Below are 1150789 nucleotides of genomic sequence, written 5' to 3' on the forward strand. Positions count from 1 at the left end.
CACGTATCACCAAATAATGGCTTGAACTGTTATTTCAATGTATACAATGTAAGACTCAATTTATACAATGTAAGACTCAACATAATGTTGAGGCTTACATTGTATACATTGAAATAACAGTTCAAGCCATTATTTGGTGATACGTGGTAGATACTTTGTATCTGGTACAAAATTTGAAAGTAGCGTTTCACTTAGAAGAAAAATTATGTTAATAAATTGCAGAGATTAATCTCTTTTGTAATAATGAGAGAACTTTGTTAAGCACAATGTATTACAAGATTGGGGGGATATAAGTTGTGTTATTAACATTGCTGTTGTATTAGAGGTTTTTTTAATAGTATGGTGTGTGGTAAGTGTGAGTATGTGTGGTATGTATGTAAGTATGATGGGAATATTTTAATGTGGGTATTGTTCATTGCACTTGGCACTTTGTGTTAAAAATGTATTTTTTGAAAATATTGTGAAATAAAATTATTTATATAAATTTTTGCTTTGGCTTTAAATGTAGCCGAGTTCCTCTGGCTGGAATATAATTATTTATGGACCTAAGCAGGAATTTATTTTCTGGATGTATTTTTTTAGAATAAGGAAGTTGCACACTTTTTGGTAGAAATTTCAGTATCTTTGGGGGTCACAGTATTTTAAAGAAAAGGACCAGTTCCTAAAGTCTTAAACTGTGGCAGTGGCTATGTGTCCATTCTGCTATAATTTTGAGGTCCTTAGATTTATTGAGCATTATTCTGATGTTTAGTGTTGAGTTTCAGCTGCCCACATCACTTTCCACTACCATGTCTTTCACTCACTGTCTGCCAGTCGCAAACTTATTTAAAGAAAGATTAATGCATCTGAATTCATTTTCTAAAACTATGAAACAGACTCATATACCCAAGCTCTTTTCCATATGCATGTGCTCATTTTTCTATCTTTTCAAATTTTTAAAGATCCAACTAAAGTAAGCACATTAAAATACAGAGGCAGTGATCTTTGTGAATACAATTTATAGCATCCATGAATGAAATTCCACTCTAACATTAGATTGTCATTCTACCTCATTTGTGACTAAAAATGAAAAATCTACATTTATATACAGATATGAATTTGGAGGAATGTTCACTGGGCATTTTTTTTTGTAACTGGGAGACAAAAGGTAATTCTCTGTTATTCAGAACTTAGATTACATTGTATTTCCTACTCTGTTCAGAATAAGCAGATAGCACTGACCTTATTTCTAGTTGCAATGGTTTGATGAGAAATTGGATTTTTACACAGTGTAAAAATAAAACAGATAGTATCATTGTTATTCAACTGACATGGTCATATGGTGACATGCATAATTGTATTTTATCAGGAAAATAAAAAATAGTAGAGTTTGCTTTTGTAGTAGATCAATGTTTTAACCTAAAGGCCACAGAGCAGCAGAAATATTAATATTTATATAACCCTTTCAAAGAACTCAGTGCTGTGATGTCTCAGTCACATAGTTACAATGTTCCTTCCCCACAGAGCTTAAAAAAGTACATTTAAGCATAAAAAGGCAACTGTCTTAATATCACACAAAGTCTGTGAAGGCAGGGAATTATTCTGGTGCCTCCAGGTTTATAGGCCTGTGCTGTAATCATTCTGCTACAGTGCCATGTCAGCTCTCACTGAATTCAGTAAAAGCTAAAACATTCATAGTTCATATTATATGATTCAAAAGTATTGTCTATATCATAATACAGTGAGATTTGGTCTTAAAATTCTGCACTCAACTTTGTTCATTAAAAGATGCACTCTCAGTTTTAATTGCAAAAATTCTTGTATCTTCTTGTTTCACTTTCTGTGTCATGACTTTATTTTTCCTTTCATCTTTAGTTATCATTACATTCCCATCATATCAAGATCAAGTTGGAATGTTTTTGTTACAGATTCTGCTGAGTAATATCATGGCTAACAGTGTTGAATGCAGCATTTAAATCTGAAAGTACCAATAATAAAGCAATACCCTTATCTAATTCCCTAAGTATTGTCTAACAGGGAAACAAGCGAAGTTTCTGTGCTGTGATTTAGGCCTGGATTTTGTAAGGTCGCAGACCTTACAAAATCCAGCGGTAACAGGGGGCGGGCCTGCGAAAGCCGGAAGTGATCGCACCTCCCCGTTGCGATCGCAGCCGGCTTTCGCACCCAATAGTGCCACCGTGAAAGGTGTCGCTATTGGGCGCGCTGCTGGCAGCAATAGGGTGTCCTTTCTTTTCGCCATCAGCAAAGTCGTCACAGACTCTGCCCCGAGGCCGCCCCGACTCCTCCCCTTCCGGTGCGGAATCCACCCCGACTCTGCCCTGATTTAGATATCGCACGCGAAAAGGGACTTTTCGCGTGCGATACCTTTGGAAAATGACCCCCTTAGTCTAAAAGAGGACTGAGAGATATTTAAAATATAGGTTTCAATAATTAGTTCCAGTAACTATACTGCTACTGCATTTTATTTTGTTATTTTGAGTTATCCAGATAAACCCAGAAGTTTGAATATCTTACCCACTTATCTGGATAAATGTTATCTGGTTAAGTCATTTAACCAGATAAAATTTATCCAGATACACTTAACAACATTTCTGGGGCATTCCAGGGTGGAGTTTACATAGCTAAATAATTTATCTGGCTAACTTCGATATTCAGAGTTATCCATATTTAAGTTATTCAGCTAAATCTGAATGTGGCCAAGAGCTGGGTTATAAATATATCCGTGAGCGTGTTTCCAGATAACGTTACCGTAACTGGCTATATTCAAATAATATCTCTGATTAAGTAGTAAACCAAAATTTAGAAAACAAATCTAACAGACCTGCTGGCCCAATCCCCCACCTCAAAAAAAAAAATATTGCCCATTGTGACCCATTTCCCCTCAAGCGCCCCAAAATATTTAAAAAACAAAGCGTACCTGTAGGCCTGAAAAGCCTGCTTCCCCCTAAATTAACTAAATAGAATTTGCAGATTGGCCCCCCCATGAAGCTTACCCTACCCCCTCCCTCCCCATAAACCCAAACTCCCTACTGCCAGCAGGAGCTTGGTACATGCAACCAGCTTTGCTTTGACAGCTATTCAAACTTTGACTGTAAGGCTGGCTGCCCCATGAACTGGACACATGCATTGCACTAGGGAAGGATGGACTTCAGGAGGGGACCTAGCTTCAAATTCTATTTAGTAAATTTGCAGGGAAGGGGAGTTTTTTTCCGGACCTATAGGCCTGCTACATTGTTGGGGCGCTTTGAAGGGAAGGGGAATCAATCTCAATGGTCAACATTGGGGGGGGAGGGGGAGGAATAGGACCAGCAGGTCTTCTAAATTTTTTTTTTTAAATTTAGGATCGCTTGTTTACTGGCTATATTATTTGAATATAGATGATTAAAGTAAAGTTATCTGGGAAACCAATGGAGCAGGAGCAAACTGCAGAGCAAAAAAAAAAAATCATTTAGCTGCTGCAAAGATGTATTGTATTGCTCCTGACAAAACAGAAGTGGCATAAATAGATTCAAGATAACCACATCAATTCAATCCCCTGCTCCCTGCTTCTACATGAAGTCTATAAAAGGGGAAGAGATCTGTATCATCATTTTTTATGATATACAGAATTGTAATTTTAGGACTAACACATAAGATAATATAATGATGGTAAAGGCATAAACCATACGACATAAAACTAAAACAATTCATGCATATGTTTTATGTCGTATGGTTTATGCCTTTAGCGTCATTATATTTTCTTGTTGCCTTGACAATTGCCAACTCTCCTTTCTCCGTTATCTCTCCTGTGGTGGGGCACCTCTCCTAAATCCTCTGAACTGTAATTTTAACCATGGCAGCCTGCTCCTTTCATGTCTGCACCTTTGTGAGCGCTTGCATTTATTTTTTACAACATAAAGTTATACATACATAATGCTACACACTTTAACAATGTCTTTCAGAAAATTCTTCCTATGGCAATTCACTGTTTATTTTTTGGTTTCTAAACTATAAAATAATGTGATGTCACCTTGAGATAAAAGAAGTCAAACCCTGAATAATATTTCACAAATATATGGCAAGGGTTTTTAACAATCCTGTATTAATTCAAAATGTGACCATTAAGTCATTATTCTTCAAGTTCTATAAGTAAACATTATGCAATTCTTCTGAACCTATGCGAACCTGAGTCTTGATGGCATAACAGTCACAATTATACTATTTATTTAACCCGGTAGTTTCCAAACTGTAGGTCAAAATCCCAAACGCAGTCACTAACATCAGGCAGGGTTGCAAGTGAGTTCCCATGGATTACAAACAAAAACACTGCCTATCTCTTCTGCGGAGAGTTGCAGGGAGACATCATGAAGATAGGACCACACTGTTGAGCATATTGTGTTCCTCAACAGATGCACCTGCGCAATCAACTTCTGAATATGGCCCTCCATCAGGAACATCTGCCCTGTTTCATTTCAAACAGAACACTGAGATACTCTAGCAACTGTGATGGCTGAAGTTTGCTCTTGGCCAGGTTCATGACCCAACTTAGCTCCTGCAACATGGAGATCACCTTGCATGAGACCCAGAGGTTCGCTTCCAGACTCTTGGCCCAAATCAGCCAGTCATCCAAGTACGGATGTACTAGGATCTCATCTTTTCTCAACTCCACCGCAACCACCACCATCATAACCTTGGAAAAATATAGAAACATAGAAATGACAGCAGAAGAAGACCAAACAGCCCATCCAGTCTGCCCAGCAAGCTTCACACTTTTTTTTTTCCTCATACTTATCTGTTACTCTTGGCTCTTAGTAACCTGGACACAATGGCCAAACCAAAAGATAGCGCTCAAAACTGATAATTGTTATGCCCGTCGGTCACAGATGGCTGCAACTGCGCTAAATTACACCCTGCACCGTTCTCCAGCCCTCCCCAGGTCTGCTTGCGGCACAGGCCAATCTCTGCCGCCGTATTTCCCATGGCCCTCATGGCGGCCAGGATGCCGCCGCCAGCTACGTTGTCTCTGGGCCTTCCTAGGCACGAGTGCACGCGCGTCACTGGACCTTCCTTTGAAGCCTCTTCGGCAGGAACCTCAGAGGCATCCCTGCTTGATGATGTCATTGGTTCAAGGTACTTAAGCTCCACCTTCACCCTCAGGTAGCCGACTTGGCACCAAGGTCCATACGTCTCTACTAGCTCCTGTTCCGTGTTCCTGTGGCTGCACTGTTGAACTACAATGGACCTTGGACTCTGTCTGCTGTACGCTCCTCGGGGGCCAGTGGCGCTCTCACGGGGACCTTGTCTCCTGGCCTCCCCCACTCCTCAGGCTGGCCCTGTGCCTCCTGAAGTCCTTCTCTGCAAGGCTCCCCACTCCTCAGGGCTGCCCCCTGGAACACCCTTACCACTCGGGAGTTACTCTAGTGCTTCCCTGCTCCTCATGGTTGTGCCTACGTGCTGTCTGGACTGTCAGTACTTCCCCGCTCCTCAGGGCTGCGTCTTCCTACTTGTCAAGAGACTCTCGGCACCATCTCGCTCCTCGTGACAGTGTCCTTGTAGTTTACTGTGACTATCTATGCCTACCCGCTCCTCGGGGTCACACTTACATGCTACGAGACTACCAGCACTTCTCCGCTCCTCGGGGCTGTGCTTCTCTATCATACAGAGACTGCTTGTGCTCCCCGCTCCTCGGGTTCTACCTATGTCATCATTGGAGACCTGACTCGGGCTTCCCTGCTCCATGGGTTAGCCTGCATCATTACAGCTGCACCTCCCTCGCTCTGCAGTTCTACCCCTTGAGGGGTGTCTCCGCTATCCCTCCTGCACGCCAGTCTCAGCCTCCTATTCTATGGCCTGCCTGGCACCTTCCCCTCCAGGGTCTCAGTCAAGGTATTATTGGCAACCTGCTCATCTACTGGGGAATCGCTCCTGATTCCTCGGAACCTCTCCACAGTCTTGCCCAGAGCTCCCTGCCATGACTGACCTCACCTCCTGTCAGTGTGGGCCTGTGGGGCTCCTCCCCACAGGTTGTAACAACTCATACCACGGGCCAAGGGTCCACCAACCCACAAACCATAACAATAATGAAGTCCCAAAACCGTGAAATGCAGAAATCGCTGATGCTCTAGTCAGATGGGAATATGTAGGTATGCCTTGCTCAGATCCAGAAACATCAGGAACTCCCCCGACTGTACTGCCATTATCACTGAGTGCAAGGTTTCCATGCAAAAATTAGTCACATGCAAATGATGGTTGACGTTTGTGAGATACAGGATGGGATGAACAGAGCCCTCCTTCTTGGGCACAACAAAACAAAAGGAATATCAGCCCGTATGTTCTTGAGGCGTAGGCACTGGAACTTCAGCCCACAGGCTGAGGAGTCTTGACAATGTACACTCCACTGCCTATCTCTTTTGTGGAGACTTGCAGGGAGACACCATGAACACGTTTCGAGAAACACTGTGAAACTCCATCCCTTGTGAAACGCCATCCCACTGTGAAACGCCATCCCTTATCACCTCCAGAATCCACTGGTCTGCCGTGAGCTCAACTCACCTCCGATAAAAAAGAGAAAGGTGGGTCGCACAAGCACGATCTGACAGAAACTGAATAGGGCAGTCTGTGGCACTGAAAAAACAAGCAAAAATGTTGCCATGGCCTACCATGCGATGAACCAGACAAGCTTAAGAGCAGGGCCTAGTTGCAAGGGATGCACAACCAACCAGGCTGCCTCCCATCCCCTGAACTCCACTGGAGGTGGGAACTACCGTAGATTGTGCACCAAGCACAGAGACCGGGGGCGGGAGGAATCCCTACTCAACTCCACTTCTTTATCATTTTATTTTTAAATTACCCTTTATCTGAGCTCAGCCCATCCCGGCTGAGTACAAGGTCGGTTTCCAGTTGTCGGGGAAGAGGACATAAACCTTCACCACCAAGCTCGGCTTCCTGCACCCATTTGTCTTTCAGATTTATTTATTTTTTACAGCTAAGACAACGGCAGTTGGAAAAGCAGCTACTGGAGGGACCAGAGAAATCACCTCAGGAATTCTCAAATGAGGAAAGGACCATAAGGTATCATCACAGGAGAGTGGGGCAAATTAAATTTCCTTCTTCCTTTCTCCTTCTAAAGCTTAAAACAATCCCCAGGAGGGAGATGCAAGTTCATCATCTTCTGAAGACAGAATACAGGTGGGCTGATATCCCTGCAGGGATATATATATATACTGTGATGTCAGCTTTGCTCCATCTCCATCTGCTGATAGAGGTGCATAACCCACTGGTTTTGGATTCACCTGTTCATATGCTAAGAAATGCCAAATTGGCTAAGGAAGAGTTTGAGAGGGAGAGGGCGTGAGCTATAGGACATGAGAGAGGAGTTGGGAGATGTAAGAGGAGATCAGCTAGATATGATGTGAGAAAGGCAAGATGGAGTGGGCTAAACCTGAAACAGGAAAAGGGCTATGGAGCAAGAAAGGAACTGGAAGATGTAAGAGACTGAATGGGAAGGGGGTGAGAGGGGATTGACAGATGTTGGGTGGGAGGCAAGAAAGGGAATGACAGAAGAGACTGACCATGGATGAGATAGTTGCTGGAAAGTGAGAAAAGGGGATAACAGAGAGAATTGATTTTGAGAGGAGGTAAAAGGAAGGGGTGAGACAGAGAGAGAAAAGCAGAGGTGAGACAGAGAGAGAAAAGCATGTTTTTGTGTATATGAGAAAATAATATTGAGGGAATGCAGGATTGGGGAGCAAGGGTATGACACTGTTTTGGTGGGAGGGAGAGAGGTTGCTGCTCAATTAAGAGAGAGATCAAGGAAAGAGACATTGACGGGAGGGAGGGCTAGAGATTTCAAAAAGGCAAAGTCTATTAAAACAAAAGACAAAAAGGAAAACTGAACATTTAAAATCATGGCTGCTATGCAGAATGAAGGGTCAATAAACGAGTTGTAGATGATACCTTTTTATTGAATTAACTTAATACTTCTGTGACTAGCTTTTCAGAGTTATCCTTTCTTTATCAGGTCAGTGAAGAAACAGTACAGTTACACTGGATTTAAATAATTCAGTCATCCTGGTCTAATGGGTTGATGATACAGCTCCAATTGCAACGTTATATGAGAACGAGGAATATGACAAATCGTTGTGTGACCAGTCACAAAGGTCTAATGATGGCATACCTGTGCAACATAGAGAGTGTGGTCCTCACTACCAGATGCCAACTAACCTAAATACTACAAGAGTGGATATGTAGTAAGGATGAGAAGAGAAATGGACTGTCACCATATGCATATTCAGGCAGCCTAAGACGTAACTAGATGACCCTGCACTGCTTAACTCAGTGTAACTGTGCGGTTTCTTCACTGATCTGATAAAGAGAGGATAGCTCTTGAAAGATAGTCACAGAAGTAATGTTAATCCAGAAAAAGGTATCACCTACAACTTGTTTGCAGGGATGTGCACCCATAACATTTTCATTTCATTTGTTTTCAGCTCAAAAAAAATGTTGACCTATTTGTTGGGAAGCAATCGTTCATTGCATTTGTTTCAGAAGTTTATGCTTGCAAATTTGTTCTGATGCATTTATTCATCCCGTTTGTTTTTGGAAGTTTATGCGTACAAATGTAGATTTACATATACAAAATCAGACTTCATGCAATAAAATTTTACACACAAAGACCTTCAAACATAAATTGAACAAACACACTGTTACATTTAGTGGCGCATGGAATGTCACTGTGAGCCACTCTACTCACCCCCAATGTTGTGGAGGTCTTCAGCTGCTGGGACGCCATTCAGCACCACAATGGATGCTCTGTGCGGCTCTCCTGCTGCCCGACTGCCACACCTCCCGGCTCCTCTTAGGTGCACACGCACCCAAAGTTCCTGCACTTAAAGGGGCCGCAGTGGGAGTATCTCCACAGCACCCTTTGATGACATCAGAGGCCTCCTTCAATTTAAGACCAGCCCAGGCACTCCATCAGTGCCTCAGCAAAAGGCCTCCTGGAGTACCTTGGTATTCATTGTGTGTTGCCTTGCCCTTGCCTTCGTTTTTGTGATCCTGTTCCTGTTCTTGTTCTTGAATTCTGGTCATACTGTGTCCTTGCCTCGCTTCTGACTCCTTGGCTTGCTCTGCTGGTCCTGCTTCCCTGACCCTGCCCTGACCCTGCTTTGCCCTTGTCTTACCTGATTTTCTCCTCCTTTGCCCTGCCATATCCTTGCTTTTGATTTTGTTAACCTTTTTAGAAAGTAGTTTTTACTAGTTTTAACGTTTTGGATGTATTGATTATTTGATATATTATATTTGTTTAATTTATGTATTTTATTATGTATGTTTATATTTTTGTAAACCGCTTAGCCGGACAGATCCTGTTCAATTTGCGGTATATAAATTCTTTTAAATAAAATAAAATAAATAAATATCCCTGTCGGTGTCTCTGTCCTTGTCCTGTCTTCCCTTGGCCTGATTTCCTGGACTCTGACCTGTGCTTTGAACCTTCCCCATTCTGGATTGCTTTCTAGACATGACTCCTGCCTTGGACCTGATTTCACTCTGCCTGCCCGTACCACTGGCTTGTCTTCTGATATCCTCTGTCTGCTGCCCATCTTAGCCTTTCTCTGTTTAAGACTCGTTGTTTGGAATGCCCTAGGGACGCACCTAAGTCCTGCTGGCTGCCAGAACCCAAGGGCTCAACCTGAGGGGGAAGCGGCTGGTAGGGATGTGCATTCGTTCAGAATGAATTAGGAAATTTCAATGAAATTGCCTAATTCATCCTGTTCAGGAGACCCAAATCCTGAACCAAAGTTTTTCCCGAACTTCGGGAAAAAGTTTGTTTTCGGGTTAGCGCGGGGAGGAGGGGCACATTTATTATAAAAAAAAAAGAAACCCAAACCCAACCCTTCAAATGTATTTAATTACAACCCCCCCCCCCCCAAGACTTACTGAAAGCCCTGGTAGTCCAGCAGGGGTCCCGGGAGCGATCTTCCGCTCTCGGACCATCGGGCCTGCTAGGAATCAAAATGGCGCCGGTGGCCCTTTGCCCTTACCATGTGACAGGGGCTACCGGTGCCATTAATTGGCCCCTGTCACATGGTAGGAGCAATGGACGGCCGGCGCCAAAGTGATACCAGTCACTATCGAGACAAGAGTGGAGACTACATTTCTGAATTTCAGCACATCGATAGATAGTGCCTGGTGTTTCATACCTGTACTTTAAACGATACATGCATGTTCAAACCCTTGAACTAGTCAGCCCCTGAAGCAGCCACTTGGGTAGTGGCGAAACTCGGCCTGAATCGGGCATTTTTGCGTCTCCACTTCAATAAATGCGTATAAAAGACATCTGGCATCTATCTTGTTTGCTTATGTGCAAATACATGCCATGCATTGAGAGTGAATATTTCAGTGCATTGAATGGACTTAATTTTCCTACGAATTAAAAAAATATAAGCACATATATATTTTTGCATAAAAATAAAGTAAGACTTGCTCGTATAAAATACGATTCACATGCAGAAGTTGGTACATTATAAAACATGCACATAATTGAAAATACCAGTTTGCCCATTCCTTCTCCAGGTCATCGAGACCCTCCTGGTTCTTCAGCCTGAACTCCTCTGAGTTCACCCAGACCTCCCACCCAGCCAATAATACACAACAAACAAGTCTGATATCAATCACGCAAGCTAATTAGCAGGTATAAAATTACACAAGCAAATTGCCAAATGTATGTGCGTCTCTTATAAAATAGAAACTTCCATGCATAATTTATGGCCCTGTCCCTGAAAGTCCCTAGACCTCCCCCTTTTTTCACATGTATATGTGCATGTAAAACCAAAAGTATGCACTTTCTTTTTATCTTTATAAAATAGCAATTACACGAGTATAGACTGCTTATGCATATATATGCTAATTTGTATGCATGGACCTCATTGAAAATTCACCCATATTGTATAGGATCCTCTAACCTAGGGGTGAGCAAACTTTCTGAGCCATGCCCCCCCCCCTTCCATCCGTACCATTTGTTGGGTCCCCACCCCCACACACAAAATATTATTCTTGATTCCTGGCTTGGTGTCAAAATCTATCACCAACCAATAAAATGTTAAACCATTTGCCAAACAGCAGGCAATCACACTGCCGTCCAGAGGCACAAAATTCCAGTTTTGATTCTCTTCAGGTTGCAGAAATACGTAGAGAGGCAGATACCACACCATATCCAGATAAGCAACTCACAGTAAGAGCAGCACAAAAAGCCTTGCAAAAAGGACACTCCAAATCTATATAGCAAACTTATCATAATGTAACAGTAGTCACACCAAGAACTCAAACAACAAGAATCCTACCTGTGAAAAAGCAGAACTGTAAATATTACACTGGGTCCCAGCATACCATTACACCACTTACTCGGGAAATGAAAAAAATCCAATTGCTATAGATCACTACACAGACACTAAATGCTAGCAGAATCTCTCACTTTGGTCATACGCACAGAGCAGAGGCATATTCTCACCAAATATAGAATAAAGGATTCCAAATTAGAACCAGCAAGATGCAGACAAAAACTGAAATGGAAACCCCAAGAAGCCAGACTCTGAAAAAACAAAATCACCATTCCTCATAAAACAAACAATAAAATCAAGAAACATAAAGCATCAATTATAAAAGTAAAACCATACTAATAAAAGAATAAATATTTCAAAACATTGACAAATAGAATAACATCTATTATTTAAAGTCATATACATCTTTTTGAAATTTTTCAAGCACCAATAAAATATTTCAAAACAGCAGAATCATCAAATAACACCCAAATAATTAAAACTAATAAGGATAAAAATAAGCCCCTGCTGTCCATACCTGGGAACGCTTGATTTCCAGTCACCCTGAGATTGTCGAGGATTAGGAAGCTAGAGGGGCACACAAACTTTATCCTCTCTCTCTCACACACATCACATACATACATGCTCTTATACACATCCACTAACTTTCATATACAGCATCTAAGAACCTCTCTCTCCCCCTCACCTTGCCCCCTACCCCCCACTCACACACAAGCTCTCCCTCTCACTGGCTCACACACACACACATACATAGACCCCTAGATAGGTTCCCATTCATTCTCACTGTACCCCCCCCCCCCCCCATCACCCTGGCAGGCTTCCATTCATTCTCACACCCACACACAGACCCCCAGGCAGAGACCCATTAATTCTCACACACACATAGACAGATCCACAGGCAGGCACCCATTCATTCTCACACACATATTACACAGACAGACAGACCCCCAGGCAGGCATCCATTCATTCTCTCATACATACACACACAGATAGTCAGACCTCAGGAAGGTTTCCATTCATTCTTAGACATATACACACAGACCCCCCAGGCAGGCACCCATTCATTTCCACACTGCATTCTCACCCACAGGCAGGCTTCCATTCATTCTCACACCTTCACAAAGACCCCCAGGCAGGAATCCATTCATTCTCAGACCTACACAAAGACCCACAGGCAGGCACCCATTCACACACACACACATGCACTCTCATACACAGACAGACAAACTCCCAAGGCACCCATTCATTCTCAATCACACACACATGCAGATCCCCAGGCAGACACTCATTGATTCTCACACACACAGACCTCCAGGCAGGCACTTATTCACACACACACTCACGCAAGCTCCCATTCATACACATATACACACACTGGAGCAGACCCCCCTCTGTTTGTTTTGCCATCAGCCTCAGAGCCTCTCTCACATCTCTGCTGCCATTGTTACTGTCACCACGTAGCTGTTGGGGAGGAGCCAATTGCTCCTCACTGCTAGTGAACTGAAGCCCATTCTGCTGCCTCCTTCTGTGCAGTCCCCGCGGTATTAACATTTCACGAGTCTAGCACTTCTTCTATGCTAATCTCGTGCATCACAATATCGGCATAGAGAAAGTGCAAATTTTGCAAGTTTTAATCCCTCAAGGCCTGAACAGATGATGGAAAGGTGTTAGCCACTGATGGAATGAAGTCCACTGGCAGCCACATGGGCCTCCCTGTATCAGCTATCAGTGCCTCCCCCTGTGGAACACCACCACACTAGGCCCCAGACAGCGGAGGTATTTATTTATTTATTTTGCATTTTTATATACCGACATTCTTGTATCAGATACAAATCATACCGGTTTACATTAAAAACAGAGTATGCAGGAAAATAGGTTTCCTAAGTCAAATACATTGAACATACTTAATAAACAAAAGATTACTAAACACTATGAAAAAGGTTAATTAACAAAGGGAAACAAGGGAATTAAAATAAGCGTAGCACAAAGGATTGCACGAAGGGGTGTACAAAGGGGAGTGCACCTTTGGCGCGCGACGCACGGCGCGCGATGCCTGGTGGAATGTGGCCGTTTACCGGCTCGCCGCTGAGCGTGATGACGTCAGGTGGGGGCGGGTCTCTTCATCCCTGAGTTCACAGCATTCTCAGTTTCAGCGCAAAGTGTTTTCTTTTCCAATTTTTTTTTGGTCCTGGCCTGTCCTTTCTTGTGTCAGTCACGGGTGCTTTTTTACCCTGGCTCACTGCTGCTTGTGACCCCTGGAAACTTGTGATAAATTGCAGGAAGACCTTGTGAGACTGGAAAATTGGGCATCCAAAATGGCAGATTGAATTTAATGTGGATAAGTGCAAGATGATGCATATAGGGAAAAATAACCCATGCTACAGTTACACAATGTTAGGTTCCACATTAGGTGCTACAACCCAAGAAAGAGATCTAGGCGTCATAGTGGATAACACATTGAAATCATCGGTTCAGTGTGCTGCGGCAGTCAAAAAAGCAAACAGAATGTTGGGAATTATTAGAAAGGGAATGGTGAATAAAACGGAAAATGTCATAATGCCTCTGTATCGCTCCTTGGTGAGACCGCACCTTGAATACTGTGTACAATTCTGGTCGCCGCATCTCAATAAAGATATAATTGCGATGGAGAAGGTACAGAGAAGGGCTACCAAAATGATAAAGGGGATGGAACAGCTCCCCTATGAGGAAAGGCTGAAGATGTTAGGGCTGTTCATCTTGGGGAAGAGACGGTTGAGGGGGGATATGATAGAGGTTTTTAAAATCATGAGAGGTCTAGAACAAGTAAATGTGAATTGGCTATTTACTCTTTCGGATAATAGAAGGAATAGGGGGCACATTTAAAACTAATCGGAAAAAATTCTTTTTCACTCAACACACAATTAAACTCTGGCATTTGTTGCCAGGGGATGTGGTTAGTGCAGTTAGGGGTAGATTTTAAAAGGTGAGCGCAGGAGTAGATTTGTTCGCGCAACCCGGCGCGAACAATTCTACTCCCGAATTTATAACATGCGCGCGCTGCTGCCTGCATGTTATAAAATACAGGGTCGGCACGCACAAGGCTGCGCAAAATCGGCAGCCTGCGCGCACCGAGCCATGCAGACATCCTCCATTCCTTCTGGCCCCCCCCACCTTCTCCTCCCTTCCCCTACATAACCCACCTTCCAGCCCTAATTCCCCCTACCTTTATTTTACAAGTTACGCCTGCCTCGGGCAGGCGTAAATTGCACGCGCGGCCGGCTGCCGGCGCACCATGTTCCAGTCCAGAGGCTGGTCCGGAGGCCACAGCCATGCTCCCGGAACACCCCCGGGCCGGAACCACGCCCACGGCCCAACCCCCGGTACGCCCCCGATGACGCACTGGCCGCGACATGTCCCCCAACATGCCCCTGACACGCCCTCCCAGGAAAGCCCCGGGACTTAAGCGCGTCCCCGGGCCTGCACGAGCCGCCGAGCCCATGCAAGATAGGCTCGGCGCGTGCAGGAGGTGGAAGGGGCAGCTTTTCGGGGGTTACACGCATAACCCTTTGAAAATCTGCCCCTTAGTGTAGCTGGGTTTTAAAAAAGGATTGGATAAGTTCTTGGAGGAGAAGTCCATTACCTGCTATTAATTAAGTTGACTTAGAAAATAGCCATTGTTATTACTAGCATCAGTAGCATGGGATCTTCTTAGTTTTTGGGCACTTGCCAGGTTCTTATGGCCTGGATTGGTCACTGTTAGAAACAGGATGTTGGGCTTGATGGACCTTTGGTCTGACCCAGTATGACATGTTCTTATGTTCTTTAATGCATTTTTTCATATTTAATATTCTAATGAAAAAGTGGGAAATGAGAAAGTACTTTGAAATTTTCAGTGTCTGTTTAAAATTTCAAGCAATAATTTGTGCCCACTTTACATAAAATTACGTTTGCATTCTTTGACTATAAAGATATTTAAGGAGTTTCAAAATTCTTCATGTTTCTTGCTAATTCCCACACAGCCTTTGCTGTGACCATCTGGATATTATTTACATTCAGCATATGCAATACAACTTGTATAAAGAAAGTTTTAGCATGAAACTTGGTAAAATGTTTATGTAAGCAAGCGACTTTTTAGAAACATTTACAAATTCAAAATTGTTGCTTCCTTTGCTGAGCAAAGCTGACTTCAAAGGACAAATGAACATGTAACAGTTTTTTCCAATCCTTATTGAAGTCAGGAATGCCATATGGTAAAGACCATAAATGTTCCTTTTGAAAAACAATAAAAGGGCCATTAACACCTATGTATGTGGATTATAATCTTCTTTTGATGTCCCTGGGAACAGACCACCGCACTCACCTCCAGCCCAGTGAGGCAGGCGTGCCGTGTCACGCTATGGGGACTGGCGTTCTGTGCGCTGTGCCACTGCACACGTCAGGGCTGATGCGGTGCACTTGGGCCTTGTGTGTGGGTCCTCACGCTGGGGCGTCCCTTGTGCAGGTTATCCTCGGCTCTTTCTGTTCCTCCCCCCTTTTGGCGCACGCACGTGAGACAGTCTGGCCTCTTAAAGGGGCAGCAGCAAGGGAGATGGGTCCTGAAGCCCCGAGGCCTTTGCTGATGACTTCATCAACCAGGGCCTATTTAAGACCAGGCCCTGCCTTCAATCAGGGCCTCAGCAATGGGTCCTATTCTTCAGAGAGTGAGAGTTGTCTGCGTTCTTATTCCCAGTGTTCCTGTCTCTGCCTTGTCCTGTTCCTGATCCCCAGTTCCAGCATCCCTGTTCCTTGCCTCTGGTCTCTGCCTTGCTTCTCGTTCCTCAGATTGGTTTCTCGGTTCTGATACTTGACTCTGCTTGATCTCCGCCTGCCCTGACATCTGCCTGGTACTGACGCTGCTTGATCGCCACCTGCCTCTACCCCTGGACTCCTCTGACGCTGCCTCCTTTCTCGCCTGCTGGTTCCACGCCAGGGAAGACCCGCGCCTAAGTCCTGCCTGCCCCGGTGCCCAAGGGCTCAACCTGCGGGAATGAAGGATGGTATAGGTGAAGGTCCAGTTGGGTCTTTTCTCCCAGAACTGCCACCCGACGATGAGGACCTCCAGGGGCCGCCCCCTGGAGGTAGCAACAACCTCGTCTCAGCTCAAGGGTCTGCTTTTCCAACACTAACAGGTAGATTTTAAGAAAATGCAAAGTATACATATACATATACATACCCATACGCACATCAAGAATAAGGGGATGGAAAAGGAGCGGGGAATGAGCATTCCGGGATGGAGTCAAGACTTCCATGTATAAGTCCACATTTTAAAAAAGGTGACCATGGCACACTTGTTATCTGCATAACTTTACTTCTAGTCCTGATGAGGTGCAAGTCTGGAGATCTTGAGCTTTAGGGCGTTTAGCACAGTGTGAGCATTTGGGATCAAGTGTGGGTCTTGAAGATCTCGATATGAACTGTGCAAACTGGTGGACTACTTGGAAAAACTGGTTTATCCCTCATGCAAACATGTTTTAAAATCCTCCTCATATGCGCGTAAAAGCCGCTAAAGCCCTATCCGAAATACGCACGGGAGGAGTACTTTAAATGATACGCGCATACATATGAGCACAATTTTAAATTTCAGCATCTCTCTGTTCATTGGCCTGCACCCAGGGAAGTAGCTATTTTATAACTTGTGTGTGCATATGCTCACATGGTATAAAATAGCCTGGCTGTGCGCACATTTGTGGCAAATTTTAAGTGGGTGTGCACAAGTGCACGTAAATGCCACTTCTACAGCATAATTTGCAGGATTTTAAAAGGGGTGAGTGCCGACGCCATTTTCAGTTTTACCAGTTCGTCCCCAGTTCACCCAGTTAAGAGAGATGTCTTCCAAATTCACCTGGTTTAATAGCCTTCACTCCCTCCCAGTTATCCCGATCCTTTAAACCCCACCAATCTGCCTATGTATCTTTGTTTTACAACTTCAACAGCATCCATAGCAGAAGTAAACTTACATGGCGGGAGGCACTGGCGCACGCTGGAGCACGTAAGTATTTATGCTCACTTCTGAGCTTCATGCCCTGAAAAGCCCATGCCCCACCCAGACCAAGCCCAAGCCCCTCCCCTTTTAGAAAACTTCCGAGATGTCCGTGCTGCAGCATTTATGCCCATATCTGGGCGGCTTTTAAAATCGGCTCGGCGTGTACGAGCCCGACATATTCACACATCCCCTAATTACTTTGTACGTCGGACTTCTAAAATTCACCTTTTATTTTTTTGTTTCTCTGTGCTCTCTTTGTAGTTTCACAATTTACCTTATTGATTCAGGGCTTTTCTTCTTAAAAATTATATACAGTGCCTGTTTTTATTTTGCACATGCTTCAGGCTGCACTGCATAAAAACTGAAATCAAGCAGTCCATTTAAGCTATGGTAAGGAAAGGCTTCAATTACAGGGGCTCATTTACTAAGCATTTTTCCCATCGTCACAGAATGGAAGAAAAGCTTTAGTAAACCAGGTGCCCAGTTTGTCATGATAGGGTTTTATGTTTTTTTTTAATTGGAAAAAGTTCCTTTTTGTGTGCTGTTACTTAAAGAACAAAGAGGTCAAAGTGAAAGATCTGCCAAATGTCAACAATATAAAATACAAAAAAGAAGGGCCCATAAATATATTCTTCAGTATTCTAAATTATATGCTCATTATTTATTTATTTATTTATAACTTTTATATATCATGGTTCAATTAACAGGATTAATTATCACTTCGGTTTACATTACAACCAGCAAAAAACAACAGTGACAAAGTCTTTACTTTACATTACTGCTATTCATACAGATAAACTGAGTGAAAAAACTGGTATGTTCATACAACATTGAGAAGAGATAACATATCTTCACATGTCATGACAGTAGAACAATCGCTACTCACCTTCTTAAAAAATACTCAAAAGAGTTTCAAAAGAATTTCTTCACAGATTCCAACATGTTGTATTTGTGGACCCTTAGGCTAAGACAGGGTTGACACAACCTGCAGAGAGGGGCCCTACAGATCCCCATGTCAGCAGGTGGACACGGATGAAGCAGAGGCCTATCTGGAGTTTAAACTTTGGTAGTCCATGTTTCCCTTGGGTTGAGCCTTTGGGTTCCAGGCCTCTGCTGATGGCGGAGAGATTCATCGAGGTAGCTGGGTCGGAGGGCTCGAAGGTCAAGCATATCCAGGGGCAAACAGTGGTCAGAAGCAGGCAGAGGTCAAGTGTATCCAGGGGCAGGCAGTGGTCAGTGGCAGGCCGAGGTCAAGCATATCCATAGGTCAGGCTGAGGTCAATACCAGGTATCGGTCCAAAGGGAAAGGTGGGACAAATATGCAGGGCAGGAAGTTGAGGAGAAGACCAGGTGAAAAACAAGGGAGACACTGAAGAAATGAAAAAATGAAGAAAAGAACGCTGGAACTGAAGAACTGAAGACAGGAACACTGGAACAGAAGATAAGATGATGGAACAACACGCAGTATCAGAGTAGGGAGACCTGTTGCTGAGGTGTTGGAGGAGTGCAGGCATGAGCCTTTTATTGACCTTGAGTAGTGATGTCATCAAGAGGTGCCTCCAGTGTTTCCCACCACAGGCCCTTTAAATAAGGCTGTGTTAAGCATGTGCATACCCTAGGAGGAGCGGGGCCAGCAGAGGTTGGCTGCTTCCTGCCATGTTGGTATACGGCAGCTCACCACAAAGATACCAGGAGTGACTGTGCCACATTGGAGCCAGTGAGGGAGGTTCTGCTGGGGAGGTGAGCATGGCCGGAGCAGCCTGTGGACCACCAGGCGCAACAAAATACTTAAGTGCAAATGTTTTCAAAAAAATCATGAATCAAAATGCTTCATGTGCTCCTATGAAAACAATTGTCCATGTATTTATTACCCCATTCGTACTGAAACAAATCATATCCCATCATTTAAATAATATGCAGATTAAAAATGGAAGCCACTTTTCTTGCAATAAAGTCCATGTGTGATCACAGACTTTATCGCTAAACACCTTAACTACACCTCGCTGAGGTATAATTAAGTTTAGCAAAATTTCACTTTTCTGAAAATTTTTGTACATAATTTAGCTACTGCTGAATTGCTCGAGTTGATTTGCATTATTTTTCAGCTCATGAGCAATTTAGCACATTTTTTGCAAATGGCTTTGTAAATGCTCAATTAAGCAAGATAAACAAGCAAATAGCATGTGCAAAATTTCACAAACGTGATTATGCTTGCTGCTTGCCACTTTAACATGCAAAATCACATTTTCAAAGTCATTTGCAGCTTAGCATATCAGCCCCAAAGTCAGAGAGCTGTGAATTTGGGGAGGGGGTGTTGTGCCTTTTTTTTTTTGTATCCATCTGTTTGCTTTATGCTTTAAATTCTTCTTATGCTGTGTTTATGGTAATTACCAATGAACTCATTCAAACTAATTGTACAAGCAACATACAGTGATACATCTCAGCTTTAATCACTGGAAAAGGCTGAACCGGACAATCAAATTGTCTGAATCAGCTTTTTTCCAGTTAACAAAGCCGAGATAAGCACTCGCATACCAGTCGCACAAGTAGCTTGAATCAATACCCAGGTTTCTATGGAGTCAGGAATTTTTGCTGTGGATTGAAGAAATTAATTGTGATGACTGAATGTTATTGTAGAGACTGGCAGTTTCAATTGACATCAAAATTAACTTATAAAACAAATGATAAATATGAATTTATTGATTCATTCTACTGTTAAAGTGGTTCAGAAGATCAACTGAAATGGCCAGGATTCACGTTTCTACCATTTCGACATAGTGTAATGGTAATTAAGGCTACATTTTAATATCCTAATATATCCTGAGTCTATCCTTGAATATAAATTATGAGCATTTGATAGCCTTCATAATGGTTTGATGCAGGACCATTGTGGGAGGGCAATTGGGGCTGGGTTCAGGGCTGCTCCTTATAATATGGGTTTCTAGCCTCGCCTTACATTTGTCCCCTTCCCCCTGTGGTCTAGAACAGTGTTCCCCAACCTTTTTTGCACCAGGGACCGGCTTCAAGCAAGACCATTTTTCCATGGCCCGGCAGGGCGGGGTGGGGCAGGGGCGGGGCGTTGGTCATATGGGGGCAGGGTTATGGAGGGGTTGGATTTTAGTGCATACTTATCATTTAATTATGACATTTATAATGTGAATGTGACTCAACGCACCATAGGTTCAGAATGAGTGGGAGCACCGGGCTTGTTTCCCTTGTTTTCCAAACTTCACACCTCTCTCTCCTCCACCTGACGCCTTCCCTCTCATGACCTCCCGTGGCTGTGAGCAAACCCCAGGAAGACACCCATTCATTCTCATACACAGACACACTCTCAGGCAGGCACCCATGCATTCACACACATACACCCCCAGGCAGACTGCCAGCAACCTCAGAGCCTCTCTCATTCCTCTGCTGCCACTGTCACTGCTGCCGCGTAGCTATTGGGGAGGTGCTGGTTGCTGCTACTGGCACTGAAGCCCATTCTGCTGCCTCTTCTGTGCAGGCCCCGTGGGCTTCCAGTTCCTCCATGCTGATCTCATACATTGTGAGATCTGCATAGAGAAAGTGCTACTCTTGCACATTCCCAAAGAATACATGTGTCAATCAGTAAAAAGTAATTTATTTTTTTTTACATTTGCTGCCTGATCTTAGTTTTCTAATCAGTTGGTCACAGGCTTTTTTTTTCCCCACCATCCCTTTCTTATTTTTTTGCCAATTCCTTTTATATTATCGTTTTTTCTATTTCTTTTCTCTCCATCTGTCTTCTTCCCTCAAACACATAGTCAGGTTCTCATTCTCACATGCTTTTTCTCTCTCACACACACACGCAGGCTCTCACTCTCACATGCTCTCTCTCATACAATCATTCATACACACAGTCTCTCACTGGCACATGCTGTCTGACTCTCACACACACAGGCTCTCTCTCACTCCCACATGCGGTTTTGCTCAAGCACAGGCTCTCACTGTCACATGCTGTCTCTCTCACACACAGAGACTCTCACATGCTTTCTCTGCTTTATCTGCAAACATTCAGGTCTTCACTCCCACACACAGTCTCTCAACTCATCTCATACATACACACATACACACTCTACAGGCCCTCAGCCTCTCTCTCACCTCTGGGTCTCTTCTTTATGGGTCGCCACAGGATGGGCTCTGCAGCGGCCCTGGTCTTCTCGGGCCGCGCTGCTCCTCTTCTGCAAGCGGCTGATGCTCCTCCTCCTTCCTGCCCACGCGGCTCCGGCAACATTTTTCTTCCGGGGCTGTGCAGGCAGGAAGGAGGAGGAGCACCTGCACGTTTAGACGTGACCTTTTTCTTCAGGCTGTGGTGACGTGAGCTCCACCACGGCCCTGCTGATCTTCTTGCTGATCTTTTTGCCTAGTGCTTCCACCGGCCCTGGGCAGCGGGCAGCATCCACCCCACAAAGTGTGCTCTGAGCTGCCGCAGAGCAGAGCACACTGTCAGTGTTTAGTGCTGGTCTGCGGCGGTGCAGCGAACCGGCAAAAAACCCTCAACGTCCCGGTCCTGGTCCGCGGACCGGTGGTTGGGGACCCCTGGTCTAGAAGGTTCCCGTAGATTAGGTGAAGGAGAGGGGGATTGGACTCTTTCTGTGGCTTTGAACTACACTGCAGGAATTTTTCCCTTCTGGAAAGGAGTATGGTAAGAGATGGAGGAGACATGTGGATATAAAGAAGAGACAGCCTAGTCCCTCCTCCTTCTGCCACCCTATAGATTTCTCCCTCCCACTTGCCCTTTCTTTGAATTGTTCTTTGTATTTTCATTATTCATGTTACCCATGACCTTCATTGTCACAGCTTCTGGCACAAAGTACCTGAGCTTTTTGGGCTAGGGCAATTTTGTCAGAGCTGTTGGTTCTGGGATGCCCAGGGACTTTGCAGTGAGGGGGGAGCTCTACACAGAGGTGGTAGACTGACTTACAGTATGCTAAAAGGCCATGCTATTTAGAAGGAGGATATCTTGTTGGGACATGGCAGTTATTGTTAGATAATTTTAAAATCGTCCAAAATCGTTAGATACGCGATACAATACAAATGCCCCCGATTTATCGTCAGGGGCATTTGTATTGTATCGTTAAATAGGGCGCGGGAAAACCGGCACACCAAAAAAACCCTAAAACCCACCCGAACCTTTAAAACAAATCCCCCACCCTCCCGAACCCCCCTCAAAATGTTTTAAATTACCTGGGGTCCAGTGGGGGGTCCCGACGCGATCTCCTCCCGCTCTCTGGCCACCGCTGCGTTGAGAAATGGCGCCGGTGGCCCTTTGCCCTTATCATGTGACAGGGCAAAGGTAGCGCCGGCGCCATTTTGTTTCCTGGCTCCCGACGTCACGCGTGCGGGAGATCGCCCCCGGACCCCCGCTGGACCCCCAGGGACTTTTGGCCAGCTTGGGGGGGCCTCCTGACCCCCACAAGACTTGCCAAAAGTCTAGCGGGGGTCCGAGAGCGACCTCCTGCACGCAGGCCGTATTGCCAATCTTCAAAATGGCGCCGGCGCTACCTTTTCCCTCACTATGTCATACGGGCGACGGTCGCCCGTATGACATAGTGAGGGCAAAGGTAGCGCCGGCACCATTGGCAATACGGGACCATATTGCCAATCTTCAAAATGGCGCTGGCGCCATTTTGAAGATTGGTAATATGGCCCGCGTGCAGGAGGTCACTCCCGGACCCCCGCTGGACTTTTTGCTGCGGTGGAAGCCCCAGAATGGATGGCAGTGTGGCTAGGCAGGGCATCGGGGACATGGTCTCCAAACATTTTTTATGGCAGTAATCACCCCAGTGAGACAACTGGAGAGTACTCCAATCAAATTTTGGAGTATGTATTTTCAGCAATGGCAGTCCTAAGACCATAGGATGTATAGCCTTGTCCAAAATCAGAAAGGAAATAGTCTCTATATGTAAAGATCCTGTACAAAGTCGAATGGGGATTGTGGAGAATGTAACTTCACCAGGTAATGGCTCACCATGGATAGAAGAGAATAACAATGACATTGTCATATGGATGGTGGGAATCTGCAGATGTTCTACGAGTTACCGGAGAAGAAAGTTCCCGCCGGCTCCGGAGTCTACTAATGCCAGGGTGTGAAACTCCTGGATGTCCAAATTAATGGTGACAGGCAGGATTAACGGAAGAGAAGGTGCAGTCAGACCTAGGAGGACTCCTCAGGCTGTTCCTAGGCCTGGGAGTATCCCGGACGGAGTGGGCAGGAAGATACCGCATGACCCGATTGACCACAATACATGCAAATGCCGGCCTTCTGGTGAAGATGTTTCTCCTTAGAAGATAGATGGCTACAACCCATTTTCATTGGTTCCTCATCCTCAATGCTTGGTATAGTGATGACTTGAGTAGAAAACGTTGGGCAAATGAGTGGAGCACTAGAAGCCATTCTCTTGGTTCCTCTAACCTCTTGGGAAAGTTCACGCAGAGAACGGTCTATGCAACCAGCGAGGTCTATAAGGGAGTCCAAGGCCTCTGGGAGTTCTCGTGCTGCCAACTCATCCTTGATACGTGGACTAAGGCCCTCGAGGAATATGGCACGCAGGCAGCCCATGTCCCAGTGCAATTCAGATGAGAGAGATATCTGGAACCTTGTTGCAGATGTAAGAGCGTAGATTCAGAGATGGCCTTTTGACCTGGGTCGTCAAACACATTGCAAAAAAGGGCGAGGAAGCCTGGTAGGTCATTGAGGACTAGATCTGTACATTCCCAAATAGGCAACGCCCAGGCCAATGCTTTCCTGTCCAGAAGGGATAAAATATAGGTAGTTTTGGAAACTACATCAGGAAAATATGCAGGTTGTAGGGAAAAGTACATGTTGCACTGGTTCAAGAAGCCCCTACATAGCAAGGGGTCACCTGCAAAATGAGGAGGTGCCAGCAAGGGCACTGGAGGCCGGAAGGGTAGCTCATGCGTAACTGAGTTAGTCTTGGCAGGCATCGGGACAGAGTCCAGCCAATTATTCAGTTGATTGATGGTGCTAGCCAAAGTCTCTAGGATCTTCTGCTGTTCTGTGATTCACTGGGCCAAGCCAGGGATGGCCTAAATGGCTGAGACCTGTGCCGGGTCCATAGAATTGATAATATGTTAGGATTAGTTATTGTGAACCCTGGGCCAAGGTGAGAGATTGTACCTCTCACAGGGAGGACCCCCATGAGCCTCACCATCGGGAGGCGGAGTCTCAGCTGATGTCAGACACAGTATCAGTCAGATACTTTATTAAAGAGATAGAGTGAAACTTCCCACGGAGCAGGAGGTGCCAGAGAGGAGGTCTCACAGACCCAGAACACAGGGTCGGTGGAAAGGGGGATACCCAGAAGGGATACCTCCGTAGAGCTGGTAATAGTCCACGGAGTGAAGTACACCAGAGAAGGTCCTCAGTAGAGGTGATAGCAGTCTTTAGACCGGGTACACTCATGAGGTCATTAGTAGAGATGCTAATGGCCCGCAGAGTGGGGTACACCAGTGAGGGTCCTCTGTAGAGATGATAGTAGTCTGTAGAGCAGGGAACACCAATAGAGTCCTCAGTAGAGTTGGTAAAGGCCCGCAGGGTGGGATAGGCCCAAGGGAGTCCTCCAAAGAGATGGTAATGGTCCGCAGAACGGGGTACACCAGAGAGGTCCTCGGTAGAACTGGAAGTAGTCCGCAAAGCGGGGTACTCGCGAGAAGAGTAATGATGGTTCCAGGGAAGCCCCGAGGAACAGAGCAGGCAGAAGTCCCAAGCACTAAGCCCTCCGAGGAGCAGATAGCCACGACAAGGAGAGGGCCCCCGAGGAGCGGGTACCCAAGACGTCTTACGCCAGGAAGCAGGAACTAGAATGCATGGTCCTCTGAGATTGAGGCAAATTTAGCAAGGATGGGACTCTTTGCCAAGTCATCAGTAGGCAGGGCAAGCGAGGTTAAATATCCTGGAGGGATGATGTCATACGGAGGGGACGCCCCCGAGGTTCCCGCCATGACGTGTTTAAGACTGGAGCATGTACATGCATGGCTAAGGGATTCCGATGCCAAGATGGTGGTCGGTGGCGTCCGTGCCACCCCAGGAGGCCTGGGAGTGGTAGGCAGGCCGTCAGTAGCTGGCGGAGGCTGCCAGTCTACCCCTCGGAGTAAGGAAAGTGAAGAAAGAGGTGAGCAGCAGCGGTCGCAGCCGTCTGCGACCAACGGGCATAACATACGATTAGCACATATAGGGGAGATAAGAAATAAAGCTTTCTCCATAGCAGGCCCAGCACTCTGGAATCAAAAAGATATAAAACTGTTTTAAAAAGGACTCAAGACCTGGTTGTATAAAGAAGAGTTTGTAAAGGAAGGTGCTATGCTGTAAGAATAGTTTGCAATGGAAAATGTTTGTGCTAAACGAGTAGTAATGTGGTATTTGATTAGAAATGTTTTATCTTTTATTTTTTATTTTCTTTTACTTTTATTTCTTTTACTCTTTTATTTTTTAAACATACCATTTGTATTTTGTGTTTTTATTTGTAATGTATGTTCATTACAATGTATGGTTTTTTTGTAAACCACTATGATATTTATTGAATGGCAGTATACAAAATATTTTAAAAATAAAAATAAATGTTCTAGCCCACTAAATGGGAGCGCATTATAGAAAAATACTCTTAGGAATAGAAAACAATATCAATAAAGTGAGAAAAGGAGGTGTCCAGTTTCATTCTAATTTACAGAAAAACATCCCACTAGCCATCTAGACAATACTATATGTTAGTCTTGTCATTCAAAAAGGTTTCCAAGTGCATGGGATCAGAGCATTTACAAGGTTATTTCAGGAAGAAGGTAGAACCTTCTGTCTTAACAAAAGAAAATGTTTCCTCTGGGTTTAAGTGACATAAGAAACATCTTATGTCACTTTTGTTTCTTCCCACAGAAAAGGAAATCTTTATTAAGCAAGTGCTTACGAAAGATTTTGTCTTTATCTCTCTCTAAAGAAAAAGAAACCAATAACATGGCTCTAGAGGGAATGTCATCTACCAATGACTCAAGAAAAAAAGACAGGTTAGGTTCACTAAAAGAGAGAGTCCAGACTCCCCACCTCCTCATTCTCTAAATTAATCCTAGTTGGTACATAATATATGTTAGAGATTACATCAACAGGATTTTATCAACAGGATATCCCAGTATTTCAATTAAATATTTTTTAAACAACTCAAGCGGAGAGAGAAGTTGAGTCTTAGAAAAATTAATAAAACAAAGATTTTTCTCTCACTGAAAATTCTCAATATTCTCCAATCTAGTAGCAGAAGCAAATTATCTTTGATATATGATGTTCTAACAGATAAATCAGCAGCTTTCTGTTTCTTGACTTCACCTACATCTTTTTCAATACATCCTACTCAATTTTCACAATTAGAAAACTTTTCTGTTAATTTATTCAAATGTTCCGATGATCGAATCAACATGTTTTTCTGTCCTGGTCATTATCCTCCATAAATCTGTTAATGAAATATTACTAGGTTTCTGTGATCCCAACCGTAACTCAGTATCATGAGAGATTGATAAAAACACTACACCAGCTTTAGAGGAAATTCCTTGACTCAAAGCTCTTTTCCCATCTGATCCACTTTACATTCTCTTCAGAGAGTGAATCCATACCTCCTGCTAAATTAGAAAGAGCCTCATAAAAGTCCATTCTAGGAGTTGAGGAGATAGCCTTCACCCCTCTATCAACATCAGGGGGTGGCTGATCTCCACAAGAGGTAAAGAGCTGAATGGGAGGTAGATTTCAGCTGGGGTTGAAAGAGGCTCCCAACAAAACTGAGCCTTCTCCTTCACTGCCTCTATTGGCTAAATCAGATGTCTGCACAACATGGCTATCTATGGGGCCTACAGATGGAACTGTATATTAGAGATGTGAATCGTGTCCTCGATCGTCTTAACGATCGATTTCGGCTGGGTGGGGGAGGGAATCGTATTGTTGCCGTTTGGGTGTGTAAACTATCGTGAAAAAAAATCGTGAGCCAACCCCCTAAAACCCACCCCGACCCTTTAAATTAAATCCCCCACCCTCCTGAACCCCCCCCTGAACGACCTCCTGCAGTCGATCTCCTGCCGGCGCCATTTTCCGTACGGAAAACGATTCGTGGCAAGAAATCGCTTCCTGAACCCCGCTGGACTCCCAGAAACTTTTGGCCAGCTTGGGGGGGCCTCCTGACCCCCACAAGACTTGCCAAAAGTCCAGCGGGGGTCCGGAATGACCTCCTGCGTCGAATCATTTTTGTCTATGACCGCCGCCATTTTGCGGCGGCCATTTTGCAAAATGGCGCCGGCTGAAGACAACAGGATTCAATTGAGGGGGCCGTTCCGGACCGCCGCCGTTCTGGACCACCGCTGGATCCCCAGGTAATTTAAAGCATTTGGGGGGGGGGGTTCGGGAGGGTGGGGGATTTAATTTAAAGGGTCGGGGGTGGGTTTTAGGGGGTTTTAGTGTGCTGGTTTTCCTGCCCTCCCCCTTCCCCCGATTTACAATTTTTTAACGATAAATCGGGGGAATTGGTATTGTATCGTGGCCCTAATGATTTTTGATGATTTAAAATATATCGGACGATATTTTAAATCGTCAAAAAACGATTCACATCCCTACTGTATATGCCTGGAGCTTATCCTTCCACCTCTCCATCCAACTTGGTGCAAACTCCAGTACCCTCCGCAGAGAGGTCCAGTACCCTCTGCAGAGAGGTCCAACAATCAGAAATCTTTCCTAAGGGGCACACTGGTGGTGGCACACTGTAGACCTACCGCTTATGTTGACTCTCTTGGTGCTCGGGGATGACGTCAAGCATGCGGTAAGCGGGGGGAAGGGCAGGCACCGGCAACAAGAAATTCAAGAGTGCGCCTCACCTGCTATTCATGTCTGTATGCGTCCTAAACTCTGCCAGACACCCGCCACTTATGTTGACTCTCTTGGCGCTCAGGGATGACATTAATTGTGCCCGCAAGTGGGGGAAGGGCAGGCACTTGCGCCAAGTTCTTCAAGTGTGTGGCTCACCTCCTGCTCGCGTCTGCATGCACCTCCGGATGGGCTTTTACTACTAGTATAAATAATAACACTAATGTAATGAGTTGTCAATGTAATCCCTTTTCTGAGTATGAACAAACAGCATATGCTAACTCAGATTCATAAAGAAATTCCAGTGCAAAATTGGCACATAACATGATTTTCCTCAGCTCTACATCAAAACTGTATGCATTAAAAAACCATATTTGTTCTTTTGAAAACATGCAATATTTTGCACCCATGAATCTCTAAAAATGTTAGAAAAGCAAGCACCCGACTGTTGCAGGGATCAGAAGCACTGCAGGAATAAAAGCACCTGTTTCTGGTGCCTGAATTATATGCTAAAATGTTAATATAAGTACATTCAGTGGCATAATCACAAAAAGCAATCTGCATTTGAAATGCTGGTGGCAGGGGGTCCATTCTACACCTGAGACATACTGGAAAACTGTATAGCACTGAGACATAACTGTTTTTATTCTAAAAGAGTCAAATCCTTTCAAGTAATTTTCATACTCCTCCGTGCGGAACACAAAAGCTTGCAATATTCTCTTCTATTAGAAAATAAAAAGTGTTCGAGTTACCACCTAATGGACTTGTTATATCCATCAGCACAATCATTTGATGAGATTTCATGTTATTACTTCAAAAGCAATTTTTAGATTGTTAGTGATAAAGGAGCTTAATTGCTAACAAAATTGCATTTTCTGGACTGGCTAATAGTAGTGAGGTTGATAAGACATTCTTTGCTTTTATGTCTATAATAATCCATTTAAAAAGTCCTTAAGAGGTGTCATCACTTTGTTGCATGCAGGGACTTGTAGTTCTTACTGTCCTTTTGACTCTGCTTAGAAACTCAGAACTATAAATCTATGCATGCACTGGGGTAAAACCTGGACTGAACTCGCCTGTTATTATGTCATGGAGCCAGTTGGCAATACTAGAGATCTCTAGGGTGTAGTGAAAATGGAGAGGATGTACTGCACACAGATTCTTTTCTCCTCTTCAGAAGGACACTTCTGTGCTGAACTTTGCACCCAAGATATCGGATTGATAAAAACAAAGATATACAGGGTATAGTTGTGGAGAAACTAGTGCTCTGTAGAAGGTCATATTTTGCTTCTGACACTATTGTTAATCTTCCTGGGATTTTCAGGTAGCACTATATGTGTCTACCTTGAAATACAACTCCCAGCATTCCTCATGTTACGGGACCTGTTAGTGACATCAATCATTGACTAATATAACCCAGAAACCATATTGATAAAAAGAGAGATCTCCAAGTCCAGAGATGACTGGCTGAGAGGACGATGTGTGCAGTGTGAGTTCCCTGACCCTCTCTGCCAACAGTAAGAAACAGTGGACTCCAAGGATTCAGCTTACCCTGAATATTGATGCAGAGGGATGGAAGTGACTAACTCTCTATGGAAAATTTTGTAGTGAAGAAAACTTAGAAGTGACAACAAAAATGCAGGAAAATACAGTAAGAAAGTTAAAACAGAAGAATGCACTATGCCAGCTGAGACAGAACAACCTGTGCTAATAATGTCAGAGGAAGTTGTCAAGCACGTGACAAAATGTCTTAGAGGACAAGTTGATGAAATTTCAAGCATTCATGAATGAGTTCAGAGAAAAATTAATATCACACAATAACAGAATATCTGTGAATGAAGGAACATTGCTGAGCATGAAGAAACGGCTGAAAGACAGTTAAGAGCTTTGGAGAAGAAGAATGAAATACTAGAAAGTAAACTTGATGATTAAGAAAATAAAAGCCACAGAAATAATCTTTGCTTTATTGGCATACGGGAGAGTGTTAAAGATCAGGATTTACAGCTATTATGTGAGCAGATCATACCCGAAAACCTGGGGATTCAACCTGAATAACTGCCAGGGAAATTTGAATGCATTCATAAGCTGGGAGTTTACCATGAAAATGTGAGTAGATCCAGACCGGTGATGTTACGATGTGCAGCTTGCGGGAAGGCCCTGCAAGACATCTCACTTCAATCCGCATATGGCAGGAATGCTTCTCCAGCCTACCGGGGCTGTACCATGTGGCTCGCATGCCGACATGGTGTCCAGGCCCCTCCATACTTCTGCTTCTCCCAGACCTTGCTCTAGGCATGCGCACATAAGAACATAAGAACATAAGAAAATGCCATACTGGGTCAGACCAAGGGTCCATCAAGCCCAGCATCCTGTTTCCAACAGTGGCCAATCCAGGCCATAAGAACCTGGCAAGTACCCAAAAACTAAGTCTATTCCATGTTACCATTGCTAATGGCAGTGGCTATTCTCTAAGTGAACTTAATAGCAGGTAATGGACTTCTCCAAGAACTTATCCAATCCTTTTTTAAACACCGCTATACTAACTGCACTAACCACATCCTCTGGCAACAAATTCCAGAGCTCTACTGTGCATTGAGTAAAAAAGAACTTTCTCCGATTAGTTTTAAATGTGCCCCATGCTAACTTCATGGAGCGCCCCCTAGTCTTTCTACTATCCGAAAGAGTAAATAACCGATTCACATCTACCCATTCTAGACCTCTCATGATTTTAAACACCTCTATCATATCCCCCCTCAGTCGTCTCTTCTCCAAGCTGAAAAGTCCTAACCTCTTTAGTCTTTCCTCAGAGGGGAGCTGTTCCATTCCCCTTATCATTTTGGTAGCCCTTCTCTATACCTTCTCCATCGCAATTATATCTTCTTTGAGATGCGGCGACCAGAATTGTACACAGTATTCAAGGTGCGGTCTCACCATGGAGCGATACAGAGGCATTATGACATTTTCCGTTTTATTCACCATTCCCTTTCTAATAATTCCCAAAATTCTGTTTGCTTTTTTGACTGCCGCAGCACATTGAACCGACGATTTCAATGTGTTATCCACTATGACACCTAGATCTCTTTCTTGGGTTGTAGCACCTAATATGGAACCCAACATTGTGTAATTATAGCAGGGGTTATTTTTCCCTATATGCATCACCTTGCACTTATCCACATTAAATTTCATCTGCCATTTGGATGCCCAATTTTCCAGTCTCACAAGTTCTTCCTGCAATTGTGCCTTGCTGGATACTGCAATAAAAATGTTATGCCTTTCTGAAATAACTGTGAGCCATATGAAATTCTTTTTGCTTCTACTTGTGCTGTGAACACCTAAAAGGGCCCAGCATGGGAAACCCAAGGGGCAGATTTTCAAAGGGATATGCGCATAAGATACGCGTGTACCCCCCGAAAACCTGCCCCAAGTTCCCTCTGTGCGCGCCAAGCTTATGTTGAATAGGCTCGGTGGCGCACGCAAGCCCCGGGATGCGCATAAGTCCTGGGGCTTTCCTGGGGGAGGCGTATCGGGGGGCGTGTCGCGGCGGCGCATCATCCGGGTGCGGGGCCACGGGTATGGTTCTGGCCTGGGGGTGTTTCGGGGGTGTGGTCAAGGCCTCCAAAACATCTCCCAGGCTGGGGAATTGCGCAGCCGGCGCGCGTGAGTTACGCCTGCCTCGGGCAGGCATCTCTTCAAACAAAGGTAGGGGGGGTTTAGATAGGGCTGGGGGGGTGGGTTAGGTAGGGGAAGGTGTGGGGGGGGGGGGTGGAAGGAAAGTTCCCTCCGAGGCCGCTCCGATTTCGGAGCGGCCTCGGCGGGAACGGAGGCAGGCTGCACGGCTCGGCACGCGCAGGCTGCCGATTTTGCACAGCCTTGCACGCGCCGACCCCGGATTTTAAAGGATACGCATGGCTACGCGAGTATCTATTAAAATCCGGCGTACTCTTGTTCGCGCCTGTGCGCAAACAAAAGGACAAGCGGGCGTACTTTATTAAAATCTACCCCCAAATGTGGCACCTTCCTCTGATGATTGTCCTGCTCATACTATACTCAGTGGCATCTGAGCAACAGGTCTTCCGCCTTGTAGTGCATGTTGCCTAGCATTCCTGGTTCTTCTGTTCTGAATTCCTGTTTCTTCATCCAGTCTTGCCTCTTCCATCCTTATCTTGCCTCATCTTCCAGCCTTGCCTTTTCCAGCCTTGTCTTGTTTTGCTCATATCACCCAGTTTTCTGAGTGTCTTTGCCTATCATTGAACTGATCCTCCGGATCTTGACCTCTCGCTTGGACCTGACTCCTATTGCCTGCTTCCTGGTCCTGACCTCTTGCCTGGACCTGGCCATTCTTGTTAGCCACCTGCCCCGAGCTTGGCCTGTCTCTGACTCCATTATTCTGCTGCCTGCCCTTTAGACTCTAGTTCGCTTCACCACCCCAGGAACCTGCCTAAGACTTGCCAGCCACCAGAAACCAAGGGCTCAACCTGCGGAGGAGATGGTTGCTATAGCTGAAGCTCCAGTCTGTCCTGCTACAGGGCACGTCTGCCAGCTGTCACCTTAGGCCTCGTAGGTTTGCCTATGAAGCTGAGTCAACTAGGCCACAGCATAAAGGGCTCACATCCCACACCACTCTAACAAGTGATAGTTCACATCTTAAATTATGTAGATAAAATGCAACTTTGTCAAGTGTATAGATCGATCAAAAAGTTGTAATGCGAAGATAAGAGCATTTTGATCTTCCAGCACTTCACAGCACAAGTAGAAGCTAAAAGAAGAGAGAATTTCATATGGCTCACAGTTATTTCAGAAAGGCATAACATTTTTATTGCAGTATCCAGCAAGGCACAAAATCTTCTACCAAGGCAGAACTCATGTACTTAATTCAAAAGAAGAAGAGAAAGTGTTCATGGAGACACTATCTTAAACAGGAGCCTTTACCCTGAAAGAAAATGCATCTTTATATGTGAGATTTTGGAATAACTTTTTTTTTCTCTTCATTAAGCTTAGTGTGATATATTCCAACTTCTTCAGACATTCACAATGTTATTTCAAGATATGGGAACTTGTGATTTTAACACTGCATGCACAGTCGATTTTAAATTATGCAAGTGGAATAATTGCATGTTTACAAGTTTGCTTAGAGTTAAAAAGAGGATTGGAATTAGTGCAGCAACATTCAAGATGGTGGCTTGCTAATGCTACCTCGTGCGCATAAGTAAGGAAAGGTGTTTGCTGCCTGGATTTCTCAACCGAAGAATTATTTCCTTTGGGAGCCAAAGAAGATTAAAATCTGTGACTAAGACTGTAGAATGTAGTCTAAGATCTAATGTGTTACTACTCTGATGAAACAGGAATTATTAATCTGCCTCTGTACTACTGTTTTGTGCAGATCACGTATGCAATTAGATGCTGCATCACAGCAAATATCTGCAAACAGAGCAATAAGTGTTCTTCTTGCTACAGGACAAGAAGTTTTGGCAATTGACAGATACAGTGCATTATGTCTTGCTATAATTTGGCCCAGTGTCCTCAAGCAGGCCTGAAGGTGATCATTTTTGCAAGTATTTAGATGGCACTATTTTTAAAGGCCAATATCACTCTGCCTTATATATAATCATTGGTCAGTCCATAATTTTAACTTCATATTTTTTCTTTGTTATGCTTCTCACCCATGGTAATAAAACTTTGCTGGCAATCAATGAACTATTTTCTTCTTAAAATTGGCGTTATAGACACATCACAATGTAATATATAACACTTATCTTATTCCACGCGCTTTCTTCTTTTTGTGTTACTTCCACTGCTGTAAACCAACTATGATCATTCTGCCTAAATTCTCATCAGCATTATGAACATTCACACAATGCTCTGTAATGCCCGACACCGTACTGTGTTTCGGACTCCGTCGTGTCCTTCATCAAGGGCTACTCATCTACGTTCTTTAAGCGTTTCTCAGCGTGTTCCTCTATGGTATTTTTAAAGGACCAGGACCTGGGCAAGAATGAGTGGGAATTGTTCCTGCCCTTTCTGACTCAGGACCCTGGAAGAGATTCCTGGTCCCTGCACCTTTAAACAAAGTTAGGGAGGAGACTCCAGCTGGCTCTGGAAGACTCTGGCAAGTCCCAGCAAGCTCCAGCAGGTCTCAGCAGGCCAAATTATTATTTTTGGGCTAGGAATGGGATTGGAGGAGCCCAGGGAGGCCCCTGATGGACTTAGGGAAGCCCAGCCGGGCAGGTCCAGGCGCCTGGTTTATGTTTTCCTGAGTGGGAGGGAGGTACTAGGGCCATGTGTGGCCCTATTTTTTTTAAATGTCACAGATACAAAAATACCTGACAATTTTCTTTGGAGGCCATTTGGAATAAACTGAAAATTGCCTCATTCACTGAATACTGTGCATTAATTTTAAAAGAATGCAGATCCTTAATATTTTGTGCATTGCCATGTCTAGGATATTGCCAAGCTCCCAGCCATGACTACTCACAGAACATTTCATAAGAAAATGTTAATAAGCTTATTTGCATCTGTTGCTAACTTTGTCGATGATACCAGGGCACCCTGTTTAAAGTATCAAAGAAGGTTCAAACCTGGCCATGTCAGACCAGAGGTAGATGGAATCATGGTTTTACCTGTTTCACAGGCTTTACATGCCCTGGTTCAGCCTGTTGTGCAGCCTTCCCTCCACCAGGGGTCCTCAGTGAGAATCACCTCCAACCTTGCTAAGCTCCTCCTCACTGCTGATACCACACCCAAGCTCCAGTCCCATTTAATCCTGCCTTGCCAGAACCTCAGTGCCTCTTCATGGAGTCACCCTTAGCTCTCTGACCTGGTTTCTCTTACCTTGCTCCATGCCTTGTGGCCTCCAAACTTTCTCGTACATTACATCTTATCCTACAAACTATCTAGGCCTCTCCTTGGCCTTTAGATCTTCTATTACCTTGCACATTGCACTGTGGCCTACTCAGGCCTTTCTTTGCTTTGTGACCTCTGGGGCCCTTCTTACCTCTTGCCTTGAAGAACGGCCTATGCAGGCCTCTCTCACTTAGTGGTCTCAAGGCCTTATGCTTAGTGGCCTATGCCCTTCTGTGTTGTTGCCTTCAGGCCTCAGTGTTTTCTATTCTATGACATCCTTGTCTGGTCCTTGTCCAGTCTTGTCCTTGTCTTGTCATGCTCTGCTCAGTCCAGTCCCTAGCACCTATTCCCTGCCTTGCCTTTGCCTTGTCTTGCCCAATTCTGTATCTAGTCCCAGTCCCTGTTCTGTGTCTTGCCCAATCTGTTTCTGTACCCAGCCCCAGCAGTTGCTCAGTGTCCCACTACCCTTCTGTTCCAGTACCTATTCCTCAGGCTCAGTCTCATCCAGCCTCATCCAGCTTGTCCAGCCTCATCCCGTCTGTCCAGCCTTCCCAGTCTCATTCAGCCTGCCCTGCCTACCCAGTCTGTCCAACCTTGTCTATCTTATTGCACTCCTGCTAATAATCCCAGCACTAGACCAGCTTCTAGCCATGATATACTGTCACCATAGCCAAGCCCTACCAACCCCTAGAATCCAAGGGCTCAACCTGCAGAAGACCAGCCTTCATCCAGCCTTGCAGCCCTGCACCACACCTATGGGGGCTTACCCCATCTCCAGCCCGGCACCCCATGACTGATGGAGTCATTTGATAATTAGATCTAAATTTTTCAAATTTCTTTTTCTTAACTTCTGTTCTAAAGTTATCAAAACCAATTATTCCTGATAATTGAAATAGCTGAAGACTTTTCGAGGCATTCTAATTTAGAATTAAAGGAATCTTTAATATGATGTTTTTATAAGTAGGATCATAAGATCAAGGGAGCATTTATTAAGAACCAAGTTCCAACTAATTATAAATTCTGTGTTCTTGCTCTGTTCTCCATTGCCTCAGGTACAAATTATGGGGGTCATTTATCAAAGTGCTTTCTGGTATTTTCGCATGCAAAAAGCACCATAACGCATGGTGTGAGGCAAATTAGGAAAAGGGGAGGAATTTGGGATTTCTGGCCAAGTGGGCTGGCTTTTTCTATGCCATATCAAACAGTTTTAATGTGGAAATTAACTACACCTTTTTTATTTGTGCAATATAGCTTTATTGCACATAGCATTTTCACAGGAGAGAGAGAGAGAGAGAGAGTGAGAGTGTGAGAGAGAGAGAGAGTATAACTGTAAGACCCTCATAGTAGTTAGGTATTAATACCTCTATATGAGGCCCACCTAGTTACTCGAGGTAAGGTTTAGGTAGGGGTTAGGGGCCACTTTGACATTCAGAATGAGATGTACGAACAGGACATCAAATATTCACAAGAGTGTAATGTGGTCCAGAGGCTCACGCTCTCCCATGAGCTAGCGACCGTGCCTGTTCAGTTTCCATAGCCCGTGGTCCGCAACAGGTTCCGAAGGCTTCTAAGCCCTCGGTCACAACAGAGTGAGTGCAAGCTGAAGAATCAGGGGGTCTTGATCACCTAGCAATAGATTGGGCAAACTGGTGGATTAATAGGTTAAACTGGTAATTTTCTTTACATGCGCATATTATAAAATTTGATAATTTACACACATAAAAGACAAGCGCTAAGGAAAACATGCAAGTTCAATTTCCTCGTATAAATTATTTAAATTAGAAGACCAAATATGTGCGCATAGCAGATGTTTGCCACTTATCCAGATAATTCTTTACTTATCCAGCTAAGGAATGGCAAAGCTGCCCCTTAACCAGATCAGTCATTAAAAGCACTGCTTAGCCGGGTAAGTAAGAAAGCTGGATAAGTTATCAAACGCTATTTATCCATCTATCTTACTTATATACCTATCTTAGTGATACTTAGCAAGCTATTTCATTGCCACTTAGCTAGATAAGTCAATTTCAATTTCAGTTTATTAAAATTTGTAGTCTACTTCCATCACTAGGTTTCAAAGCAGCTAATATGATACAACATGCATAATCATAGCCAAGAACATCCATAATGAGAAAACAAACTGTACCCTTCTGAAGACAGACAAATAGGCCTCACTGCTCATTAAATAAAAAGAGCTCAATTGTTAAGGACTGAAAAACTTATGTGGCTATGATTAAAATACATGCTTCGTAATTTTTCATATATGAACATGTTGTTGGGAAGATTTATGCATATTTCGTATAGTGTGCACACATTTGCGCTCACGATATAAAATATATGTGCATGCATGCGTGTATCAATATAGCTGCATATATGGGCACGGTCGGGCATGTTTTAAAGTTATCCTCTAAGAGTATTGTCCCATGGATGAAAATCCATGGGATAGGAGCACCTCACAAAATACAAAAGTGGGGCAAGAAAAAGAGGCAATACATACCACAAAGAAATGGATCAAAACATAAAGAGATCCATATTCAGATACAGTCTGGTTAGCAAAGTTAGCTAGATAAACTTATCTGGCTAACTTTGAAAGTATATTCAATAGTGAAATTGCACTATTGAATAAAGCAGGCTATCTTAAAGTTAGCCATCTAACTATTGCCACCTAATTTTAGGACAACTCTTTGCTGTGACCAGATTTAGCTGGCTAATTCATCTAACTCTGAATAACAGTTATCTGGTTAAATTAGACAGATAACTCAACTCCTCCAAGTTACAACCCCAGAATGCTGTTAACTTAGCCAGCTAAATTCTAGCTTCCCAACTTATTAGGTGGCTAGAATTTAGCCAGATATGTCAAAACCTCTGTATCGCTCCATGGTGAGACCGCACCTTGAATACTTTGTACAGTTCTGGTTGCCGCATCTCAAAAAAGATATAATTGCGATGGAGAAGGTACAGAGAAGAGCTACCAAAATGATAAGGGGAATGGAACAGCTCCCCTATGAGGAAAGACTAAAGAGGTTAGGACTTTTCAGCTTGGAGAAGAGACGACTGAGGGGGGATATGATAGAGGTGTTTAAAATCATGAGAGGTCTAGAATGGGTAGATGTGAATCGGTTATTTACTCTTTCGGATAGTAAAAAGACTAGGGGGCGCTCCATGAAGTTAGCATGGGGCACATTTAAAACTAATCGGAGAAAGTTCTTTTTTACTCAACGCACAGTAGAGCTCTGGAATTTGTTGCCAGAGGATGTGGTTAGTGCAGTTAGTATAGCGGTGTTTAAAAAAGGATTGGATAAGTTCTTGGAGGAGAAGTCCATTATCTGCTATTAAGTTCACTTAGAGAATAGCCACTGCCATTAGCAATGGTAACATGGAATAGACTGTTTTTGGGTACTTGCCAGGTTCTTATGGCCTGGATTGGCCACTGTTGGAAACAGGATGCTGGGCTTGATGGACCCTTGGTCTGACCCAGTATGGCATTTTCTTATGTTCTTATGTTCTTACCCAAATATTCATTTAGCTGGCTAACTTCTGACTTAGCTGGCTAAATGCTTTTGAATATGGACCTCAAAGTGTTCTTCCAAACAGGTCTCCTTTTATTTGACCACAGAGGAATCCTCTAGTGAGAAAGAGTTTCATCAAGACATGGCCTTTCTGTTGCGCATCCCGGCTGTGCTGCTGCCCCAGCCAGGCCTGCTCAGCTCACTCAGGTACGTCCTGGTCCATCCTCCCTTGCAGCCGCAGCCAGCTCCTCTTAGCTGCGGTGCTCCATGGCATCCCCAGGCCCATCGTGGCCTTCAGATTTGCAGCGCTCTTCAAGCCAGGGCTTGGCGTCCTCCTTGATGTCCTTGTCCCTAGGCGCGCACGTGCGGATCGCTCAGCCTTTTAAAGGGCCCAGCGCAGGAAACTGATCCACCGCGCCCAATGATATCACTTATCCATGGTATATAAGGCTAGGCCCTGTCCCCAGAACCTCGCCTTGGCAATCGCGTCGACACCTTTGGTGTGGCTAATTTGCTTTTCCTCGTTCCTATGTTCCAGTCCTGCTCCAGAGTTTCTGCGTTCCTGTCTTTTTCCGGGGTTCCTGTATTCCTGTCTTGTTCCAGAATTCCTGCATTCCTATCTTGTTCCTGGGTTCCTGTGTTCCCGTGGTCCTCTCTGTGTTCCAGTGTCTCTCCTGCCTCCTGTTCCAAGTTCCTCTCCTTGTTGTACCTTCTCGGACTGATTCACAGTACTGACCTCTGCTTGCCTGACTACGTTTGACTGCTGCCTGGAACTGACCACTGCCTGCCTTCTGACCATGTTTGACCGCTGCCTGGAACTGACCACTGCCTGCCTTCTGACCATGTTTGACTGCTGCCTGGAACTGACCACTGCCTGCCTTCTGACTGTTTAACCACTGCCTGGAACTGACCACTGCCTGCCTTCTGACCACATTTGACTGCTGCCTGGAACTGACCACTGCCTGCCTTCTGACTATGTTTGACCGCTGCCTGGAACTGACCACTGCCTGCCTTCTGACCATGTTTGACTGCTGCCTGGAACTGACCACTGCCTGCCTTCTGACTATGTTTAACCACTGCCTGGAACTGACCACTGCCTGCCTTCTGACCACGTTTGAATGCAGCCTGGAACTGACCCTTGCTTGTTGACTTCATATGGACTGACCTTGGAACTGACCCTTGCTTTGGCTGACCAGCCTCGGACTGAAACTCTGGCTTTGATACTTGTGCTACACTCGGATACTCTGTTTGCTCCTCTAACAACCAGACCAGCCTGCTCGGATGCTGACCGCGACCTACCTTTAACTAGACCAATAGGCGCTGCCTATCTCGCCTGGAGTACCTTCACTTCCTGTTTCCTTCCGGAGGTCTCTGGTGATCCTGGAACTGGTCTAGCTCATCCTATCTTCACCAGCCACGCACCTTTGCTCGTGGTGGGCACACCTCTCCGCTACCTCTCTGGGAGACCCTTGGAGGTCCACCTAAATCAAGGGGGTCCAGGTAACCAAGGATTCAACCTGTGGAAGCCCCGGATTGCTATTGGTGAAGCTCCAGCTAGCCTCTGTCTCCTTGTGTGCTCTGCCTCCTGGTGGCAGGCACTCTTTGGGTCCGACCAGAGGGCCGTACCAATCCTGCACCAGGCCAAGGGTCCACCTTCAGCGCAACACCTTCCCCATGTTCCTCATCTTTGTCATTTTTATCCAGAACCACACATGATCAACATAAGTGTCTGCCTCATACCAGAGGCAACTCTTAACCCTAATAAGCCCCACAGAAGTTGTCTGGAGTTGGCTTACCATCAGATCCCAGACCAAAAGGGATCTGTTATCATAAATATATCAGATAAACCACTATGCTCCAGTAATCTGTTGTGAAGAAGGGACTTTCTTTTCTACCTACTTCCAAACACCCACTCTAAACTTGCATCAATATATAGACATCCATTTAATCTTTGAAACTTAAAATGTTCCGTTCAAAAAATTATGAGTAGTACCAATTCTTCTTTCATTTGGAAGACATCTCACTTGTGCCCCCTGGATCTGATGAACCTTTCATCTGTACAGTACGTTTCATATAAAGGTGTTTAGAGACCTTATGCATTTAGAACAACAAAAAATGTTCTTAAATGTATTTTCAGTTATCTTTTCTGTCTTCTCTTGCTTTCTCCATTCCCTCTTTCCTCTCTGTGGAGGAGTTTCCTAAACTTTTGTTCTTCCTCTCTCCCCTCTTTGCTCTATCCATCTCTTTTCTTTCCTTTCTGTCCTCTCTTCTTACAGTCCCCTTGGCTATACCATGTCCGGCGCCACCGGGTGTGCAAACTGTGCAAGTGCACAAGGCAGCACACCCTTTGAGTGGCATTGGGAGCAGAGAGATGCCTGTGCTGCCGCTGGTGGACCTGATCCCACCAATGGTGGAAGAAAATGAGGCATGTGGTGCCACCGGTGGATCCGATCCCACCAGTGGCAAAAAAGGATGTCCATGGTGCTGCCAGTGGAGCCGATCCCACCGAAGGCAGAAGAAGAGGAGGCCCATGGTGTCACTGGTGGACCCAATCCCACTGGCAGTGGTAGAGGGATGTCGTGGTGCCACCAGTGGAGCCGATCCCACCCCACGGCAGAAGAAGCTTGGGCCCATGGTGCTGCTGTTGGACCCAAGCCCACTGGCGACAGAAGAAGGAAGTCCATGGTGCCACCAGTGGACCTGATCCCACCGGTGGGAGAAGAAGAGGAGGCCTGTGGTGCCAAGGGTGGACCCGATCCCACCGGCGGCAGAAGAAGGAAGTCCTTGGTGCCACTGGTGGACCTGATCCAACTGGCGGCAGAAGAAGAGGAGGCCCATGGTACCAATAGGTTCTAGTGCACCCGATCCCACTGGCAGCAGAAGCAGAAGGCCACAGCAGAGGAAACCCATCCTTCAGCTTCTCCTCCGGTGCTCACCCCATGGTATTCAACACTCGTGGTGCTAGAACTTCCTGTATTCTCACGAGATGAGAGTACAGAAGTGCTAGCAGCATGAGTATTGAATTACTTCGGGGCCAGCACTTGAAGAAGAGCTGCAGAATGGCTTTTTACCACAAAGGAACAGGCTGACTGCAGAGGTAGAGGAGGAATGAGCCATGTACCCTGATTGCATGTGTGTGTGAGTGAATGGGAGGCTGCATGTGATGAGTATGTTTGTGTGTGTGTGTGTGTGTGTGTGTGTGAATGTGAGACTGTCTGCGATGGATGTGTGTGTGTGTGTGTGTGTGTGTGTGTGTGTATGAATGGCTGGCTGCTTGGAATGGGTGTGTGTGAATGAATGGCAGCCTGCCTGGGATGGGTGTGTAAATGGGAACTTGTCTGGGTTGCATATGTGTATGTGTGTATGTGAATGGGAGCCTGCCTGGGATGTGTGTGTGTGTGTGTGTGTGTGTGTGTGTGAGAGAATGGGAGCCTGCCTGGGATGGGTGTCTGTGTGAATGGGATCCTGCCTGGTGTGTGTGTGTGTGTGTGTGTGTGTGTGTGAACCTGCATACATGGGAGCCTTCCTGGAATGAGCAGGGTATGTGTGTGTGAGAATGGGAGCCTGTCTGGGATTTGGGGGGATCTGAATGGGAGCCTGCCTGGGAGGGGTGTGTGTGTAAATGGGAGCTGATCTGGGGGGGGGGGGGTGTAAGAGACAAAGAGAGAGAATGGGAGCTGCCTGGGTTGTATGTGTGTGTGTGTGTGTGTGTGTGTGTGTGTGTGTGTGTGTGTGTGTGAAAAAGAGAGCAAGAGAGAAAATAGAGGTTGCAGGTGGATTCCAACCTGCCAGCAGCTGAAATGAAGATGAGGGCCTAGGGCTGCTGGTAGATCCCAACCAAAGAAGAGCTGGAGACACCTGCAGGTTTGTTTGAGAGGGAGAGTGTGTGTGTGTGTATTTATAAGAAAGAGAGGAGAAAGTTTGTGCATCCCACGCCCACTACTCCACGACAATCCCAGAGTGACTAAAAATCAAAAGTTTCCAGGTATGGAGAGCATGAATTTTTATTTTCAGGTGTTATTTGCTGTGTCTGCTGTTTTGTGCTGTTTTGAAATATTTTATTGGTGTTTGAGACATTTAAAAAACTTGAATATGAGTTTTTAATTATTTGATCTTTTATTCATCAGCTTATTTAAATAATATTTTTAGTATGTTTTTAGTATTATGATTATCTATTTATTTTATTTCTTTATTTTATTGTTTGATGTTTGAGGAATGGTAATGATTCTGTTTTTTCATTGTTGCACTTCATAGACTGTCTGGCTTCTTGTGGTTTCATGTTTTTTTCAGTGTGTTTGTCTTTCAGCTTTATGGTTGCTCTATTCAGTATTTGGTGAGAGTCTGTTTATGTTCTGCCTGTGTGAATCAGGTGAGGCATTTTCCTAATAGGAAGTGTATTAGTGTATTTGGGCTTTTAGAAGGTCAAGCCCACACCCAACACACATCACAAAAGGCCTAATACCATATGAGTTCCAAATGTCTTTTTTACAGGGATTTCTGGTTTGCATCATGGTAGTGCATGTAAATATGTGACTTCTTTACCTCAGAATACTGTACTTTGATATTTTTCATGTAAAATATAAATACATAACTCTTATCTGTGTGTGTGGAATGAGGTGGTAGGGGGTGAATTGTATAAAGCTATAAGGTTCATCTGGGGCACCTAATATATATTATTCAATGTTCTTGACATCCATTAAATATTGATTATAAATCAGCTTGTCTAGTTTGTCCCTTTTTTTGGTTTCTTTTTTCTAGAAGTATTTTCACCAGCCCCAATTTATTTTAAAGAAAGAGAAATAGTGCTCTACAAGAGGGAAAGAAGAGGGTGAGGAGTAAAACAAAATGAAAAAGTATTAAAGTAGAAGTTTAAGGACTGAAAAGGAGAGATAGAAAGAAGAAGAGATGGGGGTGAGGGAGAGGGAGAGGGATTAAAGAGGGCATAGTTACTAGGTGACGGAAAGCTAGTGTGAGGAAATGGAATGTGAGATGGGAAATGAGAAGGAGAAATATGAATGAATAAGAAAAGGATGAGGGGAAATGGAGATGAGTCAAGAAAGTAGGACAGAAAGAAGAGAAAGGTCAAACACTGTGGATCCATAAAGTCTAGAGGATGTGAAAGAAGAGAAGAGGCACGGGGGTGGCTTGCTTGCGGGAATGACAGCTACTACCTTGAGATTAATATCCTTATTCAATAAACATACACACAGTTAATGTGACTCCAACATTGCCTATGCTTCAACGGCAAGAGGAAAAGTGGAAAAAAGGATTTGCATCCACAAAAAAGCAGGGGAGTAGCATGCTTATTACGGCGGTTACTACCCAAAACCAAATAAGCCTGATACTTCACTTTCAATGAATATCTAGCATAGCTCTCTGCTTCAATGGCAGGGAGAATGAAGAAAAGATGATTTATATTCAGACAACAACCAACAAGGAATGAATTACATAGTCTGGGTAAAACAAATAAGCATGGGTGTAGCTTGCTTGTTACGGAGGTTACTACCCCAAATCAATTAAGCCTGATACTTCTCTTGGAATACATATCCAACACAGTTCACTGCTTCAACGGCAGGGGGGAATGAAGTAAAGAGGATTTATATTAAGAAAACCAACGAGGACTGAATTGCACAGGCAGGGTAAACAAGCGTGGGAGTAGCTTGCTTATTACGGCGGTTACTACCCCAAAACAATTTGCAAGATACTTCACTTAGATGCAGCTCCAGCACTGCTGTCTGCATTGTTGGTGGGGATGGAAGGAAATTGGAACCAAAAAGTTACAAATAAGGGCCCTGACCTCAGCGGTCAGAGTAACAGATAAGTATGAAAACAAATAGGTGTGAAAGCTTGCTGGGCAGACTGGATGGGCCGTTTGGTCTTCTTCTGCCGTCACTTCTATGTTTCTATATATGTTAAGAAGAGAGACATGCACAGAAGTAACATACAAGAGATATAAATAGATACAAATAGAGGAGAAGGGAAAGACTGAGGGCCTCATTTTCCAGACGGATCGCACGCGATAAGGGACGTGCGATACCAAAATGGGGGCGGAGTTGGCCCCGGAAGAGGAGGAGTCGGGGCGTCACCGGGGCCAACTCTGCGAAGACGTCACGGACGACGAAAAGGTAAGGTCCTTTTCGCTAGCCGGCAGCGATCGCACCGCGGCGGTGCGATCGCTGCCGGCTAGCGCAGGACCGCCCCCCGTTTCGGCCCCCCGCCCCTCATTACCTAAAGTATCGCAGGCCTGCGATACTTTAGAAAATTAGGCTCTGCGAAAGGTGAGAGCTGTAAAATGAGAAGAAGAGCAAGCAAATGGAGTCTGGATAAGATAGACAAAACGAAAGCAGAAAAGAGACTGAGAAAAATCTGGAGAAAATAAAATCTCTGATCACAAAAATAGAAAAAATAGTTATTGTCAAGCTAGATATTGATTTGAATGACTTTTGAAAGTTTTATAATATACATAGAAAGAGCAATTTTCATGCAACCTGCATAGGAAATTTGGCAAAAATGCATCTGCTACAGCAATTTTCAAACAAGATTTATGTACATATGTTCACTTTGAAAATTATCCCACCACAGATTACATTTTTTAAAAAATAATGCTGCAGCACTTCAGGGCATCGCCCTAGTATTGCCTGCTTTGCATGTCTTCAGGCTACAGCCCTAACACTGCCTGCTTCATGGCGGACTGCCACATTAACTTTCATATGTCAGCTGCAGCTGCATCAGGGGGGGGGGAAGGAATTTTCTGCAATGGCCCACCCCTCTGCTTCACAGCTCTCTCTGCCGCTTTGGGAGGATTCCCCTCCATGGCCGGACTCCTTTATCACCGCCATTTTTATTTTTCATCGCAGCACCAGCGCCGCCAGCAGCAGGAGGCTATTTCTTGCTCCAAGTCTCTCTTTAACACCCTGGGGAGCTTCTATAACCCACAGAGCAGCAGCTCCTTACAACTGCAGCTGACATCCGCTTTCATTCTTATCATGGTCTTGAGTTGCTAGCAGCCAACACATGTTGCTCCTCCCGGGCCTCACAAAAAAACTCAGGGCACTCTTCCACGGGCCTCCCAGGTCATCTCTGCTGAGCTTCCTTAAGCCTATCACTGGGAAGATAAATCATAAATTTTATTTTATTCTTTATCTACATTTATAATGCCAATCAGCTGGAAAATGTTATTCAAACACGCAAACTAACCCACTGGTGTGTAAATTTAGGGGAGGTAAAATGTTTAACTGACTGGAACAGCTTGAGAGCTCTGAGCTATTGGTTTACTTTGTATTGTTTAGTAAGCTGCACTATGCTCCTATTATGAGATATCTTATAATAAAAGACTAAGGGGTAGATATTCAAATGCTACTTAGCTGGATAAATCAGATTTATCCAGCTAACTGGTTCCCACTGAATATCCAGCTATACTACTTAATCAGATAAAGGACTTATCTGGCTAAGTAGTTAGCTATATAGTCAATGTGTGAGCAGTGGGCATAACTAACCAGTGCTACCTATCTGGTTAATTTAGCCAGATAAGTATTGATATTGAGCCTTATCTGGCTAAATTAACCAGATGAGTTAGACATGGCCCATAGTAGCTCGGTCTAAAATTAGCTGAATAAGCTTATCTGGCTAACTTCAATACTTATCTGGGTATATTCAGTGGCATAACCGTGCCTCTGAATATATATATAGAGAGAGAGAGAGAGAGAGAGAGAGAGAGAAAGAGAGAGTACCATCAAGCTAGGGTGAGATAACATAGTACAAAATTTCATCTTTGTGAGACTTTCTTCATTCCAGATGATGTCAAATCTTCACCAAGGTATACTGTGCTGTTCATATGTCTCACTCTACATGAGAAACTGGCCCCTAAACCACCACCATCACCTCACCTTGCGCTATTATATGGCCCTCCTATTGATATATAAATAGTTGCACACTGTGAGGGCCTCCCTAGAGACTCTGTCTCCCCACTCCCTCTCCCCCACCACCTCAAGCACATCACACAGCCTAACAACAGGAAAAAAGGTGTAGTTATTTCCGGCATTAAAACCATGCAACAGCATGCATTATGCTGTCACAAGGTGCAATATTGCCCCTCATTTTCATAGATCATACCCCTTCCAAAAGTTGGCATTCATGCTGTGCACTAGCATTATTGCTTACATTAATGCCATAATGCATTTTGATGAAAGACCTTATAAGTCAGTCCTAAATGATTGTTGCTTTGTAAAATCAATCACACAAAAACTCCCCAAAATGGTTTACAAATTACGAACCACAACACTGAAATCATGAGTCACAAAGTGGTGTCAGAAAACCTCTTACTGCAGGTCAGTAATCAGAAGACTTGTGGATCATGCTCCTAGGATGACCGATTCTCCATCGTTCCACTTCTTGTACTGTATGTCATTACAGTATCAACCCATCAAAACTGCAAAGTTTCTACATTTTTTTTCTTGCTCATGTTATTTTGGAACCATAAGCATGTGGCAGATACACATCATAGTGAAAATGTAAGGAAGTGATTATTGACTGATGTGAGGCATAACATATGTCGTTATAGTAATACCTGTGCCATCAATGCATTTGGCAATATCATCCTTAGCTCATTTTACTTTCATCTGATGACGGGAGCTGTTGCTTTTGAAAGCTAGTCACAAATGTACTAAGGGGGTCATTTATCAAAATGTGCTAAGGCATTTTCACATGTGTAAAGGGCTTATCGCATGTGAAAAGCCCTGTTAACGCCTGCGATAGGCCCTTACTGCATGCGATAGCACCATATTGTATGGTGCGATGCAAATTTGGAAAATAGGAGTGGGGATTGCCTGTCTGTGAAGAGCTATTGCACAGACTTAATGCCAATTTTAACTACACCTTTTTGAATTGTGTTAGGCTGTGTGATAGCTGCTGTGACAAGGTGGAAAGGTTTTATGGCCTTTTGTGATGTCACCTACAAGGCCTATTTTAGGTGATTTGAAGGAGAGAGAGAGCAGGAGAGAGAGACTGGCCATACTGTCATCTCCCTAGATAGGTATTTGTATCCCTATAGTAGGTCCACCTAGTAACTCGAGGTGAGGTTTAGGTATTAGTGTACCTGATGTTACCCAGGTAGAGAGTCCATCAAGCTAGGTTGAGAGAACATTGCCCAAATCTCATCTTGGAGTGAGTTTCCTCACTCCGAAGGTCATCAAATCTTTACAAGAGACCACTGTTCTGTTCGTACGTCTCACTTTGAATGTCAAAGTGGCCCCTATCCCCCTACACTAATACCTAAACCTCACCTCGAGTTACTAGGTGGGTCTACCATAGGGATACAAATACCTATCTAGGGAAATGACATCATGGCCAGTCTCTCTCTCCCTCTCTTTCTCTCACCCAGAAATACAACAGGCCTGACACTTATGTTATTGCAATTTGCACTAACTTAGCTCTTCACATAGGTAATTAGTGCAAATTGCAATAAACCACACCCCTTTTGCTATCACATGCGATACTTTCCGCATTTTGATAAATCTAGGCCTAAGTTAGCTGAAGGTGGTACCTTTCTAGGATACTTATTTATTAATTTTACTATTTGCATATCAAGGATAGTAAAATATACCTTCAGCTTTGAATTACATCAGCTTTTGCACACAAGTTGTCCTATTTTTCCTATGCTACACAAATCTTTTTCTTCAAATGTTTTGTGCGCAACATCAGAAAAATCTCAAACATTTTGTATTTTCAAAAATCTAAATTTATAGTTAATTATATATTCTTGCGCATACTATGGCTGAAAAAAAGTACAAAATAAAATCTATATAAAGGACAATTAAATTTAAAATGATGTTAACCTTTAGCATACAATGTGCTTCCAGGATGGTAAACAAGGTGTGAGATAAATTGATTCTAGTCTAATGCAACATCCAATGCTGGCTGCGGTTAGAGAATGCTCCATTGTTCCTTTTTAAGTGCTAGAATTGTGCAACCTTTGTCCTTAGTAATTGGAGATCACTATAAAATAATGATCTATCTCTTTTTTTTTCCTTGTCATCGGGGGCAAGAAAATTCTGCAAGCTTTATTCCATATTATATTGTAAGTGGTAAATCAGTTTTCTTATCTTACACTGTGTCTTATACTGTATGACCTACAGGATGTGTGGCACTTTATTCAATACTTATGTTTCCCTGCACTATCAGACATCTTTGATAAAAGGCAAGACTAAAGCAGTTCTTTGCCCTTCAGTGTAGGTCATCTCCTCCTCAGTAATGTCCTTACTCCCTCATCACAAATGAAGGATTAAAAATAGACTTTCTTTCCTGAACTGGGCCTTAGCAGTCAACAAAATGTAAAATGGTGGCAGCAAACACTTTGTTTTTTTATTTGTTCATTATTATATTAGGTTAATAAATCACTACCCCAAACAAATGCCCATAGCAATTTTAGTAAAACTAAAGCCTCAGACAATTGCACACATCTGCATCCAAGTAATTTAAATAAAATAAATACATAAAATACAAAACAATCCATAAACAAATTACAATCAATTAAAACTTTCTGTTTTTGTTGGAAAAGAAAAGGATTTCCACTTGCAGCACAATTTAAAAATGCCTACATCCAGTTTTCACAGAATTACTCCACTGCGGTCTACAATGACAAATCCTGTTCATCCATTATGGTCACGCACAATGATGTTATGGTGCCTTCCTGCACCAGGCCTGTAGCAGCAATCAGAAACCTATCAAAGCCATTCTTTGTTCTGTTATCAGATTCTTTAAAGTCAGTAGGAGTATAACCACAGCCCCCTTTTTCTTGTGGCAGATTTTTCAAGATTCTATGGCATGAGTTAGCAGATTCTGAGGTAGATTTTTCCAAATTTATGTGGCAAGTTTGCATAATTTTGAACACAGTTCCACATCTCTTGCTATGCAAAAAGTCACAATTTTTATTGAAAATCCTTTACATTGATTTTGAACAACATTAAACTATAGATAAATATAAAATTTACCAAATACAAAAATTATCTATTTTTCTAGTAAAAACATATAGAGGTCGATAATCAAAGGCTTTGTCGGAGTAACATTTGGAGTTATCCAGAAAAAAAAACGTAATTTGAGCATTCCCCCCAACGTCCCACCTAAATGTTTTCGGGATAACTCATTATCCATATACAATTTAAACTTGACATAACTAGCGCTGATATTCAGATGAAGTTATCCGGCTAACTCTAGTTAGAAAAATTGCTGTGCTAAGCTGTATAGCTGACAAACAGCAGCCGCTCCACCCTCCTCCTGCCTCCCCCACCCCCCAAAGATTTAAAAGAATGCAGCAGACCAAAGGCAACCGATCCCCACCCCTCCCTCCCCAAGATATAATAAATTATAGAAGCTGAGTGATGCCAGTCACCTGCATCCCCTAGCTTAAAAAACATTTCCAAATCACCCCACCCCCATGCCCCCTTCATACAACTGTCAATGAAGGGACCAATGGTCTGTTAACCCACATGAAGTGAATAAATGAATATTAATATTTAGCCCAGCTGGAAGAGGTAAGAGCCTCGGCTCCTCCTGTTTGGCTTCCTGGATACTTTTGGGAATTTGGAGGTAGGGTGGGGATTTGCCAACAACTTTTTCAAAATTAGAGTATGGGGAGAATTGTCCACTATGTTTTATTTTATCTTGGGGGGGGTTAGGATCAGATGCCCTTGATCCGCTACATTTTTTTATCCTGGTGTACGGCCCCCACTGGCCATGGTCTTACCCCGCAGCCAGTGTTTCCTTCCCAATGCAAGTCCCGGGTCCCCAGGCTGCACATCTTGGTCGATGACACCAGCTGTGAGTTCCTTTAGGTGCACGCGCTTCTCTGCATCATTTAAGGGTCCAGCAGCAGGAAGGCACTCCATGGCACTCCTGGATGATGTCAGCCTTGGGGGCATTTAAATACCGGTTCTGCTTCTGATCTTCGTCTTAGCAACAGATCTCCCAGCATCCACTGTTGGTGCTAGTTGCTTCCTGCTTCCTGCTTCATCTGCCTTGCCTTGTTCCCATGTTCCAGTCCTGCCGTGCCTTGTTCCCATGTTCCAGTCCTGCTGTGCCTTGTTCCCGTATTCCAGTCCCGGCTTGTTCCCATGTTCCAGTCCTGCTTCCTATTCCAGTGTTCAGTCCTGCTGTGCCTTGTTCCCATGTTCCAGTCCTGCCTTTCCTTATTCCAGTGTTCCAGTCCTGCTGTGCCTTGTTCCCATGTTCCAGTCCTGCCTTGCCTTGTTCCAGTGTTCCAGTCCAGCTGTGCCTTGTTCCTGTGTTCCAGTCCTGCCTTGCCTTGTTCCCGTGTTCCAGTCCTGCTGTGCCTTGTTCCAGTGTTCTAGTTCTGCCTTGTCGTTTCAGTGTCCTATCTGCTTAACAGTGTTCAGTGGGATCTGTCTGATCAGTTGGTTCCTGTGACTCCAATCCTGTCTCCAGTATTTGTTTGTACTTCCCTGTTGTATCTCTCTTCCCTTGCCTTTCTGCCTGGATTGATTTCTCAGCCTTGACCATTGCCTGGATCTCGTTTCTGCTGTCCACCGCCTGTCTTAAACATTGCTTGAATCTCGTCTCTGCTGTCTCCCGCGTGCCTTGACTATTGTCAGGACCTTGTCCCTGCTGCTAGTCGGCCCTTAATTCCTGCTGGCCCACAGAACTCAAGAGCTCAACCTGCGGAGGATAGGGCTAGTTTAGTACTGTACCACCACCACCACCTGTCCTAACAGTGGCAGCTACATTACCTGGGCTCCTGCCACAATATGCGAAATTTAGGGATGTTTTCTCCAAGATGCAAGCTAAAACCCTGCCGCCACACTACACCTTCAACTGCATCATTGAGCTACTTCTGAACAAGGTGCCACCAAGAGGCCGTGTGTTCCCATTCTCCGCCCCAGAGAGGGAAACCATGAACACATACATTAAGGACAATTTGGACAGAGAATGTATTCACCTATCCTCCTCACCCATCAGGGCAAGTTTCTTTTCATGGCCAAGGATAGTTCGTTACACCACTGTATAGATTATCGGGGTCTCAGTGCCATTACAAAAAAAAATATTACCAGCTTCCCTTGATTTCAGAACTATTTGACCATCTGCAGGTTGCCCGTGTTCACCAAGTTGGATCTTTGAGGCATGTACAACTTAATCAGGATCAAAGAGAGCGACAAATGGAAAACTGCCTTTAACACTCGTGATGGTCACTATGAATACTTGGTGATGCTCTTTGCATTATCCAATGCTAGGGCTTTATTTCAGTTTATGCTGAACGAGAACTGCTCTCTTCCCATGTGGTTGTATATCTTGACAATATCCTGGTCTTCTCTAAATCCCTGTCAGAGCATCAAGTCCATGTGAAACAAGTTCTTCAATGACTCTGTGAAAACCATCTCTATGCCAAGCTAGAGAAAAGCAATTTTGAGCAAGAACAACTTCCCTTTTTAGGATACATTATTTCTCATCAAGGGCTCTGCATGGATCCGGCAAAAGTGAAAGCCATCATGGACTTGCCCCAGCCAGTGGGACTGAAGGCCTTACAATGCTTCCTGGGCTTCTCTAATTATTACAGACAATTCATTCCCAACTACTAATCCTGGGCTGCACCACTCATGGCTCTGACAAAGAAAGGGTCTGATACCAAAAACTGGACCATGGCTGCAATCCAAGCCTTTGAACAGCATAGGGAAGAATTCACCCAGGACTCATACCTGCATCACCCAGATCCTAACAGGCCAGGTAGATGCATCCACCCTCAGGATCGGCACTGTCCTCATATAACATAATACCCACAACACCATGGTGATGTGCTCCTACTTTTCATAGAAATTCTCTCCAGCAGAGAGAAATTATACACTAGGGGACTGTGAGCTCCATACCCAGGGCCGCCATCAGGGCAGTATTCTTGGGCCTGCAGTATGGGGCCCCAGGATCTACTGCCACATATGGGGGCCCGCAGCCGCCAGGCAGCAGGTGCGCTTGGGGGATGTATTAGTTCATGGCAAAGAGGCCCACTGAGGCTCTCTCCGACAGTCTGTCGCCCAGGGGCCTACTGAAACCTGGAGCCGGCCCTGGGTGCGGGCCCCAGAGAAGGGAGAGAATCAATGCTATGCGTGTCTTTTAGACACGCATAGCATTGATTTACAGAGCACCACAGACAGAGACTCGTCCGCGCGCTCTGTCCAGACATTTTGGCTGTATGGGGCCTCAAAATTCCTGATGGCGGCCCTGTCCATACCACCAAGCTGGCCTTGGAAAAATGATGGCATCTGCTAGAGAGCACTAAACACCCAGTGGTTATCTGTACTGACCACAAAAACTTAGAGCACCTGGCTCAAGCACAGAGACAAAATCCCAGACAAGCCCAATGGTCTCTATTTTTTCAATCAGTTTGACTTTGAATTGAGCTACTGGCTGGCTGACAAGAACCACCGAGCAGATGCCCTCTTGATCTTTCGATGTGGAAGGGACACAAGAACCACCACAACCTATCATTGATCCAGCCAAGATTGTAGCTACTGCTACATATATGCCCCCCTCCTGGCAAAACAATGGTTCCAACAATGCCTGTGGCAAAAGGTCTTGGAATGGGATCATGATTCTTGTCTCTCTGGCCATCCTGGTATCGCTCAGACTCTGGATTTCATAGTGCAACACTACTGGTGGCTCAAGCTAAAAACTGTCTGGTGCTACATGGGGTCCTGCCCCACATGTGCCATGCACAAAAGTGTCAAAGCATACTGTGGGGGCTGTTACAGCCGCTGCCAGCCCCACTGAACCCTGGACCCATGTGGCTTCAGACGTCATCTGTGACCTTCCTCTCTGATGGTAACACCACCATATGGGTGGTCGTGGACAGATTTTCTAATATTGCCCATTTCATTCTTCTTCCTGGTCTTCCATCCGCACCTGACCTGGCTGAACTGTTTACACAGCACATCTTCCATCTGCATGGACTACCTTGCCATATACTCCCAGATCGGGGGGTCCAATTCAGGGCACATTATTGGAGAGCCTTGTGCCAGAAATTTGGGATTACCTTAGATTTCACTTCTATTTATCACCCTCAAAACAATGATCAACCTGTGACAAGATAACTGGTCTTCCCTGTTCTCCTGGGCAAAATCTGCACATAATAATCACAACAACATATCCACAGGTGCCTCTCCCTTTTACCTTGCCTTTGGATACCACTCTTAGATATCCAAACCTCTTCCAATGACAGATACCTGTCCAACAGCTACTCTAAAAGGGCAACAACTTTACACTTTATGGCAAAAACCCCATCATCTCTTGTCCCAAGCTACTGCCTGCTTCAAAGCCCAAGCAGATATGAAATGATGCCCGGCACCATCTCTGCATCCCAGAGCCCTGGGATGCAGAAGTACCGAGAACCATCAGTTGAGGATACCCTCCTTAATGTTTGCTCCAGGGTTCATTGGACCTTTCCTTGTGGTCTTGCAACTGGGCCCTGTCATGTACAAGCTTCACTTACCTCCATCCCTCTGAATACATGATACATTTCATTTCTCCTTACTTAAACCAGTATCACTCTCATGGCCAAGGAAATGTTTCCTCCTGGCCTCTTGGATTGAGGCAGAAAAATACAAAATACAAAAGTAGAGGAAAAGTAGGCACAAGACAGGTCCAGAACAAACTCTAGTATCTTCTCTCATGGAAAGGATATGGCCCAGAGAAAAATTCTTGAGAGACAGCTTCCAATCTTTAAACCCCCCCAACTGATCCAGGAATTTTATCAAAAGTTCCCAAAGAAACCCCCGCCCAAGGATTGGAGGGGGTTTTAGAAAGGAGGTACTGTCACAACCGGCAGCTAATGGAATAGCTCTGCAAACTGCCGCGCTCATCTCTGATACTGTCGTGTCAGTCCCCAGGCCTCAAACACTGCTGCCATGCTTGGGCTGTCTCTCCCAGCAGAGAACACTGCCAGCCGTCCACCTCTCCAGCCTCCTAGGTGCATGTGCAGCTGATGCATCTACTCTTAAAGGACCCATGGCAGGAGCAGACCGTGGCACACATGGATGACATCACTACCTGGCCCTATAAGAGGACTCCCTGGACCTTCTATCTGCCTCAGCAGCAGGTGCCCTGGTGCTTCGTTTTTCCCAGTACATGTTGCTTTCTTGTGGGTTTTTTCATTATGTTTTGCCCATTTGCTTCAAACTAATGCACATCTGTATTGAATTAGCACAAGTCTGAAACTTGTGTCTAGTAGCACCACTCATCAAGACTTCCATCATAACTATTGCCCATTTGTGGATCTTTTGTATATGTAATACCCTAACAGGGCACATAAAATGTTGAGAGGCTCTTACACTGTTGCACTATTAAACAGGCTCTCAGTTTTGGATGTTTCAACAATTTGGGTTATATAGATGATGAAGTGAACCCAGGCTAGTGGAAATAGGGTAGGTTGCTCCTCTTGAGCTGGACAGGGGACCCCTCCACTGAACTACCCTCTGCTAACTGTAGCTCTCTCTTAATCTTGTTACTTGAAGTCAATGTTCCCCACATACATATGCTACATCAAGGTAGAATTCAAACTCTTAACTTTTTATTTTCTAGGATTACCAACCAGCACTTATATTCAATAATGTAGAGGGAAGAACAAGATTATTGAATAACTCAGAGCTCAACAGGATTCTCAGCCAAGATATTTTTACAACATACTTAAATAGTATCATAAAAAATTATATCATCTCCAACAGAACACTTCCATTTTTTCCATTTTTCCCTTTTTAATATTCTCCAAAACTTACCCCCACAGGAATGTGGAGTTCACACCCATAATGTACTCCTATTTACTCCTTTTAACCAACTTTTGGCAGGAATATATGGCCTATATTGTTACAAAACTGGGCCGTGCCCCGGTTCCCCCGCCTACCTCGAGGCTGGCCCAGCCCGGTAGAGGAGCCCCTCGACCCCCGGAGCCGGAATCTCAGCCTGCCGCAGCTCCTGCACAGCGTCGGAGATGCTGCCGATTCCCATCGCTGGCCCCACCCCCTAGACACACGCGCGTGGGGGGGCTAAGCTCTTAAAGGGACCAGCGCGGGAAATGACAGGAAGTGCCTGGGATGACGTCAGACACCCCAGGGTATTAGTACCCTGCACCTACACCTCTCCAGTGCCTTGCAACAAAGTTCCTGGTCTTGGCTTGTTGTTGCTGCATTCCTGGTTTGTTCTTTGTCCCGCTTCTGCCTTCCCTCCGCTGATTGATTCTTCTGGACTCCGACCCTTGGACTGGCTTTGGACCGCGCTCCGGCTTCGATCCTTGGACTGGCTTTGGATCGCTCTCTGACTTCAACTCGTGGACTGGCTTTGGACCGCTCTCCGGCTTCGATCCTTGGACTGGCTTTGGACCGCTCTCTGGATATCGACCCCTGGACTGGCTTTGAACCGCTCTCTGGATACCGACGCCTGGACTGGCTGTGGGCCGCTCTTGGACTCCGACTCCTGGACCGACTTCTGGATTACCTATGACCTTCTGGAGGCGCCAGCCATCTGGAACCATGACCTGCAGGAGGCGCCTGCATCCGGACCATCTTCCACCTTCAGGAAGTCGCCTAAGTCCCAGCGGCCATGTCCCTACGGGCCCCTCCTGGGGGGACTTCGGCTTCCAGGGTGAATCTCCAAAAGACCCAGCTGCTGGACTCCTAAGGGCTCCTCCCGGGGGAGTGCCGGTCTCCAGGGTGAAGAGTCTTCTATCACCTAGGTCCAACATCGTCCATCCTTCCAGTGGGTACTTAGTCCTTGGTTGCATAGGACTTCACCATAGTCCAGTGGGTCAGCTTGCTCCAAGCCTCCGAACCGCCTCCTGGTTTGGACAATCGCTGTGGATCTCTACAGCACTCCATCCACTGTTCCAACTGGCCCAAGGGTCCACGAACATAACATATATCCCTAAAGTACAACTCACTTTTTCACCTTACTCACAAGTGGAACATGGGGCTCACATCCATAAATTACTCCTGAGATCACTAACACACCTACACATCTTACACTCCTTTACCACTCACAATCCATGGAGCTCCTCTAATAGAGGTACATGCATTCCATGGACCACCAGACACCTCTCCCCACCTGTCCTGTGTCCATGTCACCACTAATACTTAAGATTTTCTGGGTCTTCTCACATTCTGTTCCTCCTTGGAGCATTCATCCTTTTGGAAAACCCTTCCTCTTCATTATGTTTTAATCTCTGGTCTCTATTTCAGGCCTCAGGCCTCTCACCTTGAGAGAAAGAGTCCTTGCAAGGCCCACTCCACATGGAGGTGTTCCTAAGCTCACCAGCCTGAAGGCTGGCTTCCTCTAGATATCCTACTCCAGGTTCCCTAGTCTCCAACCTACTCCTTTTTCCACCAGACTTTACCCAGGTTGTAAACCTTCCTAGACCACTCCTCTAGAAGATCATTTTCAAACTCTTCTAAAGAGAAACCCTACTAGAACCCATTAACAATTGTATCTAGAACATTCCCATTAGCCAGCATATAACATAGATCAACAGTTTCAAAAGCCCTCTAGTGGCAGTTTACTGGTATTGCAGCCCAATACCATTTTCTTTCTGTTTGTTCATTACAATAGAAAGGTCAAAGGGTTCCCTCACCCAAAGTTTCTCCAAGTACCAAACATTTTAGACATGGAGTCAATTTATAAGCATTCCGTCACATATACATTCATAATGCAATAGATTTATAATTCTACTATCTTATATAGTAATATGACAGCAGAAAAAGACTATCTGTCCCATCAAGTCTGCCCAGTTATTCTGTTTACAATGCTTAGGGTACATCTCATCTAAAACTGTCACCAGGCTAAATGGAACCTTGGGCAGTCAGTAAGAGGGAGCCACCTGAGGACCACATGCAAGATTTACTTTTTTTGCCTTCCTCCTTTGTAATCCACCATCTTGGGTAGAAGAGCATGCCTAACTGCAAAACTCTGTTTTGATAGCATGGAGTAGTCTTTGGCTTCAGTGAGGTGTGCCAGAGGACAAAAAACTAACTGAACTCTGGTTTTCAACAGAAAAGCACTTTTATGCTTCACATAAAGAGAAAGAAAACAAGAAGCCTGCTTCCCTCAACATTGTCCAACTTAAAGAACAACCTTGTATATGAAAAAAATCAATGTATATCCAAATAAGTCAAAATTTCTCACTCAACAATAAGAAGCATTCATAGCTCCACAGAGGTTACCCAATACATACAAGGGAACCAAGGTGCATATATGAAGGTTGCAGGATTTATCATTTAATATATCTGTCTCATTAAGTCTTATTATTGAGTAGAGATGTGAATCGGAACCAGAATCGGATCAGATATCAGTTCAGATTCACATCTCTATTATTGAGTGAGAAATTTTGACTTATTTGGATATCCCTCAACATTGTTACATAAAAAAAATCAAGATTCAAAGATACAGAGTTCTGGCAGAGTTCCTGGCGCTTTCTTCTCCCCTTCTGGACCTGTTTGCTCCTTCTTGAGTCTGGGCTATTATTCCCTCTCCTGGGAAACACCCTGTTGCCTGAAATCCCACTCTTGTTATTTAAGTTGGACTGGGCCAGATAGCTGGTCCATATCCTTTAAGGTGTTCTGGAGTACTAATCTGTATACCCCTTCACATCTATAATAATCTTAAAATCCAGCAATACTTGTTACGAGCGCGCGCGGGCGCCTCGAGCTGGTGGTGAGCCCTTGGGCCACGGCAGGACTCAAGAAGGAGCCCCAAGCCACACCGTGGTAGGTGAGCTGGGCAGGCATGGTGAGCCACGCGGGTACAGAAGCAGGGAGTCCGACCCTCAGCCGGACCTGCACGCCCATGGTAGCCAACACTGGGAAGTTGACTGATGAACGGTCCTCCGACTGTTCCCGGCCCTTTCGGACCTGCCGCAGGGAACGGCAATGGGCAGCAGGCCGGACAGAGGCGAGGGCAGACAGAGTCCTTCACACAGACATCCAAAACAGGCTGAAGCAAGACGTTGAAGACATCAGGACGAGGGCAAGGCTGAAGCAGACATTGTAGACAGGCTGAAGCAAGACATTGTAGAAGAGGGCAGGAAGGAAGACACGGGCACTGTCCAAAAGGGCGCCCTACTCAGCCAGCACAGCTGGACTGGTCACGGACCACCCCGTCCCATACGCGCCCTACTCAGCCCAGGAAGGCTGGTCGCGGACCACGTTGGGAACAGGAGAGAACTGGGAAGATCCAGGCGAACAGGAACTCCGATGCTGGGATACTGACATCCGAAGCCCCTTCGGCTGGCAGGAACAGAAGCTCAAGAGTCCGGGGGACGAATCCCTCCTGTTGGCCACTCCAGGGCCCAACAGGACAGAAGGCTCAAGACCAGACGAAGACACAGAACAACCGGAACTGGAACAGGAACGGAATCAGGCAGCTTCAGGAACAGACATCAAAGCAAGGTCAGGAACAGACATCAAGGCAGAGACACTGGACAGGGATCCATCAAAGCAAATGTGATCACGGAAGACCTGGATCAGCAAGGTTACAGTCGACTGTAGGACCTGATCCGAAGGCCCGTTGCAAATGAAAAGGAAGTCCTTATATACTGGAGGTAGACGGCAACTCCCTGGGAGGAGCTTGCCAGGACCGCCCACCGCTGGCCCTATAAATAAGGAGGAGAGCTGCGGGCCGGCCCCTAGGGAAGAGCGTCGCCAAACAGGAAGTCCAAACGCTGGCATGCAAGCCACAGGCACAGCTAGGCCTCTCGGGCCCTGGAGCAAGTCCCGGATGGAACACAGGCGAGGCCCTGGCTTTGGAGCGGCCTCCGGGAGGAAGGTAAGATACCTCCTGTAGCGCAGCAACAGGGGGGATCGCAACAGTACCCCCCGCTTAAAGAATCCCCCCCCCCTCACAGGGGAGCCAAAACAAAAAACAAGCAAAACGACCTCAGGCAAGCAAGCAAAACACGCGCCACAAACAAGCAAGCAAAACACGCGCCACAAACAAGCAAGACGAGAGACCAAGAGGACAAGACCGAGGGAACAAGGGACGACGTGAACACGAGACCGAGGGAACAAGAGACTGAGGGAGCACGGGACAGAGGGAGCAGCGACCGAGCGAACGGAGACCGCGGGAGCAGCGACCGAACGAACGGAGACCGCGCAACCGACACACACAAATACAAAAGAGGGAGCAAGGGAACGGAGAGCGAGGGAGCAGAGAGCGAGAGAGCAGTGAGCAAGGGAACAGAGAGCGAGAGAGCAGTGAGCAAGGGAACAGAGAGCGAAGGAGCCCAAGAGCGAAAGAGCAAAGAGGGAGAGAGTGGAAAGCGAGGGAGCGAAGGGTGAAAGAGCGAAGAGGACAAGACAGGAAGCGAGGGAACACAAACGCAGGAACGAGGAGGACGGGAACCCACAAGCGGGAACAAAACAGAACAAACGAAAGACAGAAAACAGCACAGACAAGCAACACAGGGAACACAGCACAAACAAGCAACACAGGGCCAACAGCACAAATGAGCACCCACGCAGCACACAGCACAAACAAGCATACCCAGGCACACCCAGAGCAGAAGCAAGAGCAGGAGCAGAAGCAAGAGCAAGAGGGGGGGGGGCGGGCAGAAACTACAGCAACATCTGGAGAAGCGCAGGCGCCTCCTGCAGGTCGTGGAACTCCATCCTGGGAACAAGAAAACGATGGTTTGGGCGCAGGCGCCTCCTGCAGGTCGGGGGAACCCAAACAGCTGGCGCCTCCAGCAGGTCGTAAGCAAAAGCAGAAGCTGGCGCCTCCAGCAGGTCGAGAAACAAAAACAGACGAAGAAAAATTCCTGGAACCAGACAAGTCCATCACGAGCACAGCTCACCGAGCTCATGGCCTTCAGATTCTGTTGCGGGCGCGGTCGTCTCGAGCTGATGGTGAGCCCTTGGGCCATGGCAGGACTCAAGGAGGAGCCCCAAGCCACACTGTGGTAGGTGAGCTGGGCAGGCATGGTGAGCCAGGCGGGTACAAAAGCAGGGAGTCCGACCCTCAGCCGGACCTGCACGCCCATGGTAGCCAACACTGGGAAGTTGACTGATGAACGGTCCTCCGACTGTTCCCGGCCCTTTCGGACCTGCCGCAGGGAACGGCAATGGGCAGCAGGCCGGACAGAGGCAAGGGCAGACAGAGTCCTTCACACTGAGACGTCAGACAGGGGCTAAAGCAGACATCCAAAACAGGCTGAAGCAAGACGTTGAAGACATCAGGACGAGGGCAAGGCTGAAGCAGACATCGTAGACAGGCTGAAGCAGACATTGTAGAAGAGGGCAGGAAGGAAGACATGGGCACTGTCCAATAGGGCGCCCTACTCAGCCAGCACAGCTGGACTGGTCACGGACCACCCCGTCCCATATGCGCCCTACTCAGCCCAGGAAGGCTGGTCGCGGACCACGCTGGGAACAGGAGAGTGCTGGGAAGATCCAGGCGAACAGGAACTCCGATGCTGGGATACTGACATCCGAAGCCCCTTCGGCTGGCAGGAACAGAAGCTCAAGAGTCCGGGGGACGAATCCCTCCTGTTGGCCACTCCAGGGCCCAACAGGACAGAAGGCTCAAGAACCAGACGAAGACACAGGGCAGAACAACCGGAACTGGAACAGGAACGGAATCAGGCAGCTTCAGGAACAGACATCAAAGCAAGGTCAGGAACAGACATCAAGGCAGAGACACTGGACAGGGATCCATCAAAGCAAATGTGATCACGGAAGACCTGGATCAGCAAGGTTACAGACGACTGTAGGACCTGATCCGAAGGCCCGTTGCAAATGAAAAGGAAGTCCTTATATACTGGAGGTAGAAGGCAACTCCCTGGGAGGAGCTTTCCAGGACCGCCCACCGCTGGCCCTATAAATAAGGAGGAGAGCTGCGGGCCGGCCCCTAGGGAAGGGCGTCGCCAAACAGGAAGTCCAAATGCTGGCATGCAAGCCACAGGCACAGCTAGGCCTCTCGGGCCCTGGAGCAAGTCCCGGATGGAACACAGGCGAGGCCCTGGCTTTGGAGCGGCCTCCGGGAGGAAGGTAAGATACCTCCTGTAGCGCAGCAACAGGGGGGATCGCAACAATACTAGCATGGCATTGCCCAAATATCTGGCCTTATGGACCCTATGTGTAGCCTGCTAGACAGAACCAGTTACAGAAGCATCTGTGTTACTAGGATTTATAGTTAGTACAGAACTTGCACCTGCCAGACAAACCCAGCTGCTGGATTTACTTAAAATAGAAGTAAATCTTGCATTCACTCACCTCACGCTTGGATCAAAAACAGCTTGGCATTCTCTGACTACAATTCTTAAGGAGCTTCCTTAGGAAATTTAAATATCAACTGAGGAGCAAGTTAAGCAAAAGGATGTGACTGTCTTGGGATAGCATAGTGAGGCTAGGAGAGAAGCACATTAAAAAAAGAAGGTGGTACCTTGGATGTTGAACTTGGGATTCAAGCTAAAATCTTCATCTTCTTCACCTTCACTATGGAACATTCAAACATTTTTGTCAAGGTCATTTGAGACTAAACAAACCAGTTAATTTGCTACGATGTCACATCTTTGACATAGTCTACATATTATTTAACAGAGTCCATTTTGCTGACTTTGAAAATATATCAGATCTTTATGGTAGATTTAAACCTTAGGATCATTTACCCCCAGCATTTATTGCATGGTACATATTTCCTCAGGTGGATAGACTTTTGTATTCTTAGTAGTAGTACATGTAGATATTTTACATAATATTCCATTGAACATATGAACAAAGATGTAGTAAAAATAAAAAATTACCCTCTTCCATTTTTGGAGAAAGGCTTTTCTATTGAAACCTGCAAGTAGATTATTATCAGCTAGTATGCGTACAAACAGATATGATTTTTTAAAAAAGATTATCCAAATCCTTTTTGTCTTAGGGGTTTTGGAAAGCAGCATTCTGAAAATGTTCTGGGAAGGTGTAGATTGCAATAAATTTGACCTGCATATCAGAATTTGGGGTCAGATCATTCTGTATCTGTTTCATATTGAAAGACAGGGGTAGTAACCTCTTCTGGTTATTCTTCTGATACAATTTCAATTTAAAATCATTTCTAGGCTGACTTCATTAGAAGTGACCTGACCACATCAAGAGTTTGGAGTCAAAAGTGGATTTTAATCCATCTATTCTACCTATCTTCCTCAGGGGATCCCTATGATTAAAAAAATTAATTAAAACACGCCAGAAACTGGGGTCTGGTGATGGTGGTCTCCAGATGGGATCATAAAAACACTGTATACACACCACTTAAACCAGGCACATGTAGCCATTGACATACATTAAATTTTCAACGCTGATCGACACCACCTCCAAAAACACCACATCGGCAGAGCCATTAGATTATTGAAAGTTTAAACAGTAATTGAAGTGGCTCACATCTCATAATGAATTAGGGTCAAAGAACTTCACATGTTGTGCTTCCAAATTTTTACGTGATCTGACGCCACGTTTTGCGTCAGACATCAGGTCAATACGACCTCCTGCAGTTGATCTCCTGCCGGCGCCATTTTCCGTATGGAAAACGATTCGCGGCAGGAAATCGCTCCCGGACCCCCAGGGACTTTTGGCCAGCTTGGGGGGGCCTCATGACCCCCACAAGACTTGCCAAAAGTCCAGCGGGGGTCCGGAACGACCTCCTGCAGTCGAATCGTGTTGGTCTATGGCCGCCGCCATTTTGCGCCGCCATTTTGCAAAATGGCGGCGCAGAATGGCGCCGGCTGAAGACAACACGATTCAATTGCAGGAGGCCGTTCCGGACCGCCGCTGGACCCCCAGGTAATTTAAGGCATTTGGGGGGGGTTCGGGAGGGTGGGGGATTTAATTTAAAGGGTCGGGGGTGGGTTTTAGGGGGTTTTAGTGTGCCGGTTTTCCTGCCCTCCCCCTTCCCCCGATTTAGCTACGGACCGCCGCTGGACCCCCAGGTAATTTAAGGCATTTGGGGGGGTTCAGGAGGGTGGGGGATTTAATTTAAAGGGTCAGGGTGGGTTTTAGGGTGTTTTAGTGTGCCGGTTCACGATTTTAATGATTTTCACGATACTCTAAACACCCAAACGGCGACGATACGATTCCCTCCCCCTCCCAGCCGAAATCGATCGTTAAGACGATCGAGGACACGATTCTCATCTCTAGTATTTTTCCCTGCAGCTTTGTTAATCCCGCTGTATTTTTGCCCACGGGAAAATACCACATCCTGCAGTATTTCCCCTCAGTGATATACCATGGCCCATAGTATATTCTGCAGGGAGAAATACCATAACAGCAAAAGCCGCCCAACCAACGTGTGATGGCGATCCTGGGAGTGTGGATCCGCTATTGCTTAAAAGGGCCAACAGCACCAAGGAAGTCCTCTTCCAAGAGTACCATAGACCCCCTGAATCACCACACCTTCCCTTCCCCCCCCCCCCCCCCACTGCCCTTGCAAGAGGCCCATTGTTGAAAATTAAAAAAAAATGTTTTACTGTTAGAAGGAAAGAAGGAAGCCCCATCTCCACCTTAACCCCTCCCCCTCACTTATATATATATCAATATATATTAAATATCAAGCCTCTGGAGGCTGGGACCCCTCCCTTACCTTAGCCCCCCCATGTCCCCTTCCTTAAAGATGAATGAACCCCTGATGGTCCAGCTGACCCCCCCCCCCCCTTGGTGGTCTATTGGACCCCCAAACCCCCACCCTAGCCCATCCTTTGGACCCCGTCCCATACTCACTTGCTGCTTCCACAGATTCCATGTCAGTGCCACCAGTATACACACCAGCAAAGTTATCCTGCTGGAGAGTTCCCAGGATCAGCGATTCCACAGGCATCAGCTGCACATCAAATGGTAGGCCACCTCCTGTCCAGCACTTGGAGCTCTCAATCAGTGCCATTTTTATCCTTAATATTTTGGTTTCCTGCCATCAATGCTTCAGTTAGTCCATTGTCCCAGTTGTCACTGATAGGCTGCTGACATCCTTGGTGCTGTACTCTCACATCTTCTTCTTGAGCTTTGAAGATGTCTTCTGCTCAAAAGGCGCACTGTGCCTCTCACAAACCCGCTGGACCAGAAGATCCTTCTCTTCTTCTGTGAAGCACACATCACATTGATTCTGCTTTTCCTCCAGCTGCTGGCTGCTGATTCCTGCTTGCTCATCACTCCCAGATGATTTTATTTATTTATTTATTTATTTATTTAAATTCTTTTAATATACCAATGCTCAAGACGAGGTCTTATCGTACCGGTTTACAATGGAACTAGGGGAAACCAATTAACAATATATAGAAGGTAAAGTTACATTGAATAGGGAGCATAAACATGGGCTTTGGAAGAAAGGAAAGATTTCAAACTAATACAACTGGAGAGTACCAAAATGGTAGTGAGACATATGGAGATTAACATAAGGTTGCTGAATTCGGCTAGAGATTTATCTTAGGCAGATGTTAGCATAACATTACCAGAGGAAGGAAGAGCAGGGGAGGTAACGGGGGGGGGGGGGGGGGGAATAGGGAAAGGGTGGGTATGTGAGAGAGTTAATATAGGTTGAAAGAGGCTTCTTCAACTGTATGCTTGGGCGAACAGCCAGGTTTTCAGTTTCTTTCTGAAGGATAGATGGCATTGTTCCTGGCGTATATCAGGGGGAAGAGAATTCCAAAGGAGCAGACCCGCTGTCGAAAGAGCTCGTTTATGAATGGAGTTATGGACCAAGGATTTGCTTGGGGGAGCCTGGAGAGAGCCTTTGTATGCTGATCTGATTGGCCTTGTGGAGGCATGAAGTTCCAGAGGGTTGGAGAGTTGGAGTGAGGATTGTTGGTAGACCGATTTGTGAATAATAGTAAGAGTCTTGAAGAGTATTCTATGGTGGATAGGAAGCCAGTGAAGGATTTTTAGTACAGGAGTGATGTGATCCTTACGACGTGAGTTTGTAAGGATCCTAGCCACTGCATTTTGTAGCATCTATAGAGGTTTAGTGGAAGAGGCAGGGAGACCGAGTAGTAGTGCATTACAGTAGTCAATTTTTGAAAATAGAATGGCTTGAAGAACTGAACGGAAATCATGGAAGTGTAGTAGTGGTCTTAGTTGTTTTAGGACCTGTAGCTTGAAGAAGCATTCTTTAGTTGTTGTATTAATGAACTTTTTGAAGTTCAATCTTCAGTCTAGGGTTGCTCCAAGGTCTCTCACCTGGGTTGCTAGTGGTATGGTTGCGTTGTTGGTGACGGGGTTATTATCACTAGGGGAGATGACAAGGAGTTCTGTTTTGGATGTATTGAGAACCAGGTTGAGACTCGATAGAAGGCGGTTGATGGAGTGCAGACAATTGTTCCAAAAGTTTAGTGTAGTGGAGATGGGGTCCGAGATGGGAATTAGTATCTGCACGTCATCCGCATATATATAGTGGGTGAGGTTGAGGCTGTTGAGTAATTGGCATAACGGAAGTAGATAAATATTAAACAGGGTAGTGGAGAGAGATGAACCCTGTGATACTCCTTGTTTAGAAGGGACTGGGTGGGATTCCTTGTCATTTATTTTGACTTTGTAGTACCTGTTGTAAAGAAAGGATTTGAACCAGAGGAGTGCAGCAGAGCCAGAAATGCCTATTTCCTTTAGACGGTTGATGAGGATTGAATGAATTACAGTGTCGAACGCGGCTGAAATGTCGAAGGTATGATTGGCCTTTGTCAAGGCCCATCAGGATGTTGTCTGTTAATGAAAGAAGGAGAGATTCTGTGTTCAGGCGTTTCCTGAATCCGAATTGGGACGTGTTGAGAATATTGTGAGAGTCCAGGTAGTCTGTGAGACGTGTGTTAACTAGCTTTTCCATTAGCTTGGCTATGAAAAGTAGGTTTGCAATGGGGCGGAAATTTCTAGGGTTGGCTGGGTCCAGATTGGGTTTTTTAAGTAAGGGTTTCAGAGAGGCAATTTTTAATGAGTCAGGGACAGAACCTTGAATGAGGGAGCAATTAATGATGTTGGCCAGAGGTTTAGCAATGGGTATGGTGAGAAGGAGTTTGGTAGGTATTTGGTCTAATGGGTGCGATGAAGGCTTCATATTCTTGATTATCGATTCGATTTCCAAGGATGATGTGAGTTTGAAGGATTCCAGTTTCTGTATGTGGATAGTTGGTGGGAAGTTTTGGCTAGGTGGAGGCAGAGTATTTGATGTGGAGTTGGAAGATGCCAGAGGAGCAAGTAAGTTCTTAATTTTGCTGTCGAAGAACATTGCCAACTCTGTGGATTTGTTTTGGGCTTCTTCTTCTGGGATGGTGGGGGGAACAGGGGTGGTAAGAACTGCAACGTATGAGAAAAGGGTTTTTGGGTTGTATAGGAAGCCGTGTAGTTTTTTGGCATAGAAATCCCGTTTGGTGCGAAGAATGGCGGTCCTATAATAGTTTATTGTTGTTTTGTATGAAGCATGAGAGGTAGGGGAGGGATCCTTCCGCCAGCGTTGTTCTTTGTGTTGCAAGTCTTGTTTGAGTTTTCTTAATTCTGATGAAAACCAGGGTTTTTTGTTGGCATGGGCTGGGTTGATAACTTTGGCAGACGTGGGGCAGATTTTATTTGCTATAGAGTGCGTGATATTTAGCCAAGAGTTGATAGCAGTGTCGGCGTCGGAGAGGTCCAGGTTAGTTAAGTCTTTGGAAAGGCTATTGCTGAGAGTTTCCATGGAGCAAGGTTTCCTGAACTGGATAGTGGATTTGGTGACAATGGGAGTCTGTATTTGTTTTATTGATAATTCCATAACTATCAGAGAGTGATCTGACCATGGGATGGGGGTGCACGTAGGCGGGGAGGTTGGCGAGATGGTCTGATGTCTGAGGTGGGTCTGATGTCTGAGGTGGGTCTGAGGTGATGTCTGAGGTGGGTCTGATGTCTGAGGTGATGTCTGAGGTGAGGTCTGAGATGGGTCTGATGTCTGAGGTGGGTCCCTACCTCCTGGATTGGTACTCCCACTACTTGCTTCCATCCACCCCTCCCTCTCCACTGACCCCTCCACCCACTTTCTTGTCTTCCTTCTCCCCTCTAACTGCCCCCTCTAGCTCATGCATGCCACTCTCCTCTCTCCCCATCTTCCCACCCCAGCTGCACTCCACTGACTCATATACCATGCTTCTCCTGGCCTCTCTGTCACCATTCACCCACTAGTCATGCTCAGCCGCTCGCACACTCACACTCCCCCCTCGGTCATGCACCATTCTCTCCACAGTCAGAAATACCCACGCTGCTCTTTTAGGAATTTAAACACAAAAGTGGACAGACAGTCAGCAGGAGACCAACAATCAGATGCACTCTAAAGATTCACTCAAGAACACAGACAAAAAACTAAAGGATAAGATACAGCAAGAGAAAAAGTAAGCAGCACAAAAGACACCACTCAGCAATAGCAAAATATCAAGAACAACCACCACTCCAACACCAAGAAAACCCACTGACAAAATGGCCCTCAAAGAGGCTGCCTTTTATTTCCATGCAAAGAGGAGTGTTTAAGAAAACTGATATACATCTGTGCACCACCAATCTCACCACAGACTAGATCACTTCTATCAACCAATAGGAAATACTGCAGTATTTCTCCAACTAGCACCAATTTTTACTGCCTTTTTTGTCACAGTTTTCAGCATGTCAGTTTTAGCACTGATTTTAGTACCCTTTTTGGGATTACACCAGATTTTTACCACCAGTTCGATTGCATACCATTAGTTTATAGCATCAAGCACATGTTATTAAAAATCAGTGCTAAAATTTGATGCTGTTTCTGGCACGTGTTTTATTATATTGGCCCCAATGTTAGCTAATAAGGTAAATGAAAAGACTTGTTATATTTAGAAAAACATTACATGAAAAAGCAGGGCTGGAAGCAAAAGGAAGACAACTGCCACTACTATAATGGTGTAACTTGTGCGTGCCGGCCGGCTGCGCGTATATTACATGCGTAACCCTTTGAAAATCTACCCCTTAATGTTTGGGGACTTGCCAGGTACTTGTGACTTGGTTGACCACTGCTGGACACAGGATACTGGGCTTGATGGACCCTTGGTCTAACCCAATAAGGCATATCTTGTTCTTAAGGTATGCTTGGAAATTGTTCTTAATTAGACCAGTACCCAATACAATCAGAACTTTTCCTATTTCTTTCTGCCATATTTTCATAGTCTCTGATTGCATACGTTGGTACTGAAGGACATTTTCTCTCTCCATACAATTCACAGAATAGTTGCCTGGTACTGACATTTCTATCAGCAATGCTGTTCTTATGTTCTTCTGTGTGTCTGGTTTTCCAGCATTGAGATTCTTTCTTATTACTTGGAACGGGAATGTCCCAGGGGATCACAGTGTTTTGTACTTACAATTCTGTTAGGTTCATGATCCAAGTTTTCTTCTGGTACAGCAATGTTGTAGTTTATACACAGTTTGCAGTGGATAATTTCCATGCCACCTTGTTGTTCCTTTCTGTATACAGGCCTTCTGACATCAGCCAGTCACACCCCGCAATGAGATGTGTAACTGTTTCCTCTTGTGATTTCCAGAATCTGTATTTGTCTGTTTTACCATTTTTTTCTATGCTGGCTATGAACCATCTTGCCATAGTCCACTATCCTGTGCTGAAATTATCAATCTCAGTTTTAAGTCAAGTTCTGATCTACATGGGTTTCTGAAGTAACCTTTTGTACTTCCCAATGTATTTGTGGTTGTGCCAATTGTTTTTTCTTACTTGCTGGTTTGATTCTTTAAAGAGTTTTTTCTCTTGTGTTAAAATTTCTGTTGCTTCTTTCCTCTCATGTGTTGGTTGTTTCTTACTCATTCCTTCTATTTGCCAGAAGAATTCTTCAGGTTTAAATATATGTATATTAATAGTGGCCGTCAACTTTAGCACTTTTTGGGAATTTGTGTCTGTTGGTGGAGGACTATGATGGTAGCCGTCTATGTGTAATTTATTTCTATAAGAGCCATACTATCTTCACCTCTAGAGATGTACAATCTCAGCAAACACACTGGTTCTTAAACCCGGTGGGCATGGAGAAGTTTTCTTGTTTTTCTAATCATTTTTTCAAGATCTGTAGAGGTCCAGTCTATGATATCAAAGCTGTATGAGAGTGATTGTAAGATGATTGAGGACCTGTATCTTATTCTGTGTTTTAAAGCACTTTTCAAGATCAGTTTCCTGCAGTACTCTGCTGATATTTTCTCTCAGTGATTTGTGCTGGACTCTTGCACTTTCTTCTACTTCTAAATATTTCTATATTTCTTCCTGCTCAAGTTTCTTTATAATACAGTCCTTGTCAGAGAAAGTTTTCCTCAAAGGAAGGCCACCTTTGCACATTTGTCCAGGCCAAATGTTATCTTGCTGTCATCTAGAAACTCTTCACTACTCAGAAGTTTTCTGCTAAATTACCATCACAGGAGCTATAGAGTTTCAAGTCATTTATAAATAGTAGGTGAGATGTTATCATTTGGGCACTAGTAGCTCAAGGATTAAGGCTAATTCCATAACCCAAGAAGTTAATGAGTACTCAGGGGATTTAGTGCCAGACAAAACAAAAGAGGTAGCAGGGAATCTCCCTGATATTCCTCATTGGCTCTTGATGTTAGGAATAACAAATTGTTCATCTTCATAATTCAGATGGATTGTAGTCTGCCACATTTTCATGGTGAACTTTATGTACTTAATCAATCCAGGGTATACTCTATACTTTTCAAGGCACTTTATTATCCAAGAGTGTGGGATGTTATCAAAAGCTTTCTTAAAGTCAATCCATGCTAAACTGAGGTTTTGAACTTTCTTATGACTAACCACAATGGCTTTATTCAGCATCAAATGTTTCTTGGTTCCATATGCTCCTCTTTTGCTAACCTTCTGTTCTTTTGCTAAGATGTTATTTGTGACTATGTGATTGTTTATCCTATCTGCGTTTATTGCATTGAACATCTTGTGTATTGCAGGTAGGCAAGTCATTGTTAAATAATTTTGGGGGATGGTATTTGGGTCTCCCTTTGGAAGTAGAAGTGATCTTCCTGTTATTAACCATTATGGTGTTAATTCTGACTGTCTGATCAATTGACTTTTGCAGTTTGCCAGGGCTTGATGGAGAGATGTTAAATGTTTTAGCCAAAAGTTGGACACTTCAGAAGGGCCGTCACTTCCAAGTTGGGTCTTTTTTTCACCCAGTTTTCAGCTCTTTTGTTGTTATGTCAGGCCATTCCATGTATGCATTGTTTTGTCTGAGAAGTTTGTCTCTCCTGTATCTGCTGCTTAAAGGAGTACAGAAACTACAACACCTCTGCTTCTATTCTCCCTTCACGGAAGCCCTCTAACGTTTTCTCCAAAATATTTACTTTAGGGATGACCTATCCAAGGAGGTGCTTCTGGAACTCTGGTCCTCCATATCATCCTAGAAAGGCTTCAGGATTTGTACCTGCTGTCTCATCATTACCCATTCATGATTCCCCAAGGGGCATTGCACACCTATCTCTATATCCAGAGATACATCAAGAATGAGTATCTGTGGCTCCACTAACATCTGCAACATCATATAGATGTAATTCCAGTGGATGCTAACATTTTTAATCAGATGCTTATAATGTACCCTAAATTCTTCCTGCATTTTATGAAGAAGCTGCCCTACCTTCACGCTTTGTTAGGAAATGCCCTACCATTTTCCTGCACTTCCCTGTAAACTCCTGCAGGAATACATTCCCATGATCTGTGGACCCCCATTCTCAGGGCTTTCTTCACTGCCAGTGCAGTGAATTGTGCAAAACAATGGATACCCTGAAAACACCCATCTTCTATTGCCTTTACCATATATGAACCATTGTCTATCACAAAGAAATCTTTGTTTAGACTTTTGGCTCTTTGATTTAGCTGCCAACCCTCCTGCATCTCTCTTATGACTGATAGAATATTGGCCAAAGTATGGGGGCTATACATCAACTAGGTGCACAGCAAAGCCCACCTGCACCCTGATACTTTGTCCCCACTAGAATTACTGCCTACCCCTGCCTCAGCCAAATCCCACCAGGGTGTCATCAGGAAAAGCTAAGCAAGCATAGTATTCATGCTGTCCAGGTATTGCTGGTATTACGGGAGTGGTGGGGAGTGATCCCGATTCCGGGGAGATGTGTGCCCTTGGACCACGACGCGACTGCAGAGTGGAAGCGCTGCAGCAGGAAAAATGTGTCCAAGCATGGGTGGAACAGGCTGAACACTGGAGCCCTAACCTCTGCCAAACCTGCACGCACCGGTAGAGACACAGCAATGCAATGCTAGTCTCTGGGGTAGCCCTCCAGCCACTTGATAGCCCTTTCGGACCTGCCACTAGGGAGCGGCAGATGTGGCAGGATGGACAGCGGTCGAGGACAGACCATGGTACTGGAACTAGGAACAAGACGGAACCTCGGACTTGAACTAGGCTTGAAGTCTTGAACAAGGCAAAGTTACTTGGAAATTGGAACTCAGACAAGACGAGGACGCTTGGAACTTGGAACTCAGATGAGACAAGGACGCTTGAAACTTGGAACTTGGAACTTAGATGTAAGATGCTCACACATGGATGGAAATCAGATGTAGGCTCAGGAGAGGATTCCAGTTACTCAGGCGAGGATTTGGAACTTGGAAGGACTCAGGCGAGGAATTGGAACTCGGATGAGACGAGACAAGGATTCTTAGAACTTGGACAAGACCACTTGGAACTTCGTAGGGATGAGGACAAAGACTCAGGATACTAGGAGACTTAGACAGGCACTGCCCCTCAGGGCGCCTTACATAGCCGATGTTGGCTGGTCACAGACCACCCTGTCCTTCTGCGTGCCCTACACAACCTGAAGAGCCTGGTCACAGACCATGCGGAGAGCAGAACAAGCACAGGACTGAGACTTAGGATGAAGGAGGAATCTGGGCAGTGCTCGAAGAGGGCTCCAGCCACCAGACATGGACACTGAATCAATACATATTTACTCCCAGAAAAGGTCAGCTGGAAACGAGGTCCAGGGCGAGGCAAAAGCTGGACCTGGAGCTAGGAACTGACGGTACTTCAGGATCGGAACTGGACTAAGGACATCAGGATCAAGACTTGGAACTTTAAACTCGGAACATCAAGATCAGGACTTGGAACATCAGGACAGGAATGTAAGGCATCATATACAAGAGGACACTGGTACCTCGGGACACCAGGACATCAAGGCGACTGGACATCAGGAACCTCTAGAGAGGAGGACCACAGGGACATCTGGAACATGACGGATGAAGACATCAGAGACAGAGATGTCTGGACATCAGGAGACAAGGGGGCGTCTGGACATCCAGAGACAAAGAGACATCTGGACATCTGGAAACATGGAGACAGGATCTGACGAGAGACCAGGACATGAACGAAGATGAAGACAAAGGTTCAGGAACCATGGATGAAGACAAGGAATACCAATGAAGAACATAATGCCTTGAAGAAGCGAGGAAGGATCACGGAGGACTCCTGGAATGAAGAGCTGGAACTGAAGATCCAGGAGCAATCCAACGATGGAATGAAGGAAGACACTCTTTATAGGGCTGAAGAGGAAACACCTTGGAACGTCAGCAGGAGGAGCCCAGAAGGACAGCCCACTGCTGACCCTTTAAATGGAGTGAGGAGGCATGGCCGCGCACCTAGGAAGAGGCAGGACCATGGAGAGTGGCTTCTTGCCACACAGGAAGAAGCAGGCCCGATGTCGGCAGCTCCCTGCCGTGAAGAAGGCTGAAGATGATGGCAGCCTCCTGTCGCATGAAGAGGAGCTTCAGGGAAGCCTCTGGGCCACGGAAGAAGATGTTGGTGGTGGCCTCCAGGCTACAAAGAGACAGAGAGGTTGGTGGTGGCCTTCAGGCTGCAGAAGAGGAACAGCAGCGGCCTAGCCACGTGGAAGGCAGCGGTGAAGGCGGCAGCTTCCAAGCCATGAAGAACGTCGGTGGCAGCCTCAGAGCCACGCAGGGGAGTATCAGTGGCGGCTGGCCCGCCGCATGAAGAATGACCATGTTGGCGGTCTCCAGGCCACATGAAGGCCTGGATAGCGGCGGCTCTGGCCCACAGAAGGTGGCAGGCACCGGCAGCGGTTTCTGGACCGCGAGACTGAATGGCGACAGCCTCCCGGCTACAACGGGTGGTTTTGAGATGGCAGCGGAGAGGTAAGAGACTGCTTGTCAAAATAGCTTACAAGCAGAATCATAACAGCTGTTGAAATGCACACTACTCTTCTCTGCCTTAGCCAGTGGTGCCTAGATCCACAATGGCACTGGTTGCACAGACTGGGGAGGGATGACCTTCCTAGTAAATGTGGTCCTAGAGGGAACTTTATAATTAGGGGCTAATACCTGCAGCAGATAATTAAAACCCATGTTTTCCACTACCTACAGGAGCTGATCATCAAAGACAATCATTTCCCCGATGGTCCTCATTACAACTTTTGATATTGTTTGCCCTGGAATAGTGGTATGGAACACCACCCCATTTCCTCCATGGCAGAGAGTTGTTGGCCTGCCACTTGACTGCAGGAAAAGGCTGTGGGATCAGCTTGGAAAAAAGTCCCTTTTTCAGCCCCCTTTCTTCTGGTTTTTACCTGGAGATGCAAAAGGGGTTCCCCAGGCAGTATTGCCACTCTCTCCTGATGCCAGTGCTAGGAGATGCTACTTCTCCAGGTGATGGCCCATTTGCTTCTCTCAACTGATATCCTTTGCAGTGAGCAAAACGTGGCTCCTCCCTCCCTTTGAAGTACCTGCAGATAAGGGATTTCTTCCATGATCCTTTCTCTACATTCTGGAGGATGATGGTGGCACTGGAATCGACTTAGAGCATGGACTTTGAGGAAAAAATGCCAGCGGCATCACTCTCACTCTCTTCTGCAGAATTAGATTAGAAAAATACCCTCATAGGGGCAGATTTTAAAAACTTGCGCGGAGCGCGTACTTTTGTTCGCACAGCAGGCGCGAACAAAAGTACGTTGGATTTTATAAGATACGCGCGTAGCCGCGCGTATCTTATAAAATCCGGGGTCGGCGCGCGCAAGGGGGTGCACATTTGTGCAACCTGCGCGCGCCGAGCCCAGCGTGCGCTGCCTGTTCCCTCCGAGGCCCCTCCGATTTCGACAGCGGGCCTCAGAGGGAACTTTCTTTCGCCCTCCCCCCACCTTCCCCTCCCTAATCCACCCCCCCCCGGCCCTATCTAAACCCCCCCTTACCTTTGTCGGCAAAGTTACGCCTGCTTTCAGCAGCTGTAACTTTGCGCACGTCGGCCGGCTGCCCCGCTCCGTGGTCCGGTCCCGGGGGCTGTTCCTGAGGCCGCGGCCAGGCTCCCGGAACGCCCCCAGGCCGAAACCACGCCCCTGAAATGCCGCGCCCCACCCCCCAAACGCCGCGTCATCCCGACACGCCCCCGACAGGAAGCCCCGGGACTTGCGCGTGTCCCGGAGCTTTACGCGCGCCGGCGGCCTATGCAAAATAGGCGTGCCGGCGTGCGAGGGCCCTGCGCGCGTAAATCCTTCCGGATTTACGCACGCGGCCTTTGAAAATCCGCCCCTTAGTGTCTTAGGTTCTTCATTATTAGGCCAATTTTCCAAAGAGTATTGCTGTGGAACAAATAGCTGAGTGAAGCAATTTGTTTTTGCATTTGTTTAAAGTCTTATGGTCTGATTAAGAAATGAAAGATTAAGTCATAAACTGTCTAAAAACAAGAATTATTTTATTATTATTATTTATTTATGAAATTTTACAAATTAGACAAATTATTACACTTTGTCAAGAAAGGTCATCTTATATATCTTTAAGCTTTTCATCTAAGCTACAAGATAAAAAATAACAGAAGAAAAGGAAAAGTTATACTTATTAACTAATAATAATATTAGTCAAATCTATTACATATTCCTTGTAAATTTATAGGATATTCATGACCAGGAAAAAGAATAAATGGTGATCCAATAACAAACGGAGCATTAATTGACAATAACATTTTGGTTTTTAAATTTAGGCATTTAGAAGATCAAACACAAATTTTTAATATTTACTCCTCATCTAACTAAGTGGTACACTCTACCTCTTTCTGTGTGTTAGAATCAAGAAAAGCTCTAAGCTGAGTCAGTTTGAAAAAGACATATCTATTATCCTTAAATCTAACTACACATTTACTTGGGTACTGTATAGTTATAACTGTTCCAATGTTCCTAGTTTCCTGGTACATTGTTTAAAAAGTTTTTCTACGGAGTTGAGTAACTCTTGTTATATCCGGGTATATCCATACCTTCTCTCCCATATAACTCTTTTATATATTTCGAAAAAATTGTCTCAATACTAGATCTCGGTCAGATGGAAAAATAAATGATATTAATAATGTAAACCGAATTGATATGTAACAGTGCTACATGAATTTTGGTATATAAAAATGTTAAATAAATAAATAAATAAATAAATAAATAGATAAATAAATAGATAAATAAATAATGTATCTCTAAATTCAACCTGTTTCTCTGAAGGCAATTCATTCAAATCTGTAATATTACTTATTTCTCCCAATTGATTTTTAGGGCTATTCTGGATTTTTTCTTTCCTTTTCTTATTTTCATTAAGGAAATATATTTTAGCTATTGGGGGCATTCCTTCTAAGGGTATCATTAGTATCTCATTCAAATATTTTTTAAATTGTTCTATTGGGAGGATTAATTTCACACTGGGAAAGTTTACAACTCTCAAGTTCTTATATCTTAACTCGTTTTCTATGTTCTCTATCTTTCTAGACTTTGTCAATTCTCCTTGAAGAACTTTAGTTTGAACATTCTAAAATTGAGTAACCTGTTTTTCTAACTCATTTATTTTACCAGTGTGAGATTGAACCACAGGATCTATCTGTGGTTGTACTTGTTGCTGCATTTGGGACATTATAGTAGATAGATTACTGATTGAAGTTTCTAATGAAACTAATGCTTTCCAAATACACTCAAAAGTAATCTCCTGTTTACCTATTGCACCCAATTTTGAGGTGAATGTCCCCACTTTAGTTCCTTGACAGTGTTCTTATCCTTTTGGAGGTAACACTGTCTATTCCACTTGCCCCAAAGATATTAAAGTCTTTGATGTTGGCAACAGTTCTCCACAACCAGCAGGTTCAAGCTCTCGCTGACACTGCGGGAATAGTTTACTGCTGCCTCCACTAGACATACTGTCAGTTCACTCACCGCCTTCCGATGGTCAATCACATCCAATTGCAAAGGTTGTCCGCTGCAGGGATGGGATGGGATGGGATATCTGGAGCTCCAGGGCTTAAAGATATTTGAGTGTCCAGCAAAGCCTGCATGTGCTCCTCAACTGGCTGTGCAACGGACAGCAATCCTGGAGATATTGTGTTCGCCAGGGAGAAAAAAACATCTATTGTAGACTGCACAGGGGTTGATGTGTGAACTGTTGAGGCATCGGCTCGCACTCTACCCTTGCATTTGGTATGCGGCATCTCAAGCGAGTATTAATTCCAAAGTTATAGATGTATTTCTCCCCAATTATATCTAATTGGATCAACCAAATGGAGGCAGTGGTGAGATCATATAAAAAGATAAATTTCCAAGTAATTCCATTTACTTAACTTTGAGAAAATGTTCCGCTGGATGGAACAAAGCCGCGCACCCCTTTGGTGTGTGTGGTTTTGGCAGTGCGCCGGCAATGCCAATGCGCCGCAGGAAGGGCGTTTTTAATAGCCCTCCTGCGTCTCAGCTGGATGGCATGAGGAAATCAAGTGGGCAGTAATCAGGTAATCAAATTGGGCCAGGCAAGCTCACCTTACCCCCAAGTAACAAGGCAGTCTTTTCTAGGGATGTGAATCGTTTTTTGACGATTTAAAATATCGTCCGATATATTTTAAATCGTCAAAAATCTTTAGAGGCGATATTTAATAGGAATTCCCCTGATTTATCATCAAAAATCGTAAATCAGGGGAAGGGGGAGGGCGGGAAAACCGGCACACTAAAACATCCCTAAAACCCACCCCGACCCTTTAAAATAAATCCCCCACCCTCCCCGAACCCCCCCAAAATGTCTTAAATTACCTGGGGTCCAGTGGGGGGGGTCCCGTTGTGATCTTCCACTCTCGGGCCACTAGTGCGTTGATAGAAAATGGCGCCGGCGCCATTTTGGTTCCTGTCCCCGACGTCATGAGCATAGAAGATCACTCCCGGACCCCCGCTGGACCCCCAGGGACTTTTGGCCAGCTTGGGGGGGCCTCCTGACTCCCACAAGACTTGCCAAAAGTCCAGCGGGGGTCCAGGAACGACCTCCTGCACTCAAATCATGTTGCCGTAATGAAAAATGGCGCCGGCCATATGGCCGGCGCCATTTTGCAGTACGGCAATATGGCCATATGGCCATATTGCCAGTTTTCCCGCCCTCCCCTGATTTACGATTTACACGATATTTTAAAAAACAAAACCGCGATGATCCGATTCCCTCCCCCCCCAAGCCGAAATCGATCGTTAAGACGATCGATCACACGATACACATCTCTAGTCTTTTCTCTCCGCTTGAGCTTCAGAGATGGTCCATGGGAAGGGCTTTTTAATAGCCCTCCTGCGTCTCAGCTGGATGATGTCAGGAAATCAAGCAGGCAGTAATCAGGTAATCAAATTGGGCCAGGCAAGCTCACCTTACCCCCAAGTAACAAAGCAGTCTTTCTCTCTCTCCGCATGAGGCCCTCCAACAAGAATTATTTTAAGTCCACACCTGGGGTATTAGATTATAATGAAACTGCAATAGTTCCCCCTTTTCATATAAATAAATATGTTTTTTCTTTGAAAGAGTGAAAAACATCACATGATACTTCACCTAAGAATGGAAGCCTGTCCTTGGATCTAAATGGAGGATAAGATCTAAGATGGAGGAAAGGGACATATTATAGCTTACATCATACTAATTACTTTTCAGTATATCTTTATATGAAGACTAACAAGTCTGCCTGATTGGCTCTATGAGGTGATGATGTCATGAGAATATGATGCAAGAAAATGGGTAATAATGAATTGATTGGCTATGTATGTGTATAATGAAAAATTAAAAGTATATAATGTGCTGCCTGTGTAAGATGCAGGGAGCAATTTGGGTTTTTTTAGATTTCTATTAGAGTTGTATTTGTTGCAATAAACCACCTAAAAGAGGAACTTTTGGTTTTATGTCAGATTTTCTTGGTTAATGTCATTCTGCTAATTTAAGAGTTTGCTCTAAAGCAAACTGGGACATGGAAATCAATTCATTCTGAAGCCAGAAACTTTTAAAGGAACTAAGGGATTGGTTTTCCCAGTTTCTGCACAGTCTGCTCTTCCTCACCATTCTCAGTTTCCTCCATCGCCCCATCACTGAAGTGGAGGCAAAGGTTCTACTAATTAATCCTCCAAAAGAACTGGAAGTTGAGCATTGGGGAAGCACGCATGTGGAAGGTACATGCAAAGCTGAGCATAAACTACAAACCACATGCAAATGTACATAAAGTTGAACATACAGTATTAATGTTAAAGTTGCATGTTTGTTAAATTGTGCACACGCATTTGTACACATGATATAAAATACATGTCCATAAGCGTGCAAGCCCATTTGTGCATGTATATGGGCTCACACACAATTGTTTTCATGTTATCCTCCCTGTGTACTTAGTCTCCAGCTGTTTGTAATGGTGTCTGCATATTTTACTTTTTGTTTATGGTATTGTTTGGTTCAATAAAGTTAGACTGAAAACAGAACTTTTTCTAAGTCCAAATTTTGGCTGAAACTGATTGAATTTAAATTGTCTGAAGAAAACTTACATGAAAATAATTATGCAAATTATATTTCTCATTTTACTGAACTTAGAGCAAATGGGCAAATAGCTGTATGATAAATAAACTGAATTTGTATTCATGGTATGCAAAACTTGTAAAGCTGGAGCCTTTTTTCTCATGCAAACCTTTGGAATAATGAACATGAACCTATTTCTGATTATATAAATGCCAAGTTGTATTTCTCTAGTACAGACTAATCATTTCACAGCAACAAAAAAATTGGCATTCTACCTAAAATGTAATAATTATTTTCCAAGCAGTCTCCTAAATGTTAATAACACTTAAACAGCAATTATGAAAAAAACGTTATTTAAGTAAACATCATTAAAGTTATTTAAAAATACTTGCCTAATATTTTGGCAGATTAAATGCAGTTTATGATTTACAGGAAAGGCCATGTTTATTTACTAGATGTCTGATCAGAATACTTTATTCAAATGGAGACGAAGTTCTATGAACAAGGCTTGGAGACGAAGTACTATGAACAAGCCTTGTTCATAGTATTTTGTCTCCATTTGAATAAAGTATTCTGATTGGACATCTGGCATCTATTCCACTTTGTTCACCTTCACGGCACTTATTGATTGCCTTCCTTGTTGTTTCTTGGGTCCATGTTTATTTAAGCAAACCTTTGAGGTACTTATATAAATGTGTTATGCATGTATATGACAAAGGAAAATTAACGTGCTATGGTGAACTGGGTTGATTTTTGCCCTTCTTTTTTGCAGACTTATCATTACTTGTCTTTCATGCTATCACATGAGTTATTCATGATATGTGTCGGAAGAAGTTTTATTGCAATTTTAGACATCATGAATGAGCTTGTTAAAATGCCTCTGTATCACTCTATGATGATACCACACCTTGAGTATTGTATGCAATTCTGGTCGCTGCATCTCAAAAAAGATATAGTTGCACTGGAAAAGGTACAAAGAAGGGTGACCAAAATGATAAAGGGGATGGAATGGCTCCCCGATGAGGAAAGGTTAAGAGTTTAGGCTGTTCAGCTTAGAGAAGAGATAGCTGAGGGGGGATATGGTAGAGGTCTATAAAACATGAAAGGACTTGAACAGGTAAATTCAAGGAATAGGGAAACTCCATAAGTTAGCAAGTAGCACATTTAAAACAAATTGGAGAAAATTATTTTTCACTCAATATACAATTAAGCTCTGGAATTCATTGTCAGAGGATGTGATTAAGGCAGTTAATTTGCTGGGTTTAAAAAGGGTTTGGATAAGTTCCTGCAGAAGTCCATAAACAGCTATTAATAAGTTGACTTAGGGAATAGCTGTTGCATTTGAAGTGGACCCTTGGCCTATTGCAGGATTGGTACGGCCCTCTGGTCAGACCGAGAGAGCGCCTGCCACCAGGAGGTGGAGCACAGGAGGAGACAGAAGCTAGCTGGAGCTTCGCCAATAGCAACCGGGGTTTCCGCAGGTTGAGCCCTTGGGTACCCGGGCTACCTGGTCTTAGGTGGGCCTCGCAGGGTCTCCTAGAGATGAAGTGCAGAGGAGTGCCCATCATGAACAACGGTGTCAATTTGTGTTTAATGTGCATTAAGGTTTGCATTAGAGTTAATACACTTTAGTAAAGAGGGCCTAAAGTTTCTATCTAATTAGCCTCTAAGTGAGCTGAAGGGACAGCAGCAGTTCTCTGCCTGTAAATCACTTAGAGGCTAATTAGATAGAAACTTTAGGCCCTCTTTACTAAAGTGTATTAACTCTAATGCAAACCTTAATGCACATTAAACACAAATTGACACATGTTAATGCTTGGATTATTTAATGCCCTTTACCCATCTCAAATCCCTTTCCAGGCAGAACCCTTCTGATAGATATGGGCCCTTCTTGGCAGAATTCCTCGCCATATCTTTGACAGCTGAGTCGGAAGAAAGCATTGTTTTCCTCTGTATAGGGGTTTTATGGGTGTTTAGCATGAACATACCTTCTGCCTCATCTTTATCATCTGAAACTCAGGAAGGACAAGGAAATAGTAGAAAAGCTAAGAGGTCTATATTCAGTCACTGTCCAGATAGCAAAGTTGACTTTATCTGGCTAACTTTAGGACAGTTCTTTGGCCCATGGAAACTTACGGTGTTACAAGTGTGAAAATGCACATTTTTTTAGAGAGAGAGAGACAGAAAGAGACTATCTATAAGTTTCTCATAGTAGTTAAGTATTTATATCTCTATAGGGGGCTACCTAATAGGTCAGGGTGAGGGGTTAGTGGTGGTTTAGGATTTAGGGGCCAGTATCACATGTAGCGTGGGACGTGCAAACAGCACAGTACACCTTGGTGAAGAAGTGTACTGTGCTGTTCGCACGTCTCATGCTGCATATGATACATACATACAGCACAATACACCTCTTCACCAAGGTGTACTGTGCTGTTCGCACATCTCACGCTATATGCGATACTGGCCCCTAAACCACCACTAACCCCTCACCCCGACCTATTAGGTGGCCCTCCTATAGAGATTATAAATACTTGACTACTATGAGAGCCTTATAGATAGTCAGTCTCTCTCTCTCTCTCTCTCTCTCTCTCTCTCTCCCCTTATCACAGGATATGAAAAATAGGGATTACCATTTGATGAATGATGGGGTTAGTTGGCTAATTCTGAATATTAAAATAAGCTGTATAACCTAGCAGGCTAATGCAATTACCCCTAAGTTATTCAGTTACATTTTAGCCAGATAAGATAACTAACTAAAATAAAAGGCCATCAACTCTCGCCCTACCACCATGGGCCCCCCTGCGCCGGCCACGTGGGAGAGTCCTACTTACTTTCTCTCCTTCTTCTTCTCTAACTCGCCGCAATCGGATCCGGCCTCCGTTCTGCCCTGCGCCGCCAGAGTCAACGAGGCAGGCCCTCCTCCCGCCGACCTTCAGACGGATGACACCCCAGTGACCTCATCACGATGCGACCCGACTAATTTAAAAAGCCGGCAAGACTTCGGGCGGCCTCTTTGCTGCCAGAAGCACCAGCAGCGCTGAACACAAACAGAAGCAGATCCCCGGAGCGGCGTGTAGGAGCTGGGAGAGAGGCCCGCGCAGCCGGCACTAGAGCCCATTGGGGTAAGGCCATCAACTCTTGCCCTACCACCGTGGGCCCCCCCGCGCCGGCCACGTGGGAGAGTTCTACTTACTTTCTCTCCTTCTTCTTCTCTAACTTGCCGTAATCGGATCCGGCCTCCGTTCTGCCCTGCGCCGCCAGAGTCAACGAGGCAGGCCCTCCTCCCGTCGACCTTCAGACGGACGACACCCCAATGACCTCATCACGACGCGACCCGACTAATTTAAAAAGCCGGCTAGACTTCGGGCGCCACGCACCAAAGGAGCATGACAAAGGGGCCCGCCCCTTTGTGCGCCCCTTCGTGCAGCACCTGAGGAAAGCCATCTCTTTGATTCTGATATTTATTTCTGAGAAAAAATCCCCATCGCGTCGAATTGCAACTCGGTGAGTGATCACTCCTTAACTCCCCCACCCTCAAGAGCCACCTCCCGGAACTTCAGCCTACTACTCCTAAACCGCTAGCCAGCTCCTGCCACTATCATCCTCTTCAGACCCTCAGCCCAAACGTTACTCCAGGGAACTCAGCAAATTCACAGACCTTTATACTCCAACACAGAACAAGACACACTCTTACAACTTCCATCCCCTGGTTTCTCGTCTGTCAATCCTCGCAAAGAGAAGAGTCTCCATCCACCCCACTAAATGCGCCCACTCTCAATACCTACAATTCCTTACACCCAAAAGCACAAGAACATTAAACCCAGGATCCTAGGTATACGCCAGCAAAGACTGATCCCTATCATGATTTCCCCAATCTCCTAAACTCTTGGCCTCACTCTATTCACTCTAACCTTATTCAACGCCCAATCCATCACGAAAAAAATCCGCCTCCTTAATGACCACCTGACTGACTCCAACCCGGATCTGTGCGCCATTACTGAAACGTGGCTTAAACCCACAGATACAGTTCTTCTAAACCACCTCCCTAACCATTTGTATGATATTCATTCAATCCCGAGAATCAAAAAAAGGGGAGGAGGCCTTCTCTTAGCCACAAAAAAGGGTCTTAGACTCTCCTTCCAACTATCCACTAAAATAAGTAACCTAGAACTAGCCGTTTTCAACTCAGACCACCTTCAAATTGCTCTGGTCTATGCACCCCCAGGAACCCTAGACTCCGATCCCTCACCACTAATCGAATTCACAACGAAACATCTCAAGAGGGATAAACCAGCCATCCTGATGGGAGACTTTAACCTCCATGTGAACAGTTCCCCTCGATCCCACAACTGTGACGTCTTAATTACAGCACTCAACCACTTGGGCTTCAGTCAGATAGTTAAAGGTCCAACGCACAAAGCAGGGCATTCTTTAGACCTGATTTTCCTCAACGAAGGTCTATCATCCTCCACCATCCCATCTTGTGTCCCAATCCCGTGGTCAGATCATCATATTATCTCTGCCGAACTACAAATCAAAGACCATCCCCGGCTTGTCTTCCCTACAACCACTTTACAATACAGGAAACCCTGCTCCACTGATCATCTTAGCAAACTTCTTTCAAAAGAACTTGTCCAACTGGATCTCACTGACTCCTCCTCGGCCATGAACTCATGGATTAAGATAACAAGCGAGGTCGCAGATCAATCATGCCCAACCATTATTAAACACATAAAACCACCTCAAGCCAACAGGAATCCATGGTACACCCCGGATCTTAAAAGTATCAAATAAAAACTTCGCAACAAAGAGCTCAAATAGCGCAAGACCCCCTCCACAGTCACTCTTTCCAACTACAAAGCCTATATTAACACATACAGGATGGCCATCCTCAAAGCCAAAAAAGACTTTTTTGCTAAAAAAAAATCCACAACTTCTCATTTGACCCCAAAGCCTTATTCTCATTTGTATCTTCTCTTAAAAAACCTCCGCCCCTGATCATCCCGGACGAACAGGCCTCCAACAAAGCTACAGAACTCGTACTAAACACAACCAAAGATTGCTTCTTTAAACTCCAGGTCCTCAAAAATCTGAAACCTCTCCTGCATTTCAACGACTTCCGGCTTGTAGTACAGTCTATCATCCTCACTAAGTTAGATTACTGCAATTCTCTTCTCCTAGGCCTCCCTGCGATAACTATAAAGCCCTTACAGATGGTCCAGAACACTGCGGCCAGGTTACTCACTAACTCAAACAAAAGAGCCCACATCACTCCTATACTACAAGGCCTCCACTGGCTCCCCATAAAATCCAGGATCACCTTCAAACTTCAAGGACAATCACGGCACCGCCCATCTCAATCTAAGCTCACAACTCCACATCCACACATCCGATAGACCAATCAGAAACGCTTATAAAGGAACTCTAGACGCATCACCGGTCAAAACCACTCTAAGAAAACGCGCCATGTCTACAGCTGGGCCTAACATTTGGAACTCGCTACCTCCGGAGCTCCATCTAGAACCCAGTCTTCAAACATTTAAGAAACACCTCAAAACATGGCTCTTCCGAAAAGCGTTCCCGGAGTCTCAAGAACACTCAGACACTGGTCAATAGTCATAACTGTACATCAGAGAGACACATTCTCGGACCGACTACCTCAACATGTCTCCTTAGCATGAACTAATGCCACTTATCCCTTACCTTTTCCTCCCCCCACCCCCCTCCTTCCCTAAACTCCCCTCACCTCCCCCCTTCCCTAGACGCCTCTTTCGCAATGCCTCACCACGGCCTTGATGCTCTATTTATATTTCCACATCCAACATAGGTTTGTTTCGATTTGTTTTTGGTTTTTTTGAAGACGTACTCAACTTATAACGTTATTTGTTATCTGACTTCTTGTTTTCAATGTAACGCCTCTACAGTGATTGTTTCTACTTATAAGACGTGTTCCACTTATAATGTTATTTGTTATCAGACGAACTTGTTTCAATATAACGCCACAGCTGCGATTGTTCAGTTTCAATGGAAACCGATATGATTTGATATCTTCTTTCAAGAATGTCGGTATACAAAAATTCTAAATAAATAAATAAATAAATACATATAGCCAGTTATCCTCTTAAATGTTTATGAATAAGGACCTGTGAATGAATTATTTGCCTCTATCTTTACCGAGGATGGGAAATCAGGATTCAAATCTCACTGGCTCTTCTTGTGACCTTAGACAAGTCACTTTGCCCTCCTCTTTCTCAGGTACAAACTTAGACCTAGATCCACTAAGCTGTGATTGTTTTTTTGTGAGAGGGATCCCACTATCATGGGGGAGGGTCTGTTATCATGATAGCGGGCCCCTCCTCTGAAAAAAACATTGTATCTGGATCACAGCATTGGTCTGCACTGTAAACAGTTCGTTGAAGTCTGGACTTATCAGGGAATGCCTTCTCTGCTTCAGCTGCCAACTGGACCTTCTCCAGTGCTTTCTTCACCAACAGCCTTGTGAGAGGCTTCACTCTCCAAATAATTGGGGATATACCTCCTATAGTTCCCTTGATGCCTAGGAACATTCTCACTTTTACTTTTGTTTGTGAGACTGGTACCCAGGTAATTGCCTCAGTCTTTCTGGTCTGTAGATGAACTTGCCCTTCTCAAGGGTGTAGCCAAGATATTGGACTTCTTTCACCCCCCCCCCCCCCACCCCCATGGAAGCACATCTGTCAGTTCTGCTTTCCTCAGACTTGTTAGCATGGCCTAGAATTGACTTAGGTGTCTCTTCCAACCTGGGCTGTACATCATGATGTCATCCAAATAAGCAACTGCGTACCCTTGATATGGGTGGAGCAGATGGTTGATCAAGTGCTGAAACATTGTGTGGGCCTCATAGAGTCCAAAAGGGAGGATGGTGCATTGAAAAAGTCCCCTGAGGATTGAGAATGCAGTCTTCCCCATCTCCGCTGGCGTGAGAGGCACCTGCCAATACCATTTTGTAAGGTCCAGGGTAGAAATGAACTGGACTGATCCCAGGCCCTCAATCAACTCATCCATTCAAGGCATCAGATATACATCACGTTTTGAGACCTTATTGACCTTTTTGGAAGGTAGCTTGACTGCTTCCTGTAAGGAGGTTCCCCAGATAGTTAGTCTATCTATCTTCTGGCCATCCTGTCAAGCGAACGGTCGGTTCAAAGTTTTTCAGGAAACACTCGGGGTCTTCCTCCAGGGCCATCTTAAGTACGACTGGCTACAAGGGAGAGGGTCTGGTCATAGCAGTCTGTATGGCTTGTGCTACCTGCATTAGCACGGTGTTTTGCTGCTGCATAACTTGTTCTCATAGCACCCGATGTTGTTCAATTTGTGTTTGTAGGGCCTTCTACAAATCACTGCTGCCCTATAGCCAGGACCTGGATCACTTGCTCTATCTTTCCTGTTTTCAAAGCTGCCTCCAAACTGGGTATCTCTTGGGGAAAAGGAGAGAGAAAAAAAAAACTGTTGGCCTGCCCAGTCCCCAACTCACTGCTTGAACCCTGATTGTACAAGTGAACTACTTCCTTGGACTGTTGTAGCTTCAGCTAGGTGAGTGGAACTGGGAGGCCCCAGAAAAAAAAACTCTGCAGAGGGTTTGTTTTTTTTCTTCTGCTCCTGCAGCTGTGTGATCGTTCCTGTGTTTTCCACTTAAGCAGATAGGATTGCCAATTGGCTCCAGATTTTCAGAACAAGTTCATCCAGGCCTGATTTTACCCTATTGCATGCTGGTATTTATTATGATTTCCCTATTGCATTTCCTAAGAAAAGCAAGACTAAAAGTACCTGCATACTGGTGAGCAAAACCAGAACTGGATCAACCTGTCCTGAAAATCTGGAGCCAATTGGCAACCCTATATGTAGAAGATCCCACTGCTATCACCATATGTGGTAACCTAGGAATAAGGAGGAATAAGGCGTCAGACTCTGGCTGTTTCCTTTATGTGCAATTTATTTACAATGCAAAGCAAATCAAAACAAAACTTCAGTTCACCTCAAGTTCAGGTAGTGCACACATCAAACATAGGAGGTTTTAGCATAGGCTGGCTTCCTTCCTGATTCCTGCTACAAATAAAGTTGTTTTTTGCAAAATGTCCACCCTCTGTTCCTGACATCTCAATAGTGCAAAAGAAATCCCAATGGATTCCTCCTGGGCCATTGGATGCACATATAAAAACATTTATTGATTTGGTGTTACATGAGATGAAAATTATTGAACTATATGCTCCTAAAATCAATCACAGTCTTAGTTGGGCTCAATCTGGTCATTAAACTGGCAAATAAGGGAGGAGTGATTGTGATTCAAAGTCATAGTATATTGAGGAAATACGCTCATAATTATAGGACTCAATTTATTATAAGAGAGTGACAGTGGATCCTACACCATCACTAGAAGAACCAATTCTGGCAGAATTGGATTTTGCCCAAGCTATGGGATTTCTCATCAGTCAGGATGTGCATTTCCTCATACCTAAAGACTCTGCTATTCCAGTACTATATATGGTACTTAAGGTACATAAAAGAGTCTTCTCAGTTCATCTAGATGGCCAATAATAGCAGCTATTGGTTCCATTTTAGAACCACTTTTTCAGTTTGTAGATTTTTTTTTTAAACGTAAATACCCAAGGCTCACTCATATGTTAAGGATACTAAACTTATGTTCAATTTGTTAGATGGTATTGTTTTACACTCTGATTCTGTCTGGTTAGTATCCCTGGACAAGAAATCTTTATGCACAAATATTCCACAAGCTGCAGCTCTAAATATAGTGGAAAATTCAGCGGAACACCATCCACGACCTCATTGGGTATTGTCTACATTTATAGTTCGCAGAGCTGAGTTAGCATTGTGCCACAATTATTGTTTTGCTTTAGCCAATTTCTCTTTGCAACAGCATAGCACCTCGATGGGCACCACTACGGCTCCAAGCATTGCCAATCTTTAAGTTGTACAATTTGAGAAAAGATTCCTTTATATCTATGAGTATTTCAGCATATTACAATGTGGTGCAGATATAGAGACGATGTCTTCTTTTTGTGGACATTGACAAGATAACATTTATTAGAATTTGTTGCATGGCCCAATTCACAAGATCAGGATTTACAATTTGTTATGGAATGTGATGAAAAGATTTCTTTTTTTTTTTACATTTTAATTTTCAAGGAAAATAGAATTGGGACATCATTATATCGCAAGCTGGCAAAGAAGAACACTCTGACATTTTTCAAGTTTTCATCCACGAGGTCTCAGAAATAATCTTCCTGTAGGTCAATTTTTGCGTATTCATCACATTTGTTCCAAATCTGATTTTTTCCATTCATACTCAGGATTTGAATACACACTTGACAAACTGTGGTTACCCATTTCTAAAAAAGTATATTCGAAAGCTGCGCATGCAGAGAGAACATTGTTGTTTCTGGATCAACAAAATACAGATACTTCATGTGTAGTATGTGTACTACAGTATTCTCATCTAGCACCGACATAGCATTGATTATTTTTAAACATTGGCATGTCCTAGCATTACATCCAATATTTCAAAATCCTCCATTAATTGCTTATAAAAAAGGAAAAAATATTAAGGACTTTGTTGTACATTCTGTTTTACCCCCTTTCACACCAACACAATTGGTTCTACCTTTGGGACATAATTAGTGTGGTAACTGTGGATTTTGTGCTGTCAGCATTACCAGCACACAATGGATCTATCCAGCTTCAGGGAAAGTTATAAATGTTTCAGGAGCCACCAATTGCTTTTCAACTCATGTCATGTACTTTTTGCAGTGCCCCTGTCACAAGGTTTACATTGGGCACACAAAATGCAATATCAAAACCCAACTTACAGAACATAAACATTGCATCAACACAAGTAAGATTCAGGTCCCAAGGGTCGCACATAGCTTGGAATACAGACATCACTTTGAAGATCCTCAAGCAAATTAGTGAAACGATGAGGAGGAGGGAATCGGTCTTCACAGTTAAATCTGAAAAAACATTTTTGGATCTTTTATTTAGATACTGTAACTCCTCGGGGATTGAATTTAGAAACTGAAAGGTACACAGTCATCTAAATGTTTAACTATTACAGTTTTTTGTGTGGGACATAATTTATAAGAACAATTCCAGATTGAGCCTACCTGGGCTTCCAGTACACACTTTGGCTCCAAAAATGTAAAACGGTGATAGTGGGTAATGCTTCGTGTACAAGGTTCATCCTTTTTTTCCCCCTAACAAACTAGCATCTATGCATTATTATATGTTGTTTGTGCTTCTACATTATATTATTTTTAACAGTAAGAGATATTTAGGCAAAGCGATTTTATTTGTTAGAGTGGTCTAGAGTGCGTTCCAGTATGACTTTCCACTTCCCTATTTTAGTAAACATCTAATCCTTCTGCAAAATATGAAGGAAGTGAATGCTAATATGGGATAGAATCCCCCTGATGCAGATGCTCAACACATGGTCCCATGTCGGGGAGGTTGTTCTTCAGAAAGAAAAAAAGAACAAAGATATGTACATTTTATTTGCATAATATTAAAAAATTACAAAGACTAACCATCTGACCAATGATTAAATAGAAGGTAAACAAAGGTAGTTCTCTGCTGGAAGTTCCTATTTTGATGGCTACATTGATGGCTATGAATCAGAGAGGAGGACTTTGTTATAGTTCATCTTACCAAATTACTAAGCATTGCATGTAAATAAACATGCAGATCAAGGTGAGCCAGTTGGTACAGAGGTGAATTTTCAAAAGATTTATTCACAGAGACAGTAACTTTAAAATGAGCATGTACGCACCCACATAAGCACATATCTGGGCACGAGCACATATACGCTGGAATTTTAAATCGTCTGCACAAGTGCGCATGAACTATTTAAAATAAGCCTAGTGTGCATGTGTGTGCTCCTAATTTTAAGTGGTTATGCAAGGAAACATTATTAGTGTATCTTTCCTTAGGACTTGTTGACTTTTACTTGAGCATGTGAGCACATTTTATAACGTGCATGTGTGAAGGAAATAACCAATTTGACCTATTAGTCCAACAGTGTACCTTGTTTATCTCTAGGTTTAGCTTTAGCTCGCATGCCCTCCAGTTTATCTAGACCACTCACCCAGCTTATTTTTGGCTATAACAATATTTGTTTTGCAGACTTAATACTTGATAAAGAGCAGAAGTAAATAAGCGCGGGGTAACAACCCTATGCACACGCTGTGTTCACCAGATCTAGAATCAGGATTTATGCATGTAAATGTTGGCCCTGCCCCAGATTGCCTCTGCCCCACCCCAAATCAGCTGCTTTTTTTTTGTATGTTCTATTGTATGTATGTTAGGATTTGTAGGTATGTGGGCGCTGGGCCGAGGTCAGAGATGGTACTGCCCACAGGGAGGAGCCCTGTGAGCCTCACCGTCGGGAGGTGAGGTCTCAGATGATGTCAGACATAACTATAGGTTAGAGTCTTTATTAAGAAATAGAGAGGCACTGCCCGTGGAGTGGGGAGTACAGGAGAAAGTCTCAGAGTCTGTGCAATGGAGTATACCCAAGGGAATACCTCTGTAGTGATGATACAGCAATGGTCTGCAGAGCGGGGTACACCGATGAGGTTCCTCAGTAGAGATGATATGGTGGGCGTCCGTGGAGCAGGGTAAGCCAGTGAGGGTTCCTCAGTAGAGGTGACACGGCAGTGGTCCGCAGTGCGGGTACACTGATGAGAGTTTCTCACTTAGCGATGGCTCGGTAGTGGTCCACAGCACAGGATACACCGATGAGGGTCCCACACTAGAGATGGTACGGTAGTGGTATGCAACACGGGATACACCGATGAGGATTCCTCACTTAGAGATGGTATGGTAGATGTCCGCAGAGCGGAGGTACTCACAGTAGCAAAGGTTCCAAGAGAAGCCCCAGAGAACAGGGCAAGTAGCAGTCCAAGGCGATAGACCCTCCGAGGAGCGGATAGCCAGAGACAAGGAAAGGGCCCGAGGAGCAAGTACCCAGAGCATCTCACACTGAAGAGTCAGCAACACGAACGGGAAGTCCATAGTGAGCAAAGCGGATTCAGCAATGAGGGAACTCGTTGCCAAGTTGTTGGTAGGCAGGGCTAGCTGGCTTAACTATCCTGGTGGGATGACATCATCCAAAGGGGACGCCCCCGAGGTTCCTGCCATGACGTGCTTAAGACTGGCCCATGCACGCGCGTGCCTAAGGGATTCCGAGGGCAAGGTGGTGGTCGTCAGCGTCCGTGCCGTCCAGGGAGGCCTGGGAGTGGTAGGTAGGCCGGTGATAGCTGGCGGAGGCCACGAGTCTTCAAAACAGAGTCAGTGTTAAGTCAGGTAGAAAGCACAGAATTGGGAATTGGGGGCAGAGGAGAAAGGGCATAGATAAGAGTAGGGATGTGAATCATTTTTCTGACGATTGAAAATATCGTATGATATTTTCAAATTCGTCAGAAATCGAGGGCTCCCCGAAACCGATAGGAAAACCCCACGAAATTGTTCATGGGGTTCTCTTATCTTTTGGGGGAGGGTGGGAAAAAATGGCACACAAAAACAACCCCTAAACCCACCCGGACCCTTTAAAACACATCCTTTAGCTTCCCCCACCCTCCCGATCCCCCCCAAAAAACTTTTTTAAAGTACCTGGTGGTCCAATGGAGGTCCCAGGAGCGATCTCCCACTCTCGGGCCGCCACTAATCAAAATGGAGCCAATGGCCCTTTGCCCTTACTATGTGACAGGGGCTATCGGTGCCATTGGCCGGCCCCTGTCACATGGTAGGAGCAATGGATGGCCCACGCCATTTTTAAAGATGGCGCCGGCTCGAGCAGTCCCCCAGGAGGGTGTGGACCCCAGAAGCATTCCAGGAGGCAGAGTCAAATCCCCCAGTAGGGTGTGGACCCCAGCAGCATTCCAGGAGGTGGTGTCAGGTCCCCCAAGAGGATGTGGACCCCAGCGATAGACTGGGAGGCAGATTCATGGCCCCAGAAGAGCATGGACCCCAGTGTTACCACATACCTTCAGCAGAATAGACGTGGCACTGAGGAAATGGCAATAGGTTAGATACAATGAACCCCCCCAGACCTACACTGCCCACCAGCCCAGTTGCATCTTTTCACATGGATTAGACTTGGGAAAAAGGAGGAGGATAATAATAACACTTGATTAAGTGGGAACTCAAGTGGTCCCTTCTATTCTGTATGGTGGTATACTGTGGGAGCCAACAACCTCAAATTGCAAATATTAAATGTTCTTGCTATCTTGTAGAAATGTATATAGCTGTGTGGCCTGAGACTATTAACCATGAGTAGATAAGTGTGCTGTTTGACATCCCATTAGTGATATACATAGTCATGTAGGAATGTATATACTTATATGGTCAAATAAACCTGTATATGTTTGTATATATGCCAGCCTTGTTCACAGTCCCATTTGTTTCCTGGGGTGAAGGGAGGGAAATCCCACCCACTAACACCTTCTTCCCCAGGTGGAGGCACCAGGTGCCAAGAACATGAAAACCGACGGAATCTGCCTAGGGGGGCTCCCGCCAGGTCGGTTCGAGACCCAGGAACACCCCACAAGGTAAGACGTCAATGGGTGTTACATGTATTTAAGAGTTAAAAGTATTGGAAAGGAAAGGAACCGTGAAGGGACCAGTTGGGACCAGAAAAGAAACCGCTGTGCCCAGTTGGATCCTGGAAAAAGGGTTGAAAGTCTGTCATTTCCTTCTGCAACAAGGGGAAGTAAATAGCTTGCAGCCATCTGAGATCTAAAATGACTACATTGAACTTTGCTGGGTTTGAGAAGAGAATTTAAATAGTGTGGCCTAGTACAGGCTGAAGAGTGGTGTATATAGACTGTAACATAAATTGTTTGAGGCTGTTTGGGAGGCTGAGAGAAAAGTCTTACTGGATTTGCTGTGAAGCTGAACGATATAGTCTTTTCTGCAGTAACTGAAGAAACTTTAATAAACTATCCTTTCTTTTTGGAGCACAATTTTGGATGCAGATAGTGGGTTTTTTCAGGTGCTTGTGTGTGTGTCCTGCACTCCGTTTGGCCTTGCAGTTTTGCTGCCCCCAACCAATGACCCAACTGAGATTTGTTGCCTCACTTTGAGTGAGTTACCTCAGGCTCCCCAAAGCAGAGAAGGTGATCCCCAATGGACAGGCGGTTACACCCACATACATGATCATCACCCCTCCCTCCAGCAACAACCCCTTCTCTCTCACACACACAACAAACACTGCTTCCCTCCTTAATTTCCTTCCCTTAAACACACAGACACGCACCCCAGCTGATCTTGTATCCCCCAGCTTCTCTCATCAGATCTCAATAATCTGCTATTCAGTATCTCCTAACTTTCCCCAAAAGACTGCCCTTTGTTCTCCAGGTTCCCCTTCCCCTATCCATGAATAACAGGAAGGGAAGGGCTGGAATAGAGAGCAGAGTAGCTCTTTATCGCTCTGCTATGTCTACTTCAGGCTTACCCCCACCCTTCTTGTCTCCTGCAGACTGCCTGGGAGGGAAGGGGCTGGATCAGGAAGCAGAGAGCTGTTTTCTGCTGAGTAAGATTCAGCCTAGCAAGAAGGCAGAAAATCTTCAGCCAGCCTGCTTTTCTAGGCACAGACCTAGAGTGTCTACTGACAAATCCAGACCTGTATGAATTGCATGGCATTTACCACATACTTTATTGCACTTCAGTATCTACCACAAGAATATTTAATTATGAGATAGCATAGCAAGAAGTTCCACCCAGAATCAACAGAGCCTGCTTTCTAGGATGTACACACACATCTGTGGTCCGCACATATGCATAGCTCTGAAAAGAAAACACCATGTCAGAATACTCATTTCCAAAATATTGGTGTGGATAGGACACCAAACAAAATGTATTAAGGGGGCACACACAAAGTGATCTTAAAAGCTTTGTTTTTCTTTGGAAATTGGACTTAAATGATAACATAATTTGTGCTACCACACAGTAAATACCTACATGCTGTTATGTTTTTGTAAGAATGTGAACCTTGGGCTGAGATGAGAGGTGACTCCACCCACAGGGAGGAGCCCTGTGAGCCTCATCATCAGCAGGCGTAGTCTCAGTGGCATGGGACACAGCTAGAAGTGTTTATTATGAAGGATGGAAAAAGTAATGTCCACAGAGCTGGAGATATAATAGTACAGTCCTGAGCAATGGGGAATTCCCAGAGCGAGGCCACAGATGAGAAGATCCAGTAGTGACCCGCGGAGCGGGGTAGGCCGGGGATCCCCTCTGACGAGTGTAGGTACCTCAGGAATACAGATCCGGTAGTGGCCTACGGTGCGGGATATGCCGAGAATGTCTGTACAGTAGATGTTGAAGAACTGGTAGAGATGCCGGAACCCAGAAATGGCTCCCGTAGTTTGTGTGTCAATACCCTGCAGTGCAGGAAATGCTGAATAGCTTCTACTCAAGGAAAGGTGGCAGTGGCCCGAGGCTCGTGGTCCACTGCAGGAGATCCTCAGTACAGTTCGTATAGTAGAAGTCAGTAGAGGTACTCACAAGAGATGGTTCCAGGAGAGAGAGAGAGACCTGAGGAGCAGGTCTGGTGACAGTCAGGCAGGTAGACTCTCCGAGGAGAGGATAGCTGGGAACACAGGGGAGCCCCTGAGGAGCGGGTACTCAGTGCGTCAGATGCCAAGACCAAAATCAGGAACAGGAAGTCCTCGAATGAGGCAGATTCAGCAAGACGGAACTCATTGCTAACTCGTAGAAGGCAAGGGCCTGTCAGGTAAATACAATAGCGGGTTGACGTCATCAGGAGGGGACGCCCCCGAGGTTCCCGCCATGACGTGTACAAAGGAGGACCTTGCGCGTGCGCGCGAGCGCCTAAGTAATTCCGGATCCAAGATGGCGGTCGGTAGCGTCCATGCTGTCCTGGGAATGCCGGAGATGTCGGCGGGGATTCGCAGAGACCGCCATTCTTCCCAGACTTGACGGTGCAGGGAAAAAAGAGGTGAGTATGAGAGGTCACAGCCATCTGCGACTGACAGGTGTAACACATGCCACTTTTCCACTTGCTAATTTGTGCAATAATTCTTAGTACCTAGCACAATATGTTTCTTGCACATTATCACCTTAACACACAATAAAGACATTATTGCAGTTTAGCACATATCTTCAGTGCTCCCTAATTATTCTTCGGTATTAGCCAGGTCACAGAGATTTGCAACTCTGTAAACAAAAGAGAAAGCATCTGTAAAACATTGAATACAAATTTAACACATTTGTCTAAAGTAAAAACCCAGATGTTTTTCAAATTTATTTCCTGTTTCCTCTGGACAACAAAGCAATCCTTGATTCTAAACTCAGATTTTCAATCCAGATGGTTTATCACCATGTGAATCACACCCAGGAGCCTATTTATAAAAGAAAAAAAACTATTAATTTGTTTCATTATTTTGATATAAGTCATGTACATGGGGATAGGACACATACTAATGTGTGTGAATCTCTGATTTTTTTTCCCCATATATAAGCATATAAAAAAAATGTATTGAGATAGAGTTTGTGTAGAACTAGGCAAGAGTGTCAGGAATGTAAATTCTGTCTCTGTGAAAAGACAGCAAATCTGGAAGCATTTTTAGTAACTTTGCTTTCTTATGGGGCATAATGGGGGTCTTCTGATTTTGAGACCAGCTTGGAAAAAATGTTTCTGTCCTGGGTAGGCCTTAGCTTCAATTTTGAGTGCACTTGGCTAACTGCCACTGACTATATCCCATTTACTATCTTTTTTTCAGGGGAATAGTTCTAGGACCAGCTTTAGGCTGTGGTTTTCCTCCACTTGCTTGCTAGAGATATTATATGGATTTCTTTTGTCACCAAAAAGCTTCCCTGACAGGAAATTGTGTGCTATTGTAAAAAAAAATAAAAAAATGTTGTTACATGTTTAACAGAATGATTAAAAAAAATAGTTCTGTGAATGTTAGGTGAACTCTTTTGGTTGGTTCCAGTTGTGAGGATAGGGCTCCTCAGAAGTTATAGAGAGTTAAAGAAAGACTGTCATAGTAAAATATTTTGAGAGTTGAGCAAGTGACTGCAAGGAGAAATGAGAGATATAAGGTACACTCCTATTCCTGAGCATCTATACATATAATAAACTTGGCATCTTGAATGTTGGTCCTCTGTTGATTGGTGCATTTTCAGTAGTAGCCATGAGGGGGCACTGTCTGTTTAATGTGCTCTGTTCACTGCGCAATAATATCTAGTTATAGCATGTTTTACTACCCATGTGTGCAAAGTGTGGAATAACAGATAAATAGGTGCAATCAACTCTGGGAGCAGTACATTAAAAATCACAGCCTCAAAATCATACAGCATTATAAGTATAAAAAGCCAACAAACTCTCTAACACTAGTGGTCAATGGTGATAGTCAGCCACAGCTGTTTTGGGGTGGGGGTGGGGGAGTTCTGCTATGTTGGTGCCTGGCACCAAAAATCCCTACCTATTGCCATCACAATCTTCACTTCCCTTACAGATGCGACCATAAGGAGAGGCTCATTAGCGAAACAGGCATGCAAGTCAGAGGAAGGCAGCAGGATAGGCAGGCCATAAAGAAAAGGATTCCTGCAGCCGCAGAAGTAGGAGGGGGGAGGGGGGGAAGTGGAAGAGCATCAGCTCAGGCTGGGGAGGTGGGGGGTCAAATATCTTCCTTACTTTATGAAGAATCCATGTCTTTCGTTCAGTGCTTTCAGAAGAAAAGGTGCCACAGCCTCATTTAAAAGCCGCTAGGCAAACTACTTTGAATCATCTTAGTCTAATAAGGGCTGCACTGTGCAATATCGTTCTGAACTGCCAAGCGTAAATTGGGTTTGATAGACTCTAATCACAGTTCTGTCCCTTTAGAATAGACTCAAGTACTATACTGAGCGAGAGGGGTCACAGTGCTCCTCATAAGAATCATGAAACATCTGTATTTTGTACTTTTACAATCTTAACTTTTCAGTGGACAGCTTCTTATGTTTTTCTGTTTTTAATTATTTCAGGTTTTTATATGGCATCCTTCCCAAGGGCACCTTGGAAGAGTACATCAGTACAATAATATTGATGGTAAAGTGTTAAGTGGGATAGGGTAAATGAGGTTGAATTTTTAAAAAGCAGAGAACTAAGTATCAGGATATTAAAGTTGAAATGGGTAGCTTTTTGGCCAAAACTGTTAGAGAGAGAGTTGTATTTCAGATGTAGGCTTCTTTCAGAGGCAAGGCGTGATAAGGGAGAAGATAAGGAAAAGGGAATTTGCATGCCTAGTCCAAAGGCACAGATGAATATATGGGACTGAGCAAACAGCAGAGAGTAGTATGGAGGACAATGAGATCAGTGAAATGAATAGGTGGGGGTAGACTATGAATGCATTTAAAGGTGAAGAAAAGTAGATTGAATAATGATTGCCAGTACCAATTAGGGTGCCAGTGGAGAGAAACCAAGAGGTCAATGACATGAGGCTGAAGAGGATGGTCAGAAGGATCCATTCAAATTCCTGTTTGAGAACTACTTATTTACAGTGATCCTATATATTATAGAGCTGCACGGTCAGAACTGTTCTTGTGTATGTGTATACCCTAAACTGAGATTTCCTTGCAAATCTGCATCCATTGCTTTTTATGTCTTTCAATCAGGATCTCAATAACTGGGGGCACTTGTTCCCCATCACAATCACACAATACACAAGCAATACACAGACACTATCTGGAAATATAAAACTGCAGCTTTATTAATGACCTGACAAGGGACTCTGCCTAGGTACCTGAGCCCTTCATCTATCATTCTATATCTATAGCTACTGTATATACCTAGCCTTCCCCTCTTAGTAAAGGGGAGGAAGGGAAAGGAGCCAAGCTAGGGGGTATAAACAGGATAATTGCCTCATGAAAGCAAAGCCACAGTCCACTCCGGGAGTCATCTCTTGATCAACTTTATTGAGTTGTGCATCCTATTCCAGCAAGGATGCCAGCCCTCTCTGCTATAACATGATCACATTAAGAGTCATCAGTCTGTCAACCACACAGGCCTATATTTACTAAAGGATTTTTACCATTCTATGGGAAAAATCTATGGGAAAAATGCTTAGTAAATGATCACCTTAGGCTAACCCATCCCAGACCACAGACAGACCATGGTCATACTCAAGAAGTCCTTTGAGAATGCCCCAACATCTCACAACCATACCAAGGATTGCCACCACACCAGGGCCAAGCTCTCCCATACAGCAGACAGATCCCATTTATATCAGAGAGACCTTCAGACAATGCCATGACAGCAGGTGGAGCCTTCTGTCCCCATTCAGAATGACTCAGACCCTCCCTAGGCTTCAGTACCTTTGCCATAAGGACCACAAATGGGCCGATACAGTACAGTATGCTCCAATGCTCCAACGCTCCAATTTCTCTGGGCACCAGGAAAGTGCACAGAAAAGCAGAAAAAACTGCTTTTCTGTGCACCCTCTGAATTAATATCATGGCAATATTAAGTCCGAGGTCCTGAAAGTTTAAAAAAGTAAAAATTTAAAAAAAAAAAAATTTAAAATGGGCCCGCAGCTGGCGGGTTGAAAATCGGATGCTCAATTTTGCCGGCGTCCGGTTTCCGAGCCCGTGGCTGTCAGCGGGCTCGAGAACCGACGCCGGCAAAATTGAGCGTCGGCTGTCAAACTTGCTGACAGCCGCCGCTTCCGTCAAAAAAGAGGCACTAGGCACTAGGCAAAAAAGAGGCACTAGGGACGCGGTGGTGTCCCTAGCGCCTCTTTTTACTGCCAGGCCTAATTTAAATTAATTAAAATACTGTATCGTGCGATTTTACTGTATCGGCCCGAAAGTGAGTGTAATTAGCTTTCTTGGAGCCTCACCCCCCCCCCCCCCCCCCACCAATTTGAATCTGTGGCTGACATACAGGCCGATACAGTAAAGCGTGGCCACGGTTACCCTGCTTCTAACCCGCTTCTAACTCACAATTTGGCCGCGTAAGTCCAACCCGCGATTCACTATCCCTTTTAACTCATCCTTACCGCTTCTTTAAATCAACCGGTAACCCTTTCCGCCCGCAGCATGTATATGAGATGTATCGGCCTGATAGTTGGGAACTCTATCTCCAACACCTACCCAAGGCTCTCTTAAGCTCTCTTAACAAGGCTCTTCCTTGTGTCGTGGCTGGAGTCACAAACTCCAGTGGATCGTGCAGGCTGTTGACTGTGGACGGGACACCTTGGTGAGTGTGTGGTTCACCTTGGGTCGAGATTTGGGACATGAAGGCGTCACTCTTTGGATCCCAATTTAACCCAAGGTTACGTTGGAGAGGAGGTGTGTCCACTCTCTTGAATTACATATTCTGGATAAACAGATAAGTATGGGTGTAGCTTGCTTATTGCGGTAGTTAATACCCCTAACTAATTAAGCTATTTACATTAATGGCGAGGGTGGAAGGGAAATAGAATAAAAAAGGTTACTAACAGCCAAGAGAAACATAAGTATGTGAGAGAAAAAAAAAAAGTGCGAAAGCTTGCTGGGCAGACTGGATGGGCCGTTTGGTCTTCTTCTGCCGTCATGTCTATGTTTCTATGTTTCTATGTTTCTTTGGAAGGAAATTACTAACAGGCCGATACAGTAAGGAGCGGTAGGAAGAGGTGCTTTAGTGCCGGGCGCACCAGCGTTTGCCGCACGCACAGTTCGGATCACCTACTGCTTGATTCTGTATTTAAATAGCATGCAAATGCAAGCTGCGTCCAAGAAGCGTCCGTGAAGCGTTAGGCCCGCGCAATCCATTTTACTGTTTTCAGCGCTATACAGCGCCTATAAAGTATCCTGGGTGTGCTGGTACCTGTCATTTCAAACGTCATTTCAAATGACGTTTGAAATGACAGGTACCAGGAAGTGGATGGTTCTCCTACTCTCAGGCATTGCGAGTCCTCTCTCCCCCCCCCCCCCCCCACCCGAAGCAAGGCGCAGGGCGAAAATTAAAACAGAAGTGAATAAGGTGTAATAAAAGTAAACTTACTGCATGTGAATTTTCTTTGAACAGTCCTCTCTCTCCTCCTCCCGAGGCATGCACCGCGGCTCCCCTGCCTCCCGGGGGCAGCCGGCGGTGAAAGCGGCTTCCAGCAGCCCCCGCCAGCGGTGAATGAATGCACGCCTGTGTACGCCTGTGCGTGCAATTTGGGCGCTCAAGGCGTGACGTCACGACATTTGACGTCACGGCGTGTGACGTTGGCATTCGCTAATGCACTGCCTTGAGCACCCAAATTGCACGCACAGGCGTACACAGGCGTACATTCATTCACCTTCGCCGGCGGGGGCAGGGGAGCCAAAGCGGCTTCCAGCAGCCCCCACCAGCGAAGGTGAATGAATGCAATTTGGGCGCTCAAGGCAGTGCATTAGCGAACGCCGATGTCACACGCCGTGACGCCAAACGTCGTGACGTCACGCCTTGAGCGCCCAAATTGCATGCACAGGCGCACATTCATTCACCTTCGCCGGCGGGGACTGCTGGAAGCCGCTTTCGCTGCCGGTTGTCCACTAGTGGGCATGATCACTGGTGTGATAGTGCGGTCTGAGCACTGGGGGGAGGAGGGATGTCATCACTGGTAGGAGGTGTCCAATTGCTAGCAGGGGCAATACATTGTGCGGGAATGGGGATTGATCACCACTGGGGAGATGCACAATTGCCAAACGGGGGTCGTAGCTCCCAGTTTGCTGGCATGTCCGATTTAAAACTGAGGTGCTTGTTTTTAAGGCCTCTCGAGGATTTGGACCTAAGGCCCTAGAGTCTGTTCTTTATGAGTATGCAGCTGGTTGCCTTTAACACTTTGGCATTCAGGCATTGCTTGCTGTCATTTCAGCTAAAGAAGAGCAGTTAATGGACTCTGCAAATTACTCCTTTACTTTGGAACACGTTGCCCCTAGATGTTTGTGTGGAGGAAGGTTATCCTTTCTCTTTCAGCCGGCCTTTGCCAGCGTGGTGGGGGATGGGAGATATGGGATACTGGGGGCTTGAGCGCCCAAATTGCATTCATTCACCTTCGCCGGCAGGGGCTGCTGGAAGCCGCTTTGGCTCCCCTGCCCCCGCCGGCGAAGGTGAATGAATGTACGCCTGTGTACGCCTGTGCGTGCAATTTGGGCGCTCAAGGCAGTGCATTAGCGAACGCTGATGTCACACGCCGACGTCAAACGTCGTGACGTCATGCCATGAGCGCCCAAATTGCACGCACAGGCGTACACAGGCGTACATTCATTCACCACCGGCGGGGGCTGCTGGAAGCCGCTTTCGCCGCCGGCTCCCTCCGCCTAGATGAATGCACGCCCGCCAATTAAAATATAAGTCTAAAATAACAAACACTTAAAAACTACAAAAAGTAACATATTTCAATTTTAAAAAATGCATCAAATTAATAACATAAAAACGGGTCAAATGATCAATGTGGAGATTTAATAACCTTAAGGGCCTTACAATTTCATATCTGCACACCGGAAGCCTGCCGGAATAACCAGGTCTTTAGGTTCTTCTTAAACATCTGAAAATTACTGTCAAGCCTTAATTTAGATGGTAAAGTATTCCATAGTTTGGGTCTGGCCAGTGATAAGGATCTTTCTCTGACACAATTTAAATGAGCCAGCCTGGGAGATGGTATTGTTAATAAACCTTTATTGCTGGATCACAAGTTCCGTTGTGGTGTGTGGAAATGGAGTGCCACGTTGAACCATTCAACATTGTCATTGATTAAAAATTTATGAATCAGGGATCAAACCTTAAATTGAATTCAGTATAAGATAGGCAGCCAATGTAAATCTTTTAGAACTGGGGTAATATGGTCATATTTATTGGACCCTGATAAAACTAGCCATGCCCCCACTTTCCCTGACGCTCTTACCATTAGACTGACACCTAGCTGGGACTCCTATACCTGCAAGTGTTCCTCCATTGCACTAGAGATACCTGGCTGCCTGATGAACAGATCAGCAGCAGCTGGCAGGCTGGAACCTGTTGCCATTCATTGCTGAGGAGCTGACTCATCACATAATAGAATCTGGATACAGCCTTTTCAAGCAGACAAAGAAACAGATCCATGCAACAGGTCCTCCGCTGACAGCCTCTCAACACTAGACGTATCCTGAAACTAGGGAACACATTGTACATTCTCCTGCTGCCAGCATTTGGAACACAGCCACTTGTAATGAGAAAAGAGAATTAGTAATAAGAACATAAGAATATGCCATACTGGGTCAGACCAAGGGTCCATCAAGCCCAGCATCCTGTTTCCAACAGTGGCTAATCCAGGCCAAAAGAACCTGGCAAGTGCCCCAAAACTAAGTCTATTCCATGTTACCATTGCTAATGGCAGTGGCTATTCTCTAGGTGAACTTAATAGCAGGTAATGGTCTTCTCCTCCAAGAACTTATCCAATCCTTTTTTAAACACAGCTATACTAACTGCACTAACCACATCCTCTGGCAACAAATTCCAGAGTTTAATTGTACGTTGAGTAAAAAGGAACTTTCTCTGATTAATCTTGCTCTAGAACATGCCCAGACAGTGCAATAGGAATGTGCATTCATTTTGTTTCATTTTTTTTACATTACGTGCATAAATTATTTATGCATATAAAATTGTATTTGCGTGCATACAATCAATTTTATGCATGCAAGCGATAAAAAATGCATTTTATGCATGTAAGTGTGGCTGACCCTTCGGTTAGCCACTAGATGGCCCTAGGTCCCATACCATCAGCACTTGTAACAGCATTGAGGTTTCCCATTCTCTTTCATTTTCTCCACTGAGCTCACTGGATTGGCTAACCCAGAGGCATAAGGCAGAGCTAGATGTAGAGATGTGTGGTCATTTTGAGTTAGGTTTTGAGTAGTAAGGAACTATTTTTACTTTCTCCCTGCTGAGTTGGGCCTACAAACCAGCCTTGTGTTTTTCATGCATTTAGAGAACATTCCTCATTAGTACACTCCCTGTCTTAGAGGATCTGCCTCCCCTTTATAAGAGAGAGGTTTATGTAGATTTTGGTCAGCTTTTGGATTAAGTTTTCTTATTCTGGGGAACACCCTGTGCTCTGGAGAGAAGCAACCCCCCCCCCCCCAAAAAAAAAAAAAAAAACTGAGAACAGGGGCTGGAGACCTGTGAGCAACTCCTCTATTCACTAGACTAGAGGAAGCAAGACCAGTGAAACACTACCCAGCATGAGATCTTTTGGATAGAGACATTTGGATTTTTCTCCTTTTTTTTTTTGTTAGTGTGGAGGTTTTTTTCTCACCCCTCTGAACACTTGTGGAAGGAGATAGAGGCCTGTAAACAGAACTCGAACATCAGGCTTCTTTCCCAGACAGGTCAACCAAGATTGTAATATCAAGTCATGGGAGATTCCCAATTGAATCTCCACCCAAAAGGGATCAGGACACAGGCTGTGGGCATCAGACTGAACTAAGCATTTCCTTTAACCCCACTGAAAGAGCTCACCCCCTGGAAAGTGCAGTAAGACTGGGATGGATGGCAAGTGCAGCTCCGACTAACAGATATTTTTATGACCCTAGGGGAACCAACAACCCCCGACAAAGGGTTACATAAAATGCCCAAAAAAACATGGGGCTCGAGGGTAGTGGAGTTCTGAGGCAATGTGTTTCTGATATGAAAAATAAAGAATATGAGACCATACTATGGAAAAATTATGTATAAAGAAAAACCGCAAAGTTCATCAAAATGGCAATCATTCCCATGCTCGGAGATCGGCAGGAAGAGTGCGCCAAGAGAGAACCTCTGTGCGTCATGTGCGTCTGATGTCACTTGCAATATATGTGGTGTACAGCCAACGGGACAGTACAAAACTGGCCGCACACTTACTACGCAACCCTTGGCATGAGGAAGGGCATGTGTAAGGAGTTCATGCTGAGATGACCTGCAAGTGGTAGGATGTGATCCTCCAAGTGAGCAGGATAACAACTGAAGTGAACAGTCGACTCAAACTATATCATCCAATCGACTACTGATTTGTGACAATACTATCAGAGTGGGATTGCGAGCCAAGAAATGTCTTGAGTGAGGTATACCAGCAAGAGCGCCCCTGTTACCTGATAGAAGATTGGCCAAAAAAACAGTGAAAAAAACCTCTAGCTCCATCGAGGGCAGTCCACCGAAATCATCCAATGAGGGACCATATGCCACGCATTTGATGGGCGGCAGATAAAATGCTGTTCCTTTCTGTGCTCTGGGCCATGTATTCAACCTAACTGAATTAGCAAGACCCGTGAAATATCGAGTGGGGCTTCAGATGTCCTTCATGGGGACGGGAGACCTTGTTAGTGGTTGAATACGCAGACTGTCTGTTGCGTTCGTGCCTTATTTCACCCTCGCTCCACTCTCTCTACCTGTGTGGCGACTCCCTCAGTGCCTGATGGACGACTTGATGCCACAGGCGTCTTCATGCCGCTTCTCCCCAGCGTCCCCGGGCCGGCTCAACGCTGCGGATCTGCCTTGTTCCTGATGACGTAGGGCGCGTGCGCGCGCGCGCGCTCCGAAGTATGTACCAGCAAGGGCGCGAACCTCAGGGGCATCCCCCTGTATTGACATCATCCGCTTCCAACATAAAAGGTCTTTACTTTTGCTAACAGATCGAGTTAGCAAGGACTCCGATTGGACTAGCTTCGGCTGTCCAAGACTACTTTGCACCCAAAGGATTGTTTGCGGGAATTCCTTTGGACCAGCTTCACTCTTGCAACATTGCCTCTCCGGACCTACCAGGGATACCCACTCCTTGGGGGCCTCATTCTCTTTCTCTATTTCAGATTACAGAAAGGAACCGGTACTCGCTCCTCGAGGGCCCATGTTCCTAAACTCTCTGAAGACTCGACATTGCCTGGAAACGATCGCAAGAGACGGACATTGTGAGTTATTATTTCAGACTACCAATAGGAACCGGTACTCGCTCCTCGAGGGCCTATGTTCCTGAATACTCTGAAGATTCCCCTTGTCCAGAAGCTATTGCATGTACAGACATTTGTGAGTTACTATTTCAGCAGGTATATAGGAACCGGCACTCGCTCCTCGAGGGCCTATGTTCCTGAACACTCTGAAGATTCTCTATTGACTAGAAGCTATTCCAGATACAGATTATTGTGAGTTACCACCGCTCTCTCAGAGCTTTCTCTGGAACCAGGTACTCGCTCCTCGAGGGCCTAACCCTTTCCAGCTACTGAGCCATCTCAAGACCTTATGGGCCAGATTTTAAAAGGGTTGCGCGCATAAGGTACGCGCGTAACCCTTTTAAAACCCCCCCTGCGCGCGCTGAGCCTATTTTGCGTAGGCTCGGCGGTGCGTGCAAGCCCCGGGACGTGCTAAGTCCCAGGGCTTGCAAAAAGGGGTGGTTGGGGGCGTGGCCAGGGGGCACGGTTTTGGATCGGGGGCATGTTCGGGGGCGTGTGGGAGGTCTGGGGGCGTGGCCGAGTGCCCTGACACAGCGGCCTGTGCGGGGCCTGCTGCGCCGGCGTGCGTAAGTTACTACTGCCCGGAGGCAGTAGTAACTTTTCTGATAAAGGTAGGGGGGTCTAGATAGGGCCGGGAGGGTGGGTTAGGTAGGGGAAGGGAGGGGAAGGTGCTGGGGGGGGGTGGAAGGAAAGTTCCCTCCAAGGCCGCTCCGATTCCGGAGCGGCCTCGGAGAGAACGGGCAGCATGTGCAGGGCTCGGCGTGCGCAAGTTGCACAAATGTGCACCCCCTTTCGCGTGCCGACCCCAGATTTTATGAGATACGTGCGTCTACGCACATATCTTATAAAATCCAGCGTACTTTTGTTCGCACCTGATGCGCGAACAAAAGTACGCGCACGCGCTCTCTTTTAAAATGTACCCCTATGTGAGTTATCATCTAATACTGGCTATGTATAACAGCATACCCTGTCTATTCACTATCTATAGTCTCTTTGCAGCTCAGCAACCTTGGAATCGCAGTTCCAGTATCTGAGGGACTTCAGCCCTGCCGGGCATACCAGCTCACTACTGCCACCTCTGGTGGTTATACTACCTATCTAATAAAAGAATTATCTGTGTCTGTCTCCATACTCCAGCCTAGTCAGTGGTCCCTTTTGGGACTTCTCCTGGGGGCAGTGTCATTTGCCATCGGCCCAAGGATTCACCTATTTACTCTCTGTCCAGCTGAGCACCTTCTCTAGTACACCGCTGGTACAGTTTGCTAACTCTGCAGTCTACATCATACATATTGCCATTCCTTAGCAGACCCATAGGAGGCAGTTCACTTCAGATTGCTACTCCTTCCCTTTGCTATTCTCATCTGCTAGCTCCTCCCATCCGCATATCAGATCTCTAACAGAGTGCTAACCCGCTAACAGATCCCACAACACTGTCGTGCATATCAACACCCTGAACCTGTTAACACTCATTGCTACTACTGTAATGGATCACTTTTCATTGATGTCGAAATGGGATAAGGAAGAGGCACCTCAGCCGCCAGTGCGTTCAGGCGAATAGCAATACAATGCATAGTGTACAACAGTGACTGGTAGGCTCCAATGAAAGCAATGGTAGTACTTTTGCTGGAAAACCCAAACCAGCAGAAAAACCTCCTTTGCCAACTGTGCCCATTAGTCCTGCTGCAGTAGCAAAACTAAACACTGTGTCTTGCCTGGCGTTTCCTTTTGAAGAGGGATTGGATGTCATCGTAGAGGCCAGCTATGAAGAGCCCGACCACCATGCTTGTGGTGATGCAGTAAAAATGTCCTGGGCTGACCAAGTTCAGGCCCAGAGTCAGGGAAAAGCCAATTCCATTTTCTCCCTAGCAGTGATTGAAATGGGTCACAGGAATGCTATACTGGTGGCGCTGGAAGCCTTGCGGCCTACAACACTAGAGATGTGCATTCGTTTTTGCCGAATTGGAAAATTGCAACAAAATTGTCCAATTCGGCATGTTTCAGGGAGCCCGAAAAAAATCTGGATTTTCCCATTTTTTCGCAAAAATTCGTTTTTCCGATTAGTGCGCACTAACGGGAGTCAGTGCGCGCTAACTCCCCGTTAGTGCGCGCTAACGGGAGTTAGCGCGCACTGACAAAAACTAACAAAAAGTAACAAAAAATAACAAAATCTAACAGTTTTTGTTAGTGCGCACTAACAGGAGTTAGCGCGCGCTAACGGGGAGTTAGCGCGCACTAACTAAAAATCGATTTTTCGCGAAAAAAAAGACCCGAACCGAAAAAAAACGAAATTTTCCATGGCGGCCGAAAAACGAAGAATGACACGAACACAAAAAACGATGCACATCTCTATACAACACCAGTAAAAAAGCTACCGGCAAAGCTAACCGCAGCTTTGGCTCCTCACCTGGGAATAGGTTACTAGGCTTGATGGACTCTTGCTCTGACCCAGTAAAGCATATCTTATGTTATGATCTTATACTACTTAGCAACTGGTTCAAGATCTAATTGGTTGGCAAGAAACTTTAATTTCAGACCAAGATATCCAAGATATAATTTCAAGATATCCAAGATATCCAAAATTTAATTTCAGACCAAGAATCCAAGATATAATTATGAGAGATGTAAGCAGCTTGGGGGAGGATGGCAACTGATTTCATGAATGGAAGACGGCACGCAGCTCTATTTGCTCACCCCTGGTCTAGGGCATGTTCAACTATTTAGTTATTTAGAAAAAATGTGAAATTTATGTTGGATAGTTTTTGGCTTGGTTCTGCTAGGCTCCTGGTCACATGATGTATCTAAGAACGGTCAGTTTGGTGTGCTTTTGGGAACTGTTGAACACATGCTGCAAGGAAAATGTACAAGGTAGACAGAGAGATACCCTGTGGGTCAGTTTAAAAAAAAAATCCCCCAGGCTCTATTTTCCCACAATCTGCCACTGTCACCAAAGACCACACCTCAGTTATGGGCTTAAGTGTGTAACTTTCCTCTCATGATGTTAAGCCTCTCTGAATGTCCAAGATTCTGAATCACTGTGGGGGGAGAGAAGGGGCAGGAGGTTATCTCCCAAGTCCCGAGCATTGTTCCTTAATTAATTCAGTATTTAAAGTCTCTTACATACCGCAGCATTAATCATGCTGGTTTCCAACTTAACTTTACTGTCAATTGATGATTGAATAGTGAAATGACTATTTACAGCTCCTCAGGCAATCCAATCCATTTACATGTTTAGCTCTTCAATAAATCTTTGACTTTGCAACTCAATATATCTTTCAATCCATTCTTGATCCTTGGCCAAATGTAAAGGTAATTTTGGAGCTCCATCCCGATTTTAGGATTCAGATTTCTCTAATCTAACTTAGACAATATCTTTTTAAGTCCCATAACTCATACCTTTGTCCAGATGAATATAATGTACTCCTTACTTCCCAGTCCAATCTCCTCACTGTCCTTGTGGATTCCTGAAGGGTATCTCTCCATTCCTCTCTTCACTAGCCAGGTGATAGTTAATACCAAATGTTTGCCACTGTTCTTCTCTGCAGTCCAACTTCTCCTCTTGCATGGAATGAATAAGGACTTATTCCTTCAGTAACCTCTGGAAACTTACTAAGTCTCTTCAAATGTGAAACTCCTACTCTCTCTTAGGATGACATTTTCTTAGTCCCTGGGTCCCAAAGGGAACTCAGATGAATGATAAAAATAAAATCAGTTCCCCAAAATAATCCAAAATGAGGAAAGAATGGTGGATACAACTTCTTCCTCCAAAAAAGTGTTAAAGGCTGGATTCTCTAAAAGAGCAAAAAGCACCTTGTCTTCTATTCCATACTCATTTCTTTCCAAGAAACCCAAAGGTCCTTTTCCCCCCCCAAAAAAAGTGAGGAGCAAGCATGAAAGCATACTACCTCTGGAAAGGCCAACTCAAAATCTACACCTTGGGTTTTTATAGGGAAGGACTCCACCATTGCATTCTCCAACATGAGAGAGCTACAACCCAACCTTCAATTCCCCATGGTTGAAATGGGACAACCCTCTTAGTAGAGATTATTTGGATTATCGCTCTCTCTCTCCCCATAAAAAATATGGGTTCTGGTGCTATTGGGTACAGCAAATTGTTAGATATGCATTACATGACTGCACATAACACTAACATGACTATGTTTGACTACAAGGAAGCACTGAAGTCTGCTACGGATACAGCACTGGCAAATAGACATGGGAAGGTTTCCAACACGCTGATAAGGTAATACAACTCTATGTAAAAAAAGGAGGGGCACACCTTTATAATTCCTTGTTTAAAGTGAAGTCATGCATCCAAACTTCCTATGGATATAGCTTATGTAAATAGATAAAGAATAGTCTATTTACTGTGCTGAGGAGGTAATACAACACACTTAATTGACAGCAACATTGTGGCTACCAGTAAAAAGTGAAAGGCATAGTTTATGGCCTTAAACTTTAAACATTTAATGGTTCTCATTAGTTAGAGTTCAGTCAAGCAGGGGTTTCAGAATTAACAATTAGATATACATTTTTGTTTTCAGACATTGGATGTTCACATATGATTATGCTGTATTTAGCAATCTGCTAATTAACAACAGTTGAAGTCTTGACAAATTCAAAATATGCATTTGCATTTGCATTACATGCTTTTTCTTTTGCTGACTAGAACTTGCTGCTATTACTATATCACTTGTTTGTTTTCACTTGTTACCAGGTATTGGCCATCCCCCAACAATCATCAAAAGAGACAGCCAATGGAAAAGCAGAACCATGTCTCTAGCTAATGAACTACTGCTCCAGTTGATACTTTTTAACTTATTGATAACATTTTTAATTAGCGTGCACTAAGTCTTGTTAGTGTGCACTAACATGAAATACCAAATTTCACCATTTTTGTATTTCATTTTGCAGCACTCCCAATTGTCTATTTTGTTTAAAATGATTGCATACCCCTAATACATACATACAGATAGATTGATAGATAGGAAATTAAACTAATTTTATATGGAAAATCTTGGATCTTCATCACCCTTTGATGGCTATCCTTGACAGTAAAAATTGTAATTTAGTGAAAGAGCTGTCATATCGAATTTTCATCCATTGACTTGAATGTGAAAAGATTAAAACCTGACTTTACTAAAACTCTTTTAAAGTTATGCATTTATTCACCACATATTGAGAAACTTATTTTTTAAAAAACTTCCAAGTTTATACTCCTTTCAAAATCATAAACTTACAAAAACTTACAGTATCTTTCTTTCCATGGAAAGTTATCACATAGTTCATAAAATTACTTTGTAATCAAAATTGTTCATCACACACAGAGACATAGACAGCACACCCAGACCAAAGGACACCAGAAAAACAGAGAGAGACACGCCACACCACATCTAGAGACACAGGTCACACACCAAATGGAAGGGCTGGAAAACTTTTCATATACTTATACATATTAACCCATCTTGGGGGACCCCAACCAAATGCATAAATGAAGGGGAGCCAAGATTCAAAATGTTTGCTCACCCCCTGCTATAACGGACCTTCATTTAAGAATGACTTGACTAATATATTGGTGCAGATATTTACAAAATGTTATCAGCATCAACTCAAACAGATCACATATTATCAAAATACTAAAATTTCTACAGGAGAAACTCATAATTTTAATATCACTAGGAAGGAAATGTTTTCACTTTGTTATAATAAATTGTAGCTAAGGAAGCTACCTAGTTGCTATGAGCAATATGGCTTTCACCTTACCGAACTTCCTATAATTCCTGAGGTAACTACATATCCCTGAAAGGGTCAAATTTCTTCATGTGTAGCTATTTTGCATAACTTTCTTCATTGTACTTATTACTAAGGCAATACAGGTGTTATACCATCTATCCTATCCTCCGTCACTCTTCACAAATCTGCAAATGATCACTGAAACCATCACCCAGTAGCTGACCACTTCTACTGTAACTTCCATCCTCCAAATTCTTGGTTGGATGCAATAATAAACTGTAAACTTCAATATAGTCACCATAACTTTCTGTTCAGCTTTATAAAGACTGCTAGAACAGACAAACTTGACTCAAACTGTAGGGATGTGAATCATTTTTCAACGATTAAAATTATCGTCCGATAATGTTTATATCGTCTTAAATCGTTATAGAACACGATACAATAGAAATTCTAACGATTTATCGTTAAAAATCGTTAAATCGTGTTAGTGCGCACTAACTCGATTTAGTGCGCACTAACTGAAAATGATACAAATAAACACTTTTCCAGGTCACTGAAGGTCAGTTAGGAATGAATATGTGTTCCTATTGGCTGGCTGCCCTCTTATCTATTGATATTACCAAGGTTACCACTGAGGTGATGGTTGGGGGGATGGGAAATGGAACTGGAAACTAACGAACACCAACAGAAAATGAAACAAAGTGTTCACACTTCCCAGGTCAGTAAAGGTCACTTAGGAATGAATATGTATGTATGTATTCCTATTGGCTGGCTGTGCTCTTATCTATTGATGTTACCAATATGGTTGGGGGGATGTGAAATGGAAACAGTTGGAAGCTTGACAAAAAAAGTAATGTAATGATCAGCACTCACATGACTAGAACTTGTTTGTTTATTATTTTTGTTAGCAGGCACCTGAAATGCTAGTGCATGTTGAATTTGCCAATCACTGTGCATTTTAGAAAGGTGGTCCTGGCTGGAACTGTACACAATTCAAATATATGTAATTGATTGTTGGTAAGTGTATTTTTTAAGTAGCCACACTGGCACCAGTATGTTTACTTTTCCTCCTACTTAACTCACTAGCTCAGCTTTGTAAGAAGGGCTTCTCTGCTTGTGTGTTGTTTTTGTTTGGTGTGAGGAGAGCAGAAACATCAGATCTTTATTCAATCTACTACAGTCATCTCTTACAGTGCCCTATCCCTATTAATACCAGGAGTGTTGTGATCTTCCTGCACACAGTGCCCTAACCCTGATACCAGTCTGAGACAGCTCCCTCCCTGCATTACTAGTGAGAGGCTGGCTTCACAGACAGGGGGGAGCTGCCTGACCCTCACTCCTGACTTCCCCCATGTCCCAGCTAGTGAATGGTGTGTGGGTGAGGGGGGTGGGGAGGATGGTGAAGTCTGAGACAGCTCCCTCCCTGCATTACTAGTGAGAGGCTGGCTTCACAGACAGGGGGGAGCTGCCTGACCCTCACTCCTGACTTCCCCCATGTCCCAGCTAGTGAATGGTGTGTGGGTGAGGGGGGGGGAGGATGGTGAAGTCTGAGACAGCTCCCTCCCTGCATTACTAGTGAGAGGCTGGCTTTGCAGACAGGGGGGAGCTGCCTGACCCTCACTCCTGACTTCCCCCATGTCCCAGCTAGTGAATGGTGTGTGGGTGAGGGGGGGGGGAGGATGGTGAAGTCTGAGACAGCTCCCTCCCTGCATTACTAGTGAGAGGCTGGCTTCACAGACAGGGGGGAGCTGCCTGACCCTCACTCCTGACTTCCCCCATGTCCCAGCTAGTGAATGGTGTGTGGGTGAGGGGGGGGGGGAGGATGGTGAAGTCTGAGACAGCTCCCTCCCTGCATTACTAGTGAGAGGCTGGCTTCACAGACAGGGGGGAGCTGCCTGACCCTCACTCCTGACTTCCCCCATGTCCCAGCTAGTGAATGGTGTGTGGGTGGGGGGGGGGGGGGGGGAGGATGGTGAAGTCTGAGACAGCTCCCTCCCTGCATTACTAGTGAGAGGCTGGCTTCACAGACAGGGGGGAGCTGCCTGACCCTCACTCCTGACTTCCCCCATGTCCCAGCTAGTGAATGGTGTGTGGGTGAGGGGGGGGAGGATGGTGAAGTCTGAGACAGCTCCCTCCCTGCATTACTAGTGAGAGGCTGGCTTCGCAGACAGGGGGGAGCTGCCTGACCCTCACTCCTGACTTCCCCCATGTCCCAGCTAGTGAATGGTGTGTGGGTGAGGGGGGGGGGGAGGATGGTGAAGTCTGAGACAGCTCCCTCCCTGCATTACTAGTGAGAGGCTGGCTTCACAGACAGGGGGGAGCTGCCTGACCCTCACTCCTGACTTCCCCCATGTCCCAGCTAGTGAATGGTGTGTGGGTGAGGGGGGGGGGAGGATGGTGAAGTCTGAGACAGCTCCCTCCCTGCATTACTAGTGAGAGGCTGGCTTCACAGACAGGGGGGAGCTGCCTGACCCTCACTCCTGACTTCCCCCATGTCCCAGCTAGTGAATGGTGTGTGGGTGAGGGGGGGGGGGGAGGATGGTGAAGTCTGAGACAGCTCCCTCCCTGCATTACTAGTGAGAGGCTGGCTTCACAGACAGGGGGGAGCTGCCTGACCCTCACTCCTGACTTCCCCCATGTCCCAGCTAGTGAATGGTGTGTGGGTGAGGGGGGGGGAGGATGGTGAAGTCTGAGACAGCTCCCTCCCTGCATTACTAGTGAGAGGCTGGCTTCGCAGACAGGGGGGAGCTGCCTGACCCTCACTCCTGACTTCCCCCATGTCCCAGCTAGTGAATGGTGTGTGGGTGAGGGGGGGGGGGAGGATGGTGAAGTCTGAGACAGCTCCCTCCCTGCATTACTAGTGAGAGGCTGGCTTCACAGACAGGGGGGAGCTGCCTGTCCCTCACTCCTGACTTCCCCCATGTCCCAGCTAGTGAATGGTGTGTGGGTGAGGGGGGGGGGGTGGATGGTGAAGTCTGAGACAGCTCCCTCCCTGCATTACTAGTGAGAGGCTGGCTTCACAGACAGGGGGGAGCTGCCTGACCCTCACTCCTGACTTCCCCCATGTCCCAGCTAGTGAATGGTGTGTGGGTAAGGGGGGGGGGGGAGGATGGTGAAGTCTGAGACAGCTCCCTCCCTGCATTACTAGTGAGAGGCTGGCTTCACAGACAGGGGGGAGCTGCCTGACCCTCACTCCTGACTTCCCCCATGTCCCAGCTAGTGAATGGTGTGTGGGTGAGGGGGGGGGGAGGATGGTGAAGTCTGAGACAGCTCCCTCCCTGCATTACTAGTGAGAGGCTGGCTTCGCAGACAGGGGGGAGCTGCCTGACCCTCACTCCTGACTTCCCCCATGTCCCAGCTAGTGAATGGTGTGTGGGTGAGGGGGGGGGGAGGATGGTGAAGTCTGAGACAGCTCCCTCCCTGCATTACTAGTGAGAGGCTGGCTTCACAGACAGGGGGGAGCTGCCTGACCCTCACTCCTGACTTCCATGTCCCAGCTAGTGAATGGTGTGTGGGTGAGGGGGGGGGGGGAGGATGGTGAAGTCTGAGACAGCTCCCTCCCTGCATTACTAGTGAGAGGCTGGCTTCACAGACAGGGGGGAGCTGCCTGTCCCTCACTCCTGACTTCCCCCATGTCCCAGCTAGTGAATGGTGTGTGGGTGAGGGGGGGGGGTGGATGGTGAAGTCTGAGACAGCTCCCTCCCTGCATTACTAGTGAGAGGCTGGCTTCACAGACAGGGGGGAGCTGCCTGACCCTCACTCCTGACTTCCCCCATGTCCCAGCTAGTGAATGGTGTGTGGGTAAGGGGGGGGGGGGAGGATGGTGAAGTCTGAGACAGCTCCCTCCCTGCATTACTAGTGAGAGGCTGGCTTCACAGACAGGGGGGAGCTGCCTGACCCTCACTCCTCCGGGGTATTGTGATCTTCCTGCACACAGTGCCCTATCCCTGATACCAGGGGTGTTGTGATCTTCCTGCATGCAGTGCCCTATCCCTATTAATACCAGGAGTGTTGTGATCTTCCTGCATGCAGTGCCCTATCCCTATTAATACCAGGAGTGTTGTGATCTTCCTGCATGCAGTGCCCTATCCCTGATATCGGGATGTGTGCAAGAAGATCACAACACCCCCGGTATCAGGAATACGGCACTGTGTGCAGGAAGATCACAACACCCCCAGTATCAGGAATAGGGCACTGTGTGCAGGAAGATCACAACACCCCTGGTATTAGGGATAGGGCACTGTGTGCAGGAAGATCACAACACTCCTGGTATTAATAGGGATAGGGCACTGTGTGCAGGAAGATCACAATACCCCTGGTATCAGGGTTAGGGCACAAGTTCTAGTCACATTGACTGATCACATTACTTGTTTTGTCAAGCTACCAACTGTTTCCATTTCCCATCCCCCATATACTGTCAGTAGGAAACTTGGTAACATGAATAAATAAGAGGGCAGCCAATAGGAATACATATTCATTCCTAAACTGACCTTAACTGACCTGAAAAGTGTCAAATTGTATCATTTTCAGTTAGTGCGCACTAACTCCCAGTTAGTGCGCACTAACTCCCGTTAGTGCGCACTAACTCGAGTTAGTGCGCACTAATCGGAAAAAACGATTTTTAACGATTTTTTAACTAAAAAATCGTGCCTAAGACGATTTTCTTGCCCTGCCACACGATTTCTATCGTTAAGACGATATGGAAAACGATTCACATCCCTATCAAACTGCCATATTGTTAAGCCTGCTGCAGTCTACAACAATGTTTGTCTGCTAGCTAGACTGTAATGACTGCAGCACTGATCCCATATCTTTGCTCTGTGGTAAGCCCCACCAGTCTTGTATTTATTTATTTATTTATTTAACAGCTTTTTTATACCGATATTCATGGTTACATCATATCGGTTTACATCAAAACTAAGAAAATACACTAATAGCCATATGGAACGAGCGGTGATTCTCACAGTCCTGGAACAAAACTAGTCTGATTCCAGCCTTGCTTAAAACAGTATATCTTTATTACAGCTTCACACATGCACAACAGTAGACTATCTTCTCTTCAGTATAGTGTACTCTCTTTACTTACAGTTCAGTACTTCCTCCCTCAGTACTCACAGTTCAGCTTGTCTCAGTTCAATGTTTGGACTGTGTTGCATTATAGGAGCTGCCTTCCTCCTGGAGACCTGGGCCTGGTCTGGTTATCCCCACCTGGATCTTAGCTCTTATTCCCCAGTCTCAGGTTATGCCTTCTGCCCCGCAGGATCCCGCCCATACAGCATATACTCTCCTTAAGGAAATTAAGGTGGACCAGGCATTTAGCCTGGTCCAGCACAAGTAAATAGGAGAATAAACTATCTCACAGACCACCAGTCACACACAATTAAAAGGTTAGAACATTTCAGTGAGATGGTCTGACCTATTATGAGTCATCATAATAGCTAAATCGTATAGTATATTTTTGAAAATTGGTGGCATTTTGTCATTTGGAATTTCACCACCACTATGGCTGCCACATTCACCATTGCCCCCAGCACAGCAGCCAGTTACCATCTGTGCCACCAGGGTGACTATGAATTTCAGTCCAACCCAGTAACACAACCAACTCAGCCAGTGTGGCCCCTGCTGACACCAATAACAGGGTTCCTTACATCCACTCTATTAAGGATTTTGCTTAATCACAGTAGTAGAATAATTTTCAGCTGAGAAAGGTGCATCTAGTTCAGTTCTCCCCATGTTGTAACAAAATTAGCTTCTATTTGTGAAGCATCTTCATCAGAGTAATAAAACCTCTTGATGCTGAGTGATCAATGTGCAATTTAAATTTTCTTTCAGACTTCCCAACTAAAGATTCAGTCAACTTGCTAGATGAAAATCTATAGTATAGAATTTCCAGCACCATAGTCTTCTATAAAGCAGTAGCCCTTTGACATAGTTGATGAGATCAAATGCTGAAATCAAAAATAAGAAATTGTTTGCAAATAATAAATGTTCTATTATCTTAAAACTGTAGGTTATTTTTATGAACCTATAGAATGGAATGGAACTAAGAGACCTGTTTTGACTAACATTGCGGTTGATGTCAACCCAGCTGCTTATTAAATTTTGCAATATATGGTGAAAATAAATTTTCTTTATACTTATTTTGACAGGTTTCTATAAATCCATTTAAGTCTCATAAACATTCAAATTTACATAACAATAGTGACATGCTGCATTTATTTCAAGGAGTACCTACACCAGGAATTAACATAACAACCACAGGAATGACCACAAGCTTCACTGGGAGCTTGCTGAAAACCTTCATTCCTGTTCATACCCCAGATCAGTCCAGACCAGTGGGTTTTGCAGAGAATAAAAACCTTTCAGACACTGCTACATAACTGAGAGTGCCACCTGCAGTCCCTCCGTATTTCTCTGACTCAAGCAGATGGTAGATGTGAAAAACCTGCAATCTGGAGTTTAAAAATAAAATGAATAATATACAATAAAATAAAAAGCAGTTTGCAGCAAAGAAGAAGGTTCCTTCATGGGCCATCCCTCAGACAGAGCAGGAAGAGTGGGGGGTATGATATCTCTGATCTGTCTCGGCCCAAAGCATTCAGAGGACTTGAAAGCCAGGAATCCTGGTTCCTTCGGTCCATCTGAAGTCCTCTCATCTGCAGGACAAAGGGAAGTATGTCTTTATTTCTTTAAGAAAGAGGAATCAAGAAGACATGCTGTCTCTTTAAAAAAAAAAAAAAAGGATGAAAGTGTCAGTGTCCAAGCAGCAGAACCAGGAGCAGGAGCAAGATGTTATGGTCATGGACCCTTGAGCTGGCTGAGATGGTAGATGTTATGCTGTGGGAACCCACAAGAAGCGTTGCAGCCGGGAGGTGGTGCTGAAGAGACTCTGGAGGAGACTCCACCACTGGAAGCCCGAGGTCCCCCCAGGAGGAGCCCGTAGGGACCCGGGCCTCTTGGATTTAGGCAGGACCCTATTCCACCAAGGATCCGGGCAGCGGCCAAAGAGGTGGATGGTGAGGACGGCTGGACCCAGGAGGCTGGAAGAGTGTTCACCCTCGGAAGCCCGCAGCTCCCCCGGGAGGAGCCCATGAGAGCCCGAACCACTAGGACTTAGGAGAATCCTCTGGGCCAACAAGTACCTCTGGCTTTTCCCATGCTGGCTGCTTTAAATTCTGAGCCCCTGCGCCTAGGGGGCGGGGCCAGATGTGACGGGACTCCGGCATCTCCCTCGAGGAGGAAGAGCTTTTTCCACAAATTTTGTTCTGCTCCTTTACAAGGTATATTTGGCTGAGAGAGTGGCAAGGGGAAAGTGGCCTGCTGGTCCACAAGTCCCATTGCCCACTTAAGATGTGCAAAGTGGTTCTGCCAGGAAAGTCTGGAGGGCTTCTCCATCTGCTGGGTCTTGGAGGTTATTTTGGAAATGACAAGGAGTCCTCTATGGATTCAGAAGTTTCAGGGGACCCGGAAGGGGCTCCTGGAGGTAATCCTGTAAATGATCCTGGGGAGTGGTCCTGTGGATGGTGTTCCAGATGCAGATAAGAGTCAGTTCAGACCCAGAAGAGGTTTTGGTAACAGAAGGAGATGACCCTAGGGTTCTCCAATCATTGCAGAAGGAGGAATTATGTCTTCTACTGCCACAATATACAAATTTTGCAGACATTCTCTAAACAACAGGCATAGACAATACCCCTGAAACACTCATACCATTGTGGCATTGACCTTCTTCCAGACAAGGTGCCCCTGCAGGGAAGGGTCTGCCAGTTGTCAGTTTCTGAAACCGAGACAATGAGCCTGTACATCACAAAGAATCTGACAAGAGGAGTCATTCACCATCCTCTTCCCATGCTGGAGCAGGATTTTTCTTCGTGGGGAAAAAAGGGCAGTAGTCTCTGTCCCTGTATTGATTATAGGGTCTTAACGCTATCACAAAGAAAAATTGATACCCATTACCTCTGATCTCAGAATTTTCTGACCACCTACAAAGAGCTAAGATCTTCACCAAGTTGGTTCTATGAGGAGCTTATAACCTCATTCGCATCAGAGAGGGTGATGAGTGAAAAACCATGTTCGATACACACAACAGACATGACAGATATCTTGTTATGTCATTTGAACTTTGTAGTGCCTCAGCTGTATTTCAGAATATGGTGAATGAGCTTTTCCAGGATCTCTTGTACCCCCATATGATCGTATACCTCAACAACATACTCATCTACTCCCATATTTGGATTCCCATCAGGAGCATGGTAAATTTGTCCTGGAATGCCAATGACAACATCATCTATAAGTGAAGCTCGAGAAATGTTTTTTCAAGCAGGAGAAACTTCTCTTCCTGGGATATCATTTCTCAAACTGGCTTCCATATGGATCTTGCTAAACAGAAGGCCATCTTAGACTGGCCCTAGCTGATCAATCTTTGGGCATTGCAGCATTTCTTAGGATTCGTCAACTACTACCGCCAATTCATTCCTGGTACTCTAATCTTGCGGCGCCACTCACTGCCTTGACCAGAAAGGGCGTAGATACCCGACATTAGACTACAGACACTATTGATGCCCTCCAGACTCTCAGGCAAGCCTTCACTCAAGGATCTTGTTTTCATCACCCAGACCCTGATCGCCCCTTCGTCCTGGAGGTAGATACCTCTACCCTTGAGGTAGGGGCCATCCTCAGTCAATACAGTGACCAAGGGAACCTCCTGCCATGATCCTTTCTTTCTAAAAAGTTTGTTTTGGTAGAGAGGAAATACTCAATTGGGGACCGCAAACTTCTTGCAATGAAACTGGCATTAGAAGAATGGCGACATTGTAGAGGGGGCCAAATGAAGGATCATGATCTAAACTGACCAAAAGAACTTAGAATTCTTGCAACAGCCACAACAACTCAAACCCAGACAGGCTCGCTGATCCCTCTTCTTTAACCAGTTTGATTCAAGCTCCACTACTGATCAGCAGCCAACTGTCAGAGACTGGATATCCTCTCCCGCTCCTTTCAAAAGAGGACATAGCAGAGACACCTCAACACATCATTTACCCTCGGAGGGTCATCATCACTACAACTAAATCAGTTCTGCCTGGAAAGACAGTAGTACCAAACGTCTGTGGGTCAAAATGTTAAAATGGGCTCACGATTCTCGCCTGGCAGGATATCCCAGAGTAGCCCGTACACTTGAAATTCTCCAATGCCACTATTAGTGGCCCCAAGTAAAGACGAATATAAGAAATTACATGGAGTCCTTTCCTATACATGCACAACATAAACCTACTTGTGCCTGATCCTGAAGGCTGTTACAGCCATTGCCAGCCCCCACAGAACCCTGGACCCATCTGTCCATAGATTTTATCGAGGACCTTCCTCTCTCACACAGCTCCATCATGATATTTGTCATGGTGGATAGATTCTCCAAGATGGCACATTTTATACATCTTCCTGGCTTGCTTTCAGTTCTGGAATTAGCATACCTCTTCATCCAGGATGTTTTTAGATTGCATGGATTGCCTTCTCATATCCTGCTTGACAGAGGCGTCCAATTCACAGCCTGATACTGGAAGGGCCTTTGTAAAAATGTCAGCATTACCCTGGAATTTACCACAGTGTACCATCCTCAAGACAATGTTCAGACAAAGAGAATCAACCAGAGCTTCATAACCTTTTTCCACCTATATGTCAACGAGAGATAAGATGATGGACCATACTGCTACCTTAGACATAATTCTCACACAACCACATTAGTAGTACCACAGGCTCTTCTCCATTTCAGATTGTTTACAGCAAGCTTCCTCAAGTTTCCCTGCCACTTCTTCTCCCATTGGCTTACCCAGCAGCCCAACTTACTGCCCAAGAACTTCAGGATCTGTTTTGTACCCATAAACATTTAATTTCCAAGGCCACAGCGCAGGCCAAGAAACAGGCTGACATCAAACGCAAACCGCCTCCATAATTCCAAGTGGGGGACTTGGTATGGTTAAGAACACAACATCTTCACCTCCCATCCCTTTTCTCTGGCTGGCACCTCAATATATAGGTCCTTTTGTGATCTTGTGTCAAATTGGACTAGTAATTTACTAATTTAAATTTATTGCCACTTTGAGGATTCACAATATATTCCACGTGACCCTATTGAAGCCATTAGTTCTCTTCTGACCATCTCGATGGCCTCCCAAACCCACAGAGGTTTCTTTGGAAGAAGATACACATTATGAGATACAGGAAATTTTAGATTCTCGCAGACGATGCAATAGACTGGAATACCTCATTGCATGGAAGCATTACAGACTAGAGGAGAACTCCAGAAAGCAGGCAGCTAATCTCAATTCACCCTTGCTGGTAAAAGAATTCCACCATCAACTCCCTTTGAAGCCCTAAGTCCCAGACCTTGAGAAGGGGGATTAAGAGGAGAGGTACTGTTAAATTTTGCGCTCGCAGACCTGCCAGCGAGCAACGGCACTCGTCCGACACTGCCAGCCTGCCAGCCTTGCCTTTGCAGCAGGACACTGATGAACTCTCTGCCTGAGGCTTGAGATGCTGCCATCACTACTGCCTCTTGGGGATGCTCTAGGCACAAGTGCACCAGACCAAGTGCTATTTAAGGGGTCCATACAGGAAGTGCCCGAGATACCGACCAATGACATCACCACCTCAGCCTTACATAGGACTTCCCAGAACTTCCTCCCTTCCCCTCAGCAATGGGTCACCTACGTTCTCATGTACTATGAGTAGCTGCTTCTTCCTGCATTCCTGAGCCCAATCTGCCTCATCTCTCTCTAGCCCAGCTTGCCTCGTCTTCCCAGGCTGATCTTTTTCAGCCACTGCCTTCCTTCCTCCCCTGATGTGTCAATTAGGGATGTGAATCATTTTTTGACGATTTAAAATATTGTCCGATATATTTTAAATCATCAAAAATCGTTAGGGCCACGATACAATACCAATTCCCCTGATTTATCGTCAAAAAATTGTAAATCGGGGGAAGGGGGAGGGCAGGAAAACCGGCACACTAAAACACCCTAAAACCCACCCCGACCCTTTAAATTAAATCCCCCACCCTCCCGAACCCCCCTCCCAAATGCCTTAAATTACCTGGGGGTCCAGCGGCACACTAAAACACGGCACACTAAAACCCCCTAAAACCCACCCCGACCCTTTAAATTAAATCCCCCACCCTCCCGAACCCCCCCCAAATGCCTTAAATTACCTGGGGGTCCGTAACGGCGGTCCGTAGCTTAAATTACCTCCGTAGCCTTAAATTACCTCCGTAGCGGCGGTCCGTAGCTAAATCGGGGGAAGGGGGAGAGCAGGAAACCGGCACACTAAATTGTGTAGTCTTCAGCCGGCGCCATTTTGCAAACTGGCCGCCGCAAAATGGCGGCGGCCATAGACCAAAACGATTCGATGCAGGAGGTCGTTCCGGACCCCCGCTGGACTTTTGGCAAGTTTTGTGGGGGTCAGGAGGCCCCCCCAAGCTGGCCAAAAGTTCCTGGGGGTCCAGCGGGGGTCCGGGAGCGATCTCCTGCCACGAATCGTTTTCCGTACGGAAAATGGCGCCGGCAGGAGATCGACTGCAGGAGGTCGTTCAGCGGGAACCCTCGCTGCAGTCGATCTCCTGCCGGCGCCATTTTCCGTACGGAAAACGATTTGCGGCAGGAGATCGCTCTCGGACCCCCGCTGGACCCCCAGGAACTTTTGGCCAGCTTGGGGGGGCCTCCTGACCCCCACAAGACTTGCCAAAAGTCCAGCGGGGTCCGGAACGACCTCCTGCGTCGAATCGTTTTGGTCTATGGCCGCCGCCATTTTGCGGCAGCCATTTTGCAAAATGGCGCCGGCTGAAGACTACACGATTTTGTGTGCCGGTTTCCTGCTCTCCCCCTTCCCCCGATTTAGCTACGGACCGCTGCTACGGAGGTAATTTAAGGCTACGGAGGTAATTTAAGCTACGGACCGCCGCTACGGACCCCCAGGTAATTTAAGGCATTTGGGGGGGTTCGGGAGGGTGGGGGATTTAATTTAAAGGGTCGGGGGTGGGTTTTAGGGGGTTTTAGTGTGCCGGCTCACGATTTTAACGATTTTCACGATACTTTACACACCCAAACGGCAACAATACGATTCCCTCCCCCTCCCAGCCGAAATCGATCGTTAAGACGATCGAGGACACGATTCACATCTCTAGTGTCAATCCTTTTCCTTTTTTCATACTCTAGCCCTCGAACTGACTTCTTGATTTGACCCTAACCTAGACACTGATCATTTTTACCTGCCACTGACCCTAAACTGCCACTGATCATTCTTGCCTGCCACCTGCCTGACTCTGGACCTACACTCTCATGACTTCTTAAGAGACTCTCACTTAAGACCTGCTGGCTCCCGGAGCCTGAGGGCTCAAAGCAAGGGGCAAGGAGTTGGTATAGATGAAGCTCCAGACTCGTCTCTCCCCTGTGTAGCTCCACAGGCTGATAGTAAGGACTTACGTAGGTTGAGCCAACCTTACCACAGAAACAAAGGTCCACAAATCTTATACTATCTGGTTGATGCTAGTTCATATTTGCCTTTTGCCCTTACACACACCAATAACCCTCCAAGTGCAATTGTTCTTGCAATAGAATCTGTTTTAGCAGATATAAATCTAACAGGGAAGAATCTAGGCCCCTGATATAAGGATTGTACTTTTTCTGAAGTTTTACAACTGTATGTTTTAATAACATAGGTGAAGTAGCATTATCCATCAGTCACTTTTGATGAGAGTTGTCTCATTGAGGAAGACCAACCATACTAGCAAAGAACAGTCTATATTTGCTGTATGTGTCACAGGTCACGTTCTAGAGGGCAGATACAGCAAATATGTTATACATGAATGATTTCCAAACCAAATAATTTAAAGTGCCTAATTTTCAACTAGCAAGGGGATAAATCTCCCATGGGATAACAATTAGACTATGGGACAAAATTACTATACCAATGAAAGTAAGAGCCTGAGTTAAATCAGTTTAGAGGTTTCATGTGTCCCAGTAAAACTGATCCATAAGAACTTGTAACTTTTTCAACCAATGTTAAGTGGTGCCAGACAGTCAAACATTCCATATGTCTGCTACTTGCATGGAAAACCATTAAGCATGACTTTTTGATGACTTCGGACATTAGCTTCATAGGTTCAGAATGAATTTTCCTTCCTAAATCAAGATAGCAAGCTTTCACTGTACTGTAATTCTTAAATAATTCAGCATTGCAGGCAGCAATTTTAGATCGGCAGGTCTCATCCAAAAACATCTGCAGGCAATTAAGCTTGCAGGAAAATTGACAAAATTATCCCCCCCAAAATGACAGCGATATCAATCATCCTTCATATGTTACAATCACTCCAGCAGAGCAACAGATTGAGAAAATTGGTCCTGGACAATTATCCTTCTCTTGAAGTACCCTGCAAGGTGTTTTTTTTTCTGTTGGAAACTATTCACACACAAGCGCTCATCACTTTTGATTGATGTTAACAGAGGGAACACGAAAAATGTCTGAGTGACCCCCTCTCCAAACTAGCTATGCAGCTGCATCTGAACAAAATGATAACTTTTATAAATGTAGAAGGTGCAATAGGAAGAAAATATAGTGCCAGAGTGAAGGGGAAAAGCTGAAAATTGCAGGAAGGTCTGTCAGCTCAGTGAATTATTATGTTTTCCTTTTCATTCCTTGATTGCTGTAGCTTAATCTGTAGTATATCACTTTGTCACCATCCGTTAAGAATTTACTTTTAGTCAGTCTTATTCAAGCACAATGAAAAATTAATTTATGTTTTAATTCAAATTGAGCACCTACAGAAGACCCCTGACTTTTCCCTAACCCTCTATAAAAAAGAATTAAACAAAAATATGCTTATAAGAAGCAATCTGCACTGTGTAATTCCATCCATGGTTTTTGAAACACAATCCATTTACTGCAAACAGCTCCCAATGGGCACAATTCATCCAAATTATTTTTGGCCTGATAGGGGGGAGGGGACAAGTAGCAGAAGATATTAAAATATTTTTATAACAGCTGTTATATAGCTAAACAATGCTGATATTTATTGAGTGCCTAGTAAAAATATTTAAACAAGTGATATGCTTGAGGGGGGTGCCCAGATGTTCTTAGAAGCTCCTTGTTCCATTATTTTATGAAAGCAGAGAGAATATCACATCAGATGAAGAAAAGCTAACAAGAGCTCCTTTGTGCACCCCTTCGTGTGTCCATGGTGTCCAACAGGTCTCATCGGAACATCTGACAAAACAAAATGGATACAACTACTCGACAAAAGGAAAACAAACATCTTAAAGAGCACAGAAGCCGGAAGAACAACAAAAAAAGTGAGTGCAACCAAACAAACATCATGTACAAGAATTTAAAAACCTACAGCACATGCATGATTCTATCTTTCATTCTGTTACTGTTAGGGTCACCGGTTGCAGTGGCCCGTGACCGGGGCCAGGTGTCATGGCCACCCGGGTCGGGCCGACAGCCGCGGCAATAATTTCTCACCAGGAGCGTCGGGTCCTGCCAGAGACTCCTGTGGTGGCAGGCAGCCTTCTTCGGCCTTCCCGCTGGACTGCTACTGCTGCCCAGCCCGGCCGCATGGTTCCTCTCGACTGGGCTGGCTCCTCCTCCTCTGTTGCAGCTAAGGGCTGCGCGCGCGCGCGGCTGAAGAAGATATTTAAAGGAGCCATGACAGGAAATGGTCATGGCTCCTCCTGGGACTCCGCCTCCTGGTTCCTGTACTTAAGGCAAGGTCTGACACTCAGACCTTGCCTTGGTATCATGGCTCTGCGCTTGGTTCTTGTGCTCTGTGTTCCTGGATCCACTCTTCATTCCGCTTCTCCTCCTCATTGGACTGTCTCTTTGGCTCCTGACCCTCAGACTGGTGGTATTGATCTTCTGTTGCTGACTTGGACTGGCTCTGGACCCTTCTGTTGTTTGCTCCTGATTGGCTTTGGACCATTCTCCCGTCTGCTCCTGGACCGGCTCTCGACCTCTCGTTGGACTTCGACCCTTGGACCGCCTTTGGACTATTCTTCAACATAGACTCCCGGACTTCGTACAACCTGCTGGAGGTGCCAGCCGTCTGGAACCAACGACCTGCAGGAGGTGCCTGCATCCAGACTATCTTCACTCTTCAGTGAGTCTCCTAAGTCCCAGCAGCCGTATCCCTACGGGTCCCTCCTGGGGGGATTACGATTTTCCAGGGTGAAGTCTTCGTCCAATACATCTTCATCAGCAGGTCTAGCCATCAGACGGTAGAGACCAAAGAGGGTTGCCCTTCTCTTTGGTAGCGCTAACTCTACCTCGGAACAAGGGTCCACGCTCCAATTCATAACAGAATACCAAGGCCATGGACCCGGCTGAGGCCTCAGCTCACCAGGCCATTCCTGGATTAGCCCAGAAGGTCATGGAGCAGCAATGTATACTAGAATCCATGGCAGCCTCCTTGGAATGACTGAATGCCCGTCTGGATTCTATAGCTACAGCTCAAACAGCTCCTCCACCAATACCCGGTCCATGATTCCATTGCCAACTCCTCCACATTATGCCGGTGAACCTCGCCTGTGTCAAGGATTCCTCGACCAGTGCAGTATTCACTTTCATCTTCAAGCCTCCCTCTTTCCAGATGATCTTACCAAGACTACATATATCATGTCACTGTTAGAGGGTAAGGCTCTGGCCTGGGCTTCTCCCTTCTGGCGACGATCGGATCCAGTCCTGCAAAATCTTCCTAAGTTCTTGGAATTATTTCAAGCAGTGTTTGATGATCCAGGGAAACAAGTGGTTGCTGGGTCCAAGCTGCTACAACTCCGGTAAGGAGGGCAACCACTGGCTGATTATACCATCGAATTCAGGACCCTTGCATCTGAACTCCATTGGGAGGAGAACTGTCTCTGGTCCATATTCTTGGAGGGTCTGTCACCCAGAATAAAGGATGAAATGGCCGCCCGGGAGTTACCTCAATCTTTGGACTCCATCATGGAATTGGTAGCCCGAATCAACCGATCAAGCGCAAAAAGGCACATGGCGGGTGCTACTCATTCTCGCCCTGCTCCTGTCTCTCAAACTGCATCTATCTCCAAAGGAACTACGGAAGAACCTATGCAACTGGGTCAGGGCCCACTTTCTCCTGAAGAACGGCAAAGAATTTGCAAGGCCAGTCTCTGCCTCTATTGTGGAGGAGTAGGTCATCTTATTGCCCATTGTCCTACACGTCCGGGAAACTCCAAAGCCTAGGCTCCATTGGGGGAGTAACCCTAGGCATCATCTCTCTGGCTCCCCCACTGACTCTGCACGTTTGCGGAGATCGTCAGTTCTCCACTCTGGCTTTAGTAGATTCTGGAGCTGGTGGAAATGTTATTCTACAAGATGTGGTGGAGCAACTACACATTCCTACTTGCTTGTGTCCAAAGCAGTTAATTGTTTCTTCCATTCATGGAGATCCCCTGCCGGGGAGAATAACTCATCATACAATTCTGATGGAGTGCCACATTGCCCCGAACCACACCGAAAGTATCTCCTTCTATATCATCCAGAAAGCCATCCATCCCATAGTTCTTGGTATTCCATGGTTGCAACAGCACAACCCCCAGTTTGACTGGACATCCTTAAAACTTCTCCATTGGGGTCCAGCATGCCAAGAGACCTGCACTCAGGGATCTAGCTCCTCCTGTAGTTTCATCTGCACTTCACGTCTTGAAGGCCTACCGTCACAGTATAATCAGTTTGCGGATGTTTTTTCCAAAAAAGCTGCGGACATTTTGCCTCCACATCGAGAATTCGATTGTAGCATCAATCTGATTCCTGGCGCTATCCCGCCTCGTGGTAGGGTCTATCCGTTATCTGCCTTGGAGACCCGTGCTATGTCAGAATATATCCAGGACAACTTGCAGAAAGGATTCATCAGGCGCTCTAAATCCCCAGCTGGGACTGGCTTCTTCTTTGTTGGGAAAAAAGATGGGACCCTACATCCATGTATTGACTTCCATGGGCTTAACGCCATTACTATCAAGGACCGGTACCCATTACCACTTATAGCTGAACTTTTTGATCATCTATAAGGGGCCAAGGTGTTCTCGAAATTGGATATTCGAGGAGCATATAATCTCATCAAGATTCGAGAGGGGGACGAGTGGAAGATGGCTTTCAACACCAGGGATGGACATTATGAATATCTTGTCATGCCATTTGGATTAACTAACGCTCCGGCAGTATTTCAGCATTTTATTAATGAGATTTTCCGAGGCTTGCTCTATGTCTGTTTTGTAGTGTATCTAGATGAGATTTTGATTTTTTCCCCTGATTTGCAGACTCGACAACATGTCTTTCTGGTATTACAACGTCTAAGAGAAAATCATCTTTATGCTAAGATTGAAAAATGCATTTTGAGCAATAATCCCTACCATTTTTGGGCTATATTATTTCTAAACAAGGTTTTCAGATGGACCCATCCAAATTAACATGTATCGAAGAATGGCCTCAACCTAATGGATTACATGCACTCAAGCGCTTCCTGGGTTTTGCTAACTACTATCGTAGTTTTATTCTGAATTTCTCCAAATTAGCGGCACCTCTCACGCTCTTACTCGCAAAGGGGCTAATGTTAAGGCTTGGCTGTTAGAGGCTGAAAAAGCATTCCAGACGCTCAAGAACTCATTCCTCAAGAATCCTGATCCCAGGCGGCCGTTTGTAGTAGAGGTGGATGCATCAGTTGAAGGGGTAGGGGCTGTCCTAAGCCAGAATGACACCACAGGGATGTCTCATCCTTGCTCCTATTACGCTAGGAAATTTTCATCAGCCGAACGAAATTACTCCATCGGTGACAAAGAGCTTCTTGCCATTAAACTGGCATTTGAAGAGTGGTGGCAATGGTTGGAGGGAGCCCAGCACCGTATTACAGTCTACACGGATCATAAGAACCTGGTGTACCTCCAACAAGTCCAACGTCTGAACCCGCGCCAAGCTTGGTGGGCGCTGTTTTTCACACGCTTTAATTTTGATCTGCGTTATCGACCTGCTAATAAAAATATTAAGGCAGATGCCTTATCTCGATCCTTCTCTGCAGAAGATATTGAAGAGCCTATCCAACACATTATAGATCCAGCTTGTATCACCCTAGCTGCAATCTTCAAGGTCCCACCTGGCAAAACAGTGGTTCCCAAGAGACTATGTAATAAAGTGTTGGCCTGGGGACATGACTCTCAGCAAGCAGAACACCCTGGACGAGCCTGGACTCAGACTCTTCTACAGCAATACTATTGGTGGCCTGGAATGTGCAAGGACATAAAATCCTATGTGGCCTCCTGTCCAACCTATGCTCAACATAAGATTCCTACTGGAAAAACACAAGGACTGTTACAACCATTACCAGCACCATACGCCATACGCCGTATGGCGCCGGCCATACGGCATATGGCCGGTGCCATTTTGTACGGCAAAACGACGTCAGGAGCATAGGAGATCGCTCCTGGACCCCCGCTGGACCCCCAGGGACTTTTGGCCAGCTTGGGGGGGCCTCCTGACCCCCACAAGACTTGCCAAAAATCCAGCGGGGGTCCGGGAGCGACCTCCTGGACTCGAATCGTTTTGCTGTACAAAATGGCGCCGGCCATACACCATATGGCCGGCGCCATTTTGTACGGCAAAACGACGTCAGGAGCGTAGGAGATCGCTCCCGGAACCCCGCTGGATCCCCGCTGGACTTTTGGCAAGTCTTGTGGGGGGTCAGGAGGCACCCCCAAGCTGGCCAAAAGTCCCTGGGGGTCCAGCGGGGGTCCGGGAGCGATCTCCTATGCTCCTGACGTCGGGGGACAAAAAACAAAATGGCGCCGGCGCTACCTTTGCCCTGTGGGCAAAGGTAGCGCCGGCGCCATTTCTACAACGCACCGGAGGCCCAAGAGTAAAAGATCACACCGGGACCCCCCCCCCCCCCCACTGGACCCCAGGTAATTTAAGGCATTTGGGGGGGGTTTGGGAGGGTGGGGGATTTATTTTAAAGGGTCGGTGTGGGTTTTAGAGTTGTTTTAGTGTGCCGGTTTTCCCGCCCTCCCCCTTCCCCCGATTTACGATTTTTGACGATAAATCGGGGGAATTCCTATTAAATATCGCCTCTAACGATTTTTGACGATTTAAAATATATCGGACGATATTTTAAATCGTTAAAACGATTCACATCCCTACAGCTCACTGCTGCACAATTAAAACGACTATGGGTCTGTACTCAGCAGATGCTGTGTAAGGCAGCCCTCTCTGCAAAGAACTTCGCCGGTAGACAGCGTCAACCAGGGCCCCGGTTCTGTCCTGGGGAAAAAGCGTGGCTGAGCACCCGGCACATTTGCCTGAGAGTTCCAGCCATGTGATTGGCTCCTCGTTATATTGGGCCCTTTCCGGTGCTTCGACAACTAGGGACTGTGACCTATCAACTTCATAATTCCTTCCTGAAGCCATTGGTTCTCATTTGGCCCTCCCGGAAACCTCCTGAAGTTCCACAACATAGGGTGGAGGAGGAGACTATCTACCAGGTACAGGAGGTTCTGGATGTCCAAAAATGAGGAAAAACCTGGGAATACCTTCTAGCGTGGGAGGGATTCGGACCTGAGGAGAATTTGTGGGAGCCTGCCAAGAATATACTGGACAAGTATCTTCTCACGAACTTTCATGCTGCACACCCCTTAGAAGGTGTGCAGCAAACCTTCTAAGGGGAGGCCTAAAAGAGGGGGTACTGGTAGGGTTGCCGGTCGCGGTGGCCCACGACCAGGGCTAGGTGTCATGGCCACCAGCCGCAGCGAGTCGCGAGTTGCGACCCGGGTCGGGCCGACAGCCGCGGCAATAATTTCTCACTCGGAGCGTCGGGTCCTGCCGGAGGCTCCTGCAGTGGCAGGCAGCCTTCTTTGGCCTTCCTGCTGGACTGCTGCTGCTGCCCAGCCCGGCTGCATGGTTCCTCTGCCGGGCTGGCTCCTCCCCCTCTGTTGCAGCTAAGGGCCACGCGCGCAGCTGAAGAAGATATTTAAAGGAGCCATGACAGGAAATGGTCAATGCTCCTCCTGGGACTCCACCTCCTGGTTCCTGTACTTAAGGCAAGGTCTGACACTCAGACCTTGCCTTGGTATCATGGCTCTGCGCTTGGTTCTTGTGCTCTGTGTTCCTGGATCCGTTCTTCATCCCGCTTCTCCTCCTCGTTGGACTGTCTCTTTGGCTCCTGACCCTCGGACTGGTGGTATTGATCTTCTGTTGCTGACTTGGACTGGCTCTGGACCCTTCTGTTGTTTGCTCCTGGATTGGCTTCGGACCACTCTCCCGTCTGCTCCTGGACCGACTCTCGACCACTCGTTGGACTTCGACCCTTGGACTGCCTTTGGACTATTCTTCAACGTAGACTCCCGGACTTTGTATGACCTGCTGGAGGCGCCAGCCATCTGGAACCAACGACCTGCAGGAGGTGCCTGCATCCAGACTATCTTCACTCTTCAGGGAGTCTCCTAAGTCCCAGCAGCCGTATCCCCACGGGCCCCTCCTGGGGGGATTATGAGCTTCCAGGGTGAAGTCTTCATCCAATACATCTTCATCAGCATGTCTAGCCATCCGAAGGTAGAGACCAAAGAGGGTTGCCCTTCTCTTTGGTAGTGCTAACTCTACCTCAGAACAAGGGTCCACGCTCCAATTCATAACAGTTAAACGCTCACTCAATAGTAAAAAAAATGCCCATCATTATAGATCTAATCTCAGACAATAAACCAGATGTTATAGCGATCACAGAAACCTGGATAAAAACACTGACAACATACTAATCAATCAAATAGATGACCCAACATATAAAACCATCTTGATCCCTAGAATGAAAAAAAAGGTGGAGATCTCATGTTAATAAGTAAATTAAGCTTGCATATGAAACTAATTACTTCTAAGATTGCAATACCATTCAAAATTGCACTCTTCGACTCTCCAAATTTACAAATATGCCTAGTTTACTGTCCACCTAATAGAAACTGCTCTCCAGTAATAGAATTCTTCATAGCCAACCTAATGCTCAACAAACCACTAATCATATTGGGAGATTTCAACCTGCATATTGACGTTCATCCCATCATAACCACATGCAATTCAATCATAGACGCGATAACGTCAATGGGTCTAGAATAAAATATTGAGGGACCAACGCACAAGGCATGACACACACTTGACTTAATCTTTATCAACAGGGACAACTGGAAGACGCACAAAACCAACACAACCGTAATCCCGTGGTCCGATCATTCCCTCATACAAACCACGCTTACTTACAACAGGAAATCCAACAAAAAAGAAAACAACATTGGAGCTTTCACATACCACCCCCCATTTGATATTGAAACACTACAACAAAATCTAAAAGAAGAACTCAAGAACATTGACTTCACAAACTCGGAAACAGCCACAAACTCATGGATCAACATCACCAAAGACTTTGCTGACAGATTAAACCCTACTATTATAAAATCAATAAAAAAGCCAAAACACCAAAACCTCTGGTACAATGAGAGAATTAGAGAAGCAAAACGAGAACTCAGAAAAAAAGAACGAAACTGGCGAAAGAAAAAAACAGAGACACTACTAAATGCCTATAGAACATTTCTAGCCAATTATTTATATATATATTTATTTATTTATTTATTTAAGGTTTTTATATACCAGCATTCATGAAATGATCACATCATGCTGGTTTACAAATAAACAGGGGTGCAATAAATACATCAAAAAACAGAAATAACGTGTCGAAGAAAGCAGTTACAATTAACAAGGACTATTGAACTGGGATCAGAAGAAATAAAGATAGTTTAGCAGAGACTAAATTTTATACAAGGAGAAGAGGTACAGCTGCTGTGTTGGATATGTTGATGGCAAGGTGCATTAATTTAAGTCTGGGAAAGCTTGCATAAACAGCCAAGTCTTGAGTCTTTTTCTAAAGGTTAGGAGGCAAGGCTCCTGTCTGAGATCGGGAGGGATGGAGTTCCATAACAGTGGGCCAGCTGTGGAGAGGGCTCGATCTCTTAAGGTAATGTGACTAGTGGTTTTAGTAGGGGATACATGGAGGGATCCTCTGTATGTGTCTCTGGTAGGTCTTGTGGAGTTGTGTAGGCGGAGAGGAAATTGTAGGTCAATTGTGGTGTGTTGATGGATGATTTTGTATATCAAGGATATGGATTTGTAGATGATTCTGAAGTGAATTGGTAACCAATGAAGGTCTTTTAGAATTGGGGAAATATGGTCTCTTTTCCTGGTGTTTGTTAGTAAATGGGCTGCTGTGTTTTGTACCATTTGGAGCGGTTTGGTGTAGGAGGAAGGGAGACCAAGTAGGACAGCGTTACAGTAATCTAACTTTGAGAAAATAATTGCTTGGAGGATCGTTCTGAAATCTTGGGCGTGGAAGAGAGGTCTTATCCTTTTTAAAACTTGGAGTTTGTGGAAGCAGTCTTTGGTCGTTCTGTTGATGGAGGCTTTGAAGTTCAGCCTGTTGTCAATTATCACTCCTAAACCTCTCACTTGTGTGGTTGGTGGGTTGGTTGGATGAGAAGCGGTGAGATTGCTGTTCTCTGGAGATATGAGTAGTATTTCGGTCTTGGAGGAGTTTAGTAGGGATGTGAATCGTTTTAGGACGATTAAAATTATCGTCCGATAATTTTAATATCGTCTTAAACCGTTATGGAACACAATACAATAGAGATTCTAACGATTTATCGTTATAAATCGTTAGAATCGTGAGCCGGCACACTAAAACCCCCTAAAACCCACCCCCGACCCTTTAAATTAAATCCCCCACCCTCCCGAACCCCCCCCAAATGACTTAAATAACCTGCGGGTTCAGCGGCGGTCCGGAACGGCAGCAGTCCGGAACGGGCTCCTGCTCCTGAATCTTGTTGTCTTCAGCCGGCGCCATTTTCCAAAATGGCGCCGAAAAATGGCGGCGGCCATAGACGAACACGATTGGACGGCAGGAGGTCCTTCCGGACCCCCGCTGGACTTTTGGCAAGTCTCGTGGGGGTCAGGAGGCCCCCCACAAGCTGGCCAAAAGTTCCTGGAGGTCCAGCGGGGGTCAGGGAGCGATTTCCCGCCGCGAATCGTTTTTGTACGGAAAATGGTGCCGGCCATATGCGTATGGCCGGTGCCATTTTCCGTACGGAAAATGGCGCCGGCAGGAGATCGACTGCAGGAGGTTGTTCAGCGAGGCGCCGGAACCCTCGCTGAACGACCTCCTGCAGTCGATCTCCTGCCGGCGCCATTTTCCGTACGGAAAATGGCGCCGGCCATACGCGTATGGCCGGCGCCATTTTCCGTACGAAAACGATTCGCGGCGGGAAATCGCTCCCTGACCCCTGCTGGACCTCCAGGAACTTTTGGCCAGCTTGTGGGGGGCCTCCTGACCCCCACGAGACTTGCCAAAAGTCCAGCGGGGGTCCGGAAGGACCTCCTGCTGTCCAATCGTGTTCGTCTATGGCCGCCGCCATTTTTCGGCGCCATTTTGGAAAATGGCGCCGGCTGAAGACAACAAGATTCAGGAGCAGGAGCCCGTTCCGGACCGCTGCCGTTCCGGACCGCCGCTGGACCCGCAGGTTATTTAAGTCATTTGGGGGGGTTCGGGAGGGTGGGGGATTTAATTTAAAGGGTCGGGGGTGGGTTTTAGGGGGTTTTAATGTGCCGGTTTTGCGATTTTTCGATTTTTCGATTTTTCACGATATTTTAACCCCCCAAACGGCAACAATACGATTCCCTCCCCCTCCCAGCCGAAATCGATCGTTAAGACGATCGAGGACACGATTCACATCCCTAGAGTTTAGTACTAGATTTAGGCTATTGAGGAGACGTTTGATTTCTTAGTGGCAGGATTCCCAGTAGTCGAGAGTTTTCGAGTATGAGCCTTTGATGGGGATCAGGATCTGGATATCTTCTGCGTAGAGAAAGTGTTTTAGGTTGAAGTTGGTGAGGAGTTGGCAAAGTGGTAGAAGGTAGATGTTAAAGAGTGTCGGGGATAGAGAGGAGCCTTGTGGGACTCCTAAGGATGAGTCATGGCGTGAAGATTCTTTGTTCTGGATTTTGACCTTGTAACCTCTGTTGCTGAGAAACGATTTGAACCAAGATAGAGCAGAGCCGGAAACTCCTATGGCAGTTAACTGGTTGATGAGGAAGGAGTGGTTGACGGTATCGAAGGCTGCCGAAAGGTCCAGAAGGACCAGCAGAAAAGATTGACCTTTGTCGAGACCCAGGATGAGGAAGTCTGTTAGGGAAGTAAGGAGAGATTCCGTGCCTAGATTCTTACGGAATCCATATTGCGAGGCGGATAGAAGTTTATTATCTTCAATGTAGTCCGATAGTTGGGAGTTCACAAGCCTTTCCATAATCTTAGCAATGAAGGGGAGATTGGCTATTGGGCGGAAGTTGTTAGGATCTTTTGGGTCCAAATTTGGTTTTTTTAGGAGTGGTTTGAGTGATGCCAGTTTGAGGTCATCTGGGAAGGAACCGTGGGAGAGAGAACAGTTAATAATGTCCGCCAGTGTTTTGGAGATAGAGTCTGGGATTGTGAGAAGAAGTTTGGTGGGGATATGGTCCGCCGGGTGAGAGGAGGGTTTCATTCTTCTTAGAACAACTTGAATCTCAGAGGAGGAAATGGGTTCGAAAGCTTCGAGGTGAATATTTTTGATGGGAGGCTGCAGAGCCGATGGTAGGGGGGTGATCTTGGAGGGTAGTTGGGTAAGAAGACTGATGATTTTGTTTTGGAAAAATGATGTGAGTTCTTCAGCTTTGGATTGTGCTTGGTTGCTGGGAAATTCTGGGGGGACGACCTGAGTGAGGCTAGATACATAGGCAAATAGGGCTTTAGCGTCAAAGACCAGGTTATGAATTTTAGACGCATAAAAATCCCTTTTTGATTTGGAAGTGGAGGTCTTGTACAGGTGAAGCATAAATTTGTAGGCGGAGAGCGTGCTAGCACATGGTGTTTTACGCCACTTGGCTTCTTTCTGTCTTAAACCTTGTTTAAGCCTTCTCAGGTCGTTAGTGAACCAGGGTTGTCTTTTAGAGGCATTTGAGTAGGATTTTTTTATTGCTAGCGGACAGAGCTTGTTAGCTATGGATTCTGTGATGACATTCCAAGAATGGAGAGCAGTGTTAGGGTCGGTGAGGTCTATGGAGGGAAGGTGTGGAACCAAGTGATTGTTGAGGTCTTCAGAGGAGCATGATCTCCTGTAAGGAAAGGAAGGTGAGGGTATGTGAGGGGTGATGGTTTGTTCCAGCGAGAAGGAAGTTGAGATCAAGGAGTGATCTGACCAGGGTACCTTCTTACTCTTCAGTAGGGATGTCGACTTTATGCCTTTGTTGACAAAGATCAGGTCCAGAGTATGACCAGCTTTATGTGTAGGTTTGTTGACTATTTGTGCGAATCCCATTGCTGAGAGAGCTAAGAGAAGGGTTTGACAATTGGTAGAGAGTGAAGGGTTGTCCATGTGCAGATTGAAGTATCCTAAGATTATTGCTGGGGCGTCCAGGTTGAGGAGCGATGTAGTTATTTCAACAATAGGGGAGGCATCAGTTTCTAGGAGGCCCGGGGAGCATAGACGAGTAGAATTTGTAGTTGGTGTGATGTGAAAAAGCCAATTTCAAGTTTGGTGTCCAAGTGGACAGGATGTTGAGAGAATCTAAGGTCTTTTTTGGTTGCTAGGAGAATTCCACCTCCCCTCTTTTTCTGTCTGGGAAGGGAGAAAATGTCATAGGTTAGCGTCGGTAGCTGGTTTATTATTGCGGTATCTGAAGGTTTCAGCCAAGTTTCGGTTATTGCGCAAATATCCGGCTTAGCATCCGTGAGATAGTCATTGAAGATTAGAGATTTCTTGGTTAGGGATTGTGCGTTGAATAGAGATAAGGTGAAGAGGGTGAGGCCTAGGAGCTGAGTAATCGGTGCAATCAGGATAGGTGTAAGGGGTTTTATGTTACGGTGTTGTGCTTGTCTGGTTGGAATTCTTCTCTGTGATAGGCAGTGCTGTAGAATTGGGATTGGGAAGGCTGGATGCATTTTAAATGTTTGAGCTGGAGAGGGGGGAAGGTGAAACTGTAGTCAAGCTGAGGTGAAGATGTTGTTGGTAAGATTGAGAGGGGTGAAGTGGTGGTGGTCTGGGGAAGACCCTAGAAGGTATATTGAGTTTAGTGGGTAAATGGGCCAATTGAGCCAGTTAGGGTTAGTGGCTGCGTTCGGTGGAGTTGAGGTGAGGAAGTAGCAAATGGAAGCACTGATCGGTGAGCCTATGGCAGAATCTGACGTGAAGAGCTGGGTGAGGTTGGAATAGGTGTGTGTTGAATCCAGGAGGAGACTTGATCGTAGGGAAGCAAAGGATAAGGAGGTGAAGTCGGTCGTGTTAGTGATGGGGCCTGTCCTCAGGGGCCACACGAAGGGGCGCACAAAGGGGCAGGCCCTTTGTGCGCCCCTTTGTGCCACTAACATGACCGACTTCACCTCCTTATCCTTTATAAAAAACTAATACATAATGCAAAAAAAGAATTCAATTCAAATAAAATTAGTAAATAGTACAATAACCCAAAAATGCTGTTCAACATTGTACAAACACTAACTAAACCTCTAAATGAATTAAGAACGACCTCAAGCCCCACTACTAGTAATGACTTTGCAGAATACTTCACTGACAAAATAAAAAATTTAATAAACAACAACATCACTAGCAACCACACAACCACCACCAACAACATCAACACCTCCAATTCACGGCAACAAACCACAGCAACATGGACAAGATTTGATCAGGCCTCCTCCCTCGAAATTCAGAATATTATCAAAAAAAAGAATCCAGCAAACCATCCTTCCGACTGTATCCCCATTCAGACTATTAAACAGATTTCTGACTCAATAAACAAAACAATAACGGACATAGTAAACCTATCTCTCACCGAAGGAAAATACCCAGAATCCTTAAAAGCAGCAATCGTAAAGCCATTAATAAAAAAGAACAACCTAGACCTAGAAAAATACAAAACTACAGACCTATATCAAACGTACCTTTCTTGGCAAAAATATTAGAAAAAAACTGTTCAATCACAACTATCTGACTACCTTGACACAAACAACATTCTTCACCCATCTCAATTCGGATTCAGAAAAAACCTGAGCAATGAAACTCTACTATTATCACTAAATGACACAGTGCTCAGAGGATTTGACAGAGGACAAAATTACCTATTAATCCTCCTGGACCTATCAGCTGCATTTGACACCGTCAACCATGACATCCTAATAGAAAGACTATTCAAAATAGGAATTAGAGGTAACACTTTAAATTGGTTCTCATCATACCTATCAAACAGAAGTTTCAGAGTCATCAATAATACCCTTTCTGATAAAGTGAACCTCCACAGAGGAGTACCACAAGGATCCTCTCTTCAGCCACACTTTTCAACATATACTTACTCCCAATACGCCATACATTAGAACGACTGGGACTGACACATTTCCTATACGCTGATGACATTCAAATCTTGGTTCCTATCCAGAATTCTCTCGAAGACACATACAACAGAACCTCTATGTACTTACTGAAATAAAAAAGCAATTAAATGGCATGAAATTATTAATAAACATTGACAAAACTGAATTAATAATCATAAACAAAAAGAACAAAAATGCCCTCATGAAGCCACTCATAACAAATAACCAAAAAACTGTTATCACACCTGTCCTCCATGCACGGAATCTTGGAATCACCATTGACAATGAATTTTCACTCAAAACCCACATAGCCAACAAGATTAAAGAAGGATATCACAAAAAATCCTGCGTTCAGACGTCTCAAACCATTCCTCACACAAGAAGATTTTAGAACAGTCCTACAACTTCTCATTTTCTCTAACCTAGACTACTACAATGCCCTTTTCCTTGGACTACCTCTCTCAACTATAAGACCACTCCAAATATTACAGAATTCTGCCACCAGAATACTGACTGGCACAAAAAAAACAGGAACATATAACACCAATTTTAATCTCCTTACACTGGCTCCCGATAAAATTCCGAATTGAATATAAAGTAGTGACAACACTGCACAAAATGATCATAGGACAACAAAGCAATTGGCTAAGCAAATACCTTGTAACCCACAGTCCAATACGGAACTTAAGATCAAAGAACAAAGGACTCCTCAAAACCCCATCCGCCAGAAGTACTCGTCTAAAATCAACACAAGAAAGAGCAATATCCATCGCCAGTCCCAAACTATGGAACTCATTACCAAGTGGAATTAAAAATCAATCAAGCATTAAAACGTTCAACAAAGAGTTAAAAACCTGGCTTTTCAGAAAAGCATACGCAGATTCAATTATGATCCAAGAGAATTAAATTAATATAATATAAATCCCAAGACTTTGTATTAGAATGTTACTATACCTTTTATATTTGTAAGCATTTTGAAATTGTATTGATGATGATGTTGTAACATACCACAAGATTATGTAAACCATTAGTTTGTAATATTTTACAAGAATATGTAAACCGTTACGATGGTGAAACCGAATGACGATATACAAAACCCTTTAAATAAATAAATAAATAAATAAATAAATAATAAATATAGGAAATTGGCTGCACAAAGCTAACACACAGTTAGGGAAGTAAGGCCTACATAAATTATCTATGTTGACCACTGCTCAAGCCTTCTTAAATTGCTTCTCATAACATACATGCAAAATGGCAAACTTGTCTTCTTACTCCCTTCCCCACCGTAGGTTCCACCCCAAGACTACTCAGTTTGTTTATGAGACTCCTATTTTGGACAGTATCAAACACTTTGATGAAATACAAACACACCACATCTAGTATTTGCTCTCAGTCTTATATTTATTTAATTAATTAATTTATTTATTTGTTTAAAATCTTTTCTATACCGTCGCTAAGTTATATACCGTCGCAACGGTTTACATGTAGGCACATATTTAATGTAGGTAAAAGTGTACTATAGTACATTCTAACAGGTGCCGTCAAAGGTTCGGTTACAATATATCATTAGACAAAATAATTTTTTAAGAGAAGTGGTTCATGACCGAGTATACCGAAGGTATTTTCACGGGTAAATTTATCATACATGGTTATCAATATGCTTATTGTGTTGTGTAGTTCATGGACTACTCTACTGTACCGTCCTAAGTACTGTGTGTCGGTGCTTATCTGCCTATTCCTGAATAATTTCTATTCTCCCGTCTCTTTGTAAAATGCTTGTTTAAAAAGCCATGTTTTTAAACTTTTCTTAAATGCCTTGAGATCACTTTGTAATCTGATCTCTGGAGGCATTTTGTTCCATATAGTGGGTCCTGCTAATGATATTCTTGTCTCCAAGTTGAAGAAATCAATTAGATTTGTCTGACACAATCGCCCTCTAGGAAAATCATGCTGCCTTTGATCCTGCAACCCTCAGGATTCAAGATGCATCACTATCCTTTCCTTTGGAATAATCTCCATTAATTTTCTCACCATCTATATCAAACTAACTGCTCTGTAATCACTAAACTCCTCTTTATTACCACTTTTATTAAAAAATAGCTGTTATGCTTCTTTATAAAAGTGGTACTAGAGAGGAGGTTAGAAATTACAGGCAGGAGAAATTAATGGAGACTCTTCTGAAGGAAAGGATAGTGAAACAACTTGAATCCAGCAGGTTGCAGGATTCAAAGCAACAGACAGAGATCAGATCATATCAAATAAATCTGATCAATTTCTTCCACTGGATGACCAGACAATTAGATCAAGGCAGGCAGTGGATGTGGTGAATTTCAGAAGATCTTATCATACTGTCCCACATAGAAGGCTCATAAATAATCTAGGGGAGGGACCAAAGAAGGTGGACTCCATTAGAAACTGATTGAGAGGGGCTGGCTCAGTGACTCAGATGGTAGGTACTGTGCATTGCTTATAGAAGGTCCCTGGTTCGATCTCCAAGTCGGGTCTTCTTCTCCCTGGGTTTGCTGGGACTGGGGATGCTATGAAGGCAGCATTCACATTCCCAATTTGGGGGGGCGGTTCATGGTTATTGCTTAATGATGACACTTAGAGACCAGATTCAGGGCCCACAATTGCAAGATTCCAGAAGGAGCCCTGGTGTATGATCCCCAGCCCAGGACCATTACTACCGTGACTAGATTAGGCATGATGTTTGGGGTGGGAAGGAGAAAAATTAATGGATATTTGTGAATGAAGGTCATGGTGCCAGATCCCAGCCCTAGTTTCTGATTGAGTTGGAAGTACAAAGGGGAAGGAGGAAACTGCCAGGTTAAAAAAAAAAAAAAGAAATTGGTTGAACAATAGATGATGATGATAAACAGAGATCAGAAAGCAAGTTGAATAGTGGAGTGCCTCATTGATCAAACCTGGGAATGGTTCTGTTCAATATGTTTGTGAGCAATATTGCAAAATGGGTTAGTTAGGAAGAAAAGTTTGTCTTTATTTGGATGACACTAAGTTCTGAAAAAGGTGAACATGCCTGAGGTAGTAGACGATAAGAGATGCTATATAAGAAGGCTCAAGAAGAAGTCAACTTCTTGACAGCTGGGTTTAAATGCAGAATTATGCATTTGGAGTTCAGAAATCTGAGGGAGTGGTACACAATAGGGGTTAAGATACTGATGTCTGTGAAACAGAAAAAGGGGCTTCAGAGTGATTACATTTGATGATCTTAAGGTAATCTAACAGTGTGATAAGGCAATGACCAGAACCAGAGTGATGGAATGGTTCATAGAAATAACTCATAGAAAAAAGGAAGTGATTATGCTGTTGGCATATTTTGTCCAGTTCAGGAGTACCTCCAAAAAGAAATAGCCAGAGTGGAGGCAGTCCATAGAAGGGCTACCAAAATGGTGTAAAGTCTTGCCTCTGAAGCCTTATGACAAGGGTGGCCAACTCAGGTCTTCAAAAGCCACAAACAAGCCAGGTTTCCAGAATATCCTCAATGAATATGCATGAGATAGAAACAGTATGCATACAATGGAGGCAGAACATGCAAATCTATCTCATCCATATTCATTGTGGATAACCTGAAATCCTGACCTGATTGTGGCTCTCGAGGACCAGAATTGGCCAACCCTGCCCTATGAGATGAGACCTAGGGAGCTCCATGAGTATTAAAAACTTTTAGTTGATCAAAACCTTGTGTTCCTTGTACTTCCAATCTTTGAAAGAAGAAAGAGGAATTGTGTTGGGTAGAGAGATTGTAGCGGAAACATAAGTCTGAGGAAAATAAAGCAGTATATTCAATTAAGCAATGTGAATATAAAGTATTGTTTGAATCTACAAGAAGAGCATATTTTCATTCTCGTTTATCAGAATCTTTTAACCAACCAAAGGAGTTATTTATGGTGGCCCATAAACTTATTCAAGATTCAGAAGTTAAACATAATGTTATTCAGTTTTCCCCTAATGAGTTTGCTATGGAATGTATGTCAAAGGTGTCTAAACTGTTTGATACATTTCCAGCAAAGTGTTATGATTAGTCTTTAGTATCAAATTCTAATTGCTTCTGTAACTTAGGCCTGGATTTTCTAAAATCGCAGGCCTTAGTGAATTGCGCAGTACTGGGGGGCAGGGGGGTGAAGCGGGGGGCAGGCCTGTGAAAGCCGTCAGCGATCGCACCACCGCGGTGCTATCGCTGCCGGCTTCGCAAACCAATAGCGCCACCGTGAAAGGTGGTGCTATTGGGCGCATTACTGGTGGTGATTGGGGGCCTTGCCTTTTCGCCGTCAGCGATGTCTTTGCCACGTCCGCCCCGGTGCAACCCCAACTCCTCCCCTTCTATTGCCAACTCCGCCTTGATCTAGCTATCGCATGCGAAAGCTATAGAAAATGACCCCCTTAGTCAGTGATGAAGTAGAGGTTAACCTTTGGAGTCATTTTAAGTCAGTTTGGGATAACAGACGTGGAAGATATTTTAGGGGTGTTAAACTCAGTGTGTCCCTTGGACCCTTGTCCTTTTTCTTTGATTTATTTATTGAAGGAGGATTTTTTTAGAAATTTTAACTGCCTTATGTAACCAGTCCTTCTCTGAGAGTCATGAACCAGCTGCTTTAAAAGCATCTTCAGTTTTCTCGGTATATAAAAAGGGGGGACGTTCATGACTTGATCCAAGGAGTTACAGGCCAATTTCTAATTTAATTTCCTTAAGGAAACTTTTATGAAAGATGATATATAAACAATTTGATGTCTTTTTGACTGCTAACTCAGTATCACACAGATTCCAATGTGATTTTCGAAAAAATCACAATATTGAAACATTGCTGGTCTCGGTACTGGACTTTTTTTTACGGCAATTGGACAAGAATGGGCAAGTTGTTGCCATTTTTTTAGATATCTCTGCAGCATATGATATGATCAGCTATGAGGTGCTACTTCGGCACCTAAAACAGATTGGTATTTCAGGGATGGTTTATAGTTGGATGAATCTTAGTTAACTGAAAGTAAATATCAAGTTAGGATTCAGGGTAATTGTTCAGATTGGTTCGTATCAAAACATGGAGTTCCTCAAGGCTCAATTTTGTCTGCTTCTCTCTTTAATATATATTTGACCCCTCTCTGTCTGTTGCTAGATAATCTCAGAATATACTTTAGACTCTATGCTGATGACTTACATTTATTTTAACCAATTGTTGATTCATTGGCAGCCACATTAAATTACGTCTCTAAATGCATTTCAGAGGTTAATTCTTGGATGAATGATAACAAATTATCTGTTTGTTTTACTTTTATTTTTACTGTTCTTTTAAATATGTTTATTTATGAAGTCTTTGATTGCTTTGTTATTTTATGTATGTTTTTTTATCTGATTTCATGGATTTGGTTATTTTATGATTATATTATGTATGTATGTAGATTTATGTTTATGTATTTATATTATGTTTATATATGTAGATTTATGTTTATATTAGAGTATGTTTATGTATGTAGATTATGTTTATGTACGTAGATTTATGTTTATGTATTTATATTATGTATGTATGTAGATTTATGTTTATACTTTGTATGTATGTAGATTTACGCACCCCGAAGAACTAACTGTTGTTTGATCTCCTACTTAGTTACTTGTCAAGTTAAGTTTATAATCTACTTATTGTTTTCACTATATTAACACTAGGTTTATCCTATTCTTCCTTGCTCTCTTGTCTCGAATTGCAACACCCTGTTTTTTGTAACTTCCTCCTACTCGTTTGGTTATCCCCTGTTATGCTGTAAACCGGTACGATAAGATATTTATCTTGAGCATCGGTATATTAAAAGTTTCTAAATAAATAAAATAAATAAATACGTGATCGAATGTAAACCATTTTGATCAATTTTTAATTGAAAAGGTGGTATATAAACAATTTCAAATAAATAAAAAAATAAATAAATCACGTTAGAGTACTCTCTACCTAGTTGCTATCAAGCTAGGGTGAGTACATAGTAAAAATCTCATCTTTGTATCCCTTTCCTCAATCCAAATCAAATCAAATATTCACTGATGTGAACTGTGCTGTTCATCTCTGACTGTGTATGTAAAACTGCCCCCAAACCCTAGACGACCACCAAAATCTCATGTTGAATTACTAGTTGGCACCTCTACTGTTGCGCCCGTCAGCCACAGATGGCTGCGGCCTCTCTGTCTCACCTCTTTTCTGCCTTTCTCCGTTGGGAAGATGGCTGCCTCCGCTTCCATACGCCGACCTCTCCAGCGTCCCTGGACCAGCAAGGGAGATTGCGTTCGCCATTTTCCTTCTGGGATCACCTAGGGTACATGCGCGCGCATTGGCCCTCCTTTTACATACGTCATGGTGGGAACCTCGGGGGGCGTCCCCTCCGCATGACATCACTACCTCCGGGTATTTAAACTCCAAATTCCATTCCAGCTATGAGTTAGCAAGGATTCGTTCCTGCTGATTTCGCTCAGGTTACAGACGCCTTCGCTCTGTACACTACTTTGGATGACCCAGGTACCCCTTACCTCGGGGGCCTTACTATGTTCCTGTTTGTTATGACTGTCGCTGCCTAACGTATCCACTCCGCCCTCCTTACCTCTCAGGCGACTCCTCCTGCGGTCGACAGACATTTGGCTGCCGCGGTGTCTGCCTGCCTTCCTCTCTGGCGTCCCCGGTCCGGCTTGGGCACTGCCTCCCGCCATGTTGTCCAGCTGCCTTAGGGTGCGCGTGCCGTACGGCCCTGCTTCAAATACTTTCTTTGGCGCGAACCTCAGGGGCATCCCCCTGTGTGTGACGTCACGTATCCTGGATACAAAAAACCTACACTACTGCTAGCTATCGAGTTAGCAAGGTCAGGTATTCGTACTGGTGAACTCCTTACGGATGGGATTCGCTCTCCGTACCTAGCTACTCTGCCTCTCCATTATTGGACACTCTATTTGGGGTACCCGTTCCTCGGGGGCCTCTCTCTTCTCTTTCAGGTCACTGTCTGGAACCGGTACTCACTCCTCGAGGGCCCATGTTCCAAGACTCGCTGCCTGAACTTCACTTCTCCCTGGAAAATACCTCTGCCTACACCATCAGTGTTACTATCTACTTCTCTCAGAGTGGTTCCCTGGAACCAAGTACTCGCTCTTCAAGGGCCTGCCTCTACTCCAGCTCCTGTGATTCCTACTGAGAGAAACCGCTGTGTGAGTACTCAACCAACGAGGCTCTATTCCAGAACCCTATATATTCTGCATTGTACTCACTATCTCAGTTTCTCTTCACTACAGCACAGCCATTGTGGGATGGCTGTTCCAGAGCCCTGAGGGACTACAGCCCAGTCAGGCTTCATCTCTGCTCACTACTTCCACCTCTGGTGGCTCCTCAATACTGTTAATAAAAGATCTATCTGTGTTGTGTGTCCTAAGCTGAGCCTGACCTGTGGCCCCTGATGGGATTTCCCCCTCATGGGTGTGGTCAGCAGCCACAGTGTCCAAGGGTCCACCCAAAACCTTACAAACAATAACAGTTTAACCTTCGGGGTCAGCTTGTTCCAGCTAAGGACGTCCTTGGTACCCGCTCCTTGGAGGCCTTGCCTCGTCCTGGGCCTCTTCTCCTCGGAGGTCCCTCTCTTCTTCAGCCTATCTCTACAAAGTGAGTACTCCAGCTTGGCTCTCTCTCTCTCACCTATCTACAGTGTGGATTCACATCATACCCCACTCTGTGGACCACTACCGGATCTACTTCACAGGCTTACCATCTACAGCGTGGATTCACAGCGTACCCCGCTCTGTGGACCACTACGGATCTACCTTACAGGCCTGCCATCTACAGTGTGGATTCATGGCATACCCTGCTCTGCAGACCACTACTGGATCTACAATCTATTGGTGGGAGTTCATCTCCGCAGGTCATGCTGCAGAGTAACAGCGAGACCACTCCTCTGGGACCACCCTCCTCTGTGCAGAAGCTCTCTGCCCGCTCCTCAGGTTATTTCCATCATCAGCTGTATAATAAAGACTCTCTTGACTTCTGTGTGTGTACCATTAGAGTCAGCCTATCGCAGAAAGTTCCCACAGGGCTCCTCCTTGTGGGAGGTTCCATCTCTTGCTATGACCAAGGGTGCACAACATCACCAAATCATAACAGATTGCTAACTCCATGGACCCAGCTCAGCTCTCAGCCTTGCAGGCCATTCCTGGCCTGGTGTTGCGTTCATGCCTCTTTTCGCCCCTCACTCCACACTCTCTACCTGGGATGCGACTCCCTTCAGCTCTGAAGGACAGTGCAGCCATGGCTTCTTTCCGCCTCTTGGTCCCGGTTCCCCCGGGTTGGCCTGATGCTATGGATCTGCCATGTTCCCGATGATGTAAGGGCGGGCGAGCACGCGCACTCCAGACTTTGTACCAGCAAGGGCGCGAACCTCGGGGGTGTCCCCTGTAGTGACGTCATCCATCTGCAGTTTAAAAGGTCTTTGTTTGCTAACCTCTAACGAGTTAGCAAGGAACTCCAACGGGACTTGCTTCGGCAGTCCACGATACTTGCAACAATGATCTGAGTCAGCCGGGGAACTCGTCCCCACTGCTCGGCCTTTTCAAACTTACCAGGAGTACCCGCTCCACGGGGGCTCATCTCTCTCTTCTTGATTTCAGATTGCCAGAACACTCAGAAGACTCCTCATTTCCTGGAAGCGATCACGGATGTGAACACAGTGAGTTCTATTACAAAAGAATTGGTACTAGCTCCACGAGGGCCTACATTTCTATTGCTCGAAGACTCCCTTCCGTCCAAGACGTTATCGCAGGTATAGAGATCAAGAGTTACATTGACAAGATTACAGATAGGAACTGGTACTCGCTCCACGAGAGCCCTTATTCCTAGAATCTTATTCAGACTCTCTTCTACTGTAGAAGCCATTTCATATACAGCAATTGTGAGTTCTTATTACAGATTGTTTGTGGGAACCAGTGCTCGCCTACGGCTCCTGTTGCTGAATGTACTGAAGACTCTCTGTGGCATAGAAACCATTGCAGACATCTACTATTGTGAGTGTACCATCTTGTATCCAGTATACCCTGTCTACTCACTATTTCTAGCCTCTCTCTACAGCTTAGCGACCCAGAGATTATATTCCAGTATCAGACAGACTTCAGCCTTGCCAGACACAGCGACTCACTACTGCCACCTCTGGTGGTCCAGATTCCAGTCTAATAAAGAACTATTGTGTTTATCTCATATTCTAGCCTAGCCGGTGGTTCCTCTCAGGATCTCCTCCTGAAGGTGCTGTCATCTGCCATTGGCCCAGGGATTCACCATTTCCTCCATGTGGTCATTCCTTTCACTATTGTCACCTTGTGGGAGCCAACCTCTACAGACCACTGACTCCACTCACGGAAGTATTATATAGACAGCTACTCCTCTTTCTCTGAGACTTTCCAGCAGCTTATATATATATATATATATATATATATATATATATATATATATATATATATATATATATATATATATATATACAGATTGTTACTCCGTAGCAGGGGGCATGATAGATTGCTATCTCATAGCGAAGTACTATATACCTATTGCCAACTCCTCTTCCTTGGAGAGTTGATCCATAACAGAGTGCTACTCCTTAGCAGTGTTATGACCGCCGGTCGCAGCAGACCGCAACTGGGGCCGGTCACTTACCATTTGCGGCAGGGCCAATCGCGGACGCTGAGGCTGGAGTCGGCAGGCCACCTCCGCGGCAGTGCTGCCTTCCAACGATAGAACTACGTTCATCGCCGGACCAAGGGTCCACCTTCCAAGTCAGAACAGTAAGCCAAGGCCATGGACCCGGCCGAGGCCTCTGCCCTAAGAGCAGTTCCTGGTTTGGCTCTGAAGATCATGGAGCAACAGGGTATGTTAGAATCCATGGCTGCCTCCATAGAACGACTCAGCGCTCGGCTTGACTCTGTAGTCGCAACTCATTCCAGCCCGAGTCTTGAACCTTGTCACGAAGTCGGTGATCAATCCTTGCTGCCAGCTTCACCAGTTCAGCCAAGGTCTCAGGCATCTCACGAGCTGCCAGCTCGTCTTTCAAATGAGAGTTCAGTCCTTCAAAGAAAAGGGTCCTCAGGCATTTAGGGTCCCAATGTAATTCAGACGCCATGTCTTGAATTCTATGGAGAAGTCTGATAAAGGTTTATTTCCTTGCTTCAGGTGAACCAACTAAGATCCTGCATTTGTGTGCCGGGCAGGGTCATCAAAAACTGATATGAACAGTTCAAGGAACCCGGCAAGATCATGTAGGATAGGATCATTGCGCTCCCACAGCAAAGAGGCCCAAGCCAACGTTCTTCCATCCAGATAAGACAAGATGTAGGTGGTCTTGGCATAGGTTGTAGGAAAATGATTAGGTTGTAGGGAAAAGTGCATGCAACATTGGTTGATAAATCCTCTACATTTCCAAAATTCCCCTGGGAAGCGTGTTGGAGCAGATAGAGGTACAAAGGTCTTGACCGTCACTTCTAGTGGTGTAACTTCTTTACCTGAGGTGGTTGGTGAATTCATCTGTGCATGCAGCTGGTTGAATGCAGCAGTCAAATTCTCCAGCGCGTTCTGCTTTTCGGAGATTCACTGGGCCAGACCTGGAATGGCCTTCAATGCAGTGAGCTGAGCCGAATCCATGGAGTTAGCAATCTGTTATGGTTTCGAGGTGTTTGAGCGGATTCTTGGGTACTGTGGAAGATGACCACATCCATGGGGAGGAGCCCCGTGGGGAACCACAGTACTGGGCTAGACTCAGGATGCACAAACACAGAGTTTTGTCTTTTATTGTACAGCTGATGTTTACCACCAAAGGTGGTAGTAGTAGGGACTCTTGGCAGAGGGAACCTGTCTCACCAAGTTGGTATAGGGAGATCCAGGTGTAGGTTTCCCAGCATGGCAGGACTGTAGATGACAGACTGAGAATTAGATTACTCACTAGATGGTAGCTGTAAGGTTGTCCATTCCATCAGGCAGAAGTAGATGGTAACAGGCACCGATGCAGGGAGAGCAGGCCCTCGAGGAGAGAGTACCTGATCCCAGTAAGGCACCTGAAAGAAAGCAAAGGGCCCCCAAAGAGTGGCTACCCAGGTTAGAGAATACCCCGAAGGGCAGAGAGAGGACTTCCAGCAGCAGCACGGAAGCGGAAGAGTAGCTTAGACCGGACAAGTCCAATCCATATGATTTGTATCACGATCCTTGCTAACTCAAAGAGCTAGCAAACAAGTGTAGGCTAAATACCCGGATGGCGTGATGTCACTCGAAGGGGTTGCCCCCGAGGTTCCCGCAAAGACGTGGATAAAGACGTGGGTGATATGCACGCGTGCACCCTAGGAGGCCCTTAGGAGAAACATGGCGTGAGGCTTTGCCATAACCGTTCCTGGGATGCTGGAGAATGCGGCTTGCAGATGCGGTGGTGGCCATCTTCCCAAGGCTAGTGGGGAGAGCAGAGAAAAAGGTGAGGCACAAGGGACGAAGCCATCTGAGACCGACAGACGCAACAATCACCCAGGGAAGTCAGGAGAGGAGAGTTAGCCATCCCACACTGGGACCCTAGAGAACTCCTTTCATCTCCCAGTCAAACAAACCTATACCTTGGGAAGTAAGGGAGACAGTACAGCTAGCCAGGGTCCCTGCCCCAAAAAGTTACAAATTAGTTTATGGCCTCACCCATGCTAAGGTTGCACACCAGGGTGGGGTTAATTATGCAATTGTAAATATCAAGTAAAAGTCTGTGACCAAACTTATAGCTGGCACCATAAATACTGTAGGATCTATGCCAATGATATTCAGTAATTTCTCCTAATAGGCCTGCCAATAGGCCCTTCAGAATGCCTCATCTTCATTGATCAGGAATATCCAGTGTTATGACCATCGGTCGCAGATGGCTGCAACCGCTCTTACTCACTTCATGTGCTGCCGCCCTCTCTTCCTTGGATGCATGCGCGGCTGTGGCAAGCCGCTTCTGACACACGTTACCCTATCCCAGATGGCAGCAGGGTTGCCGCCACCCCCCATGTCTCCTCTGGGCCTCCCTAGGCGCATGCGTGCTACATGGCCCTTCTTTAAGGAAGCTAGGGCAGGAACCTCATGGGCGTTTCCTCCTGATGACATCACGAGCCCTGGACTCTTAAGCACTACCAGGGCCTGGCTTTAGTCGACTTGGCAATGAGTTCCCTCATTGCTGATTCCTGCTGATTCCTCCTTGGACTGTGGTTCCTGTATCCTGTACTTCCTGGTATGAGACACTCTTTGAGTACCCGCCCCTCGGGGGCTCATTCCTGTCTCTATCTATCCGCTCCTCGGAGGGCCCTGCACCTCGGATGCTTACCTGCCAGCTTCCCCGCTTGCTGGGGTCACTTCTGGAACTACTCTGCTTCGTGGAGACTCAGTGTTGGTGTACCCCGCTCTGCGGGCCATTGCGTCTTACTTCAGTGACTGTGCCGCACTCCCCGCTCCTCGAGGCAGTGCCTTGAGTATTTCTGTGACTGTGCCGTGCTTCTCCGCTCCTCAGAGCAGTGCCCTGTGTACTTCAGTGACTGCTCCACGCTCCCTGCTCCTTGAGGCGGCATTCTGCCTCAACGTCAGAGACTGTGCTCGCACTTCCCCGCTCCTTGGGGTAAGTGCTCCGTGCATTGCCAGAGATCCCTGGGGCTTTCCCACTTCTCGAGTAAGCCTATGTCATTCCTTTCATGGCTCCGCCCCTTGGGGTTGTTCCTTCGGCACTCCTCCATACCTTGACTTGCATTCCCCACTCCTCGGGGCCTGCCAGCACTTCACCACTGGGAGTTCCTACTCTGGCATTCGTACCCACACCCCAGTCTCCTGCTCGCTCTATACTCCTTGGGCTGTGTCATCTGCTGCTACAGCCCTCACCTCCCAATGGTGAGGCCCATTGGGGCTCCTCCCCATGGGCAGTACCAACTCTCACCTCGGGCCAAGGGCCCACTAACTCACGAATCCTAACATCCAGGTGCTTAGTCACTGGATATTTCACAACAAATTGGCTATCAATCTCAAGAAAATGGAAGTCCTCTGGATAAGCCATGGCCCTTTTCTAGTAGAGTCATTGTCTTCTGTCAAAGATCAAGTATTTCTATTTTTGACCAAAGGAGACTTTTGTATTATTATTGATTCCAACCTTATCTTTAAGCCCAAGATAAAAGTGGCATTAAAGTCTATATTTTATAAATTGAATTTAGTTAGGCGCCTTAAGTACATACTTTGTAGCCAGATTTCCTTACTATTTGATCTTAAGCTTCTTAGACTATTACAATTCTATCTCCCTGGAGCTTCCTAAGGGTCAGTTGCAGACATTGCAGTTGATTCAAAATTTAGCTGCCAGAATGATTACTGGATGTGGCCAGAAGAACCACAACACTCCCTTACTGATTGAGCTTCACTGACTGCCTCTTGCCTTTAGGACAAAGTTTAAGTTATTAATGTTAACCTTCAAAGCTTTGAGGAAAGACAGTCAATCTACCTGTAATAGCTATTACAATCCTATACCTCCTTTTGGACATTTCATTCAGCTGAGAAATTACTGCTTGCTGCTGTTCCATCCTTTAAGCACTGTCATGCAATATACAAACAGTCATGCCTTTTATGTGAGCAGTCCCACATTTGGAATGTCCTTCCTCTAGCTCCTAGGAAAAAATATTTTACTTGAAAGAAAGTCTACATTAATAAGCCAGCTACCATTGCCCCAGGATACATCAACATTTAAACTTGCTGATAAAGCCTGTGACTTAGGCATAATAATTGACCCATAATTGAGCCTAAAAAAGCATATTTCTGCTAAAGTCAGAGAAGGATATGCAAAGCTGATGACTCTTAGACGATTAAAACCCCCTTCTATATTACAAAATTATTTCAGAACTGACCTTCAGTCACTAATTTTTTCTAGTACAGATTAGTGTAACATCTTATTTCTGGATCTACCTACAACTACTATCCGGTCACTCCAGCTCCTGCAAAATGCTGCGGAAAGAGTATTATTAGGAATTAAAAAAAGAGAACACATAACATCTACCCTGATTGCCCTTCATTTACTTCCAATAGAATCACGCATTCAATTTAAAGTTCTCTGCGTTTTACATAAAGTAATATATGGCGACCAAAACGATTGGTTAAAAGCTACTATACGTTTACACACCCCGCAGAGAAATCTGAGGTCAGCAAATAAAGGCCTGCTGACCATCCTGTCAGTAAGCTAGAATAACATCGCTGAATTTGTCAAAATAGAAATTTTTAAACAAATAAGTCCTAGGATAAATATAACCTGTCATGTAGTTAGATCTTCCTAGCAGGCTATGCATACTTCATCTTCACTGGATTGATGCAGCAGGTTAGCTTGGATTTGGAGTTAATTACTCATCTTTCAAAACCCGAGTTCAAGCTAGGTTACATTTCAGGTACAGTAGGTATTTCCCTAACCAGCATGCTTACAATCTAACAGATTTACTAAACTTTTTATTCCATGTGCATAGAATGGGAAAGAAGCCTTAGTATATCAGGCCCTAACAGGATCATTCATCAAAATGCGATAGTAATGGTTGCACGTGGCGGGAATGCATATTTTTCAAAGGGGTGGGATTAATAAAAATGCCATTTTTGGGCTGAAAGAGAGAGAGAACCTCTGGGAAAGCCTTCACAGTATTTAACTATTTATATTACTATAGGAGGGCCAGCTAATAACTCGAGGTGAGGTTTTGGTGATGGTTTAGGGTTTTAGGGCCAGTTTTACAAGCAGAGTGAGACATATGAACAACACAGTACAACTCAGTGAATATATGAAGTCATTTGGAGTGAGGAAAATCTCACAAAGATGAGATTTCTACAATGTTCTCTCACCCTAGCTTGATAGTACCCTGGTATCGAGTCCATCAAGCTAGGGCGAGAGAACATTGTAGAAATCTCATTTTTGTAAGACTTTCCTCATTCCAAATGATGTCAGATCTTCACTGAGGTGTACTGTGCTGTTCATACATGTCACTCTGCATGTAAAACTGGCCCCAAAACCCTTTCTTTCTCCCTCTCTCTCATAAATGGTGGGGTGCAAAAACCTTAACGCACCCCGTAATATACTACCTATGTGACGTGCAGTAATTAAAAAATTATCATAGACTCGTCCCTTTTTCTTATCATGTGTATTATCCATGCAAAATTATTGCATTTTTGATGAATCTAGGGGTAAGTTTGTACCTGAGGCAATGGACGGTGAAATGACTTGCCCAATGTCTCAAGTGCAATGGCAGAAAATCTGAACCCTTTTTCGCCTGCCTGTTGTGATAGGGAACCATCTGAAATGCCACGGGGATCTAGGAGGCTGGATATTTAGGCAACAGCCATGCCGGTGTTAAAATCATAAGAACATAAGATTTGCCATAGTGGGTCAGACCAAAGGTTCATCAAGCCTAGTATCCCGTTTCCAACAGAGGCCAATCCAGATCACAAGTACCTGGCAGGATTCCCCAGGGGTAAATAGATTCCAAGTTGCTTATCCCAAGAATAAGCAGTGCATTTCTACAACTCATCCTTAATAATGGTTAATGGCAGCTCTTTGGATTATTGTGGGGCTTTGTGGTTAGACATGGGAAGAGTGCAGGATGTAAACTAAATATAGAGACTTGCATGCTCATTTACAGAGAAATTGGAGTGCAAAGAAGGAAGATAACAAAGACTGTCTTGGATAGGGAATGATATCCTATAGGCAGACATATTCTGCGGCAAGCAGCTGGGATACATCCTTGGTAATGTGGACAAAAATAATTGGTCAGACTGGCTGGGTCAATTGGTCTTTCACTACTGTCATCAACTCTGGGTCCATTTTACTAAGCATTTTCGCCTTATAAACATGGAATGAGAGAAAAGACACACAGGTAGATTTTAAAAGGGCCACATGTGCACCCATAGGTACGTGCTATTTTATAAAGTATGCATAGGTTTTAAAATACTCTTCACACACATCTTGAGAGAGAGAGAGAGAGAGACTTTATAGGGCTCAGCCTGGCACTCAATATATGCACCATTGAAAGGGGGGCACTTTGATTTGGGGTGTTTTCGGGAGGTGGGTTGGGGGTGGTATTACAAAAGCATTCAGGGGTATTCATTGTAAAATTGACATTAGAGAATTTTAGTCCTTATAAGCAATGAAAAGGAGTTGATTTGTACAATGCAGCTAGTAGAGACTGCAGTGTACAAATCAACTCCTCTTGTTAGAATTTTCATTGCTTATAAGGTCTAAAATAGTTTAATGATGTCAGTTTTACAATGAATACCCCTGAACATACACATGCTAGCTGAGGAAAATTAAGAGTTACATGCATCAGTGTTGACCCTGCCCCTTTTCTGCTTACTTTTAATGTATGTGCATCCTTCCCGGCTATTAAATAGCCTCCTCTGGAAGATCTACTCGGCTTTGTTCACTCCTTAAACATCTCATAAAATTCTCAGCCAGGAATATATTTTATCTTACCTCAGGCAAGAGTAGCTCCTGCACGGACAGCTGCAGCCATTCTGCAGTTTCAGCCATTCGCATGGGAGCATTTCTAAGGAAATCAGTTTCTTTATGTTTTTCCCCTACTAGCTTTGTGTTTGGCTTAACCTTTATTGGTCTTTTATTCTCTCTTATTTTATTTTTATCACCCGGCCTAAATTATTAAAACATTCTTGTTTTTCAGGATCTTACAGCAGCTTCTATGCTCCTTTCGTGTCTGCTTGTTGGAATGATGTACTTTTATTAGTCAAAGCTTTAAAAAAATAAATAAATAAAATAAACTTGTCAGTATTGAAGTCCCACAGAGCAAGTGAGAAAAAAGGCTTATATTGACTGTGAATGCAGATATAAAGGGAGGATGGCCTCCTTAACCTCCCGCTCAATGAAGAACGTCACAAAGAATCCTAATGGTGGCTCTTGCTAGGAGCGAAATGTCAGTGTTTTATCCGGAAATGGAAACTAATAAATCTACTTCCCTTCTGTTTCCCTCTTCATCCCTCCATGCCTCTTATAGGTCTTTTAAACATACATTTTCACCTTTCCCATTCTCTTTACGTTTAGGATCAGGCTTTCATACATGTTTACCCTTCTCTCCCTTTCCACTGCCCTCTATTCTGAATCCTCTCTCTCCTCTCCTCTCTTTCTCTTTCATATCTGCACTATTTCTATTCTCTCTCTCTCTCTCATCTACCTATCAATTGCCCATGGCACATTATGAGCCTATGCAAAAAAACCTTGTTCTAAAAAGTGATTAGTGTGTGAGTAAGTACAAATTTAACTTGCATACTTGAACACTACTTAATGTGATATGCAATACTGATTGCACATTACATTTTTATCACACTAGAATGGGCAAAGTACTAGCATGAAGAATAACAAAAAAACCAGTTATGTGCACTAGTTACCTGCTAATATCCCCGTGCTAAGCAGTCCAAAGTGAAAGGGACAGTCTTTCCCAAACTCTGGGGAGAAAAAATTATCCCATCCCCCTTCCCTAACAACAATGCGACATCCGATGTGGTATTACATGTATCCCCGCTCCCAGGGGCAGCTCAAGGCAATCTGCTACCTGAGGTGAAGGATGAAATGGCGCCCGCCCCCATGGCCCGCTGCAGGTGAAATCACAGAGGGCCAGGGCAGGAGAAGGCAATGGAGGGTGAAATGACACGCCCAAGGTCACAAGGAATGGCAATAGGATTTGAACCCTGGCTTCCCTTGTTTCAGAAGTCTCCCCTCACTCACACACATAGCAAGACCTCTTCCAGAAACAGGTGTTTGCCAGTCTAAAGGAGCAGGATCTTCACAGGCAGGAGGGACATCAGAAACCTCCTGCCTGCATTGCACCTGCCAATGCCATTAGGCAATATATATGGTGAACAACCTCCTCACGATATCAGTGACTATTCAGTTTGATCTTGGATGGTAATTATAAGGGATTAGTTTCCCAGGTACATATAAGTAATGGGAATATTTTTCTAGATCTTCAAGATGGTATACAACTATTGGTAGACTGTAGTGATTTTTAATCCTATTTTATTAGTTTAGGATTTTTCACTTTGTAATGGTTTCATTGATGTTTATTATGAGTGTTATATTTTTCTTAATATGTATTTTATACTGATTTTGTATTGCCTTGTAATTTTATGTTTTATGCTCCATTTCTGCCTTGAGTGGTTAACTAATTGAAAATAAATAAATACAAGGGGGCCCTGGTGAGCACCAATGAAGATGGCCACTTAATCTTTTAGCTTCAAGGTTCTCCCTCATATTTTCTCAGTTATCTGTTGCCCCTTTCTTCTAATATTGTTTCTTGACTTTGCTGTGTTCTTCTGTAAAATGTCTGCCACTAAATCTGGGAAGATAGAAGCATGATCCACCCTCTTCAGAGAAATTGCTGGCTGGGCAGGCCGTGTCATCTCAAGACTCTATACTTCATGAGCTGCAGTAACTTAAAGATGTGCTGCGCCTCAATACTGAAACTACTTGTGCCATTCACCTGGAACTCTTGGATTTTATGGTTAATGTAGCCGCCCTTGCACTGTGCTTAGATACACTGGAATGCAGACTTGACTCTTGCGAGGTGGCCATTACTGACCTTCAACTTATGTCGCAGCAATTCACATCTCTGCAACATGACTTTGAAGACTTTTCTAATCGCAATCGGTGCAATAACCTTTGCATTCTCGGGGTACCGGAAGGCTGCAAAGCACTGACATACTACCCTTTCTTTGGCAGCTTATCCCAGCTAGCCTTGTTCTTCACTTCAAGCTTCCACTGGTAATCGAGTGGCTCATTGGATCCCTTCACGACTGCCCTCTCTTGCCTCCCACCAATGGCCCATCATTTTGATGATCTTGGAAGCTCCAAGTCTAAATCGCCTATTCCCTTTGTTGCTATGTGGCTTCTCTATGTTCCCTATGTAGCCAAGACCACCGTCGTCCACAGGAAGGCCTTTTTGGGTTTGTATCCACGTCTTTGGGAGATCGGAGCGCATTATGGCTTGCCTTACCACACCAGAATGCAGGTTACTCACAATAACTCTACCAAATCTTAAGATGACCCAACTGTGTTGATGGCTTAACTTGATAGACTGTGCCTGACTTCTCCCATGGTCACCTGAACGATGCTTGGAATAGCCATTTATCTCTTCCTCCTGATTGGTGCCGTTGCACCTCTGGGGCCATTTTGGAGGTGCCAAGAGGCAGCATGGCATTTACTTCCTTTCTGGTGGATGGGTGTTTTATGTTTCTCCAGATCCACTTTTTTCTTTCTTGCCTTGCAGTTCTTGGCTTTATCTTTTAGGACTTACTTCTCCCAAAACTACATGCCATTGGATAGATCAAGTTCCAGCTGCCTACCTGTTTTATTTGACTTTGGCACCGTTTCTCATTTTCTGTTCTGCTCATGGTGCTCTCGTCACGCTCCTCGCCATAGTAGTTCTTTCTACTGACTTTTTTAGGGGGAGGGTTTTTTTTATTCTTTTACCCGGTTGTGCCTTTGGCCCAGTTGTACCCTATTTTTCCCCTTGTTTCCCATGCCTTAATTTATCACTACTGCTTTCAGTGCCTTGCTGTCCCGAAGTTCGGACTTGATGGTTTTTATTTTGTTGTATTCTCATCTCCTCTCCATTTGAATATTTCTTTTACATTCACTGTGAGGGGCAACAGGTCTTATAGTTCATTTTTTCTTTGTGGAGATGGGAGCAGCCTGTTTCCTTGTCCCACCACCTCCTTCTCTCCTTTTTCCCCTACATGGGGGATCATTATTGCGTTCTCTTTTTTGCATCCTTTTTTTATTTTCATTTCCTATGCGTATGGGTTCCTCCCCTGCACCCTTTGGAGCTTCCTTCAGTTTTTTTGTACTTTAGATTCTCTAATTATAGAAACATAGAAACATAGAAATGACGGCAGAAGAAGACCAAATGGCCCATCCAGTCTGCCCAGCAAGCTTCACACACTTTTTTCTCTCATACTTATCTGTTTCTCTTAGCTCTTGGTTCTATTTCCCTTCCACCCCCACCATTAATGTAGAAAGCAGTGATGGAGCTGCATCCAAGTGAAATATCTAGCTTGATAAGTTAGGGGTAGTAGGGGTAGTAACCGCCGCAATAAGCAAGCTACACCCATGCTTATTTGTTTTACTCAGACTATGTTATGCAGCCCTTATTGGTTGTTTTTCTTCTCCCCTGCCGTTGAAGCAGGGAGCTATGCTGGATATGCTTGAAGTATCAGTTTATTCTTCTCCCATGCTGTTGAAGCAGAGAGCCATGCTGGATATGCATCGAAAGTGAAGTATCAGGCACATTTGGTTTGGGGTAGTAACCGCCGTAACAAGCCAGCTACTCCCCGCTTTGTGAGTGCGAACCCTTTTTTTTTCTCCCCTGCCGTTGAAGCAGAGAGCTCTGCTGGATGTGTGTAGTATCAGTTTTTTCTTCTCCCCTGCCGTTGAAGCAGAGAACTATGCTGTATATGCATAGAAATTGAAGTAACAGGCTTATTTGGTTTGGGGTAGTAACCGCCGTAACAAGCCAGCTACTCCCCCCTTTGAGAGTGCAGATCCTTTATTCCACATTTCCTCTTGCTGTTGAAGCTAGAATGATGTTGGAGTCACAGTAACCATGTGTACGTTTATTGAATGAGGGTATTGTCTCCAGGCAGTAGCCATCATTCTGGCGAGTCACCCACTCTTCATTGGCGGCCTCTTGACTTTATGGATCCACAGTGTTTATCCCACGCCCCTTTGAAGTCCTTCACAGTTCTGGTCTTCACCACATCCTCCGGAAGGGCATTCCAAGCATCCACCTCCCTCTCCGTGAAGAAATACTTCCTAACATTGGTTCTGAATCTTCCTCCCTGGAGCTTCAAATCGTGACCCCTGGTTCTGCTGATTTTTTTCCTACGGAAAAGGTTTGTCATTGTCTTTGGATCATTAAAACCTTTCAAGTATCTGAAAGTCTGTATCATATCGCCTCTGCTCCTCCTTTCCTCCAGGGTGTACATATTTAGATTCTTCAATCTCTCCTCGTACGTCATCCGATGAAGATCCTCCACCTTCCTGGTCGCCCTTCTCTGTACCGCTTCCATCTTGTCTTTGTCTTTTTGTAGATACGGTCTCCAGAACTGAACACAGTACTCCAGGTGAGGCCTCACCAAGGACCTGTACAAGGGAATAATCACTTCCCTTTTCTTACTCGATATTCCTCTCTCTATGCAGCCCAGCATTCTTCTGGCTTTTGCTATTGCCTTGTCGCATTGTTTCGCAGACTTCATATCATTAGACACTATCACCCCAAGGTCCCTCTCCTGCTCCGTGCACATCAGCCTTTCCCCCCCCATCGAATACAGTTCATTTGGGTTTCCACTTCCCATATGCATGACTTTGCACTTCTTGGCATTGAATCTCAGCTGCCATATCTTCGACCACTCTTCCAGTTTCCTTAGATCCCGTCTCATTCTCTCCACTCCTTCCGGCGTGTCCACTCTGTTGCAGATCTTAGTGTCATCCGCGAAAAGACAAACCTTGCCTTCTATCCCGTCCGCAATGTCGCTCACAAAGATATTGAACAGGACCGGTCCCAACACCGATCCTTGCGGTACACCACTTAAAACCGCTCTCTCTTTAGAGAAGGTTCCATTTACCATCACACATTGTCTTCTGTCCGTCAACCAATTTGCAATCCAGGTCACCACCTCGGCACTCACTTTTTTTTTCTGCAGTCCCACTCTTGTTGTTGGCTGAATGGCAGAATTCTTGTTTCTATGTGTTACCATGGCAGCTGACTTTAAACTTTTTACCCTGAATGTTAATGGCATAAATCACTGTATTAAGCGCAAGAAAGTCTTAAACACGCAGAAAATCCTTACACCTGGACATTTTTTTTTTTGCAGGAGACCAATTTGTCTTCCATGGAATCGTGTAAATTTTGTCAAGATTGGGTGGGCCAGGTTTTTTTTTACTCCAGCGGCTAGCTAAAAATGTGCGGTAGCAATTTTAATGCATAAAGCTTTACCTCTACAACTTATTCACCAAGAATCTACCTCAGATAGCCGCTGGGTTGCTGCAGTGGTCTCTATACATACATAACACTCAGCTGTTATTATTGAACATGTATGCATCTAATATAGATGTCTCTGCCTTCTACGCTGATATTTCTACCTTGCTATGTACATATGATGATATTCCAATCATTGTTGGGGGGGATTTTAATCAGCCTATTGATTTGGTTATGGATCGCCAATCTGCTAGTCCCGCTAGGTCTTCTTTGTCACATGCTGTTGTACACAGTTTCATTTCGGCCTTCCATTTAGTGGACCCCTGGAGACTTTTACACCCCACTACCAAGGATTTCACTTTTTTTTTCCTTCCCCCATCATTCTTACTCTTGCATCGAGTACTTTTAAATTTATTCTTCTTTACTACCTTCTGCTTATGCTTCAATGATCTCCCCTAGCCTCATCTCTGATCATGCCCTGGTCTCCCTCTCTATTCATTGGAATCTTCCTCCTCCTGGAACTTCCACCTGGCATCTTAATGCAGCATTGTTAGATGATTCTGCCTTTTGGACCAAAATATTCTTTCATTCCAGAATTTTTTTCTCTTAATACCACCAGCGATGTTTCTCTGCAAACTACTTGGAAAGCCTTTAAAGCAGCATTGCGGGGCAAAATTATTGCCTATTCTGCACATGCCCACAATACATCTTGGGCACAACTTAAAGATTTGGAATCTCATATTGCTAGATTGGAAAGGGATCATATTAATTCCATGAACAACTCTTGGCTACATCAGCTTTATCAGCTAAAATATCAATACAACACCTCATTCAGCAATCAAGCGAGCAAGGCTCTCTTTCTCCAGAAATCCAGATATTCTGAGCAGAATAAGGGGTAGATTTTCCACTTTGCGCACTCACATCCATTTGCACACGCTTCATGGTGCGCATGCATGGACGCTCCGATTTTCTACTATGCGCGCGCAGGCTTACGCATGGTGGAAAATCCGTGGGCCGTGCACACATGCGCGCTGGATTTTATAATCCACACGCGTATATGCGGGCGGCACACACAAGGGGCGGGGGGGGGGGGGACTGCTGCAATTTCTGCGCAGCAATGCATTCCGGCCTTCACCAGTTCCCTACCCCCATACCTAAACTTCCTTCTCCTTCTCACCCCCTAAACCCTACTTTTTTCTTTTTTTTTCGTTGTTTCACAACTTACTTCAGCTCCCGAGCTGAAGTAAGTTGCACGTGCCAGCAGCTGGGTCTTTGGGACAGTGAACAATGGTACTGTCTCAGCCCACCCCCCTGGCTCGTCCCTTTGAAGAAGCCTGGCACTTGTGCATATATTGGGCTTTACTCACATGGCTGGGCCCCTTTGAAAATTGGCTCGGCGTGTGCAAGACCCAGCCACGCGCATAAAGCCCAGAATTTACGCATGCAGAGTGTTTAAAATCTGGGCTTAAATCTAGTAGGTTGTTGGCCACTTATTTATGCTCCTGTAAGCAATGTCAAAGGATTGCTGCTATTAGATCCAATACTAGCACTATCATCTCCACATCAGAATGAATTCTCCATGAGTTTTGCAACTTCTCCTCTTCCTTGTATACCTCAATCTTGTAATGATCCTTCTCTCTTCTCTACTTTTCTTTCTCAATTGGAGCATCCTACTCTCACTCCCTTGGATAGAGATATGCTATTTCCTCCCTCCAATCTCGGAAAGCACCCACTTTGAATGGCATATCGGTGGAATTTTATAAATCCTTTGCTTCTCTGCTCCTCCCTCAACTGGAGTCGTTTTATACTTCCTTGCAGACCTCAGATTTAACTTTTCCCCATTTCAATGAAGCTAAGATTCTGGTTTTCCCTAAACCAAATAGGGATCTTTTACTGGTTTCTAATTATAGGCCGATTTCACTGTTAAATGTTGACTACAAAATCTTTGCTAAATTACTGACTATGCAATTTGGCCAGATTGTTGGAAAATTATTGCATATCTCCCAATCTGGTTTTAATTAAGGGGCGTCTTATTACAGATAATGCAAAATTGTTTTTAAATATTTTCCACCTATCTGTGGATGTCCTGGAACCTCTGGTAGCCCTATCCCTTGATGCTGAAAAGGCTTTTGATCACATGAAGTCAAATTATCTTTTTGATGTTCTGTACTGGTTTGGCTGTGGTGACATGTAATATAATGTAAGACATTGATAAGACAGGCTAAGAGAGAATTTGAAACAAAGTTGGCCATAGAGGCAAAAACTCAGCAAAAACTTTAAAAAATATATCTGAAGCAGAAAGCCTGTGAGGGAATCAGTTGGACCGTTAGATGATTGAGGGGTTAAAGGGGCATTTAGAGAAGATAAGGCAATCGCGGAAAGATTAAATGATTTTTTTGCTTCAGTGTTTACTGAAGAGGATGTTGGGGAGATACCCGTATCAGAGGAAGTTTTCATGGGTAATGATTCAGGTGGACTGAACCAAATCACTGTGACCCTAGAAGATATGGTAGGCCTAATTGACAAACTGAAGAGTAGTAAATCACCTGGACCAGATGGTATACACCCCAGGGTTCTGAAGGAACTGAGAAATGAAATTTCAGACCTATTAGTAAAAATTTGTAAGTTATCATTAAAATCATCCATTGTACCTGAAGACTGGAGGGTGGCTAATGTAACCCCAGTATTTAAAAAGAGCTCCAGGGGCGATCTAGGAAACTACAGACCGGTTAGCCTGACTTCAGTGCCAAGAAAAATAGTGGAAAGTGTTCAAAATCACAGAACATATAGAAGGACATGGTTTAATGGAACAAAGTCAGCATGGCTTTACCCATAGCAAGTCTTGCCTCACAAATCTGCCTCAGTTTTTTGAAGGAGTTAATAAACATGTGGATAAAGGTAAACCGGTAGATATTGTATACTTGGATTTTCAGAAGGTGTTTGACAAAGTTCCTTATTAGAGGCTTCTAGGAAAAGTAAAGAGTCAAAGGATAGGTGGCGATGTCCTTTCATGGAATACAAACTGGCTAAAAGAAAGGAAACAGAGAGTAGGATTAAATGGACAATTTTCTCAGTGGAAGGGAGTGGGCAATGAAGTGCCTCAGGGACCTCTATTGGGACCCGTACTTTTCAATATATTTATAAATGATCTGGAAAGAAATACGACGAGTGAGGTAATCAAATTTGCAGATGATACAAAATTGTTCAGAGTAGTTCAATCACAAGCAGATTGTGATGAATTGCAGGAAGACCTTCTGAGACTGGAAAATTGGGCATCCAAATGGCAGATGAAATTTAATGTGGATAAGTGCAAGGTGATGCATATAAGGCAAAATAACCCATGCTATAGTTACACAATGTTGGGTTCCATATTAGGAGCTACTACCCAAGAAAGAGATCTGGGTGTCATAGTGGATAACAAATTAAAATCATCAGTTCAGTGTGCTGCGGCAGTCAAGAAAACTAACAGAATGTTGGGAATTATTAGAAAGGGAATGGTGAAAAAAACATAAAATGTCATAATGCCTCTGTATCGCTCCATGGTGAGACCGCACCTCGAATACTGTGTACAATTCTGGTCACCGCATCTCAATAAATATATAGTTGCGATGGAAAAAGTACAGAGAAGGGTGACCAAAATGATAAAGGGAATGGATCAGATCCCCTATGAGGAACGACTAAAGAGGTTAGGACTTTTCAGCTTGGAGAAGAATCAGCTGAGGGGGGGATATGATAGAGGTGTTTAAAATCATGAGAGGTCTAGAACGGGTTGAGTTGAATCAGTTATTTACTCTTTCGGATAATAGACTAGGGGTACTCCATGAAATTAGCATGTAGCACATTTAAAACTAATTGGAGAACATTCTTTTTCACTCAATGCACAATTAAACTCTGGAATTTGTTGGACCAAGGGTCCATCAAGCCCAGCATCCTGTTTCCAACAGTGGCCAATCCAGGCCATAAGAACCTGGCAAGTACCCAAAAATTAAGTCTATCCCATGATACTGTTGTTAGTAATAGCAGTAGCTATTTTCTAAGTCAACTTAATTAATAGCAGGTAATGGACTTCTCTTTCAAGAACTTATCCAATCCTTTTTTAAACACAGCTATACTAACTGCACTAACCACTAGGGATGTGTATCGTTTTTTGACGATTTAAAATATCGTCCGATATATTTTAAATCGTCAAAAATCGTTAGAGTCGATATGTAATAGGAATTCCCCCGATTTATCGTCAAAAATCGTAAATTGGGGGAAGGGGGAGGGCGGAAAAACCGGCACACTAAAACATCCCTAAAACCCACCCCGACCCTTAAAAATAAATCCCCCCTCCCGAACCCCCCCCAAATGTCTTAAATTACCTGGGGTCCAGTGGGGGGGTCCCGTTGTGATCTTCCACTCTCGGGCCACGGGTGCGTTGATAGAAAAATGGCGCCGGCGCTACCTTTGCCCTGTCATATGACAGGGCAAAGGTAGCGCCGGCGCCATTTTGGTTCCTATCCCCCGATGTCATGAGCGTAGGAGATCGCTCCCAGAACCCCGCTGGACCCCCAGGGACTTTTGGCCAGCTTGGGGGGGCCTCCTGACCCCACAAGAGTGGAAGATCACAACAGGGCCCCCCCCACTGGACCCCAGGTAATTTAATACATTTGGGGGGGGGTTCGGGAGGGTGGGGGATTTATTTTAAAGGGTCGGGTGGGTTTTAGGGATGTTTTAGTGTGCCGGTTTTCCCGCCCTCCCCGATTTACGATTTACACGATATTTACAGAAACAAAACCGTGACGATTCGATTCCCTTCCCCCCCCCCCCCAGCCGAAATCAATCGTTAAGACGATCGATCACACAATACACATCTCTACTAACCACATCTTCTGGCAACAAATTCCAGAGTTTAATTGTGCGTTGAATGAAAAATAACTTTCTCTGATTAGTTTTAAATGTGCCTCATGCCAACTTCATGGAGTGCCCCCTAGTCTTTCTATTATTTGAGAGAGTAAAAAACCGATTCACATCTACCCGTTCTAGACCTCTCATGATTTATTTATTTATTTATTTAAAATTTTTATATACCGACGTTCATCAGGGATATCACATCGGTTTACAGTGTAACTGAAATTGGCGCCTGGGAAGGCGTTTTACATCGAACCGATAAAACGAAGTAACATATAAACAAATGAGGATGCGATTTACATCAAACAGATGTAAATCGCATGATTTTAAACACCTCTATCATATCCCACCTCAGCCATCTCTTCTCCAAGCTGAAAAGTCCTAACCTCTTTAGTCTTTCCTCATAGGGGAGCTGATCCATCCCCTTTATCATTTTGGTCACCCTTCTCTGTACTTCTCCATCGCAATTATATCTTTTTTGAGATGCGGCGACCAGAATTGTACACAGTATTCAAGGTGCGGTCTCACCATGGAGCGATACAGAGGCATTATGACATTTTCCGTTTTATTCACCATTCCCTTTCTAATATTTCCCAACATTCTGTTTGCTTTTTTGTCTGCCGCAGCACACTGAACCGATGATTTCAATGTGTTATCCACTATGACGCCTAGATCTGTTTCTTGGGTAGTAGCACCTAATATGGAACCTAACATTGTGTAACTATAGCATAGGTTATTTTTCCCTATATGCATCACTCTGCACTTGTCCACATTAAATTTCATCTGCCGTTTTGATGCCCAATTTTCCAGCCTCACAAGGTCTTGTGTAGGTGTCTGAGTATGTTTCTTCCCCCTCCCTCCCTCTGTGGCTTCCCATGAAAAAGGAAAGAGAGAAGAGAAGAGGGGGAGGGGGAACTTCCAACAAATCGAAAGAAGGAAAAAAGGATAATTAGGATGATACTGACTAGACAGTCCCATCAGCCGCGCATCAATGGTCCACAGCAGTAAAATAATGATCCACCAATCTCACCCGCTTACTCCCTCCTGCATACCAGGATTAGCCAAAATAACTTCCTTTTGCTCACATCCCATCCTTTTAGCTACCTATACTGCTTTCCATACCTTTGAGACTACTGTTCCTCAGTTGTCGGTGCCATGGCTTTCATCGGCCTTGACACTACTATGGCTAAATTCCAAATTTCTCAAAAACCTTTAAATTGGCCCATTTGGCAAAAAGCTGGTATTTAGGTCCCTCATCACCTCTAACATGGCCATAGCACCCTCCAATTTTTGGAGCTGCAAGCCCAACTTCATATACCCAATTCTCAGTTCCTATGGTGGGCTCAGCTCCTTTCCTGTCTTTACAAGGCTGACTTGGAAGTATAGATGGTTAGTCACCTCCCATAGGCTTTCACTGTGCTTTGTCAGCTGACAATTAATGGTCACAGTGCCTCTTGTATTTATAAATATTTTAAACTCCATACTTTTCCCCATTGCATGGGCTTGGAAGCAGTATGGGCTCATGACTTATCTCTTTCCCCTGGTTTCCCATGGCCACTGTTTTGGGATAAATCTCTTAGAGTTTCTCTTTCTTCCCATCTTACTCAATCTATGCACTTTATGGCACATCGCACAGTCTGGACCCCCTGGACCATGTTTAAGGCGGGTTTGTCTGCGTCTCCCCTTTGTTGGACAAAAAAGGCCCCTAAAGCTGCCTTGTCTCACCTTTTGTTTCACTGTCCCTCCACCAAGACTTACTGGCATGAGGTTTGGGCCTTGATTTCTAAGATGTTACATGTCCTGCCCGATATTCTATAAGCTTATTGTCTTCAAATCGCTTGCTCTCCAGCCGCTTCCTCCTTTGAAGAGGAAGTTACTGTTTTTTATTGTCTATTGCTGTTAAATTGGTTTTGTTAAATTGGAAAGATTCTGTTGGTCTCTGTGGCATACTTTGCGCCTTTACTATCACTACAAAAAGGAGGCAGCCAGACATTATCACTGAATTCGCAGTTGGATAGCCATGTGGAGGTCGGTGGATCATTATTTTACTGCTGTGGACCATTGATACGCGGCTGATGGGACTGTCTAGCCACTATCATCCTATTAATCCGTTTTTTCTTCTTTTGATTTGTTGGAAGTTCCCCCTCCCCCTCCCCCTCTTCTCTCTTTCCTTTTTCCTGACCTCTTTTACTCTTAAAATGTTGTATTTTTCTCAGTTATTTCTTTGGTGTACTTCAGGATTCACTGTACTCCAGAGTTGTGTTATGCCTGTACTTTAATACTTAATAAAAAGTTTTGAACAACAAAAATAAACAAATACAAACAGGAGGGATCTGATGAGCCTCCTGGCCATGAAGATTCTTCCCCATTGGTCTGCTAAGGGCCTGTTTCAGAAGGGATGGGTAGGGGATGGGAGTTCTGCTATATAGGTGGGGCTTCTGAGGTTGTTGCCTCTGAGGAGGTTTTAGCTATGTGCTAGAAGAAATAACTCTCTAGGGTGAGATGTCTCTTGAGAGGGGCAAGCAGGGGGATGCCTCTGTGAGCTGGGGAGAATACGCTTATCAAGGAGTTTCAAAACGTGTGCCTTAAGGCCTTATTGCATAGTATGCTATTTTTTTAGTTCCAAAATATTTTATTATTTAACACACAGTCATAACTGACTCCTTTACTCATTCCCTTTTATATCTCACTATACTATTCCATTCCTGGTCTACCTTTATAAAAGCTCTTCAGTGGAAGCCTCTAGGAGCAGTAGACCAGACTGCAATCCCAGCAGTGAAAAGGGGTTTGGTAAGGTGCCAGGTGGGTGGAAGGGTTAAAGTAGAGGTGGTGGAGGAGTTGGGGCCATTCCGTTCTTATTTTGACAATCCAGGGAAGGGGCAGAGGAGCTGACATAGGCCATTTCTTTTATTAAAGTTTGTTTGGAGGGTTTTGGAAGGGTGGGAGACTCGATCCAATAGGGCCCATTTCAGATATTGGTTTAAGGGTTGGGGAATTGGGCCACCAGGCTCATGAGGCATTTTTTAAGATATCACCATTTAACTGGCAATATTCTTTTGAGTATAGCCAATTAAGTCTAAAGATATCCGGATACACATACTCACATAAATTTAAATCTAACCGTGAATATTCAAAAGATAGCTTGTTAATGTTTAATGTTATCCAGCTAAAGATAGCCAGATACTGTAACTTTATTTGGGGATATTCAGCAGGACATTTATCCCACTAAATATTCCTGATATCTTAACTGAATAAATTTAGCCAGAAACGTTATCAGTTCTAGAAATTTTTTTTATTTTGGCCTTGGTATATCTGGCAGTCACAGGATTTTTCGTGCCCTTGACTTCTTCAACCTTATGCTAGATATAGATATTGTACCTTAATTATAAAGTACAAACCAATATCAAGGTATCTTTCAATTATGTCTAATGGCATCTCAGTGTTTCCAGCTCCATTGAGATTTCAGATAAGGTTGATGAAAGTAAGTGGAGAGAAGGATTATAATTTACAGAAATTAACAGAATTACATAAGTGATTTCTGAGCATAAACTGAAAATTTCCCTTCCTTCATGTGGCTAAAAGTATTGCATATTTTAGAGAAGGCATTCTCAGAGATGTGTTTAGTTTGAGGGAGGCAATAATAAAACAGCATTTTCCGCTCTATCTGCATCATTTTCCTTGGAAAACCTAATGGCAGTTTTCTCTATGAAAAAGAGTGCAGAGTCCATGAGTGAAAAGTAACCACAGGCTTTGTTCCAATATAGGTGGCCAGAAGACTGCTTTTATGTTCAATGCAAAATAATATGTGGCTTCTTTACAATGTCTATGTCTATATACAGTAGATATAAACAGAGATACAGATATATCTTGTCTATACTATATTTGCTTTAGATGCCTCATTTTTATATTTAAAAGTTCAATTGAGACACTTTGAGACACTGGAAATTCTGCACCTAAGGGCCAAGAAGACATGGGAATTCTGCTGTGACAGTATCAATAGTCATATAATTATTTTTTCCATTGGTTAGGTCTGTTTCAGGTATTAGAGAATAGGGATGTGAATCGCTTTTTAACTATTTAAATTATCGTCCGATAATTTTAAAATCGTCATTAATCAGTAAGGGACTCGATACAATAGGAATTCCCTCGATTTATCATGAAAAATCATTAAATCGAGTACGGGAATTATTTGGGGGGAGGGCGGGAAAACCAGCACACCAAACCAACCCCTAAACCCACCCGACCCTTTAAAACCAATCCTTTACCCTCCCCCACCCTCCCGAACACCCCCAAAATGTTAAATTACCTAGTGGTCCAGTGGGGGGGGGGTCCCTGCGCGATCTCCCGCTCTCGGGCCATCGGCGCCATTTTGGCTACCACTGATAAAAATGGCGCCAATGGCCTGATAAAAAAAAACCCACCCCGACCCTTTACAAATTACCCCTTTGCTTCTCCCACCCTCCCAACTCCCCCAAAAACCTTTTACATGTACCTAGTGGTCTAGCAGGGGGTCCGGGAGACATCCCTTCAATCATACCCTCGGTGCCGATGTCGGTGCTGGACTGGTTTCAAAATGGCGCCGATCGCCTTTGCCCTCACTATGTCACAGGGAGCGACGGTCACTCCCTGTGACATAGTGAGGGCAAAGGCGATCGGCGCCATTTTGAAACCAGTCCAGCACCGAGGGTATGATTGAAGGGATGGTTCCCGGACCCCCCGCTAGACCACCAGGTACATGTAAAAGGTTTTTTGGGGGGTCGGGAGGGTGGGAGAAGCAAAGGGGTAATTTGTAAAGGGTCGGGGTGGGTTTTTTTTTATCGGGCCATCGGCGCCATTTTTTATCAGTGGTAGCCAAAATGGCGCCGATGGCGCGAGAGCGGGAGATTGCACCGGGACACCCCCCCCACCCCCCCCCACTGGATCACCAGGTAATTTAACATTTTGGGGGGGGTTCAGGAGGGTGGGAGAGCAAAGGGGTCATTTGTAAAGGGTCGGGGTGGGGTTTTTTTAATCTGCTCAGGCCTCACTAAAAAATTAACGATGTGAATTGGAATCGGAACCGATTCCAATTCACATCTCTAACGATCCGATTTTTTTCTCCCTCCATCCGAACCTGATCTTTAAAACGATCGGGCGCACGATTCACATCTCTATTAGAGAACAAAGTGTAAATGTCATGATGGATGTTTTTGCTCTGCTCTGAGGGAATCCTCCATCCTTCCCTGGATGCTCTCATGGACATGCTGTGCCTCCAGGCCCTCCTCTTCTCCATAGAATCTCTCTGGCTAAGAGCTCTGGCATAGCCATTTTTTTTCTATATCTGCATCACATATCTCATACTGCATTTCTGCTTGCACACTGCTTCCTCTTGGCCTTCTATTCTGAAAAGGTGATCCACAGAAGCCAGAACCCAGAGGAGGGCTGGGATGAGGAGAGGGTTTTTTTCCAGCTAGCTCCTCCCACTGTAAAGATTTGTGCCCCAGTCACCTGTAGCAATGATGTCTGCCAAACTCTAGCACCATTGATCCCTCCCACTGAAAATCATGAGCCAGTCTGAAAAGGTGGCCCATAGCAGGGGTGAAATGCCTCTGTAGGATACCTTGTTAGGGAGAGAATGGGCTCCCTTTGCTGTTTCAGAGAGATTTTATATTTATGTTATTTAAAGAGACTTAAATTATTAACATATGTTGTCATTGACTCTGCTGGCTCATTCCCTACAGAGAGTGGGGACTGAGTTCAGCAGAGTATTATGAGTTTTGTTTTTACTATTGTATTATTTTGTAACTAGTTAGGAATTTGTATTTTATGAACTGTGTTATGTACTTTTGCATTTTGTTTGGAATTGTACTGTTCTTATATTTTAATGAATTGTATAAAATATATTTAAATTGCAGTAGGCTACTTTGGGCAATTCTTAAGGAATATAAAGGCAGGTTATAAAGTGCAAATAGATATATAGATTCAGTATCAATGTACTTTATTTAATGGTTTAGAATTTGTATCATCATTGAGAAATATATTTAACCATATTTTAGGACCAGATTTTCTAACCTATGCGCAGGTGTAGATTTGTGCGTGCAACCCGGCGTGCATAAATCTACGTCCGATTTTATAACATGCTTCTTAAATAAGTCTAGATGTAATTTATCATTGCTTCTTTTTTTTTTTTCTTATCAGAGAGTGATTTATACAGTTAACTGTGGATCTGAGGCTTAGTTCGGCTCAGCAAAACTATATTAGCCTTCATAATCTCTACTGTGAACTTTCCACCAATTATTAGCAGTGGATTAAGACGGCTACAATGCTGTGAAGCCCTGCTAAATTACATTTAAAAGCAGGCTGCACCTGAGGAGTCAACTCTGCTTTTCCTTCTCTACCGGTAATTAGTCCACAGAGAAAATTGTCCTCTTAAGCTAACTCTTTTCCTTCATCCCTATAAAGATAAAACCTCCAGGAGAAATCAATACTACCGTCCAGACAATGTGCGTAATTTAGTTTTGTTTACATGTAATGGGTGTAGCCATTCTATTTATTTTTTTGTTTGGCATTTTTGGAAGAACAGACTGCAATATATGACAAACACAAGGGCAGGATTAGTAATCATGGCATAATATGTCAGACCTAATTTTTTGGAAGGTAACTTTAACTTTATAACTACCTGCACAGGGCTGACGTCTAGAGAGACCTTTTATCCACAGACTTTGGCCCAGTTATTCAAAGTCAACTTATGGCCATAAATCCACTTTGAAAATTCGTGGGTTCACTGGGTGCAAACATGGACTTGATCCCGAGCAAATTTGAATTTGTGCATGTAGATTTCTTCATGTACTATCAAAAATCAAAAGTATGTGCTCAATTCATTTCTCCACCCCAACTCCTCCTCCTAGATGGCCTGCTTCAACTACAAGCAAAAGTATGTATGAAATCAGGTTTCACATGTACTTTAATACACAGAACCTCTGGATTGATATTCAAAGCATTATTTAATATTTACACACAGAAAACGGGGTTTTATGCATATAGGGGCGGATTTTCAAAGGGTTACGTGCATATATTACACGCGTAACCCCGAAAACCCACTTCTGCGTGCGCCGAGCCTATTTTGCATAGGCTCGGTGATGCGTGCAAGCCCCTGGACGCGCGTATGTGCTGGAGATTGAAAAAAGGGGCGGGGGTGGTCCAGGGAGGGCTGGGGACGTGGCCAGAGGCGTCCGAAGGCTCGCTAGGCCGGGGGATCGCGCACTGGCACTTGGCCGGCGTGCGCAACCTACACCTGCCCAGAGGCAGGCGCAACTTAAATAATAAAGGTAGGGGGGAGATTTAGTAGGGCTGGGGAGCGGGTTAGATAGGGGAAGGGAGGGGAAGGTGCAGGGTGGCGAAAGGAAAGTTCCCTCCGAGGCCGCTCCGATTTCGGAGCGGCCTCGGAGGGAACAGGAAAAGCCATTGGGGGTCCCCTAGGGCTCGGTGCACGCAAGGTGCACAAGTGCACGCGCGCCGACCCAGGATTTTATAACATGCGCGCGGATGCACGAGCATGTTATAAAATTGGGCGTAGATTTATGTGCGCCGGGTTGCACGCACAAATCTACGCATGCGCGTAAGTTAGAAAATCTGGTCCCTAAAGCGCTTCGAATTCAGCTCCTTAGACCTCAGTTTTGTAAAATATATTTCGAGCTAAAAGATTATTTATAGTGATTTTGTGGCAAATATAAATGATGCCATTAAATGTAGATAAGAGTACATGTTGATAGGTGTTCAATTGAACACTCTTTCCTGAGGATATGTGTAATGATACGTTATTGCAAAGTAGACTTTTAAAATCAGACAGACACTCTGCTAAGAACCTATAAAGGAGAAAAATCTATATTGTTTGGCCAGGCTGATGTGGAAGTTACTATAAAAGGGAAGTTCCTCTGTGTGTAGCAAAAGTTAAAGCACAGTTTTCATCACGGAGTAACATTTTTTAAATATATAATGTGAACAGCTTTTGTAAAAGTCTGAGCCATTCAGGGATCTGCAAACTCAGAAATGTATCCGAACACAGAACCTTTTTAGAAATGATACAATATTAGGTTAAATCCCTGCCAAACCTGTGCACCATATCCTATCTACTAAATGACCTTTTGTGCGACCAGATGAAAAGGAACTGGTTTATTGAAGGTGATACAGCTTTCATAATAGCACAAACCTATTTTCAAACCCAATTTAAAATCTTTGTGATGTCAAATTAGAAATTTAATTGGCTAATTATGCTTCCTCTTGTGGACAAGGGGCTGGGAGATCGATTTTCAAGAGGTTTAGGTACTTGCGGGTGAATTTTCAAAGGGCCGCGCAGTTAAAAATCAGGACTTACGTGCGTGGCTGGGCCCTGCGCGCATTTTCAAAAGGGTCCAGACACGCGCCTAAGTCCCGATACATACACAAGTGCCAGGCACTGAAAAGGGGCGGGCCAGAAGGCGTAGTCTGAGCAGGGAGGGGCAGGGAGGAACGGGGCAGAACGGGATGGAGGCTGGCCAGAACAGCGGCCATTAGTCGTAATGTCCCTGCATTGTTCCTGTGTTCCCGTGGTCCTTGTGTTCCAGCGCCTGTTCCTGTGTTCCTTTGTTGCTGAGTTTGTTCCATGTTCTGCAACGCAGGTTCTACCTTCTCGGACTTATACCCGGTACTGACCTGGGCCTGCCTCTGACCACGCTTGGAATCTTACCTGGTACTGACCTCTGCTTGCCTCTGACAATGCTTGGACTGATACCTGGTACTGACCTCTGCTTGCCTCTGACCAGGCTCAGACTGATACCTGGAATTGACCCTTGCTTTGGCTGACCATCCTCGGATGGATACCCTGACTTTGACCCTTCCGCTCCATTTGGACACTCTCTTTGCTTCTCCTGAGGCCACCAGGCCCACCTGCCTTGACGTTCTCTGATGCCTTCCTCGAGCTAGACCATTAGGCGCTGCCTACCCTGCCTGGAGTAGGACCTTCAGTTCCTGCCTTGTACCCGTGGTCTCCGGTACTCTCTGTTCCGGTATACTCGCCTGTTCACCGTCAGCCGCATACCTCTACTCCTTGTGGGCACACCTCTCCACCATCTCTCCGGGAGACCCCCAGAAGCCCACCTAAGCCCAGGCAGCCCAGGAATCCAAGGGTTCAACCCGCGGAGCCCCCAGGCCATTATTGGTGAAGCTCCAGCTTGCCTCTGTCTCCTCGTGTGCTCCGCCTCCTGGCGGCAGGAGCCCTCTGGGATCCCTCAAAGGGCAGTGCCAATCCTGCACCAGGCCAAGGGTCCACCTCCAGTGCAAAATCTAACCAGTTTGCCAATGAACTGTAGGTGCCTACTATTTATTTTCAATTTAGTCAGGATCAATTTTGCACTTATTTTTGCAAGGCAACTAATTGATTACTTTATGTACAATTATTTGCGCTGGAGCTTAGGAAAAACAATACCCCCCATAATAATCAACCTTCAATTTTATAAACTTCAAACACTCACTTCCCCTCAACAGACAAATTATCCTAGAGCTTAATCATCCTCCTCTCAGCAAACAGAAAATCCTTGAGCTTAGAGAAATCGCAGTACTTACGCAATGCAAAGTCTTGTTCTCACTAACAATTTCCTCAAGTAACTTCACATTACTAAGAAATGTTATTTACATCACCACCCACCCTAAGATCTAATATTACCACCAACAAGTTTTTAGAAATGGGCATTCATTTCTAACAAATGCAATGAATGAGACCATTTTCGGTCAGTTCCAAATGGAATGAACCAAAAAGAGCCTCCTACTAAATTTGAAACATTAAAAAAAAGGCCTCTGGAGGCTCTGGTGAAGCCTTCCCGGCCAAAATACAACCATTTTGATGTATGACTGTACATTTTTACACTTATTTTAGAAAAACTGTTGAGTTACGATGTAATCTTAATATCAATTTCTAAACAACATCATATAAGCCAACATTCTTTGCCATTGCCAAAGTAGTATTGTAATTAACGAGACCTCATAAGTGTGGCCAGAGCCAGCTTTACACCCCAGCTGCAAACTTCGCTACGATAAGTGCAAAAACCCTTACTGCATTGTAAACTGACACAAGTTGCAGTTACATATCTATACCTTCTATGAGACCAATGATTATAATACCAAGACGGTGCAAAAGCTATTAACATCACCGCATTCCTTTCTAATAGTGGCAGCACGGCTTGTGTATGAATAGCCCGCCACACTTATGAGGTCTCGTTAATTACAATACTACTTTGGCAATGGCAAAGAATGTTGGCTTATATGATGTTATTTTGTACATTTTTACAGCCATACATCAAAATGGCACTGGCCACACCGGAAGAAGGCGTTACATTTACGTCACTGTGGTGCCATTCTCCAGGTGGACAGTGCCATTTTTTAAGTTCTCAGATCCAGGAAGCAGGCTAAGCGGGGGCTGGGCTGGGAGCTCCCTGGCCTCAGCAGTGACACATGGGGTGGGCACTCTCCCCACCCTCAGCCCCAGTGCTTGGCCTAGATCTCGGCAGAGGGTCTAGGCCTCAGCAGTAGGGCAAGGTCTTAGTGCCAGGCCCAGCCATTGTTTTGGACTGGGATGACTCAGCTAGGGCCACCAGCGGCCCATTATATTTTTAATCAGGTTTTTTTTCTTTGTTGGAGAAGGTTTGTTTAATGCTTTTTCTCAGTTTGGCAAACAAATCAAAGTGGAAAAAAAAACCCATTAAATAAACCAAATTTAAAAAACTGAAATGAATAAATAAACTGAACCAAATATGTGGGTGCTGCACATCCCTACAAGTTTTATCATAATGGAGATCATTGAAAGAATATCTATTCCCAGAATATTTAATCAAACATTTACATGGATATTGTAAAAATAACTCTGTGCCAAGGGCCACAGAATCTTGATGCACAAAAAGAAATGTTTCATCTGCTGGATTTCATTGGGAATTTGAATCATAAATCAGTGACACCAAGTGTACGGCTATCCCATAGTATGTAGGCCATTTTGCATTCAGACCAGTTTGGAGCCAGGATAGGAGGAGGAATACACACAGGTAAGAAGTGATGCTCTTTTCCTGTTGGCAGGAGAAACTAGGATAGGATCATGCTGACAAGATGGAGTAGGGAAGAGGATCATACCTGTGGGGAAGTGGAGAGGAGAAGCGCTCCAAATCTCTTAGTGGACAGTTTTCAAAACTATGCGTGTAGCTGCATACTAATCAGCTCATTTTAATGCATGAGGTGCATGTAGTAGAATATTTCAAATATCTTGCATTACCCCTGCATTAGGCCATTTACCCCGTGGTAAACAACCTTACAGAGCTTTGTGAAAAGCCTCATAGTTATGAAAATGCAAACCTATTTGTGTTGTTGTCTCACTCTCAGCAACCTAACCTCGCCTCTGAGTCTGCCAACTGTTTCCATAAGTAAAAGTATAAACATTGTAGATCCCAGTGTGTACTTTTACCCACCTACAAGGTGGGTCATTTTCAAATAGCCTATTTACCCTGGTAAATTACTACTGAAAATCACTTTCTTAATAACCTAACGATGCCTCAGCCATAAATAATCCTTTCCAGATGAAACTGCTAATAAACCTCCTCATTCAAATTGTTTCTATATCACAGTTATGAAATATCAACTGAAAAATAAGGAATGGTTTATCTATTCCATATGTGCCAACAATGCATCCCACAGCAATTTCTCATGTTGCAAAAATGTTCTTTGACCAGTCTACTGGGACATTCATCTATGCCCTGCAGAGATTTAGCCCATGATTAATTTTTGTACACCTCCCAGTTTTGCCAAATTGAGTTCAAAGGGTTTCAAATCAAACCAAACCAGACTAGATGAAAATATTCTCAGGTAAAACTTTGGGAGAACAGGAATTATTTCTAAAGGATGGAATGTATTAGTGTATTGCAACATTATTTTAATTAGCAGAATGCTTTTAAAGATTTGCTGGGATGTTCAGCATCTACCAACATGAATCACTAAGAAGATATTTGCATATCTGGTCATGCTGTAGCCAAAGGGAGCAAATTAGCTTTCCACAATAGCTGATAGTATCACAAACCTGCAACTAAAATGCACCGTAGAAGCTGCTTTTAGTTAAGAGGTGTTTTTATATATACCAACTTTGAAAGCTCTGAAGAAGGAAATTTGTGGGAAGGAAAAGGAGGTGGCATAAGCTCTTGAGTATTTTTCATGAAACAATGTAAGATTTCTTGTAAATAAAAAATACTGACTCATCAATAATAAAATAAAGGCCCAAAGAATTTTTAAAAAGGTCAATTAATCAACCAAAGAAAAGATGATAACTCCTTAAAATTGAGAATGAAAAAGAAAATTTAATGCACTAGAACTTTACAGCTTCCAGAAACTTGACATATTACAGAACAATAAATTGAAGCTACCCTTCAATCAAAGTGAATTATTAGGTTTTTAAGAAAGAAGAGACATTCCTAATCCTCATAGTAATGCATGCTGAATTATTCATACTCACAATACTAATTCTTAGTCATTTCCCTGTACCATCTGCATACATAGTTCTTGTCAAGGTCATTTGCATGGCTATATTATTCCTATCCCAAAGAGCTTAGCTAGTGAGTTTAATTGACTTCTCAAAGACAAATAGTAAGTGATCGGGGAATGAAATCTATGGCTGCATACTCTAACCACCAGGCTGTATTGCTAGACCTGTGGAAATGTCAATTATAAACTTTTTTTAAACAAAATGTTATGCATATTATGACGTGTATCTAATTTTCCAGTTTCTGTAATATACAATATACTATTTCGGCATAATTAATATATACATGTTACTGCCTACCAGCAAGGGTGGTAGCAATTATCAGAATTAATTTGTGTATAGGACAGAGACTCAGAAGATGGTGATAAAGCAGGGCAGCAAGATGACCAGAAAACAACAGGGCTAGCTAAATGGGCAGACGGATGACACAAAAGGTCCTTATCTGCTAACAACTAGTGGATTCTGTTGTTACCATGTTATTGCAGAATTATTTCCTAAATAAGAAATAATTTCATGAAAAGAAATAATACAAATTTCACCACCATTTGACTTAAAATCATTCTTTGGCATAATTAAAAAAAATGTGAATTTTTAAATATATATTTCATAGAATATGTATCTACCCCCTGTACTGTTTACAGGGTCAGATGGAGCATAAATCCAGTTTAAAGGATTTTGCAGATGTTGATATAGACCTTTGTTGGCAGGGAACAAAGAGTTGATGCACAAAGGCACTCCATACATAGGTTGAGGTAGAAAAGTTACAGATATTTACAGAAGGAAGAAAATAAAATCAATATAGATCCAGCTAAATAGCAGCTGTATATCCAGCTAGGTTCCCCTGCACTCACTTACTGAGTCATTTATCAATTTGCATTAGGGCCTAGTAGGAACTAGTTATACTTTTCATCCATTATAATGACTACAAATCTTTAGTGGTGTCAATTTTACTATCAATACCTCAGAATGTTTCAGTAATACCACCCCCCTAAAACCCCACGCCAACTTCCAAAACCCACCCCAATTCAAAGTGCCCCTCTACAGTGGTACATATAAAGAATGTCTGTACATATACAGAGTCTCTCTCTCACACAAATTTGATGTAAATATTTTATAGAGGCTGACTGAGAAAGTGGTCAGCCGCTATAAAATAGCACCTCCTGGAGAATCAGTAAATGTAATGCGGGAGCTCCTGAGGCTCCCATGTTACAATTAAAGGGCCATGCAAACCCTAAAAAAATGCTGCAGTAAAAACTAAAAGTTTAAATTTATCTAGAGAGATAAACAGGCACAAATTCACCTTCAGCAGTTATGGATGCCCAAGAGGCAAGGGGGAATGGTGTTACCCAACCTTAAAATTTATAATTGGATGGCAAGACAAGTGTGTTTGAAATCATGGGCTCGTCATCTGAATACACCATAGGTATCTTTGGAACGCTGTCAGACAGAAATGGCTACACTGGATATGTTCAAATCACCAGGGAGATGCAGAAACATAAAGTCAGTCCCAAACTTCAAAATTTGTGCGAACAATTCTTTAATTCATTATATCGGCAACTCCATTGCTTAAAAGACGCAAAAGTTTATCAACACGGCGTCCCCCGACACGGACCCGTGTTTCGCCAAACGCGGCTGCGTCGGGGGGAACAGTAATTTTTTGCGGTATTCAAAGCTTTAAATCTTAGCGTCTTGGCAGCATTTCATGCAAGGAGAGCCTCCTTGCATGAAATGCTCTCCTTGCATGAAATGCTGCCAAGACGCTAAGAACTATGACTGGAACCAGAAAACATTGTTTGTTGTTTGTATTATACTTTTTGTATGCCAAAAAACTTCTAAATAAAGAGTTAGAAAAAAATTTTTTTAAGTTGAGTGGAGGTCAGGGCTGAACCCCAGCTGAACACAGAGCCAGCAATCAAGGTGGCCCCAACAACTCAAAGTAAAAAAAAAAAAGTGTTAACTACACATGCGGCTCCAAGCCACCCCAACTCTGATTTCAAAAAAATCCATTCCCCCCCCCCTCAACCCCACTAATGACAAAACATCATTGGGAGATAGTGCCCCCCTCCTCCCCAAAGTTATCAAATTAAATTGTTGGGGTTCAGTGGGATCCTACACCCCAAGTCACCCCCACCCTGACCCCCCTACCACATTCCCCAAACCTTTAAAATGAGAAGAAGCTTCCATGATGGGGCCCTGGGCACCAACCTGACCTTGCACCATCTCGTGATAGGGGCTGGGAGTTAGCGGGTGCCCTAGGACTCAGCATGGGAGCTTCTTCTCATTTTAAAGATTCAGGGGGGAGTGGGGAGGACTTGTGGGTATGGGGTCCCACCAAACCCCAATTATTTTATTTGATACTGTCGCATTTGGTGGTCTGCAGGTGGCTCCTGCAAACCACTGCACTCAGCTTGCCCAGCCGGGTCAGTCCCGCTGCTCATCAATGTGGCAAGCACCATCAGCCAAGTAACGTGGCAAGATGCCGCTCCCTGTCACGCTGAGATTCCACCAGCAGGATGCCATCGACAGCACGTGCTGTGCCTCCACCAAGGAGTGTGCACCATTGCCTGGAATTTAAAGGGATCATGGTGGGAAAGTCCTCATGGCCCCTAGAGATGACATCATCAGCATTGCCTTATATAATGTTAGCTTCCCAGAAGCAACTCACCTCAGCAACAGCGCCAGCTACTCCTAGTAGTACGTGTTGCTTCTCAGCATTTCACTCTTCATCCAGCTTGTCTTCAGTCTTCATTCCAGCCTGTTTCATCCTTTGTTGTCCACTTGTTCCAGCCCTTGCCTGCCTGCTCCAGCCTATCCATCCCTCTTCCTCTCCTTTGGATAGATATCTGGTTATGACGATATGCCTGACTTTCTCCTCCCTCTGACCAGTGCCTGGACCTCGGATACGTCTGACACCCCCCCCCCCCCCCCCCAACCACCACTTGCCTATGACTCTAGCTAACTACAGATCTTCTCTTCTGCCATTAGCAGAGACCCCACCTAATTCCTGCTGGCCCCGGCACTCAAAGGGGGAACGTGGGCTGGTATAGGTGAAAGTCCTGTCTGGTTCCTGCTTTGCCTGGGTCTGCCTGCTAACAGTGAGAACCTGCAGGGCTCCTCCTTGCAAGTAGTGTCAATCTTGCCACGGCCCAAGGGTCCACAGACACAACAGATACCTTTAGTGGGGAGGCAGAGGGGTCCCACTGAACTCCAATGATTTTATTAGATACCTTTGGTGGGGAGGGGGAGGGGCACTTACCGCCAATGATGTTTTATCACTCTTGGAGTTAGGGGGAATGGAGTTTTTTGAACACAGATTTGGGGAGGTGGGGGGTTGTCACCATGCATGTAGTTAACACTTTTTTTAAAATTTGAAGTGTCGGAACCACCTTGAGTGATGGCCCCAGGTTGAGCTGAGGGTCAGCTCTGACCCCACTCAACTTTTAGGTTTTGCTAGTTTCTGTGGCCATTCCTTTAAGGTGATGGTGGTTCCTTAAGATTGGGGCTGTTATCACACCTAAAGTGTCGCTAGCTGCGTTCTTTTGTCCTGCAGTGCTTGGCCACGAGACAAAAGAATGTGCCACAGAGCTGCAATGCTTTTTCAGGGGAGGGACACACTATCGCAGCAACCCCATCCTCCAAGTGATAGTGGGAACCCTCCTGCAAAACAAAAATTGCAGCTTAGTGGCTCTAGGTGTAAGTTAGACATGCTTAATAGCAGGTCTAAATTTAGACAGATAAGACTTATCCAGCTAAGCAGCGATTTATCTGGGGATATTAAGCTGGCTATCTTTTGAATATCTACCCCACAGTCTCTCTTTTTCTTTTTGCTCAATAAATGTCTCCTGTCTGCCAACTTCTAAGAACTACAGTTCTGGCTATTTACTAAGAGCCATAGAGGAAATTATTTTGTTTAGGGCAGAAAAACCTCCATCTGTGCCCTTACTGGACTGAAACACATATACATTACCAGCAAGAGTGGATGTCACTGCCTAGGATGGCCATCCATCCAAGGCAGTGACATCATCATTTATTTATTTTTTTTATTTTGAACTTTTCTATACCGACATTCATGTGGCAAGATACATATCATATCGGTTTACAGTGTAACACAAAATTGCAACAGGCATTACATGGAACAGGGTTACATAGAACTGGGAAGAACAGAAAACACAACTGGGGGAAGAATTGGTAGCTGTTAACACGTGACTCTCTCTCCCTCTGCCTCTCGTACTTCCCCCAAACAATCACACTAACCGCGCCTCCACATCTCACAGCCATGATCTCCGATCTCCACTTTCCACTGCTCACCTCCTACACTTTTAAACATGCCGCCCCGCCCACTTACAGTACCCTAGGCAGCCACCTAGTATGCCTAATACCTCATGCCAGCCCTGATTAGGGTAAATATTTAAATTAAGTTAAGGCAAAAGGGCCTGACATATGAAGGTAGACGTGGGCTGGCCCAAATGCATATCTAAGTTCAGAGAAGAAAATGTTTAACACAGATTTATTGCAGTAATAATAGTCAGGTTCAATTTGACATTAAAAAAAATGTCAAAGATTTACTTAAATTGGTTTCAATTTATGTAAATATCCAAAACTTCAAACTATTCCAAGTATTCAGCTTTGATACTTCAATATAAATCAAAATTTGATAATACCTGCATTTAAATTTGAAAAAAACAAAAACAAAAGTCAAACCAGAGCACGTCAAGTCACAAATAGATAAGGCTGACTCCCACTAATGGCCAAAGTTCATCTCATCCAGTTCATGGCATTTATTTATTTATTTTCAATATTTTGTATTATGCCTACTAGAGCCTGTTCTAGGTAGATTTCCCAGTACAACTCTGATTATCTAGACTATTGCCCTTCCCAGGGTTTGGACAGGGTTCCAATTTAATTAAAACATGGTTCATACATTTCTTCGTGAAACATATGTTTTTCAGATATTTGCATAGCTCTGAAGATACATATGATCTGCTTTGCCTGTCACTAAAGATCTCCCCTTTTATTTTTCCATCATGGGCAGTGGGAGAGTGTTTTTGTATTTCTGAAATCCTCCCTTGGCTGTAACCCCACCATTTTGTGGGAGGCTTCTGTGGGCTATAAATGTCCATGGATCATGCTCGGACTTCAGAGGGAGGGCAAGATGGGAAGGAGATATTGAGATGAGAGATGTTGATGTTGATGGTCACTACCTCTCTTGAAGAGAGCTGATCAAGAGAGAAAGAGTCTTTACTGTTGGTCTTTGTTATCCTCCAGGTGAACAGACCAAGAAGAAAAGATTGCTGTTGAGTCTTGTATGTTTCACCAGTCTGGAAGGAAGGGAGTCCCTCCAGTATCCAGAAGGGCTGGGTCATTGATATTTTTGCCCTAGCTACCAGTTAATACAAAGGTGAAGAGAAGCTGAGAGTTTGGACTTTCCAGTGTGTCTTTCTGGATCTATTTTGATTCTGAGGACCATTTTTGAACAGGGGAAGTTTTTTTCACCTTTTCCCAGCAGATTGGATGCTGGAATTAGAATGGGGATATCCTAACTTTCGAGGGGAAGGATTGCTGGATATGGATACTGATACAGAGATGAAAAGAACTGTAAAGATAAATTAGCTTCTCACTTTGATCTTTCCCATTCTGTTTTTGATCTTTTCAATTCGTGTCTAGATTTTGATTTTTAAACTAGAGTAAATTATCTTTTGAATACCACTTTGGACTCAATTTTTTTTTAAATTTTCTGATGAAGCAAAGGACAATGTGCTGACATTTTCCTTTATTTTTTATTCTTGGTGTCTCCTTGACCCCTCCTGAAGTCCCCCTGGCAAAGCAGTTGAATCCAATGTTTTTGGATAGACTTTGAAGTCCTCAGGTGTGGCTTTGCCAAAGGCTCAGGAAGTTGATCTCCCCCTCCCACCTGCCAGAGGAATCCCAGCATTGTAGTGCCCCTGATGCAGCACATGGATCAAAAAGGGATATTGTTACATATTTAAGAAAATAAGAATACAAGAAGTGTCTGCCGGGTCAGACCAATGGTCAATTGATAGCATCCTGTCTCCAATGGTGGCCAGTCTAGGTCACATGGAAGTACCTGGCAGATCCGAATAGGAGGGAACATTGCTTCCCTATTGCTCACTCCCAGAAATAAAAGGTAGTGCTCGAACCTGGCTAATAATTGTTAATTAACCTGGCCTCCAGAACCTTGTCTAAATCTTTTAGAACCTTGACCACATCGTCCAGCCACAAATTCCATAACTTAACTGTACAATGTTGAGCTTCAGAAATTACAATTTGCAATCCTACATAGAATGATTATTCTGGCAATTGGGAAAATTGCCACAACTTACTGAATCAGATTACTGTTTTAAAAGTAAGGCTAAAGGTATGTTATTTCATTGTGTTTGGGACTGTCCAGTTATCCAGCTGCTTTTTGAAAAGTATTATACATTTTATAGCAATAATCACTGGGAAAGCTGTACCATAAACCATGTTTTGTATCTTAAATTTCCTAGATGTTCATATTTTTATTGGGAAATTCCATAAGATCCTGATTTCTAAAGCTTATATCATTGCTAAAAAAGCATCTTGTTAAACTGATTGAAAGATATCCCTCCTTCTTTGCTGAATGGAAGATCCACATGGTTGACATGATTTTATGGACTTTCGTACTGCTATTTCTAAAACTGCTAAAGACTATGACGTTTTCAGCAAATATTTATTTACCAGCTGCCTATACAGCTGTAAAGTTCACTTAAACTTACAAGATTTTCTGTGTAATGATGGGCATGTCTTTCCTTCTGCTTGGCTTCAGAGAAGTTCTAACTTCTGAACTCTATGGGTTGCTGCTTATTCTTGCACAAACTATATTAAGAGTTGTAGAATTGTGATGATGGGTGGGATGCATGTAGAACAAAAAGGGGAAAAGATGGTATTGCTGACTTTTTGTTCTGCTATGCTGTTTTGAAACTTACAAATAAAATGCACTTAGGAGTAAGTGGTGTCTGTCTGAAGCAGAGGCCCAGAAGGATGATCTGCATATTTCTTCCAAAAGCCCCAGCAGAAGACTCCAGAGGACATTGCAAGTTCTCTAGGCTTCATTTCCACAGCCCCCACATTGTTTCCAGCTGCAGAAATCTGGAAGGCTCATTTGCATATTTCTCCCAACATCCCCAGTAGAAGACTACAGAGGACACTGTAAGCTGTCTAGGCTTCAACTTCCATAATCCCCACAGTTCTAGCTACATAGAACTAGAAGTCTTATTTGCATACTTTTCCCAGCAGAGGACACTGCAAGCCATCTAGGTTCTAGCTCTCACAGCCCCCACATTATTTAGGACCAGAGGATCTGAAGGCTCATTTGTACACCTCTCCTAATAGAAGACTTGAAAGGATACCATGAGCTGCCTAGACTTCAGTTCCCATAGCCCCCACACTGTTTCTAGCTGTAGAAAACTGAAAGGCTCATTTGCACACTTTTCCCAGCAGCCTTAGCTGAGGACTATGTGAGTCATATAGATTTCAGCTTTCACAGCCCTGGCACTTTTTCTAGCAGCAAAGGACATGAAGGCTTATTTTTATACTTGTCTCAGCAGCCCCAACAGAGAACTCTAAAGGACACTGTGAACTGTTTAGGCTTTAGCTTCCAAAGCCCCTACACTGTTCCCATATGCAGAGCTGGAATGTTCATTTACCTACTTCCCTAAGCAGCCCAGCGGAGGACGCCAGAGGATAATGTGAGCCATCTAGGTTTTAGCTTTCATAGTCCCCACACTCTTTCTAGCACCAGAGGACAGGAAGGTTCATTTGCATACTTCTCCAAGCACCTCCAGCAGAGGATGCTGTAAGCTATTTAGGCTTCAGCTTTTATACCCCTATGCATTTCCATCAGAAAAGACATGGAAGGCTCATTTGTTTACTTCTTCCAGCAGCCCTAGCAGAGGGCACTGTGAACTATCTGGGTTTGAGCTTTCCTCTTTCTAGCTGCAGAGGAACAAAAGGCTTATCTGCATACTTCTCCCAGCAACCCCAACAGAAGCCTTTAAAGAACATGGTTACTGCTCTAAGCTTCAGCTTCCATAGCCCAGCTTCCACATCCCCCTTCTTTCCAGTAACAAAGGATTGGAAGGCATATGCCAAAAAAACACTTCCTATACATTTTTCAAGAACAGATTTATTTATATATTTGATACAATAGCAAGGAATTAGTTCAAAACAAAGATCAATAAGATGTGTAACTGGATAGTCCCAAACGTAACCACCCCAGCACCATCATTCAAAAATTCTTCTGGGAGTCATGCATGACTGAGGTGGCCCCAGATTGAAAAAAAAAATTAAAATATATTTTTACTGCCTTGTTATGACACCTGTCCTTATGCAAACCCCTCCCCTTTAAATAACTAACCAACCTAGATTCCAACTCCTTCCCCCCCCCCCCCCCCCCCACAAGGCAATCTACCCCTGCCCTCTCCCAACATTAGAAGTAATTCTTGGTGTCTTGTGGTCCCCCATCCCTACACTTAACCCCCCTTGAAAAAAGTTTCTGGTGACTAGTGAGCCATCCCCCACCCAGACCCCATGCCTTTAGATGAAATCCCTGGTGCCTAGTGGGGCATTAAGCAGAGTGAAATAAAACTGTGTTGCATTTTTTTTTGTGTCTAGTTTTTAAGACAGATATACTCACACCATCCTCCTATCTAAAAGGAAGAACATTTTTTTTTTGTTTATGCATCCTAGCCCCTCATCTCTACTTATGGGAGATGTCCAGAGGGCTGGCACTTCAGAGTGTGAAGGAGTAGCCTTACTAACCCTCCTTAATCTGAGTAGGATCAGGTTAGATGCCTAGTCCACCTTAAAACCCCTAGAGGAGGAGAGCTTTGTGGGCAGGAGGTCCTATGTCTCCAGGAGAAGCAAGTTTCCGAACCCTCTCTGGTAAACTAGTGTTGGGTACACTGCTAGAAGGAAAGCAGTCTACATATGCCCTATGCTGATTTATGTTATAATAAAGTTAATGTTGCATGAAGAAAGAATGAAGTCAGCATGGTTCCTGCTTCCAACCTATGAAGATTGACTCAGCTATACTAAACAGAGAAAGGTAGTAGGGCCTTTCCTCCATTATTCCCAGATTATTTCAGGTTTACAAGAAAACAGAATCATCATTATTAATTTCTTACTCCTTGACATTGTGACAGAGGTGGAGCTAATATGTTACCCTGAGGTGACATGGTCATACCCAGCACCGATGTCAGGCTCACTGGTCTATAGTTTCCTAAAGCCCTTATTAAAGATTGGAGGGTGGCCAATGTAATGTCAATCTTCAGGTACAACAAATGATTTTAATGATATTAATAGATCTACAATTTCATATTTTAGTTATTTCAGAACTTTGGAGTAGAGATATGCATTCATTTTTGCCGAATTGGAAAATTTCAATGAAATTGTTCAATTCGGCATGTTTCAGGGAGTCCGAAAAACGATCAGGATTTTCCCGTTTTTTCGCAAAAAATCGTTTTTCGGGTTAGTGTGCACTAACGGGAGTTAGTGTGCATTAACAAAAAGTAACGGAATCTAACGGTTTTTGTTAGCATGCACTAACCTAAAAAACAATTTTTCGCAAAAAAAAAAAAACCCGATCCACAAAAAAATGACATTTCCTGCGGCGGCCGAAAAATGAAGAATGACACGAACACAAAAAAACGATTCACATCTCTATTTTGGAGGGTATACTATATGGTCCAGGTGACTTGCTACTCTTTAGTTTATAAATGTGCCCTATTATATCTTCCATGTTCACTATAATTTGTTTCTGTTTCTCCAAATTATTATCTTTAAATACCATTTCAGCATGTGTATCTCCTCAACATCCTCCTCAGTGAACACTGAAGCAAAGAATTAATTTACTCTTTCCAATTATAGCCTTTACCCTTAGATCATCTAATGGTTCAACTGACTCATTCACAGCCTTCCTTCTTCAGATGTATTTGTAAAATGTTTTATTATGAATGTTTGTCTCTATAGCAAGCTTTTTTTTCAAACTCACTTTTTACCAGCCTTATCAATGTTTTGCATCTATCTTGCCAGTACTTATGCTTTTTCCAGTTTTCTTCATTTAGATCCTCTTTCCCTTTTTAAAGACTTTTTGTTAGCTATAATGGCCTTTCACATCTCATCTTTTAACCAAGCCAGCAGTCTTTTTGGCTTTCTTCTGCCTTTGTAATAGGTGGAATACATCTGGTCTGGTTTCAAGATGGTATTTTTAAACAATGCCCATGATTGATGTAAATTCTTAACCTTTTCAGCTGAACCTTTCGGAGTTTTTAATATTTTCCTCATTTTATCATAGTTTCCCTTTTGAAAGTTAAATACTAGTGCATCAATTTTCCTTAATGTCTTCCCTCCAGTTATTAAGTCAAATTTGATCACATTATGATCACTGTTGCAAATAGGTCCCACTATCATTACTTCTTTTACAAAATCCTGCATTCTACTAATTAACTCTAAGATAGCTCCACCTCTTGTCAGTTTCTGGACCAGCTGCTCCATAAAGCAGTCATTTATTTCATCTAAATACTATTTCTCCCTAGCATGTCTTGATATGGCATAAATTAGATAAGTTATAATCCACATCACTGCTTTAGCCACTTTCCAATAAAGGCAAAAATAGTTTCTAAAAGATTTATAAGTATATTTTTAGTGAAATGCTGTACTTTTCTTCCATGCAAATATTATTTTTGCAATCTGAAAATCAAAGTAACATTTTGTAGTAGTTTAGCTTATGTGCACATTTTCCTTTTTAAAATATTAAGGAATGTATTTAGTTCTAGGTCATACCTTTTAATTGGTAGCTGAAGGTATGTTATGTTCAGGTACTGTAGGAATGTCCCTGTCAAGATGGCTTATAATCTAAGGGGGCTATTTATCAAAGTGCTATATAGGGTTTTCGCATGCGTTAAGGCGTTTTCGCATAAAAAAATGCCTTTAATGCATGCGAAAAAACCTTTAACACATGCAAAAATGCCATAATTGCATAGTGCGATGCAAATTAGAAAAAGGGGAGGAGTTTGGGGCAGGATTTGGCACGGCTTTAACGCGTATCTTAATTACACCTTTTTCATTTGCGTAAAGCCATGTGATAGGACTTTATCACGCTATGCGATGCTTTTGCAAATGCCGTTTTTAGTAGTTTTAAGCTCCTGGAGATCCAGCCTAGCTATCAGGGCCCTTCTACAACCACTCTCTCTCTCTCTCTCTCTCTCTTTCTCTCCTCCTCCCCCCCCCCCCCCCCCCCCCCCCCCCAGTGGTTGTATGTAGGAAATACAATTCTGGCACTTATCGCAAAGTGCGAAAAACTTATTGCAGTTTGAGCTAATATCTATGCGAAGCGCTAAGATAGCTCACTTTGCGATAAACTGCCTATTACCATAAAACACGCCCCTTTTCCTATCGCATGCGATATTTAGTGCATTTTGATAAATCCAGGCCTAATTTTGTACCTAAGGTAATGGAAGGTGAAGTAACTTGCTCAGGGTCACAAGAAGCATTAGTAGGATTTGAGACCTGGTTTCCTTGGCTTTTAACTTGCTGCACTAACTACCAGGCTACTCCTCCTCATCCAAAATGAAATATAATCAGTTAAAAATCTGCAGGATTGAGATTGTCAGTGGCTCATTAATAGGGCTATGCACCTTGTATGGTAAACCTAGGTTCAATTCCCAGGCCCAGCTTCTGCTTCCTGAGCTGGCCAAGACTGAGAATGCTGTGGAGGCAAACTTCACAGTGCCTTGAGAGGGAGGAATCTCAATCATCTTGCAATGGCAGCACCTAGTAGGAAGTCTAAGGCTACAAGTGAACCAAGTTCTAGGAGGCTAAGAATGATGACTGGATAGGATAGGGATTTATAAATTGGAGAAATGCTCCAGTGGGTTGTGAGTGAATAATTATTGCATTTTAGCAAAATAGAAGTTGACTGACTAAATTGGAACTCCAATGCAGCAGGGGGAAAACTGCAAGACCAAAAAAGGTACAGGGATTAAATAACATCATGTATTTGAAAGCATTCTCCCAGTATGTGGCTGCTGTGTCAGTCCATTAGAATGTGTAGAAATAAAGGTCAATTAACAAGTTGTGGATGATACTGTTTTATTGAACTAACTCAATACATCTGTGGCTAGCTTTTGAGAGTTATGTTCAGTAGGGATTTGCATTTGTTGCTTCATTCATTTAATTCAGTTTCACAATAGGCACGTATATCGCAAATGGATAGTAGGTGCACCAAAATGAATTGTGTGTACGTAAGTAGTCAACGTGTACATACACACACATCATTTGTTTTGGCACACCTACTATTCATTCGTGAATGGAGCAATGAATGCACATCTATAATATTCACGTCATTGGGCCAATGAAGAAACTGTACAATACAACCAGTTTAAATTGTACAGAGTTTAACAAGGCATGATGTTGTGTGGAGAAATTTAGGGCCCAATTTACTAAAGCTTTCTCCCATTCTTTGCCTATGTAAAGCAGGCCTATAAAGAGGTATGCAGTAATGCTCTATCCCCAGGGCCAGTGCAAGAGGATTAGGCACTCTAGGCACCTTCTGCCGTGCACCGCCCCCCCCCCCCTCGGTCACACACCCCCCCAGTCACGCCGACACCCCCTGCCCCTGGTCATGCCCCCCCCCCCCCCAGTTATGCTGACATACCCCCCCCCCCCCACACACACACACCCCTGGTCGCAATCCCGACTCCTTCCTCTTGGGCCATGAGTGGTGATTGCCCCACATGACTCATGCCCCATTATTGTTGGCACCCTAGGCCAAGGCTTAGCTTGCCTAGTGCTTCTGCCAGCCCTGTCCCTGTAGTACTGTCCAAGGCTAAACTATACTTGTTTATGAATACCATATTTGTTAGACATAAAGGAAAAGAAACCTTCCAGCAATTATTGTAGCCTACATTATCACCATTTTTATCAGTATCTTTTGAGATTTGCAAATCCCAGTCTGAGAAAGCTTTGCTGGTGTTTTAGCCCTTAGGAGATTCCAATCTGATCAAATGTAATCTAGCTATAGATTTTGTCTCTCCTCTTTATTTTGTTTGGCAAGGTACAATAGACGTTCATCTAGAAAACAAATCCTTTCCACCAAAGCTCCTTAGATAATATTTTCCTTTTATTTAAGCTGAGACTTTCTCTCTAATAAGTAAAAGCTTTTTACAAGAGAATTATTTATTTTGAGACTTGCCTATCTGTTGCGATTCAGCTCATGGCCCGGAGGCCGCAGCATTCCGGGACCTCCCCAGCCGGCCAGCCGACACCATCTTGCCCACAGCATGGTGCCGCTGCCACTCCCATGTGGGTGCGGCCTGGAGGCCATCGCAGTCAGAGCCTCTTCCGTGGTGTGGGCTGCCCTCACCGGGACTCTCTCATGGCAAGAGTGCTGCTGACTCCCTCTCCTCTTCAGCGACAGGGAGGCCGCTTCCAGCATTGGGCCTGCCTATGACTCAGCTCCTCCTCTCTGCCTTGTCAGCGGCAGGACACTGCTGTTCAGGGTCCTGGACTTCCTGTTCCTGCTCCTCCCAGGGGGCAGGCCCGTGGCTCTCTTCCCTTCTTAAAGGGATAGTGGAGGTGGGGCCCCGCTGGCGCTTCCTGGACTCCCCCCTGGGCGTAGTCTCTTCTAGCCCTATAAAAGGGCTCAGTGGACTCTTCAACCTCGCCTTGACAAGGAGCTTGCTTCTTGGGAGTAGTCCTTCCTGGGCTCTGTGTTCTGCCCCACTTGGACTTCCATCTTCTGTTCCTGCCTGGCATTTTCCATCTTGGATCCCTTGTTCTTGTTACCATGATGTCTTCATGGCTATGTAAGCATGATGTCTTCTTGTCCTTCGTCTCCGGATGTCTCCATGACTGGGCAAGTCTCCCGAGGTTCCTGGCTTTTAACTCTCCTTTGCTGAGTCCCATCTCAGTGTCCTGGCTCAGGGTTCCGTCTCTGAGTACCTGGCTCCGAATCCCATCTCTGAGCTTTCCCTTGAACCTTGTCCAGGTCCTCGGAGCTCCTTGCTCCTGTCCTCATCTTCAGTTCCAAGTGTCAAGTCCTCATCTTCAGCTCCAAGTGCCAAGTCGTCTCTTCTGAACTTCAATTCCAAGCCTCCGTCTCCTCTGGACTCCATTCCCAGATGAGGTTTGTCTCACCACAAGGGCACACACATCTCGCCCCACACTGGGGAGTGCCCCCTAGCGCTGCCCTCCACCAAAGTGCAACAGGATCCATATCTTCCCTATATAAAATATAATACCACAAAATGAATACCTTTTGATACAGTCCAAAGTTTTATTTAGTACAAAAATGTAAATGAATCAAAACCCTTGCATTCAACAAGAAATGTTCTCCTATTAAAAACTAACCTGCCCAAAACCATATAATGTCATATCCCCACAATTTATTTTACAATTTGTTCAAATATTCCCCAAACATAGTTCTTACACACATATCAAAATATTTCAAGTTATACAGCTATATGCAGAAAAATCCCTGATTATACAACTATATTAAAAAATTCCCAACAAAGAGCCCTTGCATTGCACCTGTTTTTCTGGCAAAACAAAAGCCTTTTGATGGGAATTTTGGTGGCATTATATTTTATTCAATACCCAATGTTAAACCTTCACTTTTGTTGTACTTACCTGGATAAAGCATGAAGGAATTCAGCCTGTAATCAATGTTCACTGTAAGCTATGAGCATGTGCATACACCCATAGGTCATGAAATAAGCAAACATAGGAAAACATAGCACGCATAAGAAAAGGAAAATATAATGGTGTTTAAAAGAACACCATGCACAAATCTGTACACTATATTGCAGATATAACCTAAGGATACTAGCTACAAAGGTACTCTAGTGGACCCTTATAGAGTTCTTGTATTTTTGCTATTATATATGATCATGCTCCAGTGTTAGTCGACGACATTCCATGGAGGCACTGAAATAGACAATATCTGTTCCTTTCAGCTCCCTGTAGACCATTTTGAGGTTCCAGGGAGGATAATGCCAGCTAATTTTCTGGAACACTTCTTGCTGAGGTATTGGTCAAGTCATTTGTGCATGAGTACCATGGGGCTACATCAGTTCTACTAAATGTGAATTCTCAGAATTGAGCAACAGAGTCTGATGTTGTGTTATTAAATTACATCAGGCATTGGTAACATCTACTGATGTGCTGATAGTTTTGGATCTGACATTCTTTAGTCATAAATGCCATATGCTGACAAGTTCTTGCTCTCAAAAGCAGTTTATATATCCTCCACTTTCCTGCAGGCTCGTCTGTATTACACTCACCCATGCAGACAAGTAAGTCTGCGGGAAAATGGAAGATATATAAAATGCTTTTGAGAGCAAGATCTTGTCAGCATATGTCATGCAGCATTTAGAACGAAAGACTCTGCTTTAAAATCATTTAGACACTCCTGATGCAGAAATGCTAATTTTGAGCCAGTGTTGGGGACTTATTATACTATTATATTGCTGCAATCTTGAAAACTGAACCAGCGTGGGATTGCCACATCTTTCATGTCTTGCCATCTTCAAAGGACATTGGTCTCCTCCAGATAAATTTGCTTTTACTTGAACATTTATATATTTTTTTAAAAATCACATAAAAAGAGCTTATTTTTGTGAATTATGATTATACTCACATACTGGTTAATCCAAAGGTTTCAAACACACATCTGATGTGCAATCTGCAGTCCAGAAATATGATGGTCACAATTTAGACTTCTTGGATATTTAGAAAATTACTAATTTGTTAGGAGCCTAAACACTTTTGAGTGATCTATGTTTTGTTGATCTATTGTTTTTCACACAATCTTTTGCCTCTTGGTTTTTGATAAAAATGTCAAATATGAATGAGAAATGCTCATATATGGGCTACGAGTTCTGTTATGATTTACCTGATAGCCCCATTATCATAATCGCCCCTTAACTCATGCAATGCAATAATCCATTATTAAAGGCTTTTAAATCTGCAATTTAAAACTTATCTTTGCTTTTTCCAAAAGCGGTGTGCATGGATACTTCTCAATGTCACTGAACAATCACCCAGTACAGGCCACATTTTGAAGAAAACCTTCCTCAAGGGTATCTGTGCTTCTCTCAGTCACCACCGCACAGTGTTGCCAGTCACATCAGCATGTACAAATCTCTGTATTTTATAGGGCTGAACAATCTGCATAAAGACCAATCATCAACATGGATGCTGTTCCAAAATGAACCAATCAGGGGAAAGAAATGGGTTAAATTGTCACTCTAAATGTGAAATCAAAATAAGGAATGCCATTCTATTTCCTCAATCAATCCCCTGGATACTACAGTGCCCAAGATAAAGATCCAATATTGCCCTTAAAAAAGGAACCCTGATATTACTGTTTGCAGCCCAGGAGAATGACACAACATGTTCAATCATAGTCTGTTTTAATTCATCAAATGAATGTTGAGAATCAATGCAATGCTGAACAATAGGAGCACTAATTTCTTTTTAGTGTGAAAGACCATAGTCTGACCCAGTGTGGCAGGTCTGATGTTCATCCTTAGGGAGCCCAAACAAAGCAATACTGAGCCGGAAAATCCTCTGTCTAGGCTGCTCGCATCCCCTCACCTATAAATTTATGTTTGTATGGCCGTACAAGAAAATGGTGCAAGCTTGGCTCTGTGTCTGTCATCATTTTGATGTCATTATGGCACTGCTCTCAGGGTTGATGAATGCCATTTTAAAGAGATGACTGAGGGGTGAGAGGCGAGTGGGCATCATTCCTAGTCCCGTTATTGCCCAGGACCCTCGCAAATAGGGCAAATGGAAGCCAGTGTGTTTCGCAAATCGGGCACCCTTTTCAGGATCGAGGTGAGGTCTCAGGCTTCCTCCCATTTTATTCTTTCTTTATTTTTTTTAATATTGATTTCGTATTGGTAAAGAAGTCAAAATGAAATAAACATTAAACAAAAGAGTACTTGGAGAAAAATAACTCCAAAAACAAAGAAAAGAAAGCAAAACTTTGGGGACTGCACCCCTTTAGTAAGCAATAATTGGTCAAGTGTATAAAACACTACATTGTTATTACCATCACATGCATCACTCACAAATCATAGAGATAAGTCATTAATGAAGACCCTGATATTGTTTGCATGCTTTAACTTCTAGACTCTAAAGTAATAAATAAATATTCAAATCGGCATGAGTGGGCATTTATTAAACAAAACTCCATCCAGTTTGTAAAAGCTATTAATCCTTCTCACACTGGTGCCAGACAGGTCTGAGGAAGCCGTTCTATCCATTATTTATTCAAGTCTGCTCTGCACATTCTCCCATGTTTCATCATAACCAAGTTTCCCCAAGTTGTGCAGCAGCTATGGAAACCTTTCAGAATAAGCGGACCCTATGTATTAAATGCTACCAGTTTTACATAGTATAATTTTAAAAAAGCAAAATTAAGAATATAAATAGGTTTTTGTCTAAACGTTTAATGCAAAGAAAAAAGTGTGCACTTTTGGTTTAGCTAGGGTGGTTTGTATTTAATCTTGCCAAGACTTGTCAGTGAAATGAGCTCTTGCACCTCATGTCTGCTGATGGAGCTACCTGACTTTTATTTGATAAATTTGAGAGTTATTCTTGGAACTGTGCCTCATATGCCACATTCTATACTTTACTATGCAGAGGAGACAGACTCTGAATAGTGTATTAAACAATACACAGTGATTCTATTCTACATTATTATACAGAGGGTAGAAAGAAAGAATACAGCTGCTATAGGACCTGACAGGCTTTCAATATGTCACTACCCTTTCTTAAAAACAGCGTGATGCTCTTTATATGAATAACAATGCAGGAAACTGGGATACAGGTCTGACTGAGTGCTATTAAAAGCTCTATGAAAAATAAAGGTAAACCAAAAAAAATTAACATATCAAAGTGCTGTAGAAGAATAGAGGCAACTTTCAAAGACTTTATCGGATTTAGGGCATCTAAAAACAGGGTTCTCATGAATACTTGCCTACATAATGTACATCTGAAATTTTCAGCCAGGCCAAATGTCCTGCATATTTACAAAATGAGTTTCCCTTTGAAAAAGAGCTTCTACTCCCACAGGCACTTTGTACACATAAGTCTGCAAGTCCCATGGGAAGGCTCTTTTTTGTCTTCCTAGTGTTGACCCCAGGCGTGAGGCATGCCTGCTGTGTTCAAGAATACATCCTGCACATACCTTGCTCATGGGGAAACCTGGTTTTGATGAAATACGGGAGAATGTGCAGAGCAGACTTGAATAATGAGCAAGGTATGCACATACGTAATTGTCAGTTAAGCATAGGAAACCAACGTGGTGAAATTGAAAATCTGGCATAGAAGTGTGCACTATCCGAGAACAGGCACAAGGCCTTGACCAAAAACACATGCTGATTATGTTGTACTTATTTCAACCTGCTTTAGGTTACCATACCCTCGATAGGGCTGGAGGGAGACTTTGTTTGTACTTATGCTCTGTGATCTGGGGATGAGGCATAGTTGCCATCACCCTAGTGATTTAACCAATACAGTGTTTCCACCTCAAATGAGGTCCTAATGATTAGGAAAAGGTGAAAGCCTTGGAGACCCCACAATAGCCATATATGTTTAACTTATTTGAAAACAAAAAGAGAATCAATGATTGAAATTAGATACTCTACTCAGTGCTCCTCTCAGTGTTCCCACATTCCATACTCTTCCATACTCTCAGTTCTCCCACATTCCATACTCTACTCAGATACTCCTCTCAGTGCTCCCACATTCCAGTGGGAGCACTGAGAGGAGAGGATCACCTTGCTGGTGGCTGAAAGGAATCAGTAAGTTTTTGCTTGGGACATTGTCTTTTTTAAAAGTATTGGGGCAAAGTTAACTATTTGGGAATATTATTTAGTGTGTTTCTGAGTTTGTGCTTTTAATAGTCAGTAAGGTAGCGAATAAACAAATTAGACTGTTTGTATTTTTAAATAGTCAGTCAGTAAGGCAGATAGTAAGCAGTAGTTAGTGTGTTTATTTTTAAAGACTGAAAGGCAGCTAGTAAGCAGAACTGAGTTTTTGTATTTAAGAAAAAAGAATGGACCCAGAAGTTAGAAATAAGCTAGGAGCAGTGTATACCTAAGTAAAAAGGTTGAAAAGTTCAGTTCAGTTACTCACCTTGGAAAGGTGTTGAGGTAGTGTGATTTGGTTTGAATAGGTACCAACATTTGTTAATCAAGAGAACACTGAGTCACTCTGGCTGACTAACTGAAGTTAGACTGTATTTCCCAACCCTCCCACCACTCGCCCACACATCCCTAGCTCAATCTTTAATTTATAGGCAGGTGCCACTTTCATTAAAAAAAAAACAACAACAACAACAACAAAAACTTTATTGAGAGTTTGATCAGTCCCCTGTAGGCCACTACCAGACATATAGGGGTAGATTTTTAAAAAGTGCGCCTTCGTGTACTTTTGTTGGCGCATCAGGCGCAAACAAAAGTACGCTGGATTTTAGTAGATACGCGCGTAGTCGCGCGTATCCGCTAAAATCCTGGATCGGCGCGCGCAAGGCTGCCAATTTCCCTCCGAGGCCACTCCGAAATCGGAGCGGCCTCGGAGGGAATTCTCTTTCGCCCTCCCCTCACCTTCCCCTCCCTTCCTCTACCTAACCCACCCCCCCGGCCCTGTCTAAACCCCCCCCTACCTTTGTCGGGGGATTTACACCTCCCGGAGGGAGAAGTAAATCCCCGCGCGCCAGCGGGCCGCTAGCGCGCCGAAACGCGACCCGGGGGTGGTTCCGGAGGGTGCGGCCACGCCCCCGGGCCGAAACCACGCCCCTAGGCCCGCCCCCGAAATGCAGCATCCCGCCCCCAAAACGCCACGCCGATCGGCCCCGCCCCCGACACACCCCCCTCGAAAAACCCCGGGACTTACGCGAGTCCCGGGGCTCTGCGCGCGCCGGCAGGCCTATGGAACATAGGCACACCGGCGCGCAAGGCCCTGCTCGCGTAAATCCGGGCGGATTTACGCGAGCAGGGCTTTTAAAATCCGCCCCATAGTGAATTCACTGATACATTCTTAGGGAAGATAACATTCTTAGGGAAGGTAAGACCATTGAAGAAAGACTAAATGAATTCTTTGCCTCCATGTTTACTAATGAGGATGTTGGTGAGATACCAGTTCTGGAGATATTTTTCAGGGGTGAGTCAGACGAACTGAATGAAATCACTGTGAACCTGGAAGATGTAGTAGGCCAGACTGACAAACTAAAGAGTAGCAAATCACCTGGACCGGATGGTATGCATCCTAGGGTTCTGAAGGAACTCAAAAATGAAATTTCTGATCTATTAGTTAAAATTTGTAACCTATCATTAAAGTCATCCATTGTACCTGAAGACTGGAGGGTGGCCAATGTAACCCCAATATTTTAAAAAGGCTCCAGGCGCGATCTGGGTAACTATAGACCAGTGAGCCTGACTTCAGTGCCGGGAAAAATAGTGGAAACTATTCTCAAGATCAAAATCGTAGCGCATATAGAAAGACATGATTTAATGGGACACAGTCAACATGGATTTACCCAAGGGAAGTCTTGCCTAACAAATCTGCTTCATTTTTATGAAGGGGTTAATAAAATGTGGATAAAGGTGAATCGGTAGATGTAGTGTATTTGGATTTTCAGAAGGCGTTTGACAAAGTCCCTCATGAGAGGCTTCTATGAAAACTAAAAAGTCATGGGATAGGAGGCGATGTCCTTTCGTGGATTACAAACTGGTTAAAAGACAGGAAACAGAGCGTAGGATTAAATGGTCAATTTTCTCAGTGGAAAAGGGTAAACAGTGGAGTGCCTCAGGGATCTGTACTTGGACTGGTGCTTTTCAATATATATATATATATGATCTGGAAAGGAATACGATGAGTGAGGTTATCAAATTTGCGGATGATACAAAATTATTCAGAGTAGTTAAATCACAAGCAGACTGTGATACATTACAGGAGGACCTTGCAAGACTGGAAGATTGAGCATCCAAATGGCAGATGAAATTTAAGGTGGACAAGTGCAAGGTGTTGCATATAGGGAAAAATAACCTTTGCTGTAATTACATGATGTTAGGTTCCATATTAGGAGCTACCACCCAGGAAAAAGATCTAGGCATCATAGTGGATAATACTTTAAAATTGTCGGCTCAGTGTTCTGCAGCAGCCAAAAAAGCAAATAGAATGTTAAGAATTATTAGGAAGGGAATGGTTAATAGAACAGAAAATGTCATAATGCCTCTGTATAGCTCCATGGTGAGACCGCACCTTGAATATTGTGTACAATTTTGGTCGCCGCATCTCAAAAAAGATATGCGATGGAGAACGTACAGAGAAGGGCAACCAAAATGATAAAGTGGATGGAACAGCTCCCCTATGAGGAAAGGCTGAAGAGGTTAGGGCTGTTCAGCTTGGTGAAGAGATGGCTGAGGGGGGATATGATAGAGGTTTTTAAGATCATGAGACGTCTTGAACGAGTAGATGTGACTCGGTTATTTACACTTTCGAATAATAGAAGGACTAGGGGGCATTCCATGAAGTTAGCAAGTAGCACATTTAAGACTAATCGGAGAAAATTCTTTTTCACTCAACGCACAATAAAGCTCTGGAATTTGTTGCCAGAGGATGTGGTTAGTGCAGTTAGTGTAGCTGGGTTCAAAAAAGGTTTGGATAAGTTCTTGGAAAAGTCCATTAATGGCTATTAATCAATTTTACTTAGGGAATAGCCACTGCTATTAATTGCATCAGTAGCATGGGATCTTCTCAGTGTTTGGGTAATTGCCAGGTTCTTGTGGCTTGGTTTTGGCCTCTGTTGGAAACAGGATGCTGGGCTTGATGGACCCTTGGTCTGACCCAGCATGGCAATTTCTTATGTTCTTATTTAAAGGACGTTAGACACATTCCTACTCCCATAGCAACCTAAAACTTAACTAGGAACTGAACAAAATTGAGATGAAGGCAGCAGTCCAGCAGCAAGAGGGGGGGCTTCCCAGTCTTTTGCATCGAGTGTCACATGTATGATTTTTTACCCGCCGGTGAGAAGTTGTACATGTGCATGCGATGCAAAGAACTCTGGCTCTCAGAGAACGAGGCCGATCTCTGGAGGCTAGAGTGGCAGACCTGGTAGAGCTGAGGGAAAAAGAGAGGTATATAGATGAGACCTTCACAGACATAGAGGCCAAGTCCCAACTTCAGACTGGCAGCCCTGGTGCTGTCTTGGAGGAAGAAGTTCTCATGATTGGAGAGCATCAACCTGGTGCAGTAAGAAAGGATCCTGTAGCAAGGACCTGCTCTCCAGGTTATGCATTATCCTTTGCACCGAGGATATCTCCCCAAGGCCAACAGCCCAGGAGGGAAGGGTTAGGTCGGCCGTCATAGTTGGTGATTCGAATATTAGGAATGTAGACAGCTGGGTGGCTGGTGGGTGTGAGGATCGCCTGGTAACATGCCTACCTGGTGCGAAAGTGGCGGACCTCACGCATCACCTAGATAGGATTTCAGAAAGTGCTGGGGAGGAGCCGGCTGTCATGGTACATGTGGGCACCAACGACATAGGAAAATGTGGGAGGGAGGTTCTGGAAGTCAAATTTAGGATCTTAGGTAGAAAGCTTAAATCCAGAACCTCCAGGGAAGCATTCTCTGAAATGCTCCCTGTTCCACACGCAGGTCACCAGAGGCAGGCAGAGCTCCGGAGTCTCAATGCGTGGATGAGACGATGGTGCAAGGAAGAGGGATTCAGTTTTGCTAGGAACTGGGGAACCTTTTGGGGAAGGGGGAGTCTCTTCCGAAGGGATGAGCTCCACCTTAACCAGGGTGGAACCAGACTGCTGGCGTTAACCTTCAAAAAGGAGATAGAGCAGCTTTTAAACTAGAACAAAGGGGAAAGCCGACAGTCGCTCAGCAGCGCATGGTTCGGAGAGAGGTATCGTCAAAGGATACTAATGATGCAGTAGAATTAGGGCATCCCGACAGTGAGGTTCCAATTATAACTAAAAACTCATCTGAGCTAAAAATTCTAACTTATCCTTATTAATTAAAAAGCAGAATGAAAATACAAACAAAAAACAAACTTTGAAATGTTTGTATGCTAATGCCAGAAGTCTAAGAAGTAAGATGGGAGAATTAGAATGTATAGCAGTGAATGATGACATAGACTTAATTGGCAACTCAGAAACATGGTGAAAGGAGGACAACCAATGGGACAGTGCTATACCGGGGTACAAATTATATCGCAATAACAGAGAGGAGCACCCGGGAGGTAGTGTGGTGCTTTATGTTCAGGATGGCATTGAGTCCAACAGGATAAACATCCTACATGAGACTAAATGCACAATTGAATTTTTATGGGTAGAAATCCCTTGTGTGTCAGAGAAGACTATAGTGATAGGAGTATACTACTGTCCACCTGGTCAAGATGGTAAGAGTGACAGTGAAATGCTAAGAGAAATTAGGGAAGCTAACCAAATTGGTAGTGCGGTAATAATGGGAGACTTCAATTACCCCAATATTGACTGGGTAAACGTATCATCGGGACATGCTAGAGAGATACAGTTCCTGGATGGAATAAATGATAGCTTTATGGAGCGATTGGTTCCGGAACCGACAAGAGAGGGCGCAATTTTAGATCTAATTCTCAGTGGAGCACAGGATTTGGTGAGAGAGGTAACGGTGGTGGGGCCGCTTGGCAATAGCAATCATAATATGATCAAATTTGAATTAATGACTGGAAGGGGGACAGTAAGAAAATCCATGGCTCTCGTGCTAAACTTTCAAAAGGGAAACTTTGATAAAATGAGAAAAATAGTTAGAAAAAAACTGAAAGGAGCAGCTACAAAAGTGAAAAGTGTTCAAGAGGCGTGGTCATTGTTAAAAAATACCATCCTAGAAGCACAGTACAGATGTATTCCACACATTAAGAAAGGTGGAAAGAAGGCAAAACGATTACCGGCATGGTTAAAAGGGGAGGTGAAAGAAGCTGTTTTAGCCAAAAGATCTTCATTCAAAAATTGGAAGAAGGATCCAACAGAAGAAAATAGGATAATGCATAAACATTGGCAAGTTAAATGTAAGACATTGATAAGACAGGCTAAGAGAGAATTTGAAAAGAAGTTGGCCGAGGAGGCAAAAACTCACAGTAAAAACTTTTTTAAATATATCCAAAGCAGAAAGCCTGTGAGGGAGTCAGTTGGACCGTTAGATGATTGAGGGGTTAAAGAGGCACTTAGAGTAGATAAGGCCATCGCGGAAAGATTAAATGATTTCTTTGCTTCAGTGTTTACTGAAGAGGATGTTGGGGAGGTACCCGTACTGGAGAAGGTTTTCATGGGTAATGATTCAGATGAACTGAACCAAATCACGGTGAACCTAAAAGATGTGGTAGACCTGACTGGTAAACTGAAGAGTAGTAAATCACCTGGACCGGATGTTATACACCCCAGAGTTCTGAAGGAACTAAAAAATGAAATTTCAGACCTATTATTAAAAATTTGTAAGCTATCATTAAAATCATCCATTGCACCTGAAGACTTGAGGATAGCTAATGTAACCCCAATATTTAAAAAGGGCTCCAGGGGTGATCCGGGAAACTACAGACTGGTTAGCCTGAGTTCAGTGCCAGGAAAAATAGTGGAAAGTGTTCTAAATATCAAAATCACAGAACATATAGAAAGACATGGTTTAATGGAACAAAGTCAGCATGGCTTTACCCAAGGCAAGTCTTGCCTCACAAATCTGCTTCACTTTTTTGAAGGAGTTAATAAACATGTGGATAAAAGTGAACCAGTAGATGTAGTGTACTTGGATTTTCAGAAGGTGTTTGACAAAGTTCCTGATGAGAAGCTTCTAGGAAAAGTAAAAAGTCATGGGATAGGTGGCAATGTCTTTTCGTGGATTACAAACTAGGTAAAAGACAGGAAACAGAGAGTAGGATTAAATGGACAATTTTCTCAGTGGAAGGGAGTGGGCAGTGGAGTGCCTCAGGGATCTGTATTGGGACCCTTACTTTTCAATATATTTATAAATGATCTGGAAAGAAATACGATGAGTGAGGTGATCAGATTTGCAGATGATACAAAATTGTTCAGAGTAGTTAAATCACAAGCAGATTGTGATAAATTGCAGGAAGACCTTGTGAGACTGGAAAATTGGGCATCAAAATAGCAGATGAAATTTAATGTGGATAAGTGTAAGGTGATGCATTATAGGGAAAAATAACCCATGCCATAGTTATACAATGTAAGGTTCCATATTAGGTGCTACTACTCAATAAAGAGATCCATGCGTCATAGTGGATAAAACATTGAAATCGTCGGTTCAGTGTGCTGCGGCAGTCAAAAAAGCAAACAGAATGTTGGGAATTATTAGAAAGGGAATGGTGAATAAAATGGAGAATGTCATAATGCCTCTGTATCGCTCCATGGTGAGACCACACCTTGAATACTGTGTACAATTCTTGTCACCGCAACTCAAAAAAGATATAATTACGATGGAGAAGGTACAGAGAAGGGTGACCAAAATGATAAGGGGAATGGAAAAGCTCCCCTATGAGGAAAGACTAAAGAGGTTAGGACTTTTCAGCTTGGAGAGGAGACGGCTGAGGTGGGATATGATAGAGGTGTTTAAAATCATGAGAGGTCTAGAACGTGTAGATGTGAATTGGTTATTTATGCTTTCAGATAATTGAAAGACTAGGGGGCACTCCATGGAGTTAGCATGTAGCACATTTAAAACTAATCGGAGAAAGTTATTTTTTACTCAACGCACAATTAAACTCTGGAATTTGTTGCCAGAGGATGTGGTTAATGCAGTTAGTGTAGCTGTGTTTAAAAAAGGATTGGATAAGTTCTTGGAGGAGAAGTCCATTACCTGCTATTAATTAAGTTGACTTAGAAATTAGCCACTGCTATTATTAGCAATGGTAACATGGAATAAGACTTAGTTTTTGGGTACTTGCCAGGTTCTTATGGCCTGGATTGGCCACTGTTGGAAAAAGGATGCTGGGCTTGATGGACCCTTGGTCTGACCCAGTATGGCATGTTCTTATGTTCTTACTCTTTTTGTAATATGATCATTGTTCACTGATTGTATCTGATAATTATTTTTAATGTGATCATTGATTATTTTTTATGATCTTGAGGTGGCCAATAAGATGGATGAAGAGTCAGCAAAAGCCAGAAAGATGCTTGGCTACATAGGGGGAGGAATGCTCATCAGAAAAAGGGAGATGATATTCAGTGTTCCCTTTAAGGATTGGGTTGCTGAGAGCAAAATGTTTGTTTGTGAGCAAATATGTTTGGTTACATTACCCCATGAGCTCTATGGGCCACAGAGGGATGGGGTCTGCATGGCCCTAACAGGACTCCTATCTCTTTAGGCCATGGCACCTGTGCGAAAATCTTTCATGGTACTCTCACATAGAGACCCCACGTGATTCCTGCTCCTCGAGGGCAAAGAGTAAGGAAGTCAGACTGTAAGGATGAAAGAGAAGGGTTAACACACCCTCTCTTCAGACTGACATGTATTAGTAGGGTTGGGCACACTTTATTTTTACCCCTGACCTCAACACTCTCCATTCTTCCACCACCATTCAGTGCTGGCCTTAAAACTATTGAAATTCACATTCTCTAGATATAGAAATGCTGCATTTACAGAATAAGAGGATCACACATCACCAGCAGAACTGAGCAAAAAATCTCCAACACAAATTTCAGACCTTGTCTAAATAACCAAGAAATAGAACACACCCTTAGACTACATCATTAACTGTACCTAACAACTTAGCTATAAGACATTTCAAAAAGTCCTAAAGGCCGCATATGAAATAAAGAAAGCCATGGCTAGTTTTAACCACCCAGTAAAACTATTTTTTAAATCATTTGACAGCACTGCATCAATTTAAGAAAATGGATACAAGATTTTCTTCAGATTATATTTAACACTTCATAGATTTAATATACCCACAGGTGTCAGATAACTATTAGTATTTTTTTTACTATTATGATTCATGATTTATATTTCTTAATATTATTGTGTGATGTTTTATGAGGAACGGTCATGCTGCACTGCATATAGCGTCCGGCTTGTTGCGATTTCTGGTTGCTTATTCAAATTTTTGGGTAGGGTTTGTTGCTGAGCATGCTGGACTTTTACCACACTTTGTAGTTGCTATTGTACTTCTGTGAAGATCTGTAGTATTTACTCCATTTTGTTTTAGTGTTCCCTAGTGCTAAGAGGCTTCCCATCCTAGATAGCTGCTGCCCTGTTCAGGAACTCTGAAATAAAACCTCTTCCCTTTGCTTCAGGAAAGAAAAAAAATTCTAGCCAGTCTGGCTCTGACTTATTGTACTTTCCTGGCTATCCAGGTAGGATTAGCCCCTAACTCCCAGGCTACTACTGCAGCAAGGCACCAGTAAAACACATTTTTTTCTTTTGCCATGGGTCTATATCTGTGCAGCCACTTAGAACAGAAAGCCTGCTGCTATTAGAAGCTTTAGAAGGTGGCTGCAGGACAGAATAGTCTGGACCCCAACCTCTCTCTACAGAAAATACTTGATTTACAGTGAAACAAACAATAACAGAAACAGCTTGCTTACCATAGCAGCTGAAATGAAGAGTTCAAACATTAACTTTCTTGGCAGGATATCTGTCCTTTTCCAACCCCAGAGTCTGCCTTTTCCCTCCTGGCCTGCTCCCTTAACCTGCTGCTCAGGAAAATGCCCTGGGACCAGGATTCCCTTCTGGGTTGTGTCCAGAGGCGGCTTAAGGTAATCTGCCACCTGAGGTGATGGATGAGATGGCGCTCACTCTGCCCCCCTCTTGTCCCGCCCCAGCCCATCCTCCCTTCAGCTGCTGCAGGCCTGGCCTCCGGCGGCAACCCTCCTCCTTGCCACTGGCCTGGCCTCCAGTGGTGGTGGCCTCGCCACCGGCCTGGCATCTGGCGGCAGCGATCCGCAGCTGCCACCCTCCTCTTTTCTGCCGCTGCCGGCCTGGGTTGGCAGCCATGGCAGGTGCAGGCATGGTGAGGCAGACACCACAGTGCCATTCTGAGAGGTGCATTTTTTTGCCACCTCAAAATTCTGCTGCCTGAAGCGGCCGCCTCACCCTACCTCATTATAGAACTACCCCTGGCTGTATCTTAAGGTTGACCAGGCTAAATGTCTAGTTCTGGTTTTTTAAGGGGGTCTTGATATATTCTCCTTTAGAGCCACTTATGCATGTACATACTGTTGCGCCGGAGGTAGACCATTGGTCCGAGGTGGAGTTGACGCAAACTGTAGGTAGGGACCTATGGGTCCCCACCATCAGCAGGCAGAGTGGGCTGATGGACAGAGGCCAGCTGGAGCTTCACCAGTACCTGCTCTCGTTCCCCACACATTGACCGTTTGGGTGCTGGGGCCAGCTGGAAGGGATGTGCATTCGTTTTGAATGTATGCGCAATCCGCAACGGATAGGTCACTTTTCGTTGCATTCGTGGGTCTGCGAAACACATGGCGAAACCCCACGAATGCAAAATATCATTACTGAATTTTTTTTGCGTCTTAAGGAGCGAATATAAAAAAAACTAACTAAAACCCCACCCTCCTGACCCCCCCCCCCAAATACTTGCCAAAAGTCCCTGGTGATCCAGTGGGGGTCCGGGAGTGATCGCCTGCACTTGGGCCATCAGCTGCCAGTATTCAAAATGGCGCTGATAGCCTTTGACCTTACTATAGCACAGGGGCTACCGGTGCCATTGGTCAGCCCCTGTCACATGGTAGGCGCAATGGATGGCCCATGATGGCGCTGGCCATCCATTGCCATCCGTGAGGAACTGCAGTACTAGGCTAGACTCTATACACGCAGACACAGAGAATTTGTATTTATTATCAGCTTGATGGTACTGTCTGGGGAGCAGACAGCAATGAGGTAACCCAGTAGAAGTAATCCAGGGGTCCTCAGCAGAGGAGACCAGTCCCACACTCGAGTAGATGGTAGGCAATGCAGGGTAGCCGAGGAAAGTCCCAGATGAAGACTCCCAGCGCTGAAGGTGAGACAGACTGACAGGGTTAGTACTCACTGAAGTAGATAACTGTGTCGATGAAGATCCTAGCAGGCAGAAGTAGTTCAGTAGTAGTCGCCAGAGTAGGGAGAGCATGCCCTTGAGGAGCGAGTACCCAATATCCCAGATAGGTACCTGAAAGAGAGCATAAGGGCCCCTGAGGAATGGGAACCCAGATTAGCGATGAATTACCCCGAAGGGCAGAGAGAGAGCTTCCTGCGGCAGCTAGGGAGCGACAGAGCAGCTTAGACCAGAGGCAGTCCAATCCTTGCTAACTCGGTTTGTTAGCAAATGAAGGGCAGGCTAAAAACCAGGATGTGATGATGTCACTTGGAGGGGACGCCCCCGAGGTTCCCGCCTTGATGTGGATAAAGATGTGGGTGGCGTGAGCACGCGCACCTTAGCAGGCCCTCAGGAAAATCATGGTGAACACAGTCGCCGTTGCCATTCCAGAGATGCCGGAGAGAGCGGCATGAAGACGCGGCAGCAGCCATCTTCCCAAGGCTTGAGGCACAGTGGTCGAAGCCATCTGAGACCAACGGATGCAACAGGTACAGTCTTACACTGGATAAGGTAGTATCCTGGAGACTCAGGCGCCAAAGGAATGGAGGCAGACCGGGGGCATGGAGCAAATCGAGCAGATGGAAGCTTAAGTCTTAGATATTTGGTAGACAGACAGACTTTATCACCAGGCTGGAATTCAGGAGCCTTAAAATGGTGAGCGTCATAGCCTTTCTTTGCTCTTTGTCCTGCTTTTTGGAGCATCTCTTTAGTCTTTCTCCAGAGCTGCTGTATATTTTTGGCAATAGATTGAGCTGCCGGGGACGACACAAAGTGGCAGTGGTAAAGGTGGTAAAGATAGTCGTCCTTAGACCACTTCAAAAGGTGTAGATCCAGTAGATGATGCTGGATGCGAATTGATGGCGAATTCAACCCAGGGCAACAGTTCAGCCCAGTCATTCTGTCATGAACTGACATAGGCGCGGAGGAACTGTTTGAGAGTTCTATTCATTCTCTCAGTTTGACCATTCGACTGAGGATGGTACGCAGAGGTGAAGTCAAGTTTGATGTTAAATTTCTTACACAAGGCTTTCCAGAATTTAGCTGTAAATTGAGCTCCTCTGTCTGAAACAATGTTTTTAGGCATGCCGTATAGGCGAAAGATGTGACTGATGAATAATTTAGCAAGTTCCATGACTGATGGCAAGCCCGGGAGAGCCACAAAGTGAGCCATCTTCGAAAATTGATCCACTGTAACCCAAATGGTATTGTTACCTCCAGAAAGTGGCAGGTCCACCACAAAATTTATTTATTTATTTAATTTGAACTTTTATATACCGACATTCATGTGGAAAATTACATATCATATCAGTTACAGAGAAACAGAATACTGCAAAGAGCATTACATAGAACAGGGGTTATAAAGAACTAGGAATCCGGGGATAGAACTAAGTTAAATATTAGAAAGTGTTAAAATGTGCGGAATGTCAAACAAATTCCAACACAATACAAAAAAAATGCGAGTAAATATACAATAAAAGCCTGTCTAAGATAGTAAGATATTAAGTCCAGTCCAGTCTAGACCAGATGGAAAGTACAATCCAGACAGGAGAGAAGAATGTTTGACCTATAGTGAGGGAGATTGTACTTCCTTAAGTGTGTAAACAGATTCGTTTAGAGAGCCGGGGTAGATCATTCCTGAGTTACAGAGAGGTTCATTCGGTTATGGAAATGCCAGGGCTCATCTGGTGCTGGCAAGAGTTGAAGCAGACCCCAAGGATGTCTGGGTGGAGGTTTATGTCTGGCACAATTGGAACAGGAGGCTACATATGCAATAGTGTCGTCTTTCATGGTGGGCCACCAATAGTACTTTTGTAGCTTAGCCAGTGTTCGCTGTTGACCAGGGTGTCCGGCCAGTTTCGAATCGTGAGCCCAGGTTAGCAATTTCTTTCTTAGATTGCAGGGTACAATGGTCTTGACGGGGGTACCGGATATGTAGCTGTGAGAATCACTCTCTTCGGGTCAATGATATGCTGAGTTTCATCAGGTAAGTCCTCTGAGAGAAAAGAGCAAGATAATGCGTCTGCTCTCACATTCTTGTCACCAGGGTGATATTTCAGCAGAAAGTAAAATATGTTGAAGAACAGGGACCACCTCGTCTGTCTATGGTTGAGGCGTTGAGCATGCGGAGGTACTCCAGATTTTTGTGATCAGTGTAAACAATGATCTGATGTTGTGCACCTTCAAGCCAGTGGTGCCATTCTTCAAATGCCATCTTTATTGCCAAAAGTTCATCCCCAATGCCATAGTTCTTCTCCACTGGCGAGAAGCGTCTGGAAAAGAATGAACAGGGGTGCAAGAACTTAGAATCACTGGTCTGGCTTAGCATGGCCCCTACACCTACGTCAGAGGCATTGACTTCCACAATGAAGGGTTGAGTAGGAACCGGATGGTGGAGACATGGTTTGCTTGAGAAGGCGTCTTTTAACTTCTTAAATGCTGTCACAGCTTCCGTAGACCAAGTGGCAATGTTGGCTCCCTTCTTAGTCATCGCTGTTAATGGAAAAGTCAATGAAGAGTAATTTTTGATAAAGGTCCAGTAGTTGGTAAATCCCAAAAATCGTCTTTGAGCATTTAGGCCAGTGGATTGTGTCCATTTTTGAATACTCTCAAGCTTCTGAGGGTCCATTTGGAAACCTTTGTTTGAGACATTGTACCCTAAGAAAGGCACGGATTCCTTGTGGAATTTGCATTTAGTCAACTTGGTGTACAAGCGGTTCTCGTGAAGCCTCTGCAGGACTCTTTTGACATCTTCCTGATGGGATTGCAGGTCCTGAGAAAATATCAAAATGTCATCTAAGTAGACAACACATTGATAGAGTAAATCACGTAGAATATCGTTCATCATGTTTTGGAAGACAGCCGGGGCATTGCAAAAGCCGAAGGGCATCACCAGGTATTCAAGGTATCTATCCCGGGTATTAAAAGCCATCTTCATTCATCGCCAGAGCGAATGCAAACTAAATTATACGCTCCTTTGAGATTAAGCTTTGAGAATATCTTCGCTCCCTGTAACCTGTCGAATAGCTCCGAGGTGAGTAGTAAGGGATAGCGGTCCTTTATGGTGATCTCATTCAGATCTCTGTAATCAATGCATGGACGTAATGTTCCATCCTTCTTCCCCATGAAGAAAACTCCTGCACCAGCAAGAGACTTGGAAGGTCTTATGAAGCCTTTCTGGAGATTCTTCTGGATGTACTCTGACATTGCTTTATTCTCCACTATGGAGAGGGGGTAGACCCTTCCTTTGGGTGGTTCCGTATTTGGGCTTCAAATTAATTGCACAGTCATATGATCTGTGTGGAGGCAAGACATCAGCAGCTTCTTTTGAGAATACATCTTGGTAAGATGCATATTGAGGCGGCAACCCAGGCAACAACGGGGTAGTTGGCATGCATAGTATTGGAGAGACTTCCATCAAGCATTTGCCATGACAATCTGGACCCCAATGTGAAAGCTCCAAAGTGGCCCAGTTGAATTGTAGCATATGTTTCTGCAGCCATGGTAGCCCAAGTACCAAAGGGTGCATGGCCTTCTCTAGCACAAAGAAGGAAATAGTCTCTGTATGAAAAGCACCAGTATGAAAGCTCACTGGTTCTGTAAGCAGGGTTACTTCACCTGGTAAGGGCTCTCCATGAATAGAGGACAAAAGTAGTGGAGACATCATGGTAGTGGTAGGGATCCACAAATGTTCCACTAGACATTTCAAAATTAAATTTCTCCCAGCCCCAGAGTCCACTAAGGTAAGGGTCTGGTAGTCCAAAGGTCCGCAGATTAAAGATACTGGAAGAGAGAGTGGAGGAGAGGGTGCAGTTAGACCTAAGAAGAGTCCTCCCACAGGACTTAGGTCTGCCAGTTTCCCGGACATATAGGGCATGATTGTACAGCATGACCAGCTTGTCCACAATACATGAAGAGTCTCAACCTCTTTCGAATTCGTCTCTCTTTAGAAGTCAAATGACTGCGGCCCAATTGCATTGGTTCTTCTTCGCCAGCAACAGATCCTGGATGGGTAGGCCAGGGTACAGACTTGACACGAGTCTCTCCCTGAAGTGGTCTTCTGGGAGTCTTGACCTCTTGAACCTTGTAGCAAAGTCGGCAATCAATTTTTGCTGCCAAATTCATCAGGTCTGCTAAGGTTTCAGGCTTCTCATGAGTCACCAGCTCATCTTTCAACCGGGAGTTCAGGCCTTCAAAGAAGAGGGTTTTCAGGCATCTAGGGTCCCAATGTAATTCAGAAGCCAACATCTTGAATTCAATGGCAAATTCTGGTAAAGATTTATTACTTTGTTTTAGATGAACCAAAGTTGATCCTGCTGTCGAGTACTGGGCAGGGTCATCAAATACTGATTTGAACAGTTCAAGAAACCCGGCAAGATCATTCAGGATAGGGTCATTGCGCTCCCACAGCGGTGAGGCCCAAGCCAGCGCTCTTCCGTCCCTACGCTATAGGGAAATGGTTAGGCTAGGTTGCAGAGAAAAGTGCATGCAACATTAATTAATAAATCCTCTACATTTCCAGACTTCACCTGTGAAGCGTTTTGGGGCAGACAGAGGCACTGTAGACTTGACCGTCAGTTCTGGCAGTGTAACTTCTTTACCTGCGGTAGTCGGTATATTCATCTGTGCGTGTAACTGGTTAAAGGCAACAGTCAAGTTGTGTAACAAATTCTGTTGTTCAGAGATTCACTGGGCCAGGCCCGGTATGGCCCGCAGAGAGATGAGCTGAGCCGAATCCATGGATTTAGCAATCTGTTATGGTTTTGAGGTGTTGGAGTGGATTCTTGGGTACTGCGGTGATGGCCACTCCCATGGGGAGGAGTCCTGTGAGGAACCGCAGTACTAGGCTAGACTCTATACACGCAGACACAGAGAATTTGTATTTATTATACAGCTTGATGGTACTGTTAGGGAGCGGACAGCAATGAGGTAACCCAGTAGAAGTAGTCCAGTGATTCTCAGCAGAGGAGACCAGTCCCACACTCGTGTAGATGGTAGGCAACGCAGGGTAGCTGAGGAAGGTCCAGGATGAAGACTCCCAGCGCTGAAGCTGAAGGTGAGTCAGACTGACAGGGTTAGTACTCACTGAAGTAGATAGCTGTGTTCATGTAGATCCTGGCAGGCAGACGTAGTTCAGTAGTAGACATCAGAGTAGGGAGAGCATGCCCTCGAGGAGCGAGTACCCAATATCCCAGATAGGTACCTGAAGGAGAGCATAAGGGCCCCTGAGGAGCGGGTACCCAGGTTAGCAATGAATTACCCTGAAGGGCAGAGAGCTTCCTGCGGCAACTAGGAAGCAGCAGAGCAGCTTAGACCAGAAGCAGTTCAATCCTTGCTAACTCGGTTTGCTAGCAAACAAAGGGCAGGCTAAATACCAGGATGTGATGATGTCACTCAGAGGGGATGCCCCCGAGGTTCCCGCCCTGACGTGTTTAAAGACGTGGGTGGCATGTGCGCACGCACCCTAGGAAGCCCTCAGGAAAATCATGGCGAACACCTTCGCCGTTGCCGTTCCGGGGACGCTGGAGAGAGCGGCAAGAAGACATGGCAGCAGCCATCTTCCCAAGGCTTGAGGAAAGAGAAGGAAGAAAGGTGAGGCACAGAGGTTGAAGCCATCTGAGACCAACGGACGAACCGGTACAGTCTTACACTGGACAAGGTAGTGTCCTGGAGACTCGGACACCAATGGAATGGAGGCAGACAGGGGGCGCCCGAGCAAGAGCAGGCTGAAGTTTGAATAGACCAAGACCAGGAAGTAAACTGGAGAGGCGTCAAGGAACAGGCTTGAGTCAGGGCTGGTGGCAATCCAGATGCAGTTGCAAGCAAGGCTGAGGTCTGATCACAGAGATAATCAAGCATAGTCAGATGAAGCGGAAGTCTGGGTCTGGAGGCAGGCAATAGCGTAGTCAGGTGAAGCAGAGGTCTGGGTCTGGAGATAGGCAAAAGCATAGTCAAGCGAATCAGAGGTCCAGGTGTGGAGATAGGCAACAACATAGTCAGGTGAAGCTGAGGTCTGGAGTAAGGCAACAGCGTAGTCAGGCGAAGCTGAGGTCTGGGTCTGGAGATAGGCAATAGCGTAGTCAGGTGAAACTGAGGTCTAGGTCTAGGTCTGGGTCTGGAGATAGGCAACAGCGTAGTCAGGCAAAGCTGAGGTCTGGGTCTGGAGATAGGCAATAGTGTAGTCAGACGAAGCAGAGGTCCGGGCTTGGAGAGAGTCAATGGTGTGGTCAGGCGAAGCAGAGGTCCGGGCTTGGAGAGAGCCAATGGCATGGTCAGGCAAAGCAGAGTCAAGTCCATGTAGGCAATCCGAGGTATGGAGCAAGACAGGAACCAGGAACAAACAAGGAACAGAAATGCAGGAGTGAGACGATTCTCTAGGAGGTAAAGATTACTCGACCAGCAAGGAGACCTGTTGCAAAGGCAAAGCTAGGGAGCGAAGCCTGTGCTTAAATACTGAAGCTCCGCTGACGTCATCATCCGAGGCTGCGGCTAGGTTCCCACCGTGGTCCATACTTAAACCTTGGTGATTTGCGGCGCCGAGTAGCAGAATCTCTCCGCAGGCCATGCAGAGAGGCCAGACGAGAAGCAATGGACGTGGTGACTGGACCGGGAACGCCAGGGACTGCTGCTGGGCTGGAGGCACCAGGGGAGGCCCGAGGACGTAGCTGATGGCCCACCGCCGCCAGCCAGGAGGAACCAGGAGCTGGAGTCACTGTAGAAAGGTGAGGGGGCCGTGCTGCGGGTGGCACGCGTAACACATTACCACTATTTTATGCACTCAAACCTTGCATAAGTATTTGTATTTTATATTTAATTAAAATGTATTAATCACTTACGCCTAAGCCCTAAGCGATATACATGAAAATAAATACATAAAACTCAGACTTAGAACAGATTGACTAGATAATACAAAAATACAAATATAATGCAAATTAAAAAATTTTAAGTACAAAGAAGAGAACAACCTCCAGTCAAAATAGGATGTGTTGGCCAAATGCCTGCAGACCAGTATATGTTATAAATCATGATAATTTATGCAAAAGCTAATCCTAGCAAGAATGATATAAGGAGTGCTTTAAAAGACTTTGTATCTTCCATAAATCTCAAGGCTTCGGGTATCATATTCCATATAGATTTAGGGTTGCCAACTGGCTCCAGATTTTCAGGACAGGTTGATCCAGTCCTGGTTTTACTCACCTACATGCAGGTACTTATAGTCTTGCTTTTGTTAGGGAATGCAATAGGGAAATCAGAATAAGTCTCAGCATGCAATGGGGTAAAACCAAGACTGAATCAACCTGTCCTGAAAATCTGGAGCCAGTCGGCAACCCTATATAGAGGGTGCAACAACAGAGAATGCACAGACTCTTGTCACTGACAAAACATACCACTCTTACTGAAGGTACATCAAGAAGGCCTCTTTACCGAGATTGAAGGGTCCATGTGGGCTGATAAATTGGAAACAAGCTGTTTTCTCATGGAAATGAGTTAGCACTGATTAATTTGTGAGTTATTAGAAGTACTGGACTTTAAACTGTATCCAAAACTGAACAGCAGCTGAAACAGCATCAGGATAATGTGGATAATGTGTCTTTTCCCACTAATTAAGTGGGCAGTAGAGTTCAAAACCAATTGTAATTGCCTCAGTGATGAAGATGGAAACACTATATAAATGGCATTATAATAGTTTATTAGAGGTAACATAAATGTCTGCACAACAAGCATGAAATCACAAGCCTCCAACAACTGTTTAGGCCACAAAGAACACAGAGTTTGAAAAAAACATGTTTAATTACCATTCTGATATGATAGTGAAAGGTTAATCTGGTGTCTAACCATACCCCGAGGATCTTAGCATGAGGAAGGCTAGGAAAAGTTTGGTTGCCGAAGGTGAGTGAGCAGGGAGTGTTACGTGCCCCCGCCCGCAGCCGTCCCGCGTGCGGACCTGCTCACCTTCATGGTCCCACAGCAGGCCCCGGGACGACCTCCCTTGCGCCTCACACCGAGGTTCGGCGTTCTCGGCCATCTTGGCCATGCCCATACATGCGCGCGGACTGCCAGGACTCATATAGGGCCAAGGGCGGGTCCTAGCTCTGCAGCACGCCCTGATTGATCCCCCAATATAAGGAAGTTCCTGTCTTCACTTCCTTGCCTTGGCAATCGGGTCGGTTTTCTCTGAGAATGCCTCTGTGCTAGTACTTGTGCTTGCTAGAGATGTCAATCGTGTCCTCGATCGTCTTAACGATCGATTTCGGCTGGGAGGGGGAGGGAATCGTATTGTTGCCGTTTGGGTGTGTAAAGTATCGTGAAAATCATTAAAATCGTGAGCCGACACACTAAAACCCCCTAAAACCCACCCCCGACCCTTTAAATTAAATCCCCCACCCTCCCGAACCCCCCACCAAATGCCTTAAATTACCTGGGGGTCCAGCGGCACACTAAAACCCCCTAAAACCCACCCCGACCCTTTAAATTAAATCCCCCACCCTCCCGAACCCCCCCCCAAATGCCTTAAATTACCTGGGGGTCCGTAGCGGCGGTCCGTAGCTTAAATTACCTCCGTAGCCTTAAATTACCTCCGTAGCGGCGGTCCGTAGCTAAATCGGGGGAAGGGGGAGAGCAGGAAAACTGGCATGCTAAATCGTGTAGTCTTCAGCTGGCGCCATTTTGCAAAATGGCCGCCGCAAAATGGCGGCGGCCATAGACCAAAACGATTCGACTCAGGAGGTCGTTCCGGACCCCCGCTGGACTTTTGGCAAGTCTTGTGGGGGTCAGGAGGCCCCCCCAAGCTGGCCAAAAGTTCCTGGGGGTCCAGCGGGGGTCCGGGAGCGATTTCCTGCCGCGAATCGTTTTCCGTACGGAAAATGGCGCCGGCAGGGGATCGACTGCAGGAGGTCGTTCAGCGGGAATGACCTCCTGCAGTCGATCTCCTGCCGGCGCCATTTTCCGTACGGAAAACGATTTGCGGCAGGAAATCGCTCCCGGACCCCCGCTGGACCCCCAGGAACTTTTGGCCAGCTTGGGGGGGCCTCCTGACCCCCACAAGACTTGCCAAAAGTCCAGCGGGGGTCCGGAACGACCTCCTGTGTCGAATCGTTTTGGTCTATGGCCGCCGCCATTTTGCGGCGGCCATTTTGCAAAATGGCGCCAGCTGAAGACTACACGATTTAGCGTGCCGGTTTTCCTGCTCTCCCCCTTCCCCCGATTTAGCTACGGACCGCCGCTACGGAGGTAATTTAAGGCTACGGAGGTAATTTAAGCTACAGACCGCCGCTACGGACCCGTAGGTAATTTAAGGCATTTGGGGGGGGGGGGGTTCGGGAGGGTGGGGGATTTAATTTAAAGGGTCGGGGTGGGTTTTAGGGGGGTTTAGTGTGCCGTGTTTTAGTGTGCCGCTGGACCCCCAGGTAATTTAAGGCATTTGGGGGGGGGGGGGTTGGGGGGGGGGGGGGATTTAATTTAAAGGGTCGGGGTGGGTTTTAGGGTGTTTTAGTGTGCCGGTTTTCCTGCCCTCCCCCTTCCCCCAATTTACGATTTTTTGACGATAAATCGGGGGAATTGGTATTGTATCGTGGCCCTAACGATTTTTGACGATTTAAAATATATCGGACGATATTTTAAATCGTCAAAAAACGATTCACATCCCTAGTGCTTGCTTGTCTTAGTCTCGTTCGAGGATCCTTCTGTTCCAGTTCTGTTCCTGACTCGTCACTGCATCCTAGTTCCTGTTCCTGCTTGTTCCTGTGTTCGTCTGTCTGTCTACCCAGGTAGTACCCTCGGACTGTCTTACTGGTACTGACAGCCTGTTCTTGACCTGCCCACCTGCCTGCCTCAAAGACCACAGCCTGTTCCTGACTTGCCTGCCTACCTGCCACCTGCCTAAAAGCCAACAGCCTGTTCCTGACCTGCCTTCCTACCTGCCACCTGCCTAAAAGCCAACAGCCTGTTCCTGACCTGCCTTCCTGCCTGCCGCCTGCCTCAAAGACTACAGCCTGTTCCTGACCTGCCTCAAAGGCCACAGCCTGTTCCTGACTTGCCTGCCTACCTGCCACCTGCCTAAAAGCCAACAGCCTGTCCCTGACCTGCCTTCCTGCCTGCCGCCTGCCTCAAAGACTACAGCCTGTTCCTGACCTGCCTCAAAGGCCACAGCCTGTTCCTGACCTGCCTGCCTGCCTCCTGCCTCAAAACCTCAGCCTGCCTTCGACTTCAACTGACCTCCGATGCCTGACCTCTGCTTTGCCTGACCACTCTCGGACTGACCTCTGGACATTGACTTTTCACCTGCCTGACCTCGTCTCCAGATTCTGGCTCTGTTCCTCGCCTTGTCATCACCAACTCTGTTCTGGTTCTCCCTGCTCCAACCAGTTGCCATCCATGAACCCGATCGCGCTCCCCCTGTCTCCGTAGTCACGCTGGACTTTCACTCTCCTAGAAGACCCTGCGAGGCCCACCTAAGTCCAAGCGGTCTGGGTCCCTAAGGTCTCCTACCAGGGGGACCTCAGACTTCCAGTGGTGAAGCTCTTCCTAGCCTCTGCCTCCTTCAGTGCTCCACCCCCTGGGGGTAGTTATCTCCTGCTCCCTTTCAGGAGGTGTTCCATCTCTGCCTCAGGACAAGGGTCCACCCCCGAGTGCAACAGGGAGTTGGACTATTGTTTGAACATTGAGTTATCATGAATTCAGTCTTGGAAATGTTTAGAGCTAATTTATTGTGATGTAACCTTTGTTTAATGGCTGAAAGACAAATTCCAATTAAATTAACTGTATCCAACCATGAATTGAACTTTAACAAAAGTCTTCAAAAATTATCTCCACAAAGGACAATGGTGGGAGCAGGACTGAGAATGTGTGTAAAATACATGAGAGAAGCTGGTGCTGGTTTAACCATATAAATGTTACTGGTTTAAACATGGGACTGGTGAGGTCCATATTCAGCCACCAGGTGGCTCTGCAAGTTAGCTAGTTATACTTAATTAATTGGCTAACTAGTACTGTATATTCAGCAGCACAGCCATGCCACCTAATATATCTGGTTATCTTTTTCCAGAGTTGGCTGGATAAATCAGCCCATCTGTCACATTATTACCTGACACAGACACATAATCACTCAGGCCAGTGTCACTGAAAGCACACTATGCCAGAGGGGTGCATACCTTTGGAGTGCTCCTTTGTGTGTACTGAAGACAGAGGTCCTTAACCAATTGTAGTTGTTCCATTGCTTTTGCTTTGTTCCCATAGCTCCTGCATTCGTGTTTTTCTATTTCCACAATTACTGGCCAAGGAAGGCCTTCTATTTCCACAATCACTGGCCTCAATATATGTGCACTAGACCCTCACTTTCTCATCACTATCTTGCCCAGGTAAAGAAATATCTATTTTCCATAGATGGGACTTTTAGTTCTTTTAATATGTTGCTGATAAATGCTCAATCTGTTATTCACAAATGTCTGGTAACTTTAGTTCACGATAGCTAACCTGACTGTGTTACAGAGTCTTGGCTTACTGACTCTGATTTAGTCCTGCTAAATGAGATCTGTCCTCCCACATATTTGGTTATCTCCAAACGTCATCCTCACTGGCATAGCAGTTATCCATAAATAGTCATAGTTTTAAAAATTTTCCATGTGACTTGATGTTGCCCTATGAAGTTTTGCTACTTCTTTTCTTCATCAGTGAATATCTATTTTATTGTCTTCCTGGTGTTATGATTCACAACCCCTCCCCAGTCATTGCTTCCTCTCCAGTATTAATGTTGACCTCCATCTAACCATTGTTTTGGGGACTTCAATTTACATATTTATTATTAAATTACTTATGGTCCACCATTTTACCAAAGACTGTTCATGGCGGATGGAAGCTTCTCCTTTGCAATTCTTTGCTGAAGTCTTCATTGATGCAATGATTGCACTTGGGAGGGAACACATTGTTAATGAACTCATTCATACCCATGGGCTTATACTAGATTTAATTTTTGCTCATCCGTCATTGATTTCACAAATTTCCCCTAGGATTGTCCTAGGGTTGTTTGTAAAACAAATCCCTTGATCTAAACACTTTTTTTTTATTTCTAGTCAATTACTAATCAATGATAATGTTACCCTTGGTCGATTTATTTACTCTTCCTTTTTGGCATGTAAAAATATTGACCCTATTATCTTTTGTGAGCATCTCATACCCAAATTGACTAATTTTAATCCATCCAACAATTGGGATGCTGTTGACACTTGCCATGACATCCTAGTGCGTACATCTGATGAGTTAACCCCTGAACACCTTGTATGCCTGAAACATTGTCACTGTACCCCAATTCACATCTACTCCTTAGAAAGCTTAAGGAAGCCTTACATTGAATTGAACACCATTGGCAACATTCCATCTTGGAGGCTGATCATGATTCCTATTCCACTTGCCTTGGAAACATCAAGTTGATGCTGCAAAAAAAGCTATTTTCTGCTAAAATCAATGCCTTTGGTAATAGTTCTTGAGAGTTATTCCACTCGATTAAGAAATTAACTTCATGAACTTCTGACATGCTTCATGAGAATTTTGCCACTTTTTTATATTTTACCAAAGTTGCCAAAATTTGTGATAGATTTCAAAACACTTCCTCATCTGGTTTTCCTAGTCTTCCTTTGGCTTCATCTCTTTGGGATACATTTGCCAAGGCTTCTAGTTCTGAGATTAAGTGTATTTTATATCTAAATTAATCCAATTTTCTATTCTCTGAATAAGTATTTCCCTGCATTGGTTAAGATCTTTTGTGAGGACCTTTCTAACTATATTTCAAAAATAGTTAATCTCTCTTTATCAGAAGGGGTCATTCCTAATATCCTCACTGAAAAAAAAACAGCCTTGGATCCTGGTGTTCTCAATGATTATAGACCCATTTCCAAACTGTCCTTTCTTGCTAAGATTATTGAGTGTTGTTCTGACATAGCTTGATGACTTTCTTGTGCTGCACGATGGGTTGGACAAATTTCAATTCGGTTTCGCAGGTTTTTTAGTACAGAAACTCTGCTTCTATCAAGCATGGATACCATTAGGTGCAGATTTTACTGAGGGCTATGCTATATTATGGTACTACTTGATGTGTCTGCTGCCTTTGACATCCTGATCCATTTGATTATACTCAAGTGCTTAGAGGATATTGGCATCTCTGGCACTATACTTAGATGGTTCACATCCTATCTTTTGGACCATATTCAACAAGTCTTCATTGCCATGTCATCTTCAACCTGGCACCAAATTTCTATAGGGGTCCTTCAAGCTTGCACACTTTATGCAACTTTTTAAACATTTATTTGTCCCCTTTCTGTAAATTGCTGGCCTGCTTGGGCATTAATTTTAAATTGTATGCTAACAACATACAATTTAATTGTGGTCTGCTAAAAATGAGCTTTTGAATATACATTTTTCATGTATTAGAGCATGGTTCACTCACAAGCACCTGGCTCTTAACTTTGATAAAACCAAGATTATGATCTTAAATAGATTGCCCTTGAATGATACCCCTTTTTTTCTTCCAATTTGAGAGTCTCAAGAATAATGTTTCTGCTTCTGTTCATAATCTTGGGGTTATCCTGGATTCAGGGTTTACCTAGATGCCTCAAATTAGATTTTTTGTTAAATCTTCCTATGTTAAGTTAAGGATGCTGCACAGATTAAAACCTCTTTTGTCTTCCTCTAATTTTAGGACTACCTTACAGGCTTTAATCCTGAATGAATTAGTTCATTATAACTCTCTACTGATAGGCATACCAACAACTACTTTGAAGGCTCTCCAGATGGTCCAGAACTCTGCTGCCAGATTCACTGGTCTCGGGCCACAGGAGCATATTTCTCCTACCTTATGCTGTTTACATTGGTTTCCTTTGTCATGGCACATCAAGTACAAAACTATTTTACTGGTTTTCAAATTGCTCCATAATACTATTTCCCCTTGGGCTAATGCTATTTTGTAATTTTATACACCTACTCGGCTTCTATGCTCCTCATATTGATGTCTGCTGGAAGTTCCATCTTTTTGCAGTGTTCATTTTATAGAGAGGCCTGTGATAGCGCATTCTCTATTGTTGGTACACAGTTGTAGAATGAGCTCCCTGACTTTATTAGAACCAGAACATATATTGCCACCTTTAAGAAAGCAGTAAAAACTCATTTTTTAAAGCATCATTTGGCAAATTGTATAAAGTTAATTCCTACTTTTTGTATTTTCCCTAAAGTAGCACATTTAAGCCTCTTTTATTAACATCTGAGATATTGTGTCATACTGTCTTACCATTATGTTCCACATGTATCTATATGAGAGGTCTTGTCCTTATTGTTCCTATTTACCACAGGCATGATTTTTTTGTTTGCCTGTTTATTTTTTATTTCTTGGTTTGATTTGTTATGAGTTTTATAGCTTTTTGTTGTGCTGCGTTTCAAGAGAGCGCTAGGGGGTGCTCCCCAGCGTGGGACAAGCGGTGTGTGCCCCTGTGGTGAGACAAGTCCAAGTCAGGGAAGGACACAGGAGACGAGATGAGGAATTGAAGATCTGACGAGACGAGGACTATAGCTGAAGAACCGATGAGGCGAGGACTTGGAAGGACTCTGAGCACTAGGAAGACTCAGACATTAAAGGATGAGCAAGTGCAAGGAGCTCCAAACCAGGAGAGAGTGCAGAGTTCTGATTCTGATTCACGTTCATGATTAAAACAAGGTCTCGGAGACTTGCACTGCTGAGGAGATCAGAGACATGGAGGTTTCTCGGTGACAACCACTGGAATCCTACCGAGCATCCTACACACCCCAGCAGGGGTGATCGCGGATCACTCAGACACTGCACATCCTATACAACCCCACCGGGCTGGTCGCAGACCACACAGGGATGGGATGGTGGAGCCACACGAGACATCAGGAACTTGGAACATCAAGGAACTTGGAACATCAAAGAGATGCCAGGCTGGAGCGGAAGACAGGAAGTCCTGGAGATAACTTGCTCCTGGAGGACTAGCTCCATGCGAAGGCAAACTTGAAGTGGTGAAGAGACCCTTTTGTAGGGCTTGAAGAGACTACGCCCAGGGAGGAGTCCAAGAGGGCCTCACCTGCACTGTAACTTTAAAAGAGGAAGAGAGCTGCAGGCCTGCCCCCTAGGAGGAGCAGGAAGAGGAAGTCCAGGACCTTGGACAGCGGCAATGGAGGGCAGCATGAGGAGGAGCCAGAGCAGGCCTCAGAACAGGCCCGACGAGGGAGCGGTGGCAACCTAGCTGCGAAGGCAGGTTGAGGAGCAACTTCCCTGCCATAGGAAGGACCGGGGACGAGGGCCCCTCCCCCCAGAGGGAGCAAGGAGTGTCAACGGCCTCCTGCCGCATTGAGGGATCCCAGTATGGCTCCTGCCACGCCAGCAAGATGGCATCTGGGCCACGGGAACACACGGCGTCGGGGAGTCAGCAGGCAAGGCCCAGCTTCTATGACCTCTGGGCCACGCAGCTAAGTGCCTCCCGTGGCTCCAGCCACGGAAGGAGCGCAACCCTTTTAGAGTGTCTATATGTTGTTTTTATTAATTATTTATATATTTTACTTTTCTTCCTCTCTGTTCTATGTAAACCGATGTGATGTGCATACGAACTTCGGAATAAAAAGCATTAAATAAATAAATAAATATTTTAATGCTTTATTATTTTTCTGGTAATGTTATGTAGGTTAATTTGTAATCTACCATGAACCACAGCTATGAGCATAATATAAATTTTTAAATAAATAAAAATAAAAAGAATGAGTAGCTTCAGGAAGACAACAGATGAGGAAATGTATTTTAATTTTGAATGTCTATCTTTATTGGATAGATCTGAAATTCTCTCTTAGTAGTCTCATTACAAGGTCACTGATGCAGTGGCCTTGAGAAGAAAAATGCTATCTTACAAGAGTGTCACTTTGCAATTTATGCTGTTTGTGAAAGTTTATTCTTCTCTTTAATTTCTGATCTGTTTCACCTATGTAACACCCCCTCTTTTATTTTCTGCATTGGATAATATAACTACATTAAACAGAGAGGCATATTTCTGATCCCCTTATATTGAATGTCTTTCTAATGTGGCTTGAGGAATAAAAGGAACAGAATAGCTTAATGTAGCACAGAAAACAAATGCTAAGCAAAGTAGATCATAAACCAGGAAAAAAGCTTGACGAAAACCTGTCATGGGAAGAAAGAGAAAGCATAACTGTGAATACAGAGGTAAGTTATTTCCTTCATTCTTATTTCTTTACATTCATTTGCTTTTCAGTATTAAATTTCTGCAAATCAGGATTATGTCATCCTTTTTTTTTTTTAATAAATGACAATTCAAAAAGTTTTCCTCACTCTGCTAAGGTCAAAGATATTAATATAAACATGTAACTACCACTTTTCCAATTTATTTTTTAAGTAGTAAAAATGATATGTATGACACCAAAGTTACCAGGAATAAATGACTGTGACCACAACCCTTATTTTTAATGGCAAATAAATGTCAAAGCAAATTATACTTGGTACTAAATTAAGAAATTTCTTCTTACCAATATGCTGCAACACTATTAAACCAAAAACATTAACAGAAGAGACATAAGACTATAAAACTGAATACGAAATATGTGTGGTCCTGATTTGGTATGTCTCATCTGCCAGTTTACTAGTTCATGCCATAAATGCTGACAAAATGTGTTTGACAGCAGAATGTTCCAGTTAATTCCATTATTTATTGCTAATACATATGTCTGAATTTATTTAGATAGAGGGAAATTATTTTAAAATTTGAATAAAGAATAGCAAAAGCAATAGTAGTTAACAATGCAATGATGCTTTAGAATCTCTCTTTCTCTCTCTCTCTCAGATAGATAAAGTACAAGTGTGAGTTTAAGTGAGACAAAGATTACTAAGTTGTAAAGGCAAGAAAATGATTTGAATATTGTATAAGGTCATGTGATAGGGTAGGTGAAAGTGATATTTAAAATGCTAGCACCTCTATCCCTGTATCAACATATAACAACAATAGAGAGACATTAATTAGCATCAGTATAATATTTTATTAATATAGAAAAAACCCCCCTTCTATAACCCTACATAGACAAATTAAAACTAAGCTAGCACATTCATCCACATACAACACAATAAAAACATTGCATGAAGTTTGAAAAATTAATACATAAATGTTTCTTTCATATTGGTATAATTATACATTCGATTCTGTAAGTACAAATATGCAAAAATCACACATCTGATAATTCAACACTTTTCATAAATTTAGAATCCATCTGTAATAGGTCCGACAAAAGATATCTTTGTTTCGCCTCTGTTATCTTGAGGCTTCCTCAGGGACTATTTTAATAGCGTTATACTTGCAGTCATGCACTGCAAAAAATAACAAAGTCATTATGAATCTTAATAGGTAATATATCGTAATGTATCGTGATGTGTTAACCCACACCTAAATGTTCCAATCTTGTATCAACATAATGTTTCCCACCAATGTTTAAAAAACCTTTTTTAATTAACATTTTTAGTGAAATTTTTAATAAATGTAATGAGTAAACTTATACACTGAACTGGTCCTTGAAGCTCCTACCATCCAACTAGACAAACCCTATCACCATGCACAACTCTCTAAACAACTTCACATCCTGCATTCAAGCCACAGGCTACAATTACAACAACCTCATAACCACAGCTTCAAAAAAACTTAAAAGCCGAAACACTCACATTGTTATATTGTATCCAATGAAACCCAACTCACATTGCCATGTTCTATTCACTGCAGCCAAATTCGGACGCCCGAATATTGCAACATATCTATAAGGAGATATTATCAAAGGCTGGATAATTCAAAATGCCGTTCCTGTGGCGTACATCCTTCAGTTTATTATACAATTGTACTTTCTCTTGACGACAAAGCAAAGTTTTTGCCACATCAGCCGGCCCACATGTTCAAACTATCATGACGCTGTAATGATATAAAACCAAAGCATTAAAACCAACCTCGACAAACTGTTACTTTCAAAACTTACTAGGGCACAATACCGTCACCATTATCCCGTACTCACGTTTCCTCGGAAGTGACGTAGACTAACGTCACCCACAGCAACACAACATTCAAAGCATTGAGCAACTTTATATAGAGGACACCATTCCATCCTCGCAAATCAACGACTCGACGTTGCTACAACTTCACGCATTAAAGGGACCTTGAGTAATTCGCAGAAAAAAGCCGTAAATAATACTGATCAAAAAATACTAATTAGAAAAAAGCATTCCACTCAATAGGTCCATTCAACCCATTCGGACTCACGGTGTGCCAACTAAAACTAAAACGCTGTTCTGTTTTTCTCAATAACGTTGACAAGTCACCTCCATACTTGAGCGTGATCTGTTTAATAACGAAAAACCGTATATCCTCCACAACATGATTTTTTTCTACCCAGTGATTTACTAAAGGAGCATGTTCACGAACTGATTTTATCCGACTTCGATGTTCGATGATGCGGTGACGTATAGGTCTTACTGTCTGTCCAATGTAAATTAAATTACATGGACAGACAATTGCGTAAATAACACCACTCGTATTACAATCAAACACTTGGGGAATGCGGTAAACTGCAAATTCAGTTTTTTGATTATCCGCATTTAAAATATCCTTACCGCATTCCCCAAGTGTTTGATTGTAATACGAGTGGTGTTATTTACGCAATTGTCTGCCCATGTAATTTAATTTACATTAGACAGACAGTAAGACCTATACGTCACCGCATCATCGAACATCGAAGTCGGATAAAATCAGTTCGTGAACATGCTCCTTTAGTAAATCACTGGGTAGAAAAAAATCATGTTGTGGAGGATATACGGTTTTTCGTTATTAAACAGATCACGCTCAAGTATGGAGGTGACTTGTCAATGTTATTGAGAAAAACAGAACAGCGTTTTATTTTTAGTTGGCACACCGTGAGTCCGAATGGGTTGAATGGACCTATTGAGTGGAATGCTTTTTTCTAATTAGTATTTTTTGATCAATATTATTTACGGCTTTTTTCTGCGAATTACTCAAGGTCCCTTTAATGCGTGAAGTTGTAGCAACGTCGAGTCGTTGATTTGCGAGGATGGAATGGTGTCCTCTACATAAAGTTGCTCAATGCTTTGAATGTTGTATTGCTGTGGGTGACATTAGTCTACGTCACTTCCGAGGAAACGTGAGTACGGGATAATGGTGACGGTATTGTGCCCTAGTAAGTTTTGAAAGTAACAGTTTGTCGAGGTTGGTTTTAATGCTTTGGTTTTATATCATTACAGCGTCATGATAGTTTGAACATGTGGGCCGGCTGATGTGGCAAAAACTTTGCTTTGTCGTCAAGAGAAAGTACAATTGTATAATAAACTGAAGGATGTACGCCACAGGAACGGCATTTTGAATTATCCAGCCTTTGATAATATCTCCTTATAGATATGTTGCAATATTCGGGCGTCCGAATTTGGCTGCAGTGAATAGAACATGGCAATGTGAGTTGGGTTTCATTGGATACAATATAACAATGTGAGTGTTTCGGCTTTTAAGTTTTTTTGAAGCTGTGGTTATGAGGTTGTTGTAATTGTAGCCTGTGGCTTGAATGCAGGATGTGAAGTTGTTTAGAGAGTTGTGCATGGTGATAGGGTTTGTCTAGTTGAACATGTGGGCCGGCTGATGTGGCAAAAACTTTGCTTTGTCGTCAAGAGAAAGTACAATTGTATAATAAACTGAAGGATGTACGCCACAGGAACGGCATTTTGAATTATCCAGCCTTTGATAATATCTCCTTATAGATATGTTGCAATATTCGGGCGTCCGAATTTGGCTGCAGTGAATAGAACATGGCAATGTGAGTTGGGTTTCATTGGATACAATATAACAATGTGAGTGTTTCGGCTTTTAAGTTTTTTTGAAGCTGTGGTTATGAGGTTGTTGTAATTGTAGCCTGTGGCTTGAATGCAGGATGTGAAGTTGTTTAGAGAGTTGTGCATGGTGATAGGGTTTGTCTAGTTGGATGGTAGGAGCTTCATAGGGCCAGTTCAGTGTATAAGTTTACTCATTACATTTATTAAAAATTTCACTAAAAATGTTAATTAAAAAAGGTTTTTTAAACATTGGTGGGAAACATTATGTTGATACAAGATTGGAACATTTAGGTGTGGGTTAACACATCACGATACATTACGATATATTACCTATTAAGATTCATAATGGCTTTGTTATTTTTTGCAGTGCATGACTGCAAGTATAACGCTATTAAAATAGTCCCTGAGGAAGCCTCAAGATAACAGAGGCGAAACAAAGATATCTTTTGTCGGACCTATTACAGATGGATTCTAAATTTATGAAAAGTGTTGAATTATCAGATGTGTGATTTTTGCATATTTGTACTTACAGAATCGAATGTATAATTATACCGATATGAAAGAAACATTTATGTATTAATTTTTCAAACTTCATGCAATGTTTTTATTGTGTTGTATGTGGATGAATGTGCTAGCTTAGTTTTAATTTGTCTATGTAGGGTTATAGAAGGGTTTTTTTTTCTATATTAATAAAATATTATACTGATGCTAATTAATGTCTCTCTATTTTTGTGATATGTTGATACAGCGATATAGGGAGTAGTACTTTAAATTGCCCTTTGTATTGTTATACCTAGTAGCACCTCTATCCCTGGCAGGAAATGCTACACTGACCCTTTAAAAGCAGCCTATATAACAACAACTTTATCCAGAGTCTACAAATAGGGGAGGTTAGAAATATCTTTTAGGATTATTATGGACTGAGTAAAAGAATAGGGGTTTTTTTTTATAACTTGCCTTCCTATTTTTCCCCCCGAAGAGCAAAAACATTAGAAATGCAAAATCACATCCATAGGAAATGATGGGAGTTGCACAGCTAAGGCAATGCTCTAGTCCAGACTTACAACTGGATATTCAGATTTGACAGTTGCTAGAAGCGAATAAAAAGACACATAATTATTTCCATGAATAAGAGTTTGTAGGCATATCTGTGAGCAGAGTGAACAGCATTAATACAATATTTCTGGGTGCATGTCCTCCTGTGTGCTCCAAACATCTCTAAAATATCTGATTTTACAACAGTTTATATTAGGTTTTGTTTCTATTCATTGTCTAAAGGCCAAAAGGAGCTTATATTAGAGGTGGAACTTGCAAAGAAGGCAGTACAGTGAATGTGGGAAAGGAACTGTGTGTGAGCATGAAAGATAATACAAACTGCAAAATTTAGAATGAACTAATGAGAAAAAAAATTAAGGACGTGAAAACCTTTAAAATTTCGATTTATGATAAAATCCTCATTGCATATTTTCTTGAACTTAGAGTTCAATATTGAAAAGAGTTTGAGTAATTTAAAAATGTCCTGCCCTGCTGATTGGTGACATTTTACCTGGATAAAAATAGGCAGGGCAGGGGATGTTCCAGGGACGTGGCCTAACTTTAGACAGATGGTCCATATGTTCAGCACTGTCCAGATACATTTAGGTGGATGGGGAAAATCACAACCCTAAACCACCCCAGTAACTATCCCTGGGTACCTTCAGGAGGGTATATGCAACATCAAACTTACTCAGGCAAGTCCCTCTGAATATCCTGCCCAAGTAACTTCCCACTAAGTTGCACCACTCAGAATGGACCTCCTAATGTTCCTTAAAAATGCTGCAGATGCTTCACATTCCATGGTAAATCTTCAGGATGGCACATTCTGCAGAGAGTTTCCACATAGTCACTGTAGACTTTGCTACAACTGTGGGGTTTTGCAGGAAAAAATGTGGCAGATTTTCACAGCAAACCAGGGAAGATCCAGAGGGTTCCCACAAATATTAACTGGACAAAATTTGCTTTCATTGTAAATAAATGTTCACACCCTAAAGCAGAAGATGTGAAAGTCAGCTATTGCATTAATTTAATCATGACAGAATAAGAGCCTCAGGTTCAAAACACATAAACAATATAAGTAGAAAAAAAAAGGAAAGAAACACCTAAAATGACACTGTGAGGTCCATAATCAATCACTGGCTGGATTGCAAAGTTAGCCAGATAACGTACCCTAACTTCAACTATCTTTGGAGGGATATTGAGTGGTGTAGCCTAGGGATGTGAATCGTTTTAGGACGATTAAAATTATCGTCCGATAATTTTAATATCGTCTTAAACCGTTATGGAACACAATACAATAGAGATTCTAACGATTTATCGTTATAAATCGTTAGAATCGTGAGCCGGCACACTAAAACCCCCTAAAAACCCACCCCCGACCCTTTAAATTAAATCCCCCACCCTCCCGAACCCCCCCAAATGAGTTAAATAACCTGCGGGTCCAGCGGCGGTCCGGAACGGCAGCGGTCCGGAACGGGCTCCTGCTCCTGAATCTTGTTGTCTTCAGCCGGCGCCATTTTGAAAAATGGCGGCGGCCATAGACGAACACGATTGGACGGCAGGAGGTCCTTCCGGACCCCCGCTGGACTTTTGGCAAGTCTCGTGGGGGTCAGGAGGCCCCCCACAAGCTGGCCAAAAGTTCCTGGAGGTCCAGCGGGGGTCAGGGAGCGATTTCCCGCCGCGAATCATTTTCGTACGGAAAATGGCGCCGGCAGGAGATCGACTGCAGGAGGTCGTTCAGCGAGGGTTCCGGCGCCTCGCTGAACTACCTCCTGCAGTCGATCTCCTGCCGGCGCCATTTTCCGTACGAAAACGATTCGCGGCGGGAAATCGCTCCCTGACCCCCGCTGGACCTCCAGGAACTTTTGGCCAGCTTGTGGGGGGCCTCCTGACCCCCACGAGACTTGCCAAAAGTCCAGCGGGGGTCCGGAAGGACCTCCTGCCGTCCAATCGTGTTCGTCTATGGCCGCCGCCATTTTTCGGCGCCATTTTGGAAAATGGCGCCGGCTGAAGACAACAAGATTCAGGAGCAGGAGCCCGTTCCGGACCGCTGCCGTTCCGGACCGCCGCTGGACCCGCAGGTTATTTAACTCATTTGGGGGGGGTTCGGGAGGGTGGGGGATTTAATTTAAAGGGTCGGGGGTGGGTTTTAGGGGGTTTTAATGTGCCGGTTTTGCGATTTTTAGATTTTTAGATTTTTCACGATTTTTCACGATTTTTCACGATATTTTACCCCCCCAAACGGCAACAATACGATTCCCTCCCCCTCCCAGCCGAAATCGATCGTTAAGACGATCGAGGACACGATTCACATCCCTAGTGTAGCCGCACTACAGAATATATACATGGCTGTCTTAAAGATAGTCTGATAAGTTTAACTGTCTAACTTTAGTATCGTTTAATGGCATTACCAGCATTAGCCATATATGTTATCCAGCTAATTCAGAATATTAGAGTTGGCTGGATAACTCATCCAGCCAAATTAACTTCTCCCAGAAATGCTCTCAGAACTAACCAGCTAAAGTTTATCCAGATAATGTCCAAAATATACAAAAGTCAGCATTTATCTAGATGACTTGTGAGTTATCCAGCTAAATGCCTCTGAATATGGATCTTTGTGGTTTAAGCAGAGAGGAAAATTGAATAGTTCAAGAATAGGATACTGATTAAAGAGAAAAGGACTGAAAAAGTTGGCAGAGTGAGAACAGTGAAAAGAGATGATCTTGGTCCGATGCAAAGTATGTTTCAAGTGATAGTATAACTTCCAGCTGGATACAGCAAAAAGACAGGATGAAATGGAGTCAAAAGTAGCAGGTATAACTTTAATGTCATAAAAGGACCTGTATATCACTGGCATACATATGGTAGGTAAAATCATATAATGAGACAGAACCCCAAAGAACATTCACATAGAAAAAGGAGGATGACAAGCACTGAGTCCTGAGGACACATAAAAGAACAATTTAGTGAACCTTAAAACTAAAAGTAGAAAACCAAAACAGAGGAAAGCTAGATAGTCTCAATGACTGAAATAAGAAAAACCAAATGTTGCGACCGTCGCTGCCCGACGTCTCCACTCCGCCCACCTTACCGTATTGGCTACTCCCTCCGGGGTTGATGGAAGGCTAGCTACCGCGGCGTCCTTCGACCGTCCTCGTACGGCATCCCCGGACCGGCCCAACGCTGCAATCCGCCATGTTGACCTGATGCCTAGGGGCGCGCGTGGCACGGCCCCGCCTCAAGTACCAGAACTGACGCAAACCTCAGGGGCGTCCCCCTGAGATGACGTCATCCACTTCAGATATTTAAAGGTCTCTGAATTGCTAACAACTCGAGTTAGCAAGGATAAGGATTCGTTCTATCTATGCTACTCTGCCTCCTCGGACTTACCAGGGGTACCCGCTCCTCGGGGACCTCGTTCTCTCTTACTTTGTAGGTTGCAGTCTGGAACCGGTACTCACTCCTCGAGGGCCCTCGTTCCCGGACTTCTTTGGAATTCACTTCTGCCTGGAAGCCATCGCTGCCTACTACATCTGTGAGTTACCATCGCTCTCTCAGAGCTTTCCCTGGAACCAGGTACTCGCTTCTCGAGGGCCTACTTCATTCCAGCTTCTGGGCTTCTATGAGACATTGTGTGAGGTTACCATCAGGTTCTGTCCCTGAACTCTGCATACCCTGCCTACTCACTATATTTCAGTTTCTCTACAGCTCAGCCTCCAGGGATCGCTGTTCCAGTATCTGAGGGACTACAGCCCAACCGGGCATTCCAGCTCACTACTGCCACCTCTGGTGGTTCAGTATACTGTCTAATAAAAGAACTAGTGTGTGTCTGTCTCCTAACTCTGAGCCTGACCGGTGGTCCCTCTCGGAATCTTCCCCTGGGGGCGTGGTCATCTGCCACCGGTCCAAGGATCCACCCACAACTCTCCTAAATAATAACACCAAAATGTAGTTGTTGGTGCAAAAACAAATGGAAATTCAAAAAAATGTAACAAAATCCAGCAGCCAGAACAATGGGCATGTACATATATGTTACTAATACAGTGAAGGACAGAGCGAGTGATGAGGACTGCTGTGAGCAGCTAAACTGCCTGTTCCTGCTGTCTGCATTTCCAGAGAAACCTTGGTAGATGCTGCTGCTGCCAGATTGCAACTCTGAGTTAAAAAATCAAGCCAGATGATGAAGGCAGGTGGCCCAGTGAATGTTCCAAGAGATGCTTATGGTCAGTCCGCTGTATACAAGGCAGCAGATGGTGGACAGGATTTTTTCTGCTTTGGCAGCTGCAGACAGGGCCTAGCATCAATCAAAAGGACTGCCTTGAGGAAGTTCCAATTTAATTGTTAAAATACCTTAAAACTGGGAGCTTAGAGTGCCTTAGTTTACTTGTTACTGGTGAAACTAGACTAGACATGTACAAAAAGAATAGACAAACAAGTGTGGACCTTGCTTTGTCTATAAATATTTGGATTATGCCACATTAATTGTAATAGTTAAACATGAACAGGATAGGAAGTAACAAGTCCAGGACCCTGATAATGTGTCAGCATGTAGCAGGATTCTTGGCCTGCTAAGCGAAACTGTGTGTACATAGAAAAGACAAGGTGCCCAGGAAGCAGGCCAGCAAGGGAAAATAAACAGAATGGATGGCTGGTATTCTGTGTGACAGGATTTCCCTGGGATCCCTGGGGATCCCACAGTCAGCAAGATTTTCAGGATACACACACACACACACACACACATATATATATATATATATATATATATATATGTGTGTAACCTCTGGGCTGAGAACTTCCCTATGGAGTCCCAGGTCACTTTCAATTTCAAGGGCTTAAGCTTCACAAACTTCTCACACAGTTCTTAAATCACTTTCTGAGTTCCTAGATTCCCTGTCTGGGGGTGTTGATTACTCCAAAGCCCTGAGTATTGTTAAGACAGTCTTCAAATACAGCAGCAGCTGGAAGCTGAAAGTGGTTTCCAACAACTTTATTGACAATTAATGATGGAATGCTGAAAATGGCTATTTACAACTCCACACACATGCTATCCACTCCATTTGCATGTTTGTTTCTTCAATAAAGTTATGACTTTGTAATGCTTAATGCATTTTTTAATTCATTCCTGATCCTTGCCAATGGTAAAGGTAGTTTTGAAGCTCCCTCCCCATTTCAGGACTCAGGTTTCTCTAATCCAGTTTAAACAATACACATTATAAGTAAAGTCATACAATGCATACTTTTGTACAGATGAATAGAATGTACTCCTTACTTCCCAGTTCAACTTACTAATGTTGTTGATACCTGAAAGGTATTTCTCCACTCCTCTCTTCACTATCCAGGTGATAGTATAATGGTTCACATCAATTGGGTGCCGTTGGTCTTAGAAACATAGAAACATAGAAACATACTTATCTGTTTCTCATGGCTCTTAGTAACCTTTTGGTTCTATTTCCCTTCCACCACCAACCATTAATGAGGAGAGCAGTGTTGGAACTGCAACTAAGTGAAATATCTAGCCTAATTAGTTAGGGGTAGTAACCGCCGCAATAAGCAAGCTACACCCATGCTTATTTGTTTACCCAGACTATGTAATTCAGTCCTCGTTGGTTGTCTGTATATAGATCCACTTTTCTTCATTCCCCCTGCCGAAGCAGAGAGCTATGCTGGATATGTGTGAATGCGTGATATGCGTGAATGCTGGATATGCTGGAATGCTGGATATGCTGGAATGCATGAATGCTGGATATGCGTGAATGCGTCTTCTCTGAAGTCCATCTTCTCCTCCTCTTAGGAATGAATGAGGATTCATTCCTTCAATGACCTTTGATGGATACTTGGAACTCTCTGGGTGAGGGGCTCCTACTCTCCTTATAAGGGATATTACTGAGTCTCAGGCCTCTTGAGTACTCAGGAAGAGGATAAAAATAAACAAGTTCCAAAAGGTAACTCAAATTGAGGAAAGAAGGATGAATAAAATTTCTTCTTTCAAATAAAAGGGTTAAAAATTTGATTCTTGTTGCATTCCAACTGCTGCCCTTACCTCCAGCCTCAACCCAACTTGACTTCTTTCATTGCCGGGGAAGGGCCCCGAAAAGACACACAGTAGGCTGTTGCATTGTGCCTGCCATTGATGCTGCTGCTCCTACTGACGACTGGGAAGGTCCTGGAGTGGATGTGAGACAGGCCGCTGCCACTTAGATGCCATTGCCTCCCTGGGCCCCCCTAAGGTGTGCGTGTGCCTGACTTTGGTCCTCTTAAAGTGCCCACGGTGGAAAAAGGCCAATGGCACCCGAAGATGACATCACTAGCACGAGCCTATAAAAGGCCACTTCAGCAGCTTTTCCTTGCCTGTTACGCCTGGGTGGCAGTTGTGGACCCTTGGCCTAGGTTGGTGTTGATGCTACCCGCAAGGGTTGAGCCCCCCCACGGGTCACCAGCGCTAGGAGGCGAGGTCTGAGGTGAGCAAGGACCAGCTGGAGCTTCAGCACTACCAGCCCTCATCCCCCGCAGGTTGAGCCCTTGGGTACCAGAGCCAACTGGTCTGAGGAGGGGCCCCTGCGGACACGCCGGTAGGCAGGAAAGGGTCAGATTCAGAGGTCCGAGGCAGATGGAAAGCGTACACAGAGAAGTCCAATCCGAATGTCTGAGGCAGGCGGCAAGCAAACGAGGAGAGGTCCAGTCCGAAAGTCGGGGCAGGCGGCAAGCAGGCGAGGTGATGTCAAGTCCGAATGTCGGGACAGGCGGCGAGCAGGCATGGTGAAATCCAATCTGAGAGTCAAGCCAGGGAGATCCGTCCAAAGGGTAACAGGAGCAGGAGTCCGGAACAGGCGGAGGAAGGCAGGAACAGGTACTGGAAGGCGGAAGCAGGTTCAGGTAGGCAGGAGCAGGAACTGGAGCAAGCTATTAACCCACAAGGAGCGCAGGGAAGAGACTCGTTGCCAAGTCACGGGAAAGATGTCTGCTGCCTGGTTATAAAGGGCAGAGCCCTGACGTCAGCAAAAGGAGCCAGCGGCATTTTCCAGTATTGACTAATAGGCAATCAAATAAACAACTTAATTATGTGATGGATTAGTGAAACATATTTAAACTGAATAAAATAATACTAATCTTAGAACAAATAGGATAAATCAAACCAGAAATATTATTTCTATAATGAGACAGCTTGTTTAAATATAATAAAAAATAATCAATAGATTGTGTATTATGTTAGTGTGTAATGATTTCATAATTTTTGTTTTTTTAACACAAAAAACTGTTCAATCAATCTTGTATACCTAATTTGAAATTCAAATGGCAGTAAACAACCAAAATATCCTATGTTATTTCATCAGTTATGTATGTCATAGGTAATAGACAGGATTCGAGTCTCACTGTCGCTCCTTGTGACCTTGGGCAAGTCTCCTTACCCTCCATTGCCTCAGGTACAAACATACGGGGTTATTTTCCAACCCGCGAAAGGCGGTTATCACATGCGTTAGGGCCTTATCATGGCAGTAGTAGCATTCAAATTAGGTGGAGGGGAGGAGTCGGGGAGGAAGCTAGGGAGGGGATTAGGGAACTAGGCTGACGGCACCACTGCCAGCGATAATGTTTAGAACATTATCACCGGCAGTAGTACAGGAAATGGTGGCGCTATGCTCGCAATAGTGTGCATCATGGTTGCACCGCAGCAAGCAAAACCGCACCACCCTGGTGCAGCTGGCTGCAGGCTATCGCCCCCTTCTTCGCCCCCCCCCCCACTCCCTTTTACCGCCATGTTTATCATTCCGCAAGGAGTGTAAGCCCTCAGGGGACAGGGAAATACCTACAGTACCTGAATGTAATCCACTTTGAAGTGCTGAAAAAAGTGCGAAAAGTAGAATATTAAAATCAAAATGAAAAATAAAATAAATAAGGACTGTTGTTAAGATTACATTTATTTGAAATAACAAAAGGAAGTTTACCTGTATGTGGCAGATAAAATTATATTATCCTAATGAGCACTTTTGTGCTCTTTCCTCTTAGAAAAACCGCAGTTCCTTAAATAAGAAAAACATATAGCAGCTTATAAACTCATCCCAGCAGTCTTTAAAAGCATTGTGTATGGACTGCTACAGTAATAGAAAACAGTTATATCCCCATTTTCTGCCGTGATGTTTAATCATTGAACTATTTTATACCTAATCTAAACCTAAAGTATAACACATAAAAGAAAATGTGTGATATAGATACTGACTTGATGTCTTATAATATCGCTATCAAAGTTAAAGTAACCGCGGTTTGTTTACTGTGCCTCAAAATCCATAGGAAAACTTTCAAATCGATTACATAAAAATAAATTATATTGAGTACTACTGAAGTAACTTTAAAATCTGTATTGATGACTAGCCCGCATAGAAATACTAAACAGTAACAAGCTGTATTGTGGCCACGTTAAACAAATGGGGAATATTAAAAATAGAGTAAAACACTGTCCGGCATTCGCCGGCATATATTTCAATGCAATCTTTTGTTGAACATACCATTCCTTTTTCATCAACATATGCGAGGGTGCTGCCATGAAAAAGTCTAAATTACAGTCTCTTAAATTACGTTCTCGTCTATTGGCATGATTAATCTACTATTTTTGAAACATTTGAGGTTTTTTAGGATATCCCAATGTTTTTTCAGGACTTTGATGATCTTATGTGACATATGATTATAATTTAAAGGACAAACAATAGAGTCTGACTGTATTTTCTTTTGTATTTATTTATTTAGTGTTTTTCCGTACCGGCATTCGAGATAAGGATCACATCATGCTGGTTTACATTTAACAGGGGGGTGAAAATGCAAATAAACTCAAACAGTAACAAGTGAAAGGAAACTCTGAAGTTACAATAAAATAGGGGTGTTCAAAACTGGGAGGAGAAGGAAAGTCAAGAGGAATTTAACGGAACGAACAATTGTTTGCAATGTTCAGAGAGTGTCTGACTGTAGTTGTTGGTAAATTAATGGTCAGGTGGGGTCTGGAAAGGCTTGCTTAAACAACCACGTCTTAAGCCTCTTCTGAACGTTAGAAGGCACGGTTATTGTTGAAGATCCGGTGGAATGGAGTTCCATAGTGATGGTCCAGCGGTAGAGAGGGCCCGGTCTCTAAATGTTATATGTTGAGAGGTTTTGGTGTGAGGAACATGTAGTTAATCTCTGTAGGCTTCTCTGATGGGTCTGATGGAGGTATGTTTTCTGAATGGGATTTGTAGGTGGAGTGGAGCATGTTGATGTATGGCTTTGTATATAATGGTGATTGACTTATGAATGATTCTGTAGTGAATTGGCAGCCAGTGTAGGTCTTTGAGAATGGGAGAAATGTGGTCTTTTCTTCTCGTGTTTGTCAATATTCTGGCTGCCGTGTTTTGGACCATCTGGAGAGGTTTGGTGTGAGACGAGTGGAGACCTAATAAGATAGAGTTGCAGTAATCTATCTTAGAGAAGATTATTGCTTGCAGAACCGTTCTGTAATCATGAAAGTGAAAGAGAGGTCTTATTCTTTTCAGGACATGTAGTTTATGAAAACAGTCTTTCGTTGTTTGGTTAATAAATGATTTTAGGTTTAGATGATTATCAATAATAACTCCTAAGTCTCTTGCTTTGGTGATGTGAAGGTTGGCTGGTGGATTCTTCGTGATGTTACTGTTCTCCGGTGATATGAGAAGGAGTTCACTTTTTGATGAATTTAGAATTAAGTTTAGGCTGGTGAGGAGGCCGTTGATTTCTTGAAGGTAGTTTTCCCAAAGTTCAAGTGGTTTTGTGATGGATTCTTTAATGGGGATCACGATCTGGACATTGTCTGCGTATAAGAAGTGTTTGAGGTTCCATTTGGTTATCAACTGGCATAGTGGTAGAAGGTAAATATTGAAGAGCGTGGGGGATAGGGAAGAACCCTGGGAACTCCTGTAGAGGAAGGATAACGAATGGATTCTTTATTGTGGATTTTAACCTTGAAGCCTCTGTTCCCAAGGAATGTTTTGAACCAGGCCAATGCAGTTCTTGTTATGCTGATGTTCGCCAGCTGGTTGAGGAGGATGGAATGAATAGGGATTCTGTACTTAATGCTTTTCGGAATCCATATTGAGTGGGGAACAAGATGTTGTGGTCTTCAATGTAGTCTGATAGTTGAGTATTAACTAATTTTTCCATGACCTTGGCTATAAATAGTAGGTTGGATATTGGACGGAAGCTGTTGGGATCTAAAGGATCGGAGTTTGGTTTCTTTAGGAGAGGTTTGATGGATGCCAGTTTGAGATCATCTGGGTAGATTCCCTGGGATAAAGAACAGTTAATGATGTCCACCAGTGTTTTGGCGATGGTGTCGGGGATTAGTAGTAGCAGTTTAGTTGGGATTTGGTCGAAAGGGTGTGAAGATGGTTTCATTTTCTTCAAAACTGCTTGGATTTCTGTGGATGAGATGGTTTCAAAGGATTGGAGAGATATGTCATTGTTAGGGTGGCAATATGAGCTGGAGGGCGATATGACTTTGGGAGTAAGCTGTGTTAGGAGGTTAGTGACTTTATTATGGAAGAAGAGGGCCAACTCCTCTGCTTTGCATTGAGCATGGTTAAGTGGGATGTCTGGAGCGTTGATGTGTGTTAAATTGGATATGTATGTAAAAAGGGCTTTAGAGTCGAAGATGAGGTCATGTATCTTATGAGCATAGAAGTCCCTTTTTGCTTATAAGGTGGAGCTCTTGTAGGATTGAAGGATGAGTTTGTAGGCAGTGATGGTATTGGGGGATGGTGCTTTATGCCATTTACTTTCTTTCTGACGTAAACTCTGAGTTTTCGGAGTTCATTAGTGAACCATGGTTGTCTTTTGGACGAGTTGTGGTTGAGTTTTTTTGTTGAAAGTGGACATAGTTTGTTTGCTAACGCCTCTGTTATTTTAGACCAGGAGTGGATGGCTGAGTTGGGTGTGGAGACGTCAATGTGTGGGAGTTCTAAGGCCAGATGTTCACTGAGGATGTCGGAGGAGCAAGATTTCCTGTAGAGAAATGGTTGTTGAGGTGGTTGGATGTTACTCTTATGAGCCATCGTGATGGAGGTAGAAATTAATGCGTAGTCTGACCAGGGGACCAGCTTGCATAACGGGAGTGAGGAGTGTGAGATGCCAGAGTTCACAAAGATGAGGTCAAGGGTGTGACCTGCTTTGTGGGTGGGTTTGTTGATTATCTGCTTGAAACCCATGGCTGACAGGGCGGATAGGAAAGCTTCGCAGCTAGTTGAGAGTGAGGGGTTGTCGACATGCAGGTTAAAATCTCCTAGGATGATGGCTGGAGAGTCCAGATTTAGGTGTGATGCTATTATTTCAACAATGGGTGAGGCATCAGATTCTAGGAGGCCTGGCGGTGCATAGACAAGGAGGATTTGTAGATGGTCTGATTTGAAGAGGCCTGTTTCTAGTTTAGGATCTGAATTAACTGGGTGTTGTGTGAATCTCAAATCTTTTTTGGCTGCTAAGAGGATACCCCCACCCCTTTTTTTCCTTTGGGGGATGGAGAATAAGTCATAGATCTGAGTTGGTAGTTGATTTATTAATGCTGTGTCGGTAGGTTTAAGCCATGTTTCTGTTATGGCTCAAATATCCGGGTTCATGTCGAGGAGAAGGTCATTGAGGATCAGGGATTTTTTTGGTTTCAGTAATTCTTTCCTGTCTTGTAACAAAGCTTGTTCATGTCCAGCATTTATATGGTTTACCGGATAACTTTTTTGTATAAATCTATGTTTCATTTCAATTGCTCTTTTATTAAATACTTCGTCTTTAGTACATAGACACTACAGCGTTAAAAATTGTGAATATGGTAGATTGTTCTTCACAGATCTATTGTGGCAGCTGGAATTTTATAAGAGCTTATTAGTGTGAGTTGGCTTCCTATAGATATACATGCTGAACTTTTGGGGGTAGATTTTAAAAAGGTGTGCATGAGCGTACATGTGCACGCGCTACCTGGCGCTCGCATATGTACACCTGATTTTATAAATTGTGCGAGCAAGTTTTAAAATCAGGGCTCAGCGCGTGCAAGGGGGTGCACAATTGTGCACCTTGCGCGCACCAAGCCGTGTTGCCTTCCCCTGTTCCCTTCCCCCTAACCTAACCTTCCCACCCCTTCCCCTAACATTTCCTCCCCCTAGCCCTACTCTAACTCCCCCCCCAAATTTTTATTTTACCTTTGTGCCTGCCTCCGGGCAGGCACAAGTTGCCCACGCCGACAGGCTGCCGGCACGCGATCCTTCGACACAGCGGCAATGGCCGCTGTGTTGCAGGCCTCTGGCCCCGCCCCCACCCAACCCCCACAGTAAGGCCCAGGGACTTACACGCGTCCCGGGGCTTTATATGCGTCGCTGGACCTTTTTAAAATAGGCCCGGCGCGCGTAACCTTTTTAAAATCCAGCCCTTTGTCTTCAAATGTTATTGAGCTGTCCAAAAATGAAATTGTTTTATCTGAAAAAGACATGCTGAATTTCAAATTGGTGTCAAGACTATGTAGCCATTCAAAAAATTTATTTATTTCATTCATATCTCCTTTCCATAGCATGAATACATCGTCGATGTACCTAAGCCATATTATTATGTTACCTGCGTATTGCGTATCTTGCTGCTGTTACGATCCTGTCTGCGGACCCCATCCCGCGGACAGACCCTCCACCTACCGCCGCTGTCGCCGCTCCTGAGACCTTCCTCCATGTGGTCCTGGAGTGCCGTCGATGCTGCTGTCTCTCTTCGCAGCCTTGGGCTGCCACTGGTGTTCCTCTGCCCGGCCTGCTGTCGCTCTCTTCCCTCGCGGCTGGAGCCGACTCCGCCTCTTTAGGGAAGTCCCCGCCGGGATTCCCTCTGGTGGCATGAGCCACTGCCGTCAAGCCTTCACCTTCACGGCTGTTGCCACTGCTGCCTGGCTCTTCGCGGCAGGAGCCGCCCCCGGCCTGCTCTCTCCTCCTCAATGCGGCTGGACACCACCACAGGCCTTGGCTCCGCCCTCCAGTCTCCGGGGTCCCTCTAGGCGCGGGTGCTTGCCTTTCCTCGTTATTTAAAGGGCCAGAAGCAGGAAGCACTCTTCAGCCCCACCAGATGACGTCTTCAGGGCTCCTCCTGGTTCTGCCCTAATTAAAGGCCCTGCTTCAATTCCTCAGGGCCTTCAAATGGAGTTATGGCTCCTTCCTTGGAGTTACATCTGCTCCATGGACTTCTCCAGCCCCATGGAGTTCTATCATGGTCCATCTTGCTGCTTCTGGCCAGATGACTTCTCGTTCCATGTTCTTCATGTTCCTCATGTCTCTGTCCAACGTCCTGGGTCTCGTCCCTCGTTGGATCTCCTGTGTGGCATGTTCCAGTCCTCGGCTTCCTTCCTGAAGCCCTGGAGTTCCTCATCTGTGTCTAGATGTCCAGTCATCCCCTCGTCCAAATGTCCTCTTGTCTAGATGTCTTCTCGTCCAGATGTCCAGATGTCCTCATCTGACATCCGCTTGTCCATCTTTCCATATGTCTGGATGTCCACTTGATCTGATGTCCTCCTGACCTCTCATTCAGATGTCCAGATGCCCAGGTGTCCAGATGTCCTTGTGTTCAGAGGTACCATTCCCTTGTGCACCATCCTTCTTCGTTCCTTATCTCTATCTTGAAGAATCCACAAGCAGCCTTGCCTTTCGCCAGACTCCGTCTTCAGCTGTCCTTCATGGGAGTAAATCCGTCTCATCTGGTGTCCGTCTTCGGGTGACTGGAGTCTCCTTCCAGCTGGACTTTTCCCAAGCGCTGTCCAGATCCTCTTCTCAATCCTGTGCATGTTCCACTCTCAGCATGGTCTGTGACCAGCCCTCCAGGTTGTGTAGGGCACGCAGCGGGACAGGATGGTCCATGACCAGCCCACATTGGGCTGTGTAGGGCGCCCTGAGGGACAGTGCCTTCCAAGTCTCCAAGAGTCTCTTCTTGTCCAAGTCTTCAAGAGTCCTCATCTTTTCTATGTACTCTGACTCTTCTCTTGTTTCTAGGATCCAGAGTCTCCTGTTCCAGTTCCTGGTCTCTTTGATCCCAGCCCTCTGCCTCCATTTGACTTTGCTGGAGCATGTAGCTCAGCAGGGGGCTGACCCAGTTTGTCCCAGCTCCAGTGTACTTGCTCCGCCGGTGCCTGCACTCGCTCACCCCTCTTGGGACGTGCCTTGGGGCTCCTCCCTGAGTCATCCCATGGGCCAAGGGCTCACTCTCTCCTAGGAGCAGGCGATCGCTCCTCCGTGTCTGTCCTCAGGGCCCGCAGGGTGCGTTTGTAACAGCTGCATTTTTTCTTCAAATTTGGTAACATATAAATTTGCAATGGATGGGGCCATAGCAACTCCCATTGCTACTCCCTTTGATTGAATAAAAAAGTCATTTTCAAATCTAAAAAAAAATTTTTGTGAGGGCTATTTTTGATAATTCTAAAATTTTTGCTAATTCTAAAATAAGCCAAGTGGGAATACATTTGTATTGATTGCGTGTATGTAAAATATCTTCAATAATAGCGAGCATTTCAGGTTGTGGTATGTGGTATATAGGGATTCGATGTCTAAACAGACAAGTATTATATTGCTTTCTGTAATAACCATTCTCTCAAATGTGGTAATTATATCACTAGAATCTCTTACATATGATGGGATCTTGGGCACATGTGGTCTTAAGAAACGATCTATAAAGATGGAAGGGGTTCAAGTAGAGAGCTGATGGCTGAGATAATTGGTCTACCAGGTGGTGATGTAATAGATTTATGAATTTTTGGTAGAACATAAATGGTGGGCAAGATTGGTTTACCAACTGTCAGAAATTCTATTTCTTTTTTTGTTAAACAATTAGTTGTTTTTGCTATAGTTAACAGATCATCAATTTCTTTTTTAATACTTTCAGTCAGATTATTTGTTAACTGTTTATAGAAAGTTGAGTCTGAAAGTTGTTTTCTGATCCCTGCTATATATTTCTAGTGATCCATTATAAATACATTTCCTCCTTTATCTGCCAGTTTTATAATTATGTTTTTATCATTACGTAAGCTTTCAATTGTTGAGCGTCCCGTCCGCGCTTGGCCTGCACACGGGCCTGCTCACCTTCCCAGCTCCTCGGCAGGTCCCGGGTCGGCCTCTCCCGTGACTGCAGCAAACTCCTCTAGGCCTCGGCGTCCCACGGCGGCAGTTGCCGGGCCTTCCTCAATGTACCAAGCCTCACAACAGAGCTCGATATCCTCCGTAGCGTCGGCACCACCCCTAGGCGTGCGCGCGTGGACCACCTGGCCTCTTAAAGGGCCAGGGGTGGGATCAGGCTCCGCGGCACGCCCTGATTGAGCACAGTATATCAGGAAGTTCCTGCCTGCACTTCCTTGCCTTAGCAATCGGGTCAACATCGTGTGTGTACTAGGGATGTGAATCGTTTTTCAACGATTAAAATTATCGTCCGATAATGTTTATATCGTCTTAAATCGTTATAGAACACGATACAATAGAAATTCTAACGATTTATCGTTAAAAATCGTTAAATCGTGTTAGTGCGCACTAACTCCCCGTTAGTGCGCACTAACTCGATTTAGTGCGCACTAACTGAAAATGATACAAATAAACACTTTCCAGGTCACTGAAGGTCAGTTAGGAATGAATATGTGTTCCTATTGGCTGGCTGCCCTCTTATCTATTGATATTACCAAGGTTACCACTGAGGTGATGGTTGGGGGGATGGGAAATGGAACTGGAAACTAACGAACACCAACAGAAAATGAAACAAAGTGTTCACACTTCCCAGGTCAGTAAAGGTCACTTAGGAATGAATATGTATGTATGTATTCCTATTGGCTGGCTGTGCTCTTATCTATTGATGTTACCAATATGGTTGGGGGGATGTGAAATGGAAACAGTTGGAAGCTTGACAAAAAAAGTAATGTAATGATCAGCACTCACGTGACTAGAACTTGTTTGTTTATTATTTTTGTTAGCAGGCACCTGAAATGCTAGTGCATGTTGAATTTGCCAATCACTGTGCATTTTAGAAAGGTGGTCCTGGCTGGAACTGTACACAGTTCAAATATATGTAATTGATTGTTGGTAAGTGTATTTTTTAAGTAGCCACACTGGCACCAGTATGTTTACTTTTCCTCCTACTTAACTCACTAGCTCAGCTTTGTAAGAAGGGCTTCTCTGCTTGTGTGTTGTTTTTGTTTGGTGTGAGGAGAGCAGAAACATCAGATCTTTATTCAATCTACTACAGTCATCTCTTACAGTGCCCTATCCCTATTAATACCAGGAGTGTTGTGATCTTCCTGCACACAGTGCCCTAACCCTGATACCAGTCTGAGACAGCTCCCTCCCTGCATTACTAGTGAGAGGCTGGCTTCACAGACAGGGGGGAGCTGCCTGACCCTCACTCCTGATATCCCCCATGTCCCAGCTAGTGAATGGTGTGTGGGTGAGGGGGGGGGGGGGGAGGATGGTGAAGTCTGAGACAGCTCCCTCCCTGCATTACTAGTGAGAGGCTGGCTTCACAGACAGGGGGGAGCTGCCTGACCCTAACTCCTGACTTCCCCCATGTCCCAGCTAGTGAATGGTGTGTGGGTGAGGGGGCGGGGGGGAGGATGGTGAAGTCTGAGACAGCTCCCTCCCTGCATTACTAGTGAGAGGCTGGCTTCACAGACAGGGGGGAGCTGCCTGACCCTCACTCCTGACTTCCCCCATGTCCCAGCTAGTGAATGGTGTGTGGGTGAGGGGGGGGGGGGGAGGATGGTGAAGTCTGAGACAGCTCCCTCCCTGCATTACTAGTGAGAGGCTGGCTTCACAGACAGGGGGGAGCTGCCTGACCCTCACTCCTGACTTCCCCCATGTCCCAGCTAGTGAATGGTGTGTGGGTGAGGGGGGGGGGGAGGATGGTGAAGTCTGAGACAGCTCCCTCCCTGCATTACTAGTGAGAGGCTGGCTTCACAGACAGGGGGGAGCTGCCTGACCCTCACTCCTGACTTCCCCCATGTCCCAGCTAGTGAATGGTGTGTGGGTGAGGGGGGGGGGAGGATGGTGAAGTCTGAGACAGCTCCCTCCCTGCATTACTAGTGAGAGGCTGGCTTCACAGACAGGGGGGAGCTGCCTGACCCTCACTCCTGACTTCCCCCATGTCCCAGCTAGTGAATGGTGTGTGGGTGAGGGGGGGGGGGAGGATGGTGAAGTCTGAGACAGCTCCCTCCCTGCATTACTAGTGAGAGGCTGGCTTCACAGACAGGGGGGAGCTGCCTGACCCTCACTCCTGACTTCCCCATGTCCCAGCTAGTGAATGGTGTGTGGGTGAGGGGGGGGGGGGGGAGGATGGTGAAGTCTGAGACAGCTCCCTCCCTGCATTACTAGTGAGAGGCTGGCTTCACAGACAGGGGGGAGCTGCCTGACCCTCACTCCTGACTTCCCCCATGTCCCAGCTAGTGAATGGTGTGTGGGTGAGGGGGGGGGGGGGGGGAGGATGGTGAAGTCTGAGACAGCTCCCTCCCTGCATTACTAGTGAGAGGCTGGCTTCGCAGACAGGGGGGAGCTGCCTGACCCTCACTCCTGACTTCCCCCATGTCCCAGCTAGTGAATGGTGTGTGGGTGAGGGGGGGGGGGGAGGATGGTGAAGTCTGAGACAGCTCCCTCCCTGCATTACTAGTGAGAGGCTGGCTTCACAGACAGGGGGGAGCTGCCTGACCCTAACTCCTGACTTCCCCCATGTCCCAGCTAGTGAATGGTGTGTGGGTGAGGGGGGGGGGGGGAGGATGGTGAAGTCTGAGACAGCTCCCTCCCTGCATTACTAGTGAGAGGCTGGCTTCACAGACAGGGGGGAGCTGCCTGACCCTCACTCCTGACTTCCCCCATGTCCCAGCTAGTGAATGGTGTGTGGGTGAGGGGGGGGGGGGAGGATGGTGAAGTCTGAGACAGCTCCCTCCCTGCATTACTAGTGAGAGGCTGGCTTCACAGACAGGGGGGAGCTGCCTGACCCTCACTCCTGACTTCCCCCATGTCCCAGCTAGTGAATGGTGTGTGGGTGAGGGGGGGGGGGAGGATGGTGAAGTCTGAGACAGCTCCCTCCCTGCATTACTAGTGAGAGGCTGGCTTCACAGACAGGGGGGAGCTGCCTGACCCTCACTCCTGACTTCCCCCATGTCCCAGCTAGTGAATGGTGTGTGGGTGAGGGGGGGGGGGGGAGGATGGTGAAGTCTGAGACAGCTCCCTCCCTGCATTACTAGTGAGAGGCTGGCTTCACAGACAGGGGGGAGCTGCCTGACCCTCACTCCTGACTTCCCCCATGTCCCAGCTAGTGAATGGTGTGTGGGTGAGGGGGGGGGGGGAGGATGGTGAAGTCTGAGACAGCTCCCTCCCTGCATTACTAGTGAGAGGCTGGCTTCGCAGACAGGGGGGAGCTGCCTGACCCTCACTCCTGACTTCCCCCATGTCCCAGGTAGTGAATGGTGTGTGGGTGAGGGGGGGGGGAGGATGGTGAAGTCTGAGACAGCTCCCTCCCTGCATTACTAGTGAGAGGCTGGCTTCACAGACAGGGGGGAGCTGCCTGACCCTATCTCCTGACTTCCCCCATGTCCCAGCTAGTGAATGGTGTGTGGGTGAGGGGGGGGGGGAGGATGGTGAAGTCTGAGACAGCTCCCTCCCTGCATTACTAGTGAGAGGCTGGCTTCACAGACAGGGGGGAGCTGCCTGACCCTCACTCCTGACTTCCCCCATGTCCCAGCTAGTGAATGGTGTGTGGGTGAGGGGGGGGGGGAGGATGGTGAAGTCTGAGACAGCTCCCTCCCTGCATTACTAGTGAGAGGCTGGCTTCACAGACAGGGGGGAGCTGCCTGACCCTCACTCCTGACTTCCCCCATGTCCCAGCTAGTGAATGGTGTGTGGGGGAGGGGGGGGGGGGAGGATGGTGAAGTCTGAGACAGCTCCCTCCCTGCATTACTAGTGAGAGGCTGGCTTCACAAACAGGGGGGAGCTGCCTGACCCTCACTCCTGACTTCCCCCATGTCCCAGCTAGTGAATGGTGTGTGGGTGAGGGGGGGGGGAGGATGGTGAAGTCTGAGACAGCTCCCTCCCTGCATTACTAGTGAGAGGCTGGCTTCACAGACAGGGGGGAGCTGCCTGACCCTCACTCCTGACTTCCCCCATGTCCCAGCTAGTGAATGGTGTGTGGGTGAGGGGGGGGGGGGAGGATGGTGAAGTCTGAGACAGCTCCCTCCCTGCATTACTAGTGAGAGGCTGGCTTCACAGACAGGGGGGAGCTGCCTGACCCTCACTCCTGACTTCCCCCATGTCCCAGCTAGTGAATGGTGTGTGGGTGAGGGGGGGGGGGGAGGATGGTGAAGTCTGAGACAGCTCCCTCCCTGCATTACTAGTGAGAGGCTGGCTTCACAGACAGGGGGGAGCTGCCTGACCCTCACTCCTGACTTCCCCCATGTCCCAGCTAGTGAATGGTGTGTGGGTGAGGGGGGGGGGGGTGGATGGTGAAGTCTGAGGCAGCTCCCTCCCTGCATTACTAGTGAGAGGCTGGCTTCACAGACAGGGGGGAGCTGCCTGACCCTCACTCCTGACTTCCCCCATGTCCCAGCTAGTGAATGGTGTGTGGGTAAGGGGGGGGGGGGGGGGGGAGGATGGTGAAGTCTGAGACAGCTCCCTCCCTGCATTACTATTGAGAGGCTGGCTTCACAGACAGGGGGGAGCTGCCTGTCCCTCACTCCTCCGGGGTATTGTGATCTTCCTGCACACAGTGCCCTATCCCTGATACCAGGGGTGTTGTGATCTTCCTGCATGCAGTGCCCTATCCCTATTAATACCAGGAGTGTTGTGATCTTCCTGCATGCAGTGCCCTATCCCTGATATCGGGATGTGTGCAAGAAGATCACAACACCCCCGGTATCAGGAATAGGGCACTGTGTGCAGGAAGATCACAACACCCCCAGTATCAGGAATAGGGCACTGTGTGCAGGAAGATCACAACACCCCTGGTATTAGGGATAGGGCACTGTGTGCAGGAAGATCACAACACTCCTGGTATTAATAGGGATAGGGCACTGTGTGCAGGAAGATCACAATACCCCTGGTATCAGGGTTAGGGCACAAGTTCTAGTCACATTGACTGATCACATTACTTGTTTTGTCAAGCTACCAACTGTTTCCATTTCCCATCCCCCATATACTGTCAGTAGGAAACTTGGTAACATGAATAAATAAGAGGGCAGCCAATAGGAATACATATTCATTCCTAAACTGACCTTAACTGACCTGAAAAGTGTCAAATTGTATCATTTTCAGTTAGTGCGCACTAACTCCCAGTTAGTGCGCACTAACTCCCAGTTAGTGTGCACTAACTCCCGTTAGTGCGCACTAACTCAAGTTAGTGCGCACTAATCGGAAAAAACGATTTTTAACGATTTTTTAACTAAAAAATCGTGCCTAAGACGATTTTCTTGCCCTGCCACACGATTTCTATCGTTAAGACGATATGGAAAACGATTCACATCCCTAGTGTGTACTAGTTTGCTTCAGTGTCTCATCGCTTGTTCCAGTCTTGTTCCAGTGTCCTTCTGTTCCAGTGTCTGTCTGTTCCTGCATCCCTTCAGGTAGTACCTCTTGGACTGACTCTCTGGTACTGACCTCTGCCTGTTCCTTGACTACGCTGACCGCTGCCCGGATACTGAGCTCTGCCTGTTCCTCGACCATGCCTGACCTCTGGAACCTGACCCCTGCTTTGGTTGACTACTCTTGGACTGACCTTTGGAACTTGATCTGTGCTTTGGCTCACTACTCTCGGACTGACCTTTGCAACTTGACCCTCGCTATCACTGACTATGCTTTCTTGAGTCTGGCCCTGCTTCTAGCCTTGTCATCGCAGACACTGTTCTGGCCTTCCTTGATTCCCCAAATCTCCAGTCTCAACATCGACCGCGCACCCCTGATCTTGGTGGGCATACTCTCCACTTCCTTTCTGGGGGACCCTGCGAGGCCCACCTAAGTCCAAGCAGCCCGGGTCCCCAAGGGCTCCACCGGGGGGACCCTCGGGCTTCCAGTGGTGAAGCTCCAGCAAGCCTCTGTCTCCTCCTGTGCTCTGCCCCCTGGTGGCAGGTGTTTCCTGGGCCCGTCCAGGAAGCTGCTCCTCACTGCCTCAGGATAAGGGTCCACCTCCAGGCGCAACATCAATAGCATCTTTCTCTTTTTTCTTAATATTGTAAAATATGTGATTGTTTTCATATTCAATTCTTTCTAAATCTTTCCTTACTAATACCTGGTAATTTATGGATGATAGGGTTTGTTGGCCCTGTAGGTACCCATCTACTTGGATTGTTTAACAATTGTTTGTGTGAAATTCCTAGTATTATCATTTGAAAAAATGTTCAGCTTGGAGAAGAGACGGCTGAGGGAGAATATGATAGAGGTCTTAAAGATCATGAGAAGTCTTGAACGAATAGATATGAATTGGTTAATAGGAGGACTAGGCGGCATTCCATGAAGTTAGCAAGTAGCACATTTAAGACGAATCGGAGAAAATTCTTTTTCACTCAACGCAAAATAAAGCTCTGAAATTTGTTGCCAGAGGATGTGGTTAGTGCAGTTAGTGTAGCTGGGTTCAAAACAGGTTTGGATAAGTCTTGGAGGAGAAGTCCATTAACTGCTATTAATCAAGTTTACTTAGGGAATAGCCACTGCTATCAATCGCATCAGTAGCATGGGATCTTCTTGGTGTTTGGGTAATTGCCAGCTTCTTGTGGCCTGGTTTGGCCTCTGTTGGAAACAGGATGCTGGGCTTGATGGACCCTTGGTCTGACCCAACATGGCAATTTCTTATGCTCTTATGTTCTAATTTTCATACAAACTTAAATAAATCAACACGAGTCTGAAAAGCATTGTATTAGGTGTGGGTACGAAAGATAGGACTTTGTTTAGAATTGCAAACTCATTATATTTTAAGGTTGTTCCGAAATGTTTACAGTTCTATTGTCATCATATTGATTGTTGTTTTAAAGCCCCTGATGCAGCCAATCAGGCAAACTCGGCCAGACTCTGGCAATGTTTCTTTTAATTTTCATCATTTGCTACTATTAAATATTGCACTTTCCAAGGCGATCGATCTTGTTCCTTTTTTTCCCTCACCTATGGCTATGCTTGACCGACTTCCATTTTGTTTTATTGAACAGAGAGGACTTGCAGGGCTTCTCCCTGCAGCTGCGCCAACTCCACCTAGGTCCAAGGTTCCATGCTAGCAACTGATTGCCGAAACCAAGGACTTGGCAGATGCCACTGCCCTCCAGGCCATTCTGGGTCCTGCTCACAGTTTCCAATAACATTAGTGATTCCTGGAACTTCTAGCAGCTTCCATGGAGCAACTCAGTACCCATTTGGATGCAGCCACAGCCCTGGCCACACCAGTTCAGGCATCAGCTGTGCCACCCAAGCCTGTCACACCGAGTCATCCCTTTCTGCATCTGCCTGCTTCACCCCGGTATGCCAGGGATCCTAAACTGTGCCAGGGATTCCTAAAACAGTGCTATATGCACTTCACCATCCAAGCGGTGCTCTTTCCTGATGACACGATAAATACGACCTTCATACTCCCTCCTCTATGACATGGCCTTGGCCTGGGCCTCTCCATTATGGGAGCACTCAAATCTGCTCCTCCAGAATCTGCAGCAATTTGTCTCAGCTTTCAAAAGAATCTTTGATGAGCCAGGCTGGTCCTCATCATGGGTTCTGACTTCCTGCACCTGCACTAGGGCACCCAGTTTCTAGCAGAGCATGCCTTAGAGTTCTGGGCCCTGGAGACCGAACTCAACTGGAGGGAGGATTGCCTCCATAGCATATCCCTGGAGGGTCTGTCCTCCAGGATTAAGGATGAACTGGGGGCCCACGAAATCCCAGAGTCTCTGGAGGGGCTCATTTACCTGACAGGGAGGATCAATCATCCTCTCCATAAATGGGATAGGGAGGTCTGCCCCCCTCACAGGGCCTTTATACTGGCTCCATGATTCCAGTGACCATTGTCACCCCTGGCTCCTGCTCCACACTCCTCAGTGTGTACTGGCGAAGTCATGCAGTTTGGCCATGGTCGTCTTGCACCTAAGGAGAGACTCCACTGCTGCCAGCTAGGCCTGTGTCTCATATTGTGCAGGCACAGGCCACCTGCTTGCTCAATGTCCTGAACAAGCCAGAAAACTTCCAAACCTAGGATTTGGTAGGGAGATGATCCTAAGCTTCATGATGCCTGCTCCTCAACTGACTCTTCTGGTGACCAACACTGTGAACAAAAAGGATTTCTCCACCTTAGCACTGGTGGACTCCAGTGCTGAGGGAAACTTCCTGCTGAAGAAATTAGTAGACCATCTACAGATTCCCACCATTCAAAAGAAATCCCCTTTGCTTATCTCCTCCATGTATGGGGATCCTTTGCCTGGCCAGATCACCCTTGCCACATCAGCCTTGCCACATCACCATTGACCGTACACACTGGCCTGCTACACAGGGAATGTATAGTCTTTCCATGTCATTGCACGAGCTGTTAATCAATTGTGCTTGTGCTTCCTTGGCTCCAGCAGCATTCCCCACAATTTGACTGGGCCACACTGCAACTCATCCACTGGGGTCAGCACTGTCACGATTCATGCCTGGAATATGTAAAACCCCCACTCTACTTAGTCATGGCTGCCACACTTCCGGATCTTCCTCCGCAATACAGTGACTTCAAGGATGTGTTCTCCAAAAAGAGTGCTGAGAGGCTGCCACCCCATAGGAAGTATGACTGTAGAATAGAGTTGCTACCCAACACCAAATCCCCATGGGCCTTATCACTCCCTGAGACCAAAGCAATGTCAGACTACATCCAGGAAAACCAAGAGTGGGGCTTCATATTTTATGTATTTTTCTATTTATTTATTTATTTGGGCATTTTATATACCGTCATTCCAAAAGAAGATCACTGCAGTTTACAAAGTCAGTTTTAAAATTCTTGGTTGACATTCACAAATTTTGTCAGCTATCATATTCTAGGTCAACACAATAGCAAATGCATATTCTCAATCATATCCATATATATTCTAGGTCAACACATCGGCAAGTCTATAATCTAGTACATATTCATACATTTTCTAGATTAACACAACAGCAAATACAGATTCTAATTTTACTAACAAAACACTATACATCAATTGGTCCTTATTGCTCACTCCACAAACATTGTCTCTGGTACTGACATTGAAGTTATCAGCATTTTGGGATTTTAAGTTAAATCATATCCATTTCTAAAGAGCCATGTTTTTAACTCATGCTTGAAACTCTCTCTTTCTGCTATTTGACATAATGACTCTGGAAGACAATTCCATAACTTGGGGCCTGCTATGGAAAACATTTGTTCTCTTATTTGCGTTTGGTGTGTGTTCCAAATAGATGCCATCTTTAGAATTCCTTTATTTTGTGATCTTTAGGTTCTCTGTGGTGCGTATTGTGGAAGTGACACTCCTAATAAGCATGGGTTATTATTGTTGATGATATTGAAAATTAGAGTTAATATTTTATAATTAATTCTGGATTGTACAGGAAGCAAATGCATTGCTGTCAGCAAGTGAGTGATGTGGTCAAATTTCCTTGTCCATACTAAGAGTCTAGCAGAGGCATTTTGAAGTAATTTTAGTGGTTTTAGTAGTCTTGAGGGTAGGCCTAGTAATAGGGAGTTGCAGTAGTCTAAGTTTGAAGATATAAGAGTTTCTAAGACAGTGCGGAAGTCTTGTATTGTTAGTAAAGGTTTCAGCCATTGTAATATTCCTTGTTCTATGTAAGACAACTTTTGTTACTGTCAATGTTTTGTTGTAATGTAAACCGGAATGATAATTAACTCCGTTAACTGAACTTCGGTATAAAAAAGTTATAAATAAATAAAATAAATAAATATTCTCAGCTTGGAGTATCCTGTTTTGATTAACTTGCTTATATACTTTTTCATAGTGAAGTTCTCATCGATCTACATTTCTAGGTCCCATACTTGATCTGAGGGAGTAATATTAATAACTCCTAGATCTAGGATTGGAGGTTTAATTATCGTGTTATCTCTCCTTAACCACACAATTTCAGTTTTTTGGGGGGTTTAGAGTTAGTTTTGTTACGCTTGCCGCCCGCGAGAGGCCCACGGCGCGGCCCTCTCACCTTCCCAGATGGACCTCAGCGCTCAGTTCTCCGTCGCTGGTGGCAGTCAGCCGCCAGCTCCAACCTAAGGCCCCTGCCAGTGTCCCTGGTCCTGCCGTGTTGCCCGGGACCTCCAGCCAGGATTCCTCCTCTAAGCAGGCCTCTCCACTTGCTCCACGGAGATACACCACCGATGGCACCGTGCTCCCTCCTAGGTGCGTGCGCGTGCAACTCTAATGCTTTTAAAGGGCCCGCGGCAGGAATCTGGCCATGGACCTGGATGCTGACGTCACCACTCTCAGCGTACTTAAGCTCGGGCAGCGTTCCTAAGCTTTGCCTTTGCAACAGGTCTCCTCGGTTCCCTGTTGATCGAGTGCTCATTGCTTCTAGAGATTCGTCTCATCCATGCGTTCCTGATTCCTCGTTGTTCCTGGTTCCTGTCTCTTCGTTCCCTTCCCTGCTCCTTGCTTTGGATTGACTTCAAGGACTTTGACTTTGCTTTGCCTGACTCTGCCTTGTAATTATCTCCAAGCCTGACCTCTGCTACATCTGACCCGCCTGCCTTCTCCAAGCCTGACCTCTGCTACGTCTGACCTCGTCTGCCTTCTCCGTGCCTTGACCACCACTGCCTAAACCTGACCATGCCTGCCTTCTCCATGCCTTGACCACTGCTACGCCTGACCATGCCCGCCTTCTCCGTGCCTTGACCATTGCTATGCCTGACCACGCCTGCCTTCTCCGCACCTGACCATTGCTACGGATGACCTTACTATAGATTCTTTTGTACAGAGTTTCTACGATTGCTTGCTGCAGCTTCCATTGGCTGCCAGCTTCCATCCGAGCTTGACAATGATGCCTCTGATTCTATCCTCTGGTCGTGGACTTTCTAGGCTTCGGCCTTTCCTTGCTCAAGCACCTCCAGTCGCTTCTTGTTCCTGATGCTTGGGTTCCAGTTCCGCAACCTGTCTTGAATAGATTTATGCCACCTGCTGGACGCTGTCTCTGGACTGAACCATCTACCTTCATTATCCTATATCGAGGAACACCTAAGTCCTGCCGGCCCCAGCACCCACAAGGCTCATCCCAAGGGGAATGTGGGCTGGTATAGGTGAAGCTCCAGTGGCCTCTAGCTTCAGCCCACTCTACCTGCTGACGGTGGGGACCCGTGGGCCCTTGCCCTCAGGTTGCATCAACCCCACCTCAGCCCAAGAATCCACCTCCAGCGCAACAAGTTTTTAGTTGAGAAAGTTTTTGTTGTATTGCCTTCATGTGTGTTGACAGAGATGATGCAATTTTTTCAAATGTTTTGTCGAAAGGGATGTAGAATTGTATGTCGTCTGCATATAGGCAGCCAATAGATGTTGAAAAGAGTGGCCGAGAGTGCTGAACCTTGGGGGATACCTGTATTGATTGGGAAGGTGTCATAAATTTGATTGCCCAGTTTGACTTGGAATGTAATATCTTTTAGAAAGGAAGAGAACCATTTGTTAACTTTTACGTCTATTCCGATTTCTCTTAGCTGGGGCATAGCAGGGTATGGTCACCTGTGTCGAATGCTGCCGTTAGATCAATTAGTACCAGGATATATGATTTGATGTTGTCAAACCTATGTGGTACAGGATTGGCTAAGGAAATGAGTAGAGTTTCTGTTGAGCAATGTTTTCTGAATCCAAATTGGTTTGGGTATAGTATATTATTGTCTTCTAGGTGGCTCTCTAATTGTGATAACACTGCTTTTCAAGGACTTTAGCAATGAAAAATAGGTGGGATATTGGTTAGTAATTGTCCCACGCATCAATTCTGCAAGTTTTATTTTTTAGGATTGGTTTAATTGCTGCTTTGTTTTGCCCTAGTGGGGACTAATCCTTCTGCTAGCAAGTGCTTATTATGGTTGTGAATATTGGAGTTATAATGCTTTTTACTGTTTTCAGGGCACTAGCAGGTATAGGGTCCAGTGGGTGGATAGCAGGTTGATTTTTGTGATGATTTGGTTTATTTCAAATTTGGATACTGGGGTCGAATGAGTTCCATTTTGCTTGACCAAACTTTCTTTTGGCTCTTTTGTTGGTAAGCAGGTGAAGAATTGTGTTTTTAGATTATTGATTTTGTTTTAACAAAGAGGTAGCATATTTGTTGCATGAGTTCTTTGTAAAGTCATAGTTATTTGATATGAAGGAGGATGGGTCCTTGATTAGGTTTTAACAGTTTTGAAGAGTAATTTAGCATTAAATATTACACTATGAATCTGTTTTGCGTAGTAGTCTTTTTTTTGCTTTGTTGATTTGTTCGCAATTTTTTTTAATAGGGATTTGTATTTTTTTTTAGGATTCCGTTTAGTTTGGCATTTCTGCCATTGTTTTTCAGATTTTCTCAGGGGACTGTTTATTTATTTTATTTGTTTATTTTTATATACCGACATTCAATCTGAGATATCACATCGGTTTAGTATGTCTTAGCTTTTCGCTGTACCATGGTTTCTTTTGTTTAGTTGTGTTGGCATCATTTTGGAATGATTTTTTCTGGATTGGTCATAAGCTATCTGCTACTTCATTGATGTTTTTTTCCCTAGGAGTCAAAGATGAGGAGGCATTATAGTGAGCAAATTCTCTTAATGTATTTTTAAATTGTTTCTTCAAGTATTTCCAGTTCTATCTTTTTTCTGTATGTGAAAGATTAATAATTATGAGGGTTTGTTTGCTGTGTGGTGAGAAGAGTTTACTTCAGCTTTTATTAGCTGGTGATCAGACTAAGGCAATATTTTATGAGAGGAATTTGATTACGCTGTTATTGTTGATTGGCGAAAATTAGGTCAAGGATTGTGTCCTTCTTTATGTGTGAGGTTGGTTACATGCTGAATATTTAGGTATACTGTCTACCTGTAGTGTTAAAGTCCCCTACTATTATAGTTGATTCAGGAGCTGGAAACACTTTGGTGAAGATTTTTGATTAGAGGTGAGCACTTTTTGGAGTGTTTCAGGTGAGCAATAGGTGAAACTAATATTTTGCAGTGTTGATTTTAGTATTGCAATCTTGTAGGAGGGCTAATGTCAATAATTTTGTAGGATTTAAGGACAACAGTCCTTGTCCCTAGCAAAGCCAATTTCTTCTTCATGGCCAAGAAAGATGGGTCACTAACGTGGAATAAATACCATCACCAGGAAAGATTGGTATCCCCTGCATTAATTTATGAACTCTTTGACTGGCTCCAAGGAGCTAGGATCTCTTACAAAATTAGACCTCTGAGGAGCCTATAATTTGATTTGGATAAAACCTGGGTTGATGAATGGAAGACAGCATTCAACACTCAGCATGGACATTAAGAGTACTTGATAATGCCCTTCAGGCTATGTAATGCCCCGGCCATCTTCCAAAAGATGATGAATGAGGATTTTCTGTGATCTACTCTATATCTGTGTCATTGTTATCCTTGATGACATTCTCATATTCTCCAAGGAGTGTCCATCCCGAGTGCATCTATCCTAAGACCATGAGGGTTCTACAGCGACTGTGAGAAAACAACATAAATTTGAGAAGTACCTGTTCGAAAGAGAGAGTCTACCCTTCTTGGGGTATATCGTATTCTAAGGAGGGATTCCATATGGACCCCAAGAGATTAAAAGCATCCAAGATTGTCCCCGTCCAGTAGGACTGCACCCTTACAAGGCTTCTGGCTTTGCCAACTATTACCACTACTTCATCGCAAATTACTCCATTACGGTGGCACCTCTCACCAGGTTCTGCCTGCCTTTATGCTGCTGCTCCCGCTGATGCCAGCGAAGTCCCGGTGTGGACGCACAGCAGGCTACCATGCTCAGATTGTCTCTGACGCTGCTGCCTCCTGTGCTCCCCTAAGGCACACGCTCTTGACTGCACTCCTCTTAAAGGGTCCATGGCGGGAAAAAGGCCATGGTACCTGATAATGACCATCACTAGCATGGGCTTATAAAGTCCATTTCAGCAGCTTCTCCTTGCCTTGGCAATAGGTCAACTACCCTTGTATAGAGCAAGTTGCCTCAGCATTTCCTGGTCTTTATTACTGTGCTCCTGGTCTTTATTCCCGTTGTCCTGGTCATTGTCTTGTCAGCCCTGGTCTTCTCTCCTGAGTTCTTTGTCTTTGTCCCCTGGTCAGTCTTCAGTTCCTTGTCTTTGTCCCTTGGTCAGTCTTCAGTTCTACAGCATCTTCTGTGTCTTCATCGGCCCGCTTGTGTTGTTTTCTCATCTCCCTGCTTGCCTTGCCATCCTGATTTCCCTCGGATGGATTTTCTGGTTCTGACCTCAGCTTGCTTGACACTCAATGCCGCTTGAATTCCACCCAGGGCTGGTGCAACTGTGTGTGCATATCATGCATTTGCATGGGGCAGTACAACCCAAGGGAGCGGAAGTGGCACTAGAAGTGAGAAGATTCATGGTAGCCTCATCCTTGCCTCATCCTCATCAACCCGAGTCCCACTTGGCCAGTGCACTAAATATCAGAACCTGAGACAGCTAGTAGAAGCACTGATTAACGATGGAAAAATGACTTGGAGAGCATGCCCCTCCCTCATCCTCATCCGCCATTAAAGCCAGATTTTTGGGTTTTTTTTTAAGATTGATTTCCCTAAGCATCCCTGAAGCCATGGCTTCTGCATCCAGCAAAGGCGTACAGAGCAGCATCGCAGAAACATTTCTGAGTAGCTTGTTTTGATCTAGCCAGTTCCTGCTCTATGCCACTGATGCGGCAGCCAGGAGTGGAAGGGAAGGCAGAATTGCCTTCATCCTGCAGAAGAACTGGTCAGAAGAGTAAACAAAATAAGCCAAAGCAGCTGGAGAAATTTTAAGTGACACAGGGATGTGTGTGGGTCTGTATGAATGGGAGTCTTCCTAGGTTCTCTGTGTGTGTGTATTTGTGTAAATGGGAACCTGCCTGGATTGTTTGTGTGTATGAGTATGTTTTTTCTGTGAATGGGAGCTTGCCTGGATTGTGTATGCATGATTGTGTATGCATGAGTGAATGGGAGTTTTACCTGGGTTCTGTATCTGTATTTGTATGAATGGGAGCTTGCCTAGATTGTGTGTGCGTGTGTGTATGTGTGTGAATAGGAGCTTGCCTGGGTTGTTTTTGTGTGAATGGGAGCTTGCCTGGGTTGTGTGTGTGTGTGTGTGTGTGTGTGAAGAAAGTTTTTGTCATCCTCAAATATAATTTATGACAGACTCAAGGTGACAGGCTATCAAATTTTTTCAGGTATGGAGAGTGTGGAATTTTTCCACTCTTTATTAGTTTTAATTAGGGATGTGAATCATTTTAGGACGATTAAAATTATCGTCCGATAATTTTAATATCGTCTTAAACCGTTATGGAACACAATACAATACAGATTCTAACGATTTATCGTTATAAATCGTTAGAATCGTGAGCCGGCACACTAAAACCCCCTAAACCCACCCCCGACCCTTTAAATTAAATCCCCCCACCCTCCCGAACCCCCCCCCAATAACTTAAATAACCTGCGGGTCCAGCGGTGGTCCGGAACGGCAGCGGTCCGGAACGGGCTCCTGCTCCTGAATCTTGTCGTCTTCAGCCGGCGCCATTTTCCAAAATGTGCGCCGAAAATGGCGGCGGCCATAGACGAAAAAGATTGGACGGCAGGAGGTCCTTCCGGACCCCCGCTGGACTTTTGGCAAGTCTCGTGGGGGTCAGGAGGGCCCCCCCACAAGCTGGCCAAAAGTTCCTGGAGGTCCAGCGGGGGTCAGGGAGCGATTTCCCCGCCGCGAATCGTTTTCGTACGGAAAATGGCGCCGGCAGGAGATCGACTGCAGGAGGTCGTTCAGCGAGGCGCCGGAACCCTCTCTGGCCATGGCTGCATTGAGAAATGGTGCCGGTGGCCCTTTGCCCTTATCATGTGACAGGGCAAAGGTAGCGCCGGCGCCATTTCGGTTCCTGGCTCCCGACATCACGCGTGCAGGAGATCGCTCCCGGACCCCCGCTGGACCCCCAGGGACTTTTGGCCAGCTTGGGGGGGGCCTCCTGACCCCCACAAGACTTGCCAAAAGTCCAGCGGGGGTCCGGGAGCGACCTCCTGAACGCGGGCCGTATTGCCAATCTTCAAAATGGCGCCGGCGCTACCTTTGCCCTCACTATGTCATACGGGCGACGGTCGCCCGTATGACATAGTGAGGGCAAAATCTTCAAATGGCGCCGGCGCTACCTTTGCCCTCACTATGTCATACGGGCGATGACATTCACACAAAAACAACCCAGGCAAGCTCCTATTCACACACATACACACACGCACACACAATCTAGGCAAGCTCCCATTCATCCAAATACAGATACAGAACCCAGGTAACTCCATTCACTCATGCATACACAATCATGCATACACAATCCAGGCAAGCTCCCATTCACAGAAAAACATACTCATACACACAAACAATCCAGGCCAGGTTCCCATTCACACAAATACACACACACAGAGAACCCAGGAAGACTCCCATTCATACTCCCCCGATTTATGATTTTTAACGATTTAAAAAAAAAAACAAAACACGACGATCAGATTTCCCTCCCCCCCCAGCCAAAATCGATCGTTAAGACGATCGATCACACAATTCACACCCCTAATTATCAACATGTGCTTCATAAAACTTTTCCAGGAAGTCAGTTAAATCCAGATTTCCTTGATTTTGTTGATCTTTCTCGTCTTGAGATTGTTGAAGATAATAGATCTTAGATAATATGGGAATAGAATTATCAGAGTACTTCAAGATGTTCTTCAAGTAACTCTTAAATAAATCAGCCGGAGAGGCTAAATATATTTTTGGAAAATTTAACAATCTTAAATTGAATCTCCTATTCTGATTTTCCAAGAACTCAATTTTTCCTTCATTCTCTACCACAGATTTTATCAAATTTGTTTGAACTTTCTGTATTTCTTCTATTTTTGATTCAGAAGAATTTGCTTTCTTTTCTATATTATCTAATTTTCTTCTATATAGATATTATTCTTTAGGGCTTCCTGGACAGTCTTAGTGAGGATATTTATTGACTTTTGAACATTCACCATCATTAATCCTTAATTCCAAGCTGCTGTAAATCCTCTTTTGACTGTTTTAATGTCCCTCTCTTCCCTTCAGTTGATAATAAAGAACAATCCTTTAATTCAGCATTCAATTGTTCTCCCATGTCCTGAGAGTTTATAGATTCTTCTAATACGGATTGATTTTCCATTACTCTTATGGTTGGAGGGACAGGTTTTTCTGGGGCACCGGGAGTGAGAGATGTTTCATTGGCCAGATAGTTCTTCTGACTCCTGGCTTATGACTCCGGCTTCCGTCCACAGACTCTGATCCAGCTTCGTCCTTTGGCTTCTGGACTTCGGCTTCTGACTCCTGGCTTTTGACTCTGGCTTCCTTCCACAGACCTCTGATCCAGCTTCGTCCTTTGGCTTCGACTTCGGCTTCGTCCAGGAGGCCTCGCCTAAGTCCAAGCGGCTTGGGTTCTCACGAGCTCCTCTTGGGGGGACCACGGGCTTCCAGTGGTGAAGTTCCAGTTGGCCTCCTGGCTCCAGCTCTTCATCTCCATTCCCTGGATACCGCCTCGCAGAAGACCACTCATAGGTCCAAGCGGCCCGGGTCCTCACGGGCTCCTCCTGGGGGGACCTCGGGTCTCCAGTGGTGAAGATCTCTTGGTCTCCTGTCTGTGCCACCTCCCAGCTTTGACACCCCACTGGGTACCTCCTCAGTGAAGCCACCAACTGTCCTAGCTGGCCCAAGGGTCCACAAATCCAACAATGTAGGGATTTATAAAGCATAGTTTGTTCTGCATTCCTAATAGGAAGTGTTTAGGACCTGGTGTAATATCTGCTGTGTTGCATTTTCATAGATAAGTTTGTTCCTGTTTGAGTGCTGTCAGTTAGTACCTCTTTGGTGCAGAAAGTTTACTATATCTTATTGTCATTCAGATTACTCTAGGGTTTCTGAGGGCCAAACCCATATCTATATGCATTACAATAGGCATAATGCCATATAGGGTCCAAAAGACTTTTTTTGCAGGGTTTTCTGGTGTTTAATTCAGGAGTTTAATTCAGGAGAGGTAGTTGCTTCACAGTATTTGGGTTTTCTGGTGTTACATTGGGTAACTTAGCCAGATATATTCAGAGTATACTCAAAGTTATCTGGATAAAGTTATTCAAGCAACTTTAGCTAAGTATATTCAGCAGGAAATGTGTCCTGCTAAATGTCCATGACAAGTTATTGTTGCAGGAGCACTAGGGAGCGGTCCCGATTCCAAGGAGAGTTGTTTGCCCTTGGACTATGGCATGACTGCAGAGAGCTCCGTAGAAGCTCCAAGGCAGGTAAGACGTGTCCAAGCACAGGTGGACAGGCTGAAGACCAGGGACTCTGACCTCCGCTGAACCTGACGCATCAGAAGAGACCCAACAATGCAATGCTGGTTTCTGGGGTAACCCTCCAGCCACTTGATAGGCCTTTTGGACCTGCCGTACGGGAACGGCAAATGCGTCAGGATGGACAGAGGTCGAGGACAGGCGATGGTACTGGAACAAGACGAAGACTCTAAGACATGGTCAGATGAGGACACTTGAAGACATGGTCAGATCAGGATACTTGGAAGACACGATCAGACAATACTTGAAGACATGGTCGGGTGGAGGTACTTGGAGACATGGTCAGGCGAAACATGAGGCAGAAGGCAAGGCTAAGGCAGGGCTCAGACAGGCTATGGCTCGACTAAGGCAAAGCTATGGCTAGGCTATGGCAAGGCTGAGGCTGAGGCAGGATTGAGGCAGGGATGAGACTGGGCTGAGGAAAGATGAGGACTCTTGATGAGTGAACAAACAACAGCAAGATAAAACTCAGGATAGAGTGGAATCCGGATAGCACGCTAACTCACACAGCCGGGAGAGGAGGCTTCAGTGGCCAGGCAGGCCCTCAGGGTTTCCACTGACAGCATAATCTGCCGGAGACTAGGCAAAGCTGGAGCCCAAGACATCGGAGGACAAGGCTTCGAAGAGAGGAGCCGGAAAAGGTGAGTGGCAAAGGCGGGACATCTGAAGACAAGTCGGCGAGGTCATCAGGAGACAGGACATCAGAAACATCGAAGACATCTAAAAGCAGATTCGTCTGTGGTATCCAAGACAAGGACATCAGGACTTCGAACCCCTAAGGCACTCAATCAAAAGAAACGAGGAGGCGCTGGAAGACAGAACATCTGAACGCCAGGCCTTCCGGACTTTGGACCTGTAGGGCACTCAATCAAGAGCATCACAAAGGCACCAAAGGACAGAACAACTGGATGTCTACTGACGAGGGAGACATCTGCAAACAGGGGCATCTGAAACAGAGATGTCAGGGAAGACAGGACATCAGGAAGCAAGGTCAATCTGTAGATGGAGACATCTGTGGACGAAGACATCTATAGACAGGAACACAGGATCCAACAAGAGACCAGGACATGGAACAAAGATTAAGAAGAAGGATCAAGAACTATAAAGAAAAACAAGGGAATTCCCATGAAGAACAGAATGCCTTGAAGAAGTGAAAAGGACTTTGGAGCCCCCTGGACTAAAGAACTGGAACAATGAGGAGTCCAGGAGCAGGCAGCTCCTTGCGAATGCTGGAGGGAGGAACACGTCGGCGGCTCCTGCCACGAAGGCAGGATGATGGCAGCGGCTCCCAGGCCGCAAAAAGGTCCCAGCCACGGCAATGGCAGGCCTTGGAGAGAAAGACAGCGGCGGCTCCCTGCCGCTGCACAGTGGGAGAGAGCATCAGCTGCCTCTAGGCCACATGGAAGCAGACGGCGGCTCCGGCCATGTGGAAACAGTGGCAACAGGGCAGGCAGGCAAGCTGGAGGTGAGAGGCTGCTCGCGGGCCAGACCACGAGCAGAACCGCAACAGTTATCTGGCTAAATTTAGCTAAATAACTTGTCCACTTCCCAGCTTACTACTACATATGGTAGTACAAGTTAGCACTGCTCAAACCTCTACTCAAAAAACCCAACCTTCCTACTACAGATCTGGCTAACTATAGACCCATAGCCAACCTCCCTATGCTAGCTAAAATTATGGAGAAAATTGTCAACAGACAACTTTCTGAATTCCTTGAAGACAACCATATCCTCACCAATAACCAATATGGATTCCGAAAGAAAAAGAGCACCGAATCCTTATTAGCCACACTAACTGACACCATAATCTTCAATCTCGAAAAAGGCCAACCTTGTCTCCTCGCGCTGCTGGATCTTTCCTCAGCGTTCGACACCGTGAAACCACCCTAGCCTACTGCAACGACTAACAGACATCGGCATCACTGGAGCAGCTCTCAACTGGTTTAAGTCCTTCCTAGAGAACAGAACATACAAAGTTAAGATAAATAACAAGGAATCTCACCCCATCCAAGTCAAATGGGGGGTACCACAAGGATCATCACTCTCCCCCCACCCTCTTCAACATTTACCTTCTCCCACTCTGTCATCTACTTACTAACCTCAAGCTCACCCATTTCTTATACGCGGATGACATTCAAATTCTCATCCCTATCACGGAGACCATACAAAAAACCATGGCCTACTGGAAAAAATGCCTCTCATCCATCAATGATCTTCTAACCACCCTCAATCTGGTGCTAAACACCAAAAAAAACAGAAATTCTCATAATAGCACCGGAGCATTCTACCCCGCCAACATCCAACAACTCTCCAGACACCTCAGGATATTCCACCGCACCTCAAGTCAGAGATCTGGGAGTACTACTAGACAACAGACTCAGCCTTAATAAATTCATAAATAACACTACAAAAGAATGCTTCTTTAAATTACATGTGCTAAAGAAACTAAAGCCCCTTCTACTCTACAGGGATTTCCGCACAGTACTCCAAGCCATCATCCTTACCAAATTAGACTACTGTAATTCACTCCTGCAAGGCCTTCCAGCTACCAAACCACTCCAGATGGTTCTGAATGCTACTGCAAGGATCCTTACCAATGCCAAAAAAAGGGACCATATCACCCCAATCCTCCAGCATCTCCACTGGCTTCCCATCAAATATAGGATTCAATTCAAGACTTGCACGATGATTCACAAGGCATTACATAACATCTCCCCACTCAACTTAACTTTCCAGCTTCAACTACACTCTTCTAACAAAACCAACCAGAAGGGCATACCAGAATAGAATGATCACCCAACCTGCAAAATCTACCCTTAGGAAACGCGCTCTTTCCACAGCAGGCCCGTCTCTCTGGAACTCACTACCACCGGACCTCCGCCTTTGAACCATGCCATACTACTTTCAAAGTGAAACTCAAGACTTGGCTTTTCCATCAAGCTTTCCCAGAGAGCTAAAAGCAAGAAAAACAAACTTCCAGCCTGTCTCACAGCATTATTGTAATGTTCATATTGCTTCAGTTATATGTTTCAAGTTGTTTTCAAGTTGTTTTCTAAGTTGATCTTAGTTGTTTCATAATAGATTTTTTGACTATTATCCATTCATTATATTCGATATGTTCCATGTAAACCGCCTCCCCGGCGATAGTTCTTTCTGTTAAATGTGAACCGGAGTGATATGTATTGTATACAGGAACTTCCGGTATATAAAAACCAAAAATAAATAAAATAAATATGGACTTCACTATACTTTAAAACTCAACCACACTCCAAACTGAAAATATTAAACTTTAAAACTCAATCAAACCCCCTCAGCAAACAAAATAGTTTAGCATGTTAGGTAGACCCAGTTTTTATCCAGTGCAAAGCCTTGTTTTCACCAGCTCTAGCTTCAGAAACTCCCTCAAGACTCAAGATACTAAAAGGTTGTATTTTCAGTAAGGCATGGTATCATTATATAAAGCTGAAGGGTAAGAGGAAAGCGAAAAGGATTGACTATCAGTAGAAAGAAAGGAAGACTGTAAATGTTTAATTGCTGAGAGGAGAAAAATTGCCCAAAACATTTCAAGTGAAAGTGAGAATCATTGTGATAATAAAGCAAGAAAACAAATTATGGATTAGTGATGTGCTTTTATTTGTTGCATTTTGTTTCGAGTAGTGCACACTAAAAGGTGAATTTTTAAACCGGTGTGCGGGCATTCTTGTGCACGTTGTTCCTGGTGCGCGCACATGGACGCGCCGATTTTATATGTATGCACCAACATGCACATGCTCTAAAATCTGCTACCTGCGCACATGTACCCAATTTTATATTGGCACGCACATGTGCACGCAGGTGCTGACTCACACGCACAAGGGGGCATTTTTTAAGAAGTGCACGGTGACGCGATAGGGCCTTTCCCCAATTCCCTCCCAGTCCACTCCAATAAAGGAATGGACTGGGAGGGAACTTCTTAAACCCCCTACTTACCCTGCCTGCCTTTTCCCCTATCCTCCCTGACCCCTAAAATCCTCCTAACTACCCTTTTTTTTTGTTTTTCAACTTACCTGCTCTCCGGAGCAGCAGTAAGTTGTGCAGGCCAGCTGGCTGGCCCGGTCCATCCATGCCCAACCCAGATCCCACCCCTTTATTCAAAGCTGGCTCTTCTGCGCATACTGAGAGATACTCGCGTGGCTGTGGTGCTTTGAAAATGCATGCGGTGCGCGTGGCCCGGCCACACGCATATCTCCCAGTATTGACGTGTGCTAGCCTTTTAAAATTAGGCTGTTATTTTTTTAGTGTGCACTAAGTTGAACTAGTGCACACTAATTTGATTTAATGTACACTAAAATAATGTAGTGCACACTAAAATAAAATGACATAAAATGAAACAAAAAAAAAACAAATTAAACTTTTTCGGCCGCACACCCATATTATGGATTGAAATGAGGAGCAAGTATGCAAATAACTGTCATGCAGAAAAAAAGCCAGCAGATGAAATAAAAAACAACAATAGAAACACAGCACAGATGATACAGATGGCAAATGAAAGAACATTGGCATAATTTTTTCTATCTTAATATTTATCATTCAGGATTTCCCCATTAAAAGACTGTTTTCCTAAGATTTGGCAGATATTTATTATTCAATGTCAGCAAAGGATCTCATGAGTAAAAAAAAATGAAAGCATGTTATGAGTTATATTCACAGAATGAAATACTTTTTTATTTTTTTCATATGTATGTTGAAAGATTTTTAAAATTTAAAATATTTTACAGTATCTATGCACAGTTGCCTTTTTTGTTCACATCATTCTCCAACTGCCATACCAGGTATCATGTTTTCCATCATTTTGGATATATGGCATGGTAATTCTGAATAGATATGGCATGTTGGTTCTAGACCTGCTGGCATAATAGTTGCTGAGTGTTAGCTGTGGCAAGCATACAAAACTGTTCCAGTGTGTACTCAAATGTATCTCAGTGAATATAAAAATAAATCTGAAGAATTTCTTTCACTTACTTTCTCCTTGATTGCCAAGAGATTTTAAACTAGAACTCCATTGTTTGCAAATATATAGCAAGTTTCTCAAAGGTTTTATTAGAATATGGGTTATTTTCTTCACACAGCTGTAGCAAACATCTGGGCTAATAGAGAAGCAGAACTAAAATGAAGAAAGAGTGCAAAAAATGAAGTATGCCCTGTCAAGCAGCTTTGCGATTTGACGGTCCTTGCTCTTCCTGTGTTTTCAGGCTTTCCCATATAGTATTCTCAAAATACATTCATACATGAATTATAAGCCAAAATTGAAGAATTTTATTGGATTTGTATGATCAAATTTATAAAAACAAGGCAACTGAGAAAAACATGTAATTTTCTTCTTTTTAACATGATGCACAGTATAAAGACCTAATATTAAAAAGCACATTTTGCTTTGTCTATTTATTTACCTCATTTGAATGACATGCAATCTTTATAATAATCTTGTTTTCCTTCCACTGTCTTGCTTAAAATTGAATTCTAGATCCAGCTTTTTCCAATGTTGTTTTGTTATTATGAAAGCAATAAACTTCTCTTAAAATTGATCAGAAGTGCAAAAAAAAATCCAGTACTGAGATAAACATCATTATATTGTTGTTGTTTTTTCTCTTTTTGAATAATTGTATCTTATGGAAAAGAAGAAATAAAATAATCCATCATTTCAGAAATATTTATTTATTCATTCTTATATTCCACAATTTCCCAAAAAATGATTCAATGCAAATTACAACATACATTCACAATAACATAAAACACACCCATTAATATAGTCCAGTCATAATAATCAATAAAACACAATAAAAAATTGCAGCAATAATCCAACTGTTTTGATTTGGGATGTTTTTATGTGAAACCGAAAGGGATAAAATTAAAATGAAAATGGAAATAGGGGGTAACATTTTTTTATTAGATTTTAATAAGGAGGGACTTGGAGCACAAGTTAAAATGTATTTTACCTGGCTGCATCCTTGGAAGGCTGCATAGAGGCTGTCCTAGCCCATGCTTCTGGGGAGGCAGTTCTGGGGTGTCCCAGACCAATGTGTTGTAGCTATTGAAAATGCAAGACAAGCTGTCATGACTGTTTAGAGTGTCCCACAGTAGAAAGGAGAGTTAGGGAGTCAGATAACAGCCGATTCAGGCAACCACGATTATCAGGGCTGCTAAGCATGTTGACAGTCAGCTGGTAGGGGCCTCGGGGAGAAGTGCTGGTTGGGAGGAGGAGATATACCTGCAATCGCAGGAGACACTGTGTTGCCTCAGAGCATTGGATTTTTGCAGCTCCAGCACAGAGGATGCTGCCACTGCCATCTGGAGAGAGAAAGTATCATCACAGAGACATATGGGAAAGTCCCCAGCACTAGCAGCACGTGGGCCGCATCAGAAGTGAACTGCGAGGTCACTTCCAGTTTACAGCTAGATGGGAGAATTTTAAAATTTAAATGTAAAAGGAACAAGTGGTAAAATTGAAAAATAACCCTGATCTGGGGTGCGGGAATCCTGGTTAATGCACCCACATCAATTTGGAAACTCTGGGTGAGGGTCACCTGTCCCGGTCCTAAAGGGTCTGAGAATTCCCTTAAAATTAAAAAATTTTGGAAATAAGTAATGGGAGCAGTTCAGGGGAACCTTCTCTGGTGGCCACATGTGTGTTTGAGCCCCAAATTGGCTTTACTTCCCCCCAATGTTAAATGGGTGCCAAACCATTACAGTTAGCCCTAATTTGACCCAAATAGTGAAGATGGACAGGTCAGGGAAGCCTCAATATTCCCTCTCTATTTTTCAAAGGTTTTGAGGGGTTTAAATGGCTCTAATAGTGAGATTTGCAGAAACTGTGGAAAGTAACCCATAACAGTATCAAAAAATGGGAAAGTATGTGACAAAATACCAGTGAACCCCAAAAGGAGGATTGGGGAAACCTCTACATTTATTTATTTAGGAGGAATCTGCGATGTAAACTGCTTGCATTTTATTATGGTGTTATTTGAGGTACTTTATACCTTATAGTTGGGGCCTGTGACACTGGGAAATACTGTCAACACACTTTAAAGGACCCTAAAACCAACTGAGAGATAACATTTGGGGAAAAGAGCACATCTATGGGGAAGAAATGGAACTTCAGGTCATTAAAACCAACTGGTCCAGTTCAGGTTTTCATAATAACAGACTCCATTTCGTAACAGCGCTGCTGTATATTTTATGTCAGTATATATGCAAATGAGCTAGCCTCCACCACTTTGTGTGAAAATGCTGAGGGAGTACTGAGAAGAGGCTGCTGGAATTACACAGTGGAGTTCAATACTGATCCCATAGTCACATCCCATTCAAATTTTAATTTGATTTCTCAAAAGTTTATGCCTATAAGAGGGAAGAGGGATGCTCATAGTAGAAAATCATATGAAAACTTTCCCCGAAGGATCTTTGATAACTCTTTATGCTGTCATCATCGGTATACTGATCTCAACTGAAGTGTGACAATCCAGGGAGTCTGTTTTTTGACCAAGTGAGAGAGCAGAGGTGTCAGACCTTATCTCCTCGAAGATTGCTCTAAAGTGCCATAAACAGAGAGGACAGGCACACTACTACTCTGAGTGAGAGAGAGTGTGAAAGTGAGTGATTTAGCAAAGTGTATTTAGTGATTCGAGCCAAAGATAAGGAACAAGTTCAGGACAGTTCAGTTATTATTTTAAAATTGTGATTGACACATGGGATTTGAAGTCAGCCTTTGAAAGACAGAGATTGATTGAAAGTGAATTTGATATGAACAGATTCACTAATAAGCTTTCATTCTCATTATAGTACCAAACTGAGATGTACCCCGTGTTAAATATTTTACACTGTAAGAGTTCAATTAAAATCTTCTCTGAAAGGAAAAAAATAAATAAACACCCCTAAATTTCGAAGCCCGACTGCATGTAAAATCCGGGAGATACGTGTGTGGCTGGGCCGTACGTGCACCGAGTGCATTTTAGAAATGGCCCAGCCACGCGCATATCTCCCGGTACACGCAGTAGTGCCAGGCAATCAAAAGGGGTGGGCTGAGAGGGTGGGGTCTGGGCAGGGAAGGGCAGAGGGGTGGGGGGCAGGGCAGGAGCCAGCCAGGACAGTGCCATTAGACGCTGTCCTGGGGAAGTGCATGCTGGCCAGCTGGTTCGACTCGCAGAAGTTAGCCCAGAAGTTATTCTTCTCCAACGGGGGCAGTAGGTAAGAAAACAAAAAATTTATGTTACCTAGGTTAGGGAGTGAATCGTTTTAGGACGATTAAAATTATCGTCCGATAATTTTAATATCGTCTTAAACCGTTATGGAACACAATACAATACAGATTCTAACGATTTATCGTTATAAATCGTTAGAATCGTGAGCCGGCACACTAAAACCCCCCAAAAACCACCCCCGACCCTTTAAATTCAAATCCCCCACCCTCCCGAACCCCCCCCAAATAACTTAAATAACCTGCGGGTCCATCGGCGGTCCGGAACGGCAGCGGTCCGGAACGGGCTCTCCTGCTCCTGCATCTTGTCGTCTTCGGCCGGCGCCATTTTCCAAAATGGCGCCGAAAAATGGCGGCGGCCATAGACGAAAAAGATTGGGACGGCAGGAGTCCTTCCGGACCCCCGCTGGACTTTTGGCAAGTCCTCGTGGGGGTCAGGAGGCCCCCCACAAGCTGGCCAAAAGTTCCTGGAGGTCCAGCGGGGGGTCAGGGAGCGATTTCCCGCCGCGAATCGTTTTCGTACGGAAAATGGCGCCGGCAGGAGATCGACTGCAGGAGGTCGTTCAGGCGAGGGTTCCGGCGCTCCCCACAAGCTGGCCAAAAGTTCCTGGAGGTCCAGCGGGGGTCAGGGAGCAATTTCCCGCCGCAAATCGTTTTCCGTACGGAAAATGGCGCCGGCAGGAGATCGACTGCAGGAGGTCCGTTCAGCGAGGCGCCGGAACCCTCGCTGAACGACCTCCTGCAGTCGATCTCCTGCCGGCGCCATTTTCCGTACGAAAACGATTCGCGGCGGGAAATCGCTCCCTGACCCCCGCTGGACCTCCAGGAACTTTTGGCCAGCTTGTGGGGGGCCTCCTGACCCCACGAGACTTGCCAAAAGTCCAGCGGGGGTCCGGAAGGACCTCCTGCATCCAATCTTTTTCGTCTATGGCCGCCGCCATTTTTCGGCGCCATTTTGGAAAATGGCGCCGGCTGAAGACGACAAGATTCAGGAGCAGGAGCCCGTTCCGGACCGCTGCCGTTCCGGACCGCCGCTGGACCCGCAGGTTATTTAAGTTATTTGGGGGGGGTTCGGGAGGGTGGGGGATTTAATTTAAAGGGTCGGGGGTGGGGTTTTAGGGGGTTTTAATGTGCCGGCTCACGATTCTAACGATTTATAACGATAAATCGTTAGAAATCTGTATTGTATTGTGTTCCATAACGGTTTAAGACGATATTAAAATTATCGGACGATAATTTTAATCGTCCTAAAACGATTCACATCCCTAATACAGACCTTCAGATAACTGAAAGGTTTTGAATGATGCACATTGGCAAACCTTTTCCATTGGAAAAAATCATAGAACTAGAGGTCATGAAATGAAAACTCTATGGAGCACGACTCAGAACCAATGTCAGAGAAATATTTCTTTCTTCACAGAGAGGGTAGTGGATGCCAGGAATGCCCTTCTGGATAGGCGGTGAAAACAAAAATGGTGAAAGATTTCAAAGCGTCTTGGGATAAAGCACTTGTGGATCTCTAAAGGCTGCAGGATTGAAATGAGGAAAAAAGTGAGCACATGGGGGTAACTTGCTGGTGTGGCAGATCTACCCTTAACCATAAGCCTTCATAATAGTTGATGCACTCATTATTGCTCTCTGCTTTAATAACGTCAGGGGGAAAAGAGTAAAGGGGAATTTGTTTCGGATAGCAACCACAAGGACATTGAATTTAACGGTCTGGGAAACAAATAAGCATGGGGACTTGCTGATGCGACAGTTACTACCCTTAACTAATAAGCCTTAAACTTGTAATGTAACTCCAACATTGCTCTCTGCTTCAATGGCAAGAGATAAGAGATAACGGGGAATTGGACTCAGACAGTAAGCAACAAGGGTCCTGAATTTAATGGTTTGGGAAACTAAGTATGGGGGGTAACTTGTATACCCATAGCAGATGCCACTCTCTGACTGCTACCATTATAGGGGAGACCTGTATGGCAATGCTGCTGATGCTACCATAAGCTTGCTGGGCAGACTGGATGGACTATTTCGTCCTTTTCGCCATCATTTCTATGTTTCTATGTTTCTATATTAATGTTGACAGGGTAAATGTAGCATCAGGAGATGCTAGTGAGATAAAGTTTCTGGATGGAATAAAATGACAGCTTCATGGAGCAATTGGTTTAGGAATCGATGAAGAGGGAGCTATTTAAATCTAATTTAGATTTTCAGAAGGCATTTGACAAAGTCCCTCATGAGAGGCTTCTAAAAAAAACTAAAAAAGCCATGGGATAGGAGGAGATGTCCTTTTGTGGATTACAAACTGGTTATAAAAGACAGGACCAGAGAGTAGGATTAAATGATCTGTTTTCACTGTGGAAAAAGTTAAACAGTGGAGTGCCTCAGGGATCTCTACTTGGACCGGTGCTTTTAATATGATTTAGAAAGAGGTATGGCGAGTGAGGTGATCAAATCTGCAAATGATACAAAATTATTCAGAATATAAATCACAAGTAGACTGTGATAAATTTCAGGAGGACCTTGTGAGGCTGGAAGACTGGATGTCGATATATGGCAGATGAAATATTATGTGGACAAGTTCAAGGTGATTGCATATAAGGAAAAAATAACCCTTACTGTAGTTACATGTTGTTAGGTTCCATTTTAGGAGTTACCATCCAGGAAAAAGATCTGGGTATCATGAAATCGTTGTCTCTGTGTGCTATGGGAGTCAAAAAAAGCAAACAGTATGTTAGGAATTATTAGGAAAGGAATGGTGAATAAAATGGAAAATGTCATAATGTCTCTGTATCGCTCCATGGTGAGACCACACCTTGAGTACTGTATGCAATTCTGGTCACCACATCTCAAAAAGATATACCGTATTTTTTCGCTCCATAAGACGCACTTTTTTTCCCCCCAAAGGTGGGGGAAAATGTATGTGCGTCTTATGGAGCGAATATAAAAAAAAACCCAAACAAAAATCTAACAACACCCCCCCCCCCCCGACTCCCCCAAGACCTGCCGACTTAATTTCCTACAACCCCCCACCCTCCTGACCCCCCCAAGACCTGCCAAACGTCCCTGGTGGTCCAGCGGGGGTCCGGAAATGATCTCCTGGGTGTGGGCCGTCGGCTGCCAGTAAACAAAATGGCGCCGACGCCCTATGCCCTCACTATGTCACTGAGACCGACCAATAGCAGCGGTCTGTCTCAGTGACATAGTGAGGGCATAGGGCCGTCGGCGCCATTTTGTTTACTGGCAGCCGACGGCCCTATGCCCTCACTATGTCACTGAGACCGACCGCTGCTATTGGTCGGTCTCAGTGACATAGTGAGGGCATAGGACGTCGGCCGCCATTTTGTTTACTGGCAGCCGACGGCCCTATGCCCACTCTATGTCACTGAGACCGACCGCTGCTATTGGTCGGTCTCAGTGACATAGTGAGGGCATAGGGCCGTCGGCGCCATTTTGTTTACTGGCAGCTGACGGCCCTATGCCCATACTATGTCACTGAGACCGACCACTGCTATTGGTCGGTCTCAGTGACATAGTGAGGGCATAGGGCCGTCGGCTGCCAGTAAACAAAATGGCGCCGACGGCCCTATGCCCTCACTATGTCACTGAGACCGACCAATAGCAGCGGTCGGTCTCAGTGACATATTGAGGGCATAGGGCCGTCGGCGCCATTTGTTTACTGGCAGCCGACGGCTCACGTCCAGGAGATCGTTCCCGGACCGCTCCCTGGACCCCCGCTGAACCACCAGGGACGTTTGGCAGGTCTTGGGGGGGTCAGGAGGGTGGGGGGTTGCAGGAATTAATTCGGCAGGTCTTGGGGGGTCAGGGGGGTGGAGGTTGTTAATTTAAAGGGTTGGGATGTGGGGGGGGGGGGGGGGTTGGGGGGTTCCCAGAGAAAGAAAAGTTTTCTGATCGGGGGAGTGGACCGAAATGGCCCTCCCCAGACCCGAAAACAAAATGGGGAGAAAAAAAAAAAGCTATGCACTCCCCTAATTTGCTCCATAAGACGCCCAGACGCAGAGCCGGGTTTAGCACAATTTATTTTTTTTTTAATTTTCCCCCTCTGAATCCTAGGTGCGTCTTATGGTCAGGTGCGTCTTATGGAGGCAAAAAATACGGTAGTTGCCTGGAGAAAGTACAGAGAAGGGTGACCAAATTGATAAAGGGCATGGAACGACTCCCCTATGAGAACAGTGCTAAAGAGGTTAGGACCGTTCAGCTTGGAGAAGAGATGGCTAAGGGAGGGATGACAGAGGTCTACAAAATCCATGAAAGGACTTGATGGGTAATGAAACCCTCATTGCAAGTCTTTAAAAAACATCTCAAAACATGGCTGTTTTTAAAAGCCTTCCCACCTGACCCCTTAACCTGCCCGAACGCATCACATCACACACCCCTATGCATGCATCTCTCCCTCCTTTCCTCCCTCCCCTGACACTCGCACCCTCCCTTCTCCCCCCTCCCTCCAATCAACCCTGATACCTAAATTATTTTATCAACAAGTCATAATGTATATATGTTATATGCTATAATTTTATTTTTCCATGTATTTCTGTTACAATTGTTACCATGTTATAATTGTTATCATGTTATAATGTAAAATAGGGCAGAACTCACCCTATTCTCTCAGTTACCTGGAAACCGATGTGATATCTCGATCGAATGTCAGTATATAAAATAAATAAATAAATAAATAAAATATGAAACGGTTATTTATTCTTTTGGATAATACAAAGACCAGGGGGACTCCATGAAGTTAGCAAGTAGCAAATTTAAAATAATTGGAGAAGATTATTTTTCACTCAATGCACAATTAATCTCTGGATCATTGCCAAAGGATGTGGTTAAGGCAGCTAGTTTAGCTGGGTTATAAAAGGTTTGGATAAATTCCTGGAGAAGTCCATAAACTGCTATTAACCAATAGGGAATAGACACTGCTTGTTGCCAGCATTAGTAGCATGGGATCTATTTAGTGTTTGGGTACTTGCCAGGTACTTATAATTTGGAATTGCCACTGTTGGAGACAGGATACTGGGCTTAATGGACCCTTGGTCTGACCCAGTATGGCATATCTTATGTTCTTAAGTTCTTATACAAAAACATCCAAACCATGCCTTTATATGCCCCAAAACACTCTCTTTGTAGGCTCTTGGCTTTCCCATGCTAATACATCAGTATATGCATACTCAGACTGTTTTAAAAATCACTTATGTGCAGGTATGTTGAATGTACCCGCATAGAAAGTGTTTTTACATAAGGAACTCCTTTTGAAATGTACTCCTAAGTGCACTACTCAATTTTGTAAAAAATATGCTCCTACTTTGGTGAAATCCCTAGTACTATGATGTGGACTTTACCATTAATTCAGATAAGAAGGGAATGGTAAATTGGTTTCAACATCCCTAACTACAACCAGACAAATTTGCTACAATGATTTCTATAAAAGTAAAATTAAGGGTCAACAAACAAGTTGTAGGTGATACCTTTTTATGTGACTAACAATAGATCTGTGACAAGCTTTCAAGAGTTATCCTCTCTTCATCAGGTCATTGAAGAAACAGAGGAGCTATACTGGGTGTAAATAGTTCAGAGTCATCTAGGCTATTTGCATGTGTCATTATGATTCAATAAAGCAAGGGGGGGGGGGGGGGGGGGGGGGGGGGGAGAATGCCAGAAGTGACAAGACAGTTACTTTGCAGTTGAAAGGATCTATATTTAATAGTGGATGAGAAAGCCAATGTCCCTATTAAGTCCTTTCATGTTTGTTTCAAAATGCTGGATCATCCTAATTTCAAATGTTTTCCATTTTTTTGCACTTCTAAAGTTCCTTTTAATTACTCTGATTGTGAGTTTGTTAAGGGAATGGTCTTCTATTGAGAAGTGTTCACCTATTGAGCTGACATTCTCTTTTCCTCTGTAATATTTTAACATGTGTCTATAAAGATTAATTCCTGTCCTTCATTTTAGATTGTTTCAGCAATGCAACATCTTTCTTCACATTTTTTGCATTGGATCATGTACACAATAGGAATATGCAGGGGTACTAAATGTGCTTCTTTTTTGTTTCATTTTCAGGGAGGTGGCAGGGGTTCCCATAATTTTGTTTCGTTTAATTGTATTTTGTTTCTTTAGTTTAAAAAAAATTAAAATAACATTTAAAAAAAACAAAACAGAAAAAAAAGAAACAGGGCCTCTGAAGACCTCCCATTCCCTCCGCCCATCCCTCCAATCCAGAAAATGCCAGGGCCAGGATCCTCCCCAGCTCCCACTTACCTGGTCCGGGGGATTCTGCTGACAAGGCCTAGGCCTAGGCTAAAGCCTCAACCTTGCACAGGCCTAGGCACGGTTAAGTTGCTGCAACCTCGGCTTAGCCACTATGCAAGGCCAAGGCTTGGAGAGGCCTGGCACTAATGCCTCGGCCTATGCAGAGGACCGAAGTCTCATCCTCACATAGGCCTAGGCTACGGGAAAGTCACTGTGAACTCAGCCTAGGCCATATGTTGAGGCCCAGTACAAAAAACCAAATCCCTAAGCCTAAGTCTTGCTTACTGCATTAGCCTGGACCCAGGCTCAACCTCTGAGGTCTGGTCTGGAGGCCGGTTTCCAACACCTGGGCCTCAGCCTAGACCAGATCCCGGACCTAGGCTCGGCACCGTCATACAGCAAAATGGTGCCCTCCACTGAGGAGGATGCCCCAGTGTTAATTTACTCCAGCAGGTCCCCAGTGGATGGTATCATTTCAAGAAGAAAGAAAGCAGAAGAAAGAAGACTCCATGGCCAGGTCTCCGATCTCAGGCTGGGCCTTACCCTGAGCTGAGGCTGGGTATCAGGACCCAGCAATATAGGCTGGGCCTCAGTGTTGTGCCTGGGCATGAGCCTAGGCCTAGGCTGAGACAAGATCTCGGGACCCAGCCTCCAGGTCAGGGTGCCGGACATTGGTCCTGGGTCCAAGCTCTGGCTAGGTTAAGCCCAGGATCAGGACCTGGTCACCAGACCAGGCCCTGGCATTGGGCTATGGGTCTGGGCTCGGCCTATGTTAGGTATTGGAAGCAGTTTCCTGGCCAGACTTAGCATCGGGACATGGGCCTGACCATGGCTCAGGGCATCGGGAACCCGGTCTCCAGACTGGGCCCTGATATAGGCTGAAGCCCTAGGCATTGGGATCCAGCCTTTGGCTGGGACCCTGGCATTGGGTCTGGATCCAGACTCTGGCCTAGGCCAGGCCTTGTCATTGGGCATCAGCCTGGGCTAGGGCCCAAGTGCTCGGGGAACACAGTCTTCGCATCGGATCCCTAATGAAACAGGTAAGTGACATTCAGGAAATCTCCTGGTCCCTGGAAAATGTTTCAGGCCTGGACATTTTCTTGGGTGTGTGGCCAATAGCCCTAGCATTAGGCCCAGGCCTAGGCCAAGACCTCAGCATCACGCTTGGGCCTAGGCTAAGATCTTGGCATCATACTTGGGCATTAGGCTGTGGCCCCTGCATTGGGCCATGTGCTGGTCTAGGTGAGGCTCTGGCCTCAGGCCTAGGCTGAGGCACTGGCATCAGGTTTGGGCATAAGCCACAGCCCCTGCTTTGGGCCTCGGCCTATTCCCTAGGCAAGACCTGAGCCTCAGACCTTAGGCATAGGCCCAATGGGAGATTTTTTTTTTTTTTTAATGAATCAAATGAATAGGGCTTTGTTTAATTTGAGGGCCCTGAATTCATTTGGGGCCCCATGAAAGAAATAAATTGACCCTATTCATTTCATTTTGCAGATTCTGTTAAATGAATGCACATCTCTAGTTGAAATATTCATAGAGCAGCAATGTATATGAACCTCTTATTTTGAATGTTTTCCCATGTAGGTAGCTATAGAGTCCTATGATATGTACTGCTATAACATACATCCTGGTGTCTTGCAGGGTTTTTTTGCCATTTTCTTCCATCTGGGTTCTGTTTGGTGCTTACTTCTTATATGTTTTTTATTCAGGTTAAGTGGGAACAGGGAATATTTTTTAATTCATCCTTCAATAGATCTTTTATATTTTTCTTAGGTTTTCTAGATTGTATGTTTGTACAAATGGTCCCTGCTCCATGGTTTTTCCCTTTTTTGCATTGTGGTAGGTTTTCCCTAAGTGTTTTGAATGAGGATGCAGTTTTTTGGAGATGATTTTGGGGTGATTACCCAATTTCTTTTGAAGGATTCAGTTAGAGCTTTGAGGTTTTTATTCCTGTCCTTCGAGTCAATACATACAAATACATTTGTATCGTGTAGCTTGGATATGTATAATGGATTTTTTTTTAATGTGAAGAATGGAAACTGGATTTCTGTATACAGTTATTTGCAAGTGCCCATTATTGATTGAGACTGTAGTGTCTACAAAGTTAACCTATTCAATGAGGTAGTCAGTCTTGAATCTCATTGTAAGATGGAACGCATTGGACTAGTTGTAAAACTGTATAAGGTTTTCTTCTCCTTCAGTTCAAATCATGAAGACGTCATCAATGTACTGGTAATTTCTGCAATATTTGTTGTGGTAACCACTATGAAAGTGAAGGCATTTCAAAATATGGTAATGTTCATGTTACTGTAGAAAACCTTTTATCTGATGACCCATTATCTGAAAGTTCCCAATATACAAAAAAAATTAGAGGTATCTGGATCGTTTTCTATTATCCAGAAACACTTATCTAGAATTTTGAACCATGTACACATAAGAATCCAGTACTTCAGCCTCGCCATGCCTTGCTCACATGCTGTTCATGGACAGATGCGGTTATTACAGATCAGCGGCATTGCTCTTCTGTTTCCAGCAATTCTGGGAGCAATGGCAATGGTAAGCCTAGCAGAAAAGAGGCTAAAGATCCTTATGTTTTGAATATAATAGTGATTGTAAGGATAGTCAAACGTTTTGGGAAACCTCTGTGCTATTCATCTGGCTGCTGAAACACTGGTCGCATGTAATAGTTTTGTTGCATAATTCCAAACCAATTGTGTATTATTTTTCAGTCAATGGATCAATAAGTTATCTAGAACATGTACCTGGGACTATGTTAATGGAAAGGACTAGGTTTCTAGTGTTACTATCATCTTGCCTATAAGTCATTACTTCTCACCAACGGTCCTCTTTGCCAATTCACAGATGACTGTGTTGGCATTCTATAATGTACTAATGTAGCAGTTATGTATGAACTAAAGAAACAATTTTGAATAGCCTTCATCATTTGCAATTTATGTGGACTCTTTTAGCCCACTCAGGGTGTTTCTCTCTGAAAATAAGCATCTGCAAAACATGCGCATTAAAATCACAAATGTTTTTTTTGCATCTGTTATTTGTACATGCAGCCAAGTAAGGGCAAAATGAAAATATCATGTGTACATTTGAGGATGCCATATACATGTGCTGCTTTCCTCTTTCAGTCTAAACATATCCAATCAAACACGTCAGTTTAACCCAGCTAACAGCGCGTGCGCTGTGGATTCACAAAATGAATCCTCCACCGAGGTAAATGACTGAAAATTGTCCTCCCCAGGCACAGAAAGATGACAAGATGGTCATGGTTGCTGCTACTGCTTATGAAGCAATGATCCTGAGAAGTCCCAGACTCTCCTAATCAACATCCAGCATGTTATTTTCTGCTAGGTCGCCAACCTGCAACATTTTGTCACAAATCTGGAACTTTTTTTGAACATGCCTCCTTTTCCATATTACAGTTAGGGTGGAGGCCTGGTGCCTTTTTTTTCTTTAAAAAAATTATCACCAAATGATCCCACTATGAATGTAGAATATTGTGGCACCTACCTTATTACTCCCTAACAATCCTGACACTCCAGATGATAGACTTGAAATCTGAACATCCAGCTATTGCAACCAAGTGCCCTGCAGCAGTGTGAAGTCCTCACACATGCATTAGTCTTTAGTTTCAAACAAACTACAAACTTGTAGGCACTCTGCACATGCACTTCCCACTTTTTAGGCACCATTCTCAAAACACGTTTTTGTTTGAATTGCCATTGTTCCTCTCATTCTAGTCTAGCAAATGGAGAGACTCCCATTATCCAGAAATGTATATTAACAATTCCAGATTAAGTATGCTCCACCCTAAAATGAAAGAGAGAAAAGTGTATTTTCAGATGGTTACCATTGTGATAGAGATCATTCCAGCTCCAAAGCTTATACTCTGTTTTGATTAAACGATTTCATTCTTCAGGGGATTCTCCTTGGTTCATTTTGCACATCCACTACTAATGCTGCATTTTGTGGAATTCTTTCTTCCCATTTCCCATCTTCTCACAGGCAGCAAGAAAAATATAAAACTAACTGTAGTGAAAGGCTTCTACACAGTGAGTCCCAAGATAGATGATTTCTAATAATCTGACACTTTGATAGACAGAGAAGCCAGTTTCACTCTGACGGATTGTGCTTCAAAAAGAAAAGTGAGGAAAGGTAATTCCTTTTTTGTGAGAACTCTTCCTTTACAACATTTTAGATGGATTTCTTTTTCCAGTGTGAATAAATTCTTTAAAATACAAAATACATACTATATATAAACACACTGTACTGTTTGTTTTTACTGTTTTTCTTATGAGTAGAAAGCATATTTTCTCTTGGAAAGCAATAAAAAAAATATTGCCTTTACTTGCTCATAGGAAAAAAAAAATGGAAAAGTCAGTTTCTGGAAAAGCAAATCATAAAACAGGCAACTGGCACTGCATACCCTGCAGATATTTTCTAAAGAGGCTTTTCTGCACAATCCTATCATGTGATCTGGTAATTTAAGAAAGTAACACATCACTAAATGAAATTAACATTCTATGCATCAATATGCTTTTGCATATATGTTTCTTATCATTAAATACAAAAAAGAAAACATAATATGACATACTCAACCCATTTTCTTTATCTCATATACCTAATGGACACAACTAAAGATGAAATAAATGTAGTGAATATTTTACTAGAACACAATGGATTAGCAGATTGGATATTTGCTATTCACAGTCTCAATCAGTAAGAATTATGTGACGTGACTGGTTAACTTACCCAACAGTTGTAACATTTTTTGCAAGCCCATCACCCTCAAGCAATACAACAAAATAATACAAATTGACAATATTATAAAAACTAACAGCCTTCATGTACTGGCTTCTAATGGCTATTGAAAAAGGAACAAAAGAGCATTGGTGCTATCACCCACTTTAAGATATATGAGCTAAGGAAGGTCAACTGGCATGGCATCACAGAATACACTGATAAATGCTATTTTCTAACATTATCATTACATTTTCTATGGTAATTTATATTGCAATACACATACTTCAGCATAGTAGATCAGTTGCATGTATTTTGTTCAGTACCTACATTATCTGAATGTAATCCATGTTGAAGTATCTGAAAGATGGAATATTTATTTAATTTATTTATTTACTTATTTCCAGGTTCTTATCTACCCCACACTCAGATAAAATCTGGCTGGTGCCGTTTCCAATAAAATAAAATAAACATAAAATCCATCAATATAAAACTAAAAATGAAACCCCCTTAAACCAATATAATACTCACTCTACAGACTTATCTCCTTAGTCAATCCAGGATCATGGCTAATTGCATGGATAAATCTGGGATCACAGCTAATCAGACAGATAAATATACAAAGTCACTGATTTGATTGAAAATAATAAGAAAAACAAAACATTTTCACAACTTCTCACTTTCTACCTATTCCTTGTATAAGGCACCAATATTTCATTCATAATGAAGACAGATGGAATTCCTAGATATCTCCAGCTCACAATTTACAAATAGAAGTCAATCCTGATTGTTTAACTTGTGTCTCATTTTATTTTTTAATTCTTTTTTCTTTTAGCTCAGCAGTTTCCTCTGGCTACTTTATGCAGCTGGAGCTTTGTACTACAAGCTTTCATTTGAAACTTCCCAGGCATTTCCACATTTCTTCTAAACCCCTCACCTCCTCTAGTCCAATCATCACAGTGACAGTTATTGAGACGTCTTCCTCTACCAACTTGTAGGCTCCCCTCATAAGCTGCCCTACTCACATTCAGCCCCGATCCTACCCCGATTTGCCCGCCAGAGGAGACCCCCAAAGGAAGACACAGCTGTCTGCCATGTTCCACCACCAACACAAGCTACTTCTCTGCCAGCCCTACAGATCGCCATGCTTAGCCTGCATTCGATGCAGACCCTCCCTAGGCATACATACGCATATTCCTCCCTCTCTAAAAGGAACAATGGTGGGTACAGGAGACATCACCATCGGGGGACATCACCATTGAGGGACCATAGAAGGTCTCAGCTGCAGTAGCCCCTTGGCAATAGGTCGTTTCCATAGAGAAGTGCATTGCCTCAGCGTTTCTGGTTCCTGACTTCCGGTCATGGTTCCTGGTTCCTGTGTTCCTGTGTCTTGTTCCTGGTTCCATTGGCAATCTGGTTCATCTTGAGTTCTTGTCTTCCTGGTTAGTCTTCCTCATCTGTCTTAAGTGTCCTTGTCCTCCTCGTTGTTCTTTGTCTCTTTGGATTGGACTTCTGGCTTTGACCTCAGATTGGACCTTGACTCTGCTTGACCGCTGACTGCCTCTGACCACTACCTGTTTATTGTTTTTTACTGTACTCTGCTGGCCTGACCTCTGCCTGAACCTCGACTCCAAGAAAACTCTGCCCTGTCTTGACCACAACTTGAACCTGACTCTGATTACCTGCAATTTGCTCTGACTGCTGCCACTTTCCTTTACTGTGCTAACCCACAACTACTTCCACGTGATGAATCTTCACCTCCACAGAGGCCCACATCTAAGTCCAGCTGGCCCCGGCACCCGAGGGCTCAACCTAAGAGGAACAAGGGCTGGTAATGGTGAAGCTCCAGTTGGGCCTCTGCTTCAGCCAGCTCTGCCTGACAATGGTGAGAACCTGCAGCCCTCCTCCCTACAGGATGCGCCAACTCCCCCTCAGTCCAAGGGTCCACTTCCATAATAGATTGCCAAAGCAATGGACCCAGAGGATGCCTTGGGCCTCCAGGTCATTCCAGGTCTAGCACAGAGGATCCAGCAGCAGCAGCAGCAGTTTCTTGCATTTCTGGCAAGCTCCATAGAGAAATTCACCACCCGTCTACATGCACATCGACATCCATCGCTTCTTCAGCTGCTGCAGTGGCCGTGGCACCTCCAGCCATACCTATTCCACCTATGATCTGCTTACTGGCTCCACCTCCGTATGCAGGGGACCCGAATCAGTGCTGGGAGTTCCTAAACCAATGCTATGCACTTTTATCTCCGGCCAGTACTGTTCCCCAATGAAGCGGTCAAGGCCACCTTTGTGCTCTCCTTATTGGATGGGAAGGCCTTGACCTGGGCCTCCCCATTATGGGAGTGAGTGGATCTTCTTCTTCAGTTTCTGCACCAGTTCTTTAAGGCCTTCAAACTTGTCTTCAATGAAGTCAGCCAGCTGGCCATGGTGGGTTTGGAACTCTTTCAACAACGCCAGGATTCCCAGACCCTGATGGACTATGCAACTGAGTTTAGGATCATGGCTAAGGAGTTAAACTGGGGAGAGGACAGCCTCTGTAGTATTTTCATGGAAGGACTTCTTCGCAGATCAAGGATGATATAGCTGCCCTTTGAGCTCCCAGAGTCTCTGGATGGCCTTATAGTTTTGGCTGTGAAAATCAACTGCCACCTTCAGCAATTGGCCAGGGAACTCTGCTCACCACGCAGACCATTCATGCTAGCCCCCATTTTCAGCATCCTCTCTCTCCTCCACCAACCTCAAGCCCGGCCCCAGCACATCCGAAGAAACCAATATAACTGTGGCAAAGGCGCCTCACCCCCAAAGAGAGGCTGTGCCGACATCAACTGGGGCTCTTTTTCTACTGCGCTGGGACCAGGCACCAGCTCACATGGTGCCCACAGAGGCTGGGAAACTACCAAGCTTAGGATGTAGTGAGGAGGTGATCCTAGGCTTCATGACTCCAGCTCCTCAACTAATACTCCCAATGACCATTACGATGGGCAACCAGGAGTTTCCCACATTGGTTGACTTGAGTGCCGGGGAGAATTTTGTAATGAAAATCCTCGTCGACCACTTGTAGCTTCCCATGATGCCCCAAAAGACACCCCTTGTAATTTCATCCATTCATGGGGATCCTCTGCCCAAGCAGATCACACTTGCTACAGCACCCCTGCACGTGTGCACAATCATACTGCACGTAGAAGACATGGTTCTCTATGTTATTGATAATTGTGATATTGTGCTGGGCCTTCAATGACAACAACGCCACTCTTCACAGTTTGATTGGGCTTCTCTACAGCTGTCCAGTGGGGCCCTCATTGTCATGACTCCTGCTTGCAACAAATTGAACCACCCCTCCATTTGCCTTTAGCAGCCACCCTAGTGGAGGTGCCCCTATTGTGCATTGACTATGTGGACATATTCTCCAAAAAGGAAGTAGAGACTCTGCCCGGTTATAGCATTGAGCTGCTTCCTAACTCCAAACCTCCTCGTTGCAGGGTGTACCCGCTATCCATCCTAGAGACCCACGCAATGATGGAATATATCAAGAACCTTGACCGGGGTTTCATTCGACCTTCTACTTCCTCAGCCAGGGACGGCTTCTTTTTTGTCCCCAAGAAAGATGGCACCCTATGCTCCTAATTCAATTACAAAGGGCTAAATGCAATTACAAAGAAAGATCGATACCTTTTACCCCTTATTGCCAAGTTTTTGGACAATCTTCAAGGTTCAAGACTCTTCACTAAGCTGGACCTCCATGGTGCCTATAACCTCATCTGGATTCGGCCTAGAGATGAGTGGAAGACAGCATTCAATATGAGTACCTTAGAAAATGATGAATGAAATCTTCAGAAATCGTTCTTTATGTCAGTATCATCGTTTATTTGGATGATATCCTCATTTTCTCTAAAGATCTTGACTCTCACTGCTGAAATGTACATCTAGTCCTCCAGAGACTGTGAGACTACACACTGTATGTGAAGCTAGAAAAGTGTCTTTTTGAAAAAGAGAGTCTCCCTTTCCTGGGATACATGATGCCCAGCAAGGGCTTCCACATGGACCAGATAAGATCAAAAGTATCCAAGACTGGCCACAATCCATTGGCCTATGGGCCCTGCAAAGATTCTTGGATTTGCCAACTATTACTGGCACTTCATTCCCAACTACTCTATGATGATGGCTTCTCTCACGGCTCTCACCCGCAAGGGACTGGACTCCAGAAGCCATCGCCACCTTTCAAGAGTTGAAGGACGCCTTCCTACAAAAGCCCTGCCTCCACCATCCTATTCCCATTTGACCCTTCATAGTCAAAGTAGAGCATCTACTCTGGGAGTGGGGGCAGTCTTGAGTCAACACTCAGATAAGGGTGTTCTCCATCCATGCTCCTTCTTTTTGAAAAAAGTCTCCCCTGAGGAGAGCAACTAATGGGATCAGCAACAGAGAACCTCTGGCCGTTAAACTCACACTTGTGGATCAGTGACACTGGCTCAAAGGAGCTCATCATTAGATGACTATTTACATTAATCATAAAAACTTTCAACATCTTCACCACACACAATTCTTGAATGCTTGCCAGGCCTGCTGGTTGCATGTTTTGACTTTGAGTTAAGATACCGACAAGCCACCAAGAATGTTCAAGCTGATGCCCAATCCTGTCCTTCCTGATAGAGGACACTCCAAAGCCTCACAGACATATTATTGACCCCGTCTGGATTCTTCTGGCCACCATCATGACCATTCCACTAGGGAAGATGGTTGTTCCACACAAACTCTGAGAAAAAGTGTTAAAGTAGTCCCTTGACTCCCGTGTTGCAGGTCACCCTGGATGGACCCAAACTCTCGAATTGCTCCAGCAATACTAGTGGTGGCCCCAGATGCAAAGGGATGTCTGGGCCTACTTGGGCTCCTGTCCAACCTACACGCAGCAGAAACGTTTATCAGAATGACCCTGAGGGTTGTTACAGCCATTGCCAGCCCACAGGGAAACATGTATCCACTTTTCTACTGATTTTAAGAGGAGGAATAGCCTAGTGGTTAGAGCAGTGGACTATGAACCAGGAGACCAGGGTTTGAGTCCTGCTGTTGCTCCTTGTGACCTTGGGCAAGTCACTTTACTCTCCATTGCCTCTGGTACAATCTTAGATTGTAAGCCCTCTGGGGATAGAAAAATGCCTACAGTACCTGAATATAAAACCAGTGTGATTTTTATATACCGATCGAATGTCGGTATATAAAAATTTCCCCCTGTCTAACATCCGCATAATCATTTGGGACATTGTTGGGTCATTGTTGACCATTTCTCTAAGATGGTCCATTTTATCCCACTTCCTGGACTATCCACGGCTCAGAGTTGGCTTGCCTATTCACACACCACATCTTTCACCTACATGGCCTACATGTCTCTGACTGCGGGGGCCCAATTCACAGCCAAATACTGGCGCTCTCTCTGTAAAAAATGTAACATCTCCCTGGATTATACAACAGCGTATCACCCCCAAGCAAATAGACAGTCCGAGTGAACCAACCACTCTGAAGAGTTTCCTTTGAGCTTATGCTAACAATCAACAGGACAACGGGCATCACTTCTACCATTGGCAGAGTTCTCACACAACTCCCACATCTGTACCACTACAGGATCATCACCATTCCAAATTGTTTATGGGAAACAACTTTCACTTCCATTACCCATTTTGTTGGCTGTTTCTTCACCCATAGCCCAACTAACTGCCCAGGAACTTCAAGAATGCTGAGTACACACCAATAACATGCAACAGAGAGCAGCTGAAAGGGCCAAGAAAACTTCAGATCAGCATCGAAGACCAGCACCGCAGTTTAAGCCAGGGGACAAGCTCTGGCTTAGCACCTGACATATCTGGCTCTGGATGCCCTCCATTCGACTTGCCCCTTGTTACATCGAACCATTCCCGGTCCTACTCCAGCTTGGCCCAGTAACGTACAAGCAGCATTTACCTGCCACTCTTGGAGTCCATTAATAATTCCATGTGTCACTTATAAAGCCTCTAATCCTTTCAAGGCCCTTCAGGAAACCACTGGAACCCCAAGAAGTTTCATCTGAGGACAATGTTACCTATCAGGTGAAGGAGATTCTGAACATCAGACAATGTGGCAAGAGATGGGTATACCTTATCTCCTGGGAGGGATATGGTCTGGAGCAAAAACACATGGGAACCCACCTCCAATATATTGGATAGGAGCCACCTCAATGAATTCTATGCCGCACACCACAAGAAATCTAAACCCTCCTCAGGGAAGGTTTAAAGAAGGGGATATAATTGTACTTGGTGACTTGTGGGCTTCCCCCGCCCTGCCCCGCAAACCTCCACACTCACCTTCAGCCCCAATGCCGCCCAATGCTGGGAAGACCCTGAAGGAAGTCCCGGCTGTCTGCCACATTCCACTGCCTCTGTCCCTGCAATGCCGACAGGGCTCCCTCTCTGCCGGCACAGCAGGCTGCTATGCTTGGCCTGCACCCAATAGCTGACTGGCCCTCCTAGGCATGTGCACGCCCATTCCTTCCTCTCTTAAAGGGCCAATGCCAGGAACAGGAGAGTGGTGCCCATAGATGACATCACCATTGGGGGACCATAAAAGATCTCAGCTGCAGTAGCCCCTTGCCCTGGCAATAGGTCGTTTCCTTAGAGAAGTGCATTGCCTCAGCATTCCTGGTTCCTGACTTCTGTTCTTGGTTCCAATTCCCTGCTGTATTCCTGAGTTTCAGTGTTCCTGTGTCGTGTTCATGGTTCTGTTGGCCATCTGATTTAGGGATGTGCATTCATTTAACATGAAACTGCAAAACACTTCAAATAAGGCTAATTCGTTTAGTTAAAAAAATGCATTGGGCCTAGTTCTAGACCCGAAGCCAGGGCCTTGCCTAAGGCATAGGCCGAGGCCCAAAGCAGGGGCCACGGCCTAGGCCAAAATACTGAGGAAAAGTATGCTCCTCAAAAACTACTCTACTCTCCTAGTCTGACTACCAAGCTACACTTTAATAGGGAACCCAATGAAGCTCTACATAAGATTTTTCATTTTTTAAACATTTTCCACAATCTCTAGGTGGGGGGGGGGGGGATTCTAAAGTGCTGCCAGTATGAGAGTAATTTTCAAAGGCATTTCTACAGATAAAACAGAGAAATGGCTTGTTACATGACATGCATATAAATGTATATGTGAGTGTGACAGACCCTATGATCACGTCACCAGTAAGAACTGAGTGAGCCTTTAGTTCAACTAGAGAGAGAGTGCAGGTTAGTGTGAGGGGGGAGGTTACCATTCAAATGCAGTCCCTCCTTTTAAGGGGTCTGGAATAGCTTTCTCCCTGAGAGTCTATATAGCAGCTCCCTACAGAAAGTTCGGGAGGCAGTTCCTTTAGGTTTGCTAAGAGTTCAGAAGTAGAGAGGAGTGTTTTGCTTAAGTTGTCTTATTAGGCTCAGTCAGTAGAAGCAGGCTATCCCAGCCTGGGGATACTGACCAGGGTTGAGAGGGTTTTCCTTCCAGTCTACTCACTGGCTGCTTGGGATATCCCTCTAGATTATTTTGAGCATTTGAGATTTTTCATGGTAGGAGCCTCATTGGGGAACACTGTGTCTGGGATGCCCAGGGATAGGGAAGGCTGGCCCCTGAAGTGGTGGTGACCCATTGTGAGGAGGAACTCCAGTGTTAATATCTTTTTTGGGGGAAAAGAAAGCATTTGTTAAAAGATCCAGGAGGACGTTTTGGCTGCCCTTCCTTCCTGTCTGAAGCAAAGAGAGTTGCTTGTTTCAAGGGCATCATTCTCATCAGGGATCCAGCGAGAAGAAATAAAAAGACTGTAAAAATCAAGAAGATCCAGAAGATCTGCTAACCTTGAGTAGGGGAAATCAAAGATCATTGTGGACACCCATCTGATGTTTGCATTGCCCTGGGGAGAGAAAGAGAAGATTTACTTTCTGTGCCATTGACTTTTACAATTTTAGCAGCTTGGAAGGAGTTTTTGACCAGTCTAGAAAGGCCCCATCCACCTAGAGGCTCCACTTATCTAATCTAAGCAAATGGAGGTTTTCCTGGCCCTGATATGTGAGTCCTGCACAGATAGAGGGAAGAGACTGAAAACACATCAAGAAGATTCTGTGGTGCTGCATTATAAGTTATTGTGCCATTCTTCATCAGTGTTAAACAGTAAAGAATTTAATTTTGGACACTAAAACAGTGACTCCAGAGTATTTCTTTTAAACTCATTGCAATCACCTTAAGGACAAGTACCCTCCCCAAGGGAACACAAAGGACCAAAAGGAATGTGTAGAAAGGACACCCCTGTCACACTGGGCTTCTGGAAATATATCTCCCCCCACCACCACACCTACAAAGGATCCGGCCCTGGGAGTAAGAGGGAATGTGAAGGAGCTAGCCGGTGAGAGGTTCCAGCCCCGAAGAGAAACAAATTCTTTTATGGCCCCACCCACGTAGGATAGGCACAATGAGGTAGGGTTACATGTATATGTCCTATCCATGCATAAGTTTACCTGCAGTGAGCAGAGACATTCCCAAGGGATGGATTGGGAAAGAACTTGCACTTATGTGCATACTTTTACATTTGCAAAATTGTGTGTTGAAATTAATTGTGTGGAGGTAGCCTTGGTGGGCTAAGTTTCAAATGGAAGATATTTGAAACTTTAATTGACTTAAAATTTATGAGAGCTGTAACAAAATTATCATCATAAATGTAATTTTTTAAAGCATTTCTATGGATAAACTGGTACTTCACCCATGGAAAAGAGATTTTGCAAAATTTCTTACTTAATATGCGGCTACAAGTACTTGCAGAGGGTCTGCATGTGCATACTTTTACCAACAGTTTGAAGAGGCATTCTTGTGGGCATGGTTGGGGTAGAGTTTTAAACCGCACACACATTTTTGCATTTTCTAAAGTATGTGTTCAATTTTCCCTGAAAAAACTACATGCATATATTATCAAGTGTAAATGTGTGTGAGTAGTTTTGGTGATCTATAAGATAGCAAAAGCTCATGAACCATAACATCTTTGGCTTATTTGTATGTTGGTCCAACAAACAGTACCAAAAACTGCAAATAATCTTGTGTTTGACATAGAAATGAACAGGCTTTCATATTGGGATTTGCTGGATACTTCCAGGCGACCCAGACTGGCCACTGTTGGAGACAGGATGCTGGGTTCAACTGACCATTGCTCTGACCCAGCACAGCACTTCTCTTGTTCTTGCAGTTATATGGGGACTGCATTGACATTTTGTATATATTTAAATACTAGGACCATTCTATGCTTGGAAGAAAGTTTTAAGCAGACTTTAAGACATTTACACAGCATTTTTATAGAATAGGAATAGCAGTGCCAATATTTTATTTGTTCAAGAAATTAAATTAAATTAGAAAGACACTATAATTACCTACCGCTGTGGTAGTGAGCTAACTAATGTTCATGTTTAAACTATTGGTTTAGACTGGCAGTATAAACATGGAACATTTTCATTCCTAACTAGATTTGAAAGATTTAATTTTCACAAATCAAATAAACCATGCCTGGACTATTTGCAGCACATTTTGTACATGCTGTCTATAATCTCCCGATCATAAATGAAGAAGATGTTGGTAAACTCTCCTAAGTACACTGTGGTTGTGTATATTACTTGAATAGGTCAAAACCACTTCTCATTAGGCAAGATATATTTTTCTTGAAATAGTTTATTAAACAACACTTAATTCTTTGCTCTGTTTTCTAAATTTGGAATAATGATTGAATTTGTATGAGTGCTGCTTCAGCTCAGGAATAATTAGAAAAATATGTGCATAGGATTATGCATGTATGCTTTTCCAGCTAAGAACATTAAGCACATTCAGTAATCTAGTCAAAAATGAATAATGCATTTTTAAATTGTTAATTAGCAGAAAAGGAGAAATTCTATAATTTCATTATTGTGCTCAGTATCAAACTTAATATGCCTACAGAGATGAGAATGAATACATTCATGCAATAGTAGTTAATTATATATTTTATAGTACAACAATTCTGCCTTTGCTAGGCAACATTAGCAACAGCAGGAGTATTATTAACTAACTACTGTGATCAACTTTTAAATCATATAAAATGAGAACATTTCTTCATTAGGATACATTGCTTAACAAACACATTTGGGGATTCATTATTCACAACTAAAAATAAAAACATGGAATCAGAAACATTCATTTGCAGGTCCTATCAGACTTCTATGAATCTGGCAGCTTCTGTCAGATTTCTATGAATCAGGTCCTTGGCACTGATGCTCAACAAAGACACAAAAAGAAGAAACTAAAACACAAAGGGCTGGATTTTAAAAGCTCTACGCGTGTAAAACCAGCGGATATATGCGCGTAGAGTGCCTTTCATGCGCCGGGCCTATTTTATAAAGGCCCGGCGACACGCGTAAAGCCCCGGGACGCGTCTAAGTCCCGGGGCTTGCAAAAAGGGGCAGTATGGGGGCGGGGCCAAAGGCCTCTGACACAGTGGCCATTTGCCGCTGTGTTGGAGGATTGTGAGCTGGCAGGCTGCCGGCAGGCGCAAAAGATTGGACAAGAATTTCGGGGGGGTTAGAGTAGGGCTGGGGGGGGAAAGGTTAGGTGAAAAGGAAGTTCCCTTCCAGGCTGCTACGATTTTGCTGCGGCCTGGCAGGGAACAGGGGAAGCCCCGTGGGCATCGGTGCGCACAAGGTGCACTAGTGTGCACCCCCTTGCGCGCGCCGACCCCGATTTTATAACTTGCACGCGCAAGTTATAAAATCAGGTGTGCATATGTGTACGCCGGATAGCACATGCACATGCACACCCGTGCGCTGGTTTGAAAATCTACCCCAAAGAGTATAACTTTAAAACAATTGTGCATTAGTCCATTTGCATGCTCAAATCAGCTCGCGCACTTGTGTATGAATTTTTGCACACACATTTGCGTGCATGATATAAATCTAAATATGTGCAACTTTAATGTTAATGTTGCATGTGTATCCTTGCATGCATTTGTGCATGGTTTGTAGTTTATGTACACAAGCACGTATCTGCAACATGCAACTTCCAGTTCTTCAGAGGTATGTATTTTCAGCAATGCCGGCATCCCTAGGAAAGCCAAACTTCACTGCCGGGAATATTATCCACCTAGTATCTATAGTGAAGAAGTATAAGCGGGACCTCTTTCCCATCCCTGGGGTATGCAGCAACCTGTGCTACAACAAGCAGGCATGGTACATAGTGCCTGGTGCAAACCATCATTAACTGCAGAGCTTTTTCCCACATGCGGTAAGTAGAATGTTGGTAGTGGAGGTGGGATCAGGTAAGGATGTGCATGGGAGGGTCACTCGGGGAATGTAGGGGAGTCGGTAGAGTCAGAAAAGGATATGTTTGGGGTGAGTAGGGGGTTCTACAGGTGTGGGGGTGAAGGTGGGTCTAAAGATGTGAATGGGGAATCACTAGGTGGGGCTCAATGTAGTTTACAAATAGGGCAATAGTTAATAGGTATGTCTGGATATAGTAACAGATATATATTTGATTATAAGCATGATGCATCTACATGTGTTAAATGTAAAAAAGGTGACAGTGAAATAATAGGCAAGGATGACAAGGGAAGACTTAAACCAGTAATCACAAGTATAGTAAAGGTGCAGTTATGAGCTAGATCTTCCTATGGGACATGACATTTATTTAAAGGTGGCCCCAATAACAGAGGAAACCTATGGTCTCCTTTCAGCAGGGAGAGATTGGGCCCTTTCGCACAGCTCCTGTTACTCCCCAAACCTATGTGCTCTATAGTAAGGAATATTCCTACTGGCTGGACTGCCCAGCCTGCTCCCTCATTAAATGGGGTACCATGATGGTTCATGGAGTGTCTCTATTCCATAGTACTTTTAGGCCTGGTGGCAGAATACCACTTCTAGGTGCATAGAGAGGGTAACATTAAAACAAGACTGTGCAAGCCCACATTCGAAGATATGTGGACATGTGCATGCAAGCGCACACACACACACACACACACACACACACACACACACACACACACATGTATTTTATATTGTGTGTGCGCTTGCATGCATACGATATAAAATACACACAAATCTACCCAACCATCTATTTGTGTATCTAAAAGATACTTGGCATGTAATGTTGAACATAGCTGGATAAGTATCATGTTAACACTTATCCGCCTATTTGTACGTTAGACCAGCCACGGGGTAGGACCACAACCAACCGCAGTCTCCGACCCACCCCAATGCCTTCTGCACCCTCCTGATGTGGCAGGAATGCCACCATAATCCAGTGAGCACCAGCATCCAAAGTGAATCCAGTGCTGCCTACATGCAACCATTATCCTGCTTCTCTCTGGGATCTCCATAAGTGTGCGCATGCGCCACACATTTGTACTTAAAGAGCCAGTAGTGGGAAAAGCCCTGCGGCACCCGGCGATGACATCAATAGACCCTCACTATTTAATTGGAGCCCAGCCTGCCTAACATCGCCTCAGCAACATATCTCTCGCCTTGTTTACAGCGTGTTGCTCCCGCGTTCCTGAGTTCCTGCAATCCTAAGAACATAAGAAATTGCCATGCTGGGTCAGACCAAAGGTCCATCAAGCCCAGCATCCTGTTTCCAACAGAGGATCCTGTGTTCTCTCTTCCAGCCTTGCCTTGCCCAACCTGCTTCATCTAGCCCTGCCTTGTCCAGCCTGTCTCATCCAACCTTGCCTTGCCCAGCAAGTCTTGTCCAGCCTTATCCTACTAGCCTTGTCCAGTATCTTTCTGTTGGTCATTGTCCTCCTTTGGCCTGTTCTCCTGGTACAGACCTTGGCCTTGAACCTGACCACATTTGCTTGCCACCTAGACCTGATCATAGCTTTGCACCTAATCATGTTTGCCTGCCATCTGAACCTGACTCCTGCCTTGTACCTGAGTACACTTGCTTGCTTCCCACCTCAACTCCTGGCCTGCCACTAGTATCTCCAGTCTATCACCTGTCTTGACTCTGGCATGTCCTTGGACTCTTGTTCTCCTTCCATCATAGAGACCCATTACAGCCCTGCCGGCCGCCAGAACCCAAAGCTCAATCTGTGGGGGAGATGGCTGGTATAGATGAAACTCCAGTCTGTCCTGCTTCAGGGTGCATTCACCCACTGTTGGCATAGGCCTCATAGGTTTGCCTATGTGGTTGCGTCAACTACACCACAGCACCAGGCAGGTGTGGATTGCAGGAACATTTCAGCCTGGGGAATATTTCCAAAACTGGCCCTTTGTGGGTATCTGACTCACTCATATGCAGCTCCTTTATGCAGTTCCTGTTTTTGGCCCTGCTGAGGGCCCACAGCTGTTTTTACGGCCCCGCCAACCTAGACTCTGGTAGCAGCCTGCAGCTTCAGTCTTTGGAACCACTGGCCTGAGCTCTACCGGCGGTGCTCACCCGAGCAGCTCCTTTTTTCAGCTCCATCGGCAGCCTGCAGCTGTTTTCTTCATCCTGCCAGCAAGAAACAGAGTGAGAGAGAGCGAGAGGTAGGATGCGAGGGGAAATGACTGGACTGTTTCCCACCATTGTGGTGCTGCATGGGGGTGGAAGGGAGGTGTCCTGTGCTGATTGAGGAGAGAACAGGCCCTACGGCGCATGTGGCCGCTGCACACAACACTAAGGCAGCCTTGAGAGAAGACAAAAGCTGCTGTGGGTTGGTGTTGTGCACAGTAGCTCTGGGGGCTTGGGGCCGCTTTGAACACCACCAACCATGTGGTTGGGCTGAGCGGCCCGCCGGGGCATGCCCGAAGCCCCGATAGGCCAATCCACCCCTGGCACCAGAGGATCATTTCAATCCATTCATCACACCTATCTTAGGCCTAGAATTATCAAAATGCTCTAAATAATGCAGAAATATGGTGCATTAGCAACCCCGATAAAAAAAATGGGCGTAGTTAGAGAAATTTCTGAAATACTGCATCATATAGGTACATTGCGCGGCTTGCGATAATTTATCGCATCATGCAATACAGTATCACGTTGTGCAATGCTTTAGCACGTCAAGTGTCATTTTATGCATTGTGCATCATTTTATCTTTGTCTCTTGTCTTCATCTGTGTTTGGACGTTTTTTTGTGTTTGTCAACTTTGTCAGTTTGTCTTTGTGTGCTGGTGGAGGAATGGTGAAGGAGTGAGGAACGGTGGAGGAGTGGTGGTGGAGCAGTGCGGAGGAGTGGTGGAGTTGGGGTGGAGGGCAGAGGAGTGTGAAGAAATGTGGAGTGCGGAGGAGTGGTGGATGAGTTTGGAGTGGTGGAGAGGATTGAGCATGGAAGATGTGGGGAGGGAAGAGAGAAAAGACATGAAGAGAGGAGGGTGGGGCAGGAGTGGTAGGAGGAGTAGCAGCAGGGAAAGGAACAGGAATAGAGATAGGGAGGAAGGAAGGGATAGGAGGAGGCGGGAGGGGGAAGAGATTAGGCAGGCGAGTGTGGTGGGAGGATGTCAGCATAGGAATAGACAGAGAGGGTGGAGAGGAGTTGATAGGGCAGGTGCAGGGTTGGGAGGAAGGGAGGAGAGCGGGAAGTTGGAGCAAGAGCGAGGAAAGTTACACATCTGTGGAAGTGGCAACCCAGTCATTCAGCATCCAGGCAGCAGGTCGGACTCATCTTTGTGCATACAAGTTCAGCATTGAGGACAACTAGTGCTCATCACTCGGATCCTCGATGATTACATCATGCTGTTTTGAAACCATGCAGCAGAGACGTCCAGGGCAGCCAAGGGCCAGATATGGCACACCATCGCCCAGGCTATATCCCAGCACAGTGGAATCAAGAGAACTGGAGAGCAGGAGGCCCACCACTACCGTGACCTAAAGGCCCAGCAGAAAAACAAGGTGGCGAGCCATAACATATACCAGTGCCCAGACAGGAGGATAAGCCCCTTGCCCTTGGAGGAGTGCCTCATTCAATGACTGGGACCGGACATCCACAGGAGTGGCCATGTCTATCCTATTTGGCTCATGTTACTGAAGCAACAGATGTAACAACTACTCACATTTTCCCTTTGTTAGCTACTTGCCATCTTCTCATTACAATTCTAAGAGAAAGGGGTAATTATTCATTTTTCTAAAGCTATAACTTTATCAGCATAACTTCCACCACAAAAAGTTGTCTTCATCATTGATGAAAGTAACATTAAATCAATTATTTTTTGAATGCTTGCTACTATGTTTTCTACAATTATCTTTCAGATTATGTAGCAGGAACGAACAACATAATTTCACAGCTTCCCAGTCCTTTTCCTCTGAGGTGACAAAAAGTAGTGGTAAATGGAGGTTTCTTTGAGGAGGGAAATGTTACTAGCAGTGTGCCTCAGGGATCGGTTCTTAGACTGTACTTTCCCACATTTTTGTGAGCAACAAAATAGAAGGATTGTCGGGGCATTAGCATCATCCTTGGTGGTATGCTTCAGCCTCTGCTTATGGCCTCAGCCTATCCCTAGGTGAGCCACCAGCCTTGGGCCTGAGCCTAGGCCCAACAGGTGACTTTTCTTTTTTCAAAACAAAACGTGAAAACCAACAAAATTTCTTCGGATTTTTTCATTCCTCTTTGAAAACGTAATAAAATGAAGTAGGAAATATCGCTGTCATTTCCTATTTTGTTTCAGACAAATGCACATCTCTACTTCTTACCCACAGAACTCTCTTTGAAAATTGCCCTCACAATGAATGACATAAATATAGCCTCATATTTAAATAAACAGAGCAGTGTAATTTAAACTCATACAAAGTGGACAATTTTCAGACAGTTTATTTACTCTGGTTAATGGCTTTTGGAAACTGTAATCTAATGGGGTAATAAGTAGCCTCCATAGTTACAAAGAACATGAGCAATTTTACCATGTGTACTCTGTAGCTAATTTTCAAAGGAGAACTGTTGCACCTGTATAGTTTCTCTTTGAAAATTAACTCGTATAAGGAATGCACACTAAAGCGCCCAGACAATGTGCAGCTACTATTTATATGGATGATGGAGGGAAGGTAATACAGTGTACGTAATTTTGAAAATGCCAGGCCATTTTAATCCCCAGCCTAAACATTTCAAAGTAATAGCCACTTTTAGTGCAGCTCACATTACATATGTTGTGAATCCCACATATACTTTTTAGTCACTCTGAGGAAGACAAACTTCAATCAAATCGATTTACCTCAAGTAAATGACTTTGAAAATTGGTCCCAAATTTTTAATGAGGTGCATGCTAAAAAAATGTTCTGCAAAGATTAGTGCACAAGTCCCCAAAACTGCAATGATAGTGTCTTTGTTATACTCCTGCACTTACCAACGCGGCACGGAGCCGCCGACTACCTTCGCAGCACGGAGTCGCAGTCAGCTGTCTTCCTTCACCGCGGCAGGAGCCGCAGACTTTGGTAATCCTCTACTGCACAGCGGGCCCTGCCGCCGTGCTCCAACGCGGCTGGAGTTGCCACTGACGTCTTCTCCATCTTTGCGGTCTGGAGGCCGCAGTCCCCAGGCTTTCCTGGTGGCTGGAGCTGACCTCAGTCCTTCCTGCAGCAGCATGAGCTGCTGCTGACGTTGGGGCCTGCTCCACGGCCCAGCTCTGCTCTCCAGCGACACAGCGGCAAGCACGGCCACTCTCCACGGTGCTGAACTTCCTGCTTCCTGTTTCCTAAGGCGCAGGCCGTGCCTCCTTCACAGATTTAAAGGGTCCGCGGCCGGATATGCCCCGGGCCCCACTTGGACTCCTCCCAGGGTGTTTCCTGATCTTCAGTAGGGATGTGAATTATGTGCCCGATCGTTTTAACGATCGGGTTCGGCTGGGGGGAGGGAAAAATCTGATCGTTAGAGATGTGAATTGGGATCGGTTACCTGGACCACCAGGTAATTTTAAAAGATTTGGGGGGGGTCGGGAGGGTGGGGGGAGGCTAAGGGGGTCAGTTTAAAGGGTCGGGTGGGTTTTTTTTTTATCGGGCCATCGGCGCCATTTATATTAATGGCAGCCAAAATGGCGCTGATGGCCCGAGAGCGGGAGATTGCGCCGGGGACCCCCCCCCCCCACTGGACCACCAGGTAATTTAACATTTTGGGGGGGTTCGGGAGGGTGGGGGAGGGTAAGGGATTGGTTTTAAAGGGTTGGGTGGGTTTTTTTTTATCGGGCCATCGGCGCCATTTATATTAGTGGCAGCCAAGGTAATTTAACATTTTGGGGGGGTTCGGGAGGGTAAGGGATTGGTTTTAAAGGGTCGGGGTGGGTTTAGGGGTTGTTTTGGTGTGCCGGTTTTCCCGCCCTCCCACCAAATAATTCCCGTGCCCGATTTAACGATGTTTGACGATAAATCGGGGGAATTTGTATTGTATCGCACACTCTAACGATTTTTGACGATTTAAAAATGATCTGACGATTTTTTTAAATCGTCAAAAAACGATTCACATCCCTAATCTTCAGCCCTATAAGGGCTCAGCTTCCAGTACTGAGTTGCCTTTGCAAGGAGTTAGTCTCTTCTTGGACTTCCCGTCTTCACCCCTGCTGGTATTTCCTGTTCTTTGTGGGATCCCTCATTGTTCTTCATGTTCCTGGTCTCTTCTGGATATCCCTTGTCTTCTCCTGATGTTTTGTGGTCTTCCTGATGTTTCGTGGTCTTCCTGATGTTCCTTCCTGATGCCTCATCTCCGCTTCTGCTTCCTGGACCCGTGGTTCCTCATTGCTACCTCTTCTGGCATGCCATGTCGTGTCTCATCACCTCGTGGCATGAGCCTCTCTTCTCATCTGCAGCGCAAGCCTCCAGAGGGTCATCCTCGTCTAAAGACAAGTCTCGACTTGGTCCCATGTTTCATCCCTGAAGCCAAATCTCATCTTGGTCCCTTACCCTGAATATCGTCTCAGCCCTCGGATGTTCTTGTGGCTGCTCTATCCATGCCTAAGGCTCTGACTGAACCTGTTCCGTTCCAGCGTGATCATGACCAGCCATGGGCGGCTGTGTAGGGCACGTCTCGGTGCAGGCTTCAAATTAATCTTCGCCATGTTCCGGCTTCATCTTCCATGTATTCGTCTGGAGTCTGCTTTGCACTCAAGCGTGGTCCTTGACCAGTCCCGTGGGTCTGCCCTGTGGTGGGCTGTGTAGGGTGTGCTGCGTCGCAGCATCAACCCAGTACTTGACTTTGTTCCTGAACTTTGATCCTGAGTTTTCGTGCTCAAGCCTCTCGTCTGAATCTTCATGTCCCAAGCTTCTCATCGGTGTCTTCAAGTCTCCAAGTTCCTCATCTTGAGTCTTCATGTTCCAGAGCCTTCGTCTGCCCTCATCTCCTGTCAGGCCTGCTGCCTTTGCCGTTCCCAGCGGCAGGTCCGAAAGGGCTTGGAGTAGTCGGAGGACCACTCAGAGACCAACCTTGCGTGGTTGGTCTCACTGAGGCTGTGCAGGTCGGCAGGGGCCTGGCTTCTTGGTCTCAGCCCAGGCTCACAAATGTCTCACCAGCTTTGGTTCTGCCTTGGAGTTCTCTGGGGTTGTGCCGAGGTCCATGGGCACAAAATCTCCCCGGAAATGGGACCGCTCTCCTAGTACTCCCTAACAGATTGCAAAGGCCTCTGAGCTTTCCCATGCTCAAGGTCTCCATCATCCCTAACAGTCTTTTTGCTTTACCTACATCATCACCACAACTAACAGATTTTAAATTCATTTATCACGCCATGATAGGGCTATAATGTGCATTAAACAGTACCATTTTCCAAGGTGGTACCATTTTGGAACATGGCGCCAACCAAGCCCAGGTCTAGGGGACAATCTGGGCCCTCCACTCATCACCAATGAGCATAGGATATCATTAATGGAAAAAAAGGACTGAATGGGTAGAGGAACAGGTCTTAGAGCCCTTTTCATTGTACAGAGGGGCTATTTGATTTAATGGGGAAGGTTTGGGAATGGGGGCAGGACTTCATTATGCAGTTACTATTCCATTTTTGTAAATTTTTTTGCAGGGCCACCTCAAAAAGCAGCTCCATGGTGGGCAGAGGCTCTTGGAAGACCCTCTTGTGACTGCTTCACTACGTTTGGGAGAGTTCATTTCAGGCTGCCCTTTAAAGAGCTGGTGGCCCCATTTGTAAGGGGCTACCATCACGCGTTTAGAAGCCCCCAACTGCGTTCTTTTGTATCGTGGACTTTTCCTGTTATACAAAATAATGCAGCGATAAAGCTATAATATTTTGTCAGTGAGGGTCAAAATGTTGTGATACCACCCCCATGATAAAAGTGTGACTGACCTTTTGGTTAGCCTTTAGATGGTCCTAGTTTCCTGCCCATTAGTAATAACAGCTTAGTGGAATTTTCCATTCTATTTCAATCTCTCCTATGAAGTTGACTGTGATTGGCTATCCCAAGCGCACTAAAGGGAATTAGTGGTAGAAAGAGCATGGTCATTTTTAGTTGGCTCTTGGAGATACAAGAGCTATTTTCTTTTTCCCCTACTGAGTTTGGGCCCACTAACCTAACTTGGTTTTTTTTTCTGCATTTAGAGGAGATTCCTCATCAGTACTCTCCCTGTGAGAGGGTCTGCCTCATTTTTAGAAGAGAGAGATCTTTGGCAATTTTGGTCCAGTTTTGGAAGTTTTTCTCATTTTGGGGAATACCCTGTATCCTTTGAGAGGGGCAACACCCCCAATCCAGAGAGCAGGGACTCCAGACCTGTGAGCTATCCCTCTTCTCCCTAGAGGAAATAAGACCAGTGAGCATTACCTAGCGTGGGATTTTTAGACTTAGAATAATTTGGATTTTTCCCTTTTTGGTTTGTGTAGAGGTTTTTTCTCACCCACCTCACAATTTGGAGTCAGGAAAGTGAAAACTTTTCTCAAGACTGGAAACATCAGACATTTTCCCCCAGAGAAGTCACACAGAATTGAAAGGCAGTGTGAGACAGAACATCAAAATTTGGAGACTCACAACCATATCTTCTCCCCAAAAGGACCAGGACACAGGCTGTGGGCAAGAGTTAGAACTTTGGACTCGGGTAGGATCTTTTCATGATTTGGGGTTTCCGCATAAGATTCCCTGTCTGACTGGGCTGTTTATACTCTGATGAGGAAATAGTGGCAAGCAAGCTTCCCCCAGTAATTAGAGAGATGGATACGAGCACCCTGGCAGCAAGGCTATGTAAATAATTGAAATGTACAGTTTCAGTTATGGAAAGTATACTGGATTACGATTGACATTTTGGAAATAATCAGTAAATTTTATTTGAACACCCAGTCTGTGTCCAGCCTTTCTGTTCCTGAGGAAAATAGAGCACCAGAGAGTTACACACACTTAGGGAAAAGTACTTGCCTGGGCCAAGAAGGTTTTCCTCCCCCCCCCCCCCCCCCCCAACCCCCACAGCAAGCTCTTCCCCCCTGGGATCTGCAGAGAGAGGAAATATGATGGAAAGAGTAGTCCCAAAGAATAAATACTTTTATGGCCCTAGGGGAAACAGCAAACCCCCCAGAAAAGGGTTACAAAAAATCATGGCTTAGTAAATCTGGCACCCTTCATCGAACAATATTACTATAGAATCTTCAGCCAAATGAAATTGGACACCCTAATATGATACAAACAGAATTTAATAAAATGCTCACAGAAGCTGCTAAATCAACTATGAATAGCTAAAAGTAAACTTTATTGACCTTCACTATTAATTGGGCCTAACTCGAATAACTTTATGAACATAGAAGATTTGGGGTGTCTGCATGCCATGAAACACTAATCTGTATACTAGATAAATTATCTACACTGTCTGTTTTCAAATAAAAGTAATACAAACTTAGTAATATGAAATTCTCACCAAAAAGACATGGATAGAAGAAATTATATTTCCCAGTGAAAAGAATTGGTTCTGAATGTTGCTTATGTCCATTCCTGTTAACTAACCTTACTTCTTTATCCCCTGAATGACAGAAATCACTTTTGAAACTTCACACATAGGAATATGTATGTGACTGCATGTTAATGAGAGCATAATCTCAAACATGAACTGGCAAAATAGAAGGTCCTTATTTCTGAACTGAACATAAACAAAACTGTCTTTGATAAATAAAATGAGATAAGGCCCTGAAGTTCAAGAAACTGTAATAATGCAAACAAAGCAATGTATCTTTTGTATTCCAAATAGTTTAAGAACACAAAGAGTTCTCAAATGGTTTCACTGATTTCTAGCAGAAGCGTTATTCCAAGACTGGATCCTTTAAAGAAAGAACACAACAAAGACATTTGTTAGAGATAGCAAATGTTGCTTACCTGATGTAACAGGTGTTCTCACAGGACAGCAGGATGTTAGTCCTCACAAATGGGTGACATCGAGGATGGAGCCCACCACGGAAAACTTCTGTCAAAGTTTAAACAGAACTTTGACTGGCCCCTACTGGGCATGCCCAGCAAGGCACTGACCCTGCAGCCAGCAGGGGTCTCCCTTCAGTCTGATTTTCAAAGCTACAGGCAGTGCCTAGAAAGTAAAAATAAAACGAACCCAACACCGCGGGGAGGCGGGCGGGTTTCATGAGGACTAACATCCTACTGTCCTGTGAGAACACCTGTTACATCAGGTAAGCAACATTTGCTTTCTCACAGGACAAGCAGGATGGTTGTCCTCACAAATGGGTGAGTACCGAGCTGAGGATGTCCCGACTTGCACCAAATGTTCCCAATGGTGTGCAGCAGGCACAACAACTGAGGAGAAATTTGGGAAAGGGCATTCGCACCCTACCGGGTAGGTGGAAGGGTGTTGGTACATCAGGTTGGAAAAAGGTTACGCAAGACAGACTGGCCGAAGATGGAGTCCTGTCTTCCAGCCTTGTCCAAACAATAGTGGGCTGCAAAGGTATGGAGAGAACTCCAGGTTGCAGCTTTGCAGATGTCAGGAAGCGGCACCGATCGATGGTGTGCCACTGACGTCGCCATGGCCCTCACAGAGTGTGCTTTAACACGGTCTTGAAAAGGAATGCCAGCTTGCTCATAGCAAAAAGAAATGCAGTCCGCCAACCAGGAAGAAAGAGCCTGCTTACCCACAGGTTGTCCTAACTTGTTAGGATGGAAAGAGACGAATAATTGAGTGCTCTTCCTGTGGGAAACTGTACGGTCTAGGTAAAAAGCTAGAGCCCGTTTACAGTCTAGGGTATGCAGGGTCTGCTCTCCAGAGTTGGAGTGGGGCCTGGGAAAAAAGATAGGTAGTACGATAGATTGATTGATATGAAACTCCGAAACTACCTTGGGCAAAAATTTAGGGTGAGTGCGGAGTACCGCCCGGTCCTGCAGGAGCTTAGTGTAAGGCGGATAGGTAACTAGGGCCTGTAATTCACTAACCCTGCGAGCTGAAGTAACAGCCAAAAGGAATAACACTTTCCAAGTGAGATATTGCAAGGCACAGGAGTGCAGAGGTTCGAAAGGTGGTTTCATTAGACGACCAAGAACCAGATTAAGGTCCCAGGATGGGGCCGGAGGACGCAAGGGAGGCTTTAGATGGAGCAATCCCTTAAGAAAGCGTGTTACGAGGGGTTGTACTGAAATAGGATTACCCCCAATACCCTTATGGAAGGCGGCTACCGCACTGACATGCATTCGTATAGAAGAGGTTTTAAGACCTGATTCAGAGAGATGCCATAAATAGTCCAAGAATTTGGAGATTGGACAGGAAAGGGGATCAAGGGACTGAGAAGTGCACCATGATGTGTACCTTTTCCATTTGTATGAGTAAGACCTTCTTGTGGAAGGCTTTCGTGAAGCTATCAGGACCCGAGAAACGGAATCCGAAAGGTTAAATGGTTGAAGGACTAACCTTTCAACATCCATGCCGTCAGGGACAAGGCTTGGAGGTTGGGATGGAGGAGGCATCCGTCGTTTTGAGTGAGCAGATGCGGGTCCATTCCCAGAGGAATGTGCCTGCGGATGGAGAGATCCTGGAGAATGGGAAACCATACTTGGCGTGGCCAGTAAGGTGCTATCAGGATCATGGTTCCTCCGTCCTGGCGTAGCTTCACGAGAGTCTTTGACACAAGAGGAAGTGGAGGGAATGCATAGAGCAGACCGGTTGTCCACTTGAGGGAGAACGCATCCCTCGGCCGAGAGTGCTGGCTCCGAATGAGAGAGCAGTAATTGTCCACTTTGTGGTTCTGAGGGGACGCAAAGAGGTCTATGCGGGGAAAACCCCACTGTCGAAACAGAGAGGTCGCAACTAGAGGATTGAGTGACCACTCGTGTGGTTGGAAGACACGGCTCAGCTGGTCTGCCAATACATTGTCTACTCCCGGCAGGTAAGTGGCCCTGAGGTACATGGAGTGGAAGAGGGCTTCCGCCCAAATCTGCGCAGCTTCCTGACACAGAAGGAAGGAGCCTGTGCCTCCCTGCTTGTTTATGTACCACATGGCCACTTGGTTGTCCGTCTGGATTAAGATTATCTGATGAAAGAGATGATCTTTGAAAGTTCAGAGCGCATAGCGGATTGCTCGAAGTTCCAGGAAATTGATCTGGTGTTCGGCTTCCTCTTTGGACCATAACCCTTGGGTTTGAAAGTCGTCCACATGGGCTCCCCAACCGATGTGAGAAGCGTCGGTGGTTAGGATTACCTGCGGATCCGGTGGAAGAAAAGGTAAGCCCTGAAGGAGGTTGACCTGAGTCGTCCACCAGGTTAAGGAGAGGCGCAGCGCTTGTGTGACTGTGACTATGGAGGACAGAGGCTGAAAAGCTTGAATCCATTGGTGTCGTAGAGTCCATTGTGTTACTCTCATGGCTAGTCGGGTCATGGGAGTGACTTGAACCGAGGATGCCATGTGTCCTAGGAGAATGAGGAACTGGCGAGCCGTGGCAGTGTTTTGAGACTGGAGCTGGCGAGCCAGGGATATTAGGGTGTGGACCCTCTGAAGAGGAAGGTAAGCCTTTGCCTGTAAGGTGTCCAAGTCTGCCCCAATGAAGGATAAGTTTTGAGATGGGACTAAGCAAGATTTCTCGTAATTGACAAGAAACCCCAAGGAAAGGAGTGTTTGAATTGTCAATTTTAGGGAGGATTGAGCTAGCTGTTGGGTGGAGGCCCTGATTAGCCAATCGTCCAGGTAGGGGTAGACGTGGACACCTTCCTTCCTTAGGAATGCTGCTACCACTACGAGACATTTGGTAACGACTCGTGGGGCAGAAGCCAGACCGAAAGGTAGGACACGGTATTGATAATGGTCGTGGCCTACTAGAAACCGGAGATATTTGCGATGGGATTGTGTGATCGCAATGTGGGTATAAGCGTCCTTGAGGTCGAGAGAGCACAGTCAATCCCCTCTTTGTAGCAGAGGGAGCAGCGCGCCTAGGGTTACCATTTTGAACTTCTCTTTTTGAAGGTATTTGTTGAGGGCTCGAAGGTCCAAAATGGGACGTAGTCCCCCTGATTTCTTTGGTATTAGGAAGTATCTGGAATAGAATCCCTTGCCTCGTTGAGAGGGAGGAACGGGTTCTATAGCATTTGATTGCAGAAGAAGAGATACTTCCTGTTATAATTGAGCCAAATGGGTGGATAGACTCCACGCTTGAAGAGGCGGGGAGTCTGCCGGAAGAGTTATGAAGTTGAGGTGGTAACGCTGTGCGATAATTGTTAGCACCCACTGATCTGAGGTGATCTGTAACCAAGGTTGTAGAAAATGGTACAGTCGACCTCCTACAGGAATGTCTGGAAGAGGGGTTTGGCATGTGTTCCCTACAGGGGAGTCAAAGGCCAGCCGCAGGCCCAGGAGGAGGGGCTACAGTAGGCCTTTGTTTCCTAGGCTGACGCGGCTGAGGCCTGGTAGAGGATCGCGCTGGACGAGGCCTGGCCGATGGAGGGTAGTAACGGCGTGGCCGAAAGAACGACTTCTTAGAGTCCTTCTTAAGTGGTTGTTTGGAGGAAACCTCAGACGGAACAGAAGAAAGTTGTTTCAACGTCTCGTGGTGATCTTTCAATTCAGCTACTATTTGCTGAATTTGTTCTCCAAACAAATTGTCCCCTAAGCAGGGTAAATCCGCTAAACGATCCTGGACCTCTGGGCGAAGGTTGGATGACTTTAACCAAGCCCAACGTCTGGCCGAGATGGCAGTAGCTGAAACCTTTGTGGAGGCATCGAAGATGTCATAAGCCGTTCTGATCTCGTGCTTCCCCGCTTCAAACCCTTTGTTAAGAAGGGCCTGAAGCTGTAGCTGGTATTGTTCAGGTAATGTGTCAGCAAAATCTTGCATCTGTTTAAGGATGGCTCTGTTATATTGCGTCATGTAGAGTTGATATGAGGCTATGCGAGAAATCAGCATAGCTCCATGGTACACTTTCCGTCCCACACTGTCCAGGAATTTATTGTCCTTGACAGGCGGAGTGGAGGAGTGTGGCTTTAGACGTTTGGCCTTTCTTTGTGCGGACTCAACCACAACAGAGCGATGATCCAGTTGAGGCTTTTGAAAGCCTGGTGCTGACTGGACGAGGTATGTGGAGTCAGCCTTCTTGTTAACTGGTGATACAGATGAAGGAGATTCCCAGTTTTTCTTTAAGAGATCGAGAAACACCTGGTGAATAGGGATGGAAGCGATGATTTTTGGGGCATCCAAAAATTGAAGCAGTTCCATCATCTGGTGTCTGTCATCGGTCTCAGATTGCAGCTGAAAAGGTACAATTTCGGACATCTCCTTTACAAAATTAATAAAGGAGAGATCCTCTGGAGGAGATCTTTTTCTACTCTCTGTAGGAGAAGGCGGCGATGGTAAATCTGTGTCAGAAGATGTATCATCACCCCAGGTATCATAGGGATCACTTGGGGGTTGAAGCCCCGATGGACCTGGTTGAGGATCCGAAGGCATCGAAGGAAACCTTGGAGGAACCGGTGGTACAATCGGTACTGGGAACGGCATCGAGGGTTTCGGTGCTGCCGATGGAGTCGGTGCCGGTCTTGGAACCGATGGAGCCAAAGGATAAATCGGTGGAGATATACGAGAAGGCACCGATGGGACCACCCCGGAAGGGGGAATCAGGAACGGTGTTTCTCCCGCCGATGAAAATCCAGTCGGAGACGATGGCGCTGTCGGTGCTACTGGAATCATCGATGGGAGGGCATGTACAAGTGCCTCCATACGTTGTAGCAGCGGTGCCAGCGCTTCCACCAAAGGTTCGGTGGTCGGTTCCTTCCTCGGTGGCGGAGTCGGTGCCGGGGTCGATGCCGGTGGCGGTGCCAGAATCGGTGCCGGAGACGGTGCCAATGGAGGTTGGAATCTTTGCATCGCTTTCTCGATGGCCTCCTGGACCAGCCGGTCCAGTTCTGCCCGGAGACCAGGGGTAACAATACCCGGCTCGACGGGAGAGGGAGGCTGAGGCAGAGCCGGAGGGACCACCGTAACCGGTGGGATCACGGCTCCCACACCCCGAGAGGGTGAGGGTTTCCTCGATGCCTGCAAACGAGACGTGGACGGTGCCAAGTCTGAACGAGGCCTCTTAGTCGGTGGCTCGGCTTGTTCAGAGGTCGATGACTGTGGATCCTCGACAGGCCGAGACTTGTGCCGTCGATGGCGATGCTTGTCCTTCCGGTCTCCTCGCCCATCCGGGGAGGGGACAGGAGTCGACGGCCGAGAGGTCATCGATGGTGGACGGTCACCGGAGGGTTGACGATGGTGGTGCAACTTCGACGGTGCCGGTTCCGATGACGTCGATGCAATCGATGGCGTTGGGGTGGGTGCATGGAAGAGGAGCCCCATCTTCCCCATCCTGGCTTTGCGACCCTTAGGTGTCATTAGGGCACATTTGGTGCAAGTCAGGACATCATGCTCACTACCCAAACACAAAACACAAACCCTATGGGGGTCTGTGATTGACATAGTCCGGGTACAATCCGGGCATCGACGGAACCCCGTCGCCATGGCTTAAGGCCAAATTTAGCCGCGGGCTCGGTAATTGCCAACAGGCCTCGAGGGCCAAATTCGACGGTAGTCGAAGAAAAAAGGCAAAAAACTTACCGGTTTCCGCGGAGGTGACAAAAATTTGTCGAAGGGAGACCCCTGAGGGGCAAATTTTCTTCGGAAAGAAAAATACCGAATTCCTGTCAGGAACGTGGTAAGAGAGCTCCTTTCACCGCGTGGCAACTGCTGCGCGGAAAAAAGAAGACTGAAGGGAGACCCCTGCTGGCTGCAGGGTCAGTGCCTTGCTGGGCATGCCCAGTAGGGGCCAGTCAAAGTTCTGTTTAAACTTTGACAGAAGTTTTCTGTGGTGGGCTCCATCCTCGATGTCACCCATTTGTGAGGACAACCATCCTGCTTGTCCTGTGAGAAACAATATGTGAAAAATGTACTGAAAACTTCTTTTCTTATAGAAACATAGAATATGATGACAAATGAGCATTATAAGGCCTCGCTAGGCTGCTCAATCTATTCCCTGCTGGATGCTATAAATCCCAGTTCATCTCTGGCTTTTCTTTCACTTTCTTGCAACTACAGATCCTCTCTGCTTATCTCTTACTTTCTTGAATTCAGTTACTGTTTTGCCTCCAGCACCTGGAAGGCCATTTCAAATATCTGCCACCCTTTCTGTGAAGAAATATTTTTTGATCTTACACGTGAGTCTATCCCTTTTGAGCTTCATGTCATAACCCTATCTGCAATCAGTTCTTCATGGATAGTGTTTACTTCTGAGGTCCAGAGCTCCCTGTGAGGGAAGTATAGCTTCAAGGCCCTTTTCCATTTACCAACATACACAGCCCTTTTCCCAATCTGTAAACAGCACTGATAATCTCCATAGTCTAATGCAGCAAAAATCACACTGAGAAGCAATGTGGTTTTCAACTCCTTTACTAATAGTTGATTAAATTGAATGAATATTATTTATAGCACTTAGATTTCAAATCAAATGATGAACAATAATGAAGAAAGATTAAAACATTTGTGACCTCATCCTTCTAGTAAAGTCTCTGAATTTATGAAAGCCAGTGTCTTATCAATTGATCTCTTTCTCTTTCTAATTACTCAGATTTGAAGAAAGCATAATCCTTCTTCCAACTCTCAAATATATAAAACTATTCTCCCCACTGTACAATGGTTAGAATTTAGTTCCAAGTTAAAACTAATCAGAGAAAGTTCTTTTTCACTCAGTGCACAATTAAGCTCTGGAATTTGTTGCCAGAGGATATGGATAGTGCAGTTAGTGTAGTTGGGTTTAAAAAAAGGTTTGGATAAGTTCTTGGAGGAGAAGCCCATTAACTTCTATTAATCAAGTTGCCTTAGGCAATGGCCTCTGCTATTACTGGCATCAGTAGCATGGCATCTACTTAGTGTTTGGGTACTTGCCAGGTTCTTGTAGCCTGGATTGGCCACTGATGGAAACAGGATAATGGGCTTGATGGACCATTGGTATGACCAAGTATGACAATTTCTTATATTCTTATGTTCTTAATAATCAGAACACAGTAAGTCCCAATTCTCATACCTTTCCTGTAGTCTTTTTAGGTATCTTATATCTCCTTCTGAAAGCATCAGTGGGCACTCTCCTCTCAAATGCAACACACTTGAATCAGTAGAAAGAAAACAACTCTTGAACAATATCTTCATCTCCTTCCCTCTTGCAATGGACAGGAATCCATTTCTCCTTGATAAAATCTCTATTCCTCAGGCTCTTCCTAGGAGAAAGACACATCCTTTCCCAATGGATTGGAAACTGGGTCCCTGGTACCAAGGGCACTCAGATCCAAAAGGAACAAAACTAGACTTTGACTCAAAAGGGAGAGAAAACCAAGAAGAGACAAGAAAGGTATAAAAATCTTCCTTGTCTCCCAAACTGAGAGGACAGTACAATAAGGAAAACGCATCTTAAAGTTGAAAATCCTCTGTGTCGGGTCACTGACTGATCTATCCACTGGAGGTGTTTCAGAAAGCAGTAGAAATTTCCCTACCCCTGATCTAACCTTACACAGGGACACCCCAATCTTCTGTGAAGGGGTACTAAGGCTCTCACAGGGAAAGTCTCTAAACAAATGCTCAAAAGAGTAAATAAGCCAAAACAGATCCGACAAAAGACTGATCCCACAAGGGTAACTCAGGATAAACCTCTTGATTAAGCTAGAGAAAAAAAATTAACAGGAGGAGGGACATCCTGCCTTCTGAAAAACTAACTAAAAATCCACACCCTAAGAAGGGTGCTGCTAGAGCACACCATCTGCAGCTCCCACATGGGGTGAAAAGCCCAAAGCTCTCCTCACTAAATCTCTTGAACCTCCCCAGCTAGTGTACTCCTTTTAGTAAGGAAACCATAGGTTCCTTACACTTGTGCAGCGCATTGCATTAATCCAGTCATGTGGTCACTGTGGCATGAACCACTATAAGTTTGTCTTCTCTATGAGCGGACATAGCCTTTGAAAATTTAATAACTGAGAGTAGCAGTCCCTTACTGTTGCCTGGATTTGCAGAAGCATGTTAAGTTCTGAATCCAGTGTAACCCCGCCAACTGGGCACCTAAAATATCAAGAGGATCTGTCTCATAAAGTGAGGATAACATTCTCTAATTTATTTTGTGTGTTCAACTATTTGGGTCATGCAGAAAGTTGAGTGGATGCTGTTAAAAACAGTGGGGCAGAATACCTATTCCTAGCTGGTACAGGGAAAGTGTTACCTATCCTCCCCTCCATGAACCTGATCCCCCCCCCCCCCTCCATTTCTCTATTAATGCTAGCACACAAGGTTTCACAAACAAAATCACACCACTCAGAAGCTTAAACAAACTCCTAATTTTATTTATGTGAATTTTCCAGCCAGCAACTACGTACATTTTAGCAGAGGGTAAACAGTTTGTACTAAATTCTCAGAATTCATGGGATATGTAATCAGAGTAAACCATCCTATATCTTAACTTATCTATCACCCCCAAGGTTTGAAATAGCATATTTCTAGTCCGCACCTGAACAGAATTTAGACTGTCAATCCACCCTTCTTTTTCACAGATACCCCTTTTTCATCCTTCAAGTTTCACTCTCTCTCTTTCTAGGGATCATGGAGCTCAAATCCCCAATTACTTCCTGAGGCCATTCTATGAACTACTCAGAACCTCTCAACCTCAGGCACCTCTTTCTCTCCATCCTGGGCCTCTCCATCTGGCAACGTGCAGGCTTCCCCAATTTCCCCCACACTCCAGTCCTCCTTCGGCTCTCCTCCTTGTGGGTCACCCATTCACCTCCTTTTCCAGACTATTTTGCTCAGGGAGAGGAATTGCTTGCTCTCCATTCCTCAGCCTTGGGCCTTTTCCCTTGAGGGAAAAGCTCCTGCAGGGCCCACCCCATACTGGAGGGGTTCCTGGACCTCATGAGCTCACAGGCTGACTACTACAGGACTCTCTATCCTGGAGGTCCCTCTCTTCCCAAGCTCCAATCTAGAAAGAGCAACTCCTGCCAATTTTGACCCAGAATTTATACCTTCCTGGGGGGCCTGTTCCCACTAATAATGTCTTCCCGTTACCCTTAAGTGGACAATCTCATCAAAAACCCCTTAACCTACATTGCCTTAAAATATCCCAGTAACCACATCCCACTGATCCCATTTCAAACCAAACACCATCCAGAGAACACTTAGCAGGACTGCAGGTTTAAACATTCAAACATTTTCCAGAACACTTCAAACAATGATAAATCCCAGGGTCTCCCCCACCCAAAATATCTTATACTTCTAAATGAAAACAGGGCACAGTCTGGGATTCCTCCACATTAGTAAGACTCCAAGGCGTTTTACCTGTGTTTTAAAATGGAGTTCATAAGTTCCAGATGCGATTTTCAGATCCAGGACTTGTCTATGTTTGATTTGTTCCCACAGAATCTCAGTTTTGCTGTGATTCAAACGGAGCTTGGTTTTTTGTTTTTTTTTTTGCCTGTATTTGGATGGCTGCAAGACATGTGCTAAGCTTCATACAAGGGATGTATGATCCAAATTGCTTGTTAATTAAAAAATCTAGGCATAAAAGATTTATCAATTCACTCCCAGGTGAAAACCACTGTTAAGAACTCTTTCTTTATAAACTACAACTAATATGGAAGGTGAAGCACTATTTGCATCTATGGATTTTTGTATTGTGCTTCAGTTTTTGATGCTGTCAGGGCTAGTTTATTGCAATGTGGTCTACATTGGGATCCTTGATACCATTATCAAGGCTTTGCAAATTTTACAAAATACGGCTATTCATCTTCTTACTGTGATTTGTCTTCAAGACCATATAACCCCAATGTCGGAATTTTTGCATTGGCTTGCAATTATATAGCACACAAAATTCAAAGTTCCAACTATTGTTCATAAAGCATTAAACAGTAAAGCCCCTTTGTGCAATAGTTCTGCCCTGAAAATATATCAACCAGCAATGCATACTTTGTTCAAGCAATTTGGGGCTATTGCAATGCTTCTTAATCCAGTCCTCGCGGCAAACCTAGACAATCAGGTTTTCAGGATATCCAGAATGAATATGCATGAGATAGATTTGCATGCACTGCATCCACTGTATACAGATCTATCTTATGCATTCTCATTGTGGATATTCTGAAAATCTGACTAGTTAGGAGTGCCCTGAAGACTGGGTTGAGAAGCACTGAGCTATTGGATGTTCCAGCTCCAAAACTGTTTCTTCTGACTGAAGCTTGGGAGACAGTCTTTTTGATGGTGGGCTCTATTATATGAAACACATTACCAGCACAATTATGTTCCATTACACGTCACAAAACTTTTAGGAAACAATTAAAGGCTTATTTTTTCAAACAAGAATTAGGGCGTTAGTATAAGAAAATTGCTCCTAGGGAGCTGAGCCATTGTTGGTCTGATCACCCTTTGTGGCTATTTGTTGTGATGTGATCTTCAGTATGTATGTTTTATGTAGCTGGTTTAGAACAGCAGAGAGCATATATAATACGATTTTTCAGTAATAATAATAGCTGTTTTCAGGTCCATTGGTAGCTCTCTAGTGATCCTGGGCTTTTCAAGCAACTCAGCACTTCTCAGACTGTGCAAGACTTAGCTCTATTTCTCCTCACTAGGGAAACCTTGGCCAGGAACCATGTACACTTCCCTATCACCTCTCAGCTTATCCTCACCAACAAGAAACTTGTGCCCCGGGCTGAAGCACTGTTTATATTGTCACATTAACCCAACCCCTCCAAGAGGAAAACACCTCCCCTCTTAAGCAATGCTTGAGAAAAGTCACTGAATCTTTCAGGAACAATCTGTACAGTGAAAAATGGTCTAATCTCTGGTAAATTCCTCTTGGTGACCCTAGGAGGGTTACACTAGGTTTTCTCCCATACCTTTAGTTGATCTGCTACAGATAATGGCCTCTCATCCATAGGGAGGAATTCTAGTGCATTTCCTAATAGTAGATGGAGTGGTTATGTTACCCATTTTTATTACATATTTTGTCACAAAGTGGGAGTAGCTAGCCCTTGGGCCACTATTAATTTTATACAGTCTATCTTGTGCAAGGTAGGCCTCCACAGGCGGCAGCTGATATACCACTAGACTAGATTTTCTGTCTGACCAGTCACCTCCCTCTTGGATTGAACTCGCAGGTTCTGGCAGCTAGCAGGGCTTTCCAGGCTGGGTACGAGGAAGGTAGCAGTATACAAGGTCAGTAGCCGGGCTGAGGCCAGGGCAAGCAAAGATCAAAGTAGTCAAGGTTCAGGTTGAAGTCAAGGCAGGTAGAAAGCAAAGAAAAGTTCAGGTCCAGGCTGAGGTCAAAGTAATAAGAAATTAGGCCAGGGGGAGAATACAACAGAACAGACAGGATATGGCAAGGCTGAAACATAGCAAGGCAGGGCAGGAACACAACCAGAAACAAGGTAGAAACAGACTGGAGCAATTAGCACTTGTTATGGATTTGAGGTGTTGGAGTGGATTCTTGGGTACTGGAGAGATGGCCACTCCCACGGGGAGGAGCTCCATGAGGAACCGCAGTCCTAGGCTAGACTCTATATACACAGACACAGGGAATTTGTATTTATTATACAGCTTGGTGGTACTGCCCAGGGGCGGCAGCAGTGAGGTAACCCAGTAGAAGTAGTCCAGGGGTCCTCAGCAGAGGAGACCAGTCCCACACCTAGGTAGATGGTAGGCTGTGCAGACTCGCAGCGCTGAAGCTGAAGATGAGACAGACTGACAAGGTTAATTACTCACTGAAGTAGATAGCTGTATTGATGAAGATCCTGGCAGGCAGAAGTACTTGAACTGTAGGCACCAAGGTAGGGAGAGCAGGCCCTCGAGGAACGAGTATCTGGTATCCCAGATAGGCACCTGAAAGAAAGCATAAGGGCCCACAAGGAGCGGGTACCCAGGTTAGAGATGAAAGACCCCGAAGGGCAGAGAGAGCTTCCAGCGGCAGCAAGGAAACAGCAGAGCAGCTTAGACCGGAAAGTCGAATCTATAAAGAATTCGATGAAGTATGTTAACTTGAGGGTTCTGAATTTCCCTGGTCAGAATTTAATTTCTGCAAGAGATATGTTTAGAGAGTATCTGCACTATGTTTTAAAGATGCCAAAAGAGTCTTTACCTGCCTTTTCAAAGATATACTACCTACCTATAAAATCTGGGATAGTTAATCAACAGGCTGATTTACAACCTGAGAGTAATGCAAATTTGACAGAAGTGTTAGAGACTTCAGTAGATACGGATATTTCAAATAGGGCAACTCTTATAGCCTCATTTCTTTTCCCAACAGAGAGAGACACTGTTTTAAGATTATTTCTAAGAAATAGGCTGCAAAAATTTCATGGTCAATAAATATGGATTTATCCAGATTTAGCCAGAAACCCTCAAATTAGGAGAAAGCAGTTTCTGAGGTTGAAAACGGAAGTTGTGGCCAAGGGTGCTAGATTCTTGTTAAAATTCCCATGTAGATGCGAAGTGAGTTATTTAGAACATAAGTATGTTTTTTACGAGGTTACCCAGCTCCAGGCATTCTTGGAATCCTATCCTCCATCAAACACAGAGGTAGGCTAAGAGCTAATGAAAGAATTCAGCTGTTGTCCCTGTTTGTTGGTTAAAGGGATTATCAAATTTAATTTTCCGTTTACCCTTCAATATGTTTATTTCTTTGTAATCGCTCAATTATATTGGCTCTTCTGGAATTTCTTTATTTCTTTGTAATCGCTCAATTATATTGGCTCTTCTGGAATTTCTTGGGACAAGATACAGATAAATGTCTACTTTAGTTAAACTTTTTACTAAATTGTTCAACTATGTATATCTGTATACAATTGAAAACTATTGGATATTTTGTTATGTTGAAAATGCAAAAATTAAAAAAAAAGACCGGAGGCATTCCAATCCTTGCTAACTCAGTTTGTTAGCAAACGAAGGGCAGGCTAAATACCCGGATGTCGTGACATCACTCAGAGGGGACGCCCCCCTAGGTTCCTGCCATGACGTGGATAAAGACGTGGGTGGCATGCACACGTGCACCCTAGGAGGCCCTCAGGAGAAACATGGCAAACACCGCCACCATTGCCGTCCCGGGGACGCCGGAGAGAGTGGCATGAAGACGCGGCAGCAGCCATCTTCCCAAGGCTTGAGGAAAGAGAAGGAAGAAAAGTGAGGCACAGAGGTTGAAGCCGTCTGAGACCAACGGACGCAACAGTACCCACCTTCAAAGGGCACCCTCCAGACCCCCTACCTGGCCTTGATTTTTGAGGATGCGATCAATGAAATTGACAAAGCATCTCTTTGTCCATGATATTAGCCAATGGTTCCCAAGAGTTTTCTTCTGGTCTGTATCCCTCCCATGACAGGAGGTATTCCCAAACTCTGCCTCTCTTTCTTACATCAAGGATGGCATCAACCTTGTACTTGATGTCTTCTTCTGCATCAATATGAGTAGGTTCAGGTGTCTTGGTGGAAAACTCGCTAAGAACAAGCGGTTTCAGCAGCGAAACATGGAATGCATTATGAATCTTCATAGCTGGAGGAAGTTTCAGACTATAGCTGAGTGAGCCTGATTGTTGGAGAATAGGAAAGGGTCCAACAAAGCATGGAGCAAATTGAGCAGATGGAAGCTTGATTCTTAGATGATTGGTAGACAGCCAGACTTTATCACTAGGCTGGAATTCAGGAGCCTTGCTACGGTGAACGTCATAGCCTTTGCTCTTTGTCCTGCTTTTTGGAACATCTCTGTAGTCTTTCTCCAGAGCTGCTGTATATCTTTGGCAGTAGATTGAGCTTCCGGGGACAACACAAAAAGTAGAAGTGGTAAAGGTGGTAAGGGTTGTCGTCCGTAGACCACTTCAAAAGGTGTAGATCCAGTAGATGATGCTGGATGCAAATTGATGGCGACTTTAGCCCAGGGCAACAGTTCAGCCCAGTCATTCTGTCGTGTACCAACATAGGCACGGAGGAACTGTTTGAGAGTTCTATTCATTCTCTCAGTTTGACCATTCGACTGAGGATGGTACGCAGAGGTGATGTCGAATTTCTTACACAAAGCTTTCCAGAACTTTGCTGTAAATTGAGCTCCTCTGTCAGAAACAATGTGTTTATGCGCACCGTGGAGGCGAAGGATGTGACTGATGAATAGTTTAGCAAGTTCCATGGCTGAAGGCAAGCCAGGGAGAGCCACGAAGTGAGCCATCTTCGAAAATCAATCCACTGTAACCCAGATGGTATTGTTTCCTCCAGAAAGTGGCAAGTCCACCACAAAATCTGTTGCAATGTGGGTCCAGGGCTCATCTGGTACTGGCAAGTATTAAAGCAGGTCCCAAGGGCAGGTCCCAAGGGCAGAGGTTTCTGTCTGGCACAATTGAAACAGGAAGCTACGTACTCAAAAGTGTCTTCTTTCATGGTGGGCCACCAATAGTACTTTTGTAGCTTAGCTTCGCCGTTGACCAGGGTGTCTGGCCAGTTTTGAATCAGGAGCCCATGCTAGCAATTTCTTTCTTAGATTGCAGGGTACAATGGTCTTGTTTGGGGGTACCGGATGTGTAGCTGTCAGAATAACTCTTTTCAGGTCGATGATATGCTGGGGTTCATCAGGTACATCTTCATAGAGAAAAGAGTGAAATAATGGGTCTGCTCTGACATTCTTATCACAGGGCGATATTTCAGCACAAAGTCAAATCTGTTGAAGAACAGGGACCACCTCGCCTGTCTATGGTTAAGGCGTTGAGTGTGACGGAGGAACTCCAGATTTTTGTGATCAGTGTAAATAGTGATCTGATGTTGTGCACCTTCAAGCCAGAAGCACCATTCTTCAAATGCCATTTTTATTGCCAGCAATTCTTTATCCCCAATGCTGTAGTCCTCTCCGCTGGAAAAAAGCATTTGGAAAAGAATGAGCAGGGGTGCAAGATCTCAGAGTCACTGGTCTGGCTTAGCACGGCTCCTATACCTACTTCAGAGGCATCGACTTCCACAATGAAGGGTCATGTAGGGTCCGGATGGCGGAGACATGGTTTGCTTGAGAAGGCATCTTTTAACTTCTGAAATGCTGTCACAGCTTCCATAGACCAAGTGGCAATGTTGGCTTCCTTCTTAGTTATCGCTGTTAATGGAACAGTCAATAAAGAGTAACCTTTGATGAAGGTCCTGTAGTAGTTGGTAAATCCCAAAATCATCTTAGAGCTTTTAGGGCAGTGGGTTATGTCCATTTTTGAATACTCTCAAGCTTCTGAGGGTCCATCTGGAAACCTTTGTTTGAGACAATGTACCCTAAGAAGGGCACGGATTCCTTGTGGAATTCACATTTAGTCAACTTGGCGTATAAGCAGTTCTCGCAAAGTCTCTGCAGAACTCTTTTGACATCTTCCTGATGGGATTGCAGGTCCTGGGAGAATATCAAGATGTCGTCTAAGTAGACAATGACAAATTGGTAGAGTAGATCGCACAGAATATCGTTCATCATGTTTTGGAAGACAGCCAGAGTATTGCACAAGCCGAAGGGCATCACCAGGTATTCAAAGTGCCCAACACCGGGTATTAAAAGCCGTCTTCCATTCATCGCCAGAACGGATGCGAACTAATTTATACGCTCATTTGAGGTCACACTTTGAGAATATCTTGGCTCCCTGTAACCTGTCGAATAGCTCCGAGATGAGTGGTAAGGGATAGCGATCCTTTACTGTGATCTCATTCAGACCTCTATAATCAATGCATGGACGTAATGTTCCGTCCTTCTTCCCCACGAAGAAGAAGTATGCGCTGGCAGGAGACCTGGAAGGTCTTATGACGCCTTTCTGGAGATTCTCCTGGATGTACTCTGACATCGCTTTATTCTCTACAACAGAGAGAGGGTAAACCCTTCCTTTGGGTGGTTCCATATTAGGCTTCAAATTGATGGTGCAGTCGTATGATCTGTGTGGAGATAATACATCAGAGGCTTCTTTGGAAAACACATCTTGGAAAGATGCATATTGAGGTGGCAACCCAGGCAAGAACAGGGTAGTTGGCATGCCTGGTATTGGAGAGACTTCCATCAAGCATTTACCATGGCAATCTGGACCCCAACGTGAAAGCTCCAAAGTGGCCCAGTTGAATTGTGGCATATGTTCCTGCAGCCAAGGTATCCCAAGTACCAAAGGGTGCATGGCCTTCTCTAGCACAAAGAAGGAAATAGTCTCTGTATGAAGAGCACCAGTATGTAAGCTCACTGGTTCTGTAACCAGGGTTACTTCACCCGGTAAGGGCTCTCCATGAATAGAGGACAAAAGTAGAGGAGACGTCATGGTAGTGGTGGGGATCTGCAAATGTTCCACTAGACGTTTCAAAATGAAATTTCCTCCTGCCCCAAAATCCACTAAGGCAAGGGTCTGGTATTCTAGAGGTCCACAGATTAAGGAGAGTGGAGGAAAGGGTACAGTTAGACCTAAGAAGAGTCCTCCCACAGGACTTAGGCCTGCCAGTTTCCCGGCATATAGGGCATGTTTGAACAGCATGACCAGTTTGTCCATAATACATGCATAGTCCCAACCTCTTTTGAGTTTGTCTCTCTTTAGAAGTCAAATGACTGCGGCCCAATTGCATTGGTTCTTCTTCGCCCACAACAGGACCTGGAGGTATAGGACTGGGTAAATACTTGACTCGAGTCTCTCCCTGAGGTGGTCTTCTGGGGCTCTTGACCTCTTGAACCTTGTCGCGAAGTCGGCAATCAATCCTTGTTTCCAACTTCATCAGTTCTGCTAAGGTTTCAGGCATCTCTCAAGCCGCCAGCTCATCTTTCAACTGGGAGTTCAGGCCTTCAAAGAAGAGGGTCTTCAGGCATCTAGGGTCTCAATGTAATTCAGAAGCCAACGTCTTGAATTCAATGGCAAAGTCTGGTAAAGGTTTATTACCTTGTTTTAGATGAACCAAGGTTGATCCTGCTGTCGAGTACCAGGCAGGGTCATTGAATACTATTTGAACAGTTCAAGGAACCCAGCAAGATCATTCAGGATAGGGCCATTGTGCTCCCACAGCGGTGAGGCCCAAGCCAGAGCTCTTCCATCCAGATATGAAAGGATATAGGTGGTCTTGGCATATGCTGTAGGAAAATGGTTAGGTTGCAGAGAAAAGTGCATGCAACCTTGATTGATAAATCCTCTACATTTCCAAACTTCACCTGAGAAGCGTGTTGGAGCAGATAGAGGCACTGTAGTCTTGACCGTCACTTTTGTCGGTGTAACTTCTTTACCTGCAGTAGTCGGTGTATTCATCTGTGCGTATAACTGGTTAAAGGCAACAGTCGAGTTATCCAACGAATTCTATTGTTCGGAGATTCCTGGGCCAGGCACGGAATGCCCTGAAAAGCGGTGAGCTGAGCCAAATCCATGGAGTTAGCAATCTGTTATGGTTTTGAGGTGTTGGAGTGGATTCTTGGGTACTGCGGAGATGGCCACTCCCACAGGCAGTACTAGGCTAGACTCTATACATGCAGACACAGGGAATTCGTATTTATTATACAGCTTGGAGGTACTGCCCAGGGGCGGCAGCAGTGAGGTAACCCAGTAGAAGTAGTCCAGGGGTCCTCAGCAGAGGAGATCAGTCCCACACTCAGGTAGATGGTAGCCTGTGCAAGGTAGTAGAGAAGTCCCGGATTCAGACTCGCAGCGCTGAAGCTGAAAATGAGACAGACTGATAAGGTTAATTACTCACTGAAGTAGATAGCTGTATTGATGAAGATCCTGGCAGGCAGAAGTAGTTGAACCGTAGGCACCAAGGTAGGGAGAGCAGGCCCTCGAGGAGCGAGTATCCGGTGTCCCAGATAGGTACCTGAAAGAAAGCATAAGGGCCCCCGAGGACCGGGTACCCAGGTTAGAGATGAAAGACCCCGAAGGGCAGAGAGATCTTCCAGCGGCAGCAAGGAAATGGCAGAGCAGCTTAGACTGGAGGCATTCCAATCCTTGCTAACTCAGTTTGTTAGCAAACAAAGGGCAGGCTAAATACCCGGATGTCATGACGTCACTTGGAGGGGATGCGCCCGAGGTTCCCGCCATGACGTGGATAAAGACGTGGGTGGTGAGGCCCTCAGGAGAAACATGGTGAACACCGTTGCCGTTGCGTGGACGCCAGAGAGAGTGGCATGAAGACACGGCTGCAGCCATCTTCCCAAGGCTTGAGGAGAGAGAAGGAAGAAAGGTGAGGCACAGAGATCGAAGCCGTCTGAGACCAATGGATGCAACAGCACTGCAGAACAAGCAGGAGACCTGTTACAAAGGAGGTAGAAGGTAGCGCCGAGCTTCACTTTATATTAGGAAGGATGTGATGTCACCTGTGCATGCCACAGGAAGTCCAGCCAGCAGGCCCTATAAAAGAGGCACAGGAACTACAGGAAGTTCAGCCATTTTCCTGGGATTCAGCACAATACTTGAGGTACTTCAGACTAGAGGTGAGAAGCGTTACATTTTTTATATAATGCTGTATACATAGAAATAGCATTCATAATCCAGTTACAGGGTTTTTTTCCTTTCTTTCTTTACTGCTTCTCTGAGACAAACCACAAAGGTTTCCTGTTTCTTATACAGGAAAGAAATGAGACCTTACAATAAGCAAGATGTAGAGAGAAAATAGGCCTTGCACCTGAGAGCAAGAGCAGGAGTGGGTGAGAGTAAAAGGCAGAATAGGTGACAATTAGTCCAGACAGATAAGATTAAACCATGGAAATGTCAAAGGTCAGAAAGTCACTGTTTAGCCAGATCCAAGTCATACCTATATACACCTCCAGCCAGTCAGTGAGTAGACCTTATAAGACAAGAAAACCACAACCTTACAATAGACTGAAATAACTCATTTGTGCAGTTGTAACATATCAGAAACAGGTAATAAACAGAGGAATTGATGATAAACTTGTGGTTTAGGCTATGTCAGGATATACCTCCTGAAAAACCAATGTCAGCTTTCATGATTTTAAAGCAACTACAACATCGCTCTCCGTTTCAACGGCAGGGGGGGGAAAAGTCAGGGCCCTGACTTTTATGGTCCAGGGTACTGATATCCAGACGTTAGGGGAAAAAGTGTAGGACTGCTTCTACAGCCAAAAGCATAGCACATTCAAGTAGCATTGTCTGAATTAACAAAAAGGCTGCTCGCCCTCCAGTGCATGCAGATCTATCTCATGCATATTTTATCCTGAAAACCTGAGTTGTTGGGGGTCCCCTAGGACAGGTTTGGAAACCACTGGCCTAATTAATAACTTTGCATAGGTTCCAGAGCAGTTCAAGGAGTTAGGGGGAGTCTTAGAAAAGTAAATAAATCTATGGCCTCCTCAGAAGTGCTACCTGCTTACAAAAGGAGAATAAGAGGCACTGTCCTCACAAAACTTCAATTCAAGGTTGAAAAAAAAGCTAGATGTAGACAAGTAGTTTTGGGATGTATTGGTGACTGGTCAGAGACAAATGAACAGATTGAATTTCCACATAAAGACTTATAACAGGTATTGAAAAGCTCTAAAAATGAATAAAGCTAGAGGCCATAACAATTCCAAAATAAGAATCCACATTAAAATAACTATGAAAGTTTATTGCCATAGGACAAAACTAGGGATGTGAATCGTGTCCTCGATCGTCTTAACGATCGATTTCGGCTGGGAGGGGGAGGGAATCGTATTGTTGCCGTTTGGGGGGGTAAAATATCGTGAAAAATCGTGAAAAATCGTTAAAAAATCGAAAAATCGAAAAATCGAAAAACCGGCACATTAAAACCCCCTAAAACCCACCCCCGACCCTTTAAATTAAATCCCCCACCCCCCAATAACTTAAATAACCTGCGGGTCCAGCGGCGGTCCGGAACGGGCTCCTGCTCCTGCATCTTGTCGTCTTCGGCCGGCGCCATTTTCCAAAATGGCGCCGAAAAATGGCGGCGGCCATAGACGAAAAAGATTGGACGGCAGGAGGTCCTTCCGGACCCCCGCTGGACTTTTGGCAAGTCTCGTGGGGGTCAGGAGGCCCCCCACAAGCTGGCCAAAAGTTCCTGGAGGTCCAGCGGGGGTCAGGGAGCGATTTCCCGCCGCGAATCGTTTTCGTACGGAAAATGGCGCCGGCAGGAGATCGACTGCAGGAGGTTGTTCAGCGAGGCGCCGGAACCCTCGCTGAACGACCTCCTGCAGTCGATCTCCTGCCGGCGCCATTTTCCGTACGAAAACGATTCGCGGCGGGAAATCGCTCCCTGACCCCCGCTGGACCTCCAGGAACTTTTGGCCAGCTTGTGGGGGGCCTCCTGACCCCCACGAGACTTGCCAAAAGTCCAGCGGGGGTCCGGAAGGACCTCCTGCCGTCCAATCTTTTTCGTCTATGGCCGCCGCCATTTTTCGGCGCCATTTTGGAAAATGGCGCCGGCCGAAGACGACAAGATGCAGGAGCAGGAGCCCGTTCCGGACCGCTGCCGTTCCGGACCGCCGCTGGACCCGCAGGTTATTTAAGTTATTTGGGGGGGGTTCGGGAGGGTGGGGGATTTAATTTAAAGGGTCGGGGGTGGGTTTTAGGGGGTTTTAGTGTGCCGGCTCACGATTCTAACGATTTATAACGATAAATCGTTAGAATCTGTATTGTATTGTGTTCCATAACGGTTTAAGACGATATTAAAATTATCGGACGATAATTTTAATCGTCCTAAAACGATTCACATCCCTAGACAAAACTGGGAACAAAACCCGTTTCATATCATTGATAATTTACATACCAATAAGACATTGTCCCTAACAATATTATAGACCCTGAGATTAGACAGACAGAAACAAATCCAAAATATTCAATTCCATATGATGGCATTTAAACAAGCAAAAAATAATCATTTTGCTTCAGTGATCCTTCCCCCCCATCATTTTATTAGCTCAGCCATTCAACTTGACTGAGCTATTTTTCTTTCACTGTGAATCAAAAATGTAAAAAAAATAGTGTGATATACAGCTCTCGTTTTTCCATTAATAGCCAAACAGAATTACTAATGCTACTGACAACTGTGTATATAAACTTGAGGGAAGTGTTAATTGCATGCATTCATGTTTACAGTTTTAATCTCAAGGTAATTTGTTTTTATTACCACTATCAGGAAAAATTACAGTTTTAGCATTTTGTTTATTCTATTTTTTTAAATTAGCTTTCAAAATAGCACCAGAAAAGCTATTCCTTTTCATCACTCCATAAAACTGTTACACATGTTAACAATGTCAGTCTTTCATTTGCACATTTTGAATAAGCTTACATGAGGAGGTGTTCAAATAGGATCTATTACCTTACACTAATATTACATTTCCTACTGTAGCTTGGAATAAAATGATTTCTGTTTGCAGTTTTTCATTTAAATTGCAAGATAAAAGAACGCACCAACAGATTCTTCATTTCCCCCTCTCCTTCAGAAGCCCACCTGCATACCTGCCTATATGCCCCGTCACCTTTAACAGCACTGTCTTTTAAACAAACATGATAGCATGAAGCATAACACAAAGCCATTTGTTAAGGCCATACAGCATGTGCACTGCTTGCATGAATGTGCAGCAAAGTGGACAAATAGAAGGAACAAAAATATTTTCTATGCATTTTTGGGTTGCATTGCAATCTCAAACTCCTATAGTCAATAAACGCTACAATTCGTAATGAGGTATTAGCTTCATGGTAGAATCTAGAAATGTTCAGTACTCCATGCTGTTCAAGACAAATGCTGTTCTGCAAAAAATTGACTACATTTTTACTAATAAATGGTTATTTTTGCATATAATAAATGGAACCATCCCCCAACTTAATCTGTCTGTTTATCAAGCAGCGCCATATCTTTGAAATGCCATCCTTGGCTCTGTAAGCTATTGCAGAGATACATGCTCGAATTGGCACTTGAAAAATCTAGAAAAAAGATGAGTTTATTGAGTATCCTTAGCAGCAGACAAAGAAAAGTCTGCCCTCCATGGTTTTTATGGAATTATTACTATTGATGTTATTGTGGAAAAAAGTATATAAAATTCATCTACAATTTAGTATCTCTAGTCTATGCAATGCACTGTGCATTTTAACTTAAATATGTTATATTGCCTTGCGAGAAATCAAAAAAACCTATATTTCAGATTTAAGGTCGGTTTTGGGGAAAAGTAGACCAAAAAGTGAAAAGTTTGCATGTAGCTTTGCTTGCCTGATTTTGGAAAATATGTAATTTCCTGTCAAATATAAAAGTGAAAATAATTCCGCAGAAATAAATCATACAAACAAAATCTGCAAAAACACTGCAAGGCTTGTCTAAAACTGCATAATTGAAAAATCAGATAAACATTCTCCACCACTTCTTTTTGTAGAATATTTTGCTTATATGATATTCTTCTATGACATTTTTTACCTTTCAGGAGTTGCAGGAAAAGCTAAAGATTTGAGGAAAAGGTGCTAAATGTCAAAACTGTGCAAGCAAACTGACCAGCGCGGTTTTTGTATGTTCTTGCCCGAAAGATACATCTGGAGCATTAATTTGTAAGCCATCATGAGCACAGCATAAAAATTGGTTATGTGGAGAAGTAATTAAGAGGATGTTTTACCTGCATGAATTGGCAGGCTGAAAATCATTCTTCCTCAATGTGGATATGCACTTTCTTATACAATGTGCTTTTACCTGCATTGAGAGGATGATTCTCGGAGGCGAGTGTAGGTCGAGGGAAGTTTGTATGTTCAACTTTCTTTGTTTTTACAGCAAAATTCATCCTGTATGAAAAGCAGGTATAAGTGACTGTATGTACACACAGCTAAGTTTCAAAGAGAAAGTACACTCATACTTTTGTTTTGGAAATTGGTACAAAGCCCACGAGTAAAATCTATAAGTGAAATTTATCACAATGTAGACAATTTGAAAAAAGCCTCCCAAGTGAGTAAGTATTCTACTAGTGATATTTCAGAGTAACAGTGTTGATATTTAACAAAGTAATTGTATTCTGCAGAGCATAGATCAGATAATCTGTATACCTGCACCATGACAGGAAAATCCATTGAGTGTCATACCCCAAGGGCACACAAACATATTTATTTTTCTTTAGGGGCTGCTCTGGCTAGCAATTCCATCCCATGCTTGACTCTCAATACCTGGGAGAGGGCATTCTTTTTATGGGGTAAGCTCTTGCTTGTGGCCCAGACGATATCATGCTGCTCCCAGTGTGTGTAGACTATAGGTGCTTCTCATGAGATAAGAGGCTGTAATAACTCAGACAGACCAGGTCTGGATGTTAAAATAAGAGTTTACTGATTGGTAATCATAAATTAAAGTCAATTGTCCAGAAGTGTGAATTTCTATCTGAATGAAAGTACAAGTGTGATTTTTCCTCTGTAGGTAGGTGTCCTATAATCAGACCTCTAGGTAGAGCCCATGGTGTTAAAAAATGAACTAACTCTCCCAGCAGCTATCCAGGAATCCTAATAGAGGGGTCCCCAACTTTACTGCAAAAATCCTACCTTAGCGCATCTTCTTCCTTGGACACCCAGACCATCCTGGTCCTTTGGTATTTGTGTGGCGATTCGGTTGGGGTCTCCCAATCCTTTTCTTCCATCCTCAGCTTATTGTTATTTCTCGGGACTTCTCTTGGGGAAAGTCAGGGATCAGGCTAGTTCTCAGCACTGCACTCCCAGTGGGGAAAGGGAATCCAAAAGCTTCCCCACTCTAGTCAAGTCCAAAAAATACTTTCTAAGGTTAAACTGGACACATCTTCAGTCTTCATACTATGGCTGGTATATCCTGAGATAACCTTTCAGTCAGAAATTAGAGGGGATCAATTATATTTTAATAGGCCTGGCGGAGAATAGATTAAGCATACGTGCAAGAGATGACTTCTAAAGAAACTGATTTCAAAGGGAAAGGAGCTTTCAAAATGCTGCCTAACAAATTTAAATTTCTTACTGGCAATCAACATAATACCAGCACCTTTTCTTTTAATTCTGTGGATAGAAAAAATATCATATTATTGTTGTGCCAATTGGTTAATTTTAACTAGATCCGAGTCTCTTAACCAGGTTTCTGTAATTCAACAGATATCTGATGTTTTTTCTGACAAAATGTCATTCAGTACTGGTATTTTTTTAGTTAAAGATTGAGCAATAATAAAAATTCATGACAGCAAGTCAGTAACAAGAAACTATTTACCCTGTATCATTTTACTTTTTGAATACCCAGTCTGTTCCCATACTTTGCTTTATTTGTAATGACACTAATGCATAAGGACTCCATTTTTTTTTAAACTCACTGTTATAGATCTCCTCCTGAAGAGGGAGGAGTTAGCAATCTGTAATAAATCTCCTACTGGAGAGGGAGGAGTTAGCAATCTGTTATGGAACTCCTCCAGGAGAGGGAGGAGTTAGTATTCTGTTATCAGTCCGCTGCTAGGAGTTAGCAATCTGTTAGTAGTCCGCTAGGGAGTTGGCAACCAGATATGGATCATTCCACCAAAGGAGAGGAACTAACAATTGTAATACTCCGCAGACGGGGTTAATGATCTGTAGTGGGTTGGCTTCCCACAGAGTGGCAGTCTGTATAGTACCGCTCTAGTAGTGTAAGGAATGAACACTTAATGTAAATTGGTGAATCCCTGGGCCGATGGCAGATGACAGCGCCCCCAGGAGGATATCCTGAGAGGGACCACTGGCTAGGCTGGAATATGGAGACAAACACAGATAGTTCTTTTATTAGACAGGAAGTAGAACCACCAGATGTGGCAGTAGTGAGCTGATGTGCCCGGCAGGGCTGAAGTCCCTCAGATACTGCAATTGTGGTCTCTGGGTTGCTGAGCTGTAGAGAGAGACTATAGGTAGTGAGTAGGTAGTGAGTAGGTAGTGAGTAGACAGGGTATGCTGGATACACTCACAATTGTAGATATCTGTAATGGCTTCTATGCACCAGAGAGTCTTCAGTATATTCAGGAACAGGAGCCGTAGGTGAGTACTCGTTCCTATATGCAGTCTGGAATGAGAACTCACAATATCTGTGTATGAGATGGCTTCTGAAATAGAAGAGAGTCTGTGAAGGGTTTTAGGAACATGGGCCCTTGTGGAGCGAGTACCGGTTCCTATCTGCAATCTGAAATAGTAGTGCACCAGATATAGGTATGCGATAGCTTCTGAGATAGAAGAGAGTTGAGAAAGGTTTTAGGAACATGGGCCCTAGTGGAGCGATTACCAGTTCCTATCTGCAATCTGCAATAATGACTCACATAAGGACTCTGACTTTATCCCGCACACCTTGAAACGTTGGCTACTGGAAGGGGAAAGCCCTCACGGGAGGCAGAGCAGCTTGGAGATGAGGCAGTCAGGCACAAGCAGGTAAGTTGGATAGCCTCTGATGGTCCTCGAGGCAAGTTCTCCAGGTGGAGGCAAGAATGACAGTGAAGCCTTCTGCGTTGGGACTCTGCCTTTATCCCTTTGTTACTTTCAACCCTACACTTTCATGTACCTTCCCGAAACTTAAGGTCATCAAGACAATGCTTACTTGAAATACCATTTCCAAGACTTACTAGATTGGCAATTACACAAGACCGAGCCTTCTCGATTGCAGGTCCCACTTTTTGGAATTCGATCCCTCCATTTATTAGACTAATACCCAGTGCCAAAGATTTTAAGAAAGCCTTGAAAAGCTATTATTTAGATAGGCATATCCAGATGCCAGCAATGCGTAACATTCTTCAAGGCCAGTAAGCTTATGTTTTTTGCACAGTCCAATGCGACTGATTTTATAACATGCAATTTGCAGTGTTTAGCTTGTTTTGATGTCTCTTGTTACTTGTTTTTCTTTCATGAATATGTTTTTTCTTTTACTGCAAATGTTTTGTTTTTTTACTGTAACCATCCCAAACATTGGAGGGCACAGGTAACAAGTTCTTTTAAATAAATAAATAAATAAACAAACAAACACAATACAATTTGAACTTAGACAATTGGCAAACATAAAAGAATCTTTCCCGAACCAACTACTACTAAACATTTATGTAGCACTACAAGATTTACACAGTGCTGTACAGATACATACAATCAGTCCCTGATCCATGGAACCTGCAATCTTGTGCAACAGGCAAACCAGAAAAATAAGTCTTTGGGGAGAGACTACCCTAAACCTTGCTTTACTTTTTCTGTGGAATAGTAGTACCAATTTGCCCCCAGGTAAAGCAAAAATACAAGTTTTGTAGATGCAAAGGGATAAAACCAAGATGCTCTGAGCCTGTCCAGATGTAGAACCAATGGAGATTAAATGAAGCTAGGGGATATTTTACCTAACTGGATAAAATCTGTAAGAAGTTGCATCAGTGTCCAAAAACCATCTGTATAAGAAAAGCAGGAAATAGGGAGGGCAACCCCAAAATCTGAGCTCCAGCGTTTCTCTATTAACAGGAAGGTATATAACTGTACACACAAGATAATGTGCCAGAGAGTAATAACTTCTGTAGAAGTTATTGCCCCTATTCTTGTTTTATTAAAGACTTCCACATTTAAGTTCTGGCCCCATGCATAAACCAAGATGCACAACAATTTGCACCTAGAAGGTGCTTCTAGACAACAGATAGCACTCCCACTCCCCTCCTCTCCGCAGTCTTACCCTTTTTGTTTTCGGCACACAGGAGTGGAGGAGTAGCCTAATGGTTAGAGCAGGAGAATGTGACCAGGTTCAAATCCGACGGATACTCCTGTGACCTTGGGCAAGTCATTTCACTCTCCATTGCCTCAAGCTCAAACTTAGGACCCTATTTATTAACTATTTTTCCCATAGACACAGAATGGGAGAAAACTTTATTGAATAGGCCTCTTAGGTTTGAGCTCTCTGGGGATAGGGAAATACCTTCAGTACCTCAATGTAATCTACTTTGAAGTTTCATGAAAGTTAGAATATAAGTTTAAAAAAATTTTAAACTATTGATAACCAGCAAACATAATAAATACTGTACTTCTCTTAACTTTAAACCCAAGATGAAGGGCCTGCAATTAGACAGTCTTCTGTAGAAGTTATTGTCCCCAATCTTGCCTTATTAAAGGCTTTCATCTCTAAGTTCTGGCCCTCTGTTAAGTATAAATCATGGTAAGAAGGAAGTGAAACACATTAAGCACTATATTCAAAATATTTGTCCAGCTAACTTTGGGTATTAGCCTGAAAAAAAATGTGAGGTTAAAAATATCCCCCCACAAAGTGAGTACATTTTGCCCAGATAAATCAGTGCCCATACAATATTTACCCACATAAGAAGAGGTGGAGTTGGAGGTTTTCCTAGGGTTTAGTTATACTGAATATCAGTGTAGTCCAGCTAAAGTTAGTTGTGCAAGTCACATTGCATTGGAAGTATGTCTAAAATTATCCAGATACCTGTATATAGGTAATATTATCCAGGAATATTCAGAGGCAGACTTATCTACTATATAAGTACTACTGAATATCTGGGTAACTTTACCACTTACAGACCCATTGAATACCTCTACTTCAGTAAAAGTAAACACTCCTTCAGAGTCTAAACACCAAAAATACAAAAGATTTTGCTATTTCCTCCAATCTGATGACCAACTGTGATATCAATAATGTAAATGTATTCTTTCTACACAATCGGTCAGAGGTTCTCATAAAGTTATGAAGCTATTGATTTGACTGATATCTTCATTGTGTTTCACACCATATTTCCTTTTGGGATTTTTTTTTTTCAAAGATTTCTTAGAAATAATCTTTGAAAAAAATATTCTTCCGACTTTATAGCAGGTGAAATCTGAATTTTCTGTCCTATATAGAAACATAGAAACATAGAAACATAGAAATGACGGCAGAAGAAGACCAAATGGCCCATCTAGTCTGCCCAGCAAGCTTCACACATATTTTCTCTCATACTTATCTGTTTCTCTTAGCTCTTGGTTCTATTTCCCTTCCATCCCCACCTTTAATGTAGAGAGCAGTGATGGAGCTGCATCCAAGTGAAATATCTAGCTTGATTAGTTTGGGGGTAGTAGCCGCCGCAATAAGCAAGCTGCACCCATGCTTATTTGTTTTACCCAGACTATGTTATTAGCCCTTATTGGTTGTTTTTCTTCTCCCCTGCCGTTGAAGCAGGGAGCTATGCTGGATATGCGTGACGTATAAGTCTTCTCCCATGCCGTTGAAGCAGAGAGCCATGCTGGATGTGCATCGAAAGTGAAGTATCAGGCCCATTTGGTTTGGGGTAGTAACCGCCGTAACAAGCCAGCTACTCCCCGCTTTGTGAGTGTGAACCCTCTTTTCTTCTCCCCTGCCGTTGAATCAGAGAACTATGCTGTATATGCATTGAAAATGAAGTATCAGGCTTATTTGATTTGGGGTAGTAACCGCCGTAACAAGCCAGCTACTCCCCTCTTTGTGAGTGTGAATCCTTTTTTCCACATTTCCTCTTGCTGTTGAAGCTTAGAGCGATGTTGGAGTCAAGCCTGTGTATGTTTATTTAATAAGGGTATTGACTCCAGGCAGTAGCCATCATTCTGGCGAGTCACCCACTCTTCATTGGCAGCCTCTTGACTTTATGGATCCACAGTGTTTATCCCACGCCCCTTTGAAGTCCTTCACAGTTCTGGTCTTCACCACATCCTCCGGAAGGGCATTCCAGGCATCCACCACCCTCTCCGTGAAGAAATACTTCCTGACATTGGTTCTGAATCTTCCTCCCTGGAGCTTCAAATCGTGACCCCTGGTTCTGCTGATTTTTTTCCTTAGGAAAAGGTTTGTCGTTGTCTTTTGATCATTAACACCTTTCAAGTATCTGAAAGTCTGTATCATATCACCTCTGCTCCTCCTTTCCTCCAGGGTGTACATATTTAGATTCTTCAATCTCTCCTCGTACGTCATCCGATGAAGATCCTCCACCTTCCTGGTCGCCCTTCTCTGTACCGCCTCCATCTTGTCTTTGTCTTTTTGAAGGTACGGTCTCCAGAACTGAACACAGTACTCCAGGTGAGGCCTCACCAAGGACCTGTACAAGGGAATAATCACTTCCCTTTTCTTACTCGATATTCCTCTCTCTATGCAGCCCAGCATTCTTCTGGCTTTAGCTATCGCCTTGTCGCATTGTTTTGCCGACTTCAGATCATTAGACACCATCACCCCAAGGTCCCTCTCCTGCTCCGTGCATATCAGCCTTTCCCCCCCCATTAAATACAGTTCATTTGGATTTCCACTCCCCATATGCATGACTTTGCACTTCTTGGCATTGAATCTCAGCTGCCATATCTTCGACCACTCTTCCAGTTTCCTTAGATCCCGTCTCATTCTCTCCACTCCTTCCGGCGTGTCCACTCTGTTGCAGATCTTAGTGTCATCCGCAAAAAGACAAACCTTACCTTCTATCCCGTCTGCAATGTCGCTCACAAAGATATTGAACAGGACCGGTCCCAACACCGATCCTTGCGGTACACCACTTAAAACCGCTCTCTCTTCAGAGAAGGTTCCATTTACCATCACACATTGTCTTCTGTCCGTCAACCAATTTGCAATCCAGGTCACCACCTCGGCACTCACTCCCAAGCTTCTCGTTTTATTCACCAGTCTCCTGTGCGGAACCGTATCAAAAGCTTTGCTGAAATCCAAGTATATGATATCGAGCGCTCTTCCTCTATCCAATTCCTTGGTTACCCAGTCAAAAAAGTCAATCAGATTTGTCTGACAGGATCTTCCTCTGGTGAATCCATGCTGCCTCTGGTCCATCAATTCTCCGGACTGTAGATAGTTCACTATTCTCTCTTTCAACAGTGACTCCATTACTTTTCCCACCACTGAAGTGAGGCTAACCGGTCTGTAGTTACCAGCCTCCTCTCTGTTCCCACTCTTGTGAAGCGGGACCACCACCGCTCTTCTCCAATCACTCGGCACCACTCCCGTTTCTAGGGATCTATTGAACAGGTCGCACAGCGGTCCCGCCAGCACATCTCTGAGCTCCCTCAATATCCTTGGATGAATCCCATCAGGCCCCATGGCTTTGTCCACTTTCAGATTCTTTAGCTCTTCCCATACATTATCTACTGTAAATGGATTTTCCTCTGTTCCGCTTCCCTCCAGTTTCTTGTTGTGTAGAGATGGTCCTTCTCCAGGGTCTTCTTTAGTGAACACAGAGCTGAAGTATTCGTTTAATATTTCTGCCATTTCTTCGTCTCCCTCCACACATTGATCATTTCCACCTTTCAATTTCACTATACCACTTTGGACCTTTCTCTTTTCGCTGATGTATCTGAAAAATGTTTTGTCACCATATTTTATCTCCTTGGCAATTCTCTCTTCTGCTTGACTTTTTGCCAACTTGATTACTTTCTTTGTCTCCCTCAGTTGATACAAATATTCTTCTTTGTGCTCCTTCCTTTGGGATCTTTTGTATTTCTTGTATGCAGTTCTTTTAGCTTTAATTTTGTCAGCCACCTCCTTTGAGAACCAGATAGGTTTCATTTTTCTTTTGCTTTTCTTTACATTTCTAACATATAGAGCAGTTGCCTTGGCAATTGCTCCTTTTAGATTGGTCCACTGTTGATCCACATCTCTCTCATTTTCCCATCCATTTAGTTCTTCCTCTAGGTACTTCCCCATTTCCTCAAAGTCTGTGTTTTTGAACTGTAAAACTCTGGTCTTTGTGCTCCTTTTCCATATTCTTTTAGTGATATTAAACCATACCGTTTGATGATCACTGGTGCTGAGGTGGGCGCCCACCTTGACATCAGAGACGATTTCTCCATTATTGAGCACTAAGTCGAGAATAGTTCCTTCTCTCGTGGGTTCCAATACCATTTGTTTGAACAAAGATACTTGCATGGCATCCAGTATTGCTCTACTGTTTTTAGATTCTGCAGATATCACCTTAATGTAGTTTGCTATTGTAAAACAAGTTGGCTTTCACTCCATACTAGAACTGAGGACTCAGCTTTCTGATAAATTATTAATATCTGTATAATTGGCACACTCTAACCTCAAAGAAGCTTCTTCATTTGCAAAACCAAGTATCAGTCTTCTAGTGTCTGCAGCAGTTCCTTGTGATTTCTTCCTATATTGCCAAAACCGCAATATACTGTCTTTCATACAGGCTTTGGCTTATCTGAATCACCATATTATTTTTACCTGCTAGAGTATTGTCTGTCACAGCACTGTGATCCTGAGTCACTTGCAAGCTGTTACTGTTAGAGCTACAGTTAATGCCTGGCAAACAACAAAAGCATCTGGGATTGTAATGAAAATACATAGCAGAGTCATTCATGACAAAGACTAATGCTCATTGTCTTGTTATTGCATTAGAACAGTTGTTCTTTAAAAATATTGGTAGATAATGACAAATGATTTATTTTCAACCTAGACTGTTAAGAATGAAATTTGAATAAAAGCCTTTTCATGCTTGCTATATTTTTCTGCTACTCTTTAACCAAGCAGTTTTCAATATAAATTGGTTAGTCTTTCTTGCAAATCATGAGGGAAACATGCACAATAAAGATTATTGCAATGGATTATCTTTTAAAAAATGAAAAAAAAAAAGGTGGCCCTGGTCTCAAATTCTGATCCATAAGCCACTAGTAGTTATATCCTTAAATGTTTCCCTAATTTTCACATATCCTCTGCTATTATTATTCATGGATTGTTACTCACGTGGACCCTTGGGCTGAGATGCTACCCCCGAAGAAGAACCTGAAGCTCCTCGCCGTCAGCAGGCGGCACAAGATGTGGGATGGATCCGAGGTCCAGGCAGACAGCAAGCAAGAGAGGTCTGAAGAGCACTTCATTGCCAACTCCCAGTCTCTTATGTATGTCTGTACAGCATTTATTATATCTAATAGCACTTTAAAAATGACAAATAGTAATTATTTAGATATTTATGTAACCCAGCCATCCTGTCAGGTTGCCAGCAAGCCCTGGGACATGACATGATAGTGAGGGAATAATTAGGGGAAGATCCATTCATGTGCAGCCCCATTTCATACCTATCTAAGGACCTGTGAAGATATAGTTCCAGCTTGGATCCCTCCCAAAATGTCATATTAAAAAGAAGAGATCTATTAACTGTAAGAGACTTTTGAAAATTATTGAGGGCACCCATCAGGAGTCTTCGAAGACCCCCAGGGAGAGAGAGGGTTTGCTCTCTGCGCAAGAACAGGATTTTGGCCATCTTTGGAAGGGGTTCTCCCAACCATTTTAGGATTACCCTGACCACTGGGACCACCACTTTGCCTAATCCAGGAGGGTGGCTGGATCCATTGCTTATTTAAAAGATTCCTGCACAGATAGCGGATAAAGACTGTAACCAAAGAAAGAAAGTCTGTGGTGCTGGATTCATAATTATTGTGCCATTATTCACCCAACTTCTGAACAGTAAAGTTTTATTTTGGACACTAACCCAGGACGTCCTATGTGGGTTTTGGCACATAGCACACAGTGAAGAGATTACCCCTTTCCTAGGGATATTTCAGTAAGGAGGAAGTCACCCCTGCTCTGGACCCTGAAAGTTAATCTTTCCCTCTATAAAAAGGATCCACACTCTGGGCAAAGGGGCAGAAATGGGGCTAGACAGGGTCACTTCCCCAAAGAGTTACAAATTCTTTTATGGCCCCACCCGTGCAGGACAGGGACACCAGTATAGGGGGCTACATTTATTTAAAATAATTTATATCCTGTGCCTTCCAAAGTTTAGAGTGGGATACAAGAATACATGAATAAAATCAGAAGTATATATATCAAATAAAAGACATAAAATCAGAAACATATCAGATAAAAGACAATGGCACTGCAATCAATATCTGCATGGAAAATCATTAGTTGTAAATAATCAGCTGGTTATTTGGAAACTGTTTGGAATGCCTGCCTGAATAAATATGTTTTTATAGATTTCTTAAATGCCATTTGCTCAATAATGTTGTGGATAGATATTGGAATAGAATTCCATAGAATTGGTCCTGCTATAGAAAATGATCTCTCATAGGTATGATTGAGTCAGGCAAATCTATGTGAAAGTACATCCAAAAGGTGTTGGGTGGATAAACAGAAAAACCTTGCAGAAGTATAGAAGTGAAGAGTAGAACTGACCCTTGGTGAAGCCGTATTATTTAATAAGCTATGAATTATTGTGACTAATATATTGATTTGCCATGCAATGAGGCGCCAATGAAAAGACTGTAAAGTTGGTGAAATATGTACACATATTTGTATCCCAGTGAGTAGACAGGCAGCAGCATTTTGTGCTAATAGTAGTAGAAATGTATCTGGATCAAGCTGTAAACTCTCTGAAGTCAAGAGTATCCAATATAGGGTACCTCTGTTTGTCTCAACTGTATTTTTTCAGCATTCAGCTTAAAACTCTGTGTTCAGCATCTGTCAAACAGTTGGTGCAGTTTGGCATCATGATCTCTTATGGTTCTTCCTTATTTTCTCCTTCTGTGATAAGTATGTCGTCTGACATCTGCTACAATGTTAGAGGTCGATTTAAAAAGCATTGTTCTTAGAATAATACGCACATATGCACGTATGTGGGTAGCGTGTGAGCAACACAGATTTTAAAAGCTGCAATTTACGAGCGTATGTACCTGTGTGTCACCAAAAATAAGGGGGTGGGAAAGGGGCGGGGCAGGGCATGGGCATTCCAGAGAGGGGTCAACAATTACGTACGTAACGCTGTATTTTAAAACCAGGGGCCATAGAGTGTGTCAGCTTGTTAGCAGCATAACTTTACCACTGCACTTGAATAGGAGCAAGTCTACAGATCTCATATTTTAGGGCTTACAGGACAGCATGAGGGGTCCAGGTCAACTGGGGGGGTCATGTAGGATGAAGAACCAGAGGGGTCTGGAAAACCTTGATATTGACTGAGCAAACTGGTGGACTAATTGGAAAAACTAGGAATGTCCCTTGTGCGAGTATGTTTTAAAATCCACTTACATATGCACATTAAAGCCACCAAAGTCCTATGGAAGATACACAAAGTAGGTTTGCTGCAGTAGCCTCTTAAAATTAGGAGCATACTTATGCATGGTAGGTGTATTTTAAATCATACATACCCAAGATTTAAAATTCCAGGTTGTCTCTTCTCATGCGCTCATACGTGGTTTTTGGGCGCATGTATACTTGTTTTTAAATTGGCCTGTTGATGCCTGGCAGCCCTTCAAACGCCTATCTCAGTTTACACTAGAAAACTTACAGAGACAGGCTGATTCCCATTGGCATCTTCAACCAGCAATTCTTGTTGAACAGCATGCTGAAAGTTGACAAATGAAAGGATTGGTCATCTAATTATACATGCCAAAAATATTTTTTAACAACAAAACTTATGAACACTTTTAAGAACATAAGATATGCCGTACTGGATCAGACCAAGGGTCCATCAAGCCCAGCATCCGTTTTCAACAGTGGCCAATCTACTGCCTTAGATAAGTCTGGTAGCACAGTCTCAATGGTTGACAAAGGGTAGTGACCTTTTTTGATATCTCTGTTGAAGGGTTTTGGATCTCTGCAGATTCTCATTTTGCCAGATGGTTTCTACTAGACTACAGATCCAACCAGTGCTTCTTTCAGTTGGTGTGATGATGTTATGCTGCTGCAATTTAATCATATCTTCTTTTAATGGAATCAGCAGGGCTAATAAAATTCTGCATTAAGGTAGTCATAGTGGTTGCACCTGTGTATCTGTTTCTGAGGGCAATCTACCCTTGAAGCATCTAGTGTCCTATAATCTGATAGAATGGGAGGCAAGGATTTTACTGGATGTTTCTGTTCATTCACAAACAGGTGAATATTATGGTGTTCTACTCTTGGAAATGAAGTGAACTGAAAAACTGCAATACTTAAACAAAAAATGCTATTAACAAAATTAGTGAAAAGATGGAATTGTGATGATCTGTGAGTAGTGCTCCCTTTCTACTAGCAGGGGCCTTCAGTGAGCCAAGTTCCCTGCTGCTTGGTCCTTGAAGCTGGCTTGGAAGTCCTGCTTGTGGCCATGTTCCCTGCACAGCCACACCTTAAAAGCCTGCCTCACTGTAAGTACACTGCCTCAGCTTGGAGATCTCTGTACTCTGTATTGTGGTTCTTGTTCTGTTCCTAGTTCTTTTCTTGACTTGATTCTTCTGTCTTATCCTTTTTCTGTCTGTTTGGCCCTATTATTGTGACCTCTGTTTGTTTGTGTCTTGTTTTTTCTTGCTTGCTTGGTCTTAATTATGGCCTTCTGGTATCCTGTCTATTTCTGTTCTTGTTTTGTATTTTGCCCTGTTTAGCCCTGTTTTTGGCCCCTATTTTTTCTGTTGGTTTTTGTTCTGTTTTGTCTGTTTGCCTATCTGTGCTGTGTCTTGCAGTGCACGCCCTATTCAGTATCTCTCCATTCCTGTAAGCCAGCTCTCTCTTAGAGGTTACATTTTCATATATTGGCCATGAGTGCAATTCTTGCTAAGTCTTGGCAGCTACCAAAACTCAAAGGCTCAACCCAAGGGGAAGGTGGTCAGTCCAGGCAGAAGATCCTAGTGCTTGGCCAGTCTGGTCCTACAAAAGCCTCCTTCATCTGGGATCATCATTGCTCCTACTCTGGGGGGTTAGTGTTGTGTCCATCAGTCTCTGATGGCTTCAACCTTTGTGCCTCACCTTTTTCTCTGCTCTCCCCGCTAGCCTTGGGAAGATGGCTACCGCCGTGTCTGCAAGCCGCACTCTCTGGCATCCCCGGAACAGCTATGGCAAAGCCTCACGCCATGTTTCTCCTAAGGACCTCCTAGGGTGCGCACGCGCACGCACCCACTTCTTTATCCACATCATGGCGGGAACCTTGGGGGTGTCCCCCTCGATTGTCGTCACGCCACCTGGGTATTTAGCCTATGCTTGTTTGCTAGCTCATTGAGTTAGCAAGCTATTCTGCTGCTTCCACGCAGCCGCTGGAAGCTCTCTCTCTCTCTGCCCTTTAGGGTATTCTCTAACCAGGGTACCCGCTCCTCCGGGGCCCTTTGCTTTCTTTCAGGTGCCTTACTGGGATCAGGTACTCGCTCCTCGAGGGCCTGCTCTCCCTGCCTTCTACTTCTGCCTGGTGGAATCGTCATCTTACAGCTACCATTTAGTGAGTAATCTAATTCTCAGTCTGTCTCATCTACAGCTCTGCCGTGCTGGGAAACCTACACCTGGATCTCCCTATACCATCTTGGTGAGATGGTTTCCCTCTGCCAAGGGTCCCTGGATTGCTACCTCTGGATCAACTCACTACTGCCACATCTGGTGGTATACATCAGCTGTACAATAAAAGACAAAACTCTTGTTTGTACGTCCTAGACCAGTACTGTGACTCCCCATGAGGCTCCTCCCCATGGGCGTGGTCATCTGGCACAGTACCCAAGAATCCACTCAAACACCTTGAAACCATAACAGTTAGCACACACTAGCACCACTGCCATCACAGGTATCATAAGAAAAGCGGCATTAGCCATTAAATTCAAGTCAGCTTCGCAGGCACAGAGGCTCTAATCATATACTATCAAACAGGCCGATTCAGTTCAGTGAGCTCCAGTGGCGCGCACTGTCCTGTATTGGTTAACAGTGCACTCCGGTGGAGTGCACTGTTAACCGGCATTTGGACGCGCGTTTTCAACGAGTTAGCTTTACCTCTTATTCAGTAAGGGGTAATAGTGCGTCGAAAATGCATGTCCAAACCCCCCGAGACTAATATCGCCCGCAACATGCAAATGCATGTTGATGGCCCTATTAGTCATTCCCGCACGATACAGTAAGTAAAATGTGCAGCCAAGCCGCACATTTTACTTTAAGAAATTAGCACCTACCCAAAGGTAGGCGTTAATTTCTGCCGGCACCGGGGAAGTGCACAGAAAAGCAGTAAAAACTGCTTTTCTGTGCACCCTCCGACTTAATATCATGGCAAAAGTTAAAAAAAAAGTTAAAAAAAAATGTAAAATGGGCCCACGGCTTGCGGGTTGAAAACCGGACGCTCAATTTTGCCAGCGTCCGGTTTCCAAACCCGTGGCTGTCAGCAGGTTTGAGAACTGGCGCCGGCAAAATTGAGCGTCGGACGTTAAACTCGCTGACAGCCGCCATTCCTGTCCAAAAAGAGGCGCTAGGGACGCGCTAGTGTCCCTAGCGCCTCTTTTTACCGCAGGCCCTAATTTAAATAAATTAAGTTACTGAATTGCGCGCACAGGAGAATGTATCAGCCCGAAAGTGTATTATTCAATTTTATGGATGTGTATAAATTCCAAAACAATGTGTGACATATGCGAAATGTCAAACAAACTATCACATAAACCAATATTCCAGATCTGAGTAAGACAATGGTTTAACTTATTTTGTTTTTTTATTTTAATATTTATTCAAATTTTTACATATCTTAAACACAAGAACAATCTTGTTTTAGGAAAAAGCATATATGAAAACATCCACAATGCTATTTTTATAGTCCTCAAATAATAAGGAGTCAATTAACAAACATTTAGAAAAATAATATTATATCAAATTTGTACAATGCAACGTACTCAATACACTTTATAGGGCTCACTGAACGCATGGTCTCTACGGGGTTTCCACTTCCAGGTTTTCCACTTGTTTTTTATCACTTAAAAAAATTGATAATTGAGGAGGGGTAAAAAACTTATTTTGTTTTTATATTTATCAGCAGTGCTCTCCCAAGCTCCTGAAACAGATGATTATGTCAAAACACTGTAGTGTTGGGCATAGCGCACCAAGCGGGATGCCATCACTAGAAATATCTGAGCGGCATTCCATCCCAAAAAGATACATCTCAGTTAAATAGTCTATCCTGCCTAGTGTGAGAATGATCTGGAGAGAGTATTAAATATACTACAAGGACTTGTTTTGCGATAGTCATTCACTAAGACTTTTATAATTGTATATAAAAAAATTAATAAAAATGAATTCTAATATATTAATATGGTACCTGGTTTAATGAAGGGTTGTAGTCACAAGGTGGCCAGAACCTAGATCTGGAGTACTGGACATCTGAATAAGCCAATAGGCTATAATTCCCTGTTTAAGTGCAGGGGGAGTTCTTGTTCGGGCAATTAGTATACTATAGTTGATACTATTTATATTTGCATACAAAATGTTTCAAAAAATTGCTTTAACTTACACTTTGGGCTAATGATTTACTGATCTGATAATTACAAACGTTACCACACATGAGATGGACATAAAACAAACAACTGATTATTGCAGTCCATTGCCAGTGAATGATGGCTCATTAAGACAATATCCTGATATGATCTTTTGATACAGATGAACTCTCGTGTGTCATTCCATTTAAAGAAGTGTTGTCTATTTTTGCTATTTTTCTTATGAAGTGAGATTTATTTTTTGGAATTTTCGATTCTCAGCTTCTGAGATTAGGATTTTTAGCTCTTTATTTCAGGCACACATACTAAAGAATATACCCCACTGTTTCACCTCTCTCCCAAACTTTTTAAGTCCAATAATTTCCCAAAACAATACTCACCGATCGTCTTCCGTCAACAGCAAAATCTTCTCTTCTCAATACTTCCACAGGACAAAACTTTGAAATCCTCAGCTCAGTGTGCAGTAGCGGTGATAACAGCATAAGGAAAGGAATAGAAAATAAAACAGAAGATATCAAAGGGGGCAATTTTCAAAAGGATTTACACACATAAAAGTAGCATATATCATAATCATTTTCAAAAGACATTTATGCCGTTAAAGTACACTTACTGTTGCGCTGGAGGTGGACCCTTGGCCTGGTGCAGGATTGGTATGGCCCACTGGTCGGTCCCAGAGAGCACCTGACACCAGGAGGCGGAGCACACAAGGAGACAGAGGCTAACTGGAGCTTCACCAATAACAGTCCGGGGTTTCTGCGGGTTGAGCCCTTGGTTACCCGGACCGCCTGGACTTAGGTGGGCCTCTGGTCGTCTCCCGGAGAGGTAACGGAGGGGTGTGCCCACCTCGAGCAAGGGTGCGCGGCTGATGCAGCGTGGATGGACTAGACCCAAACTGGATGCTCCGGAGACCTCAGGGAGTTCAGGAAAGTTCTCCTTCCTGAACTCCCTGAGGATCTAGTCAAGTGGAAGCCACGGATAGTTTCCAAGCAGGTTGATCTGGTAGTCACAGTAGGCCAGAAGAGAGTGTCCGAGTGAAGCAAAAGGGTCAGAGCCAGAGTATCAATCCAGGAGTAGTCAGCCAAACCAAGAGTCAATACCAGAGTCAATCCGAGCATAGTCAAGGCAAGCGAGGGTCAGTTCCAGGCGGCAGACAAGAGAATGGTCAGGCAGGCAGTGGTCAGTACCAGAGCTCAGTCTGAAGAGGTACTACCTGAGAAGGATAAGGAACACATGGAGACACTGGGAACGAGGAGATGCTGGGAACGAGGAGACGCTGGAACAGAGAACACTGGAACACAAGGAGGCAAACTAGTACACAACGGTGTCGACCCAATTGCCAAGGTAGGAATCAGGAGACTGAGCCCTATCTTTTATACAGGGCTCAGGTGATGTCATCATGATGCGCCGTGGAGGAATTTCCTACGCTTGGCCCTTTAAATGCTTTAAATGGCCGAGAGTTCCACGCGCGCACACGCTAAAGGGGCAGAGCCAATGCCAGCATGGACGCCGAAACTCGGTGTGAGGAGCTGAAAGAGGTAGAGGACTTTGAAGGCCCAGGAGAAGCCACAGGACACCGTGGACTCTGGGAGCTAGTGGCGGCAGCAATGCCATCGTTCATGGAGGGATGCGCGAGGTGAGCAGTTCCATCCACGGTGCCAACGTGGCCGGAGTGCGCAACAGTGCCCCCCTTCTAGGCATCGCCCTTTCCGGTTTGGGCTTCTCAGGATGGGCACAATGGAAGTCTTGTAGGAGAGTCTTATTGTAAATGTAGTGAGAGGGGCTCCCAGGAGTTTTCTTCTGGGCCGAAGCCCTCCCATGACAGGAGGTACTCCCAGTGGCCTCGATAGCGTCGCACATCTAGGATCTCCCGTTCTCGGGCCGTTGGCTGCCAATCATAAAGATGGCGCTGATAGCCCTTTGCCCTTACCATGTGGCCGGCCTCTGTCACATGGTAGGAGCACTGGCTGGCCGGTGCCATCTTTAAAGATGGCGCCGGCCAGCCAGTGCCATGTCCCAGCCAGGGCAAAGGGCCTTTATGAGTGGCAGCCGACGGCCTGAGAATGGGAGATCGCTCCCGGGACCACCACTAGAGCACCAGGTAATTTAAAAATGTTTTGGGGGGATTGGGAGGGTGGGAAGAAGTTAAGGGGTCATCTTTAAAGGGTCGGGTGGGTTTTTTTTTAATCGGGCCATCAGAGAGCGGGAGATCGGTCCCCGTGCCCCCACTGGACTACCAGGTACTCGTAAAAAGTTTTGGGGGGGTTCGGGGAGGTGGGGGAAGGTAAGGGATTAGTTTTATAGGGTCAGGGTGGGTTTAGGGGTTGTTTTGGTGTGCCGGTTTTCCCACCCTCCCCCCAAATAACTCCCGTTAGTGGACACTAACGGGAGTAACGATTTTTCACGATAAATCATGAAAATTTCTATTGTATCGCGCACTGTACCGATTTTTGACGATTTAAAAAATATCGGACGATTTTTTTAAATCGTCAAAAAACGATTCACATCCCTAATGCTGGCTTCTGAACAGACAGCTTTCCTTCACAGATGGGGGGAGTTGCCTGGCCCCTCACTCCTCCCCTCCCCCATGTCCCAGCCAGTGAATGGTGTGTGGGTGAGGGGAGGGAGGATGGTGAAGGCGAGACAGCTCTCTCCCTGCATTACTAGTGTGAGGCTGGCTTCTGAATAGACAGCTTTCCTTCACAGATAGGGGGGGTGGGGTGGGAGTTGCCTGGCCCCTCACTCCTCTCCTCCCCCATGTCCCAGCCAGTGAATGGTGTGTGGGTGAGGGGGGAGGATGGTGAAGGGTGAGACAGCTCCCTCCCTGCATTAATGTTTATTTATTTATTTATTTATTTATTTAACATTTTTATATACCGAAATTCATGTAGCAAAGTTACATATCAATTCGGTTTACATTATAACATTAAACAGGCATGACTGAATGCAATGCAATTACATCGAACAGGAGAATAAACTTGGGTTAAGTAAACTGGGTGACCCCTGAGGCAACCTCCAACTTGGATGGAGCTTCATAGGCCCGACGAAACAGGCCAGAGAAGTTGGACTGAGGATGGAAGGGAGCTTAGGAGCCAAGTCCAGAACCGAAACATCTGAGACAGGATAAAACTCAAGATGGCAAAGACTCTGGACAGAGCGCTAACACCCACAGCCAGGGAGGAGGCTGTGGTGGCCAGGACGGCCCTCAGGCTATCCACCAGAGCACTGCCCGCCGGGGGCTAGGCATAGCCGGATTCCAGATCATCAGAGGACTATATACAGGAAAGCCTCCAGGCAGAAATCCAGGACATCAGGACAAACTCTTCGGACACTCAACAAAGGGCAGCTGGGATGGACAAAATGGACATCCAGAAGACTCCAAGCCAGGAGGTGGAAGACAGGAACATAGAGGTCCTCGGCTCCGTCAATGGAATAGAGCCACCAGTGCCCTACACACCCCAACAGGGATGGTCGTGGACCACTGTACCGCAGTGCACCCTACCAACCCAACCTGCTGTCACGGTCTAAGCTGGGATGGATCATGGCAAAGACTTGGACATCTGGAACAAGGACGGACATCAGAAGTCAGGACAAAGAGATATCGAGAGACAGGCAAGACATCAGGACTGAAGACATCAAGGCTGGAGTGGAACGTCAGGACTGGAAGACACCAAGGCAGGAATGGAAGACGAGATGAGGGACGTCCAAGGACGAGACCAGGAACAAGATGACGTAGAAGTTTCAATGATGAAACAGGAATACCTAGCAGGAAACAAGAGCAGGAAGTTCTGGAGAGAACTTACTCCTTGCAAAGGCGAAGATGAAGTGGCAGCTGAGCCCTTTTGTAGGGCTGAAGAAGGAAGAAGCCCTTGAAGACATCACAGGCACCACTCCCTCACTGGTCCTTTATGTGAGGGAGAGAGACGCAGGCCCGCCCCTAGCAGGGCAGGAACAGGAGATCTGCAAGACCCTGGACAGCGGCCCTGCAGATGCCGATGTCGAGGAGGAGCCAGAGCAGAAGCTGAGCCTTGCAGACCCCGACACTGAAGCGGCGGTGTCCTGCCACTCAGAAGGGAGCAAGGTGGCGTCTGCCACCGAGGAACAGGCCGAAGGGCTGCCGTGGAATGGTGAGGGCGGTGGCTTTGTGCCATGCAGAAGGGCCCTGAAGTCTGCGGCTCCTGCCGCAGCAAAGGAGAAGTAGGCAGCGGCCTCCTGCCGTGTAGGAGGACTGCGACATGGCTCCAGCTGCGCCGGCATGCTAGCGGCTCGGGCTGTGAGGTAAGAGGCCTCCCGTGGATTCGCAACATTGACTAATTTTAATATTTTAATATTTGTTTAGGAATTTTATTGTAACTATTCTTTTAAAATGTTATACTTTTATGCTGTCATTTTAACAGCTAATTTATTTTTGTGCTTCATCTTTTAGTATTTTTAGCTGTTATCCTTTTAAGAATGTATTGTATTTCTCATGTTAAATATAATTGTACACCGTTGTGAAGGCTACGGCTGATGTGACAATCTAGAAAAACAATAAACTATAAACTATATACTAGGAGGCTTCTGAAGCTGCAGGAAGTTGAAATGCCAGTAACAAAATCTGATATGATGCCAATGTTAAGAATCATGAACTGAGTGATGGGAATCGGCTATTGATGAAAGCATTAGGTATCCCAGGAAAGCAGAAGTTGGCCAATCGGTGGCAGAAAGAACCATCTCTCATTTTCTCCAAGTTACCAAACCTACCTGTCTACCGAGTAACAGCCAGAAAGTGGTCAAGGCCTTGAAAGAACATTACACTAGAATCACCTACTCACCCTAGGGCAGACAGTACAATTGCCTTCACTTTACACTGCTTCCTGACCTGTACCCCAACCACAGAGATTCCTGTGATTTAGGGGGCCAACAGGGTAGTGCACCTGTGAGCACAAAGGTTCCCCCAGAACATTTAATAGAACCATCAGTGAGGACTCTCAGACAGAGATGGGATACTCTGCTGCCTTCTTACAAAGGAACTGATCTGATCCCATCAAATTAGTGAGGCTTTTTACCCAAAAACCATCAGTTAATCTTCTGGGGCACCATGCCCTCAGACAGGTAAGGGTCCTGCTAACCCCCCCCCCCCCCCTCTTGCACCAAGTCAAGCATCTCCTCCTGTAACCTCATTGCTGCCTATGCCTGAATGTGTTAGGGCCATCCCTCATGAGCCGGGTGACCCTCTGCATCAAGGACTCCCAAAACCGTTGACTGAACTAATGAGTGGGGAGGGTGGAATTTCTTGCAGTGTGAAAACACATGGACATGCAAAATATAATGGGGCACCTCAGGTAGCACTTGGCAACCCTTGCTAAAGGAATGGTATGGAGGATAATCCCAAGTTGAAAAATGGTGGGGGAGGGGAAGAACCATTAGGAAAAAAAGGGTGATTAAGCCAGAACAGAAGCTCATTTATGATATGTTAGGAGAACCCTCAGTAATTCTTCAGCCAACAGCCTCCTGGGAGGTAGTGACTACTATAAAAAGAACCCTAATTTTCAATTGATTTGATAAAATGAAAATTGTTAATGTTGCTGTTTCATTAGATAGTGATTGAATTGTATTAGATGGAGGTTGTTTTAACCTGTTCCCTTTTCAGAGGCATGACGGCAAGCTCCCCATCTAAGTGTGGGGGAGGGAGGGGTAGAGTAGCAAGCTACTATACACCAGGTTCCTTCCCCCATGAGCTTATCATGTATTGGAGCCTTACAATGTGGACCAAGCTGCCTCTGAGTCTGAGAGATATGTTTTGGACCTGTCAAAAAGGTGTTTTCAACCCTGCAGAGACTACAAGCCACCACAGCCAAGATGAATGAATATAAAAATACGTCAAAAACCCTGTGTGTTCTCTTATGAATGACAAATGCTCTACAAGAGTCAACATCTAGCACTCACAGTGTTAACAAGGTAAGAAAAGGGCTGTACTTTTTAGCCTGCCCAGAGAACAGCACTACATAGCCAGCAGAGGAGGAAGCCAAACGAACGCTGAAAACCATTTAAGGAAGAAAAGGCGTAATTTGTCTGGCTCTGTCTATGTGTGAGGAGCAAGGAAGAGAGGAGTGTATCTCGCAGCTCAGCAATCAGTTCTTCTCCTGAAGAACTAATTATCAAGAGGGAGAGTCAGAAGTCTGCGCTCTGAGGAAATAAAGAGACAGACAGCTGTTCTTGATTCATAGCCGAGGAACCAGGAGCTGAGAGACTGAGAGACTTCCTTTCCAGAGATATCCAGGCCCAGGAGCTCATGGCTGGATCAGCTTCCTAAGAAACTGAGTTATCTAAACTTTACACAGAGAGTACCTTAGCAGAGGAGGGAGAAGGTTTATTTTATTGCCTTTTATCACAAATTCAGTATCTCATGTTAACTGCTTCAGCCTTTCAGCCAATGTCAAGCATAAACCCTTGCCACAGCCACACAAGATAGGGCAGGGAAAGACAAGATGATGGACTGTGGTCTTTTTTTAAGAGATTGAACCAAACCCACTTTTGTTTAGTACTAAGTATACCATTTGGGGAAGCTCCCCAGGAGATAAACACCTTCCACACACTGTAGTGCTCTTGTATTTGGTTTGCCATCTAGCCAGCTCCACCATCAAGTGGGACTTATTCATTTTCTTGATTGTTTTTTTTTCCCCACATAATTTTGTTTTTGGGACCGTGTGTACCCTTTACAAACTGGTGACATTGAGTGGATCTTTACCCCCTCCTTCTTTTTGAGTACTCAAGGGTAAAGACAATTTTTGAAAGCTGTGTACTTCATTACTTCCCCCCCCAACTTTTCTCTATTAGCGTTCCTTTTTTTTGTTTTACTATCCATGCTAGAGGCTTCTGGGAGACAAATAACAGCCACATAAGTGTGAGGGTGAATCCCTCCTGGTGGGCCTGTTTGGGGAGGGGGGAGAATAAAAGGCATTAATAAAACATCTGTGATGGCTCTCCTGCGTACCTTGAATATCTGGTGTTTATCAACCATTTTCTAGAAGCTGCTACGCAGAAACCTAAATGGCTGTCACTTTTTCCAAAGGGAGGCCCACAATGGCAGGGGTGAATTGACCACATGAACTTGAATAAATGTTATGTAATTTCTGTCACTCCTGTCCAGCCAGCTAATAGGGCTCAGGGATCTGTTACACTTCAGGTGAGTATCTACTGATGCTTTTCTTTAGGCAACATTTCTGCAGAACCTTCTCCCTGCCAGGCAATCATCTTCCCTCTGACTCTCCACAAACAAATTCCTCTTTCTCCAAAACACACAAGAATTCTCTCTCAGACAGATGAGAAGTATAAAACTAACTCTACTCTTCTTTGCGACCTCTTCTCTGGTTCCTTTGAATATTTCAGAAGTCTACTATTGGACCTTAAGACAAACTTCCCTAATCCTAATGGCCTGGTAACCCCACTCTTGGGTTTGCCAGCCACCCTCTCAGGACATGAGACAAGGAGAAGGAACTGAATCCCAAGCCAAGTGGGCTTATGAGTTTTGTTAAATCAGTCACTTCAGATAGACACCTTTCAAACCTTTCAAACTACTACACGCCTATGCTCTCTTACCTCATCTATCAGTGTCTGTGGAGACTGAAGTCAATAGTAAGGAACACCTTTGTGACACTCTTACATGAAGATAATGGTTTGTGCTTTGTATGTCAGATGAGGACAGGAACCTTCAAGATTTGAGTGGTGTGACATATCTCCATTTGTTTATTTGATAAGTATGGTTAGCAGTCAGCATGAACATGGCAAATCACTCATTATAAGTCATGTGTAAAGCTAACTTTGGTTAAATATTCATGGATTTTTTAATGTAATCATCTGGATTTCCTTTGTCTGATTCACAGATCATTTGACTCACATAGAAAGCAAATGTCAAAAAGCATCTGGGGCTTCTTTGTATATATATAACTGATTAGATGATCCAATTTAAGGCATTTCTCCCAAGGGTTCATTGAGACTAATGTGGTGCAAAGAAACTAAGACCATAATTTCAGCTTGTGCACAGTTATTCAACCTTTAATGAGAGTGAGCTTTGATTTATGAGATGGAGGCATATGGTGGAGATTTCCAAGGGCTGGATAATCTCAATGATAATTGCCTAGGTGTGAAACTGTGAATGATCAATAACATTATCATGTAGGATGTGGGTATTCATGTTTGTATGATTTACAGCTTGGCAAAACTAACTAGTAGATTCATTTAAAAATTCTGTTTAATAAGAAGAAGCTTGTTAATTTTGAGAAATATGTCGTGTTTCATTTTTTTTCTTTATTTTGTTTTGGGTTTTTTTTTATCAGATTGGGCCATACTGTATTTTTGTTCAAGCTGATGAGTAAAATGAAGAATAATTGACAACATCAACATTGGTATTTGTCAGCATTCTAATTCTTTTAGCATATAATATCAGGGTAATTTTAATGAGTCATGCTACTACTAATACTAATTTCCTAATATTAAACATTTCACTGCTGATGAGAATTGTACTGTTTATAGAGTATTTAGACATATTACAATGTCATTGTGCCATCTTATGGAAGTTACTAGGGTTTTAGGTCCTCTCCAAAATGAAGACAACGAGGTAGATTTCACCTGGCTCTCATACAATAAGGCTCCATTTATCTCTGAACCTGCTTTCCTCAACTTATCAAAACTCAAGCCAAGCACAACGATGGTTACTTATGACATGGATTGTTAAATTACTACAAAACTAGTTAATGAGCTGACAACTAACGTTTGGCTTATTCCTGGAAAATATGCAAAACCCCCCACAATTATGGGGGTATGTTAGCCATGAATTAAAGAGAAACAGTCATGTCCTATAGTACTATTTAACCTCAGGTTTAATACCATTCTATTATGTTTTGTTGTAACATTAAGTAATTGAGTTATACTGAGAGCTCTACAGAATTACCATACATTGTGTTAAGTATCATACAGTCAAAATTCAGTTTCTAATTTAAAGCTTGTACAGTGATTATGCTACTTCTGCAATCTTTTTTGCTTTAATATTATACTGTGGCACAGCAAAACTTAAATGAAAATTGTAGAAAGAGGCTTGGCCAGTTTAGCTCGACTCCTTTACGATTCTGAGGCCTAAAAGTGATAAAATTTAAAATGTCTTTTATGAGATCACTTATTGAAGTAATTTATATATAGTTGTACTATGTAAATTTTGTTCTAGTCTTCTTTATAGACAGCTATTGTTCTGGTGACAATTTTCAAACTATATATTTTAATGTAAAGTTATGCATACATTCTAAGTAACTTAAACAGGCACACGGGCGCACATGTATGCACGTTCATTGGCCCGTGCACAGGGATGCGGCCATTTTATAACATTCGCACATATATGTGTGCATTTTATAAAATAGCCTGTCCATGTGCATGTGTGTCAATTTGAAGTGGACTTGCACCTGTGCGTGCAAATGCTGTTTCTATCGCTTAAGTGAGGGGATTTTAAGAGACACGTGTGCCGACTCTACTACCAGTTTGCCCAAGTAAGGAATAGCACTTCCAAACCCCCCTTAGTTTACTAGCCTCCCTTCTCCCCGGTTAGCCCCGATCTTTAAAACCCTGCTGATCTGCCTAGAATTTTTTATTTTACAACTTGCACAACATGCAAAGCTGAAGCAAATTTTTGCGGCAACGGACCCTGGTGCACACCTGTGCGCATAAGTATTTATGCGCAAATTTCACATTTAAATCCAGGAATGCCCCGCCTAGACCATGCCCCTTTTTTTGAACTTTTCATTTGTGCACGCAGTGGCAAGTGTGCGCATATCTGGGCAGCTTTTAAATTCTGCTCGGCGCATGCTGGCCTAACTTGTGTATGTATCTTCCAATTTTGGCACGTGCTGGACTTTTAAAATTCACCTTTAAGGCTTCAGAAGTTCAGAATAACCCATAGCTTCCAGTTCAACTAGCGAAACAGATAGAGTGCATCCTATAGCAAGACCCTGCCCATCACAGAGAGAAGATGGAGCAAATGTCTCACTCTCTCCAATTCCTCTCCCAGGACTTGTCAAATTTTACAAATCAATTTTCGGTGGCAAAGGCCCACCAGGGCTTAGGGAGACCAAAGTCTCTTGAAGAACAGAGCCTGAAGCTCCAAGCTGTAAAGGTCCTGGATTACCTTGTGACTAAAAAAAAGCTTTAAGATACAGCTGAGACGTAGCAGTGGACTCAGTGGACTCAGATGGGAAAGTTTTCACGCCACCCTTTCTCCTCTTTCCCATTGCAATCTTTAGTTTTATTTTAAAAGTTTAATTTTAAAAGGTTCCTTCTCGCTCTCCCCACCAGTGCCACAGGGCTCAGGTCTTAAGTAGAACTTGGCTCACTCAGATGACATTGACAATGTGACCTCCGCTGCAGGAACAAAGCTTTAGGGTGTCATATACAGCCAATGCTAAGGCTCCTCCTTACTTTCTCTGCTATGGGGGTAATTTTCAAAAGGAGTTACATGAGTAACTGTAACTATTTTTGTAGCAATTTTCAAAAGCCATTCATTCAGGTAAAGTGCACTAATGCGAGTAAATCCTATGGACAATTCAGTGGCATATATGGTAGCAATTTTCAAAAGCCCACTTACTCGAATAAATGCTTTTTAAAATCAGGCCCTATGCGTATATTCTACTTTGAAAATGCTGTGGGTACAATGTACCTACAGACACTTAAACCTGCTATTTGTGCAGGCAGATTTGTGCAGTAAAAGTAAGATCATAGATTTGAAAATGCAATCTGTGCACATACTTTTCCTCTCCTAATCAAAATATACCATAAGAAATGACTCCTCTTGACATATTGTAGAGCAACATATATACTTTTAGCTGCATTAAGGATGGGTAATATTCAGACAGTTAATTTATGCAGATAAAATGCTTTTTATCAATGTAAACAAATTTGAAAATTGCCCTTATGTTACGCTCGCCGCCCGTGGTACGGCCCTCTCACCTCTCCAAGCAATTGCCAGGCTCCAGCTCCCCATCACTTGCGGCAGTGGGCCGCCAACTCCAACCTTGGGCTCCTGCCAGCGCCTCCAGCCCTGCTCCACTTACCGGGACTTCCAGCCAGGGTGCCTCCATCCGTCGGGCCTCTCTGCGGCATTCGCGGAGAGATGCCGCCAGCAGCGTCGTGCCCCTCCTTGGTGCACACGCATCAGTAGAACCTTTAAAGGGCCCGCGGTGGGAACCTGGCCGTGGACCCGGATGCTGACGTCAGAACCTCCAGCGTATAAAAGCTCAACCCTTACACAGAAGCGTTGCCTTTGCAACAGGTCTCCTCGGTTCCCTGTTTGGTTCTGAGTACTCGTTGCCTCCGTGCTTCCTCGTTCCTGAGTGTCTTCCAGTTCCTGTGTCTTTGTTTGTCTCGTCTGTACATCGACTGACCTCCTGGTGCCTGACCTCTGCTACGTCCAACCACGTCTGCCTTCTCCAAGCCTGACTTCTGCTATGTCCAACCGTGCCTGCCTTCTCCACGCCTGACCTCCGCAACGTCCGACCTTGCCTGACTTCTCCGTGCCTTGACCATTACTACTTCTGACCACGCCTGCCTTCTCCATACCCTGACTATTGCTACGTACAACTACACTATAGACTCTCATGTCCAGAGTTCTACCTCGCTTGCTACAGCTCCCTATTGCCGCCAGTTCTCATCCGAGTTTGACAGTGATGCCTCTGTTCCTATCCTCTGGATTTGGTCTCCCAAGGCCTCGGCCTTTCTCTGCTCAAGCACCCCTAGTCAAGCCTTGTTCCTTGGTGCTTGGGTTCCTGTACTGGGACCAGTTCAGGATAATACTACTGCTCACCTTTGTTGCTCTATCTCGAGGCCCGCCTAAGTCCTTATGGCCCCGGCACCCAAAGGCTCAACCCGAAGGGAACGTGAGCTGGTATAGGTGAAGTTCCAGTGGTCTCTAGCTTCAGCTCACTCCACCTGCTGACGGTGGGAACCTGCAGGTTGCATCAACCCCACTTCAGCCCAAGGATCCACCTCCAGCACAACAACTTATTTGACTTTAATGTGTATAATCTGATTAGATTTCTGATTTTCAAAGCAAATTGGTTCTTTTACCTTGGTCTATTTTTCATCTGCCTCTTAAGAATGAAAAAAAGCTTTAATCTTTAAAAACGGGAGATCTAACAGTAATGGATGTGATATACTATTATTTCAGTGTAATGTATCACTATTTTAAGTGATTTGTTCTCTTGTATACTGTATACAAGATATATATTTTAATAAAAGCAAAGTTTAAAAAAGAAAGAATAATAAAGAGGCAAATTTTAATGCTTTGCTAGCTCCACAGTACACATGCAGTTTGATAAAGACATGTTTTCTATGTATGTTTCATGGCTTTAGAAAATCCTGTCATACAATGTTAGATATTACTCTGATATTGAAGATCTTACAATGTTTCATTAGTTTGCCCTGCCAATCTGGTGGAACACTAAATAGGAAAACAAGTACCGTATTTTCTGGCGTATAAGACGACTGGGCGTATAAGACGACCCCCCCCCCTTTTTTATACATATTTTTAAGAAAAAAAATAATTTTACACTCAAACAGGAGCAACCCTATCTATGAAAAGGCAACACTACAAATACCGTATATCAGGCCCTAAAAACCAATATACCTCTTATTAGGAAAACAGAACTAGCAAGCAGCTATAGATCCCCACACATAAATAATTGTAAAACTATACTAATAAGCAGAATAAATGTTTCAAAACAGCTATGAACAGAATAACATCCAACAATTAAAAACTCATAAAAACTATTAAACATTCTCCAAACACCAATAAAATATTTCAAAAAAGCAGACACATCACATAATATTAAATAATTAAAATGGCAGTCAATCAAGAAAAATAAACTTAAAAAGCCACCTTTCCTTACCCCCTCCAGCAGCTCTCCTATTCCTCTTCCTCTTCCTTAGGGCCCATGTCTCTCACACACACACACCATACCAGTCATGCCCCCATGACCAGTTTCTGTCTCTCACACACCAATCATTTCCCAAACAGTCTTTGACACACACACCAGACACCTTCCTGAACAGTTTCTCTCATGCCATACACACACACAGGCTTCCCACTCCCGTGTTCTGCTTACCGTACATATACGGGCTTCTCACTCTCATAATCACTTTCTCTGTCTCACACACACACACCAGTCTCTCTCTCATTTCCATGCTCACTCTCCACGTGCACAGGCTTCTCATTCCCTGAATCACATTCTTTCTCTCACATTCACACACACCAGTCTCTTTCTCTCACACACACCGTCACCTTATCAACCAGTCTCTCTCTCATGCACGCACACACACACACACACAGCCAGCCCTCCCGCTCCCATGCTCTCTCTCACATAATCAGGCTTCTTACTCCCATGCTTTCTCACATACCCAGATTTCTCACTTCCATGCTTTTTCTCTCTCTCAAACTCACATACACATCAGTCATCTCTCTGAGCAGTCACTTTCATTGTCTCTCACACACGAGCTCGCTGACCAGTTTCTCTCAATCACACACATGCTCTCAATCAAATGCATTCTCTCACTTACACACAGGCTGGCTGCTTCTCTCTCTCACTCACTCACTCACTCACTTCCACTCCCCCCCCCGAGCACAAATAGTAGCTGCAGCAGCTTCCTCCTCCAGCCCCCGCAGGCCAAGAAAGAAGAAACCCATCGGCCGCGGGAGGCTCATGCTGCTGTCTCTTTTTCCGATTACCAGCTCCTTCGACTGCTCGGGGCCGTTCCTGCTGTCGCCGCTGCAATTTTTTCATGCGGCACGGCTCTTTCTTCCCGCGCATCACTTCCTGTTCCAGTTCAAAGGGGGGGGGGGGGCGGGAAGAAGAAAAGGGCAGCCGCGGATGCCACAGCTTTTTTTTTTTTTTTGCACCGCTGCCGTTCCCGCTGGGCTTGAACGTGCTGATAGCCCAGCGGCAACGGCAGTGCGGTGCGCGGGAAGGAGAAAGCCGTGCCGAATGAAAAAATTGCAGCGGCGACAGCAGGAACGGCCCCGAGCAGTCGAAGGAGCTGGTAATCGGGAAAGGAGACAGCAGCATGAGCCTCCCGCGGCCGATGGGTTTCTTCTTTCTTGGCCTGCGGGGGCTGGAGGAGGCAGCTGCTGCAGCTACTATTTGTGCTCGGGGGGGGGGGGGAGTGGAAGTGAGTGAGTGAGAGAGAGAGAGAGAGAAGCAGCCAGCCTGTGTGTAAGTGAGAGAATGCATTTGATTGAGAGCATGTGTGTGATTGAGAGAAACTGGTAAGAGAGCAGGTGTGCCCTATAAGACGATACCCGGCGTATAAGACGACCCCCGACTTTTGAGAAGATTTTCTTGGGTTAAAAAGTCGTCTTATACGCCGGAAAATACGGTATTGTCATAGATAGATATGAAGGCACCTTGAAAGTGGAAATTAAAACCAGTCTGGAAACAATGCTCCTAGTTTTGTAGAAGTAAGCTTCCCTACTTCAGTAAAACTTCTTGTCACATTGTTTATATAGTGACACTGATGACATTGCTCCTGGAAGCTTCAATGAAAGCAAAAACCTTACAAATTATTAAAGAGAGCAAGTAGATTCTCAAAAGACAAACAGGATGGCAGTCCTAACAAGTGGGTGACATCTTCCGATAGAATATGGCCCAGAACTTTTATGCCAAATTTTCTAGAACTTGACTGTGCTCTACTGAGAATATAGAGGCTGGCATGATACCATGTGTCCATGCAGAGCCCCCTTAGTCTCTCTTTTTTTTTTTTTTTTCATAGAGCCCATTGTTTGCATTTCTTCACTCTCCTGCTATTTCCTGGGGCTTTTCTTTTCCAGATCAGGCAGGAAACATTAATCACAGGACTCTGCTGTCTTTTTTACCCTTCTAGTATTCTTATCTTAGCTGGTTTTTCAGTCATTTTTTGCAAGTTTCTGTTCTGCTTTCATGCCTTTGTTGGTACACCCACCAGGTGCACCGAGGAACATTAACATTCTGGTTCTATTAGATCTCTCTGCAGCATTTGACACTGTAAACCACAGAATACTAATCAATACACTGAAAGAAATAGAACTCACTAATAAAACAATAAAATGGTTCGAGTCATACTTAAACAATAGATGTTTCTAGGTACAAATCAGAAATGCACTTTCAGACAAAGTCACACTGGATTGCAAACTGGCTAAAAGACAGGAAACAGAGAGTAGGATTAAATGGGCAATTTTCTCAGTGGAAGGGAGTGGACAGTGGAGTGCCTCAGGGATCTGTATTGGGACCCTTACTGTTCAATATATTTATAAATGATCTGGAAAGAAATACGACGAGTGAGATAATCAAATTTGCAGATGACACAAAATTGTGCAGAGTAGTTAAATCACAAGCAGATTGTGATAAATTGCAGGAAGACCTTGTGAGACTGGAAAATTGGGCATCCAAATGGCAGATGAAATTTAATGTGGATAAGTGCAAGGTGATGCATATAGGGAAAAATAACCCATGCTATAATTACACGATGTTGGGTTCCATATTAGGTGCTACAACCCAAGAAAGAGATCTAGGTGTCATAGTGGATAACACATTGAAATCGTCGGTTCAGTGTGCTGCGGCAGTCAAAAAAGCAAACAGAATGTTGGGAATTATTAGAAAAGGAATGATGAATAAAACGGAAAATGTCATAATGCCTCTGTATCGCTCCATGGTGAGACCACACCTTGAATACTGTGTACAATTCTGGTCGCCGCATCTCAAAAAAGATATAATTGCGATGGAGAAGGTACAGAGAAGGGCTACCAAAATGATAAGGGGAATGGAACAACTCCCCTATGAGGAAAGACTAAAGAGGTTAGGACTTTTCAGCTTGGAGAAGAGACGACTGAGGGGGGATATGATAGAGGTGTTTAAAATCATGAGAGGTCTAGAACGGGTAGATGTGAATCGGTTATTTACTCTTTTGGATAGTAGAAAGACTAGGGGACACTCCATGAAGTTAGCATGGGGCACATTTAAAACTAATCGGAGAAAGTTCTTTTTTACTCAACGCACAATTAAACTCTGGAATTTGTTGCCAGAGAATGTGGTTCGTGCAGTTAGTATAGCTGTGTTTAAAAAAGGATTGGATAAGTTCTTGGAGGAGAAGTCCATTACCTGCTATTAAGTTCACTTAGAGAATAGCCACTGCCATTAGCAATGGTTACATGGAATAGACTTAGTTTTTGGGTACTTGCCAGGTTCTTATGGCCTGGATTGGCCACTGTTGGAAACAGGATGCTGGGCTTGATGGACCCTTGGTCTGACCCAGTATGGCATTTTCTTATGTTCTTATGCTAACTGGTGTCCCACAGGGATCAGCCCTATCTGCAACACTCTTTAACATTTACCTCCTCCCAGTATGTCATTTACTAGCAGGACTGGGAATCATACACTACATTTACGCAGATGATATACAATTACTGTTACCCATTCCAAACACCATCGAAGAAACAATGAAACTAGCCAATATGTATCTAGAAATAATCAAACAGCTCCTAAACCAGATGGAACTGGTAATAAACATTGACAAAACTGAATTCTTACACCTTGAACATAAAAACACACACCACACACAACCAACATTCACAATCAAAAATATTCAAACTGCAGAGTTAGCAAGAAAAGTTAGGAATCTAGGAGTAATAATTGACCCTGAACTAAACATGAAACAACACATCTCACAGAAAATAAAAGAAGGTTACGCAAAACTAATAATCCTGAGAAGACTAAAACCTCTACTAACGATTAACAATTTTTGCAAGTTCTATAAGCAATGATATTCACAAGCACAGATTATTGTAATTTCCTGCTTTTAGGACTACCTCAATCTACAATTCGGCCTCTGCAAATATTGCAAAATTCCGCTGCCAGAGTTTTGACAGGCAAAAAAAAGAGTGACCACATTACAGGAACACTTGCTGAACTCCACTGGCTTCCAATTGAACAAAGAATACAATATAAGGCACTTTGTATAATCAATAAACTAATCCATGATGAAAAAGCCGACTGGCTTAACACGGCACTGCGCGTGCACGTACCACAAAGAAACCTGAGATCTGCAAATAAAGCTCTACTAACTGTCCCCTCTGTCAAATCAGCACATCTCACGCTAGTAAGGGAAAGAGCACTGTCACTGGCTGGTCCCATACTATGGAACACCATGCCACTCGAAATAAGACTACAGAGAAATCTGAAATAATTCAAAACTAATCTGAAAACCTGGCTTTTTAAACAAGCATTTTATAAAGATAAAGAGAAGGAGAAAAATAGTTGATAGACAAGGATGCACCAAGCTAGAAGTTATTAGTAACCTACAAAAGCATAATAATGTTAAAATCAAACCACCTAATTTGTTCCTAACAATCAGGATTAACTTACACACTTAGTTTATTATTTTAAATTGTTACCGTACTATGATGGCACATGAGTAATTTGTAATCTATACCACCCATATTTCTCTTTATCGTGCCCTTCTGTAAACCGTTGTGATGGCTATTTAACTTAACGATGGTATAGAAAAGTTTTTAAATAAATAAATAAATAAATAAATAAATAAATAACCGACTGCGGTCATTAAGTTCAATTTTGCCTCTATAGGTTTTTGCAAGTCCATGGATAAGTCTATCAATGCCTTCAAGAAATGCCTTATGGTTCATATTTGTATTTTGGAAGATGAAATCTGTGATTGCCTCAAGCTCTGAATATTTTAAGATTCCCATTGTACAAAAGTGTAACCTAGACCAATCTATATTACAAATTTAATTGGGAACACAGAGCTATACATTTATAAGCTTAAAAATATTCTCATGGATGTCATAGTAAAAGTTGGAGTGGCTCAAACTACTATTCAATGAGCATTTTCAAACATTCCCTGATCCTGAAGCTCCTGGGCATTTTAGGAAGGCCCGTTTGTATCTTGGTCCCTAGCTTTTATGCAGTTAGAACAAATGCCTATCAAAAATGAGAGGATTTCAGAATTTAAATTTCCTCTCTCTCTTTCTTCTTCTCCCAAGGTAACCCCCCCCCCCCCCCCGATTTCTCTCTTTCTATCTCCCATGCTAGACCCCACTACACTTTCCCTCTGTTCTCCCCCTCTCCCAGTCATTCTCCCAGTAATGTCTGGATTTACCCAGCTGACTCTGCAGCACAGAAAAGGGCTCCAATGTAGGCCTTACCACCAGATAACAGAGACAGCAGCAATAGTGTTGGACCTAGACTGGGTCATGGCTGTGGTGCTCCCAATGCTGTTTCTGGCTTAACTCAGCTGACCCCATGGCATGCCATGAGATGGGCTCCAAGTTAGCCCTTAGTGCTTCAACAGCAGTGACAGTGGTATGGGACCATGGCTGCAGTGGATGATAAGGGTGCTTTGAATTGGAGAATTCAGACTGTTTCAATCACACAGCGCAACAGTTACAAGAAGAATGCAAAAGTATCACTGTGGCAATGTATCGAGTTGAGGGGCCCCAGAAGTGAACTTCATTGGGCTAGCAGCAATATTTATTTGAATTTTTCTGGTTTTTTGAATACAAAATTCATCTAAAGCAGGTTACAGTACACTAGAAGTAGTAGCATATGAGAAAACTCATACACAGGTTTACAAATAAAAGTGTGTAGTTTATTAACATAGCAGCAAAAGTCATATTTCAACTAAGCAATAAAAGGTTCACTAAAGGATTAATAATGGCATATCAACAATAACCAACTAGTTCTATTTGGCATTAAAAGCCTTATAGAAGAGCTAGGCTTTAATTTCCTTCCTGAAATATGAGTAATCATATATTTCTCAGAGCTCTTCTGGGAGAGAATTTCAGAGGGTAGATGCTACTCCCAAGAAGGATCTATTACAGTGTCTGTTCTTTGGATTTTTTTTTTTTTTTTAGACAATGGAATTGACATTGAGGATCTTAATAGTCTAGAGGGCAAGAATATAGATAGCCTCTCATTCAAGTAGATAAGTCTTTCTCCTTTTAGAGCTTAATATATCAATGTTTAAATTTTGTTCTGTATTGTATTGGTGACCAGTATAGTTTTTGTAGGATTGAGTGTGATGTGTTCAAGCTTTTTTAACCTTCTATTAGTCATGCAACAGAGTTTTGAATCATCTGGAGTTTGTGAAGGGCCGGTATCAACAATGATCACAATAGGTGCATCACCTTCTCTAAGTCAGTCAGCAGCTCCGGGGATGCAGCAGTACACTGCTTTTATGTGAGTGTGACCAACATAATCTGGCTTTTGGTGTGCCCTTTGATATTGCAGGGTATATGCCAGTGCTGCATCTTATCAAGCAGTCCAGCATCCTTCAAACATACAAACTTTGTATCCATCCCCTCCTCCCAAAAGAAAATATAAACTCCAAACTATCAGCATCTACCTTTGTGGAAGTTATGCACTTACAGTACTAAAACAGCTGTTTGACTCCTATACTCCCTTCCTTCTTTTTGCATCCTTCTTAAATTAGAAACACACTATTGAGAAAGATGATATCTGAGGGAAAGGAGATTACAAGCCTCATATAACTAAACAAAATGGACAAAAGTCAATCTGGTTCATAGCTGAACCAGAAAGTGTCTCATGCTCATATTTGATAAATTCAAGATGTACAGTAAAACATGAGACAGAAAAATGTCACCATACTATAAATGAAAGCATACTTTGAGGTAAAAAAAAAAAAATACAGCTTATTAAAGAAAGCTACATAAGCAAAGATATAAAACCTAACCAGACTGGTTAATTAGCACTCTGCACAATAGATCATTATATACTTTGATTTTTAAATGTCTGAATTTGTATCTAGGAAAATAAATCAGTTATACAGATTTGATGATTCCATTGCTTTTTCCATACGCTATCAGTTTAAATTACTATATATTTTATTTTTATATCATACAACTGTTTTATTCTTGTATTTTTAGATCCATGGACCAGTGTCTGGAAGGGGAAAATTTCCAAAGCTTGTAAGGTGCATAATGATGTGATTAGACCCCAACCATTGCCTTTCAAAGGAAATGATTCATTTATTAAAGCTGTATTTAAAAGCCATGAAACAGCTGCTTATGGATTGCTTATTCAGGCCAGAGCTATTCTTTAACATCTGTTCATGTGAGTTAGAACAGGGCTATGACACATTTGGTAGAGTATCCACTTCCAGAAATGAAAAGAGGAACAAGAATATCCCATCTAACCCCCAACAATTCTGAAAGCATTTTACAGCAAAAACCACACCACAAACAAGACTGGTGAGGCCAGAACTCATACAGTATTGGCAGGTGTAATTTGTTATATAGATTTAATTCCATAAAGCTGTGATAGTCATTCTGGGTCTCTTGGAAGACACAGCAAATTCTAATAGGAAAGTCCATTCCCTATTTCTCACTCCTGGAACTATGAAGTCGAGATACCTGGGAGAATTTCAGCATGTTACTTAGGGCTGGATTTTCTATCTTTGCGCACCTCTCTGAATCCTGCGGTAACGGAAGGGGGGGCGAAGCGGGGGGCGGGCCTGTGAAAGCCGGCAGTGATCGCACCACCGCAGTGTTATCGCTGCTGGCTTTCGCACCCAATAGCGCCACCGTGAAAGGTGGTGCTATTAGGCGCGCTACTGGCGGCGATAAGGGGTCTTACCTTTTCGCCACCAGTGAAGTTTCCGTGGCGTCCGCCCTGACTCTTCTTCCATTGCCGACGCTGCCCCGACTCCGCCCCTATCTAGCTATCGCATGCGAAAAGGAACACTGCAAAACTCCATTACATATTCTTCTCATATCACCTCCAGGACCCATTGATCCAATGTGATTTTGTCCCACCTCTGATAGAAGAGAGAGAAGTGAACCCCTATCTCTTGTTCCTGAGGAGATGTGACAACCAGAACTGCACACAGTACTCAAGTTGTGGTCTCACCATGGAGCAATACAGAGGCATTATGACATTCTCCATTTTATTCAACAATTCTCTTCCAAATAATTTCTAACATTCTGTTTTGGGTTTTCTTTTTACCACTGCAGCACACTGAGCTATTTCAATGTATTATCCACAATGACACCTAGTTCATTTTCCTAGGTGGTAACTCCAAATATCGTGTAACTACAGCATAGGTTATTTTTCCCTATATGCATCAACCTTGCACTTGTCCACAATAAATTTCATTTGACATTTGGACACCCAATCTTCTAGTCTCACAAGGTCCTCCTGCAATTTATCACAATCCGTATGTGATTTAACTACTCTGAATAATTTTATGTCATCTGCAAATTTGATCATCTCACTCATTATATCCATTTCCAGATCATTTATAAATATATTGAAAAGCATTGATCCAAGTACAGATCCCTGAGAAAGCATTGATCCAAGTACAGATCCACTGAGAAAACTAACCATTTAATCCAATTCTGTTTCCTGTCTTTTAACCAGTTTGCAAACCACAAAAGGACACCTCCTCCTATCCCATGACTTTTTAGTTTTCTTAGAAGCCTCTCATGAGGAACTTTGTCAAATGCCTTCTGAAACTCCAAATACACCATATCTACTGGTTCACATTTATCCACATACTTATTTACCCCATCAAAAAATGTAGCAGATTTGTGAAGGAAGACTTCCCTTGGGTAAATCCATGCTGGTTGTGTTCCATTAAACCATGTTTTTCTATATGTTCTGTGATTTTGTTCTTTAGAATAGATTCCACTATTTTTCCTGAAACTGAAGTCAGGCTCACCAGTCTATAGTTTCCTGGATCACCCCTGGAGCCCTTTTTAAATATTGGGGCTACATTGGCCACCCTCAAGTTTTCAGATACAATGGATGATTTTAATGATAGGTTACACATTTTTACTAATAGATTTGAAATTTCATTTTTTTAGTTCTTTCAGAACCTTGGGGTGTATACCATCCAAACCAGGTGATTTTCTACTCTTTAGTTTGTCAGTTTGGCATAATACATCTTTCAGGTTAGCTGTGATTTGGTTTAGTTCAACCAAATCATCACCCTTGAAAACTGTTTCTAGCACCAGTATCTCCCCAACATCCTCATTAGTAAACACAGAAGCAAAAAATTAATTTAGACTTTCCAGATGGCCATAACCTCCTATGATCCCATTTAACCCCTCAATCATCTAATGGGCCAACTGACTCCCTTGCATGTTTCCTGCTTCACACATCATGGACCAACAGAGTACTACTTTCGCTAGCATCAGCACATCTGTTACCTGGCAGTGTTCATGGACTTTCCTGACGTACCTGGTACATTTCTCCTTGAGTGTTGTTTCTCTACTCTCTTATCATCTTTCCTTCTAGATGGGGCTCCTCTTGGTCCCCCCTCCTGTGGACAAGACACAGGCCAGATCCTCGGTAATTGTTTGAGAGAAGAATTCTTCTTCAGTCTTGGGCCTTTCTCCTTGGGAGGGAAAGCTCTTGCAGAGCTCAAATTCCTAAAGGAGGAATCCCTGGTTACACTAGCCTTGGCTAGCACTCCCTCCACTCCTAGTCATGGTGGAGTCATAAGAACATAATTGCCATACTGGATAAGACCAAGGATCCATCAAGCCCAATATCTTTTTTCCAACAGTGGCCAATCCAGGTCATAAATACCTGGCAAGATCCCAAAAAATATACAGATCCCATGCTGCTCATGTATAGTAGTAAGTAGTGGCTATTCTCTAAGGGGCGGATTTTCAGAGCCCTGCTCACGTAAATCCGCCCAAAACCGGGCGGTTTTACGCGAGCAGGGCCCTGCGCGCCGGGAAGCCTATTTTACATAGGCCTCCCGGCGCGCGCAGAGCCCCGGGACTCGCGTAAGTCCCGGGGTTCTCCGAGGGGGGGCGTGTCGGGGCGTGTCGGGGGGCGGGCCCGGTCGTTGCGGCGTTTCGGGGGCGTGTCGGCAGCGTTTTGGGGGCGGGTACGGGGGCGTGGCTGCGGTCCGGGGGCGTGGCCGCACCTCCGTACCCGCCCCCAGGTCGCGGCCCGGCGCGCAGGAGGCCCGCTGGCGCGCGGGGATCTACTAAAATCCAGCGTACTTTTATTTGCGCCTGGAGCGCAAACAAAAGTAGGCTATTCGCGCTCCTTTAAAATCCGCCCCTAAGTCTACTTGGTTAATAATAGTTTATGCACTTCTCCAGGAACTTGTCCAAATCTTTCCAGTCTCCTCTGGAATCTCCTGACAAACCTTCAGCCTATTAACCACACCTCTTGAGGGCCTTCTTCTCAACCCTCTTAAAGGAACCAACATATTACACAACCTATCATTGAATTTATCTGGAACATTCTTGTTGAACAACATGCAAAGGAATTAACAACCATTCCTTATGCCAAAGCTTCTCAACCAATGTGCTGCATCAAGATCCATAATGTGCCATGTCTCCCTCCCTCGCCCCTTTCTCCCACAGTAATGTTGCTACCTTGCTTGCAGTTGCATGCAATCAGGGCCTTCAAAGCATTCAGTGAATCCCCAGCCTATAGGCATCACTATGGGTGGCAAGTGCCACCCCAACTTTAATCTTTGGATTGGGTACATTTCCCTATCCTAACCCTCCTCTCCCCAGCAGCAGGAGTTGCGTTTAACCAAATGTCATCTCCTGCTGTCATGGGGTCAGTCTCGCAGCTCTTATCACGAGATCAGCCCAGCTATCGTAGGAGTTGAAGTTTGGCTAAACTTGACTCCTGTTGCTTTCCACCCCACAAACTGGCGAGGCTGTAAGAGGATCCCATCCCGTTCTCGGCTGAAGAAGAAGAAAATGGCCCAACGGCAGCACAAGCAGAGACCACCAGCACAAGGCCAAAGAACAAGTTCTGGAGAGGTCAGAAGTGGAGCCCATGCCGCTTGTGGCCAAGGAAGAAAAAGACCAGTAAGGGCCATGAGTGGAATCGATCCTGCTCACAGCCAAAGAATTTTAAAAAAAGGCCCGGTTGCACTGCAAGCGCAACCCACCCGCTTACAGCCAAAAAGGAAAGAGGGCCAGTGGGAATGCGAGCAGAGCTCATCCCTCTCATGGCCAAAGAAGAAATAAAAGGACTGGACAGGCCACGAATGGAGCCTACCCACTCACAGCTGAAGAGAGAGCGAAAAAGACTCGGAAAGGCTGCAAGAGGAACCCATCCCACTTGCAGCAAAAGAAGAAAAACAAGGCCCAGAGAGGCCACAAGCAGAGCCCACCATGTGGTCGAAGAGAGAGGAAAAGGCTTGGAGAGGACATGAGTGGCACCCATCCCGCTCGCAGCCAAAGAAGAGAGGCCCAGCGGAGCCATGGATAGAGCCCATCCTGCTCACAGCCAAAGAAGAAAGAGGTTCAGCGGGGCCAGGAGAGCTGCTTGTGTGTGTGCCTGTGAGAGAGAAAGACTGGGGGCCTGCTTGTGTGTGTGCCTGTGTAAGAGAAAGAGATTGGGAGCCTGCTTGTGTGTGTACCTGTGAGAGAGAAGAGAGAGATTGGGAGCCTTCTTGTCTGTGTGCCTGTGAGAGAGAAAAAGAGAGATTGGGAGCCTTTTTGTGTGTTGCCTGTGAGAGTGAGAGAGAGAGATTGGGAGCCTGCTCGTGTGTGTGCCCGTGTAAGCATGCGTGACTGTGAAAGCAATTTGTCACATATAGGCTCTCATAAGCACACATACACATAGGGGGTAATTTTCATAAGGATTTACACGTGTAAATGTAACTGCTATTGTAGCAATTTTCAAAAGCTATTTACTTGAGTAAAGGACACTTACGTGAGCAAATCCTATGGACAATTCATGGCATATATTGTAGCAATTTTCAAAAACCCACTTACACGAGTAAAGTGTATTTACTCGAGTAAAATCCAGTTTTAAGTGAGTAAATGCTTTTTAAAACCAGGCCCATAATGTGTCTGTGAGGGACAGTGAGCCTGTGCATGTAAGAGAGAGGGAATGTGTGTGACAGTATAGTCATGTATATGAGAGAGAGGGAGTGTGTGAGAGAATGAATGTGTTATTGTATGTCTGGGGATGCGAGAGAGAAGATAAAATTTATGTGGCCCTCCCTTCCCCAATCCATGCCAATCTCAGAGTGATTGGAAATCAAAAGATCCCGTGTATAAAGAACAGAAGTTTTGATGTTTCTGCTGTTTTGAAATATTTTATTGGTGTTTTTGGAATTCGATAACAAGCTTTTTTAAATTATTGGATATTTGTTAGTTGTTTTAACATTTAATCATTTTATTAGTGTGATTTTTATATTATGAATGTTTTATGTCCTGATTTTATTGCTTAATGTTTTGTGAGGAATAATGTTACTGTTTTTCCACTGTTGCACTGCATAGTACAGTCGGGCTTGTGGTTTCCAGATCAGCTTTTGTTGGCGCATTTCTTTTTATACTTTATGGCCTTTCTGTTTTGTTTTGGTGAAGGTCTGTCTTATGTAACTTTAATTCTTACTGTAAAAATGATTGTACTTATCACTGGCTTTTACGGCATTATGGTCATCCTTTCTTCATTTCTATTTTAACAAAAGTTTGTTCTTTATTAATTTCACCTGCATGTAGAAAGCTGTTTTGAATGTTATTGCTGAAAATATTTTTTCATACACATTTTATTTTCACTGCTGTTAGTAGATATTAGGCGATTGTTTTAAGCAAGGGATGGACTTATCCAATGTTCCCTTTAGGATTGGGTTGCTGTGGAGTGCCTCAGGGATCTGTACTTGGACCGGTGCTTTTCAATATATATATAAATGATCTGGAAAGGAATACGATGAGTGAGGTTATCAAATTTGCAGATGATACAAAATTATTTAGAGTAGTTAAATCACAAGCAGACTGTGATACATTGCAGGAGGACCTTGCAAGACTTGAAGATTGGGCATCCAAATGGCAGATGAAATTTAATGTGAACAAGTGCAAGGTGTTGCATTTAGGGAAAAATAACCGTTGCTGTAGTTACACGATATTAGGTTCCATATTAGGAGCTACCACCCAGGAAAAAGATCTAGGCATCATAGTGGATAATACTTTAAAATCGTCAGCTCAGTGTGCTGCAGCAGTCAAAAAAGCAAATAGAATGATAGGAATTATTAGGAAGGGAATAGTTAATAGAACGGAAAATGTCATAATGCCTCTATATCGCTCCATGGTGAGACCACACCTTGAATACTGGGGTAGATTTTTAAAAAGTGCGCCTTCGCGTACTTTTGTTGGCGCACCAGGCGCAAACAAAAGTACGCTGGATTTTAGCAGATACGCGCGTAGCCGTGCGTATCTGCTAAAATCCAGGATCGGCGCACGCAAGGCTGCCGATTTTGTGCAGCCAGTGTGTGCCGAGCCGCGCAGCCTGCCTCCGTTCCCTCCAAGGCCGCGCCGAAATCGGAGCAGCCTCGGAGGGAACTCGCTTTCGCCCTCCCCTCACCTTCCCCTCCCTTCCTCTATCTAACCCACCCCCCCGGCCCTATCTAAACCCCCCCCCTACCTTTGTTGGGGGATTTACGCCTCCCGGAGGGAGAAGTAAATCCCCACGCGCCAGCGGGCCGCTAGCGCGCCGAGACGCAACCTGGGAGCGGTTCCGGAGGGCGCGGCCACGCCCCCGGACTGCCCCGGGCCGAAACCACGCCCCCGGGCCCGCCCACGAAATGCCGCATCCCACCCCCAAAACGCCGCGCCGATCGGCCCCGCCCCAGCACGCCCCCGACACGCCCCTCTCAAAAAACCCCGGGACTTACGCGAGTCCCGGGGCTCTGCGCGCGCCGGCAGGCCCATGGAATATAGGCGCACCGGCGCGCAAGGCCCTGCTCGCGTAAATCCGGGCGGATTTACGCGAGCAGGGCTCTTAAAATCCGCCCCCACTGTGTACAATTGTGGTCGCCGCATCTCAAAAAAGATATAGTTGCGATGGAGAAGGTACAGAGAAGGGCAACCAAAATGATAAAGGGGATGGAACAGCTTCCCTATGAGGATAGGCTGAAGAGATTAGGGCTGTTCAGCTTGGAGAAGAGACGGCTGAGGTGGGATATGATAGAGGTCTTTAAGATCATGAGAGGTCTTGAATGAGTAGATGTGACTCGGTTATTTTCACTTTCGAATAATAGAAGGACTAGGGGGCATTCCATGAAGTTAGCAAGTAGCACATTTAAGACTAATCGGAGAAAATTCTTTTTCACTCAACGCACAATAAAGCTCTGGAATTTGTTGGCAGAGGATGTGGTTAGTGCAATTAGTGTAGTTGGGTTCAAAAAAGGTTTGGATAAGTTCTTGGAGGAGAAGTCCATTAATGGCTATTAATCAATTTTACTTAGGGAATAGCCACTGCTATTAAGTAATTTATTTATTTATTTGTGGTTTTTTCTATACCGGCATTCATGGAGTTCGTATCATGTCGGTTTACATAAAACAAGGGGTGAGCAATACATAACTATAACTTGAGCGTATTCATTACAACTTATAACAAATTATAACAAATTATAACAAGTGCTCAGAAAAAGAAGTTACAATAAAACAGGGATGATTCTAACTGGGAGAAGAAGAAGAGGATGATAGAAGATTAACAAGAAGTAGAACGTTGCGGTGGTTGTTTGGGATCTTCTTAGTGTTTGGGTAATTGCCAAGTTCTTGTGGCCTGGTTTTGGCCTCTGTTGTAAACAGGATGCTGGGCTTGATGGACCCTTGGTCTGACCCAGCATAGCAATTTCTTATGTTCTTATGTTCTTAAACTTGATAGGCTTTTTGTATCAAAGAAAGTAGTGCTCATAGGGTAATGTTACCAAAATTTTTTGCACACAGCAAACCAATCCTTAAAGGGAACACTGGGCATTAGGGGGGAGATTGGAATTGGATCTTGAGGGGGGATGGGCTTAGAGAGAAAAAAGAGTGCTGTATGGGTTGGCTCTTGGGGAGGGAAGGTAATGCTGTTCAATTTAGTTAAAAGTACATTTTCTGGCATTTTAATAGTCACGTGACCAGCAGATATGAATATATGTGACATGGTAAAATCTGGTTTGGTGCACCACAAGGATCAAGCAAACTTGAAAGTGTGCCCTGATATAAAAAAGGTTGAGAAGCTCAGCCTTGTGCCATATACTGGTAGTACACTATAACATGTTTTCCACTTGTCCATAAACACACCATTAGGTTTTACTCACCCAAAGTCCTTTTCAGTGCATATTCCAAGATGTGGACCCAATTTGGGCGCCCTGTCTGTCACTGAAATTTTGGATATAAAGCGTTCTTATAATGTGTGTTGTCCCTATGAGTCTAGTCCTAAACAACACGCAGTTTTCTATCTCAGTTTTTGTTAAAAGCCTAGGTGTATAGCTTGACACAAACTTATAATTTCTTTAAACACATAAAGTGGCGGATTTTCAAAGGGTTACACGTGTATATTACGCGCGTAACCCCAAAAAACCCGCTCCTGCGTGTGCTGAGCCTATTTTGCATAGGCTTGACGACGTGCGCAAGCCCCGGGACGAGCATATGTCCTGGGGCTTGAAAAAAGGGGCGGGGCATGGGCAGTCCAGGGCGGGGAGGGGGCATGGCCAGAGGCCGGCGCACGCAACCTACACCTGCCCGGAGGCAGGCGCAACTTAAATAATAAAGGTGGGGGGGGGGATTTAGGTAGGGCTGGGGGTGGGTTAGATAGGGGAAGGTGCAGAGGGGTGAAAGGAAAGTTCCCTCCGAGGCCGCTCTGATTTCGGAGTGGCCTTGGAGGGAACAGAGAAAGCCATCGGGGCTCCCCTAGGGCTCGGTGCACGCAAGGTGCACAAGTGTGCACCCTGTTGCGCGCGCTGACCCTGGATTTTATAGCATGCGCGCAGCTGCGCCTGCATGTTATAAAATTGGGCATAGATTTGTGCGCACCGGGTTGCACACACAAATCTACGCCCGAGTGTAGGTTAGAAAATCTGGCCCAAAAAGTATTATAAAAAATGTTTTTTTCAAATTGAGAGTACTGCATGGCCTGAAAAATGTAGTTGAACAGAGCAACTTCAGGTTGGTGATTAGGCATCAGTGTTTCCACTTATTGATTATTGCAATGATTTATACCTTAAACTCTAAAACCGCTTTAACTCCTCAATTCAACCACACGCTTAATTAGTGGTGCAAAATACTTCGACCACATTACTCCCATTCTTTTGCTTTTTCGATGACTTCTGGTGTGCTTCAGAGTACATTCAAAAATATTACTCATGACTCACAAATTACTTAGTTCTTCATTTCCTTGGGCTAATTCATTATTACACATTTACCAACCAATGAGAAGCCTTAGATCTCAGGAAAGAGGCCTTCTTGAGGTGCCTTCAATAAAAACAGCCAGACTAACATCACTAGAGACTGTGCTTTCTCTGTAGCCACCCCTAAACTATGGAATTCAATGCATCATTGAGGCTTAAAGAATAACCAAAGAAATTTAGAACAGACAAAGTTATTCTTACTGAATCAAGTGTTCAACTAAGTATTCAGTCAATAGCATCTCCTGTATTATGAGGTCCCATACCTATTCTAAGTCACTGCAGAGAGTACTTGGGCACAGTTTAACAGTCTTATAGGCTTTTATGATCTGCCAAACAATTCTTTTGTTTTAGGATGTTAATAATTGTCAATTTCCAATTTTGTTTGGTGTGTGTTAATTCTAATTATTTATTATTTTATGTTAATTTTATTTATTTATTATGTACATAATTATGTAAATCACTTAGAGCTTATGCACTAACAAGTAAATTTTCAAAGAGCCACGTGCATAAAAAAACAGGGGTTACGTGTGTGGCCGGGCTTTGTGCATGCCACGCGCATTTTAGAACAGGCCGGGCCACGCGTGTAACCCCTGTTATGCGCAGAAGTGCCGTGCCCTGAAAAAGAGGCGGGATGGGGCGTGGTCTGGGTGGGGCAGAACGGAGGCCAGCTAATGGCTACTGTCCTGGGGAAGTGTGCACCAGCAGCCACGCATTTGCCCACAGACATCGGATTTTAAAACATGCATGAACAGGCGCAGTTTTGAAAATCGACCCTAAAGAGATTAATCAATTTTAATAAACAAACATGCCATAGAAGATGTGAAAGCATTTGCAGGCACGGAACGGATGAAAAATTCCTTCCTAGTAATTTGTCATTAGTACTCAAGCCTGCAGGATAGGTGATGCAGTTCTAGTGTGAGATGAGGCTGCTTTTACCTCTGGCTGCAACTGCCTGTTATGAAAGTGGGTGGAGGATAGTAAAGATGCTTCTTCATTGTAGAGGTGGAAGTTAGCATATGTATCCAAAGCCATAGATTGGTCCTTGGTCCAGTGCAGGCTGTTCCTTACTAAGGAGAGCAGCTGTGAAGACAAGATGCAAAATACTGCATGTGTGGATTTGCAGAAGTGTGTTTTGTCACTTTTGTATATATGCTTTTCTGTTTCTGGTTGCAATACCAGCTGTAGGTGAACCAGAGAATATAGGTATAGCTGTGGAGGCCTATATCAAAGGCAGGAACAATTTCTTCCTCGACAGTGGTTTAAACCTCTTTGACAAACTCCCCTTTCTCTCGTTTACATAGTTTGTTTTTTGCTTTTCCTTTATTTTGCAATACCAGCTGCCCTTTAGCTTACTACAGCTTTGTTGGTTTTTTTTTTTTTCTGATTGATAAAGACATTTATCTTGTGACTCATTGCTGTTGAGTTTCCCATTGCTTCCATTAGGACAAATATCAACAACCAACCGTCCAGGAAACTCCCCAATGCGTGGTAATGTGCAGTTGCTATATATGAGGGAACCCTTTGTGATCCCCTCTTTTAATAGCTGCCGACTTTATTCTTTAAATGGCTTTATTTTTCTATTTTTTATTTATGCAATCCTTTATTTCATATTCTACAATGAACTGTGTCTGTAGCTTTCATTTCAGTAAGTGTCCTTCCCCTGGCGGTCAACCCGACCTTCTTTAGCATTCCCGCTCTTTTACATGAATACTTATTGGTTCTGCCCAAACTCCTGTGCTTCTGTAAGGTCGAAGCCACCTGCCCAACACCGGCCATGTTTCGACTGCTTGTCTGCTTCAGGGACCATGGAGGGATCTTATTTACTGGCTTACGGTTCAAGCTTCTCCCCCACATTGCGGTTTCAACACCCTTCAAGAGCTTTTCTATCATTATGTTTAAAAACAATACATTACTGTGATCCATTTACACATTTAAAATCTTTACTTGACCACTTGTGGGATTTCATATTACTTACAGTTTCTCTTATATCTTTCGTTTTGATGAGAGACGTCTTCATTCTGTTATCCGGGATCTTTTTCTTTTCAGCTTTTTTAACTTCCCCGGTCCAATCACTTTCTCCCTAGTCAGAGCAAGGCTGCCTACACCTTTGGGTGCTACCTCAATATACGTTTGTATTCACCATCCAAAACATTTTTGTTGATTTATATTTCTCTCCGATTTTTTCATCAATTTCTCTCCCACACTATTTCTTAATTGTACAATATTGTATTCTCTTGGTCAATTTCCAGTGGATAGTATTGTAATTGTCCATTTTTTGATTCTGCAGACCTGATGGAGAACTACTCCATGACTTACTGTATCTCAGATAGCCGCTGCTCTGTCTATGCGGGACCTGATTGGGACCAGTTGCTGCCTCCATTACTCTACACTGCTGAATTTCAATTGCGCCCTTAGATGTTTTCTTTTTGTTATTCTCCTTCCAATTACACGTTTAAATATTTTCTTTTTAGTGTTCTTTTTTCAACTGATTATTAACCTTCTTTAGTTGGAACCTGATTCTTTATATGCCATGTCTACATCAAAATCGCGTGTGTTTCTTCATGTATTAGCTTACAGAGCAGCTGCTAATCGAATTGATGTCACTGCCTCTATTATTTCATGTTGTTTTTCTTTAGATGACTGTTGAAGTGATGTATTGTCCTGTATTCCTAGATTTTTTGGTGTTTTTTGGGCTACCTTAACTAGGTACCCCAGGATTGATAAACTATTTCTAGATTTCAACTGATCACCCGATGAGCTTTGCTGTCCCATCTTGAGCATCCTTCTTCCTTAACAATACACTTTATTCAGAAAACTGACCAATCTATTTCCCGATTGAGCCCACTGGGGGCTATGTGTTCCATGTGTATATAAACCGCTGTTCCATTCTTGTCAACCGCAAATTCAAATCCCCGCCACGTGGGTGCTGTTTGAGATGAAAAAGAACAGCCACCAAGAATTCATGAATCTGATAGCATTTTTCTTGCCAATGTTCAATAAGAGGGGCTCCTTCCTTCTGGTGTTTAATGCGGCTGATATATTCTTGTATTCTGGTTTTTAATTTACATGCGGTCTTCCCTATGTATATCTTGTTGCATGGGCACCAGAGGGCGTACACACTACGTGGGTTGATTCACAGGTGTATTGGTCTTGGAAGTAGAACTGTCGACGTCCTGGGATCTCCAAATGTGTTCCTGTATACATCTGTGTACATGCACTGCACTTGCCCAGGTGCTTTGTCTTCCTGTGGCCGAGGGTCCTTTTTTGCTGAGGTTAATAGATTGGAATGCACTATTGAGTCTTTAAGGTTCCTAGCTCTCATTAGTGTGAACATTGGTTTCTGTTGGAAAACTGGATACATCTGTAGGAGGGGCCAGTGTTTCAAAATGCTGGCTTTCAAACGATGTGTGTGTGGTGTATAAGGCAATACACACACAATTCGATCATTAGGTTGTTCCATTCTCGGTTGTAGTAGTAGGTCCCTGTTGGCCACCTGGCTCTCTTATAGGCTCTCTTGATAACTGTTTCCGGATATCCCCGCTGGCGAAATCTCATTTTCATTACCTCCGCTTGAATCTGGAATTCATTTATTGTGGAACAAAGTCTCCTTAGCCTTAATAATTGTCCTACTGGTAGGTTATTTTTCAAATGGTCAGGATGAAATGATGAATAATGTAGAACCATGTTCTGATCTGTGGGCTTTCTAAAAATTGAGAAGGTAAACGTGTCATGATGTAAAGAAATTTTTATATCCAAGAATGACACCTGTTGTGAGCTGTGACTGTCTGTGAAAATTAAATGTGGGTTACGTGTATTTAACCATTCCATAAAGCATGCCAGTGTTTCCTCATTTCCATGCCAGATCATGAAAATATCATCTATGAATCTCTTCCATGTATGGATGTGGTGTCTAAACAGGCTGTCCTTTATCCACCTTTCCTCAAATGTGGTGACATACAAGTTGGCCACATTGGGGGCCATCGTGGCTCCCATTGCCATGCCTTTAATTTGTTTGTAGTATTTTCCTTGGAATATGAAATAACAAGCCATTAAGCCCGTTAAAATGGGCTACATCCCTCTGTCTCTCACCTCCCCCTCATTCTCTCTCCCCTCACTCTTCACCACCCCCTACCTCCCTCCCTCTCACCCACTCCTCCCTCTCCTCTCACTCAGTCCCTCCCTCCCACTCAGTCTCACTCACTCCCTCCCCCTCTCTCCCTCCCTCTCACTCACACTCAGTCCCACTCACTCTCCCTCCTCCTCAGTCCCACTCCCTCCCCCTCAGTCCCACTCCCTCTCTCTCAGTCCCACTCCCTCTCTCTCTCAGTCCCACTCCCTCCCTCTCTCCCTCCCTCTCCCTCTCTCCCCCCTCACTCTCTCTCCCTCCCTCTCTCTCTCTCCCCCCTCACTCAGTCCCCCCTCTCACTCAGTCCCACTCCCTCCCTCCCTCTCACTTAGTCCCACTCCCTCCCTCTCACTCAGTCCCACTCCTCTCTCTCCTCCCCTCTCACTCAGTCCCTCCCTCTCTCTGTCAGTCCCTCCCTCTCTCTCTCCTCCCTCGCTGCCGCCGCCGCCACCGCTGCCACCGCCGCTGCCATCCGACGATGCCGCCGCCGCTACCACCGGATGCCGCCGCCGCCGCTGCTGCCACTCAACGCTGCCGCCGCTGCCTCCTGACACCGCCGCTGCCACTGGATGCCGCTGCCACTGGACGCCGCCATTTTTTTTCTTTTTTTGTGCCTCAGACCGACGTGCTCGCCCGCACATGCGCGGTAGAGCTGGTCTCTACTGCGCATTTGCGGCACATCGGTCATCCTTCGTTTATTAGGTAGGTCCCTCCCTCCCACTCAGTCTCACTCACTCCCTCCCCCCTCTCTCCCTCCCTCTCACTCACACTCAGTCCCACTCCCTCCCCCTCAGTCCCACTCCCTCCCCCTCTCCCTCAGTCCCACTCCCTCTCTCTCAGTCCCGCTCCCTCCCTCCCTCTCTCTCTCAGTCCCACTCCCTCCCTCTCTCCCCCCCTCTCTCTCTCTCTCCCTCACTCTCTCTCCCTCCCTCTCTCTCTCTCCCCCTCACTCAGTCCCCCCTCTCACTCAGTCCCACTCCCTCCCTCTCACTCAGTCCCACTCCCTCTCTCTCCTCCCCTCTGACTCAGTCCCTCCCTCTCTCTGTCAGTCCCTCCCTCTCTCTCTCCTCCCTCGCTGCCGCCGCCGCCGCTGCCACCCGACGCCGCCGCCGCTGCCACCCGCCGCCACCGCTGCCACCCGACGCCGCCGCCGCTGCCACCGCCGCTGCCATCCGACGCCGCCGCCGCCGCCGCCGCTGCCACTGGATGCCGCCGCCACTGGACGCCGCCATTTTTTTTCTTTTTTTGTGGCTCAGACCGACGTGCTCGCCCGCACATGCGCGGTAGAGCTGGTCTCTACTGCGCATTTGCGGCACGTCGGTCATCCTTCGTTTATTAGGTAGGATTCTGCTGTAGAGCTATGGGGGCTAATTCTACTACAAACTCCGTTGGTGTTCTATGATAACTTCATTCTCCTGACATGACTTCTGTGATTACTGTTAATGCCTCATCTTGAGGAATGCTGGTATAAAGTGCTGTGATATCTATTGTTACTTAAGGGTTTCAATGTTTTCCTGCTGATATTCCTGTAGAATGGTGATCAAATGAGCAGAGTCCCGAATATATGAGTGTGTCTATGGTATGAACTGACGAAGTGCTCTGTCTAAAAACCTAGACAAGGATTCTAGTAATGAACCTTTTGAGGATACTATTGGGCGTCCTGGGGGTGTTTGTAAAGATTTATGTATTTTGGGGACTAAACAAAAAACCGGACAAACTGGATGAGCTACTGTTAGGAACCGGGCTTCCTTCTCTGTGATCCATCCTGCTTCCAATGCTCGATGTATGATGGGGTCAATCATAGTCTTTATATTAGAAGTGGGATCTCCTGACAATTCCTGATAAAAGGTTCTGTCACTCAATTGTCTCTCTGCTTCTTGGACATATTGGTTTTCGTCTTGAATAATGAATGACCCTCCTTTGCCATCTGGTTTTATGATCACTGTGGGGTTCTCCCGTAGTTCCTGCAAAGCTTTTGATTCCTCCTTAGTCAAATTCTTGTGTTGTGTATAACTCCTAATATTTGCCCTGAAACTTTCCTGCCGGACCATTTCCATAAATGTATGTATTATAGGATCAATGGGGCTTGGTGGTACCCAATTTGACGGGGGGTAAAGATCTTCCCTCTTATCTGTAACATTTGCATAAATAAAAAATAGAAAAATAGAAAAATAAAACCTTTTAAAGAATAAAGTCGGCAGCTATTAAAAGAGGGGATCACAAAGGGTTCCCTCATATATAGCAACCGCTCATTACCACACATCGGGGAGTTTCCTTGACGGTTGGTTGTTGATGTTTATAATAGAAGGAAACAGAGGTTGGGTTGGTGATCCCTTGGGACAAATGAGGTGGTATATGGATTATTTATTTATAAAATTTATAAACAGCAAAATCAGAAAAAAAAAAAAAGCAATGTTAAATTATTTTTATTCTAAAATGTAGAAACCTTTGGAAGGAAATTACAGATACTGAATCTTCATTTGTGCTGACATCACAACACAAACATGTTCAGTGCAATTTCCCCACTCAGATGTTGCTGACATCAGATGAGTAACAAATATCAAAAAATGAAAAATGAGGTTATGCATAGGGAAATAAATTAGTTGAAGCATTCCACAGGTTAGAATGGGTATGATTTCCTTCAAGGGAGGACAATTTTCAATAGCTATTTACTCAATAAATACTAATTTACCTGGGTAAAAGGGCTGTCTGAAAATTGAAACCCTTAATCTGGCTAAAAGTATATGCTTGGTTCCACAACATTCCTACTTTCATACATTAAAAGGAAACAGTCCTGGGGGAGCTTTTAGGTGGGAAATTGCACAGATTGCATTTTCAGTTCTATTCGATATTTTACATGTAAAATCTACAAGCCCAAAAAGCACATGCAAATATTCATGGGTACTTTGTAGCGTACCCACAGCTATTTTTAAAATGAAACTGATGAGTGGCGTGTTAGTGAGCCCTTGTTACTGTGGCATAGTTAACGCAGACTATTATGCACACTACGAGGCCTATGATGACAGCTGGCGAATGCACCGTGAAGTGAGACAAAGTGGAGCTTCGCCTATACCATCTGCCCTATGGTTCTGGTAGCCGGCAGAGCATAAGAACATAAATTGCCATGCTGGGTCAGACCAAGGGTCCATCAAGCCCAGCATCCTGTTTCCAAAAGAGGTCAAACCAGGCCACAAGAACCTGGCAATTATCCAAACACTAAAAAGATCCCATGCTACTGATGCAATTAATAGCAGTGGCTATTCCCTAAATAAACTGGATTAATAGCAGTTAATGGACTTCTTCACCAAGAACTTATCGAAACCTTTTTTCAACCCAGCTACACTAACCTCACTAACCATATCCTCTGGCAACAAATTCCAGAGCTTTATTGTACGTTGAGTGAAAAAGAATTTTATCCGATTAGTCTTAAATGTGCTTGCTAACTTCATGGAATGCCCCCTAGTCCTTCTAATATTCGAAAGTGTAAATAACTGATTCACATCTACTCATTCAAGACCTCTCATGATCTTAAAGACCTCTATCATATCCCCCCTCAGCCATCTGGAGAGTCCCCAGAGCGGTGGAGTGAGCAAGAGTCCAGAAGCACGCTGGGGTCAGGACAGGCAGCAGACTGGAGAGACAGGGAACAGGCCAGTGGTAGGAACAGGCAGCAGACAAGTGTAGACAGGGTACAATGCAACAGGTCAGATCCAGGTGGCAGGCAAGCATAGTCAGTTCCAATGCAAGAGGTCAAATCTAAGAGATCAGGCCAAAGATGGATGAAGACACACAGGAGACACTGGACAAGGCAGACTGGGCAAGACAAGGTTGGAGAAGGCAGGCTAGACAAGGCAGGCTGAGCAAGGCAAGGCTGGAGCACAGGAACTCAGGAACAAACAGGAATGCAGGAGAACCAGGAATGCAGGAGCACCATGCACTGCTCAAGTCAGAAGATCCGTTGCTGAGGCAAGGTAATGCTGCGGGACCTTTGCTTACATAGCCCGGTCAGGCTGGCATCATTGGACGGTGATGCTCAGTGTTTCCTGCCATGGGGCCTATATGTGCATGCTTAAGGGGAGGCAGCAGCCTGGCCAGAATGGCAGCATCAGCAGTGGTCAGCAGCATGTAACAAATGCGGTGTTCTGCCACAATAGAAGGCCTCCAGCAATGTAGAGGCAGAGACCGGGGTGAGTGCGGCGGCTCGCAGGGAGGTTCCTTGTATCGCCAAACATAACAGTAACCCCCTCCAAAGACCTTTCCCAGTCTTCTGGGCTTCAGTTTCCTAGGGATTCTCCTACGGAAGTGCCATAATAGTTGTGGGGCTTGGAGGTTAGAAGCTGTCTCCCAGGAGTTCTCTTCGGGGCCAAAGTTTTTATAGAAGATTAAGTACTGGATTTGGTTCCTGGCTTTCCTGGAATCCAGGATCTCCTTGATTTTGTACTGGTTGTCCTCTTCAGCTGCAATTTCAGTGGGTTTGAGGAATGGACTGGCTGACCAAGATAGGATGGCTGGTTTCAGCAAGGATACATGACAGATGTCTTGAATACAAAGATTTGGGGGTAACATTAATTTGTAGGCTACTGGCCCTAGCTGACTCATGCCAGGGAAGGGAACCATAAATCTTGGACCAAACTTCAGTGAAGGCATTTTGAGTCATAAGTTTTTCATACTAAGCCATATCAGGTCCCCAGGCTGGAGTTGAGATGCTGGGTGATGTCTCTTGTCCACCTGTCTCTTAAAACGTATCACCACTTGTTCCAGGAGGTGATGTGTCTTTTGCCAGAGGTCCTGAAGTTCATGTCCTTTTATGTTAGCAGCAGGGCAGTGACAGGAACCGGGACCAGTTTATGTGTGTGAGGGTGGTGGCCAAACACCACATAAAATGGTGAAGACCCAATCGAGCTGTTCACGTGCTTATTGTAGCGAAGCCCAGTTGTCCTGGTGTTAGTTTACATAGAACTAGAGGGTCTGATTTGTTTGTTCGGTTTGTCCATTGCTCCAGGAGTGATAGGTCGAAGAAAAATCCGAGTTATTCCTGAACTTCTTGCGCAGGCATTTCCAGAAGTGGGCAGTAAACTGCACTTCTGGTCCAAGAAGCTGGCCCCTGCCAGTGATGAAGGGTAAATGAACCTCTTGACCAGATTTTCCTTGATATATTTGGACATGGCCTCTGTTTCAGGTGCAGATAGCATGTAGACTCTACTCCTGGGTGGTACCTTCCCTGGAATCAAGTCAATGGGACAGTCACAGGAGTGATGCGGTGGCAGGACTTCCACCTGCTGCTTGCTAACCACTCGCATACTCTGCATACTGCGATGGCAGACCTGGTAGCTCTGGGGTGAATGTCTGGGTGAAGTGCATGAGAAGTGAGACCTTGGAAGACTCTGCTCATGGTAGCATGAGCTCCATCTGGTGATCTTCAGAGTACCCCAATCGATGTGGGGCTGGTGTAGCATGAAACAAGATAGGCATAAAAAGACCAAGTTGACTGCCTTGGGCAGCATATATAAGCTGATCTGCTCTCCATGCAGGAGGTCTGTCTGCATAGTGATCAGAACGGTGGCCCTTGTGACTCATCCAAGTTAGGGTTCTCCATGAACAGATGAGATTGTGAGCATAGTGTCCAATGGAACGGTCGGGATCCCATAGTGGTGCACCAAGGAGTCATGAATGAAATTGCCTCCAGTGCTGGTATCAAGGAATGCTTATGTATCCACATGGGTGTCCCTGAATGAGAGATGTATTGGTGCTTGATTTGTGGAGTGACAAGGGCTGACCAGGAATCGCAGGTACTTGCGATGAGATGGAATAACTGAGATGTGAGTGTAAACGTCTTGGAGATCTAGAGAGCATAGACAATCTCCTCTTTGTAGAAGAAGGAGTAGAGAGCCCAAGGTTATCATTTTGAATTTTTCTCTCTGCAAAAATGTGTTTACTGCATGGAGGTCCAGTATCAGGCATACGCCACTTTACTTTTTTGGTATTAGAAAATACTGAGAATAAAACCCCTGCCCCTGTTGGGAGAGGGGCACTGGTTCTATTGCTCGTGATTTGAGGAGGGATGATGTTCGAGCAAGGGAGAGTGGTCGGACTACCCCACGTCAGCCGAGGTGGAGAGTCCACTGGAACAGTCAGGAAATTTAGGTAGTAACCCTGAGTGACTACTGCAAGAACCCACTGGTCTGTGGTGACTGTATGCCAAGCGCTGTTGAAGTGGCAGAGCCGACTGCTGACCGGTATGGATGGAAGAGGAGGTTGGCTTACACTCTCTAGGAAGGAGTCAAAACCCTGACGCTGGTCCAGGCTGAGAAGCTGGCTGAGACTTTTGAGGATGAGTCTGCCTGGATTGACCTTTTTGGTAAGGTCTGGAAGGGCATCCTCTAGAAGCCAGAGGATAAAATTTCCTTGGCTTGTAGGTCGGTCGTTTGGAGTCACACCTGAAAGTTCTCTTAGGGGCAGAAGGGAACTCAGATGGCACAGAAGAAAGATGGTGCAGCATTTCATGGTGGTCCTTCAACTGCGCCACAGGAACTAAAAAATGAAATTTCAGACCTATTAGTAAAAATTTGTAACTTATCATTAAAATCATCCATTGTACCTGAAGACTGGAGGATAGCAAATGTAACCCCAATATTTAAAAAGGGCTCCAGGGGCGATCCGGGAAACTACAGACCGGTTAGCCTGACTTCAGTGCCAGGAAAAATAGTGGAAAGTGTTCTAAACATCAAAATCACAGAACATATAGAAAGACATGGTTTAATGGAACAAAGTCAGCATGGCTTTACTCAGGGCAAGTCTTGCCTCACAAATCTGCTTCACTTTTTTGAAGGAGTTAATAAACATGTGGATAAAGGTGAACCGGTAGATATAGTATACTTGTATTTTCAGAAGGCGTTTGACAAAGTTCCTCATGAGAGGCTTCTAGGAAAAGTAAAAAGTCATGGGATAGGTGGCGATGTCCTTTCGAGGATTGCAAACTGGCTAAAAGACAGGAAACAGAGAGTAGGATTAAATGGGCAATTTTCTCAGTGGAAGGGAGTGGACAGTGGAGTGCCTCAGGGATCTGTATTGGGACCCTTACTGTTCAATATATTTATAAATGATCTGGAAAGAAATACGACGAGTGAGATAATCAAATTTGCAGATGACACAAAATTGTTCAGAGTAGTTAAATCACAAGCAGATTGTGATAAATTGCAGGAAGACCTTGTGAGACTGGAAAATTGGGCATCCAAATGGCAGATGAAATTTAATGTGGATAAGTGCAAGGTGATGCATATAGGGAAAAATAACCCATGCTATAATTACACGATGTTGGGTTCCATATTAGGTGCTACAACCCAAGAAAGAGATCTAGGTGTCATAGTGGATAACACATTGAAATCGTCGGTTCAGTGTGCTGCGGCAGTCAAAAAAGCAAACAGAATGTTGGGAATTATTAGAAAAGGAATGATGAATAAAACGGAAAATGTCATAATGCCTCTGTATCGCTCCATGGTGAGACCGCACCTTGAATACTGTGTACAATTCTGGTCGCCGCATCTCAAAAAAGATATAATTGCGATGGAGAAGGTACAGAGAAGGGCTACCAAAATGATAAGGGGAATGGAACAACTCCCCTATGAGGAAAGACTAAAGAGGTTAGGACTTTTCAGCTTGGAGAAGAGACGACTGAGGGGGGATATGATAGAGGTGTTTAAAATCATGAGAGGTCTAGAACGGGTAGATGTGAATCGGTTATTTACTCTTTCGGATAGTAGAAAGACTAGGGGACACTCCATGAAGTTAGCATGGGGCACATTTAAAACTAATCGGAGAAAGTTCTTTTTTACTCAACGCACAATTAAACTCTGGAATTTGTTGCCAGAGAATGTGGTTCGTGCAGTTAGTATAGCTGTGTTTAAAAAAGGATTGGATAAGTTCTTGGAGGAGAAGTCCATTACCTGCTATTAAGTTCACTGTGGGGTAGATTTTAAAAGAAACGCGCGCGGCGGTAGAGCTGCGCGCGTTTCTGCGCACACAGCACAAACTAGCAATTTTGCGTAGCATACGCACATGTTGCGCGCGGCACAGAAAATACGCGCAGGTAATGAGGACCACATGTGCGCGTAACCAGACAACCGACGCGCGGCCATATTTGTGCGTGTGGAGCCCTCGCGCGCGCGCGCGTGCGTACGCATGCGAACGAGAGGGTGTGACCTCCCGTTCCCCACACTGCACAAAATGGCCGGCAGGAGGAGACAGCCCAACTTCACCACCAGGGACGTGGAGCTGCTGGCGTCCCTGGTGGTGGCAGCAGAGAGATGGCTGTTCCCGGTGCAGGGACGGAGGACTAATTTTGGGCACCTGCGGAGGGCATGGAGGAGGCTGCAAAGGCGGTTTAATGCAGAGGCTTCACACCCCCGTGGAGTAAGTATACGAAAGAAAGTTGTTGTGGTGAATGTGGGAGTTGCAAAGTCAGGTTAGGCCTCACCTGGGTACCCAGAATAGAGCACCTGATACTTATATGCACTGTAGACAGTTTGTTATGTCCTGCTGGTGTCTAACACTAGTTAGGATTGGGTTGTGTTGTGCCTCAATTGCCAATGATGAAAACAATGTGTATGCTAATTGAATAATATCATGGGTGTCAGTCAGCAATGTTGTCACACCTACATCCAAGTATCCTGGCACCATCTTGACTATCAGAGTACACTAATGGTCCTCCCTCCTTCCGTTCAAATAGATTGAAGACCTGAAGAAGAAGGCCCGTTGGCTACGCCTCCATCGCCGCAGATGGATGGAGCGGCTGCGTGCGCAGCGGGCTGGGCCTGGCGGTAAGTGACCCCTCCAACCGACTGGAGTAACCCACATCTGAGCCACCATCCATCCCATCCTTTACCACCGCCCCACCATCCTGTCCCCCATCCCACCTTCTCTCCCTCCCCTCACCCAGTACAGTGTAGTCATACGTGTCCTTTGTTTTCACAGATGCTGAAGAGGAAATGCCAGGCCCAGCTGCAGATGGAGCTGCAGCCGCTCCAGGGGGGGAGCCGGATCCACCCCCCCCCCCCCCAGAGGAGACCTGAGCGGCGAAGCCCTCCCCGGGCCGAACGGCACCCCATGCCGTCCCCTAGCCCCCCCCCCTGTAGGGCAACCACCCCTTTTTGCCCGTGGGGTTAGGGACGCTGGGGCCGGCAGGAGCCAGCCTTTGCTGGCTCAGGGAGGCAATGAGGGCCCTCTAGTCCCTCATCGTCCCCCCTCACGGGGCCAGCAAAGAGGCCCATCCCCGGGGGCACGCGCCCCCGAGGATGAGCCTCTTACCTATGGTCAGTTCCAGGACTATGTGAGGGGGTCAATGAGGGCATGAGGGCACTGATTGCCTTCCAAGAGAGGATGGTCCAGGCGACGGACCGCAACACCAGGGGCCTACTGCTGCTTGGTGCTGCAGTACGGCTCCTGGGGGAGATGGTCCGTCGTCGTTGACCATCCTCTCTGGTCCCTGCCTCCCTAACCCCACGGGAGGTTTTGTTTTGTACATAGTTTTAATCCCTAGGCTGCCCCTCCCCACCCACATTTTATTTTGTAAATATGTCAGACTTTCAATAAATATTTAAAATAATAAACGGTGTGGTTATTAAGGGACAGGTGGGAGCTGACCATGTATTGGCAGTGTCGGAGGGAGGGAAGGTGGGAGGGAGGTGGGGGAGGGGGTGCAGGGAGGAAGGTGGGGGAGGGGGTGCAGGGAAGGAGGGAGGGAGGGAGGGAGGGAGGGAGGGGGTGCAGGGAAGGAGGGAGGGAAGGAAGGGTGAATGAGTGGGGTGACGTTGAGTCCTAGCAGAGCAGCCCATGGAACATCCTGGTCATCCATCTGCTACACTGTATAGGCTGTGTGCGTGCCACATCAGCTACAGTGCATCATATAGACGAGGCGCCCATGTGCAGTACAGAAAATGACCATGCGCACATGTCCGCTGGGGTCTGCGGGCTCTGCGCACATGTCCGCTGGAGTCTGCGGGCTCTGCGCACATGTCCGCTGGAGTCTGCGGGCTCTGCGCACATGTCCGCTGGGGTCTGCGGACTCCATGGATCAGTCGCATCCCTCTGCATTGCTGGCTATCCCGGACCTAGTGTAACGCACCTCGGCTTTGCAGTAACTGTAATCTGCATGTGAACAGCTACATACACAGAATATACAGCCCACAGCTGCTACGCAAAATGTCAGTTACAAGAGGTGGGTTAGGGTCTCCAGTCCCACCGTAGCATAACACCAATACAGCTAGCTCGCCAGCCCATAGACTCTAGCGGACATGTGCGCAGAGCCCGTAGACCGTACTAGGTACGGTCGCCTTAGGAGTTGGCCGCTAGTCTATGTGACGGTTCTTTAAGCTGGTCGTAGCCCTGCTATAGTGGGCGCACAATGCACTGACATTCAGCATGAACACCAATGAAGCCAGTGCATTGCAGATCCGAGAGGCTGGTGAGAAGCCGACTACACACGTTAGACAGCGATTGTCCCCCTAGTGAAGTAGCCACGAATAACACCAGTGAACCCCCCTCCAACGCTCCGGTAAAGCGACCTTACCTACAACATATCCCTCTGAAGTCGGCATACGCAGGAATAGAGTGGTATGTGCAGAGACGTGTGAGCTCAGCAGCCTACTGGGAAGGCCAACCCATTCGGGGCCAGCTGCTAATCAGTACTTCCCACCCTCAGATGGAGGTGCTGATTAGCAGCTGGCCCCGATTGAGTAGCCATTCTCAGTAGGCTGCTGAGCTCACACGTCTCTGCACGCTAATTAGTGTAGTCGACGTCTCACCTGCCTCTCCGACCTGCACTGCACTGGCTATGTAGCTGTCACAGAAAGGGCTACTTCCATACCGTCATTACGGGTTTGGGATTGCAACAGGACGCACATGTGGGCTACATTGGGTAATGGCTGCACGCCCAGCTGTTCCATAGGTAGGTACGCGCATATCTGAATGAAAATAGATAGGTAATACGAATATATTATTAAAATAGATTGCTGGCGCGCCCAAATAACCCAGCACGCACATGATCCGCATGGATTTTAATTATTCACGCGCGTTCTTGGTATTTGCGTTGATGGGATCAGCTGTGCGCATATGTTACGCCCCACTGGGGAGGTCCGCGCACAAATTGACGTCACTTTAAAGGGATGGGTGGGCTACTCACTGGCCATCCTCACCATGGCTCAGGCACAGGCACAACCTGTGCTTCTCAGGAAGCCCAACTTCTTGCCAGGGGAGGTGCACATGCTGGTGGAGCATGTCATGAGGCAGAGGGATATGCTCTATGGCCCACAGTCGCGTACGGTGGGTGCATACGCCAAGGAACAAATATGGAGGCGCATCAGGCATACTGTTAATTCGGTGTTCCACCACAACCGCAGTATTGCCGAACTGATGCACAAATGGCGGGACATTCGGCGAGTGGTAAAGCGGAAGCAGGCCAGGCGACTTGCTGAAGGTGGCAGGAGCCGCATCACGTTCACAGCCTCGGAGCAGCTGGTTCTGGGAACCCTATCGGAGGCAGCTGTGGGTGGCGTTGGCCATCTCGACTCCATGCGCCGTGCAGGGCAGCAAGGTATGCAGACCAACACGTATCCTATCTCACAGTAGAGCAGCCTATGTTGTCATGTAACCTATAGGTACTGATTACTTTCCACATTGCAAAGTTGCGCTCTCCCTCGTCCCCCCACCCCACAGACACGCACCGTGGCTGTGCGCACGGGGGCTGTGCGCAGGACGTGTGCGCACCGGAGGGGGAGGGGGGCTGTGCGCAGGACGTGTGCGCAGGACGTGTGCGCACCGGAGGGGGAGGGGGGGCTGTGCGCACGACGTGTGCGCAGGACGTGTGCGCACCGGAGGGGGAGGGGGGGGGCTGTGCGCACGACGTGTGCGCACGACCTTCCCATCCTTCCCTATTTGCTTCCTTTTCACCTTCCTGTACCACAGCACAGGTCGTGGAGTGCAGAAACAGTGTGTCTTGATTAGGTTGAGGGTTGACGTGCAGGTCATAGAAAAGGGCTCTTTGTTCTAGGTTTGGCCTGACAGGTCCCACATTCCATGCAGCCCACTGGGAACACTCCTGTGTCCTGAACTGGTTGTAGGGCAGGTGCTACATGTGTCTGGTTGGCAGCCACTAATGATACCCCAGAGGTGTCTTGACACCTGCCATATGACTACCACCTGTGTATATGGAGTGACATACATCACACCCCTATTGTCAGTGTGCTAATACCCATATGCTTTACCATTTAGGGGAGCCAGATGATGAGCAACCCGGACCTGCCCCTAGGCCCCAACACCAGTACCGGCGTCTGCAGGTGCTCCGTGACTCCTCGGAAGAGGAGGAGGGGGAAGACCGGCAGCGCGTGGAGCAGCCTGAGGAGGAGCAGCAGGGAGAGGAACCGGACGAACCGCTCGCTGAGGTGGAACCTGATGTTCAGCAGGACAGCAGTGCGTCCGACCATCCTGAGCCCCAGGCCGACCAGGTTACCGGGCCGGCAGAGACACTTGTACGGCAGGGCACCGCCATCTTGGATGCCATCTCTGGCCTGTCGGACATAATCCAGAAGGAAGGCAGTGCCCTCCGTCTCACTGTCAGGGAGGGGTATGAGCGCCTTGAGGGGGGCCTCCAAGCCATTTGCCGGGCCACTGACCGGCAGACGGAGGTGTGGATGGAGTTGGTTAAGCGCCTGCCTACCGTACAGCCCCCGCCTCCCGTACAGCCCCCGCCTCCCGTACAGCCCCCGCCACCAGTGGCTCCATGGCCATGGATGCCTCCATACCCATGGATGCCACCTGCCCATGCAGGGGCCCCTGAGGTGGTACCTCCACCTGTGGCACCAGCACCTCAGCCTCCTGCAGGCTATGTGTGGATGGCACCCCCGCCTGCACCTGCTGTTCCACCTCCTCCTCCACCACCACCACGAGCTGGAGAGCTGTTGCCCCTGGCTATTCCCTCATGTAGCCATGCCCCAGATGTGGCCCAGGCACCTATGCCCTCTGAGGGCAGTGTCAGCAGTGGCCGGAGTCCCCTGCGCCGCAGTACCCGGGTGGGCCAGTCTCGGCTTTCCGAGGCTCGTAGGAGGGGACGGGCAAAGAAGTGACCTGTCAGAGGGTTTATGTTGTTACATTTTCTTTATTCACTATCACATTTGTCACCTGTAAATAAATGCACATTTATCACCTACGGAAATGGCTTTCTATGAGACTGTTCCTTTCTCGTATTGCCCGCCTTTGGCTCAGGCGATGTATTTCGTCCAGTTCCTCCATGGTCAGCTGTATGTCCTCCTCCTCCTCCTCACTGTTTTCCGGTCCATCCTCAGGTACAGGGATGTGTCTCTCAATTGCCAGATTATGTAGGATACAGCAGGCTAGGAATATCTCACACACCTTAGCGGGGGAGTACAGGAGGCACCCACCGGATCTGTCCAGACAGCGGAAGCGTGATTTCAGGATGCCAAATGTTCTCTCGATGACAGACCTGGTCCTACGGTGTGCCCTGTTGTAGCGCATCTCAGCTGCCGTGTTGGGGCATGCCACGGGGATCATGAGCCACGATTTGAGGGGATAGCCTCTGTCACCTGTAGCATACGGGATAATCAGAAGGTTAGATAATGTGTGTGGATCACTGGCATTCAGCTCACAGGCCTTACACATTCACTAGCTATAGGGTGCCATAGTAGGCACAACCATGGACCATGGCTTCCATGGTTGTGCCTACTGTGGCACCCTATAGCTAGTGATTGTACTAAGATAGGTGGGTGCTGTTGTTTGTTGCTCTACTACCTAGGAGCCAGCCACCAGTGATGTGACGCAGCTGGAATTCTTCATAGATCCTTGATTGGGTGAGAATGTAGGCGTCGTGGGTGGATCCAGGAAAGCGAGGCACTACGTTCGTGATGAGGCCCTTGGCATTGCACACCACCTGCATGTTTAGTGAGTGGAATCCCTTGCGATTGCGGTAGATGGCCTCATCTGCTGCTGGTGCCCTTAGGGGCACGTGGGTGCAATCAATAGCTCCCAAGACTGAGGGGAAGCGTGCTATTTGGTAGAAGCCTCTCATGGTTCCATGCTGTTCCTCCCTACTGGTGGGGAAGGAGATAAAGTGGTGTGTGTGTCGCAGCAGGGCAGCCAGGGCCTGCTCCAGACATCCTGAGGTGGCACCCTGACTGATTCCAGACGTCAGGCCAAGTGGGGTTTGGAAGGTGCCGGTAGCCAGAAATGCAAGGAAGGTAGTCACCTTGATGTGTACAGGCAAGGCATGGCCCCTCTGCGTGCGTGGTTGCAGGTCACCCTCTAACATTCTGCAGAGGGACAGTATGGTCTCATTATCAAATCTGTAACGGGTCATTACTTCCTCCTCAGACAGGTCCAGAAATTGGGTGCGGGTCCTGTAGACCCGGTGTAACGGGTAGCGTCTCCGTCTCAGCTGCCTTCTCCTCCTCCTCCTCTCTCTTTCCCTTCTGAGCCTTAGGGATTCCAGCACGTATATTGCTGCTGCGTTGAACATGTGTAGACTGGGGAATTAGCACTGAATGGCTGTCTAGACGCTCGTGCGGCTCTCTCTCCTATACGCACATTAACGTTGTGTATGGACAACTGTGCGACTGTCCCAGTTTAGAGCGGGTACTCCCCCAGGCCCTCTCCTGTCCACCTTCTGCCCTTCTACAGGATGTCTGGAACTGTAGTGATGTCAGACAGCAGCCGCAGGGCCTTCACTCCTTCCTTGCACACAAAAAAAGCAGAAGTAAATGTACGCGAGCGAAATCGTATGCGCGCGCCGGTGACGTTATGCGTGTCCCTTATAAAATACGTTTTATACGCATAGGTCCGGTCTCCGCCCAGACACGCCCCCGACATGCCCCCGACACGCCCCTTTTGTATTTGCGTAATGTTGCTCGCCCAGGTCCACCTACACGCATAAATACCGCTATGCAAAATTTAGGTTGTGCGCGCCACTCCGGTTTATGCGCTTAAGTGCCTGTTTTCCCGCGCGTACGGCTTTGAAAATCTACCCCTTAGAGAATATGCTTGTTTTAAAATTAGCCTGTGTAGAGCAGAACTACACAGTATTTTATAAACTGTATAGCTTCTGCCACAGAGTTTATAAAATACTAGCAGAAATCTCTGCGCATATACTTACTCACGTAAATGTTGTACCGTTTGAAAGTTAGGCTCCCTGACTGCATTTTCAAACCTATGTGTAAATTTTTATTGCGAAATTGTACCCACACAGACAGTGTATGTGTACTTGATTACTGTGTACCTGCAACAATTTTCAAAGAAAAGAAAGCACATACTTTCCCTGTGAAAACTGATGCCAAGACTGCGAATAGGAAATATTCTCATTAAGGGGCGGATTTTCAGAGCCCTGCTCGCGTAAATCCGCCCAAAACCGGGCGGATTTACGCGAGCAGGGCCCTGCGCGCCGGGAAGCCTATTTTACATAGGCCTCCCGGCGCGCGCAGAGCCCCGGGACTCGCGTAAGTCCCGGGGTTCTCGGAGGGGGGCGTGTCGGGGGCGTGTCGGGGGGCGTGCCCGGTCGTCGCGGCGTTTCGGGGGCGTGTCGGCAGCGTTTTGGGGGCGGGTACGGGGGCGTGGCTACGGCCCAGGGGCGTGGCCGCGCCCTCCGTACCCGCCCCCAGGTCGCGGCCCGGCGCGCAGGAGGCCCGCTGGCGCGCGGGGATTTACGCCTCCCGGAGGGAGGCGTAAATCCCCGGACAAAGGTAGGATGGGGGTTTAGACAGGGCCGGGCGGGTGGGTTAGGTAGGGGAAGGGAGGGGAAGGTGAGGGGAGGGCAAAGGAAAGTTCCCTTCTAGGCCGCTCCGATTTCGGAGCGGCCTAGGAGGGAACGGGGGTAGGCTGCGCGGCTCGGCGCGCGCAGGCTATAAGAAATCGATAGGCTTGCGCGCGCCGATCCAGGATTTTAGCCGATATGCGCGACTACGCGCGTATCTACTAAAATCCAGCGTACTTTTGTTTGCGCCTGGAGCGCAAACAAAAGTAGGCTGTTCGCGCTCGTCTGAAAATCTACCCCTAATTGCACATCATGGGTAATTCTTACTTAACTTGTCAGTGAATTCTCTTATTGTAACTGTTTCTCCTTGTGGATATAGGATCTTTAGTGTGTCCTGCAGTCTCACCCTGTGTTTTCATTTTCAAGGCACATGAAGATACAGGATATGCCTCATTTGTTCTTTTCTGGTGAAAAATCAATGAAGAAGGGTCTATGGAGGAAACTGATCTTATTATGTGGCCTGAAGACTTGTGTGGTAGTTGCCAGATACTGAGAAAATCAACCCAAATGTGTTTTTTGAACATGAAAAAAAGTGGAAAACAAAAATATGTCCATTTATATGCTTCTTGAATTTGTAAGAATTGAGTTCAAAATAACTACATTGAATTATTATAAAACTGGAAGCATTCTGTCTGAGATTTAAATAACTGAGGATTATATATAATTTTTGGATTAGTTTCAAAGAAAATGTATTGCCCAGAAGCAAACTAGAAACATGAATGTTTTTCTTATTGGCGTGACATTTTAAAATGGCCTGCATTATTTTAATTCATTTATTAATTGTATTTGTTTTAAAGGTTATAGTAAAACCAGATTGTCAAAACACGTTTCATTATGATTCCTGATGTTAGCAGGAAGACACTTGACCATATGAATCTACTGTAACAAACACTGCAAAACTAATTCTTTTTTTTCATTACAATTCATCAAAATAATATTACAAGACCTATGTTTTTCATCAAGAAAGTACTTAAGAGGCTAATTTCTATATAACTATATTCCATGGCTATTTCAATAAATTAGAAAAAGGAGCATAACTGAGTTAAAGCAATATTTTGAGGAAATGGGGAAAGGAGAGAGGAAGGGATGGCTAGTCATTTACATGTGAAAGCAAAGAATAAATGAGACTCATAAATTAATCATGGCTAACCAACACAATTTAAGGGATCAAATCTTTTAAGAAATTAAGAGTGAGCTGCTGGCAGAGTGATTTCTTTTTAAAACAGTTGACAGAGAAGAATCTACCTTACACTTACTAATGAATTCTAGTCATACAATTGATTAGAGAAGAAAGGCCAAAAGGATTCAGTGACAAATCACACTGTCATGTGTGCTCGTAAGAGCTGTCTTGTTGTGTGTTAGCTTTGAAGGGGCAAAACACAAAGCACTCATAGACAAGAAATACCATCAAAGAGAGAAATGCAGTGACCATGTTTTTGTTTGCTCCCTGCCTTGTTTTCATTTTCATAACAAAGGTTAATTACATCTTTCATTTCAAAAGTAACAGAAACAATCAATTCTTGGTGCTCTAAAGCATTATTTTAAAAAATGCAAACGTTTCTTCTCCTGCTGTGGCATTAAATTTGATAATTTTATCTTTAACAAAAGGAAACACCTAAAATTATTCCTAATATTATTTGTGTTTATCTTATGTACCCAAATGAAGGTAATTGTATAATTTTTATTTTTCACATAAAATGTCAAGGCTTTATTGAATTTAGCTTAAATGAACACAATTATAGCAAGGAAGAGGAAGAAGCTCTCATCATAAAAGCATATTTTGAAAGAGCTGGTTTATTTTTGCCTTTTACTATAGTTTGTTTTTAAAAGATTATTTCAAGATGAGAATGAAATGAGGGGAGGAATAGATACATTGCTGGCATCATTTTTCCTTTCTATTGTTTTCTATGTGCATTTCTCACAATTTTTTCTTTCATTTCTTTTCCAGATGAGGCTTTTTTAATATAGCAGTTACAGTATTTATGACAAACTAACTCCTATAATCACCTACTATATATTTACAGTACAGGATTTATGTGGTTTATAGTTGCTAAAACAGGAGCGCTGGGGTACAGCAGCACAGCTTGACTTGAAGTAGCAGAGTGCTGCACATAAGCACGTGACATCGAAAGCTAATGCAATGATGTGTTCTGCTGGTTTCAACAATCTTATGAGCTGCGCGTATCCTGTACTATACATTTTAGATTCCTTGGAAACCAAATGAAAACATACCTAATCCATTGTCATAACGATTTTGCACTGTATTTACACCATTTGGCAATTGTGATGACTTAAGAGCATTCAGCACCTCACAATGAACAAAGCTTCCGGTTTCCTGTAGCAGATTTTTCAAGATTCTGCAGCAATTATTGGGCAAATTTACATAAAGATTCACATCTCTCATTGTATAGAAAAAGTCAATTTTTTTTATTGAAAACCTTTTATATTACATATTGTTTGAAAACAAACTATTTAAGAAGGAGGAGCCAAGATGGCGGCATAATGGCTTTGTGCTGTGTTTGTTCCAAATTATTCTCCATTGTGTCATTATGTCTGCTAAGAGAAAGGGTCATCTGAGATTGTTCCCCTCTCAACCAGCAACCCATTTTTCTGGACAATGCACCTTAGATCTATTGGTGAACTGTGGGTTTGAAGAAGTGAGGGGGTTTGAAGAACCCATTGGAGCTCCCTGACAGGAAGATCTGGACTTTCAGGGTTTGGATGTGACCCTTTCTAAACCCCCCCCCCCCCCCCCCAAGCGCCAACCTCCGAGGCAGCCCAGAGCACCCGGGCCCTCACTTGTGGAGCCATTGCAGAAAGATGATGTGGAGGATGAGACCTGGATGGAAATTCCGTGGGAGGAAAGTATTGCAACAGGAGCAGAACATGAGGTCTTGGCTGGGGAAGATTTGCCAGCTTTGATATCCCGCTTGAGTTTCAGCTAGATGAATATTCAGCTGTTGAGCAAGCCTCTGCCACTGCTGGTAACACTCTCAGAGATGTTTCTTGATAACATCTGGACTGTGTTTACATGGGTGGACAATGCCATTTCTACTAGTGCTTCAGATATTGGTCTCTTAGTCAAAGGTGCTGCTGAGATGTTTAAAACTCTATCTGAGGTTAAAGCTGGATTGAAGGGGAAGGTGCAAGTTATGTCCTTAGAGATTCAGTCTCCCCTGGCCACATTCATTTTTGAACAGGAACTTAATATGGTTTTGAGACTATTATTTCTGCAAATCACAAGCTTTGTATTATGGGAAAAAATAAGGATGTACTCAGATGTACCTAAATCTACTCAGTATAGGAGACAATTATTTTTAGTTATATGACAGGAAAAGTCCTGGCTTTAGGAGTCTCTTTGCTTCTTAGCTATCCATATAACTATATAGTTAAATATTTAGGAATTAGATATCAATTTTTTCCCTTGAAAAATTACATTTTTTCCTTGCTTAAAAAAAAGATGTTGTAAACACACCAGCTGATGTTTGGATGGCGCTGAGATAATACATCTCCAGACTCTGTATGCTATCCTTTTGCTTACATTAGGTACTTTTTGGCTTCCCTTTAATTTTGTTTAGTTCTCCTCCTTGCTCCAGGTTGAGGGTTAATATTTTTGGTATGTGTAGTAGGTTGCCTTTTTTTTTCTTTCTATATACTGTTTCTTGAAAAGTTTATTCTTGTAGTAATTGAAATAAATAAATTAAAAAAACTACATAAAAATTGTGATGGGCATTATATTTCCCGGTCAAAAAAAGAAGATGGGCTATAAGGAAAATCGGAAGGAGATCCAGTAAGTAAAAGAAGCCAGAATAGGAATCAGACTTCAACTTCCATAAGACACTGGGGTTCTGGAGGGGAAGGAAGCATCCAGGCTCTAGCTTATCAAGGCTAGGAGAGAGCCCATGTGGTGGGAGAAGGTTGAATGCTTGTCAGAAGGAGGGGTGGGGCAGGAACAGGAAAAAGTTCTATTAGAACCAGGAGAAGAGACAGGGGTGTTGAGCATCCTTGAGGACAAGTCTGAGCTAATGGACCTGGGAGACAAGTGGTGGAGAGCCCTCCCAGAAGGGGACACACTCATGGAGACTGCAGTTCAGGAGCTTTAAGTGAACACTGGTGTGGGTGGATGTAGTTGCAGCGATAGAGAAAAGGGGAAGTACAAACCTCAGCTGCATACTAAGTGGAGGGTGGCAGTAGGGCCTGATTCTCCTGGATCCAGGCCCATAGAATGCTAGCCAGCCCTAGGCTATAAAGGAAGCAACTGCAAATAGCAAGAAAGAGGATTAAGGAAAGATTTAGGACTGTTGTTGTTTAATAAAATAAGTTAATAGAGACTTGAACTATTGGGACAACCTGGGACTGTGTTTGTTTAAGCCCAGCTCACCAACTGGGGTGAGAGAACATGACACCCTGGAAGGAACTGGGTAAAAGTAGGCAACAGAGACTGAATCACCTGGTCTGAGGAAGCTGCAAAAGAGTTGGGCAGCGAGACCATGGAGAAACAGCTCCAGAGACTTAACCAGAGTTTGTTTCTTATTTAATTAGAGAATCCCAATTGGATTATGACTGGGAGAGTAGCCGGTGGCATGGACCCACTACAGAAAGCAAAATTTACCAATACAAATATTAGCTATTTATTAAGTAAACACATTTTAAAAAAAACTGAGTGCCTAAATTTAGGCACCAACTTTCAAATGAACTCAAGGCCCTAAGTTTTCAGCTGAACATTCACATAAATTTAGCCCCCCTAAAATAGGATCCTACATTTAAGCCTGCTATTTGTTCGCCTAGATGTAGGCTCTTAAATTAAGGGGCAGATTTTCAAAGGGATAGGCACGTAACCCCCGAAAAGCTGTCCCTTCCACCCCCTGCGCGCACTGAGCCTATCTTGCATAGGCTCTGCGGCGCGCACAAGCCCCGGGACATGCGTAAGTCCCGGGGCTTTCCTGGGGGGCGTGTCGGGGGCATGTTGCGGCCGGCACATCATCGAGGGCATTCCGGGGGTGGGGCCGTGGTTCTGGCCCAGGGGCGTTCCGAGTGCATAGCCGCGGCCTCCGGACCAGCCCCCGGACCGGAACATGGCGCGCCGGCGGCTGGCCGGCGCACGCAAGTTACGCCTGCCTCAGGCGTAACTTGCGCAGGGTTAGGGGCCACTTTGACATTCAAAGTGAGACGTACGAACAGAACAGTGCTCTCTTGTGAAGATTTGATGACCTTCGGAGTGAGGAAACTCACCCAAAGATGAGATTTGTGCATTATTCTCTCAACCTAGTTTGATGGACTCTCTACCTGGATAACATCAAGGTAAGGCTGCTACAGTTGTCCACATCATATGGCATAAGATGCTCGCATTGAGATGCAAAGTGCATATCTCATGCCAAACGGTACATGTGTATTTCTTGACTTTGGTACTTATGTCTTCTTCTGTGTTTCCACAGCTCTTGTCCAGGACCCTGCTGGTCCCAGCTGTCAAGCCCCAGGGACCAGCAGCACAGCAGCACTTTTCTGCACCCCCTTGATAATGGACGCACAGACACAGTTCAGTGAGGTGGTGGAAGAGGAGCAGCAGCAGCAGCCTCCTGAGCACAGGCAGATGCTGTAACCCCTCAGCTCAAGAAGCCCATTCAATGTGAACTTAAACATATCAGCCTTCATGGAGGAACCAGCCTGCAATGGGAGCTAGTTGAGCCAGCGCAACCTTTCTCCACCACACTGTTGCCAGCACAAGACAGCAGGCACTTAGCGGGAGCAGCGCACCATCCCTCTCATGGAACTTTTGGGGGACCATGAAGCAACAGAACTGCTGACATTTTATAACAACTAACAAGACTTGTCCAAAGTAGCCTGTATGGGCCTCTGCACAGAGTTCCTATGCTGGCTAGATGGAAGAAGCCTGCTGGATCTGTCCAGATGACAGAGTTCCTGTGCCAACTAGATGGAAGAATCCTGCTGGGCCCATCCTGATGACAGAGTTCCTGGGCCAGCTTGCTGATGGGGATGGTCTACTGTCCTGCTGTCTACTTCTAAAGCCCTTCTCAATGCACTATGCATACTCCAGCCTCCTTGATGCAGTCTGCAGTCATGGTACAGCTGCTGTCTCTTCTCATCATGTCTCATCTCCTGTGCCTGAAGCTGGTATGTGTCTTATCTCAGCTCATCCTGCTGCTGCCTCCATGCTGGTGTCTCATCTTAGCTCAGCTTATCCTGCTCCTGCCTCCATGCTGTTGTGTCTTCTCCTGGGCCTCCTGCCTCCATGCTACTGTGTCCTCCTGGTCCTCGTCCTCTGTGCTACTCACTTTGGTCCTGGTCCTGCTGTCTTCTTGTTGAACTATGCTGCCTTGGCCCTTAGGCTATCCCCTTGAGTACACTCTTTCAACATGGACTGTCTGGGACCTTCTTCTTGAACTCTGCTGCCTTGGTGCTGAGGCTGTCCCCTTGAGTGCACTCTTTCAACATGGACTGTCTGGTGCCTTCTTGTTAAGATCACATAGTTATGCTGCTATAAGCTCAAACATTAGAGCTATACTGTAGCTATTGGGGTGCCTCTTCCACTTTGTATGTTCTTTGCTGTAATCATGATTGTGCAAAAGGATAAGATGGTAAGACTGTATATGTAATGTTGCCATTTGGAACAATGTATATACAGGTCTACACTCTATGTGCTGTCATGTCATTTATAATGTCATTTCCAATTTGATTTCTTGTCCTTGCAGAATTTGATTACCAAAGTTGTTCACTTTCTTTCAACCTGTTGTCGACATTTGTTATGTAATAAAGTAGTCACAGGTTGGAAAAAATACTTTCCAGTTGTCTGTTTTCATTGTGTGCTTTTTGTCTTAAGGGTTGACTAGGTCAAAGATTTGGGATCCACATGACCTTGAATGCTAGAGTGCCAGTGGCCATTCCAACTGGTACTTTTCTGGTAGGCCATATGGCCTGGGGTCTACAACCAAAAGCTGATTATATGCTTCCAAGGAAGACAGCAAGAGCTAAACAGGAAGCTCCTTATGCTGGAGCTTCATAATTGGCTTCAGTTGCCTTCTGGGTACATGGGCATGTATGTGAGATGGGCACAAGCTAGCTAGTACTCATCTCCATATGCAGTCCGGTGGAATAGGTGTAGAAATGCTTGGCTGGAGGTGCAGTAAGTATGTCTTCACTCTATTGGGGACCAATAAGTTGTATAGCTATGTGAAGGTCAAAGTGCAACTATAACAAACCATTGACCTCTTCCATTGTGAAGACATATCACCTCTGACCAAACAATGAGTCATCTCTCTGGCATTGAAAGCTATCATGACATAAGTCTTTTGTCAGAGGGCTATTTGAAAAGTACATAAAGCCTTTAGTGTGTTTCATTTCTGGGGAGCATAAATGTGCAGGTGCCATAGCCAGGGAGTACATAGTGTAGAGCTAAAGCTTGTGTGGTGTTAAGGGGAAACTACACTAATCACCCCAGAAGGCTTAACATTGGGCCCCTTATTTGAGTCTTCACTCCACTTAAAATGAAATCTGGACCAAAACCTTTTTAGGTTTCAAACTAAACAAAATGTCTTCTACTTGCAGGCTGCTCTAACACCATGTCAGCAGCTGGTGACAACTGAGGAGAAAGAGAGTTGTATAATATAGAGAATTTCCACAGCCCAAGAGCAGACAGTTATGAAGCCTGCTGTTGCTTGGAACCTGACAGGCCTCCACAGACTGGCTGTACATTCAGCACAGAGGCAGGTTTCAGAATGAGGCAGGATGTAGGCTCCTGAGGTCATCAGCTGACAACACCTTCTGTAGCCTTTATGCTATACAGGGAGCTGATGATTGAAGCAGCACATCTGCCTTGCTGACCACAAACTGTAAAACTGACAAACACCAGATGAGACACAGCCTATACGATAGCAATTCTTCCATTTTGTCCACAAGTCATGGCAGTCATGTGGACCAGCAAGGGCCTCCAACAATAAAACACCAGAAAGTTAGTGACTCACCTTGGAAACTGACCATTCTGCAAGCTGTTTATCTCAGGAGTCCTTAGCGTATGTACTTTAAGGGTGGCTATAGATAGCATAAGGAGTGTAGCTGATTCTAGCTATTGCAACAAAGAAACTACTCTGCATATTTTCTAGGTACATACATACAGCAGCACCACATGACCAGCCCTGAGCTTCATTGGCCAAGGGCCTTGCAGCACCATGACATCTCCATATTTCACAAAAGCTAACTCTGACATGTCAGGCGAGGCAAATAGCTACTACCCACCTTTGTGTTGGGTTCAATGAGGTGAAACTTTTCTTAGGAGACATGTGGGTACTAGTAGAGTCATTAGAAAGTAGACTCTAACTTGACATTTTAGAGGTGACTTTTGCATACAAGTGAAGTCATGACATCATTTTATTCCCAACCCTGCCTTCACACAGTCTGACCAGCATCTTTATATAGCCTACCTGAGAAGCTAACATAACCAGCATGACATCCCAACAGCAAAGGCCCTCACCATCTCTACATGGTAATTGACATTTTGACTTGGTAGGTGTAGCAGGGTGCATCTGTGTATGGGTACAACAACCACAAATAGGTATGCTAGCTTCCAATGACCTGGGAGTATTGTGGGAAAGCTACAATCTTTGACAGGTGCTTTACCAAAGCCTGTAACTGAAGGCCTGTTAGGTGAGCACTCTAATGTGAGCACTGGCTCTGCTACAGTTGAGGCCATGCTGTCAGCAGTGTCTTTGCAGGCCCATGTGACACAAAGCATCCCTTGTACAGGTACATTACTTCAGATGCACACGATGTCAGCTATGACATGAGGTATGACATACTATCACCATAAACATCACCATGTACTTGGAAACTAATTTTTAAATTAGTGAAACCAGACCTCATATATTAAAGAGAGCTTTAAATGTATTTGCAATGCTCCCATTGAAAACAGCATATCTGTTTACTACATGAACACAACTTTATGTCCTTATGTAGTTATTCAGCTTTTATAATCATTGGTCTGAGTTCCACCTTTTTTTTGAAATTTTTATAGTGAAAAAACACTTAATAAGAAGCACTTATCCTTTTTAAGATGAGCGATCGAAACGCTGGGGTAGCTCTTGTTCTTTCAACCTGCCCGACATGGCTCGTGTTTCTAAAAGCTTCGTCAGGGGCAATACATCAATTCTTATTTAATTCTGCAAAACAAACATTCTTTAAGTGCACTGACTTGAAAAATCAAAATTTTACCCGTTATTATGATACCTACGCTCCAAATGTTTTCGCTCAATCCATACTTTCAGCGTTTCCTAAAATGATCCTCCATATTTCTTTCTCCATGGCAGTATTTGAACCTGCCTCTGGATGCAACGGCAGCCAATAAACTTTATGCTAGTCCTTAATAGCCAATACCACAGCACTCTACGTAATGATGTCATAACAATGTAATCCAATCAACTGCATCATTCATATCGAACGGGTTTTGAGCGGATAATTTAAAGATCCATTTCTGTTCAATAAAGTTCAACCTTGTTTTAGTGTCCCCTTGATATCTTACTTGATCTAATACAGTCCATTTCAGTTGTTGGAATATATGAGCATTTTGAACGCAATGTTTTACTATCGGGGCTTCCATATTCAAAGTGTTAAGACAACTGCGATGTTCTCGTAGACGGGTCTTAACCTGTCTACTTGTTCGTCCTCCGCCTCCGAGGGGCACGCCGACCACCTTCAGCCAATCAGGGGACAGCCCTGATTGGCCTTTAAATTCAAAGATCTCCCGGACTGAGCCCTCTTCCTCCGGACGCAGCACGCAGCACGGCAGAGCAGTGAAGCAGGGCCTGCGCGATCGGCGCCGGAGACCCGCCGGGGTAAGGCCTGATTTTTCACTTACCCACGGCCGCCTCCGACCCCGACCACGAGGCAGCCCCTGCCGGCCTCCGTCGAACCGAGACGCTGACGACATCCGTCTCACCTTCCTCCGCCTCCGAGGGGCACGCCGACCACCTTCAGCCAATCAGGGGACAGCCCTGATTGGCCTTTAAATTCAAAGATCTCCCGGACTGAGCCCTCTTCCTCCGGACGCAGCATGCAGCACGGCAGAGCAGTGAAGCAGGGCCTGCGCGATCGGCGCCGGAGACCCGCCGGGGTAAGGCCTGATTTTTCACTTACCCACGGCCGCCTCCGACCCCGACCACGAGGCAGCCCCTGCCGGCCTCCATCGAACCGAGACGCTGACGACATCCGTCTCACCTTCCTCCGCCTCCGAGGGGCACGCCGACCACCTTCAGCCAATCAGGGGACAGCCCTGATTTGGCCTCTTAATTTAAATTGAGAGACACCCAGGCGTCGCGCGCCTAAGGAGCTCGACAAAGGAGCCTGCTCCTTTGTGCGCTCCTTAGTGCACTCCCTTTGTGCACTCCCTATTTGTGGGACCAGCCCTGGACCCATTCCTCCCTATAGGAGGCCTTCAATAGAGCAAAGGAACCGATGCTACCCAACTACCATTCTAGCATGTTATCTATCAACCTATTCATCAGAGTCCGGAAATATAATAGTCCTCGATATAACTGCTGTGACCAGAATCATCCCAGCAACCAGTCAGGCAACCATTCAAGCTCACAGAGGACAACGCATTCTACCTCCCGAACCAACTAACTTACAAACACTTTCAACAATTCTTCCAAACATCTACTCATACAGACAGACACCTCTCTCTCACCCACTCTCAGACACCTCTTGAATTCCTACAGACTCACACCTTTGGGCCCCAAACCCAGACCCAATCAACCGCATCGCAAACAAACCTCCACCAGAACCACTCTCACCATGCTCACTTTTAATATCCCAATCATCCACAACCAAAGGCGAACCCCCTTAACTAACTTCACCAACGTCATACAAAAAAGAATCATCCCTATCACGACATCACCATTGAACCAACTTCTAGGCCTCACGCTACTCTCAGTAACTCTCATCAATGCGCAATCCTTAACTAAGAAGACACACATCCTCAATGATTACCTCTTGGATAGCAACCCAGACATCTGTGCCATCACAGAAACCTGGTTAAAAATTGCCTTAACCAATCAACTACCAATTCAGACATACGACATCTTCACCTTCCATAGACTCAAAAAAAGAGGAGGTGGACTTCTTCTAGCCACGAAGAAACAACTCAGATTGACCGCACATGCTATCAAGACAGAATCCAAATTAGAATTGGGTCTAGTCAAATCTAAACACCTACAAATTCTGTTAGTCTACGCTCCCCCTGCAGTTCTAGAAACGGACCCATCACCCCTCGTAGAATCCATAGTGAAACATATTAACGCAGACCTCCCAACAATAATTATGGGGGATTTCAACCTCCAAACAAATGCAATACCTCGCTCTACCAATTGTGAAGCTCTCCTCACCACCCTCGGCGCGATGGGATTCACACAGACCATCAACAGCCCCACACATAAAGCTGGTCACACCCTGGATCAAATATTCATCAATTCTAATCTCACTTGCACAATAGAACCTTCCTGTACCCCAATCCCTTGGTCAGATCATTTCCTAATAGAATCTTCCTTTTCCACACACAAACAGACACACACCTCTCCATACACCTCTACCATTCAATACAGGAAAGCATGTCCTTCTGACATACTCGGCGATCAGCTATCCAAAGAACTCTCCAACCTAGACCTAGCTAATCCTGACTCAGCCCTATCATCTTGGCAAAAGGTTACAGAAACAGTCGCAAACAAATGGTGTCCAATAATCTCCAAATCAATCAACCCAACAAAAAAGGGAAACCAACCTTGGTTCTGCTCGGAACTGAAACAAATGAAACAGGACTTACGCCAGAAAGAAAATAGATGGCGCAAAACACCAAACAAAACAACCCTCTCATCATACAAGGGACGCTTAAATCACTACAGGACCACCATTCTACAGAAAAAGAAGGAATACTATGCAAACAAAATACACCATTTTCAATATGATGCCCAGGCCCTTTTCGCTTACGTTTCACAAATCACTAAATCTACCTCACCACCTATTCCAGATGAACAAGCTCTCTTAAAAGCTATTGAACTCGCTTCTTACTTCCAACAGAAGATCTTAAATACCCTCGCCCTCCTTCCTACAAATACAACTCCCATCAGTCAGGTGAGAATTCCAATTCTCTAAATAGACCCAAATTTGACTGTTTCGAATCAATCTCCACCAAAGAGATTGAATCCCTTCTAAAAAAACTGAAACCTGCTAGCCATCCGGCTAGCCGACTCCTGCTTCTAATCCCAAACTTGATCTCAGGACCTCTGACCAGCATAATAAACAGCCTCCTATCCCAAGGAAGCTACCCAGACATCCTAAAAACCGCTTCACTCAAGCCCCTCCTCAAGAAACACAATTTGGACCCAAATGTACCAGCAAATTTCAGACCCATCTCCAACCTCCCTTTCGTCGCTAAACTAACGGAGAAACTGGTAAACACACAGTTTTCTGACTACCTGGAAGACCACAAGATCTTACACCCTTCGCAATATGGTTTCCGTAAATCACGCAACACTGAAACCCTCCTCATCTCACTAACAGACCATATTATTATGGGGTTAGATAAAGGACACTCCTTCTTACTAGTCTTGTTAGATATTTTGGCGGCTTTCGACACCGTCAATCACACCATCCTGTTGGATCGCCTAGCAGATATCGGCATCTCTGGAACTGCGTACAACTGGTTCAAGTCCTTCCTCAGCAATAGGACTTACAAAGTCAAAATCAATAATAAAGAGTCACCCCTAACAAAATCTAATCTTGATGTACCACAAGGATCTTCTCTATCCCCAACCCTCTTCAACATATACCTCCTCCCCCTCTGCCAAATGTTAACAGATCTCAACCTAATTCATTATCTATATGCAGACGACGTACAGATTCTAATCCCCATAACAGAATCAATCTCAAAAGCTCTCACCCATTGGAATAACTGCCTACTTTCCATCACCAATCTACTCAACAGTTTAAACTTGGTCCTTAACGCTTCTAAGACAGAGCTTCTCCTCATCTCCTCAAATGACAACAATATCCACCAACCAACACCACTCAACTCTCAAATCACATGTAATCAGGTTAGAGATCTTGGGGTGATTCTAGACAACCGACTAAATCTAAGGAAAATGGTCAATACAACAACGAAAGATTGCTTTTACAGATTACAGGTCCTAAAACGGCTTAAACCTCTCTTATTCTTCCACGACTTCAGGACAGTCCTCCAAGCGCTACTGTTCGCCAAAATAGACTACTGCAGCGCCCTTCTACTAGGACTTCCTAAATCCTCTACTAAACCTCTGCAGATGATTCAAAATGCGGCAGCAAGATTGTTAACCAGTACCAGCCGCTACGATCACATATCACCAATTCTCAGGAATCTACACTGGTTACCAGTAAATTACAGAATTCTATACAAATCAATTACCTTAATCCATAAAACCATCCATCATCAACTTCAACTTGACCTGGAAATACCTTTCAAACTCTACTCTTCTATCAGACCAACTAGAGACATTTACAAAGGCACTCTTAATGTTCCCCCCACTAAAGCCACACGCCTTGCTATGACCAAAGACAGAGCCTTTTCGATAGCAGGCCCATCAATCTGGAACAGTATCCCATCAAACCTCAGACTGGAGCCATGCCTTTTATCTTTCAGAAAAAGACTTAAAACCTGGCTCTTTCAACAAGCCTTCCCTGAACCACCAGACAATCACTAGTTGGCCTTCATTCCTACCCAGTCTGGCACTCCGTTTCTCAAAGAAAATAAATGGACTCTGAGACATTCAGGTTAAAGCACCGTCCTTAAGTTTTTAACTTGTACACTCTATGGTAAAATCTCTTTTACCGGCCTATCTTCTTTCCAGCTTGTTGCAAGCTTCCAAGTTCTCTCCCCCTGTTGATTGTAACTTTGACTTATTCCTACTTATTGTTATCTTTCGTTTACTTGAATTTGTTACTCTAGTTTTTCTCTTTGTTAAACTGCAAACCGATCCGATATGGTAATTTACTATGAAGGTCGGTATAAAAAAACTGTTAAATAAATAAATAAATAAATGGCCGGGCAAGGACACTGAATAAGATATACTACATTAGTAGAGTTACAGTTAGTTCTTGCTTTCTTTTTATATTGTTTTCCTGTATTAGGATGTTGCCAAACTGATCCAGTGATCGATTGACTGCACATATCACATTCACCACAGACTTCATGAAATCCTTCTTCTAATTCAATGTCATTTAAACAGGTTCTTGCATGTACCACGTAGTCCTTTATGTTGTTGCCCCAAGAGTAAGAGAATAATGGTAAATCAGCAAATACTGTCGAATGTAGTTGTAAAATATGCCAATAGCATTTTATGCTGTTTATTATTAAGTGGGATTTATCAGTGTTGAAGGACACATACATCTGAGACAACATTTTGTCTAGTCTGATAATCTAACAAAGTCGAACGAACAGCATATCTAGCACGTTTGTATGCTTTCAAAACAGCATCATATGGGTATCCTCTTTCAAAAAATCTCTGAGCCATGTCTCGTACTTGATTCTTAAATTCCCGATGACTCGAGCATATGCGCCAGAGCCTAAAAAATTGGCTTACAGGTAAACCCTTTTTAAAGGCCGTGGGATGACAACTGTGAAATCTTAACAAATTATTGCGTTCAATCGATTTACAATATATTGTTGTATGGAGTTGATTGTCCTTTATATAAATCAAAATGTCAAGAAAATTAATCTGTCGACTGCTTTTTTCAAAAGTAAATTTCAGATGAGAATCTACCGTATTAACCCATTGTTAATATGGTAGCAGTCGACAGATTAAATTTCTTGACATTTTGATTTATATAAAGGACAATCATCTCCATACAACAATATATTGTAAATCGTGACCATCCCGGCAAACCCAAGCCTCCAAGAGGGGGGCGTAAAGGGGGGTTACTGTTGCGTGCCCTGTCCATGGTAGGCCCGCGACCGGGCCTACTCACATTTGCAGTGCTACTCCCGGACCCGAACCATCCTCACTCCTGGCTCCTCCGCGGACCTCCCCAGTTCCCGGCAGGTCTCCTCACATGTGCCGTGGGGAGATGCCATCGCTCAGCCCTCTGTGGGCCCTGGCCTTAGGCACATGCACAGCTCTGACCTTCAAAGGGGCCATGGTGGGAATCTAGCCTGCGGCCCTGGATGATAATGTCGTTGGGCCCTGATATATAAGGCAGGGCTCTGCCACTAGTTCCTTGCCTTGGCAACAGCTCTCCACGTTTGTTCGTGTGCTCGTTGCCCTTCGTTCCTGGTACCTGTTCCTGACCCGTACCTTGGTCCCTTCCTTGCCTTGCTGGACTGATCTTTGGCTTTGACTCTTGCTACATTGGACCACGCTCAGGATTGCTTCTCCGGCTTTGACCCTTGCTATGTTGGACCACGCTCAGGATTGCTTTTCTGGCTTTGATCCTTGCTATGTTGGACCAAACTCAGGACTGATTCTCTGGCTACGTTGGACTACGCTCTGGACTGACTCTCTGGCTTTGACCCTTGCTCTGTTGGACTCAGAACCTTGCCTTACTCAGCCACCTGCCCTGACTCCAGCCTGTCTTCGACCACACCTCTGGTATCCCCCTGGACTTGGCCTCTGAGGCTCCAGCCTTCTACTTGGGCGCCCCTGTCTTTGCCCTGTGCCTGTTGGTGCCCGGGTCTCTGGATCCCTGCCTCGTCCGGACCTACACCAGTTCCCGGATACCTCTGCTGGTCCTCAGCAACCCTTGTATTTCATCTACTGGGAGTCGTCACACGGAGGCCCGCCTAAGACCAGCCAGCCCCGGCACCCAAGGGCTCAATCTGCAGGGAACGAGGGCTGGTATTGGCGAAGCTCCAGTTGGCCTTCATCTCCTAGTCAGCTCCACCTCCCGATGGTAGGGACCCGTAGGGCTTGCCCTACGGGTTGCGTCAACCCCACCTCGGGCCAAGGAAGGGTCCACCACCAGCTTAACACTCAGAAAGCCCTGAATAAATTGAATTACTATTACAATATGGTAAACTTCCCAGACCAAAATAGGATGAACTGCCAGCACTCAAACAGTAACAACCTTACTCAGGAAAAGGCAACACTGCAAATATTACACCAGGCCCTAAAACACTATTACGGAAAAAGAACAATCTAAGCTACAATAGATTCCTACATAAAAGCTACATGCTAGCATGCTAGCTACCTCACCTCAGTCATACATGCAGAGTCAGATACTTGCCAAATATAGAATAAAGAGACCATAGTATAAATAAAAACATATGACAAGAACTGAACTGGAAACCACAATTCTACATGCAGTACAATAATGGAAAAACAGAAACATCACCACTTCTCATAAAATAACTAATAAATCAAGAAATATAAAACATTAGTTGTAATAGTGAAACCATATTAATAGAGTAAATCAAAACATCTGATGAACAGAACCTCCAATATTTAAAAGCTCATTTAAACTTAAAACTTTTTATAAAATTTCCCAACCACCAGTAAAATATTTAAAAACAGCAAACTAACCAAATAACACCCAATAATTAAGGATTTAAACACCTCCAGCTCTCTATACCTGGCAACTTTTGATTTTCAGACACTCTGAGATTGTCATGGATTATTGGGGAGTGAAGGGAGGTGAGGGAGATGCACAAACTTTCTTCTCTCTCATATACACACACACGTTTATTCTATCATACAGATGCTTCCTCTCTCTCGATGGATACACTGACACACACACTTGTTTTATCACAGGTTCTCTCACACACATGCTATCACTGCCACATATTCCCTCTCACACGATTGTTGCCCCTGACACTCTCACACATGCTGTACAAATTATTGTTATACGTGGAGGGGATGAGCCTCTTGCTGGGCAGGAAGGGTGGTAAAGGAAAACGAGGGAAGGGAGTTCACTACACTTGTATACTTCATGTGTGTACCTACCACCAACTTGCTAAGGTGATTTTGACTTCTCCTAATATTTTAAACATAATACACTTTTGACTGCTGGCTTCTCTGCCTGCAGCAGCCAATAGCAGGAGAGGCAACGGAAAACACAGGCAACATGAGGCAACTGACAGCCTGAGGGAGGCAACCAAATCAAGGCTAGACCTGCCTGTCACAAGGACAGAGGCAGCTGCAAAGCTATAGTGGCCTTTTGGTCACCAGGGTTCTGCTAACCATGGGGGACAGGATGGGAGTTCTGAGACTGAGACAGCCGAGGGACTGTGGTGGGAGGAAGAGAGGGAGGCAGACAGGGTGGCAGACAGGCAACTTTACCTTTAGGCTGCAGTTGGAATGGATAGCTACAGCAGTGGATGGGGTGTGAGCCAAGGTTGGAGGCTCAGGCAGATAACTGGTGGCAATGGCACCATGGCGTATCCCCTGAGCCCAGCTCCAGGAGGGATCCCTGGCCACATGTGATGACATGCTCCACCTATGCAGGCAAAACATGAGACAGCCCTGGCAGATGGGCCTTGAAGATTGCTGGAGTCTGCGTGAGCCTTCAAGGAGAAGGATCTGTCTCTCGGTGAGCAACCAAGACTGGAGGCCGAGACTGCCGAGTTGAGAGAGAAGATGCTGGAAAGAGGCCATAGATTGTTACAAACAATAACAAAATAAGGCTGTAATCCTAATCTCTCTCGGGATATCTTCAAGGTTAAATTATGGGGTCCATTAAGGAAAAAAAAAATTAGCTTTCCCAGAGGAGTTAGAAATATAGACATCTTCACCCTTTCATCTGCAATCAAAAATGCTTATTCTCTATAGTTTACCTTTGTAAGAAGGTGTATTTAAAGCTTGCATATGCCTTGTCAATTTGAAATCAGTGTCTTACTGATTTCCCATGTGCATGTATCAATAAACTAACAAAGAAATACCAGTCTCCTGTATGCTGCTGTTTTGTTAGTAATATTTTTTCAAAGCAGATGGTGCATTGGCTGGGAATCGAAGAAGGGACCATGCCAGGTGATCTGGACTAGTACAGCTCCATTGTCGATCCAGATGAAACTTGTTCACTGAAGTTATTTGGTTTCTTTTTATGTCTTTTTCTTTTGGTGCTGTAGCATTCGTATTGCGCTGGCATAGAGACCTTAAAGGGAAATGTTATTTATTTATTATTTTTGCGCTATAATGTAGAGACTGGTACGTTCTTTTGAAAAGGATTAAGGCCTGTTACAGCCTAGTAATTACACGGTGATTTCAGGGAGGTAAATCCCGGTGACCATTTCAGGGAGGTAAATCCCACTGAGAAATACAGGAGGTAAAGCTCTGGTTATGAGGTAGAAATAAGGATTTCTACTTGAGAAATCCCAAATGTAGTGTGTGTATATTTGTGATATGAAAGAGAGTGTGTGATACTAAGTATGGAGGACATACCTGGTAAGGAACTTCCAGAACCCTGACTCTGTTGCAGTCCCAGTCGCTTGACTCGCGACCGGGTCCTTACCTTTCTTTCACCCCGAGCCCCGCGACGAAGTTAGGCGTGTTCTGGGCCTTGGCAGGCCCCTTCGCGGCAGCATCTCCATCTCGCCGAGCTTCAATCTCAAGCTCCGCCCCCCTTAGGTGCGAGCGCAAGGGGGAACCTTTTAAAGGCACAGTGGCGCGAAACCACGGCCGGCCCCTGAGATAACTTCAGACGCCGGCAGGATATTTAAACCTGGCATCTGACCTAAGACTTTGCCTTGCAACAGGGTTCACTCCATGGAGTTACTAGTTGCCTCGCTGTTTCGTGTTCCTGAGTTCTTGATCCTGCTTCCGAGTTCCTGATCCAGCTTCCGAGCCCCTGATCCAGCCTCCGCTCCTGCTTCAGCCTTCCTGACCTTTTGGACTGCCTTCCTGGTTTCTGATTCCGGTACATCTTCAGTTCTCCCTTGTCTGCTGCCAGCCCTGACCTCAGACTGTTCTCATCTGTTAGGAGTCTGCTCCGGGAGACCGCTCCTAATTCCCAGCGGCCCGGGTCCTCACAAGCTCCTCCTGGGGGGACCGCGGGCTTCCGGTGGCGAAGCTCCTGCCTGGTCTCCTGGCTCCGTGCTGCCTCCTGGCCATCTCATCGCTGCGGAATTCTCTCTTCCTCCATTCTTCATCTGCACGGCCGGCCCAAGGGTCCACTAACCCCAGCAATAACAGTTTGCAAGGCCATGGACCCGGCGGACATTTCGGGACTCCAGGCCATTCCTGGAATGGCACAACGTCTGCAGCAGCAGCAGCATTGTCTGGACATCCTGGCAGCTACCGTCGAATGGTTGGCCAACCGCTTGGATGTCACACCTCTGGAGACGCCACCCTTGCACCTGCCGGTATCTGTTCTGGGATCTACCGCACCCACTCAACTACCGGCTCCACCTCACTACTCGGGCGATGCCAAAGGCTCCTGAGGTTTCTTCAACCAATGTTATATAAGATTTTCATTCCTGCCAAGCCAGTTCCCCTCTGATTCGGTGAAAGTGGCTTACATCCTGTCCTTACTGGATGGAAAGGCGCTAAGTTGGGCCTTACCCATGAGGGAGCGCAATGATCCTATGTTGAATAACTTGCAGCAATTCGTACTAAATTTCAAGCAAGTGTTTGACGAGCCTGCACGGCTTTCGACTGCTACCTCGGAACTACTGCAGCTACGACAAGGGCCTCGGTCCTTGGCTGATTATGCGATAGAGTTCCGCACGCTGGTCACAGAGGTGGGATGGCGAGAGGACAGCTTGCGTGGAGTTTTTCTGGAGGGGCTGTCCACAAGCATCAAGGATGAGCTGGCAGCCAGAGACCTCCCAGACGATCTTAATAGTTTAATTGATCTGGCTGGGCAAATTGATAGCCGTCTTCAGCAAAGGGTTAAGGAGGGGTGTCCACTGTGCAGGCAAATAGCATTGGCTCCAGCCTTTTCTAAGCCTCTGACGTCTCCTTCCCTCCCATTCTGCCTCTCATTTGGACCTACATGCAGAGGAGCCCATGCAACTAGGGTGGACCCCTTTGTCGGCAGAAGAGAGGCGACATCATCGAGCATTGGACCTCTGCCTGTACTGTGGCAGCAAAGGCCACTTCCTGGCCCAATGTAAGGAACGTTTGGAAAACGCCAAAGCCTAGGTGCCACCAGGGAGCTGCTCCTAGGCTGTGTTAATTCCGCTCCTCAATGTACAGTCCCAGTGACCCTTGAGTACCCTGGAGAGTCTTTTTCACACTCGCTTTCATTGACTCCGGGGCAGGAGGGAATTTTATCCTGTCTAACTTGGTGCAACAACTTCAGTTACCAGTTCTTACCCGTGATCCTCCGCTGTGGATCACCTCTATTCGGGGTACATTACTGCCAGGAAGTATCTCTGTCTCCACCGCTCCCATCACACATCGGACGAGAGTGCTCCATTCTGAGAAAATATCCTTCCTGGTTTTGGAAAAAGCGGTACACCCTATTGTACTAGGGTTACCATGGTTGCAACAACACTCCCCGGGTATCCATTGGGACACTTTACAAGTGGCAAGATGGAGTTCCCACTGTTTCTCTGTCTATCTTCCCCGTCTCATCGCAGTGTAGCCATATTAAATACTTCTATAGCACCACCGGCACCGTACGCAGAATTTACAGAAGTGTTTTCCAAGGAGAAAGCGGAGATCCTGCCACAGCACCGTCCCTTCGATTGTGCAATTGAATTACTGCCCGGAACCACGCCTCCCCGAGGACGGGTATACCCGCTATCTCTACCAGAGACACAAGCTATGTCCAAGTACATCTCTGAGAACCTTGCCAGAGGATTCATCCGGCCATCCAGATCACCCGCCGGGACGGGGTTTTTCTTTGTTGAGAAAAAAGATGGTACCCTAAGGCCATGTATCGACTACAGGGGCTTGAACGCCATCACTCAACGAGATCATTATCCCTTACCATTGATTCCCGAACTCTTGGACAGGTTACAAGGTGCTAAAATATTTACAAAGCTTGATCTTCGTGGTGCTTATAATCTGGTCCGAATCCGCCCAGGAGACGAATGGAAGACTGCCTTCAACACCAGAGATGGGCACTACGAGTACCTAGTAATGCCATTTGGGTTGTGCAATGCTCCGGCAGTCTTCCAAAACCTGATTAATGAGGTACTTTGTGAGATGCTGCATTCTTCAGTTATCGTATACCTGGATGATGTTTTGATCTACTCCCAAGATTTGGATTCTCATCGGCAACATGTGAAACAGGTGCTACAGATCCTCAAAGACAACGCAAAACTGAAAAAATGCCTGTTTGAACGGGAGTAACTTCCTTTTTTGGGCTACATCGTTTCCTCTACAGGATTCCATATGGACCCAGACAAAGTCTCTGCCATTAAAGAAAGGCCCCGTCCTATGGGAGTAAAAGCTCTACAGCGTTTCCTGGGATTCACAAATTTCTATAGACAATTCATTCCCCATTATTCCCTTAAAGTTGCACCACTCACCACCCTCACCAAAAAGGGAGCTGATGCCAGAGTATGGCCCAAGGCAGCCTGCCAAGCTTTTGAGGAGTTGAAGGAGGCATTCCTGCTGGAAACTTGTCTACACCATCCGGATCCATAGCGCCCCTTTATTGTTGAGGTGGACGCATTCAACATCGCAGTAGGTGCAGTACTCAGTCAAACCTCCAGTAAAGGGAAGTTACTTCCATGTTCATATTTCTCCAGGAAATTCTCTGCAGGGGAACGTAACTACAGTATTGGGGACAAGGAAATTCTAGCTATCAAATTGGCCTTCGAGGAGTGGAGATAATGGTTAGAGGGAGCATTACACCCCATTACGGTCTACACGGATCATAAGAATTTAGAATTCCTATGTCGTGCCCAGCGATTAAATCCCAGACAAGCCCGCTGGTCCCTCTTCTTCAATCACTTTGATTTCTCCCTTCGCTATAGACCGGCAACCAAGAATATAAGGGCGGACGCATTGTCCCGAACTACCAAACAGGAGGAGGTAGGGGAGCCACCACAATACATCCTGGATCCAGCAAGAGTTAATGTAGCAACCCCCTGGGCAAAACAGTGGTCCCACGTCGTTTACAAAGGAGAGTACTGTCATGGGCTCATAATTCCCTCACTGGTGGACATGCTGGTCGAGAAAGAACATTGGAACTCCTGTCCCGCTATTATTGGTGGCCTCGTATGGGGCAGGATGTTCATACTTATATCTGTGCTAAACAGAAGGCTTTGCCAGGACGACCTTGGGGACTTCTTCAACCTTTGCCCATACCAGTAGAACCCTGGACACACTTAGCCATGGATTTTGTGGTTGATCTGCCATCTTCTGAAGGAAAGACTATCATTTGGGTCACGGTGGATCGCTTCTCCAAGATGACTCATTTTGTTCCACTTCCCAAGCTCCCTTCAGCGCCAGAATTGGCCCAACTCTTCATACAGCATATCTTCCGGGCTCATGGCCTGCCTCTGAATATTGTCTCAGACAGAGGACTGCAGTTTACCGCCCGATACTGGAGGGCATTATGTAAAAAGTTTGGAGTCCAGTTAAATCTTACCACGGCTTTTCATCCTCAGAGTAATGTACAAACTGAGCGTATGAATCGCTCTTTGAAGACTTTCCTCCGAACTTTTGCAACTGAAAAACAGGATAATTGTGTGACGTTATTACCATGGGCTGAATTCTCATATAATAACCATAATCATTCTGCCACCGGGAAGTCTCCCTTTCAATTAGTTTACGGCAGGCAACTCAAGCCACCGTTACCTCTTCCAGTGACTGTTCCATCACCAGCGGCTCAGCTGTCAGCTTAACAGCTACATGCCCTCTGGAACTCCATTCAGAAGAAACTATCAAGATCGGCAAAGAAGTATGCCGACCGGCTCCAGTGTTTCTACCAGGTGACAGAGTCTGGTTAAGCACCAAGAATATTCATCTTCGGTTACCATCCCGACGACTGGCTCCTAAATTCTGTGGGCCCTTCAGAGTCGCAGAGAGAATAGGGATGGTTTCCTATTGCCTACGTCTTCCCACTACTTTATGAATCCATAATGTGTTTCATGTCTCTTTGCTCAAACCAGTAATTCTTTCTAAGTTTCATCATAGACCACCAGACCCTACAGAAACTCCTGCCACAGATGGAACAATGTATCAGGTCCGAGAAGTCCTAGATGTACGTTTCCACCGTCGTCGGAGGGAGTACTTGCTGGCCTGGGAGGGATGTGGTCCTGAGGAGAATTCCTGCGAACCAGCCAGTCATATCTTGGACAAATTTCTTCTGCAACAGTTCCACCTGGATCATCCTGGTCGGACTTTCTCATCTGTTAGGAGTCTGCTCCGGGAGACCGCTCCTAAGTCCCAGTGGCCCGGGTCCTCACGGGCTCCTCTCAGGGAGACCGTGGGCTTCCAGTGGCGAAGCTCCTGCTTGGTCTCCTGGCTCCGTGCCACCTCCCGGCCATCTCATCGCTGCGGAATTCTCTCTTCCTCCATTCTTCATCCACACGGCTGGCCCAAGGGTCCACTAACCCCAGCGATAACAGACTCATTATAGGGTAGATTTTAAAAGGGCCACGTGTGTGCCCATAAATGCGCATGCGTAACTTAGCTACAGCTCCTTCTTAGGTGAGGAGTCCAGTGAACATCAGGAGGGAGAGAGAGCGAGAGAGACTCTTTATGAGGATCAGTCTGATATTCTATATATGGACAACTGTAAGGGGACACTTTGATTTGCTATGAGTTTTCGAGAGGTGGGTTGGGGGGTGTTGTTACAGACACATTCAGAGGTATACATTGTAAAACTGACATCATTAAAGAATTTTTGACCTTATAAGTGATGAAAATTCTAACAAGAGGAGTTGATTTGTACACTGCAGTGTACAAATCAACTCATTTTCATCATTATAAGGTCTAAAATTATTTAATAATGTAAATTTTACAATGAACATCTCTGAATATGTCTGTAACGTCACCACCCAACCTACCACCCAAAAACTCACCCCGAATCAAAGTGCCCCTTACAATGATTCATATATAGAATATCAGACTGAGCCTCATAAAGAGGCTCTCTCTCTCTCCCCTCCCCCTCCCCAATGTTCACCACACTCCTGCACAACAAAGGAGCCGTAGCAAAGTGACATACATAACATATGCATGCCAGCTGAGGAAAATTGGGATTACACACATCAGCGCCGGCCCTGCCTCCAGAATGCCCATGCCCTGCCCCTTTTCCACCTACTTTTCCTGGTTGCACATACCTCAATGTATATGCTCCCTTCCCAGATATTTAAAATTCACATAGCTCCTGCACGGTATTTGCCATTTTTGCACGTGCAAGGTTTTTAAAATCTTCCTTTTAATGTGGAAGAATTATGGGCCAGAAACAATATGGTATATGTTTGAATGGCATCATGCCACTAAAGGAATATTTCCAGCTGAAGGTACTTTTGATTTAGAAAAGTTGCAACAGTTAAAAGAGTTTTTACTGTTAGAAGGTTCCTTTATAATCATTGGTTATAGCTCCTACATCCAGAGAAAAGTTGTCTATTATGGTGCAGGATATCTTAAATGACCCCGCATACCATGCTAATTTATACCCCAAGCTAAGGGTCCCATAGATCTCCCTTTCACAGACAGTGACTACACTCCCAACTCTGAGAGGTCGGACTCTCCAGGAGCGTCTGCTAGCCCTAGCTTAGTGACATCCCTTTACATATATGAAATAAAAATTATAATTGGAACCAATTAGAAAAATGTTGCGCCAATAAATGAACTAATGACTGAAGTATACAATAAAATATGTTGATGTATTTACCCTAAATTGTAATAACAATACTTTTAGAAACTCCAGAGTTGCTTCTGACATAAGAAAGTATTTGTTTTTACTGTCTGCTAGATACATTTGTGTGGCAGGTAATTCAAAATGTACTCATCTGAAAAAGTTTTCATATGACAATTAGATTTATAAAGGCTATGAGTATTATTTAATTTGTTACCTTGCTTTAATCAGAATATCAGAAAATTATATATTGCTCTTATATTCTTCCTTGTTTCTGACTTAAAAGGAATTATCTATAAACAATTTAATACAGATTTTGAAGAAAACAAAGGTTTGCAAGAAAGGGGGTTTGGTACTATTTGTTTTATCTTGGTGTGATGCTGTCTGCGAGGTATTATCATTGTAATGTTTCTGCTTTCTAAATGGTTGACTGAGTGTTTGTTTGACTTTTCAATTCCTTTCTTTTAGATGATATTTAGGGGCATATTTTCAAGGATTTATGTGCGTAGGGGGGTTACGCGTGCCGGAACTATTTTCAAAAGGCCCGGCAGCGCGCGTAAGTCCCGGGGCTTGAAAAAAGGGGCGGTCCAGGGGCGGGGCCGGAGCCTCCAGGCACAGTGGGCCGGCCATTGGCCAGCGTGCGCAACCTACGCCTGCCCAGAGGCAGGCGCAACTTATAAAATAAAGGTTAGGGGGGGTTTAGGTAGGGCTGGGACGCGGGTTAGGTAGGGGAAGAGGGGGGGAGGAAGGAAAGTTCTCTCCAAGGCTGCTCCAATTTCATAGTGGCCTCGGAGGGAAAGGGGAAAGCCAGCAGGGATCCCCAAGGGGCTTGGCACGTGCAAGGTGCACTAGTGTGCACCTCCTTGCGTGCAATGACCCCGGATTTTATAACATGCGCGTGGCTGTGCGTGCATGTTATAAAATCGGGTGCATAAATGTACGCCCGCGTGTACATCTTAAAATCGGCCCTTAATATATTCATATGCTTGGAAACAAGGCCTTTATGAATGGTCCTATTACTTCTGAACGAAAAGAGAGTTTTCTTTCATTTTGATCATTTAAAAATATGCTTTTAATTTATACAAGACTAGCCGTTAAGCCCGTAACAACGGGCTACATTTAAAAAAAATTTCGGTCCATTTCCTTCCCCCCACTCATTCTCCTTCCCACTCCCTCTCCCTCATTCTCCCTCCCACCTCTATTTTCCCTCCCCCCTCTAGTCTCCCTCCCACTCCCTCTCACCTCAGTCACTCCCCCTCCCCTCTCCCCTCACTCTCTCCTCCCTCCCCCCTCCGTCACTCCCCCCTCCCCTCGGTCACTCCCCTCACTCTCTCCTCCCTCCCCTCAGTCACTCCCCCCCTCCCCTCAGTCACTCCCCTAACCTCTCTCCTCCCTCCCCTCAAATCACTCCCTCTCTCTCAATCCCTCCCCTTTCAGCTCATCCAAAACCCCTTCCCTCGGATGGCGCAGATGGAAGATCTCTGGGGGGAGGTCCCTCCCTCGCGCCGCCGCCACTACTGCTACTTTTTTTTCAGGCACGCTCCGCTCTGACCAACGTGCTCGCCCGCGCATGCGCGGTAGAGCTGCTCTCTACTGCACATTTGCGGCACGTCGGTCAGGGCTCCTTTATCTAGTAAATTGAATCTAAAGTAGCCTCAGGAATTCCCTCACTGTTGCAGAAAGCAAAATTGCTTACCTTGTAATAGGTGTTATCCCAGGACAGCAGGATGAAGTCCTCACATATGGGTGACATCGGTAATGGAGCCCTATGTACGGAAAAACTTCTCTAAAAGTTTCCATGAAACTTTTGAATGGCACCGGAGTGCCTACTGAGCATGCTATGATATTCCCTGCCACAGGGGTCTCCCTTCAGTCTTGTTTTGTAGCAATAAGCGTTAGCAAAAATAAAATAATAAAACGTATCAGGCCCAACTCCGCGGGGTGGCAGGTGGGTTTCGTGAGGACTACATCCTGCTGTCCTGGGATAACACCTATTACAAGGTAAGCAATTTTGCTTTATCCCAGGACAAGCAGGATGCTAGTCCTCACATATGGGTGATTAGCAAGCTAGAGGCTGAGTCATTTTGAGGTGAGTAACAGTGAAGTATTGTTGTCGAAATGAATCAGCCGAAATCACAGCAGGTTGGATTGTAGAAGGAGTTGGGATTACACTGGAAACAAGTTCTTTAAGACGGATTGTCCATAGGCTGAATCTTGTCTTCCTTCTTTTTCTAAACAGTAGTGAGCTGCAAAGTATGAAGAGAACTCCATGTTGCTGCTTTGCAAATGTCCAGAATAGGTACAGAGTGAAGGTGTGCTACTGAAGTTGACATCGCTCTTACTGAGTGTGCTTTTACTCGCCCTTGAAGAGTAAGGCCTGCTTTTTCATAACAAAATTGTATGCAATCTGCTAACCAGTTTGACAGAGTATGCTTACCCACTGCTTTACCTGGTTTGTTTGGATCATAGGATACGAACAGCTGACTGGATTTCCTTTGGGCTGTTGTGCGGTTTAAATAGAAGGACAACGCCCGCTTACAGTCCAAAGTGTGTAAGGCTCTTTCTCCCTGGTGAGAGTGAGGCCTAGGAAAGAATGTAGGTAAAACTATTGATTGGTTCAAGTGAAATTCCGTGACAACCTTAGGAAGGAATTTTGGATGTGTCCGGAGGACTACCCTGTCATGGAGGAACTTTGTAAAAGGTCCGTATGTGACTAGTGCTTGTAATTCACTGACCCTTCTGGCTGATGTAATGGCTATGAGAAATACCGTTTTCCAAGTAAGGTATTTAAGGTCACTGGTATTTATGGGTTCAAATGGAGAACGCATAAGCCTGGTTAAGACTACGTTCAGGTCCCATTGTATGCTTGGGGAATGAACTGGAGGTTTAATGTGAGTTAGGCCTCTCATGAATTTACTGACGAGAGGTTGTGTTGAAATAGATGCATCTCCCAGCTTGTTATGATAAGCTGAGATTGCACTTAAGTGTACCCTTACAGATGATGTCTTAAGGCCAGAGTCTGAGAGATGGTAAAGGTAATCTAGTAGTGAGGTTGTGGGGCAAGTGAAAGGATCTAAATCTTTCTGAGTGCACCACAAAGTAAACCGTTTCCATTTGTAGGAATAATTCTTTCTACTGGAAGGTTTACGGGAAGCTATCAGCACTTGAGATATAGCAGTTGGAAGGTTGAGAGGTTGCAAGATCAAGCTTTCAACATCCATGCTGTCAGGGACAGGGATTGAAGGTTGGGATGGCGCAACTGACCCTGTTCCTGAGTTATGAGATTGGGAGCTACTCCCAGGCGAATTGGATCCCTGACTGAGAGATCTAGCAGTGTGGGGAACCATACCTGTCGAGGCCAATATGGGGCTATGAGTATCATAGTCCCTTTGTCCTGTTGTAGTTTCACTAGTGTTTTGGTTATGAGTGGTATCGGTGGATACGCGTATAACAGGCCTGAATTCCAATGGCGAGCAAATGCGTCCTTTTGTAGGCTGTTCTGCTGCCAGAGGAGAGAGCAGTAATTATTCACTTTGTAGTTGAGCTGGGATGCAAAGAGATCTATCGTCGGTTGACCCCAGAGTTGGAAGATCTTGGATGCTATTGCTGGATCCAAGGACCATTCGTGCGGTTGGAACTGACGACTGAGGCGATCTGCTACTATGTTGTGGATGCCTGCTAGATAAGTGGCCCGTAGAAGAATTGAGTGTGTCAGGGCCCAGTCCCAAATCTGTGCTGCTTCTTGACAAAGGAGGTAGGAACCTGTCCCCCCTTGTTTGTTGATGTACCACATGGCTACTGTGTTGTCCGTTTGGATCAGAACAGTCTTGTGTGATAGGCAGTCCTTGAACGCATGCAGCGCATAGCGTATAGCTCGAAGCTCCAGGAAGTTTATTTGAAATGAGGCTTCGAGCTTCGCCCACTTGCCCTGTGTCTTTAGATGACCGATGTGTGCTCCCCACCCTAAGGTGGATGCATCTGTAGTCAAAGTTACTTGTGGAACTGGTTGCTGGAAAGGTAGGCCTTTGAGCAGGTTGTTCATTGATGTCCACCAGAAGAGTGCAGCTCTGAGTTCTGGTGTGATTTGAATGGGCGTGGACATTGGTTGAGTGGCTTGTATCCACTGAGCTTTGAGTGTCCATTGCAGTAGTCGCATGGTCAATCTGGCCATGGGAGTTACATGAACTGTGGAAGCCATGTGCCCTAGAAGAATTAGGCACTGATGAGCTGTTACCTGGATTTGGTTTCGAAGATTGTGAGTCAAAAAGACAAGTGTTTGAGCTCAATCTCTTGGAAGAAAAGCTTTTGCTATCGTAGTGTTTAGGTCTGCACCTATGAACTGTATAAGATGAGTTGGTGACAGATGGGATTTCTGGTAGTTGATGAGAAATCCCAAGGAGTGAAGCACTTGGATAGTGAGCTTGAGAGACGTGAGAGCTCCTTCTTTTGATTGACTTTTGATTAGCCAATCGTCCAGGTAAGGGAACACGTGCACTCTTTGTTTGTGGAGGTGTGCCACTACTGCAGCCATGCACTTTGTGAATACTCGAGGTGCTGATGCAAGGCCGAATGGCAGCACCTTGTATTGAAAGTGTTGATCCAGTACCTGAAATCGCAGGTATTGGCGATGAGGAGGAAAGATGGGGATGTGAGCGTAGGCATCTTGAAGATCCAGAGAGCAGAGCCAATCTCCCCTTTGAAGAAGAGGTAGAATGGTGCCTAGAGACACCATTCTGAACTTTTCTTTTTTGAGAAATTTGTTGAGATTTCTGAGGTCTAGAATGGGACGAAGGCCTCCTGTTTTCTTTGGAATGAGGAAATATCTGGAGTAGAATCCTCTGCCCTTTGAGGTCCAGGAACTGGTTCTATGGCCCTGGCTCTCAGAAGGGTGGATAATTCTGTTTGAAGAATTATGGAATGATGATTTACTGTCCAAGATGGAAGTGGTGGGTTTTCCTTTGGAACAGTCAGAAAATCCAGTTGTAACCATGGGCTGTGATGGATAACACCCAGTGGTCGGTGGTGATGGAGGTCCAAATGCTGTGGAAGTATTTTATCCGACCTCCTACTGGCATATTTGGGAATGGGTTGATCTGGCTGCTGCTCTCTGGGGCTTTTCAAAAACCAGATGTAGTGGCAGTTTGTGGAGGTGGTTGAGCTCTTGCAGGCCTTTGTCTAGGCTGCTGGCGTTGAGATGGCCGGCCAGTTCTGGGCCTACTTGCTGGGGGGTAATATCGACGTGGGCGATAATAAGGCCGTCGAGTGTCACGCCTTGGAAACTTCCTTGTAGAAGGCTAAGTCTCTTGTGGTAGAGAAGATAACTGCTTTAACGTTTCAGTGTGGTCCTTCAGGGTTGCCACAGCTTCTTTTATCTTCTCTCCAAAAAGATTATCCCCCAAGCAAGGCAGATCTGCTAAATGTTCTTGGACCTCTGGGCGTAGATCAGAGGCCTTGAGCCATGCCCACCTTCTTGCAGCTATACCAGATGCTGATAGTCTTGCAGCAGTCTCGAAACAGTCATAGGTGGCTCGGACCTCATGTTTACCTGATTCGAGGCCTTTGTGGATGATATCTTGTAATGATTCCTGATATTGTTCAGGAAGAGAGAGAGAGAGTTCTTGAACCAGCTTCCAAAGGTTCCTTTGGTACTGGTTCATATATAATTGATAAGATGATATCTTAGAGACCAGCATTGAACCTTGAAATATTTTCCTTCCCAGGTTGTCCAGAAACCTACTCTCTTTCCCAGGTGGTACAGAGGAGTGGGACTTTTGCCTTTTCGCCTTCTACTGGGCGGATTCGACGACCACTGACTGGTGAGGCAACTGTGTTTTCTGGAACCCTGGGATAGGTTGCACTAGGTAAGTTGCTTCTGCTCTCTTGTTTTACTGCCGACACCGATCCTGGATGCTCCCAAATCCTGTATTGCAGCTCCTGGGAAACTTCATGGACAGGGACTGCCAGCATTTCTTGGGAGGGTCCACAAACTGCAGGACCTCCAAGGTCTTTTGACGTGCATCCACCTCTGTTTGAATGGGAAAGGGGATGGTTTCAGCCATCTCTTTAACAAAATTTGTGAAGGAGAGGTCCTCAGGAGGGCGACTTCCTGTGGTCATCAGGTGGAGAAGGTTCTGAAAATATTTCTTCATCCGAAGAATAATCAGACCTGGTGTCCACAGGCATCTCACGTGGTGTGTGGTCGTGGTGGCAAGACAGGAGAACGAGGGCCTTGGGGGTCTTGGTACTCCAGATGGGCCTGGAATAGGTTCCTCTGGTAATTTATTAGCGAGGATGTCTCAGGAGTGTGTCCAGTTTAGTAATCACTGGATGTAGCATGGAGACATCTTCTTTGGGAACCGGTGTTGGCATCGATGGCACCGGTGTGGGCACCGATTGTAGGTATTGGTGGCACCGGTGAAGGTGTCGGTGGAGGTACCTGCGGCATCGGTGAAGGTACCGTAACAGGCATCGGGATCGGTTCCCAGGACCTCGTCGGTGTTAGCGGCATCGATGGGTTTGGATCCCTCGGTGATGGAATCGGCGTAGATGGAGGTGTCGACGGCTGAGGCGGAATGGCATCGCGCAGAGCCTGTTGCACCGCTTGACGTACGAACATGTCAAGTTCCACTCTCATAGCTGGTGATATCAGAGCAGCTATGGAGGGAGGCGGTGTTGGCGATGCCGATACTTCCTCAGAGCCCTGAGGAGGTACGGAGCCCGGCACCGATATCGGTGGGGATCGCCCTGGATCAGTAGGCCTCAGAGCCTCAGTTCCCGTCAGTTCTTTGCAGGTGAGGCTGTACCTGACGATGGATCCTCGGTCATCGGTGCCTGGCGTCTTCGATGGCGGTGGCGATGTTTCTCTTTTTGCTTCTCGCTACCCGAGGTCGATGCCTTTGATGATATGGAAGGGGGATGGCGTTGAGGCATCTCCCGCCTCCGGACGTTTCTGCTTCAGCATTAGTTGACGAACTGAAGCGGATGGCGATGATTGTGCTGACGTCAAAGGCCTTGGAAGCAACTGAATGTTGAATAACTGCTCCATTTTTTCGGCTCTAAGACGACAACCCTTGGTAGTCATTTCAGCATAAGATTTACAGGACTGAATATTGTGGTCTTTGCCTAGGCAAAGAACACACTCAAAGTGAGGGTCGGTTATCGACATTGTCCTCACACAATTTGGGCATTTTTTAAAGCCGGAAGCCATGGCGCCGGACAGCCGTCGATGACGATGACCCAAAAATATCGTTCCCGGCCGGGAATCGAAAACGGAAAAATTTATACTAAGGGAAAACCCCTGCGGTGGAGTAAATTTTTTCCGAAAATATTAATTTTTTTAGATAGGTGAAAATCACCTCAGGACTCCAATTTAGCCCGCGATGCTAACGGCTTCGCGGAAAAAAGAAGACTGAAGGGAGACCCCTGTGGCAGGGAATATCATGGCATGCTGGGCATGCTCAGTAGGCACTCCGGTGCCATTCAAAAGTTTCATGGAAACTTTTAGAGAAGTTTTTCCGTACATAGGGCTCCATTACCGATGTCACCTATATGTGAGGACTAGCATCCTGCTTGTCCTGGGATAAAAATGTTTTATTCTGGTCAAAGGTACTTCAAATTATAAAAGTTAATATGCACCCATTTGAAATTATTTTCCTATGCCAGTAACAATAGTTTTAAGGACTTTAAGATGAACTGTTTGATTTCTTTTTGAAGGACATTGTTTTTCTTCTCTTCAAAGAAGAATTGAATGAGCTCTCCTTTTTGGGAAGAGTTTTTTTTGTTTGAACAGAGGGTTATTACTGTAAGTTATCTAAAGGCAAAAGTAAGTGGAACAGATGGAGTGAGTTATGACATGGTGATGCGAAAGAAAAAAACCCTAAAAGATTAGTTATTTAATTAAACAGTTGTAAAATAATAATCATATATTAAATGCTAAAGTACTTTATTAATTAAAATTGTTATGACGTATCCTAATGATACCAGATGCAACACACCCCTTATTTTTGTAAGTGTTTGTAGTTAGAGTTAATCATACTGAAATATTTCCTGGATGGTTTTAAATTTAAATATTCAGAATTACAAATGATTTATAGTATTTAAAGTTTCATGTACTCTGGTAACAATTTTCTACTTCAACTGATACATATTTAAGATTTTTGATATCCAAAACACAAGAATTTGGAAAACATCTTTTAATCTGGTTTCAAAGTTGAAATTTCCCAAATGGTTTTGATAAAAATTAATTTTTGTTTAGCATTTAATTATTGAAATTATTTTGATTTTTGACATTTTTTAATTTTCTGATTTTATGCTTTATCTATCACTGGAGTATGAATTATAGCCCTCTTTCTAACACTGGTGCACTCCATGTTGATACAGGTTCACTGAATGTTGGATAAGCTGTGTGTACCTAGTAGGAAGTGGTGGAAGCTCCGCCCCTCACTCATGCCTAGTTATGGGTTATTTGTTAAAAACTTGCTAAATACTATTCAACTTCCCTTTGAACTGGGCAAAGCAAGGAAGAATCAGATATAACCAAGGGAAACAACATGGCAGATCAGGCAGCTAAATAGCAGTGTTGACAGGTTACCCTGTAGGAGCTACTGGATGCCAACTGACATTACAGAAACTTGCCTAGTGACAATGCAAACTTTAATTTTGACAATTTGGTTCTCTGGCAAGCTCAGGGTAAGGATAATTGGAAACTGGGCTAAAAGGAGGGGCCACAGTAAAAATTAAAGGGCAGTTAAATTGTAGTTTGGCCTGAATGGCAAGGTAGTGGCCCCTCAATTTATAATGCTCCATATTTTACTCACACTACATCAGACTTCTCATGCAGTTCCTTCAGCATTACTCAACATGTTTTTTCAATGGTAGGTTAAAAACTAACAGGGTCATTTATCAAATTGCTATAAGGCGTTTTCGCATGCGAAAATGCCTTTAACACCTGCGAAAGCACCATAACGCATGGTGCGATACATATCAGAAAAAAGGGAGGAGTTTTGGGTGTGATTTGTGACCGAGTGGGCTGGGTTCACTATTTTGCCCACCAAGTAACTCGAGGTGAGGTTTAGGTATTAGTGTAGAGATTAGGGGCCACTTTGACATTCAAAATGAGATGTACGAACAGAACAGTGCTCTCTTGTGAAGATTTGATGACCTTTGGAGTGAGGAAACTCACCCAAAGATGAGATTTGTGCAATGTTCTCTCAACCTAGCTTGATGTTACCCAGGTAGAGAGTCCATCAAACTAGGTTGAGAGAACAATGCACAAGTCTCATCTTTGGGTGAGTTTCCTCACTCCGAAGGTCATCAAGCTATGAGAGAACATTGCACAAATCTCATCTTTGGGTGAGTTTCCTCACTCCGAAGGTCATCAAATCTTCACAAGAGAGCACTGTTCTGTTCGTATATCTCAATTTGAATGTCAAAGTGGCCCCTAACCCCTACACTAATACCTAAACCTCACCTCGAGTTACTAGGCGGGCCTCCTATAGAGATATAAATACCTACCTAGGATGAGGGCATTACAGCTAGTCAGTCTCTCTCTCTCTCCTCCCCCTCCCTCCTCTCCCTCTCACTCTCATGGTTACAGAAGGGCCCTGACAGCAAGGCTGGCTCTCTGGAAGCTTGCTAGTTGCAGTACCTTAGCACTTCACATAGGTATTATTGCAATAATGCATTTTGATAAATCCAGGCCTAAGATGGGTATTATAATGGCCTTGAGGGCATCACCACATTCAAAAACAGGACTCACTCTATTTGAGATTGTTACCAGTAGGCCAATGGCTGTTGGTCCTATTCCAAAACCTTCTACTGCTCTCATATTTTTTCAAGAGGAGTTTCTGATTCATTGGCTTCACACTGGCAGAAAGTAAAAGCATCGTTTCCTTCAGTGGTTCCTGTGCCTACTGAGAGTGTGCAAGCAGGTGATTTTATTTTTCAGATTTGTCAGTGAAAGAATTTTCTGGCCCCCAGGTGAAGGGGGCCCTTTCAGGTACTGCTAACTTCAAATTCTGCTTGAAATTAGAAGGGCACCTTAGGTGGGTACATCTTTCACACTGTAAAAAAGCCTACAGTGCTGAGTTGACAGGAAGCACCTAATCACTAACTGAATTTGTGTCCTTGGGCCTTTGGCACCTCGCCTAAAGACTTATTCTGGCCCTCCAGCAACATTATACTGCTTCCTCTTCTAATTTATCTGCATTCCATAGTAGCATGGCCATATCTGGGACCACATGTGCAGACGTACTTGGCCTATACTAAGACATGGCAGGAGTCTCTGAATATTTCAGACTGCTGGCTATGCTGCCATTTGAAGTTTGAATTTGCTCCAATTCCTTTTAATGAATCCTCCATCCTTAACCGAGCCACCTTTCTTGTACTCACTGCTGTTTATCTAACCCATTCAAACTCTTATGCCCTGCCTTTTCACACCAAATAGGTAGATTGGTATTTTCAACCCGAGAATGCCACACTCTGTGCAAACCGTACTGACATAATGACAGTGACCAACAAGGAAGGGTCCTTCTGTTTTGTAAACTACCACTTGTCTACATGATGGAACTTTTTACATATATGCTTTGATCATGAACTAAACATGACTGTCCATTTGTACAAGGTTGACAACAAGGTGGTGGCCCTTCAAGGAGCACATCCTTCGTACTGTGGGGACGGTCAATACAAGTGTACCACCTATTCTCCATGCTTGAACAGGACTCTGCCTCGTTGTGATTATGGAGGGGTTAGTGGTTCAGTACATTCCATTTGTTAGTTGTGTACTATGGAAGCTAGTAAACCCCATCTGAGGGCATGGACATGTTCCACAGGTTATGGACATAACCTCAGATGTACTGGTAATTACACTCATGATGAGTATACCCCTTCACCCATGTTCCTGCTTACCAAGGCTTACATCAAAGCACAGGGCTGCTAGGTATTGGGCCTCCATGTTGGCACTGGAGGAAGCTTCTCAACAATCTACTTTGCCACTTCTGAGGTAAGAGTCAATGACAGCAGGTTTTCTTTTTATAACACTTCAGGACTGTTGTTCTTTGTACCCTGGGGAGCAGTAAAGACTATTTCCTTTAATACTACTGTTCAATTTTTCCTTTGGATATGTTGTTCCTCTGTTTTCTCTGAACAAGCATGATCAGAACTGGCTTACTTCTAAGAGAAGACCATAGGCTTTGCTGGACTTTAAAATGGACAACGACCCCTTTCCTTGCATTTTAAGGACCTTTTTCCTGCTTTAGGAGTTTTTGAACTTGAAAATACTTAAAAAAAAATTCTTTCTGCCACTGTGGAAGTCACTATAATTGAGATAATGAAAATTGTAGGACTAATGCAACAAGAAATCAAGTCTCCTAAAGAAGTAGTTTTAGATAATTGTATGGCTTTAAATATGTTACTTGTTGACAAAGTAGGGGGTCTGTCAATTTATTAACTCTTTTTGCTGCTCCTACAATAATAATTATGAGAGCATTAGAAACCACATGCAGGCCATATATTCTTTACTATCACATTTAACTCACTTTACTGACACTGAAAACCCCTCCTGGGACTTAGGTAAAATCTTGGAAACTTGGGGCCAAAGGTTACTAATGATGCTTATTACTGTGATTGTATTTCTTCTCATCTTGTGTGTATCAGTTCAATGTATGTTAATGCTATGTAAAAGCATCCCTAAAATAATGCTGTCAGCAACTCTTGCAGTGCCCCAGAACACATCCATAGATGAAGAGTTTGGTAAATTATGTGCCATAAGTAAACATATAATGGAAGCCCCTTAAGTCCTAAGGTCCTCTCCAGTGGCTCTGGGCCTCAAGAGGTACTGAAATAGTTAAAATGGTTTAAAACCTTTGTTTAAGAAAGAATATCAGGGTAAACTATATTGCTGACTGAGGCAAAAGCAGCAGGAGAATCTGGTACAAAGATAAGAAATAGCAAATGTATCTATAGTTTCCTTTCTGTGTTTAAAATAAGGCTGTAAACCTAATTTCTCTCAGGATGTCATCAAGGTTAAATAAACTTTCCCAGAGAAGTTAAAAATGTAGACATCTTCACCCTTTAATCTGCAATAAAAAATGATTAGCTCTATAGTTTACCTTTGTAAGAAGGTATATTTAAAGCTTGCATACACCATGTCAATTTGAAATCAGTGTCTTACTGATTTCCCATTTGCATGTACTAATAAATTAACAAAGAAATACCAGTCTCCTGTATGCTACTGTGTTGTAACTTTTTTCAAAGCAAAACCGTCTAGCTTCCTGACACCTTGATGTATATAGTTTTGGTGACATTTTGGTATGCTGTTTTGTTTTACTCTGTTTCTTCAGCTGGACCCTGTTATGTATTTGGGATATATACTGTATTTCACATCACATAATCCTCCTCCCCCTTTTAAAGCCAGTATATAAACATCTCTCCTCATCTACTTCTATTACCTTCCTGGAAAAGAAATTGGTGTTAGCATGTCATTATCTGCCCTATATGCAACCTGTAAGTTGTACACGTGAAGGGCAATTTACCACCTAGGGAGCTGGTTATTTGCATTTTTCATGGAGAGCAACCATTTCAAAAATAGTCCAAATTTGAGCTTTTATTTGAATGGAGACAGATATATGTCTCCATTCAAATTTGGTCTATTTTTGGCATCTAATCTACACATTTGCCTAAACTGCTTTTTTAGATAGCCTACCCTCCTGCTTTGTTGGTGAGCAACCATTTCAATGCTGCATGATCTGTCACAATATAAAGTACCTAAAGGTAACATAATATTGTAGTGATTCAATTGCCAGCTTTATCATCAAGCACTTTTTCTCCAATATGACCAGTGTCCCTAGCCTACCACGAATGTACAGCTGCGGGGGGGGGGGGGGGGGGGGGGGGGGGGGGGGGGGGGGGGGGGGGGGGGGGGGGGGGGGGGGGGGGGGGGGGGAGACGGGGGACCACATAACTAGCTTGTTGTCACATAATTCTGTGATAGATTATAAATTTACATCTCTGAAAGCTTTAATATCTCTTAATTCAATCTTTGAATAAAACTGCAGGCTGCCTGCCTACCTTCAATTTCAGCTCTCTCTCTCTGCTCCTGCACCAGCCCCTCCCCTCACTATTAACTGCAGGGAACCTTCTTCTGTTGTTCCCCACCCCCACCCCCACTCCCACACTCTTCCTCTTATTCTGAAGTGAAGGGATGGGGGCAAAGTGAAGTTGGAGTGGATAGAGAAAGCAGTCAAAATGATTGATCCCTCAAAGATCTATTAAATCCTTATCAAACCAAAGATGATTTTGAGATAAATCCTAGATGAAGTGATGTCCCTATAGAAGAATTTCATCTTTATACAAAGGTTTTTGCACCTGCATATCTGCCAATCATACACAATTTACAAAAATCTAGATGTACTTTGGGAAGTCTGCAAACTGTTGGTGTCCCACAGCTGGCAGAGAGACTTTGATGACTGACACTATTGCTTACAAATTTAAACGTGGGCTAAGTTAACACCTTTTTGTATCTGTTATCATGTGTCCAATATATATACACATGGTAATTAATGGCATGACAACCTGCTGCTCTTGAGGGCATTTTAGCATTCAGAAGCTCATACACTTGGAAAAACAAGGACTGTCTCAAGAAAATACAAAAAAGGATGGTTGCACTTATTTCTATCAAAACAAAAGTGACATTTCACAGTTAAGTTTGTAATGTATGTGTTTTAAATATAAATAGTTGATTTTTTAAACTTGTACTTTTTTATTTATATATCGTTTTAAATATTGCTTAAAAATAAAATATGTGAATGGTTTTTCAATTTAAAAAAATTACTTTTTGCATAATCAGAAGTGTGAATCATTATGCCAAATTTTCCACATAATTGCTTCAGAATTTTGAAAAATCTGCCACAGAATTGCTAATTTTTGCTGCAGAATCTTGGAAAACACCTGCCATAGGAAACTGGTAGCTCTTATTATGACTGTTTCTCTCATTTGGTAGCAACAGTCTACTAACCACACAGCAGAGTTGCTTACCTGTAACAGGTGTTCTCACAGGTCAGCAGGATGTTAGTCCTTACATATGAGTCTTCACATATGGGTGACATCATCAGGATGGAGCCCAATCATGGAACACTTTTGTCAAAGTTTCTAGTACTTTGACTGGCACCTACTGGGCATGCCAAGCATAGCACCAACCCTGCATCCAGCAGGAGTCCCCGCTTTAGTCTCGTATTACAGCAAACAGTACGTGCAAAAAATAAAACAAGAAAAAGTAAACGAACCCAACACTGCGGGGTGGCGGGCGGGTTTCGTGAGGACTAACATCTTACTGTCCTGTGAGAATACCTGTTACAGGTAAGCAACTCTGCTTTCTCACAGGACAAGCAGGATGGTAGTCCTCACATATGGGTGAGTACTGAGCTGAGGATGCCTGAGCAAAGCACCAAATCCACCCAAAGACATGCAATAGGCACAACAATAGGGGTGGCATTTTGGTTAGGAGGGCATCCTGAACGGGTCGGTGGAAAGCTGTTGGGTAATCAAACTGAAAACAAGTTGCTTAGAACAGACTGGCCAAAGATGGAATCCTGCCTGCCAGCCTTATCTAAGCAATAATGGGCTGCAAATGTATGGAGAGAACTCTAGGTCGCAGCCTTACAGATGTCAGCAAGCAGCACCGAACGGAGGTGCGCTACTGACATCGCCATGGCCTTGATAGAGTGTGCTTTCAACACGGTCATGTAACGGAATGCCTGCTTGTTTGTAGCAAAATAAATGCAGTCCGCTAACCAGGAGGAGAGGGTTTGCTTTCCTACAGGATTTTCAAGTTTGATGCATCAAAAGACACGAACAACTGAGTGGATTTCCTGTGGGCTGACGTGCGGTCTAGATAGAAAGCTAGGGCACGTTTACAATCTAAGGAATGCAAAGCCTGTTCTCCTGGGTTTGTATGGGGCCTGGGAAAAAAGGTAGGTAGGATAATAGATTGGTTAATATTAAATTCCAACACCACCTTCGGTAAGAATTTAGGGTGCGTGCAAAGCACTACCCTGTCATGCAGAATTTTAGTGTAAGGCGGGTAGGTAACTAACGCCTGCAACTCACTATCTCTGCGAGCGGACGTGATTGCAATGAGAAATACTACCTTCCAGGTAAGACAGCGTAGATCACAGGAGTGGAAAGGCTCAAACGGAGGTTCATGAGCTGTCCCAAAACCACATTAAGGTCCCAAGCAGGGGCAGGAGGGCGCAGTGGAGGTTTTAAATGGAGCAAGCCTCTCGTGAAACGTAATACTAAGGGTTGTGTTGAGATGGAGACATACCCTTATGGTATGCAGACACTGCACTTACATGCACCCTGGATAGAGGAAGTTTTTAAGCCTAACTTTGACAGGTGCGAGAGATAGCCAGAAACCTTGAAGTGGAACAAGTGACGGGGTCTATGGTCATGGAAGTGCACCAGACCGAATCTTCTTCCATTTATAGCAATAAGACCTTCTCGTTGAAGGCTATCGTGAAGCCACCAGGACTCGGGATACCAACTCTGAAAGGTTAAGAGGTTGGAGTATTAACCTTTCAACATCCAGGCCGTCAGAGACAGAGCCTAGAGGTTGGGGTGACACAGGTACTCTTCATTCTGAGTTATTAGAAGGGGATCCTTCCACAGAGCAATGTGTCGGCATACTGACAGGTCCTGGAAGATTGGAAACCACACCTGGTGTGGCCAGTGGGGAGCTTTCAAGATCATTAATCCCTTGTCCTGCTGGAGCTTCACGAGTCTTTGAATAGAGGAAGTGGAAGGTACGCATAAAGGAGACCGCTGGACCAGGAGAGGCAAAGGAATCTCTTGGTTGCGAGTGGTGATTGCGAACGAGGGAGCAGAAGCTGTCCACTTTGTGGTTGTGGACCGATGCAAAGAGGTCTATGCGAGGGTAATCCCAATGTTGGAATATCGCATTCTGCTACCGTGGAGTGAGAGACCACTCGTGTGGATGGAAAGTGCGACTCAGCTTGTCTGCCAACACGTCCACTCCCGGCAAGTAGGATGCTTTAAGGCACATCGAGCGGGAAAGGACCCATGCCCATATCTGTGCAGCTTCCTGACACAGACGATAGGAACCCGTTCCCCTTTGTTTGTTGATGTACCACATCGCAACCTGATTGTCGGTTTGAATCAGGATGGGCTGTTGTTTGATAGGCAATCCTGAAGGCCTTGAGGGCATGTCTGATCACCCGTAACTCCAGGAAATTTATTTGGTGTTTGGCTTCCTCTGGAGACCAGGATCCCTGAGTCTGCAGGTTGCCTACATGTGCACCCCACCCAAGGATGGATGCTTCTGTTGTTAAGGTGATTTGAGGATCTGGAGCCTGAAATGGAAGGTGTTGAATGAGATTGGATGTGGTGCATCCACCAGGCTAGTGACAGACAGAGCTGTTTGGTAACCTGGACACTGCTGGACATTGGCTGACAAGCTTGAATCCACTAGCATTTTAGGGTCCACTGCATCACTCTCATGGCTAGGCGAGCCATCGGAGTGACATGCACCGAGGACGCCATGTGACTCAACAGTATTAGAAAGTGCTGAGCAGTTGAAGATGCTCAAGATTGTAGTTGATGCGCCAGAGATGTAATGGTGAAAGCACGATCCTGGGGGAAGAAGGCTTTCACCTGTATAATTTTTAGGTCAGCCGCTATAAAGGATAGGGTTTGGAATGGAATTATCTTGGATTTGGGATAGTTGATTAGAAACCCTAAGGAGATCAGGGTGTTGATAGTGAGACATAGGGAGGTTAGCGCGGCCTGCTGAGTCGGAGCCCTTACCAACCAATTGTCGAGATAGGGTAGACATGGACACCCTGATTCCCTGATGAAGGCCGTGACCACCAGTAGGCACTTGTGAATACTCGTGGAGCCGATGCCAGGCTGAATGGTAGTACACGGTACTGAAGTGAAGAGGGCTGACCAGGAATCACAGGAATTTGCGATGAGATGGTGTGATTGAGATGTCTGTGTATGTGTCCTGAAGATCTAGAGAGCATAGCCAATCTTCTCTTTGCAGAAGAGGAAGTAGAGAGCCCAAGGTTACCATCTTGAATTTTTCTCTGTGCATAAATTTGTTTAGTGCATGGAGGTCCAGTATCAGGCATAGGCCACCTGACTTTTTTGGTATTAGCAAATACCGGAAATAAAATCCCTGCCCCTGCTGGAAGAGGGGTACCAGTTCTATTGTTTGGGATAGAAGGAGGGATGAGACTTCCTGCCCAAGCAAGGGAGAATGATCGGACTTTCCCCACATCGGCCGAGGTGGAGAGTCCGCTGGAACACCAGGAAATTTAGGTGGTAATCTGCAAGTACCCACTGGTCTGTGGTGACTGTATGCCAAGCGGTGCTGAAGTGGCAGAGTCGACCATGGATTGAAAAGGATGGAAGAGGAGGTTGGCTTATACTCTCTAGGAAGGAGTCAAAACCATGACGCTGGTCCAGGCTGAGACTTTTGAGGCCGAGTCTACCTGGATTTACCTTTTTGGTAAGATCTGGAAGGGCGTTCTCTAGAAGCAGGAGGATAATATTTTCTTGGCTTGTAGGTTGGCCGTTTAGAGTCTCGTCTGAAAGTTCTCTTAGGTGCGGAAGGGAACTTAGATGGCACAGAAGAAAGCTGGCGCAGTGTTTCATGGTGGTACTTCAACTGCGCCACTGTCTCTCGGATCTTTTCCCGAAGAGATTATCTCCCCACAGGGTAGATCTGCTAACCTTTCTTGGAATTCTGGTCTTAAGTCTGAGGATTTGAGCCAGGCCCATCTTCGTGCACTAATTCCCGTTGCAGACACTCTAGAGGCAGTGTCGAAGATATCATAAGCAGCGCGGACCTCATGTTTTGCAGCATCCAGACCTTTCTGAGCTAGAGTATGAAGCTGAGTCTGGAGTTGCTCTGGTAACAAGTCAGAGAAGTCCTGGATCCTTTTAAAGAGGTCTCTTTTATACTGGGTCATGTATAACTGGTAAGAGGCTATGCGAGATATGAGAATAGAGCCATGGAAGACACGCCTGCCAAAAGCATCCAGGGATTTTTGTTCCTTCCCTGGAGGTATGGAGGAATGAGGTTTTGAATGTCGTGCCTTCTTCTGGGCTGATTCAACAACCACAGAATGATGATCCAACTGAGATTCTGGAACCCAGGAGCTGATTACACTAGATAGGTGGCATCTATCTTGCAGTTGACAGGTAGGACGGAACATGGGTGTTCCCAGTTCCTTCTCAGGAGATCAAGAAGGATTTCATGAATAGGTATGGACATGATTTCCTTAGGAGCATCAAAAAAATTGGAGTACTTCCAGCATCTTGTGCCTAGAGTCCTCTTCTGTCTGAAGTTGGAAAGGAATGGTTTCAGACATTTCCTTGATGAAATTGATAAAAGACAGATCTTCTGGTGGAGAACGTCGTCTTTCATCTCGGGGAGAGGGCTCTGATGGTAGATAGTCTGTATCCTGGGATGAATCATAGGTCCAAAGATTGTAGGGCTGATCTCCAGCACCTAGTGGGTCTCCAGCAGGGAGAAAGGGTGCTAATCCTGAAGGACCAGGCCTAGGTATCGATGGCATCGGAGGCAGCATCGACGGCATCGATGGAGGAACCGATGGCATTGATGAAGGCACCGAAGGGACCGGTGACATCGATGGATGAGTCGGTGGTAAAATCCCAGATGGTGGAATGGGAATCGGTGGTTCTTCATCATTCGAGGATAATGGAATTGGTGTAGAAGGCACTGGACCCACTGGTGCTCTCAGTTCCATCGGAAGCAGGGCACCGATCAACGCATCCAGTCTACCCAGTAGCAGTGCGAGCACTACGGGAATTGGATCGGTGACTGGTTCGGGGACCGGTACCGGTGTCAATGGAGGATGGAAGCCCTGAAGTGCTTTAACCGATGGCCTCTTGGATCATCCGATCCAATTCCTCGTGGAATCCTGGGGCATGGAACCCCGGCACCAGAGTAGGAGGCAGCACTGGCGTAGCCGGAGGGTCCACGGGTGAAGGTGGAATTGCGGATCCCGGCACCACTGAAGGTGGGGGAACGCCTTGGTGACCCAGTCACAGAAGAGGATGGGGCCTTTTCTGGAAGGGGCTTCTTTGTCGGTGGCTCTATTGACATCGATGCCAAGGACTTGCCTGGATCGACGAACTGAGCCTTCCGATGCCGGTGTTGACGTTTTTCAACGATGTTCTCCTCGGTCCTTTTCCTGAGGAGGCAAGGAGGCTATCGACACTTTGGAATTGTCGATGCCGGTCGAACAGCAGCAGTATCCCGGTGCTGGCGAGAGGTTGATGGCAGCGGCTCAGATGACGTCGAAGCTATCGAAGGAGTTGGGGTTTTTAACTAAACGAGAAAGTCCATTTTCTCTAAAACGGGCCTTAAGACCCTTCAGTGTCATTTGGGCACATTTGGTACAAGTTAGGACATCATGGTCGGACCCCAAACACATAACACAGACCCCATGCGGGTCAGTGATGGACATTGTCTGAGTACAGTCGGGGCACCAACGAAAACCTGATGCCATGGCTCTGACAAAAATTTAGCCGTGGTGCGGTCGATGACCAGGTGGCCCCGAAGGGATAACTCAACGGGAATGGACCGCAACAAGGGTAAAAGCTTACCTTTTTACTGCAGAGTATAGATATTAATAGGGGGACCCCTATGAGGTAGAATTTTTGAAAAATCTGAAAGAAGTTCCTTGAGGAAAATTCCTGTCAGGAATCTCAGAGAGCTCTTAAGCCGCATGGCTACTGCTGCGTGATAAAAGAAGACTAAAAGGGGGCCCCTGCTGGATGCAGGGTTGGTGCTATGCTGGGCATGCCCAGTAGGTGCCAGTCAAAGTACTAGAAACTTTGACAAAAGTGTTCCGTGATTGGGCTCCATCTTGATGATGTCACCCATATATGAAGACTCATATGTGAGGACTACCATCCTGCTTGTCCTGTGAAAAAGATGTTCTTCCCCATTCTTCCCTGAGATGACTTAGCCCTCAATCCTATTGTGGATGCATAAGTGTGCAATATAAATTCCACATCAGAATTCACACTGTGCAGTACCAGCTCTTGGCATAGTCTCACCTTAAGTATTTGGAAGGAGTTTTGATGTTCCTCTGAGCTCTATATCTGAAAAATTAAGGATGAGCTTCCTACAATACCCCAAAAATCCTATGAAGGAGGAAGCCTCCTGGAGAGCTGCGCTGAAAGGCAGAGGAGAGGGCGAGAGGGACAATCTGCCCGGGAGTATTTTAAATCTAACTCCCACCCCCTGACAATCAAATCTAGGCAGACGCGCTGTGCCTATATCAAGAGCTGCACAGCTGAGAAGAATCGGAAGCCTCCCTGGAGAGCCGCGCTGAAAGGCAGAGGAGAGGGCGGAGAGGGACAATCTGCCGGAGAGTATTTTAAATCTAACTGCCACCCCCTGACGTCAATTCTAGCGGACGCGCTGTGCCTATATCAAGAGCTGCACATCAGCTCGCAGCCACCAGCACGCTGCCGAAGCTGCTCGCCAAAGGGGTGCGCCAAAGGGGCGCGCCACTGAGTAAATTTTGCAGAGAAGTTTTTCTCTAGAAAACTGATGGGGAAAAAACGAAAGGTGAAGCCTACAACATCAACACCAGTGATCAAAAAATGAAAGGCCCGATGGATAACCACCTTGTTTGAAGGTGAGTCAGGCCTCTCGAGAGGCTGTGCAAAATCTTTCTTTTTTCTTCTGGGGAGAGTGCTAGTCCCGCCCAAGACCAGAGATCCAGAGATCCTAAGGTCACAAGGAGCAGCAGTGGGATTTGAACCCTGGCTTCTCTAGTTCACAGGCCTGATATATTTTAGTACCCCTGAGAAGTCTTCTGACATCTGGTTCTTCTTGCATTGCAAGTGAGAGTGTGTCTGCCATCTTTTAATGAACACAATATACACAAGAAGAGGACATATCAAACATTTAATCTCATTTATTTATTTTATTTATTTATTTATTTATTTATACATCACCTCGGTTTACAGCAAACAGTAATTCAGCCTGAGGCTTTACAATAAACATAAGTGGAAAAAGCCAAACGCTTGTTTAACAGTTAACTAGGTATATAAATATATACATATATGTAACAAAAATAACTGAGATAATTAACTTAAGGTCGGCCCTTTAGGGAGATATTCTAGGGAATAATATGGGTATGGAAAGGGGGAAACATGGGGGGGGGGGGCGTGAGTCAAGGGGGAAAGGGAAGGGCAAGGTTAGGGGGAGGAATCAGGAGGAGGTTGAGCAGCGATGTATGTAATTTGCATAAGTCCCATCCTTCAAGGGTAGGCTTTTCTAAACAGCCATGTTTTTAGGTTATATTTAAATTTTCAGTGGCAGGGTTCCTGGCGCAGCTCTGAGGGCATACTGTTCCACATTGTGGTTCCTGCTATGATGAGCGAGCGTTCTTTTGTAGATGAATGTTTAGTTAGTTTAGGAGAAGGGATCGGCAGTCTGGCCTGATGTTGGGATCTGATTGGATGGTTTGTTTTTTTGAAATACAGGTGCTCAGAGAACCATTGCATGTTTCGGTTATGGATGGCCTTGTGTATCAGCGTCATAGATTTGTATATGATCCTGGATTCTACGGGTAGCCAGTGAAGGGACTGAAGCGCAGGAGTGATGTGATCGTGGCGGTGCGTGTTGGTGATGATACGAGCCGCTGCATTTTGTAGCATTTGTAATGGTTGTAACGTGTTTTTTGGTAAACCTAATAGCAATGCATTGCATTAGTCGATCTTTGATAGAATAGTAGCTTGTAGTACTGTGCGGAAGTCGTGTGGGTGTAATAGAGGTTTGATACGCTTCAGCTTGTGTAGCTTAAAAAACCCGTTTTTTACAGTGTCAGTAATGAATTTTTTAAACGTAAAATTGTTGTCAATGATAATGCCAAGACTGCGTACTTGTTGTGCAGTAGGAGGGCAGCCGTGGGGTAGGACAGTTGTGTTCAGAGTGGAGTTGTTTGCAGGTGATATGATGTGAAGTTCAGTCTTGTTGGTGTTAATAGCCAGAAAGTTGTCGGTGAGAAGTTTTTTTATTTCTGTGAGGGCCGCATTCCAAGTATTCAGGGCATTTGAGAGAGAGCTGTTGATAGGTATGAGGATTTGTACATCATCTGCGTAAATGAAGTGTTGAAAACCCAGTTTTGATAGTAGACGGCATAGTGGTGTGAGATAAATATTAAACAGCATTGACAAAAGAGCAGATCATTGGGGTACTCCTTGAGTGAGGTTTCTAGGTTTAGATTCACTTCGTCCACTTTTAACACTGTATGTCCTATTGCTCAGGTAGGATTGGAACCAGAGTAGTGCTGTGCCGGTGATACCTATTCAGTGAGGCGTGTGATGAGAGTATTGTGATTTACAGTGTCAAAGGCAGCAGATATATCTAGAAGGGTGAGTATGTATGTGTGGCCAGAGTCTAGGGCTTTTAAGAGAGATTCTGATAGTGATAGGAGAAGCGTTTCAGTGCTGTGGTACTTTCTGAATCCATATTGAGATGGGAAGAGTAATTGATGCTCGTCTAGGTATCGGTGAGTTGTTTATTGATGTTTCTCTCCATTATTTTGGATAGGAAGGGGAGGTTCAAAACTGGACGATAGTTCGCAGGGTCAGAGGTGTCTAAGTTTGATTTTTTAAGAGTCGGTTTTATGATGGCATGTTTGAGTTGAGAAGGAACTGTGCCCAGTGTGATCGATTTGTTGAGGATCTTTGCTATGGGTTTAGCTATGGTGGTGTGGAAAGAGAGAAGTGTTTTTGTGGGCATAGTGTCTGCGGGGTGTAGAGCTGGTTTAATTTTCTTCAGTATTGACTCTACTTCTATATGAGATGTATTTTCAAGATTTGTAAGCTTTGCTTCAATATTTTTATGGGTGGCTGGTGATGGTTGTATGGTGGAGGTTGATAGGGTAGTTAGAGAAAGTTTGTTGTTGTGGGTGCAGTTGGACATTGCTGGTGAATTGGGTATTATTTGTGAATTAAAGTGAGTCATAATAGATTGTATTTTGTTGTGTTGTAGCAGTAAGCGGCTAGTTCCTCGCATTTTGATTCATCATTGTTGTTTGAGTTTGTGTTGACTGGAGCAATAATAAGGCTTTTGACGTATTGGAATAGTGCACGTGGATTAAATTGATATTGGTGGACTTTTGCTGCGTAATAGTCTTTCTTCACTCTGTCAGTGGTTTGGCGGTAGTTGTGGAGTAATGACTTGAATTTTTGTAGAGTTGTTGTGTTTTGGTTTCTGCGCCATTCCTTTTCAGATTTGCGGAGCTCCGTTTTTATTGACTTTAATTCCGGGGTGTACCATGGTTTTCTGTTTGTCTTCTCTGTGTTGATTTCTTTGGTTTGTATGGGGCAGTGCTTATCTACTATGTTGCTTGTAATTTGGAACCAAGATGAGGAGGCGGTGTCGGCATCAGTTAGGTTTAATTTTTTTAGATCTTCAGATAGTGCATTCAAAATGTCTTCCATTTGCCCCTGTTTTCGGAAGCAGATCGTTTTCTTGCCGAGAGATGTCAGTGGGGGGTGATTAATCGTGCACCATGCATCGATTCGGTAGTGGTCTGACCAAGGTATCGGGGCAGGTCTGTTTGAACGATAGAGTTGGTAAATATAACATCGAGTGAATGGCCAGCTTTATGTGTGGGGCTAGCTACTGCTTGTTGAAAGCCTAGTGCATTTAGTGAAGCCATTAATGCTTCGCATGCTGGAGATTGTGGGAAGCGGTCGATGTGAAGATTCAGATCCCCCAGGATAATGGCTGGTAAGTGGATTTCGATCTGTTTGGCAATGAATTCTGTGAGTAGAGATGGGTTTATTTTCAAGAATGTTCGGGGGAGCGTAGATTAGGCAGATTTGAAGTGCCTTGGATTTAAATAGGCCAATCTCAAGTTTGTGAGGGGGAGGAATGGCTTGTAAGGAGAGGTTAAATTTCTTTTTAGCAGCCAGGAGGAGGCCTCCTCCTTTTTTTTATTTCCTCGGTATGGAAAAGACGTTGTATGCTTCGGTGGGTAGTTGGTTTAATATAGCTGTGTCTGTTTCCTTCAGCCATGATTCTGTGATCGCACAAATGTCCGGAGCTTCTTCTGTGAGTATATCACTCAGTAGTGTGGCCTTTTTTAGCAGTGATTGTGTGTTTAAAAGTAGTACTGAGAATGTTAACAAACCTAACATTTGAGTGATAGGAGCTACCATAATGGGAGTTAGTGTTCTATGAAATAGAGAATTTTGGTTATGTCTCTCAGGTTTGTGAGAAGAGTTGAAGTGTTTGATGGCGGGTATGTGGTGAGTTGTCATCTTGGAATGGTGCGGGATCTTCAGAGATTCTGTTAGTCTCTTGGGTAAATGGTTGGGAGGGTTTTCCTTTCCTCCTTTTTCTTTTTCTTCTCTCTGCTTTGTTTTTTTATGTTTCTTTTTTACGGTTTGTTTACGGGCGTGGTTTGACGAACTTCTTGGTGGAATAGTAATCAGACAGATTTTTTTTTTGTTCTAAGTTTACTTGTAGGGCTACACTTCGGGGCTGCACGAAGGGGCGCACAAAGGGGCCTGCCCCTTTGGTGCGCGGCGCCGGACTGATTTTAATTTTAAAGGTCTCCAGCGCCTCCCTGGATTGGCTGATGGGAGCGGCTGCTCCTATTGGCTGGTCCAGGCAGGGCTGCTTCGTGGGCGGGCCTCAAGGACGGCAGGACAGCGCTGGATGGCTTGCGATAGGCGTTGGAGCCACCGAGGTTAAGGGTGAATTTAAAGGGCCTTACCCCAGTGGGTCTGCGGCGCCGATTGTGCAGGCCCTCCCTCGCAGTGTCCGACGAAGAAGAAAGGAAGAATCGGCGGGCTGATTTTAATTTTAAAGGTCTCCGGCGCCTCTCTGGATTGGCTGATGGGAGCGGCTGCTCCTATTGGCTGGTCCAGGCAGGGCTGCTTCGTGGGCGGGCCTCGAAGACGGCAGGACGGCGCTGGATGGCTCGCGATCAGCATTGGAGCCACCGAGGGTAAGGGTGAATTTAAAGGGCCTTACCCCGGTGGGTCTGTGGCGCCAATTGCGCAGGCCCTCCCTCGCAGCATCCGACAAAGAAGAAAAGAGGAATCGGCGGGCTGATTTTAATTTTAAAGGTCTCCGGCGCCTCTCTGGATTGGCTGATGGGAGCGGCTGCTCCTATTGGCTGGTCCAGGCAGGGCTGCTTCGTGGGCAGGCCTCAAGGACGGCAGGACAGCGCTGGATGGCTCGCGATCGGCGTTGGAGCCACCGAGGGTACATTTATTGTATACCCCAATTACCTATCTAACATTAAAATTCTCTCTAGCACACTCAACCATCACACATACACACACATCTAAAACCAATTATCCAATATTCATCAATAACATAAGATATTCTTTATAATATATATGTCTTATAATATGACTTCTAAATTTAAGAATTTTGAAATACACTGATGTTAGTCCTGATGTCCAACAAAGATCTTCGTTTCACTCGTTTTATCTTAAGGGCTTCCTCAGGGATGGAATTAAACATCAAAAAACATCCAGAATAGTGTTCCCAATCAATGTTGTGTCTTCTTAAATAACTACTTCCAGCAAACATCATTGGTGTCTTCATCAACCTCACAAAAATTTGATGTACGTCAATGTTACGCTCCTGCCCGCAAGAGCGTGGGCAGGCTCTTACCTTGTTACAGCCACAGCCAGTAGGGCTGCTTCTTTCTCCCTGAATCAGCTGGGGCCGTTCCCACAGCTGTTGCCATGTGGTCTGCTCCTCGGCTGCTGTCTCTTGCCTTTCCCCGACGTGCTGCTGCGATCCCGGGACCTTCAGCGAGCAGGCCGTCTCTCCCAGTGCCTGTTTTCAGTCCGGGTCCTTGCCTGGCTGGGAAGCTGTCCCTGCCAGTGCCTGCAGCCTGCTTCAGCTCTCTGCTCTGCCTGCTGTCTTCACGGCATGGAGCCGTTCCTGCAGTCAGCCCTTCCCCCGCTTCCTCTGCAGCCAGCCTTACCTCTCTCTGCTTCCTCCTGCTTCTGTCCTTGCAGCTGGGAGCTGCTCCAGTGACCTGCCCTTCACCCAGCTCCAGTCCAGGGCTGCTCCGCGGCTTCCTTGGGCCCTCCACGTGGCTGAGGACGCCACCAGCTTCCAGCTCTTCTCCTCCAGCTTCCTAGGGCGTGGGCGCACGCCTCTCTGCTCCTCTTAAAGGGCCAGCCAGGTGTGGCCCCCTGCTGACCCCTCCCTGGGCGTTGTCCACCTCAGCCCTACTAAAGGGCTCAGCTTTCAGTGTGTCCTTTGCCTTCGCAAGGAGTTGGTCACTCCTGAGATCCTTCGCTCCAGGAAGTCGTCCGTGTTCCAGCACTTTCTGCAAGGTCCTGTGTTTCGTGTTACCTGTCGGAGCTCCTCGTCCAGTCCTGATGTCTGCCTGCCGATCCAGTCCCAAGGTCTGTCTCTTGATCCAGTCCTGATGTTCCTGCTGTTCCTGATGTCCATGTTCCAGCCCTGAGGTGTGTCTCCTGTTCCAGTATCTGTGTTCCAGTCCTGATGTTCCTGCTGTTCCAGATATCCTTGTTCCTGATCCTGATGCTTTAATCTGCCTTGTGCTGCCAGGAGAGCAGCGTATCCTTGCCTTGTGCTGCCAGGAGAGCAGCGTATCCTTGCTTTGTGCTGCCAGGAGAGCAGCGAACCTGCTTCCTCTTTCCTGTGCTCTCCCGCTCTCTGCGTGGTCCGCGACCAGCCTTCCAGGGCTGTGTAGGGCGCGCATGGGACAGGGTGGTCCGAGACTCAGTCCCGCGGGTGGCCTGAGTAGGGCGCCCTGAGGGTCAGTGTTCATGTCTACCTTCAGCCCTCATTCCTGATTCCACCTCTGTGCATCCAGTCCTGAGTCCACGCCTGTGCCTGTCCATGTCTATGCATCCTACACCTCATTCCTGAGTCCACGTCTTTGCCTGAGTCCACGTCTAAGGATCCTGCATCTATGCCTGAGTCCACGTCTATGGATCCTGCACCTCGTTTCTGAGTCCACGCCTGTGCTTGTCCACGTCTATGCATCCTACACCTCATTCCTGAGTCCACGTCTTTGCCTGAGTCCACGTCTAAGGATCCTGCATCTATGCCTGAGTCCACGTCTATGGATCCTGCACCTCGTTCCTGAGTCCACGTCTATGCCTGAGTCTACGTTGTTCCTGAGTCTCGTCTGAATCCATGTTCCAGTCTTTGCTGCCCTGGCCTCCATCCGGCCTGCCGCTTCGTGCCGTACCCTGCGGCAGGTCCGAAAGGGCTAGGAACGGTCGGAGGACTGTTCACAAGACCAATATTGCGTTGTTGGGTCTTCCGAAGCGTGCAGGTTCGGAGGAGGGCCTGTCTTCCATGTCACTCCAGCCCTGCTCCCGTCCAGCCCATGCTCGGGCATGCCACGCTTCCCGCGGCACCTCTTCAGAGCCCTCTGGGGTCGAGCCGTGGCCCAAGGACACACATCACCCAGGAGTGGGATCGCTCTCCTAGCGCTCCACAACACGTCAAAATCATAAATGTTATTACTTTTATTTCAAAAGCATGAATACCAACTCTTGACTCGTCGTACCCTACATTTGATGATTATAACAGCAATAGATGTCCAATTCTTCAAAAATCTCCAAACGCTCTTTTCAAATGTGAAGTACGCATCACTTCCAGATGGTGAATTCCCATTCGGGATTAGATATACTGATATGAATGAACAATACAGATTGATGGAGTAACCATCTGCCGTTTGGAGATTTTTGAAGACTTGGACATCTATTGGTGTTATAATCATCAAATGTAGGGTACGACGAGTCAAGAGTTGGTATTCGTGCTTTTGAAATAAAAGTAATAACATTTATGATTTTGATGTACATCAAATTTTTGTGAGGTTGATGAAGACACCAATGATGTTTGCTGGAAGTAGTTAATTAAGAAGACACAACATTGACTGGGAAAGCTATTCTGGATGTTTTTTGATGTTTAAGTCCATCCCTGAGGAAGCCCTTAAGATAAAACGGGTGAAACGAAGATCTTTGTTGGACATCAGGACTAACATCAGTGTATTTCAAAATTCTTAAAATTTAGAAGTCATATTATAAGACATATATATTATAAAGAATATCTTATGTTATTGATGAATATTGGATAATTGGTTTTAGATGTGTGTGTATGTGTGATGGATGAGTGTGCTAGAGAGAATTTTAATGTTAGATAGGTAATTGGGGTATACATTAATAAATGAGATTAAATGTTTGATATGTCCTCTTCTTGTGTATATTGTGTATTACAGTAAGGAAGAGGTAGTTTGTTGGTTTGTGACCCTTGTGTGACTATACCATATCTTTTAAATGAAAGCAGGATAGGATAAGTCTTCCAGAGAAGTGCTACTCCTTTCAATGTCTAGGTGAAGAGATGAAGGTAATCCTGAAAATTCAGGGATAGAATGACCAGAGTGAATCATAAGATGTCCTTAAAACCTTTATTGTAGTGGAGACGTGTTACAAATGCTTGTCTCTGGCCGAGTTGTGCCACTTATTAAGTGGCTACCTGAGGGGCTAAACTGTATACGTAAGATTTGGGATAGTCAAGTACAGGTCATGTTAATTTAACATCTTCTGATAAGTTAATGGACCACGATTGTGAGTAAAGGCAACTGTTCTTATGTTCTTTAGATAAAATAATGCTGATTATGTCATCCATGAGTGGAGACTTGTCATCCAGCTACGGAAGAATTGATACACTCCTGCTGTGGATGACGTAATCAGCATTATTTTATCTAAAGAACAGTTGCCTTTGCTCACAATCTCAAGGGGCAATCAAAGATCTTATGTGTGTTTACATTTCAGTTGTTGGAAATATATGCTGTCTACTATCCCTCCCGACGCAGCCTTCTGGTGAAACACGGGGTCCGTGTCAGGGTACCAGGTTGAAAACTGTTTATATCCTTGATGGATGAGCAATGGAGTTGCTGTATTGAATGATTGTCAAAAATAAATTTGAAATAGTTTTTCATTATAAATCTACCTACGCTTTGGACCTTATTTATTATTTTGCATCCCCTTTGGTGTGTGGAGAAAAGAGATGAAAACATATCTGCTGCTGCAGAGAAGAAGAAGGTTGAGGAGTCTAGTGTGGGGCTGGAGTGTGGGAAGTGCATGCTCAAGAATTTCCTTCTGAGCTCTGAGAGCATGTCTGGGCTGGAATCACTGGAAGATGGCACCCACTTATGTGGCTATATTTGTCCTGCTTGTTCACAGAGAAGGAAGACTTTTTGGATGTGGTTCAATTTAATTTCAGAGACATCTTTATTATCTTTGAATGATGATTTATGCAAAGATTTAGAGAAGGGAATGGACTCAGTTGAGATCCCTCTTGGCTGCATTTGATACCATGGATGACATTTTTTTGAACCATCTACAGGTCCTCATTATGAATGGCACAGTGCTGAGCTGGTTTACTTCTTTTCTTTCAGTGTTCTTTACATTTTAAAATTGATGGTCTCTACTTTGGACATTAGAATGCAGTGTTCCCCAGGGGTCTGTTTTGTCTCCCATTCTCTTTAACATTTATATACAAACTCTGTGAACCATGATTAAAGCCACAGGTGTAAAATATTTATTATATGCAGATGTCTTATAGGTGTATTGTAAGCTTGAGTCTTGTCTTCAGGAACTCAGAAATTGGCTTTGGATGAATTGCTGAGAGTAAATCCATTGAAGACAGAAGGCTCATGGGTTGCTAAACCATCCATCCATTCTTTTTCCTATGTTTGAGTTAGTCACCAGTGAAAATGGAGGTTTGGATTTTTGGGGGTTATTGAAATCTCTGCCCTCTCTTTGCAAGCTCACATTAAAACCATGGTTCAGTCTTGTTTTCATCAATTGCATTTGATTCATAACTTATGTCCTTATATATCAAAGGAACATCTGTCTCTAGTAATCTATGTGGTAATTACCTCCTGCTTGGACAGCAGCATCCAAGTCCACTCCAGATGTGACAGTACCTCCTCCTCACTGCAGATCAGAAAACTGAGTGGACTCACTCCACTCAACATCTCTAATCAATTCTGCCCCCAGGACTGAATGCTTTCAGCACTTTGCCTCCCCCTCCCCCCCGGCCACCACTACTTCAGGGTTTGGAAATGGAGCTGGCCAGCATCATAGGGACATAAGGTATCCCACCAAAGTGATATGATAATACAAAATGAGTGTTTCAGGAATTGATATTTCTATCCCAGGAAATGTTTTTTTCCATAAACCCTGATAAGAAGCACCATTACTGAACATTCCTTTAGTTCCATATTTTTTATTCTAGTTCAGTAAAGATTATGGGTAAGTAATCTTTCTAAATGAAAAATTTATTTAATTTGTGTTGTCTTTCAACCATTTTGGTTATTAATTTTAAATATGTATCTAAGGCCTGGATTTATCAAAATGCAGTAAGTATCGCATGCGATAGCAAAAGGGGCGTGGTTTATGCAAATATTCATTGTATCGCAATTTGCGCTAATTACCTATGCGAAGAGCTAAGTTAGTGCAAATTGCGATAACATTAACAGGCTTTGCGATAGGAGCCAGACCTGTTGTATTTCCCACATATAACCACTGGGGGGACCATGTTTAGTAGTTTTAAGCTCCTGGAGAGCCTCAGACAGACAGACAGACATTCATTCATCTCCCTAGATAGATATTGTATCCCTATGGTAGGCCCACCTAGTAACTCGAGGTGAGGTTTAGGTATCAGTGTAGGGGGTTAGGGGCCCCTTTGACATTCAATGTTAGATGTACGAACAGAACAGTGGTCTCTTGTGAACATTTGATGACCCTCGGAGTGAGGAAACTCACTCCAAGATGAGATTTGGGCAATGTTCTCTCAACCTAGCTTGATGGACTCTGAGTCCATCAAGCTAGGTTGAGAGAACATTGCCCAAATCTCATCTTGGAGTGAGTTTCCTCACTCCGAGGGTCATCAAATGTTCACAAGAGACCACTGTTCTGTTCGTACATCTAACATTGAATGTCAAAGGGGCCCCTAACCCCCTACACTGATACCTAAACCTCACCTCGAGTTACTAGGTGGGCCTACCATAGGGATACAAATACCTATCAAGGGAGATGACATTATGGCCAGTCTCTCTCTCTCTCCCCCCCCCCCCCCCCCAGAGGGTCCCTGAAGGCTAGTTGGATGCTCTGGGAGCTTCAATTCATCTAAATAGGCCTTGCAGGAGAAATCACACAAGGCAAAAAAAACCTTACCAGCAGCTCTCACACAACCTAACGCAATTCAAAAAGGTGTTGTTAAAATCAGCATTAAGTCTGTGCAATAGCTCTTTCCCACCGCTAACTCCTCCTATTTTCCATATTTGCATCGCACCATGCGATATGGTGCTATCGCATGCATTAAGCCCTTAACACATGAGAAAAAGCCTTAACGCATTTTGATAAATGACCCCCTAAGTTTGTACCCTGCCTATAATTTTAGATATAGCAAGCTATACATTTTTTAAATAAATACTGTAATTCATGATATATTGGACTTAAAGCCTCTTCACTTCAGAAATTACAGATCACCCAAAATACTTCAGTGAGAATTTTTTATGTTTGACATGTTAATCACATTTTTCCAGAACTGAATTATCTTCATTGGCTTCCGATTCCCTTTAGAGTCCAATTTATTCATATTGTTTGTATTTTAAGATCTTACATGATCGTTATCTCAAATAATTAACTGATCATATATATCAATATTGTTCAAGGCAAAAACTATGCTCTTCTCAAGAAGTATTATTGGTAGTTCCATCAATTAAAGATATTCTTCTCATAGAAACTAGATGTAATGCCTTTTTGTATGTAGGCACATATCTTTGGCATTCTTTGCCCAGTGAGCTCTTCAGTGTATAGATGATTATTTAACTTTTTGTAAATCCTGTCAAACTTGATTTTTTACTTCTGCATTTAGTTAATCTAGAGTCTTTTCAGATAACATCTGTTGGCTTGAGGGAAAAATTGTAGTGATATTTACTTTTATTGAACCTGAGATTTTTAATTTTAATTTTTGTTTTTAAATTTACTTTACTGAATAGTCAAATTTATTTTATGCTACAGGTTTGTCTTCTTGTTTTCTGCTAATTATATTTATGTTGTATATAATGTCCTCGCTCAGAGTCCTTGTTGGGGGCTATTTTATAAATGTGAGTGATGAATCAATAAATATTTAATGACAAAAAAAGGGGCACGGTGTAATTTTTGAGCTACAGTCTTTCTAACCACAGTAATGAGCACTAAAGTCCATTCATAAATCTGATTTACAGGATAGAAAATATTTTGGATACATTAATATCTTTCACAACATAAGCCATACAGGTATTAACCAACAAAGAATTATGCTAATGTTTAGATGTGTACATCCACTCATAAAGGAAAATTTTTTTTAGACATCAACAAGGCAATTTTCAGAAGCCATTTACCTGGATAGAGATTTATCCGGGTAAAATAATTTTTGAAAACTGCCCATACTCCACACATCTAAAAGTAGGTGCTTTGATCCACAATGTGCATAGTTTTACCTGCATTATGTGGAAGCATTCCCAGAAACGGCGCTAGGTCAGGGAAGCTATCAATGTGCGTGGTTTAGCATTTTCAAAAATGTGTTATTTTGTATGGAAAAAGTACCCACAGAGAAAGCACGTGAAAATCTCTGCACACAGTTTTTGCTGGGACAATTTTCAAAAGGAAAGTATGCTTATACTTTCCCTTTGAAAGCTGGTGCAAAGTCCATGGGTAAAAGTACCTGCGGACTTTGCAACTATGTAAGCTTATATGAAAAGTGCCCCACAAAAGATTGCAGATCTTGCTTTTGGGTTCAAGCCAGTGATTTTATATAACAGTTTATCAGTACACTACTATGATCATGTAAGTCCAGTTGCTCTCAGCTAGCTCCTCCTCCATGTCCCAAGACCATTTTGTTTTTCAGGATATCCATAATGAATGTGAAAAAAATGTATCTCTAAGCAGTGGGCCTAAGAAACAGATTGAAGTATGCAAATATATATCATGCTGTGAAGGAATGGCCCTACTTCCCCTCCTTTACCTGTGCTGGACCAGTCTTAAATCCTACAGGGAGAGGAAGCTCTTTGAGTGGGACCCTGCTGGGGCAGGATAAGAGTGTGATTCCAGCTGGGATCAGGAGACCCTATGGCATGTCCTGGAGCACAAGCTCCTGACACTCTCTGGATGATTGTGTTCTGAATACACTGAAAAGGTAGGAAGTCTACAGTTGTTTTACTGATTGCACTAACCAAAGTTGAAGTTGCATGAAGAAAGCCTGGAGTCAGTGTGGTTCCTGCTCCAGCCTATAAAGATTTTATTCAGCTATCCTACACATGCATATTCAGTAGAAATATCTTGCAAATAAGAGCATGTCTTGTAAAAAAAAAAGAGTGGCTAGACAGAACCAAAGACAAGGTTAAAAACTACTCCACTGTGGCAATAAAGTCTATGTGCCACATCTTTAAAGCTGTGTTTCTAAGACTGTAGTTTAGGGAAATCCCAATTCTTGCTAACAGAACAAGCAGCTAAAATGGACTCTCTGATGTCAGTAAAAATGGACATTGGCCTGTGTAGCTATCTGCAGCCAAATGCAGATATGAGAGACTTTGCAGTTTCTGTGTATGTGACTAGCTTGACAGATTTACAGGCCCCTGCCAGCTTGGAAGGCACTCGATGAAGGCATGAGCAAACTTAAGGACAATTGGTGCTGTGTGAATATGTGCAACCAGAATACCAGGCACCTCTTTTTGTGACTCTAGGGCCAATCCCAGAGCCGGACTTATCAGTTCACTGTCAGATGTGCATAACTGGCAGTTGTCATGCTGGCCCCTCTCTGAACCTGGAGAAACGAATTCTGAAAGTGTGCAAAGCTGCAGCCTATCAAAACCTTAACTGTGTATTCACCTGACTATGCATATGCTGCTAAATTATGCATAGGTGAGCCCTTAAAAGCAGCAGGGAACAAATATTCAGGATCGATCGTTACCCATCCAGAAGAAGCCAACCCATCTGAGTGCTCCCTTTGCCCCCCCCCCCCCTCCCGGCACCTGAGCTGAGAGACAGGTGATCTCCTCCGAGGTGTCCATGTGTAGAGGAGCTGAACACACTTTGCTGTTGGCCAGTGATAAGGTGAAGCCCTCCTCAAGCTCTGGACAACCTTCAGTGGGGAGCAGATCCTGCCACCTCAGAGTCCAGAGGCCAGAGAGCTGAGTGCACTGAATGTCTGCTGCATTGGTGAGAAAGAATTCTAATCTCAATCCCCAATCAGTGGGTCAGAAAGATAGGCTTTTTTTAAGCTCTTGTATACAAGATTATGCTAGGGGATGTGAGGCTAGCATTAACTGTAATCTGTTAAGCTGCATGATAATTAAACAGTAATAATCTAATAATCTGATTTGAAGTATTGTGCCTAGCCCTATGTAACCTAAAAATAAAGCATTACTCAGACAAACAGTTTGATAAGTTCTCTATGTAGGCAAATAGGAGGGATCACTGGTAAATTAGAACGAAAGCTGTGGGGGCGAGGTAAAGAAACCGTAACTCCCTCCCCCTACAGTAGTGAACAACAAGCTAAACAGCAGAACATTCGATCCATAATGAAACGTTAAATGAGTAATTTTTTTGTATACAGTAACCTTAGGCTCCCAGCCGAATTGTAATCTGCTCTAGTTCAATATATTAACATGTTGACTACTGCAACACATGGTGCTTCTTTACTTTTATCTACCTACCTCCCCAGAAACAAGCTCAGATAATGATCCATTTAGTTTATGCAAGATAATACTATAATATATTTATATACAGATATTCTATGTGAAACATGAATACTATGTACTGCAGTTGTGTAAGTTAGTATCCATGGAAGATTCTTTAAAATGTATGGGCCTCATTTTCAAAAGCATTTTCACACTTAAAACTAGGTTTTACGTGTGTAAATACATGTTACCTATGAAAGTGGACTTTTGAAAATTGCTACAATATATGCCATTGAATTGTCAATAAATTTTACCCATGTTAAGTGCACTTAATGTGGGTAAATGGCTTTGAAAATTGCTAAAATAGTATGTTACATTTAATGTGTAACTCCTTTGAAAATTCGCCTGTATATGTTTGGATGAATTGCTTTGTACTTACAATTAATGCTCCTGGAATGTTTCTTCTTTATGCTATATCTAATATAAATAATGAAGTATTACATCATGAAATATTTAGAGAACTAATCACATATATGACCTAGTTCATAACTATTCTCTTGAAGTGGTTTGAACTCAGAATGTCATGTAAAAGATGACAATGTCTAGTTTGTGCATTTTATATTATGGGCCTAATTTAAAAAATAAATAAATAAATGCACTTTTCCCTTCTAAGTGGACTTTTGAAAATTGCTATAATATATACAACTGAATTGTCCATACGATATTCACGTGTAAGTAAATTTTACTCACGTAAATGACTTTTTAAAATTGGTACGATAGCATGTTACATTTATATGTACAGCTCCTTTTAAAATTATTTCCTATGTGATCATCTCAATAATCAGGTGTTGGATGAAAAGGAAAATGTAAGAAAAAAAGACTATAGTTTAGTCATTTCATATATTTATTACAAAATATTTAAGTTATTTTTTCAACATAAAAAAGGATTTGTAATAAAATACAAAAATACATTTCACGTGATTCTAAATTTGATTTTTCCAAATTTCAATAAATGTATTTGTTGATAATTTTCATTTTATATACATTATTTTTCTTTTCAATCAAATTTCATATCAGTTAGAACCAAAATAATCTTGGGAGACTTTTCATAAAAGCTGTAGTTAAACTGAAAATTAATTCCAAACTTATAAACATGTCATACAGATATGATCAACTATGATCAGACAAATCTGTCTTTGGTGAACATATAAAATTAAGATTCAGTAATAAATGTTTTCATTTACTTATAAACTTTGATAAGTTAGAACACACACAGCTGTGATACAGGAGCTGGGCACAGGCACATGGGTGAACTTTAGGCTACAACATGGCTTTAATATCCAACCTGGTCTGGAGTGATTGTCTGGCCTTTTTCCCCTCATCCACGATGTGAGGGAGCAGGGGGAAGGAAGGAGGAGGCAGTTGAAGCAGGACAGCAAGGTAAGCAGTTACCGGTCTATCCACTTAGTGAGGATGGAGGGGGAGGGCGGGAGAGAAACAAATTCATGATATACGAGCCTTTTTAGGCCAGTCTTTGGTGGTCTGTGCCATCTTCCCCAGTCTAAACTAGCAAGAAACTTCCCGCCCACCACACACTGTTTCTCTGGATCCTCCTCCTGAAGGATGATGAGGCTCAAGATGGCAGGGATAGGGGTGGTGGTGGGGTTAGTTAGGGTAGACATGAGATAGGTTGAACTGCTGTAAAACTGTGCCACTGGTGAAGTCATGGACATGTTGAAAATAAGATTGCTTTTTGAGTAAGTTTACCAGAAAGCAGAGTTGCTTACTTGTAACAGGTGTTCTCACAGGACAGCAGGATGCTAGTCCTCACTTATGGGTGACATCATCAGGATGGAGCCCAATCACAGAACATATTTGTCAAAGTTTGTAGAACTTTGACTGGCACTACTTGGCAAGCCCAGCATGGCACTAACCCTGCATCCAGCAGGGGTCCCCCTTCAGTCTCGTATATGGTAAAGTAAGTGCGAAAAATAAAATAATAAATCGAAGCGAACCCAACTCCGCGGGGTGGCAGGCAGGTTTTGTGAGAACTGTCCTGTGAGAACACATGTTACAGGTAAGCAACTCTGCTTTCTCACAGGACAAGCAGGATGGTAGTCCTCACTCATGGGTGAATGGCGAACGGAGGATGCCCGAGAAAAGTACCAAATGCGCCCAACGACGTGCAACAGGCACAACAGGGGTGAATTTGGGTAGAAGGGCATCCTGAAAACCCCCAAATGGGTCGCTGGAAGGACGTTGGGAAGTTAAGCTGAGAACAAATTGTATAGAACAGACTGCCAAATATCGAATCTTGTCTGCCAGTCTTATCTAGGCAATAATGGGTTGCAAACGTATGGAGAGAGCTCCATATGGCAGCCTTACAGATGCCAGTAAGCGGCACCGAGCGGAGGTGCGCTACAGATGTTGCCGTGGCCTGTACAGAATGCGCTTTGACACGTTCATGTAGCGGAAGGCCTGCTTGTTGGAAGCAGAAGGAAATACTATCTGCCAGCCAGGAGGAGATGGTCTGCTTGCCCACCGGATTCTCTAGTTTGTTTTTATCGAAAGAAACAAATAGCTGGGTGGACTTCCGATGGGCTGCCGTGCAATGTAAATAAAAGACCAGGGCACATTTGCAGTTCAAGGAATGCAGCACCAATTCTCCTGGATGAGAATGGGGCCTGGGAAAGAAAGTAGGTAGGATGATGGATTGATTTAGATGAAATTCTGATACTGCTTTCGGCAAAAATTTAGGGTGAGTGTGCAGCACTATTGGCACAATGGATAACGTGTCTGACTACGGAGCACTACCCTGTCATGCAGAATTTAGTGTAAGGCGGGTAGGTCACTAACGCCTGTAACTCACTAACTCTGCGAGCTGAGGTTAAGGCAAGGAGAAATAGCACTTTCCGTGTGAGATAATGAAGGTTGCATGAGTGTTGCAGCTCAAATGGCGGTTTCCTGAGTTGCCCTAAAACCACGTTGAGCTGGGGCCGGAGGGCTTAGTGGAGGTTTTAGGTGAAGTAAGCCCCTCATGAAGCGCACTACCAAGGGTTGTGTCGAAATAGAGACATCCCCTACCCCTTTATGGAAAGCGGCCACCGCACTGACATGCACCCGTTTGGAGGAAGTTTGGAGACCAGACTCTGACAAGTGTAGGACAGTCTAGGAACTTTGTAGTGGAACAAGTAAAGGGGTCTATGGACATGGAATTGCACCAGACGGTAAACCTTTTCCATTTGGAGCAATAAGACTTTCTAGTGGAAGGCTTTCATGAAGCTACCAGGATTTGAGATACCGACTTCTAAAGGTTAAGGGGTCGGAGAATCAACCAGTCTGTCAGAGACAAGGCCGGAGGTTGGGTGGCGAAGATGCCTGTTGTTCTGAGCTATCAGCAGGGGTCTGATCCCAGACGAATGGGGTGATGAACTGAGAGGTCCCGTGGGATTGGGAACCAAACTTGGCGTGGCCAGTGAGGGGCTATGAGGATCATTAAGTCCTTGTCCTTCCGTAACTTCACGAGAGTCTTTGGAATGAGTGGAAGTGGAGGGTATGCATAGAGGAGACCGCTGGACCACGAGAGTGTGAAAGCATCCCTCGGCGGTGACATGTGACTGCGGTGGAGCGAGCAGAAGATCTCTACTTTGTGGTTGTGGATGGATGCAAAGAGGTCTATGTGCGGATAACCCCCAGCACTGAAAGATCATGTCCGCTACTGTGGGGTTGAGAGACCATTCGTGTGGATGAAAGGTCCGACTCAGTTTGGTCGCAAGAACATTGTCCACGCCTGCCAGATAGGTTGCTCTGAGGTATATAGAGTGGGAAAGGGCCCATGCCCATATCTGTGCTGCTTCCTGACCCAGTAGGTAGGAGCCCATTCCCCCTTGTTTGTTGATGTACCACATTGCCACTTGGTTGTCTGTTTGAATCAGGATTACTTTGTTGGATAAGTAATCCTGAAAAGCCTTCAGGGCATACCTGATTGCCTGGAGCTCCAGGAAATTTATCTGATATTGGGAGTCCTCTGCAGACTAGGTTCTCTGAGTCTGCAAATCGTCGACATGTGCACCCCAACCAAGGTTAGAAGCATCTGTCGTCAACGTAATTTGAGGTTCTGGAGCTTGAAAGGGAAGGCCTTTTAGAAAATTGGATTGTTGAATCCACCAGGCTAGCGAGAGGCGGAGCTGTCTGGTGACTTGGACAATGCTGGACATTGGATGGTAAGCCTGAGCCCACTGGGTCTTCAGGCTTACCATCCAATGTCCAGCATCGGACATTGGATGGTAACATCGGAGTAACATGTACCGAAGATGCCATGTGACCAAGCAGCGTGAGGAAATGATGGGCCATTGTGTAACACCGAGCCTGGAGTTGTTGCACTAGGACAGTGAGATTGTAAGCTCGATCCTGCAGGAGAAAAGCTTTCACTTGTACGATATCCAAGTCTGCTCCTATGAAGGAGAGGAACTGGGAAGGAATCAGTTGAGACTTGGGATAGTTGAAGAGAAACCCGAGTGACAGTAGGATATGGAGGGTTAGATGTAAGGAGGTCAGTACGTCCTTTTGGGATGGAGCCCTTATCAACCAATCATCAAGATAAGGGTAGACATGAACCCTCTGTCCTCTGAAGTAGGCTGTGACTACCACCAGGCACTTGTAGAGTCGAGGTGCTGACGCTAGGCCGAAGGGAAGTACACGATACTGGAAGTGTTGGGAGCCGACCAAGAACCGGAGGAACTTGCGATGAGACAGTGTCAGTGAGATGTGTGTGTACGTGTCTTGCAGGTCTAGAGAACAAAGCTAATCTTCTCTTTGTAGAAGAGGTAAAAGAGAGCCCAAGGTTACCATCCTGAACTTCTCCTTTTGGAGATATTTGTTTAAGGCATGTAGGTCTAGGATTGGACAAACGCCGCCTGACTTTTTTGGAATCAGGAAATAACGAGAATAGAACCCCTGTCCCTGTTGGGAGGGAGGCACCGGTTCTATCGCCCATGCTTTTAGGAGGGATAACACTTCTTCCTCCAGCAGAGGGGAGTGGTCAGATAAGCCCCACATCAGCCGAGGTGGACAGTCTGCCGGTACGGTTAGGAAGTTGAGATGGTAACCTTGAGTCACGACTGAGAGTACCCATTGATCGGTAGTGATCGTGTGCCAGGCATTGGTGAAGTGGCACAAGCGACCGCCTACAAGTACCGACGGAAGAGGAGGTTGGCAAATGCTCTCCAGCAGAGAGTCAAAATCCCGAAGCCAGGCCAGGCTGTGGGGTTGGCTGAGTCTTCTGAGGCCTAGATTGGCGGGATAGAGTCTTCTGGTACGGTCTGGAAGGGCGGCCACGAGAGTCAGGAGGATAATATCTGCATGGCTTATAGGATGGCCTCTTAGATTCCTTCCTGAAAGGCCGCTTAGAGGTGGTAGAAAAATCTGAAGGCAACGAAGAAAGCTGACGTAGTGTTTCGTGGTGGTCCTTAAGCTGTGCCACAACTTCTTGGATCTTGTCCCCAAAAAGATTGTCACCAGCACAGGGAAGGTCAGCCAACCGGTCCTGTACCTCTGGTCTCAAATCGAAGGACATCAGCCAGGCCCACCGTTGAGCACTAATCCCCACTACAGACACCCTAGAGGCTGTGTCAAAAATATCATAGGCAGCGCGGACCTCATGCTTGCCTGCATCCAGGCCTTTCTGGATCAGTGAGTTAAGCTGTCTTGGAAGTGATCCGGTAAGGAGTCAGAAAAATCTTGGATCTTTTTAAAAAGGTTCATGGTATACTAGGTCATATATAATTTGTACGAAGCAATGCGAGAAATAAGCATTGACCCATGAAAGACATGACGTCAAAAAGCATCCAGGAATCTTTGCTCCTTCTCTGGAGGAGTTGAGAAATGAGGTTTAGAATGCCGTGCCTTTGTTGTGTCTGTTGCTGCCCGACATCTCTGCTCCGCCCCACCTTACCTCGTTGGCGACTCCCTTCGGGGTTGATGGAAGGCTAGCTGCTGCGGCATCTCCATGCCGTCCTCTTCCGGCGTCCCCGGACCAGCTCGACGCTGCAAGCCGCCATGTTGATCAGATACCTAAGGGCGCACGCGGCCCAACTGATGTACCAGTGTTGGCGCGAACTTCAGGGGCATCCCCCTGAGATGATGTCACCAGCTCCAGATATTTAAAGTCTCAGTTTTCGCTAACAAGACGAGTTAGCAAGGGATTGGTTACCTAGCTTCCTCCTGGTCGCTGCGGATAGGATTTGCTCTCCGCAACCTAGCTACTCTGCCTCCTCAGACTTCACTAGAGGTACCCGCTCCTCGGGGGCCTCGCTTTCTCTTTTTCTTTGCAGGTCGCAGTCCGGAACCGGTACTCACTCCTCGAGGGCCCAAGTCCCGGACTTGCTCCTGAATACCACTTCTGCTAAGAAGTCATCGCTGCTTACAACATTGTGAGTTTCCATCTATCTCTCAGAGCTTTCCCTGGGTCCAGGTACTCACTCCTCGAGGGCCTAATGCATACCAACTCCTTGTCTGCCTTAAGAGACTATTGTGTGAGTGTTACCATCAAGGACTTGTTCCAGAACTCTGCAATTACTGCTTACTCACTGTCTTGGTTTCTCTGCAGCTCAGCCACCCTGGGATCACTGTTCCAATACCTGAGGGACTACAGCCCAGCCGGGCACTTCCAGCTCACTACTGCCACCTCTGGTGGTTTACCATATTGTCTAATAAAAGAACTAGTGTGTGTCTGTCTCCTACACTAAGCCTGACCAGTGGTCCCTCTCGGGATTTCCCCCGAGGGTGTGGTCACCTGCCACTGGTCCAAGGATCTACCCACAACTACTCTAAATAACTACAGATTGCTAATACCAGCTTTAACAACAGAGCTTTCTGACAGCCTTCTTTTGGGCGGATTCAACCACCACAGATTAATGGGAAAGCTGTGTCTTCTGGAATCCAGGAGATGCCTGTACCAGGTAGGTGGCATCCGTTTTACGGTTTACAGGTGGAACCGGCCCAGGATGTTCCCAGTTACATTTACGTAGGTCAAGAAGGACCTTCATGAACAGGTATGGACATGACTTCCTTGGGTGGGTCAACAAATTGGAGCACCTCCAACACTTTATGCCTAGAGTCCTCTTCTGTTTGAAGCTGGAAAGGAATATCCTCAGACATCTCCTTGATGAAACTTATAAAGGACAGATCCTCTGGAGGAGAATGCCTTCTCTCTTCAGGGGGAGATGATTCTGAGGGGATATCATCTGAATCCTGAGATTGGGATGAATCATCCATCCAGGGCTGATAAGGCTGGCCACCAGCTCCACTGGGATCTCCAGATGGTAGAAAAGGTGCTATTCCAGTGGGATCAGAACATGGCATCGATGGCACCAGAGGGGGCATCGACTGAGGAGGATGTGGTATCGATGAAGGGATTGGCACCAATGGCCCTGGGGAACTCTGTGGATGGCTCGGTGGCAGGACTCGATGGACCTGGAATCGGGTCAGGCATTGGTGCGGATTCGTCTTCCAACAACAATGGAATTGGACTCAAAGGAGTAGGAGTCACTGACGTCTTCGGTGCTATCGGTGGAAGGGCACCGATCAAGCAGTCCAATCTGTCCAGCCACGGTGCGAGGACTGCGGGCATCGGGTTGGTGACTGCAGCCGGAATCGGTGTCGGAGCCGATGGAGGCTGAAAACCCTGGAGCACTTTGATGATGGCCTCTTGGACAATCCGGTCAAATTCCTCACGGAAACCTGGGGCTTGCAACCCCAGTCCCGTAGTAAGAGGCAGCGCTGGCATAGCTGGAGGGTCCACCGGTGACAGTAGAATCGCGGCACCCTGCACCAATGAAGGTGGGGTATGCCTCGGAGACCCAGGCACAGAGGTCGATGAAAGCTTCTCTGGACAGGAATTCTTCCTAGGAGGCTCTATCGACGCCGATGCTGAGGGCTTGCCTGGATCAGCGAACTGAGCTTCATGATGGCGATGCCAGTGCTTCTCCCGATGCTTGCCATGGTCCTTATCGGGCACTGAAGATGAGGTGGACAACTTCGGAGTAGCAGTGGACAGACAAGAAGTACCAGTGTCCGACTGCTGGCGAGAAGTTGACGGTGTCGGCTCCGATGACTTTGAGGCCTTCGCCAGGGTCGGAGGCTTTGACTGAAAGAGAAATTCCATCTTCTCCGACTAGCCTTATGGCCTTTTGGCGTCATTTGGGCACATTTCATACAGGTAAGAACGTCATGATCAGCCCCTAAACACAAAACAAACCCTATGCGGGTCTGTGATGGACATTGTCCTGGGACAATCAGGGCATCGACGAAAGCCCTGCAAAAAATGTAGCCGCGGTGTGGCCGGTAGGCCTCGGATGAAAAATCCGACGGGAACTGACTGCAACGAGAGGTAAAGCCTTACCTAAACGTCCACGGTCGTGGAATCGATAAACTTTACCCCATCTGGGGTCCCCCTAACATACTTTGAAAGAAATTCCGTGAGGAAAATTCCTGTAAGGGATTCAGGACTCCTGAATCCACGTGGCTATTGCTGCGAGGAAAAAAAGAGACTGAAGGGGGACCCCTGCTGGATGCAGGGTTAGTGCCATGCTGGGCATGCCCAGTAGTGCCAGTCAAAGTTCTAGAAACTTTGACAAAAGTGTTCCGTGATTGGGCTCCATCCTGATGTCACCCATAAGTGAGGACTATCATCCTGCTTGTCTGTGAGAAATGATGTATTACAGAAAATCAGTTAGTCTAGTATCATAGCAAACATTTTTTCAGAAACTGCTATCAAAGGTTTATTTAACAGTATGTAAACTTTTCACTTTAAAGTATTTTTCTCACTGACGCATGCATTATTTAAATTTAAGTAAAGTTCAAACCAACAGTATAGACATGCATTACTGGCTACAAGATCAGGAAAAGAAACATAAAAATGTGATGGCTGAAAAAGACCATATGCCTATACAGCCTGCCCATCCATACCAACTACTCAGCTCTATAGTTCCTAAGATGCTGAAGTATAATATCTACTGGTTGTCTTTGCCCCAGACATAATTTGTAGCCATCGTCTACTGCATAATCATAATTGTGCTGTTGATAACGTTAAATATTATATTAACTCAGGTAAAATGATGGTTAATCTTGCCAGGGCTGCTTACCAGGGATCTTCATACTCTTACTTCTCTGAAGGCTCTTGCTCCTACGATGACTGGCTACTCTCTCTGAGCTTTGCTGCTGTTGCTGTGAGAACAAGCTAATAGGCACTTCCTCATCTTTATTGGCAGAAATAGGTTTGGATAAAGGTCTCTGCTGGTGAAGAACAGCCCGGGGTGTTATAATAGGTACTGTTTTCTCTTTTGAAATGTCCTTGCCTTGCTCCAGAAAACTTGCTGCTCCTCCTCCTATACTTTCCCTTTCTGATTTTGTAGCATGCTTTCTGGACATTGAGCCTCTCTCTTTTCGTTTTCTTAAATCCTGAAGATCTTCCAAGGCTTGGTCCAATTCAGTTTTTAATTCTTCTACTTCACTAGCTGCCTTATCTCGTTGCTCTACGCATTCTTTGAGTGAGCGTTCCAAAGAAAGAAAGAACTCTTTTCCAAATTTTGACAGGGCTTCGTCACCTTCAATGAAAAAAATATTAGAGGCACACTAGTTTAAAAACAGATCTTCAACATAGGAGAAAAAATACATACAGTTGTGCTCATATGTTTACATACCCGTGGCAGAATTTGTAATATTTTTGCATTTTAAGAAAACATGAGTGATCAGACAAAACACGTCTGTTATTTTTAATGTGTTTCAAATTAAAACTATTATGCATCACAGAATAGCACAATCATTAAACAAACCATAGCAGTAAAGGAAATAATAAAATGGTCCTGTTCAAAAGTTTGCATACCCTTGAATGTTTGGGCTGATAATATACATTCAAACTGACACACACACAGGTTGAGATGGCAATGAAGGGTAGGTATCCATACCTGTGCCTTGTCCGATAGTAATTAATTAGTGTCTGTGTATAAATAGTCAATGAGTTTCTTAGCTCTTGAGAATTCCTTGTGCATGTCATCCAGGGTGTTGTGATTCTGCCCTCATGGGCAGCCTCTTACCTTCTCTCTGCCTGGAAGCCACAGCCCCCGGTCTTCCTTGTGGCTGGAGCCGCACCTCTGTTTGCCCTCTGTGGCTTGAGAGCTGCCGATAATGCTGGGCCTGTTCCTCGGCCACGCCCTGCTCTTCGGCGTTAGCAGCAGCATGGCCGCTGGCCATGGTCCTGCACAACTTTCTGCTTCCTGTTCCTAAAGTGCGGGCCGCGCGTCTTCACAAGATTTAAAGGGCACTCGGCTGGATATGCCCTGGGCCCCACCTGATGACTGCTTCCTGTCTCAGCCCTATAAGAGGGCTTCACCTTCAGTCCTGCTTTGCCTTGCATTGGAGTTACTTGCTCCTGGAAGTCTCGTCTTCCAGCGCTCCGTCAGGTCTTTGTTCTTCGTTGGAGCTCCATGTCTCGTCTGCTTCCTGTGTTCGTGGCTTCCTGATGTTCCATGTCTTCATGTCCTGAGGTTCCGAGTCCAGGCTTCCTGATGTTCCACTTCCTGATGTTTCCGAGGTTCCGCCCTCCTTCGCTCATTTCGAGTCCTCCTAACTTTCCATCTTCTCTGGTTCTCCAGATGACACCTTGCCTCATCATTGGAGTCTCGTCTCAGCTGAATTCCCTTCCTGCGCTTCCGAGACCTCTTGACCCTCCAGCTCCCATGGTTCTCCAGATGACACCTTGCTTCATCATTGGAGTCTCGTCTCAGCTGGATTCCCTTCCTGCGCTTGTCCTGATCTCCACGTGGTCCATGACCAGCTTCTCTAGGTTGTGTAGGGTGCGCAGTGGGATAGGGTAGTCCGTGACCAGCCCATTGGGTCCGCCCATGTAGGTGGGCTGTGTAGGGCGCCCTGACAGACAGTTCCAATGTCTGAACCTTCCTAGCTTCTCGTCTCATCCAAGAGTCTTCCAAGATCCTCATCTCATCAAGAGTCTTCCAAGATCCTCATCCACTTCCAGAGTCTTCTCGTCCATGTTTTGAGACTTCTGTGTCACAAGGCCTCCGTCTGCCCTCATCCTCAGTCTGGTCTGCTGCTTCTTGCTGATACCCAGTAGCAGATCCGAAAGGGCTGGGAACGGTCGGAGGACTGTTCAATAACCAACATAATGTTGTTGGCTTCCAGAAGCATGCAGGTCCGGCAGAGGGTCAGACTTTGTCTTCGCCCATGCTGGGACACACCTCGGTGCTGTCTTGGATTCATCTGGGGTCGTGCCGAAGCCCAAGGGCACACAATCCCCTCAAGTTGGGATCGCTCTCCTAGCATTCCCAAACGTAACACAGGGCTTCACTGACTTTGGTGGTTACTGAAGCATGGGGAAACCAAAAGAACTGTCAAAGGATCTGAAAGCAAAATTAGTTCAACTTTATAAATCAGGAAAAATGATATAAAAAGATATTCAAAGATTTGAAAATGCCAATTAGTACAGTTCAAACTCTGATCAAGAGGTAAAAAATTATGGGTTCTGTTAATACCCAGGTAGACCAAGAAAGATTTCAGATAACTGCTAGGAACATTTTTTGGGATGGAAAGAAAAATCCACAAGCAACTTCTACTGAAATACAGGCTTCTCTGAAAGTGGTATTGTTGCGCATGAAGTGGACCCTTGGCCTGGTATGATGGCGGCCCTGGGCCGTGGGAACCAGGCAAGGCCCCGGCTTCTGCAGCGTCTGGCAACACAGGTAAGTGCCTCCCGTGGCTCCTGCCACAGGAGGCGCAACAGCAACAAGGTGTCAGACCTGTGTTGCTGTTGCGCTCCTCCCGTGCGCTCCTGCCACGGGAGGAGCGCAACAGCACCCCCCTTCAATGGGGTCCTCTCCCCTCCTCAGTAGGTCCAGGAAAGACAACTGGAACTGGGAGCAAGGTGCAGGCGCCTCCTGTAGGTCGTGAAGAACGTAGAAAAAAGAGGGACAAGGAAACAAGCAACAGAGGAACATGGAATGGAACAAGAAACACGGAATGGAACAAGAAACACGGAGCAAGGAAACACGGAGCACAGAAACATGGAGCACAAGCAAAACATGGAAACAAGTGGAGCAAAGAACAAGAACACAGCGGAGCAAAGAACAAGACAAGAGACAGCGGAGCAAGAATCAAGACAAGAATAGCAGTGAAGCGGAGAGCAAGAAACAGCGGAGAGCAAGACAAGAAACAGAGAACAGCAGAGGGAAGAGTGGAGCACAAGAACAGAAGAGAGCACAGAGCAAAGCAGAACAAATGGAACAGGAAAACACAGGACAAGAACAAGCAAGAACAGTAGAGCAAGAACAGGAAAACAACGGAAGAAACAAGAGAACAAGAAACAACAAGAGAACAAGAAACAACAAGAGAACAAGAAACAACAAGAGAACAAGAAACAGCAGAACAAACGAGAACAGAACAAGCTAGAAATGGAAAAACAAGACAAGGAAGACACGGATGCGAATTCAGGGTGGGATTAGCTGGTAGCAGAAATCACCAGGTGGGATGCAAGAACCTCCTGCAGGTTGTGGGACCCCAACCTGGGAATACTGGAGATGCTTCGGAGAAGCTGGCAAAGAGTAGCGAGAACTCCACTGAGTCCAGGGCCTTGGAATTCTGTTGCACATGAAGTGGACCCTTGGCCTGGGGCAGGGTTGGTCTGGCCCTCCGGTCGGACCTGGAGGGTGCCTGCCACCAGGAGGCGGAGTACAGGAGGAGATGGTCTCAGGTGAGCCTCGCAGGATCTCAGCAGAGACAGTTCGTAGTAGGCCCACCACCATAAGGATGTGCGGACGTTGTCCTAGAAAGAAGGCCAGAGGTCACGGGAGGCCAGCAAGAAGAGTCCATATGGAAAGCAAAGATTGGTAACAAGAGATCAGTCCAGAGTAGTCAGCCAAGGCAAGGTCAGGTTCCAGAAAGCAATCAGCATAGTCAGGTCACAGGCATAGGTCTGGGAAGGCGGCAGGCAAGGATGGTCAAGGAACAGGCAAAAGGTCAGTACCGAGAAGACAGCCCGGGGGTACTACCTTGGAAGGCGAGACGAGGGAACCAGAGACATAGAAGACACAAGGACGCTGGAACTGAAGGACGCTGGAACAGATGGCACTTGGATCAGTAGCCACCAGAGTGGAAACCTGGCAAGGGATCAACCAGAGCGAGTGTTCTTCTGGACCTGGGTCCCAGCCACCACGGAAGTGACGCCGGACAGAATGGAAGTCCCAGGAAGCAGTCAACCAGGACATGGGATCCAGAATGAACACTGAACCAGGAGCAGTGGAACGACCCAATTCCAAGGTAAGGTGGAAGTGGCAACTGAGCCCTTTTGTAGGGCTGAGAATTAACTCCCTAGGAGAAGCTTACAGGTGGGGCCCAAGGGACCGCACCCTCACTGTCCCTTTAAATAGGGAAGAGAGCCATGGGCCTGTCCCCTAGAAGGAGCAGGAAGAGGAAGTCAGGACCTTGGACAGAGGCATCCCTGCCACTGCCCTGCAGGAGGAGGAGTCAGGCCTCTGAGCAGGCCCCGTCGAGGGAGCGTCGTCGTCCAGGCCACAGGAAGGACTCCGGGAGTGGCTCCACACCATAACCGAGTCCAGGGACCGCGGCCTCCAGGCCACTGAGGAGGGGATGGCCTCCGGGCCGTGGAGGAAAGACACGAGTGGCTCCATGCTGCGCAAGGAACCCCTGCGCGGCCCTTGCCACGCTGGTACGATGGCGGCCCTGGGCTGCGGGAACCAGGCAAGGCCCTGGCTTCTGTGGCCTCCGGCCACGCAGGTAAGCACTTCCCATGGCTCCTGCCAAGGGAGGAGCGCAAAAGGTATGGGTGTTTCAGCATGTACAATAAGGACATACTTGAACAAAAATGGATTGCATGGTAGAGTTTCCAGAAAAAAAGCCATTGCTGCACCAATGCCACAAAACAACCCACTTACATTACTTCAAACAGTACCTAGAGAAGCCTCAAAAGTTCTGAAACAAAATAATTTGGAGTAATGAGACCAAAACTGAATTTTATGGTCACAACCATAAATGCTATATTAAGAGAAGCACACTATCTCTATGGTGAAGCATGGAGGTGGATCTCTGCTGTTTTGGGGGTGTGTGAGCTACAGCTGCGAAGGGAATTTAGTCAAAATTGAAGGCAGGATAAATGCAGCATCTTATTTATTTTTTATTTTATTTAAAAACTTTTCTATACCATTGCTAAGTTAAATACCGTCGCAACGGTTTACATGTAGGCGCATATTTAATGTAAGTAAAAGTGTACTATAGTACATTCTAACAGGTGCCGTCAAAGGTTCGGTTACAATATATCAATAGACATAGGCATTTAGCGAAGTAGTTCATGACCAATTGTACCAAGGTACTTACACCGGTAGTTTTATTACACATAGTATTATAGTTATGTTTTATTGTGGTGTAGAGTTCATAGACTAATCTACTGTATAGTCCTAAGGACTGTATGTCGGTGCCTTTCTGTCTTTTCCTGAAATATTTCTCTCTATTTTCCTGTCTCTTTGTAAAATGCTTGTTTAAAAAGCCATGTTTTTATGTTTTTCTTGAATGTCTTGAGATCACTTTGTAGCCTGATCTCTGGAGGCATTGTGTTCCAGATTATGGGTCCTGCTAGTGATAGGGCTCTTTCTCTCACTTGTGTCAGTCTTGCTGTTTTTTAACTGATGGAATGGTTAGGAGTGCTTTATTTGCTGAGCGGAGGTTCCTGTGTGGAGTGTGTACCCGTAATGCTGTGTTCAACCAGTCTGATTTCTCATCATAAATTAGTTTGTGAATGATACATAGGGTTTTGTATTTAATTCTGTGTTCAATTGGTAGCCAATGTAACTCTGCTAGGGTTTCAGTTATATGGTCCCTCCTTCTTTTTCCAGTTAGTATTCTAGCTGCTGTGTTCTGAAGTATTTGCAGTGATCTTAATGTTGTATTAGGTAGTCCTAACATAAGGGCATTGCAGTAATCTGTGCTGGAGAAGATTAGTGCCTGTAGTATTGTTCAGAAGTCATTTTGAGTTAGCAGTGGTTTAAGTTTTCTGAGTACTATGAGTTTTGCATAACCTTCCTTTACTTTTAGTGATATGTGTTGTTTCAGATTGATTTCAGGGTCTATTATTATTCCCAGGTTACATACTTTTTCTGCTAGTTCAATTTTCTGGTTGTCTTTGAGTATTATTGATGTTTGACTGATTTCAGAATTTTTTCGTTCTAAGTGAAGAAATTCTGTTTTATCAATATTAATTACAAGTTCCATTTGTGTCAATAGTTGTTTTATAATGCTTAGGTACATGTTGGCTAGGTTTAATGTTTTCTCTAGAGTGTCCTCTATGGGTAGAATTAGTTGAATGTCGTCGGCGTAAATGTAGTGTATAATTCCTAGCCCTGCAAGTAAGTGGCATAATGGCAGCATGTATATGTTAAAGAGGGTCGCAGATAGGGCTGATCCCTGAGGAACTCCTGTTTTCAGATTAATTTTTTCTGATAATGTGTTGTTGATCTGAACTTGGAAAAACCTGTTTTTTAGATATGATCTGAACCATTTTAATGTTAGGCCATGTAATCCGATTTCTTCCAGTCTATTTAGTAGTATTTTATGGTTTACTGTGTCAAAGGCTGCCGATAGGTCAAGCATTAGTAGAATGTAGTGTTTACCACTATCAATGCCTCTTAGAATGTTATCTGTTAGCATATAGAAAATATTGAATGAGAATTTGCATTCATCAGCCAGAAAGCTGAGCATGGGATGCACTTGGACTTTCCAATATGACAATGATCCAAATCATAAGGCCAAGTCGATCCTTCAGGGCTGCAGCAGAAGAAAGTGAAGGTTTTGGAGGTGCTCTTCACAGTCTCCTGACATCAACATCAGTGAAACACTTTGGAAAGAACTCAAACATGCAGTTTATGTTAGACCAGTGGTTCTCAACTTTTTTCCCATCGTGACACCTGACAGACCACACTCACATGTGTGACGCACTGCTCATTACAATTCATGGCGGAAATAAAAAATAAAGGCCCAGTATTATTTTTATTGTTAAGAATGACATAAGGGAAAGATACATATTCTGTCTGAACAGAAATTGCAAAAATAGTAAACAGCCCACACCAAAACAGCACCAATTTCCAGAATTAAAAACAGTAACCACCTTTACCTAAGAAAAGGCAACACTGAAAATATTACACCAGGCCTTAAGACACCAATACATCTCCTATTAGGAAAACGGACCAAGTCAGGCTGTTAAAGAGCCCTACACAGAAACTATACACCAGCAGAATACCTCACCTGAATCACATGTGCTGACCCTCACCTAACAAAGAATAAAGAGACCAAAATGCATAACTAGAAGCATGCAGACAAAAACTGAATTGGAAACCGCAACAAGCCAGAGTATCTGTATGCAGTGTAATAAAGGAAGAAAAGAAACATCACCAGTCCTTATAAAACAAATCAAGAAATATAAAAGCAATAGCAGTAAAAACCATACTAACAAAAAGAACAGATTATTTTAAAATCGCCAATGAATAGAATATTCAATAATTAAAAACTCATATAAAAAATTTCTAGATACCAATAAAATATTTCAAAATAGCAGACACAAAGACCCAGCAATGAAAAATAATAAGGATACAATGTTTGCTCTGCAAACCTGGGAACTTTTGATATCCAGGTGCCCTGAAATTGTTTTGAATTAGCAGGAGGAGGGATGATATGCTTGCAACTTTCTCTTCTCTCTCTCTCACACTGGCTCTCAATCGCTCACATATACACATGCCTTTTCTCTCTCTCTTATATAGGCTCTTAATTTCACATTTACACACATGCTGTCTATCTTTTCACGCTTACACACACAGGCTTTCAATCACACACAAACATGCTGTCTTTTTCTCTCACACACAGACTCTCATTCACATGCTTAAAAACATGCTCTCTCTCTTTCTCTCATATACACACAGGCTCTCAATCACATACTCACATGCTCTCTCACCTAAACCAGCTCTCAATCACACACAGACACACATGCTGTCTCTTTCTCTCACTTTCACGCATACTCTCAATCACATACTCCCTCACCTAAACCAGCTCTCAATCACACACAGACACACATGCTCTCTCTCTCTCATTTACACACAGCTCAATCACATACTCACATGCTCTCTCACTTAAACCAGCTCTCAATCACACACAGACACACATGGTCTCTCTCTTTCTCTCACTTTCACACATGCTCTCAATCACATACTCACATGCTCCCTCACCTAAATCAGCTCTCAATCACTCACAGACACACATGCTCTCTCTCTCTCTCATTTACACACAGGCTGTTAATCATACATACACACGATCTCTCTCACACACAAAGGATCTCAATCACACACATATACTTTTTCACACATACAGGTTTTCAATCACAAACTTACATTCATGCTCTCACACACATGCTCTCTTTCACATATATAGGCCTCAATCATTCACATACATGCTATCTCACACACACACACACACACGATCTGAAACACACATGCTTGCTCATTCACTCACTCCCTCCCCTCCTCCGAACTAGCGTCAGCAGCAGCCTCCTCCCAACCTAAAGGCAGCAGCAACCTCCTTCATTTTCAGCCCTTGTGGAGAAAGGAGTCCCAGTGGCCGTGGTGGTTGACGTTCTTCCTCATTTTACTCCGAGCCGCGCTACACATTCTTCAGGCCACGCCTCTCTTCTTTCCTTCGGGCCGATGCTGAGCGCACTAGCAAGGTCTCTTCTTCCTGTGAACGCACCTGCTGCTTACCACTTCCTCTTCTGGGCTGCGGGGGATGGGAAGAAGAGAGCATGCCGGTGCCGCTGACTCCATCTGTCCTGCTGCGTTCCGCCCGGGCTATCAGCATTTTAAGCCCGGGTGGAGGACATATTTCGCTTGGGTAGGGAGAGCAGCTGGGTCAGCAGAGGACTGGGAAGTGTGGCGACACACCTGCGTGTTCTTGGCAATACACTGGTATGTCACGACACACCTGTTGAGAACCGCTGTGTTACACAACCAAAGAATTTAAAGGATCTGGAGGCTTTTTGCCAAGAGGAATGGACAGCTTTATCCCATGAGATAATAAACATCCTCATTCACAACTATCACAAAAGACTACAAGCCATCATTGACGCAAAAGGGGCAATATGCGATATTAAGAATTAAGGGTATGTAAACTTTTGAACCGGACCATTTTATTTTTTCCTTTATTGCTATGGTTTGTTTAATGATTGTGTTATTCTGTGATGCATTGTTTTAATTTGAAACATACTAAAAATAACAGACGTGTTTTGTCTGTATACTCATGTTTTCTTAAAATGCTGCACATCTTACAAATTCTGCCAGGGGTATGTAAACCTATAAGCACAACTGTATATAAGTGCCAGAAGTCATAAATCACTCAACATAGTATCAATCTTTTGCAGTTTTGACTTAGTAATGTACAAGAATGGGTTTAAATTTCCCACTTGGTGAGCATATCCACAATAAATATGCATGAGATGGATCTGCAAGCATTGCCTCCATTTTATGCAGATCTATCTCATGCATATTCATTATGGATATTCTGAAAATCTGCCATGTTTGTGGCTCTCAAGGACAAGAGTTGGCCACAAGTGCACTATGGTGTCAATTTTAAAAGATCCGCACGGGCGGCCATGTCCATGTGCATTACGGCATGCGCATGTTATAAAATATGGTTCCCACACTCACATGTGTAGGCAGGTCAGGACTTGTGCACGCGGGGGGGGGGGGGCAGGGAGAGTTTACAAACTAACACACGACAACGTGAGTAGGCCTTCCCTAGTTCCCTCCCAGTCCACTCCAATTAAGGCGTGGACTGGGAGGGAACTTCCCTATTCCCCTACCTAACCTTCCTACCTTTTCCACTCTCCTCTATTCCCCCCAACTTCTACCTACCTCCTCTATTTTTTTTTTGTTTTATAACTTACCTGCTCCTTTGGAGCAGAAGTAAGTTACACATGCTGGCCGGCTGCTGGTGCGTGCTTCTCCGGGACAGGGCCTAATGGCCCGGCACTTCTGCGCATATCGGGCATATCGGAGGTTACATGCATGACCAAGCCCTTTCTAAAATGCGCTTGTCGCGTGCATGGCCTGGCCTACCATAACCCCTGGATTTAATGCGTGCAGGCCATCAAAAATTCGGGTGTAAGCATGAGTAGGAATCCTTGCAGAGGTCACAGAAAGTTAATTGTGATTAAAAGTGAAAAATAAATTATTTAATCTTTATTAAGCATTTTAATCATTTAATATATATGATACAAAAACTAGGAAAATCAAGAAACATCATATTTATTTATTTATTTATTTATATTTCTTATATACCGGCATTCGCGATGGGAGTCGCATCATGCCGGTTTACAATAAACAGGGTGTGACAAAAGGATAAATACTTAAAAACACTTAACATTAACATGTGATAGAATATGAAGATAGCAGTTACAATAAAACAGGGACATAATGCAACTTGGATTGTAGAGAAGGTGAAAGAGAAATTAACAATGAGCTAAAAAAGAAATAGCCAAGGTAATACAACCTGCCAAATTAGAAAAAGAAAAATACATTAAGGAGTTGTCCAAGGTTGTTGATTACTCTGTCGGAGTTGAGTTGCTTGAATTGAAAGTAAGTTCAGTTGGTATCTGGAAAGGCTTTCATAAATAACCAAGTTTTAAGTCTTTTTCTAAATGTAGGAAGACAGGGTTCCTGTCTCAGTTCTGGTGGGATGGAGTTCCACAAAGTCGGTCCTGCAGTAGAGAAGGCCCTGTCTCTAAGAGTCATATGGTGAAAGGTTTTGGCAGGAGGAACCTGTAGTGAATCTCTGTAGGACTCTCTGATCGGTCTGGTGGAGGTATGTTTTTTAAATGGGATTTGGAGGTTAAGCGGAGAGAGTTGATGGAATGCTTTGTATATGGTGGTAATGGATTTATATAAAATTCTATAGTGCACTGGCAGCCAATGTAAGTCTTTGAGGATCGGAGATATGTGGTCTCTTCTTCTTGTGTTTGTCAAAATTCTGGCCGCCGTGTTCTGAACCATCTGAAGAGGTTTAGTATGGGAAGACGGGAGACCTAATAGAATAGAATTGCAATAATCTAACTTCGAGAAGATTATTGATTGCAAGACTGTTCTGTAATCGTGGAAGTGGAAAAGTGATTTAATTCTTTTTAAGACGTGCAGCTTATGAAAGCAGTCCTTCATATATCAATTAGCAGTCCTTCATATATCAATTAGCAGTCCTTCATATATCATATATCAATTAACATTTCTCATCTCACAAGAACAAGTCCACATTACTTGGAACTGCTAATTCAAAGTAATACTAAATAAAATAAAATAATACCTGATCAATTATCCCTCACAGTAAGCAATAACTCCCCAAATCAGCATAATGATGACTTATCTATTATAAAGTTTTCCAGATGCATAGGCTCAATAAAAATGAACTTACTGCCTTGATAACCTACTATGCATGTACAAGGACATTTCAAGAAGAATGTTGCACCCAAATACAATAGCCTAGGTTTTAATTGTAAGGATGATTTTCTGTTCACTTGCGTCTCCTTAGAGACATCTGGAAATACCATAAATTTTTGTCCATGGAACAATACATCTTTAAATTTGAAGTACTGTTTTAAAAAGATCTCTCAATCGCTATCCAATAAAAAAGAAAAAAATGAGAGTTGCTTTACAGATAATCACATTGATAGATGTTTGTAAAAACAGAGTGAGGTCTGAGTTAGAGAAAGGAGCCTACACATTAGTAGCTCCCTCCTCAGAAGCCAGAACTCTCCGTTTATCAGGAATATAACAGCAATTGGACAATGAGAATGCTTTGTCAGGAAGAAATTGGAGGACTGAAAAATAAATTATATTACAGAGACAGAGTAACCAGGGAAAATTATGTTGAAGGGCCAAAAACTTTCAGAAGGCCAAAACTGTTTACCTGTAACAGGTGTTTTCTGTAGACAACAGGACAAATCAGCCACTCAAGAATGGTGACATCATCTGATGATGCCAAGACTGAAAATCTCTCTGAAAGCTCAGAAAGACTGAGAAGGTCTTTCTAAACATTTATGGGGGGTCCCACACTAATCTCTTCAGTCCTCATAGTGAACTAATGTTATGCTCTACAGGAGAAGAAGGTGGGGCTGTGTGTCTGATTTTTCCTGCTATCTACAGAGAACAGCAGTGGAGGAGCTCCAGCAGCCACATGCAGAAGCCAAGGTAACTAAGAGTCAACTGCCCACATCACATTTACTTCTGCACTTGTATATTGAGAGAACTGGCTCACTGTGACACGTCTGTCCCCACACTGCTCTGACAGATCAAGGGTTGCATATTCGACTGTTGATATAAAAATATGATGAATGAATATTTACATGCAATCCTCAGCTTGGGAGTCCCCACTTGGGTGATTGATTACTATCCTGCTTGTCCATGGAGAAAGCAGGACAAATCAGCCACACAATCCCACCTTCTTCCCCTGTAGAACTGAAAGTTAGCTCGCTATAAGGACTGAAGAGATTAGTGTGGAAACCCCCGTACATGCATAAAAGATCTTTTTGGTCTTTCTGAGCTTTGAGAGAGCTTTTCTGTTTTGGCATCATCAGATGATGTCAGCAAACTTACTTGTGTGGTTGATTTGTCCTGTTTTCTATAGACAACACCAATTACAGGTAAACAGTTTTGGCCTGCTGAAAGTTTTTGGCCCTTTGGCATAATATAGCTTGGCTATTACGTCTCTGTTTTATAATTTATTTTTCAGTGTCCTGACTCATTCAGCCTAAGGCAGAGGCTAAAAGGACACAAAGGAAGAAGTTCAGAAGAGGGAAGATGAGGAAGTGCTGTGTACTCTTTTTGTGATACACAAAGCAGACCCCGGCTATCCACACCCTGCATGCTGCCCATTGATTACCAAACTTTGAGGTTCATGCTTTAGCTAGGAAGAAGAGGCATGCATGATTACATATGTTCTCAGAAAGCAGCTCCAACATATTTAACAGCCATGTTGGTGATACTTGTTGCTGTGAGGTGTTGAGAGCAAGAGCCCAGGTGCAGGTCTGGACCTAAGCATCGAGCAGTGGTGACTTTTCCATGTCACACCTGATCAGTTCTGAAGGCACACCAGTGTACTATGGCAAACTAATTGGGAAACAATGTGTTACAGGTTGGTGGGAGAGTCAAAGGAATTAATTAAATAAGCTTTTAAGAATTGCTTAGTCAAAACTGCTGTTTTAATGTGAAGCATTTTCCAGGCTGTAATGAACAGTGAGGGTATGGATAGAAGACCAGGTGGTAGTTTTGCAGATTTCTTCTATGGTAGCAAAGCATGGGCTAAGGCAGCTGCAGTAGTCCTGACTTGATGTGCTTTTATTTTACTTTGAAGCTATTGTACTGATTGCGTATAACAGTAAAAAATGCAATAACAAATCCATTTGGAAAGGATGAGTTTAGTAACTGAAACCCCTTGTTTGAATGCACTGAAGGAGTTTAAGTAATTTCCTATAACGTTTTGTCCTCTTCAAACAGAAAAATAAAACCTTTCTGCAGTTCAATGCATGAAGAGCCTGTTAGCCTTTATGGATGCGTGATCTTGAAAAAATGTTGGCAATATGATGGACTGATTCAAATAAAATTGAGAGATTACTGTAGATAGAAATTTAGGATGAGTTTTCATAGCTATTCTATTATTGAAAATGTGGATACATGGAGAATATGAAACTAGCACTTGTAACTCACTCTGAGAATAGAAACTACAGCTATCAAAAATAAAACTTTCTAGGAAAAAAATATTTTTCTGTTATTGCTAGTGGCTTGAAAGGTGGTTTCATGAGCTCAATGAGACCTATATTTAGATCCTATGGAGGAGGAGGAGGATTTCTGATGGCCAAAGATGATTTAGGCCTTTCAAGAATCTGACAACTGTAGATTGATGAGAAATAGGAATTCCTTCTGAATTGTGGTATACTCCTACAGAACTCAGGAGAACTGTAATTGAATGAGTTTTCAGTTTTGATTCAGAAAGTCTTAAGAGGTACTGAAACATGAGGAGGAAAGAACATTTAAATGAATCCTAAATTAGAGATGTAAACCATATAGAAAATCTTTTTCATTTAAAGTTGTAAGAGCTTCTCATGGACTATTTTCTGGACACTAGACTCAAGTTATATAGTACTATAGGTAATTGCATAGAAGAGATTAGGTGACTTTGAACTCATCAGAGCCAAAGATTATTCTACGGCAAAACTAACTTATTCAGATAATGCTGATATTCTGGCTGTGCCAGAAAACAATCCTAAAGTTATCCAGATAACGTTATCCGAATAACTTGGACTTTATCCAGGTATATTCAGGGAAATGCATACATGGGTACATTCTGCTATACAAGTAAAGTTATCCAGGTATTTTTAACCAGATAACTTACCCTCTTGCTCACGCTGCTGGATATGGATCTCTAAGCATATTTCTCCATAGACATAAAATGAGAGAAAATCTTTAGTAAATAGACTCCTAAGGTAACAGGAAAATAAAGCTACAAAGGAGAATTACCCATAATTCATGAGCAGTTCAGAAGAGTACAATAACAGTGCTATTAAATTATAGAATTTACCAAGAGGTGCTAGAATAATTTATACAGACTAGTCTCTCAAAAATTAGTATGTTGAAATTTTTTTTAAGCGTTTTAACAATATACAAACAAGACTAAATTTGATTAGCAATCCAATATTGGTAATACACAAGTTTTCTAACTCAAATCTTATTAAGGAAAAGAACATCAAATACCCAATACTTCTCAAGTCCTTAATTATTGAGAGACATTCAAAAACACCACTTAAAGAAATATGTAGTAATATACACAATATAGAAGACTTATAACAGATAGGTGAGCATTAACCATGATACACTTAGGAACAGCTTACAAGTACACAAAGCTAAGGATTATCAGCCAAAGTTACCGGTACAGTTTTACCAATCAAAAATTGTGTCAGCTGTGGGGGGGTCAAAGAAAATGAAAGACTTGCTTTGATATTTCACCAAGCATTTGCAAGGAAATTAAAAAAAAAAAAAAAGATTCCCCCTATTTGCTGAACCTGCGATCTCATTAGGAGAAATTATTTATGCTTTTTCTGCGTTAACTTAGAAATATCAGGAAAAATTTTAACTTTTAACTGCATAAACATTTCTGATCTGTGTCTGAAGAACAATCGCATTGTTCGATGCTGCTCCCCCATGGGGAGGAGCTAGCAATTTGTGATACTCCATAGATGGAGTTAATGATCTGTTGGGGGTTGGCTCCCTCAGAGTGGCAATCAATGTGATACCACTCTAGTAGTGTAGGGAAATAGCACTTGATGGAAACTGGTGAATCCCTAGGCTGATGGCAGATGACAGCGCCCCCAGGGGGAGATCCTGAGAGGGACTACCGGCTAGGCTGGAGTATTGAGACAAACACAGATAGTTCTTTATTAGACTGGAAGTTGAACCACCAGAGGTGGCAGTAGTGAGCTGATGTGCCCAGCAGGGCTGAAGTCCATCAGATACTGGAATTGCGGTCTCTGGGTTTCTGAGCTGTAGAGAGAGACCTTAGGTAGTAAGTAGACAGGTATGCTGGATACATATCCAATAGTAGATGATACACTCACAATTGTAGATATCTGTAATGGCTTCTATGCAACAGAGAGTCTTCAGTATATTCAGGAACAGGAGCTGTAGGCGAGTGCTGGTTCCTATATGCAGTCTGGAATGAGAACTCACAATATCTGTGTATGAGATGGCTTATAGAATAGAAGAGAGTCTTTGGAGGGTTTTAGGAACATAGGCCCTCGTGAACCGAGTACCGGTTCCTATCTGCAATCTACAATGAAGACTCATGATCTCCGTACCTGCGATAACGTCTTAGACAGAAAGGAGTCTTCAGAGATTAGGAACATAGGCCCTCGTGGAGCGAGTACCGGTTCCTATCTGTAATAGAACTCACAGTGTTCACGTCTGCGATCGCTTCCAGGCAGTAAGGAGTCTTCTGAGCATTCAGGGACATGGGCCCTCGAGGAGCGAGTACCGGATCCCATCTTAGCAATCTGAAATCAAGAAAAGAGAAAACGGAGCCCCCGAGGAGCAGGTACCCCAGGTAAAAGCAAAAGGCAGAGCAGCTTGGGCGAATCGTAACCAAGAGAGAATGATTTGAGTCCTTGCTAACTTGATTCATAGTAGCAAGCAAAGACCTTTTAAGGTGGAAGCAGATGACGTCACTACGGGGGGACACTCTGAGGTTCACGCCCTTGTCGGTACAAACTCTGTAGCGCGTGCCCTTATGTCATCAGGAACATAGCGGCTCCGCAGCTTCAGGCCAGCCCGGGGATTATGGAGAGACATGGCAGGAGGATGCCGCGGCAGCAGCTGTCCCTCAGACCCGGAGGGAGTCGCCACACAAGTAGAGAGGGTGGAGCGAGGGCGAAGAGTAGGCATGAACGCAACACACATCAACCAGTCTCTGTCCGGTTCAAGAACTAAAGTTACAGTAAGTGTTGATGGGACAGCCATTTCAATGTTTGATGATTCCAGTAAAGTGCTAATATCCACTGATGGTTCCTCGACAGGCTGCAATATTTCCATATTTTCCCCTCGTGCTCTATCATTCTCCCTTTTAAACGCAGGTAAGTAATAGAGTCTTGAAATAGGCGGTATAGCATTTTCAGGAACTTTTAAAATTTCAATCAGATATTTCTTAAACATATCCCTTGGAGAGATTAATGGCACTTTAGGGAAATTTATTATTCTTAGATTTCTATTTCTAACAATATTTTCAAAATTCAACTTTTAGTGCCATAACAGCATTCTCTTTCACAAGAGCTTGCTGAAATTGTTGCACTGAATTTGTCTGAACTCGAATTGCAGTAATCTGTTGGCTTAAATCAGTGTTATTGTTCTCCAATACAGTTACTTTTCTTTCTAACTCCTTATAGTTTTTCACTATAGGAGAAAGTTGCTGTAAAATAGAACTCTGCATGTCAGCAATGGCATCCCATATTGAAACTAAAGATATCTCACCCGATCTTTGCACTGGATTTAGAGCTGGAAGTTGCAAAACGTCTCCTAGTGCTTCCCCGGTCTCTCTTTCCTGGTTTCTCCTTGCTTCATCTTGTAAGTCTTCTCTGCCCGACTGTCCTCGAGTCATACTTGGACTAGCCATTGCCAGATCCACCCAGCTGCTCCCCGCTGAGCTCACCACGGTCACACCTCAGTTAGGTGGCGTCTCTGCAGTTTCCTGGGGGGTCCTTGCGATTGCTGGGTTTTCGGGCGGTGTTCCTTGCGCCGGGCTTAATGGTGACAAAGAGCCAGGGAGAGAGGGAAGCTCAAATTCCCCTCCCCTACTCTCCAGCGGCTGAATCCCTGGCAAAGGGCTACTACAAACGACGTGGGCGTCCATCGGGCCAGCCGCAGACGCCCTAGGAGGAGCCACGGGGATAGACGCCATCCTAGGTTTTCTCTTCCGGCCCATGTAAGTTGAAAAAGTAATTAAACTCTTCCGAAGCCACTTTCAAGTGGTCAAAGGAGACAATTTCTCTATGCATATATGGAGCCTCCGTGCCGTACAACCTAGCTGTCCACCATCTTGAATCTCTCTCTGGATCTGACACCTCTCTAGTATGTTGAATTTTAAAAAAAAATATAATGAACATCCTGGTAAATAAATGTTTACATGAGAAGGTGAGAAAGAACCAACAAACCACTTGAGTAACTCTCTTGCCATTCAAACTAAGACATAAATGACTGTACTGTTTAAACAGAGTAACTGAACCTGCTGATTCACTGACCCGATGAAGCAAGGATAACTCTCAAAAGCTCATCACAGATGTTTGCAATTAGTCCAATAAAAAGGTAGCACCTGCAACTTTTTTGTTGACTCAATATCACATATTGCAATTGTGGGAAAAGCTTTCTTCTTTTCTGGCCATGGTCACATCAGGAAATACTCAAATATTTTAAAATGAACCTTGCTTGAGAAAGGTCTTATTTATAAACCAAACTGTTGATTTAGTAAGATGATTTAAATATTTGGTTTAACTTTTATAGCTATCCCTTTTTTATTTGCACACTTATTTTCACTGTTCATAATATAAGATGGAAATTTTATTTCCAAAAAGTAGAAAAACAAAGATGAATTCAGGATTTAAAAAAAACAAAACCCTATGAAAGATATTGACTATATAGGGAATTCAATAGATCAAGAAAAAGAAGCTTGTTCGTCATTCTTTCTTGGATAAATGTTTTCATAGAACATGAAACATAAGAAATGCCATAATGGGTCAAACCAAAGGTCCATCAATCCCAGCATCCTGTCTCTACAGTAGATGACCCAGGTCACAAGTACCTGGCAGGATCATAAAGAACAGATGCGTCATTCTTGTTTATAATCAGGGATAAGCAGTGGCTTCCTAAGTACACATATCTAATTAACAGTTTATAGCATTTTTCTCCTGGAACTTGTCTAAACACTTTCTAAACCCAGCTAAGCTAACTACTGTTGCCACAAATTCAGGAAACAAATTCCAGTTTATTTGTGTGCTGAATGAAAAAAATACTTTCTCTGATTTATTTTAAATATGCTACTTTTAGCTTCATGGAGTGTTCCCTAGTCCTATTATTAATTTGAAAAGATAAATAGTCATTCCCTGTTTACTGGTTCCACCCTACCCAAAATTTTATAGACCTTTATCAAACGCAATTGCTTACCTGTAACAGGTGTTCTCCGAGGACAGCAGGATGTTAGTCCTCACAGATGGGTGACATTATCAGATGGAGCCTGGCATGGAAAAACTTTGACAAAGTTTCTAGAAGTTTTGACTGGCACACTGAGCATGCCCAGCATGCCACTATCCACATGTCCACGCGAGGTCCTCCTTCAGTCTCGTAACATAGAAAAATACGAGCGAAAAAATAAAATAAAATGAAGGAGAACCCAACTCTGCGGGGTGGCAGGTAGGTTTCCTGAGGACTAACTTCCTGCTGTCCTAGGAGAACACTTGTTACAGGTAAGCAACTGCGCTTTCTCCTAGGACAAGCAGGATGGTAGTCCTCACAGATGGGTGAATACAAGCTCCAGGCTGCTCCCGGCAACGACCAAGACCAACAGGTACTGAACAATGTGCCAACAAGCACAACAACTTCAGTGCTGTAGGCTAATAGGGAGAAAGTGTGGTTCTAACCAAGGGGCGAAGGTAGGAAGAGTTGGGTTTAAGTCTAGAAGAGATTGCGTAAGACAGATTGGCCGAATTTACCGTCTTCTTGACCATCTTTGTCCAATCAGTAATGGGCACAAACGTGTGTAGGGAGCTCTACTTCACAGCCCTGCAGATTTCGACGACAGGAACTGCTCCTAAGTGGGCTACTGACACCGCCATAGCCCTCACAGAGTGAGCTTTATCTCGGCCTTCTAGTGGAAGGCCCGATTGTGCATAGCAGAATGAGATGCAGACTGTTAGCCAGTTGGATAAGGTCTGTTGCCCACCGCAATCCCCATTCTATTCTTATCAAAGGTTATGAATAGTTGGGTGGACTGCCTATGGCCTGCTGAGCGTTCTAAGTAGAAGGCTAGAGCTAATTGCAATCCAACATATGTAGAGCCCTTTCCCCTTGGTGGGAATGGGACCTCTGAAAGGTAGGCAACACAATGGACTGAATGATGTGAATATCAGTCAAGACCAACGGCATGAATTTGGGATGCATACGCAGGACTACAAGATCATGAAAGAATTTTGTGGAGGATGCGTATGTAACCAAGGCCTGAATCTCGTTTATTCTACGAGCTGAAGTGACCGCCACCAGGAAAAGTACTTTCTAGGTGAGGAATTTCAGCTTGCAGGAGTGCATAGGCTCAAAGGGAGGACGCATAAGCCGCGCCAATACAATGTTGAGATCCCAGGACACAAGGGGCCGCAGAGGGTGTTTCAGCTGAAGAAGGCCCCGCATAAAGTGACCTACAGAGGCTGAACTGAGATGGGTGTGCTAGCAATCCCACTATGGTAAGCACTGACCGCACCCAAATGGACCCTGACCGAGGTGGTTTTGAGCGCAGTCTTGGAAACGTGCCACAGGTAGTCCAGAAATCTTGGCACTGGGCAAGTGAATGGATCTAAGCTCTGTTCCTTACACCAGACTGAGAACATCTTCCACTTCAATGTATAAGATTTCCCGGAGGAATGCTTCCTGGAGGCCAGCGGCACCTGGGACACATTATCAGACAGGTTCAGGGGCTAAATGACTAAGCGCTCAAAATCCAAACCGTCAAGGCTAATGCCCGGAGGTTGGGATGGCGCAGCATGCCCTGGTCCTGAGTTAACAGGTCAGGCGCAGTTCCCAGGCTGATGGGAGCCCTTATCGCAGGCCTCAAAGAAGAGGGAACCAGACTTGCCTGGGCCAGTATGGGGCCAGTATGGCGCCAGTAGAATCATGGTCCCCTGGTCCTGTTTGAGCTTCAGGAGAGTCTTCATGTGAATCTGAATAGGAGGATATGTGTACAGGACACCTGTGCCCCAATGGAGGGCAAAGGCATCGGAGGCTAGGCGTCTGTCCATCCTGAAGAGGGAGTAAAAGTTGTTCACTGAAGACCATGTGACCTGATGGGCAATTAGGATGCCTTCCTAATCTGCTCCCGGTCCCTCCTCCGCTCCAAGCCGATTTTAGGCGGTTTTTTTTCGGGTTCTCCAGCGCTGGCAGAAGCACACCATTTCCTCCATGGCTACCCAATGGCAAATTGCGATTTCTGGCATAACAACGGCGAGATGACTAGCAAGTCGCAGCGTGACAAAAAGGGACCGAGGAAAACAGCAGTGAATTCCAAGATGGCCGATAGGCCGCCGAACCAGAGCCAGTGCAGGAACAATATACATAATGCGCTGGTAGAAGAAGTCACCCAAGCCGTGGTGATAGCACTGGACACTCGATTCCAGGCTCTCTCACAGCAGATTCTCATCAGGAAATGGAACATTGGCAGAGATAAAAAAGCAAGTTGAGGACACATAGACACGGATTATGGGCCTAGAGAAAGACACACAGGCCCTGCAGCAACAACATGGCAGACTGGACCAGAAAATATCTGCATTGGAGGCGAAGGTGGAAGACCTGGAAAACAGGTCACGCCGGAACAACTTGCGATTCATTGGAATCCCAGAATCCAGTCTCAGATCGTGAACTGTCACTGCTGTTAGAAGGCTGGCTGCTAGATGAACTCGGCCTCCACAATCTGAAAGGTCAGTGCATTGTTGAAAGGGCTTATAGACTGGGGGTCCGAGGGACTAACAACAACAGACGCCGGGTAGTCATTGCCAGATTTTTGAACTATGCCCACAAGATGTCTATTTTGCAAGCCTTTCACAAGAAAACCACCTTGGAGCTAGAAAGAATTAAAATTCTTATTTTTTAAGACTTCTCTGCCCTGGTCTCTGCCCAAAGGAGAGAATATTCTGGGATCTGCAATAATTTGTTCAAAAGACATATAAAATTCACTTTGCAATATCCCGCAAAACTCTGGCTAGAGCACAAGGGAGCCTGGCGCACCTTTGAAACAGCTGCCAGTGCCCAAGAAATCCTAAACTCTCATTTGGACACCTGAACACAAGGGATAAAGTGTATGCTGGAGTGGTTTCCTGTTTTTCCTGGTTTCTCTTTGTGTCGTGGATACACGCCCAATTCAGGTCGGGCTGGAACTGAGCTGTGGTTGTTTTTCAAAAATGCCCAGGGGCAGGCCTGACAGAGCCTGAGTTTGGTTATTTGGAGGTTTATCCTGGACCGGTCCGAGATGTGGTCTCTGTGCCTCTTAGTTTTGAAGGCCCTTTGTTTAATGGGTACTTACTGTAGGAGTGTAAGGGGATGGGAGGGAGGGAGCGAATGGATTAGGATCATTTAAGGCCTACAAGTGTCGTCAATGTACTAACACATATGAATCTACAGTGAAAAGTAGGGAGGGACCATCAGTGGTTCAATTCCTAGGCTGGGGGGAATGGAACCTAACTTTAATGGCAAGATTTCTGTTTCATGGGGTATTACTGCTATACTGGATCAAATATGGTTGAAAATGTTCGAATTATATTATGGAATGTTGCTGGAATTCGGTCACTGGTAAAGCGCTCAAAATTGCTAACATCCCTACGCAGACATAAAGCACAACCACCTAACTGATATAGAACATAGACAGTTGAAAAAAGATTGGGTAGGAGAGGTGTATTGTTCCTCAGCTGTCAGCAGGAAAGGGGGGTGGCAATTCTCATAGGGAAAAAGGTTGCCTGGAAATGGATTTCCACTACTCATGATCCAATGGGGCGCCACCTTGTGGTGGTGGGGAAATTTTGTGATCGAATCGTCACTCTATGTAATCTTTATGCCCCCAATGTGTACTCCCATCAGTTTTTCTCATTGGTGATGCAGGAGCTGTTGACAGTGGCACACTGTCCTCTGACAGATGCAGGAGATTTCAACTGTGTAGTGGACCCCCACATGGATAGGTCATCTCAGGTCACGATACCGGCCATGAGGAAAAATAAAGGCAGTAGAGGAGGACCGGAAAGCTCATCTGCATATTGCTCCCAGCATCCCCCGGGAGAGGAGTCCAGAGGTCACCGCAAGCGATCCAGGGACTGACTTCCACAGCCCCAGCTTCCAGAGGCCCCGCACCCTTTGCAGTAGAGGAGGATCGGAAGCACGCACCAACCCTTCAATTAACTGAGTGAAGATTAATTTAACGGTAGTTAAAGAGGATTGGTAAGTATAGCTTTCAGAAATTTTTGGTCTTATAAAAGTTTGGTGTAAGGTGAAATTGAGGGATATATTCTTTAGAGTTTGTGTGTGTGTGAGGTAATAAGCAAGCCAGAGATAGTTAATTCTAGTGTCTGTCTTTCCCACCCACTCAAACCTTGATTTTTAGGCATGAGATAATTTCTCATTAAAAATCAATAAGGGTCTTGTCTAAATCATACTATCATACTAGCCCTTATTGAAAGGTTTTTTTTTTTTTTTTAATTTTATTTTTATTGAATTTTCAACAAATGATTACATTTATTCAATGTCTCCAGAAAATACAGAAAGGAGAAAGGAAGAAATAGAAAAACTATATTATGACTTAACTATTGGTGTTTCTACACACCAAAGAAATTAAATATACCTTTACCCTTTCAAATATCATAGGCAACATGGGGAGATCCAGGATGTTTAAGAAGCAGATAACAAGAAATAAACGATATCATAAGTCATGACATAATACCCCTGTTTCTATATTACTTTTATCACTTAACCTCTCCTGGAGACAAAACTTAAGAGTGGGTATCCAGATATTCCCGTAGATGTGATGGATCTGTGAAAATATATTTACTATTCTGAAAAAGAAGTATGCATTTACAGGGAAAACGTAAATTAAACTTTGCCCCTCTATTAACCACTTCATTTCTCATAGAAAGAAATTTTTTTCTCTTCTCCTGGGTTGTTCTCACAATATCCGGGAAAACTCGGACTTGCTGACCATGAAATAACTGATCCAAATTACGAAAAAAAAGTCTCAATACGGAATCTCTATCTGAAATATGTAGAAACGTCACTACTAAAGTTGCTCTGGATATAATAGGGGTTTCAGTGGATTTTTCCAACAACTCCGTTAAATTCAAGGACGAAGTTTCCCTTGTTGCTTGTAGCCCATTATTATCTTTTCCTTCCTGATCTTTAGAGGCTGGTAGATAAAATACTCTTGAAACTGGTGGTATTATCAGTCTCTTGAAACTTCAAGATTTTTAAGAAATAGTTCTTCAACATTTCTTTAGGTGGTATAATTCGAGATTTAGGGAAATTCACGAATCTCAAGTTTGGTCTTCTGATTATATTCTCTAGTACCTCCATTTTGTTCGATTGTATACTTTCGGACTTAATCAGATTTATTTGAATCTCTTTAATCTTCACAATTTCTTGTTCCATGTGACTTGTCTTATTTTCAATAATTTGTACTTTATTTGTCTGTTCTTTTAACATTATAGAAATAGATTTGATAGTTTTATCCATTCCTAATAACAACTTCCACACCTCCGCTAAAGTTATTTTTCCAGACACATTCATCATCTCGCTCATATCTGGTATTACCACTCCTACCTCCAGGGAGGTCTCCTTCACACCCGCTTCCGCTCTCATCTCCGGCTGGTCCTCTGCTCCTATACCCCTGGAGCCCTGCTCTGGGCTCTCCGAGTCGGCGTACAATTTATCGCCGGCTCTCTGGGTCGGCAGAGTCTGCGGAGTGATTGGGTCAGCTGGACTCCCAAACATTCCCTCCGATCTTTTAGGAGGTCCTTGCGGCGGGGTAGGAGTGCTAGGTGCTCCCGGGCTGAGGGATATTTTCCTCTGCCTTAGCGGTCGACGTCTGCTTCTCGTCGTTGCCGCCAGCGGCTCCTCCCTCCGGTCTCTGAGAAACGGGTCTAGCAAAAACCTCCTCAATCCGCGGCTGCCGATCATTAGAAGTCGGCGTGGAGGTAAGATTTTCTCGAATACGTGCCTTTCTTTTGGTGTGTGGCATCGCAGCAGGAAATTAAATAAAGGAAAAAGTTGAAAAGAGTTCTGAAAGGCTTTATCCACGGAGCTGAAGTTTCTGCGTGTGCTTATGTCGGCGCCATCTTGGATCTCCTCCGTTGCTTATGTCCTGGATCTCCTCCGTTGCTTATGTCCTGGATCTCCTCCGTTGCTTATGTCCAGCCCTTATTGAAAGTTTAATCATCCCCTTGTAGGACACTAGCTGATTAATTAGTAAATTTACCTGTAAATTTAAAGTACTCTCATTCCAACTCCCTTAGTATCCTAAACTTAACTAGGAACGCAATAAAACTAAGTTGAAGGCAGCAGTCCAGCAGCAAGAGGGGGGGCTTTCCAGTCTTTTGCATATGTATGATTTTTTACCCGTCGGTGAGGGATTGTATGTGTGCACTTGATGCAAAGAGCTCCTGGCTCTCAGGGAACGAGTCCGATCACTGGAGGCTAGAGTAGCAGACTTGGAGGAGCTGAGGCAGACAGAGAGATACATTGATGAGACCTTCAGGGACATAGTAGCCAAGTCCCCAATCCAGTCTGGCAGCCCCAGTGCTGCCTTGGATCAGAAAGGTCTCCCAGTAGGAGAACATCACCCTGGTGTAGCAGGAAGTGATCCTGTAGCAAGGACCTGTTCAACAGGTGATGTATTGTCCTCTCACACTGAGGACAACTCTCCCACGGCTACTGCCCAGGAGGGAAAGGTTAGGCCGGCCATCATAGTTGGTGATTCAAATATTAGAAATGTAGATAGCAGGGTGGCTGGTGGACGTGAGGATCGCCTGGTAACTTGCCTGCTTGGTGCGAAGGTGGCAGACCTCACGCGTCACCTAGATAGGATTATAGACAGTGCTGGGGAGGAGCCGGCTGTCATGGTACATGTGGGCACCAATGACATAGGAAAATGTGGGAGAGAGGTTCTGGAAGCCAAATTTAGGATTTTAGGTAGGAAGCTGAAATCCAGAACCTCCAGGGTGGCATTCTCTGAAATGCTTCCTGTCCCATGTGCAGGTTCCCAGAGGCAGGCAGAGATACAGAGTTTCAATGAGTGGATAAGACAATGGTGCAGGGAAGAGGGATTCAGTTTTGTAAGGAACTGTGGAAACCTTTGGGGAAGGGGGAGACTTTTCCGAAAGGATGGGCTCCACCTTAACCAGAGTGGAACCAAGCTGCTGGCACTAAATTTCAAAAATGAGATAGAGCAGCTTTTAAACTAGAACAAGGGGGAAAGCTGACAGTCACTCAGCAGTGCACGGTTCGGAGAAATATATCCTTGAAGGATACTAATGAAACAGGAGAGTTAGGGCATCCCAACAGAGAGGTTCCAATAAAGCAAAAGTAGTGTGCCTATGTGCCTATATGTAAAAAAATCACCAAAGCAAATGATTTCCGAATTATCCCCAACAACTGAAAAGCAGGTTGTTAATACAAACAAAAAACACACTTTGAAATGTCTGTATGCCAATGCCAGAAGTCTAAGAAGTAAGATGGGAGAGTTAGAGTGTATAGCAGCAAATGATGAGATTGACATAATTGGCATCACAGAGACTTGGTGGAAGAAGGATAACCAATGGGACAGTGCTATATCAGGGTACAAATTATACAGCAATGATAGGGAGGATCAGCTTGGCGGGGGTGTGGCACTTTATGTCCAGGAGGTAATGGGTGGGCCCGCGACAGAATCAACGGAGCCCACCTTTAACGGCTGCGGGCCCTAAAAGACTAGCGAGCGGAGAACGTGGGGGGTTGAGGGAGGAATGGGGCACAAGGTTGACCGACCACAACCCCTCCCCCCACTATGCCTTCCCCGCAGGGATCACTTACCGATGGCGCCTTCGGTACGGGAATGGGAGGAGGGCACAGCTCCGCCTGAGGTGCGGGTCTCGACGTCATCCACGGCGACGGCGGCGCCGTCCGATGGCGCGCTATGCCCCTTTAAAGGGGCTGAGCATGCGGCAGGCAACCCCTTTTGCCAGCAGCAGCGCGAGCGCAAGCCCCACCCACCCACCCCTAAGAAATGTTGCATTACAGCGCAGTGAGGTCACTCATGTTTAGTTAGATGCCGAATATATATTCACTTGTTATGTTTTGTCGCGGCTGATGTATGGCCGGTACCCGGGCCGGTTGGGCAGGATTACAAGCGGTGCTGGTGTCATCGCACAACAGCACGGTAGCCGATGGTGCCAGGTGGCGTAAAAGGCGGCGGCCCCCTTGCTCGAACATGGCGGGGGGCATACAGAGATGGGCTGCCTTGCTAGGAACAGGCGGCGGGCAGCCAAACACGATAGCCCCCGGCTCGGGTAGCCAGAAGAGTTAACATGTTATGTTTTAAATAAAGCTGCGGCCATTTTACACCAAAAAACAGTCTCAGCGTAATTACTAGTTTAAGGGTTAAGGTACCTAATACGATAGAATGGGTATGCGATTACAAAGTACGACGGGCGCAAGATTGAGTGGCAGCTGCTAACGTTATAGAGTCCAACAGGAAAAAGATCATACAAAAGACTAAATGCTCAGTAGAATCTATATGGGTAGAAATCACATGTGTGTTGGGTAAGAGTATAGTGATAGAATTATACTACCGTCTACCTGGACAAAATGGTCAGACAGATGATGAAATGCTAAGAGAAATCAGGGAAGCTAACCAAAATTTGGCAGTGCAATAATAATGGGAGATTTCAATTACTCCAATATTGACTGGGTAAATGTAACATCAGGACTTGCTAGAGACAAAGTTCCTGGATGTAATAAATGACTGCTTCATGAAGCAATTCGTTCAGGAACCAACAAGAGAGGGAGCTATTTTAGATTTAATTCTTAGTGGAATGCAGGATTTGGTGAGAGAGGTAACGATGGTGGGGCCACTTGGCAACAGTGATCATAAATTGATCAAATTTAAACTAATAACTGGAAGGGGGACAATAAGTACATCAGCAGCTCTAATACTAAACTTTCAAAAGCAAAACTTTGATAAAATGAGGAAAATAGTTAGAAAAAAACTGAAAGGTGCAGCTGCAAAGGTTAAAAGTGTTCAACAGGCATGGACATTGTTTAAAAATACAATCCTAGAAGCACAGTCCATATGTATTCCACACATTAAGAAAGGTGGGAGGAAGGCAAAACGATTACCATCATGGTTAAAAGGTGAGGTGAAAGAGACTATTTTAGCCAAAAAAAAACATCCTTCAAAAATTGGAAGAAGGATCCATCTGAAGAAAATAGGATAAAACATAATTATTGTCAAGTTAAGTATAAAACATTGATAAGACAGGCGAAGAGAGAATTTGAAATGAAGTTGGCCATAAAGGCAAAAACTCATAAAAACTTTTTAAAATATATCCGAAGCAAGAAACCTGTGAGGGAGTCAGTTGGACCATTAAATGACCGAGGGGTTAAAGGGGCTCTTAGGGAAGATAAGGCCATTGCAGAAAGACTAAATGAATTCTTTGCTTCCATGTTTACTAATGAGGATGTTGGGGAGATACCAGTTCCGGAGATGGTTTTCAGGGGTGATGAGTCAGATGAACTGAACGAAATCACTGTGAACCTGGAAGATGTAGTAGGCCAGATTGAAAAACTAAAGAGTAGCAAATCACCTGGACCAGATTGTATGCATCCCAGGGTTCTGAAGGAACTAAAAAATGAAATTTCTGCTCTATTAGTTAAAATTTGTAACCTATCATTAAAATCATCCATTGTACCTGAGGACTGGAGGGTGGCCAATGTAACCCCAATATTTAAAAAAGGCTCCAGGGGCGATCTGGTTAACTATAGACCAGTGAGCCTGACTTCAGTGCTGGGGAAAATAGTGGAAACTATTCTCAAGATCAAAATCGTAGAGCATATAGAAAGACATAGTTTAATGGAACACAGTCAACATGGATTTACACAAGGGAAGTCTTGCCTAATAAATCTTCTTCATTTTTTTGAAGGGGTTAATAAACATGTGGATAAAGGTGAACTGGTAGATGTAGCGTATTTGGATTTTCAGAAGGTGTTTGACAAAGTCCCTCATGAGAGGCTTCTAAGGAAACTAAAAAGTCATGGGATAGGAGGCAATGTCCTTTCGTGGATTACAAACTGGCTAAAAGAAAGGAAACAGAGAGTAGGATTAATTGGTCAATTTTCTCAGTGGAAAAGGGTAAACAGTGGAGTGCCTCATGGATCTGTACTTGGACCGGTGCTTTTCAATATATATATAAATGATCTGGAAAGGAATACGACAAGTGAGGTTATCAAATTTGCAGATGATACAAAATTATTCAGAGTAGTTAATTCACAAGTGGATTGTGATACATTACAGGAGAACCTTGCAAGACTGGAAGATTTGGCATCCAAACGGCAGATGAAATTTAATGTGGACAAGTGCAAGGTGTTGCATACAGGGAAAATTAACCCTTGCTGTAGTTACATGATGCTAGGTTCCATATTAGGAGCTACCACCCAGGAAAAAGATCTAGGCATCATAGTGGATAATACTTTAAAATCATCAGCTCAGTCTGCTGCAGCAGTCAAAAAAGCAAACAGAATGTTAGGAATTATTAGGAAGGGAATGTTTAATAAAACGGAAAATGTCATAATGCCTCTATATCACACCATGGTGAGACTGCACGTTGAATTCTGTGTACAATTCTGGTCACCGCATCTCAAAAATGATATAGTTGCGATAGAGAAGGTTCAGAGAAGGGCAACCAAAATGATAAAGGGGATGGAACAGTTCCCCTATGAGGAAAGGCTGAAGAGATTAGGGCTATTCAGCTTGGAGAAGAGACGGCTGAGGGGGGATATGATAGAGGTCCTTAAGGTCATGAGAGGTCTTGAACGAGTAGATGTGAATCGGTTATTTATACTTTCGAATAATAGAAGGACTAGGGGGCATTCCATAAAGTTAGCAAATAGCACATTTAAGACTAATCAAAGAAAATTATTTTTCACTCAACGCACAATTAAGCTCTGGAATTTGTTGTCAGAGGATGTGGTTAGTGCAGTTAGTGTAGCTGGGTTCAAAAAAGGTTTGGATAAGTTCTTGGAGGAGAAGTCCATTAACTGCTATTAATCAATTTTATTTAGGGAATAGCCACTGCTATTAATTGCATCAGTAGCATGGGATCTTCTTAGTGTTTGGGTAATTGCCAGGTTCTTGTGGCCTGGTTTGGCCTCTGTTCGAAACAGGATGCTGGGCTTGATGGACCCTTGGTCTGACCCAGCATGGCAATTTCTTATATTCTTATGAACAAGAAATTGCCATACATCCAGCCATCTGGGGCTGCTGGATGTATGAAGGACTCTTCACCCCGATGAATCAGATTTTACACACATCTCCCGAGCACATATGACCATGTCTAGGATTGATTACATCCTATTATAAGAGTAGCCTGAATTTTCGGATCACTCCATGATCTGGATCGAGGTTAAATGGGGGGAGAAGGCAGAAGGGCCGTGGAAGTGGTGTTTCCCTTCACGGGTGTTAGGGATTTCCAAGCTTATTTAAAAGAAAAATGGACTGATTATAGTACCAATAATGAGCGGCACAAGTCTACACCACTCCTGTTCTGGGAGGTGGGAAAGGCGGTCATGCAGAGAGAGATAACCGCCTATATGAGTAGGAAATCTAAATTGCTAACTAAACGTAATCTTGAATTAGAGCATGAGTTACGTAGGGCAAAAGGTAACGTGGTTAGTCACCCCTCAGATTGTAATAAGCAGACCTATCGAGAAGTGCTACACTCTTACATAGAAACATAGAAATGACGGCAGAAGAAGACCAAACGGACCATCCAGTCTGCCCAGTAAGCTTTGCACTTTTTTTTTTCTCATACTTCTGTTAGTCTTGGCTCTTAGTAACCTTTTGGTTCTATTTCCCTTCCACCCCCACCATTAATGTAGAGAGCAGTGTTGGAACTGCATCTAAGTGAATATCTAGCTTAATTAGTTAGGGGTAGTAACCGCCGCAATAAGCAAGCTATACCCATGCTTGTTTGTTTACCCAGACTATGTAATTCAGTCCTTGTTGGCTATTGTCTGTATATAGATCCACTTTTCTTCATTCCCCCTGCCGTTGAAGCAGAGAGTTATGCTGGATATGCATTGAAAGTGAAGTATCAGATTTTCTCCCCTGCCGTTGAAGCAGAGAGCTATGCTGGATATGCGTGAAGTATCGGTCTTTCTCCCCTGCTGTTGAAGCAGAGAGCTATGCTGGATATGCGTGAAGTACCTGTCTTTTTTCCCTGCCGTTGAAGCAGTTTCTTTAAACTGTTATATACACCAAAGAACGGAAAAGCATTTGCTGTATGTCTCTCATAATTTATATTGTTTTGGCAACAAAGCAGGACGGCTGATAGCCAATTTGGTCAAAGCTACAAGGGGACAGACTTTTATTGCAGCCATCAATAATCCTCAGGGGGTTCAACATATCTCCACCGTAGAAATCTGCAAGGTATGCAGGGCTTTTTACGAACACCTTTATAGCGAGGAATCCTCCGAGGAGGCAGAGCGTCAGGAACAGACCTTTTTCCAAGGTCTGAACCTACCGCAACTCTCCCCACAATAGAGTGGCTTAACCAGCCAATTCAGCTACCAGAGATAGTAGCAGGGATCAAAACCAGCCATCCTTACAAGGCCCTGGGACCCGATAGTTTCAATGCGGAGTATTAGAAGATCTTGAGTACGGAAGTTAGCGGGGATCTCAAGGAATATTTCCAAGCAGCACTAGAGGGAGGGTCCTTCCCAAAATCTGCGACTTAGGCCTATATCACAGTATTCCCTAAGAGTGGGAAGGATCTCTACAAGCAGCTTCGTATCGACCAATTTCCTTATTAAAGTTTGATACGAAATTATTTGCCAAAATACTAGGCACTAGGCTACATAGAATCCTACCCGCCTTGATCTCCCTGGATCAGGCTGGCTTTGTGAAGGGCTGCACATCCACTATCGTCACTCCTCTATATTTTTTCCCTGGATCCCCTTCTGAGGAAAATTGCCATGGCTCTGGAGATACGGGGGGTTTGAGGTTCGAGATCAGTCTTTCAAAATTGTGGCCTTTGTAGATAACTTACTGGTGTTTCTCACAAATCCCATGCGTTCATTGGCAAAGGTGATGGAGTTTGGCATGTTCTCAGGATTAAAAATTAACTTGGGCAAATCCGAGGCCCTGGACATCACTGAGTCCCTCAAATCGCAATGGCCAGGCACCTTCCCCTTATGGTGGGTTGACAAGAAGATGAAATATTTGGGGATTAAGATACCTAGCAATATAGACATCGTCTATGACTGCAATATTATGCCACTATTGGCCAAAACTAATGGGAGGCTAGAAGGATGGAGAGCACTCCCTATCTCTATCAGCAGCAGACTTCAATTATTCAAAATGATGGAGCTCCCGCGCTGGCTTTATATGTTGCAAATGTTGCCTATCTGGCTTAAAAGGAAGCATCTAAAAGAGCTGGAAAGGGAACTAAGCACCTTCATCTGGCGGGGGAAACGGGCTCAGGTGTCCATAATGACATTAAAACTCTCTTGGGACATGGGGGGGGGAGGGGGTATGGCCTACCCCAACATTCAGAATTACAATTTGGCATGTATTTTTAGGCATGTTCAAGACTGGCTACTAGGGTCTGAAGTATACTCACCGGTTCGCTTCCTGCAAGCCTGCTGCAGTCCATATCGCCTTCAGAACTTGTTAGAGGTTCCGACGCGGGCCTTACCTAGTGGATTCTCTCACAACCCTCTTCTCACGCACTGTAGGATAGCTTGGCATGGGCTTTGTGATAGACTTGGAGTCTCCTGGACGGTCTCATCATTTATCACTATAAGGGGCCATACGAGTTTTCTTCCCGGTCTGGGAAATGTGGTCCTTGATGCATGGGAGAATAAGGGGTTGGAATATTTGCCTCAATTCCTACACAGTGATACATCTAAGGTACAAACCTTCGACACTCTGCGAACAAACTATGATTTATCACATAAAGAATTTTATGTATATCTGCAGGTACGACATTTCATTGGGCATGATTTACTTCCCAGGTCTAGCTCCCCTAACACGCCTGTTTTCCTCAAATTCTTTACTACCCCAAAGAATCACAAAATGTCTTGTGCTTCTCTGTATGGGGCACTGCGGGGGCTTAAGGGAACTGGGCAACTGTTAAGCCTGACAGATAGCTGGAATAGGAAGCTAGATGTTATACTCCCCAATAAGGCCTTGGGCAAATGCTTTGCAGACCTCCAGAAAGTGTCAGACAACGTATTATTGAGGGAAACACAATTCAAATTTCTGCGACGCCTATATGTGTCCCATACATGGGCATTTAAAGCCAAACTTAGCAACACCAACCTCTGTTTTAAGTGTAAGTTAAGCCCAGGAAGCCTTTTCCACCAATTTTAGGGATGTGTTAAAATACATGGGTTTTGGCAAAATGTTTTAAAGTGTCTTAGCAAACTCTTGGCTACTCCGCTCCTGGAACACTCACACTTATGTTTATTTGAAGTTATGGACTAGGTGTCTCCCAAGGTTTCCGTCAGACAATGGGAATTTCTACAAAAAGCTTTATGGCTGGCTAAAAAGTCGATATTGGACATGTGGCTCAAGGAGGAAGCTCAGACGGTGACAATGTGGAGACTGAAATTGCACCAGATGACGGTATTTGAGCATATATCCGTGAAGAGCGCTACCCTTGCAAAATACAAGGTATTCTTGGACAGATGGACTGTATATCTTATGTCGCTGAATGCCAAAGTTTGGAGCAGATTGTTTGACATACAATGATGACCTCTCCACACTCCACTTTCAAAGAGAACGATTCACAAGATTAGGTTGAGCTAGGCTCTTCCTAGGTCAACGACTTATGTTTAGAGATGGGGGACTTTGCAATTGTTGGGTGAGGTGAAGAGATCCACATCCGAAGTTCCCCACATGTGGAAAATGCGGGTTGCTGCTGCCGAATTTAAGTATCATATGTATGGCTGGAAAGAGTGGCTCAGGTGGTCCACCAGCACACTGAACGCCCCAGCCTGGTACGTCGCTCATAGGGAAATACCCTGCGACAGAGCTCAAGCCCAAATTTGCACCACCTCCTGTCAGCGCAGGTACAATCCTGTGCCTCCCTGTTTGTTAATATACCACATTGCTACCTGATTGTCTGTCAGAATCAGGATTGCTTTGTGGGATAGCCAATCCTGAAATGCCCAAAGAATGTAGCGAATTGCCCGAAGCTCCAGGACGTTTATCTGGCACAGAGATTCTCGAGCTGTCCAGCGTCCCTGTGTGTGGAGGCCATCCACATACACCTCCCCAGCCGTGGGGGGAGGCATCGTTGGTAAGAACTACTTAAGGCAGCGCAGGTTGGAATGGAATTCCTTGTTCCAGATTGGAGAGATTTTCCCACCGGGACAGGGAGATCCTTAGGTGCTGTGTGATGGAGACCCAAGCTCCTAGGTCCTGGGATGCCTGCTGCCACTGCGACCACAGAGACCACTGTGTCTTGTGCATGCAGAGGTGAGCTAAGAGGCTGACATGGACAGAAGCTGCCATGTGATCTAGCAATCGAAGTGGTAGATGAGCAGTTACCTGCTTGCTGCCGCACACCCAGGTCACCAGAGAGGACAGGGTTAGAGCCCAATTGTGGGACAAAAATGCTCTTGCCTGAGTTGTGTCCAGCCTGGCTCCTATAAAGTCCAGCTGGGGAGAGGGGCAGAGATTGGACTTTGGGTAGTTGATGACAAATCCCAGAGAATGCAGCATTGTATAGTAAGGGTCAAAGCACTCAACGCTCCTTCACAGGAGTTGCTTTTGACCAACCAGTTGTCTAAGTAGGGGAACACATGTACCCGCCAACATCTGAGGTGCTCTGCAACCACTGTCAGGCACTTGGTGAAAAGTCAAGGAGCTGATGTCAAGCCAAATGGCAGTACCCTGTATTGGTAGTGAGCCTGCCCGACCACAAAGAGGAGATACTTCCTGTGCCTCAGGAAGATGGCAATGTGGGCATAGGCATCTTTGAGATCGAGGGAACAGAGCCAGTCTCTTCTCCTGAAGAGCAGTATCAGAGTGCCCAGAGAGATCATTTTGAACTATTCCTGGTGGAGGAATTTGTTCAAGGAACTGAGAATGAGAATGGGGCATAGGCCCCCAGTTCTCTTTGGTATCAGGAAATACCTCGAATAAAACCCCCACCCTTGCTGACAATGGGGAGCAGGTTCAACTGCTCCTGCCACTAGGAAAGCTCTGTTAGAAGCATATCTTGTGGGATGGACAAACCCCACGATGGAGACGGGGAAAAGTTTGTCGGGGCTTCTCTGAAGTTCAGACGATACCCCTGGCTAACGATAGTAAGGACCCAGCGGTCTGATGTAATGAGCGGCCAGTGGTGGGCGCAGAAAAGAAGTCTGCCCCCCACTGGGGGAACGTGCGCCAGGGTACAATACGCTGACTTATGCTCCCTCGCCTCCAGTCAACACCCTGAAGCCGGTGTCTGCTGAGGGACTGGCTGGGGCCTGGGAGTTCGTTGCTGACGGGGCAATCCCTGGAACCAGCATGGGACGTGCAGGTCCGGGTGGATGGAGGATAGTACTTCTGCTGCCGATAAAAGAACTTCCTGGAACGCGGTCCGGAAAATTTCCTGGCAGAGGAAGGCTGGTCAGAAGCACTAGCAGATAGCTGTTGAAGGGTTTCATAGTGATCCTTCAGCTGGGCTACCATGTCCCTGACCTTATCCCCAAAGAGATTTTCCCCTGTACAAGAGAGGTCAGCCAACTTCTCCTGGACGAAGCCAGGCTATCCTATGGGTGCCAATGTCCACAGCGGCTGCTGTTTCAAAAACGTTGTAGGTGGACCACACCTCGTGTTTTCCGGCTTCTAGACCCTGTTGTACAACAGCAGAGAACGACTCCTGTTGCTGCTGCAGCAGGCGTTCTGTGAGTTCCTGGACCTGTTTCCACAGGTTCCGGTTGTAATAGGTCATGAATAACTGTAGGAGGTGATACGGGCGATGAGCATAGCGCCCTGAAAAACTTTTCTAATTAAGGCATCGAGTTCCCGATGTTCCCGATGTTCTCGCCCGGGTTGGGGGGGGGGGGGGGGGACATGGAGAAATGGGTGTGGGAATGCTTGGCCTTTTTGAGAGTGGGCTCCACCACTACAGATTGGTGGAGGAGATGGCGTTTCTCAAAACACAAGGCCTGTTGCACCAGGTAGGTGGCGTCCGCCATACTATTTATCAGAGAAATTGATATCGGGTGCTTCCACATCCTAAGGAGAAGATCCTTAAAGATGTCATGGATAGAAACAGCCACTATCTCCTTAGGTGTATTGATGAACTGAAGAACTTCCAGCATCTTATGTCATGCATCCTCCTCAGTGAGGGGTTGAAAGGGGATGGCTTCAGCCATGGCCCTGACAAACCCTGCAAAAGAGAGGTCCTCTGGGGGAGACCGACTCCTTTCCTCTAGTGGCGAAGATTCTGAGAGGAGGTCCCCAGAGTCTTCAGAAGAAGACTCGGAAGAGTCATCTCCTCATGGATCGTACGGGCCCTCCTCCTTGCTTAGGTTCCCAAGCGTGGGTGAGGCCTGTCAAAACTCTTCAATCTGGGTACCGATGGCACTGAGAGAACTCGTGGCACCAGCAGCAGTGAGGGCACAGACAGCCCTGGGAGACCCAATGGCCCGTGCACAGGCTCGGGAAACTGTGGCCTCAGGACCAAAACACGAGGTGGCGCCGATGGTCAGTGCATGTCTTCCTCCTGGGAGGAGCCGATGATGGGAATTGCTCCCAAGGAGGGCACTGGTGGCCATTGGGGAACTGAAGGACCCCCGGGCACCGGCTGCGTCTGAGAGGCACCAAGCAGGACGTCCAGATGCTCAAGCAGGAGTGTCAACAGAGATGGCATGGGTTGCAGCACTGGTATGGGGGCCAGTGCCGGGGCAGTTCAATGTTCCATAAGGCTCAGAGCACCACATCCTGTGGTCCAGCTCCTCCTGGAAGTCTGGCAGAAACAGGACTGATGGAGGGGGACAAGGTGTCACCAGAGTCTCCTTGGAGCCCTGAGGAGGCTCGCTGCCCGGCACAGATGTCTGTGGGGAATGCCTAGGACTTCCAGGTCTGCCAGAGGCTGGGGCCTCCTCACCACAGGGCCTCTTTGGTGGTAGCACAGCAGCCACCGGTGCCGCACCGGAATTGGAGCCGTGCGCCAACGACGAACGATGGCAATGCTTACGAGGTTTCCCATGGTGCTTGGTCTGGTCTTTCCCCGGCACCGAGGAAAGCAGAGTTGCTTACCTGTAACAGGTGTTCTCACAGGACAGCAGGATGTTAGTCCTCACATGTGGGTGACATCATCAGGATGGAGCTCAGTCACGGAACACTTTTATCAAAGTTTCCAGAACTTTGATTGGCACATACTGGGCATGCCCAGCATACTATCAACCCTGCAGCCAGCAAGGGTCCCCCTTCAGTCTCATCTTATAGTAAAAGTACATGCGAAAAATAAAATAATAAATCGTAAGCGAACCCAACTCTGCGGGGTGGCAGGTGGGTTTCGTGAGGACTAGCATCCTGCTGTCCTGTGAGAACACCTGTTACAGGTAAGCAACTCTGCTTTCTCACAGAACAAGCAGGATGGTAGTCCTCACATATGGGTGAGTACCGAGCCGAGGATGCCCAAGCAATGCACCAAATGTACCCAAAGACATGCAACAGGCACAAGAACTGGAGTGGAATTTGGTAGAGGGCATACTGAACCCTACCGGGTTGGCGGAAGGATGTTGGTACTTCAGTTTGCAAATAAGTTGCGTAGCACAGACTGGCTGAAGATAAAATCTTGTCTGCCAACCTTGTCTAAACAATAATGGGCTGTGAAGGTGTGGAGAGAGCTCCAGGTAGCAGCCTTACAGATGTCAGCAAGCGGCACCGAGCGTAGGTGCGCTACTGATGTTGCAATGGCCCTGACAGAGTGTGGTTTAACACAGTTTTGAAGCGGAATGCCTGTCTGTTGGTAACAAAAGGAAATACAGTCTGCTAACCAGGAGGAGAGAGTCTGCTTACCCACAGGTTTGCCCAATTTGATGGGATCAAAGGAAACAAACAATTGGATGCCTTTCCTGTGGGCAGCTGTACGGTCTAGATAAAATGCTAGCGCACGTTTACAGTCAAGGGTATGTAGAGCCCGTTCTCCTAGGTTTGCGTGGGGCCTGGGAAAGAAAGTGGGTAGTATAATGGATTGATTGATATGAAACTCCGATACTACCTTAGGCAAAAATTTAGGGTGAGTGTGGAGTACTACCCTGTCATGCAGAAGTTTAGTGTAAGGCGGGTAGGTGACTAAGGCCTGTAACTCACTAACTCTGCGAGCTGATGTGATCGCCAAAAGAAAAATCACTTTCCAAGTGAGAAAGCGGAGATCACAGGATTGGAGAGGCTCAAACGACGGTTTCATGAGCCTTCCCAAAACCATGTTGAGGTCCCAAGAAGGGGCTGGAGGGCGCAGTGGAAGTTTAAGGTGAAGCAAGCCCTTCAAAAAGCGTGTGACAAGGGGTTGTACTGAAATGGGTACATCCCCTACACCTTTATGGAAGGCGGCTACTGCACTGACATGTACCCTGATAGAAGAAGTTTTGAGGCCTGACTCTGAAAGGAGCCAGAGATAGTCCAGAAACTTTTGTGTGGGACAAGTGAAGGGATTGATGGACATGGAAGTATACCATCCCATAAACCTGTTCCATTTATAACGATAAGTCTGCCTTGTGGAAGGCTTTCGTGAAGCTACTAGGACACAGGAAACCGGCTCTGAAAGGTTAAGAGGTTGAAGTATTAACTTTTCAAAATCCAGGCAGTCAGGGAGAAGGTTGGGGTGATGAAGGCAGCCGTTGTTCTGAGTGATCAGAAGCAGGTCCTTCCCTAGAGGAATGTGGTGGTGTACCGATAGGTCATGGAGAATTGGAAACCAGACCTGGCGTGGCCAATGAGGAGCTATGAGAATCATTAGACCCTTGTCCCTTCGCAACTTCACAAGAGTCTTTGAAATGAGTGGAAGTGGAGGTTACGCATAAAGGAGACCGCTGGCCCACGAGAGAAAGCATCTCTGGGCTGGCGGTGTTGGCTGCGAGTGAGAGAGCAGAAGTTCCCTACTTTGCATTGTGAATTGAAGAAAAGAGGTCTATGTGAGGGTATCCCAACATTGGAATAGTGAGTCCACTACAGTGGGGTTGAGGGACCACTCGTGCGGTTGAAAAGTGCGAATCAGCTTGTCCGCCAACACATTGTCACTCCCGGTAAGTAGGTGGCTCTGAGGTACATCGAGTGGGAAAGGGCCTCCGCCCATATCTGTGCAGCTTCCTGACACAGGAGGTAGGAGCCCGTTCCCCCTTGCTTGTTGATATACCACATGGCCACCTGGTTGTCGGTTTGAATCAGGATGACCTGGTTGGAGAGGTGATCCTGAAAAGCCCTGAAAGCATATCTGATTGCACGAAGCTCCAGGAAATTTATCTGCCAGGAAAAATAGTGGAAAGAGTTCTAAACATCAAAATCACAGAACATAAAGAAAGACATGGTTTAATGGAACAAAGTCAGCATGGCTTTACCCAGGGCAAGTCTTGCCTCACAAATCTGCTTCACTTTTTTGAAGGAGTTAATAAACATGTGGATAAAGGTGAACCGGTAGATATAGTATACTTGGATTTTCAGAAAGCGTTTGACAAAGTTCCTCATGAGAGGCTTCTAGGAAAAGTAAAAAGTCATGGGATAGGTGGCGATGTCCTTTCGTGGATTGCAAACTGGCTAAAAGACAGGAAACAGAGAGTAGGATTAAATGGACAATTTTCTCAGTGGAAGGGAGTGGACAGTGGAGTGCCTCAGGGATCAGTATTGGGACCCTTACTGTTCAATATATTTATAAATGATCTGGAAAGAAATACGAGTGAGATAATCAAATCTGCAGATGACACAAAATTGTTCAGAGTAGTTAAATCACAAGCAGATTGTGATAAATTGCAGGAAGACCTTGTGAGACTGGAAAATTGGGCATCCAAATGGCAGATGAAATTTAATGTGGATAAGTGCAAGGTGATGCATATAGGGAAAAATAACCCATGCTATAATTACACAATGTTGGGTTCCATATTAGGTGCTACAACCCAAGAAAGAGATCTAGGTGTCATAGTGGATAACACATTGAAATCGTCGGTTCAGTGTGCTGCGGCAGTCAAAAAAAGCAAACAGAATGTTGGGAATTATTAGAAAGGGAATGGTGAATAAAACGGAAAATGTCATAATGCCTCTGTATCGCTCCATGGTGAGACCGCACCTTGAATACTGTATACAATTCTGGTCGCCGCATCTCAAAAAAGATATACTTGCGATGGAGAAGGTACAGAGAAGGGCTACCAAAATGATAAGGGGAATGGAACAACTTCCCTACGAGGAAAGACTAAAGCGGTTAGGACTTTTCAGCTTGGAGAAGAGACGACTGAGGGAGGATATGATAGAGGTGTTTAAAATCATGAGAGGTCTAGAACGGGTAGATGTGAATCGGTTATTTACTCTTTCGGATAGTAGAAAGACTAGGGGGCACTCCATGAAGTTAGCATGGGGCACATTTAAAACTAATCGGAGAAAGTTCTTTTTTACTCAACGCACAATTAAACTCTGGAATTTTTTACCAGAGGATGTGGTCAGTGCAGTTAGTATAGCTGTGTTTAAAAAAGGATTGGATAAGTTCTTGGAGGAGAAGTCCATTACCTGCTATTAAGTTCACTTAGAGAATAGCCACTGACATTAGCAATGGTAACATGGAATAGACTTAGTTTTTGGGTACTTGCCAGGTTCTTATGGATGCCTTACATTTAACTTGCCAATGTTTATGCATTATCCTGTTTTCTTCTGTTTGATCCTTCTTCCAATTTTTGAATGAAGATCTTTTGGCTAAAATAGCTTCTTTCACCTCCCTTTTAACCATGCCGGTAATCGTTTTGCCTTCTTTCCACCTTTCTTAATGTGTGGAATACTTCTGGACTGTGCTTCTAGGATGGTATTTTTTTTTAACAATGACCACACCTCTTGCACACTTTTTACTTTTGTAGCTGCTACTTTCAGTTTTTTTCTAACAAATTTTTCTCATTTTATCGAAGTTTTCCTTTTGAAAGTTTAGCACGAGAGCCGTGGATTTGCTTACTGTCCCCCTTCCAGTCATTAATTCAAATTTGATCATATTATGATCACTATTGCCAAGCGGCCCCACCACAGTTACCTCTCTCACCAAATCCTGTGCTCCACTGAGAATTAGATCTAAAATTGCTCCCTCTCTCGTCGGTTCCTGAAACAATTGCTCTATAAAGCTATCATTTATTCCATCCAGGAACTTTATCTCTCTAGCGTGTCCCGATGATACATTTACCCAGTCAATATTGGGGTAATTGAAGTCTCCCATTATTACCGCACTACCAATTTAGTTAGCTTCCCTAATTTCTCTTAGCATTTCCCTCTCAGTCTCACCATCTTGACCAGTTTCATGAGGAAAATTTCTGTCAGGAATCTCTGAAGAGCTCCTTAACCCGCATGGCTACTGCTGCGCGGAAAAAAGGAGACTGAAGGGGGACCCCTGCTGGCTGCAGGGTTGATGCTATGCTGGGCATACCCAGTATGTACCAGACAAAGTTCTGGAAACTTTGACAAAAGTATTCCGTGATTGGTCTCCATCCTGATATCACCCATATGTGAGAACTACCATCCTGCTTATCCTGTGAGAAGTAGAGGATCCCGATGTCTGAGAGAGCACCAACAGCGGCAAGGGTCAATCTCCGGCTCCCCACTCCTTAGAAGAAGCTTCCAGAAGTGTTGAGAGGGACAGCGTATCCAGCAGTTCCCCTCTACCCCCGGGTCAGAGACTCCGAGAATGGTGTAGATGGAGTGGCCTTCTTGGGGCCAAAGAGTTTCTTCATTTTGTCGAGACGAGCACGACGGCCCTTGGGGGGTCATCTGATTGTACAGCTGACACCCTCGGATATCATGTGATGCCCCCAGGCAGAGGATACAAACCTCATGCCGGTCCGTGATGGACATGGTCTGCAGGCACTGGGGCATCAACGAACACCAGACGATGCAATGAAAACAAGCCATGAGCGGTTGATTGCCGGCGGTCACAGAAGAGCAACCCACCATAAATTGACAGGGAAAAAGTGGAAATAGTAAGACTAACCTGCCGCGTTGAGAGGATACCGTCTGGAAAAGGGAGATAGTTAGGTAGGTTTAGGGGGTGGGGAGGAGAGGGGAAGAGGGAGGAAGAATAGAGTTAGGGGGGAGAAAATTTCTCTCCCAGTCCCCTCCTTAATTGGAGCGGACTGGGAGAGAACTGAAGGAGACGTGATTGTGTGACCACGCGTATTTTGCTAAAATTCCCTCCCTGCACGTGGAGCTGGACATCCGCCTGCATATGCACACCCGGACATGAAAATCTGGCACGCATGTGTGCGTGGAACCCGTATTTTATAACATGCGTGCGCCTATGTATGCATGTTATAAAATCGGCACGTCCATGTGTGGCAGTCCACAACAGAATATTGCCTCCTATCCAGTGACTTTAATTTCTTGATGACTCTCTTAAGAAGACTGTGTCAAACACCTTCTAAAAATCCAACTCACACTTGTCAACATGTTTGTTAACTCTTCAAAGAAACCTAACAGATTTTTAAGGCAAGATTTCTCTTTGCTAAATCCAAGTTGGCTCTGCCCCATGTATGCAGATGGTCAGTAGTTTTGTTCTTTAGAGCAAATTCTACCATTTTGCCTGGCACCAACCTCACGCTCACTGGTCTATAGTTTCCCAGATGACCCTTGGTGACATTTTAAAAAATGGGCATTATGTTGAACATTCTTGAATCCTTAAGTACCATAGCTGTTTTGAATGAGATTACTAGTAGTAAGTCTGCAATTTCATTTTTTAGTTCTCTCAGAACTTTGGGGTGCACCAGGCCCTGGTGATTTTTTACTCTTTACTTTGATGATTTTCTCAATTACATCTTCCCAGTTCACTATGGTTTGATTCAGTGCCTCTGAATCACCACCCTCAAAGAATTTTTTTCAGCATAGGTATCTCCTCAGTAAAGATTGAAGCAAAGAATTAAATGTAGATTTTCAACTCTGGCTTTGTCTTCCATGAGCACCCGTTTTACTCCTCAGTCATATAGTAGTCCAACCAACTCCCTCACAGGCTTCTTGTCTGGGATATACTTGTATCCTTACAAGGTCTATTGTAAAATATTTGTCTGGTAGACTCTTCAAGTCGCAAAAAGGGAACGTTTAAAAAATTCCATCTACATGGGGCTACAGGTTAATCAACTAGGGCCAGGGCTTTCTCCTACGTAGCACCTGTGCTGTGGAATGCGTTGTCCCATGAACTGTGGCATATAGAGGGTACACCACAAAATATTAAAGTATAGTGCCAAGATACGTGTGGATCCTTAAACTTTAAAAGATGAATCAATCAATATGACAGGTGCAAGCAACATCAATCTTTGAGTAGATGTATGTAGATGAAGTACAGTGTGTGTACCGCATTGTTTCTCATCTTCATTTGTGATATAGAGGGTACAAACATTTTCAGGAAAAGGGTGAAGGCTTTTTATTTATTAACTTTTAATCTATGAGGTGTCTAGATTATTAATTATATCTTAAATTGCTTTGTTAATGTATGTTAGTCATATGTTATGAAATTATGAATGTATTACAGTAAGTCGTGATCATTCATTGTAGATTGCAGATTATAAGACATTTTAAACAAATAAATAAATAATAATAATAAAAGGTTTTGAGTTCTTGCCTCTGACAAGCTTCTTCTCAAATTCTCTTTTGGCTTGTCTTATTGTTTTATATCTAACTTGCCAATGTTTATGCTCTTTCCTGTTTTCTTGAAATAGAAATTGTATTTTGTTTTTATATCAAACAAAATAACTTAAATGTTTACCTTCATGCTGCTGGCTCCTTGATGGAGACAAAGTGTCAACAGCATCCTGGATCTGTTCAACATTGTTTTTAAAAACAGTCAAAAAGCCTTTCAGAGCAGCTTCTGATGCATCTGTCTTAAGTTCCATATAAGAAGACAGAACATCTGCAAATAAGGGAAAAGAATAAAAAACCAAACACAATCAAATATTCTTGAAAACAGTTCTGACTGTTAGCTGTAGTACAATTAGAATAGAAAAAATAGTCAAGTTTTTGTTCCTTTGTTCTAAGGAGGTCCAGATGAACAAGATACTGTCATATTTCTGATGTTCATTTCAGTGCTCAATAGTAACATGCAAAATGTGGAAAATTATTCCACAAGTAAGAGGCAATGGCATGATTTAAAACCTAAAAAACAATCAAAGTTCTAGCCTTTTGGGCAGGAGTGACTCCTATTTGATCCTGTTCTACTGGCAATGTAAATCAGAATATTGCTGGATGACTCAAGGCTCCCCTTTTGCTCTGGAGAGCCTCAGGTCAGCTGGTGCCATTTGAAATTATGGCACCAGTGGGGCACAAGCAACTGAGGATCACACCTGCCTAAGGTGGAACTTGAGGCTCCTTAAGTAAGGGGGACAGGACATTGTGAGGTCACTTTTTGAGTGTTGGGTAGGGGCAGGTTTCATAACTCTATGCCTACCGAACTACGACTTGAACAGTCCCCAAAAATCTTCAAAAAAAATCTCAAGACATGGTTATTTACTCAGGCCTACACTTGATTCCTCCCGCTCCCCCTTCCCACCTCATTCTACCCACTTTGCAAGCACAATAGACATTTTCCATCACTTTCTCCTTCCACTATGATACAACGTCCTTAAATACCCCAGCACGTCCAACTCTCTCCTCCTCCCCCCTCCTTTCCCTCTACTTTAAGTTTTTGCCGTTTAAATTACTTAGCTATTCTCACTGTTAGTTATTTATGTATTATTTAACTATTAATTTGTTATATGTACAACTTTACTTCTTCCCTTAGTTATTTATATACTAGTTCATAATTATTACTACCTTGTTCTATGTACAACGCTCTGACGTTTTGTTTTTGTTTTCCTGTAAACCGACGCAATATCCTAGGATGAACGGCGGTATATAAAAACCAATAAATAAATAAATAAATAAATAAATAAATAAATAACAAAGGGGTGGAATTATTGGGAGAGATCTGTTTATGTATTTATTTATTTATTTATTTATTTAACAGCTTTTAATATACCGGTGTTCGTGCGAGCACATCACGCCGGTTTACAATAAAACTTGAGAAAGGAGGAAAAATCTGTTGAAGGGAGGGCAGGGAACGTGACCAGGGGCGGATTGCCCTATCGTTGGATCGGGCATCCCCCGGTGGGCTGGTCGCTCTAGTCACATGGTCTGCTGAGCGCGGCTGTGACAGAGCCGTGCTCAGCAGACCATGTGGTATCTCCTGGGCCAGCCTGTGTGGCGAATCCCCGGGCTGGTCGTCATCGGGAATCCACCCCTGAACGTGACTTACTGCTAGCTACCCCTTTAAAGATTGAGGGCGAAGAATGCATAGACATTATTGTTGTTAAATCTGGGCTGAGGGTAAGCAGGATTTTCTAAACTGTGGTATCCATCATGGTTTTAAAGCACTTTAGTAAGCAAAGTTCCTGATTTTATATGCTTTAGAATATCCATATTTATCTTATTTTCATTTATATGCATTCAAGTCCTGCCAATAAAATTAAATTCACACCAACCTTTTAAAGGTGAACAAAGCACTTCCCCAACATTATCTTGAAAAGTGTGGTAGGCTTGCTTTATTCCTCTGAAGAGAGATTCGGTGTAAGTAACCTGGAGGTTGTATAAGCTTCTATGGAAATTGAGTTCAGCTTGCAAAGCATGTATCTAGACAGCAAAGGTCACAAAATTATAGTCAAGGTAATTTTTAAAGCACTACATATATGTTAAATTAGTTTAACATCTATACATTTATGACAACTAAGTTTTTACATAAGTCCAAAATAAAAAGTAAAACCAACACAATGCATATTTGTATCATGAAGTATCCCCTGTGATCCTCAAATATAAGTTGTACTCTGTCTCTGAATCTCCTTTCATTGGTCCTACTTTTAGATCTCTTATTTTCTCTCCAATGATATTTTAAAAAGATTTCTTAATATTTTAGAATACACTTTTATTATAGCCATACATTACATTTATTAATTGTAGCTATGAACTGTTCAAAGCGATTTACAAAATGCACATTACAAATTAATCATTTCATAAATAATTAAAAAATAAAACCCCAAACTTCAAACTAAAGCAACATATCCTGCCCACATATTCACCCTCTTAAACACCCCTCCCCTTTCTTCTGAGGTGATGTATTGCTTTTTATGGTGTAGTCATTATTTAGATTATCAGGGTTATGCTTCCACAGATAGGAAGATCAGTTTTGCAGCACCATGTTTTAGTAGTTGCTAAAAAGGAAAATCTTTCAAAAATAACACACATATTTTTCTTCTGGAACTACAAAACTAAGAACGGTATTCTTCCTGATTTTGTGTGTTCTGGACTAGTTAACCAGTCCAGATTTCATCTAAGCCAACTCCAAATTAGAACAGGAAGGGGGCTCAGAATGATTTTAGTCACCTAAGTTACAATTTCCTTTACTTCAAAGTGGCTCATGCTAAATTTTAATGTTTATTCATCAGAACCAATCCTAACACAGCTCAGGTTCCTATTTTTGATATGGCTTGTTAAGCTATAAGGATGGGTCCCAATATGGCAGAGGTGATGTACTCTGGTCCTCGAGAGCCACAGAACAGTTTTTCAGGATATCCACAATGAATATGCCTGAGATAGATCTGCATACACTGTTGGCAATGCATGTATATCAATCTCAGGCATATTCATTGTGGATATCCTGAAAACCTGGCCTGTTTGTAGTTCTTGAGAACCAGAGTTGGCCACCCCTGCCATAGGGCACTCACTTTGTCCTTTAGTCTACAAAATTCCTGAGTCACATAAATGGACTAACATCAGATGTTGTGAGGTGCTGATAAACAGTTATTGTCTCCTGCCAGCAGAGGCCTCTGTGGGCTTTAAGAGACTATCTGGTCAGTTTTCCCAACTCCTTGGCCCACACTTCCTGCTGATGGCCATCTTGTTTCCTGTCTGGACACACAAAATATCCAGGCTTCCATTTAGCAAGTTGCCAGAGCATGATTCTCATTTTATGGCCCACTCAATGAAGTCCTGCTCCCAGAGTGTATTTTGTTGTTGACGCCAGTGTATGTCTCGCTTCTCCAGATCTGCTGATTCATTTCATCTGGTCTTCCTGTTTCTATTGTTCACTTCTGCTTCTGTATTGCTGCTTAGTCCTTGTTTGGGGCCTACTTCCTAAGCCCTGTCAACCATCAACTCTCAAGGACCCAACCCAAGGAAAAAGTGATCATCGCAAGCAGAAGATGCCCTGCGATTGGATCAGAATAAGATGGCCAAGGCTCTGTCCATTTATGGGAAACACTTGGGCAGCATAAACCAATACTTGGCAAATAGATAACATAGAAATTATGGCAGAAAAGGATCAAGTTATCCACCCAGTCTGCCCAGCAAGCTTATGCCAGTATCTGCTGCACCGTGCAGGATACCCTCATGCTTATTATTTTCCCAGACCATATAGTCAGGGCCTTTGGATACTGTCCAAATCCAATTTTTCCTAATTCCTGCCGTGGAAGCAGAGAGCAATGATGGAGCCACATCAAAAGTTTCAGGCTTAATGATTAAGAGTAGTAAAAGCCACCTCAGCAAGATAACTCCATGTTTATTTGTTCCCCAAACCATAAAAGTCAGGATCCTCGGTTGCTGTCTGAATCCAATTCCCCTTTTCCCACTGCCATTGAAGCAGAGAGCAACTATGGAGTTGCATTAAGCCTTGATACTATTTGTTAAGGGTAGCAACTGCCACACCAGCAAGTTACCCCATGCACTTTTTTCTTTAATTCTATCCTCTAGCCCACTGGTTCTCAACCAGTGTGTTGGGACACAATGGTGTGTCACCAAGGGGTGGAAAGTGCGTCACCAAAAATTTGACATAGCAGGCCTTTGCTTTCTATAACAGCCACATGTGCTTGCTGCTTGGGTGCAGAGGAAGGAGCTGGTACTTAAAATTCCTCATCACCACTCCTTGTTTCTGCTTTTCCCTCAACCTTGGAAATCACTGTACCACCAATCCAAGCCAGAAATGTTGCAGGCATGCTGTATCCTGCCCTGCCATCCTACCTACCATCCCCACCCCCTCTTGGAGTTTCATTTTTTTCTCTGTATGCTTGTTTATAATTTATGGTCTTTTATTCTGTATTATATAAGCATCAGTCTGCATTCTGTATGTTTGACAGAGGTGAGGGATTCTGCTAACTAGGATGTAGATTCTATTTAAGAATTTAGAGCAGTCTGGCTTTCTTTGTTTTTCCAATAGTAAGTGTACTGTGTCCTGTATTTGCAGTCTTGCTTTTTCATAGGTAAGGTTGCTGCTGTTCAAGTTTTGAGTGTTAGTACTCTTATGGTATGGCTAGTATGCTATATAATTTCTAAATGTCTTTTTAGAAGGTTTTCATATTATTTCACAAAGTGGCTGGCAGGGAAGAGATTTTGAAGTACTATTACTGAAGGGATATCAGAATTTGAATATATTTTTGTATGGTGAGTTGAAAGGGGAAATTTCCTAACTCTACTCTGTATAAACTCCAGAAGAAGTCAGAATTTTCTGAGGTTGACAGTGAAATTCATGAGAGTTTGTCTGTATTGAAAAGTTGTGTGCTGCATATGCATATCAATCCCAGATTTCTCAATAATGCAGTAATCAAAGATTACAATTTTTGTGAAAAAATAACATTTAATTATATTTTATAAGCAGTTATTGAAATTAAAGAATATGTTAACTTTCTCCTGCATCATTTTCAACAAAATATCTAGGATTTTTTTATTTTAGTATAGCTGTTAAATGAAGTGTGTAGCATGTCATGCACGTGAACATCATCTGTCAGATGTGTCATGATGGAAAAAAGGTTGAGAAACACTGCTGTAGCCTTTAGGGTTCCACAGTGTTCATCCCATGCCCCTTTGAATTCCTTCATTGTTTTCGTCTTCACCACCTCTTCCGGAAAAGCATTCTAGGCATTCATCACCCTTTACGTTAAGAAATATTTCCTGACCATTGGTTCTGAGTCATCCTCCCTGGAGTTTCATTTCATGACCTCTAGTTCTATTAATTTCTTTCCAATGGAAAATGTTTGATGATTGTGGACTGGGCAGAATGGATTAAAGATGAACTGGCTTGCTGGAAGTTACCTTCCAATGCAGATGCCACAATTTCTCTCTGCCTATGTACTGATGCCCACATTCGAGAACACCAACCAAAGTACTTACTTCCTCTCTCAAGTCTGGTGCCATGTCATGGCCAGATCCAGTTGTAAGGAATGAATGGCCCATGCAAATGAGCCACATTAGGTTTGGTTACCTCAAACAAAGAAGGACCAAATGAGGAGGTTGTGGATGAGCTTCTATTGTACTAGCCAGGAAGTTAATGGTCCACAATTGAAGAGAAGCTTTCTTTGAACCATGGATCCCTTCCAGTACTCCATGTGATGCAGTGTTTAGCCATCTTAGTATCCATATGCTAGCCTTCAGAATCAGAGGCAGCACATACCCCTTATTGACTTTGGGAAATCTCAGCAGTCAGGATTTCATTTGGCTATACGGGATGTATACCCTTACGACTGAATCCTACAACTATTCCTGTCATATCCATCGATGGCAGGCATTGGCTCAAGGGAAGACACAATAGTTCACCATTGATTTGAAGTTAAGGGTGGGCATGTGGCACTCTGAGATTATCGCATTTTGAGTTCTTGAAACACCTTCATGTATGATCCTTCTGAGACTGCCATGGATCAAGCTGCACAACCTGTTTATCAACTGGCAATCAGGGCAGATTGTCTCAAGGTTCATATTTATTTATGCCTTTTATATACCATCATTCCAAAGATAGATCACAACAGTTTACAAATATACCACTGAATTACAATGTAGAAAGATAATAACATTTCTAACTGTATTATTAAAAAAGAAAGAGTACGATATCAGATTAAGAGAGTTATTAATTACTACAACAATGGAAAATAGTTCCAAGGAATTATTTAAATATAAGATTTAAAAAGTATACAAAACAAAGAAAATTAAGATTGAGAGCAGTCTTTTTACAAAGTGTAATTGAAAAAATTCAGGTGAGTTCATAGGCTTTTTTGAAGAGCCATGTTTTTAGATCGTTTGAATTTCTTTTTTTCAGTTGTTAGTCTTAGTGGACTAGGTAGGGAGTTCCAAAGTTTGGGACCAGCAATAGAGAACAAACGATCTCTAATTTGGGTAAGATGAGCAATATTGTTGGAAGGTATTGAAAGAATGCCTTTATTTTAGGATCTTAGGACTCTTGTTGGATTGTAGGGTTGTATTGAAATTCCGGGAGGAGATGAGTCAATATTATTGATGATATTGAAGATTATTGATAATCCAAGATTATTGGATTCAGAAGGTTACTGGAAGCCAATGAAGATCTATCAAGGTGTTTTTCATCTTGCATTCTAGACCCAGCATGTATAGATTTCATTCTTGTGGCCTCTGTAGATTTAGGTACCCCTGATTCTTCAAGCATACCAGCACACCTTTGCAGATGTCCTTATTAAAAAAAAAAACCCAAACCCCCCCAGATATCCTTCCTTAGCATGGGAGTACAATGGTGTCATTAAATTACTAGAGGGAACCATACTACCACATGGCTGGACATATACATTGTCAAGTCCAGAAATACATACAGGGATACATTGTCAGGTCCTGAATACATACAGGGATACCTGGCTCATGGCTTTATCTATCCTTCAATTCTCTTGCAGGAGCAGGGTTATTCTTTGTACAGAAGGATGAATCCCTTTTGCCGAGCTTCGACTACTGGAGTCTTAACAAGCTTACTGTCAAGAATTGTTACCCTTTTGCCATTAATTTATCAGTTCTTTTACAGGCCTTTAAGGAAAACAGGAAAGAGCATAGGCACTGGTAAGTTGGATGTAAAAATAATTAATCAGACTAAGAGAGAATTTGAAAAGATAATTGCCATTGAGGTAAAACAAGTAATAAAAACTTTTTCAAGTACATTTGAAGTAAAAAGCTAGAGAAGAAATTAGCTGGGCTGCTAGATGACTGAGGGGTAAAAGGAATGGTCAGGGAGGACAAGGAAATAAAAGAAAAAAAACAAACAACTGAATTCTTTACCTATGTCTTTACTGAGGAGGATGTTGTGGGCCCTCATTGGTTGCTGTCTGAATTCAATTCCCCTTTACCCCTTGCCATGGAAGAAGAGAGCAATGATGGAGTTGCATCACCAATATCAAGGCTTATTGGTTAAAGGTAATATCAGTCGCATCAGTAAGTTACCCCCATGCTTATTTGTTCCCCAGACAGTAAAAGTTGGGCCCTTCGTTGATTGCTGTCTGAATCCAATTCCCCTTTTCCCCTGCTGTTGAAGCAGACAGTAATGATGGAGTTGCATCAACAGTATCAAGGCTTAGTGGTTAAGGGTAATAACTGCAACACCGGCAGGTTACCCCATGCACTTTTCTTCTTTTCCATCCTCTGGCCTTTAGAAATCCACAGTGTTTATCTCATACCCCCTTTACATTCTGTCACTGTTTTCATCTTCACCACCTCCTCCAGAGGGAATTCCAAGCATTCACCACCCTTTCCTGAAGAAATATTTCCTGGTTCAAAGTCGTCCTCCCTGGAGTTTCATTTTGTGATCCCTAGTTCTACTGACTTCTTTCCAATGGAAAAGGTTTGATGATTGTGCATCATTAAAACCTTTCCGGTATTTGAAGGTCTGTATCATATCTCCCCTGCACCTCATCTCTTCCAGGATATACATAATCTGATCTTTCAGCCTCTCCTCATAAATTTTCCGACGCTGACCCCATACTATTTTGGTCACTCTTCTTTGGACAGCCTCCACCCTCCAAGGACCTGTACAAGGGCATCACCATTTTTTTAACTGATTATTCCTCTCTCTATGCAGCCCAGCATTCTTCTAGCTTTAGCTCTCACTTCGTCACATTACTTCGTCACCTTCAGATCACCAGATACTATCACTGCAAGGCCCCTCTCCTAGTCCACATACATCAGTCTTTCACCACCCATCACAAACAACTCTTTTGGATTACCACACCCCACATAGATGACTGTACTTCTTGGCATTGAATCCCAGCTGCCAAATCCTAGACCAGTCTTCAAACTTTCTTAAATCACTTTTCATGTTCTCTTCTCCTTCGGGCATGTCCACTCTTTTGCAGGGCTTAGTATCATCCATAACTAGACAAACTTTACCTTCTATTCCTTCTGCAATGTCGCTCACAAAGATATTGAATAGAACCTGTCCCAAAACCGATCCCTGCTTAATACTGTTCATGGTACTGACAGGAGACATGCTGTCTCCTGTCAATTAACCAGTTTGCAATCCATGCCACTACCTTGCACCCACTTCCAAGCTTCTCATTTTGTTCAGGAGTCTCCTATGTGGGACTGTATCAAAAGCTTTACTAAAATCCAAGTAAATCACATTGAGCGCTCTTCCCTGATCCAATTCTCTAGTCACCCAATCAAAAAAATCAATCATATTTGTCTGACAGGACCTTTCCCTGCCTCGGGCTGAGCAACCCATTGAACTGTAGATAGTTCACTATCCTTTCCTTTAGCAGAGTCTTCATTATTTTTTCCACTACCAAGGTGAAGCTAATTGGCCTGTAGTTTCCAGCCTCCTCTCTGCTCCCACTCTTGTGAAGCAGGACCACTTCTGCTCTTCTCCAATCTCACGGCCCACTCTCGTTTCCAGGGATCTATTGAAGAGGTCTTTCAGCGGACATGACAGCACATCTCTCAGCTCTCTCAGTATCCTGGGATGTACCTCATCTAGTCCCATGGTCTTGTCCACTTTCAATTTTCCTAGCTCTTCTCATACATTCTCTTCTGTAAACGGAGTTTCATCTACTACATCCCTATCTACAGTCTTCTCAACCAGTGATCCAGGATCTTCTTTAGTGAACACCTATCTGAAAGTATTTGGTTTAAATATTTCTACTATTTCTTCATCTCTCTCCATACATTGATCTTTATCGCCTTTCAATTTCACTATACCACTTCAGACCTTTTTCCTTTCTCTGATATATCTGAAAAATGTTTTGTCACCATACTTTACACCTCTTTGGCAATCCTTTCTTCTGCCTGACCTTTTACTTTCTTGATTTTTCTTCCTCTCCCTCAGTTTCACCAGATATTCTTCCCTGTGTTCCTCTTTTTGGGATCCTTTATACTTCTTGAACACTGTTCTTTTTTACTTTAATTTTTCAGCCACCTCCCTTGAGAACCAGATTGGTTTCTTATTCCTCTTACTTTTGTTCACTTTTCTAACATATAGATTTGTTGCCTTTGTAGTTGCTCCTTTTAATTTGGCCCACTGTTGTTTCACCTCTCTCATTTTCTCCCTGTCTTCTAGTTCTACCTTCATGTACATCCCCCCATTTTGACAAAGTCTGTATTTTTGAAATTCAGAACTTGGGTCTTCATGTCACCTCTCGTATTCCTATTTGCGATATGAAAACATACCGTTTGATGATCACTGGTACTCAGGTGGGCATCCACCAGGACATTAAAGACATTATCCCCATCTCTGGCTAAAATTCCGTGCCCATGTAGACTTCATACACTTCAAATTCATACTGACCACATTCCAGTATGCTATTGCACTTGTCAATCAAGACTACAATGTCCATCTGACAAACTCTCTTACATCCAACCCTCGCTGTCTCTTTGCCATTCTCAATTCATCCTTAAAATTCCCTCGCCTCCCTTCTCTCTCTGCCCAGACTATGGCTGACTACTTCCATAAGAAGATTCACAAAATTAGTTTTGAGTTCTCAACGATTTCAGCTTTAACTGCCTCTCCCCCACTACTTTCCTCTACCCTTCCCCTAGCCTCCGCCACTCTCTCCTCCTTTCCTGAAGACACAGTGGAGGAAACTGCTTGCCTTCTCTCTTCCTCCAAACTCACTATTTGTTCCTTTGACCCTTCCCCCACCCAATTCCTCAGCTCCATTTCCACTCCAGTCATCCCTGCTATCTGTCACATCCTCTAGTCCTGGGGAAATTCTGCGCTACTGTAAAGAGCAGAATTTGCACAGAAAATGGCAGAGGAGACTTCAGCATGTTCGCGGTGAAAATGAATACCCCGGCATGCAGTGAAGGGAGTGCATGCTGTTCGCGGCGAAGATGTGTGTGTGTGTGTGCAAGACAGGGATTCTGTATGAGGGGATGTGTGTGCACGAGAGAGTGAGAGAGCCATATGAGGGTGTGTGTGTATGGGCACTAGGGAGAGGGAGCATGTGTGTGAGAGAAGGAGGGACAGAGGGAGCCTGTGTGAGGGAGCAGTACTGAGAACAGGATCAAACTCTGGGAGTGGCAATAGAATGGAAAGGGTTGAGCCTAGAGGTGGAGGGGAGAGATACTGGCAGGTGGCGGAGTTGGGGCCTGAGAGGGCAAAGTGGCCAGGGGAGTAGGGAAAGCAAGTGGAAGGGACACTCTCTTACAGTGAATTTCTAGGGAAATTCTGTTCAAAATATTTAAAATTCTGCATCTTTAAGTAATACCTTTTTTCTGTATTAATTTAAAATGGATTATTTAAAGACTGTCATGTAAATTGTGTTATTTTGACCAATATAAAGTATGCAGAATTTTAAGGTTTTGTGCGCAGAATTCCCCCAGGCGTAATCTTCAATCTATCACTCTCCACTGGTACTGTTCCTACTGCCTTCAAACATACTGTAATCATATCACTCCTTAAAAAACCCTCACTGAATTCTACCTGTCCTGCCAACTAGCAACTCATATCCCTTCTCCCTTTTGCTTCCAAACTACTTGAATGTGCTGTTCACCACCACTGTCTTGACTTTCTTACATTTCAAGCCTTTCTTGATCCATTCCGGTCTGGTTTTTGCCCTCTACATTCAACGGAAATAGCCCCTGCCAAAGTTTTCAATGACCTGTTTATGGCTAAAGCTAAAGGTCTTTATTCTGTCCTTATACTCCTTGACATGTTTGCTGCTGTTGATTACCACCTACTCCTTGATACTCTGTTTTCGCTTGGATTTCAGGATTCTGTCCTGTCTTGGTTCTCTTCTTAACTCTCCTATTGAACTTTTAGCGTTTCCTCTGGTGGTTCCTCCTCTAATGCCATTCCACTATCAATTGGTGTGCCTCAGGCCTCCATTCTGGACCCTCTTCTCACTATATACTCATTCTCTTGGTGCTTTGATTTTCTCTCATGGCTTTCAATATCTTTTTTATGTTGATTAACTCCCAGATCTACCTTTGACCACCAGAAATTTCACCAGAAATCCAGTCCCGGATCTCGGCCTGCTTGTTTGACATTGCTGCCTGGATATCCCACCATCACCTTAAACTCTACATGGCCAAGACAGAGCTCCTTATCTTTTCCCCCAAGCCCACCTTCCCTCTTCCTCTTTTCTCTCTGTTTCTGTGGATAACACGGTCATCCCGGTCTATCAGCCATAGAGTCCTCAGACTCTTCTCTCTCCTCTCTAAATTCTCTAAGCATATCCAAAACACTAAAACATGTTGCTTCTTTCTTTATAACATTGCCAAAATCCATCCTTTCCTTTCTGAATAAACTACCAGAACCCTTATCCACTCTAATCTCCTCCTGCTCAGACTATTGCAACCTGCTCCTCACATGTCTCCTGGCAAGCCATCTCTCTCCACTGCAATCTGTCCTACATTCAGCTGTATGACTTATCTGTCACCAAAGTTGCTATACTCATATAACCCCTCTTTCGAAGTCATTGCATTGGCTCCCTATCCGCTCCCGCATACAGTTCAAGATCCTTTTCCTTACCTACAAATGCCTTCACTTTGCAGAACCTCACTAATGCTCCTCTCTTATCTTTCTCTACACCCTTCCTCGTGCACTCTTCTCGTCGGATAAGTCACTCCTATCTGTGCCTTTCTCCTCTATTGTCAATTCAAGACTCCGTGCTTTCCATCTGGCTGTGCCAGGTGGAATAAGTTTCCTGAACTGTTGCATCATGCTCCCTCTCGCTTGCCATGTTTAAATCCCATCTAAAGACCCATATTTTTGAAACCGTTTTTAAATCTTATACCTCATTGTCTGATTTTAATCTTAACTAACTTTTTTTTTCATTTGAACCATTGTCTTTAACTTAGAAAAGAGATGACTGATATGGGATATGATTGAAATTTATAAAATCATGAGTGAGTGGAACAGGTAAATAGTCCAAACAACAATAGGACTAGGGGACATCCATGAAACTAACAACCTGCAAATTTAAAACAAATGATAGGACACAGCGCAACTGCGCTGAGGTGCATACACCGGCGCACACCTCCACGGCATTTTCCCTCAGGAGAGGGAGAACAGAGGCACCGGGAGAAGCTCCACCACTGGAGGGATGCCCCTCCCCCTCCCAACGCCAGCACCAGAGGGCCTGTGCCCACCCTCAGGACCACCCCTAACCCACCCCCACCACCGAGGAAGGAGTACCATACATGCTGGGGACATAGCATGACCGGCGCTGAAGCGCATACACCGGCGCACACTAAGGATGTGAATCGTTTTTTGACGATTTAAAATATCGTCCGATATATTTTAAATCGTCAAAAAATCGTTAGGGCCACGATACAATACCAATTCCCCCGATTTATCGTTAAAAAATCGTAAATCGGGGGAAGGGGGAGGGCAGGAAAACCGGCACACTAAAACCCCCTAAACCCACCCCCGACCCTTTAAATTAAATCCCCCACCCTCCCGAACCCCCCCCCAATGCTTTAAATTACCTGGGGATCCGGCGGTGGTCCAGAACGGCGGCGGTCCGGAACGGCCCCCTCAATAGAATCGTGTTGTCTTCAGCCGGCGCCATTTTTCAAAATGGCCGCCGCAAAATGGCGGCGGCCATAGACAAAAACAATTCGACGCAGGAGGTCGTTCCGGACCCCCGCTGGACTTTTGGCAAGTCTTGTGGGGGTCAGGAGGCCCCCCCAAGCTGGCCAAAATTTTCCTGGGAGTCCAGCGGGGTTCCGGGAGCGATTTCTTGCCGCGAATCGTTTTCGTACGGAAAATGGCGCCGGCAGGAGATCGACTGCAGGAGGTCGTTCAGCGGGGGTTCCAGACTGCCGCTGAACGACCTCCTGCAGTCGATCTCCTGCCGGCGCCATTTTCCGTACGAAAACGATTCGCGGCAAGAAATCGCTCCCGGAACCCCGCTGGACTCCCAGGAAAATTTTGGCCAGCTTGGGGGGGCCTCCTGACCCCCACAAGACTTGCCAAAAGTCCAGCGGGGGTCCGGAACGACCTCCTGCGTCGAATTGTTTTTGTCTATGGCCGCCGCCATTTTGCGGCGGCCATTTTGAAAAATGGCGCCGGCTGAAGACAACACAATTCTATTGAGGGGGCCGTTCCGGACCGCCGCCGTTCTGGACCACCGCCGGATCCCCAGGTAATTTAAAGCATTGGGGGGGGGGGTTCGGGGGGGGGGGGATTTAATTTAAAGGGTCGGGGTGGGTTTTAGGGGGGTTTAGTGTGCCGGCTCACGATTTTAACGATTTTTCACGATAGTTTACACACCCAAACGGCAACAATACGATTCCCTCCCCCTCCCAGCCGAAATCGATCGTTAAGACGATCGAGGACACGATTCACATCTCTAGCGCACACCTCCGCGGCGTTTTCCTTCAGCAGAGGGAGAACAGAGGCATCGGGAGAAGCTCCATCATTGAAGGTATGACCCTTCCCCTCCTAAAGCTGAATCCAGAGGGCCTGCACCCGCTCTTGGGACCGCCCCTAATCCGCCCCACCACCGAGGAAGGGAAGGAGCGCCACACACGCCAGAGGTGCACACGTGAAGGAGCACAACAAAGAAGCATGCCCCTTTGTGCGCCTCTTCATGCGCGCCTGAGATGCCAACCTGTGGTAATAATACCTTTCCTGAACAAATAGGATAGCATCTTAAACTTATGGGGAAAACCTAAAACCAAACAGACTATGAAAGCAATGGAGGCTGGCCAAGAAGAGTAAAGCTTAAATTACAGCTCTTTATTTAAAGTATCCTTTGTTCATCTAAGTATGAATCTTTAACAGCCTTATTCTCTGATAGCTATCCTCTCTGTGCATTCAATAGATAAACCAATTTCTTTGTAATCAATTTCCATCTGCCTGAAGATTTAGCTCACTGCTATGACACTACAGCAGTTACTAAATCAGTGAGGGAAGCCTAACCTGCCTCAAAACTACACATATGCCCAAGCCTCAGGATTCTCTGCTGAATATTCCTATGTACTCAAAGCGAGGAGATACTTGGTGCTCCTTCACTCATGACTGAGGCCATTACACAGTATCAAACCTATACTCGGTCATGGAATATATGGTGAACTAAGAAGGAAAACACAAATAAACAAAGAAGAAACAAATAAGGAATACAAGGCAGATCCTTCTCTGTAATCTCATCCTGCTTAATGTTTACACTCCTACATTTGAATGTTCAGTCATTGTCAAAAAAAATACCACTGATAAATGATCTGTTAGATGAATTAAATCCTATCTTCTGCATTTCTGAAACCTGGCTGAACGACAAAGATAATGTATGCAAATCAAATTGATCATCCAAACTATGATATCTTTCACTTCCCCAGACTCAAACGCAAAGGTGGGGAGCTACTAATAATCTGTAAAAAAGAACTTTAACTTACACTGTACAAAGTACAGATCAACCCATCCTACGAGGTAGTAATACTAAAATCTCCACAAATTAACACAGGACTCATCTATTGCCCCCTGGAATACTTCAAAAAGATTGTTCACCTTTAATCAAACTTTTTACTAAAGCGTTTCCAACACCTGACTCTACACTAACTGTAAGAGACTTTAACCTACATATAGACAAAACACAAAAAACCACCGTATGTGAAATTTGTTTTAGACAATGGAAGCAATGGGTTGGTCACAATTTGTAACCAACCCCACTCATAAAGCAGGACATATCCTAGATCTAATATTTGCCAACCACAATAACTGTCTAATCAATACCTTCCACAAAATATTGCCTTGGTCCGACCACCAGCTAATAAAAGCTAACATAACATTCCACAATGCAAAGCAAACAAACCTCAATAACAACCAAATCTTCATCTTCAGAATAAAGATAAAACTATATGTACTGGAAGAATCAATAAAAAATAAGCCTTTAACTCCTGGGAAAAAATCATCAATGATATTGCAGATGACCTAAGCCCAATACAGACAAAAACATTCCAAAATGAACAAGATAACTCTAAACAAAAGAAACCATGGTACAATGAAGAACTAAGATGAACCAAACAGACCCTGAGAAAATCTGAGAAACAATGGCGAAAATGCCCATCTACAGAATCTCTAGGAAAATACAGATCTCTCCTAGCAAAATTCCGCAACAAATCCGCAACAAATCAATAAAGCAAAAAAAGACTACTATGCAAATCAGAATCACGGAGTAATATTTAATTCAAAATTCAAAATCGTAAAATACCTAACCAAGGACCCAATTTAATTTATTACCAAAATTAAACCAGCTATTCATCCACTAGATCCAATTCTGGCAAGTTCCCTGAAATTAGTACATGATGCAGTTACCCCAACAATCGCAACCATAATCAACCACTCGCTCTCAGAAGGTCTGGTCCCTTTTAGGGCGAAATAAGCTGTGATCAAACCAATTCTAAAAAATAAAACTGACAGAATAGATGACTAGGACAATTACAGACCTATACCCAACTTACCTTTAATCACAAAAATACTAGAAAAGGCAGTGCTATCTCAATTGGAAAACCACCTAGAAGACAATGATATTCTATACCCAAACCAATTCAGATTTAGAAAAGATCGCTCAACAGAAATCCTACTCATATCTTTAATTGACCCTGTTCTACAGGGATTTGACAATGATGACTTTTATATCCTGGTTCTAGTAGACTTAAAAGCAGCCTTTGACACTGTGGACCATACCCTACTATGCCACCAGATGAGAAAAATTGGAATAGAAGGAAGTGTCCTCAAATGGTTCTCTTCTTTCCTAGATGACAGGACATCCAAGTCAAACTGAGTGACCACATCTCTGACACATTCCCTATCAATACAGGTGTTCCTCAGGGCTTAGCACTATTGGCAACACTTTTCAACATTTATATGCTTCCCTTGTGTACACTACTAGCAAAGCTAGGAATCAACTTCTTCTTATATGCAGATGACATACAGTTCTACATTCCTTACACCAAATCAATTGAAAATACTGCATCAACACTCTCAACATTTATGAAGGCAATACAGCATGAACTGACAAAGCTTAAACTAACACTGAACACAAATAATACTCAAATTGTATGGCTAAAGAGAAACTCCTCCACGGTTAAAATGCCACGCCTTGACCTCGGTAATTTTCAGATTATACCTTCTGAACAAGTAAATACCTAGGAATACAGATTGATGAGAACATCACAATGAAAAAACACAAACAAATTAATTAAAATAGGATACTCCAAAGTGAGAATATTACATCGCTTGAAACCATTACTAACACTCCAGGACTTCCGCACTGGAAGCAAGAGTGGCCAGATCAGAGAGCCAAGGGTGACTCCATGAAAAGGCAAGGATACAATGGCAGGGCTGGAGCTTGGGTGTAGTGCAGGCAGTGAGGAGGAGCTTGGCAAGGCAGGAGATAAAGCTCGCTGAGGTCCCCTGCAGGAGAGGAGGCTGGAAGTCAGGCTGAGTCAGGAGGCCATTGAGGAGGTGCCTCGGTTAGCTCTGAAGAGAGCTCTGCAGGTGGGGAAACATCATAATAGAATCAGAGTATGATTAGGCTGCACAGCAGACAAAATCCTAACAAAAGGGGGAAAAGAGAGCCTTCATTGTTTTTTGTTGGTAGAATTATGTTGGTCACTGAACCTTTGCTGTTTTACTCATGGTGGAGGGAGGGATATTATGTTGGGACTACTTAGTCTTTGCCATTTTTCTTGTGGGGTGTGTTATGTAACATAACAGCCTTCACTCCCCACAAGAATAAGGTCTGGGGCCTGGCTTAGGATAAAAAAAAATGCATTTCTGCTTCTAGTTCTCCAGCATTGCATTGTGTTTGGATGATCTTCTTAGTGTTTGGATAATTGCCAAGTTCTTATGGCCTGGTTTGGCCTCTGTTGGAAACAGGATGCTGGGCTTGATGGATCCTTGGTCTGAACCAGCATGGCAATTTCTTATGTTCTTAAAATGCTTAAATAAATAAATAAGTATTTTTTCACTCAGAGCACAATAAAGTTATGGAATCTGTTGCCGGAGGATGTGGTCCAGGCAACTAACATAGTGGGGTTCAAAAGAAGATTAAGACAAGTTCCTGAAGGAATAGACTATAACCAGTTATTAGCCAGGTAGATTAGAGAAAGAAGTTGTTTATTCCTTGGAATGAAATATAAGAAATAGATGAACTATTGGGAATTTGATGAGTACTTGTGACCAGACTGGCCACTGTTGGCAACAGAATGCTGGGCTCAATGGACCTTGGCCTGGCTCAGCATGACATCTCTTATGCTCTTATGAACTAAGATTTTCTCTAAACTGGATTTATTGGGAGCATATGACAACAACATCATCATCATCTGGATTAGACAAGGAGATGAGAAGAAAATCACCATTAATATCAGGATGGTCATTATGAAACCACTATTATGCCATTTGGACTCTGTAATACCCCTGCCATCATTCAAGCTTTTGTTAATGTGTTTCAGGACCTCCTCTCACAATATCTGGAGGTTAACCTTGATGATTTCCTGTTTTTTCCTCCAGGTCTGACCACTTATAAGAAGCATGTTACAGAACTTTGCCAACACCACTCTTTACTAAATTTGAGAAATGCATGTTTGAGCAAAGGGAGGTCCACTTCTAGGGTTTTGTAATAGACCAAGGTTTCAAGATGATCCATATAATGTTACTGCAGTATTTAACTGACCAGTACCTTTGGGCGTTATGGTTCTCCAGTGCTTCCTGGGTTTTACTAACTATGAGTGCTTTATTCAGGATTTCTAAAGGGTAGTGACACCACATACAGCCTTGGCCCATAAGGAGGTCCCATGAAAGCTTGGAACCCTCAAGCCCAGCAAGCCTTTTGAGAGAGTAAAACAGCTCTTTGCATAAGCTCCAATTTTATGTCACCTTGATCCAACTTTGCCTTTTATATTGGAAACTGATTTTATTTTTATTTATTTATTTAAAAACTTTTCTATACCGTCGCTAAGTTATATACCATCGCAACGGTTTACAAATAGGCACATAGACTAAGATATGTAAATGTAGGATATCGTACATTCTAACAGGTGCCAATAAAGTTTGGTTACAATTTCATAAATAAAATCATTATTTGAGTAATGTTGGTCACGTCCAGGTATATTATTGAGTTACTATCTCTTTGAGATATTACTTCTTAAATGTAGGATTGAGTAAATTCATTCTCATCTGCATTACCCTGTACTTTCATTCTCTACCCTCCACACTCTTTAGTGAAGGCTTTTTTTTTAAAAAGCCATGTTTTTAAATTTTTCTTAAAAGTTTTGAGATTATTCTGTAATCTGAGTTCAGGGGACATCATGTTCCATAGTACGGACCCAGCCTCTGAAACTGAAGGAGCAATATTGTCTCAAAGACTAGAGATCCAGAATCACAACTCCATGTGGCTACCTTTCTAAGAATTTTTTTCCAGCAGAATGCAATTATGATGTTGGAAACCAGGAACTCCTTGCCATAAAATGGACTTTGGAAGAGTGGAGACATCTGTTGGATGGTGCTACCTTTCAGTTACAAACTCTTATGGCTCATGAGAACCTACTTTATAGTAAAGCCGGTAGCTGATTTAATCCTAGTCCAGGTTCAAGGAATTGCAAGGTCTATGCTCTTTCACGAAAATTCTCCTCAGAAGCTCCCGCACCTCAGGATAAGAGCCATATTCTATTAGCTTCTCGGATTGTCTCGAATAGTATACAAAGTGATTTCTTGGAAAAAGATTCTTCAATAATCTGCTGCTCAGAAACCTCTAGCATTGATTTCAACTTGCTGTAACTTTCTTCCGGATAATTTGTACCTGGATGTTTTCAAATGGAGACATGACTCCAAGATCTTGGGATATCTGGGGATTAAGAAAACCAATTAATTAATTTCTGGAACCTTCTGGTGACTATCCCTACATAGGATTGTAAGACTTGCATCTTGGCCTGTCCAGTATGTGTCAGAATCAATGTCCCATGCGAAAACCCTTCTGGCGAATTACGATCACTCCCTTCCATATCCTGGATCCATCTCTGCATGGACTTTATTATTGATTGTTCTGACCTTGTCCAAATGTACAGTGATCCTGGTGGTGATAGATCATTTTTCACGGATAGCACATTTTGTTTCCATGCCTAAGCTGTAATCAGCACCACAACCTGACATCATTTTTATAAGAGAAACTGTCCACTTACATGGGATCCCAACATTGTTTCAAAGCAAGGATCTTAGCTCATTGCCAGGTTTTGAAAGGCTTTCTGAATATCAACTTAATTTAATTTGCTTCAGCCACTACTTTTAATATAAATCTTTTTTTAAACAGAAGAGCTATACCAACAACTCTTGGCACACATTTGGCTCTTATGTGCCCCAGGACAGCAATAAGAAACAGTAAACACATTTTACAATTTTCTCCCCATTGAAACCCTCCATCCACCCCCAGCTCTTCCCAATATTCAGCAGAGATTCCAGTGGGCATTCACCTCCATTTGAGTTTTAAGAAAATGGGAAAAAGAGAATATTATTTATGGATAATTGAACACTAAGCTCCTCAGTCTAGGAGACTGTGATTGTAAGTACCGCATTTTTTGCTCCATAAGACGTACTTTTTTTCCCCAAAAGTGGAGGGAAAATGTCTGTGCGTCTTATGGAGTGAATATAAAAGAAAAACAAACTAACTACAACCCCCCCACCCTCCAAGACCTACCAAAAGTCCCTGGTCATCCAGCGGGGTCCGGGAGTGATCTCCTGCACTTGGGCCGTCGGCTGCCAGTAATCAAAATGGCGCCGACAGCCCTTTGCCCTTATTATGTCACAGGGGCTACCGGTGCCATTAGTCGGCCTCTGTGACATAGTAAGGGCAAAGGGCCGTCGGCCCTCCCCAGACCCGAAAACAAAATGGGGACAAAAAAAAATGTTATGCACTCCCCTAATTTGCTCCATAAGACACACAGACGCCCGGTTTATCACACACTTTTTTTTTTTTTTTTTAATTTTCCCACTCTGAATCCTAGGTTCGTCTTATGGTCAGGTGCGTCTTATAGAGTGAAAAATACAGTATTTATCCCAAATTGCCACCTTTAAATGAGTCATATTTCTAAGTTTCTTCCTTAGATCTAGCTTCCCATTTCAAGACAATTTATATGATCTTTTACTTGTTGCTCAAAAGTATTCTATCACATACCCTATGTGTGTATATATACCTATATATATATATATATATATATATATATATATATATATATATATATATATATATATATCTTTTTTACAGATAATTAAAGATGCATAGCAATAATTCATCATCACAGTGCTATATATCAAGGATTAATTTTGACTCCTTTGATAAGGAAATATCTTACTTTTTTTACTTCCAACTGGTTTACAAACTCCTCCTTACAGGGTAGGACATTGAACAATGTATTTAATAGAAAATCCAAAATGACAGATGCAATAAAAGCACAGAGCATGCAAACAAGAAAAAATTCCTACCACAGCACATTTTTTAATGCAAGAAAAAAAGAATACATTTCTCTTGTGCTTGACTTTTAAAACAAGTACTTCCTGTTGAAATGCCTTATTTATTTTTGTTAGTATGCCTAATTTAAGGGCCTTCTAGCTTATTCTGCCTTTTCAAAAATTAAATCTAAAGAGAAAAATAAAAATGTGTAAAATATAAAACTGATGTGCAGCAGATGAAAAGCTACACTCTCCAGATTGGTGCCAAACACAGCTGTAGAATTGCTCAACTTTCCTGCACAGAACAAGTTTCTGGCTCCAACAGGCACTGGAAGGCTATATGCCAAACGAAGCAGGAAACAGATGAACCAAACAGCAAAGCCAAGAGAGATAATGACTATGATTAACAGCGGTCACAATCCTGCGTGGCTCTTGATCTGCTACAGATAGAAAAAACAGCAATAAAAAAAGCTATTTTGTTTTTAATTATTTGAAGGCTAAATCAGCTATTTCTTTAAACATCTTCTGTAAACGATATGTATCCAAAACACCCATATAAAACAGTCAAGCCACAAAGGGGTTCATAAGATGATGTGCAAATAATCATTCCAATCCAGGATACCCTGACAAATGCATTGGATCTCTGGAAAAATTGTCTAGATTCCATCAATTCCCTCCTCTCTGACCTCCACCTAGCCCTAAACACTTCCAAAACGGAACTACTCCTCATCTCACAACACTCACCCCCCAAACTTACCATTTCAAATGATCCCTCCTATGACATCTTCACTAAGCAGAACTGTGTACGCAACCTTGGAGTCCAGATTGACCAACAACTGAATCTAAAAAATCATATCAATCTAACCCTCAAGGAAGGTTTTTTTCAAACTCAACATCATGAAAAAACTTAAACCCTTACTTCATGCCAGTGACTTTCGCACAGTCATTCAGGCCACCCTATCAGCAAAAATGGACTACTGCAGCTCCCTTTACCTAGGCCTCCCCTACTCCTCAATAAAACCCCTCCAAATGCTGCAAAATGCAGTAGCGAGAACTATTTTTAACGCCCGTAGATATGACCATGTTACACCCCTCCTCCAAAACTTGCACTGGTTCCCTATCCCCTCTCGCATCTTATTTAAAACCCTAACATTGACCCACAAAGCTATACACACACACACAATTCAAACTGGCTCGTCGAGCCTTTCTGCCCCAAATGATCTAACAAATCCACCAGAGCATCCAACAATGGGACCCTCCACGTGCCTTCTCTAAAAGAGGCACACCTAACCTCCACAAGGGACCGAGCCCTTTCGATTGCTGGTCTGATGCACTGGAATTCGCTACCCCCCAACCTCCAGCTAGAGACCTGCCCCTCCAAATTCAGAGCCAAATTAAAAACTTGGCTATTCAAACAAGCCTATCAGCAATAATTCCCCCCCCCCCCCTCAGCTAACACACCCTCAAACCCACTGTACAAAGTTCTTAGGCATATATGTTATACAAATTGTTAAATTTCCATCGGCTCTCAGCTTGTTCCCATGAGTAGCTGCACTCTCATGTACTTTTTTCTCACCTTTAATCTTGTAGTTCCTATCATTCCCCATCCCTTACCCTGTTCTATGTATTTTCCATTCTATACGTTGTTGATGTAAACAGATATGATGTCCCCACTAAAATCGGTATAAAAAAGTTAATAAATAAATACATAATAAATAAATAAAAGCTTAGCCACATTTTTAAAATGCTTACCCAGCTTTATTCTAGCTGGATAATGAATTATCCGGCTACAATTTAGCTGGGTAAGTTGGGGGCGTTCCTGGGGCTGGAGGTAGGCATTCTGGGGAGGAGTTGAGTTAGCCAGCTATCTCCGATATTCAGTTAACCGGGTAACTTAACTGGCTAACTCTAGATGTGCCATAGGGCAGGTCTAAAGTTAGCCAATACCACATATCCGGCTAACTGTAACTTATCTGGGTATATTCAGTATTTTATTTACTTATCTTAAAAGGCATTGAGGGGTAGATTTTATAATTTTGTGCGAGTGCGTACTTTTGTTTGCGCACCAGGCACGAACAAGAGTACGCGGGATTTCAATAGATATGCGCGTAGCCGCGTGTATCCATTAAAATCCGGGATCGGCGCGCACAAGGCTGCCAATTTTGGGCAGCCTGTGCGCGCCGAACCGCACAGCCTGCCTCCGTTCCCTCCGAGGCCGCTCCGAAATCGGAGCGGCCTCGGAGGGAACTTTCTTTCGCCCTCCCCTCACCTTCCCCTCCCTTCCCCTACCTAACCCACCCCCCGGCCCTATCTAAACCCCCCCCTACCTTTATTGCCGGATTTACGCCTGCCGGAGGCAGACGTAAATCTGCGCACGCCAGCGGGCTGCTGGCGCGCCATCACCCGACCTGGGGGCTGTTCTGGAGGGCGCGGCCACACCCCCGGAACGCCCCCGGGCCGAAACCATGCCCGCGGCACCGCCCCCGAAACGTCACGTCACCCGCGCCAGGCCCCTGAAACGCCACGTCACGACCGCCGTGCCCCCCGACACGCCTCTCCATGCAAGCCCCAGGACTTACATGCGTCCCGAGCCTATGCAAAATAGGCTCGGCGCACTCAGGGGGGTTTGGGGTAGGTTTTCGGGGGGTATGCGCGTATCCTACGCGCGTACCCCTTTGAAAATCTACCCCATAGTGTGCTAATGGATAAGTACTGCTAAAAATCATTAATCAAAGAAAACAAAGATGTTAAAAAAATATAAAAGAATACTGCTCTAGCAAAATTGTTCTTATTATTTAAAAGTAGTAAGAAAACAAAACTGATAAAGCACAGGTGGATTTTTGTTTTCTGAAACCAGGACTGCTCACAGTGGGAGAGCTCCCATATTTATTTTCCAGCACTGCTTTATAAGTACAGCTGGGTAATTCCCCCCTGAGGTTAGCAGAAAATTGGATGGGAAAGTATTCTAATCTTTAGATTTGATTTCAGGGGACAATGCCAGAATCTGCAGACTACAGGATGAAAAGACTGCTGCATGCTTTGCAACTCAGCTTCTGCAGTAGCCATGAAATGTTACATCAAAAATTCGTTTGATTATGCCACAACTTGAAATTTTCTTCAGAAAGATCAAGATTCACGCACCTATCACTAATATCTAATTCTTCAACAGCAGTCTTGCTTTATATTGCTTTGGAATAATACTTTTGCTTAACAATATTTGCAACCTTCAAGTCCTATTATTTACTTTTCAAAAACTATTTCAAATTTTTGGATCTGATGTGGCATACCTCTTGTGGCCACTTGCCAAGCAACATGGAATTTGCTTGGGTTTATATCTTCCCCATTGCCCTCTACACGGCAAGAAAAAAGCCTGCTAAAAGGGGAGCTATGGAAGTGGGGAAGGAAGGTGGCTGGTCCACTTTGACTCTGTACCTTATTTCTAAGGCTTCTTTCTAGTGGTTTCCCATGGTATAGTTGAAAGAAAAGAACAGAAAACATTTATCAGTGGCAGCTCATTTCCATAATGTACTGCCAGTTGCAGGGACAAAAATGACAATTGTGAGTGACACTGGTTATTGTCAAGGACAGATTAAGGATATTTGGCCAATAGCACAGAAAAATCAAGCTTCCCCAAAACTATCCCAATGGAGAATCCTGACCCCCAATCTATCTAAAGAAAATGCCTAGATAGATTGGTGGATCTGGGTGCAAGGACTCTCAGGAGACAATTTTCAAACTACATTGGGACAAAGATTGAGTGTATTTGTCATCATTGGGATTTGCACCAATTTTCAAAATGAAAGTATATATGTACTTTTGCTTTGCTGTGGGTAAAAAGTATACATAGCAGCTTGTACCTGCTTTTTCAGCAGATGTTCTTTTGCTGGAAAAAGTACAAATGAAAATGTAAAAATACCATCAATGTGCAGACTTATCTTTCCCCAACCTAAAGTGAAGAACAATTATTTATACAGACTCTACATCAGGAACTATGTCTTTTACTCTCCATGTCATCTGCTATTCCTCTTTCAAGTATTGACCGAGTTATGAATGTACTGAACTGACCCATGAATATATATAACCCATATTATGAATGTCTCCTCAAACTATCAAATAGCCATGATCTATGAATGTCTCTCAGGAACCGTTATGATCTTTATTAGGAATTATGGTATATTAAATGCTTAAATAAATAAGCATGCCCCCAGGAATGCTCCTCTCAGTGCAGCTAAAAGCACATGTGTTGAGGAACAATGCACAAACTTTTAGTTGTACTGAGGGAGGGCAATTTTCAAAAAGTCAAATAATGTGAGTAAATGATTTTTTTTTTACTTGTGTAAATTTCTTGAAATTTACATTCTTAACCCATTTATCCCCTTTTAAACCTTACAATCCAGCCCTGCCTATTTTTTTCACTCATTCCACTCTTGCAACTATAGCTTCTCTTTCTGGTTCCAAGGCAGCATGGGATCTCAGTATAGTTTCCCTCTGCTCAGACTCTAGTTCTGTCTCTCATGATGCAAGCACTAGGGTGATCACAACTGGAGCTGTTATCTCTTTCTCAGGATTCAGGGGAGGGCAAGATAAGCTCCTTTCCCTCTCCTAGGGTCCTCAGGTGGTGCTAAGCCAGTTTCTAGTCTTCCTGCAGAACCAATGTAGTTTTCTTTATGCTAAATAAGGATGGTCCATAGCCAACCTTCTACGTTCCCTTTCTGATTTCTCACTCATGCAGCCTGCCAGCTCCCATCTAAATACCTCAATCACTCTCCTCCCTCAGCACATTATCCTTTTTTCCCTTTTCACACCTCCCTTTTACTTTCTCCCCTCCTCCATTGCTCTCCTGTTTCTCCTCCTCCTCTTATTTCTTCGCCCCTTTTCAGAGAACTGTTTTCTTTTTTGTGCAGCCTCCTTTCCTCATCACAACCTTCCCACAACTCCTCTCCTCTAAATGGTTTCCATGGCAGCGCTCACACTGCAGGCATTTTCTTCCCTGTATCCTTGCACCTGCCCATCTCTCCTCTCTTCTCCATAGGAATCTGCCCAATTGAAATACAGCAATCTCATAATGACCCCTTTCTCTTTTCTAAACTGGAATTGCATCCTGGAGGGAGAGGAGGAAGACAAGATCCGGAAGAGGAACATTTTCTTCCCATACCCTGTATTTCCCAGGAAAGATTTTGCTTCCTCTCAAAACTAGCAATTTCCATGGAAAGACCTTCCTTCTCCTAAAAACAATAATCTTACAATTATGAGTCTCACTTACCAAGGCTCCTCTCCTGTTCAACGCAAGGTAGTTCATGTTTCAGATCCTCATGTGTTGAATCATGGTTGAACTCTTGGTATGAGTCTAGGGTCATGGAACATTCATTTCTGAAATTAAACCCCATAATAGTAGCCAAAATATTGTGGGGTTCCCATTTGGCTGACAGATATATTTTGGAGTGACAATATGAGGGTGATGGAGATCATTGTTGGTGGAGGATAGTACTTCCTTGGGCGGAAGAATGACTTCTTAGAGTCTTTTTTGAAGGGCTGTCTAGAAGGGAAGTCAGAAGGTATCGATGAGAGCTGTTTGAGGGTCTCATGATGGTCCTTTAATTCAGCCACTATTTGCTGAATCTGTTCACCGAACAGATTATCTCCTACACAGGGCAGGTCAGAGAACCTGTCTTGTACTTCTGGGCGAAGGTCAGAAGACTTGAGCCAGGCCCAGAGTCTTGCCGAAATGGCAGTTGCAGACACTCTAGTGGAGGTGTCGAAGATATCGTAAGCTGTTCTTATCTCATGCTTTCCTGCCTCAAACCCCTTGTTGACAAGGATTTGAAGATGTTCTTGGAATTGGTCAGGCAGGGTTTCAGAGAAGTCCTGTATTTGCTTGAAAATGACTCTGTTCTATTTGGTCATGTACAGCTGGTAAGAAGCAATTCTGGAGATGAGCATGGCCCCTTGGAACACTCGTCGACCAATATTGTCTAGGAACTTGTGTTCCTTGACAGGAGGGGTAGAGGAGTGAGGCTTCGTCCTTTTTGCTTTCTTCTGAGCTGATTCTACCACAACTGAGTGGTGGTCGAGCTGAGATTTTTGAAAGCCAGGGGCTGACTGTACTAGATAGGTAGTGTCAGCCTTTCTGTGTACTGGGGCAATGGATCCAGTGTTTTCCCTGTTCTTTTTGAGGAGGTCAAGAAGAACTTGATGAATGGGAACAGAAGTGATTACTTTAGGGGCATCCAGGAATTGGAGAAGCTCCATCATCTGGTGCCTATCATCTTGCTCCGTCTGAAACTGAAAAGGGACCAATTCCAACATTTCCTTCACAAAATTAATGAAAGAAAGGTCCTCTGGAGGAGAACGCTTTCTACTTTCAGTAGGAGAGGGAGGTGAAGGTAAGTCATCGGTGTTTGTGGAAGTATCATCACCCCAGGTGTCATAAGGATCAGCAGGCTGACCTGTAGGACGAGAAGGAGGTTGGATACCCGAAGGGCCCGGCTGAGGCTCTGAGAAAATCGAAGGAATCACCGGGGGCACTGTGGACACCCTGGGAGTATCGGTGCTGGCATCGAAGGCATCGATGGCGCCGATGTGCGTATCACCCCGATGAATGAATCGGTGGCGAGGGAGGAAATGGCATCGATGGCTGAGGCAATACCCCCGAAGGAGGAATACGAAACGGTGTTTCTCCTCCCGATGAAGCTGTCTTCGGGGAGCGCACCGGAGCAATCGGAGACCCGGGAATCATCGGTGGAAGGGCAGTCATGAGCGCTTCCATCCAGGATAGCAGCGGTGTCAGTGCTGCTGGAATCGGGTCGGTGACTGGTTCCACTCTCTGTGCCGGTGTCGGTGCCGGAGGAACCTGGAGTCGTTGCATCACCTTGTCGATGGCCTCCTGGACCAGCCGGTCCAGTTCTTCCCGGAGACCTGGGGCAATCAGCCCCGGCTCCGTGACGGAAGAGGGAGGCTGAGGCACAGTCGGAGGGACCACCTTTACAGGCGGAATCGCGACTCCCAAACCCTGATCGGGTGAGGGTTGCCTTGATGTCCCGGTCGCAGAAGTGGTCGGTGCCGTTCCTGGACGGGGCTTCTTCAATGGTGGCTCGGACGGTGGCTCGGTCGATGATTTCGCTCCCTCGACGGTCCGAGACTTACGATGCCAGTGGCAATGTTTCTCCCTACGATCCCCTCGATCTTGAGGGGGAGAAACTGGAGTCGATGGCCGTGATGACGTCGATGGCGGGCGGTCACCGGACGGTTGTCGATGCTGGTGCGACTTCAACGGTGCAGGTTCCGATGACGTCGATGCGATGGACGGCATCGGGGTGTGAGCACGGAAAAGGAGTCCCATCTTCTCTATTCTGGCTTTGCGACCTTTCGTTGTCATGAGGGCAAATTTTTATGCAAGTCAGGACCATCATGCTCACGACCTAAACACATTACACAGACTCCATGAGGGTCTGTGATAGACATGGTGCGAGTACAGTCCGGGCACTGACAAAACCCCGACGCCATGGCCATAGATAAATCGAGCCGCGGTACGGTCGACGGTCAGTAGGCCACGAGGCCAAACTCAATGGTAATCGACGAAAAATGGTGAAAAACTTACCGGAGTACCGCGGCCTGAGAAAAGTTAGAGGAGGGACCCCTGTGGGGCAATTTAAGTTTAATTAACTCCGTGAGGAAAATTCCTGTCAGGAATCTCTTCAGAGCTCCTAAACCGCAAGGCTACTGCTGCGTGGAAAAAAGAAGACTGAAGGGGGACCCCTGCTGGCTGCAGGGTTGGTGCCATGCTGGGCATGCCCAGTGGGGGCCAGTCAAAGTTCTGGGAACTTTGACAGAGGTTTTCCGTGATTGGGCTCCATCCTGATGATGTCACCCATATGTGAGGGCTACCATCCTGCTTGTCCTGTGAGAACGCCCTTCCTTAGATGATCCACTTGCAACCACCACTGCATTTGGATGCTGATCTCCACCGGTAAGTGAAGCTGTATCGTCCTGACACTGTGGACTGCAATGTGCAGTGTGTGCTGAAGAGGACACATATGCACCGTTGCCCAAGGAACTACCTCTAGAGTGGCTGCCATTAACCAAGCACCTGTAGGTAAGACTATACAATTGGGTATATTGTGTGTGTCAATAGTCGCACTTGTGTCATCAGTTTCTGAATACGGCTCTCCAATAGAAACACCCTGCCTTGCTTTGTGTTGAAACGAACACCAAGATACTTCATTGTCTGGGCTGGCTCATGGCCAAGTTCACCATCCAACCTAGTTCCTGTAACAAGGAGCTCACCTTGCAAGACACCTGAAGACTCTCTTTCATACTCTTGGCCTGAATTAGCCAATCGTCTAAATACGGTTGGACCAGAATGCTATCCTCTCACAACACTGCCACTACCACCATCATGACCTTGGATAAGGTTCCAGGAGCAGTGGCCAAACCGAAGGATAGCGCTCGAATCTGATGTCGTTGTCCCAAAATAGTGAAACACAGAAACTGCTGATGTTCCAACCAGATGGGAATATGCAGGTACACCTCTGACAAATCCAGAGGCATAAGAAACTCCCTTGAATGTACTGCCATTATCGCTGAGTGTAAGGTTTCCATATAGAAACGAGTCACTTGCAAATGACAGCTGACTTTCCTGATTTCCAGGATGGGGCGAAAGGAACCCTCATTTTTGGGTACAGCAAAATAAATGGAATATTGGCCTGCATTTTCTTGTGACATGGGCACAGGGATCACGGCCTGCAGGCCAAAGAGCCTTGACAATGTATACTCCTCTGCCAGTCTCTTCTGCAGAGAGCTGCAGGGAGATACCATTAAAATGTCCTGAGGAACACTGAGAAACTCCAGAGCATAGCTGTCCCTTATCACCTCTAGAACCCATTGATCTGTCGAGATCTCAACCCACCTCCAGTAAAAAAGAGAGAGGTGACTCCCTATTTCCTATTCCCGGGGGTGGGTCGGCACACCTTCATTGAGGGGGTCGGGGGATACTGCTGCTCAAACCTGCACCCCATCTGGGCTGCCTGGAACAAAAGGACTGAGACCTATTCAAAGATCGAGTCTTCTGAGAAGCCACTCCTCTGTAGAAAGAGCAACTACTCTCTTGCCGCCAGATCCAAGGGGTACTGTGCTTCCAAGTCTTGTCCCCCTTTGTATTTAGCTCCTGGGGTGTCCCATTCAAGATCAATCAATTCTTGAATAGCATTCATAAAAATCATGTTGCTTTACGCAAAGAAATTAAAATGGGATTTTTCTTTGGCTCAGACATGAAATCAGCACTCGGCACCCCCAGCATTCTTCAATGTCTGGGAGATCAGAGTCGGCAACTCATCTTTATGAAAGAAATGCAACATTGTTCTACATGGCTCCAACCCCGGAGGAATTCCCCCATCCTCCAGGGAGTATAGATCACCTTCATCTTCCAAGCCATCCGGGTCCCTATCAACGTGACCCACAGTAGGTCTCGACGTACTCTGATGCTTATCCGAGGCACCAGGCATGCAGAGATCTGCAATCCTGAATTTTTAAGGGCTGCTGACTGTGCCTGAAGAAAGGACTGCAGCCCTTGAAAAAATTCCACCCAAGAAAAGGCAGAAGGATCCATACTAAAACCAGTGGTTTTCTGTCCTGCACCCTCTGGTTTGCCTTTCCCTGCTGAAGAATCAGTTAGGTGAACCCCCAAACCAGGTGAAACCTCTGGCAGTACCCCCTCTTGTTCCATTCCGGCATCATGCTGGGAAAGGCTGGGCTCAGCAGAATTGGTTGGAGACAACTCTCCCTGAGTCTCCATGCAGCGCTGACACAAATTAGAGAGGATGCCAGGTTGTGATGCCTGAATATGGCAAGCGATACAAAGGGTAAGGTGCTTAGACTTCTTTGCTACCTATGCCATGGATAAATACCCGCTAGCAGCACATTCCCAAAAGTGTCTTGATAATTGTGCGCCAAGCTGCTTGCCCGCACAAGTGAGCTCCCAAAGAAGAAATCGGTGTGGTGTGAGCAACCAGCTCAGTAAATTACCTTGTCTGCTGCATGCGGCGGACAGAGCTCCTTTGCTGCTACTCCCAACCCTCAAAATGAGTCACATTCAGTGCTCAGTGCATGCTCTCTCCAGCTTATTTGGCCTGGGGATAAGACACAGACTTCAAGAACTCAAAGATGAGGAAGAAGAAGAGGGGCTGTGTGCAGTGCACAAAGTAAGTCCCAGCTATCTCTGCCCTGTATGCTGCCCATTTATTATTATACTTCACGGTCCATGCTGTAGCTAGGAAGAGGCATACATGATTACACATGCTCTATGAAAGGAATTCCTATCAATTTAAGAGGCACTGCTGGTGTCTCCTGTTGCTACAAGGTGCTGACAGCAGAACCCAGATGGCATCCTGGATCAGAGCATTAGGTAAGTGGTGACTTTTCTTGGCACACTTCATCAGGTCTGAAGGCACACTAGTTGGGGAACACTGACCTAGACTTTGCTCTGCCTGCCTGCCTACCTACTCTTGAGGAGAAAAAGAGAGAGGTACATAAGAACATAAGAAATTGCCATGCTGGATCAAAGAGTCCATCAAGCCCAGCATCCTGTTTCCAACAGAGGCCAAACCAGGCCACAAGAACCTGGCAATTACCCAAACACTAAGAAGATCCCATGCCACTGATGCAATTAATAGCAGTAGCTATTCCCCAAGTAAATTTGATTAATAGCCGTTAATGGACTTCTCCTCTAAGATTTAATGACTGGAAAAGGAACAGTGTGCAAATCCAAGGCTCTCGTGCTAAACTTTCAAAAGGGAAACTTTGATAAAATGAGAAAAATTGTTAGAAAAAAACTGAAAGCAGTTACAAAAGTAAAAAATGTCCAAGAGGCGTGGTCATTGTTAAAAAATACCATTCTAGAAGCACAGTCCAGATGTATTCCACACATTAAGAAAGGTGGAAAGAAGGCAAAATGATTACCGGCATGGTTAAAAGGGGAGGTGAAAGAAGCTATTTTAGCCGAAAGATCTTCATTCAAAAATTGGAAGAAGGATCCAACAGAAGAAAATAGGATAAAGCATAAACATTGGCAAGTTAAATGTAAGACCTTGATAAGACAGGCTAAGAGAGAATTTGAAAAGAAATTGGCTGCAGAGGCAAAAACTCACAGTAAAAACTTTTTTAAATATATCTGAAACAGAAAGCCTGTGAGGGAGTCAGTTGGACCGTTAGATGATCGAGGGGTTAAAGGGGCACTTAGAAAAGATAATGCCATCGCGGAAAGATTAAATGATTTCTTTGCTTCGGTGTTTACTGAAGAGGATGTTGGGGAGGTACCCGTAATGGAGAAAGTTTTCATGGGTAACGATTCAGATGGACTGAATCAAATCACGGTGAACCTAGAAGATGTGGTAGGCCTGATTGACAAACTGAAGAGTAGTAAATCACCTGGACCGGATGGTATACACCCCAGAGTTCTGAAGGAACTAAAAAATGAAATTTCAGACCTATTAGTAAAAATTTGTAACTTATCATTAAAATCATCCATTGTACCTGAAGACTGGAGGATAGCAAATGTAACACCAATATTTAAAAAGGGCTCCAGGGGCGATCTGGGAAACTACAGACCGGTTAGCCTGACTTCAGTGCCAGGGAAAATAGTGGAAAGTGTTCTAAACATCAAAATCACAGAACATATAGAAAGACATGGTTTAATGGAACAAAGTCAGCATTGGCTTTACTCAGGGCAAGTCTTGCCTCACAAATCTGCTTCACTTTTTTGAAGGACTTAATAAACATGTGGATAAAGGTGAACCGGTAGATATAGTATACTTGGATTTTCAGAGGGCGTTTGACAAAGTTCCTCATGAGAGGCTTCTAGGAAAAGTAAAAAGTCATGGGATAGGTGGCGATGTCCTTTCATGGATTGCAAACTGGCTAAAAGACAGGAAACAGAGAGTAGGATTAAATGGGTAATTTTCTCAGTGGAAGGGAGTAGACAGTGGAGTGCCTCAGGGATCTGTATTGGGACCCTTACTTTTCAATATATTTATAAATGATCTGGAAAGAAATACGACGAGTGAGATAATCAAATTTGCAGATGACACAAAATTGTTCAGAGTAGTTAAATCACAAGCAGATTGTGATAAATTGCAGGAAGACCTTGTGAGACTGGAAAATTGGGCATCCAAATGGCAGATGAAATTTAATGTGGATAAGTGCAAGGTGATGCATATAGGGAAAAATAACCCATGCTATAATTACACAATGTTGGGTTCCATCTTAGGTACTACAACCCAAGAAAGAGATCTAGGTGTCATAGTGGATAACACATTGAAATCGTCGGTACAGTGTGCTGCGGCAGTCAAAAAAGCAAACAGAATGTTGGGAACTATTAGAAAGGGAATGGTGAATAAAACGGAAAATGTCATAATGCCTCTGTATCGCTCCATGGTGAGACCGCACCTTGAATACTGTGTACAATTTCTGGTCGCCGCATCTCAAAAAAGATATAATTGCGATGGAGAAGGTACAGAGAAGGGCTACCAAAATGATAAGGGGAATGGAACAACTCCCCTATGAGGAAAGACTAAAGAGGTTAGGACTTTTCAGCTTGGAGAAGAGACAACTGAGGGGGGAATATGATAGAGGTGTTTAAAATCATGAGAGGTCTAGAACGGGTAGATATGAATCAGTTATTTACTCTTTCGGATAGTAGAAAGACTAGGGGGCACTCCATGAATTTAGCATGGGGCACATTTAAAACTAATCGGAGAAAGTTCTTTTGTACTCAACGCACAATTAAACTCTGGAATTTGTTGCCAGAGGATGTGGTTAGTGCAGTTAGTATTTATTTAAAACGTTTTCTATACCGTCGTTAAGGTGGGTACCGTCACAACGGTTTACAGTAAGGCACAAAAGTAATGCTATTAACCTCTATCAGTTTACACAGGTGCCATAATGTTCGGTAACATAGTTTTAATCAATGTTAGTTGTTTAATGAGTGTGAACACTATCATGTCCCGGTCGATTCTATAGCAGTTTTGAGTCAAGGACTCATATCTATAAGTAACTTATCCTTTACTGATGAATTATAGCTGTGTTTAAAAAAGGATTGTTATGACTGGTGCTCAGATTTTTAGTGGAACCCCAGTTGTAGATCGCTTACCTCTTGTAGGAGGAACCCGGAACCGGAGTAGTACAGCGTAATCCGATAGACAGTCCAGGTCAGGGCAGGCAACAGGCAATCAGGAACCAAAGCAGATAATCCAAAAGGCAGGCGGCAAGCAGGGTAATCCAGTAGGCAGTCCGAGTCGGGGCAGGCAGCAGGCAATCAGGAACCAAAGCAGATAATCCAATAGGCAGGCGGTAATCAGGGTAATCCAGAGGGCAGTCCGAGTCGGGGCAGGCAGCAGGCAAACAGGAACCAAAGCAGACCGGGTCAGAGCAGAAAGAAAAACCAGCAAATCCCAAAGCGAGAGCTCCCAAAAACACTCGTGGCCGAAGCAGCGAATACAAGAAAAAGGCTCTCTTTAAATAGCCCGGTTCCCGCGCAAAGTAAGCCTCCGTCGGCGTCTGACGTCATAGGGGCGTGTCGAGGCTCCAATTCTCGCGGGGCTAGCTGCCAACGTCGTGGCAGAAATGCTGGCGTCCGCGCCGGAGGGAACGCCCCGCTGGGCATGGAACTGCGCCGCTGACGCCGCCAAGCCAGCCCTGCCGCTCCCACGACCCCGAAGACCGCCTCCCGCACGGAGCCCCGCCGTCAACCGCGCGGCAGAGGTAACAGTACCCCCCCTGCAAGGCCCCCTTCCCACCGACCCGGGTCCAGGTTTGGAAGGAAAGCGAAGATGGAACTTGTGAAGTAAACGAGGAGCCTGTATATTATGCGAAGGCTCCCAAGTATTCTCCTCGGGCCCAAAATTTTCCAAGAGATTAGATATTGAAGTTGCCCTTTACTGAGTCTAGAATCTAAGATCTCCCGAACTTCATACTGATCATCATCTGGTACTATGGGTATATTGGTCCCCCGTTTCCTCTGGGGCCAGGCCAGGACGGCCGGTTTAAGTAGGGAGATATGGAATGCGTTATGAATCCGCAAAAAGGGTGGTAAACAGAGTTGATACATGACTGCGTTGAGCTGCTGCTTGACGGGAAAGGGCCCAATGAAGCGAGGAGCAAATTTCGCGGATGGCAACCGCAAGCGAAGGTGGCGGGTGCTCAACCAGACAAGATCTCCACCTTGTAGATGAGGAGCAGGACTCCGTCGGTTATCCGCCTGGGCCTTCATGGAGGCGGCGTGTTTGATCAGCAAGGCCCGTGTCTCTGTCCATAATCTGGTCATGGAGGCAACTGTGGCATTGATCGCAGGGCAATTGGAGGAGGTACTGACGGGCAAAGGAAGGCGCGGATGCCGACCAAACACCAGGAAAAAAGGAGAGCTGCCGGTAGCCTGATGCACATGATTGTTATGAGACATCTCCGCCCAATCCAGTAGGGAAGCCCAATCATCATGCCGTTGATTGACATAGGCTCGAAGGAACGCCTTTACGGATTGATTCGTCCGTTCAGTAAGGCCGTTGGACTGAGGATGACAGGCCGAGGAAAAATTGAGTTTAACCCGTAGAAGTTTGCAAAGAGAGGTCCAGAACTGAGCCGTAAACTGTACCCCTCTATCGGAAACAATGCTGAGCGGAAGGCCATGGAGACGAAAAATATGATGCAGAAAGAGATGGGCTAGTTCAGCAGCAGAGGGTAAACCAGGTAAGGGAATGAAATGCGCCATCCGGGAAAAACGATCCACCACCACCCATATAACGGTATTACCATTGGAAGCCGGAAGATCCATAATGAAGTCGGTGGCAATATGAGTCCACGGAGACGTGGGAATGGGAAGTGGCTGCAATAAACCAAGGGGTTTTCACCGTGGAATCTTCTGGGCCGCACAAACGGAACAAGAGTCCACATAGTCCTTGACGTCCTTTTCCCATCGAGGCCACCAATAATGTCTGGAGAGCAGTTCCTTGGTATGAGCAACCCCGGGGTGTCCAGCCATTCGATCATTATGGGACCAGCGAAGCACCTTGAGGCGTAACCGCTTGGGAACGACGGTTCTCCCAATCGGAACCGTGAAGGTGGCAGCCAGCTGGATGCGAGCGGGGTCAATGATGTAGCAAGGCGGATCCGGAACGTCATCGAGGTCAAAGCTACGGGAAAGAGCGTCAGCCCGCACGTTCTTCTGGGCAGGCCGGAAATGTAGAACAAAATTAAATCTGCTAAAAAAAAGTGCCCATCAGGCCTGTTGCGGATTCAATCGCTGGGCTGTAGCCAAATATTTAAGATTTTTATAATCTGTATAGACCGTGACGACATGTCGAGCGCCCTCCAGGAGATGATGCCACTCTTCAAAGGCCAATTTTATAGCTAAGAGTTCTCGGTCGCCAATGGTGTAATTCCTTTCTGCGGGCGTAAATTTCTTGGAAAAGAAGGCACATGTCACCCATTGATTCCCTTCCGTCCTTTGAAGAAGAACTGCCCCTACCCCTACTGCTGAGGCGTCCACCTCCATAGTAAAAGGTTTGGAAGGATCAGGCCGTCGGAGACATAAATCCTGGGTGAACTCCTCCTTCAAGCACTGGAAAGCCAATACAGCGTTCTCCGGCCAATTCTGTATGGACGCTCCTTTCTTTGTGAGAGCTGTGAGAGGTGCCACTAAGGAAGAGAAATTGGGAATAAATTGTCTATAATAATTGGAGAATCCCAAAAACCGTTGTAGGGCTTTCAACCCCACAGGTTGAGGCCAAGATAGAATGGCCTTGAGTTTGTCAGGATCCATAGATAATCTTTTGTTGGAGACAATATAGCCGAGAAACGGTAATTGGTGCTTGTGAAAGACGCACTTCTCCAACTTGGCGAACAACTTGTGTTCCCGCAGACGTTGTAAGACTTGGCGAACATGAATCAGATGCTGTGGCAGAGAATGTGAAAAAATCAAAATGTCGTCCAGATAAACGATAACATGAGAGTAGAGGATATCACGAAAAATGTCATTAATCATGTCCTGAAATACAGCCGGGGCATTACAAAGCCCAAAGGGCATAACTCGGTATTCATAATGTCCATCGTGGGTATTGAACGCGGTCTTCCACTCATCTCCCTCTCGAATACGTATCAAATTGTAGGCCCCCCGTAAATCTAATTTAGTAAAAATTTGCGCTCCTTTAATCCGGTCAAATAATTCCGAGATGAGAGGAATAGGATATTTGTTCTTTCTAGTGATATTGTTAAGTCCACGGTAGTCGATGCAAGGTCTCAAAGACCTATCTTTTTTCTTGACAAAAAAGAAACCCGCTCCCGCGGGGGAAGTTGAAGGTCGGATAAAGCCTCGAGCCAAATTTTCTTCAATGTACTCCCGTAACGCTGTGGACTCTGGCTCTGATAAGGTGTAAATTCGTCCCTTGGGCGGACTTTTTCCGGGAAGAAGTTCAATAGCGCAATCATATTGTCGGTGGGGTGGTAAGGATTCCGCATGTTGTTTGCTGAAAACATCCGCAAAGTCTTTGTAGGGAGCCGGAATGCCAGAAGATAATTGCGTGGAGTGAAGTGAAATCTTCGATAGACTTTTAAGACAGTTCTGGAAACAGAATGGACTCCACGCCGTGAGGTGTAGTGAAGCCCAATCTAGGTGAGGCTGATGAATCCGCAACCAGGGCAGGCCCAATATTATCTGATTAACTGAGGAAGGAAGGACATATAGCTGAATGTGTTCCTGATGAAGGAGACCGGTGCTGAGTTGCAGGGGTTTGGTTATATATGAAATATGCATCCCCACTGATTGTCCCGACACTGATGTTACAGAAAGAAGGGTGGGCAACGATTCCACCGGAATCCGATATTTCTGCACCAGATGTTCCTGAATGAAGTTACCAGCCGCCCCTGAGTCTATGAAGGCCTGGAAGTGCAGAGATTCATTGTTCAGGCAAATAGTTGTAGGTAATAAGAGTTGAGGAGAGGGAATGGTGGAACCCAGGGAGGCCTCTCCCACCCGTCCTAGGTCCGGGAGTTTCCCGACTTGTTGGGGCATTTATTGATAAAATGACCTGCTCCCGCACAATATAAGCAAAGATTCCGTACTCGTCTGCGATTCCGTTCTTCTGGAGTTAAGCAAAATCTATCGATCTGCATTGGTTCTTCTGTATCCCCAGATGCCTGGGTAGGCTGTGGAACGACCATGGGTTGCTGAAAAGTAGGAGCCAGGCGGAAATTTCTACGAGTCATTGCTCGCTCTCGCATTCTTTCTGGAAAGCGGAGATCCAGTCGGATGGCTAGCCGGATTAATTCTTCTAAAGTCTCTGGAGGATCTCTGCCAGCCAGTTGATCCTTGATATTCTCTGCAAGGCCTTGTCGAAAGATGGCCGTAAGACTCTCCTCTCCCCAAGCGAGTTCTGCAGCTAAGGTGCGGAACTGGATGGCATATTCTCCTACCGACAGTGACCCCTGTTTAATCTGGAGCAGGTCATTAGCGGCTGAGTTAGAATGTCCTGGCTCATCGAAGATTAGACGAAATTCTTTGAGGAACCGATCCAGGGTATTGAGAATAGGATCATCTTGCTCCCACAGGGGGGAGGCCCATGCCAACGCTGGGCCCTCCAATAGGGATAGGATAAAAGTAGTCTTAGTCTTATCATTAGGAAAAGAGGCTGGTTGTAAAGAAAAATGCATTCGGCATTGGTTGATAAAGCCTCGGCATAAGGCTGCAGTTCCATTGAAGCGGGGCGGAGGAGGTACCCTGACTGGGGCAGGAGTTACCACCGTGCTGGGTACTGACCCCGCCGGAATATGGGCTAAGGCATCCATACGGGCGAACAAGCGATCCAGGACCCCGGTGACTTGATCCAGGAACCCCTGCTGTTGTTGTATTTTATTAGCCAACCCGGGGATGGCTTGCAAAGCTGTCAAATCAACTGGTTCCATGGCTTCGGCCAACTGTTATGACTGGTGCTCAGATTTTTAGTGGAACCCCAGTTGTATATCGCTTACCTCTTGTAGGAGGAACCCAGAACCGGAGTAGTACAACGTAATCCGATAGACAGTCCAGGTCAGGGCAGGCAGCAGGCAATCAGGAACCAAAGCAGATAATCCAAAAGGCAGGCGGCAAGCAGGGTAATCCAGTAGGCAGTCCGAGTTGGGGCAGGCAGCAGGCAATCAGGAACCAAAGCAGATAATCCAATAGGCAGGCGGCAAGCAGGGTAATCCAGTAGGCAGTCCGAGTCGGGGCAGGCAGCAGGCAAACAGGGATCAAAGCAGATAATCCAATAGGCAGGCGGTAATCAGGGTAATCCAGAGGGCAGTCCGAGTCGGGGCAGGCAGCAGGCAAACAGGAACCAAAGCAGACCGGGTTAGAGCATAAAGAAAAACCAGAAAATCCCAAAGCGAGAGCTCCCAAAAACACTCGTGGCCGAAGCAGCGAATACAAGAAAAAGGCTCTCTTTAAATAGCCCGGTTCCCACGCAAAGTAAGCCTCCGTCGGCGTCTGACGTCATGGGGGAGTGTCGAGGCTCCAATTCTCACGGGGCAAGCTGCCAACGTCGGGGCAGAAATGCTGGTGTCCGCGCCGGAGGGAACGCCCCGCTGGGCATGGAACTGCGCCGCCGACGCCGCCAAGCCAGCCCTGCCGCTCCCACGACCCTGAAGACGGCCTCCCGCACGGAGCCCCGCCGTCAACCGCGCGGCAGAGGTAACAGGATTGGATAAGTTCTTGGAGGAGAAGTTCATTACCTGCTATTAAGTTCACTTAGAGAATAGCCACTGCCATTAGCAATGGTAACATGGAATAGACTTAGGTTTTGGGTACTTGCCAGGTTCTTATGGCCTGGATTGGCCACTGTTGGAAACAGGATGCTGGGCTTGATGGACCCTCAGTCTGACCCAGTATGGCATTTTCTTATGTTCTTATAACCAAACCATTTTTTAACTCAGCTACACTAACTGCACTAACCACATCCTCTGGCAACAAGTTCTAGAGCTTTATTGTGCATTGAGTGAAAAAGAATTTTCTCCAATTAGTCTTAAATGTACTACTTGCAAACTTCAAGGAATACCCCCCCTAGTCCTTCTATTATTCAAAAGTGTAAGTAATCGATTCACATCTACTCATTCAAGACCTCTCATGATCTTAAAGACCTCTATCATATCCCCCCTCAGCTGTGTCTTCTCCAAGCTGAACAGCCCTAACCTCTTCAGCCTTTCTTCATAGGGGAGCTGTTCCATCCCCTTTATCATTTTGGTTGCCCTTCTCTGTACCTTCTCCATCGCAACTATATCTTTTTTGAGATGCTGCGACCAGAATTGTACACAGTATTCCAGATGCGGTCTCACCATGGAGCGATATAGAGGCATTATGACATTTTCCGTTTTACTAACCATTTCTTTCCTAATAATTCCTAACATTCTGTTTGCTTTTTTGACTCCTGCAGCACACTGAGTCAACAATTTTAAAGTATTATCCACTATGATGCCTAGATCTTTTTCCTGGGTGGTAGCTCCTAATATGGAACCTAACATCGTGTAACTACAGTAAGGGTTATTTTTACCTATATGCAACACCTTGCACTTGTCCACATTAAATTTCATCTGCCATTTGGATGCCCAATCTTCCAGTCTTGCAAGGTCTTCCTGTAATGTATCACAATCCGCTTCTGATTTAACTACTCTGAATAATTTTGTATCATCCGCAAATTTGATAACATCACTCATCGTATTCCTTTCCAGATCATTTATATATATATATTGAAAAGCACCGGTCCAAGTACAGATCCCTGAGGCACTCTACTGTTTACCTTTTTCCACTGAGAAAATTGACCATTTAATCCTACTCTCTGTTTCCTGTCTTTTAACCAGTTTGTAATCCACGAAAGGACATTGCCTCCTATCCCATGACTTTTTAGTTTTCTTAGAAGCCTCTCATGAAGGACTTTGTCAAACGCCTTCTGAAAATCCAAATACACTACATCTACTGGTTCATCTTTATCCACATGTTTATTAACCCCTTCAAAAAAATGAAGTGGATTTGTTAGGCAAGACTTCCCTTGGGTAAATTCATATTGACTGTATTCCATTAAACCATGTCTTTCTATATGCTCTACGATTTTGATCTTGACAATAGTTTCCACTATTTTTCCCCGACACAAGTCACGCTCACTGGTCTATAGTTACCCAGATCGCCCCTGGAGCCTTTTTTAAATATTGGGGTTATATTGGCCACCCTCCAGTCTTCAGGTACAATGGATGATTTTAATGATAGGTTACAAATTTTAACTAATAGATCAGAAATTTCATTTTTGAGTTCCTTCAGTACCCTAGGATGCATACCATTCGGTCCAGGTGATTTGCTACTCTTTAGTTTGTCAATCTGGCCTACTACATCTTCCAGGTTCACAGTGATTTCATTCAGTTTGTCTGACTCATCACCCCTGAAAACCATCTCTGGAACTGGTATCTCCCCAACATCCTCATTAGTAAACTCGGAAGCAAAGAATTCATTTAGTCTTTCTGCAATGGCCTTATCTTCCCTAAGAGCCCCTTTAACCCCTCGGTCATCTAATGGTCCAACTGACTCCCTCATAGGTTTCTTGCTTTGGATATATTTTTAAAAGTTTTTATTATGAGTTTTTGCCTCTATGGCCAACTTCAATTCAAATTCTCTCTTCACCTGTCTTATCAATGTTTTACACTTAACTTGACAATGCTTATGTTTTATCCTATTTTCTTCAGATGGATCCTTCTTCCAATTTTTGAAGGGTGTTTTTGGGCTAAAATAGCCTCTTTCACCTCACCTTTTAAACATGATGGTAATCCTTTTGCCTTCCTTCCACCTTTCTTAATGTGTGGAATACTTATGATTCAATCTTCTAGCTTCCTCCAGGGCTTTAGAAAAAAGAAATAAGCCCTGGCCAATACTAAATGCATCACTGATGCATTCAAGACTGAGGAGAGCCCAGCTCATGACAGCACAGTTCCAGATGGAATTCTGCTTTCTCACATGGAGCCAGTGGAGCCAGGGCATTAACCACCCTAGGAAAACCTTAAAGATTTGCACTCACCCCCCCCCACCCCCCCCCCCCCCCCCCTCAGCATTAGTCCCACTTTCTACACACACAATTAAACATTATACATTTGTAATAAGATTATACATGAAAAATATACATTCATAGTATAATCTTATAAAGTAAAGCAGAGTTGCTTACCTGTAATAGGTGTTCTCTGAGAACAGCAGGATGTTAGTCCTCACACATGGGTGACATCATCAGATGAAGCCCAGACACAAAACCTTATATCAAAGTTTCTAGAACTTTGCCTTGTCACACTGAGCATGCCCAGCATGCCCTATAACATGCATCCCTGCGGGGTCCCTCTTCAGTCTTAGAACATAGAATAGATATGTGAATCAACAAAAGGAGAAACCCAACTCTACGGGGTGGCGGTCGGGTTTTGTGAGGACTAACTTCCTGCTGTCCTCGGAGAACACCTGTTACAGGTAAGGAACTCTGTTTTCGCCGAGGACAGTTTGGGTAATTGCCAGGTTCTTGACGTCTGGTTTGGTCTCTGTTGGAAACAGGATGCTGGGCTTGATGCCCAGCATGGCAATTTCTTATGTTCTTATGTAAACACGATGATAGTCCTCACACATGGATGAATCTCTAGTTACAGTTTGCTTCCTAACATAAAAGGGAGACCAACAGATACCCAAAACAGATGCCAACAGGTACAACAAAAATGGTGCTGTTTGTAACAGAGAGGAAAACAGCCTGATCCCAAACAATAGGCCCTAGGCGGGAAAGAGTTGGGTTCTATATCTCAAACAGATTCCAAAGGACAGATTGGCCAAAACCTACTGTCACGTCAGCCATCCCTATCCAGGCAACAGTGAGATGTGAATGTGTGGTGAGAGCTCCACACATTCACATCTCACTGTTGCATATCTTGCATATCTCCTCTATAAGAAGTGTTCGCAAGTGGGCCACCGGCGCCGCCATGGTTCAGATGGAATGAGCCTTGACATAACCCCCAAGATACAGTCCCACCTGGGTATAACAGAATGAGATTCAATCTCCTAGCCAATTCAATAATGTCTGTTTGGCAAACCATTCCTATCAAAAAAATCAAAAAGTTGGTTGGACTATCTATGGGCATCTGTCCGCTCCAGATAGAAGGCTAAGGCTCACTTGCAGTCCAAACTGTGCAGGGCTCGTTCACCTTGGTGTGAATGGGGCCTGGGAAAGAATGTTGGAAGGAGGATGAACTGGTGAAAATGGAAGTCCATCATCACCTTAGGCAGGAACTTAGGGTGAGTGTGCAAGATCACCCTGTCATGATAAAACTTAATGTAAATGTAAATAAGTCACGAAGGCCTGGATCTCGCTGACCCAGTGTGCTGAGGTGAATGCCACAAAAAATATGACCGTACAGTTCAGGTACTTCAGGTCACAGGTACGCAGCGGCTCAAAAGGAGCTTTCATCAGCTGAGCTAATATCATGTTGAGGTCCCAAGTAACAGCAGGAGGACTTAGGGGAGGCTTGAAATGAAGGAGGCCCCACATGAATTGTACAACTATAGGCTATACAGAGATGGGCGTAATATCTATACCATGGTGGAATCGTCAATTGTACTGAGATGAATTCTAACAGAGTTGGTTTTCAAGTCAGCTTCCAATAGGAGTAGAAAGTAATCAAGCAGTTTTTGTGTGGACAGGAGAATGGATCTAGGGACTTCATGGAAAACCTTCTTCATAGGACTTTCTAGTGGAAGATTTTCTAGAATCTACCAGGACCCGAGACACATCCTTTGAGAGATCGAGTAGTTGCAGAGTTAACCTCTCAACATCCAGGCTGTGAGTGATAGGGCCTGTAGATGGGATGTCACAACCTGCCTCGATCTTGCATGATGAGGTTCTGAGGAAGTCCCCAGACAGATTGGTCTCCAGATGGACAACTTCCATAGGGGTGGAAACCAGACCTGTGTCAGCCAATAAGGGGCTATGAGGATCATAGTCCCCTTGTCCTCACGAAGCTTCAACAGACTCTTCGCCATTAAGGGAATCGGAAGATATGCGTACAAAAGACCTTTGCTCCAATGTTGGGTAAAGGAGTCCGAGGTTGGTTTGCTATCTGTCCTTACAGGTAGCAGAACTGATGCACAGAGATCCACATCCGCGTTCCCCCAGAGGCAGAATATCTGATTTGCCAGTCCATGGTCCATGGATCATTCATGGGGTCTGAAGGCAAAACTCAATCTGTCTGCTAACACATTCTTTGTCCTGGCCAGATTCATAGCCCTGAGCACCATCCCATGGGACAGGGCTCATGACCAGTTCTGAACCACTTCCTGACAAGGGAGGTACGAGCCTGTACCTCCCTGCTTGTTGACATACCACAGGGCAACTTTGTTGGACAATTGATCACTGAAAGCCCAGAGTGCATGCCTGATTACCTGGAGTTCCAGGAAATTGATTTGGCAACAACTTTCCTGGGCAGACAGAGACTATGGGTGCTGAGCCCATCTACATGAGCATCCTATCACAGGGTGGATGGATCTGTGGTTAGGACAATTTGGGTAGAAGACTTTGGAATAAGATCCCCATTCCAGATTTTAAAGTACCTGCCAAGAGGACAAAGAGTCCCGGAGGGGTGAGGTGCCTCAGATGCAATCCTAGAGATTCTACATAGCCTGGCACCACTGATTCTTCATAGCCTGGCACCACTGTCACTCCCTTGGCACAATTACTCTTGCGCAGGGCCCAAAGACCATTGGGCTCTGCGCAAGAGTAATTATGCCAAGGGAGTGACATGGACGGTTGCAGCTATATGGCCCAACAACCTCAATATGTGCCATGCTGACACCTGCTGGCTGCTGAATTTTTGCCACGATTGTCATCAACATGATGGCTTTTTGATGGGGCAGGAAGGCCTTGGCCTGAGCCTTATCTAGCAGTCCAACTGAAGTGACGGTCTGAGATGGGACAAACCCTAGTGAATCCAACACCCAGATGGTCAAGCACATAGACCTGACAGCTTCTGCCTGAAATGTGATCTTGACCAACACATCATCCAGATAAGGGAAAACATGTATCCCTAGCCTGCGGAGGTGAACCACCACCACAGCCAGGCATTTTGTGAAGGACCCATGGGCTGATACTAGCCTGAATGGCAACACCCGATACTGGAAGTACTGCTTTCCCGCCATGAATCAGATACTTCCAGTGACTTGTGAAGAACTCGATGAGTGTGTAGGTGTCCTTCAGATTGAGGGAGCAGAGCCATTCCCCATTTTGCAAGAGGATCAAGGTGCCCAGGGAAACCATCTTGAAATTTTCTTTTTTGATAAATCTGTTCAAGGCCCCTAGGTCGAGGATGGGTCGGAGTTCTCCAGTTTTCTTTGGAATCAGGAACTACCTGGAGTAAAACCAATACCCTCTTTGCCCTGGTGGAATAGGCTCGACCGCTTTGGCCATTAAGAGGGAGAATAGCTCTATTAGTGGTATCTCCTGAGATGTTACCAGTCCCCAAACTGGGCTTGCATGGCAATTTGGCAGGACACCAAATAGGTTCAATCAGTACCCCTGACGGAAGATGGAAAGAACCTGTTCCACTGGTCTGAGGTTATACTGGGCAATTGGTTCGCAAAGAACCTCAGCCTGCCCCCAATCAGCGGATCCATCCATCTGGGTACAGGTAACTGGACTACACTTCCTACGTCCCAGCCAAAACCCCATCCCTGGAGTTGACTGAGGTTCCAGCTAGGCCTTGGTGGCTCTCTGCTACCTGGGACGGCCACAGGAGTCCTGATGCTGCTTACAGGAGTGAGGGGGCAGAGGATAGTACTTCTGGCAAAAAATCTTGACATCCTAGCAGAGGAGGACGGGTCCAGAATGCTGGCAGAGAGTTGTTGGAGGGTTTCATGGTGGTTCCAGAGCTAGGCCACCGCATCCCTCACCCTATCTCTGAAGAGATTCTCCCCAGTAGACGCCAAGTCAGCGAGTCTTTCCTGTACCTCTGGTCAGAGGTCTGAGGTCCGCAGCCATGCTGCTCGAATAATAGAAGGACTAGAGGGCATTCCATGAAGTTAGCAAGTAACACATTTAAGACTAATCGGAGAAAATTCTTTTTCACTCAACGCACAATAAAGCTCTGGAATTTGTTGCCAGAGGATGTGGTTAGTGCAGTTAGTGTAGCTGGGTTAAAAAAAGGTTTGGATAAGTTCTTGGAGGAGAAGTCCATTAATGGCTATTAATCAATTTTACTTAGGGAATAGCCACTGCTATTAATTGCATCAGTAGCATGGGATCTTCTTAGTGTTTGGGTAATTGCCAGGTTCTTGTGGCCTGGTTTTGGCCTCTGTTGGAAACAGGATGCTGGGCTTGATGGACCCTTGGTCTGACCCAGCATGGCAATTTCTTATGTTCTTATGATTATTTTTATTATAGATGAAGTATGCTTTTCACTTAATGAAGTGCAGTCTATCGGCTATTTCTTGGTGAAAGTTGGGATACCTTTAAGCTGTATGCAAAGATGCTGTTTCTTACCGTGTTTCCCCGAAAGTAAGACAGCGTCTTACTTTCTTTTTACCCCAAAAAGTCCCACTATGTCTTACTTTCAGGGTATGTCTTATATTGGAAAAAACCTGTAAGTCATCCCCCGAAAGTAAGACGTAGTGTTCAAAAAAAAATAAAAATTTTTAAATACCTGTCGGAGGGCCGCGTGGGTCCAGGCGGCCGGCGGCGGGAGCCGGGTGATCGTGTGTTAAATCTAGGCCGCGGGCGGGTGGGCGCTTGTTCCCGGGGGGGGGGCGGGTGGACGCGCGTTAGTTCGAGACGGCCGGCGGGTGGTCGCGTGTTACATCTAGGCCGGGTCGCACAGGCGCGCATTCATTCACTGCCGGTGGGGGCAGCCCCCACCGGCAGTGAATGAATGCGCGCACAGGCCCACAGCGCCTGTGCGACCCCTGCGATTCGGCGCTGGGGGCTGCCGGTGGGGGCTGCTTTCGGCGCTCAAGGCAGTCACATGCTGTGACGGCATGTGACTGCCTTGAGTGCCGAAAGCAGCCCCCACCGGGCAGCCCCCAGCGCCGAATCGCAGGGGTCGCACAGGCGCTGTGGGCCTGTGCGCGCATTCATTCACTGCCGGTGGGGGCTGCCGGGGGCTGCCGAGGCAGCCCCCACCGGCAGTGAATGAATGCGCGCCTGTGCGACCCGGCCTAGATGTAACACGCGACCACCCGCCGCCCGCCGGCCGTCTCGAACTAACGCGCGTCCACCCCCCCCGGAACAAGCGCCCACCCGCCCGCGGCCTAGATTTTAACACGCGACCACCCGCCCGCCCGCCTCGAACTAACGCGCGTTCACCCGCCCCCCCCCCCCGGGAACAAGCGCCCACCCGCCCGCGGCCTAGATTTAACACGCGACCACCCGGCTCCCGCCGCCGGCCGCCTGGACCCACGCAGCCCTCCGACAGGTATTTAAAAATAATTTTTTTTTTAACACTACGTCTTACTTTCGGGGGATGTCTTACATTAGCCGACCCCCCTAAAATTCCCACTACGTCTTACTATCAGGGGTGTCTTACTATCGGGGAAACACGGTAGTATAGTGTGATATGAAGAACTGGCAAATAAAAATACTACAACTAAAAATAAAGGTAGAGGGTGCAGCTAGTGGGAAGGAAAAGATTGTCTCACCTGCTGCATTGCGATTAGCCTGGAATAATTAGTTGCTCTCACAAATGCCTCAGCTGCCCTTTTGGCCCGTTGTTGAGGGGCACCCTTGGGAAATGCTGGCAGAGTGGCAAGCACATTCTCCACGGTGAATTCGTGGCTTACTGTATGCTCCAATTTTACCTGTAAAACATTTTCAAATTGGAACAGTAAGCACCAGCACAAAATCTTAAATATTCTCAGAAACATATTCAATTTTCAGCAAAACACAGGTTGGAATAAAGTGAGTACATCTTAGAAGGAATAATTAATTTACCAACATGCCAGGCATTCAGTACATAGTATAGTGAGTTTAACTGGGAGTTCTCTATTTTATGTGTTGGACACACATATAATCTTCCACAGCTAAAGTTAAACATTCCAGGCTATACCATTTTAGACTGTATAAAGAAGTAACCCTTCAAGATTAAAGACAAATAAAGCTGTACGACTAGTTTAGAATATAAAAGCAGATATTAATTTCATTTGAAATATTCACAGCAAGATGAAGGCAAAAGCCATTTTTGTAGTGGTTTTATAATGCTAGTAATGTGAATGGTTTTTAAAACTATTCATTGTTTTGAATAAGCATAACCCATTATTCTGACAGTAGAATTCAGAAGACTATAGTAACATAGTAAACAATGGCGATAAAGATCAATACGATCCATCCAGTCTGTCCAGTTGTGATTTGTCTGTTTAGGGTAGATGCATATGCACATTCCCAAATGGAACCCAACACCCAATTCCCCTTCTCCTCTGAAGTGATTTCTTTTACATGTTATACACCAACAGGTAAATTTTAAAAGGCACGCATATGCATCCATAAATGCATGAATTGGGCAAGCGAGCAAAAATCGCTTATTTTTATATCATGCACGCAATTACATACATATCATTTAAAATATCCCTAGTGCGCGTACTCACAAGTGACTATGGAAGAGGAGGAGGAGAAGAAGAGAGAGAGAGAGAGAGAGAGAGAGAGAGAGACAGACAGACAGACTATCTGAACTCTGTATATTTCCCACTGTAAGAGGGACACTTTCAACTCAGGGAGGGTTTTGGTAGGGCAGTGTTCCAAGGGTCTACAGACCCTTGCGCCCTAGGCAGACCAATGTAACTCTGCCCCCTACCCCAAAACCTTCCCTGACTTGAAAGTGTCCTCTTACAGTTGAAGATATATAGTATTCATGATCCCTCTGGCCCAAAATCTATAGACTTTCTACAGACTTGTACCTCATCAGGACCAGTAGTAAAGTTACACAGGTAACATGACATGCGTTGCCATGTTCAGCCTTGCAAAATTCAGCGGTTAAGTTGGTAAGTCCTGGCCCCACTCTGGAATGTCCATGCCCTGCCCTGTTTCTGTCTACTTATTATTGACATGCACACAGGTATGTATGTGCATACGTCCCGGTTTCTTAAAATTTGCGTTGCTCGTGCACGGCCCACATACACATGAATGGGGCCATTTGTTACGCGAGCAATGTTATGATTCCTGCCCACGGGGCTACTCTCCTTGAGAAGGCCTCTCACCTTCTTCCGTAGCTGCCAGCACTGGAGCCGTCTCACGGCAGTTATGGCCTGAACTGCCGTGCTGCCGACCTCCAACGTGGCCTAGGGCCGCTGCTGCCGACGCCCTCCAGCTCCTCGTGTGACCTGGAGCCACCGCCGGCCTGTCTCCGCGGCATGGAGCTGCTGACGCTAGGCCTTCCCTGGACGGCAGGGGGTCAATCCTAGTTGTTGTCTGCGTCTTTCCTCCATCTGCTTCGCGGCAGTGTGCCACTGCGAGGCCCTGTTCCTCTGTGCGGCTGTGCGCCGCTGTCCAAGGTGCTTCCTCTTCTTGCTTCCTGCTCTAGGCGCCAGTGCGCGTCTTTTCACTACATTTAAAGGGCCCGCGGCCGGATATGCCCCGGGCCCCACCTGATGACAACTTCCTGCTTCAGCCCTATTTAAGGGCATCATCTCAGTCACTCCGTGCCTTCGGATCGTGTCCCACAGTCGTCTGTGTCTTCTCTTTGGTCCAGGTCCTCCGTGGTCTTCTCCTGCTTTGATGGCTTCGTCTTCATGTTCCTGATGTCCTTCGTTTGTGCCTCCAATTGTCTTCATGTTCCTGATACCCTTTTGTCCGTGTCTCCAGATGTCTTCAGGTTCCTGATGCTCTTCGTCTGTGTTTCCAGATGTCTTCGTGTTCCTGATGTTCTTCGTTTGTACCTCCTGATGTCTGATGTCCTTCCTGACGCCTTTGCCTCCATGCCTTGGTTCCTTGATGCCCACTTTCCCGGCATGCCGTTGTCGTGGTCCATGACCAGTCCCGTGGGTGGACTGTGTAGGGCGCTTCACAGTACAAGGCCACCTTCTCCTGCGCCTCTGGAAGACTTCTGCTTGAACCTTAGTCTTGAATCCTGAGTTGTCTTTGAATCCATCTGCCCTCATCCTCTGTAAGGCCTGCTGCCTTTTGCCATTACCCAGCGGCAGGTCCGAAAGGGCTTGGAACGGTCGGAGGACTGTTCATTGATCAACACTGCGTTGTTGGTCATCCTGGGGCGTGCAGGTCCGGTAGAGGGTCAGACCTTTTCATCTCCTTGTCTTCGCTCCAGCCTTGTCTTACTCCTTGCTACCTGTGCTCGCATCAGCTCACCTCCCGCAGTGTGTCTTGGGGCTCCTCCCTGATCATGCCGTGGTCCAAGGGCTCACATCTCATGTTCCAGAAACGACCGCGCCTCCGGTTGTTTCTGGAACATGAGATGTGAGCATTTTTTACATCCAGATCTATCGGGGATAGATCTGGATGTCAAAAATGCAGATGCAGTGACTGAGAGCAACTCTAATTTGGATGTGAAGACCCCCTGAGGCAGAGAACAATCGAAACATGGCCATGTCGGGGTGATGTACGGATTGGACATTGAAGCTAAGTGTTTGATAGCAAAAGCTCTCTTCCCTTATGAATTAAACAGGAAAAGATCTATTTTGCCCCGAGGACTTTCATGACTTTTTAGAAAAAATCAAAAAATCTTGTATAAAAATTATTACTCCAAAGTGAGTCTGGAAAATATTAAAGAATAAAGTGGACCAGAGGTCTGTACAGTTTGTGATGATTGCAAACTGAGGTCATGAAGGTCCTACAAACGTTACCTGTTTAAAAGGAAAATTATGTTCTACTGAGGTTAAGTTTTTGTGCGATTGTTTAGATAATTTTCCTCAGATTTCGAATAGATCTGGGCTTTGTTTGTTTGATTATATTCTACAAATCCATATTTTGACAATGTTTCTTCTATAATTGTAAAATATTTTAATTTTCAAATTACCAATAAATCTGTACCAACAAAACCTCTGTTTCAAAGCAGAATGAACCATACTACAATATTACTAATTGAAAAATTAAACCCAAATCAGAAATACAAACTATCATGTTATCAGCTAAGCAAAAACTTTATGCATTACATAGCAACATATTAAATGATGGTAGATAAAGACCAAAATGGCCCATCCAGTAAATGTGCATACAAATTCCCACATAGAACCTGGCACCCAGTTCCCTTGTGTGTCTTTGGGGTTGTAATTACCACCTGTGCACATTACCCAGTGCCTTCTAGGTAGCACAGTGCAAGTCATATCACTGCTACTTTGGTCTGTAACTGCTACTCGGTGCAAGTTACCCCAGTGCTTCATTACCATTCCTTGGGGCCGATGTAATAAGATCCACGGCAAAACAGGCGCGGGTTTTGATCACCGCGCGTGGCTGAAGCTACCACTTCCGCGGGATGTAAAAAAAATAAATTACACAAATGACTTGCATGCAGAAATCTGCTCACAGTCGGAAAAATGCACATATTTAAGCGTGCTGAGGCTCTATGTATTAAGCGGCCATATCCACGTTCAAAACCCATGCTGATAATTCGAGTGAACGTGTCTCCGTATCAATTGAAAATTATTCCTGGAAAGTATTTGTACAATAACTGTATTGCCGACAAATGGCCCCTAGCTAAGGCATCCGCTTGGCCGTTCGGTAAGGCAGAAAGCCCCTAGTTTAGCTGGGCAATCAAGAATCTGTTGACACTAAACTCATGCTGTGAGCTAGGTGCTTACATGGTCGCTAATCTGTACGATGAGGCGCCTAGTTATTGTTGCAGCTCGGGGGCGACCAAGTAAGCGCCTAGCTACCATTGTCACTCAGGCGCGGAGCTAGGTGCTTACTCAGTAGCTGTATGGCATCGGGCACCCAGAAAGATGCCTACCTACTGTTGGCACTTGGGCGCAACCAAATAAAGCGCCTGGTTCATCACCCAAGTAGGAACGGTAACTAGGCACTTTCTGGGCACCCGATGCCATACAGCTACTGAGTAAGCGCCTAGTTCAGTACCCGAACTTCAACAGTAGCTAGGAGCCTTACTGGGCACCTGATGACAAAAATTCTAGACCAATTTTAATCACAGAAAAGACCTTTGATCAAATAAATCTAAGGCTTGGAAATAATTTTACTTCTGCGAAGAAAGGTGAATTTATTTTATAGTAATAAAGTGTGTGATATTTACCTCCTCCTCTCTTTCTCTCTTCTCCATGTCTCCCTTATCATGATGTTGCCTTGAGAAAGCTTTTTTTGTATATGTGGGTTGGGGGAAGAAGCTAGAAAATTTGCCCACTATCTATTCACTTGATCCTGGGAAAAAGGAGGTCCCTTGCTTTTCTGACTAGCCAGGGTGTGGTGTTGAGCCCAGCACAAAAAAAAAAACCAAAACCCTACCATAAACCAACATTTTAATACCATCACTAGTTGGTGAACAGAGTAATAGCCATGATCCTTGGAACCTGTTTCCATACCAGAGTAAAACCTCTGTTTCTTATACATGGAATAATATTTGGAAAGCCTCTGTGATTTGCCACTGTTTTGGTTTAATTTTTAAAAGAAAACCTGTTTTTTGCATTACTATGCGTAGTGTAAAAGAATTTGTGCAAAAAAATGTTTGCAAGCTATATTTTCTATATCACCCTCCCACCCCGTCCCCTTCATTGTGATAATAAATAAAGGGCTACTTTTTGCCAGGGCTATAAACCAATATGTCCCCAAACCTCAGTCCTCGCTTCCCTATTGTGAAATTGAATCAACAGGCCTCTGGGTGTCCAGGGATCCACCAGCAGGGAGGAGGTATTACCTTCGGGGCACCCAGTACAGTAAGAAAATATTCCAGCATTTACATCCCTCTCAACAGTCTTCTCCAATAATTCACATACTATTCACTGCAATAGTGGGACAAACCATATCAAGAAGGCTGGAAACAAACACTGCCTAAGTCTTTTACCAGTGTTCAACATAATACCAGTTTACTGCAGCTTGAAAAATAAGATCCAGGACAAGAGGATAAAAATGATGAAAAGACGTAGGAGAACAACAACTAAAAAGGCAGCAGTATTTTTATGCATAATAACCTTTCTTCTCGCCCTCCTTCTAGTAACTGAATCAGTGTCCTTGGGATCTTTCCCATCCTCCAAACCACCTCTCACAGGTTCAAGACCCCCACACCTTATCAATTCCCTCCAAAAACATAAGTCCACTTTGAGCTACTGCCTCCACTATTTCTTGCCTAACAATTCATTAACCATACTACCTTCCACTCCCAAAACAGTGTGGAAAAATCAATTTCCCTGCACACTACTTTCACAAGTGGTGTCCATTAGCTCAGAGACTAACACCTTCCGCTTCCAGTACGAAACCCTCTACACACTACTAAAGTTCACTTACACCTCTCCCTCTTTTTCATACTCCCTCCACCTCCCAAAACTAAATGGAAATGTAAGTGAATAAAGTTTGAAAATACCACCCCATTATGAAGTGAAATCTACAACTGCATTGCTAAGCTTGTCAGAGGTGTGCTATGTCTGTTTTCTATGCAGCTATGTAAACCAAGAAACCACATGATATAACTTAACCTTTGAAAAAAAAAAACCAAAAACCCAAGAACAACATCCAACAAAGATGAAAAAAATGCAAACACAATTTATTCACGAAATATAAAGTTTTATCAGAATAGAAAAGATTACTGATAAGAACAGATTGCAAGAAATTTCAGACTCTATCCAGCAGAAAGTATTGCTGTTCAGCCAAAATAGTCATTCATAACCTTTTTCCTAACTTCATTTCCCCTTTCTGTGTTACTACTTTCCAAAGCTGAGTTCATGCTCAATGCCATGCTGTAGGGACATATTGTGGCGCATACAACATGCTACCATAATATCTGCCACTTTTTCTAAGGCATACTGAACAGTGCCTCCTGATCGGTCCAAACATTGGAATCTACTTTTAAGCAGTCCAAAAGTTTGCTCAGTTATGCCCCTTGTTTTGATATCTGCCTCTTGATATTTGATTTCACCAGCAATATGAGGCACTGCCAATGGTGTCAGCAGCCACGATCTACATCCATAGTCGGCGTTTCCTATAGAAAAAAAATATAATATACCCTTCATATTTACACACCTCTGCAAAGTAACCACTGAAACATTTAATCATGTATACTGACCACCTACTAAACTATTGCTATTCTACCTTAGATGACAATCACTTCCCACTAACACATGTGCCATATAATAAGGCACAAAAGCACCCATATAGCATACAATGATGATTCAGTAAATCAAACTGCTAACATATTATTAGATTATGTCCAATACATATTTGCTAAGGAAACTTTAATTCACTTATTCAAACTGTAAAATATATGATGCAATAATTTTTTGCAGCATATATACTAAAATTAAAACTAAAGAAGTAACACGTGAAATTTCTGGAAAAAAAATTAAAAGTAGAGAAAACTGCCTAGACTTCTATTCCCTCCTCTGCACACCTGTGATTTTAACTGTATACCTCAATCCCCAAATAGCAAATATTAAAATTAAAAAAAATGTTCTTTCTCTTTATCTTACCAAGCAACCAGCCTTCCCCATATTTCCCTTCTATGAATTGCTGTGCCAGTGCAGACTACGACATGATGTAGGAATTGTGGCTGCTGCCAGGGAATTTGGCCACTACACTGAGTATCTGTAGGTTAGCATTACAGATCACTTGCACATTGAGGGAGTGGTAATGTTTACGATTCTGGTATGCCATCTCTCTTCCATGAGGAGGGGTAAGAGCCACATGGGTACAGTCGATCGCTCCCATCACATTTGGTATACCTCTTCATTTGTTGCCACTCCCGAAGCTGCTGTGGATATCTGATGAGGAGCTTGACCCTCCTCAGCATGGCCTTCAGTACCTGGGTGAAGTGACGGGAGAACGAGGATTGCTCGATACCAGCCACCACAGCCACTGTGTTCTGTAAAGACCTACAGACTGTGTGGTCCTTAGATGAAAAATTCTCTTCCTCCATACCCTTCTGCGGCCTATTCCAGCCTGAACAGCCTGCTTTCCTCATGAGCCATTCTCTCTATCTGTACCCTCTGGATCCTCTGTCTCCTGTTACTACCTTCTGCTGCAGTGACCATCCTTTGGCGAACCCGCAGGATATACCACAGCAACAGGAACAGCTGGGCACAATCAGAAATCTCCATCATTGAAAACACACCAGAACTGCATGTATACACAACCACACTACACCAATGCAAGCAATGGAATAAATAACGTTTTGAAAAAAAAAAATGGCCCCCAAGTCAGTGCTGACACTTAACTCATGCCCTGACCATGGCAATAAAAAAATCCGCATTACAAAACCCACACTAGCGTGGTTCCTTGCATTGCCTATGATTAGCTAATCACCTCATTTGCATGCCGTTAGCATGCATTTGTGAAGACAAAAACGTGGGTCTGTAAGCGCTTTCATATGCACTTTTTTCCCCATGCACAAAACCCTTATTACATCCCCGTATAGGGCTTTGAGTGGGAAAACGTGCATACAAACGTGCGTACAGGCATGCACAAACCCACAGCAGCTTCAGTGCACCTTATTACACTGGTCCCCTTGTCATTAGGGATCCTCTTGTTTATCCCATGCTTTTTTGAATTCTTTTGTCTCCACCACCAATTTCAGGAGGGCATTCCAGGTATCCACCACCCTATCCATGAAAAATTATTTCCTGACATTGTTCATGAGTCTACCCATTTGGAGCTTCATATCATTACCCCTAGTTCTACAACTTCCTTTCCAATGAAAAAGCCTTGCTTTTTTTTCTTATGCATTAACACCTTTCAGATTTTTAAATGGCTGTGATTGACATTCTTGAGGACTGTTTAACATTTTTTATTTCAACATAAAAATTCTTAAGGGTTGTGACTAACATTTAAGGAATGATGTCCAACATTTTTTAATTGCAATATAAAAATTCTTAAACAAATATTTGAAAAAAACCATACTGAAAAACTCCCACATATGAGTGAATAGCCCAAGTGGCCTGTGCAATGCAGGGCAGACTGAAAGTCTAGCTGATCCAAGTGGAGGTATTTCTGGTGAAGGTTATTGAAGTAAGACTTTTTGGGGTGATTTTTTGACATAGTGTTTCCCTGTGAGTTTGTATCTTATACCCTCCATCTTGCCTCACTTCTAGGGTATATATATTAAGGTCCTTCACTCTCATTTCATAGAGCTTTTGGTACATTTTGGTTGCCTTTCTCTGAACAGTCTCTAGTCTCTCTATGTCCTGTCTGAGATATGGCTTCCAGAATTAAACACAGTAGGTAAGACCTATTAACCTCCTTAAAGAAGCACTATTACTTCATTTTTTTTTTTTTTAATATAGTGGTTATGCCTCTCCCTATGCATCCAAGCATTCTCCTGGCTCTGACTACACTGTTTTGCTACCCTGAAATCATCTGATACTATCACCCCAAGATCTCTCTCCTGGTTGGTGCACATCAGCTCTTTACCACCTTATACATACTCCTCTTGAATTCTGCACCCCAAGTACATGACTCAGTACTTTTTGGCACTGAATTTTAACTGCCAAGTATTCAATCACTCCTAGAGTTATCTTAGATCATGTCTCATTTTGTCTACACTCTCTGTTGTAGATCTTTGTGTCATCTATAAAAAGGCAAACTTTTCCCTCTAACTTCTCTGCAATGTAGCTCACACAGATATTGAACAGAACTAGCCCCAGGATCAATCACTGAGGCACTCCATTAATCACCTCTATCCTCTCAGAATGAATTCCATTTACCATTATAGTACCTTAATGATTTACCTTTAAGATCTATATCCTGACATAAGTGGTAAAAGTAAACACCTTTTAGAGAATAAGGAACAGATTTGTTTCAGATAAAAAGAGGAAGGAAGACATGGCAAAAACCTACAAGTCAGTTTTGCTTACACAATTTTGAAATACCACATATTTTGCTCTATCAGTCATATTTAATGTCCACAGCTTGCATCTTTTTATTTTTTATTTTATTTATTAAGGCTTTTATATACCGACTTTCTTGATACAAATCAAATCAATTCGGTTTACAATGAACTAAGCAGAATATACAATTAACCAATCAACAAGAGATACAGAGCATACAGTTACATTATAACAAGGAAGCCTTAACTTGGAGTAGGAAAATAAAGAAGGGGTGAACGGAGTAATAAATATATAAATAAAATGAAATAAAATAGAATAAATACTATATACAGAAGAGGGGGCAAGGGGCCAACCTCTCTTTAATGGATATTATGCATGAAAAATTTGGAGAGTTTTGTTTACAGAGATGTGTGGTGTACAATTCTTCTGGAAGGAAAAACAATTCATAGAAATAATAAAGCAAAACGTGTGCAAAAAACACTGTGTAAAATTTAAAATCGGCCCCTTAGTGAATCAGAGCAGGGGTGGTTTAACTGGAGAGGTTTAACTGGCTAACTCCTGAAGTTAGCCACTCATGAAATGCAATACACTTAAGAAGGTCAATCTGACACAGTTTTTCCATTATCATACCATAAATACTAATTTAAATAATGTGTAAGGGACTGTACATTTCAAATTGAATGTTCTACAAAATGGTTCAAATATTTTATTAGTGGGATAATTCATTGTGGTGATAGGGGGGACGGCAAAGGTTATGCATCCGGTTCATTCTAAAACTGTATACTTGTACAATTGCAAGTCAAGTAAACAATCCGAAAATTTTACATCTTGTGTTTCCTTTTTTTTTTTGCAGTCTGTCTAGGGGTGGTCCACATCTGCATCCTTGGTCCAGATATTTGCAAAAACCAGTCTTGTAAATTTCTGGACCAAGGACACCGGGCCTCTGTTTTATGGATGTCACAGGCTCGGTGTTCTTAATGCAAAGACTTCTGTTACGCGCCCCGTCCGCACCCGGCCAGGCCCTGCTCACCTCGCTAGCTCCTCTGCAGGTCATGGGTCAGCCTCCCCAGAGGCAGCCGCGAGCTCCTCCAGGCCTCGGCATCCCACGGCGGCGGTCGCCGGGCCTTCCACTGCGCACCAGGCCTCACGCCGGAGCTCAGCATCTCCAGTGGCGCTGGCCGCGCGCGGACCTCCCAGCCTCTTGTAGGGCCAGGGGCGGGTCCTAGTTCTGTGGTGCGCCCTAATTGAATGTTCAATATAAGGAAGTCCCTGCCTGCACTTCCTTGCCTTGGCAATCGGGTTGGCACTGCATGTGTACTAGTTTGCCTCCGCGTTAACAATCTTGTTCCAGTCTTGTTCCAGCGCCCTACTGTCCCAGCCTTGTCCAACATCCTTCTGTTCCAGCGTCTGTCTATCCTGTCTCCCCAGGTAGTACCCTCTGACTGTCTCTCTGGTACTGACCTCGGCTTGCTCCTTGACTATTCTGTCTGCTGCCTGGATCCTGACCTCTGCCTGCCTTGTGACCTTGTCTGACCTCTGGAACCTGACCCCTGCCTCGTTGACTACTCCTCGGACTGTTCCTCGGATTCTGACCTTGGCTGCCATTGACCACGTCTCCTGATTTTGGTTTTCTCCCTTGCTTTGTCATCGCCTATGCTGTTCTGGTCTTCCTTGCTCCATCAGACCTACAGTATAGAGTCCGACCACACTCCCTTGCTGTTCGTGGGCATGCATCTCTGCTACTTCTCCGGGAGACCCTGCGAGGCCCACCTAAGTCCAAGCGGCCCGGGTCACTACAGGCTCCACCCGGGGGGACCGTGGGCTTCCAGTGGTGAAGCTCATCCTAGCCTCTGTCTCCTCCTGTGCTCCGCCCCCTGGGGGCAGGTGCTTCCTGATCCCTACCAGGGAGCCGTTCTCCACTGCTCCAGGAAAAGGGTCCACATCCAAGCGCAACAACTTCCACAGCACTATGGAAGTCCCTGCAGCAAGAACGCTGGGCCTGTGACATCTATGAAATAAAGAACCAATGTCTTTGCTGGAGAGACTTCCACAGCACTGTGCAAGTTTCTGCAGGGGCTTGTGTTTCATGGTAGTCATAGGCCCAGCATCCTTGCTGCAGAGACTTCTACAGTGCTGCGAAAGTCTCTGAAACCAAGTTGCTGGGTTGTCGACTTCCCACACCACTGTGAAAGTCTCTGCAACAAAAATGCTGGGCCTCTCTATCACGGATGTCACAGGTCCAGCATCCACACTGATGAAGAATAAGACCAATGATGAACAAGGCTGTCATTCAAAAATTGTAATTTATTAAAATTACATTTAATTGGAAAATTATTAAAAAAAGATTTCATTAAACAGGCACATTTCAACTTTTAAAAAACTGGAATATTTACAATTTGAACATTTTGAAAATGCTGCATTTTTCTGGGATTCATCTTCTCCACGGTTGGCATTGATCTGAGAAGAGAAAATTGTTGACATTAGAATCCCACATCACCTGTTCAATCCATCCCATCCCCAAAAATATGTGCACAATCTTAACTTTGAAGTAGTCCTCAGTGATCTTGTGATGGATCTCATTCCCCCTTGCTGTGCTGTCTCGGTCTGTGGCAGGTGCGAACGTTTCAGGCTCTGGCAGCAGGTCCAGATCAACTATGTCGTCTGCGACTTTCTCCGGTGAATACTACAACACACCTCCACAGCGGTCAAGGCAGCGGAATCTGCTTTTCAAAACCCCAATGTTGAGATTACTTACCTGATAATCTCCTTTTCCTTAGTGTATGCAGTTGGCTCAAAACAAGTGGGTATAGTGTGATCGTGCTAGCAGTTGGAGACGGATCTGACGTCAGCACGGGTACATATACCCCCACAGGAAGTGTAGCAATTCAGTAATCTTCCTTGCAAAAGCTTTTATGAATATATGTGTGACTGACCGATCGTTTAAATGAACAGGATTACCCTGACCAATTGATGGTAGCTGGAGACCGCCAGTGTTCTCAACCGGAAGGCGTCGACACCCGGCAGGGTGGAAGCCCTATATAAGCAAACATGGCTTACCGTGAGTCGGCGAATCCCCATGTATACTGGCAGCCGGGCGGGATGCTGAGTCCATCTGCATACACTAAGGAAAATGAGATTATCAGGTAAGTAATCTCAACATTTCCCAGCTTGTAGCAGATGGACTCAAAACAAGAGGGATGTACAAAAGCTACTCCCGGACTGGGTGGGAGGCTGCCCGAGGTCCGTTTAGGATTGCCCTCGCAAATGCTGTGTCCTCCCTGGCCTGAACGTCCAGACGGTAGAATCTGGAAAAAGTATGGAGGGAGGACCACGTCGCCGCTTTACATACCTCCGCAGGCGACAGCATCCTAGTTTCTGCCCAAGAGGCCGATTGCGCTCTGGTAGAATGAGCCGTGACCTGTAGAGGTGGTGGTTTTCCCGCTTCTACGTAGGCCGCCTTGATAACTTCTTTGATCCAGCGGGCGATGGTTGGCCGTGAGGCTGCTTCTCCTTGCTTCTTCCCGCTGTGAAGGACGAACAGATGGTCCGTCTTTCGTACTGCTTCTGACATTTCCAAGTATCTGGCCAGTATTCTGCCGATGTCGAGATGATGCAGTATTCGACCTTCTTCTGACTCCTTCAAACCTTCCGTGGTTGGCAAGCATATGGTTTGGTTGAGGTGAAATTGTGAGACTACTTTGGGTAAGAAGGAAGGAACCATGCGAAGATGGATAGCCTCTGGAGTGATTCTGAGAAACGGATACGGCAGGACAGTGCTTGTATCTCTGAGATGCGGCGTGCTGAACATACAGCCAGCAAGAACACCATCTTCAAGGTCAACAAACGGAGAGACAGGCCTCGAAGGGGTCTGAAGGCGGATCCCGCCAGAAATTCCAACACTAGGTTGAGGTTCCACAGGGGAACTGGCCACTTCAGTGGCGGACAAATGTGTTTGACTCCTTTCAAGAAACGTGAGACGTCTGGGTGTTTGGCAATGGTGTTGCCGTCACTCCTGGGACCATAGCAAGACAGCGCTGCTTCCTGAACCTTGATGGAGCTGAGGGACAAACCCTTCTGAAGTCCATCTTGTAGGAAGTCCAAAATGATAGGAATCTTAGCGGCATGTGAATTGGTGCTGTGAGAGTCGCACCAGGCTTCAAAAACTCTCCAAATCCTGATATATGACAGTGATGTGAAGAACTTGCATGCTCGGAGGAGTGTGTCTATTACCGGCTCAGAGTATCCTCTTTTCTTCAATCTAGCCCTCTCAATGGCCAGACCGTAAAAGAGAATTGCGCTGGATCCTCGTGGAGGATGGGACCTTGCAGCAGCAGGTCCCTGTATGGAGGCAGAGGTAGAGGATTCCCTGCCAGTAGTCTTCTCATGTCTGCGTTCCAGGGTCTTCTTGGCCAGTCAGGGGCCACTAGAAGAACTAGTCCTCTGTGCCGCTGAATCTTGTGTAAAATGGCGCCCAGCAGGGGCCATGGAGGAAAAGCATATAGCAGGATCCCCTGTGGCCATGGCTGTACCAGGGCATTGATCCCCTGGGATAGAGGATCCCGCCTGCGGCTGAAATACCTGGGTACTTGAGCGTTGGACCTGTCCGCTAGTAGGTCCATGCCTGGCGTCCCCCACTGATCCACAATCATCTGGAAAGCTGTGGGCAACAGCTGCCATTCCCCCGGGTTTAGGCTTTCTCTGCTGAGGAAGTCGGCCGTGGTGTTGTCCTTCCCGGCGATGTGGACGGTGGAGATGTCCTGGAGATTTGCTTCCGCCCAAGTCATCAGGGGGGCTACTTCTAGGGATACCTGTCGGCTTCTGGTTCCACCCTGTCGGTTGATGTATGCCACTGTGGTGGCATTGTCCGACATCACTCTGACCGCTCTGTTTCGAAGTATGTGGGCAAATCGCAGGCACGCTAGCCTGACTGCCCGTGCCTCTAGTCGGTTTATGTTCCACCCCGACTCTTCTCTGCTCCACCACCCTTAGGCGGTGAGTTCTTCGCAGTGTGCTCCCCATCCGTTCAGGCTGGCATCTGTTGTGAGCAGGGTCCATATTGGGGACGACATTCTTGACCCCCGGCTCATGTGGCCGGGCTGCAACCACCACGTAGCTGGTTCCGCACTGTGGTTGGTAGAGGCAGGTGTACGGTATAGTCCTGTGATCGTGGGCTCCACCGAGACAGGAGGGTGCGTTGTAATGGTCTCATAAGAGCCCGCGCCCATGGTATCACCTCCAGAGTGGATGCCATGAGGCCGAGGACCTGTAGGTAATCCCGAGCTGTGGGCCGGCTGGCGCTCAGCAGGGCCTGCAGATGATTCCGGAGTTTCGACTTCCTTTTGGAGGTCAGGCTGACCTTGTCTTCCTGGGTGTCGAATTGAACCCCTAGGTATTTCAGCGACTGAGAAGGCTGTAGGGAACTCTTGTTCAAGTTTACAACCCATCCTAGGCTTTCCAGAAGAGCTATAACTCTGTTGGTTGCCTGGCGGCTCTCCTCTGGTGACTTCACCCGGATCAGCCAAGCGTCCAGGAAGGGATGGACGAGGATTCCCTCCTTCCTGAGGGACACTGCCACTACTACTATGACCTTGGTAAAGGTCCAAGGCGCGGTGGCTAACCCGAAGGGTAAAGCTCGAAACTGGAAGTGTTGGTCCAGGACCTTGAAGCGTAAATAGCGCTGATGATCCCGATGGATTGGGATATGCAGGTAGGCTTCCGACAGATCTAGGGATGTGAGAAACTCCCCTGGCTGTACTGAATTCTTGACAAACCTCAGAGTTTCCATGCGAAAGCTGGGGACCCGTAGGTATCGGTTGACGGACTTGAGGTCCAGAACGGGCTGGAAAGTGCCCTCCTTCTTGGGCACGATGAAATAGATGGAATAATGCCCAGAATTAATTTCCCTTGCAGGCACTGGGATTATGGCCTTTAGGGACAGGAGCCTCTGCAAAGTAACCTCTAGGGCCGTCCTCTTGATGGGTGAACAAGGAGATTCCACGAACCTGTCCGGCGGGAGTCGAAGAAAATCCAGGATGATGGCGAGGACCCACTGATCTGAGGTAATCTCGACCGACCTTTGGTAGAAGAGGGATAGCCTGCCCCCTATGGCTGCTACCCCCGGATGGGTCGGCTGATTGTCATTGTGGGGTACGGCCGGGACCCGAACCTGAGCTGGTTCCCATCTTGTTGTGCTTAGGCCAAAAGGACTGGTTCCGGACCTGCGAACAAGGTGCTTGGTAGCGAGTCCTGTAAGGGTTGAAGCACTGAGAGGTTCTACCTCTGGATGGTCTAGGAAAGGGGCGCTGGGTCCTCCTTGACCGGTCTTCTGGTAGACGGGGTAATGGGGAGGCACCCCATTTATTGGCCAGTTTCTCAAGGTCGCTGCCGAACAGGAGGGACCCCTCAAAGGCATTCTCGTGAGGCGTGTCTTGGAGGAGGAGTCAGCCGACCAATTACGTAGCCAGAGCTGTCTCCTGGCCGCCACTGAGGATGACACTCCTTTGGCTGCCATACGGACTAAGTCGGAGGCTGCATCAGTGAGGAACGAGAGAGCTGATTCCATTTCTTCTCCCGGGGTGTTGTTCCTAGCCTGTGATAAACAGGAACGTGTCACCACGGTGCAGCAGGTCGCAATTCGTAGGGACATGGCTGCCACCTCAAAGACTTGTTTCAGAATGGTGTCCATGCGCCGGTCATGTGTATCCTTAAGGGCCGTCCCCCCCTCCACCGGAATAGTGGTGCGCTTCACAATTGTGCTAACTATGGCGTCTACCTGGGGGCACGCCAGCTTCTCCTTGGTTGCCAGGTCTAAGGGGTACATGCCAGCCAAGGCCTGACCCCCTTTGAATGAGGCCTCCGGCGTATTCCATTCCAGATCGATTAACTGCTGAGCTACTTGTAGGAGGGGAAAATGGTGAGACGTTTGGCGCAGGCCCTCTAACAGGGGGTTCATTCTAGGTTCTTTTGGGGCATCGTGACCCAGAATAGCCAGCTCCGACAGGCATTGAGAGATCAGGCCTGGGAGATCCCCTTTCAAAAAGAAGCGCCTCATGGTCAGATATGGTTCAACCCCCGAGGGCAGTTCTTCCTCCTCAGGGGGACTCGTCGTCTTCCTCAGGGCAATCTGAATCCCCATAAGTGGGGGTTCCGGGTGGCGCGTGGCCATGCCTAGGCCTTGAGGGTCCAGGGGCCGGGTCATCCAGTACATATGGACCCGCTCAGGGAGCAGCCTGCATTGTGACAAAGGCATGAATCCCCTTGAACAATTCCACCCAGGAGAGCGAAGCAGGATCTGGTCTGAGGGGTACCAGGTCCCTCGGGGTCCCCGGCTGCTCACTACTGCCGGCTAGGTCCAGGGTGTTCCCTGAGAAACTGGCAAGTACGCTGGGCTGTGACCGGTCCTGGCCTGGAACTCCCAGGGCCTCTTCACATTGGGCACATAGGGAGTCTGCTTCCATGCTCTGTGTGGCTCTGAGGTTGCATGCCGAGCAGAGGCTCATGTTTGATGTTGGAGGGGCCAGCTCCGCTGATGCCTGGGCTCTCTTACGCTCCATGTGCGTCTAGGAACGGACGCTTATCAGTGGGCGCCTATGAACGTGCGCTTTACACCGTGCGGCTAACAACGTGCGGCTAACAACATGCGGCTAACAAACCAGGCAGAAAAATGGCGACCTCCGTGGCGGATTGCCACCTAGGCAGACTCTGCAAAGCCTCACTTCCTCGGAGACCAAGTAAAGATGTATGCCTTACCTTGTCTTCGGCGCTTCCCAGTTGCGACCCGGGCGGTCTCCGGCTGCGGGGGGAAAGGGTAAGTACCGTCACCGCCGCGCTCGAGGAAGTGCACCCGCTGCCTCTGGGCCGCACCCGAACTCGTCTCGCTGGGGGGCCAAGTCCACGCCGGGACCGAGGCTGCCTCTATGCCGCGCCCGAGCCCTTCTCACTCGGGGGCTAGGTCCCTGCCGCGAGCCGGCCACCGGACTGAGGCACTTACCTCTGAGGGACCACGGAAATCACCTCGGGAAACTCAACTGGGGGAGGGACCGACTGGTATCACCGCAGGAGTGCGGGGCTCGTCTTCAGGTTGGTTTCTTCAATGAATTTAGTCGTGTAGAATTTGGAAACACGCTCAGCGAGTGTGAGGGAGCTCCAAACTGCTTTGGAGACGGAAATGACTGAATTGCTGCACTTCCTGTGGGGGTATATGTACCCGTGCTGACGTCAGATCCGTCTCCAACTGCTAGCACGAGCACACTATATCCCACTTGTTTTGAGTCCATCTGCTACACGCTAGGAAAAGGAAGTTTAATTGTGCTGCGTCTGATTCTGAGACATTGGATAAATACGGATCCACCTACTCTGAAAGAATGGAGGGACACAATGTTGGACTTATATTTGTTGGAAAAGAAGTCTATACCACCCAACTCCAAAAAGAGGCAGCTGCAATTTCAAACCATTTGGGGCACCTTTGTACACTCATTGTCTTCTGAGCTGAATATCACACTTCCACAAACTCGGTCACCTCAACGACTGCGATGACCAAATAGTCAATAGGAAAAATGACTAACTCCTATCTAGAGTGAATAAGGGAGGATGGGAGGGAGGGAGGGAGGGAGAGAGGGAGAGGTCTGGGATATTGGTTATTGGGTATATGACATTTGACACTTGATGTTTGAAATTTGGAAGTTTCTGACATTGGTATAGTGCCTTGTTTGATTGAAGATATGGCACAGCGTAGGGATGCTTTATGTCACTTGTCGATTGTTCTGCTGTTTATTATGTATATATTCATGAAAAAACCAATAAAAATGATTACAAACAAAAAAAATAGCATGCAATGGACTTCTCTTCCAAGAACTTATCCAATCCTTTTTTAAACACAGCTACACTAACTGCACTAACCATATCCTCTGGCAACAAATCCCAGAGTTTAATTGTGCGTTGAGTGAAAAAGAACTTTCTCCAATTAGTTTTAAATGTGCCACATGCTAACTTCATGGAGTGCCCCCTAATCTTCCTATTATCCGAAAGAGTAAATAACTGATTCACATTTACCCGTTCTAGACCTCTCATGATTTTAAACACCTCTATCATATCCTCCCTCAGCCGTCTCTTCTCCAAGCTGAAAAGTCCTAACCTCTTTAGTCTTTCCTCATAGGGGAGCTGTTCCATTCCCTTTATCAGAGTCTGGCTTGTTATAATTTCTAGTTCAGTTTTTGTTTGCACATTTCTATTTATAGCTTATGGCCTCATTCTGTATTTGGTAAGGATCTGTCCGTGTTTTGCATGTGTGACTGAGGTAGGTATTCTGCTAGTGTGTAATTTCTGTGTAAGGATCTATAGCAGCTTGACCTGTTACAGGTAAGCAACTCTGCTTTCTCCTAGGACAAGCAGGATGGTAGTCCTCACATATGGGTGAATCCCAAGCTACAGTCTGCTCCTGGCAATAAGTATGACCAACCGGCACTGAACTGGGTGCCAACGGGCACAAAAACAACTGTGGTGTTGTTGGTAAGATAGGGAGGCAGCCTGATCCCAAACTACGGGCCTCAGGTAGGGAGAGTTGGGTTTAAGCTTGGAAGAAGTTGCGAAGGACAGACTGGCTGAAGCTACTGTCTTGCCGAGCATCCTTGTCCAAGTAGTAGTGGGCAGCGAACGTGTGTAGAGAACTCCACGTCGCAGCTCTGCAGATTTCAGCAACAGGAACCACCTGTAAGTGGGCCACTGACACCACCATAGCTCTCACAGAGTGAGCTTTAACACAGCCTCCGAGCTGAAGGCCCACTTGTGCATAGCAGAAGGAGACAGAATCCGCCAGCCAATTAGACAGAGTTTGCTTGCCCACCGCAGTTCTCAATCTATTCTTATGGAAAGATATGACGAGCTGAGTGGACTGCCTGTGACCTACCTTGCGTTCTAAATAGAAAGCTAAGGCCCTCTTGCAATCCAATGTTTGTAGAGCCCGTTCGCTCTACATACATTGTGAATGGGGCCTTGGAAAAAACATGGGCAGAATGATGGACTGATTGAGGTGAAAATCAGTCACCAACCTTAGGCAGGAATTTGGGATACGCAGGATCACCCTATCATGAAAGAATTTCGAGTAGGGCAGATACATAAACAAGGCCTGAAGCTCACTAACCCTATGAGTCGAAGTGATCGCCTTCAGGAAGAGAACCTTCAGGTGAGGAACTTCAGATCACAGGAGCGAATAGGCTCGAAAGTATCTCGCATGCCAACACCACGTTGAGGTCCCAGGACACAACAGGAGGTTGGAGGGGGAGCTTCAGTTGAAGCAGGACCAAAATAAACCATCCTACTATGTGCTGCACAGAGATGGGCGTGCCAGCAACATCCTGATGGTAGACGCTGATGGCACTCAGGTGGACCCTGACCGAGGTGGTTTTCATCCCAGCTTTGGAGAGTTGCCACAGATAGTCCAATAACTTCGGAGTGGGACAGGCGAAGGGATCAAAGCCAAGCCCCTTGCACCAGATGGAGAACCTCCTCCATTTCAGTCTATAAGACTTCCTGGTGGAAGGCTTCCTGGAAGCTACTAGCACCTGGGACACGTCAGAGAGGTCCAGGGGCTGCAAGACTAGGCGCTCAACATCCAGGCCATCAAGGCTAATGCCCAGGGGTTTGGATGGTGCAGTCTGCCCTAATCCTGCGTTAGCAGATCGAGCGAGGTCCCCTTATGGACCGACAGGTCCTGAAGAAGCGGGAACCATACCTGTCTGGGCCAGTATGGGGCCACAAGAATCATGGTCCCCCCGGTCTTGCTGGAGCTTCAAGAGAGTCTTCATGACCAGCGGAAGAGGAGGATACACTTATAGGAGACCTGTGCCCAATGCTGGGCAAAGACGTCCGAGGCTGGAAGTCCATCCGTCCTGAACAGGGAGCAAAATTTGCTCATCTTGCAGTAGCAGGGGAAGCAAAGAGATCCGCATCTGGAATTTTGCACTGGCTGAAAATCCGGGCCACCACTACTGGATCCAGTGACCACTCGTATGGTTAGAACATATGACTCAGATGGTCTGCCACCACGTTCATTGCTTCGGCGAGGTGCATCGCTCTCAGAAGCATGCCCTGTGATAGAGCCCGGGACCAAATCTGCACTGCCACTTGACAGAAGAGGAATGACCCTGTGCCTCCCTGCTTGTTGATGTACCACATTGCCACTTGATTGTCTGGATCAGAACTGTCTTATGGGACAAGCGGTCTCGAAATGCCCAAAGGGCATAACAAATCGCCTGAAGCTCCAGGAAGTTGATCTGATATAGAGATTCCTGAGCCATCCACTGGCCCTGCGTGTGGAGGTCATCCACATGCGCCCCCAACTGTGGCGGGGGGGGGGGGGGGGGGAGGCATCAAAGGTAAGCACCACCTGAGGCAGGGAAAGCTGAAAAGGGATTCCCTGCTCCAGGTTGAAGAGATTCTCACACCAGGGCAGGGAGACTTGCAGATGTGGCATGATGTAAACACATGCCCCGAGGTCCTGGGATGCCTACTGCCATTACAATTGCAATGACTACTGCACCCTGCGCATGCAGAGGCAGGCCAACAGGGTGACATGGACAGACACAGCCATGTGGCCCAAAAGATGAAGCAGCAGACAAGCAGAAACCTGTTGACGGCTGTGGACCAAGCTAACAGCGATGACAGGGCAAGTGCCCGATCACGGGCAGAAATGATTTGGCCTGAATCATGTCCAGTCTGGCTCCTATGAAGTCCAGGTGGGGCGATGGGCAGAGGTGGGATTTGGGTTAATTGTTGACAAACTCCAGAGATTGCAGCACTTGGATGGTCAGACCTGTTGGGTGGCACTTTCAACGTGCCAGTCATCCAAATAGGGGAACACATGTACCCCCTGAAGCCTGAGGTGCGTCCCCACCACTGCCACACACTTGGTGAAGACTTGAGGGGCTGAGGCCAGGCCAAACGGCAGCACCTGATACTGGAAGTGAGCTTCTCCTACCCCAAAGCGAAGATGCTTCCTGTGACCTGGGAAGATCAGAATGTGGGTATAGGCATCCTTCAGGTCGAGGGAGCAGAGCCAGTCTCCTCTTCTGAGGAGTGGGATCAGGGTGCCCAGAGAGACCATTTTGAACTTTTCCCTCTGAAGGAATTTGTTCAAGGCTCTGAGATCGAGAATAGTGAGTAGGCCCCCAGTTCTCTTTGGTATCAGGAAATAACTTGAATAGAACCCTCGGTCCTGCTGGTGAAACGGAATGGGTTCTACCGCTCCTGCCATTAGAAGGGGGGGGAGAGCTCTGTCACAAGTATTTCTTGTGGAGCGGATGAAACCCACGATGGACATGGGGGAACGTCTGCAGGGACATCCCTGAAATTTAGCTGATACCCTTGGTGGGACCAGCGGTAGGCAAAGTGAAGTAGCCTGCCCCCAACCAGAGGGCAAGATGCTGGGGGTATGGCAAACTGATTCACACTCCTTCACTCCCAGTCAAAACTCCATGGAAAGGCTCTGCTGGGGGGCTGGCTGAGGACTGGGGGGTCCGCTGCTGGCGGGAATGACCCCTGGAACTAGCCGAGGTGTGCGAACCCGCAAGGCCGGAGGGTAGTATTTCCTCTAATGATAGAAGGATTTCCTCGAGCCTTGTCGCAAGGACTTCCTGACTGAAGTCCTTGGATCGGAAGCGCTAGCCAACAGCTTTTGAAGGGTCTCATGGTGATCCTTCAATTGGGCTACTGTATCCCTGACCTTATTCTCGAAGAGATTCTCTCCCATGCAGGGCAGATCAGCCAGCTTTTCCTGGACTTCCAGCCAAAGATCCGAGGTGCAAAGCCAGGCCATCCTGTGGGTGCCAATGCCCACTGCCGCCACTCTTGTCACTGTCTTGAAAACATTGTAGGTGGACCTCACCTCATGTTTTCTCGCCTCCAGGCCCTGCTGTACTATTGCCGAGAACGCATCTTGTTGCTGTTGCGGCAGACGTTCTGACAGCTCCTGGACCTGCTTCCACAGGTTCCAGTTGTACTGGGTCAAATATAATTGGTAGGAGGCGATACGGGCAATGAGCATAGCGCCCTGATACACCTTTCTACCTAGAGCATCCAGCACCCTGTGATCCTGGCCAGGAAGGGCAGAGGCATGGGTTTGGGAGTGCTTGGCTTTTTTGAGAGCAGATTCCACCACAACTGATTGGTGAGGGAGGTGGCGCCTCTCAAATCCCAAAGCCTGTTGAACCAGATAGATGGCATCTGCCCTCCTGTTAACAGGAAGATCTGACACCAGATGCTTCATACAAGTACTTAGTGCCACTCCTTGGTCCATGTGTTGCACCTTCAGCACTAACTTCATGAAACTGAAATTTTCCTTTTCATCAAGGAATGAAAGGAGACAAATCTTCTGGGATGGAATCATTTGGGATGATATCCTTGTACAGATAATGCAGCTGAGGTGTTATGGCCTTGCTGCAAATATTTGTAATAAACCATGTGATTGTCAGGTTGGTGCCAAAAGAATTACCCTCTTCTTGTTCCAAAGAACCATTTGGATAGTCCTGATGATTAGAGGAATGAGTGAGTTCATGTAGGCTAGACCAGGGTTGTGCAATCTTCTAAAGAAGAGATAGTTTTTGATTTTGTCTTCAAACAAAATATTTTGAGAGCCACTTCACATACTTGAATATTAATACATCCTCCACACACATACATGAACCATGCATACATAAGAAGGTTATTTTCAAAGCCATTTACGTGCATAAAAGTGTTTTATGAGCATAAATGGTTTATTAGAAAATTTGTCAGTCTTTGCATGCAAAAAAGTTTGCATGTAACAATTTTGTGTACTTTTGTGCATGCAAAAAAAAGCACAAGATATGCCAAGCAAGAAGCAGGTAGAACTTTGTGCAAGAGGAGTCTAAGTATATACTTTCTGAGATTCTTCAAAGCAAAAGCATGTGCTTACTTTTGTTTGAAAATCTGTGGATCATTTGCAGACTTTCCCATCTTTGAAAATTACCCTCTCTGAGGATAATTTTCAGTCAAAAAAGGGCTTTCCAAAATTGCTTAAGTTCTATGCATGTGAAAGTATGCACGTTGTCCCTGAGGTGGGTGCTCATAGGCCTTTGTCCCAGTGAAACACTTTTTGATATGTTACATATGAAATCATTATTCCTGTACTCCCTGGGTTTTGGATTTTTTGATCATAAGCAGTTTTGAAATTACTAATAACATTATAGTTTCAGCCTTGCACCAACAGACCGCATAAGTACACACACAACAGGAGACACGGGTCTAGGTACACAAATAGGCATGCATGCATGTGCTGACATCACACAAAAAAACATGTGAAGAAACCGTCACAGTCTACCACATGGAAGCCTGGAAGTGGAGCCTAGCCAAAAAGCTGCTCAGACCACTGAGCCTGCTCTGCCTCTACCCCTCATTAAAGTCCCCAGAGACATGAGCAGGAGATGACAAACACCAATGCCAAGAAGGAAGACTGGATAAGAACGAAGGACAGTCTCACTAAACCTTCTTTTGAAATTAAACTATTTTTTTTTAACCTGAGCTCGGCCCTCCCTGACTGAGAGCAGGAATGGGTCTCTAGCTATGGAGGGGAGAGGGCGAAAGCTTTCACCGCCGAGCCTCTCTTGGCCTGCAAACACTACTTTCTTTCTTGCTTACTTTTTTTTTTTTTTTTTTTTAAAGTCCATGCCAGAAAAAGGCTATCGAACTCAAGGCTCTCAACTAAGAGAGGGGCCTAACAGTATCACCTCAGGAGGTAAACAGGGCTATTCAGTCTCTCGTCCTCTCCAGAAATTGTACTTTTTTTTTTTTTTTTTTCAACAGGCAATCCCCAGTAGAGAAATGCATGTCCACTATCTGCTGGAGATAGAGAATACTGGCAGGCTGATGTTGGGCAGGGCTATATATCCATGATGTCAGCTTTTACTGTCTCCATCTGCTGGTAGAGGTGCATAACCCACTTGTGGGGATTGGCCTGCCTGAGTGCAGAAGAATAATCAATTTAGAAGGCAACAATCAATGGCATTTCCACAAGTAAAACTGTTTTTATATTCAAAGGTAAGCAATATTCAAAGAACCCAGAAATGGGTTCTTTGAATATTGCTTACCCAATACCATACCTTTATCTGCATACTGCAAAGGAGTTCCCAGAAGCAGGGAAAGGTCAGGCTGTGTAACAGCACTCACAATTTTATATAATCAAAACAACATGTGTTGTTTTAAATGGAAAATTTAATAGCAGAGAAAGCAGGCAAAAATCTCTGCAAGTAATTTTTAGTTTAGTTTAATATCATTCTTTATATTCTCCTTTATATATGTATTGCAAATCCAATTACAATGCAGATATACAAAAAAAAATACAAGTTTTCCAGCAGGGAAAATAACCAAAGCAAAACTACCCACATCGTTTTTGCTTTTGATTATTGATGCAAATCCCACAGGTAAAAAGAGCCAACAGTTGGCACTAATTCAGGTAGTTTATTACCCTGTAATGATATTACATGATCAAATTCCATACTATAGTAAAATTGTAGAAGCCTTCATTTTCTATATGTCCTTATTTTAGAACACAGAACAATTTCTAGTTTGAAACAATAAACAGGATATGAGCTAAAATAAATAATTTAGAAATGATTCTTAAAACCTAGTTAAAAAAAAAAAGCATAGAAAACTACAAAACATTGTTTCTTTTTAAGAAAGATTAATATTTTAGCCTTTGGTCTCAAAACATTTTAAAGTTGAACTCACCCAGGGTGCAGATGGTACTATCAGTGTCAAAGTAAGCAAATCTCTGCAACATTCTTCTAAGGACTCATTACATTTGGTCACATGATTAATCAACTTAGCATAAACAGCAGTTGGTAGTATGGGATAAACTGGCTCCAGAAACCTCTGTCCTGGGGCAAGAATGAAGATCAATGTTTGCTTCATGCTGTGCAGGTGTCTGAACAACTTGCTAAGCTTTTCCTCAAGAGCACCCTGTAAACAAAGGGTAGGAAAAAAAAAACCCCTGTAAACATTATGAAATAAAAGAAGCTTAATTATTCTATGGGAAAGGTCAGGAAGTCTGGTTTCAGCACCTGCAAGGACAACCACAAATATGTTGATAGTCTAAAAACTGATCCTCCTGAGTATTAAGAGGATTTGTCAAACTTTAGCCACTCTGCCTTGATTTTCCAAAACCATCTGTGAATACTACATTGTGTGTTATGAAGGCAGGATATGACAAACATAGCAAAGCTGGATGACTTTTTGCCTTTTACAACAAATCTGAAAACAAAGATCAAAGTAGAGACTCAGACTGACTGTTTGCTTTTTAAATAAGAACAGCCTAAAGCAAGAAATAAGTTAAAACTTCTAACCAGTGAGAATATCAACAAAACATAAATAAGAACATTTCTCCTTCCTGTTTAAAACTTTAGCCAGCTGGATGTATAACCACTGGCCAGCAGGTTCTTATTTACTATGAAGTGAAGAAGATCATTGCTAAAACTGTTAAATCTATTTTGAAACAGAACCCATGGAAAGAATACAATATTCGAAATTGTCAACAATGGCAATTAAGGGAGAATAAAAATATGGAAGTTGGCCAATCTGATGGGCCTGTGATAATTCTGCACACGGACAAGCCAGAAACCCAAACTGGGCAAAAAATAAAGCAAACAAGTTGGAGCATTGCAAACCAAAATGTTCAAACATTTTGGTTTGCAATGCTCCAACTTAAGGTTTGTATAAAAATCACAGTAATTACATAATTATGCTATTTTAAGAAAAGTATCCATAAAGATGCCACATATTTTCTTGCTTAATTTTGAAATAACGCCAATTTTGCCTCAGCTATAAACTTGGGACTACTCAAAAATTACATAAAAAGTGTACACATTAAAAGTTGCGCAAATAAGGCAGTGAGACTTTTGATCAAATCAGTAAATCTTGCCCTTAGAGAAAAAAAAATCATCTGCTGAAAATGAAGAAACTGTATTACTTTACAGGTGGCAGAATAATGAGGAAAACAAACTTTTTTCTACAAATGTAATAAATAGGCTCTCTTTACATTATCTTCAACAAACCGGTAACTGTACTTTTAAGACCATAATCATAATACCCTATGCTGTACTGTAAGAGGTCTGAATCAAAGTAAGTTCTTGACAGGATGACTATCTATAATATTAAAACAGATGTTTATCCAAGTAAAAAGTATGTTTCAAAATTGCCCCCCTGCAACATGAAGGCTGATAATGTAAACCGTTATGTCTTCTTTTGGAACGACGGTGTTAAAAACGCTTAAAAACATCTTTAAGTCTTTGATAACATGAAATATTCACTACTGCATAAGGAGTAAAAACAGCATAACATGATCTGTTGCCATCAACTCTTCTCTCCACAGGATAACCAATAAGCTAGAGGAACCGTGAGCCAAGGTAAGTGAAAATAAGGTGAGGAGCCATAGCCACTATCAAGATCTACTAAAAAGATAGAAAAGAGAATGAAAGGGGCAGTCCCAGCTGCTGTTACCCAGGGAAAAGGGGGCAATTTTTAAAGTGCCTGAGGAGCACACGCAGGACTGTGGATACCATCTGCTAGCTAATTTTCAAAGGGAAACTCTCTGCAGAGTTTTTGCTTTTATAAATTCAAGGTCATTGGGGGCTAGAGGTACAAAAATATGAACAAGGGTTAAAAAATGAAATGCTTTACATTCTCTGCCCTGACTCTTTTCATTGTGGGCAAAAGTATATGCATTGGGCCGGATTTTAAAAAGGTTATGCCCATAAGGTACGCGCGTAACCATTTTAAAACCCCCCTGCATGCGCAGAGCCTATTTTGCATAGGATCGGTGGTGCTCGCAAGCCCCGGGACGCTCGTAAGTCCCGGGGCCTGCCTGGGGGGGCGTGTCGGGAGTGATGCGGCGTTTTCGGGGCGTGTTTCCGGCTCGGGGGCGTTTCGGGGGAGTGGTCGAGTGCCCCGACACAGCGGCCTGTGTCGGGGCCTGCCGCGCCGGCGCGCGTAAGTTACTACTGCCCGGAGGCGGTAGTAACTTTTAAGATAAAGGAAGGGAGGGGGTTTAGAAAGGGCCGGGGGGGGGGGGTAGGTAGGGGAAGGTGCAGGGGGGGGGGTGGTGAATGGAAAGTTCCCTCCGAGGCCGCTTCGATTTTGGAGCGGCCTCGGAGGGAACGGCAGTGCACGCAGGGCTCAGCGCGCGCAAGGTGCACAAATGTGCACCCCCTTGCACGCGCCGACCCCAGATTTTATAAGATACGCGCGTATCTTATAAAATCCCGCATACTTTTGTACGCGCACACATAGATTTGTAAAATCTACCCCAGTGTGAAACAGTGCACATACTTTTGGGCGGGTGGGGGCCAGGGAAGAATTTTCAGCCTGGGAAATTTACTCAAACTTTGTTAGAAAATTACTCTAAAAAATGGAGAGGTGAATCCTCATCTTAGTGCAGATCAAAGCAATCATTCGCTGGCTTTAGTATTGATGCAGATGAATCAGGTCTTTATGAAATGGAGGTCAACTTTAATTTTCACTGTGGTGCTTGAACTCACAAGTCTGCAGAGTTCCTCTTTGAAAATTCTGTAGCGAGCCAAAGCCGTAGAGATTCTTTACCCCGCATGCTTTGTAGATAAGAAGTACACAGGAAACAGAACTTTGGAGGAGAAGGGTGGCAGAGGGGGACAGTGGCAGGATTTCAAAATTTAATTCTCATATGTACTTTAGGGGGTCCGCCCTGACCGTCTTTCTCATAGGGAAAAAAATGTGCATTGCCCACATAAGGGGGGGGGGGGGAAGGGAGGAACAATTTTCAAAAGGTTTATTCATGAGTAAAGCAAAGTTTCTTACTGTAAGATAGTAGGATGAATCAGCCATGATGCACAGGTGACTTATTCTGACAGTGCCGAATGGACCCTTCTCTCATAGTGCTTAAAGCTTTATTCTACTGAGCATGCGTGGGAGGTTTCTGCACACACGCTGACTCATGAGCACTTCAGGTGATGGCAGAGCTTAGCTTTAGCTAGGTAGTTGACTCTCCAGGGAGGCAGGCAAGTATTACGCATGGCTAATTCATCCTGTTGTCTATGGAGAACCCCATTTACAGTAAGAAAACTTGCTTTCTCCGTCAACAAGAAAGGCTGAATTAGCCAGTTCATATGGGGAGCCCCAAGCTGAGGATTGCAGCAGAGCACTTACTACAAAGCAACCGCCGCCACCCCTCTCCCCATGGAGAGTAGTCTACTAGGTAAACAGGCTGCACAAACTGCTTGCCCAAAGTTAGTCACTTCTTCATAGATTGTCCAGACAATAATGGAACATGAAGGTGTGAACTGTTGAACAAGTTGCAGCTTTGCAAATGTCTTTGATAGGCACAGCTTGCAGATGAGCCACTGAGGTAGCCAGGCTCTTACTTGATAAGCTTTGACAAAGTCTGTCGATGGGGGGAGAAAGGCTGATGTGCACGGAGCAGGAGAGAGACCTTGGGGTGATGGTGTCTAATGATCTGAAGTCGGCGAAACAATGTGACAAGGCGATAGCTAAAGCCAGAAGAATGCTGGGCTGCATAGAGAGAGGAATATTGAGTAAGAAAAGGGAAGTGATTATCCCCTTGTACAGGTCCTTGGTGAGACCTCACCTGGAGTATTGTGTTCAGTTCTGGAGACCGTATCTCCGAAGAGACAGAGACAAGATGGAGGCGGTCCAGAGAAGGGCAACCAAAAAGGTGGAACGTCTTCATCAAATGACTTATGAGGAGAGATTGAAGAATCTAAATATGTACACCCTGGAGGAAAGGAGGAGCAGAGGTGATATGATACAGACTTTCAGATACTTGAAAGGTTTTAATGATCCAAAGACAACGACAAACCTTTTCCGTAGGAAAAAAATCAGCAGAACCAGGGGTCACGATTTGAAGCTCCAGGGAGGAAGATTCAGAACCAATGTCAGGAAGTATTTCTTCACGGAGAGGGTGGTGGATGCCTGGAATGCCCTTCCGGAGGAAGTGGTGAAGACCAGAACTGTGAAGGACTTCAAAGGGGCGTGGGATAAACACTGCGGATCCATAAAGTCAAGAGGCCATCAATGAAGAGTGGGTGGCTCGCCAGAATGACGGCTACTGCCTGGAGATAATACCCTTATTCAATAAACATACACATGGTTACTGTGACTCCAACATCGCTCTAAGCTTCAACAGCAAGAGGAAATGTGGAAAAAAGGATTTGCACTCACAAAGCGGGGAGTAGCTGGCTTGTTACGGCGGTTACTACCCCAAACCAAATAAGCCTGATACTTCACTTTCAATGCATATCCAGCATAGCTCTCTGCTTCAACGGCAGGGGAGAAGAAAAACTGATACTTCACGCATATCCAGCATAGCTCTCTGCTTCAACGGCAGGGGAGAAGAAAAACTGATACTTCACGCATATCCAGCATAGCTCTCTGCTTCAACGGCAGGGGAGAAGAAAAACTGATACTTCACGCATATCCAGCATAGCTCCCTGCTTCAACGGCAGGGGAGAAGAAAAACAACCAATAAGGGCTGAATAACATAGTCTGGGTAAAACAAATAAGCATGGGTGTAGCTTGCTTATTGCGGCGGTTACTACCCCTACTACCCCAAACTAATCAAGCTTGATATTTCACTTGGATACAGCTCCATCACTGCTCTCTACATTAATGGTGGGGGTGGAAGGGAAATAGAACCAAAGAGCTAAGAGAAACAGATGAGAAAAAAATGTGTGAAGCTTGCTGGGCAGACTGGATGGGCCGTTTGGTCTTCTTCTGCCGTCATTTCTATGTTTCTATCTGTAGGCCAGCCAGAGCATAGCAATGCACAATACCGTCTGCTATCTCTTTGGACAATATGTGCTTGGAAACAGCTATTCTCAGTCTGTAAGGGTCATAAAAGACAAAATTTGAGAAGCCTGACAATGTGGTTGTGCTCTTTTTAGATAATAGGCCAAGACCCTTTTATAGCCCAGTGAATGGAGGGCCTTCTCCCCCTTCATGTGCATGAGGTCTTGAAAGAGCTTGGGCAAAACAAGGTTTGATTCAGATGAAAAAACTAAACTACCGGTACTTTTGTCAGAAACTTGGGATAAGTGCGGAGCACCACTCTGTTGTTGAAAAACTGCAGGGACAGAGAGTAATGAACCAATGCCTTAAGCTCATTGATTCTTCTGCTAACATAATAGCAAGTAGAATATTACTTTCGTGGTGAGGAAATTTAAGGATGCTAACGGTTTCTAACATAAGCTGTGCTAGAAGCTTAAACTATACACAGTTTATGCATCTAGCAGTTGAAGTAAGAACCCTTCTAGCTTATGACAGAAGTTGTACTAAAGATCACCAGAAGCAGCTTACTGAATATTGGCCTAGAAGAACCTTCTCAGCTTTATGTGCCTTGGAGAAAAGGTAGGAAGATTAATGGTTTTACTGAAGTGAAATAGCTGAAACCATTTCAGAAAAAATGTAGGGTTATTACAGAGGAGTTCCCTGTTGTGGAAGAATTGGAGATATTGTAAATAAGAGACTAGGGCCTATAATTCACTGACACTTCCAGCCAACGTAAAGGTTACTAAAAACAGCACTTTCTATGTGAGGAACGTCAAAGTAGCCAACTCTATAGGTTCAAATGGAGGCTTAATAAACTAAGCCAAGATGACATTAAGGTTCCAAGATACCAGAGATTTAGTATGCCACAATTCCTTGATAAAATTGGATACCAAAGGATGGATGGAGATTGGTGCTGCTTCCACCTGCTGAGGGTATGCTGTAATGGCACTGAGGTGCGCTTTCACTGATGCCATACTAAATACCGAATCGATGGAAGAGCGAGATTTGCAGTCCTTTTTGGAGTTCTGGATCCCTGCAAGCAGAGTCTATCTGAGAAGAATGATAAATTGAGGATTGTACATGTGCATCGACTAGGCCCTAAAAGACCTAACTCTGAAAAACCATGTGTTATAGCTAAAGTGCTTAATTTTGCTCATAAGACTGAGATATTACAACGAGTCTGATCTGGAAAGCAGTTTTGTCACAACAATTAAAGGATCTTAGTCTTTCAAGATTATTCAGCGGAACTTCAGGCATTTACTCCTTTGTGTGCCAAACTTTACGATTTGGGCATCCATGCCACACTGATTTACCCGACAAAATTAGGGGTAACCACGTCAGAGGGAGTATGATGGTTCTCCAAATTATCTGAGGCATAAGAGTTTGTTTCTGAAAAATCAGCTGAGAGTACAACAGGTCAATGGTTTATCTCGGATGCTATGTGAGTCGAGATAGCTCTGCATTACCATTAACAGGCCTCACTGGAGTCTATGAGGCAGAAGCAGGAAGCATGGCGACAGCAGAAAATATGTTTTTTATTGTTTGACTTTGGAGCTTTATTACTGCAGCTCTGATTTTGTCATTTAACTTAACTGATATAGATTTTTGCTATATTTCACATTCTAGTGTTTATTAGAACGTTAGCAGCCTAGGTTTGTTACCATCAACTGGTTTCTTTAAGCTGGATCATGGCTGATGGGGATTGGTTGTGTGCAAGGAACATTATCTCATTTGGTAAAATATGGGGAACTATACGTGGTTAGAATTGGGAACTCGGGAAGGGAGAGATGGGAACGTTTTTAATTTTGTTCTGAGTCAACAAATATTTGTTTTGCCTCACAAGCACTACAGGAAAAATTAGTAGAATAAAGCTATACTGTAGGGTGGGGACCTATGCTGGGAGGGTCTCTAGCCTTTTTTGACAGATTACACAGACTGTTAATTATCTTTTGGGGGAAATTTCATTAAATGCAGTGAAAAAGTGTCAAACTCATTACCTGGAATGTCTGTGGGATAAATTTGGTAGTTAAGCTAGCTAAACTCCTCATTTCATTAAAAAAGAAATCTACATATTTTTTATTTTTTTTTTTACTAGAAACACATTTGAGTGACTCAGAACACGTTAAGTTAAAAAGGGATTGGGTGGGAGCAGTTCATTTTGCTTCGGCCTTCTCAAGATCTGCTGGGGTAGCAATTTTAATACATAAAAGAGTATCAATTATCATTCAGAAAAAGATAAAAGATCCTAATTGGATATATTTAATTCTTATGGCTATTTTTGATAATAAACCATTAGTTCTATGTAATGTTTACGCTCCTAATAATCATGATATACATTTTTTCAGTTTTAATAGTCATTTACTACCATATGTTGACAATATTTAGGTATTGAGCGGGGATTTTAATATAGTCAGAGACCTGATTTTTGATTGGACTCATCCGGTCAAGGGCGACAAAAGTTCAATGGGCAGAGTTATTGCTTTTTTGGAAGATAATTTACATTTGGTAGATGCTTGGAGGGAGCTTCATCTTTTGAAAAAGATTTCACAAACTTATCGAGAGCCTTGTTAGTCAAGATATTTTTTCTAGGATCACTGACACTAGTATTGATCAAATTCTGATTTCAGATCATGCCCCGGGTCTGGATTCAGATTTCCTTCTGTTCTGAAGATCAACTGATTAAGAGATGGCATTTTCCTTAATATTTAGCGATGGATCTCCAATTCTAAAATTACCTGAGACATAAATGGAAAGAATATGAGACCCACAATAGAGTTCACACAGATGACCCAATACTGTTGTGGCGGTTACTAACCCTACTACCCCTAACTAATCAAGCTAGATATTTCAATGGTGGGGGTGGAAGAGAAATAGAACCAAGAGCTAAGAGAAACAGATAAGTATGAGAGAAAAAATGTGTGAAGCTTGCTGGGCAGACTGGATGGGCCGTTTGGTCTTCTGCCTTCATTTCTATGTTTCTATGTGGTATACCGCAAAGACGGTCTTAAGGGTGTGACATTATTTCATATGTTGGCCATAGGAAGAAGGATCTTGATAAGAGGTTACTGCAATTGGAATCTCAACTTCAGAAAGACAAATGTGTTTTGTTAAAATTAAATACCACTATTATCAAAGAAAATTACTTAGCTATACAGGTAACGATGAATTCCTTAATACGTCAATTACTACAAAGAGTATATTGTTTTATCAGTGTAAGCTTTATCAGTTTAGTAATAAAGCAGGGAAATTTATGGCCAATTTGATCAAGACTAATAGGGGATCTAAATATGTCTTGACTATGAAGACGGAGAAGGGGCGCCCGACTAATTCTAATCAAGCAATTCTTGTGTCCGGTCTTAGACGGCTTCGACCTCTGTGCCTCACCTTTCTTCCTTCTCTCTCCTCAAGCCTTGGGAAGATGGCTGCTGCTGCGTCTTCATGCCGCTCTCTCCGGTGTCCCTGGATCGGCAATGGCAACGGTGTTCACCATGATTTTCCTGAGGGCCTCCTAGGGTGCGCGCGCACACGCTACCCACGTCTATAGCCACGTCATGGCGGGAACCTCAGGGATGTCCCCTCTGAGTGACATCATCAAATCCTGGTATTTAGCTTGCCCTTCATTTGCTAACAAACTGAGTTAGCAAGGATTGGATTGCCTCCGGTCTAAGCTGCTCTGCCACTTCCCAGTTGCCGCAGGAAGCTCTCTGCCCTTCAGGGTATTCTTCACTAACCTGGGTACCCACTCCTCGGGGGCTCTTCTGCTCTATTTCAGGTACCTAACTTGGGATGCCGGGTACTTGCTCCTCGAGGGCCTGCATTCCCTGATCTTGTGCCTGCCATTAAACAACTTCTGCCTGCCAGGACCATCTACGATACAGCCTTCTGCTTCAGTGAGTACTAACCTTTCAGTCTGTCTCACATTCAGCTTCAGCGCTCAGGGTTTACATCCGGGACCTGTCCCTGCTACGCCGCGCTGCCTATCACCTACTCGGGTGTGAGACTGATCTCCTCTGCTGAGGACCCCTGGACTACTTCATTGGGCTACCTTCACTGCTGCCCCCCCCCCCCCCCCCCGGGCAGTACCATCAAGCTGTACAATAAATATTACTACTCTGTGTCTGCGTGTATAGAGTCTAGCCTAGTACTGCAGTTCCTCACGGGGCTCCTCCCCGTGGGAGTGGCCATCACCGCAGTATTCAAGAATCCACTCCAACACCTCATAACCATAACAGATTGCTAACTCCATGGATTCGGATCAGCTCACCGCTTTCCAGGCCATTCCGGGCCTGGCCCAGCGAATCTCTGAACAACAGAATTTGTTGGACAACTTGACTGTTGCCTTTAATCAGCTACACACACAGATGAATACACCGGCTGCCGCAGGTAAAGAAGTTACACTGCCAGAAGTGATGATCAAGTCTACAGTGCCTCTCTCTGCTCCGACACGCTTCGCGGGTAAAGTTTGGAAGTGTAGAGGATTTATTAATCAATGTTGCATGCACTTTTCTCTGCAAACTAACCATTTCCCTACAGCGTATGCCAAGACCACCTATATCCTTTCGTATCTAGATGAAAGAGCGCTGGCTTGGGCCTCACCGCTGTGGGAGTGCAATGACCCTATCCTGAATGATCTTGCCGGTTTTCTTGAACTGTTTAAGTCTGTATTTGATGACCCTGCCCGCTACTCGACAGCAGGATCAACTTTGGTTCATCTAAAACAAGGTAACAAACCTTTACCAGACTTCGCCATTGAATTCAAGATGATGGCTTCAGAATTACATTGGGCCCCTAGGTGCCTGAAAACCCTATTTCTTGAAGGTCTGAACTCCCGGTTAAAAGATGAACTGGTGACTCGTGAGATGTCAGAGACCTTAGCAGAACTTATACAGTTGGCAGCAAAGATTGATCGCCAAATTCGAGACAAAGTTCAAGAGGTCAAGAGTCCCAGAAAACCACTCCAGGGAGAGATTCTTGCCAAATCTGTACCCTGGCCTACACTCCCAGGGCCTGCTGCTGGCAAAGAAGAACCAATACAATTGGGCCACAGTCATCTGACTTCCAAAGAGAGACGATTCCGAAAGAGGTTGGGACTATGCATGTATTGAGGACAGGCTGGTCATGCTGTACAAACATGCCCTATATCTCCAGGAAACTGGCAGACCTAAGTCCTGTGGGAGGTCTCTTCTTAGGTCTAACTGCACCCTCTCCTCCACTCTCTCTTCCAGTATCTTTAATCTGTGGGCCTTTGGAATATCAGACCCTTGCCTTAGTAGACTCTGGGGCAGGGGGAAATTTCTTTTTGAAAAGTCGAGTGGAACACTTGCGGATGCCTACCACTACTATGACGCCTCCATTACTATTGTCCTCTATTCATGGAGAGCCCTTACCGGGTGAAGTAACCCTGCTTACTGAACCAGTGAGCTTGCGTACCAATGCTCTTCATACAGAGACTATTTCCTTCTTTGTGCTGGAGAAGGCCATGCACCCTTTGGTACTTGGGCTACCTTGGCTGCAGAAACACATGCCACAATTCAATTGGACCACTTTGGAACTTTCACGTTGAGGTCCTGACTGTCATGGCAAATGCCTAAAGGAAATCTCTCCAATACCATGCATGCCAACTACCCCATTGTTGCCTGGGTTGCCGCCTCAATATGTATCTTACCAAGATGTATTCTCAAAAGAAGCTGCTGATGTATTACTTCCACACAAACTGCGCAATTAATTTGAAGCCAAATACGAGGCCATCCAAAGGAAGGTTCTACCCCCTCTCCGTAGTGGAGAATAAGGCGATGTTGGAATACATCCAGGAGAATCTCTAGAAAGGCTTCATAAGACCTTCTAAGTCTCCTGCCAGCGCAGGATTTTTCTTCCTGGGGAAAAAGGACGGAACGTTACATCCGTGCATTGACTACAGAGGTCTGAATGAGATCACCATAAAGGACCATTACCCGTTACCACTCATCTAGGAGCTATTTGATAGGCTACAGGGAGCTAAGATATTCTCCAAGCTTGACCTCAAAGGAGCATATAATTTAGTTTGTATCCGCTCTGGCGATGAATGGAAGACAGCTTTTAATACACTTTGAATACCTGGTAATGCCCTTCAGCTTGTGCAATGCCCCGGCTATCTTCCAAAACATGATGAACAATATTCTGCGTTATTTACTCTACCAATGTGTCGTTGTCTTCTTAGATGACATCTTGATATTTTCTCAGGACCTGCAATCCCATCAGGAAGATGTCAAAAGAGTTCTGCAGAGACTTCACGAGAACCGCTTGTATGCCAAATTGTCTAAATGTGAATTTCATAAAGAATCTGTGCCCTTCTTAGGTTACATTGTCTCAAACAATGGTTTCCATATGGACCCTCAGAAGCTTGAGAGTATTCAAAAATGGCCACAACCCACAGGCCTAAAGGCTCTAAGACGATTTTAGGGATTTACCAATTACTACCGGACCTTTATTAAAAATTACTCTTCATTGACTGTTCCATTAACAGCAATAACTAAAAAGGGAGCCAATATTGCTACTTGGTCTACGGAAGCTGTGACTGCGTTCCAGAAATTAAAAGACGCCTTTCAAAGCAAACCATGTCTACGCCATCCGGACCCTACTCGACCCTTCATCATGGAAGTCGATGCCTCTGATGTAGGCATAGGGGCCGTGCTAAGCCAGACTGGTGATTCAAAGATCTTGCACCCCTGTTCATTCTTTTCCCAACGCTTCTCGCCAGCAGAGAAGAACTCCGGCATTGGGTATAAAGCACTGTTGGCAATAAAAATGGCATTTGAAGAATGGCGCCCCTGGCTTGAAGGTGCACAACATCAGATTACTGTTTACACTGATCACAAAAATCTGGAGTACCTCCGTCATGCTGAACGCCTCCACCATAGACAGGCGAGGTGGTCCCTGTTCTTCAACAGATTTGACATTCTGCTGAAATATTGCCCTGGTGACAAGACGCATTATCTCGCTCTTTCTTCTCAGAGGACGTACCTGATGAACCCCGGCATATTATTGACCCGAAGAGAGTGATTCTCACAGCTACACATCCGGTACCCCCGGGCAAGACCATTGTGCCCTACAATCTAAGAAAGAAATTGCTAAGATGGGCTCATGATTCAAAACTGGCCGGACACCCTGGTCAACGGCGAACATTGGCCAAGCTACAAAAGTACTATTGGTGGCCCACCATGAAAGAAGACACTCTAGCTTACATAGCCTCCTGTTCCAATTGTGCCAGACAGAAACCTCCGCCCGGGCGTCCTTGGGCCTGCTTCAACCCTTGCTAGCACCGGATGAGCCCTGGACCCATATTGCAACAGAATGTGTTTATTTATTTATTTATTTAACATTTTTTTCTATACCGACATTCGCACGAGACATCACATCGGTTTCCAGACAACAGCAAATTCAGCCAACAGGGCTTTACATTGTAACTGATATTATAACTAGGGGGGAGGGGAGGGAAGGGGCAGGGCAGTAACTTGGAACTATATGAGCATGCTGGGAACAGAGGAGGGAATATGGGGGGGTTTATTTACAAAAGCAGGGGTTATGTACATTCTATAAACATTCTATTATGTACATTCAATATACAAGGTGAGGGAGTAGAGAGGGGGCTAAGTTAGAGAGGGATGGGAGGTTTGGGGGGGTGCGGAAGGGGTGGGGGGTGGACTTGCCACTTTTCAGAGCTAACAATACCATTTGGGTTACAGTGGACTGATTTTCGAAGATGGCTCACTTCGTGGCTCTCCCTGGCTTGCCATCAGCCATGGAACTTGCTAAGTTATTCATCAGTCACATCTTTTGCCTACATGGCATGCCTAAACATATTGTTTCTTTTCTGACAGAGGAGCTCAATTTACAGCAAAGTTCTGGAAAGCCTTGTGTAAGAAATTCGACATCACACTTGACTTCATCTCTGCGTATCATCCTCAGTCGAATGGCCAAACAGAGAATGAATAGAACTCTCAAACAGTTCCTCCGCGCCTATGTCGGTTCACGACAGAATGACTGTGCTGAACTATTGCTCTGGGCTGAATTTGCCATCAATTCCCATCCAGCGTCATCTACTGGATCTACTCCATTTGAAGTGGTCTACGGATGACAACCTTTACCACTTCCACTTTCTGTGTCGTCCCCGGCAGCTCAATCTACTGCCCAAAATATACAGCAGCTCTGGAGAAAGACTAAAGAGATGCTACAAAAAGCAGGACAAAGAGCAAAGAAAGGCTATGATGCTCACCGAAGCAAGGCTCCTGAATTCCAGCCTGGAGATAAAGTTTGGCTTTCTACTAAACATCTGAGACTTAAGCTTCCATCTGCTCAATTGGCTCCACGCTTTGTCGGACCCTTTCCTATTCTCCGACGGTTGGACTCACTCACCTATAGTCTGAGACTCCCTCCAGCTATGAAAATTCACAATGCATTCCATGTTTCACTGCTGAAACTGCTTGTTCTTAGCAAGTTTTCCAACAAGACACCTGAACCTACTCCTGTTGATGCAGAAGACGACATCAAATATAAGGTTGATGCCATCCTTGATGTAAGAAAGAGAGGCAGAGTTTGGGAATACCTCCTGTCATGGGAGGGATACGGACCAGAAGAAAACCCTTGGGAACCACTGGCTAATATCATGTACAAAGAGATACTTCGTCAATTTCATTGATCGCATCCTCAAAAACCTAGACCAGGTAGTTGGTCTGGAGGGGGCCCTTTGAAGGTGGGTACTGTTGCGTCCATCGGTCTCAGACTGCTTCGACCTCTGTGCCTCACCTTTCTTCCATCTTTCTCCTCAAGCCTTGGGAAGATGGCTGCTGCCGCGTCTTCATGCTGCTCTCTCCAGTGTCCCCGGATCGGCAACGGCGACGGTGTTTGCCATGATTTTCCTGAGGGCCTCCTAGGGTGCACGCGTGCACACCACCCACGTCTATATCCACGTCATGGCGGAAACCTCGGGGGCATCCCCTCTGAGTGACGTCATCACATCCTGGTATATAGCCTGCCCTTCGTTTGCTAACAAACTGAGTTAGCAAGAATTGGATTGCCTCCGGTCTAAGCAGCTCTGCCGTTTCCCAGCTGCCGCAGGAAGCTCTCTGACCTTCGGGGTATTCTTCACTAACCTGGGTACCCGTTCCTCGGGGGCCCTTCTGCTCTATTTCAGGTACCTATCTTGGGATACCGGGTACTCGCTCCTCGAGGGCCTGCTTTCCCTAATCTGGTGCCTGCCACTGAGCAACTTCTGCCTGCCAGGACCTTCTATGATACAGCCTTCTGCTTCAGTGAGTACTAAACTTTCAGTCTGTCTCACATTCAGCTTCAGTGCTTGGGGTTTACATCTGGGACCTGTCCCTGCTACGCCACAATATCTGTCACCTACTCGAGTGTGAGACTGGTCTCCCCTGCTTAGGACCCCTGGACTACTTCAGTGGGCTACCTTCACTGCTGTCCGCCCCCGGGCAGTACCATCAAGCTGTACAATAAATACTACTCTGTGTCTGCGTGTATAGAGTCTAGCCTAGTACTGCAGTTCCTCTCAGGGCTCCTCCCCGTGGGAGTGGCTATCGCAGTACCCAAGAATCCACTCCAACACCTCATAACCATAACAATTCTTCATTGCTTTAAGAATTTTTATGCCAAACTTTATTCTTCCGAAAGCTGGGATCTGGAAAAATGTAAAATTGTCTGCGAGAAGCTGAAGATTCCCAAATTCACAGATGACCATTTGTGATTAAATAGAGCAATTACAGTAAGGAGATTGCAATGGGCATTTGTCAAGCTAAGCTGTTACGCCCATTGGTCGCAGATGGCTGTGACCACTCTTGCTCACCTCTTTCTTTGCTTCCCTGAATCCGTGGGGTAGACTGGCAGCCTCCGCCAGTTGCCAATGGCCTGCCTACCACTCCCAGGCCTTCCGGGGCGGTACAGACGCCGCCGACCTCCATCTTGCCGTCAAAAGTCCTTAGGTGCATGCGCACGGGCCAGCCTTAAAGCCGTTATGGTGGGAACCTCAGGGGCGTCCCCTCTGGATGACATCATCCCTCCAGGATATTTAAGCCAGGTGGCCCTGCCTACCGACGACTTGGCATAGAGAACCCTTCTTGCTAAATCCACCTCACTCTCAGAGGACCTGCGTTCCAGTTCCTGCTTCCAGGCATAGACGTCTAGGGTGCCCGCTCCTCGGGGGCCCTTTCCTCGTCTTGGCTATCCGCTCCTCGGAGGGCCTACCGCTTGGGACTTCTGCCTGCCCCGTTCCCCGGGGCTTCCCTGGAATCTTCACTACTCTTTCTGTGAGTACCCCGCTCTGCAGACTACTACATGTGTTACCAAGGATTACTCTGGTGTACCCCACTTCGCGGACCACTACCAACTCTATTGAGGACCTCGCTGTTGCTTCCTGCTCTGCGGATCACTATCATCTCTACTGAGGTCCTTCACCGTGAGTACCCCACTTCACGGACCATTACCATCTCTACTAAAGACCTCATTGGTGTACCCTGCTCTGTGGACCACTACGACTCAGCTGAGGACCTTCTTCGGTATACCCCGCCCCGTGGGCCACTACCATCTCTACTGAAGACATCACCAGTGTAGCTCTCTCTGCGGATCATCATCTACTCTACGGAAGTATCCACTCGAGGCATTCTCCCATCTATGGACCCTGTGTCTCTGGGTCTGTAAGACCTCCTCTCTCTGGCGCACACCCCCCCCCCCCCCCGCTCCACAGGCTGTGTCAATCTTTCTCTTTAATAAAGACTCTAGACTGATACTGTATGTCTGACGTCACTGAGACTTCGCCTCCCGACGGTGAGGCTCACAGGGCTCCTCCCTGTGGGCAGTACCATCTCTCACCTCGGCCCAGGGCCCACACACTAACTGATCCTAACATAAGCATTTTAAGACTCCTGGCCCAGACGGATATAGTGCAGAATTTTTAAAGATTTTTTTGGATTCTCTCTCAGTCCAATTGATTTTGGTCTATAATGCCTTGATAGATAAACGTGAACATCCAGTACATGTCAATTTAACGCACATTACAGTGATACAAAAATCTGGGAAGGATCCTCTTTCTCTGTCCTCATACAGACCAATCTCCCTTTTAAATTTTGATCAAAAGCTATTCTCTAAAATATTGACAGACTACTTAGCGGTGCTTCTCCTCAAGATTATCTGTCCGGGTCAGTTTTGATGCCGAAAAGGCATTCTATAGGGTAGAATAAGGTTATTTATTTTTTTCTATTAGACCATATGGGGTTGGGGGGCCGTTTTTACAATGTAATTAAGTTATTATAAAATCAACCCAAAGCAGTAATTGTGGCAAAATGGTATGCATTCGGAAGTATTTCCGATAAATCAGGGAACTAGACAGGGATGCCCATGTTCCCCTCTCTTATTCTTATTATCATTGGAATTCCTATTGGCTTTTATCCAGAATTCAGAGATGTAAAAGGAAAGTTACTGGGAACACAGATGTTTAAGTATTCGGCTTTCGCAGATGACATTTTTATTTTTTTTTAACTGACCCAATTCAGTTCCTCAATGTTCTGTTGGAAAAATTTGGTGAATTTGAAGTTTTTCTGGCTTAAGACTGAGTACAGATAAATCTGAAGTGTTGGCATGTCCAGATACACTACAAGGAGCCTGGTGGGACTGATTTCCATTGAGATGGGCTGATAAAACTTTTAGATATCTTGTTTTACAAATCTCTTTGGATCTGATGGACCTTTATGATTTGAATATTTCCAAATTGGTGGCAATCTCCAGAGACAAGCTGAAAGCTTGGTGGGATTTACCATTATCTTTGGGAGGATGAATCATAAAGTGGCTTTATGTTCTTCAAAATCCACCTATGCAGTTGAAGTGAAGAGATAAAAGACTCCTGAACACTTTATTATGGGAATTCATTTGGTGAGGAAATAGCCTAGGATACTTTTAGATTGGTTAAAAAGAGACTGGACCCATGGTGGAATGAGACTTCCAAATTTACAGATGTATAACCATGCGAGTCTTTTATGAATCATTAGGGATTGGAAATCAGATAAATCATGTTACGTGAACATTCAGGGAAAGAAAGCTTTGGTGTCTCCTTTAGACTTGCGATATATCTTACATGCACAGCCTAAACAGCTTCCAAAACTTTATTTGCATAGTATCTTGATTGCCCCCATTAAGATGGGCATGGGTTCGGTTATCGAAGTTTTTGGAATGCCAGTACATTGCTCTCCTCTTTTGCTCGTACAGGGGAACTCAGAGTTCTCTCCAGGAATGGACTCTGTTGAGTTTCGTTCATTTATGAATAGAGGTATTACTCAATTGTTTTATGTATTAGATGAGGTGGGTCAGATATTATTCTTTGGGGGTTTGAAATTTAGTTTTGGGCTGGATGATAGTCACTACTTTCATTATTTACAATTAAGACATTATATTGAGTCGCTACCTAGGGCAAATTTACATTCCTCCATTATTGATTTTATGATGAATTTTTTTCTTTTTGAAGATGTTAAATGTTTATCACTGTCTAAAATTCACAAAGCTCTAATGAAACTTACTGAGATCAATACTTATCAAATATCAGCTGATAGATGGAACAGGGAAAGGGTTTTTAATAGTCAACCAAAGATTCTACAATCCGGTTTTAAACATTTGTCAGAACTGTCAGTAAATATGTATTTTCGGGAAATGCAATATAAATTTCTCAGTCGAGCTTATGTATCCCAACAACTGGCTTTTAAGGCCCATTTATCTCACATTGAGATTTTTGAAAAACGCAATCAAGATATTGGTAATTTATCTCATGCTTTCTGGTCATGCCTGCCTATGAAACGTTTTAGGGGCAAGCTTATGGCTTATCTGGACGATCTACTAGAGATACATATTCCTTTGAATCCGATAATAATGCTTATTGATAATTTCCCAACATTGGTCATATGAGGACCAGGTAATCGTTTGCTGGTTAAAAAAGCTTGTGCATATGTAAAGAAACAAATTTTAATGCATTGGAGAAGATCTGATGTACCTTCTTTTTGGCATTGGAGGAATCTATTACATAAAATAATGCAGATGGATAATATATTATTTTGTAATTCATTGAAAAGTTGGAGAATGTTTATGTCCATCTGAGAGAAATACATTCAAACTTTGTCTCATCGAGCTCGCAGTCTTATTTTAAATGACTAGATACCTTTATTTCATGGGCTTGATGACTAGCAATGGTTCTGTGCTATATTCTAAGTAATATATTTTCAAATAACTGGATGCAAATCGTAGTAATAATATAACTATCCTACCAGAAAAATCCACGTTGTTCTGAATGCCAATGATGTGTTATATATACGATTATACTTATAAAAAACTCTTTGTTGGAAAAAACATACATATTTTTCTGCGGGTGAAACTCCTCTCAGCGTCTTCGCATATTTCAAAATGAAGCTGCCAAAAAAGCAAACTGGTGGAGGTATTTAAACCATTTGATGGACTAACGAAAAGGGCCAATGATGGTTTAGGACAACGTGTCCAAATATTTCCTGATTTAGCAAAAATAACACAGGAGAGGAGAAAAGCCTTTTTATTGATAAGACAGGAAGCTAATACAATTGGGGCTAAGTTTCTTTTAAGATACCTGTGTAAATGCGTGGTAACATATAATAAAGATGTCTTCATTTTTTTACAAAAACACTGTTCTGAAAAATCGATTGAGGTTTACCTCACTACCAATCTTTTATGTGGTCCTGCTCCAGCCCCTTCCACAGTGAACACTGAACAGAAATATTTAAGCAATTTTGCTTTTTGCTCATCAGCCTCTACATATTCCTCCCCTTCACCTTTGAGTCTGACAGTCCAACCTTTGCACTTCCTTCTATCACTATCTTAAAAAAAAAAAAAAAAAAAAGTTTTGTGACCCTGTTTTACCATGTTTGATATTTTTCTTCTATTTGTAATTTTACATTCCTGACCTCTTTCCCAGCTTCTCTTAATTTTTCCAGATATTGTCATTGAAGTAATCATGCACTATGCACACCAATGGATACATCAGAAAGGCTGAAGAGGTGACTGTTGCCACTCTCTTTTACTCTTACTCTGCTGTTTATAATCAAAGCCCAGAATGGCTGTCAGCTATATCTTGGCAACATAGTCATCTGTGGGCCCTTTAAATGCTGGTAACTTGCCACCTCAGCAGTGACACTGAACATATAATAAACATGCAGTCATCACTTGCTCATGCTTATTTTCTAAATGAGAACCAAAAATGGACATAAGCTCAGCACTGCTAAAACTCATAACCACTGCCTGCTGATCTTCCTCCAGTAGATCTTCCTGCCAACTATGGTAAGTCTAGCATATCTTGTTTCCTGTATTTTTGCGTGAGAAGGATAGGATCACACCTTGTTGAGAGGTCCAATGTATGCTTCCAAAGTGAGAGTGAGTCATATCTCTAATATTTTGTTTTGCTCTAGTTGGACTCAGTTCACTAATGAGTATATTCTCTCTCTTTCTAGATATATCTATCTATATATAGATGCTTTTCAAATCAACCCATACCTTGTGTGATGACAGTTCTTGGTCTGAGGATCAGTGGGATAATTGCCTTTCAGATACTAGGAGGTAGACAATCACAGGGAGGAGGGTAAATGTTGCCTAATGACTAGAGGACAAGTTTCAGCTTGCAGAGGACATCCAATTAGTGAGTATTTCCCTGAACATATCTGATGGTGTTCATCAATTGTCAGGTATGTGTATCTCCAAGTGACTCTCTAGATGGTGTCAGTCTGTACCTAGAAATCTGTTGTGGTACCTGTTAGGTTCATTGTCTTATTTGTGTCTGTCGTTTGAGTCAGTTTTACGAAGTGCATGCTACCTTCTCTGATCCCGTTCTGTTGTGCCTCTAAGAGAGTGTCTGTGTGAACTATGGCATTTTTCTTTCTGTGCTTTAAGCAGTGTCCTCTGTTATATTCTTTTTTTTGCATGTGCATCCTTGGTTACATAGTGAAAGTAGTAATATTCAAAGACATTTCCATGGGCAAAATTGCTTTACCTGCGGAAATGATGTCTTACAACATTGTCTACCCAAAATGTGGGTAATCTTACACAGGTGTGTCCTGTATGCTTGTAAGTGTACCCAGACTGAGTGGAGGCATTCCCTGTGGCAGAGATGGGGAGGGGTTTTGACTGCATTCTTTCATTATTATTTTCAAATGTATGTGCATACATTTTAAGAAAATTTCCTGCACACAAATTAGAAAGTATTTTTGATAGACTAATTTTCAGAGCAACATATGCACATAAGTTTGTTCTGAAAATTGGTGTAGTTCATGTGCAAACTTGTTGACTTCCTTATCTGGGGTGATTTCAGTTACCCCAGTATTGATTGGGTGAATGTTACATAAGAACTTTCTAGAGAAGTAAAGTTCCTAGATGAAATAAATGACTGCTTCATGGAGCAGCTGGTAGAAGAGCCAACAAAAGGGGAAACTATTTTAGATATAGTCCTTAGTGGAGCACAGGATTTGGTGCAAGAGGTAACAATGTTGGAGACACTTGGTAATAGTGATCACAACATTATCAAATTTGATTTAATAACTGGAGAGCGCACAAAAAAGAAATATAATATGACAGCATTTAACTTTCAAAAAGATGACTATGATAAATTAAGAAAAATGTTTAGGAAAAACTGAAAGAAGTAACTGCAAAGGTTAAGAGTTTAGCTCAGGCACAGATGTTGTTTAAAAATACCATCTTGGAAGCCCAGAACAGATGTATTCCACGCATTAGAAAAGGTAGAAGAAAGGACAAACAACTACAGCATGGTTGAAAGGTGAGGTGAGAGAGGGTATAATATCTAAAAGAACATCTTTCATGAAATGGAAAAGCATCCGAATGAAGAAAACAGGAAACAGTAAGCACTGGCAAATCAGATGCAAAGCATTGATAAGGAAGGCAAAGAGAGAATTTGAAAAGAAGCTTGCCATGGAAGCAAAAACTCATAATAAAAACTTTTTCAGGTACATTCGAGGTAAAAAGCCTGCGAGGGAGTCAGACTATTCGATGATGAAGGGGTAAAAGGAGCACTTAGGGATGAGAAAGCCTTAGCAGAGAGACTAAATGAATTCTTTGCTACAGTATTCACTGAGGAATATGTATGAAATATACCCATGCCAGAAATGATATTCAAAGGTGATGGTTCAGAGGAACTCAAACAAATCTCAGTGAACCTGGAAGATGTACTAGGGCAAATTGACAAACTAAAGAGTAGCAAATTACCTGGACCAGATGTTATACATTCCAGATAGAGGAAAGAACTGAGAAATGAAATTGCCGACCTGCTAAGGAAATTTGTAAACCATCAATAACATCATCTATGGAACCTGAAGACTAGCAGTTTGCCAATGTAACACCAATTTTAAAAAGGGATCAAGGGGTGATCCAGGAAATTACACACCAGTGAGTCTGACGTCTGTGAGAGGCAAAATGGTAGAAAAAAAATCATAAAGAACAAAATTGCTGAACATATAGATAAGCATAGTTTAATGGGACAAAGCCAACATGGACTTAGCCAAGGGAAGTCTTAACTCACAAGTTTGCTACATTTTTTGAGGGCATAAATAAACGTGGATAAATGTGAGCCAGTTGATATAGTGCGTTTGGATTTAACTTTTATTGTTTTTTGGAATATCATTTAGAATTTATTTTAATGGCACTTCGCTTTTAAGTAGTTGGTTTTAGACACGCTTGAAGAGTACTGTCATATGTACCATTTATAAGTCCAGCACTAGTGACATAGTTGATTAAAATCAGGCGTTAGTTATCGCGAGCACTAGAATGCGCGGTGGTGTATAATTATGCCGCGAGGCGGCTAGTCTGAGTTTTACACAACATATGCTTTAACGGCAAGTAGCTGTATGCTGGTCTACTAAAGGTATAAATATATAAGATAAAGGGTCACTATTATTTTAAAATACAATTGCCGGACATTCAAATTTTATTGTGCCAATGTGTCTTTTTTCTCAAATCCTCAGTGAGTTTAAATGTATTTTCTTAGGCTTGCCATTCTCCGGGTTTGATGTAAGGTTAAATTCGGTCCATAATAGTACGTTTGCACTCAATTAATTTTTTATTATTCTATGGAATGTTATTTAGAATTTATATTAGAATTTATATTAGTGACACTAGTTTTTTTGAGCAGTTTTTTTGAGCATTTTTATTATTTATTGATTTTAAGCAGTTGGTTGTAGACACGTCTGAAGTCACTGCCATACATAACATGTATAACTTAAGCACTGACGATATAGTGAATCACAGATGCAAGGAAAATCAATTTATAATTAGATATAGGGTAATGTTTATTAAAAGACTGCTTTTCTGAGCACCCTCCGATTTAATATCATGGCGATATTAAGTCGGAGGTCCCGAAGAGTAAAAAAAAGTTAAAAAAAAATAATTTGAATTTGGCCCGCGGCTGTCGGGCCGAAAACAGGACGCTCAATTTTGCCGGCATTCGGTTTCCGAGCCCGTGGCTGTCAGCGGGCTCGAGAAACGACGTTGGCAAAATTGAGCATCGGCTGTCAAACCCGCCGACAGCCACCGCTCCTGTCAAAAAGGCGCTAGGAACGTGCTAGTGTCCCTAGCGCCTCCTTTTGCCTGTTTTTACCGCAGGGCCTAATTTAAATACTGAATCGCGCGCACCGGCGAGTGGCTGGTGTGCGCGCCGGGAGAGCGGGCGTTCGCCTGCTCTCTCGCGGACTTTACTGTATCGGCCTGTGTGTTAGAAATTGGCTGAGTGGGAGGTGACAAAGGGTAATGGTTAATGGAGTTTTCTCTGAGTAGGGGGTTGTTACTACTGGTGTGCCTCAGAGATTGGGTTGGTTATTTTCAACATTTTTATAAGCGACATATGGAAGGGATTTTGGGAAATTTTGTCTTTTTGCCGATGATACCAAAATCTGTAACAGGGGTACACAGCCAGGAAGGAGTGTAAAACTTGAGGAGGGATCTAGATAAGCTTGAGGAATGGTCTAAGGTCTGGCAACTAAAATTTAATGCTAAAATTGCAGAGTAATGCATTTAGGATTCAAAAACTCAAGGGAAAGATACAGTATTGGGGGTGAAATTATTCTAAGCACAAAGGAAGAGTGAAACCTGGGGGTAATTATACCCTATAGGAAATGCGAGATAGGGGAGATATGATAAAGACATTCAAATATCTCAAAGGTTTCCATGTACAGGGGGTGAGCCTTCTTCAATGGTAAGGAAGCTCTAAAACGAGCGATCATGAGATGAGGGTGAAAGGGGGTAGATTCAGGAGTAATCTTAGGAAATATATTTTTACAGAGAGGATGGTGGATGCATGCAGCAGATTCCCAGAGGAGGTGGTGGAGACAAAAACAGTATTTGAATTCAAGAAAGCATTGAATAAATACAGGGGATCTCTAAGGAAGTGATGAGAATTATAATACTAAATTAATTGTACGAATGGGCAAATTGGATGAGCCATAAGGTCTTTTTCTATTGACATTTTTCTAAGTTTCTCCGCGTACTGGCATGTTTCCTCGTTCAAAGCAGTGATGGAAAGAAATATGCAGGGCATGCTAGAGGCAAATATTCCAATATATATGATGAATGTAGTACAGAAGATAGCAAAGAGCTTGTAAGAGTAGGATGCACGACAGCAGAATCCCTTCTAATATGGTATGATTGCAGGGATGCAGAAAGGGAAATGCAGTGGATAAAGCCCTTGTGGTGTCAGATAAGGTTCCAATGCACACACAGGCTGGTGCAATATCGGCATGTGGAAAACGGTAGCTCATGATTGAGCACCCCTCTCCTAACATGCGCTGATTGACCTCTTCGGGGCACCTGATGCAATATGCAAATGGGGTGCCACGGTAAAAAGAAGGTACTAGGGGAAATTATGCACCCCTAGTGCTTCCTCTGCAGCGGGCACCCAGGAGAGGTGGCTGTCAATTTTACGAGCATCCATTTTCCTAACCTGTGCAAAGCCACAGAATAGGAAAATGGATGCTCATTAATTCAGCATCTCCTTTCCTTACCTGACCACGGCACTTTTTTTTTTTTTTGGAGAGTTCTAATTTTTCAGTCCCTCTGACTTAATATCGCCACGATATTAAGTTGGAGGAAATAGAGAAAATCAGAATTTTCTGCTTGTCTGTACACTTTTTGAGCTCCTCAAAAATTAACACCTGCTCCGAGACAGGTGATAATTTTAGAGAGTAAAAATGTGCACGTCAGGCGCACATTTTATTTGCATTGGGGGAAATAGCTAATAGCCTCATCAACATGAATTTACATGTGATGAGCACTATTAGCTACGTGTGCGATTGGATGCGCGTTTTGGTCGTGCTAACTCCCGTTTAGCATCTGGGGTTATGGATGTGCATCCAAAATGCACATTCAATTGCACGTGAGCTGTGCGCTGCCCACAGGGCACTGTATTGCATCAGCCTGACAGTGCTTACCCTTCCTAACCTGTGTTTGACATGTGGAACAGAGCTGCGAGGTTGTGAAACCATGACAGCAGTACAGAGGTTGAGAAATGCATGTCTAGACTGGACTTTAGTAATATGGTTTATGTAGGCCTACCTCAAAAAAAGATCAGACGACTACAAATTCTTCAGAATACAGCAGTATGAATGGTGGATGGTTTACAGGAGAAAGATCATGTTACCCTGACTATAAAATTTCTTTATTACCTATTGACAGAGCAGTGATGAAGATTTAAGGTAATTATGCTATCCAAATTCTCTTCCCACCGCTTAGCGGTGAGAGCATTGCTCCCCGTGGGAAGAGAAATTGGATTGGCAGCAAAAAGTTTAAGTTCCACCCTGAGGCAGCCTAATGGTGAATTGATTGGCCAACATCGGTGGTAGCTTTTGCTGGGGACTTTTGATTTGCCAGAAAAGGACAGTCATTACAAGGTAAGTTTTATCTTTTATACAAAAAAATGATTTAAAAAAAAATTGCATAGATGGAAATTGAATAAAAATAGGTTGGTTGGAGGTTTTTGACCAAAGATTAGAAAAACACTGCCATACTAAAGTTGACAAACATAGTATGCCAGATTTCTGAGGTCTTTTTTTCCTCCATATTCTCACATTGTGAATCCAAGATACTCTTTACAGTAACATTATTTCAAGTGAAAGAATTTTGTACGTTTTGGGTTGTTACATTTGTACACATGTTGGTTTTTACAAACCAGCAATTCCTCAGTCACAGCAACATGCTAAGGCATAGACAATCTATTTAACTGTACTGAGCAGGATTTTTTTTTACGTGTGTTATTGCCCAGGGTTTTCCCATTGAATCCTGCACTGAGATGAATAAGTATTTCAGGGAGTATATAAATGAGGTGATATGAAGACTGAAGTATGGGCAGATGTTTTTCGCCTCTTACCCTTAAGTTTCACCACCTATGTTTTAAAATTTTCTTTTCATGTCCTACCTTTTTTCAATAGGAGACAGACTTCAATCAAGCAGCTTGTATATCCAGAAAGGATAACAAGGTTTATGCACAGTATATTGAGTGCTGTGACAAAAGTAATGAATTATAAACATTTAACAGGGAGATTGTTGTCCTTTATAACCAGTACATATAATAAGTAGAAAGATTAAGAAATGGAAGACTTGCAATATTTTTTAAACAAGAAAGACAGACACAAAGTCTGTTATAAAGCTAGAAAAGAGAAAAACTTCCTCAATATTTAACATTTATGATGTTTACAACAGTAGTTACCACATAGTGTAGGTTCAAGTTCTCCATCTTTCCATAGCAAAGATCTACAAGGCTTACAGGTTGCTTGGTCAGATTTCTTCCTGATATCAACCATGGCAAAGCAAGTTTCTCTAAGTTGGTTTCCTAATAAAAGAAAAAGGAAAAATGTATAGCATAGCAAACATAAATCTAATCCACAGCATAAGATTTCAGAATTTATAGCTTCATTATTTAAAACATGAACCAAAATTATCAGATTATTAATTTTAATTTCCGTTAGAATGAATTAATGATGCCACAGGTAGTGTAGTTTGCTTATAACAAAAAAAAAGATGTGGTCAGCATATTTAAAAAAATGGAACCCACCTTAGGTCACCATAGCAATTAAATCTGCTCATCATCTTTAAGACTATTAATTCAATTTTAAAATGATTTCATTATTTCACATTATTATTTCATACACGTATGGAGAATCGATATTAATATGAGATCTAATTTTACCTAGTAGATAAAAAAATCATAATTCATTCCAATAGTAAATCAACTAACTAAACATCCCACATCTCAAAAGAGACTCTCTCATTTTTAAGATGTATTTTGCATCTTAACTTGGTCAGAAACTAGTTGAGAGGAAAGCAATAGAGGCTATGGACTGCAATTCATACAGAGTGCCTTAAGGATCAGTTTTATATCAATTCTGTTCAATAATGTTACCAGTGATACAAGATAAGGATTGCTAGAAAAATTGTCTTTTTACAGATGAAACAAAACTTTGTAACATGGTAGACACTCCAGATGGAGCAGAAAACATGAGGCATGATCAAAAAGTTTAAGGAATGGTCAAGTTTGCAATTAAAATTCAACTGTAAACATTGTAGACTAGCAGGACTAAACAGTCAGTTTTCCCAATGGAGAACAGGAAATAGTGAACCAGTGTTTAACTTATTCATTAACTATCTGGAAAAGGAAGCAATGTGTGAAATTATCAAATTTGCAGATGACATAAACATATTCAAAGTGGCTAAAGCACAAACAGATTGCGAAAACCTGCAGAAGGATCCTGTGATATTCGGGAACAGGGCATTTAAATGGCAGTTGAAACTGAATGCGAACAAGTGCAAAGTGATGCACATAGGCAAAATAATCTTAACTATAAATATACAGTGCTGGGTCCTGTATAAGGAGTAACTACCCAGGAAAAGGATCTCGGAACCACTATGAACAATAAGTTAAAATTCTCAGTTCAGTTTGCGGTGGTGGTAAAAACAAACAAGAAGAATATTAGGAATTATTTGGAAAAGAATGGAGAATATAACTGAATAACTCTGCATTGATCAATGGTGTAACCGCATGCAGCTCTGGTTGAACCCATCTCAACACACAGTGGAATTAGAAAACGTACAAAGAGGGGCAACAAGCAGTAAGAGGGGAGAAACGGCTCCCTTATGAAGAAATGCAAAACAGGTTAGAGCTATTAGGCTTGGGGAAGAGAAGATTGAAAGGGGATATGATAAAAGTTTATAAAATCATTAATGGGGTGGTACAGGGAAATAGGAAACAGTTATTTACCTTTTCAATTAGTAATAGAACTAGGGGACACTCCATGAAACTAACAGGTAGTAGGATTTAAAATTAGAGAAGGTATTTTATCACACAACGCACATTTAAGCTGTGTAATTTGTTGCTGGATGATAATCAGGGCATCTAGCAAAGCTGGGTTTAAAAGGATTTTGGATAAATTCCTGGAGGTCTCAAGAAAACCCACCACTTATCTCTGAGATTGATTAACAAATAATGGATCTACTCTTTGGAATTTGCCAGTGCTTCCTAATGATCCAGACTGGCCACTGTTGGAGACAGGATGCTGGACTTGATGGACCTTTGGTCTGACCCTGCATATTCTTGTGTTCATAGATTTGGGATACAAAAAATACATGACAGCAGTACTTGATTGGAATGAGGGATGAGATACTGATGGGCACCAAGGAACAAATTTTGGGGTGATCATGTATGATGACCTCAAGGTAGTAAAAGATTACAGAAAGGCAGTGGTGTGAGCTGGAACAATGCTAAGGTACATAGGGAAAGGTATTAACAGTAGAAAAAAAAAGATGGTAAGACTGCCTCTGTACAGGGCAATGGTAAGAACTCTTCTGGAGTATTGTGTCCAGTTCTGGAGAATGGATCTCTTGAAGGATAAAGGCAGATTAAAGGCAGCTCAGAGAAGCGCTATCCAAATGATGCACAGCCTGCATCATAAGACTAGGAAGTGAGACTTAAGGATCTAAAGATGCAAATCCTAGATGAAGACATGGGGAAGAGGAATATGATAGAAATATTTAAATATCTCAAATATATAAATCATGTAAAGTAAGTAAGCATTTTTCAGTGAAAAGGAACTTCTGGAACATGGAATCATGTGGCTCAAAAGAGATAGATTTAGGAATAATGTAATATAGATTGGAACCGCAGGAAAAAAAAAAGATTTTGTGTGGGTTTTTTTTAAACTGTGCAAATGTAAAATAAATATAGAGTTACAAATACATTTCATTCTGGTGGGACTACAAAAAGGCATTACATCTCTATTATGTTGAATTATGTATGTATTGTTAGGATCCAGCCTGCTATGCAGCCTCCCTGCCACCAGAGGACTCCATGGCTCCATGAGCTCATGACTCATCAGGGTTTGGTCTATATAGCCCTGACTCTTGCAATACCTGATGACTTGTCGAATCTACTCGGCTCCCTGCTTGGCCATTCTATCTGATCTTGCTCTGTGGTCTCCAGGCCTTCCAGCTCTGTCTTGTCTAGTCCTCTGGCCTCTGGGCCTACCAGCTCTGTCTTGCTTAGTCTTCTGGCTTCTGGGCATTCCAGCTCTGTCTTGCCTAGTCCTGTGGCCTCCAGGCTTTCTAGCTCTTTCTTGCCTAGTCCTACCATACCTAGTCCTGTCCCTGGTATCCATTCCCTGTATTACCAGTACCTTGCTTTCTCCCAGTCTGCCCAGCCCTTGTCTCTAGTTATGCATTGCCTCAGTATCCAGTCCTGCCTTGCCTCAGTCTCCAGCCTGTGTCTCCAAGTTTCAGCCTGCACCTTGATTCCTGCTTCAGCCTGCACAAATACAAAGGCTCAACCTGTGGGAGAGGTGGCTGATACAGACAAAAGATCCTCTCTGCCCTGCCTTGATGTCCTGTACTGCCTCTGTGGGAGTTCTCCATCTTTAGCCAGACTCCAGTTATGACAGAATGACAAGGTCATACCGACCCCACAGGAATGGGTCCAAGACTCCTTGCCTGACAAGTAAAAATCTTTCTAATTCTTTTGAACACTCAGTTCTCTACTGGGTTTGTTCTAAATGCCAAAGCTATAGCCTCTCAGGACTGGTATGTTATCATTGCAGTCTTCCTAATCCTTCCAGCCCCTTTTGTAGATGTGGAAAATGCTATGAAGAAAACAGCCAATTTGTAAGTAACCTGTTTTTCCTGTGCTACTTCCAAACCAGCCTCACTATAGTCCATAGTCTCTTCTAAAGACCAGCTCCCTCAGCCTAAGCCAGTGAGGGAGGAATGCTACAATCAAGGGGTAAAAGTAACTTCTGTATTAAAGGATTCCTGTTTGTCCATTACAATTAAAAACAGCAGAAAAAAAACCTTGCAAGAAAAACCTGTTCCCACCTTGGTTTCACTTAACAGGGACTCAGAGATCTCTAGATCACCCTGTAGTTAATTTGCAGTACCAGACACTGAAAAAGAAAAATATCATGATCAAGTACTAAAGCTACCTGTTTTAATTCTTTCTGAAGGTAATACCTATCAGCAGAGGTTAGTGGGGGAGGAACATTGCAATCAAGTTAAAAAGGAGCAGTATTAAATGATGATTTTTGTAAATGATGATTTTTGTACTTCAGCTCTCAAAAACCACAATCTGATTCTTTCCAGGTTACTACCCACATCTAAGCCTGATCAAGTTATCTGCATTTCATCTTCAGCCAGGGTTAACTTACCTTTAAAACCAGTGTCTGAAAAAGAGGATTCTGCAAAACCCAACTCTACTGCCCCGGTGTCTTCCATGCACTTGATAGAAGCTGATCTCTCTACTCTGAGCCCTAAACCTACACCTGCAGGTAATCCTGCTCTAATTAAAGCTGAGTTTGTGGGTGATACCCTAAAGACCATCTCACTAGTGGAGCCTATTCCCAGTTCCGATTCTGTAGATGTCTCTCAGCCAATCAGGGTAATTACCTGCCCAGAGCCTAGTTTTCTAATTAAATAGAATCCAGGTCCAACCCAGACCTTCTATTTCACTCGCCTGCAAAGGAACCCCCATCTGGGGAGAAATCTAACCATGTTCTAGTCTCTTGTTTTGTTCCAGATCCTTCTCTGAACAATCCGCTCCAGGATGTGAATGCTACCATAGTGGCTGTAGTCATATCACTTCAGAAGGAGCCCAAGTTAGTCTTACTGCTCTGGGTGGAGCCCAGTCCACCCTTGTAAACTCTGGGAGGAGTCCGAGTTAGCTATGCCACACTGGGAGGAGCACAAATTAGCTATGCCACCCCAGGAGGAGCCCAGTCAGCCATGCCACTCCAAGAGGAACCCAAGTTAGTCAGGTTGCTCCGGGAGGAGTCAAATCCAGCCTTTCTGCTCCAGGAGGAGTCCCAGGCTGCCATGCCAGCCTTTTCACTCCAGGAGAAGCCTGTCTGCCATGCTGCTCCAGAATGAGCCCCAGTCTGATATACCAGCCAGGCTGCTCTAGGAGGAGTCCCAGTCTGCCATACTAGCCATGCCGCTGCGGGAGGAGCCCCAGTCAGTCAGTTCCACAAATTTGTCTCTGAGGGATTCCAGTCTTGCAGCATTGCCTTTGAGAGACTTTAGTCCACCAACTTTGCTCCTAAAAAAGCCAGACTCTTACAATCCAGTCCCAGGTGTTCTCAGTGGACTTTAAAATATTTTCATTCAGACCTTGTCTCCTATAACTCCTAGAGTCCGATTCACCTTGGCTATACCCCAAATGTCTAAGATCCTCCTGCCCGATGGGACCCAGGGAAGGGGGGCTTGAGGGGGGGTACTGTTAGGATCAAGCCTGCTATGCAGCCTCCCTGCCAAAAGAGGTCCCCATGGAGATATACCTGCTCTTGCTCCAGCCATAGTTTCCATGGGCTCATGACTCAGCAGGGTGGCCTATTTAGACCCGTCTCTTGCAATACCCGATGCCTTATCATCTATTCTACTCGGCTTCCTGCTTGGCCCTGTTTTACCTTGTCTTCATGTGTGACCTCTGGGCCTTCCAGCTCTGTCTTGCCTAGTCCTCCGGCATCAGGGCCTCCCAGCTCTGTCTTGCCTAGTCCTGTAGCCTCTGGGCCTTTTACTGCTGCCTTGCCTAGTCTGTGGCCTCCGGGCATCCAGAGACTAACTTTTTTTTAAAATACACCAAGAAACTCTGCCTGATCATGCCAGAACTAGCTCAGGCAAGCCTCAGCTTGGCTGCAAGATTCCAACTTGTTTCCATGACGACACAGCCTTATTTAAGCAGCAGCAAAGAGTAGTCTCTTATGCAACCTCTGTGTGAATGAGCGAATCTTATCGCTAAAACTGTTGAGTTTTAAGCTTGTGGATTAATTTCATATACTTTATGAAATGTCGCGCCAATGTCATAATAGCCGTGACACGTTTTGTTACATCTGTGGTGAGTTTACTCTAAAAGCACAGAAAAGGAGTATGACTGCACTCATTAAGACGGCATACGAGTTATACTTTGGGTGCAAAATTGGTGACCAGGACAGAGCATGGGCTCCTTATATATGTTGTGCATCTTGCACCAGTAGTCTGCGAGCTTGGCAGAAAGGTGTGCGACCATCCATGCCGTTTGCCATCACAATGATATGGAGGGAACAGAAAGATCATATAACTGACTGTTACTTCTGCATGACGAATGTGTCAGGATACTCAAAGAACAGGAAGTTTATTGAGTACCCAAACCTTGCATCTGCAATGAGACCAGTGCTGCATGATGGCAGTCTTCCTGTTCCAAAACCGCCAGAGTTGTGGACATTTGATGATGAAGATGAGGAGGTAGGCGATGATGGCAAGCTGTCACAGAAGGAAGCTGTGGCTGATCCTGACTTTGTGCCATCAACATCCAGCAATCCTCATTTAATATCTCAGTCAGAGCTGAATGATCTGGTCAGAGATTTGGCTTTATCGAAGAGTCAGGTGGAGCTGCTTGGGTCAAGGCTGCAAAAATAGAATCTTTTGTCATCTGATACGAAAATTTCAGTATTTCACAGCCGTCATGAAGATTTGACAAAATATTTCAACCGAGTAGAGAGTCTGACTTTTTGCTGTGACATCAATGGATTGTTTTGTGCTCTCAGATGTGACCACGACCCAACAGAATGGTGACTGTTTATTGATTCATCAATCTTAAGTTTGAAGGCTGTTTTGCTACACAACGGCAATATCTACCCATCAATACCTGTCAGACATGCCATTCATATGAAAGAAACGTATGAGAACATGCAGCTACTGCTGAACCACATTGAGTACTCAAAATACAACTGGAATTTGTGTGGTGATCTCAAGGTAGATGCAATTCTACTAGGTCTGCAGCTTGGTTAGACCAAGTATTGTTGCTTCCTTTGTGAGTGGGACAGTCGAGCAAGAGATTCGCATTACGTCAGAAAAGTCTGGCCTCTCCGCAAGAAATTGGTTCCAGGGCAAAAGAATGTTGCGCATGACCCATTGGTGGATCCAAGTAAGATATTTCTTCCACCTTTGCACATCAAACGTGAGCTGATGAAAAATTTCATTAAGGCAATGAACAAGCAAAGTAAAGCCTTTGAGTATTTGCAGCAAATGTTTCCACACATAAGTGATGCCAAGATAAAAGAAGGTGTTTTCGTTGGCCCACAAATCCGAGCTGTGATGAAGGACAGTCACTTTGATGGTCTTCTACAAGGTACAGAACGTGTTGCGTGGACAGCATTCAAGAATGTCATTTGTAACTTTCTAGGCAACTATAAGGCAGCAGACTATGTCGAACAGGTTGAAATTCTACTTCAGGCATACAAATTGATGAAGTGCAACATGTCATTGAAGATACATTTTCTTCATTCCCACTTGGACTTCCTTCCCAGACAACCTTGGTGCTGTGAGTGACGAACATGGTGAAAGGTTTCATCAAGACATTGTCAAAATGGAGAAACGGTATCAAGGCAAGTGGAACCCCTCCATGCTGGGAGACTATTATTGGACTCTCATCCATGAAGCGTCAGACAGTGATTACAAACGAAAATCTGCAGCAAAACATTTTTAGTTTTGTTTTCTGGTGCTAACATTGCCATTACAGCTTATGCCACTACAGACACGAAACAATATTAATGTAAATCGCATTTCTCTGGCAAACGGTACGTGATACAGACATAATAAATGCATATTTGTGTTCAGCTTGTTAAAATCTACTTGTTTCACCAAAGGTTGTGGAGGAAACAAAATGTTCCCAGAAATTTGTTTATCGGTGTTAATTACCGTAATAACAGTTTATGGATTTTTCCTCTAACAACTTACCCAAATCTTTTTTAAATCCAGTTACACTAACAGCTTTCACCACATCCTCTGGCAATGAATTCCAGTGCTTAAATATGTAATGAATGAAAAATAATTTTCTTTGATTTGTTTTAAATGAGCTACTTGCTAACTTCATGGAGTGCCCCCTGGTCCTATTATCTGAGAGAGTAAATAACCAATTTACATTAACTTGTTCAAGTCCTTTCATGATTTTGTAGACTTCTATCGTATCCCCCTCAGTCGTCTCTTCTCCAAAATGAACAGCCCTAACTGTTGTGAATCTGCCCATTTCCGAGGACAGATTCCCTACCTTCTGTCTCCTGTTCTGCGGCAGGACGCCACCGACACCATCTCCCTTGGCCCGGAGGCCTCAGCAGCTCCGGCTCTGCTCGGCAGGGCTGCCCCCGCCGAGCAGCTGATGACGCCGACGCCCTCGTTGGGTCCCACGCGGCAGGGCCGACCCCAGCGCCATCTTGCCACGGCCGAGACCCGCGGTCTGGAGGCCCCGCTTCCCTGTCTCCTCTTCGCGGCATGGAGCCGCCCTGGATCAGCCTACCCGGCTGGGAGCTGCAACACCACCTTCGGGGTCCTCGTTCGCAGCCTGGAGGCTGCCCCGGGGCCTGCCTGCTGGTTCTTTCAGTCTCTGCGGCAAGTGCAGGAGAGCGCCGCTGAACGTGGTCCTGCTTCTGCTTCAGCCTTCCTTTAGGCGCCGGTGCGCGCCTCTTCACAGGATTTAAAGGGCCAGCCACAGGAAGTGTTGCTGGCTCCACCTCATGACTTCCTGCTCCAGCCCTATAAAAGGGATTCTTCGTCAGTCTCTCAAGGTCTTCGGATCGGGTTCCACAGTTGCCTGTGTCTTCAGACCGGTCCAGGTCCTCCATGGTCTCCTTGCTTTGATGGCTTCATGTTCAGTGTCTTCATGTTCCTTGTTTCCAGTCCTGGTGTCGGCCGAGTCCAGATGTCCATGTCTTCAGTTGTTTCCATGTTCTAGATGTTCATCGTCCTGGTCTTCAGAGTCTTCAGGTTCCTGATGTCTCCTGTCCTTGTCTTCAAGTTCCCGGTACCTGATGTTCCATGTCTCCGTGTTCCAGAGGTCCCTCGTTTAGGCCTCCTCTTGTCTCAGCCTTCCTGGTGTTCCAGCCTTTCCTGATGTTGTGCTCCAGTGCCTTCCAAGTTTCCTCCGCTCTGGAGTTTTCATGACCTGCAGCTCCATGGTTCTCTGAGTGGCACTTCTCCATCAATAGAGTTGCTGCAGGGGAATTGGTTCCCTGTACTCTGGAGTTGTCATGTCTTGCCAGCCTTTGTGGAGCTCCGGATGACATTGGCTCCATCGTCGAAGTTCTGCCTCAGCTGGATTCTTTCCTGTGCTCGTCCTGCTCTCCTCATGGTCCATGACCAGCCTCCTTGGGCTGTGTAGGGCGCGTAGTGGGACAGGGTGGTCCACGACCAGCCCATTGGGTCCGCCTGTGAAGGTGGGCTGTGTAGCGCCCTGAGAGACAGTGCCAATGTCTACCTTCCCAGCTTCTCGTCTTGTTTGGGATGCCGTTGCAACAAGCCCTTGCCTGTGATATCTTCGTCTGTGATGCCGTTGCATCGACCCTCATCTGTGAAGCCGTTGCATCAGTCCCTCATCTGTGGTGTCTTCGCATCAGTCATAGTCTCAAGTCTTCTATGTTCCAAGGACTCCATCTGCCCCCGTCCTCGTTCCGGCCTGCCGCCCATTGCCGTACCCAGCAGCAGGTCCGAAAGGGCTTGGAACGGTCGGAGGACTGTTCATCAATCAACATTGCGTTGTTTGTTGTCCGGGGTATGCAGGTCCGGTTGAGGGTCAGGACCTCGTATCCTAAGTCCTTGCGCCTGGCATGTCTTGCCATGTACCCATGCTCGCACCAGCTTACCTCCCACAGTTTGGCTTGGGGCTCCTCCCTGGGTCATGCCGTGGCCCAAGGGCTCACATCCCTGTTTAGTGACGACTGCGCCTCCGTGCCTCGGAGCGTGACGGCCGACGGAGGTCGTGCTCGTAACACTAACTTCGTTAGCCTTTCCTCATAGGGCAGCCATTGCATTCCCCTTATCATTTTGGTCACATTTCTCTGCACTTTCTCCAGTGCAGCTATATCCTTTTTGAGATACAGTGACCAGAATTACACAAAGTATTCAAAGTGCAGTCTCACCATGGAGCGATACAGAGGCATTGTGACATCTTCTGTTTTATTTGGCATTTCCCTTCCCAATAATTCCTAACATTGTTTGCTTTTTTGATTGCCACAGTACACAGACCTGCCCCTAATAGCCAAAATCCTTGAAAAATTAGTCAATCGGCAATTAACTGATTACCTTGATGAAAACAATATCCTCTCCCAGTCCCAATACGGCTTCCGGCGTCATCACAGCACTGAGACCCTACTCATCTCTCTGACCAACTACGTCCTTAAAAGCCTTGACAAAGGGCTTTTTCACATCCTGATACTCCTTGACATTTCTTCTGCCTTTGACACAGTCAACCACAAAATACTAACAGAATGCCTCACTGACATTGGCATCACAGGCTCAGCCCTCCAATGGTTTCAATCCTACTTGCAGGACAGGCACTACAGTGTCCAATTAGGCAATTGTACATCTAAACCAATCTCCCTCACACAAGGTGTTCCACAAGGCTCCTCCCTTTCCTCCACATTATTTAACATTTATCTCCTCCCCCTCTGCAACCTTCTAGCCAAACTAGGCCTCCCGCACTTCATCTATGCTGACGATGTGCAAATCCTTATACCTATTAATGATATACTTCACAAAGCCTTAGAGACCTGGAAATCCACCCTAGCAATTATTAACACTCTCCTAACAAGCAACCACCTTGCACTCAACACTGCCAAAACAGAGCTACTCTACATTTCAACCCAAAACATACCCCCACCCCTTCAGGTAAACACCCCCTCCGCCACAGCCCACACACAACATGTGCGCAGCCTCGGCACCACCATTGAGAGTCACTTCACCTTCAAAAAATTCATAAACACAATCAAAGCTTGTTACTTCAAACTTCACCTTCTCAAGAAACTCAAACCACTCCTACACATCAACGACTTCCGCACCATACTCCAGGCCTTTACTCTGTCCAAAATCGACTACTGTAATGCTCTGCTCTTAGGACTTCCCAAAAACACGCTACAACCACTTCAATTACTCCAAAATGCTGCTGCCCGGATCCTCACCAACACTCACAAACGCGACCACATCACCCCTGTACTGCAACACCTCCATTGGCTACCAGTCTCGGCAAGAATAATGTACAAAGCTCTCACACTAGTCCACAAATCCCTCCACAACCAAGACATGCACTGGCTAAAAGAACACCTTACATTTCACGATACAAACAGACCCACAAGACAGCAACACAGAGCAACACTGCATACACCCTCTCCCAGAGACTTTAAACTCAACTCCACTAAAGCTAGGGCACTTTCACTAGCCGCCTCCGCCCTCTGGAACAAGCTCCCCACATCAATACGTCAGGAAGCATGCCCCAAAAAATTTAAGCAAGACCTGAAAACTTTCCTTTTCACACAAGCATACTCTGAATAACTCTCCTCCTTCCCCTAACACTTCCCTCCTCCCATGATTTCTTTTCCCCCCTGGCCTTCGCAACACTTCTGTAAATAGTATTACTCTTGTTAAATCATATTTATAAGCCTTGTATGTTCTTCATAAGTTGTGAAACGTTCTTATTTTACCTAATCTGTATTATCTAATGTTCTTTGTTACAATGTAAAGCATATCTAATGTTCTTTGTTACAATATAAAGCACTTGTTGCTGATTTCTGTTTGAATGTGAACCGATGAGATGTTCCCAAACGTTCATCGGTATATAAAAACTGGTAAATAAAAAATAAATACAAATAAAAATTATCCACTATGACGCCTAGATCTCTTTCCTGGGTAGTAACTCCTAAGATAGAACCTAACATTGTGGGACCATAGCAAGGGTTATTTTTCCCTATATGCATCACTTTGCACTTATCCATGTTAAATTTCAACTGACATTTGGAAGCCCAATCTTCCAGTCTCGCAAAGCCTCTTGCAATTCATCACAATCCGTTTGAGATTTAACTACTCTGCTTAATTTTATGTCTTCCACAAATTTGGTCATATCACTCATCATACCCCTTTCCAGATAATTTATAAATATATTAAAAGGCACTGGTCGAAGTACAGATCCCTGAAAACTGACCATTTAATCCTACCCTCTGTTTCCTATCTTTTAACCAACTTGCAATCCACAAAAGGACATTGCCTCCTATCTCATGACTTTTTTGTTTTCTTAGAAGCCTCTCATGTGGGACTTTGTCGAATGTCTTCTGAAAATCTACATACACCACATCAACCGTTTCACTTTTGTCCACATGTTTATTCACCCTTTCAAAACAATGTAGAAGATTTTTGAGGCAAGACTTCCCCCTTGGGTAAATCCATGTTGGCTGTGTCCCAGCAAACCATGTCTATCAAAATGTTTTGTGATTTTATTCTTTATAACGGTTTCCACAATTTTTCCCGGCACTGAAGTCAGGCTCACCGGTCTATAGTTTCCCGGATCACCCATGAAGTTACATTGGTCATCTTCCAATCACTTTTCCCTTTCTTGACATTAAAATTTCTCTTACTAATGCTGGTTTCAGTTTTTCTATTTTCAGAAAACCAATTGATAGAAACACAGTATTTCAATATTCAAGTTGTCATTATATAATAATTTGTCCTTTGGGCAATTTCTTTGTTTTGTCATTTGTGTTCTACTTTACAAGAATAAAAAATACATGCAAATGAAATGAAGCAACAATTTTTGGAGAGAGGAAATCCTGCTCATATTTTAAAGCATGCAGTGAAAAGAGCTAATTGGGTTATTCATACATTGTTGTTACAACCCCATTGGGTCAAATCACAGTCCACTCCCATTTGTATTTTTCCCTTTTCTATACAAGTTTTTTGTGTACAATGCAGTATTTCATAGACATTAATCTGTACAAACTTTACCTCCAGCTTTTCAGGATTTGCCAACATTTGCCTTGTGCCATGGACGCAATATACAAAATTTTGTGGTTAATTCTGGCCATCAAGAAACTTGTTATGGATTAAATATTTCTAATGAACTGGTGGGACATTATCTTTGCAGGAGATGTAGTGTTTGTGACCAATCGTTCAGTGGTGATCAGTTTTTAATGACTGGTTTACATAATTTTGGTTATCACAGAAGCACATGTGATGTATATGAAGTGGTGTACCTGTGTTTTATATGTAGGCAAGACTAAGAGAGTTTTGAAGACCCACATGATTGAACACAGGAGAGCAATATCTTGACAGAAACAAGATGCGCTTTTAGAGGAACCTAGCTTTGAAGACTAAGCTTGCCATTCTTGAGAAACCTACAAGAAAATCCTGAGGTGATTTCAACTTATTATTATGTCTACATGAACAACAATGGATATACAAGTTCCACATTGTTCACCCATGTGGTTTAAATAAAGAAATAGAATGGAAGTTTTGTTTTTTTTTAATTAATTTGCTGTTCAGGGTAGTGGGATTGATGTGATTGTGTTAAGCATTTTGTCTTCTATTTTTGATTGCTTTTTCAAAGACCTTGTTTCTTCCAACATTTACACATAATAGGCAGGTTTTGCATTCAGTAGGTATGCAGTCATTTCTGAAAGCTGCTGTAACATTGTTATGAGAAAACTCTGTTTTGATTGGATAATGTATTTCATCTTCAAGTTTTCTTGACCATGATTGGTTGATTTTAACTTTTTATGTAAGAAAAGCATGTTATGCTTTTTTTTTTTTATTGTTTACTGTTTCAGAGAATATTTTTGACCACTGACGAAGACCATTATGAGCTGTCGAAACACTGGCTATGTTGGGCAATATAAAGAAGGATGTAGGCATTGATCACCTTTGCTTAGAAGATTCATTTCATCTAGGTTTACCTATTAGTCACCAGCAAAAGATAAGTAAAGATTTTGGAAGTTATTTCTCTTTTAAAAAATTACATACATGGATTTACAAAAAAATTGTGCATAGGGATTTAAAATTTAACTTTGACATTTGGTAGATAATTGGACATCTCAGTGTTGGTGTCTAACTACTACTTGTAGCCCATTGCAGGTGAGAGGCAGTGGATTACACCATATCAGCACACACTATCTTCTGATATTATTCCTCAAGATTCTTTTTAATTGTTTTCATTTGCACCTCTTTTTTTTGTTGTTGTTGTGGAACGGAGATGTTTACTTTTTTTGTTTAATATTGCTATTTTATAAAGGACATATGCACAAACATCATCAAGAATGCGCCAACACTCTTACTACTATTATTTAACGTACCAATTTCAAACTTGCACTCTCTTTTTAGTGATGTTCGGCAGCTGGTTTCTCCCTGCAGCAGGCTAGGAGAAGAGACAGAGAGAGGGGTGGGGGAAGGGGGGCAATCATGGAAATCATGATCCTTGCCCAAGAGTGTGTTTGCCTGAAACCTTTATTTTTGTTTGGTTTGCTCTTCAGCTTGAAACAAGGTTTATTGGTTTTCTCCAGGGCAACGTGTAAACCACCCTGATCTAAAAATATAGGAAGGATGGTATATAAATACTTTGGGGTGAACAGCTTGAGAAATAAGGTCCAAATGACAATAATAAATATATGGATACTCATAGCACAACAGTTGAGGAAGGAGGTAGAATAGAAAAGGAGGAGGAAGATACCAACGAGGGCCTCGACTTTTCCAGTTTGGGGAACAAATAAACATGGGGGTAACTTGCTGATGCGGCTTTTATTACCCTTAATCACTAAGCCTGATACTTTTGATGCAACTCCAACATTGCTCTCTGCTTCCATGGCAAGGGTTAAGGGAAATTGAATTCAAATAACATCCGAGGGCCCTAACTTTTATGGTCTGGGAAACTGATAAGCATGGGGGTAACCTGCACATTGCAGCAGATACTGGCATAAGCATAAGCTTGCACAGCAGACAGAGTGGATCACTTGGTCCTTTTCTGCCATCATTTTTATGTTTCTATGTATCCCTTATAAAGAGTATACTGGATCAGGGCACAGTTTTTGAATCTGTTACAGGAGCAAGTAATGCACAGGTGCAGGTTAAAAAATGAAACCATACTATAATTATACCAGTAATTACAGCAGAATCTGTACCCTTCTACCTGGAAGAGGCAACACCTTGCCAGTGCACCTCAAGGTCACTACGGACCTGGCCTTTTTGGTCATGGCACCTTCCAGACACCTCTTGGGGGGGGGGGGGGGTCACTGCAGGACTAAACAAGTCAGCCATCTCCATATGTATTGATCAGCATCTGGCTGCTTTTCTCAGAAAAACACATCTCTATATATATTTTCTTCAGAGAAAACAGCAATGATTCAAATTATGACTGATTTCTACCAAATTGAACATTTCCCCTGTGTTTTGGAGGCAATTGATTGCACTTGCATCCCTATAAAGGCATCAGCAGTTAACAAGGCCACCTACCACAACCACAAGGCATTCATTCCCTCAACATGCAGGTGGTTGTGATGCCAAGGGAATCTTCATGGATGTCGTGCACAAGTTTACAGGATCCTCACATGATGCGTACATCCACTCACATTCAGGAATTCACGACCATTTCCATAAAGGCCATATCACTGGGGGATGTGCTGTTCTCAGTACAATCAGCCTCTACATGGGAATAGTTCCACTGCATGCAACCATGGGATCTCTCACTTAGCCCTTCTCTACTTTCAACCTGATAGTTGATAGAGGATATCTACTCAAAACCAGGCTCATGATCCCTCTGGCATACCTCCAGATTGAAGCCAATGTGTGCTACACAGGGCCCACAGGCAAACCAAGGCAGTCATTAAAACAACCTTTGGCCTACTCGAAACACACTTCTGCTGCCTAGACAGATCAAGGGAATGTCTTCATTAAAATATAAGAATTGCTATTTTAGGTCAGACAGAGAGTCCATCAAGCCCAGTATCCTGTTTCCAACAGTAGCCATCCAGGTCACTAGATTGGAAATATCTGAAACAGTAAACAGATCCTATGCTGCTAACACACAGTGATAAGTAGTGGCTATTTCCCAAGTCTACTTGGTTAATAGTTTATGGACTTCTCCTCCAGGAACCTGTCCACACCTTTTTTAAACCAAGCTAAGCTAATTGCCTTAATCATATTTTCCAGCAATGAATTTCATAGCTTAATTGTGTATTAAATGAAAAATAATTTTTTCCAATTTGCTTTGAATGTGCTACTTATTAACTTCATGGAGTGTCCTCTAGACACTGGATCCTATCTGTCCTGGTTCCTACCTGTCCTACCAACTATCTCATCTCCCTTCTGCCTTCAAACTACGTGAATATACTATTCACTGCCACTGTCTTGACGTTTTTACATCTCAAGCCATTCTTGATCCATACTAGTCCACATTCAACTAAAACAGTTGTTACTAAAGCTTCCAGTGATCTGTTTATGGTTAAAGCTTTACACTATCCTTGTCATTCTTGACCTTTCTGCTGCTTTTGACACTATTGATCATGAACTACTCCTTGATACTCTGTCTTCGCATGGGTTTCGGGACTCTGTCCTGTCTTGGTTCTCTTCTTACCTCTCCCATCACACTTTTAATGTTTCCTTTGGTGGTTTCTCCTCTACTGCTATTCCACTATCAATTGGTGTGTCTCAGGGTTCTATCCTGAGCCCTCTTCTCTTCTCACTATATACTATTTCCCTTGGTACTCTGATTTCCTCTCAAGGAAGTTTCATCCATCCCAAAGTACGTTTTCGAATAAATTGGCAGAATCCTTTTGTGCTTATTGCATTTAAGACAAATACATGTACCAGATGTTGGTCTCCTCATATCATGAGCACATCCATCTCCTCTGACACCTGTTAGCTATTGGATCCGCCTAGCTGATTGAAGTAGGGCACTGTTGTCGCATTGTCTTATGTTAGCTGGACTGCCTGAGTCTCTAGAAACTTACAAACCGCAAGCACGCTAGCCATCCTGCCTGTGCTTCCAAATGATGGATGCTCCACTGCTATTAATCAGCATTCCACCGATCTTATACCATCAACTCCTGACAGTGGGCGACTAACCAAGCTGGTGTCTCTAAGGAAATTCTCTTCCTAGGATGATCTGCCCACAACCAGCACCTTCAAAGAAAAGCAAGGGCTCACCGCATAACCCTGAGACCGTGAACCCCAGAGGGAAAGCAGCAACATGTGCTAAAAAGGGCGCATATGTGCCCCCATCCAGGGAACAACCTCCAACGTGGCCACCATCAAACCAAGGACCTGAAGCTAAGACCACATCGTCAGGCGAATAGTTCCTCTCAGAGAGAGAACATGATCAATAAACTTTGGAATGCGACTCTCTAGCAGAAATACTCTGTCCTGTTTCGTATAGAAATGAATGCCAAGATACTCCAGTGGCAGAGTCGGCTGTAGCTATTCTTGGCCAGGTTCACCACCCAGACTAGTTCTCGCAGTAAGGCAACCAGCTTGCAAGAAATCAGGTGACTCCCTCCCACGCTCCGGGCATGAATCAACCAGTCATTCAGATATGGCTGAACTAGGATGCCGATATGCCTCTGCCAGAGCCAGGAATATATGATTGCACTGCCATTATTGTGGAGTGTTCAGTCTCCAATCGGAAATGAGTTGCCCACCAAAGATGATGGACTCCTTATAAATCCAGGATGGGTCGAAAATATCCCTCATTTAATAATGGCCCACATTTGCTTGTGATTCGGGAACTGGAATTAAGACCTTCAAGTCTAACTGACTCTGTAAGGTAGTCTCCACTGCCATCCTCCTCTTAAGAGAATTGCACATAGAAATTAGAAAGACATCCGGAGGAACTCGAAGAAATTGTACAGCATAGCCATTCTGAATTACTTTCAGGACCTATTGGCCTGATGTGAACTGGACCCACCCCTGAGAAAAGTGAGATAGGCAACCGCCCATCTCCAGTCTCAGCAGGGAAGTCCATAAACCTTCACTGAAAAGATCAAGAGGCTCCAATCCCAGAGCCTGCATTCTCCCAGGGTTTTCTGGGGGGAAAGGATGGAGACCACCCGAAAGAAGGTGGTCTGTGAGAAGATGTCCCCTGAGAAGAACAAAATTGCATGCAATCTTGAGAGCGGCCACGTGCCCAAAAGGGACATGAAGCTGGCTTCTTATTCTCAGGCAAATGAGGGACTTGGGTTCCCCCCCCCCCCCCCCATCTATTTTCCATCTTTGCCACCTCACTGCCAAATAAGAGAGAACCCTTAAAGAGTAATTCTTATGAGATTGGACTAAGAAATGGTGTCCAACAACCAATTTCGCAACCACAGCAGCTGCCCAGCCATCACTGAAGCAACTTCTTGAGCGGCAGCACGGACAAGGTCACAGCCCACAAGTTCAGAAGGTGTCTCTCAGTTCCCTTACTGCTCTACTATCTGGCTAGGCTCCTGAAAGAGACACCAACCAGCTCTAGCTACCAAGGAATCACAAGAGGCAATCTGCAAGATCAATGCCTTTGGCCTCAAAGCTCATTAAAGGATAGCTGCAATCCTCCTATCCTGAGCCACCATTAGAGCTGCCCCTCCTTTTACTTGAATGGTGGTACATTTTGTGACAGGACATACCAGTGCATCCATCTTCGGGAATCACAACTGCTGTCCTGCTTGTGAATCCAAAGAATATAAAGCTGCCAAGGTGCACTCCTCTTTAAAGCTGTCCTTGGCACACTCCATTCAAGGTGAATCAACTCTTGAATCTCAGCCAGTAGAGGAAGGAAATATGATACCTCATATAGGGTGACCATTAAGTGGTCCTTTGTCTACGCACTTGTAGAATCTCTGCCATCACCTCAAGTGTCTTCACTATCGAAAGAGTGCCTCGTGGCTCTAAATCCAGGTGAATTTCCCTTTTCTTAAGAGGGGAGCAATCCATATCATCATCACTGTTATCTAGATCCACAAACACTCAACGATTGTCAGGAAGTACTGCACCATGACAGTGGGGACAAGTTGGGTCCCTGAGCATGTGATCCTGATCTAGGAGGCATTACCATCTCAAAAGGTCAACCCTGCAGAAAGGGCAACGTTCACTATAAAAAATTCCACCCAGGAAAAGGATGGGTCCATACCAGACCCAAAGGCTGAAACCTGACATCCCTAGAGCTAGCCTGACCTGAAGATGTCTCTGCCTGCGGACCAACTAAGAAGTGGACACCCTCGTAGGATCACCTACAAACCTACTCCCCTCAGTCTGAGGGGATGGACCAGCATAGGCAACAGCAGTAAAAGGCAAAGCATCCAGGCAGTGGTGATGCAGGCTCATTAAAAAAAAAACAAAAAACTCCAGCAGTATTGCCTTTATAAGGCAAGAAGCACAATGGTCAAGCGCATGGACTTCTCTGATGCTGGTGTCATGCTGCCGGCTGCTGCACGCTATAGTCTAATATACAGTCAAGAAGGTACTCAGCTATGCACAGAAGATGAACTCAGAGACACACATTCAACTACTAGGGCAGCTATGCAGCCAGGAACATGCACAAAAGCTGCATGTTCAAAAACTGTGTGCATAAAGCAACACGCACAGCTATGTGCACAATACGCACTCAGCAACGCATCCAAGCGCACACAACACTAGGCTGCATAAGTAATAGAAACATAGAAATGACGGCAGAAGACGACCAAATGGCCCATCCAGTCTGCCCAGCAAGCTTTCACACTTTTTTTTTCCTCATACACAAACAGGAATCGCAGAACTAGGCACACAAGTAGGCACGTACGAGTGTGCAGTCACCCACAAAAAACACGCAAAGAAACTGCCATGGCCTACCATGCAGTTGAGACAATAATCCTGAAAAGCAGGACCTAACCGAAAGGCTGTTCAACCTGCCGAGCCTTCGCTGCCTCCACACCTCACTGAACTCCCCAGAGACGTGAGCGGGAAGACGCCAAACACAAATGCAGAGGAGAAAGACCTGTTAAGACAAAGAAGAAAGGAGAGCCTCACTACTACATCAACTTCAGTTTTATCTTTTTTTTTACCTGATGTCAGCCCTTCTTGGCTGAAAGCAAGAACAGGTCTCCGACTGCAGGGGGAGAGGGCATAAGCCTTCACCGCCGAGTCTCTCTAGGTCTGCAACCACTAATTGTCTCTTTTTTTTTTTTTTTTTAAAGTCCATACCTGAAAAAAGACTCCAGGCACTCAAACGAGGGAGGGACCCCCATGATATTACCTCAGGAAGCAAGCGATGTAATCCAGTTGCTCGTCTTCTCCAGAAACTGATTTTGTTCTTCAGTTTTTTTCTTTATTTTTAATCTACAAGCAATTCCCAGTAAGGGAATGCATATCCACCAGCTGCTGGAGATGGAGAACACTGGCGGGCTGATGTCGGGACAGGGCTATATATCCATGATGTGAGCTTTTTCTCCATCTCCATCGGCTGGTAGAGGTGCATAACCCAGTGGTGGGGACTGGCCTGCCTGAATGCCGAGGAATTGTAACTTACAGTTCAAATTCTCAAGGCTTGTGTCTCTCTCCCTGGGCCTCCCCAATCTCTCTGGCCCTGGTCTCTTATTCTTGCTTGCAGTGCCCTACCCTATCCCAGAATCCCTTGCTGGGTTGGGACCTAAGGAGGACCGGTACATATAGCTGTACCCAATCCTTTAAAGTGTTCTCAGAGTTTCTTACATGTTCCCTCACAATCGTTTCCTGCTTTATATATGGCAAATAATTACATTCATAAACATAAATAAAATACTTGACATCCAATAAAAGATGCATGCATTCATATTATAAGCTAATTACCACTTTGAATAAATGACTAATGTAGGACATTTTATTGCAAAGGTGACTGCCATTGATTCTGTGAATAGTTATTATAAGCAATTAAATATTATGCCAAGTTCTCAAACACTTATTAATGATGATGGTAATTCTGCTGCTCTTAAACTTTAATGCTTGCTGACCCTCCCAAGTAATTTATTATCTAATATCTACATTAAAAAAAAATCACACAAGGCCATCTCCTTTTGTACACTTCTTAGTGTACAACTATTTTGTTCCAAATTAAAAGTGTAAAGTTGAACAATCCCTGCACTTATGGTTGTTATAGGGGAAAGAAGTATTTTCTTTCATATATCCATGTTTTATTTTGAAGAACTAACAGAAAGCATGTGTGTGTGATGCTGCACAACAGTCTAGCAGTGATAACCAACTGGCTGCAATTCCTTGCTTCCTCAAAGGCTTAGAAATGGTTTTGGATAATATAAGTTCAGCTTCATTTTCAAAATACAATAGTACGTTTGACAGGTTTTCATTTTATTTATTGTAAATTTATATTTAACCTTGAGGGAATCATCTGTAAAATAATATACAGTTTCTACATATATATTTCTTAGAGTTTGGGTAATTGCCAGGTTCTTGTGGCCTGGATTGGCCTCTGTTGGAAACAGGATGCTGGGCTTGATGGACCCTTGGTCTGACCCAGCATGGCAATTTCTTATGTTCTTACAAAAGTTCCAATCATAACACAAACAACGGATGAAGAAACTGTGGTCTAAGTTGTTTTTCTTGCTCATTAATTAGACAAGAAGAAATAATAAAATATTGATCCTTGGCATTCCCATCTTCCCAGTCATCATCTTTATTTAACTCATGTTTATACAACATATTTCAGAAATTAAAAAAACAAAACCCTGCATCTTCTGATAATAGAATTATGTCCTGGTCTTTCAATATAAAAGTGTGAATTTCATAAAGCTATCTTTAAACAACAGGGAAGATAAATGGAAGAAAAGATATGAAGATATACAGAGAAAAGATTAGGGAAGGAGAAATATTTGGTAGGCTTTAAGCACAAATGCTCATAGTCTAGGTAATAAAATCCCAGACTTGCAAGCCCTAATGGCAGAGAGAAGATTTAGATATTGTTACTGTTAGAGACATAGTTTAAAAAATGGCTAGCTGGTTGACTGTGGTAGAAAATGATTAAGTAATAGGCAACAGAAGGTAGTGGTAAATGGAGTTCATGCCAAAAAATGAAGTTATCAGTGGAGTGTTTCAGGGATCAGTCCTGGGGACAGTTCTGTTTAATATTTCCATAAGTAATATTGCCAAGGGAATAGTAAGAAAGGTTATCTTTTTGTAGATGATACTAGGGATATGCATTTGTTTTGAAACATGAAAAGCAGAGTTACTTTCTTGTAACAGGTGTTCTCTGAGGACTGCAGGACGTCAGTGCTCGCGCATAGGATGACATCATCGGATGGAGCCCAACATGGAAAACTTAATGCCCAGCATGCATTATACCACGAATGCACGCAGGGTCCCCTCACTCAGTCTTATGACATAGAACTGAGCAATGAAAAATGAAAATAAGAACCCACTAAGTGGAAACCCAAATCCACAGGGTGGCGGGCAGGTTTCGTAAGGACTGACATCCTACTGTCCTCAGAGAACACCTGTCACAGGTAAGCAACTCTGCTTTCTCCAAGGACAAGCATAATAAAAGTCCTCACACATGGGTGAATCTCTAGCTATAGGTTGCCCCCCCCAACACAATAGAGGATCAACAAAACTCAAAAAAGTTCTAATGGGCTCAAGAATAACCGGTTTTGTTGGTAACATGGTTTATACCATGGTAATAAGCACTAATCACACTGAAGTGAACTTTAAAGTAGTCAGTCTTCAGACCAGTCTCCAAAAGGTATAGAAGATAGTCAAGCAATTTTTGTGAGGAGCAGGAAAAAGAATCTAGGGCCTTCTGCTTATACTACCCTGAAAACCTCATCCACTTTAGTGCACAGGACTTTCTAGTGGAAGGCTTTCTAGAAGACACCAGAACCCGAGATACATCTTCTGAGAGATCAAGCAGTTGTAGAATCAGCTTCTCAACATCCAGGCTGTAAATAACAAGGCCTGGAGGTTGGAATACTACAACCTCCATTGATTCTGAGAAATGAGATCTGGGGAAGCCCCCAGTCTGATCAGTCTCCCAATGGACATCTTCTAGAGGAGCAAAAACCAGACCTTTCCTGGCCAATGAGGGGCTATGATAATAGTTCCTTTGTCCTCTCAAAGCTTCAACAAAGTCTTTGTCATCAGTGGAGTTAGAGGATACACATACAGAAGGCCCTCACCCCAATGCAGGGCAAAAGCATCTGAGGCTGGTTTGTCATGTGACCTGTATAGGGAGCAGAACTAAGGAACCTTCCTGTTCCAAGTTGCCACGAACAGATCCACCTCCTGGCTTCCCCACAGGCGGCAGATCCAATTCTCCACCCCTTGGTCCAAAGACTATTCATAGGGTCTGAAGGCACAACTCAGTCTGTCCGCTTCACAGAGAGGGTGGTGGATGCCTGGAATGCCCTTCCGGAGGAAGTGGTGAAGACCAGAACTGTGAAGGACTTCAAAGGGGCATAGGATAAACACTGTGGATCCATAAAGTCTAGAGGATGTGAATAAAGAGAGGGTGGCTCACGGGAATGACAGCTACTACCTGGAGATAATACCCTTATTCAATAAACATACACACAGTTAATGTGACTCCAATATTGCTCTATGCTTCAACGGCAAGAGGAAATGTGGAAAAAAGGATTTGCATTCACAAAAAAGTGAGGAGTAGCTTGCTTGTTACGGCGGTTACTACCCCAAACCAAATAAGTCTGATACTTCACTTTCAATGCATATCCAGCGTAGTTCTCTGCTTCAACGGCAGGGGAGAATGAAGAAAAGATGATTTATATTCAGAAAACAACCAACAATGACTGAATTACATAGTTTGGGTAAACAAATAAGCATGGGTGTCACTTGCTTGTTAAGGCGGTTACTATCCCGAATCAATTAAGCCTGATACTTCACTTGAAATACATATGCAGCGCAGTTCACTGCCTCAATGGCAGGGGGGAATGAAGAAAAGTGGATTTATATTCAGACAACCAACAAGGACTGATTTGCACAGGCTGGGTAAACAAATAAGCATGGGAGTAGCTTGCTTATTGCGGCAGTTACTACCCCTAACCAATTAAGCTAGATATTTCACTTAGATGCAGTTCCAGCACTGCTCCTTACATTAATGGTGGGGGTGAAAGGGAAATAGTACCAAAAGGTTACTAAGGGCCAAGAGTAATAGATAAGTATGAGAAAAAAAAAGTGTGAAAGCTTGCCGGGCAGACTGGATAGGCCATTCGGTCTTCTTCTGCCATCATTTCTACGTTTCTATGTTTCTATATTCTCCATTCCGGCCAGATAATGGCTCTGAGCACCATCCCTTGGGAGAGGGCCCATAACCATATCTGAACTGCTTCCCGACACAGAAGGTATGAGCCCATATCGGCTTGCTTATTTATTTATTTTATTTATTTATTTATTTAACATCTCTTTTATACCGATATCCGTTCGCACATCGCATCGGTTCACAATAAACAAAAACTTTTGGGCGGGGCCCTTACATGTAACAGATAACTTAGTGAACTAGGAAAATACAATTAACTTTTGGGAGGAGCCCTTACATATAACAAACATCAATGGGTAGATGCAATGCAATAGAACTGTAACTATAACTATATACATGAGAGTGCACAGTACAAAATCAGCGGACATAAGGCGTTCATAACAAAATAACATTGTAAAATTCACAGGGGGGTTTTATGTAATAGGGGGTGACATGGGGTAGGCTTGTTGAAAGAGCCAGGTTTTAAGTTTCTTTTTGAAAGTGGGGGTATATGTCTCCATGCGAATATCATGGGGCAGGGAGTTCCATATGGTGGGGCCGGCAAGAGAAAAGGCTCTGTTTATAGTAGAGGAGAGTTTTAAAAGATTTGATAGATTGGGCACGAAGTGTTCCTTGGAGGGCTGGGCGGGTAGGTCTCTTGGAGGTGCGAGGTAGGAGGGGGGGATTAAGCCAGTTGAGGTTGGAATTTAATAGACTCTTGTGTATGATAGATAGTGTTTTATATAGAATTCGTGACTGTATAGGGAGCCAGTGTAGTTCGATAAGTGTGGGAGTGATGTGATCTCTTTTCTTTGTTTGACAGTATCCGAGCGGCGGCATTTTGTAGGAGTTGTAATGGCTTAGTGTGTGTTGCAGGAATGCCAAGGAAGAGTGCATTGCAATAGTCAATTTTCGATAAAATAATAGACTGGAGTACTGTACGGAAATCAGTGAAGTGTAGTAGGGGTCTGAGTTTCTTTATCGTTTGTAGCTTAAAATAGCAATCCTTTATGATGGATTTAATGAATGGTTTAAAAGAAAGGTGATTATCAATAATGACTCCTAAATTACGAGTGTGTGATGGGAAATTGGTAGACGAGTAAGCAAGTGGGATGTCTGGGAGCGGTTGCCTATTAGATATGATTAATAGCTCAGTCTTGTTGGAATTTAGAGCTAGGTGCATGTCCTTTAGGAGTTGGTTGATGGAGGAAAGACAGGATTCCCAGTTTTGTAAAGCAGTTTGGATAGAGTCAGAGAAAGGGAAGATGAGTTGCACATCGTCAGCATAAATAAAATGCTTGATGTGCAGGTTAGTGAGAAGCGTGGTAAGGGGAATCATGTATATATTAAATAGCTTCGAGGAGAGTGAAGAACCTTGGGGCACACCTTGGGGAAGACTGATGGGATCAGATTCATAGTTGTCCACTAGGACAGTAAAAAAGCGATTTTGGAGATACGATTGAATCCAGGCGAAGGCATTGCCAGTGATCCCAATACTTCTGAGGATGTTGAGTAAGACATCGTGATTGACTGTGTCGAACGCAGCCGAGATGTCAAGCATGGCGATCAGATAGGAGGATCCTAAGTCGGTTCCTCTGATAAGAGTATCGTGTAGGGAGAGGAGCAATGTTTCAGTACTTAAATGCTTCCTGAAACCATACTGGGTGGAAGGGAGGATGTTGTTTTGTTCAAGGTGATCGGAGAGGCGTGAATTAACTAGCTTTTCAAGAACTTTAGCTAGGAGGGGTAGGTTGGACACCGGTCTGTAATTAGAAAGTGTGGCGGGGTCAAGATTCGGTTTTTTGAGTAGCGGTTTCACAATTGCTTGTTTAAGAAAATTAGGGACAATGCCATGCTCTAGAGAACAGTTGAGAATATTTGAAAGAGGTTTGGCGATCACATTGTGTATAGATAGTAGGAGTTTGGAAGGGATGGTTTCAGAAGGATGTGTTGAGGGTTTCATTTTCTTTAGTATGTTCTCTACTTCTAGGGAGGATGAGGATTCAAAAGAGGAGAGGGAGACTGGAGAGTTGATATTGGGAAGACAGATGTTGAGGTTGTTGTGCGAGAATTGTGCCGTGATGGAAGATACCTTGTTTTTAAAAAATTGTGCTAACTCGTTGCAACGATTTTTAGAGGAGTTAGCCGGTTGTTGCGTGTGTGTGGGAGAAGTCAGGTCAGCAACCATAGTGAAAAGAGCCTTGGGGTTATATTGCAGACCATTTATTTTTTTGGCGTAGTATTCCCGTTTAGATTGTAGGATGGAATTTCTATATTCGTGCAAACGTTGATAGTAGAGAGTTTTGGTTGCGGGGGATTGGTGTTTGCGCCATGACCTTTCCGCAGCTCTGAGTTGGATTTTAAGATTTCTGAGGACAGGCGTGTACCAGGGTTTCCTATTTTTACGGTTGGGGTTGACAGTTTTTGTTATTAGGGGGCAATGTTCATTGGCAATGCTGAGGGTGAGGTTAACCCAGGAGGAGAATGCATTATCTGGGGATGATAGGTCAATTTGCTTGTCTATGTCTGAGGATGCTAGTGTGATGGTCTCTACATCGCAGGATTTACGAAATTTGAAAGATATGGGCTGACGGGGCGCGGAAATGGAGCTTTGAGGAAGTGTAAGTTTAGTCTTGATTAAGGAGTGATCAGACCATGGTACTGCCATACATAATGGAGGATTGGTTATGCTGATGGGGGAGTTGATAAAAATCAGATCAAGGGTGTGGCCAGCTTTGTGTGTGGGAGAGTTCACTATCTGTTGGAAGCCCATAGCTTCGAGTGAAGGAAAGCTTCACAGGCAGGGGATTGTGGTGAGGTATCCACGTGTAAATTAAAATCTCCTAGGAGGATCGTGGGTACGTCAGGTGATAGTGCGTTTGCAAAGAATTCAATAAGGGGTGATGAATCTTTCTCTAGGAGACCGGGGGGGGGGGGGGGGGGGGTATAAATGAGACACAGTTGGAGTGATTTTGATTTGAAGAAGCCAATTTCGTATTGATATGGGATGTCACATTTATGGGACAAAAGTTGGAGGTCCTTTTTTACAGCCAGGAGTAAGCCACCTCCTCTCTTCTTCTTCCTCGGGATTGAGAAAACATCATAGATATCTAAGGGTAATTGGTTGATGAGGGGAGTGTCATGTTGTTTGAACCAGGTTTCAGTGACAGCGCATATTTCTGGATTAGAATCAGTGAGAATGTCTTATAGAAGATGGGTTTTCTTTTGAAGAGATTGTGCGTTGAAAAGGATAATGGAAATGAGAGAGAGGCTGATAGCTTGAGTGCGAGTGATGGTGTGTATAGGGATGAGTCTTCTGTTTTTGTGAGGGGTTTTGTGGTGTGTGGTTTGATGAGTGGATGAGAGGGAAACATATGGGTGGACTTCTGTTTGATATGTTAAGGCGCAATCTCCGAGAAAAGGAGGCATTGTTGCACTACAGAGTAAAGCTAGTAGCAGGGTTAGGCGAGTACAGGAATGAAAGCAAAACAACCAGATGCAAAACACAGGTAAGAATACAGGTAAGAATGCAAAACATAAGGCACCAAAAATATGCAATTTACAAAAAAGCTAATGTTGTAATGAATAGCAAGACTAGCATGATAGGTCTTAGGAAGGAGCAGTTAAGTTGTTAATCTAACTTTCGTAAGGGGAGGGAGGATAGGAATGGTACAGAGGATTAGGTAGTATACATATTTAGCAGTAAGGGATGGGATACAATTCAAGGATATATCATTCATAAATTCAAAATGCCATTTGAGAATGGTTGGTCTTAGATCACCAGTATTACTGTTTAGCCTAGTTTTGCTTGGGCTGGTCATCCAGGAGCTTAGCTGCGATTTCCAGAAATGGTGCAAACCACACTGTCACCTGGTTGTAAATTTGTATCAACACAACTTTGTTAGACAGCCAATTTCTGAAAGCCCACAGAGTGTATGGGATTGCCTGGAGATCCAGGAAGTTGATCTGGCACATCTGCTCCTAGGCAGACCAAAGACCTTGGGCACTAAGCCCATCTACATGAGTTCCCCAGCCCAGGGTGGACGCATCCATGGTGAAGACAATTTGTATCCCAGGACTTTGGAATTGGACACCCTGTTCCAGACTGGAATCTACTCGCCAGCAAGTCAAAGAGTTGCAGGGTGATCCAGATGCAATCCAAAAGGCCCTGAGTGGCATTCCATGAAGTTAGCAAGTAGCACATTTAAGATTATTTATTTATTTATTTATTTATTTATTTAAAGGATTTATATACCGGAAGTTCCTGTATAATATACATATCACCCCGGTTTACAAGGAACAAGAACTATCGCTTCATTTAGCGGTTTACATTGAACAGATTAATCAAATTAACAAATTAGTATATATTGCTAAACAGTTAATAAATAACATGCGAGTTAATAAATAAAATGGTTATATGATTATCAACATGATTATATGTATATATGATTATATAATAAATAAATAAATAAATAATTCAATAATGATCTCTTCGGGAAGTTATATGCTTGGGGCTGGGGAAAGAACGAATAATTTGAAAATGTCTTTCTTCCTGCTCTTAGCTCTAAGGGAATGCTTGTTTGAACAACCAAGTCTTAAGTTTCTTTTTAAATGTAGCGTGGCAAGGTTCAAGGCGAAGGTCTGGAGGTAGCGAGTTCCAGAGTGAAGGGCCCGCTGTGGATAGTGCGCGTTTCCTCAGAGAGGATTTCGCCGGTTGAGTGATTAGTCTGTTCTGATACGCACTTCTAGTCGGTTTCACGGATGTGTGTAGCTGAATTTGAAACGTTAAGTTGAGAGGAGCGATGTTATATAAGGCCTTGTGTATCATCATTATGGACTTGAATTGGATCCTGTATTTAATCGGAGTGGAGATGATGAAGGATTGGGGTGATATGATCTCTTTTTTTGCCGTTTGAGAGAATTCTTGCCGAGGCATTCAGGACCATCTGAAGTGGTTTGGTGGTGCATGCTGGTAGGCCTAGGAGGAGAGAGTTACAGTAGTCCAGTTTCGGGAGTATGATGGCTTGTAGCACCATGCGGAAGTCTCTGTATAGAAGGAGTGGCTTTAGTTTCTTTAAGGTTTGTAGTTTAAAGAAACATTCTTTTGTTGTGTTATTAACGAATTTGTTGAGGCTGAATCCGCTGTCTATGATGACCCCCAGGTCTTTTACTTGTTGCGAGGTGGAGTGCACGGAGGTATCCGGACGTTGGCTAGCGATAGGAGGTGTGGGTGGGACATAGTTTTCCGGTGCTATAATGAGGATTTCGGTTTTGTTTGTGTTTAAGACCAGGTTGAGGCTGGTGAGTAGGTTGTTGATAGCTGAAAGGCATTTATTCCAGTATGACATGGTTTTGTGTAGTGAGTCTTCTATAGGGATGAGAATTTGTATGTCATCCGCATATAGGAAGTGTATTAGCTTGAGGTTGGTGAGTAAGTGACCGAGCGGGAGAAGATATATATTGAAAAGAGTCGGAGAGAGAAATGATCCTTGCGGTACCCCCCTCTTGGATTCAATGGCGTGAGACTCTTTGTTATTTATCTTGACCTTGTATGATCTGTTCTCCAAAAACGATTTGAACCAGTTGAAGGCTGCTCCTGTGATGCCAATGTCCGTTAGGCGTTGCAGGAGGCACGGGTGGTTTACGGTACAAACGCTGATGAGAGATCCAGAAGAGCGAGGAGGCAAGGTTGGCCTTTTTCCAGATTAAAGATAATAGTGTCTGATAGTGAGGCTAATAGCGATTCGGTATTCCTAGTCTTATGAAAACCAAATTGGTTTGAGGTGAGGATGTTGTTTTCGTCAAGGAATTCTGTAAGTTGTTTGTTAACAACTTTCTCCATAATTTTGGCTATCATAGGAAGGTTTGCTATGGGTCTGAAGTTAGCTGGGTCTGAGGTGGGAAGGTTGGGTTTTTTGAGGAGCGGTTTGAGCATGGCTAACTTGAGTTGGTTAGGGACTTGGCCTTGGGTGAGAGAGCAGTTAATGATGTCTGCAACAGGTTTGGCTATGATGTTAGTGATCAGACTCAGTATGTTTGAAGGAATATGGTCTGATGGATGAGAGGATGTTTTATCTTCTTGAGGATATTCTCTATTTCTAATGTGGATGTGGGCTCAAAGGTGTCGAGCACTGCTGGTGTTGTGTTGGGTTGTTGAGCGGTTGAGTGCGATGGTTGTTGGGCGGTTGAAAGCGATGATTGTTGGTGGTTGAAAGCGATGATTGTTGGACGGTTGAGTGCGATGATTGTTGAACGGTTGAGTGTGATGATTGTTGAATGGTTGAGTGCGATGATTGGGAGCTGTGGTTGATTACGTGGTTTGGATGTGTAGCTGATCCCTTGAGGGGGGCTAGGAGTGAGGTGATTTTATTGTCAAAGAAGTCTGCTAGTTCGTTCGCTTTGTTGAGAGCTTGATCGTCTGGAATGGTAGGCGCCGGGGGTTTAGTGAGGGTTGAAACATAGGAGAAAAGAGCTCTTGAATCAAAAATGAGGTGGTGGATTTTTTTGGAGAAGAATTCTTTCTTGGTTTTGTTGATGTCGTTTCTGTATGAGTTGAGGCACGATTTGTAGATGAGGAGGGTGGTTGAAGATGGGTTTTTTCGCCAATTTTGTTCCTTGCATCTCAATTCATGTTTACGTTTTTTCAACTCCGGAGTGAACCAAGGTTTCCTGTTGTCTTTGTTTGGATTGATATATTTAGTCGTCATGGGGCACATTTGATCTGCAACCTTTTTAGTGATGTTGGTCCATGATGAAGTTGCTGAGTTGGCGTCGGATAGGTCCAGGTGCACTAGTTCCTTGGCCAGGTGTTCGCCGAGTTGGTCTCCTGAGCACTGTTTCCTGACGGATATAGTTATTGATTGTGTGGATTGCGGAGGAAGCTCTTTTATTTTTAACACCGATGATATGATTCGGTGGTCTGTCCACGGTACCGGAAGGCAAGTTGGGCTAGTGTGGATTGAGATTCCCTCGTTTATGAAGATAAGGTCTAACGTATGACCTGCTTTGTGGGTTGGTTCTGTCACAATTTGTCTGAAACCCATATTGCTGAGAGAGGAGAGAAGAGTTTTACAGTTGGTAAAATGAGGTTGGACGTCTATGTGAAGGTTAAAATCTCCCATGAGGATGGCCGGTTTTCTGGAGTTTAGGTGTTTTGCTGTTAGTTCTATGATTGTGGATGGGTCTGCTTCCAGTATTCTGGGAGGGGCATAAATTAATCCGATCGTCAGATGTTTCGAGTTGAATAGCACAAATTCGACATTTGCTAGGTTATTCGAAGCATGCAATGCCAGACCTAGCGTTTTTTTGGCTGCGAGGAGAAGTCCACCTCCTCTTTTTTTGGGTCTGGGTATAGAGAGAAGATCGTATGCCTGGATGGGAAGCTGATTTATTAGAGCAGTGTCGGTGGGTTTTAACCAGGTTTCTGTGATGGCACAGATGTCAGGTTTTGCATCGGATAGGAAGTCATTGAGAATATGACTTTTCTTGGAGATGGATTGTGCATTAACAAGAGTGAGAGAGAAGAGAGCCAGTCCAAGAAATTGGGTGACGGGTGTCAGCAGGATGGGCCTGAGCCTCTGTTGACGGTTGTGATGGGGGGGAGTGGGGGCTTAGGTGCTCTCCACTTGTAGTTGTGGATGATGGGAATTGTGAGTGGGTACATGTTAGAGGATAGAGATGGCTGAAGTCAGATGACAGTAGGAATCGTTGGGGTTTCTTGTTAGGTGCAGGTGGTGACCTGTTTGGTGATATCCTAATTGAGGTGAGGCGTTTAGTGTTTAGTTTCCCCTGGGAAAACTAGTCAAGTGTGTGTGCCCTCAGCGAGGAAGTATGTTGAAGGGCATGTTGGTAACTGTTAGAGAATAGAAATCAAGGCAATGATTTATATTAGCAGATGGAGGCTGTGTTGTGCTTACCCTGCAGGCCTTTACGGAACAGATTTTTCTAGTTAAGGGCGAGTGCAGAAGAATGCTGGGCGAATGCAGTCAGAAGAATGCTGGGCGAATGCCGTCAGAAGAATGCTGGGCGAATGCCGTCAGAAGAGTGCTGGGCGAATGCAGTCAGAAGAATGCTGGGCGAATGCCGTCAGAAGAATGCTGGGCGAATGCAGTCAGAAGAATGCTGGGCGAATGCAGTCAGAAGAATGCTGGGCGAATGCAGTCGGAAGAAAGCTGGGCGAATGCGGTCGGTTGAGTGATGCATGCTGTGCTCGCGATGTCTCAAGTCGGTTTGAGTCTGGGACGCTCCAAGGGGCGCGCTAAGGGGCAGGCCCCTTAGGTCACGCTCCTTCGGGCGTGCGACACCTGGCGTGCGACGCCGGATGAGTGCGTTGAAATTTAAAGTCCTTTTTTGGCGCCCTCTGATAGGCCTAGTGCCTCCGGGGGGCGCGGCTGACTCACCGCGTGTGTCCTGCGGTTCCCTGCGCTTCCGTCTTGTCTTTGGGGTTTTTTTTTTTTTATTTTTCCTTTTGTTTATAGGTTGTTGCTGGTTGCCTCCTCTGCACGGCTCGCGGGATCGTGAGCGGGCTCTAGCCCCGATTGGGCTTCGGGAGCCCCGGCAGAGGAGGAGGAGGCGGCGAGCGGCGGTCGATGCCGGGAGCGGAGCGGGCGCGAAGAGGTAGGCCAGAAGGCTGCGCCAAGATTTAAAGTCCTTTTTTGGCGCCCTCTGATAGGCCTAGTGCCTCCGGGGGGCGCGGCTGACTCACCACGTGTGTCCTGCGGTTCCCTGTGCTTCCGTCTTGTCTTTGGGGTTTTTTGTTTTTTTTTTTTTTTCCTTTTCCTTTTTCGGAGAAAATTCTTTTTCACTCAACGCACAATAAAGCTCTGGAATATTGCCAGAGGATGTGGTTAGTGCAGTTACTGTAGCTGGGTTCAAAAAGGGTTTGGATAAGTTCTTGGAGGAGAAGTCCATTAATGGCTGTTAATCAATTATACTTAGGAAATAGCCACTGCTATTAATTGCATCAGGAGCATGGGTTCTTCTTAGTGTTTGGGTAATTGCCAGGTTCGTGTGGCCTGGTTTTGGCCTCTGTTGGAAACAGGATGCTGGGCTTGATGGACCCTTGGTCTGACCCAGCATGGCAATTTCTTATGTTTTTATGACCATAGTGTCCAATGGGCTCTCCACATATGCAATCTTGCCCAGGGCATAAGCCTCAACACGTGCCACACTGAGACCTGCTGGCTCCCTTGAATCTCCACTGTGATGCTCATCAAGTTGATGGCCCTTTGTCATGGCAGAAAGGCCTTCATCTGAGACATGTCTAGTATGGTTCTGATGAAGTGCAATTGCAGTGACAGGCTGAGATGGGACTTGGGGTAGTTTATAACGAACCCTAGCGACTCCAACAACTGGATGGTCAAATGCATGGACTCTTCGGCCCCTGCCCGAGAGGTGCTCTTGACCAGCCAATCGTCCAGGTAAGGGAAACCATGGACTCCCAAGTCTGTGAAGATGAACCACCACCATGGCCAGGCACTTCATAAAGACACGTTGCTGATGCTAGCCAAAATGGCTGAATGCAGTATTGGAAGTGCTGTTTCCCCACCACAAATATGAAATGCTTCCTGTGACCCTGGAAGATCTCGATGTACGTGTATGCATCCTTCAGAACGAGAGAGCACATCCAGCCCCCTTTTTCAATGAAGGGATCATGGTACTCCGGGAAACCATCCTGAACTTTTCCCGTTTGAGAAACCTGTTCAAGGCTCTTAGGTCTAAGATTAGACGGAATCCTCCTGTTTTCTTTGGAATCAGGAAATACTGGGAGTAGAATCCCTGTCCTCATTGCCCTAACCGCTCTGGCCATTAAAAGGAAGGAGAGCTCCGCAAGGAGTACTCCCTGATGTGCTACCAGCCCCCAGACGTTCATGGGAAAATTTTACGGGATACTCAAAAGATTTAATTTGTACCCTTGGCAGATGACGGACGGAACCCAAGTTCTAGGCCTTCGGTTCACGTAGAACCGCAGTCTCACCTCTGTTATAGAGGACTCGGCTATGTTCCCTGCGATCCAGTCAAAACCCCATCCCAGGAGTTGACTGGGATGCCCCCTGGGGCTTTAGGGCCCTCTGCTGCCTGGCACGGCTGTAAGGGACCTACTGTTGTTGACAGTTGTTGAGGCTTCCTCTGGGGAAGCCTCAAAGACCTCCTAGCAGAGGAGGATGGGTCCTGGGTGTCGCATGATGCTCCCGCATCTGAGCCACCACATCCTTCACTTTATCTCCAAAGAGATTTTCTCCCATACATGGCACCTCTTCCTGATGGAGATCAGATGCCCTCAGTCAGGTGAATCTACAAGCACCGATCCCAGCGGCAGAGACACTCAATGCCATCTCAAAACCATTGTACATTGACCGGACCTGGTGTTTTCCATACTGGAGGCCCTTATACACCAGCGACTGGAGAGTATCCTGCTGCTGTTGAGGCAAATGCTCAGCCATCTCCTGCATCTGCTTCCAGATGTCCCACATATATTGGCTCATGCAGAGCTGGTAGGATGGATGGTGCTGGTCCTGGTGCCGTGGGTGCCCCAACGAGGCTCTGCGCCACCCTATCCATAGCCGACTGCATGCACCTCTCTCCAGTTCCTCCTCAAAGAGGAACTGAGTATATTATCCAACTAGCTTTACTAGCTGGTCAGTGAATGAATATGGACTTCCTCTATGATTAAAATACAAGCTTGAAGCTTGCACCTATCAATGCCTTGTCAAGCGCTCAACTCCATCAGTGTGTGTTCACACAGCTCACTGTGAATGGGTATTAACAGGAATGCAGTATCACTACTATGCAAGAATTCAGATTTCTGCAGATCTGTTTCCATTTATTATAAAATATCCACCATATGCTTAGGTGGTCACAAGAGCGAACAGGGGAATGAGAGTTCAAAGCCAGGCAGTGATCAGGGAGGCAGCAGATGACAGATACTAGGAGACAAGCTGGAGGTTGGGGCAGGTAGCATACAGTGGATACCAGAAGACAGGCCAGAGATTGGGGCAGGCAGCTGATGCAGCAAGGTCAAGTACAAATCAAGTACAAATCGGATGTCATACGAGGAGAGATTGAAGAATCTAAATATGTACACCCTGGAGGAAAGGAGGAGCAGGGGTGATATGATTCAGACTTTCAGATACTTGAAAAACTTTAACGATCCAAAGACAACGACAAACCTTTTGCGTCAGAAAAAAACCAGCAGAACCAGAGGTCACGAGCTGAGGCTCCAAGGAGGAAGACTAAGAACCAATGTCAGGAAGTATTTCTTCACGGAGAGAGTGGTGGATGCCTGGAATGCCCTTCCGGAGGAAGTGGTGAAGTCCAAAACTGTGAAGCACTTCAAAGGGGCATGGGATAAACACTGTGGATCCATCAGGTCTAGAGGACGTGTATACAGAGCAGGCAGCAAAACACTGCACGGAGCGGCAGTAGCCACAGAGGCATTCACGGAGCGGGATGCCAGTGGCCAGTGGTTGGTGTTCCACCTTCACGGAGCGGAAGGATGGAGGGCTGCCATCTCCCAATTAAAAAAAGAGAAAAAAACAAACAAAAAAAAAACAGGGATGGGTTCATGGGCTATAGGTATTACCAATTATTAGGCTTATTCAATTACCAATTATTAGGCTTTTCAATATTTGATGATAGTTAATGTGACTTTCAAGGCATACTTCACTTTCAATGCATATCCAGCATAGCTCCCTGCTTCAACGGCAGGGGAGAAGAAAAACTAATACTTCGCGCATATCTCTGCTTCAACAGCAGAGAGCTATGCTGCCGCTTACCCAACTAATCAAACTTAACATTTCACTTGGAAGCAGCTCCATCACTGCTCTCTACATTAATAGTGGGGGTGAAAGGGAAATAGAACCTAAGGTTACTAAGAGCCAAGAGAAACAGATAAGTATGAGAAAAAAGAAGTGTGAAGCTTGCTGGACAGACTAGATGGACCGATTGGTCTTGTTCTGCCGTCATTTCTATGTTTCTATGTTTCTATGTAAATCAGAAGATCAGGTCCAGATAACAATCAAGGAATGGTCAAAGTCCAAGCAGAGGTCAGGAGTCAGAAATCAAGCCAAGGAAGACAAGACAAAGACAAGGATCAAGACAAGGTAAAGACAACGACCAGAATACGGCTAGACAAAGTGGAACAAAGATGGAGCAAGGCAAGGGCAAGGCAAACTGGGCAGAAGCTCAGGAACAAGACAGGAAGACAAGATCAAGACAGGAACACTGGAATATAGGAGTGCAGGAACATAGGAACACCCTTGTAGAGACCACACATAGAGCACACGCACACCTTAGAAAGGTGGGGGTGGGGTGGCATGGCTGCTTGCAGTGCGCGCTCAGCAGCAGTTGCATGTCGGTGATGGCCCATCCGCAGTGAACATCAATTGACGTTGGAGTGAGCGAGGTGGCTTGCAAGGCCACCCTGCAAACCACCAAACATAACAAAAGGTAAACGATATGAAATAAGACAAGGAAAATTTGAAGTTGCCATCATCATCACCATGAATCAAATATAGACAGAGAGTGAGCATCTGACCTCCCTACACATCTAATCTACAAGAAGTCTGGTCAACTACCAGTAAGTTCTATTGTATTTCTTAAAAGAATAAATAGAAACATAGAAACATAATGGCAGAAAAAGACAGCATAGCCCATTCAGTCTGCCCATCCATCCAACTAATTTAGCATTATAATTTTCATCACTTCCTTAGAGATCCCCTATATCACATGCTTTCTTGAATTCAGATACTGTTTTTGTCTTCACTGCCTCCACTGGCAGGCTGTTCCAAAATCTATCATCCTCTCTTTAAAGAAATATTTCCTAAGATTACTCCTGAATCTACCCCCTTTCAACCTCATCTCATGACCCTTTGTTCTAAAGACTCCTTTCTTCTGAAAAGGGCTCACCTCCTGTGCATGGAAACCTTTGAGACATCTGAATGTCTCTATCATATCTCCCCTATCTCACCTTTCCACTAGGGTAGAGCTTCTAAACCACTGTGCCACAGCAAGATCCGTGCAGTGCCATGGTGGTCTCCCTTCCTCCCTCCTACGGTAGTGTTGAACTGCAACAGGGTTGTCATTAGTACCAGGCACACAGGACTTATGCCCAAAATCTCATGCTCAGTGCCCTGAGTATCAGCGACCACACTATTTTTTTCAATCCCAGCTGGGCCTGGACCAAAGAAAGAAGTAGCTGAATGGGTTTGGGCTGCACAGCAGAAAACATACTGTTCCTGGTCATGTTCATGCCATGTAGCCAAAGACAAAATGTTGCTACATCAGGCCTGGACCACGTGGCCAAACAAAGAACATTGCTACGTTGTGTCTAGGCCATGCGGCCAAACAGAGAACGTTGCCATGTTGTGTCCGGGCTCTGCAGCCAAAGCAAGAACATTGTCACGTCTGGCCCAGTCCATGTGGCCAAAGAGAGAAGGTCAATCCATGCAGTGGAAAAGAGGTAGCTGAAGCATCGGAGGCAGGACCAAAGAGAAGAGGCTGCTGTTGCTGGCAAAATGCACATTCCGGGGTGGGGGGGGGGGGGGGGAGAAGAGAGAGAGCGAGCTTGTGTGAGCAGTAGTATATGTAAGAAGTTGTGTGTGTGTAGTAGCTTGGCAACAGGTGTATGTGTGAGCAATTACATGTATGAAAGTTTATGTGTGAGCAATAGCATGTGTGACAACGTGTGTGTGTGTGTGTGTGTGTGTGTGTGTTTCTATGTGCGTATGTGTTAGAGAGAGGGATTGGGAGCCTTCTTGTGTATGTGCCTGTGAGACAGAGATTGGGAGACTGCTTGTGAGGGTGTGCCTGTGAGAGATAGAGTATGAAAGAGAGAGTGAAAGAGTGAGAGAGAGAGAGAGAGAGAATGGAAGCCTGTTAGTATGTGTACCTGTGGGAAAGAGAAAGACTGGGAGCCTACTTGTGTGTGTGCCTGTGACAAAGTGTTTGGGAGCCTGCTTGTGTGTGTGCTATGAGAGGGAGAGAGATTGGAAGCTTGCTTGTGTGTGTGCCTGTGAGACAGGGGGATTGGGAGCCTGCTTGCATGTGCACCTGTGAGACAGAGATTGAGAAACTACTTGTGTGTTTGCTTGTGAGTGTGCCTGTGAGTGAGAGAGAAATTGGGAGCCTGCTTGTGTGTGTGCCTGTGAGAGAGATTGTGAGTCTGCTTGTGTATGTGCCTCTTTGTGAGTAAGAGAAAGATTTGGAGCCTGCTTGTATGTGTGCCTGTGTTGAGTAAGATAGAGATTTGGAGCCTGCTTTTGAGTGTGCCTGTGTGTGAGTGAGAGTGTGATTGGGAACCTGCTTGTGTGTGTGCCAGTGAGTGAGAGATTGGGAACCTGCTTGTATGTGTGAGAGAGAAAAATTGGGAGCCTACTTGTTTGTGTGCGAGAGAGAGATTGGGAGCCCACTTGTGTGTGCCTGTGAAAGAGAGAGAGAGAGAGAGACTGGGTGCCTGTTTGTGCGTGTCTGTAAATAAGAGAGAGATTAGGAGCCCACTTGTATGTGTGCCTGTGAAAGAGAGAGAAAGAGGGATTGGGAGCCTGCTTCTATGTGTGAATGAGTGAGAGAGATTGGGAACCTGTTTGTGTGTGAGAGGGAGAGAGAATGGGAGCCTGCTTGTGTGCCTATGTGAGAAAGAGAACAATTGGGAGCTTGATTGTGTGTGTGCCTGTGAAAGAGAGAAAGAGAAAGCCTGAGAGCTGCTTCTGCATGCCTGTGAGAGAGAAGGAGATTGGGAGTCTGTTTGTGTGTGCACCTGTGAGAGACTGGGCGCCTCCTTTCGTGTGTGCCTGTGTGAGCATGCATGACCGTGAAAGCCTATGTGTCATATACAGGTTCTCATAGGCACACACACAAACACACGTAATGTGTCTATGAGGGAAAGAGAGCCTGTGTATGTGAGAGAGAGGGAGTGAGCCTATGATTATGAGAGAGAGGGAGTGTGAGAACATAGGCATGCATATGAGAGAGGGAGTGTGTGAGAATGAATATGGTTATGAGGGACTAGGTGAGATAATGAATGTGTTATTGTGTGTGTGAGAGAGAAGATAAAGTTTGTGCATCCCTCCCCTCCCCCCAATCCATGACAATCTCAGGGGGACTAGAAATCAAAAGATCTCAGCTATTGAGAGCAGAAGTTTTAAAAAATTCTTATTATTTTAATTATTGGGAGGTGTTTGATGTTTCTGCTGTTTTTAAATATTTTATTGGTGGTTTGGGAAATTTAAAATAGTTTTTTTTTTTAATTCACAACCTATAAGCATGCTCAGTATGGTTTCCTTGCCTTATTCTATAGAATGGACATCACAAGAAAAACTTTGTATGTTCATATAAGGGATTATGAGGCTCACACATAATAGAGCTAATACATTTCATAACTCACAAACATTTTTAAAATGTATTACACACCAATTTTCACAAGATACATAGCAAGTAGACAGAGCAAAAATTAAAACTACAAGATCCCCCAAAACATAGCTCCCCAATAACATTTAAAATACATACTCAATAATTAACAAGATACATTCTTCAAAAAGTTCACTAATCCCACAACACAACCCCCCTGACCAATTTCATTTCCCATATGTCAACATAATGCCCATTTTTGGTCTCCCATGAAGTCTCCTACTCCAGCTTTCAGCAACAAATATTTTAATTAGATAGCTTGCCTGACAAACTGCTTTATCTTTCTTTCAAGCAGCAAAATGGTGAGTCAACCCCCTTAAGATTTTGTGCTAGTGGAAAGGTACGGATAATAGCAAATTGTTTCAAAGAATGCATTATTCAAACCTGCAAAATGTTAAAAATAAAATGCTCTGTTATACTGAAGAGTATTAATAAGTGAAAAGAAATAAATCTTAGAAACAGTATAAAAGCAGACAAACAACCTGTTACGTTTGCTGGTCACGGTAGTCAATCGCAACCAGCAGCAATCACTCTTTGCCATCAGAAAGATGCCTGGCAAGCACGTTGTAACAAGACGCCGCCATTGTCACATCTTCCTCCCTCTGTGGGCTGCCTCTAAGCGCGCACATGCCACACTGTCTCCTAAGGGGCCCGTGGTGTGAACCAGGGCTGCCAGAGCCCCCTGATGATGTCACGCAGCTCAGTACTTAAGGCTCAGTCATGTACCCTAGCATTATCTCAGCAATGGGTTGTCTATACTGGGAAGTGTAGAGTGTAGGGTGTGTTGCTGTTCCTGTTCCTGCATTCAGCCTTGCCTCATCTCCTCAGTCTTCCTTGCTTCGAAATCTCGCTTTTTTTCTTGGACTGACTTCTGGATCTGACCCTTGCCTGGGCACCGACAATTCTTGTTTGCTGCCTGCCTTTAACCCTAATCTGGCCCTGGATAGATGCCTACACTATAATAATAGTGACTCTCACTAAGACCTGCCGGCCCCCGGAACCCAAGGTCTCAACCCCAAGCGGAAAGGGGTGGGTATAGATGAAGCTCCTAGACTCTTTTCTGCGTAGCTCCACCAGCTGTCAGTAAGAGCCCATGGGGCCTTCTCCGTAGGGTGAGCCGATATCACCACATGAGCAAAGGTCCATAGATTTTACAGTTTGTTGAGGCCATGGACTTCATGGACCTGATCTCATTCCATACCATTCCAGACTTAGCCCAGTGCATCGAAGAACAGCAGGAAGTCCTGAACCAGGTAACTGCTCTGCCTAAAAGCCTCTCGATCCGTATGGATGCCCTGACACAGACACTGGCACCTATTCCAGCAATTCCACCCTGTGTCTCCACCTTGACCAGTCCTGCAACTCCCTCCATGACCATGCTACCAAGGGGATCCCAAAGAATGTCACGGATTCATCAATCAATGGTGCATACATTTAGAACTGCAGCCCAGTCTCTTTTCCATCAATTGATTAAGGTGACTTACACCCTCTTGTTGTAAGGTGGAATTACGTTAACCTGGTTTCTCCCATGACAAGCCTCTGCCCCAGAATCTCCCAGACTTCCTCCAGCAATTTTGACTAGTCTTTGAAGAACCTAGTTGGACCTCTTCCTTAGAAGCTGACCTGCTCCAGATTTGGAAGGGCTCCTGAATTCTCGGGGAGTTTTCCATAGATTCTGCATGTTTACATCCAAAATGAACTGAGGAGAGGACAGTCTTATTGCCACCATCTGGCAAGGCCTTTCCTGCAGAATCAAAGATGAGTTGGCTGGATGAGATGTTCCTAACACATTGGATGCCTTGATCTCATTGGCTGGTCATACTGATTGTTGCTTCCATGAATGGGCTCAGGAGAATAAAGCTATCCAATGCCCGACAGTGCTGGAACTCTGTTACCAGTTGCCCCCAAATCTGGGGTCATCTCCAGAACCCAAAGAACCAGAAGAGCCCATGTAGCTGGGCCAAGCTAAACTTCCCAGAAAAGAAGCTCGGAGAAAGGCAGCTGGGCCTGTGCCTACACTGCTCTGGCTGTGGACACATGGCCTCACAGTGCCCTGAGAAATCGGGAAAATCCCGTGCCTAGGGTAGCTCACAGAGGAAACCCTAGTCTGGAATCTCTCCTCCCCACAATTACTGGTTCCTATCTACATTTTCACTGAGCATTGTCAGCTGGATACAGCAGCATTCTTGGATTCTAGAGTGGGAGTGAATTTTATTGACCAAGCCCTGGTTCATAAACAGCTGATTCCTACCACCATCCTGGAACACTCAGTAATCAACTCCTCGGTATATGGAGATCCTATCCAAAGAAGTCTCTCAGAGATTACAGTGCCTTTCGCCCTTCAGACCGGCCTCCTCCACAATCCATTTATGTGACTACCCAGGCCATGAATCCAGTTATCCTTGGGTTACCCTGGCTTCAACAGCACCAGCCAGGCATTGGCTGGTAGTCCCTGGAGCTGACACATTGGGGTTCCTTCTGTTTCGCTATTTGTCTCACAACTGTTCATCCACCTGTCCACCTGACTCTGGCTACCACTATGCCAGGGCTCTCACTATAGTATGCTGAATTCGCTGATGTATTTTCGAAGCAGCAGGCTGAAACCCTATTCCCACTCCACTCTTACAACTGGGTTATTAAACTTCTTCCAGGCAAGATACCCTCATGGGGAAGGGTTTACCCCTTATTTGTTCCAGACACTGAGGCCATGAATTTGTGCATCAAGGAGAGCTTGGCAAGGGGCCTTATTCAGCCATCTTCTTCCCCCACTTGAATGGATTTTTTCTTTGTGGGCAAAAGGGATGGCACCTTCAGGCCCTGTACTGACTACTAGGGTCTTAATGCCATCACAAAAAAAGAACTGGTACCCCCTACCTCTCATCTCAGAGCTCTTTGATCACCTACAAGCCGCCAAGGTCTTCACCAAACTAGATCTAAGGGAAGCTTACAATCTCATTCACATCAGAAAGGGAGACAAGTGGAAAACTGTGTTCAATATGCGAGATGGGCATTATGAATACCATGTCATGCCATTTGGACTGTGCAATGCCTCCACAGTCTTTCAAAATATGAATGAGATTTTTTGAGATCTCTTGTATGCCTTTGTTGTGGTCTACCTTGATGACATACTCATCTATTCTCAATCCCTGACTCTGCACCAGGAACATGTGCTACAATGACTACGAGACCACGATCTGTATGCTAAACTTGAGAAGTGTCTCGTTGAGCAAAAATGCCTTCCTTTCCTAGATTACATTATTTTGCGTAACGGCTTCAGTATGGATTCTGCAAAGCAGAAAACAATCCTAGACTGGCCCTGGCCGGTCAGCCTTCAGGCACTACAACGTTTTCTAGGATTCACTAACTAATACCTCCAAATTGTTCCTGGGTACTCAATCCTCGCAGTGCACCTTGACCAGAAAGGTGCAAATATCTGGAATTGGCCTAAAGAAGTAGTCCATGCCTTCCAGACTCTCATGCAAGTTTTCTCCCAAAGGACCTTACCTACAGCACCCAGATCCTGATTACCCCTTCATCCTGGAGGTAGATGATTCTACCCTTGTAGTATGGGCTGTCTTCAAGCAACACAGCGACCAAGGGAGCCTTCTGCCACGTTCATTCTTCTCCAGAAAGTTCTCCCCAGCAGACAGGAACTACACAATTGGGGATCGCAAACTCCTCATGGAGAAATTGGCACTAGAAGAACCGCAAAATCTTATAGAGAGAACCAAGCATCAAACCGCAAGTTACACAGATGACAAGAATCCCGAGTACCTTCAACAAGCAAAACAGCTTAACCCCTGCCAGGCCCGCTGGTTTGTCTTCTTTAATCGGTTTGATTTTGATCTCTGCTACCATCCAGCAGCCAAGAATCAGAAAGCGGACGTCCTCTTCCACTCTTTTCAAATGGAAGACATAATGGAGATTCCTCGGCACATCATTGATCTGGCAAAGCTTATTGCTGACACTGCTACACTGGTGCCCCCGGGGAAGACAGTAGTACCAAAGTGTATGGTATGGCCCTCTGGAGTGGGCCATACCCTTGACCTCCTTCAGTGCCACTACTGATGGCCACATGTGAAAACCGATGTGAAGAGTTACATGGAGTCTTGTCCTGTCTAAGCACAGCATAAAACTGCTTGTGCCAGTCCCCAAGGAACCCTGGACCAATCTGTTCCCCAACTTTATAATTGACCTCCCTTGCACACATAGCTACAACATGATATGGGTCATGGTGGATGGATTCTCCAAGATGGCACATTTCGTTCCTATCCTAAGCTTGCATTCTGCTCCCAAACTAGCACACCTCTTTGTCCATCATGTCTACAAACTACTTAGGCTACACTCTCACATCCTTTGTGACAGAGGTATCCAGTTCACAGCCAGATACTGGAGGGGCCTTTGTAAAAAAATCAGCATTACCTTGGATCTCATCACTGCTCATTATCCACAAGGCAAAAGCCAATCAGAAGAATCAATCAATGCAACAAAACCTTTATTTTGCCTTTACGTCAACAAGAGACAAGATGATTGGTCCATTCTCTTACCATGGGATCATTTTTCACACAACAATCATTTCAGTAGTGCCACAGGCTCCTCTCCCTTCCATGTTTTGTAGAGCAAACATTCACAGTTTCCTCTACAGATGCTTCTCACTATGCCCTGTACAGCAGCCCACCTCACTGCCCAAGAACTCCAGGATCTTTGGCTGCAAACTGGTCCAGGGGGCTGCAAACTGGTCCAGGGGGCCAACCAATGACACTGGTAGCTCCTGTCACATGGTAGGGGCTGAAGGCCATTGGCACCATTTTGATTAGTGGCAGCCAACGACCCGGGAGCGGCCCGCTGGACCAGGTGTTTTGTGAGGTTTTTTTAGGGGTAGGGGGGGGGTTGGGAGGGTGGGGGAGTGGCGGCATGTGGTCCCTGCCCCTGGAATCGGGGCTGCGACCGGGTGTGGGGCTGCGGGCGGCACGATGGGGGCGGCGCAAGGCTGAAGGTGTCTAGGGCGCCCAATCCCCTTGCACCAGCCCTGCCCCTTAGAAATGTCACATACTAGAGCAAACACTTTGGGAAAAGGCAATCGCTCTCTCACAGCCAAATCCATGGGGTACAGGTCTTCCAATGTCTGACCCTCTCTAAAATTTACCTCTAGGGCATCTCATTCCAGATCGATCAATTCCTGAATGGCATCCATCACAGGTTAAAAACATGAGGTTTTATGTAAGGAAACCAAAATGGGATTCTTCCTTGGCTCTGACCAAGCATCCGAACCAGGGACACCCAGGGCCGGCAGTTCTTCTCTATGAAAGAACCGCAACATAGTTCAATACGGTTCCAGCCCTGGAGGAATTTCTCCATCTTCCAGGGAATCAGGAGCAACCTCATCATCAGTGCCATCCGGATTCCTGCAGGCAAATCCAGCAGGGAGCCAAGGCAAGCCCCTGCGCTTAAGCATAGGACTGGAAGAGGGAGGAGTCACCGGCTGAGGGTCCGACCGGACAGAAATGGGGGAAGCGAAGGACTGTGCTTGAAGAAAGGCTTGTAAGCCTTGAAAAAATTCCACCCAAGACAAAACAACCAGGACTAGACCAAGCCCAGAAGAAATTGGAGCTGGTCCCACAGAACTGCCCTCGCCAGAGGAGAAGCCAGTCAAAGGAGAACCAAAATCTGGTGCATTTCCAGCCAAAACCGTAAGCAGTCTATCATCAGATTGAGAGGATCCAGATTTAGCAAAATCCGAGGAAGACAACACTCCCTGAGCATCTGAATAGTGCTTACACAGGGTAGAAGCCAGGTCAGGCTGAGAAGCCCTGAAAGACAGGCAACACAAGGTGTGGCACACACTTGTGCACAAAGCCGATGCACCACGCACACAGACATTCTGTAGAGGGCAGAAAGCATGCACAAGTGTGCAAAAATGCCGCCACAGCCTACCAAGCAGCATGCCGAAAAAAGCCTGCCCCAAGGCCTAGCTCACCTGGGCTGCTCAACCCACCAGGCTGCCCAGTTCCCCTAACCTCAATGGGAGCGGGAATGATGGTCGGCGCACCTAGCATGGAGACCAAAGAAAGGCCTAAAAAAATCCCTAGCTGTCTCCTTAGGTAAAGTTTCTTCTTTTTTTTTTTTTTTAAACTTACCGGAGCTCAGCGCTTACCAACTGAGCACAGAGATGATCTCCGGCTACGGGGGGAGAGGGCATCTGCTGTCACTTCCATGCTCAGCCTTCTGCACCTGCTGCCTTTCAGCTGTACAAGCAGCTAAGTTCATGCCGGGAACCAGCTACTGGACCCAAGGCGCACCTCTGAAGGACCACGAAAATCACCTCAGGAATTCTCAACTGGGAGACAGACCATTAAGTATCACCAAAGGAGAGCAGGGCTTTTTCTTCCTGAATTTAGAATTTCAATTTCCTTCCAAAAAGCTCGAAGCAATCCCCATAGGGAGATGCACATCCACCATCTGGCTGGGGATGGAGAATACTGCCAGGCTGGGGTCACTGCAAGGCTATATATACTGTGATATCAGCTTACTCTGTCTCCATCTGCTGGCAGGGGAGTATAAACCCATTGGTCCTGAGTCCATCTGTCTACATGCTAGGAAAACCTTATTTACTCAAGTAAATGGGTTTTGAAAATTGCTCTCCCCATCTGTTAAATATGATTCTGTCCTCTATTACTGCTGGTGTTTATTTCTACAAAAGTTTGGTCCCTCTCCCTTTAAATAAACTGTGAATGTTTGCTGCTGTCAAATTGATGAAGATATATCCAATCTCCATGTCAACCTTAGGGTAACATTTTATAGGAAGAGAAAGACAAGATAAGAAAAAGCAGAAACAAAAATTACAAAGAAAATCTAGGGTGAGCTTTGTCTAAATGAAGTCTAAAGAGGAGAAAAATTGATTTTTAAGTATCTAAAAATGATATTTGAAAGGTGAAAACAGTAATATATTTTCACTGCTTCTGGGTTTACTTTCGTGTTTATGTTACATCTTTCAACTGAAAGAAAAAGTGATGTGCCCATTTCTTTCAAACTAATGCCTGAAGTGTGAAATAATGTAAGATTCATTCCTTGTACTTCAGTTTTCTCTCAGAGACAGATTAAGAAAGAGAAATCAAAGGGAAAGTTAACTTAAAGCTATTTTTTTAAAATAAATTATTTATATTTTAGCAATCTAAGAATAGAAACATTGGTAGTTTCTTCTTGCTTCTACTATTGTTATAAAACACAATTTTCTTATTTTTCAAAAAATTTTGCAATTGCTGAAAGGAATACTCTGCTGTAACCAAAAACAGCTACCACTAAACTTGTATCATCCAAATATACTATAAGCACTATACAGAGCTTTTGAGCTTGAAGAAATTAGATCATGTGTTTACTTATGAAGGACAATATTTAATGAAAAAGTTTTAATGCCTTTTTTGTCATTCACAAAATGTAAACACTGATGTCAATTTAATAAATATAATTTACTGAGTTTAAAATTATGAAAATTGATCTTTACAGAGATTCTTCCAGCAGACCTAATAAATGGACTGAATTTTAAAGTATTTTCCATACATTAACACATATTTACACACCTGAAATAATTTTGAAGACTGAAATACTATTTAGAAAAAAGGGAAAGGGAATTTATACTACCAACGTTATGGTACTTCATATTGGATAAAGCAAATGTCATGCTAGCCTGCCAAAAATAAAATAAATTAAAAGAAAAATAAAGTTGTTGGGTAGTGACCTTTCCTTTATAAAGTTAATATATGTTTAAATATAAATACTTCAGGAACGTCAATGGTCTCTTTCACAGGCAATAAGTATTTTACCTGCAGAAATATTCCACCTTAGTAACATGAGGTAGATCTACTTGTATCCCTCCCCAAAATCATGACAGGACAATAATGCATTGACCCATGATGCAAATTGAATAAATTAGCTGTGACTTCATAAAATAACCTGACAGGTGGATCTCAGTGAGTGTTCAATGAGGCTTGCCGCATGTAGCAAGGTCCTGCTAGAATGTTATCACGGGCCCAAAATGGTTCCATGTCCAGCTGCAAGATATCAGGCCCCATGAGCGGGACTCAGGCCACCACTATCAGGAGACCAGGCCAGGACTGCAAGGGCAATCTCCATCGGACCATGAAAAACAATTTTAACACAGGCCTGGGCATTAACCATAGCCGAACAATGCAATTCCCTCAGGCTTCTCTGTCCCCATTCTCTAGACCTGTAGCTTAAGCACGTAGCAGCAACAGTAATACAATTGCAGTTAAATGCACTCTCCGATGATTTTCAAACATGAAAGGCATACAGATTGCGTATCATCACCACCATTTATTTATAATCACGCTTTTCCACCATGAGAGTTCAAAGCATATGACATGGAACTGAATTGCAAAGAAGAAGAACTGATCTACATAGAAACGTAGCTGCAGGAGGGGTGATCCGGAAAATTTCAGACCAGTGAGTCTGACATCTGTGCCAGGCAAAATGGTATAAACTATCATAAAGAACAAAATTACTGAACATATAGATAAGCATAGTTTAATGGACAAAGCCAATATGGATTTAGTCTTGCCTTACAAATTTGCTACATTTTTTGAGAGCATAAATAAACATGTGGATAAAGATAAGCCAGTTTATAAAGTGTATCTGGATTTCAAGAAAGCATTTGACAAAGTTCCTCTTAGGAAATTAAAAAGTCATGGGATAGGGGGGCAGTGTCCTGTTGTGGACTGCCAACTGATTAAAAGAAAGAAAACAGAGAGTAGGGCTAAATGGTAAATTTTCCCAATGGAAAAAGGTTAATAGTGAAGTTCCCCATGGATCTGTTTTGGGACCACTACTTTTTAATATATTTATAAAGAACCTGGAAATAGAAACAACAAGTGAGGTGATAAAATTTGCCGATGACACAAAATTATTCAGAGGTGTCAAATCACAAGAGGATTGTGAGAAAATGCAAGAGGACACTGCAAAACTAGGAAACTGGGCATGCAAATGACAAATGTAATTTCATGTGGACAAATGCAATGTGATGCATTAGGGAAGAGTAACCCAAATTATAGCTACAAAATGCAAGGTTCCACATTAGGAGTCACTATTCAGGAAAAGAATCTAGGTGTCATCGTTGAAAATATATTGAAATGTTCTGCTCAGTGTGCAGCAGCAGCCAAGGAAGCAAATAGAATGGTAGGGATTATCAGGAAAGGAATGTTTTACGAGGTCCTCCACCAGCTCTCTCCCCTGGCTAGCCCTGCCTCCCTGGGCTGTCTGCACCATGTCAAGAGTCCAGTACTTAACCCTGCCTAGCCCTAGGTGCTTCAGCATTTAGTTCCTTTGGGCTCCCTCCTTTAGCCACCCATTTCTTGTCTTCCTCTGTGGCCTGTAGGCCTTCTGGTTCCCTTCTTGCCTTGTCTATGTAGCCTATAGGCCATCTGGTTCTCTCCTTGCCTCTCGGCCTATCCTAAGCCTTCTTTACTCCTTGCCCAGCCTGAGACTTCCAGATCTTTCCTATGAGGCTACACCTATTGCTCTGTTTTCTAGCCCATGCCTTGCCCATTGGGGCTTCTCTTGCCTCGCTGCCTTCAGGCATTCTGTATTCCATGTTCAGTGTAGTCTTTGTCCTGGTTTGTCATGTCTTGTCATAGTCCATCTCCCTAATCCCTGTTCCTTTACTCCAGTTTCAAGCTTACCTGCATTCCAGTACCACACTTAGCTGCATTTTGTTCCTGTGTTCAGGTTACACCCATACCTACACTCTCTTCCAGAGTTCTAGCTCCACGCTTACCTGCATCCACTTCCATGCCTACCCACATTCTGTTCCAGTGTTCCTGAATTCACCCTTATCTCCATGAATCTCAGTCCACTCCAGAGAGTCAGCCAGCCTGTACCTCGCTCCAGAGACTTAGCTCAGCCTGTTCCTTGCGCCAGAGACTCAGCCCAGCTCATTCCTTGTGCCAGAGACTCATCACAGCCTGTTCCTCATGCCAAGGACTCAGCCCAGCCTATTTCTTGCTCCAGAGACTAAGCCCAGCCTTCCCCTTATCTTTGAGTTCCAGCACGTCTGCTTTTGTTCCCTGTTCCAACCTCATTGGACCTGTTCCAACCTCATTGTTCCAGTCCTTACATCCTGCGCCACTCTTGAAGGTGGTGTTCAACCCACTTTGTTACCACCCAAACCCATAACAGTATGGAGACTGAAACAGAGAATATTATACTACCTTTGTATTGCTCCATGGTGCAACCTCATCTTGAGTATTGTGCGCAGTTTTGGTCACTACATCTTAAGAAAGATACAGCAAAATTAGAAAAGGTACAGAGAAGGGCAACCAATAAATGGGATGGAACAATTCCCCTATGAAAAAAGGCTAAAGAGATTAGGACTCTTCGGCTTGGAGAAGAGACGGCTGAGGGAAGATATGATAGAGGTCTATAAAATAATGAGAGGAATGGAACAAGTAAATGTTAATCAGTTGTTTACTCTTTTGAAAAGTACAAAGACCAGAGGTCACCCAATAAAATAACTAGGCAATACATTTAAAACTAATAAGAGAAAATATTTATTTTTACTCAATGCATAATTAAGCTCTGGAATTTGTTGCCAGAGGATGTGGTGAAAACTCGGGTGCCAATGTGCGAGCGATTCATAGTGCGCATACATGGATGCGACAATTTTATAACATGCACACACCAATGCGCACATGTTGTAAATCCATTACCCGTGCACAAGGGGGGAGGATTTTGCTACATGCGTACGGCGACACAATAGGGCCTTTTCCCAGTCCACTCCAATAAATAAGCGGACTGGAAGGGAACTTCCTTATCCCGCTACCTACCATGCCTGCCTTTTCCCTTATCCTCCCCAACCCCTAAAAACCCTCTTAACTAGTTTTTTTTTCCCCTTACTTATCTGCTGTCCTGAGCAGCAGTAATTTGAAAAGGCCTGCTTGCTGCCGGTGTGCACTGTCCCGGCCTGCCCACACCCCTCCCAGACCCCACCCCGCCCCCTTTTTTTTTAGCCAGCTCTTCCATGCCTACCGGGAACCCCTTCAAAATGCCCACGTGCGTATCTCCTGTTTTTTTACGCGCACCGGTGTTTTAAAATTTATCTAGGTTTGGACAAGTTCCTGAAGGAAAAGTCCATTAAACATTATTAAGGTAGAGTTGCAGAGATCCACTGCTTATTCTTGGGATAAGCAACTTGGAATCTATCTACCACTTGGGATCCTGCCAGATACTTGTGACCTGGCTTGGCCACTGTTGGAAACAAGCCAGGTCACAAGTCTGACCCAGTATTGCAAGTCTTATCTTCTTATATAACAAGTTTTACAACAGGTAATAAGTAACAAACAATTAACATTAGGTTACAATACACAGAACTATACCAAACTTTGAGAAGCAGTTTATAGTAGACAAATTTGAAATCCATTAACAATGTAGAGTGGGAAGGCTCCTGTCGGCTTGCAGGATTAAATGGATTCTGAATGGTGAGGTAAAAGAACAGTAATCTCTTCTCGAGTTTGAGGGAGTGGCTGCAACCTGTAGGCTTTTATAAACAACCAGATTTTCAGAGATTTCCTGAATGTAAAGGTTCTTTTCCTGGAGGTTGTGAATTTCAGTTCTCTGGAGGCTAGTACAAGCAGGCGAGCTTGGAGTAGTGAGCATAGAGAGTGGGTAGGTGTATAGGGGGAGAGGCAGTTATAGAGATAGGCAGATGCTAGGCCTTTGAGGGCCTTGAATGTGAGGACCAGAGTTTTGAACAATGTCTGGTAATGTGTAGGAAGCCAGTGTAGGGATTTGAGAAGGGGGTTGATGTGGTCATATTTTCTGGCCTCTGATATAGATCAAGAAGCTGCATTTTGAATGAGCCGTAGGAGATGGCCAAGTTTCTTGGGGAGTCTGATATATAGAGCATTGCAGTAGCCTATGTGGAAGATAATGCAGGCCTTGATTACTATTGTGAGTGCATGGACAACAAAGAATGGACGAAGGCTGTGCAGTTGGTGTAACTGGAAGAAGGTGGCTGTGCTTAACAAGATAATTTGGGTGTCAGTGGTGTGTTTGGAATCCAGGAGGAAACCCAAGTTTCTAATCTGGTGAAATCCCATCTAGGGTCACTCTTGAATGAATGGAGGTGTGATCCTGTTTCTCAATCCATAGAAGTTTTACTTTTGGGGGGGGTTAATTTGATTTTTTTGTGGAACAGCTAGTCTGGGACAATCTCTAGGTTAGAGTTGAATTCAGAAATAACCCAATCGGGATTGTAGCCCAAGGGGCTGGTTGTTGACCACATATGTGTGATAGAGAATGTTGGAGTCCTTCAGTTGCTTACATACCAGGATCATATATATATATATTTTTATTTTTATTTTATTTTTTTAAATTAAAAAGGCTAGGTGAGAGGATGAAGCCTTGAAGGATTCCTTTTTAAGAGAGGGTGAGGTGTAAGGATGCATGCCCCAGGGAGATGGTCTAGGTGTAGTCTTGGAGGAAGGATTGAAGCCATTTTAAGTGCTAGACCTGCGATGCCCATGTCTGTTAGGCAGGAGATCAGGATCTGATGCCAAAAGCAGCAGAGAAGTCGAGGAGTATAGGAGTGCAAGTTGGCCACAATCTGTATAGATCCTGAGATCATCAACCAGACTCACTAGTGCTGTTTCTGTGCTCTGTCTGGTTCTGTATGCTGATTGTGAAGGGTCTAGGAGGTTGGCAGTATGTTGGAAGTTGGTAAGTTGATGCAAGACTGCTTTTTGATGACCTTGCTGAGAAACAAGACATTGCAGACTGGTCTGTAGTTAGTTATTCAGATTGTTTGGGCCCAGGCTTGGCTTATTTAATGTCAGTTTTACTGTTGCTTTCTTCAGAAACTTTGGAAGGTGAACTTCAGAGAGTAAGGCGTTAATGATAACCTGGAGGTGGTGGCATAGACTGGCTGTGGATTATTTGATGATCCATGAACAGCAGGGGCTTCGGGGCATGTAGTGGGTTTGAGGCTAGCCAGGAGGTTGTTCATTTCATCCTCTGTCAAAGGGAGGAAGTCTGTGAAGAAATGAATGGGCATGGGATGTTCTTCTAGTAAAGGGTGAGTCTTGATGGCATTGTCTAATTCTGTTCTAATGTGAGCGATTTTGACTGTGAAAAAAGTAGCTAGTTTGTTGCTGGTCTGGTGCTCCTCAGTCATAGGTGGAGGCAGTGAATTGGCTATACCTAGGAGCTTATTGTCAGTGAGGAAGGGTTCTCTGGGAGAGTTTTCTGCTTGGGTGATGGTCTTGGAGAAATATAATTTTTAGCTAATGTAATGGCTTTGTGGTAGGAAGTCTGATGCTTCTACAATTGTCTCTTTGAGAGATCTGGATTTCTACAATTGTCTCTGAGAGATCTGGATTTCCATCACATTTGCTCTAACCTTCTTCCAATTTGTTTTAGCTCTTTGAATTCTCAGGAGAACCAGGGGGTAGGCTTGGGATTTCTGATATGAACAATCTTCTTTGGGCAAGTGTGTCTATTGCTTTAGACATCAAGTGGTTACAGTAATCGACTAGTCTGATGGTTGAGTATGTTTCTTGGCTGGTGCTGGGGGGTGGATGGGGCTGGTGGGATTCAAGTTCTTGTAGGGTTAGAAGAAAGCTTGGTGGTCACGTTAGTTGAAGATCTGATTTGCTTTATAGTGGGGATATTATTCTTCTTTGTGATAACAGGCAGGTGCATTTCAAGGCAGATTAAATGGTGGTCACCTCAGGAGAGAAGCAGAGATTGGATGCTATTTACAAGAAGCTCTGGGAGAAAGTTTGTGGAACTGTAAGCAAGTTTAGGGGTAGAGGGACCTGTCTGCTAAAGGACACTCCCAGTTTACCTCTCTCTTCACGATCCTAAGCTCAGGAAAAAGACGTGTTCTCCTCAGAAATAGATTTTTATTAATCAGATATAACATTTAAAAAATAACAATTCCTGTCTCTAACATCCTGGCTACTAAGCACCAGTTTTCCCTAGAGATAGTTCTGTACAATGGGTGGTTGCCAACTTGCCTTAAACCTTAGCCTGCTTAATAAAGCAGGCCAATAAAACTTACTTACCCCTGTTCCCAACTTCAGGCGATACCTCTGTTCACCTCTGAAGCAGAATCCGGCTGGAGAGATAGAGAATGTTCATAGGGAAAGACTTGCATCCTGGATTTGGTACTGGCAGAGCTGGTGGCGATCTGGGAAAAATACTTACTTCTGGTTCTGATATTTGCTGGGCTGAATCGGGTTTGCTCTCACCCCTCACCATCTCAGACTCCTTGTCACTCTCTGCACCTGAGCAGTATATCTCCTCTCTCCGGTCTCTTGCCACACTTAGTCTTCTTCCTCCTCGATAGCCGGGGGTGCTGGTCTGCTTAGGGCTCCCCTTTCGCTCGTCTGGTTCCTTTCCTTTCAGGGGTCCCTTCTCTGGTTTAAGGGTTACTCTAAGGTTTCGCTCTTTCAGGGTCTCATTCCCAGGATTGCTTTTCTGGTTTCACTCTTAAAGTTTGCCCCCAGGATTTGCTTCCTTCTCTTTATTAGCCCCCCGTCTTATACTTTCAAGCTGATAAATATGCATAAGCTCATGCATAATCATGTGGTATGTGAAGGGTCTTTGCCACATTGTAAGTCTTTTCCCGCTGAAGAGACATCAAGAGACGTTGCAGGTCTCTTTGCTCTTCCCCTTTTCTTTGGAGGGAACTGCCACATCTGTATGCCAAGCTTTTATGCCAGAGTGTTTTTCTTCATCTCCAACTATTCCCCTTCTTCAAAGGGTGGGAGTCTTTCTGATCTCTGGACTCTGCTGGATGATACATGACTTCCGTCCGTTTAGGGGCTTAGCTGTTGTATTGTCCTTCTGCCGTGGTCCTACTTACGCAGGCACTTACAAACAGGCAGATCTGGATAAAGTATCCATCAGTGTAAAGTTCTCATCAGGGCAAGGTCTCTTGTTTTTTCCACTGTTTGTTGTGGATGGACCTGTTGTTGAGGAATAGGTTGACAGGAGTGGCTGGGGAGGGTTAGGGGGTGTTGCTTTGGAGTCTAGGAGGGGTAGATGCTCATTCTTGGAGGGCAGAAGAATGTGTGGGAATGTTGTGAATGGTGGGGGGCATGATGACCTTGGCCAGTGATTGTGAATATGGGGAAGGGCACAGGGGGGTTCTGGGCTGGCATGCAATGAGGCACATGTTAGAAGGGGGAAGAGGGCTATCAATGATTTGACCTGGTAGGTACTATGTTTAAATATACAGGAGTGATTAGGATAGGACAGCTGCTGGTATGCCAGGGCAAGTGATGGGATGTTAGGCAGGAGGGACAGAGTCAAGTGCTCTCTCTATGATCCCGAAGGTGCACACAAAGAGGCAGGGCCCTTTGGTATGGTCTTTTGTCTTTGGTTCCACCAGCAAAAGGGCCTAACAGCAGTGTGGCCTCTTATGCAGGTTGGGCCAGCCACTTTGATAATGTCAGGAGAGGGAATGGATAGATGAGAAGAACAGGACGAGCTGGGCCAGCAGCGGTGAGAGCTGCGGCCGATGGAGGAATTGGTGGGTTAGGGTGTGGGGAAGGAGCCCAAGATGGTCAGCGGGCTGGAGCACTCACCTCCTTATATCACAAAAGAATCATACTCAACTGTCAATTATTCAAACAAAGAATAACATTCAAAATTGAACAAATACAATAAGACTAAGGAGGGTGGGAAGCAACAAAGGATGAGATGGCAATAGGCAAAAAGGGAAATTGGGAGATGGCTTCCCCTTTCAAATCTCGCAACTGGCCCCACCATAGATTCCACTTCTGTGCCTCCTGCTAGCCAATCCCATGTGACATAAGGACTGCCTCGGTCACAAACGGACACTGGAGCGAGGCAGCCTTCCGGGATGGAATCATGAAGTAGCTGTTTAGCCATGGAATCAGGTTCCAAGTGGCCAGAACAAGGAAGGAATCAGAGGGCAGGGGATCAGTTTTCCCTTATCTGAACGATCCATAATGAAACTGGATGCACAGGAGATCAGGGGATGACAGAAATGACTCCTTCTGGTGAGTGAGGAGGCTTGTGGAAAGGGGTGGGGGTTCAAGGGGCCCATCCCATTACTACCGACACCAGTGCATGGTTCTTTAACTTTAAATTTGATCTAGATCAATACTGAAGGCAAAGAAAATATATCGTACACACAAACTAGTTAAACCACAGGCGGCAAATGTCATGTGTGCGCACATCTATAGCAAAGGAGTGGCAGCAGCCATGGATTGGCAGTGCTTCCCTGCCACGGGAGTGACAGCTGTTAGTGTTCGAGGTAGTTGTGGGTGGATCCTTGGGCCGGTAGCAGATGACCACAGCCCCCGGGTGAAGATCCCGAGAGGGAACCACCGGTCAGGGCTCAGAGTATGGAGACCAGACACACACTAGTTCTGTTATTAAACAGTATATGGAACCACCAGAGGTGGCAGTAGTGAGTTGGAAAGTGCCCGGCTGGGCTGTAGTCCCTCAGATACTGGAACAGCGATCCTGGATAACTGAGCTGTAGAGAAACTGACTATAGTGAGTAGGCAGGGTATGCAGAGTACAGGAACAGAACCTTGATGGTAACACTCTCACAATAGTCTCTTAGAAGCAGCCAGGAGCTGGAATGAAGTAGGCCCTCGAGGAGAGAGTACCTGGTTCCAGGGAACGCTCTGAGAGAGAGATGGTAACTCACTGGTGTTGTAGGCAGCGATGAACTTCCTGGCAGAAGTGGTATTCAGTAGCAACGTGGGCCCTTGAGGAGCGAGTACCGATTTCCAGGCTGCGATCTGAAAAGCAAAGAGAAAGCGAGGCCCCTGAGGAGCGGGTACCCCTGGTACCTCTGAGGAGACAGAGTAGCAAGGTATGCGGAGAGCAAATCCCATCCGCCAATACCTGAAGGAAAGCCCTTGCTAACTCGATTCGTTAGCGATTTCAAAGACCTTAAATATCCGATGAGGATGATGTCACCTCGGGGGGATGGCCCTGAGGTTCGCGCCACTGCTGGTACTTGGGAGTCGGGGCCGCGCTGCGTGCGCGATGCCCTTAGGCTGCTGGGAAACATGGCGGAGCGCAGCATCCAGCCGGTCCGAGGACGCCGGAGGGGAATGGCAAGATGACGCCGCGGCAGCCAAACTTCCAACAGGCAAAGAAGGAGTAGTCAAGGCAGTAAGGTGAGTGTAGTGGAGACGTTGGGCAGCGACAGTCGCAACAACAGCAGACTGGCGGTGTTGGGGTAGGTAAAGCCGCTTGCAATGAGTCTAGCATGTACTTTTTCTAAGAGCACTGAAGCAGGTAAATTAATTTACCACATGTTGCCAGACAGTATCATCAATTATTTTATCAACCTTACTATAACCTCCAGATGTAAACTGTCAAAAATATAAAAAATAAATTCAAAATCAACATGGGATGAAGAGCAGTAGATATTGTCCAGGTTCCAGTTGCCCAACTGAATCTCCAGTCTCCTGTTTCCCAGAATAAACCTCCACATAAATCAACCTCATAAATAATAGGTATGCATGGAAATAAAGGTTGACAAAAACAAACGTCTTATTTGTATTGGACTAAATACATTTTTTACTAGCTTTCAAAAGCTATTAACTCCCTTCCTCAGGTCAGAATAGAATACACAAAAGAAACCTTTTAGAATTCATTACTATTTTCTAGTGAAGTCGTCACTTACATTTTCTAGTAATACCATCTCTTACTCATTCTATTCTGACCTAAGAAAAGACGTAATATCTCCTAAAATATAATCTAGAAATGTATTAGCTTTATTTCTGTGCATTCACATGAACTAAGGCAGAACCACATTACTTTATATAACAGATATAATATTGTACAAGAGACAGAACCTGCAAGACAAGTATACCTGAAACTAAAATGGCACAAAGTGAAACACTCATGTATGTCCAACATTCACTGCTTGTTACTTAATTAGAAATGATTGTTCTTTGTAAGTTCCCCCTAAGCTCTTATTTGTTTTAATGTAAGCCGCCTGTGAGGCGACAGTTTTATTTCCTTGTAAACCGATGTGATATGTATATTATACAGGAACATCGGTATATAAAAATAATAAATAAATAAAATAAATAAATAATAAGGTCTTCTCTGCTCCTTTCCGAGGCAGGAAACAAAATACATATAGAACATATAGAAACATGACAGCAGCAAAAAGACCATATGGCCTATCCAGTCTGCCCATCTATTTAATTAATTTAGCATTATAGTTCTCATCACTTCCTTAGAGATACCCTGTCTTTATCCCATGTTTTCATGAATTCAGATACTGTTTTTGTCTCCACCACTTTCACTGGAAGTCTGTTCCATGCAATCTACCACCCCACTCTGTAAAGAAATGTTTCCTAAGATTACTCCTGAGTCTACCCCCTTTCAAGGTGGGGGGTAGACTCAGGAGGCTCTAGAACGAGGACCTCCTGAGTCTAGAGCCTCCTGAGTCTACCCCCGTTCTAGAGCCTCCTGTCCATTGAAAAAGGCTCACCTCCTGTGCATGGAAACCTTTGAGATATTCGGATATCTCTATCATATCTCCCCTATCTAGCCTTCGTCTAGGGTATGCATGTTTAGACCTTTAAGTCTATCCTCATTTACTTTAAACGTACATCACTGGCCATTTTAGTAGCCACCCTCTGGAACGACTCCTGTTTATATCCTTTGAAGGTGTGGTCTCCAGAAATTGTACACAGTAATCCAAGTGAGGTCTCATCAGGGACTTATACAGGGGGGCAATACCACCTCCCTTATTCTGCTGACCATTCCTCTCCCCATGCAGCCAAGCATCGTTCTGGTTTACCGTTACTTTATGCACCTGTTGGCCATCCTACGATCATCAGATTCAATTCAGCAAACTTCCGCTGAGCTTTCATTAAAAAAAAAAATAGTTCTAATAGTTTGATAAAGAAGACTTTCCTGTGCTAAATCTATGCTAACTCTTCCCCACTAAGTCATGGCTATTCATATGCTCAATAATTTTCTTTTTTTAGAATAGCTTCTAACATTTTTGTCCACAACCAATGTCAGGTTCTCCGTTCCATTTCTGTTATGCATTTTGGAATACTATAAACTGGTCCATTAAATCAACTATGTCTATTTTCACTTCAGCTGTTGCACTGCAGTTATCTTTTGGAAGATCTTTCATTTGCAGTTACTCCACAATCGCTGAAAGAGACACCTTTTCTTTTTTTCCAGCGGTTTCTCTGGGAAAGGAGGTTCTTGATTAGACTGTTTCACATTGAGTGGTGTGCTAATAGCTATCTTTTATCATATTTATTACCTGCCATCTCTGGGAATCAATTATTGTTCATTTTTTACTCCAAAAGAAATGGAACAAGGATCAAGAAATGCTCTTTTGTTAATAGTTTTCACAGAGCCTGCCACGCATGCCTCCATCTTGTATTTTGCACACTGATGTGCACTAATACTTTATTTTTTATGTGGCCATGTACCATGCAACAAGTGGGACTCTGCTGAAAACAAGGCTTATGTCAAAAAATAAATAAATAAATAAATAAATAAATAAAACAAACATTGTGACAAAGTTGAATTTAAAAGTTCAATGAAATGCTTACATTTTTCACAAAGCATGATACATATAACATTGCATAAAATACTTCACATTATGAACAGGAACATACAGCACAAACAGCAGCATAAACAATTCTGGATATATTTTGTCTTTTGGTTATAATGTATTTGCTTATAGGAATCTCAATGAAAATTTTATTCCCATCAAACTGACCACCATCATATTCCCAATCATTACAGCCATCTAGTGGACATCATCTGGAATTACCATACATATTCAGTTCTTTAGTCCTGTTTGCTAAGGAATTTTTGTGGGGAAAAAAAGACATGGATTATGACAGTAGATAAGAATCATAAGGTTAATCTAGTATTTGCAATACCTTCCTGTTGCAATACTGTAAGACCCATCTTGATGTCTGACTTTACTCTCATTTCCTCCCAACCAAGGATTCTCTGTGTTTATCCTATGCTTTACTGAATTTTGTTACTAGTTTGTCCTCAACTGCCTCTACTGGGAGACTGGTCCATACTTCTATCAGCCCCCCTCTGGGAAAAAAAGATTTCCCATTATTATAGAATTCATCCTATTTCAGCTTGCTTCTAGATCTTCACTTCCATCAAAAAAAATGCTTGTTCCTTTGCATAATTCACACGCTTCAGGTATCTGAATGTGTCCTATATCATATCCCTTCCCCTTGCCACTATTTCTCCTTTCCTTCTAGGGTATAAATATTTAGATCCATAAATTAAATTTCCTAGAGGCATAAGGTGCAGACTCTACACTACTCCGACAACACTTCTCTAGACAGACTGGACTATAATATCCATGAAAGCCAATTTCTAAAAGTTCAGACTAGTTATGATAACTGTTTGTCAAATATTTGATTAAAATAGAAAAATAACAGTATGGATTAGGATATTGGATATGAGAGACTGCAGGTAATACCTTTTTATTGGACTAACAGTACATTTCTAAGTAGCAAAATGAGCTACAGATTCTGTTGTCTGAACACCCAAGTAAAATACAATTCAGTCTACAATTTACTTTTTCTGTTCAGATATCATCTATTAACTTATTTTGCATTAATCTGATGGAATATAACTCTCAAAAGCTAGTTCCAAACTGAAATTTCCCTTACCATCATTTTCTATTAATTTCTGAAGCAATCAGGACTTGTAGATCCAAATAAGGGAATTTTAAAAAGGGATAAAAGGAATATTATATTTATATTCTGCCTTTCAGCCCATTTCAAAACGGATTACATTTAGGTACTGTAGGTTATTAACTGGTTATCTACTGCTTGGGACGTAGATTCAGACGAGGAACTTCAAACTGGAATTTACATTGCAGAATTTCCTGGTCCTCATCCTAGTCTTGCAACAATCTTTCTAGCCCAGACTAAGCAGATCTCTAGCAATTTAATGGTCTGAAAGCTAAATATTGTTCTATACATGTTATCTCTGCTAGGGGTAAAAAAAAAAACAAAAAAAAAAACAGGTGCTATGGGTTTCTTTCCATGTACTGGTTTACAGATACAAAAACAGTGGTCGCGAACATGGCATACTGCGATGTTTCCCAACCAGTGTGCCATGTCATACTGGTGTGCCTTTAGACCTGATCAAGTGTGCCACATAAAAGTCACTACTGCCTGATGCTCAGACCCAGGCCAGCACCTGCATTCTGCTCTCAGTATGTCGCCAAGGCACATTAACAAAACTGTTGGGTAGCACACTAAACTCCACCGAGCAGGCAGTGCAGACATGAAGAGGACTTATATGGAAAAATAAATAGCTTTACAAAAAATAGGGATTGACAGTAAAGGAGATTTCCATTTTATATTTACATTGTACTTCATGCTGCAGTGGTCATTAAGAGGGCAATTTTCAAAAGCATTTATATGGATAAATAGGTTCTGGCCTAACTCGAATATGTTCTTTATCCTGGGAAAAAAATGTTCCTGTAGGTAAAGGATAACAGAGAAAGGGAAAATATGACAGATACATTCAGATATTACCTTAAAGGTATTAATGATGCACTTTTTCAGTGGAAGTTCCAGAACAAGGGATGACTGTTAGATTAGGCTCAAATGTAACATCAGGAAACATTTTTTTATGGAAAGGGTGGTGGATATATAGATCACCTTCCTAGAGCAAGTGCTAGAGATTAATTAGTTAGAGGATTATTAATTAGGATTATTAATTAGTTAGAGGATTATTAGTTGAAACAAGTGATAAAACAGCAGAATGATGTCTGCAGTACTCAAATGATTCAATGAGTGTTGAAGCTGCCAGTAAGAATGGCAGACAGCAATATGAACTATTAGAAGACCTAAAGAAAATGCAGACAAACATGTAACTAAGTAGATCTGGCAAGCTCTAATGATAGCAGATGGGTCTGTTTGGCAAGCCACAAGTAAAGTAATAACTAGAAGCTGTAGAACAAACATAGGTGTCAAGTAGTTGGGACTGTCTGACAGATTGTGCAGAGGACCTAGGAGACTGGATGTCAGAGCAACAGCCACACTGGCATTGGTAGCTATTTAGATATTACAAAGCGTTGTGGTTAGACATGGGAAAAGGAGGATGCTGGGCATAAATTAAACGAGGACTAGGGGGCACTACATGAAGTAGCATGTAGTAAGTTACCTCTGTAAATATTTTACGCTGCTATCCTTATCTCCTTCCTCCCCCAGTTCTACAACCTTGTTTTATTGTAACTTTTGCTTCCTTCGCACTTGTTAAAAGAACAGTTTTTGCACCCCCTGTTATATGTAAACCGGCATGATATGATCTTATCATGAATGCCGGTATAGAAAAACCTTAAATAAAATAAAATAAAATAAATAAATGTAGCATATTTAAAACTAATCGGAGAAAATTATTTTTCACTCAACGCACAATTAAACTCTGGAATTTGTTGCCAGGGGATGTGGTTAGTACAGTTAGTGTAGCTGGGTTTAAAAAAGGTTTGGATAAGTTCTTGGAGAAGTCCATTACCTGTTATTAATCAAGTTGACTTAGAAAATAGCCACTGCTATTACTGGCATCAGTAGCATGGGATAGACTTAGTTTTTGTGTACTTGCCAGGTTCTTATAGCCTGGATTGGCCACTGCTGGAAACAGGATGCTGGGCTTCATGGACCCTTGGTCTGACCCAGTATGGCATGCTCTTATGTTGAATCTTGTATGCTGAGTGGCCCAAGATGGTAGATTACAAATGTGAAGACAACAATAACTGTCTTGGATAAGAAGAAATATCTTATTAGTGAAAGCAGGCATGTAAGAAATGCCATACTGGGTCAGACCAAGGGCCCATCAAGCCCAGCATCCTGTCTTCAACAGTGGCCAATCCAGGTCACAAATACCCAGTACGACATTCCAAATTGTGAAGCGTTTGGCTTTGTTTTTTCAAGAGAAGATAGAATTGATAGCTGACAATATGAACATTTATTTGGGTCATAGAATGGAAAGGGGATCTGAATTGGAGGTTGATAATGTTATTTTGATGTGGAAAAGTAGTAGCACAAGGGCTTGTTTGAAGGAATTTAAGCCTCTTTCCTTGATGGAAATAGGAAAACTGGTTCTTACCTGCTAATTTTCGTTCCTGTAGTACCAGGAATCAGTCCAGACTGCTGGGTTTTGCCTCCCTTCCAGCAGATGGAGACAGAGAAAGTTTCACAGGCACTACCTCTTAACCTGGTGTGCCACCTGCTGTTCCTCAGTATTTATTTATACCTAAGCAGAATAATCTTATAGAATAACCATTTTATGCATTAACCTAACTCGATCCCCTGAACAAGCAGAGGATGAAGAACAGAACTTTAAAAGCAGGAACAAGGAACTTCCTCAAAGCCTTATAAAAACCTAAGCATTCCTTCAGAAAAGGCTAGAGACAATAGTACAGATCGAGCGGGCTCTCCACACACAAGCCTGAACCCCCCCCAGTGGGTGGACTTCTGGACTGATCCGTGGTACTACAGGAACGAAAATTAGCATGCAAGAACCAATTTTCCTTTCCCTGTACGTACCTGGATCAGTCCAGACTGCTGGGATATACCCAAACTCTCCTAATTAGGATGAGACTGCGAGACTGCGAGAGTCCCGCTTGAATGACACTGGTACCAAAAGTGCTGGGGTCCAAATCCTGGACATCCAGCCGGTAGTATCTGGCAAAGGTGTGAAGACTTCCAGGTAGCTGCCCTGCAGATTTCATGTGGGGAAACCAGCTGGCATTCTGCCCATGAAGCTGCCTGCACTCAGGTAGAATAAGCCCAAGGGGACCAGGCGACCAGAACCGATAAATGCAGATGCTATGGATTCCTTTAACCAACGAGCAATAATCACTTTACACGCTGACTGTCCCTTCTTCACACCATGTCACAGAACAAAAGGTGATCTGATAAATGGAATCCATTGGTAGACTCCAGATAGAGCAACAAGGCATGTCTGATATCTAGCTGTCTAAGTTGTGTTGAATGAGGACCTCTCAGCTCCATAGCCAGAAAGGCCGGAAGCTCCACCGATTGATTTACATGAAAAGCAGAGACCACCTTTGGCAAAAAGGATGAGACAGTTCATAGCAAAACTCTGGAATCCGAGAATCGGAGAAAAGGCTCCCTGCAGGACAAGGCCTGAGGCTCCAAGATCCTCCTGGCTGAACAAATGGCCACCAAAAAAAACACCTTCAGTGTGAGATCCTTTTAAAGTGGCCTTCCTGAGCAAGCTCAAAGGGGGCTTCGCACAAACCTCGGAGAACCAGGTTTAGGCTCCAGGAGGGGCATAGTCTGCGAATTGGGGGGGGGCGTACATGTTTCACACCCTGGAGAAAAACACACACCACATCCGGATGAGGTGCCAGAGGAGCACCTTGGGTATGGCTCCTCAACATCTTAGGGCTGAGATCTGAGCCTTCAGCGAATTATAGGAAAATCCTTTCTCTATGCCATTCTGCAGAAAAGAAAGAACTAGAGTCATCGAAGCTCCTCGAGGATCCACCCCTTGAGGCTGACACCAGGACTTGAAGACCTTCCAGACACGAACATATGCCAGGGATATGGAGGTTTTCCGGGCTTGTAGCTTCCACCAGAGACCACCGGCCCTGAACTGAACAAATCTGGCATACTGCTCCCCAGTCAGAGAGGCTGGCATCTGTTGTCACCACCATCCACCAGGGGTATTTCCAGATTCACACCACAACTCCAAATGGTCCTGGGCAAGGCACCATGAAAGACTGGACCTGGCAATGTCTGTAAGCAGCAGCAGGAGGTGAAATTGCTCCGATAGCAGGTTCCAGCAGGACTGCAAAGCAGCTTGTAGAGGTCTCATATGCACAAAGGCCATGGAACTAGCTCCAAGGTCGATGCCATGGAGCCAAGACCCTGCAGGTAATCCAAGACCTTGGGCACAGAGGCTTGCAAGAGGCACCGGACTTGGCTGTGTAATTTGAGAATTCTGTCCTCTGAGAGGAAAACTTTGCCTACTTAAGTAGGAGAAGTCCATTAATGGATATTAATCAATTTTACGTAGGGAATAGCCACTGCTATTAATTGCATCAGTAGCATGGGATCTTCTTAGTGTTTGGGTAATTGCCAGGTTCTTGTGGCATGGTTTTGGCCTCTGGACCATGGTCTGACCCAGCCTGGCAATTTCTTATGTTCTTATGTTCTTAAAATGTCCAGGACCTGGGATGGGACTACATGGCTCTTGACTAGGTTGCCCACCCAGCCCAGGAACCTCAGACGGTGCATGACCACATCCACTGCCTTCGCGCAATGGTCCGCCAATTTTTCTTGGATGAGCCAATTGTCCAGATAGGGATGCACCAGAACCCCTTCCTTCCGTAGGACCGCCGCCACCACCACAATAATTTTGAAGAAAGTCCGTGGAGCCGTGGCAAGGCCAAACGGTAGAGCACAAAACTGAAAATGTTGTCCGAGAATCAGATGGTCCCTGCAAATCTCAATATGGAGATAGGCTTCCTTCAGATCTAGTGATGCCAGGTATTCACCCTTCCGTACTGCTACAATGAGTGAGTGGAGATTCTACATCTGGAAACGTGGCACCTTGAGAGCTAAGTTCACCTTCTTTAAGTCCAGGATGGGCCAAAAGGTCCCCTCCTTCTTCAGGATGATAAAGTAAATGCAGTAACGTCCCGTTCCGTGTTCTGATGAGGGGAAAGGAACAATGACCCCCAGACTTTGAGGCCGCTCCAGGGTCTAGCGAACAACAAACTCTTTTTCTGGAGACCCCACGGAGTCACCAGAAAAAGGTTGCGGAGTGGGCGAGCAAATTCTAATGTGTAGCTATGTTCTATCACACTGAGAACCCACTGGTCTGACATAATCTTGACCCACTCTTCATAAAAGAGAGTCACCCGACCTCCTATGACAGGATCCGAGAAGTGGGCCGGCCAGAACTCACTGGGCAGCCTTGGCCCTGTTGAGCCCTTGTCCGGAACCATCTTGGGCTGCTCGACGTCCACAGTAGGCCTGTGACCAAGACTGGAACCTCCCCCGAGGCTTGTCTTTGGCCCGTGCTCTGAGCCCTGCTCTGCCGAAAATGCCTTTGGCTACGAAAGTGAGTGTGGGCCGGGGGAAAAGTTTTCTGACCCTTCAGCTTATCTTCTGGGAGCTTATGCACTTTATTATCCCCCAGCTGCTTGATTAGCTGTCCAGATCCTCCCCATAAAGCAGTTTGCCTTTCAAGGGAAGGGCACTGAATTGAGCCTTTGAAGATAGATCCACAGCCCAGTTGCAAAGCCACGAGTGCCTACTAGCAGAGACCACCCACACCATCGTCCGCGACAAGGTGCGAAGGAGGTCATACAAAGCATCCACGCCATAAGCTACGGCAGCTTCCAGATGTTCCACCTTCTTCGCCTCCTGGGGCTCCAAATCCTTGTATTTATAAAGTATTAATGGAACTTGAGAAGAAACGGTCTGTATTGTGTTTTATTATTGATGACAATCTGATGATTGTCTCCCTTGGTGTGAGGACTACCATCCTGCTTTTCCTCTGAGAACCATGGCTCTTACTTAGACTGTTATCTGGAGATCAGCCAGAGCATAGCAATGTGTAATACAGGCTGTTAACCAGTTGGACAATGTGCACTTGGCAACAGCTATTCCAAAGCAAAAAGATGAGAAGCTTGATGACAAGACTGAGTTCTCTTCAGATAATAAGCAAAAGTCCTTTTACAGTCCAATGAAGGGAGGGGCTTCTCCGCTTTATAAGCATGAGATCTTGGAAAGAAAGTGGGCAACACAATTGCTTAATTCAGATAAAAAGCCAAAACTAATTTTATTTATTTATTTATGTATTTAGGGGTCTGTATTCAGTAGGCCAGTTAGTGAACAAGTTACTATTCTAAAGTTATCCAGCTATATTTAACCAGAGAATTAAAAAATGTAACCAGCTATGTTTGAATATAGGTATGTCATTTTTTCTTTTATTTATCGGGTCTTGTGTGGCCAGATAACATGCTCCTTAACTGGATATCTTTAAAAAATATCTAAGTAGCGCTATCATCATCACCAACCAAAATAAAAAAATATAAGTTGGCCAATCTGCTCCCCCTCCCCCAAAATGTAACACAAAGGCCCTGTCAGGCCATGTATCCTAAGCCCCTCCAAACCTTTTTAAAAACTAGCAATTCAGGACCCCATCCCAATTTTAAGTTTACAGGAGCCCCCCTCTCCCCCCACCCACCCACAAGGAAGAATTGTTGTGCCTGCCCTCCCCATCCCTGCCAATACTTTTTTATCCCCAAGAGTGAGGGGACCCTCTGCCCCACTTATGGTGCCTCCAGTGCTGCTCTGACCAAGGCAGCACTAGAAGTGTAAGCTTAAACATAAACTTACACTTCCAACACTGCATCTGTCAGAGAAAAGTTGAAGACGCCAGGAGTGGGGCAGAGAATCTTTCGCTCCTGACTGGAATAAAAAAGGTATCTGAGGGGAAGGGGAAGATAAAAGGGATGGGAGGGCAGGAGCGACAATTCTTCCTTATGGGTGGGTGTGGGAGAAGGGGGGAGGAAGGACGATCCTGCTGTTAACTTAAAATCGGAATGGGGGCCCGGATTCACTAGTTCTTAAAAAGATTTTGGGAGGAGTTATGATACACAGCCTGTCAGGGCCTTTGTGTTCCACTTTGGGGGTGAGGGAGGGGACTAGCCCGCTTATCTCCTTTATTTTGGTTGATGATGACAGTGCTGCATAGCCGGATTTCTTTTAAAAATATCTGGTTAAGTAGCATGTTATCTCGTCACACAAGACTGGATAACTTTAGACCTGCTCAGAAGCAGATCTAAAGTTTTTCAGCTAACTTAGTTGGATATACCCGTTATTAAGCTGGGTTAGCCAGATATTTCAGCCCTTCCTGGAACATCCCCGAAAAGTCCCATTTTTATCCCGTTAAATTATCCGGATAATTACCTATCTGGCTATAGTTTAGATGGATAAGTGGCCTAATATGCCACATTTAACATTTAGACTAATAATTGTTGTGTTATCCATCTAAATGGCTTTTGAATATGGACCTTTTAATTTTTATTTATTACCCGCTCCTCCAAACAGTTAGGGGTGGGGTACAATAAAACATACACAGATAATAACAACATAATCACAGACTCAAAACAGAATAATATTTATATGAAATTAGGGAAGCTTCAGAAATTAAAGCAGTAAGTGAATCGATATAGTGAGCAAATCAAGTTACAGCAGGGTTAGGGAGGCAGTTGATTGCTGGGAAAAAGATGGAGGGAATATTTAGTGCAGAGATGTAGCAAGTGTTCTCCTAGGACAGCAGGCTGTTAGTCCTCACACATGGGTGACATCATCGGATAGAGCCCAGCACGGAAAACTTATGTAAAAGTTTCTAGAAACTGACTGGCACACTTAGCATGCCCAGCATGCCACTATCCACGCTGGGTCCTTCTTCAGTCTCATAACATAGAATTACAAAAAAATAAATCAACAAACATAATGAAACATAACTCCGTGGTTCATGAGGACTAACATCCTGCTGTCCTAGGAGAACACCTGTTACAGGTAAGCAACTCTGCTTTCTCCTAGGACAAGCAGGATGGTAGTCCTCACACATGGATGAATCCCTAGCTACAGGCTGTTCCCAACCAGCATCTAACTAGGTGCCACGGGCACAACAACAGAGGTGCTATGGGTGACAGAGGGAGACAGCCTGAACCCGAAAAAAGGGTTCTACAGCTGAAAGAGATTCCAGAGGACAGAATGGCCGAAGCTGCTATCGTGTCTGCCATCCCTGTCCAAACAGCAGTGGGTGGCAAAAGTGTGGCAAGAACTCCACGTCACAATCTTGCAGATCTTGGCCACGGGAACCGCTCTCAAGTATGCTACCAAAGCCACCATGGCTCTGACAGAGTGAGCCTTAACATGGCCCCCAAGCTGCAGTCCTGCTTGCGCTTAACAGAAGGAAATGCAATCCGCAAGCCAGTTAAACAGGGTCTGCTTGGCAACTGCAACCCCTAATCTATTCTTGTCAAAAGAGATGAAGAGTTGTGTGGATTGCATGTGGCCTGCTGTCCGACCAGGTAGAAGGCCAAGGCTCTCTCGCAATTCAAGCTGGCAGAGCCCGTTCGCCTGGTGCGAATGAGGCTTGGGAAAAAAGGTGGGTAGGACGATGGACTGGTTAAGATGGAAGTCCGTCACCATCTTAGGCAGGAATTTAGGATGCGTATGCAGAACCTCCCTATCATGAAAGAAATTTGTGTATGGTGGGTACTTCACCAAAGCCTGAAGCTCACTGAGCCTGTGTACCAAAAGACCGTGACCAAAAACATGACCTTCAAGGTCAGGCTCTATAGGTCACAGGAGTGCAGTAGCTTGAAAGGATCCTTTATGAGCAGAGCCAACATCACACTGAGGTTCCAAGATACAGCAGGAGGCTGCAGGGGAGGCTTTAATGGCAGCAGACCCCATATAAAATGACTCACTATGGGTTGCACAGAGATGGGTGAACCATCCACACCCTAGTGGTAGACACCGATGGTACTCAGGTTGTACCCTGATGGAGTCGGTTTTCAAGCCAGCATCCGAAATGTGCAGAAGGTAATCAAGCAATTTCGGTGTAGAGCAGGAGAACAGATCTATGCCGTGACACTCACACCACATAGAAAACTTCTTCCACTTCAGGCTGTAAGACTTCCTAGTGGAAAGCTTCCTGGAAGCCACCAGGCCCGAGACACATTGTCTGACAGGTCAAGGGGCTACAGAATTAGCCTCTCAACATCCAGGCTGTCAGAGACAGTGCCCTGAGGTTGGGATGGCGCAGCCTGCCCTGATCCTGTGTGACAAAGTTGGGGGAAGTCCCAGACCGATTGGTTCCCAGACAGATAGATCTCACAAGAGTGGGAACCAGGTTTGCCTCTGCCAATGAGCGGCTATAAGGATCATGGTTCCCCTGTCCTGCCCGGAGCTTCAGAAGAGTCTTCCTCACCAGAGGAAGTGGAAGATATGTGTACACAGAAGGCCCTTTCCTCAATGGCGGGCAAAAGTGTCTGAGGCTGGTTTTCTATCTCCCCTGTACAGGGAGCAGAATTACCTCATCTTGCTGATGCAGGGGAAGGCAAAGAGATCTATGTCTGTGGTTCCCCAGAGACGGAAGATCCGTTTTGCCACTTCCTGATCCAGGAACCACTCATGGGGGTCAGAAGACTCGACTCAGCCAGTCCGCCACCACATTCTCCATCCCAGCAAGATACATGGCTCGTAGCAGCAAGCCCTGGGACTGAACTGCCTCCTGGCATAGGAGGAATGACCTTGTACCTCCCTGCTTGTTGATATACCATATAACCACTTGGTTGTCAGTCTGGATCAGGACCGCTTTGTTGGATAGGCGATCCCTGAATTCCCAAAGCATGTAACACATCGCTCAAAGCTCCAGGAAGTTGATCTGGCACTGTGCTTCCTGAGCAAACTACAGAACCTGCGAGCGGAGTCCTTTCAGATAGGCTTCCCAGTACAGGGTTGATGCATCCATGGTATGCAAAACTTGGGTAGGGGGAGACAGAAAAGGAACTCCCTGCTCCAAATTGGCCAGGCTCTCCCACTAAGACAAGGTCTGGAGAGGCGGACTAATGTGGATGTGTACGTGGAGGTCCTGGGTGGCCTGCTGCCACTGGGACCTGTGCATATGTAAGTGAGCCAGAGGAGTAAAACAGACATTTACAGCCATGTGACCTAGAAGTTGGAGCACGTAGCGGGCCGAGACCTGCCGGCTCCGGTGAACCACTTCCGCAACGGATGCCAGTGCGAGTGCCTGATCGCGAGAAAGATAGGCTCTGGCCTGAGCCGTGTCCAGCTGGGCACCGATAAAGATCAACTGAGGCAATGGGGTAAGATGGGACTTCAGGTAATTAATGACAAACCCCAGGGACTCCAACACGCAAATGGTTAAGTGGAGGGACCAATGTGCTCCCTCCTGGTGGCGCTCTTGACCAGCCAGTCATCCAAGTAGGGAAACATTTGCACCCCCAGTCGTTGAAGGTGTGCTCCCACCACTGCCAGACACTTGGTGAAGACATGTGGGGCTGAGGCGAGGCCGAATGGCAAAACCCTGTACCGGAAATGCCTCTCGCCCATGACAAATCGAAGATAATTCCTGTGATTGGGGGAGATCTCGATGTGGACGTTTGAGTCTTTTAGATCGAAGGAGCAAAGCCAATCCCCTCTTTGCAGGAGGGAAATCAGGGTGCACAGAGAGACCATTTTGAACTTTTCTTCTTTTTAGAAACTTGTTCAAAGCTCTCAAGTCAAAAATAGGGCAGAGTCCCCCTATTCTCTCTGGAATCAGGAAATAGCGAGAGTAGAACCTCCGCCCTTGTGCCGCACCGAAACAGGTTCGACTGCTCTGGTTGTCACGAGGGCGGAGAGCTCAGTCAAGAGTATTTCCTGTTGCGAGGACATACCCCAAGAGGGGCATGAGGGAGAATCCGAGGGGACACTCAGGAAGTTTAACCAATACCCTCGATGAATGATGGACAGAACCCACCAGTCCAAGGTGACACTGGGCCAGCAGTCCACAAAGAACCGCAGCTGGCCTCCGACTGGAGGGTCCGACGTCAAGGGTACGGCTGATTGGCTTATGCTCCCTCATTGCCAGTCAAAATCTTGCAGCAGGGCTCGGCTGGGGCACCAGCTGAGGCCTGGGGTCCGCTGCTGTCTGGAGCAGCCCTAGGAGCCCATGTGCTGAGAATGGGCACAAGAGGCAGGAGGATAATACTTCCTTTGGCGATAAAAGGACCTTCTTGGACCTTGTCATGAGGATATGTTGGCATAGGACAGTAGGTCCGATGTACTGGCAGAGAGATTCTGAAGGGTCTCATGGTGATCCTTCAACTGAGCCACAAGATCTCTTACCTTGTCACCAAAGAGGTTCTCGCCCACACACAGCTGGTCCGCAAGCTTCTCCTGGACCTCGAGCCAGAGGTCAGAGGCTCAGAGCCAGGCCATCCTGCGGGCACCAATGCCTGCTGCCGCCACCCTAGCTGCCATTTCAAACATGTCATAGGTGGAGCACACCTCATGTTTGTCTCATTCCAAGTCCTGTTGCACGACTGTCAAAAAAGCATCCTGCTGTTGTTGGGGCAGGAGCTCGGACAGTTCCTGGACCTCCTTCCAGAGGTTCCGAGTGTAGTGTGTCATGTACAGCTGTTAGGAAGCAATACGAGTGATCAACATGGCACCTTGAAACACCTTTCTAGACAGAAGTGAGTGAGGGAACGCTTGGCCTTTTTGAGGAGACTCTACCATGACCGACTTGATGCAACCAGTAGTGTTTAACCATTTCCATGTTTTTTATCTCCCTAGTTAACAATTTCCATGTTTTATTATTGTTTCAATGTATTGACAAAGGAAACTCTTGATTTCCTGCATTCTTTTTGTTGGAATGTAAACCGATGTGATATATAAAATCGAACACCGGTATATAAAAATAAATAAATAATAATAAATAAAAAATGTGGGAGCCGACGCCTCCTAAACCCCAAGGCATGCTGCACCAAATAAACAGCATCAACTTTCCAATTCATCGGAGGCACAGAGATGGGATGTTCCCAAATCCTAAGTAGTAACTCCTTGAAGAGCTCATGGACGAGAACAGCCACCACCTGCTTTGGGGCATCGGCAAACTGGAGAACCTCCAGCATCTTATGACTGGCATCCTCTTCCATCAGAAGCTGAAATGGAATCATTTCTGCCATGGCCCGGACAAACCCCGCAAAGGTCAGGTCCTCAGGCAGGGATTGGCATCACTCCTCCAGAGGAGATGGGTCCGAGGGAAGATCCCTCAAGTCATCAGACAAAGACTCTGAGGTATCATCCCCCCTACAGGTCATACAGGGCTTCTTCTTCACTAAGATCGCCCAGAGAAACCAGTGGAGGGGCTCATCCCCAGTCACATCGAGAGTCCCGAAGGAATCGGCAATAGACCAGGCAATGCCGACCGGGGGACCAAGGGCCTTGAAGGCGCCACATGCCACAAAGGCCCTTCCTCCTTGGAGGAACCCAGTACAGGGATAGCACCGAGTGGAGGGGGCAACGGTGGCTAGAGGGACATCGAAGGCACCCCAGGCAATGGCAGCGGCTGTGAAGGGGGAGAACACCAAAGGAGGACAGAGGCACTCCAGCAGCGGTGCCAACATCGAGGGCATAGGCTCTGGTACTGGTGAAGGCACTGGTGAAGCTGATAGCTCGATGCCCTGCAGGGCTCAGACAACCGCCAGTTGCACCCTGCGCTCCAGCTCCTCCTGGAATGTTCTAAAAGACAGGACAGACGGAGGAGGAGAAGGCATAACTGTACCTCCCTCAGAACCCTGAGGGAGATTGGTACCTGGCACGGGAATCAGTGGGAAAGGCCTAGGACTCCTGGTATCTCTTCACCATGGGGGTCGCTTCATGGGCATCACAGCTGAAGCCGGTAACGACCAGAGCCCGGCACCGTACAAAGACGGTGACCGGTGGCGGTGCTTCCTGGATTTTGCACGATGCTTGGCCCGGTCTTTCCCTTGTTCTGAGGAGGAAGGAGATGATCCAGACTTTGAATGCGATGAGACCAGTGAAGGCCGATTACCAGCACCCCCTTCCACCAAAAGCCCTGGCAGAGGTATGACAATGAAGGCTCAGTGTCCATAAGTTCACCGCAACCTCTCGGAGTCGATGCCCCCGATGCCAGTGTCGAGGGTTTGGATTTCTTTGACCCGAACACTTTCTCCATTTTATTCAGACGGGCATGCCGGTCCTTAGGGGGTCACCTGGTCACAAAAACGACACCCCCGAACATCATGCAGCACCCCCAAGCAGACAATGTACATATCATGCAGATCCGAATCATCAGTCAAAAAGCTGATGATGCCATAGGAAAACAACAAGGCGAGTGGTCAATGACAAGTGGACTCCTAAGGAAAACAAGCTGGGAATAAACCACACAGAACAAAAACTTACCGTGCTGCTTCACTAACTAAACCTGGGAATGGAAGAGGGACCCGGCGCCGGAAAATCATTGCACAATCGACCAGGAAAAGCTTTCCTCAAAATAATAGAGCACAAGCTCCACCACCGCGAGATGACAGCTCCACGGAAAAGAAGAGACTGAAGAGGGACCCCATGTGGACGCATGGATGGTGGCATGCTGGGCATGCTCAGTGTGCCAAAGTTTTAAAACTTTGACTTAAGTTTTCAGTGTTGGGCTCCATCCGATGACACCCATGTGTGAGGACTACCATCCTGCTTGTCCTAGGATAATTCATGCTTCAGGGAAGATCTTGGAGAACAAGAAAGTTTTTAGCATTTTCTTAACTGAGTTAACCTTATATGACTATACTATTGTCGGAAACTTGGGGCGAGTATACAGCACCACTCCGCTGTGGAAAAACTGCATGTATGGTGAGCAGTGGAACAATGCTTGAAGTTCATTGATTCTTCTAGCCGATGTAATTCTGACTAGGAACACTACTTTCCACAGGAGAAACATTAAGGAAGCCATCTCTAACGTGGTGTCATGAGTTATGTCAATACAACACTGAGATCCCATGATGCTGGCGGCCTGGTACTGGAGGTTTCATATGCCACAAGCCTTTCATGAACTTCAACACTAAAGGATTTATGGAGAAGAGTTTCCCATCCACTTATTTCATTATGATAGCATTAAAGTTTGGTTTTAAATCTCGCTATCAGTGTGTGTGTATACATAGTCCAATGCAGCATACAAATTTTATTTATGCAATGGAATTGGAGATATTTTAAATTCAATGGGCTGCATATGGAGCTAAAAGAGAATCCTTAAAGTATGAACGATCAGTTACAATACAATTATGATTTTTCATTAACACCTTACTTGATAGTTCCTTTGCAGGTTGGTTCTCATTGCTTGGCAAGTTTCAATCATTTGTACAAGGTCCATTCGGGCTATTGATACCTCAGCTGAATGCTCACTGAAGCAAAGTAAAGATCTGTTTAAAATGTGATACCATATGAAAAGTTATTTCTTTGCATTAAAATATCAACACGCATGTGATTAATCACGTGTACTGATTAGTCAGATATGCCTTTAATTTCATTTTTTTCCCCAAGATTAAAAAGCAAATGTTTTTCTACTAATCATATTGTAATGTTTGTTTAGTCTAACTACTGTAAACAAAAGGAGTTGCTTATACTCCACATCCAACATATAATCAACACAAAAGTGGAGCATCCTCATTAGTACTTTTATTTAAAGCTCTTTACATACATAATACAAAATTAGATACATACCCACACACATTCTCTCTCTCTCTCTCTCACATAGGTGAACTCACCTAGCAGCAGCACTGGGACAAATTGCATTCACCTTGTGTCTCTTCACACCTTCCCACAAAAATCAAGGCTATGTAGCTGCTCTTATCTTGGGATAAGCACTGGTTCTGCTCTGTTTCTGCAGGAAGCTGGAACTGATTTACACCAGCATTTCTACTCTGTTTCTGTGGGGAAGCCAGAACTAATTTTCTGCCACAAAAAAGGTGGCAGAACATCATTCTTAGATGTTCTGCCAGAAATTAAGCCCTTACTAACAGACATAAAAAGGGGGTGAATTAGCACACGTTTTAAATTTGTGAGCTGCAGTGCTTATCAAGGCCAGGGTTGAAACCCAGAGGTTTCAAACTTGTGTTAATTCAACCCCCTTTTTATGTCTGCTTTTCGCTCTGCAGCATCTGCATCAGTATCACTTCTTCTTCTCCTGTTCCTTGAAGAGGAGTAAAGAGGGAACAAAGTGACAGAAAGGGCTGAGTTACAGAGTAGAGTAGCACTTCTCCGCTCTTTCTGCTCCAGTTTCACCCTCGCTTCTCCTCTTCCTTGCAGGATGCCTGAAGGAGAGGGGCCGGAGCAGAACATCCCTGCTGCTCTGATTCTGAAGTCTGAAAAGAAGTGGCAGAAATGCATTCCAGGCTGTTCCCCCACAAATGAAGTCCTGGATATTGCACTATATGGGTAACGTTTATTCTCAATTCCTATGATTACACATGTAACAAAAAATTAGTGCAAATAAATTCTATTTTAAGGAGAAAACAGTGGATACCTTTGCAGATTTATTAGACCAACATAGAAATTGTAAAAGATGTGATTATGTATTAGCTTTCAAGATAAGTTCTAAATGTGCTCTGAAGAAAAGAACTATGTGGCTCAAACATAACCTGTACAAACATATAAAAACATAAAAACATAATATATGCCATACTGGGTCAGACCAAGGGTCCATCAAGCCCAGTATCCTGTTTCCAACAGTGGCCAATCCAAATCACAAGTACCCAAACATTAGATAAATCACAAGCTACTACTGCTTATTAATTACCGTGATAGCAGTTTATTGATTTTTCCTCTAGGAACTTATCTAAACCTTTTTTAAACCAGTTATACTAACTGCTGTAACCACATCCTCTGGCAATGAATTCCAGAGCTTAACTATGCGCTGAGTGAAAAATAATTTTCTTAAATTTGTTTTAAATATAGGGGGTTACACTGGCCATCTTCCAATCTTCAGGTGTGTCGGATGTTTTAATGATAGGATACAATTAATTGTAATAGGTCTAAAATTTCATTTTTTAGTTCATGCAGAACTCTAGGGTGTATACCATTTGGTCCAGGTGATTTACTACTCTTCAGTTTATCAATCAGGCCTACCACATCTTCTAGGTTCACCCTGATTTGATTCAGTCTATCTGAATCATTACCCATGAAAACCTTCTCCAGTACGGGTACCTCCCCAACATCCTCTTCAGTAAACACCGAAGCAAAGAAATCATTTAATCTTTCCGCGATGGCCTTATCTTCTCTAAGTGCCCCTTTAATCCCTTGATCATCTAACGGTCCAACTGACTCCCTCACAGGCTTTCTGCTTCAGATATATTTTTAAAAGTTTTTACTGTAAGTTTTTGCCTCTACGGCCAACTTCTTTTCAAATTCTCTCTTAGCCTGTCTTTATTTATGTAGGCATTTTATATACCATCATTCCACATAAAGATCACAATGGTTTACAAACATAACATTCATACTATAAATCAATAATTAATGACATTTTATGGAGGTAGAATTCATAAACATAGATTACTCTAAATCTAATGAGATGTTCTAATACATATTAACTATGAGATCAATGGTCGAGGCCATGAAGCCCAGGACCTGTCAATAATCCCAGGCCGTAGGATGAGGGATCCCGGAGAGTGGGAGCTCTCCTGCGCTTTTCATCATCTAATGGCGACTCACTGCAACGCCACGTCCCCCCGGTTCTTCAGTCGTCGGCGGGAACCGAGGGCAGAGATGGTGGACGCCCTGGTCCTCCCCTGGCCCTGGCAGGATGGTAGTCCTCACTCATAGGTGATTAAGTAGCTCCAGGCCTCTCTGAACAAGAGCAGCAAAGAACAGGTGTCATAGTGCACAACAACCAGAGCTGCAGTAATCAAAGGAGCAGACCTGCACCCAAGGATAGGGTCCACGGAGGACAGAGTTGGGTTTTCATGGCTGGAAGAGATTACGGAAGATGGACTGTCCGAAACAACTGAAGGGTTGGGAACCAGACCAGATAGGGCCTACAGGGAGCAATCAGGATCATGGAGCCTCGATCCTGCTCCAATTTCTGAAGTGTCCTGAGTATGAGCGGAAGGGATGGGTAGGCGTACAGCAAACCCGTTCCCGAGTGGCTCGAGAAAGCGTCCGTTATCGATCCTCTGCCCCTCCTGCCGAGGGAGCAAAACTGATGCACTTTCCTGTTTCCACAGAGGCAAACAGGTCTATGTCCGGGGTCCCCCAGCAGCAGAAGCAGCTGTTCGCTACCTCCTGATTGAAGGACCATTCGTGGGGTCTGAATGTCTCACTCAAGCTGTCGGCCAGGATGTTGTCCACTCCCGGAAGGGTACACTGCCCGGAGAGTGATACCGTTCTCGATGGCCCATGTCCAGACCTGGACTGCCTCCTGGCAGAGGGGAAATTACCTGGTTCCAATCTGCTTGTTCAGGTACCACATGGCCACCTGATTGTCGGTCTGAACCAGAACTCCCTTGTTCACAAGAAGCTGTCGGAACACTCGCAGGGCATAGCGGACTGCTTGTAGCTCCAACAGGTTGATCTGGAGCCGAGCCTCCTGAACTGACCAAAACCCTTGGGTGCGGTAACACTCATCGGTGGTGAGTGTGGCCTGGGACTGAGCACTCCAAAAGGGATAACCCCGTTCTAGGTTTGTGGGGATTGTCCACCACAGGAGGGATTGCCGTAACCTTTCGGTGATTATGATGCAAGCATGCATGTCCTGCAATGCCTGACACTACTGAGAGCATAGCATCCATTGCGTATAGCAATTGTGTATAGCCGAGCAAATAGGGTGACATGCACCATTGTTGCTATATGGCCCAGCAGCTGGAGAAAACTGATGAGCAGAGACATGTGGGCAGCTAGAGACATGTCATGCAAGAGCTGCTAAGGTCTCTGCCCTGTCCCGAGGTAGGTAGGTCCTGTCCTGGATGGTGTCCAGGTGCCCCAATGAAGTCCAGCTACATGGACAGCTGAAGGTGGAACTTGGGATAATTGATCAAGAATCCCAGGGTCTTCAGAGTTTCGATCATGAGGTGCATGGCACTCTGAGCCCCTTGATGGTGGTTGCCTTTGATGAACCAATAGTCAAGGTTGGGGAAATAGATGAATTCACTGCCCTTGGAAATGGGCACCCACAATTGCCAGACATTTCATGAAAACTCATGGCCCAGATGCCAGGCCAAAGAGTAGAATTTGATATCGATAGTGGTAACCGTCGACTAGAAATCTTAGGTACTGCCAATCTGCCTGAAAACTGGGGATATGGGAGTACGTGTCTTGTAGATCGAGGGAGCAGAGCCAGTCCCCCGCCCTGAGAAGGGGGATCAGGGGGCTCAGCGAGAGCATCTTGAACTTTTTCTTTACCAAGAAGCGGTTTAAAGTTCTCAGGTCCAGTATGGGCCTGAGGCCACCTGTTTTCTTGGGAATTAGGAAATACCTGGTGTAGAACCCTCTGCCCCGTTGGCTGGTCAGAACAGGTTTGACTGCTTGAGTGCAAACAAGGGCCAAGAGCTCTACTTGAAGTATCCGAATGTCCCCTGCTGCTCTCCTATTGGGAGACGGAGGGGAGAAGGGTGGAAGTCGCTAGAAATGCAGCCGGCAACCCTGGCAAATGATGGATAGGACCCAGAGGTCCGATATGATTGAGATACATCTATCTGCGAAAAATTGGAGATGACCCCCAAAAGGGGGCGAGGGTCCCATTGGGAAGGATGCCTCATATTCCCTCGTGGCCAGTCAAAATCCCGTGGCGGGGTTCTGTAGCGGAGCTGTGGATACCCTAGGTGGCCTAGGCGGTCTCTATCTGGTCTTGGGGATAGGCCTCTGAGCCCTGGCCTTCGGTGCAGGTGGGTAATACTTACGAGGCTGATAGAAAGGCCGCCATAGATATTGCCATGAGGGCTTCCTTGTAGGCTGCGTGTCAGAAGTGCTAGCCGACAATTGCTGAAGGGTTTCTTGATAATCCTTCAGCTGAGTTACAGCCTCCTTCATTCTGTCCCCAAACAGGTTATCACCCGTACAAGGCAAGTCGGTGTGACGGATCTGCACCTCAGGGCACAAATCGGATGCTCATAGCCAAGCTAGCCGATGATCACCAATGCCCTCTGCAGTGAATCTCTTGGCTGTCTTGAAGACATCTTAAGCTGAGTGGACTTCATGTTTCTCACACTCCAAACCCTGATGGACGATAGCCTGAAAATCCTCCTGGAATTGTTGAGGCAAACGCTCACTGAACTCCAGGGCTCGCTTCTCCAGATTCCAGGAATATTGCCCCATGTAAAGCTGGTAGCAAGCTATGGGGGCAATGAGCATGGCACCCTGAAACACTTGGCATCCCAAAGTATCAAGGGCTTTATGTTCGCACCCTGGCAAAACCCGAGACATGTGTACAAACCCTCATAGCCTTTGCTCAGGGCTGACTCTACCACCACTGATTGGTGGGGGAGTTGGCGGCAGTCAAATCCAGTCGATGGCTGAACTAAGTACACTCTATCCGTCTTTCTATTAATCGGCAGTACTGAGATGGGATGCTCCAACAGGCGGGTCACCAGTTCCTTGAAAATGTCATGAACTGGTACTGCCACCACCTCCTTCGGGGCATCCATGAACTGCAGGATTCTCAAGCATTTTGTAACTGGAGTCCTGTTCTGTCAATAATTGGATGGGCATTGACTCAGCCATAGACTTGATTAACCCCGCAAACGAGAGGTCCTCGGGGGGGAGATCGCCATCGTTCCTCCAGTGGAGAAGGTTAGGAAGGTAGATCTTCCAATTCCTCCGAGGAGGATATGAATGCCTCACCCTCCCAGGGGTTGCAGGGGGCTTCGTGTGTGCCCATCAGTGGGCACGGCCTGGGCCTCGAAGGCACCGTGAGAAGTACCGGAGGTATCAGAGAGCCTCGTGCCCGTGACAGAGGCAAGGGATCAGATGATACTAGCGAAATCGGAGGTACCGAGGGAATCTGTGGAACCGACCCCGAAGACCCTGGGAGAGCCAGATGGTGAGGAGACACCAGGTGTCTCCGGCCCACCATGGCGCCCGATGGCCATTCCATCTCACAGGAGTCGTTCCCCGGTATGGGGGCCGGTGGCGATGGCAGCAGTGCACCTAGAAGCCATTGGGGGGCTTAGGGCACCAGAGCCGGTGCGTGGATAGTATACCGAGCAGCTTGTCAAACTGCTCCAGCAAAAGTGCAAGAACCAGTAGAGAGGGCTCTGGAGGCGGAGGTGGTACCCGGGGAACAGGAGGCTCGAGGCCCTGCAGGGCTCAGCCGACCGCCAGCCACACATGCATCTCTAGCTCCTACTCAAAAGCCTGCAAGGATAAAATGGGCTGAGGAGAAGCTGGCAGGATCGATGCATCCCCTGGCTGAAGGGGAACCGAGCCCTCCACCAGTGCCAGTGGAGGCCGCCTGGAGGCCTCGGTGGGGTCGGAGGGAATGGCCTCCTCCACCCTCGACTGCTTCGTGGGAGGCACCGAGGTCGATGCCTTCTCACGGTCTGGTTTGGAGGAAGATGATCATCAATGCCAGTACTTCTTGGACCTTTGTCAACGATCACCGCGGTCGTTGCCCAATGCTGATGGCGAGGAACCCGATCGGGAATGGGACGATAGGGTGAGCGGTTGGTCTACCGCACCGAGCTGGGACCCCGGTAGGGCCAGGACAGGAGAACCCAAGGGAGCCAGGGACAGGGGCTCCTTGCCAAGTGGGGTGGAGGTTCCTGATACCGAGGACAGCTCTGATCTCTTGGACACAAAGAGTTTTTCTGTTTTGTAGATACGAGCCCAACGACCCTTAGGAGTCATCTAGGCAAAGAGGTCGCAAACATGGAATCATGGGAAGCCCCCAAGCAGAGGACATAGACCTCTTGGGTGTCCGTGATGGACATAGTCAGAGGGCACTGGGGGCACCAGTGGAAGCTAGTGGATTCCATGGGAAAAAGAGCACAACACGCGGTCGATGGTCAGTGGGTACCAAGGGGGAAACTCTGTCGGCTATTGACCATGATGATCTGAAAACTTGCCGACCGGAGGCCGAGAAGGATGAGGGACCCTACGTGATGCTTAGAAAGCAAAGAAAATCGCTTTGCAGTAGGAAATTATCAAAAAAAAGAGCGAGCTCCAAAACCACGAGGCAACAGCTCCATGGAAGAGAAGAGACTGAAGAGGAACATAAGAACATAAGAAATTGCCATACTGTGTCAGACCAAGGGTCCATCAAGCCCAACATCCTGTTTCCAAAAGTGGCCAAACCAGGCTGCAAATACCCAAACACTAAGACGACCCCCATGCTACTGATGCCAGTAGTAGCAGAGGCCATTCCCTAAGTCAACTTGATTAATCGCAGTTAATGGATTTCTCCTCCAAGAAATTATCCATACCTTTTTTAAACCCAGCTACTCTAACTGCACTAACCACATCCTCTGGCAACCAATTCCTGAGCTTAATTAAGTGTTGAGTGAAAAATAATTTTACCTAATTAGTTTTAAATGTGCTGCTTGCTAACTTCATGGAGTGCCCCCAAGTCCTTCTATTATTTGAAAGAGTAAATAACTGATTTACATCTACCCATTCTAGACCTTTCATGATTCTAAAGACCTCTATCATATCCCCTCAGCCATCTCTTCTCCAAGCTGAACAGCCCTAACCTCTCTAGCCTTTCGTCACAGGGGAACTGTTCCCTCCCCTTTATCATTTTGGTCGCCCTTCTCTGTACCTTCTCCAGTGCAACTATATCCTTTTTGAGATGCAGTGACCAGAACTGTACACAGTACATAAAGGTGTGGTCACACCATGGAGCGATACAGAGGCATTATGAAATTTTCTGTTTTATTCACCATTTCCTTCCTAATAATTCCTAACATTCTGTTTGCTTTTTTAACTGCTACAGCACACTGAGCTGATTATTTCAATCTATTATCCACTATGATGCCTAGATCTTTTCCCTGGGTGATAGCTCCTAATATGGAACCTAATATCGTGTAACGTCTGCATGGATTATTTTTCCCCATATGCAACACCTTGCATTTGTTCACATTAAATATTATCTGCCATTTTGATGCCCAATCTTCCAGTCTCACAAGCTCCTCCTGCAATTTATCACAATCCGCTTGTGATTTAACTACTCTGAATAATTTTGTATCATCTGCAAGTTTGATATCCTCACTCGTCGTATTCTTTCCAGATGTGTTCAGCTCTCCTGTCTAGTAATATAATCTTGGTTTTAACATTAGTTTCATGTTAGTATATTAGTTTCTGAAAAGCACCAGTCCAAGTACATGTTAGTATATTAGTTTCTGAAAAGCACCAGTCCAAGTACAGATCCCTGAGGCACTCCAATGTTTACCCTTTTCCACTGAGAAAACTGATCATTTAATCCTACTCTCTGTTTCCTGTCTTTTAACCAGTTTGTAATCCATGAAAGGACATTGCTTCCTATCCCATGACTTTTTAGTTTTCTTAGAAGCCTCGCTTGAGGGATTTTGCAAATGCCTTCTGAAAATCCAAATACACTACATCTACCGGTTCACCTTTATCCACATGTTTATTAACCCTTTCAAAAAAATGAAGATTTGTGAGGCAAGACTTCCCTTGGATAAATCCATGTTGACTGTGTTCCATTAAACCACGTCTTTCTATATGCTCTGTGATTGATCATAACCGGTCCTACCCATAAAGCAGGGCATACTCTTGATCTAATGTTCATTAATTTCAAGCTAGATTCCAATCCCACAGTAGAATATACTAAAGTACCATGGTCAGACAACTTTTTAATCCAAGCTAACCTAGTACTAAAAAAGGATTTAGCAACAAAACCTCAGCTTTTTAAATCTTTTACACTGCGGCCTCTGTTCACGATTAAAGACTTTGAAATAGAAATAGAACAAAACATAACTAATCTCCAACTTCTAGATAGCGAGACTGCCACTAGCACTTGGTTACAGTTTGTTAACAATATAGCAGATAAATGAACTCCTCAGAAAACAATCACAATTAATAACACTAATAAAAACCATAAACCATGGTACACCAATGCAATTAGAGATACCAAAAAACGCTTAAGAAAGAAGGAAAAGCAGTGGAGGAAAAATCCCACAATACCCAATTTAGCATCCTATAGATGTCTCCTGGCTCAGTACAAAAAACTGTAACAAAACAAAAAAAAGATTTCTTCACTAGGAAAATCCAGAATTTTTTTACATAATCCTAAATCACTTTTTTCTACAGTACCAAAACTTATAAAAGATCCGAATGAGGTTAATTGTTCTCCTTCTGATTTAAAATGTACAGATCTTGCAAATTTTTTCAAAAACAAGACAACAGACTTATTAATCAGAATTGAATCTGAAAAGTTTCAAACAATTAAATTGACCATGAAAGAATACTCCAAATGGGCAAAAGTTTATGAGATCTCTCCATCTGAAGTTGAAAAATTGATTAAAAACATGAATCCCACAACACATCCTTTAGATAATATACCAATCCCTGCTTTAAAAGCAACAACCCATCTAATCTCTACAACTATATCAAAAATTATAAATTTATCACTATAGGAAGGCCATTTTCCCCAAATACTTAAAACTGCTATTATCAAACCAATTAAAGAAACCATCGCTCAATCCAGATCTACCAATTAACTATCGTCCAATCTCTAATCTATTATTTCTCGCAAAAATGATTAAGAAGGTAGTTCAGATCTAATTAACAGAACATTTAGAAATGAACAATATTCTGTTCCCCTCACAACATGGTTTTAGAAAGTATCATAGCACATAAACTCTTTTGCTTCTCTTACTGACACTATACTAAAAGGCTTTGTTAATGGACAAAGCTTCCTACTAATTTTGTTGGATCTGTCAGCAGCTTTTGACACGGTGAATCACTCCATTCTTTTAAATAGATTAATGGAAATAGGGTTAACAAATACAATAAAATGGTTTTCATCTTACCTAGAAAATCGACATTTCCAAGTTAAAATTAAAAACATGATGTCTGAAAAAATGGAATTAAACACGGGGGTTCCTCAAGAATCATTCTTATCAGCTACATTATTTAACATCTATATGATTCCAATTTGTCATTTCCTAAGTGGACTTGGACTAACCCATTATATATACGCTGATGACATCCAAATCCTAATCCCCATAAACTCTTCAATCGAATCTGCACTCAAATTAACAGCAATGTACTTATCATTGATTAAGAAACTAATATACTAACATGAAACTAATGTTAAAACCAAGATTATATTACTAGACAGGAGAGCTGAACACATTGAACCTCTAAATATTATTCTGGAAGATAATAAAACCAAGCTTCAAGTAAATAATAGCGCATGGGATTTAAGAGTTATCATTGACTCCGAGCTGACGTTAAAAAAACATTGCCAATAAACTGAAAGAAGGATATAACAAATTGCACACGCTAAAGCGATTAAAATCTTTACTAGATGAATATAATTTCAGAACAGTATGCCAATCGTTATTATTCTCTAATATCGATTATTGCAATGCTCTACTTTTAGGTCTCCCTCAAACCACTATTTGCCCCCTGCAAGTTTTTCAGAATGCGGTAGCAAGGGTCCTTTCAAACACAAGAAAATATAATCACATTACACCCGTTCTAATTACTTTACACTGGCTTCCTATAACCCAACGCATAGAGTATAAAACTCTATGCATCATTCACAAAATTTTATATGGAGAAGCAACAGAATGGCTTAATACCACTATTATTTATTTATTTGTTTGTTTGTTTGTTTTTTTTGTATACCGACATTCAGCTATAGCCATCACATCGGTTCACATACAACAATAATGATAAACAGTTACAATGTGAAGAATAGAAATAAAGGTGTTATATAAAATAATGGAGAGAATTAAAGTGGAAAGAAAAAATGAAAAAGAATAAAAGTAGAGTAAAAATTAATATATAATTAAATTAATCATGTTGGAAAAGCTTTTAGAAATAGTAAAGTTTTTAAGTTCTTCTTAAAAATTTGAGTAGAAGTTTCCAGTCTTAAATCAATAGGAAGGGAGTTCCATAATGTCGGACCAGCAATTGAAAAAGCACGTTGTTTTGCTGAGGTAAGACGGGATTTCTTAGTAGATGGTATTTCGAGGAGACCAGTGTTGTAGGATCGTAAGGATCGCCTTGAGATTTGGAAAAATATTGTTGTATCCATCCAATTTGTCTTATTATTATATAATATTTTGTGAATGAGAGACAGTCATACTGTATTCTTTAAAGAATAGGTAACCAGTGAAGATCTTTTAGCACTGGAGAGCTGTGATCCAATTTTTTGTGATTACTAAGTAATCGTGCAGCTGCATTTTGTAATAATTGGAGTGATGGTAGTAGCAGGTAGTCCAAGGAGAATAGCATTGCAATAGTTTAATTTGGATAATAGTAGAGCTTGCAAAACTAAATGGAAGTCATGATGATGAAGGAGAGATTTAATTCTTTTTAAAATTTGAAGTTTGTAGAAACCTTCTTTGATAATTTTATTAATATGTTGTTTGAAGCAGAATTCTGAGTCCAAAGTGACCCTGAGGTCTCTTGCTTTAACTGGAATGTTATTATTAGATAGATGGTTATTAAGATGAATGTCTATTTCAGGAGAGGATTTATTTCCAATATATAGAATTTCTGTTTTATTATTAAGATTAAGTGATATTTGCGTTAGTAATTGTTATATTGTATTAAGGTAAGAATTACAGAGGTTTAGTGTATTAGTAAGATCAGAATTTATAGGTAAAAGAATCTGAACATCATCAGCATAAATGAAATAATTTAAGATTTGAAAGCAATTTACATAATGGAAGCAGGTAGATATTGAAAAGAGTTGAGGATAAAGAGGATCCTTGAGGAACACCATGGGTGAGGGGAATCTGATTGGATTCATTGTAATTAGTTTTGACAATGTAAGATCTATTGTGTAGATATGAGAAGAACCAGTTAAAGGTGGTATCATATAAACCAATTTCATTTAGTTTTTTTAAAAGAATGGAATGATTTACAGTATCAAAAGCTGCTGATATATTAGATTTCATATACCACAAAGAAATTTGCGATCAAGTAACAAGGGCCTGCTTACTATTCAAACAGTAAGCAGGCCCTTTTAAATTCTCACTTGCGTTAACACTTGCGTTAACACTTAACGCAAGTGAGAAATAGAGCAATTTCTATAGCTGGATCTAAAATTTGGAATGAGCTACCAGAACAGCTAAGACCAACAAAATATGAAAGAATTTAAAAGGGACCTCAAAACATGGCTCTTTCACAAGGCATATAATGAGCATGAACAAAAACCAGTAAGACCAAAATAGTTGATCAGGACAATTAATTTTAATTTGTTTTATGTTCCATACATTTTATTAAATTCCTTATTATTGTATTTATGATTATTTTATGGTTTTCCATCTTTTATATTAGAAGTTGCTATTATTTTTATGATTTATTGATACTAATTATACGTGATTATTTTATTCCTTTTATTCCTTTTAATTTATTGTAAACCGTTGTGATGGAATGTTTTCTAAATGATAGTACATAAAACCCAATAAATAAATAAATACAAATAAATGTTGATCTTTAGAATAGTTTCCATTATTTTTCCCGGCACTGAAGTCAGGCTCACTGGTCTATAGTTTCCCGGATCGCCCCTGAAGCCCTTTTTAAATATTGGGGTTATATTGGCCACCTTCCATTCTACAGGAAAAATGGATGATTTTAATGATAGGTTACAAATTTTTACTAATAGGTCTGAAATTTCATTTTTTAGTTCCTTCAGAACCCTGGGATGCATACCATCCGGTTCAGGTGATTTGCAACTCTTTAGTTTGTCAATCTGGCCTACTACATCTTCCAGGTTCACAGTGATTTGGTTCAGTTTATCTGATTCATCACCCTTGAAAGTCATCTCTAGAACTGGTATCTCCTCAACATTCTCATTAAACACAGACACAAAGAATTCATTTAGTCTTTCTGGATTGGTCTTATCTTCCCTAAGAGCCCTTTTAACCCCTTGGTCATCTAATGGTCTAACCGACTCCTTCACAGGTTTCTTGCTTCTGATATATTTTTTAAAGTTTTTATTATGAGTTTTTGCCTCTACGGCCAATTTCATTTCAAATTCTCTCTTCGCCTATCTTATCAATGTTTTACACTTAACCTGACAATGCTTATGCTTTTTCCTATTTTCTTCAGATGGATCTTTCTTCCAATTTTTGAAGAATTTTTTTAGCTAAAATAGCCTCTTTCACCTCACCTTTTAGCCATGCTGGTAATCGTTTTGCCTTCCTTCCACCTTTCTTAATGTGTGGAATACATCTGGACTGTGCATCTACCGTGTTTCCCCGAAAATAAGACATCCCCCGAAAATAAGACCTCGTAGAGGTTTTGCCAAATTGCTAAATATAAGACCTCCCCCGAAAGTAAGACCTAGCACATAATTCATGTAAACGATCGAATTAGCTACGGCATTCCCTCCCATACAGTAATGCGCGCCCCTGCCGTTTTGCCGCGCGTTTAACCTGCTAACTTACCGTCTACCCTTACCCCTGCGTTAGAGGCAGGGGTAAGGGTAGGCGGCAAACTTTCCCCCAGCCCCCACTCACCTGCCCTGGCCACGTCCATGGGTGCTGGTCTCCGGGGCAGCCCCAGTCCTCTCCCCTCCTCCCGAAGCAAGGTGCTAAAAGCAGCCTTGCTCCGGGAGGAGGGGAGAGGACTGGCAGTGTACGGTAACGCAACGAAGTGACTTACTTTTTTCACAGCCCTCCTCCAGAGACAGATCGCGGCTCCCCTGCCTCCCGGCGAAGATAGATGCCTGCACGGGCGAAAGCGGCCCCTGTGCGAGCGATTGGGCCGCTCAATGCGTGACGTCACATGCCATGACACCAAACGTCGTGACGTTTGGCGTCATCTGTCTGACCATTTTGTCCAGGTGGACGGTAGTAGACTCCTATCATAAGAACATAAGAAATTGCCATACTGGGTCAGACCAAGGGTTCATCCAGCCCAGCATCCTGTTTCCAACAGAGGCCAAACCAGGCCACAAAAACCTGGCAATTATCCAAACACTAAGAAGATCCCATGCTACTGATGCAATTAATAGTAGTAGCTATTCCCTTAGGGGTAGATTTTAAAAAATAGCATGATCGCGTACTTTTGTTCGCACACCAGGCGCAAACAAAAGTACGCTGGATTTTATAAGATACTGCCACTAGCCACGCGTATCTTATAAAATCCAGGATCGGCGGGCGCGCGCAAGGCTGCTGATTTTGGGCAGCCTGCGTGCGCCGAGCCACACAGCCTGCCTCCGTTCCCTCCGAGGCCGCTCCGAAATCGGAGCGGCCTCAGAGGGAACTTTCTTTCGCCCTCCCCTCACCTTCCCCTACCTAACCCACCCCCCCTCCCCGGCCCTATCTAAACCCCCCCTACCTTTATCCATGGATTTACGCCTACCGGAGGCAGACGTAAATCCGCGTGCGCCAGCGGGCTGCTGGCACGCCAAGACCCGACCCGGGGGCTGTTCCGGAGGGCGCGGCCACGCCCCCGGAACGCCCCCGGGCCGGCGCCACGCCCCCGGGCCCGCCCCCCAAACGCCACGTCATGCCCCCAAAACGCTGCATCATTTGGCGACGCCCCCGACACGCCCCTTTTAAAAAGCCCCGGGACTTACGCGCGTCCCGGGGCTCTGCGCGCGCTGGCGGCCTATGCAAAATAGGCGCGCCAGCACGTGAGGGCCCTGCTCGTGTAAATCCGGCCGGATTTACGCGGGCAGGGCATTTAAAATCCGCCCATAAGTAAACTTGATTAATAGCAGTTAATTGACTTCTCCTCCAAGAACTTATCCAAACCTTTTTTGAATCCAGCTACACTAACTGCACTAACCACATCCTCTGGCAACAAATTCCAGAGCTTTATTGTGCGATGAGTGAAAAATAATTTTCTCCGATTAGTCTTAAATGTGCTACTTGATAACTTCATGGAATGCCCCTAGTCCCTCTATTATTCAAAAGTGTAAATAACCGATTCATATCTACTAGTTCAAGACCTCTCATGATCTATACTCTTACCCAACACACATGGGATTTCTACCCATAGAGATTCTACTGAGCATTTAGTCTCTTGTATGATCTGTATCCTGTTTGACTCTATACTCTCCCGGATATAAAGTGCCATACCCCCACCAAGTTGATCCTCCCTATCATTGCAATATAATTTGTGCCCTGATATAGCACTGTCCCATTGGTTATCTTCCTTCACCAGGTCTCTGACATGTCAATCATGTCAATCTCATCATTTACTTCTACCGTGTTTCTCCGATAGTAAGACACCCCTGATAGTAAGACGTAGTGGGAATTTTAGGGGGGTCGGCTAATGTAAGACATCCCCCGAAAGTAAGACGTAGTGTTCAAAAAAAAATAAAATTTTTTAAATACCTGTCGGAGGGCCGCGTGGGTCCAGGCGGCCGGCGGCGGGAGCCGGGTGGTCGCGTGTTAAATCTAGGCCGCGGGCGGGTGGGCGCTTGTTCCCGGGGGGGGGGGGGGCGGGTGGACGCGCGTTAGTTCGAGACGGCCGGCGGGCGGCGGGTGGTCGCGTGTTACATCTAGGCTGGGTCGCACAGGCGCACATTCATTCACTGCCGGTGGGGGCTGCCGAGGCAGCCCCCACCGGCAGTGAATGAATGCGCGCACAGGCCCACAGCGCCTGTGCGACCCCTGCGATTCGGCGCTGGGGGCTGCCGGTGGGGGCTGCTTTCGGCGCTCAAGGCAGTCACATGCCGTGACGTCACTGCCGAGGCAGCCCCCACCGGCAGTGAATGAATGCGCGCCTGTGCGACCCAGCCTAGATGTAACACGCGACCACCCGCTGCCCGCCGGCCGTCTCGAACTAACGCGCGTCCACCCCCCCCCCCCCCCCCCCCCGGGAACAAGCGCCCACCCGCCCGCGGCCTAGATTTAACACGCGACCACCCGGCTCCCGCCGCCGGCCGCCTGGACCCACGCGGCCCTCCGACAGGTATTTAAAAAATTTTATTTTTTTTTTGAACACTACGTCTTACTTTCGGGGGATGTCTTACAGGTTTTTTCCAATATAAGACATACCCTGAAAGTAAGACATAGTGGGACTTTTGGGGGTAAAAAGAAAGTAAGACGCTGTCTTACTTTCGGGGAAACACGGTATATACCCTAACTCTCTCATCTTACTTCTTAGACTTCTAGCCTTGGCAGATAGACATTTTAAAGTGAGTTTTTTGCTTGTATTAACCTACTTTTTAGTTGATAGGATTAATTTGAAAATCTTTAGCTCAGGTGATTTTTTACATATAGGCACATTGACTACTTTTGCTTTTACTGGAACCTCTGTGTTGGGTTGCCCTACCTCTCCGATTTCAATAGTATCCTTCAAGGATACATTCCTCTGAACCATTCACCGCTGAGTGACTGTCAGCTTTCCCCCTTGATCTCGTTTAAAAGCTGCTCTATCTCCTTTTTAGAAGTTAGTGCCAGCAGCCCGGTTCCACTCTGGTTAAGGTGGAGCCCATCCTTTTGGAAAAGTCTTCTCCTTCCCCAAAAGGTTCCCCAGTTCCTTATAAAACTGAATCCTTCTATCCAGCACCATTGTTTCATCCATGCATTGAGACTCCGGAGCTCTGCCTGCCTCTGGGAACCTGCACATGGAACAAGAAACATTTCAGGGAATGCCACCCCGGAGGTTCTGGATGTAAGCTTTCTATCTAAAATCCCAAATTTGGCTTCCAGAACCTCTTTCCCACATTTTCCTATGTTGTTGGTGCCCAACATGTACCACGACAGCTGGCTCCTCAGCGTGGATGCTTGGTTAGCAGCACGCTGGGCATGCCCAGTGTGCCTGTCAAAATTTCTAGAAACTTTGTTAAAAGTTTTCCATGCTGGGCTCCATCCGATGATGTCACTCATGTGTGAGGACTACCATCCTTCTTGTCCTTGGAGAAAGCAAAATTGCTTACCTTGTAATAGGTGTTATCCCAGGATAGCAGGATGTAGTCCTCACATATGGGTGACGTCACTGACGGAGCCCTGAAGTGGGAAGCTTTCTGTCAAAGTTTCCAGAAACTTTTGACTGGCCCTGTGAGGCCACTGAGCATGCCCAGCATGCTATGATATTCTCTGCCACAGGTGTCTCTCTTCAGTCTCGTATATAGCAAATACGTTAGCAAAAATAAATTAATAAAAAAGTATAAGGCCCAACTCCGCGGGGTGGCGGGTGGATTCTGTGAGGACTACATCCTGCTGTCCTGGGATAACACCTATTACAAGGTAAGCAATTTTGCTTTATCCCAGGACAAGCAGGATGCTAGTCCTCACATATGGGTGATTAGCAAGCTAGAGGCTGACTCATTTTGTATGGATGCAACAGTGAAGTATTGTTGTTGAAATGAGTCAGTCGAAAATCTCAGCAGGTTGGTTGTAGAAGGAGTTGGGATTAAACTGGAAACAAGTTTCCAGTTTGTTTCATATCCACCTTCACGTTCCTTTTTATGCCTGCAATCCCCTCCTTCTGTATTCCGTCCTGTCCTGCAGAAACCTTTTTCTCTTTAACGGTGTCAACCGTCTACTTCAAGTGTTGCTTACACTAATAACTATTGTTCAATGTATGGGTCAATGTATTTATTGACTTTTTAAGTTAATGTTCTGATTCATTCTCTTTACACTGTTATGAATTTAAATGTAACTGGTTTGGTTATAATGTAAACCGGAGTGAAGGCTATGTCAGCTGTACCTCGGTATATAAACAAATGCTAAATAAATAAATAAATAAATAAGTTCTTTAAGACAGACTGTCCATAGTTTGAATCTTGTCTTCCTTGCTTGTCTAAGCAGTAATGAGCTGCAAATGTGTGAAGAGAGCTCCATGTTGCTGCTTTGCATATGTCAAGTATTGGCACTGAACGATAGTGTGCTACTGAAGTTGACATTGCCCTTACTGAGTGTGCTTTTACTCGCCCTTGGAGAGGAAGGCCTGCTTGTTCATAACAAAACTGTATGCAATCTGCTAGCCAGTTGGATAGAGTATGTTTACCCACTGCTTTACCTGGTTTGTTTGGGTCATAGGAAACAAAGAGTTGATTGGAATTCCTGTGGACTGCAGTGCGGTTTAAGTAGAAAGACAGAGTACGCTTGCAATCCAAGGTGTGCAAGGCCCTCTCTCCCTGGTGAGAGTGAGGCCTTGGAAAGAATGTGGGTAAAACTATAGATTGGTTTAAGTGGAATTCCGTGACTATCTTAGGGAGGTATTTTGGATGAGTACGGAGAACCACTCTGTCATGTAAGAACTTAGTGTAAGGTTCATATGTGACAAGTGCTTGTAACTTCTAGCTGATGTAATGGCTATGAGGAAGATGGTCTTCCATGTAAGGAATTTTAGATCACTGGAATCTATGGGTTCAAAAGGAGAACGCATGAGTCTTGATAAAACCAAATTTAGATCCCATTGTGTGACTGGGTGTCTAATTGGTGGTTTGAGGTGAGTTAAACCTTTCATAAATCTGCTAACAAGAGGTTGTGTAGAGATAGGTGCATCTGCTACCTGATTATGGTAAGCTGAAATTGCACTTAAATGCACTCTTACAGATGAAGTCTGGAGACCAGATTCTGAAAGATGTACAAGTAGTCTAGTAAGGAATTTGTAGGGCAAGTGAAAGGATTGATTTTGTTTTGCTTGCACCACACAGTGAACCTCTTCCATTTGGAAGCATAGTTCTTCCGTGTGGAAGGTTTACGTGAAGCTATAAGCACTTGGGATATATTCGATGAAAGATTGAGTGGTTGTAAGATCAAGCTTTCAAAATCCAAGCTGTCAGTGATAGGGATTGGAGGTTGGGATGGCGCAACCGACCCTGATCCTGAGTTATGAGAGTGGGAGCTACTCCCAGGCGAATGGGATCCTTGACTGAGAGGTCTAGAAGTGTGGGAAACCATACTTGTCGAGGCCAATATGGGGCTATGAGTATCATGGTCCCCTTGTCCTGTTGTAGCTTCACTAGAGTTTTGGTAATGAGTGGTATTGGAGGATACGCGTAGAGTAGGCCTGAGTTCCAAGGGCGAGCAAATGCGTCCTTGGCTGGCCTGTTGATCAGGTTGTATAGGAAACAGTAGTTGTCCACTTTGTGATTCAGATGTGATGCAAAGAGGTCTACTGTTGGCTGTCCCCAACGTTGAAATATCCTGGTCACTACTGTGGGATCTAGTGACCATTCGTGTGGTTGGAATTGACGACTGAGTCTGTCCGCCACTACATTGTGAATGCCTGCTAGGTAAGTGGCCTTGAGAAACATGGAGTTGTTCAAGGCCCAACCCCATATCTGAGCTGCCTCTTGACAAAGGAGGTACGAACCCGTCCCTCCTTGTTTGTTGATGTACCACATGGCTACTGTGTTGTCTGTTTGGATTAGAACAGTCTTGTTTGTAAGGCAGTCCTTGAAGGCATGTAGAGCATAATGTATAGCTCGAAGTTCCAGAAAATTGATTTGAAATGTTGCTTTGAGTTTTGTCCAAGTTCCTTGTGGTTTGAGATTGCCTATGTGAGCTCCCCAACCCAAGGTGGATGCATCTGTAGTCACAGTTATTTGTGGAACTGGTGGTTGAAAGGGTAGGCCCTTGCGCAAATTGTCCTTGTTCACCCACCATAGCAGAGAAGAATGTAGTTGGTGGGTTACTTGAATCTGAGTATTTCATGGTTGAATGGCTTGGATCCATTGTGATCTTAAAGTCCATTGTGTTATTCTCATGGCTAGACGTGCCCTGGGTGTGACGTGAACTGTAGAGGCCATGTGGCCTAGCAAAGTTAGAAACTGGTGAGCTGTTACATGTGTTTGTGACGTGAGCCACCTTGCTAGTAATGAGATTGTTTCTGCCCGGTCCTCTGGTAGAAAAGCTCTTGCCAGGTTGGTGTTCAATTCTGCTCCTATGAATTGAAGCAGTTGTACTGGTGTGAGATGAGATTTTTGATAATGGATCAGGAATCCCACTGAATGCAGTGTTGTAATTGTTTGATTTAGAGAATCGAGAGCTCCTTGTAGAGACTGACTTCTGATGAGCCAGTCGTCTAGGTATGGGAATACATGAGCACCCTGTTTGCGTAGGTGTGCTGCAATAACTGCTAGACACTTTGTGAACACTCTGGGAGCAGAAGCGAGTCCGAAGGGAAGGACTCTGTATTGGAAGTGTTGATGACCTACCATGAAGCGCAGGTACTTGCGTTGAGGAGGGTACATTGGGATGTGAGTATAAGCATCCTGAAGATCCAGAGAACAAAGCCAATCTCCTTTTTGAAGAAGTGGAAGCATGGTGCCTAGAGAAACCATTCTGAACTTTTCTTTCTTTAGAAATTTGTTGAGATTTCTTAGGTCTAGGATAGGGCGTAGGGCGTAGGCCTCCTGTTTTCTTTGGAATGAGGAAGTAACGGGAGTAGAATCCTCTTCCCTTCTGAGATTGGGGCGCTAACTGTATTGCCCTGAGCTTCAGAAGGGAGGACAATTCTGCTTGTAGAGGAATTAGTTGAGATTCTTGTTGTGGGAAAGCTCTCGGTGGAAATTCTGGTGGAATTGACAGGAAATTGAGTTTGTAACCTTGTGCCACTATAGAGAGCACCCATTGGTCTGTTATTATTGTTTGACAGTGTATGTAAAAATGGGACACTCTTCCACCCACTGGGATTTGTGTGTGAGGGTTTAAAGGAGTGGCTTGTTCTCTGGGCATTATCTCAAAACCCAGTAGCAGGGCCTGTCTGAGGTGGGGGTTGAGCACGGGGTGCCCTTGGTTGTCTAGCTTGGGTGCGTTGCTGTTGAGGTCTGGTAGATCTACCCCGAGATGTTTGGGAGTAGTATCTGCGTGGCCTATAATAAGGCCTCCTTGTGTCCCTGCGAGGAAGTCGGCGAGGAGGCTGTGTGGAAGGATCTTGAGGCATTTGGGATAATTGACGTAAAGTCTCTGTGTGTTCCTTCAGTTGTTGGACTGCCTCCTGAACTTTTTCTCCAAATAGGTTGTCTCCTTTGCATGGAAGATCAACAAGTTTTTCCTGTACCTCAGGCCTGAGGTCAGAAGCCTTGAGCCATGCATATCTACGTGCGGCAATGCCCACAGCTGCAGTTCTGGAGGCAGTATCGAAACTGTCAAAGGCCGCTCTTACCTCATGTTTCCCTGCTTCCAGGCCTTTAAGTATTATGGTTTGTGCAGGTTCTTGAAGCTGTTCAGGTAATGAGTTGGTGAGTTCCTCCATCTGTTTCCATAAATTTCTCTGATACTGTGTCATGTACAGCTGGTATGCAGAGATTCTGGAATTTAGCATTGAAGATTGGTAGATCTTCCTTCCCAAAGAATCAAGGAAGCGATGATCCTTGCCAGGTGGGTTGGAGGAATGAGGCCGGATTCTTTTTGATTTTTTCTGTGCAGATTCAACTACCACAGATTGATGTGGTAGTTGAGTCTTTTGGTACCCTGGAGTTGATTGTACCAAATAGGATGAATCCACTCTCTTGTTTACAGCTGACACTGTGGATGGGTGCTCCCAGATACGATGTTGTAAGTCTAAAAGCACCTCGTGTATTGGTATAGCCAAAACTTGTTTGGGGGGATCCACAAACTGCAGCACTTCTAAAGTATGTTGCCTTAAGTCTTGCTCAGCTTCCAATTTAAATGGGATGGTGTCTGCCATATCCTGTATGAAGTTAGAGAAAGAGAGGTCTTCAGGTGGGGACTTCTTTCTTGGTTCTGGAGGTGAGGGATCAGACAAAGTCCTCAGAGGAGGATTCTGTATCCTGACTATCCCAGGAATCCTCTTCTTCCTGCCCATACATATGTTTTGGTGCAGTTTTATGAGGCAGATGGAGTCCTGATGGACCTGGTAGTGGATCATCAGTCGGTTCAGATGAAAACACCTGTTCTGTAGGTTTTTTAGGCATGGTGTGAAGGACATCCTGGTATTTTTGAAGTAGATGGTGTAAGGATGGCAAGTCCTGAACATCCTCGACATCTATTTTTGATGTCCTCGATGGCGCTGATGGTTGCCTCGACATCGACGTTGAGAGTGGTCTCGTAGTTGATGGAGGCAACATGGGCATCGATATCGAAGTCGTGGATGGTAGCTGCGCATATATGGACGTCGACGTCGAAGTTAGAATTCTTGGTCCGTCGATTCCTTCAGTGTCCTCGGCGTCATGGCAGACACCGGCATCGGTGGTCCCACCAGCATCGGCAATGTTGCCGGCATCGATGCTTGAAGCATCGGCATCGATGAAGTCGTCGGAATTAACTGTTCCCTCAAAGCCTGTGAAATCGCTTGTCTGATGATATCAGATAATTCCGGCGTTACAACTGCTGGTGTGAGAGCAGTTGTAAGCGGTGGCGAGGGCTGAGGCGTTGGAACCGCTGCAGGGCCCTGCAGGGGTTCTGGTGTCGAGATCGGAGGAGGCCCAGACACCGAGGTTTCCTCTGAGCGTGGCCGCTTTGCCATCGACGGATCCTGGGATGTAGATTCAGACGTCGACGACCTTCGATGTCGATGTTTATGTTATTCTTTCTGTGGCTCGACGGATTTAGTCAAGGTGGACGATGACGAGGAGTGATCCCCCGATGGTCCCCCGATGGATTTTTTAAGCAGTAGCCGCTGCTTCGCTCCGGCCGGAGACTTCAAGGAAGTGGAAGGCGACGGCATTAACTGGAGGTGGAATAAATGTTCCATTTTTTCCAGTCTACATTTTCTTGTTTTCGGCGTCATTTCGGCGCATTGCGGACAATTTTGAACGTCATGATTTTCGCCGAGACATAGAACGCACTCTAGGTGCGGATCAGTAAGGGACATTGTCCGTGCGCATACCGGACATTTTTTAAAACTGGTAGCCATAGTGCAATCAACGGCCGTCGAGGCAGAGAACGGAAAATATGAGAAAAATGTTTTTGAGAAAAATTAATTTGAGACCGAGGTACTCACCAGCCGGTGAAGAAGTAAACCCCTTGAGAGAAAATGTGAGAGAGAATATCTTATTATTTGACTTTTCAGTCAGAATTGTTGAGAAATTTCTCAACGGCTCCTATACCCGCGATGCAAACTGCAGCGCGGAAAGACGAAGACTGAAGAGAGACACCTGTGGCAGAGAATATCATAGCATGCTGGGCATGCTCAGTGGCCTCACAGGGCCAGTCAAAAGTTTCTGGAAACTTTGACAGAAAGCTTCCCGCTTCAGGGCTCCGTCAGTGACGTCACCCATATGTGAGCACTAACATCCTGCTTGTCCTGGGATAAAGTATTTATACCACTGTTAGAGGGGCCATTCTGAACTCAAGGTGAGGCTTTGGTGGTGGCCTAGGTTTTGGGGGCCAGCATCAGTGAAGATTTTGTGATTTGCAGTGATGAAATTTGTACATTGTACTCTCGACCTAGCTTGACAGCAACTAGGTAGAGAGTGCATCAAGCTAGGTCAAGAGTATACTATACAAATCTCATCTTTTTATTTGTTTCTTCACTCCAAATCACATAAAATTTTCACTGTCTACTGTACTGTTCATACCTCTGACTGTGCATGTAAAACTGCCCCCCAAAAGCCAGCTACCACCAAAACCTCACCCCAAGTTCAGAATGGCCCCGCTTACAGTGGTATAAGAAGTTGCCTAATATGTATGTCTCCCCAGAGGCTCTCTCTCTCCCCCTCCCCCAAAACGGGATTTGCAATGTTTATCGCAAATCCCATTTTGGGAATAACGCACAGCATATCAGCAGGAAAAAAGGTGTAATTATTTCTGGCGTTAAATCCTGCGATAGCCACCCCTCATTTTCATAAACTCCATCCAAACTCCTCCAATTTGACTAAATTTTTAAAATGTGCATACGCCTCTCATGATGTGTTATTTATCACATGTGTTATTGCGTTATCCCCTTAGATTGTAAGCCCTCTGGGGATAGGGAAATACCTACAGAACTGGAATTTAATCCACTTTGAAGTGCCAAAAAGCAGAATAATTTAAAATTAAATAACTATCTCATTTCTGTCATGCTAGCGGTATCACCTGCAACATAGAGGCCATATGCCCCAGCATTTTCATGTATCTTCATGCCATAATGTTGGAAATGCTTTTCAGGGTGCTAATGAATAATATGAGCTTTGTCACTCATTGCACTGTTAAGTATGCCTTGCCTTGAATCATGATAAGTTCTGCACCTATGAATTCCATGCATTGATCTGGCTGTAGAGAGGATTTCTGAAACTGATTGTAAGAGCAGGGTGTGTAGGACTGCCACTACATGTTTTACAACTGTAATTGAGGACTCGTAGGAGAAACTCAATATTAGCCAATCGTCAAGGTACGAAAGCATTATCACATTTTCTCTCCTTAGGTGTGCCACTACTGCTACTAGGCATTTTGTGAATATCATCAGAGCTGCCACTAGTCCAAAGGCAAGGAGTCTTTACTGGTAATGTTTCTCTTGCAAAGTGAAACAAAGGTATTTTCTCTTCTTTAGTTGATAAGGGTACACACATAAATGTTCTTTGAGTCTCAGGACATTAACCAGTAGTTCTGCTGGAGTACTGGTAAGATAGTAGCCAGTGTGGTCATCTTGAATTTTTCTCTTTTTAAAATATGTATTCAGATCTCTGAGATTCAAGATAGGATGGAGGTTACCTGTTTTCTTTAGAATCAGACAGTATCTAGAGTAAAATCAATTCCCCTGTTGACTGTCAGTCACTAGCGGGATGGCTCTGGAGCACAGGAGAGAATTTCCTTCCTGGTTCAGTGCTTACAAATGAATGATTGAATAATAGTGGTAATGAGGGCGATTTTGATGTGGTAATGTTTGAAAATAGAAATAGTATCCCTGATGAACTACCTTTAGAATCTATTTGTCTGTAGTTATGTAGTTCCATTAATTACCAAAGACCTTTAGTCTTCCCTCTATCTGAAGAAGTGGACATGAGTTCAATTGGCAAGGATGTGTAGTGTCACAATCCAGTTAGCAGCCACTGGGTAGGCTGCTGACCTTGCCTTTTTGGTTGCCATTCTCTGATTCTTGGTTGTGCTTGTGGCTCTTGAGTCTGCTGCTGAGACAGTTGTAGCATTTGCAATGTTATATAGGCCTTTGTCTAAAATAGCCGTAAATGTTGTAATGTCTATGTTGGTAGTAGTAGAAGGATTCTTGATATCTACTTTGAGAAGATGAATCCATTTGCAAAGCTGACAAAGACTGCAAGGCCATACTTTGATTCTTAATGGTCTCTACTGTCTCAACCATGGTACCAAAAAGGTTGTCCCCATTGTAGGGGGTGTCTGCCAACTTTTCATGGATCTCCTCTTGGAGACCTGATGCCCAGAGCCAGTCTAGTCTTCTGGCAACAATTCTGGCTACTGCTACTCTTGAGGGGGTGTTTAAGGAGTCATAGATAGAACAGGTTAGGTGGCATGCAGAATCCTCTTTCTTCATAACCTCTTTGAATTGTTTAACTCTTGTTCTGGAAGAATCTGTGCAATATACTTCAACTACTGTAGATTGTTGTACATATACTGAATGATTTGAATTTGGTGGGCCTCTATTCTGGACTGTAAGTTGGCTCCTTGATAAACTCTTTCTCCTATCATGTCTGGTACAAATGAATCCTTGCCGAGTGGAATGTTCAAGGTGGTCTGTTTTTGTGGCCTGTTTCATGGTTGACTCCACGATAAGTGAATCATGAGGGAGTTGCCTTTTATCATGTCCTGGACACTTTTGTATGCAATATTTTATGTCTATGGTTTATGCAACTAGAGCTATGGAATGGAGTATCTTTCATATTTTTATTTGTACCTGAAGCAATGCTTGATGCATGGCAAAAGCTTTGTATTGTTTAGGTATTTGCAGAGGGGATATGATAGAGGTCTTTAAAATCATGAGAGGTCTTGAACAAGTAGACATGAATCGGTTATTTACACTTTCGGATAATAGAAGGACTAGGGGGCTGTCCATGAAGTTAGCAAGTAGCACATTTAAGACTAATCGGAGAAAATTCTTTTTCACTCAATGCACAATTAAGCTCTGGAATTTGTTGCCAGAGAATGTGGTTAGTGCAGTTAGTGTAGCTGGGTTCAAAAAAGGTTTGGATAAATTCTTGGAGGTGAAGTCCATTAACTGCTATTAATCAAGTTGACTTAGGGAATGGCCTCTGCTATTACTGGCATCAGTAGCATGGGATCTTCTTGGTGTTTAGGTACTTGCCAGATTCTTGTGGCTTGGTTTGACCTCTGTTGGAACAGGATGCTGGGCTTGATGGACCCTTGGTCTGACCTAGCATGGCAATTTCTTATGTTCTTATACCTTGCAATCTCTTCATGGAGACTAAATTCCAAAGCCTCTGCCACTTTCTGTATACATGGCATCTTCAGGTGGTGTAGCCACTCTGTTAGGATATGGAGAGGGATCTAAGAGCAAATCAAGTGAAACCTCTCCAGAAAGTTCTTCCTCAGAGTCATTAGATCTATATAACTGATCTAAATGAGAATCAGTTTAAGAATGATCAGAAAAAGGTGCAGCCTCATCAATATTATAATTGGCTGAGCTTCTATAGAAGCTTGTTCTTAGCAGACTGGCTGAGGAGAAAATTTACTGCCTGATTCACTAAGACTTTTCTCCCATTCTGTGACTATGGGAAAATACCCTGATGACTCAGGGTTGTAGTTCTTTCTTTAACTTTTCCAAAATTGGTTTCTTTATGGTTCATTCTTGCATAGATAGTTCATGAACTTATGTCTTGACAAAATCTGTCCACAATTTTTATGCAAATGTGTGGCACTCCTGAAAAAATGGAAATGGTTGTAAAGGTTCCTGCACAAAGGTGGAGGGCAATGCGTGCAGCTCCAAGATATGTGGCAATGACGATGAGTCAGATAGGTTCTTTGATTTATCATTCTTTTCTTTGGTTGACCTTCTGCAACAGATGTCTTCTTAGTCCATAACATGGTGCCAGGGAGCATAGGCAACAAGAAAGATGATGTTCGCTCAGATGAATCAGCAGTGTGCTCCATGAACTTTCTGCGTTGTTCTTGGTGCAGTCCATTTTGCATTAGTCATATGGTGGGTTTACATCGCGCTGTTGAGGATTGTGGAGCTGAGTCTTCAGCGCCGTTTGGTTGCTGCATCAACTAGAAGACTCGGCTTTTTCACTGGAGACCTACCTTTTGGCTTCTTCAAAGTTTCAGAAGAAGGTAATTTTTGTCATTTCCTATGTTTTGAATCCTTATAGTCTGAGGAACTTTTTAGCTCATAATGGAGCTTCAGATCCCTGTAAATGAGCACTTGAGGCCAAAATTTGCACTGTCGTGGTCAGGTCCGAGGCAGCAGATACAGCAATTGTGCTGATCTGCAACAGCTATTTTATGGTGACATCTTTTGCAAACTTTGAAGGGGCTTTTCCCTTTTTTTGATATTACAGCTTGCTCTGCCATATTTGATTCCTTCTGAAAAGGAAAAAAAGGTTGATGAAGCTGAATTGATTTTGATCACAGAGATATATAAGGAGAATTGTGATCATTCAAGAAGTGGACAAAAATAGACTGAGGGAGGTTGCATGTGAAGCCCTGCATATGCCCATAAGAGAATCCAGAAGTCTCTGGGCTAGAGAAGAATAAGACCAAACTGGCGCCATCATATGAAGTCACCCAAATTGTGTGGCTGTAATATGATGCTTGTCCACAGAGGAACTTTGATCTATAGCTACCACAAAGATTTTTGATTCACTATAAATAAGGAAAACAGCAAAGAAATAAAAGATTTATATTCAATGGGTTTGTATAGGTAACCTGAAAAGTTACTCAATCAAAACCCAAGATTTGAATACTCCCCCCCCCCCCCCCCCCCCCCCATTACTTGGCCAAATTTTGTCCATGTAACTCATGAAATGCATACAATTTAGCCAGATAAAAGAAGTGGTGATTGAAGCATTCTGGAGGCATAGTTACATTTTAGCTGGTTAACACAGATATTCAGTGCTTCCCCGGCAGATAAGGCAGATCAGAAAAAATACTTGTCCTAAACTTACCTGGATAAATTTATCCAGGTAATTTTAACTGGATAACTTTTCCACTCATCAGCTTACTGAATATTGACCTCAAAGGTTTTAAGCTAGACAAAAATACATTTCAATAGTTACCTCAATGCATACAACTTACTGACTTAAATTATTCAGTGTACAGACAAATTTATTAGGGCAGAGTGCCTAAATTTAGGTTTCTTGTTTCACTAGACTCCATAAATGATGAGGCCCATATTCAAAAGCATTTAGCCAGCTAACTCAGAAGTTAGCCAGCTAAATTAATATTTGAAAACTTATCTGGCTAAATTCTAGCCAGCTTATCAGATAGCCGGCTAGAATTTAGCCAGCTAACTTAGAAGTGTTCCAGAGGCATAACTGGGAGGAGTAATTTAGCCGGCTATGTTAGCTGGATAACTCTGATATTCAGAGCTAGCAAGTTAATATAACCGGCTAAGTCTGGTTGAGCCAAAGAGCTGTCATAAATTTAACTGGTTAAAAATTAACTGTATAACTTTCATATAGCTAGTTATATTCTACAGCGCAGCTGCACTCTTGACTATATCTCTAAAGTTAGCCGGATAAGTTTAGGCGTGAAGTTAGGGCAAGGAAACAAAGTTAAGAGCTTTAACATTGATTTTCAGAATTAGCCGCCTAACTTAGGCATCTGAATTAAGTAAAATAAATAACATCCTACATTTTAGGGCCCTAAATTTATGTGAATTTTCAGCTGAAAACTTAGGTTCCTAACAGGGTCATTCATCAAGCCGCTTTAGGGACTTATGCCATGATAAATGGAGGCTAATGCACGTTAGAAATGTGATAGCATGTAAATATGATGAATATGTAAAACCAGTAAAAATATGTAAATGAAGGACCACTACAGCATTTTGCTATAAAATAATGCATCACATAGGATTTAACGTAGGAAATAACACTTTTTTTTTCAAGAGTGGAAAAAAGCTTTTATCGTGCTACAGCAGCCATTATTACGGATTGCAGCTATTATTGCGGCTATTATCATGCGTGATAAAAAGAGGCCTTATCTCAAACACAACTATACAGCCTTGCTGGCCCAATAAAAGCAACTTTTCTTAACTGCCCTGTCTTCCTATTCCTACAAAGTTAGGGGGAATTGTACTATTAGTGGCATACTAGCTGCTTTCGGGCTGCTCATCAACAACAAGAACAACTACTACAACAGGCAAGGGAGGCTCACATGCCTCCTAGGGAAGTATCCACACTGGAGCCAGAGCTGCAAGCACTGCCTGTGGAGCGTCCTTGAGACTTTGGAGGGCACACAGATGGTATAGGAAGCGCATCTTTCATCCATGAAACTCATTGCTGGGAATGCCAGAGGAACATCTGGTTATGAGTTATTGTCTCAGGTCTCAGGCTATCATGGAATTAAATCAACAACTCAAAGGGGATCTGGAGCCAGTCACAGAAAGGTCCTGCACTATACCAGGCTTCACCAAACTATTGTGCTCCCTGCATTTTATGTCATCTGGCTCCTGCCAATCAACAGTCTGGTTTGTCGGGGGAATGTCACCAGCATCTATTTCCCGCTGTCTGGGCCAGGTCATAACAGCTTTATGTAGCCACATTAATCAATACATAAGATTCCCTCATAAAATGCAGGACTTGCTGGAATTGAAGACAGATTTTTTTTTTTATCAACAGATTGGCTCCCACCCCTGCACTGCCTTGTGTTGAAAAACACCCCCCCCCCCCAGCCACAAAATGGATACAAAATACCCCTATGCCACTCAATGCTTCTACCCTCCCTACAAACACTACCCACACTATACTCCACCTTGAAACATACACAGAAGACTCCTCCAGATTCCCCTACTACAAGCCCCCCACATGGCCGCTCTATCAGTTCTCACCCTCTTACTACTGAATGCACAATCCGTCACAAAGAAAATCCCCATCCTATACGATCTCCTTTCTGACCTAAAGCCGGACATCCTATGTATCACAGAATCATGGCTCAAAGACACAGACACCCTGCTCATTAATCAACTACCAACAAACAATTACAACATCTTCTCCATACCAAGGCACAAAAAAAAAAAAAAAAGGAGGCGGCCTACTGTTCCTAGGAGCCAAAAATTTCAAATTCAGCATGCTCCCCATCAACTCTCTACTACCCATTGAAGTTAGTCACTAACTTCATCCAAATCCTGCTGATCTATGCCCCCCAGGCACTCTCAATAAAGATCCCTGCCCCCTCATCGAAACCATCGCAGCCAACATCAACAGCAACCACCCCACTATTATACTAGGTGACTTCAACCTCTACTTTGACAAGTCTCCCCTCTCTCCTTCATGTGAACTCCTCCTCAACTCGCTAACTGCTATGAGTTTCATACAAATAATAAACTCCTCCACACAAAAATCAGGCCACACCTTGGATCTGATCTTCATTAACAACAAAATAACACTCAACTCCCCTCCCACCACATCCGCAGTCCCCTGGTCAGATCACATGGTAATAAAAACTAAGCTCCAAGTGGACTATACCCACATCCACACTCAAAAAGACAAAAAATGTATAGTCTTCACCAAACCATGCACCAGTGAGACCCTAGAAAAAACCTTACCTGACGCCCTAAGGCACCTGGACACCTCCAATACCATCAACGCAGTCAACTCATGGGCCACTATCAACATGGAGACAGCAAAAAAGATCTGCACAACCATTGAAAAAGATATCGGAACCACGGCAAAAAACAAATCACCCTGGTACAACCAAGATCTTAAAAACATAAAATGCCGACTAAGACAAGCAGAAAAAGCCTGGCGAAGCAATCCCACAAGCCAACTACGTGACAGATATAGAACGCTCCTATACATATATACAATGGACATCAACGAAGCCAAGCGGAACTTCTACTCCCAAAGAATCCACAACTACCAATACAACCCGAGAGCCCTGTTCGAGTACGTAACCCAGCTGACGCGACCTATCAACAACCCCTCACAAAAAGAAACTTCAACGATATCCAGTCACGGTTTCGCCCAATACCTTATAGACAAAACAGCAAAGCTTAACCCAAAAGACCCACCAATCTACCTTGAACCCAGCACACAAACATCCCTTACAACATCAACATGGTCACAGTTTGAGACCGTAGCCTCCATCGAGGTGGAAAACATTGTTCGAAAGATCAACCCAGCAGCACACCCCCTCGACCCCATCCCAACAAAAACCCTTAACCTAATTCCGAACTACCTAGCCAGACCCATCGCTGATATTACCAATCTCTCCCTCGAACAAGGAATACTCCCGGATTCCCTCAAATGTGCTGTATTCAAACCTATCCTAAAAAAACCCCAACGCGACCCGACCATCCCATCCAACTACCAACCCATCTCAAACCTACCATTCCTGGCCATGATCATCGAGAAGACAGTCAACCGCCAACTCTCAGAATTCCCAGAAAGCCGCAACACGGCTTCAAGAAATTTCACAGCACCGAATCACTACTACTCACCCTCACAGACACCATACTACGAGGGTTTGACAAAGGCACATCCTTCCTCCTAATCCTACTGGACATCTCCACTGCATTTGACACTGTCAGCCACAAGATTCTAATTCACAGACTCAGAGAAATAGGCATCAGCGGCACCATTCTCCAATGGTTTCAATCATTCCTCGCTAACAGATCTTTCAAAGTCGCCCAAGGAAATTCAACATCAGAACCAATCCCCCTCCCGCAGGGAGTCCCACAAGACTCATCCTTATCCCCTACCCTCTTCAATGTCTATATGCTGCCACTATGCAAATACTTAGACAAAACAAGGCTCACCTACTTTCTGCTCCCCAGAGACAATATCGGCAACACCTTAAACCAATGGGAATTATACCAGACAGACATAACCTCCATCCTCTCAGAAATGGCACTGACGCTCAACCAAAACAAGACGGAAATGCTCCACCTCTCAAAAAAAGCTTCAACACCCACCCTCGACCCCACAACTCAATCCAATTACAACATGCTCCCGATGGTTAGAGACCTTGGAATCACCCTGGACCAAGAACTGAACTTCAAATATCACATCAAGACACTGTTAAAAGAAGGATTCTACAAAAAGTTGAATAACAGACAGTCTGTGTGGTTGCAGTCCCCCTGAGGAAGCAGACAGATGTGAAACAGGGGCCGCTTATTGAGGTCAGACCACAGTGAACAGTTGTTAACAACAATGTGAAGAATGGCTATCTTAAAGAGAAGAGATCAATACAAGGAAGTCAGCTGGATAAAGATAAATCGAGGATATGCAACAGTGGTGTGCATCACTATAAAATCATGTTTCAGTGAGGTATAAAGTAAAAATGGGCGAAAGCCGGGTATAGATTGTAAGTAGGTGTATCCACTGGGGATTTATGTTTATAATATTGCATTAAGATATGAAAAACATTGTTGTATAAACCTTTGGGGTCATATGGCTGACTACCATATTGTATATGATGGAATGTTTTTAGAGTGTGAATGAGTGAGTGTGTGGGTTTACATTTTAGGACACATTTCCTAAATGATTTTGAAATTTGAGATAATAAAACTGTATGCTTTTCTCTTACAAATTGTGTGGTTATATATATAGAGAGAGAAAGTGGTTCTATTTCACCCAGTGTATATAGCTTTTTAAGAAAACATGTGTGATCAGACAAAACATGACAATTATTTTAATGTGTTTCAAATTAAACATAGAAACATAGAAATGACGGCAGAAGAAGACCAAATAGCCCATCTAGTCTGCCCAGCAAGTTTCGCACTTTTTTTTTTTTCCTCATACTTATCTGTTACTCTTGGCTCTTAGTAACCTTTTGGTTCTGTTTCCCTTCCACCCCCACCATCAATGTAGAGAGCAGTGTTGGAACTGCATCTAAGTGAAATATCTAGCTTAATTAGTTAGGGGTAGAAACCACCGCCATAAGCAAGCTACACCCATGCTTATTTGTTTACCCAGACTATGTAATTCAGTCCTTGTTGGTTGTTGTCTGTATATAGATTCACTTTTCTTCGTTTCCCCTGCCGTTGAAGCAGAGAGTTATGCTGGATATGTATTGAAAGTGACGTATCAGGCTTATTTGGTTTGGGGTAGTAACCGCCGTAACAAGCAAGCTACTCCCCGCTTTTTTGTGAATGCAAATCCATTTTTCCACATTTCCTCTTGCCGTTGAAGTTTAGAGCAATGTTGGAGTCGCATTAACCGTGTGTATGTTTATTGAATAAGGGTATTATCTCCAGGTAGTAGCCGTCATTCCCGCGAGCCACCCACTCTTCATTCACGTCCTCTAGACTTTATGGATCCACAGTGTTTATCCCATGCCCCTTTGAAGTCCTTCACAGTTCTGGTCTTCACCACTTCCTCCGGAAGGGCATTCCAGGCATCCACCACCCTCTCTGTGAAGAAATACTTCCTGACATTGGTTCTGAGTCTTCCTCCCCGGAGCTTCCAATCGTGACCCCTGGTTCTGCTGATTTTTTTCCGACGGAAAAGGTTTGTCGTTGTCTTTGGGTCATTAAAACCTTTCAGGTATCTGAAAGTCTGTATCATATGCATCACAGAATAGCACAATCATTAAACAAACCATAGCAATAAAGGAAATAATAAAATGGTCCTGTGAAAAGTTTGCATGCACTTGAATGGATGAACTGATAATATACACTCAAGCTGACCCACACAGGTTGAGATGGCAATGAAGGGTAGGTATCCACGCCTGTGCCTTGTTTGATTGTAATTAGTGTCTGTGTATAAATAGTGAATGAGTTTCTTAGCTCTTAAGAAACCCTTGTGCATTTCATCCAGGGATAAACGGACTTTGGTGATTACTGAAACATGGGGAAAGTAAAAACTGTAAAAGGGATCTGCAAGCAAAATTAGTTCAACTTTATAAATCAGGAAAAGGATACAAAAAGATATCCAAAGATTTGAAAATGTCAAGTAGTACTGTTCAAACTCTGTTCAAGAAGTGGAAAATTATGGGTTCTGTTACTTCCAAGCCACAGTCAGGTAGACCAAGAAAGTTTTCAGACACAACTGCTCGGAAACGTTGTTGGGATGCAAAGAAAATCACCACAAGCAATATCTACTGAAATACATGCTTCTCTGAAACAAAGTGGTGTGGGTGTTTCAACATGCACAATAAGAAGATACTTGAACAAAAATGGGCTGCATGGTAGAGCTGCCAGAAAAAAATCATTGCTACACCAATGGTACAAACTAGCTTGCTTACAATATACCAAATAGCACCTGGAGAAGCCTCTAAACTTCTAGAACAAAATAATATGGTGTGAAGAGACCAAAATTGAACTTTATGGTCACAACCATAAAAGATATGTTTGGAGAGGAATCAACAAGGCCTATGAAGAGAAGCACACCACCCCTACCAAGAAGCATGGAGGTGGATCTCTGTTGTTTTGAGGGTGTGTGAGCTACAGCAGCACAGGGAATTTAGTCAAAATTGATGGTGGGATGAATGCATCTTATCAGAAAATAATGGAGGATAATTTACATTCATCAGCCAGGAAGCTGCACATGGTGCACACTTGGACTTTCCAAAATGACAATGATCTGAAACATAAGACCAAGTTGACCCTTCAGCGGCTGCAGCAGAAGAAAGTGAAGGTTCTGGAGTGGCCATCACATTCTCCTGATCTCAACACCACTGAGCCACTTTGGGAAGAACTCAAATATGTAGTTCATGGTAGATAATAACCAAAGAATTTACAGGATCTGGAGGCTTTTTGCCAAGAGGAATGGGCAGCTTTACACATGAGAAAATAAAGGGCCTCATTCACAACTATCACAAAAGACTGCAAACCATCACTGATGCAAAAAGGGGGCAATGCATGATATTAAGAACTAAGGGTATGCAAACTTTTGAACAGGAACCATTTTATTTTCTTCTTTATTGCTATGGTTTGTTTAATGATTTTGCTAATAAAATAAAAAACACATTGTCAGAGAAAATAAATCTAGTAACCGGAGTACCACAAGGATCAGCACCCTCCGCTACACTCTTTAACATCTACCTACTCCCACTATGCCATCTGCTAGCGGGCATGGGTATCATACACTACATATATGCTGATGATATTCAAATATTACTACCAATCGACGACTCGCTGGAAAAAACACTAAACCTAGCAATCATGTACCTTGACATCATCAAACAACTACTAAATCAAATGGAGCTAGTCATAAACATTGAAAAAACAGAATTCCTCCATCTAGAACGAAAAAACATGACAGTCATTCAATCACCGATACTACTAAAAAACAATCAGAAAATTGAAATAGCCGAGAAAGTACGGAACCTCGGTGTAATAATAGACACTGAACTCAGCCTCAAACAACACATATCATTAAAAGTCAAAGAAGGATATGCCAAACTAATGGTCCTCAGGAAACTTAAACCGTTACTAAATCAGAATAATTTCCGAACTGTCCTACAGGCTTTAATATTTGCCAGCACTGACTACTGTAATGCCCTACTATTAGGATTATCATACACGACAATAAGACCACTCCAAATACTCCAGAACTCGGCCGCAAGAATCTTGACAGGCAAAAGAAGGAGAGATCATATCACTGAAACACTGGCTGAACTACACTGGCTGCCAATTGAATACAGAGTAAAATATAAAACCCTTTGCACTAGACATAAGCTAATCCACGACGAGAAGGCTGAATGGCTAAACACAGCGCTCCGCGTCCATGTCCCACACAGGAACCTGAGATCTGCCAACAAAGCCCTCCTAACCATCCCCTCAGTAAAAACTGCAAAACTATCACAAGTCAGAGAAAGAGCACTATCATTGGCCGGGCCGATACTATGGAACACCATGCCCACAGAGGTAAGATTACAGAGAGACTTCAAGACTTCCAAAAAGAGCTTGAAGACATGGCTCTTTAGAGAAGCCTTTTCGCAATGCAAGCGAGATAGAGAAAAACGCTGAAAGCTGTACACACAAAATCCTTATACAGCACTAGCACATTTTATGTAAGTACGTCATGGTTTGTCACGACAACATTAATTGAATGTAGAAACTAAGACTTCCCCGGAATAGCAACCTTCCCTCTCCCTGCCCCTTTTAAACAGTTGCCCCCCCCTCCCTTCCCCCTGTAAATAGCCACCCTTCTTACCTCTCCGCACCCTAGTTCGTTGTAAATAGCTCCTCTTACCCTGCCCCTATTTTTATCTAATTTTAATTATTGCCTCGGGCTCCCCGTTAGAGCCCTCTCTACTCTTGTTTTTGCTGGTTATCCACCCCCACATCCCTGTTCTATGTATTTTCTACCTGCTGTTATAATGTAAACCGACATGATGTGTATTTTAATGTCGGTATAGAAAAACTGTTAATTAAATAAATAAATAAATAAATAAATAAATAAAGAGTCACAGGTCAGATTGAACAACACAGAACATCTAGCCATTATTATGAAACTATGTTACCGAGACTACAAGGCACCCCCTCTACTTATAATAGGAACATATACATGTACAATTTACTATATGTGCCTCTATGTAAACCGTTGTGACGGTAGTACACTGAACGAAGGTATAGAAAAGATTTTAAATAAATAAATAAAATAATAGTTTAATTTGAAACTCATTTAAAATAACAGATGTGTTTTGTCTGATCACTCATGTTTTCTTAAAATGCTACATATCTTACAAATTCTGCCAGGGATATGTAAACTTATGAGCACAACTGTATATGGATGAACCCATAGTGGTTTCAGCATTTTTATTCGCAAAAAGCACAAGTTTGCAACAAATAAAAGATGAGCATTTGGTCTTATTCTGCATCACCTGATCTTGCAGAGTTTAGCTCCTAACTGAATGATTTGATCAGTTAGTGTAAGTAAAAGAATGTGGAGAATACTTAATTTAAAATCCTATAAAATAAATTGGTATCCTATAAAAGAGGTTTTCACCCTTTTGCAGTCCCTCCCAGCCATATTATTGAATGCAGATTTAAACTGAAATCACATCTCAGCCAGCTTCCATTTCAGAAAGAAACTTTACCACAAAGCAAATTCTTTACCTGATCTGGTTCATAGAAAATAAATCTATAATCACCATATTTCAGCAGGAACTTACAAGGATTTCGCAGAAAAAAATTCTACAACAAAGAGCAATAACCACTTGGCATATTGCAGGAAATTGCCTCCTCCTAGGAAAATCTGTATTGTATATCCCATAAACAGCTTGTTTTTATCTCGGTAAAATAAATCTAAGTATCCAGTTCTCTGTCTGGTTCTAGAGTAAGCAAGACCAAAAGAGTAGCCCTTGGTACATCATCTTTCAAGGATCTTTCAAGAATCTGCATCAGGTTTAATCTATCAACATACTTCCCCCTATTCATTCTCCACATGTGTACCACAATACATATTTAACAGTTAGATAGTATATCTTACCAACTTAAATCTTAACCCCTAGTTATCTTGATCATATCACTGTTGGCTTTAACCATACTCCATAATAAACTAAACTTCCTTATTATCTTATTTGTAATGTTTGTTTTTCTTGAATAGAAAGTAAGCAATATGGGGTATCTCTTAGGAGCAGATTTTAAAAGGGTTACGCACGTATATTACATTTGCTGCTGTGCTCGGGATCGCGGGCCGGCCAGTGGCCAGCACGCACAACCTAAGCCTGCCCGGAGGCAGGGGCAACTTATAAGATAAAAGGTAAGGGGGGGGTTAGGTAGGGCTGGGGGGCGGTTAGGTAGGAGCGAAATTGGAGCGGCCTCGGAGGGAACTTTCCTTCCGCCCCCCACCCCCCACCTTCCCCTACCTAACCCGCCCCCCAGCCCTACCTAAAACCTCCCTTAACTTTATCTTATAAGTTGCGCCTGCCTCCAGGTAGTTGTAGGTTGCGCGTTCCGGCCGCCGGCCGGCCCGCAATCCCGGGCACAGTGGCAAATGTAATATATTTGCGTAACCCTTTTAAAAGGATGCACGTGGAGAATGAATAGGGGGAAGTATGTTGATAGCTTAAACCTGATGTAGATTCTTGAAAGATCCTTGAAAGATGATGTACCAAGGGCTACTCTTTTGGTCTTGCTTACTCTAGAACCAGACAGGGAACTGGATACTTAGATTTATTTTACCGAGATAAAAACAAGCTTTTTATGGGATATACAATACAGATTTTCCTAGGAGGAGGCAATTTCCTGTATTATGCAGCCTCGGAGAGAATGGAGGAAGGCTGCGTGGGTCGGCGCGCGTAAGTTGCACAATAGTGCACCCCCTTGTGCGCGCCGACCCTGGATTTTATAACATGCGCACGGCTGCGCACACATGTTATAAAACCGGGCGTACCTCTTAAAATCCAGCCCTAAGTGTATTTGTAAAGTGTTACATATGCTTAGTAGTGCTATAGAAATAATAAAAAGTACTAGTAGTAGAAATCCTAGAAGTGGCAGATGGTTCTGATTCCACAGTAATGTTCAGATTCAATATAAATAATTATTTGACATCTCCAGGATGGCAAATGGAGAAATTAAGGAAAGTTTAAAATTCTCAAGTTGTGACCCCTGGCTTGCTATGCACATTCCAATTATCTTTGACCTGATCCGCATTATGTTCATTTACCCTTCCCTGGGTCTCTTTCAGGATTTGGATCTTATTGGACCCACAAAAACAGTACGGTAAGCGGTCTAGAAAAGCCATGGATGTGAAAAAAAAAAGCAAAACCGGAGCCTTGGAAAGAAAATGTATTGTATTTTCTCTTATTGATGTTTAAATTATTTCTTGTTATCATTTCCTATTGGGTTTTGTTTTATATTAATATTTATCATTATTTATTATTAATATTAAAAAATTTTATTCTCAGAGCTCCTGATGCAGCCATAATAGGCGAAACTTTGGCCAGAGGCGGGCTGGTTATAATCAATCAATACATTTTCTTTCTAAGGCTCCGGTCTTGCTTTGTTTTTTTCACATTTGGATCTTATTCTACAATTCCAAAGAAAACACTGCTTAGATTTGTTTGCCCATTTTATCTTCTATAGTTGATATAAAACTCTATTTAATTAAATACTGTATGCATACATTCTAGATGAAAACTAAAAAAACAACTACTTAAAAACTATATGCACATATTCTAGATGTCAACTAAACATGATAGACTAAGCATAGCTGCATAACATGAAAGGTAATAAATACATGATTATCTTCATATGTACTTACCTGAGTTTCTCAGAAACAAATTTCAAGGAATTCTCCAAATCCAACATGAGAGATGCTCGAGAGCTTAACCCTTCAGTGAGCAGGACCACCTATATGGAAATTATTTACTAAAATTTACAAGATTCAAAGGTGGAAAGATTTTTAAATTTATTTATAAATACATAAATAAAAACATTTGATAACTTATCTGTAACTGTAAACCTGATTATTTCCCTTACGCAGCAGACATTTTAGAAACTTACTGTCCCATTGTGATTACTTTCACTGAAAAAGGTTTTTACAATAAACATTTGTTTAAAATTTCTTCTCTTGGCAATCATTTTATCTAATGCAAATGTAATTTTTTTCCTAATATAGGTCCACTATTGGAATTATTACCTGAAATACTAATATATTTCCTACACATAAAGCTGGCAAATAGCAACCATATAAGCAGCAAGGAAAATATATTTAAAAAAAAAAATTTGTCAATCTTATGAATAAGTAATATTTTCAATAGGATTGACTAAAAAATGTTTCAAAAGTTTTAAGACTACAGAAGAAAAGACTACCTTCACATTCCAGTCCATCAGGATCACCAGTGTTTTCTACGCTTTGCGATACTGGGTCACCATTACCAGTTCCGAGCTCTACCTTTCGGCCTAGCAACCGCCCCCAGAACATTCTCCAAAATTATGGTGGTCATGGCAGCAACACTGAGGAAGGAAGGGATCTTGTATACCCTTACCTGGATGACTGGCTGATCAGGGCAAAGTCATCGGAAGAGAGCCGGCAAGTGACCAGCAGAGTCAAGACCCTACTGCAGGAACTCGGTTGGGTCATGAACATGGGCAAGAGCAGTCTGCAGCCCTCTCAATCTCTATAGCCCTGGGGGCCTATTTTGACACCAAACAGAACAAAGTCTTCCTCCCTCCCTCGAGGAGAAGGAAACTGATGGAACAATTACGACGAATGATGACCAATCCACGCCCCAAGGTATGGGACAATCTTCAAGTCCTCGGTCTCATGGCATCAACCCTGGAAGTCGTCCCATGGGCAAGGGCCCACATAAGACCGCTCCAGCACTCCTTACTGTCACGATGACCCAGGACTACTCAATTTGCCTCCAACTACCAGCAGAGGTACGTTCTCAGCTCCAGTGGTGGCTACAGGATAACCAGCTAAGCAGAGGAGTAAGCCTATCCCCACCGAACTGGATCTTGCTCACCACGGATGCGAGACTATGAGGGTGGGAAGCCCACTGTCAGGAACTGACGGCCCAGGGACAATGGAGCAAGGAAGAGGGGGGATGGAACATAAACCGCCTGGAAGCTCGAGCAGTCAGACTAGCGTGCCTGCGATTCAGCCACACTCCAAGGCAAAGCGATTTGAGTAATGTCGGACAACGCTACAACGGTGGCTTACATCAACCGCCAGGGAGGAACCAGGAGCCAGCAGGTGTCTCTGGAGATAGACTCTCTCATGGCATGGGCGGAGATAAACCTACACGGGATCTCAGCCCCCCACATCGCAGAAAAAGCCAACGTCTCAGCAGACTTCCTCAGCAGAGAGAGCCTGGACCCGGGGGAATGGACGCTGTCGACCACAGCATTCCAACTGATAGTAAATCGCTGGGGCCTTCCAGCCATGGACCTACTGGCCACCCATCTCAGTGCCCAAGTCCCCAGGTTCTTCAGCCGCAGACGACAGCCACACTCCCAAGGGATTGATGTTCTCAACCAGACTTGGCCAGAGGAAGACTTACTGCACCTTCCCCCCATGGCCGCTACTGGGCAAGGTCATCCGCAAGATAGAACATCACAGGCAACTAGTTCTACTAGTCCCCTGAATTGGCCAAAACTACCATGGTATGCAGATATACAAAGACTCCTTGCGAGGAACCCTCTGTGCCTACCTCCACACAAGGACCTTTTACGGCAGGGCTCGATTCTTCACAAGGATCTGTCTCAATTCTCTCTTACAGTCTGGCCCTTGAGAGGACTCGCCTGAAGAAGCACTCCGTGCGCGCAATTTCTCCACATCCCTGTCATACATACGAATCTGGAGAGTATTCGAAGCCTATGCGAGGACCGTGGGATACTCCCGCAGATGGCCAAGATTTCCATGATTCAGGAGTTCCTACAGGATGGTATGAAGAAGGGGTTTTCACTCAACTCCTTCAAGGTACAAGTAGCCGTACTGTCCTGCTTCAGAGCTGAAGTGGACGGAATCTGGCTATCAACTCATCTGGATTTGTCCCACTTCCTGAAAGGGGTTAAACAACTCTGTCCACCCCTAAAGTGGCCAGTGCCCCACTGGAATCTCAATCTAGTATTAGATTTCCTACTAGGGTCTTCCTTCAGACCAACGTGCGATCTGTCACTACGCCTCTTAACATTGAAGATGGTATTCCTGGTGGCAATATGTTCAGCTCGTCTTATCTCCAAACTACAAGCACTATCCTGTCGGGAACCGTTCCTTAGGTTCAACTCCTGGAACCATACAACTATGCACCGTCCCCTCCTTCCTACCAAAAGTGGTCTCCAATTTTCATTTGAACCAGGCCATCTCCCTGCCATCTCTGGATGAACATAAAGACTCTGAAGACTCACGCCTTCTTCACCATCTAAATGTCAGCAGACTCCTGGTGCGATACCTGGAAAGATCGGAATCAGTGCACAAAACGGATCGATTGTTCGTTCTTCACAGCAGGAAGAAGCAAGGAGAAGCGGTCTCGCGGGCGACCATAGCCCACTGGATCAAAGAAGTAATCAACCCAGCCTACATAAAGGCAGGAAAGCCCTTACCACTGCAGGTTAAGGCTCATTCTACGAGGGCACAGGCAGTTTCTTGGGCAGAAACCAAGCTGCTGTCACCCGCCGAGATCTGTCAGGCGGCAACATGGTCCTCCATACACACCTTCTTCAGGTTCTACCGTCTGGATGTTCAAGCCCGAGAGGACACAGCCTTCGCAAGGGCGGTTCTAAGTGGGCCACAGGCAGCCTCCCGCCCTGTCCGGGAGTAGCTTTTGTACATCCCACTGGTCCTGAGCCCATCTAGCTACACGCTAGGATTAGGGTTATGTGCTCTTCTGCTAGCAGATGGGAGACTGAGTCAGATTTCAAATCTGACATCACTCTAAATATATCCCTGCAGTAACCCCAGCTCTTCAATATTCTCTTCCAAAAGCCAATGTGTCTGGGTCCCTGTCAGGGAAGTTATTGGTTAGGTGAAGCATGTCTCACGGCATCCGAGCAGGGCTGGGAGGACCTTGCGCTTCCGGCAGGGGTTGAGTCCGGGGTGCAGCTGGGGCTGATTGCGCCTGAACGAAGGCTTGCAGCCCTTGGAAAAATTCTAACCAGGAGAAGGGTCCCTGGGTCCATGTTAATCCCAGGGGGAGTTGGAGTAGGGGCCTCAGAGGTGACCTCTTGTGGATAAGCCATCTCGGAGATGCATAGATCCGGGGAGCTATCGTCGGTAGTAGTTCCGGACCTATCCCCCAACAGTAAGGGACCAGGCTTTGGTTCCCCCTGGGCTTCTTCTCAATGCTCACACAATGCTCCAGATCAGGCTGCGCATCTCTTATGTGGCAGGCTGTGCAAAGAGAGTGCCTTCTGGCCTTCATGGGCGCCGGTGCCATTGTCTCTATGTGTATGCGCGCATACACATAGAGATCACATCACCCCAATCCTTAGTAATCTACATTGGCTTCCCATTAAACAAAGGATACTCTATAAGGTACTCACAATCATCCACAAAGCGACAAACAAAATAGCTCCCATCACGTTAAGCTTTCAACTCCAACCGCACACATCTTCCAGACCTATCAGAAGCGCTTACAAAGGATCACTGCATGCCCAACAAGTAAAATCATCTCTGAGCAAAAGAGCGCTATCCTTAGCAGGCCCCCACCAGTGGAACATGCTCCCCCCAAATCTAAGACTTGAACCCAATCATCAAGAGTTCAAAAAAAGGCTAAAGACTCTACTTTTCCAACAAGCCTTCCCAGACTCACAATCCTACCAAGACGGAAAGTCTTCCAAATAAGAAGTATCCCCTAATTATGGTCACCATACCAAGTCCTACCTTCAGGTCTCTGCAACTGGACAACAATCTTTGAGTTCTAAAAATTAATCTTATTTATATTTTCCTCTGCAACTGGACTACAATTTCTAAGTTCAAAATTCATTTTATCTTATTATTTATATTTGGCATGGTTAATATGTCACTATATCCAAGTTAAATATTTAAATTATACAGTTTATATTACATAATTTTATTAATTACAAGTAAAACTATTCTATATTATTTATTATCATTATGTTAAATTGTCATCCAGTTATAATGTTCCATATGTACCACTGTTCTATGTAAAGCCCCCTTATCTCTGTTGGGCAGTTTATCGTTATATGTAAACCGGAGTGATTTATAGTCTCTATAAGAACCTCGGTATATAAAAATTAAAAATAAATAAATGTAGCTGTAACCGCAGCTGTGCGTGTAGTAATGCGCATCGAGTGTTCAAACAAATGGTAATGGAACCCACGAGGGAGGGAGCTATACTCGATTTAGTGCTCACTAATGGAGATAATGTCTCTAATGTCCAGGTAGGTGCCCACCTCAGCACCAGTGATCAAATGGTATGGTTTCATATCACGGAGAAGAAGCACGAAGACCCGAGTTTTGCAGTTCAAAAACACTGACTTTGATGAAATGGGGAAGTACCTGGAGGAAGAACTAGAAGGCTGGGAGAAAAAGAGAGATGTGGAACAACAATGGACCAAACTAAAAGGAACAATTACCAAGGCAACTAATCTATATGTCAGAAAAGTAAAGAAAAGCAAAAGAAAAATGAAACCTATCTGGTTCTCAAAGGAGGTGGCTTACAAAATAAAAGCTAAAAGAACAGCATTCAAGAAATATAAAGGTTCCCAAAGGGAGGAGCACAAAGAAAAATATCTAGTGGAACTGAGGGAGATGAAGAAAGTAATCAAGATGGCAAAAAGTCAAGCGGAAGAAAGGATTGCCAAAGAGGTAAAGCGAAGTGACAAAACATTTTTCAGATACATCAGTAAAAGGAGAAAGGTTCAAAATGATATAGTGAAATTGAAAGGTGAAAAGGAACAATGTATGGAAAGAGATGAAGAAATGGCAGAAATATTTATTTATTTTATTTATTTTAAAACTTTTCTATACCGTCGCTAAGTTACGTACCATCACAACGGTTTACAAACAGGCACAAAATAATGTATGTATAGGTAGGTTATCGTACATTCTAACAGGTGCCAATTAAGTACGGTTACAAACTCATTAATAAAATCGATGTTTGAGTAGTGATGGTCAAGTCCAGGTGTATTATTGAGTTACTCTTCATAGTTATATTAACATGCATTTTTTAAAAACTGTTAAACGAATACTTCAGTTCGGTGTTCACTAAAGAGGACCCTGGAGAAGAACCATCGCTAGTTAACAAGAAACTGGAGGGGAGTGGAGTAGATGTAACTCCATTTTCAGTAGAGAATGTATGGGAAGAGCTGGGGAAACTGAAAGTGGACAAAGCCATGGGGCCTGATGAGGTTCATCCCAGGATACTGAGGGAGCTCAGAGATGTGCTGGCGGGTCCGCTGTGTGACCTGTTCAATGGTGCCTAGTGATTGGAGAAGAGCTGTGATGGTCCCGCTTCACAAGAGTGGGAGCAGACAGGAGGCTGGAAACTACAGGCCAGTTAGCCTCACCTTGGTGGTGGGAAATGTAATGGAGTCACTGCTGAAAGAAAGAATATTGAACTATCTACAGTTGGAAGAACTGCTGGACCAGAGGCAGCATGGATTCACCAGGGGAAGGTCCTGTCAGACAAATCTGATTTACTTTTTTGACTGGCTGACTAGGGAATTGGATCGAGGAAGAGCGCTCAATTTCAGGAAAGCTTTTGATACGGTACCGCACAGGAGGCTTGTGAATAAAATAGAAGCTTAGGAGTGAGTGCCGAGGTGGTGGCCTGGATTGCAAACTGGTTGACGGACAGAAGACAATGTGCGATGGTAAATGGAACTTACTCTGAAGAGAGAGCGGTGTTAAGCGGAGTGCCGCAAGGATCGGTGTTGGGACCGGTCCTGTTCAATATCTTTGTGAGAGACATTGCGGATGGAATAGAAGGTAAGGTTTGTCTTTTTGTGCATGACACTAAGATCTGCAACAGAGTGGATACACCAGAAGGAGTGGAGAGAATGAGACAGGATTTAAGGAAGTTGGAAGAGTGGTCGAAGATATGGCAGCTGAGATTCAATGCCAAGAAGTGCAGAGTCATGCATATGGGGTGTGGAAATCTGAAAGAACTGTATTCGATGGGGGGTGAAGGGCTGATGTGCTCTGAGCAGGAGAGAGACCTTGGGGGTGATAGTGTCTAATGATCTAAAGTCGGCGAAACAATGTGACAAGGCGATAGTTAAAGCCTGAAAAATGCTGGGCTGCATAGATAGAGGAATATCGAGAAAGAAAATGGGAAGTGATTATCCCCTTGTTCAGGACCTTGGTGAGGCCTCACCTGGAGTACTGTGCTCAGTTCTGGAGACCGTATCTCCAAAGGGACAGAGACAGGATGGAGGCGGTCCAGAGAAGGGTGACCAAAAAGGTGGATGGTCTTCATTGAATGAATTATGAGGAGAAATTGAAGAATTTAAATATATACACCCTGGAGGAAAGGAGGAGCAGGGGTGATATGGATACAGACTTTCAGGATACTTGAAAGGTTTTAATGATCCAAAGTCAACGACAAACCTTTTCCATTGGGAAAAAAATCAGCAGAACCTGGGGTCACAATTTAAAACTCCAGGGAGGAAGACTCAGAACCAATATCAGGAAGAATTTCTTCACGGATAGGGTGGTGGATGCCTGGGACGCCCTTCTGGAAGAAGTGGTGAAGACCAAAACTGTGAAGGATTTCAAAGGGGCGTGGGATAAACACTGTGGATCCATAAAGTCTAGAGGATGTGAATGAAGAGAAGAGGTATAGGGGTGGGCTTGCGGGAATGACAGCTACTACCTGGTGATTAATACCCTTATTCAATAAACATACACACGGTTAATGCGACGCCAACATTGCTCTATGCTTCAACGGCAAAAGGAAATGTGGAAAAAAGGATTTGCATTCACAAAAAAGCGGGGGAGTAGCTTGCTTGTTGCGGCAATTACTACCCCTAACCAATTAAGCTTGATACTTCACTTAGATGCAGCTCCAGCACTGCTCTCTACATCAATGGCGGTGGTGGAAGATAACTAGAACCAAAAAGTTACTAATAAGGGCCAAGAGTAACAGATAAGTATGAGAAAAAAATAAGTGTGAAAGCTTGCTGGGCAGACTGGATGGGCCGTTTGGTCTTCTTCTGCCATCATTTCTATGTTTCTATGAGTGTCGCTCAGTTGTGCGTGTGGCATGTGCTCAGTTGTGCAAGTGGCTCAGTGTGTGCGCCGTTGTGCATACAGCTGTGAGTGCGTCTTTATTGGATGTGCGTAAGTTAGGGGCATCGGCTGCCCGGCCTGCCCCTCGCGTACCCCTGGTCGAGAAGGGAAGATGGCGCCGACAACCCCCGTGCGTAAGATGGCGCCCCCCCCCCCCCCCCCCCCGAGGGTCCTTGCACCAGATCGGGGCCTAGCCCAACCAGGGCTGCTGGACCCGATCGGTGCTCCCTTTTCAACCTCGCCAGAAGGAATTGGTACGGCAATCCGAACTCTGGAGACCGGAGACCTGAATTTAAAGATTTCTGCTTTCCTGGTCTCGGCACTTACTGATCGTGTGCCGGACAGTCTCCAGCTGCGGGAGAGAAGAAATTACCTTCACCGCTGTGCTCGGTTCTGAACCCGCTGCCTTTCAGCCACTCTGGGGGCCGAGTCCATGCCGGGAACCGGCTACCGGACCAAGGCACACCTCTGAGGGATATCAGAGATCACCTCAGGAATTCTCGACTGGGGGAGGGACCATTAGGTATCACCGCAGGAGAGCAGAGCTCAATCTTCTTTAAGGTAATTTTGTCTTCTTGCTGTAATTTTCCTAACACTGTGTAGTGTGTGGGATAGTGTCCGCATCTGCTAGGAGACTGAGAGATACTAAAGAGCTGAGGTCACTGCAGGGGTATATCTAGGGTAACGACAGCTTTGAAATCTGACTCCGTCTCCTATCTGCTAGCAGAAGAGCACATAACCCACTGGTCCTGAGTCCATCTGGCTACACGCTAGGAAAATCAAGTTTGCTTACTAGCAAACAGGATTATTTGTAGACAGCAGGAGGAATTAGTCATTATGCTGGTTACTTTCAAACAGGCGTGCAGGCGCACATATGCACGCATTTGCCAGCTTGCGTCCACAGATGCATATATGTGCGCATGTTATAAAATAACCTGGATGCACGTACATGTGTGCACAATTTTAAATAGATGCACTCACAGGCATGCAAATAAATGGGGGAATTTTAGAAGGGACGTGTGCCAACGCTATAAGTATTTTTCCCAGTTCATTCCCAGTTCAGGGACAGGACTTCCCAAACCCCTAGTTTAATAGCCTCTCTTTCCCCGTTAGAACCAACCCTTAAAACTCACTGACTAGCCTAGATTGTTTTGTTTTTTTTAAATACTTACACATCATCTATAGTAGTAGTAAAGTTATGCGGCAAGGGACCCTGGCAAAAACATGATGGCAGAAACATGACAGCAGAAAATGACTGTAGTCTATCCCCATATGTTTTAGAAGAAAGACCATCGACCATTTTAGTAGCCACCCTCTGGACCAGCGGCATCCTGTTTATATCCTTTTGAAGGTGTGGTCTCCAGCTATGCCACTACCACTGCCAGTAGACAGTATTCCAAAGTAAGGTCTCATCAGAGACCTATAAGAGGCAATATCACCTCCCTTTTTCTGCTGAACATTCCTCTCCCTAAGCAACCAAGCAGCTTTCTAGCTTTTAACATTGCTTCATCCACCTGTTTGGCCACCTTAAGATCATCAGATAAAATTACTCCCAGATCCCACCTTTAATTTGTGTTTAAAAGAATTTCACCTCCAATACTATACCTTTCCTTGGGTTTTTGCATCCTAAATGCATTACTCTGCATTTTTAGCATTAAATCTTAGCGGCCAGACTTTAGACCATTCCTCAAACTTTGTTACATCACTTCTCCACACCTTCCTGGCTGCCCAGCTTGTTACAGATTTTGATATACTCGGCAAAAAGACAAATCTTTCCTGACAATCTTTCCATTCTGTCGCTCACAAAAAATTTGAAAATAAGTCAAAGGACAGATCCCTAAGGCACATCACTAGTAACATCCCTCTCCTCAGAAAAAACTCCATTTACCACCACCCTTTGTCGCCTCCCACTCAGTCAGTTTCTACCCAGGACACTCAATTTATTTATAAGTCTTTTGTGCAAAACCATCTCAAAGGCCTTTCTGAAATCCAAGTACACTACGTTTATCACTCTCCCTTGATCCAACTCTCTGGTTATCCAATCCAATTGATCAGACTTGTCTGACAAGATTCACCTCTGGTAAAACCATGCTGCCTTAAATCTTGCAATTCATTGGATTCCAAAAATTGCACTATTCTCTGTGATTTCATTCTCAGCTATGATTTCATTAGTTTGCTCACAACAGAGGTCAAACTAACCAGTAGTTCCCAGCTTCTTTCTTGCTTCCACTTTTATAAATAGGAACATCTTTTTCTATGTTTCTACTCTTTGGTCCTAAGACCACTCATGCGGATGTAATAATCTACTGTTGCAGACTGCCAGCAAATTCCAAATTTCAGGAAGATAAGTTGCTTATAGTCTGACATTGTAATATCTTGCCCATGACCAGATTCAGAATGCCTCTTGGCAGAGAGTGTAAGAGCCCAATCCCCTATATAAAACATGGCCACCTGATTGTCCATTTGGATTAAAATGCTCTTTCCTGAGAAGAGGTGAGAGAAAGCTTTTCACAGTTCCAGCAGACTGATCTGCAGATGAATTTCCACGGATGACAACAATCCTTGTGTCCGTGAATCTCCAGTACGAGTCCACCACCCTTGGTAGAGTTGTCCATAGACAGTCACATGATATGATGAGAGACCAACCTTCAGAACTTCCAGTTTCATTCACCACTGAAGGGATACCCAAATCCTAGAGTCACTGAGATTTAGTGGGAAAAAGCTTGATAGCTCTAATTCCATTGGATTTAAAGGCCCCATTAAAAGCCCCACATGTGTAAATGAGTCATAGAAACTAAATGCACCACAGCTGCCATATGTCTGACTAGGACCAAGATTAGCTTTGCTGATGTTCAATCCTCCTGAAGGAGAGATCTTACAATGCCCCTCAGCAATGTAGCTCTTTCAAGCAGGGAAAAATGGTTTCTGCTAAAACAAATTCTATCCTGGCTCCTATAAACAATCTGCTGAACTGAAACCAGGTTCAACTTGACAATGATGACCGGGAATCCCAGGGACTGGAGGAGTCAAAAAGTCTTCTTGAGGGACACTATAACTCCTGAAGGGGTTAGATTCCTCACTAGTTATTCATGTAGATAACCTGCCAATAAAGCTGTCCCATCACCACTGCCAGGCATTTTGTGAATATTCTTTGGGCTGCAGACAGACCAAAGTGAACACCTTATATAGGTAGCATAAGTCCATCATAAACCTGAGTACCTTCCAGTGGTACTATGAATGGAAATGTGCACAAAAGATCTTTCAGATCCAAAGCATGCATCCAATTCCTCACCTGATTGAAAAGGATCATCTAGAAGGAATTCATCTTGAACAACTCCTGAACCAGAAGTTTTTACAAATATAAGATTGTAATGTTGATTTTTAAACTTTTAAAAGACCAGACATGCCATTAGGTGTTATGGTTGAGCAGTGTTTGGGTGGATCCTTGGGTACTGTGGCAGATGACCACACCCACGGGGAGGAGCCCCCTAAGGAGCCACAGTACTAGGCTAGATTCAGAATGCACAAACACAGTTAGTTCTTTATTATACAGCTTGAAGAGTACCACCAGAGGTGGCAGTAGAGAGGCAGTCTGGTAGTTGCAGTCTCAGGGACCTCAACAGAGGGAGCCCTTCTCACACTGTTGGTCTCCGCAGCTGGTTTCCCAGCAAGGTAATACTGTGGATGAGATAGACAGAGTTAGAGTAAGTATGCATTCCACCAGGTTGTAGAAGAAGGTACAGGCACCGAGGAAGGGAGAGCAGGCCCTCGAGGAGTGAGTACCTGTTCCCTGTAAGGCACCTGAAATAAATCAGAGGGCTCCCGAGGAGCGGGTACCCAGGTTAGCAGTTACCCCGTAGGGCAAGGAGAGAGCTTCCAGCGGCAGCACGGAAGAGGCAGAGTAGCGTAGACAGGAACAGATTCGAGTCCTTGCTAACTCAAGAGCTAGAAAATTAGAATAGGTTATATACCCGGATGGAGTGACATCAGCAAGGGGGAACGCCCCCGAGGTTCACGCCAAGGTTGGAATAAAGACGTGGGTGGCGCGCGCACACCCTAGTAGGTACCTGGGAGGAGCATGGCGGGAGGCTGCACCATAGCCATTCCGGGGACGCCGGAGAGGTCGGCTTGTAGATGCGGCAGTAGCCATCTTTCCTAGGTAAGTGGGAGGAGCTGTGAATAAGGTGAGGCAAACAGGGCGAAGCCGTCTAGCACAGATGGACGCAACATTAGGCTAACTCAATGTTAAAGGTTTACCAGCCAACACAAGCCCTGCGTTCCATTCAATGACATCTACGTGAAATTCCGTCCCCGAAATTAGCAGGTTTTCATAAAACCCATGAGTGTGCCTTTTCTGTTGCTGGACCTACATTTTAGAACTCACTCCCTATTGACTTGAGGCAATCAGATTCAATAAAATCTTTTAGGAAACAGGTCAAAACCTTTTTGTTTAATTTAGCTTATTTTTAATCATTTTTATTGTTGAATTTTATTTTGTTCTTAAACTAGGTTTTAAGTTGTCCTGCGCCTGCATCACTGGTATGCTAATGGAGCTCCACCCTATATTCTCAAGCTCCGCCCTCTCTCCCTGTGTGGAATTGAAATTGAGCCTGCCGCAGAAGAAAAATATTACAGTGGACAGTGCATTAACCATCTCCTATCTTCCCAGGAAAGGACATATTGGTGACAGTGGATGGTGCAATCTATCCTCCCCCACCCCATCATTCACTGACTTCTATCAGCAAACAGGAAGAGAAGAAGGCTGGTGGCCTTGCAGTGCCTTGGGCACATCCTCCCTTCTCCCCTGCTAGGGCCTAAATGGCATGCTTTTCACCACGTGGTTCAAAGCAGGATACTCGGGCCCCAGCAGGGGAGAAGAAAAAATGTACCGGACACATCTCAAGACTGCCATTCTTCTCCTCCATTTGACTGATAGGAGTTGATGAATGAGGGAGTCCGGGGGGGAGGGTCAAGGAGAGAGTTAACCGAGATCACAGATGGTGGGAGAGAAGAAAGAACTAAACGGGAATCGGAAGTAGGAGCAGTTAATGAACCAGGGGAAGCGATAATTCAGAAGTTTCAGGTGCTACATAAATTAATGCAGCAAGGGTGCTTTTTATAAAGAATTGTTATGAGGGTGCTAAGCCTTTGTTAACTGAATTACACTGGCTAGCAGTAATAGAACGTGCAAAATGTAAGCTATTGATGATAGTGTTTAAATGTGTGTGGGATAAGGGACCAGAGTATTTGCAAAAGAAATTAAAATTATATGATCCAGAGAGAGTATTACAATCCTCTCAGGGTCATCAATTAGAAACTATAAGCATGGTTAAAAGTCAACAACGTGTAAAAAGAACTTTTACTGTTATGGCGCCAGAACTCTGGAACAGTTTACCAGTTTTTATTAGAGCAGAGCTTTCAAAAGATTCATAACCTAATGAAGAGCTTTTTATTTTCTGATTTGAATTGTTAGGTAAGAAATTAGTTCAGTATGAGTTAAGGGATAAGATTATAGTTTAGGAATTTTGAGTTGGGGGGTCTGGAATATTGCAGTGGCAAAAAATGTGGCATATGGTGGGTGGTTGGTATTTACTCTCAGGCCGATGCAATATCGTGCATGAAGCCTAGCACACAGGTTAATGAGCGTTTGGACGCACGTTTTGGATGCACTAGGCTAACACCCGATGCAATAAGGGGAATAGTGCATCCAAAACACACATCCAAACTAGCGCTCATCACATGTAAATGCATGTAGATGAGGCTTTTAGCTACTACCCCCAATGCAAAAAATGACTGTGCACCTGACACTCACATTTTAACACGGAAAACTTAATGCCAGCCCCAGATCTGGCCTTAAGTGTTTATGTGCTCAGAGTTGTGTGAAAAACATCCCATAAAGCCTCAAAAAAGCTCAAAATACTGCTTAGTATCAGGACGATACTAAGTAGGAGGAACCACAGGAATTAGCATGAAAAAAGAAATCTTGCTGGCGGTCAGGTTAGGAAAACGGATGCCCATTAATTGAGCGTCCATTTTTCCTAACCCATGGCTAAGAGCAGGTTAGGAAAAAGGATGCTCATTAATCTCCTGGGCACCCAATGCCATAGATGTGCTAGCGCGTCCTTTTTGGTGCAGTGGCTCATTTGCCTATTGTTTCGAGCGCCCAGGAGAGGTGATTGCGCATGCATTCAGAAAACGTGTGTCCAGTCTTGATGCATGTTTTTGTGTGCACTTTATTGCATCGGCCTGTCTGTGTGTTACATGTAAACTATGTGTGTAAGTTGTTTATGTTTAATTTTTGTATTTAATATTTTATTATGTATGTTATTGGAAACCATCTTGGTGTTTTTGGCTGATTTGTATGGTATTAAAATTTTTAAATAAATAAATAAAAATAAATAAGTGAGGAAGTGAGTGAACAAGGGTAAGTGAGAGGTTCATGGGAAAACTAGGGTGACTTAGGGGTTTGTGGGGCTGCAAGGAACCAGGTTGAGTAAGGAGATCCTTCTTCTCCTGTTTGGCCAATAGGAGCCAGTGAGTGATGGGGTCTGGAGGGGGTGGGGCAGGAAGAGAGTGAACCAGAGATTGCAGGGTTGGGGAAAGAGAATGAACCAATCGTGGGAGCAATGAGTGCACCACTGGACATGGGAGAGTGAGTGAACTGGGATAAGTGAGTGAACTGGGATAAGTAAGGGACTGGTGAGGTGAGAGGAGGGAGTGAAATAGGGGGAGTGAGGGCTTTGGAAGGGGGGAGTAAAACAGATGAGGGTTTCATTGGGGGAACTAGGATGAGTGAGGTGTTCAACTGGGGGGGAACCAGGGTGAATGAGAGGATCCTCCTCTCTTCCTGTTTGGAAGATAGGAGCCAGTGAGTGATGGAGTCTTGGGGGTAGGGAGATAGCGAACTGGGGTTCATGGGGTGGGGGGAAGAGAACAAATTGATGGGATTGGCAGTGAGTGAAACAGGGGAAGTGGGGGGGTGAATGACTGAGTGAACTGGGTTGGGGGGTTGTGAACCAGGGTAATGGACTGGGGTAAATGAGGGGTTCATGGGAGTGGAGGGAGGGAGTGAACCAGGGAGAACGGGGGATAGTGAACCAGGGTGAGTGAGGGTTTGGGATGGGGGAATAAACCAGGGTGAGCGAGAATTCATGGGGGAACCAGGGTAGCTGAGGGATTCGTGAGGGGAACCAGGATAAGTGAGGGGATCAGGTAGAGGCAGGAAGTAAAAGGAGGAGATTAATCAGGGGGGGGGGGGGGGAGAGAATGGAGTGAACCAAGGGAAGTGGGGCAGAGATGACTGAGGGGTTTGTGAAGTGAAAGAGGGAGACAGGGGATCAAAGGGGTTTTGGAAGGGGGATAAGAGAAAAATGGAATGGGGGTGTAATTCTACTACACATCTCAATTATGCACTTATTTATTTATTTTTAACTTTTATATACCGACATTCTTGCATCAAATGCAAATCATGCCGGTTTACAATGAAACAGAATAAGCAGGAAATATGATTCCTTAGTCTAATACATTGAACATCTATAACGAAACAATTATTAACAAGGTGAAAAGCTAAACAACTTTAATAAAGGTTAATTAACAAAGGAAACATAAATAAAAAATTTTTTAAAGAAGCACAAAGGTTTGCACGAAGGGAGTGCACAAAGGGGAGAGCCCCTTTGTCACGCGACGCCTGGTGGACCGGCGTCGTTTACCGGCTCGAACGCTGAGCGTGGTGACGACAGAGGGGGCGGATCTCATTCTCCCTGAGCTCTCTCAATCTTCTTTGTTTCCTGGCGATTTTTCAATTTTTTTGTGTTTTTTCTCTCAGGGATTGTCCCTCAAGGTGCCCGATGCTGGTGGGCTGCCCCTCAGCTTCACTGCCTGGTGGACCGGCGTCGTTTACCGGCTCAAACGCTTACACTTCACAGTATTTCTCAGTCTCTGGACAAGCTTTTACTACTAGTATACAATAGTCAGTAAGCTGGTGATCAATAAAGTTATCTGAATAAATTAGGCAGAATACATTCATTGAAAGATAAGTTTCACTGTTTATTAAGCTAAAGTTCTCCAATTAACTTTACTCAGATAACTTTGCTGCTCACCAACTTTGTGATTAGTGATCTATGTTTTATTTATTTATTTATGTATTTAAAAATTTTTCTATACCGTCGTTTAGTGATATATCATCACAACGGTTTACAAATAGGCACATAAATAAATTCAAGATGGATTGTACTTTAACTAGGGGTGCCGCAGTTGTTCAGATACATGATTCAATATTATAAGCTATATGTAAAGTGTATTAAAATTCCCTATATGGGCTAACTGTAGATGCAGTATACTGTAATTCTTTAACTTAATACTTAAGTGTGATAAAAATAAAAATAAAAAATAAAAACACAAATATGTTCTCAGGTGACTTTTGCTTGTGCGTATAAGTCCTTTTCTTGTTTCTTAGTACTACCTAGTACTTAGTACTACTTAGTACTACCTAGTTATAACTGGTTAATAATTAACCAGTTACAACTTCTATTTATTTGTATCACTAATAACCTTATATAGGTACCAACAAGAACAAAATTCTGTTTAATATATTTTGATCATGTACAGATATGGTTTAAGAAGATATTCCATCAATAATCAAGTCAACTCAGTACAGAAAAAATCAATGCTTGTGTTAATTGACTGCATTGTATCTTTGAAGATCAGACAACTTTGAAACGCACTGACAATGCGAAAAAAATTTTAAAAATGTACCTACGTTCAATGTTTACTACACAGAATTACTTCGGAGGAATATTTAGATTGGAAAACAAATTCAGTTACGCATATTACCTGTCTCTCCAACTGCATTACTTGAGACTTCAAAATATTGACACGTTTTTCATCAAAACATTCATTCTTCCCTTCTTCTAAAAGTTGTTCATACTGACTTCTAGAAAATTAAATATACATTTTTAGTTCATTTTAATTCTGAAGAGTTTATTTATATTTTACTCAAAATACTTTAACTTAACAAAATGAGATAGTTTTCAACTTTCCTTAGATTAAAAATATAGTAATTTTTTATATATAACTGCAAAAATGGAGTATTTGCACTTTAGCAGTCCTCACTACTTATTAAGTATCCTTTTTCATTATTAATTTTCATTATTATAATATACAGCACTGCATTAAAAGCAATGATTCTCCATAGACAGCAGAATGAATTATCCTGATCCGTGGAGGTGCTGAACAAAAGTTTTACTACTGAGCATGCACAGGAGTTCCTGTATCTGTGCTACCTCGTGAGCCCTTTAGTAGATTGTAAAGCTTGGCTTTAACAAGGTAGTCGACTGTCCATGTAAACGGACAGGTATTAAGCATGGCTATTTCCTTCTGCTGTCTGTGGAGAACCTAATTTACATTAAGCAAATGATTTCTCTGTTGACAAGCAGGGTTGAAGTAGCCAAGATACATGGGAGTCCCACGCTGAGAGTTGTGTGGTGGAGCAATTACTGAATAAGCAACCAGGACACCCTGGGAAGAATGGACTACTGGAAGAGCAGGCTGCACAAAATTGCTTGCTTAAAGTTGTTACTTCTGAAGAAACTGTCCAGACAGCAGTGAGATGTGAAAGGTTGAACTAAAGGTCAAGTTGCAACTTTTAAATGTCTCCAATACAGATGCTCTTAGGTGAGCCACTGAAGCCATGGTTCTTACTTATGAGACTTGACAAAATCTGTGATCTGAAGGTCAGAACATAGTAATGTGCATTACAATCAGTTAGCCAACATGTGTTTAGCAATAGCCACGTCCAATCTGCTGGGATCATAGGAGATAAAAAGCTGAGAAGCTGGACAATGTGTTTGACTTCTCTTCAGAAAATAGGCTAAGGCCCTTTTACAGTCCAGAAAATGACAGACTTTCTTCTCTCCTTTTAGTGCATGAGATCTTGGAAAGAATGTGGGCAAAACAATGGCTTGATTCAAATGGAATGCAGAAACTACTTTAAGCAGAAACTATATGCCACTAACTTTCGTGAATTTTGATATCAGAGGATGAATAAAAATTGATTTTTCATTCACAAGAAGGTAGTAAGCAGCAATTGCACAAAGATGCACTTTGATTGACAATGTACTGAGATCCAATGAGGAGAGGAAGAACAGATACTAAAGCAGGTCTTTCAGAGTCCAGGTGAACAAGCTCAAGGTGCCTGCTTGACACCAAGAGAAATTCTTTCATTTAAAACTGTATGCTCTTCTGGTAGATAGCTTCTTACTTGAAATCACAATGTCCTCAAGCCATTTAGACAGTGACAATGAGGAGTCTATCGAGTGGTCAACATCCATGTCATCAAACAGAGGAAGGGAAGACTCAGATGATAATGACAAGCCTTCTCACTCAAGCAGCAAACCCGGATTGGATCCTAGAGAGATTGGTGGATGCACTGTCAACTGACTAGATAAGAGAACCACACGCTCCTGGGCCAAACTGAAGCAATAAGGATAAGATATTTCTGATCTTTGAGTACCTTCTGCACCATCCTCACCACCTATAGAAGCGGACGAAAAGCATACAGCATATTTGCATTCCACCTGAGTAGAAAGAAATCCGGAGTGGACCCGAACTTGCTTGAAGAATGGAGCAAAATGTGTCTACTTTCTGGTTGTTTTCTGATGCAAACAAGTCAATTGACAGGCTACCTCAAAGGTCAAATAGCTTGTCTACCACCCCCTGATCCAGGGACCACTAGTAGGGATGAAAACCTATGCTAAGCTGATCTGCCAGCATGCTGGAGATCCTGAGAAAGTACATTGCTTGAAGAAAAGCTCTTTGAATGAGAGCCCATGCCCAAATTTTCAGAAACATCTGGCAGAGAGTCCAGGACCATGTGCCCCCTTCTTTGTTCATGTAGAACACTGCCACTTGATTGTTGGTTTGGATCAGAATTATCTTTCCTTGAAGATGAAGCAAGAACACTCTCAATGTATCTCCAAGAAGTCAATATGAAACAGACATTCTGTGGCTGACCAAATCCCATGAGTTCAGAAGCCTGTGTATGTATCCCATCTCCTGGTGGATACATCTATCTCCTATATTACCTGATAACATAAAGTTTGAAGAGGGCACTTATCTCCAGAACCTTAGGTTTAGCCACCAATGGAAGAATGTTTTCATCTCATAGTAACATTTAAAAAATTAAAAACATTTTTTAAAAATTGAAAAAATGTTACAAGGTTGATGCAATTAACCTCACTGAGTGTGAAGGCTCCATTAGAGAACTCTCATGTTGCGATGAGTCATGGGGACCACATACCACTGCCACCATGTGCCCAAGGACAATCAGGATTGCTCGGGGTAGAACCTGATCTCAATGTAGCAAGTTCTGGATTAGTGTTTGAAGACAAATTGCCCAATCTGAGGGGAGGAATACTTTCTCCGATAAGTTTTGAGACAGCCCTGAAAGGTATGTGACCTGAAGGGTAGCCTGAAATTCACTCGCCCATTGAAGAATCAGTAGTGTTTCCTGGCAAAGGGACCATAACCCCCTGGCCCATTGTTGATATAGCACATGGCCACTTGGTTGTCTGAATCAAGGCCCGTTTTCCTTGGAAGATTTGTGCAAAGGCAATGAAAGCATAGCTTATTGCCCTCAACTCCTAGAGATTTATCTGGAAGCAACTTTCCTCGAGCGACCACAACCCCTGAGTCAGTCGAGAGTTGGTATGGGTGCCCCAATCTTTTCGGGAGGCATGCATCGTTATCACCACTTGATGCAGCAGCACTCAAAGTGGAGCATGCTCCAGAAGCACTTGAGGGTTGAGCCACCAGGACAGGTTCTGTTTGATAAGATTTGTAAACCAAACCACTGTGGACAAGAGCTGAAGCCATTGGTCCCACTGGGCATGCAGACCCCAGTGAAGATGATGAATTTGGAGATGTGTCATTGGAACAACATGGACAGCAGCCACCATATGGCCCAACACCACCAGGTTCTGGCCGGGGAAGACTGCACACACAACAGCTTGCATATTAGCAATGATAACATAGTGACCCTCTCTGGTGGTAGAAAAGCCCTTTCCTGAAAGGAGTCTATCTACACTCCAATGAACATCAGTCTCTGCATTGAGTCCAGGGAAGACTTCTTGAAATTGATGTTGAACCAAAATTTCTGGAGAAACCAAACTAATCACTGCAGTGAGTCCAGCAATGCCTCCTGGGAATACACTGTCACCAGCCAATGGTCAAGGTACAGGAAAATTTGAATCCCCTAATGATGTAATTTAGCTGCCACAACCACAAGGCACTTAGTAAAAACCCTCAGGGCTGACTAGAAGCTGAAGGTGACACTCTGTACTTGTAGTGAAGACAGTTTACCTTGAAATGCAGGTAATGCCAATGGGAAGGAAGAATTGGACTATACGCATACGCATCTCTGAGGGCCAGGGAGCACATCCATGCTCCCCACTGAATGAAGGGAAGAATCATGCTGAGATAATACATCTTGAAATTTTCCTCATCTCTTCTTTGGAACAAGGAAGTAATGGGAGTAAAACCCTTGGCCCCTCCTGGGAGACCGGGACCGGCTCTACTGCTCACTGATGGAGAAGAACATGCACCTCTAGGCGGAGTTGCTGCAAATGCATGGGGTCCAAATGGAAAGATGGAAGGTGAGGGAGCAATGGCAACCGGGAAAAAAGCAGCCAGTATCTAGATTGTAATATCTTGAGGAGCCATTGATCCTGTGTAACGAGATACCAATCCTTCACAAAGGTCTGGATTCTTCTCCCCACTTCCAGCTGGTGGGGGGGGGGGGGGGGGGGGGGTTTGAGGCAATCAAAACCTAGGCCCGCCTTTCACCGGGATCTATTGAGGCACCATGTGTTGTTGGCATTCACACTGCTAAGGCCTATGCAGAAGCTGCTATTGATGTTGGGCTGCAAGAGGTAGAAGGCAGTATCTAGACTGGAAGGGGAACCTCTGGTAATGGGTATACTTGTAAGAAAAGAAAGAATGCTTGGAAGTGGAAGACTGGTCAGAACCCAATGACAATGACTGCACCACCACATTTTGTTCCTTGATTATATGACTGTGCCCTTCAGATTATTGCTGAAGAGAATGTCATGCAGGTATGGAAGGTCTGCCAACTTTTACGGTCATCCTCCTAAATGCCACTGCCTCTCAGCCATACCATATGGTGTGCTCCTATAGACACAGCAGAGAGGTGAGAGACACTGTCGTAGGACTCCTAAACTGTGCGTAGCAGGTGCCTTAGGGCCTTCTATGGCATCCAGAAACAGTTGCATATAATGGCTATTGTGAAAGTGGACCCTTGGGGCAACTAGAGTGTGTGGTGGAACCACTGAAGGAAGGCCTGCAGTGGTACTTGTAGCTGGGAGGCGGACCAGGAGATCAGACAGGACCTTCACATATACCAGCCCTCGTCCCCCGCAGGTTGAGTCCTTGGGTGCCAGGGCCGGCAGGACTGAGGAGAAGGTCTCCTGGTGAAGATGAGTACAGTGAACAATCCAAGGTGAGGCAGACTGCAGATGTGGGGAGTCGGTAACAGTCCAGGGGTTCGAGGCAGGCAGCAGAGGAGCCAGATAAGGAGATGAGCCAGAGGTCAGGGCCGGCAGAAGACAGATGGAACCGAAGAGCAAGGCAAGGGTCAGGACGGGCAGCTGACAGATGAAACCAGATTCCAAGCCGAAATCAAACCGAAGAAGCAAACAAGTGGGAACTGGAACTCAGGAGCAGGAGAGGAGCTGGAGGAGGCAGGAGCGGAGTCAGGAACAAGCAGGATACTGGAACAGAGTCAGGAACAAGCAATTAGATTCACCCAGGAGGCTACCTGTTGCCAAGGCAAGGCAATGGGGTCTGAGGCAGCCTATTTATAGTCCTCCAGTGATGAATTGGGATTTGGAGCCGGGCTGAGGTTTCCCGCCTGGGCCCCTTTAAATCCCGGGCAGTCAGGCACGCATGCGCCTAGTGGGTGGAGCTGCCCGAAGATGCCGACAGTGTCTCCCTTGTGGGGAGAATGCCACGAGAATGCCCCGACGCGGCCCAAGCAGGGCCGGGGCAGCTCGCGGAGCAGAAAGCGAGCTTAGCGCTAAAGGGGGACCAGACTGCTGGTGCGAACCTTTAAAAAGGAGATAGAGCAGCTTTTAAACTAGAACAAAGGGGAAAGCTGACAGTTGCTCAGCAGTGCATGGTTCAGAGAGAGATATCTTTAAAGGATACTAATGATGCATTAGAATTAGGGCATCCCGACAGTGATGTTCCAATAATAAGAAAAGTGGTCCAAGCGCCTGTAACTAAAAACTCACCTGAGCTAAAAAATTCTAACTTATCCCTATCAATTAAAAAGCAGAATGAAAATACAAACAAAAAACAAACTTTGAAATGTTTGTATGCTAATGCCAGAAGTCTAAGAAGTAAGATGGGAGAATTAGAATGTATAGCAGTGAATGATGACATAGACTTAATTGGCAACTCAGAGACATGGTGGAAGGAGGACAACCAATGGGTCAGTGCTATACCAGAGTACAAATTATATCGCAATGACAGAGAGGAGCACCCGTGAGGTGGTGTGGTGCTTTATGTCCGGGATGGCATAGAATCCAACAGGATAAACTTCCTGCATGAGACTAAATGCACAATTGAATCGTTATGGGTAGAAATCCCTTGTGTGTCGGGGAAGACTATAGTGATAGGAGTATACTACCTTCCACCTATCAAGATGGTGAGACTGACAGTGAAATCCTAAGAGAAATTAGGGAAGCTAACCAAATTAGTAGTGCAGTAATAAAGGGAGATTTCAATTACCCCAATATTGACTGGATAAATGTAACATATAGAAACATAGAAATGACGGCAGAAGACGACCAAATGGCCCATCCAGTCTGCCCAGCAAGCTTTCGTACTTACTTTTCTCATACTTATCCATTACTCCGACCGCCGAGGTCAGGGCCCTCACTGGTAACTTTTTGGTTCCAATTTCCCTCCACCCCCGCTATGGATGTAGAGAGCAGTTCTGGAGCTGCATCAATGTGAAGTATCAAGCCTAAATGGTTAGGGGTAGTAACCGCTGCAATAAGCAAGCTACTCCCATGCCTATTTGTTTACCCAACCTGCGCAATTTAGTCCTTGTTGGTTGTTGTCTGAATATAAATCCTCTTTTCTTCATTCCCTCCTGCCGTTGAAACAGTGAGCTGCGCTGTATATGTATTGAAAGTAAAGTATCAGGCTTGATTGGTTCAGGGTAGTAACCGCCGCAACAAGCAAGCTACTCCCACGCTCATTTGTTTTTCCAGCCTGTGCGATTTAGTCCTTGTTGGTTGTTTGAATATAAATCCTCTTTTCTTCGTTCCCCCCTGCCATTGAAGCAGAGAGCTGCTTGGATATGCAATGAAAGTGAAACATCATGCTAATTTGGTTTGGGGTAGTAACCGCCGCAACAAGCAAGCTACTCCCACGCTTATTTGTGAATGCAGATCTTTTTTCTCTCATTTCCTCTTGCAGTTGAAGCATAGAGTAATGTTGGAGTCGCATTAACCTTGTGTATGTTTATTGAATAAGGGTAGTAGCCGTCATTCCCACAAGCCACCCCCATGCCTCTTCTCTTTATGCTATACATCGGTACATGCTAGAGATATATTCCTGGATGGAATAAATGACATTTTTATGGAGCAATTGGTTCAGGAACCGATGAGAGAGGAAGCAATTTTAGATCTAATTCTCAGTGGCGCACATGATTTGGTAAGAGAGGTAACGGTGGTGGGGACGCTTGGCAATAGTGATCATAATATGATCAAATTTGAATTAATGACTGGAAGAGGGCAGTAAGCAAATCCACGGCTCACGTGCTAAACTTTCAAAAGGGAAACTTTGATAAAATGCGAAAAATTGTTAGAAAAAAAACTGAAAGAGGCAGCTACAAAGGTAAAAAAGTGTGCAAGAGGCATGTCATTGTTAAAAAAAAATACCATCCTAGAAGCACAGTCAAGATGTATTTCACACATTAAAAAAGGTGGAAAGAAGGCAAAACAATTACTGGCATGGTTAAAAGGGGAGGTGAAAGAAGTTATTTTAGCCAAAAGATCTTCATTCAAAAATTGGAAGAAGGATCCAACAGAAGAAAATAGGATAATGCATAAGCGTTGGCAAGTTAAATGTAAGACATTGATAAGACAGGCTAAGAGAGAATTTGAAAAGAAGTTGGCCGTAGAGGCAAAAACTCACAAAAACTTTTAAAAATATATCCGAAGCAGAAAGCCTGTGAGGGAGTCAGTTGGACCATTAGATGATCGCGGGGTTAAAGAGGCACTGAAAGAAGATAAGGCCATGCGGAAAGATTAAATGATTTCTTTGCTTCGGTATTTACTGAAGAGGATGTTGGGGAGGTACCCGTACTGGAGTAGGTTTTCATGGGTACTGATTCAGATGGACTGAACCAAATCACGGTGAACCTAGAAGATCTGGTAGGCCTGATTGACAAACTGAAGAGTAGTAAATCACCTGGACTGGATGGTATACACCCGAGTTCTGAAGGAACTAAAAAATGAAATTACAGACCTATTACTAAAAATTTGTAGCCTATCATTAAAATCATCCATTGTACCTGGAGACTGAGGGATAACTAATGTAACCCCAATATTTAAAAAGGGCTCCAGGGGTGATCCGGGAAACTACAGACTGGTTAGCCTGACTTCAGTGCCAGGAAAAATAGTGGAAAGTGTTCTAAATATCAAAATCACAGAACATATAGAAAGACATGGTTTAATGGAACAAAGTCAGCATGGCTTTACCCAAGGCAAGTCTTGCCTGACAAATCTGCTTCACTTTTTTGAAGGAGTTAATAAAAATGTAGATAAAGGTGAACCGTTAGATGTGGTGTACTTGGATTTTCAGAAGGCGTTTGACAAAGTTCTTCATGAGAGGCTTCTAAGAAAACTAAAAAGTCATGGGATAGGTGGAGATGTCCTTTCATTGATTACAAACTGGCTAAAAGACAGGAAACAGAGAGTAGGATTAAATGGACAATTTTCTCAGTGGAAGGGAGTGGGCAGTGGAGTGCCTCAGGGATCTGTATTGGGACCCTTACTTTTCAATATATTTATAAATGATCTGGAAAGAAATACGATGAGTGAGGTAATCAAATTTGCGGATGATACAAAATTGTTCAGAGTAGTTAAATCGCAAGCAGATTGTGATAAATTGCAGGAAGACCTTGAAAGACTGGGAAATTGGGCATCGAAATGGCAGATGAAATTTAATGTGGATAAGTGCAAGGTGACAACAATAGGAATCGGATAAAAACAAGCCCTTTATTAAAATGCCCGACTCTGGCCGAGTTTCGCTCCCTTGCACAGAGCTGCTTCAGGGGCAATTCATTTTACCAGGACTTGATCAATGTAGAAAATATCGTATTGATTGTGCCTTCGATGCAGATATGTTCTCACTCAAATACACTTTCTCTACTCAGCATGGTATTGCTTTGTGATAGCTGCTTTGAAGTCAAAACGTTCTGTACATGACAAATTTAGATTGACGAGCCGTATCTTGGCTAGTCAAGATACGGCTCGTCAATCTAAATTTGTCATGTACAGAACGTTTTGACTTCAAAGCAGCTATCACAAAGCAATACCATGCTGAGTAGAGAAAGTGTATTTGAGTGAGAACATATCTGCATCGAAGGCACAATCAATACGATATTTTCTACATTGATCAAGTCCTGGTAAAATGAATTGCCCCTGAAGCAGCTCTGTGCAAGGGAGCGAAACTCGGCCAGAGTCGGGCATTTTAATAAAGGGCTTGTTTTTATCCGATTCCTATTGTTGTCACTGCTATACAGCTCACTGGATCGGCTACCGCTTTGTTTTTAAGTGCAAGGTGATGCATATAGGGAAAAATAACCCATGCTATAGTTACACAATGTTAGGTTCCATATTAGGTGCTACCACCCAAGAAAGAGATGTAGGCGTCATAGTGCATAACACATTGAAATCGTCGGTTCAGTGTGCTGCGGCAGTCAAAAAAGCAAACAATTTTGGGAATTATTAGAAAGGGAATGGTGAATAAAACGGAAAATGTCATAATGCCTCTGTATCGCTCCATGGTGAGAACGCACCTTGAATACTGTGTTCAATTCTGGTCGCCACATTTCAAAAAAGATATAGTTGCGATGGAGAAGGTACAGAGAAGGGCGACCAAAATGATAAGGGGAATGGAACAGTTCCCCTATGAGGAAAGACTAAAGAGGTTAGGACTTTTCAGCTTGTAGAAGAGACGGCTGAGGGGGGATATGATAGAGGTGTTTAAAATTATGAGAGGTCTAGAATGGATAGATGCGAATCACTTATTTACTCTTTCAGATAATAGAAAGACTAGGGGGCACTCCATGAAGTTAGCATATGGCACATTTAAAACTAATCGGAGAAAGTTCTTTTTCACTCAACGCACAATTAAATTCTGGAATTTGTTGCCAGAGGATGTGGTTAGTGCAGTTAGTATAGCTGTGTTTAAAAAGAGGATTGGATAAGTTCTTGGAGGGGAAGTCGATTACCTACTATTACTTAAGTTGATTTAAAAAATAACCACTTCTATTACTAGCAACAGTAACATGGAATAGACTTAGTTTTTGGGTACTTGCCAGGTTCTTATGGCCTGGATTGGCCACTGTAGGAAACAGGATGCTGGGCTTGATGAATCCTTGGTCTGACCCAGTATGGCATGTTCTTATGTCGCCAAATGACGCCACCCACTTGTCATGGCTAATTCAGCCTGCTTAACACTGGAAAATCAGATTATTCTCAGTTGTGACTTTAATATAGTGCTGATAGTAGTGGAGATTGCAAATCCCTCAAGCTTGTGAAACGCAACATCTCAAGAGAGGGGTAAATTTAGTGACTTGAGAGTTGGGATTATTGGATATTTGGAGAACTTTGCATTGTGGGGAGCGGGATTACACTTTTTTTTTTATCAAATCCACATTAAATGTATTCTAATCATTTCTGTTTTCCCTAAGGTTTGTTTTGCTATTATGGAAACTTTTATTATTTCTGATCATACTTCAGTACAGGTCATTGTAAAATTTGGCAATCTACAATATGGAGCATTTTGCTGCAGAATGACTCCGGGTCTTTTTCATGACAATATATTTTATGTTTCTAAAAACAAAATGGGCAGAAAACATTGCATTTAATAAAGGTCTTGAGATTTATCTGCCTTTGTTGTGAAAGACAATGAGAAATCTGTAGAGGATAATGAAGAAATGACAGAAATATTAAATATTCAGTATTCACTAAAGAAGATACTGAGGAAGGCCCTTTGCTAATTAACAAGACTGAAGATGTGGATGGAGTAGAAGAAACTCTGTTTACAGAAGAGAATATATGGGAGAAGCTAGGCAAACAAAGTGGACAAGGCCATAGGGCTGGATGAGAATCACCCCAAGATACTGAGAGAGCTCAGAGATGTACTGGCAGGTCCGCTGAAAGATCTGTTCAATAGATCTCTGGAAATGGGAGTGGTGCCGCGGAATTGGAGAAGAGCAGTGGTGGTCCCGCTTCACAAGAGTGGTAGCAGAGAGGAGGCCAGAAACTATAGGTCGGTTAGCCTCACCTTCGTGGTGGGAAAATTAATGGAGACTCTGCTGAAGGAAAGGATTGTGAACTACCTACAAGCCAGTGGGTTGCTGGACCCAAGGCAGCATGGATTCACAACAGGAAGGTTATGTCAGACAAATTTGATTGATTTTTTTGATTGGGTGATTATAGAATTGGAGAAAGAAAGAGCGCTAGATGTGATCTACTTGGATTTCAGCAAAGCTTCTGATACGGTCCCACATAGGAGGCTTGTGAATAAAACGAGAAGCTTGGGAGTGAGTGCCAAGCTGTTGGCAAGGATTACAAACTGGTTGACTAATGGGAGACAGAGTGTAATGGTAAATGGAACCTACTCTGAAGAGAGAACCTTATTAAGTGGAGTGCCACAGGGATCGGAGTTGGGATCGGTTCTGTTCAATATCTTTGTGAGTGACATTACAGAAGGGATAGAAGATAAAATTTGCCTATTTGCGGATGATACTAAGATCTGCAATAGAGTGGACATGCCTAAAGGAGTAGAGTGAATGAAAATAGATTTATGAAAACTGGGCGGTTGAAGATTTAGCATCTGGGATTAATTGCCAAGAAATAAAGAGTCATGCATCAGGAGTACTGTAATTCAAAAGAGCCATATGTGATGGGGGATGTAAGACTGATGTGCACAGCCGAGGAGAGAGATCTTGGGTTAATAGTGTCTAGAGATCTGAAGATGACAAAACAATGTTCTATTCTATCCGATTTTCAACCTCCAATCAACATATTTTATTATTATAACCATCCTGGTATCCTACCCCTAAGCATTATTATCATCCAGAATCTTCATTACTTATGATTTCGCCTTTATTGTTAAACTACATACTTGTACGGAACAATCATTGCAATTCTCAAACATCCATTTTGGAAATTCCTCCATTCTACAGGTTTTATACACTTTGTTAAAGTTTCTATCTTGTCTTCTTCTTGCTCCTAGTTGTACGTCTCCCTGTTTATTGTAACTGCATCTATATTATTTATAGTTCATATTATTTCGTTCTCTGTTCCGGTTATCACCCATTGTTTATTGTAAACCGGCTTGATGTGATATTTTCACGAATGCCGGTATAGAAAAAATTAAAATAAATAAATAAATAAATAAATAAATAATGTGACAAGGCAAAAGCTAAAGCCAGAAGAATACTGGGCTGCATAGAGAGGAATAAACAGTAAGAAAAGGAGATGATGATACACTTTTACTTGTCCTTGGTGAGGCCTCATTTGGAGTACTGTATTCAGTTCTGGAGTCCATATCTGAAGGGGGATAAAGGACAGGATGGAGGCAGTCCAGAGAAGAGCGACCAAAATGGTGTGGGGTCTGTATCAGAAGACCTATGAGGAGAGGCAGAAGGATCTGAATATGTATATCCTGGGAGATATGATAGAGACTTTCAGAAACCTGAAAGGTTTTAAGGATGCACAATCTTTTTCCATTGGAAAGAAATCAGTAGAACTAGGAGTCACAAAATGAAACTCAGAACCAACATCAAGAAATATTTCTTCATGAGAGGATGGTGGATACCTGGAATACCCTTCTGAAGGAAGTGGTGAAGATGAAAACAGTGAAATAATTCAATGGGACATGAGATAAACACTGTGGATCCCTAAAAACTACAGGATGGAAATGCAGAAAAGAGTGCATGGGGGTAACTTGCTGGTGTGGCAGTTACTACCCTTAACCAATAAGCCTACAAACCATTATTTGTTTTCATGTTACTTCGTTATATCTGTTCGATGTAAAACGCCTTCCCAGGCGCCAATTTCAGTTACACTGTAAACCGATGTGATATCCCTGATGAACGTCGGTATATAAAAATCTTAAATAAATAAATAAATAAAATTATTGCAACTCCATCTTTGCTCTCTACTTCAATGGCAGAGGAATAGGGGGATGGGATTCAGACAGCAACCAACGAGGGCCCTGACTTTTACAGTCTGAGGAAACAAAGTATGGGGGTAACTTGCTGGAGTTAACCAATAAGCCCGATACTTTTGATGCAACTTCAACATTTGCTCTCTCCTTCAATGGCAGGGGGTATCAGGGAATTGGATTCATACAGGTTTGGGAAATTGATACGCATGGAGAAAATCTGCACGGCACAGTTACTACCATAAGCTTGCTACCATAAGCTTGCTAGGCAGACTGGATGGACCATTTGGTCCTTTTTTGCCATCATTTCTGTATTTCCATGTTTCTATGAGAAGTGCTGAAAGGTGACATCATGGCCTATGTTGCTAATAAAAGGAAACAAAGGAATATTGACATTTTAATGCTATCAAATCTCTTATCTATAAAGAAAATTAAACATATAAATATCTGAGGTAAGTCTGGTAGGGGATCTGAAGAAATCCCTGCAGAATCCTCGTTCCTTGACCATGAAGTCACGCTGACCCAGGAACCCGATGATGAGGAAGACAGAGGTTGGTCTGAGGGGGAAATGTCCTGTAAGAACTCAGAATGAGCTAAACCCACTTCTTTCCTTTCTGATCCATGAAAGGACTCCCCCCAGAAGGTGAATCTATCACATCGTGACAGGGACTTGCTCTCTCTATCAAAAGCCCCTGAGATGAGTTTTGACCTCTAGGGGACTGAATAGCCACAATATCCTGAATAAGGGAGGTTCTGTCTTCCCTCTTTGGTCTTTAGGAGGCAAAGAAGCTCTTCACTAGCTCCAAAAGTTAGGCTCCCTAACCTTTTGCAGTGGAGTTGGAGTTTCTCTTCACAAACCCAGATTGGTTCTTCCTCATTGAGGGCTGCTGGCGGTGCTGAGTAGGAGCTCAGAGTCAAAATGTTTGCAAATTTAGACGTGGTGGGTTCTGACACTCTGTGCTGGTTGCGCCAATGCCTCGCGCTGACCAGCACCAAGTCTGATCATTGGCGCCAGTAAATCTATCTTCTGCGCCATGGCTTTGCCTGCCATGGTGAAGGGACTCCTGTGTTTATGCTTCATGGTGGCTCTGACCAGATAGAAGGATTCTTAGCATCCTGTGCAAAGGGGGCTGACTGCATCCTACAGAGAGTGCACTGGTGCTAAGGAGATAAAACTGCACCTGGGCTAGCACAGAGTCCAAGTAGATGAAATATTTGTCACCAATGAAATCTTCTACACCATAAAAGGACAAAGGCATCTACACCAAGGAAGTTATCTCCCATCTCGGTGTTGAGGCAGGGTCTACACCCACAGAAGACCATGTTGATGGCACGGAGGGAGTCAACACCAAAGAAATTCTCTCATGCTCCTTAGGCACTTTTCTAGATGCCATCATCTTCCATGCCTTGCTCAACTCCTGACCTGTGGCGGATTTGGAGGCTGGTGCCACAGAGGGAAGGGGGGGGGGGGGGGCTTTCATGACTTGTGAGAAAGAGTGGAAGTCTAATCCACCTCAGCTTTTTGGTGCATCAAGAATTTTAAGTGGCCTTATGGGAGCACATCTGTGATATATCTCGGATGAAGAAAGAGAGAGAGATGATCTGCACATGTCCAGTAAAACGTTTACTGAGCTGAATCCATGTTGGTTCCATCTAATGGTGTCACCCACCCAGCTAAATGACTTTGAATTGACCGTATAAATCTACAGATAGAATGTTCACAGTTGCAAGTCCAGTAATGTGGAACTCACTACCTGAGAGGTTGAGTGCCGAGCTATGCATTAAGACATTTCACAAAAGAACAAAGGGATTCTTATTTGTCCAGGTGCTCAGAAAGTAACAGTCTATGCTGGTTATGGATCGGTTATGTTTTCTCAGCAGGATACTATTGCATGTCAGTCCTGGAGCAAATTAACTGGTCTGCAACTTTGCTGACTGCTTTAGCAGCTTAGTTTTTGTAATGATGTATTGTTTTATTTTGTTTTGTGTTTTTATGGATGTTTGATTTTATAACCCATCTAGATTTTAGTGCAATAAGAAATATTTTAAATACATGAAATAGCTCATATTTCCTTACAGAGTGTAATCCTCAGAAGTATCATTTATTTTATTCATAGTCATTTATAGACCAATCATAAACAGAATTTACTGCTGAGCAGGGTATAGTATAATATAAAACAAATCATAAGCAATAAAACACATACTTAGATGATAAAGCAAAACATATTAAAACAGATATGCCTTCAATTGTTTTAGAAACTGTTTATAATCTACCATGGCACGCAGTTCAGGGGGGAGCTCATTCCAAAGGGAATGGACCCACTATGGAGAATGCTCTCCTCCTTCTGGTTTAATATTCAAACCAAAACATCTAAGTAAGTTAGTTGGATAAAGCTTATCCGGCTAACTTACAAGGCTATGCTGCAGAATATCTCCAAATAAATTGCTACCTAACAGGATAAGTCTTATTCAGCTACTTTAGACCTGCTATTGAATAGGTCTAACTTATTTGGCTAATATAAGTAGATAAGTCTAAATATCTCTACTTAACTAGCTATGTTAGCCAAATAAGTAGCTCCTTCTCAGAATGCCCATTTCTCACCCATCACTTATCTGGCTAACTACTTAGGCAGATAACTACTTAGCCGGCTAAGTGGAGGCCATTGAACAGGATCGGATATTCAGTCGCTGCTACTTAGATAAATCTCTGCTTATCCAGCTAAGTAGCACTAAATATCAGCGTCATAATACCATAATACCTAGAAACAAACAAAATCAAAGGCAAAGACTAGTAATAATGATTAAAGAAAGAATTAGTCTCTGAAACTCAAATACAGCATAGCAATGTTACTGATGTCTTAATAAACTAAAAGTTCCACACAGAAATAAAAAAGCCTCCTTTCTGAAATCACATGAATTTAAGTGTGTGTGCCTTCTCATCTTTGCCTGAATTTTGCCAGCTCTGGTGTTAGCCCGTTTTTTGCCTCTGTCTGGCCCCTGCCCATCCTGTTCACACCCTGTAACATGTCAACATGTTAGGGCCTAGTTTATGCTCGCAAGGGCTCAATTTCAAGAAGCATTATAATATATGTGGCATGTATCTGGAAATATCAAGCTTATTCTGTGTTGCTAACTCCTTCTCTCTATAGGAGATATTGGGTTTTTCAAGGGCAACTGTGTAGAACAAGACTGCATCCTAGTAGTTGTCATGCTTGCTGTAGTTAGTGTCTAAGGTAGCCCCCCCCCACTGGAAAGCAGTGGAAACTGTGCAGCCTGGATCTTGCTTGCCTTCTTCCCAAGGGTTGTATCTCTCCACAATGAGCGGCAGGTAGTGTTAAACACCAGGTAAATCATTATGTGCCTGATGTTTGAAATGGCATATTTGTTAATATTATTGTACATTTATTATCCAGTTGTCAATGGAGGGAGCTAGGTCCAGAGATTGTCCCATCACATGACAGGAGCAAGGTCAGGTCAATGCCATTCTGAAAAATGGTGTCAACAGGGCTGGGTGTTTGGGGGGGGGGGGGGGGGGGGGGCGCCTTGGGACCTATGGTGGAATCTTCTAATATTTAAGGTTCGGTGGTGCGGGGGAGGGGGGGGGGGGGAGTCAGAGGGTCCCTGAATACCAATGACATTTTTATTTTCATTTGGGAGGAGGGGAAGGGATGCCCCCACTGAACCCCAATGATTATTGTTCATTCTTTTGGAGTGAGGAAGAGGGGGTCAGGAGTGGGCTGGTCACTGAACCCCAGTGATTTTTTTTTAATGACATTTGGAAACTGAGGAGAGGGACACTATACCCCCAATGATTTAGGGGTCCTATTATTTTATTTATTTATTTAGCATTTTTATATACCGATGTTCTCGATACAAATATCAAATCAGGTCGGCTATTAGAGTGAGAGGGGAACCTTGGCGGCCTTATTCTTTGTGGAAAGAGGGATGGGGGCCTGGACTATACAGTTTACTGGGTTGGAGGGGGCGGAGCCATCTCCACACATGGAATTTATTTATTTATTTTTTTTTTGACACTTTGAGATGTCAGAGCCATTAGTTGTGATCCCCACACAACTCTGTCTTTCTGCCGTGGCAAATGTCTTCCTTTTTTTTTTTTTTTGACAGTGGCCCGGTAAGGCAATGATGGTCCCTTAAGGTTGGAGCCACCATTGCACCTAAAGGGCTGCTAGCCATGTCCTTTTGTCCCATGGTGTTTGGTCGCAAGTCAAAAGAATGCACCATAGAGTCACAACATTTTTTGAGGGAGGGGCCCCACTATTGCAGTGACACCCCCCACCCCGCCAAAATAAAATTATGATTTAATACATCCAGTCCTAAATTTGTACCTGAGGAATTGAGGTTAAAGTGACTTACCTAATGTCACAAGGAGCAGCTGTGGGATTTGAACACTGGCTTCCCTGGTTCTCAGTCTGCTGCTCTAATCACTAGGCTACCCCTCCATTTCATGTATATACTGCCTGCCCTCCCCCTTGGCTGCCAAGTGGTGTTGCTGCCACTTCTGGAGAGGGTGAGGGAGCATCCCTCCATTCCTGGCACTCTCTCCTACTCCTTGCTCCCCTCCCTTCTTCCCCTTCCTCCTGTACCTGCTCTAGCTGCGGGCCCTCCCACTCACTAAGCTCTTTCTGCCTTTCTCCATCCAGTGCATTCTCTCTGCCCTCAACCAGTTTTCTCCCACCTCTGCCCTCCTCCCTCACTCTACTTCTCTGCCTCTCTCCTCCACCACTCTCCCTCCGGCCCTCCTCTTCCTACCCCTGCCCTTTTTTCTATCCCCCCTATCTGCACTCAGTGCTCTCAAACTCCTGTCACGCCCACTCCTTCCATGCACACATACTCAGTCCTAGCACACTCTAAACAGAGGACACATTGACAAACAAAACAGACACTACAAACACATACATGATCCTTGCATACACAAGTAGAGACACAAGACAAGAAGAAAAATTAAGATAAAGGAATACATATAGACACGAAGTAATCAATGAAATCCTCTCCTCTCTCAGATAACTCCTGTATCCTCCCACTTCTACCATTACTAAACAACCCTCAGAGAAGCAGCTGCAGAAAGATGTTTTTTGTAGTCCAAAAAAATAGTGCATAAAGCAATGTAGTATCATGGCGCACAAAGGGCCAAATTTTCAAAAGGCCCGGCGACGCTCGTAAAGCCTCAGGCGCATGTAAGTCCCGGGGCTTGCAAAAATGGGTAGGGAGAGGGCGGGGCAGTCTGGGGCGGGGTCAGAGGCTCCCAGCACAGTGGCCATTTGCTGCAGGGCCGGCGCGTGCAACTTACTTCAGCCCCAGGGGGAAAGGGCAGGGGAGGTAGGGGAAGGGAGGGGAAGGTGGATTGGGAGGGTAGGGAACGGGGGAAGGCAGCGTGGCTCAGAGTGGGCTGGCGCACGCAAGGTGCACAATTGTGCACTCCCTTGCGCGCGCCGACCCCCAATTTTATAACATGCGCGCGTACATGTGTGCGTGCCGAGTAACGCGTGCACATGTACGCCCGCATGCACCTTTTAAAATCTACCCCAAAGTGCTATATTATACACAGTGTGCAAAGTGATGTAATATCGGGGCACACAAAGCGCTGTATTATAATGCAATACATGAAGTGATATGATCTAATTAGCCTTGGCTCCCGCTTTTTATCACATAAAATAATGCGCACTATTTTAAAAACATTTTACACATCTAGGTAAATAGACCCTTTAGTTTTGTTTTTGGTTTTTATTTTACTCAACCATCTAACACGGATTTTCAGCATTAGCCAGTTAAGTTCAAGCAGTACACAATGAGCACAGTAAAACTAACTGGAACATTTATTGTCATTTGCTTCTTGAGTCCTAATGCCCTCTCAATAATTATTCACTAAGCAGTCACTTTGACATTGGATTACTGTAATGTTTTATACCAAGGGCTTCCAAAGAGGTCATTTATATGGCTTTATTTTCTCCAGGCTGCAAAGATTTTGTAGAGAAAGAAAATATCTTATATCATTCCTTTATAAGAGCGTTTGCATTGATTACCAATTGGTAGTCAGATGATGTTGAAAGCTCTTTGTACAGTTTATAAAGCAGTGTAAAAGGAGGAACAGAGATACTTACTGAAATAGTGTTATATTATATTCTTTCACATTCACACCATTCATTTGATCAGGCTTTACTGTCTTTCCCACAATGTTTCTGAAGTAAAGCTTATTTCTACTAGGAATTGGGCATTCAGTTAATTTGGGCTTTATCTGTGGCATAAATTACCAGAGGATTTAGACATGAAATTGAATTACTTTACATTCTTGAAAAAAAAAAAAGCTGAAGACCTGGCTCTTTTCTAGGGAAGATAGCTCATGTAGATAGAATAGGAGCCTGAGGATTTAGTGGCTAAAAGTCTGATTTATTTATTTTTAAAGCAGGTGGACGTGTTTGAACGAAATGATGGGGAAGGAGGGGAGAAGTTTTAATTTCATTATATGTAATATTTGGTATATCATAAAAAATTAATTATTCACTCCATTATGTAACGTCCCCTTGAACGCTTCCCTCGAAAAGCGATCCAGGATCCAGGACCAACCTTGACAGAGCTCCCTAGGGCAGACTCTGTCAGTCCTCATGTCCTTGGTGCCTAGTGCCTCAACCTGGGGAAGAAGGTGTTAGTGGGTGGGATTTCCCTCCCTTCACCCCATGAGACAAAAGGAACTGTGAACAAGGCTGGCAGTATGAACAAATATATACAGGTTTATTAGACTATATAAGTATATACATTTCTACATGACTATGTACATCGCTAATAGGATGTCAAATAGCACACTTATCTACTCATGGTTAATAGTCTCAGGCCACACAACTATATACATTTCTACAAGGTAGCAAGAACATTTAATACTTGGCAATTTGGGGTTGTTGACCCCCACAATATACCACCATATAGAATAGAAGGGACCTCTTGTATTCACACTTAATCAAGTGTTATTATTATCCTACCCCTTATTTCCCAAGTCTCACCATTGTGAAAAGATGCAACTGAGATGGTGAGTAGTGTTGGCCTGGGGGAGTCCATTGTATCTAAACCGCTGTTATCTCCTCCGTGCCACTTCCACTCCACTGAAAGGTCCGTGCCAACGCAGGAGTTCACGCCCTCCTGGGGAACCCAACTGTACCTCTGGACCTGCCACTGGGGTCCCCTACTTCTTGGGGGACTTCTCAATCTGCCGCTGGGGTCCCCTTGCTCAAAGAGGACCCAGGGTAACTTCCTGATCTGTCGCTGGGGTCCCATTCCTCCTAGGAGACCACTTGATCTGCCACTGAGGTCCACACCCTCCTGGGGACCACTCTGCCTCCGGATCTGCTGCTGAAGTTTGGTTCTTCTCCCTTGGTAGATGGGTTTTTGCTGGCTTGGGTTTACAGCTCCACTAGGCTCATGGCTTGTTTAGTGTTCAGTGATTCAGGCCCTCCGCAGTCTCAGCTTTCAGAGATTTTAGCTCCACTAAGTTCATGGCCAGTTATTTGCTGTTACCCAGCCTGGAAGGGTTACCTTCTCTCAGCCAAACGGCCAAGACCTAGGCAGGACCATGGAAAGAGTATGTATGTATACTCTGCCATCGTGCCTGCCCTCTTTTTTCTGTTGTTTGAGAACTAGGTACCCAAGGGTCTGACTCTTAGCCAAGGTGAGAATCTGTTTGCTTCCTAGGACTTTTTTTCTTATAAATCCCTCTCTCATTCAGAATGCTCCAATGTAGAACTTTTCCAGTCAAAGTTCTGTAATTTAGGACTTTGCTAGCCTTTGATTTAAAGTGATATTTCACTTCAAGTTACCAACAGTAGTCCAGAGGGCTATGACATGCAAATCCCCTACCTGAGTCTCTGACTCATCTATTCAATGGTCATTTAAGCACCTTCACAGTAAGGGGTCTGGCAACCTCCAATCTCATTCTGGGTTTTCCTGGGCTAGCGGCTCATGTTACATAGCTGCATTGTCCTCTTTTTTCTCTGCTGCATTTCACTTAACTGATAGCATGCTCTTTAACCTCCATCTCCCTTGGGAGGTGGGTTTCAATTATTTTATTGGAATGAAGTTGTGACTTGCTCTGAGGTTCTGCTGGTTAGAAAGTGTAATAAAATAAAACTAAATAAATAAAATAATAAAGGAAGTTTGTTTAATGTAAAGGGGGTTCACTAAAAACAGCAGAATGAAATAGCCATGACACGTGAGTGACGTCATCCAACAGCGCCGAATGGACCTCTTTAGCTCAAAGTTTTACTGAGTGTGCACGGGAGTTCCCATGCACATTGCTGTGCGAGTCCCACACCTGACTGTAGAACTTAGCTTTAGCAAGATGGTCAATTCTCCAGAGAGGCAGGTGGGTATTAAGAATGGCTAATTCATCCTGTTGTCTATAGAGAACCCCATTTACAATAAGCAAACTTGATTTCTCCATTAACAAGCAGGGTTGAATTAGCCATGACACACAGGGAGTCCCAAGCGGAAGGTTGAGTAGCATAGCACTAACTGAATAAAGTAACCCAGATCCCTCCTGGAGAATGGACTGCTAGGTGAACAGGCTGTGCAAAACTTGCCTGAAGAAGTTGCCTGGATAGCAGGAGGGTGTGAAGGTGTAAACTGACAACCAAGCTGCATCTTTGGAAATATCTTCAACAGGGACAGATCTTAGATATGCCACTGAAGTTTCCATGGAACTTACTTGATGAGCCTTGACAGAGTTTGTGAAATGATGGTCATCCAGAGCATAGCAATGCACAATATGGTCTGCTATCCAGTTAGACAATGTGAGTTTGGCAACAGCCATGCCCAGTCTGCTGGGATCACAGTAGATGAAAAGTTCAGAAACCTGTCAATGTGATCGAGTTCTCTTCAGATAATAGGCTAGGCCCCTTTTATGATGCAACAAATAGAGGGCCTTTTCTCCTTTTAGTGCATGAGATTTCAAAAGAACATGGACAAAACAATGGCTTGATTCAAATGAAATACAGAAACCAGTTTAGCAAAAACTTAGGATGAATATGAATCACACCCCTATTTTAGAAAAACTATAGCTCACTGAATTTTCTAAGGGACAGTGACTAAGAATATAACTTTCCAAGTAATAAACTTCTCTACCAAGAGTAGTACAGATGTTGGACAATCCCAAAGCCTTGAAGGGTACTGGGGGGTATGGATCCTGTATTTTAGATTCAGCTTCCAGGCTACTGAAAGGCACAATGTTACTGTCTGTCTCATCCTCATCTGAAGGTCGTTCAGAAGTTTGTGAACCGGGCTAGTCATAGATTCTGATGGAGGTTGAAGGAACTGAATAAGCTCAAAGTTGTATGCTTTCGGTCTTTTTCCTTCCTGACATTGATTGACAGCTTCTTTGCCAGCTTATCCAAAAATGTGAAGTAGTAAAATTCTCCAGAGGAGAGGTATTTTGAAACAAGGCAGCAGGGGATCTGAAGGAATCCCTATAGATACTTCCTCCTCTCCTCTCCCAACCATAGGGGGATACTGAATCACAATTCCAATGATAAAGAGGGTGACTGAGGATATTTCTGCTGGTCCAAAGGGGAAAAGTCCAGTAGGAACTCAGAATGAACTGATCCCACTTCTTTCCCTTCCAATTTGTAATGAAGATTCTCCTCCTGCAGGGAAGTTAACACCTCATAGTGAGAACTTACCCCCAACACTGGAAGCTTTGAGGAGAGGTGTGCACTGGTATGGGATGTTGGACGGCAGCACTATGTGGGAGAATTTCCTTCATTTTGGCAGGAGAGGTTCTAATCTCCCTCTCTGGTCTTCAAGGCTCAAAGAGGCATAAAAATGTTTTGACAACTCCTGAACAGCACAAGTAGCACCTTCTTCCACACCATAGCACCAGCAGTAGGACTTTTGGGTTTATGCACCAAAGTTGCTCTGACAATCAATTTTGCCTGGGTATGCCGTATAGAGTTATGTTGACTGAGCTCTAGAATACAAGCTCCATGCTGACATCACAGACCGTGCATAGGCTGGTCTCGGGTCCAGGTAAAACAAATGGCTCGATGCTATGAGAATCTTCTGCCCCTAAAAAGGACTATGGAACCTTCAATGATGACTATCTCCTGTTATAGTGTCAAGGAATTCCCTGTGCTGAAGGCACCAATCTTTTCTTCAGCTCTAGGGGGATGGCCCCAATGGGAGTCCCTCACATGTTTCAGGTACTCAATCTGGCGCCAAAAGTTTCCATGCCATGCTCAACCCCTGATCCATAAACTGGCACCACAGGGGAAGAGCTTTTCCATGCTTGCAGGAACAAGAGGAGGAAAATTCCTGTCTCAAATTCCTGTACCAATAGTCCAAAGATGTCTCACTCCCAGATGAACAACACCTCTGCTGCTCAGTCTTGCATCAATTTCAGGCTCTTACTCACCAGTGCCTTCCTTAGGGCTTCCATTTCCAGACACACTGCTGTTATGCTCTAGGTGACATCCGATGGAACTTTAATAGTACCACACAACTTTCGGACCCGTAAAATTATGGGCACATTTCAAGAATCCAATTCTTAATCCTCAAACGGAGTAATGAACTTATGGGGTCCACACAGAGGTGAAAGTTTGGAGGAAGGTATCCATCGGCATAACATGTTTGTCAAGAACCCCTGAAAAAGCTGTTTACCGAAGAAACATATCGGGCGTGGACACTGTGCAGCATCTTTATTTCCAGCTATTATGTAGTCTAGTGACTTTATCAATTGGTATTCCATAACCATCAGAGGAAGATGTTTAATTGTTTATCAGTAACAAATTAAGCTTTGAATTGAATATGGAGGTGGTATGTTCATCATCCTAGGATAATATTCCCATGAGTGCCCAGTGTGGACATTATAAGTCTTTTTTTTTTTTTTTTACCTTTGAAAGAAGAATTGCTAACGTATCAATGGTCTAAGGGTGATTAATGAAAGACCTACTGTACAATGTGGACAGGGGTTCATCAGGAGGATTGGATTTGTGTGTTATATATTGTATAACCGGCTCCTCTGCTGGATTTATATGACATTTATATTTACAAGACTGGGTTTATTTATTCTGTATGGGTTTTATTTGGTTTGGACTGTTTATGTGTATAATTTGATGTCTTGTATTTTTTGGTTGTTTGTTTTATGCTGTGTTTTGTGGACCCTATTATGTTAATTTGTTTGCTTGGTCCAAATTTGCTTGTGAAGGGTATATATAAATTTGGTATTTATAAAAATAGCTGTATCACTTATAAATGCTGTTGAAAGTGAAAACTGTAATAAAGTAGATTGGTTTTAGTTATATGATATTGTATGAAGTGTATTTCTGCATTTCCCTTGGTTTAAGTTATGGACCTTTCCTCCATGAACTTGTCCAAACCTTTTATAAACCCTGCTACACTTTCACCACATCTCCTCTGGCAATGAATTACAGAGCTTAATTATGTATTGAGAAAAAATATTTTCTATTTGTTTTAAATGTATTACTCAGTAACTTCATTGCATGTCATCTCATCCTTGTATATTCTGAGAGAGTAAACAATTGATTAGAATTCACCTGTTCCAATCTGCCCAATTTATAGACCTCTATCTTATCTCCCCACAGCTGTTTCTTCTCCATAGGGTAATCATTCCATTTCTTTTATCATTTTGGACACCCTTCTCTGTACCTTTTCTAATTCTGCTATATCTTTTTTGAGATACGGTAACCGAAACTGCCACAATACTCAGGATGTGGTCACACCATGGAGCGAGACAGAACAATCTATTACAAGGGAATATTTAATTAAATCCTTTCTATATAGGTTAACTTTACCTTATATCCTAAAAGCTGGGCAAATTTGTGAATGACCCCCCAATAGTAAGTTCAGAGATTGTGGCAAATTATGGATATACAAGAACCCAGCATCAACAAAACGTATAGCCCTAGTCTCTGGTCCATTTTCTCTCCAGATTCCTGAAATCCCAGAATCCCTCAAATCCCTAATTATACTGGCTAGTGACTCTATGGCAATAAACAATATAGGGACTTCCATGTGCAATATCTCTTCCCAAAGGGAAGGTCCATGACACTGTATCATTTACTCTCACTTGTGCTTGAGGATTCACATGTAAATTAGATAGCCCTTTTCTGAAAACTGCAGCCCAGTCCCATTCTTTTTACTACCAAAAATAAGTAGGTCTATATTATCCAATCACACACCTTTCTGGAATCTACCCACCTTTGAATACCATACCAAGCTGATTGGTAAACATCAGGAAAACAATCTTTGTTTGCCCTTAATAAATCCTGCTCTCATGTGGGAGCTTCAAGAAGTTGAGCTCAACGCTACGCCTATTCATCTTATTAACAGGAAGCACAAAATATTGATATTCTCACTACTTCAATGCTACCTCTGCAAGAGTGTGTGTGTTATGGTTAAGCGGTGTTTGGGTGGATTCTCAGGTACTGTGGCAGATGACCAGGCCCACAGGGAGGAGACCCGTAAAGCGCCACAGTACTGGGCTAAACGCAGGACGCACAACACAGTTAGTTCTTTATTTATACAGCTTGAGGTGTACCACCAGAGGTGGCAGTAATGAGGTAGTCTGGATGTAGCAGTCTCAGGACCCTCAGCAGGGGGGACCCTTCTCACCCTTTTGGTATAGGGGAATTCCGGTGTAGATCTCCCAGCAAGGCAGTACTGATGATGAGACAGACAGAGTTAGATTACTCACTAGATGCTTGCTGTAGGTATGCGATTCCACCAGGTTGAAGAAGATGGTACAGGTATCGAGGCAGGGAGAGCAGGCCCTCGAAGAGCGAGTACCTGATCCCTGTAAGGCACCTGAAATAAAGCAGAGGGCCCCCGAGGAGCGGGTACCCAGGTTAGCAATTATCCCGAAGGGCAGAGAGAGAGAGCTTCCTCGAGCTGTTCAAATCAGTTTTTGATGACCCTGCCCAGTATACCACTGCAGGATCCTCCTTGGTTCACCTAAAGCAAGGTAATAAACCTTTGGCTGACTTCGCTATCGAATTCAAGACACTGGCATCTGAATTACACTGGGACCCTAAATGCCTGAGGACCCTCTTCTTCTCGTCTGAAGGAGAGCTCGCTGCTCATGAAATGCCTGAGACCTTGGTTGAACTAGTGAAATTGGCAACAAGGAATGATCGCCGACTTCGTGACAAGGTTCAAGAGACCAAGACTCCCAGAAGATCCTTTCAGGGTGAAACTCGAGTTAAGTCCATACCCAGGCCTGTTCTCCCGGTTCCAGTTGCTGACGAAGAAGAACCAATGCAATTAGGCTGCAGCCATCTGACAGCTAAAGAGAGAAGAACACGGAAGAAACTGGGGCTGTGTATGTACTGTGGACAAGCTGGCCATGCTGTTCAAACATGCCCTATATGTCTGGGAAACTGGGTGTCTCTTCCTGTATCCTTGATCTGCGGACCCTTAGAGTATCTGACTCTTGCCCTAGTGGACTCAGGGGCAGGAGGTAATTTCATTCTTCAACGATTAGTGGAGCACTTGTGGATTCCCACTAACATTATGAAGTCTTCTTCACGAACATAAGATAAATTGACTAAATTTGCACCCTCAGAACTGTACATGAATGGGCTGCATCTAGTCTTTGATACCTTCACTCAAGGTTCACCTGATTTACCTTGCAAGCAGAATCCTTCAATTAACTCAAGTGAAAGACTGGGGAGGTGTCAACAATCTGGACCCTGTCCTTGGATGGCTATCTGCATAACTCGAATTGCTTTCTTGAGTTTTTTCACTCAACTTCACAGCCAAGTTCAAACCTGATTACAATTTGTCTTTCAAGTAGTGATGTAAACTCTCCTCCTGACCTGAAAGGCTCTGGGTGACATCCAGGTTAGGATTTAGGCATAAGCAACATAAGCAATTGCCAAGGGCGCCAAAATTTGAAGGTATAAAATACCCATGCCAAATAAGAGAGCAAATGTGCAAAGGAGGAGCTAATCCTGTTATCCACTTCAAAGGGGCTTTGCTAGGGCATTCTGGGTTTCTGGGAGGAGGAACTTACGCCACTTTCCAAACTCTAGGATCTCCCACCAACCCCCTCCAACCACTCTCCAACCCTGCCTATGGGTGCCAAAACCTTAAATCCAGCCCTGGTGTCATCCAGATATAGAAGCCAGAGTCAGAAACACTGAGATCTTCTCCCAGGCACCAACAGAACTTGCTGTGATGATCTGCAGTGGAAATCTTATGACTGCACCTGGGGTACCACACGAAGTAACAGGCCTGCTTTGCTGACATCTCAGTTAGAGAATAAGTGAAGGAAAATCAAACAAAAATTTTCTTCAAAGAAAGATGGCTTCAAAGAGTAAAAAAAGGGAATAAGCCTATAGACACTAGACAGGGTGGACCACTCGAGCCCTGGCCCCACCAAATTTTCACCATCCCAGAAGTGCTGTCTCTTGGCATGTCTTGTGATGGTCACGCAAGAAGAAGCAGTTTGTTTACCGTAAACAGTGTTTTCCGTAGATAGCAGGATGAATTAGCCATGCTATTTGGGTGAAGTTATCACGGCAGCGCCTGGTGGACATCTGCGGCTCTAAACCAAAGTTTTGATCTGCCGCGCCTGCTCTGTGCTTCCCACATCAATCGCAAGCCCAGTCTCTCCAGTTTGTTAGAAAGCTAGATAGAAAATAGGATAGATGGAAATCTGGCATAGGAGACATGTCCAGGGAAGAGGGAGGGTACGCATGGCTAATTCATCCTATCTCCAGAAAACACCATTCATGGTAAGCAAACTGCTTCTTTTCCATCGATAAGCAGGCTGAATTAGCCATGCTGTTTGGAAGTCCCAAACTTAAAGAAAAGAATACTTTTATAGTGAGGAAGGCTTGAGAATTAATAAATGTTATTTTCCTCCGTGAACATGTCTCTTCTGCCAAGCACATTTGATAATACTGCTTTCCCCAGAACGCTATCTGAAGTTGATAGATGGCAAAGGAAGTAATGTGCTGTAAAGGTATGTATTGATGACCAAGTAGCTGCTTTACAGATGTCTTTTATGGAGACATTATGGAGATGCACCACAGAGGATGCTGTGGCTCGCACCTGATGAGTTAGTGCTGTAGATTTACTTATTGTCCCCCTTCCAGTTATTAGTTTAAATTTGATCATGTTATGGTCACTATTGCCAAGTGGCCCTACCACTGTTACCTCTCTCACCAAATCCTGTGTTCCACTAAGAATTACATCAAAATCTACAGACTGTATATTGTGGTAAGTGTGGAAGTTTTTTAATCAGGTGAATGTTACCCAACAAAGTAGGACTATTTCTGTATCTTTAAAACAAATTATCTTAATCTCTGATTGCATCCCTTGGTACTTGATTTTCTCTCTCTCTCTCCATACATAGTACATAATAGTCACTTAGTACTAACATATATTAGTAATGCTGTTTTTGTCATTTTCTCCTTTACCAATATGCCTGGTTTTCTAGCACCAAGCTTTTTATTGGTCAGTCTAGGAATTAGTAATTATGCTATATGACATATATGAAGAATGTATGTGAGAAAGAATGACTGACTCTAAATATAAGGTAAGAAATTGGCATTGGAAGGAGGTGTAACTGGGGGCATAGCTTGGTTGATTTGCTTGGGCCGCTCAAACCAAGAAAGTGTTCCATTGATACTGAATAAGCCATAAAGTGCAGTGCTGCAGAGCCAAATCTGAAAATTTGGCACAGAGTCAATACAGTATCAATGGAAAAATAAGAAAAGTTAAGTTTGAGGAAATGCCTAAGGGGTACTAATAGGGAATACAAAAAACAAAGCAGAAAAAAAGACAAAAAATATCTGAAAGACAGAAAAACCTAAAAATGATAGCAATTACATTAGTCTAGCATCCTCCTACTTTGAAGGACAAGGAAAGCACAGACAAGCAGCTGATTCAGCAGACTGCAAGAAATCACCCATGCATGTGCAAAAAGCTCTCTTGAAAGCTCAGAAGTACATAAGAACTTAAAATATGCCATATTAGGTCAGACCAAAGGTCCATCAAGCCCAGTATCCTGTTTCCAACAGTGGCCAATCCAAGACACAAGTACCTGGCAAGTACCCAAACATTAAAGAGACTTTCCACCAATATACACAACATGTCAAATAGTACTTAAGTATCAATCTTTTTTGCTACTTGCTTCGCATGAACTTTTAATTAAATAGTTTTTTGTTTAAAAAAAAAAAACTTCTCATGTGGGACTTGCTGCCTTCACAACATTCTCTAAATATAAATACATCAGGTTTGCTTTCTGTAAATAGGGTTTTCAGTATACAACAGGATGAAATAGTCATGACACTTGAGTTACATCATCCAAATGCACCAAACGGACCCATCTCTCCAAGCTCATAGAGTTTTTGCTCTGCTGAGCATGCATAGAATGTTACACTTCTGCTTGCAGGCTAGCCGCAAGCAGGCGTTTACCTTCGTGGCAGGGAGCCGCGGACTTTGGCCCCCTTCTTGGCATAAAGCTGCTGCCGACGTCATCGTCCTCATGGCCCGGAGGCCGCAAAAGCCAGAGCCTTTCCCACGGCGTGGAAGCTGCCTCGACCCAGTCTTCTTCTGGCACTCTCGAGGCTGTCTCTGAACTCCTCCCTTCAGCGACAGACACGCCGCTAATGTCAGGGCCCAGCTTCCTCTCTGCTCCTGTGTTGGCGTCCTGCAGCATGGCCGCTGGCCATGGTCCTGCACTGCTTCCTGTTACTGCTCTTAAGGCGCGGGCCGCACCTCCTTCGGTGATTTAAAAGGCCCACAGCCGGAAATGCCCCAGACCCCACCTGGACTCCGCCTTGAGTGTTTCTTGATCTTCAGCCCTATATAAGGGCCCAGCTTCCAGTCCTTGGTTGCCTTCGCAAGGAGTTAGTCTCCTTGGGGTTAGTCCTCCCAAGGACTTCTCGTCTTCGCTGCTGCTATTTTCTTGTTCTTTGTGGGATCCCTCGTTGCTCGATGTTCCTAGTCTCTTCTGGATATCCTTCGTCTTGTTCCTGATGTTCTGTGATCCTACTTTGATGTCCTGAACCCTTGGTTCCTTGTAGTCACCTCTCCTGGCGTGCCATGTTGTGTTTTATCACCTCATGGCATGAGCCTGTCTTCTTGTCTGCAGTTCAAGTCTCCGGAGGGTCACCCTTGCCCGAAGCCAAGTCTCGTCTTGGTCCTGTCTCTCATGTTTGAAGCCAAGTCTCGTATTGGCCCTCCGTTCCGACTCTCATCCCGGTCCTCAGATGTTCTTCAGTCTGCTCCGTCCATGCCTAAGACTCTGATTGAACCTGTTCCATTTCAGCATGGTCCGTGACCAGCCATGGGCAGCTGTGTAGGGCGCGTCTCGGTGCAGGCTTCTACTGAATCTTCGCCATGTTTCAGTTTAATTTTCCACGTAGTCATCTGAAGTCTGCCTCGTACTCAAGAGTGGTCCGTGACCAGTCCTGTGGGTCTGCCCTGTGGTGGGCTGTGTAGGGCACACTGCATCGCAGCCTCAACTCAGTACTTGACTTTGTTCCCTGAACCTTGATCCTTAGTCTTCACGTCCCAAGATTCTTGTCTGTGTCTTCACATCTCCCTCGTCTGAGTCTTTATGTTCCAGAGCCTTCGTCTGCCCTCGCCTCCTGTCCGGCCAGCTGCCTTTGCCGTTCCCAACGGCAGGTCCGAAAGGGCTTGGAGTAGTCTGAGGACCACTCTGAGACCAACCTTGCATGGTTGGCTTCACTCAGGCTGTACAGGTCGGTAGAGGCCTGGCTTCCTGGTTTCAGCCCAGGCTCGGACATGTCTCACCAGCTTTGGTTCTGCCTTGGAGTCCTCTGGGGTCGTGCCAAGGTCCAAGGGCAAACAATCCCCTTGGAAACGGGACCACTCTCCTAGCGCTTCCTAATATAGGAGTTCCCGCATGCATGCTGCCTCATGAGTCCCTTAGTTGATTGTAGAGCTTAGCTTTAGCTCGATAGTCTGCTCTCCAGGGAGTCAGTCGGATATTAAGAATAGTTAATTCATCCTGCTGTCTATAGTCACCCCCATTTATGGTAAGCAAACTTCCTTTCTCTATCAACAAGCAGAGCTGAATTAGCCATGACACATGCAGAGTCCCAAGTTGAGGGATGCAGTGAAATACTTACTGAAAAACTACCCAGACCCCACCCCAGCAAGTGGACTGGGTGAATAGGCTGTGCAAATTCACTTTCCTAAAATCACTTGAAGGATTGTCCAGACAGTAGTGGAATTCAGCAAGGCTCTTGATATTGTCCTGCATAGGAGGCTCATTATTAAACTGAAGAGCCTGGGAATAGGTCCCAAAGTAGTAGCCTGGATCAAAAACTAATACAGTACTAAGAGTAATGGTAAATTGAATTCAATCTGAAGAGATAAGGGTGATGTGGAGTACCTCAGGGATCAGTTCTGTTCAATATCTTTGTTAACAATATAGCGGAGGAGTCGGGGGAAACATTTTCCATTTTGGGGATGACACTAAATATCTGCAACAGAGTGGATACCTCTGAAGGATTAGACAGAATGAAAAGTGATCTAAGAAAGTGTGATGAGTAGATTAATACTTGGCAGTTAAAATTCAATGCTAAAAAGTGCAGTGTCAAGCACATGGGATGTAGAAATCAATGGGAATGGTATGTGGTGGGGGTGAGGAGATTATGTGCACAGACCACGAGTGAGACCTTGGTGTGATAGGGTTGGATGATTTCAAGGTAGCAAGCATGAGGTGAATGCTTTCATGAATAGGGAGAGGCATAAGCAGTAGAAAAAAAAAAAAAAGGTAATTATGCCTATTTATAGGTCAATGGTGAGGCGTCACCTGGAGCATTATGTTCACTTCTGGAGGCCATATCTCAGAAAAGATATAGAAAGCCTGGAGATAGTCCAGAGAATGGCAATCAAAACGGTGCAGTGTTTGTACAGGAAGCCCCATGAGAGGAGGTTGAAGGAGCTTAATATGTATAATCCTAGAAGAGAGGTGAGAGAGTTGAATATGATGCAGACATTTAAATAACAAACAAGCCGATACAGTACAGTGCGCTTCGGTGGAGCGCACTGTTAGCCCAGGTTTGGACGCGTTTTTGACGCGCTAGCTTTACCCCTTACTTATACAGTAAGGGGTAATAGCGCGTCGAAAACGTGCGTCCAACCCCCCCGAAACTAATAGCGCCCGCAACATGCAAATGTATGTTGATGGTCCTATTAGTTATTCCCGCACGATACAGAAAGTAAAATGTGCAGCCAAGCCGCACATTTTACTTTCAGAAATTAACGCCTGCCCAAAGGCTGGCGTTAATTTCTGCTGGTGCCGGGGAAGTGTACAGAAAAGCAGAAAAAAACTGCTTTTCTGTACACCCTCTGACTTAATATCATAGCGACATTAAGTCGGAGGCCCCAAAAGTAAAAAAAAAAAAAAAGTAAAAATAAATAAATAAATAAATAAATAAATAAAAAATCGGCCTGCGGGTCGGAAGACGGACGCTCAATTATGCCGGTGTCCGTTTTCCGAACCCGTGGCTGTCAGCGAGTTTGAGAACGCCGGAAAAATTGAGCGTCGGTTGTCAAACCCGCTGACAGCCGCCGCTCCTTTTACCGCGGGCCCTAATTTGCATAGGCCACCCTCCTGAATCGCGTGCCCAGGAGAGTGGCCTGTGCGCGCGCCGGGAGGGCGGGCGCTCGCCCGCTCTCCCGTGCGTTTTTCTGTATCAGCCTGAAAGGTATTAATACATAGGAAGCCAAGTTTTTTTTCAATAGAAAGGAAGCTCTAGAACTAGGGATCACAATATAAAACACCAAGGGGGTAGATTCAGGAACAATATCAGGAGGTATTTTTTCATAGAGAGATTGGTGGATGCTTGGAATACCCTCCCAGAAGAGTTAGTGATGACAAGAACAATGCAGACAAAGCTTGAGATAAACGCAGATGATCCCTGGTGGCCAGAAAATAATAAGGGAACAATGCAGACATCACTGAGTGACTATTGCAGCCTAGGGCAGCAATGATATGCTGCATTATGCTTTCTGGGTGGCTTGGAGAAACCTTGAAGGGGCGGCAGATACAACTCTAAACGGGACACGATGGGATTGATGGTTGGGTTTCATGTGGGAATTTGATCTACTTTGGGTAAATGTATATAAACTTAGTACTGGGCAGAGCTGATGGGCCTTTTGGTTTTTATCTGCCATCATTTATTCTATGTAAAGGTGTGACATGATGACCAAGCTCCAACTTTGCAAATGTCTTCAGTCGGCACAGCTCACAGATAAGCCATTGAGATAGCCATGGCTCTCACTTGCTGAGCCTTGACAGAGTCTATTATCTGGATACTAGCTAAAGCATAGCAATGTGCAATAGAGGAGGAAAGAGAGAACACAGCAATGTTCTATACAGACTGCTAGCCAGATGGACAACATATTATGCTTGGCAACTGCTATTCCCAATGTTAAGATCGTAAGAGATGAAGAGTTCAGAAGCCCAATGATGAGGCTGAGTCTTCTTTAGATAATAAGATAAGGACCTTTTGCAGTCCAGTGAATGGATGGCCTTCCCCCCTTCATAAGCACGAGTCTGGGGAAGAACATGGGCAACTCAATGGTTTGATTCAGAAGAAAATCCAAAGCCACTTTTGGCAGCAACTTGGGGTGAATGCGGAGCACCATTCTGTTGTGGAAAAACTGCATATATGGTGCCTGAAGCTCACTGACTCTTCTAGCCAATTTCATGGCAACTAAGAATACCACTTTTCAGGTGTTCTTAGTTGCCACCCTAGCGGGGTTGAACAAAATGCAGCGCTTCTGCATTTTGTTCAAACCCGCTGGGCCAGTAGATCCAGAGATCTGCACCACAACAGTGACAGCTTTACTCAAGGAGCTTCTTTTTCATCTTGGCATGGAGGGAGCTGGAGGATACCCTACATTGACAGAAGAAATGACTCTGGCTTTTTATAGACTTGTGAAGTAACTCCATCTTCCAGATCAAGGTCATCTGGCCATAATCATAACAAGTAGCTGCATTGTGCTCTGGCCCAGACACCAACAGCAGATGTCATGGCTGTCAGTTATGACATCTATCAGCAACACATGCAGTTTTTGAAGCTGTTAGGTGCAGTCTTCTTGGGGCGGCCATGAGGAGATAACAACTTGTTTTTGGGTAGCACTGAAAAGTGCTATTGAGAGAATGCCGAGGCAGTGCAAAGCAAGTTTGAGAAAAATAAAAATACAAAAAATGTAGATGAGAGAGAAAGGGTACACATCTGTGGAGGAGCGTAGATGAAAAAAAGACTGTGGGGATCATGAGCCAACACCTGTGCAAGAACTCCTGTACATTCACTGTCATTGCTAATTCAACCCTGCTTATCAACAGAGAATTCCTTCTACCTTGCAGCCGCATATCAAGAGGAAATCTATATACTGTGAAGAGCTGATCTACAATATCTTGTGATTATTCCTGGACTGGTCCAATAAAAAAATTACCATAACTTACCTAGATTCCACTTTCCTGGAATCTCTGTGGAAACTAGAAATATGCAATGCAAAAAGTGGAAACATTATACTTAAAACCTGAAATGTATTCTATTACCTTAAGTCTTCCAGTTCATAGTTTAATTTTGCATTTTCTTCTTGAAGTTTCTTAAAACAAAACAAAAAGGATGGAAATATAGTAATCAACAAATAAGAAATCATGCAAATACAGCCTTCTATAACATTTAAGAGTGCCTACATTAAAGTTTTAATGACTGTCTTTCTTCAGTATCCATTCTAAAATATACATATATGGCATCTTTACATTTTTTCATATCTAAATATTAACCCTATTATTGACATCCTTATTTATCTGTGCATTCCTTTAAATTGTTATACTGAATTAAAGACCTGGAATATGTAGCAATTACAAAATATTAATTATTGTGAAATAATGTTCCTTTTCAATTCTAACAATGCAAACAAATTTCAACAAAAAGATTTTTTACAAAAGAGATTTGGGGGGATGGGAGGGGTTATCATTCATCAACTGGGAAAACCAGAACAAGACAAATCTTGTAATGGTCAGCATGACTCTTGAGAAGTTAATAACCAGGTCCTCCCTCAAAATTTTCAATTAAACATTTAAACTTTTGCTCAAAAGGCAAAAGGTATTATTAAGTTTCCCAATAACATGGACAATGTCATCAGAGGAAACCAATCTAAAATGGTCCTACAACCTAGCGGCATCAATTCCTGTGCCACAGCCCATCACTGAATGTAGGGGAAACTATGCCTTCAAATCTTAAAAAAAAAAAGTAACCAGCAATATTAGGACTAAGACAAAGCTTCACATTAATCTCATCATCAAGAGGCAACATAAGAGACTTAACAATATGAAATAATTAACAGTGCTGATTTGGAGTGGTCTATATACAAGTTAAAAAAAGTTTCTTAGAATCATCAGCCTTCAATCTAAAGCCTTTCAAAATGTCTGAATAGGTCTGATGATCACCAGTAAGCTTTGACTTATGCCATGGACGCTCTTCACTTTGCCACATGTAAATTATTATTAAACCAAGGTGCTCTGTGACAAAGTTTTAATAATCACCTGCATGATCAGGGAAATAAGATCTAAAGATGTTATTTATACTTATATTTATACTTATATTTTACTATCTAATCTTCATTTCCCTTCTCATTCCAAGTTATTGTTTTCCCTTGTTTTATGTAACTGCTTTTCTGCACTTTTGTTAAATGGTAAAGTTTCACCCCTGTTTCTTGTGAACCAGCATGATGGGACCACCGTCTTGAATGTTGGTATATAAAAAACTTAAATAAATAAATAAATAAATAAATAAAGCAGTCTGCAATTACTGCTTCCAAACAGCAACAGTATTATCAGAACTCAAAATAGCGGACTTAGTTTGCTTCAGGATCCACGCACCACATAGTGATTCGATCTCAAGATGATTTCGCCTATCAGCCCTAACTGGAAGGATTTTATCAGATGGGGTAAAAGATGGTAAAAAGGTCTTAAATTCAATTAAAAAGTGATCAGTCCAAGGAACGTCAGTGCAAATAAAACTTGTTTTATAAAGAGAAGTGATTGCTTTCAGAAATAAAAGAGCCAGAGTATGATCATTCTTATGAGTTGCCTGTTGTCTAACCTGGGACCAGCATTCAATAAGAACTTAAGATGATAAGAAATTGCTATACTGGATCAGACCAAGAGTCCATCAAGCCCAGCATCCTGTTTCCAACAGAGGCCAATCCAGGCTACAAGTACCTAGAAAGTACCCAAACACTAAGTAGATCCCAGCTACTGATGCCAGGAATAGCAGTGGCTATTCTCTAAGTCAACTTGATTAATAGCAGTCAATGGACTTCTCTTCCAAGAACTTATCCAAACCTTTTTTAAACCCAGCTACACTAACTGCACTACCCACATCCCCTGGCAACAAATTCCAGAGTTTAATTGTGCATTGAATGAAAACATTTTCTCTGATTAGTTTTAAATGTGCTACTTGCTAAATTCATGGATTTCCCTTTAGTCCTTCTATTATCCGAAAGAGTAAAAAACTGATTCACATGTAGCCATTCTAGACCTCTCATGATTTTAAAGACCTCTATTTGTTAGGATTTGTAAGTATGTGGGCCCTTTGGCCGAGGTGAGAGGTGGTACCACCCAGGGGAGGAGCCCCGCTGAGCCTCACCGTCGGGAGGTGGAGTCTCGGCTACGGGATGATATACAGCAGAGGTAGAGGTGGAGAAAGAGAGGGTGACCCCAGGAGGCGGGCCACGGAGCAACAGCGCAGAAGCTGACGTCAGACTCAGCTCGGATGACTGGAGTCAGGCAATAGCTGCGGCACTACCCGAGGAGCAGGGGTGCCGGGAGATAGTTACAGTCACTGAATTTACACTAGGTCCATAGAGACAGTACTCAAGAGGGTTCCTCGGTGGGAAATCACGGTAGTGGCCCGCAGAGCGGGGTACACCGGAGAGGATTCCCACGTAGATATCACAACAGGGTTCCACAGCGTGGTACTCATAGCGACCGAAGACAAGTAGTAGTTCCGTAGAAAACCTCGGGAAACGAGGCAGGCAGGAGTCTGGGTGAAAGGCCCTCCGAGGAGTGGATAGCCAAGAGACGAGGAAGGGCCCCCGAGGAGCGGGTACCCGATAATCTCACACCACGGAAGCAGGAACTGGAACAATGCTGAAGTGAGAGTAGGTAGATACAGCAAGTGAACTTGTTGCCAAGTAGCTGGCTGTCTGGGCTGGCGAGCTTAAATATCGAAGTTGAGTGACGTCATCTGATGGGGATGCCCCCGAGGTTACCGCCATGACGTGGTTAAAGCAGGTCGGGGAGCACGCGTGTGCACTTAGGGGACCCTGAGGGTAAGATGGCGGTTGGCAGCGTCCATGTTGCTCAGGTAGGCCAGGGAACGGAGGCCGGAAGGCCGGTGGTAGCTGGCAGAGGCCGCGAGTTCGCCCAGAGTCAAAGCAGTAAAAAGAGAGGTGAGCAGCAGCGGTCGCAAACGTCTGCAGCCGCGGAACGTAACACTATTATTTCTCCCCTCAGAAGTCTCTTCTCCAAGCTGAACAGCCCTAACCTCTTTAGCCTTTCCTCATAGGGGAGCTGTTCCATCCCCTTTATCATTTTGGTCGCCCTTCTCTGTACCTTCCTCCATCGCAACTATATCTTTTTTTTTTTAGATGTGGCAACCAGACTTGTTCACAAAATTCAAGATGCAGTCTCACCATGGAGCAATATAGAGGTGTTATGACATTTTCCATTTTATTAGCCATTCCCTTCCTAGTAATTCCTAACATTGTTTGCTTTTTTGACTGCTGCAGCAAACTGAGCCAAAGATTTCACTGTATTAAGCCACAACTATAAGATAGGGGAAGAACAACAACAACATGTAAGTTAAAATCACTTAGCACTACAAATTCTTCATATCTGCATTAAAATACATCACACATCAGTAAGGGTGGAAAGATATATATTCAAAAGGTAGGAGGAGAATAAATTAAACAAACTCCCCACTCAGAACTGGAAATCTCTAAAGCCTTAACGTTTGAAATAGAATCAATCTTATTTAAAAACATGTTAAGAGACATTTTTGCCAAAATTAACAATTGCCCCGTCTGCCCATAGGTCTAGGCTGTGAAAAAAATCTGATATCCTGTAACATTTAATTAATTTAAAAGAATATCATCAGTCTCACACAACCAAGATTCTGTGATGTAGAATATATGTGGATTTTCTACTATAAAAATATCAGTGAGGACTGGTATCTTCTTCCAAATGGCTTGTACAATAATTAAAAAATACATAGTCAGTGGAATTAAAGTAAGAGAAACAGCAGATTCACCTTTTTTTCAGTTTAACAAAAACGGTAGAGGTCTGTTCTGGATTATTATGTTTCCAGAAGGGATGCTAGCATAATGGCCAAAGCCAAAGACTACATTAGTAAACTCACCCATCCTGCCTCACAGCTAACATTTTCATTCACAGAAAATCAAACAAAACCAATCAAAAACAGTATCATCTCAATGGCCACAAGATGGCAAAGGCACCAAAGATGCACACGAAGCACACAAAGGAGCAGCTCCTTTGTTGCGCTCCTTCTTGCACGAACTTCTCTGTAAAGCGACACCTAAAGCAACGAGGAATTTTAAAGCAGATGCCGAAGTAATATTATCAATGGGGGCAGAGCAATCAACACAGACACGGGAAATGAAGTTGGCACTTGCGCTGAAGAAACTACATCCCATCTCAGCATCAAGGAAGGGGTTGGCTCCACAGGGCCCTGTGCTGACCTTTCTACCTCTGAAAGGGCGAGCCCCAAAAGGGGTCCCCCTTGCAGCTCAGGTAGCTTTCTCCACATTTCCTCCAGTGCAGAGAGATTTTGCACCATGGTTAAATCCCAATTTGAGACAAATCCAGAGCCCAGTATCTCCAGGGGCAGCCTTCCCATGCTTGGGGGAATGAGAGGGGAGATATCCTGCCTTGACTCCTTACTTCAGGAGTTCGAAGACTCTTCACTCTGTTATGAAGCATATATAAAGAGCAGTAAAAGTACAGAAAATAGTGAACCAACCCCGCTTGTTTCAGCTAAACTAACAAACATAAATAAATAAATAAATACTAACCTAGAGACCTACCTCTAAGACTTGGTAATTTCCTGCGGCCCTCCTATTCAGATGATGTGCTTGAAATTCATTGCTCGTTTTCTCCCCTTTGTGCAGTGGATTGCTGTGGCAACTTGAACTCATGGAGAGGTACTTCTGTAAATGTCTTGCAACCTTTTAAAATACATAGTCATGCATATAATTTTAGAGACGGTTGTAAACCACCTTTTTATCTTAACTTAAGCTGGAGAAAAATTTTACTTAGTGGCATAAAATAGAAATATAAAAACATGACGGCCGAAAAAGACTATCGCCCATCCAGTCTGTCCATCCTCCCCATTAATTTAGTATTATAATTCTCATCACTCCCTTCAAAAATCTCCTGTATTTATCCCATGCTTTCTTGAATTCAGATACTGTTTTTGTCTCCACTACTTCTACTGGGAGGTTGATCCACACACCCATCACTCTCTCTGTAAAGAAATATTTCCTAAGATTACTCTTGAGTCTACACCCTTTTCAACCTCATCATATGACTGCTCATTCTAGAGCCTCCTTTCCATTGAAAAAGGCTCACCTCCTGTGCATAGAAACCTTTTAGCTATTTGACTGCCTTTATCATATCTCCCCTATCTGGCCTTTCATCTAGGGCACACATGTTTAGATCTTTAAGTCTATCCCCATATGCTTTAGAATGAAGACCACTAACCATTTTAGTAGCCACCCTCTGGACTGACTCCATCCTGTTTATATCCTTTTGAAGGTGGGTCTCCAGAACTGTACACAGTATTCCAAGTAAGGTCTCACCAGGGACCTATACAGAGGCAATATCCCCTCCCTTTTTCTGCTGACCATTCTTCTCCCTATGCGGCCAAGCATCTTTCTGGCTTTTACTGTCAATTTATCCACCTGTTTGGCCACCTTAAGATTATCAGATTCAATTATCCCTACATTCCGCTCTTCCTTTGTGCTTAGAAGAATTTCACCTCCAATACGTTACCTTTCCTTTGGGTTTTTGCAGCCTAAATGCATTTTTTAGCATAAAAACTTAGCTGCCAGACCTTCAACCATTTCTTGAGCTTTGCTAGATCCCTCCTCATGTTTTCCACTCCTTCCTGGCTATCCACCCCGTTACAGATTTTAGTGTTATCGGCAAAAAGACAAACCTTTCCTGACAACCCTTCCATAATGACGCTTACAAAAAATGTCAAACAGAACAGGTCCAAGGACCAATCCCATCCCTGAGTCACACTGCTAACAATAACAACCTCCTCAGAGAAAACTCCATTTATCTCTCTACCCTTTGTCACTTCCCACTCAGTCACTCTAGGATCCTTACCAAGGAACACAATTTATTTATAAGTCTTCTGTGTGGAACAGTGTCAAAGGCCTTGCTAAAATTCAAGCACACTACATCTAGTGCTCTCCCTTGATCCAACTCTCTGGTCAACCAAAGAAATTGATCAGATTTGTCTGACAAGATTTACCTCTGGTAAAACCATGCTGCTTCAGATCTTGCAATTTACTGGATTCCAAAAATCGCACTATCCTCTATTTTAGCAGGGATTCCATTAGTTTGCTCAGCACAGAGATCAGACTAACTGGCTTGTAGTTCACAGTCTCCTCCTTACTTCCACCTTTATGAATAGGAACCACATCTGCCCTGTTTCAGTCCTCCGGACTCTAAAGAAGCATTGAAAAGGTCAACCAGCGGAGCTGCCAGGACATCTCTAAGTTCCCTTAGAACTCTTGTATGTATCCCATCCAGCCCCATCGCCTTATCTACTTTAAGTTTAGTTAGCGCCTCATGAACACACTGTTCTGAAAATCGATTGTGGTTTACCTCACTTCCAATCTTATTTGAGTTTGTTTTATGTGGTCCTGCTCTGGGCCCTTCCAAAGTGAACACCAATCAGAAATACTTGTTAAGCAATTGTGCTTTTTCCTCTTCAGCCTCTATATATTTCTCCCCTTCACTTTTGAGTCTCACAATGCCACTTCTATACTTCTTTCTATCACTAATATATCTTAATAAAAATGTCTGTCCCCCCCCCCATTTTACCATATTTGCTTTTTCTTCTATTTGAATTTTTGCAGTCCTACTTTCCCAGCTTCTCTTAATTTTTACAGATATTGTCTGTCTTCCTCTTTCTGCAATCTCTTGTAGTTTATGAATGCTAACTTTTTCTCCCTTACCTTTTCAGCTATTTCTTTAGAAAACCCTAAAGGTCTCTTTTTCCTCTTCCCTTTATTTACATTCCTAACAAAAAGATTAGTTGCCCTTATATTTCCTTTTAGTTTTGCCCACTGCCCTTCTACTTCCCCTAGATTTTTCCATTTAGCAAATGACTCCTTGAGGTACTACCCCATTTTGAGAAAGTTAGTTTTCCTGAAGTCTAGGATCCTCGCCTTAGAAGGAACCTTCATTTCTTGCGTCCTAGATGATAATCCACTACAGCATCTGAAATACTGTCCCCGCTGGTAAGCATCAGGTCCAGTATCGCCCCCTCCCATGCAGATACCGTTACCAGTTGACAGAACAGTTCTCCTTGCACATAATCCAGGATCTCCCTGCTTCTAGAAGATACTGCATTTGGGATGTCCAAATCAAATTCTGGAAAATTAAAACCCTGTGCCATAATTCAAGCAATTACTTGCAATGCATCGTATTCATATCAAGTTTCAACTATGAATAGCTAATAAACATAGAATCATTAAAACATGATGGAAGAAAAAGACTAGATGGCTTACCTAGTTTGCCTATCCACAACAACTACTCAGCTCTACAATCTCTACTACTCTCTCATAGATCCCTTATTATTGTCCTATGCTTTCTTGAATTCAGATACTATTCTCAACTCCACCACTTCTTCTGAGAGGCAGTGGGGCTGTTCATTGCATCCACCACTCTCTCTGAAAATAAATATTTCCTTATGTTACTCCTGAGTCTTCCACCTTCATCCCATGACCCCTTGTTCCACAGCCTTCTTTTCACTGAAAGAGGCTGCCTCCTGTGCAGTGATATCCTGCATTATTTAAATGGCATTTTTCATCCCCATTTTAATATCATTTACATAAGAGCATAAGAAGTTGCTGTACTGGGTCAGACTGAGGGTCCATCAAGCCCAGCATCCTGTTTCCAACAGTAGCCAATCCAGGTTACAAGTACCTGGCAAGTACCCAAACATTAAATAGATCCCATGCTACTAATGCCAGTAACAAGCAGTGGCTATTTCTTAAGTCAACTTGACTAATACAGTTCATGGACGTCTCTTCCAGGAACATTCTTTGATTTTAACAAGACTTGGCTACTGTAGTAGTTTACTGCAGTTTACCTCTAACCATGTTAAAAAGATTAAAAATTGTTCAATATGTTTATAAAATATCTCAAGCTGCAGTTTTTTGGAGACAAGTATGTATCTATTTGGAGAAAGTTTTGGATTGTATAATTGATTTGCTGGTAAAATAATATTTCTGCATTTTTTTGATAGGTGCCTATGTTTACTGAGAGGGAGGAAAAAGCAAATGTTGCTTACCTGATGTAACAGGTGTTCTCACAGGACAGCAGGATGTTAGTCCTCACAAATGGGTGACATCGAGGATGGAGCCCACCACGGAAAACTTCTGTCAAAGTTTAAACAGAACTTTGACTGGCCCCTACTGGGCATGCCCAGCAAGGCACTGACCCTGCAGCCAGCAGGGGTCTCCCTTCAGTCTGATTTTCAAAGCTACAGGCAGTGCCTAAAAAGTAAAAACAAAACAAACCCAACACCGCGGGGGTGGCGGGCGGGTTTCGTGAGGACTAACATCCTGCTGTCCTGTGAGAACACCTGTTACATCAGGTAAGCAACATTTGCTTTCTCACAGGACAAGCAGGATGGTTGTCCTCACAAATGGGTGAGTACCGAGCTGAGGATGTCCTGACTTGCACCAAATGCACCCAATGACGTGCAACAGGCACAACAACTGGGGTGGAATTTTGTAAAGGGCATCCGCACCCTACCGGGAAGGTGGAAGGGTGTTGGTACATCACGTTGGAAAAAGGTTACGCAAGACAGATTGGCCGAAGATGGAGTCCTGTCTTCCAGCTTTGTCCAAACAATAGTGGGCTGCAAAGGTATGGAGAGAACTCCAGGTTGCAGCTTTGCAGATGTCAGGAAGCGGCACCGATCGAAGGTGTGCCACTGACGTCGCCATGGCCCTCACAGAGTGTGCTTTCACACGGTCTTGAAAAGGAATGCCAGCTTGCTGATAGCAAAAAGAAATGCAGTCCGCCAACCAGGAGGAAAGAGCCTGCTTACCCACAGAATGTCCTAACTTGTTAGGATGGAAAGAGACAAATAATTGAGTGCTCTTCCTGTGAGCAACTGTACGGTCTAGATAAAAAGCTAGAGCTCGTTTGCAGTCTAGGGTATGCAGAGTCTGTTCCCCGGAGTTGGAGTGGGGCCTGGGAAAAAAGATAGGTAGTATGATGGATTGATTAATATGAAACTCAGAAACTACCTTAGGTAAAAATTTAGGGTGAGTGCGGAGTACCGCCCGGTCCTGCAGGAGCTTAGTGTAAGGCGGATAGGTAACTAGGGCCTGCAATTCACTAACCCTGCGAGCTGAAGTGATAGCCAAAAGGAATAACACTTTCCATGTGAGATACTTTAATTCACAGGAGTGCAGAGGTTCGAAAGGAGGTTTCATTAGACGACCAAGAACCAGGTTAAGGTCCCAAGATGGGGCCGGAGGACGTAAGGGTGGCTTCAGATGGAGCAAGCCTTTAAGAAAACGTGTTACAAGGGGTTGTACTGAAATCGGGACACCCTGTACACCTTTATGGAAGGCGGCTACCGCACTGACATGCATCCTAATGGAAGAGGTCTTTAGACCGGATTCTGATAGGTGCCATAAATAGTCCAAGAACTTAGAGATTGGACAGGAAAGGGGATCAAGGGACTGAGAAGTGCACCATGATGTGTTCCTTTTCCATTTATAGGAATAGGATCTTCTGGTAGAGGGCTTTCGTGAAGCTATCAGGACACGAGAAACCGAATCCGAAAGGTTAAAAGGCTGAAGGACTAACCTTTCAACATCCATGCCGTCAAGGACAAGGCTTGGAGGTTGGGATGGAGGAGGCATCCGTCGTTTTGAGTGAGCAGATGCGGATCCGTTCCCAGAGGGATGTGCCTGCGGATGGAGAGATCCTGGAGTATGGGAAACCACACTTGGCGTGGCCAGTGGGGTGCTATCAGGATCATGGTTCCTCCGTCCTGGCGTAGCTTCACGAGAGTCCTTGACAGAAGAGGAAGTGGAGGGAATGCATAAAGCAGACCTGTCGTCCACTTGAGGGAGAAGGCATCTCTCGGCTGAAAGTGTTGGCTCCGAATGAGAGAGCAGTAATCGTCCACTTTGTGGTTCTGAGGGGACGCAAAGAGGTCTATGCGGGGAAAAACCCCACTTGTGAAACAGAGAGGTCACTACCAGAGGATCGAGAGACCACTCGTGTGGCTTGAAGACACGGCTCAGCTGGTCTGCCAATACATTGTCTACTCCCGGCAGGTAAGTGGCCCTGAGGTACATAGAGTGGGAGAGGGCTTCCGCCCAAATCTGCGCAGCTTCCTGACACAGAAGGAAGGAGCCTGTGCCTCCCTGCTTGTTTATGTACCACATGGCCACTTGGTTGTCCGTCTGGATTAAGATTATCTGATGGAATAGATGATCTTTGAAAGTTCGGAGCGCATAGCGGATTGCGCGAAGTTCCAGGAAATTTATCTGGTGTTCGGCTTCCTCTTTGGACCATAACCCTTGGGTTTGTAATTCGTCCACATGGGCTCCCCAACCGATGTGAGAAGCGTCGGTGGTTAGGATTACCTGCGGATCCGGTGGAAGAAAAGGTAAGCCCTGAAGGAGGTTGACCTGAGTTGTCCACCAGGTTAAGGATAGGCGCAGGGCCTGTGTGACTGTGACTATGGAGGACAGAGGCTGAAAAGCTTGAATCCATTGGTGTCGTAGAGTCCATTGTGTTACTCTCATGGCTAGTCGGGTCATGGGAGTGACTTGAACCGAGGATGCCATGTGTCCTAGGAGAATGAGGAACTGGCGAGCCGTGGCAGTGTTTTGAGACTGGAGCTGGCGAGCCAGGGATATTAGGGTGTGGACCCTCTGAAGAGGAAGGTAAGCCTTTGCCTGTAAGGTGTCCAAGTCTGCTCCAATGAAGGATAAGGTTTGAGACGGGACTAAGCAAGATTTCTCGTAATTGACAAGAAACCCTAAGGAAAGGAGTGTTTGAATTGTCAATTTTAGGGAGGATTGAGCTATGTGTTGGGTGGAGGCCCTGATTAGCCAATCGTCCAGGTAGGGGTAGACGTGGACACCTTCCTTCCTTAGGAATGCTGCTACCACCACGAGACATTTGGTAAAGACTCGTGGGGCAGAAGCCAGACCGAAAGGTAGGACGCGGTATTGATAATGGTCGTGGCCTACAAGAAACCGCAGATATTTGCGATGGGATTGTGTGATCGCAATGTGGGTATAAGCGTCCTTGAGGTCGAGAGAGCACAGCCAATCCCCCTTTTGCAACAGAGGGAGCAAGGCGCCCAGGGTTACCATCTTGAACTTTTCTTTTTGCAGATACTTGTTGAGGGCCCGAAGGTCCAGAATTGGACGTAGCCCCCCTGATTTCTTTGGTATTAGGAAGTATCTGGAATAGAATCCTTTCCCTTGTTGACAAGGAGGGACGGGTTCTATAGCATTTGATTGTAGAAGAAGGGATACTTCTTGATGTAATTGAGTGAAATGGCTGGTTAGACTCCATGCCTGAAGGGGCGGGGAGTCTGGCGGAAGTGTTATGAAGTTGAGGTGGTAACCCTGTGCGATAATTGCTAGCACCCACTGATCTGAGGAGATCTGTTTCCAACGGTGTAAGAAGTGGAACAGTCGACCCCCCACAGGGATGTGTGGAAGAGGGAGATGGCATGTGCTCAATACAGGGAAGTCAAAGGCCCGCCGCAGGCCCAGGAGGTGGGGCTACAGTAGGTCTTTGCTTTCTCGGCTGACGAGGCTGAGGCCTGTTAGAGGACCGTGCAGGACGAGCCCTAGTTGACGGAGGGTAGTAGCGACGTGGTCGAAAGAACAACTTCTTAGAGTCCTTCTTTTGCGGTTGCTTGGAGGTCACCTCAGGTGGGACAGATGAGAGTTGTTTCAATGTCTCATGGTGGTCTTTTAACTCCGCCACAATCTGTTGAATTTGCTCTCCAAACAAATTGTCGCCTAAGCAGGGCAAATCAGCAAGACGATCTTGGACTTCTGGGCGAAGGTTGGATGACTTTAACCAAGCCCAACGTCTGGCTGAGATGGCTGTGGCTGAAACCTTCGTGGAAGCATCGAATATGTCATAGGCAGTCCTAATCTCGTGCTTCCCTGCCTCAAATCCCTTGTGAAGAAGGGCTTGAAGCTGTGGTTGGTATTGGTCCGGCAACGTGTCAGCATAGTCTTGCATCTGCTTAAAGATGGCTCTGTTGTATTGAGTCATGTAAAGTTGATATGAAGCTATGCGTGAAATCAACGTAGCTCCATGATACACTTTCCGTCCTACACTATCCAGGAACTTGTTGTCCCTGGTAGGTGGGGTAGAAGAGTGCGGCTTAAGACGCTTGGCCTTCTTCTGCGCGGACTCAACCACAACAGAGCGATGATCCAGTTGAGGTTTTTGGAAACCTGGTGCTGACTGGACAAGGTATGTGGAGTCAGCTTTCTTGTTAACTGGTGACACCGATGAGGGAGATTCCCAGTTTTTCTTGAGCAGATCCAAAAACACCTGGTGTATAGGGATGGAAGCGATGATTTTTGGAGCATCCAGAAATTGAAGTAGTTCCATCATCTGGTATCTGTCATCAGCTTCAGATTGTAGTTGAAAAGGTACAACTTCTGACATTTCTTTCACAAAATTAATGAAAGATAGATCCTCAGGAGGAGATCTTTTTCTACTCTCTGTAGGAGATGGTGGCGAAGGCAGATCTGTGTCAGAAGAGGTATCATCATCATCACCCCAGGTATCGTAGGGATCATGTGTGGCTTGTAGCCCTGATGGACCTGGCTGAGGCTCTAAAGGCATCGATGGAAACAGAGGTGGAATCGGTGCGGTAGGTGGAACCAGAAATGGCATCGATGGCTTCGGTGCTGCCGATGGAATCGGTGCCTGGCGCGGAATCGATGGAGCCGAAGGATAAATCGGTGGAGATATACCCGAAGGTACCGATGGAACTACCCCGGAAGGGGGAATTCGAAACGGTGTTTCTCCTGCCGATGAGAAACCAGTCGGAGACGGTGGTGTTGTCGATGGCACTGGAATCACCGATGGAAGGGCCGTCATGAGTGCCTCCATGCGGCTCAGTAGCGGTGCTAGTGCTTGAATCAACGGCTCGGTGGTCGGTTCCCTCCTCGGTGGCAAAGCCGGTGCCGGCGTCGGTGCCGGGGGGCGGCACTGGAACCGGTGCCGGAGAAGGTGCCGATGGAGGTTGTAATTTCTTCATCGCTTTCTCGATGGCCTCCTGGACCAGCCGGTCCAGTTCTGCCCGGAGACCAGGGGTAACTATACCCGGCTCGACGGGAGAGGGAGGCTGAGGCAGGGCCGGAGGGACCACCGTAACCGGTGGGATCACGGCCCCCACACCCCGAGAGGGTGAGGGTTTCCTCGATGCCGGCGAACGAGACGTGGAGGGCGTCCGGTCTGTTCGCGGCTTCTTTGTCGGTGGCTCGGCTTGAGCAGAGGTCGATGGCTGTGGATCCTCGACAGGCCGAGACTTATGCCGTCGATGGCGGTGCTTTTCTTTCCGATCCCCTCGCCCATCCGGGGAAGGGACGGGAGTCGACGGCCGAGAAGCGATCAATGGCGGACGGTCACCGGAGGGTTGACGATGATGGTACAACTTCGACGGTGCCGGTTCCGATGACGTCGATGCTATCGATGGCGTTGGGGTTGGTGCATGGAAGAGGAGCCCCATCTTCTCCATCCTGGCTTTGCGACCCTTGGGTGTCATTAAGGCACATTTGGTGCAAGTCAGGACATCATGCCCACTACCCAAACACATTACACAAACCCTGTGGGGGTCTGTGATGGACATAGTCCGGGTACAATCCGGACAACGACGGAACCCCGTTGCCATGGCTGGAAGCCAAAATTTAGGCTGGGGATCGGTAAGTGCCCACAGGCCTCAAGGGCCAAAATCGACGGCAGTCGATGGAAGAAGGCAAAAAACTTACCGGGTTCCATAAGATGACTAAAAAATTTGTCGAAGGGAGACCCCTGAGGGGCAAATTGTCTTAGGAAATTAATTTCCAAATTCCTGTCAGGAACGTGGTTAGAGAGCTCCTTTCACCACGTGGCAACTGCTGCGCGGAAAAAAGAAGACTGAAGGGAGACCCCTGCTGGCTGCAGGGTCAGTGCCTTGCTGGGCATGCCCAGTAGGGGCCAGTCAAAGTTCTGTTTAAACTTTGACAGAAGTTTTCCGTGGTGGGCTCCATCCTCGATGTCACCCATTTGTGAGGACAACCATCCTGCTTGTCCTGTGAGAAAGATTTTTAGCTATTTTGCTTTCATTGGCTAAAAAGATTATTCTTTGGTTTTGGAATAAAGACAAACTGCATGTTTTTTGGTTATGGACTGATCTAATGCAGCAAACTTACATTAGAATTGATTAGGAAGAAAGAAATTCTAATCCTAGACGTATGTTATCCCTAAGGTGTTACCTTCCAGATCTGGTTGCCATTCTGTGGACTTCAATGATGTTTTGTTTCATTCTTGACTTGATTGTTCTGTCTTTTTTATATTTTATCTATTTTTTCATTAACTTGACCAAGTTGATTTATGCCTGGCATGAAAATGGATGTGAATATGTTTGTGTGGGCTAAGTAAGAGGATGAATATAAATGAAAATATTTTGAGTCTGTGTGAAATGCTTTTTCAAGTTACAAACGTGAATTTATTATGCTTCTTCTTGTTTGTTCTGGTTGTACTGTAATTGAATATATTGACAAACATATTCAAAAAAGAAATGGTACAAAATACTGCAGCAAAAATGATTGAGACAAAGGATTTTGTTCATGTTACAACATGCCTCAGGGAGTTGAACTGTTACAAGTAGGAAAAGATTTAAGACTTTACATTTAGTATTTATAACATTTTATACTGATTTTCCTTTATATTTATCAAATTTATTGATACCTTATCAGCCTGGTAGGTCATTACAATCTTCTAAACACGAACTTCTAATTCTGCCATCGTTAACTTAGATGAGACTGAATGGTACATAGTGTATCTCCTCTAGTAATCAAAGGTCATTGCTTTTGAATACCTTACCAGTGAGGCACGTAGAGAATTTAACTATCTTAAATTCAGGAAACCAAAAAAAACTTGGTTATTTAAACAGTTTGCATTCAAGTTAAATTATTCTAAAATTAATAATTTAATGTAAATATATTGTACATTTTGCATTTTTTTAGATTTAATATTTAAAGATTCATTGATGTTTGTTATATTGTATGCATATCATTGACTTGATTATTTGTATGCAAACTGGTTTGAAAGGCAGTCCAGTTAGTAAATAAACTAATCCTCATGCAAAAATCCTTCAAATATCAGAGCACTGAAACATTTCTTTGTGGAAGAATGGGCCAAAATTCCTCAAGGATGATGTAAGAGACTTATCACCAGTTAAATGAGACATTTAGTTGAAGTTATTGCTGCTCAAGGAGATGCCACCAATTACTGAATGAAGGGGATCACACATTTTTTCACACAAGGATACTTATTATTCAGTCTTTCTGCTTAAAAAACAATCAAATTATATCTTTTTTTTGCCTGAGTTATTTATTCAATGGGATTATCTTTCTCTTATCAGAATTTAGATTAGAATATAATCATGGTTTGAGTATAAATTGTGCTAAAATATAGACCACTGTATGGGGTTCATAAACTTTTTTTCAGTACTGTAATACCACAATACAATTCTGTTTTCTTTTCATAGAAGAATGCAATAAAGATGAGCTTTGCTATGTTATTTCCTTTTATTTGATACAATGGAATTTTGCCAATTTTTCTCTTTTCTTTTGAGCCTTTTATAGATTTTCCTCACATAGAAACCTAAAGAGGAGTATCCTCGTGGTTAGAGCGCTATGCTAAAAACCAGTAAAGCCAGGATTTGAATCTTACCCTCCACTAATGATCCAGAAGATTGAGTCAGGTTTAAATACTTACTCTACCATTTACCATGGGCAAATAACATAGGGGCCTATTTATTAAAGAGCATTAACATATTAATGTACATAAATTGTCAGCATTACTACTTAACATGCATTAAAGTTGTGTTTATATGCATTAACATGATTTAGTACAGTTGCTGTGATGTGTAATTTTTTCAGTTAACTGATTTTTGCATTAAAATTTAAATTGGTTAAGTAATATGCAAATTATGCTATCATTTAAATGTTATGCATTCTGCGTGTTGCGTCCATCGGTCGCAGACGGCTGCGACCGCTCTGCCTTATCTCTTTTTCTCCCCTTTATTTATTTATTTATTTTATTTAGCATTTTTTATATACCGAGGTAGAGCAGAGTAGCCTTCACTCCGGTTTACAGATTATAACAACATGTTACATAAAACTAATTGAAGACATTGAAGAGAAAACAACAATTAACAATCTTTCTCTCTCTTTGGGCAAGATGGCTGTCTCCGGTGCCGAGTGCCGTGGGCCTCGGTGTTTCCAGACCAGCATGGGAGTCCCCCATCCACCATGCTCACTCCCGTGGCCTCCTAGGGAGCAAGCGCGCACATCTCTGATGCTCAAATAGACGTCAAGGTGGGAACCTCGGGGGTAGCCCCACCGCATGACATCAGTACCTCCAGGTATAACTAGCCTCCGCTTCCACTACCAATTTGAGTTAGCAAAGACTTCGCTTCACTACTCTGCCTGCTCTAAGCTGCTAGCTTAGACGCCTCCTTTTGCTAAGGGCCTTGCTCCAGCAGAAGCTCTAGACACCCGCTCCTCGGGGGTCTTTCACTTCCAACTTCCCTTCTGGGTCCTCACTAACCTATACAACCGCGCCTCGGGAGTCTTTTCTCTTATTCATTTCCAGGATATTGGACCATTGGGTACTCGCTCCACGAGGGCCTATCTACTTCATATCCTGCACCACGGACCTTCGGTCCCACCATTCCACCATCAGGAAGACGCCTTCACTCTGTGAGTACCTCTACGAACCGGCGCTCCAACTCCACCCACCAGCCACAGCGTTACCCACACTGTGGGCTCCTGCATATTGTGAACATCTGGGTGAGACTATACTTCTGAGCCTGTTGAGCGTATTGGCACCTCGTGGATCAGTGCCTTACTTTCCTGCTTTACCATCCATTTACAGCAGTACAATAAAGACTCTATCCATTCTGTGTCTGCTAACTGTGTCAGTCTATCGCAGTGGTTCCCCACGGGGCTCCTTCCCGTGGGCGGAGTCATCTCTATTGTGACCAAGGGTCCTCAATGCCTCAAACACAACACTGCATTAATGTGTTTGCATGAGTAAACATGACCATTAATGCAAAAAATCAACTACACCTTGTGGAACACAATCCAGTATTATCCTTCGGGCCTAAAAATACAATGCTGTACACTGCTAAGGATTAAATCGAATAGACAAGAAAAAAGGTCATAAAATTTAAATACTGCAACTAGGGTAACTTGCTGTAAAGCACTAACCATTACATCTTAAATAAGATGTGGTTTTAGCTAGTGTACAGTGCAATATCTGACAGGATATTTGTGGTTAGCTAATATAAGCATTCCGCTTCTCTTCTAGCAAGAAGTGCTAACAGGTATGCCATGTACCCTCACCTCTAGCAGATGGGGGAAGTCCAGCATGGTTCATGGTACCGAGCAAGCCAAAGATATAGATGAGTCTATGACATCACAACGTGTCCCTCGCCTAGCATGAAGTGAGTGACCTTTTCTGCAGCTGCAGGATGGAAAACATCCCCTCGCCTCCGAATCCCTTTGTGGGTTTTATTCCACTGGAGACTAGGGCTGACCTCGGGTCATGTGGTCAGCGCCTCCAAGTATCTTTCTTCACCAGGCACATAAACCTGGAAAGTCCCCAATAACCATGTGATCTCCATGTTCCACCATTGTACTGCTTTTCTATATAAACTCTGTGCTAAGAAATAAGTCTCAGACAACTTGTGTTGCCTCCACATGTACATGTGTCTATGCTGTTGCAGCAATAAAGCCTTACTATATCTCCTGAAGTATGGTGATGCTTGCTTCATACCCAAGCAAGGGAAAATCACCCATGGGCCATTGGGAGTCCATAATCTCTTATAAGGTATAGTTAAGTATTTGTTTAGTTAGGCAAATTAATGTGCACACTTCATCAACATTTTTAACACAAAATTCATTATAGGATTTACACCCTTCAGAGAATCATGTATTAGCTGTGCTGTTAATAGACTCATACATGTTTATATTTAACATACTTTAGTAAACAGGCCCCTAAGTTTTCTTGTGCTTAGGTTTATCTGCTTTTAACTTCACAATAGTACCCGTTTAAAAAACTGTCCTACAAAATCTTCGAGAAAACTTGTGTAAAATTGCCTTCAGAAGCATTAACCTACTAACCTCACCAGAGGTACAAACCTTAACACTGTTCTTACTTTTTTGTCCCAATTTTCAAAAATTTTGTACAGTTGAAACATTATATAACTGTAAAGTCTTTTTTCCCAAAACAGGATCCTTTTGGTAAGCTGATTTTATCCTTACTATATTATTTCTTTTACCAACAGCAGTTTTTCCTTTTCTATTTTAAATAGAAAGATGAAATAGAATTAAAATTGGCTTACAAACTTTAAAAAGTTAGGACAGACAATGATTGGAGATGACTCAGTCACCAACATTACACTATTTCCAAAAGTACTATTAAAGCTTCTATTAATTAAGCATCACTGAACATTTTTAGATAAACAAGTGGATTGGTTAAAGTTTCCATTCATTTTATGGAAAGATTATTTATTTTTTTATTATTTATTTATTTTTATATACCGACATTTGATCTCAATTGAGATGTCACACCGGTTTACATTCAGCAGTTTATCTATATATATAATATACATTTCAGCATTGATCTATAAAAGACAATTTTGCAAAATGGTTAAGATTTCCATGATTTGAAAACAAAAAATTAAAACTGTACTGTGGGAAGGTATACTAGTCTAATTTTACAAACATTAATTTACATCTTTATGAAAAAATAAAAACATAGATGATAAAAGCAAGTTTGCTTACCGTAAACGGTGTTTCCATAGATAACAGAATGAATTAGCCATGCTGTCTGGGAGCGCGTCGCGACCGGTCAGTAGGCGACCGGTCAGTAGACCGGTTCAAGGACAATATTGAGATTCCATGGTACGGGTGGCTTTGACACTGGTGGCCTTAGACGTAGCATGCTTCGCATGAGTCTGGAGATTAAAGGATGGTTGGAAATGGGAAGTCCATTATGAGAGTGGTGGAAAGCTGCAATAGCACTAACATGCACATGAACTGAAGCGAACGCTAAACCAGCAAGGTAGAGCATATGGAGATACCCTAGGAGTTGCGTGACTGTTGATGAGAAAGGGTCTAGTCGTCGTGGTTTGCACCATTCTGCGTAACAATTCCACTTTCTTGCATAGTTACGCCTGGTTGAAGGTTTCCTGGATGCAATAAGAATGTCTTCAAGTTGAGATGGCAGTCCTAGGTGGTTTAATAATTGCCTTTCAACCTTCAAGCTGTCAGGTGGAGGGAATGATGTATTGGATGAAGGAGGGAACCACCCCCCCCCCCCTTCCTGAGTCAATAGGCGTGGATGGTTCTCCAGTGGAATTGGTGGGCGAATGGATAGTCGCATGAGATACGGATACCATGGCTGCTTGGCCATACTGGAGCTATGAGGATCATATCCGCTGTGTCTCGGATGAATTTTTTAATCATCCTTGATATTAGCGGAATGGGAGAGTAAGCGTAGAGCAAGCCCCCCGTCCATGGGATGAGAAAGGCATCTGGAGCATGACGAAGTTTGCTCAGGTAAATGGAGCAAAATGTTTGCATTTGATGGTTGTTCTCTGTGGCAAAGAGATCTGTTATCGAGTTGCCCCAGCTTGAAAGATTCTGGTTGCTACTTCTCAATTTAAAGCCATTCGTGTGGATGAAATATTCTGCTGAGGCAATCCGCCATGACGTTGTCTAAACCTGGGAGGTAAGTGGCTTGTATCAAAATTTTGTTTGCTATTGCCCACATCAGTATCCGAAGTGTTTCCCGACAGAGGATCCATGAACCTGACCCTCTTCCTTGTTTATGTAGAACATGGTGACTTGGTTGTCTGTGTATACCATGAGATGTTTGTCCTGAACTTGAGGGGAGAAGGTTTGAAGTGCTTTCCAAATGGTTCAAAGTTCCAGGAGGTTGATCTGGTGTGTGCTCTCCTGAGGAGACCAGAGACCTAATTGATTTAGGTTGCACAGATGGGCTCCCCAGCCCTTTCTGGATGCATCCGTTGTGAGTGTGAGTTGATGGGGAGGTAACCGGAAAGGTGCTCCCGAGGTCAGGTTGGTGGTGTTCCTCCACCATCGAATGTCGGTGCGCATTTGAGTGGTAAGTTGTATCTTGGTTGAGAGGGGTTGTAAGTATTGAGACCACTGATTTTTTAGCCCCCATTGTAGGCGGCAAATGTGTAGTCTCGTATGGGGAACCACATGGATAGCTGCCACCATATGACCCAGTAGCTGGAGGACTTGACGTGCTGATGCATGTGATCGGTTGCATAGATGTCTAGGCTAGTGAGGATAGAGTTTGAATCCTGTCGTGCGGGAGGTATGCTCTCTGTTATTGTATCGATGAGCGCTCCAATAAACTGTAGTGTTTGGGTCGGTTGCAGGTTGGACTTTTCATAATTGATTATGAAGCCCACTGTCTGAAGACAGTTGATTGTTTGGAATGTGTGAGTTCGTAAAGTAGCCTGATCAGAGGCTTGTAAAAACTAGTCATCCAGATAGGGAAAAATCTGGATCGACAGTTGTCTGAGGTGGAATGAGAAAATAATGGGAGTAGAATCCCTGATTTTCCCGTGACATTGGAATTCTTCGAATGGATTTCTGGATTTTTAGATTTTGTAACTGTTCTTGAAGGTGCAGTGAGTGGGTCGAGGTATTTCAGAGGGAGGGAACATGAGGGAGGCATGGAGTGTTATAAAATGTATTCGGTAGCCCTCCCTTATGATGTTCAGCACCCACAATCTGAGGTAATCGCCTCCCAATTGGCATCAAATCGTTGAAGGCGATCTCTTATGTATAGTGGTGGAGGTGGCTCAGGATAGCTCAAAAAGATGAAGTCTGTTTTTGAGGAGATGCTGGTGCTTGCTTTTGTGGTCATTGTTGACGAGGTCGTCCACAGGATTGTTGAGTATGAGATTGGTAACTTTGGTGGGAATAATTCTGCGCTCGATAGGTATGGTTTGGTTTCAAGGGTGCCCTTGAGTAGGATTTCTTCCTGAACGAAGGGTAAAATTTCCTGGATGAGGTATGGGGGTCCACTGGAGATGTGAGTGACAGTACAGTGGTACTCTGTTCTTTTAGAAGGGTAACAGTTTCCCCAAATTTATCACCAAATAGATTGTCTCCTAGACACGGTATGTTCACTAATTTATCGTGAACGTCGTCTCTATCTGCGCTCGCTCTTAACCATGCCATTCATCATGCTGCTATAGCCGTAACCGAAGATCTTGCGGAAGACTCAAACAACTCATATACAGACCGAAGTAGATGGCGAAGACCTTCTTCCAGGTCTGTAAATAGTTGTGGTAGGGTGTTATCAGAGGCTAAACATAAGGGACGTAATCTCTGAAGACATTTAAATAAATACTGGATTACGTAAAACTGATGGTGTTGAATTTTTGTTGCTAGCATGGACGAATGGTATACCTTACGGCCGAAGTCATCCATAGACTTATGGTCCTTCCCTGGTGGTGAATTGGCATGAAGTTTTGTCCTTTTTGCCTTCGATAGTGCAGATTCCACTACTATTGAGTTGTGTGATAATTGTGTGGAATCCTAAATCGTGGAATTACGCATACGGTACTTTAAGTCTGTTTTCCTTGATGTGGCTGTGGTGGTAAAAGGTTTCTCCCACATTTTACGAAGAACTGCATCCAGGACTGTATGTGGTGGTAGAGCTGTTGGCTCTGGAGGCATTTCAAATATTTTCAGTATTCCTAGATCCTCCGACCTAGGATCAGGGATCTTTCCCGTCTTGATATTTAAAAGTCTACTTTCTCTATGAACTTTGTGTAGGACAAGTCTTCAGGAGGGGAATAAGGTTCCGGGAGACCTTCTGGAGGATCTGATGGGAGTCATGTGGATGAACCAGGCGACGATGTCCATTGAGAGTCTGGAAAATCTGGTCGATCTGGGACTGGAGATGGTGCTGGCGGCTGAGATGGAAGGAGCAGAGTCAATGATGCAGCTGGCGAAGGTTGACAAGGCGCAAGTGGAGGCTGAGGATGTGCAGACTCCAGATCTTGGAAAAAAGTATTTAATGCCTGCGTAATTTGTAACATCGCTTTAGATGTGAGATGTTGAGGTTGTGAAGGTCGTGGAGATGGACCTGGTTCTGGAGGCAATGCTGGTATGAGCAAGTCTTGAGGAGGCAGGCATGACTTATGTAGAAGACGAGGGGATTGTGGTCTACTAAATGAAGACCCATCAGATTCAGAACCCTTGCTAAGTGAAGTTTGTTAGAGATGTCGGAGTCATGGTCAGAGACTAGTTCCACATCTTGGTCAGAATCTGTCTCACGAGGTTTTGATGATCTCATATGTTTTGTTTTTTGTGTATTTTTGAGATTTTTTGAGTGTGCAGTGTAGACTGCGTCAAGACTGGTGTCATGTGCGTCGGAGTTCGAGGTTGGTTCGAGAGCTTCGCAAACATTTCAAAGTGTCTTTTTTTGTTTGTATTAACATTCTGCTTTTCAGTTGCTAGGGATAAGCTGGAATATTTTAGCTCAGGTGAGTCTTTAATTAAAGGCACTTGGACTAGTTTTATTATTATTGAAACCTCTGTTGGGATGTCCTAACTCTAATGCTTCATTAGTATCCTTCGAAGATACCTCCCCTCCAAACCATGTACTGCTGAGCCACTGTCTGCTTTCCCTGTTCATTTAGTTTAAAAAGGTGCTCTCTCTCTTTCTTTTTTTTTTTTTTTTTTAAAGTTAGCGTTAGCAGCCTGGTTTCACACTGGTTAAGGTGGAGCCCATGCCTTCTAAAAAGACTCCCCCTTCCCCAAAAGGTTCCCCAGTTCCTTACAAAACTGAATCACTCTTCCTTGCACCATCATCTCATCCATGCATTAAGACTCCAGACCTCTGCGTGCCTCTGGGGACCTGCACGTGGAACAGGGAGCATTTCAGAGAATGCTACCCTGGAGTTTCTAGATTTCAGCTTTCTACCTAAGAGCCTAAATTTGGCTTCCAGAACCTCCCTCTCAAATTTTACTATGTCATTGGTGCCCACATATACCATGACAGATGGCTCCTCCACAGCACAGTCTAAAATCCTATCTAGATGACATGTGAGGTCCACCACCTTCATACCAGGAGGGCATGTTACCAGGCGATCCTCACGCCCACCAACTACCCAGCTGTCTACATTCCTAATAATCAAATCACCAACTTTGATGACCGATCTAACTCTTTCCCTTCTGGGCAATAGCCCTGGAGGAGACATCCTCAGTGCAAGAGGACAATGTACCATCTGAAGAGCAGGTCCTTGCTACAGGATCATTTCCTGCTGTACCAGTTTGATGCTCTCCGATCAGAAGACCTTCCTCCTACAAAGTAACACCAGAGCTGCCAGACTGGAATTGGGACTTGGCTACTGTATCCCTGAAGGTTTCATCTATATACCTCTCTGTCTGCCTTTGCTCCTCCAGGTCTGCCACTCTAGCCTCCAGAGATCGGACTCATTCTCTGAGAGCCAGGAACTCTTTGCACTAAGTGCACACGTACAACTTCTCATCGACTGGTAAAAAATCATACATACTGCTACAACTTAACATTTCTATAGCACTACACAACATACATCATAAATTTGTTCCATTCCTAGTTAAGTTTAGGTTGCTATGGGAGTAGGAATGCATACAATTAGGGTCCTTTAAATGTATTAGTGTATTCACTATTTATCTGGTAGTGACCTACAAGGGAATGATTAAAACTCTTGATAAGGCATGGGGAATTTCTGAATTTAAGTTAAAAGGCTGACTAAAAAAAAATTAGTGTGAAAGTATCACCTACCTATAAATTAAAGGATGAGCTAGGGGTGGTTGGAGAGGGGTTTGTGGGAGGGAAAGACAAAAACACAAACTCCTGACCTCTCACTAGCCATTTAATACAGACACAAACATACTAAAGAACATACCCCAATATTTTACTTCTCCCCAAACTTCTAAGTTCAAAAACTTCCCCAAGTAGTACTTACCAATTCTTTTCAGCCACCAAGGTGATCCTCTCCTCTCAGTGCTCCAACTATTACATGATGTATTTCTTTTTATATTTTATCTTTTATATATATTTTGAAACTTTGTAATTCCGTGCGGAATATAAATATTTTAAATAAAAAATAAATAAAAAATACAAAGATTGTGGAATGCCCTGCCATTTAATTGTGAGCTGATGTAGATATTAAGACTTTCAGAAGACAACTATAAGGCATTTTACTACAGAAAAACATATCCACGAGGTCAGTTTTTAATGTTTTAATGTATTCTTGTTTCTTGTGTCTTATTGTTTTATTATGTAAATGCAAGAATTGTGATTGTATTATTGTTCTCCAAGCTGGACATATGTTGAAAGTTGCAGACTATAAGATAGATCAAATAAATAAATAAATAAATAAATAAATAAAATGGGGTTTCTGAATTTTTGGTTCAAACCGAAGGTTAAATTATGCTTGAGTCCCACAAGACCAGTCATTATGTATGTGAATTCCCTCTTGCCATTGAAGCCGAGAGCAATGTTGAAGTTGCATCAAAAGTATCAGGCTTATGGTTAAGGGTACTAACAGCCGCATCAGCAAGTTACCCCCATGTTTGTTTTCCCAGATCATAAAATTCAATGTCCTTGTTGGTTGCTGTCTTTTCTTCTTCTCCCCCTACCTTTGAAGCAGAGAGCAATAATGGAATTGCATCAACAGTATGAAGGCTTATTGATTAAGGGTGGTAACTGCCACGCAAGTAAGTTACCCCCCCTGCACTCTTTTCTTCATTTCCATTCTCTAGCCTTTAGGGATCCACAGGGTTTATCCCATGCCCCTTTGAAATCTTTCACTGTTTTTGTCTTCACCACCTCCTCCGGAAGGGCATTCCAGGCATCCATCACTCTCTCCATGAAGAAATATTTCCTGACTTAGTTTCTAAATCGTCCTCCTTGGAGTTTCATTATGTGACCCATAGTTCTACTGATTTCTTTCTAACAGAAAAGGTTTGTCGATTGTGCATCATTAATACCGTTCAGATATCTGAAGGTCTGTATCATATCTCCCCTGCACCTCCTCTCCTCCAGAGTATACATATTTAGGTCCTTCAACCTCTCCTCATAAGTCATTTAATGGAGACCCCCCACCATATAGGTCGCCCTTCTCTGGACCGCCTCCATCCTGTCTCTGCCCCTTTTGAGATATGGTCTCCAGAACTGAACACAGTACTCCAGGTGAAGCCTCCCCAAGGATCTGTACAAGGGGATTATCACCTCCTTTTTCTTATTAGTTATAGGAGCCTCCTGGTAGCCACCTTTGAAGTCACCACTCAGGAGGCCATCCTTATCAGATCACATAGGGAGTCTACTAAATAAGCCAACCCTGATTCTATTCTTGCTGTCTCTTTTGAATATGGGAGCTGCTGAATCCATCAAACCACAAAAAGCAGACTGCAAAGCCAAGCCATTGGTAGAAAAGGCCTGTCCTATCCTGTGCATCCCTCAGGGAACTCCCAACTCTGTGCTATCCACTTGGCTACACCATATGCTTAGAACAGTCTTCCTGAATTGGTGCACCATGCTCCCTCACTTGCCTTATACAAATCCAATCTAAACATAAGAACATAAGAAAATGCCATACTGGGTCAGATCAAGGGTCCATCAAGCCCAGCATCCTGTTTCCAACAGTGGCCAATCCAAGCCATAAGAACCTGGCAAGTACCCAAAAACGAAGTCTATTCCATGTTACCATTGCTAATGGCAGTGGCTATTCTCTAAGTGAACTTAATAGCAGGTAATGGATTTCTCCTCCAAGAACTTATCCAATCCTTTTTTAAACACAGCTATACTAACTGCACTAACCACGACCTCTGGCAACAAATTCCAGAGTTTAATTGTGCGTTGAGTAAAAAAGAACTTTCTCAGATTAGTTTTAAATGTGCCCCATGCTAACTTCATGGAGTGCCCCCTAGTCTTTCTACTATCCGAAAGAGTAAATAACTGATTCACATCTACCCGTTCTAGACCTCTCATGATTTTAAACACCTCTATCATATCCCCCCTCAGTCGTCTCTTCTCCAAGCTGAAAAGTCCTAACCTCTTTAGTCTTTCCTCATAGGGGAGTTGTTCCATTCCCCTTATTTTGGTCGCCCTTCTCTGTACCTTCTCCATCGCAATTATATCTTTTTTGAGATGTGGCGACCAGAATTGTACACAGTATTCAAGGTGCGGTCTCACCATGGAGCGATACAGAGGCATTATGACATTTTCCGTTTTATTCACCATTCCCTTTCTAATAATTCCCAACATTCTGTTTGCTTTTTTGACTGCCACAGCACACTGAACCGACGATTTCAATGTGTTATTCACTATAACACTTAGATCTCTTTCTTGGGTTGTAGCACCTAATATGGAACCCAACATTGTGTAATTATAGCATGGGTTATTTTTCCCTATATGCATCACCTTGCACTTATCCACATTAAATTTCATCTGCCATCTGGATGCCCAATTTTCCAGTCTCACAAGGTCTTCCTGCAATTTATCACAATCTGCTTGTGATTTAACTACTCTGAACAATTTTGTGTCATCTGCAAATATGATTATCTCACTCGACGTATTTCTTTCCAGATCATTTATAAATATATTGAAAAGTAAGGGTCCCAATACAGATCCCTGAGGCACTCCACTGCCCACTCCCTTCCACTGAGAAAATTGTCCATTTAATCCTACTCTCTGTTTTCCACCTTTTTGAGGATTTTTTAAAATCTTAACCCCTGATTATTCTGTTTACAGCCTTATTGATTTTAGCCATTTTATTAAATGAAATTCCTAAAGTCTATTTTGTACTGTATGTCTTGATTAGACTAAGCTCTACTGAGCAGGAACTGTTTCATTTTTTTAATTTTTTTTTATTTTTGCAATTTCTGATATATTACACCATATAACAAAGGAATAAGAGGTCTTTCAAAACATTTCAAAGGCAACTATTACATAGTTATTTATTTTAACACAGATCTCTATACATTCAGGAAAATTGAGACCAAGATGTATATACAGGCAAATTAAAGAGCTCAATACAATCTTTATGTTGCAGTCTCCACCGCTTCCCCCCTATCCGCTCTGCACTGCGCTTACCTACAGTGGTGGAAACGCCGCTCCCGCGGCTCTGCCGGCCCTCCAGGGCGTCCGCCATTACCAGCTCATCTCCCTGCCGCCGGACGCGCACTATGGACGCACAGCCGCCGGAAGTCTGGCCCCGCCCAGGCTAACAACGCCACGCCCCAAGCCCGATTCAACCGGCATTCGGTTACCGTCTCATTGCTTTGCAACGAGGGTCGCTACTGGTTAGTAGTTCTGAGTTGCGCTTCGCTTGTTCCACGTTCCTGACTTGACCTCAGCCTGTTCCTGACTCCGCTTCTGCCTGCCACTGACCTCAGCCTGTTCCTGACTCCGCTTCTGCCTGCCACTGACCTCAGCCTGTTCCTGACTCCGCTTCTGCCTGCCACTGACCTCAGCCTGTTCCTGACTCCGCTTCTGCCTGCCACTGACCTCAGCCTGTTCCTGACTCCGCTTCTGCCTGCCACTGACCTCAGCCTGTTCCTGACTCCGCTTCTGCCTGCCACTGACCTCAGCCTGTTCCTGACTCCGCTTCTGCCTGCCATTGACCTCAGCCTGTTCCTGACTCCGCTTCTGCCTGCCATTGACCTCAGCCTGTTCCTGATTCCGCTTCTGCTCGCCGCCAGCCACCGACCATTGCCCGTGCCTGATTCCGCTCCTGCCTGCTGCCAACCTGACCTGGGTTCGTCTACGTTCCTGCTCAGTCTGTTCCAGTTCTCAGCACACTACAGACTCTGCTCCTGCTCGCAGGTTGCTTCATCTCACGGCACGCTACAGACTCCGTTCCTGCTCACAGCTTGCTTCAGCTCATAGCACGCCACAGACTCCGATCCTGCTCACAGTCTGTTCCAGTTCTCAGCACGCTACAGACTCCGTTCCTGCTCACAGCTTGCTTCAGCTCATAGCATGCTACAGACTCCGATCCTGCTCACAGTCTGTTCCAGTTCTCAGCACGATACAGACCCCGTTCCTGCTCACAGCTTGCTTCAGCTCATAGCACGCTACAGACTCCGTTCCTGCTCATAGGTTGCTCCAGTCCACAGCACGCTATAGACTCTGTATCTACTCACTACCTGCTCCAGCATACACCGGCCCCAACTAGCCCACGGACTACAGCATTCCTATTGGACTACCTTATCATACTCTCTGCCCAGGCCTTCTTCTACTATAGAGACTCTCACTGTTCTCCTAAGTCCCAAGGTTCTAGGACCCTACGGGCTCCTCCTGGGGGGTTCCTGGTTCCCGGGTGAAGACCTCTGCCTGTGGCTCTGCCTCCCGACCTGCCCTATCATTGGGGTAGTTCGGCCCAAGGGTTCACTTCTGGTCTGCAGCTTCCCAGACTGCAACACTTTATCCAAAATATAAAGGAATAAACCGTCACATAAGATATCCCCTTACTATTCAATATAGCACTTCATCCCTTCTCATCCAAGAAACCCCCTTAGTTAATCTGGTTCAAAGAAAATACATTTATCCTCTTGAAATTTTAATAGGCATTTGCAAGGATATCAACACCATACTAGCCCCTCGACTTGTCACCTCAGTTCTCATGAGTAGAAACTTTCTCCTTCGTTCTTCTGTAGAGCGGACAATGTCCAGGTATAGCCAAACACTTTGCCCATGATACTGAGCTGTTCTATTCCTGAAGAAAAATTTTAGAACAAGGTTTCTATCCTGTTCAAAAGCAAATGATGCTAGTAGTGTGCCTCTAGTTTTACTTTCTGTATGTACTGACATCTTGATCAACTCAGAGATATTCAAATGTCTGTTGTTCCTGTACTTCCTCTACCTCATTGATGTCATCGGTTTCTTTGAAACAAAGAACGCCTTGGTAATAACCGGAATTATTTCCTTTTTCTTTAGGATTCTTTAGAATCTTTAGGCATTCCATCAAATACTCATTAAGCATGTCAACCGGAGACATTCTTTTCACCACAGAAAAATTTACAATCCGGAGATTTAAATAACGAAGAGAGTTCTCTATGTTCTCAAACTTTCTCTCTGCGGTAACCTCTGATTTAATTAAATTACCCTGAATATTCTCCATTGTTATTATCTTTTCTTCTAATTTCACCATTTTCTCTTGTTGTAAATTCGTTATTTTTTCGGGGAACTGTTTCTTATGTACATTTGTTCAAAGCTGTGTACATAGAGTAGATTTATAGAAGTAATTACTAGCAATAATGTGAAATGCTCCATACCTGAGTAAAAGTACCTTTTCTCTTACGTTTAGGATAAATGGAGTTTAATATTAATAATTTCATATACTATTTCACTACATATACAAGTATTCATTTATCTCTCTATTGTACATTGCTACAATGTTTAAGTTACAAACTAAAAAATAATAGAAAAAAAAGAAGCCTTACAGAATGAAATCAAGTAAAATCATTTGTTTTGGGTTTTTTGGGGGTTTTTTTGGTTGTTTTTTTTTTTGAGGGGGGTGGCTTTTTTTTTTTTTTAACACTTTCTGTACTGTTTCAATTTGTCATAATACTGCATTGATAAAATGTTGAAACAAATAAAATTCACTCATCATTGCCAGCATGGAATGGCTAACATTCAGCTGTCAGAGAGTTTAACATTCTTAAAAGAAAATACTCCTTGCAGAACATTTTTCAAATGCTCAAGAAAGGTTTCAATGCAACCTTGATGACAAAATTTTTTCCAATAAGCATGGTTGCAAAATATTTAATGTTCAACCTGCACTGACCACAAACTATAAATCACATTTTCTATAATAACTTACTGTTGTTTTGACACTTGCCAAATGATACCCTCTCTGTATATAGCTCAAAAGTAATTAGAAGCTGTCTCTATGATGAAACTATATATTCTACCACATAGATACTTTTCTTATACTAATGTAAAAGCTCAGCAGAGACAGGGTATTCAATCTTCTATAACATCAGGATAAACTATAATATAGCTGCTCCTGTAGTAACCTTTTAACTTTAACTTTGTATCGGGGAAAATAGAAATAATATGCATTATTGCCATCAAGATTTAGGTAACTAGGTCACAAAATCGCACACTTACTAGACTGAATTACATGCTTACATACTTAAAATGACACATATATGTATTAAACTTTTAAAATGTATTGCTATTAGGAAAAACCATGAAAAAAAGTATTTCTTGGAAGGCCTCTGTGCCCTATTAGACACTAACAAAAGGCAGGTCACAGGGCACAGGTATCCGATTAAGAACTGGTAATAACTAGAGAACCATCAAGGAGGAAAGAGAGTGTTCTTAGGGCATGCAACCTGAAAAATTATGGAGGAAATGAAACAAGGTTGCTTACTGTAAACAGTGTTTTTTTGTAGATAGCAGGATGAATTACCCATGATATTTGGCCAACATCATCCAGCAGTGCCAAACGGACTCATCTCACCTACAGGTCGATACAGTAAGGCCGCGGTAGAAACAGTGCGGCAGTGTCAGGCGCACCCTTCCTCCCCGCACGCACAGTTCTCTTCCCTAAGTCCCCGATACTCTCTTCTAATTGCATGCAAATGCATGCCGCGGCTGTGAAGCGATAGGGAAGGGTTATGCCCGCGCAACCCATTTTACTGTATAGGCGCTGAGTACAGTGCCTATACAGTAACCTGGGTGCGCTGGTACCTGTCATTTCAAATGACATTTGAAATGACAGGTACCAGGAAGTGTAAAAAACAAAAAACCAAAAATATAAAAACCTGAATGTTATAAAAAAAAAATAAAAAATTTTAAATACCTGTCACTTTCCGACTCGTGCGGTCATCCAGGCAGCGGCGGGAGCCGGAGGGCAGCGGCGGGAGCCGGAGGGCCGCGTGGGTCCAGGCGGCCGGCGGCGGGAGCCGGGTGTTCGATCGAGGCCGCGGGCGGATGGGCGCGTGTTTAATCGAGGCAGCGGGGGCGGGTGGGCGCGCGTTGGTTTCAGGCGGGCGGCGGCAGCGGCGGCGGGATCCGGGTGGGCGCGTGTTCAATCGAGGCCGCAGGCCGGGTCGCACAGGCGCGCATTCATCCAAGCGGCCTCCGGCAGCCCCCACCGGCAGTGAATGAATGCGCGCCTGTGCGACCCTTGCGATTCGGCGCTCACGCGCATTCATTCACTGCCGGTGGGGGCTGCCGGAGGCCGCTTGGATGAATGCGCACCTGTGCGACCCGGCCCGCGGCCTCGATTGAACACGCGCCCACCCGGATCCCGCTGCCGCCGCCCGCCTGAAACCAACGCGCGCCCACCCGCCCCCGCGGCCTCGATTAAACACGCGCCCACCCGGATGCCGCTGCCGCCCGCCCGAAACCAACGCGCGCCCACCCGCCCCCGCGGCCTCGATTAAACACGCGCCCATCCGCCCGCAGCCTCGATCGAACACCCGGCTCCCGCCGCCGGCCGCCTGGACCCACGCAGCCCTCCGGCTCCCGCCGCTGCCTGGATGACCGCACGATTCGGAAAGTGACAGGTATTTAAATTTTTTTTTTTTTTCTGACAGGTTTTATGTGTCCCACAGCATTACATTTTCTCGATCATCTCTTTATCGCTTTTTTTTTTAATTGTTTTTTATTGTGTTTGAGTATCTTAAGTGGTGTCGATGGATTTGTTACAAGACTCACAGTCCTAACTCCTACTAGGGGGAGGCGGTAAACTAACACGTTAAGGCCGCGGAAAGGGTTATGTGTCTATTTTAAGAAGCGCTACGGACGCGTGAAACTGGAGACTGGATTGCTGGATTGCCTTACTCGTCTGTATTGTGCGCTCCCAGCTTGTTACAGACGGGAAATCTTTAACTGCACGTTACTGTATCGACCTGCTAGCTAGTAGAGCTTTTAGCACTACAGAACATGTGAGGGAATTTCTGCACAGGCGTTGCCCAATGAGCCTCCTCAATCAATATCAGAACTAATTCTACCTAGATAGTAAACTCTTCCGGGAGACAGGCAGATATTTAGCATGGCTAATTCATCCTAGCTATGGAAGCACCATTTATAATATGCAAACATGCTTTTTCTGTCTATAAACAAGCTGAATTAGTCATGACATGTGGGATTCCCAACCTGAGGGTTGCAGTGGAGTGTTTACTGAGTAAGCAACCTGGACCCGACTGTGGACAGTAAACTACTGAGTGAAAAGATTACATAAAATTCATTGTTCAAATTTACTGTCTTGAAAGATTGTCCAGAAAGTAATGGGACATAAAGGTGTGAAATGATGACCAAGTGGCAGCTTTGCATATGTCTTCAAGAGGTACCTCTCGCAGATTAGCAAAGAAAGAGGCTATAGCTCTTATCTGACGAGCTTTGACAGAGTCTGTAATATGCATGCCTGCATCTGTGTAGTAGTGCTGGAGTCTGATATTCAGGTGGATAATGTACACTTGTTGACTGGTATGCCAAGTCTTGTTAGGATCGTAGGGGGATGAAGAGCTGCAAAGCTTGGCAATGTGGTCAAGTCCTTTTCTTCTAGTAGGCTAAAGCTCTTTTGCAGTCTAAAAATATTAAGGACTTTTCTCCTTCATGTGCATGTAGCCTAGGAAAGAAGGTAGGCAATATGATGGACACATAGATGTAGAAAGCAGATATGCTTTTTGAGAAAAACTTTGGGTGAGTGCAGAGCATCATTCTATTACGGAAAAACTGCATATATGGTGGATAGCGAACCAGTGCTTGGAGTTTGACGACTCTTCTGGCTGATGTTACTGCCACAAGAAACAATTTCCAAGTCAAAAATTTAAAAGAAGTCAATTCTAATGGCTCAAAGGTTGCTAACATCAATTGAGAGAAGACAATATTAGGTCCCATGGTATCGGAGATTTCTATATCTGAGGTTTAATATGCCATAAGCCTTTCATAGATCTGTATAACAATGGATCAGTTGAGATGGGCAAACAAACATGATAAGCTGCTATGGCATTGAGATGTACCCTTGTGGAAAATGTAGCAAAACCTGATTTGGAAAGGAAAAGCAAGTAGATCAGCAAATGTTTGGGCTCACAAGAAAACGAGCCCAAGCTATTTTGTTAACATCATATGGAAAATGTTTCCATTTAAATCCACACACTTTCCTAATTGATGGCTTCCTTGCTAAAACTATTATGTCTTCAATCTCTCTGGGCAAAGAGATATCAGCAATTACTGAGCATTCACCATCCAAGCTGTCATTTTTCGTGATGGAAGGTTTGGATGGAATAGAGTTCCTTCTTAACTTGGCAAGGCAGCGTCTGTCCCCAGAAGCTAGGACTGCTGGATGCAAACCTATTCTGTCTGAGTCATGCTGGAGCTATGAGGATCAGTTGAGCTCAATCCCATAGCACTTTCTGCACTGTTCTGACGATCAGCAGAATAAGTGGAAAAGCATACATGAGACCTGTGTTCCAAATGAGCAGGAAAGTATACTGAGCTAACCTGAATTTGCTGGGTAGAACTGAGAAAAATTTCTCCAGCTTTCTGTACTATTCCAATGTGAATTAGCTGACGGTAGATCCCATAAGTCAAATAGTTTGTCAGCTGATGACTGTCACAGAGATCACTCATATGGGTGGAAAGCTCTGCTGAGACAATCTGCTAGAATGTTGGAAAATAGGTGGCTTCTAAAGACACCTTGATGCTTCCCTGCCCATTCCCAGATCACTTCCTGGCAGAGACCATAACCCTGTGCCTCCCTTTCTGTTGACATAAAAAATGTCAACTTATTTGTTGGTTTGAATTAAAATAGTCTTCCCTTAGAGAAGATGCATGAAAGTCATCAGAACATATCCGATTGCTCTCACTTCCAGCAGTTTTGAAAATTACTTTCTTTGAGAGACCAAGTCCTTTGGGTTCAAATAAATCCTGTATTGGCATCCCATCTTTTTGTGGAGGTGTCCATCTCTAAGGTTACTTGATGGGGGCAAACACATCTAGCACAATTCCCGTTTCATATCTCCGGAAACTCATACTGTCATTGTCAAAGGGTGAGTTCATTGGTCCCATTGACAGCGTAGATCCCACAGCAGGTGACAGATATGGAAGACAGTTCGTGAAATTACATGAATGGATGTTGCTATATGAATTGAAACAACCAGATGAATGAGTTATCTCAGAGTGTTCACTCATTCTTTTTTTTTTTTTTTTTTAAATTATTATTTATTAAATTTCAAATGTATACAGTTCATGAAATCCTGAAAAAGGAAAAACATATCAACACATGTACATATTAAATATCCGGAAACAACACAAAAACAAAGACAAAAAACACACGGTTGACATTAATAAGTTCACTATAAGAGGAGTGAGAATTCAAAAAGAAATAAAAACAAATTATATTACGCAAATCAGAGAAATTTAAATATTCGTCTCTACCAGAAGTAACAGCAATTGGAGCTTTCCTATTTTGTAAAACGTTCTAAAGCTCTGAAGGATCAAAAAAATATATATTTCCCTCCCTGAAATCTAATATAACATTTACTCAGAAATTTAAACAAAAAATGAGCATTATGCACCAAAACTCGAGGCTTAAGAAAAAGAAAATTTCCTTTTAGATTGTGTTTTCCTGACTATGTCAGGGAAAATGGACATTTTCTTCCCCATAAACAAAGCCAGTCTTTTGGAGAAAAAAAGCCTCAGGGTTAGTTGCTTATCAGATTCTTGGAAGAAAGTGACAAACGAGGGTTGCAGTTTCCATCATATCGCATTGAGATTGCTCTATAAAAGCTGTTAAATCAAAATCTCCAACAGTAGATGACGAATTATGTGAACCGCCCTCTGCACCAGTCACCTGTCTCTAATCAAAAATATAAAAAGAATTTGCAAATTTAGGTTAAAGACTCTTGAGAGAGCTTCAAATCTATTCAATATCTCAGTGTAGAACATTACAGGGCACTTAGAAAAATGTATAAAAGCAAGTTTGCTTACTGTAAATGGTGTTTTCCATAGATAGCAGAATGAATTAGCCATGCTGAATGGGTAACGAAATCAGGGCAGCACTAGGTGGAGCTGTCTCTCAAAGCTAAGGCTTTTTGCTCCTATGGGCAAGCGTAGCAGGTCCCGTGCGAATGAGCCTTTTAGAAGTCTCCTCAGTTTATATCAAAGTGAAAAATGTCATCCAGAACATGTAGAGAGGTTGTTCAAGGAGGAAGGGCAGGAACGTATGGCTAATTCATTTTGCTATCTATGGATGGCATCCGAGGTTCTTGCCGCCTTATCAACCCTTCGAAAATGGCCCTTAAGAGGTGTATAAGCCATATCAAGAAGGGGTTGAGGAGCGATTACTTCACTCTCTTCAGGTCTGGTGGATCGGAAGGGATATCCGTTAGCTACAGTAGGATTCCCCAGGGGAAGGTGGCATTGGACTATGTGACCTCGGGGATAGCAGCGGCAAACGGCCTTTAAAGGATGGCGATAATAAAGGGGGATTGTCCGGACTAGACTCCAGTGGTTGAATTGGGTAAGCCAGAGGGAAAGAAGGATGCATTATCCGAAATTTGCTTAACCACTTGCTGGGAGTGTGGAGGATGGAGTGTAGAGGTTTCCTGCTCCAAGTCTTGTTGCTTTTCGAGAACCAAAGTGGAAGTCAGAGGCAAAAGCAAGCATATGGGCTGGAGTGTAGGTAGCTTGAAGCCCTGTTGCACTAAAACTAGAATGAAGCAAGGTGACCTGAGTACTTGGAGGAAGTACTTGGCACCGTCAGAGGTTGATACAGAATTTTTGGCAACCCAGGTGGTAGAATTACTGCTGCTAGTATATCCAATGAAGTCTGACCCAGCGAAGCAGGTTCCTGCTACTCCTTATCTATCTTCTGGAGAAGCAGGGGTGAAAAAACTCAGATGAGCCTGACATGGGAGGGGAATGAAAAAGATAATGAGCTTCTTCAGTTCTTTCTTTGGCCAATGAATATGGCCCCTCCCCACAATGTTTGTATTTCTTAAGGGGTGAATCCCAGTTGTGGTAGAAGTATGCTTGCCTGTTCTTTTCCAGTGGCCTAGAGGTCCTTTTGCTCCATGCTCAACTTCCTGCACTGGGTTGCATCATCCCTTCAGTTGTCCTAGGTGCCATAAGAGGCATGTGCGTGCCATGCACCTTTTTTTTTGCAATTTCAGCACCGTATATGCCGTAGCATGCTCCATATGAGCCAGCATGTACACTATGTGAGCCATCGAATGCACCATCTTATGTGTCGTGCGTGCTGTGTGCATCATCTTTGGCACTAAATGCAGTCTTTGGCGCCTTGTACATCGTACTCTGCACAGGATGCGTCATCAGCAGCACTGTGTGGGCAGTCTTCGGCACATGCGATGCTTTCTTCAGCATTTTGAGCGTTGGTACAGGTGTCTGAAGAAGCAGGGTTGTCAGAGTCACCTTGGGTTAAGGCATGTGCTTGTGCATAGTATCTGGATCGGGAAATGAGCTTGGGGATGCTGGCCGGTGCTCCAGCACATCAGGGTGTCATAGCTGGCCCAGGGACGATTGAACTGAGTGGAGGGGCTCTCCTACTTCTTTCAAGGATGATGAGAAGGCTGACAATTGGACTGAGGTGTCTTTAGCTTGGAGTCAAAACTATGTTTTCTGCTTGCTGCCTCTGTGCCCTGGGTGACATCCTCCCATACTGAGGAGACTTCTAGAAGGGTGATTCGCATGGCAACTACCACACATGCCAGTAAGGCAATAAGCCTTACTTTTGAGAGAGAGCTCCATCTAGTACCGCCCTGATGACGACACCAATTTAATATGGCTAATTCAGCCTTATCGATGGAAAAACCTTAAATTTTAAACTATAGGAAAAATTAGCAAGATTTTCCATTTTAGAATGTAATACTATATTATACTTAACAAGACTGTATTACAATTCTGTAGTATTAAATGCTCCTCTTCAATAATATTAATCTTATCAGACAGAGTACAAATTACTTGTGAATGTTCATTAACCACAGTAGATGTAGTCCCAAAATTCACAAGCATTGAATTCACTCGATCAGTAAGGGATCACTCCATTTTGAAGATGGCATTCCAAAGCACTTCTAGAGTAATAACTTCAGGCTTGCTGGAACAAACATACTCCCCCTCTGAATTGGGACTGCACTACCAGCAGCTACAGTTGTTGGAACTATCCTATCATGGGGAGATTGAAGAGTGGATGTACCAATCCTACTTTCTCCCCCTAGTTCGAGAAAAGGAGAGTGAGAAACCTGAGATGGTGAGAGACCACCTTGGCTCAGGGAGACCAACGATTCCGTGGAAGCAGGATGCAAATTACTTTCAAGCTCTGAACCCCCAGGTTGTGACCTCTGTAAAGAAAATGAGTCCATTATCAGTTGGGTTAGAGAAGTAGGAGAAGCCAACCAAAATGGGAGGGTGCAGACTGAACCTTTCCTTTTCTTACCCATCTTCCACGAATTTGATAGCATCAGGACAGTAAGCCTTTCTGTACCTAGGGGTGCATCCCTTTTGTGAGCTGCTACTCTTGATCTTTAGTAGTGGGGAATGCCAGAAGTGACATCACAGACAGGTACAGGAACTGGGTAGAACTGGTAGGCTTTGATGAAACTCGCCTCTCTCCCCCACTCATTGCAGGTTAATTCAGGAACACTAGTATCCTCTCACTCCCCGAATGTTCGCTCATTCTAATAGTAAAAAAGTACTCTTTCTTACAGAGAATCTATCCACGCCCAATGAATTTTAACTACTAGGTCGGCACTAAATTTAACTTCTCAAAGCTTACCAGAAACCCAACCCCTGCAGAAGCTGAATTGTCTTCAGCAGGGAGACTAATACAACTTCTTGAGAGTTGTCTGTGACTAGCCAATTGCCAAGGTATGGGAAGACTTGGACCCCTGACACCATAAGTGTGCAGCTCTATAGCCAGGCATTTCGTGAAAACTCATGGTACCGCTGACAGGACAAAGAGAAGTGCTCTGTATTGATAATGGGAAGAATCCACCTCGAAGCAAAGGTAGTGCCTGTGGGAGGAATGGATACATATGCTCACATATGTATCCTTCAGATCGAGAGCACACATCCATTCGTCCTTCTGGAATTAAAAAAGAATCATGCTGAAGAAATTAATTTTGAATTTCTCATGGAGCAGAAGCTTACTCAGGCTTCTCAAATCTAAGAACATAAGAACAAAAGAAATTGCCATGCTGGGTCAGACCAAGGGTCCATCAAGCCCAGCATCCTGTTTCCAACAGAGGCCAAACCAGGCCACAAGAACCTGGCAATTATCCAAACACTAAGAAGATCCCATGCTACTGATGCAATTAATAGCAGTGGCTATTCCCTAAGTAAACGTGATTAATAGCTGTTAATGGACTTCTCCTCCAAGAAGTTATCCAAACCTTTTTTAAACCTAGATACACTAAGTGCACTAACCACATCCTCTGGCAACAAATTCCAGAGCTTTAGTGTACCTTGAGTGAAAAAGAAATGTTTCCGATTAGTCTTGAACGTGCTACTTGCTAACTTCATGGAACGCCTCCTAGTCCTTCTATTATTCGAAAATGTAAATGACCGATTCACATCTACTCGTTCAAGACCTCTCATTATCTTAAAGACCTCTATCATATCCCCCTCAGCAGTCTCTTCTCCAAGCTGAACAGCCCTAACTTCTTCAGCCTTTCCTCATAGGTGAGCTCTTCCATCCCCTTTATCATTTTGGTTGCCCTTTTCTGTACCTTCTCCATCGCAACTATATCTTTTTTGAGATGTGGCGACCAGAATTGTTCACAAAATTCAAGATGCAGGCTCACCATGGAGCAATATAGAGGCATTATGACATTTTCTGTTTTATTAACCATTCCCTTCCTAATAATTCCTAACATTGTTTGCTTTTTTGACAGTACACTGAGCCAACGATTTTAAAGTATTATCCACTATGATGCCTAGATCTTTTTCCTGCGTAGTAGCTCCTAATATGGAACCTAACCGTGTAACTACAACAAGGGTTATTTCTCCCTATATGCAACACCTTGCACTTGTCCACATTAAATTTCATCTGCCATTTGGATGCCCAATCTTCCAGTCTTGCAAGGTCCTCCTGTAATGGAGAAATTACTTACCTGATAATTTCATTTTCCTTAGTGTAGACAGATGGCCTCAGGATCAATGGGTATAGTGTACTCCTGATAGCAGTTGGGAGACAGAGTCAGATTTCAATCTGACGTCAGCATACCCATGCAGGAAGCTTAGCTCTTCAGTATTTTCTTCGAAAAGCAATTGTGGATATATGTGTGTTTTAATAACTTGGTTAACTTAATAAACTTGTGCTGGTTGAATTGATTTCCAACTGGAGACCACCAGTGTACTCAACCGAAAAACGCCAACACCAGGCAACTATGGGTGTCTTAAACTAGGGGTAAAGCCTGACTTACCCGTGCTTGCCTTGCTCTTGGGGATTGACACCAGAGGTTTCCAGATTTTGGGGCAGCCGTGGGTGGGATACTGAGTCCATCTGACTACACTAAGGAAAACGAAATTATTAGGTAAGTAATTTCTCCATTTTGTAGTGTGTAGCAGATGGACTCAGGACCAATGGGATGTACAAAAGCTACTCCCGAACCAGGTGGGAGGATGCCCGTGGCCTACTTAGTACTGCCCTTGTGAATGCTGTGCCCTCTTGGGCCTGAATATCCAGGCGGTAGAACCTCGAGAAGGTGTGAATGGAGGACCACGTCGCCGCCAGACAGATCTCGGCTGGTGACAGCATCTTGGTTTCTGCCCAGGACACTGACTGGGCCCTTGTGGAATGGGCCTCGACTTGTAGAGGTGGAGGCTTTCCTGCCTCCAAGTAGGCCGTCTTGATTACTTCTTTGATCCAGTGGGCTATGGTTGCCCGCGAGGCCGCTTCCCCTTGTTTCTTCCCACTGTGGAGGACGAATAGGTGGTCCGTCTTTCGTACGGATTCCAATCTTTCCAGGTATCGGACTAGGAGTCTGCCGACAATAAGATGGCGAAGAAGCAATGAGTCTTCCGAGTCCTTATGCTCGTCTGGAGATGGCAGCGAGATGGCTTGGTTTACATGGAAATGAGAAATCACCTTTGGAAGGAAGGAGGGGACAGTGCGGCGCTGTATGGATCCTGGTGTGAATCTAAGGAACGGTTCCCGTCAGGATAGTGCTTGAATTTCAGGGATGTGACGGGCTGAACATATTGCCACTAGGAATGCAGTCTTCAAGGTCAGGAGCCGTAGTGACAGACTGCGAGTAGGTCTGAAGAAAGCTCCCGCTAGGAAGTCTAGTACTAGATTGAGATTCCATAGGGGCACCGGACACTTTAGTGGTGGTCAGATTTTCTTGACCCCTCTCAGGAAGCGTGAAAACATCTGGTTGGGAAGATAGACTGATGCCATCCACTTTGGCTCAGAAGCAGGCCAGTGCGGCCACTTGAACCTTGATGGAGTTGAGAGACAACCCCTTCTTCAAGCCATCCTGCAGAAATTCCAGGATCATGGGGATTTTGTCTGTCCGCGGAAGGATGTCGCGGTCCTCATGGTCGCCGCATCTCAAAAAAGATATAGTTGCGATGGAGAAGGTACAGAGAAGGGCAACCAAAATGATAAAGGGGATGGAACAGCTTCCCTAAGAGGAAAGGCTGAAGAGGTTAGGGCTGTTCAGCTTGGAGAAGAGACTGAGGGGGGGATATGATAGAGGTCTTTAAGATCATGAGAGGTCTTGAACGAGTAGATGTAACTCGGTTATTTTCACTTTCGAATAATAGAAGGACTAGGGGGCATTCCATGAAGTTAGTAAGTAGCACATTTAAGACTAATTGGAGAAAATTCTTTTTCACTCAACACACAATAAAGCTCTGGAATTTGTTGCCAGAGGATGTGGTTAGTGCAGTTAGTGTAGCTGGGTTCAAAAAAGGTTTGGATAAATTCTTGGAGGAGAAGTCCATTAACAGCTATTAATCAATTTTACTTAGGGAATAGCCACTGCTATTAATTGCATCAGTAGCATGGGATCTTCTTAGTGTTTGGGTAATTGCCAGGTTCTTGTGGCCTGGTTTGGCCTCTGTTGGAGACAGGATGCTGGGCTTGATGGACCCTTGGTCTGACCCAGCATGGCAATTTCTTATGTTCTTAACACAAACCACTGTGAAAACTAAACTTTTAATATTCACATTCACATGCATACTTACAACAGCAAACTGTCTAATACATTTTGTGAAAATTACATAGCACTGTAGATTACATATATTAAACTGGGACACACATCATCAACTTGAGACATATATCATCAACTTGGGAATCATTCTTTTTGGTTCAATATGTAGATTATCAAGTTATACTTCTGCTAGCACTTTGAGATTTTCAGCGTTGTCCAGTTTCTTTTACATATTGTTACACTTATTCTTTAGCAATACATTGTTGGTTTAAAAGGAAGTGAAACATTGTGTTCTTTCATGAGCATATGCATAACCAGAAGTATTTTGTTACCAGCTTAATAAATGTGATCTACAGTGCTATATAATTTTCACAAAATGTATTAGACAGTTTGCTGTTGTATGTATGTGTGTGAATATTAAAAGTTTAGTTTCCACAGTGGTTTGTGTTAAATATATATTGTCATGTATTTAGTTCAATTTCATTCTACTTTTGATATTAAATTTATTTGATATGTTTTAAACCAGTTTCTTCTAATCAATTGTTTATTCAATTTAAGGAGAAGATAATATTTGACTATTATGATTCCTTCATGTTACAGATGATATAGTTTTGGAATCACATTTTAATGCTGTCCATTTATGTTCAACATATTAACATAGGTGGTGGTTGTTGCAATTCCACCCACGGCCGGAGCCACAGGAGGTCTCTTACCTTCTCAGGCCGGCTCGACAATCACCGCCGGCGTCCCGGAGCGGCAGGAGCCACCGACGCCATTTTGGTTCGCAGCCCAGAGGCCGCATCCCGGACCCTTCCGCGGAAGGCCGCCGCCGGCCAGGCATCTTGCTCCGCGGCCCAGAGGCCACATCCTCGGACTTGCTTCAGCAAGGGAACCGCCTCCGGACCCTCCTTCAGCGGCTTGGAAGCCTCTCTCATCGGGGCCTGCCCTGAGGCCTGCTCCATCTCCTCTCTGGCTCAGGGTTGCAGCGGCAGCATGGCCGCCGTCCAGGGTCCTGCCCCTTCCTTCCTAAGGGGCGGCCTGCGGCTTCTGCACAGATTTAAAGGGTCAGCCAGGTGTGGCCCATCTGAACTCCTCCCAGGGAGTTGCCTGCAGCATCAGCCACCGGAATGGTCATTTTCTTAGTGACAGCCAAACCGAGGCATCCACCTTCAGCACTTTCAGAAGCTCCAGGGTTTCCTTAGGCAAGGGATATAATTTGTCCATTGCTCTGCCAACCTTCAACCCAGTCTCAGGAGTATCCCACTCCCTGAATACCAACTTCTTAACTGATTTATGGAAAGGAAACGTTTTCGCCGGACCCCATAGCCCATCCATGACAGGATCTGCATCTTCCTGATCAGACTCCTGTGGGACCTTTATCCCCAATTCTTTCAGAACACCAGGTATCAGGGGACTTAACTTCTCTTTATGGAACAACTGAACCTTCTTCGGATCAACCCCCTCCACAGGCAGGATTGTACCCAGCATCTCCTCCAGATCCTGGTCCCCCACTAGCTGGATCTGCCTCCAGCAGATCCTGTGCCCACTTGTTCTCATCCTCGGAAACCTCCGAAATATCCGATTCAGTACATGCCAGTGCAGGTGTTCTCAGTACTCGCCAGACTCTCATGGCTCCCACAGCCCGAGAAGGCCTAGCCCTCTTAACCGGCCACAGATGCCCCAATGGCTCATGCTCAGCTCCATGCTGCCCCACAGCTTTCCTGGTCATGTATGCCCTGTGAAACAGCAGGACAAAATCAGTAGAAAAATGGGAGGCGTCATCTGAAGCCTCCCCCAGGAGGTCCTCCTCATCCTCAGATTGGATCCCCTTAGCCCGCTGGCCTCCCCCAGAGGTCTCATTGGTTGGAGGAAGAGGAAAATCCCCCTCCCCCTCCACGGCGCACGAAGCAGCCGTGAATGAGGACAAGATATCCGCCATTCCCGTGCTTACTGGAACAGGGTCAACCACCACCTGCAGCACATCAGTGAGCCTACCAGACTTGCACCACCCACCTGATGTTGCCACAAGAGCTCCCAAAGTGCCCTCTCCTCCGGAGAGGCTTCGGAAACATCAGCCATCGCAGGAGAGTGCATGCACGTCCCCACAGATCACGCAGCTCAAGCCGCACGGTATCACACCAAGGTGCCGGTCCCACGCCACAAATAGCTGCACTCACAACGCCAATGAAGGATCGGAGAAAACAACAAATTCTCCTCTTCGGAAAGGATTGAGCGGCTGTTTTCCCCGATCCTTCAGTGGAAGTGTGAGTGCAGCTATTTGTCACGTGGGACTGGCATCTTGGTGCAATGCCACGCGGCTTGAGTTCAACAAGGCAGACAAACACCAGAAAACCAAGAAAAAACCTACATTCCTGCTCAGATGAAGACTGGTCGCAGGTTCTGTTTGTCCTCCAGAAGGCAAGGGAACTGGGACCCCCAGCTGTACACCCCTGGCAGAAATCAAGGACTGAGCATAAAAGGGTCCCCAACCCCCTGCTCGTCTGCCTAAAATACCAGGCGGGATGGCCCTACTAGGACCTAGCAACCTCCTGGGAAGCAATCTCTAAATTCCAAAGTCTTATTTTTTTTTTTTAATTAAGTCTTAGTCTGCAGGTTTTGCACCTCCACCATCTGCTGGAGACAAGGAAATACTGAGGGACTGCAGGTGCCACCTTGGATTATGTGGCAGTGTTGGTGAAACTTTGTCTCCATCTACTGGAAGGGAGGCAAAACCCTACAGTCTGACTCTGGACTGATCTGGGTACCTACAGGGAACTCGGATATTCAGAGATAGTCGGATGACTTAAGTCAGCTAAGTCTAATTGAGTGAAAGAGCTGTTCTAAAGTTAACTGGCTAACTTTAGGGTAGCTAGCTTTATTCAACAGTGCTACAGATATACTACTGAATATATCTCCAAAGTTCTCCGGGTAAGCTTATCTAGATAACCTTGCTATGCAGACCGTGTCTAAATAAGGTCCTCAGTGACGCTTTAGCGAACATTTCAGCAAACTACAATGTGGGGCTCCTAACACACCACACACCTTTACAACCTATGCCAGAGGCGGTAACATTTCCAGCTCTACAATAAACCCACAAGTGTAACAGAACGCTACTGGCGTGTCTAAACCTATGTGACAACCGTAGGAAGAATTACAAATGCACAAACTTCAGCGCTTTACCTTAGACAGCTCTGCAGCTTGCTGGGAACCGCGAGAAGTCATTTTCGGCTACCCCTGCAACTATGGGGGGAAGAAGGTGAGCTAAGACGCAACCAGCTGACGACAAAAGGGTGCTCTCGCGCCTGTTCGACTCGTCCCAACGCGCGCTCCACACTGCCAAGTTCACAACAGCCACCTGCAACTAGACGCTTCTCCCTGGCAGCCAGTCCTGACAGAGAGAAGAAGCAAACAAAGAAACACTAAAACAAAATGACTGTACTCCACGTAAAATATAAACACTTCTATTCTCTAAATATTAGTACTAACGTGAGGGCGGTTCGAATTATTTATAGCTTATAGAGAACATGTAAACGCTGCCATAATAATGTACCCAGCAGCCAGGACCTGCAGTACAGAGAGCGCAGGGCGGGGTGCGGCGCCTTGCACTGAGCTGTCACGTGGGGTGGGCTGTCTGCGTGCGCTCTCGCCGGTTCCAGATGACGAAGGAGGGCGTTTTCCCTCAGAGTGGCGTCATCAGCCGGAGCCGCCATGGGGAAGCTTAACGTGGTGATGTTGCGGTATCTGTCTCGGGAGGACTTCCGAGTACTGACGGCGGTGAGAAGGGAATGAGACCGTGGCTTTCTTGCTGTTGTGTCCCCACCCGAGTTCTTGTCTGTCTGATGTTACGTTCTGCTCCTCGTGTTTGTCTGTGTCGGCCCTGGGTTCTTCTCCCATGTACCTGTGTAACTCTGAAAAGGGTTTTTCGCTTGTAGTTTAAGATCTTTCTTTCTTTGCCCACACTTCTGGCATATAGTAATGTTTTGCTTTTGGTAAAAGTTGGTCCTTGTACTGTTGTGCAGGTTTAAAAAATGTAATATGTATCTTCGTAAGATAGCGCTAGTGTCTAGGTATGCGGATGTTCTCCTGCCCAGATGTAAGAAAAACAGAGCACTGCCATGTAGAGGACCTGAGTTTCATTCTCGGGTCAGCACTCCTCTTCCTGTAGTTCTGGCAGGAGTTTTCCAGATAGTCACTATCTTTCAGAAGACGCTTAGTTACTTTTTATGAGTAAGGTTTTGTTTTTCTTTAAAATTGTTTTATTCTGTAGTATATGCTTTACAACAATTAGTCAACAACATAAACATATGCGACATCATAAATATAGCACCGTAGGTCCAGGTACAGCATGGAACCTTCCAACCTACTTCCCTTGTTTGTCCCCTTCCCCACTGTTTCCACCCCCAGCACATAAAATTGAGAGCACACAGTACAAGTCAACAGGCAATCTCTTTGTGGAAGAATTGTGGCCGCAGCTTTATCAATGAAAGGAAGAGGTTACAGGGCCTCCACTGGAAAGGTAGTGGATTAATTATCAATATCATCTCATACATCCTAACTATCTAAATTTTTGGCTTATAATATATAATCAGTCAATTAAACAGTCAACCTAAATTGTCACTTGTGACTGACCCAACTGACAGGCCGATACAATAAAGTGGGGCCACGATTACCCCGCTCCTAACCCGCTTTCTACTCACTTTCTGGCCGCGTTAGCCCTTCCTGCGATACACTATCCCCTTTAACCCATCCTTACCGCCTCTTTAAATCCCCGGGTATCCCCTTCCGCATGTATATTAAATGTAAACGATCGAATTAGCTATTCCCTCCCATACAGTAACGCGCGCCCCGACTATCGCTATTTTACCCTGCCATTTTGCCGCGCGTTTAACCTGCTAACTTACCACCTACCCTTACCCCTGTGTTAGAGGCAGGGGTAATGGTAGACGGCAAACTTTCCCCCAAAAGGAAACCTCTAAAAAACTAAAATCCCCTCCTCCCGAAGCGACTTTTTGTTGTTTTCTTACTTTTTGTTACTTTCAGCTCCTTCCCTTCTCTGCCGTCCTCCGGAGGGGCAGCCGGCGGCGAAAGCGGCTTGCAGCGTTCCCTTGTGACCATGTGCAGCGTCTTTTGGGAGGAACCAAAGTCTTAGCGCCTCCAGTGCCCTGTAGGAAAAATCCCCCCCCCCCCCCCCCGGAGAACCCAGCTGGGTTTAAAAAAAGGATTAGATAAATTCTTGAAGGAGAGGTCCACTACCTGCTATTAATTAAGCTGACTTTGAAAATAGCCACTGCTATTACTAGTATCAATAGCATGGAAGAGACTTAGTTTTTGGGTACTTGCCAGGTTCTTATGGTCTGGATTGGCTACTGTTCTGAACAGGATGCTGGGCTTGATGGACCCTTGGTCTGACCCAGTATTGCATGTTCTTATGTTCTTACCTTAAATTTTATTGAAATTTTTATGGACATCTCAACTCGTTTTATCTCTCCTCCTTTGATTGTTAGTAAATGGGCCCTATTAATCCCAACTGGGCCTATTTCCTAAAAATGCGCATTTGGGGTATATTTACCAACATGTGCAATGTCAGGAAAAGAAAGCAGCTACTGCCGAGGCCCAAGTTTAGCACCTTGAAGCAGCTGCACAATGGGATGATAACGTGACTAATCCAGTTCTCCCTATCTCAGAGATTCCTCTCTAGCGCACCCCATATTGCGCTAGATCAAACTACCATGGACACCAATTTACTTTTCTGACCTGATGGCGAAGGCATAACAGAGGCCGAAGCAATTCAGCTGCCTCATAAAGTAGATATTGCTCCTGATTGTGATGAATTGCAGGAGGACCTTGCGAGACTGGAAGATTGGGCTTCCAAATAGTTGATGAAATTCAACATGGACAAGTGCAGGGTGAGGCATATAGGGAAAAATAACCCTTGCTGTAGTTACACAATGTTAGGTTCCATTTTAAGAGTTACCACCCAGGAAAGAGATCCAGGTGTCATAGTGGATAATACATTAAAATTGTCGGCCTAGTGTGCTGTGGTGATCAAAAAAGCAAACAAAGTTAGGAATTATTAGGAGGGGAATGGCAAATAAAATGGAGGATGTCATAATGCCTCGTATCGCTCCATGGTGAGATCACACCTTGAATACTGTGTGCATTTCTGGTCACGGCATCTCAAAAAGGATATAGCTGCACTGGAGAAAGTGCAGAGAAAGGCAAACAAAATAAGAGGCATGGAACGGCTGCCCTATGAGGAAAGGCTAAAGAAGTTAGGGCTGTTCAGTTTGGAGAAGAGATGGCTGAGAGGGGGATATGATAGAAGTCTACAAAATCATGAATGGACTTGAACAAGTTAATGTAAATAGGTTATTTACTCTCTCAGATAATAGAGGGACCAGGGGGTACTCCATGAAATTAGCAAGTAGCTCATTTAAAACAGAAGAAAATTCTTTTTCACTCAGCGCATAGTTAAGTTCTGAAATTCATTGCCAGAGGATGCGGTTACAGCAGTTAGTGTAACTGGGTTTTAAAAAGGTTTGGATAAGTTCCTAGAGGATAAATCCATAAACTGCTATGACAGTAATTAATAAGCAATAGTAACTTGTGATCTATTTAATGTTTTGGTACTTGCCAGGTATTTGTGACTTGGATTGGCCACTGTTGGAAACAGGATACTGTGCTTGATGGACCCTTGGTCTGACCCAGTATGGCATATCTTATGCTCTTATGTTCTGATAGAGCGTGCTTTGCTGAACTCCATCATGGATGCTATTTGCCATCATAGTGATCCTCATGCTTATGCACAATCCAGTTACACATGCATGGAGAGATGTGCTTCTTCATGGTCATATATATACAAGCACTCTATGTGAACTGAGTTCAAGATGCTGGAAGCAGTCTTGCAGCCACAAGAATATCTGACACCCAAAAACATCTGATCAAACTTACCCTTTCTTACTTTTCAAGTTTGACATGCTAGAACAGGGGTAGCAACTCTGGTCTTGGAGTTCCACAGATCTCTTTCCGTTGCCAGGAATATTATGCCTGTAAGTTTTGCGGCATTAGAAAAATCGACATGTATGTAAACTGTTGAATGCAGCAAGGTAATGTCTCTTCCCACATTCAAGTGCACTTTAGTACATATTTTTCTTGTCGTAAGACTTACATGCGTAAATAGACCAGAACCAGAGTTAGGTGTGTTGCTGTTCTAGGGCATGTTACAAAATCTGCGGTGCTGCTTTTACATAGGTAAGGTTACATAGGTGGTGTCTGAGTCCTGAAAGTTAGTGCTGTTTTTGTGTGGTAGGTTTGCTTCATAGGTGTTCAGTTTTTTGTTTTTTAAGGTTTATGTTGTCTCACTAATTGCCTGATAGTAGAAGGAGTACTGAATTTCTTTTTTGTATGGTGAGTAGTAAAAGAAAGTATTCTAATTCTGCTCTGTATCTTTTATTCAGGAGTGTTTATGTGGACACGGTGTCTGTTAACAGAACTGGAGATGCAGGATTTCTATCTAGTCTTTTGCTGTCACTATGTCTATTTGCCCATATGCATGTATCAGGGGCCCTCTCTGTAGATGGAAGTGGCTGAAATTTGTTGGAGTATCTCTTACTGAAATGCTAACACTGCCAGCATTCAGCCAAAGCCACTGTGGGGGAAGGCTGTGATAGTTGAAACAGAAGAGCAGGAGAACCAGACCCTAAAGCAAGACTATGGAATGTGCCATTCTTTTGTTATGTGAAACATGTACACTTTTCCAATTTGTTGATTGATTTTAAATAACCGATCAGCTTTCTTTGTAGAATGACAAAACTCTTTGCCAATTTTCCTCTGAGCCAGAACTGTATGAAGAGTTCTATATCTTAAAGAAATTAAACTATGAAACTATCAACGTCTGTCTGATTCCCCCCTATGTTTCCTTTTGTCTTTCAGGTTGAAATGGGCATGAAGAATCATGAAATAGTTCCAGCTAGTTTGATTGCCTCCATAGCAAGCTTGAAACATGGAGGATGTAATAAAGTGTTGCGGGAGTTGGTGAAACACAAACTCCTTGTGTATGAACGCTCAAAAAGTGAGTAATGCTCTCAAGAGTGGCAAGCAGGACGAGTGCCTTGGCCCTGCGCTTGCTGCTTTGGATGGAAATAAAAGTGGGGCATTGATACTGTGGTCTGCGCACATGCACAGAAGGTGCTAATGCAGCCTACTTCCTCAAATATGGCCCTGCACCCCAGTAGGTCCTGCCTGGATGTGTTTACCACATTGATGTAATTTTACAATACCGGGGCTCCAGGGAGTTATCTAGGGGCAGGTGTTTTATTTTTAATTGTTCCCCAAACCTGGTTTTAGATTCCCTCCTTTTTCTAGCTTGCTTAGTTTCCTTTTGCCAAACTGTTAAGTGCTGCAAGGTTTTTATTTTCTTTAATAAAATTTGTATTGACTCAGACATTTTTGTTGTTTAATATAAAACTAAAATTCCACAGTGCTGTGATGTTAGCTAAGCGACCACATCGTATAGGGGCTTTCTAACAGTCTCTTGCTTCTCAGTCCTAATTAATTAGATTTCAGTAGAATGGCAATGTTAGTTGAAGCAATAGACAGATGAAAGATTGCTGAATTAGCATTAGAGCATATACTCAAAATTCTGCAGAAGCGGCACAGTGACTGGAGAAAAAGAAAATGGCAATAACTGATGCTGCAGTGAGCATGGCTACACAAAAATCAGAAGCTCTGCTTACAAAATCAGACCTGACAGATTATTACAGAGATCAAGCTGATCATTTCCACAGCTTTGGCAGACTTGAAGAAAGACATTAAAGAGCATAGCAACCAGAACAGAAAACCCATCTGATAAAACACTACCCAAAGAGTTAATGAATTCAAAAAGATCTTAGTTTTTAGGGAAGGATTAAAAACTTGGCTATTTAAAATAGGCTTAATCAGTTTCTAAGGCTATCGACAAAATGAGAATAGCCTGATATAGAGTCATGTGTGATTAAAGGTCAAATTGTAAAGTAACTGTTTTGATTTTATGTATGTAATTGGTATTAATTTATGAATATGAACTTTGTGAATTTCTATGATTGTCTTAACCAAATAACAGTATAGAAATAAATAAATAACAAATTGACTTGACAAGTTTCAACAAATGGAAGGGGCCCTTGAGAAAGAAAGAAAGAGACTTGAGAGAAAAAGTTGATGGTAAAGAAAAAAATATTGGAGTTCTAAAACTTAAAAGTCCTGGATAAATTTATTTCAAAAATCCTGTATTCCAAACAAAACTAAATAAATGCCAGGATATAGAACAATATCATTTAAAAAGCGCAGACTTAGAAAAATGCCAATGTATGTCTCCAAAGGGGTGTCAGCAAGCCGGGAAGCCAGAGTGAGACCACCTACAAGGTGGTTGCCTGGTCTACTCAATCATCCACCCCAGAAGAAAAGTGAAATGAAAATCTAAAGTAAAGTAACTTTTTGTAAATTTTTGTTATGCAATTAAAAAGTATGCATTGTGCAACATTAACAAAGACCCATTGTTCACAGAACTGTCCCCTATAATATAACCAAATATATACGCTGTAGTGTCTCAAAACAAACAAACCCCCTTTAGATTTACTTTAGATTTTCATTTCACGGTTCCTCTTGGGTGGATGATTGAGTAGGCAACCACCTTGTAGGTGGTCTCACTCTGGCTTCCCAGCTTGCTGACACCCCTTTGGAGACATACATTGGCATTTTTCTAAGTCTGCGCTTTTTGAATGATTATTGTTCCCTGTACGTACCAGGATCAGTCCAGACGGTGGGTTATGTCCCCCGTCCAGCAGATGGAGTCAGACAAGGCTTTGAAGGGTGCTGCTATAAGCACGTGTGCACCCTCTGTAGGAGCCCAGTATATCTCTGACTCCAGCAGATAGGAGTAGGGGAACCCGGTGCTTCCCCTCCATGAAGGATTTTTTTTCTTTCATTAGGCTTGTTATACTCAGGCTGGTTCAAGGTGTTTGAAATAGTTTTTTAGAGTTGTCAGAAAGTTTTGTTTAAAAAAAAAAAAAAAAAAGAGGGAGTTGCGAGGACAGTTCCTCTCACAGAGCTTGCAGGCAGGGCTGATTTCAGTCTCTCTCTCTCTCTCTCTCTCCGCCTTCGGGTAAGTGTTGAATTTGTGGTTTTCTCCTTGTGACTCTCTCCTTTTTAGCCGTAGCTGCTTCTTGCTGGGGAAAGCTGGTGGTGCCAGCCTCTTCCCCCCCCCCCCCCCCCCCCGTTGCCGCAGGTTGCCCCGGGGCTGCCACAGCAGAGAGGGGGCATTCCTCTGCTGCTGTTCTGGGGGCACTCGGGGGAGCGCAGGGCTGCTTCCCCGCTTCCCGCGGCATTTTCTTACCGGCCCCCTCGCCCCTCCCCCGGCTGCCTGTTAGCATGCCGTGGCCGTCCCGCTGCTCTGCCTGTGGCGAGCCGGGGTCGAGGCTTTCACGAGAGGGAATCTGTTCCAGGTGCCTCCCTGGTGGGGAGGGCACCTCGGGGCCGCTGGACCGTACTCCTCACCGCGCCTCGGCTCGATCCGGGCTTCGGGGGCCGGCCCCTTCGCCGCTATCGGCGGGAACAGTGGCCATTTTGGATTCTCCCGATCATCTCCAACAACCATCAGGGGAGAAAGGTGAGGATTCTGATGGGGGAGAACCACCAATTCTTGCTCTGATTTGTGCCTCAGGGGGCCAGGGCCCCCCCCCCCCCCGGGGGTCCCCCACCTTTTTCCCCGGAGTTCATTGTTCTGATGCACAATGCTTATTTGCAGCACCTGGAGGTAGGTAGGGTGCCCAGACTTTACCTGCCTCCTTCCAAGGCGCCCCAGTTAGTGGAGGTTCCGCAGGGGACCCAGGGCTCAGCGGGGGGGGGCGGGGCCCTCCCACGGGGCTTTCAGGGTCCACTTCGCACCCCTCTCGCTGGGAGAGGTCGGGATCTGTCCCGGATCCGGGGGGGATCCCCCGTCTCATCCGGACGATCTGATCTCGGAGACACAACTAGAGTGCGATGACCCGCTGGTCCTACTCATCTTTAGGAAGGAAGAGCTTGAGGACCTTATTCCGCAGATCCTTCAGGAGTTGGATCTCGAACCCCCCATCCGAACCGCCAGCACCTCCAGTCCCAGTTGTCACCTCATCCGCCAGGAAGGAGGACCCGCTCTTAGCCGGCTTGCGCCCTCTATCCTGGGCCTTTCCCACCCATCCCACCTTTCTACAATTGTTAGCCCGGGAGTGGGATGCTCCCGAGACATCCCTTAAGGTCGGACACACCATGGAAAAACTTTATCCTCTCCCGGAGGATTTCTTGGAGTTGATTAAGGTCCCGAAAGTGGACTCGGCGGTGTCGGCGGTGACCAAGAGGACGACCATACCGGTGACGGGTGGCACAGCTCTGCGGGATACTCAGAATAGAAACTGGAAGTCTACCTCAAGCAGGTATTTGAGGTCTCGGCTTTGGGGATGCGCGCCACCATCTGCAGTTCCCTGGCACAGAGAGCAAGCCTCCGCTGGGTACAACAGCTACTGACCTCCCAGGATTTACCATCCGAGGAAGCGCGACAGGCAGACCATCTAGAGTCCGCCATAGTTTATGGGGCGGACGCCTTGTATGATTTGTTCCGCGTTCTGGCAAGATCCATGGTCTCTGTGGTTTCCGCACGCCGCCTCCTATGGCTTCGCAACTGGTTGGCGGATACCTCCTCCAAGTCCAGTCTTGGGCCTCTTCCTTTCAAGGGCAAGTTCCTCTTCGGTGAAGATCTCGCCCAGATCATCAAGTCTCTGGGGGAGAATTCGGTCCACAAGCTGCCAGAGGACCGCCAGCGGAACTTCAGGTCTTTTACTCCCTCCAGATCCCACTCCCGGGCGCAGCGTCACTACCGGGGCTACAAACAACAGGGGCCTCGGACTCAGACTTCCAGATCACAGTCCTGGCCCTGTTCCTTTCGCAGTCGCAGGCCCGCTCGGGAGGGGACAATTCAGGGGGCCTCGTCCAAGCCCTCTCAATGATGCCGAGCCTGCCCACTCCTCGACTCCGCGGATCGGTAGACGAATCTCTCACTTTTACGAGGAGTGGGCTCGCATCACTTCGGACCAGTGGGTCCTAGACATCTTAAAGAACGGCTACGCTTTGGAGTTTGCCCGCCGCCCAAGGGACAGGTTTCTCTTCTCACCTTGCGGATCGAGCCTCAAGAGACTGGCAGTGCAACAGACCTTGGACAGACTCCTGAGCCTCGGGGCCATTGCTCCCGTCCCCTTCAGAGAGGTGGGCTCGGGCCGTTATTACATCTACTTCGTCGTGCCCAAGAAGGACGATTCTTTCCGCCCAATTCTGGATCTCAAGGAGGTCAACAAGTCCCTAAGGGTCCTCCATTTCCGCATGGAGACCCTTTTGTTCCGTGATTGCGGCGGTACATCAAAGGGAATTCCTTGCCTCCCTCGACCTGACAGAGGCCTATCTACACATCCCCATTCTGAAGGCACATCACAGGTTTCTTCGCTTCAAGATTCTGACACTATCAGTTCCAAGCCCTCCTCTTTGGGCTGGCGACCGCCCCACGGACGTTCATGAAGATCATGGTGGTGGTTGCGGCTGCTCTGAGACAGGAGGGGATCCTAGTCCACCCCTACCTGGTGGACAGGTAGGGGTGGACTCATCCGAGCGAAGTCCTTCTCCCAGGGACAGTAGGCGGTCTCCAGGGTCATTCATTTTCTCAGGTCCCTGGGCTGGATGGTGAACTTTGCCAAGAGCTCCCTCACGCCTTCGCAACACTTGGATTTTTTGGGAGCACACTTCAATACGCTTTAGGGCAAGGTCTTCCTACGCCCGGACAAGGCCCAATCACTCCGGGAACAAGTACAGCGTTTTTCTGTGTTACCAGATCACACGTCCTGGGACTATCTGTAGCTCTTGGGTTCCATGGCCTCCACAATCGATCTCGTCCCATGGGCTTTTGCACACCTCCGTCCCCCTACAAGCGGCTCTTCTCTCTCGCTGGAAACCAGTCTCTCAGGATTACCAGCTGGTGCTTCCTCTCCCTCAGTCTGCCAGGGACAGCCTGGGCTGGTGGCTGGAGCCGCGTCATCTGGCCCACGGCGTTTCTCTAGAGACACCGGATTGGGTGGTGGTCACCACCGATGCCAGTCTTTCCGGCTGGGGGGCAGTCTGCCACCGGAGTTCAGCACAGGGGCTGTGGATGAAGGAGCAAGCGACCTGGCTGATCGCATGGAAACAAGGGCAGTGCATCTGGCTCTCATGCAATTCTTACCCTTGGTGTGGAATCGAGCGGTGCGGATCCTATCGGACAACGCGACAACCGTAGCGTATATCAATTGCCAGGGGGGCACGAAGAGCCGGCACGTGTCACTCGAAACAGCCCGCCTAATGGCATGGGAGGAAAAGCACGTAGAGCACTTGGCAGCGTCGCACATTGCGGGTGTAGACAACATTCAGGCCGACTACCTGAGTCGTCAGCAACTGGACCCCGGAGAGTGGTCCCTCTCTGAAGCCATGCATCTTCTTCGGCATCGCTGGGGGATGCCACGACTGGACCTCATGGCGACGTCCCTCATCACCAAAGCAACTCTGTTCTTCAGCCGCCAGCGAGAGCACAGGGCAGAAGGAGTAGACGCTCTAGTGCTCCCCTGGCCGGACCACGTTCTACTCTACGTTTTCCCCCCCTGGCCTCTAGTGGGCAAGTCCTTCGGAGAATAGAGCTTCATCTGGGGCCCGTCATTCTGGTGGCTCCCGAGTGGCCACGGCGCCCTTGGTTTGCAGACCTGCTCCATCTGGCAGTGGACGGCCCGATCCGGTTGGGCCATCTCCCGCGATTGCTTCATCAGGGGCCAGTATTTTTTGACCAGGCAGAACGCTTCTTTCTTGCGACCTGTCTTTTGAACGGCACCACCTCCGACGCAAGGGATACTCTGATGCAGTAGTTTCAACTCTACTCAAGGCCCAAAAAACCTTGACTTTGGCTACCTATGTGAGGGTCTGGAAGGTTTTTGAGGCTTTGTGCACAGCGCACGTTACCCTTACCTCGAGGGCCTCCGTCCCTCAGATTCTGGCATTCCTTCAAGACAGTTTGGATAAAGGACTAGCCTACAATTCCTTGAGAGTTCAGGTCGCTGCCCTGGGCTCACTTCTCCAGTACGCAGACTATTCCTCTCTCTTGAGACAGTCGGACATTGCCCGCTTCCTCAAAGGGGCGAAACATTTACGGCTCCCGGTCAGGGATCCGTTCCCTTCTTGGAGTCTTAATCTGGTACTCCAGACTCTGGTGGGGCCGCCTTTCGAGCCCCAACGTAACGCGACCATCAAGGATATCACGCTCAAGACTGTCTTCCTGTTGGTCATAAGTTCCACACACCGCATTTCGGAACTCCAAGCACTCTCCTGCAGAGAACCCTATCTCCGGTTCACGGATTCAGGGGTTTCCCTACGCACAGTGCCCTCCTTTCTACCCAAGGTCATCTCGTCTTTCCATCTGAATCAGACGGTCGAGCTTCCTTCCTTCCCAGCAGGGGAATCGGGTCACCTTCGTGCTCTGGATGTCAAGCGGGTTTTCCTTCGCTACCTGGAGGTCACCAATGACTTTCGAGTCTCAGACCACTTGTTTGTGTTGTGGTCGGGAACAAGGAAGGGTGCCCGGGCCTCGAAGACGACGATCGCAAGATGGCTTAAGGAAGCCATAGTCACAGCGTACATAGGTATGGGTTGGGATCCTCCGCGGGGGATTAAGGCATACTCTCTTCTTTCTCAGGCTGCATCCTGGGCTGAAGTACAGTCTGTTTCCTCCCAGGAGATCTGTCGAGCGGCGACTTGGAAGTCTCTTCATACCTTTGCACGACATTACCGTTTGCATCTACCGTCGTTGTTGTCATTCGAGCAGGGCTTTCAAGGGCCCACCTGGTGTAGGGAAGCTTTGGTACATCCCACCGTCTGGACTGATCCTGGTACGTACAGGGAAAAGAAAATTACTTCTTACCTGCTAATTTTTGTTCCTGTAGTACCAAGGATCAGTCCAGACGCCCGCCTCTCGATTATGGGGTTTTCTTCTGGGGTACTTTCTTCCCTGCTCGATCTATTCACCGCACTCTGTTTTTCATTTTGGATTACATTCGACTTCTAGAGCCTGGTCCAACTCCCGCGTCTGTTAGTTAGTTTTGTTCTGCAAGTTTCAGTTGATGGCTTTCATTGCCTCAGTTGTAATTTGTTTTTATGATTGTTGCACATGATCCAGCCTTGGTAAGTGGTTGTTTTTGGCTTTGATATTCTCTATACTGAGCTCCTACAGAGGGTGCATACGTGCTTATAGCAGCATTCTTCGAAGCCTTGTCTGACTCCATCTGCTGGACGGGGGACATAACCCACCGTCTGGACTGATCCTTGGTACTACAGGAACGAAAATTAGCAGGTAAGAAGTAATTTTCTTTTCTATATCCTGGCATTTATCTAGTTTAGATTTATTTATTTAACAGCATTTGTGAATTGCTTTATAGATTGAAACAATAGCCCAAAGTAATGAACAAAAGTCAACAAACAAAACCAAATACAACATTCATAATGTTAAAACACAATCATTATAAAATTTATATATATATATATAAAAACCATAACAGTGCATTGATGACCCTACAAGTTACCATATTCTATCACTGCCAGTTTGTAATCGGGTACTAAAACCAGCAAGGCTGTGGCCTGAACATTTTGCTGCCTAAATCTTGTGACCTTGCTGGATGATGGCAGGCAGCCACCAGCCTTCCAGCTTCAAACCATTGGTTTATGAAGCATTCTAGCTTGTTAGTACCTACCCAACTAGCCTGTGGCCTGCAGCATCATTAGGTTATTTTTCTTTTTATCTTCTCCATCATCACCAGCCTACCTGCATTGTTCTGGATGGTTTTTAAGGAATAATGTAATATTTGTAGTATATTAAAGGGTTTGGGTTTGTTTTTTTTTTATAAAAAGTAAAAATTCAATAGTTCTGCTATTTGCAGATTTTATTGTATTAAACAAAAATTCAACTTTTTATCCCTTGAAGGAGACTGCTCTAAGGATGTGGTCAGATATCAAGTTTATCGAGTGTTTTGGGGATAAATTAGAAAGTCAAAAAATTGAACTTTCGGAATGTGAGATTGTGCATAGTTGGATAATGAATAACTTTGAATTTTTTTTTTTTTTTTACACATTCCTTCATCTAGCTGTCCAAGGCTATCGTTTAACTTATGGAGGTTATGACTACCTTGCTTTGAAAGCTTTCTCTTCTAGAGAAGCAGTCAGTTCTGTTGGAAACCAGATGGGCGTAGGCAAAGAATCAGGTAATTTTTTTAAAAAAGTAATATTTTAATGTTTGGTTTTTGTTTTTTTGTTTTTTTAAGTTGGTCTAATTGCAACTTAGATTTTATTAAAATAAAAAAAAAAAGCAAATAAATGCATAGTGAGTTTAATTTGACTTGGCTGTCTTTCACCAGCAATTCTATTGCATTCTCTTTCTTTCCCTCCCTCCCTGCCTTTATAGTGAAGGCATGTTAACACCACTCTCAAAATGCTGGTAGACAGAACAGGAATGTTACTGCATATCACCAAGCCTCTAAATGTTGTTGTATCAGATCTCTCTTTCCCCTCAACACCACTGGTAATTCATTTCACAACAGGGAGGGGGAATCCGGAGGAAAAGATCAAGGAGCCAAGAATGGAGGTGCAAGAGAAGGGCAAACAGACAAACATGGAGAAAGAGGACAACAGGGTAGTTTACTTGGAAAAATAAAATGCACATGTCTATGAAATCGGCCATTTTCCTTAGCCATTCTTAAATTGTGGAATGAATTACCCGTGGTGTTGAGGGGGGAGAGAGATCTGATGAGATTCCAGAAGGATGTGTAAGCTTGGTTAATGGGAAGAGGGTATTAAAATCTACATATGTAGTAGTATTGAAGTGGTAACAGTAGTCTATAGCTGAATGGTGCAAAAGTGTGTTAAATTTTTTTTGTGTTATTTGATTTTATTTTATGTGGTGTTTTTAATTTGGATTTTATGTAATATGTTTAAAATTAAGTTATTGTGTTAATTTGAAAAAATCACAAAAGAGAGGGAAAAGGATCAAAGTCCAATCATTGAAGTCAAAAAGAAATACTGGCAAATGACAATATCATAAATAATTGCTTTGGAATTTCAATCTGCAGCCTCTCGCCTCGCAATGGGCCGCAAGCTTAAATCAGTTTACAAAGCAAAGTATAGCATTCAATCATTTATTGTCATATTGCTCACCATTGATTCTAATTTATAATTTCAAAAATGCTTTTATTAATACAAAGTTAATTTAATCACCCAAAAAAAGGTTTGAACGTGTCTATGAAAAAACCATATACTTCCCACATCTAAACTATCCAAAACATTTCTCATTAAACATTAATGAGATTAAATTAACTTAGTATTAATAAAAGCATTTTTGAAATTATAAATTAGAATCAATGGTGAGCAATATGACAATAAATGATTGAATGCTATACTTTGCTTTGTAAGCTGATTTAAGCTTGCGGCCCATTGCGAGGCGAGAGGCTGCAGATTGAAATTCCAAAGCAATTATTATGATATTGTCATTTGCCAGTATTTCTTTTTGACTTCAATGATTGGACTTTGATCCTTTTCCCTCTCTTTTGTGATTTTTTGATTTATTAGAGAGGTGTTCTGCTTCTTTGGTTTTTTTGATTGTGTTAATTTGTACATTGCTGTGAGCAATTTTTTTTAAACCTGGTAAGGATGATTCACAAATTTTTAATATATTTTTCTTTTATCATAGATTTTTTCACTAGATAAAACAGTTGTGGTGGGAATCTAATATTTTCTGCAGTAAGCCCTGCCCAGAAGTCAATATTTAAGTTGTAAAGTGATATTCATTTTTTTGATCCCATAGAGAAGGCTTAGAAAAGTCGATTCATCCCTGCTCTAGACTTAGAACAATTTACTTACCAGCTTGTGCAAATAAATGTTGTATCGAGTTTGAAAGGATATCAAGGCCCGACACAGTTGCAAAAACCCAAATAAATTCCCTTTATGTGGGATTTTAGACCTGTTCCAGCTCTCTGGTATATATTGTTAACTGTAATACATTTTACATGAGGTTCATTGTCTCTTTTTGTATTTTGCATTTGCTACCTTTAACCAATGAAAGCATCCACAAGGCAAGTGCCCTAGTCTGTTGTAGAGAAAGAAGTACTCAATTTATTTACAGCAGATGAGATAAAACATGTTACAGTACAACAGACAAGTATATATTGTTAACTGTAATACATTTTACATGAGGTTCATTATCTCTTTTTGTAGATATGCCGTTTCTGTCCACTAGCATAAGGCAAAGGAAGCACAAGGAGCTTGTTCATAGCATGATATCTGCAAATTATGGGCAAGGTGCTAAAAATGCTTGCCCACACTTTACACAGCCCTGCTTCTGTAGAAATCACAAGCTGAATCAATATATAAAGAAAAGTTCTTTATCCCTATAAAAAATTGTAATACTTTTGAAAAGTACAAAGCATAAAAACAGTTGTCAGGAAAGGCAAGTGTATCCAAACCAAAAAATGCTTTCTTCATATCTACACAGTACTTTCCCCTTTATTGATTAACAGCTCTCCTTCCCATAACGGATGTAACACTGTCTCCTTAGATGACAAACATCACCTTTCTTTTATTCAGAAGATCCAAAATTTAACTGTTTTGATGCTTCCGTGGTCTGACAGTTCACAATAGACATCAGTCTAGGAACCTGATTTACCACGGCTTTTTTCCCATTCTGTGACTGTGAGAACAATGTTTATTAAATTAAGCCCTAGGACAGTAAGGGTGGTGATAATGGGAACTGGAGCCCAATCTGATTATATAATGAAAGAGAATTGCAGATAATGGAAACAGTGCATGCAAATTTACCTTATGTATATTCATTGTGGATATGCTGACAGCCAGAATAGACAGGTGGTCCCCTGAGGATTGGATGAGAACCACTGTCCTACATAAGCTTCACACACAATTGCCACAAATGCTGTTCCATTCCTACTTTACCTCAATTTCACATCCTGTGTCTCATGCATTTGCTACCTTTAACCAATGAAAGCATCCACAAGGCAAGTGCCCTAGTCTGTTGCAGAGAAATAAGTACTCAATTTATTTACAGCAGATGAGATAAAGCATGTTACAGTACAACAGACAAGTCTGCACTGATAGCAACATAAAACACAAAATAATCCTACAGATACAATGTGAATCATTAACTAGAGAAAATGCAAAGAAGAGGAACAAGCCATGTGCAAAAACATAAACAGAATACCATTGTGAGGCAATCATGTGAGAAACATAGGGAGGGAGAGGATAACTGTAGCATAAGATTAAATTAGAGAGTGCAGACAATTAGACAGAGCAAAGGTCTAAGTCAAGAATGGAAAGGGGATCACCCCTCTGCTAAGGACCAAATGCCTCTGTGACTAACCAGGTTTTCAGATTCTTCCTGTAGGTCATCAGATCCGGAGAGCACATTATGCCTCATGGCAGGGAGTTGCAAAGGGTCAGGACTGTCAACAGATATGCAGATGAGTCTGATTTCCTTAGGGTTAGGGACTATCAGGTGAGTGTTCAGTAGCATGCATAGAGGGCGAGCCAAGGTATACAGGGAGAGTCAGTTGGCCATGTAGGGTAGAGCCAGGCCATTGAGAGCTTGAAGGCCAGGACTAGGATTTTAAAAATGGACCAGAGTCACGCAATGTGGTGAGTCTGGACGAACGTGCTTGTTCAGGCATCTCCCCCTTTCATCCCTAGATATCTGTGGTGTCTGGAACTATGGAAGACTGATTTCTCGATAAGCGAGGAGTTGACACATATTGATAAATACATGGAAAAATATCTAGTTACTATACCCTTGAAAGGGGAAAAAAGAAAAGCCAGTAGACTCCTTGCCTAAAGTTTTGGAACACCAATTAAGTTTTGGAAAGCTTTAAAAGTAAGTGGTGACTTAAAAACCCAATTGGGGAGGGGGGGGGGAGAATTTCCACTTAGGTGGATACAAGCTGAAATGATATATTTGGGTATTAAAATTCCAGCAGATATTAACATTATCTATAAAGTGAATGTGTCCTCTTTAATTCAGAGTATGAATAAGAACCTAAACCAGTGGTCCAATCTCCCATTGTCTTTAACAGGCAGGATTAATTTATTGAAAATGGAGATTCCCAAATGGCTGTATTTAATGCAGATTCTGCCCATTTGGCTAACCAATAAAGATTTAAGAGATGAGCAAAAGTTTTATAGGAATCTGTAAGGGTAACCTACCAGCATTAGCTAAGAGCCTACCAGACTTGTTGCCAAATCTAAAGAAATTATGATCAGAGTACTGGAGAAACTGTTATGCTCTTTGCTGTAGGCATGTACTCAAAACTTTCTAAAATATTACAATATTCAGCTTTAGTTGTCATAGTGAGGCATCTCATCATACTTCCCTTGGCAGTCTTCAGTTTTGTCTCCAATTGAAGGACTATATTATTCAAGCAGGTGTTTCTCCCTTTCAGATATAAGATTATTTTCCCGTCGATAGCAGGGCTGAATTAGCCATGCTCTCATGGGAACTGCCAATCAGGGCCCGGGAGGCGGAGCTTAAGTAGCAGAGTGTAGGTTTTTTTCAGACTCTGCGGCTGCGCGTGTGTTCCCGCACAGGAAGAAACAGATTCTCCTCAGTCTGTTTTTTCCGCGCGCGGGAGCGCACGCGGAGCCATATTCTCCTCACACAGTTTAAAATTTTTTTAGAAGAAAATGTTGAAAAAGCCTTCGGGCTTCAAACCGTGTCCCTGCGGTAAGATCATGTCCGTCACTGACGGACATGATCACTGTTACTGCTGCCTGGGACCGGATCACAATCAAGTCCGATTGTGATTTTTGTGGACGGATGTCCCTGCGAGCCCGGCGTCATAGGTCCTACAGGATGATGGAACTCAAGCTCATGAATAGGCCGTCGACTCATTCCTCACCGGGGCCGGCGTCGCGGCCGCCACCCCAGAAGAGAAAAGCCTCTTCGTAGGACCAGCAGGCCTCCGGGACCGGAGGTAGGGCCATGGAACAGGAGAAGACCCAGGGATCTGGGTCACGCCATACCGAAAACCAAAACCTCGTATCAAAATGGGAGATTTCGAGGGAGTATTCACCCTCAACTCAAAAAAGACGGCGCTGACGATCATACAAACAGGTACGGGCGCACCAGGATCCATCGACGCAGAGGACAGATTCCCGATCGGAACCCAAAGCCCGCCCAACGCACATAGTGTCGATGAAACGGCACCGCTCGATGGGCCTAAAGAGGCCGGAGCCTTCGCTGTGAGCATCGAATCCAGTGCCGAGAACACAGGAGCCGGCGCCGCACAAGCGAATGCTGGTGCAACAATCTCCGGAGCCAGTACCGAGTACGTCACGCCAGGTCTTGGGACTACTTCCAGGACTGATGCAGGTACGACGACAGCTTATAAAGCACACAGAACCCCGATCGAGGCATGAAAGACAGTCCTTGGTGGGCAGAAGTCATACATCTTCAAAACGCTCAATATCCGGGAGGGATTCTCCAATGGATAGTGAACATTCGCATAGACGAAAGAGGTCGAAACATCATAATAAAAGTTCTTCTTCCTCCTCCAGACATGTTCACGGGCATAAACGTCACCGCTCCTCAACTTATACTGGAGACAAGTCACCAGCTTCATCTTCCTCCAATTATGCAGGAAGATCAAGACCGTCGGAGGGATGAACAATACCAATTTCATCCTCTAATTCATCTCATTCCCTCTCAAAGTCTACAGACAGGGAATCCTCCGGACAACACTCGGGGAATCACGCTAAAACATTAGTAGAGTATACTAGTTCAAGATCTCCAACCCCGCAGTCTGTCCAGCCACCGGATGGCCCGCCACCATTGGGCACATCTCATAAACGCCCTCCGATGCCAGCACAAACCAAAAAGGCATTCTGGGATCTCTCACAATCCCTGGCAGGATTCTTCAAAACGCTGCAGTCTTCGTTTATGTTGCCACCAGAAGACATATCTAGTCCACGGGAACCGACAGAACAGCCACAGTTCTTCCCGGTAGAACCAACACCTGTTCCAATACAACCACAGCCTTCGTCTCCAGCTCGCTCCCACTCCTCACAAGGGGAATCAGTAGCGTCACAATCTTCGCCTTCCTCATCCACTGGCTACCCGTCAGATCCAGCAGAACAGCTATCTGAACCATATTCTCCCCCGGAGGATCTTTCTTACACAAAGTTTGTAGAAAAGATGGGAGCCATTTTAAAATTGGAAGTGCAGAAATTACCAGAGCCCAGGGCGGAAACGTTGGGCGTCTTAAAAATCTTCGATTCACCAGGGGAGCCTACATCGCTGCCACCACACAATGTGTTACGTAGTGTTTTTCAAAAATCATGGGAAACACCGTTCTCAGTATCAGCGGTATCTAGGAAAATGGACTTGAAGTTTAAGTTACAAAAACCTTCTACATATTCCACTCCACAGTTACCGCATGACTCCATCGTTGTAGAATCAGCGTTACAGAGGTCCAAAAAGTCAAAAACACATGCCTCCAACCCCCCTGGCAAGGATAATAAATTCTTAGATGATTTTGCTAAGCGAATCTACCAAAACGTTATGCTAACAGCTCGCATTTATCATCATCAATTCTACACGGTGCAGTACATGTATGAATGTATTCAAGCAACCAAAGGAATGTTTACCTCGACTGGGGATAACATTCCTTCTATTTTAGACATGGAAGAATGTTCACGTCATCTACTTTGAGCAGTCTTTGAAGGATTTGAAAACTCCTCTCGAGCATCAGTCACAGCATTAGCAGCACGCAGACTGGCTTGGTTAAAAGCTAGTGCTATTCGAGATGACTTACATGAGAAATTAGCTAATCTCCCTTATATGGGAGATAACTTGTTCGGTGAGCGTTTCCATGATACAGTCAGGAAGTTGAAGGATCAAGCTCTTGCAGTACAATCCTTAACAACACCAACATTTTCCAAACAATACTATCAAACGGCTCGTAGACAACCCTTCTCTAGACGACCGTATAGGAATTATCAACCCTTTAGAATGCCGTCTTTTCCTACATATCAAAGACAGCAGTCTCATCCTCCTCCACAACACCAGCAGAGGAGGGGAAAACCACGATCGCAAAGACAACAACCGCAGCAAACAGCGGCCCCAATAAAGTCCTCACAGTCTTTTTAAGTACCAGGCCACCACCACCATTAACAGAAGCACCTCCCGGAAGAATCACAGCTCGCTTCTTTGCTTGGGAGTCCATAACAATGGATCAGTGGGTTCTAGAAATAGTGAAGAATGGATATCAACTTCAGTTTGTCACCAATCCCCGAATTCCACATCTAACACCTCGGGGCTCAAAAACTCTGCATCCTCAGCTCGCCCAAGAGATAGCTCCTTGATGGTGGAGTAGGGTTATCTGGTACGTTCCTAGAGCAGACCGGAGCAAGGGCTTTTATTCCCCTTACTTCCTAATTCCAAAGAAATCCGGGGGAAACCGACCTATCTTGGACCTAAGGGACTTGAACAAATGGATATTTCGGGAAAAATTCAAGATGGTTTCTCTGAAGTCCATCCTTCCATTATTACAGGCCAAGGACTGGATGTGTGCAATAGATCTGAAGGATGCTTACACACACATTCCAATCCACTGATCCTCCTGGCAATACCTTTGTTTTCAATATCACAGTCAACATTATCAATACACGGTTCTTCCCTTTTGGTCTATTGGCAGCGTCCAGGGTATTCACCAAATGTATGATAGTGGTGGTGGCCCACCTTCAACAACAAGGTCTGACAGTTTTTCCATATCTGGACAATTGGTTGATAATAGGGTCAGACCCAATTCTATTAAAGAAACATCTCACCATAGCAATCAGTTGCCTCCAGAGATTGGGGTTGCTCATCAACTACCCAAAATCCACATTACAACCTACACAGGTTCTACACTTCATAGGAGCTCGCCTGGACACCATTCACACAAGAGCATTCCTTCCGGAGGACAGGAAGATGACAATACGTTCTCTCCTTCGGTCACTAAAGGATATGCAACACCCAATGGCTCGAAACATTCTGACAGCCCTGAGTCACATGGCGGCAGCAAATTTCACGGTGCTGAACACGAAACTTCACATGAGACTCTTGTAGTGGGGTCTCAAACGACAATGGAAACAGCATGTGCAACCATTACAAAAGCGTGTAATGTTGACGTTTCAAATGAAGAAGGACATCGAGTGGTGACTCCTAGACTACACGTTAGACAAAGGAGCCCTATTCAGTCCTCCGCCGCACAATACAGTCCTCAAGACAGATGCATCCCGGAAGGTTTGGGGAGCACATCTAGACCTCTGGGAAACGCAGGGTCTATGGACACCTACCGAACAGAATCTGCAGATCAATCTCCTGGAACTAAGAGCGATATGCAATGCCTTAAAAACCTTTCAGAAACACCTGCAAGGTCGGCGCATCATGATTTATACCGATAATCAAGTGGCAATGTTTTATATAAACAAGCAAGGTGGGTCCGGTTCATGGTCCCTCTGCAGGGAAGCTCTGCAAATCTTTCACCAAGCACACAGGCACTCCATCCATATTCAAGCGACCTACATGCCGGGACTAGCAAACACCAGAGCGGACAGGTTAAGTCGCATTTTCCACCCGCACGAATGGTCACTCAACCCAGAAGTGACTCAGCAGATCTTCGATCTTTGGGGGAACCCCAACGATAGATCTGTTTGCAACGGAAGCGAACACACAACTTCCACAATTTTGCTCGATTCGACCAAGCTCATCACGACTCGCCCAGGATGCCTTCCTAATACTATGGATGACAGATCTTCTATATGCCTTTCCACAGATTCCACTAATCACCAGAACACTTCAAAAATGCATATTGGACAACAGCCAAATGATCCTCATTGCCCCAGCCTGGCCCAGACAACCGTGGTACAGTTATCTCTTACGTCTGTCGATCGACAACCCAATTCGACTTCCAGACCGACCAGATCTTCTACTTCAGGACGGCGGCGTGCTCATCCATCCACTCCATTCCTCCCTCCATCTGACTGCATGGAAATTGAACGGGCACTACTAACGGCACAGGAAGTTTCTGCAGTAGCACAAGCGATACTTCTAGAGTCAAGGAAACCATCTACTAGACGCAGTTATACATTCAAATGGAAACGCTATTCCAACTGGTGTACGGAACATGGTATTCCGCCCATCGACTGTTCACCAACCCTCTTATTAGATTATCTACATTCACTATATCAGGCTGGATTAGCAACATCATCTATAAGAGTACATCTCAGCGCGATTGCCGCATATCACCGACCGATTAATAATCACTCTATTGCTGAGCACCCATTATTATCCAGGTTTGTCAAAGGGTTACTGCATCTTCGCCCGCTGATAGCTAGCTAAACCACCGGTTCCTTGGAACCTCAATGTACTTCTTGAACAACTGATGCTGCCACCATTTGAACCCATGGAGTCAGCTCATCTCAAATATCTCACCTGGAAAGTAGTAGTTTTAGTAGCAGTAACATCTGCACTTGGAGTGAGTGAATTACAGGCACTGGTACATTATGAGCCATACCTTCAATTCCATCATAATAAGGTCATCCTGCGTCCTCATCCAGCTTTCCTTCCAAAGGTGATTTCGGCCTTCCAGCTCAATCAATCGAGTTACCCATTTTTTTCCCAAGACCTCATTCAAACGACAGAGAACGTTTGTTGCACACCTTGGACTGTAAACGAGCACTGGCTTATTACAAAAGAAGAACTCACTCTGCGAACCAGTTATCTCAATTATTCGTTTCCTTCAACCCGAATGCCCTGGGATTGCCAGTAGCTAAACGAACAATCTCAAGCTGGATAGTACAGTGTATCCAGTTTTGTTGCAACAAGAAAAATGTACCACTTCCCTCGCTTCCACGAGCTCATCAAGTTCGCTCCATGGCACATCTCAGGAATGTACAACCAGTGGACATCTGCAAGGCGGCCACATGGTCCTCCCTGCATACCTTCACTTCCCATTACTGCATAGACAAGCAGTCAGCAGCAGATGCGAAGCTGGGACAGGCGATTCTTCACACATTGCCTACTTAAAACAAGCGACTACCATGCTTACCCATCACACGCTAGGTAATTGATAAAGCATGATGGGGAGCTTGGGACTCCCATGACAGCATGGCTAATTCAGCCCTGCTATCAACGGGAAAAAGCAAGTTTGCTTACTGTAAACGGTGTTTCCGTAGATAGCAGTATGAATTAGCCATGCGGACCCACCCACCTCCCTGGTAGTCACATTTCAACAACTACGCTCAAGCTTAACTACAGACTGAGGAGAATCTGTTTCTTCCTGCGCGGGAACACACGCGCAGCTACAGAGTCTGAAAAAATCTACACTCTGCTACTTAAGCTCTGCCTCCCAGGCCCTGATTGGCAGTTCCCATGACAGCATGGCTAATTCATCCTGCTATCTACGGAAACACAGTTTACGGTAAGCAAACTTGCTTTTCTCCTTTTATTACAGCCTAACTTGTTTCCCAGAACAACTCAGGAGTTGTGACATGTTGAGCATTATATGTGGCATATTCTCTCCATTTATTCTGTAAGAATAGCTGAAATTCTCTATCCTTTCGGAGCTAAGAAGAGAATTTCCACATTGACTCCCCACTTTTCTTCCTGCTAATCCCAAATCTATCTATATGGGGGCATAATCTGAGACATTTATGGGACAGTGACAATTTATATACCAATATGTGGGAACCCCCAATTTTCACCAGGCATGGAAAATGCTATGTTTAAAGAATGGCAAAGGAAAGTTCTAACAGAACATAAGAAAATGCCATACTGGGTCAGACCAAGGGTCCATCAAGCCCAGCATCCTGTTTCCAACAGTGGCCAATCCAAGCCATAAGAACCTGGCAAGTACCCAAAAACTAAGTCTATTCCATGTTACCATTGCTAATGGCAGTGGCTATTCTCTAAGTGAACTTAATAGCAGGTAATGGACTTCTCCTCCAAGAACTTATCCAGTCCTTTTTTAAACACAGCTATACTAACTGCACTAACCACATCCTCTGGCAACAAATTCCAGAGTTTAATTGTGCATTGAGTAAAAAAGAACTTTCTCCGATTAGTTTTATATGTGCCCCATGCTAACTTCATGGAGTGCCCCCTAGTCTTTCTACTTTCCAAAAGAGTAAATAACCGATTCACATCTACCCGTTCTAGACCTCTCATGATTTTAAACACCTCTATCATATCCCCCCTCAGTCGTCTCTTCTCCAAGCTGAAAAGTCCTAACCTCTTTAGTCTTTCCTCATAGGGGAGCTGTTCCATTCCCCTTACCATTTTGGTAGCCCTTCTCTGTACCTTCTCCATCGCAATTATATCTTTTTTGAGATGCGGCAACCAGAATTGTACACAGTATTCAAGGTGCGGTCTCACCATGGAGCGATACAGAGGCAATATGACATTTTCCGTTTTATTCACCATTCCCTTTCTAATAATTCCCAACATTCTGTTTGCTTTTTTGACTGCCGCAGAACACTGAACTGACGATTTCAATGTGTTAACCACTATGACACCTAGATCTCTTTCTTGGGTTATAGCACCTAATATGGAACCCAACATTGTGTAATTATAGCATGGGTTATTTTTCCCTATATTTATTTATTTATTTAAAATTTTTATATACCGACATTCATCCAGGATATCATATCGGTTCACATTGTAACGCAAAAACAAACGCACGGCATGGCGCTTTACATTGAACAGTAAAAACATGATAAGGCATTAACGAGAGGGGGGAACAATAATATGGGAAGTTTTGCAATAAAATTATAAACAAAGTTTGCAATTATATACATATGTACAAAAGGAAGAAAACTATGAGGTTAATTTTAATCAAGCTAGGAGATAAGATGGGGAAAAGAAGGGAGGAGAGCGAGGAAAGAGGGGGGGCATCACCTTGCACTTATCCACATTAAATTTCATCTGCCATTTGGATGCCCAATTTTCCAGTCTCACAAGGTCTTCCTGCAATTTATCACAATCTGCTTGTGATTTAACTACTCGGAACAATTTTGTGTCCTCTGCAAATTTGATTATCTCACTCGTCGTATACCTTTCCAGATCATTTATATATATATATTGAAAAGCACCGGTCCAAGTACAGATCCCTGAGGCACTCCACTGTTTACCCTTTTCCATTGAGAAAATTGACCATTTAATCCTACTCTCTGTTTCCTGTCTTTTATTTATTTATTTTTAATTTTTATATACCGATGTTCTTGTAAGAAATACAAATCACTCCGGTTTACATAAAACAGTGAAATGCCCAACATAGAGGAAGGGGCTTTACATGGAACAATAGAACAGAATGCCAATTTTAACCAGCTTGTAATCCACGAAAGGACATCGCCTCCTATCCCATGACATTTTAGTTTTCGTAGAAGCCTCTCATGAGGGACTTTGTCAAATGCCTTCTGAAAATCCAAAAACACTGCATCTACTGGTTCACCTTTATCCACATGTTTATTAACCCCTTCAAAAAAATGAAGCAGATTTGTTAGGCAAGACTTCCCTTGGGTAAATCCATGTTGACTATATTCCATTAAATCATGTCTTTCTATATGCTCTACAATTTTGACCTTGAGAATAGTTTCCACTATTTTTCCCGGCACTGAAGGTCAGGCTCACTGGTCTATAGTTACCCGGATCGCCCCTGGAGCCTTTTTTAAATATTGGGGTTACATTGGCCACCCTCCAGTCTTCAGGTACAATGGATGATTTTAATGATAGGTTACAAATTTTAACTAATAGATCAGAAATTTCATTTTTTACTTCCTTCAGAACCCTAGGATGCATACCATCCGGTCCAAGTGATTTGCTACTCTTTAGTTTGTCAATCTGCCCTACTACATCTTCCAGGTTCACAGTGATTTCGTTCAGTTCATCTGACTCATCACCCCTGAAAACCATCTCCGGAACTGGTATCTCCCCAACTTCCTCATTAGTAAACACGGAGGCAAAGAATTCATTTAGTCTTTCTGCAATGGCCTTATCTTCCCTAAGAGCCCCTTTAACCCCTCTGTCATCTAATGGTCCAACCGACTCCCCCACAGGTTTCTTGCTTTGGATATATTTAAAAAAGTTTTTATTATGAGTTTTTGCCTCTATGGCCAACTTCATTTCAAATTCTCTCTTCGCCTGTCTTATCAATGTTTTACACTTACCTTGACAATGCTTATGTTTTATCCTTTTTTCTTCAGATGGATCCTTCTTCCAATTTTTGAAGGATGTTTTTTTGGCTAAAATAGCCTCTTTCACCTCACCTTTTAACCATGACTGTAATTGTTTTGCCTTCCTTCCACCTTTCTTAATGCGTGGAATACATATGGACTGCGCCTCTAGGATTGTATTTTTAAACAATGTCCATGCCTGTTGAACACTTTTAACCTTTGCAGCTACACCTTTCAGTTTTTTTCTAACTATTTTCCTCATTTTATCAAAGTTTCCCTTTTTAAAATTTAGTGTTAGAGCTGCAGATTTACTTATTGTCCCCCTTCCAGTTATTAGTTTAAATTTGATCATGTTATGATCACTGTTGCCAAGTGGCCCCATCACCGTTACTTCTCTCACCAAATCTTGCGATCCACTAAGAATTAAATCTAAAATAGCTCCCTCTCTTGTTGGTTCCTGAACCAATTGCTCCATGAAGCAATCATTTATTACATCCAGGAACTTTGTCTCTAGCAAGTCCTGATGTTACATTTACCCAGTCAATATTGGGGTAATTGAAATCTCCCATTATTATTGCACTGCCAAATTGGTTTGCTTCCCTGATTTCTCTTAGCATTTCATAATCTGTCTGACCATTTTGACCAGGTGGACGGTAGTATACTCCTTCACTATACTCTTACCTAACACACATGGGATTTCTACCCATATAGATTGTACTGAGCATTTAGTCTCTTGTATGATCTTTATCCTGTTGGACTCTATACCCTCCCGGACATAAAGTGCCACACCCCCACCAAGTTGATCCTCCCTATCATTGCGATATAATTTGTACCCTGATATAGCAGTGTCCCATTGGTTATCCTCCTTCCACCAAGTCTCTGTGATGCCAATTATGTCAATCTCATCATTTGCTGCTATACACTCTAACTCTCCCATCTTACTTCTTAGACTTCTGGCATTGGCATATAGACATTTCAAAGTGTGGTTTTTGCTTGTTTTAACAACCTGCTTTTCAGTTGTTTGGGATAATTCAGAACTCATTAGCTTTGGTGATTTTTTACATATAGGCATATGAACTATGTTTGCATTTAATGGAACCTCTCTTTTGGGATGCCCTAACTCTCCTGTTTCATTAGTATCCTTCAAGGATATATTTCTCCGAACCATGCACTGCTGAGTGACTGTCGGCTTTCCCCCTTGTTCTAGTTTAAAAGCTGCTCTATCTCCTTTTTGAAAGTTAGTGCCAGCAGCTTGGTTCCACTCTGGTTAAGGTGGAGCCCATACTTTCGGAAAAGTCTCCCCTTTCCCCAAAAGTTTCCCCAGTTCCTTACAAAGCTGAATCCCTCTTCCCTGCACCATCGTCTCATCCACGCATTGAAACTCTGGAGCTCTGCCTGCCTCTGGGGACCTGCACGTGGAACAGGAAGCATTTCAGAGAATGCCACCCTGGAGGTTCTGGATTTCAGCTTCCTACCTAAAATCCTAAATTTGGCTTACAGAACCTCTCTCCCACATTTTCCTATGTCGTTGGTGCCCACATGTACCATGACAACCGGCTCCTCCCCAGCACTGTCTATAATCCTATCTAGGTGACGCGTGCAGTGAAAAAATGTTTAGCAAAGGACAACAGGAAAATAGAGACAGTGCATTTCTTATGAATAATAGCCTTTATTTCTTATTTCTTATGCGCATAAGGAAGTCAGCTTAGTAAGTCTAAAGGACTGACTTAATTTGTGATTGAAACGGCCATTCTTAAATACAGTTTTGGATAGCAATTAAACAACACTCCTTTGATTTAGGGTCATGAATTTACAGGGAAACATTTGCTTAAACATTTGCTACTTCTAACATTTCCCAGAGCCCTGAGAAACTAACTAACCTTGAAGAGATCTACATTTTATAACTCCCTTCCTGGGAGCCTGTGACTTCAAAAGATACATCATTTCTTCTACTTATCTAGAGAGAGACAGCTCAACAGAATGCCTTAATTTACAAGCCAGCAGTGCCCCCTGGACTCCTTTTGGTGCATTTCCACTAAACAGATGGCCCTAATATATTTTATTATCACACGCGTGAGGTCTGCCACTTTCGCACCAGGCAGGCAAGTTACCAGGCGGTCTTCACGTCCACCAGCCACCCTGCTATCTACATTTCTAATAATCGAATCACCAACTATGATGGCCAGCCTAACCCTTCCCTCCTGGGCAGTAGCCCTGGGAGATTTGTCCTCAGTACAAGAGGACAATACATCACCTGGAGAGCAGGTCCTTGCTACAGGATCACTTCCTGCTACACCAGGGTGATGTTCTCCTATTGGGAGACCTTTCTGATCCAAGTTATTAAACAACTCTTTATTGAAAAGGCAATTTACACAGTTTCCAGGAATTACAAACTGAGTTTAATTTGCCTTGCAAAGATAGTTTTGCTTATTTGCCATTAAGATATTAAATTTCATATATTTAATAGTTAACCTACTTCTGGGCCTAGGGCATAAGGTGGAGGAGGTGATCTTAGGAGGAAAATTAGAGAAACCATGTTGCACTAAATTGTCAAAGGTTCTTATACATTTGGAAACTCAGGCAGAATTTTCAGAAGTTTTGACATGTTGAGCTAGATAGATGTACAGAATTAAAGTTAACCTACTAAGATCTATAATATTACTTTACATATACTTGATATTACGGAAAATGTAATATTGAAAGAAACCCAATACAACTTTATTTGGCAAGCTTACGTTTCACAAGAAAGGGCTTTCAAAGTAAAAATGTCAGTCTCCCACCTGTCCCAAATGTGATTTTATACATGGGTTTTGGAAATTTTCTAAGATTCATTTATTTTTTTGGAAGGAGGTAGAAAAAATGCTGCTCTTCACTTCTGGGGCTGTCTTTCTTAGGGAATCCAATAATTTGGTTCCTTGGTGTTTGACAATGACCTTCTGCAAATTAGCAAACCTAAAAAATTATTTATAGATAAAGTGGGACTGATAGCTAAGAAAACAGTTCTGGCAAATTGGATAGAAAAACATCTCTAACCCTGACCCAGTGGGAGAAAAGAATGACCCAGTTACTTTTGAACATTTAATTGCAAAATCCTAATCTTCTGTTAAACAGGAGTTTGCAGACTGGCAATTTGTTATGGCCACCAGCTGCGGCCACCTGCAGCCGACTCAACTCATATCATGTCATGCTTGGCCCTCTATTCCCGGTGCACTCGCGGCTGTGACCAGTCGCTGCCGCCGCATTCCTTCTAGCTGCCTGTGCTCCACGTGGCGGCTGGGATGCCGCCAACCAGCGTTCCGATTCTGGGCCTCCCTAGGCGCGCACGCCATCTGTTCTCCCTTTAAAGGGCCAATGGCAGGAACTTCAGGCTCATCTGTGGCTGATGACATCATTGGCCCAGGATACTTAAGGACTACCTCCAGCCACCACTAAGCAACTTGGCAACGAGTTCCCTGATTCCTTTCTGGTGCTTGCTCCAGTACTCTAGTCCTGTTGTTCCTGCTATACGGATCCCTGCACTTCTCATCAGTATCCTGTCTCTGCGCTTCCCGCTCCTCGGGGCCTGGCTCAGCACTTCTACACCTGGGACCCTGCCTCGGAGCTTCCCGCTCTGCTGGACCAGCCTCAGCTCCTCTACATCGGAGATCCTGCTTCAGTGCTTTACTCTTCGAGACCTGGCTCAGCGCTTCTACACCAAGAGACCCTGTCACGGTGCTTCCACCCCTCGGGGTCTGGGTCAGAGCTTCTACGTCACAAGACGCTGTCTCTATGCTTCTGCTCTAGACCTGTCTCAGCACTTGGTCATTACTGGACTGTGTCTCTGCATCCCCGCTCCTCGGGCACCTCTCAGCGCTTCTACATCACAATGCCCTGTTACTGCACTGCCATTCCTTAGGCAGCCCCTCTGCACTACTTCTCCACTCGAACCTGCCACAGTGGATCCCCTGCTTTAGCCCTGCTTCAACATACTACTATACAGCCTCTGCACTTCCTCTCCTCAGGGCCACTCCCACGTGGTCCTGCTCTACTGTCTTCGGAACTGCGGTGGCCTTTCACCCCTTGAGGTGTTCTCTCCCTCTCTCTCCAAGAGTACCTCAGTCTTGGACTGAACCTAACTTCTCAGACACTCTCTGCTTCCAGCCGCCTACTTTCTCCGGGACCAGCCACACAAGAGGTGCACCTAAGATCAGCTGGCCCTGGCACCCAAGGGCTCAACCTGCGGGGAACGAGGGCCGGTACTGGCGAAGTTCCTGTTTGCCTCTGTTCCCGGCCAGCCTCACCTCCCGACTGTGGGGACCTGTGGGGCTCTCAACCCCTCAGGTAGCATCAACCCCACCTCGGGCCAAGGGTCCACAAATCCTAACACAGTCCTTCATTGATGGCCTGTCTCCAGTGGTAAAAAATGTAATTTTGAATTTATAGCCCCGTTTGTTTATGTTACCGTGGTTAAGTGGAACCTGGGTCGAGACCGCTTACCTTGAGCCCGGGAAGCACAGGAACTGAAGATCACCCTCTCAGGGACCAAGAAGGGACAATCCTGAGGATGTGGCCTGTAGAGTAATCCAATAAGACAGTCCAGGTCAGGGCAGGCAGCAGACAGAGGAACCAAGGCAAACAGATCCAGTAGGCAGGCAGCAGGCAGAGTAATCCAATGAGACAGTCCAGGTCCGGAGCTGAAGCAACAGGCATGGTAAGCAGCAAAAACACTTCCCAAACGCACTGTGGCCAAAGCGACGAGCTCAGGAAGGAGCTCTCCTTAAATATCAATCCCTTCCCGCACAAACTGAAGCTGGTCGGCGTCTGACGTCAGGGGGCGTGTCCAAGGCGCGATTCGCGCGAGACTTGCCTCCGGCGTCAGGGATGATTTCCTGACGTCCTAGGAGAACGCCGAGCCCGAGCGGGGCGAAGGCGCAGTGCTGGCGTCGCGGGAACAGGGGTGCCAGATGCGGAATCTCGCTGACATCGGGAGGAAGTTCTGCCGGTACTGGAAATGGTAACAGTTTATTTGCTTGTTTTGAATATATCTATTCTTCCAGATCTGAGTCCCCAGAGAATTCAAATAATACTTACAGGAAGGTGTGGGGGGAATGGGAAGGAGCTGGGGGGAACTTAGAGACAAAGAATCAAAGGAGTTTACTACCATAAATGTTAATAGATGATCTTTGTATTTTCAATGATTGTTTGCCTTGTATTCTTTGTTGTAAAAAAAAAAAACTCTGTAAAAATATTAAATTAAAAAAAAAAAAGGGACCGGTATGAGATTGGCCGCCAGTGCAGAGCTTTCAGCAGTAGTGTGACTAGTTCAAATTTATTGACTTTGAGCAGGGTCTGTGCTGCAGTATTCTGAATAAGTTGCAGACGGATCTAGTAATTCTCAAGCACGCCAACAAAACCTCAGTTGGCGTGCTTGAGTTGGTCCAAAGTTAATCAGGCCTATGGCATACCTCACCCCAGAAATCTTTCATCAGAAACTCCAGACCATGATGAACAACACCCTGACCTGTCGTACTTCTGCTGAGACCATCTCTCTCAGCTCTTGTCTGGAACACTGATCTTAAGAAAATATTGAATGCACTTGTGCCAGCAAGGATCACTACCATTAAAAACCCCAGACCTGGTACACCAATGAGTTAAAAGAACTAAAACAAATAAGCAGGAGACTTGAACATTGATGCAGAAATCCAAATTGCAAAGCGATAGACATTTGTGAAAGACAGACTACCTACCATAAAGCGATACTCGAAGTAAGAGAACATACTATTCCAAAATCTTCTCCCAAGCAGCAAACTCTCCAAGAGAGCTCTTCTGCACAGTCAGTAAACTCATTGGAACATCTGCCCCATCGCTTCACACTTATAGCTACTGCAATAAACTTGCAAAATTCTTTGCAAACAACGTTGCGAATCTCAGCAGACCTCAACAATAACTTCAAGACCTTCCCAATGCAGCCTAATCCAGACTTGTCTACTTGTGCCATCTTCTCTTGCCCCTTACCCCTAGACGAAGTGGACTCCGTTCTCACTGACCTCAAACTTACTATACCTACCTTAAGTCTCATGACTCCTGTGGCTCATCAAACAGGCCAAAGTTGGACTCCTCATCCACATCCAGACCATCATAAATGCTTTACTGACAGAAGGTTGATGAGTCTGGAGGGAATTCCAGAACAGTAATGGAGCCTGCACCTTTTTAGCAGACGCAGGCTGTGATTTGGTCAAGACATCGGCCAGAGAAGTGGCTTCAGTGATAGTGGTCAGGCGTCAACTCTGGTTGCAAAATTGGTCAGCTGACACAGCTTCCAAAGCCAATCTTATCAAGATGCTCTTTAAAGGCTTGCTCTTTTTTGGGAGCGAGTTGGAGAACCTGGCCAGTAAGTGGGGCGAGTCTCCGGTGCCTCGGTTGCCAGAAGATAAGAAAGTTACAGCGCTCCTTTGCTATGAGGGGTCGTTTCCAGGGTTCCAGGCACTTTCATCCCTTCAGAGGGTCGACCTTTCAGCAGGTTTCAGTCCTTTCGTCTCCGGCAACCTAAGAGAGGAGCGGGCTTGGGTGGTGGACCTTCCCGAGCTTCCCAATGAAGGTTTGCCGACACCTTCTAGAACAGGAAATAGGGATATATATATATATATATATCTTTTATTGGAGGTGGGTCGAGATGACGTCGGACCAGCAAGTCCTGAAGGTGATACATGAGGGGTATGCACTAGAATTTAGCAGTATTCCTCAGGACATGTTCATGATGTCCCCTTGCCACTCCCCGCAGAAGAAGCAGGCAGTGGAGTTCACACTTCAAAGGCTTCTCAGACTGAGGGCTGTGGTTCCGGTGCCTACGTCTCAAAATATGGGGCGATATTCCATTTATTTTGTTGTGCCCAAGAAGGGGAGGGTTCCTTTCGTTCCATCTTGGATCTAAAGAGGGTTAACTGTCACTTGGAAGTAACTTATTTTCGAATGGAAACCTTACGTTCTGTAATAATGACGGTGCAGTCGGGGGAATTTCTGACCTCCTTGGATCTGTCAGAGGCTTACCTTCATTTTCCCATCCGATTGGAACACCAATGCTTTCTACGCTTTGCAGTGTTGGGGCACCATTATCAGTTTCAGGCACTGCCTTTTGGTCTAGCCACCACTCCCAGAACATTTTCAAAGATTATGGTGGTGCTACCAGCGACCTTGCGAAAAGAAGGAATCCTGGTGCACCCATATTTGGACAACTGGCTGATTCAAGCAAAGTCTCAGGAAGAAAGCCGCCTGGTGACACACAAAACTTATTGCAGGGTGCTTGGTTGGGTGGTGAACCTGACCAAGAGCAATCTTCAATCATCCCAGTCATTGGAGTATCTGGGTGTCATGTTAGACAAGGAACAGGACAGAGTTTTACTACCGGAAGTTTGGATCCAGAGATTGATGTCTCAAGTGCATCAGTTGATAAACACCATATGCCTGACAGTGTTGTCCTACCTATAGGTTAGCGGCTTGATGGTAGCTACCCTGGAAGTGGTGCCTTGGGCAAGGGCGCATACGCGTCCTCTTCAGCGCTCTCTGCTATCTTGTTGGAACCTACAGTCTCCGGATTATGCGGTTCGGCTCCACTTGCCGATAGAAATCTGCTACCGCTTCCAGTGGTGATTGCAGGAGAATCATCTGAGAAAGGGAGTTCCCTTGTCCTCTTCAGCCTGGTTGGTACTCATGACAGTTTGGGAGCGGCTCATTGTCTGTAGTTAGTGGCCCAGGGGCGCTGGAGTGCCAAAGAGTCCTGCTGGAACAACACTCACCTGGAGGCCCAGGCAGTACAGCTGGCATGCTTGCAGTTGAGCCACAGGCTGAAGAATCAAGTGGTTCACGTGATGTTGGACAGCCCGATGACGGTATCAATTATGAAGGAGGAACCAAGAGCCAGCAAGTGTTGAGGAAATAGACCAGCTGATGGAATGGGCAGAAGGTCGTCTGCAGATCTCGGCCTCTCACATTGCAGGAAAAGACAACGTAAGAGTGGACTTTCTCAGCAGGGAGAGTCTGGACCCAGGAGACTGGGTGTTGTTAGCCGAGGCATTTCAGCTGATTGTGGATCTCTGGGGCCTTCTGTTCCTAGACCTGCTGGCGACTTCTCAAGATTTCTCGCTTCTGCAGTTGCAGGAGAGAGCTATGGTCCCTGGGAATAGACTGTCTTGTACAGGTCTGGCTGGAAGACACATTGCTTTATGCCTTTTCTCCATGGCCCTTGCTGGGCAGGATAATTTACAAGATTGAAGGCCACAGGGGGCTAGTACTCCTGGTGACACTGGACTGGTCCAGGTGTCTGTGGTATGCAGTTTGTGTATACTCCGGTGGAGGCCATCCTTTGACTTGGATCTGCTTCAGCAGGGACCAGGTTTTCATGAGGATCCAACTCTATTCTGTCTTGAGGTTCGGCCCTTGAGAGGGCTTGCCCGTTAAAGCATGGTTATTCCTCTGCGGTTATTGCCACTTTACTCCGTGCTAGCAAGCTCTCTACTTCCTTGGCTTATGTGCGGGTGGAGATGGGTGGTGTTTCTCATTCTTTTAAGATCCCTCTCATTCTGGATTTTTTGCGAGATGGATTGAATAAAGACTTGGCCCTTAATTCCTTGAAGATGCAGGTTGCGGCTCTTGCCTGTTTCAGAGGCCTGGTGAATGGTGTTTCCTTGTAGTCTCATCCTGATGTGGCCCTTTTTTTTTTTTTTTTTTTTAAGGAAGTGAAGCACCTTAGACCTCCCTTAAGTTACCGGTTACTTTGTAGAGTCTTAATTTGGTGCTGGACTTTTGGCATGCCCTACATTCTGACCACTGCGTAGCTTTTCCTTACGTTTGTTGACTTTGAAGACTGTGTTGCTGGTGGCTGTATGTTCTGCGCATCTATATTTCTGAGCTGCAGGCCTTGTCTTGATTGGCACTGTTCCTTCGGGTGACTCCGGGGGTGTTAGAGCTGCATACTGTTCTATCCTTCTTGCCCAAGGTAGTCTCATACTTTCATTTGAATCAGTCCATCTCCTTGCCATGCCTGGATAAGGTCAGGGATGTGGAGAAGTTTCGCCTTTTGCGCTCCTTGGATGTTAAGCATCTTGTCATATGGTATCTGGAGGTCTCTGAGTCTTTTCAAAAGATGGATCGCCTGTTTGTTCTCCATGGTGGAAGTAAGCAAGGTGCTCCGGCTTCGTGGGCTACCATAGCTCGTTGGATTAAGGAGGTGGTCCTTGCTGCATATGTGGATGCTGGAAAGCCATTGCCTACTCAGGTTAAGCTCATTCCACTAGGGCTCAGGCAGTGTCATTGGCGGTGGTTAGACTGTTGTTTCCTGTTGATATCTGCTGAGCTGTGACGTGGTCCTCCTTACACACTTTTCCCTAGTGTCTAGATGTGCAGACCTGGGAGGATGCAGCCTTTGCATGTGCGGTGTTGACTGAACTGCGGGCAGCCTCCCACCCTGTTGGGGAGTAGCTTTGGTACATTCCACTGGTGCTGAGTCCACCTGTCTACACGCTAGGAAATTGAGAAATTACTTACCTGATAATTTTGTTTTCCTTTGTGTAGACAGATGGACTCCGCTTCCCGCCCTTGGCTACCACGTGAGTGTCAATAGTCCTCCTATGGGGCTCTGGGTCCCAAGGGATTACTGGTAGGTGTTCTTCCAGTCCCTAGCTTGGGGTACCTAGAATTCTATGTGAGTTCAGTGTTGGTTGGTTGGTTTAGTGCAGTTCTGGTTATCTGTTTTTAATCATGTTTTTAATCAATCCATGAAATGAGCGATTAAAAGAACGGGAGCAGGAAAGAGAATCAGGGATCAAACTAGATAGAGGAAGGGCTGGTCCAGCAGTCCAATTGGTGATTGGAAGGAGAGATTGAGAGAGCATCAAAAGCACCTGTGGACAGACTAGCAAAAAAAAAAACCAAGTTTTTGGGGTTTTTTTGCTAGTCTGTCCACAGTTGCTTTTGATGAGAATACTGGCAGGCTGGGGTCACTGCAGGGTTATATGTATACTATGATGTCAGCTTGCTCCGTCTCCATCTACTGGCAAAGGAGCATAAACCCACTGGTTCTGAGTCCACCTGTCTACACTAAGGAAAACAAAATTATCAGATAAAGTAATTTCTCCAGTGGAAATTGTAGCAGTAAGTTATCTTTTTCAGTGTTAACACTTTCATTTCATATCCTTTTTTTAAGCTTATTTTTCTGTATCTTGCAAAGCTTAGTCAAACACAAAGCCATACTCTCATTGGTGTTTAGTTTTATGCTTATAAAGATGCAGTCATAACGTCTCAGTAATGCATTGCTTTATTCACAGGCATTGTGCAGTCTTTCCCTGCTTCTCCTTCCACCCGTAGGCTTTCCTTCTGTGTACATCAGCAGCACAATACCTATGCCTGCTGGCAAGCTCCTTCCTCCTCCTGCAACTGGCATCGTCATCTCTACTTGGAGCGCTCCTCCTATAACTAGCAGAACATCCTCTCTCCTGTGCTGGAGGATGACAGCAACTAGAAGGCTTGGGAGTAGCTTCTGGGGAAAATGTCTTATTTAAAAAATGTATATCCCATGCACGCCCTTGTTCGTGGTGGGTACTGATGCATACATAATTAAAACATATATACATGTCAACAATAAAACAGGTGATTCATGAAACAGTAGGATATTAATCTTCATAAGCTGTAAAAATATATCATAAGGGCAATCAGTTTACCAGCATTGTTTTATCTGATTGTCAGATAATGTCTTGAATCAACTGTATTTAGTTCTGACAGTGATCTGAATTTCTCAGTTACTGGCATTAAGCATCACGTATTCTTGGTACTTAGTAATGATTTGTTTGTTTTCAGTAACTATGGTAACAGTAGTGTAGACCTGTGTGCACTGTAGAATCTGTCCCATGCAAAATCACAGGACCCAAGCCCATAATCAATTGCAAATCCCTTGAAAGACCAGCATTAATTTTTCATAAAATTTCTTTTAATCAAGGTCTGTGGCTGCTAACATTTTACAGGAGAATATGTATCCATCTATCTTAGAACATTTTATTTTAGTAGGTGAACATGGACATTTTGGGTTTAACATGGAATTTCGTATAGCTTTCATCTGAGATTTATACTTGTGTAAATTAAATGAATATACTTAAGGGATCAGCAAAGAACAACTTTTCACCCACTGTAGCTGGCCAAAACATTTACCAGAACTACCGTATTTGTCGGTGTATAGGACGCAGTGGCGTATAAGACGCACCCTCTTTTTTTTATACATATTTTTAAGGAAAAAAATAATTTTCTATATAATTTTATGTTAAACTGACTTATAATCAGAACAGCGTCCGGTGGGGGGGGGGGGGGTGTGACGTGCCGCCGATTCGGGAAGCGATTCTACAGGTCTTATGCGCCAGTTATCAAAATTACTAACTGTGTCTGGTCGGGGGGGGGGGGAGTGTCACGGTGGCATTGGGGAGCGAGGGCACGGGGAATGCTAGAGCATTCAGGACATTACACCATATCAAAACATACTGATTAAAGTTACCATAATGGGCCCTCCTAAGTACCTGTAAGTGGGCAGGGAATGCTCTTTCTATGCGCCAGTAATCAAAATTTACAGCGTCCGGTGTTTGGTGGGGGGGGAAGGGGGAGTGACGCGGTGGCGTCGGGAAGCGAGGGTGCGCTGCCCGATTGGCCGGTGTTGGGCAAAAGGGTTTGCCGAAGCGCGGCTTCCCCGATCAAAATCAACAGCGTCAGCTGAGTTGGAGGGTGGGGTGGGGAGGAGCAGCTCAGGTCAGTAGCAGTCCTCTCTCAATCTCTCCTTCCAATCACCGATTGGACCTCTCTCTCATTCTTCCTCACTTCTCTTTCTCTCTCTCCCTCCTTTCCCCGTTTGATTGCTGGACCAGCCCTTCCTCTATCAAGTTTGATCCCTGATTCTCTTTCCTGCTCCCGTTCTTTTAATCACTCATTTCATGGATCTAAATACTGTCAATCTATTGTCGTAATGTAAACCGAAGTGATTAGTAACTTTGTTACCAGAACTTCGGTATATAAAACTGTTAAATAAATAAATAAATCTAACCAAATCTGATTCTCCCAAAGGCAGCAGGTTTGGCCCTCGCTTCTCAGCTGTTGATTTTGATCGGGGAAGCCGCGCTTCGGCAAGCCCCTTTTGCCCTGCTCCGGCCAATCGGGCGGTGCACCCTCGCTTCCTGACGCCACCACGTCACTCCCCCCCCCCCCCCCCCCCCACCAGACCCTGTAAATTTTGATTACCGGCACATAGGATGCACTCCTTATTTTTCACCTATTTTCAGGGGGAAAAGTGCATCCTATATGCCGGCAAATACAGTATATGCACCCATATAGCGTATGCAAGGGACATGGATAGTGTAGTTCATGTAAGTAGAGGATAATTGCCAGAGAGAAAATTGTAAAGTATAGTGATGGTCCAGTATCACTTGTTCATTAAAGATTAAGTGGATCGCAACGGTTTCCCAACAAATTTATTTTTTGGTGCAGGGACACACTCGTTTTTATATGGTTTCAGTTCCCTAAATTTTGTGGCACCATTTTCTCTTCGGGAGTGGGGCAGTGTTTTCCCTTGTCTAGCTAAATTGGTTCTTCCAGCTGAGATGGTGATTTCATTTAAAGCGAGTTTCTGCTAAATCTCTGATTAGATTTGAAAGATCTCAGGATTAAAAGAAAAATCCATTTGCATGGTAAGCTTTTCTGAATCAATGTGAGCTAAGAGGGAATTCCACTTTGTATAGGAAGAATGTTCCCTCCATACCATAGTTTCTCCAGCCAGTCTTGGCATCCTAGTCACATGGTACAATCCAACAGGTACAATAAACATTAGATATAAGCTTATGCAAAGGTTTTCTATAGATATATAGGAGTGGAATATTTCTGGGCTCCTGAATTTGCCCAAATCCAAGAGAAGCCACACCTGCTGCAGTAGGCCAGGCTGGAATAGCCAACTTCACTGTGCTAGCTCGGAGGAGAAACCTCTAGTGTAGCAGGCTTGACCTAAAGTGGAGCCAAAAGAAGCAGAAAGCAAGAAAGAGGGGAGAAAAGAAAACTGAAAAAAGATCTGACTTATAGATAAAACAAGAAAGAAAGCAACAAAAAGTCCAGGAAATAAAAAAGAAAAAACAAGAATAAACAAAGGTTACAGGGAAAAGTATATTTTTGCCCTGGCTCTTAAAACATTTTGTCTAACACCCAAGTTTTCTAAATTTTTTTCCACTGTGTGTGTGTATTACCCACAAGCCTTCACCATTGCTTAGCCTATCTGAGACATGTAAGAAGAACGTAAGAAATTGCTATACTGCGTCAGACCAAGTGTCCAGAAAACCTGGCAAGTACCCAAACATTAAGTAGATCCCATGCTACTGATGGCAGTAATAGTAGTAGTGGCTATTTTCTTAAATCAACTAGATTAATAGCAGATAATGGACTTCTCCTCCAAGAACTTATCCAAACCTTTTTTTTAAACCCAGCTACACTAACTGCACTAACCACATCCTCTAGCAACAAAATCCAGAGCGTAATTGTGTGTTGAGTGAAAAAGACTTTTTTCTGATTAGTTTTAAGTGTGCTAATTGCTAACTTCATGGAGTGTCCCCCTAGTCCTTCTATTAACCAAAAGAGTAAATAACCGATTCACATTTACCCATTCTAGACCTCTCAAGATTTTAAACACCTCTATCATATTCCCCCTCAGCTGTCTCGTCTCCAAGCTGAATAGCCCTAACCTCTTTAGCCTTTCCTCATAGGGGAGCTGTTCCATCCCCCTTTATCATTTTGGGTCGCCCGTCTCTTGTGCAATTATATCTTTTTTGATATGCAGCAACCAGAATTGTACACAGTACTCAAGGTGCGGTCTCACCATGGAGCGATAGAGGTATTATGACATTTTCCGTTTTATTTGCCATTTCCTTCCTAATAATTCCTAATATTGTTTGCTTTCTTTGTCTGCCGCAGCACACTGAGCTGACGATTTCAATGTATTATCCACTATGATGCCTAGATGTCTTTCCTGGGTGGAAACTCCTAATGTGGAGCCTAACATTGTGTAACCGCAGCAGGGGTTATTTTTTCCTGTATGCATCACCTTGCACTTGTCCACATTAAATTTCATCTGCCATTTGGATGCCCAGTCTTCTGTCTCACGAGGTCCTCCTGCAATTTATCACAATCTGCTTGTGATTTAACTATTCTGAATAATTTTGTAACATCTATAAATTTGATTACCTCACTCATCGCATTCCTTTCCAGATTATTTATAAATATATTGAAAAGCACCATTCCAAGTATAGATCCCTGAGGCACTCCACTGTTTACCCTTTTCCACTGAGAAAATTGACCATTTAATCCAACTCTTTCCTGTCTTTTAACCAGTTTGTAATCTACGAAAAGACCATTGCCCTCCTTTCCCATGACTTTTAGTTTTCTTAAAATTCTCGCATGAGGGACTTTGTCAAACCAATGTATTCCTTACCATTTCTGCAGATATTTATATTGTTGCAAATGAAGAAGAGACACAGCTTGCACTGAAACTCTGCATCGATTAGGAAGGACCTTCTTTTCGTAATCTGAAGAACCAAGCGTGACTATCACAAGCACAGACACAAGATGTCGTGGCTGTATTTATCTCGCCTGGCTGCTATGAAGGAATTTGCCTACATGAAGGTATTTTTCAATGATCTTTAAGCAGAACTGTTGTGTGTGTGTGTGTGTGTAATATAGATATAGCTAGTAAGAGCAGTATGTGGGAGTAAGCCATATTTTGTAATTGATGATACATTTCAGCATGTTTTAAGGCAGCAGTCTGAAAAACAGGTATTTTTTGTATTTTATGCATATGATGTTTGGTGTTTCCATTGTATCAGAATACAAGGTTATTCTCTTCTTTTTCTAGTTCTTTTCTACTACAATCCAATTATTTTCTAAAGTTTCTGTGGTGTATGTTAGATGTATAGGAAGGCTTTACTGATCACTAAAATAGCTTTTTACTTTTAAAAGCTGAATTCCAGCATAACCAGCTTGAAAGGCTGACTTGGCTTTGAAAGGAAGCATCTGAGATGGAAGGGATATTCCTGAGGGATGTCATCACCAATTTTGCTGCAGGTGAGAAGACCATCCACTTCCTTAGCCTATGTGAGGATTTGGATGGTTTTCGAGTCCTGGTTAAACCTACTCATGCTTTGATTGCACATCTTTAGACTTTTTCACAAAAAAGGGTTAGTTAAAGGACTAGTCTTTAACTCCCTTAGGGTGTAGGAGGTATCCCTGGCCGCGCATCTGGATTGGTTTGCCTTCTCCAGGGAGCAAAGCATTTGCAACCTCCAATGTGGAAGCTATGTCCCCCTTGGAATCTTAATTTGATACTAAAGGGAATGTGTGCAGCTCTGTTTGAGCTCCTGAAGAAAGCTCACCCTTAAGGTAGTTTTCCTGGTAGCGACTTGTTTAGCAAGAAGAATTTTGGAACTCTAGGCGTTGTTGTCTAGAGATCCCTTTCTACACATTTCAGACTCTGGGGTCTTAATTGTGTACAGTAACCGCTTTTCTCCCGAAGGTTGTTTTGGCATTCCATTTGAGTTAAAGGTTGTTCTGGCATTTCATTTGAGTCAAAGCTTCTGCCTTTTCCTAATTTGGATTCCCCTGTGCCTCATGCGAAGGATCTTCAACTATTGGATGTGCGACAGGCATTATTGAGAAAACTCAAGACCACTAATAGTTTCAGGATGTTGGATCATCTTTTTGTACTTTGTAATGGTCCCAGAAAAGGGCATAAGGCATCCAAATCAACCACTGCACGTTGATTGAAGGATCATGTCAGGGTCATCCTGTACCAGTTGGCTTAAGGGCTCACTCCACACACTCTCAGGTGACCACCTGGGCTGAGTGTCAACAGGTGTCGCTGCAAGAGATTTGTCAGGCACCTATTTGTAAATCATTGCACACTTTCGCCAGGCATTATCACTTGGATGTCCAGGCTCGAAAGGTCATGAGCTTGGGTGGGACTGACATGGTCTCACCCTAGTTAGGGAAGCTTGGGTACATTTCAGGAGTCTGGACTGATCTGGGTATGAACAAGGAAAGGAAAGTTGGTTCTTAACTGCTAATTTTTGTTCCTGGAATACCACAGAGTCCCACCCTTTTGGGAGAGTCTGCTTGTAACAATAGTGTAGATATAATGAATTATTGAGGGGGGGTTCAATGATCTCTTTTTGTTATTGTTGGAAAGGATTTTCCATTTTGAGACTTCACCTTCCTCCTGCTAGTTAAGGGGGTCTAGGACTGTTTAAATAGTGTGTTCCACATTCATCTTGGCTTGGGTACAGGTCAGTACTGAGGGGACTGCAGGTGGCATACTAAGTTATAGGGCAGTGTCAGTGAAATCTGTTTATCTGTCGCCATCTGCTGGCAGGGAGGCAAAGTCAGGCACCTGGACTGATCTGTGGTATTCCAGGAATGAAAATTAGCAGGTCAGAGCCAATTTTCCTTTCTCTTCTAAGATGGTAGTTAATCTGTCATTTTGGGTCTCTACCAAAACTGCTTCATGACAGCAGGCAGTTATAAAACAATCAGCAAGGCAACTTCCAGAATGACTCCTGAAATATACATTGCAAGGATGGTGAGCATCAGGTATTCTTGGCCTGGCACCCACCAACCTGATGATGATTCTAAATCGTTGGCACATTGTGGCACTCAATGTTATAGACTCAGATAAAGCATTTAGAAAATATGATATATGGCATCCTGGGTCAGACCAAGAGTCTATCAAGCCCAGTAACCTGTTTCCAACAGTAGACAATCCAAGTCATAAGTACCTGGCAAGCACCTAAACATTAAATAAATCTCTAGCTATTACTGCTTAATTAATAGCAGTTTTTTGATTTTTCCTCTAGGAACTTATCCAAACTTTTTTAAACCCAGTTACACTAACTGCTATAGTCACATCCTCTGGTAATGAATTCCAGAGCTTAACTATGTGCTGAGTGAAAAAGAATTTTCTTCGATTTGTTTTAAATGAGCTACGTGCTAACTTCATGGAGTGCCCCCTAGTCCTTCTATTATCTGAGAGAGTACCGTAAATAACCAATTTACATTAACTTTTTTCCGTTCATGATTTTGTAGATCTCTATCATATCCTCCCCTCAGTCGTCTCTTATCCAAACTGAACAGCCCTAACTTCCTTAGCCTTTCTCAGAGGGCAGCCGTTATATGCCATTTGGTCGCCCTTTTCTACACTTTCTCCAGTGCAACTATATCTTTTTTGAGATGCGGTGACCAGAATTGCACACAGTATTCAAGATGCAGTCTCACCATGGAGCGAAACAGGCATTATGACAGCCATTGTTTTATTTGCCATTCCCTTCTTAATAATTCCTAACATTCTGTTATTTCATTGTATTATCCACTATGATGACTAGATATCTTTCCTGGGTAGTAACTCCAAAGATAGAACCAACATTGTGTAACTACAGCAAGGGTTATTTTTCCCTATATGCATCACTTTAAACTTGTCCATGTTCAATTTCATCTGCCATTTGGAAGCCCAGTCTTCCAGTCTCTCAAGGTCCTCCTGCAATTTATCACAATCCACTTGAGATTTTACTCTGCATAATTTTGTGTCATCCTCAAATTTGATCACCTCACTCGTCATACCCCTCTCCAGATCATTTATAAATATAGTAAAAAGCACTGGTCCAAGTACAGATCCCTGAGGCACTCTACTGTTTACCTTTTCCTACTGTGAAAACAGACCATTTAATCCTACTCTCTGTTTCTTGTCTTTTAACTAGTTTGCAATCCACAAAAGGAAATCTCCATCTATCCTGTGACATTTTAGTTTTCTTAGAAGCCTCTCATGTGGGACTTTGTTGAATGCCTTCTGAAAATCAAAATACACCACATCTACTGGTTCACCTTTGTCCACATGTTTATTCACCCCTTCTAAAAAGTGTAAGAGATTTGTGAGGAAAGACTTCTGCAGTGAAAAAATGTTTAGCAAAGGACAACAGGAAAATAGCTTCAGTGTATTTCTTATGAATAATAGCCTTTATTTCTTATTTCTTATTTCTTATCTCTTATGTGCATAAGGAAGTCAGCTCATAAACCTAAGAGCCTGACTTAATTTGTGATTGAATTGGGCATTCTTAAATATCCCTTTCCCCCAATAATTAAAACAACGCTCCTTTGATTTAGGGTCATGTGATTACAGGAAAATGTTTGCTTAAACATTTGCTACTTCTAACATTTCCCAGAGCCCTGAGAAACTAACCTTGAAGAGATTTACATTTTATAACCCCCTTCCTGGGAGCCTGTAACTTCAAAAGATACATCCTTTCTTCTACTTATCTTGAGAGAGACAGCAAAGCAGAATGCCTTAATTTACAAGCCAGCAGTGCCCCCTGGACTCCTTTTGGTGAATTTCTACTGAACAGATGGCTCCAATATATTTTATTATCACACTTCCCTTGGGTAAATCCATGCTATGTCCCATTAAACCATGTCCATCTAAATGTTTTGTGATTTTATTCTTTATAACACTTTCCACAATTTTTCCCAGCACACAATCCACGATTTTTCCCAGATCACACCTGGAGCTCTTTTTTAATATTGGGGTTACATTGGCCATCTTCTAATCTTCAAGTACAACAGATAATTTGTAACCTATCATTAAAATCAATTGAAGTAGGTCTAAAACTTCACCCTGGCGTGGATACCATCCAGTCCAGGTGACTTACTACTCTTCAGTTTGTCAATTTGGCCTACCACATCTTCCAGCACACCAGTGCTTCTTTTAAGATCGCCAGATATTGCTGAAGGCGACTAGGTAGAAATTGAAGGTCCACTATAATTTCGGACCCGACACCATTTCTCCGCTTGGCATTTAGCTTCAATTTCTACCAAGTCGCCTTCAGCAATATCTGGCGATCTTAAAAGAAGCACCGGCGTGAAAGATTTGCCTGTAATCCCGTCTGCAAGACACATGAGGAATGCTGGACCAGGAGAGTCAGTAAAATTCACGTCTCTGAAGCAGCGGATTGCGAAACGCGAGCGTCGGACTACTGACCCTGACAGTCATTTAAGGGAGGTTATATCTCCTGTACTTTTTTAGCATATAAGTTTTGAAAAAAAAGTTTTAAAAAATTGAATATTTAAATACTGGACTTTTGCACCGATGATTAAAAGAGACCCAACAACGTGCATAAAATACAAGTTTTAACTTGCAAGCACAGTGGGTGGTATGATGGTCCCTAATCTCATATAATTGTGATTTTTCTAAATCTATTGGAAATAACATACAGCATTGTGAGTTTAAAATACATAAAACCACGTTCTTTATTTTGATGTGTTATTAATTGTGGGTTTATAGATTAAGAGATACTCCTTACATTTAGTAATTGAAATCTCCCATTATTACTGCACTACCGATTTGGTTAGCTTCCCTAATTCCTCTTAGCATTTCACTGTCCATCTCGCCATCTTAGCCAGGTGGACGGTAGAATACTCCTATCTCATTACTCTATCTCAACACACAAGGGATTTCTACCCATAAAATATTTGATTGTGCATTTAGTCTCATCCAGGATTTTTATCCTGTTGGACTGTATGCCATCCCGGACATAAAGCGCCACCAAGATGTCACTGCAATATAATTTGTACCCTGATATAGCACTGTCCCATTGGTTATCCTCTTTCCATCATGCCTCTGAGATGCCAATTAAGTCTGTTATCATTCACTGTTAAACTCTAACTCTCCCATCTTACTTCTTAGACTTCTGGCATTAGCATACAAACATTTCAAAGTATGTTTTTTGTTTTGTATTTACATTCTTCTTTTCAGTTGACAGGGATAAATTGGAATCTTTTAATAGAGTTTTTAATTATAGGCACTTGGACTAATTTTCTTATTATTGGAAGCTCTCTATTGGGATGCCCTAACTCTAATGCTTCATTAGTATCTTTGAAGATACCTCCCTCCGAACCATGCGCTGCTGAGCGACTGTCAGCTTTCCCCTTAGAGCAGTTTTTAAACTAAATCAATCTCCTTTTTAAAGGTTAGCGCCAGCAGCCCGATTCCACCCTGGTTAAAATGGAGTCCATCCCTTTGGAAAAGACTCCCCCTTCCTCAAAATGTTCCCCAGTTCCTTACAAAACCAAATCCCTCTCCCTTGCACCATCGTCTCAATCATGCATTGAGTCACCGGAGCTCCACCTGCCTCTGGGGACCTGCGTGTGGAACAGGAAGCATTTCAGAGAATGCTACCCTGGAATTTCTGGATTTCAGCTTTCTACCTAAGAGTCCAAATTTGGCTTCCAGAACCTCCCTCCCAGATTTTCCTATGTCGTTGGTGCCCACATGTACCACGACAGCCGGCTCCTCCTAAAATCCTATCTAAGTGACAGGTGAAGTCCACACCTTCACACCAGGTAGGCATCTTACCAGGCTATCCTTATGCCCACCAGCCACTCATCTATCTACATTCCTAATAATCGAATCGCCAATTATGATGGGCGACCTAACCCTTCCCTCCTGGGCAGTAGCCCTGGGAGAGGTATCTTCTGTGCGAGAGGACAATGCACCATCTGGAGAGCAGATCCTTGCTACAGGATCATTTCCTGATGCATCAGGTTGATGCTGTCCAAACATGAGACCTTCCTTCTCCAAGGGAGCACCAGAGCTTCCAGACTGGAGTTGGGACTTGCTACTATGTCCCTGAAGGTCTCATCTATATACCTCTGTCTGCCTCAGCTCCTCCAGAGATCGGACTCGTTCTCTAAGCAAAGGGAGCTCTTTGCATCGTATGTACAAGTACATTTTCTCACAGGCGGGTAAAAAATCATACATATGACATTCAATGCAAAAGACTGGGAGGCCCCCCTCTTGCTGCTGGACTGTTGCCTTCATATTAAATTTGTTCCGTTCCTAGTTAAGTTTTAGGTTGCTATGGGAGTAGGATTGCGTACAATTAGGGTCCTTTAAATGTATTAGTGTATTCACTACATATCTGGTAGTGACCTACAAGGGAATGATTACTCTTGATAAGGTGTTGGGAATTTCTGAATTTAAGTTAAAAGCCTGATTTAAGTTGTTTGGGGTTTGTTTGTTTTTTTTTTTAATTGGGAAAGCCTCGCCTGCCTACAAATTAAGGGATGAACCTAGGGGGTGGGTAGGAGAGGGGCTGGAGGGCTGGGAAATACAAACACACAAACTTCAGTTTTTTGCCTGCCTTTCTGACTACCTATTTAATACAAAACATGGGTGCATTGAAGTGCTGCTTTAAGGTCATAGATGACCAGAATTTGAAATGCCTGAGGAATACCCAATGGAAAATACTGATAACTAGCATTGATTTTTGGTAACCATTGGCATTTTTGCTATGGTAGCATAGCCTGAATAAAAGCATTGTCACTGTACTTTCTCACCCTGCCTAACTTCATCTTTTTGCCTTATATAACATTTCTTCCATGTCAAGTGCCCCTTGCCGTCGCTGTGTCTATCTGCATGTATGGATTGTATGTATGGATTGTGAACTTGTTGCCTGAAAGTTGTTAGGTGGGTCTCTTTCTAATGTGGAGAGTAACCTGCCCAATTTTGGCAAAATCAGTGAAAGAAGATCCCCACCGATCTATGGAGTAGAAAAGTGCGGCCATCTGAGGAGTAAGTAGAAACTATTGCTTACTCACCCTACTTCTGACCGTAGGTCATGCTGTCGATTTATATTTAAATAGAGGTAGTGAAGAAAATTTGCAAAGCCACAGATGTGCCAAGCAGCTGCACATGTTTCTTGCCTGCAACTGCCAAATGTAGCACTGTCCAGCATGCTGTGTCACACAAATAGAGGATGGGCAGTCAAACAAGAAGACTCTAAAACATGCTTACTTTGTTTTACACTATGAGCATACACTTTTCCATCTTCTTTGTCTTCATTCCTTTGGTAAAACATTTTAATGTTGCAAAGTGGAATTTTTCCAGAAACTCAGAGAAGCAGACTAATATTAAAGTCCTTCAGACTGCTTCCCCAGGATATGGGAAAAGCCTCACTGTTCAGAATCTGCTGTTCGTAGTCTACTGACATTTCAGTTCTTACACGGAGCATGAATCCTAAGTGTGGCTAAGGCAAATAACTTTTTCTTTTCGTGATGGTCATGACCAAACTGTTGATATTATGTGATAGTTTATTGAACTGTATGAAGAAATGTAATCACTATAGCCAGCCAAGAAAAAATCTTATTACATTGTGTTCTCTGCTGTGAGGCCAAAGTATACACTGCCAAGGAGGAAAGGTGTAAAATTCAGATTAGCATTATAGGTTCCAGAAGATTTGAAGTCGGTCTTTTAAGTTTGGCTTATAACTGTCAACATAATTTAAGAGTTTAAATTAAAAAAAAAAAATAAATTCCAGGTTAAATAAATTTCTTCTTTGGAAAACATAACAATATAGGCATGCTTAAGTATCTGACCAGTAAAAGAGAAACGGTATGCAGTTCATATCCAGATCATAAATATTTTTGATTTAATCATTGCCTTTGAAGTATTAGACCCAAAAAGCAAAGCGGTAGCCGATCCAGTGAACTGTGTAACAGTGACGACAAGGAGAATCGGATGATAGCAAGCCCTTTATTAAAATGCCCGACTCTGGCCGAGTTTCGCTCCCTTGCACAGAGCTGCCTCAGGGGCAATTCATTTATCCAGGACTTGGTTTGATCAATGTGGAGGATATCAGATTGATTATACCTTGGTTGCAGATGAATTCTTTTTCAGACTGATAGGCTTTCTCTTATCAACACAACGTTGTTGCGTGATACCGACGTTGGAGTGAAAAAATGTTCCATAAATAGCAAATGCAAACAAACGAGCCGTCTCTCAGCTAGTCAAAAAGCTAGTCGAAGGTCGAGAAGTCATCGATGCCGGACGGTCACCGGCCGGTGGCCAATTCTGGCGCAAACTGGACGGTGCCAGTTCAGACGACGTCAATGCAATAGACAGCATCAGAGTTTGAGAACGGAAGAGAAGTTCCATTTTCTCCATTCTGGCCTTGCGACCTTTTGGTGTCATTAAGGCACATTTGGTGCAAGTCAGGACATCATGCTTGCACCCGAGACACATTACACAGACTTTATGTGGGTCTGTTATGGACATGGTGAGAGTACAGCCTGGGCACCGACTGCCATGGCCTTTGAAAAATTTAGCCGCGGTACAGTCGATGGCCAGTAGGCCATGAGGGCCAAACTCGACGGGAATCGACCGAAAATGGGTAAAAACTTACCGGAGTACCGCAGAGTCAAAAAATTTGAAGGAGGGACCCCTGTGGGGTATGAAAGTTTTTAGTAATTCCGTGAGGAAAATTCCTGTCAGGAATCTCTGTGGAGCTCCTTAACCCGCGTGGCTACTGCTGTGCGGAAAAAAGAAGACTGAAGGGGGACCCCCTGCTGGTTGCAGGTTTAGTGCCAGTAGGTGCCAGTCAAAGTTCTAGAAACTTTGACAAAAGTGTTCCGTGATTGGGCTCCATCCTATGATGTCACCCATATGTGAGGACTAACATCCTGCTGTCCTTTGAGAACACCTGTTACAGGTAAGCAACATTTGCTTTCTCTAGATGTTCAGTAAGGTTAAATATTATGTTACGCAGAGCTTAAGAGTAAAAGTTATATGGACTTTTCCATTGCAGAGCACGTGGGACAAAGTGGGGTTCATCTTTCTGGAAACTCAGGTGTAGAGGAAGGCGAACTAGGCAAAAAATAGCTTATGTTCGAGAAAAATCTCAGTGTTAAAAGCTGGTATCTAATTACAGTAAAATAAACCACAGTTACTGTAATATTTAGTGGCAGAGTGAGGATTCAAACTCATTGTGTGTCTCCTCATTGGAAGCTCTTCATTCTCTACACTAGGAACAAAATATTTTGTATTTTGGGGGACCCAGGCCCACAAGTGTCAGATTGTGATTCCTCTCTGGATCCCTAGAAGTTTTCACACCTCTCTCTCTTAAGCTCATATGTGAAACAGGGATCTCAGAAGAACTTGATCCTGGGTTCAGTTTCCTAGTGATTGTGGAAATTAATTCAGAAATGCCACGAAGACAAGAGTTCATACCATAAAGTTTATCAGAGAGATGAGCTTGGACAGGTATACCGATTCATCATTTCAGCAGAAGAGAGAAAAAGGCAGCCCTCTCTATTTCTCTCCAGGCTTTTATTTGCTGACTGTTTTAATGTATATAATTAATAGTCAAAGGCTTCTGAACTTATTTCTACCTCTGCCTTTATCCGTGGCCTGTTTGCACAATGGTAATATTCTATTTCAATATGCATAGATTATTTCATTGTTTGGGTCTCCTGTGTTAATGACCCTTCCAAAAAAAAAAAAGTAAAGTACCATTTTTTTTTTTGAGAGACAGGATTTTTCCCAACAAATAGATACATTTTTCTTGTCAACAAAAAAGCCACATAAACTGCGTACCGATAACTCGAGGGTCACCTTTTTTTTTCTTTGTGCAGTATTACTCAGGGAGCCATGGCACAATCTTGAGACTGCTTGTGCCAACCACCTTTGCTGCGTTGTATCATGGGATACAGAAAACAAGTTATACTGGATGAACAAGCTTCAGTGTTTTAATGGGAAGCAAGAGAAGTGGAATTACTCTCATGCCATTTTATTCTCCCTCATTTTTTTGTAAATGTCTCTCTCCCTCTCCTATCAAGTCTCCTTTCACTTTTCCTGACTATCCTTCATCTTTCTCCCTCACTCATTTTCCCCTTCCCTTTATTACTGTTCATCTGTGCACTTCTTCTCATCCTTTCTCTACTCTGTCCCATTCATCAGCCCTCTTCTCTGACATTCCTAATCCATCTCACTTCTATCTCCCTGCATATCATTTCCTTTTCCATCTTTCTGTTCCCTTCTCTCCATATCATTATCCTATCAGAGACTGGATTTGTTTGCTTTCTAGGGTGATCGTGGGGGGGGGGGGGGAGGAGCACAGGGGAAGTTCTGTTTCCTCATTTGCCCTACCCCAGGCAGCAGAAATCCAGGAGAGGAACTAAGCAGCACCATGGGACATAATGGATTCTGTGCTAACAGCCCACAGCTAGGAGCAAACCACAGAAACTGCAGGGCTTGGGCACAGAGTTTGACATGTCTGTGATTGTGGGGTCCTGCGATATGTGCTGGCATAGTTTGCAGCATGTTGCATTACAAGCATCATTTGAAATCAGTTCTGAGGAAGAGATCATTAGCTCTCAAAAACTAGTCGAGAAATGTACTGTTAGTCTAATGGAAAGATATCACCTTATATTTTTTTTAATTTGCTAACATTTTATTTCTGTGTATTCAAGTGGACTAATACAATAGCCAAGCAGGAAAGGAATAGGTTGTGGGAGACCGTGAGCAGCAGAAGAGAAATTTCCCCCTCTGACCCTGCAGTACCTCTGACAGTAGCACTTTGGTTGCGCTAAGTACTCACACCTAAAAACTCTGTAAGACAGCAGGATCTCATATCCCAGAGACCCGGGGTCAGAACAGGAGCTAGAGAAGTGTTAAAATGAAGCCAAAATGATTTGGGATAGGGAAGAAACAAGGCAATTTTTCTGGAAATACTGATATAAATTAACAAAAACTGAACAAACATAATTTTCTGAAAACTCGAGCCTCAAACAGTTTTAGTTTTCAAATCTGCAGTTCTAAACAGTGACAGAGAATTGGTGTGTATTTATTTTTAACACTTCCAAGGCACAGACAGATGCTAATGGTGTGGTTACAGCCACAGTCGTGTTCAGGTGAGAGGAAGCATGTTAAGAGTGATGTGAAGCTGGTGGGGTCTTGCTGCTGATTGGCACCCAATGACAGAATATACCGTGGCACAGACAGTGGGAGTTTACTGGCATTCATATGGACTTTAGACCTAACAGTAAATTCTACAAACCTGCAAAAGGAAAACCCAGTAAAAACGGAAAACAAAGCTCCTCAATTAGCTTTGTCTTTTAAAACAAACAAACATTTTGAACCTTAAACATCACAGCAGCTTTATATTTTGAGGGCATCTTTAAAGTGTATTGCGAGGGTAAATGTCTTTCTCCCATTTTAATCAGCTATCTGAAAATTGTCCTCCATCAATGTGGCATTGAGAGATGGCGCTCCTGGGGTCTTGTATAGGTTAAAGGAGAAGGAAATAAAATGCGATTGCGACTATGCTCTGTATTGTCCAGTAAAAAAATAAATAAATAAAATTCACACTCAAAAAAAGGCGCATTTCTCCTGAGGTACTTTCAAAGGGACAGTGCTTTTGCTTTGAAACTTGCCACGGGTATAAGGTCGGCAGTTTAAAAGCACCCATGGACTTTGGCCCAGTGTGTAGACAATTTGAAAATTGCCTCCCTGTATTCAGACTGTGGACCAGATGTACTGAAGGGTTTATCCCATTTGATGCCTGTAAGGAAAAAAAAAAAGAAAGCTTAGTACATGTAGCCTAGCGTTAGTCAACTCCAGTCCTCGAGTGCCACAAGCCAGTTAGTTTTCACACTGAATATTCATGAGTTGCATTTGCATGCAAGGCCTCCATTGTATGCAGATACATCTCATGCATATTCATTGTGGATAAGCTGAAGCCCTTCCTGTTTGCGAGGATACTCAAGGACTGGAATTGCCTACCCCTTATCTAGCCCTTCACAGTGCAGGTAAATTGCAGTTTTCCTTGTGAGAAATGTTGCTGTTCAGTTCCTTATTTTCCTGGTTTTGTTGTGTTGCTTTTCATGCTCATTAACTTTTATTTTCCTCTATTTATCTCATTTCCTCTCCTAATGCAAAAGTATCCTGTCCTGTGCCCTAAATGCTGCTCAGGTAATTGCTAAATGCAGTGGGTTAGAAGGTAATACTAAAATGTATGAAACTTTAGAAGAAAAACAAAGTATCCTCTCCTCCCATCAGACTGAAGCAAAAGCACATTTAGTTACCTGAGTGTATAGCAGGAGCAATAAATGACACCTGTGGGGCATTGGTTTGTTCCTGTGAAAGACACTTTACTGCCTGTAGGAAGTTGTGTAAATATTTGATGCTGGCTGTAAGGAGTCTGATTTTATTACTGTGACATAGTTGTCTCTGGTACCGAAATGAAATACTATGGGGACGGTATACAGCCCTAGCATATTTTAATCTTGTGCCTACAATCAACAAGAACTTTTCTAGCACTGATCATTTGAAAAGGTTGGACCTGAGTGTACTATACTGCTTTCTACTAATATTTGCATAATTACATTGTTCAAAAAGACCAAAACATTAAATAGCTTGTCACCCCTAGATACCAAGATCTATAAAAGATAAATGAAGCATGCTCATTATCAGACAAAGGTAGCTTAAAAGCAAATTCATCTATTTTTATTGGGACATAAAGGAAAGATTTTGGGCGCAGAGGGTGTTCTTTCTCCCCCTGCATATAGTTTGGAGCTCCAAGATGTCCACATTTTCTTGGTTTGATAACAATAATGCATCCGTTCCTTTATTGTTTACTTTAACTATATTTTTGCCCGATAGCCAGCTCTAACTGCTGGGATTTCCAGCCTATGTGAAACCTACTTCTACCCCATTTGCTCTAGTGGTACCTAGGCACGCTGGGCCTTCCTTTGCAGCTACCTGAGAGTTTGTTGTTTTTCCCCTGTTTTACTCCTCTCATCAAGCCCAGCTATTGTAGTGACAGCGCTCTGGCTGGGGATGGAAGACGACATTGCCCCTGGAATTTTGCACCATTGTGCCAATAAGCCAGCTAGCAGGTGTCACTGTTGAGCAATGGCCAAGATGCCCTTCCTTCTCAACAGCCCATAGTACAGGAATCAGGTTTAGGGTGTACATCATTGAACTATTCAGAATCTCTGTCCCCAGCATAGTTTTATATCCACAGGTAGAAAAACATTTAAAGATCTTGGGAGCCAGCAAAAGTATTTAGAAGGCAGGGGAAAGTATTCTTTTCCTTTTTATTTTTGCACTTTTTGCTTATGTTTGTTTTGGATATTCTTTTTTATTATTTTGTTGTGGGAGAGTTTGCCTGTTTTGGGATGAAATACAGGTTTGGTTGAGTGTTTTTTGCCTATTTAATTTCTTTGCTTTTGTGTTCTTTTTCTTTTCATTCATCTTTCTAACCAGTCTTCCTCTCCTCCTCTTCATGTCCTTTTCTTCTTACCCTTGTTCTCACTTTCTCCATCTCCTGTTCGACATCTCTCTTCTCTCTTTGACCAAGTATATAGGAAGAACATCCATAGATCAGAAACTGATGAAAGCAAAATGCTCTCAGTTCTGGCTGCTCTTCCTCTTCCCCCTCCCCTGTTCTCTTCCTTTTTGAAGAGGAAGTGCATGCCTGTGGGGCACTTGAGCACTGGTGGAGTCGAGCAGATACCGTATTATGATCCTACACACATTGCTGGCCTATGAACGTTGTGCCCTTCTGTAGCTCAAGAATGAACATGGGGAGAAACAGGGTCCGTCACCCTGGGGTTTGCCATGGAACAAAACTCATCCTCTTCTGAGTTCTATATGAGAGGTTTAAATGTTGATGGGTTATATTAGCAGCATGTTAAATTTTGTAATACATCCTGCTATCCCTAATTTATGTATGAGGTTGCTTTCTTTTTTTTCTCTTCTTTACCTCATCTGTGAGATATTTCAAGAGGGGATATCCTTTTGTTGATCTCTGTTTTGAAGTGTCACAGAAGGCAGAATATACATAAAAATAGTAGTAGTAAATAGGCGGGAGAGAATGCAGGTACTTAGCATGGTAAATTCAGTGAAGTTAATGGTACATACATAGATACATAAGAACATAAGAAATTGCCATGCTGGGTCAGACCAAGGGTCTATCAAGCCCAGCATCCTGTTTCTAACAGAGGCAAAAACCAGGCCACAAGAACCTGGCAATTACCCAAACACTAAGAAGAACCCATGCTACTGATGCAATTAATAGCAGTGGCTATTCCCTAAGTATAATTGATTAATAGCCATTAATGGACTTCTCCTCCAAGAACTTATCCAAACCTTTTTTGAACCCAGTTATACTAACTGTACTAACCACATCCTCTGGCAACAAATTCCAGAGATTTATTGTGCGTTGAGTGAAAAAGAATTTTCTCCGATTAGTCTTAAATGTGCTACTTGCTAACTTCATGGAATGCCCCCTAGTCCTTCTATTATTTGAAAATGTAAATAACCGAGTCACATCTATTCGTTAAAGACCTCTATCATATACCCCTCAGCCGTCTCTTCTCCAAGCTGAACAGCCCTAACCTCTTCAGCCTTTCCTCATAGGGGAGCTGTTCCATCCCCTTTATCATTTTGGTTGTCCTTCTCTGTACCTTCTCCATCGCAACTATATCTTTTTTGAGATGCGGCGACCAGAATTGTACACAGAATTCAAGGTGCGGTCTCACCATGGAGCGATATAGAGGCATTATGACACTTTCCATTTTATTAACCATTCCCTTCCTAATAATTCTTAACATTCTATTTGCTTTTTTGACTGCTGCAGCACACTGAGCCGAAGATTTTAAAGTATTATCCACTATGATGCCTAGATCTTTTTCCTGGGTAGTAGCTCCTAATATGGAACCTAACATCGTGTAACTACAGCAAGGGTTATTTTTCCCTATCTGCAACACCTTGCACTTGTCCACATTAAATTTCATCTGCCATTTGGATGCCCAATCTTCCAGTCTTGCAAGGTCCTCCTGAATGTATCATAGTCTGTTTGGGATTTAACTACTCTGAATAGTTTTGTATCATCCGCAAATTTGATAACCTCACTCTTCGTATTTCTTTCCAGATCATTTATATATATATTGAAAAGCACCAGTCCAAGTACAGATCCCTGAGGCACTCCACTATTTACCCTATTCCACTGAGAAAATTGACCATTTAATCCTACTCTCTGTTTCCTGTCTTTTAACTAGTTTGTAATCCATGAAAGGACATTGCCTCCTATCCCATGACTTTTTAGTTTTTGTAGAAGCCTCTGATGAGGGCTTTGTCAAACGCTTTCTGAAAATCCAAATACACTACATCTACCGGTTCACCTTTATCCACATGTTTATTAACCCCTTCAAAAAAATGAAGTAGATTTGTTAAGCAAGACTTCCCTTGGGTAAATCCATGTTGACTGTCCCATTTTTTATATTTTTTATTTATAGCTTTTTTATACCGACTTTCTTGATACAAATCAAATCAACTCTGTTTACAGAGAACAGAGATCTTAACAATAACATTAACAATTAACAAGAGGTAATAATTAGAAGAAGAGAAAAGTTACAATAAAACAAGGGAGTACAACTGGGAATCGGAAATGAAAAGGGGGTGTAAAACAATAATAAGTACTAATACCTAAAGATACATTCAATTCATTTCTGAAAGTGGGAGTGGGCACTGCACTACTTCAGCAATTATTCACTAGCCACAGCTGGCCCGCATGCGAATTTCAAACCCTGACTCCAGGGCCAGGAGAGTAACCTCTCTGGGCTGGCCCTGCCTGGGAAGAGTGCATACTACAGGCCTAAGCTGCTATGGGTTTCAACAGAAAAACACTAAATCATGTCTTTCTATATGCTCTACGATTTTGATCTTGAGAATGGTTTCCACTATTTTTCCCAGCACTGAAGTCAGGCTCACTGGTCTATAGTTACCCAGATCGCCCCTGGAGCCTTTTTTAAATATTGGGGTTACATTGGCCACCCTCCAGTCTTCAGGTATAATGGATGATTTTAATGATAGGTTACAAATTTTAACTAATAGATCAGAAATTTCATTTTTGAGTTCCTTCAGAATCCTAGGATGCATACCATCCGGTCCATGTGATTTGCTACTTTTTAGTTTGTCAATCTGGCCTACTACATCTTCCAGGTTCACAGTGATTTCATTCAGTTCGTCTGACTCATCACCCCTGAAAACCATCTCCGGAACTGGTATCTCCCCAACATCCTCATTAGTAAACACGGAGGCAAAGAATTCATTTAGTCTTTCTGCAATGGCCTTATCTTCCCTAAGAGCCCCTTTAACCCCTCTGTCATCTAATGGTCCAACCGACTCCCTCACATGTTTCTTGCTTTGGATATATTTTAAAAAGTTTTTATTATGAGTTTTTGCCTCTATGGCCAACTTCATTTCAACATACATGATGGGAAAAAAAAGACCATATGGCCCATCTAGTCTGCCTATCTATCCAATTTATCTAGCCCTTACAATTTCCAAATTTCCTTAGAGGTCCCCTGTATTTATTCCATGCTTTCTCAAATTCAGATATCATTTTTGCATCCACCACCTCTACTAGGAGGCCATTCCATCCATCCACTCCCCTCTCTGTAAAGAAATATTTCCTAAGATTACTCCTGAGTCTACCCTTTTTCACCCTTATCATATGACCCCCTTGTTCTAGAACCTCCTTTCCATTGAAAGAGGCTAGCTTCCTATGAATGGAAACCTTTGAGATATTTAAATCTCTATCATATCTCCCCGCTCTCACCTTTCTTCTAGGATATACGTGTTTAGATCTTTAAGTCATGCTGGCAAGCCACACTCTGCTATAATATATATTTTGTGTAATATCTAACACATCTAAATTCAGATTCCTCTTATTGACCCATTCCACACCTCCCCTTCAGACTGATGCTTTTGCTTCTAACTTCTGAGCTTGGAAAATGTGCTCCTATCTCACAGGATACATTTTTTAAAACAAAAATTAATTGCCTATCTCTTTGAAATGGATTCAGTCTTTAAGCTTAGAAAGACAACAGTATACATATATATAGAAACAAAAGTAAATATCTTGCATTAGGGTCTCTTACAAAGATACTTTACAAATGTACTGAATTATTAGAGAACTGAAACAGGTGTTAAGGCATTTCCTTTTTGGTTATTTAGCCAAAGATTGAAAGAGGGGTACAGTTAAAGTTTTGTATTAACCATTGTATTAACACAAGCTGCACTTTCTTTAAATGAGCTGCTTGGCATAATTTTTAATTTTAGCAACTCATTTAAATATTTTCCTTGTTAATGCAAATCAGTGGGAAAATCTACAAGTTTAATTAATGCAAACCCATTAACATGTTAACATCTCTATAAAATGTTAAACAGAAATGCAGACATTACTGTGCATTAAATGCTTGCATTACCGCTAACACTTGAGTAACTTATCTAAATGTGAAAGGGCTTGAATCGTCCAAAGAAAAGATGGCTTTTGTTCCAGGAAAAATTAAGTTGGGAGGCAGATATAACTTTTATCCAAGAGAAAGATAGGTCAGATGATCACAATTTAAAGATGATGATCAGGTAAAGAAAAGAGGAGTGGGAGGTTTTTTTTTTGCCAGTTCCTGTATTTTCTCAGAGAAGGACAGACATAATAAGGAGGGCCATTAACTCTTTACAAAAGTTTATGCTCCCCTACTAGCAGATGAAGACAGAGAAGAATAAATTGTCTGATCCTGTGCTGACCTCAGACTCCCAGTATTCTCTGTCTTTAGCAAATGGTAGGCAAACATCTTGTGCTGAGATCTGAAGCCAGGCCTAGGCCAGCGGAAGACAAATTTAGAACAGGAGTTGGCTGCTGCTGGCATGACAGTTCTTGGGGCTGAGTCTCCCCTGATTAAGCATAGCCTAGGGCAGTGGTTCTCAACCTTTTTTCGACCGGGACACACCTGACAGTTCTCACATGCGTGAGACACTGAGCATGTGACCATCACGGGGCTATATGTAAACATACTCTCTGCATCCACGGGAACCCCTTTGACCTCCAACAATGGATGCAGAGCAGAACTAGGGCATTACCCATAGAACTCACCATGCAAAAAAAAGATATTCTGGTTCTGATGACATCTCAGTAAAAGCAAAACAAACTCCCTTTACTACCAGGCACAATAGCCCTCCTTATGAAAAAGCAATAATTTACCACTAATGCATATCCTATTGAAAAAACACAACAAATAAGATTGATACAATTACCTACATGCTAGTAAAATACTTCACCTCGGTCACACACACAGAACCGACTTTCACCAAGTACAGAAAGACCACAATTATAAATATGGAGACAAACCCCTACGCCCTGCCCTCCCAAGCCCAACCTCAAACCCCCCCCCCCCCCCGAAAAACTCTCTCTACTCCATCTACCTCACCTCATCTAAGGAAATTGAGGCAATCCTCAAAATATCTAAGCCTGCATCCCACCCTTCAGATACTATACCCACGAAAATGCTACTCTCCATCCCTAATATCATTACTCAACCCCTTGCAGACATTATTAACTGCTCCCTTTCCACTGGATCAATTCCCGACCCCCTTAAACATGCTGTTGTTAAACCCCTTCTCAAGAAGCCATCTCTTGACCCCAAAGACCCTACCAACTATCGCCCTATCTCCAATCTCCCTCTCATTTCTAAAATCATGGAGAAGGTAGTAAACACACAGCTCATGGAATACCTAGATGACAATGACATACTTCATTCCTCACAGTTTGGCATTCGCAAACATTTAAGCACTGTGAAACCCTCCTACTATCCCTTACGGACTTCCTCCTTACTGGCCTTGACCAAGGACATAACTTTCTCATTGCTTTCCTTGACATCTCTGCGGCCTTTCGATACGATAAGCCACAATCTTCTCATCTCCCGCCTAGCCGACATCGGCATCTCTGGCACTGCCCTCCTGTGGTTCAGGTCCTACCTAACTAAGACGTTTCTCTGTCAAACTTGGTACTTCAGAATCCTCTCATCTCACCCTTTTGCAAGGAGTGCCTCAAGGCTCCTCCCTCTCCTCCACCCTATTTAACATATACCTCCTCCCCCTCTGTCATCATCTATCTGATCTCGGTCTCAAATTCTACATCTACGCAGATGATGTCCAATTCATCATCCCTATCCGTGAATCACTAACTGCCACCCTTAGCTTCTGGGAGAAATGCCTCTCCTCTATTAACACTTTACTTACCTCCCTTCAGCTTGCCCTCAACTCTGCTAAAACTGAGCTCTTTCTCATCCATAACCACCAAACCTATAAGCTAACTCCACCTAATGACCCCTTGACCATCTCACTCACCTCACAACCCCCTGTTCAAAACCTAGGTGTCATAATTGACCCTCATTTGAGCCTAAAGAGCCACATTACCTTCGTCTTAAAAGGAGGTTTCTATAAGCTCATGGTCATAAAAAAGCTCAAGCCCCTACTCCACACTCATGATCTCAAAACAGTCATCCAAGCTACCTTATCATCTAAGCTGGATTACTGCAACTCCCTATACCTTGGCCTCCCCATCTCCATCATCAGACCCCTCCAGATACTTCAAAATGCAACAGCAAGGATAATCAGCAATGCATGCAAATCAGACCACATAACCCCCATCCTCAAAGACTTACACTGGCTTCCCACCTCGTCCCGCATCCTTTTCAAAAACCTTACCATTATACACAAAGCTATCCACAAACATAATTCCTCATGGCTCAGTGAACCACTACAACTCACACAATCCTCCCACCCCACCAGAACGAACCTTAAATGCACACTACAAGTCCCCTCACTTAAGAAAGCCCAACTTACAGCCACAAGAGACCATGCCCTCTCTATTGCTGGCCCCACTCATTGGAATGCGCTACCTCCCAATCTCCGTCTGGAGCCTTGCCCATTCAAATTTAGAAAATTGCTAAAGACCTGGCTTTTTCACCAGGCCTTCCCAGATTAATTCTGATGACTCCTGCCGCCCTGCCCCCCTCCACCCTTAGCACTGTTCCTAGCAGTTAACCCTTTGTAATCCTTTAAAACAAGTAATCTTTGTAAAACCCTATGGAATCTTGTAAAACAAGTAATCATGTAAAATTTGTATATTTGTAAATTATGTTCCATCTATAGTTACAAATTATGTTCCATTTATAGTTTTGGCAGGTTCGCTGATCCTGAGCTTCCTACCTCTTGTCTATCTGTTATCCATGTTGTCCACCTCCCCATCCCCTGTTATTTGTACTTTCCACCTTTTGTTACAATGTAAACCGATATGATATGTACTTTAATGTCGGTATAGAAAAGCTGTTAAATAAATAAATAAATAGGCTGGAATGGAAAACCAAAAAAGGCTACTCTGCATACAGTGCAAACCTAGAGAAATGTAAAGAGAAATATAGCACCCAACACAGTCCCAGGGTCTGCAATAATGCACAGAAACTAACCTGCATTATGGAACACATAACAACCCTATCTATGAAAAGGCAACACTACAAATATTAAATCAGGTCCTAAACTCTAACCTCCTATTAGGAAAACAGAACAAGCCAAACTGCTGTAGATCCCCACACAGAAATAATTGTAAAACTATATTAATAAATGTTTCAAAACAGCTGATGAACCAGAATAAGGTCAAACAATTAAAATTATTAAAAATTGTCCAAATATCAATAAAATATTTCAAAACAGCAGATACATCACATAATACTCAATAATTAAAATGGCAGTCAATCAAGAAAAAAAACTTAAAATGCCACCTTTACTTACCCTCTCCAGCAACTCTCCTACTCCTTTCCCTTGAAAGCACATACCAGGAGCAGCAGTGGCTGCTGAAGCTCTGTCCTCACAGTCCTCTTCTTTAGGGCCCACAAGTCACTCACACACACAAACACACCAATTAAACCCTACGATCATTCTCTGTCTCACACAAGGACACCAGTCACCTCCCTGCCTTGTCTTATCTCTGTCTCACTCCAGTCACCTCCCTTACCAGTCTCTGTGTCTCACACACACCCCAGTCACCTCCCTGCCTGGTCTCTCTCTCTCACACACATTCTGGCTTCTAAAAGGAATTCACTAGAAGACTTTATGAGAGTTTACATGAAGGAGATGTAATATCTGGTGTTAAGGGCAAGGCCCTAAAAGGAATTCACTAGAAGACTTTATGAGAGTTTACATGAAGGAGATGTAATATCTGGTGTTAAGGGCAAGGCCCAACATCTTTTCTTTCCCCACATAGACTGCTTGAATACATTCTACATCTCTCAAAGCCTAAAAAACAGTTTTGTTAGGGTAAAGTCTTCCATCTAGCCATTTACTGTGTTTCAGGACCTCAGAGCTAATTAAAGCCCACTTTGAGCCTCTGAACCTTTGTGGGCTCAAGTTTCTGACCTGCAAGGTCATAGTTTTTGGTGGCAGTAACTTTGGGCCAAATGATTAGTGAGCCCCATGCCATTGTAACTTATCCACCTTAGACTGAGTTTCATCATAACAGAGTGGTGCTACACACTTATTCCAAGTTCTACTTACATCAGTGTTAGATTTCTACTTTGTCCTGCTAACATTTTTCCCCAAGCCACATGTTCATAGAAGTGAACAAGTCCTATATATTTGGATTACATAATAACGTAAAATTTGCCATACTGGATCAGACCAAAGTTCCATCAAGCCCAGTATCTTGTTTCCAATAATGGCCAATCCAGGTCACGAGTACATGGCAGGATCCCAAAAGGTAAATAGATTCCATGCTGCTTATCCCAGAAATAAGTAGTGGATTTCCCCAAGTCCATCCTAATATAACGGTTTATGGACTTTTCCTCCAGTAACTTGTCCAAACCTCGTCTACCTGGAGCGCACCAAGCCCGTAAAAGATCCTCTCAACATTCTATCTTTCGACTCGCAACAGACATGGGCTTGGGAAAACTGAACAGTTTCTAATTGGATAACATATTGCCTCTCCTCATGTTATGTCCAGGTCTAACTCTAGAAGGGCATGTCAACTCATCATGCTAATGGCATGGCGACAACGGTAGCCCATCAAAAAAATGTTAGTCTCCGTTAAGGAGATTTGAAAGACTGCAATGTGGCATTTAGTCTACTCATTTATATTACAATACTATTTGGATACTGATGCCTGACGTGGCTTTAGGTTTGGTCAGTCTGTCCTCCAGAATCTTTTTGAGAGTAGACTCCAATTCTCTTCCTTCGGTGACCCATTTTATTATTTCAGGGTGTCTTCCAAGGTTAGAAAAAGAGAGGTGTTCCCAACAAAACATGTTATTCTTCCATTGTTGGTCTAGTTCTCTCCATCCTTCCTTTTTTTCTGTTGAAAATAACTCTTAGCTAGGGATTCCCATAAGTGTGATTGGACATCCTACTTGTCTTTGGGGAAAGCAAAGTTACATACCTGTAACAGATGTTCTCTGAGGGTGACGATAACCAATCACAAAAACCCTCCCTTCTCTTCAGGAGTTGTTTATATGCTTAAGCTAATATTTTAGAATGCAGACGCTCCATCCGACGACAGTTGCACAAGAATTCCCATGCATGCTTAGAAAATATTTTCCAGAAGACTCTGGGAGATGCTTCATATAGGCAAAGTCAGATGATGCCACCCACATGTATGACTGGCTATCCTGCTGTCCTCTGAGAGCAGTTGTTATAAATATGTACCTTTACTTTCAGGACCTGAATTTGACCTACTCTTCTACTATAAAGAATAGACCTCTGAGCTTATACTTCCTATACCTAAGTATGGGTCTCCAAAACACTCCTGTACCAGTTTGAGAAGTTGTGGTTACTTAGCCTACATTATTAAGCAAACTGTACAAACCCACTATTTTTCTTGTTTTCGTCACCACTTGAGCAATCTTTATTATGTCCTCCACTAATAGGATTATGGCCATATGAGAGAGCAATATAGCCAAGAAACTAAAGTTGATATTTTGAAGATTTCTCTTCAGTTAGAGTAACAAAATTGAGTTTTTCCTGTATTATCTCCTGTTTCCATAAGTTCCAGCTGAATTCCTGCAAAGTAGTGAAGGTACTTGATTATCTGATAGCCTCAGCATAATCTGTATCTGTAGTTTTATTTTTCTAATCTTTTGAACCTCATGTTTTTTAAACTTTCATTAAATCTGCAATGTAAGAGGGTTTTTTGTTTTTACTAAATAGGCCAAACCTTCTGATGTGGTTCCTTTCATGTGAATTACAGTTGGCATCTGTTAATATAGTTAAAGTTTATATAATGATCACCAGCACAAGATGTGAATGTTGGAATCTTGCTTTCACAAAAGCAGAAAATCATCAGACATAATTAAAAAGGGTTTTATGCCAGGTTTCTGAGCAGAGATGAATTGTTTAGAGCTGTGGAGTAGTGCCATCCCATCTAACATGAGATGTACTATACTAGGTCAGACCAATGATCTCTTGAGCCCAGCATCCTATTTCTGGCAGTAACCAATCCAATTTACTTGGAAATACCCAGCAGATATAGATGTGAAGAGCCATTTCATGTTGCTTGTTCCCAGAAGAAAAGGTCTACCTAGCTAATAATTAATGAACCTGTCCTCCAGAAACTTGTCCAGACATTTTCTCCACTCTAATATTAGCCTTGATCACATTCTCTGGCAACAAATTCCACAGCTTAGTTCTGCGTTGACTCAAAAAATGCTTTCATAAATTTTTGTTTTAAATCTGCTACCATTTAGTTTCATGATGTATCCCCTTAGTTCTAGTATTATTTGAAAAAGTAAATAACTGTTCCCTATTAACTTTTCATACCACTCATGATTTTGTAAACCTCTTATCATATCCCCTTCAGTTATTTAATCTCCAAGCTTCAATCTTCTTCCCTAAAGCTGTTATCCAGTCTGACAAGAAAGAAGTGAAGATGAAATAGATAATTGAAAAAATAGATCAAATTGTTTTTGAAATTTGAAACCCATAAAACCTGCTTTGTTTAGTTATTAGTATATATATATATATATATACTAATATCTTCAGTTTAAGAAGAAAAGCACTGGATCCTAGATTTGGGATATTATGAGATAACTAGTTTACAGGTCGATACTGTAAGACCGCGGGAGAGCGGACGAACGCCCGCTCTCCCGGCGCGCGCACCGGCCCCTCGCCGGTGCGGGCGATTCAGTATTTAAATGAGGTGACGCGGGAAAAACGGGGAAAAGGAGGCGCTAGGGACACTAGCGCGTCCCTAGCGCCTCCTTTTTGTCAGGAGCGGCGGCTGACAGCGGGTTTGACAGCCGACGCTCAATTTTGCCGGCGTCGGTTCTCGAGCCCGCTGACAGCCACGGGCTCGGAAACCGGACGCCGAAAAATTGAGCGTCCGGTTGTCGGCCCGACAGCCGCGGGCCAAATTCAAATTTTTTTTTTTTTTTTTTAACTTTTGGGGACCTCCGACTTAATATCACCATGATATTAAGTCTGAGGGTGCACAGAAAAGCAGTTTTTACTGCTTTTCTGTGCACTTTCCTGGCGCCGGAAGAAATTAGCGCCGACCTTTGGGTCGGCGCTAATTTCTTAGAGTAAAATGTGCGGCTTGGCTGCACATTTTACTTACTGAATCGCGCGCGCATACCTAATAGGGCCCTCAACATACATTTGCATGTTGAGGGCGCTATTAGGTGCCGCGGGTGGGCCGCGTGTTTTCCTCCCCTTACTGAATAAGGGGTAAGGGAAAACACGCGTCCAGAGCAGGCTGACAGTGCGCTCCGACGGAGCACACTTTACTGTGTCGACCTGTTAGACTTTAAAAATTGAGTAATAGTTGGTAATTCAAAAAATTATAGGACTGTATACCTCCAATATCTGGAGATGCTTATAATTTTCAAGTAAGAGGCAAGTCTTTTTTTTTTTTTTCCCCATTTGTAACAATTTATAGTATGCTGTTTTTAATAGCTTTTAATAGCAGCATACCAGCTACCTTGTGCTATAACTGCCATGTGTGCTGGAGGTGGGGGTGAGTGAGTGAGACAGAGAGAGTGAGCCAGCATGTGTGTAAGTGTTTATGAGAATGTGTATGTGTAAGTAAGAGAGAAAACGTGTGAGAGCAAGAGACTGCTCAGGAAAGTCACTGGTGTATGTGAGAGAAAGAGACTGGTCAAGGACATGACTGGTGAGAGAGAGAGAAATTGTTCAGGGAGCTGACTGGTGAGATGTGTGTGTGAGAGAGAGAGAGATTGGTCAGGGAGGCGACTGGTTGTGCGTGTGTGAGAGAAAGAGATTGGTCAGGGAGGTGACTGGTGGGTGTGTGAGATAGAAGTCATGGGCCCTAAGGAAGAAGAGTGTGAGGACAGAGCTTCAGCAGCCCTTGCTGCTTCTGGTATATGCTATTGGCCTACAAGGGAAAGGAGTAGGAGAGTTACTGGAGAGGTTAAGTAAAGGTGGCTTTTTAAGTTTATCTTTCTTGGTTGACTGCCATTTTAATTATTGGGTATTATGTGATGTGTCTGCTGTTAGAAATATTTTATTGTTTGGAGAATTTTTAGTAATTTTGAAAATTTTTAATGTTTGGATGTTATTCCATTATCAGTTGTTTTGAAACATTTATTATATTATAGTTTTAGAATTATTTATATTTCTCGAGGAATGTATAAATAGAAATGTGGAGACAAAAACTGAACTGGAAACAGCAAGAAGCCAAACTCTGTATGCAGTGCAACAACACAAAAACATTAGCTTTATGGTCATTTTACTCTGTATTTGGTGAGGATCTGTCTGTGTTCTGCGTGTGTGATCCAGTTAACGGTGTTCTGCGAGCTTGTACTTTCTGTGTAGGGTTCTATAGCAGCTTTGCTTGTTCTGTTTTCCTAATAGGAGGTGTATTGGTGTTTAGGGCCTGGTGTAAATTTTGCAGTGCTGCCTTTTCATAGGTAGGGTTGTTACTGTTTGAATTCCATAATGCAGGTGTAACTTTGTGAGCATTAGTTTATGTACATTATTGCAGATCCTGGAAGTCTGTTAGGTGCTATATTTCTGTTTTGCACAGTATGCAGAGTGGCTTTTTTGGGTTTCCATTCCAGTTTCTGCTTCCATATTTGTAATTTGTGGTCTTTCTGTATTTGGTGAAGGTCAATTCTATGTATGTGACCGAGGTGAAGTATTTTACTAGCATGTAGGCATTTGTATCAATATTATTTGTTGTGTTTTCTCAATAGAACATGCATTGGTGGTAAATTACTGTTTTTTCATAAGGAGGGCTATTGCACCTGGAAAGCGAGAGTGTTTATGTTGCTGTTACTGAGATGACACCCGAAATATCTTTTTGTATGGTAAATTGAACGGGGAATGTCCTAGTTCTGTTCTGTAGCCATTGTTGGGGGGTCAGGGTGGATCCTGTAGATGCAGAATATATGTTTACATTTAGCCCCGTGTCGATCATGTGTTCAGTGTGTCACGCATGTGAGAACCATCTGTCAGGTGTGTCCTGACAGAAAAAAGGTTAAGAACCACTGCTCTCGCGGCACCCTGTCAATGGAATCGTATTCCTTTAGACTTAAGATCTTTGGAAGATGTCAAGAAATTTAAAACATCTTATAAAGAATTTCTGCTTACCCGTGCATTTAATGTGTAAAACACGATGTGAAGATGCATGATATATAATAGCAGATGTATCAGCAATTTGGATTCATTTACTTATCTTGAGTTTTATTATGATGTTTACGTTTACCGTTATGACTTATTATTATGGAATTTTTATTTGTCTTTTGGTATTTTGATATTTAGTTTCTGTGAAACTATGTGTTTGTTATGATTCAATTTTATGTATGTATTTATGTACATCGCCTAGGCCTTTTTAGTGTTAGGTGATTAATACATTTTATTAAATGAAATGACAAAATGATATGTAGCCAGTGATCTCTTGGGCTCCTTGCAATCTACTCTTGTCGACTTACATTTCTTACCTCTTCTAGTTATTTATAATCATTAGTTTTTATTGTAATTATCTAGATCAGGGGTGGGCAATTCCGGTCCTCGAGGGCCGCAGACCAGTCAGGTTTTCAAGATAAACCTAATGAATATGCATGAGAGGTTTGCATGCACTCTCTGCCTCAGTTGTATACAGATCTGTTTCATGCATATTCATTAGGGATATCCTGAAAACCTGACTGGTTTGCTGTCCTCTGGGAACAGAATTGCCCACCCCGATCTAGATGGTTCTTTTGGTAATAAAACCATTATCTTTTGCCATACGTTATATTCTTAAATTGAAACATATGTTTCTGTACTATTTCAGGAAAGGGTCATTAGAAAAGAATAATGAAAACTGATGTGCTGTGTTCTTTTGCCAACCTCTGATGTGCTATGTTCCTTTGCCAACCACTTTATGTTGCAGGCTTTGTATGAGAGAGGATTCCCTGTTCCAAAGCCATCTGACTACAATAGACATGCAGTAGTTATGGAGCTCCTTAATGGTTACCCTTTGTAAGTACTGAAGATATCCTGCACCAGTAAAGTATGAATTTTAAAGGGAAGAGTCCTACCTGGGGGTTTCAACTTTAAAGGAAACTGTCGTCTGAAGTGTTATGTTAGTTATTGGAATCAGTATGCAGCCAAACGAAGAATATTTTTTGTTTTCACGATCTAATGTTCAGTTCTGTAATACAACAAAACAGACACAGAGATTTTCTTGTAATATACATTCTTTCATATGGTAATGTAAGTCCATTGAAGTAGCATAATCTTATTCTCAACCTCATTGCACATTTTATGTATATTTACAGATCAAGAGGAGCAACATAATCAAATGTTAAGACTGTTGTTCAAATATTTATTTACTTAAAATTTTCTATTGCCTTCAGAACATCTTTGGTCAAGTATTTCTGTTTGTCGGTTTTGATAATGTAGATATATTGCAAAATTACAATGTGCTTGAAAGTTCAATACTTTAGAAACATGCATGTAGCCACCACTGAGGAATAACATAGCACATTTCTCACATCCAATCTACATAGGAGCTTCCAAAAGGAAAGGTAAAGAATATTGTTTGACCCAACTATAGTTTGGTAAAATGAGTCAAATGAAGAGTCTGAAATAACTTTCACAAGACATCCATTCTGTGGCACTAAGAATCATGAATTTGTGTCCCTGGATATTTCTAGTCCAGTACTCAAATGCTGTAGCTTATTTCCTCCCTATCACACTAATCATCTTCAAGTGATCACTAGTCATGGTATTCGCTGAGGACAAGCAGGATGATAGTCCTCACACATGGGTGACACCACGCGTCAATGTGGGGTCCCTGTCTAGTCTCTTTCCATGGAGCTGTAAGCCTCACACTGTGAGTGAGTGCACTCTGGGTTTTTTTGGCCTTGTGGAAAACTGTTTTTCTCACAGTTTTTACAGTTTTTCCTATTCATTCCATCGCTGGGTCACTCTCGGTGCCATCCCATAGCGTCTCCTAGTCAGGATTGTTCAGTGATTCGGGTAAGTTTCCTTTCGTATTCAATGCCCGTGGCAGTGGTGCATCAGTGCCCACTGGCCATGGCACCCTGCCGTCATTGCCTTCGGTTTGTGCCCCTTTTGTTTTGTCTGTCAAAGCCACCTCTGTTTTTTGGCGATGCCCCTAGCGCCCAAGGACCATGTCCATCACATATCCTCATGAGATGTGTGTCCTCTGCTTGGGGGCATCGCATGATGTCCAGGGTTTCCGCTTATGCCCCCAGATGACTCCAAAGGAGTATCGGCTTCAACTTGACAAGATGGAGCAGCTCTTTAGATCAAAGAACTCCGAGCCATCGGCATCAAAGGACCAAGGAGCTGCACTGACGGACACAAATACATCGACATCGGCTGGACCGTCAGTTCTGTCAATGCCGCCAGCGGATAGGGTTGCCAGAGACAGACTATCGTACATCTACAGGCCGATGACTTTGGGCTCTTTGTCATCGGCTTTGGCACTGAGGAAAGACCAGGCTGAGCATCCAGGGAAGCTGAAGAAGCATCCAGTGCTGGGCATAGCTATGCACTGGTTTTTGCTGCAATGCCCTCGAAGCAACCCCCGCAGCAAGAAGTGCCAATCCTCCATCAGTGCCGGGGATCCGCAATGGTCTCCACCAGTCCTGATGCCAGTCACCAATCCACCTTGAGGGTCCGCGAAAGAACTGGCCACCCCTTCTTCCAGTTGGCATTGGCAGCGTTCGAGGAGGAGCTGGAGCGCGAGTCCAGCTAGTGGTGGACCGGGCGATGCAGGGCTTCAGTCTTGTGGCAGCATTGCACCGGACCCAGTGCTGCCCATTCTTGTACCACTTCAGGAGAAACCCAATGTTCTCATTTGCACCTTATCAATCCAGCTGGTTCTGGTTCCCAGGACAGTATCGGTGCCCAGCAGGGCACCGAGGCCTCCCCCCTACTGATATGGTGGTCGTTGCCAGTCCCTTCAAGGAGGAAGCTCCACAGAGGCCTGCTGCCCCCCAACCAGTTCTACTGGTGCCTACATCTCTGGACGAAGGCTGAGCACCTAGGGACCCATCCCCTGTTGCTTACAGTGAGGATAAGGAAACCTGTGACCCCTTAGGGGGATGACACTTTGCAGTCTTCCTCCAAAGCTGCTGGGTTCATCCTTAAGAACCTTCTCCAGAGGAGTGAAGGATTTCTCTGCCTGAGAACTTAATCTTCACAGGTTTTGTGAGGGTGAAGGTGGAAGCCATTCAGTTTGTTATTGTCGGAGGAGGATGCCAGTTCATGGAGCCTCCTAAGGAGATTGTGGCTGTCCTGATACACGAGATCCTTAAGCAGTTGCTGCTGAAGATAGGGGAACAACCCCTCACATTGCCTCCTGTTAATAAGAAGGCAGACAGGGTCTACCTCATTCAGAAGGCTGCTGGGTTTGATAAGCATCAGCTGCCCCACCGAATCTGCCTTCAAGAAGGCAAGCGCTCTCGGACTCATGCCTCAGCACCCCAAGGGAGCGATGAATGCTCTTGGAAGGAAGGTGTTTCAAGGCACAATGTTCATTGCCCTCATTGCTTCCTACCAGCTCCACATGAGCCAGTACTCACAGGACATCTGGAAGCAAGCGCAAGAAGTGGATAAGCAGCTGCCTCAACGGCAGCAGGACACCCTCATGTCACTGGTGCATAAGGGCGTGGAGTGTGGAAAACCTGAGGTCCGTGCGACCTATGATGTTTTCGAGACAGCATCGAGAGTTTCTGCAGCGGAAATCAGTGCCTGCAGAGTCATTGCTGTAGACCTAGGATTTTCGACCAGAGATACAAGAATGACTCACTGATGTGCCATGTACTGGAGATAATCTCTTTAGAGATAGGATGAGGGATGCTGTAGCCCAACTCTGGGACCACCATGAAATCCTCCAACAACACTCTGCCAGTACTCAGACCTGTTCTCCTCTGCTAGGAGGCTGGTGAGACCGGGGCCAAGAAAGTTTTTCTTTCAACAAAGGAGGTACTATCCTCCTTCCCCTCGCTCCTGTCAACACCATCAGGGCTGCTGCAGCCGACCTAGGCAGCAGAAAGTCCCCAAGCCCACAGCTGGCTCCTCAGTTAAATCTGGGGATTGGGTTTTGACTGGGTTGTAGAGAGCATACGCCAATTGCCTGAACCCGGAATGATGGGGGAAGGCTGTGGTTGCTTGCAACCAGTGGCTCAGTATAACCTCGGATCAGTGGCTTCTGTCCATCGTCCATCAGGGGTACCAATTGAACTTATTGGGTGTCTCGTTAAATTGCCCTCCCTGCCCATTTTGGGGGCCGGTAGTGCATCAGTTAGTTCTATTTTTGAAGCTCTCCTCCTCCTTAACAACCAGAGCGGTTGAGCCCATATCACCAGGGCAAAGAGGGTGGGAATTCTACTCCAGGTACTTCCTGATTCCAAAGAGAACAGGAGGACTCTGATCCATGCTAGACCTAAGGACCTTGAACAAGTTTTTAAGAAAAGAAAAGTTCAAGATGGTTTCCCTGGGCACCTTGATCCCCCTTTTGCAAAAAGAGGACTGGCCATGTTCCCTCGACCTAAAGGATGCATACACTCATCAAGATCTTCCCCAGTCACAGGAAGTATCTCTGATTTGTCATGGGAAAACAGCACTTCCAGTAATGGGTGTTGCCGTTTGGGCTCGCATCTGCACCACAGGTCTTCACAAAATGCCTGGCCGTGGACGATTTGACTGGTCAAGAGCACATCTCAGGTAGGGGCTACTACGTCCATGCACTTGACCAACCGGGAATTTATTAGGGTTCATTTTCGACTTTGGTTCCACTTCACTTCAGTTGGACGTGAATAGGAACCCTGCTAGACACAGCTCAGACTAAGGCCTTCCTCCCTCATCAGAGGGCAGGCACCCTGACGACCATCATATCAGAGATCCAACAGAGCCAGCAGGTGTCAGCCTGGCACATGTTGAGGTTGTTGGGCCATGTGGTCGCAACTGTCCATGTCACTGCCTTAGGGGCAGATTTTAAAACATACGTGCATGGCCTACATTTGTGCGCGCTACCCGGCGCACACAAATGTATGCCCGATTTTATAGCAGTCGCACGCATGTTATAAAATCAGGGGTTGGCGCGTACAAGAGGGTGCACACTAGTTCAACTTGCATGCGCCGAACCCTCGGGGAGACCAGCTGGCTTTCCTCATCTCTCACACACACACACACTCACTCTCACTCACTCACTCACTCACACTCACACACACACACCCTCACACACACACCCTGTACCTGTACCTTTGTTGTGGAAGTTACGCCTGCCGGCCGAGTGCTAGCACACAATCTCCCAGCCCAGCGGACGTATGGATGTCTCTGGCCTCGCCCCCGGACCGCCCATTTGCCCAATAGCGTTTGCACATGTAGAGCCCAGTGGACCCTGAGGTCGTGGCACCAGGCCACTCAGAGCCTCCAGGACTGCATCCAAGTCACCCCATCTCTCCAGGACTTATTGTCCTGGTGGAGGATACCTTCAAATCTGGAACAGGGAATATAGTTTTGAAGTCTCCCTACCCAAGTTGTCTTAACCATGGATGCTCCCACTCTGGGGTGGGGAGCTCATGTAGATAGGCTCACCACTCTGGGTCTCTGTCTGCCCAGGAACACTCTTGTCCAATCAAATTCCTGGAGATTTGAACAATCAGGTATGCGCTATGACATTCAGAGATTAGCTGTCCAACAAAGTTGTCCTGGTCCATACAGTCACCCAAGTAGCTATGTGGTATGTCAACAAGCAGGGAGGCACGGGGTCATACCTCTTGTGTCAGGAAGTGGTCCAGCTCTGGCCATGGGCCCTGTCCCACAGGATGATGCTCACAGCCATGTACCTGCCCGGGACGGAGAATGTGGTAGCGGACAGCTGAGTTGAGCCTTCATACCTCACGAGTGGTCCCTAGACCAGGGGTAGTGAATTGAATATTCTGCCTCTAGAGGAGCCTGGACATAGATCTGTTCACATCACCCTGCAACAGGAAGGTGCCTCTGTTCTGCTTCCTGTACAGGTCAGACTGCAAGCCATCCTTGGATGCCCTTTCACGTCATTGGGGCAAGGGTCTTCTGTATGCATATCCTCCGATTCCCTTAGTGGCAAAGACTCTTGAAGCTTTACAAGGGCAAGGAGACTGTGATCCTCATATTCCCTCATTGGCCGAGTCAAGTCTGGTTTCCACTCCTTCAGGAGATGGACATCCGGAGGTCAATCAGTCTGGAGACTTCCCCAGATCTCATCATGCAAGATCAAGGCAGTCTGCGGCTTCCCAACTTTCAGGCCCTGTCACAGCCTGGTTGTTGAGAGGTTAATCCTGCAGCCGCTTGATCTTTCAGAGAATGTGTCTCGGGTCCTGATGTCTTCTAGAAAGCCTTCCACTATAAAGTCCTATGGACTGAAATGTAGGAGGTTTTGTGTGTGATGTGAGTAGATGGCCCTAGATCTGTTCTTCCACCCCACACAATAACTGCTGGACTACCTCCTACACCTATCTGAGTCTGGCTTAAAGGCAAACTCCATTAGAATTCATTTCAGTGCAGTTGGCTCATACCACCAAGGTGTACATGGTACGCCCATCTCTGTACAGCCTATAGTTGTATGCTTCATGCGGAGCCTGCTTCAATTGAAACATCCCCTAAACTCTCCCACCATGTCTTGGGACCTCAACATGGTGTTAGCTTAGCTCATGAAAGCTCCTCTAGAGCCGCTGCACACCTGTGACTTGAAGTGACTGACCTGGAAGGTCATATTTTTGATGGCGGTCACTTCAGCGCACAGGGTCAGCGAGCTCCAGACCTTAGTGATTTATCCACCTTATACTACGTTTTATCATGACAGGGTGCTATTGCTTACGCTCCCTAAATTCCTGCCTGAGGTGGTGATGGTATTCTATGTTAACCAGTCAGTCCTCCTGCCAACATTCTTTCCCAGGCCCCATTCCCACCAAGGTAAACAAGCACTGCACAGTTTGGACTGCAAGCGAGACTTAGCATTCTAACTGGAGCGGACAGAAGCCCATAGACAGTCCACCCAACTTTTTATTTCATTTGACAAGAATAGGTTGGGCATTGCCATTGCCAAACAGACTCTTTCCTTCTGTTATGCCCAGGTGGGACTGCACCTTTGGGGTCTTTATATAGTGAGCTTTATATGATCAAGCTCATTCTGTCCATAGGTTCAGTCAGTCTGTCCTTCAGAACCTGTTTGAGGTATAGAACCCAACTCTCCTGCCTAGTGGCCCGTTTTGGGTTCAGACTGTCTCCCCCTCTGTTATCAACAGCACCGGTGTTGTGTCCGTTGGCACCTAGTTGAGTGACTGTTGGTCCCCTTTTGTCTTGGAGCAGCCTGTAGCTAGGGATTCACCCTCAGAAAAAGCAGAATTGCTTACCTGTAACTGGTGTTCTCAGAGGACAGCAGGATGTTAGTCCTCATGATACCCGCCTGCCACCACACGGAGTTGAGTTTCTACTATTTTTTATTTTAATCATAATTCTATATTACAAGACTGGAGAGGGACTCTGCATGGGCACGTGGTATAGGGCATGCTGGGCATGCTCAGTATGCCTAGTCAAAGTTCTAGAAACAGATATGTTTTCCGCATCAGGGCTCCATCTGTCAACCATGAGCGAGGACTAACCTCCTGTTGATCTGAGAGAACACCTGTTACAGGTAAGCAACTCTGCTTTACTTTCCAGTGCCGTTTTCTATATTGATGCTATGCCACTACTTTCTCCTTGAGACTAAATGCATAATATCCCAAGTCTGTCTGTTCCTTTTTAAATAGGCATGAATCCATAGTTTCTGGCCTTAAGCTGACATTTAATGGGTGACCACATACATGCACATCTATTATTGAATAGCATATGAGTATATAAACTGGGGTTTTAAACGAGTTTTTAAAATCCACCCCTCCCCCTGCCCCCAGTTTCACCACCTTAACCTTTCTGGCTAAATAGTTACCTGGTTAAAAACTTAGCCAGATAAATCAGGGCATTCCAAGGGTGGAGCAGTGTTATCCAGCTAAGTTAGCCAGATAACTCTGCCTGCCTCAGAGTAGTACTAAAATTATCCAGATTCAGGTGGAATAGAGGTTTTGGGTGGGTGGGGTCAGGAGGGGGCTTGGTACCTTTGAATTAAATATCATGGAGGGGGAGCTGGCCTCAGGTCACTATGGCCCGCATCGTTTTATTGGGGGGGAGGGGGCTTTTATTCATTATTTATTTATTTATTTATTTATTTATTTTTATTATACCGAGTTTCATGATATGAATCACATCAACCCGGTTTACAATTAACAATGTGAATAACTGCAGAGAGTAACATGGTAGAAACATTTCCCAATTCGACATCAAATATAATAAGAAACTTAAATAAAAACATTGTAACAATATTTAGGATGTGAGGAAGTTACAAAAAACAAGGAAAAATAACTAGGATCTGAAAGGGGAGGAAATTAAAGAAAGAATATTAACATTTTAGCCAACTGTATCAATTAATAAATATGTATAAAATTATAAAATATAGATGGGTAGGAAAGATTGACCAAATATGAATTGTAGTGAAGTATAATATGTTGTTGTCACTGCGTGTGAAGTTAGTGGGTTTTTGTTACAGTTCACTAACTTTTGTGTTTATGCTGATGGGTGGAGAATTTAATCCAGATCTGGGAATGCTTTTTTAAAAAGCCAAGTTTTTAGTCTTTTCCTAAAAGTTAGAGCGCATGGTTCTTGTCTTAAGTCCGGGGGGATGGAGTTCCAAAGGATTGGACCTGCAGATGAGAGAGCTCTTGAACTGTAGGATTTGTGGTGGTAGGTTTTGGCATGTGGAACCTGTAGTGATTCTTTGTAGTGTTCCCTGATGGGTCTGGCAGATGTGTTTTTTTTAAAAGGGATTTGTAGGTCGAGTTGAGTGTGTTGATGGATGTTTTTGTAGATAATCATGATGGTTTTGTACATAATTCTGAAGTGGATCGGTAACCAATGAAGGTCTTTGAGGATGGGGGAGATGTGGTCAATTCTCCTGGAGTTTGTGAGGATTCTGGCTGCAGTGTTCTGTACCATTTGTAGAGGTTTGGTGTAGGAAGCTGGGAGGCCTAGTAGTAAAGAATTGCAATAATCTAGTTTGGAGAAGATTATTGCTTGTAGGATTGATCTAAAGTCATGCGCGTGGAAAAGTGGCTTTATTCTTTTCAGAATATGTAATTTGTGGAAGCAGTCTTTGGTAGTTTTGTTAATGAATGGTTTGAGGCTAAGACGGTTGTCTAAGATGGCTCCTAGATCTCTTACATGTGTGGTTTGTAGAATGGTTGGAGGCTTTGAAAGTGTGTTGTTGTTTTCAGGTGCTATAAGGAGATATTCCGTTTTCGACGCATTAAGGATTAGGTTAAGGCTGTTAAGGAGGTGTTTGATTTCTAATAGGCAACTATCCCAGTATTCCATTGTTATCTTGATAGATTCTTTTATAGGGATCACAATCTGTACGTCGTCAGCGAAGAGGAAGTGTTTCAGTTTTAATTTTGTTAATAGTTGACAAAGAGGTAGCAGGTATACATTGAATAGAGTGGGTGAAAGGGATGAACCTTGTGGCACCCCTCTGGTGGAGGGGTGATATTGTGATTCTGTATTATGAATTTTAACCCTATATCCTCTGTTTTCCAGGAAGGTTTTGAACCATGTTAGTGAAGTATCTGTAACTCCGATATTAGCTAGTTGTTTTAGAAGGAAGTGATGGTTGACGGTGTCAAAGGCCGCCGAGAAGTCGAGGAGGATTAGTAAAAATGCTTTGCCTTTGTCTATTCCGGCGAGGAGGAAGTCTGAGAGTGAAAGAAGTAATGTTTCTGTGCTTGCAGCTTTACGAAAGCCATATTGGTTTGGAGATAGAATTCCGTGATCTTCCAAGTAGTTGGAGAGTTGTGTATTCACCAATTTTTCCATTATTTTGGCTATGAATGGAAGGTTGGAAATAGGGCGGAAGTTATTGGGATCGCTTGGATTTAGATTCGGTTTTTTTAAGAGGGGTTTGATTGAAGCTGTTTTTAGTTCATCTGGGTAGATACCCTGGGACAGTGAACAGTTTATAATTTCGGCTAGTGATTTTGATATAGTATCAGGAATGAGAAGTAGCATTTTGGAAGGAATTTGATCGAAGGGGTGTGATGAAGGTTTCATTTTCTTCAACACCGATTGTATTTCTGTGACAGTGATGGGTTCGAATGCGTTAAGTTGGATATCTTTGTTAGGGAGAATGTGTGTGAAATCTTGAGAGCTAGTGGTTGGTGGCAATTGATTGATGAGGTCAGAGATTTTTTTGCTGAAATGAAGAGCCAGTTCGTCTGCTTTGGTCTGAGAAAGTTCTGGTGGTATATCAGGAGTGATAGGTTTAGTGAGATTAGAGACGAAGGCGAATAAAGCTTTTGAGTCAAAGATGAGGTGATGAACCTGACGGGCATAGAAGTCTCTTTTTGTTTTCTGTATACTGTTTTTGTATTGGTGGAGTGTACGTTTGTAGTCAGAGACTGAGGCCGGTGAGGGGGCTTTGCGCCATTTTCTTTCTTTCTGCCGAAGTAGTTGTTTGAGATTTCGCAGTTCATCATTAAACCAGGGTTGTCTTTTGGATGCTTTTGTAGAGTGTTTTTTGGTGGTCAGTGGGCAAAGAGTGTTTGCTACTGATTTTGTTATTTTGGACCAAGATTGAAGAGCGGAATTCGGTGTAGAAACATCGATGGACGGTAGTTCTGGGGCTAAAACTTTGCTGAGGAGTTCAGAGTTACATGTTTTTCTGTAGAGAAAGGAGGGTCTTGTGTCAGGTTTGAGATCTGGTTGTGGTAGGGAAAAGCTGGTGGAGATTAAGGAGTGGTCTGACCATGGGACTTGTTGACATTCAGGTTGAGTTGTTTGAGAAATGCCGGCGTTTGTAAAGAAGAGATCGGGAGTGTGTCCTGCTTTGTGAGTGGGTTTGTTGATTTGTTGTTTGAAACCCATAGCGGACATTGCGGTGAGGAAGGCTTCGCAGTTCGTTGAAAGGGGAACTTTGTCAACATGTAAGTTGAAGTCGCCCAAGATTATAGCTGGGGAGTCAAGGTTTAGGTGTAAAGTTATAGTTTCTAGAATGGGAGAGGTGTCTGATTCTAGAAGGCCTGGAGGGGCCTTCTAGAATCAGACACTGTTAGTCGTCCTGAATGTGAAAGAACATGGATTGCTCTTCACGCTCACTTTTTTCTTCAATCCTTCAGATGCCAGGTACGTCACATTGAAGACCCTGCCTCTTTATATAGTGAGTTAATGGAACTTATTGTCAAGCTTGCTAATCATGGATTGATTCATGGTGATTTCAATGAGTTTAATCTCATGCTGGATGATGAGGATCGCATCACAATGATTGATTTCCCACAGATGGTGTCAACATCTCATCCAAATGCTGAATGGTTTGTATTTAAAATTATTCAGAGGAAAATATTTGGGCTATTTTATCTTCGTTATCAGCAGTCTTTAATATGTGTCGCATTTAAATTTCCTTTTGTAAATGTTGTCATAGAGTGCAAATGGTAACACTGAAATACCCCACCACAGATCTTGAGGCCGACAAAGGACTTTTAGTGATTCCCACAATCTATCTCACACACTTAGAGGAAGTCAGAGACAGTGCCATTACGACAGCAGGTCTAATAACATGGAATACAAAGCCTAACTATCTCAGACTAATACCAGACACAAAAACGTTTTATAAAGCTTCGAAGATGTGGCTTTTTCAGTAGGCTTTTGGGGCAACTAACTTCTGAAGTAAGAAATATCCAGTGCACATTGGGACAAAATTAGGGCTGACAAACTATATTATTGGAGACTTTTGTTCAGATAAAGGATATGCTCTTGTTTTATATTCTGTTTATCTATAATTTGTGTGTTTTAATCTTGTAAATTACCACAATCATGTGAGTGCAGTAAACACATTTTAAATTTAAAAAAAAATAAATGTTCTCATTTTCATATAGCCTTTATAATGAGTTTGTGTGGTTGCATAATCTTTTACTGTTGCTGTGAATTAAAGAATTTGCAGCAGTGATCCACACCTAATATGTCAGTGTGTCTGCTTTATAGTATCAAGTAGCTTAACTTCTCTACATTGAACAGTTGGTAATTGCTACTTTGTAAAATGTAATAGCCCATATGGTGGAAAAACCTAACTGAAAATGGCTTCTCCAGAAAAACCTGTAGCTGAAAATTACAAGATTTAAGTGAAGGGTGTGTTTGAGAAATTCTATATACAAAACCTGGAAAATATGGATAGGAAAAATGGCTGTGCAGCATTTTTTTTTTTTTAATTTATAATTTTAAGGTAACAGGATAAAGTACATAACAGTTGTTCTTTGTACCAAATAAACTATGAAACAGTACAGTGAATAATTATCACATATAAATATCTTCTAGGTATTTTGACAGAGATGTAAAGTGCATTCGCCATTTCTTTGTGAAGCGCTTCAATTATGAAAGTGAGCTTTACCCAACCTTCAAGGATGTCAGGTTAGTAATTCAGCTGTTTCGGGATTCTAGCCATAGTTGCACTTTGTAAATTGATTGCGGCACATGCAATAAATGAACTAATAGCATGCCAGGATAGCTGCTTGTGTTTCTTACTTTCCCTTAGAGCGGGGACCCCAGACCAAGAGTGGCAAGAAGAATTAAAGGCAGGCCAGCTATAGACTTTCATGAACAAAATTTCTCCAAAATATAATTGGATTGAGTACTGTAATGCTTCTTTACGTTAGAGACTTTTTTTTTTTCTTTCTTGCAAGATTGGGTCCTGTTGATGTCAGTTTATCAGCACAGTATGAAAATTAGCAGTATGTATAGTCATGTCAACTTCTGGGGTACATTGGACCTAGTTCAGTACAGCAAGATTATAGCTAGCTGGAAAACTAATGAACCCAAAGCTTTGAAAAACACATAGCTGGAGTTCATCTCAGCCATCTTTTAGAGCAGCTTTTCTTGAAATTCTGTGTTTAGAATGAGATGAATGTGTGTGATAAACTTTATTGATTTATAGTATTTTCTAACCCATTCTGCTGTGCTGGATGATTTTTTTTTTTTTTTTCCTTTGTTGGATAGGCAATTTTCTTAATCTTGTTCCTGGGATATATATTTTCAACCCTGATGAATACAGTGGTCAACAAAATCAAGTAGAATATTAGGAATTATTCAGAAAGAAATGGAAAATTAAAATGAGAATATCTTAATGCCCCTGTATATAGATCTTTGGTGCTACTGCAACTTGAATACTATGTGCAGTTTTAGTTGCCTTATCTCTAAAAACATAGAGCAGAACTAGAAAATGTCTAGCGAAGGACAATAAAAATAAGAGATGAAGTAGCTCTCCTTAATAAAGAAAGGCTAAACAAGTTAGAGCTTTTCAGCTTGAAGAAGAGACACTAAGGAATTATGATTAGAGGTTTATAAAATTATGAGTGGGGAACATTTGATGAACAGGGCCATCATATTGCGGGCGCTATTAGTTTCGAGGGGGGGGGGGGTTGGACGCACATTTTCGAGACACTATTATCCCTTACTGAATAAGGGATAAAGCTAGCGCGTCCAAACGCAGTTTAACAGTGCGTTCCGCCGGAGCACAGTGTACTGTATCGGCCTGATAGCTGGGTTTAAAAGGCGTTTGGACAAGTTTCTAGAAGAAAAGTCCATAAAAAATTATTAGCCTGGTGGACTTGGGAAAAAGTACTGCTTATCCCTAGGAGTGAGCAAAAAAGGAATGTATTTACCCTTTAGGGAATTCAGGTACTTATGACGCATAATAGCCACTGTAGGAGACAGGATTCTGGATTCAGTAGCCTTTTCATCTAACCTAAAAGTCACTTGATGCAATATCTTTCTATAGACACAAGAGCAATAGGAATAAACTATATAGTATTTTCTGTAACTCCACTATTATTAATGGTATATATGGGTATTGATATTAAATCAGTTAGTATGTTTCTGCCTTGTACACTTCCGTATAAGTTGATGGTGCACTAGAAATACAACATTCAAGTTTACAATAAACTCCCTATCATAAGAGTAACTAAAAACTAGAAGCAACTATGGTTATTGTCATGCTTGCAGAGTCTTGTAGAAGGGAGAGAGGAGGGGTGGGTAAAGTGGAAGAACAGTGGGCTAAATTATAAGACGCTATAACGAGGGTGGCAAATCTTTATATCGAGAAAGTTAGTAAAAGTAAGCAGAAATGAAAACCGGTATGATTTTCCAAAGAGGTGACTGAAAAAGTAAGGGTAAAAAGATTGCCGTTCAAAAAATAAAAAAAAAAAGGTAATAATGTTTCTTTATAGGTCACTGATGAGACCTCACCTAGAATACTTGGAGTAATCCTTGACAATCGCTTAAATTTAAAGAAATCCATTAACAACACGACAAAGGACGGCTTCTACAAACTGCAAGTCCTAAAAAGGCTCAAACCCCTCCTGTTTTTCAATGACTTCAGGACAGTCCTCCAAACTACGCTTTTTGCCAAGATTGACTACTGCAACACACTCCTTCTGGGGCTTCCACTCTCCGCCACAAAACCATTACAGATGCTCCAGAATGCAGCAGCTAGAGTCTTGTCTAATACAAATCGCAGAGATCACATCTCCCCCATCTTAAAGAACCTACATTGGCTGCCAATAAACTATAGAATCTTACACAAATCCCTCACCATAATCCACAAAACGATCCACAAACAACACCCGTTGGACCTCCAGTTCCCCCTCAAACTCCATTCCTCATCCAGACCCATCAGAGAATCATACAAAGGATCTCTCCATGTGCCTCCTAACAAAACTTCACGCCACACCGCAACTAAAGAACGAGCATTCTCGATAGCAGGACCCACTATCTGGAACAATTTACCGCCGGACCTCAGACAGGAACCCTGCCTACAAACATTTCGAAAAAAACTTAAAACCTGGCTATTTAGCCAAGCTTTCCCTTAATCTTTTCACTTGCGGAACTCTACATCTCAAGCCTACCTGACAACTTACATAGCGAAACCCTTTAATCACAAATGGTTATCCCTCTGTCCTTCTCTTTCTTCTATTCCCAAGTTTGATCTCCCTGTTATATGTAACTTTTTTACCTCCTCTGATTATTTTACTGTTAAACGGTTTATAAGAATGTTTACCCCTGGTTCCATGTAAACCGATTTGATATGACACCTGTCATGAAGGTCGGTATATAAAAAGAATTAAATAAATAAATAAATACTGTGTTCAGTTATGGAGGTTGCATCTCAGAAAGGACACAGAGGCAACCAAAATAGTGCAGGATTTCTACCAAAAGCTCTCTGAAATGAAATTGAAGGACCTCAATATGTATAGGAGAGAGGCAAGATTAGGAGGATATAATAGACACATTTTAAATACCTGAAAGATGTTAATGCACAAAAATACAAATGTATTCAATAGAAAGGATGCTATAGAACTAGGGGGTCATAATATGAAGCTTTAAGAATGTAGACTTGGGAACAATATCCGGAAATGTTTTTTTGTGGAGAGGGTGTTGGATGCCCGGAATACCCTCCCAGGGAGGTAGTGGAGACAAAAACAGTAACAGATGTAAGAATAAATAAATAAAAAGCATGGAATAAATGTAGAGAATCCCTAGTGATAAGAGAATGTTAATAAATGAAGCGACAGATGCAGGACAAACAGTTATTTGATTTCATTGTGCTTTCTAGAAAGCATGGGGTTACCTGCATGAAGTGGCAGTAACAGCTCTAAATGACAAACAGCTGGGAGTAGAGTTTGATTTCATATGGCAGTGTGGTCTACTTTGAGTAAATGTGCATACAGTTGCCACTGTGCAGACTGGATGGGTCATTTTGGTCTTCATCTGCCGTCCTTTATTGTTACTATTGAACTCAAGTTCATATCTTTTTTTTTTTTTTTCTCACTTTAATTTCTTCTTAAATAAAAAATAAAATCTTTATTGTAATTATTAAACCTTATCATTAATAGCCTTACAGTGATACTCAGCTGGGTAAAATGAGGACCCAAATTGTTGAGAAGCATATTGATAACTGCTGTAATGGTCATTAAATAATTATGTAACTCTTCCACATCTAAAAGAATAGTGTGGAGGATGAGAAATGAAACCATGTTGTACATTTTTTAGATTTGACAAACCTTTACAGTCTGTATAAAGCATTACACACATCCAGTTGAAAACTGTAAATGAAAGTGGTATTTGCTATTTTATATAAATTTGTGGCGTAGTAGATTTGGTAATAGCATGGTCTTACATAGAAACATAGAAATGATGGCAGAAGAAGACCGAACGGCCCATCCAGTCTGCCCAGCAAGCTAGGCACTTTATCCTTTTTTTAAAAAAAAATTTTAATTTTTTTTTTAACTTTTATTCTCTCCCACCTGTTACTATTGGCTTCCAGTACCCTCCAGCCCTAATTCCTCTCCACCCCACCACCAATGTAGAGAGCAGCGCCAGATCTGCATCCAAGTGAACATCCAGCTCAATTAGGGGTAGCAACCACTGCAATAAGCAGGCCACACCCCTGCCCCATACTCTTACCCACCCCTATTTTTTTTTTTTGGAGATGGCAGCCCTCCATCCTTCCGCTCCGTGAAGGTAGAACACCAACCACTGGCATCCCGCTCCGTGAATGCCTCTGTGGCTACTGCCGCTCCGTGCAGTGTTTTGCTGTCTCCTCTTTATTCACGTCCTCTAGACTTAATGGATCCACAGTGTTTATCCCATGCCCCTTTGAAGTCCTTCACAGTTTTAGACTTCACCACTTCCTCCGGAAGGGCATTCCAGGCATCCACCACCCTTTCCGTGAAGAAATACTTCCTGACGTTGGTTCTTAGTCTTCCTCCCTGGAGCCTGAGCTCGTGACCTCTGGTTCTGCTGATTTTTTTTCTGATGGAAAAGGTTTGTCGTAGTCTTTAGATCATTAAAGTTTTTCAAGTATCTGAAAGTCTGAATCATATCACCCCTGCTCCTCCTTTCCTCCAGGGAGTACATATTTAGATTCTTCAATCTCTCCTCGTATGTCATCCGATGAAGACCCTTCACCTTCCTGGTCGCCCTTCTCTGTACCGCTTCCATCTTGTCTTTGTCTCTTTGTAGATACGGTCTCCAGAACTGAACACAGTACTCCAGGTGAGGCCTCACCAAGGACCTGTACAAGGGGATAATCACTTCCTTTTTCTTACTCTATATTCCTCTCTCTATGCAGCCCAGCATTCTTCTGGCTTTTGCTATCGCCTTGTCGCATTGTTTCGCAGACTTCATATCATTAGACACTATCACCCCAAGGTCTCTCTCCTGCTCCGTGCACATCAGCCTTTCCCCCCCCCCCCCCCCCCCCCCCCAATCGAATACAGTTCATTCGGATTTCCACTCCCCATATGCATGTCTTTGCACTTCATGGCACTTCATGGCACATTAAGTGCTAAAATTTGCAATGTTACCAAAAAGCTAAGTGCCTAAATTTGCAATGTTACATAGCTTAATATGGGCTATCTTATTGTTCACTTGTGCATAAGAAAAATCTTAAAAAATATTTTGGACATTATCTGACCGATGATTATACCGCTGGTATACTATTGCTAACTAGCATCAGATATGTATGCCTTGTATGAGGTCTGCTGATAAGTAAGATCACGCTGTGTACTTACACTATTATAGAGCTTTACTTTTGGGATTCTAGCTGATTTATTTATTGCTTGCTGGACAGCTACTCCCTCCTTCAAACTGGGTGCTATAGGTCGTTTGTGGTCATAATTGAATCTCAGCTGTCATATCTTCGACCACTCTTCCAGTTTCCTTAAATCCCGTCTCATTCTCTCCACTCCTTCCGGCGTGTCCACTCTGTTGCAGATCTTAGTGTCATCCGCAAAAAGACAAACCTTACCTTCTATCCCGTCCGCAATGTCGCTCACAAAGATATTGAACAGGACCGGTCCCAACACAGATCCTTGTGGTACACCACTTAAAACCACTCTCTCTTCAGAGAAAGTTCCATTTACCATCACACATTGTCTTCTGTCCGTCAACCAGTTTGCAATCCAGGTCACCACCTCGGCACTCACTCCTAAGCTTCTCGTTTTATTCACCAGTCTCCTGTGCGGAACCGTATCAAAAGCTTTGCTGAAATCCAAGTAGATGACATCGAGCGCTCTTCCTTGATCCAATTCCTTGGTTACCCAGTCAAAAAAATCAATCAGATTTGTCTGACAGGATCTTCCCCTGGTGAAACCATGCTACTACCTCTGGTCCATCAATTCTTCCAACTGTAGATAGTTCACTATTCTCTCTTTCAACAGTGACTCCATTACTTTTCCCACCACCGAAGTGAGGCTAACCGGTCTGTAGTTACCAGCCTCCTCTCTGTTCCCACTCTTGTGAAGCGGGACCACCACCTCTCTTCTCCAATCACTCGGTACCACTCCCGTTTCTAGGGATCTATTGAACAGGTCACACAGCGGAGCTGCCAGAACATCTCTGAGCTCCCTCAGTATCCTTGGATGAATCCCATCAGGCCCCATGGCTTTGTCCACTTTCAGATTCTTTAGCTCTTCCCATACATTTTCTACTGTAAAAGGATTTTCATCTATACCACGTCCCTCCAGTTTCTTGTTGTGTAGAGATGGTCCTTCTCCAGGGTCTTCTTTAGTGAACACAGAGCTTTAGTATTCGTTTAATATTTCTGCCATTTCTTCGTCTCTCTCCACACATTGATCATTTCCACCTTTCAATTTCACTATACCACTTTGGACTTTTCTCTTTTCGCTGATGTATCTGAAAAATGTTTTGTCACCATTTTTTATCTCCTTGGCAATCCTCTCTTCCGCTTGACTTTTTGCTGACTTGATTAATTTCTGTGTCTCCCTCAGTTGAATCAAATATTCTTCTTTGTGCTCCTCCCTTTGGGATCTTTTATATTTCTTGAATGCTGTTCTTTTAGCTTTAATTTTGTCAGCCACCTCCTTTGAGAACCAGATAGGTTTCAATTTTCTTTTGCTTTTCTTTACATTTCTAACATATAGAGTAGTTGCCTTGGTGATTGCTCCTTTTAGATTAGTCCACTGCTGATCCACATCTCTCTCGTTCTCCCATCCTTTTAGTTCTTCCCCTAGGTACTTCCCCATTTCCTCAAAGTCCGTGTTTTTGAACTGTAAAACTCGGGTCTTTGTGCTTCTTTTCCATATTCTTTTAGTGATATTAAACCATACCGTTTGATGATCTCTGGTGCTGAGGTGGGTGCCCACCTGGACATCAGAGACATTATCTCCATTAGTGAGCACTAAGTCGAGTATAGTTCCTTCTCTCGTGGGTTCCATTACCATTTGTTTGAACAAAGTTACTTGCATGGCATCCACTATCGCTCTACTATTTTTAGATTCTGCAGATGGGATTTTCCAGTCTACATCTGGCATATTAATTATCACTGATCTGCCTAGAATGATGGGTGTTGCTGTAGATGGAATATAAAAATGTTAAAATAAAATAAATTGTTACTTTGGCTTAAAATAAGTTAGCAATAGTCACAGATGTAGTTAGCTAATTTTATAGGGAAAACAGTGGGCCAACCGAGTGACTCAGTGGCATGAGGAAGCCCAGGTTCAATTTCTGGGCCTGGCTTCTGCTCCCCAGGCCAGCCAGATCTGAAGATACTGTAAAACTGCCACTCACAACCCATGGAGGGGTGACTCTTAGCAATGGCTCAAAAGTGAAACCCACTGACCAAATCCAGGGGACACATATAGCAGCTTCCAGATGGACAATAGGATCTGTGGCCTCTGATTGATTGAAGACTGACATTACAATGGCTGGGTTAGGTGGCAGTGGTGTTATACAAGGGAAAAATTCCAAGGTAGTGGCACATATGAAGGCTTATAGCTCCATAGCCCAATAGAGACTGGGTCACATTGAGCAGGAAGTCTAAAGGGGAAGGAGGAGATTGCCAGGACAAAACAAAATGTGGAAAGTACTTGATGAGCAGCTGTATAAAATATCCTTGCCCTCTGAGCTCAGCTGTTTAACTTTGTGATCATTTCAGGGACCTACATGCCAGCTACATCAAGCTTTATTATTAATATTATTATTAAATATCAAAACATTTTTTTACTTCCAAATTTCTTAGGACAATACAAGGGCACTCATTTTGATTTTAAAATCAAAGAAGAAAATTTGTTTTTCATACAATCTTTATATTTTAGAGACAATGGCATAGATTTCACTGGTCAGTTTTTATGGATTATACCAAACCTCTAAGGTTTGCTACACATGCATCACAAATCATGTGCGAGTCTGTGTGAGCTTGAGGCTTTACTTATTTATTGTATTTTATGTCAGAATTTAAATAGGGCCTAAACCAGGGTAATTTATTATAAATGTCTCTAGGCGGGTATAATGTTTTTCTTTATAAATGTTCTTGCATTATCAAACTTAGGTGGACCTGTAACAAGAAGTTTTGTTTTTCTGGTAAAATGAATCAGACTGAGGGTTTTTGTTGAGTAGGGCATATAGTTTCACTATTAGCAAATAGCACCTTTGCCCCTCTTATTTTCTGTAGGCTGTGTACAGGAATACAGAAGACAAAACTCTAAAAATTGAATTTGAATACCAAAGGAACATTACATTTTATTTTTTTAAATACTTTTATTTATTGCAGAGTGATCTTGAAAAATATTAGTATCTTGTTGTTGTGTGTTATGGAACATAGTATATTTTGGATACAGTAGTTTGCTAAATTTAAACAAACTAAAATATTACTTTTTTTCTTTTAGCTATGTCAATGAATTAATAGTAAGTATTAGGGACAGTGTATTATATTTATGTGCTTGAAGTGTTTTTTTATTTTACTTATAGACGACAGTATTCTTTGGATGTGGAAATTGCTGCCAGTGGCTACACTAAAGAACTGCAGGAAGATGACGAATTGCTTTATCCTGCTGGCCCCAGTGATGATGAGGAAGAAGCTAAAGGCGGGTTTCCTCTGTGTTCAGAAGATATTAAAGGCAAAGCAAAAGCAGACATGACAGAAGAACAAAACAGAAGATATTCTACCAATGAAGCAGATGACAATTTGGAAATGAGGTCTTCTAAAGACTTCAGCCAGAGCATCAAAGAAGCCAATTACCTGGAAAGTGGTGAATGTCTGGAAAAGTTAGATATGACTGATTTCTGCCAAGCTGTAGAAGAACTTGAAGGGCAAACCATCAGAGGGAGAAACAGAAGTAATGTGGATAGTTCTGTAATTGATTTTCATGGAGGTGAAAAGAAAGATGAACGTGCCAATCAGAGTGAGGATTGGACAGGTCAAGGAGAGCCCCGCATAGATACAGAAAAGTATGAAGATGAATGCCCAGACTTGGTTGGTTTGTCATCTGTAAACAAAGACTTCAGACCTTTCAGGTAGCTATTTCTATTGATTGGGGTTTTTGTTTAATTTTTGGTTCAATTTTCTGTTTTCATTCCAGTAAATAACATCTATCAAGTGATCTGACATTAACTGCAGTTCTGTGACCCCTGTCATGAATGAGAGTAATCCACTTATAGTTTACATCAAAATAGCCTTTGTTGTGCTTGTTTTCCTTTTGACTGAACTGAGCAACTATTGATTGCCATTATATTAATATGTTGCTGTGTTTGCTGAGCATGAGTTTTATGGTGGCTGCATGAGATCAAAAGCCTTCAATTTCTTCTATTTAACCAAATTGTGAACATCTCATGCAGAAAATTTCACAGTGTTCTGGGACTCCAGTATAGACTGCTTTTTCTTCTGTTTATTTTTTACCCTGACTAGATCAGTTGCCTCATGTCTTGAAACAAAATATGAATAGTAACTAGAAAAAATGTTGCATCATCTAAAACTCTCTGCCCAAAATACAGATAACTTCCCTTCAGGTAGGATTGAATAGAATGCAGTCTGACAACACAAATGATCCAATATGTTTAGGAGCAAAAATAATGAATCTCTCAATATAATTGCAGGTTTAATTCCTCATTTTTCATATGTTTCTATCCAGTATCACAACTGTTTATCTTCAATAACTATAGCAACACCCTGTGCCCAGCTCTGGTGGTGGTGGAGGAACATTCTACAGAAATGAGTTACAACTATGAAAATGTACGTTAAAATAAGGGCATTACGATACAATTATATTTAATCTTAGCATATTCATTTGGAATAGTCCAAATATTTCTGAAAGGCAAGTTTCCCAATATAGTCTGAATTTGAAAGTCAAAGGTTTCCCATAGGAACATTGAACTAATCAAATCATAGAAGTATGGGGACTTATTTCAGAGACAGAAAATGATAAAGTCTTCTGGAGGAGTTATGTAGACTTCTGGAATTTGTTGCTTAAAACTACAAGTTGCTAACAAATTGGAATTTACTTTAGGCTTCAAAAGTAACAATGCTTGATTGAGGCACATTAGCATCTTGTTCTATTTTTGGATCTTGACACTAAAGTACGTTTCCTTAGAAGCCACTGTGGGTGGTGTGATTTTGTCAAATGGCTGGGTTTTGGGGAAGATGGCTTTCTTTTTTGGGGTAGAATGTATTTTGTTTTGTTTTTTTCATTTTAGTGATCATTTTCTGAGGGAGAGGAGAAGCAAAAGGGAATTTTTAGGAGAGCCTGCTCTTGGGATCAGGAACTTACATTTTCAAAAAGCTCAATTTTTAGATGGCAGATTGTTATCTTAAGAGGAACTTTGCAAACTCTCAAATTGCATCCCTCCTCCAAAATGACTGTTTATTTTTAAATGTTTTTGCTTGTATCTCAAATTTATATTTATTTTAATTTCATTTTTTATCGTGAACCTTATAGAAACTTAGAACTGATGGCAGAAAAGGACTAAATGGTCCATCCAGTCTGCCCAGTAAGCTTATGGTGGTATCTGCTGTGCCATGTAGGTTACCCCATGCTTATCAGTTTCCCACACTGTAAAAATCAGGGCCCTTGTTGATTGCTGTTGAATCCCATTCCCTGTTATGCCTTGCCATTGAAGCAGAGAGCAATGTTTGAGTTACATCAAAGTATCAGTCTTATTAGTTAAGGGTAATAACTGTCGCATCAGCAATTTACCCCCATACTTGTTTTCCCAGACCGTAAAAGTCAGGGCCCTCATTGGTTGCTGAACAAATCCAATTCCCCTTTTCCCCTTGCCGTTGAAGCAGAGAGCAATGATGGAGTTGCATCAACAGTATCAAAGCTTATTAGCTAAGGGTACTCACTGCCACACCATCAAGTTGTTCTGTGCACTCTTTTCTTTATTTCCATTCTTTAGCCTTTAGGGATTCACAGTATTTATCCCATGCTCCTTTGAATTCTTTTACTGTTTTGGTTTTCACCACCTCCTCCGGAAGAGCATTCCAGGCATCCTATACCCTCTCCATGAAGAAATATTTTCTGATGTTGGTTCTGAGGCGGTATCCTTGGAGTTTCATTTCGTGACCCCTGGTTCTGATTTCTTTCCAACGGCAAAAGTTGGACGTTTGCACATTATTAAAACCTTTTAGGTATCTGAAGGTCCTTATCATATCAACAAGTATTCAACAAGCAATTGTTTTTTTAAAAAGCAACAAACATATCCCCATAAAGATGATAAAAAAGATTTTACAGTTTTTCAAGGAGTAACATATAAGAAAGAGAGAGAAAACCTCCTCAACCGCCACTTCTGATCTGTATTTTTAAACTTAATCCATTCCAAAACCTTAAATATTTTTAAAGTGAAATTTAAAGCAAGTATTACAAAACAAAAATTTTCAAATTGAAGTAAGTCAAATAGATAGATGAAGAGGTAATGAATGTAGGTAAGCTTGTTAGAGATTGAGCAGTTCTCAGAGGACAAGCAGGGAGGGCAGTCTCCTCATACATGGTAGCATTATCCAGTGGACCCCAGCATGGAAAACTTATGTCAAAGTTTGTAGATCTTTGCGCCTCACTGAACATGCCCATACATGCCATTATACCTTGTGTCCATGCCTATTTGGTGCAGTCAGCTCTAGGCTTTCAGAAAACTCAATTGGATCACCAATCTGTAGTTGTTGAATCTGCACAAAAAAGAGCAAAGAGATCAAAGCCTCATACCTCTTTTCTCCTGGGCAAAGAACAGAAGTTTTTAGATGCCATTGGCCTCCAGGTATTCCAAGGCTCAATGCTCATCTCCCAGATTGCCGCCTATCAGCTCTATATGACCCAATAAAATAGTGTCATTTTTAAGCAGATACAAGACTTCTCAGATACCCTACCTCAACAATTCCAAGATCAGCTTCAAACACTAGTAAACAAGGGTTTTGAGGCAGGCAAGCATGAGTTCAGATCATCCTATGATATCTTTGACACTGCCACTAGGGTATCTGCAGCCGCTATTTCGGCAAGAAGATGGGCCTGGTTCAAGTCTTCTGACCTTCACCCTGAAGTACAAGACAGGCTATCCGACCTGCCCTGTGTGGGGGACAATCTGTTTGGTGAACAGATTCAGCGAATGGTGGCGGAACTTAAGGACCATCATGAGACCCTAAGACAGCTCTCTCTGATGTCTTCTGACTGTTCCTCTAAACAGCCCTTCAGAAAGGACTCTAAAAAGTCATTCTTCCACCCGAAGAAGTCCTACCCGCCACCAACCAGATCCAGTGCCACGAGACCTGTTCAAAAAGCACACTCGTCAAACACGTAAACAAAAGCCACAAGCAGCTCCTCAACCAGGGCCTGCTTCAGGTTTTTGACTTCCACCTAGAGAGTGCAACAGCCAGATTCCACTGCCTCACATACCAGTGGGAGGTCGATTGTTCCACTTCCACAACATATGGCACTCAATCACCTCAGACCAATGGGTACTGGCGATAATTGCTCAGGGTTACCATCTGAATTTTCTCTCCATGCCACAGGACTCCCCACCTCTACCAATGTGGAGAACTTCTGATCGCTCCATCTTTCTGGATCAAGAGGTCTCCCTCCTTCTCCAGTCCAAGGCAATAGAACCCGTGCCCTACTCTCAGCACATATATATGATTTTTTTTCATTTTTTTTTAAACTTTTTCATCTTTTAGTATGGTCAACTTTTAGGGCAGTAAAGTTACACTTATCGTAGCAGTAGGTGCAGCGGGGATATCACGCTGGCGCTGGCCCGACACGGCTCGTGTTTCTGTCAGCTTCTTCAGGGGCCGAGAGATGCCAATTGATTCCCGAGTCTGCCCAGCAAACAATTCTGCTACTCACCATCGATACTTCCAACCTCGGCTGCAGAGCCCATGTGGCCAATCTGCAGACTCAAGGCTCTTGGTCTCCAGAGGAAGCCAAACACCAAATACATTTCCTGGAGCTTTGAGCAATAAGATATGCTCTCAGGGCATTTCAGGATCGCCTCTCAAATCAAGTTATCCTGATTCAGGCGGACAACCAGCTGGCCATGTGGTACATCAACAAACAGGGAGGCACGGGCTCCTTCCTTCTGTGTCAGGAAGCTGCATAGATATGGGCGGAAGCTCTCTCCCATTCGATTTGCCTCAGGGCCACCTGCTTGCCGGGAGTGGACAGTGTGTTGGCAGACAAGCTGAGTCGCATCTTTCAACCGCACGAGTGGTGTCTCAACCCCTCTGTGGTGAACTCCATCTTCCAACAATGGGGATATCCCCTTCTCCACTTCCTCTTCTATCAAAGACTCTCGTGAAGTTACGTCAGGACAAGGGAACCATGGTTCTCATAGCACCTCACTGGCCACGCCAAGTGTGGTTTCCAATACTGCAGGATCTCTCCATTCGCAGGCGCATTCCCTTAGGGACGGACCCACTTCTGATCACTCAAAGCCCCGGGTGCCTCCACCATCCCAATCTTCACGCCTTGTCTCTGACGGCATGGATGGTGAAAGGTTAATCCTTCAGCCACTTAACCTTTCTGAACCAGTTTCCCGTGTCTTGATTGCTTCATGGAAGCCTTCCACGAGAAAAGCTTACTCTTACAAATGGAAAAGGTTCTCTTCTAGTCCCTTGACCCCTTTTCCTGTCCAATCATGAAGTTTTTGGACTATCTCTGGCATTTATCAGAATCAGGTCTAAAGACTTCTTCCATCAGAATGCATGTCAGTGTGGTAGCCGCCTTCCATAAAGGCTTCGGGGATGTTCCTATATCAGTACAACCCCTTGTAACCCGTTTTTTGAAGGGCTTGCTTCACCTCAAGCCTCCACTGCGTCCTCCGGCCCCTTCTTGGGACCTTAATCTGGTTTTGGGTCGGCTCATGAAACCACCATTCGAGCCTCTTCACTCTTGTGAACTTCGATATCTCACATGGAAAGTGATTTTCCTTTTGGCAATCACTTCAGCTCGCAGAGTTAGTGAATTACAGGCCCTAGTTACCTATCTGCCTTACACTAAACCTGCAGGACCGGGCGGTACTCTGCACTCACCCTAAATTCTTACCTAAGGTAGTTTCGGATTTTCATCTCAATCAATCCATCATACTACCTACCTTTTTTCCAAGGCACCATTCCAATCCAGGAGAGCAGGCTCTGCATACCCTTGACTGTAAACGGGCTCTAGCATTTTATCTAGACCATACAGTTGCCCACAGGAAGAGCACTTAATTGTTCGTCTCCTTCCACCCTAACAAATTAGGGCAACCTGTAGAAAGCAGACTCTCTCCTCCTGGTTGGCAGACTGCATATCCTTTTGCTATCAGCAAGCAGGCATTCCATTTCAAGACTGTGTTAAAGCACACTCTGTGAGGGCCATGGCGACTTCAGTAGCACACCTGCGATCGGTGCCGCTTCCTGACATTTGCAGGGCTGCCACCTGGAGTTCTCTCCATACCTTTGCAGCCCACTATTTCTTGGACAAAGCCGGAAGACAAGATTCCATCTTCGGCCAGTCTGTCCTTCGTAACCTGTTTACCACGTGATGTACCAACACCCTTCCGCCTGCCCGGTGGGGTTCAGGATGCCCTCTACCAAATTCCACCCCAGTTGTTGTGCCTGTTGCATGCCTTTGGATACATTTGGTGCATGTTCGGACATCCTCAGCTCGGTACTCACAGATATGTGAGGACTACCATCCTGCTTGTCCTGTGAGAAAGCAAATGTTGCTTACCTGTAACAGGTGTTCTCACAGGTCAGCAGGATGTTAGTCCTCACAAAACCCGCCCGCCGCCCCGCGGTGTTGGTTTTGTATCGTTTCTTATTTTATTTTTCAGCACTGCCTGTAGCTTTCAAACAAGACTGAAGGGGGACCCCTGCTGGCTGCAGGGTTAGTGCCATGCTGGGCATGCCCAGTAGGGGCCAGTCAAAGTTCTGGAAACTTTGACAGAAGTTTTCCGTTATTGGGCTCCATCCTGTGATGTCACACATGTGTGAGGACTAACATCCTGCTGTCCTGTGAGAACACCTGTTACGGTAAGCAACATTTGTTAATTCAGCAGCGTAGCCGTGCTACTGAATATGCCGTGTTCTCCAAGGACAGGCAGGATGGTTCAGCTCTGCAAAAAAGATCCTGAAGAGGGACCCCATGAGCATGTGTTTGTATAGGGCACATGCTCAATGTCCCCAAGTCAAAGTTCTAGAAACTTTGACATAAGTTTTCAGTGCCAGGGCTCTATCTGATGATGTCACCCATGTGTGAGGACTAACATCCTGCTGTCCTCAGAGTACAACTATTACAGGTAAGCAACTCTGCTTAACTTAACCAAATAACTTTAAAAATTTGGCCCATTATATTTATGTGACTATATCCCTCAACTATTATAGAATATTCAAACTGAGTTTTCAATATTTGAGACAAAATGGAAAAGATTATTTTCTCTCTGCTATTCTTAGGAGCCCAGTATTATAACATAATTATGCACATAAGTCTGCTCTGAAAATCAGTGTGCAAATTCTTGTGCAGCATACAAGCACATATTTACGCCTGCATGGAAGCAGTTTTGGAAAGTGTGATTCTAAATGATAAGAACATAAGAAATTGCCATGCTGGGTCAGACCAAGGGTCCATCAAGCCCAGCATCCTGTTTCCAACAGAGGCCAATCCAAGTCACAAGTACCTGGCCTAAACTCTAAATTTCTTTTGTACATACTTTTACACATACAGCCTCAGGGGTAGTTTTCAAATGGCCTACATACGTGTGTAAAATGATGTTTTATGCACGTATATGCTATAAAAAAAAAATTCACTCCTAAAAGAATTTTTAGTGCATTCCTCTAGACCCTACAGTTAAGCAATTCTGGTTTTCAGGATATCTGGTTTTCAGGATATGAAGTATATTTTCATGGGCTACCTCCACTGTATGCAAATACCTTGTGCATATTCATTGTGGAAGTCCTGAAAATCAGATCTGTTTGTGATACTTCAGAACCACAGTTGCCTGCCCCTGTACTAGAATAGTAAGTCTTAAATTCTTAGGCTTCACATGATTGCTAAGCATTTTATTGTCTTTGACAGCTTACAGTTTTTAAATCAGTCACCACTTCTGTTTTAGTCACATCTAGTTTGTTATTTCTATTTTAGAATCTCCTATAACGTTTCAGTATCTTCCTTCATATTGGATATGACATCTGAGTTCATATTATTTTTAAACTCAATCATGTTGAAACATGTATCTATCCCAAATTTTAAGTCTGGAATTGCTGATACAGATTTTTTTTTTTAGGTGTGCATAAGCTGCTATAGGAAAACCTTTGGAATTTTCTGGTTTATTCAAATCAAACTCACTGTTTCCACAGACTACAGTCTAAATTTTGACATCTTTTAATTCCACTGCACAATCTGCTTTGATAAACTTGAGATCCTGAGGCATCTGAACCTCTGGAGTCCTGAAAAACTCTGGCAGGCAAAGAGTCACAGTGGAATGGGGAAACTCTCAGTACATCTTTCCCAGTCTTAGCTCCTGATATCCTAGCATCAAGATCCTGTTCAACCTTTGCTCTCGATATTTTCACATGTCAACATACTAGACACTTCAGTAATATAATGGGTTTTTAACCCATCTTCTTCCATCATTTGGTGTATCTGCAGAAAAGCTTGAAAGTATATACATGAATGATTTTTTTTTTCACAAACTGAAGGGAAAAGCATCAGCAGTTTAAAAAATATATATATTGATCAAACCCCAAATGGTCTGCATACCTTGCTGCCATTTTGCTTCTCTCACCATCTCTAATGGGAATATATACAGTGGTACATTTTCTTATTTGTATGTGTCATAAATCTATTGTACTGGTGAGGTATGAAATGGAGGTCAACAAAGATGTTAGATCTTAATCATTCTGTGGCTTTAAAAAAAAAAAAAAAAGTAAGGAATTTTAATCCTGGTGTCATGGCTAATTCCAATACAAATTATATAATTTAGAACCTGCTGAAATTACCCCAAAGAAAGATCTGCGTTAGACATGAAATAACTTGTGCCTTTTGTTTTAATTCATGTACAGAATTTTAGATTAAAGACTCAAGAAATAAATGACCTAAAAATGTAAGCAGTATATAAAAAAGCAGAATTTCTTCCTCTTAGTGTGATGTTAAACGTTTTCAGATCTCATCTTTGCCACAGGGCTATTAGAGTATAACGGGCTGGTTTCTTAATTTGTTGCTAAATTAACTAAAATTCTCATTTTTTAGAGATGAAGATAGTAGGATACATATCAATGAACATAGGACAAGAACTACGAGTCTCACCTCTGTTGGCAGCATTGGGAACTGTTCGACAATTCCACCAGTAAGTATAGACTATGATATTTTCTTCTTCTTACTATGTTGGGGGAACCGATTGTTTTTTTAGTATATCACATTAGCAGAGTCAGATACTAATGGCTGAAATCACATCTTTTACTTAACAAATTGATATTTTATTGTAAATATTCAGATTTCTTTTTTTGCCTTCTACCAAAGAGGTTATGATCAGATTTTATTTCCCCCTGGACCTGCTTGCTCTCTTCAGCCCTTCCATTTCCATTCTCTCTTCTGCCAAATATAATCTTTATTTCGTAGCGTGTAGCAAGTTGGACCCAGGACTAATGGGTTATGCTCTCCTGCCAGCAGATGGAGACTGAGTCAGATTTCAATACTTATGTCACCCTAAATATACACCCCTTCAGTGACCTCAGCCCTTCGATATTTCTCCGTCTCCAACAGATGGCAAACGTACCTCTCCCTATGAGATTGCTGTACTTTTTGGAAAGAGAAAATCTACATTTAAACTGGAGAAAAAAATTGGGTCCCGCTCTACTGCAGTGATACTTAAAGGTCCCTCCTCCCACCTGAGAATTCCTGAGGCGATTTCTGAGATCCTTCAGAGGTGTGCCTTGGTCCGGTAGCTGATTCCCAGCATGAACTTTGCTGCTTAAGCAGCTGAAAGGGAACGGGTGCAGGCAGCCAAAGCCCTCTACCCCCGCAGCCAGATACCGTTTCTGTACTCAGCTAGTAAGCACTGAGCCCAGGTAAGTTTAAAAAAAAAAAAAAAAAAGTATCTCCCAATTCAGAGACATTTGGAGGGGTTTCGGTAAGACTTCCTCCGGTCTCCTTGCTCGGCGGGCCATATAGACATCGTTCCTGATCCCGTTGGGGTAAGGGAAAGTGTGCTTCCGAGCAGGTTGAGCGGTCCCCCTGGTGGGCTAGACCCCACTTAGGCTTGGTCGGCTCACCGAGTGGTAGGCCGCAGCAGCACCATCTTGGGTGCGTCTTTGTGTATGTCGTATTGCCCTCCATAAAACGTCTGTACATGCAGTGTGTCGGCTCTGCGCATGTGCTGTGCGCATAACGTCACATTTGTACATGCGTGCACAACCTACTAAGTGCAGAATATAGGTAAAGCCGGGTGCATGGGCTGCTCATGTGCCTCGCTGCGTCCCGCCTAGGTGCCCGCAATCTGTGTGCATAAAATTTTAAGCGCAGGCCGACAGAACACACAGTTACCACCACCGATGGCTCTGGCAGCCAAGAAACACAAGTGTCTTTCTTTCTCCGTTGCTTGTCATATTAGGACTTCACAGTCTGACCTGAATTCCAACTTATGTCAGCACTGTGAGGAAGCCCATGGAGAGCTGGTCTCTCCGGATTTTGCTAAGCCCAGCTCCACCCATTCAGAGGATGGGTTAGCCACAGCCTTAACTGGAAGTGCCCTGGGACTGGGTCATCCATGGGAGAGGGAAATTCAGTGGCACCTACCCCAGAACCTCCTGGGCTAGGCATGGACCCATCTGCCTTCTCTTGGATGGAATTTTTTCAGGGCTTCAAGCCTTCGTACAGGCACAGTCTGCTACCTCACTTGCCCCTGTCCGGACAGAACCTCAGTCTGTAAACCCTCCCTCTTCCAGTCCTATCAGCAGACCTCTAAGCATGCCTTGCCTCACCAAGGATATCCCTGGCAGGGACCCTGGACGGCACAAATGAAGAGAAGGATACAGATTCCTTGGAAGATAGGGAAATTCCCCCTAATTTAAAACCGTATAGGACCGTGTTACGGTTTTTCCATAGAGACGAATTGCCGGCCCTGGTTTCTCAGATCCTGAAGATGCTGGGAGTTCCTGGGGCGGACTCTATAACGAAACCAAAGAAGAATCCCATTCTGATTTCCCTATGGAAAGCCTCTTGCTACTTTCCAGTACTGGAAGCCATCCAGGAGTTGATTGACCTGGAATGGGTTGCCCAAGAAGCAAGTTTTAAAGGGGGACAAGCGTTAGAAGCTCTATACCCACTGGATCCAGCAGTGAAAGAGCATTTGCGTTGCCCTAAATTGGATGCGCTGGTCTGTGCCATCTCTAAGTGAACAGCTATCCCAGTGGAGGGAGGAGCGGCCTTCAAGGATGCGACAATAGGTGGATGGAGTCCATCCTTAAACAAGCCTTTGATACAGTAGCAATGACCTTAGATTGCTTTTTGTTGTGCCCTGATGGCTCATTCATGCCTACTCCTCTCTTAGGAGGTGCATGACTCGGGGGTGAATTCCAGAGCGGTTATGGAACCCATCGCCTTTTTAGCTGACATGGGCTCAGATCTAGTCCATACTTCAACCAGAGGAGTGGCCTCAGTGGTGGCAGCCAGAAGACAGCTATAGCTGCGGAATTGGTCAGCAGATGCAACCTCCAAGGCAAATCTTACAAAGATGCCCTTTAAAGGATCACTTCTTTTCAGAAGCGAATTGGAAAAGCTGGCCAGTAAATGGGGTGACTCTCCAGTTCTCCGGCTACCAGAAGATAAGGGAAAGCAGGTACAGCACCCCTCGCCTGTGAGGGATGGATCCAGGGGCTCCCAAAGCTTTCGCCCTTACGGAAACTCAACATTTCAGAAGTCTCAGCCCTTTGGGAGGTCTGTCCTTTTGCAGTTGACAGCCCAAGAGAGGAGCAGGCTCGAGTTCAGGTGTGTCCTGAACCCCCCCCCCCCCCCCCAATGAAATTTTGCCATCCCACCCTCTGAATGAGGAGATAGGGGGTTGACTGTCCTTCTACCAGAGGTGGGATGAGATCACTTCAGACAAATGAGTACTGGAGGTCAGACAAGAAGGATATGCACTGGAATTTCACAGCATTCCTTGGGACATATTCAAGATGTCTCCTTTCCAGTCCCAGAACAAGAAGCAGGCAGTGGAGACTACTCTTTTAAGGCTCCTCAGGATGAGGGATATAATCCCAGTACCTGCGCCCCAGGTACTGGGGTGGTGTTCCATCTATGTCATCATAGATGGAACACCAAGAAGAAAGGTTCTTTTCAAGTCCCATCCTGGACCTCAAAAGCGTCAACTGACACCTGCAAGTGAATCATTTCCGCATGGAGACCCTATGCTCCATGATAATGGCTGTACAATTGGGAGAGTTCTTAGCCTCCCTGGACCTATCCGAGGCCTACCTACATATTCCAATCTGTCAAGAACACAAATATTTCCTACGCTTTGCGATACTGGGATGCCATTATCAATTCCGGACACCGCCCTTCAGCTTAGCCACTGCCCCCAGAACATTTTCCAAGATTATGGTGGTTGTAGCAGCAGCATTGAGAAAAGAGGGAATTCGGGTGCACCCATACTTGGATGACTGGTTGATCCAGGCCAAGTCCATGGAAGAGAGTATCCGGGTAACCATCAGGGTGACCTCCTTGCTTCAGGAACACTCTTGGTCGTAAACCTGGACAAAAGAAGTCTTAAGCCCTCCCAGTCCTTGGACTATCTGTGAGTCCAGATCAACACTAAGCAGGGCAAGGTCTTTCTTCCGACCATGTGGATAATGAAGTTGATGTCCCAAGTGCATCAGTTGATGAGCACGATACACCCGATGGTGTTGAGCTATCTCCAAGTTCTTGGTTTGATGGCAGCAACCCTGGAAGTAGTGCCGTGGATGAGGGCACACTTGCAACCACTTCAGTTCTCACTACTGTCACGTTGGAACCCGCAGTCTCAAGACTATTCACTTCGCCTCCACTTACCAGTAGGAGTATGCTATTGGCTCCAGTGGTGGCTACAGGAAGCTCATCTGAGCAGGGGTGTACCCCTGTCCTCTCCAAACTGGCTGTTCCTCACAACAGATTTGAGCCTGCAAGGCTGGGGAGCTCACTTTCAGACACTGACGGCCCAAGGACATTGGACCGAGGAAAAGGCCCTCTTGAACATCAACTGCCTGGAAGCCTAGGCAGTCAGATTGGCGTGTCTACAATTCAACTACAGACTCCAGGGTCGAGCGGTCCGTCTAATGTAGGACAATGCAACCTCGGTTACCTCCATCAACCGCCAGGATGGAAGCAAGAAATGGGCAGAAATACATCTACAGATGAGCTCAACTTCCCACAATGCAGGAAAATATAGTACCAGAGTAGACTTTCTAAGCAGAGAGAGTCTGGATCCAGGAGAATGGGCATTGTTGGCCAAAGCCTTTCAGCTGATAGTAGATCGCTGGGGTCTCCCGTCCATCGACCTGCTGGACACATCTCACAATGTGAAGTTCCCTAATTCTTCAGTCGCAGAAGAGATCGGTGGTCCCTGGTGATTGACTCTCTCGTTCAGACCTGGCTGGAAGAAGAGTTGCTATATGCCTTCCCTCCATGGTCCCTGCTGGGCAGGGTCATTCGCCGAATCGAGCACCACAGGGGATTACTCCTACTAGTAGCTCCAGATTGGCCCAGGCATCCATGGTATGTGGACATGTGAAGACTCAGTGTCTTCCAGGGATCAATGCTCATCTCTCGGATCACCTCTTACCAGCTGTATATGACTCAGTACAACAGGGTCTTATTCAAGCAGATACAGGACTTTGCAGAGTCCCTGCCTTAGCAATTCCAGGAACAGCTTCAAACACTGGTACACAAGGGTTTCGAGGCAGGGAAGCAAGAAATAAGATCCTCTTATGATATCTTTGACACCACTTCCAGGGTATCTGCAACTGCTATTTCGGCAAGAAGATGGGCCTGGCTCAAGTCTTCGGGCTTGCGCCCTGACGTAAAAGACAGATTATCTGATCTGCCCTGCATAGGAGACAATCTGTTTGGCGAACAGATTCAGCGGACGGTGGCGGAACTCAAGGACCATCATGAGACCCTTCGCCAGCTCTCTCTGTTGCCCTCTGAGTATTCCTCCAAACAGCCTTTCAGGAAGGATACTAAAAAGTCATTCTTCCGTCCAAAGAAGTCCTATCCACCACAGTCTAGAATTCGTTCCACGAGACTTTCCAAAAGGCCCAGTCTCATCAACCTCGTAAACAAAAGCCACAAGCAGCTCCTCAGCCGGGCCCTGCTTCCGGTTTTTGACTCCTGCATAGAGAGCAGCAGCCAGTTTCCACTGCCTCAGATGCCAGTGGGAGGTCGATTGTGCTATTTCATGAACAGGTGGCATATAATCACCTCAGACCAAAGGGGCCTTGCCATTATTTCTCAGGGTTATCACCTGAACTTTCTCGAAATCCCACCGGACTCCCCACCTTGGCTGACGTGGGGAACATCCGACCACTCACCACAACTGGAACAGGTGGTTTCCCTCCTCCTCCAGTCTATAGCAATAGAACCAGTGCCCTACTCCCAATAAGGCCTAGGATTCTATTCCCGGTACTTTCTAATCCCCAAAAAATCAGGCGGCGTTCGTCCAATTCTGGACCTACGTGCCCTCAACAAGTACCTCTACCAAAAAAGTTCAAGATGGTAACCTTGGGTTCCCTCCTTCCTCTTCTCCAAAGAGGAGACTGGCTCTGCTCTCTAGACCTCCAGGACGCGTACATAGAAATTGTGATAACTCCATCTCAATGCAGATTCCTGAGATTTCTGGTAGGCCCCAGACACTATCAGTACCGAGTGCTACCATTCGGCCTGGCATCTGAACCACGAGTCTTCACCAAGTGCCTCGTAGTAGTAGCAGCCTTCCTCAGGACTCAAGGTGTTCATGTCTATCCCTATCTAGATGATTGGTTGATCAGGGCTCCCACTCAGCAAGCTACTCTGTCGTCCCTACATCTTACCTTGCACACTCTGATTTCGCTAGGATTTCTCATCAACTATGAGAAGTTCTGCTTGGTCCCATCTCAAACTTTGTCCTTCATAGGGGCAGACTTGGACACCTTTCAAGCAAAGGCATTTTTGCCTCGACAGCGAGCTCTCACTCTCATTTCTCTCGCACACCAGCTTTAGTCTCAGCACCGCTTGACTGCACGCCACTTCCTTATCCTGCTGGGACACATGGCATCCTCAGTACAGGTTACCCCAATGGCCCGCTTGGCCATGAGAGTCTTGCAGTGGACTCTAAGGTCACAATGGACTTAATCCGTCCAACCTCTATCAACCATTGTCCATATCGCCAACCCACTTCGTCAGTCTCTAGCCTAGTGGAAAAATCAGATCAGTCTCCTCCAAGGCCTACCCTTCCAGGCTCCAGACCCTCAAATAATTCTCACCACCGATGCTTCCAACCTCTGCTGGGGAGCTCATGTCGCAAATTTGCAGACACAAGGAGCTTGGTCTCCAGAGGAAGCCAAACACCAAATCAATTTCCTGGAACTGCGACCAATCAGTTATGCTCTCAGGGTGTTTCAGGATCGCCTTTACAACCAGGTCATCCTGATTCAGACGGGCAACCAGGTGGCCATGTGGTACATCAACAAACAGGGAGGGACGGGCTCCTACCTACTGTCAGGAAGCTGCACAGATATGGGCGGAGGCCCTCTCCCACTCGATGAACCTCAAGGCCACCTACTTGCCGGGAATGGACAACGTGTTGGCGGACAAGCTGAGTCGCACCTTTCAGCCGCACAAGTGGTCTCTCAACCCCATAGTAGCGGACTCAATATTCCAATGTTGAGGTTATCCTCACATAGACCTCTTTGCGTCACTCAAAACCGCAAAGTAGAGAACTTTTGCTCTCTCACTCGCAGCCAACATTCACAGCCAAGAGACACGTTCTCCCTTTCATGGGCAACCGGTCTCCTATATGCATTCCCTCCACTTCCACTTCTCTCGAAGACTCTCGTGAAGCTACATCAGGACAAGGAATGCATGATTCTGATAGCACCTCACTGGCCTCGCCAAGTGTGGTTTCCAATACTTCAGGATCTCTCCATTCGCAGGCACATTCCCTTGGGAAAGGACCCGCTTCTGATCACTCAGAATGGCTGGTGCCTATGCCACCCCAATCTTCAAGCTTTGTCCCTGACAGCCTGGATGTTGAAAGGTTAATTCTTCAGCCACTCAACCTTTCGGAGCCAGTTTCCCGTGTCCTCATTGCTTCACGGAAGCCTTCCACGAGAAAGTCTTATCTCTACAAATGGAACAGGTTTAAATCATGGTGTTCTTCTCAATCCCATGATCCCTTTACCTGTTCCACCTTGAAGTTTCTAGACTATCTATGGCACTTGTCAGAGTCAGGTCTATAAACTTCCTCCATGAGAATGCATGTCAGTGCAGTGGCCGCCTTCCATAAAGCTGTCAGGGACGTTCCTATTTCGGTAGAACCCCTCGTGACACGTTTTCTGAAAGGCTTGTCCACCTCAAGCCTCCACTGCGTCCTCTGGCCCCTTCTTGAGACCTTAATCTGGTTTTAGGTCGGCTCATGAAACCACCATTCGAGCCTCTCCAATCCTGAGATCTTCGCTTTCTCACAAGGAAAGTGATTTTTCTTCTGGCAATAACATCTGCTCGCAGAGTTAGTGAGTTACAGGCCCTAGTTACCTATCCACGTTACACTAAACTTCTGCAGGACCGGGCAGTACTCCACACTCACCCTAAGTTCTTACCTAAGGTAGTATCGGAGTTTCACATTAATCAATCCATTATACTACCTACCTTCTTTCCCAGGCCCCACTCCAATCCAGGAGAACAGGCTCTGCATACCCTTGACTGCAAATGGGCTCTAGCCTTCTATCTAGACCGTACAGCTGCCCACAGGAAAAGCACTCAATTGTTTGTCTCTTTCCATTCAATCAAATTGGGGCAGCCTGTTGGTAAGCAGACTCTCTCCTCCTGGCTAGCGGACTGCATAGACTTTTGCTATCAGCAAGCAGGCATTCCACTTCAAGACCGTGTTAAAGCACACTCTGTGAGGGCCATGGCGACTTCAGTAGCGCACCTATGCTCGGTGCTGCTTCCTGACATTTGCAGGGCTGCTACCTGGAGTTCTCTCCATACGTTTACAGCTCATTATTGCTTAGACCAGGCCGGAAGACAAAATTCCATCTTCGGCCAGTCTGTCTTGCGCAACCTTTTTACAACTGGACGTACCAACACCCTTCCGCCTGCCCGTAGGGTTCAGGATGCCCTCTACCAAATTCCACCCCACTGCTTGTGCCTGTTGCACATCTTGGGTACATTTGGTGCATTTCTCGGACATCCTCAGCTCGGTACTCACCCATATGTGAGGACTACCATCCTGCTTGTCCTGTGAGAAAGCAAATGTTGCTTACCTGTAACAGGTGTTCTCACACGACAGCAGGATGTTAGTCTTCACGAAACCCATCCACCACCCCGCGGTGTTGGGTTTGTTACGTTTTCTTATTTTATTTTTCGGCACTTCCTGTAGCTTTAAACAAGACTGAAGGGGGACCCCTGCTGGCTGCAGGGTTAGTGCCATGCTGGGCATGCCCAGTAGGTGCCAGTCAAAGTTCTAGAAACTTTGACAAAAGTGTTCCGTGATTGGGATCCATCCTCTGATGTCACCCATATATGAGGACTAACATCCTGCTGTCCTGTGAGAACACCTGTTACAGGTAAGAAACATTTGCTATACATGCGCTTCCAAAACCACATAGATGCCTTCAGATGTCATCTGAAGAAGCGGAGCTATCTGGTCTCAAAAGCTCATGTACTGCAATGTCGTCTTTTTTTTTTTTTTTTTGGTTTATGAAAAGGTGTTTGAACATATAAAGATTCTGTATATTTTGCAGTGATTGTCACATTCTTGAAAAGCTAGTTTTTAAAAAGAAAAATGCTATATATTTGTATTAGATGATATGTAATAAATCTGACTTCAGCAAAGACAAGAATCGAGGATTAGGCTTACTTGCATGACGAATCTTTTAGAATATTGCAACATTTATACTGAAAGCTTTTGTTTCTTGATCACAAATTACTGTCTTCTTTTTCTTCAAATGTATGTTTTTTGGAACACCATAAACATGTATAGCTGTAGAATCCTAATGGGCAAGTTTATACTGGCAGGTAATTCTTTGCTGCAGAGCAGCAACATTTTATACGAGAGTGCCTCCAAGTGGTGAGGATATGGGAACCATTAATGCTGAGCATCAGAATGCCGTTAGTATAGGAAAGCATTTTCACCATTGATGCTTAAAAACTATTTATCTTTTCCCACATACTTGATCCTCTTACCCAAAATATCTAACTCAAATAATTCACTATTTTTGAGGGATTTATGTGAATTCATTTCACATGCTAGATGAAAGAAATGACCTGTATTTTGTCCCATCTCAGAGGGACAGGAAAACATTAATCTTGCTGTATGACTTTTGCATTTTTTATTTATTTTTTTTGTAATAAACTGTTTATTCACAGGGTATCCATCAGTAAGAAAAAGACATAGCCAGGACATAGTAAGAAAAATTATACAAAGAAAAAGAACATCATTTTGCATTTTCCCTGAATTGGAAATAATGAGCTTTAATATAAAGTATAATTGCATACCAAAACAATGAGTATAAACAGTTATCTTTCATGCTGTTTAGGTGTTTGCTATTAGTTACACCCTCAGTATTCTATTAATGGATAGAAACTCCTGGACACTGATCTGTCTTAGTTTTGTTTCAGTAAGGTAGAAGACATTACATAAACATTCTGTCATTTGTACTATCATTTGGAGGTTCAGATTGGATTTTTCTGTGTGTTTAATCTGAAGTGAATTACTTGATGATGGTATAAATTGTGCAAGTCATGTTGCATTTTTTGTGACCTGCAGCATCATTTCATTCTTCACATCACAGAATCTATAGAAAGTTGGTCTTGTGGTTTTTGTATTTGTAAACTGAGGGAAGTCAAATTGTTTAGCAAATATCCTTGATGTGTCTAAGCTCATTCCATAGTGATCGGTGAAGAAAATCATGCTGACATAAATGCTGTGTGTAATTGTATGGTTTGGAGAATTTTTTCCTTTCTTGTTTTTAAATTTGGGGATTTTTAAAATTTCTCTTCATTTTGCTAAGCCGAAAGTTAGGAAGCTATATTTTCAGAGCCTTTTGCATAGTTACTTAATATAATAAAACTTTTTTTTTTTTTTTTTTTTTTTTTTTAAGTAAAAGAGTAAACTTGGAGCTTACATTATAAAATGCAAATAAAAGAACATATGGAACTGGGATATCTGGCTCATTGCTAAGGTGACTCACTGAGTTTATGGATTTAGTATTTCATTTTTAAATGCAACATAATGACTAGGGGCTAAGTATATACTCTATTGTACCACAGGATGGAGGACTTTTCTTGAAGATATCTAGTAGAAGAGCTTGTAAATGTAATGCTTGAAAGGGGAGCAAGTAGGGAACAGTACTTCAAATGGTTTCATCTGTTGAATATAATTTCACAATTAAGATCTGACAGACGACTTTGGTAGGACTGGTATTCCATTTCATAGATGGAAAAGACACCAACAATAATGACATTTTCAGAATGTAATAAGCCAAATGCAAGGACCCTCCTGGATCCTAATTTATTTCTTCTCATGGAGTTGTGCATGAGATAAAATTTGGATCAGTGGAAGGTTGTTTCCAGGTGCTAATTTAGGGCCTGATTTACTAAGACTTTCTACCAATTCTGTCTGTGTGGGAAAACAGCTTAATGAATCAAGCCCTTTGTGACCGTTCCAAAGTTGAAGTGTAGCTTGGGTTTGTAATTTTAGTGACACTATGAAGATGTTTGTCCTGGATATCATACTTCTTTATTGAAGGCTGCTTAATTTAAAGATTAATTGTAAAAAAAAAAACCTCACAACAATCACTTTCAATGTACATACATTTCAGTGGCCAGTATTTCTCCCACTAGCACCGTTTTAATTCATGTTTTCGACTAGAGACATTTTAAAAACAATTCTATTACAAATTCAGAGATTTAGCTTGTAACAAATAACATCTTTTAGCCCAGCTTGCCCTTTATTCCTTATAGAAGTGAGCGATAGTTTTAGCCTGGTGAGAGCAATGGGTTGGGAGCCGGGGAAACATGATTCAGATTCTGCTTCTCCCACTCACACTGCTTGTGACCTTAGGCAAGTCACTTTGTATCACATTGCCTTAGATTGTAAGCTGTTTGGGTTAGAGACTTTCCATAGCTGAATGTATATTGAACAGTGCTGCGTGCATCTGCAAAGCTAAAAAATAAGTATTATGGTAAAGTACACTTTAATCCCTTGTTATAAAATCATGGTTTGCAACACTTTCTGGTTGGCATTACATGCCTGAATAAGGGAACAAGTTAAAGTAGAATCAATTGGAAGTGCTTCTTTACTCAATATCCATTAGACCTCAGGGTTTTGATTTTAGATACAAAGTCTGAGGTGGGGAAAATCAGGAGAGAAATTGATAGGGAAATAAAAATCCTCAGTAATGAACACTAGGAACATTTTAAAATAGCTTTTGAAACTTAGAATTATTTAAAACCATATAATGACAATATTAAATAGAGATTAAGTTGCAGTGTAAATTATTATAAGATGAAATGTCCTTACCTTGTATTAGAGCCATTGCCATATAGATAGAAATAGATATTATCAGGAAGATAATCTGAATCTGAACATAGACTATGATGGTGCTAGTGATAACAGTTGATTTCTCTTGGCTCCCATGATTAATCACAAACAGATTTTTCAAAACAAAAAGAGCAGAGAGAATTATGGAAGTTCCAATGCATGAAGGACAGCTTGAGAAGAGAAAAGGAGTCATCTATGGAGGGTGACAAAAAAAATAAAAAGCAGAAATACTAAACATAATTTTATTCAGTATTTATTTGAGGACAACTGGCTGTTGGCAGTGGTCCATATGGTAGTGAGATAAATGCCACACCATTTCCGAAAGAAAGGGTTTGTGTGGAACCAGCAAAACTGCAAATGAGCAAAGGTATGGGACTAGATAATGTCCTCATTGCATATATCTATCCATATTATATTGCTTGTTAATCTGTACAGTTTACCTTTGTTTTCTCCCCCCCACCTTCCCTGCCACCCAGTTCGCCTATCAGTTCATTGTAAAGCCCAGTTGGCTACCTTATGTTACATGGAAACCGATGTGATGTTCCCCTAACGAATGTCGGTATACAAAAATTGCAAATAAATAATAAAATAATAATAATAATAAATAGATGGGATATATCCTAGGAGATAAAGCTCAGAGTGGTCCTGAGGGGGTCTGCTAAAGTAGAGGTGCTCAGTCTCTTCCAGCGTGCAGCAAGTCCTCCTGGGTCACCAAAAACAGCTGATCATGGGATCTCTCACCCCCCATTCCCCCAACAGTTGATCCTGTTCTACTCTCCCAGTCACTACTGCTGCCATCATTTCTGGGTTCACCAGCTGGCTGTATTGGAAACAGACAAACAGCACCTGCAGGCTGCAAAATTGAAGGGGGTGGGTATTCCCTCCCCCCACAGCAGGCCATAGGGTGTCGTTTGGCCCTTTGACAAGTCAGTCCTGCCTAATGCTGCCCTTCAATGAAAAATGGCAACCCGGTGCTAAAGAATCTGTTCAGTAGATGTCTGGCGATGGAAGTGGTACTACACTATTGGAAAAGGGCAAGTGATGTTCCTCTTTATAAAAGTGATAACAAAGAAGAGGTTGTAAACTACAGGCCAATTAGTCTTAAGTCACTGGTAGAAAATTGAATGGAAATTCTACTGAGGATTGCAGGATGCGGGGAGTTTAGGTCAAACAAATCAGATCAGCTTCATTGATTGGGTGGCTAGAGAATTAGATGAAGGACAAGGCTTTTAAAACTGTTCCATACAGGAGGCTCCAAAATAAACTGAACAGGCTGGCGGTAGGCAGCATGGTGGTAGACTGCTTTAGAAACTGGTTGCATGATAGACTTCAAGGGGCAGTGTTACATGGAATTCACGCTGAGGAAAGAGAGGTGATTAGTGGAATTTCCCAGAGATTGATCCTGGTGCTGTTTCTGTTTGGTCTCTTTCGGGCAGATACAGAAAATATCACGGGAGAGCGCTCAGGCCACTCTCCTGGGCTTGCGATCCAGTAAATAAATGTATGTAAATGAGGGTCCACGGTAAAAGGAGGCGCTAGGGATGCTAGCACGTCCCTAGCACCTCCTTTTTGACAGAAGCGGCGGCTGTCAGCGGGTTTGACGGCTGACGCTCAATTTTACCGGCGTCTGTTCTCGAACCCACTAACAACCACGGGTTCGGAAAACGGACACCAGTTAAATTGAGCGTCCATCTTCCGGGCCGCGGGCAGATTTATAATTATTTTTTTTTTAGATTTTGATTTATTTATTTTTTTAATTTTGGGGCCTCCGACTTAATATCGCTATGATATTAAGTCGGAGGGTGTACAGAAAAGCAGTTTTTCTGCTTTTCTGTACACTTTCCCAGTGCCGGCCGAAATTAACGGCAGCCTTTGGCAGGCATTAATTTCTGAAAGTAAAATGTGCGGCTTGGCTGCACATTTTACTTTCTGTATCGCGCAGGAATAACTAATAGGCCCATCAACATGCATTTGCATGTTTCGGGGGCATGGCCGCACATTTTCGACGCGCTATTACCCCTTACTGTATAAGGGGTAAAAATAGCGCGTCGAAAACGTGCAGCCAAATTTACTGTATCGGTCTGCTAGTGAGCAATGTTGCAGAGAAGTTTGAAGTAAAAGCTTGCCTTTTTGCAGATGACACACAGATCTGCAACAGAATGGGCACATCTAAGGGAGTAAACAAAATGAGGAAAATCAGAAATAGCTTGAGAACTTGGTTGAGAACCTTAACCATTAAGCCTTATGCTTCACTTTTGATGCAACTCCAACATTACTCTCTGCATCAACGGCAGGGGGTGGCAGGAAATTTGAATCAACAAGGGCCCTGAACTTGATGGTCGGTGAAATAGATAAGTATGGGAAAATACGTGCAGGAGCTTGCTGGGCAGACTGGATGGGCCGTTTGTCTTTTTCTGTATGTTTCTATGTGTACTTGGCAGTTAAGATTCAATGCAAAAACTTGAGGCATACATTTGGGATGCAGAAATCAAAGGGAGTAGTACATGATGAGAGAACTTGGAGTAATAGTGTGTGAGGATGTCATGATAGCAAAACAGTGTGATAAGGCAGTGGCCAGGGCCAGAGGGTACACAGAGAGGGGCATTACCAGCAGAAAAGAGTAATAATGCCTCTCTGTAGGTCATTGATGAGACGTCACCTAAAATATTGTGTCCCGTTCTGAAGGGTATACCTCCAAAGGCTATAGACATGCTAGAGACAGTCCAGAGGGAAGCTACCAAAATGGTGCAGGGTCTGCAATTAAAGCAATATGAGATGAGAAAAAAAGGGCCTAAATATGTATATCCTACAGAAAGATAGGAAAGGTATGATTAGAGACATTTAGATACCTCAAAGCAAATCTTTTTCAGAGCAAAATTGCTGTACTAGAACATAGCTGGTTAAGTTACGTTCCTCTAAAAAAAAAAAAAAAAAAAAAATCGCAGGCCCAAACTTGTTTCCCCTCCTTCTTCCCACCCAAGTTCCAAATGCCCACATTGTCTGTCTCTGGCTCTCTGCCCTACCACCCACCTCAACTCTTTCCCTTCTAGGCGCCCGACCCCATACCTTTATTCATAGTAGCTCTACTCCCGGATCGCAGTAGCCTTCTACCGTGATCTGGGCCCGGGACTTCCATTGTAGCTGTAGTTTGCATTTGCCATTGCTAAGTTACTAAGATGGAAGCGTACAGTAATAGCCTAGCAATGGCGGAAGTCTACTATGGCTACGATGGAAGTGCCGGGCCTGGATCGCAGTAGGAGGCTTTCACGATCCAGGAGTACAGCTTCTATGAATATAGGTGAGGGGGTGGTGCCTAGAAGGGAAAGGGTTGGGTGGGTGTTAGGGCGGGGAGATGTGCGCTTAAAATAAAAGGGGAAGTGGTGCTTGCTTTGGCATCACATATACTAAAATAAAAGGGGAAGCGGAAGCAGGGGGAGGGATGGGGGCTCCCGCCCCAAAGAATTTTTTTTAAACAGTGAGATGGGCTGTTTTGGGGAATGGACTGCAACTCTTTGGAACTTGGGTGGGAGGGAGCCGGGGGTCACATTTAGACTGTAAACCTGGAACGTTTTGGGGTTTTTTATTTGTTTTTAAATGTTCTTTTGAGTATAGCCGGTTAAGTGTGACATTATCCAGCTAACCATAGCCGAATAACTTTATACATAACCGGGGATGTTCAAAAGAATATCTGGTTATTTTTAAAGTTATTCGGCTTTAATTAGTTAGATAACTTTAAGCAGGGATGTTCAGTGGAACATTTATGCCATTGAATATCCAGGACAAGTTATCCAGTTAACTTTAGCCAGATAACTTGTCCACTAAACAGCCAACTGAATATTGCTTATGCATAGAATAGCAGCGAGAGAGTTAAGATCATATAAAAGGTAAATAAAGAATTAGTATTTACAAGCCAATTCAACATCTGCACAAATCCCTGAATATGCCGCACAGATATTCAGCAGTGGCAGTCCAGTGATGCCTCTTGTGAGCTTGACGTTGGGGTCAAATATATCGTTGAGCATTTGCTTCCCTCTGTACTGAGGAATCTGAGGCAGGGGATGAGACTAAATAGTGTGCAGAACACAGGCATACGTAGTAAGGATTTCTTCATTCAAGCAGTCCTAAACCTCAGATATGTGGCTCAAATGTTTTTTTGTGCCAAGCAATGTTAGGCTATCAATCAGAACCCAGTGTTTTACTTTCCTATGGAACTATTTCTATGTGTACATCTAGATATCTTCCGATCCACTGAGCCTTAGCACATCAAAGAAACCCTGAAATAAGATCTAATTTTTACACCTCCAAAGGCTAAATCTACAGACTTGTAAAAATCAACATATAAGTGATGTTAAACATTTAGAGCAACAGAATTCTAGACCTTTCAATGTATGTGGCAATAGATTAGCATTAAGAACAATACAAATTGTATTATAAAACTAGTTGACAAAAGAGAGGTTGTATTGTCCTTCAAGAATACTTGAATTACCGTGTTGGCATTTTAAAACAGCTGCCGGATGGGCCAGCTTGTGACTACACTCTATCTTGTGCTGAGGAGCAGGATACTCAGGTATCCTGCTCCTCAGCTCGGCCATGGATGTTACTCCTGGGGAAGAAATTCCATCTTTGTGCAGTGGTAACACCTAATTGCCATTGCACCTAGGATTTAGGACCCATGATTGCAGGGTTACAGAAGGAACCTGGCCAAGGCATGTCACTGCAGTGACTGGATTAAATTAAGTTGAGAGGGAATATAAAATAAAAGGAAAATAATTCTCTGGTTAGTTGAGAATGAAGGCTCGTGGCACCGGATTCCACCCTAGTTCTGACTGAGCAAGTTGTTCCAAGGGAGCAGGAAGAAACTGCATGATCCAAAAAAAATATCCTGTCAGAAATGCACGCACGCACACAACTACTACAGATTGTTGCCACTAAGGCTGAGCTAAAAGGCAGGAGTCTGAAAAGGGGGATATTGCAAATAAAGGCTTATGACACCATGTCCCAAGTAGGAGGTGAAAACCCAAGGTGCAGACTAAAACTGCCATGCCCTCCTCTCACCCCTCAAAAAAGATAAATTATATCTAGATGTTATTGTATGTTAGCTTTTGAGACCTCATAAGTCCCTGCCTCAGATTTAATACATTGAGAGATGCATTTTTCATTCTTCGCTTATTCATTTGTTACTGTTGACAGGATCAGCAATCAAGATAGATATTGATGGTATGTGGAGAGGAGGGAAGGATGATGAATAGACAGCAGTGTTTCCAAAGAAGGGGATGAGGTTTGGTATAGGAAAGAAAGGAAGATGTCTGATCTGTGTGTATGCAGTTATCATGCTCTGTAACAAGTATGTACAAAGAGACTTGAATGTCACAGGGTATCAGAACAAGTAATGATCCGATTAAAAGATTATGCATAAAATAAAAATGAAAAAGTTTATTAAATAGTTTACTTATCTCCTCCAGCAATAACATTCTGAGTGAACCCATACCTGTCAGATCTTAGGAGCTAAGCAGTGTCGGCCTGAGTAGTACATAGGTAGGAGCCCACATGGGAAGAACAGGTGTTAAAAGCTCCAGAAGATAACAGTAAACCTCTGCAGTATTGCTCTAAGAATGTCATGGTTACATAGTAGACCATGATCCCCAATATCTGTGAAAAAAAAAACAGAAGGTATTTAATTCTATCAACACCACATATCAGTCATGTCAATTGCTGTGTTCAGAGGTTTTCATAGTATGTCATGAATAGATATTTTACTGAATTTTGATTGCAGACAGCCAAGAAATATTTAAAGATTCCTATTTCTTAGTAGTTATTGTGATATCAGCTTTTACCTTGAATGTAACAGTTGAAAACCTGATGCTATGCTTCTACAGGTAAAAATAATTCAGGTATGCCTAAGCTCAAAGCAAAAGATAAAACTGAATCAAATTGTTGCACAGTCTTAGCCTTAACATATTACTAAACATTGCTTATATGCATACTATATCTGAATATTGGGGCTGATACAATAGGAGTTATATAAATGGCCCCCTGCTCTCACACAATTCCGCAGCCGGGGCCTCAAAACCTAGCTCTCAGCATGGAATTGCAATTCCATAAAAGAACATAAGAAATTGCCAAGCTGGGTCAGACCAAGGGTCTATCAAGCCCAGCATCCTGTTTCCAACAGAGGCCAAACCAGGCCACAAAAACCTGGCAAGTACCCAAACACCAAGAAGATCCCATACTACTCATGCAATTAATAGCAGTGGCTATTACCTAATTAAACTTGATTAATAGCAGTTAATGGACTTCTCCTCCAAGAACTTATCCAATCCTTTTTTGAACCCAGCTATACTAACTGCACTAACCACATCCTCTAGCAACAAATTCCAGAGCTTAATTGTGTGTTGAGTGAAAAAGAATTTTCTCCAATTAGTTTTTAATGTGCTACTTGCTAACTTCATGGAATGCCCCCCTAGTCCTTTTATTATTCGAAAGTGTAAATAATCGATTCACATCTTCTCGAAGACCTCTCATGATCTTAAAGACCTCTATCATATCCCCCCTCAGCCGTCTCTTCTCCAAGCTGAACAGGCCTAACCTCTTCAGCCTTTCCTCATAGGGGAGCTGTTCCATCCCCTTTATCATTTTGGTTGCCCTTCTCTGTAGTTTCTCCATCACAACTATATCTTTTTTGAGATGCGACAACCAGAATTGTACACAGTATTCAAGGTGCGGTCTCACCATGGAGCGATACAGAGGCATTATGACATTTTCCATTTTATTCACCATTCCCTTCCTAATAATTCCTAACATTCTGTTAGGAGGTCAGGGGACCGGGAAACAGCAGTTGTAAGATGCAAGAGGAGGAGAGATGAGCAGTGGTACGTCATGCTGCATTCTCCTGTGCCCCAATTGCTGTTTTAGACCCATGGAGTATAAAATGAGTGAGATTCAGTTATGGGTACTGAAGATGAGAGAATTATGAATTGGCAGGAGGAAGAGATAAGCATTGTTGCATTGCTGCCCCTCCCCCCCCCCCCCCTTACTTGGGACCCAATTGCAGAGAGTGAGAAGAGTAAGAACTGGCAAGGAAGCATGGGGGGGGGGGGTTGAGGTGAATTGTCCAAGTGGAAGTGGGGGAGTGTTTGAGAAAATTGGAATTTGGATGGGGAGTATGAGAGGCTAATTGGTAAGGAGATTGGAGGGGATGTGAGGCAACCAGCTGAGGGTGAGAAGGGATCTGCTGAAGGTAGCTGTGAGAAGGGATTGGGGCTGTAGGGCAATTTACATATAATTTATATAAAATATACCCTTTATGACAGACCTGCACCTTTCAGTGATACCACTAATTGTGTTTGTCTTAGATAATAGATATTTTATTAGGGGTTTTCTTAGTACATAAGAACTTAAGAAATTGCCATGCATCCAGTTTCCAACAGAGGCCAAACCAGGCCACAAGAACCTGGTAATTACCCAAACACCAAGAAGATCCCATGTTACTGATGCAATTAATAGCAGTGGCTATTCCCTAAGTAAACTATATATTTATCATCAGAACTTTGATTGTCAGATATTAAAAGGATTATGTATTCAGCAGTTATCACAAATAAAATACTCTTGTCAGATGAAATCAGCAAGGAATTAGCATATCAAGTTAATCTGAAACTTGCACTTGAAGTTAAGATTCTAACTACTCACAGATAGGAATTTAAATGGCCAAATGCTCCAGGACATAATCTGCGCTTAGGAACTCTCTCTGAAGTGGCTGGGAATACAGTTTTCTGGTCTCAGTGCTTCTAATGTCTCACACTCAGCTGGATTTCTGTAATTGTAGCACTTTGCTGGAGATGGGGGGGAGGCTGACTGAGGGAAGCCAAGATTGCTCAGCTCCAGAGATGAGGAATGGCACACCTGGCTCTTCCCGTCTGTTCTTTCTTCCTCTCCCTGAAGTTTTTCTTTCTTTTCCCTTATAAAGGGATTAATTTGCATTTCTTAGTTCATTATTGCAAACTAATCAGCTTCAAGACCAACAATGCAATTGATCAATATCATCTAAGAGGTTGGGTTTTTTTTAAACAGATAGGTCATCCCTCAGCCAGGGAGACATTGAGCACAAGTTTGTGCAAACCTCTCTTGATAAGCCCTTAGTCTCTCGTATGTGGGTTTGTATAGTAAATTATTTCAAAATACCATCATATTATACCGAAGATAGCTCTAGCCTGGGATATTTTTTATAGACAGTGAGACCTCATATATTGTGGCGGGCATTTGATGTGTTTGCCCTTAAACGCCAATAAGGGCCAACACATCAAAAGCCCGCCACAATATATGAGGTCTCACTGTCTATAAAAAATATCCCAGGCTAGAGCTATCTTCGGTATAATATGATGGTATTTTGAAATAATTTGATAGAAGAATCCGTCATAAGTTGACAGTTTCAAATTAAAAAGGTTTGTATAGTAAGCCATAAAACACCAGACAAGCTGGTGTCTAGCTGAGTCTGTTAAGAAAAACTCTTTAATTGTCCTTGTTCTTCTGCATAGAGATGTCTTTGCTCTGAGAAAGATGCTTCAGAGAAAGATGTCAAGCATCCCAAATGTCCTTGCAGTAGACTTCATGTTCTCAGCAAATACAGTTAGGCTTTACTTCAGCCATATTCCTACAGTGCAGAGGGACAACAGAGGCAATAGGGTGTATATGGAAAAGGGGTTTGGGGTGCCTGTGTATGAAAAATAAAGAATCGGTGCTGAATGGGGTGTGTGTGAAAGAGAGAGAGAGAGAGGAAATGGCAGGAGATGGGGGAAAGGATTGAGAGAGGATATCTGTGCATGATGGGGTGAGGAAGTGAAAAATGGGGTTCCCATTCTATCCTCCCAGATTCCCCTCTGCCACCCAAATTCTTCCATCTCTAATCCTTCTTATCCATCTCTGAAATCCCCCTCCCCCACCCCCACCTTTCTTTACCAGCATGGTAAATGGTGAGGTGAAAGAGGCTATTAAAGTTAAAAAAAAAAGACATCCTTCTAAACCTAAATGAAGAAAATAGGATAAAGCATAAACGCTGACATATTTTATATTAAATATTAATAAGGTAGGCCAAAAGAGAATTTGACAGGCAACTTGCCAGAGTTTTTCAGACCTCAGTTGGTTAATATAATGTATCTGGATTTTCAGAAGGCATTTAACAAAGTCCTTAATGAGTGGCTCATCAGAAAAATAAAAAGTCATAAAATACAAGACAATATCCTATTGTGGCTTGGTAACTGGATAAGGGATAGGAAACAGTAGGACTGAATGGTCATTTCTCTCAGTGGAGAAAGATAAATAATGGAGTGCCTTAGAAATCTGCATTAGAACCAATGGTTTTTAATATGTTTATAAATGATCTGGGAAAATAAGTTATGAGTGAGGTGATCAGATTTGCAGATGACACAAAATTATTCAAAGTTAGATAATTAACTGATTGTGAAGAATTGCAAGAGGGGGAAAAGTTGAGAGTGGGCATCTAAACGGAAAGTGGAATTTATTGTGGACAAATGCAAAGAGATGCATATTGAGAAAAATAATACAAAATAGTAACATGATGCTGAAACATCGAAACATGATAGAAAAAGACTGTATGGCCATCTGCCCAATTTAGCACTATAATTCCTTGGAGTTGCCCTTAATTTATCCCACACTTCCTTGAATTCAGATTCTAATTTTATCTCAAACACTTCCATGGAGAGGTTGTTCCTTGCATCTGCCACCCTCTCTATAAAGAGAGATTTTCTAAGATTTCTCCTGAGTTTACCCCCCTTTCAACCTCTTCGCATGACCCCTTGTTCTAGAGCCTCCTTTCCATGGGAGCCTTTGAGATATTTGAATGTCTTTATCATATCTCTCCTATCTAGCCTTTCCTCTAAAGTACGCTTAGATCTTTGTCTATCCCCATATACTTTAGAATGCGTGCCTTTTTGGTTGCTGTCCCTATTCTCTGGAATTCCATCCTCAATTCCCTCAGGCAATTAACAAACACTAAAGAATATAAGAATAGATTAAAAACCTACTTATGCGCCATTGAATTTAAATAATCCCCAAGAATCTGAGCCCAACTGTTTCCATCCAGAGGCTTGTTTTGTTTTTGTTTCACTTTCCTGTTTTTATGACCTGCTTAGTTTTACCTTATTTTGTGATTTTTATTATGAATGTATATTTTTGTAAACCGCTTTGATCTACCTTCCATTGTAGAAGCGATTATATAAAAGATTTTAAATAAATGAAGACCACTGACTATTTTAATAGCCACCCTCTGGACTGACTGTATCCTGTTTATATCCTCTTGAAAGTGTGGTCGTGAGAATTCGACACAATATTTCAAATGAGGTCTCACCAGGGATCTATACAGGGGCAATATTACTCCCTTTTTCTGCTGACCATTCCTGTCCCTATGCAGTCAAGCATCTTTCTGGCTTTTGCCTTTGCTTTATTTCACCTATTTGGCCATCTTAAGATCATCAGATACAATTACTTCCAGATCCCACTCTTCCTTTGTGCTTAGAAGAATTTCACCTCCAGTACTTTACCTCTCCCTTAGGTTTTGCATCCTAAATGCATTTATCAGCATTTTTAGCATTAAATCTTATCTGCTATTCTCTAGGCCATTCCTCAAACTTCGTTAAATCCCTCCTCATGTTTTCCACACGAATGCAACACCAGGCTAGCTCTCCAACCTCCCTTCCTTCCCAGAGTATAGGCTCTTTCGACTGGGGGATGAAAGGAGTCCTCTCAGTTCCCAGTACAGGGTGGCTAACTCTTTCTTTCTGATTTCCTTTTGGCAATGTTATCTTTAATATTACTGTGTGTGCTGGAGTGCCAAATAATGACTGGAGTCACCGTGTTAGTGCCCAAAACAATTCTTTACTGAAGATAATTTATGTAAAATGGCACAACTCTTGATCCACAGCAGCACAACGAAATAGCTTGTTACAATGACTTCCCAAATCTGTGCAGGAATATCTCAGGCCAGCCAGTGGAGTTCCTACTATTCAGGGCTTGAAAAAATAGGTTCCCCAGATGGGCAGGGTATCCTTTGAATAGGCAGAAGCACCCCTTCCAACTGGCAGAAATACTCTGTGTCTGCACAGAGCAGTGTGTCAGTGAAGAGCTAACCAAACTTAAAAGTAGATAAGGCTAGGGCCAGATGGGATACATCCGAAGGTATTGAGGGAACTTGAAGAAGTCCTGGCAACTTTTCAATGCTTCTTTAAAGTCAGAAGTAGTTCCAGAGGACTGGAGAGGGGCAGAGGTGGTTCCTATTCATATAAGTGGAAATGAGGAGGAGGCTGGGAGCTATAGGCCGGTTAGTTTGTCCTCTGTGATGAGCGCATTAATGGAATCACTGCTAGAACAGATGATAGTGCAGTTTCTGGAATCCAACAGATTGTAAGATCTGAAGCAGCATGGATTTACTAGAGGTTATAAGGAAATCTCAGGTTGGAGATCTTTCAGTAGATTATCAGATTTAACAAACAATCTTAAGATATGAATTCAGTAGTTTTAGGGAGCAGATTCAAAACACTTCGTATGAGATAGTCAATTAGTTTATTAGTAGCAAATTGGAAAATGAGTGATACAATTATTTCTTTGGTTTCAAATAATAAATGTTATCTAAGCTTAACTTGCACTTAAAATTGCAGAGTTGCCATATCTAATTCCCAGCTGTAAAGTAATTTGAACCAGTGTTCTCACCTGTAACAGGATGCTGTCTGACATCCAGGGATGGATCCATATCCCTTTTTAATGAATGACAGATAAAAGACCAAAAATCTCAGACCATGAGGTGTGACAGGAGAAAGAGGATAAAAATCACTAATTGGCCAAATATACTCCCAGAGTAAATCTGGAAAACAATTGAATGTGCTTTAATGAACAACTGTGCTGAGTGAAACTCTATTTTAGCTTGCAGGTCACAATGGTACTGACTGGCACAATCAGTTTAGAAGCATGGCTTTCAGAGCACTTCCTGAAGTCCGTGAAGGAAAATCACAGTTAGAAACCCTTGGCCAAGTTGAAGAAAGTTGGTTCAAGCACTGTCAGACATCAAAAATCACCTGTCTGACATTAAAGCTCATCTGTCTATCTCTCTTGGATATCCAGCTCCATAGGGTTCCAACGCTTTTCCGGATTGGATGTTGCCACCTCCTCTAGACACAGGATTGGTGGGATGAAAATGATGTCATCTACACCTCAATGCATAGGAGTATTCTCAGGCTCATTAGAGTTCATCAGCAAAAGCAGGTCTTAGAACAGTACTCGCTTTATAGCTGGTCTTCAAGCTGGAAAGACATGTCCTCAGTTCTGGTCCAAGATTTATTCTCATTTGGGAGGTATTGACAACTCACTGATATGACAAAACAGTCTTTTCTCCTCTGTGTGAAAAAGTCTTATAAACAATTTACCAAAAAATATCACATGGCCACAAAACTCCATTTTGTCTTGCCTTTCAGGCCTACATGTTAGCTCAGTTTGTATGCAGTAGTAGGCCTCGAAGCTGAGTTACTGGAGTCTTACCTTACAAGGTAATTCTTGTCAGACAAATCTGATCAATTTCTTTGTGTGACAAGAGAGTTGGATCAAGGGAGAGCAGTAGACAGTTTCAGTAAGGCCTCTGAGACCGTTCTGCTCAGGAGACTTTTAAATAAGCTGAGTGCCTTTTATATGGAACCTAGAGTGACAGATTATGTTAGAAACTGGCTGTGTGGGAGGCAACCAAGGGTATTGGTATATGGAGTTTTCTCTTGAGGAGGAGGGCGTGACTAATGGTATCCCTCGGGGATCAGACCTGAGACTGGTTCTTTTCAGAATTTTCGTAAGTGATATAGCAGAAGGATTGTTGAAGAGGTTGTTTATCTTTTTGCTGATGTTACCAAAATCTGCGACAGGGTAGATAGCCAGGAAAAGGTATGGTAAACATGAGGGATCTAGCCAAGTTCGAGGAATGATCTAGAGACTGGCAGCTAAGATTCAATCTAAAAAAAAAAAAAGTGGAGTAATGCATTTGGACTACAAAAAAAACAAGGGAGAGATACGGTATTGGAGGCATAATTTTTCTAAGCACAAAAGATGAGCAGGATCTGGGGGTGATTGTTTCTGATGACCTTAAGGTGGCCAAACAGGTGGATAAATGGGAAATCCAGAAGCATGCTTGGTTGCACAGGAAGAGGAATGGTCAGCAGAAAAAGGAAGGTGATAATGCTCCTATATAGATCCCTGGTGAGCCTTCATTTGGAATACTTTGTACAGTTCTGGAGACTGCACCTTCAAAAAGATATAAACTGATTAAAGTCAGTCCAGAGGATGTCTACTAAAATGATCAGTGGTCTTTGTTCTAAAGCATATGGGGACAGACTCAAAGATCTAAACATGCACACCATAGAGGAAAGACAAAATAGGGGAAGATACGATAGAGACATTTAAATATCTCAAAGGTTTCTATGCAAGGAGATGAGCCTCTTTCAATAGAAAGGAGGCTTTAGAACAAGGTGTCATGGGATGAAGTTGAAAGAGGATAGATTCAGGAGTAATCTTAGGAAATATTTTAGCCAAAAGAATCTCTTGCAAAAAATGGAAAGGGGGTCCAACTGAAGAAAATAGGAAAAAGAATAAGCACTGGCAAGTTAGATGCAAAACATTAAGGCAGGCAAAAAGAGAATTTGAAAAGAAACTGGCTGTAGAAGCAAAAACTAAAAAAAATATATTTTTTTTTCAAATACATCTGAAGCAAGGAAGCCTGTGAGGGAGTTGGTTGAGTCATTAGATGATCAAGGAGTAAAAGGTGCACTTAGGGAAAACAAGAGCTCAGTAACCCACAATCCAGTGGGAGCACTGAGAGGAAAGCATCACCTTGCTGGTGGCTGGAAAGAATCAGTAAGTACTGCTGGGAGAAATTTTTAAAACTTAAAAGTATTGGGGAGAACTAAACTATTGGGGTATATTATTTAGTGTTTGTATGTTTTATTTTAAATAGGTAGTCAGAAAGTCAGGCAACAAACAGAAGTTTGTGTGTTTGTATTTCCCAACCCTCCCACTCACCCCTAGCTCATCCTTTAATTTATAGGCAGGTGTCATCTTCACACTTAAAAAAAAAAAAAAAAAAAAAAACTATTTTTAAAAATCAGCCTTTTTTATCTCTTTATTGATTTTTCAAAAACTTTACAAAGTATCCACTTTGAATTAGAAATACGGTATTACAATAAGAATGAAATATAATCAGAAATCATTTTACAATAAATGTAACAAACATTTCAAACAAACATTTTCAAAGAATAAGGCTTCGCATAACCATTTATCTTCACTTAAGGATCAGATACATTTAGGCTCAGTTGTAAAAGAGCTTTCTTCCCTTCTGCAAAACTTTTCAGGTGTTCTGGCTGATAGAATATATGTTTTCCTAGCGTGTAGCAGATGGACTCAGGACCAATGGATATAGTGTACTCCTGATAGCAGTTGGAGACGGATCAGATTTCAATCTGACGTCAGCCATAGTACATATACCCCTGCAGGAAGTGCAGCTCTTCAGTATTTTCCGTCTCCATAGCAGTTAGGGACTCTATGCACGCTAGCACAGCATTAGAGTAAATTTTACCAAAGAAATCCAAATTAAGAAGAAATCTTACCTCTACAGACGAGCCCCGCTCTCCTGCGGTGACACCCGTTGGGTCCCTCCCCCAGTCGAGATTCCCGAGGTGATTTCCGCGATCCCTCGAAGGTAAGCCTCGGGCCGGCAGCCAACCCTCGGTGGGGACCTAGCCCCCGACATCGGGTGAGGCTGAGAGGCAACGGGTGCAACCTCGAGCGCTGCGGTGAAGGTATTTTCCCTCTCCCCCTGCAGCCGGAGACCGCCCGGAACGAAACCAGGAAGCCCCAGGACAAGGTAAGGTAGAAATCTATTTAAAAGTCTCCGGTCTCCGAAGCTTGAGGAGATGCACAGGTCGCCAGCTGGGACCAGTGCCACTGGGTTGATCTGCCCTAGCAGGGCTAGACCCCGGTCAGATCCAAGGGTCCTCCCACGTGGAGACCCTCCGAGGTGGTCGCCATATTGTCCGCGTGGTTGCCGTCACCATTTTGGCCCTGTTCGCCGCCCTGTCCGCCATCTCAATCCGTGCACACAGAGGCGAGCCGTGCGCACAAATACCTTGTGCGCACAAGCGAAGCGTTTAGCCACGCGCTCACTGTGTCGGGCGCATAATTTCGACCCGTGCACACAACAGCACGCACATCTCTCTACACGTGCGCACCAACCTACGCGCGCAACTTCGCACACCGGAGCGCACAACTGTATTGTATGCATACAAGCCATGGCACCACCTGAAAATAAGCTCAAAGCTCAGGGCCTTTGCCCAGCATGCCACATTAGAGCTGCACAGCATGAGGGGGCCACAGCCCTGTGTATACAGTTCGAAGAGGCCCTAGGGGACCCAACTCATGGCCCTCCCCAGCCGGTACCGGACCCCAGCCTCTCAAGTGGCACGCCGGACCTAGTATCACATAGCGGGACCCCCCCCTTCAAACAGGGCTCCCCAGGGACACGGCGCCCCCTAGTCCAGACCAGGCTTCTATCTCCTGGGTGGAATTCTTCAAAGGTCTGCATACCTTCATCCTCATGCAACTGGGGCCTCCTACAATGCGGTCACAGGCCCCACCAGAGGACCTCAACATGCCAGGATCCTCTATGCCCAGGGAAGTGATCCCACCACCCAGAAGCCCCACCTTCAGGGACACAGACATCTCAGATGAGGAGTCAGAACCCCTGGAGGAAGGGGAACTCCCTCTGGGGACAGAACCCCACCGAACCATGAGACGCTTCTTCACCAAGGACGAGCTTCCAGACCTGGTCACACACAGCTTAAAAGAGCTTGCCAACCCGGGCACAAGTGCCTCGGTGGAACCTAAGACGAGCCCACTTTTGGAGGGACTTCGTCAGACCTCCTGCCATTTCCCACTATTACAAGCTGTCCAGCAACTAATTGACCTGGAATGGGATGCCCCAGAAACCACATTCAAAGGGGGCCGGGCTCTGGCAGCCATGTACCCTCTGGACCCAGCCGCCAAAGATCTCCTGGCATGTCTGAAAGTGGATGCCATGGTCTGCGCAGTCTCGAAGCGCACTACTATCACGGTGGAGGGAGGAGCAGCACTCAGAGATGTTTAAGACAGACATCTGGAATCTATCCTCAAACAGTCCTTTGACGTCCCCACTGTGTCTTTACAGATCGCGGCCTGCTGTGCCGTGGTGACACACACCTGCTTAGCACTGACCAGGAGCAACACTCCTGGGGAAGCCCTGGAACCAGCTGTATCATTCCTCGCGGACGCTGCTTCGGATCTGGTACGCACAGCAGCTAGATGAGTCTCATCCGCCGTGGCGGCCAGAAGACAAATCTGGCTCCGAAACTGGTTAGCCGACGCATCCTCCAAAACGAGACTCACAAGGATGCCTTTCAAGGGAACACTCCTGTTCTGACGCGAACTAGAGAAACTAGCCAACAAGTGGGGTGGGTCCCCACTGCCGCGGCTACCAGAGGACAGGAATAAGAGAAACCAGCGATCCTTCCCCCGGACCTCCAGGGGCAGAGGATCACAGCGCTTCAACCCATATAGAATCTCATATCAAGCGGCCCGCCCCGCAGGCAGGAGCCAGTCCTTTCGGAACAAGCACAATAAAAGGGGAGCTAGCTCGGGCCCAGGCCCCAGCCGCACCCCGCAATGAAAATCAGCCGACCCATCCAAAGGAAGAAGCCATAGGGGGCAGACTTGGCCCTATTCTACCAAAGATGGGTCGAGATAACTTCGGACAAATGGGTCCTATCCATCATTCGAGAGGGATATTACCTGGATTTCCACCACCTCCCTCCGGACAAGTTGTGGAATCTCCCTGTCAAGAGAATGGCAGTGGAAGCTACACTGACCAGATTACTAGCCTTAGAGGCTATAATACCGGTGCCTACACAACAAATAAATACTGGCCATTATTCCATCTATTTTATCTTTCCCAAGAAGGAAGTTCAGACCTATCCTGGACCTCAAGGCGGTCAACCGTCACCCGAAGATTCCTTGCTTACACATGGAAACCCTACACTTGGTAATAAGGGCGATACAACCGGGAGAATTCCTTACCTCCCTGGATCTGTCGGAAGCCTACCTACACATTCCGATCCATCAAGAGCATCAGCGTTTTCTACGCTTCTCGATTCTGGACTGACACTACCAGTTCCAGGCACTACCTTTCGGGTTAGCCACTGCACCCCGGACGTTCACCAAGATCATAGTGGTGGTGGCAGCAACATTGAGGAAGGAAGGAATCCGCGTGCACCCTCATGTAGACGATTGGCTGATCAGAGCGAAATCCCCAGAGGAAAGTCACCAGGCAACCAACAGATTCAAAACTCTACTGGAGAGCCTCGGGTGGGTGGTCAACACAAACAAGAGCTGCCTGCAGCCTTCCCAATCTCTAGAATACTTGGGAGTCCGGTTCGACACCAAACAAGACAAGGTCATCCTGACACCAACAAGGAGATCAAAACTGATGACCCAGTTACAAACCCTGTTGAGCGAACTTCGCCCCACAGCATGGGATTACCTACAAGTTCTTGGCCTCATGGCATCCACACTGGAAGTAAATCCCATGGGCACGAGCTCACATGAGACCCCTACAACGCTCACTACTATCACGATGGAATCCACTGTCCCAGAACTACACCGTACGGCTTCAGCTCCCGGACAGAGTTTGGGTCCAACTACGATGGTGGCTTCAAGAAGCCCACCTGAGCCAGGGAACGAGACTATCCTCCACAACCTGGATCCTACTCACCACGGATGCCAGCCTACGAGGATGGGGAGCACACTGCCAGGAGCTAATCACCCAAGGGCAATGGAACGAAGAAGAGTCGGGATGGAATATCAATCGCCTAGAAGCCCGGGCAGTCAGACTAGCCTGACTAAGGTTCGGTCACAGACTCCGAAGCAAAGCGGTCAGAGTAATGTCGGACAATGCCACAACAGGTGGCCTACATCAACTGTCATGGAGGAATCAGAAACCAACAGGTGTCTCTGGAAATAGACTCCCTAATGTCATGGGCAGAAGTGAATCTTCAAGAGATCTCAGCCGTTCACATTGCCAGCAAAGACAATGTCGCAGCAGACTACCTCAGCAGAGAAAGTCTAGATCCAGGAGAATGGAAACTGTCAAATGATAGTAAACCGTTGGGGAACACCAACCATGGACCTCCTGGCAAACCGGTCCAATGCCCAGGTACCCAGTTTCTTCAGCCGCAGGCGGGAACCCCAGTCCCAGGGAATCAATGCCCTGGTACAGACCTGGCTACAGGAGACTCTGTTATATGCCTTCCAGCTGTGGCCTCTATTGGGCGCGATCATCCACAAGATAGAACACCACAGGGGGCTAGTACTTCTAGTGGCCCCGGACTGGCCAAAAAGACCGTGGTACGCAGACATGCAAAGACTGCTGGCAGGGAACCCCCTGCCGCTACCTCCACACAGAGATCTGCTCCAACAGGGACCGATCCTCCACGAGGATCCAGCTCGATTCTCTCTTATGGTCTGGCCATTGAGAGGGCTCGCCTAAGGAGGAGAGGATACTCGGGGGCAGTAATTGACACCCTACTCCAAGCACGCAAGTTCTCCACATCCCTAACATACATAAGGATTTGGAGAGAATTCGAATCCTGGTGCGAGGACTACGACATCATACCACTCTGTCAAAATTCCTGCGATTTTGGAATTCCTACAGAACGGGCTACAGAAGGGATTGTCTCTCAACTCCATCAAGGTACAGGTGGCTGCCTTGTCATGCTACGGAACCAAGTGCGAGAGCGGTAGCATAGCCTCTCACCCGGATGTCTTCCACTTCCTGAAAGGAGTCAAGCACATCCGACCACCCCTAAAGTGGCCAGAGCCTCTTTGGAACCTTAACCTGGTCCTAGATATCCTAGCAGGAACCTCCTTCAGACCTCTCCGCGGCCTGTCTCTCCGACTATTAACATTGAAGACAGCCTTCCTGCTGGTAGTCTGTTCAGCCCGTCATATATCCGAGCTACAAGCACTGTCCTGCCGAGAGCCGTTCCTCAGATCACCCCAGGAACTTTCCAGTTACGCACAGTTCCGTCGTTCCTCCACAAAGTGGTGTCTCACTTCCATGTCAATCAAACCATCTCTCTACCATCGCCAAATGAGCATAAGAATTCGGAAGAGGCTTGAAGTCTATGCCATCTCAACATCGGCAGACTCCTAGTCTGATACCTGGAAAGGACGGAATCCATACGAAAGACGGACCATCTTTTCGTCCTTCACAGCGGGAAGAAGCAGGGGGAAGCAGCCTCGAGAGCAACCATAGCCCGCTGGATCAAAGAAGTCATCAAGGCGGCCTACGTGGAAGCAGGCAAGCCACCGCCTTTACAAGTCAAGGCCCATTCTACTAGAGCCCAGGCAGTGTCTTGGGCGGAAAGCAAGGTGCTGTCACCCGCCGAGATCTGCAGGGCAGCGACATGGTCCTCCATCCACACCTTCTTCAGGTTTTACTGCCTGGATGTTCAGGCTCGGGAAGCACAGCATTTGCAAGGGCGGTACTAAGTGGGTCACGGGCAGCCTCCCACCCGGTTCGGGAGTAGCTTTTATACATCCCATTGGTCCTGAGTCCATCTGCTACACGCTAGGAAATGGAGAAATTACTTACCTGATAATTTCATTTTCCTTAGTGTAGACAGATGGACTCAGTATCCCACCCACGGCTGCCGTTACTCATGGAATTCTCGGGGGACATCCCCGGGAGCGAGTGATTCAAAGGTAAGCCATGCTTTCCTTCTTCTAGGACACCCATCCTACCGGTTGTCGACGCTTCTCGGTTGAGGGCACTGGCTGTCTCCAGCTATAGCCAATTCAGCCAGTTCAAATTAATCAAGTTAAGCAAGTTATAAAGTTAATCAAGTTATTCAAATTTTTCAGTCATACATATATTCACAATGCTTTTTGAGGAGAATACTGAAGAGCTGCACTTCCTGCAGGGGTATATGTGCTAGGGCTGACGTCAGATTGAAATCTAATCCGTCTCCAACTGCTATCAGGAGTACACTATACCCATTGGTCCTGAGTCCATCTGTCTACAGTAAGGAAAATGAAATTATCAGGTAAGTAATTTTTCCAATATCATCTTTATACTTTATTTATTTATTTTTAATTTTTATATACCGAAGTTCTTGTATGGACTACAAATCAATCCGGTTTACATAAAACGAAGAACTGCTCAACAGAGAGCGGAGCTTTACATGGAACCGCGGAACATATGGAACAGTATAACTGATTGACAATTTAACATAGTGCTAAATAAAGTAATAATAGTTTAACTGGAAATAAAGCAATATAATATTTTATAAAGACAGTTTAACTGTTTAACGTATCAATAAATATAAATATAAGCAATGCCAAATATATATATAAAATATAGTAAATTTTTGAGCTCAACGGTAATTGTCCAGTAGCAGATTCTAAAATTAGTACTTGATGCAGTGTCCATAATTAGGGTAATTAGGATACTTAGGAATTGGGAAGTCTGTTCGTCACCGTAAAATTAATCGTCTGGGAAAGCTTGTTGGAAGAGAAATGTCTTCAATCTTTTTTTGAATTCTTGATGACTGGGTTCTACTCTAAGATCTGGGGGAAGCATATTCCACTGGTGAGGGCCTGCTGAAGATAGCGCTCGTTTGCTCAATGATGATTTAATTTGTGGAGCCTACAGTGTTCCTCTGTATGCGCTTCTGATTTGGTCTGGAGGAGGTGTGTGGTTGTAGTTGAGAGCTTAATGAGATGGGAGCTAGTTTATTTGTCGCTTTGTGGATGATAGTGAGTACCTTATAGAGTATCCTTTGTTTAATGGGGAGCCAATGTAAGTTCCGGAGGATTGGGGTGATATGATCTTTTTTGTTGGTGCTAGTTAGAATTCTAGCCGCTGAATTCTGAACCATCTGTAATGGTTTGATAGTGTTGGCGGGTATACCTAGTAGCAAGGAGTTGCAATAGTCGAGTTTTAGAAAGAATGATGGATTGTAGTACTAGCCTGAAGTCGGAGAAGTGAAGGAGGGGTTTTAAGTTTTTTGAGGACTTGCAGTTTGTAAAAGCAGTCCTTTGTGGTATTGTTTACGAACTTTTTTAGGTTTAGATGATTATCAAGCCATGCTCCAAGGTCTCTGACTTCAGATGAGAATGAGTTGTTTGTGTTTGGTAGAGAAAGGCTGGAAGAGATTGTGCGTGGATCCTGGGAGACAATGAGCATTTCGGTTTTATTAGCATTCAATACTAAGTTGAGGCTTGAGAGTAGGTTTTTGATGGGCTGTAGGCATTCGTTCCAGTACGTGATGGTTTTTTGAAGGGATTCTGTAATCGGAAGGAGGATTTGTATGTCGTCTGCGTAGAGGTAATGGGTGAAGCATTTGCACGGGAAACGCAAGAAAAACGATGCTCCCAAAGCTAGCACTTCAGATTTTAATTCAAGAAAAGCCTTTCTTCTCTGCTGTGTGGACTTGGTTACGTCAGGATATATACTCACTATTGCTCCCATAAAACGTCTATTTGAGCTTTTTAAAAATAGGCCCACATAGTGTCTCCAAGATCTTTTTCATTGAAATAGGATATTAGGAGCGTTGTTCTCTCCACAACTTCATATGCTGACGATTCCAAAAACTCCGCCAGGTTTTCTAGAACATTTGGAGTTATCTGTTTTTGCTGAGTCTTACGTAGAGGGAGGAAATACACTTTATCCAGGGGTGGAGTTTTTTCACTAGCAATCTTCTGTGAAGTATCTCTTTATTGTTAACCAGGGTAATTCTCCTACCACTCTGGGAAAGTTTAAGATCCTCAGATTTAAATGTCTCATCGTATTCTCCAGGTATTCAATCTTTCTGTTTATAGCTTCAAAGTTCTGTGCCATAGTTGATTGAACTGTTTTAACTTGTTTTAATTCTTCCTCCATTTTCTGAAAATTTTCCTTTACTTCCTGTTTAGATTTCCCAAAATTTTCATTTATCATACACATCTGAGAAGATAAAACTTTTATATTGACTGAACATTCTGATAAAGATTTTGCAAGGGTTGATGTTAGAGACCACAAGGACTCTAAAATTACTACCTCTGGTTTTGTCAGATTTATTACTTCGCCGGGTTATATAAGGGTGATAAAGTTAGTGTTCTCACCCTTGCTGTTAACTTGACTCTCCTCGGTATCCGACACCAATCCTCCGACGGCAGTTACTCCGATTTCTTAAGGCATCCGAGTGGCTTGTTCCCCCGACTCTGCCCCCTCTACCCGTTCACCATGAGCATCCTCTTCGGGACTTCCGGTCGGGCGTAGTGTCTGAGTCTCCCATTCGGACGGAGGCAGCCTCTGATCCGACGGGCTGAGGGAGGTGAATTCCGAAGTCAGGTCACGGTCTCCCTCCAGCGTCCCGGCAGCCGGATCACTCAAGCCCACTTCTAATGGTTTGGTGGCACACTGTGGGATGGTTTTCTGTCCCGGAGGAAGCGAGTTCGAAGAGGGGTACTTTCTCAGCTTTCCTTTTCGTTTAGGAGCCATAATTGTGCAGGAAATTTCCAACAAGAAATAAAAAACACCAGAGCAGATTTCACTGTGCTGCCTGCCGCGGCGCCATCTTGACTCCCACCCAGCCTTTTTAACTTAAACTCAGAAATTCCCCATACCTTATCAAAAGTTTGATCATTCCCTTGTAGGTTACTACCAGTTATGCAGTAAATACACTAATACATTTAAAGGACACTAATTGTACGCAATCCTACACCCATAGCAACCTAAAACTTAACTAGGAACTGAACAAATAGTCCAGCAGCAAGAGGGGGGACTCCCAGTCTTTTGCACTGAGTGTCACATTTATGATTTTTTACCCGCCAGTGAGAAATTGTACGTGTGCATGCGAAGCAAGAGCTCCTGTCTCTCAGAATGAGTCCGATCTCTGGAAGCTAGAGTGGCAGACCTGGAGGAGCTGAGACAGACAGAGAGATATATAGATGAGACTTTCAGGGACATCATAGGCAAGTCCCAACTCCAGTCTGGCATCCATGGTGCTGCCTTGGAGGAGGAAGGACTTATGATCGGAGAGCATCAACCTGGTACAGCAGGAAAGGATCCTGTAGCAATGACCTGCGCTCTAGGTGGTGCATTGTCCTCTCGCACCAAGGATGTGTCTCCCAGGGCTTCTGCCAAGGAGGGAAAAGTCAGGTCGGCCATCATAGTTGGTGATTTGATTATTAGGAATGTAGACAGCTGGGTGGCTGGTGGGTGTGAGGATCGCCTGGTAACATGCCTACATGGTGTGAAGGTGATGGACCTCACACGTCTCCTAAATAGGATACATCTGGGCAGCACCAACATAGAAAAATGTAGGAGGGATGTTCTGGAAGCCAAATTTAGGCTCTTAGGTAGAAAGCTGAAATCCAGAACCTCAAGGGTAGCATTCTCTAAAATGCTCCCTGTTTCAGGTGCAGGTCCCCAGGGGCAGGCAGAGCTCCGGAGTCTCAATGCATGGATGAGATGATGGTACAAGGAAGAGGGATCAATTTTGTAAGGAACTGGGGAACCTTTTGGGAAAGGGGGAGTCTTTTCCGAAGGGATGGACTCCACCTTAACCAGGGTGGAACCAGGCTGCTGGCACTAATCTTTAGAAAAGAGAGAGAGCAGCTTTTAAACTACAACAAAGGGGAAAGCCAATAGTCATTCAGCAGCGCATGGTTCGGAGGGAAGTATCTTCAAAGGATACTAATGCAGCATTAGAGTTAGGGCAACCCAACAGAGAGGTTTCACTAATAATAAAAGTAGTCCACGTGCCTGTAATTAAATACTCACCTTTAAGATTCCAATTTATCCCTGACAGCTGAAAAGCAGAATGTTAATACAAACAAAAACACACTTTGAAATGTTTGTATGCTAATGCCAGAAGTCTAAGTAGTAAGATGGCAGAATTAGAGTGTATTGGCATCTCAAAGACATGGTGGAAAGAGGATAACCAATGGCATAGTGCTATACCGGGGTACAAATTATGTCGCAATGACAGAGAGGAGCGTCTTGGTAGCGCTTTAAGTCCGGGATGGCATAGAGTCCAACAGGATAAAGTTCGTACATGAAACTAAATGTACAATCAAATCTTTAGGGGTAGAAATCCCTTGTGTGTTGGAGAAAAGATTAGTGATAGGCATATACTACTGTCCATCTGGCCAAAATGGTGAGACGGACATTGAAATGCTAAGAGAAATTAGGGAAGCTAACCAAACTGGTAGTGCAGTAATAATGGGAGATTTCAATTACCCAATATTTACTGGGTAGGTGAAACATCAGGGCTTCTAAGAAAATTAAAAAGTCATGGGATAGGAGGCAATGTCCTTTTGTGGATTGCAAGTTGGTTAAAAGACAGGAAATGGAGAGTAGGATTAAATGGTCAGTTTTCACAGTGGAAAAAGGTAAACAGTGGAGTGCCTCAAGGATCCGTATTTGGACCGGTACTTTTTAATATATTTATAAATTATCTGGAGAGGGGTACGACGAATGAGGTAATCAAATTTGTGGGTGACACAAAATTATGCAGAGTAGTGAGGGTCTGTGTGTTCTGCCCATGTGACTGAGATGTGGTATCGTGCTAATGTGCACTTTGCATAGAGATCTATAGTAGGCTGGCTTGTTATGTCCTCCTAATAGGTATATTGGTACTTAGTGCCTGGTGTAATATTTGCAGTGTTTCCTTTTTATAGTTAAGGAATTTACTGTTTGAGTCCTGGCAGTTAGTGCTCTTTTAATATGGGAGGTTTACTATATTGTAATTGTAATTCAGTTTACTCTGGGTTTTCTGAGGATAAGGCCCACACCCAAAATGCATTACAATAGGCCTAATATATGCACACCAAGTATGTGTGTTGCTTTATTGCAGGATTTTCTGGTTGGCAGATTTTAATTATTGGATGTTATTAGTATGGTTTTACTATTATGATTTTTATATTCTTTGATTTTGTTTTGAGGAATGGTATTTCTATTTTTACATTGTTGCACTTAATACAATCTGGCTTTTTGCAGTATCCAGTGTATACATGTCTATATGTTTCTGTTTATACTTTATGGTCCCTTTATTCTGTATTTGGTGAGAGTCTGTCTGGTTGGCACCACAGCGATGCATGCCAAAATAATATACATGTTGTGATATTTTTATCTTAGAAAACTATACTTTGAATGTCCTTTATCATGTAAAATTGGTTATTATAAATACAGAAATTTTAATTGTGCCTGTGCCACCCTAGCTCTCACCACGTACAGTCAGTGCAAATACAAATGGTTAAGTACTGCTTATAGCACTGCATATGTCTATTTGAGGTGAGATTCAAAGCAACTCTTAACTGAATTTAGGCAGCTGTGGAGCCCATAGCCTTTAATTCCAAGGTTGTAGCATACATAGTATAGCATATAGCAAAAAGACCATCTGCCAGCTGTAGAAGCTTAACACATTTTTAGATATTTCTTACGAAGTAAGTTTTTATGTGTTTCCTCATTGGTTCTCTGCCATCCTGGGTTAGAAGACCATGCAAGATCCCATACTTAATCCAACACCCAGCTCCCTCCCTTGTGTCCCATCACCAAGCCCACCAACAGTCTAAGCAGTCACCAAAACTAGTGAAGCTGTTGCCCCAAACATTTGGCCTCCTAGAATGTTTGTGGCCTTGCCAGACAATATCTGGCCACCACCAACCCAGTGGATTAGTGGAGAGTTGTAACTGCCTACCCCATGACCTACATAAGTACCACTAAGTCATGGTTTCTTTCCCCATCTTCATGGTTTCTCTAGTTCAGCTTAACCTCAGCATACATAAAATATTCAGAGTGGGTCTGTTATATGAAATCATGCTATTAAATATGATTTGTGACAAGTGTTCCAGCACATAGAAAGTATTACATAGCAGCCTCAGCGGAATGACCAGAAAGCAGGAAATGTTAATATTAACCTCCCTCTTTCTAGGCCACGCATTACAGAATAAGCTGGGTCTTCACTAAAATGACATGGTTCAGAGGAAAAAAAAAAAACCTTGGTACCTTGTGAACTGAGAAACAGTCTGTGGCTTGGTGGAATGCACAGACTAATTGCGTACACCTGTTAGGTACATTTTATATGGTATAATATAACTTAAATTATGATACAAAGAACATTTTTAACTTAGAAATGTTTTCATAACATGTGGAATATATATGTATTCTTATAATCTATTTCCATTATCCATTCAAATAGAATCATAGCAGCATTAATCAGTCCTTAACTGACATCGACCACCCACAGCTTCCTCCCACATAGTTTACAAATCCCAGCTGGAAGCAGTCAAGAATATAGTATTAATGTAGATAGAATTTTGCCACTGGAAGCAAGTGGAAGAAGGAAGGAAATTTATTATAAACAGAGGATTGGCATGACTGCTGTTTTTTCAGATTTTCTAGTAGACAACTAATGAACCTGAGACAAAATAGTGGAGCTGAGTTACTCCCTGACATTCACATTAGGCTCAATTCACCCCGTTGTTCTAGGACTCCATGAAGTTTTTCCAAATAGCAACTATTGTAAAAGGATTTTATTCTGGGGGAAATTAAGGGCTACCAAATATACATTTTGAAAAGCAAGTAGAGGGAGATCAGTGTGCACAGGATGCATAGCAGACGTAATGTTCTCCTAATGCCCTCTGCCAGCCTGGTCCGTCGGAGGTTAGTTATTCATGCGTGTGTGCAGCATTTCTTTTCCTATCAGAACCCTCCACTTCAAATATATATGCTCCTGCTTACATTTGGCATAACCTTCTGGGCCTCCTGTTTTTTTGTTTCATTGGCTCCCATTATCGTCTATGGGTATTAAATGTGAACTTCATTTTCTTTTCCTCCCATGAAAAATTGAGGATCCAGGCCAACTTGTATGCTTTTACTGACTTGGAATAGAATATGAAAAATGTCTGTGGGGTGAGATTTTAATAAGTTCCATTTTGGAGCAGTTTCTTGCTGCTTGTAAAGAGACTGTACCACTTTTCTCCATTGGCGATCGCAGCATTGGCAAATTCTTCCTGCTACATGTATGCCAACACACACACTCACCACACATTCTTCTCCTTATCATGCAGATTTCATTCTCATCTGTTTTCTCAGACATATACACTATCTGTACCTATACAATACATGTACACATACCTGCAATCATACACATCAATTTTGTGAACACACTGTTAAAACCTATACTAAAAGAGATATGTCACAATTACAAAAAATAAAAAATTATTTTAATGGGAAAAAAAACAGATTAAAATTTTATTTTCTTCTACGTCCTGGAGTGTAGGGGTGCCAGGTCATTGCATCTTGAGAGGCAACCATGATATGCAGCTTCCTGGAGAGATGCATATCATGATGGAACTGACATAGAAGATATTAGTCAGTCAAGAAGAAACAGAAGAGTAAACAGAACCAGCAAGATTAAAATTTGAAGAGAGGCAGCACATACAGCTATACATACAAAAGAGGGCATCTTTTCCATTCCAGGGTAAACCCCCAGGGCATGTGGGTTTACCCTGTGGCAAGCATGAACTGGAAGATTCCTGCCTTTTAGAAAGACTTGCATGTTCTTTGGAGATAGGGGAAGAAAGGAATGTGAAAGGGGGAAGCAGTTACACATTTGGCTATAGAATAACACTGGAGAGCTAGAATGCACAAGAGAAAAATAAACCAGCTAGTAGCTACATGATCTTTAGTCAAGTGTATAACTTTACAGAGGAGAGCAGAAGCTGATAATTATGATTTTAGAGCTGTCAGAATGTCAGGCATTGTTATCCCTTGAGTTAGCAACGTAGAAGTGTTTTATTTGTTTTTACTGTGCTTAATGACATGTTTTATTCCATTTTTATTTTGTTTTAACCTGATTTTGTTCTATTTTCTTCATACTGTTTGCTTACAAATTGTTTTATAGTGTTTAATTGATTATTTTTTATGAATGTTAAATTGTAAACCGCCTAGAAATGTTGATAGGCGGTCTATAAATTTTCTAAATAAATAAAAACCACTCTGTAAACAAAGCATCTACTTTTCCTTTATATACAACACAGGAATAAAATAATGCCCCAGCACATGCAGACAAGGTATGCAGAACGAGTGGGTATGCACTGTAAAAAAAAAAAAGCTTGCCATAGTGGCACACAGAACCCAGCCATCAAATGAGATGTAGACCGGCACCATGTCAAAACTCCTTTCAGTTAACACAGAAATAGCTAAGCTGGACAGTCGACCAATGTTCCCTCTAAGGATTGGGTTGCTGTATGCAAAAATGTTTGCTCGTGAGCCAAGCATTTTGGTTTCATTACCTTGTGAGCACTATCTTTGATGCAAAAAGCCCATCAGTTTTATGCTCACAGCTACCCAATCCTTAGAGAGAACATTGGAGCAGCATGCACACAAACTTTCTCACACACACACTAACATACTTGGATATTCACTACAGCAAGGGTTATTTTTCCCTATATGCAACACCTTGCACTTGTCCACATTAAATTTCATCTGCCATTTGGATGCCCAATCTTCCAGTCTTGCAAGGTGGTCCTGTAATGTATCACAGTCTGCTTGTGATTTAACTACTCTGAATAATTTTGTATCATCTGTAAATTTGATAACCTCACTCCCTGAGGCACTCCACTGTTTTCTCAGTGGAAAAGGGTAAACAGTGGAGTGCCTCAGGGATCTGTACTTGGACAAGTGCTTTTCAATATACATATAAATGATCTGGAAAGTAATACGACGAGTGAGGTTATCAAATTTGCGGATGATACAAAATTATTCAGAGTTGTTAAATCACAAGTGGATTGTGATACATTACAGGAGGACCTTGCAAGACTGGAAGATTGGGCATCCAAATGGCAGATGAAATTTAATGTGGACAAGTGCAAGATGTTGCATATAGGGAAAAATAATCCTTGCTGTACTTACACGATGTTAGGTTCCATATTAGGAGCTACCAGCCAGGAAAAAGATCTAGGCATCATAGTGGATAATACCTTAAAATCGTCGGCTCAGTGTGCTGCAGCAGTCAAAAAAAGCAAACAGAATGTTAGGAATTATTAGGAGGGAATGGTTAATAAAACGGAAAATGTCATAATGCCTCTATATTGCTCCATGGTGAGACCACACCTTGAATACTGTGTACAATTCTGGTCGCCACATCTCAAAAAAGATATAGTTGTGATGGAGAAGGTATAGAGAAGGGCAACTAAAATGATAAAGGGAATGGAACAGCTCCCCTATGAGGAAAGGCTGAAGAGGTTAGGGCTGTTCAGCTTGGAGAAGAGACGGCTGAGGGGGGATATGACACAGGTTTTTAAGATCATGAGAGGTCTTGAACGAGTAGATGTGAATCGGTTATTTACACTTTCGAATAATAGAAGGACTAGGGGGCATTCCATGAAGTTAGCAAGTAGCACATTTAAGACTAATCGGAGAAAACGCACAATAAAGCTCTGGAATTTGTTGCCAGAGGATGTGGTTGGTGCAGTTAGTGTAGCTGGGTTCAAAAAATGTTTAGATGGGTTCTTGGAGAAGAAGTCCATTAATGGCTATTAATCAAGTTTACTTAGGGAATAGCCACTCTATTAATTGCATCAGTAGCATGGGATCTTCTTAGTGTTTGGGTAATTGCCAGGTTCTTGTGGCCTGGTTTGGCCTCTGTTGGAAACAGGATGCTGGGCTTGATGGACCCTTGGTCTGACCCAGCATGGCAATTTATGTTCTTATGTTCATATTCTATCACACTCATATATGCTCATTCTCACAAACACACACACTCTCATTCCTCTAATTCAATCCACAGACTCTCATGCACACGTGCTCAATTCTCCTCCTCTTCCACACACACACTCATCTAAAAACATAAGAACATTTGCTACCAAACACTTTGAGAAGTAACACAAACTCCTTCGGACTCAAACAACAGGAGTCTTATCTATGACATGGCAGCAATGCAAATATTATACCGCATCCTAGAACACTAACACACCACTTAATGGGGTTAACAGAACAAAGCCCTACAGAAAAACTACATGCCAGCAGAACTACTGCATCTCAGTTACACATGCACAACACAGACAGAGCCTTGCCTAATACAGATTAAAAGACTACAAATTAGAAACAGAAACATGCAGACAAAAATAAAATGGAAAGCCCAAGAAACTAGACTCTGGTAGAATATTGAAGAAAGAACAAAATACAAATATGTAATGCACATTCACAAATATAACATATGCCAATTAGTAAAAATTCAAAATAATTTGTTTTTATTTACCTTTGTCGTTTGTTATTTTTCTAATCAGTTGGTCCCCGGCTCTTTTCTCCATGTTCCTTTGTCTCTTTTTTTTCTTTTGTCACCTGTCTTCTTCCCTTCCTCCCTCCATCCACACCCACACACTAGCAGTCACACATCAACACATCCCCACACACAGGCTCTCACCCAGCCACCCACTCCCACACACACAGGCTCTCACCCACCCACAGAATCTTATCCTCGCTCCCACATACAAGCAGTCACACATTCACCCCCAGCCACAGGATCTCACCCAGCCACACACCCCTATACACAGGTTCTTAACCCCTACATACATACAGACTGTCTCACACACGCACACACACACACAGCATCTCACCCACCCACCCAGGTAGACATCCACAGACTCACCCCCCCCCCCCTCTACACACACACACACTCACAGATCCTGGCTCACACTGAGGTACACACACACACAGGCAGTCACCACCTAGGCTGTCACCCAGCCACACACACATACACAGGGAATGGGCCTTGTTTTCAGCTGCCAGCTGAGGTGGCTTCTGCGTCTTCTCTTGCTCGCTCTCTCTTCAGCTGCTGTGGGACAGGCTCCGCGGTGGCTTGCCAAGTTGTAGGGTGGGTGGCAGCAGGAGTCACATTTATCCAGACATCATCTCCTGCTGCTGCGGGGCTGATGTTGCGTTAAGAATTGCGAGACTGGCCCTGGAGATCCAAAGGAGGAGGAAACTGCTGGGTAAAAAAAAAAAATCATCACTAATAATCATCACTGCTAGGCGCCGCGCGACAAAGGGGCAGGCCCCTTTGTGCGCCCCTTCGTGCAGCCCCAAGTGCCCCCAGCAATAGCCTCCATCTCGTTTCCCCAAAAAGCCTTCTCCGTCTCCTCAAGCATCTCTCACCACCCACTCTGCGGCTCATTTCCAGGACTCCTCCTTCTCCAGCTGTGTATGAGGACTGGAACCACGGACAGACAGAGACGGACCACGCCACGCCCCCTCCCTCCAGCTCATCAGCCCATCCGGAGCTAGGCGCTCCCAGTGACTTTAGCAATCGGCAACCTCAATGTTTTAAAGCCCCCACCACCACCCCCGGCGGCGTGACTTATCCCGGTGTGCGCCCCTTCGTGCAGACCCGAGGGCTCACTGGACCTTTCGGCACCACAGACCCCCTTGCCCTGGCATTTCTTCTTAGTCCAAACTTCTCCGGAGTACTGTCTTCACCCAGGACTCAACCGAAACCAACTCTGATTTCTCTACCAGCCTCTCATTCCAGCGACCCTCTGCAGCCACATCGCAGTGCTGCCCCGCCACCAACTAATCTGTACACCAGCTCCTCCCTCTTTGCCTTTAAACCTCCACCATTCCACCTCCAGCCTCCACGCTATTCCTCCCATCTCATCCACTACTTTCGCCAGCTCAACATTCCAGTATGCAACCAGTTTTCCCAATCCCAATCCTTCAACACTGCCTTTCCTCCAAAGAAAAACCAACCAGGCAAGCTCAATACCGCAATTTAAAATCACTTACACCAATCCTGATCGCACCGATCACTCAACTACTGGGCTTCACCCTATTTTCATTAACATTATTCAACGCGCAATCTCTAACCAAGAAATCCCTGATCCTCAGCGACTATCTCAGTGACGCTAAGCCAGATTTTTGCGCAATCACAGAAACATGGCTCAAGCCCTCCGATACTGCTATAATAAATCAATTACCTACGCATACCTATGACATCTTCTCCATTCCTCGACAGAATAAAAAAAAGGGAGGGGGAATTCTTTTAGCAGCCAAAAAAGACCTCAGATTCTCTCAACACCCATTCAAGTCAGACTTTAAACTTGAAATTGGCTTTTTCACATCTACTCAACTTCAAATCCTTCTAGTCTACGCCCCCCCCCCTGGAAACTGACGCCTCCCCTCTTGTTGAAATAACCACAACTCTCCTCAATTTAGACGCTCCAGCAATAATTTTAGGTGATTTTAACCTGCACATGGACAACCCCACACTTTCTCCCAGCTGCGAAGCCTTTCTCACTGCCTTCTCAGCCTTTGGATTCAACCAGATAGTTAATAAACCCACGCACAGGGCCGGTCACACGCTGGATCTTATCTTCGTCAACACTGGCATCAAGCCTGCTTCTCACCCGAGTTGTAAAAAGGTCATACTCGTATTTAAACCACATTCTCACTGAAAGAAACCATCACACCACACATAACCTCACCTTCCTTTACTTACAGAAGATCATGTTCTTCTGAAGACCTCAGTAATCATTTGGCATCCCAACTTTTCATCTCATTGACCTCACTGATCCGATTACGGCTCTCCGCTCCTGGAACAATATCACAGAATCCACTGCCAACAAGCTATGTCCACTAGTAATAAAGAAATCGCACTCCAACTCTTCCAAAAGACAACCATGGTTCACTAAAGAACTTAGGAAACTAAAACAAAGCTTAAGACACAAAGAGAGCAAATGGCGTAAAGCCCCGTGTGCCAGCACTTTGGCCTCCTGTAAAGCCACTCTACATCAATATAAGGCCTCCACAATGAGATCCAAAAGGGACTTCTACGCCTCCAAGATCCATGACCTGGTCTTCGACGCAAAAGCACTATTTGCCTATGTATCTAATCTCACACAAATCAACCCCCCGGAGATCCCCAGTAATTTAGCACAATCTAAAGCTGAAGAACTCGCTCACTATTTCCAAACCAAAATCAGCAACCTTCTGAATCAGCTGCCTTCCATTACCTCATCCCTCTCGACTCCACATCTTCACTCCTTCAAAAACACTTGTTTTGAAGCATTCGAACCCATTTCCACCTCTGAGATACAAGTCATTCTAAGGAGAATGAAACCCTCCTCTCACCCTGCGGATCATATTCCTACCAAACATCTCTTGACAATTCCCGACTCCATCTCCAAATCACTGGCGAACATCATAAACTGCTCTCTATCCCAAGGATCTTACCCAGATGACCTCAAATTGGCTTCCCTCAAACCACTCCTAAAGAAACCAAATTTGGACCCTAAAGACCCCAACAATTTCCGCCCGATTGCCAACCTTCCCTTCATAGCTAAGATCATGGAGAAATTAGTGAATACGCAAATCTCAGATTACATTGAAGACAACAAATTGCTATTCCCCGCTCAATATGGGTTCCGCAAAGCATTGAACACGGAATCCCTCCTCATTTCCCTAACCGACTACATCATCATGGGTCTCGACAAAGGTCAATCCTTCTTATTGATCCCACTAGACCTCTCGGCAGCTTTTGATACGGTCAACCCCTCCACCCTCATAAACCTGTTGGCTTCCATAGGCATTTCAGGCACCGTACTCACATGGTTTAAATCTTTTCTTAGCAATAGAGGCTATAAGGTTAAGGTCCAGAATAAAGAATCATCACGCTATGACTCACCCGTAGGAGTCCCTCAGGGTTCCTCTTTGTCCCCAACACTCTTTAACATCTATCTTTTACCGCTTTGCCAGCTTCTCACCAACCTCAATCTAAAACATTTCCTGTACACGGATGATATCCAGATCTTGATCCCCATCAAAGACACCTACTCGAAAACACTTGACCACTGGGAAAACTGCTTCCAAGAAATAAAATACCTCCTCTCCAGCCTAAACCTAGTACTAAACTCCTCCAAGACCGAACTCCTACTCATCTCTCCTGAGAACAGCTGCATTACCACTACTCATCCGGCCATTCCACCAACCACACAAGTGAGAGACTTAGGAGTGATTATTGACAATCGCATGAACTTGAAAGCTTCCATCAACAGAACTACCAAAGACTGTTTCCACAAACTACAAGTGCTAAAACGGATAAGATCTCTCTTTCATACTCAAGACTTCAGAACAATTCTACAAGCAATCATCTTCTCAAAGATAGATTATTGCAATTCAATCTTTCTAGGTCTACCTTCCTCTCACACTAAACCGCTTCAGATGGTACAAAATGCAGCAGCACGATTGCTAACCAACACCAGGAGGAGAGACCACATCACTCCAATCCTAAAAAACCTCCACTGGTTGCCAATACACTTCAGAATCATCTACAAGTCCATCTCCATTATATACAAAACCATCCACCAACATGCTCCAATTGACCTACAAATCCCCCTCCGATTACATAACTCTTCAAGACCGACTAGAAACGCATACAGAGGATCATTCCAGGTACCTTCCACCAAAACCACCAGACATATTACTCTAAGGCAGTGGTTCTCAACCTTTCTAATGCCGTGACCCCGTAATACAGTTCCTCATGTTGCGGTGACCCCTCGCCCCGCGAGGGCGGGGCTTTGGTCATATGGGGCGGGGTTATGGATGGGGTTGGATTTTAGTGCATACTTATTTATTATGACATTTATAAACAGAACCACCATTCCTCATAAAACAATAAAATTAAGAAAAATAAAGCATCAGTTATAATAGTAAAACCATACTAATAAATAATATTTTAAAATTACTGATAAATAGAATTTCTATTAATTAAAATCATATACATTTTTATAATTTCCCAAACACCAATAATATTTCAAAACAGCACATATATCAAATAACACACAATAATTAAAACTAATAAGGATTTTAAAAAGCCCCTGCTGTCCATACATGGGAGCTCTTGATTTCCAGTCACCCTGATATTGTCGAGGATTAGGAGGTTATCCTCTCTCTCTCACACATACTCACATGTCCATTCTCTCTCACACATACACTGTCACATACATACACATTCATGCTCTTATACCCACCATAACCTCTCACTCTCACAGACACTGACACACTCTCAGGGTGTAAGACACTCTCTTCCCCCCCCCCCCCCCCCCCCACTCACACACACTCTTACTCCCCTGGATTTTTCTCATACACACTCATGCTCTCACTCTTACTGGCTCCCTCACAACCTCAGAGCCTCTCAGATAAAACTCTATGCAGCAGAAATAATGCTGAATGTTGAGAATTGTGTTATGCAGACTAATCTGGAAAATGCACTAATTTCTACATGAGTCATAATGAATCAGTCCTCAGCTGCAGGCTTCAATTGATTATCCTGGCTCCCTTTAATTTAATGTTTGCCAAATACAGTTCAGTGTAACAGCAATCCTAATTCTCCACCAGATCAAGCTGATTTCACATCCCACTTCATACTTTGTCACCTCCAGCTGAGTCAAACAATTAATCTAATTACTGCCACTGCTGCCACGTGGCTATTGGGGAGGCGCTGATTGCTGCTATTGGCACTGAAGCCCATTCTGCTGCCTCCTCTGCGCAGGCCCCCTGGGTTTCCACTTCCTCCATGTTGATCTCGTACATTGTGAGATCTGCCATAGAGAAAGTGCTACTCTTGCACATTCCCAAAGATTACATGTACCAATCAGTAAAAAGTAATTTATTTTTTTTTACATCTGCTTCCCTTTATTTTTTTGCCATTTCCTTTTATATTGCCTTTTGTTCTGTTTCTTTTCTCTCCACCTGTCTTCTTCCCTCAAACACACAGTCAGGTTCTCATTCTCACATGCATTTCTCTCTCAAACACACATACACACACAGGATCTCACTGTCACATGCTCTTTCTGTCATGCAATCATTCATACACACAGTCTCTCACTGGCACAGGCTGTCTGAGTCTCACACACAGGCTCTCTCACACCCCCACATGCTGCCTTGCTCAAGCACAGGCTCTCACTGTCACATGCTGTCTCTTTCACACACACAGAGGCTCTCACATGCTGTCTCTGCAAACACACACAGTCTCTCAATTCACTCTCACACACAATCTCTCAACTCATCTCATACTCGCACACACCTCTCTCTCACCTCTGGGCCTCTTCTTTACGGGTTACCACAGGATGGGCTCTGCAGCGGCCCTAGTCTTCCCGGCCCCGCTGCTCCTCTTCTGCACGCGGCTGACGCGCCTCCTCCTTCCTGCCCGTGTGGCTCCGGCAACATTTGTCTTCCGGGGCAGGGCGGGCAGGAAGTAAGTAGGAGGAGCACCGCGACGCGCTCCCTTTTGGGGTTGGAGGAGGCAGGTCTCCAGCTTCGCCCCACCTCCCCGCAGCAGCCGTGGCGCCGCGGACCGGCAAAAAACCCCAACGGCCCGGTACTGGTCTGCGGACCGGGCCGTTGGGGTCGGTCCGCAGATCAGTTTTGGTCGAACGACCTGTGTTTTGGTCGTTCGACCCCCGCCGGGGTCGCGACCCACAGGTTGAGAACCGCTGCTCTAAGGGATCGGGCCCTCTCTACAGCCGGCCCCCCTTTATGGAACTCCATCCCCCCCGATCTGAGACAAGAACCCTGCCTCCGAACCTTCAGGAAAAGACTTAAGACTTGGCTGTTTAAGCAAGCATTCCTGGACCCTAATTAATCTCTCACTTTGTCAACATATTTCTCTCAGTCATACTAGATTCAGGAATTTGTAATTAACCCTCACTTTGTCAACATAGTTCTCTCAGCCATTCTAGTTGCTGAAATCTGTAATTATCTTACCGACGTTATCCTTTCCTGCTTTTTCTCTCTTCGCCCAGTTCAATCACCCTTGTTATTTGTAACTGCTTTTCTCCGCACCTTTAGATACAGTTAGAAGTTATTTGCACCCCTGTTTTACTGTAAACCAGCATGATGTGATTGTATCATGAATGCCGGTATATAAAAAAACCTAAATAAATAATAAAATAATGGTAGCGGTTTAGATCAGGTTGTGATGATTGAATTGAAGAGGCAATTAGCCCTTTCTGGCAGTCTGTAAGTATAGAAATAACTTGAGGGCCTAGCAAAAATGCAGGCCCTCAAGTAGCTGGGTTTTGTCTGGCAGGCCAGGGTGGGAACCTAAGAGGCTGAATGTTTGGGCAGCTTCTCGCTAGTATTGCTAGCTTTACAGATTATAGAGCTTTGTTGATAAAACACAGAAAAGGTGAGGTGCTGAAGGGAACTTTGTGGAGACCTTGCATGCTCATCTACCTAAAATGGTAAAATAGAAAGGAGGAAGACAAAAAAAACAACTGCTGTAAATAAGAGAGATCTTTCAAGTGGTCACACACTGTATCTGGCAGCTAGAGTGTATCCTTGGCACAGCAAACAGAATAACTGGACAGACTGAATGGACCTTTAGCTTTTTTTCTGCTGTCATCTATGAGAGCAATTTTTACAAGTTAGCCATGTCCAAACTGGTGTTATTACTGAGGCTTAATTAACTGGAATTTTTCAGTCCCCTTGAGATACAGCTTCGTGTCTTACTTTTAAGCACTTGATAACCTTGCTCATTCCCTAGTAATCTATTGCACATCTGTATGTACCAGTAGTTGTATTTGAATCTGGCACATGGGGCTTTTAGGTTCCTACAATCAGACGTTTTAGCACTATGTCTGTGGGCTTGAGTATCCCAAATTCAGGACGTGGAAAAAGCTTGCAGTCAAAAGTTTGTCAGTTTCAGCTAATAAAATTTACTTACATCCAATGTTTGAAACAAAATGAGTCTGAAGTGTAAAATAGTTTAGGAATCAAGCTCAGTATTGTAAATTAGTTTTCTTCCACTTATTGGGCATGTGGTCAAAAAATGGAATTTTGTCCTCTTAGCTATTATTTGTTTCCTTTAAAAACAATTTCAGAGAAAGGCCCAAGTAACACACACACAACTGGGCAGTTCTGCTTAAATTTGTCTTGCATGTGATCACACCAGAATGGTACAAGCCTGATTTTGTACTCCAAATCAGTCATCTTTGATGATTTATTTTCACAAAGAAGTTACTTTTGGGGACGGGGGGGGAGGGGGGGTGTCCTCTAACCCATTCTTCATGATTTCTAGTCTTTTCTTTGAAAGGACAAAAGGGGCACAAGATAAAGCGATAGATAATTGCAGTAAATATACAAATACCGAAATGTGGTTGCTTCTGATTCAGAAAGGAAAGAGGATTTTTTTTCAATCATATCTGTTTTGTTAAAACTGATTACACTGCTGCTTAAATTAATTTCATAATAGCTTGCATTTTCAGACTTTAATTTTTATTCTTTGATAATTTTGTAGTTTGCAGTATGTAAATGTGCAGTTTTGTTTCCTACTGCAACATGCAGTGTTAGTCTTACACAGTTTTTTCTGTCTTCAGGAACTTGTGAAACAGAAAGTGAAACGTCAGCTCACTAAACAACAAAAATCTGCTCTCAGAAGACGTTTGCAGAAAGGAGAGGCAAATGTTTATACCAAACAGCATCGTGATCATATGCAGAATATTAAATGGAGTTTGGAAGCTGCTAGCTTTTGGGGCTAGAGTTTGTAAAGCTGTAGATGTGTCTGTAGCATCAGTATATCTGACATAAATTTCAACCAAATAGCTGCAATTTTCTATACAAAAAATGAATGTATATCTGTCGAATTAATAAATTTTTCTTGGTGAATTATTTGTATTTGTTTGGCATCATTGGATTGATTTTCTGTTTGTTTTATTTTTTTGCAATTTGTTTTTGAGGTTTAAGCCAGTGAAAACTAAGAAATAGATTTTAAAAGCGTTGCTCGTGCAAAAATGTCCACAGATGCATGTATGTGGGCCGTATGCAAGCAAAGCACTTAAAAAGCTGAGAAGTACGTGTATATATACCATTGCACGCATCAAAAATAGGGAGCGGAGCATGGACATTCTGTTGGTGGGGCAAACAGTTACGCGCATAACTCCGTATTTTAAAACCAGAGACCACAGTGCGCGTCAGCTTGTTATCTGCCTAACTTTACTGTTGCTCCAGATGAGGAGCAAGTCTGTAGATCTCAAGTTTTAGGGCTTACAGGTCAGGGTGAAGGGTCTGGGTCAACTGGGGGGCGTACAAGATGAAGAACCAGAGTGTCTAGAAGACCTCTGTATTAACTGAGCAAACTGGTGAGCTAACTGTAAAAACTGGGTTGTCCCTCACATATGCATGTTTTAAAATCCCTACATATGCACATAAAAACAAAGTCCTATGGAAGTCATGCACGCTTGCTGTGCTCGAGTAACTTCTTAAAATTAGGAGCATACTTGCACACGGTTGCTGTATTTTAAAATGTGTGTGCACAATTTAAAATTCCAGTGTATCTTTGCTCGCATGCCAGTACGTGCATGTATGGGGTGCATGCATGTTCATTTTAAAATTAGCCTGTAAACTTATTGTGCATGTCCATCCAGTGATGTCACACTGAAAATGTAAAAGTTTTAGATTATGTATAGATTGTATAAGTATTCTGACTTTCAGGTGAATGCCAGTTATGCTGGAAAATTACATCTGCAGAAAAATCTTGCAAATTCCACAGTTTCAAACATTTCTATAATTTTGAGCGGGTTTTTCCCCCACAATTTTCTTGCTTTTTAGATCACCTTTCTACAGTTGCCTTTGTTTATAAAAAGGTCCATATTCAGAAGATGTGGGTGGCTAGCTTTGGGAGTTAGCTAGACAAATCTTCAGGGTTGAAAATATTTCCCCTTGCCGAGTGGGTAAAATTTTGTCTGTGGCAAATTGTTGCCCACACAAGAGGCAATGCTGGAGGCATTCCCAAGGCACAGTTGAATTTTAGCCTATCGGTGCTGGCCAGCTAAACTTACACATGCAACATAGTCAGTGTAATGCTCCCTTGTTTCCTTAGTAGATGGATTACAATGGATTCTGGTTGGACAAACACTGCCAATACAGAATACTTTCACAGCATGAGAAATAGAAGAGATTCCCCCAAAAGCATCTGATGTGGTGATGGTGTTTAAAGGAGGAAACCCACCATAAAGGAGAATTGGGGTGGTAATTGTTTAGAGATGAGGTGTGAAATAAAACGTATTACTATATGATAATAGGTGAGAGACTCTTTTGGTTTGTTCGATAGGTCTTTTAGACTTGCTTATTTTAACTGATTTGAAATTGCTGTTTTAATCTTTATAGTGATGGGATGTTATGTTCTTCTGTTCTTGATATTTTCATTGTACATTTTTAATTACTACATAATGTGAATTGCTATGATTTTTAGATAAAGATATACAAATGTTTAAATAATTAAAAATTCAAGTGTAGTGTCCAAAGATCCCAAAAGAGGAGAAAACCCCTTCTGTTGAGTGACTTGACCTGGGGCAGGATTGAGAGAGAGAAAAAGATCAAATGCCTGTTGAGATCCTTAGCTGTACAGGATACAAATACATTCTCACTTTCTCTGTAGAAGGAAAGGAGAGAAACGTGAATGTTATATTTCACCTGTGGACAAATGACAAGCTGCAAACAAAGTCTGTGTAATACAAGATGAATTTAAAAAACTAAGGCGAATCTTAAGCAGTAGGCAAGGATAGCTTCATTTTTTGAGGCATTACCTATGTACAGTAAAGAAGCCATGTACTAGATCACAAATATAAAGAAGAGGAGGATTTTGTTATCTCGAGGAACTGAGTCAGTACATTGAAGAATAAGATTCTACTGGAGAAATCGCTTGCATCAGTCTGAGAGTGAAATCTGAATCCTAGGTATACAGTTTAGTACTTAACGTTGAGAGGAGTTTAAATTAGCTTAGGTTGGTGGCAGATGGAAGCTAATTGAATCAGGCTGTCCCCTCAACCACCAATAGATTAGTGAAGAGCAAAAGAGAAGTATGCCTCTCGCATAGCTATCTGTAAATGAAAAGGAAGTCCTGAGAATATACAGAGGAAGGAAGACAGGAGAAATATCTGGAAGGTTATCAGCACAAATGTTCATAGTCTAGGTAAAAACAATTCCAGACTTGCAAGCCCTAATGTCAGAGGCAAACCTAAATATTGCTGTCACAGATTCAAAGAGCTTCAGATCTGGATATGGTACTGCTGTGCTGAAATCTGTTCAGAAAGGATAAGGTAGGTGGGTAAAGAAGAGGAGCAGCATTTTCGGTAAATAATAGTACAATAACTGATATGCAGGGGATGGGGGGAAGGAAAAGGTGCTGGAAGTTATCTTGTTCTCCAGAATAATTTACATATCTGCAGCATAGATGAGTTGGATAGAGAATTTAGCCAATGGCATACATAAGAGTGTAATGAAGTTGTTAGTGAGAAATTTTAATCTCCCAGATGTTGATTGGAACATTCCACACATGGAATCAGAATTAAAGAGATCCTGATCTCCCTCAGGCAAAAAGTATCAGTACCTGGTAATTAAAAGTAAGGTTAGTGTTTTTAATTTCTGGATAGTCAACTGAGCTCAAGTGATCATGAGATGCTGTGGTTTAATATAAGAGCCAAGACAGAAAGGAGGCACACAAAAGTTAGACTTCTGGACTTCAAAAGTACCAGCTTTGTTAAAATGGGGGAGAACATGAAGACACTAGCAGGCTAGAAAAATTCTAGTGAAATAGATCAGTGGACTAAACTAAAGGAGGTACAGTAAGGATAACATCTGTATGTTAGGAAAGTAGATAAAAGGGCAAGGAGACCTGTGTGGTTTACAAAGGAGGTAGCTGTGAAAGTTAAGGGTATAAGGATGAGCATTTTAAAGGTACAAGTGATCTTTGGAAAAGGAGGGCAGGGAAGGATATCAGGAGAAGCAGAGAAGTTGGGATGGCAAAGGCATGAGTGGAAGAAGGGCTAGCTAAGGCAGTAAAGCAAGGTAAAAAAATTTTTGTATGTCAGTAAAAGAAAGAAGGGGAGAGTTGGGATTGTGAGATTTAGAAGTGGAAGAGAGCAACGGATAAAGGGACAAGGAAAATGCTGAAATACTGAACAAATGATTTTTCTCAGTGTTCAATGAAGTGAATGGAGGAGGATTGCCAATATTTGGCAGGGGTACATAAAGTAGTGGGGTAAATGTTATGCCATTTATGTAAGAGAATCTGTATGAAACCTGCAAATCTGAAAGTGAACAATGCTATGGGCCTAATAGCATACATCATAGGATTTTAAGAGAGATCACAAAGGTTCTGGGAAAGTCACTAATGTGTCTATTCAATTAGTCTTTGGAAATAGGAATAGTTCTGCAGGTCTAGAAATGGATAGATGCTATCTCTTTTCACAAAACTGATAGAGAAGATGAAAACTGTCAGGCTGACTGTCACAGTAAAAAATAAATTTAATGACCCCCAACTGATCAGCTGAATTGGCTACTAATTGAGACAGACAATATAAAGTAGTGGTACATGGAATGTCACTCTGAGGGAGAAAGGGTGACTAGTGGAGTGCCTCAAGGATCTGTCCTTGGGCCAGTTCTATTCAATATCTTTGTGAGCAATCCTGCAGAGAGGGTAACAGGAAAAGTGTCATTTTGCAGATGAAACTAAGATCTGCAGCAGATTATATACCCCTGAGAACAGCAGGCAGAATGAGGGATAATTTAAAAAAAAAATAGAGAGTTATTGACAGCTAAGATTTGGTGTAAAAAAAAAAGTACAGTCATACATTTGAGAAGAAGAAATCCAAGGGAGCAGTGCTCAATAAAGATGCTCAGGTGATCATATCTGTTTATCTCAAAGAAGTGAAACAGTGTGATAAGGTGATGGCTAGAGCCAGAGGGATAATAGGTTACATAGGAAGAGACATAAATAGTTAAAACAAAAAAAAGCAGAGGCCATTTTTGAGATCTCTTCTAGAGTATTGTATCCATATCTGTAGGCTGTAATTTAAAAGATAGAGCAGGAGAGCAGAGGTAGTTTAGAGAAGAGTCATCAAAATGGTACAGGGCCTCCACCAAAAGCCCTGTGAAATTGATTTAAGGACCTAAATATGTATACTGTAGAAGAGAGGAGGATGGATATGATAGAGATAAATATCTCAAAGGTATAAATTAATGCAAAGAATTTGATGTTTTGCAGTAGAGAGGATGCTCAAGAACAAGCAAACTAGTATGAGGTTCTAAGGAGGTAGATTCAGGAGAAGGCAAAACAGTAATGGAATTAAAACATGTAATAGTAAATAAATACAAAGGTTCCTTACTTGCAAAGAAATAAAGTGAAAGGCAGAGATCAACTGGATTCTCTCATTGTACTAGGTAGAAAATGGTCTTCCTCAGCTTTTGGCAGGTCATTCCCAATGAGTGGGTTATGCACCTCTGCCAGCAGATGGAGACAGAGCAAAAGCTAATGTCACAGCTATATAGTCCCACCAAGACATCAGCCCGCCAGTATTCTCCATCTCCAACAGATGGTGGACATGCATTTCCCTTTCCCCCCGTAGCCGAAACCCATTCCTGCTATCACTCAGGGAGGGCTGAACTCAGGTAAAAGTTTTTCACTTAAAAAAAAAAAAAATGGAATAGGAAGAAAGCAGGAGAAGGATCTGTTTCCTTTGTGCTTGGCTGTCCCGCTTATGTCTCTGGGGAGTTCTGTGAGGAGATAGTACAGGCAGGGCTGGTGCAAAGGGATTAGGTGCCCTAGGCACCTTCTGCCTTGCCACCACCCCCATTAGGGGGCACAAGTCATATGGGGCCACGAGCGGCAGTGCCACAGCAGCAAAGAGGATTTGCCACCCCCATTAGAGGGCTTGAGCACTGTGGGGCCATGAGTGGCGCCATGGTGGCAAAGAGGAGTCTGGGTGTCCAGTTTGGGCGTTCTTCCTTCTGGACGCACATCTTGTGCATGAGTAATGTAGGTGCGCGCGCCATTATCGGTCTGCATGCTTACAGTATGGCGCCTGCAGCAAAGAAACCTAAACACCTATCTGTTTGGGCTGCATGCCACATCAGGGCCATTCAGCCAGACCTTTCTTTAAGCCTGTGTCAGTGCTGCCTGGATGCTCGGGGAGATATACCACCACCTGACTTTGCCAGCGATGGTCCATCTCCTCGGTCTGGGGAGTGAGACAGAGGGAGACACATGGCAGAAGTGTCCTCTTCCTTGATTGATCCACGGGTTGAATCTTCAGGGGATACTAGCTCTCAGGACGTCAGGTTCAGGCATGTGGGGCCTGGAATGGACCCATCCTCCTTTTCCTGGGTAGAATTCTTCCAGGGATTGCAGACATTTCTACATGGCCGTTCTTCTGAATCGGAGTACATGCTAAGGTAGTTCTGTGCGTTCTGAGTTCTCCTCCACCTGTCTCCACAGTCAAACGCCGTGGAACAGTGCGGTCTGACAGAGCTTGAATGCAGGTAAATTATGATGATACCCATGATGGGGGTGGCTTTCCTAGTGAGGAAGGGAACATTCCCAAAGATTTAGAGCCATTTAGAACTCTTCTCAGTTTCTTTCAGAGAGATGAGTTGCCAGGTTTGATCTCTCAGACCTTGAAGACCCTCGGAGTGGCTGGGCCTGACTTCTTGGGGATGCAGAAAGATCCTATTTCCTAGCGTGTAGCAGATGGACTCAAAACAAGTGGGTATAGTGTGCTTGTGCTAGCAGTTGGAGACGGATCTGTCTAACTTCAGTTAGTCAGCCTGAGTGACTCACTGCTCCCTTGATTAACAAATGTTGGTCCCTATTCAAACCCAATCACACTACCTCAACACCTTTCCAAGGTGAGTAACTGAGCTGAACTATTCAACTTTTTTACTTTGGTATACACTGCTCCTAGCTTATTTCTAGCTTCTGGCTACTTTTTGGGTTTTGTTTTGTTTTTTTTTTTTGGGGGGGGGGGGGGGGGTTTCCAATACAAGCACTCAGTTAGTATTAAATACAAACACTCAGCTCTTTAAAAGTCTGCAGAACAGTCAGTTCTGCAGACTTTTAAAAATAAACACACTACCTACTGCTACCTTATTGACTGACTAAAAATATAAATAGTCTAACTTGTTTATTCACCGCCTACCTACTGCTACCTTATTGACTGACTATTTAAAAATGCAAACAGTCTAACTTGTTTATTCACTGCCTTTCTGACTATTAAAAGCACAAACACACTAAATAATATTCCCAAATAGTTAACTTTGCCCCAATACTTTTAAAAAAGACAATGTCCCAAGCAAAAACTTACTGATTCCTTTCAGCCACCAGCAAGGTGATCCTCTCCTCTGTGTTCCCACTGGAATGTGGGTAACTGAGCTCTTTCCTTCTAAGTCTTTGGCCCAATTGGCTCAACCTGCACAAGAAGCAATCCCGCTAGCAATGCATAATACAGCCAATCAGCATCATGCCCATGCCATTCTGACTTGCACTTCCAACTTCAAGTATCTGAGCTGCTGGTAGTGTTGGAATGAGCTTTCATTGCTGCCACTGCAGGCCAGATCAAGCTCCTCCTCTTACTGCTGCTACAGGTCGGATCAAGCTCCTGCTGTTGCTGCATGGGAACAAATGAAATTCAGCCAAGCACCACATCTGGCCCTCGAGTCATAGTACAGAGAAAGGGTCTCCAGACTCTCTCTTACTGCACACTACTAGTAACTTTATACAAATATTTTTACTACCTGTACGTTTTTCTTTTGTATGGTTCCCCCTCCAACACTCTATGCAACCTCCTGAATTCCCCTCGTCTAGCTTTTTCCTATTAGCTTAATTTCCCTCTCATAAATGTATTACCTCCTTATTATCATTTTTATTAAAAATATATCCCAGGCTTTAATGAGCTCTTGGCAGATTTCAGGATACTTAATAAGCATGAGTTTCATCTTCCAGTTCCTATTAATACTTTTAGTCAAGATGAAAGCTCTCGTGTCATTGTGATTAATGCATGATCAGAAATGACAACTGGATGAATTATATTGCCTCTTGCTTCTTTCATCTTTGAATTTTTATGTAAAGTAGTCTAATCTGGGATATGCACTGTGTTTTCGTGAATAGAAATTGTAATCTTTTACAATTGGGTTTTGTGCCTCCCGGGGCAGATTGCAGGAAAATATCAGCCCTGGGTATTTTTTTCAAAACTGGACAATGGGGCATCTGAATCCCTTATAGAATTTCCTTGCAGCGTATACTTCAACAGCTGACCCTTTAGAAGAACATCATGTGACCTGGAGCCTGGCAGAACTGAGCCAAAAATCTCCAATATAAAATTTTACATTTTTCCTAAATAAGATGTAGAGGACACCCTTGAGCAGGGATAAGCAAAGAAAGCTGTAGTCCCCCTTCCATCCATTCAATTGATTGGGTCCCCCCCCAAGTTTGGTTACATCTCTTATATCTAACAATATTTTATATCCAAACCAATTTGGCTTCCGTCAATATCTGAATACAGAAACACATTTATTATCATTAACTGATACACTTTTAAAAGGTTTTGACTCTGGACAAAAATATATTCTAGTTTTATTAGACTTGTCTGCGGCATTTGATACGATAGATCATAATATTTTAATATTAAGATTAAAAGAAATTGGCCTTATAAATAAAACCCTTGATTGGATAGTGTCTTTCTTACAACAAAGATCCTTTCAAGTGAAAATAGGAAATAATTGCTCCGATAAAATTCAACTTCAAACTGGTGTCCCACAAGGGTCCGCTTTATCGGCGATCCTGTTTAATATTTATCTTCTTCCAGTGTGTCATCTCTTAGCAGGGTTAGGTCTAAATTTTTATATCTATGCCAACGACATTCAGCTTCTTATACCTATTCTTGGCACTATTGAACAAACATTTAAATTAATAAACATCTATCGCGGAGCCCTCAACCAATTACTATGCCATATGAAATTAGCCCTAAATATGGAAAAAACGGAAATGATTCTCCTTGACAGAAAAGTAAAAGATAGCTTCGCTAGTACAAATAATACCCTTTTATTATCCAATAATATTAAACTAGTATTATCTGAATCAGTCAAAGACTTAGGAATTACCATCGATTGTCAGCTAAATTTTAAAAAACATATTTCTCTTAAATTACGAGAAGGATATTATAAATTGTTGGTGTTGCGAAAGTTGAAACGGCTTTTAGATGTTAATGATTTCTGATTGGTGCTGCAAGCTTTGATATTTTCAACCTTAGACTATTGTAATTCCCTTCTCTTAGGCCTTCCACAATCTACTTTGCGCCCTTTACAGGTGCTTCAGAACGCTGCAGCAAGGGTTTTAACAAATTATAAAAAACGTGAACATATCACCCCTGTTTTAATCAATCTGCATTGGCTGCCAATAACACAAAGAATATAGTACAAAACACTTGAATACTACACAAAGCGATTTATGGACAAAAACAGACTGGCTGAATTTTCTAATCCGGTTACATGTCCCGCAGAGATCCTTAAGATCGGCGAATAAAGGACTGCTTCAAATTCCATCTGTGAACTCTGCCCATCTTATATTAATCCAAGAGCAATCCATTTCAATTGCCGGTCCATGCATTTGGAACACTATGCCTGTAGCATTGCGTTTAGAGTCAGAGTTTAAAGCTTTTAAAAAAGCTCTAAAAACATGGCTTTTCGAACAGGCTTATATTGATTATCTTGAAAAAAAGGATTAATTGGTTTAAAGAAACATTATTTTTACTTTTGTTTTATGTTCTTTTATTAATAATTGATTAACAATTTTATTTTCTATCATATTTTATTGTACCTTTTAGATATTTTAGTATGATTTTATGATTTTGTAACATGTAAACCGTTGTGATGTATATTATGAATTACAGTATACAAGAATCTTTAAATAAATAAATTATAGATAGATATCCTGGTATAGTGTTAAAATCGCTTGTCAATCAATCAGCTCTTGAACCAATTGCCAAGTAATGAACCACACTGCCAACCAGTGTCGGGCACACACACACACACACTCTTATGTGCTCAGTTACTCAGACATATGTTCAGATTGAGGAAACTTTATTGGCACATATGCACTGACACACATTCCTTCAGTGTGTGGATGTCTCTCACAGACCCACGCTCTTGCTCTCAGACACAAAGACACACAGACACACCCACACACTGACAGCACAAGAGAGAGTGTGCATCTTTGTGTCAGAGAGACACATATACACTCACACAGTCTTTCTCTCAGACATATGCTATTGTGGTACTGCTCCTCATGCTCACACAGTGAGTGTCCCCCCGCCCCAGCATTGCCACATCACTATGTAAAGTTTTTGCATGCTGCCAGCCCTTCCCCAGCCTGCAGCAGTCCCATCACTTTCCCATTCACGACCCTTCTCAGCACCCCCACTCTTCAGGAGACCCGCAGGTTCCACAGCCAGCAGCCCCTCTCAGAGCTCAGCCCAGTCACCTCTCAGTAACCCTCACCAGCACTGCACATGCACGTCCTCCTGACTCACCCCCTTCCTTTCTGTGCCTGTAGCTTACCTAGACTTCTCCGCTGCCCCCACCCCACCAGCAGATTCCCATTGGCTGTGCTCTACACTGCTGCTTGTATGGTTCCCCAGGCTACTACTCTGCATACCTACTCGAGGGGGGGGGGGGGATGACCAGAAGTGATCCATGCATTTCTCTGGACTTTAAAAAAGAAAAGAAAATGAAGCCCTGGCTGAAATTGGGGAGAGTCAGTGATCTCCAGCAGCACAGTTCCAGATGGAACCTTGCTTTCCCATGTGGAGCCAGCAAAGCCAGGGCCGATGCAAGAGTATTAGGAACCAGAGGCGAGTCTGACAGCCTTGCATTCCTCTGTCTCCCTTAGCCTTGCAATCTCCAAAAACAATTAAAAATTATGCATTTGTAATAGATTTTACAAGAAATTCAAAGTATAGTCTTCTGAGGTAAAAACACTTAAAACAATGTGTTTATTATACTTATGTACATTGCTTTGGTGCCAACCAGGAAACCCTTACAAAAACAAAAATGACTGTTAGAACCCATATGGTATTAGGCCTATTGTAACGCCTGTTGGACTTGGGCTTAGCCCTCAGAAAGTCATGAGTAAATCTCCCATATGAAAACAGCACAAACTGCCAGCACCCAAACTGTTACAACCCTACCTATGAAAAGGCAACGCTTCAAATATGACACCAGGCCCTAAAACATCAATATAGCTCCTATTAGGAAAACAGAACAAGCCAGGCTGCCATAGATCCCTACACAGAAACTACATAACAGCATACTTCACTTCAACTACATATGCAGAACACAGACAAATCCTCACCAAATATAGAATAAAGGAACCATAAAATATAAACAGAAATGTGCAGACAAAAACTGAACTGGAAATCTCAATAAGTCAGACTCTATGCAATGCAAAAACAGAAAATACCATCATTCCCCATAAAACATCAAACAACAAAATCAAGAACTGTAAAACAATCACAACAGGAAAATCATACTAAAAATATATTTATCCCAGGACAAGAAGGATGATAGTCCTCACATATGGGTGACATCATCAGATGGAGCCCTTATACGGAAAAACTTCTGTCAAAAGTTTCTAGAAACTTTTGGCTGGCACACTGAACCCACTGAGCATGCCCAGCATGCCATGATATTCTCAGCCACAGGGGTCACCCTTTAGTCTCTTTTTTTCCACCTTGCTGTAAGCAAAGCAGATTAGGAGCTCTGGAAAATTTTCCCTCACTTTTTCCTCAAGGAAGAAAATATATTTTCAGTCACAAAATAATTGTCTTTGGGTCTCCCTTCAACATAGTATCAGTGAGTACATTTTTTAAATCATTTTTCGGTTGATACCGGTCACCCTTACTATCGGTATTCGCCGGTCATCGACCATTACTCCATCTAATTTTTTATCATGGCCTCCGGATTCAAGAAATGTCCGAATTGTAACCAGACTGTCGATTACTGACTCCCACAATGTTTGTGTTTTGTGCCTGGGATCAGGCCACAATGTCCGGGCTTGTTCAACTTGTGCCCAGATGACACCAAAGGGCAGGTGTGCCCGTTTGGACAAGATGGAGGAGTTGTTTAAGAAAACCCCATTGTCATCGTCGACATCGTCTCCAAGAATAACACCTCCCTTGGTCACAAAACATTGAGGAGAAAAAAGGACCGGTGACCGTCCGTCACCGACTCCATCGGCGTCCTCCATAGCGTCTTCCTCGGCATCGAAGGAACATCGAGAAAAAAGACGCCATCGACATCGTTCCACCAACCCATCGGATGGAAACACACAGCCATCGACGTCGAAGGACATCGAGCCGATGCCCAAACGAGTCCGGGTACTGGAACCAACATGCCCTACCGTACCCGAGGAACTGAGGCGCTCTCCACCAGGCTCGGTGTTGGAGACTGCCACCATGCTCAGTTGTGGAAGTGCCAGTAGCGCCAGTCTTACCTTCCCCAGTGACAGGGGACCCAGTCCCAGTTTCCAGGGAAGAGGTGACTACCATGGTCCAGCAGGCCATTGTCGAGGCTTTTCGAAATTTCCAGCCTCCTTCGGTACCGACACCGGCCCCGGCATTGACATCAGATTCATCGATATTTCAGCCTTTGCTGAACAAAATTGATGCCTTGATCAGTATATTTCCTCCACCGGCGCCAATGACACTGGTACCACCGATGCAACCATTGACTCCATCGATGCCGATGCATCCACAGGTGACTCCTTCCATTCCGATCCCAGGTTCATCGGAGGAAGATGATAGGGACTCGGATTCCATCCCAGGGCCATCGGGCCTTCACCGTCATCGAATACCAGAGAAACCATTGATGCCAGTAAAAGATCCCTCGATGCCAATGCGTCCATTGGGTGATACCCGACATCGGTTCCCATCGATGCCATTGAGGCCCATCGATTCTCCATCGATGCCTTCATTACCTCCTTTGCTGCCAAAGCAGATTCCATCAAAATCTGCTTTTAAGATAAAGCATCATCTACCAGATGATCCTGAATCACCTTATCATCCTCTGTATACTCCCTGGAAGGATGTGGATTCTGATACTGAGTCAGAAGAATTACAGTCTGAGCCTTCTCCACCAGAAGACTTGTCCTTTACAAATTTCATTAAGGAAGTGGTGGACACAATTCCCATCGAATTGCTGACAGAGGAGGACACAAGACACAAGGCCCTAAAAGTCCTTCAATTCATGGATGCACCAAAGGAGATAATGGCAATACCAATCCATGAAGTCCTATTAGAACTCCAACAAAGGATGTGGGAACATCCATGTTCAATACAAGCTGTAAATAGAAGAACAGATGCCACATACCTGGTGCAACATGCTCCAGGTTTCCAAAAGCCCCAACTACCTCATTACTCGGTAGTCGTTGAACCGGCTCAGAAAAAAGCCAGGAAACAGAAGCCCACACTCTTCTGTCCCACCAGGAAAAGAACAGAGATTCTTAGACACCTTAGGAAGAAAGGTTTTTCAGGGATCCATGCTGGTATCTCGTATTGCGGCGTACCACCTTTATATGACACAGTACCAAAGAAATTTGTGGAAGCAAGTTCAAGGTATTGCCAATGATCTCCCTCAGCAACAACTGGCTTTAAACACACTCATTGCAAAGGGGCTGGAATCTGGTAAACACGAGGTATGGGCAGCTTATGATGCTTTTGAAACATCTACTCGCTTATCGGCATCAGCAATTAATGCAAGGAGGTGGGCTTGGCTTAAGGCCTCAGACCTCAGGCAAGAAGTCCAGGAAATATTGGCAGATCTCCCTTGTACTGGAGAGAATCTCTTCGGAGAAAAGATTCAGGCTACGGTCTCTGTTAAAAGATCACCACGCGACACTCCACCAACTCTCCAAACTACCATCAAATCAGCCATCCTCCCTAAGAAAATCAACTAGAAGGGACACCAGGAGACCCTTCTATAGACCTAGAAGATATTACCCACCTGCTTCTTCAGCGCGTTCATACCATCCACCACAAAGGGGACGCGTACACCAGCCAAAGCAGCAAAAAACCAAACCACCCCCCAAACTGGTCCAGCAGCGGGTTTTTTAAATGAATCAAGAGAACAGAAGCCTTTCCATCAATCCTATGCCCCACTTGCCAGTAGGAGGTCGACTTCATCATTTCAAACACCAATGGAGTCTCATCACAAAAGGCCAATGGGTATTAGCCATACTAAATCAGGGATACCGTTTAAAGTTCAAAACAATACCCCTGCATTCGCCATTCATTCCAATATGGTCAAACATGGTCATCACACCTCAGCTTCAAGTAGAACTCTCTACTTTGCTGACTGCCAGGGCTATCGAACCAGTGCCCTGGTCTCAACAAGGCAAGGGGTTCTATTCCTGCTATTTCCTCATTCCAAAGAAAACAGGCGGCCTTCACCCTATCTTAGACCTACGCAATCTCAACAAATTTCTTCAAAAAGAAAAATTTTGGATGGTATCTCTGGGAACCATCCTTCCTTTGCTTCATCGGGGAGATTGGCTCTGTTCTCTAGATCTTCAAGACGCTTATTCACACAAACCAATTTCCACACAACATCGCAAGTATCTGCGATTGATTGTGGGAAAACATCATTACCAGTATCGAGTCCTACCATTCGGGCTTGCCTCTGCTCCTCAAGTATTCACAAAATGTCTAGCATTGGCTGCTGCACAACTAAGGAAAAACTGCATTCATGTTTTTCCATACCTAGACGATTGGCTAATCAGAAGTCCATCCATCCAGGCAGGGAGCTCTGTCTGCCTTAAAAAACACAATAATACTATTACATTCCCTGGGATTTCTCATCAACTATCAAAAATCCCACATCGACCCGTCTCAACTCCTCACATTCATCGGAGCAGACCTCGACACCACAGTGGCGAAAGCTTTTCTTCCAAACGACTGTGCCAACAATCTAGCACGTTTGGCCAACTTCAATACCAGTTCGCATCTGCCCATCAACTACTGGTGCTACTAGGACACATGGCCTTGACAGTACATGTTACCCCTATGGCGAAGTTAGCCATGAGAAGAACTCAATGGACTTTGAAATCTCAATGGCTATAAGCTTTCCAACCACTGTCGTACATAGTTCAAATCACCCATCAATTATGCCTATCGCTCCACTGGTGGACAAATCAAACAGCATTGAAAGCTGGTCTCCCATTCCAACAGTCGACTCCGCAAGTTATCCTGACCACAGATGCCTCTAACTTGGGATGGGGAGCTCACGTCAACAACCTTCAAACACAAGGGATGTGGACTACGCTCAAAATGAAGTGTCAGATAAACTTCTTAGAACTTCGAGCGATGCGATATGCCCTCTATGCCTTCAAAGACTGCCTCTCAAACAAGACTGTGCTGATACAAACGGACAACACAGTAGCAATGCGGTACATAAACAAACAGGGAGACACAGGCTCTTATCTGCTCTGCCAGGAAGCAGTGCAGATTTGGGCTTGGGCTCTAGAGCACTCCATGCATGTCCGAGCAACCTATCTAGCGGGCATACAAAACATCCTAGCGGACGATCTCAGTCTACATTTCCATCCCCATGAATGGTCTCTGGATCCACGTGTAGCGAGCAAAAACTTTCAATGCTGGGGTCGCCCAACTATAGACCTCTTTGCATCCAAACTGAACCACAAAGTGGAAAGGTTCTGCTCCCTCCACGGCCGTCGACAAGCATTCCCCAGGGACACCTTTGCTCGCCCCTGGAACACAGGACTTCTCTATGTGTATCCTCCAATCCCGCTCATAGCAAAAACTCTCGTGAAGCTACAACAGGACAGAGGAACAATGATCCTCATAGCCCCGTATTGGCCTCGACAATATGGTTTCCCATACTCCTTGACCTCTCTATCCAGAGACCCAATTTGCTTGGGCACAGCGCCCTCTCTCGTAACTCAGAATCAGGGCAAGTTGCGTCATCCCAACCTGACAACTCTTACCCTGACAGCTTGGATGTTGAAGGCTTAATTCTGCAACTACTTAATCTTTCAACACAAATCTCTAAAGTTCTCGTACCTTCACGAAAGCCTTCAACACGTAAATCTTACCACTTTAAGTGGACTAGATTTACCAAGTGGTGCACACAAAAAGTTTGACCCTTTCTCTTGCCCCATTCCTTCTTTATTAGATTACTAATGCCACCTTTCAGATTCTGGTCTCCAGACATCCTCTGTAAGGGTACACCTAATGCCATAGCGGCATACCACAAGGGAATAGGGGATGCGCCAATAACAGCACAACCCCTAGTAAGTCGGTTTATGAGAGGCTTGCTTCATCTTAAGCCTCCCTTTCGACCACCGGTCACTGAATGGGACCTAAATATAGTACTGACGAGACTCATGCGGTCACCATTTGAGCCTCTACATTCCTGTGATGAAAAAGTTCTTACATGGAAAGTAATTTTCCTAGTAGCCATTATATCAGCTAGGAGGGTCAGTGAGTTGCAAGCTCTCGTCACATACTCACCCTACACAAGGTTCCTGCATGACAGAGTAGTCCGCACTCACCCCAAATTCCTACCAAAAGTAGTAACGGATTTTCACATCAATCAGTCAATAGTCTTGCCTACTTTCTTTCCAAGACCTCACTCTCACCAGGGAGAGAGAGTCTTACACACCTTAGACCTTAAACGTGCGCTAGCTTTTTACTTGAACTGCACGGCGGTCCATAGGAAATCCACCCAACTCTTTGTTTCTTTTGACAATAAACCAGGAGTTGCAGTAGGTAAACAGACTCTCTCCAACTGGCTAGCAGACTGTATCGAATTCTGTTATGAAAAAGCAAACATTCCTCTCCAGGGGCGAGTAAAGGCTATGTCTACATCAGTAGCACACCACCATTCAGTACCCATTCTTGACATATGTAAAGTTGCAACATTCACACCTATGCAGCTCATTATTGTTTGGACAAAGGAGGACGACAAGATTCAGCCTTTGGACAATCTGTCTTAAAAAACTTATTTCCAGTATAACACCAACTCTTTCTACATCCATCCTGCTGTGATTTCAGGCTGCCTCATGTTTTCCAGCAGTACACCTGTTGTTGTGCTTGTTGTACAAGTTGTATGCTGTTGGTAGAATATAAAAATGACTCAGCCTGTAGCTCGCTAATCACCCATATGTGAGGATTGCAAAATTGCTTACCTTGTAATAGGTGTTATCCCAGGACAGCAGGATGTAGTCCTCACAGAATCCACCCACTACCCCGCGGAGTTGGGTCCATTTCGTTTTATTATTTTATTTTTTTAGCTCACGCATAATGCTACAAATGAGACTGAAGGGAGACCCCTGTGGCTGAAAATATCATGGCATGCTGGGCATGCTCAGTGGGCTCAGTGTGCCAGCCAAAAGTTTCTAGAAACTTTTGACAGACGTTTTTCCGTATCAGGGCTCCATCTGATGATGTCACCCATATGTGAGGACTACATCCTGCTGTCCTGGGATAACATCTATCACAAGGTACACAATTATGCTATTTCAAAACAGCTGATGGCTAGAACATCCAGTAATTTAACTCGTATACACATTTTTGAAAATTTCCCAAACACCAATAAAATATTTCAAAAATAGCAGACACCTCAAATTATATCCAATAATTAAAACTAATAAGGATAGAAAAAATCCCCTGTTCTCCATACTGGGAACTTTTGATTCCTGTCACCTTGAGATGGTCATGATTAATTGTTGTCTAGTATACATGTCACATACACTCATATGCTCACTCATGCACACACAGTCTCCCTCTCTCACTGATGTGCCTGCTTGCTCTCACATGCTGACTCACTTTCTCTCACACACATGCTCACTGACTCATTGGCACTGTCATATTCACACATGTTCACTGGCACACAAACTCTCACTGACTCATCCGTCCAGCCACGCTCACACACACGCTCAGACTTAAGAACACTCGCACATGCTGTCATTCTCTCCCTTGCACACATGCTCACTGACACACTTGCGCTCTAACGCTCACACATGCTGACATTCACACCCTCACTGCTTCATACATTCAATCATGCTGACTTATGTTCGCTTTTCTGCCCCTCTATGAATAAGTAAAACAAACATTTTTACTTATATTGGTGGTCAGGGAAAATCCAGGCAGAGCCCAGGAGAGGAGAGTTTTGAGTGGACTTTTGAAGGAGGGGTTGGCCATTTGATGTGGAAAGGCCCGAGTTCTGTTAAGCCCCGCAGTAGTTTTTTGTTTATATATATTTTTGCTGCGGCATGTCAATGAAAGGAGCCTGCCACAGAGGAAAGCGGTGAGAGCTGGGAGGCAGGTATTCAGCCGTCAGTGAGGCAGCAGCAGAAAGTGTGCTGGCTACCTACCACCAGCAAAAACAGAAGCAGGGCAGACGCGAATGGAGGCGGTGAGAGTTTTTTCCGCTGCCATGGTGATGATGGGGGGGGGTCTGGACAAGTGTGGCAAATAGGCTCATGGAACCAGGGTTGCTGCTGTGGGGAAAATACGAAGGAAACACTAAGTGGAGGGACTCAGGGGAGGCCCCAGCTTTCTGAGACATGGCTGCTGTAGGTCACCGCGTCTCTGCAAGTATGTGGGCCGCGGTGACCAACACCTATCACGTGATTGGGGTGACCGCCCCACCGAGGCATGCCTGAAGCCCTGATAGGCCAATCTGTCCCTGATGCCTCTAGATATCATCTAGAAATGCATTCAAACATGTTCTTAATTCCTTACTGCCCATACCCCTAACCCCCATAGTGAGTGAGCATTGTTTAGCTGACCTCTGTTACCACTTTTCTGAAGAGGGGCCACAACCTCCCTTCTCCAATCTGGAGGCACACTCCCTCCCATTAACACAAAAAGTTAACTATACCTTCAATGTGGGTAACCTTTGGGGAAAAGCATAGGTAAGCTAACATGCCTGCCAATATCCCTACCGGGCTCTTCCAAACACCCCATCCCAGAGTGCGTTTAAAAGATCCACTAAGGCCTGAAGTAACCTCCTTAGCCCCTCTCATCCCCTCAATGTTTATAGAACTAGCTATGGCTCTAAGTCCCCCTGTTAGTGAATAAAGACCCCACTGTGGGCCGAATGAACCCCCCTTCCCCCAACTGTTCCTTCTTCCCACTCAAAAACTTAGACGGAGCTCCATTTATTTATACAGCCACTTTTATAACACAAAGTCACAGGGGACCAATGTGGTTTACAAACTTAAATATGAGCATAAAATTTAACTAAAAATAAGGCAAACATCTTGAGGTTTCATTCCGAATTCCTCTATGATCGGGGCTTACTATCAATTACATTCAATACTTCTGCCTGTATGATTCCAAAATATTCCAAAACAACCAGGTCTTTAAACTTTTCTTAAATTTGGGAGTAAATAATTCACCTCTCAATGATTCTGGGCATATTATTCCATAAGATGTGTCCACCTATAGAAAAAGTATGATCCCTAATCTCCCCTATGTGTGCTGCTTTGATCGAAGGGATTTCCAGCAGCCCCTTATTTTGCAATCATAAAGATTGCAAGGAATATACATTCTTATAGTCGCACCAAGCCATGGAGTGTTTACCTGATTGATTGATTAACTTATGAATAAGCATAAGGATTTTGTATTCAATCCTTAATGAAAAGAGAGCCAGTGCAATTTAGCAAGAACCAGGTTAATATGATCAAACCTTGTCCTACCAGATAATAAGCGAGCTGCTGAATTTTGTAACAGCTGCAGTTGGTGTAGTGTTAAATCAGGAAGACTGAGCAAGAGGGAATTACAGTAATCTAAATATGCCAGGAGGAGAGACTGAACAAGTCTAAAATCTGAGGGTTCTAACAGGTTTAAGCCTCTTTAACAAGCGGAACTTATATAATCCAGATTGAATTATTTGTTTAATTTGAGAGGACATTGAAAGCCTTGAGTCTAACATAACACTGAGATCTCTCACAACTGAAGCGATTTTCATTGTGTGACCCTTTAAGAAATCTCAAGATTTGCGGGGACATCTTTTGTTCTGGACAAAAACAGAATTTGCAATTTAGAAAAATTCAGTACCAGGCAATTATGAGACATCCATCATTGAATTGCCTCCAGATTGATTTTCAAATAATCCAACAACATTTTTTCACGCCTCCCTCATATGCTCATTGGGCTGTAGATTTTGCGCGGCAGCTGTAGCAATATTTAGTCTTGGGGGAGTTCTGCACTACTGCAGACTCAAGTGCAGAATTCTTCTCCTGCATAGCTGCACAGAATTTGGCAGGCCCCGGGGTGCCCCATGCAGAGGCTGCCCTGCTCACGGCAAAGATGGAACAGGCCCCGGCGTGCCGCAAGCTGAGGACATCCCGCTCGTGGTAAAGATGAAGCAGGCCCAGGCATGCCATGAGCGGAGGCTGTCCCATTCACAGCAAAGGTGGAACAGCACCTGGTGTGCTGCGAGCAGAGGCTGTCCTGTCCGCGGCGAAGATGGAACAGGCCCCGGTGTGCCGCGAGCAGAAGCTGTTCCGCTCATGGCAAAGATGAAGCTGGCCCAGCTGGTGTGTGTGAAAAAAGGATTGTGTGCATGTGAGGATGCTTGTGTGTTTGTGAAAGAGGAAGACTGTATGAGGGTGTGTATATGTGTGAGAGAGAGCTTGTGTGAAGGGATGTGTGTGTGTGTGTGATTGAGAGAGGGAGCCTATGCATGGGGGGGTGAGCGAGAGAGGGAGTCTATGCATAGGAGGGGTAAGCAAGAGAGGGCGCCGGTGTGCAGGGGTGTGTGTAAGAGGAGAGACAGGAAGCCTGTGTGAAGATGTATGTGCAAAACAGAGAAAGGGAGCCTGTATGGGTGTGTGTGCGAGAGGGAGTCTATATTGGGGGGGGGGGGGGGGGGGGGGTGCATGAGAGAGAGATGGAGCCTGTATGAGAGAGTATGTATGTCCAATAGAGAGAGGAGCCTGCTGTGTGTGAGAGAGGGACAGATGGAGCCTGTGTGAGGGGCAGTAGTGAGAAAGAGGTCAAACTCTGGGAGTGGAGATAGTGGAAGAGGCTGAGCCTAGCGGGAAAGGGGAGAAATAGTGGCATGGGGGGAGGAGTTGGGGACTGAGAGGGCAAAATGAAAGGAGACTGGTCAGGAGAGTAGGGAGAGAGGGTGGAAGAGAGGGTGGAAGAGACACTCTTACAGTGAACTTCTAGGGAAATTCTGCTCAAAATATTTAAAACTCTGCATCTTTAAGTAATAACTTTTTTTCTGAATTACATTTTAAATTAATTACTTAAAGGCTGTCATGTATATTGTGTTATTCTGACCAATATAAAGTATGCAGAATTTAGTGTGCAGAATTTTAAATTTGATTGCACAGAATTCCCCCAAGAATAAATAGTTCAGAAACTTATTTAATAAAATCAGCACGGGACCTGTAAGCCATCACATACCCATGGATCCTGAGACACTCCCACAAATGCTTACTCACTACAGTATCCTGAAAACCTGACTGGCTGGGGAATCCCCCAAGATGTGTTTAAGAGCCACTTCTCTGGGTCCTTCAGACTTGCACCACCCCAAACCACACACACACAGTCACAATTTATTTATAGGTCCATAGGTCCCCCTAAAAGTTTGATAATTGAACTCAACAATCAAGATGTCCCCACCACAACTCTTCCCAGAATAATTCTGTAAAATCACATAATTGGACATCATACTTTTAAATATGAGTGGCAGTGTAACTCAGTTCAAGAGGGAAAGGTATCAGAGTGATAGAAAAAAGTGATTGATTGTTCCACAAGGATTAGCTGCTGGTCACTAAGGAAGGTGCCTCAGATTGGGAAGCTCTGGAGGGACTAGAGCCAACGAGAAGGAGCAGGTGATACACCCAGTAGCGGTAAGGGGTTCCAGGAGGAGTTAAGGCAGGGGTGGGCAAAATCCAGTCCTCGAGGGCCACAAACCTGTTGAGGTTTTAGGATAACTTAATGAATATGCATGAAATAGATTTGCATACAACGGAGGCAGAGTGCATGCAAATCTCTCTCATGCATATTCATTAGGGATATCCTGAAAACCAGACTGGTTTGTGGCCCTCGAGGACCGGAACTGCCCACCCCTGAGTTAAGGAGTGTGAAGCTGAAAGGAGAATTTGGGTTTCCACAAATCCCTACAGGAGTTGAGAGAAGAAGCAGAGAAAGTGTGTCAGGAGACCAAGACCAGAGACCCCTCACCACCACCTCACGATAACCTTATAATCCTCTGCTGGGATCAGCGCTGGAAGCACCAGGAGCAGGGAACTATGTACCTTGCTCCTGGCAGAGGGTTAAAGGTATCAGGGGAGGGTCCAAAAGGGTCTGGGGAGGGGGTGGTGCAACACATAGGGACTGTGGGTGGGTCACTGGGAGGGGACAGCCTGATTTTTATTTTTTAAAAGATCAAGGAAAGGGGGGGACCGAACTGTGAGCCCTGGGAGATTTGGCCACCCCTTCTGCCTCCCAGTCAGTTTTGGCATCGGCAACTTTCGAGGAGGAGTTGGAGCACAGCGTCCAGCTGGCGGTGAAACAGGCAATTGCAGGGCATCGAGCCGGTGGCACCGATAGTGCCTGTGCTCGCTCTGCTGGAACCACTGCTGGAAAGGCTTAATTTGTTTATCAGTGTGTTACTGACCCAGTTGGCATCAGTTCCCAGGAGGCCATCGATGCCCAGCAGGGAACTGATGCTTCCCCTGACCGATACTGTGCTTGTGGCCGGTTCCTCCGAGAAGGAAGCTACATCTAGACCAGCAGGGACACCGAGGCCTGCAGCCCCCAGTCCATCTTTTCCAGGGCTAGCCCCGGTGCCACCGATGCCTGTGTCTCTCTGGACACGTAACCTCTGGAAGCAGGTGCAAGAAGTGGCCAAGCAACTGCTTTAACAGCAGCAAGACCCCCTTCTTATCGCTGGTGCGTCAAGGCCTGGAGTGTGGAAAACGCAAGGTTTGTTCAGCCTACGATGTTTTTGAGATGCATTGAGAGTCTCTGCAGCAGGAATTAGTGCCCACAGAATGGCATGGCTGCAGGCCTTGGATCTCCAACCGGAGGTACAGGAAAGACTTGGTGACTTGCTGTGTATAGGAGAGAATCTCTTCAGAGATAAGGTAAGGATGTGGTGGCCCAGTTATGTGACCACCATGAGACCCTCCAGCAGCTCTCTGCCAGCACTTCAGATGTGTCCTCCTCAGCCAGGAGGTCTGCAAGGCAGGGTCAGAGGAAGTCTTTCTACCTCCAGAGGAAGTACTATCCTCTGGCTCCTTGCTCTCATTCACAGAGGGTGAGCTCCCATGGCTGTCCCAGGCAGTGGAGAGTTCCCAAGCCCCAGCCGGCTTCCCAGCCAAACCCAGGATGGGGTTTTGGCCAGATTGTAGGGAGCATGAGCCAGCCACCTGTAGCTGTGACATTGGATCCCCTGGTTGGAAGCAGGCTACGGTTCTTTGCGGATCAGTGGCCCAGTAAAACCTTGGTTCTGTCCACAAGAGTACCAATTGAACCTATTGGGTATCCCGCCAAATTGTCCTCCATGACTGTTTTGGATGCCAATGGCACATCAGGAGGTACTGTTAAGGGAGATCTTCACCCTCTTAATGGCCAGAGTAGTCAAACCTGTCCCACTAAGGCAAAGAGAGCAGGGATTTTATTCCTGGTACTTCCTGATTCCAAAGAGAACAGGGGGTTTCTGTCCCATCCTAGACCAGAGGGCCTTGCACAAGTTTCTCACAGTAGAAAAGTTCAAGATGGTTTCCTTGGGCACCCCGATTCCCCTCCTGCAAAAGGACTGGATATGCTCCCTCAATTTATAGGATGCATACACTCACATTGAGATCTTCCCAGGTCACAGGACGTATCTCAGATGTGTGGTGGGAAAACAGCACTTCCAGTACAGTATGTTGCCGTTCGAGCTAGCATCTTATCTTTACAAAATATCTGGCTGTGGTAGGTGTGCAACTCTGTAGGCTAGGAGTGCATGTTTTCCCTTACTTGGATGACTGGCTGATCAAGAGCACCTCTCAGACAGGGACCGATCAGTCCTTGCACTTGACCATCTGGGAAGAGGAGTCACTGTCACCTTGATTGGACTTCATATGAGCCCTGTTACACAGAGCTCAGGCAAGAGCCTTCCTGCCATGATCCAGGGTGGTCACCTTGGCATCCATTTATTTTATTTATTTATTTAAAAAATGTTTCTATACTGCTTTTACAAACAAAGTTTAGTCAAAATGGTGTACAAGGATACAAATCATAAAATAAAAGTAACATAATTAAAAATTACAAAAAATCTTATAATAAAATAAAAAATACAATAATAAAGTTCATAAATTATTAAAGCTCATCAAATTAAACATAACAAATCGAAACAAGTGCCATCTTATAGATTATTACCGTATATGAAAAGAAAAAGTGAAAGAAATAGAAGGTTATGTGGTGAGTAAAGTGGTTAGTGTTTTGGCTCGGCACATGTTGAGGCTGTTGGGCCACATGGCCACAACCGTCAATGTTACTCCCGTGGCATGCTTGCACATGTGCAGAGTCCAATGGACTCTTAGGTCGCAGTGGCACCAGGCCACACAAAGCCTCCAGGCTCACATCCGAGTCACTCTGGCTTTCCCGGATTCTTTGTCCTGGTGGCAGGTTCTCTCAAATTTGGAATGGGGAATATCTTTCCACAACCCCCCTGCCCAAATTATCCTGACCACGGATGCATCCACCTTGGGATGAGGAGCTCATGTAGAGGGGCTCCACACTCAAGGCCTATGAAACGCCCAGGAAGCATGGTGTCAGATCAACTTCCTGGAGCTCCTGGTGATCAGGTACGCACTGTGGACTTTCAGAGATCGGCTGACAACAAAATTGTCCTGATCCAAACAGACAACCAAGTTGCAATGTGGTATGTCAACAAGCAGGGAGGCACAACTTTGTACATTCATTGTTGGGAAGTGGCCCAGATCTGGTCCTGGGCCATGTCCCATGGGATAGAACCTAAGACTATGTACTGGCCGGAACTGAGAATGGGATAGCATACAGAATGAGTCGTGCCTTCAGACCCCACGAGTGGTCCTTGGACTGGGGGAAGCGAACCAGATCATCTGCCTCTGAAGAAACCCAGATGTGGACTTGTTCACGCCCCCTACAACAGGAAGGTGACTCAATTCTGCTCCCTGTACAAGTCAGACGATGAGACAGCCTTGGACACCTTTGCCACCATTGGGGCAAAGATCTTCTGTACATGTATACTCTGATTCCTCTGATGATGAAGACTCTCTTAAAGCTTTGCAAAGACTGAGGGATTATGATCCTCATAGCCCCTCATTGACCGAGATAAATCTGGTTTCCACTCCTTCAGGAGTTGTCCATCCGGAGACCAGTCAGTCTGGGGACTTCCCCCGATTTCATCAAGCAGGATCAGGGCAGGCTAGCACCCCAACTTCCAGGCCCTGTCACTCACAGCTTGGATGTTGGGAGGTTAATTCTGCAGCCGCTCAATCTCTCTGAAGATATGTCTTGGGTCCTGGTGGCTTCCAGAAAGCCTTCCACTAGAAAGTCCTACAGACTGAAATGGAGGAAATTTTCTGTGTGGTGTGAGCAGAAGGTTCTAGATCCGCTTTCCTGCCACACACAAAAACTGCTTGACTACCTTCTACACCTATCAGAGACTGGCTTAAATACCAACTCCATTAGTGTCCATCTGAGTGCAGTTTGCACATACCATCTCTGAACAGCCTATAGTTGTACGTTTTACGAGGGTCCTGCTTCGGTAGAAGCCTCCCCTAAGGCCTCCCACTGTGTCTTGGGACCTCAACGTGATACTAGCTCAGCTGATAAAAGCTACTTTTGAACCGCTGCCAGTTAGGAAATAAAGTCTTGATTAGAAATGATAATACTGACTTACTGTACATTACATTATTTTTTGTTTGTGTTTGTTTGAATTGGGTGTGCTTTTTATTATTCTATGAATATTTTTATTGTATTTATGTTTTATTTTGTATATTGCTTTGGGTGATAAGATTTTATCTGGAAAGCGATTCATAAATGCTAATAAATAAATAAAAGTATCTGACCTGGATAGTCATATTTTTGGTGATGTTCACTTCAGCGCACAGGGACAGTGAGCTCTAGGCCTTAGTGACTTATTCACCTTATACCATATGTTATCATAACTGGGTGATCTTGCGTACGCACCCTAAGTTCCTGCCTATGGTGGTGACGAATTTCCATCTTAACCAGTCAATTGTCCTGCCAACATTCTTTCCCAGGCCCCATTCGCACCAAGGCGAACGAACGCTACACAATTTCGATTGCAAGAGAGCCTTAGCCTTCTATCTGGAGTGAACAGAAACCCAAGACAGTCCACCTAACTTTTTATTTCTTTTGACAGGAATAAGTTGAGAGTTGCCATTGCCAAATAGACACTATCCAATTGGCTAGCAGACTTCATCTTCTTCTGTTATGCCCCGGTGGTGTCACAGGTAAGCAACTCTGCTTTACCAATGGATCCAACTAGTCAGATACAGAACAAGATTTGGTCTGTTTTGAAAATAGCAGATGAAGTCTGGTTTCTCACGAAAAAAGAGAGAACGTTTTTGGAAGTAAAAACCCAGATGGTGCCTGTTTTTATGGCATTCCTAAAATCCACAAGTCGATATTGGATCCCCTTTTTAGATGTATTGTTTCAGGTCGGGATTCGATTTTAGAACCTATTTCCAAATTTTTGGATTGTTTTCTTAGAGGTACTACAACTCAGCTATCGTCTTTTGTGCAAGACATGTCGGATGTGTTATGAAGATTGCATCAGTTGGGAGAGGTCCTTCTAAACAGCTGGTTACAATGAACATTGCGGCTCTGTATACAAATACCCTGCAGCAAGAGGTGCTTGCAGTGAGAAGTAGTCCTACTCATATTCCACCTGAGTTTTTATTGGCACTAAGTAGAATAATTCAGTTTTTTTAATTTTTTAATGTTTGATCATGAGTATTATCTCCAGACTCATGTGATAGCAATAGGGTCTGCTGTTGCCCCAAATCTGACTAACTTGTATGTAGGGTCCCAAAAAACAGACCGGAAGATGGTCTGTCAAAGCCAGAAAGCAAAACTAAACAAGACAGACCAGTCATCTTCATTTGATGATATTTATTTGCACATATATCGTAATAAAAGAGCCCCAGTTTAGTAAGGGTTTAATCAACACTACAGATTTAAAATCTTCAAAAACATGACCAGCTGAAATAGAATGTTGGACCAAGGTTTGTTCCTGATGTCGTCACGTCGACCCTGGTCCAGGATGCCGTTGCATCGACCATTGGTCCGTGATGTCTTCGCATCAGCCTTGGTGTCATGTCTTGTGCCAGCCCTCGACTCTGATGCCGTCCGCATCAGCCTTGGTGTCATGTCTTCATCTGCGATGCTGTAGCATCGATCTTGGTGTCATGTCTTCATGTCAAGGCCCATCTGCCCTCATCCTCAGGCCAGGCCTGCTGCTCCATGCCGATCTAAGCGGCAGGTCCGAAAGGGCTCGGAATGGTCGGAGGACCATTCACATTCCAACATCATCATGTTGTTGGCCTTGGGAGCTTACAGGCCTGGCAGAGGGTAAGACCGTGTCAGCCATGCTGGAACACGCTGTCAACCCTCGGTTCGGCCCTGGATCCGTCTGGGGTCTGGCTGAGGCCCAAGGGCACACTAAAACACCCCGCTACATAACAAAATGCAAGGCCTTTCGAGGCTGCTCACACAACAGACAAATTCCTGAAGGAAAGTCCATAAAAAGTTATTAGCCAGTTAGACTAGAGAAAGACATTGTTATGCTTGGGAAGAAGTAACAAGAAATAGATCTATATTTTGGGATCTGTGGAGTACTTGTGATGAGGACTGACCAGGGTCAAAGACAGGATGTTGGGTTCAATAGATCATGGTCTGACCCAGCATGCCATATTTTATGTTCTAAAGACACAGCAAAACTACTTAGGGAAAAAAGAGAGGACATAATGTTAAGATTTGTATATCTTTGAGAGAAAAAAGCTTTTACTTTTTATAGTTGCAAGATTTCTCAAATATCTGAAGTCATCAAAGGTCATGATTGAGTTTACATAGAGCCAAGACCACATTGTGCTAAATTTCTTATTAAATATAGGCATTCATGCATAGTTTGTTTTAATTAGAACTGACAATGGGAGACATAGAGGTTGTGTCAATAATATTGCTGACATTCTTAAAAAAAAACAAAAGAAAAACCTGACATTTTTAGCACCTGTGATAGGTGGTCTACTGGGATTGTATTACCATGACATCAATCAGAATTACTTCAAGTTTACATTAGTGTGTGATTTGTTCTGGAACATCTCAAAACTCCTGAAAACAATTAGAAGGTCATAGAATATGACCCATAGTGAGCAAATGTTATAAATGAAAATTAATTTTTGTTGTTGATGTATGTATATGTTTGTGTGCAGGGGGAGGAAGAGGCAGGGGATCAAGGGATGGTATAAATTCATTCAGGGGATGTGAATAATTTGTCTGGAATGTAGATGTATGAATTTTGACACATTTTGGGTGTGTTCAATAGTGGTGTTAGTTTTAAGGATGCACATCAAAACACTTCACTGCACACCCTATTTGTTGTTCTTGGAATATATTTAAAAAAGCCTACCTTTGGCTATTTTCCAATCAAATATATGTATATATAATATATATAATGGTTGTACACTAAGGAATTGGGTAGAATAATCATATTATAGCATCTAATCAATCATATGACTCAGTTTTTCCCAGGTGTTTTGCATGTAGATAATAGTCCAGTATGACTACTTTCTGAGAACAGTTTTCTTTGCACAGCTTGTTTTCATTTTTTCATTAATTTTTTTTTTAATATGTTTCAAGTTTAAATGAAGAGTAGGGGGTCAGTGATTACTTGCTATAAATCATTTGGGATGCTATACAAGGGAAGACCCCTTTATTTTTTATATATACTTTTTCAAACATTTACAAATTTTTCCTCTTAGATTTATTTTTATTGTTTTTGCTTTTTCTATTTAAAAAAAATAATAAAGCATTGCAGTTCCTCTTCCATATTCCTCTCTCATTGTAGGGTTTGGTTTTGTCAGAGTATACAACAGGATGTGGACTTGAGAGTTTCATCACATATCTCAGTGCATTGGGAGGCCAAAGGCCAAGTGCTTTAGAAACTTGGGAAGAGCCCTTTCAACCACGCCTTGGTGTCTTTCATATGTATACTTCTGTAGTCAGAGTGGGGCCTCCTGCTGATTCCAGAATTTTTATTATTTTGTTTTTAAATGGGAAAGCAAAGTTGTGATGTTCTATTCATCCATATGATCAGGCTGTGCTACTCTGACAGACTGTACACCTACTAGGTAATCGGTAAATAATGCTTAAAAAACAAACAAATCACATTCATAAAAAAAAACACAAAATAGTAAGATGAAGCCTTATTTTTGCAAGTATTCACATTTTTTAACTTTATGATATGGACAAAATCATAGCTAAAATGTTTTATTTTAAATTAGACTGTTTTGACTGCAGTAGCATTATAGTAGGTGTCTGTGGTTGCATAAACCACAATCTATAGGAAAAAGAGAGTTGGTTTTAACAGACAGAACAAACTACTGGGTTAACAATCTATTAACTTGTAATTATAATTATCACAGCTTCATTCAGGACATTGATGAAGATTTCCTCTGTCATGAGACAGCTGCAACTTATTTATTATTCAGATTTTTGTTTATGCCACTTTAAAGTAGATTACATTCAGGGCTTACAATCTGACAGGTCTATCCTGTAAAGTGCGGCCGCGTTTACCCTGCTCCTAAGCCGCTTTTTACTCCGTTTTCGGCCGCGTTAGCCCTTCCTGCGATCCCGAATCCCCTTTAACCTACTCCTACCGCATCCTAAATTCCCCGGGCAACCCCTTCCGCCCGCGGCATGTATATTGCATGCAAACAAGCGAATTAGCTCGATATTGCATGCAAACGAGCGAATTAGCTATTCCCTAGCATCCCGTAACCCGCGCCCCGACTATCGCTATCTTTCCGTGCCGTTTTGTCGTGCGTTTAACCTGCAAACTTATCGCCTACCCTGACCCAGGCGGTAGAGGCATGGGTAAGGGTAGATGGCAAGCTTTCCCCCAGCCCCCACTCACCTGCCCCCGCCGCGATCATGGGTGCCGGTCTCCGTGGCAGCCCCAGTCCTCTCCCCTGCTCCTGAAGCCCGAAAAAAAACGTTGCAGCCCCCCCTCCGATGTCCGGACTGGGGCTGCCACGGAGACTGCAACGGCAAAGCAAAAAAAACGGCGAAGCAAAAAAAAACCAAAAGCAATTTTGGTTTTTTTTTGCTTCGCCGCTGTGTCCCCCCTCCTCTCGGAGCAGGGCATGAAAAGCAGCCTTGCTCCAGGAGAAGGAGGGACACAGCGGCGAAGCAAAAAAAAACCAAAAGCAATTTTGGTTTGTTTTTTTTCAAAAGCGACAATTTGTTTTTTTTTCCAAAAGCGACTTACTTTTGGGATCTGTCAAGATCCCAAAAGTAAGTCGCTTTTGGACGCCTGCAAAACTTACTATTCTGAAGCCATCAGCAGGAAGGCATTACAATCGTAGCTCCTCCCGACGAAGACAAAGATGGCCGCCTGCACGGGGGGAAGCTACAATTGGTCGCTCAAGACGTGGCCAAACGTCGTGACGTCACGTCTTCAGCGGCCAATTGTAGCTTCCCCCCGTGCAGGCGGCCATCTTCGTCGGGAGGAGCTACGATCGCAATGTGTTCCTGATGATGGCTTCAGAATAGTAAGTTTTGCAGGCGTCCAAAAGCGACTTACTTTTGGGATCTTGACAGATCCCAAAAGTAAGTCGCTTTTGGAAAAAAACCAAAATTGTCGCTTTTGAAAAAAAAAAAACCAAAATTGCTTTTGGTTTTTTTTTTCTTCGCCGTTGCAGTCTCCGTGGCAGCCCCAGTCCGGACATCGGAGGGGGGCTGCAACGTTTTTTTCGCTTTTTTTTTTTTGGGCTTTGGGAGCAGGGGAGAGGACTGGGGCTGCCACGGAGACCGGCACCCATGATCGCGGCCGCGGTTTTTTTCGGTTTTGTTTTTTTTTTTGCTTCGCTGATGTCAGTGTCTATTCTACCCTCCTCCCGGAGCAAGGCTGCTTTTCGCGCCCTGCTCCGGGAGGAGGGGAGAACAGACACTGACAGCGGCGAAGCAACTTCCTGGTATCTGTCATTTCAAATGACATTTGAAATGACAGATACCAGCGTGGCGTGAAGCCTTAGGCCCGCGCACCCAGGATACTGTATAGGCGCTCTATCCAGTAAAATGGGTTGCGCGGGCCTAACGCTTCACGGGCACTTCTTAGCCGCGGTTTACATTTGCATGAAATTAGAGTTCAGGATCGAGCGGTAGGTGAGCTGCACTGTGTGTGCGGTAACCGCGGGTGCCGTAGGCACTAACGCAGCTCTTCCTACCGCTCGTTACTGGATAGAGCAAGGTCACAAGGAGTGACCGCGGGTGCCGTAGGCACTAACGCAGCTCTTCCTACCGCTCGTTACTGGATAGACCAAGGTCACAAGGAGTGACAGTGGGATTTGAACCCTGGTTTCTATGGGTCATAGCCTGCTACTATAACCACTAGGCTATTCCTCTACTCCAAGAGTTATAATATCAGGCTAATGTTGATTGGCCTAACATGGTAGCATTGCCAGCTGGCTCCATTTGTTGAGAACAGGCTAATCTACTCCTGTTTTGTTTTACCCCACAGCATACATGGTCTCATAGTCCTGCTTTTTTGAGGGATATTAGACTTATAAATCCATATGTGCAATGGGGTAAAACAAGGATTTAATTTATTTAAATTTGTCTTATAAGCTGCTTATTAAAGCTCCAAGCGTGAACATAAATAAACATACCCAGTAAAATACACTAAAACACAAGCAGGCTAAAACAATACAAGCAGACTGAAATCAAAATGTGAACTGAGCTCACTATCGCCACCCAATAAGCAGCAGGGTCGTGGTAAGCTAAACCATTCAGCATTTAAAAGCTAGAGTGAAAAGGTGAATTTTTAAAAGTTTTCTGAATTTAGTACAGTTGGCAAGTCACACTGCCAAAGATAGAGAGTTCCACTGTTGGACTGGCATCTGAAAAAAATGAATGCTCATGAGGCTTGGTGAGCCTGCCACTCCAAATGGAGAGGACCTTGAATAAGCATCAGTGGGAGGACCTTAGGACCCAGTCAGCATTATAGATGTGCATTATTGAATTGGCCCATTTGGAAAGATTAATACCAAGCAGCTTAGGAATAAGCATGGCATCTTTGTAGTTGATAAGCCAAGGAACGGGAAGCCAATGAAGCTCAAATGAAACAGGAGCTCTCCTACTATGGCCAGAAATCAGTCATGTTGTGGAATTCTGCAACAGGGATGTGCATTCGTTTTCAACGAATGTGCAATCCGCAACACAAGTCCCTGTTCGTTTGATTAGTGGGTTTGCGAAATGCATGGCGATCCCCCACGAATGAAACATAACATATTAGTTTCATTCTTTTGGTTCGCAGTTATTTCTTAGCGGCTCTTTGAAATAGGAGAGAAGGTCATGAGGGAGTATCCATAGCAACAACCAGCCCTTTCCTGTGAGTCATAAGTGACCTCACAGCCCTGTCATAGAGTGGGTCAGACAGGTTGACAAGGAGACCAGAATGCCAACGTCTCAGAGCCAAACATTTTTCTAATGCAGCCAGTCGCTGTTCTCAGTGCTCTGTGATGCTATTCCTGCTGTACTATTTATACCTTAAGCATGCTGCGCGCCACACACTTTCTTCTTGGCTGTTGTCTGGGGAGGTGGCTACTCAGAGCTAGTCTGAGTGTCTCAAATTAGTATTGCTTGCTGCTTTGATAGAATTTTCCATTGAAAAAAATATTTGTTCATTTTTGCTGCTGTGCCAGCCAGGCTTTTTTTTTACTGCACTTTATTTTATTGAACTCAGACTGTCTCTCTGTCTCTCCCACTGAGATAAGCTGCCAGCAGTGGCATTTTGCTGCTGATCTTACCCCCCTGGGGTAGGTTGCAGGCAGGCTGTGGGTGGGAGATAGTGTGAGAGTTACACTGGCTGTCTGGGAGTTGGTATTTTCAAACAAGAAGCAGAATCACTAGGAATTGTGCTTGCTCAGGCTTCCAGTCTTTTCTCTGGAGTTTCATTTTTTTGTGCACATACATCAGTCTCAGTTGTAGTGTACAGCAAGGCACTGCACTATGTGTCTGTGTGTAGTTTTCCAGACTCACATATATTGGTACAGCAGTGTTCTTTTAATCCAAATCCCTAGTAGGCATCTGAAGTGTAAATTTTTTTTGTGAACATACAGCAGTCTCAGTTGTGGTGTACAGCAAGGAACTGCACTGTGTGTCTGTGTGTAGTTTTCCAGACTCACATATATTGGTATAGTAGTGTTCTTTTAATCCAAATCCCCAATAGGCATCTGAAGTGTACATTTTTTTTGTGAACATACAGCAGTCTCAGTTGTAGTGTACAGCAAGGCACTGCACTGTGTGTCTGTGTGTAGTTTTTCAGACTCTCATATATTGGTTCAGAGGTGTTCACTCACCAATAAAGAAATAATTCTTTTAATTGAAACCCCTAGTAGGCAGTGTTATTAAATCCATGATGTCAGGGAAAGGTAGAAGAGTGATTGGGACTGGCAGAGAAGGTACTTCAAAAGGCAGTGCCAGTCCCCCATTAAAGTTAAAAAGGGAGCTGTTCCAATCTAAAATCTCTGGAGGGGCAGGCAGTTCCATCCAGAAAAAACTGAAATTTAAAGATGATGCACCGCCACCACCTGTTTCTGACCCTGTTGTTTTGGAGGTGAGGGAAGGGGAGGCTGAGTCATGCAAGACAAAAGGGCGAGACCCAAAAGCAGCAGTGTGACAGCAGACTCTAGTTAGCGCTGACAATGCAGTGCAGGCACCGTTTGCTTCTGATTCCGATGAAGAATCATCTTGTGTGGGATTCTCATCATCAGAAATGGAAGAAGTAGTAGTTGAAGAAGGTTTAGGAGGATTTGTTAGTTCTGTTTTAGCCCCCACTTCAGTGCTGCAGGGGAGAGATGAAACTGATGATGATGAGGAGGAAGAGCAGTCAGCGCAAGCACTGACTGATGCCCCTGGCATTGCTTCTCAGGGTGCACCCACTACTTGAACTCCAGTGCCAGCATCCACCCCGAAGGCTATAGAGAAGGGATCATGAAAGAAATCTGTGATCTGGAGCCACTTTAAAGTGACAGGACTCGCGTTTTGCTCAGTGTAATTACTGTGCCAGGGCTATTAGCAGAGGCAAGCAAATGGGACATCTAACTAACAGGCCGATTCAGTAAAGTCCGCGGGAGAGTGGACGAACGCCCGCTCTCCCAGATTTTGTATTTAAATTAGGTGATGCGGTAAAAACGGGGAAAAGGAGGCGCTAGGGACACTAGCGCGTCCCTAGCACCTCCTTTTTGACAGGAGCAGCGGCTGTCAGCGGGTTTGACAGCTGACGCTCAATTTTGCCGGCGTCGGTTCTCGAGCCCGCTGACATCCACGGGCTCGGAAACTGGACGCCGGCAAAATTGAGCGTCCGGTTTTCGGCCCGACAGCCGCGGGCCGAATTCAAAATTTATTTTTTTATTTTTTACTTTTTTTACTTTTCGGGACCTCCGACTTAATATCGCTATGATATTAAGTCGGAGGGTGCACAGAAAAGCAGTTTTGCTGCTTTTCTGTGCACTTTCCCGGCACCGGAAGAAATTAGCGCCGACCTTTGGGTCGGCGCTAATTTCTGAAAGAAAAATGTGCGGCTTGGCTGCACATTTTACTTTCTGTATCCCGTGAGCATACCTAATAGGACCATCAACATGCATTTGCATGTTGAGGGCGCTAATAGGTGCCGCGGGTTGGACGCGCATTTTCCTCCCCTTACTGAATTAAGGGGTAAGGGAAAACGTGCGTCCAATAGCAGGCTAACAGTGCGCTCCGTCGGAGCACACTGTACTGTATCGGCCTGTAATTTTGGCATGATGCATCATATGCAGAAGCAACACCCAACAGTACTGCCATCTGGGGATAGTGGAAGTACCAGTCAGGGGACCCCTTTTTCCAAGCAGCGTAAAGTGGTTGAAAAGGAGCAGAGTCATCCCACGCCCTCAGCCCCTTCTAGCAGTCAGGTGGCAGGCCAGCAGCCCCCTGCCATGTGTCAGAAGAGACAACCCACCATGTAGGAAATGGGGTAGTGTTCGGTAACACTATCCCGGGGAAGGAGGCAGGCAGCCTCAAAAGTTGTAACCAGGAGCATTGGGGAAATGATTGCCTTTGATGACCAGCCCTTGCAGGTAGTGGAGAATGTGGGTTTCAAGCATTTGCTGAAGGTCTTAGTTCCAAATTATAAAGTTCCCTCCAGAACAACATTTAGCAGAAAGGTCATTCCTAGCTGGTACAATCAGTGTCGTGGTCACATCCAAGCGCTGCTAGCTAAGGCAGAGGGGGGTGTGCATTTCACCTGCGATATCTGGACCACCATGAATGCTGAACACTCTTACCTCTCCCTGACAGCACACTGGTGGGACCTAGCTGAGGCAGGGGCAGGCAGCAGCTCTATTAGTGAACAAGTATCAGGGTGGAGGTGGGCTTTACTGCACACCCACCTGGCGGACGAGGCCCATACCTCAGCCAATATTCTAACATGCATCAGACAGATGCTGGTGGGCTGGCAGCTACACCAGAGAGACAGGAATCTTCAGGTAGGGTTCTTTGTCACAGACAATGGTGCAAAAATGGTAAAGGCAATATGCGACGGGCGCTTTCAGAACATCCGATGTTTTGCACACACTCTGCACCTGGTAGTGAAGTCAGCTCTGGGGTTGGAGTCCAATCACCAAGAGAATGAATACCTGCATACTTTAATACACAAGTGCAGGAACATAGCAGCACACTTCCACAGAAGTGTGAAGGTGGGGCAGGTTCTCCATGAAAAGCAGGCTGATTTGAGGATGCCTCACAAGTGACTCATTAAAGACATTGGCACCCGGTGGAATTCCACCTATATGTTGCTGCCGAGGTTAGTGGAGCAGCCTACACCCCTTCATGAACTTTCTGTGGAAATGGACATAGGTGTGCAGAGTCCCCTAGGGCATCATGATTGTTAGTCATGAGTCAGCTGGTAAAAATCCTGCAGCCCTTCAAGGATGCCACAGAGGAGCTGAGTTCCAGAAGTGCCACCTTGGCTGACATCATCCCTATAGTTAATTTTCTGGAGGAAAATTTGGAGGGCTTTAAACAGGAAGAGGGAATGACAGCGGAGATGCTGCATTGTCTGCACTTTTTGCAGAAGCAGGTGAAAGAAAGATTAAGACCTTTAATAAAAGACCATAGATACATGCTTGCCACAGTCTGTGATCCCCGTGTGAAAGGGAAACTTGCCCTACAGTCCGATTGTCTCACATTTGTGAAGGACCTGCTGTTAGTAAACATCCGTGAACAGGAGCGCCATAGGCAGAGACAGATTAGGCATGAAGCAGAGGAGGAAACAACGGGCACTTCAGAGAGTAGTGCAAGCCCAAGCAGGAGCAGCACTCTGTCAGCGACAGCTAGTACTTCCTCCTCCACTTCAGTACACCAAAGCCATGTTGCCCCTAAAAAAGCATCTGTTCTGGAACGGCTAGAGTGAAAGCAGCTGGCAAGAAGGGCTCTCAGCCCACCCAAGCAAAGGAGACACCAGCCCAAATGTCAGTGACACGGTATCTCACAGAGCCCATAAAGGACATGCAGACAGATCCGCTGGCATATTGGGCACACAAGTCCACTGTCTGGCCTCACCTAGCCAAAGTGGCTCAGCGATATCTGTCACGTCCACCAACCAGTGTGCCCAGTGAATGTGTATTTTCAATGACAGGGGATATCATGAGCCCTCATCACACAAGGCTGGCACCAGAGTTGATGGAAATGCTAGTGTTTTAGAAAATAAACCTGCCTTTGCTTGGGTTTCCAGATTTTTCCTGTGAATGGCAAGATGAATAAAAGCAATTTAAAGCCTTGCAGCAGCTCCAACTGCCTCATATGCTCCAGATAATATCAGCACATATACCTGACCTCAACCGATGTGCCTGCCTGTCCAGTCCTTACATCACTACAAGGGCCTGACCCCAAACGCTGTGCCTTTCTGTCCAGCCCTTACGTCACTACAAGGGCCTGACTGTCCACTGTCCAGTCCTTACATCACCTCAAGGGCCTGACCCCAAACGCTGTGCCTGTCTGTCCATCCCTTACGTCACTATAAGGGCCTGACCTCAAACGTTGTGCCTATCTGAGTTTAGTTCTAGTATCTCTAATTTCAGTTTCATGTATTTGTGTATCACTTCTTTCCAGAAAATTATTTTTCCTGTTTTGCAACATTTGGAATGTTAGAACATAAAAAGCTGACTTAAGATGTTTGGAGTTTGCATATTTCATATGCTCAATAGTTTTCATGATCTTCATAATATGGGCCATTTTCCCTAAATCTTTCTTAGGCACCAACATTAATTATTCTAGTACTATAGAAAACTGGTGGTAGTTGTACTCTATTTCATCCTCTGTGTTCCCATAGTTTACAGAGGCACTGTGTAGGGTACAAAGTCAATATAGGTTGATATTGTAGATTTGGACTTGAGTAGCAGTTTTCTTATTTCTGAGAGCTCTTCAAGTTCCTTTGTCATCAGCTGAAGTGCATAAGTACAGTTATAGAAAACTTGTGGTAGTTGTACTCTAGTTCATCCTCTGTGTTCCCATAGTTTACAGAGGCACTGTGTAGGGTACAAAGTCACTTAGTTGTTTTCCGCTCCCCCCCCCCCAGCTCCTCTACCCTGGCAGCCCTGTCCCTCTCTAAGTTCTGAGTTATGTTCTAAGTTATCCTTACTAGGTTATCCTGATTTTATCTTGATTAATCCCTTGTTATATGTAACTTTCCCAGGTTTGGTTTGATGTAAACCGGTGTGATAAGACTTTTTGTCCTGAATATCGGTATAGTAAAAAGAAGTAAATAAATAAATAATAGCTTATGGGTATTCACAAATAATCTCCAGCTCATTTCTTGCTTCACAAATAGCAGTCTCTATTGCTCTAAAAGCATCCTCTGTTGAATTATCTTTCACAAATGAAAAAATTGCCATTTTCTTCTGGAAGTGAACCAGTTCAGGAAGAAGTGACAGATCAAACCACAACATACCTGCACAAAGGAAAGGGAACTCTCCCCGGGTGTAGCCTATCTCTTAGAACCTGCTGACACATGTTGAACCAGAACCGCCATTCACATGCAAACCTCCTCCACGTCGCCACACTTGCCCAGGCTTGGGCCCCACTCTAGAGGCCAACCCATTCTAGGGAGCCCTTTCCTGTGCAAAGGAAAGAGGCTACACCCGGGGAGAATTCCATCTCTTAGTATCTGCTGACCCATGTTGAACCAGAACTGCTGTTCACATGGAAACCTCCTCCACTTCGCCACACTTTGAAGGCTCAGGCCCCACTCTGGGGCAAACCTATTTTAGGGAGCCCTTTTCTGCTAGCAGGTGTTGCCTGCTATTATAATAAAAAGCCCGACTCAGGCTGAGTTTCGCTCTATTTAGAGCTGCTTCAGGGGCTGTTAACCACTGAAAGAGATGTTTACAGCAATCATGCGGATAAAATGTCCTTAAAATCCATGTGTTATGTTAAAAAGATCTGTTCAAGCAGGTTATAAAATACAGCCAGAATGGTGCATTACCAATTGTCCATACAGTTTTCTTACTGTGAAACCACTGCTAGCCAACCAATTATGTACTGCATGCCCACAGTACATAATTGGTTGACTAGCAGTGGTTAGAAGATGCTTTACTCATAGAAGTATAAGTTTCACAGCAAGAAAACTGTATGGACAATTGGTAATGCACCATTCCAGCTATTTTTTATAACCTGCTTGAACAGATCTTTTTAACATAACACATGGATTTTAAGGACATTTTATCCGCATGATTGCTGTAAACAACACTTTCAGTGGTTAACAGTCCCTTCCCTGAAGCAGCTCTAAGTTGGGCCTTTTATTATAATAAACTCTTTGGTGTTTACCAATCTTCTTCGTCTGGTTCCTATCAACTTTCTGCCACTCTGATTTGCTGCCATACACCAGATGTCTCACTCAACTCCTTGTGGTGTTCTTGTCACTATCATGGTTCCTAAGTGAGTTGGTGCTAGTCTTTCTGCTTGCTATGTTCCCCCTTCATTGTGCTGTAGGATGTTGATGCCACTTGTCTTGCCACTTTGCCTGTCGTGCTGCCTTCGAAGGTTCATGCATCTGTTATCGGTGCTTTCTTTTGAAGCTGTGGTGGGTTTTTGACATTCTTGCTGCTGCTTTGCGCCTCTGTTAAAGCACTCCTGCCACTTCTGGTACCCCTTTGCCCCTATACAGTGCCTTAGGCTATTCATGCCACTTTGGTGCCACTTTGCCACAGTCTAAGTACCTTGGAGCTATTTTCTCATTCTGTTGATTGCTCCTCAGAAGTTTCATCAGAATTGATAAGAAAACCCCAATTCTGCAGCCAAAAATAGGCTGCAAATACTTCCCCCATTGACTTTAATAGCAAACGAAAAATGAATGAAACTAATAAACAAATTGGTTTTTCCCCCTATGAAACTAATGATCCGTATTTGGGTCCCAGCGAAACAAAAAATGAAACAAAACACATTTTTTCCTTCTGCACATCCCTATTCTGCAAGAGTTGTAGTGCTTGCAATGCAGATTCTGGCAGACCAAGATACTGAGGTGTTACAATAGTTAATGCTTGATAAAATCATGGCCTGATCAACCAAAAGAAATTTAGCATAACACAGTAAGCACTGCTTTATTTATATTCTGCTTTTTGACACTTCAAAGCAGATTACATTCAGGTACTGTAGGCATTTCCCTCCCCCCAGAAGATTTATAATGTAAGTATGTACCTGAGGCATTAGAGGGTAAAATGACTTGCCCAAGGGCACAAGGAACAACAGTGGGATTTGAACCCTGGTCTCCCAAGTTCATAGCCTGCTGCTCGAACCACTAGGCTTCCCCTCCACTCCAGCTTTAATATGCTGCCTGCATATGGAGATTCTGTCCAGGATTACTCCTAAGCTCTTCGCGTGGCCACAGTTGGAATTGTAATATTCTCAAATACAAGGCGGGGGAGGTGGCAACTTATCAGATCCCTACAGGACCATCAGATTGACCTGGTCTGACATAACAATGGAGCTAGAGAAAGCAGACAACAGTAGTGGCAAGGAAATAATGGAGGGAGCCATAGTGGAAAGGATGTGGAGATGGCAGTGACAATTGTGGTGGCAACAGCAGGTGAAACATAATTTTTTGCCATGTTGTGATATTTTAACATCCAGGCCACCAAAACATTTAATATATCTTATAACCTTTTATTAGACAATGAAGACCGTGCTGATGTCTGCCGCAGCTGATAATGATTATGCAGCTAATTATTTGAAATTATAAAAAGAAATGGCTGTAATCTGGAGATCATCATTGTTTATTTATTATACGCTTTTCCAATTAAAGAGCTCAAAGTGAGTTACAGCAAGATTGAAATTACATCAACATTTCTACACTACATTGATACATGTAGAATTAGATAAAGTACCAGGGTAGTAATTAATAAGGGTGTGCATGGAAAACAATTTCAGTTCAGCTTCTTTTTTTCTGCTCTGTTTCCTGTTTCATTCAGTTCAAATCAAAAGCTCTTTCATTTTATGTTTCCATTAACGTCAGTGGGGGAGGCAATGCATCCTATTTTTCATTCTGACATTGGGGTTTACCATCCAAGTTTTATGAAACTTGCTGGCAGGCATCTGCAGCAGAGGCAACAGCACCCTGAGACAACAAAACTGGCATCTATACCCCACGCTACCAAAAGAAGAGCAAAAGGCACCAACACGAGTACGAATACCCTAATCCACTGTGAGAGGAATAAAGTGGCACAAACAGTGGCATGACCGCCTTACAGCACCAACAGAGACACAAAACAGTACCAACAGTGGCATGAAGATCCCAAGCCACCCAAAGAGAGGAAAGCAATCCAAGCAGTGGCATCAATACCCCAAGGCTTAGAGTGAGGGATATGGTAGCAAATTAGCAATCGCAATGCTATCGACACCTCCACTGAGGCGGCATGAGGAGGGGCATCATCAACATCCCAAGGCAGAGACAGCAGAGTGAGGCAGCAAAAGGAGTAGCATCCACTCAGCAAGGCACTAAACCAAGAGGGACGAAGGGCAGGAGGAGCAGGCTGGGCAGCAAGAGTAACCCGACCCTACAGCAAGGCAGCGACCCAGAAGAGAGGCAGGGCAGTGGGTAGCAATAGCTGCGTCTACTGCAGCAAAGATCCATGATTCCCAGGCATTCACAAAGGGCTAGAGGAGAAGGTTTTGTTTTTTTTGTTTGTTTTTGTTTTTGTTTTTTGTTTTTTTTTAATGTTTTTCTTGTAACGAGTAAAGAGGTAGGGCAGGAGGAGTGATACCTGGCAAAGACACACAATAAAGTGCTGGATCAGAAGAGAGGCAGTGCTTGAGGAAGCAGGTTGGGCAGAGGCAGTAAGAATGGCAACTGGCAACAATACATCAGGCGTTGAGGCCAAAATCTAAAGGCATTAGTTTGGTGTAGCTGTGCTCTCACTCATTCTGCCACTTGCATGAAAAGTCAGGGAAATCAAGCAGAGGGAGGTTTATAGTAAGGAATGTGGATGTTGAATGGCTGCATTCTTTCGAGTGCCTTTTGTGATCTCAAGGTTTTGCTGATACAATTTATTACAGCTATACACCATGGGGTAGATTTGCCCAATTTTTTTTTAATTTTTTTTTTAATTCTTTATTTATTTATTTTAATACATAAACAAAAAATTTTTGCTTATAAAGAAATATTGCGATTCCAATAACAAACAGAAAAACAAAATTATTTTGTCACCTTCATAAACTCAAAAACAGAAACATTCACCACCAAGGAGTAACTTATATAAATATTTTCTAAACACCGGTGACCAAAATACTTATATAATTTCTAACATTATTTAATATATTGAATCTCGCACCCAGCAGAGTATTAATTTGTAGATCCGGAAATCTTTAAAGGAACACTTTTAGGACAATAAATCAGTATTTAAACAGGCTGCTCGTAACAACACATCCATTTTCTTTCAATTTAGGTTAGGATGTTAACTTTCCTGGCCTCAATAAACTCCTTTAATTGCTCAGGAATAAAAAATACATAACGTTCATTATCTTTCATGAGAAAACATTTACAAGGGAATTGTATTTTAACAGTATAGCCCAGCCCTATGGCCTCTTGTCTGAGGGTTATAAACCCCCGACGCCTGGCCTGTGTGGCCGGAGCTAAATCAGGAAAAACTTTTACTACAGCCTCATGAAAGTTATGCGGATATTTCCGAAAATATGCTCTCATCACTAGACGAATATCTTTGACAGTAATAAATGACACCAACAGTGTTCCCCTATTTATAACTTGTAATGTGGAGTCTTCAAGGAACCCAGTCAGGTTCCCTGCAAAGGGAACATTTGCAGGATCTCCTGTACGCGTCGATGTAGGTAGGAAAAAACAGGAATTTATAGAAGGTAGATTTTCTTCTGTTATCTCCAAGTTCATTTGTATGAATCTTTTCAAAGTTGTGTAAGGGATTTCTCCCACAACTTTGGGAAAGTTGGTAAATCGTAGATTCAAATGTCTAGATTTATTTTCTATAAATTCTACGCGTCTGGAGATAGCTTGAGAATCTTTAATTGCTGCAATTTTATACTGTTGAAACTGTTTATTTTCTTCTTCCATTTTACTTATTTTCCCTTTCATACCGTCTAGTTGTGTTTGCACTGCATCAACTTTATGAACGCTCTGCAAATTAGAAATCTCCATTTTTCCATTCATGGAGTTTATTGCCGAGGCCATGCCCACCATAAACTCCCAGAGGGATTCTAGAGTCACCTGCGCAGGCCTCTCCGGAATGGCAATTAGGTCTTTCTTTGTGCTATTTTCTGTGGACATACCTTCACCCAGGCTCGTACTGGTTACGGTTAGCCCCTCAGATCTTAGCTTCTCCACCGGGCTCGATGTTAAAGGTCCGGCTGTTGCCCCGTCTCGAGTCAGTGAGGTAAACCCTGGAGTTTGGCCGGCTTGAATCGCTGCCGTGCCTCCACTCCACATCTCCTCTGCTGCGCTCTGCATAGGTGGTTCTCTCTGCTCCGGGCTTAGAGACACCTCCCCCGTCGGCAAGGTTAGCCGTTCCACGCTCTCCTGCGCATCGGTTTCCTCAGCTCTCTGTTGAGGTGTTGGACTCACGAAATGGGTAATCTCTGTCTGGATACTCGGGGAAGGGTTTGTTTCGGTCGGGTAAGTCCGAACTCTGCCCTTCCTCTTAGCAGGCATTTTTCTCCAAAAAACAAAAGGCAAAGGCAGAGCGTTCCCGTTTAGGTCTCAATACGAGCGGCCATCTTGGATCCTCGCAATTTTTTTTTTAATAAATAAAAATATTATAGGGTTAGTCATTGGTCTGTAGTGGTCATGTGTGTTTTTTCATTGCTGTTTTATGAATGAATGCACCAAACCTTTTTTGTGATTGGTAGTTATAAAAGCCATGTGATGGAGAAATCAAGGTGTGACTGGTTCCAAGTTCATTGTGCTTTTCTGATAAAGGTTGTAGTGACACACTACTGTTGTAGATGTCCTCTATAGGTCCCCTGAAGCAGAATCCTCCAAGACACTGGTGTCAGGACCTATTAAGTCAAGCTATTGCTGCATTCTGAAGCTGTGTTTTTGCCTATTCTGTGTATAGTTCGTTGAACTGAAGTCTGGAGACATATTGAGTGCTGTGAAGTACACATCGAATGCAATTTACTGAATTACAAATTAAGTGTACTCTTTATCTGGATGCAATGTGAATACATTTGACTGATATAGGGCATCCTAAGTGATAAAGGTTGAATGTTCTCCTTCCAGTATATCAGAGTGCCAGACTGGAGAGCAATACTCCTTTTCACCCATGGGTCAAGCAAGTTGTCCAGCATGTAAGAATCCAGCTGAGTAAGGAATTTGAACTGATTTTGCAGTTGCAGCTGCAAGGAGTCCAAGAGCATTCACCCCTTTCTTTCTTTCTTTCTTTCTTTCTTTAGTTTTTTTTATTTAATTTAAAAAAATGTATATACCGCATAGAAATTTTGATATGCGGTTTAACATAAACACATTCATAATAAACTCAACAAACAAATCATAAAAAACAAAATATAATCAATAAATTCTTAGAAAAATAAAAATAAAGTTAAAAAATTACTGTAAACTTACCAATCCAGATTGCTCAATTATATTAGACTAAACCTCTGATTTGAGACCCTGTTCTCTGCCATAAATCCTCTGACTTCTCCTCCAGGATATTGATTATGGGGATGAGTTTGCTCAGTGTAGCTGTTCTTGAACTCAGGTCCTCCATGGCATCCTTGAAGGACTTCAGGACTTGTATCTCTCTGTATCATGTGTAACTAATCCTGATGCACCAGAGGGCAATACACACTGATTTTGGCATCCACAGACAACTTGTGAATGGATATCCTTTGGTCTACTAACCTCTGCAACATTAGATAGGTGGATGTCCAACTCATGTTTACATTCTAACAGGCCAGTTCAGTAAACGCTGCAATTCTTTATTTAAATGAGGACCCGCGCTAATAAGGAGGCTGTCAGCGGGTCTGAAAACAGACTTAATTTTATCGGCGTCGGTTGTCAAACCCGCTGACAGCCATGGGTTTGGAAAACGGATGCCGGCAAAATTGAGCATCCGTTTTCCAACCCGCGGGCAGATTTTTTTTTTAAGAAGTTTTTGTTTTGTTTTAATTTTTGGGACCTCCGGTCAGAGGGTGTACAGAAAAGTAGTTTTATTCTGCTTTTCTGTACACTTGCCCAGTTCCGTCTGCTTTTGGCAGGCGTTAATTTCTGAGAGTAAAATTTGTGGCTTGGCCGCACATTTTACTTTCTATATTTTGGGTGACTTAACTAATAGGCTCATCAATATGCATTTGCATGTGATGAGCACTATTAGTTTTGGGAGGGTTGGCTGTGCATTTTCCACACACTATTACTCCTTACAGAATAAGGGATAATAATAGCGCATCAAAAAAGCGCGGCCAAAAAGGGGCTAAACAGTGCGCTCAGCTGAGCGCACCATTCTGTATCGGCCTGTAAATAAGCTGATGCACAGGTTCCCTGATTGTTTCCTGCTTCTTATGGAGCAGCTATCCACCCTTCATGCTACAGACCAGTGAGCCTGACTTCAGTGCCGGCAAAAATAGTGGAAACTATTCTAAAGAACAAAATCACAGAACATATAAATAAATATGGATTAACAGGACACAGCCAACATGGATTGACCCAAGGGAAGTCTTGCCTCACAAATCTGCTACATTTTTTTGAAGGGGTTAATAAACATGTGGATAAAAGTGAACCAGTAGATGTAGTGTTTTTTATTTTTGGAAGGCATTTGACAAAGTTCCTCATGAAAGATTTCTAAGAAAACTGAAAAGTCATGAAATAGGAGAATAGAATTAAATGGTCAGTTTTCTCAGTGGATAAAGATAAACAGCGGAGTGCCTCAGGGATCTATAGTTGGACTGGTGCTTTTTAATATTTATAAATGATCTGGAAAGGGGTACAACGAGCAAGATCAGATTTTCAGATGACACAAAATTATTCAGAGTAGTTAAATCACATGCGGATTGTGATAAATTGCAGGCGGACCTTGTTAAGACTGGAAGATTGGGTGTCCAAATAGCAGATTAAATTTAATGTGGATGAAATTTAAGATGATGCATATAGGGAAAAATAACCCATGCTATAGTTACACAATGTTGGGGTCCATATTAGGAGTTACCACCTACAAAAGAAATCTAGGTGTCATAGTGGATAACACATTGAAATCGTCGGCTCAGTGTGCTGCAGCAGTTAAAAAAGCAAACAGAATGTTAGGCATTATAAGAAGGGAATGGCGAATAAATCAGAAAATGTCATAATGCCTCTGTATCGCTCCATGGTGAGACCCCACCTTGAATACTGTGTACAATTCTGGTTGCCGCATCTCAAAAAAGATATAATTGTGATGGAGAAGGTACAGAGAAGGGCAACCAAAATGATAAAGGGGATGAAACGGCTTCACTATGAGGAAAGGCTAAAGAGGTTAGGGCTGTTCAGCTTGGAGAAGAGATTGGTGAGGGGGATATGATAGAGGTGTTTAAAATAATGAGAAGATAGAACAGGTAAATGTGAATTGGTTATTTACTCTTTCAGATAATAGAAGGACTAGGGGGCACTCCATGAAGTTAGCATGGGGCACATTTAAGTCAGAGAAAATTCTTTTTCACTGAATTCTCAATTAAAGTGTGGAATTTGTTGCCAGAGGATGTGGTTAGGACCAGGGCCGGTGCAAGGTGATTAGGCGCCCCAGGCGCCTTCTGCCTTGAGCCCGCCCAGTCGCGCCGCCACCCCCCTTTAGGGGGTGTGAGCCATGTTGGTCCATGAGTGGAAGCGCCGCAGCAGCAATCTCCACTGCTCTTTGCTGCTGCAGCTCGTGATCCTTCACAGCTTGCACCCCCTAATGTTTGGCGCCCTAGGCCCAGGGCTAGTTCACCTGGTGGTTCTGCCAGCCTTGGTTAGGGCAGATAAGTGTAAATGGTTTAAAAAAGGTTTGGATAAGTTCCTGGAGGGGAAGTCCATAAACTGCTATTAATCAAGTTGACTTAGGGAATAGTTACTGCTTATTACTGGCATTATTGAGATTTATTTAATATTTGGGTACTTGTAATCTGGATTGGCCACTGTTGGAAACAGGATGCTGGGCTTGATGGACCCTTGGTCTGACCCAGTATGGCAACTTCTTATGTTCTTAAAGCTGCCACCTTCACTAGTAAATGTCCAGCTCCCATCACCCACTACCCTGGTCATGTTTCTGCCAACTTTTGTAACAGAAAAAGCAATGAATGTTGATGCTTCCATCCTAGCCACTAGCCCTCCTCCATCATCCTCCTTATCACTGCTAAGATATGGACTTAAGGGTGGCTCTGGTCCCTCACTTACAGTAAGTGTGCAGCCCAGCTGTACCCTGCTGGTGCCCTCCTGCTAGAGCCGCTGTCTGATCCTGCCTCATCCAGCTGCCACCAGTGTGCTGTCAGGGAAAGGCAGACATGCATAACACTCTGGCTGGTACAGATGTCACTCATAAAATAGATGCTGCTCTCCTCTGCCATGGCTAACTGTGCCTGTTTCTGGGCCCAGCCTTGAGTGTACAGGGTGGGGATTGCCCACATCTAAATGTTGTCCTGGAGAGAACTTTTCTCTTTGGGCCAAGATGTGCAAGGTCCACAGGGCAAGATCCGTGAGAAAAATGAAAAGCAGTTTAATAAATCCAAGAATAAATAAATCTGTTTGTGAGGGTATGCTTTTTGGATGTCTGGGGGGGGGGGGGGGGGGGGTGCCACCTCGTTCCTTGCCTCAGGCAGCAGGTTGCCTTGAGCCGTCCCTGAACACACTCAGTCATACCTGCTCCCTCTCCATTTCACACATGACCTCAGAAGGTCAGAAGCATGCTGGGCAGGGAAGGAGGGAAAGAGGAGAGCCAGGGCTGTCAGGAGAGGCAAGCGGGGAGCACTAATGCACCTCACCAGAGGGTTGGCCACCAGTGCTGCATGCCACCATTGTAGTGGGACAAGCGTTCCTTAGCCTCTATGTGGCTGCTGGCTCAACTGGCCGCCAGTCAGGTCATCCAAGGAGGCACTGCCTACCCCTCCTCGCACCCTGCTCCCACCCAGTCATATTACCTACATTGTCTGAGGCACTGGGCAGCCCAGCCTGAGGGGAGCAGGTGGGGGGGGGGGGGGGAGACTGGGTTCAGGGCAGGGGATGTTGGGCAGGGAAAGGGCCAAGAAAGGGGTACAGGCATGGGCAGAAAGGGGGAAAGGGGTCACTGCAGTACACTATAAGTTTTTATTTAACATCAGGTAAATTCCAAGTTGCTAAGGGACAAGGCATGGGCTCAGAGTGAGACCTGAGCGGGAAGAATCAGCCTGTAGAGCAATTTCCCAGACAGCAGCAGCAGCTATCGGGTAGACTGAACAAGAGACCCTGTGACCCATTCCCTCCCTCCATGCTCCCCATGTGTCTGTCTCCCCTTTCCTCCCCTTTTGTCTCTGACCCTTCTGTGTCTTTCCCTTCTCCTCACCCTGTACCTCCATCTGTCTGTCTGTTTCTCCGCCAGCTCCTCTGTGCCTGTATCTGTCTCGGCTGGCTCACTGCAGCCCCTCTCTCAGGTCCTGGCCCAGCATGCTGTGAGGGGGGAGGGGAGGAGGAGGAGACCAAGAGGGTCATTGCTAAAGAGATCTGTGGAGCCACTGGTTGCCGAGGGCGCTGCTGTCCCCACCTCCTCTCCCTATGCTGTCCAATCGCAGCATAAGAAAAAAGGTGGGGGCAGGTATACAACGCAGCTGCCCTGTGAGAGGCTCCGACCCTGCTTTTCTTTCCCTGAGATAGGAGACTGTGGGGGACAGGAGGAGCCACCTGCAACACTGGACTTTTTAGTGTACGGTTGGTAGTTCTCACTGGACAGTGCACAGCATGCCTAAAAACCTGGCTGTGCGGTCCAAACCTGGCAGTCGGCAACCCTAAGTGGCAGTCAAACCCTGATGATACACACTGTAATCTTCTCACAGAAAATAAAAACTTTCTTTTGCTGCTAGGTAGCATCCCGAACCACAGCTAAGCACAATGTTAGTGAGTGACTCCCACAACACAATTAACTTTTTCCCTATAAATTAATCTAAATATTTTTTCTAATCTTTTCTTTTACTCTAAGCTTTGAAACAAGAAGCTTCAGAATCTCTGCCTTCTCTCTCTGATATCCATCAAAAGAACGATGTAACAAAATGGTCACGCTCAAAGTGCTCGTAGTTTCATTTTTGCTTACGAAATATTGATGAAGTCATGGCATGCAGTTGCCGCTGGGAATGGATAGGCTGGTTGAACAAATGCTGAAACATGGTTGGTCCTACTCCTTCCTTGCCCCGTCCCCAATTGGACCTTCTCTGTCTGGCTTCAGGTGCACTGCTTTGCTTCCCACATAGACTTTAATGGCTCCGAACCAATGAGCTGAGAAGAATTTGGGTTCATTCTATTCAGATGCTCTGAACCAAGTATCAACTAATTCATTGTATTTTCCATTGTGGAACAAATGCTTATACCTAATATTTAAATAAGGCATGGTTGGTAAAGTTAAAAAGATGTATCATGATAACATCTGGAGAGGCATAATGAGGTAAAGGTAGTAGTTAAATAAGGCACAGAAGTGGAAAGATGAATCAGAATAACATCAGGAGGTAGAAATGAACTAGAGACATCAAGGGTGTGAAAGCTATAGAGTTTAAGGACTGGGAATAGTTTTGGGGTACATTAAACTGAGTGGAGGAGTAGCCTAGTGCTTAGAGCAGTGGGCTATAATCCAGGAGACCAATGTTCAAGTTCCTCTGTCACTCCTTGTGACTGTGGGCAAGTCATTTTACTCTTTATTGCCTCAGGTACAAACTTACAGGCCGAATCAGAAAAACGTGCGGGAGAGCTGGCGAGCACCCGCTCTCCCGGCGCGCGCACAGGCCACTCTCCTGGGCGCGTGATTCAGGAGGGTGGCCTATGCAAATTAGGGCACGCGGTAAAAGGAGGCATTAGGGACGCTCCTTTTTGACAGGAGCAGCGGCTGTCAGCGGGTTTGACAGCCGACACTCAATTTTGCCGGTGTCGGTTGTCAAACCCGCTGACAGCTACGGGTTCGGAAAACAGATGCCGGCATAATTGAGCATCCGTCTTCCAACCCACGGGCCGATTTTTAATTTTGTTTTTTTTTTATTTTTACTTGATATTAAGGCGGAGGGTGCGCAGAAAAGTAGTTTTTACTGCTTTTCTGTGCACTTCCCCGGTGCTGGCAGAAATTAACGCCAGCCTTTGGGCAGGCGTTAATTTCTGAAAGTAAAATGTGCGGCTTGGCTGCACATTTTACTTTCTGTATCGCGCGGGAATAACTAATAGGGCCATCAACATGCATTTGCTACTAAGGGGTAAAGCTAGCGCGTCAAACACGCGTCCAAATGTGGGTTAACAGTGCGCTCCACTGGAGTGCATTGTACTGTATCGGCCTGTTAGATTGTAAGCCCGCTGGGGATAGGGAAATACCTACTGTACCTGAATGTAATCCACTTTGAAGTGCTGCAAAAAAGTGGAATGTAAAATAAATAGCCTGGAAAGGTATAATCAGGTAGGGACGTGTGAGTGCAGTTTTGGGGTAGATTATAAGTAGTCTTTTTGGTGACATCTGGATAAGGTGATATGCAGTAAAGTAGAGGTTTGGTAGGGAATCATAATGGTGCAGCAATTTGAACTGAGTCAGCAGTTTCTGCTGTAAAAGCACAGTTTAGGTGCTGAGGAACTCAGCTTGAGAGGCAGGCCTTATGTCCACTTGTTGTTTGAATGCTTCTTCAAAGAGCCATGTTTTCAATCGTTTTCTGAATATTGGCCATTTAATTACTGAATAGGGTCGGTGCCTTTGCCCAAGAAACTCATCCCTACGAATCAGCATTTTCTTTGCATTAGCAAGTTAACGATTGCCTCTGTAGCATACGGGTAAAGTGTGAGCCTGGAGTCCTTGGTTCATTTCCACTATCCATGACACAGTGTGTTCTTGAGCAACATACTTAACTTTAGTTTGCAAACTTTGTGGAGCAAGGATGTTTTGGCTGTGCAAATTATAGCGTGCAGCGTGTGTGTATTAATTACATAATCTTAATCATAGTCTTATTAATTGCATAATCTTATAATGTATAAACTAAAGTGATAAGATTTTTCCATAAAATCAGTTCATTTTAGCAAAACAAATATCTTTATTTATTTATTTATTTATTTCGGATTTTTATATACCGGCATTCGAGATAGCAATCACATCATGCTGGTTCACATAGAACAGGGGTGCAAAGTAAAAACAAAAAGTAAAAAAAAAAAAAGTAAAACAAAGTAAATCTTAAAATAGAATTTTGCTTTGTTTCACCTTTTGCCAGTACTCCTCTCATCCTGGATTTAGGTGGTTTTTGTAAGTGGTGATTTTTCTACAAAACCTGCTATTTACACCCCCTCCCCCACCCCACTCTCACATAGCTAAAATTAAAGCTTTCATTTCCTTGAGAGACATAGGAGAATAGAGAGTATTGTGTGGTGCCTCCCGGAGTTAGAGTTTAAAGTGCAGAGGATTATCTGAGGCACATCATCAGGGCTCTTTAAGCAGGAGTTGGAGGAGTAACACCATGAACTATTTGGAAGGCCTTGGCAATCACTTTATTGTTATGTAGGCGCTTTTATGTTATGTGCCTTTTTGGTAACCTAACTTTTATTTTGTACATTATCTTGTAAACCGCTGCGATTTACTTTGAGCAGGCAGCCTAGAAGTATTTTAAAACAAATCATCGAAAAGCAAGGTACTATTGTCATTTCTGTGCAATGTAACAACGTGCACTGGATAAAAGGAATATTGAATTATTTCCATGGGAAAAGTATCTGCGCTCATACCCCTCAGGCAGCTGTCACAAGAGTTTACCTGCAGTTTCTGTCAACAGAATAGTTTTCTCACCATTCAAGCTTCTTGCACTGGGGGAAAACAAATACCTTCCCTTCTTTTTCTCTTTTTTTTTTTTTCAATACCTTCAGGGGGAAAGGAAAACTATGTCTGCTTCAGCACGTTCCTTCGGTCCATGTCCGGATGAAAAGAGAAATGGTTTTCTCATGATTAGCTGCTCTAGCCAGCCTGTAGGTGGGTGTGTTCCACCGAAAGGAAGCGGTAGGAACGAGCCTGTCAAGCCAGCCTTCCAACTAATTAGCTCAGCACACAACAAAGATAAGCGAGCCAGGGAGGAGGACCCCCTAAGGGGGCTCTTTAGATTCCGGGCAATACCCGATTGGCAGATGTTGAAAGGGATTCCTCAGTAATTCAGTGCATCAATGAACTGCACAAATCTGGTACAGAAGTGGAGTCATTCAGGCATGAGGAGACTTTGTGTAGGCAGCAGTCTGAAAGCGGCAGAACCAAGATGGACAGAACTTGGGAGTCCCTGCAGCATGTGGTCGCCGCCGTCCTGCCGCACAGAGACCCGGCCACCGTCTTTGGAGACTGTAAGTACAGAACGAGAAGCTTCTAGGAATGCCAAACAGTCCTGCCATGGAAGATTTCCGTTTGTCCGAGCGGCACGGAGGCACTGCTCTAGCGCTACCAGCCTTTTTTTTTTTTTTTAAAGCCCTGCTCTTTCCCAAGCAATGCAAAGCCCTGCTTCCCATTGCACTGTGCGGTGCACCAGCGCGCGGCTGGAGGTGACTTCAGTGAACTGGTGCAGGTTACAGATCAGCGCTCAGGAAAGGCTGCAGCTTTCGGAAGAAGGCTAGCAGAAGGCGGCATTAGGCTTTTGCTGCATTGTATTTTAATGCACTGGAAATTCTCCTGAAATGAGGGTTGAACCTTACAGTATTCCTCTGTTCCACACCCCTTTAGTTTTCTGAAAAAAAAAAACCAAAAAAAAAAGGTCAATCAAATTGGCCTGAATGTACTAATTTAACCTTGTCTAAAAAGTTTGGAACATGAGGAAAGTATCATGAATTCGAGTAATTTTTGGAAAGAATATAATCCCCTCCTCATCTTTACTTCCTCTGCTTGCCCCAATTTAGGCTTCACAAGATAAGGGTCAGAATAAATGTATACAAGGCAGGGTGCACATGATAAAACTCGCTAAAGCTGACTGGATAATAACTGTGCCATTAATTTTCTTGCAGATTAATTAGTTTACGACAATTTGGCTTCCCCGGGATTCTTTTTTCCGTTTAACTTACTGCCTTTTCATGATTAAAAGTAACTTGCCAGGTACAATTTTAGATTAAATTACTCAGCCGGCTATATGATATGCAAAGATAAGGTTAGCAGAGCTAGTTTTGTGCTGAACAAACATTTTCATGACGTGCAATCAAACTGCAATATTTGTATGCCCTCAGGTCCCCCTGTGGGAGGTATTATTTCATCCTCGTTTCGTGCAGTTGTCAACAGTTACATTAGGGTTAATAAAACCAATCTCCTCTCAAGCTTGCAAATGGATCTTTTTCCATCTCGATACAGAAGAGGTTAGGGACACGGGTTGAATAAGGAGCTGCTGTGTCCTGTGCAAAGGAAACCTAGGCATTGGAAACCGCACTGAAAAATCCAAGAAAGTGTTTTGTTTTGTTTTGTTCTTTAATTCCATTACCTTCTTTTAAGTAGGTGATATTGATAATGAACTAAACTTGCATTTTTTTTAAAATTTGCTTTATGTATATAAACTAGTTTGTTTTCCTGCCCTAACTGAAAAATGTTCAAAGAACAGAGAAAACTAAAATCAATCTGTGACATTCAAGCAAATCCCACCAAGCCCTTGAGTTACTGTATAGGCATAGAGATCTTGTGCGCCCAATTCACTTTTCAGAATTTTCTGAATAAGTAAAGCATCTTGAAATAGTTGTTTTTTTCAATCGTGTGCCAAAAAGATACAAGGCTAGCTTTTCAGATGTCAAGCTTGCATGTCTGAAATGAAGAAGTAGGTACAGTAGGTGATAAAGCTGTCCAGCAGTGAGCACATTTCATTGCTAACAGCAAGCAGCAGGCACTGCAGAGCCAGGCTATCAGGACTTAAAGGGGAAGTATCATCTGTTTAGGTTTTACATAATGTGTTCCTTACTTTAGCAAAAGTTGTAATGGCAAATTTCATTTACTTTATTCTGCTGGGCATTTTTTTTAAGCTTACATTATTGTTTATAAGCCCCAGGAGTAACATGATCACCACCATCTTGCCTTCTCTTCTCTACTAGTACCAAGATGTATCCAAAAATACACCTCTCTATGACAAACTGTTGTGACAACAGCCTGAAATTTGCTGTCTTCATCAGAAAGCTTTCTTGATGCTGTCTATAGTATGATATTCTTTTAGAATAGTCAGGGCCTCACCGTTGGCCTTTTCTCACACTGGCATCCCGGGGAAATCACCACATAGATGAGAGGTAAAATGAGAAAAGCTTTAACTATAATCACTTGCAAAATAGCAAATACACTTCAGAAAAAAAGAAGCACCCTAAAATCCCCACATGCTTTGTGTCAACATAAGAACATAAGAAATTGCCATGCTGGGTCAGACCAAAGGTCCATCAAGCCCAGCATCCTGTTTCCAACAGATTCCAAACCAGGCCACAAGAACCTGGCACTTACCCAAACACTAAGAAGATCCCATGCTACTGATGCAATTAATAGCAGTGGTTATCCCTCTCTGGGTGCCTGTAGGAAGAGAGCAGAAGTTCACACAAGAACCGAAGAGCAGCTCACAAAGGTTCACTGTGGTGCCCAATTATATTTCACTGCTCTTGCTTCTGAAGTCAGATTAATTCCTTAATAGCAACATTAGCTGGTCTCATACTACCAATTGCTTCTAGCCATTGCCTTAGCACCTTCTTCCCGCCACCTCCAGCCTACACCTTTCTGGCACCTTCCGGCCACTATTGCAGACTTTGCAGGTAGTCCTTTTCCCCTCCTAAACTCATGCTGCTACTGTAACTCCTCCAGTAGGGATATGGTATCATTTGAAATGTAATAGGAAATATCAAATGACATTTTCTATTTCATTTTATTTTTGAAACTTAAGAAACATGAACAAAATGTCACTTGTGTTCTGTGTTGTGCCATGACCGCATCATTATAAAAAAGGCTGACATATTTAAATAGCTCCAGACCTTATCTGACCTCCCCCCCACCCATGGGCTCCCCCAGACTCCTCCTCATCCCTTGCAGGATCGTCAGAGTTCTCCCTTAATATACCTTAAAGCCAGGTCTGCCTCTGGAGGCTGGAGAGATCACCGGGCCTCTCTGGTGCCATTTCTCGTTGTGGTGCCGGCCTTTTTCAATTTTTCTGTACAACAAATTGGCAACGCACCAGGCTGCACCATTTCCTTGCACAGAAGAAATGAAGAATGGTGCTGGCCACAGCCTTCTGGTGCCATTTGCAGTTGACTCACTGCCCTGTGAAGAAAATTTCAAGCCATGAACAAGGTAAAAAGGGATTGGGTGGTAATCCAGGGATGGCCAGGATTGATTTAAAAAAAGAACTTCTTGAGATTCCAGTTTTACATTTTTTTTTTTTTAGTGAAACAAATGAAAATGTATTTATTTATTTAACAGCTTTTCTATACTGACATTAAAGTACTCATCATATCGGTTTACATAATAACAAAAGGTGGAAAGTACAAATAACAGGGGATGGGGAGGTGGACAACCAAAAGGCAAGAGGTAGGAGGCTCCGTAACAGTGAACCTGACAAACTAAGGGGCAGATTTTAAATACTTGCGCGATCGCATACTTTTGTTCGCGCAACAGGCGCGAACAAAAGTATGCTGGATTTTATAAGATACGCGCGTATCTTATAAAATCCAGGGTCGGCACACGCAAGGGGGTGCACATTTGTGCAACCTGCACGCGCCGAGCCCAGCGCGGCCTGCCTGTTCCCTCCGAGGCCGCTCTGATTTCGGAGCAGCCTTGGAGGGAACTTTTCTTCGCCCTCCCCCCACCTTCCCCTCCCTTCCCCTACCTAACCCCCCCCCCCCCCCCCGGCCTTATCTAACCCCCCCCCCCACCTTTGTCGGCAAAGTTACGCCTGCTGAAAGCAGGCGTAACTTTGCGCGCGTCAGCCGGCAGCCCCGCTCCGTCCTCCAGTCCCGGGGGCTGGTCCGGAGGCCTTGACCACGCCCCCGGGCCCACCCCCAAAACGCCACAGGACACGCCCCCTCCCTCCCCTTTTCGAAAGCCCCGGGACTTACGCGCGTCCCGAGGCTTTACGCGCGCCGGTGGCCTATGCAAAATAGGCGCGCCCGCGCGTGCGGGCCTTTTAAAATCCACCCCTAAAATTGAAGAGAGATGGAGCAATAGTTTGCAAATATACAAATTTTACAAGATTACTTGTTTTACAAGTTTACATACGGTTTTAAAATGATTACTTGTTTTACAAGATTAGATAGGGTTAACTGCTGGCTGCTAGCAGGGGAGGGGGGGGGGGGGGGGCAGGGCGGCGGAAGTCATGGATAGTAATCCGGGAAGGCCTGGTGAAAAAGCCAGGTCTTTAGCAATTTTCTGAATTTAAGTGGGCATGGGTTCATTTTTCTTTTATTTTGTTTTAAAAAAAATCAAATGAAATGAAATAGGAAATATTGTTAAAATGTTCTCTTTCGCTTCCAATGATTGAACATCCCTAGCATCCAGGGCTCATCCTAGTAGGGTATGGAGCCTGGGACAAATCAGTGGGCATAAGGCCCCTCCCTCAACTCATGTCTGTTCCTACCCCTTCCCCCTTCTCCCAGCAGGATGATCTCCAATGCACCCCCCCACACACACTTACACACCCCACCACCCAATTCCCAGTATTATCCTTTCCCCTTCCTCTCACTGGCAGGCGAGCAGGGCTTCTTACGTCCACCTCCTCTGCTGGCTTCATTCTGAAATCTGAATGTGAGGAGCTGGCAGGTTCCAAATACAATAGGACCACTGTATGTCTCAGACTTCATAATGAAGCTGACAGAGGAGATGGCAGATGATGATTAGAAGGTGCGGGGGGGGGGGGGGGGGGAGAGAGAGGCTGCTGCTACCGTGGGGCACATGGCACAGTAAGAAAAGACATTGCCATGGATGGGTTGGTGGGCATTTTGGGGGTGCCTGAGGCGGTTGCACCTATTCCTACTCCAACCCCTCTCCCTTCCGGGTCTGCCCTGATGGCAGTTACTGTTCACTTTCTTTAAACTGGGTCGACATTCTGTGACATCAATTACTATGAGCTCTGCTACTCAGCTGAATAGAAGAGAATCCCGGATGAATGCAGAATGCAGAATAATGGATGTCATGGAATTTTCAAGCAATGTGGAAAGAGAGAGCAGCTACTGTGAGACAGGAGCAAAAACATTGGTAATTGAGCTATTAAAACAAATTACAAGTAGGAGATCAGGATATACCCCTAGTGAAATTATTTCTCATTTTAAATGCTTAACTTTAGAAATATGCTGTGCAGTCAGCTTTTCTCTTTTTGAGCTTGAGCCCTCACATAAATATTTTACCAGGTCAACGACCTGTAAAGTTTCAAGTAGACCGTGTGACCCAATAGTGGAGACAACAGAAAGGAGAAACCCCCTGCTACCATTATGGAAAAAAGATTTTGGATTTATTTACCTTTTCAAATCTGAGCTCAATGCAAGTTACAAACCAGGTAAAGCAGAGGGATTGCCCTGCCCCAGAGGGCACACAATCTAAGTCATTCAGAAGAAAGTGGTGGAGACAAAAACAGGCGCAGAAAATCAGAGGGCGATAGAGAGAGGCCCTAGCCATGGGGAGCACAATTTTTAAAGCCATTTGCACAGGCAAAATAGCAAGTGTAAAGTGAAGGGTCTGAAATGAGCCTCCCTCTGCATGGCTAAATGTATGTGCGCAGTTCCACAACGCGTGGAACCTTCAGCCGCATTTAGAGGATGCCTTCCTGGACGTATGTGGATCCAGGGAGGGAAATTACGCAAATAGATTTTATATTCAAATCTGCACCTGTTATTTTCCCAGAAAAAGGGCACCTGGCACACAGAGAGAGCAGGTGCAACTTTCAAAACAAAGGTGCGTATATGTGTGCTTTCCCTTCAAAAATGGGTCGCAAAGTCCCATGGACCTTGCCTTAGTGCTGACAGTTTGAGCATTGCTCCCTAAAAAGTGAAAGGAAAGCCTGAAATTCACGGCGGTGGGAAGTAGTTTAGGCAGATTAGATGGGCCCTGTGTTCCATGGTTTTAAGAAACGAAGATATTTTCTAGGGCTATAAATGATATCACTGCTCACTGAGAGCATGCTATTTCATGCTGGGACATTGCACATTTGATTCATGCTGTAGAAATTTGGTCAAAAATATAGAAAGGGTTTTTTTTTCAGAGATTGCTAGAGTTCTTTATTAACAATTTCTTTTTCAGTAAGTGTGATTTTATTCAAAGTTTTATTAAATGAAGGCTTTTACTATATATCATGATTATTGTTTCCCCCTTCTCCATGTTATAAACATTAATTATTATGATTTTCATTAAATATACCATACCCATAGAAAATGAGCACTGGCATATCATCATCACATCCTTCCCTGGCAGGGTGAATTTGTTATTTTAGGTGCAGCTGTGGCATTTTCTTGGCATCTCACTTTCTGATGTCTTTCATATTCATCTGAAACAAAAAATAAATTATCTAGCTCATTCGCTCAGAAGTGCTTTATACTTGTTACTGGGGCATAATATCAGATCATATCAACTACAGGTACGAACTTAGGGCCTCATTTTTCCCATGAACACAGAATGGGAGAAAAGCTACAGTAAACCCGATAGGTACAGGGAAATACAGTCAGCTATAGCAGGTAACGTGTCTTGAGGTACCAATGAAAAGGTGTGATCTAAATACATATATAACATTCAGTATCTATCTATCTATCTATCTATCTATCTATCTATATATATATATATATATATATATATATATATCATAAGCACAATGGTAGAGTGAAGGAAGCCAATTCAGTTGCTGATTGCGCTGATATAACTCAATATTGTCTGCTATTTTTCATCGGGTAGTTGGGCTGCATTAGATGGAGGAATCGTTCTTTTTTTCTCATCCTCTTTCAAATGAAAACTAGTAGACAGTTTTGTAATATGTGGATCAACACCTTAGAAAATGCTGTGCGTAATGTATGTTACAGTATAGGGCGTGTTATGTACCAGGAGCAGCCAAATGCCTTTTAAGCTGGGGGTCCATGCGAACCAAGTTCCATCTCCTCTCTCTGTCTCCCCTGTACCACTGGTCTCCCTCTCTATATTTCCCCCTAATCCCTCCCCCTCTCTCTTCACCTTTCTCTTGCTTAGTAATATAGAAATGACAGCATATAAAGACCAAGTGGTCCATCCAGTCTGCCCAGCAAGTTGCTCATGATAATAACTGCCGCTCTGTGCGAGTTATCCCCATGCCTTCCAATAAAGGTAGCACTTCTCACTCCATGTAGGTTATCCCCATGCCTTTGGTGAAGGGTAGTAACTGCTGTTTTGTGCAGGTTACCCCCATGCACCCCTTTTTTTCATTTCCAACATCTAGCCTATAGGGATCTGCAATGTTTATCCCCTACCCTTTTGTATTCAGTTACTGTTTTTGTCCTTATCACCTCTTCCCGGAGGGCATTCCAAGTATCCACCATCCTCTCTATGAAGAAATATTCTTGATGTTGGTTCTGAGTCAGCCCCCACTGGAGTTTCATATTGTGATCTCTAGTTTGTTTCCTCTCCAACAGAAAAAGGTTGAAGTTTGTGCATCATTAATACCTTTCAGGTATCTGAAGGTCTGTATCATATCTCCCCTGCACCTCCTCTCCTCCAGGGTATAGATATTTAGATCCTTTAGCCTCTCCATATAAGTCTTCCAATGCAGACCCCACACCATTTAGGTCGCCTTTCACTGGACCGCCTCCATCATGTCTTTATCTTTATTGAGACACAGTCTCCAGAACTGAACCCAGTACTCCAGGTGAGGTCTCACCAAGGACCTGTACCAGGGCTTTATCTTCTCCTTTTTCTTACTGGTTATCCCTCTCTCTATGCAGCCCAGTATCCCTCTGGCTTTAGTTATTGCTTTTTCACATTGCTTTGCCGCCTTCAAATCGCCAGACACTATCATCCCAAGATCCCTCTCCTGGTTGGTGCACATTAGTCTTCCGCCCCCACACCCATCTCATTCAGCTCTTTTGGATTACCAGACCCCAGATGCATGACTCTGTGCTTCTTGTCATTGAATCCCAGCTGCCAAGTCTTTGACCACTCTTTAAGCTTTCTTAAATCACTTTTCATTCTCTCTACTCCTTTAGGAGTGTCCACTCTGGTGCAAATCTTAGTATCATCTGCAAATAGACAAAATTTACCTTCTAGCCCCTTCCATAATGTCACTCACAAAGATATTGATATTGAACAGGACTGGTCCCAAAACCACTCCTTGAGGCACTCCCCTGAACACTAGGGATGTGAATCGTTTATCTGACGATTGAAAATATCATCCGATATTTTCAATATCATCAGATATCGGGGGGGTCCCCGATAGTGATAGGAAACCCCACAATTAATTTAGTGGGTTTTCTTATCGTTATGGAGGGGGGGGGGGCGGGAAGAAAGGACACAACCTGACCCTTTAAAATGAGTTTGTTAGTATCCTCCCACCCTCCGGACCCCCCCCCCCCCCAAAAAAAAACTTTTTAAATACCTGGTGGTCCAGCGGGGGTCCCGGGAGCATTCTCCCACGCTCGGGCTGTTGGCTGCCACTAATCAAAATAGCGCTGATGGCCCTTTGCTCTTACTATGTGACAGGGACGGCCGGCGCCATCTTTAAAAATGGCGCGGGCCATCCAGTGCACCTACCATGTGACAGGGACCGGCCAATGGCACGAATACCGTCACATGCTAAGGGCAAAGGGCCATCAGAGCCATTTTGTTTACTGGTAGCCATCAGCCCGAGCGCGGGAGAATGCTCCCAGGACCCCCGCTGGACCACCAGGTATTTAAAAATTTTTTGGGGGGGTCCAGAGGGTGGGGGGATACTAACAAACTCATTTTAAAGAGTCGGCTGTATTTTTTGGTTATCGGCTCGGGCGCAGCCGATAAAAAAAAACCAAAAAAAAAAAAAACCTGATTGGACTGCAAGATGAAAGTTCACGATGTGAATCTGAACTGGAATCCGAACTGATACCGGTTCCGATTCATATCTCTACTGAACACTGTTCCCTCTTCAGAGTAGGTTTCATTTACCATTTTACGCTGTCTCCTGTCAGTCAACCAGTTTGTAATCCATGCCACCACCTTGGTGCCCACTCTCAAGTTTCTCATTTTATTTGTAAGCCTCTTATTTGGGACTGTTTCAAAAACTTTGCTGAAATCTAAGTAGATCACATCAGGTACCCTTCCTTGATCCAGTTCTCTAGTCACCCAATCAAAAAAATCAGATCTGTGTAACAAGATCTTCACCTGGTGAATCCATTCTTTCTTGGGTCCAGAAACCCGCTGGACTGTAGATAGTTCACTATCATTTCCTTCAGGAGAGTCTCCATTAATTTTTCTACCACCAAAGTGAAGCTCACTGGCCTGTAGTTTCCAGCCTCCTCTCTGCTGCTGCTCTTTTGAAGCAGGACCACAACTGCTCTTCTCCAGTCCTGCAGCACCATTCCCATTTTCGGGGATCTAGTGAACAAGTCTTTCAGCAGACCTGAGTTCCCTTAGTATCCTGGGATGAACCTCACCTTGCCCCATGACCTTGTCCACTTTCAGTTTTCCTAGCACTTCCCATACATTCTCTTCTATGAATGGGGTTGCATCTACCTTACTCCCATCCATGGCCTTTTGCCACACATTGCTGCTTGTGACCTTTCAATTTTGCTATACCACCTCGGGCGTTCCTCCTTTCTCTGATATATCTCAAAACATGTTTTGTCATCTCATTCTACCTCTTTGGTAATCCTTTCTTCCACTGGACCTTTTGCTTTCTTGATTTCTTTCATCGTCTTTCTCAGCTTCACCAGCTATTCTCCCTTGTGTTCTTCTGTTTGGGATCCTTTGTACTTCTTGAATGCTATTCTCTTTGGCTTCATTTTTTCAGCCACCTCCTTTGAGAACCAGGCTGGTTTCTTTATTCTCTTACTTTTGTTTACTTTTCTAATATATAGATTTGTTGCCTTTGTAATAGCTTCTTTTAATTTGGCCTGCTGCTGTTCCACCTTACCCATTTTCTCCCAGGCTTCTAGTTCTTCCTTCAGGTACATCCCCATTTAAACAAAGTCTGTATTTTTGAAATTCAAAACTTGTATCTTTTTGTGACTTCCCTCTATCCTGGCTGCGATATTGAATCATACTGTCAGATGATCACTGGTGCTCACATGAGCTTCTACACAGACATTATCCTCATTTGTGTGCACTAGGTCGAGCCTCACTCCTTCCTTTGTGGGCTCCATTACTGTTTGTTTGAGCAGAGCCCCTTGAAGGGTATCCATTATCTCTCTACTTATTATTTATTAATTATTTTTTTATATACCGACATTCAATCTGAGATATCACATCAGTTTACATTCAGATACTGTAAGGTATTTCCCTATCCCCAGAGGGCTTACAATCCAAGTTTGTACCTGAGGCAATGGAGGGTAAAGTGACTTGCCCAAGGTCACAAGGAGTGACAGCGGGACTTGAGCACTGGTCTCCTGGTTCGTAGCCCACTGCTCTAACCACTAGGCTACTCCTCCTCCCTCTTACTTCTTGTAGATTCTGCAGCAGGGATACTTCAATCCAGATCCAAGAGATTAAAATCTCCAAGGAGCAATACTTCTTCTTTCTTGCCCACCTTTTGGGTGTCTTTGATCAGATCTCTGTCCAGGCCTTCTGTTTGAATCTGTGGCCTGTAGGTCATACCGGTGTAAATGGAAGCAGCATCTTCCTTTTTTTTTTAAGACGGCCCACAAAGCCTCTTCCTTACTCTCCCTCCCTTGCATTTCAATTGCTTGGATATTGGGCTCCATTTTGAATTATGCGGGAACGCTGAGAGGAGTTCTTTCCGGGAAATAAAACTAATGTTGAAGCCCGCGCCCCTGACGAAGTCTTTTGCCCGAAACACGCGCTGTGTCGGGCGTTGCAAGCAGTTTAATCTGCAGTAATAAGTCGGGTCTTCAAAGCAGGGCACAGAAGTTTGTTGCCGCTGCCATTTCATACTACGATAAGTATTTTCAATTTCTGTGGATATACTTCAGAACGTGGTTAAGCATACAAGAGATGTGAATGACTGTGCATATATAGTGAACATTATCTAAGGAGCAAAAGCACAAGTAAAGAAAATATTAAGAAAATAAAAAAATTGAATTTATTGGGTACAAGCATTTCCAAGTGGATTTATAACGACAAACCCGATGATTATATAGATCTGGTGGTGAGCAATTCACTTCATAATGGGTTACAAATCCCATATCACTCTTAAGTGAATAGAATGTAACACAATTTAGTGTATACATTAAGCTCCCGAATGAGGGTTGTTGTAAACATATGACACGTCATTAGCATTTGAAATAACGTAGTATTTTTTTTTATAAAAAATGGATATTGGTTTTGACATAAAGAGCTAAGTCTCCCCCTTCTCTCTTCCCTTGCCCCACCCTTGCTTTCCCTCCTCCTCCAGCCCCACCCTCCTCTTGCAGTCATCCTCTTTTCCCTTCTGATTTAGTGATAGGAGGAGAAGAGTGGTAGTGTCTCAGGCTGCTTCGTCCTTCTCTTCTTCCACCTGGCCCAACTGCTGCTCTGAACCGTGTGACTGTGCAGAGTCCTGTGCGCTTCAAAGTAGCAGTCAAGCCTAGAGCTGCATAGGAGAATGCTGCAAAGTGCAAACACATCCTTGCTGTCCTCATCCTGCCGCTGAACAGCTGCTGCCTCCCCAACTCAGCCCTGGATCTCCTGCAGGAAGGGTCAGATTTTAGCTGGCCCATAGGCCTTGTGACCTTCCCTATTCCAACATCTATGGTATGCACTCTCTCTAGTTGGGTCTAACAGGACCATTTAACTTGCACAATCCTGCCACACATCCACTGTGATGTGAGAAATGACTGTTATATTAATAACAGAACCTGATGCAACCAAAAATATTGTACGTAGCTCTCATTGAGCTACAGTTAATGTTGCCAAAAGTTTTCTTTATAAGACTTGTGCAAGAGCATCTTCTGCAAAACCAAATCTTTCCAAACTGATGTTTTTACAACCTTCAAATATGAAACTGCATTCAGGAGTTGAGGAATGCAGTCAGCACCAATGGTTGATGTTAAAGAAATACATAGTTCTTATACAAGGTCACAGATATTATATAGCAGTAAACTGTGTCTGCAAATAAAATTGGACAAATGAGCTTTTAGGGGACCATTTTCAATTTTCCCTGCAGAGGCTGCAGATTCAGGATACTTTGTACCAACTGGCTTGTAAGCTACTTTTCAAAGAGAAATTCCTTGTGTCGGTTCCCTTGGAAAATCTGACCTGCAAGGTCCACAAGTACCAAAGTACCTACGGATTCTCCACCTGCTATTTGTGCGGGTTGAGTCTGTGGGGGGGATAAGCAAATCCCAAAAAGCAAATATTTGCGTTCTTTACCTCCCCCAACACCCCTATTCCTTTGACTCATGCTGAGTGTGCAGTTTTCAAAATCCTGGTGCACCTGAGTACACACGTGTTCACCACACCGTTAAGCCCGTAACAACGGGCTACATTTAAAAAAAAAATTTTCGGTCCATTTCCTTCCCACTCCCTCCCCCCCCCTCCGCTCACTCTCTGCTCACTCTCCCCTCAGCTCACTCCCTCCTCAGCTCACTCTCCTCCCTCCCCTCACCTCACTCTCTCCTCCCTCCCCTCAGCTCATCCACAACCGGCAGACGGAAGATCTCCGTGGGGGGTGTCCCTCCCTCGCGCGCGGCGCCGCACCTGCTCGTCATCATCGTCATCGCCGCCACTGCTCCCCCTGCTCCTGCTCCTCACCGCTGCCGCTCCTAAGGACCCAGCGCCATTTTTTTTTCGGGCATGCTCCACTCTGACCGACGTGCTCGCCCGCGCATGCGCGGTAGAGCTGCTCTCTACTGCGCATTTGCGGGCCGTCGGTCAGAGCCCATTTATAAGGTAGATTACCCTGTCTTTAAAACAAAACCCTAATACAAGGGAGGAATCTTATTTTAGAGTTTATCTGCTCTTTATGATCACATACTAAAATTTCCCTAGATCCATGCTGTAAATCAGAGATGGTATCATCCAGTTCCAGACACCCCTGCAACGTTTGCACTTGTTGGTATGTGCCTGCAAGCAGGATGGAATCATTAGAGGGAACCACAAGAGGGAAGTAGAAGCTGGTTCTTTGACTTCAGAATTAAGAAAAATAAGGAACTCCCTTTAAAAAAGAGAGGAAGAGGTTTTTCCAGGTGATCCCTGTGAAACTACTGCAACAGTGAAGAGCTTACTCAGCCCGTCTCATGAGAGAGTCTCTCTCATTGCTTCAGCTGCAACAATTGTGAAACTTTACCTATAGGTTGGTAGTGTAAGTCTTTTTGTGGGATGGGATCATCAGTATATGGGATCCTTGGGATATTTCCCTCCTAAACCAAGAGAATTGGAAGATCCAGTGTTAGTGTACATCTGGGACCACAGTCCTGAGCCAAGAGAGTTGTATGGCTACTTAGATAATCCACCTTTGCACATAATAAATATATTGTTGCAAATCACTGGAAGGTGGGCTAGCAAAAGAATGTATTATTAGGGATGTGCATTTGTTTTTAATGAATACAAAAGATGCAATGAATTAAGTCATTTTCATAACAAACCAAAAATAGCCTTTGACAAATATACTGGAAACATTTAGGGTATTTTTGTATTTGTTGCATTTTATATCATTTATAAAAAGGGACTCCACTAGACTGGTGCCAGTGCCTAACCCTGGACTGGACCTGGAACAGAGGCCTAAGCCTAAGCTTGAGCCAGACCTGGCATCGAGGTCTAGTCCCCAGCCGGGCCAGTCCTGTGCTGAGACCTAGACCCAGATACTGGGATCTGGAAAGGAGGCCTAGGCCTAGTGCTGGGGCTCTGCACTGAGGCCTGGTTCCAGTACCAATGCCTGAAGCCCAGCCTTGTACTAAGGCTTGGTCCTGGCACCGAGGTCCAGTTCTGAGGCCTGGTTCCACTGCTGAGGCCTAGGCCTGGGCTGGGCCCAATGCTGAGGCCTAGGCATAGGCTGAGCTGGGCTAGGCCAGGGCTTTCAATGTTTCTACTTCTACTACTTAATATTTCTATAGTGCTACATGACATATGTAGTGCTCCTCACCATGTCCCAGGCCTTTCCAAGGACTCAGCCCTGGCTCACTCAGGGCAGACCCCAGGGCTAGGCCTCAGTTCAAGGGCCAGGCTTCAGCACCAGGGCTACATCTCAGTACCAGGCCTGACCTAGGACTAGACTTCGGTACTGGGGCTAGGCCTTAGTGGCAGCCCTTGCCTAGGGCTAGCTCTCAGTGTTGGGCCTAGATCGGAGCAGTTTTTTGGCCTGAGAACATCAGCCAGGGTTGCTGGGGGCTGCATTTCTTAATCACATTTTTTTTGTTTAATGTTTTTTTCAGTTTGGCAAATGAACCAAACTGAAAGATTTAATAAACCAAATTTAATTGAACCCCCCCCCCCAAAAAAAAAAACCCAACAACACCCTAGTATGAACATTTTGGGGCTGCACATTCCTATTTATTATTTCACATTAGAGAGATGCTTGGCTGATACTGGAGAAAGTCTTAATCAATTTTCCTCTGAATCCTATATAAGAGATTCAACTAAAGATTGTTCACACTGTGATAAAGTTTGGATGGACTCAAAGCTAAATATTGACTTCAGCAAAGTTAATCTAATGTTAATTCTATAGTAATGAAGATCTTGGGAATATATTGCTGTGTTGATGCCTTGATTTGCATGTGGAGCAGTGAAGCCTATGTTCACCAGCAGCAGGCCCAGCACCACCGGGTATGCAAACTGTGCAATTGCACAGGGTGGTACACCCAGTGGGGTGACGTCTTGAGCAGGGAGAAGCCCGAGCTGCTGCTAGTGGACCCGAACCCACCGGTGGCAGAAGAAGCAGGAAGCCCATGGTGCCGCTAGTGGATCTGATCCCACTGACAGTGGAAGAAGCAGGAGGCCACAGCAGAAGAGGAAGCCCGTCCGGCAGCTCCTCCTCATGTGCTAGCGTAGCGGTATCAACACTCATGGTGCTAGCACTTTCTGTATTCTTATCTCACGATGCATGAGATGAGAATACAGGAATTGCTAGCATTGCAAATGTTGAATTACCTTGGGGCCAGCACATGAAGAAAAGCTGCAGAATGGCTGCTCTACACAAAGAGGAAAGTACAGGCTGACAGCAGCAGCGGAGGAGGAATGACCCATGGACCCTGACTGCCTGGTCTGCATGTATATGTGAGTGAATGGGAGGGGTGCCTGTGATAGGGGTGTGTGTGTGGTGAATAGGAGGCTGCTTTGTGTGTGTGTGTGTGTGTGTGAATGGGAGGCCGCTTGGGATGTGTGTGAGTGTGAATTGGAGGCTGCCTGGGATGGGTGTGTGAATGGGAGCCTGATGGGTGGGTTTGTGAATGGGAACCTGCCTGGGTTGCATATGTGTATATGTGAATGGGAGCCTGCCTGGGATGGGTGTGTGTGTGTGTGAGAATGGGAGCCTGCCTGGAATTTGGGTGGATGTGAATGGGAGTGTGCCTGCGGTGTGTGGGTATAAATGGGAGCTTGTGGGGGTGGGGCTGTATGAGAGAGAGACAGAGATAGAGAATGGGAACTGCCTGGTTTGTGTATGTGTGTGTGAGAGAATGGGGGCTGCAGGTGGGTTCCAATCAAAGAAAGCTTGAGACGACTTTGAGAGGGAACATATGTGTATATGAGCTCTTCGGGGTGTGTGTGTGTGTAAGAAAAAGAGGAGAAAATTTGTGCATCCCACTCCCACTAATCCACAACAATTTCTGGGTGACTGGAAATCAAAAGTTCCCAGGTATGGAGAGCATGAATTTTTAAAAATCCTTTATAGTTTTATTTTTCTGGTGCTATTTGATGTGTCTGCTGTTTTGAAATGTTTTATTGGTGTTTGGGACATTTAAAAAAAACAAACCTTGTATATGAGTTTTTAATTATTTGATCTTTTATTCATCATATTTTTTGAACTAATATTATTAGTATTATAATTATGTATTTATTTTATTTCTTGATTTTATTATTTGATGTTTGAGGAATGGTGATGGTTCTGTTTTTTCATTGTTTCACTGCATAGAGAGTCTGACTTCTTGTGGTTTCCAGTTCACTTTTTGTCAGCGCGTTTGTATTTCTACTTTATGGTTGCTCTATTCTGTATTTGGTGAGGGTCTGTTTATTTTCTGCCTGTGTGACTGAGGTGAAGCATTTTCCTAATATGAAGTGTATTAGTGTAATTGGCCTTTCAGAGGGTCAAGCCCACACCCAACATACATTACAGTAGGCCTAATACCATATAGGTTCCAATTGTCTTTCTTGCAGGGATTTCTGGTTTGTCTCACAGCAGTGCATGTAAACATAATATGATATTTTTACTTCAGAATACTGTACTTTGATATTTTTCATTAAATATAAATATATGCATAACTCTTAACTGTGTATGTGAAATGGGGCGGGGGGAGGGGCATTGTGCAAGGATATAAGGCTCACCTAGGACACCTAATACCCTTGCACCAGCCATGGGTTTTGGGGGGGGGGGGGTTGTTGGTGTCAGTTTTTAAAGTTTGTATTAGAGATGTGAATCGTGTCCTCGATCGTCTTAACGATCGATTTCGGCTGGGAGGGGGAGGGAATCGTATTGTTGCCGTTTGGGTGTTTGAAATATCGTGAAAATCGTGAAAATCGTGAGCCGGCACACTAAAACCCCCTAAAACCCACCCCGACCCTTTAAATTAAATCCCCCACCCTCCCGAACCCCCCCCCAAATGCCTTAAATTACCTGGGGGTCCAGCGGCGGTCCGGAACGGCAGCGGTCTGGAACGGCCTCCTGCAATTGAAATGTGTTGTCTTCAGCCGGCGCCATTTTTCAAAATGGCGGCGCAAAATGGCGGCGGCCATAGACCAACACGATTCGACTGCAGGAGGTCGTTCCGGACCCCCGCTGGACTTTTGGCAAGTCTTGTGGGGGTCAGGAGACCCCCCCAAGCTGGCCAAAAGTCCCTGGGGGTCCAGCGGGGGTCCGGAAAACGATCTCCTGCCGCGAATCGTTTTCCGTACGGAAAATGGCGCCGGCAGGAGATCGACTGCAGGAGGTCGTTCAGCGGCGGTCCGGAACCCCCGCTGAACGACCTCCTGCAGTCGATCTCCTGCCGGCGCCATTTTCCGTACGGAAAACGATTCGCGGCAGGAGATCGTTTTCCGGACCCCCGCTGGACCCCCAGGGACTTTTGGCCAGCTTGGGGGGGCCTCCTGACCCCCACAAGACTTGCCAAAAGTCCAGCGGGGGTCCGGAACGACCTCCTGCAGTGGAATCGTGTTGGTCTATGGCCGCCGCCATTTTGAAAAATGGCGCCGGCTGAAGACAACACAATTCAATTGCAGGAATCCGTTCCAGACTGCTGCCGTTCCGGACCGCCGCTGGACCCCCAGGTAATTTAAGGCATTTGGGGGGGGGTTCGGGAGGGTGGGGGATTTAATTTAAAGGGTCGGGGGTGGGTTTTAGGGGGTTTTAGTGTGCCGGTTTTCCTGCCCTCCCCCTTCCCCCGATTTATGATTTTTTGACGATAAATCAGGGGAATTGGTATTGTATCGTGGCCCTAAAGATTTTTGACAATTTAAAATATATCGGACGATATTTTAAATCGTCAAAAAACGATTCACATCCCTAGTTTGTATCACTGAAGGGAGCTGGGCTTTTATTTGGTGGGACAGAGAATGAATGAATGGGGGGGCAACTCTGAAATTGTTTGCACAAGGCAGCAAAAAAAAAGCTAGCACTGGTCCTGACCTTGGAGCTCTGGCTCTCCTTTATGGAAAATACTCTGGTAGAGCCCTTCCCAGTGCTGTAAGAGTCATGCCTGTGAAACTATTGCAGCATAGAAGAGCTTACTCAGCCTGTCTCTCTCATTGCTTCAGCTGCAACAGTTGTGGAACATTACCTGCAAGTTGGTAGCGTAAGTCTTTCTTTGTGGGATGGGATCATCAGTATATGGGCACCTCTGCCATGTGTGTACGCAGTCCTGGTGTAAGAACTGCGTAGCTACTTTGCCTTGTTCATCTGTGCAGGTGATTTTGTACAGGTAATCACCTGCATAGCCTATCTTTACTAAGGGCTCCGAGGTGATCCGGGAAACTATAGACCGGTGCACCTGACATCAGAGCCAGGAAAAATTGTAGAAATTATTCTAAAAAAGAAAATTACAGAACATATATAGGTGGCATGATTTTAACGGAGCCCAGCCAACATAGATTTACCCAAGGGAATTTTGCCTCAGTAATCTGCTACATTTTTTTTGAAGGGGGTTAATAAACATGTAGATAATGGTGAGCCAGTGGATGTAATGTATCTGGATTTTTAGAAGGCGTTTGATAAAGTCCCTCATGAAAGACCCCTGAGAAAAATAAAAAGTCATGGGATAGGTGGCGATGTCCCAGTGTGGAATGTGAACTGGTTAAAAGACAGGAAACAGAGAGTAGGACTCAATGGTCAGTTTTCTCAGTGGAGGAAGGTAAATAGTGGAGTGCCTCAGGGATCTGTAGTAGGACCGATGCTTTTTTAACATATTTATAATTGATCTGTAAAACAGAACAATAAGTGAGGTGATTGTAAGAATTGCAGGAACACCTTGTGAGACTGGAAAAATTGGGCATTTAAATGGCAGATGAAAATTTAATGTGGACAAGTATAGAGTGATGTACATAGGGAAAACTATTTCAAACTGTATTTGCATGATGTTAGGTTCTATATTAGAAGTCACCACCCAGGAAAAGGATCTAGGTGTCATCATGGATAATGTGTTGAAATCTTCAGCTCTGTCTGCGGCAGTGGTTAAAAAGAAAAGCAAACCAAATGTTAGGAATTATTAGGAAAAGAATGGAGAATAAAACAAAGAATATCATGATATCTGTATTATTTCATGGTGCCACCACAACTAGAGTGCTGTGTGCAATTTGGGTCTTTAAAAACATAGAAAAGGGCAATCAGAATGATAAAGGGGATGGAATAACATTTCCATGTGAATGAATCACTTAATGTGAAGTAGAAATAACTCAGCACTCTTCTGAGGAGGTAAGTAAGGATACTTTACTTGGGTAAACTGGGAAAGAAAAATAATAAACATTTACATACATGTTTACAAGGTTCTCTTCATGAGGGATTGTGCTGGTGTTACCAGCAGCAGAGCCAGGCAAACTCAGACTGACTAATACATGTAACAGTCTATTTAGTGTGAAGGGGTCCTTGCCTGTCATTAATAATTTCCCCCGAAAAGTATCTTTCTAAGCTTGGGGCAGTAGGAGGTGTGTTGGGTTTTGGAATTCTTCCCATTACTTTGGGGTTTATAAACCCTGGATCTCAAGCAGATTGGAGATGGAGAGGGTGAGGAGATCAATGAGAGATCACCTCTTGATAATGGAATTTGAGAAAGAGAAGAATTTTTGGGGATTCCTTCAGAGCCTCTGCGAAGAAAAGTGCTGACGTTTTTGAAGATTTGGTATTGGACATTATTTCAAGGCAAAGGTTACCCCTATTTTTTCTCCCTGAAAATTGGGGATAAAGTATGGTTGCCCAAGCATCTACAATGCAAGGGTGAAGAGATTTTCAAGGCAGTTGTTGAAGTTTTGGATTACAGGAGAGTTTGGGCAGTTTAGAACTCCATTTTGCTATTTTTTTTTTTTTAGTACTTGGGGATTAATTCTTCCCCTACAGTTGGGTGGATGTTGGAGTTACACTCTAGCTATTCCACCCTCCATGATGAGGGTATCTTTTATCAGGATGAAGGTGCAACAGCAGGAATGGGAGTGATTAAAAGAAGAATGGACAGAGAAATCATCTGCTTCCTGGTGATTATTGGATATATGATGATTTGTATTTATATAATCTTGCTTGGATGCTTTTTTAAAGTTTCAGTAAAGACTATCTTTTATTTGAACACCAACTACAGACTCCAGTGTTTTCCTTTGAGTGTATCCCAGTGTGGACTTACTAAGGGATGGATGGACCATTTTGTGACTCCTGGTTTCTCCCGGTGGTGGTAATTTTGGCTTCCCTGCTCTTATTTTTCGCTATCTGGCACCTCCTGGAAATATTCGATCTAGAGCGTGAAGTGGTCACTGAGATAGTGATTGACCGCGCCAGGGGCCCTGGAAGAGAAATCTTCCTCCCTGTCCGGACTTGAACCCTGAACCATAGCACCCCTAGTCAAGGATAAAGCACCGAAACGGGGCACCTGCTACACTAGGTAACTCTTGCAGGCCCACCCCTTCCCACTAGGGTCAGATGACACAGCTTGGGGAATGTTAACCCCTTGCTGTCTGGTCTGAAGGATGATCTTTTGCTACCAGTCAGTCCTCCAGTACCCAGGACCCCTGGGAGCATAGAGCCACATCATCGAACCCTAAAATGATAAAATGAATGTATAGAAGTGGCACCATTTTTATACTGAGGATATAGACTCAGTCCCAGTCTTTAGCTGGATCTTCTACCCCCACTCTTTGTTTGGAGGACACGTAATAGAAAATATTTTAAATAAATAAATAAATTGATGGTGTATGAGGATCTGTATACGCTATCTCCCACTGGCAACAGAATCAAAGAGATATAAGACCCAGCAAACAGTAAATGATTTTCCTGCTTCCTCTGCACCATTTCAGTCACAAAACTGGCAGGTAACTTAAGAGTTGCCAACTGTCCAGTTTTGGACCAGACAGCCAGGTTTTCAAGCATTCTGTACAGTGTCCAGTCAGATGTACCGACCAGACGCTAAATGTCCAGTTTTGCAGGTGGGTCCTTCTTTTTCCTACAGCCTCTTAGATAGGCTCCGACCTGCCTTTCTCTTCCTCTATCGGAGGAGAGCTGTGCTGTATCCCTGCCTCCTTTCCCATGCTGTGATTGGACAGCCTAGGGAGAGGAGGTGATGCACAGCACAGCCCTCAGCTCTCAGTGGTTCTGCAGAAACATAGATGCACTGTTTAGGCAGTTCACTGGCAGGGTCTAAAATTTATGCAAATGAAGGGCACTATTCCTCCATACTCCCCCCCCCCCCCCCCCCCCCCGGTCCTCAAGTGTCCAGTCCTGGTCTATTGAAAAGTTGGCAACCCTAAGGTAACTGCATAATGGAGGATTATGATGCTGTGGCTCTGCAGAGCCCATTGTCATCCAAAACCAACTCACTTTTTCGCTGTCAAGTCAAGTGGCTATTCAGTCATGGAAGAGAATGATTTGTTGCAATATCAAAATATTGCTGCAGAGAGAAACATATAAAGACAGTATGAAAAGAGACATAGATTGTGAAAAAGACACTATGTGTCAAACAGATGGAATGAGACATAGACACAAGATGAAAGCTGAAGATGAAGTGAGTATTGTGCTGCAGCTCTGGAGAGATGAACACAGTATGTGTTAGAGAAGGGATGGAAAGGAGAGAGAAAACATGTGCATACCCTAGAGCTTGAGTTGTGGTCACCCTGAGATGGGTCTGGATTAGCAGGGAGGAGTGTGGCAGATACTCCCAAACACACTTTCTCTCTCTCTTCCCCCCTTTCCATGGATGACTACAGTACTCTCCCCACTGTCCCGAGGCCTGACCCCAGCACTCTTCCCTTTCCCCTCCCAGGCTCGACTCCAGCATTCTCCTGCCCTCTCCTTCCCAAGACTCAAACCCAGCACCCTCCCCATGCTCCCTTCCACCCCTATGCTGTTGCCCTAGCCAATATAAAATAGCCAGAGACTAAACATGCCTGCTTTTGGGCTAAGCATACTCAGCTGGCTTCTCCTGCAAATTATGATCTGTTGTTTGGCCCCACATGGGAAGGGGAGCTATTCAGACCGAGGTGGATGCAGGAGCCAATCGTTTTTAATCCCCTCTAAAATCGGTTGTTCAAACAGAGGGGCAGAGAGGGGCAGGGAGAGGAAGGAGGTGTTGGTAAGAGTAGTGGAGCAGCAGCAGCCTGCAACAGTAGAGATGTTGACCTGCAGCCTAAAAAAAGGTAGACAAATTGTCCCTTGTTTGCTGATTTAGCCACCATCAGCGCTGTTTTCTTTGGCCTAACCTTATCAATGTATTCACCACCTCCTGGCCAACACTGCTGGTTGAGGCTTGTTTCTCCTTCCAGCCTAATGCAGAGTGGCTGCAGTATCCAGAGATTTGGAAATTTCATTGAAAACCCATAGAGTTTTCAGGTCTGAATGTGTATTTTGGAGAGAATATATGCCTATGACTGATCCAAGAAAAGGTTTCCCATAAATCATAGATAGATGTAGTTATACCATTCATAAATATTGTTAAGCCATCATACTAGACATTACCGGTCTGCACACCTTCATTGTCTTATATTTAATCATTTGGTAAAATATCAGACTTTTCTTTCAACAATTTTTTGATTGCATATTAAAATTTTTCTTAATCAAATACAAGTCCCATCCCGACACAGTCCACATTTCGAAACCACTGTTTCTGCATCAGGGGGTAACTTCATAGATATGAAGTGTATCTCGTGGTTACATCTTTCCAAAGTGGTTCTTTCAATTACATCATGTAACAGTGTTAGCTTAAGATGGCGTCAAGTCCCCAACCGGGACCAATGCCATGCAAGAAAATTCAAAAGTGAATGGAATATATCAGGCTAGGACAGCTCAGGTTTTAGTGTGATGTAAAGCTTACTAGGATTTTACCATATCTGATTCTGTGGAAGGTATCAAGGGGGGATAGCGATAGTGGCCTAGCTCATCCCCACAGGGAGGGAGGATTGTTTACTTCTATGTTGCAAAGGTGACTCTATAATTCTATGGGGGAGTCATGGAGAGGAGCTGGGAGAGGCAGCATACTTACTAACTCTCCCTCGTGTCTGGAGGCAGAGAGGTTATGCTCTCTCTTTGCCTGTTGGTGGAAGATTTGTTCAGGGTACTTCCAGTGGATCTGCCAAAGGAGCCAGGGTTCAAGGGAGGCAGCTCTATCCCCGCTCAAGAGTCAGAGGGCCTTTCCAAGGAACTGTGCATCATCCAGAGGCAAAGCCAAAGTGCAAGGAAGGATTCAAACATTTTTGGAGAACAGGTCCATCCAGGGTCCCTGTGGGAATCAGGAGCCCAGCAGTAAAGTCTGATGGACCTCAAAATTCCAGCTCAGAAAAGAGAGGAAGGCCTAGGACAGCAGGCCCTTAAAGAATGTAACATCCACTTTCTCTTCTGTGACTGCGACGTGTGCCTCTGCTAACAACACTTTCACATCTCCTTCAAAAACACTTACCCTTTGCAATTATTTTACCACAAAACAATTTTCTATAGTAAAAGACTTCATTTTTGGAACATCTAAGAGGTTATTCAGAGTCTCGAGTTATGGTTAAAACTGATGAATCCCAGATCGATGCGGATAAAAAGCACACAGATGTGAGTGACTCTAGACTGTTTTTTATTTGCTATTAATAAGCAAGCTGTGAATACAAATAGAAATTTAAAAAAAACCCAAAAAACCCATATTTTAAAATGTCTGTATGTGAATGCCAGAAGTCTGAATAGTAAGGCTGGAGAGTTAGAAATTATGGCATTATATGAGGATATAGTGCTGGAGGCTGCGGTTTAACCTCTCTGCTCAAAGTAAGTAGGCCAGCAGAAAGAATGCACACACCACTTAGTACTAAGTTCCCAAAAGAGTATAGATGCTTTGAGAAACAAAACCATCTATGCAAAACACAAAAGCCTAATTTCTTTTAGAAGCTGCAGCACAGATGTTGGGCAGATCAGAAAATGTTAACCTGAAAGCTGCAAACAGGGAGAGGGAGAAACAAGATGTGTCTTGTGTCATCAGCTTAACTCCCTTGTCCAATCACAAGCAGTAAGAGCTAAATTGAGAAAGAGGGAAACATTTTAACATGAACTAGTGCGCAGTTATGTAAAATAAGATAAATACACAGAGACGTTCATAAGAACCTTCCCTCCCTTTTACGCTTTTAGACATAATAGGTATTTCAGAGACATGGTAGAAGGAGAATAACCGGCGGGGGACACAGTGATCCCAATGTGACAAGGTAGATCAAATTGGGGGAGGGGCGGCATTATACGTAAAGGATGGCATAGAATCAAGCATGATAAAAATCCCGCAGGGAATAAAGACGCACTGTGGAGTTCTTATGGCTAGAAATTCCATGTGTGACAGGTAAGAGTACCGCAGAGGTTGTATGCTATTGTTTACCTGTCCAAGATGAAGAAACAGACTGTGAAATGCTAGCTGAAATTAGAAAGGCAAATAAACTCGGAGATACAATAATAATGGGAGATTTCAATTACCCCAGTGGTGTCTGGTGCAGTGTCTCATTGGGACATATTAGAGCTGCTATGTTTTTAGGTGCCATAAATGACTTATTTCATGGAGCAGTAGGTCCTAGAACCAACATGAGAGGCAGCTACTTTAGATCTGGTCCTCCGTGGCATGCATGGCCTGGTGCAAGGGGTTACTATGGAGGGACCACTAAGCAACAGTAATAATAATCATGCAAATAATAATGTAAAACTACTGCAGCAGCATGTAACTTTAAAAAGGGAGGCTTGAAAGCATGAGAAAATTAGTTGGAGAAAAAAAAAAGCAGTTACAAAAATTAAAAGTTTGCATAAGGCATGGACATTGTTTAAAATTACCATCTTGAAAGCCCCCCAAAAATGTATTCCGTGCATTAAAAAAGGTTGAATGAAGACCAAAAGACTGCCAGCATGGTTTAATGGTGAGGAGAAAGAGGCAATTAAAGCCAAAAGGGTATCATTAAAAAAAACACAATAGAAAGCACATCCAAATGAAGAAAATAGGCAAGAGCATAAGTACTAGCAAGTAAGATGTAAATCAGTAGCAAGACAGGACAAGAAAGAATTTAAGAAGACACTTGCCATAGAGGTAAAAACTAATAATAAAACCTTTCTTTCTTCATTACATTTAAAGGAAAATGCCTGTTAAGGAGTCAGTTGGGTACTAAATGCTCAGGAGATGCTCTGGGAGGACAAGGAAATAACAAAAAAGTAAATGAATTCTTCAACTCAGCCTTTTCCCAAAGTTGAAACATTCTTTAAGGTGATGATTCTGAGCAACCAAAAAAAGATTTTCTGTGATAATGGAGGATGTAATAGATCAAACTGACAAGTTAAGGAGGAACAAATCACGAGGACTGGATGGGATCTATCCCAGTTTCCTTAAATAACTCAAACATGAAATCGCAAAACTGTTACTAATCTGTAACCTATCGTTAGGGTCCGACTTTTTTCAGTTTAAACAGATTCTTACCCATAAATTCCCAGATTTTTTTCCAAAGGTGACAATCAGTTGAAACCGATAGTCACCCTAATTTTAGGCTGATTAAAAGTAGCTCTAGAGCTGCAAATGCGGCATTTCAATACCTCCAGCCACTGCTTGAAGCCATTGTGGGCCAAAGCGCATGATCTGTTCCACGTGCTGCTCATGCCTAAGGCAGCCAAAGTGCCTGCTGACTGGTGCTGCAAATGCATTTGAAACAAGCCCTGCCTCTAGAAGCACTTCCCAGCAGTCGTCTTGTTCCTGCACAAAAGCAGACCTGCAGGGCTGCAGAACATAGGAGCATCAGTAAGTATCCTGCTGAGGGAGAGAGGAGAAGCTTGGAGCCACCACCAGTAAGCGATAAATGCTGTTGCAGTGTGTGTGGGTGGAGGAGGGGGGTGCAGGAAAAGAGGGAGATTCTCAGCAGGGGAGGGAGAGAGAGAGAGACATGCTAGGCAGGTGATGGGGGTAGAAATGGAGATGCTGCTGAGTGGGAGAATCTACTTAATAATATTTTATTGTCCTGGTGTTTGTCTACCAAAATAAACTCTGATATTTACCTGGAAAAATAATGTCGTTTTTTTTCAACTGATTTTTCTCCCGATTTTGTTCTTGTTATATTATAAACCCTTATAAATTTCTGGGGAAAAATAAAAAACAATAGAAACCGAAAATGAAGGTTCCTACCTATCAAGTAAAGCAAGCACAATACCTGAAATCTGGAGGGTGGCCAATGTAATACCAATCTTTAAAAAAGGTAACAGGGTTGATCCAGAAAGCTATAGATCGGTGAGCCTGATGTTGGTGTTGGACAAAGTGGTAGAAGCTATACTTAAAAACAAAATTACTCAACATATGGAGAGACATAGCTTAATGGGAAAGAGTTAGCATGGTTTTAGTGAAGGAAAGTCTTGCCTTACAAATCTATTGGATTTTTTGAAGATGTAAATAAACTTGTAGTTAAAGGTAAGCCTGTTGACGTAGTGTATTTGGATTTTCAGAAGGCATTATCCCAGGTACAAATTATTAGAGTTGGTTGATTGAACTGGACAGCTTTTATTCAACTCTAGGTCACTTATAGTTATGATGCAGTGGTAGATGACAATGCCATTTTTGAAATATAAAACTGTTACATCTTTTCCAGTTGAGTTGACCTGAATTCAGATCTTTTATACTTTATTACTCAGTTACATTTAAAAATTACAACTCAGTTCTACCAAAGCTATAATGATGTGAAGCTGAATTATGATTCATGTACCTGTTTGTACATTAACTACCTTAAAATAAACCAAGCATCCTAGGAAACAGCCAGCAATTATATGAAAATCAAATTAATTGCTTTGTTTAGGGATGTTTTTCCCTCCACTGGAAGCTTTATTAGTTATAGCCGTTGGGAAGAATATCAACTTTATGTCAGCATGTTAGCCCTTGAACAAACATGGCTACATTAAGTACCCTTTTTGGGCGTTTCACTGTTTTATGTAAACCGGAGTGATTTGTATTTCATACAAGAACCTCGGTATATAAAAATCAAAAAATAAATAAATAAATACTATAGGAGCAATATTCAGTAAACCGTTGAGCGGACAAGTCTTCTGAAAATGTATTGGATAACTTCAGAACCTAACCAGCTATGTCTGAATTTAAACAATTAGATGGAAAAATTATGCGGTCTTGTGTGGCCAGATAACCTGCACTTAACTGGATGTCTTCAAAAGATATCTGGATAAGTGGCACTGTTTGTAAAAAAAATAAAACAAAAAGTGTAATGGTGGCCTGCCTCCCAATTGCTCCTCCCTCTGATTTCACAAATAGTCCTCCCAGGCCGAGCATCCCTACAAGACCCTCCAAATTATTAAAAAGAAAATATTGCAGAGTCCACAGTTCAGGGCCCCTCACCCTCTTCTCTATTAATGTGGTTCCCTCCTGCTTCCCCATCCTCCACACAGCCTCCACCTCTTTATAACCCTCCCACTGCCCTCAGATCTTTCCCCAGATTGTGCAAATTCTAGCTGAGAGTGAGAATCCACTTACCCACTTCCGGCACTTCCAGCATTTCTCTAACAACAAAGGTCAACAAACAAGTTATAGGTAAAACCCTCTTGAAGGCGTAACAATACAGTTAAGAACATAAAAAGTTGCCATACTGGGTCAGACCAAGGGTCCATCAAGCCCAGCATCCTGTTTCCAACAGTGGCCAATCCTAGTTATAAGTACCTGGCAAGTACCCAAACATTAAGAAGATTCCATGCTACTGATGCCAGTAATAGCAGTGGCTATTCCCTATGTCAGCTTGACTAATAGCAGGTAATGGACTTCTCCTCCAAAAACTTATCCAAACCTTTTTTAAACTCAGCTACACTAACTGCACTAACCACATCCACTGGCAACAAATTCCAGAGCTTAATTGTGCGTTGAGTGAAAAAGAATTTTCTCTGATTAGTTTTAAATGTGCTACTTGCTAACTTCATGGAGTGCCCCCTAGTCCTTCTATTATCCAAAAGAGCAAATAACCGATTCACATTTATCTGATCTAGACATCTCATGATTTTAAAGACCTCTATCATATCCCCCCTCAGCCGTTTCTTCTCCAAGCTGAACAGCCCTAATCTCTTTAGCCTTTCCTCTTTATCATTTTGGTTGCCCTTCTCTGTATTTTCTCCAGTGCAACTATATTTTTTTCAGATGCGGTGACCAGAACTGTACACAGTACTCATTTAAGGTGCGGATTCACCATGGAGCAATAGAGAGGCATTATGATATTTTCTGTTTTATTCACCATTCCTTTCCTAATAATTCCTTACATTCTGTTTCCTTTTTTGACTGCTGCAGCATACTGAGCCGACAATTTCAATGTATTATCCACTATGATGCCTAGATCTTTTTCCTAAGTGGTAGCTCCTAATATGGAATCTAACATCTTGTAACTATAGCATGGGTTATTTTTCCCTATATGCAACACCTTGCACTTGTCCACATTAAATGCCATCTACCATTTGGATGCCCAATCTTCCAGTCTCGCAAGGTCCTCCAGCAATTTATCACAATCCACTTGTGATTTAACTATTCTGAATAATTTTGAATAAGTTGTGACTTATTTTTTGAACTTTTTTTTATGTGTCCCAGTGGACTAACAGCAACCACTCTAGTATTTTCATTGTGTAAAAGAAGGTTTTAAGTGGAAACATAACATTCCAGCCTTACATGCAGAATTTGGTGACTACAACTCACTTTCTTATGTGACCTTTTTCCACATATTTTTACAATATATTTTGCTGCTCTGAACCTATTTTTAACAAATTCTAAGATCCTTGTGTTATGTTACAGTTCATAATGGGATATAGCTGCACTAGGGTGTACTTATGAGTTCTATGGCTAAGTGATCTGGTTTTACTGATTATGTGCTATGGATTAATTTAAGAAATGTAAGACATTCTTAGAAACCTTTCACCTAAGAATTTGCTTCATACAATATATTTCATATTGGATATTTAATACAAAAGACTTCCACTGTGGTGTGTTTCTCTCATATTATTTTTATTTATAACATGATCGATTTACACTAGCTGGATTTAACCTTCAGGAGGCGAATAGCATTGGGATACCAAGTTTTCACAAATATCTATTGTAGGGGATATTCGGTGTCCTTGGAAAAACTCCACCATTATTAAGGTAGAGTTGGGGAAATCCACTGCTTTTTCCTGGGATAAGCAGCATGGAATCTATGAACTTTTTGGGATCCTGCCAGGTATTTATCGACCTTTTGGAATCCTGTCAAGTACTTATGATCTGGATTGGATACTGGTTGGAAACAGAATACTGGGCTTGATGGACCTTTTGGACTGAGCCAGTATGGCAAGTCTTATGTTCTTCTGTTATTTCCAGGGGTAGAAATAAAACAATTCTGAGAGAGCAGGAGTTGGAGCCTGCCTCGTCACTCTTTTATCAAGCTCTGCTCCTGTCCATAAAGCCTCAGTCTCCCACCTAGATACCCAGCTTTTGTTCACTGCACATCCCAAATATATTGATTTCTGCTCAGAGGAGGACCAAGTCTGGTTGGCTTTCCTTTGGCCCACGTAAATACCTCCCATTGTTTCCTAAGGGAGAAAAAATGTATCTTTATTTTCTTTTTCTGCCAGGGGAAACTATAGCAGCCAGCCCATGCCACACTTTCAATTTGATTGGAAAGAAATCAGAAACAAAGGCTCAGGAAAGAGAAGCAAAAAAGACCCGATCTACAACATAGTCATCTCAGCACCTTGATTGTTACATTGATTGTAATTTTTATAATTTTATTTATTTATTTATTTAAATCTTTTTCTATACCGTCGTTAAGGTGGGTACCGTCACAACGGTTTACATAAAGGCACATAAAGTAATGCTATTGTAATCTTACATTTTACATGGGTGCCATATGGTTCGGTAACTTTTTAAGCAAGATTAATTATTAAATGAGGTTGAAAAAACATGTCTAGTTCAATTCTATAGCAGTTTGAGTACAGGACTCATTCTCTAATTGTAGCTTTATCCTTTACTGCAGAGTTCACTTAAAAACTACACACTTAGTGATTATTGTTGTGTGGTTGGGTGTTTCTTGCTCGTACCATGCATTTCCCTGGTTTCATTCTCCCTTCTCTTTTTGAAAAGCTTGTTTAAAGAGCCAGGTTTTTAGGTTTTTCCTAAATGTTTTGTTTTCTCTTTGTAAATTTAACTCCAAGGGCATGGAGTTCCATAGTATGGGACCTGCTAATGATAATGCTCTCTCTCTTACCTGTGTTAGTCTTGCTATTTTGACTGATGGAATGGTTAGTAGTGCTTTGTTGGCTGATCTTAGGTTTCTGTTGGGGATGTGTACGCGAAGGGCGGTGTTAAGCCAGTCTGTGTTTTCATTGTGTATTAATTTGTGTATGATGCATAGTGTTTTGTACTGTATTCTTTGCTCAATGGGAAACCAGTGTAGTTCGGCCAGTGTTTCAGTGATGTGATCATTTTTTCTTTTGCCAGTTAATACTCTTGCAGCTGTGTTTTGCAAGATTTGTAGTGGTCTTAGGGAGGTGTATGGTAAACCTAGTAGAAGGGTATTGCAGTAGTCAGTGCTTGCGAATATTAGCGCTTGCAGTACTGATCGAAAGTTGGCGGTTGTTAGAAGTGGTTTAAGTTTTCTAAGGACCATGAGTTTGGTGTATCCTTCCCTTACTTTTAGGGATATATGTTGTTTTAAGCTTAGTTCTGTGTCAATAATTACTCCTAGATTCCGTACTTTCTCTGCTAGTCTTATTTGTTTGTTACTGAGTGTGATTGGGTTGTGTATTTGTAAACCATTCTGGCCAGATCTGGTATCTGTTGTGTGGTATATAATAAATAAATAAATAAATATCATATCCACCCAAGTCTCTTCCAATTCCCACCCCCAACCAATACCTCATACAATTACTATTATAAATATTTACAGTCTGGATGGTGATCTCAACGTAAATACTCACTCTTCTGCGCTAGAGTCATCAATAAAGCACACACACAATTAATCCTAGGGAAAGAAAACACAGAGGACATGCAAGGTCAGCAAAAAGAGGAGATTTTATGTTATATAGAACAAATAATTTACTTTTTTTCTTCTTCCCATGGGGGGGGAAAGAAAATGCTGGCCTTCAGAATTCTGTGGATAGGGTGGATCTTCTCTCTGCCACCAGGAGATCTCATCCCTCTGCTGATCCTAGAGGCACAGTATGAACATATCTGGGCAAGGCTGAAAGGAGAAAATGAAGGTGCAATTTAGCCAGAGTGAGAGGAATGCTAGGATGCACAGGGAGAGGCATAACCTGGAGAAAGGTGATAATGCCTCAGTACAGTTTGTTATTGAAACCTCACTGAGAACTTTGTCCAGTTCTAGAGATATAGAGAGGGTAGAGACAGTCCAGAGAGTGGCTACTAAAATGGTGCAGGGTCTTTATGGTGGCACGATTCTTATCTGGTTAAAAATGCATGATCATATCACCTCCATGTTGGCTGCTTTGCATTGACTTCCAGCAACTTCTAGAGAAGAATTTAAGGTTTTAATACTGCTCTTTAGATGTCTTTTTATGGGAAGATAGGAAAGTCTGATTATATACTAGCCAAGGAGTTATGTTCTGCAAAAACATTGTTTTCTGAATACACCCTCCCTTTATGACATAAAAGATGTGAAAACTAGCAAGAGAGCCTTCTCTTTTTATGGCTCAGCATTGTGGAGCAAACTGCCTAAGTATTTGAGGGATATGGAAGAATTCCTAATATTCTGGTAAGGATGTAACACTTATTTTTTTTTAATAAAGCTTTTAGAGTGCTGGTCTAATTTATATGAGGACAAAACATGTGGCATGAATACTCCATGCAATTTTAATATGTATGCAAGGGTGTTTTATTTGTATATTAAGTTATTTAATTTTAGCCTATTAGGATTATGTGTGTGAATTTTATGTTTAATGTTTCTTGGCTTTATGTATATTGTACTAGTGAAGGCTATGTACAGTATGCCATACTTTTAGGCCGGGATTTTCCTTTCTCGCAGAGAATGGTGAATCCCGGCGGTAATGGGGGGTGGGGGGCGGGCCTGCGAAAGCCGGCAGCGATCGCAACACTGCGGTGTTATCGCTGCCAGCTTTCACACCCAATAGCGCCACCGTGAAAGGTGATGCTATTGGATGCACTACTGGTGGCGATAACGGGTCTTACCATATTGCCGCCAGCGAAGTTTCCGCCGTGTCCGCCTCCTCGCTGCCCCGACTCCTCCCCTCCCCACCCCAACTCCGCCCCCGGCAATCTATCGCACGTGAAAAGTCCCTTTTTGTGTACGATAGCCTTAGAAAATAACCCTCTTAGTGATTTATAAGTTGCTTGGAGCATTAATAGACAAATGTCTCAAAAATGCAGTGATTAAATAAATAAAAGCCATTTGAGATAAGACTTAAGGATCTAAATGTGTATATTCTAATGGAGAAGAGAGACAGGGAGGATATGACAGACATTTAAATACCTCAAAGTTATAAATAATCTGTTAAGAAGGAAAACCTTTTCAGAGGAAAGAATGTTTTAGTACAAGAGTTAAAAAAAAAAATTATTCCACTGATCAATTCTATAGCTTAATCAGAATGGAGTCAATTAAAAAAAAAAATTTTGGGGAGCTAAAAGACCTCAGAATTTGAGTGGCAAAGTACAAAACCTTCAAAAGCTCCAATGTTCAGTTATGGGGGTCTTCTTCTCATGCTATGAAAAACAATATTATGAGATGCTGTTTGTTTGTAGATCTAAATATATAGAACTATCATGATTAAAAATAGCACAAGGATATTATGATAATAGAATGTAAAAATTGGCAAAAAATATAATTGGATATGAGCACAATGCAAAGAGAAAATGGAGGGTTTTTTTTTTGGGGGGGGGGTTTTACCCATAATTGAACATTGGAGCTTTTGAATGTTTTGTACTTTGCCACTCAAATTCTGAGCTCTTTTTCCTCCCCCAGTCTCTTTTGAATTGATTCAGTTCTAATTAAGATATAGAACTGTTCAGTGGAATAATTTTTTTTTTCTATTGTTATTGAAGTCCCGCTGTTTTCCTACATTGAATGTTGGTGTAAGAGAGTTGACAGTATGAGGTTCCAATAGGATTGACTCAGGAGCAATATCAGAACATATTTATTCATGGAAAGAGTGGTAGATGCATGAAAAGGCTTCCTAGTGCAGATATTAGAGACAAAATCAGTAACAGACTTCAAGAAAGCATGAGACAAGCACAGATAATCCCTAGATGTAAAGAAGTGAATGGCAAGCTGGAGATCATCTGGCATCTATCTATGGCATTGTGCCAAGAAAACAAATGGGCAGACTGGATGGGCTTTCTGCTCTTTATCTGCCATTGGATTCTGTTTCTATGTTAAGATGTGTGTGTGCAGTCTGCAGCTCTTACAAAATTCAGCTGTAATACTTGTGGTGGACTATGGGTCATGGCAAACAAAGAGCACCACCAATCTTGACTAAATTACATTGGGTACAAATGGAATACAGAGTTCACTTCAACATTTTAGGGTAGATTTTAAAATGGCCACGTGCGTACCCATAAACATTCATATCTCACGGCGCACAAAAATATGCGCTATTTTATAACTTATCGGGTAGATTTAAAAAAAAAATATGTGCACATGTCCATGTGCACGCATGCAGGGGGGTAGATTTGCCCAGTTTATGAGCGCCGACGAGATTGGGCCTCCGCCAGTTCCCTCCCAGTCCACTCCAATTAAGGAGCAGACTGGGAAGGAACTTTCCTAACCCCCTACCTACCCTCCCTCCCTCTTCCTCTCTCCTTCCCAACCCTTTTGAAGGCCCTACCTTTTTTTTGTTCTTGTTTTCTAACTTACGCCACCTCCTGAGCTGGTGTAAGTTGCGTGTGCTGGCAGGAAGAGAGTCCATCAAGCTAGGTTGAGAGAACACTGCACAAATCTCATCTTTGTGTGAGTTTCCTCACTCCGAAGGTCATCAAATCTTCACAAGAGAGCACTGTTCTGTTCGTACGCCTCACTTTGAATGTCAAAGTGGCCCCTAACCCCTACACTAATACCTAAACCTCATATCGAGTGACTAGGTGGGCCTCCCATAGAGATATAAATACCAATCTAGTATAAGGGCATTATGGCTCGTCTCTCTCTCCCTCCCTCTCTCTCTTTCTCTCTCGCTCTCTCTCTCTTTCCCCCCCCCCCTCCCCCCCAGGAGGGCCCTGATATCTTGGCTGGCTCTCCAGGAGCTCAAAACAGCATGTGCAAAAAATATCGCAACTGCAATAAAGCCCTATCGCATGGCTTTACGCAAATGAAAAAGGTGTAGTTAAAGCCATGCAATACAGCTTCGCAAAACTGTGAGCCCAGCCCACTTGGCCAAAATTCCCGCCCCAATATCCTCTCATTTGCATTGCACCAAACGTTATGGTGCTTTTGCATGCATTAATGATAAATGACCCCTTTAGACAGATACATATGAAAAGCGTCCCTAGTCTGTCTATGTAGCACCTTTTGAACTTTATATGGCTATGTAAGATAGCCAGATAAATCTAAAAACACAATCCTTAGCCAGAAAAGTCTATCTGATTTAGCTGGATAAGTAATATATTAAGCGTTATCTGACTAAGTAGAGCTTTTTTCAGATGTATCCTGCTATTTTACTTACAGGGTCATTCATCAAAATGCATTATGATATTAACTCGGATCACCGTCGCGTAGAAAGGCCCTGTAACATGGTACGATTTTTTTGTCATGTGTTTGCGCCACAATAAAAATTGAGCTGTGGTACTGCCATCAAGGTTTGTCGGGAAGGAGTCAAATATTGCAGGGGGATGCCCCCCCCTGCAATATTTGTCCTTTCCTACAATAAACTATCACGGCTTAGTAAATCTTCCAGTTAATTTGTTGTAAAGAAAACAGTTTGAGAACAGCATATGAGAGAGAGAGAACTTGATGTTAGCTCTGTCTTTTTCATAATGCTCAAAAAACAGCAGGGTAGGCGATCCAGTACAGCCGTGAGGAAAAAAACAAAGAAATGGATGCCACAAGATAGTCCTTTTCAACGTTTAATCAAGGAGACGTAAAATTCTTATAAACATGCCCGACTCTGGCCGAGTTTCGCCACCAATGGTGGCTGCCTCAGGGGCTACAAACAAACATATATAAGTGTTTAATAACTCATACATCAAGTTAAAAACATAAAAATTAAAAACATAAATAATCATGAACAAATAAATACATGATTAAAAAGGATTTTTGAATAAATAAAAACTGTGTAAATTATATCAGAGTAACAATGGACAATGGAATTTCAACTTAAAAAGGAGAAAAACTGTTTAAGAAGTACTACAAACAATTTCAACAACACAAAATTATTTTCAATAATGAATATAAAAGATACCTTATTGATCACAGAGCAGTATTCAGGTGGTGGTCCAAATAAGATCAAATGTATATCTATGTCTATTTGAAAAACAATAAATCATGATCAGCTATATTTTAAAATTATAATTAAGTGGTTCAATTATATATACCATATATTGATATATGATTTAATTAATAATGTTACTATTGTGACAAATAGTCTGTAGATTACTTTTACCTCGTTGATAGAAATCTTTGTAGTCATATGTTTTGCTGCATGATGCGTGTGGGAGTGGTGAGGACTCACAAAAGAGCCCAGATCCTGCAGACTACCTCCTGGTCAGGATCTAGCTCACTAGAAACTTCACACACTATATAGACACTACACATTACACTCACATACTCACGGAATGACTGTAGATCCCAGGACAATTAATATCTATTATATATGCTCAGTTATGAAAATAATGCATGAAGAAATTATATATATATATATATATATATATATAGCAATCAAAAAACTATTGGCAATATCGTCTCTACCAGTGCTATGAGAAACATATATCAAAAAAACCCCCTTACATTAACAAATGTATGGGAAACAACTAGCACTTATGTGAATTCAAAAAATATTTCAAAATGATTTATTACTTTATCAGTAATAAATCATTTTGAAATATTTTTTGAATTCACATAAGTGCTAGTTGTTTCCCATACATTTGTTAATGTAAGGGGTTTTTTTTGATATATATATATATATATATATATATATATATATATATATATATATATCACAAAAAAACTCCAAAAGGAGAAAGGAAAAAGCACATTAAACCATTCTATATTCTCCAAAACACAAAAAATATGTAGGGTATGTAAAGTAAATATTTCTTCAAGCAATAATCCTATAAAAAGCAATTACACTTACACGTCACTAAAGTTTTCCTAAGTATGGTTATATTTTAAAAACACATTAAACACATGTTTACTATTCATTGATCTATTGAATACTTCAATAAACCCTCCAAACACTCAGATCTAAACTATTACTAATCTCAAGCTAAACTGAAATTAGGCAATGTTTCTACATCCAAAGACTATATCACAGTCACGATTATATAATTAAACAAAGTATCGCAAGCATTGTTAAACAGTTTAACACTATCTTATGATCTGCATATAATTAAACAGAATATACTAAACTGTGAAATAGTTAAACAATGTGGGCCGGATTTTAAACCCCCCCCCCCCCTGCACGCGCTGAGCCTATTTTGCATAGGCTCGGCGGCGAGCACAAGCCCCGGGACGCGCGTAAGTCCCAGGGCTTTGCAAAGGGGGCATGTCGTGGGGCGTGTCGGGCGGGCGGCGCAAATTTCGGGGCGGGGCAGGAGGCGTGTCGGGGGCATGATGCCGGCCCGGGGGCGTGGTCGAGGCCTCTGGACCAGCCCCCGGGTCGGGTGATGGCAAAACTGGCAGGCGTAAATCTGACAATGATGGGGGGTGGGTTAGGTAGGGGAAGGGAGGGGAAGGTGAGGGGAGGCGGAAGGAAAGTTCCCTTATAAAATCCAGCGTACTTTTGTTCGCGCGTGCGCTGTTTTTGAAAATGTACCCCTGTATCTCACAATCTACTATTTATAGCCAGAAACATTTACTGATTAACATATGAATGTGAGAGGTGTAACAGTTTTTTTAATATCAAGCTGTGGTGGTCCGATAGTATGATATCCTGTCCCTCAAGCTGTGGTATTCCGATAGTATAATATCCTGTCCCAACAAGGCCCTTGTTTCGCCGACCCAGCGTCTTCAGGGGAACTTTCAAAGGGAACAATCAACAGAGTATTATTCACCCCAAACGAATGACTGTAGAAAATATCTGATAAAAAACGAAAATAATCTTAAAATCCTAAACCATCTGAAAGGACTTCCCTCTTCATTATAATTCATCTATTTCTCTAGAAGATGTAGTCAATAATGTTGTGTACTAAAAACCTAATCTACATTAACCCAAGTATATAAAAAGACATACCTACTTAATCCAATTAAATTCTGAATTATCTCTACACAACAATGTTTATATTATCAAAAATAATTTTTATAAAAAAACTTTTTGATATTTGTGGAAAAATAATATTTACCTCATCTCACTCCCACCTTATCACCATGGGGTGAGATGGAGATGTAACTAGGTTTGATGTTGCCTCGCAGCTAGATGAATCAATTTCCACTATCAACACAAATATCATAAACCAAATCCATTAGTGTATATAACATATATTTTTTAAAAACAATCTCATAATCCCATTATATAAACAATGTCAATATAATTACAATCACCTTCTAACCATGCTCACAAACAGCAATAAGTAAAATAGAACCCGAAAAAAGCAGAAACAAAGAACTCAACACAAGAATAAATATTCTGCTAGAATGTAAGGCTCTTGTTACATTTCTTAATGGAAGTATAAAGTGACCATCATATAATGTCTGTTAGTGCGAACGGCTTATAGATGAAGCCTTTAAAGCACAAGGACTAATTTAATCATCGGTCACCTATACTGAGTCCATATGTTTTCCTGGCTAAAGCTGTGAATACCTCAGAGTAGGGATGTGAATCGTTTTAGGACGATTAAAATTATCGTCCGATAATTTTAATATCGTCTTAAACCGTTATGGAACACAATACAATACAGATTCTAACGATTTATCGTTATAAATCGTTAGAATCGTGAGCCGGCACACTAAAACCCCCTAAAACCCACCCCCGACCCTTTAAATTAAATCCCCCACCCTCCCGAACCCCCCCCAAATAACTTAAATAACCTGCGGGTCCAGCGGCGGTCCGGAACGGCAGCGGTCCGGAACGGGCTCCTGCTCTGAATCTTGTCGTCTTCAGCCGGCGCCATTTTCCAAAATGGCGCCGAAAAATGGCGGCGGCCATAGACGAAAAAGATTGGACGGCAGGAGGTCCTTCCGGACCCCCGCTGGACTTTTGGCAAGTCTCGTGGGGGTCAGGAGGCCCCCCACAAGCTGGCCAAAAGTTCCTGGAGGTCCAGCGGGGGTCAGGGAGCGATTTCCCGCCGCGAATCGTTTTCGTACGGAAAATGGCGCCGGCAGGAGATCGACTGCAGGAGGTCGTTCAGCGAGGGTTCCGGCGCCTCGCTGAACGACCTCCTGCAGTCGATCTCCTGCCGGCGCCATTTTCCGTACGAAAACGATTCGCGGCGGGAAATCGCTCCCTGACCCCCGCTGGACCTCCAGGAACTTTTGGCCAGCTTGTGGGGGGCCTCCTGACCCCCACGAGACTTGCCAAAAGTCCAGCGGGGGTCCGGAAGGACCTCCTGCCGTCCAATCTTTTTCGTCTATGGCCGCCGCCATTTTTCGGCGCCATTTTGGAAAATGGCGCCGGCTGAAGACGACAAGATTTAGAGCAGGAGCCCGTTCCGGACCGCTGCCGTTCCGGACCGCCGCTGGACCCGCAGGTTATTTAAGTTATTTGGGGGGGGTTCGGGAGGGTGGGGGATTTAATTTAAAGGGTCGGGGGTGGGTTTTAGGGGGTTTTAATGTGCCGGTTTTTCGATTTTTCGAGTTTTCGATTTTTAATGATTTTTCACGATTTTTCACGATATTTTACCCCCCCAAACGGCAACAATACGATTCCCTCCCCCTCCCAGCCGAAATCGATCGTTAAGACGATCGAGGACACGATTCACATCCCTACCTCAGAGTGATGCACAATTAATAAACATGTGATGTGCACTTATCTCCAAGGCTGGCAGTCTTTAGTATGGTCCTGAAGTCTATCCTCCGACACTGCAGGGTTTCGGAGTGTGCAACTCCTTCTTCAGGGAGCTTCAGGAAAATGTAGCTCCTTATAAGTGAGGTCAGCTTGCCTATGAATGCTGTGCAAAAGAGAATGGGAATATGGAGAGAACCAAATAAGGAAAATGACGTCGACAATTTTGTGGCCATTTTGCTAATGGTCCAAAGATGAAGGCCCGGCGTGCCGTTCGTGACACACGGGGCCTTCCATTTTCGGCGTGATCAGAAAATAGCAGCGTAGATCAGAAAATAGCAGCGAGACCCCGGCATGCTGCGAATGGAGCATGTCGGGATGTGCTTAGTTGCCTTTCTCAAAGATATGTTAACCTTTAACCCTATATCTATATATCTGTCTACCAGAAGGCAGCTATTGTGTGGGGATAGATTAACCTTTAACCTAGTGTCCGGGACAGTTCACTGCAGCCTTGTAGGTTGTAGTTTAACCCGTTCAGGGACAGCCAGGCCTGAATGGGGCTCCTTACACCGCAGCCTGGTAGTTTGATCATCCAATGCTCAAAGCAAGCTGATGGATAAAAAGAAGGATTTTTGAGCATGGTTTCCAGAGGCTTGTGATCTGTTATAATTATAAAAGATACTCATTTAGGTATAACTGGTCATTCAGAGGAAATGACCTGGATGGTGATGGGGTTCTTTCCAGTGCAGTCAGACAGTTGATGTAGTGGACCACATCCTTTCTGTGGCAGATTACATTCAGGTATGCTGCTCAGAGTAAAGTTCCAGGATTTTAAAGCATGTGGCTTCTCTCCCAGCTTTCCCACAGAGTGAATTTTCTTTTTCATTCTCTACTGAATGCTTTCCTTCATAGAAAGTACCACTAAATGAATTCTGTCTGTCCCAGAAGTACAATATAGTGAGGTCTAATGCTATCCTCAAAATGTATAGATTCTCAGCTCCCATCACTGCAGCTACACATACACGTGTTACTTCACACACCGAAATCCAACTTCAGATTGACTTTAGGGCATGCTCACAGTGGGACATTACCAATAGGGTTCAAAATATAGAGTTTCACGCTCCCTGGACATATCATATGGCACAGGTGCTACATAGGTATAAATGGAAATGGGAACATCCCGAAGCTACTTTAATTGCTTCTTTTTCCGTCTGCAAGAAGCTCTGCTCAGCTGGAAACATGACCTTGCTGGCATAACCACAGTATAGATTTGATCCTGTTGAGTCACTGTATGAGCATAGCTTCTAAACCAACAGGGCTGGCATCCACCAAATGTTGTCTTCTTGCCGGGATCAAAGTATAGCAAGATAAAGTCCCTGGAAAGAGATTTTTTTTTGTTAGGTCAGATAAAGCATGTTTAGGTTCATCTGTCCATTCTTATGCTTGATCTTTTTTGGAGAAATTTCAGACTCTGTATAATTGTAGCCAGCTGTGATATGAATCAGCCATTGTAGTTGGCAAACACTAACAGGCTCCTAACTTCTGTTGGACTTTAGACACATAAGCATTTTGGATATCTAGGGTTTGCAGAAGCCCCTTTTTTAGAAAATGAATATCTGAAAAACTCTAATATGAAATAGATTCTGCTATTGAAGTCATTGTAAAGAATGTTGCAAGTTAAATGTTATGTTTTTCAGATGTGGTTCCAAACACTAATATGTCATCACTCACATTAAGAACTCCAGGGAGTCCAGCTAACACCTCCTGGATAATATGTTGAAAGATTTCAACAGCCGAAGAAATGCCAAAGCTGAGGCATTTGTATTAATGAAGGCTGACATGAGTTGTAAAAGTACTTGTATACCTTGACTCAGGGTGATTCTTGAGTTGATGATATCCTATTGTGATGTAAAGTTTGGAAAAATAGTGTGCTTTATTCAGATGGACAATGATGTCATCTACAGTGAGAGTAATGTGTTGTTTATGGTTAATAGATTGTTTTGGAAGCTGCATGTCCATATGCATCCACATTTTCCCTGGTTGCTTTGATTTATGAGTGACAACTTCTGAGGACACCAATGATTTGAGGCCCTCAACATGGTGATACAATTGACTTACATGTGATATTTATATGATATTGATTTTGTATTTCATTGCATTGATTATTTTGTTTTGATAATGGACTTTTGACATTATTTTATCTGGTGTTGAAGGATTAAAGATCTTGTTTCTATTGGTCTGTGTTTTAATTATTTACTGGGATGGGATTTTTTAGTTTATACTATTCTATGAGGATGATCTAGATTTATTATTCTGTTTATGAATATAAAGCTAAGTTTACTGATGTATGTTTTTAAATGTTATTATTATGCAAGATTTATATTTTGTATTTTTTAATTGTATTTTGATTTTTTTCAACCTTTGTGCCATGCTTCATGATTTCTTATGATTGCATGTGTGTAATAAATGTTTTGATAATCTGGTTACAATGTCAAGTTCTTTACCGTGTGCCAATCCTTCCTCAACCAGTTGCCTAGTATGAAAAGATATGTTAGTGTGGTAGGGCCCTGAATGAACAGTATCATCAATGTGTAATTTCACTTGTTTTCCTTTTATTTTATTTATTTATTTATTTATTTATTTATTGGCTTTTTTATACCGATATTCGAGAGAACATCATATCGGTTTACATAAAACTGAAAGAAATACAATAAAACAAGGGCAGGGGAAGGGGAACAGGGGGAAAAAATGGATTGAGAAAAGAGGTGAAAAAAAGGACAGGTGGTAACTGAACAAGAATTGAACATCCAGAGCAAACGAATAATATATAATAATAATGATAATATACATATTTGCAATAAGAGGTTATATATAACTTTACAGTATGGTGAATGGCAATACTATATAAAGGTCTCAATATTTACAAAAAACTTGCAAAGAATGCGGTAATAAAAGGAGTGATACGGGGGGAGGGGGGCATACAATAAAATTAAGGATGGAATAACAATTCAAGGCGAAGTGGGGGGGGGGGGGGGGGGTAATGCCTTTGAGAATGGAGTCAGTTAGGGAGAGGAGGAGGATCTCAGTATTGAATGATTTACGGAAGCCAAATTGGGAAGGGTGTAGTATGCCGTTGTCCTCCAGGTATTCAGAGAGCTGAGAATTAACAGCCTTTTCCATAATTTTAGCTAAAAAGGGAAGGTTGGAAATTGGACGGTAGTTAGAGAGGTTAGCTGAGTCGAGGGTTGGTTTTTTAAGGAGAGGCTTTACGACTGCAAGTTTAAGTGAGTCTGGGACTTTGCCATGAGAGAGGGAACAGTTAATTATGTTGGCAATGGGCTTAGAGATGATTGTGGGTATGGATAATAGAGATTTTGTGGGAATGGTGTCAGAGATGTGAGTAGCTGGTTTGATTCTCTTTAAGATGGTTTCTACTTCTTTGGCCGAGGTTAATTCAAGGGAGGTAAGATTGGTATTGGGATTTATAGGGAGGGAATTTGTTGGAGTGGGGGAGGAGGAGAAGCAGAGGAGGATATTTGCTATTTTGTTTTTGAAGAAGTGGGCGAGTTCTTCGCATTTGTTATTGGCTTCTTTATCCGTGATAGGAGGGGGTGTTGATTTGGTAAGTTCTGCCACATAAGAGAATAGGGCTTTTGCATTGTATTGATATTCATGGATCTTAAGAGCATATAAATCACGTTTGGTCTGAAGGATCGAGAGTCTATAGGTATGTAGTGAAGATTTGTAGCTGGCTGAGTGTCTGAAAAACAAATCTCTGACACTTTCAAAAGCAATCAACTGCGCTCCCTTTAGTCTTCCTTAGTATCTGCTTTGAAAGTAGCCATTTTTTCTCTCAGTAGCATCTCCAGCTCTGGTGAGCTTTTGGCTACTCCTCTTTTAGCTCTGGAGTCTTTAGGACCCTTTCTTAGCGGCAGCTTTTCCTTTGTTCAAGACTTCCACCATTGACAAAATCCCTTCTTAGGGAATACTTCTCCAAGAATTCTCCCAAGACAGACAAGAAATTATAATCACTTCTGCTTTCTGAAAACAGCTTCAGTTCTCTCGGGATTCTCCCATTTGAACTCTAAGATCCTTTCCTTCCTGGAAGTATTGGGATCCTGACTGGGCCCAAACCATCTATACTTGATAGGAACTCTTCTTCAGATTCCCCTTAGAAGAGGAAACAACCAAACTTCTGATGTGCTCCATGTGGAGGAATGGACCCCATAAAACACCCTCTGCAAGGACAAGCACTTACACCCTTAGCTCTGGTGGAGCTCAGGCTGACTCCTCTAGAACTCCCGCTGCATCACATGGATGCAGGAGTTTTGTCAAACCCATGACACCTCTGAGGAGAGAGTGTCAAATCTCCTCAATAACTCCTATCTCCACTGGCCTCCCTAACAGGGGCAGGATCTGTTGAGACCACCGACTCTACACTATAGGGCTACTACACAAGTAAGGAGCAGATTTGGGGATCCTCTTACACCTATTCATTGGAACATACTCTAATGGGCTTTAAGGAGGACTTCTGATTCTCTAGGTTCCACAGTTTGGATCATGAGAATTAGCCCTAAATTGCTATAGTTAATCAAAGTAGCTGTACTAGAAGTTACCACATACTGTACGTTGTGCCAGCAACAGACAAGTCTCTGAAACCAAAATAAGGTGAGAATGCACCACATATTGGCCCTGGCTCTGGATTTACATAGGCACATATTTTTAAAGTTGTAGAGGCAGTATTTCTGGTAGACATCTTATGTATGAGACATCACATTCACTGATGCCCTTATGTTGATTAAAACCTCAGTCTTATGTCCTTGTGTAAGAATATGTCATAATAGCTGAGCTTTTTGCTCCAAAATGTAATTTCATCTGAAATAGCAAGGAAAAGCAGATATTCAAAGATTTACTAATAAGGACCTCATATAACAGGGCACGTAAACTATACTATTAACTGCAGTGTCTTATGTTATAAATATATAGGCACTCATTTCATTCATATAATCATTGGCCCAGGATAGATTCAATGTCCAAATATCCTAGGTAAAGTATGTATTTTTTTAAACTTTAAATATTGGAGATAAACTGTCCTTAACTGCAAATCAATGTAGTAACCAAAACTTGAAAGTTTCCTTGGGGCCAATGTGATAAGGTGCGCTGAAGCTGCCGCAGGTTTGTGCGTGTGTGTATACAAGTTTGTACGTGCATTTTCCGCGCAAAGCCCTATTCGGGGATGCAATAAGGCTTTTGTGCACAGGAAAAAAGAGCGTACGAATGCACTCACAGACCCGTGTTTTTCCTGCGTGAATGCATGCTAACGGCAAGCAAAGGAGGTGATTAGCTAATCATAGGCAATGCAGGGAGCCGCGCTAATGCTACTGAGGGTTTTTTACCGCCATGGTCAGGGCACGAGTTAAGTGGCAGCGGTGAATCGGGGGGGGCCTATGTCGGCGTCTGAGCATCCTGAAAACTACCTTGCTGAGCGCCTGTCTTAGTGTCTGAGTGGCCAGCTTAGCTAGGCGCTTATCTGGGCACTAGGTAGGTGCTTCCTAGGTGCCTTTCTGGGCACCCAATGGCATACATTCCCGACCAAGCCTTACTGTTGCTGCTTGGGCGCTGAGCTAGGTGCTTACTTGGTCACGAATGTATGCCATCGGGCTCCCAGAAAGGCACCTAGCTACCATTGCCGTTCAGGTGCGACTAAGTAAGCGCCTAGCCCAGTGCCTGAGCAGCAACAGTAGCTAGGTGCCTTTCTGGGTGCCCGATCATGCAGATAAGTGAGCAAATAAGCACCTAGCTGAGCGCCCAAATGGCAAAGTACAATAGGCGCCTTTCTGCACGCCTGATCGTGCAGATATGTGAGCAACTAGGCACCTATCTGAGCACTCAAACGGCAAAAGTAGCTAGGCGCCTTTCTGGGTGCCCGATCGTGCGGATTTTTCTGCCACGAACAGAGCACGAGCGGCCTGATAAGTCCCGGCTTCAGAGTGGCCAGCTTTTCACGGCGTCCGAGGTAGGAGCTTCCCTGGGCAGACAGATACCCAGCCAGAAGAGCGGCAAGATTGTTATGAATTAGCATCCATGAAAATATTTACCCTGTTTTCTGCAGCACAGTTATTAGAAATATTTAAAAATACTTTCCAGGGTCATACTTTCACTTAATAGGGAGACCCGCTTGCTTGCTTTTATGTGTAGATTATCAGTGCGAGTTTTGAGTACGGATGCGGCCATAGGCCCGGTACCATGCTTAGGTACGCACATTTTTCTATAAATGTGCGGATTTCTGCGCGCAAGTCATTTGCATCATTTATGGTTTTTACATCCTGCGGAAGCAGCAGCTTCAGCCACGCGCGGTGATCAAAACCCGCGCACATAACGAACTCCTTTTTTGCCACGGGTCTTATTACATCGGCTCCCTTGAAAGTTCCAGAAGATAAATTTAATCCGAGCTAATGAACAGTACTCTGGATCCACAGGAACCAATCAAGCATTTGAACTCTGCCTTGTAAATCGCCTTGACACTGCGGCGTTTTCGAACTCCTCTTCGTCAGGGGTCAGAATTAGCACATGGCACATTAGCTCTAATCATTTCTATTTAAAGTCCATAATAATTTTCAAAAGAGCAGCACTCGTTTCCATGGCTTTTTGTTCAGCAGAGCTGATTTGCTGTGAAGGCACTGTAAACCTATAAAAGCTGTCATTTCTGAGCAGATTAACATGTTCTCCATCATGCTGTAAATTCATTGCATGCTGTCATGCATTGGTGGATTTGCAGACATTTGCATAGTGGTTTCCTTTTCCACAGTTGTGACAACAAATTATTATGTCTCTGGTCCCTATAACTGTAGCATGCCACAGTTGTTATCTTGGTGACTGGATGCTGAGGAGTAAATATTCAAAGGAGCAGTGAAGTTAACCAGTTATTTTACTGGCTAACTCTGTTCAGATATTCAATCACAACTAATCAGCTAAAGCTGCAGCTGACTGGATAAATCTAACTGCATGGGGAGCGAGGAGCCCATACCATTGTCAGAACCGGCTATTCTGAGACCTGATGTTCCTGCGGTGGAGGATGAACCGCTGACATCATTTGGATGACTTACAGTTTAAAAGACCTGAGCCCTGCGGCACTGGTAGGGTGCGTGAGGAGGAGCCATACCATTGATAGTACCTGCTAGCCTGAGCCAGCCGTTCCTGTAGTGGAAGCTGATGACATTTGGGTATGTCTATGGTTTAAAAGACCTGAGCTCTGCGTTGCGCCACTGCTGGTGTGCCGAAACCATGTTCCAAAGGGGCACACCCCTAGGTCACGATCTGCCTGGGCTATGTCTCCTCGTATTTCTTTGGCCCTTGGATCGTTATGGGAAAGAAGAGTAAAAGTAGTGTAAGAACTTTTCTATCTGAGACAACTACTCTCTCTTCTCCTTCCAAGCTGACTCTTGAGGCTTTTTTCCAGTCACAAAATAATCCAGGACATTTGGGACTTGGAGCATTAGGCTCCATTCTTAGGAAACATCAGTTTCCCTTAATCTTGGTGGCTCTTTTCCACCACACACTGAATCATTAACCATGGCTAGGAATGGTACAGATTGAGATATCTACTCCACCTTCTCTCCATGATGGAGAGGGCTCTGCAACAGGGGAGCTGCCTTCAGCTACCCTTAGTGGGTAAGAGACTATGGGTCATTCTGAACTTCTGAAGTCTGCATTAATTAATTTAGAAGTGTTGTGGATAGCAGTTGTTAAGCTGGAGAAATCTCTTTCTTCTAAAATAGATTCAATGCTGGACTCCTTAGAAGGTATGTCTGTTCAAGGCGAGGAACATTCAAGACTAATTAAGGAATGCATGTTGAAATTGGTAATAAATGTTCACAACTACATGAATGTAATGTAGCTCATGAACAATAACCACATATTACATCGGAAAATTGAAAATATGGGGAATTATTCTAGAAGACTGAATTGAAGATTTTTTAATTTTTCCTGCTGTTCCTTAATTAATCCCTATGGAGATGCTGGCAAAGTTTTACCTTGACTATTTGAAAATTTAGAAAAATTTTGTTAGTTCAGTTTCCAGTTTTTTTTTTTAATTTGCCTGATCTGGTGAAATCAGTTTCATTTGGTGAAGATATGGATAAGGTGACGGTATCATTGGATAGTTCTGATGTTACAGGTTTCCTCGAGCAGTCACAGTCGCAAGTATCTGATAGAGCTACCTTGTTGGTAACTTTTATGCAAACTTATAATGAGATTGTAAGATACCTGCTGCGGGCTGATGTAATAAGACCCACACTGAAATCGGCACTATTTTTCAGTGCGTTTTTTTTTTTTTTTAGCACGTGCTGCAAAAGCAGGTGGCTCAGAGATAGCATGCAAAATGAAATGCACACAAAAAAATCCCGGGGAAGAACAAATACATGCACCAATAGCCGCACAAGCCCCGATATAGAAAGCCACAGGAAAAACACACACACACTAAGGGGTAGATTTTCAAAAAGCGCGATTTGGCGTACTTTTGTTGGCGCATCAGGCGCAAACAAAAGTACGCTGGATTTTAGTAGATACGCACGTAGCCGCGCGTATCCACTAAAATCCTGGATCGGCGCGCGCAAGGCTACCGATTCCGTATAGCTGGCGCGCGCCGAGCCGCACAGCCTACCTCCGTTCCCTCCGAGGCCACTCCGAAATCGGAGCGGCCTCGGAGGGAACTTTCTTTTGCCCTCCCCTCACCTTCCCCTCCCTTCCCCTACCTAACCCACCCCCCCAGCCCTGTCTAAATCCCCCCCTTACCTTTGTCGGGGGATTTACGACTCCCGGAGGGAGAAGTAAATCCCCGCGCGCCAGCGGGCCGCTAGCGCGCCGGGACGCGACCTGGGGGCGGGTCCGGAGGGCGCGGCCCCGCCCCAAAAACGCTGCGCGGATCGGGCCCGCCCCGACACGCCCCCCCTCGAAAAACCCCGGGATTTACGCGAGTCCCGGGGTTCTGCGCGCGCCGGTAGGCCTATGTAAAATAGGCGCACCGGCGCGCAGGGCCCTGCTTGCGTAAATCCGGGCGGATTTACGCGAGCAGGGCTCTTAAAATCCGCCCCTAAACTTATAGGCGCTAATAAAAAATATTGCAGAGTTCAAACATGGGCAAGTGATCAAAGACAACAAAGTATGAGAATTACAGGTACATTGCTTTAGAAATGAAACTGCACCCCGAAGGTAACTTTCCTTTGGGTTGTTTCCAGATCAGGGCACACGTACATTTCCACATGGTAAAGTGCCTGTTGGTTCCTTGCGTATGCCGTTGGTGTGGGTTAGGCAAATATGCAATCAGAGCTATTTACAGTTGACATGGCTTATTCTGAGGTGCAGTCTGAGGTATATGCACTCAACTATGTAGCAGAGTTGGCATAGCTCAGACACGTGCTGTAACTTAATTTCTATCCTGACCCAGGCACTATAAAACCTGCTTAAAAAATCTTGCACTAATCAATTTCCCTGCTAACGGGTCTCCCTGCATTGCCCATGAATAGATAATTGCCTGCTTTACATTTGTGCTGCCTCACTTAGGCAGTCAAGCATAGCTGGTTAGCACTGCATGCATACTGTGCCAACCGGCTAAATCTGAAAACCCTGCCCCAGGCATATCCTGATCCATCCCCTTTTTTTCTGGTTACATCTGTGCACGCAGTGATTTTGTGTGGACAGATTTTAGCTGGATGAGGGAGGGAGAGAGGGAGACATTTTTCAATGGTTAGATTTATGTGGTTAAAAGCCCATTTAACCGCACATGCCTTCTGAACACCATCCACTGAGTTTTCTGAAACTGACTGCCACCTGGGAGATATGATGATTGATTCCAGGTACAATATTTCTTATGAAGCGCCTGGGTAGTCTCTGCACCTGCTGGCCCAGTGCTGGGCTTTCTTTCCTGTGCCTGACATTTTGACACTTCATTTCCTTCTGCAGTGCCCAGTATTTCAGAAAGGCACATCTGGAAATCTCTGAGAATTTGTTTCTTCAGTTTGGCTGAATGACAGACTTGGTATGATCTGTCCTCTGATCTTGTGATCCTCATCTGCAAGCTCTTGTATGGTGGTGTAGCTGGGCATGGTAACCATCTCTATTTTCTCCTGCCTGCTAATGTGCTGGTCTGAATTCATACTGTTCAAAGTTTATACTCCTATATGGTTTAAAATATTTTTGAGGGATGCTTTTGCACTGTGATAGTTTTTTGTTTTTTTAATTTCCTTTTCCAGTGTCTGACTGGGTTTTGAAAACTGGACGCATTTCATTTGCTGCAGAATGTACCAACATTGCCCGCTTGGTAATGGCGTCATTGTCCCTCAAGAAACAGATTTTCCAATCTTTCAAGCCAAAATTTCTACCTTGTTCCAGGAGAGGGATAGGTGATTCATTATAGAAAATTCTGGAACATGAGGCAGCATGTTGCAAAATAAAAAACAACAATCACATTTAATCGGCAGGTCTGCTTTTTTGTGTGTGTGTGTGTGTGTGTGTGTGTGTTGAGGCTCCTTTGTGCAGTTGGGTGAGTATGCCATACGCAAGATGGATGCTCCTAGAAGCTGTTGTAAGCCTTCACTTATGCCACACTCACAATGGCTGTTGCATACACACAGAGACTATATGAGGATGTACACTTGGAAATCTCTAGAAAAGAAAGCAAACAGCAAAACAAGAGTGTTCAGGAGTCAGAGTGGAATAAAGTCTGTTGTGAGCTGGCAGTATGAGCTCAGATAGCAGGAGGGTAACCACCAGTGCTGTCATTGTTCTGAGGATGCATAATGTAAATTTCACACACTGACAGCAGACTCCTTTTGATTCCTAGCACAGCACATAATTCCCCTTGCTTGTTCTGTTACAGAAAAACATCCAACAGTCAGTTACCTCAGGCCGGTTCCCCAGCCTTGGTATTCCCCTGAAAATATGGGATGGATCATTCTGGCTGTTTTGGCAGCAAAGGTCTCACAAATGTCCTGGCCAGGTAGTGAGGAGCATTTTATCAGAACACGGCCAGTCTGATGGTGGAATAGGAGCAGTGATCTGGCCTAGGTGGGGAAGGAAGGGACAGAAAGTGGCAGACAAGAGGGGAGGAGAGGCATCAACTGCTTTGTGGAAGAAGGGAAGAGAAGTAAGATGGCAGCAATCTGCTGAAGAGGACAAAGGGGGCATGCACTAAAGTGTATTAATGCTATAGCAAGCAATTGTCAGCACGTGCAAGCTAGTTTACATGCGATGCATGTCAGCGCATGCAAAATAACTTGATAGTTTTAACATGAAATCTATGCTAATGCAATTAAAAACTATGCAAAATAGCTCATTACCTATTAGTGTAGTAAAAAAAAGTACACATGCAAGCTGCATTGCAGATGAATTAATGCAAAAACCTTAATTACTTTTTGAGGAAGTACAGTTAATTTTTTTGCAATGTTATCCATATGCAGGTGCTTTATCATTGGCCATTAGTATCTGTAATCCCCAGCCACTGGGCATATAAAATGTTGAGAGTATCTGTCCCAATAGGGTGAGGGGCAGTCTCTCTATTTTATGTAGTGGGTTCAAACATTTGGGTCATGCAGATGGCGAAGTGGACCCTATTAATAACAGTGGGGGGGGGGGGGAGGGATGTGCTGACGTCACTGACAAGGATGGCCGCTTAGAGTGAATGTTCCCGGCGAATTTTATAAAATCGGCCTGAATCAGCTGCATCCATCTATTGTTTGCGACCAAACTCTCCTATAATTGGTAAGCCGAAACCCATGATGGCTTAAAAGGGAAAAAGCCCAGATCTCACACAATTTTCCTACCTAAAATCGGGCGAAGACTGCAGCGCATTCACCTCGGAACAGGCCGAGAGCAGGGCCTCTGAGACGGAGCCTGACCACACGGCGCCTGCAACTCTGTCGGAGTTGAGAGAGTGGTTCATTGAGCTACGGGCAGATCTTAAGCAGGACCTCCTACAGTCAATTTCTGATGTCCGTGAGGATCTGGCAGCCATGAGGACAAGAGTGGATGAATTAGATGTAAGAGTAGAACGGCAAGAGGATCTTCTGAAAAAAATGGGGGACGAACAACAACAATGTAGATCAGAACAACTTACCCTGGCTGAAAAGGTAGAAGATCTGGAAAACAGGTCCCGGAATAATAATATCCACATCCGTGGCATACCGGAGTTGCAGGAATATTCCAACTGTCGGGAAGTGGTGCTGAAAATTTTTAGATTTATCATGGTGTTGGGGGCTGAAGAAAGACTAGAGGGCGTGACAGAGCCATAAACTTTTCACATTGAAAGGGCGCATAGAATCCAAGGCCCAAGACTGGCGGAGAAGCCAAGGGATATGTTGATCTGCCTGCAGACCTATCAAGAAAAATCACTATTGTATGCAACATCGAGTAAACAGCAAGAATGGCTTTGGGAAGGCCATAAAATCTACATATACAATGACCTGGCAGCAATCACACTGCGCAAACGCTTTGAAATGCGGGCTGCAACTTCAGTACTGTAGGAACATAATATAAGATATCAGTGGACATTCCCTTTCAGTCTTACATTCACTGTGGAAGGTGCTTCAAACTGAGTTAAGAACTTAGGGGAAGCAAAAGAGGCTTTCCATAAAGCAAACCTACCATTCATTTTCCCTGTCACCAGACCAGAGGCTCTGCCCTATAAAATGACAACTACACCGCACTGGCAGAGAGTGGGAAACACTAGGCAATTGGAGCGCCAGAAATGGACATCTCAGGATATTCAGCAGAAGATAACAGCTCAAAGGTGTGCTGAATAGAGAAGTTACTTCCCATATAGATTTTGCTACGCAGGATGGATGACTAATGCAACGTAATACAGGGTGACTTTATGGCATTCAAAAAGTGCTAGAGACATGGCACATTTATACTAGAAGCTAATGGCTGATTCAGGACTGAGACCAAGGGGTAGATTTTTAAAAACTGCGTGATCGCGTACTTTTGTTTGCGCAGCCTGGCTCGGCGCGTGCAAGGCTGCTGATTTTGGGCAGCCGGCGCGCGCCGAGCCGCGCAGCCTGCCTCCGTTCCCTCTGAGGCCGCTCCGAAATCGGAGCGGCCTCGGAGGGAACTCCCTTTCGCCCTCCCCTCACCTTCCCCTTCCTTCCTCTACCTAACCCACCCCCCCGGCCCTATCTAAACCCCCCCCCCCACCTTTATCCATGGATTTACGCCTCCCGGAGGGAGTCGTAAATCCACGCGCACCAGTGGGCTGCTGGCACGCCGAGACTTGACCCGGGGGCGGTTCCGGAGGGCGCGGCCACGCCCCGTGCCAAAACCACGCCCCCGGTCCCACCCCAAAACACCACGCCCCGCCCCCGAAACGCCGCGTCATCGGGTCCCGCCCCCCGACACGCCCCCTTCCGAAAACCCCGGGACCTATGCGCGTCCCGGGGTTCTGCGCACGCCGGCGGCCTATGGAAAATAGGCACGCCGGCGCGCAAGGCCCTGCTTGTGTAAATCCGGGCAGATTTACGCGAGCAGGGCTTTGAAAATCCACCCGCAAGTGTGAGATGGTTGTTTTACGGTCACCGGGAAGTGGCTTACTTGTTGGAGTGTCAGACCCCCAAAGATAGGAGGTATCTGGGAGTTGGATACATTTGATACAAGTGGGATGGGGGGGGAGGGATATCCATGAGCTCACAAGGAATGTTTTTTGTCATAATTTGCTATGGTGTTCAGTGGGGCATGTATAATGGCAAGGGAGGAAGGGTTGGAAGCTCGCAGAATAACTGGGGTATGGGATGGCTCTAAAATTGTGGTCCCTTAATGTTAAGGGCCTTAATTCTCACACAAAGCGGCAATTGTTGCAGCGTGACCTCATATGCCAACATGTAGACATAGCTATGGTCCAGGAAACCCACGTGTGCAAGCACCACGAAAGAATATTGCAACTTAAAGAGTATCCCAATTATTATTTAGCTACTAGTATAAACACCACCAGATATGCTGGGGTAGGCATCTTCATTGCCCAACAAGTCACTTTTGAATACTTGCCACATTTAGCAGACCTGTTAGACCATTATATTTTATTGAAAATACAAATTGACAGGAAAGTGCTCACTCTAGTTAATGTATACGCACCCAACACTGATCAGGGCCCATTTTTGCATTCTTTAACAGATGTACTCACTACTTTCGCAGAGGATCAACTCTTATGGGGCGGGGATCATAACCTGGTATGCAACCCTAGGGTGGATACGTCCAATTATTGGAATGCAGAAGGTTGAAAGGCTACATCAGAATTATCTGCCCTTATGCATAATTGGGGATTAATTGACATATGGGGGCAGCGCTATCCGACATCTAGAACATACACATTTTTCTCAAATCCTCATAACACCTACTCGAGGATTGACTTCATACTCATAGATAAAGGCATACAAAATCATGTTACAGAATTGGGCATAGGGGATATCACCTGGTCCAATCATGCCCCGGTTTGGGCCACTGTGCTGGTGGCCACCTTGGACTCGGGCTTACGATTTTGGAGGTTACAGGATGACTTATTGAGGGACCCTGCTAATGGTAAAGTAATAATAGATCACCTTCAGGACTATTTTAAGCTTAATATAGGCTCAGTGAAGGCGGTGGGCTCTTTATGGGAATGTTCCAAAATAGTGATGCGGGAACCTTATAACATTGTCCTCAGCTTTATGGAAAAAGAGGGAAAAAATTCGAATTGACTTAGCTCACTTACCTGACAACACTCACACACTCTTAGTGATGTCATTCTGAAGAAGCTACGAGTAGCACGTACTGAACTGAACTTGCTAGACTCCTCTCAAATAGCACACGCTTTAGATTGCAGAAAACGGAGGTAATTTGAGGGTCATAATAAAGCAGGATGGATCCTAGCCAGGCAAGTGAAACAGCGCTCTACCCAGAATAACATAGCAAAGATCAAGGATAGTAAAGGGAGGATATTAGCTGCCACGCAGGATATCCAAGAATGTTTTACTAACTTTTACTCCTTATTGTACAGTAAAGACCAGGCAATCACTCTTGAAGCTATAGACAAATATTTAAAATCTGTGCCATTACCTGACCTTATGGAGCCCCAACAACAATTCTTAGACAGCCCCATAAATATTGTGGAAGTGCAAACAGCAATTCAGGATCTAAAGGCTGGAAAGTCCTCAGGGCTCGATGGTTTTACGGGCGGTTATTATAAGACATGTAGCACACAGCTTTTAGGTCTGCTTACCGATTTTTTTCAACAGACTAAGGGAGGGGGACCCCCTACCCATCCACTCAGGTATTACAATCCTAGCGAAACCAGGGAGAGACCCCACTCAGTGCGGATCTTATTGTCCAATTTCATTAATTAATATAGATTTGAAAATTTTATCCAAAGTCTTGGTGGCCCGCCTAAATACAATCCTTCCCCAATTAATACAAAGGTACCAAGTTGTTTTTATCCCACAAAGAATGGCGGCGGATAATGTGCGTAAGGTCATGGATATACTATGGTGGGCTCAAACAGAAAAGGTTCCATTGGTCCTCTTAGCCATCGATGCTGAAAAGGCCTTTGACTTAGTGCATTGGGACTTTTTATTTGCAACCTTGGCAAAAATGCACTTTGGGCCTAAATTTCTGGGATGGGTAAAAAGTCTATATTATGATCCTGTTGCCAGGATTAAGGTCAATGGAGGATAAGGGTATGGATACCTATTTCCCATACAGCGGGGTACCTGACAGGGATGCCCTCTGTCCCCACTTTTATTCGCTCTTTTCTTGGAGCCTCTTACCACTGGAGTTTGGGAATCAGACCAGATTGAGGGAATACGATTGGGGACCTTGCATTTAAAAATATCACTCTTTGTGGATGATATTCTTCTGACCCTTACTAATCTCACTAAATCTATACAGCTGTAACAGAAGAGATATGTGCTTTTGGTGCTGTGTCCGGTTTTAAGATTAACTTGGATAAAACAGAGCTATTAAGTATTTCAGCTGACCAGACTACTATTCAGGAGTTGAAGCGACACTATCCTTTTAAAGTAGCCACAACCTCGCTCAAATATTTAGGAGTTCATATTGGTCCCGATGTGAATGATCTATTTCATTTTAATTATACACTGTTACTCCATACCATTCAACATGATCTCCAAAAATGGGTCAGGGAACATTATTCCTAGCTAGGACGCATTGCCATAGTAAAAATGAACGTGTTACCTAGGTTACTATACCTCTTTAATACATTACCAATCTACATTAGCCCAGCCATACTGCGCTCGTGGCAAAAAATCCTGTTTGATTTTATTTGGCACAGGCGACCTCCACGGATATCTAGGCGCTTGCTTTATCAACCCCGGAACAGAAGCGGTTTAGGCATACCTAACTTGGAATGGTACTACGCAACAGCGCAACTGAATGCAATTCCTGACATGCATAGGAAGGGCTCTGCGAAGCAAAGGGTGTCCTTTGAAGAACAAATAGCAGGGGGGATGCCATTAGAAGCTATGGCATGGCAACCTCGTCATACCTGGATTATAAAAGGGAAATTATCCATGGCATTGGAAATGACCATGAAATTGTAGTCTAAGTGGAAAGATCGAATAGTGGTAATAGGGTGTATTTTTATTCCACAAGTCTATATTATCATGTTCAATTTTCAGCGGGTCATGAAAATCGCTCATTCAGTGCATGGCACGCAAAAGGCATGGCTCATATAGAACATCTTCTCCAGGGATGTTCCTTAATGCCATGGCCAGAAATACAAAAAGTATACCAGTTACCTATAGGGGACTTTCTGGCTGGGTGCCAAGTAACTCATTTCTTGCATACACCATTGATTTTATCATCTCTACGACAGGGCAAAACATTATTTGAGCATTATTGTGAAGACATTGATAAAAAAGAGGAATGATCTGAACTCAGCTCCATATCCTCAAGTGTACTCAAAGTAATGAGTTAGGCATAGATTGTATGAGCTCATGGATAGGAGGGGGGGGGGGGGGGGAACCTGGAGACACAAGGCATGTTTTTGTTCTTGTTATGTTGTATTGAAAATAATACAATTTTATAAATTGAAAAAAAATAAAAACAGTGGGACAGAATACATTTCCATGACTGGTCAGGGAAAGCCTCACCTATCCTCCTGTTCATGAACCTTGTTCCTCTATTTTTCCATTAGTGCTGGCAGGGTCAAAACTAAGTCACACCACTCACTGGCATCTCCTAACTTTAAATTTCCTGGATTTTCCAGCCAGCAACTATGTACATTTTTAGTAGAGGATAAAACAGTCAGTACTGAATAATCAGAGTTCATGGGATACACAGTCGGAGTACAACATACATTATAAAAGAAACAATACGCTACCCCAAGGTTTGGAATAACCTAATTATAAGTCCACATGACCAAAATTAACATCTTTCAATCCCCATTTCTTATCAAAGATGCCCGTTCCATTCTCCAGGTCTCTCTCTGGTCCTCCCATGGGCTCTCCTCTGTGTGGGTCACTCCTTCACTTCTTTCTCCAAGCCTTTCCCCTCACGGAGAAGACATCACTTTTTCTACAATACCTCGTACCTGCCAGTTCCTGCAGGGTCCACTCCACATTGGAGAGGTTCCTGGGCCACCAGCCCATTGGCTGACTACTCCAGATCTCTACATTCCAAAGCTCTAATCTAGAAAGGGCAACTCCCACCAGTTTGACCCAGAATTTATACTTTCCCAGGACATATCCCCACTAATCATATCATCTTATTACTCTTAAGGGGACAAACTCACCAAAACTTCTTAACCTCAGATATATTAACAGGCTCCCAAAACTACAGACTAGTGATCCACCAGCACACCAAATGTCATCTAGTGGTCACTTATCAATACCTCAATTTAAAACATTTACACATTTTGGGGCAGATTTTTAAAAAGTACGCGTGCACGTACTTTTGTTCGCGCACCCGGCGCAAACAAGAGTACGCCAGATTTTAATAGATACGTGTGTAGCCGCGCGTATCTTTTAAAATCCGGGGTCAGCGCACTCAAGGCTGCGCAAAATCGGCAGCCTGCATGCGCCGAGCCGCGCAGCCTGCCTCCGTTCCCTCCGAGGCCGCTCCGAAATTTGAGCGGCCTCAGAGGGAACTTTCTTTCCTGCGCCCCCCACCTACCTTTATTATAAAAGTTACGCCTGCGCCGGCCAGCTGCCGGCGCGCGATTCCCCAGCCCGGGAGCAGTTTTGGAGGCCTTGGCCATGCCCCCGAAACACCCCCGGGCTGGAACCATGCCCACGGCCCCGGCCCCGATGACACGCCACTGCGACACACCCCCGGCACGCCCCACAGGAAAGCCCCAGGACTTGCATGCATCCCAGGACTTGCGCACGCCGCCGAGCCTATGCAACATAGGCTCGGCGCACGCAGGCGGTAGAAGGAGCAGCTTTTTGGGGGTTATGCGCGTACCCCTTTGAAAATCTGCCCCTTTATGTAATGCTTTGAACAATGGAAATCCCAGGGTCTTCCCCCCTTAAAATATTTTATTGTATTTTTAATCTAGAGCAAGTCAAATTAGGGGTCCCCCCCAAACACACCCATACACCCATATATGTGAGAAACAATGTGTTTACACATCTTAATAGCCAATGTTTGTGCACTTTAATACATTGACCCCAAAGTTAGCAACAGCTTGTTGAAGGAAGGGAGGCAGCAGCCTGATTGGGGGGAGGGAAGAGATAGAAATAGAGGTGGCATCAGGATTAGGGGTACAGGAGACTGGAAATAGAGGCTGCAGCAATAGAATTTGGAAGACAAGGCAAAGCAGTGGCTTAGGGGAGGAGAAGAAAAATAGAGATTGAAACAGCCTTAGGGATTGGGCCAAGAAAGATCAGCAGGGAAGGGCGATGGTTGGAAGAAAGAATGAGAGACTTGGGGAAGTAAAGATAATAAACTAAAGGGAAGAGAGAAGAGGCAGAGAGAGACCAGAGAGAAGGTGTTGCGTCGGAGGTGGACCCTCGGGCTGAGGTGGGGTTGAAGGTAGTTGAAGACATGACACCAAGGCTGATGCGAACCAATGGTCGATGCGATGGCAACCCGGACCAGGGTCGATGCAACGACATCAGGAACAAGACGTTGACATGACACCAAGATTGATGCAACGGCATCCAGGACGAGATGAGGAACTTGATGAAGTCCAAATGAGACGAGAGATTGGGTGGAAGGACATTGGCACTGTCTCTCAGGGCGCCCTACACAGTCCACCCGCGGGACTGGTCGCAGACCACCCTGTCTCACTGCACGCCCTACACAGCCCAAGGAGGCTGGTCACGGACCACGCTGAGAACAGGACGAACGCAGGGAAGAATCCAGTCAAGGTGGGACTCCGACGACGAAGCCAGATGTCATCTGGAGCTCCACAAAGGCTGGCAGGACATAACGGCTCAGGAGCACAGGACACCAGTCCACCTGTAGGCTACTCCACGCTCAGGAAAGACGTCATCCAAGAGAGCATGGCCTGACAGGACCAAAAGGCTCAGGAGCGCTGAAGCAAACATCAAGAAGGGCAGAACATCAAGGAACCTGGGACATCAGGAAACAGAAGATCAAGACGAGACACCAGGACACCTGGATGAGGACCTCAGGCACGAAGACATAACTTGACATGACAAGACGAAACAAAGAGGAGCTCCATGAAGAAGACCTGACGGAGCTCTGGCAGGCAGGAGCCTCCAGAGTGAAGTAACTCCGATGCAAGGTGAAGACTGAAGTGACGGAGCAGCCCTTTATAGGGCTAGAGCAGGAAGTCCACTCCCTAGGTGGGGCCAGCACACTTCCTGTGTCTGGCCCTTTAAATCCAGCAGAGAGGCACGACCACGCACCTAGAGGCAGGAAGCAGGAACTTGTGCAGGACCACGGACAGCAGCCTGCACCAACGTCTTCAGAGCAGAGGCAGGGCTGGGCCTGTAGAGGAGGCCCTGATGACGGCAGCGGCTCCAGCCGCTGCAGGAGGCCCCGGGGCAGCTCCAGCCGCCACTCAAGCCCGAGGATGCGGCCTTCACGCCACAAAATGGGGGTGACGTCGGCGGCGGCTTCCAGCTGCAAAGAGGATACAAGTCCGTGCCTCTGGCCGCGGTGAAGGCAAGTGACACGGGCGGCCTCCGGGCCGCGAAGAGCAACAAGTCCGCGGCTCCGGCCATGCTGGAAGGCCCAACATCAGTGGCGTCCACGCCGCGTCTGGTGAAGAAAGCAGCAACGGTGAGTGCCTGCTCGCGGAGGGGGGGGGGGGACCCGCGGGCAGGGTCCATGACACCCAGTCTAGCTGCTAACCATCCAGCACCTTTCTTTGGCTGATTAGAATATTGCATGAGGTATGGGGGCTATGCCTCAATTGTGCAGCAAAACCCACCTGCACCCTGATTCTCTGCCCCACTAGAGCTACTGCCACTCCCTGCCTCAGCCAGGACCCTCCAGGGTGCGATCAGGGTGAGGTAAGCACGTGTAGCATTCATGCTGGTCCAGATATTGCTAGTGAAATGCATGCTACTCCCCTATGCCTTAGCCTGCTGTGCCCACATGCAAGCACTTCATTAGTTGTACGGGGTAGGGATGACCTTCTTACTAAATGTAGTACTGGAGGAGATTTTGTATTTTGGAACTAACACATGCAGCAGACACTTCAAGCTCGCTTTCTTCACTACCTGCAGGGACTGGTCATTAAGGGCAAACGTTTCCTCAGTGCTCCTCATTACTACTTTAGATGCTGCCTGCCTCTTGCCTCTGATCAGTGCTACTGAACATTACTCCATATCCTCTATGGTGGATTGCCACTTTGGATGCACTGTTGTCCTGCCATCTGACTGGCAGGACAACAGCTGATCCCCAAGCTTTTCCCCAAGCTGTGGGATCAGCTTGGGGAAAAGCCTTCATCCTTTTCAACCCTTTTCCTTTGGTTTTTACTTTGAGTTGCAGAAGGGGTCCCCAGGCTATTTCTGCCATTCTCCACTGATGCCAGTGCTAGTGGGAGCTTCTTCTACAGTTGTTGCTGCATACAAGCATTTGTCAAATGCCCACTTGCTTCCTCCAACTGATATCCTTGCTGCAATGAGTACACTAAGCAAAACTTGTGTCTTCTCTCACTTTAAAGTTCCTCCAGATCAGGGATGTCTTTCAAGATCTCTTCTCTACTGTTATTGTTGCTAAGGTTTTGGGTGGATCCTTGGACACTGTGGCAGATGACCTTGCCCACGAGGGGAAGTCCCGTGAGGGGCCACAGGTCAGGCTCAGCTTTAGGACACACAACACAGAATTATCTTTTATTAAACAGAGTTGAGAAGCCACCAGAGGTGGCAGTAGTGAGTAGAGACGAAGCCCAACTGGGCTTGTACTCCCTCAGGACACTGGAACAGCGATCCCTCAATAGCTGTGCTGTAGTGGAGAGAAACTGAGCTAGTGAGTACAGTGGAGCATACATAGGGTTCTGGTATAGAGCCTCATTGGTTGATTACTCACACAGCGGTTTCTCCCAGAAGGTAACACAGAAGCTGGGATAGAGGCAGGCCCTCGAGGAGCGAGTACCTGGTTCCAGGGAACAGCTCTGAGAGAATATAGATGGTAACTCACTGATGGTGAGCTGAAGTGAGCTCAGACAGCGAGTCCGGGAACATGGGCCCTCGAGGAGCGAATACCGGTTCCAGACAGCAACCTGAAATAAAAGAGAGAGGCCCCCGAGGAGCGGGTACCCCGATAGAGTAAGTCCAATTAAGGAGAGGCAGAGTAGCTAGGTACGGAGAGTGAATCCCATCTGTAAGGAGTCCCTTCACCACCACCACCTTGCTAACTCGAATAGCTAGCAAACAGAGTAGGCTTTTGTATCCGGGATGCGAGACGTCATCACAGGGGGATGTCCCTGAGGTTCACGCCAAAGAAGGAATAAGAAGCAGGGCTGCACGGCGCACACGCCCTATGGTAGCTGAACAACATGGCGGGATGCAGTGCCCAAGCCGGACCGGGGAAGTTGGAGAGGATGGCAGGTAGACGCCACAGCAGCCAGACGTCCATCAACTGGCGGGGGTAGTCACCAAAGAGGTAAGGAGGGCGGAGTGGAGACGTCGGGCAGCGACAGTCGTAACATCTACATCCTTGGAGCTGATGGAGTGGATCTTGAATTAAAATTCCAGGGGCATCACTCATGCGCTCTACCCACACTGCTTTACAATACTATTGTGAACCCATGGAAGTGTGAATTGTTTATCACTCTGATTGTTTTATTGTGATATTGTATTTAGTGAATATGGATAACCTCCGTATGTTTGTTTGGTATAATTTGTTATGATTCCTATGGAACCTGATATTCACAAGTGTAATGTTTGTTTTTATTATTATGTATGTTTTTATGTATATCGCCCAGGCCTTTTTGTGTTGGGCGTTTAATAAATTTTATTAAATGAAATGAAATGAAATGTTAGTATCATCTCTATTCCCCATCACATCCCTGGAGGCTAAGTTGTTACTGACTAAATTTTCAAATTCTTTTTGCTTACTAGCTGTTCAGTATCTTTTGATTCAGAGAATCCCAGACAAGATTCTTCCTCGGAATCAGTTGGTAAAAATAGTGCCTTCACTGTCTTAGAATCAGGGCCTATAAACGAGTCTGCTGCTAATTTTGATTATTGAACTTTTCCTTCCTCTGTCGATGTTCCTACTCTGCTACTGCCAGTCTTGAATGATTCTCCCACATTTCCCTTCTGCTCCAAAACATGAGGGAGAAGAACAAGTGACAGTGGCACTTACTCTCCAAATTTCAATTTCTTCTGCTTGAGCAGCCTTCCACTCCTGCCACTCTGCACTTTAAAATGTCTCTCTTTAATTATGGGTAAGGCTAACTCTTTTGTCACTCCTACTACACTGGGCTGCTTATGCATCAATTTTTCTACTTCTGCCAATCCTGCAAACAGTTTCTTCTCTTGTAAGCAAGTTTAGGGCTTCAGGGACCTATCTGCTACAGGACACTTCCAATTGACCTCCCACCTTACTTCATGATCCTAAGTGAGGAAATGACAATGTGTATTCTCCTCAGAAACAGACTTTTATTTATCAGATTTGACTGGATATAGCATTTAGAAAACAACAAAAATTCCTGTCTCTAACATCCTGGCCACTAAGCACCAGTTTTCCCTAAAGGACGTTCTGTATTATGGGTGGTTTCACACAGGCCATAAACCTTAGCCTGCTAAATATATTTTACTTATGGCTAACTTATTTACCCCTGGTCCCAGCTCCAGGTGATATCCCTCTGTTTTATCTCTGAACCAGATGCTGGCTGGAGGTCTGGAAAATGTGGGCGGGGGGAGGCTTGCTTCCTGGGCTTGGTGCTGGCAGAGTGGGCAGGTGGTCCCAGAAGGAAACTTGCTTCTAGCTCTAGTACTTGCTGGGGTTTCTGGGCTTGCTCTCACGCCTCACCATCTCAGACTTTATGTCACTCTCCACACCTGAGCAGAGTGTCCCTTCTCTCTGATCTCCTGCCCTGGTCTCTTGGCCACACCTAATCTTCTCCCTCCTCGATAGCAGGGGCTGCTAGTCTGTTTCAGGCTCCCCTGTTTTTTTCTTTCAGTGGTTCCTTCTCTGGTTTCAGGGTTTTTCTCAGGATTCACCTCCTTCTTCTTCTTTGGCCCCCTGTCTTATACTTTCCAGCTGATAAATATGCATAAGCTCATGCATAATCATGTGGTGGGGAGGTCTTTGCTGCATTGCAGGTCTTTTCCTCCTCCCCATTCCTTCTGGGAAGTACTGCTATGTCTATATGCTAAGCTGTGTACCAGAGTGTTTTTCTCTGTCTCCGACTGCCCCCCCTTTCTTCTAAGGGTGGGGATCCTTCCGACCTCTAGATCTTGCCTTGGCTGATCTCTGACTCCTGGCATTTGAGCTTAGGTTGTATTGACCTTCTTTATTTAAACAGACATTTACAAACAGGCATATCTTGATAAAGTATTCTTCAGTGTATCAGGGCAAAAGTTCTTTTTCCACTGAGCTGTGACAGTGCTTTTGGGGCCTGTCAGTACACTGAACTGTATGTTTGTTGCTGTTATGATTCATATTTAGTGATTCAGTGGTAAAACTTGAGATATCTCCCTAAATTTCCCCCTTCTAATGTGGAATGAGCCAGCAATGAAGCGTATCTCACTTAAGCCTAACTATCGTCTACTATGCAGGCTTCAGCTATTTGACATCATCAACATGAGGTTGGAATAATGCAATAATAATAATAATCATGAGACTTGTAAGGAACCATAATAGTAATAATAAAATGGGAGTAATGTGATTATGTAGTAGATAGGATAATAGTGAATAAAATCATCATTATAATGAGGCAAGGCAAAAAGTATAATGAAGAAAAATAAATGGGGAATAGTAACAGGAAATATATATGGGTGATAAGGAATAAGGAAATAATATAGTTCTCACATGGTGCATGCTGTAGAAATATGAAGTAGAGACATCATTTCAGACTTGTAGTAGAGTGTATGTGTGTGCAACCCTCCTTTCCCTAGTCTGGAAAGTGACAAAGTGTGATCAGTGATTATCTGGTATCTCATACGGTTCCAGAGATGGGAGCTGTGGCTTTACAGTGAGACCTTCCCTGTGTGTGTCTCATTAGGGCCCTTACCCTTTTAAAGAGGGTGATTGAAAATAGTAGGTGGGCTACGATCACCATGGCTGGGGCAAGTAAGGGATAAGACAATATATAGTCAGTTTGTAAATTATCTTCATCTCTGGAATCATTGTTATAGTCAGCAATTTCTGCTGTGTCTTGGTCTACAGACAATTCCACAGTGTGAGAGTCTTTAGCCTAAAAGATATACCAGATTTTCATCAAAGTTGATTTCTTGGACCCAAAACACATCTAGGATTTCTACCTCTATGGAAACTGGGTCTGGTTCTAGGTAGTATAAGGACACACCCCCTACAGTAACTATTGAGTTCTTAGGTACTGTGACTAAAGAAACATTACTGGGTAAGGGAACCTTACTGGTAACATCATGTTTGTTAGAAATAGCAAGCTCTTTCAGAGGGGTGCTAACTAACCAAACATTATTTACAACAGCAACTTTTCTCTTGGATGTTGTCTGAGGACAAACCAGACAGAGCTTCTGAAGTATCCTTAAGGAAAGGCTTACCGGGACATAATCAATATATGTCCTTTGTTTGTTTGTTGACATAGGCCTAAATTAGGAGCTAAATATTGCTGTGGGTTGTCGCTCTGATAGGCTAGAAGGGCAGGGGTGTCTACATGCAGGTATACATTGTTTGTCCATGTACCTACATTAATTACTTGTTTCACTTGGTAAACATTCTCAGGTAAAATGAAAGGCAAACTTAAAACATATGCAACCATCATATTCTCAATGCCCTCATACAGAGGTATAGCAGTACCCATATGATAAGTAATCTGGACCTGGAAAGGCTCAATGTTACTTCGGGTTATTTTAGCAAAAGCATCTGTAATGACATCTGGAGAGACTAAATAGGGTGGAATCTGCCCAACCCCCTACCCTAACCTCCCCCATCCCTATCCTAGCTACCCCTATTTTTTTTATTTTACCTTTTGCTCCTGCAAAGGAGCAGGAGCAAGTTGCACGTACCGGCACCCTGCCGGCGCGCGATCCCCCAGCACCGCGGAAAATGGCCGGTGTACCAGGCACCTCTAGCCCCACCCGGCCCCGGCACTTACATACACCCCGGGGTTTACGCGCGTGACCAGGCCCATTTGAAAATTGGCGCAGCGTAAGGCCCGGCCACACATGTCAACCTCAGAATTACATGTGCTGGGGTTTAAAAATCCAGCCTTCAGAATATGTGTGCTGTGCTGTGTGCACTAGGGATGTGAATCGTTTTTCAACGATTAAAATTATCGTCCGATAATGTTTATATCGTCTTAAATCGTTATAGAACACAATACAATAGAAATTCTAACGATTTATCGTTAAAAATCGTTAAATCGTGTTAGTGCGCACTAACTCGAGTTAGTGCGCACTAACTCCCCGTTAGTGCGCACTAACTCGATTTAGTGCGCACTAACTGAAAATGATACAAATAAACACTTTCCAGGTCACTGAAGGTCAGTTAGGAATGAATATGTGTTCCTATTGGCTGGCTGCCCTCTTATCTATTGATGTTACCAAGGTTACCACTGAGGTGATGGTTGGGGGGATGGGAAATGGAACTGGAAACTAACGAACACCAACAGAAAATGAAACAAAGTGTTCACACTTCCCAGGTCAGTAAAGGTCACTTAGGAATGAATATGTATGTATGTATTCCTATTGGCTGGCTGTGCTCTTATCTATTGATGTTACCAATATGGTTGGGGGGATGTGAAATGGAAACAGTTGGAAGCTTGACAAAAAAAGTAATGTAATGATCAGCACTCACGTGACTAGAACTTGTTTGTTTATTATTTTTGTTAGCAGGCACCTGAAATGCTAGTGCATGTTGAATTTGCCAATCACTGTGCATTTTAGAAAGGTGGTCCTGGCTGGAACTGTACACAGTTCAAATATATGTAATTGATTGTTGGTAAGTGTATTTTTTAAGTAGCCACACTGGCACCAGTATGTTTACTTTTCCTCCTACTTAACTCACTAGCTCAGCTTTGTAAGAAGGGCTTCTCTGCTTGTGTGTTGTTTTTGTTTGGTGTGAGGAGAGCAGAAACATCAGATCTTTATTCAATCTACTACAGTCATCTCTTACAGTGCCCTATCCCTATTAATACTAGGAGTGTTGTGATCTTCCTGCACACAGTGCCCTAACCCTGATACCAGTCTGAGACAGCTCCCTCCCTGCATTACTAGTGAGAGGCTGGCTTCACAGACAGGGGGGAGCTGCCTGACCCTCACTCCTGACTTCCCCCATGTCCCAGCTAGTGAATGGTGTGTGGGTGAGGGGGGGGGGAGGATGGTGAAGTCTGAGACAGCTCCCTCCCTGCATTACTAGTGAGAGGCTGGCTTCACAGACAGGGGGGAGCTGCCTGACCCTCACTCCTGACTTCCCCCATGTCCCAGCTAGTGAATGGTGTGTGGGTGAGGGGGGGGGGGAGGATGGTGAAGTCTGAGACAGCTCCCTCCCTGCATTACTAGTGAGAGGCTGGCTTCACAGACAGGGGGGAGCTGCCTGACCCTCACTCCTGACTTCCCCCATGTCCCAGCTAGTGAATGGTGTGTGGGTGAGGGGGGGGGGGAGGATGGTGAAGTCTGAGACAGCTCCCTCCCTGCATTACTAGTGAGAGGCTGGCTTCACAGACAGGGGGGAGCTGCCTGACCCTCACTCCTGACTTCCCCCATGTCCCAGCTAGTGAATGGTGTGTGGGTGAGGGGGGGGGGAGGATGGTGAAGTCTGAGACAGCTCCCTCCCTGCATTACTAGTGAGAGGCTGGCTTCACAGACAGGGGGGAGCTGCCTGACCCTCACTCCTGACTTCCCCCATGTCCCAGCTAGTGAATGGTGTGTGGGTGAGGGGGGGGGAGGATGGTGAAGTCTGAGACAGCTCCCTCCCTGCATTACTAGTGAGAGGCTGGCTTCGCAGACAGGGGGGAGCTGCCTGACCCTCACTCCTGACTTCCCCCATGTCCCAGCTAGTGAATGGTGTGTGGGTGAGGGGGGGGGGAGGATGGTGAAGTCTGAGACAGCTCCCTCCCTGCATTACTAGTGAGAGGCTGGCTTCACAGACAGGGGGGAGCTGCCTGACCCTCACTCCTGACTTCCCCCATGTCCCAGTTAGTGAATGGTGTGTGGGTGAGGGGGGGGGGGAGGATGGTGAAGTCTGAGACAGCTCCCTCCCTGCATTACTAGTGAGAGGCTGGCTTCACAGACAGGGGGGAGCTGCCTGTCCCTCACTCCTGACTTCCCCCATGTCCCAGCTAGTGAATGGTGTGTGGGTGAGGGGGGGGGGTGGATGGTGAAGTCTGAGACAGCTCCCTCCCTGCATTACTAGTGAGAGGCTGGCTTCACAGACAGGGGGGAGCTGCCTGACCCTCACTCCTGACTTCCCCCATGTCCCAGCTAGTGAATGGTGTGTGGGTAAGGGGGGGGGGGAGGATGGTGAAGTCTGAGACAGCTCCCTCCCTGCATTACTAGTGAGAGGCTGGCTTCACAGACAGGGGGGAGCTGCCTGACCCTCACTCCTGACTTCCCCCATGTCCCAGCTAGTGAATGGTGTGTGGGTGAGGGGGGGGGGAGGATGGTGAAGTCTGAGACAGCTCCCTCCCTGCATTACTAGTGAGAGGCTGGCTTCACAGACAGGGGGGAGCTGCCTGACCCTCACTCCTGACTTCCCCATGTCCCAGTTAGTGAATGGTGTGTGGGTGAGGGGGGGGGGGGAGGATGGTGAAGTCTGAGACAGCTCCCTCCCTGCATTACTAGTGAGAGGCTGGCTTCACAGACAGGGGGGAGCTGCCTGTCCCTCACTCCTGACTTCCCCCATGTCCCAGCTAGTGAATGGTGCGTGGGTGAGGGGGGGGGGGTGGATGGTGAAGTCTGAGACAGCTCCCTCCCTGCATTACTAGTGAGAGGCTGGCTTCACAGACAGGGGGGAGCTGCCTGACCCTCACTCCTGACTTCCCCCATGTCCCAGCTAGTGAATGGTGTGTGGGTAAGGGGGGGGGGGGGGAGGATGGTGAAGTCTGAGACAGCCCCCTCCCTGCATTACTAGTGAGAGGCTGGCTTCACAGACAGGGGGGAGCTGCCTGACCCTCACTCCTCCGGGGTATTGTGATCTTCCTGCACACAGTGCCCTATCCCTGATACCAGGGGTGTTGTGATCTTCCTGCATGCAGTGCCCTATCCCTATTAATACCAGGAGTGTTGTGATCTTCCTGCATGCAGTGCCCTATCCCTATTAATACCAGGAGTGTTGTGATCTTCCTGCATGCAGTGCCCTATCCCTGATATCGGGATGTGTGCAAGAAGATCACAACACCCCCGGTATCAGGAATAGGGCACTGTGTGCAGGAAGATCACAACACCCCCAGTATCAGGAATAGGGCACTGTGTGCAGGAAGATCACAACACCCCTGGTATTAGGGATAGGGCACTGTGTGCAGGAAGATCACAACACTCCTGGTATTAATAGGGATAGGGCACTGTGTGCAGGAAGATCACAATACCCCTGGTATCAGGGTTAGGGCACAAGTTCTAGTCACATTGACTGATCACATTACTTGTTTTGTCAAGCTACCAACTGTTTCCATTTCCCATCCCCCATATACTGTCAGTAGGAAACTTGGTAACATGAATAAATAAGAGGGCAGCCAATAGGAATACATATTCATTCCTAAACTGACCTTAACTGACCTGAAAAGTGTCAAATTGTATCATTTTCAGTTAGTGCGCACTAACTCCCAGTTAGTGCGCACTAACTCCCGTTAGTGCGCACTAACTCGAGTTAGTGCGCACTAATCGGAAAAAACGATTTTTAACGATTTTTTAACTAAAAAATCGTGCCTAAGACGATTTTCTTGCCCTGCCACACGATTTCTATCGCTAAGACGATATGGAAAACGATTCACATCCCTAGTGTGCACTAGTGCTGATTGACTACACACAAAAAAAGAAACAGTTAAATACCACCAGAACCTAAAAGACTGGCAGCCAGGCCTGGATTTGTGCCTAGGGTGGCAAAAATTGGGGGGGGGGGGGCAGCAGACTAGCTGAAGATTTATTGCCTTCCAGCTGTGCTGAATCTCAATCAGCAGAGAATAGCCCTCTGCTTTATGATCCAGCCCCTCCCTTCCCAGGCAGCATGGAGGGAACAAAATAGGAGGGGGGTGAGCCTGGAGCACAGAGAGCAAAGAGGGATCATTTTGGAAAGATTAGGAGAGGCTGAATGGGGATCATTGGGGGTGAGAAGAGAGGTTGAGGAATGAAAGTGGATCAGATGGGGGGAAGGGGACAGTATTTGTGTGTGTGTGTGTGTGTGTGTGTGTGTGTGTGTGTGTGTGTGTGTGAGAGAGAGAGCGAGAAGGGATTGGTGCTGGTATGCATGCTCCAGATTGAGAGGTTAGAGAGGAGTTGTAAGAGGAAGCAGGACCAGAGCACAGTAGGGATACCTCCCTCCCCTCCTTCTCCTTCCCCCACCCACTGCAGTTCAGGTTCTCTCTCCCTTGATCTCAGATTCTATTCCCCAGATCCTGGTACCCACCCCCAATTTGTTCTACTTCCTTTCCCCTTTTCTCAATATCAGAACCTCCATCCCTCTCCCTCTTTTTTCTCCCATCTCAGATTTCTGATTTATTTATTTATTTATTTATTTATTTATTTATTAACTTTTATTTACCGACATTCGTGAAGCACATCATGCCGGTTTACAAAGAACTCAGGTGGGAGATACAGTGAAAGAATATAACAATATAATATAACAATGTAACATTATAACAAAGTGAACAAATAAAAACAGTACAAAAATGAAACCATGGGAGCCGAATTGAGAGGGGGAAAGGGGGGGAGAGGAGGGGGAGGGTAGGCTAGGGGTAGGGCGGGGGGAGGGAGGGTGGGCGAGGGGTAGGAGGGGAAGGGGAAAGCATAGTTAGAAGGAGGTAAGGGGAGAATACAAAAGAGTAGGGGGAGACTATGTACAGGAGAACTGTATAGGTGTCATTTCTCCCTTTCCTCTACCTACCCTGTCTCCCATCCTCCCCCTCCCTTTCTACCTCTCCTCCCCCCATCTCCAGTCCTCTTTCCTTCTAATACTCCACCCCCATCCCTGGTCTTCTTTTCTTCTCCTACTCCTTCCTCCTATCCCCAGTCCTTTCACCTTCTCATCACCCCAGTCCTAGTCCTCTTCCTTTCCTCTCCCCATTCCTGATTCTCTAACCTCTCCTCTTTTGTCCATCCCTGAGATCTGATCCCTATACTGATATTTAAGATCCCCTTTCCTCCCCCAATAAAAAAATAAATTATACAGACCCAAGAAAGGTTGGAAAATTACTTAATTTTTATAATATAAAAGATGGAAATGTTTGCCAGTGTGCTTCAGAATTTTCCAGTTTTTGCCACAGAATCTATGCCTGAGCTGCCCCAGCAAACTGTGGGACTGTGCCTTATACCTCCTGCTCACTGTTGTCTGAATTATTGGGGAGTGAGGGGAGGGGAGAAAGAGAGGTTACAACAGCAGCAACAGTGCCTTGGGGTGGCAAACTTCTAAATCCATCTCTGCTGGCAGCCTAAGACTTCTCTTCTGTCCGAGTGTGTACTGCTCACCACACTATTTATTTATTTTTATATACCGACATTCGATCTGAGATATCACATCAGTTTACATTCAGATACTGTAAGGTATTTTCCTATCCCCAGAGGGCTTACAGTCTAAGTTTGTACCTGAGGCAAAGGAGGGTAAAGTGACTTGCCCAAGGTCACAAGGAGCGACAGCGGGACTTGAACCCTGGTCTCCTGGTTCATAGCCCAGATAGACAGAGACAAAAAAATCTCTTCTGCAACTGCAATCTCAACACTGTCTCCCATCCTGATCCTTCCCCAGTGAAGAGAAAAATCAAAATAATCAGCAGTGCTCTGCCTTTCTTTCTGGTACAGTGATTGAGACCACTGCTGCATAGAGAAGATCAGTGCCAAATCTATAAGTTTATAAGCTTTTTTTGAAGCTCTGTGAGAGCTTCTACTAACGTGCCCATCTCTGCTTAGACTGCTGCTTGCACATACTCAGACTGTACAGTAAGAAAATGAAATGTCACTTGATTCAGATAGCAGCTATAGGCTAACTTAGGCCTGGTTTTATCAGAATGCACTAAATATTGCATGTGATAGAAAAAGGGGCATCTTTTATGGTAATAGGCAGTTATCACAATTTGTGCTAATACCTATGTGAAATGCTAAGTTACTGCAAATTGTGATAACTTTTTTTGCACTTTGAGATAAGTGCCAGAATTGTGGTATTTCCTACATACAACCACTGGGGGACCATGTTTACTATCAGAGCCACTGGGGAGAGAGAATCTCTCCCCAGTGGCTCTGATAGTACCCAGGTAGAGAGTCCATCAAGCTAGGTTGAGAGAACATTGCACAAATCTCATCTTTAACTGAGTTTTCTCACTCCGAAGGTCATCAAATCTTCACAAGAGAGCACTGTTCTGTTTGTACATCTCACTTTGAATGTCAAAGTCGCTCCTAACCCCCTACCCTAATACCTAAACCTCACCTCGAGTTACTAGGGGGACTTCCCATAGAGATATAAATCCCTATCTAGGGTGAGTAGATTGTAGCACTCTCTCTCTCTCTCTCCCTTCCCTTCCCTCCCCTCCCCTCACCTCACCAAGCTATTGCACAGCTTAACACTACTGAAAAAGGCATAATTAAAGCCATGCAATAGGGCTTTTCAAAAACAGTAAACCCTTTTTCTGATTTGCATCGCACCATATGTTATGGTGCTATGGCATGTGTTAAGCCCTTAACACATGCAAAAATGCCTTATAGCATTTTGATAAATGACCCTATTAGTAAGATGCTTCTAATTTATCTTCTATGTGGTTTCCTTGCAACTTGTCCTGAGTCAGCTCTGACAAGTTTGTGAAATCACACAGGCAAGAGCTGGTTCAGCAGTACCACAATGGGCCATAGACTTGAATAGGAAACAAATGAAAGAGACAAATAATTTTTGTTTCATTCTTGGGATCCCTCCATTTGTTTTGGAGTTCCACAAATGGAACAAAAATAAAAACATGAATTTTGTTCTACCCTTTTTTTTTCAAATGAATACATACCCTTAGGGGTAGATTTTAAAAAATAGCGCGATCGCGTACTTTTGTTGGCGCACCAGGCGCAAACAAAAGTACGCTGGATTTTATAAGATACGCGCGTAGCCGCGCGTATCTTATAAAATCCGGGATTGGCGCACGCAAGGCTGCCGATTTTGGGCAGCCTGCGCTCGCCGAGCCGCGCAGCCTGCCTCCGTTCCCTCCGAGGCCACTCCGTAATCGGAGCGGCCTCGGAGGGAACTTTCTTTCGCCCTCCCCTCACCTTCCCCTCACCTTCCCCTACCTAACCCACCCCCCCGGCCCTATCTAACCCCCCCCCTACCTTTATCCATGGATTTACGCCTGCGGGCTGCTGGTGCACCAAGACGTGACCCGGGGATTGTTCCGGAGGGCGCGGGCATGCCCCCGGAACGCCCCCGGGCCGAAACCACGCCCCCGGGCCCGCCCCCGAAACGCCGCATCATGCCCCGGAAACGCCGCGTCATTTGGCGACGCCCCCCGACACACCCCCTTAAAAAAGCCCCGGGACTTACGCGCGTCCCGGGGCTCTGCATGCGCTGGCGGCCTATGCAAAATAGGTGCGCCTGCGCGCGAGGGCCCTGCTCGCGTAAATCCGGCCGGATTTACGCGAGCAGGGCATTTAAAATCCGCCCGTTAGTGTTCTACTGTATAATACAGGAGCCATGCAACTAAATGTCAAGTGGCAAGTAAAAACTGACTTTACCAGTGAAGGTGCAGGAATGGAAGGCAGAACTTGCTATGATGAATGCAGACTTCTCATAAATGTGTACAGTACCAATAAATCCCTTACATAATTACAACCCATTTGATTGAGGCATTTGTATTTTGAACTTAATGCACTACTATATCAGCAGACAGTGAAGTTTCTTCAGAATCAGGGAAATTTGATCTTCGGATTTGGCATCAGTAATAATTCTGGACTCCCTGTTCTGAAGAAGCCAGAGCATTTTCATAGTCATCTGTGGCAGGCTCTGGAAAAGAGAATTATAGTAAACAATTCTAGTGGTGAAAAGAGCATGAGTTACTGTAGCTACTGTAAATCCAGTGCTGCAGAATTGCCACAGAATCATCTGAAAAGATGTACTATAGAATTTTCTGGTGCCACAAAATCTATCCTGAGTCACTGCAGGAAGCCAAGGGCCTTGCTGAGACCTAACAGTGAAAATCTTCATTTTCCTACTTCTTACTTTTCTCCTTGTATCACTCCTTCCATCTCATTTATCTCTTGCCATATTTAACCCTGTTTCCCTTTTGTAAAAAAAAAATTGTTTTTCTTTTCTATTTGATATTTCTGCAAATTTTTTCCAGGCAAATTTGCTTATTATTGCTTGTATCCATTCAATTCTTTCAAGTTCCAGCTCTAAAACTACTGAATCGTGGTAAACTTAATTTTTGCAACTTAGTCTTCTCTTTCCATTATCTAGCTCTCATCAAAAGCTTTGCTGCCCAGTATGCTTCTATATTTTTAATCAGTTCCTCTGGCATCCGCTAATCTTCCTTTTCTGTTTAAAGTGTTTTGTTTTGGTCTGGATTCATTAATGATTCTCTTCCAGTTTCCTTTAGAACTTAAATGACTCAGTACACCTGCGTGATCCCTCTGGCCTGAACACTCTCTCAATTTTTGTCACCATATTCCCTTGCTCAGTCAAGTCCCAGATCTGGCCTTTCAATCTGACACTCCTTACTTCTAGAATAAATTATCTTTTTTAAAATCCATTCCACCTAATCTTGTGATAGATCCAAAATGTATTTTTAAACACTTTTTTTCAAGCTTATCATTTAGTGCATTTTTAGTAAACTGGTCCTGAATAAAACTGGAGTCTTAGTAAGTTGATATGCTTTTTAAATGATCATCAAAATATTGGTTTATTTATTTATTTATTTATTTAAAAACTTTTATATACCGGTATTAGTATGCATACATCATACCGGTTTACAATGTAACTTTAAAGGTAGAAATTACAATGAACAGGGAGGGCGAACAAGGAGGAGTATACAAAGAGCAGGAGGTGGAGGAATTAAAGCATTAAATTAAATTAAGAATTAAAGGTTGTAGTACCTGAGCTTTCTAGCCCAGAAAAATTCCTTCTCCATATACTATGACCTCTTTTTCTGTTGGTCCTCTTTTTACTGCATTGTTTCATACTCATGTTTCATGTTGTTGTTTTCTTCTGTATCCAATCTGGTTTTATATTAGGTGGATAATGGCGATGTAAGAAATTAGACTATACTGGCATATATGTTCATTATAGGCATGATTTTCTAACCAGTGTAGGCTAATAGCTCTATAAAAATGTTACACAGAGGTGCAAAGTCCATGAGTACTTTTATCTATAGATTTTGCACCAGTTTTCAAAGAGAAAGTACATGCATACTTTCTCAGGGAAAAAATACCTGCTTTCTCTGTTTATTTGTTTAAAATATTTATGAATTGCTTTCCATCATCAAAAACAATGTGCTAAATTAGAGCATAAAATACAATACATAAAACAACACCATAAAAGCAATTTACTGATATTTCAGACCCAAATGATTGGGAATAAGCCTTTATAACTAATACCTTCCACTCCTGATAGTACTCCAGCTTCAATCTCCCCCAATAGTCATCAACCAGCTTTTTTACTTCCTCTGAAATTTTAATAACTCCCCCTTCTCTCAGTTCTAATGGTAATTCATTCCATAACTTTGGAACTGCTGCAGTGAAGGCTCGATTTTATCATCTAATATGATGATAAAATCATGCAGATAGTAGTTGCAATTGATAGCAAAAGTTGGATCTCAAATTTCACCCAGAGCATTGCCAATCCTTAAGATGCAGTGTACACCTAACTCTCATCATCTTAAATGCCAAGACCAAGCATTTAAATTTTCAATGCATCCTAATTTACGCAATAGCGGGATTGCCATAGCACATCTAGAACCACCCAAGATGATTCTAGTTGCGGTGTTTTGAATTACCTGTAGTCTATCTGTGATAACACTAAAGCATAAACCACAACTTATAGGATCCAATATTCCAAAAATGGTTTCAATTGTCTTACCAGCTTTAACTTAAAATAGGTATTTTGAGCCAAATACTAAGGTTCTCCATACCCAACTTACAATTCAGTCCAACACCCAAGGACTTCACCTCCTCTACTGCTGCCGCAGAGACCACAGCTTCCCATCCCCGCTACAGAAGAACTTCAAGGAGCACTGATTGAGCCAACCTGCAACATTTCCATTTTAGAGGAATTTAAAACCAATCCACTCTCTTTTAACCAAGCCCCTAGAAGACATTAAACATGTATTCAGCTGTGCAATAGCATCATATTTGTTGTTTTCCAGATGGGCAATCAACATGCATAAATTTGAAAATGTAAAACTACAAGTGTTGGCCTAACCCCATTCTAGCAATGCCTCCAAGAGAATATGGGCAAAAGTACATGCGTTGTGGAACAACATGCATATTTTAACCTACACATAGCATGAACAGTTTAAAAAAATCCCTTTTACATAGGTAAGTAGCTAATTACATGGGTAGATGACATTTGAAAATTGCTTTCTATCCGGGTCATTCATCAAATTGCATTAGGGCGTTAGAGACCTAACGCCTGCGAAAACGCCATAACACGTGACATTTTTCGCTTCGCAAGATACGCATGTAAGTTTTGAAAATTTTGTCAAAAATGAGGGGTGTTTAACGTTGCATGCAATAGTGCTGGAAATAACTGGAAATAACTATTCCTTTTTTCCTAGCGTTAAGCTATGTGATATGCCCGAAACAGGATTCGTGATATTTATCGCAAATCCAATTTTGGGCAGGAGAGAGAGAGAGAACTTCTGGGGTAGCACACCTATTTGTCATCTATTTATATCACTGAAGGAGGGTGAACTAGTAGCTTGAGGTGAGGTTTTGGTGGTGCTCTAGGGTTTGGGGGCCAGATTTACATGCACAGTCAGAGGTACGAACAACACAGTTCGTACCTCTGACTGTGCATGTAAAAAGTACATAATGTGAGGGGCTAAAAGGGACAGAAGACATGATGTGTGAAATGGTGAACCTTATTGGACAGAGGATAGTACTTTCTTGGAAGAATATTACCACCATGAAAATCTTCAAGCTTTACTTTTCCTGAGCTTTCCATAAATGTAGTTATTGAGCCAAAAATAGATATGCCAGTGTTTGTAACTCTGAGTATTGTTTTTCTTGAGGAAGAAAAAAAAATACTAAGAGCTGCTAAAACTGTCAACACTATGCCGGAGAGTCAACTCATAGCAGATGTCATTGATCTGAATGCCTTGGAATGTCTGGTCTGCAAACTGAGTTAAGATCGGTTGACATTTTTACAGATTAACCTTTGATGCCACAAATGGATGAAGGGCTTGAAAAAGAATTATGGGGTTTCATTCTATTGTTATTGGACTCATGGTTTTGAAACCTGATATTCTTTAGACTACACTAGTGAAATTTCGATTACCCAAATACATCTGAGCCAAAACAAAATCCCTTAGGAATACACTGAACCTTTTCATTATTACTTTTTTTTTTTTTTTTATAAATTTTCTTTCAGTCTTATTTCACTCAACATAGGCAAAAGTATTTTGAGGAGGATTTTACATCTTTTATAATATATTTTGCTTTACAGGCATTTCAAAGCAGATTGCATTCAGGTACTCTAGGTGTGTTCCTGTCCCCCAGAGGCCTCACAATCTAAGGCCTAGATTCATCAAAATGCTATAAATTTTGCATGAATAACGCCCGCAATAAGAAAAAGGGGTGTGACTATGATAATTTTAGAGTTACTGCACTGTGTGCTATTTTAGTGTTTTGATTTTTACTTTGCAAGCTACCCAGACAGGCATTTTCTTGAGAAAGAGAGAGGGTACCATCAAGCTAGGGTGAGAGAATATTGTAGAAATCTCATTTTTGTGAGACTTCCTCATACCCATTAGGACTTGAACCCATGGCCACCAGGAGGTCCCAGTAAACATTGCATAAGGCTCGCCTGCACCCGCACGTATGCCCTCTCCTGTAATCTGCCCACCCACCAACAGAGGTTCTCCTTGCTTTCAGACAATTACCCTGCCCGCTAAGCTAAGCCTTGACATTTTTTTCTGGGAACACTGTGACTGCACAAACCTGAGGTGCTCACGGACCATGCATGTAAAAACACCATGATCACCCAGCTTCTCACTTACCTGAGATTTCAAATCAGTCAAACACTGAATTTATTATTAACAAGGAGGAATAGTGACTGAAGAAGATAAACCAAAAATCCGCATTGCAGCAAACAGAGGAAAAGGGATTATATAATATTATTTATGTCCAACTGAACCTAACTGCAGACTAAGCCCTATCCCAACTTAAACAGCGACGGTTCTAGTAATTTTGGCAATCCGTCTTCAGCTGTATGTCTCTCTCTTACTTGCTTCCAGCTGCTGCCCACCAACTTTCACTTTCTTCTGACAATTTTCTTTTTTCTTTATTATAATTTTTATTGCCTAACCCCCTCATAGATCTGAATACACAACAGTTTAAAGTCAGACCGACACTTTTCTAATTAACACTTCTTCTTCCAGATTCTACAGTGGCAGCAGTCACATCATCAGCTGGTGCTGGCTGAGGTTAACCCCTTCAGTGCCAGCTGCTGCCGGTGACTGTGGAACACTATCACCTGCTGTCCAGTAAAAGGCGTTTTAAATGACAAACAATAACATTTAGAGTGAAACAACTGTATTGCCACATTGAGTACCATAGAAAAGTGCATAGCATGCAAGGATCTTTTAAAAAATAAAAATATGCAGATATAAAGACATGGAATAACATGGACAGATTTTAAATACTTTTTTTTATTGAATTGTAACACCTGTGCAATTGAATTAGGTGATCTGTAATATTTGTGAGGTCATTTATTGATGTGTAATAATGAGCATTCCCATGTGGATCAGCATTTGGATGTCTGTGTGCCCTAGGGTTGTATACTAGCTTATTGAACCTTTTATATGCAGCTGCCCCCTGTAAACTAAGCCCTGAGACACGTGTGTGTGTGTGTGTGTGTGTGTGTCTGTCTGTCTGTCTAGAGGTTTAAAATTCAAGAACTGCAGTTTCAGTTGTGCAGGAGTCCAGTGAAGAGTAAGCATTTTGTCATGCTCTCTCCTGTCCAGCTTAGAAGTTTCCAGCTAGCTAGCATACTCCTAGACTGGGCTTGCTTTGTGCCTTTAGGGGTAAGATACGGTACAATCTACAGCAGGGGTTCCCAAACTACAGCCCACGGGCTAAACCCAGCCTGCAGGCTTCTACTTTACACAGAAGGTTTACAGCCCATGGACAAAAGTGGGGTTTTTTTTGTTTTTTTTTATCCTGCGACTGGTGGGGAGAAAAAGTGCCAGGACAGTGCCACTGATGGATGTCGCTGATGGGGACACCAGGCCACACTAGTGGCAAAAGACACCCAGACCAGTGCCATTAATTGGTACCACTGGCAGGGAGGCCAGGCCTTGCCAGCAGCAGAGGCGTCAGGACCCGAGCCATTCACTGTCATCGCTGGCAGGGAGGCCAGGCCCTTCCAGAGCAGAAGTGCTGGGACTGCTGAACAAAGTTACTGGCAGGAAGGCCAGGCCCTGCCAATGTGAACGGCAGTGGGTGAGCGAATACAGGGAAAGGAAGGGAAGGGAAAGGAGAGGGAAAAGGAAAGGAAGTGAATGAGGGGGTGAAAAAAGGAAGGGAAAGGAGGGGAGGGAATGAGAGGGAAAGAAGAGACTTGGGGGTGACTGAAGGGAGGGGTGAGAGAAGAGAGGAGAAGGAGTAGTATGAGAGGCAGGGGGAGTAATGTGAGGGGAGTAGGGTGAGGGACGGGAGTGCAGTAAGTGAGAGGAGTGGAGGAATTAGGATGAGAGGGAAGAAAATGGAGTGAAGAGTGGGGGAGGAAGTAGGAAGAGAGTAGAGTGAGACAGGGGAGGAAGAATGAGAGGGAGGAGGTAGGGGTGAGTGATGTGAGGGGAGGGAATAGAGGGAGGAGAGGGAGTAAGATGAGAGAGAGAGGATAGTAGAGTGAGTGAGGGGGAAGGAATAAAAGGGAAGGGTGGAGAGTTGGGTGAGTGAGAGGGAAGGAAGAGAGTAGAGGGAAGAAAGTAAATGAAAGGGAGAGGGGTTAGGGGAAGTAGAAGAAAGTGAAAGGGAGGGGAGGAAGTGCACCACACACACACCTCAGGGGGTAGATGTAAGGAAAGGTGAAGCCATGGAGCAGTGTTCTCAGGGTTGCCAACTTGTGAAATCTAAAAATATTATAATTTGCATGTTATCCTTCACATCTTGGAAATCCTGTTTTCTTCCATTCCCAGTACTTCAAATCATCCAAGAGCCAGATATGCCCCTTCCAACCCCAGTCTGCAAACTCCAATCTGCCCACACCTCCACTCAGGAAAATACAAGGGGACTTGCTCTACTGTTGGGTGTTGTTTCACCAGTGTGTAAAGGCAGTTTCCTCAAATCAATTCTCAGTGAGGATATATTTGTATAAAATAACTTTTAGAATGGTTCTAGTTAGGCCTCCGATTAATTTTGTTAATACATCAATTTCTAGCAAATTGTACACGTGTCATTCATTCATCAAGAGAAAGTGAAGTCAGATTTTTCCATTTGACCAAAAGAGATCATCTACTAGCCTCTTGTAGGAGTTATGCTGCAATGTTGTACCATCTTAGCAGCCCTTTTTTGTGCTGTTTCCATCCTATCAATGTCCTTATGAAGATATAAAGATATTGAAAAGAACCAAACTTAGTATCAAGCCCTGCCGCACCCCACTGGTTCCTTTTCCTTCACCGGAATGGAATCCATTTATCACCAAGCTCTACAATGATGCTGCTCAATCAGATCCTTTTTCAATTTGCATCTTTCGAACATATTCATACCATCCAGATTGCTTACTGGTGTTCTCTGTAGAGCAGTATCATAAGCCCTTACTGAAGCCCAGCTAGGTGACGTTTACTGCACCCCGTGATAGAACTCAATCACTTTTTTCACTTTGGGAAACCAGGTTATCTGGTGTCCTGCAAACGGTTTGTTTCAAAGTGCTGAACTAACCTTTTCCTTTTTCTTTCCATGGATTAATCCATTACTGAAATTAGAGTAATGGGTCTGCAATTTCTGCCATCTTCCTTATCCCCATTTTAACGTAGAAAGACTACATCTCCAGGCTTCCAGAACTCTCCCTGTTCTCATGAACGAGTAGAATAGAGTTGTGAGGGATGCAATCAGTACTTTCCTGAGCTCTTTTGGTATCCAGAAGTGTACCCCATCAGCTCTCACCCGACTTCTTGGACATGCCCAGTAGGGTCACAGTATAATCAGGAAGGTGGAAGGGAGAGATTTGATTAGGTCAGGTGAGTATGTTGTCTGGATTTCCACAATTTGGAACCCACTTGTGAACCATTAAAAAAATCTGGCCAGAATAGCACGAAGGCTATATGACGGTCGGAGTACAGCCTATTGGTCAGCATAAAAATAAACAAATTCATGATTTTGTCTCTTATTACACGATAGAAAGTTCCGCATTATGGCTCATGTTGCTAGTGACACGGGAATGAATTGGTGACCTCAGGCCAGTTCCCAATGGACAAGTGTCCGCATTACTAAAACCATCATCATACTTTGGCAGTATTAGCAAAGACGTCAAAGAATACCATCAAAATTAGGGTTAAAGCAGTGCTGTATGAGGAGATCTGCATGACTGCTGCCTGTGGATAAATAGAGGTCTTCAGGTTACAGTGCTCTCATTCTGACATCTTTTACAAGCTCTAAATTCGTAATTTTTTTAAAGATAAGAAAAAAATACAAGAAAACTTGGAAGGGAAACATTTGTGGTGAAAGAAAGGAAGTATTTACAACTTTCATTCAAATCTGTTGGAGTAAGTAATCTTTCCAGGGGCAGAAAGTGGCGAAATTGTAGCTTTCTTTACAAAACAAGAGAGTATCTTCTTTTAAAATGGGAAAAGCTGTCAAAACTGCATTGGTTTGTTGAGCTAGCTCTTATTTCTCCCTTCTGCTGAACAAATGAACTGTCAAAATGAACTATACATATAAAATACACAGTTCTGTTTCTTACCATATGTGTGTCTTTGACAGTGAATGTTGTAGCAATGCTGCAAGAATTTTGGGAGAACAAGGAGAAGCAGAGAGCTGTGTTTCCAAGCGAAGGCAGAGTGGTGTACGAATCTGTTCCATCACCTGACCCTCCATTCGTGTGCTATGTTACTCTTCCTGGTGGAAGTTGTTTTGGCAACTTTCAGGTAAGATGCATAAGTAGTAATATCATATTTCCAGTTAATGACATTTCATGTGAGGAGGCAACAGAAATATGTATTTTTTTTCAGACAAATCCTTTTTAAGTATAATTAATAGGAAACCAGATATCATCTCTCATTTAGACAAAAGGTTTGATTAAAAAAAAATTGGGGGGGAAAGAGAAAAGTTACTCTTAAGAATAACAATTGGTCCCAGAAAAATAAATATGTGTGAGTGGATGTAGGTGTGTCTCTCTGCGTATTTTTGGCAGTTCGGACACTAGATTGTCCCTGTTGAAAATTTATCACAACTGAGTGGTTAAATGAAGTCACTGAAAAAATGGAAGCACTGGAGGAAAGGTTTAGTAGGAGGAAGGAAGTTAGCTGGTTAGTGCTGATTTTTATTTCTAGTGGCTAACTCAGGTGCTCCAAACTAGATACAGCATCTATCAACAGGCCTAAATTTAGCCACCTGGATTTTGCACAACTGGATTTAAGTTCATTTTCTGCCACAAGCCCAGCCGCCTAGATTTGACTGAAAATATGCTTAATTAGCTGGCCACTCAGCGCGCCATTAAAAGTCCACCTCGTGAAGACCTTGGGGATAAGCACATCACAGTCACATATTGTACCATACATTTTTCCATCCGAGCGCTTGATCGTCAGATCAGGATGTTTTGTTTTGACACATCTGATGAGCTGTGTTCCCAGGCTTACCTACATTTTTTTCTGATATGTCATGGGCGCCCAGCTCTTGTTTTGGAGGGCTGCAAATAAGTCTGATTAACCAAACTATGCAAACAAACCTGTTTCTTAAGCTAAATGTATTCTTATGAATATTCATTGAGGTTAATGGAGCTTTTATTTTTGTTTGTCTTTAGCTTTTATTATGAATGTATCCCATGAGAGGTGCCCAGAGCCTGGCACCAGGCAACCAACAAAATAAATAAATAAATAGATAGACAAATAAATAAATAAATAATGATAGTTGTTATATTGAAAATCAGACCTGTTTGAGGCATTCCAGGACCAGGCGTGAGCACCCGCTTTACATCCCGAGACTTGATTTGTTATTGCTCCTTACAAATGGTTAGGAATTTGATATGCTTTGTGTGATTATATGACTTTTTTAATTCTTGGTACATCGAGACCCTTATCAAGCCTATGTGATACAGACAAATAGGAAAGCCGAAAGAGGGGTATAGTACTGTTTCTGGTCATTGAACTGAATTTATACTGTGTGCACTGGAGCTGTATGAGGCAGAGGTTCTCGACCATATCATTTTTTATTATTGAATGTCAGTTAGGAATGGATCTAAGCCACATATGGTCTGCACCAGATGTTAGTTTACCTAGAAATGGAAGGCTCTCTTTGCCTTTTCCCTAAACCACTAACATTTTATTGGTTAACTTATTGCAACTTTGCTGTTTGTTTTTAAATTCGTTGCCAAGCAGAAATGTAAGATGCTGTCAGTACAACCCATATTACTTTCCTATGCTGAAAGCATCATGTGCAGACTGCTAACACAAGTAGAGTCTCTGACGCATGACAGTCTCTCTCGTACGTGTTCACTGCAGATATCCTGAAAATCAGGCTGTTTAGACGGGCTTCCATCACAGGACTGGAAACGTTCCAGACGCCAGCATCAAATTTTGCATTATCTGTAGGAGAAGGCTGATTTATGCAGCTTGTGAGACAGCCCCAATGTATTATATCGTGTAGGATCCACCATAATTTCTGTAATATCCTCTTATAAGCTAGCAGGGCTCTAGTCTCATCCTTTTCATCCTAGCTTATCCTTGCAAAAGCTTCTTTGCTAAGAAATATTTTGTGGGGTTCATGTGGTCATACAAATTAGCTCAGAATGCTGTACCAGCTAAGTGTGATATGGTGTTGTAGTTGGAACAGTATCTCTACTTTGCCACCAAGCTATGTTTTTCCTCCAGTCCTCCAAAGACCACCCTTGCTTTTTCCATTTCTTGCTTATGAATTCCACTATTAATGCTAACCCCCCCCCCCCCAAGTGTATTTTCTCTCCATGTGTTCTATGACAGATACTCCCTTAACAGCTCTGAAGCACCTGCCATTTTTTTGTAATAAAGCATGGACTTTTTTTTGGCGGTGGGGGCACTCTGCAAAAAGCCCACATAATTGCAGTGTACAGGGTCAGTTTTAATATGTGTTCTTTTAGGCACATTTTCAAAAGGAAACTACCCGCTTTGCTTCTTTTTGATAATTAGCAAGTGCAAAGTATGCCCATTAAAAGTGTTTGTGTATTATACACCTGCTGCTTGTGTGGGTGGCAGAGAGGGCGGGCTTCCTAGCACTGCCTGCTTCCTGTAGCTGCCCTTTAACCTGACGCCGATCTGCTGGAAGACTGCCAGAGGATTTACATAGTTCTTTTCTCTGCAGGTCATCCTAGTGGAGATGAGGCTTTCTATCCTATCATCCCTTTCTCATATTTGTTGGAGTTGGCATCCTTACCCTGTAATCACAATAAAACTGTATACAAAAAAGTACATTTTAGCAAGAACTCCAACTTTGTAAGGAACTGTTCAAGTAGTGATGGGTGACTACTTTATTGTTAGTTCAGTACATGGTCTTTGGATTTCACAGGCATAGGTGCCAATTCTTTGTGCAGTAGATGTTAGAGCACCCCTAATGTTGAGTAAACTCCTTTAATGTGTCCAGGGAGGGGTAATTTGTGCCTCACGCATTTTGAAAAATTGGTTCCCATGCTCTCAGGTGGTTTAATGTTGCTTTTGTGGCAGATGGAGTACCCTGTTGCCCTTTCCAGGATTCATATTTGCATCTTTGCTTGAATCTTACCTGGGAAAACTGCATGCTCCCTAGAATCCTTTCCACTTGTATTCGATTCGGACAGTCCTTCGCCTATGCTGTGGGCATGACACATCTTCTTGTTGTCCATTGCAGAGTGTTCTCTGTTTGTAGAGGATGGTGTTGAGTGGCTGAATCTACAGTTTCAGTGGTACGTTAGTCCATCAGTTCTCATGGTGTATGACCAAGGAGTGATCCGCTCTATACACGTTGCTCATTTCCAGGGGCTGGATCTGTTTTACGGGAAAAACTGGACTTACATAGGATCCCCAGGCTGTTACTCCAGAAGGTCTCTGGCTTGTTTATTGTATTACTTGTTTTTGGTATCTCTGATCTGTGAGTCTTTCCACCATTTCTGGTTTTAATACCCGAGAAGGCATTGGCACTAAATGTGTATGTGCCTATCAGGCACTGGAAAGATTTGCATGCTATGTCTTCAGCAGAAATATTTTACTGTTCCAGAATGGCTTGCCAAATGTTTTCTTTGTTCTTTGCAACTTTTTAAAAGAGAGATTTTGCAATTTTAACAGCTCAGTTTTACTATTGGATTGACTGTTATATGGAGATGCTGTGATATGCAAAACTCCCATTCTTTGGCAAACAATGCAAATTCCTTGCTTGTGAACTGTGATCCATTTTCTGAGACTACACAGTCTGGCATGCCGTATCTGCTGAAGTGCTGCATTGTTTTCTCAATTACTGTGACTCTATAATTGTCTAATAGTTTGTTTGTTTCCCAGAAGTCTGAGTCATCTACTGTGATAAGGTAAAGTAGATGGTATTATGTATGATAAAAAGGTCCTTTCCTAGGGTGCTCTTAAAATCTGTTGGGGATACTGTGTATTTTCAGTTTCCTTTTGCTGCTTTGTTTGAGCCTTTGCACATGCTCACAATTCCTGATGAGGTCTATAATGTCATTATTAATAGTTGCACAGTTAGAAACTAGCAACCAAAATAGATAAAATAGCTTAAAGAGACATGGTAGTAGACAAAATAACCCTCTCCTGTTTACTGTTTAATAATATTAAACACATCAGTTTATTGGGACAGGAAGGAACCACATTGTACAAACAGAAATGTACTGAGTGTTAAATCACAAAATATGGATACTCTAAAAATGCTACAGTGCTCAAAAGAAGAATTAGAGAGTACTCCAACAGCAAAATATTGTAATTGTTTATTCTTTTCACTTAAACAAATGTAACCCTTTCTTGGTGGATGGGACATATCCTGAAAGGCCATAAAAGAATTTATAACTGGGGCTGTCTTCACCTTTCTCATTCCCCTTACCTGCGGCTCCAGGGTGTGGGGGGAGGGAGGCTAACCTTCTTAGCCCAGACAGCAGTGTTCTCCCATGTGTGTGAGTTACCAGAGCTCTTTGGGGCAGGCACACCTACAAATCAGGCAGGGCTCGCTGGTTGGGTGTTCAAAATAAAGTTTACGGTAATTCCTCTTAAAAGGATCAATAGATACAAAACATAAACAAGCCGATACAGAAAGGTTGGGCGGAAAATGCGCCGGCTTTCCTAACGCGCGCCCAGCCACCTCTCCTGGGTGCGCGACACAATATTTAAATGAGGGGGTCGCGCTAAAAGGAGGCAATAGGGACAGTTGCACCCCCCCCACCCCAGCACCTCCTTGGCAGCGCAGGAGAGGTGGCTGACAGCGGGTTAGGAAAAGGGACGCTCAATTTTACCAGCATCTGTTTCCCTAACCTGTGCACAGCCACGGGTTAGGAAAATGGATGCTTGTTAATTGAGGGTCCCTTCTTCTAACTTGACCGCTGGCACTTTTTTTTTTACCTTTTTTTTTTTTTTTTTTTTTAATTAAATTTTTTAACCTTTTGGTTCCTTCTGACTTAACATTGTCACGATATTAAGTGGGAGGATGTACAGAAAAGCAGTATGGGCCGGGTTTTAAGAACGTTACGCGCGTAACCAGTCTTACGCGCGCCGGGTCTATTTTAAAAAGGCCCGGTGATGCGCATAAAGCCCCGGGTAGCCAGGTAGATCGCACACACATGTATGCCCGCACGCACCCTTTTAAAATCTACCCTTAGGTGTGGATCAGGGGCACATTTTCTTTTTTGTATTTGGGGCGAATAGCTAATAGCCTCATCAACATGCATTTTATGCATTTTTATGTGAAGAACGCTATTAGTTTCGGTGGGGGGGTGGACTAGGATTGCCAACTGTCCTGAATTTTTCTGGATTGTACAGATTTTTGGGGTACTATCATGAAAAAAGGAGGAGTGCTAAAATATTTATAAATTTTCTGACTTTTAGCCCTCATGCTGCAGGTTAGCGTCTGATTCTCACCTTCAATTATGCAATATAGTTAGGGACCTTCATTTTCAATTTTGATTTTATTGTTCCTGGAAATTTATCAGGGTTTATTACAACAAACAAAAACTGAGAAAATCAGAGTAAAAAAAGACTAATTTTTTTCCACTGATTTTCTCCCTTTTTTGTTTGTTGTAATACACACTGATACATTTCCACAAAAAATACCATAAAAACTGAAAACAAAAATCAATAAATATAGTGTGTGCTTTGGTAGCTACTGTATATTCAATGTGTTGGATATATTTATTTTGTGTCACTTACATAGAACTCAGCCCATGATTTAATCAGCGGCCTAAAGAACATAACAAAACAGTAATTTGGCTCTGGGGCTGATAAAAGCAAACCTTTTTCAGAATAAGGAAGTTTGAGAACTAGTGGTCATGATATAAGGCTCTGAAGAGACAGACTCAGGAATAACATAGGAAAATACTTTTTCACAGAAAGGATGGTGGATGCGTGGAATAATCTCCCAGTGGAGATGACAGAAGCAAAAACTATAACAATTAAAGAAAGCTGGGGATCATTAATTTCAAAGAAGTGAGGGAAAAGCCAGAGGTCAACGAGATCTAAGACACTGTAGCAGAAAGTAATTGAGCAAACTAGATTGGTCCTTATCTGCTATCAAATTATAGGTTTCTGTTGCTTTGTAAGGGTGAAGAGTGGTAATAAAAGTTGCATGTGCATAAACCCTTCAGTGAGGATCAGAGCCGGATTTAAGGGGAGTGACACAATGGGTGAGAAGCACCCCCCTCAACTGATGGCGTTCCCCCCCCAGTCTTCTCTTCAGCTGCGGTGGGATGGGATCTGCCGCAGCTGCACGATTTCAGTCTTCAGTCACGGCCAGGCTGGGCCTGTCTTCAGCCGTGGCAGGGTGGAATACGCCGCAGCCAGGCTGGGTGTATCTTCGGTCACAGCGGGATGGGATCCACCATGGCCTCGCAATTCCTCTCTTTGACCGTGGTGGGATGGGATCCGCTGCTGGGCCTCTCCTCCTTTGTCCCCATGGTGTTCAAGGCACCCGTCAGCTGATGGCACCCTGGGCAACCGCCCGGCTCATCCACCCCCAAAACCGGCCCTAATGAAGATATTAAACAGCATCTCCAAATGTTCAGAAATTTGATGGTTAAAGGTTGGCAACCCTAGGTTGGACGTGTATTTTGGACGCACTAAACTCCTTATGGTATAAGGGGTTGTGGACAACGTACATCCAACCGCATCTTAAACAGTGCGCTCAGCTGAGCTCGCTTTACTGTATCGGCCTGAAAGTGACAGATACTTCCAGTGTCCCAGATTTACATGACACTGGGTTTGAATGCTCTCTAATTCTGTGAAAAAAAGTCTCCAGGCAGGGGCTTAGAATATGGGTATCCTCCATGGTAAGGAAAGAGGATTATCCCAAGGTGGCTGGGGAATCCTAACAGTGACCAGATCCCTTCTCACAGTACCTGAACTTCACCTGGCAGTGTCCAGTGTCCTGGGGTGGAAATTCCGGTTGGGGGGTCTCCTGATGTTTCTCCCTTGATGATTCCTTTTCAAAACACAGGAACTGGCCTCCCAGGAGGAAAGGTCTATACTGGAAACGGTTACTCAAAGTCTCTAGTTCAGGAAAAAAGTGGGGGCAGAAAAATTCTCCCTTTCCCCAAGGATGGAAAAATACAAACTTGCAAAAACCTGAATCAGGATCTCTTCTAACACAGGGTGCTGCAGCCTCCTCTTATACTGATCGAAAAGGTGTGCGGCTTGATGGACTCTCTACCTGGGTATCATCAAGCTAGGTTGAGAGAATATTGCCCAAATCTCATCTTGGAGTGAGTTTTCTCACTCCAAAGGTCATCAAATCTTCATGAGACCACTGTTCTGTTCGTAGGTGTCACATAGAATGTCAAAGTGGCCCCTAACCCCCTACACTCTTACCTAATCCCCACATCGAGTTACTAGGTGGGCCTACCATAGGGATGCAAATACCTACCTATGGGCCATGTCATTATGGCCAGTCTCTCTCTCTCTCTCTCTCTCCTCCCCCCCCCCCCCCCCCCCCCGTGTCTGGGACCATTAACAATGGTCCCCCAGTGGTTGAATGCAGGAAATACAACAGGTCAGCACTTATCACAGAATCTGAAAAGGGTATCACAATTTGTGCTAACTTAGCTCTTTGCACAGGTAATTAGCAATAAATGCTATATTAGCATAAAACACGCCCCTTTTGCTATCGCATGCGGACCTACCGCATTTTGATAAATCCAGGCCTTAGTTTCCTGACCTGATAAATCTACATCACCGATGTTCTTGCCCTCTTTACGAAGAAGCAAAATCGATCAGGAGAAATTTGTAGATTTATTTTCTATGACTCTGGACACCCCTCTACCTGATACTTTAGATCAGTGGTTCTCAACCTTTTTCCCATCATGACACACCTGACAGACCATGCTCACATGTGTGATACACTGCTCATTACATTTCATGGCAGAAATAAAAAATAAAGGCCCAGAATTATTTTTATTGTTAAGAATGACACAAGGGAAAGATACATATACTGTCTGAACAGAAATTGCATAAATAGTAAACATCCCACACCAAAACAGCACCAATTTCCAGTACTCAAACTGTAAACACCTTTCTTAAGAAAAGGCAACACTGAAAATATTACACCAGGCCTTAAGATATCAATACACCTCCTATTAGGAAAACAGAAAAAGCCAGGCTACTATAGAGCCATACACAGAAACTACACACCAGCAGAAAACCTCAGCTGAATCACATGTGCTGACCCTCACCTAACAAAGGATAAAGAGACCAAAATGCATAACTAGAAGCATTTATTTATTTATTTATTTATTTATTTTTAATTTTTATATACCGATGTTCCTGTAAAGAATACATATCGCACCGGTTTACAAGGAACTGAACAGTCGCCTCCAGGGCGGAAATACATTAAAACAGTCGCCTCAAGGCAGAATACATTAACACAAGTATACAGGAAAACTATTAAAGAGAACTTTCATAAACTCAATTAAATGTAACTGGGAACCATAAATCAGGAACATATGTACAGAGGTAGGTATATCATCTGTCGCTTCACCAGATTTTAGCATGCAGACACAAACTGAATTGGAAACTGCAACAAGCCAGTCTCTGTATGCAGTGTAACAAAGGAAAAAGAGAAACATCACCAGTCCTTATAAAACAAATTAAGAAATAAAAAATCAATAGCAGCAAAAGCATACTAACAAAAACAACAGATTATTTTGAAACAGCTGATGAATGGCATATCCAATAATTAAAAACTCATATCAAAAATGTCTAGATCAGCGCTTCTCAACAGGTGTGTCGCGACACACTGTGTCGCCAAACACTGGCAGGTGTATCACGTCTCCTGGTGTCCCACTGCCTGTTGCACTTCCCTTCTCCCTTTTTCCAGCCCCCACAGGCCAATTGGAAGCCTCCTTTCTTCCTACCCCCATTGCCCAATGGGAAGCCTCCTTCATTCTGCCTGCCCCCGCGCAGGCCAATCGGAAACCTCCTCCCTTCTACCTACCAGTGGGAGTAGGAAGAAGGGAAGAAGCCTTTGATTGGCCGGTGAGGCAGGCATCACCTAGCCTAGGGGTGGGATGGGAGAAATAGCAGTTTCGAACTCCGATGAAGCAAGGCTGCCACAGTCCTTGGCAGTGAAGAGGAAACCCGACGCCGACAAAGCAAGGCCGCCACAGCCCGTGGCGGCAAAGAGGCAACCTGACTCCGACCAAGGCTACCACAGGAGCCCATCCCAGTGGTGGCGAAGAGGAAACCCGACCCTGACGAAACAAGGCCGCCACAGCCCGTGGCGGCGAAGAGGAAACCCGACCGAGGCCACCATGGGAGCCCATTCCCGTGGTGGCGCAAAAAGAAAGCCTGCTGAAGAAAAGCCGCGGCGGAACTGGAGCCCATCCCTGCAGTTAAAGAATACATTTTTGGTGAGAGTGGGTGTGTCTGGGTGAGAGCCTGGGTGAGAGCTAGTGTGTGTCGGTGCCTGGGTGAGAGCTTGTGAGTGTGGGTGTGAATGGGTGCCAGGGTGAGAGCTGGTGTGAATGGGAGCTTGGGTGAGAGCTTGTGTGTTTGGGTGTGAATGGAAGCCTGAGTGAGAGCTGGTATGAATGGGTGCTTGGGTGAGAGCTTGTGTGTGTGGGTGTGAATGGGTGCCTAAGTGAGAGCCTGTGTCTGTGGGTGTGAATGGGTGCCAGGCTGGTGTGAATGGGTGCTTGGGTGAATTCTTATGTGTGTGGGTGTGAATGGAAGCCTGGGTGAGAGCTTGTGTCTGGGTGTGAATAGATACATGGGTGAGAGCTGGTGTGAATGGGTGCTTGGGTGAGAGCTTGTGGGTGTGAATGGAAGCCTGGGTGAGAGCTTGTGTCTGTGGGTGTGAATGGATGCATGGGTAATAGCTTGTGTGTGTGTGTGTGCCAGGGTGAGAGCTGGTGTGAATAGGTGCTTGGGTGAGAGCTTGTGTGTGTGGGTGTGAATGGAAGCCTGGGTGAGAGCTTGTGTGTGGGTATGAATGGATGCTTGGGTGAGAGCTTGTGTCTGTGGGTGTGAATGGATGCCTGGGTGAGAACTTGTATCTCTGGATATGAATGGAAGTCTGGGTGAGACTTGTGTCTGTGGGTGTGAATGGAAGCCTGGGTAAGAGCTGGTGTGAATGGGTGCGAGAGCATTTGTGTGTGATCGAGAGCTTGTATATAAGAGACCATGAGTGTGATTGAGAGAGAGACTGGTCAGGACGATGACTGGTGTGAGAGAGACCGAGACTGGTTGTGGGGTCTAATTGTGTTTGTGTGTGTGTGTGTGAGTGACTGGTTGTGGGCGCTAAGGAAGAGGACTGTGAGGACAGAGCTTCAGCAGCCCTTGCTGCTTCTGGTGAGAGCTATTGGCCTGGAAGGGAAAGGAGTAGGAGAGTTGCTGGAGAGGGTAAGTAAAGGTGGCTTTTTAAATTTATTTTTCTTGATTGACTGCCATTTTAATTATTGGGTATTATGCGATGTCTGCTGTTTTGAAATATTTTATTGATATTTGGACATGTTTTAATAATTTTTGAGTTTTTAATTGTTGGATATTATTCTGTTCAGCAGCTGTTTTATAACATTTTTAGTATAGCTTTACAATTATTTCTGTGTGGGGCTCTATAGTAGCTTGGCTTATTCTGTTTTCCCAATAGAAAATGTATTAGTGTTTAGGGCCTGGTTTAATAGTTGTATTTCTTAGATAGGATTGTTACTTTATTTATTTATTTATTTATTTATTTATTTAAAGGGGGTTTTTTACCGACATTTGTAGGTTCATCTGTTTTAATATGTTCCATAATACAGGTATAACTTTGTGCGGGTTAGTTTGTATACATTATTGCAAATCCTGAGAGTCTGTTAGGTGCTATATTTCTCTTTCCATTTCTCCAGGTTTGCACTGCACGCAGAGTGGTTTTTTTGGTTTTCCATTCCAGTTTCTGTCTCCATATTTATAATTTGTGGTTTTTCTGTACTTGGTGAATGGTGTGTGACTGAGGTGAGGTATTTAATTAGCATGTCGGCATTTGTATCAATCTTATTTGTTGTGTTTTCTTAATAGGATATGCATTAGAGGTAAATTACCGTCTTTTCATAAGGAAGGCTATTTTGCCTGGTAGTAAAAGGAGTTTGTTTTGCTTTTACTGGGATGTCATCAGAACCAGAATATCTTTTTTGTATGGCGAGTTGTACAGGGTAATGCGCTAGATCTGCTTTGCACTCATTGCTGGTGGTTGAGGGGATTCCTGTGGATGCAGAGTGCATGTTTACATTTAGCTCCATGATGGTCACATGTTCAGTGTGTCACGCATGTGAGAACCGTCTGTCAGGTGTGTCCTGGCCAAAAAAAGGTTGAGAATCACTGGTCTAGATACCAATAAAATATTTCAAAATAGCAGACACAAAGGCCCAATATTGAAAAATAATAAGGATACAAAAAATGTTTTGCTCTGCATACCTGGGAACATTTGATATCCAGGTGCCCTGAGATTATTTTGAATTAGCAGGAGGAGGGATGGTTTGCTTGCAACTTTCTCCTCTCTCTCTCTCTCTCTCTCTCTCTGAAGGGCCCTGACAGCTAGGCAGGAGGAGCTTCACATAGGGATTAGCATAAACTGCCTATTACCATTAACCACACCCCTTTTCCTATCACATGCAATATTTAGTGCATTTTGATAAATCCAGGTCTAAGTGAGAAAGATGTGAAGGCTCATTGTTTTCTGTACTATTATTTAAATGAAGATACTGGATTGCACTGAAAAGCAGAATGATAATTTGCAAAATATATTGTGTTATTTTGACAAACAAATGTGCAGAATTTTGCAGAATTTAGAAAATGTGTGCACAGAATTTTTAATTTTTTTGTGCAGAGATTTTTATTTTTTTGCACAGAATTCCCCCAGGAGTAAAACTCTGTGGAAGATGCTGTAATGAACGGTTAATCCCTCTGCAGCTGACTACTCAAGAGCTGAGAATAGGGGCACTAGTGGAGATCCCAAGGGGGTCTCTGCACAAATTTTATTTTGTTAAGTAATCTTTTAGGGTACTTTGTAGGTCTTCTTTTGAGCATTGTTCCTGTACAGTAGATCATCGGTTTTACAAATTATTTTGAATTCTGTCTCGCTGTCATGCTGATGTCATATAAGGACAGACAATCTCATTGTCAGGATTGCTGCTTAGGTCATTATTGTCCAACTCACTTATATGATGCGTCATTTTACTTTGTTGTTTTGTCTGTAAACTCTGGCATGGTGATTTTTCTTACTACCATTTCTATGTGTTATGCCATGAGCTGGGCACTTCCTAGCTTCACTTCATGCCCCACAGCTTGCAGTAAATGGTGTGCTGGCTCACTCACTATACTGTTTTACTGTTTTCTGCAGTATTGGTAGACCTCACAGTTGTGTTTACTCACAGAGAATGGTGAATCCAGAGGTAACGTGGGGCGAAGGGGGGGTGGGCCTGTGAAAGCCGGCAGCAATCGCACCACTGCGGTGTTATCGCTGCTGGCTGTTGCACCCAATAGCGCCACCGTAAAAGGTGGTGCTATTGGGCGCGCTACTGGCGGCGATAAAGTGGCTTACCTTATCGCCGCCAGCGAAGATAGCGCCATGTCCACCTCTTCGCCGTCCCGACTCCTCCCGTTGCCGCCACGACTCCACCCCCCACTTGCTATCGCACGCGAAAAGGGACTTTTCGCGTGTGATAGACTTAGAAAATGATCCCCCTTAATTTGTACATATTTATAGCTTCATGCAGGATTAATGTGGGAATTCTGAGCATTCTCATGTGAACTTCTTTGACTCGGATGTCTGTAACTAACTGATCATGGAGCAGATCCTCTTAAAATCACATAAACACATGAATCTGCCATTTTTCATAGTTTGGCAGTACATTGGTCTATTATCTTTGCCGATGCTTACACACATTTGTGGAAGAGGAAATATTTGTATAATCATATTTCTGGTGGACTGTAAGTGCCTTTGGAGCACATCTAAAATTTTACAGGAATCTTCCACGTCTGCTGGTGGCATATACAAATATGACAGTCTTTGTCCATTACAGCTAGGGGGATTCCAACCCTTATTTTCTTATCTTTTTCTTTCAGTCTTGTTGTAATTTCATAATTCTCCTACTGTGCTCTGAAAAAGATCAAGTTGTTGAAATTATCACCTGCCATTTCCTTAGACCAGAGGATTGGAATCAGACTTGCAAATATGATTGAGGTGTGTGATTCTTGAATTGAGCTGGTTCTTTGTTTACCAGGACTCAGACGTTTGACACCATACTTGTGTGGCTGGATCCAGATAGACTCATCGGCTTTATAATAACATAGAGTCCCATACTGAGTCATAGGTTGAGACCATTAACAAGTGATCAAAATAAATGTAGTGAATGGTAGATTGTTATTCAGAGCTTTGCTCCAGAGAAACACTGTTTTAGATGAGACCTTCAATGCCACAGTGTGGCTGCCTATTTTGAGAGAAGTGAACGATGAGCCAACAGAAGAAAAGCTCATGAAGACTACTGATGGTCTAGCAAACAGAAAGTTTCCTGTAAAGGGCAAAATTCCATCCCCAAATCATCAAATGTGCCAAAACTGTGCTGCTGAGACATCTTCATAGCTCCTCTGTTTATATTGGAAGGAAGACATGGTTCCTCACGACATGAGGGATGCCAACAAACACTCTGTAAGAGAAAAGGAGTGACAGGAGTGATGATGTTTCGAAAGGCATTGAAAACCAGCTTATTCTCTGAAACTTTTAATTAATGTTTGTTATATTTCATTTTATTTGACTGTGTGTGTTTTATTGTCTATTTTTTAGTATAGTATGCTTTATTGTGTATTTTGGTTGTAATCCACCTTGATGTTCTGCGAATTGCAGACTATAAGCCTGTGAAATAAATAAATATTACGATATCTCCTTCCTAAGCATGATTGATACAATTTTTGCATGCATTGTTCTATTCTGAGTCACGGTATAGCTTCCAAGCTGAATGTTAATTGACATAATATTTGCCCTGAGGCAGCTTCAGGAGAAGTGCAGAAAGCAGAAAAATTCACTATTCTTCACCAACATTGATCTCACTAGGGATTTTGCCCACATAAGCAGAGGGTCCCTATACCAGCTGTTAGAAAAGATTAGCTATCTTCCCAAGCTTCTCAGCTTGTTTAAATCCTTCCAATGATAACATGAAAGGCACCATCCATATGATGGATACGTTGTGGAGTCTTCAGTATATGCAGTGGGATAAAACAGGGATGCATCCTTGCCCTTACCATTTAGGATATTCTTTGCACTCCTGTTACATGATACCTTTAGGCAACAATTTAGGGAATCTACCTGCACATAAGATCTGATGGGAAACTATTCAGCTTCTCTTGACTTTGAGCAAAAACCATTAGAGAGCTTCTAATTGCTGATGATGATGCTGTGACTGCTCACACTGAAGAACATGTCTAATGCCTTATGGACCACTTCTCCAAAGTCTGCCAGGACTTTAGGCTTACCATTAGTCTGAAGAAGACAAATGTGGCAGGAGAAGTCGTTGACAAGCCCTCCTCCATTCATATTTAGTGTGTATTAAGTCCACATCTTTTCATTGGTAGCTCAAGGTGAGTTACATTCAGGAACAGTAAATATCAACAACTACACCCTAGAGGTCATTGATAAGTTCACTTTCTTGGGATCCACTATCACAGACAACCTCTCACTTGATGCAGAGTTAAGAGAAAAAAGAGAGAAAGAAAAAGAGGAAGAGGAAAAGGCTGAGAGAGAATAATACATATTTAAGCACTTTAAAAAATTCCATATTTATTTACATAAGAAAATTTATTTACAAACCAAAGGTTCACTGGTGACAACGGTTTTTCAACTATTCCATATAAAGATCCATCCCACAAGTACCAATCAAGTGCCACGATTGTGCTGAAACATTGCACTGCATCTGTTCTAAATCTTGCCTGGTTTCAGACAGGAAGAATAGTCTGCAAGAGAGGTGCTGCAATGGTGACAGAGCTGTAGCATTTGAACCCATAGTTCTTCACAGAATGCATTGAGTGGTCACTAGGAGGAATAGTCACAAGGTAGCTTTTCCTACCTAAGCACAGATGCGCCTCTTCAGACTTGTACCTCTGAGATGGCCACTCCTGTGCAGAATGGATGAAGTGGATGCCACAGAAGTGAGGGTAATGGAGAGCACACAGTAGTATTGCCAGTCACCTGAACTTGCTTTGCTGGAATATGGTGTTCTCTATAGCTGTCACTGCTATGGTTTATCTGTTGTAAGACAACTGTAGATTTTCTTGGCATACAGCATGAACAGCTATCATTGCTTCCAGTATTCTTCTGCCTCAGGACTGGCAGATATCTTTTCCTGGCATCAATGGGATGAATGTGCCAAGTCTGGCTGAGGCACCTTCTGATGACAAGCCTTCTCCTTCTTGGCAGACAGAGGCATGGGCTTTTGGTCTGGATTATCCTCCCCTAGAAATCTCTTCTCTTCTTTCACCTCCTGCCTTCGGCTCCAAATGCTCTTCTACTTCTTCCCTCAGCACTGACAACCAGCCCCATGTGCCAGGCTTACTTTTGTACAGATTTGCAGCAAGGGGGCTAAGCCATGAGAAAAAGAGGAATAAGTGTGCTGAGTATTATGGGTTAGCATGCATGCCAATTGTGTTTCCTCACTATTAAGGCTTAGTGCGTACGCCATGTAGTTGGCTGAGTAAGATAGCAGGAAAAACATCAGACTTATTTGGCTGGGATATTCAGTGGTGCAGCACTAGGTAGACAGTGCAACAAGCTAGGCAGAGAGTGCATTAAACTAGGTAGAGCATGGATTGTACAAATCAACTCTTCTTGTACCTTTCATCAAATGAAATGGCAGAATATCTTCAGTGATGTATACTTTCCTGTTCGTATTTCCTACTGTGTATGTAAAACCACCCCACGCTCCCAAAATTACCCCACCCCAAGTTAAAAGTGGCCCCTCTTGCAGTGATGTAAATAGAGAGTGACTGACACCTATGCAAAGACTCTCTCTCTCTCTCTCTCTCCCCCCCCCCCCCCCCCCCATTCAGCTAGCTAAATAGCAGCTGCTGGAAATGGTGCCACTTATCTGGCTAAGTGGTGCTGAATATTGACCAAAATAATTTTAGTGAATAGGCCCCTTGATGCTTAATGTAACCTTTTCTCTTTTTGCTGAATTTTCCTTCTGTTGAAGTGAAAATAGCTTCAAATATTTGGGAATTCTCTTTAAAAAAAAGATCCTTGGAAGATAGTCTTCAATGCAATATGTATTATGTTGCGTGAAGACACTTTTTGCCGTGGTCTTCTTTGCATCTAACCTGGTGTGGTAAACTTTGATTATTGGCCCTCAAATTAATTTTTACTATGCTCCCTCTAACTTTTCCCAACCCCTTCTATAAGACCATTGAAAGATGTTCATCTGAAATCCAAGCCTAAGGAAAAAGGTTCCATTTGTTTCTCGAATATTTTTAATTACTATTATGCTTTAATTTCTGCAACGGGTTTCCAGGTGGTTTTTGAGGGAGGATAAATCAACATTTCTTGAGCAGTTGTCAATGAAACATGACTTTGTTACTCCTTTATAATTACAATGAATGCTGGCTATATGTCTGGCAAAAGTTAGAGAATAGCCAGTTAGGGCAGCTACCTATCTGTCCTTTCAGATTTTGGAGGCGTTTACAACTGATACCTTTTAAACAACCTATGCTGGCTGCTTCTTTATGCTATAATAAATTTATAGCTCTTCTTTCTGTTGGCATGAGTGGAAAAGAAGGGCATTCAGGGTATCAGAGATTTTATAACAAATGGCCATGTTTTGTCTTTTCAAAACGTAGCAAGGAAACACATTGCCAAACTCCCAGTATTTTAAGTATTTGTGGTTGAGACTTTCTATGGAATCTTGATTCCCTGGATTAACAATTATTTCTGAATCTCTTGAAATGCTCTTTGTTTGTAATAAAGTATTTTCTTGAGGGCATGTTGCATCTGGGTTTTATCATTTTTTTTCTGTATTAAGAGTTCAGTATGCTGTTTAGATACTGAAAAGGTAAGGGAAATGTAAACTGGAACTAATAGGACTGAAAAACAGTGATCTACATTCTGGTTGAACTCAATAAAAGCCTTTGGTGATGTATTATATGGCCCATAAACATATAGATGCCTGTTAGACTCTACTATGTTAGTGACAATGTAGTAAATTTATGTTGGCCATGCAATAATATTAATCATATTGATTCATTTGATCATATTATAGCAGCTTGATATGGATATTTTATTTTTATTAGTATATGGAGCTACTGCATTAGAAAAATCATATCCCTATGCACACAAAATTCCTTTTGGACATACCATTGTCCCTAGCAATTAAATTTATTTTAAATAATTGGAAATCTGATGGACTGATCCATTTTCAATTGTGGTGGAGTATTGTACATGTAACATATACAGTCAATATGAGGCTTTTAAGGTGAAGAAGAAAATGTTAATCTCACTAAATCTGAGAAACAGCAGTCATTACTCTGCATCACACACATGCAGAGTAATGACTGCTGCATGTGTGTGATGCAATCTGCTCCTCTAGTTTCTTTCAGGGTATTTCATCCAGTTCAGTTATATTTTTGTTCTGTTATTGTTTTGTCGCTGCAATTCATTAACAGTTTTAATAAAGAAAGTGAATTGAAAACAGGCCAGATAAATGCAAGCTTCCTGGATCTGAGATCAAGCAAATCCCCATGTTCAAATGCTATAAAAATCAGCAAGGACTCTGCTGGGTGTTGCTGGCTCCAGCCATGGATACTCCATGCTCCACCAGCCCCCAACTTCTCTGAGCCACACTGCAAGCTATAGGCGCCCACATTAGTCAGAATCTGTTGTGATCTTGTCATTATAAGATAAATGGGAGCAGACGAAGACCCAAATGGCAGAGCCATTCTGACCAGCAATGTGTTTAGGCTTGTAACTGCCATGCCATACAGGTTGCTCCCCATGCCTTCTGTTTAGGGTTTTAACTGCGTGGATGAGATGATGGTGAAGGTAAGAGGGATTCAGCTTTTTAAGGAACTGGGGAAACCTTTGGGGAAAGGGAAGACTTTTCCGAAAGGATGGGCTCCACCTTTACCAGACTGGAACCAAGCTGCTGGCACTAACTTTCAAAAAGGAGGTAGAGAAGCTTTTAAACTAGAACAAGGGGGAAAGCCGACAGTTACTCAGCAATGCATGGTTCGGAGAAATGTATCCTTGAAGGATACTGATGAAACAGGAGAGTTAGGGCATCCCAACAGAGAGGTTCCATTAAAAGCAAACATAGTCCATGTGCCTATATGTAAAAAATCACCAAAGCTAATGATTTCCGAATTATCCCAAACAACTGAAAAGCAGGTTGTTAAAACAAACAAAAAACACACTTTGAAATGTCTGTATGCCAATGCCAGAAGTCTAAGAAGTAAGATGGGAGAGTTAGAGTGTATAGCAGCAAATGATGAGATTGACATAATAGGCATCACAGAGATTTGGTGGAAGGAGGATAACCAATGGGAAAGTGCTATATCGGTACAAATTATATCGCAATGATAGGGAGGATCAACTTGGTGGGGGTGTGGCACTTTATGTCCGGGAGGATATAGAGTCCAACAGGATAAAGATCATAGAAGAGACTAAATGCTCAGTAGAATCTATATGGGTAGAAATCCCATGTGTGTTGGGTAAGAGTATAGTGATAGGAGTATACTACCGTCCACCTGGACAAAATAGTCAGACAGATGATGAAATGCTAAGAGAAATCGGGGAAGCAAACCAATTTGGCAGAGCAATAATAATGGGAGATTTCAATTACCCCAATATTGACTGGGTAAATGTAACATCAGAGACATAAAGTTCCTAGATGTAATAAATGATTGCTTCAAGGAGCAATTGATTGAGGAACCAACAAGAGAGGGAGCTATTTTAGATTTATTCTTAGTGGAATGCAGGATTTGGTGAGAGAAGTAATGGTGGTGGGGCCACTTGGCAACAGTGATCATAACATGATCAAATTTGAACTAATAACTGGAAGGGGGACAATAAGTAAATCTGCAACTCTAACACTAAACTTTCAAAAGGGAATCTTTGATAAAATGAGGAAAATAGTTAGAAAAAAACTGAAAGGTGCAGCTGCAAAGGTTAAAAGTGTTCAACAGGCTTGGACATTGTTTAAAAATACAATCCTAGAGGCGCAGTCCATATGTATTCCACACATTAAGAAAGGTGGAAAGAAAGCAAAAAGATTACTGTCATGGTTAAAAGATGAGGTGAAAGAGGCTATTTTAGCCAAAAAAAAATCCTTCAAAAATTGGAAGAAAGATCCATCTCAAGAAAATAGGATAAAACATAAGCATTGTCAAGTTAAGTGTAAAACATTGATAAGACAGGCGAAGAGAGAATTTGAAATGACGTTGGCCATAGAGGCAAAAACTCATAATAAAAACTTTTAAAAATATATCAGAAGCAAGAAACCTGTGAGGGAGTCGGTTGGACCATTAGATGACCAAGGGGTTAAAGGGGCTCTTAGGAAAGATAAGGCCATTGCAGAAAGACTAAATGAATTCTTTACTTCCGTGTTTACTAATGAGGATATTGGGGAGATACCAGTTCCGGAGATGATTTTCAGGGGTGATGAGTCAGACGAACTGAACGAAATCACTGTGAACCTGGAAGATGTAGTAGGCCAGATTGACAAACTAAAGAGTAGCAAATCACCTGGATTGGTGGTATGCATCCTAGGGAACTGAAGGAACTAAAAAATGAAATTTCTAATCTATTAGTTAAAATTTGTAACCTATCATTAAAATCATCCATTGTACCTGAAGACTGGAGGGTGGCCAATGTAACCCCAATATTTAAAAAAGGCTCCAGGGGTGATCCGGGTAACTCTAGACCAGTGAGCCTGACTTCAGTGATGGAAAAATAGTGGAAACTATTCTCAAGATCAAAATCGTAGAGCATATAGAAAGACATGGTTTAATGGAACACAGTCAACATGGATTTACCCAAGGGAAGTCTTGCCTAACAAATCTGCTTCATTTTTTTGAAGGGGTTAATAAACATGTGGATAAAGGTGAACCAGTAGATATAGTGTATTTGGATTTTCAGAAGGCGTTTGACAAAGTCCCTCATGAGAGACTTCTACGAAAACTAAAAAGTCATGGGATAGGAGGCGATGTCCTTTAGTGGATTAAAAAACAGGAAACAGAGAGTAGGATTAAATGGTCAATTTTCTCAGTGGAAAAAGGTAAACAGTGGAGTGCCTCAGGGATCTGTACTTGGATCGGTGCTTTTCAATATATATATATAAATGATCTGGAAAGGAATATGACGAGTGAGGTTATCAAATTTGTGGTGATACAAAATTATTCAGAGTAGTTAAATCACAAATGGACTGTGATACATTACAGGAGGACCTTGCAAGACTGGAAGATTGGGCATCCAAATGGCAGATGAAATTTAATGTGGACTAGTGCAAGGTGTTGCATATAGGGAAAAATAACCCTTGCTGTAGTTACACGATGTTAGGTTCCATATTAGGAGCTACCACCCAGGAAAAAGATCTAGGCATCATAGTGGATAATACTTTAAAATCATCAGCTCAGTGTGCTGCAGCAGTCAAAAAAGCAAACAGAATGTTAGCAATTATTAGGAAGGGAATGGTTAATAAAACAGAAAATGTCATAATGCCTCTATATCGCTCCATGGTTAGCCCACATGTTGAATACTGTGTACAATTCTGTTCGCCGCATCTCAAAAAAGATATAGTTGCGATGGAGAAGGTACAGAGAAGGGCAACCAAAATGATAAAGGGGATGGAACAGCTCCCCTATGAGGAAAGGCTGAAGAGGTTAGGGCTGTTCAGCTTGGAGAGGAGATGGCTGAGGGGGGATATGATAGAGGTCTTTAAGATCATGAGAGGTCTTGAATGAGTAGATGTGACTTGGTTATTTACACTTTCGTATAATAGAAGGACTAGGGGGCATTCTATGAAGTTAGCCAGTAGCACAATTAAGACTAATCGGAGAAAAATCTTTTTCACTCAACGCACAATAAAGCTCTGGAATTTGCTGCCAGAGGATGTGGTTAATGCAGTTAGTGTAGCTGGGTTGAAAAAAGGTTTGGATAAGTTCTTGGAGGAGAAGTCCATTAACGGCTATTAATGAAGTTTACTTAGGGGTAGATTTGTTCGTGCAACCCGGCGCAAACAAATCTACGCCCGATTTTATAACATGCGCGCACTGTTATAAAGCCCTATAAGCTGTATGCTATTAGTTTGGGTTTATGTTTTGTAGCCAATGTTTTTTACTGTTAGTTTTAACATATGCCACTATTCTCATTAAGTACTTTTGGAAATTATTCCCTGTGGGTCTCTCCTGGTGCAGCCCCTACAGCAAAACACGGCCATGTTGGGGGACTGTACTTCTTTGACACTTCTTTACAGCCTGCAATAAAAGCTGTGTTCTGAAAGACTTTACTGCACCATTACTTTATGTTCTTGGAACAGCACTATTTATTGGTTTCACACCCCGCTCTTCGCTAGGTCCATGAAATGTACATTTTATTCAGAACATGACAAGGTCTCCATCCTTTGCTGATCCATTGATGTACTGCATATTTTGAAGGTGAAATAATATTCAGCTCTGAAAGAAATTTCCCAGCAGGGCTGCCATTCCAAACATGATACTGTTCCAGCAGAAGCTGACTTTCCGGCATTTGTGGCTCTGTCACTTTTAAAATAACGGAGAACACTAAAGGGAAAGTAGGAAAAATATCCCTTCGGTTTTCCCAGAGAGGATTATTTGACCATTTTGGATTCTAGTTTTACTTATGTTTAAATCATCATATTATACGATTCTCAGGAGAATTGTTAACATCCTTGCTTGCAATGACCCTGAATTTCCGGGATCTAAGATGCTTTTCTGAAAGTTACAGTGATGTCGGACTAAGAGCTGGCCTCTGCATCCCATGGGCTTTCTGAAATATGATGTGAAAAGGAAAAATGCACATGAAGTTAAGATAAACATTAATTTTTAGTTCTTTGTAAATGTTGATACTGTCTTACAGTAATGTCGTTATCACTATATAATATTTCATCCCCCTTTCCCACTGCTTGCAATACAAATGTATCAATGCATTCATTTATGAAGTACTTTTCACATAACCAAATATCTCCCATTACTTTCTGAAGCTTGAATGGGACTGGGGGGTCTAAAGAATCAGCAAAAATGATTCAAATAGGCAGAAAACAGGTGGAACAAGGCATAAAAAGTTGGGTTTAAATAATTAGGACAATACAAATGTCAAATAATGGGGTAGAAATGAATCAATAAAACATCATGTGGGGGTTTTATTGTAGAAACCCTATTAAATAGTGATATAGTTGTACTGCTGTGAGTTCATATTGAAGAACCTGATGCTTAGAAGCATGATTGTATAGATTCTGAAATACGGTTACGTGACAAACAAGTTTGAAAATCGCTGTTCACACTAAACATTTTTGAAGAAACTTTTTGTTGTGAAATCTACACATAAACCAAGGGAATGGGCAGGATATACTGAATGTCCACGCAAAGTTCAATTAAGGTTTTTATTAGGGATGTGAATCGTTTTAGGACGATTAAAATTATCGTCCGATAATTTTAATATCGTCTTAAACCGTTATGGAACACAATACAATACAGATTCTAACGATTTATCGTTATAAATCGTTAGAATCGTGAGCCGGCACACTAAAACCCCCTAAAACCCACCCCCGACCCTTTAAATTAAATCCCCCACCCTCCCGAACCCCCCCCCAAATAACTTAAATAACCTGCGGGTCCAGCGGCGGTCCGGAACGGCAGCGGTCCGGAACGGGCTCCTGCTCTGAATCTTGTCGTCTTCAGCCGGCGCCATTTTCCAAAATGGCGCCGAAAAATGGCGGCGGCCATAGACGAAAAAGATTGGACGGCAGGAGGTCCTTCCGGACCCCCGCTGGACTTTTGGCAAGTCTCGTGGGGGTCAGGAGGCCCCCCACAAGCTGGCCAAAAGTTCCTGGAGGTCCAGCGGGGGTCAGGGAGCGATTTCCCGCCGCGAATCGTTTTCGTACGGAAAATGGCGCCGGCAGGAGATCGACTGCAGGAGGTCGTTCAGCGAGGGTTCCGGTGCCTCGCTGAACGATCTCCTGCCGGCGCCATTTTCCGTACGAAAACGATTCGCGGCAGGAAATCGCTCCCTGACCCCCACTGGACCTCCAGGAACTTTTGGCCAGCTTGTGGGGGGCCTCCTGACCCCCACGAGACTTGCCAAAAGTCCAGCGGGGGTCCGGAAGGACCTCCTGCCGTCCAATCTTTTTCGTCTATGGCCGCCGCCATTTTTCGGCGCCATTTTGGAAAATGGCGCCGGCTGAAGACGACAAGATTCAGAGCAGGAGCCCGTTCCGGACCGCTGCCGTTCCGGACCGCCGCTGGACCCGCAGGTTATTTAAGTTATTTGGGGGGGGGGTTCGGGAGGGTGGGGGATTTAATTTAAAGGGTCGGGGGTGGGTTTTAGGGGGTTTTAGTGTGCCGGCTCACGATTCTAACGATTTATAACGATAAATCGTTAGAATCTGTATTGTATTGTGTTCCATAACGCCATTTTTCGGCGCCATTTTGGAAAATGGCGCCGGCTGAAGACGACAAGATTCAGAGCATGAGCCCGTTCCGGACCGCTGCCGTTCCGGACCGCCGCTGGACCCGCAGGTTATTTAAGTTATTTGGGGGGGGGGTTCGGGAGGGTGGGGGATTTAATTTAAAGGGTCGGGGGTGGGTTTTAGGGGGTTTTAATGTGCCGGTTTTTCGATTTTTTGATTTTTCGATTTTTCACGATTTTTCACGATTTTTCACGATATTTTACCCCCCCAAACGGCAACAATACGATTCCCTCCCCCTCCCAGCCGAAATCGATCGTTAAGACGATCGAGGACACGATTCACATCCCTAGTTTTTATATTTACTCAATACGGCAATACCGCAGTGTTATTATAGGCAAATCTTGTATACAGAACGGGTCCCCCGGCACGGACCCGTGTTTCGCCGTGAGGCTGCATCGGGAGGGACGAGAAAAACTTTAATAATTCTGTGGTGTTTTCAACACACACACACACACACACACACACACACATATATATATATATATATATATATATATATATATATATATATATATATATATATATACACACACACACACACCTCTATCTAGCTATATATATATGTATGTAGCTATACCTCTATCTAGCTATCTCTCTCTTTCTCTTTCTCTCTCTCTCTATATATATATATACACACACACAGTAGAGAATTGTTTATCCAGAACTGTTGGGACCATGGCCATTCTGGATAACAGATGCTCTGGATATTGGGAGCTTTTTGATAAAATCATTTTGGCTAATGGAAGCTTTTGTGTATAACTATTCGTATAAAGCCAGCCAATCAACAATGTGCACCAGACGCTTGTTGTTCATGTTTTAATAAAACATTTAAACATTAAAGCCAGCCAATCTTGGGATAATAGAAGTTTTTCTGGATAATGGATCAGGGCCTGGGGACCAAAACATTTGTTCCATGAGAATTTTCAGTTAATGCATCTTCAGGTAAATAGTGCACTCTGTGTACATATATACAGTATATATGTGTATGTGTGTGCATATACAGTATATCACTATTAGTTTTCCTAAATATGAATTCAGAGTGACATATTCAGTAACCCAGAGTTCCCATCTGTATTCATCCATTATTTAACCATTTTTTCATGCCTTTTGACTGGGCAATTAATCCCCACAAGCATATACCATGACCATGAAAACTATGGTAATTTCCATTCACTCATGTGAGACCTACATTGGGCACAAGTGCTGACTCCCTTTCTGATGAACTCAGGCACCAGACCATTCATGGTTTCAACAGATGTTTCTGTTTTAGTACCTAGGAGAGCTTGACTAAATATTGCATCTTTTTCATTAAGCAGCACTGTGCAAGACTGACACTGGTTTGGGGGTTTTGTTTTTTTTTTTTTGCAGTTTCACTTTATCTTATCTGCTGACTAAATGATAAATCAACTCATGAACAAATTATTGTGATTTATTAAATAAATGCTTATTTTATGTAAGCAGAAAACATTCTCTGTAGATGTAAGGTAGTATTTGCCATTTCCTTAAGACAGGATGCTTAGGTAAATATTAAAAAAATTGCATCATTTAAGATAAATTGAATTCTATAACTAGAACAATAAGATAAGTAGTTTGAACTAAGATGTAGTATTACCATTATTCTGTGAAGACAGGAAGAGCAAAACAGATGTAGAAACATCAAATGTATCAAGGGTATCTACCACTATGATAAAAAAGTTTCACTTATTATCCTATCACCGATAGTAAAAACAAATAATTTAGTTTTAGCCCCATAATATTTTTTTCTTTTTAGTTTTCTAACTAGCTCAATGTTCTTTCTTATCTGACATTTTCTGTTTTTATCTGTCTCTCAAGAAAATATTTCAAGTAACACAAGGTGTTTTGTGGCCAGATTTTCAAGTCTATGTAAAGTCTGTCTCTGAATGTTTATGGTAAAAGTATTTTAGATCTCAAATCAAAAGCAGAGGTTTGTAGAAAATATTCATGCTTTTTCTTTAATAACCTAGTACTTTACTTAGCATAGGGAGAATGTTACCCTGAAACAAGAAACTGTAGATAGAAAACATATGTTCATGTAGGTGGTGATGATTCAAAATGGTTATTGAGTTCAGAGATGCCTATGAATTGTTTTTGGAAAAAAGATTCTACTAAGAAGCAATTATTATAAATGACAATTCATAGTATAGGGTGTGTCAAGCGTCCCTGTGTGTCTTTGTTACTTATGATCTATGATAGGTGCACAGTTCAATGCATTGTCTAAATAAAGCTTTACTGTTATGCTCCATATAAAATCTAGGGGAAGTGATGTCAACTGGCCGAGAAGGCAGCTTATGCCTTAAACTTCACTCACAGGATCCTAATTAAAGTGGATATAAATCTTATTATAAACTTTTAAATGAGTTGGAATGCTGCATGAAACTTTGAAATGTGCTGCAGTAAAAAGGAGGCTCAACATATCCCCTAAATCACAGCTGCTATATACAAGACACACTTCACAAACATGGGACAAACATGAGACAAACACTGATCAAACTATAATGGTCAGCACTGCACAAGCTTTTACTAAAAGTAAGCTTCTCGAATTTATGGAGAAGAAGGAAGCTACAATCTGCTTGGAGAACAAATCTGCAGGGGGAGAAATTCATGCCTTAATAATTGAGTCTTCATGGGTTGTGATTCTTTTTTAAAGGTTCTACACAAAAGATGTAGTAATTTTTGAGTTTATAGACCACACAATTATATTCTTCTTTTGGCATTTAAAGAAGGGATCTAATATCTATGTGGTTTCAAAAACACATTTCCTACAACATCTTTTCTTATTATTGGTCCTTGAAATGCATCACAACCTACTAAGACTCCGATTTTTTTTTTCCAGGATCAATATGCATACTAGAACTGCACTACATGCCCTAATGGTCAAATTCAGGGATTGTCTGCTAGAAATGGAGCATATAATGGAAAATGCATATAACACATCTCTCTCTTGAAAAAAAAATCATTGCACTTGAAAAAGACAATGAAAAATTTAAGGAATGGCATGAGTACTAAAAGAACAAAGACAAGCAAACTAATGACCACAGTATAATTATATTAAATCACTGATTCAGTAACAATATTTATGAAGTTCCAGAAGGTTTATTCAATTGTATGTTAATATTGTGCATATGTCACACTGTCCCCCAGCATGGCCATGTTTCACCAACTGGCTGCACCAGGAAAGACGAATAAGGCACAGTCTGCAAAAAACAAAGGTAAAGCACTGTCAGTAATAAGAACGGAGGCTTATACAGCATTGGAGAACACAAAACGTACACGTACTAAATTGCTTTTGTACAGGGCGTCAAAAATCATTGCAGTATTTACATAGTTGAAAACTGGACTTGAGATCTGGCAATAAAACAGATAAAGAACTAGCATAAACTCTTTTGAACATACCATCCAGTAAATACTTAGGCCTGGATTTATCAAAATGCACTAAATATCGCATGCGATAGGAAAAGGGGTGTGTTTTATGGTAATAGGCAGTTTATCGCAAAGTGCTAACCTTTTCAATTGTTGTATTGAGAGAGAGAGAGACTAGCCATGATGCCCTCACACTAGATAGGTATTTATTAGAGATGTGAATCGTGTGATCGATCGTCTTAACGATCGATTTCGGCTGGGAGGGGGAGGGAATCGGATCGTCGCAGTTTGGGTTTTTTAAATATCGTGAAAATCATGTAAATCGAAAACCGGCACACTAAAACATCCCTAAAACCCACCCCGACCCTTTAAAATAAATCCCCCACTCTTCCGAACCCCCCCAAAATGCCTTAAATTACCTGGGGTCCAGAGGAAGGGTCCCGGTGTGATCTTTTACTCTCGGACCTCCGGTGCTTGTAGAAATGGCGCCGGCACTACCTTTGCCTTGTCATATGACAGGTCAAAGGTAGCGCCGGTGCCATTTTGTTTTTGTCCCCCGAGGTCAGGAGCGTAGGAGATCGTTCCCAGACCCCCGCTGGACCCCCAGGGACTTTTGGCCAGCTTGGGGGGGCCTCCTGACCCCCACAAGACTTGCCAAAAGTCCAGCGGGGGTCCGGGAACGACTTCCTGCATGCGAATCGTTTTTCCGTACGGAAAAACGATTCGTGGCAGGAGATCGCTCCGGACCCCCGCTGGACCCCCAGGGACTTTTGGCCAGCTTGGGGGGGCCTCCTGACCCCCACAAGACTTGCCAAAAGTCCAGCGGGGGTCCGGAACGACCTCCTGCAGTCGAATCTTGTTGTCTACGGCTGGCGCCATTTTGCGCCGCCATTTTGCGCAAAATGGCGCCGGCCGTAGACAACACGATTCGACTGCAGGAGGTCGTTCCGGACCCCCGCTGGACTTTTGGCAAGTCTTGTGGGGGTCAGGAGGCCCCCCCAAGCTGGCCAAAAGTCCCTGGGGGTCCAGCGGTGGTCCAGGAGCGATCTCCTACACTCCTGACCTCGGGGGACAAAAACAAAATGGTGCCGGCGCTACCTTTGAATTGTCATATGACAAGGCAAAGGTAGCGCCGGCGCCATTTCTACAAGCACCGGAGGTCTGAGAGTAAAAGATCACACCGGGACCCTTCCTCTGGACCCCAGGTAATTTAAGGCATTTTGAGGGGGTTCGGGAGGGTGGGGGATTTATTTTAAAGGGTCGGGGTGGGTTTTAGGGTTGTTTTAGTGTGCCGGTTTTCCCGCCCTCCCCTTCCCCTCCCCCTTCCCCCGATTTACGATTTTTTGACGATAAATCGGGGGAATTGTTATTGTATCGCGGCTCTAACGATTTTTGACGATTTAAAATATATCGGACGATATTTTAAATCGTCAAAAAACGATTCACATCCCTAGTATTTATATCTCTATGGGAATCCCACCTAGTAACTCAAGGTGAGGTTTAGGTAGTAGTGTAGGGGTTAGGGGCCACTTTGACATTCAAAGTGAGATGTACGAACAGCACAGTGCTCTCTTGTGAAGATTTAAGGACCTTCGGAGTGAGGAAACTCACCCGAAGATGAGATTTGTGCAATGTTCCCTCAACCTAGCTTGATGGACTCTCTACCTGGGTAACATCAAGCTAGGTTGAGAGAACATTCCTGGAGGCGAAGTCCCTAAACTGCTATTAGTGAAGTTGTTACCATTGTTAGTAGCATGGGATCTATGTAATGCTTGGGTACTTGCCAAGCAGGGGCGGATTGGCCTATCGGGGGATCGGGCATCCCCTGGTGGGCCGATCGCTCCAGTCACGTGGTCTGCCGTGCGCGGCCGTGACACAGCCACGCTCGGCAGACCACATGATGTGTCCTGGGCTGGCATGGGTGGCGAATACCCGGGCCGGTCTGACATTGTGAATCCGCCGCTGTTGCCAAGTACTTGTATTCTGCCATCACAACGGTTTACATGAAAAATATATGAGGACAAAGTAACATTAGGGTTTTAACAGAGAGTATCATAGTTGAAAAAAGTTAGGTAACATTGGTAGAAGTAATAGTGGGGTTAGTTATTATATATAGGAAAAAAGTTCTTGAACGACTATTGTAGGTTTAGTGGTTGTGTTGAGAATTCGTGGGTGGACCAGGTGTTTTCTTTGTGTTGTCTGGTTGGGAGTCTGTTGGTGTTGATGATTAAGTGCGTCTGAGAAGGCTCTGGATATCTTTGCATTGTTTTTATCCTTTCCCCACAATAGATGTTTTCTCTCCAACCATCAGCAGATTATTTACAAAAATAAAATCACAAAATCCTGCAAGTCAAATAAAAAAGGACTCAACAACATAGATCATAGGTCAGTCTTCTCGGACTTTATTTATTTATTTATTTATTTATTTCGAGGCTTTTATATACTGAAGTATAGCGGGTTGCCTTCACTCCGGTTTACAAGATAACAACTTAATACAATTTGATAACACTGGAACGACTTAATAAACTGTGAACGGAGTAAGGGATGAGGTAAAAGGGGAGCAACGATTACAAACTGAAAAGAGCACTTTACAACAAACGGTGAAATCATTTAACGTGGGGGGACTGAGGGCAGAGCTCATAGAAAGGTGCGAGGTAACAGGGGGAAGGTTGTATCGGAGAGGAAGAAATGGGGTGGGACGGGGGTATAGGAGGATTGGGGAAGGGCGGGGGGGGGGGGAGGACATTCGGGGGGGTTCGAGAGAGACGTGCGAAGGGGAGGAATGAGGTGGGAAGTTGTGGACGGCTTAGCCGACTCCCATCACGGAAAGTTAGGTTGAAATACCAGGTTTTGAGTTCCTTTTTAAAAGATTTAATATCACTGAGTGAACTTAGGTAGTGAGGTAGGGTGTTCCATAATTTGGGTCCTGCGATAGAGAAGGCTCTGTTCCTCGTGGTGGTCTGCTTTGGTTTTTTGCTGTTTTTTTTTGTTTTTGGTTCCTCGTGGTGCTTTATCTGCTTTGGCTGTAGCTGCACCTTTAATGCGGGCATGGATCAGTGACAGTATTCTGTTTCTGGCTTAGTCAGAGAGTTTTTAAGTTAACTCATTTTCAGTTGGCTGTCAAAAACCAACCCAGAGCCTAGATTGCTTGGAGTCCTGTGCATACAGTTTTATTTTCTAGGAACCGCCCCTTCCCCCACGGCAGTTCGAACAAAGATCTGTCCGGTCTTAGAGATCTCTTTCAACAGCAGATTTTTGTCATTTATCAAGCTCACAACCTGATGTGAGCTGTTATAGTTAAGGTACTGTGTGGATAACCTAGAAAGGGCTAGTGAGGAGGAAGAGGAGACATTTCTCTTTGCATAGAAATTTGTATAGGCCAGATTTAGACTCATTACTACATTTTAGGGCATGCCCAGTGAAACAGGTGCTACAAACCCAAACATTTTCCCTTTATTCCTCTCTAAGCTTTGGCTAAGATTGATTCAGCAAACAAAAAGGTGAATATAATCAACGTTGCCTCTTTAAAAGAGCTGTGGGGTGTAAAAAGGGAAAAAAAAAAGGGCATGGAATGAATGGGACTCCGAGCCAGCGCCATAGGAGGCCTAGATCACAAGCATTTCTGGGATTGTCCCTTTCACTCAGGCCACTGAATATGGGATAAAGCACATTTCTTTGGCTGTGTGAAAATTCCCCTTATTCATGGAGTCGGCACTGTCTTAGCTAAGCCTTTTCATATCAAGGGTAAGAAAGCAACTGTAAAAATAAACCGCATACTCAAAGCCTATGACAATTCAGCTTGTCTTCACATTTTTTTTTTTTTTGTACATTGATTTGTAATAGTTACCAGCAGCTTTCCCCTGTCTCAGTATAACACTGCATGCAAACTGAGAGAGGCCAGGTGGTTCATATTACAGAAATAGCATTATGACCCTCCCGTGCATACACAACATTTCTTTCAATTGTCAGGAACCAGTCAACTTTCTCAATAAGTTCAACAAATACAAAGACTCCCACCTTATACCATTACTGCAATAATTGCTCGTGGAGCCAGGCGAGTGCTTTGGTAACCCTCCGTTAACTGTCACCTTTTCTGTACATTTAAACTCCTCCCCCAGTGATAATAAAAGCCCTACCTAACTGCTAGCGCTAACGCAACTCGCAGCAAATAAAACAAAAAAGATGGTGGATCGAGAAACCAGTGCATGCTGTCAAGTTGATGGATTTGCTTTGCACTGAGATATTCCTGCTCTTAAATACCCTACTCCAGTGAAAGGGTTAGTCTGTTATGTTTTAGAAGGAAGAGGAGGTAGTGTGTCATGTTTGTTCTGCATGTGCACTGTGATTACAACCAGGAGGTATTCTGTGAGCACTCATTATAGGTGCAAGGCAAAAGAAAACAGCCCAGATGAGATCAGGCAGACTTAATTATGGTTCCCATTAGACTAACTGGGCACAGCTTTACAATGCGCTTGACTGGGACAAACTGTGTTTACAGTATTTTGAGATCACCGATGAATACATTTGAACACATTAAAATCCTGGAAAAAAAATATAAAGAAAGCGCCTTCAGCATCTTGAGAAGATGAATAAATTCATACAAATAAAATATTAAAACTGTTTGATGGCTATGAAGAGAGATTACTGAGATTGTTGTCCTTCCTAAACAGGAGATGAAATGGGAATTGTATCACCCTTTGCAAGAGTATTGGTCACAATGAGAATGGTAGATAGAACAAGCAGTCCCATTTCAGGACTTGCATATTTGAAGATGAAGGCCAGAAGCGCATGGAAGAAGCAGCTTGGGGAATCGCAGAATGGCAAACAGAAGCAGCAGAATTCCATGCTGCCTGGTTTCTGTCTCTTGAGGGCAGAAAGAGCACTGGAACCCTTTCGGTTTCTGCTGGCATATCTGGGAACTCTCTGGGTTTGACTTGGAAGAGACCAGACTCATGGTACTAAAACTGACCTGCCTTCCCAGCCTAACCACCTTTCTCGTCACTGTTGGTTGAGGACAAGGTAGGCACCAGGATGGAGACTGAGATAGGAGCCGGGGAGAGAAGCTCTGAGCTTGCCGTGGCTGCTAATTCTTTACCTCCCCGCATCTGATTGGCTCATTCTGCTGGCCAGAACCAATCACTAGCAACAGATAGGGAAACACTTTCTCTGGCTCTGCAGGAACTGGGGTGAGGGAGGTAAGGAAGTCAGAGAATGAGGGGAGAGAGCAAGAGTGAATGAGGGAGGGCACAGAAGCAGAAAGTGAGGGGGGATTAAGGAGGGGGGAAGGGGAGATCAAGAGAGAGGAGGGGAAAGTAAGAATGTATGTAGAGACCAGAGAGGGGGAAGAGCAAGTGAATGTGTATATGAGAGAGCAGAGACAGATAGAGCAAGAAGTAGGAAGTAGGAGAGGGGACATGAGAGGAGTATAAGGATAGGAAAGAAAGAGGGCAAGCAAGGAGATGGATGTCAGAGAGTAGCTGAGAGAGAGAGCACGGGGGGACAGTAAGAATGGGAAGAAGGGACGTGAGCACGAGTGGGAAGAGAGGTGAGCGTGAGAGGAGCAAGCAAGTTAGGGGAGAGAGAAGCGGATAGCAAGGGGGAGAAAGGTTTGAGTAAGGAGTTGGGGAGAGCAAAGGTGTGGGGTGGGGGAGAAAGAAGAGAAAGGGATGAGAGGGGAAAGAAGGGATGGCAGGAGAGGAATAGGGAGAGGAACCTGGATTTGGGGTGGGAGGAAGAAATATAGGGGGATAATGCTGGAGAGAACAGGAGGAGGGGGACATGAAAGGACAAACAGATAGGAAGAAAAGGAAGAGAAGACAAAAAGGATAAAAGCAGGAGGAGACAGAAAAAGAAGGCAGAGAAAACAAAAGTATCTGCTGCTGAAGAAAGAGAAAAAACTGAAATATTAAAAAAAAAGAGGAAGGAGGACACCAGCGAGAGACAAAGAGAGAAAGGGCAAAGAATGAGAAAGAAAGAGATGTTTAAGGCAAAAAATCAAACCAGCGACATCAAAGGTTTGGATACGATTTTATTATGTAATAAAGAATAAAAGAAGAGAGAATTCACTGTGGCGGGGGGAAGTCCATGCAGTCTCCCTCCCCTGGCTCCTTTGCTTCAGCCTTCCCAGACGGGCTTCATAGGACCTTGATGTCAGCAGGTGGCTGTGAGGGGACCTGGGTCCTTTTGGCCCCTCTCCTTGGGTGTCTGCAGGGAGGGGCCTTACGTTAAATATTGCTATTGTGGGAGGCTGTCACAATTCATATTAACTGTCACCGAAGAAAAGACTTTTATCTTCCAGTGCACTAAAGACTTTACGACCGTTAGTCATCAGACATTAACTGGCCACTGTCGCCTGTGCCAAAATTAGTGCACTAACAACTGGTTTCTAATGTGATTTTTCACCTCGACACTTTCGAGAGAGGAAAGGTTTCTGTGTGTGTAGAACAATTTCGATCATGGGATGTGATGCTAGGACGGAAAGCTTCAAACACTTCAGAGCAGAAAGAAACGTAGAATGCTGGAAGGTTTATACACACGGCACACGTCTGAAGAGAAATCAAAAACTCATTCCAAAGCCACGGTTACTATGAAAGGATTTTAAGTAGAATTAAAAAATTGCTTACAGATCAAAGCAGACCATCTGTCCTCCAGCTCCATTAAGTATTTCGCTTCCTGGCTTCCTTCTATGATGTCTGTAGGATTTATCCCAATGAAATTATAGTCTTACCTGTTCTACTGATGAATGATAATGTCTTTCATATATACCAGCTGACTCACATTTCAGTTTTAGTTTCCTGTATCCCATTCCTTTTTTTTTTTTCTTTTACAGACCCCCATTCCCTATTTAAACAGAATGGCTCCTACATGCACAAATAAAACATTAGACAACTTATGGATCTCATTTCACTTTCCTGGACATCTTCCAACCTATTAATGGTTTGTTTAACTACAGCAGTCTTTTCACCAAAGGCCGCATTCACATTAGCTGTGCTGTATCTGGAGCACATTATTGGATTGTTGGCATAGCGAAGATAATGAAGCAGGTAATTTTCTGCTCCTGCGGATCCTGTATAGTAATATTCAGTGTGTGGTGTTCCGGGAAACACGTACATGCATGCTGGGAAACGTTCGCATGCACAATGCCAAGATCGGCGTGGGGAGCGGGGGCCCTGGCAAAGCAAAGGACTGCACTTGTGGCAGGCTGTGCTGTCAGAACACGAGGTTCAGGCTGTGCCAGGCCTTCACGAGTGGAAGGAGAATTGACCACATTGGGCGGGCGAGGTGGGCCACACACATGCTGTGGCAGCAGTTCAGCTGCATAGGAGCCAGAGGCGCTGGTTCCATGACACACACAGACCACGTCAGCCGGCAGAAGAAGCAGTAGTGAAAGCTGTTGGACCACAGACAAGCACGGCTGTCCCGCGCCACATCAGCAAGCTCGAGCAATAGCACGGGCTGCACTCGTGGCGAGAATGACGGCAAGGCAGGAGGCCACAAAGGTGATGCAAGGCAGGCCACTTGAGGCTGTAACAGCAAAGGAAACTAGCCACACGTGTAGCTGTAGTGAGAGGGAGAGGAGGTGAGGTAAGTAGTCAGAGAAGGGTCAGAGGAAAGAGGTTGAGGGGAAGACAGTGAGGAAGGGAGATGAGGAGGAGAAATAGTGGGGGGGAGAAAGTGAGGACAGGAGGAGGATAGGGTTGAGGAAGGAAAGTGAAGAGCAGTGAGGGGGATAGTGGGAGATGGAGATGGAGGGAAACAGGGAGAAAGGGAAGAAGAGGAATTTACAAACACAGGGCTCTATTTGTAAGTTCCCAAATCTCAGGCAGCAGGGAACAACTCTCAGCTTCAGACCTGCATGCAGGAGAGGAGAGATGAGCTAGGAGCAGACAGAGCACAAAGCAGAGCAATAAAGAGTCTTTCTGATCCATAATCTAGCCCTTCCCCCTCCTGTCATTCAGGGATAGGAGGGAAGAAGATAAGCCTAGAGAAGTCACTGTAGAGCAGGGGTAACCAGCTCTGACCCTCAAGAGCCATACACAGGCCTGATTTTTAGGATATCAATGAATATGCATGACAAATATTTGCATACAATGGGGCGGATTTTAAAAGGAGCGCGAATAGCCTACTTTTGTTTGCGCTCCAGGCGCAAACAAAAGTACGCTGGATTTTAGTAGATACGTGCGGAGCCGCGCGTATCTGCTAAAAACCTGGATGGCGCGCGCAAGGCTATGGATTTTGTATGCCGGCGCGCGCCGAGCCGCGCAGCCTACCCCCGTTCCCTCCAAGGCCGCTCCAAATCGGAGCGGCCTTGGAGGGAACGTTCCTTTGCCCTCCCCTCACCTTCCCCTCCCTTCCCCTACCTAACCCACCCGCCCGGCCCTGTCTAAACCCCCCCTTACCTTTGTCGGGGGATTTACGCCTCCGGAGGGAGGCGTAAATATGCGTGTCAGCAGGCCTCCTGCGCGCCGGGACGCGACCTGGGGGCGGGTCCGGAGGGCGCGGCCACGCCCCCGGGCCGCCCCGGGCCGTAGCCATGCCCCCGGGCACGCCCCTGGAAGGCTCCCGACACGCCCCGAAAACGCAGCGCGGTTCGGGCCCGCCCCCGACACGCCCCCCGACACACCCCCTCCGAAAACCCCAGGACTTACGCGAGTCCCGGGGCTCTGCGCGCGCCGGTAGGCCTATGTAAAATAGGCTTACCGGCGCGCAGGGCCCTGCTCGCGTAAATCCGCCCGGTTTTGGGCGGATTTACGCGAGCAGGGCTCTGAAAATCCGCCCCAATGGAAGCAGTGCAAACAAATCTATCCTCTGTCTGCATGGACAGGAGGGGGGGGTGAGGCTGTAGTGGACAGCACAGCAAAAGTAGTATTCATTGTTTTTGTCTGAATATTTCTATTTCTAATTTGTGGTCACTTATTCTGTATTTGGTGAGGTGAGGCACCATCAGCCGGATTTTAAAAGCCCTACGCGTGCAAATTCCGGCCTTTACGCGTGTGGCCGGGTCTTGTGCATGCTGGGTGAATTTTCAAAGAAGCCCAGGCTGAAGGGGCGGGGGGGAACCAGGCTGAGACAGCGCCATTGTTGGCTGTCCCGAAGGCTCACACACTGGCAGCCAGCCGGCGCGCGCAGCTCCCGAGCTGAAGTAAGTTGCGAAACAAAGAAAAAAACAAAAAACAAGGTAGAGTTTAGGGGAGGGGAGGAGAGGGATAAGAGGGAGGAAGTTTAGATAGGGGTTAGGGAAGTCCCCTCCCAGTCCGCTCCATAATTGGGGACGGCCCGAATGCGTCGCCGTGCAGAGGTCACATAATTTCTCCCCACCTTGCGCGCACCGCCCGCACATATGCACGCAGATTATAAAATCGGCGCACGTGTGTGTGCGGCCCTCGGATTTTATAACACGCGCGTGCCAGCGCACGCATGTTATAAAAATCGGTGCGTCCTTTATGAAATCTCCCCTAAGTGTGTAACCAAGGTAAAGTCTTCCACTAGCAAGTGTTTTCTGTGTAAGGATATGTATCAGTCTGTCTTGTTCTTTTTCCCCTAAAAGACGTGAAATGGGCCCCCGGGCAACTGCTTCTTTAGCCTACAGGTAAGAGAGGCCCTGGGAGCAATGAAGAAAATACCTTTGGGTATCTGCTGAATTTGTTTGAATCCTACAGATGTGTTGGTCGGAAAGCTTTTGATCTACAAAGACTTGTCATGCAAGGCCTTTGATCTGGTCCTTATCTTGTCCTCTTTATATAGTGGAGTACTGGTTTTCATCAGAGTCATATTTTCAACTGGTTTTTCCCTTGTGAAGTCTGCCTGTCTGAATTAGTCTTTGTTATAAGGTTAGCAGTGCCATTGTAGTCTATTTTAACCAATTCAGAAACCGCTGAGATATTTTTTTTTTTAAAGTAATTTTTATTCAGCAAAATGCTTAATACAGCTCATAAACAAAGAAAACCCAATAATATTGCGCAGCCACAGTACAAAGGCATTATACAATACAATAAAGTATAAAATATAAGAAACAATGGAGGTAAGCATTCCTCGGTTAACAGTCGAGCTGTAAACAGCCAGCCATCGCTAACAACCAATAAAACTGCATACCTGAATAGCAAAAGGAGACTAAAACACCACAACAAAAAGCAATTTTGCTTCATGTTTTAACATTTTACCACTCATACTCACACCATATCCTTTCCCATCACCCGCTCCCTAGCCTTCACTTCCCCTCCAACATAACAAATATTACCGCAAATTGATACGCTTACACACACCCTCAAACACGTACATATACATCCACCAATTGTACCTAAGCACCCATACATATGTATCTGACCCCAATCAATCAGTTCCCCCTGCACTTATCTTCCACTCATACCCCATTGCATCCCAGTCCGAGGCAGAAAACTGACATACACCCCCCCCCCCCCAAGTATGCTACTTCAAAGGCTGCTTACCATATGGATGTATACCTCTATTTAAGAATAGTTTGTTTCATCTCCTTTGGAAACTGATCTAAAACATTTTCCCATATCTCATTATATGCATCAGTTACCTTCCTATACGCATATTTTACATCTATTTGCGCCAACACCATATAGGCAGACATTCTGCTCTGTCATGTTGGATGGGCTTTCCTCTGTCCATTTAAGCAGTATATACTTGCAGGCCACAACCAAGTCTATAAGCAAAAACTGATCAAGACTATATTCAATATCTTCAGCCTGTGAAAGATCACCCAGAAGTAACGTTGCTCCTTTGTGGGGAAGCAGTACTCTTGTGCAAATACCAATTACTTTAATAACCTGATCCCAAAAAGATGTTATTTTACAGCAGTATAAAAACCTGTGAACCATGGTGCCATTCGCCTCTTTGCACCTTATACATAGAGTAAGTTTCATATGATACCGCCAGAGGTCATTCAGATAAGCATAAACAGGCCGATACAGAAAGAAACGCAGGAGAACGGGGAAGAGGGAGGAAGTTTAGATAATTAGAGCCCGCGGTAAAAGGAGGCGCTAGGGACACTAGCGCGTAGGGATGTGAATCGTTTTTTGACGATTTAAAATATCGTCCGATATATTTTAAATCGTCAAAAATCGTTAGAGCCGCGATACAATAACAATTCCCCCGATTTATCGTCAAAAAATCGTAAATCGGGGGAAGGGGGAGGGGAAGGGGGAGGGCGGGAAAACCGGCACACTAAAACAACCCTAAAACCCACCCCGACCCTTTAAAATAAATCCCCCACCCTCCCGAACCCCCCCAAAATGCCTTAAATTACCTGGGGTCCAGAGGAAGGGTCCCGGTGTGATCTTTACTCTCGGACCTCCGTGCGTTGTAGAAATGGCGCTGGCGCTACCTTTGACCTGTCATATGACAGGTCAAAGGTAGCACCGGCGCCATTTTCTTTTTTGTCCCCTGACGTCAGGAGCATAGGAGATCACTCCCGGACCCCCGCTGGACCCCCAGGGACTTTTGGCCAGCTTGGGGGGGCCTTCTGACCCCCACAAGACTTGCCAAAAGTCCAGCGGGGGTCCGGGAGCGATCTCCTACCGCAAATCATTTTTCCGCCGGCCGTACGGCAACACGATTCGACTGCAGGAGGTCGTTCCGGGCCCCCGCTGGACTTTTGGCAAGTCTTGTGGGGGTCAGGAGGCCCCCCCAAGCTGGCCAAAAGTCTCTGGGGGTCCAGCGGGGGTCCGGAACGACCTCCTGCAGTCGAATCGTTTTTCCGTACGGAAAAACGATTCGCGGTAGGAGATCGTTCCGGACCCCCGCTGGACTTTTGGCAAGTCTTGTGGGGGTCAGGAGGCCCCCCCAAGCTGGCCAAAAGTCCCTGGGGGTCCGGGAGCGATCTCCTACGCTCCTGACGTCGGGGGACAAAAAAACAAAATGGCGCCGGCGCTACCTTTGACCTGTCATATGACAGGTCAAAGGTAGCGCCGGCGCCATTTCTACAACGCACGGAGGTCCGAGAGTAAAAGAACACCGGGACCCCCGCTCTGGACCCCAGGTAATTTAAGGCATTTTGGGGGGGGTTCAGGAGGGTGGGGGATTTATTTTAAAGGGTTGGGGTGGGTTTTAGAGATGTTTTAGTGTGCCGGTTTTCGATTTACACGATTTACATGATATTTAAAAAACCCAAACTGCGACGATCCGATTCCCTCCCCTCCCAGCCGAAATCGATCGTTAAGACGATCGATCACACGATTCACATCTCTACTAGCGTGTCCCTAGCGCCTCCTTTTTGACAGGAGTGGTGGCTGTCGTCGGGTTTGACAGCCGACGCTCAATTTTGCCGGCGTCGGTTCTCGGACCCGCTGACAGCCACGGGTTCAGAAACTGGACGCCGGCAAAATTGAGCATCCGGTTTTCAACCCGCAAGCCGCGGGCTGATTTTAAATTTTTAAATTTTTTTATTTTTAATTATTTTTTACTTTTGGGGCCTCCAACTTAATATCGCCATGATATTAAGTCAGAGGGTGTGCAGAAAAGCAGTTTTTACTGATAAAGGGGATGGAATGGCCTCCTATGTGGAAAGACTAGAGAGGTTAGGACTGTTCAGCTTGGAGAAGAGATGGCTGAGGGAGGGTATGATAGAGGTCTTTAAAATCATGAGAGGTCTAGAATGGGTAAGTATGAACTGGTTATTTACTCTTATGGATAATAAAAGGACTAGGAGGCACTCTATGAAGTTAGCATGTAACACATTTAAGACTAATCGGAGAAAATTCTTTCACTCAATGCACAATTAAGCTCTGGAATTTGTTGCCAGGGGATGTGGCTAGTGCAGTTAGTGTAGCTGGATTTAAAAAAGGTTTGGATATGTTCTTGGAGGAGAAGTCCATTAACTGCTATTAATCAAGCTGACTTAGGGAATAGCCACTGCTATTACTGGCATGGGATAGACTTAGTTTTTGGGTACTTGCCAGGTACTTGTAGCCTGGATTGGCCACTGTTGGAAACAGGATGCTGGGCTTGATGGACCATTGGTCTAACCCAGTATAGCAGTTTTTATGTTCTTAAAGATTTTCTTGCCATTTGGTATGACGATATATATGAAAGAGTGCTTCCAGCAGGACTAAAGTTATGCAGCCATTTCTTCCCAGCTTTCGGTGTTTAAAGAACAATTTAAAGAGCGAGTCTCTGTCTGAATCTAACACATCAAAGTGGAAGATTTGGTCAGGTCCTTATCTGAAGACTCATGCAGGGTTGTTAAATTCAGACTCTCATCCAAAATCGGAGATCCAAAATCATTCTGAAGAGTCTCTTACTCCAATTTCTTAAATGGTGGAAGATAAAAGGCTTTTGCCACCAGGAGAAGTGATTGCTCTGGAATTTTAATACTTCCCTTAAGTATATTCTAAACATACCAACTGAAGGAACCAGAGGAATTTGGGGAAAATTAGTAAAACATAGATTCTGTTGTCTCACAAAATCTTTTAAATTCTCCAGCTTAGCAGATGAAATTATATTATTCTTTACAATTGCTTCCTGAATTCCCTCAACTTGTTTAACTTTACTTTCCATATCAGTCACTCATTACTCCATAACTTGCTTAAAATTCTCAAGAGCACAAATGTTATACTCTTAAGGAAAACTTTCTTTCATAACTGAGGCAATCTGAATGCTTATAGTCTTGCTCAGTCCCACTTCTAACATTAAATCAGGTCTCCACAAATAAAATTCTCCTCCTCCCTGAAGAGCACAGATACGTGGCCTCCAGTATGGTCTTCCCCAATACCAGCCTCAATGATTTCATCTTGCCCATTCAAACCTCTAGGTCCCATGGTGCTGAAACTGCCCACACTCACTGCTACCGCCACCATCACTATGTCCCCTGCAATTGCAGCCTCTCTACTGATGACATTCCTCAGCGATGGTGAGAGAGAATCTTGGGTGGCTCAAGCAGCAGCTGGATTTCATGGAGGGCTTCTCACATCAGGACTGAATGAAACACTCAAGCCTGGAGAGTATGAGGGCTCATTTCCCCCGTCCCTTCCTGAATCCCTCAATGGCCCTCCTCCTGATTTCATCGCTGTTCGCACCACAAAAGAGGCAATAAGACCAGAAGCCAATGGGTACATCGTCAGTGCAGGGTAACCCTCCAATTTCCCTTTCCTCTTCCAGACCATGGCATTTTATAGAAATAAAGACAGAACTTTGTGAAATTTTTAGACCATTGACTGAGGAGCTCTGAGGTATGTGACCACTTATGAGAGTACTCTCTTGGAATCGGGCATGTTTCAGTTTCTTCATCTCCCTAGATGTCATTCCAGTTCTATTTATGCAGTTGGAATTTGATTCCATATCTCCTGTTTGATAGTATTATGAGTGGTCTGAGAGTGCTCTCAGTAGAGTTGTGAAATATATAAGACTACTTCTTCGACCAAGTCTTCCTCTTCCTGGGATAAAAGTTTGGCTTATAAGCCTTCCTCTTCTTTTTGTACTTTCTGGCTTGATTGCTGATCATCTTTGGAGCCTGAATGCCCCTTCTATGACTAATGTCTGAGGATTAGATATGGTCCCAGCTACTACAAAGGGATAGTGTGTTAGTCTGGTATAGAAAAAATGACAGGAGTCGAATGGCTTCTTATAGACCAACCAATTTATTTAAGCATGAGCTTTCGAGGATAGAGGCCACTTCGTCAGTGCATCTGACGATCACAACCAATCCTCAGACACTAGGCATATGAGGGGCATTCAGTTTCCAAATCTAAGCCCCCACCGCTCCGGGGTGTACTCATAGTGACCCTCCCACTGCTGTGGCAGAGGCAGTGTTGTAACAGCAATGGGGTTTCAAGTGGTAAAATAAAACTTTACCCCTTATTTCTACATTCCCTCCTTCTTAAACATAGTTGACCTCAACATATTACTCACTCAAATGCCCCCACTTATCTTCCATCCAAAGGCAGGATCATCAAGTTTTAACTCATCTCAATCAATAGAGGTATCTCTTGGACATTTAAATTACATGTGCCAGTAGAGGTGGTTTTCCTCAAAACATATATCAATTTGAATAAATGTTACTGCAAATCCTCTCTCTATTACTCCAGCTCAGTTTCCTCTGCAGGTATTACCAGAGGTACTCTTTCGATACATTACAAAGTTATCATAATATACAGGTCATTTTCCCCTGTTAGACTGTATTGGCCTTTGGGGCAGAACATCATCATCCTGTTGAATTCCATTTGCTTCATATTCCTCTGTCTCTATTTCTTCCCAGCTTTCATCCCCAGGAAACTCCCAAGCAGGCCCCAAGTCCCTTGCCTCTTCAGGTACTTCTACCAGATACCAATCTCTGGTGCACCATCAGATTGTGCTTTGGCCCGTGTCTCCATTAGTGAGTTCAGGGATTAAGCACAATTTGATTTTATCCAAATGTACTACTTTCACCCTTTCATCTATGGATTTAGTCCTGTAGATAGCAGGTTCATATACCTGCACAACCTCACAGAGACATCTCCCTCAGGTATCCGCTATCTTTCCTCCCCCCTTCCACTCGAATTTCCTTCGCAGAATTCTAATGATAGCTCCTCTGTTTCTCCAGTCAAATTGTCTCGTCTGGTGTTGTACATTTTTGCTGGATGTTGCTTGGCAATATCATACATCATTCTAAGTTTGTGTAGGTACTGTTCAATCCAGGGATCCACACCTGCGGGAGGTTCTGCTATTTTGATATGCACGTCATATGGAATGCAAGCATCACGGCCAAATGGTGGGTAAAATGGTGAGTAGCCAGTGAATGGTGGACTCGACTGTTGTAAGACATGACTAGCTCAGGGAGGTATTCGGCCAATTTTCTCTTCTTGCTTTCTGACAGAGTTCGTAGCATGTCGTGCATTATCTGGTTGAACCGCTTGCACTGGGCATTTCCTTCCGGGTGGTATAGGTGGTGCGACTTTTGTTCATATCATACAACCGGCAGAGCTCTTTTATCACAGCAGACTCAAAGTTGAGTCCTTGTTCTGAGTGTAAACAGGCCAGACATCCATAATGCTGGATCCATTTTTGGACTATTGCTTTTGCTGCTGTTATTGCAGTCTGATTACTTGTGGGGATAGCAACAGTAAAACGTGTGAACATGTCTGTCAAAACTAACACGTTGCTCATCCTATTGGTGCTGGGCTCCAGTACAGTGTAGTCCATCGCCACAACCTCTAATGGATATGTGGTTTGGAAATATTGGAGTTCAGCTCTTTTCCTTGGGAATAAATCTTTTGCAAGCACACACCTTTCACACTTTCGAATCCAGCTCCGGACATCAGCTGCCATAGTTGGCCAGTAGTAGTCACCTGGAGATTCTTTAAGGTGTTCTCCTCTCCCAGATGTCCTGCATAGTCATGTTCGGATTGAATCATCTCCATTTGCAAAGCAGCTGGTACCAAGAACTGAAAAATTCCTGAAAATCCCTTGGTTCTTGTAGTTTTCGATACCACAATTGCTGCTTACATACCCCACAGCTTCTTCTGACTTGTGAATCAGGTAGACGTATTTGGTGATATTCTAGTCATTTTGGCCTCTATTATTAATTTGAGGTCTGGGTCCTTTTGTTGTAGCTGGTAGAAAGCATCCAGTGAATAATTGGCACAGACAACGGACTGTTTTCTCTTAATCAGCCAAGATTCTGCAGCAGTGGAGGGCTTTTCTTTTTCCCATATCAATCGCCAGATTTCATTTGGCTCAATTTTTAGAAAATATTTCTCCTCCTCCATGGTTTCTGGTTCATTCTGCTTAGGTAAACAGGTCAGGGCATCCACGACGACATTTTGTTTACCGGTTTTATAGCAGATCTCAAATGTTAACTCAGCCAGCTAGGCAATCCATCTTTGTTCAACTGCTTGGACATTGGCGGTCTCCAGATATTTTAGTGGGTTGTGATCAGTTCTCACAGCAAACTATTTATACATGAGGTATTCATTTAATTTCTCGGTAGCCACCCACTTTAGAGCCAGTAACTCTAATTTAAAATATCTGGAGACCGCCAATGTCCAAGCAGGTGAACACTCTGACTGTTGTAAGCCCTGACTAGCATACAAAATTACCCACTCCTGTCTGTCTTGTATTTGACTGAGTACTGCTCCCAAGCCTTTAAAACTACCGTCTGTGGTTAGAAAGAAAGATAACTTGAAAGTAGGAAATGCCAAGATGGGCGCTGAGATCAATTTTGAGATTAAAGTCTCAAATGCTTGCTTGCATGCTGATGTCCATAAGAATGGTTTTGGCTTCTGATTTTTCTGTTTTACAAATCAGTTGGTGTAAAGGAGAAGCAAGTTGAGCAAAGGCAGGCAGAAACCTCCAGTAATAACTGGCAAATCCCATGAATTGGCAAACTTACTGATTTCAGAGGTTGCCAGTTTCGTAGAGCTGCTATCTTGTCCGAGTCAACAGTCATTCCTTTTTTAGACAGCATGTGACCCAGGTAATTAACCTCTTTAGATAGTAGTCTGTACTTGGATGGTTTTAATTTAAGTCCGCACTCTGCCCATCTCTGAAACATCTTGTCCAACCATTCCAGATGACTAGGAAAGACTTTTGAAAATATCAGAATGTCATTGAGGTATAAGAGTAGAATGTCAAAGAGGTATTCACTAAATGCCAGTTCCATCAACCTTTGAAATGTAGCCATGGCATTGCAAAGGCCAAATGGGATTTGGGTCCACTTGAAGAGACCAAAGGGAGTGATGACTGCTGTCTTTGGTTGGTCTCTCTCCTCCATAGCCAATTGAAAGTAACCAGAGGTTAAATATAAAGAGGAGAACAGTGCAGCTTGCCCAAGTGCATCCAATGACTCATTGATTCTTGGCAAAGGGTAGGCATCTTTGGTGGTGATCTGGTTCAATTTTCTGTAGTCACAGCAGCATGGAATTGAGCCAACTTTCTTTTTATGATAACTGCTAGAGAGGCCCATAGACTGTTGTTCTTTCTCAGGATTTCCTGTGTTACCAGGTCTTGTATATGTCTCTTACATTCACTGTTTACATGCGGAGAGACCTGCCTATACTGCTGTTTGATTGGGGCCACATCCCCAGTGTGACTGGCATGTTTCACTACTTCAGTGTACCCAATGTCTGGGTCAGAAACTGAAAATACTCTTTGATGTTTCTGGAGCAGCTGCTGCAGTTTTGTCTTTTGCTCCTCAGCCAACGCGTCCCAGGGCACTTTCACTGAGATCTCTGGTGTGACTTCCTCATTCATATCTAGTTCAGGTTCCCGGACCCCTTGATGTACCCTCATGATTTCACCTTCCATTGTGAATGAAACGGGTGTTATGGCATGTATTTCTGCAGGCCAGATTTCCTCTGCAATTTTTGCCCTAGATGCTTGATGTATAACCCTCTGTCCAGCATTTATTAGTCTCACTGCTACTTGTCTAGGAGTGACTAGGATTTTCACTACCAGCACCGTAGATGGAAGACTCGTAAGACTAGTACTGGTCACCACCACGTTGTCTACTGTTGTTTATTGCAGATGAATGCATTTGCCAATTAGCATTGTTTCAATTAAATGGAGCAACATGATTTTTTTAGGTCCCACCTTCACATCATCTTGTTGTTGTAAAGCGTACAACACCTTTGGCAGCTTCAGACCTTCGTTTAGGCCAGCTCCAATCTTAGACAACTTAACCTGCAACACATTCATTCCCAGTATTCCAGGTACCTCTACCCTGCTCTGATGTGCTGCTGATGCATTGTCTGGAACTATGAATTTACATTTCTGCTTTATCCTCTGTCCAAGAGAGTCTATATTAGCTTCCATGCACCCAGTACTGGTATTTTAGGCCATTTGCTGCCGTCAGCTTCACCCAGCTGGCATCTTGTAGCCTGCGGTTCTGTTCAAAGTTGTGTTTGAAATGAGTAACAGTAATGGTGGTCACATCAGACCCAGTATCAAGGTAGCATTTGATTTTTATCAGGCCAATCAATATATCTACTATTGGACTTTTCCCCAAGGGCCCGCTGTTTCTTTATCTCCCACTCAGTCATTACTTTAGATGGCCCCTTTTGTAGTCAGACCCGCAGAGGTAGTTGGCACTTCCTCAGCTCCCATATCTTCTGCTATCCTTGTTCTTGGCTTTGCACTAGTTGGTTTGAGCTGGAGCGAAATCACTTTCTGGATGGCTACGCCATTTCTTTTCATTCTCGCACTCCCAAGCGATGTGTCCAGGTTCCTGGCACTGGAAACAGATTATCTCTCCCTTTTCAGTGCAAGGAGGAGGAAAGCTATGCTCTGCATATCTAGGTTTCTGCCCATATCTCTCATTCACTTTTCTCAGGTTATATACTTCCTGGCACTGTGGATACAGCCCATCATATGTCCAAGGCATTCATGCCACCGACACCATCAGATAAGTATTCTGTTGTAGCTGCTGCTGCTGTACAGTCTTCTCTTGCCGTTGCATTCATCCTGCTTCCCCGCGGGCAGAAGCTCATCATCATTTTACTTAGTTGCTCCATCTCAGAGGATGCTCTGCTGTTGTGGCCCTGACTGCTACCTCACTTCTATTGCACACCAGCAACCTGGGAGCCATCTCTTCCATCATGTAGCCCTCTTTTTGTGCTGTCTACAGGATAGCTAACTGGAGCACTTCTGGGAATGGTTTATCTGGATATTCAATCTGACTTTTCTGAATTTCTCATCTCAGGTTACCATCTTGTAAGCCCAGTGTAAATTTCTCTTTTAACATCTTGTTGGGGTCCACCAGGCACAATGAGTCTCGGACCAATGCTCTAATTTCTCTTGGAGGCTGTTTACAAAGGTGCGTAAATCCTCCCCTGGAGCTTGTCTTCTGTCATGGAATTCCTTCAGCCTCACGCTTATCAGAACCTTGTCACCATATACTACTTGCAATTGAACAAAGAGATCCTCAATATTTCTGGGCTTGGGCCTAGCATATTTGACCGATCCGCCTGTCCGAATAGGTGGCCTTTACGATCTCTAGGTGGTCAGCCTCTGGCAGGTGTAACACCTTGAGCACTGCTTGGTCTGCTCGATCCAGTCCTCTACCATAAAGTCACCTGGCTTTTTTCGGAAGTCCAGAAAATCTGGGATTTTTCTTCTTGGACGTGTACAAGGCTGTTAATCTGGACCCCTCCATGGGCCTCTCTGTCTGCACTGCCTCTGTATTCAGGCTGCGCCTCCTGTGACTGGCAGATTGACTCTCCTGCCTCCTTATTCTTTCTACCTGCTCCTCCAGCTTCACTTGCATAGCACCATCTGTGCTTTATTTATTTATTTCAGAGCTTTATATACCGAGGTTTAGCAATTAGCCTTCACCCCGGTTTACAGAAGAACAACTTGTTACATAGAACAGTACATGGAATATAGAATGGAATAGGTTACATCAAAACTGTTAGGAGACTGTTCTAGAACTAATTTTAAACGCATGAACCAGGTCGCGTCAAGTTTAATTTAAAACTTTAACAGTAGTAAAGAAACTCAGAAACGAGTTAGTAATAACCAGACAAAATGGCAAAGAGGTATGCAAGAGGTTAAGGTGGGGGGGGCGGGGGAGAGAGAAAGGGGGGGGGATCGGGAGGGAGGGGAAAAGAAGAAAGGAACGGGGGGGAGCGGAGAGCGGGGAAGAGTGGCGGGGGTGGGGGAGCATGGGAACTCTTAGTGATTGCACGGGTGTTGTAGATGATGGGGTTGTGAAGTTTAGCCTACGCCATCTCTGTGCTTCCCAATTTTCACTCATTTTAGCGGATTTTACTTCTACCACTTCTTAGCAACATAGAATCCCCTCGCAACCTGAACCAGGGCAGGATAGAAAGCAGCGGTTAACCCAGGAGAGATGCCCTCTATATACTTTGGACAAGGGTGGTGGAAATACAAAATTTTTAAACAGGTTTGAATCCTGTGAACGTGATGCCAAATCTAAGCCCCACCTCACTCTGAGGTGTATTCATAGTGACCCTCCGCTGCGATGGCAGAGGCAGTGTTGGAACAGCAATGAGGTTTCAGGTGGTAAAAAAAAAAAAAAATCTTTACTCCCTTATTCTATTTTAACCTCGGGTTACATAAAGACTATCAGCAATCAAGCCAGCAAGTACAGAAGGAAGAGGAAGGCTCATAAGGCAAACTTGTATCCCAGGAAGAGGAAGTCTTGGTGGGAAAGAAGTGGTCTTAATATTTCACAATTCTATAGTGAGCACTCTCAGAGCACTCGGAGTCCACTTTGTCAGTGCATCTGAATATACATAATGCAGATTGCCTAGGAATCCTTATAGTGTAGCTCTTTTAAAAAGTTACTGAATTAGTCGCATCCTGTGTGTTGGCAAAGTACACAAGAAAATTGTTTTTCTGCATTTTCCTGTATCAGTTTTTTCTTTGTTTTTCTAAAAGTAATGATGCCAAAGCTATGGAGAAATATGTGGTGCCAGACTTTAGCACTGCTATATTTTTTGACCTCATGATTCTTGGGTTTTCCCCCACTGATTCCTATTGAACCTGGATGACAAAGTATTTCAGAGCCTGCAAATGCTTTGCACCTGCTAATGGAATGGAATGGAGAGCAAAACAAAATGTATATATCGGAAAATCCAAAAGTGGGCAGCTAAATTAGGCGCTTATATTCAGGCAATCTAAGGTGCCTTCATTTGAGTTGAATGTAGTTTCCTAACTTTAACATTAGATGCCTTAAACTGTTGTTCTTAAAGTCAACTATGGCTTCCCTTAGTTAAGGTACAGTAAATCAGTGCTGGCCACCTAACTTCATTGATCTGATCTGGTCCCAAGCATTTTTAAGGCACCTAGGGATTTAATTAGGGAGAGGGAAGGAATTTTATTAAGACAGATCTAAAAGTTAGGCACCTAGATCTTTTGAATATTGGGTTCTTAATTACACAGCTAAATGCCTTTGACAATTGTCTTCCCACTATTCGTTTTCACACTATTCAGTGCTATTCTACCTCCCACATAGCCTCTGTTCCATGTATTAGCAAATACTTTTATTCGGTGGCTTGTCCAAATTGCTATTTATCTCAGCCTCCTCTCTGGCATAAAATGAGTAAACTGACCACTAACTTTAAGTGGCTCATTGGGAAAGTTCTATGTAAGATAAGTTTGTAAGCCCTGTTGTACAATCTGAATCTTTTTTTTTTTTTTTTTAAATCTTTGCAATACATTTGCAGATGCTCCTTTGTAGCATGCAGGTACCACCAGTCAGTCAGTCTATGAATAGTCACTCCTACATCATCATATGTGCAACATTAATAAAATGGCAGTCCTCTGTTCATCTTGATCACACTATGACAGTTTTTGCAGATTGAATTTGACAAGTATTGGAGCCACTTTCATTGATTTTCTAGAAAAAGAATAAAAGTACCTTTAAAAAAGATTTTTCTTATTTTGTATAATTCAGTATATCAGAGTTTGAATTATATACTATATACTATATACTCTGCAAGTTCCCCCTACTAAATCCTCTCTAAGCAAAAGAGCGTTATCTACATCTGGGCCAACTCTTTGGAACACTCTCCCTCCTGACCTCCGTCAAGAACAATGTCTCCTAACCTTCAAAAAAGAATTAAAACTTGGTGTTCAATCAAACTTTCCATGAAAAGCCTGGTTCTCCTTGATGCAAGTCCCAAAACATGAATGCAAGTCCTATGACTAACATTCGTGGACTTTTTGGTCTTTCTTTTTTCAGCCCTGCAAGGACACATTCTAGTTTTAAATAATGTACGATATTTATTATCACTTTATTATTTATTTATTCTTATTTTATTTTACTATTATTCACCATTTTATTTATTTTTGCTCTCGGTTCTCTATTGTTCGTTGATCTAAACTGTTAAATGTTTCAATGGGTTAATGTTCATGTTAAATGTATCGCCTCCCAGCGAAGTTTCTGTTCCTGTAAACCGGGGATCTATATATAGGAATATCGGTATATAAAAATTAAAAATAAATAAATATACTTGGTTGACTTATGACTATAACAAAATTCTCCACTCATTACTCATCCAAATGAACTAAAAATAAGATATGCTGATAATTTTTCCCCACTCCATCTCAAATGCCTCATGATAATACTACAATTAAATTTTAGTCAGCTTCTATTAGAACTGAAAAGCTCTAAACTACTTCCTGTTAGCAGTTTGCTGTTTCACACAGAGAATCCTAGGCGTTTGGGTCAATTAAAGTGCTTTGTCAGAAATATGCTCTTGATTTCTTTGCACTTGGATGGGCACTGAAATTTGCTTGCTGTACTGTTCATCGGAGCCTGCCAGAGAATGGGTCACTTGGAGCTTTTGTACTCCCTGCTTATTGGGCGTATGCTTTGCAGTGATGAGTGTTCCCGTATTTATATGATTTCTGAATGCACTAATGTGAAACTGGACTGTGTTTTGTGTAAATAAATACAATTTGATATAGGACTACATTATTTAAAAAAAAATCATTTGAAAAGAAAATAACTTTAAAAAATTGGGTTGGTTGTGTGGATGGGAAGCTGATGGTTTGTGTTTGAAAATATATATCCAGCCACTAGTAGTTCCCTTTCCTGATTATAAAGAGCATTTCTCTGCTTTACAGATTTTATTTGTTGGTTTTTTCCTTGTGCCCTCTAGGAAATACCTTCCTACTCTATCTGAATATAACGCGTTGTGAGCTAAATCTGATATAAAGTCATATAAACCTTTTAAAAGTTCACTTTTTATATATATTTGCTGCCACTTGTGGATTACTTTGACAATTTGTTTTCTTTGGCATTTAAAAGCTCTAAACCACTGCCCTAAAAACATATCTAAAATGTTCTAGAAATGCTTGTTTAACTGAATGGAAGACATAATTTTCACTTGCATTACAAGCACTTTCATTGCTTTCCCAAGAGCACATAACTCAAGTTATCATCTCTGCTCTTTTCCAGTACTGTTTAAGCAGAGCGGAAGCCAGACGTGACGCAGCTAAAGTGGCTCTTATCAATTCCCTCTTCAATGAATTGCCCAGTCGCAGGATCACCAAGGAATTCATTGTAGACAGTGTTCAAGAAGCTGTCTCATCAACCAGTGTAAGTGACAAGCAGGGGGCTCCTCAGACATCCACATCCTCATCAGAAGGAGTAACAGGAACATTCACATTACTGGGGAAAAGTTAAGGCGATTGATTTAGAAGTGTCCAGCATGTTCACCCTATTAATCTTGTTTCCTGCTGTCTGATAGGTATGGAAAAAGACTAAGGATACATGAATTATGCTCTGGACTCTCCTTTCAAAATAATTTTTACAAGCACTATGGTTCCTGGCAGTACTCTTTTTAAAGTAGCCCAGAAAATCTAATTTATACATGACACGCAGACTACAGTTTCATTTGTATCTATAGTGGTAGCAATGCTGAAACCATTGGGTACAGCCACCAATTTCCTGTGGAAGCTCAAAGATAGATTCTGTGGCAAGGGCTTGAAAGTTCAGTGGCAATTATGTGGCCCATTTGCATGATTGTGCATATTAACTTAGGGTGAGGGCCCCAAAAGTCCCTGCCCTGTCTCTTTCTATCAATGGGAGGTGTCTCTACTGGCACTAGGCATTGATGTCAGAGAGGAAGTGTAGTGGTTTTACTGACATACTCCAACTAGGAGGTGTCTTGAATTGAGGAGATTCAATATAGTGGAGAAACCCAGACGTTTCTCTGCTGTTTCTCCACAGGCAATCCAGGACTCAAGGCTGGAGACCCTGGAGCTGCAGAAGAGGGAGTCACATGCTTGGAGCAGCCGTGAAGGGCTCTGAGCAGGAATCTGGGGGTGATTCCTAGTGAAGGAGAGGATTCTCCATATTCCTTGTTTTAGGGCGATTGCACCCCATGTTTTTGAGAGAAGTGGATTTGCATTCAGGACCACAGTAGGCTCCCAAGACTATTGATCTGCAGCTGAAGAGGTTCTGCATCAAGAGAGTGGCAGTAAGAGTCTTTCCAGTGTGGACTGCCAGAGAATTCTCAATGGAGAGCCACAGTGGAATGAGAAGGATCTCAGTCTTGCATAGGGGATCTACCCTATGATTTTAGAGGAGGAGAAAAACTATAAAGCTTGGTTCAGGTACCAAAAAGGGAGTCACACAGAACTAGGAGATCACTAAGAAGTATCCTGAAGGGTGTTTTGCGATTCAGAGGATTTTGTGGTCATGTGGATTTTATTTCTGCTAGGGATATCATCAAAAGACGGGGCACTTTTTGTCAAGCCAGACACATTTCACAACTAGGAGTAGCCTAGTGGTTAGAGCATCAGAATGTGAACCAGAAGAGTCAAAGTTCAAATACTACTGATGCTTATTGTGACTTTGGGCAAGTCACTTCACCCTTTATTATCTTAGGTACAAACTTTGGTCATAAGTCTTCTGGGAATAGGGAAATACATACAGTACCTGAGTTTAATGTGCTTTGAAGCATCACAAAAAGCAAAAACTTTTTTTTTTTAAGTATCTCAGTAAAATTTTATTTTGGAACAACCCCAACCTTGTGTGGCTGAGTAGTTTGGCACCATTTTGAAAGATGGCATCAACCGGCCTGGAGCCTAGGGGGCACTCTGGGCTCCACTAGACACCAGGGATTTCTTCTCAAAGCATGAGGGTGGTCTGGGGGTGAGCTAGGATGGGGAGAGACTACTAGACAGTAGGAACTAATTCAAGGAAGTGGGGGGGTCGAGGGTGGGGGTTAACTAAACACTAGGGTCTGCTTCTAATGTTGGATGGGGCAAGGAGACTGGATGCCTTGTGGAGATAGGTTTGGAACCCGAAGAGGACAATTTATTTAAAGTGGAAGTGTGTGGGAAGGGGGATGGGCATCACTGCATGGCATTAAACATTTTTGTTTTTATATTGTTAACTGTGGGACTGCCTCAACAAATGGGGTGGTTGGGGCTTTCGTCAGACTCCAAGGGGAATTATGGCATGGTTCGGGGGGGGGGGGGGAATGACTTATTTTGGGCCGCATGGACCTTTAACATAATGGCGGCCCTGAGAAAAGTGGCCCGCCATTGCGCATTTTTCCCTGGTTCTCTGCGATATTTTTTATCTCAGGTTTTATGCAAGATAAAAACATCTTTGGAAAATGGCTGCAATATTTTACCAGGGAGGGGCCTAATATCACATGAATGCACCCCTCCCTCCCATAATATTTCACACCTCTCATGGTAAAATTTAGCAGTATAGTAAATTCATCTAAGTTAGGGGCCTAAGTTAGGCACTTATTTCCAACTGAACTTAACTGAAAATTCACTTATATTTAGAAATGTAATCTTAGATTCCTAAATTTTTCTCTAATTTTCATTTTCTAAATCTGTGTTAAGAACCTAACTTTTTTTTATATGCCCTAACTCTACCCCTATAGCCACACATTCTTCAGGCTCATAAATTTAGATGACTAGTGAAACTAGGACCCTAAATTTAGGAACTCAGCCCTAATACATTTTCAATAGGGCCAATTTAGGATCCTACCTGCCAAAGTTATATACCTAAACCTTTTAGTCAATTAACCTGCTAGTAATGCAAAAATCTCTATAGTGTGACAAACTCCTGGAGTTGGAGGGTGATCCACAGAGCCTCACAATTTAAAGAATCAAACACTTTGGTCAGATCAATGATGGTGAGAAACATTGCTTTATCCTGATCCCAGCAGTTTTCTTGGATCTGTCTGGGAGAAAAGATCATGTCTTCAATGCCCAAAGAAATAGTCAGAAGCTACACTGAGTTTCCACAGAATTAAAGACTAGCAGGAATATAAAATTGTTGGATGTTGAATGTTTGTTTATTCAATTAAAAATATAATCATGTTGCAACATTACTTTGAAAGTCATAGGTATGGCAGAGTCTGGGTTTTGTCTTATTTGCTAAGAAGGGTAAAAGTTGTCCTACTAAATAACTGCTTACAGATTTCCAAAAGAAAGAAGATTTTGCTATTGTATTTGATGGTAGAATTCTAATTCTTAAATTGTGAATATCTTCCAGTTTCATGAACTGTAGCATTCAGTTCATTATATATTTGAATAGAAAAAGCATTAGGAACATAATACTATTTTGAGTCTAAGCTGATCAGAGTAATATTCCAGTTCCTAAGTCACATCGCACCATCTCAGTTTTCTCTCTGTCTATAATGTTCCTGGTTCTGGAATAAAGCAAATGTGGCTCTTATGGGAATGATGGTTTCCAACATTTTTAGCTTCATGAGTGGCGACAGGTATAGTTAAAACCATCCTTGCAGGACAATACTGATGAAAGAGGCTTTCAACTCTTAAATATATATCATTTGCAATTTATTTGCTCTGTTAGGGTCTGTGTGCCATTATAGGAAAGCCTACACATATATTAGAAACACAATATCGGCACTTAACATCCGTTCTTACCTATTTCCTTTCCTTCACTTGTTTATGTTTTCAACTGTTTCTTTGTTAGATCTAAATACCTCTGAAATACTTCCCCTTCAGCCCCCAAACAGATTGGATATTATCCATTACTTCTGTAATCAGTGCTTTTATTGCTTCATGTGATCTGCCTTGGATCTACCTCTAGGAAAAGACGTAATATCAAATGCTTATAAATAAATATTAACTGTGAATGAGGTAGATCTGGCATCTACATGACTCACTTGAAAGCAAGAGACAGTTTGGAAGCTTAAGTCCTTGCATGCAGCATGGCAGCTCAACCTCTTAAATAAAACTCCTGCTAAAAAAAAAAATAGTACAAGGTCCATCACCTGGTGACCTTGACCTGCAATGAATCTGACTGATGCAACACAGTTGCCACTGATGATGGCATCCAGGTAGCACTATTTGAGCTTCATTGGCATCACTCCCCACCCCCCTTGCTATTAGCAAATTGAAAATGGGGTCTACCCAACAGGAAGATAATCAAGCTGATATGCAGTAACTAGATAAGTACGCAGGGGCAGCGTAATTCACACCTGAATGTTGACCTTGTCCAGTTGATCACCTTCACACTGTATTGTCCTGTAACAATGGTAGCCCTAAGCCACCCCCCTTCTTTTCAAGCTGATTTTTTTTTTTTAGAGAAGGGGTTAAAAATGAGAAAGAAGATGAAGGTGGGGGCTTGAATAAAAAATTGTTCATTTTTCTAGTGGGAATGCTTAACCTTTGCAGGATTATGGATGAGGGGTTGGGAAGGATCTTACTACATAAACTATTATATGGGCTTAGGTAGTAAAGTTCTTTCTCCTTTTTGTGCCAAAGAGAAGAAAACTGCTGAGTACACAGAACCCTAGGTGAACTGCTGCACCTCTAGCCATGTATGGAAGCCTGGACTACATCTAATCCGTGAATGAAAGAAGGGCTTTATTCTCTAGCATTGTGAATCTTGTATACATTTTAGAAACAGAAATCCACACAGTTAAAGGAAAGAAAGTCTATGATTTGTTTATACATGAAATGTGAAGGCAGTTCGATGTAGTTCATCATTTTTATGGAAATTTCTGAGGTACACTCTTTGTAGACTTCTGGGTATCATTTTCCTTAGGGATATTTAAAAGCTAGCATAAATATTTCAACAGCAGTCTGTTATCAATACTGCATTTAATAGCCATACATTTGTTGGTATCTTCATACCACTAGCTATGGTAGGAAACCCCTGACTTTATAGGGTTTGCTCAACAGCATAAAGCTGCCTTTACCCACTTACAATCAAAAGAGAACTTATCAGGGATAGGGATAGGAGTCAGGGAAGGGAAGGAAAGGAAAAAGGACTTTTGTTATGTAGGGCAGCTTGCGGGATGTCCTCGCCATACTCACCCCGGACCCCTCTTCCGTGGTGGACCCCCAGCCTCCTCTCGCGTGGCAGGATGCAGCCAGAACCCCTGCCTCTAGGGCATCCCCATAGGTGCACGTGCGCCCGGTATCACTGCATTGTCTGATAATGGTGCATAAGACTGCAAATCCGTATGCAGAGGGTAGGATGACTGAGCTCCTTAACACTTAACAGTATTGTTTGTTGAGAAACTAATAGCTTTTAATCTGTTTTACCTAAAGGGAAATTTCAATGATGCAGATGATCCAAGCACAAGCATTGGAGCCTATCATTATATGCTGGAGTCAAACATGGGGAAAACTATGCTGGAATTTCAGGTACAAATGAATCCTTACCGATTGAACCCATCACTGCTCATGGTAAAAATATGATGGCAACATGATGTACAGACATGAGAGGGCCAAAGAAAGCAAAACATTTCTTGGATGAAATATTATCTGTTAACTCTTTGTTGCTTATCATTTTTCCCAAAAGTCAAACTGTAACTGCACAATTGTTCTTTGAATTTCTACAAACAACTCTTGCTGGAACGGCTGGACAGATAAGTCGGCATGGATTTAAATAAATAAGTCAGCGAGAGCTGTTTGTAGAAATTCAAAGAACAATTGTGCAGTTACAGTTTGACTTTCTTGAAAAGATGTAGTTTGCAATTCTATAGATTGAGACGGCAGATTTTTAATCCACGCACACAAACATCAAATTTCACAGAAAAATATTCGGCTGATGGAGGTTTGTTCATGATTACATAAAAGAGATATCGCCTGGTTGGGGATAAAAATAAGTATGAAACTTTCCTCTCCAGCTAAAAAATTTTGTTTCAAAAAATTTTTTGTCTCTAAAAAATGTCTTAAAAATATTTTTCAAAAAGATACAGTTGGGAAATTTAATTATATATTTTGAAAGATCTGAACAGAAGAAATTATTATCTTATGAGGTGATTTTGTGGTTGAAATTATACCCTTTAGGGATGACCACAACTCCTTCTCCTTTAGGCAAGTCTGGAGATCTTGATCTTGCAGCTTCCCCAGCCTCATCTGACCCAGGGAGTGGAAAACCTGTCTTGGGGTGTATCTGACACCTGAGCTACCAGGCTCACTGTTATCAGGGATCTGTTCAGTATCACTGTGAACTGATTGCATACAAGTAGAGCCAGGTCCTGAGGTCCTAAAAAATGGTCACTGCCCTTTGGCCTAGCTGCCATGTATGTCCTGGAATTCTGCACTGGATATTTCACCAAGGGGTTCACTGCCTTCAGGCTTAATAGATCTCTGCTGCCTGCATGATCTGTTTTGGATCTATGCATTGTAACTTTTCCCCTTTAAGCTTCATATTCCAGCTAGCAGTCCACTGTTACCAGCGTCCCTTGAAATCACCACTAGCTCGCCAGCATTCAAGGCCTCAAATAAAGTGAGGGAAGAAACTCATCAAAATAAACCTGCCTCTAGGAGGACTCACACACTTCTGGCAGGATGTGTCATAACTATGTAAGGATATTGTGCATAATAAGATGCCTCACATCATTGGTCATTCCTATTTGATTAGATCTATCCACCATTATTTTCTTATCTACAAAGCTGAGGGTGGAGTCACTCCAACCCTGCACCTTTACAAGGAAAGTTAGACTGACAAGGCAAGATAACATGCCCTGTCCTCGATAAGTCCTTTTTTTCTGGCCTGCAGGATATAGGTGACCATAAGTCTCCTGGGATTCCAGTGAAGATGCTATCCACTGCCACCAAGGAGGGAGTTCACCCTGACCATATCCACATTTGGACACTCTGCACGTTTCCAGAACTACTGATCCTCATTGGAAGTTCCATCCCACTGGCCTCCAGCTCTCCATAGATGCTCCAGAATATCTGCTCTCACCTAGTTTGTTCTCTGTAAAGAGATCACTTGGAATGAAACATAAGAAATGTCATACTGAGTCAGACCAAAAGGTCCATGACAGAAAGAGAGAAAGAGTTAGCTATCACATTTTGTACCCCCAGGGTATGTTTAGCCCACACCATTACGTTGAACTGTAGGCATGTCAGCACAAACTAAATGAGCAGATTGATTACTAGTTTGCACATTGCTAATAGCTTATTTATGGTGTATACCACACCCATATTTAATGCACCAGAAAACCCTACCTGTTATAGAACCAGTGGCACCAGATAACTAGTGCCACCATGATTGACAAAAGCTTCAGAAAGGTGATATTTCCCCTTCATTTTTAGTTTATTTTTTTTATTTTTCCTGGGAATTTAACACTGTTTATTACAACAAGAACATGAATGATATCTACCTGGAAAAATGGTGAGTCGTTTTTTCCACTTGTTTCTCCCCCATTTTGTAATAAACAGTGATAATTCCCAGGAAAAAACAACATCAAACCCTGAAAATGAAGGTCCTTGACAATTCAGCTAGCCAGGACACAGTGCACCAAACTCCCTGGTACTATACTCCAAAACCAGCACCATCTGATGTATCTGAGTATAACTGTTGGATACTGGTGCTACTGGAAAATGATTCGATCAATGTACTTCTTGAGAAATGGTTTCCACACTCTTAAGTCTTCCTGCAGGGCTTCTGTGTCTCTGATGTAATGATGGCTACTGCACATACCTAACATGGAGGTGGACATTTGGCACCAGATGACCCATCCCATTGGCATTACCCAACATTCAGGTTTCTGTTGAGGGACTGTATCTGGCAAAGAGTTACTTTCCTCACTAAGTGTATCATCTGTTTCAGCTCTCTGTTTCAACAGCTTCTCCTTGAACCATTTCTGCCAAACTGAGTCTATATCCAGGAAAGTTATCACCTAGGATGAGCCCTTTTGTTTTTTCATTCGCATGCTAAATTCTTCCGCCATCACCCAAAAGTCCTGCAAAAAATATGCACAAAATTATGAGGCAATGGACTGACAAAGAAAAAAATCATTCAGTGGACTATTTGGAAAATCAGCGCTAGGCACCTAACTTTTTCCACACTCTAACTCCTCCTGTGAAGATGTCCACGCTTTAGGGGCCCTGAATGTAGGTGTCTGAGCCTTAGTCAGTCAGTTTTCAAAGGGGCTGTTTTAAGAGCCAAACTCTAGAAGTCAGGCACTTAATCCTTTTGGAAATGGACTCTAAGTCAGTAACATGTACTGGCCCCTATGTTCCATTTAAGAACTTAGAGGTCCACCCTGAGTAAGCTGGGGAGCAGGAAAGTTATCCAGGTAAAGGTACCCAGATAACGCAAATATTCAGCAGAACAGACCTGGTTGCTTATTCCACTGAATATACCTAGATAAAGTCCAAGTTGCCCAGAATAGCCATAGGACAGTCCACCAGCATGACCAGACATACCTGGATAAAAAATAAGAAATTGCCATGCTGGGTCAGACCAAGGGTCCATCAAGCCCAGCATCCTGCTTCCAACAGAGGCCAAAACCAGGCCACAAGAACCTGGCAATTACCCAAACACTAAGCAGAACCCATGCTACTGATGCAATTAATAGTAGTGGCTATTCCCTAAGTAAAATTGATTAATAGTCATTAATGGACTTCTCCTCCAAGAACTTATCCAAACCTTTTTTGAACCCAGCTACACTAACTGCACTAACCACATCCTCTGGCAACAAATTCCAGAGCTTTATTGTGGTTGAGTGAAAAATAATTTTCTCCGATTAGTCTTAAATGTGCTACTTGCTAACTTCATGTAATGCCCCCTAGTCCTTCTATTATTCGAAAGTGTAAATAACCGAGTCACATCTACTCGTTCAAGACCTCTCATGATCTTAAAGACCTCTATCATATCCCCCTCAGCCGTCTCTTCTCCAAGCTGAACAGCCCTAACCTCTTCAGCCTTTCTTCATAGGGGAGCTGTTCCATCCCCGTTATCATTTTGGTTGCCCTTCTCTGTACCTTCTCCATCGCAACTATATCTTTTTTTAGATGCTGAACATCAGTGCTGTCTAGCTAACGTTAAGCTCTGCTCCCTGATACCACATCACCGCCTCTTTTTTTATCCAGCTACATTTGTGTGAGGAATGATTTCCCCAGACAAAATTTAGATTGAGAGCATGGGGGGATTTTTTTAAACCAAAGATCTGCGCGGGTAACTTCCAAAGTTAACCAGATAAATCTTTTGAATATGGACTTCTAACTAATCAAAAGAGACCTTACATATCTGGCATGTTAATTGTTATGCATGTCTATATAAACAGCATATTACATAGGTTCTTATAGAAAGATATCTCAATGCAGAATAAATGAGATGCATAAGACAAAACCTGTATAGAATGTTATAGGACTCTACTGTGAAAAGATTAAAATCTCAGTAAAGACTAGAATCACAGGCAAGATCCTTAGAAACGTGACGGCAGGAAAAAAAAAACATATGGCCTATCTAGTCTGCCCATCCACACCAATAATTTATCTTTATAATTCCCCTCACTCCCTCAGACATCCCCTGTGTTTTTCCCGTTCTTTCTTGAATTCAGATACTGTCTTTGTCTGTCACTTCCACTGGGAGGCTATTCCATGCATCCACTACCATCTCTGTAAAGAAATATTTCCTAGGACTACTCCTGAGTCTGCCTCCTTTTACCCTGCCTCTTCAGGGGTTGAAGCACAATCCTGTATCCTATTTACTCAAAAGACCCCAAGAGTTGATGTAGCCTCATAAAAGCCTCTGTATCAGAGCAAAGAAGGACCAGTGATAGAAGCTTTTTGGTTTAACTGTAGGAGAGATACATGATGTAACTGGAAGATAAACCTTAAAAACAAAGATTTGCGTTTTTCCAGGTTAGATTTCTGTATTATTTGCTAGGTCCAGAAACAGTAATACATACTACCGAAATACAAAAGAAATCACGTGTCCTAGCAGTCTTACACTGAAACAGAACAAACCCATTTTGAGAAACATAATGATATTAAGAGATATCTACTGAAGGAGGGTGGATCAATTGTGACTCAGCTAAAAGCCTCATTTACATCAACCCAGGCACCAGCCCAAGTTGCTGACTTGATTCAGGTAGCAAACAGAACATGGCCATGAACTTCAGCTTGGCAAGCAAGGTCATACTGCATGTGCACAAAAAGCATGTATTCTTGAGAAACTCACAAGCAAAATGTGCACAGTTAACTTCTGACAGTAATAAAGTTTGCAGTCTGTGATATATTGGTGGTTTCACTAATACTCTAATACTTATTACTGTCCCATGAGGGAGGGTATAGAGCAATTGGTGTGTTTTGTGATTCTGTTTAATTCATTTTGCATACATGCTGGTATCCATATAGAACATGGCCTAGATGTGCTCTTTCAAAATTCCCAAACCACTGCTGCTAGCATATGCATCCTCAATTACCACATAGAGAATTTAAACACAACTTAAAGTAGCTGTCATATTGTCTATAGCTGTTAGACAATACGACAATAATTAATAAGAAACACCTCAAAATCTGGGTTTCTATCTTTGTACAGTGGGTTAACTGAGTGATTAACAAGGGAATTCTAACCAGTGAAAACTGAAAAAAAATAGGAGCAAAAAGTCATAGAACAGCCACACACAGGCAAACTAAAGGTCTAATTTTTACACAGCAACTTATCACCAGAGTAACATTGTAAATTTAGAGCAAAGCAATGAGAATACTCCTTTTTCCCAAAGCTATAAACATGCCACTTACATAATATCCCTCTACAAATCTAAGGATTTCTGTAGGCTCTTGACCACAAATTAAAGATGTATCCGATAAAACTGGAAAGCAGAATCTGGTGCAGGCCCTTCTGTGGATCTATACTTTGGTGAATAAAAGAGGGATTTTCCTGGGTATGTTCTTAGTAATAAGACACCGCATAAACTCCATTCCGCTCAGTGGCAGCCAGTGAAGATTTCAGTGTGCAGACTCAGTAGACCTAGGGTTGAACATCAGCTGCCGGTCATAAGAAGCAAACTAGTCTGTCCTAGTTTTTTGACTCATTTCAGAGCATGTTAAGAGTTTGTCAGTATAAATAGCTTTAACAGAATAATGGATAACTCAGAATTGACTTACAGTACCTGCTTTTTATGACCTGGGACCAGATGGTCACTTATATGTATATAGACTGTTGTCCAGTGGGGTCCTGGATGACTTGAGGTTTGTGACTTTTTGGTCAAGAGTTCAAGACTTGGACTTCAGATGGCTGCTCAGAGCTTACAGATTACTCTGGGTAGTCCCATCTCTATGATGTTATACTCAGGATTTCATTTGTAGACAAAAAGGAAGAGGAACTGTGGAACGGGGTTGGTTTGGGAGGGGATGGAGGAGTGAGGCCAGGGGCAGATGTGAACTTGTGAGGGGGTGGAGCCAGGGCTGGGAGTGAGCTAGGGTTGCCAACTATCTGGATTTTCTCCGCACAGTATAAATATTTCAGGAAGGCTAAAATGTCGGAAAATGTCCAGATTTTAGCTCTCAAATCCAGTTGCAGTCCACCCAGCCTGAAAACCTTCTTCTGCCTAGCACTGGTGCCTTCAATTAAGTGAACACCATCCCTACTGTCAAGGTCAATGCGGCGTCTCTTCTGTAGCTCCTGCAACACGTAGTTCAAATGGCAGCTGTTTGGACTGCAGGGCCTCCATAGCCCACGCACTTCAAACAGCTGATGTTTGACCTGTGTGCCAAAAGTAACAGAAGAGGCGCCACACCAATCTTGGCAGTAGGGAGGAGCCTTTGAGAGGCCCCAACCTGAGGCCACCAGCAGAGCATCGACATCTGGCGAGCCATAAGCGGAGCTCATCCCGCTCATGGCAGAAGATGATGGAGGACCAGTGAGCCACAAATAGAGCCCGGCCCGCTTGCGGCAGAAGGAAGCCCAGTGGGCCATGAGCAGATCCATCCCGCTTGTGGCAGAAGATGAAGGAGGTCCAGTGGGCCGCGAGCAGAGCCCATCCCACTCACGGCCAAGGAGCAGTAATATCCGGTGGGCTGCAAGTGGAGCTCATCTCATGTACAGCGGAAGACATGGAAGAGAGAGGCCGGATAGCCATAGGCAGAGCTCATCCTGCCTGCAGCTGAAAAAGGAGAGGCCCGGTATGTCCGCACATGAGCCTATGTGATTGAGAGAGGAAGGGTGTGTGTTTGTATGTATATGTGAGTAATAGATTGGGAGCCTGTTTGTGTGTGTATGGAAATGAGGGTATATTATGTATATGAGTAAGAGATTGGGAGCTTGTGTGTGCATGCATATGGGAGTGAGCATGTGCGTGTGTGTGTGTGTGTGTGTGTTTATATGTAAGTAAGATTGGGAGCCTGGTATGTTTGTATGGGAGTGAGGGTATGATTGTGTGTATGTATATATGTGAATAAGAGATTGGGAGCCTGCATGTGTATATGGGAGTGCATGTGAGTGTGTATGTGAATAAGAGACTGGGAGCCTTTGTGTATGTGCGTATGTGGATGGGAGTGATGGTGCATGTTTGTGTTGAGAAAGGGAGCCTGTGAGCAGGGATCTATGAGAGTGTGTGCAAGAGAGAGAGAGAGCCTTTGTTAGGGTGTATGTGCGAGAGAGAGAGCGAAAGGGAGCCTGTGTGAGGGAGAGGGGAACCAGAGATCACTGGGGGGGATAGAGAAGTGAACCTTAGGGGTGAAAGTGCCAAAGGAAGTATCTGCCCCATAATCCAAATACTTTAGGTATGCCACTGGCAGTAGATGCTGTTCGCTTAGTGAAGGCACTGGCACTAGGTAGGAGGAGCTGCAGTTTGGACAAAAAAAAGCACCTCAGGAGCAGCAGGCCAGCAGGGATCCCAAGCCCTGCCAGCCAAAAAGATGTGCCATGGGAGCAGCAGACTAGCAGGGATCTCAAGACCTGTTGGCCAAATAAGATGCATTTTAGGAGCAGCAGACCGGCAGGGACATCAGAAGAAGAAGATGTGCCCCATGAATAGAGAAACAGCAGGGAATCCAAGCCCTGCCAGCCAAAATATGAGCAGTGAAGATAGCCTGAGTGTGTGTGTGTGTGTGGGGGGGGGGGGTTTTTGAGCCAAAGAGTGTGATAGCCTGTGTCTATGTATGTGTGTATGTGAGGGAGAGGGATTGTGTGTGAGAGAGCCCGTGCATGGAAGTAGAAGAGAAAGCCAGTGAGTATGAAATAGCTTGTGGGTGAGTTGGGGGAGGGGGAAGAGAGCCTGTGTGGGTGAGAATGAGAGAAAGCCAGTGTGTGAGAGAGCGAGTGCATGTGTGTATGAGGGAGAGAAAGTGTGTATGAA

General features: G+C 44.1%; 3 protein-coding genes across 5 annotated transcripts; 2 read left to right on the forward strand and 1 right to left on the reverse strand.

Annotated features, from left to right (window-relative positions):
* Nucleotides 1-457781: 457781 nt before the first annotated feature.
* Nucleotides 457782-808212, reverse strand: LOC115073872. Of its 3 annotated transcripts, none has more exons than XM_029572796.1 (13): nt 808095-808212; nt 807725-807932; nt 767873-768013; nt 763317-763366; nt 729089-729188; nt 712820-712908; nt 673841-673937; nt 599732-599854; nt 573898-574128; nt 548875-549033; nt 503005-503152; nt 501255-501398; nt 457782-458286 (listed from the first exon to the last, which is right to left on the reverse strand). In XM_029572796.1, the coding sequence occupies exons 2-13, from the start codon at nt 807764-807766 to the stop codon at nt 457802-457804; spliced, it is 1809 nt and encodes a 602-aa protein (XP_029428656.1). In that variant the 5' UTR covers nt 807767-807932; nt 808095-808212; the 3' UTR covers nt 457782-457801. The 3 variants fall into 3 exon arrangements, with proteins under 3 accessions (XP_029428656.1, XP_029428648.1, XP_029428667.1); XM_029572788.1 differs by having other exon boundaries at nt 673841-673955; XM_029572807.1 differs by lacking the exons at nt 807725-807932; nt 808095-808212 and having other exon boundaries at nt 673841-673955; nt 767861-767970.
* On the forward strand, nt 808164-954954 carry RIOK2 (RIO kinase 2). The gene is given in 11 exon segments (XM_029572819.1): nt 808164-808318; nt 812477-812615; nt 820753-820869; nt 848360-848451; nt 848453-848539; nt 875950-876038; nt 886274-886465; nt 887466-887558; nt 895914-896459; nt 904652-904748; nt 954666-954954. Coding segments are annotated over 11 exon segments (1680 nt in total). The 5' UTR covers nt 808164-808252; the 3' UTR covers nt 954828-954954.
* Nucleotides 954955-1006108: 51154 nt separating this feature from the next.
* Nucleotides 1006109-1144416, forward strand: LOC115100193 (protein limb expression 1 homolog). The gene is made up of 5 exons (XM_029618514.1): nt 1006109-1006392; nt 1086854-1087017; nt 1137697-1137837; nt 1142793-1142930; nt 1144252-1144416. Exons 1-5 carry the CDS (start codon nt 1006311-1006313, stop codon nt 1144414-1144416), a joined length of 690 nt encoding a protein of 229 aa, XP_029474374.1. The 5' UTR covers nt 1006109-1006310.
* The last annotated feature ends 6373 nt before the right edge of the window (nt 1144417-1150789 follow it).

This window comes from Rhinatrema bivittatum, chromosome 1, assembly GCF_901001135.1.
Source record: "Rhinatrema bivittatum chromosome 1, aRhiBiv1.1, whole genome shotgun sequence".
Classification (NCBI taxonomy): Eukaryota; Metazoa; Chordata; class Amphibia; order Gymnophiona; family Rhinatrematidae; genus Rhinatrema; species Rhinatrema bivittatum.

What these genes read in the sequence shown, in the direction of transcription:
- LOC115073872 (XM_029572788.1), bottom strand. Translation starts at nt 807,766, where the DNA reads ATGACTTCTCGCGGTTCCCAGCAAGCTGCAGAGCTGTCTAAG. An exon ending in TAGTACCATCTGCACCCTGG is followed by an intron (nt 549,034 to 573,897) that starts GTGAGTTCAACT and finishes AATGTTTTACAG; the next exon opens with GTAAAATTGGAGCATACAGT. An exon ending in AAGGAGCCAGCAGCATGAAG is followed by an intron (nt 458,287 to 501,254) that starts GTAAACATTTAA and finishes TTTTCATTGAAG; the next exon opens with GTGACGAAGCCCTGTCAAAA.
- LOC115100193 (XM_029618514.1), top strand. Translation starts at nt 1,006,311, where the DNA reads ATGGACAGAACTTGGGAGTCCCTGCAGCATGTGGTCGCCGCCGTCCTG. An exon ending in GGCCACCGTCTTTGGAGACT is followed by an intron (nt 1,006,393 to 1,086,853) that starts GTAAGTACAGAA and finishes TGTCTTTGACAG; the next exon opens with TGAATGTTGTAGCAATGCTG. An exon ending in TGAACCCATCACTGCTCATG is followed by an intron (nt 1,142,931 to 1,144,251) that starts GTAAAAATATGA and finishes TCTGGCCTGCAG; the next exon opens with GATATAGGTGACCATAAGTC.